Source organism: Taudactylus pleione, unplaced genomic scaffold, assembly GCF_031769625.1.
Source record: "Taudactylus pleione unplaced genomic scaffold, aTauple2 ptg000355l, whole genome shotgun sequence".
NCBI classification, from domain to species: domain Eukaryota; kingdom Metazoa; phylum Chordata; class Amphibia; order Anura; family Myobatrachidae; genus Taudactylus; species Taudactylus pleione.
Genome location: NW_028284756.1, coordinates 1,992,120 through 3,145,552, shown reverse-complemented (window position 1 = coordinate 3,145,552; position 1,153,433 = coordinate 1,992,120). Strand labels below are relative to the sequence as shown.

Here is a 1,153,433-nt window from a genome sequence, read left to right as displayed (position 1 = left end):
GAGTGCCTGGCAGGCTCATGAGCAGCTCAGCACTGAATACATTCAGATTTTGGCAGACAGCCTAGTCAATCCACAATCTTTGATCCTGGCAAAGCTCATCATACAGAGATTGCAAACAGCAGGAGAAATTGATTGCAGCCGCACAGTGCTACTGTGGGCTGGCCACCTTATGCAAATTCTTGATTATCAGGAATCTGTGCATGCGCCTGACCCATACTGTGCAAGTGCATTATGGGTGCATGATCCTGCACACAGTCCAGCAGCAGACTGCCAGTAACTGAAGATCTTCTGCCGTTTCTGTGAGGGGGCGTCGATGACCTCCATTTCCCAAAATGGAGGTGTGATGCCACCGTTGGGGGGGAGTGGAAAGTGGAGAGATTTCCTCGCCTCTTTTAATTATCAGTGGAGGACAGCATATGTGACCCCATGGTCAGGGGCACCGAGAAGGGGGGGGCTAGTGATTATTTATCCTGGCTTGCTGGAATCATCTGGTGGGGGCTTGGGTCTGGCACTTTGCCCCCTCCCTTTTACCACACAGCAGCCCAGCACATGTTGCTGTGTGCTGGGCTGCAGGGGAAGACTGCTCATGGCTACTGAGCAGCAGCCTCAGCAGTCTCCTACACTGATCGCACCCCCCTGGTTTTGTGCCTGGCTGAGGGGCTCACAGTTCCCCCTCGCCAGTGCACAGCTCCGCTAAGCGGTGCTGCAAAAATTATATTTTTAAATTTTTTAAGCTAATGGGGTGTGGCTATGCCTCCCACAAATAGGCCATACCCCCTTCCCCCAGGCCCGGCGTGGCTCTCCATGCCCCTGCCCATGGTCACTCAGTCAGCCGAAGGGATCGCAGATGATCTATTTCTGTGTTCTTGGATGCAGCTCGGATTAGTAATACATACAGGAGGTGTGACGCCTCTTGCTGCATTACCATATAACAGCTATTGCAGTAGCTAACATGTTAGCAGCTGCGATAATATGCCGCCCGCAGCTGAATCACACCCTCTGTTCTGCAGTGATTTCATAAACTCAAGTGATTTTGGAAGCTTTACTGATTTCTGTTCTGTTATACCCCTTTTACACCAGAGCAAAAACCTGGGTCTACCTGGGTTGCAGCTCAGTGTAAAAGGGTCCCTGAAAAATAACCTGGGTCAAGTGACCCAGCAATCCAACCCAGGTAGCTACCAGGATCAGACCAAGGATGAACCTGGGTAATGGTGCAGTGTAAACAGCGCAACCCGGGTTATCTGACCTGAGTCATGCCTAAAATTAGCTGATTGGTGGTTGTGGAGCAGTCACCGCCCACGTTTTATGACCTCACAACTTTAGCAGGGCAGACCCAGGTTCAGTGTGAACTGGGCTGACTTGAGAATAACCCAGATTGATGGTGCTGTGTAAACGGTGACTCATATGGGTCTGACCTGGGTTGGAACCAAGGACCTGATTCATGATCGCTCGCACTCAGCGTATGCAAATTCGGCTAAGTGACGGCATGGCAGACGCTCACTCAGAAAGGCATAAGCATGCTCACTTTGTTTTGGCGAGCGATCACTTTGTCTCTATAGATGCCCTTTAGCTTATGAGGAGATGCCCACTAGTGCACGTCATCTCCAGGAAGTGTATTTTAACATTGGTACATCGAGAACAATCGGAAGCGATCGTAGCGCTTGTGATTGCCTTATCCTACCGCAAGCACAGCGAGGACTTCAGTGTAAAAAACTGGCATTTGACGTGTACTATGAAGCTGGCTGTTAATTATGCACATCTCAGAAACGGCGTTGAAACACTCAGCCATGCCTGCGTTCGCACCTCCACTTCCCCGTTATTAGAGTCCTGCCTCTGTTAACACCCACAAACGGCCTCTCCTGTCACTTATTACACTGGGCTGTCTTTGCTGGGCTAGTAAGCTGAATCCGATTGCTCCGAGTAGTTTGCGCACGCGCAGAATAAAGCGTACGCATGCACGGTCGCTTACCATTGGCGATGAGCTCCCATGTCTGAAAACCCAGGTCGGACCCGGGTTTTTGGGTGGAAAAAGGTATGTTATACCTCTTTTCCACCACAAACCCGGGTCCGACCTGGGTTTTGAGACATGGTTCCAACCCAGGTCAGACACCGTTTACACAGCACCATCGATCTGGGTTACTTTCAAGTCAGCCCCATTCACACTGAACCTGGGTCTGCCCTGCTAAACTTGTGAGGTCATAAAAAGTGGCAGGTGACTGCTCCACAACCACCAATCAGCTCAGTTTAGGCATGACCCAGGTCAGATAACCCGGGTTACGCTGTTTACACTGCACCATTACCCAGGTCCATCCTGGGTCAGACCCTGGTAGCTACCTGGATTGGATTGCCAGATCACTTGACCCGGGTTATTTTTCAGGGACCCTTTTAAACTGAACTGCGACCTGGGTAGATCCAGGAAAAACCCAGGATTTTGCTCTGGTGTAAAAGGGGGTATAAGTCTGCTCCTGATATACCCCCATTCCAAATGGTATTAGAATATGTCTGCCTGCACTCATTTACTCCTAATTTGCATAGATATCCAGGTTATAGGAGAGGGCCATGTAAAAAAATGAAGACTACAGGTATACCTAAGGGCACAGTCTTCAACCCGGGCAACGCTGGGTATTCCAGCTAGTATATAATATAATTTACTTTTTTCTCTTATATTTTATGTCCTTGGAATCTCACATGTACTTGTTTTCTGTGCCACTGAATTTACATATTCTTTATAAAATAAGTAGCACTCATGATTTAAAAGAACAGACTCAATATTTTTTTCCTGTAGAAGGTATTATGTTTCATTATGTATAATACTTTGCTTACACAAGTGCCTGCTTTTAGAGAAATGCAACTAATTTCTTTAGCCCAGGTGCTAAGCCACACAGCTACCATACATAAGCAATTGCATCCTATTAGGTATAAATTACAGGTTTCATATTAACTTACAGTAAGAAAATTGTACATTTGAGATTCCATTACTGAGAAATCAGCAGTGAGAGTCACAAGTGACAAACATGTAATAATGCTTTCAGAATCTGCGAAGACCACTCTACACCTGTTTGACTATGTAAACGTTAATTATTTGGGAGCCATAAAGGCTGCTGAACAATGGTGTTTTTTGAACATAGGGCTGAATGAGCTTTGGGAATAGAGTAAGATATAGAAAGTAACTGTGCATCTTGCTAAAACCATGCTGCACTGCAGGTGGGACAGATTTTAAATGAGCAGAGACACTTAGATTTGGGAGGGGTTTGTCTATTTTTGCAGTGTAAAAATAAAGCTGTCCAGCATTTGTGGGTTACTTGCAAAAGCAGACAGTATTTACCCTGCATGCAAAAAATTTTAAAAAAATATGTATTTGCGCCTCTTGTATTGCAACATGGTTCTTCCAGGTGCAAAATTACTTGCTACAGTATATCTTACTCTATTCCCAAAGCTGAATCAGGCCCATAATGGACTTGTGTTCAAGAGCAATGCTTGCCTCAGTCCCCAAATCTAAAAAAAGTGATCAAGAAAGTAATTGTAGAAATTTACATTCAATTTATAGAATAAACAAAAAAGTTGTTTGTCGATAAAATATATAAAAACATACAAGAAAAAGCGATCTATGACAGGCAGAGGGGGCATCTATTTTTTTTGCCCCTGGCTGGATGCAATGTTTTTTAGGTTTTAAGAAGACAGATAAATATTTTAAATTTCAGACACAGGACCGCATACACTGAGGCCACAGTGCAGACTTCAGGGGCTTTTTCCTAGACAATCATGTGATTGGAGATCTGATTCTCTGGACATGTGTTACCTCTTATAGGTGCAGTGGTCCTGTCAAGCTACTGACGTGCATTTAGTACTCCTCACCCAGCTTGTTTGTGGACCTGTTCTGACTCTTTCTGCCCTGACCCTGTCTGAATTTCACCATTGCAATTTTTCTTCCTGCCCTGACCTATGTCTGGATTGACGGCATACCCTTATTGTTGTATGCCACATACCCTCATCATTGCCTGGATTTATCATCATAGTTTGCCCCTTGCCATGACCTATGTATGGATTCAAACTCTGCAATTTTTGATTTATGCCCAAAATGATCTTTGAAGTTCACCCCAGCCAGCCAGTGCAAGATCAATGGGTGGGTGATCAGATCACAGCAGGTAGGAAGAGGAGACTGCTACTGCTCAGTGGCAGCAGCCTCCTTGGGCCCAATGCAGCCCAGCACACAGCAGTGTGTGCTGGGCTGGGGAGAGAGAGGCTACTACTGCTGAAATGTACAAAAAAGGTGGGGGGGTGGACAAGGGGGCCCCACTGGGCTCCTCCAACAAGTCTGGGCCTGGGAAATTAGTATTTGCTCTGTTCCATCCCAGCAGCCCTGACCCCAACATTAAATAGTGCCATCTCCCTACCTTAAATCAATGGATAGTAACATTACCCCATGTAAATAAAGTAGTTCACCATCATCAAATAAACTGCCCCTATCATCACATCATGAATAAACTAATATCTCAAACTGCTTCAAGACTAGCCTCACCTTCACCATTAAATTAACAGTCCAGGTGCACTCAGTCACATTACATACAGAGCCCTCCTTCCTACACATTATTTTTCTCTCCTTTCATCCTCCCCCTGCTTGTTCTTTCCACAAGTCTCGATACCCCCCCATCCCTGGTTCTCTCCACTGAAGGCAGAAAATTGTTGTGTGAAATTTGTATGCAATACAGAGCTACCAGCTTCCACCCCAGAGGTCATGTAGGAACTATCTCACTTGATGCTTTTTACCCTAGCAGTCTTTTTAAAAAGCAAAGACTGGCTAAAGTGGGAATCTGGAACACACTTATAATGAAAGACTTTTGGTGTCCTTGGAACATGTCTCTGTTTTAAGAGTTTATTGTTAATGGAGTATTTCCATTTTTAATTTGTTAGTGTATATCTGGTGTGTGTATTATAAATCTTGTCATAAGGGTACCGCACAAGGCTCTTCTTTTCTGCTTATGGTTTCAGGGTATTACATTTGGAGGAAAGAGACCTTGGATCGCTTGAGAGTGAAGGAATAAAAAGAAACTTGTATATGTTCATATGGTTTTTCTCCTATGTTTGGGGCTGGGGTGCATCATCCTGGCAGTGAAAAGCCCCCCCCCCCTCCCTCATGTGCTGTGTTAAAACCATCGTGCTGTTATTAACATGGATCAATACTACACTGTGCTAGATATTAGGTTCTTTATTTTTACATGCCCAACACACATCTATTGGTCTAAGACAGTGATTTCTAACCTTGGTCCTCAAGGCACACTAACAATCCTGGTTTTAGTGATATCCATGCTTAAGAACAGACGGTTAAATCAAAATAACTAAGGTACTAATTAAGTCACCTGTGCTCAACTATGGCTATCCTTAAAACCTGGACTGTTAGTGTGCCTTGAGGACCGTGGTTTGGAATCCCTGGTCTAAGATTATCATCTTCAGTGGAGCAACCACCATGTACTTATCTATGTTTTTCTAACACAGCATCTATCACCACAGCTATTCCATTGCACAAGCCCTTAAGAGAGTGGAGAAGTTGCTTCCAGTACAGTCTATAAAATGATAGGGAGAAGCTGATTGGTTGCTATGGGCAACTTCTTCACTTCTCCACTCTTTATAAGGCTTGGTAAATCTCCCCCTAGATACTCTATCATACCCTCTTGCTTGTAACAGACTACTTTGGGAACCTCAGCATCTAAGCAACATAATACAACACGCAAAGTTCCACTGTACATGCAACAGATAAAAACAGGGGCTATTAAAGCCAAGGAAATCATATGCACAAAATATTGGACAAAGGTGGTCAAGTGCCAAATATCAACACTCCTATATTCAGAAAACATTTTACATTAGTGTCTGTGTTGCATAATACTCATGTGGGTATATTTACTAAAGTGTGGGTTTACAAAGGTGTAGATGTTGTCCCTAGTAACCAATCAGATTCTAGCTATCATTTTCTAGAATGTACTGGATAAATGATAAGTAGAATCTGATTGGTTACTATGGGCAACATCTTAATTTTTGTAAACCAGCGCTTTAGTAAATATACCCCATATCACACTGAAACACACTTCATTAACATTTCTGACAACTTCTAAGTATACAAAAGATAGGCTGCCATTACATTACCCATCCAGCATTACATCACATTACAGATATTGTCATATGTAGGTGAGCTAATCTTTACCACATAATTACTGTAGGAGGTTGGACACCTCATTTTCAAAGATGCCTAACTTGATCATATATTTATCCAATGAGAGAAGACTCAAACTACCTGCCACACTCAGACTAACCTTGTGGAGCAATGGTGGCTTTTCTTTTTCCTCCTTGCTCCTCCTTGTGCCAGCTCATGGCCCTCTGTTTTCTCTTAACACATCCCCCTTTGAAAACACAATCAAGAGGTTTGGTTTTTACTCCTTTTTAGTTGCATTCCTAAATGACAAGCTGTGAAAGCTTCTCTAAAATGTGTGCCATATTTCTCAGCTGTACAACCCTGGGAATCAAAGCAAAACAGTACATATTGTATATGTGTAAAATTTTGCTCAGACTAATTATGTCACTGAGGGTTTCATCGTACACTAAATTATTGATGACTGTGGGTCTGATTCAGACCCTCTCGCAAGCGCTATGCGCTTGTGAGCAGGTCAATGTTTGGCCACTTCGCATGCGCACGCCGGAGCCGGTTCCGACGTGTGCATGCGTGAGACCCGGCCAGCGACGGGCGGTCCGTCGCTACAGGTCTCGCACTAAAGTGGGGCAGATGTCGATTTTGATTGACATCTTGCCCTGTTTTGGTGGCGAGCCAAACGGAGGTGTTCACGAAGGAACGCCTGCCATTTGGGGGCGGCCCCACTGACATCATGACAATAGAGCCAAAAGCTCACTGGGGCTTGCGGGAATGAGACCCTACCACAAGGGTCTTGTCGCAAGCCCCGATGGTCGCAATGGTCGAGACCATCACGACCATCACCTGGCCGCTCGCAATAGCTGTGGGTGGTCACCCACAGCAAAGTGAGCGGGCAGGAGGCCGCACAAAAAAATTAAAAAATGCCCTGATTCAGAGAGAGCGCTCTTTCAGAGCGTCCGGCTCTGAATCAAGCCCTCTGTTTATATACTGATTCTACTACTGAGTCTGACCCAGTACAGTAATGAGAGCCAAGTGAGAGAGCTCAGTGACTATAATATGACATTATTTTATGTAGCATAAAGTTAGTAGGCTCTTCTTTCAAATGCCAGAATTGTCAGTCCAGGTCTGGATATGTGACACAATAAGTAAGACTTTAGGAGGAGATGTGTCAAACCTGCTAAACAGGACAGGTAGAGAAGTTCACCATATGGACCAATCTGCTTCTAGCTATTATTTATAGAATGTATTTGACAAATAAAAGCTAGAAGCTGATTGGTTGCTATTAGAGATGGGCGGTTTGGTTTTGTCTCGGACCTTCCCACCAAGTTCGGAACTCAGAACTAGGCAAAATATCATTTTTCATGGACACTTGTGCCGAGATGTCTGTGAAAGATGACGTTTTGCCTCGTTCTGAAATCTGAACCTGGCTAGAAGATCCGAGACAAAACCAAACCGCTCATCTCTAGTTGCTATGGCCAACTTGCCCACTTTTTAGATGCGTTGATACAGGTATGTAGTATCAACGACAGCGGCGTTGGAATACCAACAAGTGACTTAAGATAGGCATCAAAATACTGACACCTATCTTAATCCCGATGCCAGAATCCAGGAGGACGTGTGCCCGAAAGAAGATAAGCCGGGGCACCCTTAGTGTTAGCCGTGGGGGGGTGAGGGGGGTTAGGTTTAGGTAAGATAGCAGGGATAGCGTTAGGATTTGGGGGGGAGGTTAGATTTAGCACCCCTAGGGGGGAAAGTTAGGGTCAGGCATCACTGGGTGGGTTAGGGTTAGGCACTAAGGGGGGAGGATTAGGTTTAGGCATGAAAGGGGGGAAACTTAGGTTTAGACACTAACAGGAAGGGTTAAGGTGTGGGATGGGGAGGGTTATTGTTAGGCTACAAGAAGGGAGGGTTAGGGGGGAGGGTAAGTATACTTACCCGACCCCTGTCGGGATACCGACTATCGGGATGCCGCTGTCGGTAGTGTGACAGAGGGCATCCCGACCGCCGGCATTCCATTCCATTGATACATACTGCAAATGCATTGATACATACTGTAAATGCGTTGATACATACTGTAGATGTGTGGATACATCTCACTAATGGTTATGGAGCATATACCATCATTCAGTTAGAGCAGGCAAGGATGTGATTTTTGCTTTTTTGGGTAAACACTTGTGAAAAGCAACTTATTTTGAATACCCATGAGAAAAAAACATAAATCTTGTCAAGTACAGCAAATGACCATTTATTTTTTACTACGACAACTCGCCATTCTCATGTCCGAACAGAAATGACTTGAGATCTAACTGCCATTAGCTGCTTTTATATTTGGTCTTCCACGAAGTCACAGGCGTGAGATGCTGTCAGTGACACACTTATTTTTACCCAACAATAACAATAATAATATTAAATCTTAAAGGATTTGACAGCACTTCATTTGCTGATATATGTGGTAAGCTGTCCTACAGCAGGAATTTTTTTTTTAGCTGGCTCTTGTTGATAGGAGTGAGTGCATTTGTAAGCAGATAAGTATTTTAAGCTGAATAAATAGTCAGGCACATAGCAGCCAAGTATGAAAGAGAGAGAGAGGTGAAAAACCCAATTTTAAGAGATTCTATTTTGCTGAAATATTTATGTGGAGAAGGAAGCAGAAAGAAATTTACAATCTTTCTAGTGAAAATGCGTAAGAATGTAACAGGATCAGCTCATCTTATATCAGCCTGGCACATAGAGGCAGAATCAGTACAGTACGTCACCTGCAGAGTAGCAAGAAACCTTGACTATATAATATGGAACACTTGGGTCAAGATTCTCAAGGGTTTATAAAGTATAACACTCCTTATCTCTTCTCTCTGGTAATGGAAGTTAAGGATACCAAAATGTTACCCTTTGACAATTCTACTCCATGCTGTGTTCTCGCTTGTAGACCATGACGATCTGTACACCAGTAGAAATCTAATCTAAGTACTTGATCCACTTGAATCTGATCTGTATTCTAAAAGAAAGAAAATAAACTGGATGGGCCACATATGTGCACACTAGCTGAACAAGATTGTTGATGTCTTTGTGTTTAGCTACTGGTCTGTTTATTAGGATATAACTTTCATAGGCACAACAGGGATGATACTGGTATGAAAATGCAGGAAAGGAAGATTAACATATAGGGATATATGTACTAAAGTGCGGGTGTGTAGAAGTGGAGATGTTGCCCATAGCAACCAATCATACTCTAGCTGTTATCTTCCAGAAGGTACTAGATAAATGTAAAGTAGAATTTGAATGGTTGCTATTGGCGAATCTCCACTTCTAAAAACCAGCACTTTAGTAAATATACCCCATAATGTATTTACTGAGAGAGGAGAGGGCCCATGTGCAGGCTCCGTCTTTGTGTCAGAGTGTACTGCGCATGTGCAGGTCTCTGGTAGCATGGAACCCGTGTCACGTTCCCGGAGACTTCTCTACTGCTTATCAGTAAAACATCAGGAAATGCCCACTGCACCATTTTCACAGTGATTTATGTTGCTCTGCAGTGCGGGCTGATATGGAAATCCAGAAAGGTAGGTATAATTATGGGTGCAGGGTGAGCAGTGTGTGCCCCCCTAGACCAAGAGGCCCATGTGCACCGCTGCACACCCTACACCCATTAAAGTTACGCCAATGTGTCTACCTGGTTTTTTTCTGTGTACTTAAAATGCTGAGATAAGTACTTAAAATCCAAATTCCGAACTGCAAAATGATCAGAATCGCGACCCGGATTTACCCGGATTTCCTCAGTAGATCAGAACCATGACTCAGATTTACCCGGATTCACGAAATTCGGGTTGATTCAGATTTCTGGAGAACCGAATCGCACATCTCTACTGTTCATACATAAATGTCCCAGGACAATGAGGGTTAGACACTAGGGGGGAAGGGTTAGGCTTAGGGTAGCGGGGAGGGGGAGGTTAGGTTTAGGCATTATGGGGGGAGAGGTTATGTTTAGGCACCAGGGAAGGAGGATTAGGGGCAGGGGTAGGAGAAAGGTTAGGATACCGACCGGCAAGTGTTGGTATCCTAACCCTGTTGGGATGCTGTCATCTGGAATTTTGACCGCCAAGATCCTGAGCCCCAGCATCCTGTTCCCAACCCGCGCTAAAACTAGTCAATACAATAAACAGATTATATTGGACATTTGTCAAACTCACCTCTGCACACAAAATTGATAGAAAAAAGTAAGAAAACACAAAAAGGACTGACAAACTTATCCCTCAAACTCACCATTTATAGCTCTGCTTTTAATTTGGGTATGCCAGGTTTTAATAATGAAACAAAGAGAGTTGGCACCATAGGAAGGGTAATTTACACCATTAAACAGTATGCGCTATATAACATGCCACCACTAAAGGGTATTTTTGTCTTCTGGTATACAAAGATTTAATTATCTGGCACTTCCCACTGACAGCAATTGTCATAAGGAGCCAACTGAATGGACCATAAGTCTTTTGTCTCCGTTTCTATTCCTTTTTGTCATTGTAGAAGACATGAAAACCATAAAACAAATGAACAAAACTTCTAAGTGGATGAAAACTTTTTATTTTGTCATTGTGCGCTCTGAGAATTTTAAATTTTTTAAAAAAACAAACAATTACCATATTGTGTACTATAAACTTAACAAAAAGTTATTTTTGTTCAGCAAACTCTCTACATTGTCGCATCACAATTTTTGTGTTTATATTGAATGAAAATGTGTATGGTACTGTAATTTTCTTATGTGATCACAGAAATAAATAAAAGACTGTAAATAATTTAGCAATGACGATTCTGGAATACATAAATACAAATGGTCTCAAGGTTTACAGTATATAAATACTTAAATGGCAATAACTACATAAAGTAATAAAAGTTGGGCATTTTTACAGTAATTACTTTGTTTTATGTTCTCTGATCTCAATATTGCAAAGTACGACTATTTAAATATAATACAAACTACAGCCCACTTTGAAATAGACTATCATGCAGCTACCACAAAGTTAAAATTTCAACTCCAAAACTACTTTAAATCTGTATAAAACTTCCATTCCTGACTTATGAACCTGTTTATAATTAATTGTGATACTTCCATGAAAATTAGCATTTCTTATAGATGTATATCACAGCAATTTGGATTTTTTTTCCTGGCTTATTTATCATGAGACACACACTGGGATACAGTATGGGCTCTGTTAAGAACCCATCCCAGCAAAGACTACAAAGCAGTGGTGGTTCCAGAGATGGTTCTACAGCGCAGTCCAAAGTTCAAATAGGGGAGCCACACCAACTGCCAGTGAGTCCCTCCACTGATATTTGGCAGCATTTGGGGTGGCAGTTGGTGTGGCTCCCCTAGTTGAATTTTGAACTGCGCTGCAGCCCCACCTCTGGAGCCGCCACTGCTAAGAAGTACGGATATAGCTAATGTTAGTTATAGAAGAGAAAACCTAAAGATCTGTCTATGGAAAATATGTGTTAATGTAGCCTTAGGCTACAATGGTTAACACTATCTAAAATGTCATTAGCTGACGGAGCCAAGCTCTGAAAGGATACACTTTTCAGAGTTTTGTAAATGGGACATTATCACAATAACCCTTTTTTAAATAGTTCTGATCATCTAAATTGCAGCAATCTACTCAAGACAGGCATTTTTATAAACATTCCCCTTAGTCATGTAGAAATAGATGTCTCACAACTGAAACGATTAAATAAGTGTTTCTTTATTTTTGGGAGTTTAGATATACCTTTTGTAGGGATGTGCGCCGACCCCCGTGGTTTTGGATCTTTATCTCCTTCAAGGCTTTGGATCTGGATTTGGTTTTGCAACCCACCCTCAAGTGTTTTGGTTTTGTATCTGGATTTTTTAAATAAAAAATAGATTTGAACTTTTAAAAACAGCTAAAATCATGCAATTTATGCAATCCAAAACCTGAAATTCGGATTTAAAATCCGAGTTCCGAATCACAAAAAGATCAGAACTGTGACCCGGATTTACCCGGATCTCCTCCTCTTTCCAGGATTCACGAAATTCGGGTGGATTCGGATTTCTGGAGAACCGAACCGCACATCTCTAACCTTTAGTGAAAACATAAATCTCTCTAAAAACATAGAAAATGTGAATTTCAGATATTACGTACTGTACTATAAATAGAGTTCAATAAAACACAGACAGATTTTGATCTTTGTTCCTCTTTTCTGCATACATGGTAGGTGGACAGAGAGATGGTTTGAAAGAGCATGGTACAGTAGTCAGCCTTTTCATATTAGTCATAAACAGCATATATTTTGAAACATCTGATGATGTAAATACTGTACAACCTCCACAGTTGGAGATCCATAGACTACACAATAAGGAAACTGCCTGCTAAAAATCCATTTGTTTTCTTTTCAAGTTTTATTACACTGTTTTCACAGGACACATCACAAGACGAGAATTTAATGTGTAAAAAATATCAAAAAGTCTGTACAGGTTTGCAGATTTAACAGACAATTTATGTTGCCAAATGTAAAAAGTTTTGCAAAAAGCAAACACAAAAAACAACCTACATATAAAACCACAAATGATTTACTGGATAAGATTAAAAACACAATAAGATGTAAGGATATCACTGTTCCAATCGCTTTTCTTTCTCTGTATGCTATTTGTTTTATTGATGTTTTTCTGATGTTAGACAAGCAGGTATACACCCAACAGAGCGTTTGTAGATTGTGCTAATCCTGTGTGGGTGAAAACCATCCACTAAATTGGAGCTAAAATAAGGACATCTGGTGTATGCATTGTTTCCTCTGTATTAAACAGTACTATGTTGTAGAATTTTCTTCTATCGACTTCTACAAATTGTTTCATAATTATTATTGTCTTTGCTTTGTGACCAATTGAGGACGCAGTGCAGATTTTTGTTCACATTTCAAAGTTTATAGTAATATGGGATATAAAAATAAACAACACCATAGCAGATATTAGTGGCAAGTGTCTTGATTTGTTAGCTTATAATTAATTTTTAATAGAGTCTAATATAGACATCAGTGCAGAATCGTGATTATTTTTAAGATACTTATATATTAACCAAAACTATCCAGAATATAGACATGATTTTCAAATAATTCTGCATGCATTAATATGAAGAACGTTTAACAATTTAATGAGGACAATGCCGAGTCAGTGTGGACAAAGACGAATGCACACAGTGCCCTAAATTCTAGAAAACACTTCATCCGTTAAACCCGACAGGTCTATTTATCAAGATGTGTCAATAAAAAAATATTTTTCACTTATCGCAGCAATTTATTTGTAAATTGTCAGTGGGACAGTTTAGCGGTACTGGCTGGCAGCTGTAAGAGGAGTCTTACTGCTGTGTAAGCCAGTCCTGCTTTGCCAGTTTACACATGTGCCTGGGCTTCCAGTTCCACTTACATTAATAAATAAATAAACATAAATTTAAAAAAAAAGTTTGGAAAATTAAAAAAAATAGTTTCAACTATCCATTAAAAAAATAAAATAAACAATGATTTATTTAAAATCACAAAGCACTTTTTTTCTGTGGGTTGTCCCTGCTTTTGCCATCACAAAATTAATTTACACAATTATTATTATTCAGAATTCAGAAATGTTTTTGTAAGATTCTATACAGTAATTATCAATAAGGACAGTCCTATCATATTTATGTGACCAACATCCAGACACAATTTTATGTAATTATGCAGTACAAACTTTTTCACTGTAGTATAAAGGAAGTGTAATGGGCATAGAATCAGTGTCATAAGAACAGCACAGTGGAAATAATCTGTTGCACTCAAACATTGTACATAGTAAATAACCCTTCTGGCTCATTGCAATACAATACAGTGAGTAACACCATACTCTGCATATGTACAGCTATATATTTGTGCTGCAAATCAAAAAAATTAATTTATAAGCCAGCAAAAAATTAAAATGATAAAAACGGACTGAAATTTAATATTATGGACAGGGCTATATTTAGAATTGACCATGCCAATTTGTTCCACTATTTGTAATCAGGAAAATTATGTAGAGAGGACAAAGGTGGAGTTGACCTTGCTCATATGAGTTTATAATCTGTAAGGGATATGGGTGGACACAATGGTAAAGAGGCCTGAGGAGAGCAGGGACTGCAGAGTTAGTTGGAGGAGTGGCAAACTAGAAAGAAAACAATGAGTTAGGTCATGCTTGAACCCGGGGAGGCTGAATGTCCAATGGAACGAGGGGGAGATTACAGCAGTTAGGAGCAGCCCAAGAGAGATCCTGAATGCAAGTATGGGAAGTGTTGATCCCAGGAGGAGGTGAGGCAACAATCAATAAGAGAACAATGAGGGCATGAGAGACTATGTGAGGAAATCAGGTTGGAGGTGTAGGGCGGAGCAATGAGGTTGAGGAAAGAGAGAGGTGTTTCACTTAAATTCTGAGTGGTATTGGAAGCCAGTGGAGCGACTGGCAGTGAGGGGAACAAGATGAAAAGCGACAATAGAAAAAAATTAGGTGGGTAGCAGAGTTTAGGATAGCCTGGAGATGGGCGGTATGATGGTGCGATTGGCTATGATTTGCTTCATTGAGTCTTCATCCCCAGTGATGTAATGCCAACTTGCAACAAATTGTTGCAGGGGTGGTGCCATAAGGGCTCAATATACAGCACCAAACCTGAGCCTCTCTTTCCACGGACCTCCTGGAGAGGGAATTGCCAATTTTGGCCAAGTATGCCAGAGACACTCTGCTGCAGGGTCATGTGGCCACTCTCTAGAAATCTAATGACTAACAAATAGTTTCAACATTGTCAATGTGTAGATCTGAACAGTGTATGGTAGGGGCATTGTCATATCACTTTGGCACAAGCCACATACCCTGGGGTATACACTATACCTATCACTTCTGCAGTGCTTTGCTATCCTAAAAATTATCGCTCACAACCAACCCTTAAAATCATTACAGTTCTGCCAAAAATGGAACAGTTGCAAATTATGCAACACTGTAAAAATAAGTTGAGACTGTACAGTCATAAGAACCTGGACTCTAGAAAAAGAGCAGGGAGGGAGTGCATCAATTATTATTACCAGTTATTTATATAGCGCACACATATTCCGCAGCACTTTACAGAGAAATGTGCAACACACTGTCACAGTGTCTATTTCACAACATATATTTACAAATATTTCAGTAGCCAGTTTTCTACCCTAGAACTGAAATGTTGCATTTACGTAGCAACTTTCCCTGAGCATAATAAAAGTGATGCAGGAGATGTTCCCTGCTTGATTGCTTTTACCTGATGGCTCTTCTGGTATATAACTCTAACTGTGGCTGCCTCTTTAAACACATGGCTACGGTTGTTAATAAACACCTTCTTTTATCGGCTTAGACCTCTCAAACAGATCCATTTATGTATAGCAATCCCAGTAAGCAGGATAAACGTTAGCGCAGCACATTTCTTTGGCACACAAGCAGAATCAAAAAGCAGCACGAAACTGGTTATATTTCATCCAAGATATTTTCCTGTCCTTACAGCTTTTATTGAAATGTGTACCTTGACAGCAGCGTTATCACTTTAACCATTTAATGTCTGTGCATGAGGTTATTTGTCATATTTACAAGCGGCCCCATTTACCACTTTTTGAATCCTGTCTGAATGTGCATGATGTGCCTTTAGGGGTTAATTTCTATATATTGGTGGCGACCTCAGAACTCAAAATCTGCTTTTCCCTTTGGAGCCCTTCACAGGATGACAAATTTATTCAGATTTATGTCCCGTTGTTTTACAGGACCACAATATGTGAGCCAATGCTTTACTGTACATCCCAATACAGGCAATGTAACACCTGGGACACGTTGCCATACCCCAAGATATTAACCACATCCCTTGACCATTATATCATGTTGTCTGAGAACTGTTTCCTTGTTTTCCCCAGGTTTATTCAGATCATTGTTGGCAAGGCCAGATTGGTCATTTTTGCCATGGTGTCTCAAAAACATGACATTTGTGAAGAAGCCTGTAATAGGGGACTTTGGGGTCAATGTAGCAAGACTTGGAGAGATATAAGTTGATGGAGAAAAAGAATCAACCAATCAGCTCCTAACTGTCATGTTACAGCCTGTGTTTGAAAAATGACAGCTAGCAGCTGATTGGTTGTTACTTTATCTCCATTCACTTTATCTCTCGCCAAGGCTTGGTACATAGACCCCTTAATGGTTCGGAATAGGGTTATCTCCTCCCCTTTGTTTTCAAACTTTTTTAACAGCTTGTTTACAACCAACCTTCTGTTTGGACTCAATGGCAGATCTGCAACACTTGATTTGTGTGGGAACACAAATTGTGCAATTTGTATATACACTGAGGCTTGAACCTAACTATGTACTGGACAAAAAACATGAGCAGTGGCTTTAAATGTTTTTGATTTTAACTTTTTGTGTTTTCTTTGAACTGATATTTGCATTTAAGTACTTTTTTATTGTTATAAATGCTTACAAACGACATAAACAGAAGTAACTGACAGATTGATGCAATTTGTAAATTGTTTATTTATATATTTTGTTAGTGAAGGATAAAGTAGTGCCTTATAGTGTTCAAAATTAAATATGTATGAGAAGTATTTAATTCATTTATAGGATAAGTAGAACATCTTATTTTACTAATTTATAGTAATATACTGTAAAGCAGATGTGTGAACTCTTATATTTTTCTTAGTTACAACTACGGAGTACATAAAATCACAGAATTTTACAAATCTCATAAGTTACCAGCAAATTGACAATTTGCTCCGATTCTCCAGTCTAACTCTCCATGACATTCTGTCTCAACCTGTTTCAAAATTTCAAATATTTTAAAAATACACTCTCTTCACATAGTATCTCATTTTAATAATCTCTTCAATACACAATCTTGTTTCAAACTGGGTCAGCAAAACTAAGGACAGTCTGCACTTTGCAAGAAACAACATTGCTCCATCAGACTCCATACTCTAAGCCCAGAAAGACCCATGCACTATGGTTTAAAACTTAGAATACTGCCGTAAGTCAGGGCATCTGACATCACTAAAGAGGACTTTCTACTGAGCATCAGCTGTTAAATATTTGCATTTGAAGCTTAATAACTTAGGGAATTTAGATTCTACTTGTAGCTGGATCTGTCTGTTTTCCCAATCCCAAAGCAACTAGAGATGTGCGGTTCACTTCTCCAGAAATCCGAATCCACCTGAATTTCATGAATCCGGACAGATCTGAGTCACAGTTCTGATCTCGTGAGGATATCTGGATTTCCCCTTTTCGGACTATGGATTTTAAATCTGAATTTCAGGTTTTGGATTGCAAAAATTACATGATTTTTGCTGTTTTTAAAAACTTTTTATCAATGTAGAAAAAAAAACACCCAAATCCAAAACCAAAACACGAAGATGAATCCAGATTCTAAACCAAAACACGGGGGTCAGCGCACATCTCTAATTGCAACTATTAAAGTACAATAAAATCTTAACACTTTGTAATTTTGGTGGTTATCCATTGTTAATACTGACCACATTTTTTGAGGGGTAACTGACTGAATTTTTTGTAACAATTCCACTAAACACAAGACATTACTATGACATGGGCAGAAAATACTTTCAAAAGCAAATTTGGGGCATTGTGACTACTGCCAATATTCCATCAGACCATAATCCAATTGGAATTACAACAAAGCAGTTCAGGTACTTCCTCCATTTACAATTCATTAATTAGATCATTTTCGAGATCTTTGTCCTTTTTTAAGAAAAACTTGTGCATGATTCCAATCAAAATAGATCTTTTAGATTGGTATTTTCTCATTCTTTGGGTGTAAGCTTTGGTGACAACTTGTGAATTGCTATTATGAGTTCATTATCAGTAACTTTGCGGTTTTTTGTGAAGACAATGATATGTTTGTATCTCAGATATATTTCCTTTTCTTGCTATGTGAATGACTGAATAGTTGCTTAAGCTTTTCTAAGCAATGGGCAAGCATTAACTCCCTTAACCATGCCACCAGAAATATGTCTAATGTCCTATTGTAGCATTTTAACAAATTCACTGATTGATATAATAATGAATTGAATTTGTATTTATACTCTTAAATAAGTAATGGTGTTAAAGAGAAGTGCTAAAAAAATGTGTTTATGCCACTCGCCAGCTCATATGTGTTGGTTGGGTATTTTTATACCTATTGAGCTGATGTCACTAATGACAACTACAAAATAAATTATTTATCGAATACACTGGTTGAAATCACAACTAATTGCCTGTGTTTTTCTACAACATGATGGGTAATAGCACTACTAACAAGTAGATCATGCAGTTGTGTTTTGATGAAATTATTGTGATGTGCAGTACTGCAGTGATGGCATAGGCACTTTAGCAGAGGAGGGGACCCATGTGGCTTCTATATGCAGGGCCCTCCCTCACAATTGTGCATGGAAATTACCTGTAATTGTAAGTCTTATGTGCATATCTTTAGGAAAATGGAACAGGCACCATTTTCCCAGTGATTACTCTACTGTGCATGTGCATATCTCTGAGAAAATGGCAGATGCACCATTTTTATGTAGCCACCAATGGGTGCAGGACAAGACGTGTGGGCCCACCCTTGACTCATAACCCCATGTGCTCCATTATAGATACACCCCTCTTTAAAAGTATAAATGTGTGAGAAACAAAAGAAAATAATAACTAAAGTAGGCAATGCTGAAGGACTGTTTGCCACAGTTATTTAGCTTATGCAGCTCACATATAAATGTAGTTATCTGCATGACTACTCAGAGTAAACATATCTGGTGACTTTGTTAGACTCCCATCCTTGAAATCATGGAGGGGAGGGATCCCAGAGGCAACTGCAGGGGGCATGGTGCTGTGAATCGCATCATCACTTCCTGCCATTGCTGCAAATACAGCAATTCACAGCATTTTGCAGCAGGAAGCAAGGCCATCACTGCCCCCCAGCCCACTTCACTGAAGGAGGGCTGTCTGGGATCACAGGAGAGCTCTCCATAATTCGGTCCTCTCATGGACATTCTGGGGGAATGCACAAGTATAATAAGCACAAACTACACATAACGTAGACCTACTTGGAACAAATGCTTATTTTTATTACATTTACATACATGCACCATAGCAGACCTTTAAATACAAAGTATTATATAACAGCATTTTATACACACCTAACAAAAATAAAAATAAATGGTAATATACGCTGCAGATGCTATTATTTATTTAATAGCGAAACAGATGCATTTTTTAACCCATTGAGTAGTTCACTCATGTAGGTCTACTGTATGTACCAGACAGGTTAAAAGGAAAGTAAGACAGATGGGGTGGGGTCACAATTATGGGCAGATGGTCAAAATACCAGTTTCAAAAATATACTGTATGTTTTCTTTTCAATTACATATGACTAATGTAAGTATTAAGTGATGAATATCAACATGTTCATCTTATATGTTTTCTTTTTTTCTCAAGTCTTTATGAAGGTGCTAGTAAGTCTGCAGAGCTCAGTTCCTGCGCAAAACAAGACAGTGTGTGGGGTAAAAAAGTGCCATGGATGCACAGCATAGAAGCCCGCCATGCCCCCCAAATGGGTGATTAGCATTTCTGAAAAAGTTTGGTAGCCCTAATCCCCCTCTCTTTACCCCAAAACAATGCAGTGAGCAGGATACACACCTCACTACAGGTCCAACAATGTGGATAAAATTTCTGACCGTCAGATCTGATGACAATCTAGACTGTCAGGAGAAATGGGAGGTATGTTCACTCTTTTCCCTGATTTCTTTATTTTCTGTTTACTAGCAAAATGTACCCAGCATATGCCTGGTCAACTAAGCCCATCCCCAAGCCACTCCATATGATCCCAATCTATCTCATCTCACCACTCCCACCTCATACCACCTATCACCATCCCAAACTTATTATACTGTACTAACCGGTCCTCCCCTCCTGATCGAGTGTAGTAGGTATTACTGCTGGACGCATGTCTGGCAGTTCAAATCCTGACAGCGACAGCCTGGCAAGGGTGAAAATCCCGAACATCCCTAAGGTAAGTATCGCTAACCTAAATCCCCCCCTAACCCTAACCCTCCCTTAGGGGTGCCTAACCCTAACCTTCCCCCTAGTGCCTAACCCTAATCCCCCCTCTAAGTGCCTAAACCTAACCCCCCCTTCCCCACCACCTAAACCTAAGTCCCCCGGGGGTTGCCTACCCCTAAGTCCCCCCTGGGGGTGCCTAATGCTAACCCTCCCTTCCCCTAGCCTAACCCTATCCTCCCATGGGGGTGCCTAACCCTAAGTCCCTCCCGGGAGCCCTAAACATTAACCGTAACCCCCTGCGGGTGTCTGCACCCGGCATCTCTTCGATCGGGATGACGGGCGTCGATCTTCCGGCATCTGGTTAATGACAGGCATCTAGATTTAGACACCTGTCATTAGTACCACGCCAGGATTAGAACGTCTGGAAGCCGGCAGTCGGGATTTAGACCATCGGCTTCCAAACTACATCCCTCCTGATCTGTCCAGTCTCTGTCGCAGCAGTGAGAGCTTTTGGGGGAGCTCTCACTGCTCATGACAGAGACTGGACAGACCATCTATGATGCCTCATGTCAGACTTATCAGGATGAGATCATCCTTTCAAAGTACAATAGTTTGGCACTTTGTGGCATTGGATATATCTGAGATTTCAGGAGGCACAAAACATCCCCCAAAAAAGAATAAGCATAAACAACAGGATGAAAAATACAATTTATTACATTTGTTCATAGTCTGCACAGAGGTATCGCAAACTATGTGTTTTTCAAACTTCATCTAGCATATACATTCCACTGTGCTAGGGAAACTGAAATACATATTTTTAGATTAAGAAAAAAAATCTGTTAAGGTGTGCAAGGATACTGTACATAATTATTTATGTACAAACAAAATCACGTAAACAAATCTGTATTTTTAAGAGGATGAAAATAAATCACGACAAGAAAGGGTCCAGCCCTTACTAGCACATATGCATGTAAAATTAATTTTTAAACTCTCCTTTTCATATTTGTAACAAAAGGTTAATTGCACTTAATTACAATCAGACTCTTCACATAATTTAGAAGGCAGCCATATTTGTCGTTGATGTCACTGAGAATACATAGAGGATTATAAGTCACGAAGTGCACTGACATTCATTTCTAATCTTCTGGATGTTCTATTTCGGGAACTCCATGAATCTCTTCTATTCCCATTCACATTTTTTTTTAATCATGTAATTTACACTTCAGCACTGAGAAAGTTGTGTTTTAAAAGGAGCAAAAACTAAAACGACTGGTGATAAATTTCAATGCACTTCAAATTGTTTACTGCTGCAGGGGTATAATTTAAAGGAGGTGAAAAGGAGACATTCAGAATATAATTAGTACAGAAAAAAAAATTGGATGCCAGGTGGCATACAGTATTTGGGCAGGAAAGATTATTTCCAGAATGGCCATATATTTTTTATGCAGAACACTACACAATTTTCACTGCCATGCCAGTTTTATATTTTATTACAGTATAATATGTTAGGTGATGCTATTTTAGAGGCACTGAGTATTTTCTGTTTTAAGGAGGTTATTACTGTATTTTATTTACAGAGCTCTGTTGCTCTGTTTGCTCTGTACAGGTATATTACAAGTATCATAGTGTAGAAGCAGGGGCATCTTTAAAGAGGAGGAAGCCCATTTGCATCCCCCGACATGGGCCCCCACCTCTCACTCCGGTGGCCGGCAGCCGACTGATGCGGCTGGTCGGCCACCGCAGAATCAATAGACTCTGGGCACTAGAGTTTGCCCGGAGTCTATTGCACATGCGCAGATCGCCAGGGAAATGGAGCGGCCACCATTTTTCCGGTGATTTCCTCACAGCGCATGCAAAAACGCCGTGGCCATTTTCCAGCATTTGAACAGCGCTGGGAGACCCGACGTGGGACTGCGGTGTGGTAAGTAATACAAAGTATGGGTGCAGGGTGTGCGGTGCGGGCCCCCCTGAACCCAGGGGCCCATGTGCATCGCACACCCTGCATCCATTATATATATGCCCTTATGTAGAAATTATTATTATGTACCTACTGTAGTATTGATGAGACAATGATAAGGGGGGTCTATTTATCAAGCAGTGAAAAGTGTGGAGAAGTATTGGAGAAGTTGCCCATAGCAACCAATCAGCTTTGAAGTAGCATTTATCAAGTACAGTCTGTACAATAATAGGTAGGAGCTGACTGGTTGCTATGGGCAACTTCTCCACTGGTTCTCTTCTCCACGCTTTTCACTGCTTAATAAATAGACCCCCAAATCTTTTATAATTATAATTTATAATTATAAAACTATATACAAGTTGCATAAAGGATACCTGGCTGTATCTGTCTATTAACCAGCAGTTTTTTATCACTATTTGGGTACAGTGAACAGCTTTTTAAATTTTGCTGTGTATTTATGTCATATTGCTATGTTGTACATGTTTTGTCATATTTTCACCTTTCTTTCATGTATGAGGATCAATCCTCTATGATTATTGAAATGATACAAATCTATACGTCTGTCTAATTTCTATGCCATGCCACTTGACATGGCAGAATTCTCAGTATTTCTTTGCGCACTGTAATTTTATATGTGCAATGGGATGTTATAATCCGAGAATATTTTTTTTCTCTATGAACATGAGTTATTAAGCTCAAAACTACTGATTGATTGGCTTTATAATAATTTTTCTTGGTTGGCTTAGACTAATAATATCAGATATATAGTTCATTATGCATATTCATTTGCAATATGCTGTCTTGACAAATATTTACTTTTCATCATTGTCGGTGTTTGCTGTTGGTTCGTGCTAGGCTTAATTCTTTTAAAAAATGTAATAAAATGATGTTTTAAAGGCGTACAGTATCATTACATTTCTGCCTTTCTTCCTATAAATCTGGGGAGTGCCTCATTAAAGGAGTTCCTTTTTCTTTACTCTTATATTCTAATATTTACTCCAGGGAGATGTATTTTCTTTTTCATATCCCAATTGTTTGACCTTTGACATTTATGATAAGTGTCAATATTTAGTATACTTCTGTGCAATTGGTTTCCCACTGTTCCTCTTTTCCCCTTATATACAGAACACAAATATGCATATAACAGCCATTTGACTCAATTTAAGAACCCCAAATACTTTTATTAGGCTGGTAATACACTTCTATATTGATTCCCAGTGTCAGGCTTTTTATGGGGTATAGACTGATTTCCCCAAAATGTGCTGTACTTTTCGCTAGTTTGGCCATTTGCAGTTTTTGCACATATGCATAAATATTTATTGCTTTAAAAAGGGTCCCTTTGAAACCATATTTCACTCTTTGAAAAAGACCCCACTTGTGGTGTGAAACGCATCAGTACCTTGGACCCCTGGATATTTCTGTGACACCTACTTGTCTGTCGGCATTGCCTGGAACTCCAGAGAGACAGGTATACCCTACATTGCTGGATGTTAACTACTGGCAAGGTTGAGGCTTGGATCATGCTTCCACTTATTAAAGGGCATGAGAACCTGACAGGTATAAACAGAAAAGTTTCCAGCTGGAGAGATTAAGACTCCTTCTTCAATCTCTCTTCCCCCATTCATCTTATAGGGGTGTACAGACCTCCCGAATTCGAGACCTACTGTATTAACATTTGCGCATGTCCTGTATCATGAACAACACAGAGGTACAGTATTATAACAGGCATAGTATTTATTTTAAACTGACTGTGGCTACAGTCTATTAGACTGAGAGACTTCCTATATATAAAAAGGAGGATACTTATACATCTATAACAACTATCTCAAGTCATGTGTGGACATACTAAATATCTGTTGCTTATACACTGAAATTAGTGGAAAATATAAGATCCAACTCCTTCAACTACCTAATTAAGTGGATCCATAGTAAAAGCTTTACAAGTAATAGTTTTGCAATATTCATTATTATTATTATTTCATGGAGAATTTTATGTGATTATCTTTTTGACTGGTCAATGAATTACATATGATAAAATATATGTTTATAATTTTCATTTGTGACTTCTTCTATACCAACCTTCACCTATAGTATCAGCGCAACGGTGTTTTAGTGTTTTTTTATTTCAAATACTGTGTAAGATAAATGACAATTAGAAGCTGATTGGATGCTGTGGGTCATCTATTCACTTTATCTCTCTCCAAGGCTTGATACATATCCACAGAGTCTGTTAGGTATAATAAAATGTTGTGTCCACAAAAATATAAATGTAGCATCTGACAGTGCAGAATTGTCACTATTGGCCCCATGTCTGCTATTTGATCCAAAAATAATACTTTTACAGTAGATGTGTCAAATGATACTAAATTCTATAAACACAGGGCTAATATTAATATAACAGGTTTAGATGTAAGAATAGACCAATTATTGGATAGCAAAATTACATTTTCATTTTGTGGAAAGATTGTATGTGATAGAATGTTTAAGTAGTTTTGCTGAAATCAGCACCCATTAGTGACTAGAGAAACCCTAAGAGGGTGATGTCAGCAGCACCTGATATGGACATTCTGATCAGTCTGTTTAAAAAAAATTCAGAAAGTAAAAAAGCTTTTGACTATTATTATGTCTCATGCTATTATTGGGTCGCATGCAGAAGTCAACTTTGGTTGCAGGCCTATCACAGATGCTTTCAACTCCTTCAGGTGCTTAGCCATTTTTATAAAATATTTCATTAGTGTGTCTAGAGCAGTACTAAAATCAATGACAAGACCTATAATTAGTTAAGGAGATTACTGAACAAATAACAAAAAGAGAATGTTCAAAGGCCTGATAGCATTTAACGGAAAGAGTAGGCCTGAAGCCACAGTAGACCAGTCTGCTGAGTGACTTTGGCAAGTTTTTTTTTAATTATCCCATTATATATTTCAACTTTCCCTCTTGTTTGTGGATGATAAGAGGTATATAACTGTTGCTTGATACTCAAAAATATCTTTTTAAAGTGGATGCCTAAATTTGAAGAACTATCCTGGGTTATACCAGGCCTACGGACAAATACCTGTAAAAGTTTCTTTACTGTTATGTTTGCAGATTGTGAAGCCTTTGGATATGCTTCTACTCACTTTGAAAACAATTCTACATGAATGAATACATATTGTAACATTTTCAGGGAGTTAGGAGTACGTCAATTTGTTTTGCCCAAAATGGTTCTTCAATAGGTGATGGATGAGAAGGTCCTGTGCATATGGACTTACTATTTGCATAGATTAGGCAGCCATTGCAATAGTGGAAAAACTAGAGGTGTATTAGTAAGTCTTTCTTAGACTTGCCAACATGGATCAATCCATGTGACAGTTTCACTAGTGCAAGTAGAAAGTGCTTTAATGCTACTGGTTCTCCTTTAATGTGCCATAATCATAATGCATCATTGACACATCATTCATCCTTCCTTCTGGAAGCCTCAAGGAGAGAAAGAGCTAATTGCGTATATATTAAAGTCTGTTCATCAGGTACAGAAAAACATTTAAAAAGTTCCGTGATCTATAACTATTGCATAACATTAAGAGTGCTGTCTTCAGTACATCCTTTCTACATAAAATGTCTGACTGTGTCAGTGTCAGCGTCCTACTGTGTCAGCATCAGCGCTGACATCACGTGCCACCTGCAGCGCTCAAGCCAATGAATCAATTGCCTGCCCCCTAGGCTGCCTCTGTACTACTCCCTTTGCTCAAGGAGAATGAATGGATGGAGCCCAGGCTGTAAGCCTAGGTAGGAATGAGAGCTGCCTGCACTTAAGTATAATAAGTATGTAATATTATATATAATATATATATTAACAAGCACTGTATACTGTGTCAGTAAGTGTAATGTCACTGTAGACAGTATATGTTATACTGTCTACATCACCATTACACTTACTGGCACACAACACACATTTTGTGGGGGGCAAAAGGCTGAAATTCTGCCTAGGGCACCAGGAAACCTTGCACTGGATTTACAAGGGCTACTTCACAGTGGGTGTGGTGGGTTGTGGTCAATAGGCACTACTGACCTCAGACAACTGGTAGCAAAACTACAGTATTCTGGATGTTTAATAGAACAGATCTAACAAATAACTGTTATTGGACAGTTTTCACAGCATACACTCTTTCATATCACACTATGCACACAACCAATTATGCAACTGCCAATCAAAGGTCTACCATGGAGCTTTCATGCCCAGAAAAAGTGCTTGCTTGTGGGCAATAGTAGTCATCCTTGGTGGTGACACAGATCACATGCCTTATATTTTACTAAGCATGTTAAATGATGCATAACCATTAAACTGCAATTTTTGAATTGACATATATTGCAAAATGACTATACTACATTATTTAAACTCTGTAATTTCCCATACTCACTACCACTCCCTAATCCCATCTGTTACCCACTTTCAATATTTTATCCCATAACCCAAAAAAATATTCCTCACCCACAACCATTCCCTAGCAAGATACCTACAAAAATACAATACCCTTCCAAAGTCTGATTTAAAAATAAAACACTAAAGAAGATTGTATGCCTTGGGCAACAGTGCCTTTCTCATAACTCCCTGTGCAGTAGACAGCTGTCCTGTCTGGACATGCCACTGAATGTGGGGAGTTCCCCTGATCCCATGGCTGCAGAAGATGATAAACAGTACACCAGGAAGACAGACAACTTCTTAAACATGCTCCCTTGCACACCAACATACTATACCAACATGTCACCAGCACACCATTTCATAGATATGCATACCTGTACACCAACAAGTCCCCTGCACATCCACATGGTTCCTTGTAAACCTACATGCCCCCTACCTATATTCCTCCTGCAGATCAACATGCTCACCTGAAAACCAACATGCCCCTTGTACACCAACTACTTACACATGCCCCCCTGTACAACAACTCATTACACATGTCTCCTGGCACACCAGCTTCTTACACTTGTCCTCCTGCAAACCAGATTGGTCCTCACATCACACTTTTCACTTACCTGATTTTCCAGCAGTGGTGTCAGTTGCATAGGAATTGGTATAGCAGCTGCACTCCCTGCATTGCATAACAGGTGACTGCAGTTGTCCCATGATATAATCACATAATATGAGAAGGAATTACTAAACTAGTTAATTTCCCTAGTGGGCACCCCAGAAGATGTCCTTTACTGGCCCTGGTACCCAGATCCTGAGCTCCAACTGCTCTACTGATGCTATTCCATTGCTGCCAGCAGAGACCTAGCAGAATCTAATGTTATAAAGGCAAGACATACAAATATTGAACACATGAAATGATTATACTGTATATTGTGACAGAGTGGGTCTCGCCCACATTCTGAGTAAAGAGTTAACCTCCCTGTAGCAGAGGGAGGAACCACACCCTTACCTCTGTTAAGACCAGCTTAGGTATATAAACCTGATAAGTTTAGTTATTCAGTGGAAATGTGAGAGAGAGAGATTGCACCTTAAGCAGCTTCCTCTATGCTGGACTATCTGAACCATGACTGTGCTGGGAATACTCTGCTCATTTGAACTGCTGTCTCATGTAAGCTGAATTATTGTTCATGAACTATGTTTGCCTTATGTAAGAAGTCATTACACTGATTCTGCCTTTTCAAGCCTGGAATAAAAAGCTTACTTGTTTGCATCATCTCAGTCTCCCATTGGTCATCTGAACTTACCTGCTACATATATGTGCTAACTTTTATCTATATAAATTAGAAAGACAGATGTGTAAGATTTAAACACTGATCAGAATCAAGCTAAGTGCTTATTTTACTGCTCCTCCTAAACAATTTAGTTATTTGTAAATTAATGAATTATAAATGAAAAATTTATTTCTCCTATTTTTTCACACCTCTTTTTTTCATATAGTCAAAGTTTGGGAGATAAAGGCTTATTGCATATTTTCACACAGTCTGACTTCACATGCATACCTTATCCTAGCAGATCCCAAACAATCTTTGTATACCATTTAAAAACATAATTCCACCATGCACAACTTTGCCCAGCACAGTCAGTAACTGTCCTAACACATGCAGGTGAACATACTATCTCTTAAAATTCAACTCATATTTCTATGCATACTGTAAGTGGTGACCCCATGGATAACTCCATCAATGTTTGGTTACTATCCATTTTTTCTAACACTTGAAATTGCAAACAGTTCATAGACTAGCTTAAATGTCTCAAGGAAGTGTCCACCTGCAGGCTAACTGAGAACCAAGTAACGTCTTCACTACCAGATCATTGATACTGTGTACAGAAAAGTGGATTCTACTTCTTTCTGTGCAGTTACACATGTGCACACACTTCTGCATTAAAACTTGGCTAATGTTAATTAAGAGGGGAGTGGATGAAGGTGTTATGTTAGAAGAAGCTGAGATATATACAGTTAAAGATACATTTGCCATGAATTGGACATAGTAGTCTATTTACTGATATATTTTGTTGATAAAAGTGCTACCATTTAAAATACTGTAACATTGGTACTATGAACCTTAGGTCATAACTTGAGATGAGCAGTTCAGTTCTTGAGAAACCGAATCCCAGTTGGAAATCACTTTGGGGTTCCAGTAGAACCGAGTTCTGGCTCAGGCCTTCTTGTAATTAGGAACTCGGATTTAAAGAAAACCGGATCTTGCGTGTTTCGGATTGCATTTTAAGTCCCTTGCTTGTGATTTCAGGTGCTTTGAGGTGGTTAAAATTTACTGAAAATGACTGGAAATTAAATATATTGATGTTAATAATACTATAGGAACAAAAACAGGTCCACGTTACATGATTCTAGCTGTTTTTATCAATTTGTAAAGAACCCAAAACCAAATTCGAAGCAAAACACTTGAGGGTGGTTTTGGCAAAACTAAAACAGTGGGATCCATGCACATCTCTTGTCATAGCACCTTCATCTATTTAAAAAAAGTAATTTTTCAAAAAATTGTTACATAACACCTTCATCCACTTGCCTCTTTAAATGAAATAAAATATATTTCACTTTATCTGCAAAACAAAAGCATTATAAGTTAACAAACTAAACAAAAAAAAATCTTTGATAACCAAAGTAATTGGAAAAGTTATTTTTCATTGTCTAAAAAGCACCTACTGTACTGTAGCAAAATGTGCTCTACCAGTTTTTGTAATGAACTTGAAGGCTAAATGATTGACTGTTACATAAGTACATGCTAAATGTTAATTAAAAAAATGTTATTATGACTATACAGAAATGATTGATTTTGAGAAACAAATATCTTTAAAATAATTGCTTTATATTATCACAGATCTTTGACCAAAACTTCCAAAGGTTGTAGCGATTGACAGGGCTTTACTGTATATAGATGAATTTACATGTACAACATAAAACAAATAATATTGTAATTTGCATATAAGGGTAGTACAGTAAATATACATTAATCAGTTATAACTAGTTTATTTGTTATTATTTAATCTTTTGGAGAATACTGGCCTGATTCAGTAACAATCGCTATTGCAATCGCAATAGAGATTACGCACGAGGTCTCACTGTGAAGATATGCTAATAATTGCAATTGCAATGCCATACACAGCCTAGCATAAGGATGCTCCCTTTTCCTTACACACATCCGTAATACATAGCAAGACTGCGATACCATCAGTAACATCGGGTAAGATCGCAACGCACACTTGCAGAAGGTCTGACCTTATTCAGAAATTGCTAACCTTAGAGCACGCAGTGAAAGCCCAAGCTGCGTACGGCATTGCAATGGCTAATATATGCATGACCCTGCAATGGTGTTCAAACACCCTGGAACACCTACTTTTCACCGACCACCCCCCGTCACCAACCCAAAACGGTACTTCCTGTCAATCACTCTGCGTAGTCACTGCAATCACAGTCCTGATCGCAGTGGAGTCTTCACGCACGTGCACTGTGATGCATGCGCAGAACACAACAAATTGGCTGATTTCATGCATAATCGCAGTTGTGACCGGTAATAAATCAGGCCCTAAAAGCGGTTTTTAATCATTTCTTGTTACTAAGCAGAATACTGACCTTTTTACCCTTACTACAGTACATATTAAACATTAGTTTTAGGGTCAATTTAATAACTAAAGGGTACACAAATAAATCATGTAACATTGAATTTAAAAAAAGAAAATATACTTACTTGACTATGATACCAATTAGGCCCTATCTACAATATATATATATAATTTAAAGAAAAGGTGCGAACACACTAGACGATTCACTCCTTGAGCGACATTGTCTAGTGTGTCCCCGGCAGGGGTGTGTTCAGTGTCATTAACGACACTGAACACAAACACTGAATGATATTATAAACAATATCGTTCAGTGCCGGGCTCCCTCCCTCATTGCCGAACATGCAGCAACCTGACAATATCGTCAGGTTGGCCTGCATGTTCGGGCGATGAATGTCAACGACCAACGGGATCGCGCATTTGGTCATTATTGTTCATTGTTTTGGGGAAAAAACTGAACGATATTTTAGACGACTGGAGAATAATGATATCATTATCGTTCCATTGTCCAAAATATCGCCCAATGTGTATGCACCTTAAGACTAAATTAAGTAAACCAATGCAAGGCAGGCTAGAACCACAAACCTTGGCAGCAAAAAGATTAATCGGAGGATGATTAAACGAGACACAAGGGTCTATTTATGAATGATCAAAGTCTATGGAAAAATCCTCAGTTGTGTACAAAGTTGTGTATAATGAGAGGTTTGAGTTTAATTACAGAAGGTTTTTGATGGTTTAAACCACAAAAAAATATGAAAATATATGGTGTAACTAAGGCCCATATTCAGAGTTGCAAGCTGTGTTGATATTCATGCAAATGGCTGTGTTTTTTATTCTGCAAATGTGTTGGAGTTGCACAGCGCAAGTGTCCTGATTGTTACTGCACATAGTTGAATGCACCGAGTTTGAAATGCACCATACTTGACGACATTCATCTCCCTGCCTGCATACAGCGGGGGGTGTGGCCAGACAATGACTCCATATTGAGGGTGGGGCCAGGGACGTGACCGCATGGTTGCATCATCGCGGCCCCACCCCCTCTTTACAACGCCAATATTAAAGGCATTGTGAAGCAGGGGACGGGGCCACATTGATGCAATACAGCACGAATCGTGTCATCGCCACCCATCATTGCCGGGGTTTCTATTAGTAGTCCGGGGGACAGGCGCAGCCGGGAGGCGCAGCCTGCCTTTCCGGGGGGTTGGGTGCAGCTCCCGATATTTTGGAGGCTCCCAACCAAATCGGGAGGGTATGCAAGCCTGAAATGCACCATTGAAAAACAATGCAAGTGGGCAGAGCTGGCCCTAGGCATAGGCACAATAAGCCAATGCCTAGGGGCGACTGGAATGCCTAGGGGCATTCCAGGGCTCTGCCATGGTTCCCCCCCCTGCTGAAGATGCCGCTGCGGCCTGGTCCGATGAGCTGGTCCCATGTCCCCCTGTGCTGGGCTGGTCCCATGTCCCCCTGTGCCAGGCCGGCCATATTGCGCCGCAGCTATCGCGATCAGAGATCAGCTCTGATCCGGCAGCTGCCTGAGGCCTGGCTTCCCCTTTCCAAAATGGCCGTGGGAGGGCTGCTGCGCATGCCCAGCTGCAGCTGCTCCTCCCATGGGCTTTTGCAGAGCTCGTGAGTCACACCTCATGGCTCCGCCCCCAGCTAAGGCCGGACTCAAGCACCTCAGGCCATGGAATGCAGGCACACACACAGACTCAGAGGCCAAGCCGGTAATGGCAGGAGGAGGAGGGGCGGACGCTTCTGGAAGTGGCACTTACAGTAAGTGTGACACTGTCACACACATCTTATGTATATCATGGGAATGACAGGGATGCATACTGTCTGTATGCAGGGGTCCTGAGAATATTGAAGGGGTTTTATGTGTATACATAAAATACCATGCATTTATGTAGGCTGCACTTCAACATGTAATAATTATTTAGGTGACATGTACATGTGCAAGTGCAACCTACATAAATGTCAATGTGCATATTTTATATAAGTAACAAACATATATGACACCTCAGTATTATATAATTTAGGGGTCCTCATATACTATATACTGTATAATGATTTAGGTGATGGGATGATATGTATTGCAGGTGTTTGTTACTTATATAATCATGCACATTGATATTTATAAATATTAAAATATTGAAATTAATGTTTGGAACCCAAAGTAGTCAGTACATATATTTATAGCAACATGTTTACAGCTCTTTTTGGTAAATTGAATAATTAGGTGTATAAAAGAAAAATATATAAAATATAATTAAACTTAAAAAATGTCCACCGATACTGATCAAATGTTCAATTCTGATTAGAGCGGCAGTGGTAGAAGCAAACAAACTCATCCTTATCCCTACCTATCCCTATCTCTGGTGGCTTCATAATCTCCCTCCCGCTGTGTAGTGAATCTGCATGCTGAGTCACCTGGAGGCAAGAGCTGTGTTTTGCATTGCTCCGCTTTGGTGCTGTCTTTCCCTGGTATCTTACATTCATTGCGGTAGTGGGACTATGAACCCATCTCCCGGCATATCAGCTTCACCGCATGAAGTCTTCAAAGCATCTGTGGTTCTGGGGTCCTCTCGTCACGTACTGTGACGTCAGTTATGGTAGAATACACCAACACGTTTCGTCATGTGTGTGACTTTTTCCACTCACCTTGTCAGTACGTAATGAGAGGACCCCGGAACCACAGATGCCAGGAAGACTACATGCGGCAAAGCAGATAGAGAAGGGAGTATCCCACTCCCTCCACAGACTCCACAAACCGCCCCCATTAGGGCTGCTTCCAGAAATTTCCAAGGGCTGGTTTTCCATCCTAATCTTCCCCTGAGCAGCAGCAGCATTAGGTTAGTGAGTAGGTCCTTTAGCTATATTAGCTATCTCTAGGTGGGAGAGGGATGTCTACATCGACAGCACCTACTGAGGAGGGCTACCTGTTTTTATCCTGAGGAGCTGTTCAGCTCGGTATGAGAAGTTGTTAGGGGGCACCAGTCAAAATTTTGCCTAGGGCACCAAATGGGCTAGGGCCGGATCTGCAAGTGGGCCTCTCAGTATTAAGAAAATTTGCCGTGGCATTAGCATAAGACGCAGACATGGCTGGGGCAAAAGAGCCCAGCTGCAGCCATGCCTGTGTGCAATTCTCAATTAGGCCCAAAGAGCCATTTTCTTCAAAAATTTAAAAAGAAATCCTGGACAAAAACAAACAAAAATACTATGATGTAATCAGGGAACACTAAAGAATTGTGGTGCATTATTAGGGGAAAATATGAGAAAAAGAGGTAGACCAATGTTTGCAAGCAATACTGTAATGTTTTTGTTAAATAGAGAATTAACATATATTAGCATAGAAGATTATTCTGAAACAGCAAATTGATCATGTAAAGGAGCAAACACCCACCTCAGGACATGTGTAATGTGGTCACACATTGCAGACTGCACAAGAGTGCCTGCGGAAATATTATTCCACAGAAACAAGTCAGTGGCTGCACGCTAACTGCTCCTGGTAGCACAGGCATAGTGACATCACCAACTATTGTTTGCTGAATTTTTTTTCCATTCATCACTTTATTTAGGGAATGCCGCACTTTCTGCATGAACTCAAAGGAAGCAAGGTATGCACTCAAAGAGAGAGGACACAGGGAATTAAAAGACGTGTCAGGAAATTATATTTGGTTAAGAAAGGCCGAAAGGACTTGCAGTAACAACATGTGTTAGAATGGGGCACGAATGGTGCACCATTGGAATGCAGTGGTAGGGACTCATGAAAGAGTATGCACCACCAAGAAGCTGAAGGGGCAAGGTCAGCTTCCAAAGGGGCATGGCAGTCGAGGTGAAGTATTCAGTTCATAGAAGACATGGTTATTGCCACAGCATATAAATAAAAAGTATACCTTACAAACAAGGCTTAAATAAGGACTTAAATAATCCTGGGATAAAATGGTTGACATAAAAAGTATCCATCATTTTTATCTACTATCATCACTTCACCAGCGGAATTAATCTTTTTAGTGCAAAATATGGAACAGTGTTTGGTATCTGGTGTACTGGCAGACACCAATAAGTGTGCACAGAATCAAATCACATTAGCAAGAGTGGGATTTCTTTAAAGAGCAGCCAAAGTTGATCACTCAGTGCCAGATCAATAAAGTTACCTTATTGGAACTTCACACTTGCTGGAGGACAGACAATCATGCTAACTTGAAGTTTCTGATTGTATGTATGGTGTTTTATCACATTTTAACAATACTAAGCTGCTTTAAGTATTCACTATGCTACATATTATTGACAAATGGCTACCAGTTGGTAGGTGTGTAGCAGATGTGAAAAAGGAGGTTAGCCCACATATTCATTCCAAACCAGAGAAGGTTTTATTGATAACAGGATACAGGTGTTAGAAGTTAAACAGCAGTCAATATGCTAAGGCATCAATTTCTCTTTGGCTAAGTGCTATACAGCCGTACAGCACTGTGATGCTCCAATGACACAGTGACAAGCTCAGGCATATGCAGACCATTTTATAGAGTCAAGTAAACAAGTCTTTCACATGCAGTCTAGAAAGCCTGACCTTTAAGTTTGGTGAATAACATGCACTCAAACATGTGATGTTATTGAGGCAGATAAGTCATGCACACACAGTTAAGAGACAGCAGATAGAAATTAACCATTTAACTACATATTAACACATTTACCGCAATTTATGAGAGGTTCAGCTACAGTGGTAACTACCTCTTGTGGATACAATTATCAATGTAATTAATCTATGAAGAGTTTTATTGTCTACTAAAATGTCAATATTATTGTTGATTATAATAAAGCTATGTTTTACTTTTTTATGTCCAGATTAATGCTTACTTTTTAAAGAAGCCTCTTTTTTTAAAATGAAAGTCATACTTCAGACATATTGCTAATTATTGACATTTCTAAAAGTGCACCAAATGAAATGTTCCTACTTAAGTGTTTTTGGGAAAAGAATTTAAATGCAAAATAACTGGTAGAAAGCAACAGGTTAGCATAATATATTTGTGTTCAATTATTCTTTTGAACATGACCATTATTGAAAAAAAAAATTAGACTCTTTGGGATATATTTACTAAAATTTGATTTTGGACGATTTTTGGATCTTGTTTCGTTGATAATTGGTAAATTTTGTGTTTCAGGGTTTAAATCATACACTTACTAACAAATTATTTTTTTACATAATTTTTTTAAACAATGTAAAAAAATCATCTATAAGTAAATGTGTGATTTAGAACCTGAAACTCAAAATCATCCAAAAATTTACCAAACATCAACCAAAAATCGTCCCAAAGCGAATTTCAGTAAATTTACTCCTAAATCACACATTTACTAACAGATGATTATTGACATTGTTTAATAAAATTAAGTCAAACATCATCTGTAAATTTATGATTTAGATGTTGAAATACAAAATCGACCAAACATCGACAAAAATCAACCTTTTAGTAAATATACCCCTTTGTGCAGTGAGCATTGTTAAATTCAGACAAACCAAAGAATAGAACCAATATCACTAAAGAATTTTTGTGTAAGATTATCAAGCAAGAGTAGATAGAAAGAGTTAAAGTAATGTAACTAGCCTAGGTATAACTATGCCTTGGAATTAGCAGTTAATAAGAAAAAACATGTTTTAATTTACAGTACATCTTTTTTTTGCAACTAATGACACCTAAAGTTGCATTCTCGCTCTTGATTTGCTTGTGCTTGTCAAAGAGCTGTGCTAGAGGCTGAGATTTGAAGTTCTTCAGATGCACCTTATGTTGGGTATCCAGCTCTCTATCATAAAAAAAAGTATGAAAAGATTATCTGATACGGATAAATCACAGTAAAGTGACTTCACTACACTTCATGTTATGGAATGACTACCAATTAGTTAGTGCTGTATAGTATTGTTTATTTGTGGTATAAACTATATTATTTCAGACTCAGTGAGCCCATATAACTTGAACTTCAGTTGAGTCTTTCTGAAAACAAATGTTTTATTCAGCAGAAAGCTGTGTGTGCACCAAAGCTCACAATATGCATTTAACATATACTGTATATGTGCAGGCTGAAAATCAATGTAATAACAATTTGAGATGACCAAATGTAAAACATTGTCCCTCTACAGAAATGTTTAATATTAAAATGTTCTACACTAGAGAATGATGCACTGTATCATATGACATCACACTAAGCTGGAGACACTCTGCATGCATCTACCAACTTTTTACGTGTTGGTTAAATATCTTCATAGTCTCTCTGCTCTATACTGTCAAACTGTGTTACTAGCTATTCTGAGACATTTCATCCTTCATGAAAATTAATTAATGGCTTGTTTTATCTCATGCAAACCACACTTTACAGCAGGGATGAGCAATAAGTGGCCCTCCAGCTGCTGTGAGGCTACACATCCCAGAATGTCTTGCCATAGTTTTGCTATCTGAGCATGCTAGGATGTGTAGTTCATCAGTAGCTGGATGGCTGCTTATTGCCCCCTCCTCTTTACAGCGCCTGCTGCTTTTCCATTTTTCCTCCATCTGCCAAGACTTTCATGGTACTGCATAGTGGTACATACAAGTCCATCCATTGTTTGCACCCAATTCTATTACACAGTACCTGATACGTTATCACATGTTTGCAGTTTAGTACTGGGAACAACCAAGTTCCAACAAACATATACTGTATTCTCTTGGAGCTAAAGGTTGTTGTAGGTTTGGAAACCTTTATTACATGACAGTCATGATGTTTTGGGTACTGTTTTGGGGTGCAGTACATTTTAGAGGAATATGTGAAATGTTAGTGCTTGAACAGTTGTAAAAGGCCCTTTACAAATACTAGTTATGGTCTCAGTCTTGATGGCAAACTGGTAGAGAGATCACAGTACAATCTCAGGTGACAGAAAATATATAGGAAATGTATAGAGGTTGGGTACAGGATGCTGGCTCTTGGGATCCCTGGTGGTCAGAATCCCGACACTGGCATCCTGACAGGGTTAGGATACCGATGCATCCCTCCCTGCATCCTACACCTAACCCTCCCCCAAGCACTTAAACCTAATGCCCCTTCAGCTTAAACCTAAACCTCCCCCCTAGTGTCTAACACTAATGCTGGGTACACAATATATATGTCGTCCGAACCGGCCAGATCATACGACATATCAGACACATCGTCTAGTGCAGAGGTTTCCAAAGTCCACCATTACAGTCCACGTTTTAGGGATATCCAAGCTTGAGTCCAGGTGGTTAAATCAAATGGATTGAGGTACTAATTAAGTCACCTGTGCTCAAGCATGGATATCCCTAAAATGTGGACTGTAATGGCGTACTTTGGGAACCTCTGGTCTAGCGTGTACCCTCTAAGTCATTGATAAAGCAAGCTCCCGGTCATCGTCAACGACATCGCGCGTCGGACCCAAATGGTGCATGCCCCCAACAAAGGTATCTGCACATTGGCACATGCATTTTGCTTGACACACACATATATTACCCCATATTTTCAAGTCTACATACAAAACAAGAAGAGTACAAAGCTATCTAGCAGATAATACTTATTGGACTTATTTGAAATACTGTAAACTGTAGAGTCTTTAGATGTATTGAGTACATTCCAGTTCTCCCCTTGTATAATGGCACAGTACGATTGACCATAACCAAATATATTTTTCTCCAATGTCATAAAGGATATTTGTTCCCTGGAGAGCCATCCAGGCAGACAGTTAATAACATGTACTCAATCTCTCATTTTTCTTTGATGTCTTCTATTGCAGTATAAATTTGATTTAAGCCAAGACCATGTAAATCATGATTTGAATCTCTGGTCAGGCAATCTCAACTTTTAATCATATTTTTTTCATAGAAAGACATTTTTCTTGTATAAAACATAATTCCCAACTATGATGTATATTCTATATGGTATTGGACTTTTATTTTAATTTTTAAACCACAAAACTGCTCGTTATTTTTTTTGTGTTTTTAGAATTAATAAAATATTTATGACATGTTATTTGGCTTGTATTACATTTATTTCCTTGTATGAAGCAAACATAAAAGAGACCTATCACAGGAAGTAAATGGTGTTTAAGATTAAGGATTACAAAGCTAATTTATGAAAATGCCAAAGCCATGGGGAAATGCTATATTTTTATGCTACATTATGTGCCTATTTTTGTTCACCTGATTTAATTGGTTAGCAAAATAATTTGGGCACCAGGATGGTGGTATCTGAAGAGGTACAATGAAGGAGCTAGATGGATCGGGTCATTCTTTGCTGAGTTTTGGGCTAGTTGTGCAAGAGTGAGATTTTGATTTTCAGAACATTATTCAAATGAAATCAAGAGCAGAGCTGTCACTGTGTCTGGTGACACCTGGTGCGCACTCCAAATTCCTCTTGTGCGGCCCCACCACAACTGACCAAAAAGAGGGGCATGGCCTAACATAGAAGGGGCATGGCCTTGCAGGAAATCCCTCTGTGGGCATGCCCAACATCCCCGGTGATGCTGGGCTGCCCCCGGAGGCAAGTTCATGCACTGTCAGCTCATCCTCAGAGACAGGAGCCGAGTGCTGCAAAAGAATGTCACAATGGCATTTTGGTGACACCCGGTGCAGCCCGCACCCCTATAGCAACGCCACTGATCAAGAGCGCAGATTTGAAGAGGCAGTTTTTTTCAGGGGCACTTCACACTCTTTCAAAGGATCTTAAGTTAATTGTATGGGTACACAGATGATCCCAGTAATTAGGATCATCCCATACTATCAATAGGTTGCACTTTATAACTTTCACTTTTACTAGAAACAGGAGTGGATCAAGAAAGGAGAGGGCCTTGCACATACGCTGATCTCTGGGAAATTGGCATGGGTGCCATTTTCCTCATGATTTCTGTAATGCTCTTGTGCCGATCTCCGGAAACATGGCACTTGCATCATATTTGCTGAGTGATACTGTATCTGCGGCACAGACAGAGAGGCAGTATTGAAAATGTGTGCACGGTGTCTGGTGTGGGCTTCCTGGATCCAGGGGCCCATGTGCACAGCACACTTTGCACCCATTATAGAAACACCCATGACTGGAAAGCTAATTTCTAGATGCCACTATAGAAAATACATTAAAACATACTAAAGTGCTACATGTGATAAGGACAGTCATAATTAAGTGTTGGTTTAACCATGCACATTTTTTAGTCAAACCTGTAGATAGATTTCCAGTGAGAGTTGCTTAGACCAGCATGTGAGTATACACCTATCAATGAACTGTGGACCGGATTCAGAGATGGACAGAGTAGCACAGTGACACAGCTACTCTACTAAAATATGGTAATGCTACAGGAGACATCTTATGTAAATAGACAGCTTCAGATCACTTGCGTAAATGTCAGCTATCTGAGTTTTTGCTTCTGTGACCAGTAGATCCACATGTGAAGATGCAGACACTGACCTTGGTCGACATGCCCCATTTCGGGAATGCAGGCCGGCACCTCCCCACCTTTCATGCTGTGACTTAGGGGCACTACAAACGTAGTCACACATAGAGACCTGCACATGCGCAGTAAAGAACCTCTGCAGATATTAACAATCGGAGATTACGTAAACCACCAGGTTTCCATAAATCTCTGAATTATGGCTTTTGTCTCACCTGCAGGGCCTGATTAAAGGGGTGAGCGACAGGGGTAGTCATCCTGGGGCCCCCACACATAAGGGGCCCCCACACCCACCAGAAGTTGAAGTGGGCTAGAACGGAAGATGGAACCAGTTCCACCTCCTCTGGGCCCACCTAACCCCAGCGCCGCAGGGAGGCTCATTTAGCTGGGCACCCGGCTCCCTCCCCGCAGCGCCAGCCGGAGGCTGGAGTTCACACCTGAGCTCCGGTTTCTGGCTCCCGCAGTGCACTAGGGGAGAGATATTATGATGTCTCTCCCAGAGTTCCGAGTAGCAGTCAACCAGACAGACACCGACATGGCAGAGGGGCTTAAGGTAAGTATTGTGGGTTTTTTTCCATATAAATGGCTTCATGTGGGTGCCTATATGTGTTTTTTTTTCCTGTGGGTGTTTATTATGTGTTTTTTCGTATGTGTCTGTATTTTTTCTTTATGTGGAGCCCATGGGCCCCATTTCACAATGAGACATAACCACTTTAGCACTCGCTAAAGGGGTAATGTCCTCCTTTCAGTATTTAACAAACAGCGCTGAGCTTAGCTTATCACTGATTGTCAATGTACCACTTACGAGTGATATGGTCCACATTGCGCATACTCCAATTTCGTCCATATTTAATAGGGGCCCCCACATGTTTGTTGCCCAGCGGCCCCCACAGACCTTAATCCTGCCCGGCTCATGTTTTCAGGAATTCCTTGGAAACTGGCAGTTTGGTTAACTAGATGTATTTATTTTTAACATGGTGTATTTGTCTCTTGAAAGCTAGACTAGATCTGGATAGTGCAAATTGAATCAGTTTAAATTTGATAAGGAAGTAGTCTGAATTCTGAATGGCATTAAGCAGAGGTTACTCAGCATCACACGGCATACATACCAGACATTACAAATGGAACATGAGTCAGTGGCACACCAAAGACCAATGGTAGGTTATTATCCTCATGCCCAACTGACCCATCAGTAGTGTGTAGTGAGCCCAAGTGGACGGAGATTGATAATGTGATGCCCACATGGGCATGTATACTATGTGACCATGCCATCCCTTCAAAGTTTCCTGACCCAGCTGCAGGTGAGACCATTGAAAAGTTTCTGATTGGCCACTGCTTTTCCTCTCTCCAATTTCCATGGGAAGCGGTTGAGCCAGTGGCTGTGTAGTTATGGTGTATAATTATAGATATTTATAGATAGATATATAACTATTACTATTGTGAATAAACCAGTTTGAATATAGATCTTTCTAAAAGTGACCACTATAATCACAAGTGGATCATTTATATCCTAACATATAGACATTCATCAAATAATTACAACTAGGTATAAACCCCATTTCAGTGATGATATGATATATATCTTCACCTATTGTAGGAATGTTTAATGGTATTACGGACATTGAATAAGCCTGCAAGGTAAGTTGGTATCTCTATTGTTCCGCCTCCCCAACTGTCCCTAATTGGTAGCTGGAGACAAATAGTTGTCTGCAGCTCATACTGGAACAAATTACATTTATGTACAACCTCCTGTGAAGATGAAACAGTTCTGTTTTCAAGTTCAAGTAGCTGTGACTCTTCAGGTAGTGAAACAGTCAGCAATTGTCCTTATTGGGCTCACTGTAAGAAAGCCACAGGGATATGAAATGACAATATGTTCTGCTAGGTCCAGCCCAACCAGAGTAGAAATGTATTGAAGATAACAACTGCTTGACGCTTTTGTCTTCCTCTTGGGACAAACCCAGAGCCAGGAATGTAAATAAGCCAATCAGCTCATATTAACAGATGTCACATTTGTAGAGCCGTGTACAAAGAGTTTACAACCCTTCCAAAACTCATTCACCATGATTTAATGTAGCTGCCCCCTGTCACTGTTAGTAGCGCAAACTACTACATATTAATTAAACTCAATAGCAAATGTTGCATTCTACGAGGTAAGGACTAGGGATAGGAATTAATTATTGGTACCAAGAGAGAGAAAACTGATATGAATTACTGTTTATTAAAGGATTGAAAAGGTATATAAATGAAGTTGGTCAAATATTTTATTCTTCTTCTTATTATTATTATTATTGTTCTAATATATTAATATTAGCATGTACTTGCGACTTTATTGGTGACACCAGAGGTTCCCAAATTCTGCCATTACAGTTCACATTTTAAGAATTTCCATGCTTGAGCACAGGTGTATTAATTAGTACTTCAGTCAATATGATTTAACCAGCTGGACTCAAGCATGGATACCCTTCAAACCTGGACAGCAGTGGTGGAATTAGGGAACCTCTAGGTTTGAAAAGCCTGTCTTTAAAGATAAATTAGTTAAAAGGTGTAAAGTTTTAGAGATATTTTTATTTCATTTGGACCAATCTTAAAAGTTTTATTTTGTCCCGCAATTGTAAAATGTGTATTGGATATATGAGAATATAAATTTGTATTTTGGATATTGAATATGTCTATTTTAGCAGCTACTGTATGACCAATTATTATCAAGATGATACTACAATAATGAAGGAGGAGAAACTGTGGGGCTGATGCTGGAGATGTACATGGACCCCCTTGTTTTGGTTTTGGTTCTGGATCAGAATTTAAAAATAATAAAAAAACAAAAACATGTAATTTGGACCTGTTTACATGCAATCCAAAACCAGAGTTTGTTTTTTAAATCCGATTTCCAAACGTGGACTGCAGAAATGAGCTTTGACTCTGTTTGACTCGGAACCCCAAAGTGATTTCAAACTCTAACTTGGTTCAACACGAAACCCCTACATTTGGTTGCTGCCGGCTCTCTGGGAACTGGACCTGCACATCTCTAGCTGATACAAAGTTGAAAATACTATTGCATGTCTTTGCACTGCGCATGCTCAGGACCCAAGTATATATAAGTACGGGGGATGCGGAGTCATACACAGTTCAGACAAATCTCCACCTGAACAGCATAACTGGGCTTTAGCAGGGCATTCTCACATGGGTAATGATGATCAGTGCGGGTATGTTGATGGAATTGTGAGCTCTGCAAATTTGGCCGGAAGTGTAACTAGTCCTTTTTTCAGACATATCAGTATAGCTCTCGTGCAAGTGTACATTTATGATGATGACCGGTATCAAACCAAGCATACTAGTAGGGGTGGTCCACTGGCACTAATGCGTATAACTGCATATGGGCAAATATAAGCATTTAGTTCTGTGCACGTAATGCTGTAGCAAATATAAAAGAGTTGCATCAGCCCCTGTTTTTTTTTCCATGGAACTGGTCCTGCTAGGATTTCTGGAGGATGGTCTGGCTGGTTTGGAGATGTGGTAGCATCCTTCTCTTTCCTATGCTGTTTCCTTGATCCTCAGTTACCGTGAATGGTGATAATTGCTCTTTGTTGGATCTGTGCTTAAATAGACACCTAATTTGTGTCTCTGTACTGGTTATATTGCGTGTCATGCTGGCCATGCTAAACTGGTTGCATTCTGCTTTTGATTACCTGTTGGTGACCTGCAAATATTTTTTATTTCTGTTCTCCTGACCTCGTTTTGTTTTCTGGATAGTCTTTTGTCTTCTGCCTGCCCTGAACTTGAAACATTACCTGACCACTGCTTGCTGCCAGCCCTGACCTTTGGTTTGTCCATAGACTTTGCCAGCTTAATGTTGTGAGCCGTCCAACTTTTTCTCCTGGTTACTGCATTTCCAGTGTGACTCGTCTGTCTGCCAACTCCACATTCAGTGTCTCCTTTACAAGTGTTCTGGTAATTTGTACTGTGACAATACCTTGGGCTACTAAGATTTTACTATTGTATGTTTGGGACAGGTGAATTCCCAGTATGCATATAAAGCATTAAGGGTAAGGCGGTTGGTAAAACTGGACATCTCCCCAAGCAGTTCAAAAATCTTCACACTTTCCTGATGGTGTTGCCATATCACTCCTTTAGCATTTTAGCATTTAGCTTAATGATCTGATTGTTGAGCATCGTCTGACCATTGACCAGTCCTATCAATGGGATTATTATAGGGCCATGTTTAACATCCAGTACTTAAATTAACCCTAAATTAATTTTCTACAAGCAGTGTAAGTATAGGAAGGAGAGTAAGAATTGTAATTAAGAGGATATTCCAAAAGTGATAAAGGTTAATATGTTGAGGTGAGACTTAAACTTGCCAGCAAAAAAAATGGAAAATTGGCAAAAAAAGTTTTTGCTAAAGTATAACATGTTTGGTTAATATGCTATTTTAAAAAGCTGCATGGTCTCAAAGCCTTTTGAGCACTGATTCTTCAAAACTATAATGTAAGTAATTGGACATGTACAGTACACAAACCTTCTCTGACACAAGTTCTCTTACTTTGCTTTATGTCAATTATCATATTTCATGGACCATCTGGATGCGTTCTCAGGGTCTGATTCAGCAGGGGACAGCATTTCAAAGCTGCCCACAATTATGGTAATGCCTCAGGAGGCATCATGATTCCTGCATGCAGTAATGTTCCGAGCTGCGTCCACGGACACATCATTGGAACATCTGTGTGTCCCCCGACTGGCAGTCACCATGGGGTCATGCAGGCCACCCTTCCAGGCCACCCTGGAAGAAGCCAGGAAATCTATGTCAGCCAATCCTGGCTTCTTCCCTCCACCGCAACGGCGGCGATACACCTCCGTTTTGGAAAACGGAGGCCATCGCCGCCCATCCGCACCCAAACTGCAGCAGATTGTCAGTCACTGACAGTCTGCTGCCGTCCCTCTGCATACAATCTGGCAGGACCCATTCTGCGTATGCGCAGAACGGGTCCTGTGCATGCACAGATTCCCGATTATCAGGAATCTGCGTTCAGCAGTGCACCAGTGTGCAATGCTGAATGAGGGCGTCAGTGTATAAAAATAAATGGATTTTACTATGCTGCATTAAAGCTGTAATAAGCGCATGTCAAAGTGCTCTGATAAAACTAGTACACAAAAATTAGATTTAATCCATGCTTTAAGTAACATTTTTTGCGAACATCTGTGCACACAGTACAAGCACCAATAGAAACCTGCATGGTTAATTTTTTATGGTTTGAGAAAATGTTTTAGATTAATAATGGTGTCGGTTTGATTTATGCTTAATTAATTCTGTATAACGGCGGAGGATCAGAACATATTTCAACATCCATGTTCCACAAAATAAATGAGAGATAACATAATTTGTTCGCAAAGGTAAGGAGAGGAATAACTTGGACTTTTCAGTAAGAAAATGTTACAAGGTAAAGTTAGAATATTACGGCTTGCTCCTTTTACCATTTTAGAGGTCATACTTCTCTTTACCTAGACTTGGATCTATGACACAGAGACAGATCTGATAATACTTGTACATTTTGAATCTTTTTTTAAAATCCTCAAACTTAGCATTTGACCCTAAAGCTTGTTCATCACAACCACAATAGTATCTCATTATTTTCTGTTATGTAGGTAAAGCTCTATATCTGTTAGAAAGCAAAAGGGGAAATGTCTGTTCCGGAGAGAGATTATAATCTGTTTTTGTGCTGAAATAAAGTAAGTTATCCAAGGTCACAGCTAGGTGTCTGATCCATGTATATATATTTTTTTTTTATGAGCGTGAAACAGAATTTTTATTCTTAATGTTGTGGCGATTCAGAATCTTGAACAAAATACAGCAGACAAGGATCAGTGTATTATTATTACAAAAGACAGTCAGGGGTATTGCATATGATCAATAGCAGAGAGCATCAAACTAATTACAGCCATTTAACAGACTACTGTCTCATGTACCCAGAGAGCTAGAAGAATTCACGGCAGATGTCAAGTTTGTCACACGGCCTTTAACACTCCTAGATACAGGTGCAACAAACCTGATGACCTCTTATAGACTGGCGGGAGCACGCATATTTTGTTTTGAATTTGTAAATGCTCTGGGTAATTTTTTTATTTTTTTATTTAAAGAGCTCTGAAAGGTAGGAGATGGGCTGTTTAAAATCAAATCATACAAGAAAGGTTAATTGTAAAATTAAACCGTAGTTCACACAATATATTACCACAGCTGAGGTTTTCACAGTGTAATATAGTGAAATGAAGTAAAATAAGGAGCTATAAGGAGAGAGTTACTTCTATTGTGACTCATACTGCAGGCTCTTCTGCTGAGCTTATGAAGATATGATTACTTTTTTTTCTGTGAGGGAACAAGCCATATAAAACTTTTGTGTTTTATTTTAGTTTTTAAGGTGCCTACACACTTGACGATTTTTTACAGGATTTGCCCGATGCCGATGTATCATGATGACAAATCATGTAAAATATGCCCAAATTGTGAATTCCCACTCACGATGCCGATGCGCGTACCCGCAAGTTGCACATCGCATCTTCACATCTGCCGTGCTGTAGGGCAGATTTGCCAATCTCAGTCACGATGCACTGGAATAGTTAGGAGGCACAATCATTCGTTTGTCACATTGGATAGTTTTTAACACCAAATCGTGTCCACGACTGCCGGGGTGCTGCTGGGGAAAGTTCAAGGGGAAATTGGACACGATGTCGGATTGTGAGCACATCGCCAAGTGTGGAGGCACCTTAAGAATGGAGAACTTTTTCTGTTTTCCAATTGCTCTTTACCAACTACCACTGGGAAGGGGACATCAGCTTTTATTTAGTCTGTGCAGGGCCAGATTAAACAGTGGGGTGGATTTGACAACAGCCCCAGGCCTACACATAAAAATAGGCCCATCATCATGTCCTCATGATGATGACCAGCCGCCCAGCTGCCCAGCTGGCAACATGGTTTGCCATAAATCATATGTATTAAAAATGTATTTCTATTTTCCTGACAAAATTATTCTTTCTACATTGACATATTTAGGGTGACATTTTGGGTAATAGTGTAGGGGCGTACAGGCAGCGGGCTGGATAAACACATTCATGCCTGTATGATAAGCTAGGGACCAGTTGACCCAAAGTTCAGACCAGAGCCAGTCTATATATACAGTATAATGTAAAGCTATAATTAAACTACAACTCCCAGCATATACAGCTGGAGAGCAAAACATTGACTAGCAAAAATAATGTCACAGCTCTGCTGAAATAAGTTGAAAAATAGTAGAAAGGAATGAAAATTTTTTTCCTACTGTATGACTGCTCTTATAGTTTATCATTGACACATAGTACAGTGCTTCCAATGTACAGTACAGATAATTAAAAAGCAATCTAGATGATGAATAATAAAAGCTGACAGTTTCAAGAGGCCCAAATGACATTTGCACTGTTGAGCACAGTTGTATCTATTTAATCAAGAACTTCTTTTCCTCATATTGCGACAGCTGCCCCCCACAATCATGGAACTTACAGAATAATTCTATCAAAGCATATGATTGACAAGAAACCATGAAAGGAAAAAAATAGTCTCAATGTTGAAAGACTACTGTAGTTCTCTTAATCTAGTCTGTTGCTAGTCCCAGAGCTGAGTGGGTTATAGTAGCACCTGTATAATAATTAGTAGCATGTTTTTACTGAATGTAGCTTTCTGAGCTGTGCATGTGCACCAACATGTGTAAACATACAAATGTATGCTGAATCGCCTGCATCTTACATATGCGATGCCCTATGTTTACACAGGTGGAATGGGTGAAGGAAAGGATGGACAAGCTAGTTGAAGACAATAAAGGGTATCTTTACTAAAGTGCAGGTTTTTAGAAGTGGAGATGTTGCCCATAGCAACCAATCAGATCCAATCAGATTCTAGCTACTGTATTATGTTGTAGAAGGTGCTAGATAAATGTTAAGTAGAATCTGATTGGTTGCTATGGGCAAGATGTCCACTTCTAAAAACCTGCACTTAGTAAATACACCCTTAAGGGTTCATGTAGCTGTGACCAATTAGTGGTAGCCACATATATATATATAACTGGGGATGACCATCGATAAATTAATTTTTAACAAAGAGTGCACCTCAAAAATGGTAAACTAAGCAACATTGCTCATATACAGGACCAATTCTTCCTTATGTGGGAGGAATAACAGAATATTGGAGTGGGCCTCAGACTGCACATCTTGAATATATATATATATATATATATATATATATATATAATTGGAGGTGCTACCTGTGGAGACAATTGATATATGCACAAAAAAATGGGGTTGAGCACCTGTACTTCTTCCTTTTTTTAGGAATAACAGAATAGCAACAATGAATCCCCACTAAAAGTTGCTCCAGTCTGGTTCTTTCTGTGATGGTGGGGCACAGCCCCATTTCCCCTTATTTTTCATATTTAATGCCTAATCCTAAACGAATCCGCTTCTTTTTTTATTTTTGATAAATCAAATGAATAGATTACATATGTAATGTCCTGGAGATGCCGGCACTCTTCAATACAAAACAACAGCGTTCCTGGTGCTCATCCTCCCAATAATATCAATAGCATAAAGAAATGGATGTCACTCAGGATATCAACAATAACCACTGTAACTAAATAGTGTGCCAACGTTTCAGGGCGCAAACCCTTTTATCAAGACCAACAGAAAAAATGATGTACATACCTTATATAGATGGACCACAAGTGCTCCCCATCCACCAAACCACGCAGCTCGTCCTGTCGGAGACCCGATGATGTCACGTATGCGCCACAGCGTTGGCATCTCGGTTGTCTCCAGGGGGAGTGGCGTATCACCATAGTGATCAACTAAGCAAAAACAATATGATAAAAAACAAGAATCAGGTATAGATAATGCAAATATAAACAGGCTAACATGGAAAATAGAACCTATCTCCCAATAAGCTCCTAACTGGTGTTTAACATGAAAAGACAGAAATGTCAATAAGCTTACAAAAAACTATTCATTAAATAATTCTATAGAATATTATAACAGACCTGTATCTTAGAAAACAGTCTAATGAAAACTTATCCGGAGACAGAAATATGTCAAGCAACATATCATGACATACAGATAAACACTAATAAGTGTAAAACATGTATATTATAAAAAACTAGAAAAAGATAAAATTTCATTAAGCCCCAGCAGGTTCACTATTTGTAAAGTGTGTATCCATCAAGATTCTCTTTGAAGTAACTTTTGATCTCTATTACCACCTCTGGGATTGGGTGAGATCCAGTCAATCATTTTATATCTGATGGTGGATAATGGATGTTTATAATCTCGAAAATGTCTTGCAACGGGATGTTCGGATGCATTGGTTTGGTCCTAGAACGCATATGATCTCAGGCAGTGAAGACCTACAATACGCTTTTGACACAAAAGGTTTCCCTTCTCTTTTTTCGTTTTTCTTTTGTGGCACTTACTGGAATTATTATGAATTAATTTTTTATGATTTTTGATATTGACATTTAGTATAAGCAAGGGTTTAAGGGTTATTATTTGGGTTTGTCTTTTGTATATTTTTTATATGTTTGGTTTTGAATCGCTGATCAGACTGATAGGTTATTCTATACATAATATATTTAATAGTATGTTAAGTAGGTGGTTAGTGTATGTGCACTTCTATTTTAACATTTGGAGTATTATTCATTCCTGCACCGATTGATCCAGCCATCAATATGTATTTTTATTTGTGACAGCATCAGTTGCTGAGCTGTTTTTGTTTACAGCATTGCTGTGGTCACACCCCACGTGTCCCGCCGTGTCACATCTGGTGGCGATGGTTCCGGGCAATGGTGCTGCACTATCCATGTGAGTATAAGTACATTCCAGTCCGGTTTCTGATGTTATTGGCAGTGGCGCGCACCTTCATAGGTTAAGCCCGTGTTATAGGGTTACTTCTACATATGTGGCTGCAGTTATTATATAGTGTGTAGTCCCCATTTTTACACTTCCGGGTTTCAGGCTGTGGGTGTGGCTTACTTAATCTTTATGGCTTTTTCAGTCGGTGCCAGTGATATGTGGGGTATGGGACACCTTGGTGGTAGCTTTTTGGTGGTTCAGCAGTCTTGAAAAAGGTCTGTATGTGACCGAAACGTTGACCATGTTTAAGTGATGTGTGAGTAATTAAAGGCCTTTTTTACTAACTGGTGAGTGCCCATTGTATTTCTATTTGTACTCTGGATGGTATTGTCTGTAATGGAGCACCACAAAGGTGTCACTTTGGAACGTGAGTGCAGCTCATTGGATTGATTATATATATATATATATATATATATATACGCTACTGATCTGTTTCTGGCAGTGTTCTATTATAAACTAGCTGGGATACCCATTGTTGCCTGGGTTGAAGACTGGACCTTGAAGTACACCAGCAGCCTTTATTTGTCTTCATTGTCCTCACCTATAACCCAATTCCATTGATCCACAAAGGACCCCACAGTTTGCTAACTTGCTTGCAAACAGTGGCATAACTACTGTAGGTGCAAGGGATGCAGCTGCTATGGTGCCCAAGCTGCCTTTGTGGCCTGCCGCTCCCCCTGCACCCAGTCATGCACATAAGGTGGGCAGGTCCAGTCAGTGTGTCAGCAATGTTGATTTGGTGCTGGCCCACCAGCTGAATACAACTGGAGCTCTGGCAGGCAGTCACAGAGAGACAGCACTGCCGGTCATGAGGCAATCAGAGCTTACGGTCTGGCAGCCAAAACGCAGTGGTGGCTACTGATTGGCTGCCGATCCATGAGCTTCGATTGGCTCTTGACCAGCGCCAGATTAATATTGCACCGGCACTATCCATGTCTGCTGTCGCTAGCTGTAATAAGCTGGCTGCCCGGCCCCGGATCCACACCTGCAGGCTGCTCATGTCACACAGGGAGAGGCAAGAGGCTGCTGGAGGGACATGGAGAGGTGAGTTGCTGGGGGGCATAATGTGTAAGGGGTACTACTATTGTGTGGAATAATGTGTTATATGGGGCACTAATACTATGTGGCATAACCTGTAAAGGGCATTACTGTGTGGAATAATGTGTAAGGGGCATTACTGTGTGGCATTATGTAAAAGGGGCACTATTACTGCATGGCATAATGTGTATAAGGGGTATTACTATGTGACATAATCTGAATGGGCTCTGTGTACCATAACCTGAATGGGCTGTGTGTGGCATAACATGAATGGGCTCTGTGTGGGGGCAAATGTATGTGTTTTTTTTACCTCTAGGGGGGCTTTAAGATCTTGCTATGTAGCCCACAAAGTTCTAGTTATGCCGTTGCATGCAAACACAGAGGCTCTGGATTTAATATGAACTTGCATGAATCATCAGTTTTGCTCACGCTGAGGTTAAAAGGATACTTTGTAGCTTTCTCACTGGTTTTTGGCAAACTGCTAATTTCCACTTGAGCCAGCTCCGGAACATGTGTAATTTAAGTGTCCCAATTTTTTGTGACAGTTTGTGGCCCTGACAAAGTTCAAACCTATTCAAAAACCTAACCCTGGTCAAGCTACACCACCCTGTCAAATTTGGTGGAGCTATAGCTGTGCATAAATGACAAAGAGACAGACAGCCAGACACACTTTCTCACTTTATTATATAGATGATAGGCCAGTAGGCCTCCCCACAACTAACCAATCCAGAGCAGCTTTACTTTGATTGTTTAGAGCATGATAAAGTCACTATGATTAGTCAGTTGTGGCTAGATCCTTGTTGTGGCACAGTTAATTTTGTTGCCTAACTGCAACCAATCAAAACAAAGCAAATCTGGGTCAGTTAGCTGCAGATGCGATATTGTGCAGCAGAAATTTTTTATGTACAATTTGGAACTCTACATGGGGCTCAGCATATTTAATTAGCATTTAATTGGAGGGCTTGCACATCTTCATACATTTCATGCAAAGGGCGATAGCAGCTTTCGACAGGGATTGCTGAATTAAAGAAGAGGTGGTGTTCCATGCCATAAAGGGGAACTCACAATCTAGAATACTGTATACTGCCCTCTACGTTACTTGACGGTAAAGCGTGGCATGCAGTGACCGTAATATTTGCATGTTTGGTTGAGTGTAAGTATGTGTTTTATAGTTGCCAATTTTATCCATAGTGAGATCACAGATACAACCCACAAAGGGAATCTCTATACCGACGTTGAAATCCCGACAAGGAAGTTAAGATAGGCATCAAAATACTGACAGCCATTACCGCAACCTCTGTCCCTGCAAGTTCCCCTTTGTACACAGCGTGGATATTTTTATTAAAAATGGAAATATCACCAGCAATATGGTTAGATAATAATTGTGGCTGGTCCGCAATTATTAGAACATAGATCCCTTAAAAGGTATGTGTCAGGATGCAGCCTGGGATCGGCCACTACTCAACTCCGCGCCGGTGTCCTTGGGCTTAGGTGTTCAGTCACTGGGAGTGGAGATGAGTGGTGTCTGAGTATTCTCCCTGGGGTCTGCTAGGGCTTCCGTGTGTACATCCTGGTTTCCGGGGTGCCTGGCATAGGTGCAGCCATGTTGGTCCATATCACCTGACTAGTCCCTCCCAATGGTACTCCTGTGGTCACTAAGGTGATCCTCTGATCCAATAACCAGCTAACCAGGGGTATTTAAGTCTGACTTCAGGAACAGGAAACTGCTGTTGAACTTCCAGTAATTATTATGCTCTCCAGGGTTTTCCACAAAGTATGTATCTACAGTGTGTTATCCAGCCCTCACGCTGACCACCAGTGATACTTATATTAGATCCTGTGCTAATTCCCAGCGTGTTACTTCAGCTCTCACAGAACTCCAGTGTTTCTTGTAAATCCCTGTGTTGTCTTTTAGTGTGCTGCTCAGCTCTCTAACCACCTCCCTATGTTCCTGTGGTGTCAGATTTCACCAGTTAGGCCTCAGCTAGATCTCTAGTAATTCCCATTACATGCCTGTATCCACATTTCTCTGTGTTTCTCTTGTGCAGGTCAGCACCTGGATCTCCTGTGGTTAAGTATTCAGTTCATTTGCAGATCTCCTGTATTCAAGTATTCAGTTCATACCCTGATCTCCTGTCCTCAAGTATTCAGTTCATTTGCAGATCTCCTGTGTTCAAGTATTCTTTTAATTTGCCGATCTCCTGTGTTCAAGTATTCTGTTCATTTGCTGATCTCCTGTATTCAAGTATTCAGGTCATATGCTGATCTCCTGTGTTCAAGTAAACAATTTCACTCACTTGCTTGTTCCCTAGCCACCCTAACCCCCTGTATTTTCCCATATGGTTCATGACAGTATGTTTTGATATGTTGAAAGTGTGTCCTGAGTCGTATATTTCTTACTAAGCAGTCGATAGATAAAGGATCACCTCAAGTAACAACATGATACACCAATGTAAGCAGTGGCGTAACTACCATAGGTGCAGGGGTGTGGCTGCTATAGGACCCGGACTGACCTGGGGCCTTGCCCTCCCCCTGCACCTACAGTGCTAGGCCTGGGTCCGCAACTCCCACCCTCCTCACTCCCCTCTCCACGACTTACCTGCTCCATGGTTGCATCTCCCTCATGGTCGGCTCCGGCACTCTTTCTTGACTGATGCTGGGAGGAGATGTGGCTGCCTCCCCCCAAAAGGAAGAGGAGGTATGTCTGCCCTGTGCAGCGAGACCACAGAGCAGGTAAGTTGAGGAGAGTGAGAAGGGTGTGGAGGGGGCAAATGGGGGGGAGCTGTGGATGGAGGGGGAGGCAAGGGACCTAGGGGGCCTGTGAAAATTTTGCTATGGGCCCCCCTAGGTCTAGTTATGCCCTTGAATGGAAGTATTATAAAGAAAGACAACAGATGTCTTGTACACAAAATAATAAATCTAAGTCTAATCTAAGAGCTCCAGGGTCTTAAATTTCCCGGGACATGCGGAATGTAGAGTCTGTAAATCAGAATTCTTTCTGTATCCCCTAGGATGCATATTCATGGTGCACCTGTATCATCAGGATTAGTGCAAATAAACAGACATATGGCTGTTTTCCTATATTTAGCATCCTCATAGAAGCACAAAATAGCTTTTTTAGATGCATTTGTCTATAGTCAAAGTACTGTACATATTGTATTCATTCTTCATAGTAGGGGAAATAGAGATGAGTGGCAGGGCTAGAACAACCTGTAGTGTTACAGAATGTTTATGTTAACAGCATCACAGAGTATTTCAGCTCAGCAATCTGGTGTCTTTGATCTGTATATGTTTGAGATGAATGTGGCTTGGCCAACATGTAGACAAGCCAAGAAGTTAAACATTAGAAGTAGGGCAGAGTAATCGTATGATGGTTGTATCACAGTAATTGGAAAAGAGAGTGGTGTTAAATACACATCTATATGGAACATAGACGCTGATTCAGAGGTGCATTCTAACCTGATGGTTAGCGCACTTCTCCGATGGCCATTGTTGTGCGCAGGTACATGACCATATTGCGCATGTGCAGTACGGGTCTGCAAACCCACACGAAGTCCAGCAGAAGACCATAAGTGACTGACAGTCTTCTGCCATTTCTGCGTGTGGAGGGGCAGAAACAGCCTCCGTTTCCTCAAATGGAGGGGGGGGAGGCTAGGATCTCCGTCGGCTGACAGAGATTTCCTTGCCTCTTTTGTTCATCTGCGTCGGTCAGCTAGAGTGAACCCATGATCACAGCTCAAATCAGTAATGCATTCAGGAGGTGTGATGTCTCTTGAGGCATTATTACCATAATAGTGCTATCGCAGCTGCTACCATGTTAGCAGCTGCGACAGCATTACCATCTGAGGCTGAATCACCCCCATAGACCATAAATCATGCTAACATCATTTTGCACTGACATGGGTGTCTCATTTTACAAAGGTGTCTCAATGAACTTTCTTACATTTTTAGCAACACAGTCTGGTAATCACAGTATGGACTGGCAACCCCAGGGGGAGAAAATACCTCCCACTATTATTGCCAGTCTAACATGTGACTAGCCGAAGAAAATTCTTCCAATGTGACACCACTGACCCTACTGGGGGATTACCTGGGGCTCTGGAGGGGTACCTTTATCTGGGGGTCTTTAGCCGTGCAGCCCCTAGGCAGTAGTCACCACTGGATGTTTGTATATTCTGTAATGTTTACATGTTAGTGGCAGCGCTGTACTAGTAAAGTAAAAGATAAATCAATGAAGGAGATGTAACTCCTTAACATTCCATTGCTATCAGTCCTCTATGGTCATGGAGAGATTACACAGTAATCAATAGTTTTCTTTGTGCCTTGAATAATTCTATATACTCTGTGCTATGTACAGTGTCAGTACTTAATGAAAATATATTACTGTACATCTAGGCTGAGAACATTGTCTTTCCACTTTAAGAACTGCAGTCAATTTGACATTGACAGTATAAAAAATAACAGAGAAACAAGAAATAGTTAAATTCATTTTCACTCTTTTTTTTTTTCCTTTTTCTTCTCATCGTTCCTGTGTATTGATCTGCAGCGGATCATCTCTTTTCCTTTCAATAAAAGACATGTTTAACATAAGCTTTTTATAGACCCAAACCCTTCAGTCTCTTGCTTTCCCCCATTCAATTTATCCGCAACCTGCTTGTCAGCATCCCCTGCCTGCATTTTCGAATCAATGTTCTTTAATCATTTGTATCTTTCTCCAATATCCATTCTCTTTATTGCCACGTTGCCCTGTGTGACGCTTTTGCATCCCGCCATCATACCTCCAAATCCAGACAGAGTGCACACATACGTTTCATCTGTTGAAAGAAAAAGAAATAAATTTAAAAAAAAGAAAACTTAAGATTTGCGAACACTTCATTTACAAAAGTTGGGTCGTCAGACCCTTCCTCCGCTCACACACAATCTCCGATTCTTCCATTTACGAGGTGAAACATGTAAAAGATCAAAGCACTCTATAACATGGGATCGATCTAGAATTAATTAAAAATAGTGCTTACGGCTCAGGGTCTTACTATTCAAGTTCCAAGAAAACTGTCACATGAGATGACAGTGCTGAGACAAGAAAAGTGTGTTTTGTAGCTGGTGTGGTTTTTTTATTTATATTTTAAATGGCCCTGCCATCATGAATTAATTAATTATAAAGGAAACAAAAAAACCCCATCTTTACTGGCCTTCCCTTCTTAATGCTACCGACATTCATACGTGACTTCACTGTCCCGATGCACTGGGAGTCAGATTTAACGGTAATATGGAAACATGGCTCCTAGTACCACAGTAGCTTTGGATCAGATCTATTTATATAGTTAATGATGCCATTTATTATCATTATTATTGTTCTTATTATTACTAGTAAATTTAAATCTGACATCTCCCCTCTGCTCCTACATTAACCCTTGCCGCAACTACCTTCTCTCTTTCCCTTGTTTCAAATGTGCTTGGAGTCTCAAGACTCATTCTGGAATGGTATACTGCCTATAACAGGGATGCCGGCAGTCTGAATACCGGCGCCGAAATCCCGACAGTTCGGGATCCCGGCACCAGTATCCTGAGCGCCGGCATTCCTTAGGTAAGAATCGGGGTGTTAGGGGGAAGTTAGGGTAAGGTAGTGGGGTTAGGCATTAGAGGGAGGGTTAAGGTTAGGCAGCGGGTAGGGAGTGTTAGTATTATGGTGCGGGGAGGATGAGGTTAGGTTTAGGTACTGTGGAGGGGCTAGGTTTAGGCACCAGGGAGGGGGTGTTAGGTTTAGGGTGCGGGGAGGGGGAGGTTAGGTCTAGGCACTAGGGGTGGGGTGGCTAGGTTTTGCACCCAGGAGGGGGTGTTAGGTTTAGAGTGTGGGGAGGGGGAGGTTAGGTTTAGGCACTAGAGGGGTGGTTAGGGTTAGGCACTGGGGAGGGAGGGTTAGGGGAGGGGTTAGAATTCTGGCTGTCGGGATGCCGCTGTCGGTATGTCATACCCAACCCTCTATAAAAATCAGGAATGACATGTCTTATTTATAATAAATGGTTAAGATACATTAATGTGACTCTTTGTTTGGATAACAGGTTGGCTTTAAGGTGCACCTGTCTCCTATACATAACTGACAACAATCCAGTGTCTGACAATATGGCTCATGCATCTCTGTTCCCGTGGCCATAAGTTTACTCAGAACTCTTACAATCTTCTGATCTGTGTCTTCGTCCGCAGTCGCTTAGATGAGCGAAGCTGCCAGTGGGCGTCTCAATACAAATTCCACCTGCTGTGACATTTGCATATTTTCACCCAGCCGCTGTGGGCAAATTTCCAGCAGTGGTGGCATTAGTGTACAGCTCGGATCCGCTTTTCAAGGCGTAGGAGCTGCATGAGCAATTTTTGCTACAGTGCGCTCAAAAATCAATGTTGTATGATTGCCACAATGCTGACCTATATCTACCTGGCTCATTGTGTGTGTAGAGATGAGCAAAACTACAGTGTTTTGCAGAATGTTCACCTAATTTGGGGATTTGGAAGCAGAATTGTACATGTTTAAGCAGGATCGTAACAGTGCTTAAATTTACCCTACGCGGCCTCACCCCCTTAGCACCCAACATTATGACATTGAGTGCATGATGTCAGCATGCCACACTTAGGGGGCAGAGCTGGTTGCACCGGTATGTGGAGTGCTGACCTGGAGCATCCTGAGGACCCTCCAGGTCAGATGCACACACTGCAGGGTCCCTGTCTGGAGCATCTGAAGGTGTTGCCGCAGCAGTTATCCAGGCACCCTGCTAGCCAGAAGCAAGGGCAGTGGGGTGGTGACGGTGCCACCAACAGAGCTCTGCACTCTGTGCAGCAACACCAGTCACACACCCTTAGTTAAGACCCTGTGTTTAAGACTCCCCGTCCTTTCTATCTGTCTGCATTTATACCTTACACTAACGGAGCTCCTCGCCAAATTGTACTTTTGTTGAACTGCGCATATGCACCAAATTGAAAAAAAAGTGGGATAAAGGGAAAAAAATTATAGTAATGTAGTGGAAACATGTAGCTAAGAAGCTAAGAGGAGTGCAATGAACAACATCAGTCATGTATCAGCCTGCTCGGACTGCCAATCCTCAATTATTTGTGCCTTTCGTTTGCGAAAGAGGACTCTACATTGGTTGGGCATGGGATGCCGGTGCTCAGGATCCCGGTGGTCAGATTCCCGATGCCGACATCCTCTCAAGGTTAGGATACCGACACCTGCAGGTAAGTATCCTAACCCTACAATAACCCACCCTCCCTCCCCGCAGCCTAACCCTAACATCTCCCCCCCAACAGCTTCACCCTAACCCTCCCCCTAGTGCCTAACCCTCTTCCTAACCCCAATACTTACAGTCGGGATGCCGGTGCAAGATTCTGACTAGTTTGGAAATTGCTGTGCCGGCAATCTGAGCATCAGTATCCTGGCAGCCGGGATATGAACTACATTCACTCTACATGTGATTCAGAAATGTATAGTAATAGTCTTATACTTAGTGGGCAATTATTAGGTACACCTTTCTAGCACTTGGTGGCTTCCTCTTGAACAGCATGAATTATTTCCACATGAATTCATAAAGGGAAAATTGGTAGCACCAAACACTCCGAGCAAGTATAGCAATAAGGGGTAAATTACCCAAAGTCAATAATAATATAAATAATCTTCAATCTGCAATTACAATGAAAAATAAATATGTATTAAAAGTTCAAATAATATATAGTAAAAAAAAGTCAAAAATGATAACTGCCAATCTTCTACATAAATAAATATTCATAACTGAAAACACGGGTTTACTTTGGAGATGATAAATGTTGCAGACATGTTGGGAGCAACATGTGTCAGTAGATTAATTGTTGTTTATCTTTTTATCTGCTAATAATTTATCTAGTGAGACATGTTGCTTGCAACATATCTTATCACCTCCAAAGTAAAATTGGGTTTTCAGTTGTTTATATTTATTTATGTTGAAGACTGCCAGTTATTTTTGACTATTTAAGTATATATTGAATGTTTACCCTAGTTAAATAAATACATATTCACATTGCGGATTGGAGATTATTATAGTTATATTGTTATTGACTGGATAATTACCCCCTATTATCCTTTTCATGCATGAATTATGATAAACTAATGCAAGATTTTTTCAAGTATGTGTTTATTAGTCTTCAGGACTTATATAAATACAATAAAGTTGTTTTTTTTTTAAATTTAAAACTAAAAAAGTCATACACGTGTCCAATATCCATCTGCAACATAAAAAAATTGCCCTGCTATGGTGGAACAGTATTATAACCATGCAAGTATTATTATTATTTTTTATCAAAAAAATTAAGGTAAAATTAAAAGACAAATGTCTGGTGTGGTTCCAATTTGTTCTTATCATTTTGATTATTTTTCTATAGAAACAGTATAGGTCTGTGTAATGCAAGGTGTCCACTGAGGTGGACTTATGATTTTGCATCAAATGTAAAAAAAAAAATTGAGTATTTTATCAAAACATCTACCATACTATGCCCTAAACATTACTTTCCTTTAATTTATTTATTTTCTTACCTGCTCTGCTAACTTTGAGTAAAAAAGATTTTACAGAAATCCCTGAAGCGCTCGGTGCTCGTGAAATTTTTTCTACCATTTTATTTTGACATTTTTTGAAGGAATTAAAAGCTGCAATTTAAAACATATAATTTGACGGCAGATAAGAACCACTTGGCCCTTCTAGTATGCCATTAGGTGGCATATTTTGTAATTTTGGTAAGTCCATAGAAGAGAACACTATGCACTAGTAATGTCAAAAGAGAGTTTCTGTAAGAGATAATGACTTAAAAATAGTTGTTCACTGTTGTGATCTCTATGCATGAAAGGGATTTATACCTACAATACTAGGAGTTTTTGGTGCTACCAATTTTCTTTTGCTTACTTGAACTTTGTTGCTTTATAGGGTGTTGGTGGACCGCTAGGTTAGCAGCAGCTCCCTTGTTAAATACTGTTGCAGAGTGGGCATCCTATTTTTCTCCTGTTTTATGGAATCAACAAGGTGCTGGAAACATTCTTTTTAGATTTTGGTCTATGTTAACCTGATAACATCACAAGGCTAATACAGATTTGTTGTCTGCACATACATGCTAAGAATCTCCCACTTCACAACATCCAAAAAGTGCTGTACTGGATTATTATGATTATTAACCTTTATTTATAGGATAACACAAATAGACCACAGAGTCTTACAGAGTGCAAATTTAGATACAGTGCAAACAAGTAGGATATAAAAATGAACACATGCAAGATAATTAACATATAATTGTGCATATTCAGACATAATAAGTACAACGTCAACACTGGCTGTAGCCAGTACCCTAGTTGATAGGAGCAGCAGGCGGGTTCACAGCTATTGGAAGCATGGAAGAAAGAATGGTAAAAGTGAGGAAAGGAAATGCACATGAGGGTTGAGGGAACTGCCTTTGAGAGCTTGCCATCTATAGAGGTGGACAGACAAGGGGCAGACAGCATATGCTAAGTACAGAAAGGGATCTCATATGCTTTGTTAACCAAATAGGTTATGTGGGCCTGATTGAAGCTATGCAAAGATGTGGAGTTATAGGGAACGGGAGTGACTTCCAGAGGTGGGGACTAGCACATGCAAAATCATAAAGGCAGCTGTAGGATGAGATTATCAGTTGGGAAGAGAGATGGTGGTCATTGGTAGAGTGAAATGGAAGAGCAAGAGTGTGGAGGGGCTTGAATTCAGAGATGTATGAGAAGGGGAGTCAATATAGTGTCAGGAAGAGAGAGGAGATAGATGGTTGGCAAGAAAGATGGGCTGAGCAACAACACTAAGTATGGACTGCAGTGGAGAGAGGCGGGATTGGGTAAACCAAAGAAGAGGAGATTGGAATAGTCCAGTCAAGAAATGACCAGTGATTGGGTGATGGTCTTTGTTGCTTCCAGGGTAAGAAATGTCTAATCATGGAGTGAGATGCAACAAGATAGCAACAGTTGAAGCAACAAGAAATGGAGATGACCTGAATATAGGGTTTAAAGGAGAGTGCAGACTTGTAGGGCATACAAATTAGGGTTTTAACTAGGGATGAGCGGGTTCGGATTTATGAAATCCGAACCCCCCCGAGCCCCCCCCCGATCCGAGTCGGATACGAGTCAGGCTCGTGTTTTCCTGCCTGACTCGGATCTGGAATCGAGGCAAAACATCATCATCCCGCTGTCGGATCTCGCCGGTTTTGGATTCTATAAAAGGTCCCCGCATCTGCGCCATTTTTCACTTCGGCTGTGGACAGTGAAGAGGGAGGGTGGGAGTTAGGGCTGGCTGGGCTGTGTTGTACTGCTGTTGTCCAGAGGGGCTGTGTCCACTCAGTCCATAGGGGCTGGCTGGGCTGGGCTGTGTTGTGCTGCTGTTGTCTATAGGGGCTAGCTGGGCTCTGTTATTCTGCTGTCATAGGGGCTGGCTGGGCTGTGTTGTGCATCAGTGGTCCATAGGGGTTGTGTCCACTCCAAAGGGTGGTGTAACCCCCAAAGTGCACTCCAAAAAAATAAAAAAATATTTTTTTCTGTGTTTGTGAATTGTGTGCGCTGTAGCCGCATGTGCATCAACAAAGTAGCGCCAAGCGTGCATCTGTGTCATAAATCAAGGGCTGGCTGGCTTGTCTGTTAAAGGGTGGTGTAACCCCCAAAGTGCCTGAAAAAAAAAAAAAAAATATTTTTCTGTGTTTGTGTGCGCCTTAGCCGCACGTGCATCAATATCACATAATAGGAGGACAAAAATTTGCCCGATAAAAATAAAATGGGGAAAGATCAAGAACCACTTCCTCCTAGTGCTAAAGCTGCTGCCACTAGTCATGACATAGACGATGAAATGCCCTTCAACATTGTCTGCCAAGGCCGTTGCCCAATGTCATAGTAGACGGCATATAAAATCCCAAATGGCAAAGTTCAGGAAAATGACCTTAAAAAATAAGTTTAAATCATCTGAGGAGAAACGTAAACTTGCCAATATGTCATTTACGACACGGAGTGGCAAGGAACGGCTAAGGTCCTCTCGTATGTTCATGACTAGTGGTTCAGCATCACATGACAATGGAAGCCCTCCTCCCGCTACAAAAAACAAATGAGTTAAGCAGGCAAAAGCACAGCAAAGAACTGTGCTTTCTAATTCTAAGAATATATCACAAATCCCAAGGGAGAGTCCAAGTGTGGCGACGGTTGCGATACCTGACCTTCCCAACACTGTACAGGAAGAGGTGGCTCCTTCCACCATTTGCACGCCCTCTGCAAGTGTTTGAAGAAGCACCCACAGTCCACTTGCTGATATTCAAATTGAAGATGTCACTGTTGAAGTAAAACAAGATGAGGATATTGGTGTAACTGGCTCTGAGGAGGGCGTTGACTAGGAGGATTCTGATGGTGAGGTGGTTTGTTTAAATCAGGCACCGGGGGAGACAGTTGTTGTCCGTGGGATGAAAAAGCCCATCATGGTCATGCCTGGGCAGAAGACCAAACATTCCACCTCTTTGGTCTGGAAATATTTCTATCCAAATCTGGACAACAACTGGCTTGCCATATGTACCATATGTAAAGGTGGAATAAGTAGGGGTAGGGACGTTAACCACCTAGGAACATCCTCCCTTACACGTAACCTGCAGCGCGTTCATAAAAAGTTACTGTCAAGTTCAGAAACTGTGGCTAAGACCGTAAGCCATCCAGGGACACCTAAATCCCTTTTTCCTGTTGTATCCAAGCGCCTGCAAACCACAACGTCAACACCCTCCTCATCAATTTCCTCCTCAGTCAGGATCGGAAGTAGTCCTGCAGGCCATATCACTGGCATGACTGACTCTCCTATCCGGGAATCCTCAGAAGGATCCTGCATTGCTATGCCAACTGCTGCCACTGCTGCTGTTGCTACTGGGAGTCGTTCATCATCCCAGTCTTAGTCCTTAGTCTGCCCTGTTCCACTTGTCCACATGTCAGTGGTTAAGTGGACATTGGGTACAACTGCATTTTTTAGGACACTGAGGACACTTTTTCTGACATCTCTGTACATTCTCGGTATCGCCTGCCTAGTGAGGTGGAATCTAGATGGGATTTGGTACCTGGGACACACTACCTCCATCAATTGTCTAAATCCCACTGCACTAATGGCGGATACCGGACGCACGTCTAACACCAACATAGCTGTCAAGGTCTCAGTTATCCACTTTGCTTCAGGATGACTGCCGTCGTACTTCATCCTCCTTGCTAAGGACTGTTGGAGGGTCAATTGCTTAGTAAAAGAAGTAGCTACCTCGGTGCAACCTTTTGGCCTAAAAGCAATATTGTGAGGTGTGAGGTGTCCAGAATAGACAGGGAAAGAGTGGAAATTAATGTAATTGAGGTTAATAATAGCACAGGAACATATGAACAATGAGTGAGAAGAGAGGGTGAAAGGTCTGGGAAGTAGAGTTAGATCTGAGTATTGTAAGCATAAAGATGATATTATAAGCCAAAACAATGGAAGAGCTAAGTAGGAGATAAAAAGGGAGAAGAGAAGGGACCCAAGAACAGAATCCAGGGGGGCATGAACAGGTATTGGATGAGGGGGAGAAGTGGAGTCATGGGAACAAACAAAAATAGAACAGTCAGAAATGTAGTAAGCTAGCTAGGAAAGCTTAATATAAATAAATTGAGTGAAGCATGCATAGGAGAAGAGGGTGGTCTACAATGTCAAAGCCAATGGAGAGGTCAAAGAATATGAGTAAAGAGTAATTACCCTTAGATTTGGTAGCAAGAAGGTCTTTACTGAATTAGTGGGGATAGTTTCTGTTGCATGGAGGGGACAAACATCAGAATAAAAGGATCTGAGAAGAAACAAGCTTGTAGTTAAAGGAAAAGAGAGAGATGGGGCGGTATTCACAGAGAGTCAGAGCCAAGAGTTGTTTTTAAAAAATAGGCAAAAGTACCTGATGAGACAGATAGGTTAAAGTGCTAGGCAAGATCGTAACAGGCAGTTGGAGAGAGGGGGTGGAGGAGACAAGAGGTGATAGAATGAATTGGGATGGAGGTGGGACAACCAATAAGAGCAATAACTTAATTTTCAGAGACTAGAGAAAAGGAAGTCAGGATAGGTAGGTTGGAGTGGAAGGATCCAAAGATGGAGGAAGGGAAGAGGTATGATTATGTAAGCCTAGTGGTAGGCAACGTCCTGATGGATAGACTAAATTTTGCATGGGAAATGGGTGGCAAAGTCATGAGTGGAGTGAGATGACGTTGGAGGAGAGAGGGGAGCATAGGAGGGAGTTGAAGGTAGTGAAGAGTTGCCAGGTGAACTGGAGGAGATAAAGATTTCATAATAACTTTGTTTGGAAAGGGAATGGTCAGTGCTAAAAGGGGAGCACATGAATTTAAAGTAGAAGAAACCAGCATGGGAGTGTGATTTCCTCCAGTGACGCTCATCGTTTCCTGAAGACTTTGTATTATCCTGTAAGAAGTACAGTAGACATTAGAAGGTTGTTATGCTGTTAACATAAAGAGAGGCACATTACTTAGGTAGACATTTAACCAATGATCAATATGTTGTAAGGGACCAAATGTGTGGCAATAAAACATTCCTCACACCATTACACCTCCAGCCTAGACCATGACACAAAGCAGGATGGATCCATTGGATTCATATTGTTTACACCAAATTCTGACCCTACCTTTGGCATGTGACAGCAGAAATTAGGAATTTGGCTGGTTAAGCAATGCTTTTCCATCTTCAACTGTCCAGTTTTGGTAAGCCAGAGGTCACTGCAGCCTCCGTTTCCTGTTCTTAAAGAAGAAGTGGAACCTGGTGTGGTCTTATGCTGTTGTATCCCTCCACTTTAAGGTTTGAGGTACAGTTCATTCGCATGTCCTTTTCTGTATATGACTATTGTAACGCATGGTTATTTCAGTTGCTTGAACCAGTCTGGCTATTCTCCTCTGATCTCTCTCAATAACAAGGTAATTTCACCCACAGAACTTCTGCTCACTGTATGTTTTGTGCACCATTTTCTGTGAATTCTAGAAATAATTGGACATGACAATCCCAGGAGATAAGCAGTTTATTAGATACTCAATCCACTCTCATCTGGCCCCAACATTCACTTCATGTTCAGAGTGCTTAGATTGCATTTCTTACTCATTCTGCTATATGGGCTGAACAACAACTGAACCTGATTACCATGACTGAATGATTTTATGCATAGAGCATACTTGCTTACTCTCCCAGAAAGTTCTTAAGGTTCCTGAATCTTGGGTGGCTCTCCCAGATTCCCAGAAGAGTGGGCAAGTCTACAAAAGGCTCACCACCACACACGTGGCTGCCCACTCTCCGAGTAAAGTGTTCAGTGCGGGTGGCTGATGATGTGAGTCACACCGAATTGTGTCACACTGCTGGTAATCATGGCATTGTGTAGCAGGTGACAGAGCCACAATGCTGTGTTCATGCCATTACGCCCCCACCCCTAACGCATATTGGCATGCTACACCCCCCTCCCTGCTGCCCTCTTTGCCAGGCCATGCCCCCTGCATAGCCGATCTGGTTGCCCTTTTGGGACGGGCAGCCAAATAGTAGGTAAGTACAGTATGGTATACAATTGTTTTCACGTGATTGGCTGATAAAATATTTGCATTAATGAGAAGGTGTATCTAAAATAGAGACCATTGAGTAAATATTCTCTAAGTATACATCACTCAATATTTATATAAATATTCTCTAAGTATACAGTCCTCCATTTTTATAATGTCAGTTTAAAATATTAATAAACTGGTATTAAATTGATACATCTTACTGCATAGCATTATAGTATAGAGCTATTGTGGTGATATTTTGTTAGTATTTCATTTTTAGCTTTCAGAAGCTGAATATTGTGAGGCCTTTACATGGCATATTAGTGTTGTGTTATTGTTGGAAATTCTACAATATGAATAATTTGTGTGAGTTACACAGTTATAAATATTTTTCTGCCTATGAATGATATGACTAAACCAAAGCTAAAGTACATTTAGTGACTACATGAACATAATTAGCAAGCCACTTTCCCATACAGTATGACGCTTATAGGTGTCTGTAGGAAGAATTCATATTGCAGTAGGAAATGTTCGATTCTAGGTGTGGATTTATGATTTATGGCCTTGGAAAGGATAATACTGCTATATTTACCATTTAGTCATTAACTTGGGAATTTTGGTTACATGCTGATAAACAAACTTCATGAAATAACATTGGTGCTAACTCAGATAACCATTTTCACCTCGGGTAGGGGGTTACAAGAGTCATCTCACTGAATGTTCTAAATCGAAGGGTATATTTACTAAATAACAAGATAGAAAAATAACCTGATATGGCTCTGCAAGGGAGTTAGAGCCATTTTGAATGCTAGCTTTAAAAACATAGATTATTTGAAGTCTTCCCATCCTACCTGTCACATAAACCTGTCTATCCCTCTGTGACTTGCACAGTCCTCTTTCTTAGTGCAATGCTTAAAAATGTACTCCCCTCTGACTATTAAAGCCTAACAATTCTAGTTTTCCCTTCTCACCTCCTTTAAAAGGCTTCAGTCTTCTGCACCAAAAAAAAACTGATCTACGAGCTCTATCCAAAATAGACACTCTATAAACTAGACATTATATGAGGGCTGAAGTTTTTCCTTACTAATATATAATTTACAGCTCCATCCTCTGCATCCTATGTGAGACTGTAGGTAAAAGTTAGAAGCACACAATAGCTGCCATGAATTAGTTACTTAAACATGACATCTAGAGAAAACTGAATATGGGTAAGAGGGGGCTGAGAGTGGGAGAGGTTAGCGAATATAAAATATAAACAATTGTCAAGAATAAATAATGGTATTATAGAGAAAAAAGATCTAGATTTGAGAAGGCTTAGGAATAAAATATTACTATGTACCACTGTGGAAGTGTAGACACTTCAAGTTGAGATGCAGAAGTTTTAAAGGACATTACAGTGAAACTCTATATACTATCTTAGGGCCGTATTCAATTAGAGGCGAAAAGTGCCATTTGGCAAAAAGTTTCCGTGGATTCGGACTTTCTGCCTGTTTTCAAAGTATCTCCATAGTCAATTCCAGGACGATTTCGCTTAAACAGAAAGTCAATGCATTGCAATAGGCGGAAAAGTATCTCCTATGAATAGCAGGAGAAGAAAAGTGCAAAATCGTTATTTTGAGATACAAATGTGGGGAATCCACCCAGAACTCTTGGGACAGCCCCCCTAAGGACAAATCAACCAAAAAATGTTTTGAAAAAATTACCACAGAACACCCCAAAAAAGTACTTTCGTTTTGAGGGTGACAAAGTAAAAAGTGGGGGGACAACTATAAAAACTAGCAAAATAGACTTCTTGGGGTGCTGTAAGGAGGGGCCAGGTGTTTTTGGGATTGCAGGTGCATGTATGAGGGTGGTTTTTCACTTTTTTTAAAAGTTCATTTTAGAGATACAAAAATATGCTAGCACCCATTTCCAAGTACCCCAAATTTGACAGGACTACTTATTTCACAAAAAAAGCTGCTTTATGCTATTCTTCACCACTTTTACCAAGACGCTAATAAGAAGTAATTTAAACTACTTAAGTACCCCAAACACTTTTATTAGGACTATTAGTACTCATCTACAATGGTTCCCTATGATAGTGCATCTTTTTTGGGGGTACTGACTGATTTCCCCACTTCTGACAGTACTTTGCGCCTGTTCCACATTCGCCGCTTTCCATTTTCGCGTGTTTAGGAATTGCATAGGGCGAAAAGCAAGGACACGCACGAAAAGTTTTCGCCTTTGAAACAGGCGAAGGAGGCAGAAAGTCGGACAGCCGAAACTTATCCAACTTTTTGCCTCTAATTCAATACAGGCCTTAATTTGAAATTGATTAAAATCTATTAAAATTGATTGAAATCGACTTTTAATCCAATTCAATGTTTGAGTTCACTGTTTGCATGGAACACTGATAAAAATACCATTCAATATAGCCATACAAGTTAGAACATGTCTGCTTTACTGTACATTAATGCTGGGTACACACTGACAGATACATTGGCCGATCAATTGATCGGCCAATATATCTGCTGCACGTCGGCAAGTGTGTACCCGCGATATGTTGGTGAACGTCGTCGTTCACTGACATATCGCATTGGCTGTGCTGCACAGCCGATAGACAGATATGTCTGCAGAGATATCTGTCCAAAAGCAGGTGTGTACGGGTGGAACACAGCGGCAGTGCGTGGAGGGGCGCGGTCACGCCCCTGCCCCACCCACCGGCTGCCAGGTCCCACCCCCGGCCGCTGGGACCCGAGGGCACAAGCAGATGATGGGCATTCAGTGTGTATGAATGACCATTATCTGCAGATATATCTGTCAGGTTAGTACCCAGCTTAAGAGTGTATCTACTGTACATTTTTATTAATTTATCCAATATTTTTTACAAGTTTGAAGAAAGATGTACTCTGCAAATTATGTACATTCATCTCTACACTAGCCCCTCTGTCTATCTCTTCCATATATATTAATGAGATGGAAGGGTAACACAGTAGCACAGAGGTAAACATTGCCATCTCACAGTACTAGGGTCATGGAGCTGATTTTAACCAGGCACAATATGTATCCCCATGTTGCATAGGTTTCTCCCAGGTACTTTGGTTTTTCCCACAGTCCAAATACCTAGTAGTTATGTTGGGCGTAAACGGTCATATAAAATGTCTGGCAGACTGACAGATATTTTATCTAACAAGCTGAAACCACCAGATATAGTGGCTATAGACAGTAAGTTCATTCACACTGTATCATTGTATATCATTATTATTACCAGTTATTTAAATAGCGCACACATATTCCGCAGCGCTTTACAGAGAGAATATTTGGCCATTCACATCAGTCCCTGCCCCAGTGGAGCTTACACTCTATATTCCCTATCACATGCGCACACATACACACTAGGGTTAATTTTTGTTGGGAGCCAATTAACCTACCAGTATAATTTTGGAGTGTGGGAGGAAACCAGAGTACCCGGAGGAAACCCACGCAAGCACAGGGAGAATATACAAACTACACACAGTTAGGGCCATGGTGGGAATTGAACCCATGACCTAATTGCTGTGAGGCAGTAACGCTAACCATCACATCGTCTGTGCTGTATATGGCCATGATATTTGCGTTCATTCACAGGGGAAGAATCATTTTCCCGTTCCTCCCCAGGAGAAATGTTGGGCGGTCGGCCGCGGCAACACACACACTGCCAGATGCGGCAGAATAATTATCAAATCTTGTGAACGTGCTTAACCATTTCAACATGTCCAACAGACTGATAATCAGTGGTCGGACATGACAATACACTCTACAATTATCTGGGCGATGCATCGATATGCGGTGGATCCACCAGATAATTGTATAGTGTATGCCCAGCATAAGTTGAGTGTTGACAAAATGGATCTTTGTGTGTGTTTTAGTTTTAGAGATTTTATACTGTAAGCTTCGATGTGGTAAGGACTGAGGTGAAAGATTACATAGAGGCATAAGTAATAGTCTGCGACTTTCAGGTATTGACGAGTTTCCGATGAGTCTGCTCAATGTTTTAAAAGGGCAATCATTTAAATTGCCTTTAAATGATTGACCCTTTAAAAAGTGCAGGCTATTATATTTACCCCATATTTTCTGTAAACACTGCACAACATGGTACAGTAGTTATATATAAGTTGTATTTAAGTACAAAAATATAACATTTAATAATAGTAGCAAACAAAACATATTTGCTCAAACAGGTATCAAGGTTTAGTCACAAATAAAAAGAGAGACAGAAACTTTTGGGCTTTTACACTCGTATAAAGTAAATGTGAAGTGACCAATGTACTGTAAATACAGATTTACTCGAAAAATAGACTTTGCAAAAATTAAAACCCACTATCTGGCCATTTAAAGGAAGAAAGTGAATATTTGAGGGGTTGGGAGGGGTCAACAAAAATGTATGGAGTCTTGGTGGAGAATTCTTTAAAAAAAATTAAAAATAAAACAGTGAATTACAGTATCTTTCTGACAATGTACTGTACATATAACGCAATTGTACAAAGTGACAGTGTTTATTCAGCGTGCAGTGCTGGTATACAAATTACTGTGGTAAGGAAGGAAAGAGGCGCTATCTCAGATGCTGCCCCAAGAGTTTGCTCGCAAAATAATAGCACAGATACAAGATAATATTATAATGCAAAGTTTAAGCTTGTACAGTATGTAACCGTTTGTAGGTCTTGAATTTACATGCAGTAGTGAAATTATAACTTTAAAAAGAATCTTGTTTTACAATTAAATCCAAGAGGGAACATGAAGAGTGATAGCCAAGCACAAAAAGACAGAACACACAGCAATTAAACAGCGATCATAAAAAGACAAAAGGAAAATTGTTTTACACCTTGCAGCCATGCAAACTCCCAAAGGCACTGTCTTATACCAAGGCCTTCCCTCACTGGAGTTTGTGGGAGAGAGCCTGTAGCGCTACTAGATCAAGCTATTAAGGGATTCCAGGGGGACAAAGGTCTCTTTAATCTAAAAAGGAAGCCGTGAGAGGGAAAAGCCCTGACTGCGTTCAAATTTCTAGGTACAATGGGCAAAAAGTAGACTCAGGCAATAAAAGGCTGTAGCATCTCTCAGGCCTTTTGATGTTGAGGTGTCACAGCAATGACAAATCCTCATGTATTACACACTCTAATTCCCATCCTAATCTGAATGAGATGCATATCTGTGAGCTATGATATGCCACCGTGGTCTTGAAGGCTGTCACTCTCACAAATGCCTTATTAAGCCAACACTGAGAACACTCATGGCTGTAATAAAAGATATTATTTCTTTGTCCTGTCAAGGAGATTTTCAATAAAACACTGGGACAAAGCATAGAATATGTGCAGTAAACATTTGAGATGTCCTTTGTAACAATGTCTAATCTTCTTAATATGAAATATTTTATTAATTTTGTTAGATCAGTTCTGGATTAACAACAGGGCAGCTGGGATGGTTGCCCAGCAACATCCACATGCTGCCCCCCTCCCCGCATACAGTAGCTACATCACCAGCAGGGGCACTGTGGTATACTGTATGTGAACTGGGGATCCTGTATGGTATAATGTGAACTGGGGGCACTAGAGTCTGTTTTTAACACATTTGTATTGCTGCGAGTATTAACACATTATACTTTTTTTAATAATATTGGAAACATTTCACAATTTTATTAGTAGTGCACCTCCACAAATGAGTTACCCTGTGGCTCCCACATACCCAAATCCAACCCTGTGTTGGATGATGGGGAAAAAATCCCAGAAAAATTTATATTATTGACATTTACTGGATAAATTCTCATTCACCTACTGTGTCCTGTTAAAAAAACAATTGTATGAGTGTCTCTAAAACTTAAAGCTCACAGGAAAAAGGAATTATGGGCTAGCATTTTTTATGAGTAGCCTACATAGTGCCACAGTTTTATGTTTAATACTGGGAAAAGCTTTTGCAAAATTTTTATCAATTTGAAATTCAAAAAATAAACTGCAAGCAAAAAAACAAAAAAATAGAGAGATTTTCAATAAATATATTGGGTCTGATTTGCCTGTATGTAGAGTTGGCTAAATCGATGTGGCCGTGATGCCTTCACCACTCCACTTGTGAAAGTAGCCATCATCATCACTATCAGTGCACATTTGTGCCAGCCCTGTACCTGGTACAAGTGGTCCGCAGTAAGAGCTCTGTGCACACATGGTTCTGCACAGCCCACAATTCCACATACATGACCACAACACGCCCTCAAGGGGATGATTCTGAGTCACATGGACACGGATTTATGCATTTTTTGGAAGCAATTTGGCCGCGTTTGCATCAAAGTAATTCAGTGTCCAACAAATATACTGCGATTATGTTTTGCGGAACTATTCAACCAAACCTGCCAAAATATATTGTACAGTATGCTAAAAGTACAGCACAGGTGACATACAATGCAAAAAGTACTAATGTCATGGTTGAAGTCAGGGCTGCAACTAGGGGTTTGTGAGCGATGCTACTGCCCAGGGTGCAGGGCACTGGGGGGCGGTAAGTTACTTCCCCATGCCACCTACGTATGGCTTTTATTGTGTGTAGAATGGAAACCTGCAGGATGCACCAAGATCTGCTCTTCTCCCTGGTGGCGGTGACTCTGCCTGCTGCCCTCAGCATGACATTGGGTGTGGGGCCAGCACAGGATGGAAACTCACCCTGCTCCAGAGCATCTTTAACTGCCCAAATGAATCTCCTTTCATAACAAAATCAATGTAATTAAGTAATTATTTAATTTAATTTCTAAGGCATCATGGTGCCTGCTGCTTGGAACAGTTGGGGGAACCAGGAGATACCGTACTGTACATTAAACAGGAACATATATAAAAATATATAAAGAAATCGTAGGGTAGGAGGGTTTACCTAGTGTATAGTAACCACAGCACAGTGTGGAGTTTGTATATTCTCCCTGTGCTTGCGTGGGTTTCCTCCGGAGCACCCCTGGGTGCTCCGGTTTCCTCCCACACTCCAAAAATATACTGATAGGTTAATTGGCTCCTAACAAAAGTACCCCTAGTGTGTATGTGTGTGTGCATGTGGTAGGGAACATAGATTATATCGATTGTAAGCTCCACTGGTGCAGGGACGGATGTGAATGGACAAATATTGCTGCTTGGTTGTTATTTGCACAGCCTTTAAATCTGCTAGGTAATTAACTACTGCACCCAACATATTGCTGCTTGGTTTTTATTTGCACAGACTTTAAATTTGCTAGGTAGAGTAATTAACTACTGCACCCAACATTCTGATTAAACAGTATATCATATTTTAAAATCTGTATCAAGGCAGGAAATTACTCTATATCTGTGTTGGTACAGTATATTGTCCTCTCACCATTTGTTTATTTTACTGCTGACCCTTTGTTGTGTGAGGAGGGTGTTAGTGGTGTGGGTGAAATCAGTGTGGACATCTGGTTTGAGTCATACTTATCTGTCACTATTAGGCTGCCTTAGCCGTCTCTGCTCCAACATCAGTGCCTAGACTTGAAGTGCTTAGTTTAAAGTGTCAATAGAACATTTAAGTTAAAGCTGGAGTTATTCAGGAGTTAAACAGGAGGAGAACAGAAGGAGAATTTAACAAATCAGCAATTTCTGATATTAAGGACTGCTTTTATTTACCACCATACTTCCATCATGCCGATGGATTGTACCTGCACCTGGATCTCCAATGCTGCCAGCATCCCTCCTGATCTCCCCATGCAATCTGCTTATCTACTCCAACTATGCCTTACCAAATGACGCAGCAAGATTACCTCTCAAACGGTCCTTGGCTGTGGCCCCAAAATCATGAGGCTTGGTGCAATTTTGCTGTACTCATTGTTTTTTATTGTCACCCTTGTATTCAGCCCATCTGTGTCACCCATGTTTGTCGACCCCTCTCCTTTAGAATGTAAGCTCTCACGAGCAGGGCCCTCTTCCCTCATGTGCTTCTCCTTCACTTAATTATACTGTAATTTACAACAGCACCCAACCCTTAGTTACAGATACCATGCTGCTTATCTAAGTGTTATGCAGCAATTTATAAATCATGTATCTGTCCTGCATTGTTTGTACTGTTAATATCTGTTTTCTTGTGAGCTTATTTGTTTATGTACTGTGTAAGGCACTGCGGAACCCTTGTGGCGCCATATAAATAAAGGATAATAACAATAAATACTCTCTGTAAAGCGCTGCGGAATATGTGTGCACTATATAAATAACTGGTAATAATAATAATAGTAACAGAAGAGCACAATTCAGAAACATGCAAGCAAAATTCTAGTGTTGCAACTTTTATATAGATGACCATAGACCAGGAGTAAAAAACAGCATATACTGTAGGGCAACACAGTAAAATGTTGGGGTCAGTCTGAGCATACCATTCCACTCTCCCAAGATCCTTGATCAGAAGAGCATGGCAGTGGCCTCAAGAGGGTGGACCAGAATTGCGGGCCCCACTTCTTCACTGGGGCCCAAAGCAGCCACATAAAACAGATTGCATGATAAACATTCTGGTTTGTTCAGTCTCCACATTAAGGAAGAAATGTTTTGTATTTTGATTAACTTTACTTACTATAAGTGAATTGGTCATAATTGGGAAAGACTGATGGTGCCGCTTTAATTTGTGCATGACTGCAGATTTTAGCACATCTATTTTTCCCTGGTGGTACTGATGATTGACACACCAAGTCTGTTTATGAAAAAAGTTGCAGAACACATTTTAAAAACTATCAAAGAGAAAAGGAACACACAGTTTACTGTACATTTCAACGTGTACAGTACCTGAACTTATTTTCTTAAGATTTATAATCATAACACTTCTTCTGGAATGAACAGTGCAGCTTTCTAAAATTGTAACGTTCACTTAAAGAGATACAAATGCCAAATGCTGGCTTTGGCTTATTTGTATAACATGTAGTGCTATAGAGAGACTCATATTATTGGTTGCTAAAACCAGCAATCAGCAAGTACCATAAAGACAGTGTATAATCCCTTTAATCCTGTGCTAGACCTAATTTTGAAATCAGGAGTGGTTTAAGTGATGAGGGGCAGAGCCGTAACTAGACTTTTTGGTGCCCTGTGCCACAGAGAGCATTGGTGCCCCCACCATTTTTTAAATAGGGACATAAGATAGTGCACCTGAAAAAGTGCCATGGCCTCATGGGGAAGGGCCAGGGAAGAGATAGGGGAGGTCAGGAGCAGTATTTAGAGGAGCTGTATTTAGAGGCTTAGGCCCCCTTAAGGAAGGCACCAGAGCGTGGGGTACCAGAGTGCTGGGGTTATTGGATTGTATATATATATATATAATTATATTGTATTGCAATTATGTTTGTTGAAAGGCATAGGACTAATTCAAATGAATGAAAAAAAAAGTCTGTATTTGGTGCGCAAAATATTAGATAACATTTTACTTTTATTAATATATAAAACAAATGTTGTTTCCATAACATATCAATTTATAAAGAAACTGCAACATTTTTAATAAAGAAGATAGTACTGTTAAGGCCCCCATACACGGCGCGATATAGCAGCCATTCCAACAGATTGGTACGATATTGATGCTATTTCGTTCCACGTGTTGGTATATCACTACTCCAGATCTTTCTGCATGTTCAGTTGATCTGGGAGAGCGATGTATGATTCCATGCAGCGCTATGTGGGTGGGGGAGGGGGGTGCCAGAATATCGGGCAGTTGGTCACCCAATCACTCAGTGTGTGGGGACCGCCTGATATGTCGGCCATCGGAATGCCCGTCGCATCGGAAGGTGCATATTGCACCGTGTATGGGGTCCTTTAAAGAAAAAAGTGTGTATAGTCAGAAAATGCTACATGAAATAAAATTATATCCAGCTATGTACTCGTATAGTTTACTGTCTTCTTTTGTAGTTATAATATGTGTTTGCATATGTCTATAAAGGATTTCTATGGATTCCCCATTCATTTCTGAACATTACATTGAAATCCTTTATTTAAGACATATACAAACACATATTATAACTACAAAAGAAGACGGTATACTGTACAAGCACACAACTGGATATCATTTTATTTCACATGACATTACTATACACTTTTTCTATATATTTTTAAATAAATATTTTGCTTGTGTTTTTTTGTAAATTTATATGTTACAAAAATAATATTAATTTTAATATATTAATAAAAGTAAAATATTATCTAATATGCACCATATACATACTTCTTTTTTCCTCTTCCAATTGCATTACATAACTTCACATCCTATGACATTTAAAAAAAAAAAAAAATATATATATATATATATATATATATATATAAATATATATATATTTATATATATATATATTTATATTTATATATATACATATAAAGTATACTATATTCTAATGTCTGAAGAATTAACTTTAAAAAAAAATTCTCATTAATGCTGTCAGATTATATTCAATAAAATCTTGAAAACTCTTCTCCTTTAAGTCCTCCAAAGGATTCTTATGAAAGCCTCCAAAATATAACCAACTTGTCAAACTCTCATAATTAGAGAACTAACTAATTAAAAAAATTATAAAAATATAAATTCTCCTGTCATCTATTATAGACCTCTACTGGAGCTCTTTAGAATTATTTCCATGATTATTACCATGACAACACAACATATTAGAATGGAGTTATCACTAGATAACCCCAAGCGGTTGCTTGACATGATACCTTTAAAGCCTGGGATTAGTAGGAAGTATATCGTAATAAAACCAGCTTTGACAACCCATAAAAATGTCCAATTACTTGATTATGACAATATAGCCTCCATATATACTGCATATCACTAATCCTAATAGACTAGAAAAGCAGGAATGTAATTGTGTCAGTACTTTTATTCTACTTTATAAAGCTGTCTTATTTTATACATTTGTCAATCTAAGTGTCATTTGTGTCCCCTCTGTTAAGAAAATGGCTGCAATATGCTTTCTGAATCAATACAATACATAAGCAGCGGATGGTTTCAAAAACAATTTGTATCGCAGTAGTAATAAGATGGGCTTTCTGAGGGGAATAATAATTGTATAGTGAAAGGAGGAGGAGAGGGAAAGTGCTTGAAAAGAAACACAGCTGGACTGATTGGTTTAACCATTCTGATAGTAAAGAAAAACAGGCACAAGAGTCTTTAACTTTTTTGTTTAAAACAACATTAGTAATTGATCTGTGTGGTACAAAGGGCTCCACATACACTAACGTTGTCCTTTAACCTGTATGTTGTCAGGGTTTGTGGGTAAAAATTGCTTGTGAGGTGCTTGTTTCACTGGCTTTTAACTTTGTGCTATTAGGAAAGAAATCTGCTACCAAGGTAGAGAGGAGACAGCCATTTTATGAGATAAACAAATATTAATGAGGATGCAGCCTTTTAGTTTACTTAGAACTAGAGATGTGCACTGACCCCGTGTTTTGGTTTTGGATCTGGATTTTAATTAGGGATGAGCGGGTTCGGATTTCTGAAATCCGAACCCCCCGAGCCCCCCGATCCGAGTCGTATCCGAGTCAGGGTCGATTTTTCCCGCCTGACTCGGATCTGAAATCGAGGCAAAACGTCATCATCCCACCTTCCGGATCTCGCGGGTTTTGGATTCTATAAAAGGTCCCCGCGTCGGCACCATTTCTCACTCCTGTCTACAGTGAAGAGGGAGGGTGGGAGCTAGGGCTGGCTGGGCTGTGTTGTGCTGCTGTTGTCCAGAGGGGCTGTGTCCACTCAGTCCATATGGGCTGGCTGGGTTGTGTTGTGCTGCTGTTATCCATAGGGCCTAGCTGGGCTGTGTTGTGCTGCTGTCATAGGGGCTGGCAGGGCTGTGTTGTGCAGTCAGTTGTCCATAGGGGCTGTGTCCACTCCAAAGTCTATAGGGGCTGGCTGGACTGTGTTGTGCAGTGTCCCATAAAGGCTGTAGTCCTAGAGGGGTGCTGTAGTGTTGTACAGGGGGTGATCTGTGCATCAGGGGTGCTCCCCCAAAGTGCACTCCAAAAAAAAAAAAAAATGTCTGTGTTTGTGAATTATGTGCGCAGTAGCCGCACCTGCAAGTAGCGCAAAGCGTGCGCGTGTGTCATAAACCAAGGGCCGGCTGGCTTGTCTGTTAAAGGGTGCTGTAACCCCCAAAGTGCACTCCAAACAAAATAACAAATTAATTTCTGTGTTTGTGAATTGTGTGCACTGTGGCTGCACATGCATCAACAAAGGAGCAGCACCAAGCGTGTGCCTGTGTCATAAGTAAAGGGCCGGCTGGCTCATTTGTTAAAGGGTGGTGTAACCCCCAAAGTGCACTCCAAACAAAATAAAAAATTATTTTCTGTGTTTGTGAATTGTGTGCACTGTGGCTGCACGTGCATCAACAAAGGAGCAGTGCCAAGCGTACGCCTGTGTCCCTTAAGTAAAGGGCCGGATGGCTTGTCCGTTAAAGGGTGGTGTAAGCCTCCAAAGTGCACTCCAACAAAAAAACCCATTTTCTTCTGTGTTTGTGAATTGTGTGCACTGTACATGCATCCTCAAGTGTGCGTCTGTCTGTTAAAGGGTGGTGTAACACCCAAAGTGCGCTGCAACAAAAATAAAATAATCTTTTTTCTGTGTTCGTGTGTGAAATGTATGCGCAGTAACCGCACCTGCATCCTCAAAGCAGCAGCGACAAGCGTGCGTCTGTCTGTTAAAGGGTGGTGTAACCCCCTTGTCAGCGAAAGGCGTAGGAGGTTGCTTCCACAAAATGTGGAGAAGATGATGTTCATAAAAATTAATTATCAACTCTTCCAGGGAGACCAGCCTCCAGAACGTACAGAGGGACCTGTGGTGGTGGATTCCAGTGGGGACGAATTAAATACTCTGTGAGGATGAGGATGTACACAACACTGAAGAGGGTGAAGATTCGGTGGATGAGGAGGATGAGGATGACATCTTGCCTCCGTAGAGCCAGTTTGTGCAGGGACAGATTAATTGCCAGCTTGTTTTGTGGGGGTCCAAATGAACCAATCATTTCAGCCACAACATAAGGGTGGGTGAGAGGGCCCAAGGACAATTCCATCTTGCACCTCTTTTTTTTCTTTGCATTATGTACTGTTTGGGACCTAGTTTTTCAAACTGCCATCCTGTCTGCCACTGCAGTGTCACTCCTAGATGGACCATGTGTTTGTGCCGCCCACTCGTGTCGCTTAGCATAGTCATCCAGCTACCTCGGTGCAACCTTTTGGACATAAAAACAGTATTATGAGGTGTGAGGTGTTCAGAATAGACTGGAAATGAGTGGAAATTAATGTTATTGAGGTTAATAATAGCATAGGAGCAGAAAAACCCACAAATTCTGTGATTTTTTCTGTTTTTATGCTTTTTTAAAAAAAATATACAGATCCAAAACACAAAACCCAGAACCCAAAACACGGAAGGGTGGTTTTGGCAAAACCAATCCAGATCCAAAACACAAAGAAAGATCCAGATCCAAAACCAAAACACAAAAAGTGGCCGGTGCACACCCCTAATTCATATACATGTTTTGGATTTGGTTCTACAAAACTACCCTGAAGTGTTTTTTTTTTAAATTGATAAAAACGTTTTTAAAAATAGCTAAAATCATGAAATTTTTGCAATCCAAAACCCTAAATTCAGATTTAAAATCTGAATTCCAATCTGTGGGAAGATCAGAACCGCGACTCAAAACTGTCAGGATCAGTCCGTATTCATAAAATGTGGGTGGATTCTGAATTCTGGAGAACCGAACAATGAGCATCGCAGAGGTGAAAAAAATTATAGAAGCAACACCGATCACGTTCATCACCGTTTCCTAGGCCAATTCTTGGTACAGAAGTGGTAGCAGATACCACTTCAGATGCCATTCTGATCTATCCACTGGATATGTTCATGTGAATAATTCTTTCATGTTTATTAATAATTTCAATAGATTTTTTTTCTTCTGCATTGACAAGATTTTGTTTTTTTGGGGTGTTTGTGGGGGGGGGGGGAGGCAGTAATTCTAAATTCCCATTAAAGCTATTTGTTCCGCACTGGTTGCTGATACTATTGCACTGGCTGGACGAAACACTCTTTGTGACTGGATTGTACTGGGGGGATAAGAAAGCACATGCATGTTCTGTATTCCTTTTATGCTAACTTTTGCTAATTTAGATGTCCACTATTCCACATGGACAGATTGGGCATCAAGAACAAAGGGGCATATTTTGGAGATCTTCTTGAAATCAGCCACACTACACTTTTGATGGCGGCTGTGTCTTGCTGGGGCTGAAGGGATGGGGAGGGTGTGGTCCTAACATGGGTTCTAATTGGTCTGATATGTTTAGTCGACAGCTATGTCGACATGCATCATGTTGACATGGTTAAAATGTCAACATGTAGACATGTTGCATGCAGACTAACTATCCCTAGTGCTCTAGTGGAGTCTTAGCTGGTTCCAGCCACATAGGTGTCTTCAGCTGTGTCTTCCAGGTCTCGGCAGACATGTGACCAGCAGTTCTGATGAAGACATCTGAGCAGCAATGTACTAGTGAGTATTCTTCCCCCTATCCCTAACTATAAAACCCACCCCTAACTCTTACCTTAGGGCCTAACCTTAACCCCCCTCCCTCCTGCAGCCTAACCCTATCCTCCCCTCTGTCAGCATTCTCATTTCAGATGTTGACATTGTGAATATGTCGACATCCTGAGGATATTGACTTGGCTCCTGTCAACATATAAACCTTGTTGTCATTATAGCGTCAACATTGTGGTGTCGGCATTATGAATGTTGACATGATAAATGTTGACCATATGACCGGATCCGGTTCTAACTATAGGGCTTAAGCAGAATGGGGCACAAGCAAGTTTGTGTAGAATAGACTTCACAAGTTTGCACTGAGCATCCAATGAAAACAACACATGGATATATGATCATAAAGGCAGAACAGCAGAGGAAGGGGGGCGGGGAGCTAACAAACATAGGCTGAGAACAGTAAAGGCATTCTCATGCAAATGTATATAAGGGAGGCCAGCATGCACATATATGCCTGTTAGGAGCCGTATCTTTTGCAACTGCTAAAGAGCAGGTTCATACATATACAGAATGATGATAATGATGATGTCCAGGGTGTTGTAAATCCATTTTTATAAAAAGAATTTTATGTAAAAGTTCACTCATTAATAAACCTCAATTGATTAACTCCTTTATATTAAATTAGCATATATTAAGGGACTGGTGTTGAGTTGGGCATCGGTGCACATTATGTGTAAATTGCTCTTCTTTTGGACTGCCTACACTGGGGAACAGTCAATCTGTTGCCAGGGATTTAAGTATCGATTTCGATTCATTTTGTTTTTCAATTGGCTCTAGTTTTTGAGATATACATATGTCTTTAATATTTATGAAAAATGAAATTAAACAATGTTAAAAATAGTTAAAAATATTTTTTTGTTATTCTGATTACATTTGATTCGTAAAATGTTATAAAAAGACTCAGCAAAATTACATACATACATAAGTGTCAGGAAGCTATGAGAACCATTTTTTTTAGGATTTTCTTTTGTATTCTTGTTGCGGGCAGTCCCTCTGCAGACTCCAACAGTATAGTAACATCCGGCTCAAGTCAGTGCTTTTCTTGAAGTTTGGATGCTAAAACCTCAGCTCCTTTTTTCGATAAATTCAAGTCACAAATGAAATCGTTTAGTTCCTTTTGAGAAAATTTGTTTGGAGTAGAGGAACTTTCTTCATACTCACTTTCATCTGTGTTGTCACTTGCACTGGATGAAATGAACATTTCCACATCATCACATTCAACTTTGCACAAAGAACTGAATGATGGTACAGGTAAATCTTCGCTATGTGGTATCGGTTGTTTTGCAGAATTCATACCTTCGTATTCCCATTTGCGTTTCTTAAATGGATTCATACCCTTCACATTTACAGCACAAAAATAACTGTCACTCAAGTGATCTTTTGGCTCACACCACATCATAGGTATGCCGAAATTAAGTCCTTTTCGATCACCTTTAGTCCAATTGCAGAGTGATTCCACGCAGGTTTTACAAACTTTAGAAGGCACCCAAATCTGGTCTTGCTGACTTATGTGACGTCCAAAATAAGCCTGATACGCTTCTTTTACGCATACAGTTATATTGTTTCTTTCTTTTGCTACACTATATTTGCCACAAATATAACAATAAACATCAGAACGAGAAGAACTCATTTTTACGGCAAAAACGTTTTGTCTCACACATTCAGTGCTAACTCCCAACAAAAGCCAAGGACGTACTGAACAAAACAAGCCCAAACGGGGGGAAATTGGTTGTGGTGGGACAGCGAGAGGGCGGAACAAAGGAACGGGAGGTGTGCTAACTACGTCACTCGGTCCTCTCCATTGCTCCTCTCTGTATGCTGGGAGGAGGCGTGGCAGTGGTCTGAGGATGTCCCAGCAAGCTCAGCAGTGCATGGCCACGCCTCCTCCCAGCGTTAGTGAGGAGATATGAATGTGTTATGTGTTGCTCCTCTCTGTATGCTGGGAGGAGGCGTGGCTGTGGTCTGAGGATGTCCCAGCAGGCTCAGCAGTGCACTGCCACGCCTCCTCTCAGCATTAGTGAGGAGATTTGAATGTGTTATGTGTCTCAAATGTGACTACCAGCTACGTTATCACAAATAAAACAAATTCTTGTTATTGTAAAAAAAGGGTAGTTGTTAAAAAAGCAAAACTAAGTGGATTCTGTTAAGTAAAGCAGCCTAGACTAGAAATAGGACCTGCGAGTACTCTCACACCGATCTTAAATCCTTGGCAAGAAAAAAAAACATTTTTTGTTCCCCAGTGCTATAGTACAGTACATGCTCAAGGCTTCTTATGCATCTACATCTCTTTAGAGTTGGACACATTTTGCAGTTGTGCCTTCTTGCATTTAGGGGTCTAGTTACTAAGCAGTGTTAGGAGACAGAGTGAAAAGTGATAAGAAAGTGATAAGGTGCCAGCCAATCAGTTCCCAAATGCCATCTCACAGGCTGTGTTTGAAAAATGACAGTTGGGAGCTGATTGGCTGGCACCTTATCACTGACTTATCACTTTTCACTCTGTCTCCTAACACTGCTTAGTAACTAGACCCCTTAGAGAGGTAGAACGGATGCATGAAGGAGGGTATAATCATTGGCCAGTACAGAGAGAGAGTGCTCATGCAGAAGCATCTCACACAGACCACCATAGAGAAGGAGGCATATAACTTGCGGGTGCTCCTGGTGCAAAATACGCACTGATGATAATGATAACGATCAGCAGCCGCTGCTTCTGATTGACTAACTGCGTCTTTATCTCTCCCACTGTTACTATTATAAGTGTGGCTGCTGCAATCTAGTTGCAAAGTGTATTAAATATTAGCCATCACCCCGTGGCAGGAAAATTTTTAATTTTTAAGGGAAGGCAACAAATATCAGCATTTAATTGAATATAATTAGTATTTAAATTATGTTTTTACATTACTGTTGTATTTACATTAATTTACCTGGTAAATGTGACTTGGTATTTAGTGTGCAACATTTTATGTATTACGATCTCACTGAACCGAGGTGACCAATTAATATTGTGACATGAAAACTCACTATTTACATGTTATTTCAAGAAATTACAATACTGGATAATACACCCACTACTGCAAATTAAAAGCATATTAGATGTTACTAATGAGTAACAAGACAATGTAAAAGCCTCAGGGCCTCACTGAGTAGCCTCATACACAGAGTTGGTGCCTAGGGCTGAATAAGCCTGGGCAAAATTAAACCACAAGGTTTATTGAGCAGGTTCCCTTTAAGAGTTTGATTGTTACCCTTTTACACACAAATAGTGTCAGGGGGATGCAATCGGGAAACCAGCTGACGTGATCCCGACAGCCGGCTTCCCGATTGCTTTATCCCGGTGTGGGTTAAATGACAGGCGTCTATATCTAGACGCCTGTCATTTTCCCGATGCCGGGAGACAGACACCCGGCATCCCGATCGAAGGGATGCCGGGCGCCGCGAGCGGACAGCCGCAGGGGGTGAGGGTTAGGTTTAGCGCACCCGGGGGGGACTTAGGGTCAGGCATCCCCCCGGGAAGGTTAGGGTTAGGCTAGGGGAAGGGAGGGATAGGGTTAGGCACCCCCGAGGGGGACTTAGGGTTAGGCACCCCCCAAGAGACTTAGGTTTAGGCAGCGGGGAATGGGGGGGTTAGGGTTAGGCACTTACAGGGGGGGATTAGGGTTAGGCACTTGGGGGGGAGGTTAGGCACCCCTAAGCAGGGTTAGGGGGGTTAGGTTAGTTATTACTTACCGGAGGATGAACGGGATTTCCAGCTCTGTCGGGTTGCCGCTGCCGGGATCTGTTCATCTGTCGGGCTGCCTCTGCTGGGAATTTCATACCGATTCCGTGTCAGGTGATAGATAGCAGTCCATAATATCAGCGAGTGTTGCTGCCGGGAACATCGGGCAGCTGCTCTGTTCCTGCCCTATAAGAACCTCCTGTAGAATCCTTAGGGTGCTGGGGGCAGTGCTGCTTACCGGAGCTGGTAGCATTGTCAGCAGCCCTGTCCCCTAGTGGGCAGTGGTGTCAGCGGCCCGCCCCCTGGGCATGACGTAATGACGCCACAGGTCGAGGGGCAGGGCTGGCACAAGATGCAGAGCTGGCTTATTCCGGCACTGGTTTAGGAGGTTTTTTAGTGACTGCTAACTGAAATCTCTTCCTCTTGTTTGTTGGAAATCCCTCCCTGCCATTCTTTATGTTATCAGTGTATTATTGTGGTTACGGTAACAATGGCTATGTCACGGCTTGCCACAAATAATACTAGCACTATGGTATAGGTGAACAATGATCTTTATTACATACATGGGACCAAATGTAAAAATGTAATAGGGTGAGAATTTAGAAAATGTGACAGTTTAGCAGTAAACTCTGACACTTTTAATACTCGGACAATGTAATAGAGTCCGAGAACAGGCAAACTCCCATGTTTGTTAGACTCATAAAACTCTCACGATTTAAACTCTCATCCAGATGTTTTCCCATTTTGAAGATAAAACTGACCAATGTGAAAACTTACTGCTAAACTCTCACATTTCTAAACTCTCACCCCATTACATGTGGCCCATGGCGTAGTGCAGGAAAAAGCTGAAACTAACGCAAGAATGGAAGAAGGCTGAATAAACAGGATACAAAGGAACCAGTAATGGAAACAGTCCAGGAATGGATACTCAGAATGCATATATACATATACAATTTCAGTTTTAAGTGAACGGAAATAAAAGTCCAGTACACCACCTTAATGCAAAAAGTAGTCAAAATCGTTGTATTAAAAATACAGCCATGTATAAGTCCATTAAGGAATGCATGTCACAAATATACTGAGGCACATGTATACTTTAGCAGCAGCCAGTTTGAGGATTAACAAAATTGTCAGATATGCATAACATGAATGCAGAAAATGGCATCGTGTATACAGTACTTAGCAACAGCCTGGTGACAGTATGCAGTAAAGGAGGTGTGCTGGTCTTTTATTTCCGTTTCCTTGAAACTGAAATTTTATATATTGTTCTATCGTGGAATTACAGCACCCATATTTTGAAATACTTACCTGTACAAAGTGTGTGCGGTTCCCCATCGGATTTATATATATATATATATATATATATATACACACACACAAATATACACATACAGGTTGAGTCTCCAATATCCAAATATTCCGGAATATAGAATATTTTTAGCATGACTGAGATAGTGAAACCTTTGCTTTTTGATGGTTCAATGTACACAAACTTTGGTTAGGGCACAACATTATTAAAAATATTGTATAAAATGACTTATAGGCTGTGTGTATAAGGTGTATATTAAACATAAATACATTCTGTATTTAGAGTTGGGTTCCATTCCCAAGATATCTCATGATGGTATGCACATATTCCAAAATACGGAATATTCCGATATCGAAAATACCCCTGGTCCCAAGCATTTTGGATATGGGAGACTCAGGTATACATCCAGAAACAGGTGCTGATAACACAATACTGTGCTGTCTGGAAGTAGCATGGTGCGACACAGGAAAAAATAAAGCAACAAGATAATTCAGCGCTGTAATGTCCAGAAACAGGTGGTGATACTGAAGCAGGTTTACTGAGTAGCACTAGAGCAGAATACTGTAAAGCAGTACTGGATCAGGTTTTCTGGATAGTGTTGGAGCTGAATACTGTGAGTAATATTGAGCAGATTTTCTGGATAGCAATGGAGCTGAGTGCTGTTGAGCAGTACTGAGCAGGGTCTCTGGATAGTACTGAAGCTGAATGTTGAACAGAACCTAGAGCCAAGGTGCAAGCTTTTGGAAGAGCCATACCCTGGTTACACAGGGAGACCAGGAGCTCAAGGTACAGAATACAGTAGGATGAAAGAGTAACCAGAAGTACAGGAATCTGTCTCAATAATCTGGCCCGGAAGGCACTGAGGAGCAGGTTTAAATAAAATAGTCACAGGTTCAGCCCACAGCTGCTGGATCAGGTAATTAACACAGTCTTATAGGACTTGCAGGATCAACAACCAGCATATGGTACCAGACTGGCTAGAACATTGCGGAGTAGCATCAGTGGAGAGAGCAGCACCAGCAGGGAAACAATGGTACTGCAGCAGAACGTGACCGGCTGTTTGTTCTCATAATTTCCTAGTTCTGTACGCTCTCCTCATTCAGTTCATGTTGGCTAATTATCCTTGCTGAGCAATATGGTTGTGTTTAACTGATAATATTGTGGAGACGATGGCAGTACACCCTGGGCACCAACAGAAAAGCACAGACATAAATTATATCAATAATGAATAATGTACTTTATTTACCAGGAATGCTTATGGGAACTCCGGCGATATGTAGGCAAATTAAAATAATATATGATAGTGTGATACATTTTAGATACAATTGGCACTACAATACATACATACAATAAACCTAAAATCTCTTGCTTTGTAATCTCTTGTCATGCCATAGCAATATGAGCAGACCATAGACCTGATTCAAACTTACAACCTGATGGTTTGCATACAAGTCTGAGGGCAGGTGGAATGCACATTTACCAGGGCTACAGTTCTGTGATGCTACTATGACCACAGACACAGTGCCCTGGACACCGCAGCCTGATTGATAGGCAACGGCCATTTGAGGATGGGGAATGGGTGGGGATGAGGTCCATTCTCCAAAATGGAGGTGTCGTCTCCATTTTGTGGGAGTAGCTAGGCTAGGCTCTGTGTCTTCCGACGCAGATTTCCTGGTCCCGGCAGAGGCATTCCATCGCCCATTCTGTGTAAACATAGACTTATTTTAGCATTAGCGTATTTTAGCTTTGATGCTGTGTCCAAAGACAGAGATTTTTTCCTTGTAGTTTCTGAGGCTGCGAGGACAAATCCACTCTCTGGGGCTTAGCAAGCTGGGTTCCCATAGCTAATTAATTCAGGCAGCACATACAATTAGCTGCAGAGCAGTAAACCTCGCGCCTAAATGAATCTGCCGCAAAATGTACATTACAGATTGCTGTTATAAATTGGGAAGGGTTATTGTATTTTTACTAATTTTGTGCTACCAAAACACCTGCTTCATCACAGGATATGCAAGGTAGAAGAGACTGAAAGCTGTGTAAAATATAAATATACACATTGGGTATGTGAAGCAGAGTTGGATGTAAGTTGGACGTGCATTGTTCAAAAGAAACTTGCATGAAAAAAATGCATATATTCATCCATATGCTGAGCTGTATGCATCTTGATCTGCACCGGTATCATCACCAGTGTTCTAGACTATACTAGGATCAAAAGATACACTTCCAAAATTCTTATTTTCGCTTGCATCCATGTCCTCATGAGTCAAATTTAGCATAATGAACTCTCACTGAGCTTTGCCTAAGTGAGACCATCCCATCACAACTAGAAAATTAAATAAATGATAAAAAGTTTTTAAAAGCAGCGAAAATCTTGTCATTTTTGCAATCCAAACCCGAAATTCAGAATTAACATCTGAATTTCAAACTGCAGGAAGATCAGAACTGCGGCTTGGATTTGTCTGGATCTCAGAGAACAGAAACACAACTCAGATCTGACCAGTTTCACAAAATTCTGGTGGATTTGGATTTCTGGAGAACCGAACCGCACATTCAGAGCCGGCCCTAGGCATAGGCATTCTGAGCAGATGCCTAGGGCATCTGGAATTCCTGGAGGCATTCCATGGCTCTGCTCCACTGCTGCAGAGATTGATAGGAGCTCAGCTCTCTGAGGCCAGTGGAGGGGGGTGTTGAGGGTAATTCCTCCTCTCTGTACTCTTCAGGATTCATGCAACTTACAAGGAAGTGCATTGTTCTTCAGCAAACCCCTAGTTGGCCCCCCAGCAGTGTCTGGCTACAGCTCCCCGACTAAACAGTGAGTGGAGTGCAGTACTGTTGGGGAAACTGCTGCTGCTGCTTCTGCTTTTGTGATGCAGTGTATCCACTGCCCCCATTTACCCCCTCACTACCTGGGGAAATGGGCATGCATTTCAGTCACTGTGCCAGCTGTTGCAACCAGCAACAACTTACATTATACAGGTACCAGCAACAACTTATATTGTCCTGTATGAGAATAGGGGGCTGTGTGCAGGATGTCAGAGGTCTGTTATGTATGTCGGTCTGGAAAGACCACACAGTGCAAGGTGGGTTAATAGAACTGCACTCTAAGGGGGTGCAGAGGGGGTTAAATGTATTGACAGTGACAGCTTTATATATGGGCAGGGGGGAGATAAGAGAATTCTGCAAGGAAGGAACACTCACCTACACATGCACCATGTTCCAAAATCTGCCTGAATTCCCATTTAGTTGTACTTCTATGGCTGACATTACTGTAGTCCTATGCCAGGGTGCAGAGGAGGGCTCTCTGTCATGTGCTATAATAATAATGTGCACTGTGTGTGCTGTATGGTAGGTGCAGAGCCTCTAGTGCCAGCTGCAGGACAATGAGCCATGAGGTTCTACAGATATGACTTTTCCTGGTCCTGTTGGACTGCTGCAAGGACTTATCTGGTCCCCATACTCAGAGGCTTCTCCAGCACCAAGAATGTCCCTGTTCTCAGTTAAAGATACATATGTATGTACTGTGTCACTGCATGCGTATTATGGAGTATGTGTATGTACTGTGACATTAAACAAATAGAGACATCACACATTTTAAATGTTAATTTCAGCTTTGTGAAGTAGGGGCGGGGCCACAATAATGCGATTCAGAGCGAATCGCATCACCGCCCTCTCCCCCTGGCTGCGAGGGATTTTATCATTACTGCGGGTGGGGGGGGAGCGGGCGGGAGGGAGGCTTGATATCTGCTAGGGGGCACCAGTCAAAATTTTGCCTAGGGCACCAAATTAGCTAGGGCCAGCTCGGCGCACATCTCTAATCACAACCCAGTTCCACCTCATCGGGCATAGATGTGATCGAAATTCATATGACTTGGCACCATCCGTTCTTGTGTGCGTTTACTTTCTTAGCATGTCCAGTAGAAATTTATATAAGATATTCTCAGCAAATGGAAAACATTCATCTCAGCATCAACCTCTTTATATGTTAAATCAGTAAGCTCACATTCTCCATTTTAGTGCGTTCTCTGTATCTTCCCATCTGATGAAATGGCTGCCTGTAATATTTACACTTAAATCTCAGCATTGTAAGCAACAATGTTTTTTATAAATCCTCAGGTTTTTTTTCCATATCTACTCATCTGGGTCACCACAATTTGTTTTATTCTTGGCAACTTCCAATATGTCTTTATCTACACGTACTTTGCCGGAGATTATCTTTCTTTCCTCTTCATTATATGAAAAGATTTCAATCCGCTGTCATTTTAACATTTGTATTGCTCACTGATAACTGTTACATATTATGGTGACTGTTATAGCGTGTTATGTTCATAACTGATAATACAGCGCTTACAATTTTCTACTATGGCAGAACGGTCTGTTCTTGTTTGCCCTGAGAGAATTGTGCTACATATATTTTTTTTTTATTATTTTTTTTTTTTTTGGAAATGCAAATAATGATATCGAAGGATGTTCTAACATACTAGTGCAGTTACAGAAAGTAACAGATGGATAATTAAATTCAGCAATTAGAAATGCAGTTTGGCTATTGATATGAAATATGCAGAAAGAAAGGAAAAACTTTAACATACTGTACTGCAAAAAAAGTTAACTTGATATGAAAAAAACTACAGCCAGTAATAGTGGTCTCGATATTTTCTTATATTGTGTCAGAGTGACAATGTGCTGGAACCCTAAAACAGGAAGTGCCCCACAAATTGTATTACCTGACTAAAAATCAAGCAATAACATACACAAACTGTAAGGGGCTTATTTAACATCCTGTGAGTTGGAGGCACGGTCGCGTTTCCGGTGAGTGTGTCCGTGTTCTTAAAGTGGTGATAAATTAAAAGGCAAAACCAAACTGGTTTTGTCTTTTACACTTTTTTCGGCATTAAAAAGATGGCCTAACTCACCAGAATCATTCCCGTCTCTGTATCTCATAGGCTATTACAGAATGCCCCTGGACCTCATTGTATAATTGTGAAGAAAATAGATAAACTGGTCTCTGCACTCAATCATTTAATTTGACCTTTGAAAAAAGCTCCTGGGTGCAGATAACATATCAGAATTGTACATGAATTTCAGCATCTCTCCAAGGGGCAGATTTATCAAAGGGCAAAACAGCCCTTTAGCTGGCAAATACAGAAGTTGTTGCCGGCAATTGAGACTTGTTTTTTTTTACCCTATGCATAAAAAAGTTACTGCTGTGATAACACAGCAACCGCTGATGATACCTAAGCCAATGGTAAGAGGGACAAGGGACATGTAGGCATTAAGGAATTAAACCTCATTGGTTTTGACCTTGGTTAGATAAGGTCTGGGGTAGGAAGGATTAATAATGTATTATATTGTAGCCTTCTGTAGCCTATGAGCAGTTTTGGGGGAGGGATTTAGATGGTGTCATATAAAATGGTGGGTTGGGCTAAGTTAGGTTTCTTTACCTGAAGAAAATGTACCCACCCCTCTGCCCCTTTTGCTGTGTTTGTGTTGTGTTAAATGTGGCCCTTGTTGCATCAATCGATGATAAAAAAAATCTTGATTGAAACAATACAGAGTGCTCGTTAAAATGTCAAATCTATCAAAGGTAAGTGAAGAAAACATCATCCATGGTGCAAGAGGGGTTTTCATAAAGAGCACTGATTCACTTTAAGAACTCACCCTGAAGTCGAAGGGAAGGAGAATTTCAGCAAAAGGACCAAGAGATCTGATGGAACTCCTACTTGAGTTCCAGAGCCAGCACCTGGACAAGTGGAATTCAAGAGTAGCAACAGTACTTGTAACAAGTTAATTGATCTTCTGATACAGTATTATCAAAGGCTTGTTGGCTCGAGAGCAAACCTGGGTATGATCTCACCAAATCTATGAAGTTATGAACTATGGAATTAAATAGATCTGTCAATAAAGTGGTTAGTGAGTCTAGAGATTTCTTTTTTTAATATATACTCTCTCTCTCTCTCTCTCTCTCTCTCTCTATATATATATATATATATATATATATATAATTTTTTTTTTTTCTTTTTGAAGCAAATGGTAGTGAGATTTATAGACATCAGTTTAATTCATAGTGGAAAAGTTTAGTACAATTTCTGAATATATCATCAATGCAGAACAAGATTGCTGACATAAACATATAGCAAAAGTAGTGTGCTCCACATAAGGGCCTGTTCATGATGTTAATTATCGGGGTCCGAACGGACACTGATAATTAACACACTCACTCACCGTGGACTCCGGAGGAATTCATCATTGCTCCGGCGCTAAGACAGCTGATCCAAAAATCAGCGGCCACAGCGAGCGGCTTCACTGCACCTTTCGGAGTGGTGTATCTTTTCACTGGTCCCGAGAACAGGTCTAGCATGTGCACAAGAGCCTGGAAAGAGCCGGACAGGGGCGGAGGGATCCCTCTTTGCGACCAGGACTCCTTCTTATAGGGAAGGAGCATGGAGCGGTAGCAAACGCCATCTGAAGATGGCGAATGCTACCGCAATCAAGCTCCGAAAAAAAATATAGATTCTGTCCCCATACTAGTGTATGGGGACAGCGGGCCATTCCGCAAGAGGAAGATAAGCAGGAGATATCTGTGATATCTCCTGCTTTACTTTCTTGATGAACAACACTTAATGAACATTTTCACCTGCAATTGTAAAAATTTTCACCGGCTTTTGTAAACATTAAGTGATGATGAATAGGCCCCATAGTCTTCAGACCAACAAGATAAAGTAATACAAGGTATAATGCTAACACCAGCATAACAGTGCTGTTTTTTTTTTTTTGCGACCTTATTATGTCAACCTTCGTTGGAAGGGAATGGTGCTAAGTGTACTCTTTTTTTAAAAGCTTTGTTGATATTGATTCACTGCATGAGTGAATTGTGAGTCATAAATGTTAAGGTACATGAGGGTTCTTACAACATAATGCTATGGGGCCCAAAAATGTGTAGCTGCAGCCCTTAGTAATGTTTGGCCCAGTGGATGATACAATTTTTTGTATCACTGATGCAAAGTACATGAAAATGTAACCTATAATGTTGATAGAAAGTAGTGACATAACGGATACTTAACAACCATTATTCATGAAGCATATTCCTGAATTCAGTTCACACAATGACTACTCCACTCCGTGTAGACAACAGGTGTGATCCAGTTTTATTATGTGTTGCTATGCTCTGATTAAAAGGTACATTATGTAGACAAATGTAAGTGGACACTGACAGCAAATAGATCAATGACATTTTATTGACATCAGTACTTTGTAGGTCCACCATGTGCAGTGATTACTGCAGACACCCTTCTTGGCAAACTGTCCCAAGCTCCTGGAGAACAGTAGGCGGTATGTATAGCCATTCCACCTTAAGTACAGTGACCAACTGTGACAATGAAGAAGGTCGAGTCGGCCTAGAACACACCCATCGGTTCAATTCACCCCAGAGGTTCTCATTGGGGTTAAGATCTGGACTCTGAGCTGGAAAGCCCATCCGAGTTACCTAATTTTCTGTATACCAGTCCAGCGTCACCCTGGAAACATGACAGTTGGCATTGTCGTCCTGATAAAAACATTTATTGTTTCCGTATAACTGCAAGTACATGGGCCTCCCTATGAAGTTAAATAATCACTTAACCCAAGCGCTGGGCAAAATAAACAAAATGACAAGCAGCTGCTGAAAGATGGCTGCTACCACCTATAGACAAGAAGAATCTAGAGAATAATTTGTACAGCAGAGCTCGGTCTCAGTATGTTTGAACTATAAATAATATTATAGCAAATTGCAAAGAGACCATAAAAATAATAATAAAGAATCATAAATTTAAATTAGAAAAGCATATAAAAACTGAAAACAATTAGAAACAGATTCTGTATGGCCCAAAAAAATTAAAAGGGGGGGGAAATTATTATGAAAAAAATCTATAATATAAATATTTAAAAAATAATTGTTATAAATCACACCCACTTGGATAAAAAACATTTCATAAGCATAAGATGCACAATAAACCTTAATAAATCATGTATAGATAGGTTAGCAACAAAGTATAGTGATAGTTGTTACTATGGTATCTTCTGTTAGCTGCAGTTGGGAAGTTATTTAGATAACTCTCTCTTGGAGATCGATAATTAGTGTCAATCACAACAGTCTCTATAGTTATATTGATTAATCCAGTATTGGAAGTCTCCAGCCACGTGATATTTTCAAAAAGTGATTCCCTGGCTAGGAATATACCAATAAAGAGCCGGAGACACAGTCACTCGAGTGCTGAAAATACCATTGGGATAATCAACGAGAGATTAAAGGATCATTCAGCATAGGCTCCATGGAGTAAATGTAAAATCCGTAATTAAAACTCACCCGCTGGTCGATTCTAAAGATGCCTTCTTCATGCAGCCGTCTGTATAACTAGAGTAGGTGCTGAGGCGGTAACCAATCTGGCTGTAGATATTGTTTTCCAGCCACGTCTGCAAGTGGACCACACCGGCCAGTTGTAATCGCTGCAGGCTATGTGTACTGTATGTCCTTAAGGATTACTTTTAGCCAGGACATCTCAATTAAAACCAGAGTCTCAGGGCAGGTGGAACCGGCGGGGATGTTTGTGACGGGGAATGTTCCAATGAGTCATAGGCTACAACCCTATGCTTATTACCAGTTAAATCGATAAATCCCAAGTCAGTGGGTGTCACAGGACTGCTAACATGTTTCTTCACACCTGGCGATTTAGGCATACTATAAGTGTGTCCTTGTCCCCCTATGAAGTGTTCTTGTCGAAACCACCACATTAGTGGCCATTTGGAACTCGTGTGCAATGGTATGGGACCATTTCGCTTGCACTAGGGTGTCCAATTACATTTGTCTACATAGGGATCAATCCTATTAGGTGCGAATTGCGGGATGCGAGGTGCGTGTTGCGATTAGCGAATACATTTTGCAATCCAGTTAGCAACTCGCACTGATCAGTCAGACTGAATTCGTAACTTTCCACTCGCACCTCCCTGAGGGTGAGAGATGGAAAGAAAAATCTTTATAGTAAGGTTTAATGTGGGGAGACTGTGCGGAACTCCTTGGACACCCCCCCTAATGACCAATTAGGCAATTGGAAGTTTCTAATTAGCTTATTTAGTCCAATAACTACATGTCATTTTTTGAGTTAAAAAAAAAGGCCTCAAATTAACACAAAACCAACCTTTTCATTAGTTTAGGCACCCCAAATTTAATTACAATAATTTTTTAGTTGAAAAATAATTATTTTTATAATTTTTTTTCCATTTTTCAAGGTGCCCTCAAAGTACCCCAAAATCACCCTTTTTCCCACTTTTTTTTTAGCATTTTTCGTTTAATTCATTTGGGATGAAACAAAAAAAGTTTGTTTTTTTATCATTTTCTTGCATTTATAAAAAAGAAGCACAAATCAGCCATTTGACACCATTTAACAACCTACATTACCTTCCTAATGGCCACAAACAGCCGTCCATACAGTCCTGCTAATTAAATTATCCATTTAGGGGGTCCCTGGATGGTCTTCCCACATTTAAATGCATTTCTCGCAAATGTCATTTGGCAGTCAATTCCGCTGCGAGTAGTGCGAATAGGCATTTTTATTTGGATTGGAGAATTCTTGGGAGCGCGCTTCGTGGCGAAGTGTGCGAGTTTAAAGAAACAAACTCGCTACTTGCAATTCGCACCTAATTGGATTGAGCCCAAAGTGTATTATTGGTGCCCTAACTACAAATTCCCAAACAAGGATCCTGTACCCAGCGCCCACAATAGACGCTGAGTAAAAACTGTGACCCCATACTGTAAACAGCCTTCTTAAATTTATATTAGAAATGTACAGGTACAGTAGTGCTCACTCTAATAAGCTTCAATTTCCAAGGAGACAGGAGAATGTATGTTTTCAATACACAACTTTTGTGTTCTCTTCTAATGGTATGTGTGGGATGTATGACTGCTGAATATGTTTCATTTTAGTCTTTCAAACACTGTCAAGGATGTTCTGCAATTATATTACAGGTGGCCCCTGACTCAATAAGTATTTGTAACACCGAATCTCCAATTCTAAGTTAAACTTTTCTGGCATGAAATATGTCAAGAGCAAATATGTATTCATCGTCTGATGAATTGCCTGTCATCTTTGTTTTCATTTAATTAGCATTAGCTCTAGCTTTTACCAGCAGAAATGTCTGAGATCTTTGAAATTTTAAGTCCCTGTTTTTAAAACAACCGCAATGTCTACTATTGTGTTGTGCCAAGTATTGAATGTCCAGCATACTTTCTTAAGGGACGCAGACCCGGATTTGTGAGCTGTCAACATAAAGCCAGGATTAGGGTGCCAGCAACGATTTACTATTCGGCCCTCTTTACTTTTTCTGTTTGCGAGTTTCCATTCAGCCACAACCTGGTATATGTGTGCGTGTGTCTGTATGTGTCCATGTAGGTGTGTGTATGTAGTGTGTGGGGGGGGGGGGATTTATTGGCTGGTGTTCTTGGCAGTGCGAGTGACGCAGCTGTGGGGAATGATGATGAGGATATTCGCCCAGATTATTTGAGATATGACAGTCAGGAGCTGATTGGTTGGTACTTTATCTCTCTCCACGGCTTGATACATCTCCCCCTCTTAGGTGATTAGTGAGCCTGTCTGCGCTCTTCATTCCAATTAAGAATTTTCTAATTTTCATTAAATATAATAGTATTTTTTAATGAATTAGGTGTTATAATTACATTGGGCAGTATATGTTTATTATTTCAGGGTAAGCATGGTAGAATTGTGCATTACTTTAAATATACAGTTTACTGATTTAATATGGTGATTGCAGAGTAATTGAGCACTGGGAAGGGTAGGGGCACTGCAGAGGATCAGGGTTCCAGAGAGTTGAAAAAACAATAGGTACTGTAAGTCCAGCACCTACGCACTAACATGCGGTTACTTTTCCAAATATATATGATAAAAGAAATTCTTACGGCTTTTGCATTTATATTGTTACTTTGCAGTTACCATTTATTTTCTATTGTTTAGACACTTGGAGAGCTTGTGCAATATACTACAATCTGCGGAGCCTGACATGTTTATCTCTCCTAAAATCCTTTTTCACAAGCTCCTGAGACAAGTACTTCAAATATTGTTTTGGAAGTTTACCATTAATACAGTAAGATTTAAAACACAATGTAATGTACCACAAGAGGAATATTCCAAACTTGGTTGTAAATTCTTATTTAAAGTAATTTATCCTATCTTTAAAGACTGAGGGGTGAACCTGATAGCGTGATGCTAGCTACACAAGTAAAGGTCTGGATGCTCAGTCTAATATGGATATTGTAAAAAAAAAATAAAAAATAAACTTAATTTTGTGTAGGTCTTGACACTGGGATGAATACAGATTACTCCTGCATAGAGTTCACAGAAATAAATGTGTATCCTCGTCCATGCATAGAGTTTGCATTTCACTTGCTCTCTTTTAATCTGGGATTTATAGGTGGTATCTTGTTCCAAAATATGTAAATAAATATGTAGCAATATCTGGTTAAGTACATAGCTAAATATGTAGATACAGTACAGTTCAGCGGGACAGTCCTACCCAGTCAGGGACTGTCTTGCCGTCCTACCCAAAGGGCTGCAGTGTCACATGAGGGAGGGAAAGTTGGGGGTGAATAGATGTTGTGCATCTGTTCACAGTCCAAGGAGAGCCGGAGGGCAGCCCAGCATCTCCAGGAGTGCTAAGCACGCCCCCAGAGTGATGACAATGGGGGGCTGGGGGTTCTGCAAGGCCACGACCCTCACATGAGGCCATGCCCACTTTTTGGACCCGCATGCCAGATGCGCACGAGGAGTCCTGAAATAACTCTGCAAAATGTTTTGGTAGGTATGAAATTGTATAAATATTGAATGGAAAGTCCCAGATGTATAGAAATATAACATAGGAATTTTTCTAGCAGCGGTATTGCTGTAGAGATGTCAATCATTGCATACCGCACAATAAAAATAGTGCCCATGATGACACGAAGTGGCAGGCAAAATGCTGTATGGCCTCTGTATACTGTATTGCATCACATAGTGGTTACACTTGATGAAATCGGTGTAATGCGGTCATAATACTGACAGTCGGGATGCCGGCAATTAGAATGCCCGCGCTGGAAACCAGACACCTGTCAGAATCCCGGTGCTGGCATCCCAACCTTCGGCATCCCGATGTTAAGTACTGGGGTTAGGGGGTGAGTTAGGGTTTAGGGCTATGCACTGGGGGGAGGGTTAGGTTTAGGATGCGAGGGAGAGGTTAGGTTTAGGGTTAGGGAGAGGGGAAGAGTTAGGATACTGACCGACAGATGCCGGCATTGGGAATCTACCCACCGGAATCCCAAGAGCTGGCATCCCGTACCTAACCCGATGAAATCTATGTTAACAGTCTTGAGTTGCCACTGCAATACCTATTTGATTTCACCATTTCAGGATGACAGATTAACATAATTTTCAAAAATACTTTATTATTTAAATAAAATAATACTTATTTTCAAACTTTTTTTCATCAAATTGAGCTGAAAGCCCCACAAGGATTTTTTTGATCATCAGAGCAAGCATCCTATTGATTAATAAGCCCCTTGCTTAAATAGAACAAATTAATGCAATATGAGCGCTGTCCTATACTGTATTATTATAGTAGCGTTGAACTATAAATAGACCATTTACAATTACAAAGTAATTATTTAAAATAAATAGAAAAGGTTAGAACAATGTCATGGCGTTAAAAAGTATCAGAGCAATTGTGATTTTCATACAGTCAAGAAAATAATAAACTTTTCGTAGTTTTGCATTTAATAAGTATCTTGAGTTGTAAGTTATTTGCTATAACTTTGGACTGACTCTACCCTATGCAGGAATGTATTTACCCATAAGGCTTTTTCATGACACATAAACATCCTTCCTAAAAGCTAAACGTCTATTCACCTTATGTGAATTGTTATTTATAGAACGCATTACATTTACATAGTAAATTAATCTCAAAGACATAAAGAGAAGTCTGTTTTAAGTAACTGAATGATGTGTTTTCTGGGCTGTTAAAACTATTTTGCAGAAATAAATTACTAATGCAACCGATGAACCCCGCAGCTGTTTAACACAAAATCAAGTGAAGACGATTTGGTTTGCTGCTGAGTTGCATTATTTTAATTAGCTAAGCAGCAATTTATTTATGCCAAGATGTGTTCATAGTCCGTTGCCAAAAATTCCCTGGTTAGGTGATTGTGGATTGCAGCCCAGAAAAGGATGCATGGCCAATGTATCCGTTGGAAGAAGGAGAATGTAGTAAAAAAAAAAATAATACCGTTTGTGCATGCAAAGAGAGATAGGAACTGTGCAATAGCTATCTGGCAATTATATATAATACTACTCGGCAGAGCCGTAACTAGACTTTTTGGTGCCCTCATTTTTCAAAGGGACATAATGCACCCAAAAAAGGGGAATGGCCTCATGGGGAAGGGCGAGGGAATAGATAGGGGATTCCAGGAGATGCTGGTGATGAAATAAGAGGAAACTACAAGTGAGAATGATAATAAACAGAAAATTGACAGGCCCAAACAGCGCCCCCTGACCTGTGGTGCCCTGTGCGATGGCACCGGCCACACTACCCTAGCTTCGGCCCTGCTACTCGGGTACAAACCATATTCCTTTTACTGCTAAAATATCATTTGCTCGCAGGCCACCAGCTACAGTATTTTACTGGTTATGGCTGGTTTTAAAACCAAACTTTTTGAAAATATTTGGGTATACAATAGCTACACCTAAAATCTACATTTCCGTTCACATCAACCGCCAGCAGAACTATGGGGGTTTCATGCTCTTGGGTGTGGTGTAAAAGGTAGTCAGTTAAAAGATCGACAATGTCTAGATACACACCAGATGTTAGACAGGCAATAGGTATATAGGGACAAAAGGTCGACAGGAATAGGTCGACACACTAAAGGTCAACATAGAAGAAGGTCGACAGGTACAAATTGTCAACAAGGTCAAAAGGTCAACGTGAAAATGGTTGCAACACAAATGATTGCCACATTTTTTTTCTAACCCTAAACTTCACCCTAATCCTAACCCTCCCTTTGATGCCTAACCCTAACTGTTGGGGTAGGTGCCTGATCCTAACCATCCCTTCTAGTGCCTAACATTTACCCTCCGGTAAGTGCCTAACCCTAACTCTCCAGTAGGTGCCTAACCCTAAACAAAAAAAAAAACAGGAGTCGACCATTTGTATGTCGACCATTCAATTGCCGACCTTTTAACCCTATCGACCAGTTGTACCTGTCAACCATCTTCCATGTCGACATTTAGTGTGTGAACCTTTTGTCCCTGTCGACCTTTTGTCCCTGTCAACCTTTTGTCCCTGTCAACCTATTGCCTGTCTAACATCTGGTGTCTATCTAGATATTGCCGACCATTTAACTGTCTATGTATAGTCCGGTATCCCACGCCCTTTATCCCTGTATTTCTGGATAACTAATGTTCTACATACTGTAGCTGCAATGGTTCTTCCTTCTAGATTAATAATTTAAAAAACAGAAATTTGGTTGCGCTTATCAATCCTTGTAATGACATAAAATAACCTCAGAACGCCATGAATATATTAAAGATACTTTATATCAAATAAATAAAACACTATGACATATATATGAATTAACAATGAAATTAACAATATAGAACAGAATAATTGACAACACCTATGTGGTCAAAGCTATTAATATGTGTCGACACAGATATTAAAAAATATAGGTAAAAATCCACTTGATATACTAGATCCTGGAATTGAAAATTTCCACAAGCATTGTAGCAATCCTTGCTGTATTTATTCCTTTAGGATATTTAGCTGGTGAAATATTGAATAGGCAATAATAGCAAAGTCTCTGTGAATATACCCGTTCATAAAGTGTTTGTGTGTTTAAGTAGCACCTGCTGTGCGGTGATCTCTTATCTCCAAATATTTAGCAGGGATTTTTTTATAATAAAAACACTCCGCTGGCTGTGCTTCTTATAATTATCCCAAAGAGGAGTTATTCCAGCCGAATGGATACTCACAGTCTCTCCCAATAATGAAGCAGGAGATCTCCCCGACTTATACCAAAGCGTGCCTGTGAGGTGGATCCTGGATCAGCGGCACCATAGGAATCCAGGCTAGATGTTAGCCTTTTAATGTACCTCTGCATGCCAAGTAGATGGTCACTTGGGGTAGAAAAGCCAATTTTTCGGTTGTAATCGCTGTCTCCAGGGTATCAAGTGTTCTTTCAGAGAGTTGGCATTTTGACTGCACTTTAACAAGAGGCACAATCTAGGTAAGTTCTAAAAATGTTTATACTGCAGTACAGCTAAGGGTTGATTTTTGGGGCGTGGGTCCCCTGGATTGATTTGGTTGGGCTGCTTCAGGGCATCGCATTATATACACATTTTTCCTTTCTTTCACTTTTAGCACTTTCACTGTTTGTTTGATATATATGTATTATTTTCACATCTTTATTTCTCACCTCCCTACATGCAGCAGCTGCTGCTCTTATCTATCCTACTTTTTTACACTTCACCTTTCCTTATTGGAGTGATGCCCTGGGGTGGCTCAGCTGGGCTGGTTTGGGGGTGTCCTGCGCTCTGGATTTCAACCCCAGTAGGTTAGGGACCCACCCTCAGAGGTTACCTGGGCGCGGTGGGTGGGCCCATAACCATGGCCATGATTATGCCAAAACCTCTTATTATTTGCAAAATGCTATTGCAAAATGTATTATACATAATGAGTAATGTTGGAGTTGTGCATCTGTAAATCTTTTTTTGTATGTTTGCAACAATAGTTTCCACAGGTAGCACCTCCCATTACGTATATTTTCAGGGTGTGCAGTCTAGGGCCCCCCTTTCCACATATTCTATTTAGTGTGTTTTTATGCACACTTGAAGGTATGAGACGCCTTCAATCTAGGCTAGCACCCCTTCCCACCTGTCCCTAATTGGTTTTAAGCAGGGATCTGGCATTTTGACTGCACTTTAACAAGAGGCACAATCTAGGTAAGTCCTAAAAATGTTTATACTGCAGTGCAGCTAAGGGTTGATTTTTGGGGCGTGGGTCCCCTGGATTGATTTGGTTGGGCTGCTTCAGGGCATCGCATTATATACACATTTTTCCTTTCTTTCACTTTTAGCACTTTCATTGTTTGTTTGATATATATGTATTAATTTCACATCTTTATTTCTCACCTCCCTACATGCAGCAGCTGCTGCTCTTATCTATCCTACTTTTTTACACTTCACCTTTCCTTATTGGAGTGATGCCCTGGGGTGGCTCAGCTGGGCTGGTTTGGGGGTGTCCTGCGCTCTGGATTTCAACCCCAGTAGGATAGGGACCCACCCTCAGAGGTTACCTGGGCGCGGTGGGTGGGCCCATAACCATGGCCATGATTATGCCAAAACCTCTTATTATTTGCAAAATGCTATTGCAAAATGTATTATACATAATGAGTAATGTTGGAGTTGTGCATCTGTAAATCTTTTTTTGTATGTTTGCAACAATAGTCTCCACAGGTAGCACCTCCCATTACGTATATTTTCAGGGTGTGCAGTCTAGGGTCCCCCTTTCCACAGAGAGTTGACGTTGGTAAGATAATTGTAAATGAACCAGGTAAACTGACGCGTTTTGCTCCGCCTAGAAGCTTTATCAAAGGATAAATTAATAATTTGCAGGAGTAACACTGTTGCTGACTATGCACTATGTCAAAGGTCTATTATTCAGTATGTATTATTATAATCATTGTGATTATTATAATCATTATTTATCGTTATAATTTTTTATATATATATCATAGTACATTAAGTGTATTATTTTACAAATAAAATTAAGTGCAATAACTTGAAACCAAAGGTAAAAAAAATACATCAATCTATCTAATTAGCATTATTAGAAACTAATGTAGCACTTTTTGGATGAAATACCCAGAAAGAACAGATTTTCATTTCTGGAGATTTATAACCATTGCCTTGGGGACATCTGACAGGTCCCTGTATAAGTGGACATGGTCAGCATAAAGTGGTATAGCCACACTCCATTTTGAATATTGGGATTTTTTTTTGATGCAGTCCCGCATCACTATTGGGGGGCATGGCTGTGCCTCCCCATCAGGACTGGGCACAGGTACTTTATACCCATTTCTCCACCATCTTAGTTCCTCTTGTTGATACCCAAAGATTCATAAAAGTTATGCAGCTGTAATCCATGGTCAATATTTAGCACATAGTGAACTTAAAATTAGTGTGTAAGAAGTGTTAAAGGAGCATCTGAAATATTAATGAAAAGGCATCTATTAGATGCACTCTTACAAAAGAGTGTATTTTGGAAATTAAAGACTTCATGTAAGTTACTTAATTTCCAGCAATTTCCATTACTGTTAAATATATAAATTCCACTAAATGTGAGGCTATCCAACAATACTAACCTATATAATAAAATTTCTGATAAAAACTTATGTTGGCAAATAGTGACAATTGGTATGAGCTTTGACACCTGTTTGACACCTGTGTCAGAGATGGAGTGACGGGCTAATAGAGTAACACAGTGGGGAGAGAGAGGGAGAGAGGGGGAGAGGAAGAGGGAGGTGGGGAGAAAGTGTAACGGATAAAAAAAAAACGACCATGATTTTAGGTAACATGAGTAGCATCAGTCTTCTTTGTATAAGAATTTGCACACAAGTCATAGGGGTATATTTACTAAAGTGCAGATTTTTAGATGCGGAGATGTTGCCCATAGCAACCAATCAGATTCTACTTAACATTTATCTAGCACCTGCTAGAAGATAATAGATAGAATCTGATTGGTTGCTATAGGCAACATCTCCATTTCTAAAAACCTCCACTTTAGTAAATATACTTTATAGAGCAGAAAGAAGAGCACAAAACTAAAATATATCTATCACGGTGTATGTTTCCCTCGTGTCAGGCATACAGTAATTAGGCAAAGAAACATTTTGAGGTTAGAGTATCTTTAAAATACAGTTATGCTAAACCAATTTCTAGCAATTTCAAAGGTAATTCTGTGTAAAATCAGGTTTCAAATTATAGTAATTTTCTGCAAATTTACAGGCTGACTCTGTCACATTTATAGTATCCTGCAGTGTAAAGTATGTGAGATGTGAAGCAGAATAGTCACCTTGGGGACAGATGCATATAACAAAGATTCTCGAATTTCGGTCACTGAGCAATTAGCGGTTCTATAAAACCCTAATCATGTTTTCATTGGCAAAATACCTGTGGCTGATGCTATTACTTCCTGCACCTATCACCTTCACTTAGGGCCTGATTCAGAGTTGGGAATAGAGAGAGATATCTCTCTCAACTGATCATCTTGGTGAAACCATGATGCACTGCAGGTGGGGCAGATTTAAAATGTGCAGAGAGATTTAGATTTGGGAGGGACATCTAAATTGTAGAGTAATAATAAAGCTGTGCAGTATTTGTGGCCTACATGCAAAAGCAGCCAGTATTTACACCACATGTAAAAAAAAATATGTATTTACACCCTTGCAATGCAACATGATTTGTCCAGGTTCACAGTTAAGTGCTATCTCTCTATTCCCAACTCTGAATCAGCCCCATAGTCAGTCCACGCACCTCCTTTACATTCTATATTGGAAAATCAGGGAAAATGACACAGCAGGCACGGGTTGGGCAGCCAACTGTAGCAGACTCAAGTCAAGCAAGGACTCATCTTGGTTACAGCAAGCAAAGGGGGTCATTCAGACCCGCTCGTGAGTAGCAGTACGCTCGCAAGCGGGTCGATGTCCCCCACTGCGCATGCGCACCACGGAGGGAGCTCCGTCGTGCACATGCGCGAGACCCGGAGAGCGACGGGCTCTCCATCGCTCCGGGTCTCGCACCAAAGGGGGCATTTTGTCGATTTTGATTGACAGCACGCCCCCTTTGGTGGGCATGCTGGGGGCTTGCCTGCCAGATGGAGGCGTTCCCATGGGAACGCCTACCATCTCAAGCCGGCCCCACTGACATCACTAGTGATGTCAGTGGGAGTGATTTTGGCTCTGATAGAGCCAAAATCACTCCAGGGCTTGCGGCAGCGAGACCCTACCGCAGGGTCTCCATCGCAAGCCCGATGGTCGCGATGGTCAAGACCATCGCGACCATCATCATGGACGCTCGCTACGGCTGTGGGTGGGAGGACGCTCCAAAAAAAGGTAGGAGAGCCCTGATTCAGAGCGAGCGCTCTGGTCAGAGGGTTCAGCTCTGAATCAGGCCCAAAGTCCAATTCTCTCTCTGTATATCAGAGCTATTTGTATAGTAACAGAGGGCAAATGGGGCATAATGATGAATATGCCTCTATTAACTATTGATATCAATAAAGCGTGAGGCACAAATCATCACAGCTACAGAAGTTAACCGCAGATGAGTTCGATTTGGAGTGCAATTTGAGAACCCATCCCTGTGAATGTGCCATAAGAATGGCCTATTTTTATGAATTTACAGAATTAGTAGTTATCTTGTTTACTATTGAAAAAGCACAATATTAAAATAATGGAGGCATCAGTTTATCCAATGACTATGGGCTTAATTCAGATTTATATGCAAACCCAACGGTTTACGTGATCTACGCACGTGCTAGGTCTGTATTGTGCTTCTGCAGATCTGTTTCTGCGATGACGGTCACAGTGCCCCCTAAGCTGCAGCATGATTGACATGCTGCTGCCGTTTGGTGGTGGGAGAGGGGTGGCGACAGCCAGCATCCCAGCATATCGGGGCCCCGGCAGCGTGAAATACACAGCCAACCTGAATAACCTGAGAGCTACTCAGAAGACCTACAGTATGGTTACGCAGTTGATCCGATGGCTCGATTTCTGGATGCCGCAGTGGATCATAGAAGCCAGCAGGGGGCGTCTTATTACATAAGACATCTCCTGCAGCAAAGATGCAGCAGTGCTATAGCGTTCATTCCTGATTCAGGCCCTATACCAACCCATCACAAACTGGCTAATTGTGTTAATTGTTCATAAATCTCACATCATCTTTCATATGCAGTATGGTACTATTATAACAACTAGTAATTTATAATATACATTTATAATTTTTTCTCATGTGCACAATCTAGTCAAATTAACGCATGCATCAGAGTTTCCCAAACATTGGGCCTTATTCAGACCCGATCGCAAGCGCTGAGCGCTCGCAACAGTGTCGTTGTTTGCCCACTGGGCATGCGCACGTTGGAGCCGGCTCGGATGTGCGCATGCGCGAGACATGGCTAGCGATGGGCGCTCTGTCGCTACGGGTCTCACACCAAAGGGGGCGAGCTGTCGATGGTGATTGACAGCTCGCCCCGTTTGGGAGGCGGGCAGAGGGGGTGGCCGGCCAAACGGAGGCATTCCCGATGGAACGCTTGCTGTTTGGGGGCGGCCCCACTGACATCAGCAATGATGTCAGTGGGGAGCTTCCTGCTCGATCAGAGCAGGAAGCTCCCAGCGGCTTGCGCTTGCTAAGACCCAACCTTAGTGTCTCGTCGCAAGCCCCGATGGACGCGATGGTCTTGACCATCGCGACCATCACCCTGGTCGGTCGCTAAGCTGTGGGTGGTAACCCACAGCTTAGCTAGCGACCAGGAGGCCGCACTAAAAAAAAGAAGCGGCCGCCCTCATTCAGAGAGAGCGATCGCTTTTTGCGACCGCCTCTGCATGAGGGCCATTGTCCTCAGGGCACCAAACAGCTCAGGTTTTAGAAATATCCATGGTTGAGCACAGGTGGAAAAACCAAATTGGCTGAAGTTTTAATTAATTCACCTGTGGTCAAGCATGGACATCCTTAAAACATGGACTGTTAGGGTGCCTTAAACATTTTCTTTGTTTATTGTAATAATTTTTAACACTTGCCAGTTTTGTGCAGCTCCCTGGGACTGCAGGGAGAAGAGAGATGAGGCAGAAACAGCTCAGCATCTCTTCTGTATAGTTAAACACTACTTTCACAGCTGGGGACGGGGCCACACCATGGGCAGTAAGCTGCACAGAAAGAGAGCTAACAGGGGCATGCCTCTGAGTATGGGGGGAGTGCCTTGAGCACTGATGGACACCTTGGATGTGTCATGTGACCAGGAAATGCACTGCAGTGTTTAACTGTAATTCCTCAGAACCATGCAGTCCCTTCCCTGGAACTACAAGGCTGTGTCAACTCTCGTTCAGCACACATGAATGTCTCACAGGATTAATTCTAGCCATGGAACTTGTTCTTTCTTGTATGAGAACAAATCTGGGACCTTTATAATCAAGCACTTAAACTGTACTCTGGTTTTAAGAAGAGATACAGTCACCTTGGTTTTTACTATCTCAATCAACAGATGGTGACAGTGTATTGTACACAAAGTAGTTGGGGGTCATTTCTCATCATTTTTCTACACTGCAAACACAAAATATTTTTTTTTGTACTGAATTGTGCATACTTCAGGGGAAAGCTTATAGTAGCATCAATATAATGCAACCTCTAAACCAGAAAATGTTTCACATTTGGACAATGACGCACGAGAAGGGTTTGTGGTTTCACCTCATGGGCCCAACAGGGACGTGCAGTCAGGGTAGGCAGGGGAGGCAGAGCCTGTCATACTCCTAAGATTTGATATAAAAATGATTAGAATAACACAAAGAAGATATGATTAACTTATAAACATCTTTGTTTATTGTAATCATTTTTATAGTCAACACTCACCAGCTTTGTGAAGCTCCCTTGGACTGCAGGGAGACGAGAGATGAGGCAGCAACAGCTCAGCCTCGCTTCTGTATAGTCAGACACTGCTTGCAGAGCTGGGGATGGGGCCACACCATGGACAGTACACCACGGGCAGTAAGCTGCAGAGAAAGAGAGCTAATAGATGCATGTCTCTCAGTATGGGGGGGGCGTGCCTTGAGCATTGATGGACAACTATGATGTGTCATGTGACCAGGACGTACACTGCCATGTTTAGAGATCAGAGCTCTGTCAGCACCAGCAAGAAAAGACACAGGGATGCAGGTAGGAGAATCAATGGACACTGAAGCTTAGTGTAGTGAAGGTAGAGTTAGAGGGTGTGAGACAGGCTCCCAGCACTCAGTCCCATCTCCATATGTGCTTCCCCAGTCATTGACTTCACTGCTCATCACTGGCCTTGAGGTGTGAGTTTGGGAACCTCTGGCATACACTATTGTGTGTTGTCTACCCTAAAGTATATACACAAAATGGTGAAAACATTTTTTTTTTCATATGACACATTTAACTACAATGGGTCCCTGGATAAATATTTTCTTTTATTTGGTTATAAATATATTATTTTTAAGCAATATTAATTTATTATCTTTTTAATTCATTTATACATATTTATGACTAATAATGGTTTCATTAATTATTTCATAGTTTGTATTGATTAGTCTTTGTGCAGTATAACCACTTTTCCATGTAGGATTCACTAGTGCTCAAGTGGGCCCTTTTAAAGGGCCACACATTTAGTCACTTAATCATCCTAATAACTTTACCTCATTATTGTCTGTATAAGGACTGTATACCCTAGTTTATTATTTGGGCACAATTATGTTTTTGTAACATTACTTTTCTAAATACTAATTCTTTCTAATGGCATCAGAAACTTTGTTTAGTCATTAAATTATGGCATCTATTAATGACTGTTAACGGTCAATTGCTTAAAATGCTATTAATGACTGCTAATGGCCACTGTTCTTTAAATAATGGCTTTCTGTGGGAGTCATGTCATCATGTATTCAAGTAATAATCCATTTTAGGTTATAACAGGTTATACTGTAATTTTAATAGCTAAAATATTTGAATACATTTAAATTGCACCAAAATTAAGCTCACTCAGCTATTGACACTTTTCACATTTGGAATAATTTCTTCCTGAACCTGGGTTCAGTTTTAAAACTTTACATGAGAATATAGCAAAATAAGGTACATTTACAGAAATGGGGCAATGTGGCAAATGCAGTTTTGTGGTGCATTTTCCTGTTTTATGGGTCAACCATGAACTGTTAACTAAAGACCGACAACTTAATTCAGCCACTTCTAAAATTCTATATAATTAAATAAATAAATGGTGAATTGGTCTTAATGCACCTTAGATTTGTTGAATATAGCATTGACACACACTGCAGATTTAGACCTAGAATGGTTCATGGAATCTAAGTCAGCCACTCATAAAGAAAAGTCCTAGGTCTACAGCCCCATAAAAGGAGTTCACAATCCCTCCAAGATTCTTCTCGAACTATTTTAATAGAAATCACCCGGTGAGGCTCTATATGACTGCAACAGTATCCCAGGGTACTCTGTGTCCGTGTGTACATTGTATTTACAGTACTCTGCAACTGGGTGACCAACTTCAGAGGTTGAAGGATGCCAGCACTAGGACAGAGGGTTGGTATCCAGTGCTGAAACTGGAAATGGTTTCCACAAACAAATTATGTGCTGTGTCTGAATGAGCTGCACCCCAAAGAAGGCATCTTTTCCTGTTTTAAAAAAAATCTCAAGTCTTTTATAATTCAATTTAGAACATATTTCAAAGAAGATTGTATGTCTTTGAGAGGCAGCATATTTGGAACCAAAACAAAATTATATTCATACCAAGCAAAATTCTGACTGCATGAAGACAAGGTTACAAGTCTCCATGCGATTATCACCACTATGCTCTCATACATTTAATGTGAATAGTGATGGCGACAGTATGAATATGTGCAAACTATTATAGAAAATAAAGAAGTCAGCAGATTATCTCAGTCAAACCGAATTTATGGAAATACTAATGGACACCCTCTGATAATGAGACTCTCTTTTATACTCCAATGAAATTTATATTCTCAACTGCATAAACATCGACACTGTCTCCATATCTAAATCAAGCCCAGAGTATGTAACATCATAATAGCCTGTGACACATCAGCCCCCACTAATATAGCACATAGTACATGTATAGCTTCTGGCAACCATTGCTCAGTTTGCATTTAAAAACTCAGATTTGGTGCTTGGTTTAATGTTTTTTCCATGTTTCATATTTACTTTTTGTTATAGTACTAATAATTTAATGCTTTACCTTCCATTAAATTGTACTCCATCTCCAATCACCTGTACTGGTCTTGGGTCTGTGATTTTCTTGTTGGAGATGTTTGTTATTAACTTACTAATTAGTTATCGATTTATGATTTCTACTTTCTACAATTATCAATTTCTATTGGCCTGAGGCCTGTGATTTGCTGGTTGGAGAAGTGTGTTAATAACTTTGTAATTAATTATCAATTTCTACTTTGTACAACTATCAATTTCTGTTTGCCTGAGGACTGTTATTTGCTAGTTGTAGAAGTTTGTTCTTAATGTATAATTTATAAATGTTTAACTTTGTACTTTCTACAATATTCCATTTATATTGGCCTGAAGCCTGTGATTTGCTGGTTGGAGAAGTGTGTTGGTAATATATTCTTTTTTTCTACTAGGCTTTTAATTTTAGGCTATAAGTTCTTAAATAATAAAAATATTCTATAGGGTCATATACTGTAGTTTATTAAACTACAATCCTATCTTCCACTTCAGTGCCAACTATGTTTCATAGATGTTGTGCTATAAACTGTCATGTGTTTGTGGCACTGCTCTGTCACCCAGCTTAGTGTAGACTTTGGCCAATACTGGTGAAAACAATATTGTGAGCTGTGACGTGGTCAAAATTGACTGGATCTTACTGGAAGTTAATGTTATTGATGTTAATAATACTGTGGAAACAAAAACAGATCCAAATTACATGATTTTAGATGCTTTTATCAATTTGTAAAGAAGTCCAGATCCAAAACCAAAACACTTAAAGATGGCTTTGTCAAAGCTAGCACCAAAACATGATGATGGTTTAGAACCAAAACTAAAACATTGGGTCTGCTTATAGTCATAATGTCAGATTTTATTAATGACAGTTAGGTTATTCCCAGTTAGGAGGTGACCTCTTCAGTGTATCACTGTACACCAAACACATTGTCCCCTTAGCATCAAGGTTAATAATTACAGGTCTGGAGAGGCTGTGGTAGTACCTCAGAAAGAAAGGGGTTAACCTAGGATAAACTGCTCCCATTGTACATATGTTACTACTGTTAGGCCCCCATGAAAGGTAGTCTGTCGGTTGTGGGTAGATAGTATGTTGCACCATACCCAGACCTGCTGCTATACTTTGGAGCATTTTAGTTACATAGGACCCAAGTATTTTTTATGTGTTAAGTAAGGTCATTTTGGGAGTTATACAATAAGTACTAGCCAAACAAAGTAGACATTGTGGAAGGGCTGCGGTGAGTTCCAGGTGCTACATTATTAAAGTTATATCACCCACATGGGTAAAATATTCTGTTTTATGTATATATATATATATATATATATATATATATATATATTTCATGAATCCAGTCAGATCACACATTTCAGTCAGATCACACGTTTCTGATCTTCTCGTGGTTCGGAATTTGGATTTTAAATCTGAATTTTGGGTTTTGGATTGCAAAAATGACATGATTTTTGCGGTTTTTAAAAACTGTTTATACATTTTTTTTACAAAGAACCCAGATCCAAAACCAAAACCACAATACAAATATGAATCCAGATCCAAAACCAAAACACAGTTGTCAGTGTACATCTATAATTGTATATATATATATATATATATACACTATAATCACACACTTTCTCCAAACCTAATAATTATATACAGCTGCCACAGTTTGGCTACATTCTTGATTCACAAAGATAAGGGAGCTTATTAATCTTACCATATGTGGACATATCTTGGCTTTCTAGATAATTGCATTTTTCCAATAAAATCAATGGGGTTTAAAATTTAGAAGACTCTATATGTGACAAATGATTAGAATCCTCATGTAGGAGCCTAAAGCTAGCCATCCACTATACAATTTTCTGTCAGATATCTGTCCAATCTGGCTGGTTGCAATGAAAACCTGGTAATGTATGGGAGCAAATGACAATCGTCCATTTGCTCACAAACACTGGAAAATAGCTAAAAATGGTTGTTCAGACAAATTGGTTAAAACACACAAATTTAACCAATTTGAACATTTTCTTTGTCCTTTTTTCAGTGTTTAAAACCATATGATGGACTGTCATTTGCTCCAATGCATTACTAGGTTTTAATTCCAACCAGCCAGATTGGACAGATATCTGACAGAAAATTGTATAGTGGATGCCCAGCTTTAGTGATGGGAATTAATTTAACACACATGCACTGAGCAAGTTTAATGAGAGGTCAAGAGAAGCAAAATAATCAGTGACAGTTTTTTTAAGGCAACTTTGGTTTTCTGTTCAGTGCCTTATGTTGACAACATTTTCAACATGTAAAGAATGCTTACTACGTATATACAAAAAATGGTTATTTGGACATAGTGTTAAAAAGAGGTTTGTGTGAAGTTTTACAAAAATATAACTTTTTTATATTAACATCATTAATGGATTACTGAATTCCACAAGAATTTGTATTACTTAGGACAATCTTTTGAAATGAAAGTACCTCCACGGTATATTATAATCATTTTAAAATTAACATAATCCATCAAGTTTTATGCGATCATATGCAAGCACAAAGTCACAAGCTGACTGCTATTACAAAGGCACTTATCTCCACTTAGACAGGTTCCCAATCAAATATAGAATCTCAATACAACTGGTTACATTGCTACCTACTGTTTTACACTAATGTGTTTTTATAAATCCTATCAATGAAAAAGTCTATAAAAAGTACAGCACACTACATGAGACATTGGGGTTCATTCAGAGTAGGGAGCAAAGCAAAATAAGTCAATTTGCATCTTGGCAAAACCTTGTTGCACTGCAGGTGGGGCAGATTTTAAATGTGCAGAGAGAGTAAAGGTTCCCATACATCAGTGATGGATTGGGTCAATTCCCCGAACCCCAGACGTCGTGGTCAGTGCATTAGTGAAATACATATTGGATTTCCCTGATTTGCCGATCACGAACAAAATATGTTCGTGATTAGCAAATTGGGGATATTTAACATGAAGAATTTCACTGATCACCTGAAGGATCGGTGATACTTGATGGCCGCTGAATGGCATTTCCGACTGGCGGATTGGCAGCTCCGATCGCATTGGGGAATCTGTGAAATGACCACCTGATGAATGGGGCCCTTTAGATTTGAGAGGAGTGGGTGTGTCCAGACACAAATGTATGTAAAAAAATAAAGCTGTCCAGTATTTGTGTGCTGCATGCAAAAGCTACCAGTATTTTCCCTGCATGCAAAAAAAAATTACAATTATTTGCACCCCTTGCATTGCAACATATTTTGTCCTAGGGAAAAGTTACTTGCTATTTTAGCTTTATTTCCAACTCAGAATCAAAAGCCCAGAAATCAGTGAACCAAATTTGAAAAATTCTATTGTAGCAGTTGAATCAGTTAAACAAAAAAATATTTTTAAGCAAATCTTAAACAACAAATGGTATAAATACCTGTTATATGACCTTTTATCTCCGGAAATTTGGGGTTTGCAAAACAGATTTGATAATTGATTCACCAAAGATAGATGGATAGAAAGAAAGAATGAATCACTTAAATAATTACGCTACCAAACTGCAGGGCATTTGCTTAAATCTAATTATGTGAATCTATTTTTAAATGTCTTTGTAATCACAGATATCTCAATACTAGCCTTAATATTGCAGTAAGGCCTGGATCACCGGTTTTCAATTGTGACCAAAGTGATGCACAAATACAAAATGTGTTCTTTAAAACATAAATGCAAAACAACTGGATAAAATAATACTGTAATACTAATATTACTAAAGAACTGACATCCCTGGGATATGGAGGGAAGAGTAGCTATCAGCGGCATGTTTAACCTTGGCAATGTTGGTTAATGAGCAGGGGAAACCTGCAGGAACGGATTATTACTTTGGAAACCATTGCAATAGCAGTCTTTTACTGCCCTGCAATATTCTCTACTTTGTCCAGAGGCTGAAACTGATGTAAAGTGTAATGTAAAAATAAGTAAATGACTTTAGAAAAATAAATACATACAGTATAGTACTAGCACAGAGGAGGCCAGGCATTAAGATATAACAAACATATAACTTAATTGCCTGCTTTCTGGAAGCTGCGGTAAAACAGGGAGTGAACTCATGATATGATGCTTCATTACCTGGCTGTGTTCTGTGACTCCAGTTCCACAGATAGGTGATTGGAGGTGAAAGATGCTGCTGTGAACTCAGGAGAAAAATCTGTTTGATGTTCCAATTAGTGGAGGAAAGTTGACAGTCAATAACTGTGGCTACCTAAATTAGCCGCTCTGAATGGCTGATTAGTAAATACTGTATAGCATATTGGTAGCTGCTCAATCACCTTAGTAATACCACTCAGTGCATGAAAGGGAGGGGTTAGTCTAGACAGGGTTGGACTGGCCCACAGGGGTACAGGGGAAATCCCAGGTGGGCCCCACTGCCTGGGGGACCCACCACTTGCTCTAATGTCAGGTTTCAGACTGTACACTTGAATTACACATTGTTACTCTATAATAGGGTCAGTTACATGGTCTCCATTTTGTGTCCAAGCCTCTGTGGGCCTGACCCCATCCCCTGTGGTAACTGGCCACACCCCAAAGCATGGGCCCCTACCACTGCATTCCCCCGGTGGGCCATTCGTGTTCCAGTCCGACACTGAGGGCCTGATTCAGAGCCGCTCGTAAGCTGCCGCTCGTTCGCTCTGAGCGATGTTCGCACATCTGCGCATGCGTATGGGTCGTAATACGCATGCGCCAACCAGTCAGTGCGGTCGGAAATCGTGTGTTCGCAAAATAGCGAGTGCCTGCTAATTTGAGTGACAGGATGAGGCATTTGTGGGTGGTAACAGGGGAAGGTGCTTGAAAACGGGGAGTGGAGATATAAACGCAGGCGTGCCAAACGGTCAAACTATTCGCATGATTGTGTTAGGAAAATCCAACCACAAGCGCTGCGAGCAGTTCAGACGCCTTTCGATGTACTCGATTAATCTAATAAATAGCGGAGATGACGTATGATGCGAACGGCCAGGGGGCGTCTTTACAAAATAGCGAGCGCATGTTTCGTTCGCTCGCTCGCTCAGACATAGAGGCATCAACAGACCGCAAAGAGCGAGCACTCAATGTAAATAGCCGGCCCCTTTTTCTGAACAAGCGAGCGCAAATAGCGTCCGGCTCTGAATCAGGCCCTGAGTCTATACAAGAAACAACAAAAGGTATCCCCCAGCACTCAGTATGATATCAGCAATAAGATTTGACAAACTACATGGTGGTAGATAATTCAGAGATCTTAGTTGCATGTGTTTGCAAAAATATGTGTAAGCCTCCAGGCCACGTCACGGCATCTCTGATACTGGAGGTTCCTAATTCTGAGTCAAAGTCTGGAGAGCGGAACCCCAAAAAGCCAGCAAAGGCCAGCCACTCCAGGGTAGCACACCAGTGAAAGACTAAAAGTGTTAGTAAGTGTTAATAATAAAATTAATAAATCAATAGAAATGTGTTAGGGGGTGAGATACAGGTGAAGGGTGTAATTAAAATGCTAAATAAAGTAGTATTAGTAGAAAATAAGTATTAACAAAGTGCTAAATAGAGTGTTCTAGTGTGCCACCCTAAAGCAGTCCAGCCATACTAACCTAGGGAGCACCGCGCCACAAACTCATCCCCAAAAATAACATACAATCTAGGGAATATAATTGCCCAATGTAAGGCCACATGATAATGGCACATACACAAACATATCTAAAAATGAGAGAGTCAGCTTACCTTGGAGTCACCCCTAGTTCCTCCTAATGGCACTACAGGAACCAGCATGCCCTCCAAACGCTGGTCCCATCTATGCCTCTCAGACTTGCAATGCATATTGGTAGCTGCTCAATCACCGTAGTAATACCACTCAGGTGCATGAAATGGAGGGGTTAGTCTATACAAGAAACAATAAAAGGTATCCCCCAGCACTCAAAATGATAAGGACGGAGGGGAACCAGAGCCCTCACAGCCATAAAAGGGGCCTACAACTATGGAACCTAAACTTGGTGCTGGGACAGGAGCTCATCAGTAGAAAAGCTAGAGGACAGGCAACAAGAGAAAAAATAGATATTATAGAGTAATACCTAACACAGAAAGATTAATAAAATATATAATACCAAACTACAAAGAATACACAGGAAAAATATTAAATCACTTTCCAGCAGTCATTTCCAGAATCAGAAGCCTCACTCAAGATGAGGTTGTAGACTCCAAAACCACTCCCACACAAAATCTACTGGCTCCACAGTATGTTGTGCAGTTTAACCAGCATTACATTTAGTGAGTTCTTGTTATAATAATTATAAAGACTTTTGAATTATTTGTTATTTTGAAGTGTTTGTCTAATTGGCAAGTATTTATGCACAATCCTACCAGTGTTTAGCAGAGATGGAAGAGTGGTCAAATCATTGACAGCATTATTGTTATTAAATAAAAAGGCAAACGTTTATCAGAATAATAAAGGTGGATGGAAGGTCAGGGAAGGGCAATAAAGGATGCCTAAGAATTGAAGCTAGATGGAGTACAATAGACAACTAATAATTATACCACTTGTTTTGCTCTGTATGCATTATGTAATTCTAAATGTCTGTCCTTATTCTGTTTTTCAGGGCAACTGCACAATCGTCACCCTATGCAGTACTGATGTGCAGCTTTGGGCAATTGTTCTGTGGTCCACTCAGAGCTGCAAATTGTACACTATGTACATTGCTTGTCCATTACTTGCTTCCATAATACATCCATTCTATCAATCAAATGTGTGATCCTTTTATATACTCTATACTACAACATGACTATCTGAGGGTGATTCATGCTGCAGTGTAAATAATGGTATTCACATTCCAATATGCCACAAGGAGTGATGCTCTAGAAGGTCTTATACCTGCTGTTATCGACACAACCAAGTCTTCTGCCTTCTCTTAATCTGGAAGCAGCATGTTTTTCTCTAAATCCTGGTCAGGGTCTTAACTAGGGATGGGTGAGTGGAGTCGCTGCCAAGAGCACAGAGTCTATGTGGTGGCAACATTACTGTCCTGTGGCACCTTTGTTTAGCATGCAAGGAGCCTAGATGGTTACCCTCCATTCAGTAGTTATACACCGCCCCAATTCATACACCTGCTCCATCCACCCTGTTGTCCCTGTTGCTACACTCACCATCTGTCATGCTGTGAGCCAGAACTTCTATCCCCAGAATAAAGCTGGCCACACACTAGACCAACTTACATCCAACCAGCCAACTTGTTGATTGGTTGGAATGAAAATCTGGTAAGGAATGAAAGCAAATGACAAACAGCAATTTGCTCCCAAACGCCGGAAAATGAACAAAAACTGTTGTTTGAACAAATTGCTTAGATCAAACATTTAACAAACTTGTCTGACGACCATTTTCACCTGTTTTCTGGCATTTAGGAGCAAATTGCTGATCATCATTTACTCCCATTCCTTACCAGATTTTCATTCCAACCAATCAACAAGTTGGCTGGTTGGATGTAAGTTGGTCTAGTGTGTGGCCAGCTTAAGTGCTCCACTGGTGATTGGAAAGCTGAGAAGGAGCCCAAGTGAACTTGAAGAAAGGCACAATTCTAGGAAAGGTGTGCAGCGGCACTACAGGCTGTTCCGAGGTACCAATCAACTAGAAAAAGAAAATGTGTCTGCACACTACCTATTTTACAGAAACCCCAAATTCTTAATTAATTCTTGGTTATGGGGGTGCTGCCCTATGCCAACCAAATTTATACTAAATGAGAAAGAAGAAAGATAGGGGTTGTACTCTAATGGACGCACAGACGGATATATATATAGAATAAAATGTAACTTTTATTGTCATAGCTTAAAAATAATCCCCATATTTGGAAATATACAGTGAAATATATAGTGAGAAAAACAATAAATAAATACAAAGTGAAAAAATCAAAATAACTAAATTAATAAAAAACAAATATTGTTAAAAAGCAATGTGCACTAATCAGTCTCCAAAAATACCGGATACTGCCTGTTAGTAAGTGCTGAGATATATATAGAAGAGGACTGAGAGGGAATTACTCCAGATGCAGTCAAGTCTGTTTTAGCTACAATTGGTAAGTATGTGTCTTTACCAAAAGGCGCAACTTCAATACATCGACCTGAAAAAAACTTCCTACAATTGACTAGTGCCTGCACAGACAGCTCGTCAAGGAGGAAGATCTTAAATGAATAGAATCAGTGTGGCATAATATATGTTTGCCTATTTTAAAGTACTGAAAATTATTGCAGAGAATTCCATAAATTAATATATAAGCACTACAGTTCTATTTGTTATATTTGTCAAGTGTATGAGGTGCTTGCCCTTTTACAGTCATCATTTACAGTATGTTAAGGAAAAAATAAATACACATTGTTTAAATCACAATAGTGTGACATTCATTTAAGCAACCAATGAATCAGATTGCACTATTTATCAAATATGTGGGATACTTTCCCTTTTACGTTCAGCATTGGCAATATGTTTAAAGAGAAAGAAACATTGTTAATACCACCGCAGTGTAACATTCATTAGGGCAGTCACTGAATCAGATTGCTATATCTGACTACTGAAATTCCACTATCCGAGTTACCCCCAGCATCCAGTGTGCCTTAACAACGGCGCCAGTTGGGGACTAAGGAGAGCATGCTTTGTTCTTCAAAGTGGTGCCACCCTATACATATGGCACCCTGTTATGGTCCTCCTTGTGTCCTGTTGTCCTATATGTACTGTATGAACAATCGTATGGTATCACTTATTCTGTTTTTAATGCTGGTTCTAATAGTTAATATCAGTTCACACTCTATGGGGCCTATTCATCAAAACATAATTATCACTTGTGATAAGTATGGTTTGAACTTGCTGCGAGTTCAAACACAGTTTAGGAGGTATTCATCATGCCTCCTGCCTTAAACTATCACTTCTGAAAAACTGCTGTTTCTACAAAGTCAGTTTTCGGAAGTGACAGTCTTTTCTCCTGCTCCTCTTCAGTATTCACTGCCTGTCTTCAAGCTGTGCATGTGCAGCTTGAAGACAGGCTGCAAAGAAAGCCTAAGCTGCAGCAGGAGAAGAGAACCTCCTTCCCCTCACCTATCTGCCCGCACACCTGCCTGCTTGAACACACCTGCCCACTCGCCCGAGCATAGCTGCCCGACTATCCACAAAGCTGCTGCAGGCACCGCCGTATGCCCACCCTTCCCTCCAGTGGGTACAGTGGAGTGGGGATGATGGACTGAGCTGAAACTGTCACAGCCAGAGCCGCGACTACAGGTATCAGAACCCGGTAGTGAACACCACCATGCAGGCTGCGGAGGCAGGCATACTACAGTGTAGTGGGGAGGCAGTGGAGCATGGAGCAGCAGCAAGGAGGGGCCCCATTCTCTGCAAAGCTTCAGCCGCCACAGCTGCCGGAGACTGTGCTGCCCCCACTCGCTCAGAAACGCAGCAGCGTGTAGGTCCTCCACCGTCACTGCTGTGCCCTCTCCTGGCCCCGACTCACAGGAAGACTGCTCTTGGAGCCAGGAGGGAGCTGCTGCAGGTAAGAGGACACAGCAGGGAGGGATCTTTTTAGATCCATCTGATGTATCGGATACTGTACGCCATCTCAGGGTGGCGTACAGTATCACTGTCAAGTTGCGAAAAAATGCTTTTTTGGAACTTGATAAATTTCATAATTTCCACATCCCCATACTAAAGTATGGGGACTGTGGAAATTATTGGTTGACAATTGTAACCAGGAGAGATCAGTGATATCTCCTGCATTACATGTTTGATGAATAACCCTGACACTTAATTTCTACAAAAATAGGTGAATATCTTAGAAATTAACTGATGTTGAATAGACCCCTTAATGTAATAATTTTTCATTATTATTTTTTAATTTTTATTAAACCAGCACACCATTTTCCTACACTGACTTATATTCTTTGTCACAGTATTAAGAGAAGTGATCAAACTGCAAGGGGCATGAGAATAATCCAAAATTCAAAAATATTACAAATTATGCAGTTAATAAAAGTGTATGTTAAACATGTTGTATTGTTTGCTGTTAAAAAAATCTTAATAAATTATAAAAAAATTTTTGTTTTATTAAACTTCCAAGGACTGATATGCCTGTAACCCAATCCCATCTGAGCATAAACAACACAATAATTAAACATCCTTAACACTATAATATGAAACAAATGTGAGGTGTTAAATTGGTCATATTTATTTTGACACTTATCATTTCAATTGTAATTTGTAACTTTAAAGGGGAAATAGGTAGGGTGGTGGAATAAAGAATTGGCTGAAAAAACACAACCCCATTTCCTGGCGTTCAACTCTACTTCAAACTTTCCAAGGTGGACCCACTAGAAGATGGTTTTGTCACTCTCGGTAGGAAGTGTGTCCACTGAGTAACATTAAACATGGGGAATGGGCACAAGCAGAGTATTAGAGAACAGGACATCCTTCCCAACCTTCTAAGGTGTACATCCCTGCATCCGAATGCACAAAGATTGAGGCGCCCACTGTCAGCATCTGTAGGTGTTGAAATACCAATTGGTGCATCTTTAGTCCCACAATCAGTCGTACCATCATAACTTTTTCTCCATCTGAGTGTGGCCTCCTACAGTATGTGAGTGGTTCAGCGTCTTTGTACACTACTGCTATTAGCGGTATGCCCAAGTCATGCATCCAACACTCCCATCAGAGTTATCATCTCCGTGCCTCTTTTTATCCACCCCATGTTACCTCCCAGTCATTGTCCATGAATACCCCTTACAATTTTTATAATGTGTGTCCAAATCCCTACTCTGACTCAGACCCATGCAACTCAGACCCATGCAACTCAGACCCATGCACCTTAGGCCAATGCGCATACAGACCCATCTCAGAATCGGGTCCTATGCATTCAAAATGTGCTAATGCTTCCCAGGATTAATATGAATCCCACTAAAATAAAATAGAATCCAGTTACCTACAAATGCATTCAGAGTATTGCGTAGAATCAGGCTTTGATCAGATATACTGGAACAATCATTCTGTAGGAAGATGTGTTTTCTTTGTGTTGTAGATGAGACAACACAGACTATGCGCTATTCTGGCTCAATAGAAACTCCCCACACAAGAAGCCATTTTGCCATCTGTTAATCATTTTAATGCTATTCTGTCATCTCACTTACAAATTACAGTTTGACAAAATATGAAATCCCTTAGTAAACACGTCTCTTTTCGTCTAAAAAGCTCTGAAGGCAGACTTGTAATTTTTAATCAGTTTCTTCCTTAGAAATTTAAATTAGCATTTTATCTCAGATTAAACTTCACTTGTAAGACATGTTTAGTGGATACATTTAATAAGTAGTTATGAAATTATTTTGGTCCAAGTTAGTTATGGAAAGAGAACAAAGATAAATCCCATTTGACAACTTTTTTTTTTTTTTAAATGCCAGTTTTTCCCCAAACTAACTGAAAAGCCTTCTGATTCTATCAAGCTCTGTGGTAAAAAATAGATTTCTGGCATTTGCTTTTAAAAACATTTATTATGTAATAATAACCACAATGTAAAACAGAGACAGAAAATTTGAGCTGGCAGACAGAAAAATTAGCAACAGTTTCTAATATTCATTTTGATTAAAGTGGTTGACCACCACCCAGCTTTAAATACCAATATTTGTATTGGACACAAATTAGGGAGAGACATATAAAACGGATGAGGTAGGATTAAAAACCGTAGAGGGTGGCAAGTGATTGGATGTGAGTCGCTTCCCTTGAAAGCTTGTTTGTAAATTTGATCCTCCTCCATTGATGTCACAATCTCCAGAAATCCCAATCGCTACGGGGGAGATGTACTAAACTCTGGAAAGTGATAAAGCGGAGAGAGAGAAACTACCAGCCACTCAGCTCCTATCTGCCCTGTTACAGACTGTGTTTGAAAAATTACAGTTAGGAGCTGATTGGTTGGTTCTTTATCACTCTCCAATTTATCACTTCCCAGACCTTAGTACATCTCCTATGTCAGTATGTTTTCCAATGATTATTCAAGTAGATTTTTGTAAGCAATGGCTGTAGTCAGTAAATATGTTACACCATCTAGCATACTGTAGTTGTCAACATTTTCTGCACTACATGTAGGCGAATAGAGATGAACAACATTTATTTTGTTTGCATTTAGGGAACAATTTACAATATTAGACTGTGGAGGAGATTAATCAAATAATGGAGAGTGATAAAGTGGAGAGAGATTAAGGGGCAGATGTATCAAGCCATGAAGAGAGATAAAGTAACAACCAATCAGCACCTAAATGGCATTTTTCAAACATAGCCTGTAAAATGTCAGGAGCTGGTTGGTTGGTACTTTATCTCTGTCCTCTTTATCTCTCTCCATGGCTTGATACATTTCCCCAAAGTCCCAAACAAATCAGCTCCTAACGATCATTTTTCAAATACAGCCTTTATCTCTCTCCAAGCTTTGATAAATCTCCTACTCTGGTGTGAGTACTATTTTTGTAGAGATGATTCCCCAATCTTTTAATTTGTTTATCAAACGTCATTTAAAAATATGTTTTAAGAACTTATTTTATGTAAATTGCTCAACATATATTTATTTTTTATATTCCAAACTAACATTTAAATATTAATATTTTTCAATATTTTATAATTTTTGGCAATTGGGGCATGTTATTCAATAGCCTGCTCTTTGCCACATTTTTAATAGTTGTCCATTGCTAAATGTTCCCAGCCTTTTTTTACAAGTTTATTCTAGACCCCAAAGAGGTTAAAATACAACAAATTTTAGACAGTGCATTGTTAGATAACCAGCAAAATATATATCTTGAATGATTTATTTTAGTAATCTCTCAGGAATTTTTCATTCATTCCGAAAAATAACCCTTTTACTTTAACTAAAAAACTGCATACAATTTAGACACGTTAACAGTTTTTAATTAGAAATGAGTGGTTACGTTTTACTCGGTTCTTTTCACCAAATAAGCACAAGTTCGGATTAATCTTATTGGCTATCCGAAACACATAAATAGCCGGATAGCCAAAAAAATTTGGTTTATGGATAATAACTTCTTTTTTTAACCAAGATATAAAATTTATTATAACAGGCCATTCATTAATGAAAAACAATATTTAACTTTTTACATTTCTTAACTTCTTTATCTTCTCTTTTTATATTATCTGCAATGCATATTCATATAGTCTTTAATGCAGATTCCATTATTTATTTATTTATTTATTTATTTAATTTATTTATTAACAGTTTCTTATACAGTGCAGCATATTCCGTTGCGGTTTACAATTGGAAACATTTATAGAACAAAACTGGGTGATAACAGACAGATATATAGGTAGGAAGGCCCTGCTCGCAAGCTTACAATCTATAGGGAAAAAGGCCTTGATACACAAGGATAGGTGCTATATATTGCAGTTTGGTCCAGCCAGAATGCAGAGTTTCTTGGTGGGCTGCATGATCCACTCACACAGGAATGTCAGTAATATGTCAGGAGGATGTGAAAGAATGACAATGTGTGAGGTTATGTGTGGACTGTGAAAGGGGATGTAATTAGATATGGAAGCCATGAAGGTTATGTGGGCGGTTCTGGAATCTGATAAGCTTGCCTTAAGAGGTGAGTTTTCAGGAAACGCTTGAAGGATTGGAGACTAGAGGTAAGTCTTCTTGTGCGTAGTAAGGCTTTCCATAGAGTGGGTGCAGCCCAAAGAAAGTCCTGTAACCGTGAATGGGAGCAAGTAATGTGTGGGGATTTGAGACGCAGATCTTATGCTGAGCAGAGAGGTCGGGTTGGTAGATATGTTGTGATGAGTGAAGAGATGTATGTTGGTGTGGTTTGGTTAATGGCCTTATGTGTAAGTAAAAGTATTTTTTATTGAATACGGTAGAAAACCGGCAACCAATGGAGGGACTGACAGAGCAGGGCAGCAGATGATGAACATTTGGCAAGGAAGATAAGCCTCACAGCTGCATTCATAATGGATTGTAATGGTGATAGCCTGTTTTTGGGAAGACCAGTAAGGAGACTATTGCAATAGTCAATGCAGGAAATAATGAGTGCATGGATTAGAGTTTTTGCAGTGTCTTGTATGAGATATGGTCAAATTTTGGATATGTTTTTTAGATGTATGTAACATGATTTTGAGATAGATTGAATGTGAGGAACAAAGGCAGCGAGCTTGTGGGGCAGGGTGGATTGTCGCGTTATCAACAGTGATAGAGAGATCAGGTTGGTAACTGTTATTGGCCGGTGGAAATACAATAATTTCTGTTTTAGAAATATTAAGTTTCAGGTGGCGAGATGACATCCAAGATGAAATGGTAGAAAGACATTCAGTGACCAATACAGGACCAATACAGGACCAATGGACCAATACAGATGGTGATAAATCTAGGGAGGATAGGTAGATTTGAGTATCATCCGCATACAGATGGTACTGAATCCAAAAGAGTGGATTAGTTTGCCAAGAGAGGTGGTATAGATTGAGAATAGCAAAGGACATAAAACAGAACCTTGCGGTACTCTAACTGATAAAGGTAGCGAAGAGGTCAGAAAAACTAACAGTAAAAGAGCGATCAGATAGGTAGGGAGAGAACCAAGAAAGAGCTGTGTCCTTAAAACTTAGGGATTGTATGAGAAGAGAGTGGTCAACAGTGTCAATAGCAGCAGAGAGATCTAGAAGAATTAGGAGTGAGTAATGGCCTTTAGCCTAGGCAGTGACCAGATCATTATAAAAAGAACATTATAAACCTAGCCCTAAAAGTATTTACAGAGGGCTCACACTGTACCCTGCCCCTCAATAAAAAGGTTCTGATAAATTGTTGACAGTGATAATGTGGACACTATAATACTGACAGATTAAAAATTGTGATAGGTTCATATTGTTGACAGATTAAAAATGTTGACTCAAGAATGTCCACAAGTACACTATGTCAACAGGTACAAAATATTGACAGTCAATGTTTACAACGGGCAAAATGTTAGCAGTTGAATATTAACTTAGCATATGCAGATAAGATTTAATTATGGATTAATTCATCTAAAATAAAGTAAAAGTGGTGGGTGTTTGGTGGGCAATGGTGTGTCCTGGGTTGCAAGTGATGGGTGCTAGGTCTACTAGATGTGAGTGCTAGGATGCTGAAGGGTGATCTTGTCAGCAAGTGGTGGGTGCTAGAGTCACTATGGGTTGACGGGTTGCAAGGGGTGTGTTCTAGTGTGGCATGGGTGTGTACTGGGTTGCAAATGATGGATACTAGATCCACTAGTGGTGGGTGCAACAGTGGTGAAGGGTGATCTGGCTGAAAGTGGTGGGTGCTAGAGTAACTAAGGATGGTCTGGGTAGCAAAGGGTTGGAACTAGGGTAACAAGGGTGTGTACTAGATTTGGAAGTGATGGATGCCAGGCCCACTAGCGGTGGGTTCAAGGGTAGTGAATGTTGCTATGGCTAATAAGTGTGTGTGGAAGGGTAACTTCTATTATTACGCTGAACAGGGCTGTACAATGTGCAGCTTACTTACCTTAACTGTGAAGATGGCATACCAGTAATCTTCTTGACATCCACTGTTGTCAACTTCACTACATAATGAGAGTCATGCAAACAGCCATCATAATGGGTTTGTTCCTCTCTTTATTGGAACATAAAAGAAGTACAGTATGTAATCCATTTATTTCTACTAAACTACATACAGTAAGTAAGAAAAACCACATGTTAGATCAACCAAAATGTTTAAAAAAATAAAATTAATTATTGTGACCCCTTAATGCCAAACAAGTGGTGCAAGATATGCCATGAATTTAATGCAGGCTGCCAGCAATAGCAACAATTGCTATTTAAAATACTTAAAAAATATATAATTTTAAATTATTACTTAAATTAATATTTCCATAACCTACACACTCAAATAGATCAGGTATACTAATTTAATTTTATTACAAATGACAAAGTAGGGATTTTTACGGTATATAGAACTTGCACCCTCCTGAGGTGCAAACAAAGTGTAGTGCATCTTAAATGAAAAATACATCTCATAGGAAAAAGGTGCTCATCACTCATTAATGTGCTTTAAAAAGGTCAGTTGCATTGTCCATATAATTAACGTGGATTATTCAACCTGCGTTAAGCATTTCATGGCCAAGTCATGGCTAATTGAATTTGGCCCCTAGTATTAGTCCTACCACATTCCACAATGTGGTAGTAGCATTTTTTTTATTTTACAGAATAACTTCATTTTTAAAACTTAAAGTAATATACCTGAAATTAATTTATAACAGCTTCCATCTTATTTTAAATTAATTAATCCATAATAAGATATTAGTGGCAACTTCTAACATACTGAAATATTCACCTGTCAACATTTTTATTGTCAACATTTTGAATCAGTCTACATTTTAAATGTCGACATTTTGATTGTCAAAGTTTTCTACCTGAAAACATTTTGATTGTTGAAAAATGTATTGTCGATATTTTTGGCCTGTCTGAATTTGGTACCTCCAAAAAAAGAAAAAAGATCTGCACAGACCCTTTTATATAGTATATCCTTCCCAAATATTCAATTCATGAAAAAAACACACCACCATAGTAAGGGGAGGTGCACCCAGAAATAATAATATAAACACAATTAAAATAGAAGACCAAGTATTCCTATAACGGGGCACTCACGGATTAACAAAGCTAAGGGGTATAACATAAGTGACCCATATACTATGTTAAAATATAATTTTTAATAAATCCTTAAATCAAGGTCAGCAAAATATTGAAACTCAAAATTTAAACCAAAACGTATTGTTAATTAATGTGTCATATATATTACTTATTTATTAATGTATGTAATGGTTATTAATAAAATATGTGTTAAAAAGTAGGTGTCTCCACAATTAATGATTAATTCAGTTGCCACAGATTTGCATGTTAAATCTGGATACAGTCCAATTAAATAAGCTATGTACTCTAAATCACCCCGGAATGTTGAGTTGAATATGATTCCACATGCCTTATCTATACCAGCAAATTATGTATTAAATAAGGTGTGAAGATAATAATCTCCTATTCCTAAATAATCAACACTTCACCTGTGATGAGGTGTGAAGTGTATGCCCAATAGATTAGTAATTCTTTCTAATATATAGTATTTCCTAAATGGGCAACTCTTTCATTCCGCAAAAAGCTCCTACGATTAAGCTGACAGCGAAATGCGCATCAGGACTGTGAGGGACAAGTGTTTTTTAAATGTTGTGCCTCCACTAACCAGGCTATTAAGCAGATATATGTGACTGATTATTCGCACACTAAATACAGACCTGTAATAAACCCATCCTATGTATTAGGTATCCTTTGTATACGTGGTGAAAGGAGGTTGATTTATGGGGAACCATGGCTCACTACATAATGTGATAGAGACTATCTGAAAGATTGCTATGCATCTGAATCACTGAAGATTAAACTACTAATGTTTTTAAGCAAACATCAGTCTCTAACAAAATATATGATGTGTTTATATTACACATCTGCCTTTCAACAACTGAATAGTTTAATGGATTAACCTTTAGATACAAATCCAGCACATGATACTTTGAGAACATAACATTGTATCATTTGAGTTACATCTATGGTTTCTAATGATAATAATAGCATGAACACTTTAATCTGAGGATTGTGACCATATTTATCAGATCTGAGGTCTATGATATATCTTTTATCTGTGATATAGTGGAATTTTCCTAATTCTAACTCTATTAGCCCCTGCAGTATTTAACTACTGGATCTCTGTGCTTCTGAATTAACAGTCCTTTTGTTAATAAACAACACTATTTAGGGTGTTAATTACATCATTCCGGAATGAAAGAGTTGGCCATTTAGAAAAACTACCAGGGATATGCAATTTGGAGCGAAAATTTCGGAATCGGTGATAAATTATCGCTGATGACATAATTTTCACCGATTTCAATTATCCCCGTATTAAATTTCAAAGACTTGTCGCAGGTTCGAAAAGTCTTTGAGAAAAATGGGGATAACTTTTCATCACTGAAAAGGTGGCGAAAAAAAGTGCAGAATTGGGGTTTAGGGGTGCAGGCTTAAAAAAAATAGCCTGCAACCCTGGGAATGTCATTTAAAAATAAACTGTGTCAAAAAAAGTAAAAAAAAAAATAGGGACACTCCAAAAAAATGGATTAAAAATTGAGGTGAAAAAAAAAATGGAAAAAAAGTGTTAAAAATTAGGGAAATAGGTTCAGGGCTATTCTGCAAGTATGCGGCAGGTGTTTTCTAGAATAGGCTATTAGCGGCAGGTGCATCTTTGCAGAATTTTTTAAAAATCACTTTAGAGACATAAAAATATGCTAGTACCCATTTTCATGTACCCCAAATTTGATGGGACCACTTACAAAAAAAAAAAAACCTAAGTACTCTTCTGCATCACTTTTTCATTGTCGAGAAAACACCTGCTGCCGCTATTTAAAACCCTGACTTTAATTTGCAGGCTAAAACGGGGGTACCCATAGTGATCCCCCATGTTTTGACAGCTTTATGGGGGTCCTACAATTTATTCCAGGTAAATCCAGTTTTTTTTCGCCGATCCTGTTTCACCAGCTCCCATTTTCGTAGCTTTTTAATTGAATACGGGGATAAAGCGGGCGCATGCCCGATACTTTATCCCAGGAAAATCAGCAATGTGGAGCGAAAAGTCCAGCATGGACTTTTCACTCCAAATTGAATACCCCCGTATATATTAGAAAGAATTACTAATCTATTGGTCAGACACATCATACCTCATCACAGGTGGTGTTGATTACTTAGGAATATTAGAGTATTATCTTCATACCTTATTTAATATATAATTAGCTGGTATAGATAACGCATGTGGAATCATATTCAATTCAACATTAGCCATTCCGGGGTGATTTACAGTACATTGCTTATTTAATTGGACTGTATCCAGGGTTAGCATGCAAATCTGTGGCAACTGAATGAATCATTAATTGTGGAGACACCTACTTTTTAATTCACGAACAGATATTTTATTAATAACCATTACATACATTAATAAATAAATAATATATATAATAATTAATTAATATGTTTTGATTTAAATTTTGAGTTTCAATATTTCGCTGACCTTGTTTTAAGGATTTATTAAAAGTTATATTTTAACATAGTATATGGGTCACTTATGTTATACCCCTTAGCTTTATTAATCCGTGAGTGCCCCGTTATAGGAATACTTGGTCTTCGTCTTTTTGAATTGAATTTGGTACCTATCAACATTTTGGTTGTTGACTTTTCGCCTTCATTATTTTGACTCTTCACATTTTCATTGTCTACTTTGTGACCACATACTCATAAAAATCTAGCAGCTGAATTCCATATTTTCCAGTGTCCACTTCTCTTATATGTTTCGCAAAAAATAGGCAATCGAATGACCTAATAATATCTGCACCACCACTATCACCTGTCTTGTCCATTCTAAAGGGCTAATTTATTATTGTGGCTCAAAAATAAAGTTTATCTGACACAATATATTTTTTATGTGCCAATTTATCAGTAGAAATTCTATTGGAAAGCTGAACAATGCTCACTGTACTGGAAGCCCTTGGCCTTCTAGCTGCAGTTTCTATTAGTATAAATAAATAAAATAAAAATTTGTAAAAATAAAAAAATATATATATTTTACTAATGAAGTATATTTTCCTTCTCTGTTCCCCATTATTGCCGTCCTGAGATAGCAGACAGTTGCAGTACTTGTACCCCTGTTATCCTTCTTAAACTGGACGATGTCAGAATAGGAATTTTGGGGTTTAAAAATATAGACACTTTAGCCTTAAAAATAACATTCAATTACCAGTTAAAAATATGAAAGCATATTCTACATTCTAACCAGATATTGTAGCAGGATAAGATGAAAGACCATTAGCTTGCTTTCCCATCTACAATTTAGAACACTGTAACACATTCTAGTTGCCACCTCACACAAATCTGATACCACCTAAAATACCTCCACTTCCACTTAGAACATATCCCTGATGAAGTTTGAACTATCACTCAGATGAAATTTGTAGCATATAATCTAAACACGGATTCACTCTGAACAACTAGGAGTCTCTCTATCTGCTCAAACTGACAAGCAGCACACCGCTAACAGTGTACCTTCTATAATACCAGAATGAGGAACAGAGAGGGTAAAGGGCATATGAAGCCACATACATTAGTAGATTTATTCTCCTCAAATATAAGTATGCATTCCCAATGTGTATTTTGTTTATTTCAAATTCTACCATTTGCAAAATTAGTAAATTAGTCTCATAGGCCCACAGATGAAAACTTTTTAATCGATATATTGCAATTATTGCAAATTCATAGTGATCCAAATACAAAGTCCACATCCAGACAATAAAAAGTTTACATTTTAGATAAATCATTTTAGATAAATCCACTGTTCCTCCCAGTACACATAAAAGTGTGTGTCGGATTTTGACAGACCACCATCCAAAATCTAGAATTGCAGCTAGAAGGACCAAAAAGCAAAATTTGCAAAAATGGCTAAACTATTAATGTTTGTCCTATTCTTATTTGGAATATCACTTTGATGTGTGAGACATTTTCTTAAAGGAGATGCAGAATGGCTCCTGCTCTGAGCTTGTGCCAAATATAAATCCTTTTGCAAGGGGATCATGGTCATGCATAAAAATAATGCACAAACTCTTAACTTTGAATAATCGCTCAATGCAAAATTAAATTAAGTTTTTTCACTGCTCTTCAAAATATGTCTTACCAGTGAGCCTAGTCTAGGAAACACTTTTAGTCTTTCTTTGGTAAATGTCCACAATTTTGCTCCTCAAATCTATGCACTTTCACAGAAATAGTTAAGCGTATGCGTGCCGAGCTCACACATTTGGGATTAAACGTCTTTGACTTTTGTCACTTAAAATGAATTTCATTTGAGCATCAACATTCAGGGTATAATTGTTTGTGGAAGCAGGCTGCTTGTGGTCCCATATGAAATAGAATGAGCCAAGCAGTTCTACATTGGATAAATTACAGGAAGATTGCTTAGAGCACTTACTGTAAGATGAGAACATGGGTTGTTCCCCCATACATCAGTCTGAGCCAGGCAGATGGAGTGGGTTGGGTACGGGATGCCGGCGCTCTGGATTCTGGTGGTCAGAATCTCGATGCCGGCATCCTGATGGGGTTGTGTCGGTATCTTAACCATCCCCCTCTCCCTAACCCTCCCTCTCTGATGCCTAAACCTAAACTCCCCCTAGTGCCTAAACCTATCCTCCCCCTCCCTGCACCCTAAACCTAACCCATCATTCTTAGTGCCTAACCCTAAACCTCCCCCTAGTGTCTAACCCTAACACTAATCCTCCCCCTAAGCCCGTTACTTACCTTTGGGATTCTGACAGGTGCCAGGATTCCGGCATTGGCATTCTGAGCACCGGAATACCCGCTGTTGAGATTATTACCACATCCTGATGTAGCACATATTACATACTGTACACAGAGCTTTCAGTGACCAGTGTTCAATTTATGAGGCTGCAGGACTGTGCAGCACACAGGAGATGCATGTTCTGGCATAGGAACCTTCAGGCATCACTCCCTCCTTTTTGGATTACCTTGGAGTGGTGAGAGCTGGTTCAGAGGGTTGTTTTACACATAGAGACTAGACTGAGTTGTTACATCTGGGTCTATAGCTGCATATATGTGAGTTCAATAGCATTGAATGTTGAATGTGATAAAAAAAACAGGTGTTCTCCAGTACATCAGTATGAGTCAGCCAAATGGAGTACAACACATTGCTGTAGTTGACCATGTCTTGCTGCTGGTGTCAAAATTGGACACAGGGATGGCTTTGGTGAGCCCATTGGTATAATGCCCAGAAGTCACTGGAGAGATGAGTAGAATTTTACTCCTATGTGGCTATGGAGGGAGAGGAAGAACAAGAGATGGAAGACCCTTCTGCCATATGGTCTCTGTGCTGTGGTGATAGGATGAAACTTCATAACCCACTGTATACAACCCTTTTTTTTTTATTTCCTGCTCCCACCCTCTTCACTGTGAATGATTTTGGTTTTGGTTCAAAATCTTTGTTGACTTTTGTATTTTTTATTTGGCAAGACCACCCTCGAATGTTTAGTTTTGTTTTTTTTCTTGGTTGGATTGCTTAAAAATGTATACAAACAGTTAAAATCATGAATTTTGGACCTGTTTATGTTCTGACAGTATTACTAACATCAATAACATTCATTTCCAGTCAATTTAGACCACCTCATAACATTGTTTTCACCAATATTGGCCAAAGGCTGCAGTGGGCAGTTTAAGAGAATATAGCACATCGGTGAAACATTTGTGGCACCAAAAAGGCAGACAGTATTGCAGTTTAATAAACTATATGAATTAATAGTCTAAAAGAAAAAGCCTAGTAGAAAAAATATAATACAGTATATTACCAACACACTTTCCCAAACAGCAAATCAGAAATCACTGGCCTCAGGCCAATACAGTCAATTCAAGCCAGAGTAACAGCAGAGTAACAGGCTTAGTACATTAAATTTATAATTGATAATTAATAATTATCAATTAAACTAAGCATCAGAGCAGCGGCACAAACACATGACAGTTTTAAAGAATATAACACATCTATGAAATATAGTGGCACAGCAGTGGCAGACAATATAGTAGTTTAATAAACTATATGACCTTATAGAATGCTTTCTTTAATCAAGAATTAAGAGCTTAAAATTAAAAGCCTAGTAGAAATGTTAATATATTACCAAGGGCCTGATTCACTACGGAACACAACTGCAAACGCAATAGCAGTTCAACTGCGATAGTATGCTAATTCATTGCAATTGCTATGCCACTGCTGCACTACTTAAGAAAGCCCACTTTACCTTACACACATCCGTAATGTTTAGCAAGACTGCTAAACCATCGGTGCAATTGAGTACCAGCGCAGCCTCACGCACACTTGCACAAGCCCTGACCTTACTCAGAAATTGCTAACTTCCACACACGCTATCAGGCCTCAGGCTGCCTAGAGCATCGCAGTTAATAATTTATGCACCTCCCTGCAATGGCATTCAAATGCATGGCATTTCCTGTGTATCACTCTGCGTAGTCACTGTGATCGCAGTCAAAATCACAGTGGCCAGTTCATGCTCACGCACTGTGATGCATGCGCTTGCGCAGTATGCAACAATCGGCTGATTGCATGCGTATTAGCAACTGCATTCCTTCAGGTCCTAATTTTACACTTCACCAAAGCAAAGCCACTAGTTTAAATGCTGCCTTATACAGGGAAATATTTAAATTTGATAAATATGTGTGGGGTCCCCCTTAAAATAAGTAACCAACCCTGGACCTCTCAGATTGGTCCAGTATTGGAAAATAGGGAAAAATGGCCTGGGATTCCCCTAGTTTCCTACAAACAGTAGAGATATGAGCAGATCCATGTGTTTTGGTTTTAGTTCTAAATCTTTGTTGTGTTTTGGTTGTTCTTTTTGGAAAAACTATCCTCAAATGCTTTGTTTTTGGACCTGAATTTCTTTACAAATTCATAAAAAAAAAATAATGTACATGTAATTAGGACCAGTTGTTGTTCCAACAGTATTTTTCACATCAACAACATTCACTGCTCACAATATTGTTATAACCAACATTGGACAAAATCTGCAATGGGCTGGCTGGCTAAACTAAGCAACAGAGCAGCGGCAAATACACATTGCAGTTTTTATAGAATTTAGCACATCTACAATATGAAACAAGTGACAAAACCATGGCACACAGAATGGCAGTAAAATAAACTACATTATATGTCCCTATAGAATGTTTTAATTAATCAAGAGCCTAAAATAAAAAGCCTTGTAGAAAAAAATACATATTACCAACACACTACTCCAGCCAGCAAATCAGAAATCACAGGCCTCAGGCCAATACAGGCAACTCAAGTCAGAGTAACAACAGAATAAAAGGCTAGTACAAGAAATGTATAATTGATAAATAATAATTATCAGTTAAACTAAGCAACAGAGCAGCAACAAAAAAACATAGAATGATAGCTTAATAAACTATACGACCATATAGAATATTTTCATAAATCAAGAACTGCTGTAACTAGGGAATCTCAGCAATAAGCACCTTAGTTATGGAGGATATTATGAATATTTGTTACTGAAGATATTATGGAGCTAATGAGTCCGTAATTTGAGGATATTTGTCATAAAGAGTCCTGATAAGTATGGTGGAACAACCACATTGTGACAGCAGTCTGAAAAATGGCCATTACTCTCCAATGCAAGCGGTGTATCAGTTGATATTGTTATTCGTTGGTTGTGACGCTAATATTCTTGACTGCAATATTTCTGAACTGCACACTCTTGGCAACCTGTAAGGGTTCCCCAACGTCAAAGTCTTCGATGCCAACCTCTAGGCATGTTTGGTGTAAACAAAGCATGGAGAAGTGAATAATTAAATAACACAGCAGTTGTTGATTGAGGTCCCCTCAAGATCCGCTGATATATGTGGCTGCAAATAACTGTTACAGTTTCCACACTACCCAGCAGGCCACATGTTCCAGGTCACCCAGCATGTGCACAGGAAGAGTTCACCAACTGTCACATCCAGAGCACAATGGTGATGCATTGTAAATGCCAGGCAGACATATTGCCACATAACTCTGAAGCTAAGCGACCAATTACAATTTTATTCAATCCAAAACACGCAAGATCCAACATTTCCAGGATTATGATGTTTTGCCTCATTTTGAGACCCTGAGTTGGCTGGGGAAACCAAGGCATGCCTCAATTTGACTCTGAACCTCCAAGTTCGAGTGTGTTCGGTCTTCAGCAAAGCCGAATCGCTCATCACAATTTGATCATCACTTTTAGATGTGTGCACTATTATGAGAAGAAATGTTTTTAGTGTGGAAGTGGTAGAAGAATTTGAAGAATAGTTTCATAAAATAAATCACTGTAGGCAATATAGTATAGTGCTGCAAATCATTCATGAACTTTCAAATTGTTTTAACTTAAAGGAACTTTAAAATAAAAAATATGTGTTATAATTATACACTTAAATGTTTGGCAATGGTTTCAGCCTTTTAACTTCATACTATAATTTCATCTGTTACTTTTTCTCCTAAGGGTATTTTTTTATTCATTCTTGTTTACTGTTTTGCCCTTATGTTAGTTTAAGAACTCAAATTCCTCACTCTTTTTTTTCTATAATTAAACATTTTTTTTTTCTTGACGAGAAAAAAAAGAAAGAGGATCATGTTGCAGCCATTAAAACAAAAACACATTTATCTTCTGATTGTATTTTGCAGTCAGGCAGAGTATGCTGGCTAACGTATTCAAGACAAGCTTTAAGAGAAGGTGGCAGACTTCACCAACAGGGGACATATTTTAAGCATAGGCCTTAGGCTAATGATGTTGCTAAAACTATCACTGATTCAGCGAATAGATTGCTTTCCGTAACACTGCAATCAAGCACAATATTAGCTGAGCTTTGTTGCCGTCACTGTGACTTATAACTAGATAAAATAAAATGCTGTTAACCACTTACCTGGCTAAAATGGCAAATTTTTTATAATTTAATTAGGCCAAGAACTATTTATCACTTATCCAACACAATTTTCTAAAAAATTCATATATTTTTTTTATTTTTAAACACATAACACCAAAATTGATTTTTAAAATACCATCCACTGATATATTAGACCAAATATAAACAAAACATCACAACATCATGACTTTGAATTTCCCCGGTGGCTGCTCCCCGGAGCAGCCGCCAAGTATACACTGGGGTGCTGTGGGCTGCTTTACATACATTTCCCCGATAGCTGCTTCTGCAGTGACAGGGTGAGAGGTGATGCCGTGCTGCCCAATCAGCAGTGATCACCAGCATGGCAGACATTGGGGGAGGGTGCAGGGATGCAGAGGGACTAGGAAGTCCCTCTGCCAATTGCAGTTGCTGGAAGGTTATTTTCCGGAAGTTGCCCAATGGGTGTTTCTGTCTGGTCGCATTGTTTTTGACCATGTCAGGCAACGTACAGCCTGTCACGTTGGCCGCAAACAATACGGCCACACCAGGCAAGTTTTTAAATATACTGTACAGTTTTGTTCAATAGTTTTGTTCGCCATAATGATGCATTCATATTAATTTCATGTACATAATTGTTGTTGGTCATTGCCAAGGTCTATAGTTTCCAATAAAGAATTTCAAATTGGGCCATTAAAGTTTCTCTAACTCATACAGTAATTATCTACTGTTTCAGAATGTGTGTGAGACTACTGAATTTTTGGAAGACCACCCAGACCCACAAGAGAACTGGTCACTCTCCCACACTTTCTAGTGAAAGGCGCAGGATCACACGATTATATGCAAATCATTCCATTGTGCTCATGCTTCTCTGCGTGATGGGACATAATGATGCAACTTTCCCCGCCCCTTGATTGGCCATCTGATTCCCCCTTCCAGAAATCCCCTGAAGGACTGAAATAAAAATTAGACCAGGATGCATACATTGGTTTAATAACTGGGTACAACAATTTGGAGATTTGTTGTAATTAATTTAATTTCAAAAAGGGGGATAGTTATTAAAAAAGTGGGTTAGATATTAACATTGCTATCTGGCCATAAAAATGAACATTCTGTATAACAGCATTTTGCGGAAATAAGGAATATTTTTTCTGGCTTATATGTTTGATCCTGCAACCACCATGACACAGACACATCCTGGCAATAGGGGTGTATCTAAGGATCCGAGCACCGCTGTCAATGTAATGGACTGGCGCCCCCCTCCCCACCATAATTTCAGGAAGTGCCCCCCAGTAGTAGTCCCCCATATGCAGTGCTCCCAGTAGTAGTCCCCTCTATGCAGTGCCCCCAGTAGTAGTCCACCCTATGCAGTGCCCCCAGTAGTAGTCCCCTCTATACAGTGCCCCCAGTAGTAGTCCACCCTATGCAGTGCCCCCAGTAGTAGTCCCCTCTATGAAGTGACCCCAGTAGTAGTCCCCCCTATGCAGTGCCCCCAGTTGTAGTCCCCACTATACAGTGCACCCAGTAGTAGTCCACTGTATGCAGTGCTCCCAGTTGTAGTCCCCCTATACAGTGCCCCCAGTAGTAGTCCCCCATATACAGTGTGCCCAGCAGTAGTCCCCCTATACAGTGCCCCCAGTAGTAGTCCCCCAATAATAGTCCCCCTATGCAGTGCCGCCAGTAGTAGTCCCCCTATATAGTGCTCCCAGTAGTAGTCCCCCCTATACAGTGCCCCCAGTGGTGGCCATCCCCCCCATAACATGCACCCAGTAGCGGCCCCCACAATACAGTGCCCCCAGCTGGTGGCTGTGTGTTTGTAAACTGTGTAGGGCAGACTGCTCTCACTGCAGTCTGCCCTATACTTGGGGCTTGGGGGACTAGCGGGGTAGTACACCCATTGGCTGCTGGAGGCACTGCTGGATAGTGCCCCCCTTTGGCCGGCACCCCCCTTTTGGCCGGCGCCCCTGGCGAGTGCCATCCTGGCCAATGGGTAGATACGCCCCTGCCTGGCAATGGTATTAAGAAGTAAAGTGACTGCTTATGTAATTACTGGGTATAGAATTGGCCATAGAAATAAAAAAGGATATGATGGGCATTGCAATCAGCTCCTGCTCACACCAGCAGGACAGCTCTATTGCTTGTAAAATAGCACCTGAACGCAGGTGTAAAATAGCACCTGAACGCCAACTCCATACAAAATTATGGTGACGGCTCCTGCGAGGGCTGCAATATCCAATATCTCTTACTATCCATCTTGCCTAATTGTAGTGATACTTAATTCTGTCCGTAAAATCACATTTATTACTCGCACAGAGTGATCTTCATTTAAAAGTCAATGTTTGGGCCACTGAAAGTGATCTTAATCAGGACTCATACCAGACAAAGAACAGACAGATCCAGATAGTGCCCAGATTCTTCATAAACACCCCTGCCAATTTATACTACATTAGCTCTACCCCCACCACGGGTGTAGAAACATCATAATATGTCCCAAACTTATGCCAACCATTTGCATAGACCCATGACAAACCGAAAAGTATACTACCTGAGTGTCTCCAACTACTATACAAGGCTAAACCATGGCACATAGCGACTCTACTTCCAGCCTGCATTCCACTGCGACCAGAAGTATACTGAGATGCGTTCCAGCCGGGAGCCAGAAGTTTCCCAGCTTACTGAAGTGAACATATACTATAACTGTCTCCTTCAGCAATCTGCTCACAATGGTCATATGCTGGTAGAAGACAACACTGTTTCATCAACATGGGGAAAAAACCCCATAAATAAATATTACTCAATACTGCCAATTAGGAGATCAAGGGCGTGACTCAGCAGCATACACAATTGCAATTACGTATGCAGATCTGCCGATTGTTCAGCACTGCGCATGCGTATGCACCACACTGCGTGTGCACTGCAATCGCACTGCAATTACGCACGCACATAGGAATCCATCGCATAGTGACAGGCCATTGAATGTTTGGGGGTGGTGACGGGGGAGTGGTTGGAGAGACACAGACGTGTCTTTCCATTTGAACACCGTTGCATGGGCGTGCATAAATTAGCCACTGAGATTGCATACACAGCTTGTGTATTCACTGCGTGCGACGAGACTTGCAGTTTCTGCAACGAATCAGACCTGCTGTAATTGTGCGTGACATGCCGATGTGGTTCGATGGTACCAATCTATACGCAGGACTGCAAGATATTACGAATGTGAGATAGCAGCAGTGGGCGTCTCTATGCTGGCTGAGCTGTAGCAGGCATTAGCATAATTTCGCAGATTCGTTGCGTGCGACTACGCAGCTGATATCTCAATTGCAATCCGTGATGTATCTGGCCCCAAGCCAGCAGCAAAAAAAGAAAAGGGCACTCACACCCCAGTATCCTTCTCAGTATACAGTGGTGTCCCACAAAGTAATTAAGAAGGCCCTAAACACTGTGAAAACATATATAGCAAAACTAAAACATTGTAAAAAATACATAACTTAGAAAAGACATCACATAGAAAAAACAATCTGAGTTTAATCCCCCCCCAAATAAATGATAAAAAAAAAAAAAAAAAAAATTAAACATAAAAATTAAAGAAAAGGAATTGTTTATGACTTTCATTAATACTATAGCCATTGGTCCTTAGTTACCACCATTTGGGGCTCTACAGGAAGCCATTCAAATTATTATATTCATTAAGGCCTCTGAGGGCTACTGTATCCAATTTGTGTATCCATTTTGATTTTCTTTTTAGAAGAAGCAAACCACGGTCACCACCCCTCTGCAGTGGAGGTATCCAGTCTACCAACAGTTACTGGAGTGCAGAGGTCTGGTGTCCCAATTTTAGGAAATGTGTTGCGAACGGTTAATCCATGTCAGCCATTGCATAGGCCAACCACATATCAAAACGGTGTTGTGTCATCCTTTCACGGAAGGTCCTGGTCATATTTCCTACGTACATCAAGCCACAAAGGCATTGTAGGAAGTATATAATATGATCCATATGGCACATCAACCAATGATCCAAGACTATTCGCTTACAACTATGTGGATGTGGAAATGAGGATCCTGTAATGAGTGCTTGACAGGTTGTACAACCTAAACAGCGATAACAGCCCTTCTGTGTGGTCAGCCAGTTTCTAATATGTGAACTTTCAGGCTGTAGGTTAGTTCCGTATAGTAGGTCCTTCAAATTAGGGCCCCTTCGAATACTCAGCATCGGTGGCTTCACTCCTATTTTCACCAAATTAGGATCAGTTTCCAGGAGCTAATATAATATATATTAGAGATGTGCAAACCACCCTCACGTGTTTTGGTTTTGGATCTGTATTCTATTGTTAAAAAATAAATTAAAAAAACAACTAAAAATAATGTAATTTGGACCTGTTTACATGCATATACTGTAAAACCCGAGTTCGGTTTTTAAGACCAAATCCCGAGCTGACAGCGAAACGGAGCCAGGACTCAGTTCTACTTGGAACCCCACAGTGATTCTGAACTCGAACTCGGTTCGTCTCGGAACCCCTGAATTCGGTTCCTGTCGGTTCTCTGGGAACTGGACTCTCCTGAATTTGATTGTTGTTGGTTCTCTGGGAATTGGACTCGCACCACTCTAATATATAATTATATGTGTATATAAAAAGAAAGAGAGAGGGAGATACAATAGTTACTTTTGAGCAACAGTGCTGTGTAGAGTGCTGTGCTGTACAGTGATTACAGAGACCAAATTTGCACCAGTTCAGTGTGTTCCCTATTCTGCACAACCATGCCGCACTTCAGAAGAGAAGCTAATATTTAGGTGCACTGTACTAAGAAGCCTCATACATAAAAATTACAATTGTAATAAAATCCTTCCCAAAATCTCCTCAGTTTATATTTAAGATAAAATTGATTCAATTACATTTTTTTAGTGATGGAAATTACACATTTTGAACAATGTAGTATTTGCTGTTCAAATATAGACAAAAAGAAATTGTGATTTTTAGTTAATAAAAACTCTACAGTATATTATATTAGGCTTAAAAATAACAGAAATGTTAAACCTGGAATGAGAGCAATGAATCACCAATTGGAATCTGGCTCAATAGTGTTTGTAACATGAACATGTTTGTGTCACTTGGACCATGGAAATTAATTTGCATTTGAAATTTGCAAATTTTCACAGTTTCAAGGTCAACATCTTGGCATATTGTAATGGTATATAAGATCGACAATAAAATGGTTGAGAGTCAGTAAATCAACATCAGATGGTCAACATGCAATAGGTCACCTGGGACAAACGGTCAACAGGTATAAAATATTGACTGACAAAAGGACAACAGTGCAAAAGGTCAACAGGGTTAAAAGGTCAACAGGTTAAAATGGTCAGCACATAGTCAACAAAAAAATGGTCAACACCTTTTTTTGTAAGTTAGTCCTAATCCTAACCCCAACCCTATGGTGCCTAACTTTAACCCTCCCCCTAGTGCCTAAACCAAACCCTAACCTAACCCTCTCCATAGTGCCTAGCTCTAACTGTCCCCTCCGGCACCCTAACCCTCCCCCAAGTGCGTAACCCTAACCCTCACCCTAAATCTAACTCTAAACTTTAACCCTAACCTTAAAAATGTTGAAAAAAAACCATCTTGACCATTTGTGTGTCGACTATTTTAACCCGTCGACCTTTTAACCCTGCCTTTTGTTCCTGTTGTCCCATTGCATGTCGACCATCTGGTGTTGACCTATTGACTGTCAACCTATTCACTGTCAATCTTTCATCAATATCAACATTATAATATAGGCACATTGTTCAATAGCCATGGATATGCAGGTATAAAATAGATTTTAATGGGGCTGCAGAGAGGTTTATACTGTACTTCAATGAATTAAAAAAGTTATTGCTTATTGGAAAATAGTATTAATACTTGTTTCTTATTTAACTTGGAGAATGGGTTTGCAGTGTGTTCCCATGGAAATTTAAGTTAAGTTAGTAGACAGGCTTCACAAAAATGAAATGGATACCTTTTGTAGTTTTAGACAGCCAATGCCCATTATAGCTTGATAAGATGGGATCCCCTATAGCTTATACAATAGGATAACTATGACATAGTTCTCTACCTGACGGGTCTCAGTTGCACAAAATTTCCAGTATAAACACCTTCAACAAAATTTTAATGATGTAGTCTAGATAACTGTGTGGTACACTTACAGTATAAACATGTAAATCAACATTGTACGTAGCACAAATTATATGTTTTGTTATTTTGTGAACTTGAACCAGAAGTTCTAACTTTGGAACATTAGCTTTGAAGTATACCACTCACATTTTAGAATAAAAAAGTAATATTCAAAAAATGTCTTGATTGAAAAAAAATATTTGAGATGTAAATTTGTTTGATTTGTTATTGTTTACTTATTTAGCTGTTGCTGAAAAAATTCCACTGTAAATGACAGCTACAGTATGTCAAGGGTCAATAGATTATTATTTTTTTTTAATTTGCTACCATCGCTGACTGCACCTTCTAGTGATACTTGGACAACTAGCCACTCAACGACTACAAGCAGTATCCATGGTGCAATCAGTTGGAAGACAATAGTCTACCATCAACAAGCTCTTTCAATGGCACATGGATTCATTTGTTTCAGGGTGGGGTGAATAACTGCTGAAGCACATCTTGGTTGGTTACACTGGTAGAACCATCCTGAATGCTTACTTTGGATCTGGACTGCTAGATAGCAGCCAGAGCATTGACTCAGGATGCTGGCCTCAGCCCAGGACAACTGGGGATTAAATGAGTGTTTGCTGTTATCTACAGTTCACAGTAATAGTTCAGTTATAAAAATGTTTCACAGGAAATAAGCCAGATCTTTAGCAGTAGCTATGACATCAGCACTTATAGGTAGCCGAGAGGTTATAATTTTGGATCTGCAAACCCCTTGTTTTACACATGTTTTACAAGGGGTAAACCATCTGTCCTTTTAACAAGTCTCTACTGATTTTATGGGCTCATGCTGTTGACTTTACCATTTCAAGAATTAGGACAGTTTTAATCCTTCTTATTCATTGATAGAGCAAACACCCTATGCAGCTTGCTCCACTATGTCTGGACAGGAATATTTCAACATTGATGCTGAGATGAACATATATTGGAGTGCACATGCTCAAATATTCTGTGCTTACTTTTCCACCTGCAAAACAGGCGATATAGGCAAATAGTCCGGGAAGCGAAAGAGTATCGCTGATGCCTAAGTCCCGTATTCAATTTGATTCGCACCCGCAATACTTTTTCACCTCCTGTACTTTTCCGCCTGGCGAAATGACGTCATCGGTGAAACTTTTTCGCCGATCTCGGCTTTTTGCTCCAAATTGAGTACGGGCCTATACTTGCTGCAAAGGATAAGAAACAGATGTATTAATATTTATTTCCCATCTCTGGAAGGCCCATGATTGTGGTATGTTCTCAATGAACTTACATGTGAATGCCCCATTATGCCTTTTCTGTATTGGAGTTGCACTTACTTACATTTGAATCTGCTTTGTTTATAATAGAGTACACTCTGCTCTGCACCATGAACATGGTGAAAACAAATAATTTATACTGTGCCAACAGTTTTACATTCAAATCAGCATTAGCCCTTTAATGTTTAAATATTTGACCCTAAATAAGTTCCAGTACTATATCTCCATTGTCTATATATCTCCATTGTCATATATCTCCAGATTTAAACCTACTATGGCTTGAGGATTTGGCAATCATATAACAAGGCTGTAGTTCTCCAGCTACCAGAGATACTCTTTCAGCTCGACTGTGGTGCTCTGAGATTCATTTAAATCACTCCAGTGTAATAGAAGCAGGTTCTGGAACTACTGTCCTCTGATTACCAAGTGAATAATCAGAGTGCAATAGCTGTAACACTATAACCCCTTATTTTCTCTCTCTTACAGTATTGAGATGGGTTTGAGCATTACATACCATCTTAGGTAGTTGCACTTGTGTAGAGAGATTGGCAGACTCCTGCCATTGTGTCCCCTCAGTCACCACTAGATCATAAAGGTCATTTCAGTTATTTAAAACATATTTACGACTTAGCACTCTTGTGGTTTACATATAACAGTGAAGTAAATACACTAATGACAATTTCACATTTATGTATAATTAATAACTAACGAGCAAAGTATAGCCAGCTTAGCATATCTCGTTAGACAACTGTAAGGACAATTATATATCTTTGAAGATTGCACGCAAGGTGTAGCTTTATTTAAGATGTTTTCTTATTAAAAATGTATCTTCAATAATGATTTTGACATATAATATAAAACAATATAATAAATAAAAACATTACATAATCAAAAAGAAAGCAATATGTACTTATCTGTTTTATATATATTTTTTATTTATCTGTACTGTAAGTAGAGGGAAGGGATGTTTTTGTATGGGGGTGCATGATGGGATGTGTGGGTATGTTCCAGTATCCCTTAAGTTAAGACTCAATATTACCATATGGCATCTACTGTTTTAAGCTCCACACAAAGCTATGCATAAATATTAATCAATAGTTTACATAGGTTCCAAACAGCTTGTATGTTATTTCCCCTCCATCCTGCTACCTAATGATGTTCCTACATATACAATAACAATGTATATTATAATAGCCACACAACCTTGTGGTGGTTAGGGTAGGGAGTAACGTTAGCGATACTTACCTAAATTAGCGATCGGGATCTTCACCCCTGCTGGGCTTCTGCTGTCGGGATTAGAACCGCGGCCGGCGGTATTTCATACTGATTCCAAACAGACTACAAATAAGCTAATTAAATCATAGGACATACATATTATCACAACATTACAATACAAAATTAGGCGCAGTAAGAGATACACTAGAATAAAGTCATACAAAACATGAGAAACCTAGCCACATAATACATTTATAGTAAAATAGTAAATATATATCACAGTAACAAAAAAATTTATATAAATCATATTACTAAATCACAGTAACCTTAGTCTTTCAATATCTTATATTAGCTATAATGTATTTCCAGGCTCAGTAGGGGAGTTCAGATGAGAGATGTTTCATTCAATGATCCATCTGCAAAACAAGCTTGATCCTTTGTGAAAGTCCGTTGGATATATGCACATTTGCATGGCAAATTAGAAAGGCTAGTTTTTTATCACAAAATGCAAGGTAGCTAGTATGCCTTTAAATAAGGGTAGGGGGAAGGTGTTATGTCATTTTGGACATCCTGAACAAAAACAAAATGGCTGCTCGCCATGTGTTTATGTTATAACCACTTAAAATGGTGGATGGAAAAATTACCTTTGACAGGCATAAAAGATTCAGTCCACCACGTGTGGTTGGAAAAATGGGCCACAACTACTCCTATTATTTCTATTAATGACATATTCAATATGAGTGAATTTCCCATTACTTAATCGATATTAATTGTTGTACCCACCAAACTGCCCAAACATCATTCATTCCAGAAGCCTGCCAATTTCGATCATTTTGCTTCAGCTACGGATTAACAAGTATATCCGGACTAATAAATTGCAATTGACAACTGATAGCTAGAGGAGACAAAGAAGATTTAACATCAGCTTTGTTGCCAAAACAGCATGCTCACTGTCCAATGGTCAGACTTTCTGATGAAAACTAAGTTGAATTCATTAAACATCAATGAAAATGAATAGCTTTTTGAACCTAGCGATACGAACCTGTGATCCTCCTTATGATTATAAATCCATCAGATATGAAATATAAAAATACAAATAGCAATCCATTAACATAAATATACATTCTAATAGAAACTATGCTATTCAGACCTTTAAATTATACAGTATATATGTTTATTTATTTTTTATTAGAGAGTTTTAAATTACTATCATAAATTGCTAGATTAATTAACATGACTTGTAACTGGTTGATGTACGATACAACACATGTGCATATTGTTACTAAAATATGCCTCAAATACATTGTCCAAGCTATTCCACAGACTGGAACATGTGTAAGCAGAGATGACAAAAATTTCCTTAATGATATTATGAAATATGTGTCATTAGCTTATAGAATTTAGCTTTGTGTGTTTCCAGTTATAGCAAACACAAAATGCAGCAGAATTTGGCCAGCATCAGTGCAGCTTTGTTTGATCACTAAAAGAATAACTGAAGGATTGCCATAAGACTGAAGTCGCTTAAGCCTTGAGGCTGTGGGAGGACTTGTGTGCATGTCGTATGTACCGTTGTAGCCAATTAGGTAATAGTGGGTGTATTTATGTTATTGCTTATATAAGGCTGAAGTTTCAGGGCCAAAACCTCATTGATTTGTGAGTTTATTCCATCGTTCTTTCCCAATTTTCTTTTGGTGGTTTGTTGGTTAGGCTCAATGTTGGCTTTTATGCAGTAGGAAAAGTATGGCAGATTTTCAGACTGGGTGCAATAATTTAGTTTTGGGTCCACTCATCTTAATTGACTGTTAGTTGACTGTACCACCCTAATGGGGGCAGTTTTACCACCCTCATGGGTGGCTAGTCAAGTTAGAATGTTGTGTGGGATACCCTTTGTGTTGTGCTTTGTTTCAGTTGAATGGCAATCTTGGCGGTATCAGCTTGTAATGCATGATGTTGTTTGGTTGTGGTGCATTGATGGGTTGCATTTATGCTGGCCATCCCTTTCTTTGCCACCACACAGTTTTTCTTTAATGTTTCTAAATAAATATCTAACAAATAAAACCTGGCACCAGCAGGAGTAAATAAGTACTTTGTTTCAAAGGGTGGAAGAAATATAAGCGCCACCTGGATTCAATTATACAGAAAAATGTGTAGGTAAAGACATTTCCCTTGAAGAAGTCTGTGGATCAGACGAAATGCGTTGGAGGCTCCATATTCTTGCCTCACATGAACTTGCCTAAGAAATTACCAAAAAAGATAAGCACTTGGTACATTGTCCACTTATATATATATATATATATTGTGACACAGTTAGGTTAGTGGGTCCCTCTCCTGGGTAGAGGACTCCTTCCTTACACACACACACAGCAGCAGGGAAGCAGCACACCAGTCTGGATGCAAGTACAAGCTGGTCGGCGCCAGTCTTTATTGTACAATGTCAGAAACATAAAGAAAACATAAATATAAATCCTAGCCCTGTCGGGGCACTAACTTCACAGGTAGTTCCCTCACTACCAGAACCTGGCAGGGCCTAATGCCCTCGCCAGCAACAAAAGCACAGCACAACACTCACGGTTAGGTTTCCAAGTGTCTCTGAGCAAACTCCCTGCCTGCTCTCCCAGGTGAGACAATCAGCCCTAAACAAACTAGGCTTATATTGGCCACTCTCAGGTGGAAAACTAACAATCCTGTTACCAGGCTGCGAGAACCAAAACCTGGAGTGGCCGTGGGTGGAGCCCTCCCTCTCCTCTCACCCACAACCCCCAGGTCCCAAACCGGCTTTTCAAAAAGCAGAAACTCAAGCCTGCTACACTGCAGACTTTCTCCAGGGGGTTTGAAACACAAAAGACAGGAATCTGGGACAAATGTACCTGCCACAGACCTCTTTACCAGTGATCCTATCACATACCCCCCCCTTTGTTTCGACCTGAGGGGCGGAACAACTGAAGCCCCCAAACAATGAACGCGTGACAATGCGTCAGCATTGGCCAGCTGGCTTCCTGGCCTGTGTTCCACTGAAAATTTAAAAGTTTGTAACGCCAAGAACCATCTTATAATTCTCGCATTACTGTCCTTATTTTCAGACATCCACTTCAGAGGGGCATGGTCAGTGATCAATTTGAACTTTCTTCTGACCAAGTAGTACCTGAGAGTCTCTAATGCCCACTTTATGGCCAACGCCTCCTACTCCACTGTGGCATAGTTTCTCTCATGTACATTCAACTTTCTGCTAAGATAGAAAATAAGGTGTTCCTCACCCTCCTTGTTCTGGGACAGGACCGCTCCTATACCTACTTCTGATGCATCGGTTTGTACTATGAATTCCCTTTCAAAATTAGGAGTCAGGACTGGTTGGGAACACAACGCTACTTTCAACTCCTGAAAAGCTTTCTCTGCCTCAGGACCCCATTCTACCATGACTTTTTGTTTGCCTTTGGTCAGGTCAGTCAGTGGGACTGCCATGGTGGCAAAATTGGGTATAAACCTCCTGTAGTACCCCGTAATTCCCAAGAAGGCTCTCACCTGCTTCTTATTCAGAGGCCGTGGCCAGTTTTGTATGGCATCAACTTTATTGAGCTGAGGCTTTATCAGGCCTCTGCCAATGGTGTATCCCAGATATTTTACTTCCTCCATGCCTAGACAACACTTTTTTGGGTTGGCTATCAAACCTGCCTTATAGATGGAGTCCAACACTGCTTGCACCCTGGCTAAGTGAGACTGCCAATCAGGACTATGAACGACCACGTCATCCAGATAAGCAGCCACATACCGTCTATGGGGCCTTAGAATCCTGTCCATCATTCTTTGGAAGGTAGCAGGTGCCCCATGTAGCCCGAAGGGCAACATCTTGTACTGAAACAAGCCCTCTGGCGCTGAAAAAGCTGTCTTTTGTTTGGCGCTCTCGGTTAACGGTACTTGCCAATACCCTTTGGTTAGGTCAAGAGTGGTTAAATACCTTGCCAGTCCTCAGTCTCTCAATCAGTTCATCCACTCTTGGCATCGGGTAGGCATCGAATTTTGAAACACTGTTCAACTTTCGGAAGTCATTGCAGAAACGCACACTCCCGTCGGGCTTTGGAATCAACACAATGGGACTTGACCATTCACTATGTGATTCTTCAATAACCCCTAACTCTAGCATATTTTTAATTTCTTTCGACACTGATTCTCTTTGTGCTTCTGGTAACCTATAGGGGTTTAGATTAACTTTAACCCCTGGGTCAGTGATGATGTCATGTTTAATGACCGAGGTTTTCCCAGGTACATCAGAGAACAGCACCCTATTTCTAATCAGAAACTCCTTGACCTCTTGTTGTTGAATTGCCGACAGGGTTTTTGCCACTGTCACTTTGGGAACTAAGGGCCCTGGACTTACTGGAGGGTCTCGGACAGCCGACAGTACCGTTCTATCTTTCCAGGGCTTTAACAGATTTATATGGTATATCTGTTCCGGCTTTCTTTTCCCCGGCTGGTAAACTTTGTAATTGACCTGCCCCACTCTTTCTAAGATTTCAAAGGGCCCTTGCCATTTAGCCAAAAGTTTATTTTCCACAGTGGGAACCAATACTAACACTCTGTCCCCAGGAGCAAAGCTGCGTAACCGAGCATTGCGGATGTATACCCTCTGCTGAGCCTGTTCCATGTGCTCTCTCACTATCGGCACTACCGCAGCAATTCTCTCCTGCATTTGAGAAACATACTCAATCACCGTTTTGTAAGGACTAGACTGCCCCTCCCATGTCTCTTTGGCAATGTCTAGTAACCCCCTTGGGTGTCTCCCATACAACAAGTCGAAGGGTGAAAACCTGGTGGAGGACTGGGGAACTTCTCTTATGGCCAACAATAAATACGGCAATAAGTAGTCCCAATCCCTACCATCCTTGTCGACCACTTTCCTAAGCATGTGTTTTAACGTTATGTTAAACCTCTCGACCAGCCCATCGGTTTGGGGGTGATAAACCGAAGTTCTTAACTGTTCGATTTTGAACAGGCGGTATAACTCTTTCATGACTTTGGACATAAACGCTGTACCCTGGTCAGTTAGTATCTCCTTGGGTATACCCAGCCTGCTGAAGACATGAACTAGCTCTCTGGCAATGGTCTTGGTTGATGTATTGCGCAACGGGATCGCTTCCGGGTACCTGGTAGCGTAATCCATTATGACCAGAATATACTGGTGTCCCCTGGCAGACTTCATTAAGGGTCCAACCAAATCCATCGCTATTCTTTCAAACGGCACCTCTATGATAGGCAATGGAACTAGTGGACCCTTAAAATGTGGCCTGGGAGCATGATACTGACACTCAGGGCAGGATGCGCAAAAGTCAGATACCTCTTTATGAAGCCCGGGCCAGAAAAACCTCTGCATTATTCGCTCAGTGGTTTTCTCTACCCCTAGATGTCCTGCCGTTATATGACCATGGGCCAGATCCAACACTGTTCTTCTGTAGGCTTTGGGAACTATTAGTTGTTCCACAACATCTTCCCCCTTCTTAGTCACCTGATATAACAAATCCTGACACATTGCCATGTGGGGATAGGACAAAGGACTATCAGGGTCTACGGGTTTACCATCAACTACTTTTACATTCTCCCTGGCTTTTACCAAAGTAGGGTCATTCAACTGCTCGACGGCAAAGACCTCTCTTCTGACCTCTAAATCAGGCAGACGATCACATGGCCCAACAACACTTCCCACCTCAATGGGAGGCACATCAGTTGGCGGGCCACCGTCACGTTCCGCATTCTCTAGTTCGCCAACCATAGTAGAAAAAGGGAATAACTCTGTCTCAGAAGAAACTCCCTCTTCCACTACATAGACAACCTTCTCAAATGGATCGGGGTTGTTCACCTCTGGAACAAAACGGCTTTCCCACAACTTCCAGAAGTGAGCAAAGTCTCTCCCCAATATTGCATCGTACACCAGACCATGCACCAAACCCACAGAAACTATAGCAGAGCCACATGGTGTCTCGATGTTCACCTCGGCCGTAACATAATATCGAGTATCCCCATGTATGCAGGTCACACCAACAGTTTTCCCTGTGTGCCTCAAGGGGTTCACCAGCTCAACTTTTATAAGTGTCACCAAACTACCAGAGTCTAACAGTGCCTCTACTCGGTTGCCATCTACAGTGAGTACACACATGTGCTTATCAGTCTCAGCCTGCCGGTCAGCCGTACAGGCTATCTGTGTAAAGAAAGACCCTCTGCGGTAGACATGAGCAGTATCACATTGCATAGGTTCAGTTGTAAGTGCACAATTAGCGGCAATATGGCCGAAGCCACCACATCGGAAACACTGAGTCATATTAATGTCTAGTTGTTTACGGGGCAAGAACCTTCCCAGCCTGGCAGGCCTGTCTCCAGGTTCTACACCCTCAGTCTTAGGTACATTCCACCGCCCAGCACCCTTCTCCCCTGGAACAGTCTTACCAGTGTCTCTGGGAGTTCGCCGGTGCACCATCGGGGCTCGGTGGGGCATACTCATCAGCTCCTCAGCCGCCACGTACCTCTCCACCAGCTCGACCAACTGGTCTGCGGACTTAGGGTCTGCATGGCTCACCCACTTGCGCAGAGTCACAGGTAATGATCGCAGGTACCGGTCCATCACGACCCTTTCCACGATCTGTGGTCCCGTCAGCGTCTCGGGCTGTAGCCATTTTGAGGACAGATGGACGAGGTCATGCATCTGTGAACGTGGAGGCTTGTCCTTATGGAACTCCCAGCGGTGGACCCGTTGGTGGTGACTCCCAAGCGAGTTAGGATCTCCTGTTTTAGTTTTTTATAGTCCTTGGCATCAGCCAGGCATAAGTTGAAATATGCTTTTTGTGGCTCCCCAGACAAAAAAGGTGCCACCAGACTTGCCCACTGCTCCTTGGGCCAACTCTCCCTTTCGGCCGTTCTTTCAAATGCGGCGAGATAGGCCTCCACATCATCGCCCGAAGTCATCTTTTGGAGGAAGTGACTGGCTCGTACGGAGTGAGTGGTGGTGGGAGGACCAGTATTAACATCTCTGGGCCGGGCGACCAGGTGCTGTACCACCTCTCTTATAGCCTGGCTGTTTTCCGCTAAGGCCTGGTGGGTTTCCTCAATGGCGACCTGTTGTTGCCTGGCGGATTCCTGCTGAAGTTTGTTAGTCTCCTGCTGAGCCCTGGTAGCTTCCTGCTGAGCCCTGGTAGATTCCTGCTGAGCTGCTGTAGCTTGGAGCAAGGCCTTAATAATGTCCTCCATTTTGTCCTGGGGTGTAGGTTGGAAGCTGAACCTTGCCTCTCTGAGCATTGGCTGATGCCTCCTCTATGGGACTCCAAGGACACAGTGTTATTTCCATACTCACAAATTGGGTGTCTGTCCCTTTAATTTTTAAATGGAAAGTTTTCCTCTTGCTGCAACTTTAGTGTGTGTGGTTGCCCGCATTCTCCACCATATTGTGACACAGTTAGGTTAGGGGGTCCCTCTCCTGGGTAGAGGACTCCTTCCTTACACACACACACAGCAGCAGGGAAGCAGCACACCAGTCTGGATGCAAGTACAAGCTGGTCGGCGCCAGTCTTTATTGTACAATGTCAGAAACATAAAGAAAACATAAATATAAATCCTAGCCCTGTCGGGGCACTAACTTCACAGGTAGTTCCCTCACTACCAGAACCTGGCAGGGCCTAATGCCCTCGCCAGCAACAAAAGCACAGCACAACACTCACGGTTAGGTTTCCAAGTGTCTCTGAGCAAACTCCCTGCCTGCTCTCCCAGGTGAGACAATCAGCCCTAAACAAACTAGGCTTATATTGGCCACTCTCAGGTGGAAAACTAACAATCCTGTTACCAGGCTGCGAGAACCAAAACCTGGAGTGGCCGTGGGTGGAGCCCTCCCTCTCCTCTCACCCACAACCCCCAGGTCCCAAACCGGCTTTTCAAAAAGCCGAAACTCAAGCCTGCTACACTGCAGACTTTCTCCTGGGGGTTTAAAACACAAAAGACAGGAATCTGGGACAAATGTACCTGCCACAGACCACTTTACCAGTGATCCTATCACAATATATATATATATATATATATATATATATTCTTTTATCTTTTAATTTGCTTTACCTTGCACTAGTCATGCTCAAAATGAAATAGCTTTTTATATTGTATTGATCATTGTGGTCGTGATTTTTATTGTATTTCATTCATTTATTATTTTTTATTTTTCTTAAAATCTACATTTATTCAATGTTGTAATCTAAATACATTTTGTATCTTTTTATTTAAATGACACCTACTTCCCTGGTATATACCTAATAATAAGTTATTGTATTTTTATTATAATAGACCATATGAGAGTTATTGTTTGCATTTGGTATTAGCATTTAGACACTAGTTCACCCAGTATATGTCTTTTTGCACAGACACACTGACACTTTAAATATATATTATTAAATTGTTGAAAATTTTATTTATTTATCACTTAATTGGATACCAGTCTTAATATTACCATATAATGGGGTTATGTGAAAAATATTCACATCTCTGGTTTGATCACTATCTAGATAGATATCAATTAACATGTAAGCACTGAAGTCGCTGTACATCAAGTTCACTGTCAAAAGTATATAAATACTTAATTAAATATATATAAGTTGCAGGTGATTATGGCTGCACACCTATAGATTTACTGTATTTGCCAGTCCTCTGACAATACAAAGAACTACAAATACAATAATAGCTGGCGCCAATCACACAGGACAACACTCAAAAAGGGATACAATCACCTATTTAATTTTTATAAAATCACATAACAATAAGATTTATATAAGTTCCTCTGAATGCACATAAAACATATATTAGAGATTCACATGTATTTATTGAATAACTGTAATAATATAAATCACTATAAAGTATTAATCACTGGCAAACACGTGGAGAATAATAAAGGATTACTTGGAACCGTGGGGCTGATTCAGACCCGCTCGCGAGTGCAGGACGCTCACAAGCGGGTCGATGGTGCCGAATTGCGCATACGCACGACGGAGGGAGCTCCGTCGTGTGCATGTGCGAGACCCGAATAATGACGGCCAAGCCGTCATTATGGGACTTGCACCAAAGGGGGCGTGCTATCAATGGTGAGTGACAGCACGCCCCCTTTGGTGGGCGTGCCGGGGGCGTGGCTGCCAGACGGGAACGCCTACCGTCTGAGTCCGGCCCCACTGATATCACTAGTGATGTCAGTGGGAGTGATTTTGGCTCTGATAGAGCCAAAATCACTCCAGGGCTTGCGGTCACCGAGACCCTACTGCAGGGTCTCGTCGCAAGCCCGATGGTCGCGATGGTCTTGACCATCGCGACCATCATCATGGACGCTCGCTATAGCTGTGGGTGGTAACCCACAGCTATGCGAGTGTCCATGAGGCCACTCCAAGGTGAGGGAGGAGGGCCCTGATTCAGAGCGAGCGCTCTGGTCAGAGCGTTCGGCTCTGAATCAGGCCCCGTATCCACTAAGTTCAGTCAGTGCTTGTTGGAAAATAGCTTTGCAACATGGAAAGTATCCAATGTGAAGGTTATTGCAATATTGTAGCAGGTGGGAAGAAAATGTTCAAAGAACTGCTGGGAGTGCAATTGTTCTACTATACTCACAGTCCTTAACCAGCTGGCATGTAAATCGCTCAGCCTTCAGTTAGTTGATTCTCCAATCCTCATAAGCAATCCTCCAGTCAGCAATAATAGGGACAGGCTCCCACCACTGTCACTCCCATTACATTGATTCTTCCTACAGCACCAGCGTTAGCATAGCTGGTAGCTCCGATGGTTATATGGAGGTTTGAAATGAAATGCTGATGAGATTAGTAAACTTCCAGGCACGATGACACAAAATGCCCTTTAGCTGCGGACAAACACCGGACCTGCTCCAAAAGAGTTTCCCCACTGTCTTCAACAAAACACAACAATCTTCTACCATGTAATGTCAGTGTTCCCGTTTTCCTTAATGTTTCTCCACACTGCTGCCCAGTGCAGAGAAATGCGTTATACCTTTCCATACCCTCCCCGGCTGGCAGTTCCATCCATGAGCCACCCCAGAGTGAGTGACATTGACCGGGCAGCGTAGCAGCCTGAGCCTGCATGACAGGCTGTGTGGCAAGTGCCAACTTATTTTTACTTTATTTAACTTTGTTAATGGTTTTATATATATATATATATATATATATATATGTGTGTGTGTATGTATATACATATATGTATATATATGTATGTGTGTATATCTATCTATCTATCTGTGTATATATTGTAACATGGGGTATGGAAATGCGGACTACAGACAGGTAGATACAGTACTTGGTAAAGCAGTGGCTTTTAATGGCAGCAAACACTGCACCTTAGCATACTGTACGTGAGTATAGGCCTTGACACACACAGGCACATAGCAGAAAATAAGCTAACAAACATAAAAGTAAATGTCTCAGCACTCCTTGTGCTTAACAGTCAGCAATTGCAATACCTGTGGACCTTCCAGGCCCTAGCACCCCAATGCTAACCACCACCCCTGGCCTATCGCCTGCCCAGCTTGTCCGGCATCAGGAGCAAGGAGCATCATGTGTGTGGTAGTTTTGAACCCTTCCTGTGCTCCAGTGATCTTTCCAGCTGGGTCTGTGTAAATGTGAAAACCAGGAATTCCACACCTCCACTGCTAATGTTTCACTCCAGCCTCCCTTTCTAGGGAGCTGATTCCACCAGAATGTGGGCAATTCAGGTGAGAGACAACACCTCTCACCACAATATATATATATATATATATATATATATATGTATAGTGTAATAGTTCAGAGCACTCGGTAACCAAATTCCGAAACTGCAGCTCCTCAATTCAATACTCGATATCCCACGAGTTAAACTTCTATCTACAATAACAAGAGAGGGTGCCTCATAGTGCATACAAGTTTTAATTATAAAATAATTAGTGCACATATAACAATTGTGCCCGTACCTATTTTTGGTATGGGCACAATTGTTACATGTGTACCAATATATATATATATATATATAAATATATATGGGTGGGGTTCGCTTTACGGGGCCCCGAGATATCTGTTGTCGGCCCTGTACAGGGGTGCCAAAAGGGGGGCAGGTACAAAATGCTCAGGCCAAACAAGGAGGCGTAGCTTCACCGCCAATATTGGGCAGTTATGCTTCCTGCGGAGTTGTGTTACCATAGAATGTCAATATGGGCCTAGCCACATCTCCCAGCATGCACAGTTAAAAGCAGCCATATCAGGCTCCCTATATATCTGTCTACTCACTGCTTCCAGGCATTGTGGGGGGGCCGGATACCGCATGAAGACGTCGGACAGGTAAGTCTATTATGAATAGCTACTAAACATCACTATACTGTATATTGCATCAATGTGATGTGATATATAGTGATATTTTCAGTAGCCACTTCAGGATCTTCTTGAATAGACCCCTTGGAGTGAGGGGTTTTGTGTCGTTGATAGCATAATTGAGGGGTGACAAGTAGATACAGATGTGTCCTCACTGTTATTCTTTTGGAAGGACATACACATGGCTTTTTTTGTGATATCTTATCATGGGATGTCTAGCATATCACAAGATACGCAATAGAGTTCTATAAAATAATAGCTTGTTACACCTTATCACTTGTATCATTTTGTGCCGCTGTACTGTAAGTAAGTTATGTGTGGAAAGAAGGATAGCTAATTGTGAACTCATTTGTAATAACAAAAAATAAGTGCTGAAATGAGTGACCATGTGACTGGAAAGTATGTGATGGGAGCATGGCTTAAGAACTTGACTAGGGCCAACAAGTATATACGTCTTGTGCTCATTATATAGTATTTTCCACAGTCCAGTTTATAGTAAATATCTTTACCAGTATATTGCGTTGGCTTTTTCCCTGCAGCTTGATGATGAAGTAATGTACAGTATGCTGAAATATTTTCTGATTGACTGAAACAGACACTTCATGCTGTTTGCAGTCTACTTAGCCATGGTGATCAGACAAAAAGGACAAAAATAATGAAAAGAGAAATTGATTATTCTGGTATGTAGAAATAAGAATTTGGATTGTGTCTATATATAATTTATGTTACCCATGAGTCTGGATTACACATAATTGTATCAGTTATTATTATCTTTATTTATATGGCACCTCAAGGGTTGTATAGCTCTGTATGTAGTAGACATAGCATACAGCAAAAATTACATTGGTGATCAGACAGAACAGTTACAAACAAGCTCCCAATTTAACAAATTTACTAACATAATTATAATCCACAGGTTACATAATTACTTAGGAATCAAAGAGTGAGAAATTGCCCAGCTCACAAGAGCTTACATTCCAGAGGGGCAATTGATAGACACATTAGAGTAAGACCCTTGACAAAGGCCAGAATGAGGCCGAAATGCGTTGGGTCTGAGCTGGATATCAGAAACACTATTGTCAACTACCTAACAGGATCTTTTATTTGACCATCACCGACACCGCACTCCTACACTTCAGGCGGTGTGTTTACTCTTCACCAAGTGGTCACTAAAAGAAGCAGACAGTAGAAGTACCCCACTACATCAGGCACAACCAGCGGGGAAGCGGAACTCAGCGAGCATCCTGTGCCAGCAGCCACCGAACAGAGCAGGGAGCAGTGATTACAGCCATCCTTCAAGGTACTGACTCATACCTCGAGGATGTGGTAAGTACCCGAGAACAGGATACACACACACTGCAGACACTGGCGCATAGTCACCTCAGCATACCATTTCCATAAGTCGGCTGACGTTACCCATAGAACACACCTGAACCTGAGGCATGCCAGAGGAAATATAATAAGACTGAACCCCGGTGAGTGTGTAAACATACCACACAGGACTTAATCCCACATAATATATAGAGACGTTGGACAAGTCAACTGAACGTTTCAAACTCCGCCCCTGACTCCTGATCCCTGGTTTCCCCCTCCCTTTCCCCCACTGCACATAGTTTGTCGGTAGTCCTGTGATATCTCACCATCTATCACTCACCCCCATCCTACATTTGTCCCTTGTGTCTTTCCTGTTATTTATGTCTACATATTACAGCCGGCTGAATATTTAAACACCATAATATTATTTTTATTCATAATGTATCATTGAGTCAGTTTTGATACAATTTACATTTTTACATTTTTGCAACATTGAAATAAACAGCATTGTTTCATTTGCAAGTATTCAGGATTCAGTTGTGAATTTCTATAGTATACAAAATAACATAAAATAAATTATTGTAAAAAAACATTTTGTATATATTTGGACACACTAACATCGTATGAAAAATAGAGATATATAGAGGTGAGCACTAGGATAGCACCAAACAGTGCAAGGTTATTTTCTGACATTAGAGTTAGAGTTTGCATAGGCTGGAGCATTAGGAGGTAGGAGGTAGGCTTGGGTAAAGAGATTAGTTGTGAGGGAGCATTTGAAGGCTGGAGGATGAGTGAGTGTTTGTCTGATAAAGCATGGGAGGGCATTCCTCCCAGACACATGAGCTTAAGGGGTAGATTTACTAAGGGGTCTATTTACTAAGCAGTATTAGGAGACAGAGTGAAAAGTGATAAGAAAGTGATAAGGTGCCAGCCAATCAGCTCTCAACTGTCATCTCACAGGCTGTATATAACAGTTGGGAGCCGATTGGCTGGCACCTTATCACTTTTCACTCTGTCTCCTAACACTGCTTAGTAAATAGCCCCCTATAGCTTCTAAAACAGACAAGTGGTAGTGTTGCCCATAGCAAACCAATCAGATTCTGTCTATTTTTTTTAGGATGCAAAAGAGAAATGATAGCTATGATCTGATTGGTTGCTATGGGCAACACCTCCACTTTGCATTTTTAGGACTATCTCTATGCATGTTCTAAGGCACCTCTCTGTCACGCCCAGGAATGCCTGCTACATTTTCAAGCCATTTTTTGAGACCACACATCTCCCGCTCACCTCAATCGCAACTTCGACTCTGTGAGCTCGCTATGAGGGCACACGCGAAGTGCAACATAGATGCATGTGCAGAAGAAAAAATGTTCCAATGTATCTAACATCGGCAATGCGTACTGATCAGAATCCGGCCTAATGTTTTCTAAAGTGTTGTTGAGTAAATGAAAGGTGCCAGTTGTCAGTTTGACAATATTCTATTGTATATTCTATTTTATAATATTGTATTTTTTTAGGTGACAAAAAAAAATCTAACAGGACTTTTCTTTTTAATCCACTTGGTCTATTGCATTTGGGTTTTTAACTATTTAAAGTAAAAAAAAAATGATTCTGTTTAAATATTATGAAGATTGTAAAGAAATAATTAATAGGTCATGAAAAATGGTCTTTGAAGTTAAACAATATCACAGCACAGATAGGTAGAGAAAGGTGCCACATATTGAGTTGGTGAAGCTTTGCACCTCATGCAAAATACTTTTTAGCAAAGATAAAAAGGAAATAAGTTCAAGACTGGCATTCCAAGGCTCATTTTACTTTCATTGAATTCTGCTACATAAAAGCCGCAAAGCAGCAAATCTCCCGAGATGTATTACAGTGACCTCCAATAAGAAAAAAAAAATTATTAAATAAATAAAAATATGAGTATATATATAAAAAAAACAGCTAGATATTCCCGGGCTGGACACATGTAAGCACATAGAAGTTACGAAAATGAAGAGACTGTGGTTTCAGCTACTTGTATCAGCAATATATTTTTGCAATTGAAGTTTTCGGAATGTTCAGCTTAATGAGAATAGGCCATAACTATTATGGGTCGTAGCTCTGGGCACGGTCACAGTGTTAGACTAAAAAGTCTGGTTATTTCATTGGATATTGCCCAAGCAGAAAATAGCACATTTGCCAGGAAATTTCTGTATGCATGCTGATAGATTGTATCTTAGTTTGCATTTTTAAATAATAAGTACTGTTCTGTAATTTTAGCCCACTACTAATATTTTCAAGTCCGTTTTTCAAGCTCAAACCATGGATATCTGGTATACAGAGAGTAAAAATTAATTAGATCTTACTAAACAGAAATATTGACTTGAATCACATTATAGAGTAGTAGTTATAAAACTGCAAAGTGTACAAAGCTGGATAGCCCAATCACCAATGCCCATTCATAAAGTAAACCACTAATCTCTTAAATGGGTATGTGTTCGGCATCCTTGTGGTGGTGATGCCGAAGGTAAGTAACGGGGTTGGGGGGAGGGTTAGATTTAGAGGTTAGTGTTAGGCACTAGGGGGAGGGTTAGGGTGCCAAGGGGATAGGGTTAGGTGTAGGGTGCGGGGGGAGAAGGTTAGGTTTCGGCACTAGGGGTAAGGTTAGGTTCAAGCACCAGGGAGGGATGGTTAGGGTAGGGAGAGGGGGAGGGTTAGCATGCAGACCAACAAGTGTTGGTATGTTAACCCTGTCTGGATCCCGGCATCAGGATTCTCACCACCAGGATCCCGGCTGTCAGCATTTCATACATTTTCCTTAAATAAACTACTCATCTTTTAGACATTGATTCCCATTGTCAATGGGTAGACTATCAGTCTGATAACACAGCTGGTGATGTCTTGGGATCCAGGGTGAAAAACTTTCCTGCTCCACTGATTGAATGGGATGGACAAAAGTATTGTAGTTCGCAGCCTACAGTTTAAGACTCTGAACTGAGTCCACCCGTTATGTTGGATAGCCTTATGTGAATGCCCAACAATAGCATAATGCTGGAATATAAAATGGGGTTATCTGGTGTATTGGGGGGGGTCACTTTCATTTGGAACCAGTATGATTTACCGCTGGCCACATGGCCGGCGGTTCTAATCCCGACAGCGGCAGCCCGACAGAGGAGGAAATCCCGATCGTCCTTAAGGTAAGTATAACTAACCTAATTCTACCCCCTAACTCTAACCCTCCTTAGGGGTGCCTAACCCTAACCCCCCTCTAAGTGTCTAAACCAAACCCCACCTTCCCCGCAGCCTAACCCTAAGTCTCCCGGGGGGGTGCCTAATCCTAACCTCCCCCTAACACTAACCCCCCCTTACCCTATGCTAACTCTAAACTCCCGGGGGAGTGCCTAACCCTAAGTCCCCCCCGGGAGCCCCTAACCTAACTCTCCTCCCCCCACGGTTGTCCGCGCCTGGCGCCCGGCTTACTTTCAATCGATAAGCCGGGTGTCGGGCTCCCGGCATAGGTCTAATGACGGGCGTCTGGATCTCGATGCCTGTCATTTGACACTTGCCAGGATTAGACAGTCGGGCAGCCGGCGATCGCAACCCGACTGCTTCCCCTTCCATTCTCCCTGTGATGCAGTGAGCTGTGGCATTCAGTAAATGCCCCAAACTATAGATGGAGTCGACAGTACAAAACAAACAGGCCCTGATTCAGAGCCGGACGTTCTGACAGAGCGCTCGCGCTGATCAGGGCCGGTCTTTTTTTTTTTTTTTTAGAACGGCCTCCTGGCCGCTCACATAGCTATGGGTGTCCACGCACAGCTATAGCGAGTGGCCAGGAAGATGGTCGCGATGGTCAAGACCATCGCGACCATCGGGCTTGCGATGAGACCCTTGTGGTAGGGTCTCGTTGCCGCAAGCCCCAGAGAGATTTCGGTTCTAACCGAGCCGAAATCTCTCCCACTGACATCACTCGTGATGTCAGTGGGGCCGCCCCCAAACGGAGGCGTTCACATGGGAATGCCTCCGTTTGGGAAGCCACTCCCCTGGCCCGCCCAACAAAGGGGGCGTGCTGTCACTCAACATCGACAGCACACCCCCTTTGTTGCGAGACCCGGAGCGACGGAGTGCCCGTCGCTATCCGGGTCTCGTGCATGTTCACAACGGAGCCGGCTCCATCGTACGCATGCACACTGGCCCACCATTGACCCGGTTGCGAGTGCATAGCGCTTGTGACCGGGTCTGAATCAGGCCCTCAGTTCACACATGTGCACTAGCACTGCAGAGTCAGACTTGGCAGTGCTAAGTTTCACTGCTACAAAAGTACAGTGGTGATAGAGATCACATGGACAACAATTTTTCAATCACAGCCTGTAAAGTGAGTTAGGAGCTGATTGGTTGGTACTTTATATTTGTGTACTTTATTTCTCTCCAAGGCTTAGTAAATAGATCCCTAGTCACATTATGGATTAGGATGAAGTCTAAAAGAGGAGAACATTTTCTAATTTAATTAGGAATACAAATTATATACAAGCTGTCAGCTAACGTATTACAAGTATTGCTTGCAGTATCATAAAATGTACAAGAATAACACTACATACTGTAGAATAAAAGCATGAAGCTTTCTGAAGTAAATGTGATAACACACGCACACAAACACATGCTTTTTCTATATATTTCTTCATTCTCCATCTGTTCACTTCTCATCCTCTCCTTTACCATTTTGTCTTTTCCCCACATTTTCTATTTTATGGCATCATTGTTCTATCTCATCACATCAACAAAATCACCCTCTGCAGGTAATGATTGTGAAAGGACCCCTTCCCCTTCTCATTAAAAAACTAACCCCATCGACACTGACTCAAAAGGGTTTAATTATAAAAACTTCAACTGGTAGTTACACAGAATGGGGGCAGAAGAAGAAAAAATACACAATGAATAAAACATACCATCTGTTCAAAGTCAGATTCATTAATTAGGTGCTTCACACTTTTGGTTTAAAAATATACATATATTTATAAGCCTCTGAGAATTAGAGAACAAGTCAAACTAAACGTACCAGAAAAACTGGAAAATAACCGTCAGTGCTTGCAAGATCAAATTTATTAGTAAGAAAAAAGCCTTCTAGGCTCTGCAGTGTAAACTTTGCTGATTCCATGTCAAAATGAGTGTACACATATATTACATTTTGTATATACTTTAAGTTATTAATCCGACTGAGTTGCTATATCATGTGCAGACTTAAAATAAAACAGGGCTAATTACGTATATTGCAAATTGCTGTGTCCCTGAACTATTATCGATTTTTGAGCCTTTCTAAAAATAAAATAAAAAATAAAACTTTATCATTTGATTAAATAATCAAGTGCAACATTTAGTAAAATACATCTTCTCTTGACCCTCTGTGCTCAATGACAAATGCCGATGATTTCTCTTTATTTAGAAAGCATTTTATTAACATCATTTATTTTAGTCTCTTCTTATTTTAATTGTTTTAAACAGTAATCTAAGCGCAGCGTTCTAGCAGAGAGCAAGAAGATTTATCATTTATGTTTCTTTGTCTTGTACTTAGGAAAGTTTGGCAATTTTAAGTTAAAAAAGCCAAACTAGACTGTAGCAAATATCTGACTTTGTTTTACATTTAGTGCTCTTAGCCACTGAGCCAAGGTTTGGTTTAAACTTAGTGCTCTTAGCCACTGAGGCAGGGTTAATTAGACATCAATGAATTTTTAGAGGAATTACCATTTATCTAAAAGCATTCCAATGTATTCATACATTCTGCAGTTGGCCTGGTACACACAAAGACACACCAGCCTTGTATTGTGTGATGCAGCTAGTGGATAGAAGTACTCCACTCTTACTCAACAACTGTTTTATACCGGCTTGTAAGGTCTACTTGGCCACACTCACAAGTGTTATTTGGTAACATTCTGTTACATCACACTATTTACGACTCACTGTTATTACGGAGTGGTAGAACATGGCATCAACTTGCCACAAAGTAAAATTTAGAAGAGGACCTGGTGATACTGTTGGAATATGTGTTAAGGTGCTGCCACCATTAATTCTCCATAACTGAGGCATTCTCCTTTACCAAGAAGGCTGCCATTTGGTCTTCTGTGCATGCACAGCACCATCTTGCTACTGTGTTTGAGCACCAAAGCAGTACATGGCTGTGTACTACTTAGCTCCGGTGATCCGGACATACACTGTATCCTGCATATATATGCGTTATACCGCTGTATCCCTTCACTACTATTTTCATACATGACCGACTGGTCCTCTGTATGCTCCGCTCAAGCTCTGTTCCATCCAAGGCTACTGTGTGTATGTAACTGTGAGTATGGCTGTACAAACATACTACATACTACAATAATCACAACTCCTGGTTAAATACTGCGCTGTTTGCTGTATCTGGATTCCCCTGGCGTCTACTATTTATAACCTTTGTACCACTACAAAATAGAATGCGCATATCAGCAGATTCTGCTGCACCTGCATGGGCCACTGGTCTCCTTTATGAAGAGTGTAGTAAGGTGATGCTCTTCCAACTATGCACGGATCTCGTGTATGCGCATTGAAGCTTCACATTTTTTCTTTAATGAATCTGAATGCTGCCTGTTATTCTCAAAGCTCAAGGCTAAATAATCAGATATCTGACACAATTTAGTACATATTCTCCATTTAATTCATGAGCACCGTGCACTGTTCTCTTCAAAAAAATATAATCCATCTGTACAAATATTTTAAACTACATTTGGGAACAGGACCGGGTTTCACCATAGGAACCTTTGACAAAGCATCTATGGTAGATGCCAGCTGTGGTTGGGGAGGTGGGATTAGTCACTGTGGCTCATATACAATTGGGCATAAGTCTTTTTTCATACAAAATATGCATACCTGTACTCCGCATGCATGCTACTAGCATGCTGGTATTTATAGTTCTACATGGATAATGAAGCAATTTATGGCTGCCAGAACTTGCTGGGAACAGTGGTGCCACATACTGTATAAAATTCAAGTTTTTCACTTTAAAAACTTTTTACCAGCAACACCCACTCCACCAGCCAGTAGTGTTGGTAGGAGGCACAGTTCTATCATTTTTATTTGGTTCCTTCAGCCCCCAATTATAAGATGACCAGCTCAGTCTGTCATAGCTTGGTGGTGGATGTGACTTTTATGTGGGACCAAATCCAGCCCTAGACGCGAGCAGCCTTGTTCCAAGTGGGCACCCTGCAGTACCCACTTCACCCAGTACATATTGACAGGAGGAGCTGCCAGCAAAAGTGACTTCACAGAAGTGGCACAACCTACAAAATATCTGGGTAAGAAAGAGGTTCAGAGTATATACAACATTAACATAACTTCAAATAGTGATTATTACATACTTTGAAGATGTGCGCGTAATACCTCACAGTTGCCATTTTGGAAAGGGGTTGAAGCCAGTGCCATTTTAAAATGACGTTTAAAAGATCAGTTGGAGGAGTGACACTTGGAGGGGAAGTCACATCCTCATTTAGGTCTTCAGATTTGGTGAAGCAAACCCATTATTGCACACAAATTCTATGTGTGATACTGGCCCTGATTCAGAGCTGGACCCTCTCACAGAGCGCTCACAGAGCGCTCGCTCTGAATCAGGGCGTCTTTTTTTATTTTATGGAGCGGCCTCCTGGTCGCTCGCATTGCTGTGGGTTGCCATGGAAACTCCTCCGTCTAGGCAGCCACCCCCCTGACCCACCCACCAAAGGGGGCGTGCTGTCACTCAACATTGCTATTTGACCTTCGGTCGTAAATACACTTTAGGGACCCAACTTGGGCACAAAGAGATAACCATAATCCAGGTTACCAATGATATGTCATCTGTATTACTTTATTGGGACATTCTAATAATGTGTAAAGAAAATTGCTGATTTAGTATAGGGAATAGTCAATTAGAAAAATGGTAATAGCATTTATTACCCTAAAGTGATAATAGGGTGCATGAACAACAATAAATGAGGGCATCTGAAATGATAGTCATCTATTGTAGATAACATGCCAAGAGATTTCATGTGATTCTCAAATATTGTTCCCCTGCATTAGTGGAATAATGTCCAGTTTATGAACGCCGGTGTTTAGACTACAATTTTTTGGGAAAGGGGGCCCACTTTAAAAAAATATGTATTTTCTTTTTTTTAATACACATTAAAACACAAGCAATCATCATTAAGTTAATGATGATGGCTCTCATCTCTAGTATACACCTGGCTCAAAATGTCATTAAACACAGAAAAAAGAAAATTGCCCCCCAGCACACTGCAGATAAATCAAAATGTGATTAAACCATATCTTGAGGTGGTTCAAACATATCTTCACGAAGAATCATTTAACACACTATGCTGATATGGGATGCGGTTAAGATACAGCCACCCGGAATGCCGCCCGTTGGAATCCCGACGCTGGAAGATCGACCAGGGACTAAAGATAGGCGTCTAATTCCCGACGCCTATCTTTAGCCCCACACCCAAATCCTGATGCCTGGCATCCCGAATGAAGATAAGCCGGGGCTTTCTAGCTGTTAGCCGCGGAGGGGGAGGGTTAGGTATAGGCACCCTCGGGGGGACTTAGGGTTAGGCACCCCCCGGGGAGGGTTAGGGTTAGGCTAGGGGAAGGGGGGATTAGGTTTAGGAACCACAGGGAGGAGGTTAGGCACCCCCCTAGGAGTGCTAGGTTTAGGGTCCGGGAAGATAGGGGTTAAGGTTAGGCACCAATGGGGGGATGTTACGGTTAGGCACCCCCCGGGAGGTTATGGTTAGGAAACCCCCGAGGAGGGATAGGGTTAGGCTATGGAAAGGGGGGGTTATTGTTAGGAACCATTGGGGGGAGGTTAGGCACCCCCCTAGGAGAGCTAGGTTTAAGGTCCGTGAAGGGAGGGTTAAGGGTAGGCACCACTGGGGGGAGGTTAGGGTTAGGTACCCCCCTGGAGGTTAGGGTTAGGCACCACTATGGGAGGGTTACGGTTAGGGGGGAGAGGGGAGGGTTAGGGTACTTACCAGCTCTAGTGTGGATCTTCACTGTTCGTGCTTTCGGCGTCGGTATTTGGTCCGCCTGGATTAGATCCGGTGGCATTACATACTGATTCCGCTGAGATGCATGTACCTTAAAATTAATGCAATTTAAGAAAAGCATTTAAATGCAAAATTTTAGTGCACAAATTTTACCTGTACTTTAGGAATTGTATCCTACTCTATGTAAGGCCCAATGTGAGTGTGGCTTAGCCAGCATTCACAATCTGCTTAAACTAAGGGTTGTGCATAGGTTGATTCTTGAATGTTTCATCCTTGATGGTTCGACAAATCAAGTAAGCGCATTAATTATAATATTTCTTTCTGCTACACAGCCCCAGACTGATTAGTTGCAGCTATAATTTGACTAACACACGTTGCCTTAAGAATTTGGCAGAACTGGAGGCTGCCCATTAGTATACACACCTCATCACTTAACATAGCATAGTTTTTAAATCCCTGTGTGTTTTTCTTTTTCTTTATCTAATCAGTAACTAGAGCAGGTGTCTCTGACCTTCCCTGTCAGGTTATGAAATACGCCGAGCTCGCCAAGTTCCCTAACATCCCGGGTAATCAGAAAAACACATCTGCTTTGTCTAAGTGTTTCCGGCCCCTATACAAAAAGAAGAACAGAATTAACATTCTCTGAGTTTGTGAAGACAGTCTAACATCATTCTGCCATTAACCAGTTCCCAGCCAGCTATCCCTCCTTTGGGCTTATATAAATGCAATACTTTAAAACACAAAATAACATGCAGGAAATTTTTCTAAACTATTAATGAAGCAGCAAAGGAGCTGAATGATAAGGGGCTTTTGAGAGCCCTTTTGCTAGACTGTAGATCAACTTTGCATGTTATGCTGCCTGAAGTCTCATCAGAAGTGATTTTGTTAACATCCTATTAAAAAGTCCTTTGTTGACCTTGCTGATTATAGAGTCTGAAGATTGGAAAGTGTACTTTCACCAGTTCTGTAACTCCTTTGCATGGAAGGCCTAGGCTTACTTCGCACACTAGTTTAAATGTGTTTTGACCTGTTGTGTTAGGGAGAGTGAATAAAAAAAATAAAGAAGTAAATGTTGTTTATTTTGTGTTTTATTAAATTAGTCTGAATCCTGGCGCTGGAAGTCCGACACGGGACTTAAGATACGTATCGAAATACCGATGCCTATCTTGATCCCAACCCTGGAACACAGACAGATGCCAGCCAGCCCGAACCAGGTAAGTCCGGTGCATCTTAGCTGTTAGACGCAGGTGAGGGATGGTTAGGTTTAGGTAGCATAGCAGGGTTAGCCTTAGGTTTTGGGAAGGGTACTGTAGGTTAGCATTCGGCACTCCTAATGGGGGTTAAGGATAGGCTCCACTGGGGGGGTTAGGGTTAGGCACTAAGGGGGGAGTGTTAGGTTTAGGCACGATGGGGGAGACTTAGGTTTAGGCACTAACGGGGAGGGTTAGGGTGTGGGGTGGGGAGGGATAAGGTTAGGATACAAGAAGGGAGGATTAGGGTGAGAAGGGGGAGGGTAAGTATGCTTACCCGACCCCTGTCAGGATACCAACCATCGGGATGCCACTGTCGGTATTTTGACAGTAGGCATGCCGACAGCCGGCATTACATACCGATTCTACTGTATATACAGGGTGGCCCATAAGCGTGGAAATGCCCTTATAAAAAGGAAAAGTAAAGAAATATTAATCCAGTGTTTACACATATAATATGAGAGTGGGGGAAAACCTATTATGGTATGTCACCAGTATGGCAGCCATCTTGAAACTGGCCATCTTGGATGTAAGTCTAATTTTTTAATTGGGAAGATATTCATGTGAGACATCAAACAGATGCAGAAGAAAAATAATAGTGCTCTTCGTTTTAATGTATCTGTATTTATTCTTGAGTTTTGTCATTGTCATTATTGTCACTACCTGCAAAAGAAAACTTGAGAATGAATAAAGATACATTAAAATGAAGAACACCATTGTTTTTCTTATAAAATTCTGCATCAGTTTGATATGTCACATGACTACTAGACACTAATCTCTTGAACCACTGGCCGGATTTTGATGGGGTTTTCACTACTATATTCAGTATTGGGCAGGGAAGGTTTAGGTGTATGAACTATTCATCTGTGATAAAAGGGAGCTGAGCAGTGACTATTTTACTGATGCAAGTTGCAGAAAAACTGTTGTGCTATGTGAGTGAGTGACTGACTGCTGCAGGGGTGAGGGCTGCACTCTGATTGGCTCTCTGAGACATTGAGAGCCAATCAGAACTAGCAAAGTGCACTGTTGCTTAACAGCAGTCTAGGGAGGGGAGGGAGTCAGGGGCTGAGCAGGGTCACATCTGAGACAGACAGAGAGTGAAAGACAACCTACAAAGAACCCATGAAGATGCCCTGATTCAGACACAGTAGCCAGTAAGGAGCCAGGAGAGGCATATCTATAAGGAATTAAAAAAACAAACAACCATTGGAACACCATCAAATTGATTTAAACCCAATGGTGGCAAAAATCCGACTGCCACCATCAAATGGTAAAAACACTACCATCAGAACAATAACATTGATGGCTAGTAACCATCAGATTCTGTTGTCCATTCCTAAGCTGAACCTGCAGGTGGACTCTGGCCACCACTGCTCCACTGTGAAGTGCTCCCTCTCCAGCATGTTGCTCGCTCAGCCACATGCCCTCGGTGAGCAGGAGGCAGATCCCATGGGAGTCAGCGCTGTTCTCGGACAGGGGCACCACGGCGAGGCAGCTCAACAGGAAGCCCAGGAAATACAGGCTACATTGTGCAAAGAGGACATTGCTCATTGTCATGTTCAGCAGCTGGGGAGGGGTGCACATGGAGGCTGTGGAAATCTGCACAGGTGCCCCAGGGGGTTGTGGTAAGCACCATGGGCAGGAGTGAGAAGCAAAGGCCTGTGGTGAGATGCAGGGGACTGTGGTGACATGGCGTAGGTTGTTATGAGATGCAGGAGACTGTGGCAAGAGGAAATTGCTCCCGTGTGAAGCTGGGGCGGGTCCCTAATATAGATAGATAGATAGATAGATAGATAGATAGATAGATAGATAGATAGATATAAATAAGAAAACCATATATAAAACATATATAGTGCACAATGTATGAGTAGTAGTACTGTATAACTGGGATGTAGTCAGCATCCTGGCAGACGGGATGACAACGGTCTAAATACCGGCGCCGGAATCACAACAGCATCGGGATCCCTGCTCCAGAATCCCAAACGCCAGCATCCAAAGGTAACTATTGGGGGTTAGTGGAGAATTGTGCCCATGCACATGTCTCCGGTAACATGGCGCCCGCACCTTGGTACTGGGGACACCTCTACTCCGTATGCGCGAATCTCCGGAAAAATAGCTATCGTGCCATTTTCCCCGTAATTTGCACTGCTGCAGCAGGAATGACGTTGATCTCTGGAGTGCTAAATATTAGCCATGAGTGCAGGGTCTGCAGTGTGGGCCCCCATGGACTCATTGGCCCATGTGCACCGCACACTCTGTACCATTATATATATATGCCCAAGTATGAAACTTGCATTTTGTTTTAAATACTTTTTTCCCTAAGTGAAAAACTTTAGGTGTTTTTGAGAACAGCTTGTTGCTAAGCCAGTGATTAACCTTTTTCTGTTATTTAAATGCTCATTTCTCATCTCCAGCAGAAAGTTGCTGTTTATTGACCTTGCTGTATTAGAGAGGACAGAAACATTTTAAACCAACCAGGCTGTCTGCATTTTGTGCCAGATGCATTGGTAATGTATGTTTGTAATAAAAGACATGTTGTCAGTATAAAGGCAGCAATGCACAGTGACTGCTGTATGCAAAGAGGATACTTTCAGTGACTATAGATGGCTGTCCTAGTTTCAACCAGTTATATTTTCTGCATATTTGCCTTTGTAAGTAATTCACAGTTTTGTTCCAGTATATGGGCCTTGAAATGAAGTGCAGATATTCATGGCCAGGTTACTTTAGATTGTAGGCTAGAAAAATGTATATATTGTGAGTATGAAAAAACATATGGATGATTGTGGACATGGTTCAATAAACTAAAACAATTAACAGGAGCTGAATGTTTTATAGTACTGGTTTTGTGAATGATGTACTCTAAAACCAGGACGTGGCAACTGCATCTACATGCTGGGCAGATTGGGGTATTGTAGATCCAAATTCCAAACTGACTGTTCAGTGTACTTGGGAACAGCAGCTTTGAAGATGAGATTAATAAACAAACTCTATAACCAGCTGCAGATTTTATCTAGGGGCTGCAGGGCTATTTTACCCAGGGGCTGCAGGGCTGCAACCTTCTCGACCCCCCTCCCCCATTACAATCTGCCACCCCCAGTGAAACAGTGAGTCTTCCCTGGTACTGGCACTGGCTTCCTATTAAAAGTGCTTTCTGCTAATGACAGACAGACAGTCCCAGGGGTGATTTCTTCCCCTGGGATTGCCAGTCCATATAGCAATGAGCAGAGGAAGACACTCCTCTGCCTTTAGATCAGCCCTGCCCAGCTTCTAGGAGCTTCAGCTGATGCAGTCGCTAGAAACCAGTATTTGTGACCTGCCAGATACATTGGGCATGCACAATGCACCTGGTAGACGTTGAAAAGAACAGGGGCCGGACTGCTGACAGTACTGCTGTATGGGCAGCCCCCTGACACAGAAAGGTTGGAGCCGCCTCTGTCTATAACTGCCAAATCCTTTTCTGCAGAAAACTGGGAAATTGAGCAATGCCCCCTAAAAATGCCCCCTAAAATTCTAAATAATCTTTTTTCAAAATGGGATTTTAATCATTCAAATGCATACACCCACCCGTGGTCCCGTGTCGGGTGTCTTAGCACTGCTGAAAATGCTGGAAAATGGGCGTCGCTGCCATTTTTCCGGTGCTTTGTGCATGCACAGTGAGGAAATTGACGGGAAATCTACTGATTCTGCAGTGGCCGGCCAGCTGCTTCAGTTAGCTGCCGGTCACCGGGGAGAGAGGAGGGGGCCCCAGATGTGGAATGCACACGGGCCTCCTCCTCTCTTAAGGCGCCCCTGGTTGTTGGGTATGAGTACCATAGTTTAGGAATGGTTGGATTCAGGCAGATAGTTACAGAACAGTTACATCACCATGCTTATGAGCGAACCAGGAAGAAATACCAGGCTAGTGCATGGGACTGTCAATCATTTATAATGCATGCATTGTTGTGAAGCATTAACACCATAGTTTAGTGATGGCTGAAGCCAGGCAAATTCCTTTTACTTCTATCAGTTGATCAGAGGTCATTTGAGATGCAGTATTTGAGTATGGAGTGTAATCAGTATAACAATACCCAATACTCCCAATACTGTCTAACCAATCTTTTCTCTGTGGCAGATGTATCAAGTCCCGTTTGTCCCTAATAAAATTAATGGGGTTTATGTAATAGGGTACAAGCTGCAGCCGCTGCGGGAACCGTACAACATATGCCGATCACTGCGTGCTGCAGGGACCCGCCGATGAGTGACAGCTCAACTGGGCGGACAAATTTAAATGCCTGCCCAGATGTGACGTCAAGCCCAGCACATCAGGCAAATGATTGGTAAATGTGTATGCACTTACCAATCACCATATAGGTTGGTGGGACCTTCAACCTAGTGTATACCCAGCTTTACACACTTTCTTGACTTATCAGTTGGAGTACTATAAGGCTCAGATCTAAGTACTCTGCTTTTCTCAATTTATTACATGTCTCATTGCATGTTACATGCCAAAAACTGTTACAGACATCTAAAACCACATATCCAGAATTAGAGATGAGAACAGATCATGAGTTTTCCCGCCTGACTTGGATCTCAAAACGAGGAAAAATTTCATCCTCCCGCTGTCGGATTCTCGCCGGTTTTGGAATATATAATGGTCCCCGCGATTGGCGTCATTTGCACTTCGGCTGTGGAGAGAGAAACTAGCAGACGTAGTCAGTCACTCAGTGTGCGTGTCCAGTCGGGGTCTTGGCCTGAAGGCTGCTGCTGTGTTGTCCATAAAGGGGATTAGGCTGCAGTATATAACGGAGGGGCTTCCTTCAGTGGCTGCTGCAGCTGCTGTGTCACTAGTCCGGTCAATTAACTGTGGCTGCTGCTGTGTTGTTGTCCGGTCCATCAGGCTAGGGCTGCAGTCCATAAAGTGGTGCTGTGTTGTCCAGGGGGGGTGCACTGTCAATTAGGGGTGCTCTTCCCCAGTTTAAAAAAAAAAGTGCTTGTTTTGTGTGTGCATTAGCAACTTAGCTGTACTATTATTGTACAGTGACACTGCCGCAGTTTATCGTCCACGTATTTGTGACTCTGCAGGTGGTCTGTCCGCACTTGGCAGGGGTGCTTTGTTGTCCATCAAAAAGGGGTGCTGTCTGTGTTATTCATCAAGGGGCTGCTGCCTCATTCAGGGGTGCTCTTCCCCAGTGTGAAAAAAAAAATAAAAGTGAAATTGAATTAATATCAATTATCAATCCACAAAAAAAATATATATTTTTTTTTTTGTGTGTGCGCGTTAGCAACTTAGCTGCGCTATTATTGTTTGGTGACACTGCCAGCCAGACCGCAGTTTCTTGTCCATGTATTGTGACACTATAAGTGTTAGTGCAGTGTGTTATTCTTATTCATAAATAAATAATCTTGTGACACTAAGAGGTAAATTAACTGAAGTGAGAGTTTTTAGAAGTCAGTTTTAGAAGAGATGTTGCCCGCAGCAAGGGCAAGGACTGATGTGAATGAGCAAAATATTTTTTGTAAATGCCTCACCTCCTCCCCTTCCCTACTCCCTCATAAATTTGCTTCAGAATCAAAAAATTTTATTCAATTTACTACCAATCAACCCTTCCTGTCCCTGCCTTCAAATACATACATACTCCAACTCCCTCAGGCCTCTTGAATAATAAAAACATTTGTTTTCTGATGTGCTATGTTGCATTACATACCGATTCCGGTTCCACCCCCAGCCTCCTACTCTTCTCTCCAGCCATGGCTGCAGGCAGTGCCTGCAAAATACATTTTGGGGCCCGGTACACTCATCTCTCCCTGTACAAAGGCAGGTTGGCCATTGGCTCATTCCCCCTTTGTCTCTACAGACTCTTTCCCCATCTCTCCAGTCTCATCCCAGTCTGTGTCTCTCCCGTGTGTCACTTCATCCTCATCCTCATCTGTGTCACTTCAGCCTCATCCTCAGCAATGCTGCTCCAGCCTCCAGTCTCTCAGCCTAATCCTCACCTGTACTACCCCAGCCTCATACTGATCTGTGTCCCTCCAGCCTCATCTGTGCCAGTGTCCCACACTTACCTCCTGTTGCCTGCTTTTCCTCTTGTATTTGACTATAAAATCAAGTCATGTGAATAATGACATTTTAAACCTGATTCACTATAATTTTATTGACAAATCTGCATATGTGTTCATAAAACTATACTGAATGAGGTTTAAATAGCTATTTTTTGCAAAATTTGATAATAAAAAATTCAACAATTTTGGAAAACATTTTGGAAAAAATTAGCCAGTTAAGTGGTTAAAAACCAGTAAAATAATGTAACAGGTAGTGTTGAAAAAAAATAATAAATCACCACAATGAATCTACATGCAGATGCAAGTGCTAACTTATACCTCTTTTCCACCAAAAACCAAAGCCTACATGGGTTTTCAGACATGGTTACAACCCAGGTCAGACCCAGGTCAGACACCATTTACACAGCACCATTGATCTGGGTTATTCTCAGGTCAGCCCCGTTCACACTGAACCCGGGTCTGCCCTGCTAAACTTGTGAGGCCATAAAAAGTGGGAGGAGACTGCTCTACAACCACCAATCAGCTCATTTTAGGCATGACCCAGGTCGCATAACCCGGGTTGCACCGTTTTACTGCACCATTACCCAGGTCCATCCTGGGTCATACCCTGGTAGCTACCTGGGTTGGATTGCCGGGTTACTTGACCTGGATTATTTTTCAGGGACCCTTTTACACTGAGCTGCGACCCGGGGTTGACCCAGCATTAACTAAGTAGCGCAGCAGTGTAAAAGGGGTATTAGAGGGTTATGAATGCATTGAAGGGGTTTTATTTAACTCGTTGCTACCTGTTATCACCAGAGTAAAAAAAAAACTATTATATCTATGTAGAACTGCAGATGAAAGTTTTGGAGCATCAGTGTGCAGGCTTGTCCCTTAACAGAGAGTAAATTGTTTTATTTCTATCAGTTTAAAGAAGTGGAAAAACTTGTTATCCTGTTTTCTTCCACCTCACAAGACCTCTCAGGAACAGAGGTTAACACAATCTAATGACTTGTTTTTTGGCACAAGAACAAAAGAAGCTGTTACAGGTATTGTATAGTGACTACAATGAGTTCATATTGCTCAGAATAAATAACTTACAACTCAGATGAAGCATACTGTGGAGTCAGACTATAAAGAGTATTTAAATATATGGAACTAAGGTTTTTTATCTGTTTTATTTAACTGGTACATATATTCATAAATTTACATAATTGAATAATAAAACATTAAGGAGATTTATTTAAAATTCTAAAGAGGATAGCTAGTGAAGTTGCCCATAGTAACCAATCATGTATCTAGTTCATTGTATAAAATGATAACATTTCATTGGTTGCTATGGAAAACTCATCAACTTGTCCTCTTTAGAAGGTTTGATACATTTGAGGAAAAGAAATATGGCTAGTAACGTCTCATTTGTGCAGGAGTACATGATGGATTAAGGCGCTGCTCTTGAGAGCTTGCAATCCACGGGGGAGACGAGCAGGCAAGAGTGATACAACAATGTGAGTCATTGTGTTAGGTTAGAATTGGTGACCTAGGATGAATCACTCATAGGGCCTGCTTCACACAATTTGCACACAATGTTGATGTTCACGTAATCGAGCGACTATTTGCAAGTTCTAAAAGTCACTATTTTGTGATGCGTGACACCGAGTGTACACACAAGGGTACTGTGGCGATCGGGACAGACAGGAGATGTACTAAGTTTTGATGAGAGATAAAGTGGAGAGTGATAAGCAGGGCCATCTCGAAGCATGTTCGACCAGTGTGGTCGAACAGGGGCGTCACACCATAGAGGGCGCACCCCTCCCTCCCATTCCCAATTTTGGCAGGACAGTCACGTTTCTAGGGCACTGCCACGCTGTTCCACCTGCGGGCCGAACTTGGAGAGGTTGGTGCTGGCCCCGGAGAAGAGGAATGCGCGCAGCATCCATTCAGTGCAGGAAGAAGGCTGGGGGCAGTTGCCATATGGGAACGTCCCCCAAATAACATCATTTAGGGGGTGTGACCTATGGTAATTAGGCCATGCCCCCATGGCGGCCGGCGCACGGGTAAGGGGCGACAAATTACCATCCTGCGCAGGGTGCGGCTCCACCTAGAGCCGGCCCTGGTGATAAGGTACCAACCAATTGGCTCCTAACTGTCAGTTTACAGGCTGTGGGGTCTATTTACTAACACTCCACATAACGTGGAGTTAATACCGCTCCTGCTCCACCTGCTAGCGCTGTGAAGCAGGAGCCAACTACCACAGCTGTTGCAATAATAGACCCGCCACGGAGAGTAAACGCTAAGTCACTTCCTCGGTGGTAACAGCTCAGAACCCTTTCCCCTAAAAGCCTGTGTGTAACTCACTATCCCAGCAGGCAGCTGCAGCACTGTCTATAGCAGCACTAAGTGCCCCAGGTGCAGTGTGATATTGTAGCCTGTACTTAGAGCTGGCAGGCTGCAGGCATATCTGTAAATACAGTATTGAGAAGCTGTATGTACAGGGAATTTACCCCTTTCTTCCCTTAATACATAGACCACTGTGTTTTAAAAATGACAGGAGCTAATTGGTTGGTACTTTTGTACTCTCCAAGGCTTAGTGCACTGGAGAGTGATAAAGTGAGAGTGCATTCCCAAACATACAGCCGCAGACACAGAAGCCATATACAGTTGGAGAAACTGCCCCTCCCATAGGGCAGGTGCATGTGTCGATGGTGTGCCAGTGGTGGTGTCAGTGGCGTCACAAGGGGGGTGTGGGCCGCACCCGGGTGTCACCCGCCGAGGGGTGATGCCAAGGAGCAGTCTTCCCCTTAGTGACAGGAACCGGGTGCTGCACTGCAGCATTAAGTGCAGCACTTGGCTCCTGTCACAGTGAGGGAGCCTGCACTGCCCGCACCTCCGGCACCCCCCACTACTCTCTATAATCTACACGGGCAGGGCACCAGGTTTGGGCCACGAGGCCATGCCCCTTACTGGAGGCCCCACCCTCTTTTTGGGGCACGTTCGCCGCGCTCAAGGCATCCCTCCCCGCACCAGGTGTCACCGCGGGGAGGGGTGGTGTGTCAAGAATCACTGGTGCTGTTACTGAGTGCACGGACACAGAAAGTGAGTGTCTCAATGTTGGCTCATTAAGGACGCAGGTTACTGCACCAGCGGGAAGCCTGATACTAGCATTAGCATATAATCGCAGCCATGACCCCGGCAATAGACACAAGGGTGGACACAGCATCATCCACCCCTGAATCAGTAATTGGTGAAGTACCCATGGTTGTGCGCTATAATAATCACTGAGCAGTACAGAACACACATGAGTATATGGTGTCCTTTATGACATCACCGGTATAACATATTTGAACCCAACCAATCCCTTTGCTGCAACACTGGAGATCTATTTTCTTATGTTTGTCTCTTCCTAGATACTGTTCATGGCTTCTGAATTCCTCTCTGAGCCACAATCTGAGGTTAACCCCTCGAATAATGCTCTGTGCTGCACTGTGCCAGCCCCACCCCCTACCAGTGATGATTATATGACAGCACTCCTAGGGAATTTGGCTAGATGGACTCCAGGCAGCTTAAGCATCCCTTGGACACTCTGGGTGGCTCTGCAACAGTGCTACTGACTGCAGGCATCCTGCATGCCTGGTGCCCCCCTCCCCAAGCTCTTCATCTTGTGTGACCACAAAATCCTAGTTGCAGATCTGCACCTACTTGAACCCCAAAGTATGAGATATCCATATCTTGTGATCCCCTCTTGTGATCTAAACTCTGGAGAGTTATTCTCCTAAATGGTGTACATGAGGGAATAGGGTGGTCCTGCTTGTTAGGGCTTGCAATCTATGGGGGAGATAGACAGGCAAAGGTGATACAATAAGGTGAGTCAGTGTGTAAGGGTAGATATTGGTGGCCAACTATTTATCCTTAGGTTCACTTATTTGGTGGTTGCGCTTCTATTTGTCCACATATTTCATGATTGACAGCCACTAGCTCTGGTTTTGCCTATCACATTGACCATCATTCATTTTATTTGGTCCTGGACCACCAACTCGTGGCACTCCTGCAAGTGCCCCACGGAGGAACCACAGGGTGCTATGGCACCCAGGTTGGGAACCACTGACATAGAGGGTAAGGAAAAGGACAAGGCATTGGTGTGTAGAGGGAATTGCAAGATATTCACAAGGGAGCATAAGCAGAGATCCATCTGCTTTTAGGTGGATTTCTTGCTCCAGGTATAAGGCCGGTGCAGCCAACTGTAGGCTTACTACAGACAGATCTGCATTTATTTCCAATATCTGTGGCTCATTACCATGAAACTTACATGCTACTGAGTGGTTTCCATTGTCCCTCAACTTATATCATAAGTAGTTGACCCTGTTATTCTCTTTATACGGTTTTCTAGCGAGTGAAATTGATGTCAGTTTCCCATATTTTCACGTGTTTAACAATATTTAATAAATCAATTTAAATGTTATAATTTAGCAGCTATTAGGCATGGCGTCTTGTATGTTTTTCTCACAGGTTTAAAGATATCCCAGTGTTCCATCTGTTTGAGTACTAGCACTTTATGGAGAATTTCAACTCTGTTTCCTTTTTCATACAAATATATATAATTTTATATTGATTCAAAGACTAAAGTAAAGTAAGCTGCTGTACAATGTATCATTATATCTGTGTTGGAAAGCTGAGATCCAAATAAACACCAAAGTTATCAAAGTAACTGACTTTTTGCAATAAATATCCTGCCTTTAGACTTTAATAAGGGGTCTATTTACTAAGCCTTGGATGGAGATAAAGTGAACAGAGATAAAGTTCAAACCAATCAGCTCCTACAGATCTGCCCAGCTTCATTGTTGCTCATAGTGCAGCGAATCACACTATGCATGGCGAGAGACGCACTCCTGTGATCGGGGATGCACAATAGCATCTCCATTCAATCCTATGGAGACATGCTCCCGCAATTGGGGACGCGCCATAGCGTAGCGTGGTGCATAGCACGATTCGTGGGCACGTTTGTGCCACGAGCGGCAACAATAAACCTGGGTGTATCTGTAACTGCCATGTCACAGGCTGTGTTTGAAAAATGACAGTTAGGAGCTGATTGGTCGGCACTTTATCTCCGTTCACGGTATCTCCATCCATGGCTTAGTAAATAGACCCCTCAGTGACTTGGGGTTCTATTTACTAAGCATTGGATGGATATAAAATGAATATAGATAAAGTACCAGCCAATCAGCTCCTAACTGAAAGGTCACGGGCTGCAGTGACGGGCTGGGCCGGGGGGCAGGGTGCCATGTGCCCCCCGGGCCGCAGCGTCATACGGGCCGCGGGCCGCGGGCAGTCTGTGTCACTGTGACACAGACTGCACCGCGTGTGTAGCGCTGACCGGACGGAGTTGGCAGCTGTGTGTTTGCTGTAATCAGCAGCCGCTGAGAGTCTGTCAGACTGTCATCGACTGCTGCTGCTCCCACTGCGGGAGCCATCTTCCAGCTCCAGCAGTGGGTAATGGGAGAGACGTCATGAGTAATGACGTCTCTCCCATGCAAAGCGGCCGGAGGAGCTGTTAGCAGCGGGACCAGGAGCGGGAGTTTCAGGTAAGTGATTTTTTTTTTTTTTATTAAGTCTCTCTCTACTGGAGGGGGGGGGGGACTACTGGGGGCACTACCAGGGGGGATTACTATGGGGGCACTACCAGGGTAGGACTACTACTACTGGGGGCACTACAAGGGGGGGCTACTACTGGGGGCACTACAAGGGGGGGACTACTACTAGGGGCACTACAAGGGGAGGGGACTACTACTAGGGGCACTGCATAGGGGGAGGGGGCTACTACTAGGGGCACTACATAGAGGGAGGGGACTACCACTGGGGGCACTGCATCGAGGGACCACTGCTGGGGGCTCTATATAAAGGGCAATACTGGGGGTACTGCATAGGGTGGAGACTACAACTGGGGCCACTAATTAAGGGGCATTCCATAAGGGTTACCACTATTGGGGGCACTGCATGGGGGGTGGACTGCTACTGGGGGCACTATATAAGGGGCACTGCATAGGGGGTACCACTATTGGGGGCACTATATAAGGGGCTTACTACTGGGGGCGCAAGCGGCACTGCATAGGGGGGATCACTACTGGGGGCACTACTGGAGGCCTGCATAAGGGTGTTCTCTCCTGTGGCACACGGGGACACTGCATATGGGCACTACGACAGGGGGCTGCCCCTAATCTTTATTTTTACCTTACATTAATTTAATCCCATATGGACCCGCCTCCTCCCTGAAACATTTGAGGGGGGGCACCGTAGCACGCACATTCTTCGGGCACCTTGGCTACACGCTACTCCTCAGCCAGGGCCGCCTGCATGCATTTGCCCCCCAGGTTAAAAGTTGCCAGCCAGCCCCTGACGGGCTGTGTTTAAAAAATGACAGTTAGGAGCTGGTTGGCTGGTGCTTTATCTCCATTCACATTATCTTCATCCAAGGCTTAGTACATCGACCCCTGCATCATTGAACAGTAGCTCAAGAAGCACAGGTGCATCCAGGTGTTTTACATGTTTGTGACATTTTAAGAGGTTTGCTCTGTGTCAAATATAAGATAATGATTTCTTTACTCTAATTTTGCAATAGTTATGAGCGTTCCTGCCATGAAGCCTGTGTATGGTAAGAATTATACAGGAATTCCTCTTATACTCCCTTCAGACTTATGAAACAGGAAATTCTCAGCCCGACCCTGGTAAAAAGTAGTATCGTGGACATCTCGGGTTGTTTGCATTCACACATAGCAAAAACCCGGTTCGAAACGTGATCACCTGCAAAAAGTTGAGTTACCTCTGTGCTAAGCAAGAGAGGAGGAGACATTTTCTAATCCTCTCTTTCATCTACATGATAATTATTTTATACTTTAAAATAAATGCTGTATGCTAGAATTTGCAGTTTATCATGGCACAACACATTACATGTTTTGCCATATTTATATAAATTGTTAGAATGAGACAGTCCATGTGTTAAAATCCTGGAGCTTATTTGCATATGCAAACCTTTCTTTGGGGTCTAGTTACTAAGCAGTGTTAGGAGACAGAGTGAAAAGTGATAAGGTACCAGCCAATCAGCTCCTAACTGCAATCTCACAGGCTGTGTTTGAAAATTGACAGTTGGGAGCTGATTGGCTGGCACCTTATCACTTTTCACTCTGTCTCCTAACACTGCTTAGTAACTAGACCCCTTTATATTGTGCATGCCCGGTTCAGTCCAGCTTCAGAGCAGTCCTCCCCGAGCCCCGTGCGAACCTCCTGGTGAAACGTCGTATTTCCAGATACTGTAGCAGGAAGTTGGCTGAGATTATTAAGGGGTAGATACTGGGCTGTGATAGTAAGGAAGCAGCCAATACTTTTTACAGCAGTATGGAGGGGCTGCATATCGGAGTTGTTGCCGGCTGTCTATTGGTCTGCTGTAGGCTGTGTACAATGCTGAGGAGATTGGCAAGACACTACAGGAGAAGCTCTACCCGGCTCTCCTTCACCTCGGAACAGATAAGATAGACACACATAAAGCATCCAGTGATGCGTGTGACGGTGCTATATATACAATATGTTTGTATTGTGCAAGTCGCAGACTATTAAATTTTTGCGCTATAGGTCTGATACAGAGTTAAATATAAATGGGAACACATAAGTGAGAGGCGGAAGTGGAATGCGATAGGGCATACTTATGTAGGCAAAAGGTCACTGTTGACACAAATGTGGACGTTGCAGACTGCTTACACACACAACGATTTTGTTACCAACGATTTTATGAACGATTTTCTGTCAGATTATCTGTCAGATTTTTTAAAGTGTAATGAATGATTTTTTTGAACTACAAACGATTTTTGCATATTCCCTTAATGAAAATAGTTGAGTTGACAAGTCTGACTGATCTACAAACTACAAACATGAATGTGCATGAACAATTATCGTTCATCGTTTGACTCAGAAAGTGAACGATTTTTTCAAATAATTATCGTTAAAGATATTGTTTAACAATAATCATTAAAAAATCGTTTTGTGTGTATGCAGCTTAAATAGTAAGCAAAGATACGCCTTTTTGCACCTAGTACAGGACAGGTGCAAGTACTCACCAATGATAATGATGACCAGTAGCACGCCACACACACACACACACAGACATGGTTGCACTTTGAAATACATATAACTCTGCATGTTGGAGAAAACATAAATTTTTCTCCGTGAATGTTCCTTTTGAGCAATGTATGCCTTGTTCTTTTTCCAAATCTGAATCGTCCCCTATGAGGTCAGTGGAATGCAACATTTACAAATACAGGGGGAGATGTATCAATCCTTGGAGAGAGATAAAATGTAGAGAGCTAAAGTGCCAACCAATCAGCTTCTGTCAGTTTACAGGCTCTATTTGAAAACTGACAGAAGCTGATTGGTTGGTACTTTAACTCTTTCCACTTTATCTCTCTCCAAGGCTTAGTACATCTACTCCAATGTACCAACCAATCAGCTCCTCACTGTCATGTTACAAGCTGTGCTTGCAAAAATCACAGTTAGGAGCTGATTGGTTGGTACTTTGTCTCTCTCCGCTTTATCTCTATCCACTGCTTGATACATCTCCCGCACAGTGTGCTATAAGCATTCGTCAGCATACCAAAACTGGAATTTACAGATTGCACTGCAGCGACATTTCGCCCCTGCGCTAGTGTGTCCTACCGTAAAATATGATTTGTGCAAAATGACTCATCTCTAACGAGCACCAAATCTCCGTGCCAGAAAAAGATGAATGTTTCCTGATGATTCTGTTCATGACAGCTCTAAAATGTAATTATTCTTCTGCAGGGGAAGCTGAGCTTTATATATTCTCTGTGTGTTTTCATTAGCTGTTTTATTTGTTAGCTTTTTCTTAGTTCTCTTTGTAGCCCTTGCGTTCAGTACACTCTTAATAAGAGAGCGTGTGTGTCAGAGCCTAGGCAGGCAGCAATATACTCCCACAACGCATTACCTGCCAACAATAATGCACAATGAAAATGTAAATCAAAGATTTTCTCATCATTAGAACCATAGAAACCTTTTTAGAAACATAACCTTGATACATTTGTCTTAATAGACACACAGTGGTGTGAGATGTTGCACCAGATATATATATATATATATATATATATATACATACATATATATATATATATATATATATATACATACATACATATCTGCTGTTTCAGTGTATTGTAAAGTACTAATAGTAGAGATATATTTCAGATGTTGTCCACTGTATTTTTGTTCATAAAATATTTCTATACTGCACATCAGGGGCATTTTAAGAAACTAGTGGGGCACTGTGCAAGACCCATTAGCGCCCCCTACCCATACTCCTAGGAGTAAATGAGAGCGTGATCCTTATAAAGCCTTCCCCTTTTCTTCCTAGTCTCTGTCTGCATCAGCAATTCTATGAAGATTCAGGGCTCATGTGTTGGCGCTGTAATATATGCCAATCATCATGCTGGGACTGCAGAAGGTAAGTGAAGTTTGTCTGTTCTAAACTGTCAATGATAGAGTCACCACTAGGTGAAATGGACTTTCATACAGAATACTGGGAACAAAAGGTCATAAGGAAAAAGGAAGACCAAAATCCTTAGCAAAACTGACCCGTGAATGATACAAACTTAGAATAGAGTTGCTACTTAGGGTTTTTTCAAAGATGAAGGATGCATGTGGGCATGAGTGTGTACCAGGTGTATAATGGCTAGACCAAGAGATAATCATGTAGGGCAGTTGCTATAGATTAAAGTGTTGAGAGAATGCTTAAAGACTACGGCTGGTGGGGTAACAAGTGGGAAGGTTAAGATGAGGAATATGGCCCTCATTCAGAGGCGGTCGGAGGATGCAAGCGGTCGCTCAGAAACTGGGCGGCCGCTTGCATCCTGACCGCCGCCTCTGTTTCGGTCGTTAGGCTGTGGGTTTACACCCACAGCTCTAACGACCGCTAGGGTGATGGTTGCGATGGTCAGAGACCATCGCGACCATCGGGGCTTACGACGAGACCCTAGGGTAGGGTCTCACTTGTCGTAAGCCCCGGAGAGCTTCTGGCTCTGTCAGAGCCAGAAGCTCTCCACTGACATCACTAGTGATGTCAGTGGGGCCTCCCCCAAACAGCAGGCATTCACATGGGAATGCTTCCATTTGGGCTGCCACCCCCCGGCCCGCCTTCCAAACGGGGCGAGCTGTCAATCAACATCGACAGCTCATCCCCTTTGGAAAGAGACCCGCTACGACCGGCTCCCTCATGCGCATGCGCACTGGACAAACATCGAGGCGGCCGTGCGGTCGTAGACCATACGGCCACCTCTGAATGAAGCCCTGTGTGTATGTTTGTGTGTGTGTGCGTGTGTGCGTGTGTGGAGGGGGGTCAAGGAGTGGTGTTAGGGAGAAGGGAACATCATAAACATATATTTTCTCTATACAGATAAAATGCTAAACTCTACTGATGCATTATAATAAACAAACAACATATACACAGGGCCCAAAGTTGCAGAGCAATGACCAGGAGAACAGGAAGGCAGGAGTTAAACCCTCTCTCCCCCATCCTCAGTCTGAAAATGCTGATGACTGAAAATCAAGTGGAGAAACGCGTTATTACTATCGACTTGTGCGTTGTCCTGTGAGTAATGGAGATCCAGAGGACACCTGTAGAGACTGCGGACATTGACTGTAGTATTACAGCAGGACAAGGAAGCTGCATAACAGGGAAAACCAGCATTTGGAAGGCAATACTATGGAGCTATACTGGCTAATCACATACAGTATAACAATCAGTTATACATTGGATCACATTGAGTGTAGATGGACTAGATCAATCAACTGCACATACTAACAATAATAATTTTTCAATTGGACCTACTACCATTATCATACTAATTATCTATTTCATCTTTGGACTGGCTAACCAGATGATAGTTACTATGGATTCAGCTAAGGATTATCAGCAAATACTAATCATTATGAGTATGTGTTTTTATAAGAATTAGAACTGTTTATGTAATACAAAAGAGATATCCTCATAATACTAATAAGAGAGTCTAGTGTTATTAGGGACTATGCAGAGGATTGTTTGTTGTTTATATGATTTTATTTACTGTATAATGCATTGGTCATATACCTTTTTAAATGTATATGAAATTAAAAAATGTTAAATTGTGGAATAAAATGTGTATCTGGTTAAAGAACGTCTCCTATGGACGTAATGTGACATAACCCGCAAAACTCCTATAACACGTCCATAAGACTGACCATCTCCATACGTCTAAAGAGCCACCTACCAGTCATCACTCGGAAATGCCCAATACATTTCCTATACATCTCTGAGTCCATGCGACTCAATCGCTACTGCAAAGTTACACCGAGGGACGCCTGCGCCGTGTGACATTTTAGCTAGATAAACACATACCCAGTTGAAAAGCATTGACCATTTGCTGATTATCAGCATTGCGTGTGACTCAGAATCAGGCCCATAGGCAGCACAATGTATTAAAACAGCATAAACACTGGAGTCATAAGAGCAAAAGACAATGCTTAAAACATATAGGCAAGGCAAATAATGGTGGCATTGGGTAAGAAATCGGTGACTGCACATGCACCGGATCAGGCATAGGCACAAAGACAGAAATTGCTGTTGCCTACAGATTGACCTGTCCATCGTCTGACCACACTTTCTGTGACATGTGCATTTCTGAAAGGTAACTGGGCAGTGGCCGTGCGATTGCACTGAACTGCTCCATTTTGTGGGAGCATCATGGGAGTGTTGTAGGCATGTAACCCGGCTTCCCTGCTCAATCACAGCATGCAGATGGAAATTCGATGCCTGTTTAAGTCGGATCTTTTGCACCGTGAATGGTGTGGGTGCAAGTCCACATACTAAGGATGATGGTAGTGAATGTAAAAACCAGTGGGTGGCATAAGCTTCCACATGCAGTCAAACAGATTTTCAGCATACAAAAAAACATGCATTGTCAGATTCTCACATTAACAGAAGCAAGGAAGTAACTGTCTCGGTGGAACAGAAAAGTGGCTGCGGATGTGCCGGACTCAGACTCAGGCCCATAGGGAGCATACAGAAGGTAATGGGCAGAGACACACAAGTGAATGATCTAGAACATGTCAATACTAAAAAGGATGGAGTGCCCAGCATGTGAGAGCTAAAGATCTAGGGTGGGTGACATAAGAAAGGGAGGCATAAAGTGAGGATGTTGAAGTAGAGGCCATTGTGAAAGGAATTAGGAGGAGGACTTTGATGAACAGGTGAGTTTTTAAGAAGCATGTGAAGCATTGGCGGTTAGTGGAGAGTCTGTTTGAATGTTGGTGTGCGTTTCATAGCTACAGAGCACAGGAAGTCTTGGACATAGGATGATGAAATGGTTAGGGAGGTGAGGCAATGGTCACCAGCAGAGAAGAGAAGAATGGCTACAGAGTGGAGAAAGATGGGTTTGGAGATGTAGGAGGGATGATTGATTGAAGTGGGGAGGGGTAGGTGTGGAGGAAGCCAGACAGCAGGAAGCTGCAGTAGTTTAGCTGAAAGATAATAAGAAAGTTGACAGCTTAGGGTTGAGGAAAAGTCTGATTAAAGGTGGAAGCAAAAGAATTGAAAGAAGAGCTTATTGTTTGTAGTGATGGAAGTGATGGAGAGGAAGGAGTTCAGGACAACACACAAGCTGCAGACATACAGTAAATAATGGATAGTAGTGTCAATGGTGAGGTAAAAGTGTGGAGTATTGGGAGGAAAGCAGATGTGTTCTGTTTTTGACATGTTAAGATTGAAAAAATGTGGGACATCCATGAACAGATGATGGAGACTGTCTTTTCTCTGGACAGAAAAGATAGAAAAAAAGAGGAGAGTTCATGGTCAATATGTTGGGTTGAGTGTTGTCAGCTTAGAGTTAGTGCTGGAGTCTGAAGGAACTCATTACGTCACCAAGGGAGTAGGTATACAACAAAATGAGGAAGCCCTGAGAGATGGAATCTTGTGGAACCACAATGAGTAGAGGAGAGGAGGGATTGTAGGTAGAATTAGAGAAGGAGTGGTTGGAGAGGTAGAAAGTTTTCAGGGAGAAGATGGTTCCAAGAAGGCCAATGGAGTGACAGGTTGGCAGGAGGAGTGGATGCAACACAGTGCAAAAGGCACTGAGTGGTCCAGCATGATGAGCAAGGAGAAACGGCCCTTGGACTTGGCGGAGATAATATCATTGATACTGGAGGAATGGAGTAAAGAAATTGCCATAGACAAGATACTCAAGTAATTTAGAAATGAAAGAGTTGAGAGAGATTGTGTTATACCTGTGTGATGCATGCGGTATGATTTACCACCGGCCGCATAGCCAGCGGTTCAAATCCCGGCAGCGGCAGCCTGACAGAGGAGGAAATCCCGATCGTCCTAAAGGTAAGTATAAACTAACCTAATTTTACCCCCTAACCCTCCTTTAGGGTGCCTAACCCCAACCTCCCCCACTGTGCCTAACCCTAATCCCCCCTCTAAGTGCCTAAACCTAACCCCTCTTCCCCGCTGCCTAAATCTAAGTCCCCCGGGGGTGCCCAACCCTAACCCCCCCTTCCCCTAGACGGAACCTAACCTCCCGGGTGGGTGCCTAACCATAAGTCCCCCCCAGGAGCCCTAAACCTAACTCTCCCCCCCCTGTGGCTGTCAGCACCAGGTGCCCGGTATCCCTTTGATCGGGATGCCGGGCGCCGGTCTCCCGGCGTCTGCAAAATGACAGGCGTCTAGATTTAGATGCCTGTCATTTAACCCTCGCCGGGATTAAGTAGTCTGGAAGCCGGCGGTCTGCATTGCGTCCGCCGGCTTCCTGAATGTATACCCTGTGTGATATGTGCTCTGTCCAGCACTGCTTATTTATTCATACTGTGACTTTATCAACCTAGTCCAAACCTTCATGTATGTCGATAGTGCTTTTATTGGTGCTAATAGTTTTGTTATATATTGGTGAGTGTATATACTGTATTAGCGGAGAACCAGTGTGGCTTAATTTGTCAAGCAGTGCAGAAACACAATTTCATTATATGGCGCAAAATAATTGAATGCACTGAGAGAGGGGGTGTTGCTTAGCATGGAAGAGGTACACAGCCATTTCAAAAGTGTTAACTTAATGACAGAGGTGTCACTTACCTGGATGACACGGCGCGTGCAAGGGAGCGTGATTTTGCAGAAGGGGCGTGACCTTGATCCACAAAGCCATACCCCCTTATGTGTACCGATCTTGTGGACATTACTGCCCCCGTTCTCGGTACACAGGTCTCGGTACCCAGAGTGCCCCCCCCCACACCCCTGTTATGCCAGTGCTTAATGAGCTATATTTAGAAGGCCATAATGATCGACTTCATCAGAAACTATATCTTTGCTACATTGCAGTATAACTCAAAAACTGATCAGGAAATTGCACAGATAAATATTATTTGTATAACTAAACTTGATGTTGTAGTATTAAACATAAAAAATTTAGCTTTTCCTTGAACTAATGGCACAATCCGATGGAGCCAAACACATGGTATACATGCCAGATCCAGCCAACCCAACTTACTCAACCCCACCACCAATACCACAATTTCACAACGCTAGCGCTTTGAATTGTAAACTAAAAACAGTAGCTAATAAGATATCAACATGGCTTAAAACTGTCATTTTCTGTTCACTTTATGGGCTAAGTCAGAATATGACATTAAATATGTTCTAGGGTCAAAGCAGAAATGGCTGGTGCCACAGCATCTAAAGACCACAGCCGAGGAGATAAATGGAAACTTCCCAAATGTCTTTCAAAAGATACTCTCCAGGGGCTGACTTTAGTGTACTGTATATAAAAATTTAACTTTACGTCATACTTGCCAACTCTCCTTGATTGTCAGAGAGACTCCCTGAAATAGCAGCAATCTCCCTGTTTCCCTGAAGAGTCTACCAATCTCCCTCATTTCACCTTACCCCCATTATGAAGCTCTTCTATTAAAAAATAAACAGAGATATATACATTCAAATAGGATCATTAATATAATTTCACTGCATTGGTTATAAGGCACAATGATCCCTATGGCTACAGGCATTTTCTAAAAAGTATCAGTGTGTTTTCATCAACAAATAGATCTTACTAACTGCTTTTGGGCTCGTTTACATGTGGATGTCAATCAGTATTAGGACACGCCTCTCAGATGTAGCAGTACACGCCCACTTTACCGCCACGCTCATAGATGCTGCTTTCACATTCTCCCTGAAATGCTTTTTCAAAAGTAGGCAAGTATGCTTTACATAAACATCTTAAATGTGGATAAATAAATGAATTACCTCCTTCTTTACTCACTTAACATTAGCTGTGCACACAAGGAAAAGAGAATTGTCCAGTACAATAGTTTAGGTGTGAAATACATTTATTTTATACATAAATATATCTTGGAACTCAGTTCCTATAACAGTCAAAGACTAAGTTAATAAAACAAAATAAAATACTTTTAACTAGGCTGTTGGCACTAAAAAGTCAGTTTTTATTATTTTATTTTGTTTTATTTTTTCTTTCAATTGATTCACATTTTTAGGTGTTATTTAATTATTATCTGACTTTTTAGTGCCAACAGCATCGTTAAATGTATTGTATTTTGTTTTATCAAATTAGTCATTGTCTGTTATTGGAACTGAGTTCTAAGACATACTGTATCTGTATCTTAAAGACTGTGTCATGTAAAATAAAATACATTTCTTTCACACCTAAACTATTGTAGTGGACAATTCTCCTTCTCTTGTGTGCACAGCTCACGTAAAATGAGCAAACAAGGATTTTGTTCATTGGACAGACAAGGGAGGGTTAGGGTTAGAGGGGGTTAGGTTAGTAAATAGTTAAAATACTTACCTTCGGGATCTTCTACTGCATCCGGCGGTATTTCATACTGATCCCCTTAGAAAATAGTTATTTCTAACAATAACTGAGGGATTTTCAAATCTAATTCAATTACTGAATAACTACAAAAAGTTGGGACGTTGTATGTCGCTGATGATACATTTCTTTCATTCACATCTGGACAATTTAAGGTCTCTGAGTAATAAGCAGGGTAATAGATTCCATCAAGATTTTTGCACAATGGAGCAATGGTAACAATGGCAATGGGATCCATCAGTGAAGGGTGATTATTGCTGGTTATTGATAAGGGAGGACCACACTACACATGTAATAAATAACTGTAAGCATTTTTTCATTATTTATATATGTGTGTCTTAGAGGTATGCAGTCGGGAAGCCGGCGGACCTAATCCCGACAGCCGGCTTCCCGACTGCTTAATCCCGACGAGGGTTAAATGGGAGGCATCTAAATCTAGACGCCTGTCATTTTACCGACGCCGGGAGACCGGCGCCCGGCATCCCGTTCGAAGGGACGCCGGGTGCAGAGCGCGGATAGCTGCAGGGGGGAGGGTTAGGTTTAGGGTTCTCAGGGAGGACTTAGGGTTAGGCACCCCCCCGGGAGGTTAGGTTAGGGGAAGGGAAGGTTAGGGTTAGGCACCCCAGGGGGGATTTAGGGTTAGGCACCCCCCTGGGGAACTTAGGTTTAGGCGGCGGGGAAGGGGGGTTAGGTTTAGCCACTTAGAGGGGGGATTAGGGTTAGGCACTGGGTGGGAGGTTAGGGTTAGGCACCCCTAAGGGAGGGTTAGGGTTGGGGGGTAGAATTAGATTAGTCAATACTTACTTAAGGACGATCGGGATTTCCTCCTCTGCCGGGATGCCGCTGTCGGGATTCCAACCGCCGGGCATGGGTCCGGTGGTAAAGCATACTGATTCCGTCTTATACATGCTTTTTTTTTATCACCTGTGAATGTTTTTCAGTATTATCCCTGCTTTAAGCCATTCTGTTATTTACATTGGTAAAATAATTGAATTTTTTAAAACCAAGCACACGAGACCATAACATAAAAATGTGACATGTTAGGAACTTTTGTACCGTCAAATTCGTGTTCAGCGTGTATGATTTAGTCAAAATCTCCAAAATTGTTGTTGAAAAAAAGTTTGAAATGTTATATATTTTATTAAATCCCATTTATATCTAAAGTAATAGGACAAGTGATATTTAGCTTTTCTGTTCACATACTAAAGTAAATGCTACTGAACCTCCCAAATGTAATTGTTGCTTCAGTGAAAAAGTGAATAAATTATACAGACATGCATTTGACAATAAGTTCAGATTCTATTAAATAAATATGGTTTTGAGGTTGTCTGCAGACCAGTATTTTTTGTTTGAGAATGACTCCTTACAAAACCAGCATTGCAAAATCATGAATTATTATGCGGCCAATAGAGGCGGGTGAGTGGCCATATACTACATGTACTTTACACTGCAACATATTTCCTTATTACTTTATAAAAGATGCTAATTGTGGAGCTTTGGGAAATTTTGCGCTGCATAAATGTGCTATTACAGTTCAATTATTTTACACTATGTCTCTCAGTAGATACTTTAAGTGAAAATTGAAAAATAATTTATAAGCACTAACAAAATAAATTGATTTCACGCCACATAATTAGAACCAAAACATTGAAGGAAAAAACAAAACGGTCCAAATTTTTTAACCCATTTTATTTTTACTCTCTGAATATATCTAATTTTATTTCATTTATATTTCTTTAGGCGGATATTCCAAGTAATACCTATTTTTAAAGAGAAAATTCTGCACAAAAGCACCTGTAAATCTATACCAAGCAAGCACTATATAAATATATTATATTTTAATACATTGAAAATATAAATTTAATCTAATGTAGTTATACTGATTACTCATGATAATATAATACACTGGCCCACAGATATTTATGCCTGCTCTTGTTCATACAGTATGGGTTATTTTTTTATAAATGCAGTAAAGATGGGAACGAATGACAAAATGCATTGGCCGTGGCTTAAGGACGTAAGATGCTGTGACATCACCCGCTTTACGCAGAGACAGTGCTGGACCGAGGATACTGACTGGAGCTATTCGGAGTTGCAGCTAGGTCTGAATGTTGGCTGACAAAGGGACCCATTTGTAGCTGAGTTTTTAACTTAGATGTATATATGCAAATAAAGTTGTTTTTTATTATCTACTCACTTGTGCGCTGTCCATTTAATTAAATATATCTATTTATCTATCTATGTACGCTGTATATATGTGTATATATATATATATATATATATACATGTATATATATATATAGATAGATAGATAGATAGATAATATTAATGATATTTATCTATTAGAATTTCTTTCTATTTATGTATTAATTGCATATGAAATATATGAGAAAATCAATAAGAAGTTTAGACAAGTGAATGGTATATACAGTATATCATACTAAAAATGTAGAATATGAAAGTCGTCGTACAAATATCTACCCAAGTGTGCTACATGCCTTATACAGCATTGTTTTGACATAATTTAACTACTGCATGTTGTGATTATTTTAATAATTTGCTTATCTGCAAAAAAGTATTAGTTTAAGTCTACATATTTGCAGACTCCCTAGAGCCTTTACCTGATGTTTTATACAGCTTGCATGGAGAATCCTTGGACGAAAAACCCTACAAATTCATTGACCCTCCTCAAAGCCAGCTGTTCAATCCTGACGGACGCATCAGCTTCGCTTAAACTGCTGATGCTGCACGTTGGGAAGTATTGTGGATATAAGCATATTTGGCTTATGGCGAGTAAAAAAAATAATGACAAAAAAAGACTACACTTTGCAAACATAGACAACAATAAGAACTATCTTTGCAGAAATTGGCAAAGTATTAGCAAGCTATTAAAAGTGATGGCAAAAGCAACATATCAACTAAAATAACGTTAAAGGAAAACACTAAAATAAAATTGCAAATATCCTGGAAAATATAGAGAAACGTGGGGACCAGATGCTGCGCACAACCTATTTCCTGAACTCTGTATATTCTAAATATATTATAAATATATTATAAATATATTCTAAAGTAGTAGAACCCAAAATGATGAGAGGGTACCAACTAAGAAACAAATGTTGCTTTTACTGATAAAAGTTTCACAATAATAGTCACTACAATTGTAATGCAATATAATATGGTGCCTGTAAACCATTGGTTATACACAAACAGAATAAACAAACAAATAAACACAATGGACAATGCTGCAATATGTCAAAATTATCAGAAGGAAAAGTAAACAAATATAAACAAAAATAAACAAAATATAGACAAATGTAGACAAAATATAAATAGCAAATGTGCCGATCTATTTGTGAATAGGCACTTGTACTGGTCTCAACCTTAGATCCTGGAAAATATATCCTAGTGTATATATAGTAGGGGATGTAGTTATGTGGCCGGCTGTTAGTAGAGCAGATTTCATACTTTACAATACACCCATAAAATATCATTTAGATTGAAGTGAAGTAACTTGTGTCACATGACTCTTTGTAAAAGTGTTCTGTTATGAAATACCTAACTTTTAGTGCAGATAGAATCAAGTTACTATTAAAGATAAAAGCAGCTTATTTTGTTTCAAATTATAACTTATGCATTATCACCAGAACTTTTCACCTAACAAATACCATGATTAAAGTTGATGAGTGGGTGTGATAGACATCTTCAGTATAAAGGAAGTTAATTACGTGTATTTGAGGGATGATTTTATTAATCCATGTCATTTAGAACATAAAGTGGCTAATTTACAGGGAGACGCTAATAAATGCTGCAGGGGGTGTCATACAGGGGGTGTCATACAGGGGGTGTCATACAGGGGGTATCATACAGGGGGTTTCATACACTTCCTGCTGCATTTGCATATTTGCAAGGACGGAATTGCAAAGCTGCTTTTGTGTGGCTTTGCAATTCCATTCTCTACTGAATCAGTCCCATAGAAACCTAGGCAAGATACTATTTAGCCCAGTGGTTCCCAAACTTTTTTGAACCACGGCGCCCTAGAGTATCATCATTGTTTTCACGGCACCCCTAAGCCAAACATTTCTTATTCAGAAATTCAGAAAAAAATGTAGTATAGTACAGGTTGAGTCTCCCATATCCAAAATGCTTGGGACCAGGGGTATTTTGGATAACGGAATATTCCGTATTTTGGAATAATTGCATACCATAATGAATTATCTTGGGAATAGGACCCAAATATACACACAGAATGCATTTATATGTTATACACACCTTATACACACAGCCTGAAGGTAATTTTATACAATAGTTGTAATAATTTGTGCCTTAGACAAAGTTTGTGTACATTGAACCATCAAAAATCAAAGGTTTCATTATCTCAGTCATGACAAAAAAATCTGTATTTCAGAATATTTGGATATGGGAGACTCAACCTGTAGTAAATTGTGCTTACCTGTCATCCTTAGGTTCAGTTATGTGGTGGTGGACAGGTTTGCACTTCTATTAGACCACATATTTACATTACATTGACCATAAATAATCTCATTTGGTGCTGGACCACCAACCTGAGGTACCCCTGCAAGTGTCCCGAGGCACCCTAGGGTGCCACGGCGCAGTTTGGGAAACACTGATTTAGCCCCTTTCCTCCTTCTTTTGTTGAAAGAAAAACAACATAAAAATTAAAACAGACATAATTATGCATACACATAATCCTGCATAGCCTGCAATTCTTTTGAAGGGCCCTCACTAAACTTGTGCGAATGCCCTGTTGCCACCCAATTACGCCCTTAAGCCACAACTGAAGATACAACTTAGTTGCAAACGACACAACAACGCCAGTAGCTGCATAAGTACAGCTCTTGAACATGTGTGGTGTAAATAAAGGCATCTGCAAAACAGGCTTCAACTCTGCATCGCCCCTTTAATGTGGTCTGTGACTTTGGGGGGGGGGGGGGGGAATGTATCAACCCTTCTAAAAAGTGGAGAAGTGCACAAGTATTGAAGTCAACCATAGCAACCAATCAGCTTCTACCTATCATTTTACAGAATATACTTGATAAATGCTAGTTAGAAGCTGATTGGTTGGCAACTTCTCTGCTTGTCCACTTTTCCCTCTTTAGAAGGTTTTGATACATTCCCCACTACATTTCCTGATCTCCCTGGTAAGTGCAGGTATGTGCAATACATATTTTACTGTACACACCCTTATACTGTATACTGTATATATAATTAAAAAAAAAGTTTACTAGGAACTGTTCCTGCAAATGTCCCTGCTGATACAGATGTGCAAGTCCAAATATATGATTGGTTAGTACAGAACAGCCCAACCCCCTTCTTAATCCGTTCACACCCTACCCACCTGCTACTATCAGTATACAGGATCTTGCATCCTATTTCACAGACAAGATTAAGAAGATCCAAAATTAAATGGTAGGCTCCTCAACCTGCTCATTTCCTTCTCTAACCCCCTGGCACATTCTCTTCATTTGATCCCACATATGAAGATGAAATATCTACACTCTTCCCATATTCATAATCAGTAGAGCTCTGTCACCTGTGCTCACCCCAACCTTAACTAATATATATAATCTCTCTCTCTCCTGGTATCTTTCCATCACTGTTCAAGCATGCTGTGATTACTCCTATCCAAAAAAAAAAACAATTTGGACCCTAACCCTTTGTCAAATTACCTCCCTTCTCTCATCTACTGTTGCTCTCCAAGGGGTCTATGTACAAAGCAATGATAAGAGACAGAGTGAAAAGTGATAAGTAAGTGATAAGGTGCCAGCCAATCAGCTCCCAACTGCAATCTCATAGGCTGTGTTTGAAAAATGACAGCTCGGAGCTGATTGGCTGGCACCTTATCACTTTTCACTCTGTCTCTTATCACTGCTTAGTAAATAGACCCCCAAGTTACTTTAGAGACTTGTCTACACTGGTTACACACACCTTCTTCACTCGCACAAGACCCACCTTAGTCAGGCTTTTCTTCCCAACACTCCACAGAGACTGCACTAACTATGATCGTGATATATCTGATAACTGCTAAGTCTAAAGGCCATTGCTAACTTATCCTTCTAGATGCCTCTGCTGCATATGACACTGTTGATCACTCTCTTCTCATACAAACACTACAATCTTCAGGTCTCCAGAACACAGCCCTATTCTGGTTCTCATCCTACATATCAAATCAGTGTTCATGTCTCTGAATGCACCTCCTCTTTGCTGCCTCTATCAGTTGGAGTACAACAAGGCTCAGTCTTAAGGCCTCTGTTTTTCTCAATCTATCCACTTCTTTTCTCAATCTTATCAGCTCTTTCGGATTTCAGTATCATCTATATGCAGATGATACTCAACTCTACCAATCCTCCCCAGATTTTTTATTATCTGTATTGGTCCTCATTACTGAATGTTTTTCTGCTATTTCATCTTGGACGTCATCTTGCCACCTCAAACTTAACCACTTCAAAACAGAATTGATAATATTCCCACAGGTCAATAATAGTTACCAACCTGATCTCTCTATCACTGTTGATAATTTGACATTCAACTTTACCCCACAAGAGCGCTGCCTAGATGGCATCTTTGACACTGAACTGTACTTTGATCCCCACATTCAATCTGTTTCCAAATCATGTTACATACATCTAAAAAACATATGCAGATCGCAACTATAACAAGACTGCAAACACGAATACATGCACACATAATCTCCCACATTGATTATTGCAATAGTTTCCTTACTGGTCTTCCCCAAAATAGCCTCTCACCACTACAATTAATTTTGAATGCAGCTGCAAGGCTGATCTTCCACGCAAAACGTTCATCATCTGCTGCTACATTCTGTCAGTTCACTGGTTTCCTGTATTCTACCAGATGCAATATAAAATACTTTTACTTACAGTACACATAAGCCTATTAACCAAACTATACCAACATACATTTCTTCACTTATCTCAAAATGTCTCTCAGCCCGACCTCTCCGCTCTGCACAAGATCTGTGTTTCTCATCCACAAGCATTACTTGCTCCCATTCATGGTTACAGGACATTTTTTCGGGCTGCACTCGCTCTGTGGAATGCCCTACCATGTCCAATAAAACTTTCCTCTAGTCTACAAACTATCATGAGTTCCCTGAAAATTCATCTCTTCATACAAGCTTATCAGATTCCAGTACCACCCACATAACCTCCATACCCTATCTTACCCAATTACATCCCCTCTATACAGTCCATACATAACTTTACATACTTTCTCTATCTTCACTTTCACATCTTGCTGACCCTTGGCCAACTTTCCTGTGTGACTGGATTATAAAGCCCACCAAGAACCTCTGCAATCTGCCTAGACCAATATGCAATAGATAGCAACTATCCTTGGGTATTTATGCTTATTTCCCTATAGAATGTAAGCTAGCGAGCAGGGCCCTCGTACCTCTATGTATGTCTGTTTTATCCAGTCTTGTTTTATTACAGTTTGTTTTATAAATAACTGTTAACATTAATAATACATAACTCTCCTGATAATTAGGATTTAAAGGGAATTAAAGGTCAGCGCACAAATACCCACAAATACCACCAGCTAATAAGATTCCTTTCTCTTTAATTGCTAAGGTACAGATGATGACTCAGAAGGAATGCATCAAGATGACAACTAGAATTCGGCTGAAGAGCCAACATTTAGAAGATAAGCGAGGGTCATCAAGCGTCTTGACAGATTCAATGAGACTTGTCAATTTTAACTAGAAGCAGCAGTCACATTTTCAAAGTCAAATATGTTTTTATAAGTGCTGTAAAATGGTTTGGCCAGTGACATATGTATGCAGTAGTTATTTATATGGCGGGGAAGGTGCTCTTGTCATTATGGAAATGGATGCAACTTCAAATTAATATAGAAAATGCTTTTAATGGAACAAAAGGGTTATGCAAGATTTCATAAACTTAACACTACAAAGAAGAACAGAAGTCATATTTAATAATAACAGTAATGATGTAAATGAGACATATTTTTTGTAACCCTGTACTAATTAATATTCGTTATTATGATATGACTACTGTTATAGCTACATGTGTATTTTAGGTGAGCAGGTCTAATGGGTCCCTATTCTAATTCCACTACATCCCAAACACAGAGACATAGCCAAGCAGGATGAAGGGAGAACAAGCGTTAGCGTAAATGATGCCTATGCAGCGGTGGATGCCGAGATCACTGAACTTTGACTCCCCAGCGGCTGAGGCACTTGTACAATGCCGCCCAGCAGCATTGTAATGTCATCATATCTGCAAAGCTGCTGGGAGCAAGGTACAGGTGCTCTTTGGCTGTGATGATGTTGCGCTGCTGCTACCTGTCAGGCAGAGGAGCCAGCCAATAGGAGAGAGACACCAAGATGGTTGCAGCCTGCATGCTTTCCACAGGCTGCAAATGAATAGCCCCTTAAAATACGCCAGATATATTTTTAATGCCTTCTGTCCCCTTAAACACTCTATCAGCCTACATTTATACACAAGAGCTGATTATAATGAACTTATCTACATAACTTATCTAAAATAAAGACTCTGAGAGATACTGTATTGGCAGGGAAAAGGGTTCAGCTATTATATGTTTTAAAAAAAGGTGCAGGTATTGGCGTGGCCTGACAGCCATCTTAGCTGGATGAGTTTGAGAGCAGCTCCTGCTATATTGTGTTTTTCTTTGACTGACTGGAGCCACCTGTGCCCAACATCTTCTTATCACCCTTTACATCAGATATCAGATACACTGCAGGTGGTGCCGTGAACTGCAAAGGGGGCAGTGTGTCACAGAGCTGGGTACCTGTGGGAACGGCAGCCAATCAGGTCCCTGGGGGAGGGCCAAGCTATTCTGCAAAGGGGGACAATGTGAATATCCCCCTCAGCAGCTTTTACAAATTAGCTAAGCACTCACACTGTATAAGCGGCATGCCTGCCATCAGTCTAATAGGATAATATGTAACAAGTGCCATTACAATAGACACACTTCTGGGGCTAAATTTACTAAAGTGATAATTTTTAGAAGTGAGTTTTAGAAGAGATGTTGCCCATAGCAACCAATCAGATCCTACTTAACATTTAACAAGCACCTTCTAGAAGATAATAGCTAGAATCTGATTGGTTACTATGGGCAATATCTCTTCGAAAACTCACTTCTAAAAACTCTCACTTTAGTAAATTTACCCCCTTGTCTCTATGAGTTGAGTGTGGATCTCGGTTGGTAGATAAAATGTAATAGCAATAAGTATCTTTTTCACTCCACCTCCATTTCTATCAATCCCTGCCACCGCACAGCCCCATGCACGGAACCATGAATAGGGACATAGAAGGTGAGTAAAACTGGCTGCCAAGACCAGGTAGCGAGTTGGATCATTCTGGGTGAGTAACACACACCTCACATAAAAGCTAACAAAATAGAGTCTGTGAAGCTTTGGTGCTGTATTTCATATTCGGATTGAGGTATAATGCAACTGGCAGAGAGCAACATGATTGAACGGTATCCAGTCAATTTGTCGACAATAAAAAGGTTCACATTCAGAAGGTCCATACCAGAGGGTTGACACAAACTGAATCAGGTTGACACATTTTGAATCAACAGTCAACAGGTCAACAATCATTCTGTAGACATGTTTTTAGGCTGACAGGGTTACATGGTTGACACATTCAAAAGGTCGACATTTTGACATGTCGACACTGAAATGTAGATGTATGGTTTTACACGATTTTAGGTGCCAATCCACTAGACGATTTAATTGAGCGATTGAACAATAACGATATCGTTATTGTTCAACCGTTCATAAATTGTTTGCAAAAATGTCTAAAAATGTCAAAAACGACCAGCGATGCCCGCTCCCGCTGGTCGTTTAGACATCTGTCATTGGGCAAACATGCTGGACAACCTGACGATAACGTCAGATTCAGCATGTTTGCAGATGATTGATGTGCCTACACTGAATAACTGCTCATTCAGTGTAGGCACATCACAGACAATGACGTAATCATGCAGTCAATTTCATATCTTCTAGTGGATGGGCACCTTTAGGCTTAGGTTAGGTTTAGGATTAGGATTAGTGTCGATGTGTTAAATGTCGACATTTTCAATGTGATTCAAAAGAAAAAAGAGGAAAAGGAGAGGTCTTCAGTGCACTTATCTCTTGGTAACGTACGGTATTGACATTCTATGTGTGAAATAATCAGATTAAGCCATAACCTTTATTTGTTACATGTGTTAAAATATTGAAACAGAAATAAGATTATACAATTTATATATATTTGTCATCAGCGAAATATAACATTTAAAAAGGGTAGTGAGTGTGAAAAAAAAGGGTTTGTTTAAAATCTTTCACATGGAAGGAGTGCCCTCACATATCCAACTTACGTATTTAAAGTCCTATTAGAGATCATTATATAGTCAACAGGTTTATATGAGATATATTATCGATTATATGAGATGTATTATTGTTGTCTTCCTTTGGTTAATTAGGAATCTGATATTCACTCCTTATACATAGTATTTTTGTATACAAGTTGTCTGTTATTCACTCCCTTTACATACAATATTTATATATATATTCTTTCATGCATTATTTTGACCCATATTTTAACATTTATTATTCTCATGAATTGATTATATAAATAAAAGTGGATTACTAGTGCGGGAATAGAATCTTGCCGTTTTCAGACATTTTCAATGTGTCAAGCATTTAACCCTGTCGACCTAAATACATGTCTACAGAATAATGAAAATAAAGCATTACAGTATTCAAGTTGGATTTATAGGAATATGCAGATTTACAGGGACTATGGGCCTGATTCAGAGCCGCTCGTAAGCGGCCGCTCGTTCGCTCCGAGCGATGTTTGCCCAACTGCGCATGCGTACGGATCGTTATATGCATGCGCGAACGAGTCAGTGCGGTCGAAATTCATGTGCTCGCAAAATAGCGAATGCCTGATAATTTGAGTGACAGGAGGAGGCGTATGTGGGTGGTAACAGGGGAAGGTGCTTGAAAACGGGGAGTGGAGATCCGAACGCAGGCGTACTTAATGGTCAAAACGGGCGTTTTATGGGTGTGCATAATTAAAACAGCAGCGTCATTGACCACGTCACTGGGTTATTTTAAAGCTGGAACTGCTCGCAAGATTGTGGTAGCAAAAACCAACCACAAGAATAGCGAGCAGTTCATACGCTGGTTGATGTACTCGATTAATCTAATACATAGCGGACATGACGTAGGATGCGAGCGGCCAGGGGGCGTATTTATCCAAAAAAACGACTGCAAGTTTTGTTCGCTCGTTCAGACATAGAGGCGTGAACAGACCGCAAAGAGAGAACGGTTCATTTGAATAGCCACCCCTTTTTTCAGAGCAAACGACCACAAATAGTGTCCGGCTCTGAATCAGACCCTATGTTCAGAGTTTGTAAACATATTTCTGCAATATGAATATTAACTGACACTTCATTAAGTTTATAGTGAATTTTTTTGCTTTAACTTTATATTGACTGATAATTGTTGATGTTTCTCTTATTGGATTTTTTTAATGGACTTTTTTTCATTAGGTATTTCTTTAATAGATATCCTTTCATTGTATGTTTACATTGGATCTTTTTTTATTGGTTATTTTTTTAGCGGATGGTTTTCCATTATGGACATCTGCTATGCTTACTAACATTTGAGCGGGTACAAATATATCCCAGAGCACTAGATATTTGTTTGCATTATATGAATTGGAGGCTGGACACTGCAATTCTATGCTGCTAAGGGTATAAAAAATTTAGACCTACAACAGCGCCTGTATCTGTATTTGTAAGTTGGTACGCATACCATATGTATCATCACAATTCAAGGGCAATGCTCTCCCCCCGCCTACAGCACTATTTTGTGTTTGTCCTGATAATGTCAGCATAATCCTAATATTGTAGATAAATGAAGAGGTGCTTAGAAGAAGGATTATAGAGTGGCTGGATTGAGAAAGGGTTCAAGGTAGTTTGGGAGGAAATTTATAATACTGAATTAATCAGTTACATTTTTGGTACTGGGAAGATGTTAATCTAATGATCTTTTTTGTTTCTTTTTAGGTGTGGAAATCTCCCTGCACTGCCCTTATATATGATCTTGCAGCCCGTTAAAAAGGGCTCACCCCTGAAAATCAACTATACAGTAGAAAATGTAATTAGAACAAATGGTGCTGGGAATATGTACGTAAATGTAAAATAATAATCATTTATTTCTCATTTCTGTTACCTTAAATAATATTACAGAATTAAAATCTCAATCTATGACTATAGTAAGTAGAAAAAATAATAAAAATAAAACATAAAATTAGGTCAACATATAAGGTGCACAAAAGATATACAATATGACATGTATTATCAGCTGATGTCCAGTGCTCTTGTGTACTGTATATATACAGTAGCATATTGTCCACTTACAGTATATTAGATAAAAGTCACTTAGATAATATCAAATTAATACATCAATTACTTATATCTAGACACCCCAATGTTTTGGTTTTGGTTCTTCTAATACATCATCAGGTTTTGCCAAAACAGCACTCATTTTTGGATCTGTATTTCTTCCAAAATTTATAAAACTGCTAAAATCACATAATATGGGCCTGTTTTGTTCCTACAGAATTATTAACCTCAATAACATTAATTTTAATTTCCAGTCAATTTTGATCACCTCACAGCTCACAATATTGAATTCATCCAGTTAGGCCAAAAAATTGCACCGAGCTAGCTGGCTGACTAAGCTAAGTGACAACAGTGGGTGGCACAAACATGTGGCAGTTCAACTTCAAACATGGCACATTTAGGAAACAGTGACACTGCAGTGGCAGACAGGATGGCAGTTTACTATAAACTATTCGATGCTATAGAATGTTTTCTTTAATCAAGAACTAGATCAGAGGCCGGAGGGCAGTACAGGGAAATGGATGTGGAGTATGTAATGGAAGAGAGATTAGTTGATTGATTGAGTGAGTGATTGATTAATCAGTTTTTGTATTACTGCTATAAAAAAATAATCGGAGAGGTGGAAAATGCTATTAAAAAATAAGCACCCAAAATGGATTAAAATGGTGCATTAATTAATTGATTGATTCATTGATTAATTAATTAGAATTGATTGATTTAATAAGATAATTAAATTTAAGGCCATTAAAGATTACAATGTTAATAGCCATGGACTCCTCACAAGGGTTGAAAGAGAGGCCAGGAAAATTAATAGTTGCACTGCAGCTAACTCCAAATCAGCCTATCTGACCTGCTGGCCATTATAGCCCTCCCCCCCACACCCCTAATTGGGTATAAGAGATAATATACACAAAAAAAAATATTTTGATCAAAGTAAAACAAATAAAAAAAACTCGCCACCAACTGTAACACACTGTGCATATATTAAGGCAGTGGCCCTTGGCCTACTGACCATTATTGTTCTTAAACACTTCTTTATCATGGCCTGAATTTTTTAGAACTCACAACAGAAATTTGATTTTAATTTTGATAAAAGTAAAACAAATTAAAGAAAAATTGGGCACTAACTGCAACACACTCAGCTCACACATCACTTTTATATATACATTAACATACGCACTGGAGGACAGTGCACAGATTTAGTACAAACAACAGAAAATATATTTTTCCTTGCCTTTTCTTAATTCGCAGCTCAGCTCACACTGTGGAGACACTGGCCCTCATTCAGAGCCGCTCGTAAGTGGTCGTACGCTCATAGTCATCTGATGTTGTCAAACCACGCATGCGTCTGTGTAACAGTGCGCATGTGCGTACGGCTGTTTGCGATCATTTTTCCAGTCGTTCGTCGAATAGCAAACAGGAAGTGACATGTCAAATGTGATTGACAGAACTGTCCATTTTGGGGCGGTGACGGGGGTGGAGATGGGAAAATGCAGGCGTGTCGAGGCGTTTTTTGGGCGTACATAAATTATCTGATGCGAACGGCCAATGTGAACGGAACAAGGGTTACGTCACTGTCTGATCCACTTTCCATGCAAACTGCTTGCTCAGCTTGTGGTCTGGTATTCTCTACCGCAATGACGATGGTCTCTTCGTTCTTCCCGTGGCTCATCGATGGATTCCCGATTGATCAATTGAGGCCTCAAAAACAATCAGTTTTGAATTGCAAAAAGGCTTGTAAGGTGTTTAGCAAATAGCCTTTTTTTAGTTGCAAAAAACCGTATGCAGGTGAACTACTCAGCTGATAATTTCTGGGTTAGACAATCAATTAGCTTACAAATTTATTTTACATTTGCGTGTTTTTTCCAAATTGTTTTTTTTTCTTTTTTCAGGCAACAATATTGTACGCAGGTTGGTTGTTTTTCTTAATTTTTTAGGGGCCAAGAAAACAATCGTCCTTTTGTTTTTTCTAAGTGTTAATTAAAACTCATAAATTGTTTTTAACCCTTGGTTTATTTTTCCCTCAAAAATTTTTAGATTTCCGTTGTATTGTTTGTAATGTTGTTTGCGGGATTACCTTTTAACCAGTTTTTGAATAAATTAACAATAGAATTGTGCAGATTTTCAACATTATTTTTTTTATTTATTTCTAAACAAATTTTGGGGAAATAAAAAAAACTTGATAACGTAAAAACAAATAACAAATGATTTTAAAAACACAAAAACAAAATAAGTGGCATTTGAAATCCACAAACAAACACAATTAATAAAAAATTCACAAGAAAGGAGAGGGAGGTTTTGTGCATTAAGGAATATGGGACAAACACAGAGAAGGATTGTGGGAAAATTAGCCAGTGCTGTCATTGCCTTTTGGCCCATTTGGCCGGGGTAGGGAGGGAGCCTGAACGGGTCCGGGATGTCCTTCTGCTGGCCTGGCCAGAGGCAGATGTTGTGGCCTCTGGACTAGGCATAGGGCTAGGCACATTTGGAGGGATGGCTGTTGTTGTGCCAGAGGTGGAGGGTCCTGATGTTCCGGCCAGAAGGGTGGCCGGCTCCAACATGTGCTGGCGAACGAGCTGCTCCAGGGCATTTGCTATTCGCACGTTGACCCCAGTATTTTCCGCCAGGGCCTTAGCAATGGTCACGTAGGCCGCAGCACTTTGCTCCAGGGCGTCCGCCACCCGTAGCAGATTGGCTTCCATCCTCAGCAGAATCTCGGTCTGCTGATCCATTTTAATATTGAGATCAGTGAGGAGGCCCACTGCCTGTGAGGGGGAATGCCCTGGACTGTCTTCCACAGGGTCCACAGCCGGATCTACTGCTACCTCCCCTGCAGAGCCAGCAGAAATTCTGCGGCCAAAGCTCCCCTCTGGAACAGACTCATCCGCCTGTGTCTCTGTGAGAAAAAAGAGAAAAGAGTAACATTATAATCTAGATATTGTCCCAAACACATTTCTGAGTTGTTAACATTACAACATTTACCTGGGGCAACATGAGGAGCTACAAAGTCGGGCATGTCGGTATCCATATTTGACACGCCAAACACCTCCTCATCCTGTACACACCCCTGGGCCAGCTCCTCCAAATCTGTGAGCTCCAGTGACACAGGGGTGGGACCCCCACCTGTCCCCCCTGCATACCAAGCCCTATCAGCCAGTTTTTGCTTAAGACGATATTTGAAGTCGCTCCATCTGTGGGGTAAAAAGTTGGCATTATTCCTGCAGTATAAGGACATGTAAACACTTTTTACTAAAATGTAGTTTTTACCTACCGGCGTTTGACCTCCCGGGTTGAACGTTCACAATCACCCACCTTATTGACACCACTGGCTATGTCATCCCACATTTTCCATTTCTGGCTTGCACCCATATTCCTTGGTGCCTGTGGCAGGTTGCCATTGCACATTTGCACCAAAACCTCCATCTCCTTTCTTGTGAATTGTGGCTGCCTTTTTTTTTTTGGTTTAGTTGGCCTACTAGAACCAGCAACCTCTTCCATGGCATCCACCACTCCTTTTTTTAAAAAGATTGTAAAAATTATAATGTCAAACGTTACCCAAATTATTGTTAAACATAAACCTTTAGTCCCAAAAAGACAAATACTTACCTGGCGCCTCTTGGCCAGTGCTTTGCTGCTCTGTAGCCATTTTTGACTTTCAGGTCTCACTACAGCAGACCGATTGGGGTTTTCAGTGACGTTTTTATACATGCATCAGCATTATTCGGCCGCATCATTGATTGTGCGCTCCTATTGTCCGTCCTTAATTTGAGCGGGAAAATAAAGACTATTTATGGCTTGGTGTGACTCGAGTCAAGGTGGCAGGTTATGAATGTTGGAGGTTTGGCGTAGGAGTTGATTGTTGGCGGTATTTGGAGTTTGAGGAGGTTTACTACACCTGTGATCGTTTTGTTTGTTTTCTTACTTTCCGTTCGCTTTTTTTTGATTGTTTAGCTTTTTTTTTGGAGTTTTTGAGTGTCTTTTTAAAAACCACCATAAAAAATAATAGTAAATAGTTTACAAATGTTAGTACTTATTTAAAAAAAAAATCTTTTTACAGTTATTTTGGCATTGCCCCATTGAAGTTTTTGTACTTTGGGATATTTGTCTGTTTTTGGTAAATGTTTTTAGTTTCATGAAGTTACAATTTCAATGTGTGTGGGCCTTCGCATATGTTTCACTAAGTAATCTTGTTTTTTTTCTTGGACCAATCATATCTTACCACTAAATATAGCGTACTCTTTTGCGAAATAATGTTTGAGTTGTTTTTAATTTAAAATGAACGTACTATTTAGCGCACTAATGTCTCCTTATGTAACTGTCAAAAAAGCATACTATTTAGCGCACTAATGTCTCCTTATTTAACTGTCAAAAAAGCATACTATTTAGCGCACTAATGTCTCCTTATTTAACTGTATAAATTGCATACTATTTAGCGCACTAATGTCTCCTTATGTATCTGTCAAAGAAGCATACTATTTAGCGCACTAATGTCTCCTTATTTAACTGTATAAATTGCGTACTATTTAGCGCACTAATGTCTCCTTATGTAAGTGTCAAAAATGCGTACTATTTAGCGCACTAATGTCTCCTTATGTAACTGTCAAAAAGCGTAATATTTAGCGCACTAATGTCTCCTCATTTAACTGTATAAATTGCATACTATTTAGCGCACTAATGTCTCCTTATTTAACTGTATAAATTGCATACTATTTAGCGCACTAATGTCTCCTTATTTAACTGTATAAATTGCATACTATTTAGCGCACTAATGTCTCCTTATGTAACTGTCAAAAAAGCGTACTATTTAGCGCACTAATGTCTCCTTATTTAACTGTATAAATTGCGTACTATTTAGCACACTAATGTCTCCTTATGTAACTGTCAAAAATGCATACTATTTAGCACACTAATGTCTCCTTATGTAAGTGTCAAAAAAGCGTACTATTTAGCGCACTAATGTCTCCTTATTTAACTCTATAAATTGCGTACTATTTAGCGCACTAATGTCTCCTTATGTAACTGTCAAAAAAGCGTACTATTTAGCGCACTAATGTCTCCTTATTTTACTGTAAAAAAAGCATACTATTTAGCGCACTAATGTGTTTTGTTTTTTTCATTGTAAAATCATGTTTTACCACTAAATGTAGCGTGCGATTTTCCGAACTAATGTGTGCACCCTTCTCTATTTTTTACCCCCCAAAAATGTGTTTACAATCCAAGTTTTAAAAAAAAAAGCAAAAAATATTTTCTGCTTTTGAAATGTAGGTTGTACTACTCATGACAAGACCCCGGCCTGTAAGCATCTTTGGATTTCTTAGAAAAGATAAGTATATTTTTCTTTACACATTTGTCTAAAACAATAACTACCTGGATTACCATTTCAGGTTGATGTTGGACGTATTATATTGGCCATGGTTCCAGAACCCGACCAACCTCAACTTCGTCCCAGGCGTAGGCCTCGTAGGCATGCAAGGCCCCAGATATATAGAACACATGTCACCCTTTTTGGAATGCCAGATGATGAGGTATTAAGACGATACCGTCTTCCTCCCCAAATCATCCTAGACACTCTCTCATTAATAGAGAGTGATCTTGAACAGCAAATTGACAGTCCTACAGCAATACCACCACTTACGCAATTAATGTTGGTGTTACATTTCTGTGCCTCAGGATTTTTTCAAACCACTGTGGGAATAGTTGCCAGAATCTCCCAATCCTCCTTTTCAAGGATCCTGAGGGCAGTGATGGAGGCCATTTTTAAACACCTCCATCATTTTATTACAATGCAATTGGATATGAGTTCCCTTAGTGTGGCGAAGGCCAATTTTTACCAAATAGCTGGCTTCCCACACATCATAGGGGTTGTGGATGGCACTCACATACCACTTCAGCCTCCAGCAAGGCTGGAGGCTATTTTTAGGAACCGCAAACACTTTCATTCACTGAATGTAATGGTGGTATGTGATGCCTCCCTCCAGATCCTGTCCCTGAATGCCAAATTCCCCGGAAGTGCACATGATTCCTTCGTCATCCGGCAATCAGGGATTTGGCACAAATTAGACAACCTACAAGCTGGTGATGCGTGGCTTCTGGGTAAGTTGAAACCTTCTGTTGCAACCAATGCAAAGCTTGTTACACAATGGTCCTGATGTTTGTTTTTGTTTTTTAACAGAAGACAGTGGTTACCCTTGCACGCACTGGCTGCTCACTCCTTATTTGGCTCCCACGCCAGGGCCACAAAGTGAGTATAATTCCGCACTTACAGCCACCAGGCAGGTGGTGGAGTGCTGTATCGGCCTTTTAAAAGGCCGATTCAGATGCCTCCACCGCTCTGGTGGCGAGCTCATGTATTTCCCGGATATGGTTTCGAATATTGTGGTCCTGTGTGGGATATTTCACAACATCACCATAAGGAGTGGTGTCCCAATGCAGCCAGAGGATGCCTTGCCTGAGGATGGCCCCCCCGAGGTTGGTCGGAGGTCAGTATGTGGGTGGGCCATATGCGATGATGTGGTGGCCAGATTTTTTAGGTAATTATTGTTCAAAATTTTGTTAATTGACACAATGTAGACATGTAAGATTTTAATGGCCAATTTTAATTTTTTTTTTCTTTTATTCCTTAAAATTACCCGAAAAAACGATGCCTACTACCTGATCCTAAAAATTAACTTCATGTGGCCACATTGGATATAACTTCTGGAACAATAATTTCTTTGCCTCATTTGTGGATTCATGTTGGCATGCTACTTCTTCAAACAGTTCTTGATTGTTGTTGTTATTTTGTTATTTTTGGTGTTGGTTGTATTTTTGAGTGTGTTTTCACTGTGTGAATTGATTGTGACAATTCACTTTGTGTTTATTATTTGTGTGGAATAAATTTTTGGTTAACATGAAAAAAACATTTCCTTGGTAAATTACAAGCAAGTGTAACCTGGTCCAAAAAAGGCAAACTTGCTTAATGGCTAATCCTGTAATGTGTTAAATTGTAAAGTATTTTACCATGCTTTGTGGCTAAAAACAAACACCAAAGGTATTATGGTGAATCAGTATGTTTCCTAATATAGGCCTAAGCAGGTTTGATTTAATATTTACATTACCCACCAAAAAAAAAAAAATTGCTGGTAATTCTACAAACCTATTGGTATTGTTAGGTGTTTAATGTGCCAGCTTACAAACTTATTTGAGCTTTCTACAATCTAATTTCCATTACTTCCAAAAAAATGCTACAATAGTCGACTTATGTAAGGTTAAACAATCTAATATTTACAGACAAGGAATGAGACTTTAATAAATCAAAATATATTTTATTTTTTTGAACATTTTTATGGGGAAAAAACAAAAAAATTAGTGGCGCAAGAGTGCCAACATGTGGTCCAGGACCACAAGCATGCCTACAACATGGCCCCTCAACCTGTGCAAGCCATCCTGCATTTCTTGCATCCGCTTCTGGTCCTCTGTGGGTTAAAAAAATGTGTGGATTACTAAACTGACACCTTAATTTATATGTTACCAAACAACTTACAAATCAGACTATACTTTAAAAAAAGAGAAACAAATCCAAAAAAAAAACAAAGTAATGGCAAACGCAAAGATTGTATAAATAAAAATTTGAAAAATTACACATAAAAATACAATAAAAAAAAGGGACAAGTACGCCAAAAAACTACAGTTGTTGGTTCAGTAAACAAGAAAGACACAAGTATGAGTGTTTGGACATGTGTGATATGTGTAAGGGGAAAACATCGTAGACATTGTTTGGCAAAGATATATATCCAAAACATTAGAAATACTTAACAAATTGGAAATGCACAGGCAAAGGGACAACATCACCCAAAAACAAAAAAATGCAAAAGCAACCATAGTTTAAAAGGGAAACATACTGTTCAGAATGATGACTGGTCCTGGAGCCCCGACATCGTCCTCCTCTGAGGAGGGCCAGTGCTGGTGGGATGGAGGAGGGGTGATTTGGCTTGGTGTGGAGGGGGAGGAAAAGAGAGGGGTGGGTGGAGGGGAGGGTGATGAAAAGAGAGGGGGGGGGGTGGAGGGAAGGGTGAATTTTGAGGGATGGGAATATTATAAGAGGGAGGGGCATCCCGGTCTGGCCGGTCTGGGGTGGAGGGGGAATTTGGGGAAAGTTGGGGAGAGGAGGTTTGGGTGGGAGTGGGGGATAGGGGACGAGGCTGACATCGTTGACGTAGTAGACGTCGTAGTCTGCGCTCAGCCCCTAAATTATGGATCAAAATTTGTATGATTCATTTTTTTTTGGTTTTGTAAAAAATTAACCCTAAAAACCCCCCCAAAAAACAGCAATACAGAAAACATGCACACGCAGGTATGTCCTAAATAAAGAAACAGGGCTAGACGGAAAACAGGCACATGCAGGTATGTCCTAAATCAAGAAACAGGGCTAGACGGAAAACATGCACACGCAGGTATGTCCTAAATAAAGAAACAGGGCTAGACAGAAAACAGGCACACGCAGGTATGTCCTAAATAAAGAAACAGGGCTAGACGGAAAACAGGCACACGCAGGTATGCTTAAATTTAAAATGTTTAAAAAATACACTTACTTTCGCTAATTTGCTGACGCACATTGGCCAAAAGGCATGGGGATCTGCGGTGGAGATCGGACCAGCGCCTTTCTAGCTGGCCGATATTGCGGCGGTAGCCCAAATTATGCAGGCGGCGCCGCACCTCCGCATAGGCGAGCCGCTTGCGGAGGTTAGTGATGGGGGCCGGATGCTCCGTGATTCTCTGGTCCATCACATCTGTGAGGACCAGGAGTTCTCTGCGAGTAAATGCTGTGGCTCTCATGATGGCAATGATTTTTTCAACACATAACAGTTTTAATAAAGGTCCCAGAAAAAATTTGATTGGCTAATGTACTTTGAAAATTAACAGAAAGCATTGTATTGGTTATTGTATTAGTCATGTGACCTACACCCTCACAAATATAATGTGAGCTATGATAGGCTTGATGCAGTGACATGCAAAAGCTAATTTAAATATTAATAAAGGTGAAAAATCTGCATATAAACTAACGCAAAACAATAGTAGCATTCAAACAAACTTTAAAATTTGATAAACCATCCCCTTGGTACAAACGTACGTATTCTGTGGAAGGAATGACACACACGAACAATAATAAAGTTTATTGACAGTGAAAAAAAAAAAAGATTGCAAAGATGTGAATACCAATTAAGCTAATGAATATACTGATTGCTATTAATCGATTCTAGTATGTTGGCAGAATGAAATAGCAGGCAATCGAAAACTGACAGGCCCACTTCCGGATTTGACTTGTGCGAGCGTTCCCTGCAACCAAAGAGGAGACGACGGTCGCTATTTAGAACGTTCGCTAGCTAGAGGAGGGGTTGGGAGACTATGGGGCGGAAGATTAGCTGCGAGCGAACATACGAGCGAGCGCTTGAATTTACATTTTTGCGCTCGTACGCCGAACGAACGAACGGCCACTTGCGTCTGGCTCTGCATCAGGCCCACAGCTCTTTTATATGTACGTGTACAAACACACTGGGGGACAGCGCACAGATGTGATACAAACAATAAAAAAATATTTTTTCCCTACTTTTTCTTAATTCAAAGCTCAGCACACACTGCGTGGAGACACAGCGCTTTTATACATACGTGAACAAACGCACAGACATAACACAAACAATGGAAGAAAATATTTTTTCTACTTTTTCTTAATTCATAGCTCAGCTAACATTGCATGGAAACACAGAGCTTTTATATGTACATAAACAAACACACTGGGGGACAGCGCACAGACCTAGTACAAACAATAGAGGAAAATATTTTGTTTATACTTTTTTAATTTGTAGCTTATTTCACACTGTGTGCAGTCACAGCACTTATATGTACATGAACAAACGCACTGGGGGACAGCACACACAGGTTGTTTTTTTTTTACTTTTTCCGCAAATGACAACTGGGGAGTCACACTGCTTATATCGCCGTGCAGTATGGTCTGCGGAGTCACAGTGCAGCACTACTGTGTGACAGTTAGACTAGTGAGGGAGTGGATGGATACAGCACAGCAGCAACCCCAGGAGGTGGAGAGGATGGACACAGCATAGCAGTTACTGGACATAGGGAGTGGGTGAACACAGCAGCAGCCACAGGACACAAGGAGTGGGTGAACACAGCAGCAGCCACTGGACACAGGGAGTGGGTGGACACAGCACAGCAGCAACCCCTGGAGGTGGAGAGGATGGACACAGCACAGCAGTTACTGGACACAAGGAGTGGAAGAACACAGCAGCAGCCACTGTACACAGGGAGTGGATGAACACAGCAGCAGCCACTGGACACAGGGAGTGTGTGTGGACACAGCACAGCAACAGCCACTGGAGGTGGAGAGGATAGACACAGCACATCAGCCACTGGATACAGGGGGTGGATGGACACATCAGCAGCAACTGGACACAGGGACTGGAGTGGACACAGCACAGCAGCAGCCACTGTACAGCACAGCAGCCACTGGAAACATTAGCACACAGAACAGCACACACTGGAGTCAGTGTGAAATTTCTCCTGAATCACAGCGGGAGGGTCTGTTATAGAATCCAAAACCAGCAAGAATCTGATGCCGGGATGCTGACTTTTGCCTCGATTTGGAATCCTAGCAAGGCAGTAAAACCTGAGCCGCCACTCGGATTCACTCAGATCCATGAAGTTTGGATGCCCTCGGTTATCAGCAAACACATCTCTACTTATAGCTATATAATATGGGAATGTACTCCATAATAAAAAAGTTAAAGCCACTTCTGCTACAGTACCTGCAGAGTATTTCCGAAAGAAAGTGGATGACAATAAAAACCATATATGCCAAGAAAAGAAAAAATAAATAGTTTGAATCATTTGGGACTATGACTAGAGATGTGCGAGGAACACCTGTGTTCTGATTTTAGTTTTGGTACTAATTAATCGTTGTGTTTTGATAAAACCACCCTCAAATGTTTGGTTCAAATTCGGTTCGGGCTTGGTTTTGGATTCCTTAAAAATCAATAAAAAATTGTCAAAAACAGCTAAAATCATGTAATTGGCCCTGTTTACATGCAATCCAACTGACTATGGTTTTTAAATCTGAGTTCTGAATTTATAGCAGACCCGAGCTGGGACTTGGTTCCACTTGGAACTCCAAAGTGATTCTAAACTGGGACTCAATTCGACTTGGAACCCCTATGTTTGATGTGCTCATATTTCAGGAAAAATGAAACCGCACCTCTCTATCTATGACCCATAGAGCTTAGCAACATGACGCCTAATTACTTGCTTTTACCGACGAGAGAGGTCCTTCTTCAAAGGAGAAAGTGGAGTCTGACCACGGCTTCTCTCGGATGCCGCACCTGTGATCATCTTTCTCCTCTGCTAGTAAGCTCTATTGTGCACCTGGTCCGGTGGTACAGTGCTATTCAGCAGTGATCGACATATAGACAGCAGGTCCAGTCCACTCCCAGGAGACTCTCTTAATTATGTTATTTATATGTAACTGAAATTAGTATTAGTTTAATGTTACCTTTCCCAGAAAGAGGACTTTAGGTGTAGATCCTATACATTTCTTGTCGTCTGATGAAACCATAGAAGCATTGGCATAGCTAGCAATGTCTGGGCCATGTAGCAAAATTCTAATAAGGCCACCTCTATGTACCATCATAAAGCATACCCAGCACATGCAAAATCAGTTTATAATAGGGCAGAGTTCTTATTACAGTAGTAGAAATCTGGTACACTAGACATAATTATATGTACACTTCATTCATTGTCTTTTCTTATTATTGTTCAAGTCATGTAACTGTACAGCCCACCCTATGATAGCAAAAAGACTGTAAAAATAATAAGGGTGGTCTGTTGAGCGAAAGGTTTTTTAAGGATGCAATAAAAGAGTTACAGTAACTGTTGATGGGCAAGTGCTTCAGGATAAGAGGAAATAATACAGATCTCTTGGATGTTGGTCTCATGAGGTGGTTTATGGGGTAACAATGGGGTAGCATCTGGGTTGATTAGCATTAGATAATGGTCGATGCTGTGTACTGTAAGTACAGGGTAATGGTGGGATACAAAAGGTCGAGTATGTAGCAGTAACATAATAGGCACAGGAAACTATTAATAGGGAAGTGTGGAGCTGATATCTTTAAGTGCTTGAAGATAAATGAAGCCGTTTAAGTAAGTTCTCTCTGTGTTGCAGGACAAGATTTGTTGATTATGTCATTATCTTTGAAGAGTAAATGCATTAGGGGATGGTCAGGTTGAAGAATTAATTTTATTTATTTATTACCAGTTATTTATATAGTGCACACATATATTCCGCAGCGCTTTACAGAGAATATTTGGCCATTCACATCAGTCCCTGTCCCATTGGAGCTTACCATCTATATTCCCTATCACATGCGCACACACGGATTAATTTTTGTTGGGAACCAATAAACCTACCAGTAATTATTTTTGGAGTGTGGGGGGAAACAGGAGCACCCGGGGGAAACCCACGCAAGCACAGGGAGAATATACAAACTCCACACAGTTAGGGCCCTGGTGGGAATCGAACCCATGACCTCAGTGCTGTAAGGCAGTAATGTTAACCATTACACCGTCTGTTCATAGAACCATAAACAAGACATGGGATCATAGAACTTATCAGTTAGAGAAATCTGGCACAGTTTGGGTAAGAATATCCTGATGAAAATGAGATTAGTGTCTAACCTTGTTAAAGGTTTAGGCAGTTGCTGTATTTCTAGCGAGCAAGTTATTTTCTTAGTTTGATCAGAGGTGGACCCATGTGGTGACAGCTGCTGCTAAACATTGTGAGAATGGGGCAGGGCCGGCTTTCCCACAAGGCAACCTAGGTGCTCGCCTAGGGCCACTCAAGTCCCAAGGGGCCTGTGGATGGGCCCCTTTTCCCCAAGAAATCTGGCCGGTCAAAACGCTCCCAGGGGAGCACTGAGTGAGTACAGCGTGATGTCATGAGGACCGCCTATACTCCCAGAGTCCCGCTGCTGTGCCGCTGTCTGTACTCTCACAGAGTGACTGTGCATAGGAGGGGGGGAGGAGGGTCGCCGTGTCCTCCACCCAGCCCCATCCAGCTCCAGCCCAGCACAGCAGCCTCTGCCACTGACTGCCATGCTGAGTGAGACAGTGACCGAGGATCCGGATCTCGGGAAGCACAGCAGCCAGGCAGGCAGGGTAAACTACTGTGATATTCTCAACTACTCTAATATACATTGAATTATGTAGGATTTATTTTTTATGGTAGGTGGGGTCTGGGAGGAGGACAGGGCTGCCTTATATTACAAGCATATAATAATATACATTATGATGATCATGATATTATTAGTATTATTAGTACATCAATCCAGGATGATGGTATTTTCATGTTAGGTACTTGTAATATACTTGTACTATAATGCAGTCCTATCCACTCCCCACCTACCATAAAAAGTAAATCCTATAGTATACTTTAAAAAAGGGGGGTGTAATGGTGATGACTCATCCCCATCATTGCACAAAGCTGAGCACAGTCACACACAATACTGGGCATGTCCACACCACAGCCCCCACTGCAGATACCACCTCGCAGCCACCTTCTAATCCTTAGCACTCCTCAGGCTTATGTGTTGTATTTAATGGGTAACGGGGAGAGGGCCCCCTGCCTTTATAGTACTAAGAGGGAAAACCTTAGGGTATTAGGTTTAGTTTGGGTTATGGTATTAGGGATAGGGTATTAGGGCTAGTGTATCAGTTTGGGTTAGGGTATTAGGGTCAGATTAGATGTTTGGGTTGGGGTATTAGGGATAAGGTATTAGGGATGGTGTAGGGTTTAGCGGTTAGGGTATTAGGGTTAGAGGCTATGATTATGGTGAGGTTTCATCTTAGGGTTGAGTTAGGGTCAGGACTAGGGTAGGGATGCTTTGCTTGAATCAGGAATGCAAATATAGTGCTAAGGATTGTTTGAGGGAGGGGGGCTCCAAACTGGTATCTTGCCTAGGGCCCCATGAGGTCTAAATTCGGCTCTGGAATGGGGTAAAAGTTGAGTGCAGAGAAGTTTTGGCTACAGTAAATTATAATTTATACTGATCAAGGTTTTTCAAAATAATTGTGTTTGAAAATTTCCACAAACCAAATTTAAGGCATTGCTCTGTAAAAAGGGAAACATTTCATAACAGGAACACTTTTTTTCCAAATAATTACAGAAAGGGTACACTTAGTGTGGCCATCATTAATTGGTGCACTGTAAGATATGGATTGAGGAAAATGCATCTACGTTCTTAGAGCTACTGGACATTAGATAAATCCCTGGTACTAAATGTATAGTGACCACCTATAGCAGCCTTTCATGTAGAGAGATACAGTATGTGCTTGCAGGTACTTGGATGTTCTCAGAACACAGAGTAGTAGGGACTTACCTAAGTGTCAGCTAGTATAGCCGTATGGAAATAACCCAGGGTCAGCTCAAAGAGACAGTAAAAAAGAATTTCAGTAAAGCTGTCAAACAACTTTCAGCTGCTTCTAGATCCAAAGGTATGTATTATGGATAGCAAACATATAGTGGTTCCATGTGATCCAGTGGATGTGCCACAAAGAGAAGTTGACCAGATGGATGACTTGGCTAGGGTAAGAAAATTGAACTGAAGAAGTAATGGTGTGTCTTGACTTGGATTAATGTTTTCTGTAAGAGAACAATATTTGGAATTGTGTGATAAATACATGACATTTTAGCGAGAGGCTGGTCTGAAGAGGAGAAGTGTGCGGATCCCCATATTTTAGTTTTGGTTTTGGAACCAGATTCATCTTCCTGTTTTGGTTTTGCAAAACCACCCTCACGTGTTTTGGTTTTGGATCTGTTTTTTTTTTTCAAAAAGACAATGCAAAAAACAGTTAAAATTAAGTCAATTTGACCTGTTAGCAATTAGCATGTAATCCAAAACCTGAGTTCAGTTTGTAAATCTGAGTACCAAACCGCGGGAAGATCCAAAACTCGGACTCGGTTAGTCTCGGTACCCCAAAGTGATTACAAACTCGGACTCGTTTGACTCAGAACCCCTGAATTCGGTTGTTATTTGTTCTCTCAGAACCAGACGCGCACATCTCTAGTCTGAGGTTTCGCCAAGTGTCTGCATAAAAACTCATGAACATTGGACCAGTTGGTGGTTAAATAGAATTAGGTGATATTATGCATTCAGCTCTGCACCAGTAACATAGGCTCAAAATTGGAGCAGATTGGTATACTAGTGGTCATCATTGATGCCTTACAGCACTGAGGCCATGAATTCAGTTCCACAGCAGCGCCCTATCTGAGTGTAGTTGGTTCTCCCCAGATAGGATTCTGACTAAAATAACCCTACTGTGTTATCTGTGTGTGTACCTATAGTATGTGTTAGTGAATTTAGATTGTACCTGCCAGTGGGGCAAGTACTGTTGTGAATTACAAATATTCGATGTATAGTGCTGCATTAATGGCACAATAAGTGATAATAATAATATCCTAAGCTGTACATCAGGTACACTTACACCCAACCATGTCATAAGCGCAAAAATATTTCTTTAACGTGTCCAGAAAGCGAACAATGCATTCGCTATAAGGTTTGATAGAAATCAACATGCCTCTGTAATACAACAGATTCTCTTCCTTCCTTCTCATGTAAGAATGGAAGTTGCAGAAAAAAATATAGGGCCCTATTCATGCACATTTTGAAATGCTACCATTAAATGTCACTATATGTCGCATCATAATGTTGCAAAATATAGTAATGTTTTGTCGTTATTCAGTAACACTTACAGTAGAGATGAGCGGTTCGGATTCTGTGGAATCCGAACCTCACCGAACATCAGGGATCCGAGTCCACCCGAACGCTGTTCGGGTGTTCCCCGTCTGACTCGGATCCCAGCGAGGATCCGAACGTCAGCCTCCTGATGTCGGATCCTCGCGAGAGGATCCAACGTCATGAGGATCCGACGTCAGGGCTCCACAAGAGTAGGGCAGACTGCAGTGAGAGCGATCTGCTGTACACAGTAACAAACACACAGAGTTGGTTGTTATAGCATCCAATGAGAGTCAGACAGACTCTCATTGGCTGCTGCGTCGTCCACGGAGGGAGTCAGCTGGAGCTCACTCATGAGCTCCGTCTTCCGGCTCCCTCTGCAGTGGGTGATGGGAGAGAAGTCATGACGTCTCTCCCATAGAGCAGAGTGGACGGCGGCAGGAGCAGGGATTCAGGTAACTTTTTGTTTCCTTTTTTCTTTGTGTGTGTGTGTAAGTGGGTGCTACTGGGAGCACTGCTAATGGGGGCATACTACTGGGGGACATACTACTGGGGGCACTACTAATGGGGGCATACTACTGGGGTACTACTAATGGGGGCACTGCTAATAGGGGCATACTAAAGGGGGGCATACTACTGGGGGCACTGCTAATGGGGTCATACTACTGGGGGACATACTACTGGTGCACTACTAATGGGGGCATACTACTGGGGCCACTGCTAATGGGGTCATACTACTGGGGGCACTGCTAATGGGGGCAAACTACTGGGGGCCACTACTAATGGGGTCATACTACTGGGGGCACTGCTAATGGGGGCATACTACTGGGGGGCACTATTAATGGGGGCACTGCTAATGGGGGCATACTACTGGGGGCACTACTAATGGGGACATACTACTGGGGGCATACTACTGGGGGCACTGCTAATGGGGGCATACTACTAGGGGCACTACCACTTGGGGCATTACTACAGGGGGCATTACTATTGGGGCACTATTACAAGATGCATTACTACTGGGGGCATTACTACTGGGGGCATTGCATAGGGGGCACTACTACTCAGGGCACTGCATAGGGGGCACCACTACTGGGGGCATTGTGTAAGGGACATTATTGCTGTGGGCATTGTATAAGGGGCACTACTACTGTGGGCATTGTATAAGGGGCACTACTACTGTGGGCTTTGTGTATAAGGGTCACTAATATGGACATTGTGTAAAAGGGGCACTACTGTGAGCATTGTGGAAAAGAGACACTACTGTGTGTCTTAACATAAATAAGATACTAATTTATTGTGTAATGTGAATCAGGGGCACTATGTGCGGTGTAATGTTAATAAGATTGTGCACTGTGACTCCTTGGGCCGTAGCCCACGGTGGAAACAAGTACTGTGACTCTGATGGCCGTACCCCACTGGGTGGGTGGGAGGGCCCAAGGACCATTCCATCTTGCACTACCTCTCATTTCTGCCACTGCTGAGTGGCAATGTGTCATAGATGTGCTTTAAACTGTGGTGTCCGTGCTGCTGCTCTGTCGCTTAGTAACCAGCCAGCTCACTGCAGACTTTGGCCAATAATGGTGAAAACAATATTATAAACTGTGAGGTGGTCTAAATTGACTATAAATGACTGTAAATTAATGTTATTGAGGTAAATAATACTCTAAGAACAAAAAAAAAGCCCAAATTATGTGATTTTAGCTTTTTTTGTCAATTTTTGTCGGACGATGAATTAGAACCGAATCCAAATCTGGCAAAAATGGTCCGGCGCACATCCCTAACTTACAGTAACTTTCCGGTGACCTCTTCTGATAAGCGGCCCCTGCACGACCCTGGCAAGCAGTGCAAAGACTGAAATATTGGGAGCCCGATAAGTGTTTTTCCTACTGTGCCTTGTGCCTCAGCATTCACCGTTCACCCACATAACAGGACGGATGTTGAACATAAAGGGACAGAACAATGAAGAAGGAGAAGAGCTGTACACTTCTTAGCTCCTCTCCCCCTACCTACTGTAGGCACGCTTCAACTCACATTTCCAGATGGCAAAATGAAATGAAAGAGCAAAACAGAAACAACGTTTCCATTCTTCTCTGAATCGCTCTCCCCATACTAGTGTATGGGGAAGCGATTCTAAAGGTGGGTACACACCTGACAGATATATCTGCAGATGATGGTCGTTCATACACAATGAACGACCATCATCTGCATGCTGCAGCAGCTCGGGCCAGACTGGGGGCTGGTAGGGGGCGTGGTCTAATTGTGGCAGGTGTGGCCATGCCCCCTTTAAAAAAACACATCTGCGACGCGGCGCTGCGTGCTGGGGAGGGGGGTGCTGTGTGCCCCTCAGCCCGGCGCACAGCCAATGGGGGGCGCGATCAGTGTGATTGCTCCCCCCCTTTAGCATAGGAGACTGCTCGGGCTGCTGCTTTAGCAGCCTCGGACAGTCTCCCAGTGCAGCCCAGCACACGGGCTGCTGTGGATGGGGAGCTGTGCCGGACCCGTGTAAGTAGTACCCGCTCGTGGCTCCCCCCCTCTCTGCACCCCTGTGTACGGGCAATCAGCTGATCGCCCATACACGCTTGCCTATGGACAGATATGTCTGCAGACATATCTGTTCATTGGCTGTGCAGCACAGCCAATGTGATATGTCTGTGAACGACGTAATTCACAGACATATCGTCTGTACACACTGGCCGACGGGGCCACGATATATTGGCCGATCATTGATCGCCCAATATATCTGCCAGTGTGTACCCAGCTTAACACTAATCAGGGGCACCACCAGAGAAATCTTAGCCCTCTCTACAGCATACCCCTTCTTAAGCAGTGAAAAGCCTTATTTTCTGAAATGCTTTGTGAAACAGGGCTTTTCACTACTACATGAAAAGACCCCAAATTCGGAAATTGCCCAAAAAACCTTATTACAAAGGAACAATCAATGAAGAAAGCACTACAAGCTTCAGAGGTGAATCTATAATCAACCAATCAGAAATGACTAGCTAGTGCTGTTGGCCATCATGATCTCATCATGAGTGTGTATTTGCACCAGCCCTCAGGCACTCATCATCAGGCTCTATGTCTTTTGTAAATTGGCCTCTACATTTTTTGTGTTATGAAATATCCAATACATGTTAACATCTAAGTAAGCAGTGTCCACTATTCTACAGCAGTAACTAATTACATTAAAATAGCATTTCAAGGAGATTGTGAGAGCAACACCTACAGTATGTGTGCGACACTGAAGTTGATGTTAATTATACTCCCTATTGTCTGATGTCTGTCTATGATCTCTCTTTGCAGGTACCAAAAACAAAACCCCTTAGAAATATAAATTAAATATACAGATATTTATTAGATGGGAAAAATGGTCAGCTTCATTTACTAGTAAGATAATAGGAGGGAAAGTAAATGCTGGCACTGAAAGAAAAGCACCAGCAGCAGTTAGCACATTTCAGATGACTTTCCTTTTTTTCAAAGTGAAATGCGTTAAGTGGTTGCTATATAGGAATACTTGTCAATGCAATCTGTGGCTATACCATCTGCTGATCCATCCAGTGGGCGAGCTCAATGTACGGGACTTTGCTGGCTTTTGCTATTTTACCTTCTTGGCACCTGGTAGGAAAAACCATCCCACAGAGGAGATTGCGGAGTGACCATATCATATACATTTTATGTTTTTATAATGTGAGTGCACTGTGTAAATTACTGTAACTCACCTTTCAAAGTAAAAGGCTCTCTGCACTGCTGGTCTGTTCTCTGTTTGAGTCTTTCTCTTGATGCCATTATTAATAAGTGAGGGAAAGAGAGACACACCTCTATACTGTCATGTGAAGGTGGAGAAGGGGGAGTGAAAAGGTGCTTTGGTGTGATTATTGCTAAAAGTCTGGTTAGTGAGCACTTTCTGTGAGAAAGTGGATTTGTACTTTAATTGAATGGATAATTTCATGTAATCCGTGAGCAGCGGCGCCGAGAGGAGGGGGAGCAGGCACAGATTACCCAGGCCCGGGCTTCCTAAGGGGCACTGGGGGGGCCTAGGTCCGATGCCGCCCCCCCCCTCCCTCACAGCAGCAGCCACAGCAGTCTCCTATGCCTGTGGGGGGGAGCGATCACACTGATCGCACCCCCCCTGGCTTTGAGCCGGGCTGAGGGGGATCAGAGCGCCCCCCCTAACCAGCGCCCCCCTCCCCTGTTACCCGGGCCCGCCACGGCTCTTGGCAGGCCTGTCCTTGAGAACGCCTGAGCAGGACATGCTCATCATCTCATAAAGACTATCCTTGGGAAGTAAGGTGAAGCTTCCACTGTTGTTTTTGCTGGCTGATTTCTTTGGACTCATTGTGACCCTTTTCTATTTCCCTTTTATCTAACATATGTATACATTGTGATACAAGCATGACTACATACATAGGGCCTGATTCAGCAAGGAACGCAGTTGCTAATATGCACGTAATAGGACGATTATTGCGTACTGCGCATGCATATGCTACACAGATCCATCGCAGAGTGATTGACAGGAAGTGCCATTTGTGGGTGGTAATGGGGGGGGTGGTCGGGCGAACGCGAGCGTGCCAGTGCGTTTCAATGCCGTTGCAGGGGCGTGCATAAATTATCCACTGCGATGGCCAACGCAGCCTGAGGACTCAAAGCGTGCATGGCAGTTAGCAATTTCTGAGTAAGATCAGGGCTTGTGCAAGTGTACGTGAGGTACTCGATTGTACCGATGGTTTCGCAGTTCTGCTAAACATTACGGATGTGTGTAAGGTAAAGTGGCGTCCATATGTTATGCTGAGATTGCATTGCGATCGCAATGGATTAGCATACTATGGTAGTGAGACTGCGTGCGTAATTGCTATTGCAATCGCATTTGCCTTCCTTGCTGAATCAGGCCATTAGTTCCAAAGAGAGTTTGATGTACAATTGGAGTCTTGTTTATGGAGGTCTCCTTACAATATAGTTAAGGACAAAACTATACACCATCAAATTTAATATTTAAAAAAAAAAAATCTAATTTGAGCTTTATACAAACAGATCAAAATTATAGATGTGCGCCGTCCCCCATGTCTTGGTTTTGGTTTTGGATCTGGATCTACCCTGGTTTTGGATCTGGATTGGTTTTGCCAAAACCTCACCTCCGTGTTTTGTTTTCGTGTTCTGGATTTTTTCTTAAAAAATCATAAAAACAGCTAAAATCACATAAAATGGGCCTGTTTTTGTTCCTACAGTATAATTAACCTCAGTAACATTTATTTCCAGTAATTTCCAATCAATTTTGACCACCTCACAATATTATTTGCATCATCTAGTTAAGGCCAAAAGGTTGCATCCAGCTAGCTGGCTGACTAAGCTGACACAGTGGGCGGCACTAACATGTGGCAGTTCAATCTCTAATTTCCAGCACGGATACAGTGTGATATACAGTGTGGGTTGGATACACCAATAGTGCACTTACTATGACAGCAGTGTCGGCAGAGCTTGGTTGCTGACGGTGTCCTCAGTACATGGAATGGTAGTGCTGCGGTGCTGGCAGTGTAGGGTACCGGTGATGACGGCAGTGCGGGGATGCCAGTGGTGTCTTTAGTGCAGGTTTGCTGGCTGTGTCAGCAATGCAGGGGGGGGGGGGGCAGCGGTGTCTTAGTGCAGGTTTGCTGGCTGTGTCGGCAGTGTGAGGGTGCAAGCTGTGTCTTAGTGCAGGTTTGCTGGCTGTGTCGGCAGTATGAGGGTGCCAGCGGTGTCTTAGTGCAGGTTTGCAGGCTGTTTCGGCAGTGTGGGGGTGCCAGCTGTGTCCTTAGTGCAGGTTTGCTGGCTGTGTCGGCAGTGTGAGGGTGTCAGCGGTGTCTTAGTGCAGGTTTGCAGGCTGTTTCGGCAGTGTGGGGGTGCCAGCTGTGTCCTTAGTGCAGGTTTGCTGGCTGTGTCGGCAGTGCAGGGGTGCTGCAGTGTCTTTAGTGCAGGTTTGCTGGCTGTGTCGGCAGTGCGGGGGTGCCAGTGGTGTCCTCATTGCAGGTTTGCTGACTGTGTCGGCAGTGCAGGGGTGTTCTCAATGCAGAGTGCCGGCTGTATTGGCAGAGCGGGGGTGCCAGCGGTGTCCTCACTGCAGGTTTGCTGACTGTGTCGACAGTGCAGGGGTGCTGGTGGTGTCCTCGGTGTGGGAGTGTCAGCAGTGTCGGCAGTGTGGGGATCGCTGGCGGTGTCCTCAGTACGTTGGGCAGCAGTGCAGGAATGTCGGCAGTGGTGGTGTCGGCAGAGGAGATGCTGACAGTGGGGGTGCCGGTGGTGTCGGCAGCGGGGGATGATGGGCGCCATCTTCTTTTCTTCTTTTGTGCTGTTTTCAATGGGCTTAACGCTGATTGGCTGAGAGCCGTGACAGACGGCTCTCTAAGCCAATCAGTGTTAAGCCTGCTCAAAACAAAACCTCGCGACTCGACAGAGGGGTCGCAAGGTTTTGCCTCGGGTCAGGGATCGGATCGCCCTGGATCCCCGAAATTCAGGTGGGTTCAGATCTCTTAGATCCGAACCCGCTCATCTCCAGTAAAATTTATAAAAGAGAGAGCTAAAGTTTTGAAGCAGAACAACCCAACCTTCCTCAGTGCAATTTCATGTACCATTGAGGCCATTTTCAGCCCTAAAATGTTTGACCCACTTACTATGCATGCAGCGCAGAAACAGTGATTTTCTGTGCACTGTGCCAGCCACACCTCCTGAGTGCATGAATCATGTGGAGGTGGCAAGGCTGGCAGTGCCAGGAATTACAGCCCGGAGCATCGTGAAGATGCTCCAGGGGGCTGTAAGAGCAGCAGTGTGCACATCTGAAGCATCCAAAGGACTGTCTGGGCGGCAATGCAGCAACAAATATGGCTGCAGGGTGCTGTTCCAGGGGAATCGTCATGACATACTGCCAGATGTTAGCCTGGCGAATGTCATACCGACGCTGGAAAGCAGACAGTGAGGATTCCGACGGAGGTGAGTACCCCACTATCACTAACCTTCCCCCCCCCAAATCCTAACCCTCCCTGAGGGGTGCCTAAACCTAACCTCACCCCGGGGGTGCCTAACCTCCCCTTCCCCTAGCCTAGCCCTCCCGGGGGGGGGGTGCCTAACCCTAAGTCCTCCCCGGGAGCTACTAGCCTAACCCTCCCTCCCCGGCAGCTGTCCGTGCCCGGCGCCCGGCTTACCTTTGTTCGGTCTGCCGGGTGTCGGGCTCCCGGCATAGGTATAATTACAGGCGTCGGGATTACACAGTCGGGAAGCCGGCAGTCGGCATTTAGACCGTCGGCTTCCTGACTGCATCCCGTTCCAGGTACCCTGTTTAGCCAGATGCCGGGGCTGTGTGTGAGCATCGGTGCTGCACAGAGACTGTGTTCTCTGTAGCTCACACACCCCTAGTTACAGCTCTGCATGAATACTGTAGATAGAACATGTTTAAAATTTAAAAGCACTGAAATTTTAAATAGTTGTTTTTTCTGTATAGTTCAATTTAACAGGCCATTTGACTCATTTTTATGCCTCATAAGAAAGTTGAAGGAACAATGAGGATATTTTAAAATGTGTACAAAGGAACAAATGGGCACAAAAATGATTACAACCAACCAACAACCAGCTATTATCTGTGGGGCTGATTGTCAGGAATCTGCGCTTGCTCAGGACCCGTTTTGCACATGTGCAGAACATGTCCTGTGTGATCACAGGCAGCCCCAGCTATGACTCTTCCTGATTGACAGGCAGAGGCATTTAAGGGGCGGTGTGGTGGTAGGTACGGCCAGCGTTCCCGGAAATGGGGGCGTGTCACCCCTGTTTTCCGGGAGTGGAAAGGCCAGGGTCTGCGTCCATGGACGCAGTTTCCTGTACTCGCAAGCCAGCCAATACGCGTAAGCTAAGTCTTACTCAGCTGGCCGGCACCATCATCCGATGGTCGAGATGGTTATCCCAGCCTGCAACCTCGGTCGCAGTGCTGGGTTCACAAATGTAGCAGGGGTGTCAGACACCCCTAACTGCATTTGCATATTTGCAAGGACGGAGTTGAAAAGCTGCTTTGCAATTCCGTCCACTACTGAATTACCCCCTGTGTCATTCAAATTAGACAGCAAAGCAAATATTTGATTGGTTAGTATCAGTGGCAGTTCTAGAGGTGGAGCTGCAGCACAGACCAAAATTCAAATAGGGGAGCCACACCAACTACCAGTGAGTCCCGGCTGCCAATGTTTGTCAACATTTGAAAGCACAGTTGGTGTGGTTCCCCTATTTGAATTTTGGACTGCACTGCAGACCCACCTCTGGTGCCGCCACTGGTTGGTATGATTATATTGTAATTTTGCACCTTTAAGCAGTGTCAGTAAACAAAACTTATTGTTAGCTATTGTGAAGCACTTATCTTTAGCAGGGAGCCTTAACAGCTAAAAATCACAGTAACAAACACTTAATTGGTTTCTCCTTTTGTCATAACATTTCATAAACCAGGAGCAAATTATGACAGATCATTAAATTACAAAGTGTTTCGCATTTTGTACAGTGATGTCTGCAGTACACACAACTGTATAAACATGGTGGGCCTTTGTCTTAATGAGGGACTTGAAAACATTTCAGCTGGGTGAGGGAGGGTTGTTTGTGATTTATATGACTCTATACATCAATTTAATAAAGTATGCTGGAGAATCCTTTTTAAATGTACACTGTCTGACTAACAGAAATGTTGCATATTACATTAACTACATGTTATTTAGTACATCACAGTTGTGAACTCTCCCAAAATTTCAGAGGCTCCAGGACTTTTGGGCTTTCTTCCTGATCCCTGAGAAAGTCTGTAATTTTCCTAGATGGTAGGACTGTTTGCGGAATAACAACCATGTTGTGTTATGATTCAAAATACATCAAAGCATAGTGGTACATACAACAATACTGTACATCTGAGAAGCTATACTGGGGAGACAGCAGATGGCGCTGTATTGTAACATATCACTGTGTAGTCTCTCTTATACCCCTTTCAGACTTGTCGAGATTCCCGGGAATTTGGCCTGCCTCAGCCAAATTCCCGGGTAGCCGCGTCTGTCTGAAAGGTGCCTACCCGGGAACACGTTCCCGAGTAGCCGCCCCTGCAATCGACCAGGGTTTTTCCCGGGACTTAAGTCCCGGGAAATTACCCTGCACTTGTGTGAATGGTGCTACCCGGGAATTTACTCCCGGGCTTCACCAAAAAGCTCCTGATTGGCCTGGACGCGGCTGCCTGTTGATGAGATCATCAGCAGCAGCCGGACAGTGGAGGGCAGTCGCCACAGACGCACACATAGCACTAAAAAGGCAGTGCATTGCAACAAGGCGGATTTAGGTCCCACAACAGCAGCAGAGAGACCCTCAACACTACGAGGTGACAGAGGAGAGAGTGCAGTACCAGGTGGTTGGAGAGTGCTGCCAGGTGTGTAAAATTACTGTTTTATTACCTTATTAAAAGAGCTTGTTTCTATTATTATATATGGCATACATTTTAAAATACTGAAATACATTATTAATACACCATACAAGAGATTTATTTTTTATTCATTTGCTTATTTATTTATTATCTAAATTTTCTAGGTTTTCTTTAGCGCGGTAATCTTTCTTTTTTCTGTGTACAGGTGGATGCTGATCATGGCACATTGGAAGGACGAGGAGGTCCGTGAGCTCTTACATGTGAGGGGAGAGGAGGATATAAAAGCTCAAATCACAGGCACTGTTAAGGATGCCATGATCTATTGCAACATTGCCAAAATCCTGGCCAACCGTGGTATTGTGAAGACACAGCAGCAAGTCCTTAATAAGCTAAAGAGCCTAAAGAAACAATACACAAAGGTCCATGACCACAATAGTAATCGCAGTGATGTGGGAAGGATGGAGTGGCCCTTATACGATTTATACACTTCCGCTTTTGGGCATACAGCACTATGCAACCCCATTGCTCTATCTTCTTCAAGTGATGCTGGCACACTGTCTGCAACAACGACATGTACACCTTCAATAACTCCTGAGAGCAGCCAGCAGAGCCCGGCATTATCACAGGTCCTATTTGATGACGCAGATGAGGACTCATCTAATACCATCATCATTGTACCAAGCACTGGCACAGATGTGATCTCTCCAACGCAAAGGCAAGATTCTGAGTCCGAGCCACAGACCCAGGGAGACAAGCCTACCCTACGCGGTAACAGTAAGTTTAATTCAAATAACTTATGTTCTGCTGCATTAATCTATGTAATGTTGTAGTTCAATTTCTAGTATATAGTAGAAACCATATTGTTTGTGCGTTTATCTTGTAGTGGAGGATGGGCACCGCATGCAAAGAGACGTGCTGCTTTTTGAATTGGAACCATTTATTGTTTTCTTTTTCAAATATTTTTACATGATCTGCTCAATGTTTTCTATCTTTTACTTTCAGTTTTCACAGTGCAAACACGTAAAAAGAAGAAGAGCAAAATTGATGTTGCTACCAAAGCCATGACAAATATTCTTTGTGAACAACTACGCGACCTAGATTCGGAATGGCAGACACAAGAGGATGCCAGACTGCAGCGGTTCATGGCCAACGAGAGAAATGCAGAGTCATTTGCTAAAGGAAATTATGGCTATGCAGGAAAGGCTCAGTCGTGATAACCGCAAATTTTTTACTCAAATCTTGAGCACAATCCACTACAAAACACCACATGTTTCACCACCCACCCATTTTGGGCACCAAGCTAATTATCCAAACCCATTTGGGGAACCATCCCAGTATGTGGAACAACCTGTCTCCCACCTCATTTGAGCATACATCGCAGTATGACCAGCACGCTAATTTCCCCACAGCATTTGGGCAAACTACATACAAGTATGCTCAACAACAAGCAAAGCCCCCCCCCCCCAGCATTTGGGCACTCATCCCAGTATGCACAACAAGTAAAGTCCCCCCCAGCATTTGGCAAAACATCCCTGTATGAGCAACAAGTAAAGTCCCCCACAGCATTTGGGCCGACTACATCCCATATATCCAAGCATCCGCAAACACCTCAGTCATCCTCAACATTTACAGATAATACATTAGATAATGTACTCGAAGGTCAATTTAAAGATACTTTTCCAGCTAATACTCTGTCACACTCTGTCATACTCCTGTCAAAAACCCAGAGTTTACAGTTTACCGAAATATTTAACTGTGGTAATCAAATATACAGTATCTAGTGATGTTAACTAGACATATCCTTATCATGATGTTGAAAATGTTATGGTTACTGCTTGTCGTTTTTTTGTTTTAATGCCTCACAGCTATATGCGCACTTAACATTGTTCTCATTGTCTACGCTTCGACAATATCAATCCATACATACAGATGGAGTACTTTGGGTTCGGAAGTAAATGTGCACTTTTATTTATTTTTATACTATTGTTTGGTTTTGAATTGTGTTGTATTTTGTGCAACATTATTTCCTATGTAAGAAATATGGAAATGCTTTCAAACTTCGTATGCAACTTAAACAAAAGGCCTTTATTAAAATAAAAGATTTTTTGAACAATTAAGTTTTGTATTTATTACAATAACATAGAATTAATGTTTTTTGAAATGGTGCTTCTAATCAATTCTATGTCTTTGGTTCGATAAGCAAGTGAGGTTGATGAAAGGGTAGAAGGATCACTCCCAACAGGCTCCTCCACGATGTCCCACTCTGGCAGGTATTCTTCTCGTTGTATCTCACAGATGTTATGCAAGATACAGCATGCCGCTACAACATCAGTAATCAGCCGAATGTCCACATTGTTTCTTTTTAACAAGCAGCGCCAACGACCCTTCAGTCTCCCGAATGCATTTTCGACAACCATTCTAGCTGAACGGAGGGTATGGGTGTAGGTGATCTGCTCATTCGAAAGCACAACCTGTTGGCTGTACCCTTTCATCAACCACCTCCGTAGTGGATACGCAGCATCCCCAATGATGTGGACAGGTATCTCCACTCCATCCACAAGCTTGGACTTCTGCAAATGGAAACAAATATTACAGTTATTATTAAAGGCTTTACAGGTAACAGTGTTGTATGCAGATACGGTATATCAGAGCAAATTGCAGGTGACATCCCAAAAATCATGTTTTGGTTCGGTATGGAAGATAATACATATCGGTTTTGCAATAAAAAGCATGACGTAAATGTGTGTATAGTTACCTCACGAGGAAACAGCCAACCATTCTGCCTCTCCTCCGCAATCTTGTAGAGATCAGAATTGGTCAGAACACGAGCGTCTTGAGCACGACCAGGCCAGCCAATGAAGACATCAGTGAAGCTGTGAGAGCAAGATAATATCCAGTTAAAACTAGACATATAGACCATGTGAAGTAGAATCTGATTGGTTGCTAGGCCCAACATCTCCACTTCAAATAACCCTCACTTTATTAAATATACCCCTAACTTTTGAATACACTACAATATATACATTCATTTATTTCTGATAGAAAGCGTATATAAGATCCGGTTACATCTTTACATATAAACTTTTTAAACACACAACATTTTAGATACTTTACTTTGCATGCAGGTCACAATATATATCTAATTAAAAGTAATAAATGTGGCTTACCAATACCGATGGTCAACAACGGCTTGCAGAATGATGGAATGCCATCCCTTTCTGTTATAGTGGTCTGCTGGGCTGTGTGTGGGAGCAATTATGGGGATGTGGGTGCCATCAATTGCCCCAGCACACTGTGGGTAACCGCGGCGCAGAAACCCGGACACTGTCTCATCCTGTCGCTGCCCATGGGGTAGGGCAATAAACTGGTGGTACAAGGTATCCAGGATGGCCTGGGTCACTTCACGCACCAAAACACAAACCGTGGAGATGCCTACACCAAACAAGCAGGATATTGTGCGGTACTCGCCAGGGGTAGCATACCACCACAAGATGATTGCAAGTCTCCTGCTCGGGGTAATGGGCTGTCTCCATCGAGTAGTGTGCCTGGTAAGTGATGGGGTCAGGAGTTCGAGCATGTAATTAAAGGTGCCTTGCGAAATCCTAAAATTTGCAATCCATTGGTTCTCTGTAAACCCCTGAACCGTAGCCCAGAAAGCCTCTCCATGTTGTCGATCTCGAGACCATATTGTGCAAGATGACCCTCCAGTCACTCTCAGTATGGATGAGATGCTGGACATTACCAAGGCTCTCCTCCGGCGTAGGTAATGTCGGCGCTTGGATGCCCTCTCCACCACAAAATGCTCCCTTCTTCTCAGGATCTCACACTGTACGATTATGAACAGTGTGAGCAGCTTCAGCCATGCCTCAGTTGCTGTGTAGCACACCAAATCCACCAGACAATAGAAGGTCTCCATGCTACACAGATGCTTGGAAATACAGCAATGCCTTATAGGTGCCCCTCCCTGTCCCTTTATACCAAACCCCCACCTTTGCATGACCTCATTAATGTGTGCCAGCATAATGTCCACTTAAAATGACAAAACTGTGATTTTCTGTGTAAAAATCTGAAAAACCCTGCTCTTGTCTGAAAGGGGTCTACCCGGGAATTTCCCAGGTAGACGTTGTAGTGTGAAAGGGGGGTCTTAACCAAATACCCGGGAATTTCCACAGGAGAAATACCCGGGTCTGAGCAGGAAAATTCCCGGGTCGTATGTCTGAAAGAGGTATTAGAGGGAGATTTATTAAATCTTGATTTTAAAAAATCAGCCATAAGACAGAATTTGTGAAGCTATCTCCAAATAATAGTAGTCTAAGGGGTCTATTTACTAAGCAGTGTTAGGAGACAGAATACAAAGTGATGAGAAAGTGATAAGGTGCCAGCCACTCAGCTCCCACCTGTCATTTTTCAAACGCAGCCTGTGAGATGACAGTTGTGAGCTGATTGGCTGGCACCTTATCACTTTTCACTCTGTCTCATAACACTGCTTAGTAACTAGACCCCTGAAGCATTAGACCCACTATGCTCAAACATCTTGAAGGAAGGGGTTTAATTTTAATTGTAAGATACTTCTGTTGATGGATCTCCATTTGAAGTAATGGGAGTAATGTACCATGCTGTCTGTCTAAGTTTTATGTGTCGCATTTACACATTAGAATGTTACTATTACACACAATGTGCACCTGATTAGCGCTGTAGACACCCCGCTGATATTACAGGCGTATGCCTAATCTCTGCCACCACCAAGCAAGTGGAAGTATCTTGTTGTTTTTACTTAGAGAAAGAGACAGCCTGCAACAAGAAATCTACAGTATGTTTTGCATCTGGGTGCACGTTCAAACGCCTAGTGCTAAATCACACATTTACTAATACGTAAAAAACTTGCTAAAAATGTGTCTGTTAGTAAATGTGTGATTTAGCCCCTGAAACACAACGTCATTGTTGTAGATTTTCATTTAATTTAAATTTAAAATCGACATTTAGTAAATTTACCTCCTGGAGGGGAAATTAAATAACCTGTGAGATGCAAGGAAAGTGGCTGATTTTTAAAGCGACAATACCTGGTTTTGACTTTTTAAATATTGTCGCTTATCATATCATTTATCATATTATTTATCATATTAAAATATCGGGCAAACTCACCGGAATAGCGCTGATGCCTGCGTCTCACAAGCTATTACGTTAGTCCCTAGTCTAGATACAGCAATGAATACCCCCCTCAAGAGGAACAAAATACAGTGGAAAATAAATTTTTTGTTACTAGGGAAACTCTTGGTGTTCTAGGCTAATCTGGATATGCTGATTCCATATCTGAAATTGAAATTTACTGATCACATCAGGATTTCAAGTTATAGACATTAACAATGTTTAAATTGTACATGTTTTATATAGGGGTGAGCGGGTTCGGATTTCTGAAATCCGAACCCCCCCGAGCCCCCCTGATCCGAGGCAGATCCGAGTCAGGCTCGACTTTTCCCGCCTGACTCGGATCTGAAATCGAGGCAAAACGTCATCCTCCCGCCTTCCGGGTCTCGCGGGTTTTGGATCCTATATAAGGTACCCGCGTCGGTGCCATTTTCTCACTCGGCTGTGGACAGTGAAGAGGGAGGGTGGGAGTTAGGGCTGGCTGGGCTGTGTAGTGTAGTGTAGTGCAGTGTAGTGTTGTGCTGTGCTGCGCTTTGCTGCTGTTGTCCATAGGGGCTGTACCCACTCCTTCAAAGTCCAGAGGGGCTGGCTGGACTGTGTTGTGCAGTCAGTTGTCCATAGGGGCTGTGTCCACTCCAAAGTCCTGTGCAGTGTCCCAGTCCTAAAGGGGTGCTGTAGTGTTGTCCAAGGGGTGCTCTGTCCATCAGGGGTGCTCCCTCCCAGTGCAAAAAAAATAATATTTTTTCTGTTTGTGAATTGTGTGCACTGTGGCTGCACGTGCATTAACAAAGGAGCAGCGCCAAGCGTGCGCCTGTGTCACATTAGTAAAGGGCCGGCTGGCTTGTCCGTTAAAGGGTGCTGTAACCCCCAAAGTACACTCCAAACAAAATAAAAAAATATTTTCTGTGTTTGTGAATTGTGTGCACTGTGGCTGCACGTGCATCAACAAAGGAGCAGCAACAAGCGTGCGCCTGTGTCCCATAAGTAAAGGGCCGGCTGGCTTGTCCGTTAAAGGGTGCTGTAACCCCCAAATTACACTCCAAACAAAATAAAAAAATCTTTTCTGTGTTTGTGAATTGTGTGCGCAGTAGCCGCACGTGCATCAACAAAGTAGTGCCAAGCGTGCGCCTGTATCATAAGTAAAGGGCCGGCTGACTTGACCGTTAAAGGGTGCTGTAACCCCCAAAGTACACTCCAAACAAAATAAAAAAATATTTTCTGTGTTTGTGAATTGTGTGCACTGTGGCTGCACGTGCATCAACAAAGGAGCAGTGCCAAGCGTGCGCCTGTGTCCCATAAGTAAAGGGCCGGCTGGCTTGTCCGTTAAAGGGTGCTGTAACGCCCAAAGTACACTCCAAACAAAATAAAAAAATATTTTCTGTGTTTGTGAATTGTGTGCACTGTAGCCGCACGTGTATCAACAAAGTAGTGCCAAGCGTGCGCCTGTGTCATAAGTAAAGGGCCATCTGGCTTGACCATTAAAGGGTGCTGTAAGCCCCAAAGTGCACTCCAAACAAAAAAAAAAATATTTTCTGTGTTTGTGAATTGTGTGCACTCTGGCTGCACGTGCATCAACAAAGGAGCAGTGCCAAGCGTGCGCCTGTGTCCCATAAGTAAAGAGCCGGCTGGCTCATTTCTTAAAGGGTGGTGGAACCCACAAAGTGCACTAGTCTCCAGCAAAAATAAAAAAATATTTTCTGTGTTTGTGTGCGCCTTAGCCGCACGTATATATCAATATAACATAAATGGAGGACCAAACTTTCTCCGATAAAAATAAAATAGGGAAAGATCAAGAACCATTTCCTCCTAGTGCTGTTGCTGCTCCTGGGAGTTGTTCATCATCCCAGAGAGGAAGTAGGAACACCACTACTTTTACTAAACAATTGACCCTCCAACAGTCCCTAGCGAGGAAGATGAAGTACGACAGCAGTCATCCTGAAGCAAAATGTATAACTGAGGCCTTGACTGCTATGTTGGTGTTAGACGTGCGTCCGGTATCCGCCATTAGTGCAGTGGGATTTAGACAATTGATGGAGGTAGTGTGTCCCCGGTTCCATATCCCGTCTAGATTCCACCTGCATCCTCAAAGCAGCAGCAACAAGCATGCGTCTGTCTGTTAAAGGGTGATGTAACCCTCAAAGTGCGCTCCACAAACAATAAAAAAATTCTTCTTTTTTTTCTGTCTTTGTGAATTGTGTGGACTGTAGCCGCACCTGCATCCTCAAAGCAGCAGCGACAAGCGTGCGTCTGTCTGTTAAAGGATTACATCGGTGACAGCATCCAAGTAGGCATGTCAGACAGTCCGTACATGTACTGGCAGGAAAAAGAGGCAATTTGGAGGCCCCTGTACAAACTGGCTCTATTTTACCTGATTTGCCCCCCTTCCAGTGTGCACTCCGAAAGAGTGTTTAGTGCATCCGGGAACCTTGCCAGCAAAAGGCGTAGGAGGTTGCTTCCACAAAATGTGGAGATGATGATGTTCATAAAAATGAATTATCAACTCTTCCAGGGAGACCAGCCTCCAGAACGTACAGAGGGACCTGTGGTGGTGGATTCCAGTGGTGACGAATTAATACTCTGTGAGGATGAGGATGTACACAACACTGAAGAGGGTGAGGAATCGGTGAATGAGGAGGATGAGGATGACATCTTGCCTCCGTAGAGCCAGTTTGTGCAGGGCCAGATTAATTGCCAGCTTGTTTTGTGGGGGCCCAAACGAACCAATCATTTCAGCCACAGTCGTGTGGCAGACCCTGGCGCTGAAATGATTGGTTTGTTAAAGTGTGCATGTCCTGTTTATACAACATAAGGGTGGGTCGGAGGGCCGAAGGACAATTCCATCTTGCACCTCATTTTTTTCTTTGCATTATGTACTGTTTGGGGCCTAGTTTTTCAAACTGCCATCCTGTCTGCCACTGCAGTGTCACTCCTAGATGGGTCACGTGTTTGTGCCGCCCACACGTGTCGCTTAGCATAGTCATCCATCTACCTCTGTGCAACCTTTTGGACATAAAAACACTATTGTGAGGTGTGAGGTGTTCAGAATAGACTGGAAATGAGTGGAAATTAAGGTTTTTGAGGTTAATAATAGCATAGGAGCAGAAAAATCAACACATTCTGTGATTTTAGCTGTTTTTATGCTTTTTTTCAAAAAAATACAGATCCAAAACACAAAACCCAGAACCCAAAACACCGAAGGGTGGTTTTGGCAAAACCAATCCAGATCCAAAACACGAAGAAAGATCCAGATCCAAAACCAAAACACAAAACACGAAAAGTGGCCGATGCACACCCCTAGTTTTATATAGTGTTTGCTTTTTTACACAAATGAAACTTAAGCAACATTATTTTACTTAAACATAAAAAATTATCAAAAACACAGATTGGGTTACATATAACATATGTTTACACATTACAGTAGATGAATATACTAAAAAATGCTTTGAGGATTTGCTCTTGCGCTAATGTGTTGTATTTGTTTCCCTGTACAGAAACCAGCATATTGGGGTCAAAGTGACCTTGGTACTGTATCTTGTTTCCATCGCTAACTGGGTGTTGAGGTGACAGTGGAGAAAATTTATTTTTAGGGACATTCTGCAGCCCATTTGCTTGTAAGCTGTAAACATGTTGTCTACTTGCTTAACATACTGATCAGATCTGTTATTTTTAAGAAAGTCCTTCACAACTAACACAAAGGTATCCCAAGCTGCCAACTCAAGTGTATTCAACTTCAATCTGAACTCAGTATCAGTATCACTTGCTATACTTCCCATCAATCCCGCGCTCCTACCTATCTAGGTAAACAATACCCACTGCCCCCTCCCTCTCTGTGCCCTTGGGCATAAAAATTAATGCATACAGTATATATGATATGTTTATCTGAGTTGCCATGTAACTATCCATGTAATTGTCATCATTATCATAAGGGCACACTTACATCAGTCTATACTTGGTGCAAATGATATCCTTGGAAGCAGTCGTCCTTATGCTTACGTCCAAGACTGCTGCAATTCCTTTGGCAAGCCCTCATTGAACTTTCCCTTGGTGAAAACACCCCATTAGAACTAGGGGTGAGCGGGTTCGGATTTCTGAAATCCGAACCCCCCCCGAGCCCCCCCCGATCCGAGTCCGATCCGAGTCAGGCTCGACTTTTCCCGCCTGACTCGGATCTGAAATCGAGGCAAAATGTCATCATCCCGCCTTCCGAGTCTCGCGGGTTTTGGATCCTATATAAGGTACCCGCGTCGGCGCCATTTTCTCACTTGGCTGTGGACAGTGAAGAGGGAGGCTGGGAGTTAGGGCTGGCTGGGCTGTGTAGTGTAGTGTAGTGTAGTGCTGCTGTTGTCCACTACTTCAAAGTCCATAGGGGCTGGCTGTGTTGTGCTGTGCTGCTGTTGTTAATAGGGGCTGTGTCCACTACTTCAAAGTCCATAGGGGCTGGCTGGACTGTGTTGTGCAGTCAGTTCTCCATAGGGGCTGTGTCCACTCCAAAGTCCTGTGCAGTGTCCCAGTCCTAAAGGGGTGCTGTAGTGTTGTCCAGGGGGTGCTCTGTCCATCAGGGGTGCTCCCCCCAAGTGCTAAATAAATAATATATTTTCTGTGTTTGTGAATTGTGTGCGCAGTAGCCGCACGTGCATCAACAAAGTAGTGCCAAGTGTGCGCCTGTGTCATAAGTAAAGGGCCGGCTGGCTTGACCGTTAAAGGGTGCTGTAACCCCCAAAGTACACTCCAGTCCAAATCAAAAAAAAAAATTATTTTCTGTGTTTGTGAATTGTGTGCACAGTAGCCGCACGTGCATCAACAAAGTAGTGCCAAGCATGCGCCTGTGTCATAAGTAAAGGGCCGGCTGGCTTGACCGTTAAAGGGTACTGTAACCCCCAAAGTACACTCCAAACCAAAAAATATATATTTTCTGTGTTTGTGAATTGTGTGCGCAGTAGCCGCACGTGCATCAACAAAGTAGTGCCAAGCGTGCGCCTGTGTCATAAGTAAAGGGCCGGCTGGCTTGACCATTAAAGGGTGCTGTAACCCCCAAAGTACACTCAAGTCCAAACCACAAAAATATATATTTTCTGTGTTTGTGAATTGTGTGCGCAGTAGCCGCACGTGCATCAACAAAGTAGTGCCAAGCGTGCGCCTGTGTCATAAGTAAAGGGCCGGCTGGCTTGACCGTTAAAGGGTGCTGTAACCCCAAAAGTACACTCCAGTCCAAAGCAAAAAAAAATTATTTTCTGTGTTTGTGAATTGTGTGCGCAGTAGCCACACGTGCATCAACAAAGTAGTGCCAAGCGTGCGCCTGTGTCATAAGTAAAGGGCCGGCTGGTTTGACCATTAAAGGGTGCTGTAACCCCCAAAGTACACTCCAAACCAAAAAAATAAATATTTTCTGTGTTTGTGACTTGTGTGCACTGTGGCTGCACGTGCATCAACAAAGGAGCAGCGCCAAGCGTGCGCCTGTGTCCCATAAGTAAAGAGCCGGCTGGCTCATTTCTTAAAGGGTGGTGTAACCCACAAAGTGCACTACTCTCCAGCAAAAATAAAAAAATATTTTCTGTGTTTGTGTGCGCTTTAGCCGCACGTATATATCAATATAACATAAATGGAGGACCAAACTTTCTCCGATAAAAATAAAATAGGGAAAGATCAAGAACCACTTCCTCCTAGTGCTATTGCTGCTGCTGGGAGTTGTTCATCATCCCAGAGAGGAAGTAGGAACATCACTACTTTTACTAAACAATTGACCCTCCAACAGTCCCTAGCGATGAGGATGAAGTATGACAGCAGTCATCCTGAAGCAAAACGTATAACTGAGGCATTGACTGCTATGTTGGTGTTAGACGTGCGTCCGGTATCCGCCATTAGTGCAGTGGGATTTAGACAATTGATGGAGGTAGTGTGTCCCCGGTTCCAAATCCCATCTAGATTCCACCTGCATCCTCAAAGCAGCAGCGACAAGCGTGCGTCTGTCTGTCAAAGGTTTGAGTAACCCCCAAAGTGCGCTCCACAAAAAATAAAAAATTCTTCTTTTTTTTCTGTCTTTGTGAAATGTGTGGGCTGTAGCCGCACTTGCATCCTCAAAGTAGCAGTGACAAGCGTGCGTCTGTCTGTTAAAGGGTGCTGTAACCCTCAAAGTGCTCCAAAAAAAAAAATCTATTTTTTTTATGTGTTTGTGACTTGTGTGCGATGTAGCCTCACGTGCATCAACACAGTAGCAGTGCCAAGCGTGCGCCTGTGTCATAAGTCAAGGGCCGGTTTGGACATCTGGTCTGGACTGAGGGACATGCCAACAATTTCTGACAAGTCTACTGTCACTGCATATGATATTGTCAACAAAGCAGCAGTGACAAGCGTGCGTCTGTCTGTTAAAGGGTGGTGTAACCCTCAAAGTGCACTCCACAAACAATAAAAAAATTCTTCTTTTTTTTCTGTCTTTGTGAATTGTGTGGGCTGTAGCCGCACTTGCATCCTCAAAGCAGCATCGACAAGCGTGCATCTGTCTGTCAAAGTGTGGAGTAACCCGCAAAGTGCGCTCCACAAAAAATAAAAAATTCTTCTTTTTTTTCTGTCTTTGTGAAATGTGTGGGCTGTAGCCGCATCTGCATCCTCAAAGCAGCAGCGACAAGCGCGCATCTGTCTTTTAAAGGGTGGTGTAACCCCCAAAGTGCGCTCAAACCAAAATAAAATAATCTTCTTTTTTTCTGTGTTTGTGTGTGAAATGTATGCGCAGTAGCCGCACCTGCATCCTCAAAGCAGCAGCGACAAGCGTGCGTCTGTCTGTTAAAGGGTGGTGTAACCCTCAAAGTGCACTCCACAAAAAATAAAAAAATCTTTTTTTTCCTGTCTTTGTGAATTGTGTGGGCTGTAGCCGCACCTGCATTCTCAAAGCAGCAGCGACAAGCGTGCGTCTGTCTGTTAAAGGATTACATCGGTGACAGCATCCAAGTAGGCATGTCAGACAGTCCGTACATGTACTGGCAGGAAAAAGAGGCAATTTGGAGGCCCCTGTACAAACTGGCTCTATTTTACCTGATTTGCCCCCCCTCCAGTGTGCACTCCGAAAGAGTGTTTAGTGCATCCGGGAACCTTGCCAGCAAAAGGCGTAGGAGGTTGCTTCCACAAAATGTGGAGATGATGATGTTCATAAAAATGAATTATCAACTCTTCCAGGGAGACCAGCCTCCAGAACGTACAGAGGGACCTGTGGTGGTGGATTCCAGTGGTGACGAATTAATACTCTGTGAGGATGAGGATGTACACAACACTGAAGAGGGTGAGGAATCGGTGAATGAGGAGGATGAGGATGACATCTTGCCTCCGTAGAGCCAGTTTGTGCAGGGCCAGATTAATTGCCAGCTTGTTTTGTGGGGGCCCAAACGAACCAATCATTTCAGCCACAGTCGTGTGGCAGACCCTGGCGCTGAAATGATTGGTTTGTTAAAGTGTGCATGTCCTGTTTATACAACATAAGGGTGGGTCGGAGGGCCGAAGGACAATTCCATCTTGCACCTCATTTTTTTCTTTGCATTATGTACTGTTTGGGGCCTAGTTTTTCAAACTGCCATCCTGTCTGCCACTGCAGTGTCACTCCTAGATGGGTCACGTGTTTGTGCCGCCCACACGTGTCGCTTAGCATAGTCATCCATCTACCTCTGTGCAACCTTTTGGACATAAAACACTACTGTGAGGTGTGAGGTGTTCAGAATAGACTGGAAATGAGTGGAAATTAAGGTTTTTGAGGTTAATAATAGCATAGGAGCAGAAAAATCAACACATTCTGTGATTTTAGCTGTTTTTATGCTTTTTTTCAAAAAAATACAGATCCAAAACACAAAACCCAGAACCCAAAACACCGAAGGGTGGTTTTGGCAAAACCAATCCAGATCCAAAACACGAAGAAAGATCCAGATCCAAAACCAAAACACAAAACACGAAAAGTGGCCGATGCACACACCTAGTTTTATATAGTGTTTGCTTTTTTACACAAATGAAACTTAAGCAACATTATTTTACTTAAACATAAAAAATTATCAAAAACACAGATTGGGTTACATATAACATATGTTTACACATTACAGTAGATGAATATACTAAAAAATGCTTTGAGGATTTGCTCTTGCGCTAATGTGTTGTATTTGTTTCCCTGTACAGAAACCAGCATATTGGGGTCAAAGTGACCTTGGTACTGTATCTTGTTTCCATCGCTAACTGGGTGTTGAGGTGACAGTGGAGAAAATTTATTTTTAGGGACATTCTGCAGCCCATTTGCTTGTAAGCTGTAAACATGTTGTCTACTTGCTTAACATACTGATCAGATCTGTTATTTCTAAGAAAGTCCTTCACAACTAACACAAAGGTATCCCAAGCTGCCAACTCAAGTGTATTCAACTTCAATCTGAACTCAGTATCAGTATCACTTGCTATACTTCCCATCAATCCCGCGCTCCTACCTATCTAGGTAAACACTACCCACTGCCCCCTCACTCTCTGTGCCCTTGGGCATAAAAATTAATGCATACAGTATATATGATATGTTTATCTGAGTTGCCATGAAACTATCCATGTAATTGTCATCATTATCATAAGGGCACACTTACATCAGTCTATACTTGGTGCAAATGATATCCTTGGAAGCAGTCGTCCTTATGCTTACGTCCAAGACTGCTGCAATTCCTTTGGCAAGCCCTCATTGAACTTTCCCTTGGTGAAAACACCCCATTAGAACTAGGGGTGAGCGGGTTCGGATTTCTGAAATCCGAACCCCCCCGAGCCCCCCCGATCCGAGTCCGATCCGAGTCAGGCTCGACTTTTCCCGCCTGACTCGGATCTGAAATCGAGGCAAAACGTCATCATCCCGCCTTCCGAGTCTCGCGGGTTTTGGATCCTATATAAGGTACCCGCGTCGGCGCCATTTTCTCACTTGGCTGTGGACAGTGAAGAGGGAGGCTGGGAGTTAGGGCTGGCTGGGCTGTGTAGTGTAGTGTAGTGTAGTGCTGCTGTTGTCCACTACTTCAAAGTCCATAGGGGCTGGCTGTGTTGTGCTGTGCTGCTGTTGTTAATAGGGGCTGTGTCCACTACTTCAAAGTCCATAGGGGCTGGCTGGACTGTGTTGTGCAGTCAGTTCTCCATAGGGGCTGTGTCCACTCCAAAGTCCTGTGCAGTGTCCCAGTCCTAAAGGGGTGCTGTAGTGTTGTCCAGGGGGTGCTCTGTCCATCAGGGGCGCTCCCCCCAAGTGCTAAATAAATAATATATTTTCTGTGTTTGTGAATTGTGTGCGCAGTAGCCGCACGTGCATCAACAAAGTAGTGCCAAGCGTGCGCCTGTGTCATAAGTAAAGGGCCGGCTGGCTTGACCGTTAAAGGGTGCTGTAACCCCCAAAGTACACTCCAGTCCAAATCAAAAAAAAAATTATTTTCTGTGTTTGTGAATTGTGTGCACAGTAGCCGCACGTGCATCAACAAAGTAGTGCCAAGCGTGCGCCTGTGTCATAAGTAAAGGGCCAGCTGGCTTGACCGTTAAAGGGTACTGTAACCCCCAAAGTACACTCCAAACCAAAAAATATATATTTTCTGTGTTTGTGAATTGTGTGCGCAGTAGCCGCACGTGCATCAACAAAGTAGTGCCAAGCGTGCGCCTGTGTCATAAGTAAAGGGCCGGCTGGCTTGACCATTAAAGGGTGCTGTAACCCCCAAAGTACACTCCAGTCCAAACCAAAAAAATATATATTTTCTGTGTTTGTGAATTGTGTGCGCAGTAGCCGCACGTGCATCAACAAAGTAGTGCCAAGCGTGCGCCTGTGTCATAAGTAAAGGGCCGGCTGGCTTGACCATTAAAGGGTGCTGTAACCCCCAAAGTACACTCCAGTCCAAACCCAAAAAAAATTATTTTCTGTGTTTGTGAATTGTGTGCGCAGTAGCCGCACGTGCATCAACAAAGTAGTGCCAAGCGTGCGCCTGTGTCATAAGTAAAGGGCCGGCTGGCTTGACCGTTAAAGGGTGCTGTAACCCCAAAAGTACACTCCAGTCCAAACCAAAAAAAAAATTATTTTCTGTGTTTGTGAATTGTGTGCGCAGTAGCCACACGTGCATCAACAAAGTAGTGCCAAGCGTGCGCCTGTGTCATAAGTAAAGGGCCGGCTGGTTTGACCGTTAAAGGGTGCTGTAACCCCCAAAGTACACTCCAAACCAAAAAAATAAATATTTTCTGTGTTTGTGACTTGTGTGCACTGTGGCTGCACGTGCATCAACAAAGGAGCAGCGCCAAGCGTGCGCCTGTGTCCCATAAGTAAAGAGCCGGCTGGCTCATTTCTTAAAGGGTGGTGTAACCCACAAAGTGCACTACTCTCCAGCAAAAATAAAAAAATATTTTCTGTGTTTGTGTGCGCTTTAGCCGCACGTATATATCAATATAACATAAATGGAGGACCAAACTTTCTCCGATAAAAATAAAATAGGGAAAGATCAAGAACCACTTCCTCCTAGTGCTATTGCTGCTGCTGGGAGTTGTTCATCATCCCAGAGAGGAAGTAGAAACATCACTACTTTTACTAAACAATTGACCCTCCAACAGTCCCTAGCGATGAGGATGAAGTACGACAGCAGTCATCCTGAAGCAAAACGTATAACTGAGGCCTTGACTGCTATGTTGGTGTTAGACGTGCGTCCGGTATCCGCCATTAGTGCAGTGGGATTTAGACAATTGATGGAGGTAGTGTGTCCCCGGTTCCAAATCCCGTCTAGATTCCACCTGCATCCTCAAAGCAGCAGCGACAAGCGTGCGTCTGTCTGTCAAAGGTTTGAGTAACCCCCAAAGTGCGCTAAACAAAAAATAAAAAATTCTTCTTTTGTTTCTGTCTTTGTGAAATGTGTGGGCTGTAGCCGCACCTGCATCCTCAAAGCAGCAGCGACAAGCGCGCGTCTGTCTGTTAAAGAGTGGTGTAACCCCCAAAGTGCGCTCCAACCAAAATAAAATCATCTTCTTTTTTTCTGTGTTTGTGTGTGAAATGTATGCGCAGTAGCCGCACCTGCATCCTCAAAGCAGCAGCGACAAGCGTGCGTCTGTCTGTTAAAGGGTGGTGTAACGCTCATAGTGCGCTCCACAAAAATTTTTTTTTTTTTTTTTTTTACTGTCTTTGTGAATTGTGTGGGCTGTAGCTGCACCTGCATCCTCAAAGTAGCAGTGACAAGCGTGCGTCTGTCTGTTAAAGGGTGCTGTAACCCTCAAAGTGCTCCAAAAAAAAAAATCTATTTTTTTATGTGTTTGTGACTTGTGTGCGATGTAGCCTCACGTGCATCAACACAGTAGCAGTGCCAAGCGTGCGCCTGTGTCATAAGTCAAGGGCCGGTTTGGACATCTGGTCTGGACTGAGGGACATGCCAACAATTTCTGACAAGTCTACTGTCACTGCATATGATATTGTCAACAAAGCAGCAGTGACAAGCGTGCGTCTGTCTGTTAAAGGGTGGTGTAACCCTCAAAGTGCACTCCACAAACAATAAAAAAATTCTTCTTTTTTTTCTGTCTTTGTGAATTGTGTGGGCTGTAGCCGCACTTGCATCCTCAAAGCAGCAGCGACAAGCGTGCATCTGTCTGTCAAAGTGTGGAGTAACCCGCAAAGTGCGCTCCACAAAAAATAAAAAATTCTTATTTTTTTTCTGTCTTTGTGAAATGTGTGGGCTGTAGCCGCATCTGCATCCTCAAAGCAGCAGCGACAAGCGCGCATCTGTCTTTTAAAGGGTGGTGTAACCCCCAAAGTGCGCTCAAACCAAAATAAAATAATCTTCTTTTTTTCTGTGTTTGTGTGTGAAATGTATGCGCAGTAGCCGCACCTGCATCCTCAAAGCAGCAGCGACAAGCGTGCGTCTGTCTGTTAAAGGGTGGTGTAACCCTCAAAGTGCGCTCCACAAAGAATAAAAATATTCTTCTTTTTTTTTTTTCTGTCTTTGTGAAATGTGTGGGCTGTAGCCGCACCCGCATCCTTAAAACAGCAGCGACAAGCGTGCGTCTGTCTGTTAAAGGGTAATGACACCCTCAAAGTGTGCTACACAAACAATAAAAATATTCTTCTTTTTTCTGTCTTTGTGAATTGTGTGGGCTGTAGCCGCACTTGCATCCTCAAAGCAGCAGCGACAAGCGTGCGTCTGTCTGTTAAAGGGTGGTGACACCCTCAAAGTGTGCTACACAAACAATAAAAATATTCTTCTTCTTTTTTCTGTCTTTGTGAATTGTGTGGGCTGTAGCCACACTTGCATCCTCAAAGCAGCAGCGACAAGCGTGCGTCTGTCTGTTAACGGGTGGTGTAACCCTCCAAGTGCTCCAAAAAATAAAAAACTATTTTTTTAATGTGTTTGTGACTTGTATGCGATGTAGCCGCACGTGCATCAACATAGTAGCAGCGCCAAGCGTGCGCCTGTGTCATAAGTCAAGGGCTGGTTTGGACATCTGGTCCGGACTGAAGGACGTACCAACAATTTCTGACAAGTCTACTGTCACTGCATATGATACTGTCCTCAAAGCAGCAGCGACAAGCGTGCGTCTGTCTGTTAAAGGGTGGTGTCACCCTCAAAGTGTGCTACACAAACAATAAAAATATTCTTCTTTTTTCTGTCTTTGTGAATTGTGTGGGCTGTAGCCGCACTTGCATCCTCAAAGCAGCAGCGACAAGCGTGCGTCTGTCTGTTAAAGGGTGGTATAACCCTCAAAGTGCGCTCCACAAACAATAAAAATATTCTTCTTTTTTTTTCTGTCTTTGTGAATTGTGTGGGCTGTAGCCGCACTTGCATCCTCAAAGCAGCAGCGACAAGCGTGCGTCTGTCTGTTAAAGGATTACATCGGTGACAGCATCCAAGTAGGCATGTCAGAAAGTCCGTACCTGTACTGGCAGGAAAAAGAAGCAATTTGGAGGTCCCTGTACAAACTGGCTCTATTTTACCTGAGTTGCCCCCCCTCCAGTGTGTACTCAGAAAGAGTGTTTAGTGCAGCCGGGAACCTTGTCAGCGAAAGGCGTAGGAGGTTGCTTCCACAAAATGTGGAGAAGATGATGTTCATAAAATGAATTATCAACTCTTCCAGGGAGACCAGCCTCCAGAACGTACAGAGGGACCTGTGGTTGTGGATTCTAGCGGGGACGAATTAATACTCTGTGAGGATGAGGATGTACACAACACTGAAGAGGGTGAGGAATCGGTGGATGAGGAGGATGAGGACAACATCTTGCCTCCGTAGAGCCAGTTTGTGCAGGGACAGATTAATTGCCAGCTTGTTTTGTGGGGGCCCAAACGAACCAATCATTTCAGCCACAGTCATGTGGCAGACTCTGGCGCTGAAATGTTTGGTTTGTTAAAGTGTGCATGTCCTGTTTATACAACATAAGGGTGGGTGGGAGGGCCCAAGGACAATTCCATCTTGCACCTCTTTTTTTTCTTTGCATTATGTATAGTTTGGGGCCTAGTTTTTCAAACTGCCATCCTGTCTGCCACTGCAGTGCCACTCCTAGATGGACCACGTGTTTGTGCTGCCCACTCGTATCTCTTAGCATAGTCATCCAGCTACCTCGGTGCAACCTTTTGGACATAAAAACACTATTGTGAGGTGTGAGGTGTTCAGAATAGACTGGAAATGAGTGGAAATTAAGGTTATTGAGGTTAATAATAGCATAAGAGCAGAAAAACCCACAAATTCTGTGATTTTAGCTGTTTTTATGCTTTTTTTCAAAAAAATACAGATCCAAAACACAAAACCCAGAACCCAAAACATGGAAGGGTGGTTTTGGCAAAACCAATCCAGATCCAAAACACGAAGAAAGATCCAGATCCAAAACCAAAACACAAAACACGAAAAGTGGCCGGTGCACACCCCTAATTAGAACACATTACGTCCATTCAATCATAAATGAAGATGCAATTGAGATGCACCAGTACTTGATAGACTGCAGGCTGTAAGATAGCAACTCTTTCACACCAGGGGTGGGGAACCTTTTTTCTGCCGAGAGCCATTTTGATATATATAACATTATTTGCGGGCCAGATGCAGGCCACACCCCAAAGTGTGGACTCAAATGGGGCGGAGCCACAATCGCTGGTGATTACAGCAATGCCAGGAGCATCCTGATGATGCTCCGTGGAGTTGTAAGGGCAGAGTTGTGACCGTCTTAAGTGTCCTAAGGATGCTCCATAGATTCTGGCTGCAGGGTGCCATTCTAGGTACTCTGCTAGCCAGATGAGGCTAGCAGAAAAAAGCTCAGAGGGCCAGACCAAATGATTCCACAAGCCTTATACGGCTCCAGGGCCTGAGGTTCCCCATGCCTGTTTTACACGACCAACAGCTCACGTACCAGTTGTACCTATAGTAGTGTTCCCTCCGGCGGGAGGCAGTGCGCTGGAGCTAGAGAGGGCATGTCCGTGCGCGCGCCGAGAAGGCCCCCACTCTTGGGGGCGTGCACGGCACTTACGGACATGCCGGGCAGCCCCCAAGCCCTGCAGACAGGGAGAATAGATGCCGGGCGCATGCGCCCGGCATCTATTCTCCGGCGGTGGCCGGGTCACCGCACATTTCTTCACCCGCGGGACACTGCGACCCGCGGTGAAGACGGTTCCCGTAGGCTGTTAGGGCAGGGCACTTTTTGCCCTCCTTCTGGAGGGCAGGGCACTTTTTGCCTTCCAGAAAGAGGGCAAGGCGCCGCGCCACGCTAAAACAGCCTAGCGGGAACGCTACTATAGTTTCCTGTATAGAATATGTTATAGGGCTATATGGAACAAGTAGCTTTTCTGTGACTGTCTCCATTTACTTTTGTATTATCATCTAAAGATGACATTAGCCCATTAACCCCTCTGGGGAAGACCAGCCAGAGAAGGATCTTCTGATCTCTCCCCTGTGGACTGGACCTCTGGAACATGGAAGTACTGTAAAGTAATAGCATTAGCTATGACAATATTGTTTACTAATAACAGGGATCTACTATCATCAGAGCCCATGTCTCTGCAAATGGCCCTTGATAACCCGTCTCGAAAACAATTTATAAATTGATGCTATACGTGGCAATAAGGAATTAAAATTTTTGGAGCTACATAAGAAATTTTAGTAATTAGGGCCCTAATAATTATACAAACAAAACTGAGCCCCACTGAACAACACACAGTTTGTCCAATAATAGCAGTAAAAATGCTAAATTTCACATCTTAGACCAATGGATCTATTTATAAACAAAACAAAATCTGTCCTTGTTAGATCCGTTTGGGGGTGGTGACGGGGGGTGGTCAGAGTAACGCAGGCGAGTCTGTGCATTTGAACTCCATTACAGAGACGTGCTTAATTAAGCCCCTACGATTGCATATGCAGCCTGAGTACTCATTGTGCGCTGGAAGTTTAGCAGTTTGTGCGTGAGGGTCAGGTCAGCAACAACTGTGCGTATGGGTTTCATGGTTCTCGATGTTACCGATGTTTTCGCTGTCTTGCTGCGGTGGCAGTGTGATCGCATTCATTTGCATACTTTTGCAACGGACGGGTGCGTGCGAACGCAGCATTGCAATCCATGCTGAATCAGGCCCTATGTACTAAGCCTTGAAGAGAGATAAAATGGACGGAGATAAAGTACCAACCAACCAGCTCCTAACTGTTATTTTTCAAACACAGCCTGTACCATGACAGTAGTTGATTGGTCCGTACTTTCTCTCTCTCCTAGGCTTAGTACTGTACATCTCCCTACTCTCTGCACTAAAACACTCATACAGTAAACTGTCTCACATACTGTACTTATTAGGGGGAGATTTAATAAAGCTTGGAGAGAGATAAAATTGGAGATAGCACTAACCAATCAGCACCTAACTGTTCTTTTTTCAAACACAGCCTGTAAAGTGACAGTTTGGAGCTGATTGGTTGGTGCTATTTATCTCCAATTTTATCTCTCTCCAAGCTTTATTAAATCTCCCCCTACGTCTGTACAGTTACATCACACAGCTACCCATTAGTATAACTCAAACTTAGATCTGTGCTGACTCAAACATGTTTCAACTGTCACTGAATTCATTCAAGACCCTCACTATCTACAGTACACTATGCTGCAGTATGTAACATTCATTGCACTCAGTTGCCTCACTGACACCTCTAAAAGAAACCTCAACTGCTGAACTGTTATGTCTATGGCAAGGACCACATTTATTTTACTCTTTGTTATTATTATTATTATTATTATTTTATATTGTGAGAGATGTATCAAGCCTTGGGGCTGTATTTATTATTTACTAAAATAAAGTGAAAAAGGATGTTTTCACACTCTTTTCACATTAGTTTAGTATCACCTAAAGTTCCTAAAGGGCAATTGGAGTAGAATTCGTAAAATTCTACTCCAAGCCCTTATTTTTAGTAAGCAGATCGCATTTCCCATAATTGTAATGGGAAATGTGATCTGGCCAAAGTTACTAAAAATAAATTATGAAAAAATACCGGGGAAAGCCCTGTGATAATAACGCCACCTGGAGGTAACGCTATACAGGGTCGTCCCTGGTTACCAGACTCCTGCAGAGCAGAGCCCGGAGCCGGCCCCAGTGATCAGCTGTGCGGACTAAACAGACCACACGCTGAAACACTGTAAAAAAAAAAAAAAATAGTAAAAAAAAAAAAAATTTACCTTAGTCCAGGGACCGGAGATCGGGGCTCTGGTAATGTCCTCCCTCTGGTAAGCTGATCTCCCATCCTACACTGGGGCCCGGTTGTCACCTGACCTGGTCCCAGTGCAGGATGGGATGTCAGCTGACTGGAGCCACGAAGGACATTACAGGAGCACATATCACCGGAGGTAAGTGTAATTAAGGGAGGGGGGGTCGTGAGGGAGGGTCACGATCACGGGAGGTGTGGCTTAGCAGCAGGGGCGGGGCTTAGCGGCAGCCGGCCGGCGCATGCGTTGGCACTTGTCATGATATTTTTTGCAAAAAAAAACGTGATAAGTGTGCGGAGGGGATTCGCAGGGACAGAGCTTTATCACAAGCTCTGTCCCTGCAAGAGATTTGTAGTAAATCCCTGTGATATTAGCTGAATTCGCAATGCAAATTCAGTTTATAATATCACACTACAATATGCATTCAAAATGCGGATTGTAGTAAATAGAGCCCCTAGAGAGAGCTAAAGTGGAGGAGTTACACGAAACAACCACCAATCAGCATCTGTCATTTATCTTGAAAAGACAGTTAGAAGGTGATAGGTTGCTTTATCTCTCAGAGGCGTGATACATCTCCCCTATAATCATTATCATATTATTATTATTATTGTGGAAATTATTATTACAAGTACTTGTAACAGTACATATGGAAAGGTCTTAAATTCACCCTTGTGTAAATAGACAACATTACACCTGTTATAGGGTATCATTCTGGTTGATTAACACTTGTCAGAATGAGTTCTGAAACTAGCTTGTTAGTTTTTCTTACCATGTCAAAAACACACTTATATATTATGTATTCTTCCCTGGTTTCCAAGTTCTCTCTCATTATACTGCCCGAGAACCTGCTAACACATCTGATAATTAAACGCTTTCTTACAAACATTTTTTTCACACATATTTCTCAGTCAATATACTAAGTGGACAGTTTATCTTTTCTTTTTTTTTTCAGGGGTTTAAATTGCCATTAACCCACTCAATGGTATAAGGCTCCTAATACATAGCAACCGCATCCCTCCCTTTTACAGTGAAGGGTTTAATTATGTTCCTTGCAATTGCTTTGCAAAATGACTTGACGTTCGGTCTAGCGGAATACAAAATGTGTTTTTTTTCTATGGGTTTTGCAGTGTTCCCTCAACAGGTGCTTATTTAAGTCTATTGATTTCTCGAGGTTAGATACGGATAGGCCTCAGGCAGTGTTTGTATAATGCAGCAAAAGAACACCATACATATATAGAAGAAGTGCAGACAGTGAGACCACCAGGTTAAAGTGGCCCTGCTTTATTCCTCTTGTTTATCTCGTAATATTTCTAACTTGTGCAAGTTGCTGCGGATTGTCATTCATTTGGGTCTACTGGGGGCATCTCGATAAAAGCCTGCAGTGGAGACAAAAGAGAACACTGTGTAATGGTAAGGGATGGTGATACTAAAGGAACACAGAAGCATCATCTACCTTTCAATCTCATATAAAAGGAACTATATTGTATGTAATATAATGTATTAGGAATGATGTAGAGCAGAGCTTAACTGTGTAATTGATGTTTATAGTACAGCACCGCAGGACAGTAATGGGTAAACACAGTGGCGTCACAAGGGGCTGCATGGGGTGAGGGCCGCAGCAGGGTGTCACCCGCTGAGGGGTGACACGAAGGTGCCGACTCCACCTCAGTGACAGGAGCTGAGTGCTGCACTGTAGTATTAAGTACAGCATTCTGCTCCTGACACAGTGCAGTCCGCACTGCCCACCACCACCGCCCACGAGTGATAAGAACGGGGGTTCCACCATGAGGCCACACCCTTCTAATGAGACCACGCCCTCTGTCTACAAGGCCACGCCCCCTTTTTATTACCGCAAAGGGTGTCAATGCGGTAAGGGATGCCACTGGGTTGACATCAGCACTTCTACTGTTGTGGAACTACTTAATAATGAAATAGACAGATGAAGAATGTTGATTGTTGATTTTAGAGTGAGTGTGGACAGTCCATGAAAAGGTCATAATTAGCACTTACTGTATCTAGCTATAATATACATGGTTTGGATACGGGTTGCTGGCGCCCTGGATCCCGGTGGTCAGTATCCTCCCAACCCTTCTCTTCCTGCACCCTAATCCTAACCCTCCCCCCAGTGCCTTAATTTAATCCCCCCCCTGCAGCCTAAACCTAATCCTCACCCACTAGTGCCTAATCCTAACCCTCCCCCTAGTGCCTGACCTCTAACTCACCCCCTAACCCCAATGTTTATCTTTGGGATGCCAGTAGTCAGGATGGCGGCACTGGGATTCTGACTGGTGCTAGTATTTTCAAGATTCTGGCACTGGCATTTTGAGAGCCGGCATCCAGACAGACGGGCTTAAAACAAAAATGCAGTGTACTGTATGTCATAATTCCAACATATGCAGGGCCAGCATTCACAGGAAGCCATTAAATGGTAGTAGGGCCATCGTGCCTGAGAATGTTTTTATTTCAGATGTGGCCACAATTACAGAGCATTGGAGCAAGCCCAGGAGTCGGGGGGAGCTCCATAAGAACCAAGCACCATCCCTGGATATATATGTACACATTGGTCTCCTTATGCATGGGATAGTGTATGTCAGTGGTTCTCAAACTCGGTCCTCAGGACCCCACACAGGTCACATTTTCCAGGTCACCCACCAGGTGCACAGGTGTATTCATTACTCACTGACACATTTTAAAAGATCCACAGGTGGAGCTAATTATATCACTTGTGATTCTGTGAGGAGACATGGAAAACATGCACTGTTTGGGGTCCTGAGGACCGAGTTTGAGAACCACTCCCGGGGAGGATAAATTCTAAGCCGGCAAGTATGTACTATAATAACTAGAGATATGTGGTCCAGTTCTCAGAGAACAGACAACAGACAAATTTAGGAGTCCCTAGTAGAACAGAGCCTGAGTTCGGAATCACTTTGAGGTTCCAAGTTGAATCGAGTTAAAAAATAAAACACATGAAGGTAGTTTCGCAAACAAAAACAAAAAGAAGGAGAATCCGGATCCAAAACCAAAACACAGGAGTCCGTGCACATCTCTAGTAGGGGTGAGCGGGTTCGGATTTCTGAAATCCGAACCCCCCCGAGCCCCCCCGATCCGAGTCCGATCCGAGTCAGGCTCGACTTTTCCCGCCTGACTCGGATCTGACATCGAGGCAAAACGTCATCATCCCGCCTTCCGAGTCTCGCGGGTTTTGGATCCTATATAAGGTACCCGCGTCGGCGCCATTTTCTCACTCGGCTGTGGACAGTGAAGAGGGAGGGTGGGAGTTAGTGCTGTGTAGTGTAGTGTAGTGTAGTGCTGCTGTTGTCCACTACTTCAAAGTCCATAGGGGCTGGCTGTGTTGTGCTGTGCTGCTGTTGTTAATAGGGGCTGTGTCCACTACTTCAAAGTCCATAGGGGCTGGCTGGACTGTGTTGTGCAGTCAGTTCCAAAGTCCTGTGCAGTGTCCCAGTCCTAAAGGGGTGCTGTAGTGTTGTCCAGGGGGTGCTCTGTCCATCAGGGGTGCTCCCCCCAAGTGCTAAAAAAATAATATATTTTCTGTGTTTGTGAATTGTGTGCGCAGTAGCCGCACGTGCATCAACAAAGTAGTGCCAAGCGTGCGCCTGTGTCATAAGTAAAGGGCCGGCTGGCTTGACCGTTAAGGGTGCTGTAACCCCCGAAAGTACATTCCAGTCCAAACCAAAAAAAAAATTATTTTCTGTGTTTGTGAATTGTGTGCGCAGTAGCCGCACGTGCATCAACAAAGTAGTGCCAAGCGTGCGCCTGTGTCATAAGTAAAGGGCCGGCTGGATTGACCGTTAAGGGTGCTGTAACCCCCGAAAGTACACTCCAGTCCAAACCTAAAAAAAAATTATTTTCTGTGTTTGTGAATTGTGTGCGCAGTAGCCGCACGTGCATCAACAAAGTAGTGCCAAGCGTGCGCCTGTGTCATAAGTAAAGGGCCGGCTGGCTTGACCGTTAAAGGGTGCTGTAACCCCCGAAAGTACACTCCAGTCCAAACCAAAAAAAAATTATTTTCTGTGTTTGTTAATTGTGTGCGCAGTAGCCGCACGTGCATCAACAAAGTAGTGCCAAGCGTGCGCCTGTGTCATAAGTAAAGGGCCGGCTGGCTTGACCGTTAAGGGTGCTGTAACCCCCGAAAGTACACTCCAGTCCAAACCTAAAAAAAAATTATTTTCTGTGTTTGTGAATTGTGTGCGCAGTAGCCGCACGTGCATCAACAAAGTAGTGCCAAGAGTGCCCCTGTGTCATAAGTAAAGGGCCGGCTGGCTTGACCGTTAAAGGGTGCTGTAACCCCCGAAAGTACACTCCAGTCCAAACCAAAAAAAAATTATTTTCTGTGTTTGTGAATTGTGTGCGCAGTAGCCGCACGTGCATCAACAAAGTAGTGCCAAGCGTGCGCCTGTGTCATAATTAAAGGGCCGGCTGGCTTGACCGTTAAAGGGTGCTGTAACCCCTGAAAGTACACTCCAGTCCAAACCAAAAAAAAATTATTTTCTGTGTTTGTGAATTGTGTGCGCAGTAGCCGCACGTGCATCAACAAAGTAGTGTCAAGCGTTCGCCTGTGTCATAAGTAAAGGGCCGGCTGGCTTGACCGTTAAGGGTGCTGTAACCCCCGAAAGTACACTCCAGTCCAAACCAAAAAAAAAATTATTTTCTGTGTTTGTGAATTGTGTGCGCAGTAGCCGCACGTGCATCAACAAAGTAGTGCCAAGCGTGCGCCTGTGTCATAAGTAATGGGCCGGCTGGCTTGACCGTTAAGGGTGCTGTAACCCCCGAAAGTACACTCCAGTCCAAACCAAAAAAAAAATTATTTTCTGTGTTTGTGAATTGTGTGCGCAGTAGCCGCACGTGCATCAACAAAGTAGTGCCAAGCGTGCGCCTGTGTCATAAGTAAAGGGCCGGCTGGCTTGACCGTTAAGGGTGCTGTAACCCCCGAAAGTACACTCCAGTCCAAACCTAAAAAAAAATTATTTTCTGTGTTTGTGAATTGTGTGCGCAGTAGCCGCACGTGCATCAACAAAGTAGTGCCAAGCGTGCGCCTGTGTCATAAGTAAAGGGCCGGCTGGCTTGACCGTTAAAGGGTGCTGTAACCCCCGAAAGTACACTCCAGTCCAAACCAAAAAAAAATTATTTTCTGTGGTTGTGAATTGTGTGCGCAGTAGCCGCACGTGCATCAACAAAGTAGTGCCAAGCGTGCGCCTGTGTCATAAGTAAAGGGCCGGCTGGCTTGACCGTTAAGGGTGCTGTAACCCCCGAAAGTACACTCCAGTCCAAACCTAAAAAAAAATTATTTTCTGTGTTTGTGAATTGTGTGCGCAGTAGCCGCACGTGCATCAACAAAGTAGTGCCAAGAGTGCGCCTGTGTCATAAGTAAAGGGCCGGCTGGCTTGACCGTTAAAGGGTGCTGTAACCCCCGAAAGTACACTCCAGTCCAAACCAAAAAAAAATTATTTTCTGTGTTTGTGAATTGTGTGCGCAGTAGCCGCACGTGCATCAACAAAGTAGTGCCAAGCGTGCGCCTGTGTCATAAGTAAAGGGCCGGCTGGCTTGACCGTTAAAGGGTGCTGTAACCCCTGAAAGTACACTCCAGTCCAAACCAAAAAAAAATTATTTTCTGTGTTTGTGAATTGTGTGCGCAGTAGCCGCACGTGCATCAACAAAGTAGTGCCAAGCGTGCGCCTGTGTCATAAGTAAAGGGCCGGCTGGCTTGACCGTTAAGGGTGCTGCAACTCCTGAAAGTACACTCCAGTCCAAACCAAAAAAAAAATTATTTTCTGTGTTTGTGAATTGTGTGCGCAGTAGCCGCACGTGCATCAACAAAGTAGTGCCAAGCGTGCGCCTGTGTCATAAGTAAAGGGCCGGCTGGCTTGACCGTTAAGGGTGCTGTAACCCCCGAAAGTACACTCCAGTCCAAACCAAAAAAAAAATTATTTTCTGTGTTTGTGAATTGTGTGCGCAGTAGCCGCACGTGCATCAACAAAGTAGTGCCAAGCGTGCGCCTGTATCATAAGTAAAGGGCCGGCTGGCTTGACCGTTAAGGGTGCTGTAACCCCCGAAAGTACACTCCAGTCCAAACCTAAAAAAAAATTATTTTCTGTGTTTGTGAATTGTGTGCGCAGTAGCCGCACGTGCATCAACAAAGTAGTGCCAAGCGTGCGCCTGTGTCATAAGTAAAGGGCCGGCTGGCTTGACCGTTAAAGGGTGCTGTAACCCCCGAAAGTACACTCCAGTCCAAACCAAAAAAAAATTATTTTCTGTGTTTGTGAATTGTGTGCGCAGTAGCCGCACGTGCATCAACAAAGTAGTGCCAAGCGTGCGCCTGTGTCATAAGTAAAGGGCCGGCTGGCTTGACCGTTAAAGGGTGCTGTAACCCCCAAAGTACACTCCAGTCCAAACCAAAAAAAAATTATTTTCTGTGTTTGTGAATTGTGTGCGCAGTAGCCGCACGTGCATCAACAAAGTAGTGCCAAGAGTGCGCCTGTGTCATAAGTAAAGGGCCGGCTGGCTTGACCGTTAAAGGGTGCTGTAACCCACAAAGTACACTCCAGTCCGAACCAAAAAAAAATTTATTTTCTGTGTTTAGCCGCACGTATATATCAAATCGATATAACATAAATGGAGGACCAAACTTTCTCCGATAAAAATAAAATAGAGAAAGATCAAGAACCACTTCCTCCTAGTGCTGAAGCTGCTGCCACTAGTCATGACATAGACGATAACATGCCATCAACGTCGTCTGCCAAGGCCGATGCCCAATGTCATAGTAGAGGGCACATACAATCCCAAATGGCAAAGTTCAGGAAAATGACCTTGAAAAAGACATTTAAATCAGCTGAAGAGAAACGTAAACTTGCCAATATGCCATTTACGACACGGAGTGGCAAGGAACGGCTAAGGTCGATCCCTAGTATGTTCATGACTAGTGGTTCAGCTTCACATGACGATGGAAGCACTCCTCCCACTAAAAAAATCAAAAGAGTTAAGCTGGCAAAAGCACAGCGAAGAACTGTGCTTTCTAAGAAGATATCACAAATCCCCAAAGAGAGTCCAAGTGTGGTGGTGGTTGCGATGCCTGACCTTCCCAGCACTGGACGGGAAGAGGTGGCTCTTTCCACCATTTGCACGCCCCCTGCAAGTGCTGAAAGGAGCACCCACAGTCCACTTGCTGATATGCAAATTGAAGATGTCACTGTTGAAGTACAACAGGATGAGGATACTGGTGTAGCTGGCGCTGAGGAGGAAGTTGGCGAGGAGGATTCTGATGGTGATGTGGTTTGTTTAAATCAGGCTCCGGGGGAGACAGTTGTTGTCCGTGGGATGAAAAAGCCCATCACGGTCATGCCTGGGCAGAAGACCAAACATTCCACCTCTTTGGTCTGGCAATATTTCTATCCAAATCCGGACAACAACTGTCTTGCCATATGTACCATATGTAAAGGTGAAATAAGTAGGGGTAGGGACGTCAACCACCTAGGAACATCCTCCCTTATACGGCACCTGCAGCGCGTTCATAAAAAGTTACTGTCAAGTTCAGAAACTTTGGCTCAGACCGTAAGCAGTCCAGGGACACCTAAATCCCGTTGTCCTGTTGTATCCAAGCGCCTGCAAACCACACCGTCAACTCCCTCCTCGTCAATTTCCTCCTTAGTCAGGATCGGAAGTAGTCCTGCAGGCCATATCACTGGCATGACTGACTCTCCTATCCGGGATTCCTCCGGAGGATCCTGCATTGCTACGCCTACTGCTGCCGCTGCTGCTGTTGCTGCTGCTGCTGGGAGTCGTTCATCATCCCAGAGAGGAAGTAGGAACACCACTACTTTTACTAAACAATTGACCCTCCAACAGTCCTTAGCGAGGAGGATGAAGTACGACAGCAGTCATCCTGAAGCAAAACGTATAACTGAGGCCTTGACTGCTATGTTGGTGTTAGACGTGCGTCCGGTATCCGCCATTAGTGCAGTGGGATTTAGACAATTGATGGAGGTAGTGTGTCCCCGGTTCCAAATCCCGTCTAGATTCCACTTCACTAGGCAGGCGATACCGAGACTGTACAGAAACGTCAGAAAAAGTGTCCTCAGTGTCCTGAAAAATGCCGTTGTACACAATGTCCACTTAACCACGGACATGTGGACAAGTGGAACAGGGCAGACTAAGGACTATATGACTGTGACAGCCCACTGGGTAGATGTATCACCTTACGCAGCAACAGCAGCAGCGTCACCAGTAGCAGCATCTCAGAAACGCCAGCTCGTTACAAGGCAGGCTACGCTGTGTATCACCGGTTTCAGTAAGAGGCACACCGCCGACAACCTCTTAGAGAAACTGAGGGAAATCATCGCCCAGTGGCTTACCCCACTTAGACTCTCCTGGGGATTTGTGATATCTGACAACGCCACCAATATTGTGCGGGCATTACATCTGGGCAAATTCCAGCACGTCCCATGTTTTGCTCACACAATAAACTTGGTGGTGCAGAATTTTCTGAAAAGCGACAGGGGCGTGCAGGAGACGCTTTGGGGGGCCCGAAAAATTTCTGGCCACTTTCGCCATTCAGCGACTGCGTGCCGAAGACTGGAGCGCCAGCAAACACTCTTGAACCTGCCCCGCCATCACCTGAAGCAAGAGGTTGTGACGCGGTGGAACTCAACCCTCTATATGCTTCAGAGGATGGAGGAGCAGCAAAAGGCCATACAAGCCTATACATCCACCTATGACATAGGCAAAGGAGGGGGTATGCACCTGACTCAAGCGCAGTGGAGAATGATTTCCGTGTTGTGCAAGGTTCTTCAGCCCTTCGAACTTGCCACACGTGAAGTCAGTTCAGACACTGCCAGCTTGAGTCAGGTCATTCCCCTCATCAGGCTTTTGCAGAAGCAGCTGGAGAAAGTGAAGGAGGAGCTAAGACGGAGCGATTCCGCTCGGCATGTGGGACTTGTGGATGAAGCCCTTCATTCGCTTTGCCAGGATTCCAGGGTGGTCAATCTGTTGAAATCAGACCACTACATTTTGGCCACCGTGCTCGATCCTAGGTTTAAAGCCTATGTGGTGTCTCTCTTTCCGGCCGACACAAGCCTGCAGAGGTGCAAAGACCTGCTGGTGAACACACTGTCAGCTGAAGCGGAACGTGACACGTCAACGGCTCCTTCTTCATTTTCTCCCGCAACTGGGGCTGCCAGGAAAAAACTTAGGTATCCTAAGCAACCCGCTGGCGGTGATGCAGGGCAGGCAGGACCAAGTTTGGACATCTGGTCCGGACTGAAGGACCTGGCAACAATTTCTGACATGTCTACTGTCACTGCATATGATACTGTCACCATTGACAGAATGGTGGAGGATTACATCGGTGACAGCATCCAAGTAGGCATGTCAGACAGTCCATACCTGTACTGGCAGGAAAAAGAGGCAATTTGGAGGCCCCTGTACAAACTGGCTCTATTTTACCTGAGTTGCCCCCCTCCAGTGTGTACTCCGAAAGAGTGTTTAGTGCAGCCGGGAACCTTGTCAGCGAAAGGCGTAGGAGGTTGCTTCCACAGAATGTGGAGAAGATGATGTTCATCAAAATGAATTATCAGCTCTTCCAGGGAGACCAGCCTCCAGAAGGTACAGAGGGACCTGTGGTGGTGGATTCAAGTGGGGACGAGTTAATACTTTGTGAGGATGAGGATGTACACACTGAAGAGGGTGAGGAATCGGTGGATGAGGAGGATGAGGATGACATCTTGCCTCCGTAGAGCCAGTTTGTGCAGGGACACATTAATTGCCAGCTTGTTTTGTGGGGGCCCAAACGAACCAATCATTTCAGCCACAGTTGTGTGGCAGACCCTGGCGCTGAAATGATTGATTTGTTAAAGTGTGCATGTCCTGTTTATACAACATAAGGGTGGGTGGGAGGGCCCAAGGACAATTCCATCTTGCACCTCTTTTTTTCTTTGCATTATGTACAGTTTGGGGCCTAGTTTTTCTAACTGCCATCCTGCCTGCCACTGCAGTGTCACTCCTAGATGGGTCACGTGTTTGTGCCGCCCACTCGTGTCGCTTAGCATAGTCATCCAGCTACCTCGGTGCAACCTTTTGGACATAAAAACACTATTGTGAGGTGTGAGGTGTTCAGAATAGACTGGAAATGAGTGGAAATTAAGGTTATTGAGGTTAATAATAGCATAGGAGCAGAAAAACCTACAAATTCTGTGATTTTAGCTGTTTTTATGCTTTTTTTCAAAAAAATACAGATCCAAAACACAAAACCCAGAACCCAAAACACGGAAGGGTGGTTTTGGCAAAACCAATCCAGATCCAAAACACGAAGAAAGATCCAGATCCAAAACCAAAACACAAAACACGAAAAGTGGCCGGTGCACACCCCTAATCTCTAGTAATAACTGATGCCCATAAGCTTGCACCTACTCAGGTGTGTGAAAACCAAGTTGTTTTAAAGAATAAAAATGCTGAGCAGCCACCTACTATACAAGGACATAACTCTTCACACCTTGTAGTCATTACAATAAAATGACTCGTAATGCAAAATATGTATTTTTTTACATATGGGTGCAGTATGAGGCATTTTAATGAAGCCCGATTGCATTAATGAAGAATTCTGTTGACATATTGAGCTTTTTCTATCAGAAGGAACCAAATATTCCACCTCCACAGCAGTTAATATATTGCCACATTAAGCAAAGCTAAACAAAGCAAAGAGGGTGTGTATGGACATTCAATTAAATATTGTCTGTCAGTGCCAAAAAAGTAGAGATTGCGCAGACCCCCGTGTTTTGGCTTTGGATCCAGAGTCATCTTCGTATTTTGGTTTTTGTTTTGCTTTTGGATCTGTATTTTAAAAAAAAAAGCTAAAATCATGTAATTTGGCCACGTTTGGACATGTTTACATGCAATCTAAAACCCGAGTTCGGTTTTTAAATCCAAGTTCCGAAACCGACTGCAGAACCGAAGCGGTTTTCAGTTCAACTCGGAACTTCAAAGTGATTCTCGAAGTCGAACTCAGTTCGACTCGGAACACCTAACTTCGGGATGTTGTTGGTTCTCTGGGAACCAGACCCATACATCACTACAAAAAAGACAAAGGAAGAAATGTAATAGGCTCCAGTGGTGTCACAAGGGGGTTTCGGGGTGTGTGGGCCGCACCCGAGTGTCACCTGCCGAGGGGTGACACCAAGGTGCAGACTCCCCCTCAGTGAAAGGAGACAGGTGCTGCACTGTATCATTAAGTGCAGCACTCGGTTCCTGACACTGTGAGGGAGCCGGCTGGCACTGCACACAGGGCAATCCGCACCTCCGGCACCTCCCTGCCCCCCAGTAATATCTGGACCACGGCGCTTCTCCATGCCCCCTTCCCGTGAGACCACAACCCTGTCCACGAGACCACACCCCTTTTTCGGTGACCGTGATTTTCAGGTTGTTTATGTAAAAAGGTCCAAATTGTCATACCTAAAAGAGAAGAAGGAGCCTATTTTTTAAATATAGACCTGATGTTTTCCTCTGAGAAAGGGCTCTTCTCAATTCATTAACAACTGCACATGCACTGTGACCCTTCTCCGGCTGTGCTAGACTGCCAGTGAGGGTGAGAAAAACTTGCAGAGGTGCAGGATTGATCGACCAGAGCTCCGAAAGACCCCAGATTGGCAAATATGGCAATAACTAAAATCTGTATGGCCTTGAAAAGCAGCAATACAGATTTTTAAACTTCTATCGTCAGATGATAGATGTGACCCATAAACTTAAATTAAACTTAACTAAAATAAACACAGGAGACCAAGTTATGCCATTTAAATTAATTGGTCAGCTTTATTTGGTTACAAAGGTAGACATGGTGGCAGGAGAAAGAACGGCAACTAACCAGCGTCCACTTGTCTTAGGCCGGAAGTAAATCACAACTTGTGAGGGCCAACTATCCCAGACAAGGGTAGGGTGATCTTAAAAACTTGCAAGGGCCAACTATCCCTTTCAGAGCAAGTGATGCGGCCCCAACACCCATGCCAATGCACCATTCATCCTGCTCGGTCGAGAGGTGCCGCTGACCCCAATAGGGTGAAATCAGCCTATCAGTGCATTGAAGGGGTGCGCACCGCTATTACTGCTGCAAGATGGACACTTCAATATTGCCGGTCTTTCCCTGCCAATGAAATAAAGCCGACACAAGACACAAGAGGGTAGGGAGGGTGGGAGATCAATTCAAAAGAGGCAGATTTTACCACAGTAGATTCTCTACCCCTCTCCCTAACTCCGCCCCTAACCTAACGTCCTATCGCATCTGCCTATAACTGTAAACAAACATTTTTAACTTTATTAACCCCTCTATCCCTGACTAGAAGTTTATGTGCCGTCGGCTCTATTCCTAACCTCCGTTATATTAAACTTCTATCGTCAGATGATAGATGTGACCCATAAACTTAAATTAAACTTAACTAAAATAAACACAGGAGACCAAGTTATGCCATTTAAATTAATTGGTCAGCTTTATTTGGTTACAAAGGTAGACATGGTGGCAGGAGAAAGAACGGCAACTAACCAGCGTCCACTTGTCTTAGGCCGGAAGTAAATCACAACTTGTGAGGGCCAACTATCCCAGACAAGGGTAGGGTGATCTTAAAAACTTGCAAGGGCCAACTATCCCTTTCAGAGCAAGTGATGCGGCCCCAACACCCATGCCAATGCACCATTCATCCTGCTCGGTCGAGAGGTGCCGCTGACCCCAATAGGGTGAAATCAGCCTATCAGTGCATTGAAGGGGTGCGCACCGCTATTACTGCTGCAAGATGGACACTTCAATATTGCCGGTCTTTCCCGCCACAGCGGCTCTCAGGAGAGAAGCAGCCCGCCACCATGCTAACCAACCAAGCCCTTAAAAACTGCAAAAATATCTTCTAGAAACAAAAAATTTCCCTCCTCAGTAAGATGAACGCCATCCCTGCGGAAAAGGTGGGCATCCTGAATCCGAATTAAAGGATGGTGCACCACCAACCCTCCCAATTCCAGCACGTGCCTGGCCACCCATTTGTTAACCTTCCTCCTGGACCTGTCCAAAGCCACACTATTATAGCAATACCACCATGAAAGCCTGGCGATGATAGGGGACCACACCAAAAGGCAGTTAGGCAATAACCGAACCACCTCTCTCAAGTCACGAACAATCGCATGGCGCAACTCTAAGGAAGTTTGCTGGCCCAGATCATTGCCCCCGAGATGTATAATTAACACTAAAGGGGAACCAAATTCAGCTACTGACCTGTGCAATTTGCGCAACAAAGCTTCCCAAGCATGCCCCTCTGCCCCAACCACCTAACACTCTCCCAATGTGGGAACACGGAGGCATCTACAGCAAAGCGCGACTGCCCGGCCCAAAAAATAAAAGAGTGACCAATGAACCAAATGGGCCTAGCATCCTGGACACCTGCAAATATACAGAAATAAAATAGATAAGTATATATGCAGCATGTAAATCACAAAGGAGGAGTGGGAGGGTGGGAGGGGGGGAGGAAGACTTGACCCGAGGTGAAAACCTACAAAAAACCTGCTGGATCTTTTCTATATTTCATTCGTTCACATTAATATTATATTAAGCTAAACGATCAATGTCCAAAGCAGGGCAAAAAACAGGGCAAAATCTCTCGGGACCCCCACCGGAAAGGCAGCGAGTTGGCCAAGGCACTCAAGTCCAAACGAATAAAGTATAACAATTTATGATTCCAGACGAACATAACTTCTGTAGGCATTGGACTTCCATCTTCCGAGAGCCTGGATCTCCTGTGAAGAAAGACCCGAGGAGGCCGCAAAAGTGGCGGCACCTATTCTAAAAGAATGGGTGCCGTAATCCGAAGGGGAAAGTCCGAGGTGCCGTATGCAGCGATGGAAGACCGATCTAAATTGGAATTTAGTCAAAGGACTTCCGTCCTCATGCATAAGCCAAGCCCCCGGCCGCATTGGCCTGCAAAGAGTATATTGGGAGGCCAAGTGAACCGGACAAATCCCGTCATCAGGACAGGATTTCAGGGACACCAAGCGACCTCTACCCATCTGATTGGTCTTGGAACGCCGAATACGGCACAACAGCGTATCGCGCAGCAAAATGTGACAACGAAGCAGAGGGGGCTGAGCGCGGCGCAAAGACGCTACCAGCTCGCTGATGCGAAAAGCCCTATGAAAGGCCATCGCAAAAGCGAGGCGGAATAACAGAACCTCGAATTGCGAAGAACAAATGCCCGTCAAACTTTCACCTAGACGCGCTAACAAATCAGGGCCAATAGGACGACGCTGGTCATCCGTGGCAGGCCTGACGCGAGACCAACCCCTAAGGGCCCTTTGTATTAAAAAACTCTTAGTTATGTCCCTCCGCCCCGCTAGGCGCAAAAAGAACGAAATCCCAGCAAGCCTCTGGGCAACATAAGCCCGCGACCTGCCGGAATCGAACAAAAAACAAACGAAAGCAACCATATTAGCATCCCGAGAACTACCTGACGAACTTCGTCCTTGCAAAAACGTCTCACACTGTTGCCAAGATGTCTGGTAGGCCGTCAACGTCCGTGGGGCCACGGACCGACATGCGAGATCTTCCATTCTGGTTTGATGATCTGCCAACAATGAAATGGACAAAGCTCACCTTTTAATGCCGTGTACGAGGCCAATTCGCGGAACCTCCGCCAATCCTGTCTGGAGAGCGCATCAGCAATGGAATTATCAGTACCTGGCACATGACGAGCTGTGAACAATATGTTAAACTGCAAAGCGCGCAGAACCAGCCAAGCAAGAAGCCGCAACACTGGTAGCGACGACGATCTTTGGTTATTGATCGCATGTACTACCCCCAGGTTATCGCACCAAAAAACTATGGAACGGTCACGCAACCGCTGACACCATAGCTCTAATGCCACCACTATGGGAAACAGCTCCAGTAGGAGCAAGTTCTTGGTCAATCCTGCCTGTACCCATTCCACCGGCCAAACTGAAAAACACCAATCTCCTCCCAAAAAACATCCGAAACCTGATGATCCAGCAGCATCCGTGAAGAGCTGCAGGCAAGCATTAGGCTGAGGATCCGCAGGCCAAACGCGCACTCCATTAAAATCGACCAAAAATGATTCCCAAACCGCCAGGTCCAGCTTTAGTTCAGACGACAGCCACAGAAAATGGTGCGGTTGACGTAGCCCTACCAAGGCCCTCTGTAGCTTCCGACAAAAAATCTTCCCCATCGGGATAATTCGACACGCGAAGTTAAACAGCCCAAGCAGGGACTGACTTTGACAAAGTGTTACCTTTCCTCCTGCCAGTGCTAAGATAGTATCCTGCAAACGACGAATCTTGTCCGGCGGCAGCCGGCAAAGACCCTCCAAGGTATCAATTTCGATACCCAAGAAAACCAGCTTAGTGGCTGGGCCCTCAGTTTTATCGTGCGCAATAGGTACTCCAAATTCCGAGAATAGTGCTTGCAATGAAAAAAAAAAGGAGACGATTGCAGCGACGCGAACCGGCCGGACCCACGCACAAGAAGTCGTCCAAGTAATGAGCTATGCTCGTCTCCCCAGACCCCATCGCGACACACCAATGGAGAAAGGAACTGAAACGCTCGAAGAACGCGCAGGAAATCGAACAACCCATCGGGAGGCATTTGTCCAGGTAATAGCCATCCGGCAACCGAAACCCCATGAAGCGAAATGATTCTGGATGCAGGGGCAACAATCTGAAGGCGGACTCAATGTCCACTTTCGCCATGAAAGAACCCGGACCCACTGCGCGAACTAACGCTAACGCAGATTCGAATGACTGGTACTGTACGTGGCAGACCTCAACATCTATGGCGTCGTTAACTGACGTGCCTGACGGATGTGACAGGTGCTGAATTAAACGGTAACTCCCGGGGGCCTTCTTGGGGACGACACCCACCGGGGAAAGGACCAGATTAGGTATCGGAGGCTGCGGGAAAGGTCCAATCATGCGACCCAGCCCGACCTCCTTCATAACCCTGTCCTTAAGCACGTGAGGCAAATCGCAGGCCGAGCGTAAATTCCTAGGGGACCCGGAACCGACAGGCCGTGTTATTGGAAGCGAAAACCCCTCTGCAAAACCCTTACTTAAAAAGGCGGCGTCGTCCCGCACAGGATACCAGTCTAACCATTTTGCCATGGCATCCAAGCGGATGGGAGTTGTCGCTTTACTTTGAAGTCCCGGGCCCTGACCGTTTGGCAGAGGGTGTCGCAGCGGAGGCCTGAGCTCCTCCTGGACTACGGGAGCAGTCCTTACTGGGATGTGCTTTCGACGAAACTCTTCGTCGTATTGACGCCACGCCGTACTGTGTGAGGCCTTGAATAGGCCATGTATCAGGTGTAAATATCTTATAACATTAAGGTACTCGGAAGGCCTGGTTTTAAGTTGGCAAGTTGAGAACACACAGAACCCAGATAACCAATTCGTGTAGGACTTAAAGGCCTCCAGACCAATACCCCCTTTTGCCTTTGCGATCGCAGCCGCTTTTTTCGCCGTAGCTGTAAGGGTGAACATATCTACGTAGCGCCCTTTTTTGATCCGCTGCTTAACCCTGGTACGCATACCTCGAGTGACAGCGGTATTAGCACAGTGTACAACATCCTCCGGACCCGCTCCGCGATCTACACTGGTACTACTGCCGGAGGACCGTTCGCTAGAATGCCTATGGCGACGTGAGCGGCGTCTACGAGACCTCCTTGCCCTTTTAGCCTAGCCTTATGCGAACTATCGCTTGAAGAGGAGGAGGAAATGGAAGTAGACCCACAGTCAGATGTACTGTCACACTCACCAGAAGCACTGGCAAAGGCATTGCTGCCTCCTATCCCTGCGCCAGCTGTGACTTCAGCCACCGCACTTCTGGTCGGAGCTGCGACCACTGCTAACTCCTCCAGACTGTCGTCTGTAAAAGAAGAAACTGAAGCAGCATCGTGCGCATTTTCAGTGCCCACAGCCTGATTAGGCTGAGGAAGGGAGATTGCAGAGGGAGAGAAAGAAACAGAAGGAGTTGCTGGCGTGGAAGCAAGGGAGAGACCGCAAATCCTGCCTAACTGCTGTACCAGAGGGCCAAACTGCGTCCGGACGGCGGACGCCGCTGATGCAGAAGGACCCCCCGTTTCAGCGTTACCGGGTTGCTGGGTCAAAAGCGGCGTCAATGCACCCACCACAGAGACCAGCAGTCCGGCAATGGCACCAGCGTCAAACGAGGGAACACTCCCTGTCGACGCAGACCCTGCAGGTGTAGAGACTGCCTGTGCTGCTGCCACACCTGCAGGCCTGGAAGAACTGGCCACTACAGACATGGGGGAACCCATGTCTGAGTCACCATTATACACAGAGGGGAGCAGAATGGGAGGAGGACCAACCTGCCTGTCACTGTGCAGGCGCTGGCTCCACCCCCTTTGTCTCCGCCCCCTGCCTGTGCTTATAGTATCGTGCGTGCAGGCACCCGGCCTGCACGCTTATGCCCTCTTTTTCGCTGCCCCTCCGCCCGCACAGTGGCCGACTCAATCTGAGCGGCCACCGTGGGAGAAGAGACAGGCGGCGTTACAGCCCGCTGCCGCCCACGGGAAAGGCCAGAGCGCGCGCCCGTGACTCTCGCGGGTGCTGTAGCACGCTCGGCCTCCCCCAATCCCCGCCTGCCCTGGTCCCCGGCCGCGCTAGTACTGGCGACCAGAGGGGAACCAGAGGCAGGCGGAGGCAGAGCAGCTGATGTCTCGCGGCAGCGCCGCGGCCGCGCGCCCGCCCCGCTTCCCAACTGCAAGGAGGGCACGCCTTACCCTCCCGAACGCCGGGAGGGCAGACCTTGAGAGAGGGGGGGGATAAAGCGCCCCGGACCCGACTCCGTCTGACAGACGGGCGGGTACCGAGCGCGCACGTTGGGGACGGCTCATGCTGCTCCAACAGTGAGCAAGGGAAAGTAAGAAGAAAAAATAAAAATAACAAAAAATTAAAAATTAGAAGATAAGAAAAGAGAGTGTAGATATAGGGAAAGTATGGAGAAGAGAGTAGGGAAAGATATAAAGTAGGGAAAGAGAAAGTAGGGATGAATAAAGAACTTTAATTCACAAAAGACAGATCTGCTAAGAAGGAACTGTACTTTCCTGGTCGCAGATCAATTCAAAAGAGGCAGATTTTACCACAGTAGATTCTCTACCCCTCTCCCTAACTCCGCCCCTAACCTAACGTCCTATCGCATCTGCCTATAACTGTAAACAAACATTTTTAACTTTATTAACCCCTCTATCCCTGACTAGAAGTTTATGTGCCGTCGGCTCTATTCCTAACCTCCGTTATATTAGTTAGTGTTTTTAATAATTAACCCCCTTTAATCACCCAAAAATTGACAGAAGACCACCATTTTCAAATATAAGTCACTGCAAGTTGGCATCCAAAGTTTTCCATTGTTCTGAATACAAATCGACGGATGTAATAAGCGCCAAGCCCCCCATTTACTTGCAATACTCAGGAAACAAATTGCCAAACAATAGAGATGCTTCTAGCTGGCACGACCGTTGCTGTTTCCACATTTACATTTTGCTTAAAGTGAGAGTTTTTAGAAGTGGAGATGTTGCCCATAGCAACCAATCAGATTCTAGCAATTATCTTCTAGAAGGTGGTAGTTAAAGGTTAAGTAAAATCTGATTGGTTGCTATGGGCAACATCTCCATTTCCAAAATCTCTCATTTTAGTAAATACAGTACACCCCTTCTGTACATTCCATCCAACGACATATTTAAAAGACTTTAGAAACAAACGCTAAACTTGTAAAATTACCTTATATACAGTAAATCATACCGTTTTAATATATTCAATATATTCAGCTAGTTGATAAAAAATGCATTTTCTCTGGTAAATTGCAAGACCAAGATTGTGTTGGAAAGTCAATCTAGGTTACATTTTTATTTTATCATCACACTATAAGGTGTCCTGGTAATCTTTTTAAAATATTTTTACACTGACAACAATTTAGAATTACAGCACTAATCAATCTCTGACATTTCTCCTGCATTTTGATAGTAAGCTGACATTTAAAGATGGCATAATGTTCTGCAAGTTAATCAATTACGTCCATTGCTCAGTTTAGCTCATTTTGATGGTAGGGCAGACAATTCCAATGTTATAATAATAAGTGACAGACGAATGAATAGATAGATATTAGTATGATATTACTTTATTAATAAAGTATGAAAATATTCTGCAGCACTGTACAGTGCATAAATAAAAGAAATATACTTTGCAACATTAGTATATAAAAATAGTGGTCATATTTATCAAATAGGCCCCAAAAATTTAATTGTTCCCCAAAGCAGGTAGTTAATTACCCCAGTGCATCTCGTTAGCAATTACTAACATAACTAGCAGTGTCTTGTATATTTTATCTACCAATATCTCACCTAGGGGCCTATTTATCAACTATTTGTTTGTAATAAACATGCATAAACGGATTTTAAAAATCGGTGCCTCATTGAGTGCTCACCGCTGTTCCTGTGTACACAATGGGAACGGCAATCTACAGTATATTTATCAAGCTCTGATAAAAAAAGAAAATCAGAGTTTGGGCTACATAGATAATAAAGGGAGGGGGTGGGCTGCACATCCTAATGTCAACATAATAAGGGGTGCAACCTTTTTTACCTTTGTATATAAGATACACTTGAAGGTGTGAGACCCCTTCTCCTGGGCTAGCACTCCTCCTACCTGCCCCATGTGATTTTAATTAACATCATACTTGGCAACATTCAGCTCCCTCCTTCCGGGAGGGAGCTGAATGCCTGTATGCAGCGGGGGGCGTGGCCGGATAATGACACTGTATTGGGGGCGGGGCCCTGTGATCACGTCATCATGGCCCCGCCCCTCTTCACAATGCCGAAATGAAAGGCCAAACAGGTACTAAGAACCTCTATAGAAAATCATGTTAAATGATAGTTTATTATATATATTTTTGATGTTTATTATTCCTAGTACTTAGAGTGTGCATCTGCTTCCCCCCTTTTTTCTGCATTAGAGCTACATAGAGAATGCAATTATCATATGGCAATAGCAGGCACTTTGCGGAGACTACAGAATTGAGAGAGATATTTTCAGGTCCTTTCACTTTGTCCCTGCAGTTCATGATGTCCTGTCTTACCCCAACAGCGCAGAAACTCGAGTACCTGGACTATGAACACAACTAGGGGTGTGTGATCCGCACACTTTCACTACCCCATGGCCCTTGCTTCTGGCTAGCAGGGTGCCTAGAATGGCACACTGCAGTCAGTAATGCTGATGCAGTGCCACTTGTAGCGTTTTTTTTTTTGCTACAGGCAGGTACCTGCCATTTATACAGCTGCACTGAGCTAGAAGCTCCATGCACTGCCATGCTGCCGGATGCTGGCTGGTTTTGCCCCCTATGTGTGACAGCACAATGTCTTGCACAAAGGGGGAGGGAACGGCACAGGCAGGGGCATTTCTAGAGAGGAGGGGGCCCGTGTGCAGTCTCCGACATGGGCCCACTCCTCTCTGCCCGGCGGCCGGCAGGGCACTGAGCTGTGCGCGGCCAGTGCAGGAGTTATAGACTCTGGGCACTAGAGTGTGCCCGGAGTCTATAGTGTATGTACAGGTCACTGGGAAAATGGCCATTTTCCCTGTACTGCGCATGCGCAAACGATGGGAAAGTGGCCACCGTGGCCATTTTCCAGTCGTTTTACCCCCTCTGGACCCAGGGGCCTGTGTTCCACGCACACCCTGCACCCATTATAGATACGTCCCTGGGCACATGGCATTAAAGCCCTGTTACGGCACTGACTCAGAACTATTCAGAAATGTATGTTATAATATACAATGGAATATGTTGGGGCTAGTTAAGTATATGATACTGATATATAATGATTATTATTACTGTTCCACCAATAATTATATTTAAGATTAATATCTTCCACAATACATTATATATTCAACATCATTATTCAGAACTTAAAATTAAAAAGTGGTCTCAATAATGAATCCAAATCTTTACACAAGAAATGTTCAACTTTTTTCAACTCTTGGCACACTAAACAAGATGATAAAATTGTCAAGATTTTTTTAGTAATGACCCCAGTTCTTATTATGCTTCAGTGCCCCAGTTCATATTATGCCACACAGTAGTGCACCTTGTGTACACAGGTCCCCCTTTCAACTTTATGCCACATAATGCCATTGGTTTACATTATACCACACAGTGTCACAGCACATATTATGCAACACAATGCCCCAATTCACTTTACGCCACACAGTGCCCACAGTTCAGTTTGCGTTATGTCAAACAATGCCCCAGTTCACATTATGACAACGCAGTGTCCCCAGTTCATATTATGCCACATTGTAGTGCCCCAGTTCACATTGAGCTACACAGTAACCCCTGTTCACAATATGCCACACAGACTCAGACCACATTACTGCTACTCACCTTATTTATTATTTATTACTAGTTATTTATATAGCACACATATATTCAGCAGTGCTTTACAGAGAATATTTAGCCATTCACATCAGTCACTACACAAATGGGCACACACATGCACATAAGGTTATTTTATTGTTGGGAGCCAATTAAAGTACCAGTATATTTTTGGTGTGTGGGAGGAAAGCAGAGCACGCAGAGGAAACCCACACAAGCACAGTGAGAATATACAAACTAAACACAATAAAGGCCTTGGTGGGAATCAAACCTAAGACTTCAGTGCTGTAATTCTAATCATTACACTATCCATGCTACCCCTGGACAATATTGTATTATTGCATTACTGCTACCTCTGGACATTATTGCATGTTCCAGCTGTCCAGGTAAGCTAAGGTCCTCCTGTCTTCTTTAAGACCCAATATATGCGCAGTTATGGTGCCCACAAGTAATGGTAGTACACTGTGGACAGGATGGCCCTCACTCCTCCACAGTAAGGGGTACATTTACTAAAGTGAGAATTAGAAGTGGAGATGTTGCCCATAGCAACCAATCAGATTTTAGCTATTATCTTCTAGAAGGTGCTAAGTAAATGTTACGTAGAATCTGACTGGTTGCTATGGGCAACATCTCCACATTCTAAAAACTCTCACTAAAGTACAGTAAATATACCCCTAACTCTCTGAGCCAGTGCGGCTCACCATTACCCAAGGCTTAAGACTTATCTGCTTGTGCAATTGTTTAATTAATGTTCCATTATTTGGCAGCACTTAGCTCTTTTCGTTATTCTATTCATCTTTTCTGGTTTATTTATGTATCCTGTATTTATTATGTAAATGTACAGTACTTTGAGTTCCAGTCATTTATTAATATTATTATTATCATTACATTTTATGCCCAATTGCTAAAGATGAAGAACTTCCAGCTTTTCTTTTCTATAAATGAAAGATATCCTGAAAAATATCAAGTCATAATTAGTGATATTTTCTCTCTAATTAAAGAAGCATGCAGCTTAAATAAGACTTTTAAAACAATAATTATAGCTTGCCTTTAAAGTACATTATTATCATGCAGCTGAATATATTAATATGATTAGGAAATATGTTAATTTGAAATGCAGATTAGAGTGTCACACTGTGCAGAGCATCAAAACAGACATCCTTTTTTATTGTACAATCACTTATACAATGTCATCTGATGTTTAATCAATATATCTCTGCTAGCAGGAATGTATTGCATTACTCTCATGAAAACATAAGAGGAAGTGGTGCCATAATTACATCTGTTATTAGTGTGGGTGATGGTCTTTTTCTTTAGACATTATATAATGACAGAGCCGCTACTAGCGGGGCACGTGCCCTGGGCATCGAATCTGAGGAGGCGCCAAAATGTGACCAATTGTGAGTGTGACCAGGATCCATGCCTGGACATATCAGCAGGGGGCAGGCATAGAGAGACTGGGATCACCCAACACAATGCAGGTTTTTCTTCCCTATCTGTGCTGCGCAAGTGAAGTCATTACATCATGCGCACTGAAGAACAGTGTGTACGAAGCCTGCCACCACCGCTGCCTTTAGGAAGAGCAAGGAGAAAATCAAGGTAATTGGTGGAGGGGGGAGGGGTAACACAAACTCAGGCTGCTGCTACAGATATAGGGGGGAGAGACAGGTTGCTGCAGTGATACGGGAGGGGTGGACACAGACTGCTGTAGAGACACAAGACGGAGGGTTCTGAAAGGACAAAGACTATAGTTATGGTGCGAGGGCGCCAAAATCCTGTCTTGCCCTGGGTGACAAAAATCCTAGTTTCAGCCCTGACAAAGGACAATGGGCCTAATCCAGAGATGTACATCTTTTACGGGTCCTGTGCATGCACAGGACCCGTTCTGCAATGGAATGAGTACTGCATGATCACATGCAGTGCCCCCAAGCCACAGCATGATTGACATGCTGTGGCCATTTGGGGGGGATCGGGGGAGGGGGTGGAGCCAGCTTGTGTTCCCATAATCAGGGCTGTGGTTTTCCCACCATTTCCAAGGCCAGGATCTGCATTGGAGCACTTCGGCTTACTCAGATGGCCGATGCTGGAAACATTGAGACCAACGGTCAAGATGTTGATCCAATCCTGCGTCTTTGGACGCAGCACTCAGATCGCAGATGCTGACAGGGGGTGTCTTTTTCCTTCAGATGCCTCCGGCAGCATTAGCATATTTACACATCGCTGCTGTGTCCAAAGGGGCAGCATCAATGTGTTCTGCATCCATCTCTGAATCAGGCTCTGCATCAAGTGGATCGATGTGACATTTTACAATATAGTCCCTGGTTGATTGGGAAATCAAAGGAGCTAACATACCTTAGTCAAAATTACAAGTTCATTCTGGGAATAGAGCAGTATACCAGCCTAGCAGCACCTTATGTCTGAGGTAGAGATGTGCACCGGACCATTGTTGCTGGTTTTGGTTTTAATTTGTCTTTTGGTTTTGCCAAAACGCTGTGACTGGTTTTAGTTTTGGATTTTTTCCAAAAATTTACAAAAAAAGCTAAAATCACATAATTTTAGCTTTTTGTTGTTCCTATAGTACTATTAAACTCAATAACATTATTTTTCACTGGAAATTTTTCACTCATTTCCAGTCAATTTTGACCACCTCACAGCTCACAATATTGTTTTCAATATACAATTTTGCCACTGGGTGAGAGCTGTCATACTTGCAGGCCCGTCGACAGGGGGGTATAAAGGGTACACACGTCTCGGGCTCCAAAGCTCTGAGGGGCCCCGGGGTTCAGAGGCGCTGGGGCACATAATTTTGATTAATTCAATTAATTAATTAAATAAATTAAGGCTGCACGTCAGGCTTTGCGCAAATAGAGTTTTTATTTTTTAATGATAAAGTGCCCCCTCCTATTGTCCTCCAGTGACCCCCGGCTCCATCACATGGTATGGCTGGTATAGCGCAACGTCATTACACATGTTACATGATGTCTGTGCTGGCCCTTCTGGTCTGTCCCTGCTAACTGCCGCGACCAACAAGAGAAGCAGGGAGGAACACAGGCATCCGGGCTGATGGGAAGTGTGAGCAGAATGGAACAGCCGTCTGTCACCTGCAGCCGCTGCTCACACTATCAAGTAGCAAGCTGCATCACAGCACCATGGACCAATCCATCTACAGACACCCGCCCCCTGTACTACCTATGATGCAAGAGGGACACTGACTGGCAGCAGCCTCAGGCTGCAAAGACTGGGAAGCATATTGTGTGTTGAGAGGGGTAGCCTCTCACATGAATTGCCCATATTCTGGTGGAATCAGCTCTCTCCAAGGGAGAGGAAAACAAGATCGGCAGATTCTGCACCTACGATAGAGGTTTGGAATTCTGGGTTTTCTGGGCTGCACAGCTCAAACTGGAAATATAGAATTCCAGACCGCCCAGAGCCAGAAGCAAGTCAGCAGCACAGGAAGGGTTTATAACTCTCACACACCTGTTGCTCCTTGCTCCTGATGCCAGACAAACTGGCCAGGCGATAGGCCGGGGGTGGTAGTTAGCATTAGGGTGCCAGGACCTGGAGAGTCCACAGATTCTGTAACTGCTGACTGTCAAGCACAAGGAGTGCTGGGATATTTACTTTTATGTTTGTTTGCTTACTTTCTGTTATGTGCCTGTGTGTATCCAGGCCTATGCTCACGTATGCTAAGGTGCAGTGTTTGCTGCCATTAAAAAGACACTGCTTTACCAAGTATCTGCCTGTGTGGAGTCCTTATTTCTATACCCCGTGTTACATTATATATATATACCTGGCAATGGGGACCAGCAAAACTCGTGTCCCCACACGGGCTACCTTTATCTGGCACTGCTACAGATTGCTCAATCCACTCAGGTGATACCACACATCCCACCTCCTCAGTCCTTCTGGTGACCATCATCTATGTTCATCTCTTAAGCACATTAATGGAATTTACTGTGCATCCAGTGATTACAACTACAGTCTTAGCATTATCCATGGAGACATTGTATGAAGTAAGCAGCACTAATACAGGCATTGAAATTGATCAGCTTGGTGTTGTAAATGTATATTTTTCTGAAAAAAATTTAATAATATACATATTTTTTTTAAATAATATTACACCACCATTGCTGGTATCAATATAAATCTGTTTAAAAAAGACAATTACACTTTAAAACATACTATTGTGATGCCCCGAAGTACAGTAGTAAGGGTGATAATTGTGTGGGGCTTACAGATCAGAGTTTCATACCTTGGTGAGGAAGTCTTCTTTCAGCAACAGCTCTTCACTATCTACACTAAAGCCACACCCCACCAGAGGAGCAAGGACTACCTAGACACAGAGAGATGCAGCACAGTTCAGATACAATCTAACAACAATATTTATTCCAGAATCTGGTGTAATAATTGGAACGTTCTCACCTAGAGGTCTATGAATCATTACATAATTATCACTTGTGATATGTAAAAATAACTGTATGAAAAACTGTTCGGAGGCATCATCCTCATTAACTATAGTATCACTTTCGAAAAGCGATACTTTTACACCTACACTTGCTATGTCCCTACTGCCTGCATCTGTTTCCTTCCCCCCCCTCCCACAGTTGCAGCCCCTGTCTGTGCCTCCATGCTAACCCCACTGCTGTGTGTAACCCCCTTCCCCGATGTCCTTTGTGTAATCTCTCCTCCCTCTGTTGCTGTGTCCTGTCCCCCTGCATCCTTTCCCTGGTGTCCGCTCTGTCTCACCCCATGTCCTATCTCTTCCCCCTGCTGCTGTCTCCTCACCCCCATATGCTTGCCCAGATGCAGTGTCCACTCTGTCTTCCATGTGTCCTCTTTCCTCCCCCTGCTGCTGTCTCCTGTCCCCGCATACTGTTCCTGGTGCGGTGTCCACTCTGTCCCCCCATTCCTGGTGTCCTCCCTCCTCCCCCCTGCTTCCCCCTGCTTCTTCTCACCTGTTGCCTCCACCCGGAGCGACGTGGAGCCTGGACAGGAGCAGGTGAGTTGGAGCAGGAGGCAGTGTGGGCTATACACAGGGCTGCGGTGACCCAGAGCTCTCAGCTCCCAGAGCTCTGCAGATACAACAGTGTGGCTGATTCCAGTGCCTGCTGTGTAAATCTCTACAGGCTGTGTGTAAACAGTAGCCTGTGAAGATTATGGAGAGCTGTACACCATCTCAGGATGGCATACAGTAACACCACCAAGTTCTGTAAAAATAGTTTTTTTCTGAACTTGATGAATGGCCCTGAGACTTAATTTATACAAACTTATGTGAAAGCTTTCATTTTCACCTGCTTTTGTGTAAATTAAGTGATGATGAATAGACCCCTCAGTGTTGAGTATCACTAGTGAATCATCTCTCCCTCTGAATTTGGGTAAAGTCAGGTATGATAACAACTGCTGGCTGTCTGCGTTAAGTGTAAAGGTGCGTACACACAGGTTGATTTTTTGGACGACTGAACAATAACGATGTCGCTATCGTTCATTCAAAAATTGTTCAGTTTCTGGGGCCAAAACGATGAATGTCAACTACCAATGCATGCTCCCGTTTGTAGTTGGAAGTTGCCGTTCATCACCCGAACCTCTTGTTCAACCTGACTATATTGTCAGGTTGAACATGTTCAGGGATGAGGGTGGGAGCCCAACACTGAACGAAATCGTTATTGATTTCATTCAGTGTTTGTGCTGAGTGTTGTTAATAACACTGAGCACACCCCTGCTGGGGACACACGGGGAGATTTCGTTCACGGAGCAACCCAATCAGCTGTTGCTTTATGCTGTTTCCTCAAACTCCTCCTTTCTCTGTTCACTGATTTCTCTTTTTACTCTCAGCGGCTGTATGTAATCCCACCACCTATTCCTGGAGCTGTCTTTTTCCCTTTTACCTTGACGTGCAGATCACCCAGCACCTACTTGTCCCGCTCTGCCTCCACTGTTACAGTCATTAACTGCCCTCTCTGTACAGTTACTGTCACTTCAGGCTGTGCATGCAACCTAGATGTGCCTGGTGAATTGTGGGGCAGCAGTTCATTATAGCTGCAGTGGCCTGAGCAGTGTCGGCAAAGGAATTAATTGGTACCTTGCAGTTGCAGGATACCACCAGGCCCGCCGAGAGCCACGGCGGGCCCGGGTAAAGGGGGCATGGCCTAATCGCGGGAGCGTGACCACGCCCCCATCGAGAAAAAAAGCCACAAGTTTTGCAGTGCCACAAAGCGGCGCTGCGCGCTGGCGAGGGGTGCGCTCTGGGACCCTCAGCCCGGTGCATAACCAGTGGGAGGCGTGATCAGCTTGATCGCTCCCCCCACAGGCATAGTAGACTGCTGTGGCTGCTTCATAGCAGCCATGAGCAGTCTCCCACTGCAGCCCAGCACACAGCAGCGTGTGCTGGGCTGCTTTGATGAAATAGGAGGGGGGATGGGTACCAGACACGGGCCCCTCCAGTAAGCCCGTGCCCGGGTAATTAGTACCCGCCCCCCCCCATCTGCGCCCCAGGATACCACATCAGGCAGTCAAGTAACCTGTTCAATAGTACAAAGCGATCATACAGATAAATAACTTAGATGTCTATTTACTAAGCAGTGTTAGGAGACAGAGGGCCTGATTCAGAGCCGGACGCTATTTGCAGACAGTCGTTCTAAAAAAGGGGCCGGCTATTTAAATTGAGAGCTCGCTCTTTGCGGTAAGTTGACACCTCTATGTCTGAGCGAGCGAACAAAAAATGCGCTCACTATTGTGTAAAGACGTCCCTTTGCCGTTCGCATCACACGTCATCTTCGGTATTAGATTCATCGGGAACATCGAAAGGCATCTGAACTGCTCGCAGTGGTTGTGGTAGGATGACGCTCCTTTACTAATTATGCACTCCCATTAAACGTTTGGATCTCCACTCCCCCGTTTTCAAGCACCTTCCCCTGTTACCACCCACAAACGTTACATTCTGTCAATCAAATTAGCAGCCCCTCGCTGTTTTGCGAGTGCACAATTTCCGACCGCAATGACTGGTTTGCGCATGCGCATTACGACCTATATGCATGCGCAGTTGTGCGAACATCACTCAGAGCGAACGAGCGGCCACTTACGAGCGGCTCTGAATCAGACCCTGAGTGAAAAGTGATAAGTGATAAAGTTGGGAGCTGATTGACTGGCACCTTATCACTTTTCACTCTGTCTCCTAACATTGCTTAGTAACTAGACCCCTTAGTAGCAAGTCTTAATAATAAACTGAATGTATCAAGGTCACATATGGCTGCAGTCACTGGGAGAGAAACAGAGTACCTGTGTGTATCCATTGTGTGTACTCAGGGCCTGATTCAGACCCGCTCACGAGCGGTGAGCACTCGCAAGTGGGTCGATGGTGCCCTAGTGCGCATGCGCATGACGGAGGGAGCTCCGTCATGCGCATGCGCAAGACCCAGATAGCGACAGCCAAGCTGTCACTCCGGGTCTCCCACCAAAGGGGGCGTGCTGTCGATGTTGAGTGACAGCACGCCCCCTTTGGTGGGCGTGTCGGGGGTGTGGCTGCCAGACGGAGGCGTTCCCACCATTGATGTCAGTGGGAGTGATTTTGGCTCTGATAGAGCCAAAATCACTCCAGGGCTTGCGGTCACCGAGACCCTACCGCAGGGTCTCGTCGCAAGCACGATGGTCGCGATGGTCTTGACCATCGCGACCATCATCATGGACGCTCGCATAAGCTGTGGGTGGTAACCCACAGCTATGTGAGCGTCCAGGAGGACGCTCCAAAAAAAACAAAGACGCCCTGATTCAGAGCTCTGAATCAGGCCCTCAGTCTCTAAAGTATACTATAATTGTGTCATTTTGATCGATAGCTGTGAACAAGATCCAGGGGCATCTTTAGAGAGAAGGGGGCCCATGTGCATCCCCCGTCACGGGCCCCCTCCTCTCACTCACTGGCGGCAGGCAGCTGAATCAGTAGACTCTGGGCACTAGAGTGTACCCAGAGTCTACTGCACATGCGCCGATCGCTGAGGAAATGGCACAGCAGCAATTTTCCTGGCAATTTCCTCACAGTGCATGCGCAAAATGCCGGATAAATTCCGGCATTTTGAGCAGCGCTGAGAGACCTGATGCGGGACCTCGGAGAGGTAAGTTTTAGATAAATGGGCGCAGGGTGTGCGGTGTGGGCCCCCCTGGACACGGGGGCCCGTGTGCACTGCACACCCTGCACCCATTATAGATACGCCACTGACAAGATCCAAATATTATAGTAGTTTGAGCCAAAAGGGGGTCCCACCTAAATAAGTGCAGAGAGCGCCCAAAGTTAGACTATAAAAAAATAAAGAAAATTCCCCCCAGCACACTGTCTAGAGTAAATCCCTCCCTTTTCAAGCACCTGTGTTAGACCATTAAGTTGATCTGAGCAGCTACTGTATTTTATATTACTGTTCTGAGAGGCATGGATGGGACCAGCATTGGGAGGGTGCGCTTGTTCCTGTAGTGCTATTTGGAGGATTCTGGGGTACCTCCAGGTGAGTTGGCTCTCAGCTTAAATATATTAATGTATGTGATATTATCATGTGGCATAATAGCAGTGGCGTCACAAGGGGGGTGCGGGGGGTGCGGGCCGCACCTGGTGTCACCCTACAAGAGGGTGACACAAAAATCCACACACTCATGCCCGCACCCCCCGCCGCCACACTTCTGCCACCATCAGGAGATGGGGACAGTCGGGATTACTGGCCCGGACACTTTGACACCTCCATCCACCCGCCCGCCGCTCCCTCCACCGCTACTGCCTGTCCAGACAATCTGCCTTACTGGAGCCCTCTGTCCACCGTGAAAGAGCCGGGTGCCTGTCATTCCTCCTCTGCCTCTGTATAATAAAGTTTATTACCCAGCGCACGTGACATCATTACGTCACACGCGCCGGATAATAAACTTTATTATACAGATGTAGAGGGGAATTGACAGGCACCCGGCTCTTTCACGGTGGACAGCGGCACTGAAGAGAAGAGAGAGGAGCCGCAGTGACTATGGAGCAGCAGCCTGGAACAGAAGAAGGGTAAGACAGCATTGCATAAGGGGAACTGCATAATGGGCACTAATGGGGGCATTCCATAATGGGCTCTAATACAGGGGTCATTGAATAAGGGGCACTACATAAGGGGCAATACTGGGAGCACTGCATAATGGACACTACTGGGGGCACTGTGTAAGTGACGCTAATACGGGGGCATTGCATAAGCAGCACTACTGGGGCACTGCATAAGGGGCATTACTGGTGGCACTGCATAAGGGGCTGTAATACAGAGGGCATTGCATAATGGGGTCTTATACAGGGAGCATTGGAAAAGGGGCTCTTATACTCCCAGTGTATAATGGATACAACTGCAGTGGCATTGCATAAGGGGCTCTAATACAGGCGGCATTGCATAAGGGGCACTACATTGGTTTTCATTAATAATCACCCTTTCAAAATTCCATATAGGACTATGTTTTTTTCTTGTGGCTCACACTCTCTTAGACCTTGAATATTCGGCCTGGTTGGTATTTTGAGTTTGACATGCCTGGCACACACACACACACTAAAATCTATAGATATACAGGGCCATAAGCAGAGGTGTGTGCGGCCGCACAGGGCTGGATTGCCTGGGGTCGATACTAGCCGTACCTGTAGTCTGCTGAAGACTGCACATCTGACTTACAGTTTCTGTACTGTGTGGGAAGAGGGAGGGGACACTATTGCTGTGGGCATTGTATAAGGGGCACTACTACTGTGGGCATTGTGTAGAAGGGACACTACTGTGGGCATTGTGTTAAAGAGGTCACTACTGTGTGTCGTAACATAAATAAGGGAAATTATGGTGTAATGTGCATCAGGAGCACTATGTGCAGTGTAATGTGAATAAGATTGTGCTACTGTGTGGCGGAATTTGAATTGGGGATAGTATTGTATGACCATGCCCCTTTCTTTTGAGATCACGCCCCTGTTTTGCACCATGTGCCTTAGGCGCACGCTGTCCTTTTACTGATATATTGCCAAGGAAGGGAGGAGGGGGGGGTCGTTCCACCTCTACGAACATTTTAAGCACTGCTGCCCAGAATACCGGGCGTGGCGTCATAATGTCCGCCGGGTGTCCCCGGCATTCTGGGAGGGGCACAGTGTAACTGCTGGACTGGTAAGGGGAAGAGTTTGTGGAGCTGCACACCTTGGTCCCCATTATTTATTTTTTTTGGTGGGGGGGGTGTCACCATGCATTACAGCACCGGGTGACACCAACCCTAGTAACGCCTCTGTATAATAGTATGCAATTATATGACCCAGAGTGGGTGCTATTATCATGTAGTGTTAGGGACATTGGTACAGAGACGTCTTGATGCAGCCCGGTGCTTAAACATATCTTTGCAAATATATACAACTAAGATCTCTGGATTTCTATTATCATGTCATGTTCAAATCTTATTGCTGGTCTTTTGCAGTGTACTGGGGTTATTTTTTTTATAGTCCCTTACTTTTCAAGCACCTGTGAAGGACCATTAATTTGATCTGAGCAACCACTATTTTATATTACTACCTGTTTGGGTACACATAAGGTTCATGGGATATATGGCATCTCGCCTTCACAAATAGCAAGCAGCTAAATCTCTGTAAGGCATACCGTATGTTCATTCCTTCTTTAAAACTGGAACAATTAGGCCAAACAGTAATACAGTAGGTCTTACTTATTCATTCAATTACAAATAATGCAACTTGTATATTATAACCTATCCAAAGATTTTTTAAACATAAAATGTATAATTCAAAATTAGTCCACTAGTTGCAGTATAAATAATACCTGCAATTCAATTAACTAATTACCCCTCTAATTCCTAGGTTTCATATTGTATCCTTTCTCTGATACTATTAAAAAATTATTGTAGCCTGTTTGCCAATCTCATTTTAATATTTAACTATAATACTTTGATTTACCGCAGGAGGCATTATATAAATGTTGACTATGTATTTAGTAATTGTATTCTTCGAAATACAAAGGCCCTCATTCAGAGCCGTATGCTCTGAGCAGAGCGCACGCTCTGAATGAGGGCCGGGCTCCATTTTCATGGAGCGTCCTCCTGGACGCTCGTATAGCTGTGGGTCACCACCCACAGGCTATACGAGCGTGCATTGTGATGGTCGCGATGGTCGAGACCATCGCGACCATCGAATTTGCGAGCCGGAGCCTGCGGTTGAGGTTTTCAACCGCAAGCTCCGGAGTGATTTTGGCTCTATCAGAGCCAAAATCACTCCCACTGACATCACTAGTGATGTCAGTGGGCCGGCTTCTGACGGGAGGCGTTCCCGTGGGAACGCCCCCGTCAGGGAGGCACGCCCCCGGCACGCCCACCAAAGGGGGCGTGCTGTCAATCAACATTGACAGCACGCACCCTTTGATCGGACACAACGAGCGAAGGACTTTCCCTCCGTCGTGCGCATGCTCAGTCCATAGCATCGACCCACTTGCGAGCGGACAGCCGCTCGCGAGTGGGTCTGAATCAGGCCCAAAGTCTTTTACCTGTGGACAAATTAATGATCTATACTGATTAGCCAAGTTGAAAATCCCAGGCTGGAATTAAGGTTTTATCTTTCTGAATACAGAGGCAGAAAAGCGCGTTAGGATTGCAGTCTGTAATTGTATGTGCAAACACAGTGGTAACAGTCTGGATGCTTTCTCTTGGTGGACCTACTGTAAAGTAAAAGCACTTCACTCTGGAGGATTGGAGAATTGAAAATTATTATCAGATGAAAGGTAAGATTTTGCAAAATAAAAAATGTTTGATCACTGCTTCTGAGCTAATTATGGACAAGACAGTTTTTTACTTCTTTTTTGCACCTCCGTTTTACTGAAAGATACCATGGGGTAAATGTAATAGGTTGAGATATCTAAGAACATGAGATTTTTCCTCCAATAAAGCGAGTTTGCATTCATCGTATACAGTCAGGTGCCAAAATATTTCGGACATTGACAGAATTGTCATATTTTGGCCTCTATTCACCACCACAATGGCTTTGAAATGAAACAAACAAGATGTGCTTTAACTGCAGACTTTCAGATTTATTTTGAGGGTAATTACATCCAAATCAGGTGAACGGTGTAGGAATTACAACGGTTTCTATATGTGCCTCCCACTTTTTAAGGGGCCAAAAGTAATGGGACAAACTAAACAATCCTAAATCTAACTTTCACTTTTTAATACTTTGTTGCAAATCCTTCACAGGCAATTACAGACTGAAGTCAGGAACGCATAGACATCACCAGACGTTGGGTTTCATCCCTGGTGATGCTCTGCCAGGCCTCTACTGCAAATGTCTTCAGTTCCTGTTTGTTCTTGGGGCATTTTCCCTTCAGTTTTGTCTTCATCAAGTGAAATGCATGCTCAATCAGATTCAGGTCAGGGGATTGACTTGGTCATTGCATAACATTCCACTTTTTAGCCTTAAAAAACTCTTTGGTTGCTTTTGCAGCATGCTTCGGGTCATTGTCCATCTGCACTGTGAAGCGCTGTCCAATGAGTTCTGAAGCATTTGACTGAATATGAGCATATAATATTGCCCGAAACACTTCAGAATTCATTCTGCTGCTTTTGTCAGCAGTCACATCATCAGTAAATACAAGGGAACCAGTTCCATTGGCAGCCATACATGCCCACACCATGACACTACCACCACCATGCTTCACTGATGAGGTGGTATGTTTTGGATCATGAGCAGTTCCTTTCCTTCTCCATACTCTTCTCTTCCCATCACTCTGGTACAAGTTGATCTTTGTCTCATCTGTCCATAGGATGTTGTTCCAGAACTGTAATAGCTTTTTTAGATGTTGTTTGGCAAACTCTAATCTGGTCTTCCTGTTTTTGAGGCTCACCAATGGTTTACATGTTGTGGTGAACCCTCTATATTCACTCTTGTGAAGTCTTCTCTTGATTGTTGACTTTGACACATATACACCTACCTCCTGGAGAGTGTTCTTGATTTGGCCAACTGTTGTGAAGGGGTTTTTCTTCACCAGGGAAATAATTCTTCTGTCATCCACCACAGTTGTTTTCCGTGGTCTTCTGGGTCTTTTGGTGTTGCTGAGCTCTCTGGTGCGTTCTTTATTTTTAAGAATGTCCCAAACAGTTGATTTGGCCACACCTAATGATTTTGCTATCTCTCTTATGGGTTTGTTTTGATTTTTAAACCTAATGATGGCTTGCTTCACTGATAGTGACAGCTCTTTGGATCTCATATTGAGAGTCGACAGCAACTGATTCCAAATGCAAATGTCACACCTAGAATCAACTCAAAACCTTTTACCTGCTTAATTGATAATGAAATAACGAGGGAATAGCCCACACCTGTCTATGAAATAGCTTTTGAGTTGATAGTCCCATTACTTTTGGCCCCTTAAAAAGTGGGCGGCACATATAGAAACCGTTGTAATTCCTACACCGTTCACCTGATTTGGATGTAATTACCCTCAAATTAAATCTGAAAGTCTGCAGTTAAGCACATATTGTTTGTTTCATTTCAAAGCCATTATGGTGGTGAATAGAGGCCAAAATATGAAAATTCTGTCAATGTCCCAATATTTATGCACCTGACTGTATATTATAAGCTTTGAGAGCATGTAAACTCGCATCAAACTCTGAAAACCATTCTCCACCGGTAAAACACGCCATCCAGATGTTGCCCATGTAAAACATACAACTCTCAGGATGTAATAGGCTGCGTGTCGCATACTTGCAAAAATAAACATGTGAAATTATAGGCTGATCACAGGATGGCTAGTTTATTGTGTGACTTTACTGTAAATTAGGGTCTGAGGCCTATTAACACAGAAGATGGCCTGAACACTTATAAAACCCCTATATAAACCATACCTACCTCCATTTTACCTGTGTGGGTGCAAATTATCTGAATTCCTATGAGCTGTACATGTCTGGGTTCTTGACTAGTGAGGAGCAATGCAGGAGGAGGGTCCAGACCCACCGTCCCATTACGGTATGTGCCAGACAAACCTAAAGACTTCGTTTGGGCCTGGACTCCCTCTGAAATCAGGAGGCGGTGCAGCTTTTTAGGCATAACCGCACAAACCTCCTGAACTTATACAAGCAGATGAGAGTGATTTAGAACCTTTGTCTCCATTAACTATGCAGAGTCTGGCCTTCATAAATGTCACATATCACTGATGGATATTAGGTGCTTGTCCATACTTTGGGATTGGCTAATATCCAGTACAGAGGTGTGGAGTCTAACTTGCCAGCATGTGCTGGGCTGCAGTGGGAGACTGCTCGCAGTGGTCTCCTATGTCTGTGGGGGGGGAGAGATCACACTGAATGCACCCCCCTCTTGCTTTGCGCCGGGCTGGTTGGCTCACAGCGCCCCGCTCCCCACCCTGCAAAAGTGTTTTTTTTTTCTTTAGCTCAAGGGGGCGTGGCCATGACTTCTGCAATGAAGCCACACCCCTTCACCTGGGCCCGTTGGGCGTTGGGGATCTCCTGCCCACTACATATCCTATCCTAAGAGCAGGGGACCAGTGTTGCCGGAAACCGGTAATTGAGGAGCTGCGACAATAAATTATTGTGTGCCCTGCACTTTTTTGCAACAGGCTTCTTTCAGTTTGTGAGCTGTAAAGTGTTGGGGATTACACAGGCCACTTTTTCCAGGCATTTAACTCAAGTATTATGTTCTTTAAAGAAAATATGGTGTACAAATATATCATTCCCCAGGTCTGAGTCAACTTCCATAGGCTTGCAGGATTCCCAAATGTCATTGGAGCCGAAGATTGTACCCAGATTGGGCTCAGAGCACCAGACTTGAAGGGGGAAGTGTACTGTATGTGAATAGGTATCATTTCCACTCCCTGAATATGCAGGTGGTCTGTGATGTTCACCTCATACTCTGTGTGGTTTTAGGTTATCCAGGATCTTGTCATGATGCCTATATCCTGTGCTAATCATCCCTATGGGAGAAGTTTGAAGGTGGAGACATGCTAGACGGTTAGCTAGTATGTATGTAGTACTTGCTTTTCATAATATTATTTTTTTCTGCTATAGCAGCTGTATGAAAGTTTGTGACCGCGTGGCCCCTTAGGAGTATGTATTTAAAGTGAAACAGACAATCTGCTTCACATATACTACTTTATACTGTATTTGTCAATGGGATGACGTTTGCTTCAGCTGCTCCTCAAATGAAGTGGAGTGGATTCAGATGGCTGGGCCACCCCCGGTCTTCCTGCTTTCATGCAGCTCTTCTGCCATTTTAGCTTTCTAAACCTCTACAGTTGTCAACACACTGCTTGCAGGAACTCACAGCCTCACAAACCTTCTGTCATGAAGCCTTCTGGCGGGCCAGGGATGTGCGGTGTGCCTCTGTCCCTAGCAGCCTCTCATGCACTGGTACAATTGCTTGCACCACTGCACAGTTTTAGTCTTGCTTGGGGCACACAACACAGCCCCTCCCTCTACCTCCCCCTCATCCTCTTCATCCTCCTCCACTATCTCTGGGGATCAAAATAAATATTATCCCCCTCCTCACTGCTCTCCTGACTCTCCATCCTCTTCCTAGTAGCCATCCAGCAACAAACCAAACACACCACACTGTCTAAGCTGTCTCCACCTTCCCAAAACCTATCAGTGAGATCAGTGCAAAAGTTATGATTTTATAGGGCAAATGATGTCTAACTGATGTGACTCTGGAAGACCAATTACTACTTCACTTTCAAAGCTAGGAGCCCGCATGTAATGAAACTCGCTTTGATATTTGTGAGATCTTTGCAGGTTTTCTCGCCAGCAAACTCGCATGGCATCACATGCAAGTTATGCAGGCACCACAAATCTCACAGCCTATTAGATGCTTCGAGTTTCAGAAGAAACTCGCACAAAACTCACAAAAAAAATCATAATCTATTACATTTCCCTCTATGCTTCCGTTTACCATGTAAAACCATACAAAAAATTGTACTCTTTATAGATTGGATTCATTGACTTATGATAATTGATGAATTGGAAATGTTTATGAAAACACACAATAATACAAATAATTTTATATAATTATGTAAGCTGATTTTAGATTCATTTAATACATTTATATTTTTATTCTTAATATAAAGTAATATTAAGAACATATTTGGGTTTTCCAATTAAGTTTAAATTCATAAGCATTGATATAATGTTAGCCCTGTCTGTCGCTTTAATTTACAAATATGAAAATAACTGGAAAAAATGAAATGCTATTATTGTATGCATCCTATGTACAGAAGTTATGTCAGGGCTTCAGTTTTGAACCAAATCTCTGTGTACACAATTTTCTAGAAAGACTTCTACAAAAATTAGCATCAATTATTAATAATAATAATAATAATAATAATAATAATAATACTCATGATGGAATCTTGCCCAGTCATGATAATATTTTTCCTTTATAAATGAAATTGGGCTTTAAATCAATCATAAAATAATATTCATGATGTTAAACTTTGTCACTGCATTAGAGATACTGCTATAAAGTAGCACAATGCACTTGAGAATAGAAGAAAATAAAAAAATGATTAATAAAGTGTAGTGAAAATACATAGCATGTAAGGAGCTGTAAGATTACCTCTCTGAAGGCTGATGAAGAGCTATAAAGTCACATACAATCTACAACTTGATACAAGGATTTCTACTAATGAACTCTCATAAAAAAGATGATAGGAATTCCTGTAAGTGTAACTTCTATTTCCCATTTTCAAATGGTGCGAGGTCATATGGAAATTTTAAGTCAAATGCATGAAAGATGCATGGCTTCAAAAGAAAATAAATATTTTAATTGGTAATAAATATTTATAATCAATCTTTCATATCACATCTAACAGATATGCATTGTGAAAAATCATAGCAAACTGCAACATTTTGAAACAGTATTTTTGACAAAATATCTTGATATCCTTAAGATTACTCAAAAACTTATGTGAATTTATGACAATTTAGACTGTAATGTGCTCTCTAGAGAAAATATATGTGATTTTCCCAATTCCAATTTAATTGTTTTTATAAAGTTTTGTTGCTTTGGAGTACTACATTTACTGCTGTTTTTGCCTCGAATACTTATTAAACACAAGCTATCATTATTTGATTTGTAATAAGCTGCTTACATTCTATGGTATATTGTATTGAAAAACATAATTTTTTCATTGGAGCTTGTGTACATTTTTTTGGTTTATTTTTTTATTTTCCAAACTACCCCACAAATACTGTAAATGTAAGCTAAATCTGATTGCTTACTAAAACTTACAGCACATTTAATGTTGCACCATGTCATTATACAATGTACAGTAGCACATTGCATCATATTATTAAATAATATCCTTTGGACCGTGCTGAATTGCCCATTTAATTTTAAAGCAGTAAATAAGAAAATATAATAGAGTAAAAATTTTGATTTTTTTTTTTAATTGAAAAAAATAACAATTTTAATACAATTGTACATTGAAGCAAGTTTTATAATTTGTTATATATCTACTCCCAACTACTAAAGATGAATCTAAGCCCCCACACATACAGAACTGCCTACTTTATGCAGGTTCAATAATAATGTCTCTAAGCATGCTGAATATTGAATATGATGTGATGAATATTATTTATGATCCACTCTTGTGTATTTCAATTACTAATCAATCAACTGAATTTGTCTATGTTTAACTTTCTCTGAAGCTAGAATCTGTTTTCGCCTACTGACCTGATTCCAATATTTCACACCCCACCACACAAAATGTTAAATGAAATCTGTAGCCAAGGACATTTTCCTGCACATTAGAAGTAATGTTTGGCTCTAATTACATTTGTTGACCAATGTCCACCATCTCTGGTGTCTTCCAGCTAATCATTAACTTTGTTTACTTTACAAATAGGTCAGGGAGAGTTCAAAGTCATTAATGCAAATTGCAAAACATATACATACGCAAAGATAAATGGAGGCATGTTTGGTGATGGCTTAGACTGTAACAGTATCAAGCACAAGAGGATGTTATCGGAAAATATAACATGAAGCAAATGTTTTTTTCCCCCTAATCATTTACCAAAGCAAAACAAAGTGCATACAATATTCAGAGTTACATGTTATAAATACATAGCTTTTACATTTCTCTTTCTAACAGGCATTTATGGAGAATCTAGTAAAGGGCATTTTGTTGAGCAGTACCAAATCGGTTAAACTCATCATAATAAAATTGAAAATTGAGCAACCAAACGCTCTGGTTTTGTAAATATTGAGTTTATACATATAGCAAACAAACTGTCAACATTTTGAACAATTTGAGGGAATTTTTGGGGATTTTTTAGTTTTGTTTTAAAAATGTTGGCTTTTGAGTTTAATAAACTAGAGACCACGTGGTTTTGGGGTCTCCATAGAAATAAATATTGTTCACCCCGTGTATGGCTTTTACAGTTATTGTGGAGCTAGAAGTTGACTACTAATCTATATCCAACTGAGAAAATTTTTAAAAAAGAAAGTATTTGCCAAAGTTTCTTCACCATACATTTCAATAGACTATTCATTTCAATAGAGCACACACTGGAAAGCCCATTGAAATAAATATGAAATCACACTCATCAGGTTTGACTATTTTGTTTTGAATTATTTTAAATGGGGACTAACACAGTGAATAGCCTTTACCAGATTTTGGGCAGGATGTATCAAAGCTATTTTGTTGGAAAACGGCATCCATACACATCCCCATATGTAAGAACTGGAGATATCTGCTGCAGTATCATAGGATTCAATGGGGCTGTGATGTGCCATTATGCAGCAAGCTCCAGAAACCTTATTATTAAAAATAAATCAGTACTTGGATTTTGGTTCACATTCTAATAATTTCATTAAAAACTTTTTTGGCCATTTTGGGTAGATTTTATTTGCTATATAAGGAAATATACAAAATTAAAGGTAATTTCGGGAAATTTGAAGACTTCTGAAAAAAATAACAAGGTATAATTTTTGGGTGTACTGCATTGAAAATGACTGATTTTGATGTTTGACAGTTGTCTGTGCATACAGGGCTTGATTCAAAGATGGATGCCAAGCTGATATTTATGCAGAACAAGCGATTGTTTGCTAGTGCGCAAATGCGAATGCCACACTGCGCATGCACAGCAATTGCTTCGCATTTACATTCATATAGGGGAACCATTCGTAAAAGGAGTGACATGTAGACAGTTTTTGGGGGTGGTAATGAAGAGGGAGGGTATATACAAAGACATTTTACGAATAAGCATTGGCGCACTAGCCTGTAGCAACCACAGCATCAAACTATTGGTATCCACCAGATACCAAAGAATGTCCACAAATAAACAAAAATTTGAAAGACACTTACGGCGCTGTTATAACATATACTGTCTTTGTAGGGTCTTTTCATCCAATGATAAGATATGTTTCTATTTGGTATGTCACAGTTCCAAAGAAAGAATATGTGATGTCATCAAATGGATGATGTTTTGTATATTTTTAAACGGAATATCCCAGTGTGCATCTGATACTCATGGGGATATCAAGTAGAACAAGTCCACGGTGCAGTATACCAAAGACACATAAACATTTATTAAAAGGAAGGTTTTATCCAAAGTGTCACTCTAGGTTCACAAGGAAAGCAAATATCAAAGTGCACACAATAAATGATGCAATTATCGATATAGCATGATATCCAACTGACTTTATATAGAATGGAACTGTACCGTGTTCGGCACATGGCAAGGTGCCACAAAGCAAGTATAATGGGAGGTATCCGAAATCCTTCCCTCCTCCCTTCAAGTAAACTGCCAGATCATCCATGGAAGGTTCTTTTATCCAAAAAGGTAAGTGCAGATAGTCCATACACCAATGCGTTTTGAGTTAAGCAACTCTTCCTCAGGGTGGTATGGACTCATCTGCTGTGGGTCAGCTATTTATGGGTCCTATGACCCGGAGGTGTTAAAAAACATAACATATAGTATGTAGATTGCTTCAAATCATTAATAAATGTATTCAAACACATATATATAAATAATACATATCTAAAATGCATACATTGAATGTAAATATGCTGTTAAAACATTTTAAACCAAATAACCATATATTTATTTCCAGGTTACTGCACTCAGAAATGGCAACAAAAGGTCCTGTGGACTTCTTTAGTGTTAATAAAGTTTCATTGATATAAACATCCCTGCCTTGCGAGTCACTTCCGGTTCCGACCGGAAGTTACATTGCGGTACGTGCAGGATCTAAAAGTAAAAATAAATAGAGTTTTGCAGAGTTTGAGTAGAAAGACTCCCATCTGGGGACCTAGGATACCAGAGTGCTTTTAGGTAGTTTCCCATACTCAGCAGAAACATAGATATTGCTGGACCGGAAGGAGATGAATGTAAACAACCGGTCTATGGTAATTTATCAGAAGAAGCACTCCGAGTGAAAACAATGATCGAAGTTCAATAAAAAGAGCAATAGAGGCCTCTCTTTAAGGTTCTAGGAAATTAAGTTCCATGATAAAAATTTATAAATATTTCAGTATTATTGAACCAGAAATACTCATTTACGAACATCCGGTGCAAGTAGAAAATATGTATACATACATGATATATCAAATAAAAATATCTGACTTAATGGATTTTATATGAATTTATTATCTCATAAAATAATGAAAAATAAACATATTCAGGGGCATTTTAAGAGAGATGGGGGGCCTCGTACGGGCCCCCTCCTCTCTCTGGCACTCCCACAGTGCATTGTAGATTCTGGATTAGTGCCAGAATTTACTGCGCATGTGCGGCCGCCATTTTCCCAGGGCACACTAGTACTGTGCATGCGCAGATCACTGGGGAATGGCCACCGCCATTTTCCCAGTATTTTTGCTGCTCTGCTGCAAAACCTTTGGCACTGCAAAGCAGCACTACGGAGAGGTAAGTATAAAACTATGGGTGCAGTGTGTTAGGTGTGGTCCCCCCTGGACCCAGGGGACGGTGTGCCCTCCACCCATTATTGATATGCCCCTGGACATATTCAATCTGGTACAGAATGCGAACAAACAGAAGAATATAGATCATGGTTCTGAAATTATATCTTCACTGATGGTATACCAGTTTCATATATAATAATACCTAATATACAAAATGTCATCCTCTTAAAAATCTAATAAAATACAAAAAAGGGAATATTTATAGGAACCATTTCAATTCAAATTCTTTGTTGAGATCCTTAGGTAAAATAGCAACCAATTTAAAAATCCAGGACATTTCTGTTTTGACCAACATCCTTTCTACGTCCCTATCCTTCCATGTGGCTTTACCGGTTTGGATACCAAGAAATTGACTAACACCCTTTATACTACATTCATGAGTTGTTTTAAAGTGCTGTTATAGGTTGTGGGTTTCTAGGCCCTTGTTTATGTTGTTTGCATGTTCTGCCATGCACATTTTTAAGACTCAGGAGGTACGACCCACATAGAATAAGCCACATGTGCATTCTATCAAATAAACAACATACTTGTGTGACAGGTAATAAAATTCTAAATTCGATACTGATTACCTTTCACAGTAAAATTAGTAAATTTGGATACCTGACTGGGTACTAATTTACAAAAATTACACAAGCCGCACCTATGAAGCCTTCTGTTCTTACTGGATTATTATTATTAAAAGGTAGGGCACTTTTCACTAGATGTGTTTTTAGGTATGATGCATTTCTATATATAAACTTGGGAGCAGGTGGGATGAGGTCTTCCAATACCAGACCCATTTTTAGAATGTGCCAGTGTTTTCTGATTACCGTCTCCAATTATTTTATGGTTCACACTGTATCTTGTAATAAAGACAAAATCATACTTAGTTTTATCTTTATCCAAAGTTTTTTTCTGACTAAAGAGATCTTCTCTTTTCATATTGGATACTTATTTCATGGCTTTATCTACATCTTTTTTTGGCATACTCTTGATTGCAGAAGCTTTCACTCATCTTTTCATTTAATGAGACAAATTCTTTATTCTCATTACAGTTTCTTTTAAGGCATAATAGTTGACTTTTCGGTATACCCTTCAACCAATTCTCATTGTGTTGGCTTTTAACATTAATATAGTGCTGTTAGTCTGTGGGTTTGGTGTAGCCCTTAGTTTCCAGAGTCCCTTCCTTCTGATAGACTGTTAAATCAAGGAAGTTTGCAGACTCTGTGCTAACACTAAAGGTAAAATGTATGTTTTCTTTGTTGTTATTGAGTGTGTCACAAAAAATCTCAAGATCTTGTTTAAGACCACCCCAAATAAAAATCACATTGTCAATGTAACAAAATCATAGGGCCAAATTTTGCGCCAGGTTATTGCTCCAAATAATATGTTCCCAATACGCCATAAATAGATTTATATAACTGGTCGCAAATTTGGTCCCCATGGTGGTTCCAATTTTATGGATGTAATAATTCCCTTAAAAAAAGAAGCAATTGTTACTTAATATAAAATGAATCCCCTCAATGATAAATTCCTTTTTATCTGATGAAAGGGTAGATTGATTCAAAAACCATGTAACCACTTTTATCCCCTTTACATGGGAGACAATCGTATATAGTGATGTGACATTAGCTGTAGTGATAAACATAGAATCTTTCCAAGAGATGTTATTTGGTTTATTCATAATATCAGTGCTACAGTATCCTTAGTATACGATTTGTTTCTAATTACAAGGGGTTGCAAATAAAACTCTATCATCTCAGATAAGTGGGTTGTCATTCCTTTCACTCCTGAGATGATTGGTCTTCCAAGAGGTGCGGTAGTGCTCTTGTGTATTTTTGGAAGGATGAATATTGTTAGGGTTATCTATAGATAGAAAATAAAACTCCTTTTTGTCAATGGTCCCTTTCTCTAAGTACTTGTTTCGATACTTCTGAAAGCTATGTTTTATTCTTTGAGTGGGTTCAGTTTTTTATTTCTGATAAGTGCCTCCTTCTTGGAGTTGCCAATACATTTATTTTGTGTAAGACTCTCTATCCATTATGATGACCCCCCCCTTTTTACAACAGGGTTTTATAATAATGTTTTGGTCTTTTCTTAAATCTTTCATTGCCTGTCTCTCTTTTTTAGTTAAATTATTCTGTTTAGGTTTGTCGTCCTTTTATTTCTCAAGATACTCGGTTACCGCTTTGCCAAAGCCTTCAACGCAGCTCCCTTTGATATGAGCGGGGTAGAACTGAGATTTTTGACTTAATTGATTCCTCTCTGCAGTTTCTACTGTCATGTCTTCTGTATTTTTAGTTTCAAAAAATGTTTTGAAGGTGTCTTTACGGACACATTTTTGAGCATCTATATATGTATTGAAAGAGTCCATATTCTTAGTGGGTGCAAACATGAGCCCGTTGCTTAAAAGACTGCATTCATAGGTTGTTAGGGTTTTTTACTTAAATTTAAAATTTTTGTACCTTTGGAGATAGGGGAACCATCAGTGTCCTTACTGATTTTATCCTTAGTTTTTCCCTTTGGTTTTCTTCTGCCACCTCTGGTCCCTCTATACTTTATATTCTCTATCTTCTTTGGCTGTATGGTTTTTGTTCTCTCCATAAAAAAGGTCTTGGTGTATACTCATCTTGAGTCAAGACATGATATCTATTTGATGTGAAATTTTCCAGTCTGTCCTTTTTTATTTGAATATAATCAGTTTCTGAAAAATTTCTTGAGATGATTCCAATCCCTATTAGATGGATATGTTGGTGTTCGTTCCTCTCTATATAGGGATCTATTAAACCTTATATGTCTTTTTTGGAGGTTTTTATATTTCCCGTATATACGACCTCCTTCTTATAGGGGAGAGAATCATATTGCATTTCATGGGGGTCTTATAGTCCCTTCTCTACTTGACCTGAGTTTGTGGTGTTTCTCTTTTTCTCTTTCCATGATAAACCTTACTTCTTGGTTTTTATCTTTGATTGTAATATTCTTTTTTAGGTGTCTTTAGATCACTGGCAGCTGATTCCTTTGAGGGACCATTTGTTTTATATATATTAATTTTGTGCTGCTAGTAATCCTGGTCTCTTATTAGCTTCTTTTGTTTTTTAGTGACAAGGTCCCTCCTATTTTTCTTACTTTTAAACTCTATTTTTTTCTAATATAATAAATTCTGGCATGTCCTGAAAGGATCTTACTAATGTTTGCAGTGTAACAATTTTTTCATTGATTTCTTTTAATTTTGCCATTCTTTCCTGTAAAATTAACTTGATAAGTGAGAAGGAACAAGTGTTCAATACCATGTACTGTACCACTCTTTCAGGAACTCTTCACTATTGTCGTTGAAAGATGGGGTTATCTTGATTCTAAGGCCTTTTTGGAATGATTTTATCTGCCTGATACTTCTCTAAAGTTGCTACCTCCCACCATAGCTTATTTCTTTCAGAAGCCAGTTCTCTAATTTTTCCATCGCCATTCAAGACTCTCATCTGTCACTTCAATAATCTATGTCCTCTTGGGGGTTATCTTTATTATTATCATTTATTTATATGGTGCCACAAGTGTTCCGCAACACCTTACAAAGTGCATAAATAAACAGGTTGGCCAGTGACATACAGTGCAATACAATACAGGATGAGGACAAGCATAATATACATTGCTACATTAGCAACCATAAAACCCAGATAAGCAACAGAGCAAAGCAACCATGTGTTAGGTGCCCTAGTGAGGAGTAAGAAGTTGATGAAAGTAAAATTAGGAGAAGCACAAGGGGGTAGAGGGCCCTGCTCGTAAGAGCTTACATTCTAAAGATTGTCTCTAGAAGAACGCAGGCGTATCTGACCATATATACTGTATGTCGTTACATGGGCGAGCATAAATGAGTTATTATGATCTCCTGTGCAGCATGAAAACTCTGTGTGTCAGGAGAGCTGCAGTGTTTGTGGCTAGGCAGACTTGACGCATATGCAGCATGGCTGCCCAATGTGCATCAATGGTACCAATGTTTATGCTGTTGCATGTCGTCATATGGATATGAGTAGGCAGCAATGGCATCCATATGCTAGGCAGTGCTTTAGAAGACATTAGCATATTTTAGTAACTGCGAACCGTGAGAGAATGCAGTTGCGATTGCATTACCGTCTGTCTCTGAATCAGGCCCACAGTGCAAAAATAGGCTCAGCACAGGGGTGACAAAACATTCATTAGTTAAGCAGTTAAACATGCACATAGATTTGGAGTTGGGAAGAAAACTCATACTAATTAAGCTATAATTTGCAGTCTTAAAATAAAGTTGTACAGTATTTGTGTACTGCATAAAAAGCTGCCACTATTTCCCTAAATACAGAAAACATACAATTTGAGGCACACTGTGTATATCTGCCCTACAGAAAACCTTTTAACATCTTTTGTAACATTGTCGGCCACACAAGGCAACTGCTTAACCAATTGAAAAAATGTTCATTATAACATAACAACAATTTTCTGTGTCTACTGTGCTCAAAACTTTTTGAGCACAGTTTTCATCTTTTATGAGACCTAATGACAGAGAATAGGAATGTTTGCTCATTAATGTTTGCCTGTTGGCTATGGGCATCATGGTGGTGCATTAGTTACCTTGCTGCCTCACAGCACTGAGGTCCTGAGTTTGATTCCCACCAAGGCCCTATCTGTGCAGTTTGTATTTTTCCCTTTGCACTTCTCTGGGGTTCCCCAGGTACTGTACTGCAATTTCTGCATGTGGCAGGGAATATAGATTGTAAGGGACTGGGGGCTGGGCAATATTCTCTGCAAAGGGATGCAGATTATGCGAGTGCTATATAAATACCTGTCAAAAAATAAATTGTCTAGACACAATCCAAAATAAATAAATGATTTTTCTACTGTGCATATTGTACTACCTAAAAAAATGACAACAGTATAAACTTTTATATTTATATATATATATATATATATATATATATTTATATTCTGATAGGTAACAGTTTGTGCAATGACTAAATTTTTAAATCTAAAGTGTAAAAAGTTGGCATGTTTGGTGTGATTTGGGGTAACAATTTGTAAATATTGCAGCCCTGTAAACATTTGTTACAGGGCTGCAATGTTAATAGAAGTAATTTTTTTCGAAAAGAACAATCCCACTGAGACAATTGGTAAATGTGTAGGATGGGTAATTTGGCTTAGTCCATTCTCATGTGGGATTATTGTAGAGTGGTATTCAACACGTGTTGCCTAAATATCATGTTTCTCTTGTTGAAAGATCTTTTCGAGGGCTCGAGTCATTCAAAGAGCGGCTCAGTTTCTATAGTTTCCAAACCTCAAATAAAAAGGCCTTTGATTAACAATGGTTTGGCAACGCAGTGGGCCACACATTAAAGTTCTAATGTGGCAGGCAGGTTTAGAGAGGCAGTCTACAGCAAACTGGCAAAATCTCCTCAATCCCTGTGGTTTATGTGAATATATTTTTGATTAACAATAATGGCTTGCAAATTCTACAGACAATGACGTAGTGATAACACCTGAAAAACAAAAAAATAATAATGTGAAAATACATTTTATAGTAAACAAAATACTGAAAAAAAATATATATAGTTTTTTGTAAGAGTGGACAGGAGCTACAGTAGGAAGGGCAGTGCGAATTTATACAATAAAGGTACATTATATGTAGCCCATGGAGAAAAGTCTTTTTTCAAAAGTCAATGCTGATACGAATGATAATTTTCACTAATCTGACATCAGTAAAGATATTTGGCACCTCTACCCACTCTTAAGGGCTGCACATGGTGAGGATTAATGTCTGATGTTGCTGAGCTAGTGTCAGATGATGGCACATAGATATCGAGCTCCAGTCCCTTTAAACATTGCTCAGTAGTCAGATTTTCCTTTAAAAAAATGGATGGATTTGGTGGACCCCATATGAAACTTACATCTAAAGGATATACTGTAAGATACTTTAGTGATGGTGGACTATACCACTTAATACTTATGAAGCTTTCCCATTATGCACTATGCACTACTAAATAGCAAATGAATAGAGCTGTTATACCAAGTGGATCTGCTTGATGTTTTACATTACTACAGATCAGTGTACAAATGGTATCTCCCTACTGATACTGGGGGACCTGGCACTCTTGCCTGATGTAACGGATGGATGTTCCGCGGAACACTTTTTAAAAAAAAAATGTAATATCACTTAGTACAGTATATTATAACATCTATTAGATATTGCTTTTTTTTTTTTACTATGGCCTATTATCTTGTAGAGAATTATTTTGTGTATGTTTTTATGACAATAAGCCATTTATTTTTTAGCACTAACGGAGCAGAAGTTTTTTATTTATTTTTGTTATTTTATTAGTTATATCAATATCATCCTCTAATTTGTCCCTATTTTACATTTGCATCTCAAACCAGTGGACATCGGATGCTAGAAATGAATGTCCAAAGCATATTGATTTATCAAGGGTGAGTATTATTAACCCACTTGTGGTCTTTGAATACTATCCACTTAATTGATGTGCACAATGTAAAAAAATCTTGTCACCCCCTCCATTGAATGACCAAAGGGAACCCTTACAAGATTTCTATAACATCTTCAAAGAAAGGAAGAGTACATAAGGGAAGAGGGCCCTGCTCATGAAAGCTTGCAATCTATCGGCAAGGGGTGCACAAATAGGAGTGACACAGAAGAGTGAATAAGTGTGTGGTGACATTAAGGGTGGGTTAGGTGAAGAGTTGGAGACTTTGATAAAGAGATGGGTATTAAGAACCTATTTAAAGCTGTGATGAAAGTTGGACAGTCCAATGCAGAAGGCGAGTGAGTTCCAGAAGTGGGGAGCAGCACCAACAAAGTTTAAGTGGTAAGAGACAACCTGGGAAGAGACGCATTGGTCATAGGCAGAGCACAAGAGGGTGTTTGTGTGGGGTAAGATTAGTGGTATAGGGGCAGAGGACTGAGTCAGGATATTGATGATGAATATGTGGAGCTTGCAATTTACTTTGCAGGAGATATGGAGGAAATGTAGAATCTGGCATAGAGGAGAGGTAGAAACAGCATTTGGAGAGAAAAATTGGTGGAGCAGAAAAGTTAAGGATGGACTATAGTGGAGAATGTTGGAAGCAGCGAAGGTCAAATAGGAGGAAATTGTCTTAGTCCAATTGAAAGATGATTATTGAGTGGATGAGAGTTTTAGAGGCATCCAGTTTGAGAACGGTCTGATCCTGGTGACACTGCATATGTAAAAGTGTAATGAATGAGAGGGGGCATGTATGTGGCACTTAAAAGACAGTGGGGAATCGAAGATAGCTCCTAGGCAGCATATTAAATAAGAGACTGTGGTGTTTTTAACAGACAGAGAGAATGGGGGAGATATAAATGAATTGTTTCAAGCCTCAAGTCAATAGACTCCAGACTTTGACAGATGTCACACCTACAGGAAAAGAGGTATGTAATTTCTTGGATTAGTGCATTACTATGCAAAGTTTATCTACTGTACTTTTTAAGACAGATTTCTGCAAAGTTTTGCAGGCAGCCCTGTGATCTGTGTTTCTTGATACAACAGTGATGCTTAACCAATTGATTTTAATGGAAAATCGACCATGTGGTAAAATTAAATATATTAATGCTGGAGAAAAAGTTTAATTGTGACATTGTCCAGCAATGCAGTTGTCCAATTAACCCTACAACATTAATGAGCATGGTTGTGTCAGTGAGAAGACAGGGAAGTTCTAACCATATTTGTTTTATTGTCTGAGGTAAAGGAGTCATAGAGCAGCACATGTATAGCTACAGATGTAAATGGATCAAGAACACAGCATGCATACAGTATACCTCAGTTCTCTTTAGGAGTTTGGATATCCAGGCCTAGATAATGGTGCATACACACGGTCAGATTTGTCAGATGTGTCAGATGAACGATTGAACGATTTGCACGATCTGCACAATTTGAATGATTTTTGACTGCATTGAAATAAATGGAATCGTCCAAATCTGACTGCAAACACATCAGATGTCAGATATCGTTATCTGACCATCGGGAGCGCGCATCGTTCATCGATGGTTATTACCTGGAGGTAATAACCATGTTTAAGGGTGGAAGGTTGGTGTGCAATCATAGTGGCCCCACCACTCACTGATCAAAGTGTGGGATTTGCGTCATTGTACAACAGGGAGGGGGCTATGATAATGTGATTTAATGCAAATTATATCATCATCCTATTGGATGCACATTTTACTCGGAAAGTGGGGAACATGTGGGAGAATCTCTGTCTTTCTCTCTCTTTCTAGGGAGTCCAAGAGAGCTCTCAAAAGTTTGCGACTCTCATGGCGATTCCGGGAAAGTTGGTATGTCTTTCATTCTAGCAGATCCATTTAGACTGGGCTGTCATTGCTTTTAAACTACATAAATCCCATCTGGTTATGTGATAAAGGGGAGGAGCTATAAGCACTTAATACCTTCCTCCTATGGTAGATAGCCATTTAGCCTCACTATCCTGTGGAACAGCAAACAAAGCAAATGTATTAAATATATTATTCTTCAAGTTCACACATTGCGAACAGATCCAATTCCTCTACTTTGTGGGGACCACTGATGAGGATGTTCCTCCATAAAGAAACACCAGTCCTCTACTTTCCTACTGTTGCATCATTGCTTCATCTGATCTACTAATTCTAGAAGATTATTACATGTTATTCCATCACAATGCTGAAGCAGTATAGAGAGTGGTGATGACATACTTTATTGACCTAATGCTGCTTCATAGCCTACTCTACAAATCAGTTCCTCCCTTGTGCAAGTTCAGTTTCATCTGGGGTACGCACAAATTATGGTAAATTAAGTTTGGCTGCCATTTACATTGGATCTCTGTTTTCTCAGTCTATTCACCCACTATAAAGAATGCATATTATTAATATGTACAAATAAACCAGTGTATATAAAATATTATTAAGTTAAAAAGAGACAAATGAGCCATGCTAATTGTTTATTGAAGTTAGTCTAATTGTGACAGTTGGCAATACTCTAAAGTGAACATATGAATGTACGAATACTGAAATACTGTACATGTAAAGCATCCGTGCAGAATGGGAGTATGACATGCTGTAACTGAGCATACAAACATAAGCTATCGTGGTACATTTTTAGCATAGTGAATTACCCCCATTTTCTTCATATTAATGGGGAGATGTACCTTCCTTGGAGAGATATAAAATGGATAAAGTTGAAGTACCAACCAGTATCTAACTGTCATGTTACAGGCTGTGTTTTAAAAATAACAGTTAGGAGTTGATTGGTTAGTACTTTCTCTCTCCAAGGTTTGATATATCTCCCCCTAAGTAATTTTCACTAAAATGTCCAAACTGCATACATATTTCTGTTTATTTTGTACATTATCTCAATTTTTGAGGTCTCATCATTTATATTTTTTTATTCATTTCTCTGACTTCTGGCAGTCACCATAATGAAGTCTCAATAAGTGTCCTTGATACAGAATATGATAAAAACACTACATATCTCTGTCAATGACATGTAACAAAACAATACATTACTAACTGTACGTATTTGTACTTAAAGCCCATTTTTGCATTCCACATTAATGCAGGAGGAATCTACATCTGCTCCTAAAATACCTGATGCACGATATCAGTATGTGTTTGTTGAAGATCCAAATAGTTTACACATTGAACTAAACAATGCAAATATATTGTCTTCACAATGAAAACACTTATAAATCACCGTTAATGGCAATAAACACTGTACAATTCATTTTAAACATATTTTTACTTCAATGTTTTATTACATAGGGAGTAAAATTAGAAGCTCTTAGGGGATAACATAGAAATATCTAACATGTAGGACAATGTACAGAAAGATTTATAAAAAAAAATATTAAGTTTTATTTATTTGTTAAAATGTATTTTTATAACACCAGCATATTCCATTGTGCTTAACATTGTGAACAAAATAGTAATCAAATGAGACTGGGTATTAACAGACAGACAGGGAGGTAAGTGAGCCCTACTTGTTAGCAGGAGTTTCAATACATGAGAATAAGTGGTCCAGACAGTTCTTGGTGGTTTACATGATCCATTCACACAGCAATCTTTGCCACAGGGTTATGTGAGTGTACAAAGTGAACATATGTAAGTTTTGTGTGAACTCTGTATATGGGAGGTAGGGGTAGAATACCTTTATAAAGGATGTTTCAGGAATTAGCTTAAATAGGTGAGCTTTGAATGAGAGACGTAGCTGAGGGGTTGAGTTGGGAGATATTTTGGGATGTATGTTGGTGTATTTTTCTATAGAAGTCAGTAAAACCCATTGATTTTGATCTATTGCGATTCATTTTAACGTGCCTATTTATCAACGAGTTTTACCATACGCAGCGAGTGATAAAAGCTTATGATAAATGGTGCTCCAGCCAATCAGCTCCCTATTGTCATTTTTGAAACAGATGACTGGAGCACCATTATCATATGCAACGAGTTTTATCACTTGTTGCATATGATAAAACTTGTTGATGAAGAGGCTCCTAAATATGATAATAATGATGATGATGATGATGATGATCCTTCAAAATATTGTAAACCAGAAAAAAGTGAAGGTGGAAACACACCTGACAGCTTATATCTGTAGATGATGGGCGTTCATACACACTGAAAGACCATCATCTATCTGGCAGCTGCGGGTCCCGCTGGCCGGGGGATGCCCCCCTCCCTGTGGCTGCCGCTGCATGTTTACGGGTGGTCTGCAGACCGTCTGTACACACTTGCCGATGGACAGATATATCTGTAGACATATCTGTCCATTGGCTGTGCAGCACAGCCAATGCAATATGTCTGTGAATGACTTCATTCGCAGACATATATCGCTGGTACACACTGTCCGACGGGCAGCAGATATTTTGGCCGACCAATATATCGGCCAGTTTGTACCCAGCATAAGAGAGGATTGCATTTGGTGTACATTTGTTTGCGCTTGGCACACGGTATGACAACTAAATCAAAGCAGTGGGTATAAAACTTAGCTTGAAGTTTGAAGCATTATGCTGGGTACACATTCAACGATGTGTACCCAGCACGATCTCGCAAGCGACGTGACCCGGCGGGGTTCCCAGCATCGGCAAGTGCAACATCGCGATGGCAAGGCCCATGCTGCATTCGGCAGCATGGCCCTCGCTAACGATGTCGCCCACTGGATCTGCATGACGAAGTACGGGAGCACGCATCATCAGCTACATAGAGGGTACACACTAGATGTGCCCGGTACACAATAGATGTGCCCGATATGTCGTCCGGATTGGACAACATATTGTCTAATGTGTACTGGCCTCTAGATTTTAACCCACTTACGGGTTACTTAAAAGCACGGCTTAGAAACTGCTTGTTGCAGCACCAACATTTCCCATAAACTATTATATTAGATCTTTTGGCAATTACATGCAAATTCACATGTGGTTAAAAACTTTTTACAAATCACTAGAACATATTAAAAAGCTCAAAATCAGGAGATCTTTCCAAAGACAGCTGTTCCATCTGGGTGAGCACATGAATTGAGGCTTGATTACTGATTCTGCATTGTGAATCTGTGTTCTGCCAAAAGCAGATGCAGTGAGGTCATAATATAGTACACACGCGCACACTTCCCCTTCTTTATTGTATACAAATATAACTTGTTTTAATATCTTTATATACAGTACTGCACATATTAACACAATAAAGTAGCAGTATACCTAGGGATGTGCGCCGACCTCTGTGTATTGGTTTTGGATCTGTATCTCCTTCGTGTTTTGGATCTGGATTTGGTTTTGCCAAAACAGCCCTTGCGTGTTTTGGTTTTGGATCTGCTTTTTCTTTCAAAAATTTATAAAAACTATAATTTGGGCCTTGTTTTGTTCCTACAGTATTATTAACCTCAATAACATTAATCTCCACTCGTTTCCAGTCAATTTTGACCACCTCACACAATATGTTCACCAACATAGGCCAAACCAACTCACAAGTACGTTCAATAGAAAACAATACAACACAGAAATTTACTAAAAATCGTGCGGGGAATATCCTTGTGTGACACCCGTGAAACGGACACCCCTAGGACTGTGAGGGGTTAATAGAGCCTTGGACCATAAAGGAGTTAAGATCTCCTCCAGCACGGGGACAGCGGGCGCTGATTGGAGGAGCCTGTCCTGCCACTTTAAGCGAGGGATGTGGCCAGGTGTGCGCGCCAGGAAGAGAGAGAGAGTGGTGTGCGTGCCAGGGAGCAGAGAGAAGTGTGGTGTGCAGCATGTGGAGAGAAGGCAGAGACCGCCAAGCTGCAAGGCTCCGGGGAGCAACAGCTAACCCCATTTTTAAGGCAGGGTGGGGGGGTTGCTGGACAAACGGAGGCGTTCTTGAAGGAACACCTACCGTTTGTGGGCAGCCCTACTGACATCACCAGTGCTGATGGTGTCCTCAATGCAGGGTGCCAGCAGTGTCGGCAGCGGGTTGTCGGCAGTGTGGGGTGCTGGCAGTGGCGGCGGCAGTGGGGGTGCCAGTGGTGTCAGGCATGGGGAATGGGTGGCATCTTCCTACCTTCCTGTGCCCATTGAAATCAATTGGCTTAACGCTGATTGGCTGAGAGCCGTGACACATGACTCTCTCAGCCAAAAAGTGTTAAGCCCATTGAATATAATGGGACTTTCCAAAATGGCTGCATGAGGCAAAACCTTGCGATCCGACAGCGGGATTGCAAGGTTTTGCCATGATTAGGGATCTGCAGGCAGGGAGATCTGAGACACAGCCTGATCCCCGAACTTTGGGTGGGTCCTTTTCTCTGAGAACCGGATCCACTCTAATTCCTATATAGGGCACTCACGAACTGATCTGTAAAACTAATGTAACAGGTGTATAGGGCTACTGGGGATATAGAAAATTAAATTAAAACTTACTTAATAGTACTCCTAAAATAATGATGTCAGCAAAATATTAGATAAAAGCAAGTGGAAAAGTGAATAACACCCCTTTTACACCAACCTAAAAATCCTGAGTTGATGCGCATCAACACGGGATTTTTAGGCCGGTGTAAAGGGGTGTTATTCACTTTTGCACTTGTTTTTTTTGTAAATGGATCCACCCTAGTCCCGTGGCAACCTGCAGTATAAACGGCGAGACCCGGGTCACAATGACCTGGATCGTGCCACATGCCGCCCGACTAGCCGGCTTCAGTAGAGCTTGGTGATGACATCATCTCCAAGCATCCATTGCAACGCTGGAAGAGCTGGGTAACTGCAGACCCGCCTCCGTTGTGAACAGTGCCGACCCGGCCATACTCTGGGTTGGCACTGCAGGAGGTAAGTGTCTGTCCCAGGTCTGATCTGGGTTGGAAAATTGTTCCAAATCCCGTTTCAGACCTGGGACTTTCGTGTAAAAGTAGTATTAGTAAGTGAATTTAACTATAATCTTCGTGGATTTTTTAGACCAGTGGTTGGGGGAGGAATAATTTTTTTACATCAGCAATACCGTGGTGGGGTTATAAATGCTAAGGTACAATTATTTAACAATAAGTTGCAAATATAGCAACTAAATAAGTGGCTGCTTAAAATTACACTATCTCTGGAATTGCGAATACTGCTATTTTGACACACAAGAGATTGTAATATGATGATTACTTCAAGGATAATATAAACTGTAACAATTGTTTTTGAATATAATAATTATTACATTTGAAAACATTAACATTTACAGTATTCAGACAATAACAGCTCAATAACAAAGAATTTATTGTCTCACTGTCATCATTTAACTTTATTTATATGATGAGAAACTATTGCTAAATTCAATATGTTATAAAGCACAGATTTAATCTATTTTACCAATTTGCGTATGCTACAGTGCTTTAATGTGTAAAATCACTGAACAACCACATGGGAATAAAACACTAACAGAGAAATATAAGTTATTTTCTCATTTAATTCACTTTATCAATTATTCACGTTTGCACTTGGTTTTATCTAATATTTTCCTGGTCTCATTATATTAGTAATAGTAATTATCTATATCCCCGATAGTCCTATACGCATGTTGTTATATTAGTTTTAATGATCAATTTGTGAGTGCCCTGTATAGGAATACTGTTTCAATGTTGTGTTATAATTGAATTTATTTCTAGCTGCACCTCTCTATATATACTACTACTTATTAATAATAATAAAATATGAGGGAAGAACAATCTTAATTTATAGGAGTCTATGCAGGTATAATTTATAAAGTAATAAGTATGGAATTTCACCTGGTTACTGCCTCTTGCTTCAGCTGATGGAATGGCAAACTGAGCTGATCTTCCATCTGCTGCAATCTTTTACATGAGGTTGCTGCATACCGCAAATGCCCACAAATATTACTGCCCACTGACAGCATCTCCTTCAAGCACCTGTCTTCTTTTTTTTTTTTTATTCTAAACCACCACCAAGTTTATTGTATGCACAAAACATGGTGTGGCTTCAAATTCACCCAGGTGTAATGCTCATATAATGTTACATGCGCAAATGCAGAAATTACATATCCTGAGGAGAGTCTTAATGGGGTAGGCACTGCAAACCCGGGTCACACCCAGGATTTTGTACATGGGTCTATCCTGGGTGCGACCCGGCTGAGACCCCTTTCAGACTGGTGGCCCTACCTGGCTTATTGCTGGGTCGATGACTTCACCGCCGTCAGTAAACGCTGCACCATGAGCTGAGTTTAATACGTGTTCAACCTTGCTCGTTACCCATGTTGAAATGCCGGGTTATTTCAATTGGGCCTTTTCACACTGAACAATATCCCGGGTTGCTGTGCGTTCACACAAAATAACCCGGGTTATTGCTGAAACTGTGGGGTATTAGTGGACCTGATGATAAAGAGAGTAGCCTGCCTGTGAATGAGCTGATGTTGTGTGTTAGATACTGCTGCTGAAGGCGATACTCCCACTCATTGGGCTGTCACAGTCACGTAATGTTTCATTTAACAAGTACTGATTGTCCACATATCTGTAGTTAAGTGGATACTCGACACATTTTCTAGGCCAAGAATAAGGTATTTCTTTTAACTTCTGAGTACAGGTGAGGAATTACTGTTCTGGTAAAATGGAATTGAGATGGAATTTGGTAGCGGGGACACAGGAACCCAACTAACTCTCTAAAACCAGATGCATTGATGGCAGGTACCGGATGCAAATCTAATGCTAGCATAGCTGTCATGACTTCTGCTGTGAAACTGGATGGCAGCTTTCATACTTGCTTCCTCTTACAAATTATTGTTTCACAATCAATTGTTGTTTGAAACTACTAGTCTTCTTGCTACCCTTCTTTGATGAAGAATCACCCCCAGCAGCCCTAGCGCGCGAGGATTCTTCTTGGGAGTCAGTTAGCCTTCTGAAATTGGATATAAGAGGACTACCTCTGATTCTAATGATTGATGAAGAAGGTGTTGGCGGTGGAAAATGTATGTTTTTATTTCACAGGATTTAGGAGATTTGCCCAAATAATTTGCATGATCTCGCTGCAAATGATGTAACATGGAGGAGGTTCCTCAATGGTTAACGTCCCTACCTGTACATACTTTAGCCTCACAAACCATACAGGTGGCTTTACAAATTTTGTCAGGATTTGGGTAAAATAATTATAATTCCACATGAAAGAAGTGGCTTTTTTTTGGCTTATGTCATGGCATGACAATGGCCTTCTTCTTAATACTGGCAAGAACTGTTGCCACTGGTGGCTGGCTGACTTTGATACAAACACATTCATCATCAACATCCTCATTAGTGTCAGATACACAAATATCCCCCTCATCCAGTGTCACTTCCACAGTAGCATCCTCAATTTCTATGTCACCATTATTACTTGTAATGCTACTCATTCTAACATTTGCAGAGGGTACAGAAATGGTGGAAAGAGGATTCTCTATGAATACAGTTTCAGAAATTTCAGACTCACACATAGCAAACTTGGACACCCTTTGACTCTCCTCAGGAATCTGTGAAGTTTGTTAACATATAGTTTGTTCTTCAGCCTCAGTGTTCCTTTTGTCCCCTGATTTGCCTATTTTAACACATAACACATGTAGACTCAGAGCAAGGAGGTGTTGCATGCAAGGTTATAGAAGATATCCTGGCTTCCGCAATAGGCATTCTAGAGCATAAAACAGCAGTAGCAGGTCCACCACTCATGAAGGAAGGCCATGGTCTGAACCTTTTCTTGCCACTGCACGTGGTATATGGCATGTTGCCAATTTTACATTTCCAGGAAGTAAATTTTCCTTAATTGTTAGAGTGATGATTTTCCTTTAATATTGTGAAATATTGTTTAGAATTCAGGTGCCCTTTCTTAAACCTTATTTCCCCTTCACCAACTTTATTAGATGTTGACTGGCAGCAACCGCAGTACTAGTACTGGGTTGCTGCTCCTTCTCTTCTATCAACTGATCCATGATTTGTATACACATGATTATTTTTAATTTCCTTTAGAAAAAGGATTCAGTTTTGTTTTAGACAACAGGGAATAAATATATTTATTAGAATTTTATTTTTTATAACTGGAAAAAAACAGCACTGGCTCTCAGTGTCCCAGCTCTCTCTCTCTCTTAGCCACCTGGCCTCTCACAGCGGCAGTACTACAATCACAGTATTTCCTCCCTACTGCCAGTCTCTTTACAACAGCCCAGGCATTTTAAGCTCCACCCCCAAAAGCCCTTATCTCCCTCCTTCATGTGGCTGGCAGAAATCCCTGTAGGGTGTCCACAGGGTCCTAGATCCCGGTCAATAACCCCTCAGTTTCCCGGGTATCACCATATATGTTATTTCCTAGACATTTCATGGAACACAAATAGCCTAATTCTGAGTTGAATGCAAATCCAAAAGCAATTACCAAGAGATAGCACTGCACCATGCATATGCACCGTGCTGGAGGTTACGAGGGCAGATGATTTTATTCCTGTGTGACCATTATGTCAGTGAAATGGCCATTTCTGGGTGGCAACTGAGCAGTCAATGTACGGGCGCAGGGAAAGGACTCGTGTCATGGATGTGTCATGGATGTGTAGGTCGACTTCCGTATTTGTTTGTGGCATGCGGACGGAGTTTGATTGCCTGTTTCAGTGTCAATACTAATGATGGTGGCTACAGACAGTGGACGGTGCGACTGTATGCATGAGGGATGAGCGGATGCTGGCATTAGCAGAAGGTAATAAATGTGGATACTGCAGATTTACGCACTTGGGGTCGCTTTGCGTCCGACTAAGAATCTATCCCATACTGTATTGGGTTACTTCATATGACAAATATTTTACTGAGTCCTCCAGAGTACCTCAGAATTCATAGGGCACTTTATAAGATAAATAATTTACTGGGTACTAGTTCATATGGGATGCGGTCATAAGACCATCAGTCGGGATGTTGGCACCTAGAATGTTGGCGCTGGAATATCGACACCTATCAGAATCCCAGAGCCGGCATCCCGATGGTAAGTACTGGGGTTAGGGGGAGGGTTAGGGTTAGGCACTAGGGGGAGGGTTATGGTTAGGCACTAGGGGGAGGTTAGGTTTAGGGTATGGGTAGGGAGGGTTAGGGATAGGGGTAGGGTTAGGCACTAGGAGGAGGGTTAGGCACTAGGGGGGAGGTTAGGTTTAGGGTATAGGGAGGGATAGGAGTAGGGTTAGGCACTAGGAGGAGGGTTAGGCACTAGGGGGGAGGTTAGGTTTAGGGAATGGGGAGGGAGGGTTAGGGATAGGGTTAGGGTTAGGCACTAGGAGGGTTAGGCACTAGGAGGAGGGTTAGGCACTAGGGGGGAGGTTAGGTTTAGGGTATGGGGAGGGAGGGTTAGGGATAGGGTTAGGCACTAGGAGCAGGGTTAGGCACTAGGGGGGAGGGTTAGGCACTAAGGGGGAGAGGTTAGGTTTAGGCAGTAGGAAGGTAGGGGTAGGAAGAGAGGGAGGGTTAGGATACTGACTGACAGGTGTCGGTATTTTAACCTGTCAGGATGCCGACGTCGGGATTCTGAAAGCCGGGTACCCATCCCCTTCATATAACACATGACAGTCCTATTAATTGCACCATACTTTAAATATTGCAGTCATAGAAATATTGCCCATCTCTTTTTCTAAACAATGAAGTAAATGTAGTGCAGCAATTATCCTACAATAAAAGCAGTCTTCCGCTCAATAATCTCCTGTTTTTAGAAACTCACAAGGTTGTGAGAGAATTTGTTTTTACATTTTCTTTTCACAGCAAAAAAACATTATTTCCCGTATGGATATTGCAAGCCTGGGGGAAAACAGTACGGAAACCTGCACAGAGATGATGTCTATAATACAGCACATTTTGAAATTATATTAACACTTACAGTGCATAGCAAGAGAATTGCTACAATTAACTATGCAGAAGGGTAATAATTACCAGTTCAAACAGGGCCCAAGGACAGTCATTTTCTACCAAGGTGCACTGTCCTTACCCTGGGCCATGGGTAACACCTTTAGAGTGAAATTAGGTTGGAAAGAGATAAAACATTTTAAATGCATCATTTTTATTAATAGAGAATATTTCCTAATACACATAGCTTTCTTAAAACATAAGACAGTAAGTCATTGTGCAATGCACATCATTGGCAGACAGTGATGCTCAGCATTTGCATCCCACAAGACATGTATTTTCCATTAATAATTGTTGCTTAGGGCTCTACTTACTAAGCAGTGTTAGGAGACAAAGTGATAAGGTTCCAGCCAATCAGCTCCCAACTGTCATTTTTCAAACACAGCCTGTGAGATGACAATTGGGAGCTGATTGGCTGGCACCTTATCACTTCCTTATCACTTTTCACTCTGTCTCCTAACCCTGCTTAGTAAATAGACCCCTTAGTTTCTTATGCTGAGTACACACTGGCAGATATATTGTCCGATCAATTAATCGGCCAATATATTGTGTGCCCATCGGTGAATGTGTACCAGCGATATGTCTGAGGACGACGTCATTCACAGATATATAGCACGTGGCCAGAAGACAGATAATTGTTGTTCAGTATTAATTACTGCACTTCACACGGCAGCTGTGTCAAGAAGTCAGACACAGTTAAGGTGTGTACACACTGGGCAATTAAAGTGGATGACTGAATGATAACGATATTGTTATCGTTCAGTCATCCACTTTATCGTCCATTTTTAACACCAAAACGATGAACTATAATGACGATGCGCGTTCCCGCAGGTCGTTCGTCATTATCGTTCATTGGGTAAACATGCAGGCCAACCTGACGATATTGTCAGGTTGCTGCGTGTTGGGGAATGGGGGAGAAAGCCTGGCACTGAACGATATCATTGTTAATGTTATCGTTCAGCGGGTGTGCTCAATGTCATGAACGACATTGAGCACACCCTGCCAGGGACACACTATATGATATCGCTCAGGGAGCATATCATCTAGTGTGTACGCTCCTTTAGTGTATGCATGGGCGTGTGTTATTGTAATCTTTTATTTAAATGTACAGGACTGCACTACACAACCAGTGCAATCACATAATATTATTCAGTCCCTGAGCTTATAATCTAAATTGAGAACCATGAGTACACAAATGCCAGTCTTTCTTACTATTTTCACATGTTGATATGTGATACCCTATACTATGAGTTTATTCACAATGTAATCATACAACATAGTATAACAGTAAAAATGGCAATACTGAATCCTTTCTTATGTTTGTTATACTTTGCAAGAACAAAGAAACCCTTGGCAATATTCATATATCAACAATGCATTTCAGTAGACCGTAACACACACATTAACACTCTTGTTTATTTTATTTTTCAGGAACTTGCAGATCACTAGCGAACTCTGGACTTCAAACCTGCAAACTATAAATGGGTAAGTATGCTCTAGTGGCAATTAACAAATGACTAATTTTGCAATTCCTTTAACATCTCTAAAATATATACAAAAACCTCACTTGAGTATGATTAAACGGATAAGGTTACATCAAGAATACAATTGCAAACTTGTGTTACTTTTCTATACACCTTTTTAGGAAAATGTTTTCCTCACATTACTGCACTTTTCATGTCTCGTACAATGCTAGTTCAGTGCTGAAATAGTTAATGGGGTGCACCCTTCGTTGCCCAGGATATGAAGAACAGTTCTTAAACTGCTCCAGCTACAGTACTTGTCTGTATTTAATGCAATACTGTAATCCTCTGTAAATGATCCTGCTGCGATGGTGTTGGTATTACAGTCAGTTCCTTCTCTGCTTAGCAACCTTAGTTCATAGCGAGAGTATTACAGGTGCTGGCAGTGAAGTGTCACCCTAACACTGCTGGTAACTGTTGTACCTAACCTCCAATATGCGGTATCAGGGGGTTAATCTTACTATTATGATTGCAGTCTATAAACCCCAGGCTGATCTCTGAAGAGACTACTATTCATATGTAACGGTGGACAAATGTAGGCCTCCAGTTAATAGGCGCTAATGTCACTGAGTGTCTATTTGGGAGGTTGCAGCAGCTTTTCTTACCCCTCCAGTACATACTTGCCTACTTTTGAAAAAGCATTTCAGGGAGATTGTGAATGCAGCACCTATGAGCGCGTCTTACAGTGGGCGTGTACTGATAAATCTGAGAGGCGTGTCCTAAACCTGACTTACATCCAAATGTAAACCAGCCCAAAAGCAGTTAGTAAGATCTGTTTGTTGATGAAAACACACTGATACTTTTCAGAAATTCATAGGGATCATTGTGCCTTATAATAACCAATGCAAGGAAATGACACTAATGATCCCATTTGCATGTATTTATCTCTATTTTTTAATATAACCGCTTCATAATGGGGGTAAGGATGAAATGAGGGAGATTGCTAGATTCTTCAGGGAGACAGGGAGATTGCTACTATTTCAGGGATTCTCCCTGACAATGAGGGAGAGTTGGCAAGTATGCTCCAGTATCAGCTCTCAACCTCTGGCTCCTTTACAAGCTCAGTCTCTCTATATTTCCGCAGCTCCGCCTGAGGCACTCCCTTAGGGGTCGTCCGACACACCCGTCTTATGCTGATTGTTCTCAGAACCTCCACGGATGACACAGCTTACTCCCATCGGATGTTCCCCGCCTCAGAGACCTCCACTGCTCATCCCGGAGTACGGCCGCAGCCCTCAGGTAATCATCAAGGCAGCGCAGCCCCTTCTCCTGTCCAGCTACCTCACCAACTGCACACACCAACTGCCATTTTTCTCTAGTTCAAATCCTTGAGCCAGCTACAGTACTCACTGGTCCCCTAACGTCCACCACCACTGAGGGGGCAGTGCAAATAGTCCCTGAACCTCAATGAAACCAGTTAAATCATGCCCTATATTAGACAATGGCAGGAGTCACATTAATATTTTATATTTTCATAGAGGCACATCAGTGTGGGTAGGAACAAAGGGTGTTGGTGGAGTGCCACAGATACTGTCTGTTTAAGAATTACATGATAAACGGGTCATCTGTAATTTTGTTTCTGTGAATTTGGCAGTAAGGAATGAATATTTTTAAGTGTTGGCAAACCTGGCATCTTGATTAAGAATTGAACTTGTGGGTTCTATGCTATTGCACCGCCCTCTTGGAGTCATCTCACAGGCTGTGTTTGAAAAATGACAGTTGGGAGCTGATTGACTGGCACCTTATCACTATTCACTCTGTCTCCTAACACTGCTTAGTAAATACACCCCTGAATCATCCCATTCACCAAAACATCAATAATACTGATGATACATATGGCGAATGTCCACCTTCCGCATAAAAAAATCCACCTTTCATCATAAAGCCAATTTATTTGTAATAGAAACACATGAGGTTCTGACATGAATTTGTCTAAGTCAGACATTAACTTGATCAAAGCAAATATATGAGTGATTCCTGTAAAGTTATAGAACTCAACAGGTTTATACTTTATATTATTATTATCATTATTATTATTTTGTTTTGAAAAAAAAACAGCATTGAATGAGGAAAGGATATGAAGAAAAGAGAGGAGGGGAGAATATGGTGGGAATTTCCAAAACAGACAAACATTCAGCCTCAAAGAATATCGTAGGTTGATTTAATTGGCTAATATTTTGGGGTCAATGCTAAGGGTCCGAGTTGACATTTCAATACTGGCAACGGCAAGACGAGTCAACCCCCTCGCTGCATAATCTCACCCCAGACTCGCAGATTTATGATGCAGTCCTGTTGAGATGCAAACAAAAATGGGAGAGTCATGGGGTACTGTAAGTCTGGTACATAACTGCACTTTCTCGTGCCACGAGCCAACTTGTGGCTAGTTAGACTAGCCCCTTTCTTTCAATGTTATACTTCAAAAGTGCAGTTAAAAGCAGAATCATTGTTCATAAGAATATTGTAGTTCCCACCAAGTTCTTTTTCATATTCATTTAAAGTCCACACTATATTAATACATCGCCCTCTAAAGCATAGATTCCAAAACATTTTAGGGCCACTTCTCTCTTGGTTCCATAAACTCATCCCCAGTACCACAGATCCATTGCAGCCGATAACACAAAACAGTAACAAATAATTTAGCACCTCTGACCTAAAGCTATTGACAATTGTCAGACCCACTGTGGGAGCTCAGGTCCATTTACCCACTTACCCTGCTGTGGAATAAGCAAAATGGAAATTGGACGAAGTTAGGCTGTAGATAAATCTAAAGATGAGTGATTCCTTTAGTACTTAACATTGAGAAGCCGATAGAGTGAAGGCAGCTATTTTGTAAGCTGCTCCAACATTCATAAGAATGCAGCCAATGATTTCAATAGAAAGCAGAGCTGCATAATTATTGTTCATGAAGTGCCTTAGAGTTGTCCACCATTCCGAGTGAATTGATATGCTACGCTATATTGTTTGGTTTAGTCACAAAATGGCTGCCTCCAATGTGTTTAGGTGACAGATGCTTTTTAAATACAGTATATGTACAAATATGTATGTGAAAAATTTCAAAATGTGATGGACATTAAATGCAGCCTCTTCTATGTTTTATCCATCAGATTTTTGATATAAGTATTTTTCAATATTGGGTTGAAAGATTTACTATTGCCAATTTGACACAACATTTTTGGGTCCACTTTTTCAGTAAAATATCACCGTGAAGCTGAGTAATACTTGCTGGTAGCAGTAAAAGGACTCGTACCGCTTTGGTGGCCAGTCATAGCTGTGGGTGTCGGATGTCAGTATGGACTGTGACTGAGCCGGTTTGGGGCAATGATTGGAACCGATGAGGACATAACAGAGCTGCTCAAACAAAGGAGGATGGAAACAGGGTTCCTGTCCCAACAGCTGCTGCTCTCACACTGGAAGAGTTAAAGCGTCACCTTAGTAGTTGTCTGGTGGTCACATGTGATCACCCAACGCTAAACAGAATATTAGACTTTCCGAAGGGGAAGGGGACCTAATGCCCAGCTCTCACACATCCCTGGTCAAATAGAAATCACTGATTTTTATTTTCAGAGAAAAGCCAAGACATCTGCCCCATGGCATACTCCAGTGAAACACCACTCAGCCACCCTTGCAAATTGGGCTGAGCGTCCTGATGATAGGACAGTGGGGCAGTCATCCGAAATTGAGACTGTACTGCGAAAAAAAGAAGAGTTGGGAGGTATAATTTAGGCAAACAGTACCCCTGGCCACTTAGTATAAATCAGGGACAGAGCTGCCAACGATGCAGCAAGTGCACTGCACTGGGGCCCCAGTGAGCTAAGGGGCCTGCCAGTGCGGCTGACCAGACGAAAAACGTGTTTTCCCTGGCCCAAGTCACCTGATGGACTGACGACCACTGGGAAGCCAACGAGGTCAAGACACAAAGAAGTATAACAGGAGAGAATAACACTTTATTAGAATGCTATGTGTGCTTCCAGCATCCAGACAGTGCAGCTGGCAGAAGGAGGCTGTTGGACCGCTTGAGAGAGATAAAGGCAGAACCTGGTGACTCCATGCCTGGTGGGGCTGCTTCAGTGAGCGACATGTATCACCATTGTCAGGGCCCAACTGTGAGCATCTCCCCCTGTCTCCTCCTGCCTCCTCCTATCACCCACTATATTCTTCTATCACCCTCTACATCCCAATCATCCACTGCATTCCTCTGTCACCCTCTGCCGCCCCTTGTCACCCTCTGTCACTCACTGCATTCCTGTCACCCACTGCCACCTTCTGTCAACCTCTGCCTCCCTCTGTGACCCATTGCATTCCTCTATTATCATTTGTAGCTATGTCACCCTCTGCCTCCCCCTGTCACCCACTGCATTCCTCTATCACCCTATGCCTCCCCTGTGACACATTGCATTCCTCTATTACCATTTGTATCTATGTCACCCTCTGCCTCCCCCTGTCAGCCACTGCACTCCTCTATCACCCTCTGCCTCCCCCTGTGACCCATTGCATTCCTCTATTACCATTTGTATCTATGTCACCCTCTGCCTCCCCCTGTCACCCACTGCATTCCTCTTTCACCTTCTGCCTCCCCCTGTCACCCACTGCATTCCTCTATCACCCTCTGCCTCCCCCTGTGACCCATTGCATTCCTCTATTACCATTTGTAGCTATGTCACCCTCTGCCTCCCCCTGTCACCCACTGCATTCCTCTATCACCCTCTGCCTCCCCTGTGACCCATTGCATTCCTCTATTACCATTTGTATCTATGTCACCCTCTGCCTCCCCCTGTCTGCCACTGCATTCCTCTATCACCCTCTGCCTCCCCCTGTGACCCATTGCATTCCTCTATTACCATTTGTATCTATGTCACCCTCTGCCTCCCCTTGTCAGCCACTGCATTCCTCTATCACCCTCTGCCTCCCCCTGTGGCCATTTGGAGTAAATTTACTAAAAGTCAATTTCAATCAATTTTAATACATTTTAATACATTTCAATTCAATCTAAATTGATGTTGTGTGTCTGGGGCTAAATCACACATTTACTAACACTTAAAAAAACAAATAGAAAATTGTCTGTCAGTAAGTCTGTGATTTATCCCCAGGAACATGATATTGATTTAGATCTATATGAAAATGTTTCATATCGATTACAATTGATTGAAATAAACCTTTACTAAATTTACTCCTCTGCCTCCCAATGTAACTTATTGTTTCCACTGTCACCCTCTGACTTGTCTCTCCCTTGCGGTAACATGGTGCACTACATGCATATTATAAACTTGGGGTGGAGCAAAGTAGTGGACCCAAAGCATAATTTTGCACCTGGGTCTACCACTCGCGTGTTCCACCACTATTATAAAGTGACATGTGCTAGGGACAATAGGGCAGCCCAGGCTGTGCAGAGCAAGCTCCGCAATCCTTGCTTTCATTTGGTACTAGCTAGCCTCTTACACTCATGGTACTGACAGCATTGAGATACATAGTGAGGAATAATCCTTCTGTGCTATCACAAAAATAGGAACTAACCTCAGTTGGCCAGGAGACAAAAACAACAAATAGATAAAGGGGTCTATTTACTAAGCCTTGGATGGAGATAAAGTGAACGGAGATAAAGTACCAGCCAATCAGCTCCTAACTGCCATGTCACAGGCTGTGTTTGAAAAATGATAGTTAGGAGCTGGTTGGTTGGTACTTTATCTCTGTCCTCTTTATCACCATATAAGGCCTAGTAAATAGACCCCTTAGCTCATTAAGTTTCTCAGCTGATATCGGAGCATTGACATGTATTGGTCCTGGGCAGCTAAGATAGCCATGAACAGGGGCACAGCGAGCTGGGGTATGGGTATGGATTACCCAGGCCTGGGCCTCTGTAGGGGCCAGGGAGTGCAGGGAAGGTGTGACCATACCCCCCACAATGCTGTGACTATGTCCTAGTACACACCTTACATTAAGTACTTACTGAAATGGTGTTGTCGTGACCATTCCAGTGGCCTCCTCCTGAAGTCTTAGTGGCCCTTGCCGTGACTACATGGTGATGTTTTAAATGTTAAACATTATTTCCACTTTAACACTGTCAGCTGATATGATGTTAGGTTTGTGCTCTGAAGCTGTTTAGTTAGGACATGGTGTTGTAGCAATGCTTCTTAAGAGCCTACACACAGTTGAACTGAAGTCGTTATTGCACTGATATTGTGCACATGGAACTAAGGGGGTCATTCAGACCCACTCGCAAGCGGCAGTACGCTCGCAAGTGGGTCGATGGTCCCCACTGTGCAAACGCACGATGGAGGGAGCTCCATCGTGCACATGCGCGAGACCCGGACTGCGACAGCCAAGCTGTCGCTCCGGGTCTCGCACCAAAGGGGGCGTGCTGTCGATGGTGACTGACAGCACGCCCCCTTTGGAGGGCGTGCCAGGGGCGTGGCGGCCAGACGGAGGCGTTCCCATGGGAACGCCTACCGTCTGAAGCCGGCCCCACTGACATCACTAGTGATGTCAGTGGGAGTGATTTTGGCTCTGATAGAGCCAAAATCACTCCAGGGCTTGTGGCTGGGAAACCCTACCGCAGGGTTTCCGTCGCAAGTCCGATGGTCGCGATGGTCAAGACCATCGCGACCATCTTTTTGGACGCTCGTATATGCTGTGGGTGGTCACCCACAGCTATACGAATGTCCAGGAGGACGCTCCATTTTAATGGAGGAGGGCCCTGATTCAGAGCGAGTTCTCTGGTCAGAGCGAGCGGCTCTGAATCAGGGCCTAAATACATATATTCACCCATATGCATAGTTAAATGCATCTCTGCAGTAAGACTGCCCCTTTCTGTATACTTGGTTTGATTCCTGTCATCATTATCAGGGCACACTTGCACCAGCCCTATCCATGGTGAAATCAGGTGTAATCATGTTCAAGTGTGCAAACGCCTCTTTACCACCCAGTTATGCCTCTTCAGCCACAAGTGGAGATTCAAGTGAGTTGCGTATGACTCGGAATCCCCCTTAGCTGTGTATGCTCAGCTCTGCAGCATGTGTAGCACTAAGGTACTAATGCAAAACTGACTTTGGGGCTTTTTTGATTTAATCCTTCACTAACATTGTAATCTGTGGATTCCATATGGGAAGCTCCTGAATAAGATCATGTTGCCAACCACCTGCATAGAGTAACATTTTTCTAAATTGACCGCAAAGACCATAATATTTTTCGGGATCCGGTCACATAGTCGACAGTAACCATTCATAACGTTGACACCAGGATGTCAATATTAGAGTGTCGACATGGAGATAACACCATGTCGACAACCTCAGAATGTAACAGTTAGGGTTAGGCACTGCTGGGAGGGTTAGGGTTAGGCTTGCGGGGGGTAGGTTTGGGGGGAGGTTATGGTTAGAATGCAGGTGGTGGTTAGGCCCCACCAGGAGTGTTAGGGTTAGACTGCGGGGGTGAAGTTAGGTTTAAGCTGCGGGGGTGGGGGTATTGTGGTTAGGCACTAAGGGGAGGGTTAGAGTTAGGGATAGATCTTAGGGTTAAGGATTGAGTAAAATACTCACTGGGATGCCACATCCTCCAGGATATGGAAGATTTTTGCTGGAGAGGCCACTATACCAGGCAAGTGACCACTGGGCCACTTATTTATTATTATTATTATTATCCTTTATTTATATGGCGCCACAAAGGTTCCGCAGCGCCTTACACAGTACATAAATGAGCACACAAGAAAAACAGTTAATAGTAATACAAAACAATGCAGGACAAGGACAAGGTTATAAACTCAGCTGCAAAACACAAGCAGCAGGACATGAGCAACCAGGTGGTAGGTGCCATTGTAGGGAGTTAGGAGTAAATTATACTATAAGTAGGGGGAGAAGCACGTGAGGATGAGGGCCCTGCTCGTGAGAGCTTACATTCTAAAGGGGAAGGGCAGACAGACAGGGGCGACACAGAGGGGTAGATAGTGAAGAAGGAGCATGGAGCAGTGGGTTAGGATATGTGCTGCGGAATGTGTGTGTATAAGACGACCTGATGTTATGTAAAAATTAAGTCCTTCATACATCTATCTCTATGATAGAAAATAGATTGTTTGTGTTATTTACATGAGAGATGTACAAAGTAAAGTAGAAGCACTTTAATTTGTGTGTTACATTTTAGCATCTATATACAGCCTGACAAGAAATGCAGCTATTATGGGACTGTCCCGCCATCCTAATACAGTAGTGACTACTTTAGTTCCAGCTGCTGGGTGCTATGCCATGCTCCTGTGAGTGGGTGCATCTCACATGCTAATGGAGTGGTTGTGGTCCCAGTCAAACATCATGGTGGAGACTTTGACCTGGGGAGCCTACTCTTTATGCATGCATGTCGACTTGAGAACTGTCGACCTAACATAACACACCTGTATTTTTCACTGTGATAAAACTTTGAGCAACTGGTTCTTGGCACAATCACTTCTGCTGTTTATGTATGCGTTTTAGTAAATAAGGTCTAAAATAATGCAAATCAATGTCCATTTTTGTTTCTGTCAGTGTGAAAGTATTTACCTAGCTATAAAAAATAATGCTCAGTGAAATTTGGCCGGGGAAGGAGTAAAATTAGGATTCTGGGCAAGAAGCGCCATGTAAAATATAATTACTCAATGCATTGAACAACATGTGAATACTCAGCTTAGTGAACCAGAACAAATTTTGACAAATTTTGTTGTTTTACAGATAACTGATGAATACAAGGAAATGTGAAATGTTTATCCAAACCTGTTTTTTTTTTTTTGGTGTGAAAATATCTATTTTCATGCATGAAACAAAATATTCACACCCAAATGAATAAGCCCTTTACATTCTGCAAAATGTATTTGCTCTAGGTCAGACTCAGTTCTCAGGAAATGCAAATTTATTGAAAAAACTATTATCTTTTACAAAAACCTAGTGATTATACTGTAGTTTGTTACTTAAGATTAAGACAATTTTTTTTTTACCTCAGCACCATTTGAATGAGCTATTATAGTTATTGTCATGCCTGATGAAAAAAAACTAATGGATTGGATAAATCATTTCAAGGCTATCTTGCATAATGTGGCTTGAGATTCAATACACTTTGTCAGATATGGAGTCAGATAAAATAGCCATTTTATCCTTTATACTTTTGGCGCTTGCAGCAGTTATATGAAAAGTGCAAACCACAGCAGGCCATGAAGACTACAGCAAAAATGTGTTATATAATAAGGCTATTCTAGGTATGTATTGCTTTTACTTATATTATCAACTATCTGAAGTACCCGGCATTGCCTGGGTTAAAACCATCAAGTTTTTAAGTTTTATTATGTGATGTCGTCCAAATCCACCCAGTGGAAGGCCCAGACAGGCTCCTTGGGTCAAAGTTCTGACCGGTGCACTCCACCGTGAGGTCTGAACGGGACCCTAATCACTCCATTAGGCATTCCAGGCCAATTGCCACCCTCTTTGAAGTTTTCATCCAAATCCATCCAGTAGAAGATCTAAAACAGGCTCCCCAGGTCAAAGTTCTGCCCAGCATCCCCGAGTCAATGTTCTACCCAGCATACACCAATGGGAGGTCCGACCGGGTCCTTAACCCCCCTAGTATGTCTTCTGGGATCCAGTGTTACCACATAGTTAAGTTTTCATCCAAATCCATCCAATGCAAGGCTTAGAACAGGATCCCTGGGTCAAAGTTCTTCCCAGCATACCCCAACAAAAGGTATGACTGGGACCCTAACCCCCCAAAACCTGGCTAGGGTCCAGCATACACCAATGGGAGGTCCAACCAGGACCTCAAACCTAGTATGTCTTCTGGGATCAAATATTACCATTCTGTGAAGTTTTCATCCATAAGCCATAAAGAGTAGGCTCCCCAGGTCAAAGTCTCCACCATGATGTTTGACTGGGACCACAACCACTCCATTAGGCATCCAGACCAACTGTCACCCCTCTTTGAAGTTTCAAATCCATCCAGTAGAAGATCGAGAACAGTCTCCCCAGTTCAAAGTTCTGCCCAGCATCCTGGGTCAATGTTCTGCCCAGCATACACCAACGGGAGATCTGACCAGGTCCTTATCCCCCCTAGTATGTCTTCTAGGATCCAATGTTACCACTCAGTGAAGTTTTCTTCCAAATTCATCCAATGGTAGAAACAGAACAGGTTTCCCAGGCTAAAGTTCTGCCCAGCGTACATCAACGGAATGTCTGACTACAACACTAACCACCTAAAAGCTGGCCAGGGTCCAACTGGACCACCTCGCATTGGTTTCATCCCAATCAGTGCAGGGGTGTCTAAATGCATAACAAACAAACAGACCAATAAATTTATATATAAGATTTCAGCATATTTTTAAATGAATGCAGCTGCAAGTGCCAACATACAGTAAAGGTCGGAATTCATTAAATTTCAGATTAAGATAATTTAAATATAAAATTAATTACAAATATCCCACAGTGTTGCCTATCTGCCCAGCCCCACCCACTTCACAGAGTAAAATGAGCGGAACGGATGACCGATTACGCGATTTGTGTGTAACAGCGTCATCACAGCCATGCCCCATGCTTTACACTGCTGTTATCATTGGCATTTTATAGTGGGGAGGGAGCCATGATGACGGATATATGACAGTACACCCCACATGCCGCTCACCTATGCTACATCAAGACCCCTCACTCCCCACCGCTGTGCCAACCTGGCTGTCCCCACTTGAAAGGGGCAGCCAGAATGTCAGCAAGAATGACTTAGAAACACAGTAGCATGTGGATTCAATTTAAAATGGCAGCCCCTGCATTGCTTTGTAATTAGTAAGGACAGATGTTAAAACCCACACACAGTCAGCCCTGAGCAAAGACCATATAGTCGAATGCCCAGGGTGTCATTGCCCCATGGAGTGCCCAGCAGCAAACACTATGCTTGGTGAAGAGGCAGGCTGCAATTTAAGGGGCACCAGCTAAAATCTTGCTTAAGGAAACAAATTGGACAGGGTCAGCTATGCACATGGTCAGTGTGGTCTCACCTTTTAATAAGTTCTCAAAGCGGTGCCTCCATCAAAGTTATGTTCTCTCTCGGGGCTACAGCCGCAACTGTCATCATTAGAATGTGGACCTGCAATCACTCCATGCTGAGTGCAAAAAACGTATTTGAAACAAGCGTCCTATCTCTGTCTGCATGCTATGGAATCTGGCTTACATGCTCACAACACTCCCATAACACTCCCATAACACTCTCACTAGATATAACAGTGCAGAACATCCACATGGTCACTACTTAGAAGCACCCATTTGATGGATTAATCCATTCATATTTGCAATCTCTGTCTGTGTGTGTAGGCATAGTATGGTGCATGCATAGTCAGATATTACTTTCCAGTGTGCATGCACAGTCTGCAGATATCCGTAGCATCCATTTGCAATTCCACTTGCATCCTACTCGGAATCAGGCCCTTGGATGGCCATAGGAAATGGTGCAGATTATTCCCTTGGGAATCAAGGTATAAAGATTGAGGATGAGGGGAAGAATAGCTCCAACAGGGCAATACAAGTTGGTAATTCTGCCTCAAACAGGCTGTAACATGGACACATGATTCTGTGTACAGTACTGTAGACACTAACAGTGCTAGAAACATTCACGATATGTACTAAGGGACTGTAAAGATCTCCAGTGACTCTTCTCCTCAAATTTCACATATAACTGGAGGATTAGCAATAACTGGGTCTCTGGGATGGAAAATAACTCCCTCATTGCCTCTAGATTGGAATGCCACCGTTCCTCCAGCAGCTTGTACAGGATCCCTGTAAGTTTGCCCCTTGGCAGGGACAGACACTTCCCTGCCCTGCTGGGATTGGCAGTTCCTTATCTTAGTCTGGTATCTAGCTCTAGCAATCTGGTAGCTCTTTCTGATAGATTGGCAGATATTTGGATTAGACTGACAACCATCTCTGTTAAAGTGCAGCTTGCTCTATGGGGGAACTCAACTGTACATGATGTGCTGGAAGGCATCACCGCCACTTCCACTTGCACATGTTGCCTTCTATTATGGTAGCCAACCTTTGCTAATCACTCTACACACTCTGAGCCTAATTCTGATGTGGAAGGAATTTCGCAGCAGAAACAAAGCGGCAATGCAATACCATCCAACTAAAATACGGCAGGAGATGTCTATAGGAAATTGATACCTCCTGCATGCCTCTGCGATCTGAGAGCAGCATCCGTTGATGCTGCTTTGGATCACCATCGACAAGACTCACTCAGCCTGGCCATTGTAACCCCTCTGCCAAGTCCAGGAAGTCTGTGTCCGACGACACAGACCCTGAAACTGGCACTCTCACAAAATAACGACAGCATGCCTTCGTTTTGTGGAATGGACTGAGTATCCGCCCTCTCCCCACCTCCAAACGACTGCAGCCTGTCAACCAGACTGCAGCTCAGGGGGCACTGTGATCACAGGACCCATTCTGCACATGTGCAGATGCCCCACCATCGGATATGTACATAAAGCATAGGGTTTAAATAAATATCTGAATCAAGCCCTATATGTGGGAAAGTTACAGGTCATGGATAACCTACACCCAACTGTGCCAGTGGCACATGGGTTCATTGCATTGAACTAATTGCCCCTTATGAGACTTGTAAGTCTGTCTAAGGGATTTAACTGAAATGTATACCTTCTTTTCTCTGTCGGGCTCTATAGCATACTTTCCATACCTCTGCATTTTCTTCAGTGTTTGGCTTGAGCCTATGACTTCTTCTGTTACATTTCCATGCTTCTTCTCTGCCTTCTGCAGTTCTGGCACCAAAAACCCTACTCTTGACTTAGTCTGACTCAGTATTCTGTGTACTAGAACCTCTGGCATGCTGGGCTCTGTAGTTTTTGGCACTGCAGGTTACATTGGGCTGTCAATTGGTAGCACAGACGGTGTAATGGTTAGCATTACTGCCTCACAGTGCTAAGGTCGTGGGTTCGATTCCAGCTACGGCCCTAACTGTGTGGAGTTTGTATATTTCTCCCTGTGCTTGCGTGGGTTTTCTCCGGGTACTTCGGTTTCCTCCCATACTCCAAAAATATACAATATACTGGTAGGCTAATTGGCTCCCCAAAAAATTAACCTTAGTGTGTTTGTGTGTGTGCATGTGGTAGGGAATATAGGCCATGATTAAGAGCCGGATGCTCTTTCAGAGTGCTCGCTCTGAATCAGGGCCGCATTTTTTTTTTGAGCTGGCCTTCTGGCCGCTTGCTAAACTGTGGGTGACCACCCACAGCTTTAGCGAGCGACCATCAGGGCTTGCGATGAGACCCTTGTGGTAGGGTCTCATCTGCCGAAAGCCCCAGTGAGCTTCCGGCTCTAATAGAGCCGGAAGCTCACCACTGACATCACAAGTGATGTCAGTGGAGCCGCCCCCAAACGGCAGGAGTTTCTTTCGGAACGCCTCTGTATGGCAAGCCACCCCCCGACCCACCTACAAAACGGGGCAAGCTGTCAATCAATATCGACAGCCGCCCCGTCTTGTAGAGAGCCCTGGAGCGACAGAGCTACCGTTGCTCGCTGGGGTTCACGCATGCGCACACCGGAGCCAGTGGGGACCATCGACCGCAAGCGGTCTGAATCAGGCCCATAGATTGTAAGCTCCACTGGGGCAGGGTCTGATGTGAATTGCCAAATATTCCCTGTAAAGCGCTGCGGAATATGTGTGCGGTATATAAATAACTGGTAATAAATAAAATAAAATAAATTTATAATTAAACTTCTGTCAACTTCTGGTCCCTCATAAAGAGTGTTGAGACAAGAAGTTACACAATGAATGAGGTTGTTTGAATTTTTTAAACTTTTTCTCAAAATAGGTCAATTAGTTATAACATTTGAAATTTCGTAAAATATTTTTGAACTTTGCATCAAATGAAAAAAAAGTACAAAAAATGTTGACAATGTTTGAGGCAGTTCATCAATATCCGAGCTTTATGGATACATTTAACAGTTTTTTTTTAATGGGAACAGCGAGTCTCACACTTTTAACTTCAAAGGTGAGCTGTGAATATGAACATCAAATCTTGAATGCAAATGTTGAACGGCAAAACTGAAATATGAACAGCAAATATTGAAAGCCATCAGCAAACTGAGAACCACAAAATTAAATTGATATAATTTCAAAACTTTACCAATAACAAATTTGAGTCTCTGGAATTGGTTAAATGTGATCAAAATTCAAACTGGTTCAATCTTTTTGAGGATTTTTAATAATGACAACACAGAATAATTTGGGCCATATTATAACAATTAGAAGAAAAATAAGCTCAATTGACTTGTATATTTTTAAATTATTTATTTATGTAAATATTTATATATATAAATACACCCATAAGGTGATTAAATTATTTTATTATACTGTAAATGTGATTTTATGTTAATACCTGTTTTATATTTTATGTAATTGATATCTGACCTCGATTCTCAAACATCAAGTATTTGTTTCCAGTGTTGCTTGCTTTTTATTACATAATCATAACCGTAATAAATCATAATCGTTGTTTCATGCCTTCAAGCTTGACTCTCCACAGAAACTGAAAGCTTGGGTGTACTGACAGGTTGTATTGTAGGGATCAATGATCTCTCTTTAATGAGACATTAGAGTGTGTGTATCATGTTGTGAACACAGCGCGGGTCAGCACATGAAAAGCCCACAAAAAGCATATTTTTTAATAGAAAGAAGATTAGTAAAATTACATGTTTTGAAGATTTTATTCTGGGGCCACAGCTTCATTTTGTGCACATCGTTCTCCCATAACCCAAGAAATTAAAAAAATAAAAATAAAACTATAAAACCACACTGTTTCCACATGGACCATTCAGAATGTTGCTTTCAAATTCACAGAAAACAGGTCCGTATTTACTGTACAGCTCACGCTGCCACTGGTATGCTCATGTATGTGCCTAATTTACCTATATGATAAAACAATCATGGTGATCTTACAGATTTGGTTACTTATCCCTCCTTCATTGAGGGTTTTCTCACCTCTGTGCTGAGCTTATTTTGCCCCTTTACCATCAATATCAGTATTTTTTTATGCAGTACCCAAACAAATATATTACAGTACCTTATTTTTTTCAGAAGATTTAGCAAATACCATTAGTCTTCTGACTCCGTCCTGTACAGTAAATAAAGGGCATAATTTATCAACGTGTTTTATTTTAAAATTCCTTTCCAATGATAAATGGTGATCAAGAAAATCAGCTCCCAACTGTCATTTTTCAAACAGATGACAGTTAGGAGCTGATTGGCTGGAGCACCATTAACATATGTAACGTTTTAAAACTTGTTGCTTTTGATAAAACTTATTGATAAATGTGCCAGAGTCTAGAAGAGATATCAAAAAAATTAAAACCATAATATCAGTGCTGAAAAATACCACCAAGACAATAGAACAAACTGTGAGCCAGATTCAGCTGAGGATAGAATTGCAAAACTGCACCCAAGCAGCTTTGCAATTCTGCTCTTGCAATTTTGGTAATGCAGCAGGAGGCATCATGTCTCCTGCATGCACTACTTATCCGAGATGTGTAGTATAATGCAGCATTGGATAATTTGTGGGAACATCGGCCGGCTAAGTGACCCATGGGGTCATGCAGATGTGAGAAAGAGGCTAGGAAATCTCTGTCAGCTGATGGAGATCCTGGTCTAATCCCTCCCCCCCAACAACAGTGAAACTCCTCTATTTCGGGAAATGGAGGCCATCACCACCCCCTTCCATCCACAAACAGCAGCAGACTGTCAATCACTGTGTGCGAACATGCAGGACCCATACTGCACATGTGCAGTATAAGTCAGGCACTTGCGCAGATTCTTGCGTGTGTACTACTGAAGCAGGCCCAGTGTGTTGTTCAGAAACATCACAAATCTCTGAGGAAAGTCTAAGTGTGTCCATGAGTGTTATGTGTGAGCCTGCCATTTTTGATACTGTACACTTAAAAAAGCCTCCTTCCACCATTTGTGCACCCTCTGAGCATCACAAGTAAAGAAGACGCTGACCTAGAAATTGAGGATGTTACTGTGGAAGTACAACAGGATTAGGGGGATATTTGTGTAGCTGATGCCGGAGCTAATGAGGAGGTTGATGATGAGGATGTTGATGATGAGGATGTTGTTTGTGTAAGTGAGGCTCGAATTCTTGCCCATGATAAGAAAAAGGCCATTGTCATACCTGGGTATAAGACACAAAAATCCACCTCTTATGTGTGGAATTTTTTTTATCCAAATCCTGCCAACAATTGTCTTGCCATTTGTAGCATTTGCAAAGCCACAGTAAGTAGAGGTAGGGACTTTAACCATCTAGCAACCTCCTTCCTGTTACATCATTTGCATTGCATTCTTGAAAAGTTTTTGTCAACATCAGAAACTAATGCTATAAAAGTAACAAAAAGAAGTCCAGCATCAGCCAGCTCCCTTCTCTCTGCTAGAGCCAAGCACCTGCAATTTCCACCACCAACACATTCATCATCAATATCCTAAATAATGATCGGAAGTAGTCCCGCATCCAATTTGATAAAGCTAACTGACTTCTCCCTTACCCAGAATTCCTCAATAGGATCGTTGAGCGCTAGGCCAGCTGATGCTGCTAGGGATGGATCTTCATCCCAGAAGGTCACCAAGAAGACTACTAGCAGTAGTTTAAATAAAACAGTTGACTGTTAATTATTTTCTAGAGCAAGCAGGTATGACATCTGTCACCCAGTTGCACAGCGGATCACTGATGCCATGTGGAGATGAAATGAAAGTGGTTTCCCTAAATATGTTGGACTTGTAGATCAAATCGCCAGTATCCAAGGGTTTTCAGCATCTTGAAATCAGATCAATACATTTTGGTGACCATGCTTGATCCTACTGTAGGTTTAATTAATTTGTTGTGTCTTACTTTCCAATGGACACAGATCTTTGGAACTCCTAGTGAGCAAGTTGTCAGCTCAATCAGCATGTGACACAACAACTTCTCCTCCTTCAGTTTCTCTGGCAACTGCTGCTGCCAGGAAAAAGCTGAGCTTCCAAAGAGACCCATTATTGATGCACATGAGTCAACACAACATTTTTTAATCTGGTAAGAATTGGCTAAAATTACCATTACTCAATCTGATAAAATCACCATCCAAGAATGATGGAGAATTATTTTAATGATAGCATCCAAATAGGCATGTCAGACAGTCCCATTGACTACCAGGAAGAAAAAAAGGCAACTTGGAGGCCCTTGTACAAACTGGCTTTGCTTTACTTAAGCTGCCCACCAACCAGTGTGTACCCGTAAACAGTTTTCAGCATAGCCGGGAACCTTGTCAGCGATCGGTGAATGAGGCTATTTCCTCAAAATGTGGAAAACATGATGTTCATAAAAATATACTACAAATTCCATGAGGAAGACCTTTATTGGCAATTACATCAAAGTACAGAGACACCTGTAAAAGTGAATTCCAGCGATATTGTGTGTGAGGATGAGGATGATTATGTTGACAACATCTTGCCTCTGTAGAACCTTTGTAGAGATCATTGCCAGCAATGTCAGCTGCCCATTGGTAGCTTGTTTGGTTGGGGCCCAAACAAACTAATCACTTCAGCCACAAAAGTGGCAGTCCCTGTCACTGAAGTGATTGGTTTGTTAAACTGTGCATGTCCTTTTTAGTATACAACACAAGGATGGCCCAAGGACAATTCTATCTTGCAACTCTTTACTTTGCAAACATTTTTACAGTTAATTAAACTGCCATCCTGTCTGCCACTGTTGTGTGGCAATGTTTCATAGATGTTCTATATTCTTTTAAACTGCCATGCATTTGTGCAGCTGCTCTGTCACTTAGTTTAGACAGCCAGGTCGCAGCAGCCTTTGGCCTATATTGGGGCAATGTGAAAACAATATTGTGATCTGCGAGGTGGTCAAAATTGACTGGAAATGACTGGAAATTTATGGTATTTAGGTTAATAATACTGAAGGAACAAAAACAGTCCCAAATTACGTGATTTTAGCTATTATTATACATTTTTTTTAAAATACAGATCTAAAACCAAAATACGTTAGGACGGTTTTGGCAAAACCAAAACACGACAACAAATTAGTACTAGAGATGTGCGCTGACCCCCATGTTTTGGTTTTGGATCTGTTTTCAACTTCACGTGTGTTTTGGTTTTGATTTGGATATGTATTTTTTTTACAAAAACCATTAAAATTACGTAATTTTGACCTGTTAGTTTGCATTCTAAAACCTGAGTTTGGTTTTTAAATCTAAGTTCCGAACTGCAGGTAGATGCGATACCGGTACCCCAAAGTGTTTCCGAACTGGGACTCTGTTCGACTCAGAGCCTCTAAATTTGGTTGTTGTCGGTTCTCTGAGAACTGGACCCGCACATTTCTAATTAGAACCAAACCAAAATACAGGAGTCGGTGCACATCTCTAATAAAGACTAGTACATTGACTAATAAATCAAAATCATGCCACAGCAATCTAAAATGGAAAAACACAGAATTACTATAACCCAAAATACAATAAAATCTATGTTTGTGTTTTTTTTTCCAGTTGTTTTTTCAGCTGTGGCATTTTAGCTTCAGAAAATAACAGGAGCAAGACAAAATGGAAATAAGGCTTTAAAGGAATGTAATAGGGGTAATTGTGCTAGATACAGTACCATCACATGTAATCACGGTATTTATATTGCTTAAAAAGTGCACCCCAAACTTCCATAGCAACACGATAGTGTGATTATAAGATCCATTGTTACACAAGCTAAAAGGTTTCCAATTACCTGTCTTGCAAACCAACGAGAGCAGGGAAAAGGCGAGAGGCGCATGCATTTTTCTCCTGCCTGTCGTTTTGGGCTTGCAGCATCCTCCCTAAAATACAATAATTGGATTTTAAACAGAGATATGAGACATGCTTCTCTGCAAGGCTGCTATCTGGCTGTCAGTACAGCTCCCGTTACATTCACAACTTCTCCAGGAGGAGGGAGCCCGCAGTTTTCCTCTGGTTTTACACTTGGTTACTTTAAGAAATGCTCACACTTAACCCATGGATTAGCTTTTTCAGAAGACAGATTGCTAGAACATCGGTTTCATTTTTAATGATTATTTTATACAATACAATAATACAGTATTTTAGTTACCAGCGTCAAAGGCTTTGACCACATTGGGTATCTGTGGTATGTCAAAATAGAAAAGAAATATGCCCACGCTTGGTGTTGCCTATATCCTGTAGTACATGGCTGCATGGCAAGACTAATATAGTGCTAGTGTAGGGACTTGCTGATTGGGGTCTTTTAACGATGGGCTAAATCCTCATGCTTTTATTTGTTAGATACACACAGGTTTGCAGTGCTAGGGATAGTGCCGACAATAACTGTTTTGTGTAACCATTGCCACATGCAACATTATGGGCGAAATGTAATAGGTTGAGAGTTTTCTCACATTTTTTAAACTCTGATAGAGCCAAAAGCACTCCAGGGCTGCTGCAACGAGACCCTACCACAAGGGTCTCGTCGCAAGCCCGATGGTCGCGATGGTCTTGACCATCACGACCATCATTTTGGCCGTTCGCTATAGCTGTGGGTGGTCACCCACAGCTATGCGAGCGGCCAGGAGGCTGCTCTAAAATTCAGAGGGACGGCCCTGATTCAGAGCGAGCGCTCTGTCAGAGCGTCCGGCTCTGAATCAGGGCCTATATTCCTTACCATACATACACACTAGGGTTAATTTTTGTTGGAACCCAGTTAACCTACCAGTATATTTTTGTAGTGTGGGAGGAAATCGGAGCACCCGAAGGAAACCCACACAAGTACAGGAAGAAAATACAAACTCCACACAGTTAGGGCCGTAGTGGGAATCGAACCAACAACCTCAGTGCTGTGTGGCAGTAATGCTAACCATTACACCATCTGTGCTGCCCTTACATGGTGATTTTATTCCTGCACCGAACATCACATAATTATTATATGCCAGTTTGCAATATTAAATTGGTGAATAGAAAAGTTATTATTCCTACTTCTAGTATTATTAATTCAATTATATTATACTTCTAAGAAGAGAGCGACCATTCAACTGTAATTTGAATTTGAATTGGGAAGACAAGAGGAGACAGAGAGGTCATTGATAAAAGGGTACATACACCTTACATATGTGATAAGATACCCTAATTAGGGAACTGAACAATGTAACCCCTATTTAATAATACATAACTTTAATTCATTATTATTAAAAGTGTTAGAGAAAACACTCATTATGGGACACATGCTTAGCAAAATATTAAAATAGTAAGTAAGGGGTATATTATTTACTAAAGTGCAGGCTTTTAGAAATGAAGATGTTGCCTACAGCAACCAATCAGATTGTAGCTATTATATTCTTTTATCTCAACTAGCAGTGCAGATTAAACACTAATTGGATGCGTTACTCATTTAACTTGAATGCAATATTTTTATGCCATTGTATGCATTGCTGAAACCACTGTACTGTGATATTTTGGGGGGGTGTGGTGGGGGGATGGGGTAACCAATTTTTTTCCCCCTAGACACCACTTGGTCTAGAAGTATGCCAGCGTGTTGATTAGCATTATGTAATGAAGAAAAGACAGGTATGCTTCGACAGCAGTAAAACAGCAAACCTGTAAAAACAAACCCACTCCTGGTGTTAATAAACAATATACTCTAAGGCCATATTTTAACAAATTCAAGATGAATTAGTTTAAATGTGTGTTTATGAAAGTTGTCTCGTAATTTACATAAACATCATTAACAGCTGAGCTCTTGATTATCTGTCTATACCTTCTTTTATCACGTTTTGATTTGACTTTGTACCATATTAATCTATGTAATATTACATTAGATGTATAAATGCATTTCTTTTTTAAACAATGTAGACCTATTTTGGGATTCTGATTTTATTTCTAATCCCCTAGATGCTAAATGGAAGCCACCACTAGTGGGCGCACATTGCTGTTCTGAGACTTAGGCCGGGATGTAATAGAGATCGAGTCTGAGACTTAGGCCGGGATGTAATAGAGATTGAGTCTGAGACTTGGGGCGGGATGTAATAGAGATCGAGTCTGCCGGAGGTGCGGGATGCAGACTGATCTCGATCGTTTTTTTAAAGTTGCAGCCATTTACAAGGCAAAGCCAATTCGGCAGACTCAATCTCTATTACATCCCGCCCTTAATTTCTCATGTTCAGTCAGCAGATGTATTGGACTCTTGTTTAAATACTGTATTAGCACAGCAGGAGGCATGCCTCCAGTGGCAGCATGTCGAAGTATAAAACATAGCATGCAATAAAATGTATTATCGGTCATCCCTCTATCTACTCTAATGAAAATCATAGATTAAAAATATCAACATACTCCATAATGATATACTTTTATAATAAATGAGCTGAACTTTATGTACTTATCTCTTTAATGGGTTAGAATGCTCCCAATGAATTAAGAAATAGCTGCTGTAAATATGTGATGAAGGGTTGCAGCCTTATATTACACTCTGCATTCAAGATGCTAAAGGAATGAAAGCAAGACTATGTGCCATAGAGTAAGTATTTATATTCATTTGCATTAGTATTATTGCGTATTACAATATTCTTTTGTTAAACATATTAGAAGTACAGTGAATGTTCGTACTTCAGTATGACCCCTTCAGCCAAAGGGAGTACGGTGGCAAAAAGTAAATAATAATAATAATAATATTTATATAGCACTTTTCTCCCATAGGACTCAAAGTCGCTTTACAGACATCAGAAAACATGGTACATTGTACAAGGATTTGGTGTTGCAAAAAAATAGAAAACCTCACCGAGATAATGAAACTCAACCGAAACCTAGAGAGCACAATAAGCATATTGCAGGGTTGGTGCAGACATTTTGGGAAATAACTTCCATGGATTATATATTCCACCCACAAAAGGTACCATATGAGGCAGCCGTCTTGGGCGCACTACGTAGGATTACCCTGGGTGGAATCGGTTACGCCTAGAAGAGATGATACACAATGGGTGTGGTTGCAAAATCCTGATGCTAGGAGTATGGTCCCAACATAATAGTCAGGTCCATGTATTTTTCATCCCATCCACGAGTGTACCAGGTGAGGCAGCCATGATGGGCGCACTACGAAGGTTGCACTGTGGGTGATGAACCATACAAGGACCCAAGGAATATATGGGAAAAGTGACACATGTGTGGCAGTATGATATACCATTTGTGAATAGATCCACATGAAGTACATCCTGCCCATGGAGGATGCACTTCAGTGGATGTATAGCACACCAGTATATCATACAGTGGATGTATAGCACACCAGTATAGTATACAGTTGAGGTATAGTACACCAGTATAGCATACAGTGGAGGTATAGCACACCAGTATAGTATACAGTTGAGGTATAGTACACCAGTATAGCATACAGTGGAGGTATAGCACACCAGTATAGCATACAGTTGAGGTATAGTACACCAGTATATCATACAGTGGGGTGGAATACATTTTACAAAACAGGGAATACTAAATACAGCAAACAGGGCTGCAGTTCGGCATGAGATTTACGGGTGACTGAAACATTTGAAATATGAAATGCACTGAATGAATAGATCCACGTGTTTGTTCATCCTGCCCAAGAATGAACCATCCGAGGCAGCAACCTGGGGCGCACTGCGTAGGTTACATCTGGCAGGGTGTGAAATTAGAGGAAGTATAACGTCCAGGTGGAGAAAAAAATAAATAAATAAATGGTTACCGCATTTTAAGTTAAAACCATGTTAAACTTAATCAGAAATGAAAAAATGATAGAGTGATCTGCAAAAAGCCACAGAGTCTCCTTCGCTCGAGTGTGTGGGTCTGTCGCATTCAGCAGTTTGTGGAGTTCGATTTGGCTGCAGCATGAGACAGCAGCCGAACCCAGTCTCAGGGGAGTGTAAATGAAGGTGGAGTGGCAGCATTCCTGTGTGTTCGTGAAATTGATTACATTTTGGTTAGAAAGTAGTCAAAAGTATAAATCCAGTTCGAGCTCTGGTTCTAACTCCATGCTTCAGATGACATGCTTAAGATGCAGGCTATAGTGGCAGGCCAAGCCTGTGTGTGCAGGCTTTAGAATGAGACCCTTTTGCAGGAGAGGTTAGGTCAGCTGGTACAGTGGGAGGGAATGTTTGAGTAGTTTGTTCAACAAGCTAATTAATGGTGGGGGAAGATGCAGCCTCACAGTTGGAAAACAAACTTTCAATACAGACTATTCGTTCAGTGAAAGGCATCAGATATGGAAGATGGCATTAGTTTACCTGGAAAGAGATGAAAGATGGTATTAAAACTCAGCTTCGGTTCTAACTCCATGCTTCAGATGACATGCTTAAGATGCAGGCTACAGTGGCAGACAAGTAAAGTAAAGAAGATGTGATATACACAGATGTTTGTGCTTAGGTTCTTTCTAAATGGAAGATAAAAATGCTTAGATAACGAACGTTCAGTCTACATAAAAGGAGCTCCCCACTTCATCCCTATTGGTTTCTATGGCTGATGATCCAGAGTCACTTAACAATTTCATTTATTTTACCATTGAATTAGGCAAATTAGTTATAATTTTTTGCAAAGAACGTAATATATACAATAGTATGGAACAGTGTAACATTTTTTCTTACCATATTTGTTACTGGTCCAAAGGGCTAAGCTATAGTGAGTTGTTGAAATCTTAAGGTTACGGTAGTTTACCATTCTACGCTACCATATCCCCAAATCATTGTTTGTTTTCAGTTTCCAAAGAAATATGCTGCAGTTCATATTAAGCAACATTGTAGTGCCCCCAGTTCCCATTATGCCAAATTATAATGTCCTCAATTCACATTATGCCCCACAATGTCCCAGGTCACAATATGATTCAGGGGCTGGAGCCTAAGAATACCCTGTACGTGCAGCCTTAGGAAATGTAAGGGTCTCCTAAACTCTTAGGGAACAAATTAAAATACAAGAGAATTATTTGGCGCTGGATGGAGAACATATGTAAATCATGAGTCTATTACACAGAGCTATAACTAGGCATTCCCTTACTCACCCATTTAGGGAAAACTATTTTACATGTATTTGGGAGGAGCCACAAGGAAGTCCGAGATTAATAAAGTATAACTGGTAACCTCAGAATTAATAACTACAGGTTTATAACATAGGAATAATCCAAAAAGATATAAAAGTTAATTATTTATTTCTTTATAAACGACATTTTTATAATACACTACCATTCTTTCCTGCACAAACATGTTTATATAATGAAAATTGCGCTCTTTAACCTCTGAAACATTCTTTTTTCCCTTATGCTATGGCAAATCTGCTATACACTGTGAGGTGGCGAGCTGGTAGTTGCAGTTTGTGTACTGTCCCTTTCTGTATTGAATACAGCATTACCTGTTCTTACAGCGCTGCTCAGCACTGATACTAATGAGAGCTGGGTGCAGGGGAGGCGGGAACCAGAAGAAGTGGGTCCTCTGAACCTCCAGGCCATATAGCAACGGTACCCCTTGCACCCACTATAGTTACACTGGTGTGCGTGGGTGAACTAAGCCAAAGTTTTTGTAATTTTTTTTCAATATTATAATTAAATAAGAGATTATGGATTATGCTTTAAATATAACATACATTGCAGACATTCCATAAGTCAACTTTTCATGCCCTGTATCAAGAAGGTGTGGGAACCCATGAATGTTCCAAATATACATAAACAGAAAACAGAAAGCAAGTGGTTACAATACATAATGGTCAAACAAAAATAAAATAATGCTGTAATAATAAGTGATTTTCATAGAATACAGCTGTGTCCTCATAAATCCAGCCTCAGTAAGCCACACGGCGCGAGTTGCCTGGCGCAGGTGAGCCACCAGGTCCCGTGCAACTCTACTAGCACCGAGCATCTTTGTTGTGTCTATGTTGCGGAAAATACGTCTTAGTCGCAATGCAATGGGACTAGGAAGCACCAGCAGACAGGGCTGATTAATGTGATATGTAACACTTGTATATCTGTGTGCACCTGAGTCTGTATACGAAGCACAACAGAACTTGGCGTGGAAAAAAGTCGTGGTCGCTGCATCGTAGTATTTCATATACAGTTTCAGAGACTCAGTCGCATATAGATTTTGCATCTCATTTTTGGCGAGGGTTTTTGTAATTCTTAGAATTTCAATTATAGACGCTTTATGGTTACTATCTGGGGGTATATTTACTAGTTTTTAGAAGTGGAGGTGTTGCCCATAGCAACCAATCAGATTCTACTTAACATTTATCCAGCACATTCTAGAGGATATTAGCTAGAATCTGATTGGTTGTTAGAAAGGGTAAACCCATGTCTATTGCAATGTTCAGCAGTATAACTGGGCATATCTTCCATTAGCAAAATTTGCTTATGCTATTAGCCAGGATTTATCCACCATTACTTCTGGTGACGAGGTTGTAATGTATACATTAGTAGCATGTAATGTAAGAGCATCCAAAAAAATGGAATAAACATACAATGTTTTTTTAACTGCTGTATTTAAAAATAAAAAATATACATATAGTAGAATGGCCGTTCTTAAATCAAATAGTTTTTCTGTAATTTATATATTCCAGTAAATTTATATTCCCATTTAATTCCATGTTTACCAGACATTTAATTTTTCTTTGCATGCAGAAGTTTGCAAACATTTGTCCAGAAGTTGGATATAAATATTTATATTAATACAAAGTACATGTACCTATTAGTTACTATGGAGATATCAGACTATTACATTTTAAATTACACTTCTTGCTTCTGAGCAGTTATAGTGCCTGTAATTAATTGCTGTGTATTTAGTTAATAGAATAAATGTCTTTTATTTTGCACTCACACGTTTTATTAAAAAATAATAATAATAATAGAGAATAATGTATTTCTGTAGCCTTAGAAGTGGAAAATGGTATTAAAGAAAGATCACCCTGCTATGGCTCTTCCAAGGTGTATGGAGAATATGCAAAGTTATAACTAGGTTTTTGAGAAAATTAGTCCCTTATTAGCTTATGGAAATAACAAGAGATTTAAACTTTAAGTCACCGCTATCCAAAAAAGACAAATTGTTTGAAAGTTGCTTTATTTGTATGTTAAAGAAGCAGGATTTAGAGCTAGGCTGTTTAAAATCTCTTACTCATTTCACCATTACAAAAACAGGATCGGTAAGAAATACCGACAGTCTGGATCCTAGCGGTCAGAATCCCAATGCCAGGACCCCAACAGGGTTAACATACCGACACTTGTTGGTCGGTATATTAACCCTCCCCCTCTCCCTCTCCCTACCCTAACCCTCCCTCCCTGCTGCCCAAGCCTAACTTTCTCCCCTAGTGCCTGAACCTAACCTCTCCCTCCCGCACCCTAACTCTAACCCTCCCCTCGTAGTGCCTAACCCTAACACTCCCCCTAGTGCCCCTTCCCCATAGTGCCCCCCTAGTGCCTAACCCTAACCCCTAAACCTAACCCTCCCCCCCAACCCCACCACTTACCTTTGGCATCCCGGCGGTCAGAATCCCGGCGCCGGTAATGTAAGTGTTGGCATCCCGCCTGCCAGGATGCCGAACATATCCCACAAAAAACATTAGCTATGCCTATATAAAAATCAACTATATTTGTGATTATGACATTCTTTTTTAAGAGATTTCAATATTCCCTGAGTGGCTTAAAAATATATCAATCCCGCCCAGAGGAATACCCCACGTGGGTCGAAACGCGTTGGCAACACCATCCCAAAAGAAACAAGGAAGCAAGGAACCGTACACCACAAGGACACTACACGCGAGCAGATAGCGCCTAGTGGACATCCAAACCAGCAGCTGACTCCGCCGAGAGACACCGGAGAAGAGGAGGACGCGACTACAACACGCTGGCAAGGGGAAGAGCGGACTCTGCTGAGTCCCTGGGAGGTGAGTCCACAGTGGAGGTAGGGGAGACGGTGTCTGGTTTCCAGCACCATAGCCGTCTCTCCCCCTCCTGCTGCATACCTGATTGTGGACCGGTGGGACACATCGCAGACTACCTAGTATTGACGGGTGAGCTGCGGGTGTGCTCTGCGGCCATATAAAGGTTTGGATACACACCTCCACACACTCAGACTAGGGTCCATACTACTTACCCCGGGAAGATCTAATTAATAACAGCCAACTGTGGATCATCCATCAGCAGCCCCATCTATTTAATTATTATTTAATTATTTATTTACAAGTGCCGGACGCCGCACCAACATTCAATTATATCACAAAACTGATTGTGAACTTTATGGTCTCCAGTTCCTGCTTCACCACTGAAGCACCATTGCTTCAACAGAACAATTATTGATTGATTTTGCTTTTTTTCTTGTTTTAATCAACCCCCCTCTTTTTGCCTTCAGAGACTGAACATTGCCATTATACGGCTTATATCCCACAAATTGACTGTCATTATTCAGTCAATGAACTACCATCCTTAGTTTATTAGCTTCCACCCCTACCCTAATAAAGTCTTATAACAATAAATCTAGTTTCGAAATATCAGTAATTCACATACCTACAACTAACACACACTATCCAGTTATAGGTTCTGAGCGCATTGTATTGATCTACGACCATAGATCAAGTATTTGCATTTAACATAGGAGGGCAGACACCCGTCCCAAAAGTGCAGCTCACCTCTAACGATTTTTTCCAGAATCCAGTGCGCAATATCTTTTTACATTTCTACTTAAAAATATCTTAATTAATGTTTTGTTTATCCAATGTTTTTGCTTTTATTTGCATGCAGGAGTTTGAAACCATCTCTCCACTTTCTGTACATAAATATTATACAAATACATTTTTAGATTGAAGCAAACTAACTGCAGCTATTAGTTACTAAGAAAATATTAGATTACTGTCTATTGTTTCAAATAGCACTTGTTGTTTATAAATATTAAGCCAATTGTCTTTTATTAATGCTACAGATAGCTAATACCATCTTTACGTTTACAGTACAATTTGGGAATGTTTTGGGGCAAATTACCGTTTTTTTAAGTCTCTTAATGTTCATTAAGTAATTTTCAATTTTAATCTGAAATAAAAAGGTTTCTTTATTGGTTATTATTATATCAGTTTATACATTATGATGAGAAGTTTTCCAAAATGTGAACTACTACAACAAATTTAGATAATCCCAAAATCTAAAAGTAGACAAGCTAATTAATGCAAACTCTGTATTAAATATGCCAACAAAAACACATAAAAAATATCTTGTTTTTAATCATTTTTTTTGTTTTCAAAATACATTTTCAATATTAGGGTTCAATAAAACTTTAGAAACAGCTCTATAACACAGTAGAAACAACTTTCCATTTAGTGTACCAAAAATGTATATAAATATTTAATGCATAATAAAAAGAAATATACGCATATACAATTCAGACAACACCTATAAGCACTAGAGTTATGTTTTAGTAAGAATCAAATTAATTTACCAGTATATTTTTGGATTGTGGAAAGTAACCACAGTACCTGGAGGAAACCCACGCACTCATGGGAAAAATATTCAAACCATACAATTATAGCCATTGTGGGAATCAAACCCAAGACCTCAGTTACGTGAGCAGTCACGCTAACTATTACATCAACAGTGCTACCCAATCATTGTGCAATTGTACCTGCCCAGAACCATGGTGAAAGATAATACTTGCACTGGCATATATGATTCTGTTGATGGTTTGCATCTGTTTGCAATTGAGCAAGTGCACCCTTGTTGTATTTAGCATAAATTAGAACTCCTGTTCCATCTTCATCCCACCTCTTCAGGCCCAAGTGCCAGAAACATGCAAATGCTTGCAGACTGGCATTTTACATAGGTTGCTGTACGTTATGCGATGTCATAAATATGTGAGCTTATTACTCTTCTGCGCACACCCCCGACATTTTTTGGGCTGTGCCTGATTCATCCAGGCATGATGGCCACAAACGCCTTGGGCCAGTTTCAAGATGAACACCTGCAGGTGCCAGAAGTGACAGTCTACTCCAGTGATTCCCAACCTCAGCCCTCAAGGCACACTAACAGTCCTAGTTTTAGTGATATCCATGCTAAAGTACAGATGGTTAAATCAAAATAACTGAGGTACTAATTAAGTCACCTGTGCTCAAGTATGGCTATCCTTAAAACCTGGACTGTTAGTGTGCCTTCAGGACCGTGGTTGGGAACCCCTGGTCTACTCCATGTAAACTGTCTATGATATGTGACATGCAAACTGCATCACTCCCAGGACACAAAGCATTACTAATTATATCAGTGAATGAGAAGTTCAAAAGCAAAATTAGATTTCTACACATTTGAAGTACTATATTAAAATAATGAACTGCAATTTTATAATTAATTTAATCACATGACCTCTGTTTCGCTGTGTTGAATTTGGCCTCTTCAAGCTACCCCAGAACCAGTGTGTTAAAAGCATATTTTCAGTGGGCTATTGGTGAAAGGAATCAAAAGGACATGGTGATAGAGTTCGACAAGGAGCATAAGTGACAAATGATTGGGTAATGATACTGAAAGAAGCTAATTAATCCACTTTACTTCCTTTTTCTTTGACTGTTTTTGTTACTCCAGTAATCCTGATCCTTCTAGTACTGCCTCCAGAACTGTCACCTACTGTATGGCTTATTTTCATGTATTTTGTTCCCTCTCTACCCAACCTTCAGTCAGCTGTAGTAAATAGGTGCAGAATACATATTGGCTTAAGATTTTAGCTAAAGTAAAGAAATCATATTCATACATGTACTGTATAAAGTGTCACAAAGGAATTTCTCTTGTGGAATTGGCAACACTGTATGGCTAAACTGTGCATGCTTACTCAAAGTAAACACAGCATCTATCTATCTATATATCTATCTATCTTGACCTTGTTTTGGGTGTATTTATATACTGTATGCCTTTTTATATTTTGCATTCATTTTACAGTTCCTAGTTTAAATTATTTCTACAGTATAAGTAAAGTAAGGATGCTGTAATACTATAGACAAATGGATTTTTATAGTTACCAATGGATGCATTAGCAAAATTACCTTTAAGTGGCTTGTTTTTAACACTTAGGCGTGCTCTTACAGTGCTGTGATACAGTGGATCACTCTTAGTTGAACACATGAACTTAATACGAGCAGAAATTGCATTACATTGCTGAGCAGCTCAGTCACTCTGTGCTCTCCTCAACAGCCTCATTTACCAAACTGTAGTGCTCAGATGCGATGTCCTTTGATGGCACACACTGACTCAGAGTAGTAGAGTTTAAGTTCTTAACTTTACGATTGCTGTTCCTTAGTTAACCCAACTAACTTCCAAGGGCACAAAAATAGGGTATGGATTACCTGGGCCTCAATGGAGGCATAACTATGTCTCCCTGAGTTTATAATAATTCTCTGCTATGTGCGCACGGGATGCAGTTATTATACTTACAGCCAGCATCCCGGCTGTTGAAATCCCATCACCAGAATGCCACTACCCGGCCAGAAGACCGGCACTGGAATACTGACAGTAGTGGAGATGCTGACGGCGGAATCCCCACAGCCAGGATGCTGATCGTAAGTATAGCGGGGACGTAGCCGAGGGGGAGAAGGATTAGGTTTAGGCATCACGTGGGGGGGGAGTTAGGGTTAGGCACTAAGGGGAAAGGATTAGGTTTAGGCACTAACGGGGAGGGTTAGGGTTAGGATACAGGAACAGAGGGTTAAGGTTAGGGGGAGAAGGGGGGAGGGTCACCATACTTGCCAGACCCGTGTCAGGGTCCTGAGCATCGGGATTCCACTATCAGTATATTGACAGCATGTATACAGTCTGCCTGGATTTCATACCGATTCCGTGCACACAATAGCTGTAAGCTGAAAATGTGGGCATGACCACACCCCATTAGATATCAAAAGTGTGAGTCTTCGAGGTCTATAGTTGCCCATTGCATGTTACACTGTGAATTGCTCATCCTGCCCCCACTGTAACCTATGTAACCACCCTAGATGGCTGCCTCTCCTGGTACTTCAAGGGTAGGATGAGCAACCCAATGAAAATCTATACAGTGGGTATCCTGCTCATTGTATCCTTGCATGTCTTACCTCCATGTTTATTCGCACATTGTAACATGTAGTGCACCAAACATGGCTGCCTTGTGTGGTGCTTTGTCTAGAATGAAAAATGCCTGGTTCTGATGAACTTGCAAGGAACTCGCCCAGTATTTCTATATCTCCCATTATGTGTCATAATTTCCAAGCTTTGCCTATTCTGGCCAGTGTAAACCTATGTAATGAACCTGACACGGCTGCCATACCTGGATCCTTCATGGGTAGGATGAATAATCCTTGCAACTGAATCAAAATAGCTGGCACACCTATTGTATTATCTACATCGTCTCTGTTTTTCATGCAAAGCTAAACCTCTTTATTATGTCCATCTTTCTGTACTGCATTATGTTCATACTATCTGTAAAAAAACGCTATATAAATAAAATTATTATTATTATTATTATTATTATTTGTGAATTGTTAAAAACCAGTTCCCCACAACGTCCTTTTGTGTGTGGTACATCAGCAACAATACAATATATGGGGTCGATTCAAATTTTTGGCAATGTGTTGTCGGACATTACCATGATGTCTAGCTGCGCACGTTACCATTGAATACAGTTGTGATCCTCACTGATTATCCTGTGCACCTTTATGGGATATGAAGGAAAATTTGTGAAGATGGATGGTGGAGTGGTGCACTCTGTGAATGTGCCCAAGGCGCAATGTGCACATGATTAAGAGTTGGATCCAGCGGCGGCTCACTCATCTGTTCCTGCCTCCTGGCTGGGTTCCGGTGCCTGTGCAATTGATCTGACAGGCGCCGGGACCGTCACATGTGCTCTAACGGCGGAGAGTTGCACATGCTCATGCCTAACCGGCTCCTTGGGGCTGCATTGTCTGCAGCCCCAAGGAGCCAGTCAGGGCTGGTGGAAAGACAGAGTAGCTGCTCTCTGATAATAATAGCCTGGTTTGGCAGTCCCAGGGTGAGGAGACACCTCTCCCTGGGGCTGCCTGTTGTATATGTGACTGGCAGGTGGTGCTTCCAATAGGAAGCCACTGTTAGTCACACAGTGGAGCCAGTGCAGTTACGGACTACACGGAGGTGGTGGATTTTGCTGGGGAGGGCTGCAACCTCACAGTCCCTAGGCAAAATCCACTACTGGTTGGGTCCAAGTCCAAATGTGGAGAGATCCCACTGATATCTGCAAACTGTGCTTGCACTGCTGTAAGCAATCACAGTGCACATGCACCGTATCATACATACTGCATTCACTATTACTTACTTCTACTCTTTGATCCAGTGATAAGAGGTACTGGAGAACCACCTAGGGCTTTGAGCATTACTTCAAGTGCCCACCAGTTCTCCTGATCTATGGCTATACATTTTGCTGATCTTTGGGGACCAAGGCATTGACTACCTTCATGAAGCTATTGTCATGAACCCATGTAAGAGGGTTTTGTTTATCACTTATGAAATATATATATATATATATTTTTTTTCCTATTGGGCTTCTTTGTGACTGACCAGGCACTGAAAGCATACAGGGAAGGGAGGAAGGGGGAAGAACATGGGAGAAACATGAGGAAAAGGGGAATAACATGGGGAGACTGAGGAACAGGGAAAGAATAGAGGGAGGAGGGAACAAAAGGGGAATAACAGTGGGAGACTGGAAGAACAGGGGTAAAAAGGGTGAAATGGGAGGAAAAGGGGCAGAACATGAAGATACAGGAAAAGGGGAACAACAAGCAGAGACAGAAGGAAAGGGGGAAGGAAATGGGAAGACCAGAGACACGAGGGAGATGGGGAATAGTGGAAGAGAGTAGGGGAATAGAAGGGGAAAAGAATCTCTGCACAACAGTTAGCAACCCAGCAACTGACAGGTCCAAAATACTAGTCATTATTTATAATAAAATGTATTTATTCAGCTGCTGAAGATGGAAAGTGGTGTATAAAATACATACTACTAATATTAATACATAGACATTGTTGGTTGGCAAAAGGCTCCATTGAGCGTGTAATCAGCAATATTCAGTTGAGACAAAAGTAAAGACTAAATATTCATCTTGTTGAGGTCCCCAGTCTAACATTTTATATTGCAACTTTTAAGACCTCATGAAACAGACAATAGTATTAACCTACCCGGCAAATTAAAGCTAATGGCTTTGAAAAACTATTCAAATGCATGTGCATATATTTTTCAGATATAATCTATAGCATTAATCAATAGCAATAGGCCATTAAACATATCTCCTACCAGTTCACTTTCATACTAATGTACATTGCACTGTGTGTCACGGATGCTGGCAGTCACTGGGTGTGTGTGAATTTTCAGCAACAAACCGAGATCACAGGCCTTTTAAATTGTAGAACCTCTTTTAGTTAGCGGGGGTTTGTGTAATCCATTGCTGTAATTGCACTGTTAAAGGATTTTAATTTTTAGCTAACACCATACAGTATATGTATTAAGTAATGAGGGTGAAAAGATAACAAAAGAACCAATACAATAATTAACTTGAGCATACATTTTTTTGGTTTAACATGTGATATGATGCTATTATTATACCTCACATGCTCACCTTTGATGCTTCTTCACTCTGGGGTAGATGTGCTAAGCCTTGGAGAGATATAAAGTGAAGAGAGTTAAAGTACCAATCAATCAACTCCTAACTGTAATTTTTCAAACACATTCTATAAAGTGACAGTTAGGAACTGACTGGTTGGTACTTTATCTCTCTCCACGGCTTAATACATAGGACCTGATTCAGACCCGCTCGCTAGATGCATTCGCTCGCTCGATGCGTATGCAAATTCAGCAAGGCAGGTGATCGCACGGCAAGGCATTAGCACGTCCACTATGTCTTGGCGTGCGATCGCTTTGTGTATGCAGACACCCACCAGCCAGTCTTAAAATGCAAACTTGCGCATGTCATCTCCAGGAAGTGTACGCAACCATCTGTGACATCAAGTAGTATCGGATGCTATCGCAGCACTTGTGCTAAACCATACCCTCCCACAAGCACTGCGAGCACTTCAGTGTAAAATCCAGCCAGTTGACGTGTACTATGACGCTGCCTCTTAATTATGCACGCCTCTGAAATGGCGGTAAGACGCTCAGGCACGCCTGCGTTCGCACCTCCACCCCCCTGTTCTTAATGGCCAGCATCTATCACCGCCCACAAACAGCTTCTCCTGTCACTTATTCAGCCGGGCTGTCTATGCGCAGTGAGTGGACGCTTCCCGATCTCTCGCAGCAGTTTGCGCACACGCACTGCGATGCGTACGCATGCACACAATGCGAACCATCAGTAGCTACGAGCGAACGCATCTTAACGAGCGGGTCTGAATCAGGTCCATAGACCACTCTCTGCTTTTTCTTAACTTATAGTGTTGCACACTTCCTTTTCGGACCGTATGTAACCTAATAAAACGACAAACATATAATAACAAATAGAAATAGTTTTATAGTGAAAATGACAGTTATAGTTCATGTTACATAAAACAACTATATTTTAGTTAGAACTATCCTTTAATCTTTATCACAGCACTGTGGAGCTCTAACACAAGTTGATACCGTGCCTGCGCAGCACTTAGGTGGGCGGCCATCTTGGAACAAGGAATGAATCCTCTCTGTAGCCGCTAATCCCTGACCATGCATGCTCAATGCAGCTTTGGTTGCATGCGCAGTGGCCTAAAAATGCTCTACTGCATCCAACATCATCATTGAGTCGATCTATGAATCAGTCCTCATTACAGTAAGGGTGTGCCGCAGCAACAGTGGGCTACGCAGAGTCAGATGAAAGAGTACATTCACCTGTTTCCAGATGGATTATTTGCACCAATATTAGGCTTGGGCAGTGTGCACTGATGATAAAGACATGAGAAAACCAAGTATATGGATTTCAGAGGGGGGGTCTCCTCGCAAAGATACACACAACTCTGGGAATGGGCGAATGTACACATTAAGGCCCTGATTCAGAGGCGCTCGCTATTTGCAAGCGCACGCTCTGAATCAGGGCATTTTTTTTAAATCCCGGCCTCCAGGCTGTTCGCTAAGCTGTGGGTGACCACCCACAGCTTTATTGGGCGGCCTGGCAGTGGTAGGGTCTCATCCACTGCAAGCCCCAGTGAACTTCCTGCTCTAATAGAGCAGGAAGTTCACAACTGACATCACATGTGATGTCAGTAGGGCCACCCACAAACAGCAGGCGTTCCTTCAGGAACGCCTCCGTTTGTGCAGCCACCCCCCCAACCCGCCTACAAAATGGGGCGAGCTGTCGATCAACATCAACAGCCACCCCGTTTTGCTGCGAGCCCCCAGCGAGTGAAGTTCTCACTCGCTCCAGGGCTCGCGCACACGCAGATAAAGATAATGTGTATGTGTGTATGTAATAGATTCCAACTACAACTACTGTATACATCAATTGATATAAAATCATATAAGCCTATAGTTTGACATGTGGATGAAAATTCTGTGTCTCCTATTCTCCCACTAACTACACCAAAATGTTTGTTTAGCTTAATTATGATATAATTATCAGCACTGAATCTACTTAATCAAGAATCCCACTCCCTACCAGGGGCTGGCTGGCAACTTTTAGCCTGGGGGAGAATATATGGTTTACTACAAGCGCTCAACAAAAGAAAACAGACCTGCGGTCTAACAGCAGCCAAGAACTTGGGTGTACATACCCAAAGTCAGCAGAATAGCAGCATATGAAAAAGGGGTCCCAGGAAATGGAAGTCCTGTTTAAATCAGTGTAATCTTAGATCTGATGTCACATGCCGAAGCGTAGGATGTGAAGATGCATGCAATAGAGGGGAGAGGGGATGAGGGAGGACCCTGCTTGTAACAACTTACAATGTTATGGTACAGTCTCTGTGTGATCCTCTCCCAGAGAATTAAAGAGCCCAGTGCAGAGCTTCGGTATGAGTTAGGGGTCTGCAGGAGACAGACAAGGGGCCTTCATTCATGTATTTTGTAAAATGAATACGGTTACATGTTCCAATATATTTTATTTTAGACATTTAGGTTTCATTTTAAACAATAAATTTTACCTTTCTGAGTTTAGTTTAAAAAAATGTAAGCTTTCTATTTTAGAATTATACTGTTTTTTGTTTTTTGTAACTATTTATAGTAGAAAAACAAAAACTTACTTATTTCATTGAGATTAGAACCGTTATATAAATATAATAACTTTCTCACCACCATAGCATTACAGAAGCAAATCATTTCTGCTTTGTTCTCCTGTATTCTTCCATATTTATCGGTAAATATAATGTTTCATACTGTAGGTAAAGAGGCATTTAAAGTTACTGTACAAGAATGTCAAGTAGACTTGTCCAAACTCTATTTCATTTTTCATAATTTTATTTTCGTCTTTTAAAAAAAGGTGTTTGAACTCCATCAATCAGTGACTATAATAGAGAGGTAGCGCTTAGTCATGTTTAATAAAAAAAAAGTCTATTGTCCATAAAAAAACCCAATCTGTTAATTACATCTCCTGTGAGTAGACCAAAAAATACAGCTCTCAGGATAATTAAGTCAGAAGAACACCATGACCTATACCAGGGTCACTGTGCTTATACTGTAGTCATGATGCAACTGTGGTCAGCTTTGAAATTATGCATGGTATTTAGTAAATCCTATTGTATGAGAAAATACTATTTACTCATGTTATAACTAGAGATGTGCACTGCCACTGACCCCCGTGTTTTGGTTTTGGATTTGGATTTATCTTTGTCTTCTGGATTTGGTTTTGCAAAACCAAGTGTTTTGGATCTGTATTTTTTTTTAAAAATTACAAAAAGTTTTTAAAAACAGCTAGAATCATGTCATTATTGCAATCTGAAATTCGGATTTAAAATCTGGATTACGAAACTCTGGAAAATCAGAACCGTGACTCAGATAATTACTTGTATGTTTTATTTTAAACAAGACATTTTACCTTTCTGAGTTTAGCTTAAAAAATGGTATGCGGTTCAGGAGATTAGAACTGCGACTCGGATCTGTCCGGACTCGTGAAATTCAAGTGGATTCGGTTTCTGGAGAACCGAACTGCACATCTCGGTATATTGTTGAAATTAGGTATAGTTAATCTTGCAAGGAAGGTGGTCGATGTTTGTTGTGTCATTCACATTGTCCTATTCTCGTGCTTTGATCTGGCCGTAGTGTTCTGTTAAACCACTGAGACACAAACATTATAAGGGCTTGATTCAGAGGCACATGCAATTCAGCACAATGTCAATGTTCATGTAGCGATTATTTACTACTGCGCATGCGTGAAAAATGCACAAAACTCCTTGCGCGCTGCATCAGCCTTTCTGCGGTGCCACGTCCTTCAAACTATGGAGTCATTTATGGAAGCATCATCCAATTAGATGCCTTTTATGTGTGGTTTTAATAGTTAGGTTTTTTTTTTTAGTCCATGGTATTTTTATTAACTCTTTTTTTTTTGGGACCATAAAACTGTCTGTACATCTCCCTGTATACACAGTAATGCATTCATGTCTACCCTTCCACAATGGTCGGGAGGCTCCTGAAAATTGGGTGGTGCTCCCTGCTGCCCGGAAAGTTGGCTAAGTCTTTTCGGATGCTGATGATGTAGTTAGCATTGAATCATATCATCATGGCTCCGTTCCCCACTTCAAAATGCCAATAATCATGCCATTGCATAGTGGGTAGGGTCATCATGCCCCAGACTTGCCCTCCTACACCAAGCCCAGCCCCCCCACAGTGCCGACTTGGCTGTTCCCTATTGGAGGAGATAGCCAAAAGGTCAACAAATTTGTAGTAATGTTTTGTGGTAAGATAAAGCTATGTTATATTATAATTTCTGCTAATATTAATCTACCAATATACTGTATAGTTCAACCCAAAACCCCAGTATAGGGATGCATCAATGCTAGCAATCACTGTGCCATTGTGCTGAACTCTATTACTCATATCATACACTTTCTCGCTGTGTGAATGATGTTATTCCCTGAGAACCAGACCCACCCGAAAAAAGATGGCACCCGCCATCCCCAGCCACCTAACCCCACCGGCACCCCCCGCTGCCAACACCGCAGGCACCCCCACTGGCAGCATACACCACCTCTGCCAACACTGCTGACCAATGTACTGAGGACAACATCAGCGACCCCCACACTGCGGACACTGCCGACACTCCCACAGTGAGGACACCACCAGCACCCCTGCACTGCCAACACAGTCAGCAAACCTGCAATGAGGACACCGCTGGCACCCCCGCACCGCCGACACAGCCAGCAAACCTGCACTAAAGACACCCTGGCACCCCCGCACTGCCGACACAGCCAGCAAATCTGCTCTAAGACACCGCTGGCACCCCTGCACTGCCGACACAGCCAGCAAACCTGCACTAAAGACTCCGCTGACACCCCACACTGCTGACATCACCGGTACCCTTCACTGAGGACACTGCCAGTACAGCAGCACTGCCATTCCATGTACTGAGGATAACTTCAGCAACCCCACTCTGTCGACACTGCTGTCACAGTAAGTGCACTATTGGTGTATCCAACCCACACTGTATAGCACACTGTATCCGTGTTGGAAATTAGAAACTGAACTGCCACATGTTAGTGCTGCCCACTGTGTCACTTAGCTTAGTCAGCCAGCTAGCTGTATGCAGCCTTTTGGTCTTAACTAGATTAAGCAAATAATATTGTGAGGTGCTCAAAATTGATTGGAAATTACTGGAAATAAAAGTTATTGAGGTTAATTATACTGTAGGAACAAAAACAGGCCCATTTAATGTGATTTTAGCTGTTTTTATGATTTTTTAAGAAAAAATCCAGATCCAAAACCAAAACAGAAAAACAAAACACGGAGGTGAGGTTTTGGCAAAACCATTCCATATCCAAAACCAGGGGAGATCCAGATCCAAAACCAAAACACGGGGCTCGGCGAACATCTCTAATATATATACCTTATAGCTATGTTTATCTCCAAAACTTTTCTATCTTCCATCTTTGTGCCATAGAGAACATTACTAAAAGTGCAGAAATTAGTCTGATAACTTCTAGGCTTATATAAAGCAGATTGCGCCATGCAGCTGGCCTTTAGCATAAATTGTAAATGGGCCATAGAGAACAATGATGCAATCCACTAGGTTCCTTTACACACATTTGTATTCTATTTATTAATGACAACATCACTCTTGCAGTAAAGAGTCTCTACACAGTAGTTTGCGCCTTTGATTTGTCTGTTGTTTTAAAGATTTGGGTCCTCATTAGAGATGTAGCTGAATGGACCTTGCTTGCAGACCATTACCCGTGATTAAGTAAACCACATTCAAGGCACTTTTTCATTTTTTTTCCTTGGCCCCTAAGGATGTGTGAAGGGCTGTGTCCATCTTGTGTTTGTCAGCGTGCTTGCCTGGTAATGATGCCAAAGAACCATATGTCATCAGTTCAGCCCAGTGCACACCTTAGAAAGTAAGAGGGAATATTGGAAAACACTTAAACGAACCACTTTCCAGGTCAATTAGTTAGAGTTTATCCATAGATTATTACATTAGCCACAGAAAGATTACCTTTAAGTCACAAACTGACCTCTAATTGCATGTCCCCAAAACATATATTTTTCTTACATTTTCGTCAGGCTACAGTGTTAACCTTCTCTTTGCTGTCCTAAGCTTCTCATAGAGTCCAGCTGTTTATGTGCCGTGCTTCGTGCAGACATATGATAAACTATTTTTCACTTATATCAGGTTTATTTGCAAAACGAATGATCTATATTGCAGAATTCACTCAAACAGGGAATCGCCAGCTACATAATTTAACATTAAATGGTCCTGGCTATATCAAATCCTGTTACATCACATCATCAAATAGAATACTGCACAAATGGCCTGATTCTGCGTGGCACGCAAAGGAGCCGCAAATCCCAGTGGCTGCCGCAGTCAGACTTCGATCCATGTGCTAATGAGCATTTTAGAGCTTTTATGCAATAAAGTATTACAACATGCAGTGTGTGAGTTTTGTGTTTATTTTAATATGTTGTTTTCAGATGGACTACAGGTGCCAGGAGCCCTTAATGCCCGGGCATGGTGGCACTTGTTGTTCTACAAGTTCCATCATGCCGGGGCAGGCTTGCTAGAACCTGTAGTCTGCTTGTAAGGAACTATATTCTTAACTATTTACTTACTATTACCCAGTTACCCAAAGCCCAGGGGTTGCATGGATGAGCCCTGTGTTTGCGCACGTCTCTAATAGTTGCACCACCCTCTGCTTCTTTCTGCAGCTACCATCATTAGTGTCTGTATTACTTCATGCTGGGTACAAGAGATCTGCCAGAAATAGGCGTTCCCCCTGCCTACACACAAGTCAACATAGAACAGAACACTGGCTTTATGCCAACAGTACTCCCATGATACTCCTACAAGATAGGTCTTTTGAATGGGTTGGGTACGGGATGCTAGTGCTCGGGATCCCAGCAGTCAGAATCTCGATGCCGACATCCTGACAGGGTTAGGATACTGACACCTGTCGGTCAGTATCCTAACTCTCCCCCTCTTTCCACCACTGACCCTCCTTCTGCCTAAACCTAACCTCCCCCCTAGTGCCTAAACTTAACCACCCCCCTAGTGCTTAACCCTAACCCTCCCCTTTTAGTGCCTAATCCTAACCTTCCCCCTAGTGCCTAACCCTCCCCCTAACCTCAGTACTTACCGTCAAGATGCCAGCGGTCGGGATGCAGCAGGATTCGGACAGGTGTTGGGATTTCGGCACTGGTATTCTAAGCACCGGCATCCTGACTGTTGGGATTAAAACCACATCCCCTTTTTGAAAGCATTGGCATTGTTACCACCCAGTAGCCACTTATTTGTTTTCACTATGTTTCCCATGTTGGAGATGTGGAGTGTGCTAGGGGACATTACCAGTTCTGTATGGGGATTATAAGGCTGGAGTCGCAGGGAGGTATCATGATACTTGATGTGAAGGGATGATGCTATTTAGGCTCATAATAGTTCACCTGGAGATGCTCCCAAAATTGACCTTGAACTTCCTGTATCAGATATATAAGGAGAGATTGGGGTGGAGAGAAGACCTATATATGCCAATGGAAGTGATGAAACGTGTCAGTTACAAACCCTCTAGAAAGGACTTTTTACTTTTTCAAATGTGCTGGATTTTGTAGCCCTCTTAAGCATATTTTACAACAAGCTGAATGTGTAATATCCTTGTGTGAAGACCTGGCGAGAAATGTATTCTCACTCATCTCACTCATCTTATAGATACATAATTGGCGGAGCAACTATTGCAACAAATGTTAAATTCCTTGCTACTGAGACTGTACCATCTGCTCAATTTCTCTTACCACAATATATGGAACATTTGAGATTATAACACAGCACCAATTCGATTAAATAAATATTTACAGTGATTCCAGTTTTCTATGCACTTATCATTGGGCACAGGTGACTCATTTATTGGTATGTTTTTTAATTCACTATGAAAAACTAAGTAATACTACAGTATGTTTCCAGTAATTTTTTTAAAGTGTATATATCAATTATTGGCTATTTTATTTTATATGTTTTTGTTTAAATTGTAGAACACATTTTTTTGGATTGCACCCTTTATATTTTTGTCAGCTTCTCTCTAAAAGCTGTTATTTGCTTCCCACAGAAACAGTAGCTGAAGATTAAAAACTAATATATCTGTTACATACATTAAGGCTAAACATAATTGAATATATCATAATAGTCCAACCCCACTGTCTTGAAAGAAACAGTAGGGGTACAAAGTACAGTATTTACAGTCCCTATTATTTATAACAAATGAGGTGCTAGCTGGTACAGGTGAAATTTCCCCCTAATTTAATTACATTTGACCTCTATTGGCTCGCTGAACCCCAAGCACATTTTTCCTTCCACAGTTTGTTCACTTTGGCCCGGTGGTATGGTAGACAGCTGCTAAGAGTTCCTAGATCTACTAGCAGAGTTTCATGAGTAGGGGCATGCAGTTACACCAGCTTGGGTGGCATTTAATGCCTTTATGCAACAGAGGATGGGGCAAAAGGGACACTTGGACACTTTAGCAAACAATTTTGGTAGCAATGTTGTCTGCAATCTTTCGGGTACTTTCCCTGTCCCCAAATGACCAATCACAGGGGGACACTTCTGGGGCAGTCTGGTGGAGCTTCTGGGTGCCATTTTTTGTAGATGGCCTTCTGAATGGGGTGTTGACCAGAAAGGGTTCCTTGAACGGTCTCGTATTCATGTGGACTCTCCTCCCTCACATACCCATGTGAAATCTGAACAGTTGCAGGCAAACATGCCCAATATCTCTTTCCCAATGTCCTGTCCCCCATCTCAAATAATTTGGTGGTGACCCTACATGTAGGCAGGGTGGACCTCCTCTTCCCTGCTACCAAATCAAACTGTTACACTATTACTCTCTCTAGTGCATCAGAGTAGTAGGAAGCATCATACGACTTAGATGGGATGACCAGTTGGCAAACAAGTGTGGAAGGTCCTGTGGGGGCCTCTCAAATGAGGTCATGGGTCCCAAGAGTTGGATCTGCAGTGCATGGTCAAAGGACAATACCCACTCCAGCACAGGGGTTGGAGGCTTGGAGCAGTGGAGAGGTATCCTAGTAGCTTAGTTGAAGAGATGACACCTGTGAACCCCTACTGTTAGTCCACCTGCTCTTTGTCCAGATAAATGGGTTTTCTTTTAGCCTAACATGGTAGGTGCAGCTTCCTTCATTGAGAGTTACTCCCAGAATGACTAGAGTAGCTTATCCTCAAAGATTGGCTGATTGTAACTTCATTTGGACAACAGGAAAGAAAATAAAGTGCGTGCTGGCAAGGGGGTCACAGTGAGCCCCCTCAGAATGGTGCATAACCAGTGGGGGGTGTCATCAGCTTGATCGCTCCCCATAGAGGCATAGGAGCCTGCTGTGGCAGCTTCTTAGCAGCCGTGAGCATTGTCCCAGTGCAGCCCAGCACACAGCAATGTGTGCTGGGCTGCTGTGATGTAAGAGGTAGTGGGAGCAGTGCCAGACCCGGGCCCCTCCAGCAAGCCTGGGCCCGGGTAATTAGTACCCGTCCCCCCCCTCTTGGCTCATCTGTACTTGGTGTCCAATATTGTCCATATTGGAATAGATAGATAGATAGATAGATAGATAGATAGAATTTATTGTGTGCTAGTTGACTTTATTTGTTGTGTATGCTCCTGTTATTGTATTTATTTATGTGTTCAATTCAGGTTCCCTTTTAAACGATTGCCATAGAAAGGGTCTCTAGGGTATATAGTTGGCAAATGTCCCTAATTTCATGTAAGCAGTACAGAAAGATCAACATGATACCTGGCACCTTATTGTCACATTCACATTAGAGGGGAGATATTTCTCAATTGGCAATTCCTAATTTAGCAGTTGAAGAGGCCTGTATCAGAATATATACCATAGCTAACAAGTGATCAGCCACTTTCCAAGCTTTCATGATGTGTTGCTCCACCTAGAGGCAGAGCGCAGAATACCTGTGACGCAGAGAGAGTACAACATCATCTGGGATTGCCAATAAGTATGTTCCAGCATCCAATGTCTTTCTTCCCAGTCCTCAGACACAAAGGGGCAGATTCAATTAGCCTCGGGGTTTTCCCCAATGCTAATTGCCACGACGGACCAATTAAATTACCGGGGATTCCCCACGGTCGGGTTTCACCTCGCAGCTCATGGAGGTGTGAGGTAAAATCCTCGTAAAAACAACCAAATCGGCCTCGCGCGCGGGGAAAAAACCCATTGATTCTGCAGTTTACGCGGAATCCGTGTGCTTCTGCACGTGAGACACGATTTTATGGTGCGGGAAAAAGGCAATTTAATTGATTACCTTTTCCCCACACCGTGGAGATTTTCAACAGCATTTAGTCGTGGGGAAACCCCACGGCTAATTCAATCTGCCCCATAGAGAGAAAAAACTCTATACCCTGGAATGAGATCCTCAACAAATATTATGGAGGTATAGCTAAGCAAATAAGCAAAATATGAAAAATGGTTAACAGAATATTCACTTAAGTTTTCATGTTACATTAGCAAAATTGGGCCTTAAGCTTCCTATGTCATTGCCTGCAGCAATCATATGCCAAGTCAATTAGAGCATTTGAGAACAGCTGGTGCGCAATCATTGCTTTGCACTATACCTACAATGGCTACGTGATCGCTACCTGTTTGTTATCTTAATGTTACCCTAAGTTAAAGGGAAGATGTATCAAACCTTCGAGAAAGACTTAGTTGAGAAGTTGCCCACAGCAACCAATTAGCTTCTGTTGCTTTCTAGACTGTGCTGGATAAATGACATTTGGATTCTGATTGCTTGTTAGGGGCAACTTCTCCAGTTTATCTCTCTGGAAGGTTGGATACATCATCCCTACAGTTTCTTTGCTCTTGTTTGGTCTCCATGTAAACTAACAGCAGGTACAATATACAGTATCAACCATGTCATCACATTCATTAAAATATAGAGCTACATTACTCTGTATTGTCCCCATTTATGTCATATGAGGTTTATTTACTAACATTGCATTTAAGTGTGATTTTCCAATAAAAAACAGTCAGCAATTAGAACATATCTGTCTTGTGCAAATTAGTCAAGGAGAGCAAATGGCTGTCTTTTTTTAGTCAATGTAAATTTGCAAATAAATGCATTATTAGCAAATAAACACCAGGAATGTAGAGATGAGCAGTTTGGTTTTCCTAAAAACCTGGTTCCAAGTCAAATCAAGTCCTGGCTCAGATCACTTTTGGGATTCTGAGTAGAACCAAGTCCCAGCTCGGGGATATCCGTAAATTAGGAATTTGGATCGAAAAACCAGATGTCAGGTTTTGGATTGCATCTAAACAGAACCAAAATACTTACTCTACCTACAATGGGTCCAGGTCAACTCCCATCCTCTGTCCCCACCCCCATCCGCCATCTGAGCCCCCCCCCCCGCTATACTGACCCTTCTTTAAGCTGTCATGTCTTGCTGTTAGTGGGCGTATTTGGGAGTGGAACATGCCTGCAGCACATGCATTGACTTCTACTGCACATGACATCCTCAATTACTATATAGATAGTATAAGCAGTAGAGGACACAACCCCATGGTAAGTCTCCTGTCTCTCTTTTTGGCAGCTGCTCTCTCTGTCCGGTGTACTGATCGAGGTCAGATACCCACAAATAGAGGATTTGGTAGGAGAAACTGCTGCCACTGGGAATGTGCAGTAGCTCCATTCCATCCCGTGTATATATTACATGTTCTGGATGCAGCTATAGCACAATCGTATTATACTTTTCTGCTTTTGTGGACATAAGTCAAGACTTAGGAGGAAGGTGGGTTTTCCGGGCAACTAGAAACTAGACATGAGCGGTTTGGGTTTCCTAAAAAATGAACACACTGGAACTTTAGGCTTCATAGTCCTGGCACAGATCACTTTTGGAGTTCCGAGTGGAACAGAGGGCCTGATTCAGAGCCGGACGCTCTGACCAGAGTGCTCGCTCTGAAGCAGGGCCCTCCTTCATGGAAATGGAGCAGCCTCCTGGCCGCTCGCATAGCTGTGGGTGACCACCCACAGCATATGCGAGTGGCCAAAAAGATGGTCGCGATGGTCAAGACCATCGCGACCATCGGGCTTGCGACGGAGACCCTGCGGTAGGGTCTCGCTGCCGCAAGCCCAGGAGTGATTTTGGCTCTATCAGAGCCAAAATCACTCCCACTGACATCACTATTGATGTCAGTGGGGCCGGCTTCAGACGGTAGGCGTTCCCATTGGCGTTCCCCCGGCACGCCCACCAAAGGGGGCGTGCTGTCAATCAACATCGACAACACGCCCCCTTTGGTGCGAGACCCGGAGCAACAGCTTGGTTGTCGTTGTCCAGGTCTCACGCATGCGCACGACGGAGCTCCCTCCATCGTGCGCATGCACATTGGGGGAACATCGACCCGCTTGCGAGCGTCCTGCGCTCGCGAGCGGGTCTGAATGACCCCCAGAGTTCCGGCTTGGGTCTGCTGTAAGTTCTGAACTCGGATCTAATAACCGGTTCTCAGGTTGGATTGCATGTAGACAGGTCCAAATGAATTGATTTTAGCAGTGTTTATCAATTTTAAAGAAATCCAAAACTGAAACCGAATCAAAACACTGATTGGTGGATTTGCCAAAACCATAACATTTGAGGGTGGTTTTGCCAAAACCATAACATTTGAGGGCGGTTTCACCAAAACCAAAACACAGGGGTCCGCTCACATCTCTACACTAACCAAAGAACAAATCCTGTAGAACAACTGGCTTGTATAAGTTCCATGCATGTCTAGGAGTTCAATATGAAGTTATGGGCAACAGAATATCACTGCAATGTTTGGCTGCACACCATATCTATTTGCTATTTTTCCTTGGCACCTCATGGGGTGTAGTGAAAACTTGATGAAGATACTGGTTGTGCAGTGCTTTTGCCGACCATTTTGCAGGCATCTTATGACCATCACGATTAATTGAAATTATCCTTCGAGTGTATACATAAAAATGGATGTGTTTCTGTGGGTGAACAAAATGTCCTTGGGAGGGATACCAAGGGTGCTGACAACCTCATTTTGAATAGATGTCAGTTGGCATCACTGCAAAGCTTTCTCTTTAATGTTGGTTAGCCCACACACTAGCTCCACTTTGTATATGTAATAAGAGCTCCTTGGTGCAATAGTTACTTATCTCATAACCAGTTTGTTTAACCTGGCCAGGTTGGGTCACAATGATCCAGGGCTTTTTAAATGATGTGTATCTTTTTACTTAGTCATGCAACGTTGCCACACCTCTCAGTAGCTGGAGTTAAGACCCCTCCCTACCCGTTACCCGCTAACCACTCAGTCAGCCAGCGTCAGCGCAGACAACTAGTAGGGCACAAACGCCACAAAGGTTATTATGACTCAATCTCAATGTCAGTGTAACATTTTTTTTATTTTTGTATTGTTTTTGATTTTCAAAGATCTCACACTTAAGTCAACAAAAAAGTTTAATTTTAGATGAAGAATTGAGTTTTTGTTAAGATATTAGTAATAACACAGACGTCAATTTTGTTGATTTTTTTTATAAGACTACATAGAAAAAACTAAGTTCCCTAAGTTCCTCTCTTCACTATTACTTTTTATTTTATCAAAATATCTCATTCAATAGTTCATTATTCCAAATATACTAATAATCTTCTAAAATCATCCTTATAATTTCAAAATCAGGCATAAAATTTACCTGGGTCATAATGGCCCACCTCAACGTCCGTGTATCAACTTTCCACCACAATGACACCAGGTTAAAATCACCTCTCTCCATCAGAAAAGAGCTGTATCTCTCTCTTTCATGGCATTATCTATGCCTAATTTAGTCTGTCTTTCGATATCACCTTCTCTGCATCTCTCGCCATTAAGTAGCTAACCAGTTAACTGAAGAATTGAAAATTATTTTTAGATTGAGAACACGAGCGCTGCTTTCGTAAGGATTGTATCCAACCCTACGTTTACCTTTAATTATGTATCTGTAACCAATTTGGAAGGAAAGCCAATTTAAAAAGCATGTGATTAATGGCCCACGCATTTTCACAGACACCTAATTTAAATGTCTATATACTGTATAAGCACAATTTGTAGATGCTTTAGCTGTTTGCCTGCCTTTCATATGAAATGTAAGTAATAAAGCTTACACTATTTTTTTTAATAGAGCCTGTTGCCAGGAAATAAATATATTAAACTTTCCCTGTCCCTGTCCCTGTTATGTGTGGTTTGAAGTCAGGTCTTGTGTCTCCGCATAATCCAGCTGATATTGTTTTTTGTACTGGTGTTTTTTTAGTTAGTCTTCACTGTAGAGGAAGCACATCGTGGAGATAGGAGCACAAACCGGACTTTCTGCAATTGTTGAATTAATAGCTCAGCACAGTTACATTTCAAAACGTGACCTCTATTGTCAGTGCTGAGGACTTAACAGTGATTGTGATGCGGCTTAGTTCAAGGGAAAAGAAAAACGATGTGGTCGATAAACTAAAGTAAACAAAAAGTTTCTATGAGAACACACTGAGATCATTACATTAATTAATAATAGAGATCATCAATCTATGCCCAATTAATGCACTTTTAATATTAAAAATAATCAATCTGTGTCTGCAACAAAAGTGAAATAATCATCTTATATTAAAATGGACTTTTTAAGTTTACAAGAACAAATTACAGCGTTCAAAAATTCAAGGGAACTGCCATATTAATTAATATTCATATGTACATATTGAATAGAAATATGCCCCATTTATAAGTAGGGCTCTGGTTTCACTTTATGTTCTTGAGTTGGAAGCAGTTGTGATTTTTTTTTGTAGAGTCTCAGCGGCGGTAATATGCAAATGCTAGTCTCTGCTTACCCCTTGAGTGCTCGCATGCACCAGACTGGGCAAGACCTGAGACACCCACTTTCAATGTCCGTGGAAGTTCTAACTCTGCCAGTGCTTCTGAACACTCCACCATAGGCGCACCATTGTGTCCACCATTGATGCACACCTCCCAGACACTGCCCAGGCACCCCCATGGTTTTGTCTTGCCAGTTCCAATGCCAACACCTCCGTACACAACAGTGCACTCCAAGTACATGGTGGAATGCATGCGCCATAGAAGTTTAAAGTACTTTTTGCACATGCCCTGTAGCAAATAATTGCTCAACTGTGCAAAGATCGGCATTGCGTGCACCGCTGAATCAGGCCCTATATCTCCATAAATATTTACTAAACATAGGGATTACTCAACTGAAAGCTTTTTTATTTTAATTTATTATCAATACAGCTAACATTTTACATATAGTAAATAGTGTGGTTAAAAAAAAACGTTATCAAAGCAACTGGAATAGATTGCTTACACACCGGAGCCCTTATGAGAGCTCAGTGCAGTATTAAATGACTACACGCATTTTTAATTTTCAAAGACTCTCTACTGAGTGCTTTGCTACTGATGGATTGACAAAAAGCAAATATGAAAATTAGATTTCCTATTAACTCCAGGGGCGTATCTTCCTATTGGCCTTGATGGCCCTCGCTGGCCGAGGGGCGCCATTGCTGACATTAGTAAATGATCTCTGGTCTCTTGTCCTGTCTTCCTATTATAAGTGTCCCGCAATCAGCCGTCTTTTAGTAAACTAGCCCTGCTCTGCTCTTACCAGTGTCCTCCATTGACTGCCAATGTCCTAATATATCTCTTCCCCCACAATACCCACCATATACCAATCACCACTCACTGATTCCCATATGTCAAAAATGCAGGAAAAGAGTGCCACATCAATCACAAGGCTCAATTCGCAAGGTAATTTGCATATATGCAAATTATCTTGCCCACAATGCATCTTTTTGTTATTGATGCCCTTTTTTACTGTGTTGTTGACATATAGAAATTAAAAAAACAGTGCATTGCATGTAGTAAGTGTTATAACTGAAAAAAATTTAAATAAATATATATATATATATATATATATATATATATATATTGTCTCCCTATTTCTACAGGCGTGTAAAGCTGGTCACACATCTAAAGATTATCTGTCCAATCAGCCCAGTAGGTGATTGGCTGTAATGAAAATCTGGTAAGGTATGAAAGCAATTGACAATCTGCAATTTGCTCCCAAATGCTGGAAAATGGACAAAAACTGTTCTATTGTTTAGATCAGTGTTTCTCAAACTCGGTCCACAGGACCCCACACAGATCATGTTTTCCAGGTCACCCAGCAGGTGCACAGGTGTAGTCATTACTCACTGACACGTTTTAAAAGATCCACAGGTGCAGCTACTTTTTCATGTGAGGAGACCTGCAAAACATGCACTGTTTGGGGTCCTGAGGACCGAGTTTGAGAACCCGTGGTTTAGATCAAACATTTAACAAACTTGTCTGATGACCATTTTCATCCATTTTCTGGCATTTAGGAGCAAATTGCTGATCATCATTTACTCCCATACGTTTCCAGATTTTCATTCCAATCAATCAACTAGTTGGATGGTTGGACAGATCATCTTTAGATGTGTGGCCAGCTTTAGTATAGTCAATTTATCTTTTCTCATTTTGAGGGGTGTGTCATGATCCTTGTAGGTTGTGGATACTTCCATGTTGGGGAATAGGACATGATCCTTATGGACAGTCAGTGGCGGGCTGGGCCGGGGGGCAGGATGCCATGTGTCCCCCGGGCCGCAACGTCATGCGGGCCGAGGGCAGTCTGTGTCACTGTGACACAGACTGCACCGCGTGTGTAGCGCTGACCGGACGGAGTTCGGTCAGCGCTACACAAGTGACAAACACACAGCCGCCGGCTTCGGCAGCTGTGTGTTTGTTGTAAGCAGCAGCCAATGAGAGTCTGTCAGACTCTCATTAGCTGCTGCGCCCACTACAGGAGCCGCTCCATCTTCTGGCTCCCGCAGTGGGCAATGGGAGAGGCGTCATGTCATCATATGACGTCTCTCCCATAATGCCCGGGAAGGACAGACAGAGGAGCGGATGGCGACGGCGGGAGCGGGGATTCAGGTAAGTGTTTTTTTGTTGTTTTTTTTTTACTACGTGTGTCTACTGGGGGGGAGACTGGCACTACAAGGGGGAGACCACAACTGGGGGCACCACAATGGGGGAACCACTACTGGAAGCACTGCAAGGGGGGGACTACTATTAATGGGGGCAATGCAAGGGGGGGAATACTACTACTGGGGCACTACAAGGGGGGCTACTGGTGGCACTACAAAGGGGGAGCCACTACTGGACTGGGGGCACTACAAAAGGGAGGGACTACTACTGGGGGCAATACAAGAGGGAGACCACTACTGGGAGTACTGCAATGGGGGAGATCACTACTGGGGGCACTACAGGGGGGGCACTACAAGATGGGACCACTACTGGGGATTATAACTGGGGGCACTTCAAGGGGGGGACTACAACTGGTCGGGCTACTACTGGGGGCACTACAAGGGGGGGACTACTATTACAAGGGGGGACTACTACTACTAGTGGCACTACAAGGGGAGGGGACAACTACTAGGGGCACTGCATAGGGGGGAGGGGACTACCACTGGGGGCACTGCATCGAGGGACCACTGCTGGGTCGTCTATAAAAAGGGCAATACTGGGGGTACTGCATAGGGGGGAGACTACAACTGGGGCCACTATTTAAGGGGCACTGTATAAGGGTTACCACTATTGGGGGCACTGCATGGGGTGTGGACTGCTACTGGGGGCACTATATAAGGAGCACTGCATAGCGGGTACCACTAATGGGGCACTATATAAGGGGCTTACTACTGGTGGCACAAGGGGTAATGCATAGGGTGATCACTACTGGGGGCACTACTGGAGGCCTGCACAAGGGGATCCTCTCCTGGGGCACAGGGGGGCACAGCATATGGGCACCACGACAGGGATGTTCCTAATCCTTATTTTTACTTTACATTAATCCCATATGGACCCGCCTCCTCCCTGGAACACTTGAGGGGGGGTGCCATAGCACGCATGTTCTTCGGGCACCCTGGATACACGCTACCCCTCTGCCAGGGCCGCCTGCATGCATTTGCCCCCCAGGCAAAAAGTTGCCAGCCAGTCCTGTGGACAGTCTTTATTTTTATGTTGACTTTTGGAAAGGACCATTACTTTACCCATAATGCATTTTGTTTGTTTTTGTTGCAATGCTTTCAATCTTTTCCTGGGTTTTTTTCATAAATAAATTAATAAATAGAGGGTTGCAATATAGTAAGTTCTATAAAAGATATATATATATATATATATATATATATATATATATATATATGGAGAAATTAAAAAAATATTCTCCCTATTTCTACAGGTGTCTGAATTAAACTAACCCCAGTGTGTGTTAGTTTTTTTTTCCCAGTAAAAGCAGTCATTGGAGGGGGTTGCCAATCCCTTGGTTTGCCAGGGGTGCACGGACCCCTAGATACACACCTGGCTGCTTGTCTTTCTCCATGTGCTCCTTGGATTTCTCCCTATGCTGCTTGGCTTTCTCGCTGTGCTCATTGGATTTCTCCCTATTCTGCTTGTCATTCTGCTTGTCTTTCTCCCTGTGCTCATTGGCTTTCTCCCTGTGCTGCTTGTCTTTTTCCCTGTGCTCATTGGCTTTCTCACTGAGCTTATTGTCTTTCACCCTGTGCTCATTGGCTTGCTCCCTATGCTACTTGTCTTTCTCCCTATGCTGCTTGTCTTTCTTCCTGTGCTCATGGTCTTTCACCCTATGCTCATTGGCTTTCTCCCTATGCTACAAATAAAGAGCGCTTGTGAATAAACATGTATGAATGTAACGCAATACCTGTAAAAAAAAAAAAAAAAAAAAAAAAAAAAAAAAAAGGGATTAGTAAAAGATGTTTAAAACCCTTTTTTAATTTTAGGAAAGTCCATAATTGACATCAGGGTTCCGATAACATGCCTTGCAGTGCGGTGTGATACTGGAGTCAGACGTGAAAAACTAACTGTCTCTCCCTATATCTGCCTACCTTTAACGGCTTCCGCTCCGTCCGGCTGGTTCCCTGCACGGGGTGATCGTCTTCTTCGTCCGTGTAAACGGCCCGATGCTGCAAAGGTGCAGTGTGATGACGTCACTATGTCTCTGCTGTGTGTCAGATGTGCGCTAAAACCAACGCGTTTCAGGCTCCTGGCCCTTTTTCAGGCTCCTTGAGAAAGGGCCAGGAGCCTGAAACGCGTTGGTTTTAGCGCACATCTGACACACAGCAGAGACATAGTGACGTCATCACACTGCACCTTTGCAGCATCGGGCCGTTTACACGGACGAAGAAGACGATCACCCCGTGCAGGGAACCAGCCGGACGGAGCGGAAGCCGTTTAAGGTAGGCAGATATAGGGAGAGACAGTTAGTTTTTCACGTCTGACTCCAGTATCACACCGCACTGCAAGGCATGTTATCGGAACCCTGATATCAATTATGGACTTTCCTAAAATTAAAAAAGGGTTTTAAACATCTTTTACTAATCCCTTTTTTTTTTTTTTTTTTTTTACAGGTATTGCGTTACATTCATACATGTTTATTCACAAGCGCTCTTTATTTGTTACATATTGAAATTATTTTATTAGGAGCTGCTTTCAAAATAACATCCATAGCGCAGAATATATATTTTTTTATCATTTCTCCCTATGCTGCTTGTCTTTCTCCCTGTGCTCATTGGCTTTCTCCCTGAGCTCGTTGGCTTTCTCCTTGAGCTCATGGTTTTTCTAACTATGCTCATTGTTATTCTCTCTGTGCTCATTGGCTTTCTCCCTGTGCTGCTTGTCTTTCTCCCTGCGATCATTGGCTTCTTCCCTGTGCTCATTGACTTTCTCTCTGTGCTCATTGGATTTCACCCTATCCTGCTTGTCTTTCTACCTGTGCTCATTGGATTTCTCTCTGTGTTCATTGGATTTTACCCTATGCTGCTTGTCTTTTTCCCTGTGCTCTTTGGCTTTCTCCGTGTGCTCTTTGGCTTTCTCCCTGTGCTCTTTGGCTTTCTCCCTGTGCTCATTGGCTTTCTACCTATGCTGCTTGTCTTTCTCCCTGTGCTCATTGGCTTTCTCCCTGTGCTGCTTGTCTTTTTCCCTGTGCTCATTGGCTTTCTCACTGAGCTTATTGTCTTTCACCCTGTGCTCATTGGCTTGCTCCCTATGCTACTTGTCTTTCTCCCTATGCTGCTTGTCTTTCTTCCTGTGCTCATTGGCTTTCTCCCTGTGCTCATTGGCTTGCTCCCTATGCTACTTGTCTTTCTCCCTATGCTGCTTGTCTTTCTTCCTGTGCTCATGGTCTTTCACCCTATGCTCATTGTTTTTCTCCCTGTGCTCATTGGCTTTCTCCCTATGCTGCTTGTCTTTCTCCCTGTGCTCATTGGCTTTCTCCCTATGCTGCTTGTCTTTCTCCCTGTGCTCATTGGCTTTCTCCCTGAGCTCGTTGGCTTTCTCCTTGAGCTCATGTTTTTTCTCCTAATGCTCATTGTTATTCTCTCTGTGCTCATTGGCTTTCTCCCTGTGCTGCTTGTCTTTCTCCCTGCGATCATTGGCTTCTTCCCTGTGCTCATTGACTTTCTCTCTGAGCTCATTGGATTTCACCCTATCCTGCTTGTCTTTCTACCTGTGCTCATTGGATTTCTCTCTGTGTTCATTGGATTTCACCCTATGCTGCTTGTCTTTTTCCCTGTGCTCTTTGGCTTTCACCGTGTGCTCTTTGGCTTTCTCCCTGTGCTCTTTGGCTTTCTCCCTGTGCTCATTGGCTTTCTCCCTATGCTGCTTGTCTTTCTCCCTGTGCTCATTGGATTTCTCTCTATGTTCATTGGATTTCACCCTATGCTGCTTGTCTTTTTCCCTGTGCTCTTTGGCTTTCTAAGTGTGCTCTTTGGCTTTCTCCCTGTGCTCATTGGAATTTTCCCTGTGCTCATTGGCTTTCTCACTGAGCTCATTGTCTTTCACCCTGTGCTCATGAGCTTTCTCCCTGTGCTGCTTGGATTTCTCTCTGTGCTGCTTGTCTTTCTCCTTGTGCTCATTGGCTTTCTTCCTGTGCTGCTTGTCTTTCTCCCTATGCTGCTCGTCTTTCTTCCTGTGCTCATTGGCTTTTTCCCTGTGCTCACTGGATTCTTCCCTGTGCTCATTGACTTTCTCCCTATGCTGCTTGTTTTTCTTCCTGCGCTCATTGGATTTCTCACTAAGCTCATTGGCTTTCTCCCTATGCTGCTTGTCTTTCTCCCTATGCTGCTTGTCTTTCTTCCTGTGCTCATTGGCTTTCTCCCTATGCTTTTTTTTCTCCCTGTGCTCATTGGATTTCTCAATATGCTTTCTTTCTCCCTGTGCTGCTTGTCTTTTTCCCTGCGCTCATTGGCTTTCTCACTGAGCTTATTGTCTTTCACACTGTGCTCATTGGCTTTCTCCCTGTGCTCATTGGCTTGCTCCCTATGCTGCTTCTCTTTCTTCCTGTGCTCATTGGCGTTCTCCCTGTGCTCATTGTTTTTCTCCCTGTGCTCATTGGCTTTCTCCCAATACTGCTTGTCTTTGTCCCTATGCTGCTTGTCTTTCTTCCTATGCTCATTGGTGTTCTCCCTGTGCTCATTGTTTTTCTCCCTGTGCTCATTGGCTTTCTCCCAATACTGCTTGTCTTTCTTCCTGTGCTCATTGGCGTTCTCCCTGTGCTCATTGTTATTCTCTCTGTGTTCATTGGATTTCACCCTGTGCTGTTTGTCTTTCTCCCTGCGCTCATTGGCTTCCTCCCTGTGCTCATTGACTTTCTCTATGTGCTCATTGGATTTCTCCCTGTGCTCTTTGGCTTTCTCCTTATGCTGCTTGTCTTTCTCCCTGTGCTCATTGGATTTCTCTCTGTTTTCATTGGATTTCACCCTATGCTGCTTGTCTTTTTTCCTGTGCTCTTTGGCTTTCTCCGTGTGCTATTTGGCTTTCTCCCTGTACTCATTGGAATTCTCCCTGTGCTCATTGGCTTTTTCACTGAGATCATTGTCTTTCACCCTATGCTGCTTGTTTTTCTTCCTGTGCTCATTGTCTTTCTCCCTGTGCTGCTTGTTTTTCTCCCTGTGCTCATTGGCTTTCTCCCTATGCTGCTTGTTTTTCTTCCTGTGCTCATTGTCTTTCTCCCTGTGCTGCTTGTTTTTCTCCCTGTGCTCATTGGCTTTCTCCCTGTGCTCATTGGATTTCTCCATATGCTACTTTTCTTTCTCCCTGTGCTGCTTGTCTTTTTCCCTGTGCTCATTAGCTTTCTCACTGAGCTTATTGTCTTTCACACTGAGCTCATTGGCTTTCTCCCTGTGCTCATTGGCTTGCTCCCTATGCTGCTTGTCTTTCTCCCTATGCTGCTTCTCTTTCTTCCTGTGCTCATTGGTGTTCTCCCTGTGCTCATTGGCTTTCTCCCAATACTGCTTGTCTTTGTCCCTATGCTGCTTGTCTTTCTTCCTGTGCTCATTGGCGTTCTCCCTGTGCTCATTGGTATTCTCTCTATGGTCAATTGGCTTTCTCCCTGTGCTGCTTGTCTTTCTCTCTGCGCTCATTGGCTTCCTCCCAGTGCTCATTGACTTTCTCTATGTGCTCATTGGATTTCTCCCTGTGCTCTTTGGCTTTCTCCCTGTGCTTATTGGAATTCTCTCTATGTTCATTGGATTTCACCCTATGCTGCTTGTCTTTCTTCCTGTGCTCATTGGCGTTCTCTCTGTGCTCATTGTTATTCTCTCTGAGGTCATTGGCTTTCTCCCTGTGCTGCTTGTCTTTCTCCCTGCGCTCATTGGCTTCCTCCCTGTGCTCATTGACTTTCTCTATGTGCTCATTGGATTTCTCCCTGTGCTCTTTGGCTTTCTCCCTATGCTGCTTGTCTTTCTCCCTGTGCTCATTGGATTTCTCTCTGTGTTCATTGGATTTCACCCTATGCTGCTTGTCTTTTTCCCTGTGCTCTTTGGCTTTCTCCCTGTACTCATTGGAATTCTCCCTGTGCTCATTGGCTTTTTCACTGAGCTCATTGTATTTCACCCTATGCTGCTTGTTTTTCTTCCTGTGCTCATTGTCTTTCTCCTTGTGCTGCTTGTTTTTCTCCCTGCACTCATTGTCTTTCTCCCTGTGCTGCTTGTTTTTCTCCCTGTGCTCATTGGCTTTCTCCCAGTGCTCTTTGGATTTCTCCATATGCTACTTTTCTTTCTCCCTGTGCTGCTTGTCTTTTTCCCTGCGCTCATTGGCTTTCTCACTGAGCTTATTGTCTTTCACACTGTGCTCATTGGCTTTCTCCCTGTGCTCATTGGCTTGCTCCCTATGCTGCTTGTCTTTCTCCCTATGCTGCTTCTCTTTCTTCCTGTGCTCATTGGCGTTCTCCCTGTGCTCATTGTTTTTCTCCCTGTGCTCATTGGCTTTCTCCCAATACTGCTTGTCTTTCTTCCTGTGCTCATTGGCGTTCTCCCTGTGCTCATTGTTATTCTCTCTGTGGTCATTGGCATTCTTCCTGTGCTGCTTGTCTTTCTCCCTGCGCTCATTGGCTTCCTCCCTGTGCTCATTGACTTTCTCTATGTGCTCATTGGATTTCTCCCTGTGCTCTTTGGCTTTCTCTCTGTGTTCATTGGATTTCACCCTTTGCTGCTTGTCTTTTTCCCTGTGCTCTTTGGCTTTCTCCGTGTGCTTTTTGGCTTTCTCCCTGTACTCATTGGAATTCTCCCTGTGCTCATTGGCTTTTTCACTAAGCTCATTGTCTTTCACCCTGTGTTCATGAGCTTTCTCCCTGTGCTGCTTGTTTTTCTTCCTGTGCTCATTGTCTTTCTCCCTGTGCTGCTTGTTTTTCTCCCTGTGCTCATCGGTTTTCTCCCTGTGCTCATTGGATTTCTACCTGAGCTCATTGGCTCTCTCCTTGAGCTCATGGTCTTTCTCCCTATGCTCATTGTTATTCTCTCTGTGCTCATTGGATTTCTCCCTGTGCTGCTTTTCTTTCTCCCTGTGCTAATTGTCTTTCACCCTGCGCTCATTAGCTTTCTCTCTGTGCTGCTTGTCTTTCTCCTTGTGCTCTTTGGATTTCTCCGTGTGCTCATTGGCTTTCTCCCTATGCTGCTTGTCTTTCTCCTTGTGCTCATTGGACTTCTCCCTTTGCTCATTGGCTTTCTCACTGAGCTCATTGTCTTTCACCCTGTGCTCATTAGCTTTCTCCCTGTGCTGCAAGGCTTTCTCTCTCTGCTGCTTGTCTTTCTCCTTGTGCTCATTGGATTTCTCACTGAGCTCATTGGCTTTCTCCCTATGCTGCTTGTCTTACTTCCTGTGCTCATTGGCTTTCTCCCTGTGGTCATTGGATTCTTCCCTGTGCTCATTGGCTTTCTCCTTATGCTGCTTGATTTTCTTCCTGTGCTCATTGGCTTTTTCCCTGTGCTCACTGGATTATTCCCTGTGCTCATTGGCTTTCTCCATATGCTGCTTGTTTTTCTCCCTATGCTGCTTGTCTTTCTTCCTGTGCTCATTGGTTTTCTCCCTGTGCTCATTGGCTTTATCCCTGTGCTCATTGGATTTCTTACTGAGCTCATTGGCTTTATCCCTGTGCTACGTTGCTTTCTCCCTATGCTGTTTATCTTTTTCCCTGTACTCATTGGATTTCTCCCTATGCTGCTTATCTTTTTCCCTGTACTCATTGGATTTCTTCCTGTGCTCATTGGCTTTCTCCCTGTGCTGCTTGTCTTTCTCCCTGTGCTCATTGGCTTTCTCTCTGTGCTGCTTGTCTTTCTCTCTGTGCTCATTGTCTTTCTCTCTGTGCTCATTGGCTTTCTCCCTGTGCTCAATGGACTTCTTCCTATGCTCATTGTCTTTCTCCCTGTTCTGCTTGTCTTTCTCCCTTTGCTCATTGGCTTTCTTGCTGTGCTCATTGGCTTTCTCACTATGCTGCTTGTCTTTCTACCTGTGCTCATTGGCTTTCTCCCTGTGCTCAATTACTTTCTCCCTGTGCTCAATGGCTTTCTCCCTGTGCTGCTTGTGTTTCTCCCTGTGCTCATTGGATTTCTCTCTGTGCTCATTGGCTTTCTCCCCGTGCTCAATGGACTTCTTGCTCAACTCATTGTCTTTCTCCCTGTACTGCTTGTCTTTCTCCCTTTGCTCATTGGCTTTCTTGCTGTGCTCATTGGCTTTCTCCCTGTGCTCACTTGATTCTTCCCTGTGCTCACTGGCTTTCTCCATATGCTGCTTGTCTTACTCCCTGTGCTCATTGGCTTTCTCCCTGTGCTGCTTGTCTTTCTCCCTGTGCTCATTGGCTTTCTCCCTGTGCTGCTTGTCTTTCTCCCTGTGCTCATTGGATTTTTCCCTGTGCTGCTTGTCTTTCTCCCTGTGCTCATTGGCTTTCTCCCTATGCTGCTTGTCTTACTCCCTCTGCTCATTGAATTTCTCACTATGCTGCTTCTCTTTCTCCCTGTGCTGATGGTTTTCTCACTGTGCTGCTTGTCTTTCTCCCTATGCTGCTTGTCTTTCTCCCTGTGCTCATTAGATTTCTCCCTATGCTGCTTGTCTTTCTCCCTGTGGTCATCGTTTTTCTCCTTGTGCTCATTGGCTTTTTCCATGAGCTCATTGACTTTCTCCCTATGCTGCTTGTCTTTCTCCCTTCACTCATTGGCTTTCTCCCTGTGCTCATTGTCTTTCTCCCCATGCTGTTTGGCTTTCTTCCTATGCTGCTTGTCTTTCTCTTCATGGTCTTTCTCTGTATGCTGCTTGTCTTTCTCCATGTGCTCATGGTCTTTCTCTGTATGCTGCTTATCTTTCTCCCTGTGCTCATTGGCTTTCTTCCCTATGCTGGGGCTTATCTTCCTATTCGCCTAGATGGACCTCGCCAGGGCCGCCAATGCCATCATTAGCAAATTTTCCCTGGTCTCCTTCTGCTCTGCTCTGCTATTACCAGTGTCCTCCATTGACTGCTAATTTGTATCAGTCTTCTGATATGTCCCTTTATATCAGCAAAATTTAAAATTAGATAAAAAAAAATTTCTAATATATCTCTTCCCCCGCAATACCCACGATATACCAATCACACTCACTGATTCCCATATATCAATCATGCAGGTAAAGAGTGCCACATCAATCACAAGGCTCAATTCGCAAGGTAATTTGCATATATGCAAATTATCTTGTCGACAATGCATCTTTTTGCTATTGATGCCCTCTCTTCCTGTGTTGCTGACATATAGAAATTAATAAATAGTGCATTGCATGTAGTAAGTGTTATAACCGAAAAAAAAACAAAAATATATATAAAAAAATGTGTATATATATATATATATATATATATTATCTCCCTTTTTCTACAGGCATGGAAATTGAACTACTCCCAGTGTAAGTATCTTCAATTTATTTTTTTCCTCATTTTGAGGGGTTTGTCATGATCCTTGTAGGTTGTGGATACTTCCATGTTGGGGAATAGGACATGATCGTTATGGATAGTCTTTATTTTTATGTGGTCTTTTGGAAAGGACCATTGCGGGCTGTCATCCTAGTGAATATTAAGGTGGAGTTGTTAAAAAGCATAATGCAGTATAGATGGCCCTATTTGAATATATGTAAATTACTTTACGCATAATGCATTTTGTTTGCTTTTGTAGCAATGTTTTCAATCTTTTTCTGTGTTTTTGTATTCATAAATAAATTAATAAATAGTGGGTTGCAATAGAGTAAGTTCTATAAAAGATATATATATTAAAAGGAGAAATAAAAAAATTATTCTCCCTATTTCTACAGGTGTCTGAATTAAACTACCCTCAGTGTGTATTAGTTTTTTTTTCCAGTAATAGCAGTCATTGGAGGGTGAAGCCTGTCCCTTGGTTTGCCAGGGGTGCTTGGACCCCTAGATACACCCCTGATTAACTCTTTATGGACTCATATATCACTCTGCCCAGTACTGCTTTCTAAGTTAATACTTTGCCCACTGGGTATTCAGAGTATGTGACAAGTGAATGCTGAGACATGGCTGCACTTACGGATAGACTGTGGTGTTTTTGCAGAGCTCATCGTGTGCTACAGAGAAACTGAAGTAATGAAATATTTAATTTAAGGAATTAGAAATATATATGCCAGATTTCAGTCATGATCTCTATTAAAAAGTCCAATGAGCAATGCATTAAATAAAAAGTCTGCTATCAGGGTTAAACTAGGGTATGAAATGTCCACCTCATGAATGCAATTATAGAGCCCCTGATATAGTGTACGTGCTTCACTGATGGGACATGGGCAGCAATAAAATGTGTGGTAGAGATGGCCATCGATAACCATTATTGGTTGCCTGTCAATGGTAGATGGTTTTACCCTCAATGACGATGATGCAGATAGTTTCCCACCATCGGTTGCATGTTTAGATACAGGACTTCAAGAGCTGAAAGCATTTCCCTCCAATCTCCAAAATGGCTACACATTGGGCCTAATTTATAGACTTATAGACAGGGCTGCTATTAGGGGTTTATGGTAAGGAGCTAAAACTGATATGGGGTCTGTTGGTGGTGGTAATCCCATCTCAAACGGTTGGGTTTATCAGTGCTGATTGAGCCAGAATAAAGAGGAATGCAGGGGTTCCTCTCTCAGGAGAGCATTTCTCTCGCTGGGAAGTCCCCTCTCTAGGTGATGTGCATACTGTTTCCACAGCCAACTCTACATCCCATCTTCTCCTCCTATTCTCCTCCATTGGCTCTCAGTCAGGCAGTCAGCTCACCAGTCTTAACATTACCTTTAATCCCTGCCTATCTCTGACCCCTCTGTGTCATCCCCCTCCCCATAAATACACACAAACACCATGGGGGCAGATTCAATTAGCCACGGGGTTATCCCCACGGCTAACTGCCGTGCCGGTCCAATTCAATTGCAGAGGATTCCTTGCACGGGAGTCCCCGAGAACACAAGCGCGCTTCTCCGCATTCGGACTTTACCTCGCAGCTCCTGGTGGTGCGAGGTAAAATCCACGTTAATCAATGTGTTTACGCGCATGAGTCCCGATTTTATGGTGCAGGGAAAAGGCTATTTAAATGAATAGCTTTTCCCCGTGCCATGTGGATTTTGGACAGCAATTAGTCGCGAGGACAACCCTGAAGCTAATTGAATCTGCCGCTATGTATCTAACTCTCCCTTTTTATGTTTCCCTCTGTTCACAGATATGTATATGAATATAACGCTACCTGTAATGCCATTTGTACCTCTACCCTCCTTTCTATTGTCTACCTCTGTTTACTTCTTCTGCATCTCTGGTGCTTTCGTAATGCAAGTATATGTCCTTTATCACCTTTATCCCATATGTTTTTTCATCCCATCTATTCCCTGTCTTGCTGTTCTTATGTATATTTTTCTATAGATTTTCCTCCACCACCCACTTTCCACTTGGGCCACACCTTGGGGTAAATTTACTAAAGTTTGATTTTGATTTTTGTAGTGATTTGGCATTCGATTTGCATTTGATTTACATTTGATTTTGCATTTGGGTATTTACTAAAGGCCAAATTGAATGTAAAATCAAACTTAAAACCAAATTTTGCTCAAATCGCACTCAAATCGAACATCGGAAATACCTTGGTACTTTTAAATAGACCAACACACAAATCCCTTACTTACTATTATTTGATTTGAAATTGAACACAAAATCAAACTTCAAATTAAACTTCAAATCCCCAAATGAATAGACCTGCTTCATGCTTTTGATTTGAGCATGAGCAGGTCAGATTGACACAGATAAATGCATAAATCAGTGAGATGCATGCATGTATCTTACTGTAAAAAGCTTAGAAGAGTTACATTTAGAAAAAAAGATCCCCCCTAAAACAGAACCAGCCATAGACTTTTCATAGCCAGTCCTGGTTGTCTAAGTACAGGGGAAAAATTGTGTAGGGTTTCATTGTACTTAGCACAACCAGCACTGGACTCTGATTCTGTCCTGGTTCTGGAATTACAGGGGAAAAAATGTGTAGGGTCCACCTGTAATCTCCATAACCAGCACCGGACCCTTTCTAGCAGGGGGCTGATGTCACAGCCAGGGGAGCCCTATCACAGGGCCCCCCAGCTGCAGAATCAGCCCTGACCACTAGTCAGCCCAGGCTAGGGATCCCTGGGGAGTTGTAGACCCCCCAATAAAGGGGTTCCAATCTCCAGGGAGCCCCTAGCCTAAACTGATAGCCCAGGGCTATCCCCACCACCCCTGAACGGTGGGTGATGGGTTGATAGTGTAAGAGTGTAAGTGTAGTGTAAAAATAGATAAGTGAAAACATTGTCTTTACAGTCGAACTGCAGGTCCCAGAAAGCCTCCCTGCATGCTGGAACTTGGGGAACCACAAGTACTAGCATGCAGGGCATTAAGGGCCTGCTGGTACCTGTAGTTCACCTGTAAAGAAATGTTTAAATAAACACAAGACACACACACACCATGAAAGTAAAGGTTTATTACTACATACATACACACTCACATGTACTTACCTACATTACCTGGAGTGGTCCTCTTCTCCCTGTAGGCATCCATGGTCTTCTTAAAATAAAAAATTATAAAACACGAACCACGCACTAAGTAACAACCACGATGGTTGTTACTTCCCGAATGAAGTGCTCAGATGCAGCTTCTGCCTTATCTGAGCGTTTATTGGCTGAGAGATGTCAGCCCCTGCTTCTCTCAGCCAATGAATGGCTCCCTCCATTGAAGTCAATGTTGGGAACCATAAAATAAACTTTTGTTACCCTGTGGCTCTCCACCGACAGAAGTCATCCCCCGCCTCTCTCAGCCAATGAACGGCTCGTTCATTGGCTGAGAGAGGCGGGGCTGACCTCTCTCAGCCAATGAATGCTTCCGAGGCTAGAGTTCTTTATTCAGGAGATAACAACCATTGTGGTTGTTATCTGTTGCGTGGCCCGTGTTTATAATTTTTTTTATTTTAAGACCATGGATGCCTACTTTGGACAGAAGAGGACCAATCTACGCATAGGAGAAGGTGAGTATGTTTTTTTTACCACAGGAACCCTACGGATAATCTACTGGAGAAGGGGACTGATGCTACATGTATACATAGGTGAGTATGAGTACATGTGTGTGTGAATGTGTGTGTACATGTGTGAGTGCATGTATGTTTATTAAACTTATACTGTGTACAGTGTGTGTGTCCTATGTTTTTTTAATATTGCTTTTGCAGTGAAACTACAAGTACCACTGGGCCCGTAATGCCACGAATGCAAGTACTTGTGGTACTCCAAGTACCAGCATGTAGGGGAGGCTCGCTGGGACCTGCAGTTCCACAGCAAAAGACAATATTTAAAACTAATTCAAATGCACTACACTTACACTATCAACCTGCCACCCACCGCCCAGGGGTGGCGGGGGTAGCCCCGTGCTAACAGCCTAGGCTAGGGGTGCCCTGGAGAGGGGGCACCCCTAGCCTAACTCCTCAGGGATCCCTGGCCTGGGCTGACTAGCGGTCAGGGCTGATGCTGTGGCTGGGGGCCCTGGTGATAGGGCTCCCTTGGTTGTGGCATCTGCCCCCCGCTAGAAAGGGTCCGGTGCTCTTTCTGGAGATTACAGGGGGACCCTACACAATTTTTTCCCTCTAAATCCACAACCAGGACAGGATCAGAGCTCAGTGCTGGTTGTGCTAAGTACAGGGGGACCCTACACAATTTTTCCCCTGTACTTAGACAACCAGGACTGGCTATGAAACGTCCAGGGCTGGTTCTGTTTTAGGGAGGACCCCACATCATTTAAAAAATTTTTTTAACTGTTTCTAAGCCTGTTACAGTAAGATACATGCTTGCATCTCACTGATGTATGCATGTATATGTGTGAAAACGAACTGCTCATGCTGAAAGTGAAAGCATGAAGCAGTTTTCTTCAGTCGTGGATTTGCTGTTTGTTTTGAAGTGAGATTTGCAGTAGATGAACATGCCAAATCAAACAGCAAATCACTGTTCAAAACCAAACAAAATCGAATTTGATTTAGAAAATGCTTCTAAAATTTAATTTTAGTAAATGAGGGATTTGAAGAGGGACTTGTACTTTTGATTTGATTCGGTTTGAGGTGAGCTAAATCGAACTTAAAAACGGAAGTAAAATCGAACTTTGATAAATATACCCCCTTATCTCCCCTTGCATTTCTGTCCTCTGAGATGCGTGGTAAAGTAATCACCAGACCCAGAGGGGGGATGCTGCCCACACCAGTGACAGTAGAGTTCATGTGATAGTGACATGACATCACCTTTACATCCTCTGCCATCGACTTACATCAGGATAGTCAATAACAGTGGGTGGTGGAGTCTCTATCAGTAAGTGTTAAACAACAGTCTGCTGGCATGTGGGAAGCAGGGCCATTAGGAGCCATTCCGAGCCCCATTATTGATAAGGGGGCTTGGCCTAATCATGGAAGACACCCTTAGAATTTTTTTTAAATAACCTCTATTTGCATCACCACAAAATGGTGCAGTACACTGGGGAGGGGAGCACTCTGAGTACCTCAGCCCATCGCAAATCCAGGGAGGGTGCGTGATCAGTGTAATCGATCCCCCCAATCAGAGGAAAAAACATTGTTGCTGCTCAACGGCAACACCAGTCTCCCTGGTATCCCATTGCAGCCCGACACACAGCAATGTGTGCTGTGCTGCTGTCTAAGGAAAGAGGCTGGGGGGGCAGCATCGGACCAAGGCCCTGCTGGGCACCACCAACAACGAGCCTGGGTCTGTGTTAGTACTCACTCCCCCCCCTCTGTCAGCACACCTGGGAGGAAGGTCTGCAGTCACTTGGGCAGATATGGGAGGCATGTCAAGGGCATGTTTTGTACTTGGTGCAAGACTCAACACTACACCTCTATGTCCACCAGGTCATGGGAGAGGTGGGTCATTTGTACTGGACCCCACAATTTCTGATGGAAGCTCTTCTTACTGAGTAAAAACTGGTAATAAAAATATTTTGCAAGTTATTTAATTACCAATAATCCAATTGCAGTATTACAAATTTAAAGGAAAGTGTTGTGTGCTATTGCATGCATGCAGGATTTCATTAGAGAAGTTTCAGTTCCAAATTCCCCCTTTTTGCCATCCACTACTATAGACCAGACTCATGGAGGGAAACTGACACAATGAGTCATATACACAGTTGAACAGCCAAAGATAGAGTTGGTTGCTTGTGGAACAATATTGTTTTGCCAGCAGGGCTCCTCCTAATTAATCCCTACATGGCCAGTGGAGTAGGAGCAGAGATGGGGGAGATATTTAAATAAACAATTTTAACATCTGGATGTACTTATATTTTAAAAGTTGATATTCTAGTAGCTAAAAAAAAGCCTTATTAAAACATGGTTCCCTTTGTTAATTAAAATCACCCAATGAAAACACTGTATGCTAATTGCATCTAATAAAGCATTTTAAATCTATTTCAATGTTTAGTACACTGGGACTAAGAGTATCCATTTCATGCACCACCGGTAACTGCACAGAAATGATTGCTTTATTATTAGCGGCTTATAATGCTGCTGTCTTACAATAGTCACACATACTTTCCCTACCAACAGCCATAATTGTTATTCCACTACCTTATATATCAAGGGCTCCTGACACTTCTTTAATTGTAAGCTCATTTGGGCAGGGTTTTTAACTTCTGTTTTATGTCATCACATGTAATTTATTTGTATTCAATCCCCTTAATGTACAAAACTGCATAATACAGTATCTTTACAAATAGTAGATACTAGTTAAAATATATATATAGAGAGAGAGATAGAGAAAGAGAGTTTCTCTCCTCCTCTCTCCTTCTATTTTTTCCCTCTCATCTGTCTATTGTTTTCTTATCAGCACTTGATTTTATTATATAGATTATCCTTAGCATTACCTGTTTTCTTTTCCTCTGTTAGTACCTTTGCGCCTTTTCTTCATTATGGAATATTTTTTTGAATCCCTGTGTGCATTTTCACTTTCTACTATACTATTATACAGTTTTGGTTGTGCATAATGTTGTGATGTTATGTTATCAGGAGTCTCTGTATTATCACCATGAGGTGGTGTCTGATGTGTAAGTATAAAGGCGCGTACACACGGGTCGATTTTTTGGACGACTGAACGATAACGATGTCGATGTCATTCAGTTGGCCAAAAAATCGTCAAGTTTCAGCCCCAAAACGATGAACGATAACTACCAATGCGCACTCCCGTTTGTAGTTGCTAGTTGCCGCTCATTGCCCGAACCTTCTGTCCAGTCTGGTGATATTGTCAGGTTGAACATGTTCGGAGATGAGGGAGGGAACCCGGCACTGAACAAAATCGTTCAGTGTTTGTGCTCAGTGTTCAACACTGAGCACACCCATGCCGGGGACACACAGGACAATTTCATTCGGGGAGAAAATTGTCCCGTGTGTACGCACCTTAACAAATAACTAAAGTGTTTGGAGACTGTAGATATGCAATATATAGCACCAGTGGTGGCTCCAGAGGTGGGGCTGCAGCGCAGTTCGAATTTAAAATAGCGGAGCCACACCAACTGTCATTTCACAGGCTGCCAAACATCACTGGCCGGGACTCACTGGCAGCTGGTGTGACTCCCCTATTTGAATTTTGAACTGTGCTACAGCCCCCCCCTCTGGAGCCTCCAATGTGTAGCATCTATCCTTGTGTATCAATGCCTATTTCCCTATAGATCGTAAGCTTGCGAGCAGGGCCTTCCTACCTCTATGTCTATCTGTTTTTACCCAGTTTTGTTCTATTAATGTTTCCAATTGTAAAGCACAATGAATTATGTTGTGCTATATAAGAAACTGTTAATAAATAAATAATATGTATTATGCTGGAAGTGACACAAGTGTCATAAGTGGGGCGGTCAGAGCTCAGACCAACTATCATCACATACCAACATATTGACATAATGTTATCACTCTTCAACTTTATATAATTAAGCTATACTATATATATATATATATATATATATATATATATATAAGATAAGAAGATATAGGATATACCGGTAGCAATAATTTTACTTGCAATAAAAATCACGTCCATTCTGAGATGACAAAGTCCAATCTGAGATTGGAATGTCGAGATGCATTGGGCATGGCCAGGTAGCTATAGGAGCATATTTTTTTTTTAAAGTCCTTTTAAAAATAAGTTCATGATTATCTCATTCTAAACAAAGAAGGTCCATAGTAGCAAAGAGGTAAAGGTACCAACGCATTTTGTGCAGTTTGTAGGCTGCATCTTCAAACTGGGTGAAAGTGAAATGCATTGGTACCCTTGGCCTGTCTGCTACTATGTACTTCTATTGTTCAGAATGAAATAAGCATGAGCTTGTTTTTAAAAAGGACTTTTTGATGCTCCTTTATCTACCTCATTCTAATTTTGCATTAAATAAAATTGTTTTTGATTTCTATTGTTTATATATCTAATATTATAATGGATATTTATATATTTTTTTCTATTGTGTCTCATAGACTTGTGATATATTGTGAGCTGGTAATGTTTTTATAGAGGTATATTACAGGTGGAGTCTCCCATATCCGAAAAGCCAAAAAGCAAAATATTCCAAAAACCGGAATATTTCGGGGCATCTGTGACGTCACGACGTGACTTGACGTCATGACGTCACTAGTATAGTGGCCAATGAATAGCGGCGTGGGCATGGTCCACACGCCAGCCCCCCCCCCCCCCGCAGCACCCACCGGACACCCAGCGGCAGCCGCCGGACCCTCCTGCGTCACCCGCCGGTCCCCTCATGACACCCGCCGGACCCTTACGCCTCCCTCGGTGGACCCCTCACGACACCTGCTTCACCCGCCGGACCACCACACAACATCCACAGCACCCGTGGGACACCTTCTGGACCCACCCGCAGCACACGCCAGGCCTCCCGTGACACCCGCTGGGCCCCCCCCCTCAGGTATTCCAAAAACCGCAATAATCCAAAATCCAAAATGCTCCTGGTCCCGAGCATTTCGGATATGGGAGACTCAACCTGTAGCAGATTTGTCACTTGCACTTAATACACCTAGCATTTTCAATACACGATTATCTGCACCATTAGATGCTCTAATCAAATTTTAATATATATATATATATATATATATATATATACAGTCAGGTGCATAAATATTGGGACATTGATAGAATATTCATATTTTGACCTCTATTCACCACCACAATGGCTTTGAAATGAAACAAACAAGATGTGCTTTAACTGCAGACTTTCAAATTTAATTTAAGGGTAATTACATCCAAATCAGGTGAACGGTGTAGGAATTACAATGGTTTCTATATGTGCCTCCCACTTTTTATGGGGCCAAAATTAATGGGACTATCAGCTCAAAAGCTATTTCATGGACAGGTGTGGGCTATTCTCTCATTATTTCATTATCAATTAAGCAGGTAAAAGGTCTGGAGTTGATTCTAGGTGTGACATTTGCATTTGGAATCAGTTGCTGTCGACTCTCAATATGAGATCCAAAGAGCTGTCACTATCAGTGAAGCAGGCCATCATTAGGCTGAAAAATCAAAACAAACCCATCAGAGAGATAGCAAAAACATTAGGTGTGGCCAAATCAACTGTTTGGAACATTCTTAAAAAGAAAGAATGCACCGGAGAGCTCAGCAACACCAACAGACCCGGAAGACCACGGAAAACAACTGTGGTGGATGCGAGAAGAATTATTTCCCTGGTGAAGAAAAACCCCTTCACAACAGTTGGCCAAATCAAGAACACTCTCCAGGAGGTAGGTGTATATGTGTCAAAGTCAACAATCAAGAGAAGACTTCACAAGAGTGAATATAGAGGGTTCACCACAAGATGTAAACCATTGGTGAGCCACAAAAACAGGAAGACCAGATTAGAGTTTGCCAAACGACATCTAAAAAAGCCATTACAGTTCTGGAACAACATCCTATGGACAGATGAGACAAAGATCAACTTGTACCAGAGTGATGGGAAGAGAAGAATATGGAGAAGGAAAGGAACTGCTCATGATCCAAAACATACCACCTCATCAGTGAAGCATGGTGGTGGTAGTGTCATGGCGTGGACATGTATGGCTACCAATGGAACTGGTTCCCTTGTATTTATTGATGATGTGACTGCTGACAAAAGCAGCAGAATTAATTCTGAAGTGTTTCGGGCAATATTATATGCTCATATTCAGTCAAATGCTTCAGAACTCATTGGACGGCGCTTCACAGTGCAGATGGACAATGACCTGAGGCATACTGAAAAAGCAACCAAAGAGGTTTTTAAGGCTAAAAACTGGAATGTTATGCAATGGCCAAGTCAATCTCCTGACCTGAATCCGATTGAGCATGCATTTCACTTGATGAAGACAAAACTGAAGGGAAAATGCCCCAAGAACAAGCAGGAACTGAAGATATTTGCAGTAGAGGCCTGGCAGAGCATCACCAGGGATGAAACCCAGCGTCTGGTGATGTCTATGCGTTCCAGACTTCAGGCTGTAATTGAATGCCAAGGATTTGCAACAAAGTATTAAAAAGTGAAAGTTAGATTGTTTAGTTTGTCCCATTACTTTTGGCCCCTTAAAAAGTGGGAGGCACATATAGAAACCGTTGTAATTCCTACACCGTTCACCTGATTTGGATGTAATTACCCTCAAATTAAATCTGAAAGTCTGCAGTTAAAGCACATCTTATTTGTTTCATGTCAAAGCCATTGTGGTGGTGAATAGAGGCCAAAATATGAAAATTCTGTCAATGTCCCAATATTTATGCGCCTGACTGTATATATATATATATATATATATATAGATAGATAGATAGATAGATAGATAGATAGATAGATAGATAGATATCAGGAATGGCTGGCACTCCTGTTGCTCATGGCAAACAACCGCTCTCGGTGCCAGTAAAAAACACAGTCACAAAGATATATATTACTAGGGTGCTTCAAAAAATAGCTTGACAAGACCTCTCATTGATTAAAAACATTCAACTTGTATATATACGTATAATCAATAGTATGGCCTTGGTATAGATTATTTTTCCACATAGTTACCATACTTGTCTAAGCATTTGTTACAATGGTACACCAAGGCATTTATCCCATCATAGAAGAAATCAGTGTCAAGCGCCTGAAGTCAGGACATGATGGCTTGCTGAACTTCACCATCAGCTGTGAATCGTCTTCCACCCAGGTGCTTCTTTATTGGTCTAAAGAGATGGAAATCACTTGGGGCCAGGTCAGGGCTGTAGGGAGGGTGGCCCAGTACCCCCCCTATGGTAGCACCATAACAACTCATGCATGTGGTTGGCTGAGTGTGGCCTGGCAATATTGTGCAGCAATACAATGCCTATTTGCAGCAACCCAGGTTGCTTTCAATGAATTGCCTCCTCCACTGGCTCAATTTGTCACAAGAGGGGACAGCATTCACAGTATCTCCTTTGGTGAGGAAATCAACATGAAGCACACTCTTGTGGTCTGAAAATAAAGTCGCCGTGACCTTCTTTGCTGACGGAGTTGTTTTGAATTTCTTTTGGGATGATGCTTGTTTCCATGTCATGGATGCTTGCTTCATCTCTGGTGTCACATGATGCACCCACATTTCATTGCCTGTAATATTACACTGCAGATACTGCACTCCCTCCTCATGGCACTGTGTCAAGTACAGGATTTGTGAACTTCGGTGAGTTGCTTCAGTATCCAGCATTAACATTTTTTTTCCTGTAACCCAGTTGCTCATGAACAATGTTTTGCACAGTACCCACTGAGATGTTCAGCAATATCACTGACTCGAATGCATCTGTCCTTCTAAATCAGACCTTCATTGCAGCACAAATTGCCCTCTGTGGTGGACATGCTTGGCCGGTCAGATCGATGTTCATCTTGATAGTCTGTTATCAAAGGCTGTGCACCAATCCCAAACCTGTTTCTGTGACATGACGTTATCACCGTACACCTCAACAAGTTGGTGATGAATTTCAGCTGCTGATGTGCCCTTTAGACACAGATATCTAATAAAAATACTACGCAACTCAATGTTTGACCATGTTTCCACCAGTCTCACCATCTTAAAACTGATGTTGGAACAGTATGACTGATATGAGGCACAGTCTAGTGGCCATGAGAGGAAGCAGTGGTCTACCTGCTCTGGCCTGGTGGGAAATTACAGTAGAATGAAACAGAGAACATTACACATGTAAGAGGTCTTGTAGCCTTACACATTGATTGAGTGTATATAATATAACAAGTTCAAATTAGAAATTCCTCTTCTTATCTTTACTACAATTTAGTGGATTTCTCTGTTAGAAGCAGTTATTATAAATACATTAAATGGTTATTGAGAGTCTAACTATTGACTCAGTTTGCTAGTGATTCTGTGGATTGAACTGCAAGATATTTACACATCATCAATCATAGTCACTATAAAGTACACAAGCTAAACAATGAGGAAATGTTACACTTTATAGCAACAATACAAATGATAATCATTAATGAAAAGACCTTCATCTTATATTTGCAAATATTTGCCTTCATTTTGACCTGTCAAAACAAATAAAGAGAAAGTCATCTTAAAAAGTGTTTGTCTAAATTTAATAATGCATTTCAAAACTATCACAAGAATAATGAGGACTTCTAGAAAGTTTAACACCAAATGAGGGAAAATAAATCTGGAGTAACATTTTAATCACTAATATCAAAGTCAGATGACATTTGATGCTTTCTGAGTTTCTTTCAACACTGTTATATTTGTGAGCGATCTTTGTAATGATCTACTGGAGAGACGACTGAGTTGTAGATGATTCTAGAGCTGAGTTAACCCATCATAATTCAATCTATTGAGCCCTACTTTATAAAAAATGCTGTTTTTTTATGTCAACAAACTACACTATGTAGACAAAAGTGATTGGACACCCTTGCGCAAGCGAAATGCATACTGTGCATACAAATCACACGAGTTCCAAATGGCCACTAATGTGGCGGTTTCAAAAAGAACACTTTGTAGGGAGGCCCATGCACTTGCATTTCTATGGACTAAAACAAAATAGAGGGAAGCACTCTGCGATATACAGTATAAGGTATGAGATTTAGAACCGATGTACAGTCTAACTGGATATAACCAAGTGTGTGCATCTACAGCGGCAGTGTTACTGATAATATGATCAGTCTTTTGAACAAGTCCTCAGATATGTGTCCAAAATTATATATTATGAACTAAAAAAGTTTCTGGTGGGCAAGAACTTGAAGCTGGGGACTCTTAGTAGAAGCAAAGTCAGAATGTTCAGGTGTGCAATAACGGTAGGCTGGGGTTTGGTTGATCACAATAAACAATCAATTCCATACAATATCAACAAGGTAGGCAAAAAGTTTAGGCAGAATGTTGTGTCAGTATGTTATAATCCCTTCACATTGGAGAAGGGATCACATTTCTCAATCACAGCTCTCACCACCAGATGAAGGTTCTGCTGGCCTGTCACTCCTCTGCATCCCCCTCTGGTGTGTGCATGTGAGTAAGTGGCAAGCTATAGGTATAACTGACTACTAAGATTGCAAAATCAAGACAATGATTTTGATAATGATAATTGGTAAAAGTGCCAAATCATGGTGCCAATGACTGGCATGTATCAAAACAAGACAGCATATAGTTAAAATACAAAGTCATGATTGATAAGTGTCCTCCCAATGCAGTTTATCCTGTAGGGACTTTTTCAAGGGTAAATGGGTGTTTGTATTTTATACCAGTGATCTCATCAGTACATCCCGGTGTGCGGTAATTTCACGCATTTCTGAGCACGGATCATCACGCATGTGCATTAGGTGCCTCTCCCTTCGGAGCAGCTATCCAGGTCAGTTTTGCAGACATTTTAATTGGATGCATTACGGTGGAGTCTCTTACTTCTCCCATGATCTGGTTTCTAGTGTTCACACACTTGGTTTCGCTTGTGGGGGTAGCCATTTTTGTTAGGTCTTTTGCATAGGATGCCTCTAGGTTCTGGCCCGTAAGATATGTGTAGTAGAATTTGTCCTCAAAATAGTGGTGTCAGTCATCTCTTTGCCAACAAACAGCATTTCATATTTCAAAGGGTATTGCTGACCAAACACATCATACATTTGATTCATGCATCCTTTCAGACAAAGGTTACCATTGCTACGGTTTTGTGTGTGTGTATGTTTACAACCTGTAATTACAACATATAGATGCCTATGGAAACCCTACCACTGATGGGGGAAAATTGTGCCCTACAGTCCTCTGATCCTAGAAGCGTCAGAATACCCTGACAATGGTATCTTATGAGTCAATATTTAGACCTTCAGGATGTAACATTTGTAGATCATAGATCCACTGGTTTCAGCACGATCTATTTTGTTGATTCTGTTCCCACCCCACCAATTGTAGTGGCTTTTCTCAATCGCTACAAATCTCAGTCTTGTGGAATTGCACTCATGTGTGATTCTAAAATGTTCGGAGACAATATGGTTTTCAAAACCTCTGGAAATATTCCTGATATGTTCATTGATTCAGACTTTGAGCGTTATTGTGGTGTGTAATTTCCAATTGTTATTGCGCAGTTTCTCCCTTTTTTTATACATTGTACTTGGGGGTCTATTCCTTAAGGGAAAAATTCATTAAGGATTGAACCCACTGCAAATTCAATCCAAGATCCTGAAAAGCTGCTCTTTTTGAGCAGACAGCTTTTCGGAATAAGGGGATTTTTCTCCTTCTTCACTGTCTCTTCGCACACTGTCTTAAACACAGGTTGAGAAGAGACAGTAAACCAGCAAGTGAGAAGCTGGAGGAGTCAAGTCTTCCCTCCTCCTTCAGCCCACCCACTTGCCTGCTCGCTCCCCCTACTCCTGGCCAACCCTGCTGCCTGTACCCCTGCCCCCACTGCCCCCCCACTGCCACAGAGCTGCAGCTGCCATGGGAGTCTGTGACCCCCACTGAAACCGGGCACCTCAGCAGTCTCAGACCGCCGCTGCTGTGCCCTCTCCCTTGCTGCTGGCTCACAGGAGGACTGTCCGGGCAGTTGGAAAGTACCAACATTAAGGTAATATCCCTTTGCTGTATCGGGTGCTGTACACCATCTCAGGATGGCATACAAGATCACTGTCAAGTTCTGAAAAAATGCTTTTTCGGAACTTGCTGAACTACATCATTTCCACATCCCCATACTATAGTATGGAAACAGTGAAAATGATTGGTGGACAATTGTAACCAAGAGATATCAATGATATCTCCTGCGTTACATGAATGATGAATTACCCTGTTCATTAATTTCTACAAAAATAGGTGAAAATCTTAATTTTCACCAACTTTTTTAGAAATCAAGTGATGATGAATAGAGCCCATGGAGTTACAGGGAAATATGGTGATATATATGACTCTCCGTAAGTCAGTTTCTTCCAGAGCTTTCGGTCTATGAAAAATGTACTGCTACTATGAAAGAAGCTACAGGTTCACATAAAATGGCTAGATAAGTGTCTGCCGGCCTATGGAGCAGCTGGAACAGAGAAGTCTGGTGATACAACTTCCAGACAGGAGTGTTTAAAAATACTAGCAATGATGGTATAAGAACTTCATGTTGCCGATATTGGGTTCCAAAGAGCAGGGCTGTAACTAGGGGTGGATGAGTGGTGCCATGGCCCAGGGTGCAGGAACTAGAAGGTGACACTGACACTGTTCCATGACATCTGTATTTGGCACGTAGAGTGCCTTGAATGGTACCCTGCAGTCTAGAAAGCCACCTTCTTGGAAAGTCCTTAGGATGCTGCAAGAGCTCAGCTTCTTCTCCTTGGTCTGAATGGCCCCAACCCCACATTGTGATGTCATGACATCTCATGTTTGTGGTGGGGGCAACACAGGGTTCATTATCACCCTGCTACAGCTCTTCGATTGCCTACCATGTTAATAATTTCTTGGTTTCAACTCCTGGCCACATTTGGATTCCTGCAAGTGGCCTCTCAGAATGTTCATACTAAGGTTAAACAAACTGGAATGATGGTGTCTTTCAGGCCTTAGTAGTAGTAGTATTACTGTAGTATATTCTTCACAGCAAAAAAAAACAAAACGTGTTCTTGGAAAATTATAAACTGATTAACGATTAATAAATAAACTGATCACAGAACATAACATCCATTCATTGGATGTAGAGAATGTTCTGATTCTCTTTGAAACAATAACTCCAGCTACAGTAATATAGACAAGTGTCTCTGGGAATCCTAGACAGTTTTGTTGACTATATATTAATTATCAATATAATTTCTGTATGTGCTATGTCACTAACTAAATAATGTGAGTGGTACTATTCCACACTTTCTGTAGTGGAATCATGGGATGGCCTATATAGTGTGACCATTGCTACCACACACCAAATACAACCATTTTTTAGAAGAACCAACGTTCTTGAGATTGGGACAACTGGTGAACCGAGAAGCTGAATTTTCATAAATTTGATTCTGTGTAGTGAAGTTGTTTCATCCATTGCTTATAGGTGACAAGTATAATATAAATCAAGTATTAGTATTGATCTACTGTACCTATTCCTACCTACACCCTTCATGCCCACTCTGTATTGAACAAAACCTCCTCTGACACCTCCTGCTTAAAACCCAAAAAGTCAGAAGGAGGTCCTGCTTTTATGGTCGGTATTCATGATGAATCAAGACCAAGCAGGCTACAGTATTGATCGTCTGCTCCATGGGAGGTTTCTGTTCTCTCTAAGCTCACTGAGGGCACCTGTATTACAGGTTGACAGGTGTACCGCCACAGTCAAACTCCCCGTCACTGCTATTTTTGTTTTCTTTGTTTTCTGTGCAGGGTTATTAGGTGATTTGACTATGTAATATGAAATACACCTTTAAGCCAAGACCCTAAGAACATCACACAACACTTGCCTGTTCCTCCACCTCTACTGAGAACAAAACAACAATACAAGATGACAACTGGTAAATTCAAACAACAACAAAAAAGTTTATTAATACTAAATATATCTGGCAGTAAGGCTCACTCAATAATATGTGGATCTTTATTTAGGGAAGAAGAGGACTATTCTAGCTTCCTGATTTTAACATTATTGATTAACAATACCCATTTGTTCATAAAAAGTTAAAACGAAGCCTTTTATATTATGACTAGTATCAGTGTGCTGTCCCTTTAACTTCATGACTGCCCTAAGTTACATTAAGTGATACCAGGTTGGAAATATGTACATTAAAAAATTAGCAGTTAACTTTAATTACTCCAAAAATAATTGAATGGTAATAAACCAGCAATAGTCTCTCTCTTTTTTATTTTTAGCTGAAAAAAAAAATCATCACACTTAAATGTCATCTCCCTTTGTGCATAAAATTGGAAGCTTTATTGATGAGTTTAATATTTAACGCTCACCTAAAAAGTTCAAATGCATTCATACTTTAGTCACAGTCGTTGTCAGTTCAACTGTACAATGCATGATATACGATTTCATGACAGAGAGAAATAGTGCCATTTGATAACTAGCTTTCTTTGTCTGACTACCCTTCCATCTCCCTTTCTATACTTCTATGACTAATGGGGCTGATATATGCACGGAGAGGCGAGACGCAGAATCAGGTAATAGGAAGGTGGGGATTGTTGAGATATGAATGGTAAATCCATTAATCTTTCGAAATCCAATTCAAGGAACTGAGGACAGAGAAAAAACAGAGGAAAAACAGCCGACACATCATTTGTTATTGGCCAGAGTGTGCAAGTCAACTGTTTAATTATCTCACCAAATTCCACTCCCCATTCATCAAGATGCCAAGGGCCTGTTACAGAGATTGCCACCCACATAAAGGCTGCAGAGAGGTAAAACTCTAACTGGACAGAGATAAAATCGCTCCCTGGATAAGCAAAGTACGTCCTGTGCCAGTAATAAAGATTATGGTCACTAGCCCCAATCACAGAGCAACACAAATAACGAAATAAAAAATGTACTTATCGAATATATTCCCAAGCATTGAACAACTCAATTTCCTTAAAAACAATAACACCTTTGATAAGTTTACCTTTTGTTAATGAGGTTATTCCTTGCATTTTTACTATTATTGGGATAGATGTATTTGTTGTTTTAATATTCTTCTTAATTATTATTGTTGTTATTATTATTATTATTATTATTATTATTATTATTATTATTATTAATAATAATAAATAAATCAGGACCAGATATTTTTCAATACAATCCCTACAACATTTAAAAGAAACAATATATTATATAAATATAAAAGTTAATTTTTTTTTCAACTTTGGAATTCTTGTCACAATTTTTAAAAATAAAATAAAAAAACAACTGTCGAAATCTGCTTGCTTGCAGACCTTAGTTATAGCAGTTGTACCATCACCTCTTTGTTCTAAGCAGCCAATTAATGTATTTAGCTAAATCGACTGAAATACAGTATGCTGAAAAAGAGAAAAACCAAAACAGTAGAGAATTCTGTGTCAAAGAGGGTGGGATGGAAATATTATTAAAATGTTTTGTTTTTAATGTTTTGAATGTACCTAGAAATATTTCACTATGGTCATTTTAGAAGCATAATAGAATTTCTTATTATGATGCAGCTGCTGTTAATGTTGGCATATTATTCTTAGGAATAAACTAAACTTCACTCATGGACAACTTTTGACAGGAACGCAGTGATGCTTTTGAATGGTAGGAATATATTTAGAAAAATAAAAACAAATCTCAAAGAATCCTGAAGTTTGTACACATCTCATTTAATGGGAAACATTTTTTTTCTCTGTCACACAACAATGCTTCCGCTTGTAATACACACCCTACAGTACCTTATAGTTAAACTGCTCTGAAACATTGGTGGCAAACTGGAAAAATAATCTCCTACTGTATGTATGAGAATATATATATATATATATATATATATATATATATATATATATATAGTCATTATAGTTCTGCACTCACGTCTTAATCCAATTTCAATCACTGGGGTGGTCCTTTTTGGACAGTAATCCAAATATCCACAAGTAAAGTGTACCACACATTAGATCGCACAGTTACTAGGGCACTCACCAGATTTTGATAAACATCAACAGTTTTTATTTTTCATGTGTGATAAGGAGAATCATTCCAGGTTTAAAGAATTAAAGAAAACCGACATTTTGGACTAAGAATAACCTTTTTCAAGGCTTGCAATCCATATTCCTTAATCAATATACTCTGAACTCGCGTAGCGTCATACCAACATCACTTTGCAACAACCATCAACAAACGTATCCAGCCAGGTCCCACATATTAAAATGTTTATCAAAATCTGGTGAGTGCCCTAGTAACTGAGCGATCCAATGTGTGGTACACTTTACTTGGGGATATTTGGATTACTGTCCAAAAAGGAGCACCCCAGTGATTGAAATTGGATTAAGAAGTGAGTGCACAACTATAATGACTTTATATATACAATAGTGCCTTCTTGTGAAGACCCTATTGGTTCTGACACCCGTCCAAGTTTTTTGGCTAATGCACAACCTTTTTTTAACAATTGTATGTAGTATATTATACAAACTCCAAACAGATTACTAGACTTGGAATTTGATCCACAAATGGCACATGGAGGGATACCTTTATCTGATGAAGTACTATTGTCCCAAGCAGACAGAAATACCTTAGTCCTTATGGATGATGATGCAGACAATAAATTATTTGATGAATTTGGGTATCAAGCCTTACCAGCGAAGACAGCTGCTGATCTGTATCACAGTTTGTTACAATTTAAGAAGCGTGAAATAGATCTGAAAGTTCATGGACAGTTTCTGTCTGAGTATTTTAGTAAAAATGAGATAGCACAAGGTTTTAGAATATGCAATTTCCCCACCATCGGATACAGCAACCCTGTATTCTGCAGCCGATGGTGTGAGGCATTGAATAAGTGTTTATTGGATCTCTTATTATTGGTGATCGAAGAAGTGGGTACTGAGCATAAAAAAACAAAAGCAGGGATTAAACAATTTAATTCCACATGTCTCTCCACCCTTAGCCATGATAAGACTGCTAAATGGCTGGATAAGCTATCTGAACAGGTGAAAAACTACCAGTGTGATTTGGTAGCCTTTAAGCGCAAGACAAACGACTACAAAACACATACTGTATATACAGTAGATGGCTAGTGGGCGATGTTGGTAATACAAGGGATATTAATAGGAAAAGACCTCTAAGATTGAGATTTAATAAAAGACAGTTTGATACGTTTGACTCAAGCACCATAACCTCCTCCTCCGATACTGATAGTATAGAACAGCAAACAGCAACTTTTTTATAACCAAGTCCTTCTGTGAAACTGGAAGAGATGCAGGTCACCCAAGAGGCACAGGCCGCTTCCGAGGTGAGGGGGTGGGGGCCAGAAGAGGAATATGGAGGAAAACCTAAACTCAGTCTTTAACTTATCGTCACATCAATTGGATGAGGCAGAATTAACATTACTTTCCAAAGGGTTGTGCTTTGTACCAAACGCAAGGTTCGATCCATTGGAATGGTCTGTGGACCACGTTCCAATGCAAGTATCAAGACTTTTTTGAGGATGACCCAGGTAGATGTAACCACGAACAGGAAGAAAAAAAGCTTATGACAACTTATCTACCCATAAAAGTCATATTAAAGATACCAGTGACTTTCTTGCTAAATTGAATCAAATTGAATACCTTGGTGACAATGTTCTGCTAGCCACAATGGATGTGTGCTCACTTTACATGATCATTCCCCACATTGAGGGGTTGAACACATTACGTGAGGCTTTAGTGAAACAACCACATACCCATATTACGGTTAAGTATATCATAAATCTAGCAGAGTTAGTGTTAGATTACAATTACTTTATGTATAATAAGGTACATTATATGCACTACCTGGGTACAGCAATGGGATCCAACCTGGCACCCTCATATGCAAATTTATATATGGCGGCATATGAGGCGAGTCATATAGTGCCAGTGTTCGGATCCAATATTATCTATTTCAAGCGTTTCATAAACGATGTGTTCCTGCTTTGGAAGGGCAGAGTTGAAACTTTTCTTAACATGGTAGAGCCTTGAATGGATTGCCCCATCCTTGAAGTTCACATGCACTGTTGATCCAATGGAGATTCACTTTTTGGATGTGACAATTTTTAAGCCAGGAGGTAAGCTGTCATCAACACTGTACTGAAGAGAAATGGACCTAAATACTATCCTACATGCACAGAGCTTCCACCTCCCTGCTTTGGAGAACAGTCTCCCGAAATTGCAATTTCTCTGAGTGCTTCAGAACAACTCGGATCTTATGATTGCAGATAAACAACTTAGTGAGAAGATTGAGACATTTGTGGAGCATGCCTATACAAGGAGGGCAATTCAAAGGAGTCTTGAAAATGTTAAAACAACATATGGGTCACAGGGCCTAAAGGGAGCACTGAAGGTTGGACCAAATTGATGAATGGTCTTTTCTACTAAATGTAATGATTGATCAAATCTGACAAGGAAGGCATTGAGCAGTAGATGGCTTTTGGTAACCACTGATGTCACATTGAAAATGAAAGGGGCACTACAACCGATGGTGGCATTCAAAAGGAATCCTAGTTTGAAACAATTGCTATTAAGACCAATGCTTAAACCTGATCCTCCAAAGGGGGTTGATTGTTTATTACAAAAAAAAAACTGGATGCGTTAGTTGTGGTAACTCCATAACATGCAGGAGTCTATTGCAAGGATGCTCTTTCCCGCACCCGCACACAGGAAAACAAATCAAATAGGATAACGTCTCCATTGCCTGTTTGGTGTGCCCTTGCAGCCTCTATTATGTTGGATTAACAACTCGCACATTTAGAGAGAGAATGGCAAATCATAGGGCCTCAATTCGTGCAGACTTACAAACACGGGTGTCCGATAAGCCAGTAGCCCAGCATTTTATTGAAAAGGACCATCAGATATCGTCACTCAAGTGCAGGATCATTGACTGGGTACCTCCCCTGGTATGAAAGAAATTGCATCAAAAAGAAAGTAGATGGATTACTGTAGCTGTCTGGACACTGTTTCACCTAGGGGTCTTATTGAACTTAATCCCCTTTCAGTTTTTCTGCCATAGGGAAGTCTCTACTCTATTTTCTGCAATTGTATTATATAAGATCTATAAGGTTTTGAATATGGTCATTTTGCTGTCCTGTATATATCCCTTTGTGGTAAATATAGTAATATGCTATTATGTATGGTCTTAAGAATAAGGTATGTGCAGAGATGTTTGATGGCTATCGCTGCAAATCATTTATTCTGTGATTCTTCCCTAGATTTTGTAATCACTGAATCAGCATTTGCTGATGTTTAATAAGTGGAGGATTTACAAATCTGATAATTTGTAGGATGCTACTTCAGTGATCCAGTATATCCTCAGTTGAAGATTGTAAGTATTATTATTTTTTTTTTATTATTTTTTATTATTTTTTTATTATTTGTACTGTTTATGTATTATTTATTTTATTATTTTTTTATTATATATGTTTTTTTGGTGATAGTAGTTATATATGTAATTGTTATATAATATGATTGAAGTATCATTGGCATATGTTGCGGTGGCTGGGTCCCAGCCATAAGTTACCCCTGGTATTGTCTACTGAGTGAATAACCTTTTGCACCAGAGCTTGAGATTATGTGCCAATCAGTGAGTCCTGTCTCCACTATCGAATATCCCTTCTTGACCTATATTTGCTCCAGTTGACTGATGTGGTATTGGCTATTGTGCGCATGCTCTGTGGTCTGTGTTCCAGGAATGGGATGCATGGCCACTGCGCATGCGAAGCAGTCGTGAGCCATGTGGTATATGTGCTGGCACATGCACCTGAGCCTTGTGGTCCAGGAGTGGGGCACTGGGTTCTGACACTGCTGGCACTTTAATGATGTCATTTCGGTACAGAGATGTGTGGCACATGTTGAGGGAGCGACGATGGCGGACATGGACCCGGAGCGGCACTTATCAATTGTGTTTTGTGTGAGTACATGTTTCTTTTGTACAATATATAGATTTATGTCTGTTTTTTCTATTTCACTGACACTCAGAAATGTAGGAGGGGTATTAATATGAGGGACCTGTCTGGATACATTTGTTGATGGTTGTTTTTACAAAGTGATGTTGGTATGACTCTATGCGAGTTCATAGTATATTGATTATGGAATATGGATTGCAAGCCTTGAAAAAGGTCTATTCTTAGATCGAAATGTTGGTTTTCTTTAACGCAAACTGGAATGATTCTCCTTATCACAGATGAAAAATAAAAACTGCTGATGTTTATCAAAATCTGGTGAGTGCCCTAGTAATTGCGCTATCTAATGTATGGTACACTTTACTTATATGTATATATATATATATATATATATATATATACACAATACAACACTCTGGCACTCCTTCACTCAGTGTGACCAGGCATCTAGCCCTGACTTGCTCCGGTGCCCTACAAGGAGGACAGCACCCCCAACTTACTATGCCAACAATGTATAAGCGGCACTCAGAGTCTGGTGAGAAAGATACCCTCAACGGAGGGAATTTACTAATGGGTCGATGTTTCCAGGTGCAATTCACCCCTTCCTTTGTTGTCCTGAGGAAGGGGTGATTTGCACCTCGAAACGTCAAACCATTAATAAATCCCCTCCATTGAGGGTATCTTTTTCATCAGACTCCGAGTGCCGCTTATACATTGTTGGCATATATATATATATATATATATATATACTAGCTGGAGTACCCAGCGTTGTCCGGGATTTTAAGAATGTTTGTTTACACATCATGTTCCAACAACCCTCTCCTTAGACAGGCCTCACAAAAAGTGTGACAAACTTCCCCATCCACAGTCCTAAGGTCTTCAAAGGAAGTAGGACCTGTAACGGCATAAAGCAAATAAGAAACTTGGATCAAAGTTTAAAATGCTCTGTCTGGGCAGCTAATTCCTTATAACATTCATGTGGTTAAAGGCTGAAGCACCTGCCGCCTCACTCCCAGACAGGGATGCTGTCCAAGCCTGGTTCTCAGGTGCTAAAAACATCACTCCTAGTTCCGCCTTGCACTGACGTCCAGAGTGTGACAAAACGCATTTTGGAGGATTGCAAGGCCCAACCGGAAGTGACCGGCACCTGTGAGCTTCCTATGTATACAATTGTATATACTGTATATACTGTGTATATATATATATATGTATAGATATAGATATAGATATATATAAATATATTGATATTCAGACTTCTGAGTAACCCAGCGTTTGAGTCACCACCTCCTCGTTGCCACCCGCAAACAGTCCCAGCCTGTTAATCACTTTCAAAATAAAACCTCACTTCAAACATTACTTGACTCATGCACAGTGCAGATTACCGATAATTGCTCAGACTGCATAAACACCAGTATTGCGTCCATCTCTGAATTGGGCCCTCTCTTCATAAGTACTTTTGAGTTGTGATTTATTGAAAGTAGAGTTACGACTAGAATAAATGCATGTGCCAAAGTGCAGGACGTTTGCTCATCTTCAGCTTTTATTAACACTCTTCTATACTTGCTTTTCATGGTAAGACTGTTCCTTTAAATCACATTCAGTGACTGCAGCAAATTGAGGAAATTCTGCTGATGGGCAATTCAACCTGGATGTGCACATCATTAAATAAAAGCAAATAAAATCTCATATTGTAATAGCTTTTTATAGTATAGATCGACATTACGAAATGTATTCTAATGAACATTGCAGTCACTGTCCAAGTGCTGAAATCTTTTGGCACATTGACTCATGAAAAGTCAGCTGTTCATTCACATGACACTCAAGTAAATTGCATTCCTAATTTTAGATTTCTCAACAACACACATTGTAAAATTCAGCAGGTTTATAAATGGAGTCATATAAGAGTAACCGGCTTTATCCCAGAAGTTTTATTTAAAGTCAATTTTTACTTCAAAAACTTGTGTACCTGTATCACGTAATAATATTTTCCTTCTCATTTATGCCATTTTTTTATATTGATTGTTTGCTATAACACATTTTTCCATTCTGTGCTAGTGATTTAAGGGGCTGTACACTTTCAGATTACTTAAATTAAATGGCTTGTAAAATGCACTTTGGAAACACGCCTTGCTTTTCTTTATAGATTCCCTTCTTGCATTTTTGCCATGTCACCATTTCCCCAGATAGCGTTGTTACTTTTGTTGTCCTAGGAGATGACTGTAATTACTTGAACATGTTTGATAAATATTAAAATTTTAACATATTTGTCATATTTTTGACAAATGGGAAATAACCAAGCTACATATGAAAACGTTAAACAGGTTGAGCCTGTATCACCAAGTTCCAGCAGATCAAACATGTGCAACCGTCTAAATATGTACAAATGTATTTAAGCTTAAATCAATGCAAATTAACCTTCTTTAAAGATGAATGTTTAGTACAATATGTTCACACTTTGAAAAAAAAACAATGTTAAAATATTTCTTAATTATCATGTGTCTCTACTTTAAACAGTTTTGAAAAATTTAAAAAAATTTAAAATCATCAATCTTAAACCACAAAAGCTTAAGAAGTCAGTTAGGGAGTGGACTATAAACATGCTCATGGCTTTTGAACTTGAGAAATTTGATCAAACTTGAAACTGGTTCAAAATTTTCTAAAATGTCTAAATTACAGTCTGTTGGTCTCTGGATACAATTCCACTTGACATAAAGTGCACAGAGAAGCTGTGATACTCTGTTTGGTTTTGTATAATATACAGTGTAAGAGACCACACACACCTACAGTACACTGTATGTCATATAGACAGTGGCGCATAAAGGGGGAGGAGGGTGATTGCTAATTACCTGCCGCCACCCCCTTCATACATGTCAGTGGCACCAGCCTCTCTCCCCAAGCCAGCACACGCTGAGCAGCAGCAGTCTCCTCTGCCTACATGATGTGTGAGGGGGGAGCAATTGCACTGATTGGCCTGTCTGGATCTGACCCTTCAGTGTGTAACAAATCAACTGTCTTTCATATTTTTCATAGAGGGTATGATCACACCTCTCTCTGCAATTAGGCCACACCCCTACTGTACTTGGGCCCATCCCACTTTCTATGGCCCTATGGACGGCCACTAATTACGAACTATTGCTGTACTGCGAAGAGCTACCACCATTGAAAGGGTTATAGCAGCTATGGCAAAGTGAGTGGGGCCATATTCATTGCTGGACAATATATACACAATATTATGTAGGTAATAAATGTCGTATGTGATTTAAATACATTTTAAAATGCCATATAATACTTTTATTCTGGGAAGTCTGTCCACTAGATTTTTGTGCATAACTACGGGGATTCACAAGAGCATTAGTAAGGTGAACAACTCATGTTGGGTGATAAGGCTTGCTCACAGTCAGCATTCCAATACCTCTCTCAGGTGTTCAATAGGGTTGAGGTCAGGGCTCTACATCCCAGTCAAGCTTAATTCTGCAAACCATTTTTTGATGGACTTGGTTGTACTGTGGCTTTGTGCATAAGGCATTTTCGTGCTGAAAAGGGTTTTCCCCAAACTGTTGCCACAAAGTTGGAAACACAATTATTTTGAACACTGTGCAATTAGGATTTCTCTTCACGAGAACCAATGAGCCTCACACCAAATCATTAGTAACAGCCCATGGAGTTATTTTCTCTTCCACCAACTTTACAGTTGGCAGTATGCATTTGGACAGGAAGCGTTCTCCTGGCATTACCCAAACACAGATTTATCTGTCAGATTTTCATAAAGTGAAGCCTGATTGGTCACTCCAGAGAATGCATTTCTAATTCTCCAGAATCCAATGGCAGTAAAAGCCACGCAACTGATTTTTTGACAGTTTGTACTCCTGTTGCCCAAACTTATGTTTATTTCACTAAGGCTGGAAGGAACAGGTGTCTGTCTGATAAATTCTGTACTTTTCCCAGACTATTGTGGAATTGACAGCAACAGCACAGTATAGGAAATGCTACCTACTGCTAACGCAGTTTCTGAGACATGGTGGTGATGGTACCCCAAGTAGATTATTCTTGTATCATCCAGCTGCCTGAGTCCAGGGTCACTACTATTAGTTTGGATGCCATTAGTGTTGCTTTTTTCACTTCAAGATTGAGCATTCTATAATGGTCTGTCAAAGTTTCTTAACTTAATAACCCCTCCTAGCTTGCAATGACCTGCCTGGTGATTGGTGCTCCGGTGAGGTCCTCACTCTGGGACTCTGGACAGCTGGTCTCCGGGCTCCTGAACTGTGACCCCGGTCAGCTGCTCTAAGTTACCTATACAGCAATTCAACTGCACTCTTTTATAAAGCAAATAATCTTCTTCTAATAAATAGCAATCATCATAAAACAGAATTAATGTCCACAATCTCCCAGGAAGTCTTGTTCGTAGCACACTCACTGCATTAGCTGAATATATATATATATATATATATATATATATACATCATAGATATATGATATGATTGAGGGTGCCCCTTGAAACCAGTGTATATCCCACAAATATTCTTTGGGGCATAAAAATATGCACCAAACTCGCATATAGCAGCCGAGCAGACCAAAAATCACCTGTTCAGCCTTTGACAATAGCTGGGTAGTACTGGTTTCTTCCCACTTCCTGTCTGATAACAGAACAATGCTCCTCCCACTTAGAACACTTTATGGAAACACAACTCACATGAACTTTACTTTGCTCACAATTAACAATCCTTGTGTACCATTTATTGTACTTATATTTAGAGATGTGGGATTTCTGAAATCCGAACACACCCGAATATAAGGGTTCAGAGTAGAACCAGGTCAAGGTTGGTTTCATTATAGTGAACTGGTTCGGATCTGTTGTTGGTTCAGTACTCGGATTTAACAAACAAACTCTGGTTTTGGATTCAGATATTTTAGCTATTTGTATCGATTTTTAATAGATTTTTATTGAGTTTTATCCGAATCTAAAACCAAAACAATTGAGGGTGGGTTTGCAAAACCAAAACATGAAGATGAATACAGATACAGTTCGAAATCCAAAACAGGGGGGTCCGCATACATCTTTAATTATATTACCAACAGCTGGGGTCTTCACCAAGTTGCCTACTGTCGTTAACTTTGGTACGTATGTTAGTTATATGGGGGCAAATTAATTTACCACATTTTTTTTCTCATTATTATATTTGGATTGTAATATAATCCTAATACATCCCATAATATATTTTAATATTCCAGCAGCCAAGAATATCTTTGAACGGAATTACAACAGAGCAGTTGAATATGTTTTATGTTTTAAGGTTTAGTCTGGTCACTAAAGCATATTCTTCAGACCTATAAAAATTTCTTCTTTATTATCATAATTCCTATCCTGCAATGCAGTACGTTTGTTTCAAGATATTATGTAGGTGATAAATGTCGTATGTGATTTAAATACATTTTAAAACGCCATATAACAATTTTATTCTCCTAAGAAAACCAGAGATATTCTATACCCGCCAAGTGGTAATGCTTATCTTAAGTAGCCTGAGATATGTTCATTTTAAAGCATTATTTTTGATATTCCTTCAACTTTAATTATCATTAGGCTTATTGGGCACATCTCCGTGCAATCTGTTGGCAAGTTGGCAATAAACTGGACACATGATGTATCCCATTAACCTATACTTTAAAGTAAAATAAAAAGATTAACTAAGGTGAACATAGTAGCATTTTTTCTGTACTCTTGTGCTTACCCTTATATTAATACTTCAATTGCATATTAACTATCAAGTTTAGGGTTTTTTCATTGTTATTAGAATTTAAATTATGTGGTAGTTTATAACGATAATGATATTTTATCATTATTATTATTATTATTATTATTATTATTTATGACTGACATATACGACCAGTTATTGTCATAAAAACCATTGTGAGATTTAAGGAGTCCACTGGCCAGATTATTCTCCCCAAGTCTAACTCAGTTCACACATTTTAAAGATCCCCCCTCACCCACCATTGCAGCTTAACAGTTTACTATCAAGATTAAATTTTGCACTTTCTAGTTGGATTTTTTCCAAACTGTAAAATAAATGAGGTCCTATATATGAACAGTAATGCCTCTCATACTTCGCCTCCCCCACTGCAGTGAGCTAAAGTTCACATAACATCATTCTTTTCCCATAACTTTTTGTAAATGAAGACTTTTCATAATATGAGGAGCTTCTCATATATACAAGTGTGTTACCACCAGACTAGATCACTTTTTTTGCTATCAGCCTTCATATCTTGTGTCCCTGGTTCCTATCTTTTGAAGTACATACTGTCCAGATTTCCAACTTTTCAAAATGTATTGCTGTGATTTGTTATATCCCAGGACAACGTTTTCCTTGCACTTTTCTGGCTCCCTAATTTATTATCGTCTGACATCCCCACCATTTACATTGTTGGTGATTTCAACATAGTTATTGATTATCCACGTTCCTCTTCCAACTATTCTTTCTAAACTAATCTTTGGCCTCTCTCACTGACTCGTCTACCTATTTTGTTTTTGTTTTCTCCAGACTTTGCTCAGTTTCTAACTTCTTACCCCTCTTACACCACAACATGATGGCATTCAAGCTGTGCTCAACCATCTTAATCTATTGTACCCTTATACTGTACTATCACGCCTCCAAATATTCAGATATATCTCTTTTTCTATTCATTTTCAACAACTTTTCACCTCCCTGCAACATAATTTCTCCCCAATATGTACATTCTGCTGTCCCAATATGAGCATTCTCCTGTCTGTACTGGGCCATCCAACATCTTACTCAATCACCTACAACTGCTTTTTATCAAGTGGTGTCATTTTCAGCTGTGGTAAATAAAAAAATGTGTTGACTTCAAAAACTCTCCCGCAGAATAGAATATTATTGGCATATGTCTTCTGATGTTCTCATATTTAGGGCCTCATTTATCAATGAGTTTTATCATTCACAACTCATGATAAAACTCATTGTGTATGATAATGGTGCTCCAGCCAATCAAATACCAACTGTTATCTGTTGCAAAAATGACAGTTGGGAGCTGATTGGCTGGAGCACCATTTATCATATGTAATGAGTTTTTTCATGCATTGTGAATGACAAAACTCATTGATAAATGAGGATTCTACTGTTGCAGTATCTATTAAAAATATCTGAACCCTCCTGAAAAAACTTGTTTCTAATCTCTCATCTCTGACTCTTGCTGGCATCTCGACAGGGTTAGGATGCCGACACCTGTCGGTCGGCATCTTAAGCTTCCCCCTCTCCCTACCTTTAACCCTCCCTTCCTGGTGCCTAAACCTAACCTCCCCCAGTGATTAAACCTAACCTCCCCCCAGTGACTAAACCTAACCTCCCCCTCCCTGCACCCTATACCTAACCCTCCCCCATTAGTGCCTAACCCTAGCCATCCCCCTAGTGCCTAATCCTAACTCCTAACCCTAACACCAAATCTTCCTTCTAACCCTGCTACTTACCTTTGGTATGCCAGGTGTCGGCATTCTGGTGGTGGCATTCTAAACGCCATAATCCCCGTGGTCAGTATTATGACCGCATCCCATTTAAATCTGTTCTCAACCCTACGACCCCCCCAAACCCTCTGACACCAATCACTTCCCAAGATCTTTCTTCCGACTTTAAGAACAATGGGCCTGATTCAGAGCCGTTCGCTATTTGCGGTCGTTTGTTCAAAAACAAGGGGTGGCTATTCAAATGATCCGTTCACAAATTGCAGTCTGTTCACACCTCTAAGTCTGAATGAGCGAGCAAAACATACGCTCGTTTATTTGATAAAAACGCCCCCTGGCCGCACGCACCATACGTCATGTCCGCTATTTATTAGATTAATCGAGTACATCGTACAGCGTATGAACTGCTCGCTATTCTTGTGGTTGGTGTTTTCAACCGCTATTTTGCGAGCAGTTCTGAGTTAAAAAAAACCAAGTGACGTGGTCAATGACGCTGCTGTATTAATTATGCACTCCCTTAAAACGCCCGTTTTGACCTTTAAGCACGCCTGCGTTCGGATCTCCACTCCCCGATTTCAAGCACCTTCCCCTGTTACCACCCACATACGCCTCATTCTGTCACTCAAAATAGCAGGCCCTCGCTATATTGCGTACCAACGATTTTCGGCCGCACTGACTGGTTCGCGCATGCGTACTAAAAACCGTACGCATGCGCAGATGTGCGAACATCGCTCGGAACGAGCGTACTTCCGCTAGCGAGTGGCTCTGAATGAGGGCCAATATCTTCAAGATTTAGCATGAAATGTTATTCTCTTTCCCTAGCATCAAGTCTTTTATGTCATTTCCTGTACCCTCAGGCAACTTGCTCTTCATGTGATCCCACTATTGAAGAAATATATACAGTACGCTTTTCTTCTCATCCCACTGTCCTAACTCCCTGCTTCAGCCTATCATCTCACAAATTAATCAATTACTATCTCCTGTGCTCATCTAGGCCTCAACTAACACCAGTAACTTCTCTTTCAACTGGTATCTTTCTATTATTATTCAAGCAGTAATCCCTCCTATTAGGATTTACAAAAAACACACACTTTAACCCAAGTAATATGGTAGATTACCATTCCATCTCTAAACTTCTATGGGGGAGGTGTACTAAACCTTGGAGGAGAGATAAAGGCTGTGTTTGCAAAATGACAGGAGCTGATTGGTTGGTACTTTATCTCTCACCATTTTAATTCTCTCCAAGGTTTAGTACATCTACCCCTATGTCCCTCCAAGCCTCTTGAGAGGTTTCCTTGCACTCCTGTCAGATGCTTTCTTTGCACACACAACCTGGACGTTCTCCAGTCAGGCTCTTGTTTACTTAGCAGAGATTTCATTTATTAAGGGCAGTGGTGGATTTTACTTAGGGACTGCAGCCCCCCCAGTGAAATCCTCAATTCCCTGTGAGCCCCTAGTATGTGAATTAGCAATGGCTTTCCATTGAAAGCACTTTCTGCTAATCACACATCTGGCAGTTTGTCCCGGTGGGAGGTGTTTTCTCCTCCTGGGACTGCCAATCTGGACTGCCATTAGCAGAAAATGCTTCCAATGGGAAGCCACCTTTGTTTTTATTATGGCAGCCTTATCCCGCGACTAGGGGCTGCAGCAGATTCGCCACCTAGCCAATGCCATTTCTCTGTGCATGCGCCAGTTTTTAACGCCATATATTGCACATGTGTTTTTACACATGTGCAATATATGGGGAACGTGAGGCATTGGACACAGCAGCGGATCAGAAAAGTCAGCAGAAGGTGTTTGTTTACATAAGATGTCTCTTGCAGCACTAGCATTTTATCACATAGGGGGCGATTCAATTCAATGCGAATCGAATAGCGCCGGGAGCGAGCTCCCGGTGCTATTCAATTAATGCGCTGTGTGGTCAGAGAATGCCGGTTATCACGGTCATCGCGCCTTAACAAGGGTGTTAAGGCGCGGTAACTGGCATTCTCTGACCAAAGTGCCGGGCGCGCGGCTTTTGGCGCTGCGCTATATAGAAAAACAGCCGCGCACCTGGCACAATGGTCGGATTTCTCTTCGCATCCCCAAGGGGGTGCAAGAAGAAATCCTTAGCGCGCCAAACAGCTCGGTGTATTGAATAGCTGTGGGAGTCCCTCCCGTCGCTATTCAATAGCGCTTTGAATTGAATTCCCCCCACTATTTACAAAGATGCCTCCATGTCTGTATCAGGCCCTATATGTATATATAATCCTTATGATTTATTACATTGCCAAAGATTTTATCATATACTGTATTAATGTTCTGACACATAGAAAGTCATGATATATGGTTATGATATGCCTTTCTATTTCAATTGAGACTGACTTACAATAGGATCTAGAAAGTTTGCGAACCCGTTAGAGTTTTCTGAATTACTGAATATGTTCTCATCTTCAGATAAATAATCAAAATAGGTACAAAAAACATTTAGTAACTTGTGTGATCCCATTGAGCAACAATGATTTCAATGAAATGTTTATGGTAATTTTTGCTTAGTTCGACACATAAGCTTGGAGCAATTTTGTCCCATTCCTACTTACAGAATTGTTTCAACTCATGAATGTTGTTGGGCTTAATTGCATTAACATGTTCAGGCCATGCTACAAGAATTCTATTGTATTAATGTTTGAACTTGGACTTGGTCATGCCAAAATGTGGAATTTCATCTGCTGCAACCATTTTCAAATAGACAGACTTGTGTTTAGGGTTTTTGGCTTTCTGCAAGACATGTTTTCAGTTTAGCTTTAGTTCAGTAACAGATGCCCTGATATTCTCCTGCAAAATTTGCTGACATAGTCAAGAATTCATTGTTCCATCAATCATGACATGGCATGACATGGCACACAGTACCCCCATCATCTTTCACAATTGGTATGAGGTTCATACATTGGAATGCAGAGTTTTGTTTCCGCCAAAAATAACACTTTTCATTTAAACCAAAAAGTTCATCATATAACCAAAGAACATTCTTCCAGTAGTCATCTGGCTCATTCAGATGATCTTTGGAAAATTTTAAGCAGGCAGCATTGTTCTTCTTAAGGTACAGTGGCTTCTTCCATGCTATCCTCCCTTGTACACTTAATTTTCAGTGTTTGCCTGATGGTGGACTCATGAACACTAACATTGGCCAGTACAGGTTGAGTCTCCGATATCCAAAATGCTTGGGACCAGGGGTATTTTGGATAATGGGATATTCGGTATTTTGGAATATTTGCATATCATAATAAAATATCTTGGTAATGGGACCCCAATATACACACAGAATGCATGTATGTGTTATATACACCTTATACACACAGCCTGCAGTTAATTTTATGCAATATTTTCAATAATTTTGTCGCTCAAACATAGTTTGTGTACATACATAAAATTCAGGTATGTTTCATAAACACCCTTTACACACAGCCTGAAGGTAATTTTATACAATATTTGTAATAATTTGTGCCTTAGACAAAGTTTGTGTACATTGAACCATCAAAAATCAAAGGTTTAATTTTCTCAGTCAAGCCAAAAAAATTCAGTATTTCGGAATATTCCGTATTTCGGAATATTTGGATATGGGAGATTCAACCTGTACAAAAGTGGTCTCCAGATACTTTTATGTAAATTCCCAGAATTGTATATGACTTCCTCTTGGAGTGATTTTAATTGGATGACCAAGGGGAGTAACTAAGGTGTTGAATATTCTCCATTTGTATGATTTCTGCTAGACAGTGGATTGGTGTAGGCCAAAGTTTTTCAAAATTGCTTAGTTTACTGTACTTTTTCAGCTTGACAACATTTTTTCGGAGGTTCTCCAAAATCTCCATTGATCAAGGCATGGCAATGGATTTGGTGTGATGGAGACCATATTTGGTAGTGAATACTACAGGTTTTTTTTAAACAGGCAATTGCAAACAAAACTAACACCTGCTTGTCATATTGTCTTATTGATTGCTGGCTCTAATGATATCCTTAACTGAGATGATAATCCTACACTTTTACAGACTATTTACAACCCCAAAATTTAATGTTTATCATTTTGATCGCTAAATGAATGAGGTAGGGACAGATCGGGATACAAACCACCACTATTTACATCATACACTATCTGACCAGTGGACCCCACTTACTTTTTCTCAAAAGAGTTTTAAACATTTATTTTCAAGATTGTAAATAACATTGTTTTTCTTTTAGGTGCCACCTATAAAGTTTTATTTCAGTACCAGATCCTACACAAACATTAGCACTCATATACCTATATCATTCTGAAACTTATATTATTGAGCCGCTCTTTCAAGCGTAAATATACTCTACATCTTTCCAAAAATAACATGATAACATGCAAGATATACTCTGCTAACCATCACACTGTCAAAACAGCATCAGCCATTGAGTGATGTATATTTGATTGACTGGGTTGGGTTTGGGATGCTGGTGCTCGAGATCCCAGCAGTCAAAATCCCAACACTGGCATCCCAACAGGTTTATGATACCAACACCTGTCGTTCAGTATTTTAACCCTTCTCTTATCCCTAACCCTCCCTCCCCGGTGCCTAAATCTAACCTCCCTCTAGTGCCTAAACATAACCTCCCTGCACCCTTAACCTAACCCTCCCTTTAGTGCCTAATCCTAATCTCTAACTCTAACCCTTCCCCTAACCCCACTACTTACCATCAGGATGCCGGTGGTCAGGAAGCCAGTGCCGGGTTTAATGACTGCATCCAAAATGAACTATTTCTACAGTGAAAAAGAAAATAATTGGTATAGTAACAATGGAGTAAAAGGGGTTGGGTATGGAATGCCGGTAGTCAGCATCCCAGGAGTCAGAATCCTGATGCTGTGATCCTGACAGGGTTAACATACCGACACTTGTTGGTCGGTATTCTAACCCTCCCCCTCTCCCTACCCTAACCCTCCCTCATTGATGCCTATCCTTAACCTCCCCCTTAATGACAGAACCTAACCTCCCCCTCCCCGCACCCTAAACATAAGCCTCCCCCTTTAGTGCCTAACCCTCCCACTAGTACCTAACCCTCCCCCCAACCATGCTACTTACCTTCAGCACGAGAGCAGTCAGGATACTGGCACCGAATTCTGACTGGCGTTGAATTCCGGTACCGGTAATGTAAGCGTCGACATCCTGACCGTATGGGATGCTGAACACAACCCAAGTAAAAGTTGTAATCTAGATGACTTTCACATTTAAACATGTGAAAGACATAAATATGGAGTTAATAAAAAAAGTATAAAACTTGTCTTCAAAACTTTTGCACTGTATCATGCTACAGTCAGCAGAGCTTTCTATCAGCACAAAGAGATCAAATGTTAATTTCTGCCAATGACAAAGGAAAAAACAATAAAGGAAATAAATGCTGTTTTCTTGGTATCACTCATCTGTGAGTGATTGCTGGTAGTAGAAAGGAAACAATGATACTGAGAGACTGGGGATTGCTTGTCTGCCTCATTTACAATGCTAGGTCTAAACACAGATATTTTAGCAAAATAATGAAAGAGTTGCAGAACACATCCTGCAAATAAACTATAGATTTGGTGGTCACTGGGGAAATTAATAACATGTATTACATTAACACAGAGTAGGGCATTAAGTCACCACCGAAGGACCAAATTAAGTGTTGGGCAGACGAGGTTTATTATGGAAAAATGTAAACTAATGCACTTAGACTGTGGTGCAGTAGTAATTGTACTACCCATGCATTAAATGGGATATAATTGGGGAGATCTCATATGGACCACATCTTGAACATGGGGTACACTTGGATATGAGAAAGGCAAAGAACAACTTGTAGGCTTTCAGAACCGGCCATCTTATAAAACAAAGAATGGAGGAGTTAGGGGTGTATTAATAGAGGAAGGGGCCTGTGTGCAGTCTCTGACTGAGGCTCCTTCCTCTCTCCCTGGCGGCTGGCAGCGCACTGAGCATAGCAGTAGACTTTGGGCACTACTTTGTGCCAGAGTCTACTGCGCATGTGCAGGTCACCAGGGAAGTGGCGCGGTAGCCGTTTTCCCAGCAATTTCCCTACTACGTATACGCAAAACGCCGGGAAAATGGCAGTGGCGGCTATTTTCCAAGTGATTTATACAGTGCTGCTATCACTGAGGCTGGACTCCAGGAGGTACGAATTAAAAATGTGGGTGCAGTGTGTGCAGTGTGGGCACCCACACCCTGCACCCATTATACATACGCCACTGGGAGGAGTTACATTTTAATAGAGTTAAAGACAAACTAGAGACTACTTTGGAATAAAGGTGTTCTATGGATTTAGTAGTGACCTAATTAATGTTTAAAGATAATTTCAAGGAAAAAATTAATTCTGTCTGAGAAACTTTTTAACCTGTATGGGTGACGAGAGCTTGAATTCATTGTCAAGCAAGTAATATTAGTAGAATCAATGGAGGAATCAAAAACTAATTGGATACCTTTCTGACAAGAAATTGTATCAATAGTTAAGTTATAAAGAATAAATTTAGCAGTTGTTGTGACTCAGAGTAGAAAATTTTCAGTGGCTTCTGGGATGTTTTTCTTAACTTTTTCTGGATCAACAAAAAACGAAGTATGTTGAACTTAATAGACTTTTCTAACTTATCTCAGTATTGGTCATGTTCATTAGTATGCCCCTTCTTCTCCCAATACTTTGGTATCAAATCACCGCAAATTGCCACATCGGGTACCATATTACTGGAGCATTTCAATATTATTCCAGTACAGGGTCACCTGCTCTGAAAAGCAGTTGTCCCTACGTTCCCTAAAACAGCAGAATTTGTCGGCAATTACTAGCGGCAGAATACTGCGCTGCCAGGCGTAATCTGGTGCATGAATTAAGTTCAGGTATGTACACTGCCAAAGAAGATGCAGAGTAGAGGTACCAGAGTAATCTGGGAATAAATGCTGTCTGAAAATAGCATAGGTTCCCACTCAGGAATGAAGATCTCCATATTACAGTACGGGGTTGATGGCCAGGATCGGAGATGAAGAATAAGCAGGAAAATCCATGAGCTCAAAAGCGAAGAAAAACTAAGAACCCCCCAGAAATCTCCATGGATTTAAACCATACTTAGAACTCCATCTCACACACATACAGTAAATCATAATGCTTATTACTGTTCAGGAAAAGAGCAGTAGAGGAAAAGGACTTCCACATAGATGCTAGTCCTTGAGAACTGTGTTTTAAATAGTAGCATTTTCCTGCAGGTTCGCTCACATGGATGTCTGTTATTGCTCAGGGCATAACTAATTTTATAAAAACAGTAGTGGCATCTAATATTGTGATGTATATTTTATATTGTAGACATTGATCACGAACTGTCTTTGTAAATAATATTTGTAGTTTTTCCTTCAAGGATTAACTCAAAAAGATGCTTGGAGCTACTAACTCATGAGCAAGTCATGTAAAGCTACCCATTGGTGCGCCATCTCCTGGACTGACATGTATACTGCAACTTCATGAGTCAAGATAAGCTGCCTGATTAGTGCTTAATATATATTTGGATTTTCCTGCGAAATTGATCTTGAGATATATAGCATGTTGTTATGCTGGTGATAGCTTGAGAATTGGGGTTGCACCCCAAAACTTTGCTTTAATGCACCAAGTTTTATTTTGCATTAAAAGTCTCTGAGTGCCTTTTCCTGTTTGGGGCGATGTTTCTACTGAATTGAAGAGAGCACCAGGGCAGCTTGCTGAATTTTCTACAAGTGCTGGCAGTCAATTGTAAAAAAAAAAAAATATATATATATATATATATATATATATAAATACATATATATATATGTGTTTGTGTTCGGGATGTGCAATATATGTACATATATATATATATATTTATTTTTTTTATATAAATAAACGTGTATATATATATATATATATATATATATACACATTATATACATAGTCATTTTGGACAAATTCCGTCTTCATAGTTCATAAACAGTCCCTAAAAGTATTTGTCCCAAAACAATTATATTTATATACATCTGGTAAGTTTTGGTTTGAGGAGCCTAGACACTGCATGCACCGAGTGTCAAGCTTCTGGCTTTTCCTTTATTGTACCTCTCCCTGATGTCACATTGAGATAATACATACCTAATTTTCTTTCCAGGTGACTAAGCTTTAACATTTTGAAAACGCAATCGAATTCTATCTGGTAGTTTTTTTGTTATGCCAGTATGAACAGACAGAAAGCCAACAAAAATTCTGTCATTTTTTTTTATGTCTCCATAGTTCATATACACAGTTCCAAGGAGTACATTTCTCCAAACAAAGGGCCTGATTCAGACCTGGTCACAAAGCAGCAGCCGCACGCAATGAGCGATTTTCCACAAACTGCGCATGCGTATAAGCCACAGTGCGCGTGTGCAAACCGGTCAATGCGATGGGAAAGTGCTCGCCCGTAGCCCGCAGACGGTCCGCTATTTTTAGTGACAGATAGTGCCGTTTGTGGGTGGTAACAGGGGAAGGTGCTTGTAATTGGGGGTGTGGATGTGCGAACGCAGGCGTGCCTGACTGTCATAATGGAGTTTAATGGGTGTGCATAATTAGCAAAGTAGCATCATTACACGTGACTGGGTTGTATTTTAGCCTGAACTGCTTGCAATGTTGTGGTGGGAAAAGGCTACCAGAAGCACTGCGAGCAGCTCCGATGGCTCTCGATATTCCCGATTAATCCTACAATTGCCGGAGATGACGTGTGTTGCGAGTGGCAAAGGGGCGTCTTTATACAGGCGCGAGCGCATAGTGTGGCCGCTCGCTAATACTTAGTGGGCGGCTTTACGTGACACAGTGCGAGCGCATGATTTAAATAGCCGGCCCCTTTTAGCCAGCGAGTGGACGCAAATAGCGTCCGGGTCTGAATCAGGCCCAAAATTCTATGTACAGACACAACCATTACAACATTATTATAAGTATAGATTTACTGTAAGTGGTATATAGGCAAAGTTTAACTTTGCCTTTATACACCTATTTAATAAACTGTGTTTCAGGACAAAATTAAATATAATTTGAGTTGTAGCCAGTGACGACAAGATTTACTGATTTATCCACAATATTTAAAGCAGCAATGTTTTCAGGTTGATTTCACCTTTAAAAATACCTGCTTTAAGAGACCCTTGTATTAATTATTGGGTTTTAGACCTAATATTTATCATTTCGTATCGCCGCTTATTGTGGAGTGGTCAGCAGACAATGTATGTGCGAGCGGCCAATGCCCGGATCCCTCTCCCAGTAAACTTTGCGGAATGTAGCCTATAGGCTACAATGGGTAATGAAGATGGCATTAGCTAGCAGAAATTGGTAAATTCGGTATTTAAGCAGCTCCCAATCGAAAGCGGAGGACTGCAGCAGATATCTCCGATATCTGCTGTGGTGCCCCGTACACACATTAAGGTGATCCTTAATATTTGTGGGTTACCATTTTCGGGGTATATCCCACAAATATTGTTTAATAAACATGCCCCTGTGGAGAAATTGGGACAAATGTATAAGCCTGCGAGCCGGCGCCGCTATGGGAATGCATGTGAGTATGCCCGTATTTTCAAAGCAGCAAGCGGGCATATTCCCGCAGCAGCGCCGGCTCGCAGGCTACAGTATTACATTTAGCTCATTGTCTACGTTTATATGTTGCATGTTGTATGGTCTATGTTGCATGGAAAAGAATCGATTTATAGGATTTTTTATTTAAGAATTAATGTTTTTTATTGGGTGAAGAACTTACTTCTTAATATTGTTTTTTTTTTATCAAATTAACGTTCCACCTTAGTCAGATTTCCATGACTTACATAAAAGTAAGCATTAATAACATATAATAAATGTTACATCTATTACTTTATATAATAAAAGAGAAGTGCGGATCTCCAGAAATCCGACCTGATTTTCGCGAATCCGGACAGATCCAAGTCGCAGTTCTGATCTTCCCGCTGTTCGAATTTGGATTTTAAATCTTGGGATTGCAAAAATTACATGATTTTAGATGTTTTTAAAAACTTTTTATCAATATTTTAAAAACAAAAAATCCAGACCCAAAACCAAAACACAGTTGTCAGTGCACATCTCTAATAATAAGGATCATAAGTGTGTGTGTTACCTCTGCTGTAACTGTTATAGGTATTAGAAGTTCACTTTATATCATCATATAACCCCTCAATGAATCATAATACCATAATATGTTGCAGTTATGGGGAGCATCATCCCATATATATTATGATGTATTGTGACATTGTCAGTTAGGGGTGGTGCTTTATGAGGTCATATAAATGAATGCACACTTCTCAGCTGTCATACAGGACACAGTAATAGCTACAAATAGGAATAAAATAAATCCCTAAAAAATCCCATTAGCGACATCGTCTAGTGTGTCCCCGGCAGGAGTGGGCAGGAGTGTGCTCAGTGTCGTTAATGATACTGAGCACAAAACACTGAACAATATCATGAACGATATCGATCAGTGCTGGGCTCCCTCCCTCATTCCCGAACATGCAACAGCCTGACAATATCGTCAGGTTGGCCTGCATGTTCGGGCAATGAACGACAAAGACAAACGACCAGCGGGAGCGCGCATCACTGGTCGTTATCGTTCATCGTTTTTGCGCAAAAAATGAACGATATTTTGGACGACTAAACGATAACGATATCAGATGTATGAAATTCTGGGAAGTGATAAAGTGGAGAGTGATAAACAACCAACCAATCAGCTCCCAACTGTCATTTTTCAAATACAGCCTGTAACATGACAGTTGGGAGCCGATTGGATGGTCATTTATCACTCTCCACTGTATCACTTTCCAGAGCTTCATACTGTACATCTGCCCCGTATCTTTATTGATTTGCCTGACAAGCAACAACATCTATCTACAAATTGTATTCAAATCATGACAGCTATATTATATCTATTATTTTGTTTCCAAGATACACAATAGGGTGCATGCTGGAGCATTTAAAGCATTTTCATTGGAGTAATACTTCCTGCAAGAAATACTACCGAAGACAGTGATCATTTGGAATAAAAAATGGTGGCGATCACATGTGCTCACAAGCAATCTGTCGCTTTGCCTGCATCTTTTTATTTGTAATTATTTTTCTTTGCATAACACATGGAAATTTATTAAAAATAAATAAATAAAAAAACACGTATGGAAACGAAAAGAGAAATTAATAATTTACACTTTATAATTAGATTTTGGATGTAATTAGGCGAGTCGCTGTTTTATATTTCTTTATTTAGAACTATAACATCGCATAATAAAAATAAAGATGTAGATATCTGTACAAAGCATACCATTTAAAATTAAACCAATAATTATTTAAGAGAGGCGAGTGGAAGTAATTATGGTCCCCATGTACCAAATATAATAATAAGAGTAAAAAAAATTCAAATCCTCAGTTCCAGAAAATGGAAATGTTAAAGATTACTAATTATTATAAGCACGGCATAATTATAGGAAGGGTGACAGTAAAAAGTTGTAACATTAAATTTCTTATGTTGTTAGCACTCCATGGAGTACTAATGCCTTTTATTGTATGTACAGTAGTCAGGCACAGTTCTATCACAGTGTAAATTGCACTTGCTCAGGGCTAAGAATGCAGCTTGGTACTCGCTCAGAACTGTCTATGCAGCTTGTATTTCTGGTTTATGTAAATCCAGTTGAAGATACTGTATACTTGCACCAAATACTTTTTTCATATTATATTTTCTCAACAAATGTTCTTCTTCGCTTAATAAAGCATCAATATTTTTTCAACACTTCCTTTTTATCTCATGGTGCAGATTTACTCCTTAAGTTTACAATGGCTTTGACCAATGAATTTCAAAGGATAATAGTAAACAAGACAGATTTAGCATTCAATACTATTGTCCTTTGAAATTTATTGTCCAAAACTGGCAATGATCGGTGGCATTATGAACCCGATGGCTAGTAAGTAAGCCAGCAGGTGCTATCAAATGAGTGTCAGTAGAGATCATGCTGTCATTTAGGATCAGAGAATTACATGTTGGAAGTAAATAGTGAAACCTTCCAGGTACTATGGAAAATCAGTTCAATTTAGGAGGTTGCGCGGTTCGGTTTTCCGGAAAACCAAACACTCCCGAACTTTGTAGCTCCAAGTCGAATGGAGTCCCGATCACTTTGGGGTTCATAGTGGAACTGAATCCCAGCTCGGGTCTGATGTAAGTTCGGAACTAAAACCAATATGGTTATAGTTGTTTTTATAAATGTTAAAAAAATCCCGGTCTGAATCCGAACCAAAACACTTTAGGGTGGTTTTGCTAAAACCAAAAACATAACATTTGAGCGTGGTTTTGCCAAAACCAAAACCAAAACATAGGGGTCCATGCACATCTCTACTTTTTATTGTATATCTTTATTTTTTATGTTCAAGAGTAAATGTTTCTTTGGACAAACATTTCATGATGTTGATGTTGCTAACAATGGATGTTATTGATTACTAATTTTAATTGTTCCATTATTTTTTCCTTTTAGCAGTGTACACATTACTATGCTGAAAATGTTAATAGTTTTATATGTGCAGTCCAATGCATCTGACAGGTAGTAGTGTAGTTATTCTCACTGTTAGCATTATCTAACCTTTTCTTGACTTCTCAAAGCAGTTCTTCCACCTGAGTCATCAATGTGGAGATCCTAGTAAGGTGTCCACCCTGACTCACTACTGTAAATGTAACTTATGGGAACACACACAAACTTGCAGGTAAGATAACAATGAATGATAACAAGATGCAAACTGTTTGAAGAGTAATATTGCGTGAACTGTTTGAAGAGTAATATTGCAGTTGTAATATTAGAAGGCTGAGGATCATAGCACAGCCAATGCAATATACATAAGATGACTAATAGTATGAAGATACTTTTAATACAATGTTAGTAAGACACTTTAATTTATACATAAACAGAGTAATATACTATGCTCAGTTGAAGAAGAATGAGGCAGTATATAGCAAAGTGGGCTTACACTCTTAATCAGTCTATGTGCACATGCACATGTATCAAGTATTTGAATTCCAGAGACAATGCTGACATGGAGAAGTTAACACAAATGATACAGTAAATGTAGATTTGCCGCCAAGTGGACTGAACTTTAAAGAGGATTAGTAATCAATAAACTCTATTACATTACTGTAATGTTAATTATATGGACATTATCAACTTTGAAAACTGTCAAAGCAATAAAGATTAATGGCAAATAAAACAGACTCATAAAAGAAAATTATCAAAATAATAGGGAATGGGTGCACTCAATAAAGCAGATACGTGATGAAAATTGGAGCAGCTAGCTGGTGAGGTCACAACTAACCTCTACAATTTACAATACAAAGAACACACAATTGTGTCGATCCAGCAAGCGCTCAATCTTAAAATGTGGGCATACATATTCATGTCCACAATTCAAGGTAATAGTAGAGTTGATGAGGTAGTGTTGTTGAAACCAATACAAGTGATCATGCAAGTCAATGAGGGTTAAGAATGTGTAAATATTTATTAAAAATAGTTTAAAATAGTTTAAAATAGATATAGTTGGAATTAATCCCAATGTAAAAAGACAACTTAAAAATGCTAAATTGCAGGTATCATGAATAATATAGAAATCTTAATCCTATTTTGTATGTATGTATATATATATATGTATATATATATATATATATATATATAAAAGGGATGGGCAAGGGTAACATAACTGGGCCACAAGAGGGTAGAAGGTGGGAATTTGCGGAAGGATAAAAACAATTAAAAGTTTAAAAAGTTATGTAAGTTGTAAAAAACTGCGATTGACAGTTCATAAAACTGAATGAATGAAAAATAAATATAAAAAATAAAGTACATGTAGAAAAAATAAAATGTATTCCATGTAGGTAAGTCCTAGCATTACGATTCTGTAATGTTCATTTGTTAGCTCTTAGTAACAGAACAGGCAGACAAGGTTATGGTATAAGCAAGTAAGTATCTGTGTCATTATAAAAATGACTTGGTGGTAAACCATGGCTCTGCAGTAGCTGCGGTCCATACAGGGCCAACTTCACTACTGTCTGACGATGCCACTGACGAGACCCCAGAGGCAGTGTGAGTGCTAATCCAGACTGGTGCCGGTTCCTGGGACTAGCTGTACTCCAGTGACGGCAGTATGGTGGAATGAACAAATGGCGCACTAAGTAAGATTTCTCCAGGACGCTGGTCCTGTGTGTACGTGTTGCGGTATGCTCCTGTGACATTGATGGGACAGAGGGAATACCTCCGTACCTGGCCATGCACAAAGGAAACACTCTAGGCGTGATGCGGCTGTAATAACACAGGGAGTTGAGATAACACTCACTGGCTGGATAGCAGTACCAACTTGCGGCATTGGGTCTGGACCAAGGGGGGCATTTCTGACAGCTTCATGGTGGCGATTGTATGGTGGTAATCATCAGAGGTGACCTGCCTCCTGTGGATGTTTCTACAAAGTCACTTCTATATGAGTGTTCCAGGTAAGGAGTGTAGAGCTGATGTTTCCAACGTGCTTCAGCCAGCAGATGCGGCCTTTCTCAAAAATGTTTGAGTATTCATGAGTGTCTGTAGAAATCATGGGTGTAGACCCTGCTGCACTTGTTCATTGGATAATTGCAGGCTGACATCTTGGTTGGAGTCTCCTTGTGATTGGTTTCTGAAAACCAAATTAATTATTAATTTGGAAATGTTACAAAATGTGGACTTTGTGAATAAATTCCTTATTGAGCTGTCATAATAATTGAGGTTATGTATAAAAATCTTCATCTGTTCAGTATATTGGTGTAAAAAAATTCCATAGGGAGAGTGGTGGTTTATAGGTGATATATTTTTTAGCCTATTACGAGGTATACTATGGTATTTTCATACTAGCTGTTTATGTCATCTTCTTACAGGTTATAGTTTGATGTTTTGCAGTTCAGACATCGGCCACAATGGAAGAAACCTTTATTGCCCCCTATAGTTATTGAAGATTGTGTATATTCCTTGTGGGGCAAGTGATTTGAGACTAGTATCTGTTTAAAATCTGGTGCCTTCCTGTATATCATTCTGGGAGTTGGTGGTAGAATTTGTGCCAAAATAGAGTCTTTAGTGAGAATGCTCCAATGTTTACGTATAATATGTTTGATGAATTTTGCTGAGGAATTCTATTCAGTAATAAAGCATACATTGAACTTGTCTTTGGGAATCAGACATTTTTCCCTGTCTGTTTCCAAAACTTCCTGGAAGGCTTCATTCACAAGTATTTTGTTGTAATTCTTTTGAAAGAACTGTTTCTTTAATTGGTTTCCTTGGGAGATATAGTTTTCTATATTGGTGCAGTTCCCTCGCACTTGGGTGAACTGCCCTTTGGGAATATTGGCAAGCCATGCTGGATAATGCTCACTACTGGAGAGAATAAAACTATTGACGTTGACTCTTTTATGGTATGTTCTTATCAATAATTTTTAATCATTAAGAGAAGATCACATCGTCAATATAGTGCTACAAGTTCACTCCAACTGCTCCATCATTCCAAATATAATCTTCTTCCCAGATGCACATAAATAAATTTGCATAGTTTGTAGTGAACTTGGTACCCATGGCGGTTCCTTGGTTTTGTAGATAAAATCCATCTACAGGGAAATTACTTGTAGTGTGTCGCAGTGCAGTGTTAGGCAGGTTATCATAAGTTTAGTACAAATTGAGCATATCAGCAAGCCTGAAGGTTTTTTTCATATCGGTCAAAGTTTTCAAATAACCTCCACTTTTTACACTCTTTTCCTTGTGGCTACATAGATGAGTTTGTCGCAAAGCAGCAGTAGGAATCTGGTACAATGGCAAAGACAGAGTTCAAGTAGTAATCAAGTGGAACACTTTAAGACTGTCTCTGGATCCATGAGCTGGGTCTGGATTCTTAATGCTCCTCTGGGCTAATTCTTTGGCTAAACCTGCTTCTTTGGCAGCTTGTACAGGACAGCTAGTAGTTTATCTGCTGGCTATTACAGACAACCCTATGATTTCCCTCAGAGATTCTGGCAGCTAGCACTTGCAATCCTGCACCTTTTCCTAAAATATTGGCTGCTTTGTATCTAACCTGGCACCTGTGTTTTTTAAGATTTGCAGCTCTATCCATCAGCAATGCAGCTTACACTAAAAGACTTGTAGCTGTGTTTAGGGTTTGAAACCATTCTCAACTCCTACTGTCTCTAAACGCTTTGTCACTCTCTGATCCTCTACTTTTATATTTGTTATGGATGCAATATGTAATTACAATCACTGTGTCTTCCTCCAAAGCAGGCTCAGTAATTGCATAAACACTCTTTTTGGTAATTCTTAAGGTTATAGTAGGTGACCCAATAAGAGCAGAGCTAACATCTTCTTTGGAACTCTGTCATATTTCTCCTCCTCTGGTTGACATGTGAAAAACCACACTTTAAAATCAAGGCAGCTTAGACATGTTGTGAGCTTTAGCTTTTGGCACCTGGGGCTGCATTAGATGTCACCTGCTGCTGGTAAGTTCTCCTGATGTTCTAGTCAACTCCCTGGGCCTGCCCCTCTTGCATCCCCCAGCTCACTCAGGGGCGAGATGAATCCAGGCTCAGACACATTTCATGCTTCTTAAACTAATAAAATTAGTTGTAGCACTTTTGGTGAGGCGTATGGAGCATAAAATAGAAATTTCAAATAACTACAGTAGATCTATTTGTGTCTGACTTAGCACATTTCTAACCCTCCCTCCCCAAATACAAAGATGTTAAGGCACCCAAAGAGATACACTCCCTGGCAAACACTGCTGCAAGCCACAATCTGGCACAAACCAAACTGCTGCTGCATTTCAATGTAAGGGAATGTACTGTTAAGCCACAGAAGCAACTGTTTGTTTCATTATATAAAATCCTAATTATTTACTTATTGTGTGCACACTTCATTTAAGTTAGTATGGAAAGTGATGGAGATATATTGCAACACTGACCAACTGTACAGTAAAATTATGTATTCTAATTAGTATTTATGTTCTAACAACAACTGTACATTCCACTCACCTTATACAGTGTGACAGGTACAATTTTCAGTATAAGCTACTTCAGCGTAACATTTGTCTTGTTTTATATACTTGACTCAGAGATTTATGTTAATCCAAAATTTGCATAAATCTCTAATGTTTATTGATCTGCACTTGCACACGAGCAATACTGCACATGTGCAGATCTGATCTTGCGACGTTGGTCACAGTACCCCAAAAACCGCAGCATGATTGCATATTTCCCAACTTTTATGATTCAGGATGCGGGACATCTCACATGCCCAAAAAGGGGGTAAAGTCTTGTGTAAAGGGGGCAGGTATGGTGAAATGGGACCAGAGCCTTGCGGCACCCCCATTCACATTACTGTGGGGGCGTGCCCAGCACTCTCCGAGATGCTGGGCTGCTCCCAGGATCCCCCTACACTGTGAATAGATGATGTGCATATGTGCATGTCATCTATTCTCCCGCTGCTTGTGCTGCTATGCAGAGCAGCTGTGTGTGCTCACCCCAACTCCCACTCCCCCCTCCCACCGCAGGACACTGGGCCCACAAGTAGGACAGCAGGACAGTCCCAGAAAAACAGGACTATGCCGCTGAATGTGGGACAGTTGGGAGGTATGTGATTGACATGCTGCTGGGGTTTGATGGTGGCAATGGGGAGCGTTCCAGAAACACAAGATGTGTTGGCCCCATTTTCTGGGTGTACTGAAGCCAGTGGCTGCATCCTTGTCATCACTGGCCCCAGCAGCATAATTTCACTGGACATCCTGAGTAATCTGAGGGTTACTAAGATATCCGATGGTCACGCAGTTGATCAGAAACTGCACCTTTGGATGCAGCACAGGATCAGACAATCCAGCAGTGGGTGTCATTTTACTTAAGATGCCTCCTGCAGTTTTTGCCTAATTTCGCACAGAGAAGCAGTGGCAGTAAATTAGCATACATCCCTGATTCATGACCTATATATACATGTACAGAATTTATTACTTCTATGTATTTATTCATAATAACCCTGATGCATACCTCCCAACATGACCCTCTCCAGGAGGGACACAATGCTCTGGTCCTGGACTTCCCTGGTAATATATGATTGGTGGCAGCTCCAGAGGTGGGGCTGCAGCACAGTCCAAAATTCAAATAGGGGAGTCACACCAACTGCCAGTGAGTCCCAGCCAGTGATGTTTGGCAGCGTGTGAAATGACAGTTGGTGTGGCTCCCCTATTTGACTTTTGAACTGTGCTGCAGCCCCACCACTTACCAGGGAAGTCCAGGACAGGAGCATTGTGTCCCTCCTGGAGAGGGTCATGTTGGGAGGTATGCTGATGGTGGCAAAATGGCATGGGATATCTATTAAACAAGTATTCATACATTAGTGGAACTGAAAGCCCAAATCATTGCCGTTCAAGTCAGGTGCGCATTGGGTGAGTAATAAAATAGCTCTTGTATGCGCACATCTGCAGAGACTGGCCCAAGCGAAAAGGTAGACCATCCGGTTTATTACTAGACCCCTCAGTCTTACTCTGTTACAGCATGGTGGTGCTAATGATAAATGGTACAGTTTTAGAGGCAGTTTATAATCTATTTTTCTGTACTTTAACCTAATCCATTTTGGGCCACATAACAGGAAGCAAAGTGAACGGGTTCCAGAGGGAGCACAGGCAGACAGTTGGGGGCAGATATATTAAACTTTTTAAAGAGGACAAGTGGAAAATCAGCTACTACAGTAGATACCATTGATCAAATACATTCTGTAAAATGAAAGCTAGCATTTTGTTAGATGCGATGGACATCTCTTCCAACTGTCCTCTTTTGTAGGTTTGATACATCTACCCCTTGGCGAGAAGATGACTAACATAGGAAAGTGTAAGTAGAATGATGAATCAGGCTGTAGGACAGATGTATCAAGCCTTGGAGAGAGATAAAGTGAAGTTGCCAAAAATAACCAATTAGCTTCTATCATTTATCTAGCACAGTCTATTAAATGACAGTTCGAAGCTAAATGGTTGCTATGGACAACTTCTAAATTTTATCCCTCTCAATTGTTTGATACATCTCCCCCTGTAGGTGGATATTCTGTGACAGCCCCAGTGCCATCATCTACACTGTGTAGACCAAAGTGATTGGAAACCCCGCACACAAGTTCCAAATGGGCAGTAATGTGGCGGTTTTGTCAAGAACACTGGGTAGGGAGACCCATGCACTTGCAGTTCTACAGAAACAATAAATGCTTTTATCAGGATAACAATGCTGCCTGTTATGTTACAAGAAGTGTATCTGCAGTAATCACTGGACGTGGTGGACCTACACAGTACTGACATAAATAAAACCTCAATCTTTTTGCTGTCAGTGTCCAAACACTTTTGTCTACATAGTGTATAAACCCAGTGGGAGGGGCATTGGCTTACATGGCTATTGTGTAGAAGGCACTACCTGTCACATGCCACTGACACCCCAGGATCAGACCCCGCTGCTTACATGTCCGGCTGCTGTCCCGCGGCGTTCTGACTCCCCGTCAGTCTGCAGATGCTGTCATTCCACCTGCTCCAGTGCGGACCGCTGTTCTCTCCGCTCCCCAACAGCGCCTGTACTCCATCTGCCTCAGCAGGGCTGGCGTCCACGAGTGTCTCCAGATGCACTTCCAGAGTAGATGGGCGCAGCCATCTTGGTCCAGGACATGTGATGCTGTCTCCACCAATGGAGCAGCTCTCCCTCTGAATCCAGCCAATCAGCGACCAGCAGCCTGCTTAAAGGGACCTCCTGTCCCATTAGCAAGTTGCCAGTGCAACAGGACTTTCATCTATACTGAGCTCCCTTACTGTGCTCCCAGTATACCTGCTGTATCCTCAGTATCTATACTTCATGACTATCCAATCATCCTCCATTCACCAGGAGTCCAGTTACCTATCTGTCCTAACTGGTGACAATCCAGCCGTCCCCCATTCACCTGGAGTCCAGTTACCTACCGGTCCTACCTGTAATCAGCTGAGCCTCAGTAACCACTCCTAGGCTCCTTCTGCCAATATAACCCTACATGCACAGGAACTTCATTAAACCTAGTCTCCTCCAGAGAGCATCCGAGTCTAACAAGACAGATCCAAGACCCTGCCCGGGAACACAATCTCAAATCCCTTCAACTGTGACACTACCCAAATTACAATTTCAATGTAGAGATGTGCGGGTTTGGTTTTATTCGATTCTTCTTGCCAAATTATCGCAAGTTCGGATTAGTTCAGATTTCTCTATTTGGCTATCCCAGTGGTTCCCAAACTTTTTTAAATAATGGCGCCCTAGAGTATCAGCATTGTTTTCACTGCACCCCTAAGCAAAAAGTTTGTTATTGAGAAATTCCGAAAAAGTTTAGTAAACTAGTAAAGTGAAGAAAATTGTGCTTACCTGTCATCCTTAGGTTCAGTTATGTAGTGGTGGACAGGTTAGCACTTCTGTTTGTGTACATAGTTACATTACATTGACCATAAAGAATTTTATTTGGTGCTGGACCACCAACCTGAGGCACCCCTGCAAGTGTCCCGAGGCACCCCAGGGTGCCACGGCGCACAGTTTGGGAACCACTGGGCTATCCAAAACATGTGACAGCCGGATAGCCAATATGATGCCATTTTTGAGATCTGAACATATCCGAGTAAAACCGAACTGCACATCTTTATTTCAATGTGGAATGTCTAATTTGCATATATCCATATATAAATGGATTTTGGCTTGGAAATCTCTCTGATGTCTTTCATTGCTTTGCAAAAACAATCCAAGCACAGATATCTTTGCTACACTGCTATTTTGAGTCCTGCTACACTGGGTAATGACAATACTATACCCCTCAGGATATTCTTCTAAATGTCCTTTGACGTGTAGTGGTTGAAGTGTTGTAATTGATATAATATGACAATGCAAATAATGCATAAGCGGAATTAATGAAAAGGAAAAAATATATATAGATACGTGAAGTTAATAAGACAGGTGTTCAAGAGATTGAACTGAACGAATGGGAGAGAAGAGAGAAATTGAATTGATGATGCGGATATATTTGGATATGAAGGGGGGGTTGAGACAAAGTTGCACTAAGACCGTTTTTCGGACTGATCGTGCAAATTTTCACACTGTACATGTTGTACGCTTTCCCATTGTCGGCTGAATAGATGTAACTTGGTGGAAATTGGGCGTTTGCAGGTAGACTACGTGTTGAGGGCTTGTTGAGGATATGAGGACGCACTATGCTCAGTTATATTCATGTTAAGATCTGTCTGTTTTCAGTTGGCAATTAGCCCCGTAGTGAGGAAAACTTGAAAGCTGCACTTAAGAAAATTAGGTAGTGAAGGAAGAGAGTAGACATGTAGTGGTCTATGTTTTGCATCCTGTCAAGAGAAACGGAAACTATTAGTGGGTAATATATCTTAGACTTAACAGCAGCAAATACTCTAAAGTCAATAAATATCAAATTTTTCTTGAAGCGATATAACAATTTTAGTAGTAAACATGAACAAAAGTTACTTCTTAAGCACATCTATAATTATACCACTCAATTCCCTTTTCTGTTTTTGTTTGATAGTTTATTGTTGTATAATAGGGAGATCTATATATTTGTTCAGATATTGTTCTTGTATTGTTAAGCAACTGCCAAAAAAAAATTATATGAATGTTTCACCTGTAAGTATAAAATAAACAGTTATCAGTAAAAAAAAATATTCAACTTCCTATTTTGTCTATTAAGCCTTATTACATAAGGATGTTGATTTTAAATTACATATGTTAACACAGCTTATAATTTACTTTTATTGCTTTGACACAAAGGGGGCGATTCAATTCTTTTATCGGACGCCATAACTAATGGGCGCCCGACGGAGCAACTTTATTGTTGCTCCATTTGGATGCGCATAGCTATGGGTAGACATATTGTATTCAAATAATTTAATTAAGTCAAGAACAAGCATTTAAAATGTATTTAACTATTTTAGTAAATAAAAAAATACTTAGTGAGTATTAAGCACTACCGTGGAGGCGCATCTAGCAGATTCCAGAAGCATCATTCCCCTCCACTGTATCAATTTCCCATCTCCCATGGATTTTATTGTAGCATTTTTGATCCCCTGTAGAATTCCCCCTGCATTGTATTTTTAATGCCCTAGTAGAATTATCCCTCCACCTGTTTCCATAGATCCCCTTTGTAGAATGAATCCCTAATGCGCCTGCGGTCCCCCTATTGCAATAAACCCCATCCCTTGGTGGTAATAGATCCCCTAATTGCATTCCCACCCCCAGTGTTCAATGGTCCCTATTGATACATTACCCTCCACCCTCTCGTGGCAATAAACCCCCTGTGGCAAAAGATTTACCTGCCAATTGCAACAATTCCCTTTGTGGCATTAAGCCCCACCTGGAGGGATTTTCAGCCCTCCAGCTGTAGCGCTCAGAGTGGAATTTCAGTTCTCCCTTTTCGTACTGTAGTACATTTTTGTGTTCAGCGCATGCGCTTCAGGATGCTGATTGCACTGAATTCTGGGGCTCTAAATCGGCAATGATGTTGGCGGTCAAAGGCCGCTACATTACATGCCGAGGGCAGGACACCAAGAGAAAATCAGTTTGGTCGAACCTATCTCCTATTTAAACAGCCAGGCACGCCGCAGGATGGCATGGTCACACGGAAAGCGACCGTGTCCGTGAAACCCATCTGGCCGTGGTCCCATTCTATGCCACCACATCAGGTAAGTGGTTAAACAAATAATAATCAAAAAAAGTGTGTATTAGCATTACATCGACATAAGCTACAATGGCGATCGGTAATTATCCAAATATTATTCCTTTACAGCAGCCATCTCTTGTCTGTGTTGCCACTTATTTCTAGATGTAAATGATCTAGTAAGTCTACATGAACATTTCAGAGCAGAAAAATTGATCTAAGGATGACTAATTGAGGCAATATGAGTGCCTATAGATCTTACGTCTGATATTCTCCATCCAGTGATACGTTTAATTCCGTGCTGTACAAATTTGTATCTGAATTCATTTCCCAGGCTCGCACAGACCCTGCAACATGCAAAAGGTGTGGCCTCTAGTGGCTATGTAATTTAAAGCAATTACCACTACACCAAACGCATTCATTTTACTGTTTAACAGATGTGAAATGCTATTAATTGGATGCTACAAGTTACTGCCAGATCAGGCCTATCCAACTTTCTGCTTTGCATAATGAATTCTCCTCTATATTCCCCAGCTCATACATGATCAAAATCAGGGATTTGAAAGGAAAGAAATTCATGCACACTCATGTTCCGGGTCTGGGAGACCATTCTATTCTATATCATGCACTTAACCCTTTTGTTTAATGCTGACAGAATATCTATTGAAAAGTCCATTCATTGGTTAAGAAGCAGATTTGTCTCCTGGACATGCAAATACTGGGGCTAATTCAGCATTACACATATGATCACATACAGTCCATGCTATGCCTCTGCCTGATTGACAGGCAGAAGCCTTTAAGGGGCCGTGTCGACGGCCGGTGTTCTCGGAAACGGGGGCATATCTGTCCCTTTTTTCAGGAGTGTCAAGGCCAGGGACTGCGTCCACAGATGCAGTTTACTGGCCTTGCAGGCCGGCCAACCTGAGTAAGCTGAAGCTTACTCAGCTGGCCGGCAGCCCGGTCGCAATGGCGATGGTCGCGATGGTGATCCCAGCCTGTGACTTTGGTCGCAGTGCTGGGATCGCAAATGTGGCAGGGGGTGTCATGCACCTCCTGCTGCAAATGCATGTTAGCAAGGATGCTTTGCAATTCCGTCCTAAGCTGAATCACCCCCACTGTTCTCACACGCTCTATCTGTGCATACATCATGGAGAAAGCTGTATGCGCGGCAATGCGACTACGCAAATAATGAAACATGTACAAATGTCACGGCAAATTCATTTATGGTACAACAAATGGAATGTATAAAATTGATGAAGGTGTTATTGACTAAAGATTACTGAAAGCATTACAGTTATGTATCTCTTGAAATCTACATACATTTAGGTGATTTCATTATTCCAAGTACAATGTATAGTCTAGAATCCAAGGACTCATTTAAGGGCTACCAAGCCAAAACAGAAATAAAGGCTGTATATGAAATGTCTCTTTGTGACATTTACAAATATATATGTAAAATGTTCTCTAATTTTACAAATAGCTGAACAAAGATAGCCTGTTCCATACTATATGCTCTACAGACTCTTTGCAGTTTCCTTTAACACATTTGTAGACAGGAATTTGTGTATCCATAAAAAAAAAAAAAAAGAAATTGTTATTATAGTGATACCACCTTATATAAGATATTCTAAATTCCAGTACAATCTGAAAAAATGTGGTGCTCTAGATGAGTTATAGTTGGTGGCATTAAAAGCTCCATTCCTACTATAGGAGACAGAGTGTCGTCAACTCCGAAACAGAGAGAGGTGAGACCCCAACCAGAACTCCCCCCACCCCCCCAAAAAAAAGGTAATGGCTTTTATTAAGTGGTGCAAGGCAGAGGAATTGGGAAATCATGCACTGGTTTCATTGGGTCTATGTACTAAGCCTTGGAGAGAGATAAAGTACCAACCAATCAGCTCCTAACTTTCAATTTTCAAACACAGTATGTAAAGTGACAATTAGGAGCTGATTGATTGGTACTTTATCTCAATGCACTTTATCTCTCTCCAAAGCTTAGTACATAGTCATAGACCCCATTGTTAGCTAATTAACTATTTTCTAAATATAGTGGTATATTGTGGTTTATTTTCTACTATGCCAATTTCCAGGAAACACTAAACGCAATATTCTATAAACTCCTATGAATTACACACATTACTATAAAAGCCTGTACTCTTTAACTGTCAACAAAATTTACAGTAACTTCACAATTCTGCAATGTCTCATTCAATTAGAGTTACTGCCCCTATGAATCAAAAGACATTCAGTTCTATTTTGAATCAGTTTTAGCATCGTCTCTTACTTTTCGTGTAGGACTAATTCCAATCTCTGCATAGCTCTCATTGGTGTTAGATTAGCTGGTGCTTTATTTATAGACAATAACTTTATTAAGTGTTTCACCTGGCCAGAAGCCCAGAACTTATGTTTTTGTGGATGCAGTCAGGGCTGACAACAGGTAGGGAGGGTGGATGATTGGGGTGGGGTACACAGAGCACATATGTAGTAGGGGTGTTGTAGGTATTACCGCCGGCCGCATGGTTCAAATCCCGGCAGCGGAAGCCTGGCAGGATTGAAGATCCCGAATGTGAAAATGTAAGTAAAAACTAACCCTATTCTACCCTCTAACCCTAACCTTCCCTTAGTGGTGCCTAACCCTAACCTCCCCCCAAGTGCCAAACCTTAACCGCTCTCTATAGCCTAAACCTAACCCCCCCTTCCCTGCAGCCTAACCCTAAGTCTCCCGTGGGGTGCCTACCCCTAACCTCCCCCTAGGGGGGCCTAACCTTAACCCCCCCTTCCCCTAGCCTAACCCTAACCTCCCGGGGGGTGCCTAACCTAAGTCCTCCGAAGGAGCCCCCTATCCTAACCCTCCCCACACGTGGCTGTCCGTGTCCGGTGCCCGGCTTACCTTCGATCGGTTAGCCGGGTGTCGGGCTCCCGGCATAGGTCTAATGACAGGCATCAGTATTTCAACGCCTGTCATTAGTACCACGCCGGGATTAGGAAGTCGGGAAGCCGGAGGATGGGATTAAGACCGTAGGCTTCCTGACTACATCCCTGTAGTAGGAGGCCCACAGGGGCACACCGATGATCATGATGCAAGCTGCTTCTGATTCACAAGCAGACTGTGAATCAAGAGCAGTTGGCAGCCTGGATCATCGGTGCTGGCAGGACCGGAGAGAGATTGCTGGTGCTGTGGACACTCTTCTCTCGAGGGCCATGTTCTCGCATGGAACACTCCTCTTTTCACCAGGGGCCATATTTCTACAGCATATCTCCCCTATGATGGCCCCCTTTACCCAGCCACACCAGGATCCACTTCCTCCTCCATGGCTAAAGCAATGGAAGATCTACAAAAGCAAATGGAGAGGTAGGAAGGGGTACAGCAAAGGAGAGAGCATAAAGTACTGATGTGCTATTTTCCCCTGGAGCATTGTAGATTTGTATGTGGTAATCCAATGCTCCTCTGGGGTTTCATATCTGCCAGCAATGAAAGGGTTAAATATATGGCCCATTGTTGTAAGGTCATGATAGGGGTGTTTGAGGTACTATATTTGGGGGTCTATGTTAGAGATTGCCATCGACCATTGATGGATAGCAACCATCGATGGTTTGTTCCAGCTGGTCAATGAATTTGCCATCAATGGCAGAGGACCAATATTTCTCTGCCATCAAAGGCGAAAGTCTGACTGTTATGCAACAATGTTTCACACTAGCAAGTGCATACAGCTCTCCCCAGCACACACCAGGGAACATCACTCTAGCCTCACCCTCTTTACCTGCTCTGTCACTGCCCCGTTGTCTCACTAGCGCCGGCCATTAATGGTTCAAACCATCATCAATGATTTTCCATCAATGATTTCCTGGCATTAATGGAAAATGTAGATGGTACCATCAATCTGGATTATCGATGATCAACCACTCAGGAGCCACACAGCATACATGCAGATCTTGTCCTGCAACATTAAGTTAAGGTTTAGTAGATAAGTATTTATTAAAGGGGGTTACTAAACAACAGACTTCAACCATTAGAGAGTTTAGCAATAGAAAAATGTTACACTGCTAATACATATATATAACGACTATCTAATGGTTCTAAGTATGTTATGACACTTCACCGGGGTATGTAGGCTTGTTTGTGATATAACCATAGGTTTATGTATGTACACAAGATCACATGCACAGTAAGACACACCAAAACTGGGTATGTAGTCAGGATGCGGATGGTCTAAATGCCGACCGTTGGCATCCAGACTGTCTAATCCCGGCAAGGGTCTAATGACAGGCATCCAAATCCTGATGCCTGTCATTAGACCTACGCCAGGAGCACGACAACCGGCATACCGAACGAAGGTAAGCTGGCGTTGGGCGCAGACAGCTGCGCGGTTAGGTTAGGGACTCCCAAGGGGGCGGGATGGGTTAGGCACCCCCTCGGGAGGGTTAGGGTTTAGGCTAGGGGAAGGGGGGGTTAGGGTTAGGCACCCCCGAGGGGAGGTTAGGGTTAGGCACCCACCTGGGAGACCTAGGGTTAGGTTGTGGGGAAGAGGGGGTTAAGTTTAGGCACTTAGAGGTGGGTTAGGGTTAGGCACTTGAGGGGGAGGTTAGGGTTAGGCACCCCTAAGGGAGGGTTAGGGTTAGGGGGGTGGTTTAGGTTAGCGATACTTACCTAAATGATCAATCAGGAATTTCACCCCTCTCGGGCTGCTGCTGTCGGGATTAGCCATGCGGCCAGCAGTTTTACATACTGATTACCAAAACTGACAAGCTGAGACAAGTAACCTGCAGTGTTGGATATAATTTTTAGATCCAACAGGAGTTTCTCTGGCTATTGGAAATGCAATAACACACTCTACCAGTCTTGTTTTGGGATGTGTCATTAGCCCCTCATACAAGGGTTACACGTGAATGGTGTAAACACCATGAAAGTCAGGGTATAGCGCAAGATGCGGGTAATCAGGACTGGTTATTGAATGACAAGGCATTACTTTGCGACACAGGCAAATATTACAGCAGGTACAAGAGTTGAAGGAAGCTGTAAAGATAGAAGATAAAAAATAGATTCACGTAACAGGATGGAGATACAACCTATGTTAATGAGCACATAGAGATGGGAGAACTCTCTGCATAACTTACTTCTCCACAGGTATCTATAGCAATAGATCAGCATCTAAATTTAAATGTAATATAAAGCTACAGGCATCAATCCTATCAAAGTATGCCAACACCGCCTGCTTCTGTGTAAGTTTACACATTAAATTGGTATTAAGGAATAACATTAACTGTTCTCCTCTTTGATATAGATTCGGATGGGAAGGTTCTACGAAGTTGGTTTGACCTCTATAAATATCACTGGATTTATACAACCATTATATGAAAGTGATTTTGATGTAAAAAAAAGGATATTTGTGAACAAACAGGAAAAGATGGATAAGTGTAGCAGATTTTTTATTAATAAATGTTTTTATAAAAATTTTGGCAAAATAAAATGGCAGGGGAGGGGGGGGCAGACATTAGGGTGAGCAAAGCATCATTATAGCAAATACGAAATTAGGTGACAACTAACAGAGGCAGATGTACAGTATCAACCCTTGTAAAGAGGACAAGTGGGGATGTTGCCACCTAGCAACCAATCTGATCCTAGTTATTATTTAGCTAGTGCATTCTATAAGATTATAGCTTCAATATAATTGGTTGTTATGGGCAACTCCTCCCCTTATTCTCTTTAGAAGTTTTATAAATCTACCCCCCCTAAACTTTAATGTTACAAATTAAAACCAGAGGAGAAGAGAGTGGAGAGGCCAACATGGGGGGATTAGCACAGGAGAGGGGAAGGAGGAGGGTGAGGGAGAAGAGGAAGAGGTACCCCTGGACTAGGGTAATTGTGGCATTAGCCTTTAGCTTAGCACACCTATTTCAGAGCTCTCATTAGAATTCAAAGTTGGCTGCATATTATATTTATTATAGCCACATCCCGCAGTAATACATATTACTATGCTGACGATATTTAACAATACTCACGTGTCTGGTGAGGTCCAGTGGCACAGTACTGTTTTGTGTTGCTGACAGGCTAATCCTTCTGCTGAAGGGTTAATGTGAAGTGCCAGGCGTGGCAGACCTCTACTATCCAGTGCTGATTCAGCAAAGCCCTAAAAAGGTCCTTATTAGTGATGTCATATATTGACGGCGTTGTCTAGTGGTGGAATTGGAAAGGTAATCTTTCTGCCACTCGATAAATACAGTTTAATAGTAATTAGCTGTAAATAGGTTAAGAACTTAAGACTGGAGGTGGCTCTTATTTCTCCAGCATTAACCCGTTGATATATGGCCGAAAGCACTGAATATGCTATTTTCTTCAACGGAGAATTGGCTTTTTCCCTGCTTCATAAATACAGCCCTAAGAGTTCAACGCGCCGCGAAAGTAATGGCCACTTCAGTAAAACTATTTATACCCATAATCCATATTGACTATTAAGCGGTGCCCCCACACAGTAAGTAGTAGCACACTCCCAGCCCTGTTGCTCCTTATTTTTGCATCCCCGGCTCTTTATCACAGCCAAGCGATACGATTGCATCTAAGTACTGATATGGAGAAGCTGCAGCATCATCTTCTCTTTCATGTCAGCAGCAATATTTCATTGGGTGTATGGTGGCAATACAATCACTGGAAAGGTCATTTGCCAGTCATTCAGTACTAAGCATTGGTGCCATAGGTAAATGTCTAATATCGCCTAATATTAGTGTGCAGTTAATGTAATAATATATTACGAAACTTGAATTCCTGATGATTCTTACAATGGGCCATATTCAATATGGGGTGAAAAGTTAGTTATAGGCGATAATTTATCGCCGATGATGTCATTTTCTCCAGTTTCAATCATCCCCATATTCAATTTCAAAGACTTTTCGCCGGTGCGAAAAGTCTTTGTTAAAAAATGGGGATAAGTTTTCACCATGTAATACATGGCGATAAAAAATGCAGAATTGGGGTTTAGGGGTGCAGAATGTCCCCTAAAAGTTATCTGTGTACAAAAAATAAAATAAAAATTCTCAGCACACCCCAAAAAATGTACTTTAATTTTGGGGGCGAAAAGTTATATACTAGCGAAATAGCCTCGGGGGGGGGGTTCCCATGTATGCGGCCAGTGTTTTCTAGAATGCGGCTGGTAGCTGCAGGTGCATTTTTGAAGAATTTAAAAAAATAACTTTATGGACTTAAAAATATACTTGTACCCATTTTCATGTACCTCAAATTTGATGGGACTAGTTATTTTACCCCCCAAAAAAACCTAAGTGCTATTCTTCACCACTTCTTCGAAAGCCACATTTATGCACCCGCAGCGGCTATTTAAAAACCCCAACTACCTTCAGCAGGCAAAATCTGGGGTACCCATAGTGATCCCCCATGTCAGGACATCTTTTGGGGGGTGACAGCATGATTTGATTTCCCCAAAAACTGACAAGACTTTTCGCTACTTAGCTTACCGCCGAGTCCCGTTTTCGCTCGACCCTAATTGAATACGGGGATAAGCGTGCACGCACTCGATACTATATCCCCTCCTAAAATGGTGATGATGGCGAAAAGTCCGACCTCAAACTTTTCGCCTCAAATTGAACATGGCCCAATATTGCAGAGATATTTATCTTTTACTTTTGAGTGTACTTTTGTTTCCTTTTTATAGTATACATTCAGCAGTTTCTCAGCAGCATAATAATTACCTGATTATAAATTGTACAAATGAACAATTGTGTTAAACCATTTGATGAAATTTGATTATGGATAATGTCTTTTTATTGAACAGTTTCAATCAAATATTGTGAAGAGATTATAGCTACAGACAGGGCCTTATCTAGAGTGATGATGCCGTCCTGGCTGCAGGCCCTAGGGGGCAGCACTGTTGCTACTCCATGCACTTGTATTAGGCTTGCAGGGTGCCTGGAACCTGAACTGAGCTTCTCCTTGGTCACAGTAGCCCAACACCTCATAGTGATATCATGATGTCACATGTTTGGGTACCGGGGCTGGCAGAGGTTGCATTTTTATCTTGCTACAGCCCTGCTTCTAGCTTTTACCTTTAAGAGTAAGATTAGGGATATTGCTTTTGAAGTAACTTGCAATGCTCCACAGGTACACTCTGGTATAAAGAAATACTATATCTAAATAGTAACTAGAAACTCACTTGCAGACATAATATATTGAAGCTCAGAGTTGAATGCATGTGCTTCTCCAATGTGAGCCTGTGGCAGATCCGGGGAGGGGGGAATCAGGGCTAACACCCAGCGTAACACACAAATGCCCCATCATCCTAAACATTTGTGACTACTGCAACCTCCCTCTCAACATGGAGTCAGAGCCAGTGTCACCGATTCTCGTAAGGATAGTGGATTCTTGACTGTACTTGGTGATTAACTATGACCCAGTACAGAGGCGAGGAGTCTAATGTGTTGGCTGTATTCACCAGGGATCCCTGTAAGGAGGGTTGGACTTGGCATTGTCTGACACTCAGGTCAAGGTGCTATGAATTGATTCCCTAGTACAGGTGGCAGTGTACACTGTTGTGTAGTATGGTATGTTGTAAGCATACACGTAGTCAACAAGATGGGTCAGAACCAGACAGACAAAGCAGTACTAAGGATAAGATGGAAACAGGTTGCAGAGAATAGCCAAGGTCAAAACCGGAATACTAAGCGCAGTAACAAGGAGGAGACGGAATCAGGTCACAAGCAAGCCAAGGTTGGGAACAAGCAGTAGGGATCACTAGTGGTGGGAATGCTGGAGTAAAGTTTGGAAGCCTATACTCTGGCACCTGTCTTATAGGGACGAGTTCAAATGTCATGCCAAATGTGAGTTCACTTTTTTCCTGCACCTATAACTTTACATTTTCCTGCAGGTTGGCGCGTGCACTCCCAGGCATGTGCACTTTGCGGCTGCATCAGGAGACAGCAGGGAGGAGCCCTGGATCAGGAAGACCAGCAGTGGGTGCCGGGGACTCCCTGCCCACTGCCCACCGCCGGTCGGGACTCCATTGCTGCTGGACCTGGTAAGTAATAGTAGGTGTCTAGCACACTGTGACAGCCAGGCCTGGTGACCCCTCACAAATCTCAGAAGCCCAGTGGCTTTCACAATAAAAAAAAATCCCAGTGTGGAGCATGTAACCTCAAGACATTGCACCACTGGATGGCAGAGGAGCCAAAAAGAGGAGCAGACAGCAGAATGTTAGTGTGGGCTGGAGAGTCGCTGGGAGAAAGGCTGGAGAGTCACAGGGAAGGAGGTTGGAGAGATACAGGGCTGAAGATGTAGAAATACAATATGGTGTCATTGGTGCTGAAGCTATTAGACTGAAGAGACAGAGGGGGATGGGCTGAAAGACAAAGAGGAATGGGGCTAAGTGGCAGAGAAGAATGTTCTGGAAAGACAAAGGGGGATGTGCTGGAGAGACACAGGAGAATGTGCTGTAAGATACAGGAGGGATTATTCTGAGAGACACAGGGGGATGAGGCTGAAAGAAACATGGAGGTGAGGCTGAGAGACAAATGGGTGGATGATGCTGAAAGACATAGGAGGAATGAGGGTAAAGCTGAGTACACACTATCACTGTGTACCCAGCACGATCTCGCTAACGACGGGACCCGGGGAGGGTCTCAGCATCGTCAGGTGCATACACACTTGGTGATGCTTTGAGCAATGGAGCGATGGCAGGGACCATGCTGCATTCAGCAGCATAGCCCCCACAGACGATAGCACACATTGGACCAGCATACTGGTCCAACAGACAATGTCGCTGACTCGTATTTCTGAGCGCACATCATCAGTACACACTGGCCGATGTTGCCGATATGTCCGCCGATCCGCCGGATTGGATGACATATTGTCTAGTGTGTACCCAGCTTCAGAGACATGGGGGTCAATGGCTGTAGATTGAGGGACACCAGGGATGAGACTGGAGTGACATAGGGGGGATGGATCTGACAACACAGAGATGGGGCAGGAGCAATACAGTGGGGATGGTGCTGGAGAGACACAGATGGTGCTGGAGAGACACACAAAGGGGATGGTGCTGGAGAGACAAAGGAGAGGATGAGGTTGGAAAGACATCTGTGAGGATGAGCCTGTAGAGACACAGGTGGGAGACACAGACAAGAGGCTGGAGAGATGGGGGTAAGACTGGAGACAGAGTAGGGATGAGTCAATTGCCAACCAGCCTGTACCTACTGGAGAGGGATGGCGGGCCCTAAAATCATGAGTGTGCTGGGCTCCAAGATTTCTGGGTGGAGCTGGATGAGACCTGGAGATGTGGTAGGGTGGAGAGGGAGGTCATGACCAACCAAAGTGTTTATGGTTAGTGGGTTTTTGTGGATCTGCCACTGATGTGAGCAGTAACAGATGTAAGCATATGCTCACTCGGAAGTTTCTCAAGACAAGTCCAGCTGTACATCACTAACATATGTGCTAGTGGTAACCTGTTTATTTTATTCATGCAACACAATAGCTTAGAAATGCAGCTTGACAGGGTTAGTAGTAAAAACAAAATTGGTATACCTATTTATACACAATATTTGTACCTGTTTTTTTCAAAATATAATACTGTAATGAAGTGTTATATGCATAGCAGAGAATAGAATCTGGATAGTGGGCTTGATTCAGTAAGGATCACTATTGCGATCTCAATAGTAATTACTAATTACCCTACTTGTACGCAATATTATCAAGTTTTGAAGTGTCGTACACAAGAGAAATTTATGTGTGAACTGTGTTATTAATAAATGTAAAAGTATTTATTTACCACATAAAGTATAATTAAATATTTAAATCCAAACATTGATTGCTTTCCCCTTTTAGCGATGAAATTAATCTGCTTTCATGCCACAGTCCAAATGGAAATATCAATTAAGTAATGTGAATAGATGGCTGCAACTTCACATAATACAGCCGCAACGCTAATCAATTAAGTTCTAATAACATATAATTTTATCTGCATTCTGTTACTATAAAGAGAGCAAGACAGGGAGACATTTTACGTGACTGTTCTAAGATTTAACCCATATGAGACTGATATCTGAACTGCTTGACTGATATAAACAAGATACAAACACACAATCTAAATGCATGCCAGTAGTCAGTACTATATACGGCTGCTAGTGTGTGTTTCTCAGTGATATTGCAGGACATTATTCACAAACTAGAAACAAGGTCTGCAGCAGATGTCCAACATTGCACAAACTGCTCCCACAGGTCTCTATGGAGGCTGCTATTTTGACATTTACCAAGCTTTAGTATGTGAAATATGTTGAGCTTGGCCCCACTAGCTAATATTTGGGATATACCGGTATATTGGTAAAGTTACCCATCACTTTTCTATTGGATTTTCTGTAGTCAAATTTAAAATCACTGCCTGGAACTATTTTAATGATAATCCCATAATACCTTGAATTCCTACTGAGACATATTTCCCCAGGACAACACCCTAACACCCAGACAAAGGTCCAAATATTCAATGATACTAGGGGGTAGATTATGTTAAAAGTGTAGTACACTACTGCATAGACTTCATATTACTCCTCCAGGAGGCTTCATTTATATGTCCTTTATACACAGTACTGTTACTCGATTATGACAGTTGAATCGCAGTCACTGGGACTCTGGCATAGAAGATTTGGTCACCTTTGGATATGACAGTGTTCAGAAACAACACAATGGGATGGTCACAGGAATGTCAGTGAGTGACACAGAGAAACCCGTGTGTGAGAGTAGTATAGGTGGAAAACAAAGTCATCAGCTCTCCCTAGTCAGCAAGTAAAGGTACAGCACCACTTGAGATAGTACATACAGATGTATGTGGTCCGATGGAAGTAAAGTCAGTAAGTAGATACAGATACTTTGTCACGGAAGCTTTGATTGAATGCTTGTTTAACATGGAGAAACTTGTAGCAAGTGGTGGTGTTGAAGGTGGAGTGTGCTACTGCACCAACTCCATGTTACTCCTCCAGGGAGGCTTCATTCAGGGCTGGCACCACCATTAGGCAGCTTTAGGCAGCTGCCTAAGAGAGCTGGCCACTGGAGGGCACCACTGAATTTACAAATAGAAAAAAAGAATAAGGGATGCATCTTTCAGTCCCTGCAAGATCTCCCCCAGGCCCTGGCACAGCACTCTCACGTGTCAGTGCAGTAGACTCAGAATTCAGCAGCAGTGGTGGCAGCCCTTTCTCTCATGTGCATTCCACTCTTTCCTTCTGGAGCTGCCAGCCTGTCACTCACATAGGAAGATCCGCCCCCCAAGCAACACAAGGAACTTCTGCTGCAGCTGAATGGAGCCAGGTAATGTATGTCTGGTATGCTTGTTTGTTGATGGAAGAGAGAGGGAGAGATACAGAGAGAGTGTGTGTGTGAGATGAGTGCTGGCAGGGTGAGTGTGTGGTAGGGTGCTGGCAGTGTGTGTCTGTGGTAGGGTGGTTAATGGGTGCTGACATAAACATAGAAACATAGAATTTGACAACAGATAAGAACCACTTGGCTCATCTAGTCTGCCACATTTTTAAACATATTGTTACCTCAACCCTTATTGATGCTTTCTTATTCTGAAGGATATCCTTATGTCTATCCCATGCATGTTTAAATTGCTCTACTCTCTTAGCCTCTACCACCTCTGATGGGAGGCTATTCCACTTGTCCACTACCCTTTCTGTGAAGTAATTTTTCCTCAAATTTTCCCTGAACTTTCCACCCTCCAGTTTCAGAACATGTCCTCTTGTTCTAATACTTCTCTTTCTTTTAAGAATGTCTCCTTCCTTTACCTTGTTAAAAATCTTTATATATTTGAACGTTTCTATCATATCCCCCCTTTCCCTTCTCTGCTCCAAACTATACATATTAAGATATTTTAGTCTTTCCTGGTACGTTTTGTGGTATAGACCTTGCACCATTTTAGTTGCCCTTCTTTGTACATTCTCTAATGTATTAATATCCTTCTTTAGATATGGCCTCCAGAACTGAACACATGATTCGAGATGAGGACGTACCAATGACCTATACAGTGGTGTTATCACTTCTTTCTTTCTGCTACTGATTCCGCTCCCTATGCAACCAAGCATCTGACTTGCCTTCCTCATTGCTTTGTTACAATGTTTGCTTGCATTTAAGTCACCTGAAATAGTGAGTCCTAGATCCCTTTCCTCTTCAGTAGTTACCAGTATAGTGCTATTAATATTATATTTAACCTTTGGATTTTTGAGACCCAAGTGCATGATCTTGCATTTTTTGGCATTAAACTGTAGTTGCCTTGTTCTTGACCATTCCTCTAGTCTACCTAGATCATCATCATTTGTTTTACCCCTCCTGGTGTGTCTATCCTGTTGCATACCTTTGTGTCATCTGCAAAAAGGCATAGTTTCCCTTCAATACCATTTGCAATGTCACAAATAAAGATATTAAAAAGCACTGGTCCAAGTACAGATCCCTGAAGTACTCCACTGGTAACATTTCCCTCTTGAGACTGCACTCCATTTACTACAACTCTCTGTTTCCTATCCTGCAGCCATGATCTTATCCATTCAAATATCTTTGTATCCAATCCCATGCTTTCCAGCTTATTTAACAGGCTGGGGTGTGGAACAGTGTCAATAGCCTTACTAAAGTCTAGATAAGATACATCTATGGTCCCCTTTAATCTATTTCCTTAGTCACCCAGTCAAAAAAGTCAATAAGATTTGTTTGACATGATCTCCCCCCAGTAAATCCATGCTGTTTGGGGTCCTTTCAAATTGCTGGATTTGAGATAATCTACAACTCTTTCTTTTAAGAGTGTTTCCAACAATTTCCCTACTACTGATGTAAGACTCACTGGTCGGTAATTGCTTGCCTCTTCCTTCCTTCCACTTTTGTGCAGTGGGACGTTTGCTTTTTTCCAGTCCTCTGTAATTACTCAAGTAGCTAGTAACTGGTTTAATAATTCTGTTAATGGTGTTACCAGCACCCCTTTAAGCTCGTTTAGTATCCTTGGATGTATCCCATCTGGCCCCATTGATTTATCCACTTTCAGTTTTGAGAGTTCTGTTAGGATCTTCTCCTCTGTAAATGTGCTTGTTCCTACCTCATTTTTCTGATCACACCTGCAACTTAACTGTGGCCCTTTGCCATTTTTCAGTAGTGAATACTGAACAAAAATAATTATTAAGATGATCAGCTATTACATTGTCTCCCTCAACAAGACTTCCCTCTTTCTGTCTTTAGTCTTTTTATTCCACCTTTTTGTTTTTCTCCTTTCGCTTATATACTTAAAACAAGTTTTGCCCCCTTTACCCACTGACTGTGCCATTTTCTCCTCAGCTTTTGCCTTTGCACATCTGATTACTTTCTTAGCCTCCTTCTGCTTTACAAGATACACCTCTTTGTCCTCATTATTTTGCGTCTGCTTGTATTTCCTAAAGGCCATCTTTTTTGCTTTCACAATACTTGCTACCTCTTTCCCAAACCACACTTTCTTCCTTTCCCTTGTGGTTTTCCTAATCCTTTTGAACAAAGGTCTGTTGCCTTTAATATTGCACTTTTTACATTTTCCCACCTCACCTGCACTCCTTTCAAGTTCCTCCACTCTGTCAAAGATTCACTTACACATCTTCCCATCCCTGCAAAAGCAGCCTTCCTAAAATCTAACACCTTTGTTTTTGTATGGGGTGAGTCAGTATCTGTCTTTATACTGAACCATACTGCTTGATGATCACTGGATCCCAGGTTTTCACACACTTTTACATCAGATATTCCATCTCCATTTGTAAGTATTAAGTCTAATATTGCGTCTTATCGAGTGGGCTCCCTTACCAATTGTTGGAGGGAGGCTCCCTGCAATGAATTGAGTATGTCCCTACTTCTAGTGGAACTTGCCACAGACACCTCCCAGTTTATATTGGGTAGATTAAAATCTCCCATGTTTATAACCTCTCCTTTTAATGACATACAGTATATTGGGGTACTTATTGCCCTTATGTTTGTATTTATTGCATGGGGCAACATATGATATCGTCAGGCTTACCTACCCTCCCGATTTGGTCGGGAGCCTCCTGAATATCAGGTGCTGCTCCCGACCCCCTGGAAAGGCAGGCAAGCCTCCCGGCTGCCGCTGCCCCCCCCCCCCCTGACTACTTACTAGAGGCATTGTGAGGAGAGGGCAGGGCCACAATGATGCGATTGTGTGACCCTGCCCCTGGCCACGACCCCAATACAGACCCATTGCCCGACCATGCCCCTTGCTGTTTGCAGGCATTCAGCTCCCCCCGGAAGGATGGAGCTGAATGTCAACAAGTATGGATAACTTAATTCAATATATATTTAATCAGTTAATACTGGTTTCATTGGGAGTATTAACAAGATATCTTTGCACATTACCCTAATTCTTCAGATGCTCTCTCACTTGGAGAAGACTGATACTAGGTCCTGCAATGCACAATGTGTAGCAGGTCCTTTTAATTTTTAGTATAAACAAAAGAGATGTCCTCTCTATTTTTCTGCAGGACTGTGCATACATCAATTTGTAAACCACAAGGGTTTTAATTCATTGTTTATTGATATTATTGTCAAAGAGTGCCTTTCTATCTCATCTAATCTATGTAGTTCATGTCTACAAAACTATTGGGAGCACCAAGAATCATGTATGGTCCAGTATTTATTTGAATGTGACCCGTCTGTATATTGATCTATTAACATACACTGCAATTATTTTATTACTTACTAGTCGGATCAAAATCCTTTTGAATAATATATTGGGGCACAGATGCCTAGAAAAAATGTGTTGGGGCACTGATGTGTGGCATAGTGTATTGGGGGCACAGCTGTATGGCATACAAATAATTTTGGGCACATATTTTGGGGGCATTGTATGGCATAATTCAAAGTTGAGTGGCATATAATGAATTTGTGGCACAGCTGTGTGTATGAATTGGCGGCAGTGTTGTGATGTACATTATGATTTTGGCACTATACTATGTGGCATATTCTATATAGTATATTGTGAATTTGGGACACTGCTGTTGAGGTGGTTGGTGAAATGTTGCCTAGGGCGCCCGGAAACCTTGCATCGGCCCTGGCTTCATTTCCTGTTCCAAGATGGCTACCAACCTAAGCACTGTGCCTGCGTGGTGCCATCTTGTCACTGTGTTAGAGCTTCACAGTGGGAGACAGTAGTAACTCTATGATAAAGACCCCATTTACTGGGGCCAAATGCATCAGAGCACCCCGTTAGTAGTTCTCTAAGTGAAGATCCACAGTCCAGACCTACCTTTCCTAGTAGCAACTTACCTGATCACAGCGTTACTAGATACCTGGCGGTAATCAGCCAATCTTATACCATTCTAGCTCTGCAGCTGACATATAACTTGACCGCCAGTCATCTGTTACAGCAATCCGGAGAGAAAGACACGGTTGGAGCTAACTGTCTGGGTAAGCCTGAGTGCCCTCTTTTGTCTTTGCCGGCACCATTCAAAAATGGATTCTCACAGTGATTATTACATTATAAGTTTCTGCTACAAAGTTTATTAAAGTCCTCACATCCTAAAAAGCTGGAAGTTACTGGTAAAGAAGGACCTTTAAACAGCATTAACTTTGGCATTGACTGGTATATCTATTTTTAAGGTCATATGTGCACTGGATGGTTGATTTGTTTGAATTTATAAAAGCATACTGTATATACTGTACATCGTTACTATGGTGAAGTACTTTACACATTATAACTTTTTTTAATCGGTTTATTATCTTTTTTATGTCACATTATATATGTATACGACCAGAATTGAGCAAAATCCAACAACTAATAATAACAAACAAATGCATTGTCGGTAAATATCAGAATGGGATTGAAATGCCGTCGGTTTAAATCCCGACAGCGGCTGCCCCACAGGATGAAGATCCCGACAGAGGCAGATGTTTGGGGCAGGCACGGCCGAGGCACCTGCAGAGACTCTGGCAGCTAATATTGCTGGTGCACAGCGTCCACGATTGGAGCTCAGCTAGCAGCTAATGGGCCAGGGTGATGGGTGCTGTGCTGGGAGAGGGGTAATGGGTGCTGTGCTGGGAGAGGGGTGATGGGTGCTGTGCTGGGAGAGGGGTGCTGGTTGATGGGTTGTGTGCTGTGATCTGTACTAAGAGCACAGCACATTGGGGGAAGGGGCCACAGCACAGTGAGACCACACTCCTTCTGTAAGGCCACACTCCATTTCAGGATCCCATCGGGGGGGGGCACCCAAAATCTTGCCTAGGGCACCAGTTTGGCTAGGGCCAGCTCTGCACAACCATGTGCTCTGCACCGCCCCCAGCCAGCTCACATCTGGCAGATTTTTCCTTCTTCTTCTCAATATATATTTATAAGCGGGTGCAGAGGTCACTTCCCTTTTAAACTCCAGAACACACATTTAGCTAAAAACACCCTATCTATATTTGGCTTATGCTTTCCAAAAGGAGACATAGGGCCTGATTCAGACCCACTCACGAGCGGCTGTCCGCTCGCAAGTGGGTCGATGTTCTGCACTGAGCATGCGCACGACGGAGGGAGCTCCGTCGTGCGCATGCGCGAGACGCGCCGAGCGAAGGACTTTCCTTCGCTCGTTGTGTCTGATCAAAGGGGGCGTGCTGTCGATGTTGATTGACAGCACGCCCCCTTTGGTGGGCGTGCCGGGGGCGTGCCTCCCTGACGGGGGCGTTCCTAAGGGAACGCCTACCGTCAGAAGCCGGCCCACTGATATCACTAGTGATGTCAGTGGGAGTGATTTTGGCTCTGATAGAGCCAAAATCACTCCGGGCCTTGCGGTTGAAAACCTCAACCGCAGGCTCCGGCTCGCAGTTTCGATGGTCGCGATGGTCAAGACCATCGTGGCCATCAAACTGCACGCTCGTATAGGCTGTGGGTGGTGACCCACAGCCATACGAGCGTCCAGGAGGACGCTCCATAGTTATGGAGGACGGCCCTCATTCAGAGCGTGCGCTTTGCTCAGAGCGTACGGCTCTGAATGAGGGCCATAATTCAATGATACACAATAAAAACTATATACAGAATTATGCGTAAACATATTTTAGGATTCATATACACTATGTACAGTAAACAAATGTCTTATGCAGGAATAACAGACATATGTATAAATCTAATTGAGCAACTTAGTAAAATAACAACTTAAATATAGTTATCAGATATTGGGCCTGATTCAGACCTGCTCGCTAAGCCGCGACCACTCGCTGCCAAAAGGGGCCGGGTATGCAAATTCCACGATAGCACTGTGTGGCTTAAGGACGCCCTCTATGTCTTAGAAAGTGACGGCAGTGAGTGTACGCTGGTGTATAAAGTAGGGGTGAGCGGGTTCGGATTTCTGAAATCCGAACCCCCCCGAGCCCCCCCGATCCGAGTCCGATCCGAATCAGGCTCGACTTTTCCCGCCTGACTCGGATCTGAAATCGAGGCAAAACGTCATCATCCCGCCTTCCGAGTCTCGCGGGTTTTGGATCCTATATAAGGTACCCGCGTCGGCGCCATTTTCTCACTCGGCTGTGGACAGTGAAGAGGGAGGGTGGGAGTTAGGGCTGTGTAGTGTAGTGTAGTGTAGTGCTGCTGTTGTCCACTACTTCAAAGTCCATAGGGGCTGGCTGTGTTGTGCTGTGCTGCTGTTGTTAATAGGGGCTGTGTCCACTACTTCAAAGTCCATAGGGGCTGGCTGAACTGTGTTGTGCAGTCAGTTCTCCATAGGGGCTGTGTCCACTCCAAAGTCCTGTGCAGTGTCCCAGTCCTAAAGGGGTGCTGTAGTATTGTCCAGGGGGTGCTCTGTCCATCAGGGGTGCTCCCCCCAAGTGCTAAAAAAATAATATATTTTCTGTGTTTGTGAATTGTGTGCGCAGTAGCCGCACGTGCATCAACAAAGTAGTGCCAAGCGTGCGCCTGTGTCATAAGTAAAGGGCCGGCTGGCTAGACCGTTAAAGGGTGCTGTAACCCCCGAAAGTACACTCCAGTCCAAACCAAAAAAAAAATTATTTTCTGTGTTTGTAAATTGTGTGCGCAGTAGCCGCACGTGCATCAAAAAAGTAGTGCCAAGCGTGCGCCTGTGTCATAAGTAAAGGGCCGGCTGGCTCATTTCTTAAAGGGTGGTGTAACCCACAAAGTGCACTACTCTCCAGCAAAAATAAAAAAATATTTTCTGTGTTTGTGTGCGCTTTAGCCGCACGTATATATATCAATATAACATAAATGGAGGACCAAACTTTCTCCGATAAAAATAAAATAGGGAAAGATCAAGAACTACTTCCTCCTAGTGCTGTTGCTGCTGCTGGGAGTTGTTCATCATCCCAGAGAGGAAGTAGGAACATCACTACTTTTACTAAACAATTGACCCTCCAACAGTCCCTAGCGATGAGGATGAAGTACGACAGCAGTCATCCTGAAGCAAAACGTATAACTGAGGCCTTGACTGCTATGTTGGTGTTAGACGTGCGTCCGGTATCCGACATTAGTGCAGTGGGATTTAGACAATTGATGGAGGTAGTGTGTCCTCGGTTCCAAATCCCATCTAGATTCCACCTGCATCCTCAAAGCAGCAGCGACAAGCGTGCGTCTGTCTGTTAAAGGGTGGTGACACCCTCAAAGTGTGCTACACAAACAATTAAAATATTGTTCTTTTTTTTTCGGTCTTTGTGAAATGTGTGGGCCGTAGCCGCACCTGCATCCTTAAAGCAGCAGCGACAAGCGTGCGTCTGTCTGTTAAAGGGTGGTGTAACTCTCAAAGTGCTCCAAAAAATAAAAAACTATTTTTTTAATGTGTTTGTGACTTGTGTGCGATGTAGCCGCACTTGCATCCTCAAAGCAGCAGCGACAAGCGTGCGTCTGTCTGTTAAAGGGTGGTGACACCCTCAAAGTGTGCTACACAAACAATAAAAATATTCTTCTTCTTTTTTCTGTCTTTGTGAATTGTGTGGGCTGTAGCCGCACCTGCATCCTTAAAGCAGCAGCGACAAGTGTGCGTCTGTCTGTTAAAGGGTGGTGACACCCTCAAAGTGTGCTACACAAACAATTAAAATATTGTTCTTCTTTTTTCGGTCTTTGTGAAATGTGTGGGCTGTAGCCGCACCTGCATCCTTAAAGCTGCAGCGACAAGCGTGCGTCTGTCTGTTAAAGGGTGGTGACACCCTCAAAGTGTGCTACACAAACAATTAAAATATTGTTCTTTTTTTTTTGGTCTTTGTGAAATGTGTGGGCTGTAGCCGCACCTGCATCCTTAAAGCAGCAGCGACAAGCGTGCGTCTGTCTGTTAAAGGGTGGTGACACCCTCAAAGTGTGCTACACAAACAATTAAAATATTCTTCTTCTTTTTTCTGTCTATGTGAATTGTGTGGGCTGTAGCCGCACCTGCATCCTTAAAGCAGCAGCGACAAGCGTGCGTCTGTCTGTTAAAGGGTGGTGACACCTCAAAGTGTTCTACACAAACAATTAAAATATTCTTCTTTTTTTTTCGGTCTTTGTGAAATGTGTGGGCTGTAGCCGCACCTGCATCCTTAAAGCAGCAGCGACAAGCGTGCGTCTGTCTGTTTAAAGGGTGGTGACACCTCAAAGTGTTCTACACAAACAATTAAAATATTCTTCTTCTTTTTTCTGTCTTTGTGAATTGTGTGGGCTGTAGCCGCACTTGCATCCTCAAAGCAGCAGCGACAAGCGTGCGTCTGTCTGTTAAAGGGTGGTGTAACCCTCAAAGTGTGCTCCACAAACAATAAAAATATTCTTTTTTTTTTCTGTCTTTGTGAATTGTGTGGGCTGTAGCCGCACTTGAATCCTCAAAGCAGCAGCGACAAGCGTGCGTCTGTCTGTTAAAGGATTACATCGGTGACAGCATCCAAGTAGGCATGTCAGACAGTCCGTACCTGTACTGGCAGGAAAAAGAAGCAATTTGGAGGTCCCTGTACAAACTGGCTCTATTTTACCTGAGTTGCCCCCCCTCCAGTGTGTACTCCGAAAGAGTGTTTAGTGCAGCCGGGAACCTTGTCAGCGAAAGGCGTAGGAGGTTGCTTCCACAAAAAGTGGAGAAGATGATGTTCATAAAATGAATTGTCAACTCTTCCAGGGAGACCAGCCTCCAGAACGTACAGAGGGACCTGTGGTTCCAGCAGGGACGAATTAATACTCTGTGAGGATGAGGATGTACACACTGAAGAGGGTGAGGAATCGGTGGATGAGGATGAGGATGACATCTTGCCTCCGTAGAGCCAGTTTGTGCAGGGACAGATAAATTGCCAGCTTGTTTTGTGGGGGCCCAAACGAACCAATCATTTCAGCCACAGTTGTGTGGCAGACCCTGGCGCTGAAATGATTGGTTTGTTAAAGTGTGCATGTCCTGTTTATACAACATAAGGGTGGGTGGGAGGGCCCAAGGACAATTCCATCTTGCACCTCTTTTTTTTCTTTGCATTATGTACAGTTTGGGGCCTAGTTTTTCAAACTGCCATCCTGTCTGCCACTGCAGTTTCACGCCTAGATGGGTCACGTGTTTGTGCCGCCCACTCGTGTCGCTTAGCATAGTCATCCAGCTACCTCGGTGCAACCTTTTGGACATAAAAACACTATTGTGAGGTGTGAGGTATTCAGAATAGACTGGAAATGAGTGGAAATTAAGGTTATTGAGGTTAATAATAGCATAGGAGCAGAAAAACCTACAAATTCTGTGATTTTAGCTGTTTTTATGCTTTTTTTCAAAAAAATACAGATCCAAAACACAAAACCCAGAACCCAAAACATGGAAGGGTGGTTTTGGCAAAACCAATCCAGATCCAAAACACGAAGAAAGATCCAGATCCAAAACCAAAACACAAAAAGTGGCCGGTGCACACCCCTAGTATAAAGCCGCCCACCTTTCTCTCTTAGCCCACGTCATCTCCAGGAAGTGTGTGATTAATCGGGAACATCGAGACCCATCGGAGCTGCTCACAGACCTTGAGGTAGCCCCTAACCCACCGCAAGCACTGCGATCAGTTCAGGCTCAAATACTACCAAGGGATGTGTTCAATGACGCTACTTTGCTAATTGTGCACACCCATTAAACACCATTTTGATGCTCAGACACACCTGCGTTCGCACATCCACTCCCCCATTCACAAGCACCTTCCCCTGTCACCTCCCACAAACGGTGCTGTCACTTGAAGTAGCGTCCAGTCTGTGTACTACAAGCGCATGATTCCCGGCTGCAGTGACTACTATGACGCATACTCATGCGCAGATGTGCGATTATCGCCCCTAGCGAGCGAGCGCAGCTCGTGGGATACTGCATAAAACACACTGAAGTCTACTCCATCTGTATATATGCTGGTAAAGTGTAGATACTCTATTTCAACTTAAAAGAGATGTATTGTTAAAAGCAGAATCAGGCACTAATATTGAAGAGGCATTTACAAATATGGCAGTGCTGTGCCCTGTGACATCTTATCTGTGTAGACTGTATTGACATAAATATGGATTTGGGTCATTTCAGGTAGAACATTATCTGAATTTCATTCAAAACTGTTCATTCAAAATGTAAGAGGGAAGCAATATAGCTGTTATTTAAATGACCACAGAACACCATATGTGTGTGCGTGACCACAACTCAAACACTTATTTGGAAGATCTTATAGTGTTCTGTGTAATACATTAGGGTTTATTTTAGGGATGTGCGCCGACCCCCGTGTTGTAGTTTTGGTTTTGGATCTGTATCTCAGTCGTGTTTTGGATCTGGATTTTTTTTTTTAAATTGATAAAAACTGCTAAAATCACATCATTTGGGCTTTTTTTGTTCCTACAGTATTATTAACCTCAATAACATTAATTTCCACTCGTTTCTAGTAAATTTTGACCACCTCACAGCTCACAATAATGTTTTCATCCTGTTTAGGCCCAAAATTTGCACCAAGCTAGCTGGCTGACTAAGCTAAGCGGCAGCAGTGGGCGGCACAAGCGCGTGGCAGTTCAACTTCCAACATGGCACATAAGGAAACATATGTTTATTCATCAAGAGGCCTGAGGGAGTTGGAGTATGTATGTAGTTCAAGGCAGGGACAGGAAGGGTTGATTGGTAGTAAATTTAATAAAAAATTTTGATTCTGAAGCAAATTTATGAGGCAGGAGGGGAGAGCATGGGTGAACAATATGTCCCATGTTTTGCCCACAAAATCATCTTGGTGGTTCAAAATATTTTTTAAAATTAAAGGGGCATGCAGGAGATGCTGTCTGTGGCCATAAACATTTCTGAACATTTTTGGCATTCAGCAACCACATGTGAAAGATTGCAGCAACTGTGGCAGTTCAACTTCCAACATGGCACATCAGGAAACAAATGTTTTTATTATTCAAGAGGCCTGAGGGTGTTCAAATATGTATGTAGTTGATGGCAGTGAAAGGATGATTTGATTAGTAGTAAATTTTAATTTCATTTTTTTATTTTAAATAAAATTTATGAGGAATATTTGATATTTAAATCAATTATATCAGTCCTTGCCCCAGAAGAATCCTTGAGTGCTATGCCTGCTGCTCAGCTGCTGGGAGTAGATTTTCATCCCAGAAGGGGACCAAGAAGATTACTAGTAGTACTTTAAAAAACAATTGACTGTTGAGCAATTCTTTGCAAGGGAGAGCAAGCATGAGAGCATTCACCCAGTTGCACAGCAGATCACTGACGCCATAACATCTATGCTGGTATTAGATGTGCGTCCAGTATCCACCAATAATGCAGTGGGTTTTAGATAGTTAATTGAGGTCATGTGTCCATGATACCAAATCCCATCTAGATTCCATTTCACTAGAAAAGCAATTCCCAACCTGGCAGCAGCCCCTTGATGAACAACACAGCAGCCCTTTATGAACAACAAAGCAGCCCTGTGGAGTGTGGACAGACCACCTGCAGAGTCATAAATACATGGAAGATAAACTACTGTCTGGCTGGCAATGTCACCAAACAATAATAGCCCAGCTACTAGCTAGCACACACAAAAAAATCAAAAAAGATCTTTTATTTTTTTGAGAAATTGTAATCTTAGTTCACTTTTTTTTTTTACTCTGGGGAAAAGCACCCCTGGACGAGGAAGCAGCCCCTTGATGAACAACACAGCATCCCTTTTATAGACAAAAAGCACCCCTGCGGAGTGTAGATGGACCACCTGCAGAGTCACAAATACGTGGATGATAAACTGCGGTCTGACCGGCAGTGTCACCTAACAATAATAGCGTAGCTAGCACAAACACGAAGAAAATAAAAAGAGATCTTTTTTTTTATTTTGAGGAATGATTATTATTAATTGAAACTTTTATTTTTTTACACTGGGGAAGAGCACCCCTGGAATGACAGAGCACCCCCCTTGGACAACACAGCACCCCTTTATGAACTGCAGCCCTAGCCCCTTGATGGACAGGACAACACAGCAGCACCCCTTTATGTACAACACAGCAGCAGCCCTTTATGTACTGCAGCCCCAGCCCCTTGATTGACAGGACAACAGTGACACAGCAGCACCCCTTTATGTACTGATACTGAAGCCCTCCTTTATATACTGCAGCCCCAGCCCCCGACAGGACAACATAGTGACACAGCAGCACGTGCACAGGCAGAGCAGCATGTCTGTTCTGTATGCTCTCCAAAGCCGGAATGAAAATGGCGCCGATCACCGGGACTTTTATACAATCCAAAACAACATTTTTGAGAAACCGACAGTGGGAGGATGACGCATTTTGCCTCATTTTCGGATCCGAGTCTGGCAGGAAAACCTGAGCCAGACTCGGATCTCGGCTCAGATACACGAAGTTCAGGTGGATCTGATTCCTGGAGAACCGGACCCGCTCATCTCTTGTTTATTTATATTATACATGTGCACTGCCCCCCATGCTTTCTTTTGGATCTGGATTCAACTTCGTGTTTTGGTTTTGGTTTTTGCAAAACCACCCTCAAGTGTTCTGGTATTGGTTTTGGAACTGAATTTGAAAAAAAGCTTTTAAAAACAGCTAAAATCATGGAATTTTTGCAATCAGAAACCCAAAATTCAGATTAAAATCTGAATTCCGAATCGTTAGAAGATCAGAACAACGACTCCTCAGGAGATTAGAACTGCAACTTGGATCTATCTTGATTCACGAAATTCGTGTGGTTTCCAATTTCTGGAGAACCGATCCGTACATCAATAGTTTATATACAATTTCATCAAGAATTTATCGTGTTTTTCCACCACACATTGTTAGCCCACATTCTGTATTTGGCTTGGAAGACTTTTTTTCCCATTGTCTATCTTTTATATTTAGAATAATTTCCTGCTGCCACATTCTAGAGAATATAGAGTGGAGTATTGATCTGTATACGGCTCATACTGTGGGACAAATGTAAAAGGGTGAGAGCTCAAAAAATGTGAGAGTTTAGCAGTAATCTCTCACATTGGTCGAGTTTTATCTTCAAAATGGGAAAACATCTGGATGAGAGTTTAAATCGTGAGTTTCTTAAGTCTAAAAACTTGTGAGTTTGCACGTGCTCGGACTCTATTACATTGAGCGAGTTTAAAAAGTGTCAGAGTTTACTACTAAACTGTCACATTTCCTAAACTCTCACCCTATTACATTAGGCCCAGTATGTTTAAGAATCTTAGAGAAGGAGTACATAGCAAATAACCAGGTGCCACAACTGATAAATTCAACATTTCATACAGTGCTAAGGGTAAGCTACACCTGGAGAAAATGAACTATACATTATTGAAATATGTGGGTATAGCAATGGATATAGCAATGGGGAAATGTGTTGAAGGACAACAAGACCAATGACGTAGTAATTTGGGGTGCATAGTGGAAGGTAGCTATCCAGGGGTTTAATTGGAATTGTCGAAAAAAAAAAAAACTATTGTAGGCGAGTTTTTCAATCCTTCATAATGAGTAACATTTCAGAATTCTGCTCAAGTGCACCACCTGGCAGTAATATGTGAATCATGGCAATTGGTGATGTTGTATGGTAAGGTACAGTGTCAATATTTTGAAGTTACTGGGAAATTTCAGACTGGGTAATAAAACAATCAGAGGCAGTGGAAGGCATATGCCTCTTGTGCCTCTTATACCTAATGGGAAATTCACCAATGCCTTTTATTAGGGATGTGCGCCGACCCCCGTGTTTTGGTTTTGGTTTTAGATCTGTATCTCCTTCAAGGTTTGGATCTGGATTTGCAAACCACCCTCAAGTGTTTTGGTTTTGGATCTGGATTTTTTAAATAAAAAATATATAAAAAGTTTTAAAAACAGCTAAAATCATGTAAATTATGAAATCCAAAACCCAAAATTCGGATTTAAAATCCGAATTTCGATCAGAACCGCAACCCGGATTTACCCAGATCTCCTCAAGAGATTAGAACCGCAACTCGGATTTACCAAATTCGGATTTCTGGAGAACCGCATCTCTACTTTTTATACTAACCACCAATATTGGCATATGCTTTATACACAAGTCTCCTAGTATGGGGAATAATTTTTTACACTAGCCACCTGAATACTCTAGTTCGCTGATGAATAACACAACTGCATGTTGCACTTTGGCCCTGATTTGTCAGGAGCAAATGAAAAACAGAAGCAAAAAAAATGGGTAAATTTGGCAAAACCATGTAGCATTGACCAATCATTGTTGGCTATTGCAACTTAGAATATGCTGCCTGTCTATCATGAGAAAGACCATTATAACATAACGAAATGTAAAAAAATATTTCAAAGAGCATCTGTGTACGTGAAGAAGACAAGCTTCTGTTATGGCGCTGTACATAACCAGTGCCATAACAACCTGTTCTGTACCTGCCCTTCTAAATCAGTGACACCATGATGTCATGCCTAGGGGGCGGGGACTTTGGCTCTGGGAAGTACAGCACTGCCCCGAGCATCCTAAGGACGCTTTGGGCAGCTCTACAGGCTGCAATGTGCCTGCAGGAGCACTACTGGCTGCAGCTTGCCATTCCAGGCATCCTTCTAAGCAACAAATAGGTGCTGTGGGACAGCGATGGTGCCGCCCTAAGCACTGTTCGACAGCACAGGTTGTACACCCATAGTTACCGGCCTGTATGTTTCAACCAAATATTACATATGGCAGTTCTGGTGCAAACACAGCACCATATGTGGGTGCATCCTTGGGCCAATAATGTAGTATGTTAGTATACAGTATAAAGAAAGATGGGATGGAGATATTGGGTCATGAACATCCAGTAGGAATATATCACTTTCAAATTTTGATTACTAATCAATTCAAATACATCTAAAACAGGGGGTTTTAACTCCAATCTCCAAGTACTGTACTGTAACAGGCCATATTTTTCAGGAGTTCTTAAATCATCCATAGGTGAGTTAATCTATATTGCTGGGTCAGTAATTATCCCGCCTGTTTCCACAGACAGAAATCCTGAAAACATGACATGCTGGGGGATACTTGAGGTCTTGAATTAAAAATTCCCTTGCCTAAAAGAAAATCAGTTGAACCGTTAGTGGGATAGCAAATAATCATCTGAATGCATTTTTCAAAACCAATGATTTAGTTGTATTGAAATGCCAATCAGGTTTATTGTGAATAGCATTATGTCATGAAGGTTATGTCTAGTTATTTGTATTGCATATTAAAATTCCTTTTGCATCCTCTGGTACAACGTGTAGGCTTTTAAATATTTATTCATCATCTAAGGTACAATCACTAGAGCTCAGTTACATGACAAATATATATAGTTCATTAACACTGCTTCAAAATCTATTCATTCTTCATACTGAGGAATTTTATCTTGTAATTAAAGGGGAAATGCCAAATCTGCAAGTAGGGTTTATATTCACTTTATTTTTCATAAATCTATTTGTGTAAAAGATCTAAAGTTTTGCATCTTTTAACATGACTGCGAGCTACAACATAGCTTACTCTATTAGAACAAAATTAATAGGTTAAATAGACAAGTGTCAGATTGAGGTAGTATATGGGGTGGATCCCAAAGGATATTCACCTCAGGGTGCGCTCATATAGACATCAGGATCAGTATAATACATTAGTACTTTTTATTAAAAAACATATACGGAATAATGCAGTAAAACCGCTCAAAAATGTAACAATTATCTCATATCGTTTGCAATTCTTATTATTAATATCATATGTAAGTAATCAACTATTCCACTCATGCAGGTGGATTCATTATTCGCCTTCCAGTATTATGTTTATCCAGATCAAGCAAAATAAAGTCTCTAGTCCCAACTTGGGGTTTAGAAACTCCAAACTATGTAGGGATTAAGAAGCCTCCGTGCAAATTTTCAACTTTAGACAGTTCCACTGCGGTGGTGAGTAAAATTTCCAACCGACACCATCTGCAGCCAGCCGAAAGGAAGAGTCTTCGGCAGCTATTTCAAAAGACAGTGATGATGTAAAAAGCTTAGTCTCGGTATAATTACCCAGCTCTCCTTGTGGTAGGAGCGATGCCGGTCCAATTGTAATGTAGGAGCCTTGCTAATCCACGGACTTGGAGTCCTTTGTCTGTGTATATCCAAGTAGACAGATGTTCCTTTTATGGTCTCACCTCACACAGCAGATGATCGTTCTCCTTGCGGGGAATGTAGCGTGCAACAAGAGACAAAGTTGCAATCTGGATAGTTCAAGTAACAAGTCCTGACGCGTTTTTCTGTCACGTGACGGTTTCCTCAAGAGGGCAGTGTAATCTGGTCTCTACTTAGGGTGTTTTAAATACCCCACCTCATTTATCTTAAGCCAGTCGAATTACTGATTAGAGATTTAAAACAGATGTATGCTGAGGTCACTTATCATATTGTATTTTACAATTCGTATACATAATTCAAAAAGTTTAAAGTTTAAAATAGACAACTAATCAAACAATAATAACAATACATGATATACACCACTTTTAATAAGGATTACTACAAAATGTAATATTTAATTTCTTCCTGAAGACAAAGATGAGTCACTCAATAATACATTTCTTACAATTCAAATATATGTAAAAACAACAAGAATTGTTAAAGAGGTCTGTGGCTCAGAGGGCTAATGCTCAACACACAATGTGTGAGTATCCTGGGTTCAAATCCCAGTTATTTTTCTATTTATTTCCTTTATAGGTCCAGTTGTATTAACTGTCTTAATTAATTCTTAATCTTGTTGAGTTCAGAAGTAATATTTGTTGCTTGAGGCTTTTTTCTTTTATAAAGGGTACTGTCTTGTATCCTATAATACTCTAAACAAAACCTTTAACTCATTGATAGAACAAAACCGAAATACATTACTATAATACTTTATACAAAACCTCTACCCATTAATTGATCTAAAACGGGATATATTCAAATGTGCTAAGTCACAATCCATTCTCCTTTTATCCAAAAGATTTAATGACATAAATAACACAAGAAATCATACAATATCCATTAACTAGAAAAGACTCCCATGATTTAAATACTGTTCATCTCTAAATTTTAATTTAAACTGCCTGGTGTTAGAGTCCCCAATGCAAAGATCCAAAAGGCTTCCCTCCTTGATAACTGTCTGTACCTGTCCCCTCCTCTTTTTGTGGGTGGAATTTGTTTAATACCTTGTATGGACAGAGCATTGATATCTCCCCCATGTTAATACATAACATGGCGAGACACATTATTAAGTGTGCTTTTTTTGAGGACATTTCTTCTATGTTCTAAAAACCTTACATTCATTGATATTATAATTGCAGTGCTCCCCTCTTGCTTGCTCACTGTCCCAGAATGCTGTGTAGTGTAGTGGGCTGGTTGGGGGTTTGTTTACACAGCTCACTGAAAATCAAGTCATCATCATGAATCCCTTCCCATGGATTGATGGGGCCGGGCCATTATGATGAATTTCAAATCAACACACCCCCAGGGCTTTGATCTCCTCTCCATGATCTCTCAAGGGGAAGATCCATGAACTAGGCAAATATGGCTTAAATGTACAGACCAAACCAGTGTTTTAGCAAGCGTGGTGTTATAAAGAATATGACATCTTTAATAAATGTTAATGCACCTACGTGCCGAGAACGTACCAGCTGGTTTGGAGGAGTGCTACTTTAAGAGAGGGATGATATAAAGAGGGATATCGTGTCTGTAGATTTTCTGCTGCCACCTGGTGGTAACAAAGAACATAGCAATGATGCTGCTAATGATAATTCTGATATTGCTCAGTGTTAGGGTTGAACATCGGCAGCTCCAATATTGATGATCGATGTCTGTAGGTCATCAATTAGAAACCATCCATTTTTGAGCCATGGATGATTTGCTTGTGTGCATGCACATGCCACAACGGGGCCTCAGCATCGGGGCTCAGCTACTGATATTGGTGGCCTTCATGAATGGTGAATACACTCTTCAATGCCAACAGACAATCGATGGTTCCTAACCATGGATTGAAGAAGATGAAGCACTAGGTTTCATGATACCAGGAACAAGGGAACTGAATATTAGGCACAAAGAACTAAGGTAGATAGAGGTTTCCGGTCACAAGGAACTTCGTGGAGCCAAGCAAAGTCCAAGTAACAGGGCTGACATAGACTGAAGGTCAGGCAACCTAGGAAGTACTGACCAGGTTTAAATAGTCCTGTTCACTGATGAGGAGGCGGCTCTTGTGACACCATCTGTAAAGTGCACTTGAAGCTACAGTGAATGACATGAACAAGGTTTGTCCTAGAAACACTTGCAATGTCCACAAAACTGAGGCATCACAACCATGAAAGACTTTCACCATGTAAAGCTAAATTGATAACAGATGTTGCACAAAACTTAATCTGCTTGTGTCACAACACCAGGAAAGACACACAGAATACTTATTTACTTACAAAATAATAAAGCAAAATCTCCTTACATATACAGTACATAGCATGGTCTCTAATACTTGTAGCGGACATCTCTTTTATAAGCATCTACATTTTTATTCATAAAGCGTTTGAAGGAGATAGAAGTAGATCTGAGTTGTCTTAAATCACCATCATTAAGATACCTGTAATTCCTGTGCAATTTTATGGGTAAACGCCCATGTTAAACACATCTAAAATAAGTTAAGAATAATTAGGAATAATCTAACACCTACGTTCTCAATTTCCATCACATGCAAAACATAATTAGTGTCTTTCTGCTTGTAAAGTAATAGGCCGGGGCTTTACTTGCTATGGTCATTAGCCTGTCATTTGTGCCCACACACAGGATTTAAGCCAGACTTACTGCTCAATTAATAGTTAAACTCTTTCACTTAGATCCTCATGTGTCAGAAAAAATATTCATTTAAAATAATACTGTGAGAAAAAATAGTGTACGTACTGTAACAGTCCATTACCCAAACCATATCGGTGAGGTGAGGCAACAGGAAGACCACATGTTGAAGTCCAAAATTTGGACTTAGGGCTAGACGTTTCAAGCCTAGGGGAGAGATAAAGTGGAGAGCAATAATATATCGACCAATCAGCTCCTGTCATTTTACAGGCTGTCTTTGAAAAATGGCAGTTAGGAGCTGATTGGTAGGTACTTTATATCCATCCACTTCATCTCTCTCTAAGGCTTGATACATATACCCCTTAGTTTTTTGCATTGCAGATGCGCAGCACACAGCCACCTAAATAACCACAAATACACCTTTCTGGTTTGATACTATACAAAGAACAAGTGATCTCCCCAACCATCCAGTCATTCATACTTTTCAGGCACAGAAATCATAATTATGTGCGGTTAGGTTTTCCTTGAAATACAAACACACCCAAATTTATGAGTCAAATCGAGTCCCAGTTAGGAATCACTTTTGGGTTCCGAGTGTAACCGAGTACCAGCTCCGGTCTGCTGTCAGTTGGAACTCGGATTTAAAAAACAAATTTGGGTTTTGGATTGCATGTAAACAGGTCCAAATTACATGATTTTAGCTGTTTTATCGATTTTTAGCAATTTGTAAGGGATCCAAAAGCTAACCAAAACCAAATCCGAACCAAAACACTTGACGGTAGTTTTGGTAAAACCAAGACATGACAATGAATTAAAACCAAAACACAGGGGTTCGCACACATCTCTAATCAAAATATGTCTCCAAAGAGTTTTTCCCACCTAATTTAGAACCTACTCACAGGAGAGATTTATCAAGACTTCTAAAGAGAACAAGTGGAGAAGTTACCAATCAGTAGGCGTGATTCAGCACGGATCACTATTCAGCTTATACGCACGCAACACAGTTGCTAATATCAGCGGTGATATGTAAATATTTGCATTCACATTGCGATCGCAGTCTAACATAAAGACGCCCACTTCCCCTTACTCAAATCCGTATACTTGGCCAATATAGCAAAACAATCAGTAACATCGAGTAACATCGGAAACCCATGTACATAGTTAAGGCAGGTCAGACCTCACTCAGGAACTGCTTACTTCAGCGCACGCTATGAGGCCTCAGGCTGTGTATAGTATCACAGTGGATAATTTATACATGCCCAACGCACTGGTATGCTGCGTTTGCCTGACCACCCCCCCATCACCACCCACAAACAGCACTTCCTGTCAATCACTCTGCCATGGGTCTGTGTATCCTCTGCGATCACAGTCCCGAGCGCAGCGGACGATTCGCGCACGCGCATTGCGATGCACAGCCAGCAATCGGCCGATTGCGTTCGTATATGCTACTGCATTCCTTGCTGAATCAGGTCCTGAGTCCAGCTGTTATTTATTTAGTACATCCTATAAAATGATAGCTGAAAGCTGATTGCTATGGGAAACTTATCAACATGATAAGATGGTTTAATAAATCTCATTTTTGTAAAATATTAGAGATGAGCCGTTCAGTTTTGCTGAAAACCAATCAAACCCAAACTTTGAGGTTCCGAGTCTTACCTAGTCTAAGCTCGGACCACTTTGGAGTTACGAGTATAACTGAGTTACAGACTCTGTCTTCTTGCCAAGTTTGGATTTGAGAACTAAAAGCAGATTTTGTGTATTTTGGATTGCATGTAAGTCCCTCCCTCAAAATTTCAGGTACTGTGAGGTGGACAAAATTGCCTTATTGGCCAAATTTGCCTGGAAATTAATGTTATTGATGTCGATAATACTATGGGATGAAAACAGGTCCAAGTTAGATGCTTTTAGCTGTTTTTATAATTTTTTAAGGAAATCCAAAACCAAAACTGAAACCGAACCAAAACACTTGAGGGTGGTTTTGCCAAAACCAAAACACAACTATGATTTAGAATCAAAACCAAAACATGGGTGTCTGCGCACATCTCTATAAAATATACATACCCTTAGGTACTTTTCCAGCCAACCACTAAGACACTCCCCTGCTGCTCTTGGACAAAGAGCTGGACACTTCCAGATTAGGAGTAATGACGATACAAGTACTGGCACTATAATTGATAAAACGTCTCCCACATGCAAAAAAGGCCATTGGGATTATACCTTGATAACACCAGTGATAGACAGGGAGACGCACCAGTGGGATTGTCGTATGAGTCTGGTGAAAACACCCATTGGCAGAACCGTAGTGACTGGCTCAGAGTTGCATGGCAGTCTATTAAGCAGACAAATGTTGTTAATTTATACACTTCGCATGCTCCATCACCAATTATTTGCAACTCTGAGCTTCTACTGTCGATTTAGAGTTGTATGCATCTCAACCACACCTCCACTTGCCACAAAGCAGGTGCAACTGAGCAGTAACAGGGTGTTCGCATGTAGGAGAAGTGTTTGTGTCATGTGCCTGTAGGTTCAACTGCGGGCTACTGTATTCAGAGCTGTGCACGTGCAAAGATCTGGATGACTTCAGACAAATCTCTAGCACCAAGCTTGGGGCTGTTGGAAATGGATGCTGGTAACATTGGTGGCTACTTTCACAAGAGAATGGATAGGGGTGGCAGTATAGATGTGTCCAATGGTGAAAACAGGTAAAGGTGCATTTTTTTGCAAACATGCAATGCAGCTGACTTATGTGCAACACTGAATCCATCCCTTAATGTCTCTATGGGGGAGATTTAATAAAGCTTGGAGAGAGATAAAATTGGAAGTAAACAGCACCAACCAATCAGCTCCTAGCTGTCACTTTACAGGCTGTGTTTGAAAAATGACAGTTAGAAGCTGATTGGCTGGTGCTATTTACTTCCAATTTTATCTCTTTCCAAGCTTTATTAAATCGTCCCCTATATTAGAAAAACATTAGATTTAAATCTAATCCCCAAGTGCATACTTTTGAGCAGCACAACTTTAATTAGCAACAACAGCAGAATATATGTATATACCACGTTCCCGAGTAACGTGTATTCCATGTATCACAATCTGGCAGAACTGACATGACATTCTAAGGCCCAATTATTTAATGAATTCAGTCATGATAGTTGATGTATTGCGAGTCACATCCCTCTAGGGCTGCTCAGCGTGGGAGAATGTTTCTTGGTTATCAATACTCCGTGTCTTGATCTGTACCAACAAGTATCAGAAGCAACAGCACAGCTGTGGGCTAGGCATCCAGATGGGCGGCTTGGCAAGTCCTTGGGTTGTAATTGTAACTTAATAACACCATGGCCTAGTTTCTTCAAATATGTTTCCTTGTACATTGATTTGATTACTAATGGAGGGAACGTTACTTGAGGGCTCGCCTGGGTCACGCATAATCTAGATGAGTGATGTGTGTGTGGCACAACAGGATGAATGGCCCCATCGATAAAGTGGCCCCTTTTGAATCTTTATAAGAAGCTCGCACAACAAGCACACAGCAATCTCTCTCTTAGGTGAGGACACAATGAGAAATGTTCTCATTCTGCCCCCCGTAAGATTCTGACGAAGCCCCAGGGTTTCCAGCTCTGTGCTGGCTTGGTTTAACTTTCCCATAATGAGGTTTGCCTTCTATTGCTGTCAGTGAGCATTTTTCATTCCTGAAGTTGCTGTTAATGCGGGGCTTTAAAAATGAGCTTCTGTTCAGTATATCTGACAATTCAGCTGTTACTTAAAGTAAACAGGGACACAAAACACACAGAATCTATGCATATATATACAGTATACACACATACACTTCTACACATAATAATAAACTGTCTTGTCCTACAATTAGCCTTGCAAATGGAACAATTTACACTGGCAAACCTGTGTTTCTACAGGCAGTATAAAAACTCATTACTTAAGCGCCTAGTTTTTGTGAGTAGGCAGCAGGTAGAGTGAAATATCTGTGATTTGCACAAGGGCTGATGGAAACTGCTAATGGTCTCTGCCCACGGCTGGGTGCGTGAATCTGTAATTACTCACAAAAGAGTTATTCTCCAAAAGGTGCCAGGGAGCAGGGTTCGCCTTATGACAGAGATTGCATAGCTCCTGAGCTAGGAGCATATATCCCCCAGGGCACACATTTTGTAGGCATGTCTCTAAAACATATAATTGTATTTTGCGTTCCTTATAAGGTAATATGTCTGTGTTTCGGAGGACTGGAAAAATGTAGTTATTTCCAGTCTGTGTGAAGCTGACTTTTACTTCACCTCCTTCTTTTTTTTGCCATTAGCAACATTTGAAACATGTAAATTTACTCTGTGAGTCTTTTTGAACATGAAGTAAGATTTGTTTACCTTCAAGGGAATTGAAATGTGCCATAAGGTGGACAAATGTGTGTTTTTTTTATCGTTTATTCGCTGTTTTTGAGTTTGGTGCTGTTTATCTTGAATGTATATATATATAATGTAACACGGGGTGTAAAAATGAGGATTCAGACAGGCAGGTATTCGGTAAAGCAGTGTATTTTAAGGGCAGCAGACACTGCACTTTAGCATACATGAGCATAGGCCCCACACACACAGGTACATAACAGAAAATAAGCAAACAAACAAAAGGTTCCAGCACTCCTTGTGCTTAGCATTGGCTTGCAGCCACAATTGGCCATGCTCTCCCAGCATAGCCCTTGGACCCTGGCACTACAACACTGTAGCTACTACCTGGCCGCTAGTCAGCATCAGTGCAATGAGCAACAGGTGTGTGAGAGTTTTAAACCCTTCCTGTGCTGCTCAGTGATGAGTTGCAACTGGGCCTGTGCAACTGTGTAAACATGGTGTTCCACACCTCCCTTGCTGCAACCTGGACAGGGTTCACTCTAGATTCCCTTGGAGGGAGCTGATCCCACCAGAATGTGGGCAATTCAGGTGAGAGACAACCCACTCACCACAATAAATAAATAAATATATTATTCTTAACTAAATTACTTTTAAAAGTAAGTGCACTGTTAAATCCATATTTCCAGGCATTAACATATATTTAAGATTATAATATGCAATACATATAATTTATACAATATGTATTTCTTATTATCATCTTATTAAAAACTAGAGATGAGCAGGTTTGGTTTCCAGAGATCTGAACCCACCCGAATTTAGCAGAACTGAGTCAGATCCAAGCAGACTTAGATGTTCCCGCCTTACTAGGATCTCTCAAATCGAGGCAAAACCATAGAGACGAAATCTCATGAATCGCGAGCTTTCGTCTCTATGATCAATGTAGTATATAAGGGACCATGCGACAGACGCCATTTCACTCCGGCTGTGAGACTGAACAGGGAGGGTGGGTAGTGTAGGGCTGGGAGAGGTGCTGGTGCTGTCTGCTGTGTCCTGGGCTGGTGACAGCTGATCCATTCGTGGCTGGTGCCTGTGACAGCTGTCACTGTGCTGTCTGCTGTATCCATTTGGGCTGTTGCTGATCCATCTGGGCTGTATGTGCTGTCTGCTGTGTCCTAGGTTGGTGTTTTTCATGTCTGCTGTGTCCATCTGGGCTGTCTGTGCTGTCTGCTGTGTCCTAGGCTGGTGTTTTTCATGTCTGATGTGTCCATCTGGGCTGGTGCAGACCTGTAGATACATCTGGGCTGGTGCTGTGTCCATCTGGGCCCAAGTTCTGGACTAAAAAAAAAAAAAAATTATATATATATAAAAAATGAAAGTGTCTTTTATATTTTTCTGTGTGTGTGTGCGTGCGTGCATGTTAGGCTTAACCGCAGTACCGCACAAGATCCAGCCAGCAACACAAGTTGCAAGCTAGTGCTGCCCGACTCCATTCGTGCTAAAGAAAAAAAAAAAACAATCAAAGTGTCTTTTATATTTTTCTGTGTGTGTGTATGCGTGTAATCTTAACCGCAGTACCGCACAAGATCCAGCCAGCAATGCAAGTTGCAACCTAGTGCTGCCTGACTCCAGTCGTGATCAATCTATGCTCTGGGCCCAAGTTCTGGAGCATAAAAAAAATAAAAATCAATTGTCTTTTTTTCTAATAATTATCTGTGTGTCAGTGCGTGTTAGGCTTAGCCGCACAAGATCTAGCAAGTCGGCAACACAACCTAGTGCTGCCCGACTCCAGTCATCATCAATCTGTGCTCTGGGCCCAAGTTCTGCAGCAGAAAAAAAAAATAGTGTCTTTTGTCTATTTATTTTCTGTTTGTGTGTGCATGTTAGGCTTAGCCACACAAGATACAGCAACGCAACCTAGTGCTGCCCGACTCCAGTCATCACCAATCTGTGCTCTGGGCCCAAGTTCTGGACCCTAAAAAAAAAATAGTGTCTTTTGTCTATTTATTTTCTGTTTGTGTGTGCATGTTAGGCTTAGCCACACAAGATACAGCAACGCAACCTAGTGCTGCCCAACTCCAGTCATCACCAATCTGTGCTCTGGGCCCAAGTTCTGGACCCGAAAAAAGAAATAGTGTCTTTTGTATAGTTTTTTTGTGTGCGCACGACTGCACGTGTGTGAATTTTGTAACCGCACCTTGGCTACACTATTGGTGCTTGTAACACTGCTTCAAGACTGCAGAAAATATGGAGGGTTGTCACATGACAGGAGAGCAAGGCCAAGAACCACATGTTGTAGCTGCCGCCAGCAGTCATCATGATAATGCAAGGCCGTCAACTTCCTTGTCCTCTATGAAAGCCCATGCCTTCAATTCTCAAGGGTATCCCAACCATCATCTCTGCACAGTCCCCAACTCTATTAATAATTATTTCAATCAGTTTTGAGCCAGCAAGCTGGATGCAACCTTTTGGCCCTTTAACTAGATGAAAACCTGTGAGGTAACCAAAATTGACTGCAAACAAGTGGAAATAAATGTTATTGAGGTTATTAATACTGTAGGAACAAAAAAAGGCAAATTTTATGTGATTTCAGATGTTTTTTTTATTTTTTAAGGAAAAAATCCAAATCCAAAACCAAAACACGAAAACAAAACACCAAGGAAAAAAATCCAAAACCAGATTCAGATCCAAAACCAGGGGAGCTCCAGATCCAAAACCAAAACATGAGGGTCGGCGCACATCTCTATTAAAAACTAATTCTGCAGTAATGGAATTCATTTAAGTAGTTAATAGAAGTCTGGATTACACAGGAATTACAAAGAGTTTGAAGATATTTTTCTAGAATGATCCATTGCAGGAACGGACTAGTACTGGGACTAAATATAGTCTCTGGCATTTAAAGCATAGAAGCACACCTCAGTGATGGTGTCTGGCACTTAGAATCCTCCTTTTGGCTCCTCGAGTGGCTCTCAACTTCCCCCAGTATGTGTGATGTGACATCTGGACATCACATCGTGCCTTTCATCCATCCCACCAAGCACAGTGTACGGAGGTTGAGCTGATCAGCCAGGCCTCTAAAAGGTCTCTGAAAGGCTCAGCCTCTTACTGGCATTTGCCAGAAGTGCCATATGGACAGTCCAGCCTTGATTGATAACATGAAGTCCTCCCTAGAGTAGCTATAAGAATCTTAAGGGGCTTTCCAGTAGATGGATTTAAAAAGTTTTTAAAAACAGCTAAAATCTAGGGGTGTGCACCGGCCACTTTTCGTGTTTTGTGTTTTGGTTTTGGATCTGGATCTTTCTTCGTGTTTTGGATCTGGATTGGTTTTGCCAAAACCACCCTTCCGTGTTTTGGGTTCTGGGTTTTGTGTTTTGGATCTGTATTTTTTTGACAAAAAGCATAAAAACAGCTAAAATCACAGAATTTGTGGGGTTTTCTGCTCCTATGCTATTATTAACCTCAATAACCTTAATTTCCACTCATTTCCAGTCTATTCTGAACACCTCACACCTCACAATAGAGTTTTTATGTCCAAAAGGTTGCACCGAGGTAGCTGGATGACTATGCTAAGAGATACGAGTGGGCGGCACAAACACGTGGTCCATCTAGGAGTGACACTGCAGTGGCAGACAGGATGGCAGTTAGAAAAACTAGGCCCCAAACTATACATAATGCAAAGAAAAAAAAAGAGGTGCAAGATGGAATTGTCCTTGGGCCCTCCCACCCACCCTTAAGTTGTATAAACAGGACATGCACACTTTAACAAACCAAACATTTCAGCGCCAGGGTCTGCCACACGACTGTGGCTGAAATGATTGGTTCGTTTGGGCCCCCACAAAACAAACTGGCAATTAATCTGTCCCTGCACAAACTGGCTCTACGGAGGCAAGATGTCGTCCTCATCCTCCTCATCCACCGATTCCTCACCCTCTTCAGTGTTGTGTACATCCTCATCCTCACAGAGTATTAATTCGTCCCCGCTGGAATCCACAACCACAGGTCCCTCTGTACGTTCTGGAGGCTGGTCTCCCTGGAAGAGTTGATAATTCATTTTATGAACATCATCTTCTCCACATTTTGTGGAAGCAACCTCGTACGCCTTTCGCTGACAAGGTTTCCGGCTGCACTAAACACTCTTTCGGAGTACACACTGGAGGGGGGGCAACTCAGGTAAAATAGAGCCAGTTTGTACTGTCCTGCCAGTACAGGTACGGACTGTCTGACATGCCTACTTGGATGCTGTCACCGATGTAATCCTTTAACAGACAGACGCACGCATGTCGCTGCTGCTTTGAGGATGCAAGTGCAGCTACAGCCCACACAATTCACAAAGACAGAAAAAAAAAAGAAGAATATTTTTATTGTTTGTAGAGCACACTTTGAGGGTTACACCACCATTTAACAGACAGACGCACGCTTGTCGCTGCTGCTTTGAGGATGCAAGTGCGGCTACAGCCCACACAATTCACAAAGACAGAAAAAAGAAGAATATTTTTATTGTTTGTGTAGCACACTTTGAGGGTGTCACCACCCTTTAACAGACAGACGCACGCTTGTCGCTGCTGCTTTGAGGATGCAAGTGCAGCTACAGCCCACACAATTCACAAAGACAGAAAAAAGAAGAAGAATATTTTTATTGTTTGTGTAGCACACTTTGAGGGTGTCACCACCCTTTAACAGACAGACGCACGCTTGTCGCTGCTGCTTTGAGGATGCAAGTGCGGCTACATCGCACACAATTCACAAACACATTAAAAAAATTTTTTTCATTTTTGGAGCACTTTGAGAGTTACACCACCCTTTAACAGACAGACGCACGCTTGTCGCTGCTGCTTTGAGGACAGTATCATATGCAGTAACAGTAGACTTGTCAGAAATTGTTGGCACGTCCTTCAGTCCGGACCAGATGTCCAAACCAGCCCTTGACTTATGACACAGACGCACGCTTGGCGCTGCTACTATGTTGATGCACGTGTGGCTACATCGCACACAAGTCACAAACACATTAAAAAATAGTTTTTTATTTTTTGGAGCACTTTGAGGGTTACACCACCCTTTAACAGACAGACGCACGCTTGTCGCTGCTGCTTTGAGGATGCAGGTGGAATCTAGACGGGATTTGGAACCGGGGACACACTACCTCCATCAATTGTCTAAATCCCACTGCACTAAAGTCGGATACCGGACGCACGTCTAACACCAACATAGCAGTCAAGGCCTCAGTTATACGTTTTGCTTCAGGATGACTGCTGTCGTACTTCATCCTCATCGCTAGGGACTGTTGGAGGGTCAATTGTTTAGTAAAAGTAGTGATGTTCCTACTTCCTCTCTGGGATGATGAACAACTCCCAGCAGCAGCAACAGGAGGAAGTGGTTCTTGATCTTTCCCTATTTTATTTTTATCTGAGAAAGTTTGGTCCTCCATTTATGTTATATTGATATATACGTGCGGCTAAGGCGCACACAAACACAGAAAATATTTTTTTATTTTTGCTGGAGAGTAGTGCACTTTGTGGGTTACACCACCCTTTAAGAAATGAGACTGCCGGGTCTTTACTTATGGGACACAGGCGCACGCTTGGCGCTGCTCCTTTGTTGATGCACGTGCGGCTACTGCGCACACAATTCACAAACACAGAAAAAATATTTTGTTTTGGTTTGGATGGAGTGTACTTTGGGGGTTACAGCACCCTTTAACAGTCAAGCCAGCCGGCCCTTTACTTATGACACAGGCGCACGCTTGGCACTACTTTGTTGATGCACGTGCGGCTACTGTGCACACAATTCACAAACACAGAAAATATTTTTTTTTTTGGTTTGGACTGGAGTGTACTTTGGGGGTTACAGCACCCTTTAATGGTCAAGCCAGCCGGCCCTTTACTTATGACACAGGCGCACGCTTGGCACTACTTTGTTGATGCACGTGCGGCTACTGCGCACACAATTCACAAACACAGAAAATATATATTTTTTTGGTTTGGACTGGAGTGTACTTTGGGGGTTACAGCACCCTTTAACGGTCAAGCCAGCCGGCCCTTTACTTATGACACAGGCGCACGCTTGGCACTACTTTGTTGATGCACGTGCGGCTACTGCGCACACAATTCACAAACACAGAAAAAATATTTTGTTTTGGTTTGGATGGAGTGTACTTTGGGGATTACAGCACCCTTTAACGGTCAAGCCAGCCGGCCCTTTACTTATGACACAGGCGCACGCTTGGCACTACTTTGTTGATGCACGTGCGGCTACTGCGCACACAATTCACAAAAAATATAATTTTTTTAGCACTTTGGGGGAGCACCCCTGATGGACAGAGCACCCCCTGGACAACACTACAGCACCCCTTTAGGACTGGGACACTGCACAGGACTTTGGAGTGGACACAGCCCCTATGGAGAACTGACTGCACAACACAGTCCAGCCAGCCCCTAAGAACTTTGAAGTAGTGGACACAGCCCCTATTAACAACAGCAGCACAGCACAACATAGCCAGCCCCTATGGACTTTGAAGTAGTGGACACAGCCCCTATGGACAACAGCAGCACAGCGCAGCACAGCACAGCACAACACTACTCTGCACTACACTACACTACACTACACAGCCCAGCCAGCCCTAACTCCCACCCTCCCTCTTCACTGTCCAGAGCCGAGTGAGAAAATGGCGCCGACGCGGGTACCTTATATAGGATCCAAAACCCGCGAGACCCGGAAGGCGGGATGGTGATGTTTTGCCTCGATTTCAGATCCGAGTCAGGCGGGAAAAGTCGAGCCTGACTCGGATCGGCCTCGGATCGGGGTGGCTCGGGGGGGTTCGGATTTCAGAAATCCGAACCCGCTCACCCCTACTAAAATCATGTAATTTTTGCAATCCACAACCCGAAATTTGGATTTAAAATTCTAATTCCAAACCGTGGGAAGATCAGAACTAATACTCGGATGTCCAGATTCACCAAATTCAGGTGGATTCAGATTCCTGGGGAACCGAACTGCACAGCTCTATTTTTAGTGGGTTGTCTTTAAGTTGCCTATTTAATAATATTTACATAATATTTACATAAAAGCCCTTGTTTCATGCCTCAGACACTGGGACACAGACATATTTTTTCGTCCAGGTTCAAACTCCGCTGAGCTAATGCACATGTGCAGCCATTAATAAGATTTGTGAAGTTGTAGCTTCAAAGCTAAAATGATTTATGCCATCTAAAGATTATGGGCCTGATTCAGAGCCGGACGCAAGTGGCTGCTCGTTTGCTCCGAGCGATGTTCGCCCAACTGCGCATGCGTACGGATCATAATACGCATGCGCGAACCAGTCAGTGCGGCCGAAAATCGTTTGTTCGCTAAATTACGAATGCCTGCTATTTTGAGTGACAGAATGAGGCGTTTGTGGGTGGTAACAGGGGAAGGTGCTTGAAAATGGGGAGTGGAAATCCGAACGCAGACGTGCTTAAAGGTCAAAACGGGCGTTTAATGGGTGTACATAATTAATACAGCAGCGTCATTGACCACGTCACTGGGTTATTTTTTAGCCAGAACTGCTTGCAAAATTGTGGTAGGAAAAACCAACCCAAAGAATAGCAAGCAGTTCATACCCTGGTCGATGTACTCGATTAATCTAATAAATAGCGGACATGACGTAGGATGCGAGCGGCCAGGGGGCGTAGTTTCCCAAAAAACGACCACAAGTTTTGTACGCTCGTTCAGACCTAGAGGCGTGAACAGACCGCAAACAGCGAACGGTTCATTTGAATAGCCACCCCTATTTTCTTGACGAGCGAACGCAAATAGCGTCCGGCTCTGAATCAGGCCCTATATTAGCAAGTATGGCAAAGCTCTGAAAAGCTATTTTTTGGTTGCTTGTTAAATTTATATTTTGCCCAGTCTACCTACAGTAGACAGCGATGGGTCTTTGTTTGCAATAGTTAACATGGAGAATGCAGCAGACGTGGTACCTCCTTGGTAAATGACATGGACACCAGAAAATACAGCAACCCTTCGATTGTCCACATTTTTTGTAGGATAAATAGGCCCCTAAGTGTTCATTCTATCACCATCTATAATAATGCATATTTAGGGCATGGCTGGTTAGAGCAGTAAGAAGGACAGGTACTGAAGTAACAGCCTGGGTTAAGGAGTAGGGCTGTGTACCACCACCTTGGTCATCTATAAAATGTAAGGTGTTGCGAGGTACAAATGACCAGGCTAGAGACTCCTTTCCCGAAAGCAGCCAACTATTCTAAAAAGTTGTGTTTACTTGTAGTCGGTTTCTCCTAGGAGATTTGAGTCAGAGCTGTTTATTGTCAAAGGATGCCAGACCTAGGAGACCATAGGATAACACAGGCTCTAAGTGCAAAGGCAAAAGAAGGTACCAATGAAGTTAGGACAGTTTCAGCAGTGTACTTGTAGATGTAGCATCAAATCAAAATCCTGTAGCAATGTCAGGATCAAGCTGTTTGAAGCAACAGTTGAGCTGAGGCAAGAATAAAACAGTATTGCAGCAGTCTAAGGGCCTGATTCAGACCCGGTCGCTAAGCTGCGCTCGCTCACTAGGAGTGAAAATCGCACATCTGCGCATGCGTATGCGTCAAAGTGCGCATGCGCAAACCAGTCACTGCGGCCAGGAATCGTGCGCTCGTAGTACACAGACAGGACGCTACTATGAGTGACAGCGTCGTTTGTGGGTGGTGCCAGGGGAAGGTGCTTGTGAACGGGGGAGTGGCAGTGCGAACGCAGGCGTGTCTGAGCATCAAAAAAGGAGTTTAATGGGTGTGCATAATTAGCAAAGTAACGTCATTGAACACGTCACTTTATTGTATTTTAGCCGGGACTGATCGCAGTGCTTACGGTGGGGTAGGGGCTACCTCAAGTGCTGTGTGCAGCTCCAATAGGTCTCGATGTTCCCGATTAATCACACACTTCCTGGAGATGACATGTGCTAAGAGAGAAAGGTGGGCGGATTTATACACCAGCGTATGCTCACTGCCGTTGCTCTCTAAGACATAGAGGGCGTCCTTATGCCACACAGTGCGATCGCGGTATTTGCATTCCCGGCCCCTTTGGCAGCGAGCGATCACGGCTTAGCGAGCAGGTCTGAATCAGGCCCTAATTCCAAAGCCAAAGTCTGGGTAGGCAGATAACAGACTGTGGGTTCTATGTACTAAGCCTTGGAGAGAGATCAAGTGGACGGAGATAAAGTACAAACCAATCAGCTCCTAACTGTCATTTTTCAAACACAATATGTAAAGTGACAGTTCGGAGCTAATTGGTTGGTACTTTATCTCTTTCCAAGGCTTAATGCATAGACCCCATAGTACCAACCAATCAGCTCCAAACTGTAATTTTTCAAACACAGGGGTCTATGCACTAAGCCTTGGAGAGAGATAAAGAGGATAGAGAGAACGTACCAACCAATCAGCTCCTAACTGTCACTTTACAGGCTGTGATGGAAAAATGTCAGGAGCAAATTTGATAGCACTTTATCTCTATCCGCTTTATCTCTCTCTAGGACTTAGGGCCTGATTCAGGTTTGGGAATAGAGTAAGAAAGAGCAGGTAACTGTGCACCTTGGTATAACCATGCTGCACTGCAGCAGGGGCACTATTAATGGGGGCACGCTACTGGGGGGCATACTAATGGGGGCACTACTAATGGGGGCACTACTACTGGGGGCACTACTACTGGGGGGCATACTACTGGGGGGCATACTAGGGGCACTACTAATGGGGGCTTTGCTCCTGGATGGCATACTACTGGGGACACTACTAATGGGGGCATACTACTGGGTGCACTGCTGATGGGGGCATACTATTGGAGGCACTGCTGATGGGGGCATACTAGAGGCACTACTGATGGGGGCATACTACTGGGGGCATGCTACTGGGGGGCATGCTACTGGGGCACTACTAATGGGGGCACTGCTAATGGGGGCACTGCTAATGGGGGCATACTAGGGTCACTACTAATTGGGGCATACTACTGGGGGGGCATGCTACTGGGGGGCATGCTACTGGGGGTCATTCTAATGGGGGCACTACTAATGGGGGCACTGCTAATGGGGGCACTGCTAATGGGGGCATAACTATTGGGGGCACTACTACAAGATGCATTATTACTGGGGGCACTGCATAGGGGGACTTACTACTAAGGGCACTGCATAGGGGGCACCACTACAGGGAGCATTGTGTAAGGGACACCACTGCTGGGGGCATTGTGTAAGGGACACTATTGCTGTGGGCATTGCATAAGTGGCACTACTACTGTGGGCATTGTATAAGGGGCATTACTACTGTGGGCTTTATGTATAAGGGTCACTACTGTGAGCATTGTGTAAAAGGGTCACTACTGTGGGCATTGTGTAAAAGGGGCACTACTGTGTGTCGTAACATAAATAATAGACACTCCTTTATGGTGTAATGTAAATCAGGGGCACTATGGGCCTGATTCAGACCCGCTCGCGAGCGCTGAGCATTCACGAGCGCTGAGCATTCACGAGCGCTGAGCGCTCGCAAGCAGGTCAATGTTGCCCAAGTGTGCATGCGCACAACGGAGGCGGCTCCGTCCTGCGCATGCGCGAGACACGAATAACGATGGCCAAGTCGTCGTTATGGGTCTCGCACCAAAGGGGGCGTTATGGGTCTCGCACCCATGGGAACGCCTACCGTCTGGGGCCGGCCCCACTGACATCACTAGGGCTTGCGGTGGCGAGACCCTACCGCAAGGGTCTCGTCGCAAGCCCGATGGTCGTGATGGTCTTGACCATCACGACCATCATGTTGGCCGCTCGCTATAGCTGTGGGTGGCCACCCACAGCTATGCGAGCGGCCAGTAGGCCGCTCAAAAAAGTAAGAGGGCCGGCCCTGATTCAGAGCAAGCGCTCTGTCAGAGCGTCCAGCTCTGAATCAGGGCCTATGTGCGGTGTAATCTGAATAAGATTGTGCACTGTGACTCCTTGGGCCGTAGCCCACTGTGTATACAAGTACTGTGATTCTGCTGGCCGTACCCCACTGGGTGGGTGGGAGGGCCCAAGGACAATTCCACAGAAATGTCACAGATGTGCTTTAAACTTTAGTGTCTGTGTCGTTGCGCTGCTGCTCTCTCGCTTAGTAACCAGTCAGCTCACTGCAACCTTTGGCCAATAATGGTGAAAACAAAATTATAAACTGTGAGGTGGTCTACATTGACTGGAAATTAATGTTATTGAGGTTAATAATACTCTAGGAAGAAAAAAATAACAATTTATGTGATTTTAGCTTTTTTTTGTACATTTTTGTAAAAAATCCAAATCCAAATCCAAAGCCAGTCACCGCAGTTTTGCAAATCCAAATCCAAAGCCGGACGACGAATTAGAACCAAATCCAAATCCGGCAAAAATGGACCCTCGCACATCCCTAGTCCTATTTAAAAGGTTTGATCAGTTATCTCCCCCTATGCAGTACCAGATTAAGGTGCACATAAGCCTGGAGCTAAAACTGATGAAGGGCCTATTGTGTGCAGCCGCAGGGGCTTTGACCAGCGCTACAGGGGTGCGACTAGTGGGGGTGTGGCCTGTGCTGCGGGATGTGGGTAGCACATAAATGGGTTGGGGCAGTGAGGGAGGCAGACCGAGGTGACCCGGGTCTCTGTACTAGTGTGCGTATTGACACTCTAGTGGACAGGGGCATAACGAGGCCCGGGCCGACTTCACAGACTTTAGGCTGCTCAGCTACTCTGTCTTTTAGGTGCTGAGGGGGCGCTGAGACCTTATGTTGTGCATGGAGAGCTTGTGAATCCTTTGACTGTGGCGATATCTGTATTATTACCTGGACCAGGATGTACTGTAACTAGAACTTTGTGGGCCCCATGGCAAAATTTTAAAGGATCCCTTCCCCCCATTGCTTTTATAGAGACACATCTCTCTGCAGTGTTACACTGCAGTAATATGGGGGTGTGCTTGCTGCTGCCTTTCATTTTTAATGCAATCATACAGCTGACTTGTTTGAAACTAAATAATCCCATTGGTTAATAAATAAATAAATTTTATATATATATATATATATATATATATACACTGTATATTATGTATATGTATCTATATATACACACACACAACTTCCAATTGTCCCACTTTGGGCGGGACAGTGACGTTTTTCTGGGACTGTCCCGCCATCTCAGGTGTGGGGGGGAAGTTGCATACAGGCCACATCAGCATGCCCACTCTGCACTGTTGGAGACATTTATGCTACCTAATGTTTGATTCAGTGCAGTTGCATATCTGTAATTGGTGCAGAGTGTGTGGTACACACCTATTCAATATACTTACCTTGTGCAGCTGCTAGCACGATAGAGGAATCACCAGGAAAACAGCACCAGCCCAGTGCAAGAGTCTACCTACCATGCACACGTGCTGGCACAAGGGGCAGGGGCCTACTTGGACACCACACATGGGATAAGATGTCCCTGGTCTTGAGTGGATATGAGCCAGTTATGTGATATGCAGACTATTCCATCAGACCAACAGTAGCCAGAGCACTCACACTGGCCTGCTCACATCTGAATATTAGTGTGGACTACACCACCGGACCATCAGTAGCCAGAGCTCTCACAATGGCCTGCTCCAACTCGGACACTAGTGCAGACCATCCTCCTAACTGAGCTTTCCATCTGCTAGGATGTCAATTATCAACCCAGTGTCTCTCTCACCATACATTTTTGTGGTTATCCACCATGGACAGTGCCGACTGTCTACACCTGGTACAGAGCAGGCTCGAAACTCGTTCCTTCGGGGCGGCCATACAATGGCACCACCCCATAGTGGGATGAGTCACAGACACAGCGGCCGGGCAGGCTGAGGTGCTGAGGGCACAGCGCTGACTATGGCTGGCTTTGGTGAGGTGAAGACTCTGTCTGCGGTGCTGAGGCAGCTGAGCAGGTGATGGATGACTCTTCCAATTTGAAAATTGATGTTAAATGCTTCTAACTCCAAATAATGAATGCAGGCGATTTCAGGTGGGAAATTAGTGAGAAAATCAGGAGCAGAACGTTCTCTTACTGTGAAGAGGATCCTGGTTAGAGGGGAGCAGGCATGTTATATACAGTGTAGTTCTCCAGATAAGCAACATTTTCAGAACAGTTATGTTGAGTACAGGGCGGGTTCTAGACAAAGTGGAGCCCAGGGCAGATTACAGATGGGCCCAGCTGCATTGTTGCTCATAGCACAGAGAGTCACGCCATGCAGGTGCGAGACGTCTTTCCGTGATCGGGGTAGCGCAAGTGCATCTCCATAGGTTTGAAAGGAGACGCAGTCCCGCGATCGGGGACGCGCCATAGCACAGCGTGGCATATAGCATGAGTCGCGGGCACATTTGTGCTGCAATCGGCAACAAACTAAATGGGTGCTCCCTACTAAAAATGTACATATGTCAGTTTAATCATAACAATACGCGGCACAAGGCATGGCGCGGGTCACTTGTATCAGGCCTCTGACCTTTGTATTTTTTTTTTTATCCAGATTACATATTTTTTCTTGTATTTTGAGTCTTAATATAATATGAGTGTAATCAATTGTTGGTACAGATGTACTTATTGTAGGCTTATTCTCAAAATCCAATTTCTAATATAGTTTGAAGATTTACATTACTGCAAGACAGGTTGCTCTTTACATTTCTCTCACAGGCTGCTAGTAGACCTAGGGCCCACCCTGAGCTGCTATTTATCCAAGCACCCTGCCGGATTTATTTGATAACAGGCACATTGTTATTTGATTTTTGTTCAAAGTGTCCCTTATATACATTGGAGCTACAGTGCTTATGCTAATATACCACCACATTTTTATTCCTTTTTATTGATATTGGTTCTTATATGATAGGAAGATTAAACCTGTATGATATTAATACCACTCTTGCTGTTTAGAAATGTAATGATATATGTTTAGGTGGTCTCATAGAGCTTGTATTTCTCTATATTGCACCTAAATAAAGTCTGTGTCATTGGAACCCTCACCATAGCCCAAAGTTACCACATCACACCTGAGGTGTCAGTAATCCATGTGGGCTTCATACATAGATTTTATGCAATGCAGACAGAGCCGGCACTAGCCAATATGGTGCACTAGGCAAGAGTTTGGCTGGTGCCCCCAAGCATATAATCCCACCACCAATCTTAGTGTTTAAACTAGGGGTGAGTGGGTTCGGATTTCTGAAATCCGAACCCCACCGAGCCCCCCCGATCCGAGGCCGATCCTAGTCCGGCTCGACTTTTCCCGCCTGACTCGGATCTGAAATTGAGGCAAAACGTCATCATCCCGCCTTCCGGGTCTCGCGGGTTTTGGATCCTATATAAGGTACCTGCGTCGGCGCCATTTTCTCACTCGGCTGTGGACAGTGAAGAGGGAGGGTGAGAGTTAGGGCTGGCTGGGCTGTGTAGTGTAGTGTAGTGCAGTGTAGTGTTGTGCTGCGCTGCTGTTGTCCATAGGGGCTGTGTCCACTACTTCAAAGTCCATAGGGGCTAGCTGGACTGTGTTGTGCAGTCAGTTGTCCATAGGGGCTGTGTCCACTCCAAAGTCCTGTGCAGTGTCCCAGTCCTAAAGGGGTGCTGTAGTGTTGTCCAGGGGGTGCTCTGTCCATCAGGGGTGCTCCCCCCAAGTGCAAAAAAAAATATATATTTTCCGTGTTTGTGACTTGTGTGCACTGTAGCTGCATGTGCATCAACAAAGGAGCAGCGCAAAGCGTGCGCCTGTGTCCCATAAGTAAAGGGCCGGCTGGCTCATTTCTTAAAGGGTGTTGTAACCCACAAAGTGCACTACTCTCCAGCAAAAATAAAAAAATATTTTCTGTGTTTGTGTGCGCCTTAGCCGCACGTATATATCAAATCAATATAACATAAATGGAGGACCAAACTTTCTCCGATAAAAATAAAATAGGGAAAGATCAAGAACCACTTCCTCTTAGTGCTGAAGCTGCTGCCACTAGTCATGACATAGACGATAACATGCCATCAACATCGTCTGCCAAGGCTGATGCCCAATGTCATAGTAGAGGGCACATACAATCCCAAATGACAAAGTTAAGGAAAATGACCTTAATAAAAACATTTAAATCATCTGAAGAGAAACGTAAACTTGCCAATATGCCATTTATGACACAGAGTGGCACGGAACGACTAAGGTCTTTCCCTATGTTCATGACTAGTGGTTCAGCTTCACATGACGATGGAAGCCCTCCTCCTGCTAAAAAAATCAAACGAGTTAAGCTGGCAAAAAGCACAGCGAAGAACTGTGCGTTCTAAGAAGATATCACAAATCCCCAAGGAGAGTCCAGGTGTGGTGGCGGTTGCGATGCCTGACCTTCCCAGCACTGGACGGGAAGAGGTGGCTCTTTCCACCATTTGCACGCCCCCTGCAAGTGCTGATAGGAGCACCCACAGTCCACTTGCTGATATGCAAATTGAAGATGTCACTGTTGAAGTACAACAGGATGAGGATACTGGTGTAGCTGGCGCTGAGGAGGAAGTTGGCGAGGAGGATTCTGATGGTGATGTGGTTTGTTTAAATCAGGCTCCGGGGGAGACAGTTGTTGTCCGTGGGATGAAAAAGCCCATCACGGTCATGCCTGGGCAGAAGACCAAACATTCCACCTCTTTGGTCTGGCAATATTTCTATCCAAATCCGGACAACAACTGTCTTGCCATATGTACCATATGTAAAGGTGAAATAAGTAGGGGTAGGGACGTTAACCACCTAGGAACATCCTCCCTTATACGGCACCTGCAGCACATTCATAAAAAGTTACTGTCAAGTTCAGAAACTTTGGGTTAGACCGTAAGCAGTCCAAGGACACCTAAATCACTTTTTCCTGTTTTATCCAAGGAATCGGTGGATGAGGAGGATGAGGACGACATCTTGCCTCCGTATAGCCAGTTTGTGCAGGGACACATTAATTGCCAGCTTGTTTTGTGGGGGCCCAAACGAACCAATCATTTCAGCCACAGTCATGTGGCAGACCCTGGCGCTGAAATGATTGGTTTGTTAAAGTGTGCATGTCCTATTTATACATCCATAAGGGTGGGTGGGAGGGCCCAAGGACAATTCCATCTTGCACCTCTTTTTTTCTTTGCAGTACGTACTGTTTGGGGCCTAGTTTTTCAAACTGCCATCCTGTCTGCCACTGCAGTGTCACTCCTAGATGGGCCACGTGTTTGTGCCGCCCACTCGTGTCGCTTAGCATAGTCATCCAGCTACCTCGGTGCAACCTTTTGGCCATAAAAACAATATTGTGAGGTGTGAGGTGTTCAGAATAGACTGGAAATGAGTGGAAATGAAGGTTATTGAGGTTAATAATTGAATAGGAGCATAAAAACCCACAAATTCTGTGATTTAAGCTGTTTATGCTTTTTTTAAAAAAAAATACAGATCCAAAACACAAAACTCAGAACCCAAAACACGGAAGGGTGGTTTTGGCAAAACCAATTCAGATCCAAAACACGAAGAAAGATCCAGATCCAAAACCAAAACACGAAAAGTGGCCGGTGCACACCCCTAGTAATATATATATATATATATATACACACACATATACTGTGTGTGTATATATACAGTATATATGTATATACTGTGTGTATATGGGTTGGGTACTAAATCCTAGCTGTCGGAATGCCGCAGGTCAAAATCCCGACAATGGCATCCCCACAGTCAAAATCCCAACTCCCATTAGAAGATAAGTTTCTCCCTAAGCCCTACCCTAACCCTCCCTCCCTGGTGCCTAACCCTAACCTACCCCCCTAGTGCCTAAGCCCAACCTCCCCCTCCCTGCACCCTAAACCTAGCTCCCCCTCCCCGATACCTAAACGTAACCTCCTACCTAGTGACTAAACCTCACCTCCCCTTCCCTGCACCCTAATCCTCCCCAGTGCCTAACCCTAACCCTCCCCCTAACACCCCAATACTTACCTTCAGGAATTTGGCACCGGTATTCAGACCGTTGGCATCCCGCACGACGGGGTGCCGACTGCATCCCCTACATTTATATATATATATATATCTATTGTGTATGTATATATATATATATATATATATATATATATATACACATACATAACTCCAAAGAGCAGCACTCAGTTGTCTTGTAAATAACGACTCCTCACAGCTTTACTTGAACACAGCAGCAGCTTGTGTTCACATGGGCGGGAGTGTGCCGCCTGATCTTGAGTTTATATATATATATATATACAGGGCCGGCAACAGAAATCTTGGGGCCCGGTACACTGATGTCTCTGGGGGCCCCCATTGACCACCTCCCCACATCACTATCCTCGACCCCTGAAACCACACATCCCTCCCCTGCATGTGCTAATACATTAAACAATAAATATAAGACACAGTAATACTGTAATACCAGGCACACACTGGGATGATGTTGATACGAATTGGCCAAATCGTAATGACATATCTTGCATATTGTGCTGTGTGTATGCACGATATGTGCGCTCCAACGGTCATATGCAACGTCGACAGGTTTGATGTGCTGCACATCAACCTAACGAAATTGCATGCAGCCCCATTCAAGTTAATGAAGGATGGAACGAGTGATTCAATTGTTGCTCCTGTCGGGCGCAATCAGCTGCCAGCACTCCATTTCAGCTTTCAGCCTCAGGCAAGTGCGAACTGAAATGGGCGAAAAGTGACCTGTTTGGCCGCCCAAATGGCACTTTTCGCGATCGCACCCAGCACTTTGGTCAGGGTTAGCCGATTTACGCGGCTAAACCCAAATACTTTGGGCACGAACAGCGCAAAAAGCTGGAACAGTTGAATAGCGGTCAGCGATCTCCAGTCTCTTTAGATGGGAGATCCGGACTGCGAAAAGAATTGAACACCGCCCTATATATATTCTCTCTCTCTCTCTCTCTCTCTATATATATATATGTATATATATATATATATATATATATATATATATATAAAGCAACAATAGACTTAACATGCTCGTTGCTGCTGCGGCTGCCTCAGGGGTCAGGAAGGTGTCAGATCGCGAGTCAAACTTGCTCTTGCCTCCTTTATCTCTCCCTAGGTGGCCGCGGCTGCATGGCGGCAGAAGGCAGGGAGACAGAAGAGATCACGCACCATCAAATGAGACTCAGCACCATCGCAAGTAATGACGCCCCTGCAGGGCACTGTCACCTGATATGGCGCAACAGGTGACAGGGTGCATCAGGTGACAGAGTTAGCTGAAGAGGAAGGGTCATTGGGGAAGGTAGTCACCGGAGTGGGCCACTGTGGGCGGGAGGGTGTTACACTGACCGGCTGCATTTCTCTGCACAGCGCCAGGTGAATGGCCAGTGCGGTCAGTAGGTAAATTGCATTTAGGTGCCACAGCCCAACTAGATGCCTCTGAGAACCATGGGGCCCGGGACAGGTGTACCCCTTGTACCCCCCTGTTGCCAGGTCTGTATGAATGTATGTGTGTATATTAGGGGTGTGCACCGGCCACTTTTCGTGTTTTGTGTTTTGGTTTTGGATCTGGATCTTTCTTCGTGTTTTGGATCTGGATTGGTTTTGCCAAAACCACCCTTCCGTGTTTTGGGTTCTGGGTTTTGTGTTTTGGATCTGTATTTTTTTTTTAAAAAGCATAAAAACAGCTAAAATCACAGAATTTGTTGGTTTCTCTGCTCCTATGCTATTATTAACCTCAATAACCTTAATTTCCACTCATTTCCAGTCTATTCTGAACACCTCACACCTCACAATAGTGTTTTCATGTCCAAAAGGTTGCACCGAGGTAGCTGGATGACTATGCTAAGCGACACGAGTGGGCGGCACAAACACGTGACCCATCTAGGAGTGACACTGCAGTGGCAGACAGGATGGCAGTTAGAAAAACTAGGCCCCAAACTGTACATAATGCAAAGAAAAAAAAGAAGTGCAAGATGGAATTGTCCTTGGGCCCTCCCACCCACCCTTATGTTGTATAAACAGGACATGCACACTTTAACAAATCAATCATTTCAGCGCCAGGGTCTGCCACACAACTGTGGCTGAAATGATTGGTTCGTTTGGGCCCCCACAAAACAAGCTGACAATTAATGTGTCCCTGCACAAACTGGCTCTACGGAGGCAAGATGTCATCCTCATCCTCCTCATCCACCGATTCCTCACCCTCTTCAGTGTGTACATCCTCATCCTCACAAAGTATTAACTCGTCCCCACTTGAATCCACCACCACAGGTCCCTCTGTACCTTCTGGAGGCTGGTCTCCCTGGAAGAGCTGATAATTCATTTTGATGAACATCATCTTCTCCACATTCTGTGGAAGCAACCTCCTACGCCTTTCGCTGACAAGGTTCCCGGCTGCACTAAACACTCTTTCGGAGTACACACTGGAGGGGGGGCAACTCAGGTAAAATAGAGCCAGCTTGTACAGGGGCCTCCAAATTGCCTCTTTTTCCTGCCAGTACAGGTATGGACTGTCTGACATGCCTACTTGGATGCTGTCACCGATGTAATCCTCCACCATTCTGTCAATGGTGACAGTATCATATGCAGTGACAGTAGACATGTCAGAAATTGTTGCCAGGTCCTTCAGTCCGGACCAGATGTCCAAACTTGGTCCTGCCTGCCCTGCATCACCGCCAGCGGGTTGCTTAGGATACCTAAGTTTTTTCCTGGCAGCCCCAGTTGCGGGAGAAAATGAAGAAGGAGCCGTTGACGTGTCACGTTCCGCTTCAGCTGACAGTGTGTTCACCAGCAGGTCTTTGCACCTCTGCAGGCTTGTGTCGGCCGGAAAGAGAGACACCACATAGGCTTTAAACCTAGGATCAAGCACGGTGGCCAAAATGTAGTGGTCTGATTTCAACAGATTGACCACCCTGGAATCCTGGCAAAGCGAATGAAGGGCTTCATCCACAAGTCCCACATGCCGAGCGGAATCGCTCCGTCTTAGCTCCTCCTTCACTTTCTCCAGCTGCTTCTGCAAAAGCCTGATGAGGGGAATGACCTGACTCAAGCTGGCTGTGTCTGAACTGACTTCACGTGTGGCAAGTTCGAAGGGCTGGAGAACCTTGCACAACACGGAAATCATTCTCCACTGCGCTTGAGTCAGGTGCATACCCCCTCCTTTGCCTATGTCATAGGTGGATGTATAGGCTTGTATGGCCTTTTGCTGCTCCTCCATCCTCTGAAGCATATAGAGGGTTGAGTTCCACCGCTTCACAACCTCTTGCTTCAGGTGATGGCGGGGCAGGTTCAAGAGTGTTTGCTGGCGCTCCAGTCTTCGGCACGCAGTCGCTGAATGGCGAAAGTGGGCAGAAATTTTTCGGGCCACCCAAAGCGTCTCCTGCACGCCCCTGTCGCTTTTCATAAAATTCTGCACCACCAAGTTTATTGTGTGAGCAAAACATGGGACGTGCTGGAATTTGCCCAGATGTAATGCCCGCACAATATTGGTGGCGTTGTCAGATATCACAAATCCCCAGCAGAGTCTAAGTGGGGTAAGCCACTGGGCGATGATTTCCCTCAGTTTCTCTAAGAGGTTGTCGGCGGTGTGCCTCTTACTGAAACCGGTGATACACAGCGTAGCCTGCCTTGTAACGAGCTGGCGTTTCTGAGATGCTGCTACTGGTGACGCTGCTGCTGTTGCTGCGTAAGGTGATACATCTACCCAGTGGGCTGTCACAGTCATATAGTCCTTAGTCTGCCCTGTTCCACTTGTCCACATGTCCGTGGTTAAGTGGACATTGTGTACAACGGCATTTTTCAGGACACTGAGGACACTTTTTCTGACGTTTCTGTACAGTCTCGGTATCGCCTGCCTAGTGAAGTGGAATCTAGACGGGATTTGGAACCGGGGACACACTACCTCCATCAATTGTCTAAATCCCACTGCACTAATGGCGGATACCGGACGCACGTCTAACACCAACATAGCAGTCAAGGCCTCAGTTATACGTTTTGCTTCAGGATGACTGCTGTCGTACTTCATCCTCCTCGCTAAGGACTGTTGGAGGGTCAATTGTTTAGTAAAAGTAGTGGTGTTCCTACTTCCTCTCTGGGATGATGAACGACTCCCAGCAGCAGCAACAGCAGCAGCGGCAGCAGTAGGTGTAGCAATGCAGGATCCTCCAGAGGAATCCCGGATAGGAGAGTCAGTCATGCCAGTGACATGGCCTGCAGGACTACTTCCGATCCTGACTAAGGAGGAAATTGACGAGGAGGGAGTTGACGTTGTGGTTTGCAGGTGCTTGGATACAACAGGACAACGGGATTTAGGTGTCCCTGGACTGCTTACGGTCTTAGCCAAAGTTTCTGAACTTGACAGTAACTTTTTATGAACGCGCTGCAGGTGCCGTATAAGGGAGGATGTTCCTAGGTGGTTGACGTCCCTACCCCTACTTATTTCACCTTTACATATGGTACATATGGCAAGACAGTTGTTGTCCGGATTTGGATAGAAATATTGCCAGACCAAAGAGGTGGAATGTTTGGTCTTCTGCCCAGGCATGACCGTGATGGGCTTTTTCATCCCACGGACAACAACTGTCTCCCCCGGAGCCTGATTTAAACAAACCACATCACCATCAGAATCCTCCTCGCCAACTTCCTCCTCAGCGCCAGCTACACCAGTATCCTCATCCTGTTGTACTTCAACAGTGACATCTTCAATTTGCATATCAGCAAGTGGACTGTGGGTGCTCCTTTCAGCACTTGCAGGGGGCGTGCAAATGGTGGAAAGAGCCACCTCTTCCCGTCCAGTGCTGGGAAGGTCAGGCATCGCAACCACCACCACACTTGGACTCTCCTTGGGGATTTGTGATATCTTCTTAGAAAGCACAGTTCTTCGCTGTGCTTTTGCCAGCTTAACTCTTTTGATTTTTTTAGTGGGAGGAGGGCTTCCATCGTCATGTGAAGCTGAACCACTAGTCATGAACATACTAGGGATCGACCTTAGCCGTTCCTTGCCACTCCGTGTCGTAAATGGCATATTGGCAAGTTTACGTTTCTCTTCAGCTGATTTAAATGTCTTTTTCAAGGTCATTTTCCTGAACTTTGCCATTTGGGATTGTATGTGCCCTCTACTATGACATTGGGCATCGGCCTTGGCAGACGACGTTGATGGCATGTTATCGTCTATGTCATGACTAGTGGCAGCAGCTTCAGCACTAGGAGGAAGTGGTTCTTGATCTTTCTCTATTTTATTTTTATCGGAGAAAGTTTGGTCCTCCATTTATGTTATATCGATTTGATATATACGTGCGGCTAAACACAGAAAATAATTTTTTTTTGGTTTGGACTGGAGTGTACTTTCGGGGGTTACAGCACCCTTTAACGGTCAAGCCAGCCGGCCCTTTACTTATGACACAGGCGCACGCTTGGCACTACTTTGTTGATGCACGTGCGGCTACTGCGCACACAATTCACAAACACAGAAAATAATTTTTTTTTTGGTTTGGACTGGAGTGTACTTTGGGGGTTACAGCACCCTTTAACGGTCAAGCCAGCCGGCCCTTTACTTATGACACAGGCGCACGCTTGGCACTACTTTGTTGATGCACGTGCGGCTACTGCGCACACAATTCACAAACACAGAAAATAATTTTTTTTTGGTTTGGACTGGAGTGTACTTTCGGGGGTTACAGCACCCTTTAACGGTCAAGCCAGCCGGCCCTTTACTTATGACACAGGCGCACGCTTGGCACTACTTTGTTGATGCACGTGCGGCTACTGCGCACACAATTCACAAACACAGAAAATATTTTTTTTTTTGGTTTGGACTGGAGTGTACTTTGGGGGTTACAGCACCCTTTAACGGTCAAGCCAGCCGGCCCTTTACTTATGACACAGGCGCACGCTTGGCACTACTTTGTTGATGCACGTGCGGCTACTGCGCACACAATTCACAAACACAGAAAATAATTTTTTTTTTGGTTTGGACTGGAGTGTACTTTCGGGGGTTACAGCACCCTTAACGGTCAAGCCAGCCGGCCCTTTACTTATGACACAGGCGCACGCTTGGCACTACTTTGTTGATGCACGTGCGGCTACTGCGCACACAATTCACAAACACAGAAAATAATTTTTTTTGTTTGGACTGGAGTGTACTTTCGGGGGTTACAGCACCCTTTAACGGTCAAGCCAGCCGGCCCTTTACTTATGACACAGGCGCACGCTTGGCACTACTTTGTTGATGCACGTGCGGCTACTGCGCACACAATTCACAAACACAGAAAATATATTATTTTTTTAGCACTTGGGGGGAGCACCCCTGATGGACAGAGCACCCCCTGGACAACACTACAGCACTCCTTTAGGACTGGGACACTGCACAGGACTTTGGAGTGGACACAGCCCCTATGAAGAACTGACTGCACAACACAGTCCAGCCAGCCCCTATGGACTTTGAAGTAGTGGACACAGCCCCTATTAACAACAGCAGCACAGCACAACACAGCCAGCCCCTATGGACTTTGAAGTAGTGGACAACAGCAGCACTACACTACACTACACTACACAGCCCTAACTCCCACCCTCCCTCTTCACTGTCCACAGCCGAGTGAGAAAATGGCGCCGACGCGGGTACCTTATATAGGATCCAAAACCCGCGAGACTCGGAAGGCGGGATGATGACGTTTTGCCTCAATTTCAGATCCGAGTCAGGCGGGAAAAGTCGAGCCTGACTCGGATCGGACTCGGATCGGGGGGGCTCGGGGGGGTTCGGATTTCAGAAATCCGAACCCGCTCACCCCTAGTGTATATATATATATATAATATATATATATATATATATATATATATATATATATATATATAGTACTCTACGCGCACACACTCAGTAGGTAATGTTTGGCACTCAATTAACCTCCAGGAGCTTACTATGTGATATAACTGCATTAATACAAACACTAATTTGATTACTTTATAGAGAGACATGACACCCACCTCTGATTATGAAGACTAGTGCCCGGCTGCTGCAGTGCTGACGGAGGGGTGACTCAGGTGACGGGCCCAGGTGAATGGGCATTGGACGGAGATTCAGGCATCCCAGGAAATACAGGTTTGGGGGAGGAGCTAAGCGTGAGTTGGAGGCAGAGCTAAGTGCAGATTAGGGGCGGAGCTAAGTGTTAATCAGACATGCCAGGAGGCAGAGTTTTAACAGGCCTGACTCGGTAGGCAGGGCTTAGGGCACTCTCTGCAGTGCAATGGGTCTCCTGTAGCCACAGTCACCTGACTGGCTGACTGCTGCACTGCCGATCAGGGCTGAGCTCCAATTGTGGCAGTGGGGGGGTGAGAACTGCAGAGCCATGGAATGCCCCTAGGCATTCCAGATGCCCTAGGCATTTGCTTAGAGTGCCTATGCCAACGGCTGGCTCTGAATTCAGACTCTTTTATTTATAATTTTTTTCTTTTCAGTCAGATACTTTTTTGTAACTTATTAATGTGACTGGACCCTCTTTTGACAGTTTCCCTTCAGCTCACTTTAAAATTGTAAAGGAGAAAAGTTAATAAAAGCAATTATAGAGTAAGACCATATTCCTCATTCTGTAAGCTGCAGATTTATGCAGTGGGTATCCTGTTAGTCGCTTTTCATTTTACCGTTGTATGTCTTATTTTCATGTATTGCTAATCGCAATTGTAACCTATGAAGTGCACCCAAGATGGCTGCCTCGCCTGGTGCTCTCTTGTGTAGAATAAACAATGCATGGTTCTGATGATTTGGCAAGGATCTCTCTTATTATTTTTTATCTGTAGTGCGCCTAAAATGGCTGCCTCACCTGGTTCCTTTGTGGGTAGGATGAATTATCCTTGGAATTGATGACCCAAAATGGCTGCTATTTGTATTTTATTCATGGTTTCTGTATTTTATGAAAATCTAAACCTCTGTATTATGTTCAAAGTATCTGTAAAGCGCCTTAAGTTCTATTGGAGAAAAGTGCTATATAAATGTAATATTATTATTATTATTTTGTATTTAATTTATTATTGTTACTAGCAGGAGTTTATCACACATATATGGTATATTTGACTTGCATTAATCTCTTACATACAAATATAATGTTTTCCTAACAATTCTTGATCACATATTACTCAGAGGCATTGATCCATTCTCACAATTTCTCCATAAAGCCCTCTCATTTGCATTGTCACCTCAGTGTTTAGGCCCTAAGCCTGCAGATCTCACACCTTTACCTGTACTTTATCTAAGCTGAGCCTTCATCCTCTCAGCCTCCCCACCACCATATTACTTCCATTACCAACTCTGCTCTCATTTACCTCGCCAGGCCTCACCTCAGTCTCTTCACCTTGTGAGAGCATTTATTAATAAAAATAAAGACAACTTTAAGCAAAATATATTTTAAAAAAATAATGTAAGCTTTTATTTAAAGTAAAATGTAAACTTTTTTTATTTACAGTATTCTGCATTATAACAATATTGATCCAGAATTCCTAAGGTGCATATCCACTACACGAGTGTAGAATGACTGTATGATTACAACATTGTAATCGTTCAATTGTTCATCATCCTGTGCAGTGGATAATATGCCCACACCTTTACACTCTTGTCCTATAAGAGGAACAAGATGGCGGAAACCTCATGACTCACAAAGAATCATCCTTTAGCACTCAGGAGAGGAAAAACCCCCTGTGGAGGAAACCTCTGGGGACCCATGGCTGAAGGACTGCCTGTCCCTCTAGGCATTAAGAGGCTATGCAGAGTTTGCCCAAATCACCCACCCACCACTAACCGTGCATAACCCGTCATCCCTTCTGTCACCTCAATCTGCTACTTTGACCTATTACCCGGCCGGTGATAAACGCATTTGCACGTTGATGGCGAGCGCACGTCCACGGTGAGATAGAAAAGAGAGTGACAAACAGGAGAAGTGGTCATGGGAGGGGGAGAGACAAGATAGAGAGAGGAAGAGGGGGGTGGGAAGAAAACACACTAGCACCCCCTTAGTATTTAGAGCTCCATGTAAGATAGAGTCATGACCCCTTTAGTACTCATTTCTGGTGCAAAAACGGGTGATGACTGCAATGTTATATTCAGCAAACAGCTCTAACGCTGTTTCTGAAGCCCCCACAGGGTTTGAGCTCTATGCGCATACACAGACGGTCATCACGTATGTACATTAGTCAGTGACCCATCACCGGCAGCGTTAGGCTGACAGCAACACAGCAGAGGATGCAGCGGAGGAGGAGGAGGACACCGCTGGACCTCGCTGGACAGGTAAGTGATGGTAAATACCAGTGGCATAATCATATGTAACACGAAACAAAATATGCCACCGGCATTTAGTATCACTCTTACATGGAGCCCAAACTATGATCTAGATGTAACATTTACTAATGACAGTATTGGTTAAAAACAAATGGCTAAAGCACAGTATGCTGTAATTCTCTCACACCTCTGCACATTAATAACAATGGAACAGGCCGCAATACTGGCACACCGGGCTTAGGAGGCAGAGTGTAAAGGAATTAATTAGGAACAGTATAGTCCCATCCAACACCCACCTGGAGCACTGTGTAAAGGAATTAATTAGGAACAGTATAGTCCCATCCAGACAATGCCCACCTAGGATGCAGCCGCTTTGGGCTGTAATGACACTGTCCCACTAGGTGTGAGGTTCTGTTTTTATCCTATACTGCCCTGTCCCCGCGGTCACGAGTCATATTACAGTAGTCACGCTGTCTGCCGACGCATGGAACTAAGCTCCCCTTATCTCTGTCCAGTCACTAACCTTATGGAGTATCTCCTGCAGGTGTGTGTTGCAGTGTCAGTGACCTGGTAGTGTATGAGAGAGGCAGCAACAGCAAAGCCCTGATACAGGCAGTTACCATTATGACATCACAGCATGACCTCACAGACTCCAACAGGCAGCCCAAGACTGGTTATTTCTGGTTTGAGGCCCCTGGTGTCTTTTGTATGACTGACCTAAGGGAAATGTGATGTCACTTCTTATTTACACCTATTATATTCACATCAGATTATTATTATTTTCATGGTAGGGTTTCCCTATTAATCTTTGGCTATATAGGGCTTTGTATGAACCCAATTTCACTGTGGTTACATTGTTTTTTTAATGTTACAGTGTATCTGTGATCACCTCAATTAAGGATTAATCACTGTTTATGGCACTGACATCATATTAGCCAGAAAACTCAACTTCCCATCCTCTCCCTTCCCCATTAAGATCTGCAGAGCAACTATGAAAAGTGTTGTAAAGTTTTTAAGAAAATAAATAATAAAATTAAAAGAATCTTATGAAGGACCAATTGTGTGCCGCCGGAGTGGGTGTGACCAGCGCAGCAGAGGTGCAACTAGTTATGTGGTTGGCATGACCAATGCTGTGGGGGTGTGGCCTGTGCTGCGGTGTGTGGGTAGCACATTAATGGGATGGGGCAGTGGGGCAGGCAGAGCGAGGTGACCCGGGTCTATTTATTAGTGTGCGTATAGACACACTAGTGGACAGGGGCATAAGGAGGCCCGGGCCGACTTCACAGACTTTAGGCTGCTCAGCTACTCTGTCCCTTTAGGTGCTGAGGGGGCGCTGAGACCTTATGTTGTGCATGGAGAGCTTGTGAAGCCTTTCACTGCACCGCGGCAACATCTGTATTATGCCTCGGACCAGGGACGTAACAAGAACTTTTTGGGCCCCATGGCAAATTTTAAAGGACCCCTTCCCCCCATAGCATTTATCTCTCTGCAGTGTTTGACCACAATGATATGGGGGTGTGCTTACTGCTGCCTATCATTATTAATGCAAGCATAAATCCAGACTTGATTGAAACTGGATAACCCCATTAGATATATATATATATATATGGTAAATCATGAAGGCACTCCGGGACTTGTAATGGTGAATAAATCAAAGAGTCACAGTTCAGCAACGTTTCGGTTTACTTCAAAACCGTCATCGGGCATTAATGACAACAAAATACAAACTTACCTATATACCCTTCAACCCACACCTAAGTGATAACACCCTCAGCTGCCCGCTGCTGGCGACATCCGGCGCACTCAGGCGCCCACTCATGACATCACAGGGTAACCCGACCAGCCCATAGCAACGGAGAAAACAATGAGCATACTGAAAAACAACTCTGCTCCACCGACCGGCAGGACTGCTGATGCAAATGTATGGATCCATTTTGCCTCCAATTGAATACCGTGACCCCCTACGGCCTCAATGAGACTATCGCTTACATGTTGTCTTTGAGTTATGCTTTGACTGGTTGTTGGTCTCCTTTGGTCTTTTGCAGTGATTGACTAATGTTACACACATGTAAGATGTTTTGCAGGGTATACCTTATACACTGGACATATACTGTTCATATACTGTACACTTAGTTACAGCTTTAGTGTATTTAATTGGTTATCTCTTAGAGTCCTTCAGAGGTTGTGCTCATTTTAGAGCTAAAGAGGTTACTGACACATAACCATGGTTTGCATGGAAATGATTGATGAACATACTTCAAGGTATGACATTTTTTATTTTTCATGTTTTTTTTGTATTATGTGATCTGTGATACATTGTGTATTTTTTCCTGTACTGTTATTTACTTTGAGCTGTTTCCATCAGCTCTTCATTGCTTTGTGTTATTGGTCTAGACATGTCTTTATTGTTCATGTTCCTTTGTCATGTCCTTCTGCACATTTTATGTTGGTTACTCTGGCACCACCGGGGTTAATTGCGAGCAAGCCAGGTTTGCTGCCTGTACTGCTGCACGCAGGTTGCTATGGGGTGATGTCTTTGCGCATTAGCAGTCCTGCCGGTCGGTGGAGCAGAGTTGTTTTTCAGTATGATCATTGTTTTCTCCGTTGCTATGGGCTGGTCGGGTTACCCTGTGACGTCATGAGTGGGCGCCTGAGTGCGCCGGATGTCGTGGGAGACAGCGCCAGCAGCGGGCAGCTGAGGGTGTTTTCACTTAGGTGTGGGTTGAAGGGTATATAGGCAAGTTTGTATTTTGTTGTCATCAATGCCTGATGACGGTTTTGAAGTAAACCGAAACATTGCTGAACGCTGACTCTTTGATTTATTCACCATTACAAGTCCCGGAGTGCCTTCCTGATTTACCATATATCAATCTTCTTTTGGTTGTTGCACCTGGGCATGTCATTCTTTCACGACAAGTGAGTGCCGGTTGTGTTTGTGCTTATATATATATATTTATAACAATTATAAATTCTGCCCCAAAACTCAGCATTTCTAAATGTAATAATATTATAATAAATGACTCATATAGGGAAGCGCTAGCAAGATCCTTGGTACCCACCAAGGCCGGGCCCGTCTGCCACAAGGATCTCTGCAGTGCTCAGTCTCTCTCTGACTCTGGGCTCCATTTCCCAATGAGACATTTAGCACTCGTTACAGGGGTTATGTTCTCCATTCAGTATATATAACAGCAGTAAGCTTACCTTACAGCTGTCTGTCACTGTATCGCTAACGCCAACGCTGGCAATAAGGGGGAGATTTAATAAAGCTTGGAGAGAGATAAAATTGTGAGAGATAAAGCACCAGCCAATCAGATAGATACACAGACATGGAAGTTCCTGCATATATAGAGATTTCTTGGTACCTTATGCAAGTTGCTGGAGTTGCTTCCATAGGCATGATAATATCTTCAACATTATATTATAATGTCACTGCTGGGTTCAATCCACAGCCATTGTGCTCCTACAGTCAGAACCACAGTCAGGAGGTAATGACATTCAGTGACCAGCAAAGTTTGAAATAACTGTAATTACGCTTTACGCCACCGGTGGTGCCGCCAGCATAATATGCAGTAAGTGCCCAGCCTGTCACTTACTGTGAGGCCCTGCTGCTGATAGACCGGCACTGGGCAGTGGGTAGAGATCGCAGGGAGGCGGCCATCACACAGTTCCTACCACAAGACCCAGGCAGTTGTGTTCTGTTTGATGACGTGACAGGGTGCAGAGGGGAAGGCAGGCCTTGGAGGCAGTGCGGACCCAGTAAGCAGTAGCAACTGCACCCACGCCATGGTAGTTATGCCCAGTTCTCTCAAGTGGGAAGACTCGGTAGGATGGGGATAGCGATAGTGGCACAACGGAGTCTCAGTGGGTGGTTCCATGAACACCACATAGCAGCTGGCAGCCTGTGGCAGGAAAAATAAAAATTCCTGTTAACACTGCCAGCAGATAGTGTGGGCCTATTTCCATGGGTGAGCCTGGATGTGCAGCTCCACCCGTCCCGTTATTAATCCGGCCCTGTCCCTATGTACTGCACTATATAAACATAAAACTAGCTGAAATCTGGAAATGAGACTAAATAGAAGAGATTAAGTAGGGTTGTGGTGGAGGTGAGAGATCTCCATTGTTTGAATGTAAAATAAGAAGTTAAAAGAATTCTCCATTAATATATATATACATATGGTCAAATGGCTGGCACTCCACATAAATGCAAAATAAATTACTTGCCTTGGTGCCTTCCTGGAAGTTCAATTGAAAACCCACTTACATATGTAGAAAGGGAAAGGCAGCACTCACAGGACTGATGAAATGAAAGAATCAAACTTGACAACTGTGTCTGCCTTGTTCAACATTTCAGTCTCACATGACTTTTATCAAGAACACAATGAAAAAAACAAATACACATACCTTTATAGTGGAATGTCCAAGGTGATTGGTGCAGTGTAATGCTCCATGCTGCCGGGGGCCAGAGTCTGACATCATCACTGTGCGTCAGACACTCTGGCATCACACAGGATAAAGCAGTCTGACGCTCCCGGTGGATAGGAGGAAAAATGACCACTGTACATCGAGGATATGTGTAAATAGATAGTGAGGCACTGACATGCAGTGCTGAACATGATGAAATGTCAACATAGTGTCACCATATATAATGCAATTTGCAAGGTGTGGGTCAATGCCCACACATCAAAAAATTGAAGAAACAAAGTAACAAAATACAAATCGCTCCTATAAAAGGAAGGAACATAAAAACTCCACACCACTATATTCCTTAATAGCGAATGTGAATAAAGTGAAAATGTAAAACTATTATTCCAAGTGGAAAACAAATAAGAGTACTAATACATATACAAAAGATAATAAAAAATGAAGAAGATATAGATAAAAAAACCATACCATTATATATAAACGGCAAGTGTACCATCGAAAGGATCCTAAACAGAATATATTGGTGAATGCATCTACCAAAACATGTGCATCAGAATAGGTATATGAGATAAAATGACAAAAAATATATACATGTGTGCTACAGAAATGTAAGGAAATGAATGACTGTAGAATACAGAAGACTTACAGAAGACCGTTCAGCCCTATTTCATAACGTGCACATATGTATGCAATTATATATTTTTTTACCAGTTAGATTATTCCAGGACACGTACAGGGACGGATACAAAAACATAATATCCTCTTGTCTATCAGTGTAGCCCTGGGGGAGATGTTGTCTTTTGTTACAACCACACCCCACTGGTCTTGCCCAATCTCAGCTGAACTTGGAAGCCAAGCAGTGTTGGGCCTGACTAGTACTTGGGAGACCTTCAGGGAAGATCTGGTGTTGTAAGCACTACTTAGAAGTCTCCTATATACCCAGGTAGCACACAGGAGAGTGATATGATATGTCACAGATGTTCCCTTTGAATTCTGGCTTATCTCCTGGTTAGGCCATTTCCTTGTTTGGACATTTGTGCACATCTGGAGTTATGAGAATATTCAACTTTTTCAATTTTTTGGGGAGCTTTTTAATAACATATTTTGTGTAAAATATTTTTTTGTAAACATTTTTTTTCTAATTGATTTTTTCTATTGATTTTTTCTATCATGATTTTTTCTATCATGTTTTTCCAATACTGTTGAGTCATCTGTATGTTCTCTTGGTGGTCCAAGTTATCTTTGCATTCATGCACATGTTCATGTTTTGTCATATTTGTGATTACCTGAGCACCTTTTTGGGTTTAGCTCTGCTGTGTTCCATGTGCTTTTTTTCTCATAGCCTCACGGTTGTCATATTTGTATACCATGGATTAGTCTTCACCACAGACTATATTGCTTTAAGTCTTCTTTTGTGATTCTTTTGCTACATTTCTTTATTAGGATGTATTCTACAGTCATTCATTTCCTTACATTTCTGTAGCACACATGTATATATTTTTTGTCATTTTATCTCATATACCTATTCGGATGCACATGTTTTGGTAGATGTATTCACCAATATATTCTGTTTAGGATCCTTTCGATGGTACACTTGCCGTTTATATATGACGGTATGGTTACATACTGCGTTTTTTTTTATCTTCTTCATTTTTTATTAACTTTTGTATATGTATTATTATTCTTATTTGTTTTCCACTTGGAATAATAGTTTTACATTTTCACTTTATTCACATTCACTATTAAGGAACAGAGTGGTGTGGAGTTTTTATGTTCCTTCTTCTATAGGAGCGATTTGTGTTTTGTTACTTTGTTTCTTCAATTTTTTGATGTGTGGGCATTGACCCACACCTTGCAAATTGCATTATATATGGTGACACTATGTTGACATTTCATCATGTTTAGCACTGCATGTCAGTGCCTCACTATCTATTTACACATATCCACGATGCACAGTGGTCATTTTTCCTCCTATCCACCGGGGGCGTCAGACTGCTTTATCCTGTGTGATGCCTGAGTGTCTGATGCACAGTGATGATGTCAGCATGGAGCATTACACTGCACCAATCACCTTGGACATTCCACTATAAAGGTATGTGTATTTGTTTTTTTCATTGTCTTCTTGATAAAAGTCATGTGAAACTGAAACGATGAACGAGGCAGACACAGTTGTCAAGTTTGGTTCTTTCATTTCATCAGTCCAGTGAGTGCCGCCTTTCCCTTTCTACATATATATATATATATATATATATATATATATATATACATATATATATATATATATATATATATATTTTAGGGATGTGCAGGCTCGGATTAGTTTGGATTTTCCTGCCAACTTCAAATTTTTCCCGCCAAAAATTGTGTCTCAGAAAGAGGCAAAACGTCATCTTTCATGGACAAACATCATCATTCCTGGACAAAAGTCCATGAAAGATGACGTTTTGCCTCTTTCTGTGACCCGATTTTTAGCGGGAAAAATCCGAACTTGGCGGGAAAATCTAAACTAATCTCAGCCTCCACATGCTTAATATATATATATATAGATATAGATATATATATAGATATATGTAAACATATCTATATATATATATATATATATATATATATATGTACATACTTGCACACTCTGGCTAAAATCGGTATATTACTCATGAAAAAAACTAATTATTCCGCCTGTCACGTCTTCTTTCGATTACTCGCATATGTAATGCTCCCAGTATCGGCACAATACTAACATGACCCATAACGCAATATTTTGCTGCCCTACAACACAGATAAAATCCCTTAGCTTGCATTATTTAATTTCCCTGTTTATGCAGAAGCTCATTGATACATGATCACAAACTGCAATATGCTGATTTCAACATATCTTGACTCCCCACAACCCCTCCCGAACATCAAACACTGCATTTACTCTCAATATTGTTATTTTAATTAGCATTTATATAAATTATGCTTATCTGGCCGTTAGTACCTGAGGGGGATGAAAACGTGCAATCAGGCTTAAAATGCATTGGTTACTTGATTTCTGCTTCACTAAAGAATATGCCAGTATCTGGTGAAAAACTGGAATGTATTGAAATTTAATGATGTTTTCGCATTCTCACCGAGATACAGAACCTATAATAACAAATAGGAATATTTTAAATAAGTTCCTGAGGGACGACATAATGTGACTGAGTGACCCTGTCATATTCCTGCTTTCTGTACTTCTCTAAACGTGCCACTACAGTATGTTTATGTAGAGATGTCTCAGAGAGATATCTACATTTGCCTTGCCTATGCAATTTGAAAGCGGTAGGTTGCTTCTCTAGGGGTGCGACCGGCTGGGAGTATGCTATATTTTCTTCCCCATGAAATTCAGTTGTTCAGAAGATAATCATATACAGTTGTGGATGTAAACTTATGTATGTGTCTGCATATAATGCATGACTCTTACTGAATGAGAATGCAGGGCTTATTACAAGTTAGACGTGTTGGGAGTCTTGAGAAGATTTTATTATGTAAAGCACAGTAGATCAAAGATCATCTCGCACTGACGTCCCATGTTTTTGTTTTGCGGTTGGATTTGTCAGAATAGATTGCTCCTTGACCACTGGCTTGTAATTCACAATAAACCGGATAATAAGCCAGGAGTTTTAGCAAACACAGATTTCCATTGTGTATGAGAGTTTGGCACAGAATAACAAAATGTAAGCAAAACACGACCATTCACAGCTTAAATGATTAAAGTATTCGAATTATTATTTGCACAATGGTAGCATTGATCAGTGGACGCTGTTCTTTTTGAAACACAATGTTATTTTTTTCTCCTCTTCTCTACAGCTAGTGTCCTGATCAGGATCGTTTCTATAATGGGTGCAGGGTTACTGGGCAATGGAGGCCTATGCTGCACTCCCTTCGCATCAGATTAAGGTCCAATTGGGCTGTTACTGGAGCCATTTTACTGAAGATATGGCCAAAAGATATGGCGCATGGTGCAAGGGCAGCTTGCTGAAGGTTTGCAGCTTGATGTGGATCTGCATGAAGTGTGGATAAACTAAGTGTGCTTTCTGAACAATTAAAAAACAGTTTTATCCACCATGTAACTGGACTAATCATTTTTCTTCTTTTCTCATCTCTTAGGTATGTGCATCTTCCAACCAGCAATTTCAACCTATGCTATTATTCATCTGTATTAAACATATGTACATCTTTTTATGACTTGCTAGCAATAGTCATTACCTGTGTTTTTGATGGCGTTCACTGAAGCATAGTTTATAGTGCCATACTGCCTGTTTACTTAATTCACAGTGCAATGTATGTCCATCAATCTGCATTACAATCAGTTGACCAATTGGCTCAGATGTAGGCCAGTGTCTTAATCAGCCATATTATTTCTTAACAATTAGTCTAAGGGCAGCTTGCTGAGGGTTTGCAGCTTGATGTGTATCTGCATGAAGTGTGGCTAAACTATGTGTGCTTTCTGAACAGTTAAAAAAACAGTATAACAAACAATGAACAACCTATAAGACCAGGTCATTACAACATCATTTCTCAAAAGTTATTTTTTTTTCCCAAAACATTTAAAAAAGTCAATGTTTCAAAAAATAATTTTAATAATATCACTCCATGGAATCATCTCTAAGGCTACTACATCCTTTACTCTCCCTAGAGGTCATCCATCTGTATATATTGCTGCCTCATTGATCTACTCTCCTCTTATAAACTCACATGAGCTTTTAACTTATCTATACACATTGACAATAACATCCAAAACCACTCTCCATAAAAATCTTTCATACAAATCCCCCAAATATATTTATATCTCTCTCCTGCTGCTTCTATTAGCTCGTGACATTTCACCAAATCTAGGCCCAACCCACATGCCCTACTCACAATGGACTATAAATTCAGCTAACCTCATAAACATTGCGTGCCTCCCTTCACCCTCCAAATCACTAAAATGTGCCTTATGGAATGCACGCTCTGTCTGTAATAAGCTAACATCCATTCATGACCTCTTTATTTCAACTAACCTCAACCTTATGGTGATAACAGAAACATGGCTAACACAATCAGACACTGTCTCCCCTGCTGCACTTTCACATGGTGTCCTACACTTCTCACATACCCCCAGGCCTGGCAATAGTAAAAGAGGTGGGGTAGGAATATTACTTTCCCAAAATTTCACATACACAGTTCTCTCACAGGTACCTTCACTCACATTTACATCATTTGAAGTACATTTAATCAGGACTTTCACCCCTTTCTCTCTGCACATTGCAGCTATCTATCGCAACACCTGGGCCACCTCAACTATTTCTGGAACATTTTTCTGCCTGGCTCCCTCACTTCCTATCCTCAGGCATCTCCACCATCATTATGGGTGATTTCAATATCCCCATTGACAGTCCACAATCTCCTCATGCCTCCAAACTACTCTCTTTAACCTCCTCTATTGGCCTCTCCCAATGGACTGACCCTTCTACTCATCAGGAGGGCCACTGCCTTGATCTTGTATTCACCAGACTATGCTCAGTTTCTGATATCACTAATGCTCCTTTCCCTCTCTCAGATCACAACCTCATCACCTGCACACTCTCCCCCATTACATCAACCTCAATATTATTGAAATCAACCAAACCTCCTAAAACCTGCAGAAATATTAATGCTATTAATTTTCAACAACTATCTACCACTCTACAACAACTACTCTCACCAATTTCTACATTCACTTCTCCTGAGACTGCTGCATCACACATGTAGTAGCTCCAGCTACCCATCACACTCCACATAGACTTAGACCTCACCATGGCATTCTAAATTAACAAAACATCTACAAAAACTCTCACATAAAGTAGAACATCAGTGGCATAAGTCTTGTACTCCAAGTGACTTCCTGACATATACGACCAGCTACAATTCTTATTGTAATGTTCTGGACGCTGCCAAAGAAACATATTTCCAATCTGTAATCTCTGTTCAAGCCTCTAACCCCAAGCAACTTTTTAATACATTTAAACTGCTTCTTACCCCTCCCTCACCCAACCCACCTGCTACTATCTGTGCACAAGATCTTGCTTCCTATTTCAAGGACAAGATTGATAATATCCAAAATGAAATGGTATGCTCTTTCTCAGCTAGTGACCTGCTCAATTCCCTACCTGAACCCTCTGGCACATTCTCTTCATTTGATCTCAGAAACGAAGATGAAGTATCTGCACTATTCTCATCCTTCTACTCTATTACCTCTGCTCTTGATCCTATACCCTCACAAATCAGTAAAGTTCTGTCTCATATACTCATCCCAACCCTAACTAAAATCTTTAATCTCTCTCTCTACTGGCATCTTTCAATCACTGTTCAAGCATGCAGTGATTATTCCCATTCTGAAAAAACAAAATTCTGACCCTAACACTCTCTCAAATTACCATCTCATCTCCCAGCTCCCATGCCCCTCCAAGCTACTTGAGAGACTACTCTACACCCATCTCACACACTTTCATAACTCATACAATTTACTGGACCCACTTCAGTCTGGCTTTCATTCCCAACACTCCACAGAGATAGCACTGACTAAGGTAGTGAATTATCTGGTCACTGCTAAGGCTAAAGGCCATTACTCACTTCTTATTCTTCTAGATCTCTCTGCTGCTTTTGACACTGTTGACCACTCTCTTCTCATACAAACACTACAATCCCTAGGTCTTAAGTACACAGCTCTTTATTGATTCTCATCCTACCTATCTATGTGCTCTTTCACTGTTCATTTTTCTGATTCTGCCTTCTCGCTACCTCTATCAGTTGGAGTACCGCAAGGCTCTGTCTTAGGTCCTCTGCTATTTTCAATCTATACCACCTCTGTTGGCAAACTAATCTGCTGTTTTGGATTTCAGTGCCATCTGTATGTGGATAATATTCAAATCTACCTATCCTCCTCAGATTGGTCACCATCTGTGCTGGTCCATTTCACTGAATGTCTTTCTGCCATTTTATCTTGGATGTCATCTCGCCACCTCAAACTTAATATTTCTAAAACAGAATTCATTATATTTTCACTGGCCAATGACAGTTACCAACCTGATCTCTCTATCACTGTTGATAACTCGACAATCCACCCTGCCCCACAAGCTTGCTGACTAGGTGTCATCCTTGACTCTGAACTGTCCTTTGTTCCCAACATTCTATCTGTCTCAAAATCATGTTACATACATCTAAAAAACATATCAAAATTCGACCATATCTCACACAAGACACTGCAAAAACTCTAATCCATGCACTCATTATTTCCCGTATTGACTATTGCAATAGTCTCCTTACTGGTCTTCCCAAAAACAGGCTCACGCCATTACAATCCATTATGAATGCAGCTGTGAGGCTGATCTTCCTCGCCAAACATTCATTGTCTGCTGCTCCCTCCATTGGTTGCCGGTTTTCTACCACATTCAATACAAAATAGTTTTACTTACACATAAGCATAAGGCTATTAACCAAATAACACCAACATACATCTCTTCACTCATCTCAAGATATCTCCCAACCTGACCTCTCCACTCAGCACAAGATCTACGTCTGTCATGCCCACGCATTACTTGCTCCCATTCACAGTTACAGGACTTTTTTCGGGCTGCACCCACTCTATGGAATGCCTTACCATGCACAATAAGACTTTCTTCTAGTCTCCAATCCTTCAAGCGTTCCCTGAAAACTCACCTCTTCAGGCAAGCTTATCAGATTCCAGAAACGCCCACATAACCTTCATAGCTTCCATATCTAATTACATCCCCTTTCACAGTCCAAACATAACCTCACACATTCTTTCTTTCACACCCTCCTGACATTTGACCGACATTAGTGTGTGACTGGATCATGCAGCCCACCAAGAAACTCTGCATCTGGCTAGACCAAAATGCTTGCGAGCAGGGCCTTCCTACCTATATATCTGTCTGTTCTTACCCAGTTTTGTTCTATTCATGTATCCAATTGCTAAGCGCAACGGAATATGCTGTGCTATATAAGAAACAGTTAATAAATAAAAAATAATAAATAATGTGCAGAAGAGAGCGATGGCAACATACTAGAGTTATTGTTTTATTCTGTGCATGTGTCGGTTCCATACAGTATTTCCGGGGAGAGGGTCCCCACACAAGAACTTGCACCCGAGGGCATCACATTTGTTAAGGCGTAATAAATATTGCTGCGAGATGCAAGCTCGTAAGCAATGTTTTACATGCCATGCAGTAATACCCAGCAGTGCACACAGCAGCAGATATTACAGCTCCAGCAGGTCCTCATGCTGAAGGAAATCGCCATCACGCCCTCTAGAGCTTGATCTGTGCAAACACAGGATACTTAATCTTGCTGTGGATATTTAGCTGACCTGGGTCAATGTAACAGTTGTTCATTGCTACACATAGGAATGCAACAGCTTTTATTCAGATTTTAATCAGTAAGTGCACTCCACAGAGGGGGATGAGGGGGCATCCACCTTGTCCTTGCCTACAGTATGCTCAATCTATCTCATAACCAACTTCATCACATTAATAACACCAGCCTATTAACATGCAGAAAAGAGATTGTGCCATATATTGTTTCAGGAATTAAATAAATAGTGATCTGTGAAATACTGATAGATGTAATATGAGGGTCAAGCACTAGGAACAGCAGGTAGCTCTTTCATGCACAGCTCCCAAGTAATTTATTTTTCTTTCATTAAAATTAACTAAGGTAATGCAAAAAAAAATCAACTGAATTAATCGGAGTTGGGCAAGAGTCCTGCCAAGGGTTGTGCGTCTACAGGGCTCCAATTATGTAAATTGGATCAAGGTCTTTCCCTGAAGAGGCAAAGGTGTAGAACTCTAATTTATTTTTACAAATATGTTTTATTGATATTTACAGATAATGCAATTGTTAAAAATATTGTATATGAAATAATAAGTAAACCAGAGATGATTATAAGTAAAACTATAACACACAGTTCTAAAAATCAAATAATTAAATATATCAAGCATAAAATAAGCCTAAAAGGAAAAGGAAAAGCTCCTAAAAAGGTGGAACACTTAGGGCCTGATTCAGATCCGCTCGCTGCTGGCGAGCGCTCACTGCTGGCGAGCGCTCGCTCTGATTCAGAGCGGTTTGTTTTTTTCTCCAGCCCACTCGCAAAGCTGTGAGTGACCACCCACAGCTTGTGTGAGCGGCCTGGAGTCAGGCGTGATTATCACGACCATCAGGCTTGTGACGAGACCCTGTGGTATGGTCTCGGCTCCCGCAAGCCTGAGTGGACTTTCTGCTCTAATAGAGCAGGAAGTCCACTACTGACATCCTAAGGGAACACGTTTGTGCAGCCACCCCCCCTCCCCGCCTACAAAACGGGGTGAGCTGTCACTCACCATCGTCAGCCGCCCCGTCTTGTAGCGAGCCCCGTAGCGGCTAAGCTGCAGTCGCAGGACGGGCCTCACGCATGTGCACACTGGAGGCGGTGCATGCGCAGTGGGGGACCATCGACCCACTTGCGAGCGATGTGCAATTGCGGGCGGGTCTTAATCAGGCCCTTAGTTCCAAAAATGCTGCATCTAGGGAAAGTGATCTTATGGTTCCATCTTTTCGTATAGTGAGCCATTGGTAACCATGAAGAAGGCTGGAAAAAAGGCTATGAACATAAGAACCTTGCCAAAGTTCTTTGATTAAGTAAAATAAAAACCTGGAGATTCAGACCTTGTAGCAATGAATATTACAAGCCAGAGCATAGAAGTAGATATGTGCTGACCCCCATGTTTTGATTTTGGTTTTGGATCTGGATTAATCTTCGTGTTTTGGTTTTGCAAAACCACTCTCAAGTGTTTTGGTTTTGGATCTTTGAAAAAAAAAAAAAATTGATAAGTTTTAAAAGAAAAACAGCTAAAATCATGTAATATTTGCAATCCAAAATCTGAAATTTGGATTTAAAATCCTAATTCCAAAGTGCAGGAAGATCAGAACTGCGACTCAGATCTGTCCGGATCTCTGAGGGAGATCAGAGCCACAACTCGAATCTGTCCAGATTTACGAAATTTGGGTGGATTCAGATTTCTGGAGAACTGAACCGCACATCTTCTTTACATACAGTACAGTAGAAGCATACTAACTTTCAGAATAAGTACTGTACATTTGAATCATACTAACCAAAGAAGTTAGCATTTGGGTTTTGTCTTGGATACAGTAAAATAAAGCAGGTCACAAGATGTCTTCGGGTCATACAAAGTCACAAACTGGGGACTTCTGGGGCAATATTTACTAAAGGTTGATTTTAATCAAAATCGATCAACATCGATGTTGTGTTTCTGGGAATGAATCACTCATTTACTAACAGACAATTTTTGATTTGGTTTTTTTTTTATGAAGTATTAGTAAATCTGTAATTTAGCCCCAGAAGCACATCAATTTTGGTTGATTCTGTTTGATTTTAAATTGATCAAAATCGATTAAAATAGTAAATATACTGCCAGGTCTTTACCTACATAGAGTCTTAACACCTGGCCCCATACCCATCATGCCCCCTTGCAATGGCAACAAGTCTGGCTCTACCCAATATTCCAGGTACCAACAAAGAATTAAAAGCTAGCTCATTAGTGTATATTATCTTCAGCAAAACATAAGCTATAGATTTATTTGATCGCTGTAAGTAATGTTTTGATTAGTAATACATTTTAGATACATTACTAAGATATCTTAATAAATATTAGTGAACATCAATCAAATACTGTTAAGTTATTTGTTAAAGACAAGTAATGCAACATCATAAAACATATTTATGGCACCATCCCTTTAATTACTATATTTATGAAGATACATGAATATAACCAATTATTATTAATGAAGTAAAACTTAGATACATTATTGAATATGAGGTAGAGTAGAGCAGGGAGCTAACCTAGAGCTGAATTTAGAATATGTGTTATATAAGTCTAGACAGATAAGAGATTGAACGGTTCCTTGTTTAATAAATAATGATGAATAACGGACATAGCAGATCATTTGTATTTACTAGCGCACATAGGGCCTGATTCAGACCCGGTCGCGAGCGCTGAGCGCTCGCAACCGGGTCGATGTTTGCCCACTGGGCACGCGCATGACGGAGCCGGCTCCGTCGTGCGCATGCACGAGGCAGTGGCAAATGCAGGATTTCCAGAGGGGGGTTTCCAAATGCTTAATTTTAGAGTGAGCGTGGCCATTCCATGAAGAGGGAATAATTAGCACTTAACCAGCTTTAATAAGCGTCATACAAAGTGTATTGTATAAATTCCAGCATATACAGGACCAGTGATCACAATAAGCTATTAGATGCGGCAGTAGGGCCATCCTGCCTGAGCTGAACGTATTTATTTTAGATGTGGGCACCGTTCCAGACTATTGGAGGAAGTCCGGAGCCTGGAGGAGCAGCAGAAGAACCTAGCACTGCCCTGGACATACTGTATATGTACATATTGGGCTCTATAGCAGTGCATCTCTAACTTAAAATGATTTTTAAGTCCCACTGTAAAAATGTGGTCAGAAAATCACCAGTAGGTTGTACAAGGCAGAAAACACAATGAAGGTAATGGTGACCAGCAGCATAACATGGTTAATGACAATGAGATGGTTGGGCGTATGGAACTACATTATGCAATTCACACATACTTAGCTGTCAGTCACTGTAGTACTGTATACATTAATTTGGCAGTAAGGTCAACATTTGTGGAACTACACATCAAGGGTTAGGGCCGTAACAGGAAAAATCATGATGGCTCTCTAGGCTGCAGGTTTTCATACCAAACACTGCATAACAAATAAACAGAAGTAGGTGACAGGACCCTGAGCGCACCTCCAAAAGTGCTGGTAGTCACTATATAGGGGTATCCCTAACCCCAAAGAGTAAAGATAAAAATTAGGGTGTAGTGATACTAGCGCTAATAGTGATGTCACTACACCCTAATATTTATCTTTACTGCAAGCCAAATGCTGGTGCCATGTTGCTGAGATGGTGTCGCCAGGGCCGGCTCGAGGCATGTTCGACCAGTGCGGTCAGACAGGGGCGCCACCCCATAGAGGGCGCACCCCTCCAAACCATCCCGATTTTCTGTAGGACAGTCCCGTTTTTCAGGCACTGCCCCCGCTGTTCCACTTGCGGGCCGAAGTGTCCCAACGGTGGTCAGGAGGTTGGGCACCCCCACCGCCGCAGCTGTGCGGCAGTGCCAGCCCCGGAGAAGAGGAATGGATGCCAAGCGCATGCGTGCAGCATCCATTCAGTGCAGTGAGTGGGCTGGGGGCAGCCCAGCTACTGAAGGAGTGCTGGGCTCGCCCCCAGCCTGACGTTAAACGGGAGGCATGCCATATGGGCACGCCGCCAATTAGCGTCACTTGGGGGTATGGCATATGGTAATTAGGCCACACACCCTTTTCGGGAGTGTGCGACTTTGCCGCACACTGGATGAGGGGTCATCGGAGTCCCTCTCCACACAAGGCATGGCAACACCTGGAGCCAGCCCTAGGTGTCACCCCCAAAGCTCTTTGCCCTAGGTGATGGCACCACTTACCCAACCCTAGTTACGGCCCTGTCAAGGGTGAAAGAATTCCTGAGTCACATACTTCTGTATTGCTATGTATCTATACTTCTGATAGAGTATGAATTTAGCTCACAGGTTTCTTTTTAACTATGAAATAATTATTTATATTATGTATAGTTTCTTTAGTTAACAACTTCGTATGTGGGTGGGTTTTGCTTTTTCATGACCAGTGCAAATTGTACATTAAGGGCCTCAGTCAGCTTGGTTCGCAGTTGCTAATACGCACGCAATCGGCCGATTGTTGGGTTCTGCACGTGCAAATGCATCGCAGTGCGCGTGCGCAAACTAACAACTGCGATCGGGACTGTGATCGCAGAGGCTATGCAGACCCATGGCAGAGTGATTGACAGGAAGTGCCATTTGTGGGTGGTGACAGGGTGGGGTGGTCGTGCGAACGCAGGCGTGCCTGTGCATTGGGACGGCGTTGCAGGTGCATGCATAAATTATCCGCTGTGATCTTATCTGCTGTGATCCCATACACGGTGTGAGGTCTCATAGCGTGCATGGTTGTTAGCAATTTCTGAGTGAGGTCAGGGCTTGTGCAAGTGTGTGCGTATGGGTCCGATGGTACTCGATTGTACCGATGGTTTCGCTATTCTGCTAAGCATTATGGATGTGCCTATGGTAAAGTGGGTGTTCTTATGTGGTGCTGAGTTTGCATTGCGATCGCAGTGGTTTGGCTTGCTATCGCAGTTGAACTGTGTGCATACGCAGTATTGTGATCTGTAGTGAATCAGGGCCCAGAGTCAGGCTCACAGAGAATCATAGTATAATTGATTTTTCTGAAGTAAAATTTATTTTCATTTTGGTTTTATCATCAATTGGGCATTTTTTCATATTACTGTATGGCCATATCTGGGCCAGTAATGAGAAAAATGGACCATCAGCAGCACAGAGTATATCAGGAGATGAGTGATGTGTTAGTGAGGACAGTTATGCAGGTGACAAAGGCAGTGACATGTTGTGAGGAGGGGAATGTAGGCAGCAGGAAGCCACAGACTGAGAGTTACAAAGTGGACGCAGTAGGGTCCGCAGCAGCACAGAGTATATCTGGAGGTGAGTAATGTGTCAGTAAGGGAAAGTTATGCAGTGTCATGATGTGAGGAGGGGAATGTAGGTTCATACTGTATATTCAACATATTGAGAACTTTTACTGTATGCATTACTCACTTAGTAAATGTGATTCAATTCACAGCGATGTTGAATAGCCCCAGGAGGGAGCTCCCGGAGCTATTCAATTCAACGCGCTAAGTCAGTGAATGCCGCTTCTCGCGACTTAGCCTGGGTGTTGAGTCACGAAAACCGGAATTCTCTGACTAAAGTGCCGGCTGCGCAGCTGTCACCGCGGTACTAAGTCGGAAAATAGCCGCACAGCTGGGACTCTTGTCGGATTTCTTCTCGCATCCCAGGAGGGTGCAAGAAGAAATCCTTTAGCTCGCCAAAACATTGCATTGAACTGACTAGCTTAGGGAGCTCCCTCCTGGGGCTATTCCACATTGCATTGAACTGACTAGCTTAGGGAGCTCCCTCCTGGGGCTATTCCACATTGCATTGAACTGACTAGCTTAGGGAGCTCCCTCCTGGGGCTATTCCACATTGCATTGAAATGAATCTCCCCCAATGTCATGGAAAAAAACGGAAACCTAGAGATGGTCCTAAAACAGCTCATGTTTTAGTCTACCCATGAGTATATGGTTTTTGGGTGAAAAACAGACTCTTGGGTTGATCCTGGTTATTAGAGATTTAAGAGAGGTTCCTAATTTGTTGTTATCATTTAGACGAAGGCATAAAACTTAAGTTAAAATAGTTTATAATCATAGCATGGAACCCTTTAGGATAAACCCCACCTAAGTATTATCCTTTATTGTTATTATTATTATTACTATTATTATTATCCTTTATTTTTATGGTGCCACAAAGCTTCCACAGCGCCTTACAAATGAGCAAAACAAGAAAACAGTGACTTACAGTACAAAATAATGCAGGACAAGGACATGGTTTATACACATTGCTGTATCCACCATCATAACAATCATATAAGCAATACGGCAGCAGCAACCAAAGATTAGGTGTCATAGTCGTGAGTTTAAAATAGTGTAAGTAAGGGAAAAGAGAAGGGCCCTGCTCATTAGAGCGTACAATCTAAATAAGAGGAGCAAGGAACATAGGGTTAGGATGAGAGTTGAATGGCTTTCAAAAAGAAGTCAGTTTTCAGAGCCCTTTTGAAGCTTAGTAGAGAGGTGGAGAGCCTGATATGAAGAGGGAGAGAATTCTAGGGGTAGGGAGCAGCACAGGGAAACTCTTGGCGGTGGGAGCAGAAGAAAAGTAATCAGCCGGCAAGGAGTCAGTTTTGCATTTGTGGAGCGAAGTGAGTGGGTGGGATTGTGAAGGGAGATGGGTGAGGGATTTGTAAGTGAGTGTGAGAAGATCACACTGATGGTGCCCCCCCTTGACTTTGCTCCGAGCTCAGGGTTTCACAGGTCACCCCCCCTTTTTATCATAAGGGGGCGTAGCCATGCCCCATTAGGCCACACCCCTTCCCCAGGGCCCGGCATAGCTCTCTACACCCCTGAGTACAGTATATCTGTGTAGCAGTTAACAGGGAGGTCCCCTCCTACAAATTTGGCAAAATGGGATTTACAATTTATGTATAAAAACAGTATTGTCATAAACATACCAAACTAAGCTACCATGAACATTACAAATATCCCTCATTACATACATTAATCTTTAAAATAAAGATTTATTCCTAATAAAAAAGAAAGTAAAAGCAATCAAATCTTAAAAACTTGAATCAGTTAATAATGTAAATAAAAAACTGCAACAACGGAGAAATTAGTACCACGCAATAAATAAATACCACGTAATAAACACATTTACTGTATTAGTCTTTGGCTGTAGTAAGCTGACAACCGGTTGTTGTGGATATATTTTATTTGTCAAAGGATCAAGAAAATACATGATATTGATATTATATTGATATTATGAATACACAAGAATAATGGCAATAGTGTATTAAAATGATTCCAATGTAATTATTTGTTCCATCGTAATAGAAATGCTTAGCCCAGAATATCTTTCTGTTTCTTTATACAGCACTTTGGTTTTTCCCCTATTACTACTATCCTTCTGTTGTTCTCTCGGTGATGTTCCACTTGGGACTATCTTTGACCTTTTACTACTTCTCGCCATGCATCATCACTTGATAACCTTAAAAGATCTTTTTGTTTTAAAATATCAAGACTACATGGGTGACACTTATATTTATTCTTAAACCATACATCATGCACACCAAGGTCAAGCGGAAACTGACATGGCAGTCGACAAACTAAGCCTAAATGAATCATTATATTGCATGCTTATAATTCTCCTTTTTCATTTGAAGCCCTCAAAGCTAGACATTCTGGAAATATAACTCGTACATTTACATGTGTTTAAAAAGAAACCCTGCTCATTAAATCTAAGACCACAGAAGCCTCAACGTGATACGTTTTTGGAGGAATAGGTAAATACGGGATGCAGTCATTATGTTGACATTGTAAATGTTGACACTGCAATGTTGACAGTTATGATATTGAAATTATTGAAATGTCGACATTCAACATGTTGGGATCTGCAATGTTGACATGTTTACAATGATGAAAAGTTGATATTCTGCATGGACTAGAGCAGGGGTCAGGGAACTTTTTTACCTTTTACTCCAAAATATATTTAGATACGCCGACGTTACCCCCTTGATTTGAAAGGAAGGAAATCATATAGTAGTGCCCCCATATAATGACCCTGTAGTAGTGCCCCCATAGTTATGCCCTGTAGTAGTGACCCCATATAATGCCCCTGTAGTAGTGCCCCCATATAATGCCCCTGTAGTAGTGCCCCCATAGTTATGCCCCTGTAGTTGTGTCCCCATATAATGCCCCTGTACTAGTGCCCCCATATAGTGCCCCTGGAGTAGTGCCCCCATATAGTGACCCTGTAGTAGTGCCCCCATATAGTGCCCCTGTAGTAGTGCCCCCATAAAATGCCCCTGTAGTAGTGCACTCATATAGTGCCCCGGTAGTAGTTCCCCCATATAATGCCCCTGTAGTAGTGCCCCCATATAATGACCCTGTAGTAGTGCCCCCATAGTTATGCCCTGTAGTAGTGCCTCCATATAATGCCCCTGTAGTAGTGCCCCCATATAATGCCCCTGTAGTAGTGCCCTCATACAGTGCCCCGGTAGTAGTTCCCCCATATAATGCCCCTGTAGTAGTGCCCCCATATAATGCCCCTGTAGTAGTGCCCCCATATAATTCCCCTGTAGTGCCGCTTGTACAAAAAAAACCACTTACCTTAATCCGCACTCCTGCATCCGCCGCCGTCCTGTCCGCCCGGCTGCTCCTCGGAACTATGGGAGAGACGTCATGACATCTCTCCCATAGTGCGCATGGAGAGAGGCGGAAGCTGGAGTTCAGATGATAACTCTAGCCTCGGGCTAACGCGGTGCTGCAGGGAAGGAACCGGGCGCCCGCTGGTAATAACATCTCAGCGGGCGTCCGGCATAGAGCCTCCCTGCGGCACAGCCGGGCATGCATATGAATCATTCTATATTATAGAATGATTCATATGCATGCCCGGCTGTCCGTCCATTACCCCCTGGAATTTCATTTTTACTCCATGTGGGATAATTTACCCCTGTTCCCCGACCACTGGACTAGAGGGATAGGGTTAGGCTATGGCAGCAGAGAACTTGGGCTAGGCTATGGGAGTAGGGGGTTAGGATTAGGCACTAGGGGGAGGGTTAAGCTTAGGCTGTGGGGGGAGATTAGGGTTAGGCACTAAGAATAGGGTTAATGGTTAGAGGTTAAGGATAGCCAATCCCAGAAGCCATACAGAATCATCATGATGTCACCACCGGACCCGGAAGTCACCGCTGGAACTGCCAGACCCGCTGGACCATGTTATGCACCGCTTCACCACCAGAACCATTTTGTTGTCATTCTAATCATATCGACATTTCAATAGTGTTGACATGATCAATGTCGACAAAATATACCCCATCCCATAAATACAGACGACACCTGCAATGCTGTTAATACAAATGCAGAACAAGTATTTAGGACACTAAACATCCCATGTTAAAGGGGTTTTCCACTTTTCTGACAAGACCACTTCCTGTAGCAAATGGCTGTTTAATAAGAGATAAATTATTCTATTCAGCTTTGTTGAAGAGCACTTGAAATTGTTTACTATACATTTGCAAAATACGTATGTGCTATACACAAGTATATAATAGTTAATGGATTTTTTTTTATTTAAGCATATATTATGTTTTCATTAGCTGTTGCTTTAAATCTCTAGTTTTCTCGCACAAAAAACAGAATTGCTAATTATAACGGTTTCACTCAAGATGTTAAGATAGTGCTATTTAATTAGATTGTTGAAGTACAGTAGCAGAGTGCGAGGGAAAAGATTATTTAACAACTAATTGTTTAATTTAAGAAGTAAAAGACTATTCATAGAAAGGGCTATGAGAAATATAAAAGATATGTTGAAATAGGATGTTAAAGGGGTTGACCACTTCTGAGAAATCCCTGCTGCTTAGTGACAGTCTCATGCAGCAATTAGTACATTTTACTGACAGTAGAAATTAGCCAAATGTTTGCCTGTCAGCAAAACAAAATAGAGATCAGTGAAAAATTAGACAAACTTTAAGTACACTGATGTTGTTCACACAGCATTCACTACACCAATGATTGCTACAAAATGCTCTAGTCCCAAACGTATAATTTATCATCCTATTGCAATGACCATATCAATTTATTTACTTATGTTTAAACATAACACTGTTTGCTACATGAGCAAAGCATTTTGGAAGAAGGTGGAGGGTCTGGATATGGTTTAGCATATTTTAGCACCAAACATGGTTCAGTCTTCACTAATTGGTACCATATCTGACTTATTTCTTGTGTTGGATCTAGATATGGCACTGTATATTACTCTTGACACCATATAGGGCATAATTGTCTTTACTAGGCCTCAAGTATGTTTCAGCATAGTATTTGGCTTTGTTACATATTGCATTCCTCTCCAATTTACATCTCTGACCTCATCTCCCTTCACACTCCCGTCCGCCCTCTCGTCGCTATATGAGCCCTCTTTGCCAACTGATTACTTCCTCCCACTCCCGCCTACAAGATTTTGCCCGTGCTGCTCCCTACCTCTGGAACTCTCTCCCTCTCCCCATCAGACTCTCCACCTTTCTACAATCATTCAAATGGGCTCTCAAGACCCACTACTTCATCATTGCCTTCCAGATCTCACCCTAACTCATTGCTACATGCGCTTTCCTCCGTTTACCCCATCTGTGTCACGCCTGTTTGTCTGCCCCTCCCCATTAGAATGTAAGCTCTCACCAGCAGGACCCTCTACCCTCTTGTGCTTCTCCTTACTTATACTTTCATCTACTCCTTAGTCCCCACAAGGGCACCTAACACTTATGCTTTGTAGCTTATTTGAGTGTTATGATCGCTAATGCAGCAATGTACTGTATATAAAACTTGTCCTTGTCCTGCATTGTATTGTATTGTACAGTAAGTCACTGGTTTCTTGTTCACTTATTCATTTATGTACTATGTAAGGTGCTGCAGAACACTTGTGGTGCCAAATAAATAATGGAATGATAATAATAATAATAATAATAATAATAATAATATACAGTAGCCCAGCATTCTGTAATTGACACAATCTTCAGCTCAGTATTCCATAGTTTGTACCATGTATGAGTGGTTTTCCTGTAATTGGCACCAGATACGCAAAGCATAGTGACTAATGTCTAGTAATCTGTACTTTGCATTTCCATACAAAAACATTGTTTTTATATGGTGGACACAAAAATTGGCTTCCAAGTGTGAAGTCTGGTCTTGAATAATTGTCTGCTAGCTACCAGTCATAATGGAAAACCAGTCATACCAGTCATTGCACTGTAATGTTACAGAAGTTTTTTTTCTCCCCTATATTGTCTATATACTCGTATATTATTTATCAAAACTCCTGATGAAGTCATCCACACGAAACACGTAGGGTGGATTCCCATGCTATGTCTGTGGATCATAGACCCGATCCTGCAATTGTACTCCAGCATGTTCTAAAGTAAACAGATAAGCACTAATATACTTTGTAAGCATCTCTTTTATGGATACATTACCCCTGAGTTCTATAAAATCCATGAAAAATATTCAATATGTGGATGACTTCATGTGGACCTAAAATACTTTGAGATAAGCCCAATTAATTTATCCATATGGTATGGGTTCACTTTTAAGTTGCATTTATTCACTTTGGTGGCATTTGCACTTGTTTGCACTAGGAGGCGCCTTTGTCATTTATTGTGTTTCAGATTGGAGGAAGTGGTGTGGATCCTGACAAGGAGCTTGGCCGTCCTACACTTGGATTTTCCTGTGCACTTACACATCGTATAGACTTTGGCCCTGTTTCAGAGCCGGACGCTCTGACCAGAGCGCTCGCTCTGAATCAGGGCCCACCTCCATAAATATGGAGCGTCCTCCTGGACGCTCGTATAGCTGTGGGTCACCACCCACAGCATATACGAGCGTGCGGGATGATGGTCGCGATGGTCTTGACCATCGCGACCATCGCCACTGCGAGCAGAAGCCTGCGGTTGAGTTTCTCAACCGCAAGGCCCAGAGTGATTTTGGCTCTATCAGAGCCAAAATCACTCCCACTGACATCACTAGTGATGTCAGTGGGGCCGGCTTCTGACAGTAGGCGTTCCCTTGGGAACGCCTCCATCTGGGAGGCACGCCCCTGGCACGCCCACCAAAGGGGGCGTGCTGTCAATCAACATCGACAGCATGCCCCCTTTGATCAGACACTACGAGCGAAGGAAAGTCCTTCGCTCGTCGCGTCTCGCGCATGCGCACGACGGAGCTCCCTCCATCATGCGCATGCGCACTGCAGACCATCGACCCACTTGCGAGCGGACAGCTGCTCGCGAGTGGGTCTGAATCAGGCCCATTGTTTCAAAAAGATCACAGTTTGGACTTTTTTTTAATTCACTTTATATTCTCGTTGAATACATTGTTTTCAGTGCTAATTGTTTATATATATATATATATATATATATATATATATCATGTTACTGTTGGTAATGCACTAGGTCAGTGGTTCTCAAACTCGGTCCTCAGGACCCCACACAGGTCACGTTTTCGAGGTGACCTAGCAGGTGCACAGGTGTATTTATTACTCACTGACACATTTTAAAAGATCCACAGGTGGAGCTAATCATTTCACTTGTGATTCTGTAAGGAGACATGGAGAACATGCACTGTTTGGGGTCCTGAGGACCGAGTTTGAGAACCTGTGCACTAGGTGTGTGCACATTGTCTTCCAAATAATTTTAGAGAAAAGGAAAAAAATCTGGAGGAGAACGTACGTTTATTATATGGTGTAAAGGTAGATAGAAAAACATCAGATAAGCCTACTATTCCTTATATAAATTATGCATCCATTTTGCGGAGTTATTACTGTTTTTTAAGAGGAAATAAAGCAGTAAACACCTCTATTTGTTTATGTTTTTATATATATTATTATTATTTTAAAGTCCAAGTCCATATGTTAGCTCTGTTAAATATATATATTTACATTTTTGGTCTAGTCCAGGGGTATTAAACATGCAGCCATCCAGATACTGCGGAACTACACATTCCAGTATTCCCTGACACAGATTTGCTATTGCTATTTGCTACATGTTGAATACCCCTGCACTAGTAGAATATTTTATTGTATATGATACTTGTTCTTGTTGACTCTGTTTACTACAATGTAAAGTAGAAAAAAGATGTCCCTACAATCATACATGTTTGATATGTCTTATCTATTTAATGCATGTTGTATAAAAATAAAAATTGTCGTAGCGCAATAATTGTTCTTTTTTATTCCAGTTCTTGACTGGGCACTAAATCATGTGTTTTTAGAGTCACAAATAAAGACATTGAGAGAAAAGTGGTTAAATTAATTGGCTTCTTAAATTTAGGTTTGAGAGAAACAGGATCAAGAAAAAGGAAGCAAAGCAATAAATAAAAAGTTGATAAAAGAATCAAATCCAAGAAGAAAAAGGGAATTAAAATAAATTGGAGAGGTAAAAGGCTAAAACACAATGAGACAGGGCAAATAGGTAAACAATCACACACACAAATATACACAGACAGGTCACCGTCCATTAACCTGCAAGGGAATAGTATCCATTATGTTTCAATCATCCTATTGCAGAACTACAATGGGAATGAGATTTACAGCTAACCTCTAACCTCACATCCCAGTAACCTCTTTCCATTCAAACCCACTATCCATTTGTGTTACATTAGGCTTATCATCATATCTGCCTCGGATCCTTACAGAACTCATTCAGAATTTTATCTATATATATTTTTTTACCCCTATCTCGCTACCGACCTGGAAATCCTATAGCAATGGTTTTCATATCCCGACAACCCTATCACAAAGATGAGATGAGACCTCTCAAACTCATTAACACTTGGAAAAATTGAGGAAATTGCCTGTTGAAAAATTTTACTTTGACAATGAGAAATTGCACACTAATAGTAACTACTTCAGGAAATATTGTGTGGAAAGCTATGAGTCTCTGTCCTGTATGAAGCAGAAGATGACCACAGGAGTAATATAATGTATGTGCATCTTTTTATAACTTGCTAGCAATCTTCATTACCTGTGCTTTTGATGGGGTTCACTGAAGCATAGTTTATAGTGCCACATTGCCTGTTTACTTAAGCTCACAATGCAATGTATGTCCAATGATCAATCTGCATTTCAATCAGCTGACCAATTGGCTCAGATGAAGGCCAGTGTCTTAATCAAGCATATTATTTCTTAACAATCAGTCTAAGGGAAGTTTGCTGTGGGTTTTGCAGCTTGATGAGGATATGCACGAAGTGTGGATAAATTAAGTGTGCTTTCTGAACAATTAAAAAAACAGTTGAACAAACATTGTACAACCTTAAGGACCAGGCAATTACAACATAATTTCTCAAAGGAAGTTTGTTTTTTTGTTATATTTTCAAAACATTTAAAAAACACAATGTATCAAAAACTTATTTTTTATAATCTCACTCCATGGAATCATCTCTAAGGCTATTTCATCCTTTAGTTTCCCTGCAGCTCATCCTTCTGTACATATTGCCGCCTCATTAATCTACTCTCTTCTTATGAACACACATGAGCTTTTAACTTATCTATACACATTGACAATAACATCCACAACCTGCTGCCATGAAAATCTTTCATACTGTACAAATCAGTCAAATATATTTATATCTCGCTCCTGTTGCTTCTATTAGCTGGTGACATATCACCAAATCTAGGCCCAACCCACATGCCACACCCACAATGGACTATAAATTCAGCTAACCTAATAAACATCACATGTCTCTCTTCACCCTCCAAATCACTAAAATGTGCCTTATGGAATGCACACTCCTGTTTGCAATAAGCTAACATCCATCCATGACCTCTTTATTTCAACTAACCTCAACCTTCTGGCTATAACAGAAACATGGCTCACACAATCAGACACTGTCTCCCCTGCTGCACTTTCACACAGTGACCTACACTTCTCACACACCACCAGGCCAGGTAATAGTAAAGGAGGTGGGGTAGGAATATTACTGTCCCAATCTTTCACATACACAGATCTCCCACAGATACCTTCACTCACATTTACATCATTTGAAGTACATTCTATCAGGACTTTCACACCTTTCTCTCTGCGAGTTGCTGCTACAGTATCTATCGCCCACCTGGGCCAACCCAACAATTTCTGGAAATTTTTTCTGCCTGGCTCCCTCACTTCCTATCCTCAGACATCTCCACCATCATTATGGGTGATTTCAATATCCCCATTGACAGTCCACAATCTCCTCATGCCTCCAGACTACTCTCTTTAACCTCCTCTCTTGGCTTCTCCCAATGGACTGACTCCTCTACTCATCAGGAGGGCCACTTCCCCTGGTCTTGTATTCACCAGACTATGCTCAGTTTCTTATTTCACTAATGCTCCTTTCCCTCTCTCAGATCATAACCTTATCAGCTCCATTACGTCAACCTCAATGTCATTGAAATCAATAAAGCCTCCTAAAACCTTCAGAAATATTAATGCTATTAATTTTCAACAACTATCCACCTCTCTACAACAACTACTCTCACCAATTTCTGCATTCACTTCTCCCGAGACTGTTGCATCACACCTAGACCAGATTCTAGAAAAAACTCTTGATGAAGTAGCTCCAGCTATATAACATTCCACCTAGACTTAGACGTCAACTGTGGCTAAATTAACAAGACATCTACAAAAACACTGTAATCTCTGTTCAAGCCTCTAACCCCAAGCGACTTTTTCACACATTTAAACTGCTTCTTACCCTCCCTCACCCAACCCATCTGCTACTATCTGTGCAAGGACAAGATTGATAAAATCCAAAATGAAATGGTATGCTCTTCCTCAGCTAGTGACCTGCTCAATTTCCTACCTGAACCGTCTAGCACATTCTCTTCATTTGACCCCACAAATGAAGATGAAGTATCTACACTCTTTTCATCCTCCTACTCTATTACCTCTCCTCTTGGTCCTATACCCTCAAAAATCAGTAAAGCTCTGTCTCCTGTGCTTATCTCAACCCTTACTAAAATCTGTAATCTATCTACTGGCATCTTTCCAACTTATTGGACCCACTTCAGTCTGGCTTTCAGTCCCAACAGATAGCATTAACTAAAGTAGCGAATGATCTGGTCACTGCCAAGGCTAAAGGCCATTACTCACTTCTAATTCTCCTAGATCTCTTTGCTGCTGTTGACACTGTTGATCACTCTCTTCTCATACAAACACTACAATCCCTATGTCTTAAGGACACAGCTCTTTCTTGGTTCTCATCCTACCCATCTAAATGCTCTTTCACTGTTCGTTTTCCTGATTCTGCCTTCTCCTTGCTACCTCTATCAGTTGGAGTACCGCAAGACTCTGTCTTAGGTCCTCTGCTATTCTCAATCTATACCACCTCTTTATGTAAACTAATCTGCTCTTTTGGATTTCAGTACTATCTGTATGCGGATGATACTCAAATCCACCTATCCTCCCCAGATTTGTCACCATCTGTGCTGGTCCGTGTCACTGAATGTCTCTCTGCCATTTCATCTTGGATGTCATCTCGCCACCTCAAACTTAATATTTCTAAAACAGAATTAATTATATTTCCACTGGCCAATAACAGTTACCAACCTGTTCTCTCTATCGCTGTTGATAACTCGACAATCCACCCTGCCCCACAAGCTCGCTGCCTAGGTGTCATCCTTGACTCTGAACTGTCCTTTGTTCCCCACATTCAATCTGTCTCAAAATCATGTTACATACATCTGAAAAACATATTCAAAATTCAACCATATCTCAAACAAGACACTATAAAAACTGTAATCCATGCACTCATTATTTCCCGCATTGACTATTGCAATGGTCTCCTTACTGGTCTTCCAAAAAACAGGCTCTCGACATTACAATCCATTATGAATGCAGCTGCAAGGCTGATCTTCCTCGCCAAACGTTCATCATCTGCTGCTCCGCTCTGTCAGTGCCTCTATTGGTTGCTGGTTTTCTACCATATTCAATAAAAAATAATTTTACTTACACATAAGGCTATTATCCAAACCACACCAACATACACCTCTTCACTCATCTTAAAATATTTCCCAACCTGATCTCTCTGCTCAGCACAAGATCTGTGTCTCTCATCCCCACGCACAACTTGCTCCCATTCATGATTACAGGACTTTTGGGGGGGGCTGCACTCACTCTATGGAATGCCTTACCATGCACAATAAGACTTTCCTCTAGTTTCCAATCCTTCAAGCGTTCCCTGAAAACTCACCTCTTCAGGCAAGCTTATCAGATTCCAGAACCACCCACATAATCTTCATAGCATCCATATCTTATTACATCTCCTTTCACAGTCCTCCCCTAACCTCACACATTCTTCTTTCACATCCTCCTGACATTTGGCCACCATTCCTGTGTGACTGGATCATGCAGCCCTCCAAGAAACTCTGCATTCTGGCTAGACCAAAATGCAATATGTAGCACTTTTCCTTGTGTATCAATGCCTATTTCCTTATAGACTGTAAGCTTGCGAGCAGGGCCTTCCTACCTATATATCTGTCTGTTATTACCCAGTTTTGTTCTATAAATGTTTCCAATTGTAAGGCGGAACAGAATATGCTGCGCTTTATTAGAAACTGTTAATAAATAAATAAAAATAATATACCTATTGATCAAGGATTTCCCTGGACAATTCTAGCTTCTCCCTAGATTTGTCTAGTAACAGATAGGAAATTTTACCCTCAAGTTGACATTGAATATTATACACAAGCATTTTCATACATTTGTCTTTATACTGATGCTAGGCAGTGTGGTCAGCATGTAGACATAATGTTGACATTCATGTCGACAGTACACCGTTGACAGTTATGATGCAGACATTGTTGGAATGTTTAATGTGCACATGTCAACATCTGCAAAACGATGACATGTTCACAATGTCGATATCTGCAAAATGTTCACATGTTCAAATGTCGACATCGTAATGTCAATGTGTGAAATGCAGACATTTTGTGAAATGCTGTCATTAGGTTTAGGGTTAAGGTTAGGTGTAGGGTTAGGGTTAACGTATTTATCTCAGCATCCGCCGAAACAGCTGTATCTCCCCACTGCCGATTGTTTACATTGTTAGCATGTCGACATTTCATCGTGTCGACATGTTCAATGCTGACATGCCAAACATGTCGAATATTAAAATTCTATCTGTTGACAAAGTATACTGAACCCAATGCTAGTACAGTCTTCTCAGATGATGTAAAATGTACGCACTTATTGTTCTACCAACATTTATTACACCGGGGCAATTCTGCTATTTCTGAAAGAAAAATTTGATGGTGTGAGAATAAGCTGAACTCAACGTGTGCCTTAAAAGTATAGGATCTAAATTGTGCATCATGAGATAATTTGCTTAGAGTAAAATGTTACACAAAAATATATATTTAAAAAACAAGACTGTATATCGAATCCTCCACACGCAGGGCTCCTAAGACTGCAGCGGCTCACAGCCAAGCTGCGATAGCGTTGCGTGTAAGTGACTCTGTGTGTGTGTTCGTTCTGGCAGCTTTGCGGGCAGTACTTCAGTCAGCTTCGTGACAGCTCTGTAAGTTGCTGTTTGTGTAGGCAGTCCCGTGCAAGGTGGAACTACAGTAAAGTACGTATATCTAATAGCACCAGGAGCTGATGATAAAAGAAGGCACTTACAGTGCTGTGCAATCCTCCGGTTAGGTCTGTTGTTAATATGACACAGGGAGAGATGTGGAGTAAAGCTTGAGTGTCACTTTTCCAATATTATCCACAAGCAATAAGAAGTCATTTGATGTGTTTCTCATCCCAATTGGAGGCTTTATCAAAGAGTATAATTATAATTGTAAGTTCGCGGATCCTGTGTGCCAGTGCCTGCCCAAAAACAGAAATTTATTGGGGATTTTGAGCTACTGAAAAGAAATGCCTGATACCTTACCTGTCTGCAGCCCGGCACACGCTGCTATGTGCTGGGCTGCAGTGGGACCAGGGAAACTGCTGCCTCTGAGCAGGAGCAGCAGTCTCCTCTCCTTTGCCTGTGCAGGGTTGGGTGAGAGCAATCACAACCCCCTCCTCCCTAGATTTGCATGTAGAGACAAGAATGTTGACATGTTCTGAGTGGCAACATTGAGAATGTTGACATGAAGGGGAGGTTGACATGTCAAATGTCGGCATTGGCATTGCCAGAATATTGACATTATGTCATGTTAACTTCCTGTAATTGTTGACATTGTGAATGCCGACATGTTGAATGTTGACATTTTGTCCATGTTGACATTCTAAATGTCGACATTTAGACCATGTTGACATTTGGTGCCGTTCTGAATGTCGACATTCTGAAAGTATAAAAACCAGCCAGCAGCTTTAATCTAAGACTACATTACTCCTCAGTAACAAAGATTTGCAAAATAAATATATCTGGTCAATTAAACTACATAACCTCAGGCTGCAATATAAATACATTTTAAATAAATAGTTATTATTGATACATTAAAATTAACCTGCAATTTAACAAAAATATTTTTTATTTAATTCTTTAAAAATTATCGTACTCCAGAAGAGAGACCACTCCTGACTGGCTGATAGTCTATTAAGTACTGTACATTAATTCATTTTGCATTGGCATCTTCTAAGGAGCTTTCCATGTTGATTCAATGGATTATGTTGAATGAAGAAATAATAATATTCTTCTTCTTCGTCTTCTTTTTCTTTTTCTTCTTTCTCCTCTCCTATAAGTAGTGTGGCATATTAGCGAAGGAGAGGGGAGGATTTTTTCACATTCTTTTTTTTCCCGCATACTGAGAGACATGATATCTCAAATTGCTGCCATCTCTATTTTTCTGTTGTTTTCCTGCAGTTTATAAAATATATGGTTTTTATTTGTACCAGATTAGGTAAAAGATCAGGATGGCGATTTGCAGCATTTAGGGTTTAAAAATGGCGCATGTCCAGAAGTTTTTTTAGTGGTTTTCACTTTATCAAATCCATTGTGGTTTGAAAAGCTGAAGCAAACTTACAACAACATGTATGTTTTTCTTTCTGACAATTTCTATACTAATGAGTAGGGACTAGAAGTGAATATTATCCATTTAATTTTATCTACTTAAACTGAATTGACACGTAAATTAAATTACCAGTTCACGAGTAGATAGGCTAGAGAGCTTAAATCCCTGTTTATTTACAATTGGAGGATATAAAATTACGTTTTAAAGTGTAAGCTGCACTAATCATTTACTTTGGCCTGAGCCGCGGGCCGTAGCAAAGGAGAAGGAGGTGATCCGACCCTCCTCCTCCCCTCTCGTCTCCTCCCCTGTTTTCCCCTCCGCTTCTCTTACATTCTTCTCCTCTCCTAGACTGCAGTTGCCGGGGTCCTGATGTCACACTCTAGTGACCGGCCCCGGCGCAAACACTAGATGAGAGGTGGCCTGTGTCCACGAGAGCTCTGGCTGTGCGCGACTAGGAGAAGCAACCTGACGTAGACAGCATCTCCTGCACAAGGTGAAAGGTGATCTATCTTCTATTCTTTCTGTTCTCTCTCTCTCTCTCTCTCTCTCTCTCTCTCTCTCTCCCTGTCCTAATAAGAATGTTATTATATAGCACTTTTCTCTGAAAAGGACTAATATGGAGGTGAGGTAGTCATATTGGAGGCATTAAGGATTATTCTTCCTAAGTGATGGAAGAGGGACATCTTCATACCCATGCATCTTTCATCCTACACTCGAGTATCTCTCTCCCTCTCGGGGGGGGGGGGGCAAATAAATGTGTGTACCAGGCCCCGTGATTTCTGTTGCCGGCCCTGCCTGAGCTGTAACTAAGGCAAATCAATTATTCACAACACATCTGTCAAACTGAAATAGTGGAATGTTCCCGAGTTACAACTGCTGATTTCAGACAGAAGTCCAATTTTTAGTTCTATATATCTTGTCAACAATATGACGGCATACTACTATTTCAGGTATTAGTTATTGCAGTAAGTTGTAGTATGCAACATTACTATTTTAAAGTAGGCAACATAATTCATTATTACTTTTTCGTGGAGCTACTTCTTAAGAAATATATTTTTAGATACTGTTTACACATTCACTTGATAGTGATGATAACACATACAAATACTGCATGTGGAAATCCCAGGTACATTTCAATGCATTCATTACAAATATATTTAAATATATACTTTTATAGCTGTTTATTCACTTATTTTAATTTAACTTGATTTTTAAAGAGATCTATCAATATTTTGTTTTCTTTGTATGTTTTTGGCTATGTGGCTGGTATTACAAAAAAAAATAAAAAATTAAAGCTTTCCAAAGATCGCAACATCTTGTTGTACAGGTAATTTGTGATCTATAAGAAAAATGTCTCACGTGCCATATCTCACTGCTTCTCTCTCCATGTTTAAGGTGAGAAAATTTAATACAGCTTTAAGTTATTTTACAATCTACCATGCTTGGAAGCTATATGTTACCATCTTGGCAAAGCTGAAGACAAATTTTCGTCTTCAGAAAAACGTTAGTGAATGTCTGAAAATATGGTTTTATTTAGTGCTAGGTCTATATACTAAACTTAATCTGGGTTGAATTTATACCGACTTGAAATATTTATGTTTTTTTCTCTAAGTTTACTTTGGTTCTCGGGTAAAACAAATTATTATTTCCTCTAAATTGTCCAGGAAAACATATGGGGAGTATTTTCTGTGTGCAGAGGACAGGAGTATTCAAAATATTCTGTGCACGCAGGTCCAAATCTAGAGTTTCCTGGGTGATACTCAACGCTATTGTGTCAAGAAAATAACCATTGCACATTTACATGAACATGTACAGTAATTGCTAAACTCACATAGTATGTCGCACAAGCCACAGTATCTGATGGCCAATGGAATCATTGTGGGCAGCTCTGAATTATATGGTCACATCAAACCAGGGTTGGAACTCTTAGGGGCATATTTAATTGGCCACAAATTTTTTTGCGGAGAAAATTACTGCAGCCATCACCGTTTTTTTTTATTACCGTGGGTATGCGAGTTCCCGCGCTGTCCAGTTGCACTTGCAATTGAATATGCCTCTTATTGATTGGGTCTCCTGGACAAATAGACAGATGGGGAGACTACAAGGCATTAATGCTAGGAATCCGGCTGGAGCTGTGGGCTAACAGAGTACTGTTTCCTGTCCTGAATGAAAGCAAATAGGATTCCACTGTCAGAACAACAATGCTTCTGTAATTTGCGCCGTCTTTGAAATGAAAGATAGATGCTTATTGGTTGCTCTGGGCAACTAGTCAACCTTTTCTCTCTCAAAGGCTTCATATATTTCCCCTAAAGGTGAGCACTAGGCAACAGGGAAAACAATGCATTGGCTGCAGCACTAACATCCAGGGAGCACCCAGTACAATAAATGGGATTAGTTAATAGTCCTACAATTGGGACGCCGGCTGCCGAAATGCCAGTGCCAAAATCCCGAACCATGAAAACAAGACTGGTACTGGAATCCCGACATGAGTGGAGAAGCTGATGCCGTAATCCTGACAGCCGGCAACCCAACAGCCGGCATCCCGATTGTAAGTGTAGCGGCCGCCGTTACTTGTTAGCAGTGGGGGCGAGGGTCAGTTTTAGGCACCATGGGGGGGGTTAGGGTTAGTTTGCGGGAGGGGGGAGATTAGGGTTAGGCTTAGGACAGGGCGGGTTAGGGTTAGGCACCACTGGGGGGGTTACAGTTAGGCACTAACCTGGAGGGTTAGGGTGCAGGGTAGGGAGGGTTAGGATACAGGAAAGGAGGGTTAGAGGGTGAAGGGGGAGAGTTAGAGTACTTACTGGGATTCTCAGCATCAGGATTCCGCTGTCGGTCTTTTGACAGCTATAATCCAGCGTGCCGGGCTCCCATACCCAACCCCAATAAATAGTGTCAGGAGTTGTCTACTACAATTTGCAGCCCTGTGTGCACTGTACAAAACATAGTAGCTATTGCTATTAGGTAATGATTATAGAAGGCTTCATATTAGATGTTACCATGGTATTCAGCAGAAGATGTTCAGGAAGAATAAAATAAAGCATTTAGAGCACACCTACAGTATACCTTGTACTGCTTTGTGATGCAAAGGCCTTACTTGTATATACCATGCAATTATAACACTTTTTCTTATGTGAAATCATATATTGTGTTCTCCTGCACCTATTTTAGTACAGACAAGACTCTGATCGTCACAATTCCATTTTAATTAAATTGGTTGACATTTTAGAATGGGACCCTGGTTCTGCTGGGTGCAGTCTCCAATGTGCACCAGATGTCATTATAACTGTATATGAAATCTAAAATAGATAAAAATGGCAGACATGCATGGATATGGCCCAAGCACCCCAACATAATCCTCAATTGCAGGACTCCCAATAGCATGCAGGGTACTTTATACCCCTTCTCAGATGCCCATAAACAGATTTATTTGTAGGCACTGAAGGTCTGCTCCAGCAGGCAGCCTTCAGACTAGCAATGTCACCAGGCTGGGTGACAAACTAATTGATCTTTCATTTTATCACCTACAGTACATCTATCTCTTAATCCAGGCCTGGCCAGCCTATGGCTCTCCATCTGTATTGAAACTACAAGTTCCATCATCCTTTACCAGCTGATCAGTGGAATGGTATCCTGGGACTTGTAGTTTCTCAAAAGCTGGAGAGCCACAGATTGGCTAGGCCTGTTTTACTCAATGGCTCCTACTGTATTCTTTGAAAATATGTAAATGCAATTGTCTATCTATGGCTTTGAAACAACAATAGGCCACTGGCTCCTCAAGGAAGAGATGGAGTTATCATTACGTAATAAGAGTGATTTCTCGTGAACAGCAGAATTCCTTGAACATGGGAATCCCATTGGTTCTGCCAATAGTGTCAGGTGATTCTACTGTTGCTAAGAAGGGACTTACTGCAGCTATTGTATAACCAGCACTGAGATACAGGCCCTGATTCAGAGCCGAACGCTCTGATAGAGCGCTCGCTCTGAATCAGGGCCAGCCTTCTGGTTTTTTAGAACGGCCTCCTGGCCGCTGGCATATCTGTGGGTGACCACCCACAGCTATAGTGAGCGGCCAGGAAGATGGCCGCGATGGTCAAGACCATTGCGACCATCAGGCTTGCAATGAGACCCTTGTGGTAGGGTCTCGTTGCCGCAAGCCCCAGAGAGATTTCGGCTCTAACAGAGCCGAAATCTCTCCCACTGACATCACTCGTGATGTCAGTGGGGCCGCCCCCAAACGGAGGCGTTTACATGGGAACGCCTCCATTTTGGCAGCCACTCCCCCGGCCCGCCCACCAAAGGGGGCAAGCTGTCACTCAACATCGACAGCTCGCCCCCTTTGTTGCGAGACCCGGAGCGACGGAGTGCCCGTCACTATCCAGGTCTCGCGCATGCGCACGGTAGAGCCGGCTCCGTCATGCGCATGCACACTGGCCCACCATTGACCCGGTTGCGAGCGCACAGCGCTTGCGACCGGGTCTGAATCAGGCCCACAGTACAATCGTACTTGGGATGCTTTGAAACATGTAATCTGTTCTTTAAAAGATAATGGGGTAGTTGAACAGTAATAAGTAATGGAGAGAGTTAAAAAGTACCAACCAATCAGCTGTTGTATTTTTAAAACACAGCCTGTAAAGTGACAGTTAGGAGTTGATTGGATGGTAATTTATCTCTCTCCACGGCTTAGTACATCTCCCCCATAGTCTGCTTAATCAATGGGGACTTTAATGTGCAACATATCTTAAAGGTGATTTTGTTTTATGTTTTCTGAATATAAATAATTTGTAAAATGAATCTATCCTAATTACCAGGAAGCACAGTCAGTGAGGATAGATATGTGGCAATGATGCTGTTCATTGTACAAGTGGTGTGGCAACTATGACAATGACAATGTATCCCCGATATTTCCACAGTTTAGAAGGTTGCTTTATGAAGATGTTACTGTATTCTAGGTAAAGATGGAAAACTGAATTAATGCCCTCAGATAACATAATTGAGGTGCCACTAAATTATCATCTTGTTGGGATCCTTAAACAAGGCAAGCAGGGTTGCTAAATTGAGTCAATGTACTCATCTTTTCCCCACCCAGGCTCACTGCCTATGAGGGTGTGATCCCTCAGGCAACATCAAAATACTGTATGGCCGAGTTTCCCAAACTCCTCCATTACATTCCAGGTTTTAAGGATATCCATGCTTGAGCACAGGTGGTTTAATTAGTATCTCAGTCAATTTTATTTAACCATCCGGAATCAAGCATGAATAGCCTTAAATCTGGCCCCCGGTGTTGGAGTTTGGGAAACTATGTTGTATGGTGATGGGCATGCAGCCTGCAGCTGCGCTGGGCACTTGGAAGCATGGGTGTAACTACCATAGGGGCAAGGGGTGCAGCTGCTATGGGGCCCAGAGCTTAGGGGGGCCCATCTTCCTTGTCAAAGTTACATGTGTTATATACATTTTTCATCATTGGGTGGTACATAGGGGCCCTTACAAACTTTTGCTACGGGGCCTTCAAATGGGACCGGTATGATTTACTGCCAGCCGCATGGCTGGCGGTTTAAATACCGACAGCGGAAGCCCGGCAGTGAAGATCCCAACAGGTAAATATATTTTCTATTTACTAACCTAACCTCCCCCCCAACCCTAACCCTCCCTTAGTGGTGCCTAACCCTAAGTTTCCCCACAAGTGCCTAACACTAATCCCCCCTCTAAGTGCCTAAATCTAACCCCCCCTTCCCCGCAGCCTAACCCTAAGTTTCCCAGGGGGTTGCCTATCCCTAACCTCCCCCAGGGTTGCCTAACCCTGACCCCCCTACCCCTAGCCTAACTCTAACCTCCCAGGGGGGTGTCTAACCCTAAGTCCTCCCCAGGAGCCCCTAACCTAACCCTCTCCCCCCCCACGGCTGCCCGCACCCAGCTTACCTTCGATCGGTAAGCCGGGTGTCGGGCTCCCGGTGTAGGTCTAATGACAGGCGTCGGGATTTCCATGCCTGTCTTTAGACACTTGCCGGGATTAGACAGGAGGGAAGCCGGCGGTCGGGATTTCGTCCGTCGGCTTCCTGACTGCTTCTCCTTCAAATACCTAGTTACGACCCTGCTTCAAAATATTTAATCTGCACAGTAACATTCCTCTGCCACTGCTAGTGTCTAAAAAAGTTCCAATACTTGCAGTACCCAGGCGCACACAGTGCATTTATAGATATGAAATTACACCAACTATTACTGTTACACATGTACACATGTCCATGCCCCCATTAAGCAAGGCTGTGGTCCATCAATGCATGTACTGTAATGTGTATAATGATAGCAGGTTTGAAAATATAACATTTTTCTGCAAATGTTGTGCTTATTTGACCCCCATTTATATCATGCAACTCTGAAAAGTATGGGATTATCAGAATGGGTTTTATTGTCGAATTTGCAAATAATTTCCTAATTTTTTTTTATTGGTTTATGTGTGAGGCTTTATCCACAGAATCGGTATGAAATCCGGGCAGTCAATATACCGACAGCAGCATTCCGATTCTCAGGATCCCAACAAGGGTCCGGTAAGTAACCCTCCCCTCTTCACCCTCTAAACCTAACCCTCTGATCCTGCATCCTAACGCTAACCCTACCCGTTAGTGCCTAAACCTAACCCTCCCCCCTTAGTGCCTAACCCTAACCCCCACAGTGGTGCCTAACCCTAACCCACTGTGATGTCTAAACCAGCAAGATATACATACGTTCGGCATACTGGCTGTCGAGATTCCTGCGTAGGCATCTCTAATACTGTCGGTATTCCGACACTTGTCTTCTGGCCGGGTAGTGGCATTCCTGCACCGGGATTTCGTCAGCCAGGAAGCCAGCTGTAGGTATAATAACTGCATCCCTTATCCAGATTTTACACTGTTTGCAACTTATTTGCATCTGTCCCCTTTCCATTACCATGGCACTTGGAGGACTCTTGCATTGAGCCTCCATTATGTAAATGATTGCATTTTGGCCTCCATAAATATTAGAAGAATGCCTTGAGAAGATACTGTTGGGTAAATATTACTAATGACCAAACGATTTATCCTACCTCATTTGGTGGTCAGGTCATTAACTATATAATGCTGTCATATCGCCTGGTCGTTCGGTAGTGCATACACACTGCACGATTTGCCGGAAATCTTGAATGAGATTGACAGATTGAGCTGCATGTAGGGGCGACCTGAAGATGCGATGGACGACACTACGGGAGTGTGCTTAGAGCGTACACACTTGACGATGTGAACAATTTGTCATTTCAATCCAACAAAATATCATTTGAGAAATCGTCTAATGTGTACCCAGCTTAAGAGTCATATTTAAAGTTACAGGTAAATGTATTTGGCTATCGTGACTTGCTTTGCTTCAAATTTTTTATGTTGTGAAACCACACAACTAGTGTCCATATTTAGGGGTCTATTTACTAAGCAGTGTTAGGAGACGGAGTGAAAAGTGATAAGAAAGTGAAAAGCTACCAGCTAATCAGCTCCAAACTGTCATCTCACAGGCTGTGTTTGAAAAATGACAGTTGGGAGCTGATTGGCTGGCACCTTATCACTTTCATATCACTTATCACTCTGTCTCCTAACACTGCTTAGTAAATAGACCACTTAGCATTACACACATACAGTATCTTGTGCTGTTAGCACTTTGCATTTCATGAGAGCCGTCACAGCCAAATGCAGTGCAGTAAGGTCTGCGCACTTAAGATAACCACACCCTTTCAGAGATGTGCCATATTTACAGTGTATTGTAACGGTAACTTTATTTGTGTTGATGATGATGACTTGTTTATATTATCCTCAGAAGCGTCTGTGCGTTCATTAGAATTCGCGGATCTAAATTAGGGGTGTGCACCGGCCACTTTTCGTGTTTTGTGTTTTGGTTTTGGATCTGGATCTTTCTTCGTGTTTTGGATCTGGATTGGTTTTGCCAAAACCACCCTTCCGTGCTTTGGGTTCTGGGTTTTGTGTTTTGGATCTGTATTTTTTTGAAAAAAAGCATAAAAACAACTAAAATCACAGAATTTGTGGGTTTTTCAGCTCCTATGCTATTATTAACCTCAATAACCTTAATTTCCACTCATTTCCAGTCTATTCTGAACACCTCACACCTCACAATAGTGTTTTTATATCCAAAAGGTTGCACCGAGGTAGCTGGATGACTATGCTAAGAGATACGAGTGGGCGGCACAAACACGTGGTCCATCTAGGAGTGACACAGCAGTGGCAGACAGGATGGCAGTTTGAAAAACTAGGCCCCAAACAGTATGATGGAATTGTCCTTGGGCCCTCCCACTCACCCTTATGTTGTATAAACAGGACATGCACACTTTAACAAACCAAACATTTCAGCGCCAGGGTCTGCCACACGACTGTGGCTGAAATGATTGGTTCGTTTGGGCCCCCCAAAACAAACTGGCAATTAATCTGTCCCTGCACAAACTGGCTCTACGGAGGCAAGATGTCGTCCTCATCCTCCTCATCCACCGATTCCTCACCCTCTTCAGTGTTGTGTACATCCTCATCCTCACAGAGTATTAATTCGTCCCCGCTGGAATCCACCACCACAGGTCCCTCTGTACATTCTGGAGGCTGGTCTCCCTGGAAAAGTTTATAATTAATTTTTATGAACATCATCTTCTCCACATTTTGTGTAAGCAACCTCCTACGCCTTTCGCTGACAAGGTTCCCGGCTGCACTAAACACTCTTTCGGAGTACACACTGGAGGGGGGGCAACTCAGGTAAAATAGAGCCAGTTTGTACAGGGGCCGCCAAATTGCCTCTTTTTCCTGCCAGTACAGGTACGGACTGTCTGACATGCCTACTTGGATGCTGTCACTGATGTAATCCTTTAACAGACAGATGCACGATTGTTGCTGCTGCTTTGAGAATGTAGGTGCAGCTAAAGCCCACACAATTCACAAAGACAGAAAAAAAAAGAAGAATTTTTTATATTTTGTGGAGCGCACTTTGAGGGATACACCAACCTTTAACAGACAGACGCACGCTTGTTGCTGGTGCTTTGAGGATGCAGGTTTCGGCTACAGCCCACACAATTCACAAAGACAGAAAAAAAAGAAGAATTTTTTATTTTTTGTGGAGCACACTTTGAGGGATACACCACCCTTTAACAGACAGACACACGCTTGTCGCTGCTGCTTTGAGGATGCAGGTGCGGCTACAGCCCAGACATTTCACAAAGACAGAAAAAAAAGAATAATTTTTTATTTTTTGTGGAGCGCACTTTGAGGGATACACCACCCTTTAACAGACAGACGCACGCTTGTCGCTGCTGCTTTGAGGATGCAGGTGCCGCTACAGCCCACACAAATCACAAAGACAGAAAAAAAAGAAGAATTTTTTATTTTTTTTGGAGTGCACTTTGGGGGTTACAGCACCCTTTAACGGACAAACCAGCCGGCTCTTTACTTATGGGACACAGGCGTACACTTGGCTATGTTCCTTTGTTGATGCACGTGCAGCCACAGTGCACACAATTCACAAACACAGAAAATATTTTTTTATTTTGTTTGGAGTGCACTTTGGAAGTTACACCACCCATTAACAGATGAGCCAGCTGGCCCTTTACTTATGACACAGGCGCACGCTTGGTACTACTTTGTTGATACACGTGCGGCTACTGCGCACACAATTCACAAACACAAAAAAATATATTTTTTAATTTTTTTTGGAGTGCACTTTGGGGGTTACAGCACCCTTTAACGGACAATCCAGCCAGCCCTTTACTTATGGGACACAGGCGCACGCTTGGCGCTGCTCCTTTGTTGATGCACGTGCAGCCACAGTGCACACAATTCACAAACACAGAAAATATTTTTTTATTTTGTTTGGAGTGCACTTTGGGGGTTACACCACCCTTTAACAGACAAGCCAGCCGGCCCTTTACGTATGACACAGGCACACGCTTGGTGCTACTTTGTTGATGCACATGCGGCTACTGCGCACACAATTCACAAACACAAAAAAATATATTTTTTAATTTTTTTGGGAGTGCACTTTGGGGTTACAGCACCCTTTAATGGACAAGCCAGTTGGCCCTTTACTTATGGGACACAGGCGCACGCTTGGTGCTGCTCCTTTGTTGATGCACGTGCAGCCACAGTGCACACAATTAACAAACACAGAAAATATTTTTTTATTTTGTTTGGAGTGCACTTTGGGGGTTACAGCACCTTTTAACGGTCAAGCCAGCCGGCCCTTTACTTATGACATAGGCGCACGCTTGGCGCTACATTGTTGATGCACGTGCGGCTACTGTGTACACAATTCACAAACAGAAAAAAAAAATATTATAATTATTTGGAGTGCACTTTGGGGGTTACAGCACGCTTTAACGGACGAGCCAGCCGGCCCTTTACTTCTGACACAGGCGCACGCTTGGCGCTACTTTGTTGATGCACGTGCGGCTACTGCACCCCTGATGGACAGAGCACCCCCTGGACAACACTACAGCACCCCTTTAGGACTGGAGCACTGCACAGGACTTTGGAGTGGACACAGCCCCTATGGACAACTGACTGCACAACACAGTCCAGCCAGCCCCTATGGACTTTGGAGGAGTGGACACAGACCCTATGGACTACAGCAGCACAGCACAACACAGCCAGCCCCTATGGACTTTGGAGGAGTGGACACAGCCCCTATGGACAACAGCAGCACAGCACAACACTACTCTGTACTACACTACACAGCCCAGCCAGCCCCTATGGACTTTGGAGGAGTGGACACAGCCCCTATGGACAACAGCAGCACAGCACAACACAGCCAGCCCCTATGGACTTTGAAGTAGTGGACACAGCCCCTATGGACAACAGCAGCACAGTGCAGCACAGCACAGCACAACACTACTCTGCACTACACTACACTACACAACACAGCCCAGCCAGCCCTAACTCCCACCCTCCCTCTTCACTGTCCACAGCCGAGTGAGAAAATGGCGCTGACGCGGGTACCTTATATAGAATCCAAAACCCGCGAGACCCGGAAGGCGGGATGATGATGTTTTGCCTCGATTTCAGATCCGAGTCAGGCGGGAAAAGTCGAGCCTGACTCAGATCGGGGGGGCTCGGGTGGGTTTGGATTTCAGAAATCCGAACCGGTTCACCCCTAATCTAACTATACGTGCAGCTCAAAATATAGATTTAAAAATGAAGATGTGCATGTATGCAGAGGGTGCATCTTCCTGTCCAACACTAAAAGACCGATTCAGGTTTGGTATAAATATCCGTCATTATTATTATTATCAGTGCATGCTTGCACCTGCCCTATCCTTAGTGCAAGCAATGTGTATAAAATAAGAGAGATCTCTGCGTGCGCACAACTCAGTACAAGCTGTCATTTTGTCTACATGCCTTTGAAATGCTCTCAATAAACACCCTGGTACTGCAAATGCCCTGGTACTGCCAGTTATGCCCATAACGCCACAGGTAGAGATGACACTGAGACCAGTACCCCTCTCTGAATTGCCCATAGATGCGTGTGCTCTGCTATGGAGCCCTCGCAGTGCTAAAGTTGTACAATCTATCCGCAAAACGGACTTGCGAACAACATTACTGTATCTCAGCCCTTAAATGAGGAACCAAGTATATTCAGCAGTGAATCTGTTTTCTGACATATCACCTGCATTTTCTGTTTTCCACTTGCCCGTTGCAGTATGTGCCTGTTTTATTCCAAATCTGTATCATCTACAACAATTTACTGCAGGAATGAATTCAGCTATTGAACTACATCTCAAATGATGCTCTGACCACACATGCCTGAATAACTTCAACCTTTGGAAAGCACAGTAATCTGGCTCATAATATTATATTGCAAAAAATAAAAATCTATTTTTTTTTTCCTTCCAAAACAATTCCCTTCCAATGTATTGCTCTGAGATCAACAAATTTAACTTCTGCTGCATGTTAGAAAATTATACCAAGGGAGGTTGTTCACACCTATCAATTTATAAACGCTGATTGCCTTGAGATTATGGCGAGACAGCCAGGATGTGTTTTAGAGTAAGATTTGTTAAGACGACTGGAAACCTTTCGCAGATCTCAGTTGAAAGCTAGATCTTTTCATTCTACTGGAGCTTTACATGCATTTTTCATTCCATTTTCTTCCCTTCTTCTTTAGTTTGCACAACACTTTCCAGGAGCTGATGTTAAACCTAGTTCTTTTTGCCTGACTGACTCAGCCAGTCTAGGACGCTGGAAGAAGACACGGATGAATTTCCATTCCATTAGCGTCTACTTTAAGGGGAAACCTCTGAGCTTTACAATCCATGAATACCATTAACATTTTAACAGTGTTTATACACCTGGAGAACAGGCGAAGTCTCATTCTTGACATCTGACCTTTTCTAAATGGAAACTTAAAGCAGAAGTAACAGCCCATCAGACATAGGGAGCTAAGCACTGGAAAGAGCAGGCCCATGGACACTTTTCTGCTATAATCGGGGCATGCTTTTGTTATTTGCTCTGGTCTGTGAAGTAAACCACCCTATTTTTCGGAACAAGTGCACCGTGATCTTTGTTCTTAAAGCTCGCCGTGCAGTTTTTGGTGTCCGTATAAGGAGCGAATGAGAGATTTGCAAACATTTTCAGGAGAAATGAAGACCCAGTGTTGTAGTACAGCCATTAATTCCTTAGATTAGTATTATTTATCTCTTGCAAAATGGCTCTCTGTTAATCTTGGTGGTCTAATTAACATGCAATATTAGTTATCATCTGGTGCACAGGTAAATGATATATATGTGGCTGCCAATTGTACTGTAGCTGTAAATGCTGAATGACAGTTTGAGCACAGAAAGCAGAGCCATAACTAGACTTTTTGGTGCCCTGTGCCAGAAAGAGCAATGGCGCCCCCCCTCCCTATTTTTCAAATAGGGTCACCCAAAAAAGGGGAATGGCCTCATGAGGAAGGGCCAGGGAAGAGATAGGGGAGGCCATGAGATGCTGGAGATACAATAAGAGGAAGCTACAAGAGAGAATGATAATAAACAGAAAATTGACAGGCCCAAACAGCGCCCCCTGACCTGTAGTACCCTGTGACATGGCACGGGTCGCACCACCCTATTTACGGCCCTAACAGAAAGCATTTGTTTGATTGGTATAGTTTACCATTTATTTACTAGCATTTTGACCCCTCATTGACCCAGGTTGAAAGCTATTATGTCTATATATTTTTTCTTTCTGTCCCTACCTTTCTTTCCCTGTGCTTTTTTCTCTTTTTTTCACCCCTTTCCCTGCCCCATAACTCTCTCTGTCGTCCTTTACCCCTGTATCTCTTATTTTGCCCTGTGTTTCTCTGTCTGTTTTATCCCCTGTCGTAACATCGGTAATCAGCTGTGCAGGGAGTAGGGATTGGGCATCGATGGGCAGCTTTATGAGAAGGAGGGATCAGTCATCAAAGGTCAGATCTGCAGCTAGGAGGGATTGGTTATCAAGGGGTTAGCTGTTCTGGGAGAAGGGAGCAGGCATTGGGGGTCAGCTGTGCGGAAGGAGGGATAGGCATCGGAGCAGTGGTGGCAAAGGGAGCTGTTAGCAATGGGGGTGTAGGTTCCCACTGACCTTGACAGAAACACATCATTCAGAATTATATTGTAGATGCAAGGCTTGACTGAAAATAATCCTGCCATTGGCCAGAAGGACTGGTGTGCCAATGAATATCGGTTAGCTGTTTTAGGTTTGCGGACCATCTTCTTTTATTATTTATTTTTAGCCAGACTCTGCAGTGCAGCTTTATAGAAAATAATCACACGCTAAAGTAACTGTAGTATGTGAAGCTGTTACTGGTGTCTTGGGTCAGCAGTATCAATAACAGAGATATGACCACTGAATGGTTTAGTCCTTTGCGAAAATATTAAGCAAAGGAACCCCTTTTATTGTTCTTACTTTGGACCCGCAGGAGAATTGGTGCTGTCGTGCCTTGTTTATCAGGGAAGCTTTTCAGGAATTACTGAAAGACTTCTATTGGACAAAGCACAGTAAAGGAACAGGAAGACAGGCAATATTATACCTTACAATTCAATGTATTCCTTTTTTTTTTTTTTAAATATTAGAAAATAGATAGGAAGGCAACTAAGGTATCATTAATCCCAAAAGTAAATAGCTAGCACTCACCAGCTTCATATTTATATGTATTATCTGGACATGACAGAGATCTCTTTGCATATATTTGTAGTAGAGACGTGCGGTTTGGTTCTCCAGAAATTCGAATCCAAGATCCAAGTCGCGGTTCTGATCTGCTAAGGAGATCCGGACAGATCCGAGTCGCGGTTTTAATCTTCCCGGGGTTCAGAAATCGGATTTTAATTCTGAATATAGGGTTTTGGATTGCAAAAATGACATGATTTTAGCTGTTGAAAAAAACCCACATCCAAAACCAAAACCAAAAGACTTGAGGGTGGTTTTGCAGTTCCAAAACACGAAGATGAATCTAGATCCAAAACCAAAACACGGGGCCAACGCACATCTAATTTGTAGTATGCAATGTGTCTTCAGTGACGTGGAATGCCACAGGATGTAGTCTGGAAGCCGACGGTCTAAATGCCAACCGCCGGCTTCCAGACTCTCTAATCCCGGCGTGGTACTAATGACAGGCGTCGAGAACTCGACACCTGTCATTAACCATACGCCGGAAGATTGACGAAGACAGCCGCAGGGGGGGGGGGGTTAGGGTTAGGCACCCCTAAGGGAGGGTTAGGGGGTAGAATTAGGTTAGCGATACTTACTTTAGTGACGATCGAGATCTTCACCCTTCCCGGGCTGCTGCTGTCGGGATTTGAAAATGCGGCCGGCGGTAATACCTACTGCACCCAATGCCACGCATGCAACAGTATCACCTAGTGTAAAGACAAAATTGTTGAGCATCAGTGGCCCCAAAGTGTCATTCCTTAAAAAAAAGTCTGGGGGCAAATATCTTAGCCTCATTTTCAGACATATGTACAAAATGAGGAATAATACAATATGCCTTAGTGGGTGGCACCACCAAATATATATACATTAGAACGAGAAAATTAGAAGTAAGAACAAGCAGACAGCATGACTCAAGTGATGTGTGATCGCTATAAAGGACTGCATGACAAATCAGCATAATATTGGCTCAGAAACAAGGCAACATCAGTGCTAGTACAATATAACCATGGTGTTAGGACAAGTAGATTATAAGTGCAAACCTTTACCTGGAGGGTATGGCGCAACAGCACGTTATCATTAACACTATGGGTCACTTGGCCATAGTTATAACGAGGTCATTCCAACAGCAAGACTATAAATGTAATCTCCATATACTATATAACAGTGACCCAATGTGGAGCCAGTAAACCGTATTGTCAGGATTCTATAAACCGCATAAGATTATAAGCAGCAATTCAGAGACAATATTTAATTGAGGTCATTTGGGGACACAGTATTTAAAGTGTGAATCCATTGTGCCCTTGAGGCCGAAAAGTGCTTTCTCCCTGTCAACCTTTCTAGATGACTGTGCAACATAGTCCACGATTTTGTGGTTAAGTGTGGCTGATCCATGCTTAAATTCTTGGAAGTGCCTCATCACTGGCTGATCCTGTTCCTTGCTTTCCAGGCCTTCCTGATAGCTGACCAATGTAAGGTCATTCTTCCTTTAAAATATCTTGTTGTCTTCCCAGCACAGAATAATCCACAACATATGTAGTAAACCACAAAATGACTTGTGCAGGTGAGAATGTGTCTTATAGAATACCTTTTACCAGATCTCGGATGAGCAAACAAATTACCTAATTCTAGTTACCTACATGTAGTACAGTTTATGCACAAAATATATATACAATTCGCACATATATTTCAGGCGCACATACAGGGGTGTATCTAGGGGTCCGAGCGCCCCTGGCAAAGTAATGGACTGGCGCCCCCTCCCCCCATATTTTCTGAATAATTACTCTGTGCTTATAACGTCTCTACAGCCAGCCTTCCTTCTGTATCCCTAGCCAACCCCCATATTTTATCAGCCAGCACCCCCTTTTGTTTCTTCAGCCAGCCCCCTATTTGTCTCCCCAGCATCCCCATCCTGTTTCCCCAGTCCCACTTCTGTCTCCCCAGCCATCACCCTCCTGTCTCCCCAGCCTTCACCCTCCTGTCTCCCCAGCCATTAGTCTGCCTGTAATACTGGGGGCCAGTCCCTGGCCCCCCGGATCCAGGCCCCTGCTCCAGTCCCTGGCCCCCCGGATCCAGCACCCTGCTCCAGTCCCTGACCCCCCACATCCAGTCCCCGGCTCCAGTCCCTGGCTCCCACCATCCAATCACCAGTCCCCCGCAGCCCACAAATTCTTACCGACTTCTACAGCCTGTGGCTTGGGGGCTCATTAGTGTAGCAGCAATAGCAGCAGCAGAGATGAGGCGCACATGATGTAATGACATCACGCGCGTCTTGTTAAAAAAAAAAAAAAAAGCTTTATTTAGCTATGTACCTACCAGGCAGCCGCCGGCAGGCGATGGCGGCTGCCCGGACCTTGACATCTAGGAAGTTCATAGATGTCGAGGTCCGTGCAGCTGCCACTGCTTGCCAGCGGCTGCCTGGTACATAGAATAAATAAAGCTTTTTTTTTTTAACAAGGCGCGCGTGACGTCATTACATCATGTGCGCCTCATCTCTGCTGCTGCTATTGCTGCTGCACTGAGGAACCGCCAATCCACAGGAGGCCCTGTCTTGATTCTACCCACTGGCCACGGATAGCACCCCCGGATGGCGCCCCCCATTGGCCGGCGCCCCTGGCGAGTGTCATCCTGGCCAATGGGTAGATACGCCCCTGCGCACATATAAATAATAATGATATCTAAATATAGTTAAGCTGCTCCTAACTGTGATAATCTGCAATAAACACTAGTATATCAAAATACAAAAAAGCCTGGATATAGAATATTCAACTTATATGACTTAGTAGGCCAATAAGATTGTTTAAATTCAACCAGACAAAAGAGCGCTTGACATAAAATTAACAATTTATTGTAAGACAAAATAATTATAAGCAATAAAATGAACTATAAAAATCAAGATACACATATACATACAGTTATACATAAAATACAAGGTGGTGTTGTATATCAATTATGGCTCATACCTATGGAAAGGAGAATAACCTCTGCAGAAGGTATCTCCTATATTAGTATGCAATAAGTAACCATCAGTACTGTGGTTCCAAGTAATAGTCTCTGTCCTCCGGATAAAAAAAATGATGGTATCGCCATTTATTTAAACGGATTATAATATATACACCTCAGATGTTTCTTGTATGGTGTTTATAATTAAATAGCCACACATCAGGTTCTCCTCAGATAGACAACAATCTGTTATTGGTAGCCTGTTGTAAATGTTCCATAACACTGAATCAGTGATAATCGCTTCCACCGCGATGTTTAATGATGCCATTCAGGCACGGAAATTGGAACTGACTTTCATGAAAATAGTCAATAGTGTGACTGCTTACCGCCGGCTGGCTGTTTTAAAAGGATGTCTCTGCCCGTCAGTGGAAATCGGACAGGGCTCAACGTGTAGCGCTCACGGAGCTTACTTTCTCCTTGCAGTTACACTTCCATGTGCAGCTCTCCGGTGTCATACAGGAACGTATTTAGAGGTGAAAACCAGCTTGTAGCATGTAAGGGAGACCCTTACTAGTTTCTCCGCTACAGGTGATGGCAGTTTCGTACAGTTTATGCATCGATAACTTCCTGACTTTCTGCTCAAGAAATTGTCCTGTGTTACTGGTATTAATCTTAAAATATATTTTTGTACTACTCAAACTTTTATATTGTATTATCTTTTATAGTAAGGATTAAAGTTGTCATTCGTAAGGCCGATAGATCCGGGCCCTCAGCAACCATGGGCCATAGTTGTTTGAGTCTTCTAGTTGTTTGTTGACTGTTAGAGTAATGATTAATCCAAGTTATGATTTTGAAGCCCTTGTCCTTAGGCTTACTAGTCAAGGTAGCCTGTCTTGGCCTACCTTGACTAGATCCTTTAATCTATAGCCCCTGTTAGCAAACTTTTTAATCATCGTATTCTTTTATGTGGTGGCCACCATTGGATCATCAGTAATACAGAGTATTCTCCACATTTGTGAATAAGGTAGTCCCTGTATAAGGCTTTGGGGTGGTGGCTATTGGCCCTTACTATGGTGTCTAAGTAATGAATCTTGGTGTCACTTATTTCCCAATTTTATAGTGTCATCAAGAGTGTTGATGACTTCCATGGCAACAATAAATTCTTCCTTATTCCCCTTCCAAATAAGGAACAAATCATCTATGTAATGGGTGATGTGATTAATTTTTCACGCAATCTAAGGGTTTTCAAAAAAATGATTGTTCAATGTAGGCATTTGCAAAAGTGGGTGCCACGCAGTGGGTGCCACGCAGGACCCCATAGCACATCCTAGCAATTGGATATATTATTTCCTGTTCAACAGGAAATAATTCCTGCACAGGGTCAACTCTTGTAGACAGAGAAAGAAGGAAATAACTGGTCCTTGGTGTTTGGGGTTTTCTGTAATCAGTCTGAGTGTGACCTCTATGCCTGTGGTATGAGGAATATTTGTATATATTATTATATAGGCTTATCACATCCATTGTGCCAGGTCAACATCCCGGGGGGAGTGGAAGGAAGTTTTTTAATTGCAATGAATAGGACGTAGTGTCTTTGAGAAATGTTTTTTGGTCTTGAATGACAAGCTGCAGCAAGTAATCCAAGTATTGCAAAATGTTATAGTATAAAAATCCTCTAGGAGATCTGCCAGGAGGGTTTTGTGAATTCTTATGGACCTTTAGGATAGTATATAAATATACAGTAAGATAGGCGTGATCGGCAATTCTTCCAGCAGTGCACTGCATGTGACCATGGAAATTAAATTGTTGTCTGCTGCTGTCTTAAGGATACCTTCGAGTAATTTTTAGAAATTGGTAGTTGGGTCTGAGTCTAGTAAATAGTACAGCAAGGAGTCCTGGAGCTGAGAGAAACCTGTGTTTCAGGTCAGCTCAGGATTCTTTATCAAGCAAAGCTTGATAAAGGGTACTGAGCAGACCCCAAACATTGCTGTCTCTTGCATGAAATTATTTTAAGTAATTTATGCATACAATCTGATTTCAGAATACAGTTCCTTACTGCACATATATCATCCAACTAGGGTGGTGCCAATTTTTATTTGCCCGGCCACCCACTGCTATGTATAGCAGCAGATGTGTACACCAGGCTCCTTCACAGCAGCCCATGCCGTCAGTCAATCTCCCTCAGCTCCGCCTCCTCCGGCTAGCACCTGCACTCGGCGCACTCCCTGCATGGTCTGGGAGACGTCATGATGTCTCCTTTCAACACTCCCACTTGCACTTGCAAGAGTGAGGACTGCAGTTGTATTTCAGCGCAGATATGGTGGCAGGCAGGTAGGATCCGGTCTGGGCATTACTCCAGTCCAAACACAGGTGTCAATCGCTCAGCCTGTGCCTTGTTCAAAGAGTATCATTGACCAGGTGAGTGCTGCTGACTGCATATAGGAGAGAGAGCCTCGGGGAAGAAGGGGGTGTGGGGGAGGAGATGTTGGTTCATCCTTATTTTAATATACTATGCCAAGTATAAGGTATAATGTAGCAGGTGACCAATAAAAAATAATGTCTGCTTGTTTGCCATCATTTTATTTAAATGAAGACACAAGAAGACATTATTGTATATTTGGTAGTCATCTGCTACATTAGTACCGTATACTTGACACAGTTGGTATAATTCTAAGTTACTGGGCAGGTGAGTGCTGCATCTTTGAGGGGGAGGGGGCCCCAATGCTCTATCCCGCACAGGGCACCAGATTGTCTAGTTATGGCTCTGGAATTGCCCACCTCTACCTATAGTATATATATATATATATATATATATATATATATGTAGAAATTAAGCAGAACGTGGGTGCTTCATAGTGTAAAATAGTATTTATTTCACAAAAACATAAAACATGCAAAGGTAGGGATATGTTCATAAACAGTATAGAACAGGTTGGGCTGGTTACTACATGATGTATATTTACAATGTTAGGCAATCACCGACCGTCTGCTCAGCCACCGCCGGGACACACACCCCATGACACTAGCTGCCGGTGGAAGCCCTGGCGTGCCGGGACCGCGTCAGGCCACAGAAACAGGAGGTGATGCCAGGTAGGACACAGATAACGTCACTAGGCCACGTTCTAATGAGTTTCGTTATTAGATTTCATCAGAGGGCAGATATTTACAAAAAGGAGGCACTCCCCTAAGAGGGAATGGGTATGAGATTCCCTTCAGCGGCAGGCCGACATCAGCAGAGTTCCGAGCAGCGGAAACCCGACAGCGCTGGAAATCCCGATCGTGGATAGGTGAGTATCTACTAACCTAACCTAACCCCCCTAGCCCTAACCCTCCTTAGGGGTGCCTAACCCTAACTTCCCCCCCCAAGTGCCTAACCCTAATCCCCCCTCTAAGTGCCTAACCCTAACCACCCCCTTCCCCGCTGCCTAAACCTAAGTCCCCCGGGGTGGTGCCTAACCCTAAGTCCCCCCCGGAGTGCCTAACCCTAACCCTCCCTCCCCCTAGCCTAACCCTAACCCTCCCCGGGGGGGTGCCTAACCCTAAGTCCCCCCCGGGAGCCCTAAACCTAACCCTCCACCCCCGCGGCTGTCCGCTCGCGGTGCCCGGCATCACTACGATCGGGATGCCGGACGCCCGGCATTTCACCCTTGCCGGGATATGACAGTCGGGAAGCCGGCTGCCGATATTTAGGCAGTCGGCTTCCCGATTGCTTCCCCCTAAGAGAGGTTATCTGCCCAGGTGCACACCAAACATGTATTCCAGCCAGCCGCTCTCACAGGACCTCCATTTTAATAAAGACCCAACATCTTTGTATACAATAGCGAAATACACAGTAATGAAATGTATGTTTCCCACATAAAATAAACCAACATACTGTACGACCAACACTACCTGAGCGTGGTACAGTTTTTACAGTTAAATAGATAATTTAAAAAGTTAGAGAACTTTTATTTATAGCTATTATTTTAGCACTATCACACTGACAATTTATACTTGTTAGGTAATATATACTGTATACGACTTGTTAACCCTTGCAGTTCTTACTCATATGCCTGTAATAACAGATATTGCATAAACGTTATAAACATAATCGTGTGCAAACATCAAACATTGAGTAACTCAATATGACATCAGTATAATGACAATCATAGCTAGAATAAATGTATCCGTACGCCTCATTATTGTAAATTAGGTCATTATTGTGGCAATAATATATTATCCATTTGAAAAGAAAACCTATTGAATGTGTTCAGAGAAAAAAAAAATTGCACAGTGAAGGGCATTAATCAAAGGAAACATTGGCAGCTTAAGGTCTCATTTAGGTCCTTTGGTGCAACAGTTAGTAAGCGATGTACAGTACTATTCTATTCTCTTCCCAATTGTAACTTTTTTTTATTTTTATCTCTTTGCCATGATCATCGCCTCTAGGTAATGGGATCCGTATCAGTCTCTCTTAATGGGCAATCTATGCTCTTTATGAGGGAAGAGGAGACAGGTTGATCACTTTTGATCACTCTTACCAATTTGTCATGCTGATCTAATGGAACTTCTCGGGAAAGCCGCTCTCACCTTCATTATCCTGCAAGGGCATTTAATAATTCAAGTAACAGTAGTTCCTGTACAAGTCAGTTTTATCACCTCTGAGGTGCGTGGATGTGAGAAAGAATTAACGTCAGGAGATATCTGCATGTAAAACATGATGTCAGAAGCAGGTCATGACAGAGAGAGAGCCACATTAAATCAGGGAATTTCAAGAGTTTCATTCGCAACTTAAAAATACCACTGTGCTGTATATTGTTCACTCACCTCTACTCCTGTGTCTGATTATTTCACTTCCACCCCCTCATACATTATAACCTGCTATGGTGCCTCTTGTACTTTAGCTCCATGCAGCACCTCCTATTTTGCGTAGAACAGAGGTTCCCAAACGCGGGCCTCAACGATGAAATTGACTGAGGTACTAATTAAGTCACCTGTGGTGAAGCATGGATATCCTTAAAACCTTGACTGTTAGGATGCCTTGAGGACCAAGTTTGGGAACCTCTGGCATAGGACATTAACCAGCAGTACACCGAGGGGTATATATAAGGGGTATAAGGTATGGGTTTTTAGAAGTGGAGATGTTGCCCATAGCAACCATTAACATCTTACTTAACATTTGAATGTCTCTCTGCAATTTCATCTTGGATGGCATCTCGCCACCTCAAACTTATTATAGCCAAAACAGAAGTAATTATATTTCCACCGGCCAATAGTAGTTACCAACCTGATATCTCTATCACTGTTGACAACTCGACAATCAACTCCACCCCACAAGCTCGCTGCCTAGGTATCATCCTTGACTCTGAACTGTCCTTTGTTCCGACATTTTATCTGTCTCTAACTCTTGTTACATACATCGAAAAACATAACCAAAATTCGACCATATCTTATACAAGACACTGCAAAAACTCTAATCTATGCACTCATTATTTCCCACATTGATTATTGCAATAGTCTCCTTACTGGTCTTCCCAAAAACAGGCTCTCCGCACTACAATCCATTTTGAATGCAGCTGCGAGGTTGATCTTTCTCACCAAACGTTCAGTGTCTGCTGATCCACTCTGTCAGTCCCTCCAATGGCTGCCGGTCTTCTACCGTATTCAATATAAATTACTCACACTCACACATAAAGCTATTAACCGAACCACACCAACACACATCTCTTCACTCATCTCAAAATATCTCCCAACCCAACCTCTCCGCTCTGCACAAGATCTGCTCCTTTATGCATTATTTTCTCCCATTCACGGTTACAGGACTTTCAAGTGTTCTCTGAAAACTCACCTCTTCAGAAAAGCTTATCAGATTCCAGAACCACCCACATAACCTTTATAGCTTCCCTATCTAACTCCCTTCTTATAGTTTACACATATCACATTTTATCTCTATTCAATTTCACATCCTCCTGACCCTAGGCCAACTTTCCTGTGTGTCTGGATCATACAGCCCACCAAGAACCTCTGCAATCGGGCTGGACCAATTTGCAATATGTATCACCTATCCTTGAGTATCAACACCTAATTCCCTATAGATTGTAAGCTTGCAAGCAGGGCCCTCTTACCTGTCTTTTACAACCCAGTTCTATTAATGTTGATTCAAATTGTAAAACTGTTAATAAATAAATAATGACATAATAAATAATTTATCAAGCAGCATCTAGAAGATACTAGCTTGAATCTGATTGGTCGCTATGGGCAACATCTCCAATTCTGAAAACCTCAACTTTAGTAAATACACCTCCTAGTGTTCTTGCACTATATGGCGCAAATCACTTGGCGCAACTTAGTTTCTGAAACAGGGATAGCTACAGTAGTTTTGAACTTTGACATATTATTTTTTGCACTGCATCCGCATATCAACAGACTTGTGCACTGAAGACTTCTCACAATCCTGGCCGTGTAAATTTGCACAATTCTCCGTGGCGTGATGAGGCGCAGCTCAGTCCTATCAGCCTCTGCTCTCTTGCCTTTTTTCTCAGGTTAGCAGCTTTTTTGCAAAATAAAATATTGAGCAAAAAAGACATGGCGCGGCTTAGTCACATTTCTCATGGCGCGCTCATCACCAGTGAGTATGGATTTTTTTGAGTGAGTGCACGTGTAATAAAATAATACATTCTTCGATGTCTGTATCCTGTGTTTTTTATAATGCTAGAGGTACCAGCAGGCCCTTAATGCCCCACATGCTGGTACTCGTGGTTCTTCAAATACTAGCATGTAGGGGAGGCGGCCTGGGACCTCTAGTTCTCCTGTAAAAAACAATATTATTTATTCTTTTTTTCACACAATCAACCTGGCACCCACCGCCAAGGGGTGCCGGGGACAGCCCTGGGATATCAGTCGAGGCCTGGGGTGCCCTGGAGAGGGGGAACACCATTATTGGGGGAGTCCACTACCTCCCAAGGGATCCCTGGCCCAGGCTGACTAGTGTGGGGTGACAATGCTTTGCCCTGGTAACCCCATGAAGCGGGTCCCAAGGCTGTGGCATTACACTTACGCTATAAAGAGTCCGGTGCTGGTTGTCGATAATACAGGGGACCCTTCCTGTTCCCGGTATTTCCACAACCAGGACTGGCTTAATGAGCCTGGTGCTGGTTGATGAAAACACGGTGGACCCCTATGTGTTTTGTCCCCGTATTTTCACAACCAGGACCAGAGCCCGATGCTGGTTGTGCTTTTAGGGGGGTACCCCACATTGTTGTTTTTAACATTTTTACACTTTTAAAGGTTTTTTGACAGAAGCATGCACGGATCTTACTGATCTGTGCATGCCCAGGGGCGCTGAGAGGGGTAGAGCGGGTAATATTTCCCCGGACCCAGGCTTCCTGTGGGGCCTGGCGGGGGCCCGGGTCTGGCACCGCCTCCCTCCTACCACCCACACAGCAGCCCAGCACACAGCGGCTGCAGCAGTCTACTATGCCTGTGGGGGGGTAGCGATCACACTGATCACGCCCCCCTCTGGCTTGCACTGGGCTGAGGGGCTAACAGCACTGCAAAAGTGGTGTTTATTATTTTTTTAGCTCAAGGGGGCATGGCCACGCCTCCCGCGTTTAGGCCACGCCCTCTCCCCCTCTTCACCTGGGCCCGGCAGGGCTCTGTACACCCCTGTGCATGCCTCTGTGTAACTCGCACCTGCTCAGGCTATACTCGCTAGCCTGATGCAGGTCTAATTATTTGCAAGTTTTACGTTTTAAGTAATTAATATTGTGCAAGTTAAAAACTTGCACTTTATAACATTGGCCGAGTTGTATCTGCACAATGAAAACATCTGAATGCAAGTTTTGCCATTGCAAGTTGCGAGGGTGTGAGAAACATGCGAGTTTGCATGTTCTCATACCCTATTACATAGGGTGAGTTCTAAAGATGTGCGAGTATAGCTCTATACTAGCACATTTTCAAATCTCGGACCCTATTACATTTAGCCCTTTATCTTCAAGTTACAGGTTTGCACGTGACATTCTTGACTTTTTACTATAAATGTTGTTTTCATCCCTGCTTCCGTCTGCACTTTCAGCCATGTAATTAGATTATCAAACTGTTTTTTTTCTCTTGCCCCAGGATACACCACGAAAGCTGCTATCTGGCTTTAGTATAATTGTACCCAATGCAGAGAGTTTCATGCAGCTGTGTTTTATCCCGGTAACAACGGAAATATACTATTCTGCTTGATAGTATAAATACATTTCTGTAAAACGCAGAAGGAAGCAGAAAATATTTTTAAAAGTATATATTAAAGGAGACCATATACTAAATAAGACACTACAGTTCTTGCCATGTGTAAAAAATATCTCCTAATACGATTTCATTTTATTTCCACCATCTTCATGTCCCTTCTCTTAATGTTATGTTTATGAATAACAAGCTTACAATTAGTGATATTAATATGTGAAAGTAAATAAAACAGAAACAATGAGGTATATTTACTAAAGTGAGAGTTATTAGAAGTGGAGATGTTGCCCATAGCAACCAATCAGATTCTAGCTATTATCTTCTAGAAATGATAAATGTTAAGTAGAATCTGATTGTTTGCTATCAGCAACATCTCCATTTCTAAAAACTCTCACTGTATACAGTCAGGTGCATAAATATTGGGACATTGACAGAATTTTCATATTTTGGCCTCTATTCACCACCACAATTACTTTGAAATGAAACAAACAAGATGTGATTTAACTGCAGACTTTCAGATTTAATTTGAGGGTAATTACATCCAAATCAGGTGAATGGTGTAGGAATTACAACGGTTTCTATATGTGCCTCCCACTTTTTAAGGGGCCAAAAGTAATGGGACAAACTAAACAATCCTAAATCTAACTTTCACTTTTTAATACTTTGTTGCAAATCCTTTGCAGGCAATTACAGCCTGAAGTCTGGAACGCATAGACATCACCAGACGCTGGGTTTCACTCCTGGTGGTGCTCTGCCAGGCCTCTACTGCAAATGTCTTCAGTTCCTGCTTGTTCTTGGGGCTTTTTACCTTCAGTTTTGTCTTCATCAAGTGAAATGCATGCTCATTCGGATTCAGGTCAGGGGATTGACTTGGCCATTGCATAACATTCCACTTTTTAGCCTTAAAAGACTCTTTGGTTGCTTTTGCAGTATGCTTCGGGTCATTGTCCATCTGCACTGTGAAGCGCTGTCTAATGAGTTCTGAAGCATTTGACTGAATATGAGCATATAATATTGCCCGAAACACTTCAGAATTAATTCTGCTGCTTTTGTCAGCAGTCACATCATCAATAAATACAAGGGAACCAGTTCCATTGGCAGCCATACATGCCCACGCCATGACACTACCACCACCATGCTTCACTGATGAGGTGGTATGTTTTGGATCATGAGCAGTTCCTTTCCTTCTCTTCTCTTCCCATCACTCTGGTACAAGTTGATCTTTGTCTCATCTGTCAATAGGATGTTGTTCCAAAACTGTAATGGCTTTTTTAGATGTTGTTTGGCAAACTCTAATCTGGTCTTCCTGTTTTTGTGGCTCACCAATGGTTGCATCTTGTGGTGAACCCTCTATATTCACTCTTGTGAAGTCTTCTCTTGATTGTTGACTTTGACACATATACATCTACCTCCTGGAGAGTGTTCTTGATTTGGCCAACTGTTGTGAAGGGGTTTTTCTTCACCAGGGAAGTAATTCTTTTGTCATCCACCACAGTTGTTTTCCGTGGTCTTCCAGGTCTTTTGGTGTTGCTGAGCTCTCCAGTGCGTTCTTTCTTTTTAAGAATGTTCCAAACAGTTGATTTGGCCACACCTAATGTTTTTGCTATCTCTCTGATGGGTTTCTTATGATATTTCAGCCTAATGATGGCTTGCTTCACTGATAGTGACAGCTCTTTGGATCTCATATTGAGAGTAGGGATGTGCGCCGGACCAGTTTTGCCGGATTTGGATTTGGTTCTAATTCGTCATCCGGCTTTGGATTTGGATTTGCCAAACTGCGGTGACTGGCTTTGGATTTGGATTTGGATTTGGATTTTTTGTCAAAATTGGCAAAAAAAGCTAAAATTACATAAATTGGGCTTTTTTTTCCCTAGAGTGTTATTTACCTCAATAACATTAATTTCCAGTCATTTACAGTCAATTTAGACCACCTCACAGCTTAAATTATTGTTTTCACCATTATTGGCCAAAAGTTGCAGTGAGCTGACTGGTGACCAAGCGTCAGAGCAGCGGCGCAGTGGCACAGACACCACAGTTTAAAGCACATCTATGAAACTATGCCACACAGCAGTGGCAGAAATGAAAGGTAGTGCTAGATGGAATTGTCCTTGGGCCCTCCCACCCACCCTTTATGTTGGATCTTAAAAAGGACATGCACACTTTAACAAACGAAGCATTTCAGCGACAGGTACTGCCACTTTGTGGCTGAAGTGCTTGGTTTGTTTGGGCCCCCACAAAAAAATCTTCCAATCTACTAAAGGCAACAGGTCTACAGTGGCATGATGTCACCATCATTGCCATCCTCACCCTCATCAGTGTGTACATCATCCGATTCCTCACACAATATCAGTTCATCCCCGCTGGAATCTACCATTACAGAAGTATCTGTACTGTGACGTGATTGGTGGGAAAGGTTTTCCGCGTGAAATTTCCAGTTCATTTTAATGAACATCATTTTTTCTACATTTTGTGGAAGTAGCCTCCTTCGTCGTTCACTCACAAGGTTCCCGGCTGTACTGAAAACTCTCTCCGAGTACACACTGGAGGGTGGGCAGCTTAAATAATGCAAAGCCAGTTTATACAAGGGTCTCCAAATTGCCTTTTTTTTCTTCCAATATTCGAAGGGACTCTGTGACATGTCTACGTGTACGGTGTCCTGAAAATAATCCTCCACCATTCTTTGGATGGTAATCATATTAGATGGAGTTGCGGTAGAGGTGTCACTGGTGTTGGGCAAATCTTTTAGACCCGACCAGATGTCAAAATGTTGACTTGACTTATCTGCATCACCACTGGGTCTTTTGGAAAAGGTGCATTTTTTTCTGGCTGCTGCTGGAGAAACCGAAGGAGGAGAGGAGCGCTTTGGTTCTTTTAAGATCTGGGTCAGTTGTAAAGAAAGACACAGCATATGACTTGAACCTAGGATCAAGAATGGTTGCTAAAATATAATGATCAGATTTCAAGATCTTGGCCACCCGTGGATCCTGGCGAAGCGAACAAAGGACTTGATCTATCAGTCCAGCATACTTTGCGGAATCACTTTGTTTAATATCATCCTTCAATTTCTCCAGCTGCTTTTCCAAAAGCGAAATCAGGGGAATCACCTTACTCAAGCTAGCAGTGTCAGCACTCACTTCACAAGTGGCAACTTCAAATGGTTTGAGAACCTTGCACAAGACAGAAAGTACTCTCCACTGTGCTGGGGTAAGGTACATTCCCCCTCCTCTCCCAATGTCATGGCTTGTCGTATAGCTATGGATGGCTTTTTGCTGCTCCTCCAACCGCTGAAGCATATACAGGGTTGAGTTCCACCTCGTTACCACTTCTTGCTTCAGTTGATGGCAGGGCAAATTAAACTGCTCTTGTAGGTGCTGCAATCTCCTGCACGCTGTTGCTGAATGCCGAAAATGTCCCGAAATTTTTCGGGCCACAGTCAGCATCTCCTGCACGCCCCTGTCGTTTTTTATAAAACCCTGCACCACTAAGTTTATTGTGTGAGCAAAACAGGGGATGTGTTGGAATTCACCCAGCTGTAATGCTTTCACTATATTTGTAGCATTGTCAGAAATCACAAATCCTGAGGAGAGTCCAAGTGGGGTAAGCCATGTTTCTATGACATCTCTTAGTTTTTCTAAGAGGATGTCAGCGGTATGCCTCTTATTGAATCCGGTGATGCACAGAGTTGCCTGCCTCTGAATGAGCTGGTGTTGTTTGTTAGATACTGCTGCTGCTGAAGGCGATTCACCCACCCAGTGGGCCGTCACAGTCATGTAATCTTTAGTTTGTCCACTACCGCTTGTCCACATATCTGTGGTTAAGTGGACAGTGGGTACAATAGCATTTTGCAGACCAATAATTAGGTTCTGTTTAACGTCCTGGTACAGCCGAGGAATGGCTTTTCGGGTAAAATGAAACCGAGATGGAATTTGGTACCGGGGACACATGACCTCAACTAGCTGTGTAAATCCCACTGCATTAATTGAGGATATTGGATGCAGATCTAATATTAGCACAGCTGTCATGGCGTCAGTGATCCGCTGTGCGACAGGGTGAGAGCTGTCATACTTGCTTCCCCTTGCAAGAGATTCTTTAACAGTCAATTGTTTTTTTGGTATACTACTAGTAGTCTTCTTTGTCCACTTCTGGGATGAAGATCCACCAGCAGCAGCAGCAGCAGCAGGCCTAGCGCTCAAAGATTCAGTTTCTTCTGAGGTGTCCTGGAAATTGGAGGAGTCACCGTGACTTAGCACTAACAAATTGGATGTTGTACTACCACTGATCATTCCTGAGGATATTGAGGAGGAAGGTGTTGTCGGCGGAGATTGCAGGTGCTGGGATTTAGTAGAGAGAAGGCATCTAGCTAATGCTGGACTGCTTGTTGTTATTTTTTTTGCAGTAGTTTCTGTTATCAAACACCTGTCATGAGCTCGCTGCAGATGACGTAATAGCGTAGAGGTTCCTAGATGTTTAACGTCCCTACCTCTACTAACTGTGGTCTCACAGAGGCTACAAATGGCTTGACAAACGTTGTCAGGGTTTGGGTAAAAGTAATTCCACACAAAAGATGTGGATTTGTTGGTTCTATGCCCAGGCATGGCAATGGCCTTCTTATCTTGGCCAAGAGCTGCTTCCACTGGTGCCTGACTTATACAAATAATATCCTCATCCTCAACATCCTCATTAGTGCCAGCGTCAGCTGCACATATATTCCTCTCATCCTCTTGCAATTCCATGGTGGCATCCTCAATTTCTATGTCCTCGGCAATACTGCTCATCCCCACAACTACAGATGGAAAAGAAACTGTGGAGGGCGGCTTCTCTGAAAGGTCAGGCTTACACATAGAAATGCCACCTGTGGACCCACTTAGACTCTCCTCAGGGATTTCTGACATTTGTGTTTCAAAAAACACAGTTTGTTCGACTGCCTTATTGGTTTTAAATTTTTTCACACTTCTATAGTCTGATTGAAAAGGTCTTTTATCATCACGAGAGGCACAAGATGCCTCACTGACAGCTGCAGAACCACCACTCAGAAATAAAGGGCAAAGCCTGAGTCTTTCCTTGCCGCTACGTGTGGTGAATGGTATGTTGCCAATTTTCTGTTTCTCTGCAATAGTAGTAGTCTTTAGAGGTTTTTTTTTTGTCATTACCCCTGTAAAATCTACATTTTTTGATTTCAGGTTCCCTAAGGTTTTAAAGCCTCTACGCCCTTGAGCATCAGCTTTAGATAAAAGTGATGGACTTCCAGCCGCTGCAATGCTAGCATTTACATGTTGTTTCTGCTCTCCTCTCAATTCATTCTCGTGATCCATATTACTTTATCACTGTGAACTGGAGTCACAGAGCTTGTATACACACAGTGGGCTATGCCCTTTCACGGAGCTTGCATAATAGACACAGTGGGCTATGCCCTGTCACGGAGCTTGAATAATAGACACAGTGGGCTATGCCCTGTCACAGAGCTTGTATAATACTCAGTGGGCTTATGCCCTGTCACGGAGCTTGTATAATAGACACAGTGGGCTATGCCCTGTCACGGAGCTTGTATAATAGACACAGTGGGCTGTGCCCTGTCACGGAGCTTGTATATTACACTCAGTGGGCTATGCCCTGTCACGGAGCTTGTATAATAGACACAGTGGGCTATGCCCTGTCACGGAGCTTGTATAATACTCAGTGGGCTTATGCCCTGTCACGGAGCTTGTATAATAGACACAGTGGGCTATGCCCTGTCACGGAGCTTGTATAATACACTCAGTGGGCTATGCCCTGTCAATGGAGCTTGTATAATAGACAGAGTGGGCTGTGCCCTGTCACGGAGCTTGTATAATACACTCAGTGGGCTATGCCCTGTCACGGAGCTTGTGTAATAGACACAGTGGGCTATGCCCTGTCACGGAGCTTGTATAATACTCAGTGGGCTTATGCCCTGTCACGGAGCTTGTATAATAGACACAGTGGGCTATGCCCTGTCACGGAGCTTGTATAATACACTCAGTGGGCTATGCCCTGTCACGGAGCTTGTATATTACACTCAGTGGGCTATGCCCTGTCACGGAGCTTGTATAATAGACACAGTGGGCTATGCCCTGTCACGGAGCTTGTATAATACTCAGTGGGCTTATGCCCTGTCACGGAGCTTGTATAATAGACACAGTGGGCTATGCCCTGTCACGGAGCTTGTATAATACACTCAGTGGGCTATGCCCTGTCACGGAGCTTGTATAATAGACACAGTGGGCTGTGCCCTGTCACGGAGCTTGTATAATACACTCAGTGGGCTATGCCCTGTCACGGAGCTTGTGTAATAGACACAGTGGGCTATGCCCTGTCACGGAGCTTGTATAATACTCAGTGGGCTTATGCCCTGTCACGGAGCTTGTATAATAGACACAGTGGGCTATGCCCTGTCACGGAGCTTCTATAATACACTCAGTGGGCTATGCCCTGTCACGGATCTTGTATAATACTCAGTGGGCTTATGCCCTGTCACGGAGCTTGTATAATAGACACAGTGGGCTATGCCCTGTCACGGAGCTTGTATAATACACTCAGTGGGCTATGCCCTGTCACGGAGCTTGTATATTACACTCAGTGGGCTATGCCCTGTCACGGAGCTTGTATAATAGACACAGTGGGCTATGCCCTGTCACGGAGCTTGTATAATACTCAGTGGGCTTATGCCCTGTCACGGAGCTTGTATAATAGACACAGTGGGCTATGCCCTGTCACGGAGCTTGTATAATACACTCAGTGGGCTATGCCCTGTCACGGAGCTTGTATAATAGACACAGTGGGCTGTGCCCTGTCACGGAGCTTGTATAATACACTCAGTGGGCTATGCCCTGTCACGGAGCTTGTGTAATAGACACAGTGGGCTATGCCCTGTCACGGAGCTTGTATAATACTCAGTGGGCTTATGCCCTGTCACGGAGCTTGTATAATAGACACAGTGGGCTATGCCCTGTCACGGAGCTTCTATAATACACTCAGTGGGCTATGCCCTGTCACGGATCTTGTATAATACTCAGTGGGCTTATGCCCTGTCACGGAGCTTGTATAATAGACACAGTGGGTTATGCCCTGTCACGGAGCTTGTATAGTACACTCAGTGGGCTATGCCCTGTCACAAAGCTTGTATAATACTCAGTGGGCTTATGCCCTGTCACGGAGCTTGTATAATAGACTCAGTGGGCTATGCCCTGTCACGGAGCTTGTATAATAGACACAGTGGGCTATGCCCTGTCACGGAGCTTGTATAATAGACACAGTGGGCTGTGCCCTTTCACGGAGCTTGTATAATACACTCAGTGGGCTATGCCCTGTCACAAAGCTTGTATAATACTCAGTGGGCTATGCCCTGTCACGGAGCTTGTATAATAGACACAGTAGGCTATGCCCTGTCACGGAGCTTGTATAATACTCAGTGGGCTTATGCCCTGTCACGGAGCTTGTATAATAGACACAGTGGGCTATGCCCTGTCACGGAGCTTGTATAATACACTCAGTGGGCTATGCCCTGTCACGGAGCTTGAATAATACTCAGTGGGCTTATGCCCTGTCACAGAGCTTGTATAATAGACACAGTGGGCTATGCCCTGTCACGGAGCTTGTATAATACACTCAGTGGGCTATGCCCTGTCACGGAGCTTGTATAATACTCAGTGGGCTTATGCCCTGTCACGGAGCTTGTATAATAGACACAGTGGGCTATGCCCTGTCACGGAGCTTGTATAATACACTCAGTGGGCTATGCCCTGTCACGAAGCTTGTATAATACTCAGTGGGCTTATGCCCTGTCACGGAGCTTGTATAATAGACTCAGTGGGCTATGCCCTGTCACGGAGCTTGTATAATAGACACAGTGGGCTTATGCCCTGTCACAGAGCTTGTATAATAGACACATTGGGCTTATGCCCTGTCATGGAGCTTGTATAATACTCAGTGGGCTTATGCCCTGTCACTGAGCTTGTATAATAGACACAGTGGGCTATGCCCTGTCACAGAGCTTGTATAATACACTCAGTGGGCTATGCCCTGTCACGAAGCTTGTATAATACTCAGTGGGCTTATGCCCTGTCACGGAGCTTGTATAATAGACTCAGTGGGCTATGCCCTGTCACAGAGCTTGTATAATAGACACAGTGGGCTTATGCCCTGTCACAGAGCTTGTATAATAGACACAGTGGGCTTATGCCCTGTCACGGAGCTTGTATAATACTCAGTGGGCTTATACCCTGTCACGGAGCTTGTATAATACACTCAGGGGCTATGCCCTGTCACGGAGCTTGTATAATAGACACAGTAGGCTATGCCCTGTCACGGAGCTTGTATAATACTCAGTGGGCTTATGCCCTGTCACGGAGCTTGTATAATAGACACAGTGGACTATGCCCTGTATCGGAGCTTGTATAATACACTCAGTGGGCTTATGCCCTGTCACGGAGCTTTTATAATAGACCCAGTGGGCTATGCCCTGTCACGGAGCTTGTATAATACTCAGTGGGCTTATGCCCTGTCACGGAGCTTGTATAATACACTCAGTGGGCTTATGCCCTGTCACGGAGCTTGTATAATAGACACAGTGGGCTATGCCCTGTCACAGAGCTTGTATAATAGACACAGTGGGCTATGCCCTGTCAAGGAGCTTGTATAATACTCAGTGGGCTATACCCTGTCACGGAGCTTGTATACACTCAGGGGGCTAAGCCCAGTCACGGAGCTTGTATAATACACTCAGTGGGCTATGCCCTGTCAGTTGTCACGGAGCTTAGTAGAGTACACATACACACAGTGGGCTTATTATGCCCAGTCACGGAGCACACACAAGGGCTTATGCCCAGTAAAGTCACAGAGCACTGCCTACTCTAATCTATCTAACACTAGAACAGACAGTGCACTAGCTAACTACCTAACTACGCGTCACGCGAGAAATGGCGCCGACTGCCGGGCGCCGCGCCTTTTTATAGGGGCCGAACGTCACTCGGCTCTCGCGAGAATCCGACGCCGGACGGGTGACGTTCGGCCTCGAGGTGGAATCCGAGTCAGGCGGGAACACCCGAACTTGCGTTCGGGTGGACTCGGATTCCACCTGTTCGGAGCGGTTCGGATTCCTCAGAATCCGAACCGCTCATCACTAATTGAGAGTTGACAGCAACTGATTCCAAATGCAAATGTCACACCTAGAATCAACTCCAGATCTTTTACCTGCTTAATTGATAATGAAATAACGAGGGAATAGCCCACACCTGTCCATGAAATAGCTTTTGAGTTGATAGTCCCATTACTTTTGGCCCCTTAAAAAGTGGGAGGCACATACTGAAACTGTTGTAATTCCTACACCGTTCACCCGATTTGGATGTAATTACCCTGAAATTAAATCTGAAAGTCTGCAGTTAAAGCACATCTTGTTTGTTTCATTTCAAAACCAATGTGGTGGTGAATAGAGGCCAAAATCTGAAAATTCTGTCAATGTCCCAATATTTATGGACCTGACTGTATATACCCCAATATGTTAGTTTCATAATCAGAAGAAAAGATCAATGTGTCTATGTACCAAGGGTCTGATTAAGAGATGGACGCAATGGCGATTTTTATGCAGATCGAGCGATTGTTTGCTATTGCACATGCATATAAGTCACATTGTGCACGTGCTGCGATTGTCTTGCAGTTCTGCACACACAGAGAACCTATTCGCAAAGTGAGTTACAGGTAATCAGCGTTTGGGGGAGGTAACAGGGGGGGGTGGTCAGGAAAACGCAGGCGTGTCTGACTGTGAACGCCGTTACATGGGCGAGCATAAATTAGCCCTGTGATCTCCTAAGTAGCATGAGAGGCCTCTGCTTGTCTGGAGAGCTGCCGAGTCTGCAGCTAGTCAGACCTGTCGCAAGGGCAAGATGGCCACTCGATGTGCGTCGGTGTTAACGATATTTATGCAGGTATGCAACATCGTATGCATATGAGAAGGCAGCGGTGGGCATCCTTATGCTCAGGTAAGCTTTGGAACTATTAGCATCTTTACACAACTGCGTTCTGTGCAAAATTACAGCTGCAATCGCATTAGAGTCCAGTGGCAAATGCAGGATTTTGAAAGGGGGGTTTCCAAATCCTTGGTTTCCGAACCAATGAAAAAACATCTAGCCACAAATAAATAGACAGACAGACAGACAGATACATAGATAGATATATAGATAGATAGATCTACAGTAAAATATAACACTCAGCCTATGGCGGGGTACACACACACTGACTGACACAGACACACACAGACACACACACCTCTATCAGTAAAAACCATGACTGCAGCGGGAAAATAAATACAGCTAGCATGATTTATTAAAGATCCCCCTCCCCCAGTAGTGGTCCCCCCTTTGAAGTCCCCCCAGTAGTAGTTCTCTTTATATAGAGCCCCCAGTAGTAGTCCCCCATTGCAGTGCCCCCAGTAGTGCCCCTTATATAGTGTCCACAGTAGTAGTCACGCTATGCAGTACCGCTAGTAGTGCCCCTTATATAGATACAGAGAAACATAGAATTTATCGGCAGATTAGAACCACTTGACCCATCTAGTCTGCCCCTTTTCATGTATCCTTTAGGCAACTTCATCCCTATTTGCTCCTTACGTCTCTCTTAAGGATATTCTTATGCCTATCCCAAGTGTGTTTAAATTGTTCCACCGATTTAGCTTCAACCGCATCTGATGGGAGACTATTCCACTTATCCACTACCCTTCCTGTGAAGTAATTTTTCCTCAAATTTCCTCTGAGCCTACCTTCATACAGTTTCAGTGCATGTCCTCATGTTCTTGTACATCTCTTCCTTTGAAGAATGCTTCCCTCCTCTCCCTTGTTAAAACTCTTCATGTATTTGAAAGTTTCTATCATGTCCCCCCTTACCCTTCTCTGTTCCAAACTATACATATTAAGATCTTTTAGCCTATATAGAGCCCCCAGTAGTTCCCCTTATATAGTGTCCCCAGTAGTAGTCCCCCTATGCAGTACCCCCAGTAAATCCCCTTATATAGTGCTAGAGCCGGCCCTAACCAATTTGGTGCCCTAGGCAAGATTTTGAATGGTACCCCCTAGCAGATAATCCCACCACACTACACTCTAAAGACACTCTCCCCCACCTCTTCATACATGATACTCAGTTTTCACTTACCTCTTAGGAGTTTCTTCATTTTCTCTTCTTTCTTTCTTTAGGAGTCTGACAGAGGACATAAAAATGTGATTCATTTGCCCCTATTTTTACATATTTATCACATCTTTCTCTCTCTTTCCATGTACACACACAAACACACATATATACAGCACACACACTGATCCAGTTGCAGCCCACCTCACAACACCACATACTACCTCTTCACTGCCCACCTCACAGAACAGCACCCCTCTCAACACAGCAGCCCTGGCCTCATCCAGCACCCCTTTCCCAGCACAGCAGCCCTGGCCTCATCCAGCACCCCTTTCCCAGCACAGCAGCCCTGGCCTCATCCAGCACCCCTTTCCCAGCACAGCACCCCTGGCCTCATCCAGCACCCCATATCAAGCAGTCAGAACCAATCATTCAGCATGGTAGTGGATAGATCCCTTTTAGTATTTGTACCCTGATGTCATCAGTTACTGTCCAAAGTCATTCCCTACTATCCACGTGGGCATAATGGGGAAATATAAACCTGTGGCGAACTTCCGCCCTCATGCATGTTACTTCCAGGTACAAATATTGAAGGGGATGTATACACTACCCCTCTACCCATTCAGCACAGCCCCCCTGTGCTCATTAATTATGCACCCCTTTCCCAGCACAGCAACCGTCAGTCATCCAGCACAGTCAGCACCCCTGGCCAGGCTGGCCTCTATGCACCCCTTTCCCAGCACAGTTAACATCTCTCAGTTATCCAGCAACATTCCTCTACCAGCTGAGAGTTCAGCTGACTTACTTAGGGCCCCATTATCAATGATGCATAACACCTTTAGCGCTCACCAAAAGGGTTAGGTCATTCTTTCTGTATTTAACAAACAGCGATAATCTAAGATTACTGCTGTTTGTCACAGCATCGTTCCCGCCATCTTTAGATGGTGAGAGCAATGCGGTCCCCTTTGCCAGCAACGGGTATCCAGCGCTGCCTTTCTGGCTTCCAGGCACTACCGGGTCCCCTCCGGGTTATGTGGCATGCACATATGCAGACGGACCGTCCCGCATGCGCATTACACAGAAGCCCATAACTGGTAGCATTAGGCTGAGCGGAGGATGTGGCCAACAAGGAGGACTTTGCTGCAACTCGCCGGTGGGGCATTTTCGTTTGTGTCACTGCCACTCTAAATAAAATAATGCTTCTGTTGTTTAGCTTTGTTAATAAATGGGGGCCCTTATGCCGGCTACACACTAGACGTTATGTTGTCCGATCTGGCGGATTTGACAACAAATTGTCCGCAATGGCCAGTGTGTACCCGCTATGTCACTGAAGATAGCGCGCGCCTGCACATCGACAGCAACATCATCCGTTGGACCTGGATGCAGGTCCGTCAGGTGATATAGTCAGCAGGAGCTATGCTGCGGAATGCATCATGGCACTGCCATTGCTCTGACGCTCCCGGCACCGGCAAGTGTGTATGCATTTGCCGATACTGGAACCCCTGCTGGGTCCCGCTGCTAGCAATTTTGCACTGGGTACAAATCGTTAAGTGTGTTCACAGTTTAGACTCACTCACTTCAGGGCCAGGGAGGCAGTCGCACCCACCCCTGCTTGTTTTTCCAGCTTCTGGCCTGTCCCTGCTGTACTTGGTGGGTGCTGGGCTACGGATGGAGAAGGAGCCGTGAGATGTGAGGGGTGGCTGCGGTAGGGCATTCGCAGAATACCCTCCCACATCCATTTTACTTGCTGCAGCTCAGTGGAGGAACTAGTGAGTGGTGGCCTCACACCACATAGGGTATCAGTAGCGCCATATAATGCAGAGTGCAACGCAGAGGAGTATCAAAGTGAGCGGCATATAATACAGAGAGCGTCGCAGTGAGCGCCATATAAAGCAGAAAGTTGCAATGAGCGCCATAAAATGCACAGAGACATGCATTCAGCACCTTATAATGCAGTGGCGCCATATAATGCACAGAGTGTCGCAGTGAGAGCCATATAATGCAGAGAGTATCACAGTGAGTGGCATATAATACAGAGAGCGTTGCAGTGAGCGCCATATAAAGCAGAAAGTTGCAATGAGCGCGATAAAATGTACAGAGACTTGCATTCAGCACTTTATAATGCAGTGGCGCCATATAATGCACAGTGTGTCACAGTGAGCGGCATATAATACAGAGAGTGTCGTAGTGAGCGGCATATAATATAGAGTGTCGCAGTGAGCACCATATAATGCAGAGAGTGTAACAGTAAGCGGCATATATAATACAGTGTCACAGTGAGTGGCATATAATGCAGAGAGTGTTGCAGTGAGCGGCATATAATATATAGAGTGTCGCAGTGAGAGCCATATAATGCAGAGAGTGTCACAGTGAGCAGCGTATAATACAGAGAGTGTTGCAGTGAGAGCCATATAATGCAGAGAGTGTCACAGTGAGCGGCATATAATATAATGTCACAGTGAGCGCCATATAATGCACAGAGACCCGCAGTGAGAGCCATATAATGCAGAGTGTCATAGTGAGAGCCATATAATATAGAAAGTGTCGCAGTGAGAGCCATATAATATAGAGAGTGTCGCAGTGAGAGCCATATAATAGAGTGTCACAGTGAGAGCCATATAATATAGAGAGTTGCAGTGAGCGCCATATAATGCACAGAGACCCACCGTGAGAGCCATATAATGCAGAGTGTGTCGCAGTGAGAGCCATATAATAGTGTTGCAGTGAGAGCCATATAATATAGAGAGTCGCAGTGAGCGCCATATAATATAGAGAGTGTCGCAGTGAGAGTCATATAATATAGAGAGTGTAGCAGTGAGCACCGTATAAAATAGAGTGTCGCAGTGAGCGCTGTATAATATAGAGAGTGTCGCAGTGATAGCCATATAATGCACAGAGACCCGCAGTGAGTGCCATATAATGCAGAGAACATCACTGACCCTCATATAATTTATAGCACAGATAATATGAACAAACCCCTAACATGCACATAGCATAGCCCCCACACCCCACACTACATTAATACCCCCCACTCACACACTACTACATTAATACTCCCCAAACACTCACACACTACTACATTAATACTCTCCCCACACTCACACACTACTGCTACATTAATACACCCCCACCAAAGACAGTAAAACACACTCCCTCCCCCAGAAAGCAAAAAACAATACACCTCTCCCCATTGCATGCAGATACCACCCCCTAGACTGGCACTTACCTGTCCTGGAAGAGGATGTGTGGTCCCTGCTGGGGCTGGTCTCCATGGCACATGATGACAGTCACAGGAGAGGAGAGGCTGTGACAGAGAGGGCTAGACTGCAGGAAGGGGTGGGGACCCGGGGTTAGGGGGTGGAATCTCAGGCAGGGAAAAGACTGTAGGAATGTGGAACAGACGAAGAGGGGGCGGGGACCCTGGGGTCGGGGCTGGGTCTCAGGCAGTCAGTCTAGTGACAGGCTGGTAATACAGTGATGGTAAGAGAAACCCCCCCTCCTCCTCCGTCCTCAGTACGGCCCCCTGCTAGCCACAGGCAGCGCAGAGAGAGTACTGTAATAATGAGTCAGTGTGACTCATTATTAGTACTGCTGGGCTGCCGAGCGGCGGGATGCCCCTAAAGCATTGCAAATGCCGTAGGCATTTGCCTGATATACCTATGCCTAGGGCCGGCTCTGTATAGTGCCCCCAGTAGTGGTCCACCCTATGCAGTGCCCCTTATACAGTGCCCTTAATAGTAGTCCCCCTATGCAGTGCCCCTTATATAGTGTCCCCAATAGTAATCCCCACTATGCAGTGTCCCCAGTAGTGCCCCTTATATAGTGTCCCAAGTAGTAGTCCTCCTATTCAGTGCCCCCAGAACGTGCCACCCACCTATTCAGTGCCCCCAGTTCTCTGAGAACCGAACCCACTTGAAAATTGCAATTCCGAGTCGGATCCAAAACCGGTTCGGGTTTTCCCACCTGACTTGGATCTCAAAATGAGGCAAAATGTCATCCTACCGCTGTCGGATTCTCTTGGGTTTTGGTTTCTATAAAGGTCCCGGTGATCGGCACCATTTTCACTCCGGGTTTGGATGGGGAACTGAACAGATGTGTTGCTGTCACTGTCTGTGTCAGTGTGTCGTCCAACTTATCCTGTCAGGGTCTGGGGCTGAAGGCTGCTGCTGTGTTGTCCATAAAGGGGCTCGGGCTGCAGTATATAAAGGGGGGCTTCAGTGGGTGCTGCAGCTGCTGTGTCACTTGTCCTGTCAATCAAGGGGCTGCTGCTGTGTTATACATAAGGGCTGATGCTGTGTTGTTGTCCTGTCCATCAAGGGGCTAGGGCTGCAGTCCATAAATGGGTGCTGTGTTGTCCAGGAGGGTGCTCTGTCAATCAGGGGTGCTCTTCCCCAGTGTATAAAAAAGTAAAAGTGCTTTTTTTCTTTTCTCTGTGTGTGCATTAGCAACTTAGCTACGCTATTATTGTGTGGTGACACTGCCGGCCAGACCACAGTTTATCGTCCACGTATTTGTGACTCTGTAGGTGGTCTGTCCGCACTCGGCAGGGGTGCTTTGTTTTCCATAATAAAGGGGTGCTGTCTGTGTTGTTCATCAAGGGGCTGCTGCCTCATTCAGGGGTGCTCTTCCCCAGTGTAAAAAAAAAGTGCTTTTTTGTGTGTGTGCGTTACCAACTTAGCGGCGCTATTATTGTTTAGTGACACTGCCGGCCAGACCGCAGTTTATTAGGAACTTAAGAAATTGATTCTAGATTGAGCTTCCCTCATACATATTTTTAAGAATCAAAACAGTTAAAATAAATAAATGAAAAACTAATCAATCCTTCCGTTCTTTCCCTGTCTTCAGTTCATAAATCTATTCCAACTCCAACGGGCCTCTGTCCTAGTTAAGGAAAACATTATTGGTTTCTTAAACTTACTAGGGGTCGTATAGTTTATTAAACTGCCATCTTGTCTACCACTGCAATGCCACTCTGTGTCATGTTGTATAGAAATATATTATCCAACCGTTATTTTGAAAATGTAAATACTATTTAGCGGAGGCCAGTGGGGTATGCATAAAGAGCCTCCCTCTATCCTTCCCTATGTAGGGGCCATGTAGGAGTCTGCTGCTCAAGGTCATGGCAGGACCTCCAACCATGGCTATACTGTGTGGCAGCAGTAACAGGAGCAGCATTACCACCAAACAGAGAAGGGAGAGAGATAGGAAATACTTATAATTGAGGGAAGGTCATTTTAATATTATGGGTATATTTACACTTGGTTGCTATGGGCAACATCTTCACTTCTAAAATCTCTCACTTTAGTAAATTTACCCCTAAGAGTGTTAGTTATGGTGCTTGGATTATATTATGCGGGTGAAAGTGTTAATGTATGCAATGTAGTTAATTAAGATTTTTATGACACTAAGGACATATTTATCAATATTATTTTAAGTAAAATATTGTGAAAACGGGTTTTTTAACACCCTTTTCACATTATTTTAGTATCACCTAAATGTACTAAATGTAGGAGAATTCGCAAAATTCTCCTCCAAGCCCTAATTATCATATTTTTTTAGAAAGTGGATCCCATTTCCTATAATTGTAAATGGGAAATGCGATCTGCTCAGATTTACTAAAGTTAAATTGTAATAAAATAACAGGGGAAGCCTTGTGATCATTACACCACCTGGAGATGGCTGGCGTTATTAGGATTTTCGCCCGAAAGCTGGCACCTCTAATCAGCCTTGTGTGTCTAAATAGATAACAAGCTGATCACTGATCACAGTTTGGGTTTGGGGTACCCAGCAGCAGTACATGTGCAGGCACACTCTCAGGGTATTTGTTGATACCCTGAGAATTGTGCGGAGAGGATTCTGTCCCTGTGTGCAATATTTGATGCATCCTTGCAATGTTTTCAAATATCGCATTGCAAATTTGGGAGATATTGTCACATCCCATCCACATCTTAGATGCGGATTGGGATAAATATGCCCCTAAAGGAAGTGGATTAAAAATTATAAATTGGATTAAATGTTGTGGGGGTTACTTAATAATGGTGATCATGAGTTAATTATTATAAAGGAGTTAAGTATGCTAAATGGGATTATTATTATTACTATGATGTTGCTGGAGTTAATGATGATACTATATGGTGCACACAAAAATGCGGTTTATATGGCAATCATTAGGATGTTATCTTTAGTGTATTATGATACTGGGATGGTGTCCTTATTGTATAGTGGTCACTGTGATGATCTCTGTATTGTATAGGGTTCATTGGCATTGTGTTTGTATTGTATGGCAGTCACTGGGATGCTGTGTGTTTTGTATGATACTCATTGGGATGGTGTATATATTGTATGGCAGCACTGGCATGGAGTCTGTATTGTATGGTGGTCACTGGGTTGCTGCCTCTATTGTATATACTGTAGGTTCCTAAAATTACTACCATTGCATGTTACAATGGCAATGTGGCTACAGATAGTGGTGCGTAGCCTTGCCTGCAGTACTTTTTTTTTTCAGCCTGCCTACAGTTGATTGGTTGGTCCCGCTTATTTAAAGCCACTTTCAGATTATTTCCAAAGCCACTTTATGTTCTCAATCTGCCCCTGTCTGCAAGAGATACATCCCTTAAGAGGCGTATCAGTGGATGTGACATCCAGATGTGTACTCCACACCTATATACCATACAGCGCAAGATGTTCAGTGCGACTGAGGCGCTGCAAGAGGTGTAGCCATACCATCTTCTTCTTTAAAGTTTGTAACTTATTTGCACATCGCAGACTCAGCGAAACACCACTCCCAGTGTACTAGAGATGCTGGGCTGTGACTTCAACCGTACAGGAATTAGTTCAATCTGCCCCTGTCTGCAAGAGATACATCCCTTAAGAGGCGTATCAGTGGATGTGACATCCAGATGTGTACTCCACACCTATATACCGCACAGCGCGAGATGTTCAGTGCGACTGAGGCGCTGCAAGAGGTGTAGCCATACCATCTTCTTCTTTAAAGTTTGTAACTTATTTGCACATCGCAGACGCAGCGAAACACCACTCCCAGTGTACTAGAGATGCTGGGCTGTGACTTCAACCGTACAGGAATTAGTTTCAATCACGTGCAAAATCATGGAACATGGCATGAGAAAAGCTGCAGCCTCTAAATTGTTGCACTGAGCATATGTTCAGACTCATTCGCATACAGATATACAAATATCGCACATCAGATTGATCAGCGTAATCTAGCAGAGTCGTTTTGTCACTTCCAGTTGTTTTATTTATGTGAATAAGATGCATATTTTGAGCAAGAAAGACACTTGGCGTGGCTGAGTTCCCCGGGACCGGGAGCTCAGCGATTAGCTATTTGGACTGACTAATCTAATGTATCTAATGATGTTACATCTTCACGGACCAGGCTACATTTACTGTACTCAACTAATGCCTGCCTGCCTCTGTTAAAGGTGCAAGTTCAATATACACTCAAATCTAGACACAGAAGCATAGGGTTGGGTATGTCGGTAAGTATCCTAACCCTAACCCTCCCTCCCCGCAGCCTAAACCTAACCTCCCCCTACTGTGTAACCCTAACCATCCCTCTAGTGCCTAACCCTAGCCCCTAACCCTCCCCCTAACCCCACTACTTACCTTTGGGATGCCAGTGCCAGGATTCTGACTGGTATCAGGATTCTAAGCGCCAGCGTTCCGACAGCCGGTATTTCAACTACATCCCGAAACATAGTTGTTCATATACACAGTATGGTACACAAAAACCGATGTACAGTACATCCACCTCTCAATAAGGCTCATTATATTATAATGTATTTGGTTATCCATAAAACACTTTTCATTGCAGAACTGTGCCGTAGAGGGTGCGAGCAGGGTCTGTAATTGAAAATCACTGGACGCTTTTTTTTCGATGGGAAGAGACTCTGCGACTCCACCCACAGCTAATTGAATCTGCCCCTTAGTAATGACAGTAATCAGGGACATTTAATAACATTGTGCTATAGACATATACTGTATGTGATTTAACCAGTGGCAGGTTTTACCTAATGGCTGCAGAGCTGCAGTACCCCCCAAAAAAACCACCAGCCCCCAATGAGTGAAGTGGCTTCCCATTGGATGCACAATCTGCCAATCACACTCAGAATAGACAGTCCCAGGGAGAGGTATTTTCTCCCCCCAGGAATGTGGTCTTGACTGCAATTAGCAGAGAGCACCACAAGTGGGAAACCACTTCCCTGCTATTGTGTCAGCGCTACCTGGCATCTACCGGCTCCAGCAGTCCCTAGAAGCCAGATTGGTTTTTCATGTACATTATAAGGTTGGGGCCGACGCTGGGTTTAACCCATAGCAACCGATAACATGTCTGTTTTCATTTCCACAAGTGCCCAAAGAAGAATATAGTATTTGTTAGCTATGGGTTATTAAATTAGCACTAGTGTTCCCATCAGGGGCGTCTTAAGAGAGGAGGGGCCCCCTCCTCTCTCCCCGGTGGTCAGCAGTCGACTGACGTGGCTAGCCAACTACCGAAGCCTTACTAGACTCCGGGCACTAGAGTGTGCCCGCAGTCTACTGCGCATGAGCAGAACACTTTAAAGATGGGCGCGGTGGCCATTTTCCGGTGTTCTGTGCATGCGGAGTAGACTCCGGGCACACTCTAGTGCCCTGAGTCTACTGCACATGCACAGAACACCGTAAAGATGGGCGCGGTGGCCATTTTCCGGTGTTCTGTGCATGTGGAGTAGACTCCGGGCACACTCTAGTGCCCTGAGTCTACTGCACATGCGCAGAACACCGGAATATGGCCGCAGCGGCCATTTTTCCGGTGTTCTGAGCAGCGCTGACACCCGACGCGGGACCATGGACAGGTAAGTTTAAAATAATATGGGTGCAGTGTGTGCGGTGCGGGGCCCCCCTGGACCTGGGGGCCCGTGTGACCCGCACACATTGCACCCATTATAGATACGCCACTGGTTCCCATTGACTGTACCATCACAAATGATCACATAATTGCAAAGAATATCGGAGAGCTTTAGCGTGTGCCTGTATGGTCTGTGCTGCATTATATTAGCATGATTATATTAATAATGCACTAAGTTCTGTAATTATAGATGTATAAACAATTAATTTCATTAAGACTAAATAGATTAAGTAAACTTTTCTTCCCGATGCACAGAGAGCTAGGCTGCCACACAATCCAGTTAACAATTTATATTTTGCTCACTTTCTAATAATGTAGTGAACATATTCCTTTATCTGAAAAACCTTGTTCCTGCCCCCTCCCTGGGATGTTTTACATTTCCAGCTTAGAGCGTGACATTCATTCTATTGTGTTTCCTCCAGCTTGGGCATTTTGTCAGTGCCCCTTTTGTTCTTATTGGCATATTTCATTGTACAGTCATTAATGATTTCATTCTGACATTACCAATGTGATATTTGTCAAGCACGTTGCATTATAAGAGTAGCAACATACTGTATGTTAATCATTGCAGCAGCCATATACATCTTGTTCTATTCAGTAGAGTGTTCGAAAAGGATTCATTGTTATTTAGAATGTAAGCTCTCACGAGCAGGGACCTCTTCCCTCATGTGCTTCTCCTTACACTTTCTTCTACTCCTTACTCCTCAAAAGGGCACCTAACACGTGACTGCCAACTCTGTGCTGCTTATTGTGAGTGCTTTAATCACTATTGCAGCAATGTATATAATGTCCTTCACTGTACTGTAAGTTACTTGTTTGTTTTTTGTTTGTTTTTTGTTCACTTATTAGTTTTATGTTGTACTATGTAAGGCGCTGCGGAACACTTGTGGCGCCATATAAATAAAGGATAATAATAATAATGTAATTCCCATTATAACTTTCAAATACAGATACATACATTAGATACAGATATCATATGGTCAGGTTATGGTCAATAGTCATCCAAAAGTCTTATGCTGGGTACACACTAGACGAAACCTGATTTTAAAGTGGAGGAAGCTGAAAACCTCCCTCATTATTAAGAGTCCCCTCTCCACCCATTCGGTGGTGGAGAAGTTAAATGGAGTGTTACATTTTGTGTAAAATTAATTAAGAGAAGCGTAAGGTATTTAGTTATGTGTGAGTCAGGTTAAACCCTGAGGTTGCAGGAGCAGTGGCCCTTTAAGAGTTATGTTGACTCAGCTTATAAGGTTGTAGGGTGTGTGTTTAAGTTGTATATTACTGGTCCCTGTGTGACAGCGCCTCCTTCTTCTGGAAATGACTCACTCCCACCCATTTATTTCTTTGTTGTTTGTGTTGTGGAAGAAAGAATAAAAGTTTTTAGTTGATTGGTTAGATGTTTTAGATGGGTGCGCTCTGCTTTATGTACAGTGCATCCGGAAAGTATTCACAACGCTTCACTTTTTCCACATTTTGTTATGTTGCAGCCTTATTCCAAAATAGACTAAATAAATTGTTCCTCAAAATTCTACACACAATACCCCATAAGGACAACGTTTTTTTGAGATTTTTGCAAATTTAATAAAAAAAAACAACTAAGAAATCACATGTACATAAGTTTTCAAAGCCCTTGCTCAATACTTTGTTGTTGCACCTTTGGCAGCAATTACAGCCTCAAGTCTTTTTGAATATGATGCCACAAGCTTGGTGCACCTATATTTGGGCAGTTTTGACCATTCCTCTTTGCAGCACCACTCAAGCTCCATCATGTTGGATGGGAAGCGTCGGTGCACAGCCATTTTCAGATCTCTCCAGAGATGTTCAATCGGATTCAAGTCTGGGCTCTGGCTGGGCCACTCAAGAACTTGCCATGTGCTTTTTACTAAGGAGTGGCTTCCGTCTGGACACTCTACCATACAGGCCTGATTGGTGGATTGCTGCAGAAACAATTGTCCTTCTGGATGGTTCTCCTCTCTCCACAGAGGAATGCTGTAGCTCTGACAGAGTGACCATCAGGTTCTTGGTCACCTCCCTGACTAGGGCCCTTCTCCCCCGATCGCTCAGTTTTAGATGGCCGGCCAACTCTAGGAAGAGTCCTGGTGGATCCAAACTTCTTCCATTCACTATGCTCATTGGGACCTTTGAAGCAGCAGACATTTTTCTGTACCATTCCCCAGATTTATGCCTCGAAACAATCCTGTCTCTGAGGTATACAGACAATTTCTTGGACTTCATGCTTGGTTTGTTCTCTGACATGCACTGTCAAGTATGGAACATTACAAAGACAGGTGTATGCCTTTCAAAATCATGTCAAATCAACTGAATTTACCACAGGTGAACTCCAATTATGCTGTAGGAACATCTCAAGGATGATCAGTGGAAACAGGATGCACCTGAGCTTTATTTTGAGCTTCAAGGCTTAATTAAATTAGCAACATTCTCAAATAAACTTTTTTACACATTGTCATTATGGGGTACTGTGTGTAGAATTTTGAGGAAAAAAATAAATTTATTCCATTTTGGAATAAGGCTGTATATAACAAACTGTGGAAAAAGTGAAGCGTTGTGAATACTTTCCGTATGCACTGTATTATAGGCCGATTGGTCCCTGTTGGGAAATGACATAGCTCGTCAATTCTAATGATTTGCATGCATGTTCCTGCTGTATTTTGTCTGTTCTTTGATGTCCGTCACCATACAAACTGTAATTCACTTAATACTCAAAAAATTGCAAGAAATTAAATTAGTTAACATCAAAATAAATTTGACCCAAATTAATGCCAACTGTTGTTGTCCATATCTTTATTTTAGATAAGTATTTTAGAGTTCATATGTCTTATGGGTTATTGCAGATATCAACCAATAAGGAGTTTATTAGTTACATTGACACACATCTTCTCACAGCATGATTCAACCCAAGTAATATGAGTCATGAGGCAGGTTTGGTTTTGCAGAAAAGTGCATTGTAGTTCACCTAGCGCCTTGATGTGTGTTGCACACATTCCGCTTGTGTGAATCGCTTATATGAAATGGGGATGCATTTGGAGTTATCCCAGACAACTCTTTTGGATTCCGACAGCTTGGTGGACAGGATCATGATGACGCGTTTTGCTTATTCACTAGGCGTACAGGGGGAGATGTAAGAAACCTTCTAAAGAAGATAGATGGAAAAGTTGTCTATATCAACTAATTAGCTTTAGGCTATCATTTTATTGACTGTACTTGATAAATGATAGCTGGAAACGACTTGGCTGTTATGGACAGCTTCTCCACTTAACCTATTTAGGTTTGATATTTATGACCCTCAGTATAACAATTTTTTTTATATCTAGTAAGGTATTGACTTGAATTTCTAACTCTATAGTTAAGTTTGAGATTTGCATTTGCTTTTCGTAGTTAAAAGACTTTAAAGCAGAATTTGACATGTTGCCTTTGCTATCTGTTTAATATGAAATGGCTATAGTTCATAATATTATTATTATTATTATTATTATTATTATTATTATTATTTAGTTATTTTTTATTATTTGAACAGCTTGAGAATATCTTTGAAAACAATTCAAACATATTTGATAAACATATTTCTCACTGATAATTAGTGGTAAATAAATTCAGAGTTTACTTTTGCTTCATCAACAATAAATAGTGTTTAACATTTTTCCAGAACAATCTATATATATAAAGTTGAACAGTGAGAAAAAATGATGTCATCTCTTTGGAATTTAATGTTAGTTTATATAAACTCTGACCCCTCCCACCAGTGTCAGAGATGTCACAGAGAGTTCCGGCATAACACACATCTTCAGTCTCAAAATGATTCTGTTATTTCCCAGACTTACTCACCACATACCACTTCATAATGTAAACACTCACTAGAGAAGTGCACTGACCTGGGTGTTTTGGTTTTGGCAAAACCACCCTCAAATATTATGGTTTTGGTTTTGCCAAAATCACCCTCACCTGTTTTAGTTCAGATTCGGTTTTGGTTTTGGATTTCTGTAAAATTGATTAAAAAAATAGCTAAATTCATGTCAATTGAAAATATTTAGACATGTTAACATGCAAATCCGAGTTCCAAATTTACAGCTGACCTGTACCGGGACTCGGTTCTACTCGGTTCACCAAATTGATCCGAGCTAGAACTCGTATCGACTCGGAACCCCTACGTTTGGGTGTGTTCAGTTTTCAGGAAAACCAAACCGCACATCTCTAACACAGACACTCCTGAAAATCGCCCAATAGCAACATCATAACTTTATCCACAACCAAAAATGTGTAACGTTATAGAAGAAAGAAGACAAGTGTTACGACTCAGCTGTGGGGAGAGCGGGCATGCAGTAGAGAGTGTGCTGGAATCTGGACAGGTGGAGCGCAGCTGACCGGGATCCCTGTTGCAGCCTGATGGTCCAGGTCATGACAGTACCCCCACCCCTGTCTCCAGACACCCACTAGGTTTCTGAGGAAACCCTGCCACCATACTATTACTTACCTCTCCGGAGTCCCACGTTGGTGCTGGTGTCTGGCACTGTAAAACGACTGGAAAATACTCTATAGAAGAGAAAAGATAAGTACATCCCAAAAAGTTTAATAGTGAAAATGAAAGAAATAAACTACTGCTATGGATAATCTACATAATAAAATTAAGTGCTGATAAGAGAAATAGACAGATAAGGGGGAAAAGAAAGATGAAATATGAGGGGGAGAAAGAGGAGAGAATGAATGAAGTGTGGGGAGCCCTGAAGAGAGAGAGAAGGAATAAGAGAGAGGAGAAAAGAGACACAGAGACGAAAATAACCCAGGCAGCGCTGGGGACAACATTTATTACACTATGGGGTTTATATACTAAGCATTGGAGAGAGATAAAGTAGAGAGAGATATAGTACAAACTAATCAGCTCCTAACTGTAATTTTTTAAACACATCCTATAAAATAACAGTTAGGAGCTGATTGAATGGTACTTTAACACCATTCACTTTATCTCTCTCCAAGGCTTAATACATAGACCCCTATATTATTATTAAACAATGTTTTTAAAATTTATCAAACTAAATGTTATTGCAATAAGCCATTTTAACTAGGGATGTGCGCCGACCCCCGTGTTTTGGTTTTGGATATGTATCTCCTTGTGTTTTGGATCTGGATTTGGTTTTGCCAAAACTGTCCCTCGCATGTTTTTTTGGTTTTGGATCTGTATTTTCTTTTTAAAAATGTAAAAAATCTGCTAAAATCACATAATTTTTTTTTGTTCCTGTAGTATTAATAACCTCAATAACATAAATTTTTACTCATTTCCAGTCAATTTTGACTACCTCACAGCTCACAATATTGTTTTCATCCAGTTTAGGCCAAAAATTTGCACCAAGCTAGCTGGCTGACTAAGCTAAACAGCAGCAGTGGATGGCACAAACATGTGGCAGTTCATCTTCCAACATGGCACATCAGGAAACAAATGTTTTTATTATATTCAAGAGGTCTGAGGGAGTTGGAGTATGTATGTAGTTGAGGACAGGGAAAGAAAGATTTGATTAGTAGTACATTTTATTTAATATTTTGATTCCGAAGCAAATTTATGAGGGAGGAGGGGAGGAGGGGAGGCATCTACAAAAATATTTTACTCATTTACATCAGTCCTTGCCCCAGAAGAGTCCTTGAGCACTATGCCTGCTGCTACTGGGAGTGGATTTTCATTCCAGAAGGGGACCAGGAAGGCTACTATTAGTGCTTTAAAAAACAATTGACTGTTAAAAAATCCTTTGCAAAGACTCCACTTCACAAGAAAAGCAGCTGGGGGGCCTGGTGAAAGAGCTCCACTGGCTGTGGCATCAGCCCCCCGCTAGGTAGGGTCCGGTGTTGGTTCTGGAGATTACAGGGGAAGACTATGCAATAATTTCCCCTGTAATTCCAGAACCAGGACAGGATCAGAGCCCAGTGCTGGTTGTGCTTAGTACAGTGGAACCCTACGCAATTTTACTTACACAACCAGGAAAAGTCAGGGGCTGGTTCTGTTTTAGGGAGGGACCCCACGTAACTTTTTTTCTAAATTTAACTCTTTCTAATCTTTTTGCAGTAAGATGCATGCATGCATATCACTGATGTATGCATGTATCTGTGTCAATCCGACCTGCTCATGCTGAAATCGAATGCATGAAGCAGGTTTATTCATTTGGGGCTTTGCAGTTGTATTTGAAGTTCAAGTTTGTATTCAATTTCATATCGAATCATTGTAAATAAGGGATTTGTGTGTTGGTCTATGTAAAGTACCAATGTTTTTCCTATGTTTGATTTTGAGTGGGATTTGAGAAAAATTCGGTTTTATGTTCGATTTTACATTCAATTTAGCCTTTAGTAAATACCCAAATGCAAAATCGAATGTAAATCAAATGCAAATCGAATGCCAAATCACTCAAAAATCAAAATCGACCTTTAGTAAATTTACCCCTTAAGGCAGTGGTTCCTAAACTTTGTTTGAATCACGGCACCCTAGATTGTCATTATTGTTTTCACGGCATCCCTAAGCCGAAAGTTTGCTATTGAGAAATTAAGATTAAAATGTAGTAAAGTGAAGTAAATTGTGCTTACCTGTCACCCATAGGTTCAGTTATGTGGTGGTGGACAGGTTTGAGCTTCTGTTTGTCCAGATATTTACATTACATTGACCATAAATAATGTTTTTTGGTGCTGGACCACCAGCCTGAGGCACCCCTGCAAGTGTCCAGAGGCACCCCAGGGTGCCACGGGGCACAGTTTGGGAACCACTACCTTAAAGTTTGAATCTTACGTTGTTTCTTTCTTGAGAATCCTTGCGCGATATGCCTGCTGCTGCTTCTGAATTTTCATGCTAGAAGAGGACCAGGAAGACTACTAGTAGTGCTTTAAAAAACAATTGACTGCTTAACAATCCTTTGCAAAGATTCCACTTCACTAGAAAAGCAATTCCCAACCTGTACTGGGACATTAAACAAAACTTAATTAGTGGCCTCCAAAATACCATTGTACCCACTATCCACTTAACCACAGATATGTGAACAAGCTGAACAGAGCAAATGCAATATTTAAGGCTTACGTTGTGTCTTTCTTGAGAATCCTTGAGCGCTATGCATGCTGCTGCTGGGAGAGGATTTTCATCCCAGAAGGGGACCAGGAAGACTACTAGTAGTGCTTTAAAAAACATTGACTGTTAAACAATCCTTTGCAAAGATTCTACTTCACTAGAAAAGCAATTCCCAACCTGTACAGGGACAGAGCACCCCTGAATGAGGGAGCAGCCCCTTGATGAACAACACAGACAGCACCCCTTTTTAATGGACAACAAAGCACCCCTGCCGAGTGCGGACAGACCACCTGCAGAGTCACAAATACGTGGGCGATAAACTTCGGCAGTGTCACCGTACAATAATAGCGCAGCTAAGTTGCTAACACACACACAAAGAAAGAAAAAAAGTATTTTTTTGCACTGGGTAAGAGCACCCCTAATTGACAGAGTACCCCCCTGGACAATACAGTACCTTTTATGGACTGCAGCCCTAGCCTGATGGACAGGACAAAAACACAGCAGCAGCCACAGTTAATTGACAGGACAAGTGACACAGCAGCTGCAGCACCCACAGAAGGAAGCACCCCTTTATATACTGCAGTCTAAGCCCCTTTATGGACAACACAGCAGCAGCCTTCAGCCCAAGACCCCGACACACACACTGAGAGTCTGACAGTGACTACACATCTGCTACCTTCTCTCTCCACAGATGGAGTGAAAATGGCGCCGATCGCAGAGACCTTTATATAATCCAAAAACCGTGAGAATCCGACAGAGGGAGGATGACACGAGTCAGACGGGAAACCCCGAGCCTAGCTCGGTTCTCACCTCGGATCTAGAAGTTTGGGTGGTTCCGGTTCTCAGAGAATTTGCATTTGCATTTCTTAATACCATAGAAATGGGAAAAATGGGTAAGTCATCAAGTGCTGTTATGTGCAGTATATCTCATTTCAGTGATACATGTAATAATAATATGAATTCTATCAGGTGACAAACTAACACAGACAGATCAGCTGTAGATGTTCCATACGCATTTTGTTTTTGCTTTACGAGCAATACAGCAAAACAGGCTTGGGGCTTTTTATGTGTGAAACATTAATTCAGATATTGGAAGACAAAATTGTCAGAAAGCCTGGAATAGAATATTCATTAGTGTTCAACTAATATTTAGCCACTTAGTCCAAACTGTTTTATTCTGTACAAAAGTACCTCCCGTACTCCATTTAAATCAGTATATGCTGTATTCTTCCCCATTTAAAATCTTTATGTGAAACCATTTTAAAATAAATTGATAAACATGGATGATAACATTCCATCAACACGCTTTAGTAGCTTGTGAATGTGTTCAGACGACACCTACAGTAACGACATATGTATTTGCATTCACATAGTATTATTGCTTTTTTTGGCTAGTAATCCTCTGAGTTCAGAATGATATTGGCGTAATTTTGCCTCAAGCTGAGCATGTTTACAAGGCGAATTTGCATTTACTAAACTAGTGCCATTAGAAAAATAGTCCAGCTATACAGCCCCAGGGATATATGTAATGTAAGCTGGTGATCTTATTATGCAAAAATAAACCAGGGATATTAACTTTATTTCACATAAAGGAGAGTTACATATATATATTTTGTTTCTGTTTCTGGTAAAATCCGTTAATAATCTGTACAATGGGGTAAGAAGTAGTTTAAATAAAGTACAAAACTGGTATTTAATAGAGCTCCATTCCAAAATGATTTTACCTAATTTAAAATATAGTATTATAGTGTTTATGAAGAATTGGACTAGGTATTTTTTTTTCATAATTGCCTTTTATATGGTAAATTGATGTTCACATTTATTAATAATACAGCCCAGACACTGTTATTATTATACTTAATTTATATGGCGCCACAAGGGTTCCGCAGCACCTTACAAAGTACATAAACAAATGAGCAAACTAGAAAACAGTGACTTACAGTACAAGACAATGCAGGACAAGGACATGGTTTATACACATTGCTGCATTAGTGATCAAAACAATCATATAAGCAGCAGGGCGCCAATAAACCAAGTGTTAGGTGCCCTTATGGGGAGTTAGGAGAAGAGGATAGTTTGGGTAAGGGAAGGAGAAATACATGAGGGAAGAGGGCCCTGCTCGTGAGAGCTTACATTCTAAAGGGAAGGGGCAGAGAGAAAGGGATGACATGGATGAGGTAGATAGTGAGGAAGGAGCATGGACCAGTGGGTTAGGATGAGAGCTGGAAGGCTTTGATAAAGTAGTGGGTCTTGAGGGCCCATTTGAAAATTTGTAGAAAGGTGGAGTATGGAGAGGGAGAGAGTTCCAGAGGTGGGGAGCATCATGGGCAAAATATTGGAGGCGGGAGTGGGAGGAAGTAATCACTATTCTATCTTATGTATTTAACAATCCATTACAGTATAATATTGTGCTCACATTGGGTAATGGGACTTCATAATTTACAGTACTACTAACACTGTAAAATTTTGTTACACAGTGAATAAGCTACCTTTTTCTCCTGCCTTAAACCTAGTGCATATGCTAATATTGCAGAGATGGATGCATCTTGGAATGTGTCTGTCTCCTCATCCAAATCTACATAAATCCTTATGTAAGAAATATAACTTGCAGAAATAACTCCTCATTTTGAAATATGAATTCTGACTGTAATTGTCTGTCAAAAACTGAGATATACACTGTTATTGCAATTGGAAATATAGGTTGTGAATAACTAACCATGCTGAGCAGAACCTTTAATCATTCCAATAAACGGGACTGCATTGACTATTTGCATGGATACAAATGTTAGTAGTAGGGATGTGCAAACAGCACCTAATTTTATATATATATTCTGCCAAATGCCAGCAACAGTGAGTTTCTCAGTTTTCAAGAGGTGATTTTAGGTAACAGTTCTATTTTAAGCATCAGGAATTATTCCAGTTAATAGCAGTGATTTTAATCAGGTGATACAGTGATTTTAATTAGGTAAAATTTGTTTTGAGTCAAATTATCCTCTAACACATCTGCTTGCTACTAAGAAAATAAAAACTGAAACAGTTTACAACTACACTCTAAAGCTCCAGTGGGCTACAAGTCAATTCTTGACACAACCATTTCAAACGAATTTACATACAGACCTGAAAAATAGGTACACGTAGCATTAGAGGCATTTCTCAGTCTAATGCCTGATTTGGGATCGTAAGTTTAGATTTGTCCACATGTATCTTTGCTCAAATCACGCTATATATCCCCATTTGGGCAGCACAGATGGTGTAATGGTTAGCATTACTTCCACACAGCACTGAGGTTGTGGGTTCGATTCCCACTACGGCCCTAACTGTTGGAGTTTGTATATTCTCCCTATGTTTGCGTGGGTTTCCTCTGGGTGCTCTGGTTTCCTCTCACACTCCAAAAATATACTGGTAGGTTAATTGGGTCCCAACAGAAATCAACCCTAGTGTGTATGTGTGTGAGCATGTGATAGGGAATATAGAGTGTAAGTTACACCGGGGCAGGGACTGATTTCAATGGACAAATATTCTCTGTAAAGCGCTGCGGAATATGTGTGCGCTATATAAATAACTGGTAATAAATAAATAAATAATTTGGTGCCCCACAGACTTTGTGACTTAGCCATACCAGAGACTTCTTCTAAAAAGTCTCTTATTTGCATCACTAATGTGCCAAAAGTATGATAAATGATACACTGAATGCTGACACCGGCTTTCCATGTACTTCAGTGTACGACTCAGTTGCTAATCTGCGTGAAAAGACAAAAGACAGAGTACGTGTGGCTCGCCTCATGCCATGTATCGTTATGCTTAACCTGAGACTTTACACCAATTCCTTTGTGACAAAAGTACTTATATAGTGTGCCTGATACAATGTAAGCAACTTTGTGTGTGGCTACAATGCCAAATGTGACACAGACAGTCATGATGCTACCGATATGAACTCTGCAGAAGGAAGTGTCGTCATCATCACCATCACCATTGTAACTTATCTTTATACCAGGCCCTCAGTAGAAATATAAAAAGCTATATCCAAACCAATGGCGTTGCAAAATGACATGTCATTTTTGGGGTGAAAATTTTAAAAGTGTTGGAAAATGGGTTTAAAGTACTGGGGCAGGTATTTTGGGGAGCTGTATGGATGGGACAGGTGTTTTTAGGATTGCAGGTGGCTGCTGCAAATAGAGCTATAACATTATATACCTATGGGTCATTTCCTAGGAATCAACAATTTAACTTGTTTTATAACTTGTTTTCTTTTTTTGCCTCCACTCCTTTTTTTATACTTTTTTTTTTCATATTATATTTTTGATGACTGCCGTTCCGCTCATTACCCAATTTCTCACACACATCTTTTTACACCTATGAAATATACCACATATATACATTATTTCAATCATTTTTTCAACCACTTTGCGAAATACTATTATACAGTACGTCACACCTTCTAATTCACATTAAGCACACAGCGCTTCCCTATTACCTATACTAGGCTGCAGCAGGTGTATTTTTTTAAATTTTTAAAACTGCTCCTTATAGACACAAAAATATACTAGCACCAAATTTAATGTTCCCCCATTTTAACTACAACTATTATGTTTTCCAAAAGAAATTGCTTTATATAATTTTTCCACACTTATGCAAATAGGCTTATATCAGCCAACGCTTTAAGAACCAAAAATACTTTTATTCGGGCTATTAATACACTTCTATTTTGATATCCTGTGTCACTTGTGCATTTTATGGGGTACAGACTGATTTCCCCAAAATATGCTGTCCTTTTCGCTAATTTCGCCATGCGCAGTTATCGCACATATGCGTTTTTGTGTGCTTTGCAATTAGATAGGGTGAATAGTGGGATTGCGCATTGGGAAAGTATGCAAAAAGATCACACTAAAAACTGGTGAATGCGGCAATAACTTCACCATGCGAACGCTTTTCACCAAACACGGCTTTTCGCACCTAATTGAATTTGGGTCTAAGTACATAGGGCTAGACTAAAAATAGTATATTATTTGCTAAAGTTCATCCCTGCTGAATGCAGTGACACTTTATTCACTCCCCCCTGGGCCGGCTCTAGGGGTGCTCGACCTGTGCGGACGCACAGGGGCGCCACCCATAGCCGGCACACCCCTCCCCAATATCCCGATTACAGTACTGTCCCGCTGTTCCACCCGTGGGCTGAAGTGGCCCGCGGGTGGTCAAATCAGGAGGTTGGGGACCCCGGAGACTCTGAATGGATGATGCGTGCATGCGCGTGACATCCATTCAATGACGGGAGAGGGGCTGGGGGAAGCCCAGCTAAAGAGGCTCCCCCCAGCCTGACGTTATTTGGAGGCGGACATGCCTCCTAATAATGTCACATAGGGGGCGTGGCCTATGGTAATTAGGCCATGCCCCCATTTTTGGACGCACGCAGCTTCGCCGCGTGCGAAGATAGAGCACACTGGAGAGGGCTGGGACAGGGTGCTCTGACCCCTGGAGCCGGCACTGACTCCCCCATAGCCCTTTTTAATCCATTTATTACTTACACAAATCCAATGGGAAAGTTTTCTTTGGTACAAGTAGCATCTACACCTGGCTTGGCAAAAACTAAATAAAGCACTACTATGATGCTCATATTATCTTCATGGAACCCCAACACTAAAAACAGATTTACAGCCAGTCATTCCTATTAAAATGAATGGGCGCACACTGGTTATTGAGAACAGCCAATCATAGAATATCAATTTTGTGCATCCAGTCCCCCTAGGGAATACAGTTGACACACTATAGCACGAGGGCACCGCATGCCGTGTGTGCCCCCTACTAGAGTGGCAACAGCTCTAGTTGGTAAATCTTGCTGCCCAATTTTTCCACCCATATTGCCTAGGCTTCAAGACCTAGGGGTCTATTTACTAAGCAGTGTTAGGAGACAGAGTGAAAAGTGATAAGGTGCCAGCCAATCAGCTTCCATCTGTCATCTCACAGGCTGTGTTTGAAAATGACAGTTAGGAGCTGATTGGCTGGCACCTTATCACTTTCTTATCACTTTTCACTCTGTCTCCTAACACTGCTTAGTCAATAGACCCCCTAGTGCTAATTAGAACTTAGGGTGGGACCTCACACATTTATTTTTCCCCATTTTTAAAAAATAGCGCTTTGGTGGTTTCTATACTCGTAGTGAGAACTGTGTTTCGGTTATGTAAAGTGTAATTTTTTAAAATATGTTTTTGACATTAGTAAATTGCCGGAAAACAAAAGTGCCAGAATAACGCCAAAATCTACAGATTAGTAAATTTATCCCCTAGGGGGTAAATTTACTAAAGTGAGAGTTTTTAGAAGTGAGTTTAAAAAGTGATGTTGCCCATAGCAACCAATTAGATTCTAGCTATGATCTTCTAGAAGGTGCTAGTTAAATGTTAAGTAGGATCTGATTGGTTGCTATGGGTAACATTGCTTTTAAACCTCACTTCCAAAAACTCTCACTTTAGTAAATTTCCCCCCTAGTGTCTGTGCAGGCTGTTTGAAAAATTCTATTTTTTTTATTTTTTTTGCCTTACTCCAAAATCAGTTATTTTGGAAGAGTCCACAATAACTCCTGTGCTTACCACTGTCAAAACATGCATGAGATAAAAAAAAGTTTAATTAAAAATGATCATGTAAAGAGGATGGTAATAACAGATTCTGGTTTTCATGTGTTCAGTACATATATGGACTAGGGGTGTGCACCGGCCACTTTTCGTGTTTTATGTTTTGGTTTTGGATCTGGATCTTTCTTCGTGTTTTGGATCTGGATTGGTTTTGCCAAAACCACCCTTCCGTGTTTTGGGTTCTGGGTTTTGTGTTTTGGATCTGTATTTTTTGGAAAAAAAAGCATAAAAACAGCTAAAATCACGGAATTTGTGGGTTTTTCTGCTTCTATGCTATTATTAACCTCAATAACCTTAATTTCCACTCATTTCCAGTCTATTCTGAACACCTCACACCTCACAATAGTGTTTTTATGTCCAAAAAGTTGCACCGAGGTAGCTGGATGACTATGCTAAGAGATACGAGTGGGCGGCACAAACACGTGGTCCATCTAGGAGTGGCACTGCAGTGGCAGACAGGATGGCAGTTTGAAAAACTAGGCCCCAAACTATACATAATTCAAAGAAAAAAAAGAGGTGCAAGATGGAATTGTCCTTGGGGCCTCCCACCCACCCTTATGTTGTATAAACAGGACATGCACACTTTAACAAACCAAACATTTCAGCGCCAGGGTCTGCCACACGACTGTGGCTGAAATGATTGGTTCGTTTGGGCCCCCACAAAACAAGCTGGCAATTAATCTGTCCCTGCACAAACTGGCTCTACGGAGGCAAGATGTCGTCCTCATCTTCCTCATCCACCGATTCCTCACCCTCTTCAGTGTTGTGTACATCCTCATCCTCACAGAGTATTAATTCGTCCCCACTGGAATCCACAACCACAGCTCCCTCTGTACGTTCTGGAGGCTGGTCTCCCTGGAAGAGTTGATAATTCATTTTATGAACATCATCTTCTCCACATTTTGTGGAAGCAACCTCCTACGCCTTTCGCTGACAAGGTTCCCGGCTGCACTAAACACTCTTTCGGAGTACACACTGGAGGGGGGGCAACTCAGGTAAAATAGAGCCAGTTTGTACAGGGACCTCCAAATTGCTTCTTTTTCCTGCCAGTACAGGTACGGACTGTCTGACATGCCTACTTGGATGCTGTCACCGATGTAATCCTTTAACAGACAGACGCACGCTTGTTGCTGCTGCTTTGAGGATGCAAGTGCGGCTACAGCCCACACAATTCACAAAGACAGAAAAAAAAGAAGAATATTTTTATTGTTTGTGGAGCGCACTTTGAGGGTTACACCACCCTTTAACAGACAGACGCACGCTTGTCGCTGCTGCTTTGAGGATGCAAGTGCGGCTACATCGCACACAAGTCACAAACACATTAAAAAAATAGTTTTTTATTTTTTGGAGCACTTTGAGGGTTACACCACCCTTTAACAGACAGATGTACGCTTGTCGCTGCTGCTTTGAGGATGCAAGTGCGGCTACAGCCCACACAATTCACAAAGACAGAAAAAAGAAGAATATTTTTATTGTTTGTGTAGCACACTTTGAGGGTGTCACCACCCTTTAACAGACAGACGCACGCTTGTCGCTGCTGCTTTAAGGATGCAGGTGCGGCTACAGCCCACACATTTCACAAAGACAGAAAAAAAAAGAACAATATTTTTATTGTTTGTGTAGCACACTTTGAGGGTGTCACCACCCTTTAACAGACAGACGCACGCTTGTCGCTGCTGCTTTAAGGATGCAGGTGCGGCTACAGCCCACACATTTCACAAAGACAGAAAAAAAAAGAACAATATTTTTATTTTTTGTGTAGCACACTTTGAGGGTGTCACCACCCTTTAACAGACAGATGCACGCTTGTCGCTGCTGCTTTAAGGATGCAGGTGCGGCTACAGCCCACACATTTCACAAAGACAGAAAAAAAAAGAACAATATTTTTATTGTTTGTGTAGCACACTTTGAGGGTGTCACCACCCTTTAACAGACAGACGCACGCTTGTCGCTGCTGCTTTAAGGATGCAGGTGCGGCTACAGCCCACACATTTCACAAAGACAGAAAAAAAAAGAACAATATTTTTATTGTTTGTGTAGCACACTTTGAGGGTGTCACCACCCTTTAACAGACAGACGCACGCTTGTCGCTGCTGCTTTGAGGATGCAGGTGGAATCTAGACGGGATTTGGAACCGGGGACACAATACCTCCATCAATTGTCTAAATCCCACTGCACTAATGGCGGATACCGGACGCACGTCTAACACCAACATAGCAGTCAAGGCCTCAGTTATACGTTTTGCTTCAGGATGACTGCTGTCGTACTTCATCCTCATCGCTAGGGACTGTTGGAGGGTCAATTGTTTAGTAAAAGTAGTGATGTTCCTACTTCCTCTCTGGGATGATGAACAACTCCCAGCAGCAGCAACAGCACTAGGAGGAAGTGGTTCTTGATCTTTCCCTATTTTATTTTTATCGGAGAAAGTTTGGTCCTCCATTTTTGTTATATTGATATATACGTGTGGCTAAAGCGCACACAAACACAGAAAATATTTTTTTATTTTTGCTGGAGAGTAGTGCACTTTGTGGGTTACACCACCCTTTAAGAAATGAGCCAGCCGGCTCTTTACTTATGGGACACAGGCGCACGCTTGGCGCTGCTCCTTTGTTGATGCACGTGCAGCCACAGTGCACACAAGTCACAAACACAGAAAATATATATTTTTTGGGGTTTGGAGTGTACTTTGGGGGTTACAGCACCCTTTAACGGTCAAGCCAGCCGGCCCTTTACTTATGACACAGGCGCACGCTTGGCACTACTTTGTTGATGTACGCGCGGCTTCAGCGCACACAATTCACAAACACAGAAAATATATATTTTTTTGGTTTGGACTGGAGTGTACTTTGGGGGTTACAGCACCCTTTAACGGTCAAGCCAGCCGGCCCTTTACTTATGACACAGGAGCACGCTTGGCACTACTTTGTTGATGCACGTGCGGCTACTGCGCACACAATTCACAAACACAGAAAATATATTTTTTTTTGGTTTGGACTGGAGTGTACTTTGGGGGTTACAGCACCCTTTAACGGTCAAGCCAGCCGGCCCTTTACTTATGACACAGGAGCACGCTTGGCACTACTTTGTTGATGCACGTGCGGCTACTGCGCACACAATTCACAAACACAGAAAATATATATTTTTTTGGTTTGGACTGGAGTGTACTTTGGGGGTTACAGCACCCTTTAATGGTCAAGCCAGCCGGCCCTTTACTTATGACATAGGTGCACGCTTGGCACTACTTTGTTGATGCACATGCGGCTACTGCGCACACAATTCACAAACACAGAAAATAATTTTTTTTTTGGTTTGGACTGGAGTGTACTTTGGGGGTTACAGCACCCTTTAACGGTCAAGCCAGCCGGCCCTTTACTTATGACACAGGCGCACGCTTGGCACTACTTTGTTGATGCACGTGCGGCTACTGCGCACACAATTCACAAACACAGAAAATATTTTTTTTTTGGTTTGGACTGGAGTGTACTTTGGGGGTTACAGCACCCTTTAACGGTCAAGCCAGCCGGCCCTTTACTTATGACACAGGCGCACGCTTGGCACTACTTTGTTGATGCAAGTGCGGCTACTGCGCACACAATTCACAAACACAGAAAATAATTTTTTTTTGGTTTGAACTGGAGTGTACTTTCTGGGGGTTACAGCACCCTTAACGGTCAAGCCAGCCGGCCCTTTACTTATGACACAGGCGCACGCTTGGCACTACTTTGTTCATGCACGTGCGGCTACTGCGCAAACAATTCACAAACACAGAAAATAATTTTTTTTTTAGTTTGGACAGGAGTGTACTTTGGGGGTTACAGCACACTTTAACAGTCAAGCCAGCCGGCCCTTTACTTATGACACAGGCGCACGCTTGGCACTACTTTGTTGATGCACGTGCGGCTACTGCGCACACAATTCACAAACACAGAAAATATATTATTTTTTTAGCACTTGGGGGGAGTACCCCTGATGGACAGAGCACCCCCTGGACAACACTACAGCACCCCTTTAGGACTGGGACACTGCACAGGACTTTGGAGTGGACACAGCCCCTATGGAGAACTGACTGCACAACACAGTCCAGCCAGCCCCTATGGACTTTGAAGTAGTGGACACAGCCCCTATTAACAACAGCAGCACAGCACAACACAGCCAGCCCCTATGAACTTTGAAGTAGTGGACAACAGCAGCACTACACTACACTACACAGCCCAGCCAGCCCTAACTCCCACCCTCCCTCTTCACTGTCCACAGCCGATTGAGAAAATGGCGCCGACGCGGGTACCTTATATAGGATCCAAAACCCGCGAGACACGGATGGCGGGATGATGACGTTTTGCCTCGATTTCAGATCCGAGTCAGGCGGGAAAAGTCGAGCCTGACTCGGATCGGACTCAGATCGGGGGGGCTCGGGGGGGTTCGGATTTCTGAAATCCGAACCCGCTCACCCCTAATATGGACATTTTCAAATCCTATTTTCTAAGCGGTTTTTAGCTCAAAAAATAATTTTATGGTCAATATCTCAAACATGAAATGTGCATACCATGAAACACACTGGGAAGGACATGAATAACTGCGGTGTGTTATTCAGACTTTATCTACTAGAACATACGTATATGGTGTCTACTGATGCTTTTGTACTTAGTATGCATCTAACTCACTCTCGTTTCATAGTGGAACCCATAGAGCTACACTACAGTACAGTATCATTATTGAAAGCATCATTTGAATTTTTTTAGATGCCTTTTAGGGTTTAGCTGGCAGGACCCCTAATCCTCCAGCCAATCCCATCCCGTCACAGAACGAGGGCCAGTTCTTTATTCTCTAATTTCATTTTACAGACCCCTTAGGGCTTTCCAAACACCAGTCTATAGCCCAGAGGCAATTCTGTGAAAACACAGGTTTCATTCTTTTCTCTCTCTCATGCAGCTGAGGATTGAAGCCACCCATCTGCTTCAAAGACACAATTGCTGTCCCTCTGCATTAACAAAGTGACACACACCAATTCACATTCCATCTATCAATCCACCTTGCTCACTAACATTAATTAGTTTGATAGTGTCTTGTCTCTCCTTCGGGAGCATCCTGTTGGTGTTTGTTGGTAGTTTATTTGTGCCTAAGATCTGATACCTTGCGCTTACAAGGACACATGCCTTTCCTTCCTTTTCATCTATTTAAATCGTAATTTATTTTCCTTCAAAGGAACGGAAAGGAAGCGCTGAACGTTCTCTGTCGCTTTTTTCTCTTGTTCATTATGCGCACAGATTCAGATTAAATACCAGGTGTGTATAAATGAGGACCAGCCAAATGCACTGTATATATCAGCTTCTCTATGAACTGGAAGAATATTAAGCAGGTATTCTAAGGGTGTGCCTTATCTGTACATCATCTTATTTTTTCCTATAAGGGAGCCAGAGCTAAAGTATTATTTTATACTGTAGAAACATGTGGTACTTCTTCATACGTGTGCGCATGTGTTTGACTTTGCGCTTATGCATTCCTTGTAACTGACAAATTTTTTTTTCTAAAAACCACTCAGAAACCTTAGTTTTATTTTATGAGTAAATTAGGTGAAGAACTACTATTTCAACTTATCCAAAATGATTTAATAAAAAAAAAATATATATATATATATATATATATATAATATATATATAAAACTATAGATTGTTGTAAGCTTGCAAGCAGGGCCCTCTTATCTCTATGTCTGTATGTTATTGCCCTGTTCATAGGCAAACACAGGGGGGGTTTACGTCTGCCTGGAAACCCCCCTCCCCAGCACACACATGACCACAGTAGAAATAGTAATATAATAGAATTTTGCTAGTGCTGCATGTTCTTCTCAGTATCACAAAAAAAATAATTAGCACCACCTGTGGATCTTTTAACATGTATCAGACAGTAATAAATAACCTGTGCGCCAACTAGGAGAACTGGAAAATATGCACTACTAGGGATGCACTGCTATAGAGCCCAATATTTACATATATGTCCAGGGCAGTACTAGGTTCTTCTGCTGCTCCTCCAAGCTCCCGGACTTGCTCTAATACTCTAGAATGGTGCCCACATCTAAAATAAAAACATCCAGCTCAGGAAGGATGGCCCTACTGCCACATCTAATGGCTTACTGTGATCGCTGGTCATGTATATTCTGGAATTATGATACACAATACACTTTGCATGACGCATATTAAACCTGGTTGAGTACTAATTCTGCCCTCTTCATGGACTGGCCACACTCACTCTAAAATCAAGCATTTGGAAACCCCCCTCTAGAAATCCTGCGTTTGCCACTGCTGCTTTGTTCTGTAAATGTTTCCAACTGTAAAGCGCAATGGAATATGCTGCGCTATATAAGAAACTGTTAATAAATAATGAAATATATATATATCTTTTATATTGTTCAAAATCGATTTTTCAAACATCGGAACATCGGATCACCACCATCAAAACACAGGGAACATCGGAAACATTGCTACCATCGTAATTTTAGGGGGTGAGGGGGGGAGTGTTAATTTGCTTTTTCTGAGTGGATGCTAATCTATGTAGCCGCTGGGTGTTGGGTCCTGCTGTGTTGACCGATCAGCTGATCGGCAGCACAGCAGACACTGGGGGAGAGTGCAGGCAAGCAGAGGGACCGGAAGAGCAGCTGCTGCGGGTTGATTCTAAAGGTGCCTACACACATGGCGATGTGCTGCCGATCCGATGATATGTACGATTTCCCTTGAAACTCCCCCGGCAGCTCCCCGGCAGTCCTGCTCACGATTTGGCACACAATTTGGTGTATGAACAAACGATACATCGTCTATCCTTTCTTTTTGTTGAGTGCATCGTATCCCAGATTGTCAGATCTGCCCTACAGCACAGCAGATCTGAAGATGCGATGTGCGACCAGTTGGGACGCGCATTGGCATCGTGATCGTGAGTGGGGACTCACGATTAGGACATATTTTATACGATCTGTCGTTCTGATGCGTTGGAATCGGCCAGATCGGGTAAAATATCGCCATGTATGTAGGCACTTTAATGCTGCAGCTGCCCACACTGTTTATCTGACGGTCGCATTATTGCGACCAGATCAGATAACACACAGCCTGGTGTGGTCAGAAAAATGCGGCCATGCCAGGCAAGTGGTTAATAGAGCATTCATGTCAGTGAGGTCTGTAGCATATAACTAGCATGTCGAAACTTTTTCAAAATGAAGGGGGAGGAGTATCAAGCCTTGATAAAGTGGAGAAGTTGCCCAATGCAACCAATCAGCTTCTAACTGTCATTTCGAAGACTGTGGTAGATGAATCATAGAAGCTGATTGGTTGCTTAGAGCAACTTCTCAAGTTTAACTCTCTCCAGGGCTAGATACACCTCCCCCTGAATGAGCTATTGAAATGAATGGAGGAATCTTTATATATAAATAAAACAAATGAATATGAGCAGTATACTATAATCCACCCCCTTCCCCCGCAACTAAGCACAGGTCTAGGGCAATTGGGCTAATGCTCACGAAAATCAATGGTATTGTCTAACATGGTGCTGGTTGCTACTCTAATAATGGGATCCCAATTTAATTTCTCCCTGTTTTATAGGAAACTACCCCCCTTACCTTAGCTTTTGCACAGTATATTGCATTACGGCCATAAACACATGAGTGGCAGCTCTCATACGCCCATTGTAGGTTGCAGAATTGATTTAAATTGTATTTGTTTATAATATGAGCTGTAAGTTGTTCTATATGGTTGTATGTTGTGTGTATTCAAATCCATAAAAAATCAGCAGACGCATGCTGGCATTTGTTATCTCTAATGAAATATATTGGGCGTAATTGATCCCAGTAGCAATATTTCCATTCTGCTCAATGTCTGGATTTTGTCTCATTACCTCCAATTCCGTGGTTTGCATCAAAGCCTCTCTTTTTTCCTTTACTTATTTACTTCTAAGCCTGGCATAATCCTCTTTATGTTCTTGTCAGTCTAACCATCAGCGAGTCTGATTTTATCTCTAGGTCGCGTCTCATTGTTGTACCTGATGATGTGTGACATTTCCTGCTTTCAGGCCTATTCCCACAAAACTCTAATGCTGCTCGGCACAAGTAACACAGTGGGGATTGCAAGCAATCAACTTTCTTAGCAACTGAATCATTCCAGCACATACTGAGATACACAAGACTCAAAATGAGGTGTTGCTGATTCTATACTTAATAATTTGTTGTTGTGTACAACTACTTTATTACTTTTTATTTTAATATTCTTTATCTAGACAGTTCTTTATTATAAAATACTAAACCACTAAAGTGCAGTGAGAAATGAAGTGAGGAATAAAAAAACAAACAATAATTAATATATTTTTCATATATATATATATATATATATATATATATACAGTATATACTAGCTGATGTACCCGGTTTTAACTGGGTAGACTTTAGATATTTACTGTTTCCATTTCCATCACACCACTCCAGTAACACATGAATCCTTCCCCTCTATAGTAATGCATCCCCTGTAGTAACACATTTCCCTCCCTCGTCTGTGCTGTACCACATTCGACATTCCCCTCTTTCATCTATGTAGAAATACAATCCCTCCCTCACACCTGTAGTAACACATTACTCTCACTCACCCCTTCCCATACATGTGTAGTAACACATTCTCCTCCCATATCTGTGCAGTAACACATTCCCATCCCTCACCTCTATACTAACACATTTCCTTCCCTCATGTGGAGCCACATCAACTGCCAGTGATGTTTGGCAGCACTTGGGATGACAGTTGGTGTTTGAATCTTGAACTGAGTTCCAGCCATGATGAGACAGTCAGGCAGGACATTGCACTGGGGGAGGAAACATTTTAGCAGAGTACACTTGATTTTATATATACTATATATATATATATATATATATATATATATATATATATAAAATTACTGTTTCAACACAATTTATTATACAATTTAAGAATATCTCAAGGCATCTGTAGACCACACCTAACAGTGGCTACTATAGATATAGGGGACACCATGCCTTTTGGCTTTTAATGGCATAGGTATTGTAGAGTATTGTCATGGGTCAATGTACATATTTTATAAGCAGAGATAATTAAGTAATATCCACTCTTTCACTTCTATAAAAGGTTAGAAGAGTACAAGTGCTAGATTACAAAGCTGATTACTCTAATTTTTTTGTAAAGATTTCATTAGGAAAAGGTGGGACAACCGTTTTAGGAAGCAATTAGATATTTTCCCTTAGATTATACAGATGGCACAATATGTTGAATACTGGCAGGTCATCGTTTGTTCTGGCAGAAACTCAAGATCTGGGATCAGTATTTGCAGGTTAAAGTATAGCAGTCATTTCTTCTTTGACAGCTGTCCCAGGTAATGCTCACTGACTAGGTTATTTGGCACGTACAGGACAACAATGCAGGAAAAACTACAGATATATTAATCACAATAAGACACATTTGTGTATTGAGGGCATATTCATCAATATTACCAATTATAAGACTTTTGCCTCGACAAATGTAATATATTGTCGCATATTGTGTCAATAATAATAAGAGCCTGTCCTGGTGAAGAGTTACAAGTCAAGTGATTGTGTTACAGCTTATTTCCATACATTCCATTTTATGTACACTGTATTTGTTATAATGCACATAGACTGATTACTGCTTTAAAACGATTTGGCTTGTCCATTAACATGAACAAACAAGGCTCGCAGACAATAGATTTTGACCACTTCCTGTGCTGGTCATGTCCTAAGAGGCTCACTATACCAACTCACAAAAAACACTCTGGTGCCTAATCATGAAGTAATGAAAAACCCTGTTTAACTGAAAATAGGACTTTTCAATGTTTCTTACTGTGGAGAAGTTCATGACTTCTCCAGCGGCGCCCTCGCTCCATGGCTGGATCGCTTTTCTGTACAGTAGTATGGGAGTGACTCATAGAAGAACAGAAAGCTCAGCTATGTCAGTAAATTAATAATATGACTTACATCTATAAAACATAGTCAACAGCTCTAACTAAGATTGTATGCATTACATGTAAGATTACTGTATTAAAATTGAAAAGGTTCATTCACTTGTAGTGTTCATTCACTGGCTGAATCACCCTATATATAAGAAACATTAAAACTCCAGTAAGATGTACTCCAGTAACTGGAGCAGTGGTGTATCTATATTGTGTGCGGGGTGTGTGATGCACATGGGCCTCCAGGGGGCCTACACCGCACACCCTGCACCCATTTCTTCAACACTCACCTCTCTGGAGTCCCCTGTCAGCAGAAGCAACGCTCCACAAATCACATTTTGCACATGCAGTACAGGGAAATTGCTGGAAAAATGGCCACCATGCTATTTCCACGGAGACCTCCTCATGCGCAATAGAGTCTGTGCTTCTAGTGTTCCTCTCTTAATACGCCCCTGTTTCGGAGTGCCTATGGTTAGACACAATTATCCAGGTTAGCCATATGTGATGGCAATGAATAACCCTCAGTAATCAGACGGCAGCTGATGTTCCATATCTCTTCCACAATCACAAGGTGAATGTATGCAGTGCCTATTGCTGCCAATTCTCCGGTTCTGTAATTCTGAAGTGTTCGCAATGGTATAACTTCAGATAGTTATGTTCGAGGGAAGGCACCTTCAGGCAACAAAGCCTTCACAATAAGAAAACTAGTAAGGTCAGGAATACCCTTCAATTTAGAAGAACAAGAAATACCCACCAGATATCTTAAACCCACCACTCTGTATTTGCCAGAGACGTAGAGCCGCCCAATAAAAGAAAACATTGAGCGATGCCCACTCTTACCTCCATACCTTTGGATATGTGGACAAGCTTCCCATTCTTTCCAAGCTGGATGGTACACCCTGAGGGTGCCTTGGGCGATAGATCGCTCTGTACCCTTCCATGCTGACTTGATGACCTGTCAAACATAAGAAGAGAGGAGCACACCAACAGCATCAGCTTTGGGAACCAATGACCTAAAACTAACCCACTGAAACTGAGATAGAACATCAACTATCACATTGTCAACCACAGACACATGCTGAGGTTTAAACAACACATTACATTGCATGCAGGTCAGAATGACTTAGCAAAACACTTAGCCATTTGCTGGTAGGAGGCATGTACAGTACTATATCAAGGTTATTAGCTCACCTACCATGCTTCTCTACCTCATGCCTTGCTTACTTCGCTAAGTGCCTTAGTAGAACTATTAGAGTCAGAAGACAATGAAGAAGTGGAGTAAGAACAAGAAAAATCTACATCATCTTAATCCACAAGTGACCCACCTCTTTGACTCTGGCTAGACAACTTAACTCAGAAACTCTGGACAATGAACCCTCCTACTCGCCATCAATGTTGTCATTGCAGTTACTGGCATCATCATCTGAAAAAGACGGCAAGGACGTGGCCAGAGTTAAAGCCCCAGACACGGGCAACACAGAAGGGGAAGACACAGCAGGTGCACTGCACATGGTAAGGCAGTTGCCAGACCAGCACTAACTTACCTCGCAGCAGAGCCCATGGCCATGCAAGCCTGCAAAAACTGTTCCAGAATGGGCCAAGTGGGAGAAGTGATGGGATTCCATCCATAATGTGAACCAGGAGCACCGGATCTGGCAGCCAATGCCGTGACTAAGGGGGCAGCCTATTAATCAGTTTTTTGCCTGGCTAGGCCCCAACCCCCATGCATCCACAGGAGACAGCAAATTAGGCCACCATCCCCTGACCCAGTAATGTTGAAGGCAGCCCCTTCCTGGCCCTCGAAGCCCTAGCTGTGGCATGGGAGCGTCCTTCCAATTTACTTGGGGAGTTTCTCAAGTGCCCAGCACCCCATGATATTAGCTGGCATATCGCCGAGCATGCTCTTCTCCCCGGAGCCAGTCTGGAAAATGAGATCCCTCCTGCTGAGCATGCCAGGAAGAAGTGCTAGGTGCACCACAAGAAAGCTATGTCACAAGCACAGTTGCAGGCTAGAGTGGTGGTGACCCAGGGACAGAGGTAAGGACCCCTGTGTTGCCAACATAATAATGTAGCAAATGGGGGTCTTCGGCACTCGTTGGGGTAAGGCATGGTGCCAGATTGTAGAAGAAGTATTGAGAAAAGGAGAATTAAGAAAAGAGAGTATAAAAGAAAACTCCTGAAGGGAGTAGAAGATGGAGCTGTAAAGACAAGAAAAGGGCAGGAGTAAAAGAAAAGATGGCTATAAGTCAATACAAAATAAATGTCTCAGCAAGAGCACTCACCAGTCCTAAGACACGAACAAAATAGACTGAGCCCAGCTTCAGGCAGCTAAAGACAATGATGCCCCCAACTACCATAGCACAATACTCTCATCTGATGACACAAAAGTCAGCCTTGAGGTTTAAAACATTAAACTCCTATGCAATCATTCAGTTCTCTAAAGGGCTGCAATTTACAGTACCCTCACTGCTCTTACCCATAAAGTACATTTTGTTTTAAATTAATTGCCCCAAACATATAATTTACTATATTTAAGCAATAAGCCAGCTCTGACATGACTGTGTTGGGAAACAGACTACCAATGTAGTTGAAAGAGTTAGGACCAAGTGTTTTAACATTGGCAGGATGTTGGTATCTGCCAGCCTCTTTTCTGCATTGTTGGGATCCCTAAATATACTGGTTCTTCACTCAGGAGCACTCAATTTATGGGGAATGTCCATGGACGTAATGGAATGGCTCACTTAGGGGAGGGCAAGGCTGGACTGGGACTAAAATTTATCCCTGGCATTTAAAACACACTGGCTTACCTTGACATTGGTGACCGGCTCCTAGTGTCCCCCTCTTGGCTCAATGAGTGGCTCACAGCCTCCCCCACCATAATCAACATTACATCATTAACACCAGGAGGTAGAACTGCTTGGCTCAGCCTTTGATTGCTGAACGGACCTGCCCACATCCAAGTCCACCAAGCAGATCACCGGGATTTGGAGGCCTGCTGGTCCAGGCCTCCAAATGGCTTAGACTTTGACTGCTAACCATGCCAGCCCATCAGACTATTGGCCCATCTAGCATTTGCCAGAAGTGCCAAATTGCCAGTCTGAGAGGGCCGAGAAGTACTTATTTCTGAGTCAACTCTGCTTGTTGCGTCCTTGTATTTCTGCTAGACCAGGACCATGTTGGTGAATGGCAAATCTGCTGCATACTTATTAATATTAATTTTACTACATCTTTTAATCTTTCTGGAAATAGATAGTTAAACTTGCAAGCAGAGTCCTACGCTAAAATGTGCTGAAAGCCAGAAATTGCATTTTTACAGCAACTAATTTGAGACTTATAACGTCATGAGAACAAATTACTTATGCATATGTGTTCCTCAACGAGATTGTTCTTTTATTCCAGATGGAAAACAGCAAACTACATAATTAAACACAGTGATTAATAAAGAAAATAAAATGTGCATTAATGGAAAGCTAACAAGCATTGTAAAGGATACTGAACATTTTTAAAATAGCATTGTCCATAATAAAGTTGTGGGCACTAAAAACTTCTAAATAAAACAAATGAACTGCACTGGGTTTATCTTTGCACAGGTTAGTCCATTATCAAGATTCAACTTACTAAACACTAATTCCAATATACAAGATGACATAATAATCCCCTTTCCCAGGTTTTGCAGAACAGTTCAGTTCTTCTGTTGCACATGTGCATAGCTTATTAATTGGGCTGAGCAGTTCGGTTCTCCTGAAAACCGAACACACCCGAACTTTGGGGTTCCAAGTCGAACCAAGTCTCGACTCAGATCACTTTTTGGGTTTTGAGAAGAACCGAGTCCCGACTCTGGTCTTCCCACAAGTGAGATCTTGGATCTAAAAAAGGAACTCATTTGTTTTGTATTGCATGCACATCCCTCACTCATGATGTCAGGTGCCAAAATTGGTCAAATTGACGGTAAATGATTGAAAATGAATGTTATTGATGTTAATAATATTATAAGAACAAAAACAGGTCCAAGGGGCATATTCATAATACGATAAATGGCCCAGTAACCATGAAGAGATTCAAAACCAAAACACATGAGGGTGGTGTGCTATGTGTTGGGCTGCAGTGGGTCCAGGGGGGCTGCTGTTGCCACTGAGTGCAGCTGTTTGCTCAGAATGGTATTGAAATACTGACGGTTCTTTAGCCTCCGGTTCAAATACCACCTCCGGAAGCCCTACAGCAGGAGATCCCGACGTGACTAGGTAAGTAATCTAACCCTACCCTGCCCCCCACATCCTATCCCACCCTTAGGGGTGCCTAAAACTAACCTTTCCAGGGGTTGCCTAACCCTAAATCCCCCCCCAGTGGTGCCTAACCCTAACCCCCCCTTCCGGCACCCTAACCCTAAGTCTCCCGAGTGGGGGGGAGCCTAACCCTAACCTCCCCTCTCTGCACACTAACACTCCCGGGGGGGATGCCTAACCCTAAGTCCTCCCAGGGGTGCCTAATCCTAACCACCCCCATCCCCGGCTTACCTTCATACTTACCCGCCATCTGGACGTTTTGGATTCCGGCGGTCAGGATGCCGACACCGGTATCCTGATGTCCATCTGGATATCGGTGTCTGCATTATGCCGGCAACCCGTCTTGCGGCATAATAACTGCATCCCGTCTGCTCTACTTGGATCTGCTCCTGTATGGCAACTGTAATTTATTAATGTTTTTTATAAGAGGGCATGGCCACACCCAAGTGATTAGGCCATGCCCCTGCATTACTAGTGAGCAGACAAGCTCTCGACGACCTTCTTGTAGTTGCATGGTGCCCTTCCAAGGCTTTCACTCAGCTTAGCTTGCATACCCCCCAATTGTCCTGCTTTGGGCAGTGAGGCAGCCCCTTACCATGAGACTACACACCCTTTCCATGCACATTTTTTCAGCGCGCCCCTGGTGTCCCTACTTTCATCGCCTAGGTGTTGAGAGTTATTTAATCAGCCTGCAAATATGCTGGCCCAAATCTTTTACTGCAAGAACCCCTAAGATTGTTCTGTGGTGCTCCGGGGTGTCACTGCATCCAGTATGGGCACCACTGATATACACAATTTGTATACTCAGGGGCTCACTATGCACCAAAGATGCAGGTGCAAAAAACGCCTCAAAAAATTGCATTATGTTCAGTTTGCAGAGCAGGACACAGGACCTGATTCAGAGCCGCTTGCAAGTGCTGTGCGCTCGCAAGCGGCCCGATGGTATGCTTCGTTCTGCGCGTGCGTGAACTACTCTGTGTGATCACAAACCGCTCGCTCGCCAAGCAAAGACAGTCCAGTGAAATGAGTGACAGGAAAGGCCGTTTGTGAGTGGTAACAGGGGCAGGACACTAATAACGGGGGAGTGGAGGTGCGAACGCAGGCATGCCTGAGTGTTCCAACGCCGTTTCAAAGGCGTGTATAATTAACAGGCAGCGTCATAGTACACGTCATATGCCTGTTTTTTACACTGAAGTCCTCGCAGTGCTTGCGGTACGGTAAGGCAAGCACAAGTGCTGCGATCGCTAACGATGTTGCTCGATGTACCAATGTTTTAAAACATACGCTAATGGGTGTCTACATACACAGAGTGATCACCCGCACAGCCAAAGTGGGCGTGCTAATGCCTTTCCGAGCGAGCGCCTGCCATGGCGTCACTTTGGCAAATTTGCATACGCTGGATGCGAACGTTCACATCTAGCGAGCGGCTCTGAATCAGGCCCATAGTGTATGTCAGGATCTGTCCAGCTCTGCAAGTGTACTCCTGCTCCTGTTTTATACGAGGTGGTATATAGACCTAGTTTATGCCAGGAGATGCAGCTTGACAGTGGTAGCAGTAAATACAAAAGTTACAGTACACAATTTGTACACAATATTAAATATTAATGAAGTCTAGACTTAACGTTATTAATAAATAATAAGGCGCATTTAACATGTAAAATACTTTTAAATGCAGACATAAATACAACTTTAAAGTAATATTGAAGTTCACTTCAATACAAACATCAGTTGTCTTCCCATTTAAAAAAAACAAACGTGAAATTCCTTTAATGCTGCTGATCAATGGCACATTTCTAATAAATAATGCAAATGGATTGCAGCAGCCACACTAATAATATTATTTATTATTTATTTATTACCAGTTATTTAAATAGCGCACACATATTCCGCAGCACTTTACAGAGAGAATATTTGGCCATTCACATTAGTCCCTGTCCCAGTGGAGCTTACAATCTATATTCCCTATCACATGTGCACACACATACACGCTAGGGGTAAGTTTTGTTGGGAACCAATTAACCTACCAGTATATTTTTGGAGTGTGGGAGGAAACAGGAGCACCTGGAGGAAACCCACACAAGCAAAGATAGAATATACAAACTCCACACAGTTAGAGCCATGGTGGGAATTGAACCCATGACCTCATTGCTGTGAAGCAGTAATGCCAACCATTACACCATCTGTGCTGCCCTGTAATAGTATCTGTACGTGCAAATGTAAAATGTGTCAGCATTTGTTGTGCACATCACAGAAATGTACAATTTATGGAATGCCTTATCACGCACAATAAGACTTTCCTCTATTCTCCAATCCTTCAAGCATTCCCTGAAAACTCACCTCTTCAGGCAAGCTTATCAGATTCCAGAACCACCCACATAACCCTTATAGCTTCCATATCTAATTACATCCCCTTTCACAGTACACACATAACCTCACACATTGCCTTTCTTTCACATCCTCCAGATATTTGGCCAACATTCCTGTGTGACTGGATCATGCAGCCCACCAAGACACTCCATTCTGGCTGGACCAAAATTGCAATATATAGCACCTATCCTTGTGTATCGATGCCTATTTCCCTATAGATTGTAAGCTTACGAGCAGGGCCTTCCTACCTATATATCTGTGTGTAATTACCCAGTTTTGTTCTATTTATGTTTCCAATTGTAAAGCGCAACGGAATATGCTGCACTATATAAGAAACTGTTAATAAATAAATAAATAAATTTGTACTAAAAGAAATGCGTTTACACCCAATTATATGTAGCAGGGGCCAGTGTACTACTGAGGTCACTGGCCCTGCTACTGTGCGCCCCGACCGTCCATGTCTGAGAGGTGTGGTGGGGGTTTGGGGCTTGGAGGATGCCCCGGGTATGTCAATGGGCCGGGATCCTGAGAAAGCCTGGCCCAGTTCGCAGATGCGGATGGCAACGACAGCAGGCAGGGCGGCTGCCCACCACAACAAAAGAGTTTGGCAGTGTGCGTGGAGGTAATGGTTGATTTCCTCCTCTGCCCCACATGCGCAATGGTGGCAGACCTAAATCTGCAAGGATTCAGGCCCCACCATTCGCCGTGAAACATTGCAAATTTAGTGCTGGTTGTGAGCCAATCGCGGCTCGTGGGCTAGTGGCTTATTAGGGATGGCTGCAGCGAGCCTATAGCTGAGAGCCTATCGCATCTACCCCAGCGCCACTTGTATTAGTCAATGCGAGGGAGCGGCAATCAGTCTGACCGCCGGGAAAGAGCAGAGAAGAAGAGCCCCTAAAGAATGAAAGACAATTAAGGAAACGCCTGGAGGGTGGTGCCCATTGCAAAGGAGTTTAAACAGTCCGCCGCTGCCGGATGAAGATCAAAGAGCTGATGCCCACTGGAAGTGGGGTTCGATGAAGACATCAGAAGCCCTGAGGCAGCAGTTAGCCGCACAAGAGAGCTAATGCTAGCCACTGCTGCTCAGGTGTAGGCTATAGAAAGCCCGGAGGTGGTGGGAGTTGTCCCATCTTTGGCGAAGACCACGCAGTGGGTATGGCTGAACCAGTTCATTCTATTCTCCACCACTAGGGTTCAGATGTAAGGCCCATGGGTCACTGTCAGACACTAGGCCTGTGTCAGTAGTCCCAGATGGCATAAAAGGGTTCTAGACCCAGAAAATATAAGGGGCACTAGGTCCTGGTAGGAAGGGCACTAAGCTCAAGGGTACAGAGAGGGCATTATACCCTATAGGTATTATTTGGCTTGCCCACATGTTAGGTGGGCAATAGGCCCAAGGCTCTCGAGTGCAATAGGTCCTACGTAGTGTAAGTAAAATGTTGAGGCGGGCAATAGGCCCAAGCCACAGTGGGCCCTAGGCCCTATAGCTATTAGAGTCAAAGGTCCCATTGCTCTGCAGGCACAATGCTGTGGCACTAAGGGTATTAGGCCCAGTAGCAATCATTGTTGGCCCTGGGTTAGGTGGACATTAGGCCCTATAGGATTGTATTAATTGTAGGGTTATAAGCAACATTAGTTAGGCAGTCAGGGACTCATTAAAGGTAGCCTGGCTAAATCACTGTATCCCTCCTTCCCCCAGGCCTGGCCCCCATTAAATGTAGGCTGTTGATAAAGCACTGTGATCCCCCTTTCCCCCATGCCACGTCCCCATTAAAGGTAGGCTGTTGGCAAACCAATGTAATCCCCACCCCCTCACAGCCAGGCCCCCATTAAAGGTAGGCTGTTGATAAGGTACATGCTTGTGTATTTTGTTCTGTAACTGTATTGTTCCATTCTTTCATAACTGTTACTGTATTCTTGGGTAAATGTGTTGTTGGGAAAGTCTAGGAGTAGTTAGGGGAGTGCACTACACTCATCTCCGGATTTTGTTGTTGTTCACAGGGTCAGTGAGAGTTAAGTATTATCTATTGAGTTTATAGACTGCGCTAAATAAAAGTGTCAGGTGGTACTTAGTGGTGTGCTATTTTTGGGTTAAAAGTAGAGATGTGCGGTTCGGTTCTCCAGAAATCCAAATCCACCCGAATTTGTGAATCCGGGTAAATCCAAGTCGCGGTTCTAATCTCCTGAGGAGATCCGGGTAAATCCAGGTAAAGAAATTACCCAGCGCATCACCTTGGTGAGCTCCTGAAAAAATATATAAATACCAGGATTCCTACCTGAGTTCAATATTTAATGGTATAAAATTATACATAAAATATAACACAATAGTCAGTATAAAAGTGGTGTTACCAGCAAAACGTTACCGAAGTTTCTTGTAACCCTTTTTCCACTGCTGACCGCCCTCTCTTTCACCCTCTGGTAGCCACTCAGCATTGCTTGATCAGAGTACCCTGTCACTTTTACTTCCGCGTTAGTCCCGCTCCCAAATCAGCGCACCATCTCTCTGTAGAGCTGCTCACTGCCACTCTTCCTCACCTCTCTCCAGGTACTGGCCATACACCAACTGCCCCTTTTTAACTTCCTTGTTTACAAGCACTGGTTCTACCAGCCATCAGAGCGTATTAGTAGACAGGGACCACATGAGCTGTCACTGGGCTCGCACCCACAGCAGTTCCAATGTATTCAATGGGGTGCACCTCTATAGTGAATGGGGTGCACCACTATAGTGATACACATGGCAGCATGTCACACATGCACAGTAGAAGCAATGCATGCACCACCCCTCTAACGGCTCCCACTGCAGCTACCAACAGGACAGGCCTGGACGGAGGAGGAGGAATTGGTAAGTATACAGACATTTGGAATGGGGTGGGGCAGAGCAGGGTGTGGAGCGAGGTGATCTAACCTATAGAACCTATGATCTGATACGCTAGTATTTTATCATTTTACAGCATATGAAATTAATAAACATGGGTCTAGCAGTATGTAACTTATATTGTAATAAAGAAAATTCCAGTTCCTTGGGGTTCCTTCAATACTAGGTCCCAGGATCAGTGCCCTTTGTGCCTTGACCAAAAGTCAACTCTTTAATGATCATGCTATTGATGGTGTTAGCATATAGCAAAAGTGTAGACACTGATGAAATGTCGACATGTTAGAATGTCGACTTATCATCCCAGCGGTGACTTACCTGCACAGGACAGCTCCTGTGGTGTCTTCCGGATCCTGATAGTCATGTGAGTGGCAATTTCGGTAGAGTCATCTGATGGAGCGGCGTTCTGGTAAGTATAGTTCCCTTATCCCTTACCCTAATCCCTAACCCTAACCCTCGATCTAGTGCCTAACCCTAACCTCCACCTTCCCTGTAGCCTAACTCAATCTTCCCCTAGTGCTTAACCCTAACCCTACGATCCCACAGCCTAACCCTAATGTCGACATTCTGTCGGGATTTCGCATGTTGACATGTTGAGGCTGTCAACATGTTGCTTGTTGACATTTTAACATTCGTTATGAATGTCGACATTGTTATCATCAACCTAATGACTACATCCCAACTGTAACTTAGGTTTCATTACTTTGTTAAATGTAACAAAGTAAACAAAACAAAATCAGAGTAGGAGTACGTAATAAATCATACAGAAAAAATGAGGGATTATTTATTAATTATAAGAACACGGCAGCATTTTTGTCTATTAGGTCTCTTATACAGTAGTATGTGATATTGTGTTATGCAGTTTATGTATAAGGGGGTGCTTAATACATTTATACACACATAGGGCCTGATTGAGGGGTGGACGCAGTGACGATGGCGCATGCAAACGGCCGATGTTTTAAATCTGCGCATGCATCTGAATGTGTCCCGATTATCTGTGCACAGAGACGTAGCACAGAATCGGATACATGATCTGAGAACTTTAGTGGGTGTTCCTGGTAGGTAAAGGGTAGGGGGGTGGCGCAGCCAATGCGGACGTGTCGCTGAAAGTGGCTGAGTTCACAGGCACTCACACAGGGGGCCCAAGTCAGATGGGGAAACTGCCCCTGCCATAGGGCTGGTGCAAGTTTCGATGGTGCGACCGCTAGTGCGTCTGAAGATGCACCAGACTGAGAAGAACTGTCTTAAGACGCTGCTAGTGGGCATCTCAGTACTTAACCAATCAGAGGTTACATTAGCATAAAGGCACAGACACAACTGAGGCAAAATACACAGCTGCCGCATCTGCATCCACCTCTTAGGTACATATAGATATATATATGATACTACAAAAGCTGAGAAACTATGTGGAACAGACAGGTGTCACCGGGTCTGGTGACACCCGGTGCGCAGTCCACAACCCCCCTTGTGTGGCTCTGCCACACGTGCCCAAACAGGAGGTATGATTTAACATGAGGAGGCATGGCCTATTGGGAAATCTCGATTGCCTCACTCTGGGGTGTGCCCAGCATGCCTATGAGCTGAGTGTTGCAGGAGAATGTCACACTGCAGCACCTGACTCCTGTCACAGAGGAGGAGCCGGCATTTTGGTGTCACCCCCTCCGAGAGTGACACCTGGGTGTGGCTCGCACCCCCCATACCCCCATAGTGACGCCCTTGGGTACAGATAAATTAGCTGTTACTTACAGTTAGGTTAGCTTGTAATTAGAGATGTGCAGGGACCTCGAGTTTTGGTTTTGGATCTGGGTTAAAATCAATCATGTTGTTTTTGCAATCCAAAACCCGACATTTGGATTTAAAATACGAATTTCATACCGTGGGAATATTAGAACCGCGACTCGGATTCGTCCAGATCTTCTCAGTAGATCAGAACCGCAACTCAGATCTGTCCGGATTCACAAAATTCAGGTGGATTCGTTTATCTGGAGACCCGAACCGCACTTCTCTACTTGTAATACTCAAAAATTACACTATACTACCAGGGTTCCTAAAAATACCAGTCACCATACAGCTGAAAACTTTATCAGAAGCAATTCACTGAATAGATCTATACCTGGACACTTGATAGAATAACTTCAATGTAAATGGAATACACTTAGCCAGCCAAACCAGACTTATGCCTTCTTAATTTGCTTTAGCTGTTTGGGCAGTTCTGATAGAAGGAATCAATCTCTACATCTGTCTTTTGTCATTTCCATCTAATTTCCTTTCATTTCCATCCATTCATCCTAATCCTTATCCTGCTATAAAGCAACATCTGAACATATGTAGTGAATAATCCAGGCTTTCTAGTATAGTACAGGCTGGAGGCTTTAAACTAGACACAAAAAGGACTAAAAAAAAAATCTCTGATCGTGGATTGTCCCACAAGTCATCTAGTATCTATTTTGGGTTGTCGAACATAATGCAGCCATTCTGACAGTGGAGTAAGAATTGCTGGCTGCTCGGCTGGTACAATGACAGATTATGAGTTTACGCAGCCAATCAGACTTGGAAAAATGCCTTGATTTCAATTTAATTTCAAAGTTCAGATAGGATGGACAGACTGTGTAATCAATTGGAAGATATTCCTCTTAATATAGCTGCGAAATAAGGCTTCCAAAAAATGTCAGGGGCTGAGACCTCGTGTTAGAAGCTGGTATGCTTGGTCCGTTGCCCAGCCAGCAACTCGCAGTATGAAATGATTAATATTATATGATGGTGATGAATTGCAGAGTGTAAACAGTAAGTCCTTGTTGTTATGCAATGTTCTATTCCACTGTTTTGTAATTAATGTACAGCAGCTATCAGGCCACTGAGCAACGATAATAAGGACTATGTACAGTACTAATGCCAGGGCTAATTTGTTACCATAGAAAAGATGGGCGTAGTTTCATCTCCATCGTGACTTGTAATTCATTGACCATTTCTTGTGCTGAATTAATGATAATTTTAGAACTTAGTCTGTCAAATGACATTTCAGTCACTGACATACATGTTGTGTTAATGAGATGCATTGATGTAAACGTGACATTATACTGCTTTCTAGGCCAACATTGTGCAATGATGGAGAAAGCAAGAAAAATGGATTATACACTATAAATTCGCGGAATGTCCTGGTGCCTCCCAAATTCCCGGTATTTCTCCCCCAGTCCTGGGAGAGTAGGGCACCCTCAGAGAACCCGCCCACTTCAATCTAACCTCTCCTCTCATTTATTGCATGATGCAGTGGCTCTTATTATTGCCCAGCGTGGGGCATGGCCAAGATAACACAAACCACATAGTCACGCCACCCAGAATTTGCCTCTTGGACATCACTCTGGGATTCTCGCAAAAGTAGTAAAGTATGGTATGAAATCACTATTTACAAAAATACAGGGTTGATTGATCAAGATGTGCACCAACCAAAATGGCTGCCACAATGGCTTTCATTCATTTCTTCTGAATGAAATTCACCGAAACTGCTCAGGTAAAAGAGAAAATGTATTCCTACAAATCAACAGATGCTAATTGCAATCTGGCTGAAGATCTAGGGATCTCCTATTCAGCCTCTTCATCTAGTAAATTTCTCCCACAGAGATTATAGATGACTAATAGGAAGTGGGTTTGGCTAATCCTGCAAATTGCAATGAATGATGAGTTGAAGTAGAATAAAAAAAAAATGTTTTCACAGTCATTTCGGAAACGATGAGCTAATATCATGGCAAGCTGAATTTCTGGGAATTAACTATTATTTTTCTGTCTTCTTTATGTATTTACCAGGGGCGTAGCTAGAACTTTATAGCAAAGTTTTAAGGCCCCCCCCCCAACTCAGGCTTTCTTTGCTGCCTAAACCATTACAGATATATCACAATGATGGACCTTATTATAAAACATGTAGAGATTAATACATATTATCCGGTTTCTCCAGAGAGAATTGATGTAAGCCCTGTTTACTGATACAAAATTTTAATTTTTCCCTTTTTTTACCATTCCTACTTCATTTATAAGAAAAACAATTCTTTAATTTCAAACGCATCCAATTCCTGGTAAGAGTCTGCTTTGGCAGGACAATGAATAACGCACAGGGATAGACACTTTACGTGGTTGGAGTTGCCCTAAGTGGAAACTGTTTTTCTCATGGAGAACTTCATGTGGTACTTTTGCAGCTCTCAACAAACCTAAATCTTTTTGTGTTGATGACAGGAGGTTAAACGACGAATGTCATCTACAAAGTAATCTTATAAAGCCTTGGTTGAAAAAAATATATATATCTTTACACAGTATGTATATATATATATATATATATATATATATATATAATTATTAAGATTGGGGTAGGAGGTCCCTCTCCTGGGTAGATGGATACCTGCAAACACACAGCAGCCAGGAAACAGCACAACAGTCCAGGGATTTGTGCAAGCTTGTTTTTATTGTGCAGTATGAAAATGGAAAACATAAAAATAAATCCTAGCCTGTCTGAGCACTAACTAAATAATCCCGACGGTCAGAATCCAGACGCCGGCATCCTAACAGGGTTAAGATACAACACCTGTCGGTAAGCATCCTAACTCTTCTCCTGCCCCTAAACCTAACCCTCCCCCCTTAGTGACTAAGTCTAACCCTACCCCCTAGTGCCTAACCCTAACCCTGCCCCTAGTGCCTAACCCTAACCCTGCCCCTAGTACCTAACCCTAACCCCAAACCCCAATACTTAATGCCAGGATGCTAGCACCGGGATTCTGACAGGCATCGGGATTCCGGTGCCGGCATTCTGAGCACTGGCATCCTGAGCACTGGCATCCTGTCTGCCAGAATTTAAATTACATCCCATATATACATACATATGTTACTGTGTATAATATATATATACTAATACAGGGCTCAACAAATTTTTGTAAAATCTAGGAGCCATCTTAAAAGTTTAGGAGCCAGACCATCGTCCATTACCAAAATATATGAAAGCTTGTATAGACCACCACACGCCCTTTCAGTGCCCCTCAACCTCCCCACAAGCTATCAAATCACCACACATGCCTCTTTAATGGTCATCAGATTCTGCAACATGCCCATACAGCCTCTGTAATAGTGCCCCCAAAAGTAATGCTTCCTGTATTAGTGCCCCCAATAGTAATGCCCCTGTAAAATTTCCCCCATTAGAAATGCCCCCTGTAAAAGTGCCCCCAGTAGTAAGGCCCCTGTAATAGAGCCCCCAGTAGTAGTGCACCTGTAAAATTGCCCCCAGTAGTAAGCCCACTGTAAAATTGCCCCTTGTAAAAGTGCCCCCAGTAGTAAGCCCCTTGTAAATGTGCCCCCAGTGGTAAGCCCCCCTGTAAAATGACATCTCTCCCATAGTGCCCGTGGGGGTAGCCGCTCCTCATAACTATGGGAGTGATGTCATGATGTCTCTGCCAGTGGGAGGGGAGTGGACGCCGGAGCTCAGGTGTGAGCTCCGGCTGCTGCTGCGGGTAGTGGAGCGCCCGCTGATAAAATTTCAGCGGGCGTCCTGCAAATGGAGCTTCCCTGTGGTGGGGGGGGACCCTTGCAAAACTTAGTCACTGGGACTAAAATTTTAGTCGCCATGGTGACCGGGATTTGTCGAGCCCTATACTAATATATATATAATACTCATACATATATATGTGTATAATGTGAGTATGTGTGTGTGTATATATATATATATATATATATATATGTATATATATATATATATATACATATATAACTCACTGTTTAGCAGCTGCTCCTTGCTGTCTGCTGCTGCACTGCACCACACGCAATCCTCTCGCAGTCCCTGGCTGCCGCTTCGAGGAGAAAGACTAATGAGATGATGATGTCATTATCTTGTGAGACCATCAATAGTTGCTCTTCAGCGGTGGGTCGGGGGACGGGGGTGGTGTTGAAGCACAGTGTCTGTGAGTGACCGCCCATAAGACCAACCCCCCACCCACCACACCTCCCTGGCTTGGTTGCCCATCTGCCCGCCTACCCGAAGAGTTTTAGTACATGGTGGGAGGAAAAAAGTCTGCACGGTGCAGTGGGATGCTTGCTGGGCCTCCTGAGCCACCGTGCCCCATAGCAAGTCCACCACCTGCACTCTCCATAGTTACATCACTGGTATTTACATTATAGATATGCGCAGAAGCAGAGGTTCGGGAGCTAACGCTATCTGAAGATACAAAATATTGTATTTCTACTTCAGGGTTCATAGGTTCCACAGGGAGACCTTGGGGGTGTAGGTGAAGGGGGAATCTTGCTAAGGTTCTATGCCTTTGATTCCATCGCCTCTCAGGATGCTTTATTTAGGTGCCAGATTCTCCTCTCAGCGCAGGAGCATCCCCACCATTGAAAGAACTGCTTTGGGACATCACCAAAGTTTCCCTGTGGAGCCTATGAACCCTGAAGAAGAAAATGAGAATTATGGTAAGAACTTACCTTTGTTAACTCTCTTTCTTCAAAGTCCATAGGGTCCACAGGGCACCCGCCCTGATGCACCTAGCTTCATATGGGCTATCTTGCTGGTCACTGGTTCCCCATCTCCTTCTCTGTGAGAGTGTGTTTGTTGAGTGTACCAGTCTTCCTTCTCTCTTATCGTCCTCCGGCCTTTGGTTTATTACCAACTGAGGTGCCTCTGGCTCGGCGTTGGGGTATAGGGAGGATGGACCAAAGCATCCTGGGAGCTGAAAGCTTTTAACTGCATGGTGCCCGGATTCAGTTCCATCACCACACCCCCAAGGTCTCCCTGTGGACCCTATGAACTTCGAAGAAAGAGAGTTAACAAAGGTAAGTTCTTACCATAACTCTAATTTTTTCGGAGCTTGATGAATTTAGGTCTCCATACTAGTGTATGGGGACAGCAGGACACATCGGGAGAGAAAGGAAAGCAGAAAATATCTATGATATATCCTGCATAACTTTTAGGATGAATGGCCCAAAACGTAATTTTTCCAAAAGTAGGTGAAAATGTTAATTTTTACCTGGTTTTATAGAAATTAATTAATACTTGCCGACAATAAGCTTCCTCCCTCCGGGAGGGAGCTGATTGTCGGCTAACAGCGGGGGTGCTGGTCCGGGCAGGTGGGACACATAGGGGGTGGAGCCGGGGTGGGGCCGCACGATCGCGTCACCATGGCCCCGCCCTCTCTTCACAATGCCATTATTTTCGGCATTGTGAAGCAGGGGGCGGGGCCATGATGACGCCCCCACTGCGGGGATTTCTAGTTTATTCTGGGGGGAGGTCAAGAGGGTTGGTGGAATTCAGGAGGCTTGCCTGCCTTTCCGGGGGGCCGGGAGCGGCACCCAATATTCGGATGGCTCCCGGCCAAATCGGGAGGGTAGGCAAGCCTGAATTAAGTGATAATGAATAGACCCCTGAATCATTGTTGTGTTTTGGTTTAGGCATAGCCACCCTCAAGTATTTTCGTCTGATTTTGGTTTTGGTTTTGAATATCTTTAAAAACTTGTTAAAAATAGCTGAAATTATGTAACTAGGACCTGTTTTTGTTCCTATATTATTATTATTATTATTATTATTATTATTATTATTATTATTATTAACATCAATAACATTAATTTCCCAGTCATTTCCAGTCAATTTTGATCACCTCACAGCACATGAAATCTCAAGGCAGGGACTTACATGCAATCCAAAATATGTGATATCCGGTTTTTAGATCCAAGCTCCAAATTTGGCGAGGAGACCCGAGTTTGGACTCGGAACCCCAAAGTTCAGGTGTTTTGGTTTTCAGCAAAACTGAACCACTAATTTCTACTAGTACTATGTTAGGCAGAACAGTTCATTTTTTGTTGGTATAGGACGGTGAACTATTATGCTAACAATATACACAGTCCGCAGGGCATAGCTGATCTGTGCTACATCAAACCACAGCAAAAATAAACGTCTCATTGGAATAACAGCAGAAGGAAGGTAGAAAGGTAAAACAATGTATGTAACAAGTGTTTAGGAGGGCACGCACAAAACAATAAATAAAGTTTTGGTTCCTAATACATATACTATTGTACATTTTAAGACTTAGGAACATTTTAAACAATTTCCTCCTATTAATAGTATATTTATAGTCAAATCCTCTATTATAAATGAATATGCAAGGAAACGTATTTAAAATAATAGAAAACTAGGAATCCAAATGATTTGAAAGTTTAGAAACTTGTCAAGTTGTCAATGTCTATGTGACATCATCCATTACATGTTCCATTGGGTAACCATGGTTTCTGCATATCACCAACATTCTGATCTCCAGTCCATTTGCCAGACTGCATTCACTTGACAAACACAGCGAGACAGGCCACAGTTACATTGAGAATGTTAAATTATTTTTATTTTTTTATAGGCTGCCAGCATTTTCTCTATGTGCGCTGTCTGATTGGGAAGAAACAGATCAACAAGCAAATGGAAACTAAATAATAGCATGGATGTGTTTATGCCATTGGGAAGAAAGGAAGCTGCAGTCCTGTAGAAACAGTGAACAAAAAAATATAACACGATTTAGAAGGAAATAATATTCCAATCAATGAAATGGATCAGTGTTTTTCCTTTTTGACTCGCCTCTGAATTATGCCAATTTTGGCAGGACAGTCCTGTTATGAGGGCTCTGTCCTGCCTGTCCCCATGTGGGACATTTTTGAAGTATGTCTTGTTTTTTACTCTGCATGAGGACGGGATCCGTTATTTAAATCAGCACAGTGTTAATCAATGCCAGGTCAATGAAAGTGAAACCAGGAACCTAAATAAATGACACAATACTGTAGATGAATGAACAGCGCTATTAAACTAGTAACCATAAACTATATTGAACTGAATTAGTTAAAGGTAGATGTTGAACTCACACGATGGATCAAATATGGGTGTAGGATCACAATAGGGCAATTATCCTAATACACAATGTAATAAAAATACCAATTAATATAATGCACATATAATTATATAACTCTAAGCGGCTTGGTTGTATAGGAAATGGCTATGTATTGCTGCAATTTCATAAAAAAGGAATAAAAACATGCAATACATGATATGTGAACAGATCATCCAAACTCTGGGTATTCAGTTCCAAAATAAAGGTGATAAAAAACATAAAAATAGATGAAATAATGAATAAATGCACAAAAATGCTAAACAAAATATTATAAATTTATAAAGTATTAGGATAAGCATAAATTACTCTTAAAAAGTCTCAGGGCCTGATTCAAACCCAGACGCTAAGAAGAGTTCTCTCATAGCTGGCCGATGTTCGCATTCTGCGCATGTGTATGCTTCGCAGTGCGCGTGCACGAACCAGTGTAAAAGATCCGGAAGCGTTCGCTCTTTGCGCATAGACTACCCAGCAGAGTGAGTGACAGGGGAAGCCATTTGTGGGTGGTCACAGGGGCTGGCCATTGAAAATGGGGGAGTGGAGGTGCGAACGCAGGCGTGCCTGAGCATCTCAACTGTGTTTCAGAGGCGTGCATAATTTAGAGGCAGCGTCATAGTACACGTCACCAGGTTGTATTTTACACTGAAGTGCTCGCAGTTCTTGAGGTAGGGTATAGTCAATCTCAAGCGCTGCATTCGCTTCCAGTGGTACTCGATGTACCGATGGTTGCATACACTTCCTGGAGATGACGTGCACAAGTGGGCCGGTGGGCATCTGCATACACAAAGTGATCGCACGCCAAGACATAGTGGGCGTTCTTATGCCTTGCCATGCGATCGCCTGCCTTGCTGAGCTTGTGCTGGATTTGCATACGCTGGGTGAGAGCAAACGCATGTAGCGAGCGGGTCTGAATCAGGTCCTCGTTTCCAAAGGGCAATCAAATGTCGGCATTTTTATACCCTTATGTTAATGTAAATGATAAGCATCTGTTGCTTTGGGTATGTGCAATCTTTTGATTTATTTATTGGTATGAATGATTCTATAGTTATTATATTAGCTATGTGCACCTTTATGGAAGTTTTATGTGACTATGGCCCTCATTCAGAGCCGTACGCTCTGAGCAGAGCGCACGCTCTGAATGAGGGCCGGGCTCCATTTTCATGGAGCGTCCTCCTGGACGCTCGTATAGCTGTGGGTCACCACCCACAGGCTATACGAGCGTGCTTTTTGATGGCCGCGATGGTCGAGACCATCGCGACCATCGAAATTGCGAGCCGGAGCCTGCGGTTGAGGTTTTCAACCGCAAGCTCCGGAGTGATTTTGGCTCTATCAGAGCCAAAATCACTCCCACTGACATCACTAGTGATGTCAGTGGGCCGGCTTCTGACGGGAGGCGTTCCCGTGGGAACGCCCCCGTCAGGGAGGCACGCCCCCGGCACGCCCACCAAAGGGGGCGTGCTGTCAATCAACATTGACAGCACGCCCCCTTTGATCGGACACAACGAGCGAAGGACTTTCCTTCGCTCGTCGCGTCTGGCGCATGCGCACGACGGAGCTCCCTCCGTCGTGCGCATGCTCAGTGCATAACATCGACCCACTTGCGAGCGGACAGCCGCTCGCGAGTGGGTCTGAATCAGGCCCTATATTTGTGGCTCTCTATGCTGCTTGGTTGATTGGATCTCTAATGAGCAACAGCGGCGTTGGGCGGCACTTGGAGGCTAATTGGATAGCCCCAGGGAATCCATTAGCGCCCCAACAATGTACTGAAGCTTCAGAACAAGATGGTCACAGGAATGTCGTTGACTACAAAGAGAAACCTATATGTGAGAATGGTATTGCAATGAAACAAAGTTGTCAGCAGTTTACAAAAACACTTCAAATAGTACATTCAGATATGTGCGGTCCAATGGAAATAAAGTCTGTGAGTAGATACAGATACTTTTTGACATTTATAGATGACTTCACAAGGATGACACATGTAATTCATCAGAGAAAAATCTAAAGTTGTGAAAAAGATTGCAGATTACAGGAGACTTGTTGAAAATCAAACAGGTTACAGACTAAATACCCTGATAACGGTGGAGAACATCTCAAGAGAGAGACGGAACAATTCATAAGAAATATGGAATAAAGCTTCAATTGACCATATACTCCTGAGAAAAATAATTTCAGTAAAAGAGCAAACCATACACCAGAAGAGAGAGCTAAAGGTCTTGACAGGCAGTTTGGGGCAGAAGTCAAGCCATGTCCACAGCAGTTTAACTTAAGAACCGTTCTCCTACAGTTGCCATAATGGACATTACATCTAATTAAGTGTGGTCAAAGGGAAAACCATGTGTAAAACATCTCAGAACGTTTGGAATTTTAGCCATTGTGCATATACCAAAAAAGAAAAGATGAAAGCTGGATTCAAAATTAGTAAAGTGCATCATGTTTGGCTATTGCCATGAGAGAAAATGTTACAGAATGTGGAATCCAAATACCAAAAAACATGATAAGTCACAAGATGTTATAGTTCAAGAAACAACACATATTGTAGAAAAGTTGATATGCAGAGCAAGTATCTATCACTGAACATGCCACCAACCAGGGGCATTACCAGAGGTGTGGGGGCCCCATAGCAAAATTTCCTCAGGCCCCCCCCAGAACCGTAATACTTACACCACCCCCAGCCCCGTTATACTTTCACACCTTCCCCCTCAGCCCCATATTACTTACCTCCTACAGAGCCCGGCATGCCGCTCCATCTCTCCTCACATAAGCTGGGAGGAAGGTGGCCGTGGTCCGGGGATGTCATCATAGCCATGCCTCCTCCCAGCTTTCAAGAGAGCCGAGGTCATTTTAAATCAGGTGCCTGTCGCCAGCCAACTGGAACTCAATGACCAGCAGCCGCTGCTGATTGACTTGTCCGCGAGTTCCTATTTGTCCGCGACCAGCTCCTGATTAAAAAAGACATTGGCACTGTACTTGGCAGGGTGCATGGGGTAGCTTGCTGGGCTAGCAGGCCCCCTAAACCGCTGGGCCCCATAGCAAATACACCCCTTGCACCCTCTATAGTCAAAAACTATCAGCGCAGAAGTTCCACGGCACAAAAAAAGGTCTTCTGCAAGATCAAATATCGGCAAACCACCTAAGAGGTATGGTGAGAAATTTGCAAACATTGCATTCAGTGAGCCTCAAGATATCCAGAAACCAAAACTATACAGTCTGATTGGCATGAATGGAAATCCCAGATAAGCAAAGAGACTTTGCAAGATTTAAAAACCTCAATTGTAAAAAGCATCAAGAACTGTGGTAGTGACAGTAGTCCCAAGCTCATGTGTTGAGAGACTGTTGTTATGGTCCATGCTGTCAGTAAAGGAACTATTGCTTATGTATATTCCAAAAAGGCAAATCTAAAGTCATGTGACATGATGCTTTTTTATGTGTTTAGCCCAAATTAATTTACAGGTTGCTACAGACAAGCTGAGATTAAAAGTTTGTGTAACATGGAGACGCTTTTAATGAGGGGGTTGTTGAAAGAGGAGTGCGCTACTGCATGGACCCCTGTCTTCACGTTGTCCAGGGAGGCTTCATACCCTATACCAAGATAACCGCCGTGATCACTACAGAGCATGTGCAAGGGCCATCTTATCTCTGTACTGTGTAGAGTGACTTGGTGGGAGACATAAATCTCATATGAGAGACCTGGTTAATACCTGCATATAAAGCTGTTCCAGCATCCTGCACTTCTGCAATGAGTAGCTTCTTCTGTAGCTGCTATACCTATCAATAAACCAACACTACTGGTTAAGTAACTGGGCTGCTCATAGTTTAAGTCATCCATTGGTGTGTGCCTACATACTGTAACTCTGCAAATTCAGCACACACATCATTTCCAACACACATATTAATGTTATATTATTTTATTTTATAAATCACAGTGTATAATTTCCAAATCATAAAACATAGGCTCAATAAAGGCCGTATTTTTGAATATTATATCTGTATATTGGGGATGGGGGAGATAATGGGACCAGACACAAATAATGGAGTGGGAGCACAAAACATTTGATTCTACCCTCTAGAGTATCTAATGTGTTAGATGAACTAGTATGGCGTATGGTTGGGTGGCAGGATGGCACCAGCCAGGGCTGTTATACAGAACCGGTAAGATCCTACCTATTATAGTGATGCACTGGTCTTTGTTGTCATTGGGTTCAATCCCAACTGGCATAAAACCACTGGTACATAGGAATGTGCTTGCCTAATGCCCCTTTTTATTCACCCACACCTGACCCTATCATGGATTTCCTCTATGCAGAGGGAACTCAGGGGTCTATTTACTAAGCCTTGGATGGAGATAAAGTCGATGCAGATAAAGTATCAACCAACCAGCTCCTAACTGACATTTTTCAAACACAGCCTGTGACATGGCAGTTAGGAGCTGATTGGCTGGTGCTTTATCTCCGCTCACTTTATCTCCATCCAAGGATTACTACATAGACCCCTCAGGACCTGAATGAGACTCCTGTTACTTTCCTGCCCCAACATCCCCACTGACTCAAGATGTCATCCAGGCAGTACAACAGCTACAGTAGGGGCTCAGAAGCCAAGTTGTGAGCCACTAATTCCTCAAGCTGCCGTATTTAACTGTTTAAATTGTTCTCCCATGAAATTCAGGCAACATATAATAAAGTTTTTTGCATCTGAATGGGTGAACCATTTTCTTAAGCTGGGTACACCCTGGGTGATATATCGGCTGTTTAATCGAATGGTCGATATATATTACGAACAGCGACAGCGGGTGTGAACCCCTGATATGTCTGTGAACGACATTGTTAACAGACATATCGCATCGGCTGTGCAGCACAGCAGATGGCCGATATATCTGCAGATACTGTATATCGGTGCATCTGTTGGTGTATGCGGGTGACCTGCCGATCGCCTGTACACATTCTGCAGGTACCCCATGGTGAGTGGCAGCTCATCTGGGCAGGCAAATTTGAATGACCCCCCTAGTTGTGATGTCAGGCCTTACACATCGGGCGGACGATTCGTAAGTGTTAGGGAAATAAAGAGGGTCCCTGTAAATATAGAACACATCATACTGTATGTTTTGTGTTCACAGATGTCTGTTCAATATGTAATTGTGTGTAGTTGACACTTTAACCTGGTCCAGTGATATATACGGAATGATGCACCTTATTTTGAGTGAAAAATAATAACATGCAGTGTCCTAATTATAAAAGGTTTACACTGTCAAATCATTAAAAAAAATACACTGTATGAAAAAAATAAAACAAATCATAACAATATAGTTTAATGATCTTGTAATAGTTACTTTTATTTCTAATTTAAATAATAGTCTTCTTACTCCCACTCACCTGCATTTTTAACAAGGCCTTGGAGAATAGTATGTTTTAGAGCTATGTAATTAATGTGGGGTCTGTTAGATATCTCCATGATAAGGTCACTTCATGTTACAAAGCCTTAGAGAGCTGCTGCCTGTGTGTGTCTTTGGTACAGCAGTGTTCTGGTGCAGCCAATGGTTTACAGCTTAAGTGGTGAAATTAGCCCCATTTTCATGTGACCTGCACAAAGCCCATTTACTGTATATAGTTCTCTTGGCTTCACACGGTTCCTGTCAGTGTAACGATCAGCAGCAAATATCTCCGTGTTAACTAAAGTCCTTTTTTTTTTTTTTATCATTGTGCTCTCATTATTCCTGCTGCAAGGAATGTGACATATCTGGGGACAGTAATTAAAAAGATGCAAAGTGTTTTTGTGGCGGTTTTGTCACAATTAAAGGACCTGATGGAGAAAGGTGCGACTACGCTCATAAAAGCTGCTGGAATTAAAGTTTTTTTAGTATTAGAACGAAGCAGCTATATGCCAATCATTAGTGTGTTTTTTTTGGGGGGGGGGTTTCAGGGTTACGAATTCCCGGCAACTTTTCTTTTTTAATTTCATTTTAAATTCTTATATCTAGTTCCTCAAACAAGAAGAAATCAGTGAAATAATATCAGAACTGGCTAAAATGGGTTGTGTACAGGATGCCGGTGCTTGGGATTCTGGCGGTCGGAATCCTAACTCCGCCGCTGCATCTCAGTCGGATTCCGCGGCGTCTTTTACCAGTCGCATGTCGGCGACTTTATGCAAATGCTGCTACAAAGCCCTTCTCCGGTGTACAGCCATGTCTCTGAATGTACAAGCAATGAGATGCCCGCTGTCAGCCTCCATAAACCGCTTGGTGCACTTTAGATGCGTCTATAGATGCATCATCGATCGCACCATATTAATGTGCACCAGCACTAAGGCAGGGGCAGATCATCTGTCTGAGTATGGTCTGCTACATGAGTGATTCTGCATCTCTGTATGAAGCCACTGTCAGCAACATGCACACGACACTCCCATTACACGCCCTGACTGGTACCCCCATGCACCTCAATCCCAGCTCCGACTCTGGGTTTTATTCCGAGAAGTGCGCTAATCTGATGGATTTCTTGGTTGGTGATTTTGCCTGTAAGGTGCCAGGTCATTTTCTCTGTTGTATAGTGTATTTTAAAAGTTTTACCTCTTTTGTCAGTTGTATATTTATGTTTTCTGTCTTGTCACTATTTGTGTGCACCTGGGGTGTGTTTGTGGCGATTGTGTTAGAGTTTATTTAAGTTTTCTGTGTTTATTTGTCTTTTTTTATTTTCTGTGTTATACGGTTATTGTTCCTATGGATGGGGAGAGTAGTATGAGTAGGGAGGAGAAGATGCCAGCAGAGCTAGCGATATGGGGGGAGACGGGAGTTTTTGATTCCGTTGAGGAGGAAGATGCTAGCCAGCTCTGTGGGATACTGGCTGTCCTAACTACCTGTGTAAAATGGAAACACAAAAATGGTTATCCAATGTCATATAAAGCGCATACTGTAGTAAAACACCTTTTTTCTTTTTAAAATCATGAGTAGAACAACAAAAGATGAGTGGTTCTGTTCTCCAGAAATCCGAATCCACTCGAAATTTTGTGAATCTGGACAGATTTGAGCCCAATCCTGATCTCCTGAGGAGATCTAGCCAGATCCGAGTCGTGGTTCTGAATTTAGAATTTTGGATTTGCAAATATTACATGATTGTAGTTGTTTTTAAAAACTTTTTATCAATTTAAAAAAAAAAACAGATCCAAAACCAAAACACAGGGGTTAGCGCACTTCTCTTACAGCAACAGTTTACAGTACTTTAATTTGATTTTATGTGTTCACAGTGAGTAATAATCTTTTAGGGGGGTATCCAATTAGCTGCAGTAAATTACAATGGCTAACCACGGCTAATTACCTCGCCCGGGGCTATCCAATTAGCCCTGAAGTCGGCACTTATCAGGCATTTTGTGAGGCAGGAGATACCAAATCCCCGATGAGAAGGTGTTTTTCTCCCGATCGCGGCAGAGAAAATACATAGGTCCGTGACTTCTAGCGGATCCTATGTATTTTCGTGAGAAAAACAGAACATTTTCAGCCTTAATAAACGGGGTTGAATTGGATAGCACGATAAAAAAATCGGCAAAACATTGGGGAAAAAAAACAGTTTTTTACAGGCGAAAATTTTTCGGAGCTGATTGGATACCCCTCTTAGTTTATTTCCTAGGTGCCCTTTGGTAAATTTCGCAAAATCCATGCGCATTGTAATTTTTTTTCCTAATGATGCAGTAGTATGAAAACAGTATTGTTTACCAAAACATACCTGATTTTTCTAAACAGATCTAGTGCTTTCCGTGGCTCCAGCAACTGCACCAGATATTGCAGAAGGCCCTGTTTAAGGAGACGAAGAAGTCATGATTGCTCAGAACTTGTTTGATATATCCGCCCCAGCACCCATGGCCACACCTGCTGCAGATCCAGTGGGAGAAGTTATGCAGGTTGTTGTTTCATCTGAGGACAGAGAGGTAAAACTTATGGGTACTCTCAAACACGAAAAGGTGTAGGGGGGATATCATTGAAGAGACCCAAGGGGGAATGGCGTTGAAGATATGCAAGGAGGATGGCATTGGAGAAATGCCGGGTATGGCATTGGAGAGATGCAAGGCAAGGGGGGTGGAGTTTTAAAGACACAGGGTGGATGGCATTGGGGAGACACATATATAAACAGAATTTGAAAGAACAGTTTTCAAGGGGCAAAATTATTTTCATTTACTCTCTCCATCCTAGTTGTGCCTCTGGCCTCTCAGAGTAGATCTGTCTAACGTGGTGTTGGGGGGTAGGCAGCAGGAGAGATGAGTTCAACCACCTCTCCAGGAGCACTTTAAGCCCACCCTTCGCTCCAGGGAGCGTGGGACTGGGTAGCTAGGGTAAAATGGGTCTGGGAGCACCCGTAGAGCCAGCTTCATTGGGTGGGCTGGTTGTCCGAATTCCGTCGGCCACTGCATTATAGGTGTGGGCATGGCAGTATGAGTCAGTCAGTAGATGTATGATAAATGCCTCTCTCTCTGCTCCGGTCTCTCTCACACTGCCCCTGTTCTCCCTCTCTCTCTCTGCTCCACATCTCTTTCTCTGCCCCTGGTCTTTCTCTCGCTGTTCCTGGCCTATCTCTATCTCTCTGCTCCTGGTCTATCTCTCTCTCTCTCTCTCTCTCTCTCTCTCTCTCTGTCCCTGGTCTTTCTCCCTATCTGCCCTGGTCTCCCTCTCTCTCAGCCCCTGGTCTATCTCTGCCTCTGTTTTTTTTTCACTCTCTCTCTAGCTCTCTCTCCCTCTCCCTCTCTCAGCCCCTAGTCTATCTCTCTCCTCTGGTGTCTCTCTCTCTCTCTGCCTCTGGTGTCTCTCTCTCTCTGCCTCTGGTCTCCCTCTCTCTCTCTCAGCCCCTGGTCTATCTCTCTGCCTCTCTCTGCCTCTGGTGTTTCTCTGCCTCTGGTCTCCCTCTCTCTCTCAGCCCCTGGTCTCTCTCTCTGTCTCTCTATGCCCCTGGTCTCTTTCTCCCCACAGGTCTGGTGTGTGTGTCCCAGTGGGATGTACTGGGCCATGTGAAGATACTGTATGTGTATGGGGGGAGGACATTTTTTTATTTGCCCTGGGCTCCATCAACCCTAATAACGCCTCTGCCTTCCATAAGTTGCGTATAAGTATTGATAATGTCAATTTGTCGCTAAATATGAATGCATAATACAAACATTAGAATGCAAGAATCCTTCCTAAGGATGCAAAAATACAAAAACAATGTCAGAAGGGACTTAAACAGCAATGTTCTTGCTTTTGGGAGTCAATTAATAGCCTGCATACCTGGGATAAAGGCTAGATTCACGAAATTCAGGTGGATTCAGATTCCTGGAGACATGAACCGCAAATATTTAAAATTTATCCCACAATATTCCAAAGTCTGATTGGGTTCATTGGTCGAACACAAGTTCTGTTGTATGTGTAGCTAGCTGCCTCTTCTAAGTGTCAAACTCTCCACTGTTGACGGACAATCCAATATTTTTTAACTTAAAAATGGATATGGTGATAATAAATGGTGGTGGTGATTCAGCAAGTTAGGATGTACTATAGATGGGCAGATTAAGCTATGTGGGGGGGGGTTGGGATTGGTGTATATTTTGCTGGAGTCATGGTGATGGGATTTGTCATTTACTTTTAAATGTACGGAAGTTGGATCACTACCAGCAACAGTTTATATTTTCTGGAAGTGTATAAATATAATAGATTTTTAGCAGTAAATATAGTTGTTTTGTTGTTGCTCAATGGGATTAGCAGGTGGTCTACAGATTCAGACATCCCTTATGGTGAGAATAAAAACAAGCGGTTGCTCACTAGACAATCTATAGTGTAAACATCAGTTGTATAAATTTAGCAATTCTACATGAATTAAAACTAGGTAAACAATGGTGTTTTACATTTTAAATATTTCATTGGAAGGCGGATGGGCGTCACTAATGGTTAAAAACTACTGTGGTCATCTTAAATACAATGTCAAATAAATATTAATAATATACATAACTAAAGGGAGAATATACATAATTTCTGTTCTTGGCATGTTTTCCGTAAACAGAATATGTACATTGGCAGTCCACTAGTTATAGGGCAATTCAGTGCTTAAAATAACGTGTGACAGTTGAAAGTCTAAGTGATACCTTCAACTTCTACCTGCCCGATATCTAATTTTATAACTACAGTATTACTGTGGCAGCCACCTGCATTGTGCGCACCAATGAAAGAGGATGATGTGTGGTCTCTAGTCTACCCTGATTGGATACTAATGATGCCATACCATTCTGAATAAGAAAACACACAGTTTTCAGGTTGGCCTGCTTGGAGCAGTGGGAGCCCCGGCATCTATACTACTGTATATCACAGCTCAGCTTCTCTTTACTATATAATAGCTCTTATCTAACACAGCTCTGCATTACCTTAATTTCCCAAGGCGGGTCACACTGGTGGATTTCGGGGGTGGGGCGTTGCAGTAACCAGCAGCGGGCGCATGCGCAGACACGGTCTCCCTGTATTTTTCCCGAAAAAGTTTTCCTACGGGATTCACAGGGACAGAGGACCTGATTCAGACACGCTCGCAAGATGCGATCGCTTGCTGGCAAAAAGGGGCCGTATATATAAATTAAGCGTTCGCACTGCGTCGCGTAAGGACGCCCACTGTGTGTTAGCGAGCTACGGCAAAGTGCGCTCGCAAGTGTCTGAAGACAGCCCCTTGCCACTCGCAACACACGTCATCTCCGGGCAATGAAGGATTAATCGGTAACATCGTGAGCCATTGGAGCTGCTCTCAGCCCTTGGGGTTGCCTTTCCCCGCCGCAACCACAGCGATCAGTGCTGACTGAAATACATGCATGTGACGTGTACAATGATGCTACTTTGCTAATTATGATCGCCCTTTAACCGGCGTTTTGGCGGGCAGACACGCCTGCGTTCGCAGCACCACTCCCCCATTCACAAGCACCTTCCCCTGTCACCACCCACAAACGGCACTCAAAGCAGCGACCTGATAGTGGCTTATGAGCTTCCAAAATCAGATCGCAACGAATGGCTTGTGCACTCCACTGCGAATTATACACATGCGCAGATGGGTGAAAATCGCTCACAGCGAGCGATCGTGCCTTAGCGAACAGGTCTGAATCAGGTCCAGAGCTTTATTGCAAGCTCTGTCCCTGCATGGGATTTTTGTTAAATCCCTGTGATATTTGTTAAATTTACAATGCGAATTTAGTCGGAAATGTCACACTACAACCGCATTTTAACTGCAGGTTGTAGTAAATAGAGCCCTAAGGCCCCCATTTATTAGTGATGGTAAACACCAGCGCAATTTTTCGTTTAGTATCACTGTGATATAAACTAAAAATATACTGGTTTTTACCAATTCTTACCCCTCTGGCGAGGTCCCGCGAAGTCCCGTGAAGTCCCCGGCCTTGGCGAGGTCCTCCTCTTGGCTGCTGGCAGCCTAACGCTGCCAGCCTCCTGTGTTATGTGCACGGTCCGTCTGTGCGTGCGCATGACACCGGGACCCGGCAGTGCCTGGAAGACTTCACTGAAACTGGAAAGGCAGTGTCGGGTCTCCATTGCAGGCAATGGGGCCCGCATCGCTCTCGCCATCTAAAAGACAATGCTGCTAGAACCCATCTTTACATGATTGCTGGAACCCGGAAGAAACTGTTGGAGCCTCTGAAGCTGCTAGGACAAGGTAAGACACAGCTAGACCACCAGGGACGGTTTGTCAACAGTTCATCAAGTCAATCATGTGGACATGGTGAATGCTGACATGCAGCATATCAACAGCTTGACCATGTCGGTACAATGAATATCGACATGATAACTGATGACCAATGATACCAAACCCGCCGTTAAGCTAAGATGCCTTACTGTTAAAGTGAGCTGCCAGTTTATCTATGCTGTTAGGCTGTTACAATCTTCTAATTATCAGACAAATAACTATAAATGTTCTGGGAAAAGAAGGGATTTAGCACATGCCTCTGAAAGACAGCTTTCACTGGTGCTAGCAAAATGTAGGATTGGTCTGCAGTCAGACAAATCAATCAGAGTTTACAATTTTAGGACCTAAGTTTAACACCAGCCAATTAGGATAGAGTTGGGGTGGAGCTTAGCTTTTAAAATTTGTTGGCTCCCGTAGGTGGAGAGGGTATGCAGTAGGGATACCGATGGTCTAAATGCCGACCGTTGGCATCCTGACTGTCTAATCCCGGCAAGGGTCTAATGACAGGCGTCGAAATCCCGACGCCTGTCATTTTACCTACGCTGGGAGCCCGACGCCCGGCATCCCGATCGAAGGTAAGCAAGGCGTGGACAGCCACGGGGGGGAGGGTTAAGTTAGGGGCTCCCGGGGGGACTTAGGGTTAGGAAGCCCCCCCGGGATGGTTACGTTTAGGTACCCCCGGGGCAGATTTAGATTAGAAACCCCTCCGGGAGACTTAGGTGTAGGCTGCGGGGAAGGGGGGCTAGGTTTAGGCACTTAGAGGGGGTTAGGGTTAGGCACTTGTGGGGGAGGTTAGGGTTAGGCACCCCTAAAGGAGGGTTAGCGTTAGGGTAGGGAATTAGGTTAGCGCTACTTAATTGCCGGGCTTCCGCTGTCGGGATTTACTGTCATACTGATTCCATGGAGAGATGGATGCTGGCTCAGCAGGCCAATATAATAATCAGTTGGATATTGTTAGCTTAATTATAAGGATCACAGAGAATTAACAGCTATGTTTTGGGAGTGTTGTCTAAGATTGGTGGGTTAAACATCAATGGTCACCAATGGTGCTGCCATCAGTGATCACTGTTGAGTCATCAATGGTTTTCACCTCTTGATGGCCACCACTACTGGGGGGCATGGTGGGCTGTGGACCAATCAGGGTTGGAAGTGGGGCTTAGCGGGTCACCAGGGGGCAGGACTAAGCTCAGTGTTGCTGGCACTGGCACGAAAAAGAAAAAGAGCATCGGTTCCTAGGCTGCCATTGATGGTGGAAAACTATTGGATCTCCACCACTGATGGCAAAACCTTTGTTCATCGGTAGTTGACCATCAATGGTTGTTAACTACTGATGGTCCACAGCTATCCCTAGTGCTGTCTGCCTAGGGCTGTAATTAGGGGTGGGTGACCGGTGATACTGCCCAGGGCCCAGAGCCTAGGGGGAGGCAGTGTTACTGCTGCAAGGTGCCTGTATTTGTTATGCTTCCTCATTGTGGCATCAAGATGTTACATGTTCTGGCAGTTGGCCGACACAGAGCCAATTATCGCCATGCTACAGCCCAGTGTCTGCCATCCTATTAAATTAAATTGGGAAAAGACTAGGAAAAAAGCCGCAGAGCATGATGTCCTGGGTGAAATCATATATATCGGCAGATAAATGATTGTGGCAGTAATGGGTGAATTTCATGTATGGTCACAGCATTACACAGGAGCTGAAAAAAAAAGTCCTCTACACGATTCAACAAATTGAGACCAACAACTGTTTTATTTCCAACACAGTTAATAATAATAAAATGAAAACAATAAAAATTCCAACACCTACTATTTTTACGCCATATTTTTATATTGTTACGTTCCTGAGGGTGTCGTCTTCCGCTAGTGACATTATTGTGTGTCGTTTCAAGTTATCCAGCATTCATGAACATTAAATGAGCTATGTTTCAATTTCCTGAAATGTGTGCATCTGTGTGAGCTGCTCATTAGCCTTATATCAGAGATAAGGAACATGCTAATTAGTGTATATATGTTGCCAAGATAGGTTCCAGCCTACTCAAACCTGACTGATTATATTCCAGTGAGTTAAATAAGTTCATTAGACACAGGATTCCTCACATTTCACATCTGCGGAGAGATTTCCTTGGCAGTAGTGATGCTATTTGACATAGGATTTCTATGTCTATCTAGTAAAACGGTTGCAACAGCATGTACATAAATACTCAATTTAATTAGTTTACAAGCCCTCTATAAATTGTTGGAGTTCATTTAATAATGTGAAAAATGTAGATAATCATGCACCTAATTTATCTAACCAGTTCCAAGTAGATACATTTATAAATATTTATACATTGGATATATAATCTATAAATCCAAGACAAAGCAACATTGCTACTCTAGGTTAAGAAATGTGCTGCAAAATTGATCACAAATGGAGTTTTGCAGTAGAAACCGACCACTTCACAAAGTCCTGGCGAGGTTCTAGTTCTGCCTTATGCTGGGTACGCACTGGGTGATATGTTAGCCATTCAATCGTGTGTGTACCCCCGATATGCGAAGAAAACGTGTGCCGACATGCCGCTATTTTCTGAGACACTGCCTGATGCCACACCCGCTCCACCCCTAAATAGTGTCCAAGAACTGCGAACAAGCTCGCAGTCACTAATCGGCACATGCGCAGTACAGATCCTGCTCATGCGCCGATTGGTCACCATCGGGATTGTACGCAGCCATCGAGTTTGCGTACAACTCTGAATCAGACTCTTAGGGGTAAATTTATTAAAGTGAGAGTTTTTAGAAGTGGAGATGTTGCACATAGCAACCAATCAGATTCTACTTAACATTTAACTAGCACCTTCTAGAAGATAATAGGTAGAATCTGATTGGTTGCTAGAATTACTTCTAAAAACTCTCACTTTAGTAAATTTACCCCTTAGACCCTGTGCTGCTGGATACCTCAGGGTACTGTACTTAGTTGGGGTGGTAAATTTCACACTTAACTTAGTCCCAAGTCGTCATTTCTTGTAGAGTGATGCTCAGAGAACCCGTCCTGGACTCCATCTAATTAGGGGTGCCAAGAGGTCCTGATTACAAGCCTGGTTATGCCAGGTAGGTGCAACCACAATCCCCTCAGTTACTACATATTGATGACAAGGCATGGCCAACCGCCCTGTGTAATGAAGGCAGATATTTTTCTTGGCAACGCTGATTTATATTTGTCTCCATGCCCATTGGCAACAGAGGCATCGACATTTTGAGTTCATCTGGCGATGCTTTAATGGATATTATGACTGCATATGCTGCAATGATTATATAGCTTATATATTGCATCCTATGTCCTGTAATGTCTTGTACTGTAAGTCTTTTGCACTTATTTCTTGTTATGTTTGAACAGTTTCAGATTTTGTACTTTGTAAGGCGCTGTGTACCCCTTGTGGCACCATATGAATAAAGGATAATAATAATAATAATGATAATATTAAATAACTGGCGATTACTCACAAACACAAGAGGAAAGACAAAAGGCCACTTTCGTTAATTGTCCAGGTAACAGAAATAACAATGATAACTTGTTAAAGCAGTTAGCAACAAGGCTCATGCTATAGTAATACCATGCTAAAGGGCCTATTCATCATTAATTCTTTTTCACAAGAGCATGTGAAAATTCAAATGTTCACATACTTTTGTAATAAATAAGTGTCGGGGCCATTCATCAAGTTCCGAAAAAGCATTTTTTTCGGAACTTGATGGTGTTGCTGAACGTCATCCTGAGTTCAGCCCCGATAATATTCACGGTTTGCTGTTTACACGGCAGCCTATGAAGATTTATATGGCAGCCACAGCAGAAGGATCAATTAAGATTATTTATTTATTATTATTTATTACCAGTTATTTATATAGCGCACACATATTCTGCAGCGCTTTACAGAGAATATTTGTCCAACTCAGTCCCTGCCCCAGTGGAGCTTACACTCTATGTTCCCTATCACATGCGCACACACATACACATTAGGGTTAATTTTGTGTTGGGAGCCAATTAACCTACCAGTATATTTTTGGAGTGTGGGAGGAAACCGGAGTACCCGGAGGAAACCCACGCAAGCACAGGGAGAATATACAAACTCCGCACAGGTTAAGATCCCTCCCTGCTGTGTCTGCACTGCGGGCACCGCAGACATGTGACCCGGACTCACCGAGAGAAGACAGGTGAGCCTGGGAGGGGAGAAGATGCGGCAGCGGTGGGGGGAAGTCGAGGATCGGACACCCGCGGGGGGGGGAGAGTGGACACTCACGGGGGAAGGGGGGCTGCATTGGTCACCCACGGGGGTGGGGGTTGCTGGTAATTGGACACACACGGGAGAAGAGAGGGCCGCCTCGGACCCCCGCGGGGAGGAGGCGGCGGCCGGAACGGACACTGGAGGGGGGCAGGGGGTGTTAGACAGCAGGGAGTGGAGAGGGTGTTAGACACGCAGCAGTGAGGAAATCCTTGTGGACACCCCAGCTGCAGGGGTAGAGTAGCAGTTTTCCGAAAAGCTGACTCGCATAAAGGGCAGTTTTTCAGAAGTGATACTTTTGTTAGGGAGGCATGACGAATTCCTCCAAAACATCTTTTAAACTCACAGCGAGTTTAAAACATAATTATCGGGGGGCGTGGCCTGGCTGCTGACCGAGAAGGAAGCCAGAGACAAGGGCTCCTTCCAACACAGCAATAATATTGTGCACAGCTGCTTTACACACGGCGGATTTTCGGAGTGGCCTCCTGCTCTGACATACCCTTGCATCCTGGAACACGGAGAGGTGCTTATCCGCTGTTTTCTGAGACACTGTTAGCCTTATATCAGAGAAAAGGACCAGACGCTTCTTGTGGTGAGGCCTAGTGAACATCCGGAAGCCGCGGCCTCAGTTTCTGTGACTCCCCGGTGGCCTCTGACGCGGTGCCTCTGTGAGGGGCGGGTGCAGTGCAATGCCTGCTGCCGTGCAGGTGTACGTCTGTTACTTACCTTGCGTCGCACCCTCTCACCTTCAGGCCGTGTGTTGAGCAGACGGTCCTGGAACCTCCGAATAGAACACGGACACGATGACCTAGGGGGAAGGAGACGAGGTGAGTACCGTCCTTCCTCACATCGACCGACGCGCCCTACCGAACCGGGGGATAAATTCAGGTTTTAAGTGAAGATCATCATTGGAACTTTTGGCCTCAGATCCCGAATTTTCACCTATCGGTACTCACGCACCAGGTGAAGATCCGTCCTTGCACCGGGTTGCAAGGTTCACCGTCCGCCCAGAAGGAAGGAGATAGATAGTGACAAACAGGGAGAGACAGTACACACAGATATTCCTCAATGTCCACTCTTGCTCTTCGTCCGCTCACTCGCCTACAGGTCCCTGTAAGGAGATACACAACACAGCCGTGCAGGGCCTAAACCTATGTCAAGCAAATACACATACTAAAACGGCATCACCCTCAACCTACAGTGTGTGTAGTGCGACAGATATAAACAACAACAACTAAACTTTTGCCCTGCACGGAACACCAATCACAGACCAAATATACAAGAGCAAAACACGGTACTGTCTCTTTAAATGTCTGCTACCTACCCAGAGCTGGCCAGCTCCTCTTCTCGGTGACTGGGGAAACCACTACCTCATGGGTGGAAGCCGTACAGCTCTCCACCACTGCTCACACCTCTAATCATCCGCCTCTGTTAGCACTGCAGCTAATGGGCTCAGGGCCCTGGGCCTAACGCCCAGGGTCTTACCTGCGGCTCAGGCCTAGGTGCCTGCCAAACGGTGGGCTCTGGTAGTGGTCTGGGCCTAATGCCCAGACCACATTTTATGGGGCTCAGGCCTATTTGCCTGCCTGTCTGTGGGGCTCGCCTAGCGGTCTGGGCCTAATGCCCAGACCACCTTATATGGTGGGTGGCTCGGGCCTACTTTATTATATAGTGACCTGGGCCTAGTACCCAGGCCACTTACACCTACTAATGGGGCAATCCTTTCATAGGGCCTAATGCCCGCTATAATGCCCCGGGCCTTGTGCCCGCCTAATTACCCACGGGCCTAGTGCCCGCCTAATTACCCCCGGGCCTTGTGCCCGCCTAATTACCCACGGGCCTAGTGCCCAACAATGCTCCACGGGCCTAGCGCCCGACCACCCTGGCGGTCTAGGGAGGGGGGTATATGGTGGGCCTCACGGAGGGCCTACCTGCTACGTTGGAAGAGGCTGCGGGGGGGAGCTTCATGACGCTCTTTTACTTCCCTCCCCCGCAGTCCTCTCCGGTCCTCAGCCGCATTCTTCGGCCGCTGGCCCGTCCTGGCCAGCGGCGCCGCCTCTTCTTCCTTTCTTCCAGCCGGCGCCGCCTGTCTTCTTCTTCTTTCTTGACAGCGGCGTCTTCTGGCCTCTTCCGCGGCCGCCGCCCCTGTTGACGCGCCGAACTGCTGCTCTTCGGGAGGTCTTCTCTCCTCCCTCTCCGCCGCCGAACTGAACTCCCCCGCTCGGCGCCGTCTAATACAAGATGGCGCGAGTGGACGTGGCTATGATGCGGCGAGCCACGATTGGCTCGTTGCGTCCGCCTCTGATTGGCTGCTGGCCCGCGAGCCAGGTTTGGCTCGCGGCCAGAGCCAAACGCCCGCCGCACAGTGCACCGCGCCCAACGCCTGACCGGCGCTGGGAGCAGGTACTCTCTCCCAGCGCCGGCTACCCGCCGCTTCTTGGCTGCCGGGCGGGTAGCCAAGCTTCTCCCGGTGCCACAGTACCGCCGGCACTGGTAAAAGGGACCAGGCGGTCCCTTCACCAGGTGCCCGCGGTATCTGCACTGACGCTAGGGACATTACTGTCCCAGCGCCGGCAACGGATGTGTCCCGCAGAGGACACATCCCTTCTGCCTGCCCCTGCACGTCGGCTGATGCTGGGATCAAACTCGTGATCCCAGCACAGCCTTCCACACCTCCGTGATTCGGAGGCGTGCGCCGGACAGGGTCCCCTGCTGACACCTTCAGATGGGTGGTTTCCCCTGGTGAGACACCTCTGCGGTGCCTCTGGGCTGATCGCTTCCCTGCCAGGAGCCTAGCGGCTGTGGGCTTTTTTTGCGGCCGCCATTTTGGAAGACGGACCCCGGCTCTAGGCTCTCTAATACCTGCTCCCTGCGCTCCCTTGCCCAGCGTTTGGGGTGAGTGACCAATCAGCTGGTCTGGGGTCTCTGCGCTGCCTCATCCGTTGGGCTGAGTGTCAAGACGCAGAGTTGCGCTCTCACAGATATTGGAGCCACGGCATACTCTCCCTGCCTGTCACAATTGGCCTGGTTCATTTATTTGTTTGCTGCCCATTCAACCCTGCCTCTCCCATATCCTGCATATGTTTAATACCCATGTTGCCATTTTGCTGTGAATAAACAGTAGTATTTCTCTGTCTCCACTTGGCTGTGAGGGGGTAATTCACACCCGGTCGTTAGCGCCGATGCGCTCGGACCGGGTCGATGGCCCCCCACAGAGCATGCGCAAGACGGCGCCGTCGTGCGCATGCGTGAGACCCGCTACGACCGACAGCGCCGGTCGTAGCGGGTCTCGATCCAAAGGGGGCGAGCTGTCGATGTTGATTGACAGCTCGTCCCGTTTGGAAGGTGGGCCGGGGGGGTGGCAGCCCAAACGGGGGCGTTCCCATGGGAACGCCTACCGTTTGGGGGTGGCCCCACTGACATCACTAGTGATGTCAGTGGAGAGCTTCCGGCTCAGACAGAGCCGAAAGCTCTCCGGGGCTTACGACGAGGGAGACCCTACCCTAGGGTCTCGTCGTAAGCCCCAATGGTTGCGATGGTCTTGACCATCGCGACCATCACCTTAGGTGGTCGTAAGGCTGTGGGTATTAAACCCACAGCCTTACCACCGCAAAGGAGGACGTCTTGAAAATTCAAGAGGACCTCCCCTCATTCAGACCGACTGCACGCTCTGTGCGACCGGCTCTGAATGAGGTCCTGAGTGCTTTCATCTATTAATGGTCTCTAACAGTGTCACTCTGCTGCCACCGTGTGGCTAATGTGATATTACTCCACCAGGAATCGCCTACGTGTCAGTATGCCCTCATGGCTCTGATCGCTTCCTAATGTGACCATTATCCCACCTCCACCGCAGCTGCACATCACACGACATCTTCAGCGATTACTCAATCACTAATTCTCCAATTAGTCCTATAACCAGAAAACATGGGGCCTAAGAAAAGCACTAAATTGGATAACGGTATCCCACCAGGGAGTTTTTTCAAGTCTACATCTGCGACTCCTCCGCTGCCGAGAGATCCCATACAATCTCCAAGACCACGAATGCCCCAGGATAAGCCTGCTTCTTCCTCTACAGCCTCGTCTCCACATACCCCCCCAGATGATGCTTCTATGGATGAACCTATCACGGTGAGGCGCATGCTCCAAATCCTCGGTGATCTTAAGAAAGATATCACTGCTGACATATCTTCTACTGTTAGGGAATTAAAGCATGAGGTAGCTGAACTAGGCGGTCGAACGGATCTTCTCAAAAATAAAATGGGGGAGGTGGTCTCCTCTCACAATTACCTAATATCCGCCCATGAAACTACCCAAATGGAACTTTCTGCACTTCGGGATAAAATGGCTGACCTTGAAGACAGAGCACGCAGGAATAACCTTAAAATTCGTGGCATTCCGGAGACGGTACAGTTTTCCGAACTTCCTGAGTTTGCTGTGGCTCTTTTTCAGAAATTACACCCGGACTTGCCTCCCACGCAATTCCTCCTAGACCGCATTCACCATCTCCCTAAGGCCCGCAACGCACCTGAGGCCTCTCCAAGAGACACTATTATGAGGATGCACTATTTCCATGTAAAGGAGCGCCTGCTACGAGCATCTAGAGACGCTGCACCCTCTTCCGCTGCATTGGGCAACTTACAAATATTTGGTGATCTTTCCCCAGCTACACTAAATAAAAGAAGAACCTTTATTAACGTCACATCAGCTTTGCGTCAGGCTCAAATCACATATAAATGGGGATTCCCAACAAAACTTATTGTCACCTACGATGGCTCTACCAAAGTGCTATGCTCCCCGTAAGATGGTATAAAAGCACTGGATCTTTGGAGAATCTCATATGCTACCAAATCTACTGATCGTACCCCAGCCATTAGTTCAGATTGGTCCATAGCGGGCAGTAACCGCTTGCACTTCCTCACCTCAATTTAATACCTGTTTCTATAGTTGTGATGTTTCATCCATATTGGCCGTTGGATATCTTATTTTATTTTTTTTGAGCTTTTATAGTTCATACAGTTCCATATAATTCCATCTGCCTTTTTTATAAGATGTTAACATATGGATCATCGTGCCTATCCCTTACAATTATGTCTGTTCTCAATGCTGCTTGATGCAAGATATGTTTGTATTGCAGATTTCTGTGTATACTGTTGCTACAACAGGTATAATTTTTCTTAGTTTCAGAAGATATCCTAGACGTATACGATGTGTCTTATATTATTGTTAAGTAATAAATGTTATTTTTGTTCCCAAGGTGGTGGGAACCGTGTCACTACCCCCGTGGTTCTACTATTTTCACCACTCTGTTTCGTGGCCCCTTTGACTCCCGCCGTGGAGTCATTTATGTTTATGTCTTTTTTTCCCTCCCTTTGTGTCCTTTACTTTCCCCCATTCAGTATACAGGCTGTATAATGGTTATCTTTTTTGCATTACTTTATGTCAGTATTGACCGTCCCAATATAGATAGGATGTTCTTACTGTGTTTCCGCACTTATCTAGATCTTTAAGATGGTGAATTTTATGTCCATTAATGCCAAGGGATTAAATTCCCCTCAGAAACGTAGAATCGCCCTACGCTATTTTAGAACCCACAAAATGGATGTTATAGCGATCCAAGAAACCCATTTCGCTAAAGATGCCTCTCCCACTCTTTCTGACCCCTATTACCCGACTGGTTATTTCGCTTCTGGCTCCACTAAAAAAAAAGGAGTAGCAATTCTTTTTCATCGCAACAGTAACTTTGTTTTAAAATCCCAAGTAGCTGATCCCCTAGGTAGATATCTTGTTCTAATAGGGTAATTGGAGGGAAAAGCCATTACTATAGCCTCTGTATATGCCCAAAATACTGGCCAAATGTCCTTTATTAGAAAACTTTTCAGAATCAGCCAGAAGGTGTGCTCAGGTCAGATTATTCTACTAGGTGACTTTAATCTAGTCCTAGATCATCGATTAGATAAATCTAATAATGCAGGTGGTGGTACTTCTGTTGATCCGACTGGTGCTTCAGGGACCTTTTGTCACGATCCTGTCTAGTTGTCACCTTTTGCCTTGAGACTTACCTCTGTCAGCTGCTCCATGGATCTGTGTTTGCAGTTCTCCTGGGACATCTGCTCTGGCTGAATCATGCTGGCTGTGATATCTGTGTGTGCAGACTGCTCTCCTAGCCAAACTGATTATCACCTGGACCCTGCTCTGTCTGTGAGCATTGCTAGTCTTAATTGGAATCACAGGTGTGGTCCTGATTCTCAGAGCTGCAGAGATGAATACTCCTTTTGCATGCTGTGTCTTGCTCCACTCTGAATGCCACTGCCAGACCACCTGTCTGCATCCACCAATCGCTGCCAGACTCTTGGTATATAGATCCTCCACTAATAGCACTCAGTGCTAGAACATCTCGTTACGTTCCATGGTGTACAACTTGTGCAGTAGCTGTACCTGAGTTCCAGTGTGTCCCAGGCTCCTGCTGGTTCCTAGACCAGTGCTATCTGTAAAGCCTGCTACGTTCTGTTATCCACACGGCCCCCAGGCCGCACAAAGTAGCTTCCATGCTACCAGCCTACAGCTCCCAGGCCGCTCCAAGTAGCTTCCACGCTACCAGCTTCTCCAAGTGACTATTCACGCTACCCGCTTCTCCACAGGGCTCCCAGGCCGCACCAAGTAGCTTCCACGCTACCACCTCTCACCCACGGCTCCCAGGCCGCTCCAAGTAGCTTCCACGCTACCACGTCTACCCACGGCTTCCCAAGCCACAACAAGTAGCTTCCACGCTACCATCTGTCTGCAAGCTCTTCTACTGGTACCCCGACCAGTTCAGTTTGCCTACCTGCCGGTCCCAGTCCGGTCCCTCCAAGTTCCTTCTGGTCTCATTCCAACCTCTCAAGTTTCCAGTTCCAGTCACTCCTCACCCAAGGCAGTTCTCACTGCTACCCACTTCTTTTATTAAAAGAGCTATTCATGTCCCCCATGGTTCCAGTCCAGCCGGCCTCCAGTGTTTCCAGTTCATCACCTGATACAGGTAACCCTCGAGCACCAATTGTGACAGTATGTTCAAGCCTAACAATGGTGGCGGATCAAGCACCTAATCCTGGATCAAGTGCTTTCCGTAACCTAATCACTCATTTGGATTCACAGGAGGCGGTACAGCATCAAGTACTACAACTTCTGCAAATTCTGACTAACCGGCTAGATGATACCCAAATCTTACCTGAACCTCTAACTACTTTCCATCAACTGCTGGAACAGCTACAGGCTCTACTCAGCAAAATCTTTCAGCTCATTCCTGAATTTCTTAGAGCTACCTCTGTCTCAACTAAAAACTCTGTCTTGGAATCTCTAAGAACCAAAGATTCTTTCATGCCAAGTGAAGTGAGACATTGAAATTACCCGCGCTCCAAGCTCTCTGTGGCTGAACGCCAGCGGCGTAAAGATTTACATCTCTGTCGTTATTGTGGAGCTTCTGACCACTTTATCAAAGACTGTTCCCTTTGCAATTCCAGCAGTGGTTCCATGTATCAACGTCTCAATGCCCGTTCCGGTCCCAGCCCGGATTCTGCCTGTTCTGGTCCCGTCCCAGATTCTGCCTGTTCCGGTCCCGTCCCGGATTCTGCCTGTTCCGGTCCCGTCCCGGATTATGCCTGTTCCGGTCCTGTCCCGGATTCTGCCTGTTCCGGTCCCAAGCTGGATTCTGCCTGTTCCGGTCCCAAGCTGGATTCTGCCTGTTCCGGTCCCAGCCCGGTTTCTGCCTCTTCCGTTAGGAGAGGGTCCTCAAGTCTCGTAACCCAAGAAGGGGTTTTGAGTCACTCACCCCAGGAGGAAGTCTCTGTCCTCGCATCCCAAAAGGGGGGTTCATGTTCCATACCCCAAGAGGAAAAGTCGAGTCAGCTTCCCCAGAAGGGGATTTTGGGTCCCATACTCCAACAAGGAGTGTCAAGCTCTGTACTCCAGGAGGGGACCTTAAGTCTCTCACCCCAGGAGAGGGTTACAAGAATTATGCCCCAGGAGGGGGTCTCAAGTCTCGCACCCCAGGAGGGGGTCCCAAGTCTCGCACCCCAGCAGGGGGTCCCAAGTCTCGCACCCCAGCAGAGGGTCCCAAGTCTCGCACCCCAGCAGGGGGTCCCAAGTCTCGCACCCCAGGAGGGGGTCCCAAGTCTCGCACCCCAGGAGGGGGTCCCAAGTCTCGCACCCCAGCAGGGGGTCCCAAGTCTTGCACCCCAGCAGGGGGTCCCAAGTCTCGCACCCCAGCAGGGGGTCCCAAGTCTCATGCCCCAAGAGGGGGTTCCAAGTCTCATACCCCAGGAGGTGGTTTCAAGTCCCGTTCCCCAGGAGCAGATTTCAAGTACCACACTCTTGGTGGAAGTTTCTACTGTCCTGTCTAAGAAAGAACATCTATTAAGTTCGGCTGAATCATCTAATCATCATGTTAAAGAATTTCTAAGTGGTTCCTTCTCAGTTCCTGAAAAGAATGCTGTAACTCAGGATGATATAGTGTCCATGACCTTCGATGATGATGTGTCCCAGTACACCATATTGCTTAAGCATTATGATGCCCTAATGAGAACCTATCCAGCTTGTGGTATTACTCCCACCAACATCGTCATGTTTCTTTTTATGCACTTTAAAGGAAAAGCCTTGGAGTGGGCCAACCCACTCATTGAGTCCAAGGATCCAATTCTACAAGACATAATAGCCTTCAGTACAGCTCTGCTTAAAGAATTTGCTCCTATGTGTCCATCTCCAGATACCTGTTCTGATAAATATTCAAGAGTTATTTCAGCACCTTCAGATATTAAACTTGCATACACCGCTGTACTCCCTTCTCAAAATCATATGGTACAGGATCAATCAGTCCGAGAGAAGAAGACTCAAAGAACTTTTAGAGACCAACAACACAATACCATGAGAGTTGGTTGTGTTTCCCCCTGCCCATGTCCAGAGTCCTCTAGGTTTTCAAGTCATGTTAACTCCTCTGATCTTCCTTTGGACATAGATTCCGATTCTGAATTCGATCCTGTGCATGACAATACTCCTTTCCTTGACAACCATTTGGTATCAGACCATGTTCTTCCTAGTCATACGTTCTCCCAAGAATTACCAGTAAAAACTACTTTGCTGAAAAAGGGAAATTCTTCTGCTACTCTTCTTAACACTATGCAAATTCCTCTAGGGACAGAGAGATGCTTGAAGGGATTAACCTTTGTGATCGTGGGATACTTAGAGTCCATAGAAAAGGAGGAAGCCAAGTTGTTAATTGAGAGTTATGGAGGCAAAGTTTCCGAGAAGATATGCAGTAAAATCGATTATCTCGTTATGGGTCGTTTTGGTGGAAAAACCAAGCGAGAGAAAGCAAAGAGTCTTGGGGTCAAGGTTATTAAGGAAGATGGCTTGTTTAAGTTGATTGACATTATGCTCTCCAAGGAAAGATTTTTTGAGCAAATTACCTCAGGAAACAGTTTTCCAAACACCTTCTAGAGTTCTCAAAGCTTCAAGTTCTTGAAGATATCGGACAGGCTCAGCCAAGTTTTTAGAAGTTTTAGTTTTGGTGTCCGGAGTCCACCCATAGGAGGGGGGTACTGTCACGATCCTGTCTAGTTGTCACCTTTTGCCTTGAGACTTACCTCTGTCAGCTGCTCCATGGATCTGTGTTTGCAATTCTCCTGGGACATCTGCTCTGGCTGAATCATGCTGGCTGTGATATCTGTGTGTGCAGACTGCTCTCCTAGCCAAACTGATTATCACCTGGACCCTGCTCTGTCTGTGAGCATTGCTAGTCTTAATTGGAATCACAGGTGTGGTCCTGATTCTCAGAGCTGCAGAGATGCAGAGATGCTGTGTCTTGCTCCACTCTGAATGCCACTGCCAGACCACCTGTCTGCATCCACCAATCGCTGCCAGACTCTTGGTATATAGATCCTCCTCTAACAGCACTCAGTGCTTGAACATCTCATTACGTTCCGTGGTGTACAACTTGTGCAGTAGCTGTACCTGAGTTCCAGTGTGTCCCAGGCTCCTGCTGGTTCCTAGACCAGTGCTATCTGTAAAGCCTGCTACGTTCTGTTATCCACACGGCTCCCAGGCCGCACCAAGTAGCTTCCACGCTACCACTTCTCGCCTACGGCTCCCAGGCCGCTCCAAGTAGCTTCCACGCTACCAGCTTCTCCAAGTGGTTACCCAACTACCAGCTTCTCCACACGGCTCCCAGGCCACACCAAGTAGCTTCCACGCTACCACCTCTCGCCCACGGCTCCCAGGCCGCTCCAAGTAGCTACCACGTCTACCCACGGCTTCCCAAGCCACAACAAGTAGCTTCCACGCTACCATCCGTCTGCAAGCTCATCTACTGGTACCCCGACCAGCTAAGTCTGCCTACCTGCCGGTCCCAGTCCGGTCCCTCCAAGTTCCTTCTGGTCTCATTCCAACCTCTCAAGTTTCCAGTTCCAGTCACTCATCACCCAAGGCAGTTCTCACTGCTACCCACTTCTTTTATTAAAAGAGCTATTCATGTCCCCCATGGTTCCAGTCCAGCCGGCCTCCAGTGTTTCCAGTTCATCACCTGATACAGGTAACCCTCGAGCACCAATTGTGACACCTTTAGTCGGTTGATCCTGGAGTATGGTTTGTATGATGTTTGGCGGGCTCTACACCCTACGACCCGTGATTACACCTTTCTCTCTAGAGTACACGGATCATATTCCAGGATCGATCTTGCTCTTATGGATAAATGGTCATTACAGCAGGTTACAGCCTCAGATATCCTTCCTATCACTTGGTCCGATCATGCCCCTTTGACACTCCGATGGGAATGTGGGGGCTCTCTCCCTTCCGTCAGACCATGGAGATTCAATAACTTTCTTCTATCCTCTATAGAGGTGAAGCAGGCCATCAAGTCCGCTCTTTCAGATTATCTCCAATATAATAAACCCACTGTACTATACCTTTTAATTTTTGGTGCGCCCTTAAAGCAGTCATCAGAGGATCAGTTATCCAAGTAGCTTCTAGAATTAAGTGCCAAGATGCTCAAAAGCAAAAAGGTAGTAGAAGCTAGACTTCAGGCCCTAGAGGATCAACATAAATCTGATCCTTCCAACTCCATACTATTGCAATAAATTGTAAAAGTCAGGGAAGAATTAGAGGTTTATACGTTGAAAAAGATCAAATTTACTATTGATAGGATGAACCAAAGATTCTATGTTGAAGGCAATAGGGCATCCCGCCTTCTGGCTCGGAAGCTGAGGGTAAAGGAGGCTCGTGCTGCCGTTCGAGCATTGTATAACTGCTCTTGAGCCAAATTGACCAATCCATTAGATATCTCTAACGCTTTTGCAGAGTATTACTCCCGCCTTTATAATCTGAAAAATGATGTTCACACAGTTCAATCCACATCGGAGACTAAGGCCCTCATTCAGAGCCGTACGCTCTGAGCAGAGCGCACGCTCTGAATGAGGGCCGGGCTCCATTTTCATGGAGCGTCCTCCTGGACGCTCGTATAGCTGTGGGTCACCACCCACAGGCTATACGAGCGTGCATTGTGATGGTCGAGACCATCGCAACCATCGAATTTGCGAGCCGGAGCCTGCGGTTGAGGTTTTCAACCGCAAGCTCCGGAGTGATTTTGGCTCTATCAGAGCCAAAATCACTCCCACTGACATCACTAGTGATGTCAGTGGGCCGGCTTCTGACGGGAGGCGTTCCCGTGGGAACGCCCCCGTCAGGGAGGCACGCCCCCGGCACGCCCACCAAAGGGGGCGTGCTGTCAATCAACATTGACAGCACGCCCCCTTTGATCGGACACAACGAGCAAAGGACTTTCCTTCGCTCGTCGCGTCTGGCGCATGCGCACGACGGAGCTCCCTCCGTCGTGCGCATGCTCAGTCCATAACATCGACCCACTTGCGAGCGGACAGCTGCTCGCGAGTGGGTCTGAATCAGGCCCCATATCTGCTTTTCTTTCAAACCTCTCTCTGCCCTCCCTTACCGACCAGTCTTTAGAATCGTTAAATACCCCCTGGATAGAGGGAGAGGTGAGAGATGCCATCAAATCCTTGAAACGTGACAAAGCACCTGGACCTGGTGGCTTCTCTAATAATTTTTATATAGAATTTCAATCAGATCTTATATCGGCGCTGATGCAGGTGTTTGAGGGGATCAATTCAAGCTCATTTCCTCCTGAAATGCTTGAGGCTCGAATTACTACTATCCTCAAACCAGGCAAGGACCCCACTTATGCCCAAAATTCTAGGCCCATAGCTCTACTGAACACTGATATCAAATTATATGCAAAAATAGTAGCGAATAGATTAAATCCGCTGTTACCTGATTTAATTAACCCAGATCAGGTGGGGTTTGTGTTGGGCCGACAAGCTCCAGATAACACTCAAAGAGCTTTGAATATCATTGAGTATTTTACTCGGGTAGGGGACCCGCTTCTGGCACTTTCACTAGATGCCGAGAAAGCCTTTGATAGGTTACATTGGGGATTTATGAAAGCTGTACTTTCCAAATTTGGTTTTTCGGGATGGTTCTTAGACGCCATTCTTGCACTTTATAGTTCACCTGGGGCTCGTGTTTGTGGCAATGGTTTCCTTTCTTCTTTGTTCCCTATAAGCAATGGTACCAGACAGGGTTGCCCCTTATCTCCCTTAATTTTTGTTTTAGCAACAGAACCTTTAGCAGAACATATCCATACCACCCCCTCCTTCATGGACCTTTTATAAATGGGTCACATCATAGACTCTGCCTTTTCGCGGATGATGTTCTTCTATTCGTAACACACCCGGAAACTTCTCTCCCAAATTAAAAACAGCTGCTTCAGGATTATTCTGTGGCCTCATAAAATAAACTAAACACATCTAAAACGGAAGTACTGGCAATAAATGTCCCACCCCAACTCCTGTATTCCCTTAAATCTCGTTATAATTATAACTGGCAATCACAGTCTCTCCGTTATTTGGGTATCTCTCTGACAGCTAAAGAAGTCACTCTTCTTGAATATAATTATGGCCCTCTGTTGAATCAATTTAGTGCCTTAACAAAAGATTGGATGAACCATGAGGTTTCCTGGATGGTCAGAATGGCGGCCGTTAAGATGACCCTTCTTCCAAAGCTTATGTATTTATTTAGATCAATTCCTAGGACCCTTCCTCCCTCATGGTTAAATAGATTTTATGCAGTGTTGAACAAATATATCTGGAATAATAAGAGAGCCAGGATTGCTAAGAAATATTTAATGATGCCTAGATCGTCAGGTGGTTTGGCTTACCCCAACCTAGCATTTTATCAGGCTGCGTGTTTGGCTGATCAGCTTAGCGATTGGTCAAATGTTCTTAATCCTAAACCTTGGGATAGGGTGGAAAGAGATATGCTAGGCAAATTCCCCCTTTGCGACTTACTCTGATTTCCTCCCAGCTCTAGATCCTCTTTCAAATCTATGTCCAGGGCGACATTAGCCTCTCTTAAAGCGTGGGATAGCCTTTCTACTCTGCTACAATTTAATTTACCATCCCCCCACCTTTCTATTCTGGGCTTATGTTATTTAATTCCGAATTTAGATTTATCCTCCTGGCACCTGAATGGTATCCACACCCTCTGCGACCTCTTTATAAATAGTTCCCTCCTTTCCTTTGCCCAATTACAAGCTAGTTTCTCTATTCCCTCTAGAGATTTCTATAAATTTCTTCAAGTCAGACACTGGATTCAATCCAACCCACACTTGGTAGGCTCAATTGGTATGATCCCTTCTCATGTTTTCTCACGTATATCTTCAAATTCCCGCAAAAGAGGCATATCCTTTTGGTATTCTTTAACACTCACTGCAGAAGAACCTAATAAGATACCAGCTATTATTAAATGGGAACTCCATTGAAATATATGTCTTGATCCGCACGTATGGTCAAAAACTATTCTCCTCTATATTTAAAATGTCTAGATGTATTTCACATATTGAAATGTATATGAAATTACTCTATCGCATTTATTTGACCCCAGATAGACTACACAAAATTTGGCCTTCCCAATCTAGTTTATGTTGGCGTGCATATGGTCAAATTGGTGAGATTTTCCATATTTCTTGGAATTGCCCTATTATACGCCCCCTCTGGTTGGAAGTAGAGGATCTAATCCTGAAAGTTACTGGACTGAGGCTGTCCCTGACCCCATCCACTGCCCTTTTACATATATTCCAAGATGATGTCCCAATTAACCATAGATATTTTATAGGCCATGTACTTATTGCTACCAGAGCAGCCATTGCTCAGTTCTGGAAGCGGGATAAACCTCCCCCCCTTTCTTTGATACAGACTAAAATAAATTATAGTTTCCTGATGGAAACTTTAAATTGCCAATGTTCTTCCTCTGCGAACTTGCCCATGACAAAGTGGTTCAGCTGGCACGAATTTATTGCAATGGGTCCATGCCTTCCAATAAACTCAAACTGATACCCCAAGGTTCTGATATGTTTTATATTTTGGATCATCTACTGTAGTTGTGGAGCATCCTCTATTATGTGTATATACCGTATACTGACTCTGATTTGTTTTCTGTTTTCTCGATTTAATGCAATGACTTGCTTTTTCTTTTTCTGAATAATTTTTGCCTGTATCCCTATATGTTTTCTCTTTACCTGTGTTTTTTCTTTTTTGTTCCCCTACTTTTTTATTTGTAAAAAAACAAAAAATTCAATAAAAATGAATGTTAAAAAAAACCATAATTATCACTAGTGATAATGATGTCATGATGAATAGGCCCCTAATTCACACTCCTTTCATAAAATACTCAGTTTGGTCTAAGGCACACTCCCTTATCTGGCTAGTGTCTGTCATCTAAAGACGTTGTATCTGCACCAGATAAATGTTTTATTTGTCCCTTTCTAATATTTACTCATTCTAATGGTATAAAAATAAATATATATATATATATTGATATTAGTATTTCATGAGGACAGTGCACCATAGATTATACTAATATTGCATATTAAAAAAAATATTCTAAAGCTGGATACACACCTGGCAGATATATATGGGGATGACACTGAACAACCCTCATCTGTCATCTGGCCATAGGCCCCGCTGGCTGGGAGGCGTGTCGCGCCCCCCTTCCCCGTGACCTTTACTGCAAGTGTACGGTCAGTCGGCAATACACACAGCACGATGGACAAATATATCTGCCATCGGCTGTGCAGGCAGAGCCGACGTGATATGTCTGTCAATGACGTCATTCACAGACATCAAAGTAACTATTATTGTCTTGTTTATGATGTTATCCCAGAATTTAATACTAAGGGATAGGATGAGAGTAATGGTGTAGAGATAAAGCAACTGACTGGGATACATGAGGTTATAGGTTCTAGACACACCTAGTCTAACATAAGGATTTATATTTTCTAAATAAGATAGTTTGCTATATTGTTTAAGAGAAGAAACTTTTTAGGCGAATATTTTATATATCAATAATTAAATTGATTATTTATAATTATTATGTATATGTAATAAAGATTAATAATTGTTTACATTTTTTAATTGTTATATTGGTACGCTCATTGTAACATCATAGTCTAATTATATTTATTTTCAACAACTGATACATAATAATGGTTATATACTCTGACTGTTATGAGATAATACGATATACCTCAGAAGTGCCAAATTATCTATATAAGAGTAATTATTTGGAGATAACAAAGTAACTATTATTGTCTTGTTTATGATGTTATCCCAGAATATAACACCTAGGGGCCTATTCATGATGTGAATTATCGGGGTCCGAACAGACCCCGATAATTAACATTCTAATTCGCAGCGGCCACCGGAACAATTCAGCATTGCTCCGGTGCGGTGGCAGCTGATGTGAAATCAGCTGCCCCCGCGAGTGGCTTCACTGCTCCTTTTCGGAGCAGTAAATTGAACCCCCACAGTCAAGCTCCGAAAATATAATATTTTCGGAGCTTGATGAATTCTGTCCCCATACTAGTGTATGGGGACAGCGGGCCATTCCGCAAACAGAAGGTAAGTAGGAGATATCTGTGATATCTCCTGCTTCACCTTCTTAATGAATGGCCCGAATACTTAATTGTCACAATTGCAGGTGAAAATGTGAATTTCCACCTGCTTTTGTGGCAATTAAGTGATGATGAATAGGCCCCTAAGTGACAGGATGAGAGCAATTGTGTAGTGGTAAAGTAACTGACTGGGATACATGAGGTCATGAGTTCTAGACACATCGAGTCCAATACAAGAATTTATATTTTCTAAACAAGATAGATTGCTATATTTCTTAGATGGAAAAAAAACCTTTTATGCGAGTATACAATATATCAATAATTAAGTTGATTGTTTATAAATATTATGTTTATGTATTAAAGATTAATAATTTTTTATACTTTTGAACTATGTTATATTGGTACGCTTATTGCTATACCTTTTTATTTTTATGAGATTATGTTTATAAGATCTCTGCATTTGCTGGGAGGTGGTGGATGGTAGGTGGATCCTAACAGGTGTTGACAATTTACATGGTTGATACACCAATGCGACTGAACTGGTTATATATAAAAAGAGGTCCTTGTGGAGTTTTTAACCACTCTTTGATAAAGCCCCAGACCTGTGGAGCGAAACGCATCAGAGGAAAACCTTTGGACCTGCTGGGACAATCTAAATCCAATTGATCACCTTCTACATTATTGCAATCCGAGACGAGAGACCCACAATCCTGGTGGACACACGCTGGTAGTCAGAGTAGAGGCCAGGATCAAGATACGGCTGGAATAACATCACCTCTCTGCAAGGTTAGCCGCTTTACCCCTGTCTCTCCGGGTGCATCAGCCTCCTCTGACACCTGTACGTTTTCACATTTACTTGGATGTGGACTTAACAACCCATAAATTGAACCCCACATGATACTGTCTCCCAGGATATGAAGCTCCATGGAGCAAGTCATGATTGAGCACAAGACATTTTAATCCCTGATGAGATCATCTATTACAATATTGCAGGTGTGGATTTTTAAGGAATAACCCATGTTTTCAATTTGGATGATATTAATATCTTATACATTATTTTTTGGATCCACCTCCTCCAGCGATCCTTTTTTAATATATTGGTTTATTGTGTTTAACTAATTCTACAATGATTTAATTATTGTGAATATTCTATTTATATTATTTATTTATATTGACCAGTCAACTGAACTAATATTAGTAAAAATATAAAATATATTTTTATATATATTGTGTTAGTTGTGTTTCATTCATATCGATCTTCTTGGAGAAACATATATAATAGCACAGAGATCTACACTTTTTATATTTTTAGATACACCTGGTATCCAGGCGTATATATGTGCTGCCACAAGCACATCAAGTTTTTCTGTTGCTAATTTAATGTGATTATTATGATGACCTATACTTTCTTTTTATTTGGATAAACACCCCATTTACAATTATATTTAAATAGCCTTGGGTTTTGTTTCTTTTTTATTGTATATATGCAATGAAAATAATAAAGATTATAGTTGAACCACTTGCCTGGCATGGTTGCAATTTTCCGACCACACCAGGCAGATCTGGTCGCAATATTTTGATCAGTCAGTGAGGGCAGCTGCAGGAAGAGAATCTTCCTGCAGCTGTTGCTCTCAGAGGGACCTTCCAGTCCCTCTGCTTGCCTGCACCCACCCCCAGTGTCTGCTGTGCTGCCGAACACTGCTAATCGGTCAGCAAAACAGGACCCCCACCCAGCGGCTGCAGAAATTAGCAGCCGCTGGAAAAAAATAAATTAACCTCCCCCCTCAGCCCCTTAGTGTACCTGGTGCCTGAAACCGATGTCAAAATGAAAGCCGCAATGGTCTCGATGTTTCCGATGTTACGATGGTGGTGTTCTAATGTTTAAAAAAAAATTTTTTACAAGTATTAAAAAAATCTTTTTTTTTTAATGAAATAATTTTGGATAAGTTGAAATATATGTTCCTCACCTAATTCACTCATTAAAAAAATGACAATTTCTGAGCGTTTTTTTAGAAAAAATTTTGTCAGTTGAGTGGTTAAAAAAGCACCCTTATGCACGATTAAATAATGTGTATATTAAATATACTGTACTGTATATAACATATGTTCTGACAGACTTTTGTTTGTTATTAGGTATTACTAGATATAGGTGTAATTTGTATCTGATGGCATATATCTGTTGAGAAGACAACATATTTGCTGTTATAATACCTCATATAAAAAGATTACTGACTTGTAATTTTCTCTCTATCCTCATGAAATAATGGACCCATATGTGCATCAATTCTGAGCAGTATTTTCAATCCTTATTAGAGTCCAGGCTTGCAGAAGTATTTATAATGTTCATAAAGCCATGTAACTGTTATTTAAAATATACACTTTCCTCTACTGCTCTTAGCCACAAAGCGTTTCAATTAAAAGTGAATCGTGTAGACTTGTCTCCTTCTGGGTGATGAGATACTTCTGGCTCATTTAAGGGGAGATTTTTAAAAATGTATGACCTCTTTCTAAAGTCTATTATTAAAAAAAAGGTAAGCTCTACTTATACTGTAACTTCATTAATATGGTTCTGAATACTGTACTTTACTTCCTGCTCTGCCACACACAAAATCACATTGCATTACCATTTAGATAAAACTAGGGATGAGCGGGTTCGGTTCCCTGAGAACCGAACCCACCCGAACTTCGGGGATCCGGGGCGATCCGAGCCCAAGCTCGGATCTCCCTGTCTGCCCCGGATCCCTCTCCCGAGGCAAAACCTCGAGATCTGCTGTCGGATCTCGAGGTTTTGCCTCGAGCGGCCATTTTAAAAAAAATGCCTTTAATGGGCAAAGTGCTGATTGGCTGACAGAGCCGTCTGTCACGGCTCTCAGCCAATCAGCATTATGGTGCTCATTTGCATGTAGCACGGACTCGTGAGATCCGTGCTACATGCATCTGTGTGATTGACAGTGACACAGAGCACAGATGGGTCAGTGAGACCCGTCTGTGCTGCTGTGTATTTCAATGACACAGATGCACGCACGGACCAGGAGATCCGTGCTACTTGCATCTGTGTCATTGACACAGAGCACTAACGGGTCCGTGAGACCCGTCTGTGCTGCTGTGGTAAAAAAAAAAAAAAAAAACCTGTGTAAAAAGAGAAAAAAATGGCGTGCCCCCCCCCAAAAAAAGAGCAACCAGCCCCGGGCATTAGTGACCCAGTGCTGGGTGTGCTTAAATACAGGGGACAAACGACATAGGGGTCCCCTGTACTTAAACACAACCAGCACCGGGCTAGTCAGAACCAGAGCTGGTTGCCAAAATACGGGGGACAAACGACGTAGGGGTCCCCCGTATTCTGCGCAACCAGCTCTGGGCTCTGATCCGGTCCTGGTTCTGGAAATACAGGGGAAAAAAATGAGTAGGGTTCCCCTGTATGTTCCAGAACCAGCACTGGACTTTTTCTAGCGGGGGGCTGATGCCACAGCCAGGGGAGCCCTTTCACCGGGCCCCCCAGCCGCAGCATCAGCCCTGACCGCTAGTCAGCCCAGGCCGGGGATCCCTGGAGAGCTGGGGACCCCCCCAATAAAGGGGTCACCCTCTCCAGGGCTCCCCAGGCCCATGCTGATAGCCCGGGGCTATCCCCGCCACCCCTGGTGGCGGTGGGTGGCGGGTTGATTGTGTGGTGTGGTGTAAATAAAGAATATCAAACATTGTCTTTACAAGTAGAACTGCAAGTCCCAGCAAGCCTGCCCCGCATGCTGGTACTTGGAGAACCACAAGTACCAGCATGCAGGGCATTAAGGGCCCACTAGTACCTGTAGTTCACCTGTAAAAAAATGTTTAAAAAAAACACAGGACACACACACCGTGACAGTATAAGTTTATTAAACATACATACACACACACACACACACATGTACACATACTCACCTATGTAACCCTGTAGCATCGGTCCACTTGTCCGGTAAAGTATCCATAGGGGACCTGTGAAAAAAAACATACTCACCATCTCCTATGCGAGGTTCTGTCCTCTTCGTTCCAAAGTAGGCATCCCCGGACTTGGCAAAAAAAAAAAACGAAAACGCGATCCACGAACTTAGTACCGTTCTATAGAACGGTACTTCCCGAATGAGAGCTTAGCGGCGGGGTATCACCATGGAAACCCCGCTGCTAAGCGTTCATTGGCTGAGAGAGGCCATCTCCCATCTCTCTCAGCCAATGAACGGCTCCCTCCATTGTAGTCAATGCTGGGAGCCGCAAGGTTATTAAAGTTTACCCTGCGGTTCCCACCATTGACTACAATGGAGGGAGCCGTTCATTGGCTGAGAGACGGGAGATGACCTCTCTCAGCCAATGAACGCTTAGCAGCGGGGTTTCCATGGTGATACCCCGCCGCTAAGCTCTCATTCGGGAAGTACCGTTCTATAGAACGGTACTAAGTTCGTGGATCGCGTTTTCGTTTTTTTTTTTTGCCAAGTCCGGGGATGCCTACATTGGAACGAAGAGGACAGAACCTCGCATAGGAGATGGTGAGTATGTTTTTTTTCACAGGTCCCCTAGGGATACTTTACCGGACAAGTGGACCGATGCTACAGGTTACATAGGTGAGTATGTGTACATGTGTGTGTGTGTGTGTGTATGTATGTTTAATAAACTTATACTGTCACGGTGTGTGTGTCCTGTGTTTTTTTAAACATTTTTTTTACAGGTGAACTACAGGTACTAGTGGGCCCTTAATGCCCTGCATGCTGGTACTTGTGGTTCTCCAAGTACCAGCATGCGGGGCAGGCTAGCTGGGACTTGCAGTTCTACTTGTAAAGACAATGTTTGATATTCTTTATTTACACCACACCACACAATCAACCCGCCACCCACCGCCACCAGGGGTGGCGGGGATAGCCCCGGGCTATCAGCCTGGGCCTGGGGTGCCCTGGAGAGGGTGACCCCTTTATTGGGGGGGTCCCCAGCTCTCCAGGGATCCCCGGCCTGGGCTGACTAGCGGTCAGGGTTGATGCTGCGGCTGGGGGGCCCGGTGAAAGGGCTCCCCTGGCTGTGGCATCAGCCCCCCGCTAGAAAAAGTCCAGTGCTGGTTCTGGAACATACAGGGGAACCCTACTCATTTTTTGTCCCCTATATTTCCAGAACCAGGACCGGATCAGAGCCCAGAGCTGGTTGCGCAGAATACAGGGGACCCCTACGTCGTTTGTCCCCCGTATTTTGGCAACCAGCGCTGGTTCTGACTAGCCCGGTGCTGGTTGTGCTTAAGTACAGGGGACCCCTACGTCGTTTGTCCCCTGTATTTAAGCACACCCAGCACTGGGTTACTAATGCCCGGGGCTGGTTGCTCTTTTTTGGGGGGGTGCACGCCATTTTTTTCTTTTTTTACACAGGTTTTTTTTTTTTTTTTTACCACAGCAGCACAGACGGGTCTCACGGACCTGTCATTGCTCTGTGCCAATCACACAGATGCATGTAGCACGGATCTCCCGGGTTCGTGCTACATGCAAATGGGCACCATAACGCTGATTGGCTTCCTGTCTGCCACTGCAGTGCCACTCCTAGATGGGCCACGTGTTTGTGCCGCCCCCTTGTGTCGCTTAGCATAGTCATCCAGCTTCCTCGGTACAACCTTTTGGCCTAAAAACAATATTGTGAGGTGTGAGGTGTTCAGAATAGAGTGGAAATGAGTGGAAATTAATGTTATTGGGGTTATTAATAGCGTAGGAACAAAAAAAGGCCCATTTATGTGATTTTAGCGTTTTTTTTTTATTTTTTAAGAAAAAATCCAGATCCAAAACACAAAACCCAGAACCCAAAACACGGAAGGGTGGTTTTGGCAAAACCAATCCAGATCCAAAACACGAAGAAAGATCCAGATCCAAAACCAAAACACAAAACACGAAAAGTGTCCGGTGCACACCCCTAGATAAAACCCAACAGTCAGAACTAGAGATGAGCCCAAACTTTGGGGTTCCAAGTCAAACCGAGTCCTGGCTCGGGTCTTCCCGCAAGACGGATCTTGGATCTAAAAAACGGATCTTGCGTGTTTTTGACTGGAAATAACTGAAAATGAATGTTATTGATGTTAATAATACAATAGGAAAAATTGGTTCAAGTTATATGATTTGAGATGTTTTAATTCATTTTTTAAAGAAATTCAAAACCAAAATCAAACCAAAACAATTGAGGGTGGTTTTGCCAAAACCAACATTTGCCATGTTCTTTGGCCTTTCAGATGTATGCGCCAGCCAATCCCGTCTGTTCAGAATTATCTAACGCTGGCATTTTTTGTCATTGATCCTAATACATGCATTTTTTGGAGATGGGATATTTGCTGTAAATCTCAGTTTGAATGCTTTTATGAATTGATTAATCCACTAGTATTGATTTGCCTTTGTATTTATTGTGTAATGTTTGTCCTTTTTGATTACTATTTTTTATATGTTTATCACTTTTATAATAAACGTTAATAGTTATTTTATATAATTGCGCCATCTGTAGATATGTTTCTTAATTGCTTAGTGAGGGCACTATATTTATTTCTTGTTTTTATGTATGAAAAATATATTTATGACAATGTAAGTTTTTCACAAAATTTAGAAAATAATTTTAAATTAAAAAAAGATCCACATTTTGAAATATATAGTTTAATGTTCCATATTGACAGGAAATTTCCCAAACAAGCCTATTTAGTTAATCAGATTTAAATCTTATTATATTGTAATATGTGCGCTGATCCTCATGTTTTGGTTTTGTATCCAGATTCTTCTTTGTATTTTGGTTTTTCTAAATCTTCATCGTGTGTTTCGGTTTGGATCTGTATTTTTTTTTAAAAGTTAAAAAATTATAAAAACAGCTAAAATGACATAATTTGACCTGTTAGCATGCAATCCAAAACCTGAGTTCGGTTTCTAAATCCGAGTTACGAACCGCAGGAAGATTCGAACTGGGACTCGGTTTGACTCGGTACCCCAATGTGATTCCGAACTCGGATTTGGTTCAACTCGGAATCCCTAAATTAGGTTGTTGTCGGTTCTCTGAGAACCGGACCCGACCATCTATATATTGTAATCAACTTTTTTAGCAGTTGTAAAGCAAGTTGGAATCAGAGGCATTCACAATATGTCAAATTTCCTTTTTGCAAAACCAATCATTTAACATTTACAGATGCATTGCAAATGTAGAATGCAAAATGTTTGCACAAGCAAGCCATTAAAGTTAAATAACAACTTTGTGCAAAACATTAAAAAAATTTATGGATTTAGTTGGATTAGATAATGAAAAAAAAAAATCCCACATTTTTACTTACCTCTCATGATCCACTCACTGTGTCTGCCAGGGTCCATTGTGAACTTTGAGATGGTGAGGCCAAGCAGGAAGAGGAGAACGGAGATCGTCATGGGACCATTATTACGAGTATGGATCGCAATGCATATGGCAAACAGAGCAGAGAAGGTGCTGTAAATTATATTTGTCATTTTACCATGTGGAGCACCACTGAAAACCAATTTCTCTTGGCTATAAGTGCAGATGTCATTTAAATATTTTTTTTCTCAACTAGTACAGCACATATTATACATTTCTGCTAAATACTATCTGTTTGAACAAATTACCCTATACTACTAGATTGGTATATAGCCAGAATGTCTGCATGGATTGAGGTCAACATTTATAATGTCGATATGGAAAAAATGCAAAAAGCGAAAATGTCGGCAGTCACAAAGTTGACAGTACAAGTTTAGGTTTAGGATTGAATTTAGGCTGCAGTTAGGGTTAGGTTAGGGCTTTAACAATTGAAAAATGCTATATTGACATGTTGACTGACGACATTATGACCATGAAAACAATTTGGACATGTCGACATGTCACATGTCGACATAATGCATTTTGTCAATATTTTGTACATGTTGACTTGTCTCAATGTTTGTATTATGTTGACATGTACATTCATGTCTGAATGACGACATAACATACCACACCCTACTAGAGCTCGGAAAGGCAAGATGAGAGTTCTGTTTGGCCCGTTCTTCAATGTGAAACTGATCTACTGTTAGGCATAGAATAGAGCCTGGTCTAGTGTTATGTGTGTGGTCAAAGCTTACAATAGGTTGCAACAATTAATTTTAAAAAGGAGATTCCTTTGTTTGAAATGAGTAGTCTCTTGGATTCATTAGACACTCTGGGGATGTCCCCATGTACTAATTACTAATCCTGTGCTGCATAGACATGGGTCAGTGAATGTGTATGAGGTTATGATAGGAGGTTCTGCTATAAAACGTACCGTAGTGTGTCTGTAGTGTTACAAATTAAATGTGACAATTGTATAATTAGACAAAAATTTCATATACTGTACCTCATGAAACGATAGTGCTTGCGGGTTTGGTGGAAAAAAATAAATGAGGAAATTCAATAAAACTTCAGGAAATAGAAAGTAGAGGTAATGTACTCTTGAAAATAAAGTGAGTTCAATTATCTCCATTTTCTGTAACTAATATGCCACCAAGTCTACCTCAGTTTACAGCAACTATTGGCTATACTCTTAAGGCAAAAGTGATAGTTTTAAAGAATAGGGTGTTCATTTACTACAAAACAATTAACTGCCAGTTCCTGCATCGTTAATTTACTGTAGTAGAGAATTCAATTGTGAAACTAAAAAAATAAAGTACCTGAGCACATGTGCAACTTTGGTGGCAGAAGGACATGTAAGTACCATAATGCAATCTTTAGATGGCTCTACAGTATGTGTTATTAGACGAGCAACAAAAAGGGAATCGATATGGATGACCGCCGGACCTCAGCCCGGCGGATGAAATCCCGACGCCGGAAGGCCGACAGATGAATTTCCCGACTTTGGTTAATAACTACCCTAACCCTCCCCTCTCCCCCCTCTTAACCCTAACCCTTCCTTAGGGGTGCCTAACCCTAACCTCCCGCGCTAGTGCCTAACCCTAACCTCCCCCCACCTGCAACCTAAACCTAACCCTCCCCGGGAATGCCTAACCCTAACCTCCCCCCTGGGGTGCCTGGCCCTAAACCCCGTTCCACTAGCCTAACCCTAAGTCCCCCCGGTAGACCATAAACTTAACCCTCCCCACTGCGGCTATCCGCTCCTGATGCCAATCTTACCTACGATCGGTATGCCGGGCGTCGGGATTTCGGCGTGGGGCTAATGATAGGCGTCAGTATTTAGATGCCTATCATTAGTCCCATGCCGGGATCTCAGTGTCGGGAAGCCGGTGGTCGGGATTTTGACTATCGGCTTCCTAACTTCATCCCACAAAAAGCTGAGCTTTGAGTCGCTTAGGGGTATATTTACTAAAGTAAGAGATTTTAGAAGTGGAGATGTTGCCCATAGCAACCAATAAGATTCTACTTAACAATTAACTAGCACCTTCTAGAAGATAATAGCTAGAATCTGATTGGTTGCTATGGGCAACATCTACACTTCTAAAAGCTCTCACTTTAGTAATTATTCCCCTTAGTAAGTTACCAAGTTGCTTTTGGTGGCAGCAGTATTGTATAAACATTGATGTAAAAGAGCTTTAGTGCACCCTGTTACGTCACCCCCCGTCCCGTTTTCACATGAGATCATAACATCACATATATAGGGCGGGGCCAGTCTGCACATGGAAGCGCAGCAGTACACATTTTGATTAGCAGATGCTCCATGCAGCTGTATACATGACAGGGTGCCTGCCTGTAGTGTCCAAATAACTCTATGGGCAGCACTGCCGCCACATTACTGGCTGCAGGGTACTTGGAAGTTCAAAATCCAAATAGGGGAGCCACACCCACTGCCAGTGATACCTGGCAGATGATGTTTAGCAGCATTTTCGGGTGCCAGTTGGTGTGGCTCCCCTATTTGGATTTTGAACTGCACTGCAGCCACACCTATTGAGGTGCCACGGCAACCACTGTATACAGCTAAATAGAAACCCGCCCATTGTGAACAAATCACCAGTGAACAGGCAACTATTCTTTCTTGCATTTACCAAGCAATTACTTTATATCAATGCTTGCCCAAGACACAAGAGAGACTTTGATGTATTCTGCAAGTGTAACACTTCAATAAAATTGGTTGATTTAAATATTATATTCTATAACATGTTATTTTCAAGAGAAATACCCTGAAAAAAGTCCTTGTTTTTCTGCAATGATTAGTGGATCCGCCAGGTATTCTGCCAGCTGACAGTGTAATCAATCTCAATTGTAAATCAATGAGATATAATGCCAAGCATATGACTACCATATGACTACCAATGATAGTGAGTGGCAGGGACTATTGCCATTTACATTACAACTTGAACCATGTTTTCCTGGACCCCACAAGCAGCAGTGGTAACCACAGAGTGTCTAGACACATTAACCCCCACCACCACTGTATTAGCTTCAGACCTGTCCTGCCAATGTTGCAGGTGCTTGGCTATATAATTTTCAACCCTTTGATTAAAAAAGTGTGCCTCCTGATCCTCTCCATTAATCAACACGCTTTAGCGCCAGCTATGCAAATGCTTGGTCTTCCAATCCTCATCTTCCTAAGCCAAATGGGCCTTGTGCCAGCCGTACAAATGCCAGTGCTTCTAATCCTCTCCAGCATTAATCTTCAGTCTTTATGGTAACCCTGTAAATGCCTAGCAGTCCTTTTTTAGCCTTTTGCTGGGATCCATGGTGGATTAGTTCAGATTAAATTATTGTCCATTTTCCTGAATTTCTTCTCACTATCCAATCAGTATCATGGAGACTGGCTGATGGCGATCAGTAGTAAGCAAGATTCTAAATACATCTGTAACCCTGGGTTGAAAAAATATACCAGTAATATTCTTGTTTAAATGTCAGTTTTCGAACATATATGTTATGTAACAAACATAGATGTAAATATGTATATAGTTATGTTAAGGTCATGCTAATTACTGTAAATATAGGAGAGGTCGAAGCAGTGCAGGGAGAATAATATAGTCATGTATTTAAGCTGTAGCAGCCTTGAGACTGTGAGTGTCTCGAAACAGGGAAAGCTCCAGAAGGTTCTGGATGTGGGCCTGGGTGGGGAGAGCAAGCTTGAAGTGAATCATGGCTCCTGCTATAAAAAAAGTGAGGGCCTTATTTATCAATGAGTTTTATGATTCACAATGAGTGCATTGCATATGATAAATGTGCTCCAATCATTTTTCAAACAGATGACAGTTGGGAACTGACTGGTTGGAGTGAATCATAAATAGGGTCCTGCATGGGAAGCCAGGCAGTTGGCAGTTCGAGGCCTGAAGTACCTGAACTTAAGCAGTATTTGCTGGGGGGAACCTGAACCTTAGAGTTTGCAGACAGCTGCTCTCTGGATCCTAGCTGTCAAAATCCTGATGCTGGCATCCCAACAAGGTTAGGATACCGACACCTGTCTGTAGCTATCCTAACCCTTCACCTAACCCGCATCCTGAACCTAGCCTCCCCCCTAGTGCCTAACTCTAGCCCTCCCTGCCTAGTGCCTAACCCCAACCCTCCCCCCTAGTGCCTAACCCTAACCATCCCTACCGTCCCCCACTACATTCGGGATGTCCCTTTCTGGAGAGTTCCTGAAAAAAAACAAAAAAACATTCAGTATTTATACTTTGACTCCTTTGGATATGAGCTAGTGTTGTATGTTATCACCAGGTTGGGAATGGAGTATACGGGTGTGACTAACAACATTACTAAGGGTTGACCTAAGCCAACTCTAGAGAGAATAATTCAATAACAGTAGCTTGGGTGGAGGCACTGATTGCAACATTATTGTAACCCTGTATAAATCTAGGGACACACATCTTATGCTGAAAATGATGAATGGTAACGGCAGTATACGGAAAAGAGGAGAGCCGCATTGCAAGAATGCTATCAGAGCCCGATAGCGCAGGAAACAGTTGCCACTTATAAGGAACAAATAGTATAGCTGCTGGTCCAGCAAATATATCTGTAGAAAATGACTACTGATAGCATGATGCTGTCACTGACTGGGCCTCAATGCAGGTACAATAGTAAAATTACAGGTGGCTACTCTGCAAATAATAATATAGTTTTCCATAGGGCCAGATTGTGGGGGTTCCATGGAAAATTACTTGTCAGGGGGCCCTTAACAATAAATATTATCACTATGATATGCTGGTGATGCTATTAGAAATCTAATGTATGTAAATACAATATTCCCAGTACCACCAATGTGTTAAACACACTGTAATGTACACAGTTCACTTTATGACATACAGAAACCCCAGTTCACATATGCCACAGTGCCCCCCACACTGCTGATGTAGTTGTGTCTGAGGGCCCTTCAGATTTGGGGGGTTCCCAGACAACTACCCTGTCTGCCAAATTAATCCAGCGCTGGCTTTCGGTGCTACCTCGGTTTTGTTGCGTTTTTGGTTTTTCAATGCTAAAATGTGAACCAAGGATTAAGGTTGTTTGCATATCTCCCAGCTGTCCCAATTTCAGCGGGATAGACCTGATTTATAGAGAGTTGTTTGTTGTTCCGCCATTAGGACCAGGGCCAGATTCACAATAAGGTGGATGGAGCTACAGCTCCAGGCCTCCACATAAAAGTAGGCCCATCATCATGACAACATAATGATAACCAGCTGCCTAGCAGGCCACACAATCAGTCATAAATCATAAGCATTACAATTGTTTTTCTAATTCCCTACAAAATAATGCATTTTTTCTACTTTTATGTATGAAGGGAGACATTTGAGCTGATAGTGTAGGGGGCGTACACATCCACATGGCACTGGCCCCACCCACACATGGCACTGGCCCCACCCACACATGGCACTGGCCCCACCCACACAGCGCTAGATTCAGCTCCTCCTTGTCTCACAATTCTTTTCAGTCACAGCCCCATGTGGCCCTTAATTCGGACCTGATCAGGACATGGACAATTCGCGGGACCTCTATGCAATATATAAACAGCAACTAAGAGTATCCATGTGTTGTATACGGCAACCAATATGTGCAATATTTAGCCAGCAATGCAGGATGATCTCTGTATAACATATAACCTAAGATTGAAGGAGGACCTGTGCAATATACAGTATATGCAGCAGTTGGAGGGAGATCACTGTGTAATATACTGTATGGTCAGCAATTATGGGGTTGAGCTCTGTGTTATATGCAGCAGTCAACTGGATAAATAATCACTATGCAATATATGGCTGGCTACTAGGGAACTGATCACTGTTGTGTATATCCTAGCGCCTGGGGATCATCTCAGTTGAAAATATAGCATGCATTTGAGAGGGATCTCTGAAATATTTTGCTACTAACTGGGGGTGACCTTTGTGTAAGATATGGCAGCCAACTTTTAGGGTGATAGCTACGATATATATGTGGATTGGCTGTGTCCTTTGTGCGGTATATGGCAACCTTTGAGTAACTGCTTTATCCATTAGATTGTTTCTAACTAGATAACAGAAGATACTATTTATCGAGTGAGCTACGTCTGTACAATTGTTAAATTTTTAGTTGCTTATGGTGCATACACACGGGACGATCGTCAACAATAACGATATCATTGAGCGATCTCCAAGGTGTGCTGGATGATCGATATCGATCATCCAGCACACCACCTACCCACCAACGATGGCCAACGACCCGCGATAAACGATCGCGGGTCCCTTTGGCCAGGGGTGCCAGGGATAGCCCCAGGCTATTAACCCAGACCAGGGATACCCTGGAGAGGGGGACCCCTTTATTGGGGTGTCCCCTCCTTCCCAGTGATCCCCGGTCTGGGCTAACTAGCGGTCAGGGGTAATGCTTTGGCCAGGGAAACTGGTTAAAGGGTTTCCCAGGCTGTGGTATAATACCCCCCGCTAGAAAGAGTTTGGTGCTGGTTATGGAAATTGCAGGGGACCCCTACTTGTTTTGTCCCCTGTTTTTCCACAACCAGAACCGTCTCAGAAAGCCCTGTGCTGGTACTTAATATACAGGGGCCCCCTACGCATATTGGCCCCTGTATTTTTAGAACCAGGACAGGTTGTACAGAGCCCGGGGTTGGTTATGCCTCTGGGGAGGGGGTGCACGTCTTTTTTTTTAAAACACACAGACAGAAGTCTTCACAGATCTCACTGCTCTGTGATGGCTTCTGTATAACTTGCACCTTTTAATGCTAGTCGCATTAAAGCGTGTAAGTTTACATAGGGAAATACTCACACAGATTCGCATAGTGTAGTAGCTTCTAGCTGAAAAGCTTTCATGCTCTTACATTTGCGAGTCCCGACACCAACTCGCACCTTCAAAAAATGCAAGAAGGTGCGAGTTGGATTTTTACTTTAAAACGCAACCTATTACATTTGGCTCCATATTTTTTAAAACATTGGAATTACAGGCGCTCCATCAATTTTATTGTGTTCAGATAATTTATTGGCTTAAAAGGAGGTGGTAACTACCCTTGGGAGGAGCCTTTTCCATTATTTTTGGGAGGTGGCGCACTATTCTTAAACCTTCTTGGAAATAAAAGTTATTGATGTATATATTGATAGAGATGTGCGCTGACTCCAGTGTTTTGGTATTGGTTTTGGATTTGGATTCATCTTTGTGTTTTGTTTTGTTTTCGCAAAACTACCCTTAAATGTCTTGGTATTGGATCTGGGTATGTTAAAAAAACATTGTGAAAAAGTTTTTAAAAACAGCTAAAATCATTAAAATTTTTGCAATCCAAAACCCGGATTTCGGATTTAAAATCTGAATTCCGAACCACGATGATTAGAACTGCGAATCAAATCTGTCCGGATCTCCTCAGGAGATCAAAACCGTGACTCGGATCTATCTGGATTCACTAAATTGGGGTGGATTCAGATTTCTGGAGAACTGAATCACACATCTCTAATAGAAACAAGGACAGGTCCAATTTACATGTTTTTTGCTGCTTTTATCAGTTTTTAAAGAACAAAACATTTGAGAGTGGTTTTGCCAAAACATGACAATGATTTAGGACTAGAGATGAGCGGGTTCGGATCTTGGAGATCCAAACCCACCCGTATTCGGGGATCCAGGGCAATCCAAGCCAAGCTCGGATCTCCCTGCCTGCCCCGGATCCCTCGCCCGAGGCAAAAACTCACGATCCCGCTATCGGGTCGTGTGGTTTTGTATTGATCGGGCTTAACGCTGATTGGCTGAGAGAGCCGTCTGTCATGGCTCTTAGCCAATCAGCGTTAAGCCCATTATGCACACAGTCAGGAAGCAAAAGAAGATAGCACCCGCCATCCCCCGCTGCCTGACACCGCCGGCACCCCCACTGGCAGTATCCCCTGCTGCCGACACCACCGCTGCCGACACTGCCGGCACCCCTGCACTGCTGCTGAAGACACCGTCAGCGATCCCCACACCGCCGACACAGCCGGCACTCCCACACTGAGGACATCACCAGCACCCCTGCACTGCCAACACTGTCAGCACACACGCTGGCACCCCCGCTCTGCTGACACCACCGGCACCCTGCATTGAGAACATCCCTGCACTGCCGACACAGTCAGCAAACCTGCACTAAAGACACCACTGGCACTGCCGACATTACCGGTACCCTTCACTGAGGACACTGCCAGCACCGCAGCACTGCCATTCCATGTACTGAGCACACCGTCAGCAAACCCTACACTGCCGACACAGCCAGCAAACCTGCACTGAAGACACCGCTGGCACCCCTGCTCTGCCGACACCACTGGCACCCTGCACTGAAAACACCCCTGCACTGCCGACACAGTCAGCAAACCTGCACTAAAGACACCACTGGCACTGCCGACATCGCCGGTACCCTTCACTGAGGACACTGCCAGCACTGCAGCACTGCCAATCCATGTACTGAGGACATCGTCAGCAACCACTGCACTGCCGACACAGCCAGCAAACCTGCACTGAAGATATCGCTGGGCCCGCCGATACCCTGCACATGTACTGAGGACACCGTCAGCAATCCCGCTCTGCCGACACTGCTGTCACAGTAAGTGCCCTATTGGTGTATCCAACCCACACTGTATATATATAACACACTGTATCTGTTGGAAATTGGAAGCAGAACTGCCACATGTTAGTGCCGCCCACTGTGTCACTTAATTTAGTCAGTCAGCTAGCTGGATGCAACCTTTTGGCCTTAACTAGATGAAGAAAATAATATTGTGAGGTGGTCAAAATTGATTGAAAATGACTGGAAATAAATGTTATTGAGGTTATTAATACTGTAGAAACAAAAAAGGCCCATTTTATGTGATTTTAGTTTTTCTTTTTTCTTTTTTAAGAAAAAAATGCAGATCCAAAACCAAAACCCGAAAACGAAACACAGAGGTGAGGTTTTGGCAAAACCAATCCAGACCCAAAACCAGGGGAGATCCAGATCTAAAACCAAAACCAAAACACGGGGGTAGGCGCACATCCCTATTTAGGACCAAAACACGGGGAACTGAGAATAAATGATTATACTCCTAGCCTAGGCATAGAACAATAAATTTTGCGCCAATATGTTTGGCAGCATTTACTTTTTATGTTATAATAAATACATTATTTTTCATCACTCCATGCATGTCATTTATGTATTTGTACTTTGCCACGTGCACTGTACATATATTTGCTATTGTAATGGCATTTAAATTCAAATTATGGCAGGGTAAAATCTGCACTGCACTAACTTTACCAATTTTTTAATTTTTTTTCAATTATTTTTATATAAGTAATGCAAACTTCACTGTGCCCCCTATAATGGTCGTACTGTAGCTTACAAAGGGTTGCGGACAAAATATAGTTTTTGATTTATTATGCAGAATCTGTTGTGTCTGACCTCTGAGGACCGTGCCTGCAGAAAAAAGATAGTAGGTTATTTAAAATACTGTTAATATTTATTCTGATTTAATGGAGTTTAGCAAGTGTGATCATACATTTAGCACTCACCTAACAAATGGGGCTTGACGTTCCGATACATTGATATCAGAGACCTGGAAACTCTGGAAATATGTCAAGCAGCTGTCCTTCAACAGAAATAGTGTAGGTGATTAAAAAGCTTAGTGATTCGTTTAACATACTGAGATTTTTAATCTGACTTGACTAACATCTGCTGTGTAACATTCACCACAGGTCTGGAACTTCAACCACAAGAAGTAATATACGTATTTTTAATAATTTAAAAAAAAAAGTTTATTAAATCATTAACAAAACATAAAAAAGGGCAATGTGCGGCATATAAGTGTTGTGCAATAATGTATTTTCTGGTGAATGATAGAGAGGTATAACATCTGTTATACGGAATGTTGGGAACTTTGGAGTTTTGAATAAAAGTTTATTCCATAATGTTTTGGACTATGGGGTCTATTTACTAAGCCTTGGATGACAATAAAGTGAAGAGAGATAAAGTCCCAACTAACCAGCTCCTAACTGCCATGTCACAGGCTGTGTTTATAAAATGACAGGAGCTTATTGGTTGGGACTTTATCTCCGTTCACTTTTTCTCCATCCCTGGCATTGCTTAGCAGAGAGTCTATAAGAGGAAAAACAGTGTAGTGTAAGCATGATTGAGCATGTTTTGGGGGAGACGCACTAAGCCTTGGACAGTGATAACGGAGATCAAGTACCGACCAATCAGCTCCTGTCACTTTACAAGATGTGTTTTAAAAAAATGACAGTTAGGAGCTGATTGGCTGGTGTTTTATCTCCATCCACTTTATCTCTCTCCAAGGCTTAGCACATCTCGCCTTTCGTGTGGTAAAATAATAAACCCCTTAATGGCTGATGCCGCCTTGTGATCCCATAAAAAAAAACTGGAGTTCTTTAAAAACAGATAAAAACAGCAAAAAGCATATACAGTGCATCCGGAAAGTATTCGCAGCGCTTCACTTTTTCCACATTTTGTTATGCTACAGCTTTATTCCAAAATGGAATAAATTCATTTTTGTCCTCAAAATTCTACACACAATACCCCATAATGACAATGTGTTAAAAGTTATTTTGAGATTTTTGCAATTTTAATATAAAAAAAAAAACTAAGAAATAACATGTACATAAGTAGTCCCAGCCTTTGCTCAATACTTTGTTGATGCACCTTTGGCAGCAATTACAGCCTCAAGTCTCTTTGAATATGATGCCACAAGCTTGGCACACCTATCTTTGGGCAGTTTCGCCCATTCCTCTTAGCAGCATCTCTCAAGCTCCATCAGGTTGGATGGGAAGCGTCGGTGCACAGCCATTGTCCGATCTCTCCAGAGATGTTCAATCGGATTCAAGTCTGGGCTCTGGCTGGGCCACTCAAGGACATTCACAGAGTTGTCCTGAGGCCACTGTGAAACAAAGATAACAATTAATGTGCATCAAAAATTTATCCCACAACACCAGGTCCTGCTTAATTTCTGCAAACAACCCAATGAAGTGGTGAGGCCGAAGGTCACTGATGGTAGCTTGCTCAAGTTTCCAGCAGAACAGCTTACACATTGGGACTGCTTATAGGGGTATTCAATATGGGTGCAATAACATCGTTTTTTGCGTTAATATCGCACTTTTTAACGTTTTTGCGTTAATATCACTTGTTTTAGTTTTACACCGTATTCAATTTCAAAGACTTATCGCAGTTTTGAAAAGTCTTTGATAAAAAACGGTGATAACTTTTCACCATTGAATAGGTGTCGAAAAAAAGTGCAGAATTGGGGTTTAGGGGTGCAGGCTTAAAAAAAAATAGCCTGCACCCCTGAGATTGACATTTAAAAGAGAACTGTGTCAAAAAAAGTTTTAAAAAAAAATAGGGACACCCCAGAAAATTAATTTAAAAATTGGGGTGCAAAAAAAAAATGGGAAAAAATTGTTAAACAATAGGGAAATAGGTTCAGGGCTATTCTGCAAGTATGCAGCAGGTGTTTTCTAGAATAGAATTATAGCGGCAGGTGCACAAATGCAGAATTTTTAAAAACTGACTTTAGTACCCATTTTCATGTACCCCAAATTTGATGGGACCACTTAAAAAAATTAAAAAAATAACCTAAGTGCTCTTCTGCATCACTTCTTCAATGTCGGGAAAAAAGCACCTGCTGCGGCTATTTAAATCCCGACTTTCAATTAAAGGCTAAAACGGGGGTACCCATAGTGTTCCCCCATGTTTTTACAACTTTAGGGGGGTCTTACAATTATTTTAAGGAAAAATTCGTAACTTTACGCAAATCCAACTTCGGAGTTTCCCGTTTTCGTTAATTTGAATACGGGGATAAGCGGGAGCGCGCACCATACCTTTACGCAGAAAAAAACTCCGATATGAAACGTTAACTTCGCCAGGGGTTAACCTTTCATATTGAATACCCCTCTTAGTGTGAGTTCTTGATAAGTTACAAGTATGGCAACATTCTTGTTCGATGGAAATGTATGGGAGATATTGAACCAATCAAATGAAGTTGATTCTAGATATATTACTCAATTTTTGCACATGCTGGACTGTCCTTTCATTTATGTTCAGTATTTTTGGTGATGTGTAAGGGATAGATGAAGTGAAACTAAGAGCACATTAAAGAAATTACAAGAGATCTAAATATTTATTTCGGTAAATATATATTAATAATTATTCAAAATGAATAAATAGAAAAAAATATTTAGTCAAATCCTACAGATGTGTCCTTACACTGAGCGTCTTTACATTACACGGCACAAAATGCCTGGAACGAATGAGACATAGTGAGATGAGTAGCGTACTACGGGCCTGATTCATTACCGATCGCAACTACAATTATGCACGCAGACGGACGATTGTTGCGTTCTGTGCATGCGTATGCATTGTGCGAAGGCTGCGATCGCAGTGACCACCCAGACCCATCACAGAGTGATTGACAGGTAGTGACCGTATGGGGGTGTTGACGGGGAGGGGGGTCGGGGAAAAGCAGGTGTGCCAGTGCGTTTGAATGCCACTAGAGGGGCGTGCATAAATTTGCCACTGCGATTGCATACACAGCCTGGGCTTTCACTGCATTCGATGAGGTTAGCAAATTCTGAGTCAGGTCAGACCTGTTGTAATTATGTGTGAGAGGCTCTGATGGTACCGATGGTTTCGCAGACTTGCAAATTATTACGGATGTAAGTAAGGGGAAGTGGGCGTCCTTATGTTGGGCTGCGACGGCATTGTGATTGCAAACATTAGCATATTTTCGCAGTGGGTCTGCGTGCGAATCGCCATAGTGATCCGTAGTGAATCAGGCCCTATATATTTCTTTATATTTTGCATATTAGTCACAGAGAAAAGCTGCTCGCAGTGTACCAGAGATGCTAGGAACACACAGGAATTAGTATAACACACATACAAAGTCGCACACAAATCATGACGGTACCTGGAGTGGGGAAAAGCCGTAGCTGCACGTATCGGAGCCCTTATATTATACACATACTGTAGTCAGACTCAGTTGCACACAGATGTACAAATGCCGCAAGCCCCAATGGTCAGTGTGCACTAGCAGTAGTTTTGTCGCATCTAGTTTAATTATGCAAAGATGATGCACATTTTGAGTGAAAAAGTCTCTATGCATGGCAGAGTCACACGGCACTTGGCGTGCCGAGCAGGGTTAATTGATGTGACTTGAGCCACAATATAGAAGGACACATATGTATGGCAGTAGGACTGTCAGTCGTCCCCTCAGCCACATTTATATTTACAGATGTTACTCAGCACTTTCTTTAGTTTTGTGAGTTATAAAAAATATTTCAGAAATCGTTAGTCAGATTTTGTATGATCTAACTTCTATTGTGAATACAGGTTTTCAAGGGCATCAGTGGGATGTGGTTCTGGAACATATTGTAGAACAATATTAGATAACACATGATCAGCATGGCTACATAAAGGCCCTTCATGCCTAAGAAATGTGATACATTTTTTGGAGGTTAAATCTCAGTGGTGCAATTTCTATATCATATGATCCATTACAATGTTATGTGGGATATATATGGGTTTTACGAAATTGTTACACACAAAATGAAAGAATTAGGTCTAAGGGAAAAGTATATATATCGGCAAAGAACCGGATGAAGTATAGATGAAATAGGGCCTGATTCAGAGTTGTACGCTAATGCCGTCATAGATTCTACTGTATGAAAAAATATGCTAAAGTCGCAGTCACTGAAAGATGTATTGAGATGCCTACCTGCGGCTTTGCAAATCCAATGTTGCAGCAACTGCATACAAAGATGCAGCATCGGTCACAGATCATTAGATTATTGCAGTGCTGAGGGAGTCTATTGTCCCCCAGAGTTACAGTGGGAACAGACATGCCGGAGCCATATTCCTTACATACGTGATCGCAGTCACAGGGTGAGACACGCCCCAGAAACAGTCACAACACACCTGCGTTCTTTGCACCACTCCCTGTTACTTCCAAAAAATGCTCCCAGACCAATCACACAACAACTAAACTGTTGCTGTGAGCAAATACGGTAATTGTCCTTGATATATGCGCATTCCGACTTATACGCATGCGCGGTTAACTGATAATCGCTTCTGTAAACAATTCTGAATGGGTGTCAAGGGGTGGCAGGGGCAGGTACTAATTACCCAGGCTCAGGCTAGATGGAGGGGCCCAGTGGGGGCCTGGGTCTGCCACTCACTCCCTCCCTTACATGTCAGTGGTGGCAGGATGAGTCGAAGTCCACACCTGAGAGACACAACCTGCATGAGAAAACCATACACTGGTAGAGAGAGCAAGAAATATGCTAAAGGATGTGGGCCTAGAGAAGTAATTTTGGGAGGAATCTATGGAGCTCATTCAGACCTGTTTGCTATGCTGCGCAGTTTCGCAGCCATCAGGGCACGGATATGCAAATTCCGCAATCACACGGCCAGGCTTAAGGACGCCCTCTATGTCTTAGAGAGCGATGGCAGAATGATTGCACGCCGATGTAATGACACCCACTTTTCATTCTAAGCACACGTCATCTCCATGAAGGTTATGATTAATCAGTAACATCGAGAGCCATTGGAGCTGCTTGCAGCCCTTGACATAGACCCTACCCTGCCGCAAGCACTGCGATCACTGCAGGCTGAAATACAACCAGGTGATGTGTACAATGATGCCTCCATGCTAATTATGCACGCCCAAAGAATGCTGTTTTGACAGTCAGACATAAATGCATTCGTTCATCCACTCCCCCATTTTCCTGGACCTTCCCATGTCACCACCCACAAACAGCACTATCTGTCACTCAAAGCAGCGCTCAGTCATATTGCTACAAGCGCACGATTTCCAAACGCAGTGACTGGTTCGTGCACGTGCACTGCGACTTATACGCATGCACAGTTTGTAACAATCACCCGGCTGCGAGAGAGCGCAGCATAGCGAACGGATCTGAATGAGCTCCTATATCCACAGCACTGTATCTCATAAACGGTTCTCCTACAGTTGCCCTAAAGGACAGAACACCTTTTGAATCATGGTCAAATTGAAAATCAAGTTTAAGCTATCTCAGAACCTTTGGAAGTATTGCCTATGTTGCCTATGTGCATATACCAAAAGGAAAATCTGGATTGAAAGTCAGTAAAGTGCATCATGTTTTGTTATTGACATGAGAACAGAGGTTACAGACTGTGGAATCCAAATACCAGAAAGCTTGTCAAGTACAGAGATGTTATCTTTAAATAAACAACAACAATTTAAGTAAGGCTGGAAGTTGATATGCAGAATGAATGAATGTGTCACATGCCAGCAAATGAAGATATATCTGAAACAGAGACTATTAAGGGTAAATGTACTAAAGTGAGAGTTTTTAGAAGTGGAGGTGTTGCCCATAGCAACCAATCAGATTCTACTTAACATTTAAAAAGCACCTTCTAGAAGACAAAATCTAGAATCTGATTGGTTGCTATGGGCAGCATGTCCACTTCTAAAAACTCTCACTTTAGTAAATGTACTCCTTAGCGTGGAAGTTTAACCAGAGAAAAGATCTTCTGTAGGTCAAATATCAGCAGCCACCTAAGAAATATGATGAAAACTTAGCAAACATTGCATTCAGAGAGTTTTAAGACATCTAACTTTGGGCCATATTCAATTCCAAATAGTTTTCGCGTATGAATAGGTGGTGAAAAAAAGTGCAGAATTGTGGTTTTGTGGTGCAAACGTGGGGGAAACCACTCAGCACCCTTGGGACAGCCCCCCAAAGCATAACTGTGCCAAAAAATCCCTTAAAAAATTAGAAACACCCCAAAAAATGACATTGAAAATGGGGGCGAAAAAGTGCAAAGTGGGGGTACAAACTTTTAAACTAGTGAAATAGACTTTTTGGGGGTCTGCAAGTATGGGGAGGTGTTTTTTGATTGCAGTTGCTTAATGAAGGTGCGTTTTTTAAAATTTCACTTTTGCGATTTCAAACCATGCTTACACCCATTTTCATGTACACCAAATTTGACAGGACTACTTATTTTCTCCCAAAAAAACTGCTTAATGCTATTCTTTACCACTTGTTTCAAAGACGCTAATTAGAGGTAATTGACAGCACTTGATTACCCCAAATAGCTTCATTAGGGTTATTCGGGGACATCTCTATTAATCTCCAATGTTGGTGCATCTTTTGGGGGGTGTCAGGTTGATTTCCATATTTTTGACAGCACTTTTCGCCTGTTTGAATTGCGCTAGAACCGTGTTTTCGCGTCCTTTCGTTTTGAATACGGCGAATAGCGGGGGCACACCCAATAAGTTTCCGCTGCCAAAACAGATGATGTAGGCAAAAAGTGTGGCAGGCGAAACCTTTCCGACTTTTGCGGCTAATGGAATACCGACCTAAGTTAGTTGAATGACTGTTGATGGCCAATGCCATCAGTAAACAAACTTTTACTAAAGTATCTTCCAAAAAGGCATCATGTGTTGATGTCTTTTTATGTGTTTAACCAAATTTCTTTCAGCAGTTGCTATGACACAGCTTTAGATGGATTTTTGTGTAACATGGAAAATCTTGTAGCGAGGGGGGTTGCTGAAAGAGGAGTGTGCAACTGTGCATACTCCATCTTAGTGTCCCTCCAGGGAGGCTTCATTCCCTGTACCAAGATGGCCACCGTATGTAACACTGCACATATGCAGGTTCCATCTTGCTAGTGTGTAGAGTGACATGGTGGGAGACAGACATCTCATCCTTAGCTCGTGAAAGACCGGGTGATATACCTACACAAAATGCTGTTCCTGTGTCCAGGACCGCTACCCACAAGAGTCATACACTCTCTGGCTGGTGATCCGCATGATTCCCCTTTCCGCTAAAGCTCTGCTCCAGTGCATATGTAACGGTGAGTGACTGATTAAGTACAAGGGCTGTTCATAACTTGAGTCACCCGCTGGTGTGTGTAACTCTGCAGATTACAACACCTACATGTGTGTGGAGTTTGTATGTCCTCACTATGCGTCCAAAGATGCATAAGGGGTTCAACATCGTAGAATTGGCTATCTGTGTAAGCCTAAGGCTATTCAGATTGGCCGTTTCATCTGCGTTGATGCGGGCAGAAAATCTGCGTCTCCCAAAAATCTCTGCGCTCCCAGAAAATGGGGACGCTCTGTTTTTGTGAATGCTGACCTGCTAACTTCAGCGCACGCTATCAGGTCTCAGGCTGCATAGGGCATCGCAGTGGGTAATTTATGCACGCCCATGCAATGGTGTTCAAACGCTCTGGCACGCCTGCGTTTTGCCAAACACCTTCCTGTCACCACCCACAAACGGCACTTCCTGTCAATCACTCTGCGATGGGTCTGCATAGTCACTGCAGTCGCAGTTCCGATCGCAGTGGCTGGCTGTGGCATGTGCACTGCGATGCATACGCAGTATGCAACAATCGGCCGATTGCGTGTGTATTAGCAACTGCGATCCAAGCTGAATTTGGCCCATAGATTGTAAGCTCCATTGGGGCAGGGACTGATGTGAAAACCACCCTCACGTGATTTGGCTTTGGATCTGTATTTAAAAAATGAAAAAATGAAGAAAACAGCTATAATGACATTATTTTGCAATCCAAGACAGAAGTTATTTTTTTAAATCCGAGTTCAGAACCACGGGAAGATCCGACCGGTAGGCACATCTCTAATTCTTTGTAAAGAACTGCAGAAAATGTGTGCACTATATACTGTAAACAGCTGCTAATAAATAGGCAACAGTATCGCAATTATTTTCTATAGAGCAATCCTTTGGATCAATCTCCACCAACACATGCAGTACTGGCATATGGGAATCCCACGCATGTGCATCAACTCAGGTCTGAACCAACTTTAACTACTGTATCGCTTAACTTTTTGCTCTTCTCCTAAAGGGCTGTTTTTTCGGAAACAATGTTCCAGCAAGCTTTTTTTGATAAATAACCCTTATTGCCATGACCTGTGACTATAATATAGTCATCAGGGCAAAATTGTAGTGGGGGCCTATTTATCAATCATTATATGCTGGATATCCCCTGAAAACATACATTTTCCAGGGCTTCCTACAAATATTATGTTCCCCTGATTGCATGTACAGGCGATATAGGAGATATGTCTCCCACTTTCTATTGCAAAAACAGCCCCAACAGGTTTCTATGGGGGTTGCTTTATTGCTCAATTTACCAAGCTCCAGAACCCAAAACATTCTGGAGCTTGGCCCCAGTAGCTACGGTCATCTTTAGATCAGGTTTGCCTACCCTCCCGAGTTGGTCGAGAGCCTCCCGAATATCGGGTGCCACTCCCGACCCCCCAGAGAGGCAGGCAAGCCTCCCGGCTGCTGCCTGCCACCACCCCCGCTACCTCATAGAAACCCCCACAGCGGGGGAGGCTAGTGACGCGATTCGCACTGAATTGCGTCATCATGGCCCCGCCCCCTGCTTCACAATGAAAATATTTTTGGCATTGTGAAGAGGGGGCGGAGCCACGATGATGCACTCACGCGGCCCTGTCCCGCCTCCGCCCCCAATGATACGTCATTATCAGGCCACGCCCCCACTGTGCGCAGACATTCAAAGAAAGGAGGGAGCTGAATGTCGGCAAGTATGCTTTAGATGGTGTGAGCCATTGCAGCCTATAGTCTACACTCTGCAACATTTACGGATACTGCCCCGGCAATGACCTCCCGAACATGCGTGGTCAGCAGAACGTACATGCCCTATTACGCCGCGGGGTCCTGAAGAAGAAGGGATGTGATCGCATTATGCTGTATCATATGCCTAAAACGACAGTGGACTCTGGGCCAGATTCAGGGGATCGCAGCTGCTATTATGCACGCAGTTCTGCTGCAAAAATATGTCTGCAACTGCTCACCCAACATAGAGACATTATCGCACATCCGTAAGACCTCGCAATCTTGCGTACACACTGGTAACATTGAGTAACATCGGCCCCTCATGCAGAATTACAGCAGGTCTGACCTGTCTTAGAAATTGCAAGTCTCGTTGCACGCAGTGAGTACTCAAGCTGCGAATGCCGTCGCAGTGGCTAATTTATGCACGCCCAGGAAACGGCGTTCAAACGATCAGGCACGCCTGCGTTTCTCCAACCACTCCCCAGTCACTACTCCCAAATGCTGACGTACTGTCACACTCTGCGATGGCTTTGTATCTGCGTACATGATCGCAGTGTGATCGCAATACTGGCCGGCAAACGGCGATGCATACGCATGGGCAGTATGCACCATTGGCCGATCTGCGAAAGCTGCTGCAGTTGCTATCCGTGATGAATCAGGCCCTCTGATACAAAGACATACTATAATATTGCACTACACTGTATTACAGATGCTGGTATATGGCTGCTTCTGAGGCAACAATAGGTCAAACTGTATGGAAGATAACACTACGCTTATTGAGATCCATTCAGTTCTTCGTCATCTACCAGAATGGATCCGCAAAGAATAATTAAAATTACAACTTGTGTTTTTTTTTATTATTTTATGATTATTTCCCTTTGGATTACTATGTGTTTGTAGATTCCCTGTGGTCTACTTCAGGAAAAAGATTCCCTTTAGATTAATGTTTTTAATAAACTGGATACCGAGAGCTGGAGAAAATGTTTATTTACATAAAAGTGGTTTGAGAGCTGGTGTTGGTGTTTTTTTCATCATTATTAGTTCAGTGTCTGGAACTATAGTTTTCATTTCAGCAGGCCCTGTCTGCAATCGCGTGCTGGCACTTCTAGTTCTCCATGCAACAGGATGTTCTCACGCCCATAAGTATATTGGATACTGTAGTTCTACCAGCATACCCTAGCACTTCACTTAGAAAGTAGCCGGCATGCGGAAGACCGGCTTACACCTTTTTGGGAATCCTCTGAAATTCGGGAGTCACCTGGGTGTAGGTAAATATGGCTCAGTTTAGCTTCTTTTGAGATTTTGAATTAATTATAAAAGTGAGGAAGCACCAGGGCTGTATATGTTACATTACATTGCATTGGTTAAAGTATGCTTAGCAACGTCTTTATGTCCATTGCTAGTTGCACTCTGTGTTAGCCAATCTGCCTCTATGGAGAGAGAATTGCCATAGAGGGATCTTCTGATGTTTCCCCACAATATACTACTGTATGTTCTTACCCTCCCTTATATTTAAATTTTTTCTGCACATGCAGATAAGCTGCAACAAGCGTCCTGCCACATACATGCTTCTTATTGGCATCACTAATACGACAAAGGTACAATACACGGACACCCTGGACACTGGGATTGCATTACATGCAGCTGCTCTGTGAGTGGCTAACCTGGGTAAAAAGCAAAAGACTGAGGGCTAATATGAGTGAGCCCTGCCATGCATCATTGTGCTCAGGGCCGGTGCGATACAGTAAGTGAGCTTTGCAATGCAGGGAGGCGCAGGGCTGGAGAGGCATTGCCGCATTCTCCATTTGCCGGTCGCCCGCTGAGATTTTATTACCTCGCCTGAGTAGGGACAGACGTCATAATGTCTCTCCCATTGTGCTGAGTGCAAGGAGCTGTCAGACGGCAGCAGAAGCAAGAGCAGGGCTTCAGGTAAGTACAGTGCTGTGTCTGTGTGTCATAATGTGTAAGCAGCATTACTGTGGGCATTTTTTGTAAGGGACACCACTAATGTGGGCAGTATGTGTACAAGGGGCACTACTGTCCGCATTATGTGAATAAGGGGCACTCCTGTGGGCATTGTGTATAAGGCACTACTACTGTGGCATTATGTACATAAGGGGCACTAGTGCTGTGTCTTTATATGCATAAGGGGTGCTACTATTGTGTGGCATTATGTGTATGAGGGGCACTACTGTGTGGCATAACGTTTACAAGGGGCACTACTGTGTAGTGTAATGTAAATAGGGGACACTACTATGTGACATATCCTGAATATGGGGCACTACTGTGTGTCATAACATGAATAAGGCACATTAATATGTCTTGTAATATGAATCAGGGACACTACGTGCGGTGTATTGTGAATAAGATTGCGCTACTGTGTGGCGTAAATTGAATTAGGGTACTATTGTGTGGCCAAGCCCCTTCCTTGTGAGGCCACACCCCTTAAGCACATGCGGTCCCTTTAAAAAGTATGGGAGGGTGCAAATTTATAGTTTGCAGGGGGGCGCCAAACACCCTAGAACCGGCCCTCATTGTGCTTAAGCTGTGACTTAGTACCAGCTAATCCTAAGCGCCCTGGAAACTATAAGCAACTTTGGATACAGCTACAATGCAAATAAGATGCCAAATTTAGAAATAAGAATGCAAGTACTAATAAGTAAATAAGTCTGGCAATTGCTGCCATGGCGGAGCAGCTATGGAGCTCCATGCATCTCACACCATATGCCAAAAAAAGGCTATTGCTGCTATATTTACTATAATGCAGGTTTTTAGAATTTGAGATTTTGCTATGGGCAACATCTCCACTTCTAAAAACCAACACTTTAGTAAATATACCCCTAGGGGTATGAGGACTTTACTGCAGACCATTTGCAGGGAATGAAGAGTTTTTTTAATAACTTTCTCACAAATCTAATTTCTGAACTTTGCAATATGTATCTATAATGGGCCCCACTGCCGCCAATGATGATAAATACCAGGTAATGGTAATCTGCTGCTAGTTATCTACGTCTTTAAAGTTTATTTTAGGCTGATTCTTTCAATGAATCCTTTTTTTATTAATGCTGTCTTCTTCTGTGGCAAAATACAAATCTACAAGCAATTGTGCAGCCTTCTTATAAACTAGTGGCAAGGGATCATTCAGTCACTATGTCTAGAGAAATTAAAAAACACGAATAGTGTAAGCTCATTGATCTTTTGCGGAGACAGACCATCACACAGCTAATTGTATTATGGTTTTTATTGCTTCATTGTCTCAAGTTTTAACATGTGCTCACATATAAATGGGAAGAAGTCTGATAATACAATTACAGAGAGGAATGAATGACAGGCCTGGAGCTAAGACCAAGGAGGAATGGAGCAAATATAATTTAGATCCCCCTGAACATTCAGCTTAATTAGGGCAATATTAAAGGCTAATTTAAGTCTAAATGTAATTTTGGACAAACATGCCCCTCCTCGTAACAGTAAAACTGGTGGTCTCATGCTGAAGGACCCTACAGAGCAGGAGAGTATACTCCTTCCAAAGCACCAACCATCACCTGTTCCCTTCTTATTATTACAGTACCTTGGGTGGTACTTTCATGGGTAGAATGAAAAATCCATGGACTGAATGTTGCTATGAGTAACATGTTTCATATGTTATATTTTGTATTTCCCCCAATGTCTGTAAGTGTTGATTTGATGCAAGTGCATATCCGCCCTTTAAGACATTATAGTGAACTCAAGATGGCTGCCTTGTCTGGTACTTTCGTGGGTGAGTAGGATAACCAAGTAGTAGAACTGATGATTTTGTGTGTATTATGTTGTTCTCATATTATATTTCTTACTTTATGTCCAAAGAGTGTTATCATACAGTATCTCGTATATGTATTGCTTAGCCAACAAATTGTAGCCTACAATATGTATTGTAAAAGATTAATGTAGGATAGAGTGAGGGCGCTGTCTGTGTGTGAAGTCAAAGGATAACAAAACAGAGAATACTTATCCTAAGTAGTGTAAGATAATCTTCTTCCTTTTTGCCACAAGCGTTGTTAAAGGTAATTTTCCTTAGACGTCATCCATCAGGATAATTCCGTATATATGCAAAAATATAAAAATAAAGACTGCAATGTGTAGATCCTTCTAATCAATATTGTGATAATTCAAAAGGAGTGTACAATTTTTTATTCCAACTTTGATTCTGGATACAGAATGCTTATATATTGGTTGAACAGCCCAGATTACACACCTAACTTACGTTAGCAGGGGGTGTTACCAGACGCATAAAGATTTCTTTCAAACAATGTGTTTAACGATACTTTTTCTATATATAATGATTCACACACCTGACTTACACATTCAAGGTATGCTGGGAAGCTCATAAAGGTTTCTTTCAAACATACATTAATTGGTCTGATTGGTGGAGCTTCAATAAAGTGGATGCGTACCCATACTCACACTTTCTGGTGCATATTAAGACTCATCAAGGTATCTTTTCAAGAAAAAACTTTCCAAAGTGCCTCAGATAAAATAGGTAGGTATTTAATTCATAGTTGACGTCACACAATATAAATATTATAGATCATAATAAATCCATATATCCAAAAATAAAACCAATGAAGGTCAAAACAAAATATAGGGTCAATATTCCCCAAAAATAGTAAACAAGGTGAGATAGGGTGGGTACTGTAGGAACCATAGACAAATAAACCATGTGTTCAAAAGACGCGACTTGGTGCAGACGCCAGCACAGTCACATTGATGATAATAGCAAAAATAAAAGAACACATACTTCACCTCTATTCCAGTACCAAATACACCTATCTAGACAGCCTCCAGGACCAACGCGTTTCGGGATCAAAACTCCCTTTATCAAGGTGTGGAGGTACTGTTCCTAATGCTTCCTTTTATAGTCTCCATGAATTGTGCCCCGATGACGTCACTTCCGGTTTCGATTTACAGATACACTGTACTTAGAAAATCCTTGCTGGTAGTGGTATATAGCCACACCTGCGTCGCCCGCAATCAGCCGCATATCTAATACACGAAACCGGAAGTTCCACACCATCTCTATCACCTAATCTTTTTGTAGTGTCGTACAATATGTATTGTGTCTAGAGAAGAGCGGTTCAGTTTTTGGGAAAACCTAACACACCTTGACTTAGGGGTTGAGACAAGAATCGAGTCCCGGTTCGCAATCACTTTGGGGTTCCGAGTAGAACTGAGTCCTGACTTGGGTTTTCTCGCAATTCGGAGCTTGGATTTAAAAATAGGATCTCACGTGTTTTGTATTGTATTTAAGTCCCTCCCTTGTAGTTTTAGGAACTGTGAGGCATTCAAACTTGACTGTAAAGTGTAAATTAATAGTAATGGAAGTTATTGATGCCAGTAATACTATAGGAACAAGAACAAAAACAGGTCCAAGTTACTGTACATGATTTTAGCTGTTTTTATCAATTTTTAAAGAAATCCCAAACTAAAACCGAATCCAAACCAAAATCCATGAGGGTGGTTTTGGCAAAAGCAAAACCTTTGCAGGTGGTTTTGGCAAAACAAAAACACACATTGTGTCCAATACAGTATGTCTTTCTCTCCTGATACATTTGTGGTTACGATTAACAATCTGTGAATTGAATGATGCTATGGGTTACGTATGTTGCATACTATATATTGTATTTTCCGCAACGCCTATCATTGTTGATTTGATGCATCATATCATCACATATCTCTTATATTCCCCAAACTCTAACCTTTGTAATGCACCCAAGATGGCAGACCCTCCTGGTACTTTTGTGGGTAGGATGAACATTCTGAGGACCTGAAGATTCTGGTCCTAATTTAGAGGTGCTCACAGATGCGGCTGCATCTTTTGCCGCAGTTGTAGCTCCGTCTTTATACTAATGCCATGACCAATGATTTTCCTTCTGAGATGTTAATAGGCAGCGACACTAATATGTCTCGGTGTGTCATTAGATGCACCATCGGTGCACCATCAGTTGCAACATCAACTGCAATTTATCTCTGCAACACCTGAGAAAAATAGAATTCATCCATCCTATTGAGAATTAACTTGGTTCTCCACTTTCTATGAAGTCATGTTAAAGTGTCATTCATCACTAATTAATACATTGGATTAACTAATTGGGAGTTATTGAAATCACATGTGACTGGTATGATTGGTGCCGCTAAAGCCTTGTTTGCTTATCACTTATGATAAGCTGCCTTTACTAAATGTTTCCAAGTTCACACATTTAACAATAAATATTGCGACATAAAATCCAGGTGACAGAAATTAACACATGTATGAAGTTTACATTAAGCACATTTGTTTTATTATAGTGCAACAATATAGTTTAGTGCACTTTTGCATGCAAGACTTGAGGAAAAAAATTCTGTTAATGTATCATCTCTAGATTAACTGCTATGGAATTATGTATCAGGACATTATGTTGAACACCTTATGGCATCTAAATGATTTTTCACAGCTACTGTACATTTGTCTCGAAATTGTTCATCAGACAGAGGAGTATATGTACTAAATGGCGTATTCAATTTGATGCAAAAAGTCTCGTTTGCCGAAAAGCGTTCGTCGGTGCGTACTGAGTGCTCGCAACGACTCGATGTTGGTCCACAGGGCATGTGCACGACGGAGACTGTTCCGTCGTGCGCATGCGCGGGCCCCCGCTAACGACGGATCACCCATCGTTAGCGGGCTTGAAGCAGACGGAGCGAGCTGTCGATGTTGATTGACAGCTAGCTCCGTTTGCTGGGTGGGCAGGGGGCATGCCCGGCCAAACGGAGGCATTCCTTTCGGAGTGCTTGCCGTTTTGTGGGTTTCCCCACTGACATCATCAGTGATGTCAGTGGGGAGCTTCCTGCTCAAACAGAGCAGGAAGCTCCCTGGGCTTAAGGCTGATGAGGCCCTACCCTAGGGTCTCGTCGTAAGCCCCGATGGTCGCGATGGTCTTGACCATTGCGACCATCTCTCTTAGCGGTCGTTAGAGCTGTGGGTGTTAACCCACAGCCTAACAATTGACATGGAGGCGGCCGTTCAGGATGCAAGCGGTCGCCCTGTTTCTGAGCGACCGCTTGAATCCTACGACCGCCTCTGAATGAGGCCCTAAGGCCCTAATTCAGAGCCGGATGCTCTGACAGAGCGCTCGCTCTGAATCAGGGCCGTCCTTCATAATTTTTAGAGCGGCCAGGAAGATGGTCGCGATGGTCAAGACCATCGTGACCATCGGGCTTGCGACGAGACCCTTGTAGTAGGGTCTCATTGCCGCAAGCCCTGGGGTGCTTTTGGCTCTATCAGAGCCGAAAGCACTCCCACTGACATAATTTGTGATCACTTGTGATGTCAGTGGGGCCGGCCCCAGACGGTAGGCGTTCCCATGGGAACGCCTCCGTCTGGGCAGCCACGCCCCTGGCACACCCACCAAAGGGGGCGTTCTGTCACTCAACATCGACAGCACGCCCACTTTGGTGCGAGACCCGGAGCGACGGCTTGCCCGTCGCTATCTGGGTGTCGTGCATGCGCACAACGGAGCCGGCTCCGTCATGCGCATGCGCACTAGGCCTACATCGACACGCTTGCGAGCGCTCAGTGCTTGCGAGCGGGTCTGAATCAGACCCTAAGGCCCTCATTCAGAGGCGCTTGCAGAATGAGGGCAGCCACTTGGCTTTTGAAGTGCGGCCTCCTGATCGCTAGCTAAGCTGTGGGTTACCACCCACAGCTTTAGCGACCGACCAGGTTGATGGTCGCGATGGTCAAGACCATCGCGACCATCGGGGTTTGTGACCGCAAGTCCCAGGGAACTTCCTGCTCTGATTGAGCAGAAAGCTTCCCACTGACATCACTGCTGATGTCAGTGTGGCCGTCCACAAAATGGCATGCGTTCCTTAAGGAACGCCTCTGTTTGTGTAACCACCCCCCCGCACCACCTACAAAACGGGGCAAGCTGTCGATCAACATCGACAGCCGCCCCTTTTGTAGTGAGCTTCGGAGCAAGAGAATTTCTCTCTCACTCCGGGGCTTGCGCACGGGCAGTGTTGCCGCTGCGCGTGCGCAGGGCCTAAACATCGACCCGCTTGCGAGCACTCAGCGCTTGTGAGTGGGTCTGAATGATGTCCTATATGTCTGATTCAGAGTTGCCGCTGCTGCGTCAGTGTACGCAGTCAATGTGCAAAAATATGCAAATGTCGCTGATGCCCAGGAATTTATTGAGACGCCCACCTGCAGCTTTGCAAATCCAAACACCTGCGTACAACTACAAAGATGCAGTATTGGTCGCAGATTCTTCGATTATCGGTCATCAATAAGTAACCCTTTGGTCGCGCAGAATGGGCGTAAGTACTGAGATGCCTGAAACATTTTTATTGGGTACGGGATCGCAGATGCAGGATGTGACACGCCCCTAAAATGGTCACGTCTGAGTTCTTTGACGCTACTCCCCGTTACCTCCAACAAATGCTCCCTGACTGTCAATCACACCAAAGTCTCTACAAGCACACGCAGCGTGACTTAGATGCACACAGATATACAAGTGTTGCATATAAAATTAACCAGCACTCTCCTGGTGAGTTCTGGTAGCATCACATTGCAAGCAAGACGCATTGCTTGACGCGATTGTTTTGAGGACACATCTGTAGGAAGAATCCAATTGGTTGCGATAAGTAACCCCCTCTGGTCACAGTAATGCCCAGGGGGCCGGTGTGCAGAGGACCCTACCTCCGAGCAGCGGGTTTACTCCCAACCTCCACATCTTACCTTGTACCAGCAAGCGGGTCCCTCCTTCTCCATGGCGCCATCTCCCCAGTTTGGGAAGATGGCGCATGAACATAAGAGAGTAAAGGTTCAGGCACAGAGCCAGAGACTTTGCTGCCACTGCGCAGCGCCATCTTATTGAAGACATCACTGATTATATTGTGCCATGGAGGAGGAGAGACCCACTTGCCGGCACAACGTAAGTATAGTATGGGCGCGTGGTGATGTACCGTATACCCTGCACCCATTATAAATTGACCTATGCCTCCATATGTCCTCTTTAGAAGGTGTGATAAATCTCCCCCAATAATGTGTTTCTGTTGAGCGTTACATGTTAAAAAGACGTGTACAACAGACTGCATACAGCCTGTTGTACACGTCTATAATGGGTGTGGCACACGGGCCCCTGGGTCTAGGGGGTTCCCGCACCGCACACCCTGCAACAATATTATCTAAGACTTACCTCTCCGACGTCCCTCGTCGGGAATCTCAGCCCTGCACAAAATGCTGTAAAATGTCAGACGCTGGCATTTTTCCAGCGTTTTACTAATGCGCAATGAAGAAATCACCGGGAAAATGGCAGCCGCGCCATTTCCCCAGTGACCTACGCATGCGCAGTAGACTTTGGGCACAGATTAGTGCCTAAAGTCTACTGATGCTGCGGTCGGCGGTCAAGCACGTCAGTCTGCTGCCGGCCGCCGGGGAGAGAGGAGGGGGCCCAGACGGGGAATGCACATGGCCCCTTCCTCTCTTAATATACCCCTGAATGCAACCTGGTGTTTCACTGTTTAAACGCCCATTGCAAGAAACCATAACTTGGACAGTGCATTGCTCTGAACTGCTGGGTAAATAAACACTCTCTCGTGTTCTTGCAAATGGAGTACAAATGCCTAACTACAGTACTGATACAGAAAAATAAATGTAGAACATTGTAAGTAAATATTATGAGCACAGTACGTAGTTTAACATTTAATCACACTCTGTGATATCGGAGCTTCTCATTCTTCTTCATCAGTAATGTATTTGTACAGAAGACAGAGCGGAATTACAGCTCTGTGTGTGACATACGACTGACGCACGCGTCCCTGACTGTTAATTAACTGCTCCTGTGAACCATAATTGAAACCCCTTGCTCACACCCCTTCTGCTTGATGATTACATTTCCAAAATGGCCTCAATTCAAGGGGTGACTGCTTTTTAAACAAAAATTTAAAACCTCAATGACTAATTTCATCGGGGAATGAAATGTCATCAAAACTCATTTCTGTATAAATTAAAAAAAAAAAAAAAAAAAAAAACAATCCCAAGAATGAGCGCTCACTGTGCCTGCTTCAAACTTTTTAAATCAAAGCGTAAGTCAGATTGTAATTGTCATAATGTGGTACTTATCCCATGCCGAAAATGGTAAAGTCCAACATTAATATTTGTACAGGCTTAGGTAAATAGAATTTGGAAGCTTATACATACGGTACCAATATTTGTTTGTAAAATGTATCACCGTATTGTATGCTCAAGCTAGCTACCAGCGTAAGTCAGAAGAATATGACAGAAAAGTCGCCATTTTCAGTCACAAATCACTTACTGTTTAATTTCAGTGTTCTGAATAGAATCGTCGGCTGTAATACGCAAATCACGCCATACAAAAAATGTCAATCACTAGAGATGCCTCTGGCTGGCGAGATTGCTCAAACTGCATGCAGCTTCCACTCTGACCGGCCAGACCAAAATTAGGATGCACATTAAATTTACGTTCAGTATAGGGGTGAGCGGGTTCGGATTTCTGAAATCCGAACCCCCCCGAGCCCCCCCGATCCGAGTCCAATCCGAGTCAGGCTCGACTTTTCCCGCCTGACTCGGATCTGAAATCAAGGCAAAACGTCATCATCCCGCCTTCCGAGTCTCGCGGGTTTTGGATCCTATATAAGGTACCCGCGTCGGTGCCATTTTCTCACTCGGCTGTGGACAGTGAAGAGGGAGGGTGGGAGTTAGGGCTGTGTAGTGTAGTGTAGTGTAGTGCTGCTGTTGTCCACTACTTCAAAGTCCATAGGGGCTGGCTGTGTTGTGCTGTGCTGCTGTTGTTAATAGGGGCTGTGTCCACTACTTCAAAGTCCATAGGGGCTGGCTGGACTGTGTTGTGCAGTCAATTCTCCATAGGGGCTGTGTCCACTCCAAAGTCCTGTGCAGTGTCCCAGTCCTAAAGGGGTGCTGTAGTGTTGTCCAGGGGGTGCTCTGTCCATCAGGGGTGCTCCACCCAAGTGCTAAAAAAATAATATTTTTTGTGTGTTTGTGAATTGTGTGCGCAGTAGCCGCACATGCATCAACAAAGTAGTGCCAAGCGTGCGCCTGTGTCATAAGTAAAGGGCCAGCTGGCTTGACCGTTAAAGGGTGCTGTAACCCCCAAAGTACACTCCAGTCCAAACCAAAAAAAATATAATTTTCTGTGTTTGTGAATTGTGTGCGCAGTAGCCGCACGTGCATCAACAAAGTAGTGCCAAGCGTGCGCCTGTGTCATAAGTAAAGGGCCGGCTGGCTTGACCGTTAAAGGGTGCTGTAACCCCCAAAGTACACTCCAGTCCAAACCAAAAAAAAAAATATTTTCTGTGTTTGTGAATTGTGTGCACAGTAGCCGCACGTGCATCAACAAAGTAGTGCCAAGCGTGCGCCTGTGTCATAAGTAAAGGGCCGGCTGGCTTGACCGTTAAATGGGTGCTGTAACCCCCAAAGTACACTCCAGTCCAAACCAAAAAAAAAATTATTTTCTGTGTTGTGAATTGTGTGCGCAGTAGCCGCACGTGCATCAACAAAGTAGTGCCAAGCGTGCGCCTGTGTCATAAGTAAAGGGCCGGCTGGCTTGACCATTAAAGGGTGCTGTAACCCCCAAAGTACACTCCAGTCCAAACCAAAAAAAAATTTATTTTCTGTGTTTGTGAATTGTGTGCGCAGTAGCCGCACGTGCATCAACAAAGGAGCAGCACCAAGCGTGCGCCTGTGTCCCATAAGTAAAGAGCCGGCTGGCTCATTTCTTAAAGGCTGGTGTAACCCACAAAGTGCACTACTCTCCAGCAAAAATAAAAAAATATTTTCTGTATTTAGCCGCACGTATATATCAAATCGATATAACATAAATGGAGGACCAAACTTTCTCCGATAAAAATAAAATAGAGAAAGATCAAGAACCACTTCCTCCTAGTGCTGAAGCTGCTGCCACTAGTCATGACATAGTCGATAACATGCCATCAACGTCGTCTGCCAAGGCCGATTCCCAATGTCATAATAGAGGGCACACACAATCCCAAATGACAAAGTTCAGGAAAATGACCTTGAAAAAAACATTTAAATCAGCTGAAGAGAAACGTAAACTTGCCAATATGCCATTTACGACACGGAGTGGCAAGGAACGGCTAAGGTCGAACCCTAGTATGTTCATGACTAGTGGTTCAGCTTCACATGACGATGGAAGCCCTCCTCCCACTAAAAAAATCAAAAGAGTTAAGCTGGCAAAAGCACAGCGAAGAACTGTGCTTTCTAAGAAGATATCTCAAATCCCCAAGGAGAGTCCAAGTGTGGTGGTGGTGGTTGCGATGCCTGACCTTCCCAGCACTGGACGGGAAGAGGTGGCTCTTTCCACCATTTGCACGCCCCCTGCAAGTGCTGAAAGGAGCACCCACAGTCCACTTGCTGGTATGCAAATTGAAGATGTCACTGTTGAAGTACAACAGGATGAGGATACTGGTGTAGCTGGCGCTGAGGAGGAAGTTGGCGAGGAGGATTCTGATGGTGATGTGGTTTGTTTAAATCAGGCTCCGGGGGAGACAGTTGTTGTCCGTGGGATGAAAAAGCCCATCACGGTCATACCTGGGCAGAAGACCAAACATTCCACCTCTTTGGTCTGGCAATATTTCTATCCAAATCCGGACAACAACTGTCTTGCCATATGTACCTTATGTAAAGGTGGAATAAGTAGGGGTAGGGACGTTAACCACCTAGGAACATCCTCCCTTATACGGCACCTGCAGCGCGTTCATAATAAGTTACTGTCAAGTTCAGAAACTTTGGCTAAGACCATAAGCAGTCCAGGGACACCTAAATCCCGTTGTCCTGTTGTATCCAAGCGCCTGCAAACCACACCGTCAACTCCCTCCTCGTCAATTTCCTCCTTAGTCAGGATCGGAAGTAGTCCTGCAGGCCATGTCACTGGCATGACTGACTCTCCTATTCGCGATTCCTCCGGAGGATCCTGCATTGCTACACCTCCTGCTGCCGCTGCTGCTGTTGCTGCTGCTGGGAGTCGTTCATCATCCCAGAGAGGAAGTAGGAACACCACTACTTTTACTAAACAATTGACCCTCCAACAGTCCTTAGCGAGGAGGATGAAGTACGACAGCAGTCATCCTGAAGCAAAACGTATAACTGAGGCCTTGACTGCTATGTTGGTGTTAGACGTGCGTCCGGTATCCGCCATTAGTGCAGTGGGATTTAGACAATTGCTGGAGGTAGTGTGTCCCCGGTTCCAAATCTGTCTAGATTCCACTTCACTAGGCAGGCGATACCGAGACTGTACAGAAACGTCAGAAAAAGTGTCCTCAGTGTCCTGAAAATTGCCGTTGTACCCAATGTCCACTTAACCACGGACATGTGGACAAGTGGAACAGGGCAGACTAAGGACTATATGACTGTGACAGCCCACTGGGTAGATGTATCACCTTACGCAGCAACAGCAGCAGCGTCACCAGTTGCAGCATCTCAGAAACGCCAGCTCGTTCCAAGGCAGGCTACACTGTGTATCACCGGTTTCAGTAAGAGGCACACCGCCGACAACCTCTTAGAGAAACTGAGAGAAATCATCGCCCAGTGGCTTACCCCACTTAGACTCTCCTGGGGATTTGTGATATCTGACAATGCCACCAATATTGTGCGGGCATTACATCTGGGCAAATTCCAGCACGTCCCATGTTTTGCTCACACAATAGACTTGGTGGTGCACAATTTTCTGAAAAGTGACAGGGGCGTGCAGGAGACGCTTTGGGTGGCCTGAAAAATTTCAGGCCACTTTCGCCATTCAGCGACTGCGTGCCGAAGACTGGAGCGCCAGCAAACACTCTTGAACCTGCCCCGCCATCACCTGAAGCAAGAGGTTGTGACGCGGTGGAACTCAACCCTCTATATGCTTCAGAGGATGGAGGAGCAGCAAAAGGCCATTCAAGCCTATACATCCACCTATGACATAGGCAAAGGAGGGGGTATGCACCTGACTCAAGCGCAGTGGATAATGATTTCCGTGTTGTGCAAGGTTCTCCAGCCCTTCGAACTTGCCACACGTGAAGTCAGTTCAGACACTGCCAGCTTGAGTCAGGTCATTCCCCTCATCAGGCTTTTGCAGAAGCAGCTGGAGAAAGTGAAGGAGGAGCTAAGACGGAGCGATTCCGCTCGGCATGTGGGACTTGTGGATGAAGCCCTTCATTCGCTTTGCCAGGATTCCAGGGTGGTCAATCTGTTGAAATAAGACCACTACATTTTGGCCACCGTGCTCGATCCTAGGTTTAAAGCCTATGTGGTGTCTCTCTTTCCGGCCGACACAAGCCTGCAGAGGTGCAAAGACCTGCTGGTGAACACACTGTCAGCTGAAGCGGAACGTGACACGTCAACAGCTCCTTCTTCATTTTCTCCCGCAACTGGGGCTGCCAGGAAAAAACTTAGGTGTCCTAAGCAACCCGCTGGCGGTGATGCAGGGCAGGCAGGACCAAGTTTGGACATCTGGTCCGGACTGAAGGACCTGGCAACAATTTCTGACATGTCTACTGTCACTGCATATGATACTGTCACCATTGACAGAATGGTGGAGGATTACATCGGTGACAGCATCCAAGTAGGCATGTCAGACAGTCCATACCTGTACTGGCAGGAAAAAGAGGCAATTTGGAGGCCCCTGTACAAACTGGCTCTATTTTACCTGAGTTTCCCCCCCTCCAGTGTGTACTCCGAAAGAGTGTTTAGTGCAGCCGGGAACCTTGTCAGCGAAAGGCGTAGGAGGTTGCTTCCACAGAATGTGGAGAAGATGATGTTCATCAAAATGAATTATCAGCTCTTCCAGGGAGACCAGCCTCCAGAACGTACAGAGGGACCTGTGGTGGTGGATTCAAGTGGGGACGAGTTAATACTTTGTGAGGATGAGGATGTACACACTGAAGAGGGTGAGGAATCGGTGGATGTGGAGGATGAGGATGACATCTTGCCTCCGTAGAGCCAGTTTGTGCAGGGACACATTAATTGCCAGCTTGTTTTGTGGGGGCCCAAACGAACCAATCATTTCAGCCACAGTTGTGTGGCAGACCCTGGCGCTGAAATGATTGGTTTGTTAAAGTGTGCATGTCCTGTTTATACAACATAAGGGTGGGTGGGAGGGCCCAAGAACAATTCCATCTTGCACCTCTTTTTTTTCTTTGCATTATGTACTGTTTGGGGCCTAGTTTTTCAAACTGCCATCCTGTCTGCCACTGCAGTATCACGCCTAGATGGGTCACGTGTTTGTGCCGCCCACTCGTGTCGCTTAGCATAGTCATCCAGCTACCTCGGTGCAACCTTTTGGACATAAAAACACTATTGTGAGGTGTGAGGTGTTCAGAATAGACTGGAAATGAGTGGAAATTAAGGTTATTGAGGTTAATAATAGCATAGGAGCAGAAAAACCTACAAATTCTGTGATTTTAGCTGTTTTTATGCTTTTTTTCAAAAAAATACAGATCCAAAACACAAAACCCAGAACCCAAAACACGGAAGGGTGGTTTTGGCAAAACCAATCCAGATCCAAAACACGAAGAAAGATCCAGATCCAAAACCAAAACACGAAAAGTGGCCGGTGCACACCCCTAGTTCAGTATATAGGGCCTGATTCATTATGGATAGCGACTGCGATTACGCACGCAGATGGCCGATTGTTGTGTAATGCGCATGCTTATGCATCACAGACAGTGCACATGCGCGAAGGCTTCACTGCGATCGCAGCGACTATGCAGACCCATGATTGACAGGAAGTGTGACCATTTGGGGGTGTTGACGGGGGGGCGGCGTAACGCAGGCATGTCAGTGCATTTGAGCGCCATTATAGGGGCGTACATAAATTAGCCAATGCGATGGCATACGCAGTTTGAGTAAGATGTAGTTGTAGTTGTGCTTGAGGCTCCGATGATACTAAATGGTTTTGCATACTTGCAAGGTATTACGGATATGAGTAAGGGGAAGTGGCCGTCCTTATGTTGTGCTGCGACGGCATAGCGATTGCAAACATTAGCATATTTTCGCAGTGGATCTGCGCGCGTTATCGCAGCTGCGATCGCAATAGCAATCTTAGTTGACATTAATCAACGCTTAACTAATGGGCCGCTGGTCTTCTTCTCCACCCATTTCACTGCTAGACACATCACCCCCAATGTTTGAAAAATAAAAACAGGTTTGTTCATTGATAAAATCATCAAAATACGGTTAAAGACATGGAAAATAGAGCAGTGACCCTTAGATTTAGTAGTATGGAGTTTGTCTCAGTGAAGTGTAAAAATATATAAATAAATAGGATTGGAGTGGGATGAGAGGAGGGTGGTGAGGTGGTTGTCAGGGTCACTGTTGGAAGATAGGCTATTCACTGCTTTGTGCCATTTATCGAAGGGTTAATGCCAAGATTTCTCTGTCCTCAGTCTTCTTACTTTTCATTGCCACCATCCCCATAGACCTTATGTAAGCGGAGGCTCAACTGCATTTATCAAAGCTTAGCCCTCCGTCGCTACTCTAGGTAATACCATTTCAATTTGGTGTTACCAATAGGGCATGCAGTCGGGAAGCCGGCGGACCTAATCCCAACAGCCGGCTTCCCAACTGCTTAATCCCAGTGAGGGTTAAATGACAGGCGCCAAAATCTAGACGCCTGTCATTTTACCGACGCCGGGAGACCGGCGCCCGGCATCCCGATCGAAGGGACTCCGGGCACCGAGCGCAGATAGCCGCGGGGGGGTTAGTTTTAGGGTTCCCAGGGGGGATTTAGGGTTAGGCATCCACCCCGGAAGGTTAGGTTTAGGCTAGGGGAAGGGGGGGTAGTGTTAGGCACCCCCGGGGGGGACTTAGGGTTAGGCACCCCCCGGGGAACCATGGTCTAGGCGGCGGGGAAGGGGGGGTTAGGTTTGGGCACTTAGAGGGGGGATTAGGGTTAGGCACTGGGGGGGAAGGTTAGGTTTAGGCACTTAGAGGGGGATTAGGGTTAGGCACCCCCCTGGGAGGTTAGGGTTAGGCTAAGGGGAGGGAGGGTTAGAGTTAGGCACCCTTGGGGGGAGGTTAGGGTTAGGCTAGGGGAGGGAGGGTTAGAGTTAGGCACCCTCGGGGGGGACTTAGGGTTAGGCACCCCCCAGGGGACTTAGGGTTAGGCGGCGGGGAAGGGGGTTAGGTTTAGGCACTTAGAGGGGGGATTAGGATTTGGCACTGGGGGGGAAGGTTAGGGTTAGGCACCCCTAAGGGAGGGTTAGGGTTAGGGGGTAGAATTAGGTTAGACAATACTTACCTTGGACGATCGGGATTTCCTCCTCTGCCGGGATGCCGCTGTCGACGGTAAGTCATAGCGATTCCTACAAATAAGGTCCTCCTTGCAGGCAATGGGAAACCAGAAAAGCCTGTCCAGTTTTGTCAGATCCAAGCTTGGATAAAGAGCAGCACACGTGTCTTCATGTGGCAGTGTCAGGCCATCAGCAACACAAAGGAGGACAAAATAGTGGAAGAAAATACAGCTAGTGCTGATAAATACCAGCCATATACTGTAATAGTAGATACCGCTTGGAGTGGCAGATAGTGTATACTGAATGGTATATACCACCTGTAATGTTTGTATTGACAAATAGAGCCCTTAATGTAATAATTTACATGTAACAATCTTATATATAAATTTTTATTGCCCTTAATATTTTCTGTAGTATAGCATTTACTTAAATATAATCTTATTATTTTGAAGAAAAAACTCAATACAGGCAAATAGGACAGAGCTCCTGATGCTGAATAAGTTAATTCCGGTTTTTAATAGACAGGCAGCCGATCATGTACAGTACCTCACTTCATTAGCCTATGCAACATAGGTGTTAAAAAAAATAATCGCTATGGATGAAAACCGCGGCACATACAATGTTAGATGGTTTTAAAACTGCACAAAAATGTTGATAAACTTCCCCCTCGGACATCTGTAGCCTCCTCCAATACAATGCCAACATGTGAGGCAATTACATTTGATTTTTGCAAGCATAGTGCATGACCTGAGGGGCAGGTGTGAGTGAGAGCAGGGACAGATTAAGGGCTACATGGGGCTGGGGCTGACAATGATCAAGGGACCCTTGTGAGAAGCAGAAGAGGTGTTGCCAGTGCTGAGTGGGTGTGGCCTGTGCCATGTGGGCGTGTATACCCTCTACACTGTTAGCCCCATTGTATCCTAAAATACATAAAAGTAGAAAATTTACATTTGGTGAGGAAAATAGAAATATATTTTTAATAGTTACTATTTATGGTCGACCATGTGGCCAACTGGGAGGCTGGTCATCATCTTGTGTAAGCCTGGGGCTGTAGTCCCATCCACCCATTGATAATCTAGCCCTGGGTGAGAGGAAACACTGTGGTGCCACTATCTTGTTGGCTCTCCACATTTATACAGAAGTGCAGTCTGAGACCAGGTGGGCAACTTTTCTTATCCATGGCATGACTCTGGGCACTACTGGAAGGCTGGCTAGAACTAACATAGGGCTCTGGTCAATGTTCAGGAGTGCAAATTTAACTTACGTACACACCACATACTGGTCACCTTCCAAATGCTTAGAATTCTTTAACACTTTCAGTTTACATATTAAATCTAAAAGAGACTCTCCCTCACTCTGTGTTCTCATATATACGGAGCTAGACCATATCAACTTTTTGTTGCTTCCCTCCATGAGAACCTGGAGCTGGAGGTCTGAGAGGCATGGCCCAACCTCCCACTGCAAAATGCTGTGATCTGCAGCATCACATGGCAGTGGGTTGGGCTATAAAGACAGAATTTGCCTCAAATAATGGCATCATCACACCCTTGTCCACATCACTGGAGAAGTATCTGTAGCATGGGCTTCTTTTCATGAAGTTTGCAAGTCTTCCAGTCATTTTGGGAGAGTAAGTATGAGAATGCCCCAAGTACAAGGTTGGTTCAATAAGTGAGGTAACAAGACCTCTCACATGTGTAATGTTCTCTATTTCATTCTAATTTCCTACCAGGCCAGAGCAGGTAGACCACTGCTTCCCCTCACGGCCATTAGACTGCGCCTCATATCAAGCATACTGTCTCAACATCAGTTGTAAGATGGCGGGGCTGGCAGATAGTAACATGGTCAAACATTGAGGTGCGTAGTGTGATCATATTCCTGCATATATATGGCACATCAGCAGCTGAAATTCATCATCAACTTCTCCAGATGTACAGTGATTGGTGCACTGCCCTTGATAATGGCAGGACAGATGTTCAAGATGAGCAGCAATCCGCCAGCCAAGCACATCGACAATTTGGGCCGCATTGAAGGTCTGATTCAGGAGGACAGACACATTCGAGCTGGTGATATTGCTGACGAACTGAACATCTCAGTGGGTCCTGTGCACAACATCATTCATGAGCAACTGGGGTACAGGAAAAAGTGATCACGCTGGGTACGATGGTGAAGTTCAGCAAACCGTCATGTCCTGGCTTCAGACACTTGACACTGGTTTCTTCTATGCCGGGACAGATGCCTTGGTGTACCATTCTAACAAATGCTTAGACTAGTATGGGAACTATGTGGAAAAAAAATCTGTACCTTGGTCATACTATTATACATATATGTACGTGTTGAATACATTTATGCAATGAGAGATCTTGTTACCTTTTATTGAACCACCCTTGTATATTGCAATTACTAATAAGAACACCACCATGGTCACTAGAGTGTACAGCAAGCCCCTCATCCCAGGCTCACAGTATCCCATGTCACATCATTATTTCATCACTGAATGTACAGTACATTTTTCCATTTGGACTCTTTGACAGCATCTTAAACATGTTTTAATATAATCCCCAGAACACGTTGCTTCCATGTTAGTGCATATAAGCATGTCTCAAGCCATACCCCCTTAGTGGACCATGAAGCACTACAACCCCATAATGCTGTGTTTTCTTAACTTGGTTACAACGTTCTCTTTTGCATTCTAAATATTCCTTTAAAAAGAAATCAACTAAAGCCGGTAAATTAATGCTACATGTAAAAAAAATGCCTACAATTGGCAGAAAAATGGACTATATTTTAAAAAAAGAGACATTTCCTGGAAAAATTTTCTACAGTAAATAGTGGGACTATTCCTTAAAAATAGGGACAGTTTGCAACGATATCCTTGTAGCCCAGGTTACCGACAAAGGGCCTGATAGGATGCATATGCGGCAAATTTTACATCTGGCAACTGAGGACTCATTACTATGATATACTAATGTGACTATCCACCCATCTACATTATGTATTTGTTTATCTGCATGCGTCTGAGACCTGCTGCCCACTGCTTTTCTGTCCATGCCGCAGTCATCATCATTAGTATTGAGACTTGCAAGCACCCCATGCTGGGTCCAAAAGATGTATCAGAAACCCACAAACAACCACTGACGGGGAGGATTGTTAAAATAAATCATATATTTCATTTTCCTACTAGTAAATATGGGGTCTATTTACTAAGCAGTGTTAGGAGACAGAGTGAAAAGTGATAAGTAAGTGATAAGGTGCCAGCCAATCAGCTCCCAACTGTCATCTCACAGGCTGTGTTTGAAAAATGACAGTTGGGAGCTGATTGGCTGGCACCTTATCACTTTCTTATCTCTTATCACATTTCACTCTGTCTCCTAACACTGCTTAGTAAATAGACCCCTATATCTTTGGTTATGTGACCTATGGTATGTACCAGGTAAACTGGCAGCACCCACAAGAGTAACTAGTTTTGTTAAGTTACCAGAGAAGAAATTACTTTGAAATATTAGAGTACATTTGCACTTCAAGAGATTTCTGTTCTATATCCCTCATTCAGTCCTATTTCAGTTTTCATGATTATAAACATATTGGTGCTACAATTTAGAAAAATGACAGCTAACACTCCCATCACAAGCATTCTGCCTGTCAATAATTCTGTTAGTAAAATATTAATAGCTGCTTTTAAGTTGCTGAAATTCTTATTTATGTCTGTGCCGTTTTCATTTTTAACTTAATTAATTAGAACATTGAGCTTATCTCACAAATATTGTTGGATAAACAGTATGTTAAATAAACATTTTTGAATTTTTATTTGCCAGACAGTTAATTAGGTGCGGCTCTTCAGGGGTCCAAGCATAGAACAGATGGTTAGAGTATTTTATTTTTTGTTTGTGCTTTAAATAAAATGCAAATGCAAAAGAAAAAAAAAAAACAATATGCGAAAAATAAAACACAACACCCAGGCGGACTTTTTATTTGTTGAATTTGACTAGTTTTGTGTTTGATGTCTTCAATGTTAACAGGGTAAATGAGTTTGCATTGTGCTCAAAGCGAAGTTAGGTGCTGAATAACATTACGGCTCTTTACAATGCATTTCATTTTAATAAGTTTTCTACATTAACTTTATTGAAAGTGTAGATTAGAATACCAAATAAATGCAAATAAACTCTTGATCACTTTTTTAAAAGTAACCGTTTCCTATCCAGGACTATGTAAACATAGGGACTTATTGACAGTGCCAGAGGACAAAATCCTTTTTGCTGGTGCTACTGTGTCTCCACAGATGTGGTTATATTTATGGCAAAGTGGTGCAAGCTGGCTGTGATTTTTTTGCCACTGGTCAAAGGGAAGAATTTGTAAGTAACAGCAGGCGCACCATTTGCTGAATTTTGCAGAACAGTGCAGGAACAAAAAGTAATTTGTGAAATGGTACCAAGGTGTAGAAAGGGGAACAGTCTCTAAGGGCACATCCCACCACTCTTCTAAAGCCTTGATTTTTCCTATCTCACCGTGTTCTTTTTAAGCATTTTGTACCGTCTGGATACGCTTCAAGTGTAAAGCGCACTTTTCCCACATGTTTAAGTGATTTGGGGGTCAATTTACTAAAGTGAGAGTTTTTAGAAGTGGAGATGTTGCCCATAGCAACCAATAAGATTCTAGCTATTATCTTCTAGAGGGTGCTAGTTAAATGTTAAGTAGAATCTGATTGGTTGCCATGGGCAACAACACCACTTCTAAAACCTCTCACCTTAGTAAATTTACCCCTTGGTATCCAATTTATCAAACAATCATGTCAAGGGCTTTTTATGACAATACTTGTGTATTGTGCTCAGTGTTGACTCCTACCTCTATCTCCCGAGGGGTCTGGTTACTGGTGCCCACTGCCAGAATGGTCTGAAATGTGTGCATGCACAGGATAGTATCCCGCCCATATGCACAAATCAACAAGCAGGTTTCTAGAGACTGAGGGGTCTATTTACTAAGCAGTGTTAGGAGAAGTGAAAAGTGAAGAATGAAAAGTGATAAGGTGCCAGCCAATCAGCTCCCAACTGTCATTTTTCAACACAGCCTGTGAGATGGCAGTTGGGAGCTGATTGGCTGGCACCTTATCACTTTTCACTCTTCACTTCTCCTAACACTGCTTAGTAAATAGACCCCTGAATCTGCTGCAGCCTCTAAAAGTCTAATTGGACTGACATCCTGAAGCAGGGGAGTGGCTTGCCAATGGAAGCGCTCTCTCTGCTAATTTCAGTCCGGACTGGCAGTCTCCTAGGGAGAAAACACTTCCCCCTGAGACTGCCTGTCTAGTTGTGACTAGCAGGATGCAGTGTCAGACTGGGACATAAAGGGTTTACTGGGGAATACAGTAACAGAGTCCCATGCTCAGGGGTGCGACCAGTCTCCAGAGGGGGCATGACCAGCCACCACAGAGGCTCGGCTAACCATTAGAGAGTGCATGGTCTGGGCACATTCATAAATATACATAGTAAATACTGATAGTGCATGCCTGATAATGAAACCAGATTGATAATTACATAATCCTGGAAATGCAGTATAATGTAACATATGCACAGTCTGGAACCAGATCCCTAGAGGAGAGGGTGGGCCCTCAGGCCCGATTCTGGCAGGAAGCATTTCCAATGGGAAGGCTCTGCTCGGCTGGGCTGTACCTGCTGGTGGCTGATTTTACAGGGGCAGCCCTGCAGCTGATTGTGCTGTTCTTTGAAGCGGCATGTGGGGTAAAACTAAAGCCCAATTTCGTTCAGCCATTGATAAGTTTCAGGTATACTAAAGTTGTTTGTAAATCTGCTAAATAGAATGAGGAGTTTGCAATTGTAAAAAAAAATACTACAATTGTTAAAATGTTATTTAAGTTTTTGGTACTTGTGTACTGTATGGACTCATTGCAGAAAGAACCCAATGAATGTTTTAAATGGTACTTGTGTACCTTACGTACACAAGTACCGAAAGTTGTCCCCACCTAAAGAAGAAAGTTGTCCCCTCGCTGGCTCGCTACGCTCGCCACAAGGTTATATTCCCCCTCTATGCCCACATGGATGGTAGGGAATGACGCTGGACACTGGGAATGACGCTGGACACTGGCTGATGATGTCAGGGTCCTCTCCGTGAAGGGGATTTAGACATTACCATGATTGATAAAAATAATGAGTGTAGGACACTTGGGTTCTCTCTGCAATGAGTCTGTAAAGTACACAAGTACCAAGTGTTCATATGATACCAAATGTTTTTTTAGAAAATATTTTAGTTGTTTCAACCACAGAAAGTTCAGAGCAGCAAAGTTGCTAGTTTTCCTTTCTTCAAAATTTTGTATCAAGTTCCTTGAAGCCTTGTATCTCATAATGAGGTCTGAAATAAAAAAATAAAAAAAGATTATGTTTCATTATCACACTAGCAGCTTGATTACAAAGGACAATTACTAAGTCTCACACTGGCTGAAAGGCAGACAATCAAATATTTCCCCTGTCCGTTAATCAAATCACTATGGAATACAAGCACTCAAATCTTCCACAGAACGCGAGGGGCTGGGTGGACAAGTTCAATCCCGGCCTTGGACCACAACTTGAAGAATGCAATGAGCCACTTCGGTCCCTGTAAGTACTGTACACAAACAGATTGGAGTCTTATGGTTATTTATTCCTAATATACATCAGGAATTGAAATGTGCTTGTGTGTTTTTTTCAGAAATGTTTAGGTTTCAGTTTTCAATTGTATTCCTTGTATAGCTTACCTTCTTGTGGCATTGTTGCTGTTCAATATGAAAGACAACTTTGTTTTTTAATAAGGCAACTATTAGTGAACATGCCTGCATACTGTATGAATAAATACGAATCTGCAGAGACACTGGGAACCTCATTCAGTGTCGGTCGTTGCGGCCGCTCGGTCGTAAGGTAAAAGGGGCCGGATATGCAAATGAAGCGCTCGCAAGTTGCATCATTAAGTTGGGATCGTTAGCTGGACGAGCGAGGGGAGGATGCGACTAAAAATACGCCCCCTTCTCGTTCACAATACATGTCATCTCCGGGCATATAAGGATTAATCGACACCATCGAGAACCATCGGAGCTGGTCGTAGAGCTTAAGGTAGACCATACCCTCTCATAAGCACTACGATCAAGTCAGTGTAAAAACCTCCCATGTCACATGTGCCATGACACTACTTAGTTAATTATGCACTCCCATAAAATGCCGTTTGCATAGTCAGGCACGCCTGCGTTCGGATCTCCACTCCCCCGTTCACAAGCACCTTCCCCTGTTACCACCCACAAACACCTCATCCTGTCACTCAAACTAACGACCTGGCCAAGTTGAAGGAGAGAGAAATTTCTGATCGCAATAGCTAGTTTGCGCATGCGCATTGCGAATTTTACGCATACGCAGTTTAGCGAACATCGGTGTCGTACGACCGAGCGGCCGCAACAAACGACTCTGAATGAGGTCCTGGGACTCATGCAAAGCGAGACCTATGCCAGTTTTTACAAACCGTAAAATGGATCAATTTGTTCTTCGCATGCCCAGACAACAGATTTGTGTGAATTTAACAGCCCCAGTGCAGAGGGGGGAATGAGCAATCTGATGTCAGTTAAGTACAGTAAGCGCGTATCCACATAATTGCAAATAAATGTAGCCTGCCACAGACACACATATACACCTGTCTAAGCCATAGTATGGGTGAGTTCTTGAGCGCAGGTGCCAATACATGATGATGACAATGATAACATAGGGAACCACTGTTAATTACAAAGGCACCATGATTGCGTTTGTATTACTGGCACTGATTGCAGTGTTCCTTTGTTGCTTGCTCATTTATTAAGTTTTTGCATTAGTGTAATATAGATGGAGGTTTTCTATGTTTTATTGAAGAATAATAGTGATCGTGCATTTTGCAGACTAAACAAAGGAGTAAAAGTTAAGTGGATGTGTCATGTGCCGCATGTAAGCCTGGCACATACGGAACTTCTAGTTCCGAACTGGTGCCAACTTGCTCACATCTTGTGAAAGTTGCAAGTTTGCATATGCCCACAATTTTGGATTTATAGTGAAATCATTTTACACTTGTTATTTGGGGTGCGATTGTGGCTAACTTAGGGCCTGATTCAGACCCGCTCGCAAGCGCTGAGTGCTCGCAAGCGGGTCGATGGTGCCCTAGTGCGCATGCGCATGACGGAGGGAGCTCCGTCGTGCGCATGCGCGAGACCCTAATAGCGACGGCCAAGCCGTCGCTATGGGTCTCGCACCAAAGGGGGCGTGCTGTCGATGGTGAGTGACAGCACGTCCCCTTTGGTGGGCATGCCGGGGGCGTTGCTGCCCAGATGGAGGCGATCCCATGGGAATACCTACCGTCTGGGGCCAGCCCCACTGACATCACTAGTGATATCAGTGGGAGTGCTTTTTGCTCTCATAGAGCCAAAAGCACTCCTGGGCTTGCGGTAGCGAGACCCTACCGCAGGTTCTCGTCGCAAGCCCGATGGTCGCGATGGTCTTTACCATCGCGACCATCTTTTTGGCCACTCACAGCTATGCGAGCGGCCAGGAGGCCGCTCCAATATTAGGTAGGAGAGCCCTGATTCAGACCGAGCGCTCTTGTCAGAGCGTCCGGCTCTGAATCAGGCCCTTAGTCCCAATGAGTGTTATATCTATTTAAAGACAATCCCCAAAAAGCATTAATGTTTTTGTATAAGCTGAATCTACCCGCCACTGTCACCACAACATTATACTGTATGTTATTGGATGCAATTTAATTTATCAATTTAAGCCATTAAAACATAATATATCAGGTTGGTTAGTATTGTTTTTAAACCATTTTATCCTTTATTCAAGCATTTACATTCTCAGTTTCTATTACAAAGCAATTGTACTGTAATCAACATGTTTCATATTCAATACAAAAAATACTTTGACATTAAAAATATTAAACAGAGAATGTATTGATTACATCTGGATCACATTGTCTAATGATTTCTTCAGGCTACCAATAAAAGGGTATCAATAGCATATTTTTATTAAAGTACAATTCCCTCAATAAACCAGAGTATACTAAGCAAAGTTTCACTATGTTCTTATTACTCAAAAAATTACACATACAGTATATATTACAGTATACCTTTATGATTTGAACTGAGCAACTTATTATTGCCTGTAGCTGTCTGTAGCTGATTTATCTAATTTGAGGTTTGCGACCCCATCTTAACCACATTGTTGAGGCGCAATTTGAGAAAGGCTAACAACTGTATTGGTGGGTCTTGTGTATAGTAATGTGTCTCATACATACTTGCCTAATTTCCCGTAATGGCCAGGAGGCCCCCAAAACTCGGGGGTGCTCCTGGCCACTCGGAAGAGTGGGCAAGTCTCCTGGTGCTGCCCCCAACCCCGGTCGCCCACTTCCTGAGTGGAGCGGTCGGTACAGGTGTCTAATGACGCAGTCTGCATTGAATTGCATCATCGTTACCCCAATTCCCACTTCATAATGCCAGTGATTGCAAACATGCATTTCTAAATCTGATCATTTGTCAAAACATGGAGAGTATTTACTAAGCTCTCCCAAGTGTCAAAGAATGTCTGTTAGGTTTTCTTTTTGAAGAGATGCCTCTGACCCATCCATGCAGAAGATATAAAATATTTTTTTCTCACAATAACCTAAGGACCGTTTTTAATCCAAATATGGAAAACACATTTCCTCACTGCCGCTGAGATGGGCAACAGCAATTTTTATCTCCTTCCTTGGATACTCCTGTGGTAAAATACCTAGCATATCCCACTGAGGTGTAAAGGTAAGTAGTTGGCTAACTTATTAATAGCAAATTTCCAATATAGATGGACAAACAGTTATGGGTTTTGACATTTGGGGGTAAATTTACTAAGATGGGAGTTCTATTAAGAAGTGATGTTGCCCATAGCAACCAATCAGATTCTACTTCTCATTTATCTAGAAGATAATACCAGGAATCTGATTGGTTGCTATGGGCAACATCACTTCTTAATAGAACTCCCATCTTAGTAAATTTACCCCTTGGTTTGTCTCGGATAAGTCCAAATGTATATGTGGTGATAAATAACATCTATTTAAATTATTAATAAACATTTCAGAGATTCCGAAATATATGACGGGCCACGGTGATACAGGGGGTGTGGCCAAATCTAGGAGGCATGGCCACTCCCACTCAGAAAAAAAATTAGCAAGAAACTATATGTGCCTATGAGGAGGGGGGTCGTTATCCTCCTCCACAGCTGGTCCAGGCCCCCACTGGGCCTATCAGACAAGCCCAGGCCTGGGTAAAAATTATATGGGAAAGATTTCTTGACTGCACAACCTGACTATATATATAATGGGAGGTGCTACCTGATGAGACTAATTGCAGGCACAGAAACAGACAAATCTCAGGTGTACAACTCCAAATTATTAATAATATATATAAATGCAATAAAATTTTGCAATCAATAGAGGTTTTTAGCATAATCATGGCCAAGCTTATGGGCCTACCCACCATATCCAGGTAACCTCTTTCGGGTAGGTCCCTAACATACTAGGGTTCAAATCCAGAGTGCAGGACCCCCAAATCTGGCCCAGCCAAGCTGCCCCAGGGCACCACCATAGTAAGAAAAGTGCAGTGTAAAGAGATAGTTAGGAGCAGCTGCAGCTGCATATAAAGAATGAAAATAAAAAGTGAAGTACATATATATTAAACACACACAGTGAAGGGTTAAAATGTGTTATAAAGGAAAATGTGTTATAATGCGGTGCCCTGAGACAAATTAACCAACGCAATCCAGAGGGACCCACACCCCAAAAATTAACCAAAGTTTCACTACAGTATATAACTTGTAGGACTTACCTAGAATTGTGCCTAATACAGTGTGCATATACATTACCATACTCCATGCTTTTAAACCAAAAAGGAAGGGTGCTAATCCAGAATGACGGCATCTCCTTTCCCTCAGAAGTGCAATAAAGCACATTAAATGGAGTACAGGTTGAGTCTCCCATATCCAAAATGCTCGGGACCAGGGGTATTTTGGATATCGGATTATTCCGTATTTTGGAATATTTGCATACTATAATGAAATATCTTGGGTATAGGACCCAAAACTAAACACAGAATGCATTTATGTTCTATATACACCTTATACACACAGCCTGCAGCTCATTTTATACAATATTTTTTATAATTTTGAGTATCAAAAAAAGTTTGTGTACATACATGAAATTAATTTATGTTTCATATACACCTTATACACACAGCCTGAAGGTTATTGTATACTGTATTTTAATGAAATTGTGCTTTAAAACAAGTTTGTGTACATTGAACCATCAGAAAGCAAAGGTTTCACATTCTCAGTCATACCAAAAATATTCCGTAATTCGGAATATTCCGTATTTCGGAGTATTTGGATATGAGAGACTCAACCTGTATATGGGAAAGATTTCTGGACTGCACAACCTGACTATATATATAATTGGAGGTGCTACCTGATGAGACTAATTGCAGGCACAGAAACAGACAAATCTCAGGTGCACAACTCCAAATTATTAATAATATATATAAATGCAATAACATTTTGCAACCAATAGAGGTTTTTAGCATAATCATGGCCAAGGTTATGGGCCTACCCACCATATCCAGGTAACCTCTTACCTCATAGATATGCGGTTCGGTTCTACAGAAATCTGAATCCACCCGAACTTCGTGAAGCCGGACAGATCTGAGTCGCGGTTATAATCTTCCCGTGGTTTGGTATTCGAATTTAAAATCCGAATTTTGGGTTTTAGATTGCAAAAATTAAATGATTTTAGCTGTTTTTAAAAACTTTTTATCAATTAAAAAAAAAAAAAAATACAGATCCAAAACAAAACCTAAACACTTGAGGGTGGTTTTGCAAAACCAAAACACGAAGATGAATCCAGATGCAAAACCAAAAGCAAAACACGGGCGTCAGTGTACATCTCTAATATTATTATTACTGCAACCAGGGCTGCCATCAGGGGGGGGACTGTCGGAACCGGACAGAGAGGTGTCAACTGCCTGCCACTCACCCACTTTCCCGCCTGCTGGCTGGGGCTGGAGAGACAGAAGGGGAGCTGGCTGGAGACACAGAAGAGAGACTGGCTTGGGAGACACAGAAGGGGGGCTGGCTGGGGACACAGAAGGGGGACTGGCTGGGGACACAGAAGGGGGACTGGCTGGGGACACAGAAGGGAGCAGGCTGGGTTCACAGAAGGGGGGCTGGCTTGGGAGACACAGAAGGGGGGCTGGCTGGGAACACAGAGGTGGGGCTGGCTGGGGACACAGAAGGGGGCAGGCTGGGGACACAGAAGGGGGCAGGCTGGGGACACAGAAGGGGGGGCTGGCTGGGGACACAGAAGGGGGGGCTGGCTGGGGACACAGAAGGGGACAGGCTGGGTACACAGAAGAGAGACTGGCTTGGGAGACACAGAAGGGGGGCTGGCTGGGGACACAGAAGGGGGCAGGCTGGGGACACAGAAGGGAGGCTGGCTTTGGAAACAGAAGGGGGCAGGCTGAGGACACAGAAGGGTGGCTGGCTGGGGAAACAAGGGGGCAGGCTGGTGACACTGAAGGGGGGCTGGCTGGCTGGCTGGGGACACAGAAAGAGGGCTGACCTTGGACACCGAAGGGGGGGCTGACTGGCTGGAGACACAGAAGGGGTGCTGGCTGGCTGGCAGGAGACACAGAAGGGGGCAGGCTGGGGACAGAGAAGGGAGGCTTGCTGGGGATACAGAAGGGGGCAGGCTGGGGACACAGAAGGGGGGCTGACCTTGGACACAGAAGGGGGGCTGACTAGCTGGATGTAAAATTTAAGAGTATGGTTAAATCATATAAACAATATATACTATATAGTGGTGGATGTATCACACAGTGAACAGAGTGCTAGTTAGTGCTAAAGGGTTATGGGGTCTATTTACTAAGCAGTGTTAGGAGAAGTGAAGAGTGAAAAGTGATAAGGTGCCAGCCAATCAGCTCCCAACTGTCATTTTTCAAACACAGCCTGTGAGATAGCAGTTAGGAGCTGATTGGCTGGCACCTTATCACTTTTCACTCTTCACTTTTCACTTCTCCTAAGTCCTAACACTGCTTAGTAAATAAACCTCACAGGGGACTATTTATCAAGCAGTGAAAAGTGTGGAGAAGTGAACCAGCGGAGAAGTTGCCCATAGCAACCAATCAGCTTTGAAGTAGCATCTGTCAAGTACAGTCTATAAAATAACAGGTGGCAGCTGATTGGTTGCTATGGGCAACTTCTCCACTGGTCCAGTTCTCCACACTTTTCACTGCTTGATAGATAGATAGACCCCTTAGTCTCATTGTTAAATGGTTGATGCCCTAAGGTGGAAGCACCACAGCTCAGTTAGCCTTCCTTGTGAGAGACTGTCAACAAACATTTTACCTGCTAACTGCTGTCATCCATGTCAGATGCCAGGCAGTTACTGCTGTATGATAGGATAAGTATTAGTGCTATTAATATAATCTCTCATGCAGCAAATTAATAAAGGCAACAGTTGTAGTAGCATCTTAGATGTTGTGTTATTTCTACATCAGAGACTGGCAATAGTGAATTGAGGTCCTACATGTGTTTGCCAGGGCTGTAGCTAGGGTAGTGCGGCCGGTGCCATCGCACAGGGCACCACAGGTCAGGGGGTGCTGTTTGGGCCTGTCAAATTCCTGTTTATTATCATTCTCACTTGTAGCTTCCTCTTATTTCATCCCCAGCATCTCTTGGCCTCCCCTATCTTTTCCCTGGCCCTTCCCCATGAAGCCACGACCCTTTTTTGGGTGCATTATGTCCCTTTGAAAAATGAGGGGGTTGCAATATCAGGTTAGGTCATTACTTGCCCCATCAGTAGATTACCATGTCTAATGTTGCACAGCACTGTTTATGCATGGTTGAAAAGAGAAAAAAAAGAGACTTTTTGAACCTGCAAGCGAAACCCAGTTCCGCCCATTGATTTTGGATTTTAGCATAATTCTGGGTGCAACCGATAGGTCAGAAAGAGCCTTCCCTTCCCTATACGCACAACTCAAAATCATACTGAGCTTTTAATACATGCCTACAACACCCACTTCCCATCCCATCCCGAAATAGCCTATTTCACAGAAACACAGATCCAGCTAAGTTGGGATGTACATACCCTATTATAACATATTGTTTTCTGTGGATCCATTGCTATACAGTAATTCACGCTTCCCATGATAATAAGCTGTACTTTTAGTCTGGAACTTATTTTTAAAAAAAGGATGACTTGTAATCAGCAGCCAATACTAAATTGAATGAAACTCCACTTCTCCTCTTAAAAATTTGGCGCGTTTCATCTGCTCTGTAAGACTGTATCCAAGATGTTTTAGGGATGATTGTCTTCCTCCTCCAGGGTTTATCAAAGAAATGCAACAGGCAATATTCAAAGAAGGTGGAGTTATTCACTCGGAATTACGTCATTGTGGCTCCACCCACCACTTCACAGTGCCATTTTTCATGATATTGTAAAGATGTGTCCACATACATCTATCCTCTGTGCACTACAAGTCACATTACACATTTTGCATCTGCATGCAAAATGCTATGCTACAATGTAAGCAGCTGTGACACTGTAGCGTAGCATTTTGCAGGCACATGCACCTGCAGTCACACACAGAATACAGGCATGCCGCCTATCATTTTAATCAGCAGAAGCTGCTTGTGCGTCTTATTCGCATCGCTTTGCGAACAGGGCACATTTTAAGGGGAAAAGTCGCATGAAAAGATGATCAGTGCTACCGAGTCAGTCAGGGTATGGTGAAGGGTTGTTTATCACACAATGAGGATAGATGTATGTGGATACGGCTGTATAGCAGGGGACAGGACCACAATGCTGTCACGTCCACCTTGTTGCGCTCATGGTCACAGCACACCTCATGCATCACCGATATGTATTCAAGAAGTCTATGAAGCATGAAGAAAAGGGGAAGCAGTCGGGAAGCCAACGGACGTAATCCCGACAGCCGGCTTCCCGACTGTCTAATCCCGGCAAGGCACTAATGTCAGGCGTTGAAATCCCGATGCCTATCATTAGACCTATGCCGGGAGCCCGACACCCGGCTTACCGATCGAAGGGAAGGGGGGTTTAGGGTTAGGCACCCCCGGTGGGAGGTTAGGGTTAGGCTCCCCCCCCAGGGGTTTAGGCTGCGGGGAAGGGGGGGTTAGGTTTAGGCACTTAGGGGGGGATTAGGGATAGGCACTTTTGGGGGGAAGTTAGGGTTAGGCACCCCTAAGGGAGGGTTAGGGGGTTGAATTAGGTTAGTGAATACTTACCTTTTGACGATCTGGATTTTCACCCCTGTCGGGCTGCCGCTGTTGGGATTTGCACCGCTGGCCATGCGATCGGCGATAAATTATATTGAATCCGAAGTACTAGTATAATGTAAAAATTGTTTTACATTTCATAGTCTTGTCATGTCTAGCGGGATAAGTGTAAGCGTAAGCAATAGCAATATAATAGTCTGCCCTTGATGCTGTGTTGCTATTATTAATTCATATATACAGTGTCCTATACAAAGGAAACAAAAAATTATTTTTTTCTTTGTGATTCCATTTGTAAATATCAGGGATCATCTTGCAAGTCCCATTTACATTCTGAACAAACAAGATTGCTATATAAGAAAAATAATATTCAGGTCTGTGTTAAAAAAAATAAAAAGGACATTTCTAGATAATTTTGCATGTTCACATTTGACATGCATCAATAATTCAACTTCTAACATCAACACCACAGGTCACCTCTCCAGAACTAAATAGGGGCACAGTAACCTCTAACCTCAGGTCTCCAGTTATTCAGACTGTAGCTAAGCTATCAAATTAGTTTTGTGCTGGGCGCATATTACAGCCTTACGTCTGAGCACACAGATTCAGTAGGTATTATGGTGAAAAAATGCTCCCCACACATAATGGTGCACATCATTTTCTGAATCAACAGAAAATTTTGACAATCCAACAATTAGCAATTATTTTTTTAATTGCATGTCAATTATCAGTGTCAATTAATCAAAATTCGCTGTAACTGACGGATAACGTGCCCGGTGTTATTATTTCTGTCAACTGGCAGATATTTGATGCAATGAGCAGAAATTCTCTCGGCAAATTTGCATTCCTCTACTAATTGAAGACTATTAGTGGACAGTGTACTTAATAAGAATTGCTATTTTATAAACACATTAATAACGTGCAGACTTTCACTTCTATCAACGTTGAAAGAGCGATAAAAGTAATAATTTAATCCATATCATTACCTCGAAAACTGAACGCACACATATTACAGTAGCATAGATTTTCATAATTAATGTCATTTTTGTAGTTTGCCATTCTTTAAGGTAGAAATATATTTTCTTTAAATTGAATGTACCATTAGCATTTTGAGTTACATGAACATTTGAAAATGTGATAATACATTAAAAATAAATAAAAATACATTTCACCTTTATATGACTCGTTTTCTTGAAACTCCTCCTTTACACTGTCCACCAATATCAGAGCAGCTAGCACGGTCATGGCAGCAGAGGTCTGACATGGATGAGGTGAAGCTGCAGGGAGATAGGTACTGACAAGCTCAAATCAGTAAAAAGAACTAAGCACTGAGGGGTCTATTTACTAAGCAGTGTTAGGAGACAGAGTGAAAAGTGATAAGGTGCCAACCAATCAGCTCCCAACTGTCATCTCACAGGCTGTGTTTGAAAAATGACAGTTGGGAGCTGATTGGCTGGCACCTGATCACTTTTCACTCTGTCTCCTAACACTGCTTAGTAAATAGACCCTTATAAAGCAAGGAATGACATATCCATTTGCCATTAGTTGTCAGTATATGATGCATACTGCCTGTAGAAGCTGGCAAAGTTAAGAATAGAAACATATAGGTTGCTGAAATCTAGACTAGTCATGGGCAAAGCTAAGTTTTTCTTACACCCGGGACAGAGGTTTATCTCAGTTCTAAAATTATTATAATTGCACTGTGCTAGATTTATTTCTAGAAATTGTATAAATATTTTCTAGGAGGCTAAGAGCCGTATTCAATTTGAGTGGACCCGCGATACTTTTCCACCTCCCAGACTTTTCACCTACATCTCGTGCTTTGTAGGCTGAAAAGTATCGTGCACGTGCCCGCGTATCCCCGTATTCAATTTGAAGGTACGCGAAAACGGGACATGGCGAAACTTGAACAGGCGAAAAGTACTGTCAGATTTGGGGAAATCGGCCTGACACCCCACAAAAGATGCTCTGACATGGGGGTTAACTATGGTTACCCCCTATTTGGCTTGCTGAAGGTATTTGGTGTTTTTAAACGGGCTCAATAGCTGCTAAATAGTGTTTTTGTATAAGTGGTGCAGAAAAGTATTCAGGAGTATTTTTTGGAGAAAATAACTTATCCCAGAAAAATTGGGGTACGTGAAAATGAGGGCCAGCATATTTAAAAGTTGCTAGTTTGCTAGTTTTTATTTTTGTCCCCAAACTTTTTCTTTTTCACCCCCAAATTCAAAGTGATTTTTTTGGGGTGTTCTTATGTGTTTTTTTTTTTACACAGTTTATCTTTGGGGGACTGTCTGAAGGCTGCATGGGGTTTCCCACAACGTTGCACCCCAAAACCCCAATTCTGCACTTTTTCCGCCCGCTATTCATATGCAAAACTTTTCTGCCTATTTTATATGCATTTGATCAAAGTTGAAATGGAGCTAGAGACTAATTTTATCTACACTAATATAATAGGAACGTTACATCTGTCTGTTTGTTCCAAGTTGTTGCAAAAATGACTGAACCGATTTTCATGGAAACTGCATCATTTTGTAGTGGAAACTCATAGAAATAACCTGCTCTTTGGTTCAGCTTCATCCGTCAAGTAAAAGCTGAGAAATAACAAAAAAATTATTGACCTCACCAATACAAGAGATAGGTGTGGCACCATGTGTATGGCCGGTAAGGGGTGGGGGGGGAGTGGTGCTTTGGGCTGGTGTTCACTTGAATAGGATAGGCTACATAGCAGTCTGTGCACAGGGCACACAGTGACATTGGTGTGAGTGGTGGGTGAATAGGATAGGCTACATAGCAGTCTGTGCACAGGGCACACAGTGACATTGGTGTGAGTGGTGAGTGAATAGGATAGGCTACATAGCAGTCTGTGCACAGGGCACACAGTGACATTGGTGTGAGTGGTGGGTGAATAGGATAGGCTACATAGCAGTCTGTGCACAGTGCACACAGTGACATTGGTGTGAGTGGTGGGTGAATAGGATAGGCTACATAGCAGTCTGTGCACAGGGCACACAGTGACATTGGTGTGAGTGGTGGGTGAATAGGATAGGCTACATAGCAGTCTGTGCACAGGGCACACAGTGACATTGGTGTGAGTGGTGGGTGAATAGGATAGGCTACATAGCAGTCTGTGCACAGGGCACACAGTGACATTGGTGTGAGTGGTGGGTGAATAGGATAGGCTACATAGCAGTCTGTGCACAGTGCACACAGTGACATTGGTGTGAGTGGTGGGTGAATAGGATAGGCTACATAGCAGGCTGTGCACAGGGCACACAGTGACATTGGTGTGAGTGGTGGGTGAATAGAATAGGCTACATAGCAGTCTGTGCACAGGGCACACAATGACATTGGTGTGAGTGGTGGGTGAATAGGATAGGCTGCATAGCAGTCTGTGCACAGGGCACACAGTGACATTGGTGTGAGTGGTGAGTGAATAGGATAGGCTACATAGCAGTCTGTGCACAGGGCACACAGTGACATTGGTGTGAGTGGTGGGTGAATAGGATAGGCTACATAGCAGTCTGTGCACAGTGCACACAGTGACATTGGTGTGAGTGGTAGGTGAATAGGATAGGCTGCATAGCAGTCTGTGCACAGGGCACACAGTGACATTGGTGTGAGTGGTGAGTGAATAGGATAGGCTACATAGCAGTCTGTGCACAGGGCACACAGTGACATTGGTGTGAGTGGTGGGTGAATAGGATAGGCTACATAGCAGTCTGTGCACAGTGCACACAGTGACATTGGTGTGAGTGGTGGGTGAATAGGATAGGCTGCATAGCAGTCTGTGCACAGGGCACACAGTGACATTGGTGTGAGTGGTGAGTGAATAGGATAGGCTACATAGCAGTCTGTGCACAGGGCACACAGTGACATTGGTGTGAGTGGTGGGTGAATAGGATAGGCTACATAGCAGTCTGTGCACAGGGCACACAGTGACATTGGTGTGAGTGGTGAGTGAATAGGATAGGCTACATAGCAGTCTGTGCACAGGGCACACAGTGACATTGGTGTGAGTGGTGGGTGAATAGGATAGGCTACATAGCAGTCTGTGCACAGTGCACACAGTGACATTGGTGTGAGTGGTGGGTGAATAGGATAGGCTACATAGCAGTCTGTGCACAGGGCACACAGTGACATTGGTGTGAGTGGTGGGTGAATAGGATAGGCTACATAGCAGTCTGTGCACAGGGCACACAGTGACATTGGTGTGAGTGGTGGGTGAATAGGATAGGCTACATAGCAGTCTGTGCACAGGGCACACAGTGACATTGGTGTGAGTGGTGGGTGAATAGGATAGGCTACATAGCAGTCTGTGCACAGTGCACACAGTGACATTGGTGTGAGTGGTGGGTGAATAGGATAGGCTACATAGCAGGCTGTGCACAGGGCACACAGTGACATTTGTGTGAGTGGTGGGTGAATAGAATAGGCTACATAGCAGTCTGTGCACAGGGCACACAATGACATTGGTGTGAGTGGTGGGTGAATAGGATAGGCTGCATAGCAGTCTGTGCACAGGGCACACAGTGACATTGGTGTGAGTGGTGAGTGAATAGGATAGGCTACATAGCAGTCTGTGCACAGGGCACACAGTGACATTGGTGTGAGTGGTGGGTGAATAGGATAGGCTACATAGCAGTCTGTGCACAGTGCACACAGTGACATTGGTGTGAGTGGTAGGTGAATAGGATAGGCTGCATAGCAGTCTGTGCACAGGGCACACAGTGACATTGGTGTGAGTGGTGAGTGAATAGGATAGGCTACATAGCAGTCTGTGCACAGGGCACACAGTGACATTGGTGTGAGTGGTGGGTGAATAGGATAGGCTACATAGCAGTCTGTGCACAGTGCACACAGTGACATTGGTGTGAGTGGTGGGTGAATAGGATAGGCTGCATAGCAGTCTGTGCACAGGGCACACAGTGACATTGGTGTGAGTGGTGAGTGAATAGGATAGGCTACATAGCAGTCTGTGCACAGGGCACACAGTGACATTGGTGTGAGTGGTGGGTGAATAGGATAGGCTACATAGCAGTCTGTGCACAGTGCACACAGTGACATTGGTGTGAGTGGTAGGTGAATAGGATAGGCTACATAGCAGTCTGTGCACAGTGCACACAGTGACATTGGTGTGAGTGGTGGGTGAATAGGATAGGCTACATAGCAGGCTGTGCACAGGGCACACAGTGACATTGGTGTGAGTGGTGGGTGAATAGAATAGGCTACATAGCAGTCTGTGCACAGGGCACACAATGACATTGGTGTGAGTGGTGGGTGAATAGGATAGGCTGCATAGCAGTCTGTGCACAGGGCACACAGTGACATTGGTGTGAGTGGTGGGTGAATAGGATAGGCTACATAGCAGTCTGTGCACAGGGCACGCAGTGACATTGGTGTGAGTGGTGGGTGAATAGGATAGGCTGCATAGCAGTCTGTGCACAGGGCACACAGTGACATTGGTGTGAGTGGTGGGTGAATAGGATAGGCTACATAGCAGTCTGTGCACAGGGCACACAGTGACATTGGTGTGAGTGGTGGGTGAATAGGATAGGCTACATAGCAGTCTGTGCACAGGGCACACAGTGACATTGATGTGAGTGGTGAGTGAATAGGATAGGCTACATAGCAGTCTGTGCACAGGGCACACAGTGACATTGGTGTGAGTGGTGGGTGAATAGGATAGGCTACATAGCAGTCTGTGCACAGTGCACACAGTGACATTGGTGTGAGTGGTGGGTGAATAGGATAGGCTACATAGCAGTCTGTGCACAGTGCACACAGTGACATTGGTGTGAGTGGTGGGTGAATAGGATAGGCTACATAGCAGGCTGTGCACAGGGCACACAGTGACATTGGTGTGAGTGGTGGGTGAATAGAATAGGCTACATAGCAGTCTGTGCACAGGGCACACAATGACATTGGTGTGAGTGGTGGGTGAATAGGATAGGCTGCATAGCAGTCTGTGCACAGGGCACACAGTGACATTGGTGTGAGTGGTGGGTGAATAGGATAGGCTACATAGCAGTCTGTGCACAGGGCACACAGTGACATTGGTGTGAGTGGTGGGTGAATAGAATAGGCTACATAGCAGTCTGTGCACAGGGCACACAATGACATTGGTGTGAGTGGTGGGTGAATAGGATAGGCTGCATAGCAGTCTGTGCACAGGGCACACAGTGACATTGGTGTGAGTGGTGGGTGAATAGGATAGGCTACATAGCAGTCTGTGCACAGGGCACGCAGTGACATTGGTGTGAGTGGTGGGTGAATAGGATAGGCTGCATAGCAGTCTGTGCACAGGGCACACAGTGACATTGGTGTGAGTGGTGGGTGAATAGGATAGGCTACATAGCAGTCTGTGCACAGGGCACACAGTGACATTGGTGTGAGTGGTGGGTGAATAGGATAGGCTACATAGCAGTCTGTGCACAGGGCACACAGTGACATTGGTGTGAGTGGTGAGTGAATAGGATAGGCTACATAGCAGTCTGTGCACAGGGCACACAGTGACATTGGTGTGAGTGGTGGGTGAATAGGATAGGCTGCATAGCAGTCTGTGCACAGGGCACACAGTGACATTGGTGTGAGTGGTGAGTGAATAGGATAGGCTACATAGCAGTCTGTGCACAGGGCACACAGTGACATTGGTGTGAGTGGTGAGTGAATAGGATAGGCTACATAGCAGTCTGTGCACAGGGCACACAGTGACATTGGTGTGAGTGGTGGGTGAATAGGATAGGCTACATAGCAGTCTGTGCACAGGGCACACAGTGACATTGGTGTGAGTGGTGGGTGAAGGCGCTGCTGCCATCAGTCTGTATAGTGCTGCTGGTCACATCGGCCATTCCCACCACAGGGCCCCTATGCAAAGCAATACAACTAGAACACCTCAAATAAATGTTGGCAGAAGAGATTTCATCGTGGGTGAAGCAGTGGACAACAGATATTCTCTAATAACTTTCCATCAGTCTTTCTTCAGTTAGCAGCCCAAGTTCTTTTCACATTCTCTTTAGTATATATTATGAAATCCAAGAACTGTATAGACAAGAAATCATTCCTTTTTTAAAAGTTATGAAGTGCAAAGCTTTTCAAACTATGTAGTTTTCCTAAGCGTTTCATCTTAAGGGAGTGACCTGGAGAACGTGAACTGTTTGGGGTCCTGAGGACAGAGTTTGAGAACTACTGCTCTATTTAAACGGTCATAAACAAATCATGTAACAGACTTGAGCCAAGAACTGGAATTATTTGTGGAGGTTCCCAGAGTGAAGTCACTGCTATCCTATAATAGAACAATAAGAGAGTATGAGGTCTGAGGTGATACATGGTTCACACAGATTTCTCAAATTTTGATTGAGAATTTCAAATCCAGAATGGATTTGGCAATCAGGGCCGGCGACCACTGGAGGGCGCCGCTGAGTCAGTTGAACTAAAAATATGAAAGACGTTTCAATGATATCCTAGACCCGCGGTCGTCGCTGTCAGTCTGAAATAGCCAACACATGCCCTCACTGTGCGAGGTCTCTGCGAGGTCTCAGCACTGTGTCCACCCGGGCTGTCAGCAGCGCAGGCAGCACTGAGATGCTGCTCTGTTTACAATTGTGTCCACCCGCCCCCAGATCAGCTCTCCTCTTCCCTGCCTTAACTCCTCCTCTTCCTTTACCGATGACGAGGAGTAGGCTGCCGGGCTGCTGGCTGAGACGAGTCTTGGACAGAAAACTATTGAAGAACAAAAACAAATGTCTAGCTTGTCAGAGTGACAGCCAGTGGTAAGTCAGCTCAGTAAGCTATAAGCTGTCTGTGTAGTTCAGTGGTCGGGGAACAGGGGTAAATTACCCCACATGAGGTAAAAATGAAATTCCTGGCGGTAATGGATGGATGAATGCATATGAATCATTCTATAATATAGAATGATTCATATGCATGCCCGGCTGTGCCGCAGTTAGGCTCTAAGCCGGGCGCCCACTGAGATGTTATTACCAGTGGGCGCCCGGCTCCTTCCCTGCAACGCCGGGTTAGCCGGAGGCTGGAGTTCACTTCTGAACTCCAGCTTCCGGCTCTCTCCATGCACACTATGGGGAGACTTCATGACGTCTCTCCCATAGTTCCGAGGAGCAGCCGGGCGGACAAGACGGCGGCGGATGCAGGAGTGTTTTTTTTTTTTTTGTACAAACGGCACTACAGGGGCATTATATGGGGGCGCTGCTACAGGGGCATTATATCGGGGCACTGCTACAAGGGCATAACTATGGGGGCACTGCTACAGGGGCATTATATGGGGGCACTACTACAAGGGCATAACTATGGGGGCACTGCTATATGATTTCCTTCCTTTCAAATCAAGGGGGTAACGTCGGCGTATCTAAATATATTTTGGGGTAAAAGGTAAAAAGGTTCCCTGACCCCTGGTGTAGTTAGTGTAAATAATTTTTATTCAATCACACAAGTCCACTATATAGTATATACCACCAGCAGAGGGATCTGCTGGTTAATGCTGCAGCAGTCTGCAGAACATAAAAAAATAATAATTATTTAACTTTTAAAATTGATTAATACTTGTCTGTAGATGGCATCATTATTGAGGGGGAGGGGTGTGTGTGTGTATGTGGCGTGCTGGCTGAAGCTATGCCTAGGGTGACGGGAAACCTTGCATCGGCCTTGCCGGCAATGTATATTCTACTCTTTCTATAAAGGCACAGTGGCTTGAAAGGGTTGAGAAACTTTTGTTTCCACATACACCTAAACATTTTTTGATGACAAGATAAAGAAGTCAGCAATTTGGTTCCGATGGGCTGTCTGGTAGTAAGTTTTAACATCTACAAAGTTCTTATGGCAATGATTTGTGGGCTGTGCTTTCTGGACATTACATTTCAAATTTATGACCCTAATTGGCAAAGTATTAAATAATATAGAAGTTTTGAAAGTATATTCATCTCCATTGTGATGATCTTGCCTAGCCACATGATTATGATAGCTCTCCACATACATAGATTTGTTTTCATTCTAGAGATAAGTGCAGGGAAATTCCCCCTAATGAATCATAGATGTTAGTCATATGGACCCCCAACTATTTTATTTTTGTTAAGTTACTGTAAATTCTCCACTGCAGTCCAGCTCTTGCAGCATTTGGACCCTGTAGTCACTTGGAGTAGCTGAGGTCCTGCTTGCTGTTTCACCTACTTCTATCTACTATACTCTTGATCTCTGTTCAAACTTTCCTTATAGTAGCTCCAGACTTCACTCAAAAAAGGCTGCATCTCTGGCCTTGCCCTACAGGTCTTACTCATGCTGACCAGAGCCCTTCCATTTTGTACTGCCCAGGTCCCACTCAATCTCGATCAATTTACCTTTCCTCAAGATCCTCTTCTTTCCCCACCAGCCTCACCATTGCTGCAGACCCACTATGAATCGTATTATCCCAGTCCACTGAGGGCCAAGGCTCCAGTCTGGTCATATGATTCACTTTGCTTCACCTGGTGCCAATTCCTATGCATCTCATTGTCATTCCTCCTATGGGCCCGTTGCTCTGTCCACAACCTGACTTCCTGACTCCAGGCAATCTGACTCTGCTCCACCTGTGCTCCAGGGAACCAAGGCTATGGATTTGTCCCAATCCTCTCACGCTCCTTTCTCCATGTTAAGTTGCACTTCCTCCCTCCACACAAGGCTCCCTCATCCACACCAAGCACCTGTGACTTCCTGTCGATCCCTCTTCAACTCATCATTTTCTATTGTAAAAGAAACAAGTGACATGCAAATACGTACTATACTCATTTTAGACCACGCTGAGTCAGGAGCACGTTAGCATATGTGCCTATATGGTCAATGGATCCTAAGCTTGGCAATATTAATATTTATAAATTTGTCTGGAGAGGATATCCCTCCATTTATTTTACAGATGTTAGTCAAGCTTTCTTGGCTTTGCTTTCCTTCTGTTTTGTTTCTCTGAAGACACACCTGAGAAATACTGATACTGTAGTATTCTAAACAATTGATGTGCCTCTATACCTCTCTTTACTTAAACTGAATATTCAAATATATAAATAATTAAGTCTACAGAATACAATAATAACAGTTACAGAAAGTAGACGCCTGTACACATAGATAATGGACAAATGCAGAAGATTAAAGATAGAGGCTGATGCGTCGAACTAAATGCATGTAGAGTTGTCAGTGATGTGCAGTGAGGTGAGGCAGATGAGGCAGAGCCTCCCCTGTCATACTAAGGTATACTGCAGAGTTTTGACTATAAAAATTATAAGAAAAATTTTAAGAAAATATTATAAATATCTTCTTTGTAGTACCCTAATAATTTTTATAATCAAAACTCTGGAGTAAGAAGTGTACGGCAGGTGAGGCACTGCCTCCTCTGTCTACCTTTTCCGCACATCCCTGATCAAAACTCACCAAATTTCCAGCAGTATATACTGCTGCACCTTTGTATAATACCCACATGTACCCTCGGGTTCATATATGTATCTGTAAATCTGGCTCTGATATTAGCCAGTACCGCCCCAGCCGCATATGTCAAGTGAGGTATCAGCATAAGGCTAATATTTGGGGGAACTCAGTCCCACTCTGAACAAGCTGGGGCTTAGTCCCATTTATAACACATAAAGAATTTCACTGTTATAGTGCGACCAACCCAAGCTATGAGCGCCGGTGCTTGGATCACTGTTTGGGGACAAGGACACACTATTGTAATTATTTATATTTAATTAGTAGTGAATGTAAAGTGGTACAAGCCGGTATGGTGTACCATTAAGAAATTAGTAGTCAGTATGCTGTGCTACCTGAGAGTGGACGAGTCTTCCGGCTGGCCTCCACCCTTCCGCACTCTCCTTGCATTCCCCCGCTGGCATCCACTTTCCCCCGGCTGCTGCCCACTTATACAATACAAGTGGGCAGTCCGGGGGGAGTCGTTCGTGTCATCGTGGCTCCGCCCCCTGCTGCACAGTGGCCGTAATCTCACTCCTCCCCCAAACTCGCATCACAACCCACGCCACGCCCCTCGCTCTGCTGACCTGGCTGCCAGATTGTCGACAAGTATGCATATATTTCAACCACTGCATAGCTAAAAGCTATCATATCACACTTGTTTGTGCTGTCGGTGGAACTGAAAGCTCAAACACAGCCACCAGCTCCACGTATACATTGATAAATTCAAGTTAAATCACAGGTATAAGTTTTAATTTCAAAAATGGTCCTCCTGATGTATTGCACACTACAACAACAGCATACAGTTCAATAAACCGACATGGACAGGTAATCCGTTTTTAGGCAGCATAAAGGTAATTTTAATGTTTACATTAATTGATTTTCTTTTACGTAAACCACTCGCCTTCTTACTCTTAAACAGCCAAAAAATATTGATTTCCTCTAGATTTGGTATGTAGAAAGAGATGAGATTAAAAGCATAAAACACAAAAAACACAATGCACCCAGAGAGTGATTAATAGCACAAACAGGGAAAATGAATTTTTAATTGTGCCTAACCCCTACATTCAAAATGTATATTCTAGACTGTGTGGTCTCAAGTATTGACAATTTAAAATAAAACAGTGGTGACTGCTGGCTTAATTCTGTAACATGTAGAAAAAATAAACCAACAACTCTCCAGAACCATCAGTATCAAAAAATAAAACAAAGAGCCGTAAAAAAAACCCAAAAAAAACAGGACGCTCTGCTTTAGCATTTGTTCAGAAACCTGTTGAAAACAAACCATCAAGGTCGAGCATTACGAGGATGTGATTCACAAGCTCTGCGGAGCCCTTTCAGTGATGAAGCCTCAGAACAGATAAAGGACATGAGGGATATCGAACAAAAGTGCAAATGTATATAAAAGAGTCTTTGTTGAGTGCAGTGCACAGACGCATGCTGAAGTTAATTAAGGAAGCACTGTACCTACTGTATATAGCCCAAGAATATACCTTACAAACAATTAATATTATTATTATTACCAATCTAATCCCATTAATTGTTTCAATATTTTTCTATAATGATTTCCAGCAAGATAATGGCTAAATCTGTGTAATAGCTTTTATTTCACATCATTTTGAAAAGCAATCAAAACTTACAATAGCTATTATTTTTTTAAACGTCAGAAAAAAAAAAACTAATTAGCCTAATATGTTATTTTACATACAATATGTAATCAACTTATAGAAAGGCCCAGAAATAACATTTAAAAAAACAACAAGTTGAGAGAGTACTAACATTTTGTTTAGAATAACTATTAGTGAAGCATAGAAAACATATTTCATCTCTAATTAATACACTCTTTCATGACAGAGACAGTTTACTAAACAGATGCAGACTTCTTTATAGTAATTAACTAAACCTGCAGCATTATATTGTGCCGTTAGCTTAATAGTCAGCTGCAGGGATGAGATAATAGTGTCTGCACTGATAGTTATATAAGTCAGAATGGCAATATGAAGAGGTTGCCTTCATTAGACTTTGGACACACGTCTGAAGTCTAATGCACAAACTTTACCTCACAAAACTGTTGAAAGTGGATCAGGCTACTTTGCAGACTCTGTCACTCCTCCAGGGAGGCTTTCTTCACTCTTCTAAGATGGTGTCTAACTTAGGGCCTGATTCACGATTATTGGGAACCTGCGCGAGCGCAGGACCCACTCTGCGAGTGTGCAGAATGGGTCCTGCGTACACGCAAACCCTTGCATGCCTCTGCCTGATTGAAAGGCAGCAGCATTTAAGGGGCGGTGCGGGGGCCGGGTTGGCCGCTGTTCCCGAAAACGGCGGCGTGTACGCCCCATTTTCCGGGAGTGGCTAGCCCAGGATCTGCTTTGATCAACGCAGTCCTGGGTTTGCAAGCCGGCCAGCCTGAGAAAGCTGAGGCTTGATCAGCTGGCCGGAGGACCAACGCCGTCCACGATCGCGATCATTGACCACAGATGGCCGCAATGGTTGCAACGATGATCCCAGTCTGCGACCTCCGTCACAGTGCTGGGATCGCAAATGCAGCAGGGCGTGTCATACACCTCCTGCTACATTTGCATTACTGCAAGGATCACAATTGCAAAACTGCCTGTGTGCAATAACCTGCGACCCGGGAGCCCTTCCAGAGTATACCAGTGAGTACGGCTGTACCTACGTTAACTTCAGTAAAACCACTATACTGGTTAAGTAACTGGGATGTTCATGAGATAATACATTGGTTTATTGCTTCAAACCCTTAACATCCTTGTATAGCTTACATAATTAAGCTAATAAATAACAACACAGACAAAAAGAGCTTGGCTAAAAGGTCACAGCTTTTATTTATAATTAATTAATTAATTAATTAACCTAACCAGGGTGGCAAGAGATGCTGCAGACTCAGTTCCAGCTTTCACCTCACTCAAACACTCAGGGAATGACTGACACGTCCCCCCTCAAGATGTACTAATGAAGCGAGGGTCTAATTTCCACTCTGGGCCAATCCGAGGTGCTTATGCACTGAAAAGCGCCCGGGTCCCCCCGCACAGAGAAGGACAAATTCCCCAGGTTCATCGAGGGCAAGTTACCCCACAAAATTATCTTACGCCACATAAAGCCACTGGGCTGCAGCGTACTCCCGCCAAAGCCAGACTCAAAAGGAAACTGGCCCGCCATCCAAAACGACTGAGCCCCAGAAACACAAATCCTTATTACCACAAAGACCCAGTCCAATTGAGACACCTTCCGACCAGACGTAAACTTCCAAGTTGGATTGCCAACGAAAAGCTATGACACAGAACCAAGCTACCCAGCCACACAGCATAACTGGAACCACACATTCACCCTAGACTCGCCTTGACCAACACCATATTTACGCTCCACTATCAAAGTGAAACAGAATGAGGCACCATATTGACCATACACCCCTCCAATCTGCCTTATTCCAATAACATTCTCACCAAGAATAATCAACTCCACACCTTTCAACTGCACCACATCACTGCTCTTGACAGGCAACCCCACTCATAAAGCACACCCAATGTGACCACCAAGGATCAAGCACGAAACTTGAAACTAAACCACGCACACCCTTCTTCAACCTGACACCCAGAAAACAACAGAACTGCCGCGTAACCAAACCATGTCGCTCCAGCCCAAAATTAGAAGAGTGGCTTACGAGCCCAACATGCTGTCAACTGCAGCAATTCCAGTGATAAACAACATTCTGTACCTCACCAAACCCAACCATCCTGACACAACTTTGAGAAGAACACATAGCAACTACCTAGCAGAGATGCATTAGAGGGGATACAGATAACCCGGAGACAGCAGCTGGTGGCTGAGGTGGACAGTTAGGGCAGTTACAGGGAGCCCTGAGGAGGCTGTCAGATGGAGAGAGGTCTGCCTTAACAGGACCCGGGATGCGCGGCAAGTGCGCAGTTGTCCCTGACGGAACGGAGCGGGAGGTAGCCCCTGTCGCGCTGTTTATTACCTGAGATGATCGGAGAGCGGTCCCGACGGCGAGGATGCTGCCGCTGTTGATCCGGAGCCATTTCAGCGGCCGGAGGAAGCGTCCGGCAAGAGAAGGAGGAAGGAGTCATCAGGAGGGGGCGCGGCTGAGGCGGAGTCCCTGCAGCAAAGGATAGGCTGGTCCAAGCAGCTGGGGGACAAGCGTTGACTCTGCAGAAAGAAATAGGAGACGGAGCTGAGTAACGGGTGAGCTGGTGAGAAAGGCTGCATGGCACACATCGTACCCACAGTAGTCAGCACAGCTAGCGGCAGACAGTGAGATTAAGCTGTGCCAGTGACTTTACCATATCTTTCCTAAAAGACCAGCCTAATAGCCAGCCTGCAAAACAGTATGCCCTCCCACTCCCCTGTTGCAGTAAATACAGCTAGCGGCAGGCAGTGAGACTAAGCTGCGCTAGAGACCTCATCATAGTTTTCCCAGAAAACCAGCCCCATACCAAGCCTACATAGCAGTTATGTCCTATCACTGCCACGTCCCTGTAGATACCTGTCAGCCTAGGAAAGGCTAAGGAGACAGCTGAGGGAAAAAGACAGTTCATGGGACTATTATTTCACCGTTCTCAGGGACAATACAGTAATACAGCCATTTAAAGAGAGCCCTGTAATTACAATTGTTGTAAGCCCACAAGCCAGCTGCCCGCAGGAACATTTAACTAAGGCTGTCTGCAGCAACAAACTGTTACAAAGTAGCTGCGACTGCCAGCCCGCCCTACACAGCCAGAAAAAGATACTACATAGACTGTAACAGTTGCAAAGTAGCCGAGATTGCAAGCTAGCACCGTAGTCGGAGTCAGTGGAGTTCAGGGGAAAAGAGACAGTCAGCACGCAGAAAGAATAAAGTCTACCCGTAGGAGCTAATCGGTGTTAAAACCACTAATAGGGTAATTTGCATCCTCATTGACTTTTGGAAGTGTAACAGAACATTGCATCTTCAACTAGAGTTATATGCAATACTGGGCAGGATTACTAAGGAGAGACTGATCTCACAGCAGCAAGTTCCCTTTAACTAATCTAAGTCACTGTAAGAGAAGCAACAGTATAAAGGACAACTTCAGTCAATGATAGCATAAAAGTGAACTAGCACCTTTGCAACATTGTGTACACCAACGGGACTTATGTGTAAACGAGCTCATGAACTTGTAGTTTTCTGGCCAGAAAAGTGTAGAAAATAGGCTAATTTACTGTCTAAATTAACTGTGTAAGGTAATGTTTATTGTTATCGCTGTATAGTTAGGGTCGTTTGGGTAAATCTGCTCTAGGAAAAGTACTGTGTGTAGTAATCTTTGGAATCAGCAGGAGGAGAGGATTCTTGACCGCTAACCAGGAGGCTGTGTTCCAGTACAATAAAATTCAAACTGTTGGTTATTTTTATTGTGTATTGCAAATAAGAAGAGTTGTTCTGATTGTAATTGAACTTGTAATTGACCAATTAAAGTGTAGACATTGTAATTCACTTGCTTCTACTCTAATAATATACTTACCTCTTGACCTCTCTGTAATCACTTGAGAAAGTACATAGGAACCCCATTCCTCACCTGTACCCAGATAGGGGGGTATCACATATGTAGATGTTTTCACACTCATGTACAAGTCAAAAAAAGAACTTAGTGGCTAAGCAAAAAGGGGGCATTGGAGAAGAAGCTTTTCGGTCTTATACTAATTGATTTATAGGGATGTATGCATTTTTTGCCTGCTATTTGGATACTAGACTTGCAGAGCACCCTAATGTTGCTAAATATTTGCACATGATACATGGGATGTCTCACCTAAATAAAGGGCCCATGGGGCGTATCTATGATGAAGAATTTCGGAAGAAACAATCGGGATTGGCCATCATAGATTTTGGGTGCAGGGATGTCGAGGTTTGGCTGGAGGTTACAAAGCCATCTTCGGGATATGTGTCCTTGGCAGCAGCACGTAAGGCCCCGGTTAGCACTCGCTACCCGATCGGAGGGGGCATTTCGGGTTAGTGAGTTAGTGGTGCCGGCGCGTGATGCTGCGTCGGCTCTTTCTCATCTGGACATATTGCGGAATAGTGATACTCTGTTGTGCAAAATACATTGTTCCAAGACTGACCAGATTGGGCGGGGTCATTGGATATCATGGAGGAAATGTCTGGACAGCCGGATCTAATACACACAATTGAGTGAAAATACTCCAATCCTTGGCGCTAAATGTTAAACGGGTATGAAAACCTCAAACTCCAGTTCATAGTCTATAGCAAACAGTTTTTCTCAAAAATTCGTAATACTATACAATGAGTAATTACAGGTTGAGTCTCCCATATCCAAAATGCTTGGGACCAGGGGTATTTTGGATAGCGGAATATTCCGTATTTTGGAATATTTGCATTTAATAATAAAATATCTTGGAAATGGGACCCCAATATACATACAGAATGCATGTATGTGTTATATACACCTTATACACACAGCCTGCAGGTCATTTTATACAATATTTTCAATAATTTTGTGGCTCAAACAAAGTTGTGTACATATATAAAATTCAGTTATGTTTCATATACACCTTATACACACAGCCTTTAGGTAATTTTCTATATTATTTTTAATAATTTGTGCCTTAGACAAAGTTTGTGTACATTGAACCATCAAGAATCAAAGGTTTCATTATCTCAGTCATACCAAAAAAATTCCGTATTTTGGAATATTCCGTATTTCAGAATATTTGGATATGGGAGACTCAACCTGTATTACAATGAACATATACACATATAGAGACACACAGAAGAGTACATACACATACACACATATATATGTACTGTATATATATATTTATATACTGTATATATATATATTCCATCTGCAGCGTGTCTTTAAAGGACTTATTGCCAAAGAGTCCATATGCAAAGAAACTGACATGTAGTTTTATTTTTTTATATCGTTTTTTATATATATTATATGGATGCATTATGAAATTATGAGATGGATAATAACAACTTTAGAGACTACTAAAGTGAATCAGATAAATCTAGAGAATTCGTATTATTTTAGCCATATTTTTAGGACCAGGGTCAGACCCAAGAGCCTGGGGATGGTTATGCTTGGGAGGGGGGACCCCACTTTTTTTTTTTAAATTAACATTCTATGGACTTCAAAAACCCCATATGTGATCTTTGCATGCTTTTACCAAACTCCTGCTCCTCCCAAGCCATGGCGTCAGAAGAGGGGCTTAAATGCAATCTGAAACCCGAGTTTGGTTTTTAAACCTGATTTCTGATCTGACTGCAGAACCGAACCGGGACTCGGTTTGACTTGGAACCCCAAAGTGATTCCATCCTTTGACTCACTTCAACTCAGAAACCTTAAGTTCAGGTGTATTCTTGTTTCAGGAAACCGAACTGCACATTTCTAGTATACAGGCTATATTTCACCCAGTCCAATTGATATCGCAGAGGCAGCTTCTCCTAAGATGCAAGCAGATCATTCTGGTTGTAAAGACTTTAAACTTGTCTCTGTTACTTGCTCTGCTATTTTTTGTCTGCGAGTGTCAGAAAAAAATGATTTAGCGGTAAGTGATTGTGCTAACTAGAATGCTCTCTGTATTGTATAGTTGTCACAAGGATGCACTCAATGCATTGGATGGCAGTCACTAGGTTGCACTCAGTTTTAAATATTTGGCATTAGTATGCTATCTGTATTAAATATCTGCTACTAAAATGTTCTCTGTATTAAATATACTGAATGTGAATAGAATGTTCTCTGTATTGTTTTAAGTTTTGTGTCCCAGTAGGCAGAGGCAATGTGACTTATTTTTTTCTTTTACATTGCTATAGAAGATATATTTGAACCCTGCCTACTTTTGTATTAGCGAAGCATTAATGTGGTCCCATCTACTTGAGGTCACTGTCAATTTTTCCAGGGCCAATATACCAATCTTCCCCTGATAATGAGTAGTACAAGTTACTGGTATTCCTGATGAGATAAGGCACCTAGGGCTATAACTAGGGTAGTGCGACATGTGCTACGGCACAGGGCACCGCATGGTAGGGAGAGCTGCTTGGTGGCGCCTGTCAATTTTCTTTTTATAATAATTCTCATTTGTAGCGTCCTCTTATTTTATCCTGGCATCTCCTGGCCACCCCTATCTCCTCCTTCTGGCCACCTACCCAAGCACCTTCAGTCACATCCTCCTTTATTTAACACACACATTTCAAAATACTGTCATACCCAGGACTTGAATGCATCACCACTGCATAATTATTGTGTATCATCACTGCAGCCATTGGATTCACACTGTATTTGGCAGTGACACCAGATTAACAGTGGTACATCATTGTACGGGACAAATCATGTTTGTCATGCCCCTTCCCCATGAGGCCACTCTCCTTTTTCAAAGACGTGTCTTATGTCCCTATTTGGAAAATGAAGTGGGGGGGATGTAAAAATTATGCCATTCATGAAATTCAAAAAATTATGTATTTTCGGAATTTGATGGTGTTACTATAAGCCATCTTCAGACAGTGTACAGCCCCCAACAGTGTTCACAAGCTACCGTCTACACGGCAGCTTGTGTATGAAAGGGACAGGGACAAAATACTTACCTGCTTTGAGCGTAACCAGGTCTCCTCCGGCTCCCTCCTCCATGTCTCTCTGCCAGCTCCATCCTCCTGGTCCCTCCGCTGGCTCCGTCCTCCAGGTCCCTCCAGCTCCTACTCCGGGTCTCTCTTTTGGCTCCCTCCACCGGGTCCATCTGTGTCCTACTGGCTCCATCCTCCGGCTCCCTCCTCCAGCGACGGCGGCACTTGTGTGTTCTCCACGCCGATGCATTGTACTGCTGACAGAAGCGTCTTCTCTCTTCCCCGGTGACACTTATAAGTAAGCTTAATAATTCAAGAAGCACTTACAAGTGCCACCAGGGAGCAGACAGAGGGGAGACACTTCCCGTCAGCAGCATACAGCAGTTTGCAATGCAGCGGCGGGTAGAACATAAATTGTAACTAAAAAAAGCAATATATATAAATATATATATAGAGAGAAAGAGCTAGAGAGAGAGAGAGAGTTTGGAGGTCTTTAGGATGCGCCACCACAATGTCTTTGAATTAACACTTCAGTAACCTGGATGGATATGTACTTGGAAATGTTTTCTGAAGATGGAGGATTTGAGAGGATTTCTTCTTTATATTTCTATAATGAGACCATAGCATATACAGAGTGATTTAGGTGGGCCAGCTGTTGTTAAACTTGAAACTTGATGTGTGAGCTCATATACACCAAGTGTGCCCACCTTTCACTACTGCATTAATCAACCAACACGTTTCGTCGAATTATCGACTTCCTCAGGGGTGTTCAATTTTTAGACCAGCATCTCCAAAAATGGTATTAATTCTTCTACTCGGGGGTGTATGCTATACCTATACACAACAATATCACTAGATAATTAGTAGAATAATCTTCCCTTCATAAAATAATGACTTCTTAGAATCACTCTAGTCAAATGATGAATTCATCATTTGATTGAGAAACAGAACACACACAGGAGACAGAGTGATTCTAAGAAGCCATTATTTTATGAAGGGAAGATTATTCTACTAATGACATTGGTTAACAATATGTGCTTTCTTTCTGGGTGAGCAAAGTAATGATTATTATAAGTGTGTATTTGCAAATCTTGAATACACTTAATTTCATCACTTTACATCAACAGCCAAGTTTAGAGGTTACTTTTAAGGTACGCTTTATTTTGCTCCTCTTCTTCTGCCATGCATATTACAGCTTTTCCCATAGTAGCAGTTTATCTGGTAGTTTAGGTTTGGCATAGCTTGTGTTTGCAATAGGGAGCTGCCTAAGCATCCTCAATGCGAAACACTCCAAAGTGATTTTGCAGATGACTGTTTGGGTGTGTGAAGCAGGGGGCACGGATGGGTTGGCAAGATAGTTTTAGTAAATGAAGAGGGACAACTTTCTGGTTTAAAATGCTTTGCAACTGCATAAGGCAACACAAATACAGCACAAGCAGAGAATACATGCATTTTCCAAGTGCTTTTCTCAAGCACTGCAGTTCAAAGCCAAAATGATTTGGCTACAACCCATGGAGTCAATGTTAGAGAGCTCAGCTGCTGCTGACTAAAGTTATTGGAACATAGGCTAAGCAATAATAAAGAACCTCCCTTTGCATTCAGGCATTTTCAGTGAGGCAGGCAGAACATGTTATTAACTCAGGTTAACATGAAGGCTTGCGATTAACATCAATACCAGTTGACCCCTCTAAAATCTAGGATGGCATGGGAATGCCTGGATTATTTCTCACAAGTAAATGACACTAATAAAAAGAATGACCCTATTTAATAATTAAACATACCACCTATTGTTACATACATGCAGCTTAACATTCTAGTATAATTAGTTAGCATGACGCATATTCAGCGACAACAACAGTCACTTTTTTTGCAATTAGCTTAGGTCACATTACATTACTGGTGTTCATGGCAACATATGAAAAGTTAGAATCCTGTTATATTAAATCAACTCGTTTCATAAATATTCGCCAATAATGTGACAATATTATACTAGATTTATTCATGGTTGCACTTGTTCAGAAGAAAACAAAATCTTCAGTAATCCTCTCCACCAGATCTGCTGTAGGAGGAAAATTTACTAAAGGGAGGTATGTACAGCCCCACATTTTGTGGTCTTCTTTCAGGCGTTCTTAAACCATCTTGATTTACAAAGCTTAAAGATGCAGATTTTTTCCCTTACAAGAATCAAAACCAGATTTATCAAGCAGGGGTTTTGAAAGCCTCTCTAAGAATCCGCCCCCAAAAAAGAGGTGGTCATAAAAGGCGATATTGCTCAAACTGCTCTAAGTTTTTAGCTGTCTTGCCTTCAGAACCTCTTTAAAAATATTTTAAAAATATGAATTGTCACCTACCCTTTCCCTCCTTCCACCCCCCTCCAATGGCCCAATACAGTATTTAAAATAAAATTGTTGGCAGAACTCGTGGAAATAAATGATAATAAATTGCCTTCCTATATGTAATTATTATTTACAGTATATTCACAATAAATAATGCTGCCCATTATTGAATTCAGAATAAATATTGGTGTTGTCTATAATAATCAGGATAGATAATGGTTCCCATTATTATATTATAAATAAATAATGATATTCCTAATCAGACTAAATAGTGGTGCCCCCCATTATATTATGAACAGAACCCCCTATTGCAATCATAATAAACAATAGTGCACCCTATTATAGTAAGAACAAATAATATTGCCCCCTCTTATATTCAGAATAAATAATGATGCCCCCTTTTCTTCTATATTCAGATTGAATAATGGTGTCCCCTATTAAGAATAAATAAATGGTTCCCCATTTTGTATTGACAATAAATAATGCTGCCTCCTATTATATTCAGAATAAATAATGGTACCCTCTATTTTAATTGGAATACATAATAGTGCCCCCTTTTTATATACAGAATATAAAATAGCGCCTCTTATTTTATTCAGAATAAATAATGGTGTACCTATTATATTCAGAATAAATAATGGTGCCCACTATTATATTCAAAATAAATAGAGGTGTTCCCTAATCAGAATAAATAATAATTTTCTCTATTATGTTAAAAAAAAATAACACTAATCCTATTGTAATTGGAAAAAATTATGGTGCCCATTATTATATTCAGAATAAAAAACAGTGCTCCCTTTCAGAATAAATATTGGTGTGCCTATATATTTAGAACAAATAATGATGTTTCCTATAATAATTAGAATAAATAATGATGTCCCATATTATATTAGATTAAATAATGGTGTTCCCCATAATAATCAGACAAAATAATGCTACCCCCTATTATATTCAGAATAAATGATGATGGCCCCTATTCAATATTACTGCATATTCAATATAAATAATGATGCCCCTTATTATATTCATAATAAATAATGGTGTTCCTAGTATATTTAAAATAAATATTGTTTCTCCCTATAATATTTAGAACAAATAGTGGTGCCCCCTATTATATGCAGAATAAACAATGGTATCCCTAATCAGATTAAATAATGGTGTCTACTATTATATTCATAATAAATTATGGTGTTTCCTATAATAATCAAAATAAATAATGGTGTTCCCTATAAAATCAGAAAAAATAATGTCTCCCCCATTATTATATTCAGAATAAATGATGATGCCCACTATTATACATAATAAATATTGTTTCCCCTTATATATAACTTTTGCCGCAGTCACGTCTTTATGCTAATGCCGCTACAAAGTCCTTCCCTGGTGTAAATTTGTGCGCCTGAATGTCCAAGGACTGAGACAACCACTGTCAGTGCCAGTAGACGCTGAACCACAGCTCGGTGAGTCTTTAGATGCACCATCGGTCGTGCCATCAAAACTTGCACCACCCCTATGGCATGTGCAGTTTCTCTGTCTGCCTATGGCCTCCTATGTGAGTGGTTCAGCGGCTTTTCACATAACCAATTCCTGCGACACTCCCATAAGACGCAACATCTTTGTGCATCTTTGTAGCCATCCCCCTATTACCTTCCAGTCACCGTCCAAGACCACCCCTTATATTTCTAATACCGTGCATCCAAATCTGTACATATAAAATCAGAACAAATGTGCAGTCCAACTCAGACACATACGAAAAATATTGCACCACTGCGTACAACATCGCCGCTGTGTACAACTCAGAATAAGGCCCAGAATGGGTTAATGGCCATGTGTAATCCCATGTCATAGAAGACCAAGAAAACCAAGAGCCGTTTTTCATCCATTATAGTTGAAAGACCTCTCCTGATTGGCCGGCTATCCCTATATATCCTTTTTATTCTGATAACATCACACCTTCTGATGAGCTATTGGGAACTTCAGGTGTCTCTACAGGTTCCACTTTACATTCACCCAAGATGGGCTTAGCACTTATAGCAGGAGCGGCTATAATAACACAGTATGTACAGGTGAACAGCTACTGCTTGCAGTATTGGTGACAGAGTGGTACTACACCTACTAAAGATTTGAGAAGCCTTATGGAGCAGTTCTCTTTAGTTTTCTTCTTCTACATTACCTTTATGATCTGTACCACTCATGTTTGTTACTGCAGGGTCATAGTGAGGGCATACCTCCCAACCATCCTGATTTTAGAGAGAGAGTCCTGCTTTTAGGGCACTTTCCTGCCATCCCATCCACGGGCCACAGTGTCCCGCAGTGAGGGGGTGGGGTTGGGCCTCCACCTCTAACCCGCTGCTCTGCTCAGCAAAGCAAGAGGTGAATTGATGCCCACAGTGTCTAGTCAGCTGACAGAGGGGCTGTGGGCATGCCCAGCAGGACCCGGAGTTTGGGCATACCCCTAGCATAACTAAAATAAGGAGCATGGCTTGTGGGCATGGCATTTCCAGCAGTGCCACGCCACCTTAATGTGAGGCCACACTCAACAAATGCTGGTGCTCACAAAAGTTCCTCTCTACACTGGCAGAAAATTGGAAGGTTTGGAGACCTGTGCCACTGGTGCTGCTGCCCTCGATACAAGGCCAAGCGTGGTTGCTACCCCACTGCAAGGAAAGCGACAGGGCACGGCAACCACCTTCCTGCTCCTCCGGAGCTCCCCCAGCACTTACTGCATGTCATCATGACATCACATGCACCAGGGATGGGAGTAGCTGGGCCAGGATGCATAGTAACAGCATAGTGTTACAATACAAGGAGAATATTGACCCCTGAAAGGTACTTCCACTCAGAGAAACAGGATCCAGCAAAACTGGCAGTAAAGTTAGGTTCATTATTTCTAATCGCAAAGGAATTCTGTAAATGCTGTTTTGAAAACACTGTGGTATAAGTATAATCTCTTCTCTAAGTGCATGTAACTTATTTTAGTGTCACAGAAAAAGTGCTTCATTACCGCTGCATACGTATCTGTGTGGAGTACATTAATACCCATTTAAAGATGCTTTTCTCTATTAAAAGGTTCATTTGCAGGCGACGGAGCAAATTAACGCAGCAATACTGATGAAACTACCTCTGCAGTGCAATTTTGCAACTTGAAATTGATTTTTTTTTTCTGTAACTGTAGAAGATTATTTGAATATTGCACAGCTAACAGAGTGTAATGCCAAGCACTCTTGTACGTCTGTATTTTACTGTCTTTCCACCTCCACTCTATCTTGCAGGACTGCGTTTTCCCAAAGGGGCCTGCACTCACTGACAGTCTTTATTGACTGCCTTGGATATAATCTTGGGCTTTTTAATCCAGAGCAGACAGCCGTTCACACCGTTCAGAAGGAAATGGAGCTTCGGAATCACACAAAATAATTAAAACTTGTAAACTGTGAAACAGGAGGAGGAGATAAGGAGGAGAAGCTTTAGGTGGCAGTTCAACCAGAAAACTGAGAATTAGATGCTCTGTCCTCCTTTTACACACCTCCTCCCCGTAATACCCTACCTCAATCTCTGAGCACCCATCAGAAGATGAACTGTAGAATAAGGTAATACAAAGCTCTCCTCATCGTACCCCTATCGTGCTTTGCTTCAACTAGTGCACTATGAATATTATAATTTCATTAACCTCTTCATAACAAGCTTTGCTGACTTACAGTAAGCAATGGTTGATGTAAATGAGCAGAGTTAATGGTCTGTCTGTTTAATTGTGCTTGGAAACTATTCCTCTACTTCTTTTATCCTCTGTAACTGGTACTAGAATTTTACTGGAGCAACATTAGGGGGCTCATTTAGAGGTTGACTCGTTTGAGCTCGGAATGTACTGTTCATAATAAAAGACTTGCGCAAAAGCAGTATACTTGTGTGCAGCTCAAAAACAGTAGTATTTGCCCCAGATGTGCATCAGATGTAAGGCCCAACAACAGCGCAGAGATGTATAAATATTTATATATACTGTACAATTTAATCTTTTCAACAATGTATGACAAGCATGTTTCGCATTACACATATTTTGCCTGATTCACAAATGAATACTCTTGGCATAGACTTTACAACAGTTGGCTTTTGTCCGCGTTTGTTTAGATTTTATTATTAAACATGTTATCCTACACAGACATTCAGGGCCATTTGTAAACAAACTGGCTCCTAGTGCAAACAGGCAAAATGCACCCCATCCAATGCGTATTTAAAAAAATGTATAGTACTCTTGCGCACGGCAAGGGTGCGTGCACCAGAAAAGGGGGAATGACCTTGCGGGAAATCCAGCCCTGTCTCCAGCCAGAACCCAGGGTCCCTCCAGCCAGCCGTCATAGTTTCCTCAGCCAGCCCTCATAGTGTCACTCCAGCAAGCCCCCCATGTCCCTCCAGGCTCCAGCAAGCCCCAAGTGTCCCTCTAGCCAGCCCCCAGTGTCCCTACAGCCAGCCTCCAGTAATTATTATATAATAAACTTCACCTGGCTGCTGCTTCCATATAATCACACATTTGTAGAAGTGGATCCTCCCTGGGCAGATAGTGTCGGTATTCATGTAGAAAATCACATGTTCCAGAAGATGCCTGTTTGTGTAAGAACATAACCAATGTCATCATCATACATTAGAGGTTCAAAAAGACTTGTGCCCTTTGTCACCTATTGTCCCCTGTATCCCCTCCAGTCTCCTGCCTATTGTTTCTCTCTAACCTCCTTTCTTTACAGCCTCCTGCCATGTCTCTCCAGCTAACTGCCCCATCAATCCAGCATCCTGCTTTTCCTGCCCCCTGTGCCTCTCAGGCTCCCCCTGTATTTCTCAGGCTCCCCCTCTGTGTCAATCAGCCTCCCCTTTGTGTCAATCAGCCTCCCCCTTTGTGTCAATCAGCCTCCCCCTGTGTGTCAATCAGTTAGCTTACCCCTATATGTCAATCAGCCAGCCTCCCCATTATTCAATCAGTCAGCCTCCACCTGTGTGTCAATCAGCCAGCTTTCACCTTTTTGTGTCAGTCTGCCAGCCTACCCCTTCTGTGTCAATCTGGGAGCCTCCCCCTGTGTGTCAATCAGCTAACTTACCCCTTTTGTGTCAATCATTCAGCCTCCCCCTGTAACATCTCAGCATTAACCCTTGTCTCCCCAGCTTCCATCCCTGCGCAGCAATCACTTACCTCCTCCTCCTGCTGCTTGCTTGCCACTCGCCTTCTCCTCCTGCAGTGCTGCTCCCAGGAATATCCCATTTCCTGGCAGTGCTTCCAGGAAATATGATGGCAGTGCTTCCACCACTGAATCTTGCGATGCGATGGTAACTAACCATCGTATCAAAAGAATTAGATGGTGAAAACTATAAATATGAATAGTCAAGGGGCAGGAATGGGGGTGGAGCTCAGGGGTTGGGCTCGGAGCCAGAGCAAAAAAAAAAAATTATTAAAAAACAGCTGAACCAGGCAGGCAGAGCTGAGGACGAGGAGGAGAAACACTATCACTACCACTGCCGTGCTGCTGTGTCACAGCTGGCACTGGGACCTGCTCACGGACCATGGGCACTTAGCAAAGCAACAAAAAACTGAAGTCTAAGATGGTTGAGGGGTGTAATGGGGGGGGGGGATTAGACAGCAGCAGACAAGTTTAGTTTACAGAAGTGCCTTCTCCATTACAGTGCCCTTTACATCCCAAGGTATCTCAGTGTCCGCTAGATTGGATGTTAGAGAAATAGAATATATTAAATGAGTTGCACAGAACCCTATACATAAAATAAATATAAATACATAGTTATTATTAAAAACATGTATAGAATATACTTAATAAAGCACAAAGTTTCATGGTGCTGGTTGCTCCCAGGCAAGAACCACTTGGCTAGAGAAGGTATCAGAGGGGTCACTACCAGCCAGGCTGCTTAGTCCTCAGATGTGAAGGTAGATGTGTGATAGGTGAAGGAAGGGAGAATGTAGGATCATGAAGGAGGAATACAAACCTCTTACAGCACCAGAAAAAAAATTACTGTCCAACTCTGCTGTAACTAGTGATGGTCATCGACCATTGATGATTCATAATCATCGATGGTTTATGGCCAATGTTGAATATTTTACCCATAGATGGGGAGAACTAGATGCTTTCCCTACATCGATGGAAAAGCATTACCGAATAGCTTTTTTATACATGGTGCCTAGACACTGAGCATAGTTCCACCCCCCGACACCTGTGAAGCCACGCGCCTCTGTTCTGATTGGCCCACGGGCCAGTCAGTCATAGAACAGGATTGACCATCGGTTGGTGAAACCATCAATGATCATCCATTGCATAGTTGGTTACCACCGATGGCCACTTGCTATTTTGCAATCGATGGTAACTATTTATGGTTACCATAATAATGGCCATCTCTAGTGTAAACGTTGGTAGCTGTCTGTGTGTGTCTGTGAATGACTGCTGCTGCTGCAGGGTCAGGGCTGCACACTGATTGGCTCTCACTGTCTCACAGAGCCAATCAGAGCTAGCAGAGAGGGGAGGAAGGGGGGGACTGAGGGGCACGAATGAGGCAGTGAGAGACTGCCTCCAATGATCCCAGCAGCATGCGCCATGGAGATCATCACATGCAGAGACACAGCAGCCCGAGAGGCAGAGCTCTTAGGATTTAAAGAAAAGAAGCCACCATCGGAACACCATCAAATGATTACCATTCGATGGCGGCAAACATCGGAATGCTGCCATCAAATGGTAAAAACACTAACATCGTAAGAAAAACCTTGATGGTCGACAAACATCAACCATCGATGTTCATCTCTACTCCCAGTCCTCTCCTCTGCAAATCATCACAGATATGCACACAGATATAGCAGAGCTTGGGAGTTAGGGGCTTGGGAGGTTCTAACAAGTAGTCTTAGGCCCTCATTCAGAGCCGCTCGCTAGCGGCAGTACGCTCGTTCCGAGCAATGTTCGCACATCTGCGCATGCGTACGGTTTTTAGTACGCATACGCGAACCAGTAAGTGCGGCCGAAAATCGTTTGTACGCTATATAGCGAGTGCCTGCTATTTTGAGAGACAGAATGAGGCGTATGTGGGTGGTAACAGGGGAAGGTGCTTGAAAACAGGGGAGTGGAATTCGAACGCAGGCGTGCTTAAAGGTCAAAACGGGCGTTTTAAGGGAGTGCATAATTAGTACAGTAGCGTCATTGACCACGTCACTTGGTTTTTTTTAACTCAGAACTGCTCGCAAAATAGCGGTTGAAAAAAACCAACCACAAGAATAGCGAGCAGTTCATACGCTGTACGATGTACTCGATTAATCTAATAAATAGCGGACATGACGTATGGTGCGAGCAGCCAGGGGGCGTTTTTATCAAATAAACGAGCGTATGTTTTGCTCGCTCGTTCAGACTTAGAGGTGTGAACAGACTGCAATGTGCGAACGGATCATTTGAATAGCCAGACCTTGTTTTTGAACGAACGACCGCAAATAGCGAACAGCTCTGAATGAGGGCCTGAGTCCTCCAAGTCCTTGGCAGCAGCTAGCAGGGGGTGGAGCGCCCCGTCTGATTGCATGGCTCTCTTGCCCCATAGAAGTGGCCCTGCAGACATTCATTTGTGTCCTATACAGACAATGAATATTACTACCTAATTGAGGTAAAATTTGCCGGCTTTTATCCATGTGTGCATTCAGTACAGCCCACCCATAATGCTGGTGGAAGCCACCAATCTTAAAAGCCACCGCAGATGCCACTGCCTCAGCAGTTTATCCCTATTTGTTCTGCTGTCAGTGTCATCAGCCAGTTGCAGCTGGCATACAGCAGCGTGAGCGCCTGTCCACTTCCCTCTCCTCTTCCTCTTCCCTCTAATAAAGCCAATCATGCAAGAAGACTGCCTTAAATACTGAAGAATGAGGAGCTGAATGGAACTGAAGCCAGAAAGGCAAGGGAAGTTTCCAATGGCCTCTTGGTTGGGGTGAATGAATTAATGGTTGATTGGGGGAGTGGTAAATTGACTAAGGGGTGCTGTGGATAATGTGTGTGTTGGGGAGGGGGATTAATGGTGCTGAGGGGGGTTAATGGGCACTGGGGGGTTTAATTAGTGATGAAGTTGAATGGACTAATGTGTGCTGGGTGGGGAAGGTTAAAGGGTACTGAGAAGAGGGTTAACGGGTGCTAGGGGTGAATGGATTAATTGATGCTGGGTGGGGAGATTAATGGGTGCTCTGGGTGGGGCTAATGAGTTCTCTGTGGGTGAAAAGATTAATGAGTGCTGGGTGGGGGAGGTTAATGGGTGCTGTCAGTTTGAATGAATGTGTTAATGAGGGGGAACTGATTATGGATTCTTGGAGAGGAATGGGTTAATGAGTGCTGGGTATGTGACTTAATTAATGCAATCTTATAAAACATGGCTTAATGGGTGCTGGACGAGGGAAGTTAGTCAATTCTGTGTGTGGAGCAAATGGATTACTGGGTGCTGGCGGTGAATGGATAAATGGATAGCTGGTGGGAGCAGGTTAATAACTGTTGACAGAGTGTATTAGGGTGTTAATGGGTGCTGGGAGGGTGACTTGATTAATGGATACTTGGGGAGGAATGGGTTAATACAGTAGGTGTTGGACGGGAAAGTTAATTAATGCTGTGGGGGGGGGGTTAAATGGTAAATATGGTTGATGGGGGTGGAGGTGAATGGGCATATTGAGTGCTTTGGTTCTGCAACAATGTGTAATACATTTACAGACATGGGAGGAAATGTAATAGCCTGCGCGATTCTGGTGAGCTTTCCCATTTTTTTACAGCAGCAATAATTTAAAAGCAAAAACCATGTTGGTGTTGTCTTTTAAATTATTGCCACTTTAAAAAAGTAGGCAGACTTTCCGTAACCTCTCAGAAGCATGCGTCTTGCAGGCTATTACATTTCTCCCAGGATGGGCATATACAGGGGCTGGCTGGCAACTTTCAGCCTGGGGGGCAAACACAAATCAAGTGGCCCTGGCTTTTCTACCAGCATATTGTGCAGCATTTAGGAGCTTGGCCCGATAGGGTAATGCCATCTCCAGACTGCACACGCTATGAGACCTCAGGAGGCGTCAGGTGTCGCAGTGGCTAATTCATGGACGCCCATGTAACCGTGTTGAAATGCACTGGCACGCCTGCGTTTGCCCGACTACCCCCCTTCACCACCCACAAATGACACTTCCTGTCAATCACTCTGCTCTGGGTCTGAATAGCCTCTGCAAAAGCAGTTTCCATCTCAATTGCTAGTTCATGCATACGCAGAACGCAACAATCGACCGATTGCGTGCATCTTTGCAACTGTGTTCCTTGCTGAATCAGGCCCATTATCTTATAGTAGCTTATGGGCTACTATTTAGCAAATTCTTCCAGAGAGGGGTGCTCTGAATCCCTCTCAGTCAGCCACCAGTGACATATTCACCGACCAACAGCCGTGCATGCACAGCGTGCACCGAGGACCCAAACCAGAAAGCAGTGTAATAGCGTTATGCCTTCCGCCCATGACTTACACTGGGGGCAGCCATACCCACCTGCTAAGGTGGTTCCCTCTGTAAAAAAGCACTGCAGATCACCTGATTATGTCCGTGTGCTAAGCAAGACATGGGCATCGGCAATGGCTTATGGCGTTGTTGACATAGCGGCGCTGATGAAATGGATCATCAGCACCAGGACAGCCAGAGTAAGAGGCACATTCCTCTGCCCCCCTCTCTCAGTTGTTCTTATTAGGCCAGTCTGCAGTCACAATGCCTGTGCATTTAAGCACTCCTGAACTGAGATTTTTTTTCTTTAAACGGCTCCTTTAGCAGCGGGACCGTATGTGGTTAAGGGATTCAGTTTAGTTAAGGGCACACAGTGGGCCCGATTTAGACCCGGTCGCAAGCGCTGAGCGCTCGCAACCAGGTCGATGTTTGCCCACTGGGCATGCGCACGACGGAGCTGGCTCCGTCGTGCGCATGCTTGAGACCCGGCTAGCAACGGGCGCTCCGTCGCTCCGGGTCTCGCAGCAAAGTGGGCGAGCTGTCGATGGTGATTGAGGCGTGGCCGGGGGGTGGCTTCACAAACTGAGGCGTTCCCAAGTGAACGCCTACCGTTTGTGGGCGGCCCCACTGACATCACCAGTGATGTCAGCGGGAGAGCTTTCGGCTCTATTAGAGCCAGAAGCTCTCTGAGGCTTGCAGCCACGAGACACTACCACAAGGGTCTCGTCGCAAGCCCGATGGTCGCGATGGTCTTGACCATAGCGACCATCATCCTGGCCGCTCGCTATAGCTGACGGTGGTCACCTACAGCTATGCGAGTGGCCAGGAGGCCGCACAAAAAAAAAAAAAAAAAAACACGCCCTGATTCAGAGCGTCCGGCTCTGAATCAGGGCCAGTGTACATGTATATCCCTATACTACATTTATTTCAACCCTGCTTTCTCTGTTTGGCTGCACCCAATCTGCAAGCAAAGGCCACAACTCCAAATAGAAAAATAGGATCTGGGGAGCACATAGATCACAGGTTCTCAAACTCGGTCCTCAGGACCCCAAACAGTGCATGTTTTCAGGTCTGCTCACAGAATCGCAATTTGAATAATTAGCTCCACGTGGATCTTTTAAAATGTGTCAGTGAGAAATGAGTACACCTGTGCACCCGCTGGGTGACCTGGAAAACGTGACCTGTGTGGGGTCCCGGTGGCCAAGTTTGAAAACCACTGAAATAGAGGAAGGAAAGGAAGAAATGGAGCAGGCAACACATTTCGGGGGTAGGGAGACTGTGGATACATAGCATTATTTTTTTATATATATATATATATCATATCAGCTGATAGAGAGACAGAAGGGGGATAGAAAGTAGAGAGACAGGAGGGAGGGAAGACACACACAGACGTGAGGAAGATGACTGCTGCTGCCAGTGCTACTGTAAGGACTTAAGCTGGCGACACACACAGCGATTTTTTTTATCCGATTTGGCCGATTTCGACGAATCCTGAGGACAAATCGTGTAAAATATGCCCAAATCGTGAGTTTCTACTCACGATCACGATGGCGATGCATGTCCTCACTCGCCGTACATCGCATCTTCAGATCTGCCAATCTGGGCCACAATGCACTGGATGCACGATGAATCTTAAGTCAGATTGGACATTTTTTACTCCAAATCGTGACCATGACTGCCTGGGGAGAGTTCAGGGGAAATCTTACACATCGTGGGATTGAGAACACATCGCTATGTGTGTGGGCACCTTTAGTAAATGCCATGGCCTCACATGCGCAGCCCACCCCTATAGCAGCCAGCGACAACACCCTTGCCTCTCTACCAGCTGTCCTGCAAACAGTGTTACTGCGTTCCTACCAGCATCTGGCTGCTGCGCTGTGTGTCGCTGGCTGCAGCTCCTCCGCTTCCACTCCGGCGCCTCTTCACACTTACAAACTGCGATTGCGTCATACAACATCCAACCACCACACCCAGCGGCGTAAGTTCATCTCATTCACAGGGAGATAAGTTACAGTTTGGCATGGTGCATATACTGTATATCCATTTATACACACACACACACACACAATATTGGCAACAAGACATTATAATCCCCCCCCAATCACTGAGATCACCTCCTCACACAGGTACAGCGCTGCACCTATACAGATTCCCCTCACTCAGATTCCTCACCTCACAAAGATCTTCCCCTTAGATTCCCCCCTCACACAAACACTCTCCCCACTCACTCTGGAACCCCCCCTCCACAGCTCTCCCCCCACCATGCTGACACAGCTCTTCACCCACACATAGATCCCACCCTCCCATAACACAGGACACACAGGGGGGGGGGGGGAGATCACCTGCTGAGCCTGCATTACATTAAGAGATCAACACCAGTGCTTCCATACTGGGGGTGTGGTGTGGGCGTGGCAGGAGTAGCGAGTGCCGCTCCGCCCACACCACGCCCCCCTGTCTGAAAGCAAAGATCTCTCAATGTTTCAGGCTCAACAGGTGGTCCCCTAAGGCCCCTCCCACCCGCCCGTGCCCTCCCTTTTTCCGGCAGATTCAGACAGAGCCACTAGTGTATGTGCTGAGTCACATATGTAGTCTGTACATACCTCCGGGGGACCACCCTTTAGTTTCCCCAGTGCCCGTCTGGGGTCTGCTGGGCTTGTGCTCGATCTAGTTGCACTGTGACAGCTGGGAGGCAGGCACAGGAACCTCCCCGGCTGTCACTGGTATATGCTAATAGAGCTGCGGCGGCCCTAGTGCTGCACTATTGTACCGGCCCGGGGGGCAGATGGCACCCTGCCCCCCGGCCCAGTCCGCCACTGGGCATATAAAAAACCTGGGTAATTGCCGTGTCTACCCATGACTCGGCTCAGTGGAAACAGCTCCAAGGACATAATCCCGGGTCTACTGACCCAGGATTTCTTCCTGGATTTCGAGCAGAGTTTTTAGCGGGTAAAACCCGGTAACACTACAGTGGAAACAGCTCTTACCCGGGTCTTTTGACCCAAGTAATTGCAAAAGCCACTGATTGGTCCTTTCAGGGTGCTGGCTGCTGATGTAATCACCCAGAGACCAGAGGAGATGCCTGAATAAAGGATGTAATTAAAAATGTTATTAAATTAAATAAATAATAATTAAATAAATAATAATAAAATACATAATAATAAATTAAATAAATAAAAAATAAAAACATAATTAATAGTAATAAATAATAAAGGATGACGCTCAAAATATCATTAAATGTAGATGTCATTAAAAATAGCCTGAGTAAAGGTAATTTTTAATGACATCCACAGGTTTTACTGGGCTTTCCCGGGTTCAGTGGAAACTGAGGCAACCTGGGAAAAAACATGCGTGAGGGTGCAGTGGAAATGGGGTCTAAGCCAGGTACAACCCGGCAAAATGTCGGGTCAGACCCGGGATTTTGTTGGAAAAGGGGTATAACACAGTTGTCATAGACTTTGTTAAACATGTGAGTGTGGTTTTATGGAGCGCGTAATGCAGCATTGTGAGTAACTACTTTCAGTGTAGAAATGTCCCTAGGTGATGGTGTGTTGCACAAGGAGATGTAACGGCCTTGTTTGAATATGTACAGGAATAGTAAAAATAAAAACAATTTGGATATTCGTGTATTTTACACATCAAACATGTAAATAACTACAGTGTCAAATATATCTATCAGAGTAAATATATTCAAATTATCACAACGTTTATTGTGTGTAAAAATAAAATAAAACTTAATGACGTGTTACTGAATCACCAAAATGTCCCAAAATAACTGAGTTGTCAATGAATCATACACCTGGTTGTATAACATATTTTATTAGTATTACTTAGCTGTGAACAGTGTTCAGAAAGATGTGGGTGATTGCTCTATCGTGTTAGGTTTAACGGCATAGTAAATCAGTAATCACTTCTCAAAAAATAAAGAAAAAGACATTCATAAAACCTAGTGCGCAGGCAGTGCGATGGGCAAATCAGAGTGGATCATGATAGTTGCCATGTGTTGAGGGGTAAAGTAAGCATGACAGCCCTTAAAGCCCAGAGCTGTTACAGGTAGGGTGCTAAATTACACTTTTACATCACCCATAGAAACCTTTGGGGGCTACTATTGTGATTGAACAATAGAGGAACCACATCAGATATTTCCAGATATATCTGCTGCGGAACCCCCTTTAGACATCCAGGGGATGTTTTCTTTTTTAAAGAACCCTCCCTAAAAATAATGTTGTTAGGGGAATTTCCTGCAAAATATGTTTAACAAATATGTTCTTGAAAAGTGCATGCCTCAGTTTCCTCTGAAGAATTTAACATATATTTTATATTTAAGGAGTTAACCTGTAAAACTCTTTTGACTATCACCCCAAAAGTATTAAGCCCATAAAATCTTCTGGCATCCAATTTCCATTTAACATACCATAACCCATCTAGAAAATAGAGATGAGCGGGTCCGGTTCTCCAAGAACCGGACCCACCCGAACTTTGCATTCCATGCGAGATCCGAGTCCGGGTCGGATTTTCTCGTGTGACTTGGATCTCAAAATGACACAAAACCTCATCATTCCGCTGTCGGATTCTCACGGGTTTTGGAATCTATAAAGGTCTCAGTGATCTGCGCCATTTTCACTACGGCTGGGGACAGTGTACAGAGCAGATGTGCTCTTGGTGCAGTTAGTGTATTTGTCAACTTGTCAGTCATAAATCATTGTCAGTGACTTGTCATTGTCACTATTTGTTCAAGGGTGCAGTGTTGTCAGTCTGGGGCTGCAGTACATAAAGTGGGGGGAGCTGCTGTGTCACTCACTGTTGTCCTGTCTATCAAGGGGCTAGGGCTGCAGATCATAATGGGGTGCTGTGTTGCCCAGGGGTGCTCTGTCAATCCAGGGGTGCTCTTCCCCAGCGTAAAATAAAATTTGGTAGCGGGGACACAGGACCTCAATTAACTGTCTAAAACCCACTGCATTATTGGCGGATATTGGAAGCACATCTAATACCAGCATAGATATTATGGCGTCAGTAATCCGCTGTGCAACTGGGTGACTGCTGTCATATTTGCTCCCCTTTGCAAAAGATTGTTTAACAGTCAATTGTTTTTTAAAGTACTGCTATAGTCTTCCTGGTCCCCTTCCTGCTGCTTAGCTTAGCCAGCCAGCTAGCTTGGTGCAAATTTTGGGCCTAAACCGGATTAAAACAATATTGTGAGCTGTGAGGTGGTCAAAATGACTGGAAATGAGTGTACATTAATGTTATTGAGGTTAATAATACTGTAGGAACAATAAAAAAAACCAAATTATGTGATTTTACCAGTTTCTAAAAAAAAATACAAAACCAAAACACACAGGTGTGGTTTTGGCAAAACCAATCCAGATCCAAAACATGAAGGAGATAAAGATCCAAAACCAAAAACAAAACATGCGTGTCGGCGCACATCCCTACTAGAAAACAATACCATTTAAAACCATGAGAAATATGTCTGGTGCAAAATCAATTATTATTTATTTTTATTTATTAACATTTCTTTAGCTAGTGATAGTATATTCAGGATCCAGTCAAGATGCCAGCGGATGGGATGCAGGACATCAGGACACGGATGCCGGAATCCTGATGCCCGTCAGAATGCTGACACCCGCATTCCGATTAGATCAAGATACCGAAGTCGGCATCCCAACCGCCAGCATCCTGAAATTAAGTATGCGAGTTAGGATTAGGGTTAGGCCGTGGATGGGGTGGTTAGGTTTAGGGACCTGCCGGGGTTGGTTAGGGTTAAGGTGTGCACACACGGTACAATTAAAATGGACGATATGAACGATAACGATATCAATCATATCGTTATCATTCATATCGTGCATTTTTCGTTGCCCAATGACCTACGATGCATGGACATGTATGGACGATATCAATATCATCCATCGCCCGTGCATGCAGGCTACCCTGGTCGACATCGATCAGGTTACTATAGGGATCACTATAGTCATTGGTGAGTTGGTAGTGTGATGGGTGATCGATATTGATCGTCCAGCACACCTGGGAGATCATACAACGATATTGTCATTGTCGATTGTCCTATGTGTATGCACCATTAGGCTCATACTTACTGACATTCTGACAGCCCCCTCCAGGAAGGGGCTGCCAGGCCGGTGCAGCAGGGAGGCGGATTAATTGGGCAGAGCAGGGGTGTGGCAGCACAATCGTGTCATCATGGCCCCGCCCCCTGCTTATAATGCCAATATTACTGGCAATACAAAGCAGGGGGTGGGCTATGATGCGACGATTCAGCCCCCCGCATCATCGCACCCCCCCACAAACGGCCCACTTGCGGGGGATCATGGAGGTCTGGTGGACAATCCGGGGGACTTACCTACTCTTGCTTGGTGTCGGGAGCAGCACCCAATTTTCGGGAGGCTCCCGAGAGTCCCAGGAGAGTTGGCAACTAGAGTTAGGCTGCGGGGACGAGGGGATAGAGTTAGGCACCACTGGGGGGACATTAGATTAGGCTCTGCCTGAGGAGAGTTAGGTTTAGGGTGTGGGAAGGGTTAGGTTTAGGGTGTTAGGTTTAGGAACAGTGGCGATGTGTTGCCGGGGTGCCAGGGTCCAATGGGCTTGTGAGTGTTAAGGTCGGCAAGGTGTACCCAACTCGTTTCAGCTTTCTTCAGCCTTTTGCAAACCGGAGCGTTACCACAGGAGACCCCCTCTGTGTTAACTACAAGCCCCAAGTACCGGCCACAACCACCACTCCAGAAGGAGACGCCCTAAGTCTGGATTAGCACCCTTCCTTATTGGTTTAAAAGCATGGAGTCTGGTAATGTATATGCACACTGGTATTAGGCACAATTCTAGGTAAGTCCTACAAGTTATATACTATAGTGCAACTTTGGTTCATTTTTGGGGCGTGGGTCCCCCTGGATTGCATTGGTTGATCTGTTTCAGGGCACCGCAATATAACACATTTTTCTTTTATAACACATTTTAACCCTACACTGTGTGTTTAATATATATGTACTGTACTTCATTTTTTTATTTTACTTCTTTATAAGCAGCTGTAGCTACTCTTAACTATCTCTTTACACTGCACTTTTCTGACTACGGTGGTGCCCTGGGGCAGTTTGGCTTGGCCAGTTTTGGAGGGTCCTGCGCTCTGGATTTGAACCATTGTATGTTAGGGACCTACCCTAAAGAGGTTACCTGGATATGGTGGGTAGGCCCATTACCTGGGCCATGACTATGCTAAAAACCTCTATTGACTGCAAAATTTGATTGCATTTATATATTATTAATAATTTTGAGTTGTGCACCTGAGATTTGTCTGTTTCTGTGCCTGCAATTAGTCTCATCAGGTAGCACCTCCCATTATATATATATTCAGGTTGTCAGGTTGTGCAGTCCAGAAATCTTTCCCATGTTTAATGATTCATGTTCCTATTGTGTAAATCATTTGTAGCTATCCATATCAGAAATAAAATAAATTTGATTTTATTGTATGCTGTGCTGATCTCTTCCAAGGGAAAAGCTGCATCTTGGTAGTTGGGGAGATCAAACCATTTATTCAGAAGCATTAATTTATTCCCATACATATATCTTTGTGTGAGACAGACTTTGTTTCTACAATATTTATCAGTGCTGCACAGAGGCGCCGAGAGGGGGGGGGGAGCGGGTACAGATTACCGGGGCCCGGGCTTCCTGAGGGGCCCGGCGGGGGCCCGGGTCCGGCGCCACTCCCCCCTCCCTCACAGCAGCCCAGCACACAGCGTGTGCTGAGCTGCAGTGGAGACTGCTCGTGGCGGCTGAGCAGCAGCCACAGCAGTCTCCGATGCCTGTGGGGGGGAGCGATCACACTGATCGCACCCCCCCTGGCTTAGAGCAGGGCTGAGGGGGCTCAGAGCGCTGCATATCTTTTTTTTCCCGGGAAGGGGGCGTGGCCACGCCTCCCGTGATTAGGCCACGCCCCCTATTACCCGGGCCCGCCGCGGCTCTCAGCGGGCCTGGTGCTGCAACTGTACTATTTAAAGAAACATGCACTTTGTACACTTTAAGGGCCCCAACATGCATATAAAGATTCAAATGTGACCTGGGTTACCATCGTTGAAGCTGCTAATAAATGTTTAATATTGTAGTGTCCTGGAATAAATTTTATTCTGTTAAAGAGGATATTCTTTGAGTTTTACAGAATTTACATTTATATATGAATGTTCATGCTTATGTCTGTAGGAAATTACATAGTAGGACTGTAGGATTATTCTTTAAGAAACACTTCATAGATCTGTAGGGTTATTTGTATAATTTAATCATATAGAAAGATACGGTAGTTATAGTCTTAAAGAGGTTAATTTAAGTAAAAAATTAAGCTATGGTGAAAGTATTACATCTATACTTTGCTAATTAGTTTTTAAAATTGTATTATTATATCCTTCACAAGAAAATTTTAGTCAGTTATTCTTTCCAGTAAAATGGCACACTGAAATATCTTTGTGAAGTAGTTAGTGATACATAAAAAACCTTCTTTCACATTTTTTGTCTGGTTTGTTGTCTGTGTCTGGGGGAGAGATCTTTGCCTCTCTGCTGTTGTATGGAGAAAGGGAGGAGCAAATGTGCTGCCAAAGTACAGTAATAGAGCTGGGCCAAGATCAAATTTCTGATGACATACTGTAAGAATGGGTCTGTGATAATCCAATTTACTATAACATCCAAAATTAAGTTATTCAGGTGCCATAGATAATATCCACCTACATATGGCCTGCACTATTCTTATAAGGAGCTTTCAGTGCAACACATCTGGTTAGAACGTGAAGCTTTATAGTGACATATAGATATATTTAAATTTAAATTACTTTTGGGATACTGTGGCCGGAGGCCGACCACACGTGATTAAAATGACTGTCAAGGCATTGAGGGGATTAACCCTCATGCCGTTGCGCCATTCTTAAAAGGACAGTGTAAAAGCACACTGCACATGGTTTATAATAAACTGTATTAAAGTATATATGTATTGCTGTAATGCACTGCAGCTGATCTGCAATGCATTAGTGCATGAAGCAACGTATATTTAAAATGTATTTGCAGCACTGAGCCAGAACAGGAGGTCCCGGGCTGATGCTGTGCACAGGCACAAACGGTGAATGTATTTAAAGTGTTTAAATGTATAAATTAAGTAAGGTGCACTTACCTGTGATGCTCTGGACAGCCAGGGGATCCAGAGTCCTCCATGGACTGCTGGAACCCCTGGCCCCTTCCAGAGGAAATAAAATGTTCCCCTATGCAGCCTGATGCCTGGAAGTGGTATGAGGGGGTGCATAGGGAGCTGGCTAAGGCAGCCAGCTAACCATTTCAGGGAGCTTCAAAATAGCTTCCCTTCTGTGGCCAGGAAAGCATTTCTGGGGACCCTGCTTCCCCACCTCTGGAGCTCAGATTCAGGAAAAGGTGGCTGGGCTGGTCCCATAGCAGATTCCTGGAAGTATGTTTTTTTTAGGAAAACCTCCCCCGGCCCTAGACGAGCTGACTCCTGGGTGGTGACCAAAACACCAGGTAGTCTCAGGCTCAGGGGAGTGACCACTCCCCATTGTCCATAGGGGACAATGTTAAATGTGCATGTGGCCAGCACAAGCACAGGTCATGCACTGAAGGTGATTGGTTGGAAACCACAGGGCAGACTTACCCCCTGTGATAGTGTGTGTTAGAATGACATAAAAAGAGGGCCTGTGAGCCCTGTATGTGGTACAACCCTGTAACTTCTTTGAGGAGAAGAGCTGCTGATAAGATTCCTGTATGTGGTACATCTTTGAAAATCCTTCGTGGAGAATTGCTGTTTGATTTCTGTGTGATATTCCCCTTCAGACGGAAGAGAAGGTCTTCTTTAAGACGTCGAGCAAATAAACACCATTTGCCTTTACTTCAATTGACTCAATCCTGCGACCAACAGAATTGCACCAAAATGCTATTCCGTTCTCCTGCTGTTCTGGGTAAGAGCTCCGTGTCTCCAAGTTCAAGCCCTCTGCCAAGCTACCGTGCAGACCTGGTCCATTGCGAGGGATCAGGTGGGAACAGCCGACACCAAACAGGAGGTGTGTCCGCAGTTAATCAAACGCATACGCAGCAGAAACGGTTCCAGGTTCTGAGGCAGGAGCCTGAGTGTACCCAATAAGCGGGTCCAAACGCCGATGGTAGAGTTTGGTGGTGGCAGCATCGTTACATGCCCACGGCGCAGTGGGCGGAGTCAGTGACAGGCGGTCACTGACGGTGAGTGGGAGTCCAAAAGCGCTAACCTGTGACCAGGGACGGCCTAGGCGAAAGGCGTCCGGTCACAGATACACTGAAAAAACTTGCAAAAATAAAACAGACAGTGCCGCCACTGGTCATAAAAACCAAATAAGTAAAACATTGACTCAAAGGACTGCAATGGAAAGGGCAGGATTATTTGCCTGTATCTGGAATTGTACATATCTATGCAACCGCACCACCCTGATCCATCCACTTCAAATAGCTGTAATCACTGAGCTGCACCAGTCTTATACTTAGTGTAAGAGATAGACTTGAAATCTTGTTGCTGTTCTTCCAAAACTCAAAGCTGGCCGATACTAATGTGAAAATGTAAAATAAAATGAAGTGCTGATTTATGTATTTTATATAACACAGTACAGTATGTGCAGTTAGGTTGGGTTTCATGCTGTACACATGGTCAGACTCCTTGACATCTTCTTGACATCTCTGGATAATCTTTGTAGCAAGGAATCCCACAAGAAGAAGTAATATCTTACAGAAACTAAGGGCCTGATTCAGAGCCGTTCGCTATTTGCGGTCGTTCGTTCAAAAACTAGGGGTGGCTATTCAAATGATCCGTTCGCAAATTGCAGTCTGTTCACACCTCTAAGTCTGAACGAGCGAGCAAAACATACGCTCGTTTATTTGTTAAAAACGCCCCCTGGCCGCTCGCACCATACGTCATGTCCGCTATTTATTAGATTAATCGAGTACATCGACCAGCGTATGAACTGCTCGCTATTCTTGTGGTTGGTTTTTGCTACCACAATTTTGCGAACAGTTCTGGCTTAAAAAAAACCCAGTGACGTGGTCAATGACGCTGCTGTTTTAAATATGCACACCCATAAAACGCCCGTTTTGACCTCTAAGCACGCCTGCGTTCTGATTTCCACTCCCCGTTTTCAAGCGCCTTCCCCTGTTACCACCCACATACGCCTCATCCTGTCACGCTATTTTGCGAGCACATGAATTTCGGCCGCACTGACTGGTTCGCGCATGCGTATAACGATCCGTACGCATGCGCAGATGTGCGAACATCGCTCGGAACGAGCGTACTGCCGCTAGCGAGTGGCTCTGAATGAGGGCCTAAGTGCACAAGTGAGCTCAGTACACAGATAATCCTGTTCCTGTTTCTAATTCTGCTTATCTGACTCTTGTTGTTGACCCTTGGCTTCCCTTGACTATGGTGATCTGTGGTGCCGCTGACTTTGGTTTGTATTTTGGATATTCTGCATTCTGGATATCTGACCCTTGCTTGCCCCTAGCGTTCCTGATTACCTCTACACGTGCAGTGCAGCACACTATTGCATCTGATAGCTTCCAGATCAGTTGCAAATATGTAGTCTTATCAGGTTCAGTATAGTTTGCTGCTATTGATTAGAATGTTGATAAAATGTTCCTGGTGGTCTAGTGGTGACTTACATGATTCAGTGGGCGTCTTCCGGGTCCAGCGACCAAGTACTAAGGACTTCCGGCTGATCCTGCAGCGCTTACCCTAACCCTCCACTGCCGCAGCCTGACCCTAACCCTCCACTGCCACAGCCTGAACCTAAATTTCCACTACCGCAGCCTAACCCTCCATTGCCGCAGCCTAGACCTCCACTGCTGCAGCCTAACCCTAACCCTCCACTGCCGCAGCCTAACACTGACCCTCCGCTGCTGCAGCCTAACCCTAACTCTCCACTGCTGCAGCCCAACCCTCCACTGCTGCAGCCTAACCCTAACCCTCCACTGCCGCAGTCTGACCATAACCCTCCACTGCCGCAGCCTGAACCTAAATTTCCACTGCCGCAGCCTGACCCTCCACTGCTGCAGCCTAACCCTAACCCTCCTCTGCTGCAGCCTAACCCTAACCCAACACTGCTTCAGCCTAATCCTAGCCCTCCACTGCCGCAGCCTAACCCTGACCCTCCACTGCCGCAGCCAACCCCTAACCCTCCACTGCTATACCCTAACCCTCCACTGCTATACCCTGACCCTCCACTGCTATACCCTAACCCTCCACTGCTATACCCTGACCCTCCACTGCTGCAGCCTAACCCTGACCCTCCACTCCTATACCCTAACCCTCCACTGCTATACCCTGACCTCCACTGCTTCAGCCTAACCCTGACCCTCCACTGCTGCAGCCTAACCCTGACCCTCCACTCCTATACCCTAACCCTCCACTGCTATACCCTGACCTCCACTGCTTCAGCCTAACCCTGACCCTCCACTGCTATACCCTAACCCTCCACTGCTATACCCTGACCCTCCACTGCTTCAGCCTAACCCTGACCCTCCACTGCCGCAGCCTAACCCTGACCCTCCACTGCCGCAGCCAAACCCTAACCCTCCACTGCTATACCCTAACCCTCCACTGCTATACCCTAACCCTCCACTGCTATACCCTGACCCTCCACTGCCGCAGCCTAACCCTAACCTTCCACTGCCCCAGCTTAGCCCGAACCCTTCAATGCCACAGCCTAACCCTAACTCGCCGGTCAATGATTCTGCAGATGTGGACATTGTGATGTCCACATTATGAATGTTGACTTTGTAAAGGTCAACATTATTATTGCATGCCGTCTTATCTCTAAAATCTTTATCATACAGCTACTGTAACTCTTGCTATTATCAGATTATTTAGGTTGTTTCTTAGTTCTAGAAGCAGAGCACTATTTTTAGTGGTGCCTGCATTGTCAGAAGTAATAGGCATTTCAACAAACAGTGACATGTAAAAAAGAAAAAAACATTTACAATTGCAATTAATTAGAGGTATCTTCCCTGAGATCCACTCTAGCAATATAACTTTAGACTGTAAGCTTTCATAAGCAGGGCCCTCTTCATCCCCTCACCACTGCCAACAACAGCTCCAAGGGGTCTATTTACTAAACCTTGGATGGAGTTAAAGTGAATGGAGATAAAGCACCAGCCAATCAGCTCCTAACTGCCATGTCACAGGCTGCGTTTGAAAAATGACAGGTAGAAGCTGATTGGCTGGTACTTTATCTCTTTCCACTTTATCTCCATCCAAGGCTTAGTAAATAGACTGACAAACCTCTGGGATTGACCTTCTCACTGCTGATTTGAAAATTATGCTGCAGCAATGTTTAAAAACCTTGTCATTGTTCTGCTATGTTCTGTACTGTAAGTCACTTTTATTTCATTTTTTAGTCATTTTGTTGAGTTTATGTACTTTGTAGGGCACTGCAGATCCCTTATTGGTGCCATATAAACAAAGGATAATAATATTACCAGACTCACCTAAAGCTGGGTACACACTGATAGGTAATGGTATTGAAATACCGACGGCTCTTTAGCCGCCGGTTCAAAAACCACCGCCAGAAGCCCGACAGCAGGAGATCCCGACACAACTAAGTAATCTAACCCTACCCTGCCCCCCCCCTAACCCACCCTTAGTGGTGTCTAAACCTAACCTTCCCTGGGGTTGCCTAACCCTAAGTCCTCCCAGTGGTGCCTAACCCTAACCCCCCCTACCGGCACCCTAAATCTAAGTCTCCTGGTGGGGGGGTGCCTAACCTTAACCTCCCCCCGGGGATGCCTAACCCTAACCCCCCCCCCCTTCCCACACACTAACACTCCCAGGGGGTGCCTAACCCTGTCCCCCGGGGGTGCCTAATACTAACCACCCCCATCCCCGGCTTACTTTCATACTTACCCGCCGTCTGGACGTTCGGGATTCCGGTGGTCGGGATGAGGATGCCAGTATCCTGATGTCCATCAGGATATCGGCGTCGGCATTATGCAAGCAGGGCAGGATAGCGGAGTCGGTATATCGACTGCCGGCAACCCGTCCACTGGCATAATAACTGCAACCCCACTGATAGATATATCGCTCATTCCATTGATCAGGCGATATATCTATAGTGCATCGTAGACATATCCGATCTGCTGGCATTATGCACGCATGGTGGGATAGTGGCGTCTGTATTTCGACTGCCGGCAACCCGTCTGCCGGCTTAATAACTACATCCTCACTAATAGATATATTGCTCATTCCATTGAACGGGCGATATATCTATAGTGCATCACAGACATATCCGATCTGCTGTACAGCACAGCAGATGGCCGATGGCCGATATAGCTGAAAGATATACAGTATCAGCCATCTCCTGGTGTGTACGGGTGACCCGCCGATCACCCATACACATGCTGCAGGGACCTGGCAGTGATTGACAGCTCAACTGGGCGCGCAATTTAAATGCCCGCCCATTTGAGCTGTCAAGCCCAGGACACTTAGGGCAGGTGAATTGCTAAGTAAGGGGGTCATTCAGATCCGCTCGCGAGCGAAGGTTGCTCGCTAGCGGGTCGATGGTGGGCGAATGCGCATGCGCACGATGGAGGGAGCTCCATCGTGTGCATGCGCGAGACCCGGCGAGCGACGAGCAATACGTCGCTTGGGGTATCGCACCAAAGGGGGTGTGCTGTCGATGGTGAGTGACAGCACGCCCCCTTTGGTGGGCGTTCCGGGGGCGTGGCTGCCAGACGGAGGCGTTCCCATGGGTACGCCTACCGTCTAAGTCCGGCCCCACTGACATCACTAGTGATGTCAGTGGGAGTGATTTTGGCTCTGATAGAGCCAAAATCACTCCTGGGCTTGCGGCAGCGAGACCCTACCGCAAGGGTCTCGTCGCAAGCCCGATGGTCGCGATGGTCTTGACCATCGCGACCATCATCATGGACGCTCACATAAGCTGTGGGTGGTAACCCACAGCTATGCGAGCGTCCAAAAGGCCGCTCCACATTTAAATAGGACGGCCCTGATTCAGAGCGAGCGTTCTGCTCAGAGCGTTCAGCTCTGAATCAGGGCCTAAGTACCCAGCTTAACACTTGCCCACAAAATCTGGTGCCCTTGGCTCTCCTGCCACTTCACATATACGTTTTACTCATTGCCAATCATTTCTGAGCTGCAGCAACTGTTGGTCTTCAATGTTTCTTTATGTAAGCAAGCACGCCTACTGTACCTGATCCCCAGGAGTATTTCAAGGTGTACTTTGGAAACACTTTCATAAAATCAATTCACACTCAGTTTTGGAGGATGCTCTGGTACAAAAGCATCAAAGTCCAGCCAACTAACACCTTAGGACCAGTCCACTTAGGGCCTGATTCACTACGGAACGCAAGCGCAAATGCAATAGCGATTACGCACGCAGTTCAACTGCGTTAGTATGCTAATGCATTGCAATCGCTGTGCCATCGCAGCACTACACAAGGACGCCCACTTTACTGAGCACACATCCGTAATGTTTAGCAAGACTGCAAAACCATCGGTACAATGGAGTATCATCGCAGCCTCACGCACACTTGCACAAGCACTGACCTTACTCGGGAATTACTAACTTCCACACACGCTATGAGACCACAGGCTGTGTAGACCATCGCAGAGGCATACCCCTACAACGTCGTTGAAACGCACTGGCACACCTGCGTTTTGCCGACCACCCTCCATCACCACCCACAAACGGCACTTCCTGTCAATCACTCTGTGGGTCTGCGTAGTCATTGAGATCGCAGTCCCAATCGCAGTGACCGTTTCACGTGCGCGCATTGCGGTGCATACGCATGCGCAGAATGCAACAATCATCCGATTGCGTGCGTATTAGCAACTGCATTCCTTGCTGAATCAGGCCCTTAAATCATTTAAACTGTACTGCATGTATTAGGTGTTACCTTTCTTCTGTGTTTCACGCCTTTTGGCACATTGCTCAACATGTACCCAGAAATCCAGTTTAGCACAGAAGTGCATTTAGTAGATGCAAAGTGCATGTCATTATAAATTGTATAAGGGCACGAGCAGAACCGTGAGACCTGGGAGCTGGTGGAGAATTTCTGGCTGTTTTTTAGGGGATAAAAGATAATGCATGAGCCGGGAATCTCCTGTAAATCTTTCCTGTCTAATAAAATAATAATACCATCCTACAAAAAGATACTGGACCTGATTCCAGTACTTCAATACAAAATATGGCGCATTTGATCCAAGCAGTGCAACAGCTTGAACCCAGCGGATTCCTTCATCCAGGAACCTATGTTACTTGCAAATCAGGGCCCAACTGTGCAATTTATGTATGAATGTCCACAGCAGTTTTTCTACTTTTGTGGTTCATAAAGACTATGGCCCTGATTCAGAGCCGGACGCTCTGACCAGAGCGCTCGCTCTGAATCAGGGCCCTCCTCCATTAATATGGAGCGTCCTCCTGGACGCTCGTATAGCTGTGGGTCACCACCCACAGCATATACGAGCGTGCAGGATGATGGCCGCGATGGTCTTGACCATCGCGACCATCGAAACTGCGAGCAAAAGCCTGCGGTTGGGTTTTTCAACCACAAGGCCAGGAGTGATTTTGGCTCTATCAGAGCCAAAATCACTCCCACTGACATCACTAGTGATGTCAGTGGGGCCGGCTTCAGACGGTAGGCGTTCCCTTGGGAACGCCTCCGTCTGGCAGGCATGCCCCCGGCACGCCCACCAAAGGGGGCGTGCAGTCAGTCACCATCGACAGCACGCCCCCTTTGATGAGACACTCCGAGCGAAGGAAAGTCCTTCGCTCGTCGGGTCTCGCACATGCGCACGATGGAGCTCCCTCCGTCGTGCGCATGCGCAGTGGGGACCATCGACCCACTTGCAAGCAGACAGCCGCTCGGGAGTGGGTCTGAATGAGTGCCTATAAATCATATACAGCATATACACCTAACTTTGAGACATATTATCCCGTTTGTATTTTACCTAACGTTATGCAGGGATCTGATCAGAATGTCGACGTTCAGAAGGTCGACAGTCAGAATGTCAAAAGGGTTTGGCTGTCGACAGTCAGAATGTTGACATAGGCTGTAGAACCACAGCCAATATGTCGACATTCAAACACGTCACGTGGTCAAAATGTCAACATGTTCATAATTACAACATTTGAAATGTCGACACCAAAATGCCGCCATGCAGTTTATTTCTTATTTTTAGGGTTAGGTTTAGGGTTAGGTTTAGGCGGAAAGAAGCAAAAAAAACTGTATGCCGACATTCTGGTGTCGACATGTTAAACGCCGATGTTATGAATATGTTGACACTTTAACTATGTTGACATTTTTGCATGTTATAATATTGGTTGTCAACCTAAAGTCCGTGTTGACATTCAGACTTGTGACATTCTGGAGTTGACATTCTGACTGTCGGCCTTCTGGATGTTGACTTCTCGTACCACACCTGTCATGCTGGTTATATTACTCTCTTGTGCACATGTATCTATTTTTTTTATGCAAACTTTCAGCATTTAGCGCTGTACACTACTGACCTGATGTGCGCTGAATGTACCCCGGTTTGTAGAGCGTATCATTTCCGCTCTGTTCATGCTCCGGAACTAGACATAAGCATGTGCGAGCGACGCAGAGTAGTGCACATTTCAATTGTCTCTCCACCTGCGACTGTAGAGGCGGAACTGAGCTGTAATTTGCAGTTCACTTCTCACATAGGCAAAGTGCTGTCAGCGCACGATGACGCAACTGAAGGTTGATCAGAGTTGGACGGAACCGCTCATATGCATGTTTTACGGCATGTCTTTACAAACAAGTATAGATTGGGATGTAGTTGGAATCAGGGGCAGAACTATGGGAGACAATGGAGGCGCCTGCCGCCAGGCTCCAGCTCTGAAGGGGCACCTCCTCCATTGTCCACAACATATTCACCACACTTAGGGCTGTAACTATGTACCTGGAGTGTACCGTCACAGCTGCCCAATACATGGCACTCCTTCCCGGCACCTGAGAAGCCACCATATACTAGTGGAGAGCTCCATGTCAGACCATCAGCTGCTGTCTTCGCCTATCTATAGCCTGTCTGCATGCAAATTGCAATATTACAGTGACGGCTGTGACGGGGGAGGGGGCACCAAATTATAACTTGCCTCCGGGCGTCTGGGATGAATTTACGCCAGTGGTTGGAATCCCAGCTCTAGAATCCCAACTTCTGACATCCCAACAGTAAGTAAGTATTAGGTTTAGGGATAGACACTAGAGAAGGTTAAGGTTAGGCTGAGGGAAGAGACGGTTAGTGTTAGGCTGCGGGAAATGGAGTTTAGGGTTAGGGGGAGGGTTACCTAATTCTGTCGGGATTCTGTCGGGATGCCGCTATTGGTGTTCTGACTGCCATCATCCCAACTGCTGGGATCCCATACCCAACCTGTGCAATTGTGTACTTATGATGATGAGTAACTAGCCAAGCAGTCAGATGAGGCAGGTGAGGCAGAGCCTCTCCTGTCATACTTAGGTATACTCCAGAGTTTTGACTATAAAAATGATAAGAAAAATTAAAAGAAAAAATTATAACTATCTTCTTTATATTATTCTAATAATTTTTATAGTCAAAACTCTGGAGTAAAAAGTGTTTGGCAGGTGAGGCACTGCCTCCCCTGTCTACCTTTTCTGCACATCCATGATCAAAACACGCCAAATTACCAGCACTATATACTGCTGCACCTCTGTATAATGCCCACATGAACCCTCGGGTTCCTACATGTATCTGTAAATCTGGCTCCGATACTATCCAGTGCCTCCCCAGCCAATTACCTCACCGCACGTCAGGGTAGCCAAGTACACACCTACCCATTTATTTCCGTGTACACAGTGAGGAAGCATCTACGGCCGAGTTGCATCCAGCCCATGATATTTCCGCTGTATACGTATTTTGCGGAATTATTCCTAAGATACTAATAAAACACAAATAAGATATTAGTATATATATATATATATATATATATAATATACACAATATGATTTGCTTGCAAGTTTGTATGAGGGAGTCCAGAGCTTATTTAGAATTAGAATGAATTCCTTGCATATTGTACTTGAGACTACCTATAAACTCGGCTTATATAAGTAAGTATAGAAGCGCCAGACCAGCCCTTGCTGTTTTCCTGCTATAAATTACAGACTTGGGGCCTGATTCAGACCCACTCGCGAGCGGCTGTCCGCTCGCAAGTGGGTCGATGGTCTGCACTGAGCATGCGCACGATGGAGGGAGCTCCGTCGTGCGCATGCGCCAGACGCGACGAGCGAAGGACTTTCCTTCGCTCGTTGTGTCTGATCAAAGGGGGCGTGCTGTCGATGTTGACTTGACAGCACGCCCCCTTTGTTGGGCGTGCCGGGGGCGTGCCTGCCAGACGGAGGCATTCCCAAGGGAACGCCTCCCGTCAGAAGCTGGACCACTGACATCACTAGTGATGTCAGTGGGAGTGATTTTGGCTCTGATAGAGCCAAAATCACTCCGGGCCTTGCGGTTGAAAATCTCAACCGCAGGCTCCGGCTCGCAGTTTCGATGGTCGCGATGGTCACGACCATCGCGGCCATCAAACTGCACGCTCGTATAGGCTGTGGGTGGTGACCCACAGCTATACGAGCGTCCAGGAGGACGCTCCATAGTAATGGAGGACGGCCCTCATTCAGAGCGTGCGCTCTGCTCAGAGTGTACGGCTCTGAATGAGGGCCTTTGTGTCTATGAGCTTCCCTGAAAAACAGCATTTCCAGATTAGATTTCCCTTTGCTTCAAATAGTGAAGTTTTAATCCCATTGTTGCTGACTATACTGTATACTGACTACTTTTTTTAATGGCTTGAATCAATCCTTTTCGCAGTGTAGAACACCAGTTTCTAATTATATAAGTAAATACATCATTTAGCACTTAAATGAACATCCAAGTCAACAGCGGGCCCCAGGGCCCTATCCACTAAGATATCGTCTTGTGTTTTTGTTTTTTTCATCAAATCTACACTACACTCCGCAGGCCTATCGGGCTTCAGTAAGCCCCCTTTACAGACAATGACTAAAAGAGGACTCTCTCCTTGACACCTCTCTTGACTTCTCTCGGTCCAGCGCTCCCTCCGCCTCTCGGATAGTCTCTTTCTCTCTCTCCCTGATTCCTTGCCACAAAGAAATTTCATGTTAATGAGTCTGTGTGTTTGTTGTAAATCCCCAATTACAATAGGAGCAACCACACAGTGCTTTCCCTTTGGTTGAAATCTTTGAGTAATCCCCTTTTCTAGAGAAGGCTTCCTCCCTCTGACACACGTTTAATCCTTTGTTTCTTTCCCTTGGATCACATCTAAATGATTGCCGCAACTAATTAACTTTTTCTTTCTGTAGGCCTCTGTTGTCTTAATTAATTTCTCAAATGCTTCATTCTGAGCAGCCAGCCGAATGTCTCAGCGGTACAAAAAAGTTACAAAATTAAATAAAAGTAAATAAGCTAGTAAGGATTGGAAACAATGTGTATTTTTTTATGTGGTTGTCATGAAAGCAGCCTGTTCTTCTTATCAGCGGCTCTCAGATATTTCATTATTCTGATAGGGGAATCTGGGACAGACCATAAACATACGGCAGGCCCATAATGTGTAATTAGTTTTTGGGTTTTTTTCTTTTTAAACATTAATAGGAGGGCCTTGGATATAAAGAGAAAATACATGAAGAGGAAGAACTATCTCTAAATAGGTCTAAAAATAAAACATTAGAGAAATGTGCTGTTTTCATCCTAAGCAATTCAATAAAGCGCATGTGGCAAGTGTCACCATTGTGCAGTATCAACACCCGAGTCTACCCTTGTGCAGCGGCCCCCTCCTCTAACCAATGGGGCCCCCCCAAGCCCCACACCTTACCATATGCCGGCAAGCGGGTCCCTCTTTCTGGAATTGGTATGAAATACCGTCGGCCGCATGGCCGGCGGTTCGATTCCCGTCAGCGGCAGCCCGACAGGAGCAGAGTGCAACGCAGCGGAAGCCCGACAGCGCTGGAAATCCCGATCGTGGAAAGGTAAGTATCCACTAACCTAACCTAACCCCCCTAACCCTCCTTAGGGGTGCCTAACCCTAACTTCCCCCCCCAAGTGCCTAACCCTAATCCCCCCTCTAAGAGCCTAACCCTAACCACCCCCTTCCCCGCTGCCTAAACCTAAGTCCCCCGGGGGGTGCCTAACCCTAAGTCCCCCCCAGGGGTGCCTAACCCTAACCCTCCCTCCCCCTAGCCTAACCCTAACCCTCCCGGGGGGGTTTCTAACCCTAAGCCCCCCCCGGGAGCCCTAAACCTAACCCTCCCCCCCGCGGTTGTCCGCTCGCGGTGCCCGGCATCACTACGATCACTACGTCGGGATAAGACAGTCGGGAAGCCAGCTGCCGGTATTTAGGCAGTCGGCTTCCTGATTGCCTTCCCTCTTTCTCCACGGTGCCATCTTCCCAGTGATATTCAGGACAATGGTGCATGCGCACAAGAGAGCAAAGGTTCTGGCACAGCAAGTCTTTGCTGTCACTGCGCGGTTCCATCTTCCCAAAGATGTCACTGGGATGAAGGCAACGCTGGAAGAAGAGGGACCCGCTTGCCGGCACAAGGTAAGTATACTTTGGGTGCAGGATGTATGGTATGGGCCCCCTGGACCCACGGCCAGTGTACACTGCACACTGTGGGCCTGATTCAGAGCCGGACGCTATTTGCGCTCGCTCGTTCAGAAAAAGGGGCCGGATATTTAAATTGAACGCTCGCTCTTTGCGGTCTGTTGACGCCTCTATGTCTGAGCGAGCGAAGGAAACATGCGCTCGCTATTTTGTAAAGACGCCCCCTGGCCACTCGCATCCTACGTCATCTCCGCTATTTATTTGATTAATCGAAAGGCGTCTGAACTGCTCTCAGTGCTTGTGGTAGGATTTTCCTACCGCGATCATGCGAACAGTTCAGGCTAAGTAACAACCAAGTGACGTGGCCGATGATGCTGCTTTGTTAATTATGCACACCCTTAAAACGCCCGTTTTGACCGTTTGGCACGCCTGTGTTCGGATCTCCACTAACCGTTTTCAAGCACCTTCCCCTGTTACCACCCACAAACGCCTCATCCTGCCACTAAAATTAGCGGGCACTCGCTGTTTTGCGAGCGCTAGATTTCCGACCGCAATGACTGCACATTACGACCCATACGCATGCGCAGTTTTGCGAACATCGCTCGGAGCGAACGAGCGGCCGCTTATGAGCGGCTCTGAATCAGGCCCTCTGTACCCATTATAAATATGTCTATGAATATGCATGTAGCTAAGGCTACATGTTAGGTATGTATGCTATAAGTTTGTTCCTGGTACAAGTACCATGACACAGGTACGGAATCATTAGCGAACATAGGTCCTAAGGAATAGTTTTACACTACTTTCGGGGGTAAATCCATGTTGTAAACCAGAGAAATAAAACAATGTATACACTTCTTTCAGCTGTTTTGACACCTTCTTCTTGTCGGCATTCATGGAACAGCCCCGGCCTCATCTTACACCACATCCTATCTGTAGAAAAACAGCTAAAAGTCAAATGAGGAGTGGTATCAAACCTTCTAAAGAGGACAAGTGGAGAAGTTACCCATAGCAACTACTCAGCTACTGGCTATAATTTATTTAGTACTTTCATTAACATGATAGCTAGAAGCTGATTGGTTGCTATGAGCAGAAGGTTTAAAGTGTATCTCCCTTAAAAATTAGATGGAGTGCATTTAGAACAGAGAAATCTGTTTGTGCCTAACCGCACCCTACTATCAATGATATCCAATAGAGCGGAGGAGGTTACTAAGCAGCAACCTGGTGTATCCTCCTTGCTTCAGTGGTCATCCTATTGTACAAAACACTAAAAGAATTTTAATCAATTTAATTAACCATATTAATGAAAGTAGTAATTGAACCCAGTGGCCAGTGGCATCATTGTGGTCGGTGTCAACCAGTGTGCCAAATAGACCTCACTGAAGGCACTTATTCCCAGAAAGGGGGCATGGTCTAATGGGGAATCAGCCGTGGTCTTGCAGCATGTCCTAGTTTCATCACTCTGGGGGGTGTCTAGCACTCTCGGAGATGCTGGACTGCCCCTAGAGACTCTCCCCGCACTGCTGGCTCTTTCTCATGTGATTGGGAGCTTGGGGCTACACAATAACACCACAGTACAGTGCCTGGCTCTGGGTAACTGAGGAGGAGCCAGCATTTTGGTCCCCCCCCACTAATGATGACACCTGGTGCGGTCTGCACCCCCTGCGCCTTCCAAGTGAAGCGCTCTATTTGGCGCATTGGGTAAAGGAACCCCCGTAACTGATTGGAACAGTAGTGATGGAGATGGAATAAACAAAAATAATCTAATATAGATCTTGGGATAAAATAAATATCCCATTACCGAGCAGATGAACTGAGGCAATAAAACCATAGACTCTGCTGTAGGACCTAAAAGGGTCCTAATAATAAATAACTATATATATATAAATATATATCAACTATATAAAAGTGAAAATTTGTCCTTCTGTCCTTCTGTCTTTCTTTACAAATCCATAGTTTACAAGCCAAGATGAAATTTTACATACGAGCATATTAAAACATGGCGGAGGCAACTAAAAAAAAATTTAAATCGAAATTAACTACTGTTAATTTTTAATTCATTAAAAACCACAATTTTTGCATAGCATTCACCCTCTACAAGTCAGGTCCGGAATTACAAAAGGATTTATCTTATCTACTATTTTTTTTTCTATCTTCTCTACTATATAAAAGTGAAAATTTGTCCTTCTGTCTTTCTATACAAATCCACAGTTTACAAGCGAAGATTGTGAAATTTTATATACGAGCGTATTAAAACACGGCTGAGGAAACTAAAAAAAGTAAATCGAAATTAATTGCTGTTAATTTTTAATTAATTAAAAAACACAATTTTTGCTGTACACTCATTGTGGAGCCTCACGGCATATGGGTAGGGCCTCAGAGCAAGCGTTTTGTGTTGTCATGTTTTGTCATGATCTTAATGTTTATTATCAAAGAGAGCTTTTGCAGGCTTTGCCAGCATTCTCAGCTCTCTGACTATACCAAATTACGCAACAACATTGACTTCTTTCTTCAAACTGTGTCAAAATGATGACTTTGCAAGGACCCTGCTGTACTTTGAGCTGCCAAAATATTACACATGGAATGCTTCTCGAAAAGTTTTTATGCGCAGAAAACAGGGTGTCGCTGTACATGGTCATCCTGGTATCAGAGCAACAGAAGCTCTTGGCCGTGTTTACTCTGTACATCATACAAATTTTGAATGTTTCTATCTCCGAAGTTTGCTTTACAACGTTACAGGTCTTACTTCCTTCAAAGACCTTAGGACTGTTGATGGGGAAGTTTGTCACACTTTTCGTGAGGCCTCCCTAAGGAGAAGTTTGTTGGAGGATGATGTGTAAGCAAACATTCTTAAAATCCCGGGCAACGCCGGGTACTCCAGCTAGTTTATATATATATATATATATATATATACATTATTGATATATAGATAATATATATCAAGAAAAATGAAGAATAATGATCACTTTTTTACGGTTATATGCATACATAAAAAACATAGGGTAAGTCAAAAAGTTTTTTCTATGTGAAATGTGGATAGCATGTTTTTTTTTTTTTTTTTTAAAAGCCCAAGTTTAACATTTATTTGCTGTTATTTATGTAGCATGATTTTTAGATCCTGAATCAAAATAAAACTTGCAGAGAGTTCACATTGTTTTCAATCTTGCCACTCCATGCTCAATGCGTTATAGACCAGGAATGATGTATTCCCCAACAAGTGTATCAGTAGATTTGGATCAATTCTTTTACTGCTTCATTTGCCCAACTTGTCATCACTGAAGTATTTTTCCTCCGTGCCAGGCTAAAACTGCTTTGTACTCATCAAAACCATTTTCTCTGGGGAAATGTAAGGACAGGATCAACAAAAAAAATGCAATCATTCTGCAGCAACTGATTTGTTTTATTTTGTTAACAGTTTCTAAATTGTCTTTTACTGTTCTGTCAATTTGCTTTTTGGAGGTGCAACTGGTTACAAAGGGGACTGGCATTGTTTGCCTTACTTTGGGACACTATTTGGGTCTGATGATTGGGTACAAGGGACATATTTACTAAAGTAAGAGTTTTTATAAATGGAGATGTAGCCCAAAGCATCCAATTAGATTATACTTTACATTTAACTAGCACCTTCTAGAAGAAAATAGCTAGAATGTGATTGGTTGCTATGGGCAACATCTCCACTTCTAAAAACTCTCACTTTAGTAAATATACCCCCTAGCTTCAATACTCTATGTGTCTCAAGATACCTGGCACCAGGGCCGGACTGGGACTAAAAATAGGCCCTGCCATTTCAAGAGAACACAGGTCCACCTCGCGTCAGCATCTGGCTCCTGGCATAGACACCTCCCCTTACTATTCCTGACCCCTACCACTTCTTAGTCTATGCTCTTACAAAATATAATTAGTATTAAAACAACATACAAGTACACATCATTCTCTGTATTAAGATACATACAACAGAGCACATCCTGCAGGGGATTCAGACATGTGCGATAGTCAAACATTTGGTATTGTGTTGGTTCTGTTATTCAGTTGTGTACACGGGGGACGGAAAATCTGGTAATGTATGTATAACAATAGAAATTTGCTCCCAGATGCTGGAAAATGGACCAGATTTTCCTTCCCACCAGACAGATTGGACAGATATCTATAGGTGTGTACACAGCCTTAGGTAAAGTTGGCAATTCACTGGTGTAGGTCACACACAAAGAAAGGGGAAGGCATTTTCCCAATTCACCAAGCCCTTGCTTAGCAGTTGTAGAGGATTAGATTAGTGTTCACTGTAGGAATTTTTTAGGGAAGGGGTGCTGAATGCAGATAACACATCTGTACACACAAAGCAGAGCCCTAATCACACATTTTGACAAAAGAGTGTTTGAGCTGCCATGCACAGGTGAAGCAGGGAGATGCGTGCCGTAGGCACGCGCAAAAAAATGTAGATGTGGTCTCACCGGGAAGGGGCGTAACCACATAATAGTACCCCCAATTCAAATTATGCCACACAGTTGTGCCTCTTAGTGACATTATTATTATCCTCTCTTTATAAGTCGGCAAAAATGTTCCGCAGCACCTTTCAATGTACATAAACAAATACAGTAAGTGAACATGAAACCAGTTACTTACAGTACAATACAGGACAAGAATATGCTGCATTAGCGATCATAACGCTCAAAATAAGCATCAGGGAGTCAGCAATCAAGTGTTACTGTAGATGCCCTTATGAGGAGTAAGGAGCAGAAAAAAAGTATTAGGAGAAGCATATGAGGAACGAGGGCCTTGCTAATGAGAACTTACATCTAAAGAAATTATACCGCACAGAAGTGTCCCTTATTCACATTATGTCACACAGTCGTGCCCCTTTTTCACGTTACATCACACAGTAGTGTACCATATTCACGTTACGTCACACAGTAGTGTCCCTTAGTCACATTACACCACACAGTAGTGTCCCTTCACCACACTACACAGTAGTATCCCTTATTCATGTTACATCACACAGTAGTGTCCTTTAGTCACATTACATCACAGTAGTGTTCCTTTTTCACGTTACGTCATACAGTAGTGTCCCTTTTTCACATTATGTCACACAGTAGTGTCCCTTATTCATATAACATCAGACAGTAGTGTTCCCTAGTCACATTACACCACAGGGTAGTGTCCCTTTATCACACTACACAGTAGTGTCCCTTTTTCACGTTACGTCACACAGTAGAGCACATTCACATTATGCCACCCAGAACCTATTCACGTTATGCCACATTAGTAGTACCCGTTATACATTATGCTACACAGCAATGCCCCTTATACATTATGACACACAATATTGCCCCTTATAACACATTATGTCACACACACAGTAATACCCTGGCGTCTGCAGATGGCGTCTGTCAGCAGATCATGAGGTTTCCGAAGATGGCGTCCAGTCAGCTTCCCACTCTCCCCTGCCACGTTTTTCATCCCTGGGCCGGCAGCATAATGAAGTCAACGCGGCAGCACGTGACACTCCAGTGACTCCACCCTGTCCTCAGCACGGTGCCGCCGGGCAGTCCTGCAGGCAGTTCACAGGAGCTGTCAAAATGCCGTCCAGCCAATCCTCCAGGCCTACTCCCGAGCCTAGCCCCCACCGCGCATCTCACATTATTTTGACTAAAATAAAGTGAAAAGGGGTGTTTTCACACCCTTTTCACATTATTTTAGGGGTCGCGGGGGGTCCGCGATCACGGGGGGTGTGGTTTAGCACCGGGGCGGGGCTTAGTGCCAGGGGGTAGCAGCGGTGGCCGGTCGGCGCATGCGCGAGCAATTTGTCAGTATTTTTTGCGAAAATACCGTGATAAGGCTCCGAAGGGGATTCGCAGGGACAGAGCTTTATCGCAAGCTCTGTCCCTGCAAGGGATTTGTAGTAAATCCCTGTGATATTGCCTGAATTCGCAATGCGAATTCAGTCGTTAATATCACACTACAATCTGCATTCAATATGCGAATTGTAGTAAATAGAGCCCTTAGGGAGGGTAAAGGCAGGGAAATTTAGGAAGTACATGGAGGCTGAGGACAGGACACTGAGAGCTGGGATACTGAGGGGGAATTACAGGGAGGCTGAGGGCAAGGACACTGAGGGTGAGTTACAGGGAGGCTGAAGGCAGGGATACTGAGGGGAAATTTCAGGGAGGCTGAGGGCAGGGATACTGAGGGTGAGTTACAGGGATACTGAGGGGGAATTACAGGGAGGCTGAGGGCAGTAACACTAAGGGTGAATTACAGGGAGGCTGAAGGCAGGGACACTGAGGGGAAATTACAGGGAGGCTGAGGGCAGGGATACTGAGGGTGAGTTACAGGGATACTGAGGGGGAATTACAGGGAGGCTGAGGGCAGGGAGAGTAAGGGGGGATTACAGGGAGGCTATGGGCAAGGACACTAAGGGTGAGTTACAGGGATACTGAGGGGGAATTACAGGGAGGCTGAGGGCAGGGACACCGAGGGCTGGGACCCAAAGGGGGGATTATAGGGAGACTGAGGGCAGGAACATTGTGGGGAAATTACAAGGAGGTGAGGGCAGTGACACTGAATGCAGGGACACTGAATGCTGTGAATGCCTAGAGCCATGGCACCTATGAGGTCGGGGCACTGTACTGACAGCACACTGGTAACTCCTCCCTGTGTATCAGGTGTGCTGTGATGAGCACCCCCTCTCACTTACTGCAGAGTTCTAGGAAGTGGCAGCCGGTCCCCAAGCTCCCCAAGTTGTGCCGTCGATGACTGTCAGCTGTGGGCTCCAGTACTCCTTGGGCCTGATTCAGAGTGGGCACACTGCACATACTGAGACTAAGCGCACAGCATGATGTCACATTGCGCGCATAACTGGAGGAAAAAAAAGACAGCCGGCAGGGGACATGCAGCTCAGGACAGGAGGCGGAGCTACTAGTCTCAGTCCTGACCAGAAGGGCCGAGGCGGAGGCGGAGGTCTATTCAATGGCCGCACTGTTGCAACAGAGTTGCCAGCTCACAGGCGTTGTCTGCATAGCGCCCGACCAGAGTCACATTACCATGAGACTTGGCCGTGTCATGATGCTTCATGACGCTCCTGCGTCATGACGTCATTGCGCAATGACGCAGCCGCGCATTAGTGAAGCCTGAACATGGCGCCACCCGGGAGGTTGTGCGCTGCAGTGTAAACCTGAGCTCAGCCAAGCCGGCCCATCCAGCCATCGGCCCTTCTGGCATTTGCCAGAAGTGCCCGATGGCCAGTCCGGCCCTGCCTGGCACGATGTACTGTGTACTATGTAAATGAAGGAAGGACTTTTTTTCGCTGCTTATCACAGTGGCAAAAAAAATATTCCTTGTCAGTGCAATTTATCAAAGAACTATTCTCTGGGGCAACTGAGTGGTACTTGGCACGATTGTTCTGATGCGGAAAGGATTATCTCACCACTTGGCAGGGCCAGTCTCTGCATATATTGTAAGATCATACCTAGTTTGCAGGGGGGGGTTAACATTTATTTTTAGAAATCTTATTTTAATAAAGCATTTTATTTATGATTTTATTCTGTTATCACCAACCTGACATAACAATAAAAGAAGTTATTGCAGCGGTACAAATCAATGGGGGTTACCGTAGGTGATGGCAGTGTTACGTATTGTGCAAAGTGGATAGAACGGAATATTGCCAATAAGGGATATCCCATTGATGTATCAGCCCCTGAATATATTGTCATTAATTCAATAAATTGATGGTATACTTAGTTCGGTATGTGTGCATTCAGTTCTTTGGGGAGTAAAGTCAAGTACATTTTTATGTCCTGCTCTGGTAGCTTTAAGATAAAAAAAAACTGCTTAGACCAGTGGTTCCCAAACTTTCTTGAATCACGGCACCCTAGAGTATAAACATTTTGTTCACGGCACCCCTTAGCCAAAAGTTTGTTATTGAAAAATTCAGGAAAAAAATGATTAAGTAAATTGTGCTTACCTATCATCCTTAGGTTCAGTTATGTGGTGGTGGACAGGGTTGTGCTTCTGTTTGTCCAAATATTTATGTTTTTGTCTCTTACATTGACCATAAAGAGATTGATTTTGTGCTGGACCACCAACCTGAGGCACCCCAGGGAGCCGCGGCACAAAGTTTGGGAACCACTGGTTTAGGCCATTTTAACTAACCTGACAAATCGAAGCAAATGTGAGTTTGCACATAATGTATGTTATTGTTACTCAGGGCCATAACTAGGGGTGTGGGAGCGGAGCTGCCGCCCTGGACGCAAGGCCAAGGGGGCAGTGCCATCACTGCCCTGGTGATGCCCTGTATTTGGCTTGCAGGGACCAGAAGCTCAGTTTCTTGGTCTCTGTCCCCTTTTTGTAACGTCATGATGTCACATGTATGGGGGTGGGGCTCATTATTGCCCTGCTATGACTATTCTGTACTACACTTTCTATGCACTGTGGGCCTGATTCAGAACCGGTCGCTATCTACGTACGCTCGCTAGATGCATATGCAAAATTTTCAAAGTGACGCCACGGGAAGCGATTGCTCGCCAAGGCATAAGCACGCCCACCATGTCTTAGCGAGCGGTCACTTTGTGTGAGCATACGCCCAATCGCAAAAACAGAGCCGCCCACCAGCACACGTCATCTCCTGGAATTGTATTAAAACATTGGTACATCGAGCACCATCGTATGCTAACGCAGTGCCTGCGGGAGCTTTACCCTACCGCAAGCATTGTGAGGAAATCAGGGTAGAAAAATGGCAAGTGACGTGTACTATGACGCTGCCTGTTAATTATGCACGCCTCTGAAAATGGCATTGAAACACTCAGGCACGCCTGCGTTCGCATCTCCAACCCCGTTATTAGTGTCCTGCCCCTGTTACCACCCACAAACGGCCTGTCCTGTCACTCATTACCCTGGGCTGCCTTTGCTGAGCGAGCGAGAGGGTTGCGAATGCAGTGTGTAGTTCGCGCACGCGCAGAAGGAAGCGTGCGCATGCAAGTACACAGAACATCGGGCCACTTACGAGCACACAGCGCGAGCGAGCGGCTCTGAATCAGGCCCTGTGTTCTGAATCATGGCAACCTGACAGACACGTGAATAGTCAGTACAATGCGTTTTTCCAATATCATGATCCACATTGTCACAGTGACACTTGTATCACACTAGTTTGTTGTCATTTTAATTTAAAATGAGTCTTGTACTTTGACAGCTCTACAACACTACCACACACAGATACTCAGAACACTGGAAAGGATGAAATCAGGAACGCCAACCGCAGTGTCATATAGTATGTTAGAGCATGCCACGCTCCTTCCTTTGTAGGGGTATAATGCTAAAACTGATATCAATAACACAGATTGTACCGAGCAGTGCAATAAAGTCTGCTACATCCGTACTCAACAACTCTATTTCTCAATCAGCCTGTCATGTTGTTCATCTATTTAATCTCTAATATAACACAATTTTACTCTTTGTTTCAAACAAAAAAAAAACCCATTTGGCTTATCAATTCAATACAATCACGTCTGCCATGTGAAATAATGTGTATAATGGCTTTGTATGAAATGTCCTGTTTTTGTATAGACACAAATGCATTTATTTCAACCTGATTTATAAAGTATAATTTCAGTGGATATATTATTGTGATATGTTATCCAGACAGAAGATCTGTCATTTATGTATTTTCCTTGAATACCAGATAAGCTCTGGTTTTATTTGAATTATTTAGAAGTTGTTTACAACATGTTGCCATATTTCTATGAAGGCCTTCTCCACATCGATTGTCACTTTATTTGTTTAATAGATAGGGTGTTTCTGTAGCAGGGATCCAACTGTTTCATCTCCTTTGTCTGTTGACACTTCACACTTTAAAAAATAGATACGCTATAATAATAATAATAATAATATATATAATGTGATCTAAGCATATATAATACAGTATCGCCCTCTTTGAGAGAAATCAGCATATACAATTTTCAAGAATATTCCCTCTGTGTCTGACATATACCACAGAAATGCTGGTTGTTTGCTAGTAGTAGATTGTGCTAACATAAACTTTCTTGTTTATTAGCAATCTTCCATAATGTTCTGAAACCTTGCAATTCCCAAAGCACTTACTGTACTCTAGGAACACCTGCGCAAGTTGCAGAACAAAGTAATGGACACAAATGGCGCTTTAAACTTTGAAACAGGTAAGGGGTAGGCAAAAAGCGACCCTCAGCTGATGTAGAAATATATATCCCAGCATGCCCTGCCAGAGTTTTGCTTTTCGGCTGTGCTAAAACTGTTGCAGGGCATGCTGGGATGTGTAGTTTATCAGTAGCGGGAGGGCCATCCCTGATCTAGGTACTGCCAAAAAGACCAAAAGGAAATAAAAAGAATGTGTAATGTTAACTGGCGCGAAGGTGTAGTCAGAAGATGGAACTGGGAACAGGATGAGGGAGTAGGACAAGGAATAATAATAATAAATGCTTCCCTTAATGATCTCTATGTTGCTTTCGGTGACGTCTCCAATGAAATGTCATTTAATATCATCCAGAAAATTATGTTAAACAGCTGAAGTAACACTGTGAAAACTTCGGTGTGGTGAAATCCCTTAGGTATTCTACTTGCTTCCACTAAGTTCTTTAATGCTTTCTGAAACAATCTTTCACATGAAAGCCTTCATCAAGGTCTGGTCTGTGAGGTCCATCTCTAATCCCAATCATACCATAGACGGGAATAATAGTTTACAATAGTGATGTACCGTAAAAACTAGTTGATTGTATCATAAGCTAAACCAGTGGTCAGGGAACGGGTAAATTACCCCACATGGGGTCAAAATTAAATTCCTGGGGGTAATGGAATGATTCATATGAATGCCCGGCTGTGCCGCAGGGAGGCTCTAAGCCGGACGCCCGCTGAGATGTTATTACCAGCGGGCGCCCGGCTCCTTCCCTGCAGCGCCGCGTTAGCCGGAGGCTGGAGTTCTCTTCTGAACTCCAGCTTCCGCCTCTCTCCATGCGCACTATGGGAGAGATGTCATGACGTCTCTCCCATAGTCCCGAGGAGCAGCCGGGCGGACAGGATGGCGGCGGATGCAGGAGTGGGTATTAAGGTAAGTGTTTTTTGGGGGGGGGTTTGTACAAGCAGCACTACTGGGGCATTATATGGGGACACTACTACAGGGACATAACTATGTGGGCACTGCTACAGGGGCATTATATGGGGACACTACTACAGGGGCATTTTATGGGGGCACTACTACAGGGGCATAACTATGAGGGCACTACTACAGGGGCATTATATGGGGGCACTACTACAGGGGCATTATGTAGGGCACTAATACAGGGACATAACTATGGGGGCATTACTACAGGGGCATTATATGAGGGCACTACTATATGATTTCCTTCCTTTCAAATCAAGGGGGTAACATCGGCGTATCTAAATATATTTTGGGGTAAAAGGTAAAAAAGTTCCCTGACCCCTGAGCTAAACCAATGAACATATATTAATCTTATATAAAAGACACCATGCAGAGAGGACTCAAATCATATCAGCATTAAGCTGTAAAGAAACATGGAATACATTGTTATATAAGGTTTAAGATACCAATTTACATATCTTCACAAGTACTCCTCCTAGTTTGGCAGGTACCTCTAAGGCAGGAGTGGGCAATAAGCGGCCCTCCAGCTGTTGTTGAACTACAAATCCCAGCATACCATGCAACAGTTTTAGCATGGCCAAATAGTAAAACTGTGGCAGGGCAGGCTGGGATGTGTAGTTCTGCAACATCTGGAGGGCCACCTATTGTCCACACCTACTCTAAGTTAATAGTTGTAGTCCAGCGGTCTGACATGGTTTGTGCAGGTGCTCTTACTCAAGGCAATATGGACTTTGTGAACAGGGGTTCTCTATATATTGGATGGTCCAGTTACTTCCGTGCCCTCCTTTCGCAGAAAGTGCTGTCTGACCTTTAATACATTAAAACTCTCCAAAATACATGTTTTACATAATCACTATTAACCAGACATGCCTACCCTCCTGTAAGTTGCGGGAGGCTCCCGGTTTTTCGGGTAACCCCAAGCACCCCCAGAAAGGTAGGCACTTTCTAGTGAAGTGGGCAGAATAAGGAGAATTTTCTTGCCGGCCTGTAGGTCCGCGAGTAGGGGGCGTTACCTAATGGTGCAAAACCCTGCCCCTTATTTAAATGTGTGCTGATTGTGGCAAATTGCTGAGAGGGGGCGGGGCTTAATGATGCAACCTGTCCAGCCCCACCCCCAACACCTCCCACTTGCTTCTCCTCCCCGGGCTTCTCCCGGGGAGGAGAAGACAAATATCATCAAGTATGCTATTAACCATAATAATGTATAATGTCCTTACAAAAAATCATACAGATAAATAAATGTCCAGAAAAATGTGAGATAAAGCATTGTCGCCTCAGTGGTTATGGGGGAGCATGTTAGGGTACTAGCATCCCATCAGATGGAATTGTACTGAGGATGAAGTCTGTGCTATACAAATGCAAGAAATGGGCCAAAGGTTATAAATAAAGCAGAAGTATTAAAACTTAAAAGAGTTGATCTCCTCTCAAAGATAAATACTCCAAAAACATTAAATGGTCATAAAGATCTAGCTGTGATTCCAAGATATGGATTACATCATCCGGACTTTGAAAAAGATCATTAAAAAGCACTGGACCAAACCCACTCTGAACACTATGCTTCCGAAAGTTGTGCTGCTAAGTGCAACAAAATCTAAGCAGTACTCTGTCCATAGTCATCCGTCAGCATAACTAGCATCAGCCAGTAAACCTTATTGTTTTTACTCCTCTCGCAGTGACAAGAAGAGGACAGGAACCTGTTATCACCAGCTTCTGGGAACACACTCTTCATTTTCTTGCAGAAAGTTAAGCCTCCTAATTCCATGATGCTTCCAGCAATGGCATTAGTGACATATCTTTAACACCTTGCCGTATTTAGAAAATCACATGTCCCTCAACTCCTTTGTGAATCCTGGTTAGTTATGATTTATTTAAAGGTTACTTCCCACAGTAGTTTCCATGCAGCCATGTAAGAGGAAATTCTCAGACCTGCCATATCTAATAGCCAGGCATGTAATGAGCTGTACCGATCCCCACAGACAGGTAGAATAAAATAACAATCACCAGTGACACTAATTGCTGCCACCTCTGCACAGAAAGCTGGCATTTTGTATGACCACATATCCTGAGCACCACTTAGCTCCTGAGAGCTGATGCTTGTCTCTCATTCTATAAGTAATAATGTTAAGCTTTGGTTGTCTGGGAGAAGAGATTTAAAGACTTGTTTCTCTCTTTGCAGAGTGTACGAGAAATTGAGTACAATACAGAGAGCTGTGCATTTGTTAAATTCTCGTAACATGGCAAAATAAATTGAAGAGTACAAAGAGTACATTTTTCTTGGTCCTCAAGTTCAGTTGGAATTTTAATGCACAGAGAGAGAGCAACGGTTATCATACCCTAAAAACAAAAAGTTAAGAGGTAGCACTACTTATACCAACATTTTTGGGGGTTTTATTTAGATTTTTAGGAGCGTTCAGAGAAGTGTCTTTGGGACCTGTAGCTGAGCTGTATTCAAAATCTAAAGTTAATGATTTATCTGGTATTAGCAATAAATCTTTTGGGATGGCTAGTGCTCTATATACATTAGATAGCAAGGTGATCATCCCTATCAACATATCTTAGCATGTGCCTTATTTGGGTTTACTGCCACCCAACAGATTTCAAATAAACAAGGGGTGTGGTCTAGTAATGGCAATGGGTGCATCAGAGTCCAGGCCCCGCCTTTTTTCATTGAGGAAGGGGCTGCAATGCGGAAGGGTGGTTTTAGAAGTTGTCAGCATTCTGACCCATTATTTGGATCCCACCACCGGTATTGTGAGCATCGGGATTCTGCCTGTCAGGATGCCAACTACACACAAGGAAATAAGGTTGGTTTCTGACAGGGGGGCTTCCTAAGTGGATGAGAGCCAAGAGCTGTTTCCCAACACATTTGTTTAGCCCTTCCATTGGTCCCTTGGGATAGTGGTTTTTTTTGTCTGTTGAGATTAGAAATATGCGTGGACCCCAGTGTTTTGGTTTTGGCAAAACTATTCTCAAGTGTTTTGGTTCGGATTCAGTTTTGGTTTTGGTTTGCTTTAAAATTGATAAAAACAGCTAAAATCATGTAATTTGGACATGTTTACATGTAATCCAAAACTGAGCTTCGGTTTTTAAATCTGAGCTCCGAACTTACAGCAGATCCGGGCTAGGAATCGGTTCTACTCAGAACCCCAAAAGTGATCCGAGCTGGGATCAGACATGGACATGGACGGAATTGCAGAACCGCACACAAGCGGGTAGTTAACTTCTCTTTTCCCTTTGGAACTCCGTTGTCTGGTCTTGACTGTGTTCTATTATCCTTCACTGAACTCAATAATATGTTTGGAAGATGTATTAGAGGTCTTTTTATTGTTAAATGTTTAATAAATGCCATGGTGTTGCTGATAGTGCCCTTGACTATTCTTAGGTCTAGGATTCTATATCCCTTGTGATTTTCATGGTATCCAGCAAGAATTCCTCAAACAGTACAGCTTGGTTTTGTAGATTACTGCTTTGCATCCAAAACTGCTGATGCGTTCTATATTAGATTTCTCCCCATGCTATTTTTCATATGGAGTTTTCTCCTCCTTTCTGGAGAATAGTCTATTTTGCAAGTAAGTAACCATCATTGTTGCTTAACCCCAGTTATTTTCACATACTCTTGAGTATGTTAGCAGCTGCAAGCATAATTATTTCAGTCTGCGTTCTGTTATTCCTTTTAGCTTCCTCACTTTGTTTTGTTATATAGGAAACTGTCTTTTGATGTTCTATGCTCTGTTATTTTAGGAAACTCTCTATTTTAGATTCCTGTAAATTCACCTCTATTATCACTTTGAAATTTGTGGTTTATGGTTTATGCTGAAACTTGTGACATTGTCCTGCAATTTTTCCAATATTTTTTCTGTATTCTGTGTTAGATAAGTGACTGTACATCTTGAATAGTAATCTGTAAAATTCCATATTTATTGGCTGTCTTCTGGTGTGGGTATACACATGCCACTGTGTATGGGATTGAGCGGTCTTGAGTCTCTTCTCTTTCTTATTTTAGGAATTGTTAGTCTTCTGGTTTAATCTTTTATCATGCCTCATAACTGATTGATAAACTGATAATATGAGGTTCGTTGTTTGCAGATTCTGTACTCTTTCCAGGTGTCTGTGCACCAGGCATCTGTGCTACATATAAATGCAATTATCATGTCTGTTTGTGTTTAGGCTAATAGGTTCCTTCATGGTGTTGAGCAGTTGCTGGAGTTCGTCCAGTGTGGCTATGACTATGGCAATTCCGGAGAATACACTTGTCATCTTGACATGTGATGGTGAGACGTTTTGCAAGCATTTCCCTTAAAGAAAAGAGTCTGCCTTCCAATTTAGGAACATACATTACATCCTATATTGGTACTGATAGATTTTTCCAAGTAGTAGAGCACATACAGTAGATCATGCCTAATTCCTTCAACAGTGATATCACTTCTATCTGTGAGCCTGATTATATTGATGTGATGCAGGTCAAGATATGTGATGAAGTTGCTATCACTTGACATATAATTTGTGACCTCTGGTCTGCCTGTAGTAATAAACTCCCACAAGTCATTTCTGAATAGCAGCATCTCAACCTTACATTTCCACAGTTGATTATTGTCATTATTCAGTTTAGCCATCGATAGTTGATGTTCTAAGATGCTCAGAGCCTGTTACAGAAAACGATTCTTTGTTCAACCACACAGGGAAGTTTGTGGAATAAACATTATTGTGTCCAGTACAAGAAAAACTTTAATAACATAACATGGAGGATTAAAGAGGAATAATATACAAGAGAGTACATTTGCACAATACAGAGAGACCACACAGCGATAGCTTAGTGCACAGCACAACCTACTGTCCCTCCACTGTAACTTGTCAAGTATATGCAGCCTGTAACTTTTGGTATACTCCAAAAGAGTATGTGGGGTTTCTGAGGGCACGTTTTGACACTTTGTGGCAAGTAGAGATCTAAGTGCATGTGCTGTAATCACCCAGTAATTATCATTAGAATGCTAACAATGCACCTACCAGAGCCAGATCATAACAAGCTCTGTGGATTCACATCAGCCCTATCCTTGGTGCAATAGAGCTGTCTGGTATCAAGCAGCAATTCCCTCTACGAGCCATGTTCATCGTAGATAAAATTCTCCTACTGTAGAGTTCACTATTAAAATTTCATAAATAATCAACATACTAGAAAAAGGTTAAATACACTTTGAATTACCTATCTGTGTACTGTGGGGAGGTAGTCAATGGTTAGACATAAACAATGTCAACATTAAAATATCATGTCAACATTGTTAAAGGAAGATGCTGGAGTTGCTGCGGATGCCGGGACTAGGAGAGACACCACTCGACCACCTGAAATAGTTTGTCGACAGTGCATCATGTCAACATGGGTTGATAAATGTCAACATGGGACCTGCTGACATACTGAGCATGTCAGCATGATGCATGTTGATATGATGAATGTCGTCATGATAACTGTTGACCAATTCTACCCAACCCAGGGTTGCAGGGAGGCACAGATATGCCATGGCCACATACCCCACTTTGCCACGACCCCAAGAGCACGTCAATGTTGTTTCCCTGTGGTGCACAATAGCACTAATACACAAGGGGGCATAGCCAGACATCCTCCTCCGACCACATCCCCATGCCAAATGCCAGAAGGGCCTATGGCCTAATGGGCCGGGCTGCTCTGAAACCTGGCCGAGAAGCTCCACCTCCAGGTGCACTGATCGGCCAGGGTACTGAGAGAGGCCAGGCCACATTTTTCATGCAATGGGCACTTCTGGGTGGTAGCTGGTCAGCAACTATGCGGTCACACAGCAGTGTTCCGTCTTATAGGAGTTTTGTGGGCGCATAAGCCAGGTCAATCATAGCAGGTGGATAGAACTTGGACGCCTGTGTCAGGTGTATTTTGCAATCAGTATGGGGCTGGTGCAGATGCATTTATTTTTGGCATACACTGGCAGATTCTGGCATTACTATATGGCAGTGGTTCTCAAACTTGGTCCTCAGGACCCCACACAGTTCACGTTTTCCAGGTCACCCAGCAGGTGCACAGGTGTATTCATTACTCACATTTTACAAGATTCTCAGGTGGCCTGGAAAACATGCACTGTTTGGGGTCCTGAGGACCGAGTTTGAGAACCTGTGCTATATGAAATTAAGGAGCCTGCTGCAGCCACACAAAACCAGCCACAGATACCTGTGACCCACAGGGAGATTTACTAAGCCTTGAAAAGTGATAAAGTGGAGAGTGATAAAGTACCAAACAATCAGCTCCTAACTGCCATTTTACAGGCTGTTTTTGAAAAATGGCAGTTAGGAGCTGATTGGTTTGTACTTTATCACTCTCCACTTTATCAGTTTCCAGGGCTTAGTACATCTCCCCCTTAGGGGTAAATTACTAAAGTGAGAGTTTTTAGCACCTTCTAGAAGATAATAGCTAGAATCTGATTGGTTGCTATGGGCAACATCTCTTCTAAAACTCACTTCTAAAAACTCTCACTTTAGTAAATTTACCCCTTAGAGTCAGGATCATGCTGTAGTATGGTTGAGGAAATATATGTATGTTAATTATGTATAGCACTTACTATACATTTAAACTTTGTATATAGTGTGTTTTTTGTGAGACCTCATAAAGACTTATTTTATTATCTTTCCTATCCTCAGTTGCTCTCCAGGAAACACTGGTGCTCAACATAAAACAAATTATACAACATGTGTACACTGGTAACTTTGTGAAACCCCTGGTTGAGAATCCTGGCGTGCTGAGAGCAACCTGACATATTATTTAAGGAGCGGCTGTGTTGGATCAAGAACTATCCTGGGAATTCCATCATTGAAGACTTGACTTAAATGCAAGTTGATTCATTAGTCTGGTACATTTGCTTATACAAAAACACAGAGGAAATGCTCCAAATTGTCTGCTGGATACTGAAGATAATGGTTATATCAATCTGATGATCAAAGTTCTGATCTTTGTGGATACTTTGTAAGTGAGAGCCTAAAGTTTGTAGTCTACACGTGATATTATTGTTACTTTTGAGCACTGGACAACATAGAGGTCTTGGGAGAGTTGCAAAGACATGGTTAATGTTCTGATTGTGTGGAATATTCTTTAAGTGAGATTCTGGGACGGATGTTGAGCTAGACAAAAGCATTTAGCTTTTGCCTTAAATATACATTATAATGTGCTTATGCACAGACAGTCTTGTGTTGCCATGACTTTGAACAGAATGGGATTGAAATACCGGCGGCTATTTACCTTCATTCGGGCTAGCGTCCTCGGAGTTCCAGCGTCAGGATTTACATAGGCGTCGGTATTTCAACACCTATCTTAAATCCCTTGCTGGGTTCCGATGTCGGGATTGAGACCGGCGGTCATAACTACATCCCGTTTGAACATCTGGTCACATCTTACACTTATTACTCCTTGGGGTAGATGTACGAAACCTAGAAGTGGTATCAGCGCACGTTATGTGCGCTGATACCGCTTCTCCCTGATGTATGATCAGGGGTCTGGGCGGTAAATGACAGGAGTGCTATGCGCCCCTGTCGTTATCGGCGCTGCTATCTATAAGATAGCAGCGCCGAGCGGCAGGGCCATGTACGAACGGTCATACTGCATGACCATTCGGCCGGCAGTAGCTGTCGTTATCAACAGCTACAGCCTGGCGCTAGCCTATCCCCACAGCAGGGGCAGCGCTGTCCCTGCTGGGGCTGCTGCCGGCTCCAGGGCTGCATGCGGGGATCTCGTGATACTTGCAAGATCCTGCGCATGCTCAGTCGAGCCGGCCGGGACAGAGACGCAGCGCATCAGCACTAGGCTGATGCGCTGCTGTCTCTAGCGAGTAGCACCAGAGGGGGGAGTTAATGCTCCCCCTCTCCGGCTGATGAGATGTTCTTACATCTCATCGGTAGTGCTTCCTGCTGCGCCCCTTATGCTACCCCCTTATGCTAAGTGAGGCATACCTGCCAACATGTCTGTCAGTAAAGTCAGGACGCCCACGCGCCAAAGGCGTGCACTCCCACAAAAAGGGGCTAAATGGCATGCCCGTGTTATCTTCATTATGGGGCCATGCCCAGCACTCCTGGTGATGTTGTGCTGCCCGCACACTGTGAACAGATGATGTGCGCATATGCACGGCATCTATTCACCTGCTGCTCAGTGGTGACAGTGCCCCCCCACTGTAGGACACTGCTGCCCAATGGTGGGACAGCAGAGACGAAAATTATAATTGTTTATTGCTCCTTATCTCGATAATAACAAGTAAAGATTGCTGGGACCTATCATTAAACACCTCCAATGACAGGGGCTCCAACAGGCACCTGTCCCTGCTATGTATAAAGTATAGTGATCACTTTGGGGGTCACTTTACTTTCTTGTTCAGGTGGCGGGTCACACTACTGCTTACAGTAGGTGCGGCAGCTGACCACACATGTAGAGTACAAGGAGCCATTGCTGGGGAGGTATCCTATGGATCCCTTTCCTGTAAAAATTTCAGTAAGTAGACCATAAGCTAGGGGATGCTACGTATTCCGGAGCTTGGTAAGTATAATAAATAGCAGCCTCCATTGAAACCTTTTGGGGCTTTTATTGTGATTGAAAATAGGGGATTTCCGATATCTGCTGGGGTCCCCCCCACTGTACATACTGTCAGGGGATATGTTAAATTTGTGGAGATCACCCGATAACTGATGTGTTCTGGCATATCTCACACATTTCCTTCTCAATAAAAGAAGAATTTGCATGGATGCCACTGCCTCTGGGATGACTGATATCTGCGAGAACAGTTATTGCTTTTGAGGAAACGGCAAGCGCCGAGAAACGCGTCAAGCGTCCCCCTTTAACCTCCTGTTGCACATTGAGACCACTGAGAACTTAATTTGTTCACTGCTTAACATGGTCCCTTCATCGGCCAAAGCTACCAAGAGCATGACACAAGCGCTCTGAGAGGAAATAATCCATTACTGTGGTTCACCGTCCATCAGCCTGGGCGCAGTGAGCAACCGTCTGAGAGGTCGGAGGTCCCGATTGGATGCTATTTGGTCGCAAGTGCACTCGAATTGGACCAGTCCCGCTTGGCTATTGGGGCCACAATTTTAAGGTACCTGACACACACAAGCGGTAGAGACCTAACCTTTTCTACAAGAACTTGATCTAGCACGCGCTGACACTGTCCCCATGCAGTCACCTTAGATTATTGGCTACATAGACCGTGTTTCAGCTTGGAACTTATCTTTTTCATTTAATCAAAATAAATGTATTATTAGCCCCGAAGGCTAGGCTGAATAAACTTGGAGACTCATTGCAGCCTTCAGGCTTTAAGGAGGAAAATATTGGATATTACTGACTTTTTTGTTCAACACTTTATTGTGGACTAGTACAAAGTCTCTGTGCAATAGTATTTTTAACCCTTTCAATCCTCTATTCACTGGCCAGTGTATGTGTTTTTTATCCATCTAATATCCTGGTTCACAGGATCAAGCATTGAAACAAGGAGAGATTTACTTTGTTACCATTGATACTGCAAATAGGAACTGGTAACATTATCTGGTGTTTTCATACAATTGGCAACACAGTTGCAGATCAATTACGATCCTGACACTGAGGATTAAATAGGTTTTTTTTTTTTTGCATTGCACTTATTAATTTTTTTAATTTTTTTCTTTTTGTGTTATCGTTATTATGTAAATATGTATTAGGCCTGAATTGGGTTAAATATTCATGGTATCCTTTTATTTATCTGTCATTGTTCTGTGCTATTTTTATCCCATTAGTATTATTTATTGTCCCCCCTCAATATATTTTTTTAGTATTAAATATTTGTTTATATTACACTTGAGTGGCAATCAATACAACAGGACGTTATATTACACATAATAATTTTTCTGAATATATGTTCTTTAGAGATAGCACTCCTTTATTGTGGTTTTCTGCGAGAACAACCACTATTTGTACTGTATTCAGATGAACGATGAACGATTTTACCAACGATTTGAACGATTTTTGACTGTATTAAAATGAATGGAATCGTCCAAATCTGACTGCAAGCACATCAGATGTCAGATATCGTTATCTGACAAGCGGGAACGTGGATCATTCATCATTGTAGGCTCACGTGTCAGGTTTTCTTTCAGATATGAACGATTGAACGATTTTTAAAATTGTTATCGTTCAGATCTGACAGAAAATCTGATCGTGTGTGTGCACCATTAAGGTGCTCATCCATTAGCAGACATGAAAACGACTGCACGATTACGACATTGTAATCGTGCAGTCGGTTTTTGCCAGTCTGTGATGAGCCTGCACTGAACGAGCAGTCGTTCAGTGCAGGCTCATCAATCATCTGCAAACATGCTGGTCAACCTGACGATAATGTCAGGTTGACCAGCGTGTTTGCACGATGATAGATGTCTAAACGACCAGCGGGCATGCACATCGCTGGTCGTTTTAGACATTTTCGCAAACAAATTGCAAATGATTTGCAAACGACTGAACGATCGTTATCATTCAATTGCTCACCTTAATCGTCCAGTGGATGGGCACCTTTAGAGTGCAGTGCCAGATCTTATATTTATTTTGTTACATTATCCTGAAAACCGGGTAAAGGTGACACCTCCTGTAATCCCAGCAGCTGCATAAAATTAACGCTTTTATAAGGTGTACTACATGTATATACTTAGAGTGTATATAGCTCATTTCGATTTGAAAAGTGTCTCTGACAGGGTTATGTGCACTGAATTCATTGACGCATTGAAAATCCTTAAATTTGGCTCTAAGATAGTGCGACGGATAAAGATTTGGCTAAATGTCAGCAGATAGAGTGTTATAGTTGACAGTGTCAGCTCAGAAGAAAGGTGTTTAACTAATGGAGTGCCTGTGGGATCAAAGAAACAGTCCTGACTTCTGAGTCATATGATATTTTCATTACTGATATTGTGTACAAGGGAAGGTGTGCGTTCTGGCAGATAATACAGAGATTTGCAAGGGTGATGCTTCTAATAAGGTAAAAACAAATGTATGGTAATCTAGAGAAAATAGATCAATGAACTAATGAGGAATCTTACGTTTAAGACATCAAAATGTAATATAATAAATATGGTACCTACAAAAACAAAAAACAGAATGATTGGTGTTCTACTATAATATCAATGGAAAAAGGGACCTCCGAGTTACAGCATAGTTTCAGATGGTATGAAGGTACAGTATTGTAAGCAATCAGTGTCTGTAAGCCGTAAAAGATGTAGTAAGCAGGGCCATAACTAGGGTAGTCAACCAGTGCCACGGCACAAGGCTTTGTAGGGCAGGGGGCACTGTTTGGGCATGTCAACTGTCTTTTTTCTTTTATCCCCAGCATCTCCTGGCCTCCCCTATCTCTCCCCTGGCCCTTCCCCATGAGGCCATGGCCCTGTTTCAGGTTCATCTTATGTCCCCAAAAAATCTGGCTCCCATTATGGGGTCTGTGATTGCTCACATGCTCTCTGACTATATTCTTTGTCTACAGCGCCCACGTGCATAGGATCGTATCTCACCCAGTTGGCCTCAATAAACACAAGGAGTAAGGCAGGGATGGCCTGGGGCTACAATTCAGCCCTGGCATTCTTTCTGTGTGCAGCCAGGCTATAGTTGTATGTACGCATGGAAAAACGGGGCATTGCCATGCATCATGGCACATGCTGAGAGTCACTTGGGTGTGGCAGATCTAAGTAGAGTGACAGGAGGCAGAGCTGCTCGGCTGGGACTTGACACTGCTGGACCAGTCCATCAGGCCATTGTCTCTTCTGCCATTTGCCAGAACTGCCAGAGGGCCTATCCAGACATGTTGGTAGGCAATACTCACCAGTGTGCACACTGCACAGTGACTTCTCCATGCTGCCCTCTACTATAGATCTAAGCTCACCAATGTTGGAATTTCAAAGCAACAACTTGGACTATCTTCATTTGCAATGACTCTGGTGATTCTTGCAGTTATGTGTTTTTTAATCCTCCAAGCCTCCTTCCTCCAGCTCTTGGCGCCTCTCTACAAAGCATTGGAGGAAGTTAGTAGAATATGTTATTAGCAAGCAGAGAGAGGCTGTTTTATCCCTTTATTAGTGACTGCTAAGACTTCACTTCGTACATTTCTAGATGCTCTGAGGCTGATGCAGATTTGAACATAAGTTAGTTTGCAGAGAGCATGTTTGTGCACTGTGCATGCTCCGGAACCTAGCTATGGGTAATGCAGAATTCTAGGCACCTCATTAGCATCTCTGCTTGTAATTAGGATGTAACGGGTGTCCTGACTTAGGCTAGCCTTAGGGAGGGCATATCGGCAGAAGAGCAGAGTTCGAGTTTGCGTTCATAATGATGACAGCCACGAAACCAAACATATGGATATAGGTGGTCCAACTACATAGGTGCATACAACTCTACATATGCATACACATTTAGCTCAGGGCACACAATGCGGGAGCAACTGTGGCCGATTTGCAGTCAACTCAGCATCGTCCTTCCCACCTCTATCTCCAAAAATATATTGAAAACATAGATCATATTCAGGGAAGGGCTACTAAATAATTGCAACTATTACCTCAAATCAACTTAAAACTTTTGCGAGGTGCCGTTGAAGGCAGATTTAGCTAGGGGCCTGATTCAGACCCGGTCGCAAGGCTGCCATCGGCAGTAAAAGTATGCAAATCCCTAGATCGCTAGCAAGACATTAGCAAGCCCACTATGCTTTGCCGTGCGATCGTGGTATGAATTTAGATGCCCACCAGCCTGACACAAGACGCCCACTTTCCCTTAGTAACATACGTCATCTCCAAGAAGTGTATTAAACAATCGGTAACATCGGCTGACATTGGACCCATACGCACCACTTGTGGTTGAGCATACCCTACCGCAAGCACTGCGAGTGCTGCTGTGTTTAATTCAGCCATATGACGTGTATGCTTATGATGCATCTTAATTATACATGCCCCTGAAACGGCGTTCAGACACACAGACACGCCTGCGTTCGCACCACCACTCCCCCGTTACCATCGGCCACCCCCTGTCACCACCCACAAATGGCACGTCCTGTCACTCATGCTTGCAGAGCATCTGTTTACTGGCTGCGAACGCTTCCTGATCGCAACGACTGGCTTGCGCACGCACACTGCGTCTTGTACGCATTCGCAGATTGTAGACATCAGCAGGCTGCATGCGAATGTAGCCTTGCGACCGGGTCTGAATCAGGCTCGATGTACTAAGCCTTGGAGAGAGATAAAGTGGATAGAGATAAATTACCAATCAGTCAGCTCCTAATTGTCATTTTTCAAACACAGCCTGTAAAGGAGCTGATTGGTTGGTACTTTATATATCTCTCCAAGGCTTAGTACATAGACCCCTTAGGGATCTATTTCAAGCCTTGGATGGAAATAAAGTGACCAGTGATAAAATACCAGCCAATCAGTTCCTAACTGTCATGTCACAGGCTGTGTCTGAAAAATGACAGGAGCTTATTGGCTGGTACTTTATCTCCTTTCACTTTATCTCCATACAAGGCTTAGTAAATAGACCCCTTAGAACCTTATGCCAACACGAATATCCATAGGACTAATGGGAGAATCCCTGCAGCTTTAAGCAGGAAGCCGAGCTACCCACTGTTTTCCATCCACAGCCACAACCATCATTATTACTATCAGCACTAGCACCTGACCTATGCGAGGTCCAAAAGATACATCAATAACAGGCTTACATTTTCTGTATGCATGACACAGAGTATCACAGAACGTAAGCTACACACCAACGACACGCCCATGACACTCCCACGACATGGATCTCCTACATGCGGCTATAGTGTAGCTGCCCAGACACACCCATTTCACCCAAAGAGAGATCCGGCCAAGATCTGCCCAACTCAGAATCGGGGGGAGATAAGCAAAAATATGTAAATTCACTTCTGTGCAGTTTGATAAGATTTGGTATTTGCGACCTTATACGGAGCTGCGTCCCACTCAGAATCAGGCCCCATATGCATGGACTACTTTGTAGGAAGGATGTTTGACCTTGAAAGGTGCTAGAAATTATGTGGCAAATTCTAGAACCCAATAGATTCTGAAGGGAAGTCCACTCATTTCTGGAAGGGCAAAGAGGAGGCAGTAGCACTGGGTCTCTATAACCTGGGGGAGGGGGTGTAGTCATAATCCCGGCTGTCAGGATGACAGCGCTCAGAATACAGGCGCCGGAATACCGACATCATTTATAATCCCAGCGCTGGCATCCCGACTATAAGTAGTAGAATTAGGGGTTAGGGTTAGGCACTAAGAGGAGAGGGTTAGGAGTAATCGTTAGGCACTAGGGGAAGAATAAGGATAAAGCACTAGGGGGCAGGGTTAGGTTTACATACCTCCCAACATGACCCTCGCCAGGAGGGACACAATGCTCTGGTCCTGGACTTCCCTGGTAAGAGGTGGGGCTGCAGCACAGTTCAAAATTCAAATAGGGGAGTCACACCAGCTGTCATTTCACACGCTGCCAAACATCACTGGCTGGGATTCACTGGCAGTTGGTGTGACTCCCCTATTTGAATTTTGGACTGTACTGTAGCCCCACCTCTGGAGCCGCCACCAATCATAAATTACCAGGGAAGTCCAGGACCAGAGCATTGTGTCCCTCCTGGAGAGGGTCATGTTGGGAGCTATGGGTTCAGGCTGTGAGGGGGGAGGTTTGGTTTAGGAGCTAGTGGGCAGGGGCCTAGGGAGAGCGGTTCCACCAGGGCGCATGCTCCAGGCACCGAAGTTGCCAGAGGGCGTCCTGAAGTTGTCTCCGGAAGCAGCTGTCAAATAGCTGACAGCCTGCCGGGGCCGTGTCCAGCCTGCCAGGTGCTGTGGATACAGAGAGCAGCAGCAGCTCTAGTCCTGCCTTCCTGCTGCTCTAGAGAGACCCCGTGGTCAGAGGAGCTTGTGCTGAGCCCTGATTGGTGGATCTTAGCACATGCTCATCTGACCCCAGCAGAGGGCGGGGCTACAGCAGCATGGTGACGGGGATCTATCCTGTAACATGGAGGAAGAAGCTGCTGGGTCCACATAAAGGTGAGAGAGGTTATACCCCAGTTTTTCTGTCTGGTTATGTCAATTACCCTCCCTGCCTGTATGTGTGTATGTATGTATGACCTGCCTGTTTGTGTGACCTGTATGTGTGACCTTCCTGTATTTATGTATGTGTGACCCTGCCTGTATGTGTATATATATATGTATGTGTGACTCTGTCTGTATTTGTGTATGTATACATGTATGACCCTGCATGTATGTGTGTATGTATGTATGCATGTATGTGTGACTCTGCCTGTATTTGTGTATGTATATATGTATGTCTATATGTATGTACTGTATGTATGTACTGTGTGTATATGTGTATGACCCTGCATGTATGTGTGTATGTATGATTGTATGTATGTATGACCCTGCCTGTATGTATATATATATATATATATATATATGTATGTGTGACTCTGCCTGCATTTGTGTATGTATATATGTATGACCCTGCATGTATGTGTGTATGTATGAGAAACAACAAAAAGTATTCCCCCAGCACTCAGAATGAAATCAGCAATAAGATTTGAAAAACTACATGGTGGTAGATAATTCAGAGATCTCAGTTGCATATATTTGCAAAGATATGGCTAAGCCTCCGGGCCGCGTCACGGCATCTCTGATACCGGAGGTCCCTATCACTTGGTCAGAATCTGGGGTGCAGAACCCCAAAAAAGCCGGCGATAGCCAGCCACCCCAGCGAAGCACACCAGTGAGAGACTAAAGTGTTAGTATAGGATTAAAGGGAAAACTGTGTGTTAATAAGTGAAGGTGTAATTAAAAAGCTAAGAAAAATATATATACACACAAAATATATTGGAAAGTGTAAAAGTGCTAAATAAAGTGTTAATGTGTGCCTCACCAGAGCAGCCCAGCCACACCAACCCCAAGGGGCACCACACCCCAAACTCATCCCCAAAACTGATAACTATATCCAATTTGGGTAATAATTGCCCAATATAAGGCCACATGATAATGGCACATACAAATATACCTGAATTGAGAGCTAGCTTACCTTGGAGTCACCCCTAAGTCCTCCTAATGGCACTTCTTGTATAGACTAACCCCTCCCTTACATGCACCTGAGTGATATTACTGAAGTGATTGAGCAGCTTCCAACTTGTATTTTTGTATGTGTATGTATGACCCTGCCTGTATGTGTATATATATATATATATATATATGTATGTACTGTATGTGTGTATGTATGTGTGACCCTTCCTGCCTGTATGTGTATGTACTGTATGTATGTATTTGTGACCCTGCCTGTATGTGTATATATGTATGTATGTGTGACCCTCCTGTCTGTCTGTGTGTATGTGTGCATGTATGTGTGACCCTTGCTGCCTGTATGTGTATGTACAGTATGTATGTATGTGTATGTATGTATTTGTGACCCTGCCTGTATGTGTATATAAAATATATGTATGTATGTATGTGCATGCATGTATGTATGACGCTGCCTGTATATATATATATATATATATATATATGTGACTTTGCCTGTGTGTGTATGTATATATGTATGTATGACCCTGCTTGTATACATATGTATGTATGTAACTATGTATGTATGTATGTGTGACCCTGCTTGTAAGTATGTTTGACCCTGCCTGTATATATATATATATATATATATATGTGTGTATATATATCATGATGCCGACATCGAGATTCTGACCGCCAAGATCCCGAGCACCGGCATCCCGTACTCAACCGCATGAGAGACCAGTTTTTAAATTAGACCTCAGAAAGGCAATAAGCAGAAGGACATAACTATAGAAAGAACTAATAAAGAATGGAAAAACACGTTTTTAAATCCCGTAAACCACACTCTATAGAGGACTTCCAATCTGTCAGTTTCAGACCCAGAACAATATTACAGGACATGGGAACATTTTCTATGGAGATGTTTTCACTGTTTGGCAAAATCTATAAGTTCCTTTTAAATAAGATTGATATTGGCATTTCTGTGCATAGTTTTTCCAGAACATTTTTACATAATAAATATGTTCTAAGAAATATAAACGACAGGCTTGCAACAAAATAAATGATTAGGTTAAAAATTAGATTTTTCCAGGAGATCTCTGTTACATGAATATCTAAGTAAGTCCAAAATCGTGGCAGGTGAGATTCATAGTTTAACAGCATTGAAGGCATCACACATTGGGGCTAATGCCAAGATGCCTTATGCCAGATTGTGTAATGTGCATGCCCGTAAAACAGAATGCCTGTATCTGCACAGATGCAGATCTAACACTTGCGCCTGCTTGGGAATGGTGCATCAGGAAGAGGGAGGGAAGGTGGCGTTCTACCATAATACCATGAGGCTAAAGCTGTATCAGTTGCAGGTGCCTGAGTGCAGATGTCAATACATGCTGCTGATCATGATGAAAGTGGTCAGCACTTGCAAGCTGTTTCTGATTGGCTGATAGCAAATCTAACTCTGAAGCTGATAGGTGATTTTTTTTTGTGTTGCTTGTGCATATATTATATTAATTTATGTGCATATTTTAGAAAGTTATTTTAATTCGACATTTGCCTGCTATATCTGACAGTTATTTTAATATGAATATTACAATGTTTTCACACAATAATATAATTATATCAGCCTTATGTGTAACATTAACCTGGGCATATTCTACAGGGAGTTGGGTATGAAATCCCGGCGGTCGGGATACTGGTGCCAACTACATCCCGCTACGGGCGCAAGACCGGTACGCACCTTTCAGTTTTTGCTACTTCGTACATGTGAACTTGGATCCAAAGGAATTTGAATTTAGAATCAGCCCCATTCTATGTAAAAATTCACGTCTGATTCACAACAGTGATATATTTTAATAAAATATTTTCATTTACAAAAAAAAAAAACCTTAATGGAAATGTATTAAAGAAAATCATAGGGACATTATATATTGTATTGAATTAGTTAAATCTGTAAACAACTTTATATCAAAGTGAAACAATACACAGGGCTATTACACAAGGGTGCTGACCCGTACGTCTGCTTGGGCAGTACAGTTGTGCGGGTGCGAATAGGGTTAATACAAGTCTATGAAGAAAGTGCTGACAGGACACATGAGCACTGAACACTACATTTCTTGCATTTTTGGGGTCATTACGATCACTATGACTCTAACATGGTTTGCCTGCACTTTATTCAATAGATTTAACTCTATTATGCCATATTCGTACCACACTGTAGCATTTAGCAGTAAATCAAACAAAATGTATCAAAGTCAGATCAAACGCAATGTATCATGGTCGCAGGAAATTAACTTTTATGTTTTTTATATATATGTTGTGAAATTATAAGCCAATTTGGAACTTAAAGTGCTGAGGAAAACATTGTAAATGTATCTACATGTTGGAGATGGAGCAATTTCTTCATACTGTTGGCAGATCAGAATGAGACAATGTGGTTTCTTCTAGCTATCCCTAAAATCAGGACAAAGACTGTGTCAGGGCATGCTGGGATGTGTAGTTCTACAACAGCTGGGGGGGCGCTTATTGCCCACCTCTACAGCAGAGAATAGGATGTGCTTTCCTGATGACAGCTGCTGCATCAACTGAAACGTTGACTGTCCTGGAAAAAAAATATTTTCTTCTGCATACAGTATTTGAGGAGTCTCTGTGAGGATTTTTTCATGACTAGTTTTATTACTAGCTGTGCCGCTTCCTTAAAAGGATTTATATGTTTGAGGTGAAAATATTACATTCTCCGTGGTATTAAAACCACTACTGGGAAATTAAATAGATATTACTGAACATTCAAAGTGAAGTAAAAAAAAATATACAGACTGCGGTGGCAATATGATTGTACAGTAGAAAACCTCTACTAGCAAGATTGCAGCCATAAAATAAAAGGTTTATTAACCCAAGATTAACTATTAAAAACAGAATGTCAAATAAATACATCAAACAAAAATGATTTATTGTTTGTTTACAACAGATCTGCAAACTAAAAAAAAAAAATGTGCGAGTACAATGTAACTAAATATTGCAAGAATTATAAAAGGTCTCCACATAATGCAGCGTGCAAGAGACGAAAATAATATATTACATTTGTCATAAGTTATATTTAACATATAGGCCCTAATTTAATATCGCAAAGTTGTTTTGCCCATTAATTTACTACCGCTTAAAAAATATGGGTTATCTCAACAGAATTGTGCTCCATGTCTGCAACTCAGCTTATAATAAATTTTTGAGATCAATATTAAACTACATTTCCTGTGTTCCATATGTTCCCAGAATAGACTTAATTCATCCGAAACTAGGTGCAAATATTTTCTCACAGCTTTAAGGCTGTCACATTGCGTCACATTTTGTTATGTATCCTGCAAATTAAGGACAAGGCCTAAACCTGCTTGAAGGGCCGATTTGGCCATCTGACACTTCTAACAAATGACGTAAGTGTCGGTTGCTGGAAGGTCTGATCTAGCTGGGAAAAAAAGGCATGGCTTAGTAGCTCCGCCTCCCAGTGCTCTGATTGCATGCTTAGACTGGGGAATGCCATGAGGCCATACCCCTGTGATTTGCAGCACCCCACTGTAAGGCAAGTCTATGCCCCATGAGGTGTGGTGACACCCCATTTACGTGTGCGTGCAAAGGGAATGCCAGGGCCACATTAAATCCTCAGTCTGTCCCTGATATCACAATAACACTTATGGGCATTATGCACCCATCACTATGGTTCTGACCACTTAAAACAAATTTCACAGGTTTGATGGTCACAAACATATATGTTGCACAAATGCCAGTTGACCCTGGTTCAAATTTGTGTTCTGAAATGTGCAGCTTGTATTCATCATTCACATCAGATTTGCATGATTCTGACACTTGTGACTGCAGGCGGCTGGATAGGCAGGTCGGGGGTGTTCTAATGTAGATTGTGTTCTCGCAATTGCACACACATTCAGGCCAGGGAAAATGACTCACATGTGCCTAGGAAAGCTGCAGTATTTATCTGTGGTCAGGGCTGGTGCAAATGGTAGATGTGCTGGCACTAGCGAACCTCTTGTGATTAGCTGTTTCTGAACGTTTTGGCTAGCACTGATTGGTGCTTTTTTCATTGGGTGTTTATAGAAAACATTTTTTCTTCATGCTAAGAGATGGGTAGCTGTATTAGAGAGCTTTTAGCAGTTTAATACTGTCTTTAAACAAACTGACATAAACTAAATGGTTTAAAACGTAGTCACGTGGGACATAAATGTTAGTGACATGTGTCTGGCGTGTGCCAGATGCTTTTGTTGCTCTTGCCGCATGCACTTTGCATTCTGCATGCCGGCGGAATGTGCTGTTTTTCTGTGCTATATGTAGCTGTTAATTACACGCATTTAGTGGAGAACACCTAGTCCCTATGTTTTCATCTAGTACCAGATTAAGGTGCACATGGGCCTGGAGCTGAAACTGATGAAGGGCCTATTGTGTGCTGCCGGAGGGGGTGTGACCAGCTCCGCAGGGGTTCAACTAGTGATGTGGTAGGTATGACCAATGCTGTGGGGGTGTGGCCTGGGCTGTGGGGTGTGGGTAGCCATAAATGGGATGGAGCAGTGAGGGAGGCAGACTGAGGTGACCTAGTGGACAGGGGCATAAGGCCTGCTCCCATCTGGATATTAGTGTGGACTACACCACCGGACCATCAGTAGACAGAGCACTCACAATGGTCTGCTCCTATCTGGATAATAATATGGACTATACCACCAGACCATCAGTAGCCAGAGCTTTCACAATGGCCTGCTCCAACTCGGATACTAGTACGGACCATCCTCACTGAGCTTTCCATCTGCCAGGATATCAACCCACTGTCTCTCTCACTGTACAATTTTGTGGTTATCCACCATGGACAGTGCCGGCTGTCGACACCTGAAACAAGGCCAGCTTGAAGCTCATTCCTCCGGGGCAGCCACACAAGGACACCACCCTATAGTGGGGTGAGTCACTGACACAGCGGCAGGGCAGGCTGAGGTGCTGAGGGTACAGTGCTGACTACGGCTGGCTTTGGTGAGGTGAAGACTCTGTCTGCAGCGCTGAGACAGCTGAGCAAGTGATGGATGAAATAAATTGATGTTAAATGCTTTTATCTCCAAATAATGAATGCAGGAGATTGCAGGTGGGAAATTAGTGTAAAAATCAGGAACAGAATGTTCTCTTATTGTGAAGAGGATCCTGGTTAGGGGGGAGCAGGCATGTTATATACAGTGTACAGGGGCGTCTTAAGAGAGGAGGGGGCCCGTGTGCACTCCCTGTGCGGGGCCCCCTCCTCTCTTCCCGGTGGCCAGCAGCCACACTAGAGTGTGCCCAGAGTCTACTGTGCATGCGCAGAACACCGTAAAAATGGCCGCGGCGGCCATTTTTTCGTGTTCTGAGCAGCACTGACACCCGCTGCAGGACCACGGACAGGTAAGTTTAAAATAATATGGGTGCACACACTGCACCCATTATAGATACGCCACTGACAGTGTAGGTCTAGAGATAACCAACATTTTCAGAACTGTTATGTTGAGTACAGGGCGGGTTCTAGACAAAGTGGAGAAATTTCCTTTGGTGCTCCCTACTAAAAATTTACATATGTCAGTTTAATCATAACAATACGTGGCACAAGGCATGGCGCGGGTCACTTGTATCAGACCTCTGACCTTTGTATTTTTTTTTTACCCAGTTTATATATTTTTTTTCTTGTATTTTGAGTCTTAATATAATATGAGTGTAATAAATTGTTGGTACAGATGTACTTATTGTAGGCTTATTCTCAACATCCATTTTCTAAAATAGTTTGAAGATTTACATTACTGCAAGACAGGTTGCTCTTTTCATGTAATATAAGGTATCCAACATTTCTCTCACAGGCTGCTAGTAGACCTAGGGCCCACCCTGAGCTGCCATTTATCCAAGCACCCTGCAGGATATATTTAATGACAGGCACATTGTTATTTGATTTTTGTTCAAATTGTCCCTTATAGACATTGGAGCTACAGTGCTTATGCTACTATGCCACCACATTTTTATTCCTTTTCATTGATATTGGTTCTAATATGATCGTAAAATTAAATCTGTATGATACTAACGCCACTTTTGCTGTTTAGAAATGTAATGATATATGTTTAGGTGGTCTCATAGCGCTTGCATTTCTCTATATTGCACCTACATAAAGTCTGTATCATTGGAACCCGTACCACAGCCCAAAGTTACCACATCACACCTGAGGTGTCAGTAATCCATGTGGGCTTCATACAAAGATTTTATGCAATTCAGAGTCTAAATGTAAAAGAATTAATATAGTTTTTTTTTATTTATATTTCTTTTCTCTTTGTCAGATACTGTTTTGTAAATTATTAATGTGACTGGAGCCTCTTTTGACATTTTTCCCTCAGCTCACTTTAAAATTGTAAAGGAGAAAAGTGAATAAAAGCATTTATAGAGTAAGACCATATTCCTTATTCTGTAAGCTGCAGATTTATGCAGTGGGTATCCTGTTAGTCGCTTTTCATTTTACCCTTGTATGTCTTGTTTTCATGTATTGCTAATCGCACATTGTAACCTATGAAGTGCACCCAAGATGGCTGCCTTGCCTGGTGCTCTCTTGTGTAGAATAAACAATGATTGGTTCTGATGATTTAGCAAGGATCTCTCTTAGTATTTTTTATCTGTAGTGCGCCTAAAATGGCTGCCTCACCTGGATCCTTTGTGGGTAGGATGAATAATCCTTGGAAATGATGACCCAAAATGGCTGCTATTTGTATTTTATTCATGGTTTCTGTATTTTATGAAAATCTAAACCTCTGTATTATGTTCATAGTATCTGTAAAACTCCTTGAGTTCTATTGGAGAAAAGTGATATATAAATGTATTATTATTATTTATTTTGTATTTTATTTATTATTGTTACTACTTAGCAGGAGTTTATCACCCATATATGGTATATTTGACTTGCATTAATCTCTTACATACAAATATAATGTTCAGGTTCAGCTACAATCCACCAAGGAGATATTGCAAGACCATTCTCCGGCCGGACTGCTCCAAAGAGGTAAGTGGGGTGATGGCGTTACCCTATATAGACAAGTTTCAAAATCATTTTGTTTCCGGAGCTTGATACATTGTGATAAATTGTATTGGGACTGCGGTTTAATGCATTTTTTTTTGTCAATAGTTAAATATACACTTAACTTAAATATTGCGGAAACTACTACTTATGGGGCAGGATGGCTTGATAAATCGGTCCCGTAAAGAGCTACTAAAGCCTTGCCACAACATTACATCTAATGCATGTTCATGGTTCATTGATGGCTTAAATAGTTCCCCTCTGCCACTTATTATTAAACTTTATTTATATAGTGTCAGCATATTCCAGCGTTCTTTATAATTGGGAACTTCATTAGGGCAAGGACATGTCACACCGACTAAATGAAAGAAGCCAAAGTAAAATAACTGACAACATCCAGGTACAATGGAGCGGGATGCAGTCGGGATGCCGACTAGAGGTGCAGCACTAGAACACATCTAAAGCATACTCACTTACTTTTATTCCTTTGCACTGCAAGATCCGGTGAAGGGGAGGATGCGGATCAGATCAGCTTCGGGGGAATTGCGGCTCTGATGTATGGCTTACATCACATCAGTCTGCATGAAAGAGTATCTTTCCAGTTCTCTAATGACCTTCAAGCAACCTCATGTCTTGACCATGAGAGGCCTTTGTTTTCAGCAGGGCTGCCGAGACTTCTGTTGGGCCAGGGTGTTAGGGAAATACGACCACAAGAGGGTGTGCGGCTTAGCCCCTTGCTCACCACTTTTTTGTGAAATCATTTAAGATATGCCCCAATAGTTACCTCTGGAATCTGGAATTGAATAGCTGTGTTGCTTTTTTTTGTACCAGGATTTCAGTCCTGCATGGGCTTTTGAAAATTACCCTTCGGGGGTTCTTTTGGGTTGTGTCATAATTTGGACAGAATTGTTCTGTACAGTAGACTGCTACTGTATTGTGCAATTCCTTATTTACAGCCACCATAGCTCCTCCTACTGCGGCTCTTTGGACAAGCCTGGAGATAGTGGGCCACCTAAGTTTCATTAGTGAGTGTGATGCTGGACTAAACTCCAGTTGTATAGAGGCTCAGTGCTGATAGTACATGGACAGGGATTCAGAAGTAGCTGTCTGTAAATGTTTGGCTAGTCTGGACAGAGACTGCCATGTAGAGAAAAAATTCCTAACTGTGGGCTGAATCACAGCACAAGCCGTCCCTCACATCCATATAAATTTTTAATTTTCTTATTTACAGCACATTACAAGCACAAAGAGCTTCAGTAGATAATTGTAATAAACAAAACAAAAGTAAAAATCATTCTAATCAGAAAATGCACTGCAATGTATTTAAAGCATTTATATGTTACCATGTCGGGTGGAGGTTATGGTTAGGCACCAAAAAGTGGGGTTAGGAGAGGGGCAGGGTTAGCATACCGACAAACAAGTTGAGATGCGGCGTCAGGATTCTAACTGGGGGATCCCGAGCGCCGGCATCATAGACGGATTCCATCGGGTCATAGAACATATACAAATATTTCTAAGTAGTTTTCACTTTGCAGACTATTTGCTTAATCGAACAATCGCTGTTCTTCTGCTGGCTTGATTAAGAAACCCTCGAGGGCGAGAACCACCTTGACAAGTATTGTTTAGATTTTTATTCTTCCCATTTCCCATGAGCCAAGTACAGCTTTAACATAGCGTGCACTTAGAAATCATCTACCGCAATTGGCAAAACTCTAATTTCAAATGTATCATCTAAAAGGGAGAAAATTGGATTTTTTTTTCAAATCAGGAAACCGAGTTAATGCTTTCAAATAAAAAACATAACACTGAGTATCAATTTCACCCCATTCAGCATGGAGCAAAATTAAAAGACACTAAGTAGCTGGATTTTTGTTCCCACAAAAAAACTAAATATATGTTGAGTTGAATGAACTTCGAGGCTTCTTGACCTAATCTGTGTGACCTTTGGTATTAAATTGTAATGATCAAATCGTTTAGGTTCTGCAAAAGTAAAATGAGTTGTATTATAGAGGGAAATGGAAATCTAGAAGAGCCTGATAATAGCAAGCCAGTGGAAACAAGAGATGGTTGGGAGCTAGGATAGCACAGAGCAATGTGAATTTTAACAATTTAAACCTGATACAGGTCAAACAGGAACAATTTCAATTAATCAACATGTAAGTTCATGTTGTCATGCTCATACAACTCATATGCGTTCTAGATCACCAAGGTTTCGGTGGTGCGTATAATGCTGTGCTTGTTTTCCCATGGTGCCAGTCGCTGTTATGTGGTTGTTGCAGCCAACAGCATCTTACCTGTGAGGTTGATGGCTGGTCCTAATCCATGTTGGTGATGGGTTGGCATTGTGGTGCTATGCCACACACCATCATTCTGACCGGAGCAGAAAAAAAGAAGTGCAGGGAAGTCACCCAAGGGAGAGGTTGGGGTCTAGGACACCCAGGGTGCTTGCACCAGCCTTAAGTACACTGCAACATACAGTTGGTGCACTGTACAGAGGGAAACAGGAACTCCAAAATGATCAAGAGATTTTATCAAAAACTGCTACAAAATACATACACGTGTAAATGCTGCAGAATTGACTGCACACGGAAACTACAGAGAAACGCGTAGTGAAAATGTTTGACATGTTTTCTGATTGCTCAAGATCAACCTTTTGCTGTGCCCTATAAATATTCTATATTATTAATAAAATTATAATAATAAAAACATTTATTTTTTTGTTTTGTCTCATTGCCCACACTTCGTTTAGGACAAGATTAGACAATTGTTCTCCATCCAGAGGCAAAATGCTGTGTTTTTATTATGTGGTCACAATTTTAAAACTGGAATAAGCATGAGTGCGGGGTGGTTCTATGACCAGGTACCAGGGATTAGGTTATGAGTCCCAAACATGATGGCTCCAGCTTGTTATGGAAGAAGGCTCTGCAACTTTTGTGAATAACGATTATGAGAAGTCATATTTAACAATAAATTTGCCACAAGAAATAGCTGGTTTAAAATGTTTCTTTGTTTCTTTAGGATGACTTGGAGTGCCCATAAGGCGTATGCTGGGGGGACACTAGGCCGACGGGTCAGCCGTTTGGCCGACCCGCTGGCCTATCTGATGAGTGGTAAGTGCATATACACTTATCAATCATCCGACCAATGTGTCGGGCCTGGCATCACAACTCGATGGACATTTAAATTTGCCCGCCTATTTCAGCAGTCACTCCCTGCAGCAAGTCGCCCATACATACCAGCAGATGCACCTGTATGTCGGCAGATATATAGGCCATCTGCTATGCTGCAATATGTCTATGAACAACATCGTTCACAGACATATTGGGGGTACACACCCGCCGTCGTGCTCGTGATATAATGGCTGTACGATAGAATGGCCGATATATATCGCCCAGTGTGTACCCAGCTTTATAAGTTGATCAATTATCACTCAGTGATATTTTGATCTTGGTCTGTATGTTGTTTTTGTGATATCTAAACCCATGTTAAAGTATGCAAGCACATGCTTTATCATTTGGGACTCTATTAGCGATCTATAGGCCTGATTCAGAGTTTCTAGGCAGCAGCTGATAGGCAAACATCAGATTTGTACATAAACTGTCGAACTAGGCCCTACATTATGTATGTGTTATTATAGTTTATTGTCATTTATTGTTGTAATAAATGTTATATGGAAGAAACTAACAGTTATGTTTTAACAATATGTTTTTAATGTTTCAATGAAGCAGGGGCATGAATACAGAAGACAATGGGAGATGTTTGTCTCTGGGCACCAGCCCTGAAGGGGGCACACTGGCCTCCTCCATTCTTTTAGTTTTGTTTTATGCGCCCATTAGCAAAAAACAGCAGCCAGCCCAGGGGGCATATGCCACAGTCTTCCCTTTCCCAGAGCCCCCACTTCGGAGTCCAGTTCCAGTCTAGGAATGGATCTCCTGCAAGGAAACCACACTAATATACATAAAAGGGGCAGGGCAGAGGCTGGAGTACATGGCCCTGCCTTGGTTTTGTGCCCACCCACAGCTATAGTGAGCGGCCAGGAAGATGGTCGCGATGGTCAAGACCATCGTGACCATCGGGCTTGCAACGAGACCCTTGTGGTAGGGTCTCATTGCCGCAAGCCCTGGAGTGCTTTTGGCTCTATCAGAGCCGAGAGCACTCCCACTGACATCACTTGTGATGTCAGTGGGGCTGGCCCCATACGGTATGAGTTACCATGGGAACGCCTCCATCTGGGCAGCCATCCCCCCGGCACACCCACCAAAGGGGGCGTGCTGTCACTCAACATCGACAGCACGTCCCCTTTGTAGCGAGACCCGGAGCGACAGCTTGCCCGTCGCTATCCGTGTCTCGCGCATGCGCACGACGGAGCCGCCTCTGATTCAGACCTACTCAGCGCTCGCGAGCGGGTCTGAATCAGGCCCTGTGTTTGTTTGCTGGGGAGTTGGTAGCTCATTGGGGAAGGAGTGTGTCTGTGCTGCTGGTGTCTTGGAAATTAATGTGAAGTAGAGGAGAGTGTTTGTCTGTGTGTTGCTGAGGTGTTGGTAGTGAATGCAGAAGGGGGTGCTGTGAGTCTGGGTGCTGCTGTTGTGCTGGCAGTGAATGAAGGGGAGAAAGTGAGTGTCTGGGTGCTGCTAAGGTGTTAGTAGTGAATGTAGGGGGTGTCTGGGTGCTGCTTGGGTGTTGGCAGTGAATGCAGAGGATGAGAGTGTGTGTCTGGGTGCTTCTTGGATGTTAGTAGTAAATGCACAGGGGATGGTGTGTGTCTGGGTTGTGTTGGGGTGTTAGTAGTGAATGCAGAGTAGAGGGTGTGTGTCTGGGTGATGCTGGAGTGTTGGCAGTGAATGCAAGGGAAGAGAGTGTGCGTGTGGGTTCTGCTGGGTTGTTGACAGTGAATACAAGGGAGAGAGGTTGTGTCTGGGCCTGCTAGGGTGTTAGCAGTGAATGCAGGGTTGAGGGTGTGTGTCTAGGTGCTGCAGGGGGAAGAGTGTGTGTCTGGGTTTTGCTGGGGTGTTGGCAGTGAATGCAGTGGGTGGAGAGTCTGTGACTGGGTGTTGTTGGGGTGTTGGTAGTGAATGCGACTAGGAAGGGGAGGGGGCACCATCAACTGTCTCATCTCCAGCATCCTGAAATGAAGACATGTATAGATGAGTGAAGACAAAACATTTTGATATAGTCTCTCAGGGCAAGCAGCTAACTGTAAAATCACACAAATGGACTCTATGCTAATAAATGTTGTGAAATGGCAGATCATAAAATAGTCAGGATTCGATAATAAATGTTAAAAATCTGTTATGTATCTTTAATTCAATGTAGCCATTACGACAATAATTCTATTTTTAAAATAATCCATATAATGTCACTAAAAGGATGCTAAATGACCCATATCTATTGATCAATAAATGACAGTTCAAAAAGTATTTCACTTAAATCCTTTAGCTGATGAAATAGTGCAGATTTGTAGACTGATGCCGTCAGCTGTTTTATGCTGTGTGGACTCCACAAGTAGTACTCACTGGTAAATAGCAAAGTTACTTGAATAAGTAGCCCAATATTTACCCCGTCCAATATACAGTCTCTGGGCCTGATTCAGACCCGCTCGCGAGCGCTGAGCACCCGCAAGCGGCTCGGTGGTGCCCTAGTGCGCATGCGCACAACGGAGGCTGCTCCATCGTGCACATGCGCGAGACCTGGCTAGCGACGGGAAAGCCGTCGCTCCGGGTCTCGCACCAAAGGGGGCGTGCTGTCGATTTTGATTGGTGGGCGTGCCAGGGCGTGGCTGCCAGACGGAGGCGTTCCCATGGGAATGCCTACTGTCTGGGTCTGGCCTCACTGGCATCTGATAGAGCCAAAATCACTCCAGGGCTTGCGGTCACCGAGACCCTTCCGCAGGGTCTCGTCGCAAGCCCGATGGTCGCAATGGTCTTGACCATCGCGACCATGTTTTTGGCCGCTCGCATATGCTGTGGGTGGTCACCCACAACTATGTGAGCGGCCAGGATGCCGCTCCAAGTTTAGGTAGGAGGGCCCTGATTCAGAGCGAGCGCTCTGGTCACAGCGTCCGGCTCTGAATCACGCCCTCTGTCCCAGAGGGGTAGTAAATCACAGCTCAGCCTGGATATGTTAGATATAAATAGCTGCTCACCCTGTTAGATGGATCTCACACCTGGAGGGTTTTTTTGCTGCTCAGCCGAGGGCTGCTTTGAGTTTGTGAATCACAGCCGGCTGCCACTGGATGATGTACGGTGTCTCACAGCAGCATGTTCAGAATTATGATGATAAATTAAAGCGATCCTCAGAATATTGCACTCTCGGACATCAGCAAATAGGCTTCCCAACCACAGGGGTAGCAAGTTGGGGAATTCCTCTGACGCGTTTTGCCGCTGGAAACAATGGAGGGCTTTCTCAAAGAGGTCATACAGGAACTTGTAAGCATACTTTCTGCCTAGTAATCCCATTTACTTTAGTATCTTATCTTACTGTAAGCTGGCCAACAACCTGTGGCCAAAGATATTAGAATACAAGTCACCAGATTGACATGCATACAAAAATATTGTCAATTTTTTTAAGCCCCATCTTTTTACCTCACAACTGAGCATGGACCGTGCAAGACATATGTTCCTGTCTGCTAGTTTACCCAAGTCCAACTCAACCCTCATATCTCAATTTCCTTCCAATGGTAAGTCTGGACACACTTTGTTACAAACCCTTAAGGCAGTGATTCCCAACCATGGTCCTCAAGGCTCACTAACAGTCCTGCTTTTAGTGATATCCATGCTTAAGCACAGATGGTTAAATTAAAATAACTGAGGTACTAATTAAGTCACCTGTGCCCAGCTATGGCTAGCCTTAAAACCTGGACTGTTAGTGTGCCTTGAGGACCGTGGTTGGGAACCCCTGCCTTAAACTTCCACTAGAATGCAATTGGGTGGGCTTCATATATAAATCACTATTTTATTTTATCTTTTGAATTGTGTTTTACGTTTCAGCAAAGTGTTATTAAATAACAAAATATATTTGGATTATAAGCATTGTAATTCTTGTGGGAAGCACCACAAGAATACAATCACCTGCATCACGCTAATTTTTATATCGATAACTTGTTCTGATTTCATCTGCCAAGCATTTTGAAGTCATGAAATTATGAGAGACATAAACTATAATTACATCACTCAAATTCTTATTGTGTACACAGATTCTTATAGTTCTATCTGCAGTGAAACAATGTGTAGTATTCACCATATTCCATCCCAGTCTTATGAAAATTGTATGTAGGAGCATAACTAGAGATGAGCGTGTTCGGTTTCCTGGAAACCGATCCCACCCGAAATTACCTTAATCAATATGATTCAAGCCGCTGCTTGGATCTCTGCTCCATTTTCAGAATCGAAAACGGACGCAGCGTCATCTTCCCAGCGTCGGACCAAGCATGTTTTGGATCCAATATAAGTCCCTCCCGCATTATTTGTCACAGGACCGTCTGAGGGGAAGGAGGGTAGGCTAGTTATCTAGTGACAGTTAGTGAGTAAGGGATCTATTTACTAAGCCTTGGATGGAGATAAAGGGAACGGAGATAAGTTACCAACCAATCAGCACCTAACTATCATTTTCAAACACCTGTGACCGTTAGGAGCTGATTGGCTGGTACCTTATTTCCGTTCGCTTTATCTCCATCCAAGGCTTAGTAAATAGACCCCATAGTGAGTGAGACAGTGAGAGTCAGTACAGGTTTAGTGACGCTGTCTTTGATGGACAGAGCCACCCACATCAGTTTTTGGATAAGCAGTCAGCAAATCATTGCTTGTTTTTTATAGTGCAGGAACACATTTAATAGTACTAATAATATTACTTGTGTGTGTTTTATAAAATAAAGTTTTTTGTGATAAAAGATTCAAGCCATGAATCTGATACTGTGTCTATGATATGTAACAGTCAGTAATGGTCAGTAGCTCAAGTGACACACCGTCAGTGTGTCACTGACTGTGACACACTGCGCAAATAGTATATACTATTTGCGCAGTGTGTCACAGTCAGTAGACACATACTTTTGTTAAAAAAAAGATATTTTGTCAAAAAAAATTCAGGCGTCAATATGGAACACGACGATCAGTTAATAGAACAGCAGGAGCAGCAACCAAGAACTAGAACTTCAGCTACTGCCACCAGTCATCATGACAATGTTTTTCAATGTCATCTACTAAAGCTAATGCTCAAGTGCATAGAGGCTTTCAGTCAGGGCATCTAAAATCCCCCCAAAAAACATATTTTACTACATTGCTAAAGAAAAAAAACACCTTTAATAAAGGGAAAGTTTCTGGCAGAAAAACATAGAGTTGCCAACTTGCCATACATCCCAATCAATGGCAAGGAAAGTCTCAGGCCTTGTCCTTTATTTCTGTGTGGTGGTTCTGCAACTGCTGTCAGTCAGGCATCTTCTTCTGCCTCACATGACGATACAAGTGTGTCTCACTCTAGAAGAGCTATCTTAATAATTAAAAATTGGAATATCAGTGGTAAAAAAAAACCCAGTAGGGCAGTAGAACAAACTGTGTGTTTTTCGGTAATGTCACAAATCCCTGTGATCTATCTAAGTGTGTGTGACTATGTGTGAGCCTGACCTTTCCAATACTGTACTCATAGAGAAGCCTCCTTCCTCCATTTCTGCACCCTCTGCCAATGTGGGGATAAGCAGCACATCAAGAAGATGCTGACCTAGACATTGAGGATGCTGCTGTAGAAGTGCAACAGGATGAGGGGGATATTTGTGTAGCTGATACAGGTGCTAACAAGGATGTTGATGATGAGGATGTTGTTTGTGTGAAGCACCAATAGAAGCAGCTCTTGCCCGTGATAAGAAGGCCAATGTCATGCCAGGGTATAAGATGAAAAAAATCCGGACAACAATTGTCTTGCCATAACTAGCGTTTGTAAAGCCAGACTAAGCAGAGGTAGAGACTTTAACCACCTAGGAACCTCCTCCCTGTTACATCATTTGCAGCGCATTCATGAAAAGTTTTTGGCAAAATCAGAAACTTATGCTAAAAAAGTAACAACAAGCAATCCAGCGTCAGCTAGCTCCTTTCTCTCTGCTAGATCCAAGCACCTGCTTTCTCCACCACCAACATCTTCATCAATATCCTCAATAATGATCGGAAGTGGTCCTCCCCCTATTCAGGATTCCTCAGAAGAATCCTTGAGCACTAGACCTGCTGCTTCTGCTGGGGGTGGAACTTCATCCCAGAAGAGGACCAAAAAGACTACTACTAGTAGTAGTTTAAAAAAATAATTGACTGTTAAACAATCCTTTGATAGAGGAAGCAAGTATGACAGCTGTCACCCAGTTGCACAGCAGATCACTGACTCCATAACAGCAATGCAAGTATTAGATCTGCGTCCAATATCTGCCATTTATGCAGTAGTTTTTAAACAGTTAATTGAGGTCTTGTGTCCCCACTACCAAATCCCATCTAGATTCCACTTCAATAGAAAATCAATTCCCCGCCTGTACATGGATGTTAAAAAAAACTTAATTAGTGGACTCCAAAATGCCTTTGTACCCACTGTCTACTTAACCACAAATATGTGGACAAGTGGAACTGAGCAAACTAAAGATTACATGACTGTGACAGCCCACTGGGTGGATGTATTGCCTTCAGCAGCACGTACAGGAGCAGGACCTAACAATACCAGCTCATTTAGAGGCAGGCTACTCTGTGTATCACCTGCTTCACTAAGAGGCATACCGGTGTCAACCTCTTAGAAAAACTCAGGGATGTCATTGCAAAATGGCATACCTTGATTGGACTCTCCTAAGGATTTTTGATTTCTGACAATGATACAAATATTGTGAGAGTATTATAGTTGGGTGATTTTGAACACGTCCCATGTTTTGCTAACACTATAAATTTGGTGGCCCAGAATCTTTTAAAAAAATGACAGGGTCATGCAGGAGATGCTGTCTGTGGCCCTAAAAAATTCAGGAAATTTTCAGCATTCAGCAGCTACAGTTACAAGATTGCAGCACCTCCAAGAACAAATTTGCCTTGCCACCAGCTGAAGCAAAAGGTTGTACCAGGGTCAAATTCCACCATTTATATGCTTCAGCGGATGGAGGAATAACAAAAAGCCATCCAAAGCTACACAACGAGCCATGATATAGGGAGAATGTACCATACTTCAGTATGCCAGGACATATCTCAGCTTTCCTAAGAGACCCACTGGTGATTCAGATGAGTCAGCACAACATTTTGACATCTGGTCGGGTCTAAAAGAATTGCTTAAAATTAGTAACACCTCTACCGTAACTCCATCTGATACGGTCACCATTCAAAGAATAATTGAGGAGTATTTTAATGATAGCATCCGAATAGGCATGTCAGACAGTTCCTTTGACTACTGGCAGGATAAAAGGTAATTTGTAGGCCCTTGCACATACTGGAATTGCTTTACTTAAGCTGCCCACTCTCCAGTGTGTACTTAGAAAGAGTTTTCAGCACAGCCGGGAACTTTGTCAGCGATTGGCATAGGAGGCTACTTCCTCAAAATGTGGAAAAGATGATGTACATCAAAATGAACTACAAATTCCATGAGGAAGATCTTTACCGGCAATTACGTTAAAGACCAGAGGCACCTGTAATGGTGGATTCCAGCTGGGACAAATTAATATTATGTGAAGATGATATACACATTGATGAGGGTGAGGATGGTAATGGCAATGACATCTTGCCTCTGTAGAGCCAGTTTGTACACAGAGATCATTTCCAGCAATGTCAGCTGCCCATTGGTAGCTTGTATTGGGGGGACCCAAGTAAACCAATCACAAGTAGCAGTTCTTGTTGATGAAGCGATTGTTCATGTCCTGTTTAATATACAAATATTCCCAAGGACAATTCCATTTTGTACCTCTTTTCATTGCATTATGCGCTGTTTGGGGCATTGCTGACTGACATTTACATCCATCCATCCTATCTGCCACTGCTGTGTGGCAATGTTTCATAGATGTTGTTTATTCTTTTAAACTGCCGTGCGTTTGTGCCACTGCTCTGTCGTTTAGTTAAGCCAGCCAGCTCGCTGCAGCCTTTGGCCTATATTGGTGAAAACTAGTGAAAACAATGTTATTAGCATTGAAGTAGTCAAAATTGACTGGAAATAACTGGAAATTAATGTTAGGCCCAAATTCTGTGATTTTACCAATTTTGAAAAAAAATACAGATCCAAAACCAAAGACGCAAAGGCGGTTTTGGCAAAACCAAAACATGACGACAAATTAGAACCAAAATGAAAACCAAAATACAGGCGTTGGTGCACATCTCTAAACATCACCAGTAAAGTTATTTATTGACAAAAAACAGTTGCACAATTTTGACTTTCTAAACCTTGATATGGTCCAAAGATTGTTTGTTTATCTATCTCAGTTGGGCATCATGCATCGCATTTTGAATGCAATACATTCTACCACTTACCGATGCATAGCAGCATTTATTAACGCCTTATGCAGGTAATTTTGCAATTAAAACCCCAAAGGACAGGTCTTCCAGTAAGAGCTGTCCTTTGCAGTGTGAGTACTTCCATGTTTATTTCCTGGGAGTCCTTCGGCCTTCGGAGGGATCCTATTGGAGCCTTCCGGCATTTGATACAGTACATATGCAAAATGCAGTCAAGCCTCCAAAAACCGCAGGTTTGTTTTCCACATTTTTGTGTTAGTACATCCCACCCTTAGTCCTCATACAAAGGACAAATGTTCAGTGACTCATAAGAGCAAATGAGCATTTACATAGCTTTACACAACCTATTTATAGTTAGTTAATGAAAGCTAATGTCTGATTGGTTGCTCTGCATTACTGTTCATAATTTTGAACAATGCTAATTAATAGCCTTTCATTGTACCAAGGTGTCCAGATCATCACTGGAATGATAGACAAACAGTATATAAAGTATGCAGGTGATGTGGCGAGGGCCATTAAACTGTATATAGCAATCCCATGTGACATAGAAGGGTGTGGCCAAATCCAGGAGCCATAGCCATGCCTGTTCAGAATGAAACAAATAAAATATACTAAGTGCTCCGCTGTAACGCGTCGGCCTGCGCTATGGAGTGAGTACCCGCTGCCCCACTGGTTGTAGCAAAGCTGGTTTTGTCCGTATCTTACCTGACTTTCTTTGACCACAGAACCTGTATGATCTAAATATGTCCGTCATTAAAAATACATTGATTATCTGTTACTAGATTACAACTCCTTATGGAGATGCACTAAGCCTTGGTAAGTGATAAAGTGGAGAGTGATAGAGTACCAACCAATCAGCTCCTAACTGTCATTTTTCAAACACAGCCTGTAAACTGACAGTTAGGAGCTGATTGGCTGGTACTTTTTCACTCTCCACTTTATCACTCTCCAAAGCTTTGTGCATTTCCCCCAATGTCTTAAAACTAGAATTCCGTTAAGACAGTATAGTTCTAGTCAAAAGTTATCCCTGATTCTAAATTCTGTTATTTCTCTCTGTTCGGGATCGTAATAACTGTTGCTTTACTACTACCACACTAAATCTTTTTTCTAAAAGAACATTTTCGTCATCTAGGGGACACACAGCTCTCTTCCTTCTTCCATCTTTGCCCCCAGGACAAGTATGCTCTTTTTTTTTTTTTTACTTTCCTTCTCTGTTCTCATGATCTGGTCCTGCCAGATGGGTCTCTTGGGAGCAACGGGCGGCTAATCTGCAGAAAACGAGGACAAAACGATGAGCTGTTGAGCCCACATGCTACATATTAACACCCTGCTGACTTAAAGAGCCCTGGGGATGTAAAGCTATGAATCAACAGCTTCGGAACATATTGTTGCCATTGAAGAGCATAATCGTATGACATGCAAATGAGGTTGGTCTAATATTTAAAGTCATTTAGGCACAAAAATATATGGCACTCCTTTTTCTGGCAGGTGAACCTTAAAACATAATTGGAACCTTTACAGAAAATCATTATGCAGTTAAATACAGTACTGTAGATAAGCAAATAAATTAAAGTTTTTCTCCATAATTCAAAAATTTTAGTAATATACCGTATGCTGTAGTTAAACCTAAACAATAAGACCAGTACTGTAGGTAGTTCCAAGTGTTTTTGGCTTTTTGAAACTATAGTTAGTATTCTTCAAAGGATATAGATCATTTGCACAGGTGGTGGCTACATATTTTAGAAATGTTATGGTTCTATAAAATAAAACTGTTCTCAAGGGTCAAGTCTATCCAGTTGATGGTAGGGTCAGGGGGATGTGTTATATCATCTCATCAGTTTTCAAAAAAATGTATTCACTGCCTGGAGTACCTTCAATGTAATCTCCTGAGGAGATCTAGATAAATCCGAGCCACGGTTTTTCCAGCGGTATGGAGTTTCTATTTGAAATCCAAATTTGTGGTTTTGAAATGCGAAAATTACAAGATTTTAGCTGTGTTAAAAAACTTTTTATAACTTTTTTTTTTTTTAATAATTTTAGAAAGCAAAATCCAGATCTAAAATCAAAACCAAAACACTTCAGGGTTATTTTGCAAAACAAAAACATGAAGATTAATCCAGATCAAAATCCAAAACCAAAACACGGGGGTCAGCGCACATCTCTATTGAATACTGATGTGATTGGTAATTCTTATAGCGGAAAACTAAAAAAAATATTTAATTATTTAAAATAAGGGATTATTTCATTACAGAAAATACTTACAATGTCACAAGATCTGATGATGGACAGACTGTCATGATAATAGATGGGCTGTATTTTAGAATCAACCACAATCCACTTGGGCAGATTAATTTTTTGTTGATATTTTTTGTTTAAGGCGTACCTAAAGTCTACAGTAATTTGTAGTGCAAATCATTCTTCCAAAAATTGTGAATAGCACAGGTCCTTGGCCGAGATTCCTATTGCTTGCACAATTGTCACCCCCTTCAAGAGTAATGCTAGGTACACACTGTGCAATATTCGAGCCAACCAGCCAATTCTCGGCTAGATGCTCCAATTATTGCACAGTGTGTACATGGCACACAGAGCCGACTGTCGTTCATAAACTTGACCCATCAGGGGTGTTGCACGACATTCGTCGGTCCGGGTGAGCAGGTGTTGTGCACTAAATGTAGTGCGTCAGACATCTTCTGACAACCTGAATGTAAAAAACATAACCATGATGATATTTAGTGAAATGTATCATTCTTATAGGAGCGATAATTGTGTAATGTGTATACAGGAAATCGGATGTTTTTGGATCGTTCAGCTGTCAAAACAAATGTAGATCGTTCCTCAGATCTGTAAGGTGTATACCAAGCCTAAGACACTTCTTCAGTGCATTATCCTGGTCTCATAGACTGAAGAATACTCATAGTGAGTGTGGCTGACTATATGTGGGAAATTGGGGACAAGTTGCCGTTGCGATGGCGTGTAAATGCAGGCAATGATGTTGGAACTAGCCCTCCTCATGGCTTGGACTCATGCTGGACTCACTCATTTTTGCTCGCAGCTCTATTGGGTTGCAAACAAAAATCCACGAGTACGGAGGTACCATAAGTATGGCATGTAGTCATACTTACTTGCAGGTACAAGATAATCGCACCTCATTGAATTCCCCCTATGTGTATGATCTTAGCTGGCTGCAGCTGGTCCAATCAGGTGAGACCTAAACTATAGACATATAGAAGATAAGACAAGAGGGTGATTTGACAAATTGGTAATATGCATAACTGATACTGGTACATAGCGCGGTTTCTGTTGAGACATAAGACCAGGAAGCAGGTTTTGCTATTTCTACTAGCTCAGAAAGACAGTAATGACTGGTACCAAGCCAATAGCTTATTCATTTAGTATAAAATATGACATCTGGTATTGGTAACATATTATTTGCCAGTCAGAACATGTGAATACAGGCCCCTCTGGTGGTAAACATGTGGGCACTGGCACAAATTGCAATACTCAGAGATATTCCTGAGATTTAGTTTTAAAAATAAATAAATACAAACATCATCAACGTTAATCCCTTTAAAAACTTACTACTGTGCAGTGACATCATATAACCAATATCATGTCACCATCTGGTTAACATTTCGAGCAACAAAAAGTTGTTTTATAAAAAAAATCTGGTCTTTGGGGTATATTTAGTTTTTTAGTGGTTCTGACCGACGGATTCAAAAAGAGCTATAATATTAAATGCAAAACACTCTTGATTTTGCATTTAATATATTGCCCTTTAAAATCACACATCTGGAATCGTCGAAAAGCTTACTTAGAAAATATGTACATCCAGTCTTATGTTCTAGTTCAGTTGTTGTAAGGCATACTTTGGACTAGGGGTGTGCACCGGCCACTTTTCGTGTTTTGTGTTTTGGTTTTGGATCTGGATCTTTCTTCGTGTTTTGGATCTGGATTGGTTTTGCCAAAACCACCCTTCCGTGTTTTGGGTTCTGGGTTTTGTGTTTTGGATCTGTATTTTTTTTTTAAAAAGCATAAAAACAGCTAAAATCACAGAATTTGTTGGTTTCTCTGCTCCTATGCTATTATTAACCTCAATAACCTTAATTTCCACTCATTTCCAGTCTATTCTGAACACCTCACACCTCACAATAGTGTTTTCATGTCCAAAAGGTTGCACCGAGGTAGCTGGATGACTATGCTAAGCGACACGAGTGGGCGGCACAAACACCTGACCCATCTAGGAGTGACACTGCAGTGGCAGACAGGATGGCAGTTAGAAAAACTAGGCCCCAAACTGTACATAATGCAAAGAAAAAAAAGAAGTGCAAGATGGAATTGTCCTTGGGCCCTCCCACCCACCCTTATGTTGTATAAACAGGACATGCACACTTTAACAAATCAATCATTTCAGCGCCAGGGTCTGCCACACAACTGTGGCTGAAATGATTGGTTCGTTTGGGCCCCCACAAAACAAGCTGGCAATTAATGTGTCCCTGCACAAACTGGCTCTACGGAGGCAAGATGTCATCCTCATCCTCCTCATCCACCGATTCCTCACCCTCTTCAGTGTGTACATCCTCATCCTCACAAAGTATTAACTCGTCCCCACTTGAATCCACCACCACAGGTCCCTCTGTACCTTCTGGAGGCTGGTCTCCCTGGAAGAGCTGATAATTCATTTTGATGAACATCATCTTCTCCACATTCTGTGGAAGCAACCTCCTACGCCTTTCGCTGACAAGGTTCCCGGCTGCACTAAACACTCTTTCGGAGTACACACTGGAGGGGGGGCAACTCAGGTAAAATAGAGCCAGCTTGTACAGGGGCCTCCAAATTGCCTCTTTTTCCTGCCAGTACAGGTATGGACTGTCTGACATGCCTACTTGGATGCTGTCACCGATGTAATCCTCCACCATTCTGTCAATGGTGACAGTATCATATGCAGTGACAGTAGACATGTCAGAAATTGTTGCCAGGTCCTTCAGTCCGGACCAGATGTCCAAACTTGGTCCTGCCTGCCCTGCATCACCGCCAGCGGGTTGCTTAGGATACCTAAGTTTTTTCCTGGCAGCCCCAGTTGCGGGAGAAAATGAAGAAGGAGCCGTTGACGTGTCACGTTCCGCTTCAGCTGACAGTGTGTTCACCAGCAGGTCTTTGCACCTCTGCAGGCTTGTGTCGGCCGGAAAGAGAGACACCACATAGGCTTTAAACCTAGGATCAAGCACGGTGGCCAAAATGTAGTGGTCTGATTTCAACAGATTGACCACCCTGGAATCCTGGCAAAGCGAATGAAGGGCTTCATCCACAAGTCCCACATGCCGAGCGGAATCGCTCCGTCTTAGCTCCTCCTTCACTTTCTCCAGCTGCTTCTGCAAAAGCCTGATGAGGGGAATGACCTGACTCAAGCTGGCTGTGTCTGAACTGACTTCACGTGTGGCAAGTTCGAAGGGCTGGAGAACCTTGCACAACACGGAAATCATTCTCCACTGCGCTTGAGTCAGGTGCATACCCCCTCCTTTGCCTATGTCATAGGTGGATGTATAGGCTTGTATGGCCTTTTGCTGCTCCTCCATCCTCTGAAGCATATAGAGGGTTGAGTTCCACCGCGTCACAACCTCTTGCTTCAGGTGATGGCGGGGCAGGTTCAAGAGTGTTTGCTGGCGCTCCAGTCTTCGGCACGCAGTCGCTGAATGGCGAAAGTGGCCAGAAATTTTTCGGGCCACCCAAAGCGTCTCCTGCACGCCCCTGTCGCTTTTCAGAAAATTCTGCACCACCAAGTTTATTGTGTGAGCAAAACATGGGACGTGCTGGAATTTGCCCAGATGTAATGCCCGCACAATATTGGTGGCGTTGTCAGATATCACAAATCCCCAGGAGAGTCTAAGTGGGGTAAGCCACTGGGCGATGATTTCCCTCAGTTTCTCTAAGAGGTTGTCGGCGGTGTGCCTCTTACTGAAACCGGTGATACACAGCGTAGCCTGCCTTGTAACGAGCTGGCATTTCTGAGATGCTGCTACTGGTGACGCTGCTGCTGTTGCTGCGTAAGGTGATACATCTACCCAGTGGGCTGTCACAGTCATATAGTCCTTAGTCTGCCCTGTTCCACTTGTCCACATGTCCGTGGTTAAGTGGACATTGTGTACAACGGCATTTTTCAGGACACTGAGGACACTTTTTCTGACGTTTCTGTACAGTCTCGGTATCGCCTGCCTAGTGAAGTGGAATCTAGACGGGATTTGGAACCGGGGACACACTACCTCCATCAATTGTCTAAATCCCACTGCACTAATGGCGGATACCGGACGCACGTCTAACACCAACATAGCAGTCAAGGCCTCAGTTATACGTTTTGCTTCAGGATGACTGCTGTTGTACTTCATCCTCCTCGCTAAGGACTGTTGGAGGGTCAATTGTTTAGTAAAAGTAGTGGTGTTCCTACTTCCTCTCTGGGATGATGAACGACTCCCAGCAGCAGCAACAGCAGCAGCGGCAGCAGTAGGCGTAGCAATGCAGGATCCTCCGGAGGAATCCCGGATAGGAGAGTCAGTCATGCCAGTGATATGGCCTACAGGACTACTTCCGATCCTGACTAAGGAGGAAATTGACGAGGAGGGAGTTGACGGTGTGGTTTGCAGGCGCTTGGATACAACAGGACAACGGGATTTAGGTGTCCCTGGACTGCTTACGGTCTGAGCCAAAGTTTCTGAACTTGACAGTAACTTTTTATGAACGCGCTGCAGGTGCCGTATAAGGGAGGATGTTCCTAGGTGGTTGACGTCCCTACCCCTACTTATTTCACCTTTACATATGGTACATATGGCAAGACAGTTGTTGTCTGGATTTGGATAGAAATATTGCCAGACCAAAGAGGTGGAATGTTTGGTCTTCTGCCCAGGCATGACCGTGATGGGCTTTTTCATCCCACGGACAACAACTGTCTCCCCCGGAGCCTGATTTAAACAAACCACATCACCATCAGAATCCTCCTCGCCAACTTCCTCCTCAGCGCCAGCTACACCAGTATCCTCATCCTGTTGTACTTCAACAGTGACATCTTCAATTTGCATATCAGCAAGTGGACTGTGGGTGCTCCTTTCAGCACTTGCAAGGGGCGTGCAAATGGTGAAAAGAGCCACCTCTTCCCGTCCAGTGCTGGGAAGGTCAGGCATCGCAACCACCACCACACTTGGACTCTCCTTGGGGATTTGTGATATCTTCTTAGAAAGCACAGTTCTTCGCTGTGCTTTTGCCAGCTTAACTCTTTTGATTTTTTTAGTGGGAGGAGTGCTTCCATCGTCATGTGAAGCTGAACCACTAGTCATGAACATACTAGGGATCGACCTTAGCCGTTCCTTGCCACTCCGTGTCGTAAATGGCATATTGGCAAGTTTACGTTTCTCTTCAGCTGATTTAAATGTCTTTTTCAAGGTCATTTTCCTGAACTTTGCCATTTGGGATTGTATGTGCCCTCTACTATGACATTGGGCATCGGCCTTGGCAGACGACGTTGATGGCATGTTATCGTCTATGTCATGACTAGTGGCAGCAGCTTCAGCACTAGGAGGAAGTGGTTCTTGATCTTTCTCTATTTTATTTTTATCGGAGAAAGTTTGGTCCTCCATTTATGTTATATCGATTTGATATATACGTGCGGCTAAACACAGAAAATAATTTTTTTTTGGGTTTGGACTGGAGTGTACTTTGTGGGTTACAGCACCCTTTAACGGTCAAGCCAGCCGGACCTTTACTTATGACACAGGCGCACTCTTGGCACTACTTTGTTGATGCACGTGCGGCTACTGCGCACACAATTCACAAACACAGAAAATAATTTTTTTTTGGTTTGGACTGGAGTGTACTTTCGGGGGTTACAGCACCCTTTAACGGTCAAGCCAGCCGGCCCTTTACTTATGACACAGGCGCACGCTTGGCACTACTTTGTTGATGCACGTGCGGCTACTGCGCACACAATTCACAAACACAGAAAATAATTTTTTTTTTGGTTTGGACTGGAGTGTACTTTGGGGGTTACAGCACCCTTTAACGGTCAAGCCAGCCGGCCCTTTACTTATGACACAGGCGCACGCTTGGCACTACTTTGTTGATGCACGTGCGGCTACTGCGCACACAATTCACAAACACAGAAAATAATTTTTTTTTGGTTTGGACTGGAGTGTACTTTCGGGGGTTACAGCACCCTTTAACGGTCAAGCCAGCCGGCCCTTTACTTATGACACAGGCGCACGCTTGGCACTACTTTGTTGATGCACGTGCGGCTACTGCGCACACAATTCACAAACACAGAAAATATTTTTTTTTTGGTTTGGACTGGAGTGTACTTTCGGGGGTTACAGCACCCTTTAACGGTCAAGCCAGCCGGCCCTTTACTTATGACACAGGCGCACGCTTGGCACTACTTTGTTGATGCACGTGCGGCTACTGCGCACACAATTCACAAACACAGAAAATAATTTTTTTTTGGTTTGGACTGGAGTGTACTTTCGGGGGTTACAGCACCCTTTAACGGTCAAGCCAGCCGGCCCTTTACTTATGACACAGGCGCACGCTTGGCACTACTTTGTTGATGCACGTGCGGCTACTGCGCACACAATTCACAAACACAGAAAATATTTTTTTTTTTGGTTTGGACTGGAGTGTACTTTGGGGGTTACAGCACCCTTTAACGGTCAAGCCAGCCGGCCCTTTACTTATGACACAGGCGCACGCTTGGCACTACTTTGTTGATGCACGTGCGGCTACTGCGCACACAATTCACAAACACAGAAAATAATTTTTTTTTGGTTTGGACTGGAGTGTACTTTCGGGGGTTACAGCACCCTTTAACGGTCAAGCCAGCCGGCCCTTTACTTATGACACAGGCGCACGCTTGGCACTACTTTGTTGATGCACGTGCGGCTACTGCGCACACAATTCACAAACACAGAAAATAATTTTTTTTTGGTTTGGACTGGAGTGTACTTTCGGGGGTTACAGCACCCTTTAACGGTCAAGCCAGCCGGCCCTTTACTTATGACACAGGCGCACTCTTGGCACTACTTTGTTGATGCACGTGCGGCTACTGCGCACACAATTCACAAACACAGAAAATAATTTTTTTTTAGGTTTGGACTGGAGTGTACTTTCGGGGGTTACAGCACCCTTAACGGTCAAGCCAGCCGGCCCTTTACTTATGACACAGGCGCACGCTTGGCACTACTTTGTTGATGCACGTGCGGCTACTGCGCACACAATTCACAAACACAGAAAATAATTTTTTTTTGGTTTGGACTGGAGTGTACTTTCGGGGGTTACAGCACCCTTTAACGGTCAAGCCAGCCGGCCCTTTACTTATGACACAGGCGCACGCTTGGCACTACTTTGTTGATGCACGTGCGGCTACTGCGCACACAATTCACAAACACAGAAAATATTTTTTTTTTTGGTTTGGACTGGAGTGTACTTTGGGGGTTACAGCACCCTTTAACGGTCAAGCCAGCCGGCCCTTTACTTATGACACAGGCGCACGCTTGGCACTACTTTGTTGATGCACGTGCGGCTACTGCGCACACAATTCACAAACACAGAAAATAATTTTTTTTTGGTTTGGACTGGAGTGTACTTTCGGGGGTTACAGCACCCTTTAACGGTCAAGCCAGCCGGCCCTTTACTTATGACACAGGCGCACGCTTGGCACTACTTTGTTGATGCACGTGCGGCTACTGCGCACACAATTCACAAACACAGAAAATAATTTTTTTTTGGTTTGGACTGGAGTGTACTTTCGGGGGTTACAGCACCCTTTAACGGTCAAGCCAGCCGGCCCTTTACTTATGACACAGGCGCACTCTTGGCACTACTTTGTTGATGCACGTGCGGCTACTGCGCACACAATTCACAAACACAGAAAATAATTTTTTTTTAGGTTTGGACTGGAGTGTACTTTCGGGGGTTACAGCACCCTTAACGGTCAAGCCAGCCGGCCCTTTACTTATGACACAGGCGCACGCTTGGCACTACTTTGTTGATGCACGTGCGGCTACTGCGCACACAATTCACAAACACAGAAAATAATTTTTTTTTGGTTTGGACTGGAGTGTACTTTCGGGGGTTACAGCACCCTTTAACGGTCAAGCCAGCCGGCCCTTTACTTATGACACAGGCGCACGCTTGGCACTACTTTGTTGATGCACGTGCGGCTACTGCGCACACAATTCACAAACACAGAAAATAATTTTTTTTTGGTTTGGACTGGAGTGTACTTTCGGGGGTTACAGCACCCTTTAACGGTCAAGCCAGCCGGCCCTTTACTTATGACACAGGCGCACGCTTGGCACTACTTTGTTGATGCACGTGCGGCTACTGCGCACACAATTCACAAACACAGAAAATATTTTTTTTTTTGGTTTGGACTGGAGTGTACTTTCGGGGGTTACAGCACCCTTAACGGTCAAGCCAGCCGGCCCTTTACTTATGACACAGGCGCACGCTTGGCACTACTTTGTTGATGCACGTGCGGCTACTGCGCACACAATTCACAAACACAGAAAATAATTTTTTTTTTGGTTTGGACTGGAGTGTACTTTCGGGGGTTACAGCACCCTTAACGGTCAAGCCAGCCGGCCCTTTACTTATGACACAGGTGCACGCTTGGCACTACTTTGTTGATGCACGTGCGGCTACTGCGCACACAATTCACAAACACAGAAAATATATTATTTTTTTAGCACTTGGGGGGAGCACCCCTGATGGACAGAGCACCCCCTGGACAACACTACAGCACTCCTTTAGGACTGGGACACTGCACAGGACTTTGGAGTGGACACAGCCCCTATGGAGAACTGACTGCACAACACAGTCCAGCCAGCCCCTATGGACTTTGAAGTAGTGGACACAGCCCCTATTAACAACAGCAGCACAGCACAACACAGCCAGCCCCTATGGACTTTGAAGTAGTGGACAACAGCAGCACTACACTACACTACACTACACAGCCCTAACTCCCACCCTCCCTCTTCACTGTCCACAGCCGAGTGAGAAAATGGCGCCGACGTGTGTACCTTATATAGGATCCAAAACCCGCGAGACTCGGAAGGCGGGAAGATGACGTTTTGCCTCGATTTCAGATCCGAGTCAGGCGGGAAAAGTCGAGCCTGACTCGGATCGGACTCGGATCGGGGGGGCTCGGGGGGGTTCGGATTTCAGAAATCCGAACCCGCTCACCCCTACTTTGGACCTGACAAGATTAATTGCAAACATTAATTGCAAACAAGAGTTATCCCTTTTGTCAGCTATTTTATTGTTATAATAACACAACATGTAAACTTTGCTTTGCAGGGTGCAGAAACATTGTTTCAACAAAGTAAAAAGACTGAAAACAGACATGAATTACTGACTATCTGTTGTAGATATTAAGAAGAGAGGTAAAAGAGGAGTATACAAGATATCTATGTAATAATTGAGGATGCCATGTACAGAGATGGACATGCGCCGTAGGAGCACCCCAACCCTTTGGCAGGTGGAGAAAGGGGAGTTGGGACTGAAAAACAGTGCAGCCGGGGTAAGTGAACGGGCGGAGGCTCCAATATACTACAGTAGTTGCTTGATGAGCACCAGTGAAAATCTCTGCTCAGAAGTAAATAATTTTTTCATTAAAACTATAACATACAATTGTTTATCCACCTGAACTCAATAGAAAAAAATCATAACAAAAAATTTTGAAAATATCTTATTATCAATTAGAGATTTATTTATTTTTTTTAATTTATGGGAGTATTTTTTGCCAGTTTTGCAGATCTGTGTTTTTGGCTGATTTTTGTGAACCCATTTTCCTGAATTCTAGGTAAAAATGAGCTCTAGTTCTAGAGTCTGCCCTTCCCTGTACATTTATTTTACAGTACAGTATTCTAACTGAAAGCTAAATCAAGCTAAATGTTTGTGGCCATTTGAACAAATGACAAGGAATGCCAAGCTCAGTGTGACTTGTGAACATTGCAACTTGGTCCATTTTTAGATTTAGTTACAATAACTTTAAAAAATGTGTATTTTACCCGGCCACCATTTTTTCTCCTGCTATGTGCTTTTCCAATATCTGAAGATTTATTATGGGAAAAAGAGAATAAAGCCACGCAAGCCATATAAATAAGTGACCATATAAAGTGACCTGTTCATGTCCCCTATTTATTTGTTACATTTATCAATGAAGACACTTTTGGCATTACCCTTGGGTGTACTAGTTCCCGGCTGCCATCAGTGAGTTACTGAGCAATATCATGTTATATTATTACGGAATTCTCCAGTAGATAAGACCAACACTAATGGCCAAGGTTTATCAAAAATCTGTGCGTGTTAGGTGTATAATATCTTGGGATCGGACCTTTCCGTGACCTAGCTTGTAGACCTGTGGTATTTCTTTTTCTATTAAAGTATTGTTGACATGAAGTACAGTCATTTAATAAATAGCAGTTGCATGGTCATATTTCATACCATGCCATTTAAGGAAGTGTTGACCTACCTGAATCACATCCAACTATACATTTTACTTGTGACACTAAGTGACAAGTAATGAGAAAACCGTCTGACTTCTTTCTACTCTACTTCCATTTTATTTATTTTTATTGCAATTTAACGGGGGTCTGGCTGAAAACACTTGGTGTTTTTGGTAAGATACTTAGAAAGGGATGTCGTTTTAATCCCAGCTGTCAGGAGGCCGGCACTCAGAATGACGGAATCTCAACACCAGTCAGAATCCCGGTGGCGGCATTCCGACGGTAAGTAGTGGAGTTAGGGGGAGGGGGAGGGTTAGGAGTTAGACACTAGGGGGAGGCTTAGAGTTAGGAGTTAGGGTTAGGCACTGGGAAGCAGTATGATTTACCGCCGGACCACTGGCCGGTGGTTCAAATCCCGACAGCGGCAGCCTGACAAGGATGAAAATCCCGATCATCCCAGGTAAATATTCACAAACCTAATTCTACCCCCTAACCCTAACCCTCCCTTACGAGTGCCTAACCCTAACCTTCCCCCAGTGCCTAACCCTAGTCCCCCCTCTAAGTGCCTAAACCTAACCCCCTCTTCCCCGCCACCTAAACCTAAGTCTCCCGGGGGGTGCCTAACCCTAAGCCCCCCCAGGGGTGCCTAACCCTAACCCTCCCTCACCCTAGCCTAACCCTAACCTCCCGGGGGGTGCCTAACCCTAAGTCCCCCTGGGAGCCCTAAACCTAACCCTCCAGCCCCTGCGGCTGTCCACGCTCGGCGTCCAGCATCACTTTGATCGGCATGCCAGGCGCCCCATCTCCCGGCATCGGTAAATTGACAGGCGTCTAGATTTAGACGCCTGTCATTTAACCCTCGCCGGGATTAAGCAGTCGGGAAGCCGGCTGTCGTGATTCGGTCCGCCGGCTTTCCGACTGCCTACCAGGCACTGGGGGGGGGGTTAGGCACTTGGGGGGAGGGTTAGAGCTAAGGGCGGAGGGTTAGGTTTAGGCTGCAGAGATGAAGGATTAGGTTTAGGGGTAGGGGAAGGGTTAGGATACTTACCATTAGGTTCGGTATCCTAAACCGGTTGGGATGCCGGCTTCGGGATTGTGACTGCTAGAATCCCGAGCACCAACATCCCGTACCCATCCCCATAGAAAAATATATACAAAATCATCATCTTTGTCAACCTTAATTGACAACTTCAGTAATATTTTTTGTGATGGATTCCTAGCTCCATGCATAATCGCAGTGTGATTGCAGTGCACGTGCAGTGCTGTGCATATGCATGTGCAGTACTGAACAATTGGCCGATCTGCGTGCGTAGTTGCAATTGCGTACGCTGTTAAATCAGGCCCTTTGTACGTTGCACTGACAGAGAGGGGGCCCAAACAGAGGCTGCACATGGGACCCCTCCTCTCTTAAAACGCCACTGCATATAAGTGAAATCATTGTGTTCTACAGTAAAGCTGATCGATGCCGATCTGATCTGATGGAGCGATTATCGGATCGGTCTGCACGCCTTCAGACTGAGCAATTTATTGCTCAGTGCGTACTTTCTTTTGATCTTTTCAACGGGAGCGGGATGTTGGGAACGAGATACCAACCTCCCAATCTGACCGATGTTGGAGCGTTTGATTCCGTTTATTGGCTTAAAATGCTCTGATGCTCCTGCATGTGCACTAGCCAATGATCGGGCCGGCCAGCCAGTGATCGGCCTGATAATTGGATAGTGTGTACTTGGCTTAAGTCCAATTTTTTAAATAATTGGTGACATCAGGGTCATAATTATACTAAACTGGTATTCAACTCATAGTAAAATGTATAAGTATAAGGAATGAATGTATTGGTAACATATTTATCAATGAGTAAGTTTATTCAGAAAAATACTACTGTATAGTGAATCTCTAATTGCATTCGGTTATATGTCACCACCCGGCAGGAATACTTGAGGAATATTTTTACAGACACATGCCATATTTTACATGGTCCCCACACAGTAGTCTTGCAAATTGCTATTTACAATGAAATCCATATATGATATATAGAAATATACTGTGTAAGAAATATAAGAACACAAGGCATAACATCCTTAGTATAAAATGCAGGGGCACAAACGGAAGAGGGGGGGTGCACAAAGTACCTGGGCCCCTGCATGGCCAAGGGGCAAGGGCCCAGGTATGTCTGAGAGGCACAGCCATGCTCTATTATGGCATGTGCAGAGGAACATGTCCCCATACAGTTAGCCATGCAATCCCCATTACCAAGATCTAGAAGATCTCATGAAGACCCTGATAACATGACCAGTGTCCCTGGCCCCTGGCCAGAGAACATTCACACTTTTTTACGCAGATCGAGCGATTGTTTGCCTTTGCGCGTGTGTATAAGCTGCACTGCCAACGTGCTGCGATCGCATTACGATTACGGAGATACAGAGGAATCCATCGCAAAGTGAGTGACAGGTTGTCAGCGTTTGGGGCGGTAACTGGGAGTGGTTAGAAAACCGCAGGCGTGTCTGTACGTTCTAACACCATTTCATGGGCGTGCATAAATTAGCCACTGCGAATGTATACACAGCATGAGAGCCCTCTGTGCGTCAGGAGAGCTGCAGTGTATGGGGCTGGTCAGGGCAATATGGCTGTGCGATGTGCGTCCATGTTACCAAAATTTACGCAAGTATGCAACATTGTACGCAGATGAGAAGGCAACAGTGGACGTCCATATGCTCGTGTGGAACCATTAGTATATTTTCGCAGCTGCGTTCTGTACGAAATCACAGCTGTGATAGAATTAGCATCCATCTTTGAATCAGGCCCATAGCTACTCAACATGATGAATGGGGCCTATTAAGCTGGGCCGGCTTTAGGGGTGTTCGATCTGAGCGGTCGCACAGGGGCGCCACCCATAGAGGGCGCACCCTTCCCCAACATCCTGATTTCAGCGGGTCATTACTTTCCCGCTGTTCTACTCGTGGGCCGAAGTGGCCCACGGGTGGTTAAATCGGGAGGTTGGGGACCCCCCACTGCTGCAGCTGTGCAGCGGTGCCGAACCATGGAGACTCTGAAAGGATGCTGCGCGCATGTGCGCCGCATCCATTCAGTGACGGAGGAGGGCTGGGGGAAGCCCAGCAAGTTAGGCTTCCCCCAGCCTGACGTTATTTGGAGGCAGACACGCCTTCTAATAACATCACGTAGGGGACGTGGCCTATGATAATTAGGCCACACCCCCATTTTCGGTCGCACTCTGGATAGGACGCTCTGGAGGGGGCCGGCACAGGGTGCTCCGACCGCTGGAGCCGGCCCTGCTATTAAGCAAAGGGCCTGGAGATTCAACGATAGCAGTCATGCATCAATCCAGCTCTGGGTGCAAGGTGTAAAGAGTCTGAGAATAATACAGTTATTCAAGGAGAAGCAGGAATTCTAGAATGCACAATTATATATGCAATTCTCACTTTCCCCGTGAGTACATTTTGGCTGCAATAAGATAAAGACAAAGGAAAAACAGAGAGAAAGAAAAGCAATGACGTTAGAGAGGATAAGATAGCGTGGGACACATCAGGCAAACAAAGGGTGAGGAGCCTTGAGTCACATAATTTAAGCCGTAATTCTATAAATATGCAAGTGTTCCATAATTCTAATAAAGAGCCATCATTATCGTTTCCATCTACTAATCCAATTGAGCCCTTTTCTGATTTGTCCCGTGGGATGCTTATGGGGATGGAGAGTAACGTTCCAGGCCTGTCCTGGCTGTCCACCCTTTAACAAACACAAACCTGTCTATTGATCTGATAAGCGAGGAGCTGACCTGCGCTATCCTTTACCCTTTTAGTTATAAAAATAACATTTTAGTGAAATAGCAGGAGGTTACAGAAAGCCAAGACCCTTTCGGTTTGCATAATGCCAAGGCAATTTATTTCAGAAACATTGAACCTATATCATTAGGAGCATACCACTGTATATGCGTGGTGTGTGCATAATGTAATGTCGTGTTTTCTGATGTGCCTCAATTTACTGTCGTGTCAATGTAGCATGCACATCATTATACACAATCTCATATAGTATATTAAATGCATGTTACCAATGTCTTTTATATTTACATTAATGCTGTACTATAATTGAAACATATTTTTTTACAAGTCTGTATATCCAAATAAAATGGGTTCTAAGAGAGAATAAATGCTGTAAAATTTAGAATACAATAGGAACAATCAAAAAAAGTAAAAATAATTTAAATGAACTAAATGCTCTAGTAAATCAATTTAGTATTTTATTTGTGTTCCATTTTATCATTTGAAAATATAGATCAAAAAACAATATTTACTTTAAATTCCCTACCTTGCATTGCTGTTATTTTTGTAAATATTTTGACAGAAGCCATATAACTTGCCAGTATGTTTTTGGATTGTGGGAGGAGTCTGGAATATTTGGAAAGCCAGGGCAGATACGAGGCGGATACCAACTGCACACATATAGGGCCCTGGCTAGAATTAAAACTAAACCCATAACCTATACCCCAGGGGTGTAACTATAGTGGGTGCAAGGCGTGCCTTTGCTATTGGACCCAAAACCTCAGGACCTACCTCCCTTGCACCCAGCTCATGGCAGAGGTGGATCCAGAGGGACGTGATTTATTGTCTATTTTGTTTGTTATAGATTGTAACACTTGTTTAAAATGCCTGCTGATATTTTGTCCAGGTCTGTTTCTTCGATAAAACATATTGTTTTAACTTATATTACTGAAATTAAGGATAATGTTTTGTCCCTTTTGAAGGTTAGAGGGCTGAACTGAAGTGTATTAGGTTGCCTATCACTGATATATTGTTCATGGGGGACAAGTGAGATACTGTACCAGACACAGTTCATATTGTCTTATACAAATGTCTATTTCTGTTTCTTTTGAAGTGAAGATGTTGTTATGGGGCTCACAATGTACTAATAATGCCCCTGCCATGTCCACAGTGCTGTGAGGCACAAAACTAATCATTGCAGTGGCGCACACAGGGGGGGTTTCTGAGTATCCAGATACCCACACAATGGAGCAAAATTTTTTTTACAGAGACAGAGATGTGTTCATCTCAGTACAAACTGCAACTGCAATCACGAGCTGCAGCTACAGAGAGCTCTTATCAACACAGCTCTCTCCACACAGAATGCAGGGGGAGATGCTGCACATGCCCAGCCACGGCAGTTCCCTCAGCCCTCACACACAGTGGCACTGATTCAGAGCCGGACACTCTGACAGAGCGCTCGCTCTGAATCAGGGCGTTTTTTTTTTTAATGGAGCGGCCAATGCGAGCGGCCAATATGTTGGTCGCAATGGTCTTGTGGTAGGGTCTCGTGGCCGCAAGCCCCAGAGAGCTTTCGGCTCAAACAGAGCCGAAAGCTCTGCCACTGACATCACTTGTGATGTTAGTGGGGCCGCCCCCAGATGCTAGGCGTTCTCATGGGAATGCCTCCATCTGGGCAGCCACCCCCCCGGCCCGCCCACCAAAGGGGGCATGCTGTCACTCAACATCGACAGCACGCCGCCTTTGGTGCGAGACCCGGAGCTATGGATTGCCCGTCGCTATCCGGGTCTCACGCATGCGCACGACAGAGCTGGCTCCGTCGTGCGCATGTGCTCTGGGCCACCATCGACCTGGTTTCGAGCGCTCAGCGCTTGCGACCGGGTCTGAATCAGGCCCAGTGCCCACCAGTCTCCTCTCAGCTCAGCGTATGTGTTTGTATGTATATTTGTGTGTGTGTGTTTATTTATTATTTATTATTATTTATGTATTACCAGTTATTTATATAGCGCACACATATACCGCAGCACTTTACAGAGAGAATATTCGGCCATTCACATCATACCCTGCCCCAGTGGAGCTTACAATCTATATTCCCTACCACATGCTCGCACACATACACACTAGGGTTAATTTTTTGATGGGAGCCAATTAACCTACCAGTATATTTGGGAGGAAACTGGGGTACCCGGAGGAAACCCACGCAAGCATAAGGAGAATATTCAAACTCCACACAGTTGGGACCGTAGTGGGAAACGAACCCACAACCTCTGTGCTGTGAGGCAGTAATGCTAACCATTACAGCATCTGTGCTGCCCATGTTTACTATGTGTATTTATTATTTATTTATTTGTTAACAGTTACTTATATAGCGCAACATATTCCGTTATGCTTTACAATTGTAAACATTGATAGAACAAAACTGGGTAATAACAGACAGATATATAGATAGGAAGGCCCTGCTCGCAAGCTTACAATCTATAGGGAAACAGGCATTGATACACAAGGTTAGGTGCTATACAGTATATTGCATTTTGGGCCAGCCAGAATGGAGAGTTTCTTGGTGGGCTGCATGATCCAGTCACACAGGAATGTCAGCCAAATATCAGGAGGATGTGAAAGAAAGACAATGTGTGAGGTTATGTGTGGACTGTGAAAGGGGATGTAATTAGATATTGAAGCTATAAGGGTTATGTGGGTGGTTCTGGAATCTGATAAGCTTGGCTGAAGAGGTGAGTTTTCAGGGATTGCTTGAAGGATTGGAGACTAGAAGAAAGTCTTATTGTGCGTGGTCGCATTCCATAGAGTGGGTGCAGCCTGAAGAAAGTCCTGTAACCATGAGTGGAAGCAAGTAATGCATGGGGATGAAAGACGCAGATCTTGTGCTAAGCGGAGAGGTCGGGTACAGAGATCTTTTGAGATGAGTGAAGAGGTGTATGTTGGTTTGGTTAATAACCTTATGTGTAAGTAAATGTATTTTGTATTGAATACGGTAGAAAACTGGCAACCAATGGAGGGACTGACAGAGCGAGGCAGCAGACGATGAACATTTGGCAAGGAAGATAAGCCTCGCAGCTGCATTCAAAATGGATTGTAATGGCGATAGCCTGTTTTTGGGAAGACCAGGAAGGAGGCTATTGCAATAGTCAATGCGGGAAATAGTAAGTGCATGGATTAGAGTTTTTGCAGTGTCTTGTGTGAGATGTGGTCGAATTTTGAATATGTTTTTTAGATGTATGTAACATGATTTTGAGACAGATTGAAAGTGGGGAACAAAGGACAGTTCAGAGCCAAGGATGACACCAAGGCAACGAGCTTGTGGGGCAGGGTGGATTTTCGAGTTATCAACAGTGATAGAGAGATCAGGTTGGTAACTGTTATTGGCCGGTGGAAATATAATTAATTCTGTTTTAGAAATATTAAGTTTCAGGTGGTGGGATGACATCCAAGATGAAATGGCAGAAAGACATTCAGTGACACGGCCAATACAGATGGTGATAAATCTGGAGAAGATAGGTAGATTTGAGTGTCATCCGCATACAGATGGTACTGAAATCCAAAAGAGCGGATTAGTTTGCCAAGAGAGGTGGTATAGATTGAGAATAGCAGAGGACCTAAGACAGAGACTAGGAGTGAGTAATGGCCTTTAGCCTTGGCATTGACCAGATCATTTACTACCTTAGTCAGTGCTGTCTCTGTGGAGTGTTGGGAGCGAAAGCCGGACTGAAGAGCGTCCAATAAGTTGTGTGAGTTACGAAAGTATGTGAGGCGGGTGTAGACAAGTCTCTCAAGTAGCTTTGAGGGGCATGGGACCTGGGAGATAGGTCGATAATTTGAGAGAGTGTTAGGGTCAGAATTTTCTTTTTTCAGAATGGGAGTAATCACTGCATGCTTGAACAGTGATGGATAGACGCCACTAGAGAGAGAGAGAGATTACAATTTTAGTTAGGGTTGGGATGAGAACAGGAGACAGAGCTTTGCTGATTTGTGAGGGTATAGGATCTAGATGAGAGGTAATAGAGTAGGAGGATGAGAAGACTGTAGATACTTCATCTTCCTTTGTGAGATCAAATGAAGATAATGTGCCAGGGTTAGGGAATTGAGCAGGTCACTAGCATTCCATTCCATTTCGGATCTTATCAATCTTGTCCTTGAAATAGGAATCTTGTCCTTGTCAATCTTGTCCTTGTCTTGCGGCACAGATAGTGGCAGGTGGTTTGGGTGAGGTAGGGGTAAGAAGCTTTTTAAATGTATTAAAAAGTCGCTTGGGGTTAGAGACTTGAGCAGAGATTAGAGATTGGAAATAGGTTTGTTTGGCAACGGCCAGAGCAGTACGATAAGAGTTGTAGATGGTCTTATATGTGAGGAAGTCACTTGGAGTACGAGACTTTCGCCACTGACATTCTACTTTACGTGAGAGTTTTTATAGATGCCTTGTTAAGTTATAATGCCACGGTTGACGTCTAACTCTACGTGGTGTGTGATGGGTAGCTGGAGATACTTCTTCGAGTGCTTTTACTAGAATCTGATTTAGGTGTGATGCAGCAGTCTCAGGAGAAGTGAATGTAGAAATTGGTGAGAGTCGTTGTTGTAGAGAAGTAGATAGTTGTTGAAAGTTAATAGCATTAATATTTCTTCGGATTTTAGGAGGTTTGGTTGATTTCAATTGCGTTGATGTAATGGAGGAGTTTGTGCAGGTGATAAGGTTGTGATTTGAGAGAGGGAAAGGAGCATTCGTTAAATCAGAAACTGAGCATAGTCTGGTGAATACAAGATCAAGGCAGTTGCCCTCCTGATGAGTAGAGGAGTCAGTCCACTGGGAGAGGCCAAGAGAGGAGGTTAAAGAGAGTAGTCTGGAGGCATGAGGAGATTGTGGACAGTCAATGGGGACATTGAAATCACCCATAACGATGGTGGAGATGTCTGAGGATAGGAAGTGAGGGAGCCAGGCAAAAAAGTGTTCCAGAAATTGTTGAGGTGGCCCAGGTGGGCTATAGATAGCAGCAATGTGCAGAGAGAAAGGGGTGAAAGTCCTGATAGAATGTACTTCAAATTATGTAAATGTGAGTGAAGGTACCTGTGGGAGAACTGTGTATGTAAAAGATTGGGACAGTAATATTCCTACCCCACCTCCTTTACTATTACCAGGCCTGGGGGTATGTGAGAAGTGTAGGTCACAATGTGAAAGTGCAGGGGAGACAGTCTGATTGTGTGAGCCATGTTTTCATTATTCTGTTATTGTTATTGTTGAGCTTAGTTGAAATAAAGAGGTCATGGATGGATGTTAGTTTATTGCAGACAGAGCGTGCATTCCATAAGGCACATTTTAGTGACTTGGAGGGTGAAGGGAGGCACGCAATGTTTATGAGGTTAGCTGGATTTATAGTTCGCTGTGGGTGTGGCATGTGTGTTGGGCCTGGATTTGGTGATATGTCACCAGCTAATAGAAGCAGCAGGAGAGAGATATAAATATAGTTGTTGGCTTTGTCTGAAACACTTTTATGGCAACAGGTTGTGGATGTTATTGCCAGTGTGTATAGATAAATTAAAAGCTCATGTGTGTTTATAAGAGGAGAGTAGATTAATGAGGTAGCAATATGTACAGAAGGATGAGCTGCAGGGAGAGTTAAGGATGTAGTAGCCCTAGAGATGATTCCAAGTAGTGAGATTATAAAAATAAGTTTTTGATACATTGTGTTTTTTATTTTTTGAAAAAACAAATTTCTTTTAAGTAATGATTTTGTAATTATCTGGTTTTAGGGCCATATCCAATTAGCCGTGGTAAATTACAGCTGCTAATTAGCTCACCCGGGGCTCGCTCAGGGCTATCCAATTAGCCCTGAAGTCGGCCCAATAATGGCACTTATCATGGGGTTTTTTTCGGGACCTGATGTGTCCCGATAAAGAATCCACTTTCAGTGATGTTTTTTTGCCCCAAAAAATGCGAGAACACATAGGGCTGCAAGCTTATCGTGGCTCCTATGTGTTAACGAGCGAACTATCCTATTGATTTGCCCAAATGAATAGGGTAGGGAGTTTTTGGCCGATCGCGGGGATCAATTAGCACCCGAACAGTGTTCGGGGCTAATTGGATATGGCCCTAAGATGTTGTTCAATGTTTTCAACTGTTTTTATAACTGTTCAGAAACCACACCCTCAGCAAGCTGCCCTAAAACTGATTTTTAAGAAATAGTAAAGTTGGCCCCCAACTGGACCAACTTACATCCAACCAGCCAACTAGGTGATTGGTTGGAATGAGAATCTGGTAAGGTATGAAAGCAAATGACAATCAGCAATTTGCTCCCAAACGCCGGAAAATGGACAAAAACTGTTGTTTGAACAAATTGTTTAGATCAAACATTTAACAAACTTGTCTGAACGACCATTTTCATCTGTTTTCTGGCATTTGGGAGCAAATTGCTGATCATCATTAACTCCCATTCCTTACTAGATTTTCATTCCAACCAATCAACAAGTTGGCTGGTTGGATGTAAGTTGGTCTAGTGTGTGGCCAGCTCAAGGCTGATTAAGACACTGGCCTACATCTGAGCCAATTGGTCAGCTGTTTGAAATGCAGATTGATCAATGGACATATATTGCACTAAGTTTAAGTAAACAAGCAGTATGGCACTATAAACTGCTTCAGTGAACCCCATGAAAAGCACAGGTAATGACTCCACCTGTGGATCTTTCAAAATGTGTCAGTGAGTAATGACTACACCTGTGCACCTGCTGGGTGACCTGGAAAATGTGAACTATTGGTAGATCTCGAGGACCGAGTTTGGCCACTCCTGACACACATCTATACATGTTTCCCGTGCATTGTGCCACTTATATCAATGTCAAATATAAACATGTTACTAAATTATAGGGTGTAAATTATCAATGATGTAAAACAAAATCCACTTTTTTAAAGCCAATTTCAGTTTCAATGTATATTTTACCAATCTTAATATTCTTATCAATCTGCAATACACATCATTTTATATAATAATTTCTAAAGGTCTGACCTGGAAACTATTTATTAGTATCTGATTTTTTTTTTTTAAATAATTCAATTATGTAATTTATATAAAAACATTAATTAATAAGTTTATATGTATACAATTTACATTTTGTCATATTGCTCTTCCACTGTAAACAAAAATATTAATGAAAGTAGTTTAGGAAGTATATTTTATTGAACTTAGATAAAATTCATAGATAAAAACAATGTACTCTGCATTTGTGCTGTAGAACATCAGGGTCGGGATCAAAATATAACATGAGCACATTAATGAAAGTATAAATATGGTAATAATCATTAAGCTTATTAAGTGCTTTGTAATCTCACAAAATTCTGTGCAGGAATTGTCTCAGTTGCACTGGCTCATTACATTTACAATCTAATGTGATTCACTGTTGTAGAATCTATGCAGGAGACTAGGGTGTCAAACCCTGGAGAGAGATAAAGTACAGACCAATCAGCTTCTTACTGTCATTTTACAGGCTGTGTTTGATAAATGACAGGAGCTAAATGGTTGGTACTTTATCTCTCCCTATTTTATATCTCTCTAAGGTTTGATACCCTAGAAGACTAGGGCCATGTAGGTTATGCAGAGCCCGCCTTCCAAAAGCATTGACGGTTTTAAAAATAAAAATGTAATATTACATTGAGGCCCTCTTTCAATCAGAGTGGTGCCCCAGATTCAAAGGTGTGTAAGGAGGGTGGTGCACGGAAAATGTGGCCCTGTATTCGGCTACTTGAGTATACAGGTTATGAACCCGTCCTCATAGGGGTCAGCCCGCCAATGCTGTGCGTCCCCAGTGGCTGCCCCCAACCTAAGGAGGGAAATCTACAAGAAATTGGACAAAGACCTAGCTAACCAGTCACGCATTCTTCTCTATAAATCAGAACCCAATTCCCAGTTCCAATTTGCTTGATTTGCTGTATTTGACGTGCAGTATGCGAAAAGGGAGAAGAAACCATTTAACCTAATCCAAATCTTTACTTTACTTTTATTTAATTAATTATGGGGGTGATGTATCAAACTTCGGAGAGAGAGAAAATGGGGAGAGATAAAGTAACAACCAACCAGCTTCTAATTTCTCATGTTACAGGCTGTGTTTTAACAATGACAGAAGCTAATCGTTTGATACTTTATCCCTCTCCAAGCTTGATACATCTCCCCCTATGGCCCAATGACCGTACAGTCTGGATATTGAAGACGCAATGAAATATAGTTGCAGCAAGTTAGATGTTCAGATTTCTCCTTTTTTTATATATATATTTTGGGAAAGCAACAGCCAGACAATAAAATAACCTGGCTGTGTGTGAGGCTGTATATCGCCTAGTGATCACTTAGCATTTTATCTCAGAGAATGAAAAGTAAACTCCACTCTCTGAAGATCAATTCCTGAGCATCATCAAGTGTTTACTGCTAAACAACACAGGACGGCAGGGAGCATCTGGAATATTCAAAGTTTCATTTATTTGGACACAAGTCACTAGTTGGAATCTGCATAATCCTTCAAATACACAGATAGGGCTTTTTCTCTTTATGAATAGTGTTCATCATAATAGGCTTAATATAGCATGTAGATAGCTAGACATCGTACCCCCCAACATGACCCCTTCCTTAAATACAGCATGCTCTGCTCCAGCACTTCCCATTTCATGTACTATTGTAGATACCTGGGTTGACTTAATGATGTTTCAAAAAAACACACTTTTTATCACTGAATGACAGGTAGCACAGTGGCTGTATCTCCATCACCAGCACCTTCTGCTGACTTATGTGTGTTTCCGCACCTTAGATTGTGAGCTCACTTGGCCAGGCTCATTCATCGCTTATGTAAGCCCATTTGGGCATCTTTACCTTCTCTTTTATGTTATTTGTTGTTATTTATTTGTTTGTACTGTATTAGTGCTTTATAAATATAACATCATCAATAATTAATTATTTCAGCAAAGGAAAATGTATATAATAGTCGGTGGTGGCTTCTCCATCATGCGCAGTGAGAGAGCTGCGATGGCAGCGGCGAGACAGACCACTAAGAGAAGACAGGAGGGAATTAGTATGAATGACCGCCGGCTGCAAGGCCGGCAGTTCAAATCCCGATGCCGGCAGACTGGCAGCAGTGGAAATCCCGACAGGGGTTTTAGGTAAGTATAACTAATCCTACCCCCCCGTACAGGGCCGTAGCTAGGGTAGTGCGGCCGGTGCCATCGCACAGCACAGGGGGCGCTGTTTGGGCCTGTCAAATTGCTGTTTATTATCATTCTTGCTTGTAGCTTAGCTTCCTCTTATCTCATCCCCAGCAGCTCCTGGCCTCCCCTATGTCTTCCCTGACCCATCCCCATGAAGCCATGGCCTTTTTTGGGTGCATTATGTCCCTTTGAAAAATAAGGGGGGCGCCAATGTTCTTTCTGGCACAGGGCACCAAAAAGTCTAGTTACGGCATTGCCCCCCTAACCCTCCCTTAGGGGTGCCTAACCCTAACCCCCCCTAGTGCTTAACCCTAACCTACCCCCTAGTGTCTAACTCTAACTCCCCTCTAAGTGCCTAAACCTAACCCCTCCTTCCCCGCAGCCTAAACCTAAGTCTCCCGGGGGGTGCCTAACCCTAACCTCCCCCCGGGAGTGCCTAAACCTAACTCCCTCTTCCCCTAGCCTAACCCTAACCCTCTCGGGGTTTGCCTAATCTTAAGTGCCCCCTGAGAGCCCCTAACCTAACCCTCTCCCCCGCGGCTGTCTGCACCCGCCACCCGCTTACCTTCGATCGGTATGCCAGGCGTCGGGCTCCCGGCTTAAGTATAATGACAGGTGTCGAGATTTTGACGCCTGTCATTGGTACCCTGCCGGGATTTGACAGTCGGGAAGCCGCATCCCGACAGGAGGACTAGTGAGTATATCTGCAAGGGGAGGGGCGGGGAGTTGACAGTACAGGGCGGAGAGGATACAGGCTTGGTCCATTTTACTAGTGTAATAATAATTTAAGTGGGAAGTTCAAGCAGTGTAAACAGAGGGCTTTTAAATAGCATAAACTGGTTACGTATATGATAAATTCAATTGTGATATATTCACAAAATTATAACAGAGTAGCCAAAATACATTTTACCATCAATTACAAAACCATATACTCAGGGCCAGATTAACAATGGAGCAGATAGAGCTACAGCTCCAGGCCTCCACATAAGAATAGGCCCATCATCATTACAGCAATATGATGACTAGCTGCCTATCTGACAACAGTCGCCATACAGCAAATCATATATTTCAATTGACTTTGTAGTTTTTTCAAAATTATGCAAATGTTCTTCTTGTATGTAATTAGGGAGATGGTGGGGCTGGTTATGTAGGAGTGTACATGCCCACATGCCTCTGGCCACACCCACACCGCATGGGTCATAGCTCCTCCCCTTCTCACTATAGGCCATTGAACATTTTCAGCCCCAGGTCCATGTGGCCCTTAATTCAGCCCTGCTATAATATATCTTAAACTCACTGTCCTTTACATATTAATATACAATTAATATAGAGCAAAGCAGCACCATATGTAATATTATGTTATCACATACAATGCAGATTTGCAAAAAAAACAAAAGAAGAAAAAGCAGAGCTGCTATCTGCCATCTCACATGTAGTAAGAGGTTTTGGCACATGGAGGTAGAGAGAGCGTGGTAATGATTAATGCATCACTCCCACAGCGGGATCAGTATGAAATACCAGCGGACCTTTTCTCCGGCAGTTCAAATCCTGATGCCGGAAGACCGGCACCAGTGAGGATCCCAACAGCTGTAAAGGTAAGTACTAACCTAACCCCCCCTAACCCTCCTTTAGGGGTGCCTACCCTAACCTCCCTCCCTAGTGCCTAACCCTAACCCCCCCTTCACCGCAGCCTAAACCTAAGTCTCCCGGGGGGGTGCCTAACCCTAACCTCTCCCCGGGGGTGCCTAACCCTAACACCCCCTTCCCCTAGCCTAACCCTAAGCCTCCCAGGGGGGTGCCTAACCCTAAGTGTCCCCCTGGAGTCCCTATCCCAACCCTCCTTCCCCCGCGCAGCTGTCCGTGCCTGGCTTACCTTCGATCGGTAAGCCAGGTGTCGGGCTCCCGGCGTAGGCCTAATGACAGGCAACAGGATTTTGACGCCTGTCATTAGTACCTTGCCGGGATTTGACAGTCCCCTCACAGCTCCACCAAGCATAAGCATTGAACATATTTATTTCCCATCATTCCATATCCGAGTTATTGGGCCTTATGTAATAAGCTGCAAGATGCAGGCACTCTAGTGATTACAATGTTATACAAGAGATAGCAACCGCACCAGTTAACATCCTTCTCTTCGATTACACATTTAATCAGGCAGCACGGATGGTGTAATGGTTAGCATTACTGCCTCACAACACTGAGGTCATGGGTTCGATTCTCAATACTGTGTGGAGATTATATATTCTCCCTGTGCTTGTGTGGGTTTCACCCAGATACCCCAGTTTCCTCCCACATTCCAAAAATATACCAGTAGGTTTATTGGCTCCCAGCAAACAAAATTAACCCTAGTGTACATGTGGTAGGGAATATAGTTTGTAAGCTCCACCGGGACAGGGACTGATGTGAATGGCGAAATACTCTATACAAAGCGCTGCGGAATATGTCTGCGTTACATAAATAACTGGTAATATATCTCTATGGTTATATATTTGGTATTAGACAAACAAGATAAAGATATGGTGCACTAGGTCGTATTTAAATTTAAACATAACTTTTATTAAAACTGTTTCAATTAGGACATACAATATACAAAAATGGTGAAATATTAATAAAATCAAAGTGAAATATAAAATGAGTACCGGGGACTGTTTATTATTATTTATATTTCACCATTTTTGTATATTATATGTCCTAATTGAAACAATTTTAATATCAATTTAAATAAATGCTATGATTTAGTTGGGATCAGTATGAAATACTGCCGGATGTTAGCCCGGCGGATGTTATACCGACGCCGGAAAGCAGACCAGCAGGATCCCGACTAAGGTAAATTTCTAACTATCCCTAACCCTCCCCCCCTATACCCTCCCTTAGGGGTGTCTAACCATAACCTCCCCCCCTAGTGCTTAACCCTAACCTCCCCCTGTAAGTGCCTAAACTTACCCCCCGTTCCCACAGCCTACGCCTACCCCTCAGGGGGAGAGGGGGGTGCTTAACACTACCCTCCCCCTGGGGGCACCTAAACATAACTCTCCCTTTCCCTAGCCTAACCCTAACCCTGCCGGGGGGGTGCCTAACCTCGCGGGAGACCCTAACCTAACCCCATGTGGTTGTCCGCACCCGGCGCCCGGCTTACCTTCGTTCAGTACGCCGGGCATCGGGCTACTGGTGTAATTATAATGACAGGCGTCAAGATTTTGACACATGTCATTAGTTCCCTGCCGGGATTTGACAGTCGGGAAGTCGGCGGTCGGCATTTCGACCGCATGCTTCTTGATTGCATCCCGATTTAACTTTATATACGACCTAGTGAACCATATCATTATCTTGTTTTTCTAATACTCTAATGATTCTGTCAAGTATGGTCATATTTTTAAAGCCAAAATGTAAGTAATTTTTTCTTTTAAAATTATTGCTGCTGTAAGAAAATGAGCAGACTCACCCAAATTTCCCAGGCCATTACATTTTCCTAGTGTATATTTTTCTGTAACTGGTTGTCTTTCTTCGGGACTCTTGTTTTCTTTCTTTAGAAGAAATGGAGCCCTGGGAGAAATCTTGGTGTGGTCCCATTCCCAGTGATTGTGAATGCTAGACTGTCTGCTCAGTCGGGAAGCCGACGGACGTCATCCTGACCGCCGGCTTCCCGACTGTCTAATCCCGGCAAGGCACTAATGACAGGCGTCGAAATCCCGACTAACCCAAGAGATGGGTTAGGTTAGGGGCTCCCGGGGGGACTTAGGGTTAGGCACCCCCCAGGGAAGTTAGGTTTAGACTAGGGGAAGGGGGGGTGCGGATTAGGCACCTCCCTGAGGGACTTAGGTTTAGGCTGCGGGGAAGTGGGGGGTTACGTTTAGGCACTAAGAGGGGGATTAGGGTTAGGCACTTGGGGGCGAGGTTAGGGATAGGCACCCCTAAGGGAGGGTTAGGGGGTAGAATTAGGTTAGTTAGTACTTACCTTAGAACGATCGGGATTTCCTCCACTATCAGGCTGCCACTGTCGGGATTTGAACCGCTCAGTCACATACTCCAGGAACTGTATCCTTCCCAATTTAATTTACATACTACACTGACAGCAACATTTATGTTGGACTAGTCAATGAAGAGGCCACAGGGGGGAAACTGTGGCAGCAGCCAATGGAATAGTGTGGTTAGCCAATTTAGTCTAATAACAATCTGTATCCCTTTACTTTTATAATAAATAATCTGTGCTCTCTTTAGACTAATAATATCAATAATAACCTGTACCCCTATAAATTTAATAATAATAACCTATGTCCACTTCAGTTGAATAAAAATAATAATGAGTGCCCTTTTTTAGTCTACTAATAACAAAATAGTGTTCCCTTTAGTAAAATGAAAATAATATATGCCCCTTTAGTAGAATAAGAATAATAATAATAACTAGGGATTCCTGGTGGTAACCGCCTTAGCTGTTACAGTTTCCAGATTTCCCAGCAGGTCACATGTTCCAGGTCATTCAGCAGGGCACAGGAAGAGTTCAGTAACTGACACAGTTTCCAGATCATCCAGCAGGTCATATGTTCCAGGTCATCCAGCAGGGCACAGGGAGAGTTCACCAACTGTTACATTTTCCAGAGCACAATGGTGATACATTGTAAATGGCGGGCGGACGTTTTGCCAGATAACTCTGAAATGAAGCAACTAATTACAATGCCAGTATTTTTCTGAAAATCTACGGACCAAAGGCCTGATTCAGAGCTGTTCGCGCTGTGCGTTCGCAAGCGGCCCGATGTTCTGCATACGCAACATGTGCACGCTTCGTTCTGCGCGTGCGCGAACTACACACTGCAATCGCATCCCTCTCGCTCGCCCAGCAAAGGCAGCCCAGGGTAATGGGTGACAGGAGAGCCCGTTTGTGGATGTTAACAGGGGTAAGACACTAATAACGGGGGGTTGGAAATGTGAACGCAGGCGTGGCTAGGTGTTTCAACACCATTTTAGAGGTGTGCATAATTAACAGGCAGCATCATAGTACCCGTCACTTGCCCTTTTTTTACACTGATTTCCTCGCAATGCTTGCGGTAGGGTAAAGCTACCTCAAGCACTGCGTTCGCATCCGATGGTGCTTGATGTAAAAATGTTTTAATAAACTTCCTGGAGATGACGTGTTGCTGGTGGGCAGCTCTGCCTATGCGATTGGGCGTACGCATACACAAAGTGGCCGCTCGCTAAGACATGGTGGGCGTGCTTATGCCTTGGCGAGCGTTTGCTTCCCGTGGCGTCCCTTTGACAAATTTGCATACGCATCCAGCGAGCGTACGCAGATAACGAACAGGTCTGAATCAGGCCCCAAGACCTTTAATTGGTGTACAATCGGGAAACCAGCTGCCTTAATACCGGCAGCCGGCTTCCCAACTGTCATATCCCGGCGAGGGTGAAATGCCGGGCGTCTAGATGTAGACGCCTGACATTTCCCCAATGCCGGGAGACCGGCGCCCAGCATCCCGATCGAAGGGATGCCGGGCACCGCGAGCGGACAGCCGCGGGGGGGAGGGTTAGGTTTAGGACACTCGGGGGGGACTTAGGGATAGGCACCCCCCCTGGAGGGTCAGGGTTAGGCTAGGGGGAGGGTGGGTTAGGGTTAGGCACCCCCCCCGGGGGACTTAGGTTTAGGCAGCGGGGAAGGGGGGGATTAGGGTTAGGCACTTGGGGGGGAGGTTAGGGTTAGGCATCCCAAAGGAGGGTTAGGGTTAGGGGGTTTGGTTAGTTTATACTTACCTTAGGGACGATCGGGATTTCCAGCACTGTCGGGCTTCCGCTGCCGGGCTCTGCTCATCTGTCGGCCAGGCGCTGCTTGGATTCGAACCGTCGGCCATGCGGACGGCTGTTTTTCATACCGATTCCCTTTAATTTGGTATATGATCTGCCCTGCTCAGACAACGGCATAATAGAAATATGTTACTCATAAAAGTCATCCGTCTGCTATTAATATATAGATAATATGTGCTTCTTTAGTCTACTTCTAATAATAAAATACTATGATATGATCCCTTTAGTTAAATTATATTATATTAATATTTTTTGTAGTGTAGTGTAGTGAACCCTCTCCACGTTTCCCTTAAACCCCTACAGTGGTTTACATACCTTAGGAGGTTCATTTCAGAAGAAGGAGGCCCTGCTGACTGGTCATTATCACAATATAATAGCTTCCTCTTCTGTGCTTGACTGACTCATCCATCTCCAGTCCCTTCCTGGCTTCTTCTGTACCAGACACCCTGCCTACACAGTGACTATACCTGCTGATCACTGCAGTGTTGCAAGGAAGCGCTTTTTCCACAGTGTAGTGGGTGGAGCTTTGAAACCAGTGTACAGTGGGTGTGGGTTAGTAATAACTGTTTAATAATAATAATAATAATAATAATATTGTAATTTCCTGGTGAACTATAGGCCCAGGGCATGCGTACCTTGTAATCGATGACTTGCTGGCATCTGCAGTGTGCCTGTAGAGAATAATATTATAATAATAACACGCACACCAAATTGCAAAGTCTTTTATTGCACAAAAAACACCCCTATGTAACTCTCCTTTCCAGTTTCTTGCTCACTCAGATCCTCTGGGATGGTCCTTTTCTTTCTATGTAGTAGCCACATCCTGCCTTTGCAAAAAAAAATGAAAAATAATGATGCTGAACTTGTCCTTGAAAGACCCTGTCTTGAATGACAGCTTGGAGCCACTCATTCCCATAAAAATGATTGAGGGTACTCTGGTCAGAGTGTGGGATCAGCAATGCTCTGAACAATAATTTCTATACTGTATAAGTTTCAGTGGGTGAGGTTATGAGGACTAGCGTCAGGGTGAGATGTAGGGATGACCATCAAATGGCTCACAATCGATGGACTCCGTTGATTGCACCATCTGTAATTTACACCATTATGGACATCACTATTCTCACACAATAAGTACAGACAGCAACTCTGACTGAATGAGAGGTGGGACACAATGGGTGGCAGGCTAACAAGGAAAGAGGCTATGTTGTGGGCTAGGTGTCATGGCTATGCATCATGTCCTCAGTGCTAGAAAAAAAACATTGCAGCGCCATCACTGGCAAAACTATCACCCATTGGTGGAAAACCCTTGATGGTTGCTTACTATAGATGGGCAATAACCATCCCTAGGAATGTGGTGAGTGACAATAGTACATGTTGAGTCTCCCATATCCAAAATGCTTGGGACCAGGGGTATTTTGGATAACGGAATATTCCGTATTTTGGAATATTTGCATTTAATAATGAAATATCTTGGGACTGGGACCCAAGTCTAAACACATAATGCATTTATGTTTCATATACACCTTATACACAGGCCCTGATTCAGAGCCGCTCGCTGCTGGCGGGCGCTCGCTCTGAATCTGGGCGTGTTTTTTTGTTTTATTTTGTTTTTATTCTGGCCTCTCACAAAGCTGTGGGTGAACACCCACAGCTTGTGCAAGCGGGCTGGAGACCGTCGCGATTATCGCGACCATCGGGCTTGCAACGAGACCCTGGGGTAGGGTCTAGCTGCCGCAAGCCCGAGTGGACTTCCTGCTCTAATAGAGCAGGAAGTCCACTACTGACATCACTAGCCGCCCTACCTGCCCACAAAATGGGGCGAGCTGTCAATCAACATCGACGGCCGCCCCGTCTTGTTGCGAGCCCAGCAGCGACTGAACTTCAGTCGCTCAGCAGGGCTCACGCATGCGCACGCTGGACGCGGCGCATGCGCAGGGCATTACCATCGAGCCACTTGCAAACGGCTCTGAATTGGGCCCACAGTCTGCAGATAATTTTATACAATATTTTCAATAATTTTGTGGCTCGAACAAAGTTTGTGTACATACAGGAAATTCATTTATGTTTCATATACACCTTATACACACAGCCTGTAAGTAATTTTATACATTATTTGTAATAATTTGTGTCTTACACAAAGTTTGTGTACATTGAACCATCAAAAATCAAGGGTCTCATTATCTCAGTCATGCTAAAAGAATTCTGTATTTCGGAATATTTCATATTTCGGAATATTTGGATATGGGAGACTCAACCTGTATACGAAAGTGTTGGGGAATAGGGAGTGTTTCTTGGGATGAGGTATGGTGTCAGTGAGTGGTGGTGAGTGAGGGGTATCACAATGGGTGATGGTGTCTGTTAGTAGTAGTGGTAAGAAGTAGCATATACTGTATAGCATTGATGGTGGGTGAAAGATATTTCATTGATGGATAAGCATAGGCGTGAGCAGATTCAGTGGAAGGAGAGTGAGACAACACCCCACCCTTCCCTGGACAAAGGCTACCCATTCCCCCCTCCTACCCCCTCCCCTTTGACATAGACTAAGTTAGTTCCCCCCAGGATATACACTTTTCAACCCCACTTTTCCCCAGGGCATAGGATACTTACCTGCTGGGTGACAGTCATTGTTGTCTCACCTAGACATCTCAGCCGGCTCCTAGTGAAGAGGCAGCCTCCTCATTTTGAATCCAAGATGGTCAATGTGAAAGTGCTCTATTCTGAAACATAACTAACACATCGGCCACCATAAGCGGTTGCTTCTTTCCTGCAAGTCGGCAGAAATGTGGGAAGGGAACTCTGTAGATAGGGGTTGGGACTGTTTAAGGGGTGTGCAGTTCAGGTAGCATTACTGATTTACTTGTAGAATGCCTGGGACCCTGTACTCTAAGTACATCCTGAGTCCTCTACCCCACACTCTCCTCTTATCACATGATATGCCCACTCTTCCTTTGTCACATACTGTATGTACTGCATTTCTGGCTTATGCAACCTGGAATTCTCCCCCTGTCTCTCCTAAGGTCTATGGGAGTAGTCGGCTCCCATATTGATCTGAGTACTGGGCAATGACCCCATCCACACCTGGTATAATCTACCACTGTGCCATGTGAAATGACAAACAGCTCATGACAAGAATTTAGACATATCTATGAGAACTCCATTTCTAGATTACTGGCAGCTTCCTTTGCTGTATTTCTTCTACTGACTTCTGATTTTACTGACCAATGATCTAGGAGATGAGACAGGAACCTGCATGTGATAGGATGAGTGAGCTGGTGTAGGCTGTGAGGTATAAGCACCATGTGACAATAACTAGAGATGAGTGGTTCATTCATTCACTGGCAAAATGTCATCTTAACCAGACATCTGTGCTGAGATGTCCGTGAAAGATGGCGTTTTTCCTTATTCTGAGATCCGAACATGGTGGGAAAATTAGAGCCAAAACCGAATCGCTCATCTCTAACAATGACGTGTCATAGACTGTGACATCATCATCAATCTCGTCTCTGTCCATACTTGCTGACTTTCTGCATCCCCCTCTGGGAGAAGCCCAGAGAGACGATGCAGCTGACTGCTTCGGTGGGTGGGGCAAGGCTCTGATGTCATTATGCGATTTTAACGTCATTTAGCCCAGCTCCTTCCCTACGGAACCCACGATTACTGTATTTATCTCCCCATTCTGTCCCCTTCACTAGGAAGTGGGTGGGATGCGGAAGATCTGAACGCTCTTCAAAATCGAGAGCCTCCAGCAACTTCCGGAAGATTCGTTAAATATGTCTCTATCCAGGGGCGTATCCATAATGGGTGCAGGGTGTGCAGGGGGCCCCCGCACTGCACACCCTGCACCCATTTAATTTAAAACTCACCCTGTCTGTGGTCCCATGTCAGGTGTCACCGTTGCACAGAACACCGGAAAATGGACGCTGCGGCCATTTATCCGGCGCTCTGTGCATGCGCAGTAGACTCTGGGCACACTTTAGTGCCCAGAGTTTACTGCTTTTGCGGTGGCCCGCCAGCCGCGTCAGTCGGCTGCCGGCCGGAGGGAAAAGTGGAGGGGGCCCTGCACGGGGAATGCACACGGGCCCCCTCCTCTCTTAAAACGCCTCTATCTCTATCTGATGTGAGATGTATCAAACATTTTAAAGAGGGCAAGTGGAAATGTTGGCCATAGCAACCAGATTCTATCCACCATATTATAGAATGTACTAGACACTGTAATTACAAAGCTATAATCTGATTGGTTGCTATGGACATCACCTCCCTCTGTGCTCTTTAAAAGGTTTAATACATTTCCCCTTAGATATTAGGCCCCTCATGTGCCAGATATGATCTTGCATATATTGTGTTAAATATTATGCTCACGTTTACAAAAAATATGTCATTTGAAAACCTATTATGTTAGAATATTGGTATTTATTTGCACTTGCTAGCAATCACCACTTCCTTTGTTTATATGTGTTCTTTATTTCCTTTCCTCTGATTCCTAAGCTGTTATTTTCCTCCCTATCTCTTCCCTCCGCCCGCCCCAAAAGTGTAATCCGTAAGCATTTCTCCTTTCATCTCCTCTTCATAGTATTCGTTGTAGAGAAAATGAATGTTGTCTTGGTTTTGTGTTTCATCGCCCGGGCAGTGAAAGATCCCTCTTATTTCTCTGTTAGTGCTCCCAGCCCTGGCAGCTGTACAAGATTCCCCCTCTCAGTGTGATTATTCTGGGCCCTGGGTGAGAGATAGACATATGTGCTGAGATGACATTTCGGTTATACATGATGCCATTAAAATATGATAAGAATGCTATTAACATTAATAATCCTTTTCATTGTTGTATCATTTAGGGAGCAAAACAAGCCATTAAATATTACAGAATCATTCCACTTTGATAGCTGCAGGGAGGGAAACATTTGGTAGACATTTGTATACATGTTTTTCTCTATAACTCTTCACGTCTTACTTCCCCTAATTTTTTTTTTTTTTTTTAAATAAATGTTATATCGTTATAATGTTCTTCCCCTGAAATGGCTTTTGCTCAGTGTAATAACAAATGATCTTAATGAACAAAGAAGCGAATTAATGAATTTGTGTTGTATAATATTTCTGCATGTATTGACTGGTGAGTTGCAGGCAGAATATATAGGAGGTAGTGCCTGAACTCTTCATGAGGTTACTGTAATATCACAAGTGGCCATTTTCCTGGAGATGTACAGTAGAAAAAAAAGCCAGGAAAATGGCTACTGCACCACCTTTCCGGAGACCTACGCATGTGCAGTAGGCTCTGGTACAGCGTCAGAGTCTACTCACTTGAGCCGCCGGCTAGAGAGGATGCGGTCCAGACGGAGACTGCACACGGGTCCCCTCCTCATTTAATTCACCCCTGATCTCTTGGCTCTATTTTCTTCGTAGAACTTGAAGGAGACCTAAAGGTCGCAGAATCTATCCTAAAGTGAATGCTGGGTCCCTGATGCGATCTCCTTTGCAGTTAAAGCTAATAATAACGTCACATGAAGGAATTTTATGGAGATGTGCGGTTCGGCTCTCCAGAAATCTGAATCCACCTGAATTTCATTAATCTGAACAGGTCTGAGATGTGGTTCTGATCTCCAGAGGAGATCCCGACAGATCCAAGTCACAGTTCTCATCTTCCCGCAGTTCGGAATTCAGATTTTAAATCTGAATTTTCGGGTTCTGGATTGCAAAAATTACTTGATTTTAGCTGTTTTTAAAAACTTTTTATCATCACCAAAAAATTTGAGGGTGGTTTTGCTAAATCAACACCAAAACATGAAGCTAAATCCAGATCCAAAACTATACTAGAGATGTGCGCCAGACAATTTTTGCTGGATTTAGATTTGGCTCTGATTCGTTGTCCGGCTTTGGATTTGGATTTGCCAATGCGCCATGATTGGTTTTGGATTTTGATTTGGATTGTTTACGAAAATTAACAAAAAATGCTAAAATCACATAATTTTTATTTTTTTTTGTTCCTAGAGTATTATTAACCTCAATAACATTAATTTCCAGTAATTTACAGTCAATTTAGACCACCTCACAGCTCACGATAGAGTTTTCACCATTATTGGCCAAAGGCTGCAATGAGCTGACTGGTTACTAAGCAACAGAGCAACAGCACAGACACCGCAATTTAAAGCACATCTACAGTCAGGTGCATAGATATTGGGACATTGACAGAATTTTCATATTTTTGGCCTCTATTCACCACCACAATGGCTTTGAAATGAAACAAACAAGATGTGCTTTAACTGCAGACTTTCAGATTTAATTTGAGGGTAATTACATCCAAATCAGGTGAACAGTGTAGGAATTACAACGGTTTCTATATGTGTCTCCCACTTTTTAAGGGGCCAAAAGTAATGGGACAAACTAAACAATCCTAAATCTAACTTTCACTTTTTAATACTTTGTTGCAAATCCTTTGCAGGCAATTACAGCCTGAAGTCTGGAACGCATAGACATCACCAGACGCTGGGTTTCATCCCTGGTGATGCTCTGCCAGGCCTCTACTGCAAATGTCTTCAGTTCCTGCTTGTTCCTGGGGCATTTTCCCTTCAGTTTTGTCTTCATCAAGTGAAATGCATGCTCAATCGGATTCAGGTCAGGGGATTGACTTGGCCATTGCATAACATTCCACTTTTTAGCTTTAAAAAACTCTTTGGTTGCTTTTGCAGTATGCTTTGGGTCATTGTACATCTGCACTGTGAAGTGCCGTCCAATGAGTTCTGAAGCATTTGACTGAATATGATCATATAATATTGCCCGAAACACTTCAGAATTCATTCTGCTGCTTTTGTCAGCAGTCACATCATCAATAAATACAAGGGAACCAGTTCCATTGGCAGCCATACATGCCCACGCCATGACACTACCACCACCATGCTTCACTGATGAGGTGGTATGTTTTGGATCATGAGCAGTTCCTTTCCTTCTCCATACACTTCTCTTCCCATCACTCTGGTACAAGTTGATCTTTGTCTCATCTGTCCATAGGATGTTGTTCCAGAACTGTAATGGCTTTTTTAGATGTTGTTTGACAAACTGTAATCTGGTCTTCCTGTTTTTGTGGCTCACCAATGGTTTACATCTTGTGGTGAACCCTCTATATTCACTCTTGTGAAGTCTTCTCTTGATTGTTGACTTTGACACATATACACCTACCTCCTGGAGAGTGTTCTTGATTTGGCCAACTGTTGTGAAGGGGTTTTTCTTCACCAGGGAAATAATTATTCTGTCATCCACCACAGTTGTTTTCCGTGGTCTTCCAGGTCTTTTGGTGTTGCTGAGCTCTCCGGTGCATTCTTTCTTTTTAAGAATGTTCCAAACAGTTGATTTGGCCACACCTAATGTTTTTGCTATCTCTCTGATGGGTTTGTTTTGATTTTTCAGCCTAATGATGGCTTGCTTCACTGATAGTGACAGCTCTTTGGATCTCATATTGAGAGTCGACAGCAACTGATTCCGAATGCAAATGTCACACCTAGAATCAACTCCAGACCTTTTACCTGCTTAATTGCTAATGAAATAAAGAGGGAATAGCCCACATCTGTCCATGAAATAGCTTTTGAGTTGATAGTCCCATTACTTTTGGCCCCTTAATAAGTGGGAGGCACACATAGAAACCGTTGTAATTCCTACACCGTTCACCAGATTTGGATGTAATTACCCTCAAATTAAATCTGAAAGACTGCAGTTAAAGCACATCTTGTTTGATTCATTTCAAAGCCATTGTGGCGGTGAATAGAGGCCAAAATCTGAAAGTTCTGTCAATGTCCCAATATTTATGCACCTGACTGTATGAAACATTGCCATGCAGCAGTGGCAGAAATGAAAGGTAGTGCAAGATGGAATTGTCCTTGGGCCCTCCCACACACTCAGTGGTGTAGAGCCAGCAGAGTCACAGTACTTGTATACACAGTGGGCTACGGCCCAAGGAGTCACAGTGCTTGTAAACAAAGTGGGGTACGGCCAGCAGAGTCACAGTACTTGTTTACACAGTGGGCTACGGCCCAAGGAGTCACAGTGTTTGTATACACAGTGGGGTATGGCCAACAGAGTCACAGTAATGTATACACAGTGGGCTACGGATCAATGAGTCACAGTGCTTGTATACACAGTGTTGTACGGCCAACAGAGTCACAGTAATTGTATACACAGTGGGCTACAGACCAATGAGTCATGGTGGTTGTATACACAGTGGGGTACAGCTTAAAAAAATTTTTTTTTTTACTTTTTAAACTTTTTTTAAAAAATATTATTTTACTTTTTTTTACACTGGAGCAGATGGACATTAGTACAGTGCAGCATACAACAGCATGCCTTGTACACACAACCACTTGTGAGCCTGGACTTTAATCAGCAGAGTATAGCGCAGCATATAGTGCATCCAGAAAGTATTCACAGCGCTTCACTTTTTCCACATTTTGTTATGTTACAGCCTTATTCCAAAATGGAATAAATTCATTTTTGTCCTCAAAATTCTACACACAATACCCCATAATGACAGCATGTAACAAGTTATTGTTGAGATTTTTGCAAATTTAATTAAAAAAAAAACTAATAAATCACATGTATATAAGTATTTAAAGCCTTTGCCATGAAGCTCAAAATTGAGCTCTGGTGCATCCTGTTTCCACTGATCATCCTTGAGATGTTCCTACAGCTTAATTGGAGTCCACCTGTGGTAAATTCAGTTGTTTGGACATGATTTTGAAAGGCATACACCTATCTATATAAGGTCCCACACTTGACAGTGCATGTCAGAGCACAAACCAAGCATGAAGTCCAAGGAATTGTCTGTAGACCTCAGAGACAGGATTGTCTCTAGGCACAAATCTGGGGAAGAGTACCGAAAAATATCTGCTGCTTTGAAGGTCCCAATGAGCACAGTGGCCTCCGTCATCCATAAATGGAAGAAGTTCGGAACCACAGGACTCTTCCTAGAGTTGGCCGGCCGTCTGAACTGAGCAATCAGGGGAGAAGGGCCCTAGTTAGGGAGGTGACCAAGAACCCGATGGTAACTCTATTTAGAGCTATAGCATTCCTCTGTGGAGAGAGGAGAACCCTCCAGAAGGACAACCATCTCTGCAGCAATCCACCAATCAGGCCTGTATGGTAGAGTGGCCAGACGGAAGCTAGTCCTTAGTAAAAAGCACATGGCCGCCAGTCTGGAGTTTGCTAAAATGCACCTGAAGGACTTTCAGAGAGAAGTTTCCTTGAGAAACAAAATTTTCTGGCCTGAGGAGACAAAGATTGAACTCTTTGGTGTGATGTTATGTTTGGAGGAAACCAGGCACCGCTCATCACCAGGCCAATACCATCCCTAGATTGAAGCATGGTGGTGGCAGCATCATGCTGAGGGGATGTTTTTCAGCAGCAGGAACTGGGAGACTAGTCAGGATAGAGGGATAGATGAATGCAGCAATGTACAGAGACATCCTGGATGAAAACCTGCTCCAGAGTGCTCTTGACCTCAAACTGGGGCGACGGTTCATCTTTCAGCAGGACAACAACCCTAAGCACACAGCCAAGATATCAAAGGAGTGGCTTCAGGACAACTCTGTGAGTGTCCTTGAGTGGCCCAGCCAGAGCCCAGACTTGAATCTGATTGAACATCTCTGGAGAGATCTGAAATGGCTGTGCACCGACGCTTCCCATCCAACCTGATGGAGCTTGAGAGGTGCTGCAAAGAGGAATGGGCAAAACTGCCCAAAGATAGGTGTGCCAAGCTTGTGGCATCATATTCAAAAAAAATTGAGGCTGTAATTGCTGCCAAAGATGTATCAATAAAGTATTGAGCAAAAGCTGTGAATACTTATGCGCATGTGATTTATTAGTGTTTTTTTTTATTTATTAAATTTGCAAAAATCTCAAAAAAACTTTTTACACATTATCATTATGGGGTATTGTGTGTAATATTTTGAGGACAAAAAATAATTTATTCCATTTTGGAATAAGGCTGTAACATAACAAAATGTGGAAAAAGTGAAGCACTGTGAATACTTTCCGGATGCACTGTACATCAGAGTGCAGTGTGCCCCCTAAACACAGTAACTTTAACAGGACAGCCACTTGTGAGTCTGGACACAGCTACTTTAATGAGCAGAGCATTGCTCAGCGTGCAAGTGAGATGGCGCCAAGTCCCAGTCGCGGCACCTTATATAGAATCCAACTCTCGCGAGAATCTGACATCCGGAGGATGACGTTCGGCCTTGAAGTGGGATCTGAATCAGGAGGGACTCGGATCCCCGGTGTTCAGAGCAGTTCGGATTCCACAGAATCTCATCTCTACCAAAAACACGGGGGTCAGTTCACATCAAATCAAAGTATCATCACTCACTATGAATTCTCTATTTCCCTGCTACCATTGGTATAATTAACCCTACTCTCAGTTGCTATGTGTGTACTATTTGATGTTGGTAATAAGTAGAGATGTGCGCAGTCCCCTGTGTTTTGGTTCTAAATCATCGTTGTGTTTAGGTTTTGGCAAAACCACCCTCAAGTGTTTTGGTTCAGTTTCGGTTTTGGATTTCTTTAAAGAAATTTATGAAACCAGCTAAAATCAAGTAACTTGAGGCTGTTTTTGTTCCTGTAGTATTATTTACATCAATAACATCCAGTCATTTCCAGTCATTTCCAGTAAATTTTGACCAATTGTGGTTCCATGAAATCACGAGGGATGGACTTACAATCAATCAAAAAAACGCAAGAACCATTCTTTTGATCCGAGATCCGACTTGCGAGTAGACCCGAGCTCGATGCTACTCAACGCCCCCAAAGTGACCTGAGCCGGGACTCTGTTCTACTCAAAACTCCCAAAGTGACCTGATCTGGAACTCGGTTGAACTTGAAGCCCCAAAGTTATTGTGTGTTTGGTTTTCAACAGAATCGCTCATTTCTAGTAATAAGCAGAGTAAATACTGTAGTATATACCAGTGGAATCATCATATACACTAGGCAGCCCAAGACTTAATCAGTACTTTGGTTTATTTGTGCATCAATGTGCTCGTGCAGCCATACTCACTGTTACATACATGTGGTATCTTGATGGAGCAGAGCTTGAACTGAACATGCAAGTCACCAGCCGGTGATGTATGTGGGTAGGTAGCGGTGGATATACAAGGTAGCGCGCTATGTCTCTGTAGCAGGTATCTCTGTAGGTATAACGCCGGGTCTCTTAGGAGCTGAGTGGTACATGTCCATGTCTCACTGTGGCATTCCCGCATAGTGACAAGGTGGCGCTGCGCATGTGCAAAAGACCAAATGGCGGTCATCTTGGAAAGTGCAGATGTTTATCTAAAGGAGCATCATAAAGCAATATGGAGCTCACTCCATATTTCAACACCCCTTCCTCTGTGCAAGCTTCTCCAGGTTACACAAATATTTCTTACTTTTAGTTTAATTGCTGCAACCTGTAATAAAAATTAGATTTAGACAATCAGAAATATATCAACATTTCAAATAATTTTAGTTCACATTTCTTGGTAAGGACATCAGCAAGATTCTTCTCACTGATTATGTGAACCACACTAAAAGTTTCTTTCTCTATGAGCTCACAACTGTTGTCACTCTCAATGTTGATGGTGTCTTCATGGCTTATGAATCTCATCTCACTCAAAGGGCAAACTTTACTAAGCGGCAGGTTCTAAACCCCGGTGGTGTGGTGGTGGTTTGGCAGCGGTTTTGCTATCTGCAGATTTACTAAGGCCAAAACCGCCGTCAAAACAAATTTTAGAATAGAGTAGAACAGGGCTGTCATTTAGAAACCGCCACCAAAACCCCGTGGGTTCCACCAAAACCCCGTGGTTTAGAACCCATTGTCAAACTGCCACCAAACCGCCGGGGTTTAGAACCCGTCGCTTAGTAAATTTTGGCCATAGTCTCTTTGGCTACTTTGAATTTGCACTCACACTAGTCATTTCTTGACTTAACCTCTTGGAAATCTTGGGGTTCACAGAATATAATATTTGCAAACTGATTATAATATCTTCCGAGTGTAGTAGGTATTACCGCTGGACGCATTGCCGGCGGTTCAAATGCCAACAGCAGCAGCCCGGCAAGGGTGAAAATCCTGATCATCCCCAAGGTAAGTATTGCCAACCTAATTCTACCCCCTAACCCTCCCTTAGGGGTGCCTAACCCTAACCTTTTCCCCAAGTGCCTAACACTAATCCCCCCTCTAAGTGCCTAAACCTAACCCCTCTTCCCCGCTGCATAAACCTAAGTCCCCTGGGGGGGTTCCTGACCCTAACCTCCCCCCGGGGGTTCCTAACCCTAACCCCGCTTCCCCTAGCCTAAACCTAACCCTCTCGGTTTGGTATGCCGGGCGTTGGTCTTCCAGCATCTGGTTAATGACAGGTGTCGAGTTTTCGATGCCTGTCATTAGTACCACATCGGGATTAGAGAGTCTGGAAACTGGCGGTCGGCATTTAGACTATCGGTTTCCAAACTACATCCCTATCTTCATGACAGTGGCAATTGAAGATTGAAAGAGAATAGGGAATAAAAGTAAAGAGAAAAACCAAGATGAGGGAAAAGTAAGGTGAGGGAAACAATGCATTAACTCCTGTGAAATCCTACTTTAAATCTGTCTAGGGTTTTTGATGCCATGTGGACACACCTTGCATATGGTGATATGCAAATGTGAATGCACAGTGTACGCAACGTGTGATGCATATGCAATACCTTCCCTTATTGTAACACCAACAGTATGCATAATAGTTGCTATCTTCATATCAAAATACAATGTGAATTACAGTGCAATATATATAGATCACAGTATAATAACCTTATGTGAAAGCAAGTGAACACACACATCACTTTCTGTGGCCCAACGCACAAAAGTAAATAATGTATTGAAAGAATATATAACATTATTATTACAAGTTATACAGTGGTACAATACAGTTCAAGAAAACAGGTCAGAGTTTACAAACCAGTATACATATGTTCACATGCGCTCCCTGGATCCAGAGTTCAGTCGTCACCAGATGACTGGTAGAATACAGCTACTGGACTCTGGATCAGGGGAGCCTTATTTTATACAGTTAAATTATGGGTATGTATAATGGCAAGTTGTGTCTCCTTTCGTTGGTCCAGGGGCGGGACGTTTCCAGTTCACTGGGGGTCATTGGTTGGTTCGAACAGTGGGCGATACCTAGGCTTACGTTGCTGTTACAGATGTTCACCTCTGGGTTCCCTCCAGAAAGCTAGTTCAAATCAACAATCGTTATATGCTATTATTAAACATAAATCCAGCATTGCTAATATCTGCTTGCCGCAATGTGCGACAATCTATTTGCATTCACCGGATTATTGCTAACACAATTCTGTACATTATGACCCCAAACACGATGTTAATATGTGGTTCCTTCCCTGGACTATATGTATAGCTGGTTTTCTTCTTTTCAATATATATTTGTATTTTTGGTATTATCTTAGAGGAAATATGCAACCATTACAGTGGTATAATGGTTATAGTAAAATAATGATTATGAAAGTAAAGTTTGGTTACAAGAAATGCCTAAAAATGCATTGGGAAAAATTATGTTAGATTAATGTGTGGCCAATCAAATTAATCTCTCACGGCCACAGGGGGGAACTTGTCACCGCAGCTAGCTTGCAATCAATTGTAAAATAAAATATACCCTAGGAATATGAGGATGAGAGGCATTGCCTAAATTAAAAACATCATTAATTGTTACTTTAGATACACTGCACATATATATTTTAATGTGAGAAATAGATTAAATAGGTTTGACTGTATAAATGTTTAGTAGCATGCATGTAGAGGTATTTGTTTTACACTGAGACTATGGGTCATTGTTATAAGAAACAGGTTTTTACTGCTTAGAAATGCACACAGATAGTGGTATGCATAGGTGTATGCCTACCAGTCTAATTAGGATCAATGTATTGTTCCATTGGCAATCATAAACTGACATGTCCGTTGTCAAGTATGGGTCAAAAGAGGAGCCATGACAACAACAGACAAGAGGTCATATATATTGGTATTAAGACCTCAGGCATGACATACCTATTTAAACATCAAACGCAACCAAAGGAGGATAACTGATGAATAAATACCACATTATATGACACCCTGTCAGCTGGGTTGGGAACAACAAGACTTATTGTTCACAAAACCTTGGAACTTGTTACTTCAATAGAATGGAAATAGGTTCCTTAAAAGAAAGTGGTATATGTGTATAGATCACAGAAATGCACACAGGTTATTGCTTTTTGAAATATGCCAGTTAATGTTAATGTCTGGGATAAGAGTTATTTTGTAGTGTATTTAAATATTTTTGACTTCAACACTCCTGCTGTACCAAATATAGACAAACACATACAGTACAAGGTGCATTGATAGGACTAAATATGGTGCACCTGGGAAAGGAAGCAGCCTAAGGAAACCCTGGGTCCTATTACCAAGGGGACCAAATGAATAAATATGAAAAGTGTGGGTTTTCTTTGGGCACTGACCCCTAGATGTGATTAAGATTTCCTTAATATCAGCAGCACAATATACATGTAATTACCTAATGAATAAGCGTAAGGACATATAGGTAGAAATACATGAAAAGTATTAATAACCATTGATGACTAGTACCCTTGTAAAAAGGGAATAAAAACACTTCAATGGTAAAACTTCAAATCACAAATCCCAAAGTTGAGTACAGGAAAACTGTTCATACAAAATGTATAAACACTGGGGCCCCTTGACCACAGGACAATGGAACTTCCCCATGTTTGTAAGGGGATGGAGACGTGGGCCCCAATGCTTAAATCCTGGTATACTTTTCAAAAGCTACACACAGTCACAAGCAAAGCATTTTGACCTGCATTTGGGTCTTCCTCAAGGCATATGTGATATGTGACAGTCTCTTGGTTTGTCTGATGTGGGCATGATTTTACACAGCTCACTTTTTGCATGCTTGGTGTTCCCGGTGGAACGAGATAAGGTTCTTGGATACAGAAGGTTAATTAAGCCACACAAACCAGTATCTTGAAAAAAGATATCATTTATTAAAACAGATAACAAGATATGGAAGAATAATAGTTACTTAGCTTCGGAATATAAGATGGTTACACGATCCAGGAGCCTCCTCTCAGAATAGAGCTGGAATGAACAATATCCTAGCCACCAGCTGCAGTCTCTGGTCCAGGCATAGGGCAGGCCACTGGAATCTCCTTTGTTCTTCATTTATATAGTATACTACTTGTCATACCCATCTAACTCTTACTAATATGGGCATAACCCTACTTCAAACTACTTTATTGGTTAACTACTGATAAGGACTTTCTTAAACTTAACGCAATTGTACATCGAAGTAGACAACGCCTTGTGGGTTTATGGCTTGTCTGCTTTCCGCATTCCTGTACCATTTCATGCCTGATACATCACTTCATATCTGATACACACATAAGAACCATGAATATAAATGGCTGTCAGTAGCCATTTTGCTATCCCAATACAGTCCACCCTTGGGCTTATGGTGTGGAAGACATGTATATCATGTTCTCATAGGAATCTTTCCTCCTAATCGGCATCAATGTAGCAAAATCCAGCATGTTAAAACATTTCCCTGCACAAAGAAATAATACCTTGATCCCATGATACATACATATTATGATCATAATTCCATAAATAAGCATATGCAGTAAACCAGTGAACCAACCACCCTATTTCTAAACAGGGTTGAACCACTGTAACCAACTTTCCTCATAATACTGTTTTAAAAGCCGCACTGCTCTCTTGGTTAACAAATGATGCAGAATCTGCTTGGTATTAACTTGATTCCCATCTGTAAAGAATGTGGTGGGTATCAAACGTCCCAATGTACAATTACCAAATCCCCCATAGGGCAACCATTTGTAGGCCTTTCTTCCACAAAGGTAATACACATCATCTGGATGAATATATGGAATATTAGCCACCACAGTGTATACATTGGCCAAAAGGACTCTGCTCTTATCAGGATCAAGGGTTAATTGCATCATGTCTGGGGTATCTCTACAAGTATGTGTAATGTTTAACAGAGCCCACCATTCCCTGGCAGTATTAACCAATTGAGCTCCTACATCCCGTATTTAAAATAGCTTCCTACCCACTATGCACTCAAACTTCAACAATCCCCTTTTATAAGGGAATACTCTAATAAAACAGTGAATAATACATATAATTATATCAAATATATCAGTTACTTATAAGATAATATTAGCAAAGTAAAACTCAGTTCAGTGAAATCTTGAAAAAATCTTGAGAATATTGGTGAGTGTGGATCCAACCAATATAAGGCACAAGTTCAGTCTTGCACAATGCACATAGATGTATGTAATGGTTGTGCTGTCAGATCTTTTAACTCTGTTGTCCTCCTTGTCTCTCTCCTTTATAAGAAATCACTCTCAGGTCATCGTCATCTCAGGCACACCTCCAGCGACGTTCTCTCACCTCCTGCTCCAACCAGCAACCTGTTGGCTTAAACAAAGAAACAGTGTGAGATTAACCATAACAACAAAACAAAATAAGCATTTACTTATCCTGTTGAAATTATCTCTTCTACCTGTCTCTATATCTCTTCCTACTAAACATTTCATCACAACCTTATCATAAATGTTTGTGTCTGTGCACCAGGTATCGTACTTTTAAAAGTTCCACCTTTACCACCTTCCGGTTAACAAAACATATGTACTGTATACAGCCTGCTCTAAAAACCCAACATTGTATATATGAACATTCCTGTTTCCAAAACAACACATCCACTCATTCAATCATACTGTTGTCAGTTTTGTGAATGGTATGAAGCATAGAAAACCCAATATACTCCATGTTATTTCTGTAAAATGGGTGTCTTTGTCTGCTTGAATCTTCTCAGACATCCCATAATATCAACAAATCAGTCTGTGTCACATCTCTTCAGGAAAGTCTCTTATCTTGTATCACTCTGCTTGAGACAACTTCACTCCTGAATTAAAGTATTTTGTAGCTGTTCAGTACAACACTCGTTCTCCATCTTCTTGGTGGCAAACGATGAATTCAAATTGCCAGACTTGTGCAGTCATTTCACAGTATATGAGGCCTTTATCAGTAACAAGCAAGGTAGGCCACATTTCCAGCTGTTGGCAAATGTAACAGATTTTTGCAATGTCTCTGACCATGGTTTGGATGTAAGGAATCCCTTTGATTTGAGCTTGCTTGAATGCAGCTTCAGCTCCGTCATGGCTTAACAGTTCTAGCACCATCAGTGCTGTCTTTGCGGTGAATTGCACATCATGTTCTGTGCTCAGTTCACTTGTGCACACACCATTGAAGCTGTAGGTGTATGTATCAGCATGTCCCACGTCGATCTTCCAGCTTTGGACAGCAGGGCATATAGACTTTGTGTCTAATGTCCATTTCTCAGCGTGAAGACTTACAGGGCATCCAGTCTTGTCAGTGACTTGGAAAACAGTCATAGATGCAACAAGTTCACTAGCCCCTTCTTCTGGCTGTCGGCTGTCAGCTTGTAAAGATAGCTGCTTTGCTTCAGCAATTGTACACAACAGTCCTGTGTGGGTGCAGGTAGCACCATAGTCAATGAACCAATAATGCTCTCTGTCTTGGAAATCTTCCCACCACCGTGGAGCTGTGAAAATAAAGAAATCCAGTATGGACAGTTCAAACATTGGTTTAAATTTTACTCGGCCAGCAAGTAGTGCTTTGATCTCCTCAATAAGCACGAGAGTTTCTGCCGTTGTCGTTAGCAACTGTGTGTCTTTCAGCTGCTTCAAAACCTTTGGCTGGTAAGGTTTTGTAAGGAAATACACTGGGATGCGAATTTCATTACCAAACACAAAATCTGCAACTTTGTCACAAAATATTCCCACAGTCAGTGTGTCTGTACTGCATGTATGCCCCTTGTGGTTGGTCAGTGTGTACCCACCAACCCCTCCTTCACAATGAGCAAGTAAACCATGAACATCATTGGCAATGGATGTTTCATCAGAAAACACATCTTGTTCACTTTTTGCATTCTTAAACTCAACAATGACACGTTGATCATGCCATGTAAAAGTAATGTCACAGGGGGAGTCTTCAGTCTCAGGGGTATGGTCTATAACTACAATCCTGCCTAATTCCCACCCTTTCACTTTTGTCTCATTGGGCAAGGCAAAAGGCATCATCACCACCCCTTCACTTAGCGACACCCCTTTGAATGGCCAAGAACATACATCCTGTTCTGCATTCATATCACAATGGATGGCAAGCTGGACAGTCTTGGAGATTTCAGACATATCATCATTCAACTCATGAGTACCAGAAATCAATGGCATGTAATCAGAAACCTCATTTGCATTCAATTTTGAATCTACTTTCTGGACATATTCCTTGAATTCATGGATTTCAACATTTTGTTCACATGTCAAATCATCAAATATTTTCATAACATAAAAATGACTCCTCTGATCAATCACATTTTCTGTTTCAAGTTCTTTCTGCATAACTTCACACACTTCTCTGTGTATCTCAAACTCACTAATTTCTACACTTTCTGTGTGTAATAAATCAGCACTTATTTCTGCGCTAGCTGACATCTCAGCTATTACTTGCGAGGATTCACTCCCCCTCCCAATGGAATTTCTGGGACAATGTGAATTCAGGCTTACTCTCTCTGTCTGTGAGACAGGCTTTCTTATCACTGCATTCTTCTCAACAGATTTTACACTTCTTTCAACATATATTGGTCTATGCAAAATTTCACTATTTTTACTCTTATCAATACCAGGCAGTGAAAAACCAACATTATGCTTTTTCTGGAAATCAGCCAGCTGAAATCCCAATTCATTTTTTAACATATTTGCATATTTCTTGAAAATCTTAAAATGCATTATTCATGTTTGTTTCAACAACACAAACACAAAGACAGTAAACAGACAACATGCAGATATACTGTGACGTACAGTATACACTCTGTGACTGATCAGGTCACACCTCCCTCATTCACTCATGAGACAGAGGATTTTTTACATGGGTTTGCACAACCCTGCATTTGCACAACACTACGTTTCCACAGCAATGCTAAAACAATCGACTACACATTCCAAGCAGATTTATGACAATTAACTCTCTGTATCCCACTTCTGACACCACTTTATTGTTCCCGGTGGAACGAGATAAGGTTCTTGGATACAGAAGATTAATTAAGCCACACAAACCAGTATCTTGAAAAAAGATATCATTTATTAAAACAGATAACAAGATATGGAAGAATAATAGTTACTTAGCTTCGGAATATAAGATGGTTACACGATCCAGGAGCCTCCTCTCAGAATAGAGCTGGAACGAACAATATCCTAGCCACCAACTGCAGTCTCTGGTCCAGGCATAGGGCAGGCCACTTGAAGCTTCTTTGTTCTTCACTTATATAGTATCCTACTTGTCATACCCATCTAACTCTTACTAATATGGGCATAACCCTACTTCAAACTACTTTATTGGTTAACTACTGATAAGGACTTTCTTAAACTTAACGCAATTGTACATCGCAGTAGACAACGCCTTGTGGGTTTATGGCTTGTCTGCTTTCCGCATTCCTGTACCATTTCATGCCTGATACACCACTTCATGTCTGATACACACATAAGAACCATGAATATAAATGGCTGTCAGTAGCCATTTTGCTATCCCAATACACTTGGAAACCAGCATCCCCAGACTCTTTCATACACAAGTCATAGATGCTCTGATCAGTGGCGTATCTATAATGGGTGCAGTGTGTGTGGAGCCTCTGGGTCCAGGGGGGGCACCGCACCGCACACACTGCATCCATATTATTTTAGACTTACCTGTCCATGGTCCCACGTAGGGTGTCTGCGCTGCTCAGAACACCGTATAATGGCCGCCGGCCATTCTTCCAGTTTTCTGCGCATGTGCAGTAGACTCCAGGCACTAGAATGTGCCCAGAGTCTACTGCACATGCGCAGAATGGCAGAAAAATGACCCCCGCAGCTATTTTCCAGCGTTCTGCGCATGCGCAGTAGACTCCGGGCACACTATAGTGCCCGGAGTCTACTAAGGCTCTGGTGGCTGGCTAGCTGCATCAGTTGGCTACTGGCCACCGGGCAGAGAGGAGGGGGCCCCGCACGGGGAGTGCACACAGGCCCCCTCCTCTCTTAAGACACCCCTGGCTCTGATCCATGAGAGGAATGTCCCACATCTCACACAAAACACACCCTAACCTGCCTAATCACACCCACTACCCAATTAAATCACCTCCCTATCCCCACAAGCCCTTCCTTTTCTTGGTCCTCAACTAGAACTGTCCAGGACAATGAAGAAAGTTGGTAGGTATGGCATACAAAGAAGAACAGACCTATATACCATGTCAAGGCAACAAGTACACAGCTTGGGCCAAATGTAACAGCCTGCAATTTGCGGGAACCGGCAAAATTCCTTTGACATAGTCACTAGTTTTAAAGCGGCAAATAGTTTAAAGGCAAAACCAGGCTGTTAATTGCCGTCTTATGACTATCTCGTCAGAATCGCGCCAACTCCCATAAATCACAGGCTAGTACATTTGACCCCTTGGCTTTTTTTAGAGTAGCCCCGTCCCAATATTAACAATTTTCTAATGGCAAAGCCACCTCTTCCATTGTACCGTTTTTTTTAAATGTTTGCTTAATTGCAAATAAAATTAAGAAAGCACATTACTTGTACAATGTTTTCAAATAGTTGTTTCCTCTGTTTATATAACAGTGTGCAAGTATTATTATAGTGATTATTCATTTTAACTAATTTCAGGTTGGTTTCATCACTTTACAATTAACAGCCCACTCAGACTGAGCTTTGCAATAAATCAAAATACGTTCTCAATGCAGTCTCATTTTGGTGATTTCACTAATAGATGCCAAGAGATTGAAAATTCACATCACAAAGAATGGTGACAGGACCTAGCGCATATGTTGTAAAAGTAATTAAGCCCATTTTATGAGTCTAGTTTTTCTATAAAGTGTTCATTATATTAATAGAATCATTTGAACATATTTGAATTTAAAGTGGACCTGACAAGATGGGGGATACTTTCTGTACAAGAAGAGTCTTTTTTTGTACTCCCTATTTTATAATGTTACATCTCCCCACCCCACACATTTCCTTTTACATAATTAGTAAAATATGGATGAAGTTTAATTAACACCATTATAAACTGTCACTTTTATGCAATACCATTTTTTAAATAACGATTAAAAAAAAAAAACTTACTGATGCCACCAATACATAAGAAAAGAATTATGTCATTTCATATGCATGGAGTGGCTTAAACCCCAAGGCTGGGTCAGGAGGAACTTTGCAGTGTTTGGCATTTAAAGCATGTTTGTAGTTTGCTGGGCAGATTTCTTAGTTAGTGTTAGTTGGAGGTAGGGTTATGGGTGGGGATTTATATTTATCTATCTTTTGTGATAAGGTTTCTGCCTCTTATTTCTTTGGAAGCGTCCTCTCTCCCACCCTGATTTAGTTGTCTGCTTTTGTTGTGGGGGCACGAAAAGAATGGTAGAAGTGGCCATTTGGGGGCAAGGCCGGATTAATAATGGGACGGGTGGAGCTGCAGCTCCAGGCCCACCCATGGAAATAGGCCCACAGTATCTGGTGGCAGTGTTGACAGGAATTTTTATTTTTCCTGCCAGCTGCTATGTGGTATCCATGGCCCCACCCACTGAGACTCCGCTGTGCCAATGTCACTAACCCCATCCTCTCCAGTCATCCCACTTGGGAGATCTAGGCATAACTACCGTGGCGGGGTGCAGTTACTACTGCTTACTAGGTCCGCACTGCCTCCAAGGCCTGCCTTCCCCTCTGCACCCTGTCACGTCATCAAACAAAGCACAACTGCCTGGGTCTTGTGGGAGGAACTGTGTGACTGCCTCCTCCCTGCGATTTCTACCCACTGCCCAGTGCCAGTTTATCAGCAGCAGGGCCTCACAGTAAGTGACAGGCTGGGCACTTACTGCATTTGATGCTGGCGGCAGCACCGGTGGAGTAAATCATAATTACAGTTATTTCATTACCTCGGCCTGTCATCCTGACTCTGGTTCTGACTGTAGGAGCACAATGGCCGTGGATTGAACCCAGCAGTGACATTATAATATAATGTTGAAGATATTATCATGCCTATGGAAGCAACTTGCATAAGGTACCAAGGAATCTCTATATATGCAGGAACTTCCATGTCTGTCTATCTATCTGATTGGCTGGTGCTTTATCTCTCACAATTTTATCTCTCTCTAAGCTTTATTAAATCTCCCCCTTATTGCCAGCGTTGGCGTTAGTGATACAGTGACAGACAGCTGTAAGGTAAGCTTACTGCTGTGTTATATATACTGAATGGAGAACATTCCCCTGTAACGAGTGCTAAAGGGGTTATGTCTCATTGGGAAATGGAGCCCAGAGTCAGAGAGAGACTGAGCACTGCAGAGATCCTTGTGGCAGATGGGCCCGGCCTTGGTGGGTACCAAGGATCTTGCTAGCGCTTCCCTATATGAGTCATTTATTATAATATTATTACATTTAGAAATGCTGAGTTTTGAGGCACAATTTATAACTAATGGGGTTATTCAGTTTCAAACAAGTCTGGTTTGATGCTTGCATTAATAATGATAGGCAGCAGTAAGCACGCCCCCATATCACTGTGATCGAACACTGCAGAGAGATAAAAGCTATGGGGAGAGGGGGTCCTTGCCGTGGGGCCCAAAAAATTCTAGTTATGTCCCTGGTCCGGGACAAATTACAGATGTTGCCGCGGCGCAGTGAAAGGCTTCACAAGCTCTCCATGCACTACATATGGTCTCAGCTCCCCCTCAGCACCTAAAGGGACAGAGTAGCTGAGCAGCCTAAAGTCTGTGAAGTCGGCCCGGGCCTCCTTATGCCCTTGTCCACTAGTGTGTCAATATACACACTAATAAAGAGACCCGGGTCACCTTGGTCTGCCTCCCTCACTGTCCCATCCCATTTATGTGCTACCCACACACAGCAGCCCAGGTCACACCCCCACAGCATTGCTCATGCCTACCACATCACTAGTCACACCCCTGTGGCTCTGGTCACACCCCCAGCAGCACACAATAGGCCCTTCATAAATTTTTGCTCCAGGCCCATGTGCACCTTAATCTGGCACTGATTTTGACAACTGTTATTAATAATTATAATATTTTTTATTTTATTTTATTTATTATTTATTTATTTTAAATAAAGTTCTACAACACTTTTCATAGTTGCTCTGCAGATCTTAATGGGGAAGGGAGAGGATGGGAAGTTGAGTTTTCTGGCTAATATGATGTTTAATTAAAAGTATCACAATACTTTTGAGGTAGGTCAGTGCCATAAACAGTGATGAATCCTTAATTGAGGTGATCACTGATTCACTGTAACATTAAAAAACAATGTAACCACAGTGAAATTGGGTTTATACAAAGCCCTATATACAGCAGCCAAAGATTAATAGGGAAACCCTGCCATAAATATAATAATAATCTGATGTGAATGTAATAGGTGTAAATAAGAAGTGACATCACATTTCCCTTAGGTCAGTCATACAAAAGACACCAGGGGCCTCAAACCAGAAATAACCAGTCTTGGCCTGTCTGTTGGAGTCTGTGAGGTCATGCTGTGATGTCATAATGGTAACTGCCTGTATCAGGGCTTTGCTGTTGCTGCCTCTCTCATACACTACCAGGTCACTGACACTGCAACAGACACCTGCAGGAGATACTCCATAAGGTTAGTGACTGGACAGAGATAAGGGCAGCTTAGTTCCATGCGTCGGCAGACAGCGTGATTACTGTAATATGACTCGTGACCGCGGGGACAGGGCAGTATTGGATAAAAACAGAACCTCACACCTAGTGGGACAGTGTCATTACAGCCCAAAGCGGCTGCATCCTGGGTGGGCACTGTCTGGATGGGACTATACTGTTCCTAATTAATTCCTTTCTACAGTGCTCCAGGTGGGTGTTGGATGGGACTATACTGTTCCTAATTAATTCCTTTACACTCTGCCTCCTGAGCCCGGTATGCCAGTATTGCAGCCTGTTCCATTGTTATTAATGTGCAGAGGGGTGAGAGAATTACAGCATATTGTGCTTTAGTTATTTGTTTTTATCCAATACTGTCATTAGTAATGTTACATCTAGATCATAGTTTGAGCTCCATGTAAGAGTGATACTAAATGCCGGTGGCATATGTTGTTTTGTGTCACTGATACATACAAATATGCAGCTGGTATTTACCATCACTTACCTGTCCAGCGAGGTCCAGCGGTGTCCTCCTCCTCCTCCGCTGCATCCTCTGCTGTGTTGCTGGCAGCCTAACGCTGCCGGCGATGGGTCACTGACTAATGTACATGCGTGATGACCGTCTGTGTATGCGCATAGAGCTCATACCCTGTGGGGACTTCAGAAACAGCATTAGAGCTGTTTGCTGAAAATAACATTGCAGTCATCACCCCTTTTACCACCAGAAATGAGTACTAAAGGGGTCATGACTCTATCTTACATGGAGCTCTAAATACTAAGGGGGTGCTAGGGTGTTTTCTTCCCACCCCCCTCTTCCCCTCTGTCTTGTCTCTCCCCCTCCCATGCCCACTTCCCCTGTCTGTCACTCTCTTTTCTATCTCTCACCGTGGACACGCGCTCGCCATCGACGTGCAAATGCATTTATCACCAGATTTAGGTGACAGAAGGGATGACGGGTTATGCACGGTTAGTGGTGGGTGGGTGATTTTGGCAAACTCTGCATGGCCTCTTAATGCCTAGAGGGACAGGCAGTCCTTCAGCCATGGGTCCCCAGAGGTTTCCTCCACAGGGGGTTTTTCCTCTCCTGAGTGCTGAAGGATGATTCTTTGTGAGTCATGAGGTTTCCGTCATCTTGTTCCTCTTATAGGACAAGAGTGTAAAGGTGCATAATATCCACTACACGATAAAATTGGGTGATTGAACGATTATGACATCGTTATCATTCAATCGTTCATTAATCATGCAGTGAATATGTCGGCAATGACCAGCGATGCGCGCTCCCTCTGGTCGTTGTCGGCATCTGTCATTGACAGGTTGTGCATGTTCGAGGATGAGGGAGGGCGCCTGCACTGAACGACATATCGTCCAGTGTGGGCACATTATCCACTGCACAGGACGATGAACAAGTCATTCTACACTCGTGTAGTGGATATGCACCTTAGGAATTCTGGATCAATATTGGTCCAGAATTCTCTATTATATAATGCAGAATACTGTAAATAAAAAAAGTTTACATTTTACTTTAAATAAAAGCTTACATTATTTTTCTAAATTCATTTTGCTTGAAGTTGTCTTTATTTTTATTAATAAATGCTCTCACAAGGTGAAGAGGCTGAAGTGAGGCCTGGCGAGGTAAATGAGAGCAGAGTTGGTAATGGAAGTAATATGGTGGTGGGGAGGCTGAGAGGATGAAGGCTCAGCTTAGATAAAGTAGAGGTAAAGGTGTGAGATCTGCAGGCTTAGAGCCTAAACACTGAGGTGACAATGCAAATGAGAGGGGTTTATGGGGAAATTGTGAGACTGGATCGATGCCTCTGAGTAATATGTGATCAAGAATTGGTAGGGAAACATTATATTTGTATGTGAAAGATTAATGCAAGTCAAAAATACTATATATGGGTGATAAACTCTTGCTAGTAACAATAATAAATAAAATACAAAATAATAATAATATTACATTTATATAGCACTTTTCTCCAATAGAACTCAAGGCGCTTTACAGATACTATGAACATAATACAGAGGTTTAGATTTTCCTAAAATACAGAAACCATGAATAAAATACAAATAGCAGCCATTTTGGGTCATCAATTCCAAGGATTATTCATCCTACCCACAAAGGATCCAGGTGAGGCAGCCATTTCAGGCGCACTACAGATAAAAAATACTAAGAGAGATCCTTGCTAAATCATCAGAACCATGCATTGTTTATTCTACACAAGAGAGCACCAGGCGAGGCAGCCATCTTGGGTGCTCTTCATAGGTTACAATGTGCGATTAGCAATACATGAAAATAAGACATACAATGGTAAAATGAAAAGCAACTAACAGGATACCCACTGCATAAATCTACAGCTTACAGAATGAGGAATATGGTCTTACTCTGTAATTGCTTTTATCCACTTTTCTTCTTTACAATTTTAAAGTGAGCTGAGGGGAAAATGTCAGAAGATGGTCCAGTCACATTAATAATTTACAAAACAGTATCTGACAAAGAGAAAAGAAACATAAATAAAAAAAACTGTATTAATTCTTTGACACTCAGAGTCTGAATTGCATAAAATCTTTGTATGAAGCCCACATAGATTACTGACACCTCAGGTGTGATGTGGTAACTTTGGGCTGTGGTACGGGTTCCAATGGCACAGACTTTATGTAGGTGCAATATAGAGAAATGCAAGTGCTATGAGACCACCTAAACATATATCATTACATTTCTAAACAGCAAGAGTGGCGTTAATGTCATACAGGTTTAATCTTACGATCATATTATTATTATTACCAGTTAATTAGTGCACACATATTCCGCAGCACTTTACAGAGAATATTTGGCCATTCACATCAGTCCCTGCCCCAGTGGAGCTTACAATCTATGGCCCTCATTCAGAGCCGCTCGCTATTTGCGGTCGTTCGTTCTAAAACAAGGGGTGGCTATTCAAATGAACCGTTCGCTAATTGCGGTCTGTTCACTCCTCTAAGTCTGAACGAGCGAGCAAAACTTGCGGTTGTAATTTTGAAAAATACGCCCCCTGGCCACTCGCATCCTACGTCATGTCCGCTATTTATTAGATTAATCGAGTACATCGAACAGCATATGAACTGCTCGCTATTCTTGTGGCTGGTTTTTTCAACCGCTATTTTGCAAGCAGTTTGGAGTAAAAAAAAAACAAGTGACGTGGTCAATGATGCTGCTGTATTAATTATGCACTCCCTTAAAACGCCCGTTTTGACCTTTAAGCACGCCTGCGATCTAATTCCACACCCCCGTTTTCACGCACCTTCCCCTGTTACCACCCACATACGCCTCCCTCTGTCACTCAAAATAGCAGGCATTCGCTATATAGCGAACAAACGATTTTCGGCCGCACTGACTGATTCGCGCATGCGTATTAAAATCCGTATGCATGCGCAGATGTGCGAACATCGGTCAGAATGAGCGAGCGGCCGCTTACGAGCGGCTCTGAATGAGGGCCTATGTTCCCTACCACATGCTCACGCCCACACCTATACACAAGAGTTCATTTTGCTGGGAGCCAATTAGCCTACCAGTATAGTTTTGGAGTGTGGGAGGAAACCGAAGTACTTGGAGGAAGCCCACGCAAGCACAGGGAAAATATACAAACTCCACACAGTTAGGGCCATGGTGGGAATGGAACCCACAACTTCAGTGTTGTGAGGCAGTAATGCTAACTATTACACCGTCTGTGCTGCCGTATGTGCTGCATATTAGAACCAATATCAATAAAAAGGAATAAAAATGTGGTGGTATATTAGCATAAGCACTGTAGCTCCAATGTATATAAGGGACACTTTGATCAAAAATCAAATAACAATTTTCCTGTTATCAAATATATCCTGCAAGGTGCTTGGATAAATGGCAGCTCAGGGTGGGCCCTAGGTCTACTAGCAGCCTGTGAGAGAAATGTTGGATACCTTACATTACATGTAAAGAGCAACCTGTCTTGCAGTAATGTAAATGTTCAAACTGTATTAGAAAATGGATGTTGAGAATAAGCCTACAATAAGTACATCTGTACCAACAATTTATTACCCTCATATTATATTAAGACACAAAATACAAGAAAAAAGTACGTAATCTGGGTAAAAAAAAATAATACAAGTGACCAGCGCCATGCCTTGTGCCACGTATTGTTATGATTAAACTGACATGTACATTTTTAGTAGGGAGCACCAAAGGAAATTTCTGCCCTGGGTTCTACTTTGTCTAGAACCTGCCCTGTACTCAACATAACAGTACTGAAAATGTTGCTTATCTGGAGAACTACACTGTATATAACTGTATAATATTCCCACCTGCAATCTCCTGCATTCATTATTTGGAGTTAAAAGCATTTAACATGAATTTATTTCATCCATCACTTGCTCACCTGTCTCAGCACCGCAGACAGAGTCTTCACCTCACCAAAGCCAGCCGTAGTCATCACTGTGCCCCCAGCACCTCAGCCTGCCCTGCCACTGTGTCAGTGACTCACCCCACTATGGGGTGGTGCACATGTGTGGCAGCCCCGGAGGAACGAGCTTCGAGCTGGCCCTGTACCAGGTGTAGACAGTCGGCACTGTCCATGGTGAATAACCATACAATTGTATGATGAGAGAGACACTGGGTTGATATGCTGGCAGATGGAAAGCTCAGTGAGGATGGTCCACACTAGTATCCAAGTGGGAGCAGGTCATTGTGAGAGGTCCGGTGGTATAGTCCACACTAATATCCAGATAGGAGCAGGCCAGTGTGAGAGCTCTGGCTACTGATGGTCCGGTGGTGTAGTCCATACTAATATCCAGATGGGAGCAGGCCAGTGTGAGAGCTCTGGCCACTGATGGTCTGATGGAATAGTCCACAAATCATATAACTGGCTCATATCCACTCAAGACCAGGGACATCTTATGAGAGGTGGGGGCCCGTGTGTGGTGTCCAAGTGGTACCCTCCCCCCTTGTGCCAGCGCGTGTGCATGGTAGGTAGACTCTTGCACTGGGCTGGAGCTGTTTTCCTGGTGATTCCTCTAACGTGCTAGAAGGTGCACAAGGTAAGTACAATGAATAGGTGTGCACCGCACACTCTGCACCAATTACAGATACGCCACTGCACTGAAGCAAACATTAGGTAGCAAAAGTGTCTCCAACAGTGCAGAGTGGGCGAGCAGATGTGGCCTGTATGCAACTTCCCCCCCACACCGCGGGACACTGCGGCCTGTGGGTGGGACGGCGGGACAGTCCCAGGAAATCGGGACTGTCCCGCCCAAAGTGGGTCAGTTGAGAGGTATGTGTGTGTACCTATATATATATATATATATATATATAATATATATATATATGGTAAGCTTACTGCTGTTTGTTAAATACTGGACAGAGAACATAACAACATAACCCCTGTAACGAGTGCTGAAGGAGTTATGTCTCTTGGGAAATAGAGCCCAGAGTCAGAGAGAGACTGAGCACTGCAGAAATCCTTGTGGCAGACAGGCCATGGTGGGTACTAAGGATCTGGGCTAGCGCTTCCCTATTCCCTGAGTGATGTATTATAATATTATCACATTCAGAAATGCTGAGTTTTGGGGCACAATTTATAATTGTAATAAACTATATATATATATATATATATATATATATATATATATATAAAATATTAGCTAATGGGGTTATTCAGTTTCAAACAAGTCAGCTGTACGCTTGCATTAAAAATGAAAGGCAGCAGCAGGGACACCCCCATATCACTGGGGTGTAACACTGCAGAGAGATGTGTCACTATAAAAGCTATGGGGGGGAAGGGGTACTTTAAAATTTTGCCGTGGGGCCCACAAAGTTTTTGTTATGTTATGATACAGAGGTCACCGCGGCGCAGTGAAAGGCTTCACAAGCTCTCCATGCACTACATAAGGTCTCAGCGCCCCCTCAGCACCTAAAGGGACAGAATAGCTGAGCAGCCTAAAGTCTGTGAAGCCAGGCCGGGCCTTCTTATGCCCCTGTCCACTAGAGTGTCAATAAGCACACTAGTACAGAGACCCGGGTCACCTCGGTCTACCTCACTCACTGCCCCATCCCATGTATGTGCTACCAACACCCCGCAGCACAGGCCACACCCCCACAGCATTGGTCATGCCTACCACATCACTAGTCACACCCCTGCAGCGCTGGACACACCCCCTCCGGCGGCACACAATGGGCCCTTCATCAGTTTCAGCTCCAGGCCCATGTGCGCCTTAATCTGGTACTGTTTGGGGGTAGTTCTTGAGGTGCTATCCCTGCCAATACAGGGCTTAGGCTGATTTTACTTTACTGTGGTCAGCAACAGCATTGGTCCTGGTGGGCCTTTTATGTCATTGGAAGGGGGGCTTGGATACCTTGAGTTGTTGGTGAAGGGCTGGCAGTTGGCCCTCATCTAGGCCTGTTTGGTTTGTGTTTGCAAATGGCCTCATTGAGTTCCCACTATACCGTATTTTAATTTACAAATATAAAGCTGACCCTTTTTCCCTGCCATTAACAGTGAGTCTACTGTGTTTTTATTTTAGTCAACTTGGGGTTCTGATGAATTACATTGTGAACACCTGAAGGTCAGACAGTCTATTCAACTGGATAATTGAAGTTCATAATCGTTAACTAGCTGTGCCAGCTGCTTGTGTGGTCCGTATGTATAGTTTAGTTCTATCTCTAGATTATCATGTTTTTCAAATATATTTATATATTTCACTGACAAACACAATTTTTTTACTTTGCTCTCAGTAAATGTACTTACCAATTTCTATACATCTGAGACAATTATAACGTTTATTTGATCATTCATTTTTTATTCTATTTGTGTGATATAGCAGATTAAGGAGGTGATTCAGAGGTGGACTCGGGGAAACCATCAGGTATAAGAAGTGACGTGCGGTGAGGTAAATGGCTGGGGAGGCACTGGCTAGTATCAGAGCCTGATTTACAGATATTTATGTTATGATCCCATGGGGTCAAGTGGGCATTATACAGAGGTGCAGCAGTATGTAGTGCTGGAAATTTGGTGGAGTTTTGATCAGGGATATGTGGAAAAGGTAAACAGGGGAGGCAGTGCCTCACCTGCTATACACTTTTTGCTCCAGAGTTTTGACTATTAAAATTATTAGAATAATACAAGAAGATACTTATAATATGTTCTTTACATTTTATTCATAATTTTTATAGGCAAAACTCTGAAGTATACTTAAGTATGAAAGGAGAGGCTCTGCCTCACTTGCCACACCTGACCGCACATCACTGGGCATAAGTGGCCAATGGTTTCCCTCTGTGTATGCATTCGAACGACACTGTATGTGCGTCCTGATGGTTACCGCAAAGAGACATGGGGCCTGATTCAGACCCGCTCGCGAGCGCATAGCGCTTGCAAGCGGGTCGATGTTTGGCCCCTGCGCATGCGCCACCTTCGACGTACGCATGCGCGAGCCCCAGCAAGCGAAGGCAGCTCCGTCGCTCCGGTGCTCACTACAAGACGGGGCGGCTGTCGATGTTGATTGACAGCTACCCCCGTTTTGTAGGCTGGGAGGGGGGGTGGCTGCACAAACGCAGGCGTTCCCTTAGGAACGCCTGCCGTTTGTGGGCGGCCCTACTGACATCACTAGTGCTGTCAGTAGTGGACTTCCTGCTCTATTAGAGCAGGAGGTCCACTCGGGCTTGCGGGAGCCAAGACCCTCCCGCAGGGTCTCGCCGCAAGCCCGATGGTCACAATAATCGCTACCATCGTCAGGCCACTCGCACTAGCTGTGGGCGGTCACCCACAGCTTTGCGAGTGGCCTGGAGGCCGAAACTAAAAAAAAACGCCCTGATTCAGAGCGAGCGTACGCAAATAGCGTGCGCCTCTGAATCAGGGCCATAGATTGAAATTGCATGCAGATCCATGCAATTTCGATGGACATTTCTGGGTGGTATCTAGGAGGGTGGCTACCAGACCGACGTGTCATGGGAATGTGGGTATCAGCAGCTGCATCTAAAGATGAAGTTGAACTGACACCATGTTTAATAGGACATTCTGCGCAATGTCCAATGGTGTGCCGATAGTGCATCTTTGTACACATATTGGTGGATTCCAGCCGTGGGGGGGGGAGCATCTCAATAGGAGGAGGTGCAAAATATGGGATAAATCACAAATTGCAGGGTCTTTGCTGAATGAAACAGACTGTGTACTATATCACCCAGCAAAAAATGGCCCTATGGAAATGGCCCTCTGTACTTCTGTTTGTCACTAATCTTGCTTTATAAAATAGAATTTCGCTATTGCACTGAACCACAAAACTAGATGCACTGGTACGCCTATGCCATACTAACCATCATTAACCATCATGTACCATCACTTGAAGCCATTGCAACCAATTGGATTCCAGCAGTTATTATGTTAGTAATGTTTGCAAAATAAAAGCAAAGAACTGACAGGCTGATGTGAATCGCACTAAGGGCTCGATTCAGACCCACTCGCTAGATGCTTTCGCTCGCTAGATGCGTATGCAAATTCGGCAAGGCAGCCGATCGCACGGCAAGGCATTAGCACGCCCACTATGTCTTGACGTGCAATCTCATTGTGTATTCAGGCGCCCACCAGACTATCTTAAGACACCCACTTGCACATATCATCTCCAGGAAGTGTATGCAACCATCGGTAACATCGAGTACCATCGGATGCGATCGCAGCACTTCAGGTTGTCTATGCCATGCCGCAAGCACTGCGAGCGCCTCAGTATAGATTTAAATCAAGTGACGTGTACTATGATGCTGCGCCTTGATTATGCACGCCTCTGAAATGGCGTTATGACGCTCGGGCACGCCTGCGTTCGCACCTCCACTCCCCCGTTTCTAGCGGCCAGCCTCTGTCACCACCCACAAACGGCTTCTCATGTCACTCATTCAGCCGGGCTGTCTATGCGCAGCGAGCAGACACTTCCCGATCGCTCGCACTGCTCCGCGGACGCGCATTGCGATGTGTACGCATGCGCAGAATGCAAACAATCGGCTGGTTGCATACGAACGCAACCTAGCGAGCGGGTCTGAATCAGGCCCTAAATTTTTCTTTTCCTTTCAAGTTATTTCAATGTCCCCATTTCCTGCAAACTAAATAATTAACAAATTAACTACAGTATCCCCTCCTAATCACCAAATAACAGTTTGTAGCATCTCTTTAAAAAAAAAAAACCCAGCATCTTGAAGGAAGATTCATATACAGACCACTAATCCAAGCAGAGATAGTGATTTCAATATATATAGGCCTAGCAGATATTTGTGTATATTATTCATGTGGAATGCAATGTGTAAATGTTACAGTGCAGTTCTTTATTTGCCGAACAGCTCAACCATAAAAACAAGTGGGAATTTTTTTATTTTTTTATTTAACTAGAAGCGATATGATTAAACGTGTCGGGAGATGTCCATTATTATTTTTTTGCCCTCATTGTAATCAAGTAACTAGTAAAGGCCCCCATACATCAGCAATTGATTGCAGCAATCGTGCACTTTGCAATCAATTGTGTATAAAAATCTTTCCCTTTTTCAATCGATTGTGGCAATTCTGCATTCTGCAATCGATTGAAAAAGGGAAAGACTTTTATACACAATCGATTGCAAATTGCACGATTGCTGCAATCAATTGCTGATGTATGGGGGCCTTAAGATACAGCAAGATTGTCTTAATTATTAAATAATGATCAGGTGACAGATTTGTAATAACACATTTTCTTCCCACTATTAACTTTCATGGTTACCAAGGTCGAAAAATACAACAGCCTACTAGTATGAAAAAACTCTTATTGAATCTTTGACTGGTAAGGCAAGCGGGATTTACTATGCACACCCTCATTTATTATTATATAAAAGGTGCTATGCAGTGGTAGCTAATTATGTTCAACTAACATGCACTGGAAGCACACATAAATTCAATAGAAGAACCTATATACTGCATTTAAAAACTCTGTAATATTGGCATGTATTAAGGTATATTCTAGAAGGTACATAGCTAATGGATGTAGTCAGGGACGAACTGGGGCTGCAAAGCACCTCTGGCAGTCCCACTGCGCTCGCGGCCAAGGCATGCGCGCACGAGCCCACAAAAGGGACATGGCCTCACCTCAAAAGGGTCGTGACCTTGCCTCACAGGGGCGTGCTGGGGTTCACGGGGGCCTGGCCTTGTGGCACATCCCCATCTTTCAGTGTTCCTTGCCGAGCATAGTGCCGGGAGGCGGTGCTGCTCGGCAGGGGTTTGACCCTGGACCGGCCCATCTGACCATCTGGTATTTGCCTGAAGTGCCAGTTGGGCAGTCTGGCCCTGGGTGTAGTAGAAATGGCAACATCAGATGTCGGTATCAGAATATTTACAAGGTCTGAAAGTCTCCATTCCGTATTTCGACATGGACAGTGGGTCGACAGGTCATATGTTGACATTGCCATAATATCCTTATTTGGCATGTTGACTATGCTGTTTCTCATAGGGTTCTTAATTAACTCTAACCCTAACCACTGCCTAATCCTAACGACAGTATAGCCCTAACCCCAATCCTAAATATCAGGTGTCGATATTGTATCTGCTGACATTCACGAAGTCCACATTATGGACTCATTTTGTCTCATTTTGATTTATATATGCTGTACATCAAACTTTCAAGCACATAATTCTGCTTGGAGAGGTGAAGTAGAGGTGTGCGCGTGTGCCTCATATTCAAATTAGAGATGAGCGTGTCCAGTTCTCAGAGTTCTTCACCCAAACTTCACGATCCAGACCGGGATTCAAGTCCGACTAATACCAACATCTATGCTGTTATTAGATGTGCGTCTGACATCCACCATTGGTGCAGTGGGTTTTAGACAGTTAATTGAGGTCCTCTGTCTCTGCTACCAAATGCCATCTAGGTTCCATTTCACTAGAAAAGCAAATCTCAGCCTGTACATGGACGTTAAAAATAAACTTAATAAGTGTCCTCCAAAATGCCGTTGTACCTACTGTCCACTTAACCTGAGCTATGTGGACAAGTGGAACAGGGCAAACGCAAGATTACATGACTGTAACAGCCCACTGGGTGGGTGTACTATTGCCTTCAGTGCCACCAGCAGCAGCAGTATCTAAGAAACAGCAGCTCATTCAAAGGCAGGCTACTCTGTGTATCATCGGTTTCACTAAGAGGCATACCGCTGACAACCTCTTAGAACAAATCAGGGAAGGCATTGTAAAATGGCTTACACTGCTTGGACTTTCCACGGGATTTGTGATTTCTGACATCGCCACCAATATTGTGAGAGCATTACAGCAGGGTGAATTCCAACACGTCCCATGCTTTGCTCACACAATCAACTTAGTGGTGCAGATTTTTTTTTTTAAATAACAGTGCCGTGCAGGAGATGCTCTCTGTGGACATTTTCACCATTCAACAGGTGCATGTAAAAGATTGCAACACCTGCAAGAAATGTTGAATTTGCCCTGTCACCAGTTGAAGCATGAGGTAGTTACAAGGTGGAACTCCACACTTTATATGCTTCAGCAGATGGAGGAACGGCAAAAAGCCATCCAAAGCTGCACAACGAACTATGACATAGGAAGAGGAGGAGGAATGTACCTTTCTCAAGCTCAGTGGAAAATACTTTCCGTGTTGTGCAAAGTGCTGAAACCCTTCAAAGTAGTCAACTGTGAAGTGAGTTCAGACACTGCCAGCTTGAGTCAGGTAATACCCCTAATTAACTGTTGGAAAAACAGCATGAGAAACTGAAGGAGGAGCTGAAACAAAGAGATTCCACTAAGCATGTCGGACTTGTAGATCAAGTCTTCGCTTCACCAGAATCCAAGGGTTCACAGGATCTTACAATTGGATCAATACAATTTGGCAACCGTGCTGGATCCTAGGTTTAAGTCACACGTTGTGTCTTTCTTCCCAGTGGACACAGATCTGAAGAGATGCAAAGAGCTGTTGGTTAGGAAATTGTCAGTTCATGCGGCATGTGATGTAGTTATGGCTCTTCCTTCAGTTTTTACAGCAAGTGCGGCTGCCAGGAAAAAACTAAACTTTCCAAAAAACAGACCCACTAATGATGCAGATGAGTCAACACAACCAAGTTTTGACATCTGGTCTGATCTAAAAGAATTGCCTACAATTAATGAGACCTCTAACGTGACTCCATCTGATATGGTCATTAGTCTAGGTTGAGAACTATTTTAATAAGAGCGTCCAAATAGGCATGTCAGACAGTCCGTTTCACTACTGCCAGGAAAAAAAGGCAATTTCGAGGCCCTTGCACAAACTGGCTTTGCTTTACTTGAGCTGCTCACCCTCCAGTGTGTATTCAAGAGTTTTCAGCACAGTTGGGAACTTTGTCAGCGATCGGCATAGGAGGCTACTTCCTCAAAATGCGGAAAAAATGATGTTCATCAAAATGATATACAAATTTCACGAGGAAGACCTTTATCGCCAATTACATCTAAAAACTACAGAGGCTCCTGAGGCTGTAATGGTGGATTCCAGTGGGGACGAATTAATATTGTGTGAAGATGATGTACACACTGTTGAGGGTGAGGAATCGGATGATGATGGTGACAACATCTTGCCTCTGTAAAGCCAGTTTGTGCATGGATAAATCATTGCCAGCAATGTCAGCTGCCCATTGGTAGCTTGTTTTGTGGGGGCCCAAACAAACCAGTCGCGTCAACCACAATTGGCAGTGCCTGTCGCTGAAGTGATTGGTTTGTTAAACTGTGCATGTCCTGTTTACTATAAACAACATAAGGGTGGGTGGAAGGGCCCAAGGACAATTCCATCTTTCATCTCTTTTCTGTGCTGTTTGGGGCATTGCTGTCTGACATTTTTAATTTAATAGTTTATTAAACTGCAATCTTGTCTGCCACTGCAGTGCCATTCTGTGCCATGTTGGAAGCTCAACTGCCGCATGTTAGTGCCACCCACTGTTGTCGCTTAGCTTAGTTAGCCAGCTAGCTCAATGCAACCTTTTGGCCTAAACTGGATGAAATCAATATTGTGAGCTGGTCAAAATTGACTAGAAATGGCTGGAAATAAATGTTATTGAGGTTATTGAGGTTAATAATACTGTAGGAACAAAAACAGGCCCAAATTATGTGATTTCAGCTGTTTTTATGATTTAAAAAAAAAATGACAGATCCAAAAGCAAAACCAAAACATGCAAGGGCGGTTTTGTAAAACCAAATCCAGATCCAAAACCAAAACACGGGGGTCAGTGCACATACCTAATTCACATACAAGCTGGACTTGCACAGGTTAATGTGACATATCACCTGAACATGCAGTTTATCCTGAATAGCCAGCATCTCTAGGTAGACCTGTTAGCAGGCCTATCTCTTGGGCCTACGTGACCCCTTGTAAAAAGATACTTGATGAAGATAATGATGATGATGGTGATTATCAGCACAGACTTTTAAAGTGTTAAATAGATTAAATAAACATTTAATTGAGAAAACTTCAGCACGGGGTGAAAACCGTGGGACCCCCACCAAACGTCTTTCAAAGCAATTCTCCTACAGTGTTTAAAGCTCATAACACAAATCTTGGTGTCTCGTCTTTCATTGTAATGTCATCTCTTTTAATCTATTTTAATGTTCTGCTATGTACTTCTAATGTCCACTTTTGATCTATTTTAATGTTCTGCTATGTACTTCTAATAGCCCAAAACGGAAACACATACTGTATCAAGATGTGATCTGACAAGTACAGTTAACATGTATACAGAAATAAAATGTTTGTATCTGTGGCTCAATTCACAGCTCATTTTTTATTTTATTTACTAGAACCTTGGTGGCTAACCTTGACACTCCAGATGTTGTGGAACTACATATCCCAGCATGCACTGCTACCATTTTGCTATTAGGGCATGCTAAAAATGTGGCAAGGCATGCTGGGATATGTAGTTCCACAACATCTGGAGGTTAGCCACCACTGCACTAGAAACTAGAAACATCTGCTTTTTTTTTGCCTAAAAGACTAAGGGGTCTATTTACTAAGCCTAGGATGGAGATAAAGTGAATAGAGATAAAGTCCCAACCAATCGGCTCCTAACTGTCATTTTTCAAACACAGCCTGTGACATGGCAGTTAGGAGCTGAATGGTTGGGACTTTATCTCCGTTCACCTTATCTCCATCCAAGGCTTAGATCTAGTGTCTCAACTGAAAACTGGGTAGAGATATTTCCCACATAATTAGAACCCTATTATACTTTACTGCCTTTTCTATTTACATGAATTATTGACTTTCCCTGCTCTCATTTATACATGCTGTTTTCATATTTGAATCCGCAGTAGAAAAGGAAGAGGCTTCTAAGCGGTACCCAGGTACTATCTCACATAGATGGAGCAAAAAGAGTTTTTCTCTCCAAATCACCTTTTGTTGCTTTATTATTCTCTTAGAAAACTCTAAGAGCAATTATTCAGTGTACTGTAGTTCTACATTTGTGAATACCCAGCCATTTCACTTATCTCCCTTAAATATTGAATTTATTTCTTCTGATTGTTTATAATACAATAGTCTAACACTACAGTATACTCTCAGTGTCATGCTGCTTATGCAGTTTCAAAGATCATTTTTATCCATCAAGATGTTTCTCTAAAATATTTTTTTTTATTACAAAAGAAATAAACAACCGCGACATAAAAATACAAATATCGATAAACCATGAGTATAATTTCCCTGATCAACCATTAGGCTAATGAGGCTGCAGTCTAGGGTGACGGGGGTGCCCTGCACCTTTCTGGTCACAGACATCTTCCTATAGCATTGCAATGCTGCCGCAACTCGCAGAGGACCTGGAAGGTGTGAACGCAAACAACAAGACTGCATAGCTTAGCTGAGAGCATGTAGGACTGGACAGACCCTGAGCCTGTGGGCAGATGCTAGCCTAGAGGTGAAGTTACGACTACAGGTCACTTATAGGGCGATGTATAATTAGCCCTATAATGTTTTTCCCCAAACATTGTTCGGGTGCTAATGGATCCCTGCGATCAGCATAAAACAGGGATTTTTCGCCGATTGTCCCCATTTTTGGCAATGTTGTTTTTCACCCTATCCTATTATTTCGAACTAAATAATAGGATATACAGTATCTCACGAAAACACATAGGGTCCACAGACCTATGTGTTTTTGCCTTTTTTGGGGTGAAAAAACTGCACTTATTGTGGATTATTGGTCCTGATAAATATCCACGATAAGAGCCGGCATCGGGTGGCACTTCTGGGCTAATAGGATAGCCCCGCTGCGATCAATTAGCAGTGCTACTTTAGTGCTGCTAATTGGATATCCCTCATAGCATGTGTTCCTCATATATGTATAGCTCTGTTATAGTGTAATACAGGGCCGGACTGGCCATCGGGCACTTCTGACATATGCCAGAAGGGCCGATGGCCTAAGGACCGGCTCGAGGAGGGGTGAAGGAAAAGACCCCCGCCCTCCACCCAACGGCTCCGAAATCATTAAGATGTATAGGCTGGCGGCGGCTGTGCTGGGCCGAAAAGAGACAGGGGCGTGCCGCGAGGCCAGCCCCCGTGACTCGCGGCATGCCCCCTTGCATTTACCAGGCCCCCCTCTACACGGTAGTGCAGGGTGGGCTGCCAGGGCTGATATACAGCCCCAGTTCATCCCTGGTGTAATATGATGTTACATTGTCACATTAAACTACAGAAGTGATGGGCAATGGTCACAAGTGTCCCGCAGACATACAATATCAGAGCTCCTGTGCTTATTGTTCAGGATAATGGTGCTCTCTTTGGTTGCATCACTTTTATGCATCACTTTTATGCATCACTTTTATGTTGCTTTTTTGTCCTATTGTAATTTGCCTGATCCTCATACAGTTAGAAGACTTACCCTCACCTCATGATTGCGCAGCTTCACAGTTGCGTCACATGGTATGGCTGTATTAGCTTAGGGAAGCTGGACACCTTAATCAAACCCTGCCAAATGTCCCTTGAGCTGTGCACATTTTCAGACATTTACCTCCTCTGATGCTTTACTGTAATTTACATATTCTTGTCCCAGAAAATGTTACATTGATCTGTGATTGTGCATGCGAGAAAACTGAGCTAAAGGTCATTAAAGATTCTAGTGGGGCATGTTTGGCCATGCAGTAAACCTATCCCAGGTGATGATGACTTACTCCATTCACTTACCCCAAATATGTAGATGATCACTGCACTCATTCTATTCCCTCTCTGGGTGTACCAAAATAGATTGGTTAGAATCACGGGATCGGTATGAAATACGACCGGCAGTGAAGATCCCGACAGGTAAGTATTTAAACCATTACTAACCTAACACCCCCTCCCTAATCCTCCCTTAGGGGTGCCTAACCCTACCCCCCCAAGTGCCTAACCCTAACCCCCCTGTAAGTGCCTAAACCTAACCTCCCCTTCCCCGCAGCCTAAACCTAAGTCTCTGGGGGGGTGCCTAATTCTAACCTCTTCCTGGGGGTGTCTAACCCTAACCCCCCTTTCCCCTAGCCTAACCCTAACCCTCCCAGGTGGGTGCCTAACCATAAGTCCCCCCCGGCAGCCCCTAACCTAACACTCCCCCCCCCGCGGCTGTCCGCGTCCGGCTTACTTTCGATCGGTATGCCAGGCGTCGGGCTCCCAGCATAGGTAAGATGACAGGTGTCGGGATTTCGATGCCTTGTCATTGACCCCTACCGGGAATAGACAGTTGGGAAAGCTTCCTGACTGCATCCCAGAATGGGGATCACATACACAGCCAAGATAGCAAACACTTTGTACTAGTTCAAATTCCTATGGAAAAGCTTATGATACTGTACCTCCTATAGTCATCATTCCTCCTGTCTTCATTGCTTATTTAGCAATTCTAAATGAAAAGTCCTCAATGAAGTAACAAAAACGTTAATGGTTTTTGCATGGCTGTCACTTACAGTGGATTCCAAAGGCAGGACGTTTTAGGGACATATTTAACTATGTAGTAATTGTAGTCAATCCTCTGAATTTTTTTTTAATATAGTGGCAATTATTTACTGCTGCGACTTTTTAACATAAAGGCCCCTGTATTGTTCCCAAAAGCAGTTCCAATAACTTTCTATGATGACTGCAAAATTGACAATTTATAAGCTTTAAAAAGCTTTGGTTTCTAGAGCTGGCACCAGTGGCTAATGCCATATTTAGGCGGTGCTAGCCATTGTAGCCTATAGGGTACTGTTTTGAAATTTGTTTAAGAGGGGATATATGGAGTCATTCCCTGCATCCTATACATGCAGTGTGTGGCCTGATGGCTGGACATGCGCAGTAGGTACAGTAAGCAGGGTCCACACATGGAAGTAAGCTATGACTTTACTTTTCACTTTCACTATGAAATATGCAGAGATAAGTAATGACACTTTTGTGGGTTAAAGTTTGAATGGCCATAAATAGAGCTATTGCATTTAAAACAGAGAGTAAGCCTAGCGACTCAGGTAATAGCAAGTCCGGAGAATAGCCAGGGATCCAAAGCAACAGAGGTCATCATCCAAGAGCCAGGGATTCTGAGCCAAAAAGGTTTATACTACTGGTAGTGGCTATTCACAAGAAGAGCTTATATAGGTCATAATTAGTGCCAACAACCGTGTGGTGCTGGTAACTAATTAATTACTAGCAGTAGGTCATTAGGCCATTCTGCGATTATGAAAATAAAGGTCTAGTAGGTTTTTCAATTGAGCCTGTGGCTCACCATACACCATACACCATACACCATACAGAGGCTACGCTGCTGGAATTCAGAGCTCATAGTTTGTGTCCTGCAGCAATAACTTCTCTTGTGCACTGGCATAAAAAACCTTTTGTCTGCAGTAGTGGAGATGTCATGCTATGTTAGTGATAGCATTATGCTAACAATGAGGCTTTCAGTGAAGATGGGACTTACACTGCACTGTAAGCAAGGATGAAACGTGAGTGGAGCTTGCGCTCCAGGCATCAGAGGGGACAGGGGTCACCACCAGGGGCAGACTGACCATGATTTTATATTGCACAATTCTAGTGATTGACCACCAAGATCGCCCACCCAGTTTCCAGTGGCAGAACAGTGCTAAGATGACAACCAACAATAGCACCCAGAGCACAGCCACATACTGCCTATTGTGAGAGGTAGCATGCAGTTACTGTGTATAACCATAGGGGGCACAGCTCTTCATCTTTACATGGTTCGCCCATTGAACCTCTGATCCACCCCCTCCATCTGGACCATCACATCTGGACTTCTGTTGTTCCCTGTTTCCCACACATCACAGTATAGGTAAGTTTATACCAACTTACCCCCCAAGTAAAGCTCCTATCTAATGTTTGTGTGTCTGTTTCAATTTACCCATGTGAGCTCCTCCCACATACCTCTTGCATTTGCTCAACCTACCCACCTTTCCTCTGTCCCCTCACCAACTCTTTCCTGCACCCCAGGTAACCCTTTTTCTTGCACTTCTCATATCTTTACACCTTACCTTCTTCCTCCATAAATGCTGTTTACCATAAGGGTTATGCCTATGCCAAATATGTTTTTTTGTTTACTGTTGTCATTATGGGTCAAAGTTTGTCATTAATGTGTATCCACCTGTCCTTAAGAGTGGCCATACAGGAAGTACAGTACCTGGAATGACTTTGTAACATCTCTCTGAGAAAGCACTTCATGGGTTAAGTTCCACCTTCACAGATGACATCCAGGAGCTGAGTGAGTTAATGCACCATTGTCCCGGCTGTTTACTCCCTATTGTCCACTTGCAAGCTTTACTAGACATTCAGGAGTTTGAACAGGGGGTCACCTGGTGAAGGAGCTAAGGGGGGAGTTTGCAGGGGGTCACCTAGTGAAGGAGCTAAGGGGGGGTTGGGCTATATGAGAAATCCACCAATCCAGACATTTGGTAATCCCCCTGGGCAGACCATTCCCACGGTAGGATTAAGTTGGTAATGAAAGGGGCACCCTTGAGGGCTGAAGGGAGCAAATCACTGACCTAAAAGCTAAAAGGTGAAGCTATGCTGTGGAACTAATTGTATTATATTATTTGGGACATTGAGTCAGAATATTCATCTGGGAGCCTGTATTGTTTGAGGACTTTTACATCAATCTGTGGACAGCTTCAGTGGTGGATTTTACCTAAGGGCTGTGAGGCTGCAGCATCCCCCCCAGGAAAATCCTCCACTTCTTCAAAGAGCCAGTGCAGTCCGTGACTGCACTGGCTACACTGTGACTAAAGGTGGCTTCCTATTGAAAGCACCACCTGCCAGTCACGCACAGGACAGGCAGCCCCAGGGGTAGGTGTCTCCTCTATTGGGACTGCCAGTCCGGGCTGCCATAAGCAGAGAGTGGTTTCCAGTGGAAGCCGCTGCGCCCCGAGAAGCTGGTCTAGTGTTATGCGCATGCACGGTGTTACCGCCGCTCATGGGCATGCGTAAGTCCCGGTGCCTGATATTCATTGTGCAGGCGCCGGGACCAGAAGCATCGGCAGCCCCCCTCAGGTAAGAGGGCAGGAGCCGCTGCTGGACATGTTGGCGATGCGTCGGCAGTCTGGGCCTAGCCCTGCTGTGTTATCGGACTCCTCCCTTCATGTATTGAACATGTAAGTGTGCCGTGCTGTATTCAATTCTGTCTTCAAAATAAACCTTGTTTCAAGTTGTTTATATTTTACTGTGTTTGAGTGATCAGCGGACCCTTCATCCTCACAAGCACTAATACACCCTAATAGATTACCCTTACCATCTTTTATTGCATGTAACCCATTCCTGTCCTCCCCAATGGAAGCTATCCTTTTTTCTACTTATTATCCCTTAACACACACCTACCTTTAGTTTTCTGCACAGCCATAGGGTTACTCAGATGCTCATTTTTCCAGGGATCTGCGACCACCGCTGCGTGTTTGTGCACACTTGCTTGGATCTGCGCCAGTTGGCGTCTCTATACATTTCCAGGTGGCTACAGCATTAGCATTTTCTCGCACAGCGGCTGTGTTTTTACATAACTGGATCAGGCCCTTTGCACAGGATTGGTATGAAATACCGCCGGACGGTTCAAATCCCAATGCCGGAAGACCGGCACCAGTGAAGATCCCGACAGCAGTTAAGGTAAGTACTAACTAACCTAACCCTCCCTTAGGGGTGCCTAACCCTAACCCCCCCCAAGTGCTTAGCCCTAACCCCCCCTGTAAGAGCCCAAACCTAACCCCCCATCCCCGAAGCCTAAACCTAAGTCTCCCGGCTGGGGTGCCTAACCCTAACCTCCCCGCGGGGGTGGATAACCCTAACCCCCTCCTTCCCCTAGCCTAACCCTAACCCTCCCAGGGGGTGCTTAACCCTAAGTCCCCCCCCCGGGAGCCCATAACCTAACCCTCTCCATCCTGCAGCTGTCCACGCCTGTCGCCCGGCTTACCTTCTATTGGGATGGCGGGCGTCGGTCTCCTGGCATAGATAAAATGACAGTCGTCGGGATTTCGACGCCTGTCATTACACCCTTGCCGGGATTAGACAGTCGGGATGCCGACAGTTGTCATCCCAAATGCATACCCTTTGTACATAGGTGCAAATTGTTACATTTAGAAATTACAGTATTAAACAACCATTAACACTGAGCACAACTGAGAATATATTTTATATGAATCACCAATATTTGCTTAAAGCAGTACAGTAGCATGCCTTAATTGAGGGGTAGGCAACTTGTGGCACTCCAGCTGTTGTGGAACTACACATCCCAGAATATCCTGCCAGAGTCTTGCTGTTAGGGCCTGTGGCAGGGCATGCTGGGATTTGTAATTCCACAGCATGCCTACCCCTACCAAATGTTATGTATTCTTTCTGTTACAGCAACACAGTTAACATCATATATTTGCTGGCACAGTTTGTCTATATGTGTTGTTGATCCAACACCTTGTGGGTGGATGGGAGCCGTGAGAGCTAAGCCTGATTGCCCAACCGGCTGTGATGTGAATTTAACAGACCCACTAAAATAAACCCTCAGGTCTTCAGAAGTATCATAATGTGCTAGATCTCAGCAAAGCATATTGAGCGCATGGAGCTGTACAGCACTATTTTTAGAAAAAGCAGGAGAGAATTGGCAGAATATGTCTGAAATATTTACATGTGTCTGTTTTGCCCCATCTGTTTGTGTGTGTAGGTCTAGATGCACAACAGTAGCTGAGGTGGATGGGTTTTTATACGTAGCCAAGCGACAGAAACTTAGAATCACCTTTATGAAGAGACACCTGCACAAATTAACTCATAGGGATCGATGCAACTAGCCGCAAGCTCCGTGATGTGCCGCTGCAATGTCGTGGAAACGCCAGCAACGGCACATCAACTCACCTTGAAGCTGACCGTGTTTTCTGTACGCATCCCTACGGCACTGTGAACAAAAATATGTGAGTTTGAGGCAATCGCAAGTGTGGCCTATGCGCGCATTTACTCGGGGGCGAGCCGGCTAGCTGAAAAAGTAAAATTCATGTTGCTTTGTAAAAAGCAACCACTAATAATAATACACACACATATATATGGATAGGGGCAGAGGGATCATGTTTTCCCGAGGACGGGACATGTTGGCCTCGAAACGTTGAAGTAAATAGAAGTTCCCATTAACAACACTACAGTGCCGTGTGGTGATTTGCCGGGAATGGCACTTCAATTGCTATATATATATATATTAGGGGTGAGCGGGTTCGGATTTCTGAAATCCGAACCCCCCCGAGCCCCCCCGATCCGAGTCCGATCCGAGTCAGGCTCGACTTTTCCCGCCTGACTCAGATTCTGAAATCGAGGCAAAACGTCATCTTCCCGCCTTCCGAGTCTCGCGGGTTTTGGATCCTATATAAGGTACCCACGTCGGCGCCATTTTCTCACTCGGCTGTGGACAGTGAAGAGGGAGGGTGGGAGTTAGGGCTGTGTAGTGTAGTGTAGTGTAGTGCTGCTGTTGTCCACTACTTCAAAGTCCATAGGGGCTGGCTGTGTTGTGCTGTGCTGCTGTTGTTAATAGGGGCTGTGTCCACTACTTCAAAGTCCATAGGGGCTGGCTGGACTGTGTTGTGCAGTCAGTTCTCCATAGGGGCTGTGTCCACTCCAAAGTCCTGTGCAGTGGCCCAGTCCTAAAGAGGTGCTGTAGTGTTGTCCAGGGGGTGCTCTGTCCATCAGGGGTGCTCCCCCCAAGTGCTAAAAAAATAATATATTTTCTGTGTTTGTGAATTGTGTGCGCAGTAGCCGCACGTGCATCAACAAAGTAGTGCCAAGCGTGCGCCAGTGTCATAAGTAAAGGGCCGGCTGGCTTGACCGTTAAAGGGTGCTGTAACCCCCGAAAGTACACTCCAGTCCAAACCAAAAAAAAAATATTTTCTGTGTTTGTGAATTGTGTGCGCAGTAGCCGCACGTGCATCAACAAAGTAGTGCCAAGCGTGCGCCTGTGTCATAAGTAAAGGGCCGGCTGGCTTGACCGTTAAGGGTGCTGTAACCCCCGAAAGTACACTCCAGTCCAAACCAAAAAAAAAATTATTTTCTGTGTTTGTGAATTGTGTGCGCAGTAGCCGCACGTGCATCAACAAAGTAGTGCCAAGCGTGCGCCTGTGTCATAAGTAAAGGGCCGGCTGGCTTGACCGTTAAGGGTGCTGTAACCCCCGAAAGTACACTCCAGTCCAAACCAAAAAAAAAATTATTTTCTGTGTTTGTGAATTGTGTGCGCAGTAGCCGCACGTGCATCAACAAAGTAGTGCCAAGCGTGCGCCTGTGTCATAAGTAAAGGGCCGGCTGGCTTGACCGTTAAGGGTGCTGTAACCCCCGAAAGTACACTCCAGTCCAAACCAAAAAAAAAATTATTTTCTGTGTTTGTGAATTGTGTGCGCAGTAGCCGCACGTGCATCAACAAAGTAGTGCCAAGCGTGCGCCTGTGTCATAAGTAAAGGGCCGGCTGGCTTGACCGTTAAAGGGTGCTGTAACCCCCAAAGTACACTCCAGTCCAAACCAAAAAAAAAATTATTTTCTGTGTTTGTGAATTGTGTGCGCAGTAGCCGCACGTGCATCAACAAAGTAGTGCCAAGCGTGCGCCTGTGTCATAAGTAAAGGGCCGGCTGGCTTGACCGTTAAGGGTGCTGTAACCCCCGAAAGTACACTCCAGTCCAAACCAAAAAAAAAATTATTTTCTGTGTTTGTGAATTGTGTGCGCAGTAGCCGCACGTGCATCAACAAAGTAGTGCCAAGCGTGCGCCTGTGTCATAAGTAAAGGGCCGGCTGGCTTGACCGTTAAAGGGTGCTGTAACCCCCAAAGTACACTCCAGTCAAAACCAAAAAAAAAATTATTTTCTGTGTTTGTGAATTGTGTGCGCAGTAGCCGCACATGCATCAACAAAGTAGTGCCAAGCGTGCGCCTGTGTCATAAGTAAAGGGCCGGCTGGCTTGACCGTTAAGGGTGCTGTAACCCCCGAAAGTACACTCCAGTCCAAACCAAAAAAAAAATTATTTTCTGTGTTTGTGAATTGTGTGCGCAGTAGCCGCACGTGCATCAACAAAGTAGTGCCAAGCGTGCGCCTGTGTCATAAGTAAAGGGCCGGCTGGCTTGACTGTTAAAGGGTGCTGTAACCCCCAAAGTACACTCCAGTCCAAACCAAAAAAAAATTATTTTCTGTGTTTGTGAATTGTGTGCGCAGTAGCCGCACGTGCATCAACAAAGTAGTGCCAAGCGTGCGCCTGTGTCATAAGTAAAGGGCCGGCTGGCTTGACCGTTAAAGGGTGCTGTAACCCCCGAAAGTACACTCCAGTCCAAACCTAAAAAAAAATTATTTTCTGTGTTTGTGAATTGTGTGCGCAGTAGCCACACGTGCATCAACAAAGTAGTGCCAAGCGTGCGCCTGTGTCATAAGTAAAGGGCCGGCTGGCTTGACCGTTAAGGGTGCTGTAACCCCCGAAAGTACACTCCAGTCCAAACCAAAAAAAAAATTATTTTCTGTGTTTGTGAATTGTGTGCGCAGTAGCCGCACGTGCATCAACAAAGTAGTGCCAAGCGTGCGCCTGTGTCATAAGTAAAGGGCCGGCTGGCTTGACCGTTAAAGGGTGCTGTAACCCCCAAAGTACACTCCAGTCAAAACCAAAAAAAAAATTATTTTCTGTGTTTGTGAATTGTGTGCGCAGTAGCCGCACATGCATCAACAAAGTAGTGCCAAGCGTGCGCCTGTGTCATAAGTAAAGGGACGGCTGGCTTGACCGTTAAGGGTGCTGTAACCCCCGAAAGTACACTCCAGTCCAAACCAAAAAAAAAATTATTTTCTGTGTTTGTGAATTGTGTGCGCAGTAGCCGCACGTGCATCAACAAAGTAGTGCCAAGCGTGCGCCTGTGTCATAAGTAAAGGGCCGGCTGGCTTGACTGTTAAAGGGTGCTGTAACCCCCAAAGTACACTCCAGTCCAAACCAAAAAAAAATTATTTTCTGTGTTTGTGAATTGTGTGCGCAGTAGCCGCACGTGCATCAACAAAGTAGTGCCAAGCGTGCGCCTGTGTCATAAGTAAAGGGCCGGCTGGCTTGACCGTTAAAGGGTGCTGTAACCCCCGAAAGTACACTCCAGTCCAAACCTAAAAAAAAATTATTTTCTGTGTTTGTGAATTGTGTGCGCAGTAGCCGCACGTGCATCAACAAAGTAGTGCCAAGCGTGCGCCTGTGTCATAAGTAAAGGGCCGGCTGGCTTGACCGTTAAAGGGTGCTGTAACCCCCAAAGTACACTCCAGTCCAAACCAAAAAAAAATTATTTTCTGTGTTTGTGAATTGTGTGCGCAGTAGCCGCACGTGCATCAACAAAGTAGTGCCAAGCGTGCGCCTGTGTCATAAGTAAAGGGCCGGCTGGCTTGACCGTTAAAGGGTGCTGTAACCCCCGAGAGTACACTCCAGTCCAAACCAAAAAAAAATTATTTTCTGTGTTTGTGAATTGTGTGCGCAGTAGCCGCACGTGCATCAACAAAGTAGTGCCAAGCGTGCGCCTGTGTCATAAGTAAAGGGCCGGCTGGCTTGACCGTTAAAGGGTGCTGTAACCCCCAAAGTACACTCCAGTCCAAACCAAAAAAAAATTATTTTCTGTGTTTGTGAATTGTGTGCGCAGTAGCCGCACGTGCATCAACAAAGTAGTGCCAAGCGTGCGCCTGTGTCATAAGTAAAGGGCCAGCTGGCTTGACCGTTAAAGGGTGCTGTAACCCCCGAAAGTACACTCCAGTCCAAACCAAAAAAAAATTATTTTCTGTGTTTGTGAATTGTGTGCGCAGTAGCCGCACGTGCATCAACAAAGTAGTGCCAAGCGTGCGCCTGTGTCATAAGTAAAGGGCCGGCTGGCTTGACCGTTAAGGGTGCTGTAACCCCCGAAAGTACACTCCAGTCCAAACCAAAGAAAAATTATTTTCTGTGTTTGTGAATTGTGTGCGCAGTAGCCGCACGTGCATCAACAAAGTAGTGCCAAGAGTGCGCCTGTGTCATAAGTAAAGGGCCGGCTGGCTTGACCGTTAAAGGGTGCTGTAACCCCCGAAAGTACACTCCAGTCCAAACCAAAAAAAATTATTTTCTGTGTTTGTGAATTGTGTGCGCAGTAGCCGCACGTGCATCAACAAAGTAGTGCCAAGCGTGCGCCTGTGTCATAAGTAAAGGGCCGGCTGGCTTGACCGTTAAAGGGTGCTGTAACCCCCGAAAGTACACTCCAGTCCAAACCAAAAAAAAATTATTTTCTGTGTTTGTGAATTGTGTGCGCAGTAGCCGCACGTGCATCAACAAAGTAGTGCCAAGCGTGCGCCTGTGTCATAAGTAAAGGGCCGGCTGGGTTGACCGTTAAAGGGTGCTGTAACCCCCAAAAGTACACTCCAGTCCAAACCAAAAAAAAATTATTTTCTGTGTTTGTGAATTGTGTGCGCAGTAGCCGCACGTGCATCAACAAAGTAGTGCCAAGCGTGCGCCTGTGTCATAAGTAAAGGGCCGGCTGGCTTGACCGTTAAAGGGTGCTGTAACCCCCGAAAGTACACTCCAGTCCAAACCAAAAAAAAATTATTTTCTGTGTTTGTGAATTGTGTGCGCAGTAGCCGCACGTGCATCAACAAAGTAGTGCCAAGCGTGCGCCTGTGTCATAAGTAAAGGGCCGGCTGGCTTGACCGTTAAAGGGTGCTGTAACCCCCAAAGTACACTCCAGTCCAAACCAAAAAAAAAATTATTTTCTGTGTTTGTGAATTGTGTGCGCAGTAGCCGCACGTGCATCAACAAAGTAGTGCCAAGAGTGCGCCTGTGTCATAAGTAAAGGGCCGGCTGGCTTGACCGTTAAAGGGTGCTGTAACCCACAAAGTACACTCCAGTCCAAACCAAAAAAAAAATGATTTTCTGTGTTTAGCCGCACGTATATATCAAATCGATATAACATAAATGGAGGACCAAACTTTCTCCGATAAAAATAAAATAGAGAAAGATCAAGAACCACTTCCTCCTAGTGCTGAAGCTGCTGCCACTAGTCATGACATAGACGATAACATGCCATCAACGTCGTCTGCCAAGGCCGATGCCCAATGTCATAGTAGAGGGCACTTACAATCCCAAATGGCAAAGTTCAGGAAAATGACCTTGAAAAAGACATTTAAATCAGCTGAAGAGAAACGTAAACTTGCCAATATGCCATTTACGACACGGAGTGGCAAGGAACGGCTAAGGTCGATCCCTAGTATGTTCATGACTAGTGGTTCAGCTTCACATGACGATGGAAGCCCTCCTCCCACTAAAAAAATCAAAAGAGTTAAGCTGGCAAAAGCACAGCGAAGAACTGTGCTTTCTAAGAAGATATCACAAATCCCCAAGGAGAGTCCAAGTGTGGTGGTGGTTGCGATGCCTGACCTTCCCAGCACTGGACGGGAAGAGGTGGTTATTTCCACCATTTGCACGCCCCCTGCAAGTGCTGAAAGGAGCACCCACAGTCCACTTGCTGATATGCAAATTGAAGATGTCACTGTTGAAGTACAACAGGATGAGGATACTGGTGTAGCTGGCGCTGAGGAGGAAGTTGGCGAGGAGGATTCTGATGGTGATGTGGTTTGTTTAAATCAGGCTCCGGGGGAGACAGTTGTTGTCCGTGGGATGAAAAAGCCCATCACGGTCATGCCTGGGCAGAAGACCAAACATTCCACCTCTTTGGTCTGGCAATATTTCTATCCAAATCCGGACAACAACTGTCTTGCCATATGTACCATATGTAAAGGTGAAATAAGTAGGGGTAGGGACGTCAACCACCTAGGAACATCCTCCCTTATACGGCACCTGCAGCGCGTTCATAAAAAGTTACTGTCAAGTTCAGAAACTTTGGCTAAGACCGTAAGCAGTCCAGGGACACCTAAATCCCGTTGTCCTGTTGTATCCAAGCACCTGCAAACCACACCGTCAACTCCCTCCTCGTCAATTTCCTCCTTAGTCAGGATCGGAAGTAGTCCTGCAGGCCATGTCACTGGCATGACTGACTCTCCTATCCGGGATTCCTCTGGAGGATCCTGCATTGCTACGCCTACTGCTGCCGCTGCTGCTGTTGCTGCTGCTGGGAGTCGTTCATCATCCCAGAGAGGAAGTAGGAACACCACTACTTTTACTAAACAATTGACCCTCCAACAGTCCTTAGCGAGGAGGATGAAGTACGACAGCAGTCATCCTGAAGCAAAACGTATAACTGAGGCCTTGACTGCTATGTTGGTGTTAGACGTGCGTCCGGTATCCGCCATTAGTGCAGTGGGATTTAGACAATTGATGGAGGTAGTGTGTCCCCGGTTCCAAATCCCGTCTAGATTCCACTTCACTAGGCAGGCGATACCGAGACTGTACAGAAACGTCAGAAAAAGTGTCCTCAGTGTCCTGAAAAATGCCGTTGTACACAATGTCCACTTAACCACGGACATGTGGACAAGTGGAACAGGGCAGACTAAGGACTATATGACTGTGACAGCCCACTGGGTAGATGTATCACCTTACGCAGCAACAGCAGCAGCGTCACCAGTAGCAGCATCTCAGAAACGCCAGCTCGTTACAAGGCAGGCTACGCTGTGTATCACCGGTTTCAGTAAGAGGCACACCGCCGACAACCTCTTAGAGAAACTGAGGGAAATCATCGCCCAGTGGCTTACCCCACTTAGACTCTCCTGGGGATTTGTGATATCTGACAACGCCACCAATATTGTGCGGGCATTACATCTGGGCAAATTCCAGCACGTCCCATGTTTTGCTCACACAATAAACTTGGTGGTGCAGAATTTTCTGAAAAGCGACAGGGGCGTGCAGGAGACGCTTTGGGTGGCCCGAAAAATTTCTGGCCACTTTCGCCATTCAGCGACTGCGTGCCGAAGACTGGAGCGCCAGCAAACACTCTTGAACCTGCCCCGCCATCACCTGAAGCAAGAGGTTGTGACGCGGTGGAACTCAACCCTCTATATGCTTCAGAGGATGGAGGAGCAGCAAAAGGCCATACAAGCCTATACATCCACCTATGACATAGGCAAAGGAGGGGGTATGCACCTGACTCAAGCGCAGTGGAGAATGATTTCCGTGTTGTGCAAGGTTCTCCAGCCCTTCGAACTTGCCACATGTGAAGTCAGTTCAGACACAGCCAGCTTGAGTCAGGTCATTCCCCTCATCAGGCTTTTGCAGAAGCAGCTGGAGAAAGTGAAGGAGGAGCTAAGACGGAGCGATTCCGCTCGGCATGTGGGACTTGTGGATGAAGCCCTTCATTCGCTTTGCCAGGATTCCAGGGTGGTCAATCTGTTGAAATCAGACCACTACATTTTGGCCACCGTGCTTGATCCTAGGTTTAAAGCCTATGTGGTGTCTCTCTTTCCGGCCGACACAAGCCTGCAGAGGTGCAAAGACCTGCTGGTGAACACACTGTCAGCTGAAGCGGAACGTGACACGTCAACGGCTCCTTCTTCATTTTCTCCCGCAACTGGGGCTGCCAGGAAAAAACTTAGGTATCCTAAGCAACCCGCTGGCGGTGATGCAGGGCAGGCAGGACCAAGTTTGGACATCTGGTCCGGACTGAAGGACCTGGCAACAATTTCTGACATGTCTACTGTCACTGCATATGATACTGTCACCATTGACAGAATGGTGGAGGATTACATCGGTGACAGCATCCAAGTAGGCATGTCAGACAGTCCATACCTGTACTGGCAGGAAAAAGAGGCAATTTGGAGGCCCCTGTACAAGCTGGCTCTATTTTACCTGAGTTGCCCCCCCTCCAGTGTGTACTCCGAAAGAGTGTTTAGTGCAGCCGGGAACCTTGTCAGCGAAAGGCGTAGGAGGTTGCTTCCACAGAATGTGGAGAAGATGATGTTCATCAAAATGAATTATCAGCTCTTCCAGGGAGACCAGCCTCCAGAAGGTACAGAGGGACCTGTGGTGGTGGATTGAAGTGGGGACGAGTTAATACTTTGTGAGGATGAGGATGTACACACTGAAGAGGGTGAGGAATCGGTGGATGAGGAGGATGAGGATGACATCTTGCCTCCGTAGAGCCAGTTTGTGCAGGGACACATTAATTGCCAGCTTGTTTTGTGGGGGCCCAAACGAACCAATCATTTCAGCCACAGTTGTGTGGCAGACCCTGGCGCTGAAATGATTGATTTGTTAAAGTGTGCATGTCCTGTTTATACAACATAAGGGTGGGTGGGAGGGCCCAAGGACAATTCCATCTTGCACTTCTTTTTTTTCTTTGCATTATGTACAGTTTGGGGCCTAGTTTTTCTAACTGCCATCCTGTCTGCCACTGCAGTGTCACTCCTAGATGGGTCACGTGTTTGTGCCGCCCACTCGTGTCGCTTAGCATAGTCATCCAGCTACCTCGGTGCAACCTTTTGGACATGAAAACACTATTGTGAGGTGTGAGGTGTTCAGAATAGACTGGAAATGAGTGGAAATTAAGGTTATTGAGTTTAATAATAGCATAGGAGCAGAGAAACCAACAAATTCTGTGATTTTAGCTGTTATATGCTTTTTTAAAAAAAAATACAGATCCAAAACACAAAACCCAGAACCCAAAACACGGAAGGGTGGTTTTGGCAAAACCAATCCAGATCCAAAACACGAAGAAAGATCCAGATCCAAAACCAAAACACAAAACACGAAAAGTGGCCGGTGCACACCCCTAATATATATATATATATATATATTAGGGGTGTGCACCGGCCACTTTTCGTGTTTTGTGTTTTGGTTTTGGATCTGGATCTTTCTTCGTGTTTTGGATCTGGATTGGTTTTGCCAAAACCACCCTTCCGTGTTTTGGGTTCTGGGTTTTGTGTTTTAGATCTGTATTTTTTTTTAAAAAAGCATAAAAACAGCTAAAATCACAGAATTTGTAGGTTTTTCTGCTCCTATGCTATTATTAACCTCAATAACCCTAATTTCCACTCATTTCCAGTCTATTCTGAACACCTCACACCTCACAATAGTGTTTATATGTCCAAAACGTTGCACCGAGGTAGCTGGATGACTATGCTAAGCGACACGAGTGGGCGGCACAAACACGTGACCCATCTAGGCGTGAAACTGCAGTGGCAGACAGGATGGCAGTTTGAAAAACTAGGCCCCAAACTGTACATAATGCAAAGAAAAAAAAGAGGTGCAAGATGGAATTGTCCTTGGGCCCTCCCACCCACCCTTATGTTGTATAAACAGGACATGCACACTTTAACAAACCAATCATTTCAGCGCCAGGGTCTGCCACACAACTGTGGCTGAAATGATTGGTTCGTTTGGGCCCCCACAAAACAAGCTGGCAATTAATGTGTCCCTGCACAAACTGGCTCTATGGAGGCAAGATGTCATCCTCATCCTCCTCATCCACCGATTCCTCACCCTCTTCAGTGTGTACATCCTCATCCTCACAAAGTATTAACTCGTCCCCACTTGAATCCACCACCACAGGTCCCTCTGTACCTTCTGGAGGCTGGTCTCCCTGGAAGAGCTGATAATTCATTTTGATGAACATCATCTTCTCCACATTCTGTGGAAGCAACCTCCTACGCCTTTCGCTGACAAGGTTCCCGGCTGCACTAAACACTCTTTCGGAGTACACACTGGAGGGGGGGCAACTCAGGTAAAATAGAGCCAGTTTGTACAGGGGCCTCCAAATTGCCTCTTTTTCCTGCCAGTACAGGTATGGTCTGTCTGCCATGCCTACTTGGATGCTGTCACCGATGTAATCCTCCACCATTCTGTCAATGGTGACAGTATCATATGCAGTGACAGTAGACATGTCAGAAATTGTTGCCAGGTCCTTCAGTCCGGACCAGATGTCCAAACTTGGTCCTGCCTGCCCTGCATCACCGCCAGCGGGTTGCTTAGGATACCTAAGTTTTTTCCTGGCAGCCCCAGTTGCAGGAGAAAATGAAGAAGGAGCCGTTGACGTGTCACGTTCCGCTTCAGCTGACAGTGTGTTCACCAGCAGGTCTTTGCACCTCTGCAGGCTTGTGTCGGCCGGAAAGAGAGACACCACATAGGCTTTAAACCTAGGATCGAGCACGGTGGCCAAAACGTAGTGGTCTGATTTCAACAGATTGACCACCCTGGAATCCTGGCAAAGCGAATGAAGGGCTTCATCCACAAGTCCCACATGCCGAGCGGAATCGCTCCGTCTTAGCTCCTCCTTCACTTTCTCCAGCTGCTTCTGCAAAAGCCTGATGAGGGGAATGACCTGACTCAAGCTGGCAGTGTCTGAACTGACTTCACGTGTGGCAAGTTCGAAGGGCTGGAGAACCTTGCACAACACGGAAATCATTCTCCACTGCGCTTGAGTCAGGTGCATACCCCCTCCTTTGCCTATGTCATAGGTGGATGTATAGGCTTGTATGGCCTTTTGCTGCTCGTCCATCCTCTGAAGCATATAGAGGGTTGAGTTCCACCGCGTCACAACCTCTTGCTTCAGGTGATGGCGGGGCAGGTTCAAGAGTGTTTGCTGGCGCTCCAGTCTTCGGCACGCAGTCGCTGAATGGCGAAAGTGGCCAGAAATTTTTCGGGCCACCCAAAGCGTCTCCTGCACGCCCCTGTCGCTTTTCAGAAAATTCTGCACCACCAAGTTTATTGTGTGAGCAAAACATGGGACGTGCTGGAATTTGCCCAGATGTAATGCTCGCACAATATTGGTGGCGTTGTCAGATATCACAAATCCCCAGGAGAGTCTAAGTGGGGTAAGCCACTGGGCGATGATTTCCCTCAGTTTCTCTAAGAGGTTGTCGGCGGTGTGCCTCTTACTGAAACCGGTGATACACAGCGTAGCCTGCCTTGTAACGAGCTGGCATTTCTGAGATGCTGCTACTGGTGATGCTGCTGCTGTTGCTGCGTAAGGTGATACATCTACCCAGTGGGCTGTCACAGTCATATAGTCCTTAGTCTGCCCTGTTCCACTTGTCCACATGTCCGTGGTTAAGTGGACATTGTGTACAACGGCATTTTTCAGGACACTGAGGACACTTTTTCTGACGTTTCTGTACAGTCTCGGGAACGCCTGCCTAGTGAAGTGGAATCTAGACGGGATTTGGAACCGGGGACACACTACCTCCATCAATTGTCTAAATCCCACTGCACTAATGGCGGATACCGGACGCACGTCTAACACCAACATAGCAGTCAAGGCCTCAGTTATACGTTTTGCTTCAGGATGACTGCTGTCGTACTTCATCCTCCTCGCTAAGGACTGTTGGAGGGTCAATTGTTTAGTAAAAGTAGTGGTGTTCCTACTTCCTCTCTGGGATGATGAACGACTCCCAGCAGCAGCAACAGCAGCAGCGGCAGCAGTAGGCGTAGCAATGCAGGATCCTCCGGAGGAATCCCGGATAGGAGAGTCAGTCATGCCAGTGACATGGCCTGCAGGACTACTTCCGATCCTAACTAAGGAGGAAATTGACGAGGAGGGAGTTGACGGTGTGGTTTGCAGGCGCTTGGATACAACAGGACAACGGGATTTAGGTGTCCCTGGACTGCTTACGGTCTTAGCCAAAGTTTCTGAACTTGACAGTAACTTTTTATGAACGCGCTGCAGGTGCCGTATAAGGGAGGATGTTCCTAGGTGGTTGACGTCCCTACCCCTACTTATTTCACCTTTACATATGGTACATATGGCAAGACAGTTGTTGTCCGGATTTGGATAGAAATATTGCCAGACCAAAGAGGTGGAATGTTTGGTCTTCTGCCCAGGCATGACCGTGATGGGCTTTTTCATCCCACGGACAACAACTGTCTCCCCCGGAGCCTGATTTAAACAAACCACATCACCATCAGAATCCTCCTCGCCAACTTCCTCCTCAGCGCCAGCTACACCAGTATCCTCATCCTGTTGTACTTCAACAGTGACATCTTCAATTTGCATATCAGCAAGTGGACTGTGGGTGCTCCTTTCAGCACTTGCAGGGGGCGTGCAAATGGTGGAAAGAGCCACCTCTTCCTGTCCAGTGCTGGGAAGGTCAGGCATCGCAACCACCACCACACTTGGACTCTCCTTGGGGATTTGTGATATCTTCTTAGAAAGCACAGTTCTTCGCTGTGCTTTTGCCAGCTTAACTCTTTTGATTTTTTTAGTGGGAGGAGGGCTTCCATCGTCATGTGAAGCTGAACCACTAGTCATGAACATACTAGGGATCGACCTTAGCCGTTCCTTGCCACTCCGTGTCGTAAATGGCATATTGGCAAGTTTACGTTTCTCTTCAGCTGATTTAAATGTCTTTTTCAAGGTCATTTTCCTGAACTTTGCCATTTGGGATTGTATGTGCCCTCTACTATGACATTGGGCATCGGCCTTGGCAGACGACGTTGATGGCATGTTATCGTCTATGTCATGACTAGTGGCAGCAGCTTCAGCACTAGGAGGAAGTGGTTCTTGATCTTTCTCTATTTTATTTTTATCGGAGAAAGTTTTGTCCTCCATTTATGTTATATCGATTTGATATATACGTGCGGCTAAACACAGAAAATCATTTTTTTTTTGGTTTGGACTGGAGTGTACTTTGTGGGTTACAGCACCCTTTAACGGTCAAGCCAGCCGGCCCTTTACTTATGACACAGGCGCACGCTTGGCACTACTTTGTTGATGCACGTGCGGCTACTGCGCACACAATTCACAAACACAGAAAATAATTTTTTTTTTGGTTTGGACTGGAGTGTACTTTCGGGGGTTACAGCACCCTTAATGGTCAAGCCAGCCGGCCCTTTACTTATGACACAGGCGCACGCTTGGCACTACTTTGTTGATGCACGTGCGGCTACTGCGCACACAATTCACAAACACAGAAAATAATTTTTTTTTTGGTTTGGACTGGAGTGTACTTTGGGGGTTACAGCACCCTTTAGCGGTCAAGCCAGCCGGCCCTTTACTTATGACACAGGCGCACGCTTGGCACTACTTTGTTGATGCACGTGCGGCTACTGCGCACACAATTCACAAACACAGAAAATAATTTTTTTTTTGGTTTGGACTGGAGTGTACTTTCGGGGGTTACAGCACCCTTAACGGTCAAGCCAGCCAGCCCTTTACTTATGACACAGGCGCACGCTTGGCACTACTTTGTTGATGCACGTGCGGCTACTGCGCACACAATTCACAAACACAGAAAATAATTTTTTTTTGGTTTGGACTGGAGTGTACTTTCTGGGGTTACAGCACCCTTTAACGGTCAAGCCAGCCGGCCCTTTACTTATGACACAGGCGCACGCTTGGCACTACTTTGTTGATGCACGTGCGGCTACTGCGCACACAATTCACAAACACAGAAAATAATTTTTTTTTTGGTTTGGACTGGAGTGTACTTTGGGGGTTACAGCACCCTTTAACGGTCAAGCCGGCCGGCCCTTTACTTATGACACAGGCGCACGCTTGGCACTACTTTGTTGATGCACGTGCGGCTACTGCGCACACAATTCACAAACACAGAAAATAATTTTTTTTTGGTTTGGACTGGAGTGTACTTTCGGGGGTTACAGCACCCTTTAACGGTCAAGCCAGCCAGCCCTTTACTTATGACACAGGTGCACGCTTGGCACTACTTTGTTGATGCACGTGCGGCTACTGCGCACACAATTCACAAACACAGAAAATAATTTTTTTTTTGGTTTGGACTGGAGTGTACTTTCGGGGGTTACAGCACCCTTAACGGTCAAGCCAGCCGGCCCTTTACTTATGACACAGGCGCACGCTTGGCACTACTTTGTTGATGCACGTGCGGCTACTGCGCACACAATTCACAAACACAGAAAATAATTTTTTTTTTGGTTTGGACTGGAGTGTACTTTCGGGGGTTACAGCACCCTTAACGGTCAAGCCAGCCGGCCCTTTACTTATGACACAGGCGCACGCTTGGCACTACTGTGTTGATGCACGTGCGGCTACTGCGCACACAATTCACAAACACAGAAAATAATTTTTTATTTGGTTTGGACTGGAGTGTACTTTCGGGGGTTACAGCACCCTTAACGGTCAAGCCAGCCGGCCCTTTACTTATGACACAGGCGCACGCTTGGCACTACTTTGTTGATGCACGTGCGGCTACTGCGCACACAATTCACAAACACAGAAAATAATTTTTTTTTTGGTTTGGACTGGAGTGTACTTTCGGGGGTTACAGCACCCTTATCGGTCAAGCCAGCCGGCCCTTTACTTATGACACAGGCGCACGCTTGGCACTACTTTGTTGATGCACGTGCGGCTACTGCGCACACAATTCACAAACACAGAAAATAATTTTTTTTTGGTTTGGACTGGAGTGTACTTTCGGGGGTTACAGCACCCTTTAACGGTCAAGCCAGCCGGCCCTTTACTTATGACACAGGCGCACGCTTGGCACTACTTTGTTGATGCACGTGCGGCTACTGCGCACACAATTCACAAACACAGAAAATATATTATATTTTTAGCACTTTGGGGGAGCACCCCTGATGGACAGAGCACCCCCTGGACAACACTACAGCACCTCTTTAGGACTGGGACACTGCACAGGACTTTGGAGTGGACACAGCCCCTATGGAGAACTGACTGCACAACACAGTCCAGCCAGCCCCTATGGACTTTGAAGTAGTGGACACAGCCCCTATTAACAACAGCAGCACAGCACAACACAGCCAGCCCCTATGGACTTTGAAGTAGTGGACAACAGCAGCACTACACTACACTACACTACACAGCCCTAACTCCCACCCTCCCTCTTCACTGTCCACAGCCGAGTGAGAAAATGGCGCCGACGTGGGTACCTTATATAGGATCCAAAACCCGCGAGACTCGGAAGGCGGGAAGATGACGTTTTGCCTCGATTTCAGAATCCGAGTCAGGCGGGAAAAGTCGAGCCTGACTCGGATCGGACTCGGATCGGGGGGGCTCGGGGGGGTTCGGATTTCAGAAATCCGAACCCGCTCACCCCTAATATATATATATATATATATATATATATTGTTTGTTTTTTCAATGTTTTAGTAGTTTAGCGGAACAAGAGGTACTTGAGATGAAGGTTTGGTCTTGTGATAAGGCTTTATTCTTATGAATGAATAAATTAAGATTTACGGGTAAATTTACTAAAGTGAGAGATTTTAGTAGAGAGTTTTAAGTGATGTTGCCCATAGCAACCAATCAGATTCTACTTAACATTTAACTAGCACCTTCTAGAAGATAATAGCTAGAATCTGGTTGCTATGAGCAACATCACTTTTAAAACTCTCTTCTAAAAACTCTCACTTTAGTAAATTTACCCCTAATAGTAGCTTTCATACTCTGATTGCAGATACTTATTTTATTCCATTTATTTCTTCCTGTTTCTGGAACTAGTTGTAAAGCTCGGTACCACTAAACGATGTAGTGGGCGATGTGGATCGGAACAATATATTGTACACATTGTATACTGTGAATGTCCAATCTGTCGTTCATGACATTGTCCCATCTGCTGTTTTACATGGCAAGTGGGACGATGTAATGAACAATGTGGTGCTGTTACATGCAGCATGTAATAACACATCACGCCATCATACGCCATATTGTGCAGTGTGTACTGCGCGCTCTATGTATTGTTACATCACATCGCACAATCTCTGCGTCGCACCATCGTATTGTGTGTACGCAGCTGAAGACTTAATAATAAGATAAAAAAAGGTGCTCATACTGTGTGCCCTAAATACCACCACAAAAAGCCTGGTAAATACAGTACAGATGTGTCCTCACTTACTGGTTGTGTGTATGCTATACAACACGAGACGCCCTAAGTGCCTCCCTCGTGATTTCAGGTGCTGTGAGGTGGTCAAAATTGACTAGAAATGACTGGAAATTAATATTATTGATGTTAATAACACTATAGGAACAAAGGGGGTCATTCAGACCCACTGGTCTGTACGCTCGCAAGTGGGTCGATGTTCCCCACTGCACATGCGCACGACGGAGGGAGCTCCGTCGTGCGCATGCGCGAGACCCGGGGAGCGGCGGGCTTTCCATCGCTCCGGGTCTCGTAGCAAAGGGGGCGTGCAGTCGATGTTGATTGACAGCACGCCCCCTTTGGTGGGCGTTCCGGGGGCGTGGCTGCCAGACGGAGGCGTTCCCATGGGAACGCCTACCGTCTGAAGCCGGCCCCACTGACATCACTAGTGATGTCAGTGGGAGTGATTTTGGCTCTGATAGAGCCAAAATCACTCCAGGGCTTGTGGCAGGGAGACCCTACCGCAGGGTCTCCATCGCAAGTCCGATGGTCGCGATGGTCAAGACCATCGCGACCATCTTTTTGGCCGCTCACATATGCTGTGGGTGGTCACCCACAGCTATACGAGCAGCCAGGAGGCCGCTCCATTTTCATGGAGGAGGGCCCTGATTCAGAGCGAGCGCTCTGGTCAGAGCGTTCGGCTCTGAATCAGGCCCAAAGACAAGTCCAAAATTGTAGCTGTTTTTATCAATTTTTCAATTTCAAAATAAAACCAAAAAGAACTAAAATACTTAAGGGTGGTTTTGCCAAAACATAAACCTTTTGAGGGTGGTTTTGGCTAAACCAAAAACCCAAACATGGGGGTCCACGTACATCTCTACTCTGCATATCGTCTTTACCGCAATTTGGGCAAACAAATTGCAGTGGCCGCTTTAGTCCAGATAACCCACAACACCATTAATCGTACTGTCACAAAGTTACCTCCACTTCCAATCTACATGCAGTCAGAATCAATCAAATGTTGAGGGTAGTGATGGAAAATTCCATTGGAAAATAATTGTGATCTCACGGTGTTTACAATCATCAGCTGACTGCATATTACACAGACCTACCCCTACTGCCAGACATATTGCACAGACCTACAGGCTCAGGCTGCCTACTGCCAGACATATTACACAGACCTACCCCTACTGCCAGACATATTGCACAGACCTACAGGCTCAGGCTGCCTACTGCCAGACATATTGCACAGACCTACCCCTACTGCCAGACATATTGCACAGACCTACCCCTACTGCCAGACATATTGCACAGACCTACCCCTACTGCCAGACATATTGCACAGACCTACGCTTATTGCTAAAAGTATTGCTCAGACATACTGTATGCCTACTACCAGACATATTGCACAGACCTACTCTTACCAGACATATTGCACAGACCTACCCTTACTGCCATACATATTGAACAGATCTACCCCTACTGTCAGAAATATTACACAAGGACACCCCCTTCCTGCCTCCATATTGCAGTCCCATACCCCAAAAGAAAGTATGGTGGTTTCAGCCTCATTGAACATTGTTATAGCATCTTTGTATTATCTAGCATGGAAAATAGGTGCTCATACAGTAGCACCAAACATTGCACCCATCATGAGGGGACACAGGGCCGGATTAAAGTCTGTGGGAGCCCCTGGGCAATAACCTTGTGGGGGCCCCTATATACCACCGTTTTTTGTCATCCTAGGAACATGTTTTTTCTTTCTTTTCAGCTTAATGCCTCCAGTAGTAATGCCCCTCTTGCAATGCCCACTGTAGTAGTGCCCCTTATGCAATGTCCTCAGTAGCAGTGTCCTTATGCAGTGCACCCAGTAATGGTCCCCCCTATGCAGTGCCCCTTGTAGTAGTCCCCCCTATGCAGTGCTCCGTGTAGTAATGCCCCTTATGCAGTGCCCCCAGTAGTGGTCCCCCCATGCAGTGCCCCTTATATAATGCCCCCAGTAGTGGTCCCCCCTATACAGTGCCCCCAGTAGTGGTCCCCCCTATACAGTGCCCCTTATATAGTTCCCCCAGTAGTGGTCCCCCCCTATGCATTGGTGCATTGCCCCTCGTAGCGCGCCCCCCTATACAGTGCCCCATGAAGTGGCCCCCCTGTAGCGGCCCCCCCTATGCAGTGCCAGTGCCACTTATACACACACACACAAAAAAAGAAAAAACACAACTTACCTGAATCTCCGCTACTGATGCGACCGCCGCTATCCGCTCCGAGTCCCGGCTCTTCTCTTGCACTATGGGAGAGACGTCAGCGTCATGACATCTCTCCCATCATCACCCACTGCGGGGGGAGTCGGAAGGCTCCCTCAGTTGACGAAGCAGCCAATGAGAGTCTGTCTAACTCTCATCGGCTGCTATAACAAACACACAGCCACCACCGGCGGCTGTGTGTTTGTCACTGTGTAGTGTGGCCGCGCTCACTGAGGTCTACACTACACTAGCGGCGGGTGCAGACAGCGGACCGCGGTGCAAGACACCGGCTGCTAGTGGGGGCCCCTCCGTGTGTGGGGGTCCAGGGATGACCACCCCTGTCGCCCCGCCCCCCCCTTAATCTGGCTCTGAGGGGACACTAGAACAAGTAGACACCATTTGAATAACTGTGTAAGTAGGCCAGGTGACAATGGAGTCTGAATTATACCAGTTGGCTAGAAAGCAGCCAGGATTAATATTTCAATACAAATAAATTTGTGTGGCCATGACCGCACCCAACATAGAAGCCAGACCTTAGGCCTTAGGGGTCTATTAACTAAGCCTTGGATGGAGATAAAGAGAATGGAGATAAAGTACCAACCAACCAGCTCTTAACTGTTATTTTTCAAACACAGCCTGTGACATGACAGTTAGGAGGGACTTTATCTCTGTTCACTTTATCTCCATCCAAGGCTTAGTAAATAGGCCCCTGAGTCTCCTCCAGTTGCCCATACACAGCCTGGGGTACAGCATGCACTGGGACTGGGGTTGGTAAGACTCCTGCAGCTGAAAATCAGAATCCTGCATTTAGAGAAACTACGAGTCTTTCAGTTTGGCCAGCAGCCCAGAATAAATGCGTCTCCAAATAGCATAAAATCAGAAAATGTCAGAAATGTGCCAAATATCAAGTCTATTTTGATAAAAGTTTTAATTTGTGTCTATATTAAATTCTTCCTTAATTAGTATAGGATTAATCAAAATGCATTTATAGCACTGTTCTCTGCAGAGACTTACCTTTAAAATCTGTCTTTTTTATCTGTTCAGTATGCTCAAAAGTATATGTGAAAAAAATGGTATCTGCATTGAAGATCGACAGTATAAAGGTTGATAGTGAATAGGCTGGCACCATATGGTAGACATGCAATAGATCAACAGAGATAAAAGATCGACAGGTACAAATGGCCGACTGACAAAAGGTCGACGATTCAGAAGGTTGAAAGTTACAAAAAGTCGACAGGTTAAAATGGTCGACACAAAAATAATAGATATGTTTTTTAAGATTTTTCAACATATGTAAGGTTAGGGTTAGATGTAAGGGTTAGCATGAGGGGGGAATATTGTCTGGTTTTATTATGTTCTATCTTTGGAGAAAGACCTTTATGTGGAAGACTCCCCCTTGAAATATCCTCCTAGATAATCAAATTACCTTTTAGAAGGTAATATACATCTATGCGCAGAAGAACAGTGGCAGAGGTAGGGAGTAGGAAATTAAGCACAAACATATAGGAAAGAGTATTGGGGGTCTATGTACTAAGCCATGGATAGAGGTAAAGTGGACGGAGATAAAGTACCACCCAATCTGCTCCTAACTGTCATTTTTCAAACACAGGGGTCTATTTACTAGGCCTTGGATGGAGATAAAATGAATGGATCCACGTCACAGGCTGTGTTGGAAAAAATTCAATTAGGAGCTGATTGCTTGGGACTTTATCTTCGTTCACTTTATCTCCATCCAAGACTAAAGGCACACATCCACTAGACGATTCAGTTGAGCGATTGAACGATAACGTTATCGTTCAATCGCTCATAAATAGCTTGCTAATCGTTTGCAAAAATGTCTTAAATATCAAGCGATGCGCGCTCCCGCTGGTCCTTTAGACATCTATCATGGTGCAAACTTGCTGTACAACCTGACGATATCATCAGCAACCTGACGATATCGTCAGGTTCAGCATGTTTGCAGATGATTGATGTGCCTACACTGAACGACTGCTCATTCAGTGTAGGCTCATCACAGACTGACAAACGACTACACGATTACAATGTCGTCATCGTGCAGTCTTTTGCCTGTCGTTTAGTGGATGTGTGCCTTTAGTAAATAGACCTCATTATCTAGAAAGACAGCAAGAATGATTTTGGTCCTTCAAGTAGGCTATTTAACTGGAGCAGGAATCTCACAAAATTAAAAGTGTGTCTACTATCGTTTAACTTTATATACATTGATAATTCCATTAGATTACTCACATCTTTCTTATACAAATGTGTTCAGTTTGCCTTCAACTACAACTCCCAGCTTGCATGGGAATCTATCTTATCTAGTCTTATCATGGCAATCACAGCTTATCTAGTCAGTGTTACATATAAATAAATGATTACATATGTCTGCATTATTTGAATGTTTCGGGGGCGTGTCACATCCTGCGTCTGCAATCTCCTACGCAGTTAACATAGTTCCAGCGTCTCAGTTACGGCGCCCGTTCTGAGTGACCATAGACGCGCTTAAGGAGTCGATGTGTGCCTGATCTGCGTCTGATGTACGTACTGCGGACAGCTGCGATAGGCATCTCAGTACAGGTCTCGGCTGCTGCAGCATTAGCAGATTGTCGCACATCCACAGTTGCAAAAATCGTAGCAGCGGAGCATTAACGTACAACTGTGAGTCATGTTTATAACAACTGGATTCTTACTAATATTCTGTATATAGTATGGCTCGATGCCTACAATGTGTCAAAATAAATCTTATCACTGAAACAAATATAAAATATAGGGGTAATATATATGCCATTAATTTATCTGCCTTGAGTGAAATTAATCATTTAAAAGTCACTTGTCCCGTTGACCTCTGCTAAAGCACTAGAGCTCTGTTCATGTCTATGTGTTGTAGTTTATACAAGACCACAGGGGACCCATGCGAGAGTGTTTTCGGTAAAGCTCTTACAATTTTGTCCCCACGGTACAGTGCATCAGAGGTTCATTTACAAGAACACTTAAGGGTCTATTCATAAGGACTTCAATAATTGAAGTACAGAATTTCATATAGCTTCGCACGGTTTCGCCCACATTTTTGGAAATTTTAAATGGTTTTTCAGGAACAATTATTCCAAAATCTCTGCCCCTCTGTGAAGCACCTAAATGCTGCAAAATACCCCAATAGTTTCATATGATGCGGTGTGCGCTTGCGCCAGTGTCTTGCTGATGTCAAACGCTGGACGCTCAAGGAGAATGGCCGCCATTGTATGTGACTATATATATATATATATATTATTATTTATAGATATAAAAATAAAAACCAAACAAACTCAGCACTCGCCATTATATTCCAAACTGTACTTCATTAAAAAAACGTATCTTGCTCGTTTGGAAAAAGTATTTTCTCAGCTCCGTGAATGGCCGACGAAATATGAATAGGATTGAGGAGAGTTAAGATTACTTGTTTTTTACTGATGGATTGGGTTGAATAACAGCCTTGTTGCTGGGTAAATGTCTTTCAGTGTGGGTGTGGTCAACTGCGGCCAGGGGCCAGTCATATTGTTTGGGGGAGTGGTTAGAACTAGCTATATAGAGGAACGTAGTCATGTGGTTCAGCCTCTTTTGCAGGATTCTCGAAACCCACCATCCCTCCCGTTATATATTTTGTTGTGCTTTAACTTTTTGTGGTTCAGGTGAGGCACAGCAAGGCGGGAGTACGCTGCAGCTCAGTGGCTTTATGGGGCGCAAGATAATTGTGGGGGCACTTGCCCTCGATGTAATTGGCGAATTTGTCCTGCTCCGCATGAGGGGACCCGGGCGTTTTTGCACGAATCACCTCGGATTGGCCCAGGAGGGAAGTGTGGGGGTCATTCAGACCCGCTCGCGAGCGAAGGTTGCTCGCGAGCCGGTCGATGTTGGGCGAATGCGCATGCGCACGACGGAGGGAGCTCCGTCGTGCGCATGCGCGAGACCCGGCGAGCAACGAGAAATACGTCGCTCGGAATCTCGCACTAAAGGGGGCGTGCTGTCGATGGTGAGTGACAGCACGCCCCCTTTGGTGGGCGTTCCGGGGGCGTGGCTGCCAGATGGAGATATTCCCATGGGAATGCCTACCGTCTAAGTCCGGCCCCACTGACATCACTAGTGATGTCAGTGGGAGTGATTTTGGCTCTGATAGAGCCAAAATCACTCCTGGGCTTGCGGAAGCGAGACCCTACCACAAGGGTCTCGTCGCAAGCCCGATGGTCACGATGGTCTTGACCATCGCGACCATCATCATGGACGCTCGCATAAGCTGCGGGTGGTAACCCACAGCTATGCGAGTGTCCAAAAGGCCGCTCCACATTTAAATAGGACAGCCCTGATTCAGAGCGAGCGCTCTGGTCAGAGCGTTCAGCTCTGAATCAGGCCCTGAGACCCTTGCAGTTTAAGTGCATCTAGAAGGGGAATGTCTTAGTCGTCCCCATCAGTTTTGGAGTAAGTTAAAAGCTAGAATTGAGTCTACAGCGTCTCTTTGCCACCCTGGTTAGGTTGATTGATTCAATTATAAATAAAAGCTGTGACCTTTTTTAGCCAAGTTATGGTGTCTGTGGGCCTGATTCAGAGCCGGACGCTCTGAATCAGGGCCCTCCTACCTAATATTGGAGTGGCCTCTTGGACGCTCGCATAGCTGTGGGTTACCACCCACAGCTTATGCGAGTGTCCATGATGATGGTCGCAATGGTCAAGACCATCGCGACCATCGGGCTTGCAACGAGACCCTGCGGTAGGGTCTCGGTGACCGCAAGCCCTGGAGTGATTTTGGCTCTATCAGAGCCAAAATCACTCCCACTGACATCACTAGTGATATCAGTGGGGCCGGAGCCAGACGCTCCATCTGGCAGCCACGCCCCCGACACGCCCACCAAAGGGGGCTTGCTGTCACTCACCATCGACAGCACGCCCCCTTTGGTGCGAGACCCCGAGGCAGGGTCTTGCGCATGCACACGATGGAGCAGCCTCCGTCGTGCGCATGCGCATTTGGGTACCATCGACCTGCTTGCGCGTGTCCTGTGCTCGCAAGCGGGTCTGAATGAGCCCCAGTGTCTTTATTTGTAGTTAAGTTTAACAAAGCTAATCAAGGTTGGTAAAAGGTTTTGGAGGTAATAAACATATGTAATTCTTATAGAGCACTAAATAAGTCTGAAAACTTGTAGCAAATTTATTTTTGTTTTGCTAATTTATGTTTTGCTATGAATTTAAGGGATGCAATGTTGTATTGATCTAACAAAACAGAGAGGTCCTTGTTGGAATTTGAGGATAGTTAATGGAGTACACAACTGTACAATGACTCCAGTTATTTCAGGTATACTCTTAAGCTCGATAATCCACATATTCCTTCCAAAAGATGACAGGACCCCCCCCCCAAAAAAAAAAAATTGAATCATAACAACAAAAAAAACATTTCCGTTCTCACAAATAAAATAAATAGCAACAGGCAAACCGTATATTATGCGTGCATCAAGGAGGTATAGCTATAATTAAGTAGATTAAATTTAACTTTTCTACATTTTAGGTAGCCCCCCTCCTCCAACCAGGAAATCCCGGAGGGGAGGTTATGGGGTGGGTAGGTGAGAGGTGTGTGGTGACACAATTTCGTTCACATGGCACCTGTCTCGCACTGCAAAACTACAGGATCTGTGTCATTTGATAGTGAGAGATTATGATGATGCAATTTTGAAGGTGCAAATCACAGGGCTAGTAAACGGGAACCTTGAGGGTGGGCTACTGTCGCAGGATTTTGGAAGAACAGCCCCAAAAATAGAAGTCTCCTGGACATTACTGGAGAATAGACCAGTGTGATAAAACTCAACAGACAGCATTTTTGTTTGTTCTGTATTCTGTTTTTGAATAAGCAGGTCTTTTTAGAGAAAAATAATAAATATATAATATATATATATATATATATATATATATATGTGTGTGTGTGTGGTGTGCATTATGGAGAATATCCATCACTTTGCAGGTCAGCATAAATGCATTGTATGTGTTAAATGAAATAAAACACAGAAGACGGTGCGAGAGCATTAGCGGATCATTTAAAGGTCAGTAACCTTGGCTCACAGTCCCAGGTAAATAGCAGGGTTTCTGTAATTAGACTGAGTGCTGTTTCTTATGCTGCTTTACATCTGCTGTAAAATATTCCCTTGTCAGGTTACCTGGAACTCTTATTTCCAAAGCACCTGTGCCAAGCAGCAAACTGATGGATACCTGCCAGGCTGTAACAGCAACTACTTGGCAGATGAACGCCTGCCGAGGTCATCTACCAACAGAACAGCGGGCTCATTTTAAACTTTTAAACTTGGAAGCATATGCAAAAAAATGGATGATAATGGAAAAAACATCTGACCATTCAGTGAGAAGACTTCCCCCTGCTAATGGAATAATAAAGGCGTTACAAATGACTTTAGGGCTGGATCATAATTGCATGCAAATAGCACAGCCTCGACCTTTGGATGTCCAGTGAAATCACGCTTCGGGGGGCCAGTGAAGCTGCGTCAATGGAGGACGCAGCCACTGGCTTCAGCACGCCCAGGAAACAGGGCCGACATTCCCTAATATTCTAGAATACTACCCATCGCCGCCAGCAGAATGTCAACCATGCTGCGGTTTGTGGCACTGCGATCGACAACGCAGGACCTGATCTGCACACGTGGAGTGCAGCTCTTGCAGATCAGAAAACATTTGTAAGCTCCAAAAGTATCGCTCCAGCATATAACTATGAATCAGCCCCTTTTTATTACACTCACAGTGAGTAATATAAAAGGAAGTCTATTTCAAATCTGAATAAATACTAGAGATGAGTGGGTTCGGATTTCAGAGATCCGAACCCACCCAAATTTAGCAGATCCGAGTCGGATCCAAGCAGGTTCGGGGTTTCCCGCCTGACTCGGATCTCAAAACCAAGGCAAAACCATAGAGTCGCAAATCTCGCGGTTCGCGAGCTTACGTCTCTATGATCAATTTGGTATATAGGGACCACGTGGCGGATGCCATTTCACTACGGCTGTGGAGACTGAAAAGGGATGGTGGGTAGTGTAGGGCTGGGAGAGTTGCTGGTGTTGTTTGATGTTGTGCTGTCTGCTGTGTCCTGGGCTGGTGCTGTCTGCTGTGTCCTGGGTAGGTGGTGCTGCTGTGCTGTCTGCTGTGTCCATCTGGGCTGGTGCAGAATACATCTGGGCTCTGCTGCGTCCATCTGGGCCCAAGTTCTGGACTCAAACATAAAAAAAAAAAAAAAAAACAATAAAAGTGTCTTTTTGTGTAATATTTTTCTATGTGGGCGTGCGTGTTAGGCTTAACCGCACAAGATCCAGCCAGCAATGCAAGTTGCAACCTAGTGTTGCCCGACTCCAGTCGTGATCAATCGGTGCTCTGGGCTCAAGTACTGGAGCTGGAATAAAAATAATAATCAATTGTCTTTTATTTGATATTTTACTGTCTGTGTGTGTGCGTGTGTGTTAAGCTGGCCACACACTAGAACAACTTACATCCAACCAGCCAACTTGTTGATTGGTTGGAATGAAAATCTGGTAAGGAATGGGAGTAAATGATGATCAGCAATTTACTCCTAAATGCCAGAAAACAGATGAAAATGGTCGTCAGACAAGTTTGTTAAATATTTGATCTAAACTATTTGTTCATACAACAGTTTTGGTCCATTTTTCAGCGTCTGGGAGCAAGTTGCTGATTGTATTCCTTACCAGATTTTCATTCCAACCAATCTACTAGTTGGCTGGTTGGACAGATAATCTTTAGATGTGTGGCCAGCTTTAGGCTTAACCGCACAAGATCCAGCCAGCAATGCAAGTTGCAACCTAGTGCTGTCCGGCTCCATTCATTATCAATCGGTGCTCTCGGCTCAAGTTCCGGAGCTGAAAAAAAATAATAATCAATTGTCTTTTTTTTGTCTAATATTTTTGTGTGTATGCACGACTGCACGTGTGAGAATTTTGTAACCGCACCTTGGCTACACTATTGGTGTTTGTGACACTGCTTCAAGACCGCAGAAAATATGGAGGGCTGTCACCATGACAGGAGAGCAAGGCCAAGAACCACATGTTGAAGCTGCTGCCAGCAGTGCAAGGCCATTAACTTCCTCATCCTCTATGAAGACCCATGCCCCAGGGCTTAAGTCTCGCCATCGATATGGTAAAGCAAGTTTTACTGAAATTAAGAAAAAAAAATTGAAAGGATATTTGCCTTTAGATAAACAAAAAATTGGCAATATGCCATTCACTACACAAAGTGGCAAGGAAAGGATAAGGCCTTGGCCTTTCTTTAGGAAGACTGATGATTCTGATAGCCCTTCGGAAAAAACAACTGTGTGCCCTAAGAAATCGAAGTCACAAATCCCTGAGGAGAGTGCAAGTGTGTCCGCGGTTGCCATGTGTGAGCCAGACCTAAATACTAGTGTCCTGGAGGATCGTCCAAGTTCCAACATGTGTGTGCCCTCTGTAAATGTGGGGAAGGGCAATCAACATCTTGCAGACGTAGTCATTGAGGACACGTCTGTGGAATTGCACATGGAGGGGGAGGATATTTTGGGTGTTGAAGGCGCTAAGGATGATGAGAATGTTGATGATGAAGATGTTGGTGATGAGGATGTTGATGCCGAGGATGTCCTTTGTGTAAGTAAGGCAACAGCTGTTGCCCATGGATTGAAAAAGCCAAGGCCCATTGTTGTCATGCCAGGACAAAAGACAAAAAAATCAACTTCTCACGTGTGGAATTATATCCACCCCGATCCGGACAACAGTTGTCAAGCCATATGTGACCGTTGCCATGCAAGAGTGAGTAGAGGGAGGGACCAAAACCACCTAGGAACCTCCTCCTTGTTATGCCACTTGGAGCGCATTCATCAAATATCAAAGTGTTTGGCGCCAAGTTCCAAAAGTCAAAAATTAACAAGTCCTGTATCACCTACCTGCTCGCTCTCTGTGAGATCCAAGCGCCTTCGATCTCCAACACTAACACCTGCAACATCAACATCCTCATTCGTCATCGAGAGTAGTTCTGCTGCATCCAATGTTGGTATTCAAAGCATGAAGGACTCCTCTCCTATCCATGATTCCTCAGAAGGATCCTTGTTGACTACGCCTGTTGCTGCTGCTGTTGACTGGAGCTTCATCGGAGAAGGGGACCAGGAGGAAGACTACTGGTAGCGTATCCTCAAAAAAACAATTAATTGTCAAACAATCATTTGCAAGTTCAAACAAGCTTGACAGCAACCACCCACTTGCACAGCGGATTACTGATGCCATAACAACTATGCTGGTATTAGATGTGCATCCAGTATCCGCCATTACTGCAGTGGGTTTTCAACAGTTAATTAAGGTCCTGTGTCCTCACTACTAGATGCCTTCTAGATTCCACTTTGCTAGAACAGCAATTCCAAGTCTGTACAAGGATATTAAAAAAACCTTACTAATGGCCTCAGAAATGCCGTTGTACCCACTGTCCACTTGACCACTGATATGTGGACAAGTGGGACATGGCAAACTAAGGATTACATGACTGTGACAGCCCACTGGGTAGGTGTATTGTCTACAACAGCATCAGCAACATCTACCAAAAGACAGCTGATACAGAGGCAGGCTACTCTGTGTGCATCACCGGTTTCACTAAGAGGCACAACACTGAGAACCTCTTAGAAAAACTCAGGGAAATCATTGCTAAATGGCTTACCCTACTTGGACTCTCCTCGGGATTTGTGATTTCGGACAATGCCAGCAATATTGTGAGAGCATTACATGTGGGCCAATTCGAACACATCCCATGTTTTGCTCACACAATTAATTTGGTGGTGCAACGTTTTTTAAAATCTCACATGCTTGTGCAGGAGATGCTTTCAGTGGCCCGCAAAATATCCGGACATTTTACACATTCAGCGACCGCTTGTCGAAGATTGCATGACCAGCAGGTACTGTTAAATTTGCCCTGCCATCAGCTGAAGCAAGAGGTAGTAACTTGGTGGAATTCTACCCTCTATATGCTTAGGCGGATGGAGGGACAGCAAAAGGCCATCCAGGGCTATACAACGGACTATGACATAGGCCATGGAGCGGGAATGCACCTTACTCAAGCACACTGGAGAATAATTTCCATGTTGTGCAAGGTTCTCAAAGCCTTTGAACTTGCCACACGTGAAGTTAGTTCAGATGCTGCCAGCTTGAGTCAGGTCAATCCCCTCATCAGACTTTTGCAAAAACAGCTGGAGAAACTGAAGGAGGAGGTGAAATGGAGCGATTGCACAAAGTATGTCGGACTGGTGGATCAAGCTCTTAATTTACTTAACCAGGATCCACGAGTCGCCAATCTGTTGAAATCTGAAACATATATTTTGGCGACCATTCTGAATCCTAGGTTTAAGTTCTACCTTATGAGTTTTTTTTCCAACAGACCGAAATATAAAACTGTGCAAAGAGCTGTTGGTAAAAAAATTGGTAACTGCAGCCGCATGTGAAACACCATCATCTCCTCCTTCAGTTTCTGCAGCTGCCAGGAAAAAAAAAAAATTTTCTTCACAGCATGCCTGCTGGTCATGCAGATCGTTCACCAAAAAATTACATCTGGTCGGGCCTGAGAGAACTGCCTGCTAGTGACATGTCTTCTACCGTGACTATGTGTGATAGGTCTCCATTCACAGAATGGTGGAGGACTATTTCAGAGATAACATTCTAATAGGCATGTCAGACAGTCCCTTTCAGTACTGGCAATTTGGAGTCCCATGCACAAACTGGCTTTGCATTACTTAAGTTGCCCATCCTCCAGTGTGTACTCGGAAAGAGTTTTCAGTGTGGCTGGCAACCTTGTCAGTGATCGGAGTAGGAGGTTACTTCCTCAAAATGTGGAAAAGATGATGTTCATTAAAATGAATTACAAATTCCACGAGGAAGACCTCTACCAACAATTACATCCAAAAATTACAGAGGCGCCTATGGTGGGTTCTAGCGGGACAAATTTATATTGTGTGAAGAAGAGGATGTACACACTGATGGAGATGACGAGGACGACAACGACATCTGATGTTGTAATGTAAAGCCAGTTTGTGTATGGGATAATTTCCATGACCAAAGCATTTGGCAGCTTGTTTTAAGGGGTTCCAAACAAACCAATTTTTTCAGCCACAATTGGCAGTTCTTGTCGCTGAAATGATTGGTTTGTTAAACTGTGAATGTCCTGCTTCGTATACAACATAAATGTGGGTGGGAGGGCCCAAGGACTATTCCATCTTGCACCTTTTTCCTTTCCATTATTAATGTTATGGTTGTTTCAGGAACCAAAGATTTGTTTTTTAATTCATTTATTATCAATTTTACAGCCAGGGTCTGCACCAATGAATTTCTTTTTATTAATTATTCAGCCAGGGGCGGCACCCAATGAATTGTTTTATAATTCATTTATTATCAATTTTACATCCAGGGGCTGCACCAACTATCAACTATCAATTCTTCAATCCTCAAAGGTATCCCAACCATCATCTTTGCACAGTCCTCAACTCTATTAATAATTATATCAATCAGTTTTGAGCCAGCAAGCTGCATGCAACCTTTTGGTCCTTTAACTAGATGAAATAAAATCATTATTGTGAGCTGTGAGGTGGTCAAAATTGACTGGAAACGAGTGGAAATAAATGTTATTGCGGTTATTAATACTATAGGAACAAAAAAAGGCCAATTTTATATGATTTTAGCTGGTTTTTTTATTTTTTAAGAAAAAATCCAGATCCAAAACCAAAACACGAAAACAAAACACGGAGGTGAGGTTTTGGCAAAACCAATCCAGATCCAAAACCAGGGGAGATCCAGATCCAAAACCAAAACACGGGGTCGGCGCACATCTCTAATACTAACAAACAAATGATTTAGTTAGCTGGTCTCTATAGCTATTTGTGGTCTTGATATGCAGTATTCCTTGTAGTAGTCTGTGTATGTATCGCTGAGAGGGAAAGGGCTGCAGAGGGGTTTCGTTTTGCTTCTCTGTTCGCATACTGTAGTGGTGCTATATAATAATAGGGACTGCATTTAAACATACTGTATGTAACTACAGCTGGAGGTTTGATCTTGTTGGTATATGTTGGCATAGTTGATATTTGTCCCAATTTGTCAGAGACGGTGCTTGTTTCCGCATTTTTATTTCAGATATTTATCCCTGGGTGTTGCGGACCGTGACAATGCCCATCAGTATTTTATATTTATAGATGATGAAATAACTATGCAGCATTGCAACCAACATCAGAATAAAATATTAACATCAATCTGAGCGCTGTTTAGGTAAACACCAATACAACAATATATTGTGCGGGATCTACTAAGCATCGAATCCGCGATGCGGTACATCCCGTCTCTTATTGGGTACATACCGGGGTTGATTACCGCGGTATGTACTTAGGAATGCGATTTAAATTGCATAAGGACTGCTCTCCCGATAAGAGCTGTCCTTTGTGATAGCCTCAGCTAGAGGGACCTCCGGGTTTAACACCCAGAAGTCCCTCTGGCGTCCTTCTGTGCAGGGATCTGATCAGTCTCTCCTAGTATGGTCCATATACCATATGATGAAAACATCGATGGCTGAGTAACTTAACCTATGTATACAACAAACATATATACTGGCAGTGTAGAACAGTTTATAATCAGTTCAGTCACTGCTAGTAGAGTGGGCACTCAGGGCCTGATTCAGTGGTGCATGGTAATGTAGCCTTGATGTCGTCTTTCCACAGCGTGACTGCGCCTTTATGCTAATGCAGCAGCCAATGGGATTCATACAGTGTTGCCACCAGCTATGGCACTGATCTGCCGCTTTGCATACAAAGTCATACCATCGGCCACACATCAGTCACTGCACCAGCCCTATGGAGGGGCAGAATGTTTATCTGAACATGGCCGCCAATATCAGTGCAACTGTGACAGCAGACGCAGTCACTGACCATGACATAACTAAATATATAGCTAAGGCGCCAGTGAGAATGCACTGTGTGCAATACTGCTGGTCAAAAAAAGCCGCACACCTATCAGGGGTCTGCCACACTCCCAACAATAAGTACCTAAAAACAAACAATAGATAGACGGTGCTAAATTAGCACAGCAGATAGAGAAAATGTGCAATATAAAAATTATTAATATTTATTTAATTAATATACACATATAGTGTGTGAATAATCCCTAAATGGGTTACCTAAACAACAATCCTATAAGAAAAAAAAAAAAATATATATATATATATATATAAAAAACATATAATACAAAAAATTACAATAAATAAATAAAATAAATTATAGCAGCCGGTGGGTAATGATCTCCAATACCCTGTAATACAGGGTGCCAAAGTCCTTTCCTGAATCAATTAATAAGACTGTGCACAGTATTGACTCCACATCCAGTAGTAGAAATAATGTTTCCAGTGATTGTGACACTATGTAACAAACGGGCCACAAACTAATATTATGGCAACATTGATATTAAAGCACAATGCAGGTGAGCTGAATGGAGTATATGCTGATGGTCAAGCGGTACTGGAGCAGAAATAAATATGTATAAGGGCTCAACAGTAGTCACAATCCTCCATAGGGCTAAGTCACTCCGGTAGTGAAATAATAAGCAGCCTCCAGTATCCCGGATAACGGAACAAATGTCCGACAGGGTCTCCCTCTCACTGAACCGCTCCGGCGGTCAGCAATCTGCGGCGTCCTTAGTCGTGAGGACTTCCTTGAAAGATAAGTTTGAGCAGGGACTGACTCTTCCTAAGTACCGATCCCGTGATGCAAATCACTTGCGTTGCTCACATGGATCTCGGCAAGCTGCTGTATGTCAATCAGCGTGTCCACCGCTGGAGGGGGAAAAGGTGAAGATGAAGATAGGCAAAGTCTCACACTGCAACAAGCAGTACAGGAGGGAGTCACACCACCGAATACCACAACCGTATCCTCAACGCTTTTCTCCGCACCTGGCGGCTTTCTCAAAAGGCAGATGTATTCAAAGGGCCAGTCAAGGCCCCACTTTATAGTGCTCACTCCCTGCTGCTGGACACCTGAGGTCACCGCGTCTCTCCTATTTCTCCCGCTACTACACCGTCCTGTGCTGCTCCCTCATCTGCTGTATGTCCTTCTGTGAAAGGGATCCGATAAGTCTCTTCTAGTATGGCCCATATACCATATGATGAAAGCAGCGATGGCTAAGTAACTTAACCTATGTATACAACAAACATATATACTGGCAGTGTAGAACAGTTTATAATTAGTTCAGTCACTGCTAGTAGAGTGGGCACTCAGGGCCTGATTCAGTGGTGCATGGTAATGTTGCCTTGATGTCGTCTTTCCACAGCGCGACTGCACCTTTATGTTAATGCAGCAGCCAATGGGATTCATACAGTGTTGCCACCAGCTATGGCACTGATCTGCCGCTTTGCATACAAAGTCATACCATCGGCCACACATCAGTCACTGCACCAGCCCTATGGAGGGGCAGAATGTTTATCTGAACATGGCCGCCAATATCAGTGCAACTGTGACAGCAGACGCAGTCACTGACCGTGACATGCCTGCGACACGCCCGCGTCTCGCTAGCCATGCCTGTTAGCACCCAGGAATGCCAGCTGAAATTGCCTCTCTCTGCATCTAAATTCATTCTGCGGCTTTTGGCGGTAACCATAGGGATGCATGCTAAGTGCGGCTCTGATGCATGTGATGACTGAAACCATTGACCTCTTGCGTGCGGGATCGACTTAGCGCCCACCTCTGAATCAGGCCCCCAGCCTTGTTAGCATAGATAAAGATGGTCATTGTTTGGAGATGGGTATGGGAGACTTGCAATCGGGATGCCAGCTGTCAAAAGACTGACAGCAGCATCCCGATGCTCACCCTTCATACTCTAACCCTAATCCTCCATTTCTGCAACCTTACCCTAACCCTCCCCACCGCGCACCCTAACCTACCCAGTTAGTGCCTAAGCCCCCCCCCCCTTGGTGCTGCCTAACCCTATCCTCCCCTGGAGGTGCCTAACCTTAACCCACCCATGGGGATGCCTAACCCTAACCTCCCAACCCTGCAGCCTAGCCTCCCCATGGTGCCTAAACCTAATCCTCCCCCCCCCCCCGCAGCTAATAGCTAACCCAGGCTGCTGTACTTACGATAAGGATGCCGGCTGTTGAGATTCTGGCGTCTACATCTCACCTGCTGTTGGGATTCTAGCACCGGGATTTCACCCAACGGCATCATAGGGAAACTGACTACATTCCATTGTTTGAACCAATATGCTCACCATACTGTGGGTGGGATGCATCATTGCATTTTGGAGGCAATGCATCCGGCTAATCATCGCATTCATACTGGCGTTTAGCTACACTTTTTGCATAATGTTTTAAGCAAAGGACAGCTCTCCCGAAGAGCTGTCATTTACAGTGTGGGGACTTTCAGATTTATGACACGGGAGTCCCTCTTTGCATGCACGAGCCGCGGGGGATTCTGGGAGGTATGCGATTGGATCCCTCTTTGGGAAATCTCCCGAAAAGAAGCCCATAGGCTTCTATAAGGGAACACCATCTATAGATGACGAAGCCTATCGGGTCCAAGCTCCAGAAAGCAAAGCTGTATATTGCCTTTAGTATCACTGCATCTTGCAGTGATACTTACTATGATAACGCTGATATTCACCATTACTTACCTGTCTGGTGAGGTCCAGCGGTGTCTACCTCCTTGGCAGTATACTCTCTGGTAACATAATTAAATAAATATTGTTTTAATCCATGCGCATTGCACGTGCTAAACGTGGAAGTTGTATATATTTTACATGCTTTCTCCCATAGTTATTTTAGCTTAATTAACGAAACACGGCAAGATTAATAAATAATCCCTAGTATAGGTATAGAAAATTAGTAAATTATGGTAACATACAATGGACATCAACAGCCTAGAAACATACAGTATTAATATCTTATTCCTCAATTTTTTTATTTCTAAAAAAAATGTTTCACTTTCACTGCCAGTCCGTACCTACACTTGTAATCTAATTATAGCTATAGAGTCTCAGGCTGCCTTACTGCTCTCATGTAGACAGTTACACTTAATAGATAAAGTGAAGGGGAAGTGGGAGATTAGTAAGGAGAAGTGAACAATGGACATTTTTGTGGAAGGTCTTTCTCCAACTTTAATCAACTAGTTCTGTATTCTCGGCTGCATGTGAAATCCTTTGGTGCTAATGTATGGCAAAATATGAATATTCAGCACCTGAAATCGGCCTCACTGCAAAAGATGAATATAATTAATTTATTTTGGAGCATAACAAACTTGCCATAGAGATAGAAACAACTTTGCCAGATTCGTCAGATTCATAGTCAGTTATAATGTTCTGAGATATTGCAAAGATCCTGAAAGCTACATCCTGAAACAAACTAAACCAAAGTGGAGTTGTTTGGTTTCACTGCACATCATCTTCTTTGATGACAGCTGAAGTATGAGAAAAATGTAATCATGCTCGCCAAAGGGATGTGGTCTCACAAGGAAGGGGTGTGGTCTCACAACAGTACCAAATTCAAATTATGCTACACAGTAGCACAATCTTATTCACATTAGTAGTGTCCATTATTCATGTTACAACATACACAAGTGTCCCTTATTCCCATAATGTCACACAGTAGTGCCCTTTATTCATGTTACGTCACACAGTAGTCCCCCTTATTCACATAATGCCACACAGTACTGTAGTGCCCCTTATACACATAATGCCACACAGTACTGTTGTAGTGCCCCTTTTACATGATGGATGAAATGTAATAGGGTGAGAGTTTAGAAAATGCGTGAGTTTAGCAGTAAACTCTCACATTGGTCAAGGTCTATCTTCAAAATGGGAAAACATCTGGATGAGAGATTAAATCGTGAGCATTTTTTTAGTCGGAAAAACATGCGAGTTTGCCTGTACTCGGACTCTATTACATTGGCCAAGTTTAAAAAGTGTGAGAAAACTTTTTCTAAACTCTCACCCTATTACATTTTGCCCATAATCTCTCACAGTACAGTAGTAGTGAACACTAAATAAATACATAATGCCACAGTAGTAGTGCCCTTAAACAAATGCCACAGTAGTAGAGACCCTTATACACAATGGGCTTGATTTAGACCCGATCGCTAGATGCGTACGCTCGCTCACAGCGTATGCAAATTCTGAACACACCCAGCAAGGCAGGCAATCGCACGGCAAGGCATAAGCACACCCACTATGTCTTGGTGTGCGATCACTTTGTGTATGCGGATGCCCACCAGCCTGTCTTAAGATGCCCACTTGTGCACGTCATCTCCAGGAAGTGTATGCAACCATCGGTACATCAGGTACCATCGGAAGCATTCGCAGCGCTTGTGGTTGCCTTTACCCTACTGCAAGCCCTGAGAGCAATTCAGTGTAAAAACCAGCCAAGTGACGTGTACTATGACGCTGCCTATTAATTATGCACGCCACTGAAATGGCATTGAAACACTCTGGAACGCCTGCGTTCGCACCTCCACTCCCCCGTTACTACTGCCCTGCCCCTGTTACCACCCACAAATGGCCTCTCCTGTCACTCATTCCACTGGGCTGTCTTTGCTGGGCGAGTGAACGCCTGCTAGCGATCTGGTCTGAATCAGGCCCAATGTCCACAGTAGTGCCCCTTATACACATAATGTCCACAATAGTGCCCCTAAAACATAATGCCCCCAGTAGTAGTGTCTCTTATACACATAATGCCCACAGTAGTGCACCTTATACACATAATGCCCACAGTAGTGCCCCTTAAACATAATGCCCCCAGTAGTAGTGTCTCTTATACACATAATGCCCACAGTAGTGCTCCTTATACAAATAATGCCCACAGTAGTGCTCCTTATAGACATAATGCCCAAAGTAGTGCTCCTTATACACATAATGCCCACAGTAGTGCCCATTATACACATATAGCCCATAGTAGTAGTGCCCCTTTTACACATAAAGGCACAGTATTAGTGCCTCTTACACATAATACTCACAGTAGTGCCCCTTATACACATAATGCACACAGTAGTGCCCATTATACACATATAGCCCATAGTAGTAGTGCCCCTTTTACACATAAAGGCACAGTATTAGTGCCTCTTACACATAATACTCACAGTAGTGCCCCTTATACACATAATGCACACAGTAGTACCCCTTACACAATGACCAGAGCAATTTTAACATTGATCCAGTGCGGGGACAGCTGCTTCAGCTGCTCCCCCTATCTCTAACCCACAGATTCCGCCAATAATTAGTAGCAATGAAATTCTACACTGACTGATCTGCCAGCAGGAGGAGCAGGGCTTCGAGAACGGATTATCTCAGCTGCAACTGTTCTTAGTTCAGACAGAGTGTGTAGACAAAATTGTGAGCTTTGCAGATTTGCACATTTGTGTAAAAACGTCTGTTTTTGGGTGGACCTTTTCCACCAAAGATGGGACGTAGGCAAGTAAGTCCTGAAAAAGAGCTGTGAGCCCAAGCGTATACATAGTGGCGTTCTGGCTTCAGAGACACTTTGCATTCTGCCTATGAACAAATACACACATTTGATTATTTGATTTTATGCAGTTTGTTTTGTCTGTCTGATTGTGAGTATATTCACTGTCAGATCTGAGCATAGACTATTGCATCTGTTGGGCATGCTGGAAGATTTTGCGGCCATACACTGTGCAATTACCATCCCGATCAACCCATACTGTAGTTGTCCAGTAGGATGGATAATTGCACAGTCTATGGCTGCCTTTAGGTTTTTGTTTTTCTAACATTCCATGAACCCCTCCTCTCTGCTTAATGTCAAAAAGCTTAATTTCCCAATAACATCAGGACAACCCCAAGAAACAACTAGATCCAAATTTATACTGCCTAATCGATCACCGTAATGTTTTACCTTAATTACTACAACTTCGTAGTATTACTATTACTACTTATTTTATTAGCTATGGATGACTTCGTATCCACAAAAAAAAAAGAAAAAGAAAATATCTGTGCAAGTGAAGTCTGTGAGTGTTTTAAATCTGCAAGATCCACACTCAGGCTTCTGCACAAGCCCCAAGAATGTGACTCTCAGAATCTGGACATTCCTGGCCCAGGTTTATGATAAAGTGAGCCGGATATGGCACTTAGGCTCCATCGCAGTCCATTTCCATTCCTCTGAGTTATTCCCAGCTGGACAGGGGTGCTTTATAATCTGTTAACCTGATGGGAGCACAGACCAATGCCGCACACACCCGCATCCCTATACAGCAAGGGTTAACTGTAACAAACTCTGACAGAGCAGAACAGTGCTCCCCTCCTGTTCATGAGCCCTAAGTGTTAAATCCCATTTATTCCGGATATATTTATCCTGCGATAAGGATTTTATTTTTGTAAATTCCATATTAAATGTTCTGAAGAGTTATTATCAACTCCCTATCTTAGACTTCGAGATCTAGCTCTTGACTGGAGTGTTCTTGGAGACTAGTTATCATCATTCCTCTAATTACGTGTACTCTGAGGTAAGCATTAAAATATTTCTTTCCTTAACAAGTCCTTTTCCCTTACCGCTATCACTTTATCTAGTTCTCCATTGGTATTTGCACTGGTAATCTTCCTGCTCTTTGCACTGTCTGATTTCCTTTACCACTCAGACACAGAGCACTTTAGGTCCAGGATTCCTTTATGGATGCACCTTCTATTGACAGTGGACATCCTTGTAATAACAATGGTGGAGTTTCACTTTGCAAAGCTTTAGCATGTTAAACAAATAATATGTGTATATAATATATACTTGCATTTCTTTTGCCCAGCCTCAAAACTTGTGTTAGGTAATTGACTACACATCTCAGCATTTAACTTATACTATAAGTAATGTTAAATAGCATATCACTGCATAGTACCTCTATCTGATGTGTTTTGTTGTTTTTGTTAGCTTATTGATGTATAGACCCAGATCTTAGCTTATGGTGGGTACACACCTGACAGATATATCTGCAGATGATGGTCGTTCATACACATTGAACAGAAATCATCTGCTTGTGCCCCCGGGTCCCACTCCCAGATGCGGGGGCGGGACCCAGCGGGCATGTCCCACCCCACTCCCCGCAGCTGCCACTGTGTGTGTATGGGTGGTCTGCAGATCGCCCGTACACACTTGCCGATGGACAGATATGTGCAGCACAGCCAATGCGATATGACAGTGAACGACGCCATTCACAGACATATCTCGGGTACACACTCACCGACGGACACCATATATATTGGCCAATCAATTGATCGGCCAATATATCTGTCAGTCTGTACCCAGCTTTAGTGTTATGGGCTGTTTATTTGTTTAAGTTAATGTATTGCTACTAGGGGTGTGCACCGGCCACTTTTCGTGTTTTGTGTTTTGGTTTTGGATCTGGATCTTTCTTCGTGTTTTGGATCTGGATTGGTTTTGCCAAAACCACCCTTCGGTGTTTTGGGTTCTGGGTTTTGTGTTTTGGATCTGTATTTTTTTTTTAAAAAGCATAAAAACAGCTAAAATCATAGAATGTGTTGATTTTTCTGCTCCTATGCTATTATTAACCTCAAAAACCTTAATTTCCACTCATTTCCAGTCTATTCTGAACACCTCACACCTCACAATAGTGTTTTTATGTCCAAAAGGTTGCACCGAGGTAGATGGATGACTATGCTAAGCGACACGAGTGGGCGGCACAAACACATGGCCCATCTAGGAGTGACACTGCAGTGGCAGACAGGATGGCAGTTTGAAAAACTAGGCCCCAAACAGTACATAATGCAAAGAAAAAAAAGAGGTGCAAGATGGAATTGTCCTTGGGCCCTCCCACCCACCCTTATGTTGTATAAACAGGACATGCACACTTTAACAAAGCAATCATTTCAGCGTCAGTGTTGTGTACAACCTCATCCTCACAGAGTATTAGCTCGTCCCCGCTGGAATCCACCACCACAGGTCCCTCTGTACGTTCTGGAGGCTGGTCTCCCTGGAAGAGTTGATAATTAATTTTTATGAACATCATCTTCTCCACATTTTGTGGAAGCAACCTCCTACGCCTTTCGCTGACAAGGTTCCCGGCTGCACTAAACACTCTTTCGGAGTACACACTGGAGGGGGGGCAACTCAGGTAAAATAGAGCCAGTTTGTACAGGGGCCTCCAAATTGCCTCTTTTTCCTGCCAGTACAGGTACGGACTGTCTGACATGCCTACTTGGATGCTGTCACCGATGTAATCCTCCACCGTTCTGTCAATGGTGACAGTATCATATGCAGTGACAGTAGACATGTCAGAAATTGTTGCCAGGTCCTTCAGTCCGGACCAGATGTCCAAACTTGGTCCTGCCTGCCCTGCATCACCGCCAGCGGGTTGCTTAGGATACCTAAGTTTTTTCCTGGCAGCCCCAGTTGCGGGGAGAAAATGAAGAAGGAGCTGTTGACGTGTCACGTTCCGCTTCAGCTGACAGTGTTTTCACCAGCAGGTCTTTGCTCCTACATCCTCTGAAGCATATAGAGGGTTGAGTTCCACCGCACCACAACCTCTTGCTTCAGGTGATGGCGGGGCAGGTTCAAGAGTGTTTGCTGGTGCTCCAGTCTTCGGCACGCAGTCGCCGAATGGCGAAAGTGGACAGAAATTTTTCGGGCCACCCAAAGCGTCTCCTGCACTTCCCTGTCGCTTTTCAGAAAATTCTGCACCACCAACTTTATTGTGTGAGCAAAACATGGGACGTGCTGGAATTTACCCAGATGTAATGCCCGCACAATATTGGTGGCGTTGTCAGATATCACAAATCCCCAGGAGAGTCTAAGTGGGGTAAGCCACTGGGTGATGATTTCTCTCAGTTTCTCTAAGAGGTTGTCGGCGGTGTGCCTCTTACTGAAACCGGTGATACACAGGGTAGCCTGCCTTGGAACGAGCTGGCGTTTCTGAGATGCTGCTACTGGTGACGTTGCTGCTGTTGCTGCGTAAGGTGATACATCTACCCAGTGGGCTGTCACAGTCATATAGTCCTCAGTCTGCCCTGTTCCACTTGTCCACATGTCCGTGGTTAAGTGGACATTGGGTACAACGGCATTTTTCAGGACACTGAGGACACTTTTTGTGACGTTTCTGTACAGTCTCGGTATCACCTGCCTAGTGAAGTGGAATCTAGACGGGATTTGGAACCGGGGACACACTACCTCCATCAAATGTCTAAATCCCACTGCACTAATGGCGGATACCGGATGCACGTCTAACACCAACATAGCAGTCAAGGCCTCAGTTATACGTTTTGCTTCAGGATGACTGCTGTCGTACTTAAAGGACTGTTGGAGGGTCAATTGTTTAGTAAAAGTAGTGGTGTTCCTACTTCCTCTCTGGGATGATGAACGACTCCCAGCAGCAGCAACAGGAGCAGGAGGTGTAGCAATGCAGGATCCTCCGGAGGAATCCCTGATAGGAGAGTCAGTCATGCCAGTGACATGGCCTGCAGGACTACTTCCGATCCTGACTAAGGAGGAAATTGACGAGGAGGAAGTTGACGGTGTGGTTTGCAGGCGCTTGGATACAACAGGACAACGGGATTTAGGTGTCCCTGGACTGCTTACGGTCTTAGCCAAAGTTTCTGAACTTGACAGTAACTTTTTATGAATGCGCTGCAGGTGCCGTATAAGGGAGGATGTTCCTAGGTGGTTAACGTCCCTACCCCTACTTATTTCACCTTTACATATGGTACATATGGCAAGACAGTTGTTGTCCGGATTTGGATAGAAATATTGCCAGACCAAAGAGGTGGAATGTTTGGTCTTCTGTCCAGGCATGACCGTGATGGGCTTTTTCATCCCATGGACAACAACTGTCTCCCCCGGAGCCTGATTTAAACAAACCACATCACCATCAGAATCCTCCTCGCCAACTTCCTCCTCAGTGCCAGCTACACCAGTATCCTCATCCTGTTGTACTTCAACAGTGACATCTTCAATTTGCATACCAGCAAGTGGACTGTGGGTGCTCCTTTCAGCACTTGCAGGGGGCGTGCAAATGGTGGAAAGAGCCACCTCTTCCCGTCCAGTGCTGGGAAGGTCAGGCATCGCAACCACCACCACACTTGGACTCTCCTTGGGGATTTGTGATATCTTCTTAGAACGCACAGTTCTTCGCTGTGCTTTTGCCAGCTTAACTCTTTTGATTTTTTTAGTGGGAGGAGGGCTTCCATCGTCATGTGAAGCTGAACCACTAGTCATGAACATACTAGGGATCGACCTTAGCCGTTCCTTGCCACTCCGTGTCGTAAATGGCATATTGGCAAGTTTACGTTTCTCTTCAGCTGATTTAAATGTTTTTTTCAAGGTCATTTTCCTGAACTTTGTCATTTGGGATTGTATGTGCCCTCTATTATGACATTGGGCATCGGCCTTGGCAGACGACGTTGATGGCATGTTATCGTCTATGTCATGACTAGTGGTAGCAGCTTCAGCTCTAGGAGGAAGTGGTTCTTGATCTTTCTCTATTTTATTTTTATTGGAGAAAGTTTGGTCCTCCATTTATGTTATATCGATTTGATATATACGTGCGGCTAAACACAGAAAATATTTTTTTATTTTTGCTGGAGAGTAGTGCACTTTGTGGGTTACACCAGCCTTTAAGAAATGAGCCAGCCGGCTCTTAACTTATGGGACACAGGCGCACGCTTGGCGCTGCTCCTTTGTTGATGCACGTGCGGCTACTGCGCACACAATTCACAAACACAGAAAATAATTTTTTTTTTGGTTTGGACTGGAGTGTACTTTGGGGGTTACAGCACCCTTTAACGGTCAAGCCAGCCGGCCCTTTACTTATGACACAGGCGTACGCTTGGCACTACTTTGTTGATGCACGTGCGGCTACTGCGCACACAATTCACAAACACAGAAAATAATTTTTTTTTGGTTTGGACTGGAGTGTACTTTGGGGGTTACAGCACCCTTTAACGGTCAAGCCAGCTGGCCCTTTACTTATGACACAGGCGCACGCTTGGCACTACTTTGTTAATGCACGTGCGGCTACTGTGCACACAATTCACAAACACAGAAAATAATTTTTTTTTTGGTTTGGACTGGAGTGTACTTTCGGGGTTACAGCACCCTTTAACGGTCAAGCCAGCCGGCCCTTTACTTATGACACAGGCGCACGCTTGGCACTACTTTGTTGATGCATGTGCGGCTACTGCGCACACAATTCACAAACACAGAAAATATTTTTTTTTTTGGTTTGGACTGGAGTGTACTTTGGGGGTTACAGCACCCTTTAACGGTCAAGCCAGCCGGCCCTTTACTTATGACACAGGCGCACGCTTGGCACTACTTTGTTGATGCACATGCGGCTACTGCGCACACAATTCACAAACACAGAAAATAATTTTTTTTTTGGTTTGGACTGGAGTGTACTTTGGGGGTTACAGCACCCTTTAACGGTCAAGCCAGCCGGCCATTTACTTATGACACAGGCGCACGCTTCGCACTACTTTGTTGATGCACGTGCGGCTACTGCGCACACAATTCACAAACACAGAAAATATATTTTTTTTTTGGTTTGGACTGGAGTGTACTTTGGGGGTTACAGCACCCTTTAATGGTCAAGCCAGCCGGCCCTTTACTTATGACACAGGCGCACGCTTGGCACTACTTTGTTGATGCACGTGCGGCTACTGCGCACACAATTCACAAACACACAAAAAATATTATTTTTTTAGCACTTGGGGGGAGCACCCCTGATGGACAGAGCACCCCCTGGACAACACTACAGCACCCCTTTAGGACTGGGACACTGCACAGGACTTTGGAGTGGACACAGCCCCTATGGAGAACTGACTGCACAACACAGTCCAGCCAGCCCCTATGGACTTTGAAGTAGTGGACAACAGCAGCACAGCGCAGCACAGCACAGCACAACACTACTCTGCACTACACTACACTACACTACACAGCCCAGCAGCCCTAACTCCCACCCTCCCTCTTCACTGTCCACATCCGAGTGAGAAAATGGCGCCGACGCGGGTACCTTATATAGGTTCCAAAACCCGCGAGACTCGGAAGGCGGGATGATGACGTTTTGCCTCGATTTCAGATCCGAGTCAGGCGGGAAAAGTCGAGCCTGACTCGGATCTGCCTCGGATCGGGGGGGCTCGGGGGGGTTCGGATTTCAGAAATCCGAACCCGCTCACCCCTAATTGCTACCCATATTAGTGGGAGTGTTTTGGGGGTTATTAGCAATCAGTGGTTTCACATGCCAGGTCTCAGGGCCGGCTCCAGGGGTCTGAGCACCCTGTGCTGGCCCGGTATGCTGCGACCGAAATTGGGGGCGTGGCCTCATTACCATAGGCCACGCCCCTGTGTGCCGTTATTTGGAGGCGTGTACAAATAACGTCAGGCTGGGAATAAAGCCCAGCCCTCCCCTGTCTGTAAATGGATGCCGCGCGCATGCGCGCAGCATCCATTCACACTCCGGGGTCCGGCACGGCCGCACAGCTGCAGCGGTGGGGGTCCCCAACCTCCTGATTTCACCACCCGCAGGCCACTTCGGCCAACGGGTGGAACAGCGGGACAGTACTGTCCCGCTGAAATCAGAATATTGGGGAGGGGTGCGCCCTCTATGGGTGGCGCTTCTGTTCGACCGCACTGGTCGAACACCCCAAGAGCCGTCCCTGCCAGGTCTCCTATGTAAGGTTCATTTGTAGGCTGGAGTGCCGAATATCAGAAGTGCCAAATTCAAAAGTGCACTTTACATTTTAAATATCATTTTGGCGTTATACCGAAGTGAATTAGAATGAAAACATATTTGGACAAAGTTGTATCAACACATGTGATTTCACAATCTCCTTATTACAAGATCCTGCTGACTACATAACCAGGACATTCATCACTGGACTCCCTGTTTGGTCACTACAAAAACTTTGTGCCTCACTCGCTACTACTTGTGCTGGCTCTGTGCTTTACATAAAATCTCAATGCATATTGTATCTATGTAATGTCAGTTTACCTCTCTAATAATGTGTCTTTAACTTTGCTCTTTTGCCTAGTCGTACATCATCCAGCTACAACCACGGTCTACTTTAAAATTCAATTTCTGCTCCCATCAAATCTCCACTTTTATTAAGTAATAAACTTTTGTTGTGCAGACACCTTTTCTTACATTGTACTTTTACTTTCATTTCTGGAAATCTCATGCACTCTTATTTCTTCTTCATTCCTACTTTCAACCTTCCCTTCCCATATTTAACTCATGACCATGTTTTCTTCAACTCCCCACTTCACTCAGTATCTCCCTAATCTTTTATTCTGCCCCCCCTGCTTCCACCTTTATCCTTTCTCCCTGGTCTCCTCCACTTCCTCCTCCCTTTATCTCCCCTCCTCTGTCTGCCTTCCTCCCCATCGTCTCCCATTACTCCACTTTCACTATCTTACACCCCACCGGGGTCCTACTACCCCACTGCTAATCTCTCCTCACACCCTTCTCTCCCTGTCACTTCTCCCACCTCCATCCACATCTCATTATACCCCCTCCCTGCCCACCTCCTAAACACAATCACTACACTTTATTAATCTCGGTCCCCCAAATCAATCTCATCTCCACGCTACAGCAACCCTCATAATCTCATTCACATCTCTCCCACAAACTCTGTCCCTCTATCCTGTGCCCTCTGGAATGCCAGATCAGTCTATAATAAACTGCTCCACACACATGACCTTTTCATCTCCAACCCTGAATCTCCTAGCCATCACTGAAACCTGGATCTCACCCTCTTCCCCTACAGCTCTCTCCTCTGGGGGCCTCACCTTCTCTAACACCTCCAGGCCTGGGGGTCGCCATGGTGATGGTGTTGGAGTCCTTCTATCCCCCGGTTACTCATACCAACTCATACCTTCAGAATCATCCCTTACATTCTCTACATTTGAAGTTCATACCATACCAACCAGTACACCTCCGAGTAGCTGTCATTTACCGTTCCCCTGGCACTTCTTCCAAGTTCCTTGCCAACTTTACTTCCTGGCTCCCTCACTTTCTCTCCTCAGACCTTCACTCTATTATCCTAGGTGACTTCAATATTCCAATTGATATCCCCACAGGCAGTAAGTTCATCCCACTCGCTCGGAGGCAAGTAAAGAGTTTATATACAGGTTGAGTCTCCCATATCCAAAATGCTTGGATATCGGATTTTTCCGTATTTTGGAATATTTGCATATCATAATGAGATTTCGAGGTGATTGGACCCAAGTCTAAATACAGAATGCATTCTATGTTTCATAGACACCAAATAGAAACACTGCCAGAATGTAATTTTATACAATATTTTTAATAATTGTGTGCATCAAACAAAGTTTGTGTACATACACAAGCTTAATTTGTTTCATATACATCTTATACACATCTTATAGCCTGAAGATAATTTTACGCAATTTTTTAATAATTTTGTGCCTTAAACAAAGTTTGTGTTCAGCAGGGTCTTGTTGCAAGGCTCTTGTCGCAAGCCCGATGGTCGCGATGGTCTTGACCATCGCGACCATCATTTTGGCCGCTCGCTATAGCTGTGGGTGGTCACCCACAGCTATGCGAGCGGCCAGGGGCCGCTCCAAAATGGAGGAGGGACGGCCCTGATTCAGAGCGAGCGCTCTGTCAGAGCGTCCAGCTCTGAATCAGGGCCACAGTGGGAGTGGTGCACGGCTCCTGCGGTTGGCGGGCCAGTGTTCTCCAGGTGAGGTGAGTTGCAATCTTTTATGTGTGTATATACAGTCAGGTGCATAAATATTGGGACATTGACAGAATTTTCATATTTTGGCCTCTATTCACCACCACAATGGCTTTGAAATGAAACAAACAAGATGTGCTTTAACTGCAGACTTTCAGATTTAATTTGAGGGTAATTACATCCAAATTAGGTGAACGGTGTAGGAATTATAAGTTTCTATATGTGCCTCCCACTTTTTAAGGGGCCAAAAGTAATGGGACTGTCAACTCAAAAGCTATTTCATGGACAGGTGTGGGCTATTCCCTCATTATTTCATCATCAATTAAGCAGGTAAAAGGTCTGGAGTTGATTCTAGGTGTGACATTTGCATTTGGAATCAGTTGCTGTCGACTCTCAATATGAGATCCAAAGAGCTGTCACTATCAGTGAAGCAAGCCATCATTAGGCTGAAAATTCAAAACAAACCCATCAGAGAGATAGCAAAAACATTAGGTGTTGCCAAATCAACTGTTTGGAACATTCTTAAAAAGAAAGAACACACCGGAGAGCTCAGCAACACCAAAAGACCCGGAAGACCACGGAAAACAACTGTGGTGGATGACAGAAGAATTATTTCTCTGGTGAAGAAACACCCCTTCACAACAGTTGGCCAAATCAAGAACACTCTCCAGGAGGTAGGTGTATATGTGTCAAAGTCAACAATCAAGAGAAGTCTTCGCAAGAGTGAATATAGAGGGTTCACCACAAGATGTAAACCATTGGTGAGACTCAAAAACAGGAAGACCAGATTAGAGTTTGCCAAACAACATCTATAAAAGCCATTACAGTTCTGGAACAACATCCTATGGACAGATGAGACAAAGATCAACTTGTACCAGAGTGATGGGAAGAGAAGAGTATGGAGAAGGAAAGGAACTGCTCATGATCCAAAACATACCACCTCATCAGTGAAGCATGGTGGTGGTAGTGTCATGGCGTGGGCATGTATGGCTGCCAATGGAACTGGTTCCCTTGTATTTATTGATGATGTGACTGCTGACAAACCAGCAGAAAGAATTCTGAAATGTTTCGGGCAATATTATATGCTCATATTCAGTCAAATGCTTCAGAACTCATTGGACGGCGCTTCACAGTGCAGATGGACAATGACCCGAAGCATACTGCAAAAGCAACCAAAGAGTTTTTTAAGGCTAAAAAGTGGAATGTTATGCAATGGCCAAGTCAATCCCCTGACCTGAATCCGATTGAGCCTGCATTTCACTTGATGAAGAGAAAACTGAAGGGAAAATTCCCCAAGAACAAGCAGGAACTGAAGACATTTGCAGTAGAGGCCTGGCAGAGCATCACCAGGGATGAAACCCAGAGTCTGGTGATGTCTATGCGTTCCAGACTTCAGGCTGTAATTGCCTGCAAAGGATTTGCAACAAAGTATTAAAAAGTGAAAGATAGATTTAGGATTGTTTAGTTTGTCCCATTACTTTTGGCCCCTTAAAAAGTGGGAGGCACATATAATTCCTACAACGTTCACCTGATTTGGATGTAATTACCCTCAAATGAAATCTGAAAGTCTGCAGTTAAAGCACATCTTGTTTGTTTCATTTCAAAGCCATTGTGGTGGTGAATAGAGGCCAAAATATGAAAATTCTCTCAATGTCCCAATATTTATGCACCTGACTGTATGTATGTTTGTTATGTTGGAATAAATGCTTTGACAACTTAACCTGTGGAAGTCTACTGAGTGCCGCCCTGTTGGGGTAATTATATATATATATATATATATATATATATATATATATATATATATATCATTGATGCACTGCACTTACCACTCCAATATATGGGGCTGGATGTGGGCTACAAACTAGAAAGCATATCTTATGTTTAACACTACTGTGATAGCACTTGCAATGTTAATAATTCTGAGTGATAGAGTATGACCAGTGCTTAAAGTGGTCCTATAGAAGTGGTAGAACTTCCACCCATTGGTGCTATTTAAAAAAAGGGACAGTGCGCGCCACAGGCATGTGCCTAAAAAGGGGTGTGGTCTCAAAAGAAAGAGGCGTGGTCACACAATAGTATTCCCAATTCAAATTACGCCACGCAGTATCACAATCTTATTCATATTACACTGCACATACTGCCCCTGATTCACATTACAACACAAAGTAGTTTCCTTAATTCATGTTATGACACACAGTAGTGTCTCTTTTACACAATGTCCACATTTGTGCCCCTTATACACACAGTAGTAGTGCCCCTAATACACATACTGCCCACAGTAGTAGTGCCCCTTTATACAATGCCTACAGAGGTAGTGCCCCTTACACATAATGCCCCCAGCAGTAGTGCCCCATATGCAATGTCCACTGTAGTGGTGTCCCTTATGCAGTGCCCACAGTGGTAGTGCCCCTTATGCAGTGCCCACAGTGGTAGTGATCCTTATAGTGCCCACAGTGGCAGTGCCCCTTATGCAGTGCCCAGTAGTAGTGCCCCATATGTAGTGCCCACAGTGGTAGTGCCCTTTATGCAGAGCCCACAGTAGTGATGCCCATTATGCAGTGCCCCAGGAGCAGTGCCCCCTATGCAATGCTCCCTGTAGTAATGCCCCTTTAATAATGCCCCCAACAGTAATGCCCCCTGCAGTAATGCCCCCTGTCATAGTGTCCCCAATAGTAATGCCCCCTATCCTAGTGCCCCCAATAGGAATGCCCCATCATAGTGCCTCCAATAGTAATGCCCTCTGTAATAGTGCCGCGTGCACACACACACACACACACACACACAAAAACCCACAATACTTACCTTAAGCCCCGCTCCTGCATCCGCTGCCGTCCGGTCCACCTGATGCTCTTCGGAACTATGGGAGAGACGTCATGACGTGTCTCCCATAGTGCCCGTGGGGGGAGCCGGAAGCCACAGCACAGCAAAAGCGGGTGCCCGGCAATTGGAGCCTTCCTGCGGCGCCCGGTTGAAGTGAGCCGTGGAAGGCGGAACTGGTTCCATTTCCAAATAGAAGTGACAGAACACAGTTCCGCCCCATTCCGGCCCACTTTAACCCCTGAGTATGACTGACCAGATAGGGAAGACTGCGGTGCAGTTGGTCAGTTTAACAAATGTTGCAACAAATGAAACTAACTTTCACTGTTTATAAAGTAAAGTGAATACAGCTAGGATTGTCTATAATATATACCATCCTCTGCTCCCATACGTACTCTGGAAGCCGGTCTTTCTCTTCTTAGGCTGTCCCGTTTCCCTCGCAGTTGGAGGCGTTGGGCGCAAGGCCAGACTTCCACTGTGTGGACAATGAGATAGGACAGCCTTACACAATTATGTAGATAACCCCAAACAGGTGTGAGTGTTACTACTCTCTGAATTGAACTATGGTCACTGATGCTATCTGTATTATATTGGGTTCACTGATGCTCTCCATATTATAGAAACATAGAATTTGACGGCAGATAAGAACCACTTGACCCATCTAGTCTGCCCTTTTTTACCTTTTGGTAACCTCAACCCTATGTGATCCTCAGTTCTTTGTAAGGATATTCTTATGCCTATCCCAAGGATATTTAAATTGTTATACTATCTTAGCCTCTACCACCTCTGATGGGTGGCTATTCCACTTATCTACTACCCTTTCTGTGAAGTAATGTTTCCTCAAATTTCCTTTCCAGTTTGTTGTGTTAGTACTTCTCTTCTTTTGAAGAATGTCTCCCTCCTGCACCTTGTTAAAACCCATGATATGTTTGAAAGTTTCTATCATGCCCCCCCTTTCCCTTCTCTGTTCCAGACTATACATATTGAGATCTCTTATGGGCCTGATTCAGACCTGCTCCTAGATAGTGACTCCTAGATCCCTTTCCTCCTCTGTAATTTCCATTAGAGTACCCTCAATACTATATTTAGCTTTTGGGTTATTGAGACCCAAGTGCTTAATTTTGCATTTTTTGATATTAAACTGTAGTTGCCATGTTCTTGACCATTCCTCTAGTCTAGCTAGATCGTCCATCATTTGTCTTACCCCTCCAGGTGTGTCTACCCTGTTGCACATTTTTGTGTCATCTGCAAAAAGGCATAGTTTCCCTTTAACACCATTTTCAATGTCACCAACAAATATATTAAAAAGCACTGGTCCAATTACAGAACCTTGGGGTACACCACTTGTCACAATTCCTTCCTGAGACTGCACTCCATTTACTACAACTCTGTTTCCTATACTGTAACCAAGTTTTTATCCATTTAACCACCTTAAAATCCAGTCCCAAGTTTTCAAGTGCATTTATCAGTCTGAGATGTGGGACCATGTCAACAGCCTTACTAAAGTCTAGATAAGCTACATCTACGCCCCCCCCCCACCCCTTGATCTATTACTTTAGTCACCCAGTCAAAAAAATCAATAAGATTTGTTTGCCATGATCTCCCCCTAGTAAACCCATGCTGTTTGGGATCCTGTAACTTGTTGGATTTGAGATGTTCCACAAGTCTTTCTTTTAATAGTGATTCCATTACTTTCCCTACTACTGATGTAAGGCTCACTTACATCGGTAGTTACTTGCCTTTTCCTTGCTTCCACTTTTGTGCAGTGGGACTACATTTGCTCTTTTCCAGTCCTCTGGAATTACTCCTATAGCTAGGCACTGGTTGAATAATTAGGTTAATGGTATTACCAGCACCCCTTTAAGCTCTTCTAGTATCCTCGGATGTATCCCATCTGGCCCCATTAATTTGTCCACTTTCAGTTTTGTCAGTTCTGTTAGGACCCTCTCCTCTGTAAGTGTACTTGTATCTACCTCATGTATATCCTTGCAACTTAACTGTGGCCCCTTTCCCTTTCCTTCTGTAGTTAATACAGAGCAGAAATAACCATTTAGATGATCTGCTATGGCCTTGTCTCGCTCCACAAGACTCTCACTATCTGTCTTCATTCTTATTATTCCACCATTTGACTTTCTTCTTTCCTTTACTTACAGACTGGGCTGATCATCTTCTTGGTCTCCTTCCTTCTGACAAGATAAAGCTCTTTGGGCTCTATTTGCTACAATCCGCATTTGTAATGCAGACTGTAGTGTGATATTATCGACTGAATTCGCATTGGAAATCCCTTGCAGGGACAGAGTTTGTGAGAAAGCTCTGTCCCTGCGAATCCCCTCGGCACTCTAGTCACGATATTTTTGCAAAAAAAATACCGTGACTAGTGCCCTGCGCATGCGCCAACCAGCCACCGCTGCTACACCCTCGGCACTAAGCCCCGCCCCCGACACTAAACCACGCCCCCTGTGATCGCGGACCCCCCCGCAACCCCCCCCTTAATAGCACTTACCTGCAGTCATCGGTGCTCCGGTGATGTCTTCCATGCCTCCGGTCAGCTGATAACCCATACTGCACTGGGACCCGATCACCTGATGACCGGGCCGCAGTGCAGCATGGGAGACCAGCTGGGGTGATGACTCCGGAGGGGAGTCATCACCGGAGCCCCAACCACCAGCCCCTGGAATCAGGTAAATGAATTTTTTTTGGACTATTTTTTTTTTGCAGTGTATCAGCTTGCAGTCTGTTTAGACCACACATGTGATCACTGGGCTCTGCTCTGCCTTTTAGAGCAGAGTAGGAGTCCAGTAACCGGGGGAGACCCTGGATAACGCCACCTCCAGGTGGCGTTATTATCACAGGGCTTTCCCCGGTATTTTTTTACAATTTATTTTTAGTAACTTTGGTCGGATCACATTTCCCATTACAATTATGGGAAATGCGATTTGCTTATTAAAAATAAGTGATACTTCGGGGTTGGAGTAGAATTTTACGAATTCTACTATAATTGCCCTGTAATAACTACAGGTGATACTAAAATAATGTGAAAAGGGTGTGAAAACACCCTTTTTCACTTTATTTTAGTAAAAATAATGTTTTAAATAAATAGAGCCCTTTGTCTTCATTATTCTGAGTCTGCTTATATTTCCTAAATGCCCTCTTTTTTGCTGTCACACTAGCTGATACTTCTTTTGTGAACCATACTGGCTTTCTTTAATAACCCTTTTGATACAAAGATCTGCTGCTTTCAGTATTGCACTTTTTAATTTTTCCCACCTCTCCTGCACTCCTTCCAAGTTCCTCCAATTAGCCAATGAATTGCTTACACATCTCCCCATCTCTGCAAATTCAGCCTTCCTAAAATCTAACACCTTTGTTTTTGTGTGGCATGAGTCGAATCCTGTCTTTATACTAAACCAGGCACAAAAATGACAAATCACAGGTGCTCAACTCCAAATTATTAATTATATAAAAATACATTATGCAATAACATTTTGCAATAAATAAATAGAGGCCAAGGTTATGGGCCTACCCACCATATCCAGGTAACCTCTGTAGGGTAGGTCCCTAACATACTAGGGTTCAAATCCAGAGCACAAGACACCCCCAAACCAGCTCAGCTGAGCCACCCCAGGGCATCACTCTAATGAGAAAGGTGAAGTGTAAAGTAAGATAGGTAAGAGCAGCTACGGCTGCATATGTTATAGGATGGAAAAGTGAAAATACAAATATAATAAACAAACAGTAAAAGTGTTAAAATGTGCAAAAATAATAAATAGTCTCAACAGGTAGCACCTCCCATAATATATATTAAAGGTGTGCAGTCTAGGATCCTTTCCTATACACTTTATACTAAACCATACTGCTTGATGGTCACTGGATCCTAGGTTATCACCAACACTTACATCTGATATCCTATTGCCTTTTGTGAGTATGATGTCTAGTATAGCATCTTTGCGAATGGGCTCCCTCACCAAATGCTTGAGAGATGCTCCCTGCAAGGCATTTATAAAGTCCCCACTTCTAGTGCAACTTGCAATAGAGCCCTCCCAATTTACATCTGGTAGATTAAAAGTCTCCGATGATTATTACCTCTCCTTTTAAAGTCATTTCAGTGATGTCTTGCAAAAGGTTCCTGTCCAGTTCCTCCCCCTGGCCTGGTGGTCTGTAAATCACCCCAGTGCGAATGTCTTTCTCCCCTGTTTCTATCGTCACCCAAAGGGCCTATATTTTGTATTGAAGTAGCTTTTATGTTGTTTTTCACATACATTGCTACCCCACCTCCAATCTTTCCCATTCTGTCTTTTCTAAATTAAGTATATCCCGGTATAGCTATATCCCAGTCATGTTTTTCACTGCACCATGACTCCGTAATAGCTACAACATCCAAATGATCCCTAGTCACTATTGCTATAAGCTCAGAGATTTTATCTCCTAAGCTCACTGTAGTTACTGATGCTCTCTGTATTGTATTGTGGTCACTGATGCTCTCTGTATTATATTGTGGTCACTGATAGCAGAGGCGCTTTAAGAGAGAAGGGGGCCATGTGCAGGATCTGATCGGGCCCCCTCCTTTCCAGCACCGAAGTACACTCTGGCATTGGGCTAGAGTCTACTGCTCATGCGCAGGTCTCTGGGAACATGGCACCTGTGCTGTGTTCCCAGGACATCTCTACTGCGCATGCGCGTATCACTGGGGAAATGGCCGTCGTGGCCGGTGATTTCTGCAGTGATAAGTATATGAAATTGGGTGCAAGGTGTGTGGTGCATGGGCCCATCTGCACCGCACACCTTGCACCCATTGTAAATACACCCCTGACTGATGCTCTCTGTATTATATTGTGGTCACTGATAATCTGAATGAAATGACTGTCACTAGTTTGAATAATAAAAATAAAAATACAATAAAAATAATGTCTCAAACAATCTGTGTAAATGTCATGCGTAATAAAGACAAATCTGTTGATGTATAAGTGTTTAATACTTTTGCAAGTTACTATAATTATAACTGCAAAGTTTTTGATATTTAGAAGCTGCTGATAAATTTTTCACCTTTTATGTGCAAGTTTATGATAATAAAATAAAATAACGGTAGAAAGTTTCGTCTTCTAATTATTATTTTTTTTTTTTTTTTTTTTAAGAAATAGTATTTTAGAGTCAAAATCTTAAATATTTTGAGAATAAAAATATACCACCATCTGTTATTCAGTTAAATATTTTCACAATTTTGTATTTATTTTTTTAAATCTCATCTGCTGTTGTTTGTACTTATTTAGCTGGATGGAAATCATGCATCATAGTTTCCTGGTCCAAAATTTAGCTGTCAACATCAACAGTGTAAGAGTGTAGCAAAATATACTGGATGCAAAATAAACATAGACAACATAAAACTAGCAATACATGTTTTTGCTTGTGGAAATCATGGAGAGTTGTTTGTTACTAGTCAAGGTACATTACCCTAGTCGCTAACAGCGACTATTCGCAGTGTGATCGACAGTCAGGTAGTGTTTGAGGGAGGTAACAGGGAGTGTCAGCTAAAAACGCAGGTGTGTCACAACCGTTTCGGGGACGTGTCACATCCTGCGTCTGCGATCCTGTTCACAGTAAACTTCGGCTCCAGCGTCTCATTTCCCATGGCCATTCAGTGCGACCATAGAGTTACTTAGGACTGTTAACATTGGATGATCTGAGATCAATGCCGTGTCTGTATGCAGATGTTGGCTTTCAAAAGATTCCGGTGGGCGTATCAAAATGGGATGTAGTTGTCACGGCCAGGGTTTCTCGGCATGGTGGTCACCGGGTATTACCTGTGAGGTCATTGTGGCGAGGTGTCTCTGGCAGCGGTGCAGGTATTTGGCAAGGGGGATTGGCTGCACGTGGTTCTGTGCGGGCACATTGTCACTGAGGCTTGCTGAGGCCTGGTGGTGTTTCCGTTCCGTTTGGCATGGGCGCCGCCATCTTGCCTCAGGTCATGTGATTCAAGCTGTCCAATCCTGGTGGGTCATGTGTTCTTTCCAGCCAGTCACAGCATGGCACCTGGTATTTAGGAAGGTCCAGAGCCTTCATTCATTGCCAGTGCAACGTGTTTCTCAGCTGTGGCTGAGAGAGAGTACCTGTGCCTTACCTGTCTGCCTGGAAGTGCTACTAGCCTGTTACCTTGCTTGCTCCAAACCTGCTGGACTCACCCTGCACCCTCCATTTACCTTTCCCCTGCCTGAGTACCTGAACCTGCTGTTTCCCTGCACCTTGCCTCACACTCTAACTCCCAGCTGGACTTCATTACCTCTGCCTGCACTTCATTACAGCTCACCAAATCTGCATACTGGACATTTCCTGCCTTTCACTATCTGGACATTCTCCCATTTGCTTCACCACAGTTATCAAATGCACTTTAGTGCTAAACCTGGACTTTTTCTTTTGCCATTCCCATGTCTGCTAAATCACTTATTAAAAACTCCACCTTTTTATTTAAATCTGCTTCTGTGTCTGCTCCTGTCACCACCCCGGGGCCACAACAAACCCAGACCTTCACAGTAGTCCTATTCCCAGCTGTCCAGATGCCAGTGCTCCAAATGCCTGTACCGGAATCCCGACAGTAAGTAGTGGGGTTAGGCAGGGGCGCCGAGAGGGGGGGGCGGGTACAGATTACCCAGGCCCGGGCTTCCTGAGGGGCCCGGCGGGGGCCTGGGTCTTATGCCACCCTTCCCCCTCCCTCACAGCAGCCCAGCACACAGCGTGTGCTAAGCTGTAGTGGGAGACTGCTCATGGCTACTGAGCAGCAGCCATAGCAGTCTCCTTTGCCTGTTGTGGGGGAGCCGGGCTGAGGGGGCTCAGGGGGGCTCACAGCCTCCCGTTTTTAGGCCATGCCCCCTGTTACCTGGGCTCACCACGGCTCTTGGCGGGCCTGGGGTTAGGGGGAGGATTTGGCACTAAGGGGAGAGGGTTAGGGTAAGGCACTAGGGGGGTTAGGTGTAGGCAGGAGGGAGGGTTACAATTAGGGGTAGGGAGAGGGGGATGGTTATGATACTTGCCGACAGGTGTTGGTATCCTAACCCTGTCAGGATGCCGGTGCCAGGATTTTGACCACCGGAATCCAGAGCCCCGGCATCCTGTACCCAACCCCTCAATACATCTCCCGGCGGCTGCAACATTTGCATATTTTCACACAGTATGGTATAGCAGCTGCAGTAGTGTAATACACTCCTCCTAGAGGTACTGATATACTCACAGGTTCGGTTTACCTGAATGTGCTAGGTGAAGAGATATGCTTATTCTTCTAAGATCTTTGCTTTTGTCTCTTAACCTTTATATCCTCTTCCTTACTTTCTACAAAGGACAGAGACCCCCTATTTTCTGTCTTTGTGTACTTCTCTCTCTATTTAGAGAAACCCAATACAAGTTAACTACTGCTTTGTTTGCGTTACACTTCTCAATCTGACTTGATATCATACATTCTATTCACAGGATAGTTTACACATATTACACATAATGGATGTAAATAAGTTCTCTTTATTTTTCAGGAACACTTCACTGAATAACTTTCATGAAGGAGCTCTCCTGTGGATTACTTTAACCGTTACGGGTAAATGATTTTAAATTCATACCAAACAATTTGTCACCTTATTTACAATACACAATACGGGTTCACTACTTTGCAGAACGGCACTAAATTATACGTACTGTATATGGTATTTCTGCAAGAACTCCCTTGCAAAAATGTTATTTACTATATCTAACTCTAAGCTACCAACACAAAAATGCAACCTAGATAATAATGGTACACATTACTAGCTTCAACATTAATAACTAATCATCTTATACTGCAGTATAAACTCTCAGCTACAAGTACATATTTGTCCTCTAGAGTCTCTATGTAGGTTATGACCTCGTTGGTGCACATATATTCCTTTAGTTATAGTAGCAGTTCCTGAATAGGTACTTGGCTGACTTAAAATTGTAGCTTTACTTGAATTAAGCTGGGTTTTGAGGAGTTGTTGTTGCTGGTTTGGAGCTCACACATTGGGTTCATGGACCATAAGACGCTATGAGGCAGATGTATGAAGCTCTGGGAAGTGATAAAGTGCAGAGTGATAAACCACCAACCAATCAGCTCCCAACTGTAATTTTTCAAACACAGCCTGTAACATGACAGTTAGGAGCTGAGTGGCTGATAGTGTATCACTCTGCACTTTATCACTTTCCAGAGCTTAGTACATCTGCCCCTCTGTGGAAGGCTGTGCTGGGATCACGAGTTTGATCCCAGCATCAGCCGACGTGCAGGGGCAGGCAGGAGGGATGTGTCCTCTGCAGGACACATCCGTTGCCGGCGCTGGGACAGTAATGTCCCTAGCGTCGGTGCAGATACCGCGGGCACCTGGTGAAGGGACCGCCTGGTCCCTTTCACCAGTGCCGGCGGTACTGCGGCGCCGGGAGAAGCTTGGCTCCGGGCGCAAGCTCAGCGGAGCTTGGTGCCCGGCAGCCAAGAGGCGGCGGGTAGCCGGCGCTGGGAGAGAGTACTTGCTCCCAGCGCCGGTCAGGCATTGGGCGCGGCGGGCGTTTGGCTCTGGCCGCGAGCCAAACCTGGCTCGCGGGCCAGCAGCCAATCAGAGGCGGACGCGACGAGCCAATCGCGGCTCGCCGCGTCATAGCCCCGCCCACTCGCGCCGTCTTGTATTAGACGGCGCAGAGCAGGAAAAGTTAGTTCGGCGGCGGAGAGGGAGGAGAGAAGACCTCCCGAAGAGTGGAAGATCGGCGCGGCAACAGGGGCGGCGGCCGCGGAAGAGGCCAGAAGACGCCGCTGTCAAGAGAGAAGACAGGCGGCGCCGGCTGGAGGAAGAGAAGAAGAGGCGGCGCCGCTGGCCAGGATGGGCCAGCGGCAGAAGAATGCGGCTGAGGACCGGAGAGGACTGCGGGGGTGGGAAGTGAAAGAGCGTCACGAAGCTCCCCCCCGCAGCCTCTTCCAACGTAGCAGGTAGGCCCTCCGTGAGGCCCACCATATACCCCCTCCCTAGACCGCCAGGATTGTCGGGCGTTAGGCCCGTGGAGCGTTGTCGGGCACTAGGCCCGTGGGTAATTAGGCGGGCACAAGGCCCGGGGCACTATAGTGGGCATTAGGCCCTATAAAAGGATTGGTCCGTAATAAGGTGTGAGTGGCCTGGGTACTAGGCCCAGGCCACTAAATGATCGAGTAGGCGGGCACTAGGCCCGTGGCCATAAACCAGGCGTAGGCCTGTACCCATACAGGAGGGCACTAGGCCCTATATTTGAGCCCCAATAAAAGTGGTCTGGACATTAGGCCCAGGCCACTACCAGAGCCCACCGTTAGGCAGGCCACTAGGCCTGAGCTGCAAAATAGAGCGGGACTCTGGGCAGTAGGCCCAAGTCCCTTGAGTAGCCCACAGTAGGCAGGCATAAGCCCTGAGCCGCTGGTAAGACCCTGGGCGTTAGGTCCAGGGCCCTGAGCCCATTAGGTAGCCCCCGCATAGATGATTAGAGGTGTGAGCAGTGGTGGAGAGCTGTACGGCTTCCACCCATGAGGTAGTGGTTTCCCCAGTCACCGAGAAGAGGAGCTGGCCAGCTCTGGATAGGTAGCAGACATTTAAAGGGACAGCACTGTGTTTTGCTCTTGTGTATTTAGTCTGTGTTTGGTGTTCCGTGCAGGGCAAATGTTTAGTTTTGTTATATCCGTCGCACTACACACACTGTAGGTTGAGGGTGATGCCGTTTTAGTATGTGTAGTTGCTTGACATAGGTTTAGGCCCTGCACGGCTGTGTTGTGTATCTCCTTACAGGGACCTGTAGGCGAGTGAGCGGACGAAGAGCAAGAGTGGACACGGTGAGAAATATCTGTGTGTACTGTCTCTCCCTGTTTGTTTGTCACTACCTATCTCCTTCCTTCTGGGCGGACGGTGAACCTTGCAACCCGGTGCAAGGACGGATCTTCACCTGGTGCGTGAGTACCGATAGGTGAAAATTCGGGATCTGAGGCCAAAAGTGCCAATGATGATCTTCACTTAAAACCTGAATTTATCCCCCGGTTCAGTAGGGCGCGTCGGTCGACGTGAGGAAGGACGGTACTCACCTCGTCTCCTTCCCCCTAGGTCATCGTGTCCGTGTTCTATTCGGAGGTTCCAGGACCGTCTGCTCAACACACGGCCTGAAGGTGAGAGGGTGCGACGCAAGGTAAGTAACGGACGTACACCTGCACGGCAGCAGGCATTGCACCGCACTCGCCCCTCACATTTGGCGTAGTCGGCAGGATCACGGACACGATGTGGACCACCGGCAAGAGGACCCCCCTATGGACAGCTCCGCAGTGGAACCATCCCCGGGCGTATGAGGACAAGAGTGACTGGATTACGGTGTCGGGAGAAGACATCATGAAGATGGTGCAGCGGTCGGTACAGCGCGGCAAGGAAGAGCGCCGGGAGAAGGGGCGCAAGAAATCAGCTGTGACCCCCTGCAAGACGTGTCAGCGGCTGGGACATGTTGCCAGCGAATGTCCCTGGAGAGAGTTTAGGGCGACAGAAGAGGAAGAAATGTCCCCGTTGGAGATCACACAGATGGCCCAGCAAGCGGTCCAGAGATGTGGTCAGAAGAACTCTGTGAAGAAGAGACTCTGGTGTATGCTCTGCGGAACCTATGGGCATGAGCATAATAGCTGTCCACGTGATGAAGAGTGGCACCAGGAGGATGAAGAATTCCGGTGTGAAGGATGTGGAGATCCAGAGCATGAGCTTCGAGATTGTCCGTGGGACGAAAACCGGATGGTCTTGGATGGCCGAGCCCAGAAGTGGATAGAAGAAGCCAGGGAAGTGGAGCAGAAGAGCCTGCTGGAAGTACGTTCGCAGGTGCCCATTGTTCCTGAGCAGGAGCCGAAGGGTAGAGACCCCTTTGTGATGAAGATGGCAACAGCACCCCCGTGCTGGAAGTGTCGGCGGCAGGGACACTTGGCCCATGAGTGTCCCTGGGAAGAGGCAGTGACACTGTTATGCTCCGAAGAGGTCCCAGTGAAGAAGGATCCTTGCCCGCAGAGGACGGATGTGGATGACTGGGAGGTGAAGATGCCACGCTATAAGGAAGAGCGTGAAGACCCAGTGGTAAAGAAGTCTAGGATCTCCCCATGCTGGAAGAGTCCGAGACCTGGATACCCGGAGATGTCAGCGGAAGAGGTGGAGTACGCTGAAGAAGGAAAGTGTCGCTTGCTGCAGGAGTCTGTGGAGAAGAGTCCAGACTCATGGAAAATGTCGGCGGAGACCCGGGAGGAAGAGGATGCCCCGGAGGAATCGACTATTGGGTGGTGGTTAGTGCCACACGCTGAATTCAGTGAAGATGCCCCAGACAAGTTGGAAGAAGAGTGGGTGGCTGCGGCACCCTTAGAAGAAAATTCCCCATGGTGGCCCATCGTGAGTGGCACTTCCGAGTTGCCACTCCCACAGAGGATCCGCAGAGTGAAGTCAGGAGGTACGAAGATGGAGAGCCCGGAGCCAGTGGAGAAGGAATGTGGGGTCATAGTCAGTCCCGGCTGGGCCCTTGAACAGATCCTCGCTGGAGGGACCATAGAATACCCTGACCCGCGGACGTTGGAGATGGAGGAAGACTTTGTAGGGACTACAAAGGAAAAAGGGGGCGGAAATGTGGAAGGCTGTGCTGGGATCACGAGTTTGATCCCAGCATCAGCCGACGTGCAGGGGCAGGCAGGAGGGATGTGTCCTCTGCGGGACACATCCGTTGCCGGCGCTGGGACAGTAATGTCCCTAGCGTCGGTGCAGATACCGCGGGCACCTGGTGAAGGGACCGCCTGGTCCCTTTCACCAGTGCCGGCGGTACTGCGGCGCCGGGAGAAGCTTGGCTCCGGGCGCAAGCTCAGTGGAGCTTGGCGCCCGGCAGCCAACAGGTGGCGGGTAGCCGGCGCTGGGAGAGAGTACTTGCTCCCAGCGCCGGTCAGGCGTTGGGCGCGGCGGGCGTTTGGCTCTGGCCGCGAGCCAAATCTGGCTCGCGGGCCAGCAGCCAATCAGAGGTGGACGCGACGAGCCAATCGCGGCTCGCCGCGTCATAGCCCCGCCCACTCGCGCCGTCTTGTATTAGACGGCGCAGAGCGGGAAAAATTAGTTCGGCGGTGGAGAGGGAGGAGAGAAGACCTCCCGAAGAGTGGAAGATCGGCGCGGCAACAGGGGCGGCGGCCGCGGAAGAGGCCAGAAGACGCCGCTGTCAAGAGAGAAGACAGGCGGCGCCGGCTGGAGGAAGAGAAGAAGAGGCGGCGCCGCTGGCCAGGACGGGCCAGCGGCAGAAGAATGCGGCTGAGGACCGGAGAGGACTGCGGGGGTGGGAAGTGAAAGAGCGTCACGAAGCTCCCCCCCGCAGCCTCTTCCAACGTAGCAGGTAGGCCCTCCGTGAGGCCCACCATATACCCCCTCCCTAGACCGCCAGGATTGTCGGGCGTTAGGCCCGTGGAGCGTTGTCGGGCACTAGGCCCGTGGGTAATTAGGCGGGCACAAGGCCCGGGGCACTATAGTGGGCATTAGGCCCTATAAAAGGATTGGTCCGTAATAAGGTGTGAGTGGCCTGGGTACTAGGCCCAGGCCACTAAATGATCGAGTAGGCGGGCACTAGGCCCGTGGCCATAAACCAGGTGTAGGCCTGTACCCATACAGGAGGGCACTAGGCCCTATATTTGAGCCCCAATAAAAGTGGTCTGGACATTAGGCCCAGGCCACTACCAGAGCCCACCGTTAGGCAGGCCACTAGGCCTGAGCTGCAAAATAGAGCGGGACTCTGGGCAGTAGGCCCAAGTCCCTTGAGTAGCCCACAGTAGGCAGGCATAAGCCCTGAGCCGCTGGTAAGACCCTGGGCGTTAGGTCCAGGGCCCTGAGCCCATTAGGTAGCCCCCGCATAGATGATTAGAGGTGTGAGCAGTGGTGGAGAGCTGTACGGCTTCCACCCATGAGGTAGTGGTTTCCCCAGTCACCGAGAAGAGGAGCTGGCCAGCTCTGGATAGGTAGCAGACATTTAAAGGGACAGCACTGTGTTTTGCTCTTGTGTATTTAGTCTGTGTTTGGTGTTCCGTGCAGGGCAAATGTTTAGTTTTGTTATATCCGTCGCACTACACACACTGTAGGTTGAGGGTGATGCCGTTTTAGTATGTGTAGTTGCTTGACATAGGTTTAGGCCCTGCACGGCTGTGTTGTGTATCTCCTTACAGGGACCTGTAGGCGAGTGAGCGGACGAAGAGCAAGAGTGGACACGGTGAGAAATATCTGTGTGTACTGTCTCTCCCTGTTTGTTTGTCACTACCTATCTCCTTCCTTCTGGGCGGACGGTGAACCTTGCAACCCGGTGCAAGGACGGATCTTCACCTGGTGCGTGAGTACCGATAGGTGAAAATTCGGGATCTGAGGCCAAAAGTGCCAATGATGATCTTCACTTAAAACCTGAATTTATCCCCCGGTTCAGTAGGGCGCGTCGGTCGACGTGAGGAAGGACGGTACTCACCTCGTCTCCTTCCCCCTAGGTCATCGTGTCCGTGTTCTATTCGGAGGTTCCAGGACTGTCTGCTCAACACACGGCCTGAAGGTGAGAGGGTGCGATGCAAGGTAAGTAACGGTCGTACACCTGCACGGCAGCAGGCATTGCACCGCACTCGCCCCTCACACCTCTGTGCCGTGCAGTATCATTTGGCAGCAGTTAAATAACTTATTACAATCTCTTTATATGAGGTACTTAAGATTATTCTATGACGGGGAGCAATTATAAATCCTGGCTTGTGATATATCATCTGAATTATAATAGTCTGATAGCTGTAGTCTATAAATCCCCAGCTTTATGTGTATTGCAGTTATGCATAGGACCTTTCCCAGTACCAGATTCAGTGGTCTATTTACTAAGCAGTGTTAGGAGACAGAGTGAAAAGTGATCAGAAAGTGATAAGGTGCCAGCCAATCAGCTCCCAACTGTCATCTCACAGGCTATGTTTGAAAAATGACAGATGGGAGCTGATTGGCTGGCACCTTATCACTTTCTTATCACTTTTCACTCTATATCCTAACACTGCTTAGTACATAGACCCCTAAGGTGCACATGGACCTGGAGCATACATGCCTACCCTCCCGGTTTTCATGGGAGGCTCCCGATTTTTCGGGTAACCCCTCGCACCCCCGGAAGGGTAGGCATTTCCCCCGCATTCTGCCCACTTCCTAGTGAAGTGGGCTGAATGAGGAAAATACCCGTGGCGATCGCAGGTCTCTGTGATGGGGGCGGGGCTTAAGATGTGATTCTGCATGAATCACAGCATTTGGCCCCGCCCCCTATGTAAATTTTACCCAATCGCGACAGTTTTGCCGTGAGGGGACGGGGCTTAATGACGCAATTCATTAGGCCACGCCCCCATCGGCCCCCTGCTGCTTCTCTTACCCGGGCTTCTCCCGGGAAGAGATTATTAAAGGTAGGTAAGTATGACCTGGAGCTCAAACTGATGAAGGGCCCATTGTGTGCCGCCGGAGGGGCTGTGACCAGTGCCGCAGGGGTGCAACTAGTGTTGTGGTAGGCATGACCAATCCTGTGGGGGTGTGGCCTGTGCTGCGGGGCAATGTGGGTAGCACATAAATGGGATGGGGCAGTGAGGGAGGCAGACCGAGGTGACCCGGGTCTCTTTACTAGTGTGCGTATAGACACACTAGTGGACAGGGTCATATGGAGGCCCGGGCCGACTTCACAGACTTTAGGCTTCTCAGCTACTCTGTCCCTTTTGGTGATGAGGGGGCGCTGAGACCATATGTTGTGTATGGAGAGCTTGTGAAGCCTTTCACTGCACTGTGGTGACCTCTGTATCATGTCCTAGACCAGGGACGTAATTAAAACTTTGTGGGCCCCAAGGCAAAATGTTAAAGGACCCCTTCTCCCCATAGCTTTTATAGAGACACATCTCTCTGCAGTGTTACACCGCAGTGATATGGGGGTGTCCCTGCTGCTGCCTATTATATTTAATGCAAGCATACAGCTGACTTGTTTGAAACTGAATAACCCCATTAGTTTATATATATATAAGGCAGCATCTATTAGAGCAGGAAGTCCACTCGGGCTTGCGGGTGCCGAAACGCTCCTGCAGGGTCTCGATGCAAACCCAATGGTCACGATAATCATGACCATCGCCAGGCCACTCGCACTAGCTGTGGGTGGTCACCCACAGCTTTGTGAGCGGCCTGGAGGCCGAAACAACAGCAAAATCCAACGCCCTGATTCAGAGCAAGCGCTCGCAAACAGTGAGCGCCTCTGAATCAGGCCCACAGTCGGGAAGCCGATGGACGGAATCCCGACCGCCGGCTTCCCGACTGTATTATCCCGGCAAGGGTTAAATGACAGGCCTCAAAATCTTGACGCCTGTCATTTTCCCTACACCGGGATGCCGACACCCGGCTTACCGATCGAAGATAAGCCGGCCGACGGGCGCGGACAGCCGCACGGGGGGGTAGGTTTAGGGTTAGGCACCCCCGGGGAGGTTAGGTTTAGGCTAGGGGACGGGGGGGTTAGGGTTAGGCACCCCCCCACCCGGGGACTTAGGTTTAGGCGCGAATAAGGATGGGTTAGGCTTAGGCACTTAGGGGGGAGGTTAGGGTTAGGCACCCCTAAGGGAGGGTTAGGGGGGATTAGTTTAGTTTATACGTACTTTAGGATGAGCAGGAATTCCTCCTCTGTCGGGATTAGAACCGCCGGCCATGCGGCCAGTGGTAAATCATACTGAATCCAGCCTGCAATATCCGGAGCTCCGCCCCCTGGTTCAGTTTCATGAACAGAGAGTTGGCTCTCCCACAGTGAAGTGCATTGCTAAATAGCTGACCAAGGAGCCGTTTCCTGGTAGTGACAAGCGCAACACGGAGCTCTGTCACTACTAAATCCATGTGTGTGTGCAGTCTGCAATGTGCGGGAGACAGCAAGGCTGAGCTTACAGATGCCGGGTGGTGAGTGCTGTCACTGTCATGACTCACCCTCGTTAAAGGCAGGCAACTACAGAGCAGTTAGAACCTGCCATGGAGGGGAGGGGGGAGAAAAATAATCTACTGTTACATCAATAAAGAACAATAAAAGGAAAAATCTAGTCCTGCTGCTAGATCAGGCAGTTTCTGCTCAGCTGCAACAGATAAGCCTGATCTAGCATAGGACTAGTGTATTATAGTAACATTCATATGTATTCCTAATACATAGTCATTATAATTGTCTGTGGTACGTGACAGTGGGGGCATTGGGATATGTGATAAGGAACAGTGGGCCTGATTCAGAGCCGGAAGCTCTTTTTTTTTATGGAGCCAGCCTCCTGGCCGCTCGCTAAGCTGTGGGTGACCACGCACAGCTTTTGCGAGTGATCAAGTGATGGTCGTGATGGTTGCGACCATCGGGCTTGTGACGAGACCCTTGTGGTAGGGTCTCGTTCCCGCAAGCCCCAGTGAGCTTCCGGCTCTAATAGAGCACTCGTGATGTCAGTAGGGCCGCCCCCAAATGGCAGGCGTTCCTTCAGGAACGCCTCCGTTTGGCCAGCCACCCTCCCTCCCCGCCTACAAAACGGGTCGAGCTGTCGACCAACATCGACAGCTGCCCCGTCTTGTAGTGAGTCCTGCACCGAGTGATTTCTCGCTCGCTGTGGGGCTCACGCGTGCGCAATGGCCCACCATCAATCCGCTCGTGAGCGGGTCTGAATCAGGCCTAGTGTTGGCTGTGATTGGGGGCAGTGATAGCTTTGAGTGGGGGTGGTGAGAGAAGGGGCAGTGTGATGGGGAGCAGTGTGGGCTGTGATAGCTATAAATGGGGGCAGTGAGCTGTGAGGGGGGGCAATGAGAGTGGGGGTAGTATGGACTGTGATTGGGTGGTATAACATATATAAAGGGCACTACTGCATAGCGTAATGTGTATTAGGGGGTTTGGGGTACTACTGTGCAGTGTGATGTGAATTGGAACTTTTGTGATGCCATGGCCCCCATTATTTTTGGAGCATACCTTCACCGTGCACTATCATTGTTTAAAATATAGGGGGGGGACCAATGCTCTTTCTGGCACAGGGCACCAAAATGCCTAGCAACGGCTCTGATCATTATTAATGCAAGCATAAAGCCGGACTTGTTTGAAACTGAATAACCCGATTACTTAAATCACTCATATAGGGAAGAGCTAGTAAGATCCTTGGTACCCACCAAGGCCGGGCCCATCTGCCACAAGGATCTCTGCAGGGCTCAGTCTCTCTCTGACTCTGGGCGCCATTTCCCAATGAGACATAACCCCTTTAGCACTCGTTACAGGGGTTATGTTCTCCATTCAGTATTTATAACACAGCAGTAAGCTTACCTTACAGCTGTCTGTCACTGTATCGCTAACGCCAACGCTGGTAATAAGGGGGAGATTTAATAATGCTGGGAGAGAGATAAAATTGTGAGAGATAAAGCACCAGCCAATCAGATAGATAGATAGACATGGAAGTTCCTGCATATATAGAGATTTCTTGTACCTTATGCAAGTTGCTGGAGTTGCTTCCATAGGCATGATAATATCTTCAACATTATATTATAATGTCACTGCTGGGTTCAATCCACAGCCATTGTGCTCCTACAGCCAGAACCACAGTCAGGATAACAGGCCGAGGTAATGACATTCAGTGACCAGCGAAGTTTGAAATAACTGTAATTATGATTTACGCCACCGGTGCTGCCACCAACATCAAATGCAATAAGTGCCCAGCCAGTCACTTACTGTGGGGCCCTGCTGCTGATAAACCTGCAGTGGGTAGAGAGTGCAGGGAGGCAGCTGTCACACAGTTCCTCCCACAAGACCCAGGGGTCTATTTACTACATATGTCCCGTCTGCATTTAAACATGCCCTTGTCTCCCCCATACTAAAAAAACCAACCCTTGATTCCAACACTCTCTCCAACTACCGTCCCATCTCTCTCCTCCCTTTTGCTTCCAAGCTCCTTGAGCGTGCTATTTTCAAGCGCCTTACCACCTTTCTTTCCTCTCATTTCCTCCTTGACTCTTTTCAGTCTGGCTTCCGTTCCCTCCACTCCACTGAAACTGCCCTCACAAAAGTCAGCAATGACCTCCTTGCTGCTAAATCCAAGGGCCACTACTCTCTGCTCATTCTCCTTGACCTTTATGCTGCTTTTGACACTGTGGACCACCCTCTCCTTCTGCAAATCCTTCACTCCCTTGGTCTGCGTGACACTGCCCTCTCCTGGCTATCCTCCTACCTCTCTGACCGATCCTTCTCTGTCTCCCCTCATGACTCTTCTCCCCCACAGCCTCTTACAGTGGGTGTTCCCCAAGGTTCTGTTCTTGGACCTCTCCTTTTCTCACTCTATACATCCTCACTAGGTGAACTCATCAGCTCTTTTGACCTCCAATATCATCTCTATGCTGATGATACTCAAATCTACCTTTCCTCCCCTGACCTCTCTCCCTCTCTCCTCACTCGTGTCTCCAACTGTCTCTTGCCATTTCTTCCTGGATGTCCCAGCGATTTCTTAAACTTAATATGTCTAAGACTGAGCTAATCATCTTCCCCCCCCTACATAACCACACTTCCACCATTTCTTTATCAATTGATGGCACAACTATCTCCTCTAGCCCCAAAGTGCGCTGTCTTGGAGTTATCCTGGACTCATCCCTCTCCTTCAAACCACATATCCAGAATCTCTCACAGTCCTGTCGCTTTCATCTTAAAAATATTTCCAAGATTAGACCCTTTCTCACCCAGAATGCCACTAAAACCCTCATACACTCATTGGTCATCTCCAGATTGGACTGCTGTAACCTTCTCCTATCTGGCCTCCCCAAATCCCATCTCTCTCCTCTCCAGTCTATCCTTAATGCTGCTGCTCGGCTCATCTTCCTCTCAAAACGCTCTGCATCTGCCTCCCCTCTCCTACAAGCCCTCCACTGACTCTCCTTCCCCTTTAGAACCCAATTTAAGGTTCTCACGCTCACTTACAAAGCCCTCAGCCATTCCTCTCTCACTTACATCTCTGATCTCATCTCCCTTCACTCTCCTGTCCGCCCTCTTCGTTCAACAAATGCACGCCGCCTTTCATGCCAGCTGATTACTTCCTCCCACTCCTGCCTCCAAGATTTTGCCCGTGCCGCTCCCCACCTTTGGAACTCTCTCCCGCTTCCCATCAGACCCTCCACCTCTCTACAATCCTTCAAACGGGCTCTCAAGACCCACTATTTCATCAAAGCCTTCCTGCTCTCATCTTAACTTGCTGCTACATACTCCTTCCTCCCTGCCTACCCCATCTGTGTCATCCCTGTTTTCTGTCCCTCCCCCTTAGAATGTAAGCTCCTATGAGCAGGGCCCTCTACCTTCTTGTGCATCTCCTTACTATACCCATCTACTTCTTACTCTCTACCAGGGCACCTAACACTTGATTGCTTTGCATTGCTGCTTATCTGGGTGTTATGGTCGTGAATGTAGCAATGTATATTATCTATGTCCTGTAATGTATTGTATTGTACTGTACTGTAAGTCACTGTAAATCAATCTATTTGTTTATGTACTTTGTAAGGCGCTGTGGAAAACTTGTGGCGCCATATAAAAATATAAACGATAATAATAATAATAATAATAATAATAATAATAATAATAATAATAAATACTTACCTACCTTTAATAATCTCTTCCCGGGAGAAGCCCGGGTAAGAGATGCAGCAGGGGGCCGATGGGGGCGGGGCCTAACTATTCGCGTCATTAAGCCAAGCCCTCTCGCAGCAAAACTGCTGCAATTGGGTAAAATTTACATAGGGGGCGGGGCCAAATGCTGTGATTCATGCAGAATCACATCTTAAGCCCCGCCCCCTTCACGGAGACCCGCGATCGCCGCGGGTATTCTCCTCATTCTGCCCACTTCACTAGGAAGTGGGCAGAATGCGGGAGTATGCCTACCCTTACGGGGGTGCGGGGGGTTACCCGAAAAATCGGGAGCCTCCCGCAAAAACCGGGAGGGTAGGCATGTATAATTTACTAAGCAGTGTTAGGAGACAGAGTGAAAAGTGATAAGTCTGTGATTAGGTGCCAGACAATCAGCTCCCAACTGTCATCTCACAGACTGTGTTTGAAAAATGACAATTGGGAGCTGATTGGCTGGCTCCTTATCACAGACTTATCACTTTTCACTCTGTCTCCTAATACTGCTTAGTAAATAGACCCCTCAGGCAGTTGTGTTCTGTTTGATGACGTGACAGGGTGCAGAGGGGAAGGCAGGCCTTGGAGGCAGTGCGGACCCAGTAAGCAGTAGCAACTGCACCCACGCCATGGTAGTTATGCCTAGATCTCCCAAGTGGGACCACTGGAGAGGATGGGGATAGCGATAGTGGCACAGCAGGGTCTCAGTGGGTGGGGCCATGGACACCACACAGCAGCTGGCAGGAAAAATAAAAATTCCTGCCAACACTGCCAGCAGACACTGTGGGCCTATTTCCATGGCTGGGCCTGGAGCTGCAGCTCCACCCGTCCCATTATTAATCTGGCCCTGACCTTTCCTTCCTGTAGGTGTAAATGCTGAGGCCCTATTACAGAGTTGGGCTCTGGTCTGATCTCTTTTCCTGTCTGGGTTAAAATGTCTCTGTCTTTCTGATGACAATGAATGAGATGCCATTTGCTACTGAATCTGTCTATGTTAGTAGTCTCTGGCAGGGATGAATGTAGTTGTGACTTGTATTTGGGAACTTCTATGCTACTATTACTCTCTTGCACTACTCTGGTCAAGCTTCTGGGAGGGTATTTAAGTTTTTTCACCTCTCACTTAAATGAGATGTTCTCTCTGCCACTCTGCTGATACTCTGTGTCCCAATACCTGCCCCCTGTTCCTCCTCCGGTAGCAGGATCAGCCCTCTCACAGCGTCGCTCTGCTCTCCAGGGGGCTATTTACTAAGTAGTGTTAGGAGTAGGGGTGTGCACCGACCACTTTTCGTGTGTTGTGTTTTGGTTTTGGATCTTTCTTCATGTTTTGGATCTGGATTGGTTTTGCCAAAACCACCCTTCCGTGTTTTGGGTTCTGGGTTTTGTGTTTTGGATCTGTATTTTTTTTTAAAAAAGCATAAAAAGAGCTAAAATCACAGAATGTGTTGGTTTTTCTGCTCCTATGCTATTATTAACCTCAATAACCTTAATTTCCACTAATTTCCAGTCTATTCTGAACACCTCACACCTCACAATAGTGTTTTTATGTCCAAAAGGTTGCACCGAGGTAGCTGGATGACTATGCTAACACGTGACCCCTCTAGGAGTGATACTGCAGTGCAGACAGGATGGCAGTTTGAAAAACTAGGCCCCAAACTGTACATAATGCAAAGAAAAAAAAGAGGTGCAAGATGGAATTGTCCTTGGGCCTTCCCACCCACCCTTATGTTGTATAAACAGGACATGCACACTTTAACAAAGCAATCATTTCAGCGCCAGGGTCTGCCACACAACTGTGGCTGAAATTATTGGTTCGTTTGGGCCCCCACAAAACAAGCTGGCAATTAATCTGTCCCTGCAAAACTGGCTCTATGGAGGCAAGATGTCATCCTCATCCTCCTCATCCACCGATTCCTCACCCTTTTCAGTGTTGTGTACATCCTCATCCTCACAGAGTATTAACTCGTCCCCACTGGAATCCACCACCACAGGTCCCTCTGTACGTTCTGGAGGCTGGTCTCCCTGGAAGAGTTGATAATTCATTTTTATGAACATCATCTTCTCCACATTTTGTGGAAGCAACCTCCTACGCCTTTCGCTGACAAGGTTCCCGGCTGCACTAAACACTCTTTCGGAGTACACACTGGAGGGGGGGCAACTCAGGTAAAATAGAGCCAGTTTGTACAAGGGCCTCCAAATTGCCTCTTTTTCCTGCCAGTACAGGTATGGACTGTCTGACATGCCTACTTGGATGCTGTCACCGATGTAATCCTCCACCATTCTGTCTATGGTGACAGTATCATAAGTAAATAAAGAGAAAAAAAGAGAAATGTCCCTTGTAGTGCACTAAACAAAAATGATACATAAAATATAACTTTTATTAATATAATTAATATCTGAGGACTAAAAAGCGAAATATTAAAAAGGGGAAAATTGTGTGTAATGTAAATGAAATGTGTTATAAAAAATGCGTACGCTCCTGTTACACTGAATCACCTGATATTGATGTCAATAACCAGTTAGTATAAGTAGATATAGAGAGATTATGATGTTGCTAGAGAGTGTATATATATATATATATATATGTAAATATAAGATGGCCACCCCTAGATACAATGTGTGGCCCCTATTTAGTAGAGAGTTTATCTCAATCTGAGTGACGTCAAAGACATCATCCTTTGGTGATTGTCATATTATAAATTGTTCCTCACATCACATATATAAACAGATAATAGTAATATACACTGTTGTAATTACAGTGTTAATAAACAATAGAATTTATGTGATGTGTATTCACATATGATCAGTAGTATTCTCTGTCCATAAATATAAGGTTTATTTATTTTTGTTGTTGAACCCAATGCTATCATAGCATATCCACTGTGTAATTTTTCTCTATAGTTGTCACTCTCAAAGTGATGAAGTCCAACGCTTATATCACGGACATTCCACCATATGAAATATCTCACAGTCTCATATAGGACTCTATATCCCTCCCACACCAGACTTTATAGCTTGATTTTATATATCCCATATCAAGTATATCCCATCATATGTGTGGGGATGTTCATGGGAAATGGTTTATGCAAATTCTGGGCGTCTCTATTACCACTATCTTGTTTATTACATAAATCTCTGTGTGCTAAAGTGTCTGTCCGCAGGGGTCCCTGCGTAGCACAGCACTGCACTGAGTTACTATATCAGTGGTAATTCAAGTAATGGGTGATATAAATACATAATATTCTCGTTTGACACAGTTTCAGATAAAGAGGTTAAGCAACAGTAGCTTCTTATTGCTTGTGCTATTGTACACACTTCTCTATATGTTAGCAAACATTCACATGCTGGTCGCGCTGTAGTATACATATATAAGGTAAGTATTCCACATAATGCTGAGCTGACTAGCAGAGTATTAGGGCATAACAGAGTCTGGAGCGCCGCTAACCGACGCGGCGTTTCGCTAGGTAGCTTTATCAAGGTAAGCCGAGCCGCTTACCGGAAGTGTCTTATATACCATCAGATTTGTCTCATGGCCAATCCGGGACTCCTAAAGATAGATTCATCCAATCGGATTGCTAGATGTCTCATGATACCGCCCCTCCTTTCTCTGACTGACAGATTTTTTCTAACTAGACAGATACTAATGATTCACGTCTTTCAGACTAAAGTAGTCGAATCATGATTACTCAATCCATATATTATACTCGAGATCACAGAAATACCATAATATAAACAGTAAAATGATGAGAGGAGGGTGTATATGATGCTGCTTGTATATTCTCATTAAATATTGGATAACAGTGCGGGAGACAAAAGGGGGAAGATTGATATTCCACCATTTGTTACAGTATAGGGTCTATCCAGGTTGATGGAACGATTTCAGAAAAACGGATTCAAACCCATTTAGGGAGATTTGGTGCACATATAATGGTGAGATCTTAAAAAATAGAATAAATACAATATAGTGAGTTGTCTCAGGGTCTTAAGGACATCAAAATATAATGTTAAAAAATAAATATAAATAAATAAAGATTTCAAAATATAGTGTTATATCCATATAAATTTATATAAAGTGTACAGGTAACCCTATAAATAGATAAGTACAGTTCCGTGCAAAAATGTGCAAATTAGTGGTGAACTTACTGATATTCTATTATCAGTATTATGTGTGTCTACATGATTATAAATCTATAAAGTTCAAAAATACATGTCCCTCAATTAAAAGACAAATAGAATTGTTAGACAAGTGCATATGTGTTTCATAAAAATAAAAAATAAAATAAAAGAAGGTGTATGTGATAGATTTAAGTGAATAAGAGAGGAAAATCATAAAACCTAGGTTCCCCATGAAATGTGTGATTAAGGAAGGTAAATATATTCTTGAATCCAGGAGATTAATATTATTCAAGTTTCATAATATGGAGATATATTATCATTTCACAAATTGATCTTCACACATTAACTGATTATTATATTACTCCCAAAATGGTCTAATATATGATCCTATTTGTGACGCTTAGATGTTATTACTGCGTCACTCCCTTAAAAAAGGTACATAGCTATTTTCTTCATTTAAACCCATAGGTGTCAGGGTATTCATAAGAAAAATTAATCGGGTTTCCTGCCTCAGTAGTTCCCTATCTACATCCCCTCCTCTGATATTTAGATTAATCCTCTTCATCCCATACGCTCGTAATCCATTCGGGTTTCCTCCGTGATACTTAAGAAAATGTCTCGCTATCGGAGTCAGAGGTTTGAACAATCTACGATCTCTTTCTGCATTTCTTATGCTGTATACATGTTCAAATATCCTCTTTTTAAAAGATCTTTTAGTCTTCCCGATATAATTCTTATGACATGGGCATTGTAGGTTATAGATTACTCCTGTGGTATTACAGGTGATGTATTCATTAATATGCCATTCCTTGTTGAATCTGTCCCGGTACAACTCCATCGGGATCATAATTGGACATGCTCTGCATGTTCCACATTGTCTGGATCCCTTTTTGAAATACAATTGTCTGGTCGGTGGTTCCAAATTACTTCTTGTTAGAATATCTTTTAAATTCTTAGATCTTCTCCAGCTCACTGGTATTCTTCCTCCAATAATGGAAGCCAAATCATTGTCTGTGTCTAATATACTCAGATGTTTTTGTAAGACATTCTGGATGTATCTCCATTCTTTGCAAAAAGTCCCTATGAATCTGACAGTCTCATCCTGGCCGCTCTCCCTTTTGGGTTTGTTTTTCAGAATTTATACCGTAAAAAGACCTCTACAAACAGTATATTACACAAGGAGAGCTCACACTTTCCCCCAGTACTAAAAGGCCTACCGAAAGGGGAGTTTTTACGTATGAAGAGAAATTGTTCTGAAAAACAAACCTTTCTGAAAAGGTCGGAAGAACTGACCAAGAGATTGAGATGCCGGGGGTATAGTAATAGAATGATCAAACGGGGATTCAATGAAACTCACAAATATACAAGAGACCAATTATTGACACCCAAAAGGGAGAGCGGCCAGGATGAGACTGTCAGATTCATAGGGACTTTTTGCAAAGAATGGAGATACATCCAGAATGTCTTACAAAAGCATCTGAGTATATTAGACACAGACAATGATTTGGCTTCCATTATTGGAGGAAGAATACCAGTGAGCTGGAGAAGATCTAAGAATTTAAAAGATATTCTAACAAGAAGTCATTTGGAACCACCGACCAGACAATTGTATTTCAAAAAGGGATCCAGACAATGTGGAACATGCAGAGCATGTCCAATTATGATCCCGATGGAGTCGTACCGGGACAGATTCAACAAGGAATGGCATATTAATGAATACATCACCTGTAATACCACAGGAGTAATCTATAACCTACAATGCCCATGTCATAAGAATTATATCGGGAAGACTAAAAGATCTTTTAAAAAGAGGATATTTGAACATGTATACAGCATAAGAAATGCAGAAAGAGATCGTAGATTGTTCAAACCTCTGACTCCGATAGCGAGACATTTTCTTAAGTATCACGGAGGAAACCCGAATGGATTACGAGCGTATGGGATGAAGAGGATTAATCTAAATATCAGAGGAGGGGATGTAGATAGGGAACTACTGAGGCAGGAAACCCGATTAATTTTTCTTATGAATACCCTGACACCTATGGGTTTAAATGAAGAAAATAGCTATGTACCTTTTTTAAGGGAGTGACGCAGTAATAACATCTAAGCGTCACAAATAGGATCATATATTAGACCATTTTGGGAGTAATATAATAATCAGTTAATGTGTGAAGATCAATTTGTGAAATGATAATATATCTCCATATTATGAAACTTGAATAATATTAATCTCCTGGATTCAAGAATATATTTACCTTCCTTAATCACACATTTCATGGGGAACCTAGGTTTTATGATTTTCCTCTCTTATTCACTTAAATCTATCACATACACCTTCTTTTATTTTATTTTTTATTTTTATGAAACACATATGCACTTGTCTAACAATTCTATTTGTCTTTTAATTGAGGGACATGTATTTTTGAACTTTATAGATTTATAATCATGTAGACACACATAATACTGATAATAGAATATCAGTAAGTTCACCACTAATTTGCACATTTTTGCACGGAACTGTACTTATCTATTTATAGGGTTACCTGTACACTTTATATAAATTTATATGGATATAACACTATATTTTGAAATCTTTATTTATTTATATTTATTTTTTAACATTATATTTTGATGTCCTTAAGACCCTGAGACAACTCACTATATTGTATTTATTCTATTTTTTAAGATCTCACCATTATATGTGCACCAAATCTCCCTAAATGGGTTTGAATCCGTTTTTCTGAAATCGTTCCATCAACCTGGATAGACCCTATACTGTAACAAATGGTGGAATATCAATCTTCCCCCTTTTGTCTCCCGCACTGTTATCCAATATTTAATGAGAATATACAAGCAGCATCATATACACCCTCCTCTCATCATTTTACTGTTTATATTATGGTATTTCTGTGATCTCGAGTATAATATATGGATTGAGTAATCATGATTCGACTACTTTAGTCTGAAAGACGTGAATCATTAGTATCTGTCTAGTTAGAAAAAATCTGTCAGTCAGAGAAAGGAGGGGCGGTATCATGAGACATCTAGCAATCCGATTGGATGAATCTATCTTTAGGAGTCCCGGATTGGCCATGAGACAAATCTGATGGTATATAAGACACTTCCGGTAAGCGGCTCGGCTTACCTTGATAAAGCTACCTAGCGAAACGCCGCGTCGGTTAGCGGCGCTCCAGACTCTGTTATGCCCTAATACTCTGCTAGTCAGCTCAGCATTATGTGGAATACTTACCTTATATATGTATACTACAGCGCGACCAGCATGTGAATGTTTGCTAACATATAGAGAAGTGTGTACAATAGCACAAGCAATAAGAAGCTACTGTTGCTTAACCTCTTTATCTGAAACTGTGTTAAACGAGAATATTATGTATTTATATCACCCATTACTTGAATTACCACTGATATAGTAACTCAGTGCAGTGCTGTGCTACGCAGGGACCCCTGCGGACAGACACTTTAGCACACAGAGATTTATGTAATAAACAAGATAGTGGTAATAGAGACGCCCAGAATTTGCATAAACCATTTCCCATGAACATCCCCACACTTATGATGGGATATACTTGATATGGGATATATAAAATCAAGCTATAAAGTCTGGTGTGGGAGGGATATAGAGTCCTATATGAGACTGTGAGATATTTCATATGGTGGAATGTCCGTGATATAAGCGTTGGACTTCATCACTTTGAGAGTGACAACTATAGAGAAAAATTACACAGTGGATATGCTATGATAGCATTGGGTTCAACAACAAAAATAAATAAACCTTATATTTATGGACAGAGAATACTACTGATCATATGTGAATACACATCACATAAATTCTATTGTTTATTAACACTGTAATTACAACAGTGTATATTACTATTATCTGTTTATATATGTGATGTGAGGAACAATTTATAATATGACAATCACCAAAGGATGATGTCTTTGACGTCACTCAGATTGAGATAAACTCTCTACTAAATAGGGGCCACACATTGTATCTAGGGGTGGCCATCTTATATTTACATATATATATATATATATATATACACTCTCTAGCAACATCATAATCTCTCTATATCTACTTATACTAACTGGTTATTGACATCAATATCAGGGCATTCAGTGTAACAGGAGCGTACGCATTTTTTATAACACATTTCATTTACATTACACACAATTTTCCCCTTTTTAATATTTCGCTTTTTAGTCCTCAGATATTAATTATATTAATAAAAGATATATTTTATGTATCATTTTTGTTTAGTGCACTACAAGGGACATTTCTCTTTTTTGTCCGTGGTAGCACCCCCTTTCTTCCAAATGAGAAAGAGTGATTATTGTGGGGTTTTTTTGAATCAAGATACAAGGGCATATATGGTGTCTGGTGCAATCAGAAATCCAAAATAGTATCATAAGTAGTGACAGTAGACATGTCAGAAATTGTTGCCAGATCCTTCAGTCCGGACCAGATGTCCAAACTTGGTCCTGCCTGCCCTGCATCACCGCCAGCGGGTTGCTTAGGATACCTAAGTTTTTTCCTGGCAGCCCCAGTTGCGGGAGAAAATGAAGAAGGAGCTGCTGACGTGTCACGTTCCGCTTCAGCTGACAGTGTTTTCACCAGCAGGTCTTTGCACCTCTGCAGGCTTGTGTCGGCCGGAAAGAGAGACACCACATAGGCTTTAAACCTAGGATCGAGCACGGTGGCCAAAATGTAGTGGTCTGATTTCAACAGATTGACCACCCTGGAATCCTGGCAAAGCGAATGAAGGGCTTCATCCACAAGTCCCACATGCCGAGCGGAATCGCTCCGTCTTAGCTCCTCCTTCACTTTCTCCAGCTGCTTCTGCAAAAGCCTGATGAGGGGAATGACCTGACTCAAGCTGGCAGTGTCTGAACTGACTTCACGTGTGACAAGTTTGAAGGGCTGGAGAACCTTGCACAACACGGAAATCATTCTCCACTGCACTTGAGTCAGGTGCATACCCCCTCCTTTGCCTATGTCATAGGTGGATGTATAGGCTTGAATGGCTTTTTGCTGCTCCTCCATCCTCTGAAGCAAATAGAGGGTTGAGTTCCACCACGTCACAACCTCTTGCTTCAGGTGATGGTGGGGCAGGTTCAAGAGTATTTGCTGGCGCTCCAGTCTTCGGCACGCAGTCGCTGAATGGCGAAAGTGGGCAGAAATTTTTCGGGCCACCCAAAGCGTCTCCTGCACGCCCCTGTCGCTTTTCAGAAAATTCTGCACCACCAAGTTTATTGTGTGAGCAAAACATGGGACGTGCTGGAATTTGCCCAGATGTAATGCCCGCACAATATTGGTGGCGTTGTCAGATATCACAAATCCCCAGGAGAGTCTAAGTGGGGTAAGCCACTGGGCGATGATTTCCCTCAGTTTCTCTAAGAGGTTGTCGGCGGTGTGCCTCTTACTGAAACCGGTGATACACAGCGCAGCCTGCCTTGGAACGAGCTGGCGTTTCTGAGATGCTGCTACTGGTGATGCTGCTGCTGTTGCTGCGTAAGGTGATACATCTACCCAGTGGGCTGTCACAGTCATATAGTCCTTAGTCTGCCCTGTTCCACTTGTCCACATGTCCGTGGTTAAGTGGACATTGGGTACAAAGGCATTTTTCAGAACACTGAGGACACTTTTTCTGACGTTTCTGTACAGTCTCGGTATCGCCTGCCTAGTGAAGTGGAATCTAGACGGGATTTGGAACCGGGGACACACTACCTCCATCAATTGTCTAAATCCCACTGCACTAATGGCGGATACCGGATGCACATCTAACACCAACATAGCAGTCAAGGCCTCAGTTATATGTTTTGCTTCAGGATGACTGCTGTTGTACTTCATCCTCCTCGCTAAAGACTGTTGGAGGGTCAATTGTTTAGTAAAAGTAGTGGTGTTCGTACTTCCTCTCTGGGATAATGAAGGACTCCCAGCAGCAGCAACAGCAGCAGCGGCAGCAGGAGGCGTAGCAATGCAGGATCCTCCGGAGGAATCCCGGATAGGAGAGTCAGTCATGCCAGTGACATGGCCTGCAGGACTACTTCCGATCCTGTCTAAGGAGGAAATTGACGAGGAGGGAGTTGACGGTGTGGTTTGCAGGCGCTTGGATACAACAGGACAACGGGATTTAGGTGTCCCTGGACTGCTTACGGTCTTTGCCAAAGTTTCTGAACTTGACAGTAACTTTTTATGAATGCGCTGCAGGTGCCGTATAAGGGAGGATGTTCCTAGGTGGTTAACCATTCCATTCCAAAGAGGTGGAATGTTTGGTCTTCTGCCCAGGCATGACCGTGATGGGCTTTTTCATCCCAAGGACAACAACTGTCTCCCCCGGAGCCTGATTTAAACAAACCACATCACCATCAGAATCCTCCTCGCCAACTTCCTCCTCAGCGCCAGCTACACCAGTATCCTCATCCTGTTGTACTTCAACAGTGACATCTTCAATTTGCATATCAGCAAGTGGACTGTGGGTGCTCCTTTCAGCATTTGCAGGGGGCGTGCAAATGGTGGAAAGAGCCACCTCTTCCCGTCCAGTGCTGGGAAGGTCAGGCATCGCAACCACCACCACACTTGGAGTCTCCTTGGGGATTTGTGATATCTTCTTAGAACGCAGAGTTCTTCGCTGTGCTTTTGCCAGCTTAACTCGTTTGATTTTTTTAGTGGGAGGAGGGCTTCCATCGTCATGTGAAGCTGAACCACTAGTCATGAACATAGGGAAAGACCTTAGCCATTCCTTGCCACTCCGTGTCGTAAATGGCATATTGGCAAGTTTACGTTTCTCTTCAGATGATTTAAATGTTTTTTTCAAGGTCATTTTCCTGAACTTTGTCATTTGGGATTGTATGTGCCCTTTACTATGACATTGGGCATCGGCCTTGGCAGACGACGTTGATGGCATGTTATCGTCTATGTCATGACTAGTGGCAGCAGCTTCAGCACTAGGAGGAAGTGGTTCTTGATCTTTCCCTATTTTATTTTTATCGGAGAAAGTTTGGTCCTCCATTTATGTTATATTGATATATACGTGCGGCTAAGGCGCACACATACACAGAAAATAATTTTTTATTTTGTTTGGAGAGTACTTTGGGGGTTACAGCACCCTTTATCGGACAAGCCAGCCGGCCCTTTACTTATGACACAGGCGCACGCTTGGCACTACTTTGTTGATGCACGTGCGGCTACTGCGCACACAATTCACAAACACAAAAAAATATATTTTTTTATTTTGTTTGGAGTGCCCTTTGGGGGTTACAGCACCCTTTAATGGACAAGCCAGCTGGCCTTTTACTTATGGGACACAGGCGCACGCTTGGCGCTGCTCCTTTGTTGATGCACGTGCAGCCACAGTGCACACAATTCACAAACACAGAAAAAATATTTTTTCTTTTAGCACTTGGGGGGAGCACCCCTGACGGACAGAGCATCCTCTGGACAACACTACAGCACCCCTTTAGGACTGGGACACTGCACAGGACTTTGTAGTGGACACAGCCCCTATGGACAACTGACTGCACAACACAGTCCAGCCAGCCCCTATGGACTTTGAAGTAGTGGACACAGCCCCTATGGACAACAGCAGTACAGCACAGCACAACACTACACTGCACTACACTACACTACACTACAACACTACACTACACTACACAGCCCAGCCAGCCCTAACTCCCACCCTCCCTCTTCACTGTCCACAGCCGAGTGAGAAAATGGCGCCGACGTGGGTACCTTATATAGGATCCAAAACCCGCGAGACCCGGAAGGCGGGATGATGACGTTTTGCCTCGATTTCAGATCCGAGTCATGCGGGAAAAGTCGAGCCTGATTCGGATCGGCCTCGGATCGGGGGGGCTCGGGGGGGTTCGGATTTCAGAAATCCGAACCCGCTCACCCCTAGTTAGGAGACAGAGTGAAAAGTAATAAGGTGCCAGCCAATCAGCTCCTAACTGTCATCTCACAGGATGTGTTAGAAAAGTGACAGTTGGGAGCTGATTGGCTGGCACCTTATCACTTTTCACTCTGTCTCCTAACACTGCTTAGTAAATAGACCCCCAGGTCACTTACCTCAGCTCTCCCTGACTAACTGCCATTCTTCAACTGTTACTGAGCTTACCACCTGACGCTGGTCACGTGACAAGCTTCTGACTTCTTCAGCAGCTGCAGAGGCTGCTGGAAATTGTGGTCTGCCCAGTGCCAAATGTAATAACTCACATAGTGGAGTATTACAGTAGAATCAGGCCCAGTGTCCCCTTTTTGATTCCCCTATTGTCCTCCCAGTATCCTTTTGACATCTTTCTACCTCCTCCATCCTGCCCCTTTCCTGCCCCAGTCTTGAGTTCCAGCACCTTGAGGAATTACAGGCTGTGCTTCTGAGTGGCGTTGGATGTGTATAGCTTTATATGGGGTCCCAGGGCCTGGAAGGGCAGGCTTTAGCCGATTCTGCTGTGGTAAGTCCGGCATCTGCATGGGCTCCCTCTCCTGCTGTGTTTTTAATGCTCTTTTCTCTCCAGCTGTCAGTACCCTCTTTTGATACAGATACTTCTTCGGGTTCTAGCAGTGCTAGAGCTGTTAAGTGGTCCAGGCACTGCAAGCATAACCAGGCAGTCAGGGACATTTCTAGAGAGGAGGGGGCCCATGTGCAGTCTCCGACACAGGCCCCCTCTTCTCTGCCCGGTGGCCGGCAGCGCACTGAGCTGCGCACCGGCCAGCGCCGGAGTTATAGACTCTGGGCACTAGAGTGCGCCCAGAGTCTATAATGAATGTACAGGTCACCGGGAAAATCGCCGCGGTGGCCATTCTCCCTGTACTGCGCATGCGCAAACGACGGGAAAATGGCCGCCGCGGGCATTTTCCAGTCATTTTACAGCGCCGGACCCCCACGCCAATGTGGGACTCCGGAGAGGTAAGTAATATTATGGGTGCAGGGTGTGCGGTGCGGGACACCCTGCACCCATTATAGATACGCCCCTGCAGGCAGTGGAAAAAAGATGGGGCAATTTGGGCGCTGATGAGGGGGTGGTGCATTGTGGCAATACGGCCATGATTAGGATATTGCATACCCTGTTCTGACTTGGATTCGGAAAGGCCGCTATATGGACTTGTTCTCAGTCGTGAGAAAGCTAAGAAGGCTCTGATGGTTTCTCTTGCCAAAAGGGGGTATGGGAGAGGATGTTTACCACTCTTATGACAATTACTCGAGTAGCATATTGATATTCACGACATGCTACATTGGAAACAGTCCTACTGAGGATTTGAAGTATCTGCACATTGTACACGGCTTGCATTGGATATCCAGTCGAGACGTGGGGTGATTGTATGGCAAGCAGTTCAGCCAGAAACAGGATGGCAAGGTTAATATTGAATTAAAGTGCAAGGACATGGAGGTGTGGCTGGGATCATGTCGGCATATTCCTGGTGCGCTGTCTAGCCTCTAGCCGGTATCTTCCAGGGTCTAGTGTTGCCCTGGAGCATCTTTCCCCTCCTGCCCATCTGATTTTAGGCATCTACAGTAGTATGCAATGTGACAACATTTTTACAGTAAGAAACTTTATTTAAATTGTTCTCATTTCCCCCAAATATTTATTGCTTAATTTCCATATATCACTATAGCAACTGTGTCATCACTTTTGTTAAGCAAAATGCAGGTTTCAGAATGATTTTAGTTAAATTGCAATGTTTCAAAATAATTGTTGATAATTATATATTGTTTAGTTACAGTGCTCATCCACTTTATGTATTGAGTGAAACCTTCTTCAAGCCCGCAGATGTCACTGTTGCTATTGCTGATCATACATATGTGTAGTCACAAACGGTCATTTACCTCCAGTTATGTTTAGATACATAACTGTCATCAGCACAGCTGTCTTCTCTGTTAGTACTAAAGATACTGTATACAGTGAAGAAAGCCATTTTGTGGACTGAAGCACCTGTATGAAAACATGGCCTTTTATTTCAGTAAGAGTCCATTATGTCACTGTGGCATCCATAACCAATGTTCATAAGGCTCATTGGTGAGGTAGTTCCAGGGCAACAGGACCGGAAGTTTGGCCGCGTGTGCACACCAGGTTACCATGGTGACTGTACAAACATAAACAAGAACTCAAATGAAAAGAACAGATAATTGAAGCAGATAAGGCTCTTCATAAAAATAACAATATCGAAAATAGATGTCCTGCCAAAAATAATATATGTGAATAAGTACAAACAGTACGGTGCTGAAATCTGCAATAGCAATCTACTAGTATGACAAACACTGTAATGAATAAACGCTGGCCACCAAGTGACCTATGGAGAAACTAGAGCCAAAAAAATCTATACCAGATATAACTTAGAAAGTCTCTAAGTATCAGTAGGCGAAGTGCATGGCTACTAGACACAGGCAACCGAGATGAGGGCTCCTGCAGAAGGTCCCACAATCAGGGTGATGGAGTAAATGAAAGATGATCATTTAGACCCCAATATCCAGGAATGCGAAACAGATACCTTTTCCAGAATATATTTACCATTGGGAGAAATCCTAAGCTTTTCTGATAGTGAAACTGAGGCCATTTTGTCTTAAGAGAGACTTTCTGACAAAGCTGGGGCTCTTTCCAAAGAGGAGCTATTCACAAAAGTCTATTGAGATCAAAAAAGAAGGACGTGGATTTCTTCCCACAGGGAAAAAAAGATTCCAAGAGCTTTCAGGGTTAAAAACATACCTACCATCGGTAGATACAATAATGGGTTCTGCGGGAAATTATCACCCACCATCACTCAATAGGGGACTGCCATACTCGCAACTACAGTATTACGAGTTAAAAGTATAACAAGCCAGAAAGATAAACTTGAAGATAATTTGCAGAATATGTGCAAGAGATTTCGTGATAGGGGTTACTCTGATAACACCTTAAGAAATGCTAGGCATAAAGTTGATCAGCTATCCAGAATGGATACCTTCTCTAAACAACAGGTGGATAAAAAAGAAGAACGTCTCCACAAGTTTGATACGGCAGATTGATTCATTTCTCAATCGATCAAGTCACTGTAGCCTATTATCCAAAACGGTAGAGAAGTCACCAACCTCAAACAGTCGAGGATCATGTCATGCTATAAAAGAGGTCGTAACATCAAAGACTGGGTCTTGAGCATGGATGTCACAGGTCGAGGCACCAGACAACCCAAGACATGATTTAAAACCGTTGGCTGTTACAAGTGCACGGGCTGCACCATGTGTAGTTATCTCGTACACACTAAATATTTTTTCCATCCGCATTCAGGTAGAAAATTTTCTATAAATTTTCCACTTACATGCAGCAGTTCTTACTTAATCTACATGATAAAATGCCCATGTGGTTTGTGCTACATGGGCAAAACAGTCAGACCATTCAAAGATAGAATGGCACTACATCGATCGGCGATAAAAGTGGCAAAACAATTGATCAACTGGTAGCAAAACACTTCGCCATTGCTAAACATAGCTTGTCTATGTTAAGATATATCATAATTGATCATGTACCCAAGGATCTATGTGGAGGGGGCTGTGATAAAAAATTGCTTCAACTAGAAACTCTGTGGATTATTAAATTGGATACCATCAAACCCCGGAGTCTAAATGATCATCTTTCATTTACTCCATTCACCTGATTGTGGGACCTTCTGCAGGAGTCTCAATTGCCTGTGCCTAGCCATTAGGGATGTGCCCCGACGTTTAGGTTTTGGATCTGTATCTCCTTCAGGTTTTGGATCTGGATTTTGCGCTTGCAAAACCACCCTCAAGTGTTTTGGTTTTGGACTATGGATTTTTTTTTTTTTAAATAGATGAAAAGCTTTAAAAACAGCTAAAATCATTTAATTTATGCAATCCAAAACCTGAAATTGGGATTTAAAATCCAAATTCCAAACCGCAAAAAGATTAGAACCGCGACTCGGATTTACCCGGATTCACGAAATTCGGGTGGATTCGGATTTCTGGAGAACCGAACCACACATCTCTGCTAGCCATGCAGTTCGCCTACTGATACTTAGTTCATTTGAGATTTTGTTTTTGTTTATGTTTGTACAGTCACCATGGTAACCTGGTGTGCAAGCGCAGCCAAATTTCCTGTCCTGTTGCCTCGGAACTACCTCACCTTCATAGTTGTGTGCTGGAGGACCTTCTGGTGTATGCATCTTGGAAGTTGGGCATGTCGCTGGGAGCGGGTTGCGGCTAACGCCGATCACACACGTCACTTAGATGTATTTAAGGTAAGATTTGTACCATTATGTTTGTATGCTGTAAAACATCCCAACGACGGATCCGAAATGTTGATGATCCAACAGGAGACCTGTTGTGTGATTTGTTCAAGACCGGAGAGGGCCTTAAGGTGCATACACACGGTACTATATCTATGAATGAAATGAGCGATAACGATATCGTTCAATGATATATCGTTCATTTTTATGCAGCGAACGACCAACGATGTGCGTTCCTGAAAGAACAATGATGATATCTATGATCGTCCGTACATGCAGGCCAACTTGCATGATATTGTCAACTTTGACTGTTCAGAGATGTGGCAGGATGACTTCACTGAAATAAATATTTGAAGTCGGTGGTACAGATCGTACCGTGTGTATGCAGCCTTACATTTCTGGGGGATATACATTAGTCTGGTAAAATGCACCATGGCTGTTGAAACAGATTTGTTGTATTGGAGTGCCGCTCTCTCGGATATGGATATGGATATATATATATATATATATATATATATACAGTGTATGTATATATATATATATATATATATACAGTATGTAATTATTGTAATAAACATAACCAGAGGTAGTTGGAAGAGAGATAGAGTAAAGGTGCCCACATACTTGGTGATGTGCTCACGATCCGTCATCGTGTACGATTTCCCTTGAACTCTCCCCAGCAGCTCCCCGGCAGTCGTCAGCACGATTTGGTGTTAAAAACTGTCCAATGTGACAAACAATCTTTGGTGCCTCCTAACTATTCCAGTGCATCGTGACTGAGATTGACAGATCTGCCCTACAGTAAGACAAAGCTCTGGCGAAACGCGCGTCGGTCAGCCTGCTTGTGGGCTCCACAGTGCGCACTCTGGATCCCACGGACACTACGACTGAAGGGAGAAATAAGTGTCAGGTACTTCCTTCGACTTTTTCCTGCTCTCTCATTATTGCCAACCACCGGGACTCTCTGCGCTGCCATATGACAACAGGGATAATGGTGTGATCAGGCTGTAAAAGCAGAAGCAGCTTATATGTTTTAATTGTGCCAGTACTTGGGACTCTCATTTCCTGTCCTCTAATATTTAAGATGGGAAACAGCAGATCCTAAGCATATAAGTACACAACTCTTTATCTACACCTATTACAGGTTAGGATAATTTTGTACTATATGAACTCTCCCAGGTAGAAACTGAGGGACGCCTCTACTACCACCATTATATGTATCTAGGTGGTATCCATGGTGTTTAGCATTTTAAACTGTGTATTCTTTTCACTTTATTTTCATGTATATGTTGTTATTATTTTGCCTATCTTTCTGCACCTGACGAGTACAATTTTTGTGAATATATGTTTTTTATATTTTGTCGCTTATTGCGATTAATTATGGGTAGACCCACTGTTCAACTCTTTCTGAGATATCTGTAGTATTTATCCATAGGCTATTTTGGAGCATTTGTGCCAATAAGCCCCATTATAGGGTGTTGTGATTGTCTACGACATCTCATGTTGTATATTTCATTTTCTATTCACTATCTCTTAGAGGTATTGATGGATTAACCCTATCATTTGATCTTAGTAACTGCATGATCATTTCCTATAATTAAAAGCAACATATCATATACTACAGTTACTATAGAAATGTAATAGTGGATCTCCTATTACTGGAGAAATTGTCTCCCCCTTTGTTTTGTTGTTTTGTTATGTCCTTTAATTATATACCTTGATAGGTTATTCTAGCCATTTTTTCTTGTCAATTTTAATGAATATAAATAAAATTTAGAGTTTTTATTCACTACCAATAATACTATAGGATTGTGCCCCCTATATGGAGTCCTTCCTTCTTACCCCTTTTTGTTTACTGCTATAGTTTACTCCTGGGCTGCTCCTCCCTTTTCTTGTTTTTGTTTATCATACACTGATCCTCTCACTAATTATTCATTCATGTGCAATCATTTGTCCCTACTCCCCTCACTCCAATCATAGATCTTGCCTACAGCACGGCAGATCTGAAGATGCCATGTATGACCTGCGGGGACGCACATCGGCATCATGACCATGAGTGGACACTCACGATTTGGGCATATTTTACAGGATTTGTCGTCACGATGCGTCGGAATTGGGCAAATCGTGTAAAATATCGCTAAGTGTGTAGGCACCTCAGGAGGGGGAGAAAGAGGAGAAGAAAATGAGAGAGATGAGGGGAAACAGAGGGCCTGATTCAGACCCAGTCGCAAGCTCTGAGCGCTCGCAACTGGGTCGATGTTTGCCCCCTGGGTCGCTCCGTCACTCCGGGTCTCGCACCAAAGGGGGCGAGCTGTCGATGGTGATTGACAGCTCGTCCTGTTTGGTAGACGGGCAGGGGGGGTGGCTAGCCAAACGGAGGCATTCCCGAAGGAACGCCTGCTGTTTGGGGGCGGCCCCACTGACATCACCAGTTATGTCAGTGGGAGAGCTTTCTGGCTTGCGGCCACGAGACCCTACCATAAGGGTCTCGTCGCAAGCCCGATTGTCGCGATGGTCTTGGCCACCGCATCATCCTGGCCGCTCACTATAGCTTTGGGTGGTCACCCACAGCTATGCGAGCGGCCAGTAGGCCGCACAAAAAAAAAAAAAAAAGCCCAGATTCAGAGCGAGCGCTCTTTCAGAGCGTCCGTCTCTGAATCAGGGCCAGAGAGAGAAAGAAAAAAGAACAGGTAGCGCCAGGGACGACATCTAATATTATATGAAGCATATTACAAAGTATCATGTATTTTATAGATGATAGTGCATGCTAAACCTGAAGGCTCTATCCCACTGCTTAAAATCTTGTCTTTTTAATCCACTGAAGTTCTTTGCAGCTCTGCTGGATTCCCACTGTTCATAAATTACAACTCTGAAAACACTTATTAATGGGGTTTTATTTGATTAAGACAATATTTACCAAAATTACATCGGAAATTAATACACTGCAAGTCCATTTAAGACATTGCTCTGTCTCATATCTCATTATCTCTGGCTGAGTCAGCACCCAGAATGGAGAAGGAGAGAGGTTGGCGTTAATTTGCAGTTAGAAACATTCCCCATCTGTCTTAATGACTATTGTACACTGGTTCATTTTAAACACCAGACTATGAACACTCATCTTGCCTAGCAGGGTAGCTATCTGTACGTCTTCCTTTGCCACATAAAATCCTCCTCATTTACAGACAAGGCAATTAATGATTATTTTATTTATATTGCCAGTATGTATTTAATAGCCATATACTAAAGACTCAAATTCAGATTATTTTGCAGCATGTGTGGCATGACAGCAAGCCAAGACAATGAGCCAAGCAAAATCATTCAGATCGTTATCAGGCTGGCATGGTGGTAATTAGGTCAACCTGTGTGTAGTCAATTAAAAATTGCACAAACAGACCCATTAATTTCGTAGGTGACCCAGTCCTTTTGCCCTGGGGCTGAATGACTAATACCCCTTTTACACTAAAGTCCCGGGTCTGACCCGGGATTTGGAACACGGTTCAAAGAAAGGTCAGCACCCGGGACAGATCCCTTTCACACCGTTGCGCCGACCCAGGTTTACATTGCACATGGGTGCAGTTGTTCTCTTCTGCTGGTGCTTGGAGATGACATAATCTCCAAGCGCTGGGAATTCCAGAACACCCCATACTATAAAAAGGACCTGGTATGGATGACCCGGGTTGCCCGTTTACACTGCAGGGTTACACTGGTCGTTTCACGTGTTAAACCCTGCAAGCTACCTGAATAGTGTATTTTCATTAATTTGCAGTGCCATACATATCTTCTGGTACATCCGACTTCACATTGGTATCTTATGTACCTGGTTTACACCAAGGACCTCATTCAGTAAGGATCGAAACTGCGATTACGCACGCAATTGGCCGATTGTTGCGTTCTGCGTATGCATCGCAGTGCACGAACACTCCACTGCGATGGGTAGTGCGATCACAGTGACTACGCAGACCCATCCCCGAATGCTTAACAGGACGTAATGTTTGTGGGTGGTGATGGGAGGTGGTCAGCGAAACGCAAGCGTGCCACAGCATTTCAACGCTGTTGCAGGGGCGTGCATGTATTAGCCGCTGCGATGCCATATGCAGCTTGTGCACTCAATGCGTGCGACGAAGTTACCAATTCCTGAGTAAGGTCAGAGCTTGTGCAAGTGTGCGTGAGGCTGCGATGGTACTCCATGTTACCGATGGTATCGTAGTCTTGCTAAGTAATACGGATGTGTGTAAGGTAAGGTGGGCGTCCTGATGTTGTGCTGCGACGCAGTTGCGAAACTTGCTGAATCAGGCCCCAAGTCATCATCATTTGCAGAGGCAAAAGAGACACCTACTAACAGGTGTACGTTCTCCCCTGTTCCGCCTCTCCAATTGCAAGGAGGAGCTAGTAACAGCTACATACAAGTCTGTATTGGCGCATCTGCGTGCGTTCTTTTGCGTGCGTTCTTTTTGAGTGCATGCACAAGGAGAAATTGCATAATTTATGGTATATAATCTGGCGAATGTACAACTCAGCATCAGGCCCCCATATGTGTGGCCAAACTGGACATTAGTTATGTGTTCCTGTGCTCAGCTGGGTACCAGCCTGTGTGTAGCCAGCTTTAAGTGACAAGGGCTAGGAACATTCAAAGGCTCCTGCAACCCTAGGCTGTAATTTTTACATGCATCCAACTAGCTCTATACCCCAGCTGGCATCTCAGATTCAGATGCCAGTGGCACATATACAGAGGGCCTTATACAGGGGCGGAGGATGCCTCATCAACTCTTGTGTCTGTTGTCAGAGTTGAGACTGACAATATGCAAATGCTAGTATCAGCCTTCCCCTGGTCTAGTAACTGTGTCTGAATGTGCCAGCACGGAGATGGATCTCTGCACGCTGTAATACCGCCGGTGATTCCTGACACGCCCTGGAGCGAGCACCATATACACTTGCACCAGCCTTTACGGTAGGTGAATTTTCTCTGTCTGACTATGGCCTGTCTGTGGCTGTGGTAGTGTGGCTGGGAATGTAAATGCTTTTACTGACAATCTCCCGACACAACCATAACACACCCATGAGACTGACTTTTTGCGTTGACTTCTGGCCACCTCCCATTCACCTACCCTGGAATGGCCATCACTTTGCTGCCCCATTTCTGACACCGACTGTCCCTGTCACAACGGCACCTTTTTGTCTACACATTGGGCTAAATGTATCAAGCCTTGGAGAGATATAAAGTACCAACCAATCAGCTCCTAACCTTCACTTTACAGGCTGTTTTTGTAAAATGACAGTTAGGGGCTGATTGGTTGGTACTTTATCTATCTCCAAGGCATGATACATATACCACTCTGGGCAAGATGTATTAAGCATCGCATCCGCGATGTGGTAGCATCGCATCCGCGATGTGGTACATACCGCCACTTATCAGGTACATACCGGCGTTAGTTGCACCGGTGTTTACCTATAATTGCTATTCTAGTCGCAAAGGACAGTTCTTTCGATAAGAACTGTTCTTTCTGATAGAGAGACTTTCAGGTTCACTACCCAAAAGTCCCAAAAGTCCCATCTGTGCATGAGCAGTATAAAGTGCGGTGCGCTAGGTGTGCTGGGAGGGATCTGATTGGATCCTTCTCAGACGAAAATGTGATAAGAAGCCCATAGGCTTCTATTGGGTAACTCTGTCTAAAGATGGCGTTACCTACCGTGTCTAAGCTCCAGAATGTTTTGCATTCCGGGGCTTGGTACATATGGGAATGTGGATGCATTTTTGCCCTTAGTACATCCCGCCCTCTGTGTAATGCCTGCGTTGTAGGGGTTTCAAGAACTTTTCGCGCAAACGAAGTTGCAAATACACTAATTGCTCAACTACATGAAGATCAGCATTGCGCGCGGATTGCGTGCGCCACTGTATCAGGCCAATATTTGCAAGATGATACATAAGTGTAACTCCATGCGCTACTGTGCACAACCAATGGATGCTTCTGTTGGTGGTGGGAGGGTTATTTGAAGGAAGACTTTAACATAAAAGATAGATGTTTTAAACAGAGCAAAAAAGATTGTGTTAATGTTATTATTAATATATAAATGTACTTCTCAATTCACGCCATATTAGCAAGACACATGGGAAAGAGCCATGGTGCTCCCTAAACTGAGCTACAAGGTAATATAGCATTAGGCACCATCATTTTCATTTAATTCATTATCCAGTATGTTTTTCTTAGGATGAGAAATAGATTTAAAAAAAAAAAAAAAAATGGTATAAATATTACCTTCCCTAAACAGCTATGGGTATATTTACTAAAGTGCAGGTTTTTAGAAATGAAGATGTTGCCCATAGCAACCAATCAGATTCTACTTATCATTTATCTAGCACCTTCTAAAATATAATAGCTAGAATCTGATTGGTTGTTATGGGCAACATCTGCACTTCTAAAAACCTGCACTGTAGTTACTGTACCCCTAAGAGTCTGAAGCATTTATTCATGCATGATACATTTTATATCACTGCAGCAACATGTGCTGAAAGCACGGTAAACATGCATCCTGTGTATGCATTTATTAGGGGTGTGCACCGGCCACTTTTCGTGTTTTGTGTTTTGATTTTGGATCTGGATCTTTCTTCATGTTTTGGATCTGGATTGGTTTTGCCAAAACCACCCTTCCGTGTTTTGGGTTCTGGGTTTTGTGTTTTGGATCTGTATTTTTTTTTTTTAAAAAGCATAAAAACAGCTAAAATCACAGAATTTGTGGGTTTTTCTGCTCCTATGCTATTATTAACCTCAATAACCTTAATTTCCACTCATTTCCAGTCTATTCTGAACACCTCACACCTCACAATAGTGTTTTTATGTCCAAAAGGTTGCACCGAGGTAGCTGGATGACTATGCTAAGCCATACTTGCCTACTTTTGAAAATGCATTTCAGGGAGATTGTGAAAGCAACACCTATGATTGCGGTGGTAAAGTGGGCGTGTACTGCTACATCTGAGAGGCGTGTCATAAAATTGATTTACATCCACATGTAAATGAGCCCCAAAGCAGTTAGTAAGATCTACTTGTTGATGAAAACACACTGATACTTCTCAGAAAATACATGTAGCCATAGGCGTCATTGTGCCTTATAACTAATGCAGGGAAATTGTACTAATGATCCCATTTGAATGTATATAGCTCTGTTTTTCTTTTATATAACAGTGTCATAATGGGGGTAAGGTGAAATGAGGAAGATTGGTAGACTCTTCAGGGAGACAGGGAGTTGCTGCTATTTCAGGGAGTCTCCCTGACAATGAGGGAGAGTTGGCAAGTATGTGCTAAGCGACACGAGTGGGCAGCACAAACACGTGGCCCATCTAGGAGTGACACTGCAGTGGCAGACAGGATGGCAGTTTGAAAAACTAGGCCCTAAACAGTACTTATATAAAGAAAAAAAAGAGGTGCAAGATGGAATTGTCCTTGGGCCCTCCCACCCACCCTTATGTTGTATAAACAGGACATGCACACTTTAGCAAACCAATAATTTCAGCGCCAGGGTCTGCCACACGACTGTGGCTTAAATGATTGGTTCGTTTGGGCCCCCACAAAACAAGCTGGCAATTAATCTGTCCCTGCACAAACTGGCTCTACGGAGGCAAGATGTCGTCCTCATCCTCATCCACCGATTCCTCACCCTCTTCAGTGTTGTGTACATCCTCATCCTCACAGAGTATTAATTTGTCCCCGCTGGAATCCACCACCACAGGTCCCTCTGTACGTTCTGGAGGCTGGTCTCCCTGGAAGAGTTGATAATTCATTTTTATGAACATCATCTTCTCCACATTTTGTGGAAGCAACCTCCTACGCCTTTCGCTGACAAGGTTCCCGACTGCACTAAACATTCTTTCGGAGTACGCACTGGAGGGGGGGCAACTCAGGTAAAATAGAGCCAGTTTGTACAGGGGCCTCCAAATTGCCTCTTTTTCCTGTCAGTACAGGTACGGACTGTCTGACATGCCTACTTGGATGCTGTCACCGATGTAATCCTCCATCATTCTGTCAATGGTGACAGTATCATATGCAGTGACAGTAGACATGTCAGAAATTGTTGCCAGGTCCTTCAGTCTGGACCAGATGTCCAAACTTGGTCCTGCCTGCCCTGCATCACCGCCAGCGGGTTGCTTAGGATACCTACGTTTTTTCCTGGCAGCCCCAGTTGCGGGAGAAAATGAAGAAGGAGCTGTTGACGTGTCACGTTCTGCTTCAGCTGACAGTGTTTTCACCAGCAGGTCTTTGCACCTCTGCAGGCTTGTGTCGGCCAGAGAGAGAGACACCACATAGGCTTTAAACCTAGGATCGAGCACGGTGGCCAAAATGTAGTGGTCTGATTTCAACAGATTGACCACCCTGGAATCCTGGCAAAGCGAATGAAGGGCTTCATCCACAAGTCCCACATGCTGAGCGGAATCGCTCCGTCTTAGCTCCTCCTTCACTTTCTCCAGCTGCTTCTGCAAAAGCCTGATGAGAGGAATGACCTGACTCAAACTGGCAGTGTCTGAACTGACTTCACGTGTGGCAAGTTCGAAGGGCTGGAGAACCTTGCGCAACACGGAAATCATTCTCCACTGCGCTTGAGTCAGGTGCATACCCCCTCCTTTGCCTATGTTATAGGTGGATGTATAGGTTTGAATGGCCTTTTGCTGCTCCTCCATCCTCTGAAGCATATAGAGGGTTGAGTTCCACCACGTCACAACCTCTTGCTTCAGGTGATGGTGGGGTAGGTTCAAGAGTGTTTGCTGGCGCTCCAGTCTTCGGCACGTAGTCGCTGAATGGCGAAAGTGGCCAGAAATTTTTCGGGCCACCCAAAGCGTCTCCTGCACGCCCCTGTCGCTTTTCAGAAAATTCTGCACCACCAAGTTTATTGTGTGAGCAAAACATGGGACGGGCTGGAATTTGCCCAGATGTAATGCCCGCACAATATTGGTGGTGTTGTCAGATATCACAAATCCCCAGGAAAGTCTAAGTGGGGTAAGCCACTGGGCGATGATTTCCCTCAGTTTCTCTAAGAGGTTGTCAGCGGTGTGCCTCTTACTGAAACCAGCGATACACAGCGTAGCCTGCCTTGGAACGAGCTGGTGTTTCTGAGATGCTGCTACTGGTGACGCTGCTGTTGTTGCTGCATAAGGTGATACATCTACAAAGTGGGCTGTCACAGTCCACTTGTCACAGTCTGCCCTGTTCCACTTGTCCACATGTCCGTGGTTAAGTGGACATTGGGTACAACCGCATTTTTCAGGACACTGAGGACACTTTTTCTGACGTTTCTGTACAGTCTCGGTATCGCCTGCCTAGTGAAGTGGAATCTAGACGGGATTTGGAACCGGGGACACACTACTTCCATCAATTGTCTAAATCCCACTGCACTAATGGCGGATACCGGACGCACGTCTAACACCAACATAGCAGTCAAGGCCTCAGTTATATGTTTTGCTTCAGGATGACTGCTGTCGTACTTCATCCTCCTTGCTAAGGACTGTTGGAGGGTCAATTGTTTAGTAAAAGTAGTGGTGTTCCTACTTCCTCTCTGGGATGATGAACGACTCCCAGCAGCAACAGCAGCAACGGCAGCAGTAGGCATAGCAATGCAGGATCCTCCGGAGGAATCCCGGATAGGAGAGTCAGTCATGCCAGTGACATGGCCTGCAGGACTACTTCCGATCCTGACTAAGAAGGAAATTGACGAGGAGGGAGTTGACGGTGTGGTTTGCAGGTGCCTGGATACAACAGGACAGCGGGATTTAGGTGTCCCTGGACTGCTTACGGTCTTAGCCAAAGTTTCTGAACTTGACAGTAACTTTTTATGCACGCGCTGCAGGTGCCGTATAAGGGAGGATGTTCCTAGGTGGTTAACGTCCCTACCCCTTCTTATTTCACCTTTACATATGGTACATATGGCAAGACAGTTGTTGTCCGGATTTGGATAGAAATATTGCCAGACCAAAGAGGTGGAATGTTTGATCTTCTACCCAGGCATGACCGTGATGGACTTTTTCATCCCACTGACAACAACTGTCTCCCCCGGAGCCTGATTTAAACAAACCACATCACCATCAGAATCCTCCTCGCCAACGTCCTCCTCAGTGCCAGCTACACCAGTATCCTCATCCTGTTGTACTTCAACAGTGACACCTTCAATTTTCATATCAGCAAGTGGACTGTGGGTGCTCCTTTCAGCACTTGCAGGGGGAGTGCAAATGGTGGAAAGGGCCACCACTTCCTGTCCAGTGCTGGGAAGGTAAGGCATCGCAACCGCCACCACACTTCGACTCTCCTTGGGGATTTGTGATATCTTCTTAAAACGCACAGTTCTTCGCTGTGCTTTTGCCAGCTTAATTCGTTTGATTTTTTTAGCGGGAGGAGGGCTTCCATCGTCATTTGTAGCTGAACCACTAGTCATGAACATAGGGAAAGACCTTAGCCGTTCCTTGCCACTCCGTGTTGTAAATGGCATACTGGCAATTTTACGTTTCTCCTCAGATGATTTAAATGTTTTTTTTATGTAATTTTCCTGAACTTTGTCATTTGGGATTGTATGTGCCCTCTACTATAACATTGGGCATCGGCCTTGGCAGACGACGTTGATGGCATGTTATCGTCTATGTCATGACTAGTGGCAGCTACAGCACTAGGAGGAAGTGGTTCTTGATCTTTCCCTATTTTATTTTTATCGGAGAAAGTTTGGTCCTCCATTTATGTTATATTGATATATACGTGCGGCTAAGGCGCACACAAACACAGAAAATAATTTTTTATTTTTGTTGGAGAGTAGTGCACTTTGTGGGTTACACCACCCTTTAAGAAATGAGCCAGCCGGCTCTTTACTTATGGGACACAGGTGCACGCTTGGCGCTGCTCCTTTGTTGATGCACGTGCAGCTACAGTGCACACACTTCACAAAGACAGAAAAAAAAAGAATTTTTTTTCTTTGTGGAGCGCACTTTGAGGGTTACACCACCCTTTAACAGACAGACGCACACTTGGCGCTGCTGCTTTGAGGATGCACGAACAGTGCAGACAATTCACAAACACAGAAGAAAATTTTTTATTTTTGTTGGAGTGCATTTTGGGGGTTACACCACCCTTTAACAGACAGACGCACGCTTGTCGCTGCTGCTTTGAGGATGCAGGTGCAGCTACAGCTGATACAATTCACAAAGACAGAAAAAAAATTATTTTTTATTCTTTGTGCAGCGCACTTTGGGGGCTACACCACCCTTTAACAGACAGATGCACGCTTGTCGCTGCTGCTTTGAGGATGCAGGTGCAGCTACAGCCCATACAATTCACAAAGACAGAAAAAAAAAGGAGAATTTTTTATTTTTTTTGGAGCCGGCCCTTTACTTATGGGACACAGGCGCACGCTTGGCGCTGCTCCTTTGTTGATGCACGTGCAGCCACAGTGCACACAATTCACAAACACAGAAAATATTTTTTTATTTGGTTTGGAGTGCACTTTGGGGGTTACAGCACCCTTTAACGGTCAAGCCAGCCAGCCCTTTACTTATGACACAGGCGCACGCTTGGCGCTACTTTGTTGATGCACGTGCAGCTACTGCGCACACAATTCACAAACACAGAAAAAATATTTATTTTTTTTGCACTCTGGGGGAGCACCCTTGATGGACAGAGCACCCCCTGGACAACACTACAGCATCCCTTTAGGACTGGGACCCTGCACAAGACTTTGGAGTGGACACAGACCCTATGGACAAATGACTGCACAACACAGTACAGCCAGCCCCTATGGACTTTGGAGGAGTGGACACAGCCCCTATGGACAACAGCAGCACAGCACAACACAGCCAGCCCCTATGGACTTTGGAGGAGTGGACACAGCCCCTATGGACAACAGCAGCACAGCACATCACACCCAGCCCCTATGGACTTTGGAGGAGTGGACACAGCCCCTATGGACAGCAGTGGCACAGCGCAGCACAACACTACACTGCACTACACTACACTACACAGCCCAGCCAGCCCTAACTCCCACCCTCCCTCTTCACTGTCCACAGCCGAGTGAGAAAATGGCGCCGACGCGGGTACCTTATATAGAATCCAAAACCCGCGAGACCCGGAAGGCGGGATGATGACGTTTTGCCTCGATTTCAGATCCGAGTCAGGCGGGAAAAGTCGAGCCTGACTCGGATCGGCCTCGGATCGGGGGGGTTCGAATTTCAGAAATCCGAACCCGCTCACCCCTAATTTATACATAATATTATTCCCTTTATTGAGGTTGTCTTGAGTGTTGATGTTTAAAGGACAAAAATCCATGTGAAAAAAAAACTCTCAACATTAGTATTATTGGGAAACCGTCACTGTTCAGGATTGCAATGAACTTCAGATTGTCTGTGCAAGACTTCAGGGTGAAGATTTCATTAGACGAGCATTTTTTCTTTTTAGGCTTCATTTCCATTGCTTAGCTTAAATGTGCATACAAACAAAACTATATCTTTGAACGATATGAACGATAACGATATCGTTCAACGATAGATCATTCATATCGTTCTGAGTGTATGCAATGAACGACCAACGATGCGCACTCCCGCTGGACGATAACAATATCGTCCATCGTCCATGCATGCAGGCCAACCTGGACGATATCGTTCATTTTCCATATGGGAGAACGATCATTGGTCGTTAATGATATCTTTGGTGTGTGGATGAACAATATCGTTCATCCAGCACACCAGGAATTTCAAGGGAGATTGTTCAGTGATATCGTTCGCTGAACAGATCGTCCCGTGTGTACCCAGCATTAGAGCAGTAGTGGGCAACATTATATTTTAACGGCCCCACAAGTGGGGTATATAACATTACCAGAGGAGCATCAGTCAGAGCAGTAGGTGAACCTATGGTTGGCTAGTTTAAGTCACATGGGGCCACTCTGAGAGCTGCGTGCAGAATCTGGGCCGTCTCCTAAACACCACCTCAGACATAACATGGGAGCTTTCACTTTAGAATAGAGGCAAGTGAGAACAATGGTTATTGAATTAATAATTTATATCCACCTCATTGTACAGCTCTCTGCAAAATGGGAAATTATGCTCTTCACAAAACTGTGTGAATGGATGTGATTTATCTCTTTTTGTTTACAGTATGTTACGTTTTGCAGATACTAGTTCAGAAATCTAAAGATAAGAATTAATACTTCAGTGAACATCTAGACCATTTCCATTTTAAGCAACACACTGCTTGGAAACTTTGAACATCTGTACCAAGCTCTTGAACGTGTGACCTAGTACAATGCCAAAACAATGACCATGACAATGATTCTCCTACCTGCATCACTGTGTCTTCTCTTGCTCCTGCTGACTGAGCTCTAATCTCTAAACATTGCAGGGCACTTCCTGGTCACATGACACATCCAAGGTGTCAATCAGTGCTCAAGGCACGCCCTCATATTCAGAGCATGCCTCTATCTCTGTGTAGCTAACTGCCTGTGGTGTGGCCCGGCCCCCAGCTTTGCAAGCAGTGTCTGACTATACAGAAGTGAGGCTGAGTTGTTTCTGCCTCATCTCTCATCTCCCTGCAGTCCCAGGGAGCTCCACAAAGCTGGTGAGTGTTAACTATAAAAATGATTACAACAAACAAAGAAAATGTTTATAAGTTATAAATATCTTCTTTGTATTATTCTAATAATTTTTATATCAAATCTCTGCCTACTAGAGATGTGCACCGACCCCCATGTTTTTGTTTTTGTTTTTGTTTTGGATCTGGATCTCCCCTGGTTTTGGATCTGAATCTGGTTTTGGATTTTTTTCCTCCGTGTTTTGTTTTCCTGTTTTGGTTTTGGTTTTTGGATCTGGATTTTTTTCTTAAAAAATCATAAAAACAACTAAAACCACATAATTTGGGCCTGCTTTTGTTCCTACAGTATTATTAACCTTAATAACAATGATTTTCAGGCATGTCTAGGCATTTTTAACCACCTCACAGGTCACAATATTGATTTCACTATTTTTCACCAATATAGGCCAAAGGCTGCAGCGAGCTGGCTGGCTAAAGTAAGCAACAGAGCAGCAGCACAAATGCACAGCAGTTTAAAAAAATATCAGACTTCTATGAAACATTGCAAATAGAAAGTATGGTGGTCAGGGCTGCCACCAGAAATTGTGGGGCCCGGGACTGACAAAATAGGCAGGGCCCCCCACATGTTTCTGCAACTCCTGCCATGCAGTGTCTTTCCAATTCCAGTGAGCCCCCCTTCTGTCTCCCCAGCCAACCCCCTTCTGTGTCTCTCCAGCCAGCCCCCCTTCTCTGTCTCCAGCTAGGCCCCCTTTTTCTGTGTCTCCAGCCAGCCAACCTTCTGTCTCTCCAGCCCCAGACCGCCCCCACACTTACCTTGTTCTTGGTGCTCTGAGACCTACTCATGCGACATGCTCCTCCCTTTCAGAGGCGCGGTGTCACGGGCGAGGATGTGGGTAGGTGGCGAAGTGGGCGGGCAGTGGGATTGCAGGGGCAAATGCATAATTTGCAAGAGGGGGTTTGCTATATATATATATATATATATATATATATACACATACATACATTCATACACACTGTATATATACACTTTTATATATGCGTATTTATAAGCAATAACTTGGCAGTACGTGTGTATATATCTGTGTGTGTGTGTGTGTCATACCTGCCTACCCTCCCGGTTTTCGCGGGAGGCTCCCGATTTTTCGGGTAACCCCCCGCACCCCCGGAAGGGTAGGCACTTCTCCCGCATTCTGCCCACTTCCTAAAGAAGTGGGCAGAATGGGGAGAACTTCCGCGGCAATCGCGGGTCCCTGTGTACAGGGCGGGGCTTAAAGACACGATTCTTCATGAATCGCGTCATTTAGCCCCGCCCCTTATTTAAATATGCGCCAATCGCGGCAATTTGCCGTTGAGGGGGCGGGGCTTAATGCTGTGAATCGTTTGGCCCCGCCCCTGTCGGGACCCAGCTGCTTCTCCTCCCCGGGTTCTCCCGGGGAGGAGATTTAAAAGGTAGGCAAGCATGGTGTGTGTGTGTGTATGCATATATATATATGTATACAGTATTGGACATATGGCGTCACTCATGGGTACTTTCTTGTGAGACTTCAAATGACAAACAGTGTCTGTGCCCAAAGTTTCAGTCCATGTGGACTTTTAACAAGAATGTTCTTCAAAAAAAAATCTGGATAGACTAAAATGGTGGACACAGACACTGTTTGTCAGTTGAAGTCTTACATGATAGTACTGTACCTGTGAGTGTCGCCATATATCCAATACTGTATTGATATTTGTATATACAATAGGGCACCAGGTGTAGAGATGGTATTACCTGGAGATGTACTGTATATATATATATATATATTGTGCATCTACAGTATATAGAGATATATATATATATATATTTATACATACTACCCAGATATTGTCAGATATATACTATACTATATATAGATGCGCACACACACTAAATATTATATTATATATATATATATATATATATAATATATATATATTGTTGATGATTCCCCCCAACATGTGAAAATACACAGCCCAATCCAACAATGTAAAGTGTAAGGAGCCCTACCTGCAGCTGGAGGAGTAGTGACCACCGAACACTGAGAACAAACAACCGAGCAAGTAGGAGAAGGAGCTATGTGCCGTAGCATCAGCTCACACATTCTTGCGATATCATGTCTGTGGCTACGAGGAGCTGCCGCGCATGCGCGGTAGCTCCCTCCACAGACAGACAGCCTGTTCGGAACCCCAGTGAGACGGAGACAAGAATCTCCATCTCACAGAAGAAAAAAAAAAAAATCGTTTAGCTGCGGCAAAGGATTGGCGGGGGGAAGGGTGGGACTGGGCTTGCGGGCGGGCGGGCCCCCTCTCTGTCCGGGCCCGGTACTCCAGTCCCGGCAGTCCCCCCCTGATGGCCGCCCTGATGGTGGTCGCTCACATCAGCTTAATGATATTGCTCAGGTGCTTGTAAAGGGCGGGGTTTATACTGAACCACAGAAAAAAGAAGATTCCCTCCAGCACACTGCAGCAATATTAGCAAAAATACTTGAATCCTACATGATAATAGGAATTCAGAGGTATTGTAATCAATACCTCTGAATTTTTATTATCATGTATGATTCAAGTATTTTTGCTAATATTGCTGCAGTGTGCTGGAGGGAATCTTCTTTTATCTATGAACATTGCCACACAGCAGTGGCAGACAGGATGGCAGTTTAATAACCTATAATAATGTCAGTCGGCAATGCCCCAAATTGTGCAAAATGTAAAGGAAAGAGGTGCAAGATGGAATTGTCCCTCCCACACACTCTTATGTGGGGTATTAAAAAGGACATGCACAGTTTAACAAACCAAGCACTTTAGCCACTAGGACTGACACTTTTGTGGCTGAACTCCTTGGTTTGTTTGGGCCTCACAAAGCATTTTTTGGAAGGACTACCTTCAATTATAAAGGAAGAGGTTGATGATGAGGATGTTGGTGGTGGAGATTGCATGTGCTGGTCCAAACTGCTGGTAGATGATACTGGACTGCTTGTTATTAATTTACAAATTATAATTTTGTTAAACAAATTGCATGAACTCGCTGCAAATGACGTAAGAGGGAGGAGGTGCCTAGATGGTTAACGTCCCTTCCTCTGCTAACTTTGGCTTTACAAATGGAACAGATGCTTTCACAACTGTTATCAGAATTTAGATTAAAACAATTCCACACCCAAGACGTTGCTTTTCTGGCTTTCTTTTTATCATGAGCAAGAACTGCTGCCACTGGTGGCTGATTTACGCAAACCACATCCTTATCATCAACATCCACATTAGCGTCAGATAGGACACAAATTTCCCCCTCATCCTCCTTTTGCACTTCCTCCACACTATCATCCTCATTTTTTATTATTTCACCATCTAATACTAGCACGGCTGTCATGGTGTCAGTGATCCGCTGTGAAACTGGGTGACAGCTGTTATACTTACTTCCTCTATCAAAGGACTGTTTAATAGTCAATTGTTTTTTTAAATTACTTCCGATCACGAATGAGGATGTAGGTGTTGATGCAGGTGTTGGTGTTGGAGATCGAAGGCGCTTGGATCCCACAGAGAGTAAGCAGGTAGGTGACACTGGACTTGTTACGTTTTGAGTTTTGGAACTTGGCGACATACACTTTGATATTTGATGAATGCGCTCCAAGTGACGTAACAAGGAGGAGGTTCCTAGGTGGTGTAGGTCCCTCCCTCTACTCACTCTTGCATGGCAACGGGCACATATGGCTTGACAACTGTTGTCCGGATCGGGATGGAAATAATTCCACATGTGAGAAGTCGATTTTTTTGTCTTTTGTCCCGGCATGACAATAATGGGCTTTAGCTTTTTCAAACCATGGGCAACAGCTATTGCCTTACTTACACAAAGGACATCCTCAGCATCAACATCCTCATCACCAACATCTTCATCATTAACATCCTCATCATCCTTAGCGCCTTCATCCACCAAAATATCCTCCTCCTCCATGTGCAATTCCACAGAAGCATCCTCAATGACTACGTGTGCAAGATGTTGACTGCCCTTCCCCACATTTACAGAGGGCACATAAATATTTGGAACTTGGAGGATCCTCCAGTACACTAGTATTTAGGTCTGGCTCACACATGGCAACCGCGGACACACTTGCACTCTCCTCGGGGATTTGTGATTTTGATTTCTCAGTTGTTTTTTCCGGAGCTGTCTTAACATCTTTCACATTTTTAATTGGACCACCACCACCACTACTACTACAAGCAGAAGGGCTATCAGAATCAGCAGTCTTCATAAAGAAAGAAGGTCAAGCCCTTATCCTTTCCTTGCCACTTCGTGTAGTGAAGGGCATATTGCCAATATTTTGTTTATCTAAAGGCAAATATCCTTTCAATTTTTTTTTCTTAATTTCAGTAAAACTTGCTTTACCATATCGATGGCGTGACTTAAGCCCTGTGGCATGGGCCTTCCTAGAGGTCGAGGAAGTTGATTTCCTTGCACTGCTGGCGGCAGCTACAACATGTGGTTCTTGGCCTTGCTCTCCTGTCATGTGACAGCCCTCCATATTTTTTCTGCAGTCTAGAAGCAATGTCACAATCACTAATAGTGTAGCCAAGGTGCGGTTACAAAATTCACACACGTGCAGTCGTGCGCACACACAAAAATATTAGAAAAAAAGACAAATGATGATTTTTATTTTTTGTCAGCTCCAGTAGAACTTGGCCCCAGAGTTTTTTTTGGAGCACGACTGTAGTCGGGCAGCACAAGGTTGCAACTTGCCTTGCTGGCTGGCTCTTGTGCGCTACTGCGGTTCAGTCTAACACCCACAAGCACACAGAAGAAAAAAATATCACACTTTAATTGTTGTTTTTTTTGATTGGACACGACTGGAGTCGCTGGATCTTGTGCGCTAGTGTGGTTCAGCCTAACACCCACAAGCACACACAGAAGAAAAAAATATATAAGACACTTGTATTGTTTTTTTTTTTTGATTGGACATGACTGGAGTCGCTGGATCTTGTGCGCTACTGCGGTTAAGCCTAACACACACGCACACACAGAAGAAAAAAATATAACTATATAAGACACTTGTATTGTTTTTTTCTTTATTGAGCACGACTGGAGTCGGGCAGCACTGGCTGGCTCTTGTGCGCTACTGTGGTTAAGCCTAACACCCACGAGCACACTCAGAAAAATATAATAAAGACAATTTGATTTTTTTTTTTTTTACTTTTTTTTTTTTGGAGTCCAGAACTTGGGCCCAGAGATGAACACAGCACCAGCCCAGGACACAGCAGACAGCCCTGATGTATCAGCAGACAGCACAGTGACAGTGACAGCACCGTGACCAGAGACCGGAATGGATCAGGACTCAGGAGACAGCACAGTGACAGTGACAGCACCGTGACCAGAGACCAGAATGGATCAGCACCAGCCCAGGACACAGCAGATAGCACCAGCACCTCTCCCAGCCAGAGTGAAATGGGGTCTGTCGCGTGGTCCCTATATACTACAGTGATCGTAGAGACGAAAGCTTGTGAACCGCAAGATTTCCATCTCTATGGTTTTGCCTCAGTTTCGAGAACCGAGTAAGGCGGGAACCTCCGAGCCTGCTTGGATCCGACTCGGATATGCTAAATTCAGGTGGGTTCGGTTCTCTGAGAACCGAACCTGCTCATCTCTAATGCCTACCCTGACTGCACTTTCCTGTTCTTATACCCAGGGGAGGGTCCTGGAGTGCAGGAGAGGTGTAACCATGCTCCCAACAATGATAGGACCACTCCTCTCTATGTTAGTGCCACCTCTCTGCGGCAGCACACACCATAAATAAATGCTCCATGATGGGGCTTAGGAGCCATTGTTTTGGACGCCCTGCCTAAACAAATCATTTTTAATTTCCTGTCTCATATTGTACAAATTAATTGTGCGAATCTGCAACATACTACTGACTTCAATTTATTCTAATAGGTCTATTAAAGACCCTTCACAATTTTTCCCCGTAAATTATCATTTCAGAAGATCCCTCTCTGAAGATACTCTCCCCACAGAAGAGAACTACAAGTGGATGTCGATAGCTGATGGGGCCATGCCCCATAAAGTGAAAATTATCAGACCTTGATAATCTGGTGCAGCCCATAGAACCCATTGTGAATTGTGGGGACTGTGGTACTCTGCATTAGTTTCCCTTCTGCAAAAGAGCATTTCTTATATAGTCCTGATGCTAAGATATGCCTATGGCATGCGGAAATGGCGGTTAGAGGCTTGATAAAAAAGACCTCTACATTTTTACCTAGTCACCAGCTCATTACAAGACATATCGGGTTATTTGGAATCTAAGGTAATTTGCCATGGACATAATCCTCACAAGATGTAAAAGGTAAAGTAAAGAGAAAACTTAAACCAAACAATATATACAGTATAAAATAAGTCTAGTCTATGTGGTTTATGTATCAAGTAGTGAAAAGCATGGAGAAACGGACCAGTTGAGAAGTTGCCCATACCAACCAATCAGCTTTGAAGTACAGTACTGTAAGATTTATCAAGAACAGTCTATAAAATAATAGGTAGGAGCTGATTGGTTGCTATGGACAACTTCTCCACTGGTCCACTTCTCCATGGTTTTCACTGCTTGATACATAGGGGTCTAGTTACTAAGCAGTGTTAGGAGACAGAGTGAAAAGTGATAACGTGCCAGCCAATCAGCTCCCAACTGTCATTTTTCAAACACAGCCTGTGAGATGGCAGTTGGGAGCTGATTGGCTGGCACCTTATCACTTTCTTATCACTTTTCACTCTGTCTCCTAACACTGCTTAGTAACTAGACCCCATAAACCCCTACATGTGAAATAAAACACAATAGTACATATGGTTCAGACAACAGATAAAGAGTACATGTACACCTGCTGCAAATATACCAGTTAAGTACACACTCAGAAGGAATTTTGCAAATTTTGGCAGAGCAGCTGCATTTTGTACTATGTAAATATAGCAATTCCATTTTGTTTAAATCGGTTTCATTGTTCCGCTTTTAAGATGTGTGGAATTCTTCGGTAAACTTTGATTCCAAACTTATCAACAAATGCACGGTATAAATTTTATTATCCAGTTATAGCATTTCTCAGTCTGGTGTGTTTTTTAGTCAGAGTGACTAAAATCCCCAGTTATCTTCCATCTCTCAGCCCTTGAAGCCAAAGTAATATAATATGTTAGGAAATAATTAAAATAAAATGTACAAAAATCTGCACATACTATGCGAGAACAATATAATATTCCCTTTGAAGGATAGAGAAATAATAGAGCTCTCTACAGGTTTGCATTTCTACCCATGAATAGGAGCAATTGTATTGTTTTTTGCATAACAGGTCAGCACAATAGTTCTCTAAAAGCAGCAATAGCACCCACCAATGTTGTCCACGTGAGACAGACACATAGTCATATGGGTAGAAAGCAAAAGACATTTTCTTTAAATTATCCATAATCAAATAATCTTTCTAATTCTACCAGTGGCAGATTTTGCCTAGGGGCTGCGCGGATGCAGCCCCCCCCAGTAAAATCCACCACCTCATTGTAGTCAGTGCAGTCCGTGACTGCACTGGCTACACTGTGACTGACAGTGGCTTCCTATTGGAAGCGCTACCTGCCAGTCACATATACAAACAGTTTCAGGGGAAGGTGTCTCCTCCCTCTGGGACTGCCGGTGTGGGCTGCTATTAGCAGAGAGCGGCTTCCAGGAGGACACCTTTCCGCAAGCCCTAACCGGCTCCTAGGGGCTGTAGACGATGCAGCCCTTTGGATGCAAGTGGCATGCGCATGCGCCGGTCCCAGCGCCTGACAGATCGATTGTGCAGGTGCCGGGGCCAGGCCAGGGCGGGAGCAGTGGGTGAGTAATTGCACCCACCCTCTCATTTTCAGAGGCGGCAGCCCCCCTCATCTAAGAGGGCAGGAGCCACTGCTGCATTCTACCAATATAACATATAACAGCTAGAGGGCCTGATTCAGCAGCATCCGCAATTAAAACTACGTGCGCAGATCGGCCGATTGTCAGCACTGCACATGCGTATGCTTTGCATGTGCGCTGCGATCACACTGCGATTACGCTCGCGCATAGGAAACCATCGCAGAGTGAGTGACAGGCATTTGGGGGTGGCGACGGGGGAGTGGTTGGAGAAACATAGATTTGTCTGTCCGTTCCAACGCCATTGCATGGGCGTGCATAAATTAGCCACTGCGATGCATTCGCAGCCTGAGTACTCACTGCGTGCGATGAGACTTGCAGTTTCTGCGTCAGGTCAGAGCTGCTGTAATTGTACGTGACGGGCCGATATGCTTCCATGTTACCAATGTATACGCAGGAATGCGAGGTATTATGGATGGGAGAAGGCAGCAGAGGGCGTCTCTATGCTGGCTGAGCGGTGGCAGGCATTAGTATATATTCGCAGATGCATCGCGTGCGATTATGCAACTGCGATCGTAACTGCGATCCATACTGAATCATGCCCAGAATATCAGGAATATCTATATACAAGACTCTGGGCCGTATTCAATTAGTTTCACACCCGCGATACTTTTCTGCCTGCCGGACTTTTTGTTTACATCGCGTGTTTTTGATGCGTAAAGTTTTCGTGCGCACCCCACTATTCGCCGTATTCAATTCCAAAGGACGCGAAAACGCATCCCAGCCAAACTCAAACAGGCGAAAAGTGCTGTCAGAGATGGGGAAATCAGCCTAACACCCCCAAAAGATGCACTAACATTGGGGATCAGTATAGATGTCCCTGATTAACCTCCCTGAAGCTCTTTGGGTACTTAAGTGCTTTCAATTGCCTCTATATAGCGTCTTTGCACAAGTGGTGAAGAATAGCATTAAGCAGTATTTTTTCTTGAAAATAAGTAGTCCTGTCAAATTTACGGTACTTGAAAATGGGTGTAAGCATGGTTTAAATTCGCTAAAGTGAAGTTTTAAGTGACGTCAAAAACGCACCTTCAGCAAGCACCTGCAATCAAAAAAACACCTCCCCCATACTTGCAGACCCCCCTAAAGTCTTTCACTACTTTTTATGTGTGTACCCCCACAAGTCATTTTTTGGGGTGTTCCTCTTTTTTTTCATTTTTTTATGCAGTTATACTGTGGGGGCTGTCTCAAGGGTGCAGAGTGGTTTCCGCACCTTTGCACCCCAAAACTGCAATTCTGCACTTTTTTCCGCCTGCTATTCATAGGTGAAACTTTTTCACCTATCACATTGCACTGACTTTTGCGTACAGGAAAAGTCTTTGCAAATGAATACGGCGAAAAGTTTCCACCTGGCAAAATGACGCCATCCGCGATACTTTTTTTGCGGATTCTGACTTTTCTACGCTAATTGAATACGGCCCCAAGTTGGAAAATTATTGAATTTGGTCGCTTTGATAGCGTTTATTTGCTTTACACTTGAAGTCATAAGTATTGAGTCATTATCCTCACGCTTGACCTGATTCTGAGTCTCACGCTAGTGCGGACACCCGCCAGATGATCTACCTTATGCTAATGTAAGTGTATGCGGGCCTTCATGTGTATAGTCACACCGCTCACTGTGTTCCATCTGCAGCCACAAACCTCATCAGTAGTATTGCCAGCTATACCTATCCCATACTGGGTGCAATAGGTCAGTTAGAAACAGACTTTCCAATGGCGTACGCAAAACTCATAGTGGCACTGGAGTCTGGCTATGCCCACATAATGGTAGCCGCCCTGATGACATGCAGAAAAACCCATTTCACATTAGCATATTTAAACACGTACCCTGCGTCCACCTCTGAATCACGCCGTGTGTACACAGCTTAAGTGTATTTGTGTAATTTGAAATTGAATACAAACGTAACTATTGTCCAATTTGAACTGATCCAAACGCAGCTCTACAATATATGACGTGTCTTGAGGTGTTCATATAAACATATAAGCTACAGCGCACAGCAGAGCAAGTTTACAGCAGCGACTAAACTGTGAGCAGTAAATGACACATTTTAGCAAGAATACAAAAGAACAACCAACGGTTCCTCTTGCAAAACAAAAGAATATCGGCTGGAGCTCTCGAATCATCTAAACAACAACTGATCCCTATAGAAAATAAGAAAAGCATTGAAAACACCCTCACACTGTAAATGATTGGCGATGTGTCATTTTTCATGTTTTTTTTTTCAGCCAAACAGCACTGAACTGTTTAACTTCAGAGAAAAGCCAGACCTCACGGAAATAGCAGGTGATCCGTTTGCTGTATGAGGGAATGGAGTCTCTTATACAGTTACAAATGAACAGTAGACAAAAAGATATAGATATAGTAACTCTTACCAGGACCTGTGACATAAATGAGTGGTCACCGCCATCTCCTAAAGTAAATGCAGTATGTAGCAGTGCCAGATTGGATATACACAATTTTGGGATATTGATTTTCCAGGAAAATATATAGATCTGGGGTGTTATAGCTCAATCGCCATAAATGCTCTTCTAATGAAATGTAGATTGTCGGACGGTTGCAACAAACGGGTCTCTGAAAATTGCTGTCCAGAAGAAACAAAAAATTAGAGCCGGTGGCAAAGTAAGCTGATTTAAAGTATGTCAGCTGAAAGCAAGCATGAAATAAGGGCCGAGAGTTTGGCCTTAACCTCCTGAGTTGCAGAGATTGAAAACTGAGGCTTCTGCCAGCACTTTCTTAAACTTTGTTTCATATCACAACTGTTGTTCTGAAACAGATTACATTGTGTAGCTATGGGAAGGCCTAGCTGTACCTCCAGATAATCCCCTTACGTGGTATACCTATTGCAGGCTCCTGAGGCTCATATAAAATATGTACTAATGAAGATAGATGACACCATGAGCAGATATCTTTACTGTTTTAAAAAAATAAAATAAAAAAAATAACCACTTTGCTTTGCTGCAGAGGACGAGTGAAACTTACCCTCCACATATATATGTTAAAACTGCAGAGGATGAGACCCACTTGTTCCCCACAGCAAAATGCTTCATTAAAAAAATAAATAGCGGGAGGCTGGGAAGATGATGTAGAAGTGAAAAGTGGAGACGTGGCCGGGACTGAACTAGCACACTTTTATGCAAGCTCCTCAGTCAAACTATACTTACATCCCATCCTGACTCAGTGAATTTGCTCTAAATTTGACTCTGCACCTAGGCTGAATGCACCACTGACCTGCGGATTTGTCTCCTGACCTGGTATTGGTGGGTGGTGGTCTCCAGTTGTTGGTGCCTGCCCTGAGCCTTGGCATCCATATTATATTCTGGAGCCTGCTGCTGTCACGCTGATCTCCATACCACTACCACTGTGTACTTCAGCCTGGCTTACCTTTTATAATTCGGTCTGGAGTCTAGGCTGGAGCCCACCTGACCTAGGTCCCTGGCCCTCAGGTGTCATCTAACGACGGGTTGTGTTGGTTGCTGATCTCATCACCTACCGGATTGTGCCGTTGGCTGTCTGGCTACCTGTTTCCTCCAATCATTTCGGGTCAACGCTGCCCCGACAGCCAGTTTCCAGCTAGAGGGCAGAACTTTTATTCCCTTAGCCACTGGTGGGTAGTATTGTTGCTGCTCACAGTGCCTGGTGGTGTGCCTGAGGCAGTTACACTGCTGCTCTGCTCTTGAGCCCCAGAATCCTCTGTTTTTCTCCACTGCTCGAGCTTGGCTGTCATCCTCTGGATTCTCCTGGTCTATACCCTGGTAAGGTAATCTGATTTTTGTTTGCTATGGGGCAGTCAGACTTACAGTGTTAAGCCCCCCATAGACGGTGCAATTTTTTTACATGATTTGGCCATTTTCGATCGATTGGAACTACCAATCGTGTAAAAAGTGCTTTGTGTGGGGATGATCACGATGCTGATGCATGCCCCCGCCATCGTACATCGTCGTCACTGATCAATTCAACCTGCAGAAAGATATCGTCCTATCTTTCATGATTTGGCACACAGCGTTTCGTGTGTGTGCATGATGAACGATGCGATGGACGATATGTTGTCACTTTTCCTCCCATTTAAATTCCAGCATCGTGAGGTTGTTTGCTACAAATGATATATCGTTTACGACCCATCTATATCGTTTGTACAATTGTTGCATGTGTGGCCACAATATCGTTTGACCGGGAGAGTTCAGGAATTCAAGGGAAATCGCCAACGAGATTGGATCGTTTGCAAATCGCACCGTGTATGGGGGCCTTTACAGGTGGTGAGTGATTGTACATGCCATATGCTTGATAAACCTGGGGATCTGCAGGTGAAACTACCTTTTTTTGTGTTGTGACTTTCCTGTGTTGGGTGAGCCAGATACATCCATGCCTGATAGTGAGACCATAACTCCTGCCGCTAAGTTTTGTTAACTCCGCTGCCTGCTGTGAAATAGCAATTCTTTGCTACACTGGATACTCTTTCCTGGAATCATGTTAACTCCATTACATCGTCCATGGGGACAGTGCTGTGAAGCCTGAGTCTCAATCAGAATGGATGCTCTGTATCTTCTATGGCCCAGATGTTTTTGAAGAACATCTGGTCATGGGACAGATTTCTGACACCCTCATTTGGGCTTTATTGTCGCGGCATCTTGGCGTGCCTTCCTTTTGAAGATGCTGTGTCACCATTGGGAGGGGGATAATACTTTGGTATTTCATGCCCATTCTCTGGTAGGTCTCTCCGGGTATGCTCCGGAGACTCTGCTGTCAGTAGGCCAAATGGCTGGCACTTTTTAACGCCAATTTCGTGGTCATTGTTTATTTTTATGTTTTTGCATATACTGTGTTTTACCTTCTAGTGTTGATTGCACATGACTTACTATGCCAGATTGTTGCTGTGGTTGTGCTTTTCAGCCTAGTGACTAATTCTTTGAACCCACTTTGCTTGGTATATGTTATGACTACTTGAGCACTCCCTTGCTGAGCACGATCATGGTTCATCTGGGCAGCAATATCCATGATAATTGCCGATTTGAAGTTGGAACTCACATGAGCATGTGTTGCACAACTGAAAACATCATCACTAAGAATTACCCGCTATCACTGCCGGTCCACCCCTTTATAAATATAAACCTTTATGTTATGTCCCAATATACCGCTCATTTCCTCCTTACTTATATTTCAAGTAGTCTCTGAAAGTAAGGGAACTTCAGGTTTGCTGTTATTTCAACTGACAAATATCTTATTTTTATTTGCATGATTTATATGCACATATTTAGTGAATTGTGTTTTATTTGTGACGTCTTTGTACCCAGATGGAACAATGTTGGAATTATTTGACAAGTACGGATTTATAATATCTCTGAAATGATGTACGTCAATTGCACAACAAAAAAGCCTCAGACTGTAAAGAATCAGAATACTTTCAAATATTTGCAAACTGTGCTTCTTCTACTGTTTCGTCCTAGAAAAGGAAACCTGAATGCTCAAAGCATGTGAATCCACCCAATGGATATTATTTTTATATGGAAATTGGTATGCCATTTACAAATACAGGCACAGAGAAGCTGATGTGAGTATTATGCCAGTTTGCATAATGTACCTTGTGCAAACATGCTTTGCACATACACAGAAGGGAACGCAGGTGTGATACCCCTGGCTTCCATAGAATTCAATAGACATTGTAGTGCTGGAGGCTAACACTTGGTGGAGCTGTGGAGTGTCAAGAAGGCATTCAGACAAGGGTAAAGGAGATTTGTTTTATGCATATGCACAGTTCCGGCGGGCAGATACCGAGGAACAGAGCTGGAGAGCCCGCTACATTGCTGCAGATCTGAGAGAGACTGTGAAGACACCGTGGAGGCACTGAACACCATCGCAGGATCCGTGGAGGCTGACAGTGTGTTGTACTGAGCAAGGGAGACATCCCTATTGTAAGTGAGCTACAATCTAAAAGTGATTTATCTACCAGAGAGTTATACATATGCCGAGAGTGTGATACAGACTGTTATGCTTAAGTCAAAAGACTGGGGGCCGGAATCAGCACAGGACGGAATTTCAAAGCAGCGCGCAAGCAGCTTTGCAATTCCGTCCTTGCAATCATGGTAATGCAGCAGGAGGCATCATACCTCCTGCATTCATTACTTATCCGAGATGCGTCCAAGGATGCAGCATCTAATAATCTGTAATAACATCGGCCCACTAAGTGACTCAAGCCGGCCGCCGCAGATACAAGAAAGAGGCCAGGAAATCTCCGCTAGCTGACAGAGATCCTGGCCTCTTCCCTCCCTCCCAAATGCGGCGACACACCTCTGATTCGAGAAACAGAGGACAGCGCCGCCGCCTCCCCATCTACAAATGGCAGCAGACTGTCAGTGATTGATACTTGCACAGTACGGATCCGGCGCGTGCACAGATTCCCGACCATCAAGAGTCTGCGTTCAGTACTGCACTTACGAGACCTGGTGAATAAGGCCCTAAGTCTACTAATCTGAGAGTGTCATTTATAGAGATATAATACTACATGTTGGTTGTGAGTGCACTAAAGACTGAAATGCAATTAGTGCTGCAAATAATTAATACTGAGTGTCAAGATAAAATTGTGCTACCAAAGACAGAACTATATAAATATATAATATACATTATTATTATTAGTGGAGTGCTAAACCTGTTGTTTTCTCTGAATCAAGGATGATCAGCATTAGATGCTAACTTTGCCTATTGTGGATTCCCTACTGTCGATTAGAAATACATGCATGTAATATGACAGTGACCACCTAACAAGAGAGCACACCAAGAAAAGAACTCTGGGCCTGATTCAGAGCCGGACGCTCTTGAAGAGTGCTCGCCCTGAATCAGGGCGTTTTTTTTTTTTGTGGCCTACTGGCCGCTCGCTAAGCTGTGGGTGACCACCCGCAGCTTTTGCGAGTGGCCAGGTGAGGGTCGTGACTATCGGGGCTTGCAACGAGACCCTTGTGGTAGGGTCTCGTCCGTCGCAAGCCCCAGAGAGCTTCCTGCTCTAACAGAGCAGGAAGCTCTCCACTGGCATCACTGGTGCCTCCCACAAACAGCAGGCGTTCCTTCGGGAACGCCTCCGTTTGTGTAGCCACCCCCCCTCCCCGCCTCCAAAACGGGGCGAGCTGTCGATCAACATCAACAGCCGCCCATTTTGCAGTGAGACCCGGAGCGAGAGAAATTCTCTCTCGCTCCAGGGCTTGCGCATGCACGACCCGCTTGCGAGCGCTATGTGCTAGCGAGCGGGTCTGAATCAGGTCTTCTGTGTTTATCTACAAGTAAATTGCTGATCAGTCTGGGGTATTTTTACTTTGTTGTGCGATGATATATTTTACTATTTCATTGTCCAGTGAAAGTAGCATTTTCTATTTAGTAATATCCAAGAGGTGCTGCAGCAGCTAAAATTACCAGTGTTTTTAATTGCCAAGAGAAACTCGTTTATCGGTTACTCATTACAGTATATATCAGGGAATTATAAATATTATTACCATCTCATTTGTGCCGTACTGAATGTAATTTGTATGCTGATCATCAATTTCTGCACACCTTTCCCCTATTAGGGAGCTCATTCAGAGCCGCTCGCAAGCGGACGCTCGTTCGCGGCCGATGGTAAGCGACCGCGCATGCGTACGCTTCGTTCTGCGCGTGCACGAACTACTCGGAGCGATCGAAATCCACTCGCTCGCAAACCAAAGACAGCCCAGTGTAATGAGTGAAAGGAGAGACCATTTGTGGGTGGTAACAGGGGCAGGAGTCTAATAACGGGGGAGTGGAGGTGCGAACGCAGGCATGCCTGAGTGTTTTAACGCCATTTCTGAGGCGTGCATAATTAACAGCCAGCGTCATAGTACTTCATATGCCAGTTTTTTACACTGAAGTCCTCGCAGTGCTTGCAGTAGGGTAAGGCAATCACAAGCACTGTGAACGTTTCCAATGGTACTCGATGTACCAATGTTTTAAAACAATTCCTGGAGATGACGTGCGCTAGTGGGTGTCTCCTCATAAGCTAAAGGGCGTCTATAGAGACAAAGCGATCACTCGCCAAAACAAAGTGGGCATGCTTATGCCTTTCCGAGCGAGCGCCTGCCATGCCGTCACTTAGCCGAATTTGCATACGCTGGGTGCGAGCGATTGCATCTAGTGAGTGGGTCTGAATCAGGTCCTAGATCATGAAACTGTGTGTATGGGACAAGCCAGTGGAGTCGTTGCCAGAGAGAGAAAGAGAAGATCCACTGGAGCTGCTGTCTAAACTGCAAGGTACCATTTATATCTAACTTATCTTTGCCCACACCAACACCCGGGGTATCACAAATGTATTTTGCACGTATGCAACCTTACGACCAGAGAGACAGAACAGGGGTGTGAAGGGGCTTTATTATATAGGAAAAGTTCAATAAGGGCATATTCCAAAAGCGGTTTAACAGAGAAGGGGGCCCATGTGCAGTCTCTATTCAACCCCCTCAGTGGTGCATGTCCAGGTAGACCCTGACATGTGCCAATCTCTGGGAACTTGGCACCTGCTGCATATTCCCAGTGATTTCAGCATATGCTGAGATATATCTGAAAACATTGGAGAAGCGAGTATCGTGAATGGGTGCAGGGCGTGTGCACTGATAACATTGACCTACAGCAAAGTAGGCACATACTGTAAGCTACAGAAAAAAGAAGATTCCCTCCAACACACTGCAGCAATAGTAGCAAAAATACTTGAATCCTTCATGATAATAGAAATTCAGAGGTATTGGTTGCATACATTTGCAAATATATGATTAAGCGCCGGGCCAGCGTCAAGGCTCCTCTATACCGGCATCCCTAACATTAAGGGGTGCACGTACTAGGCACAGAGCAGCCCAAAAGAACCCAGCCAAGGACCACTCCCAAGGCATCACACAAAAAATGGAAGAAAGGTGATAGTGAAGTGTAAAGTATAGATGTGTCAAGATAATCTATAAGTGATAATATATAAAGAAAGAATTAAAATTACATGAATAATAAACAAACAAATGGAAAGGTGATGAAAAAATATCTATGTGAATTAAGTGGTGATGCCCTGAAAAAGGCCCAGCCAGAGCCACTCCGGAGCCCCCACGCCCGAACCCTCACCCCAAAATAATTATTGCTACAAAATAGTAGCACCCACTCTGAGTCATATAATTACAATTAATGTACTGCATGATAACAGCACATGTAGTAGCTGAGAGCTGACTCACCTAGGAGGTACCCCAAAAACCTCCAAATGGCACTATACGGACCAGCACATCCTCCCAATGCTGGCTCCTTTCATGCCTCTCAGAACTGCAAATAGAAAGTATGGTGGTCACTCACATCAGCTTAATGATATTGCTCAGGTACTTGTAAAGGGTGGGATTTATACTGAACCACAGAAAAAAGAAGATTCTCTCCAGCACACTGCAGCAATATTAGCAAAAATACTAGAATTCTACATGATAATAGAAATTCAGAGGTATTGGTTGCATACATTTGCAAATATATGATTAAGCGCCAGGCCAGCGTCAAGGCTCCTCTATACCGGCATCCCTAACATTAAGGGGTTCACGTCTGAGGCGCAGAGCAGCCCAAAAGAACCCAGCCAAGGACCACTCCCAGGGCATCACATGAAAAATGGAAGAAAGGTGATAGTGAAGTGTAAAGTATAGATGTGTCAAGATAATCAATAAGTGTTAATATAATAAGAAAGAATTAAAATTACAGAAATAAACAAACAACCCTGGGAGTGGTCCTTGGCTGGGTTCTTTTGGGCTGCTCTGCGCCTCGGACGTGAACCCCTTAATGTTAGGGACGCCGGTATAGAGGAGCCTTGACGCTGGCCCGGCACTTAATCATATATTTGCAAATGTATGCAACCAATACCTCTGAATTTCTATTATCATGTAGGATTCAAGTATTTTTGCTAATATTGCTGCAGTGTGCTGGAGGGAATCTTCTTTTTTCTGTGGATCAGAGTAAACCCCGCCCTTTACAAGCACCTGAGCAATATCTTTAAGCTGATGTGAGCGACCACCATACTTTCTATTTGCACATACTGTAAGCTGCCAATGCAATGGCATAAGCATCTCGATATGCATACGGCTCTGCCTAATTGCGGAATTGCCCTACACATGCGCACAGTTTTCCTTTGAGCCCTCAAATAAAATGCTGCAATGTCATGAAGGCGGTCACAACGTTCTTCCACCGCATAATCGTTTCATAAAAGTCCCCTGCGTTGTGTTGTTTTTATTTTGGCATGTTAAAAAGAAAAAGTCTTTGTAATTTAACTCACTTGATGCACCATGCTGACAGTTTTAGAATGGTGCCAGGAGAAACTGCACTTTTAATGCTTTTTCAATAAAGTATTCCCTTTAATCTGGTTATTGCAACAGATTATAAAAGCACATAGGAAGGAGAAAAGAAAAAGGTGAGAGAACTTGAAAGCACTGGATAATGTCACATCCCTTGGAGCTCAGACAGAAAGACGCTGATCTGGTGGCCCTGCTTACACCGTACCCTCCTTAGACCTGCGGCGCTGGTTACCGTGGCAACACAGTTTTTCCAGTAACAAATGAGGCCCCATAAGATAATATCTAATTGACCTCCCTTTTGCCAACTTACAAACACTTGAAAATCCCTTTATAATGCTCTCTCTAACGCCTTTACAAGGTCAAAAGTGGTCTCTCTTATGTTGGAACACTGAAGACATATAGTACGTGTAAAACTGTAAGACCTTCCTTGTACCTGGTGATTTGATGCTGATCCCGCGTGACACGTTGGGTAATATTAACCCACTGCAGCTACAGACATGTACCCATGTAAAAAATATAGATATTTCAGCGGAGCTGTGAAAGAAAAGACATAACTGGTGTGATAATGCATTAACTACATATTCATTATGTCAGGTGCCCCTTTTCTGCAATAGTTGTCTATGTTTTCAAATGTGGTGTAGAGAGAGAAATTGTTTAATAAATATATTAATTTGCTAAGTACAGTGCAGACTAAAGATTACCATGCCTCATAATGACATTTTGGTGGAGACTATCCACGCACTTTCAGCATCATTGCTAAAGTCACTTTCTTTTACTTAAAGTACAGGTAAAATTAGGAAATGAAAGTACTCTGTCCTACCAGTTGTAGGTACAAATCTACATGTAAAAGGAACCATTTATCCTAGAGCCACTAACATCAGGGGTCTAGGGGAGAAGCTGTGCCCTAAGGATTCTACAGGCAGCTCTTCTGCAGTTTTCTAGGCACCCTGCAAGCCAAATACAAGTGCCACGGGGCAGCGAAGGTGCCATCCCCTAGGCCCTGCACCCTGGGAGGTGGCATCACTCTCCCACTCCTAGTTATTGTCTTCATCAGTGTTATTTGTCCCCACTGTCAGACTGTGATCATCAGCACCAGCAGAGCTGGATTGATATGGGGGCACAGGGGTTGCATGCCCCAAGCCCCCTCTCTAAGGTACTGGTCACTTCTTCACCCTCCCCCCTCTCTCTCTGTACCTGCCTCAAGCTCTCCTCCTCTCTTCTCCTCCAGTCCTTGCCTCCATAAGCTGTGTCCATTACACACTGTAATAGAGGCACTCAGAAGAACCTTCTCAGCTGAGCTTCTGCCTCTCCCCATGTATACCATCTGCCCATTTGACAGCTGTGCCTCTGCCTCATCCCCATATGAGCCACTGCCCCACTTACCAACTGTGCCTCTGCCCTCATGTGTTCACCTGCCCACCCTCCACATTTGTGCTTCTGCCCTCTTCCTCATGTGTGCCTCTGTCTCCCTCCTTATATGTGCCTCTGCCCCCTCCACATGTGCCTCTGCCCCCTCCACATGTGTGCTTCTGCCCTCTTCCTCATGTGTGCCTATGTTTCCCTCCTTATATGTGCCTCTGTCCCCCTTCCCATGTGCCTCTGCCCCCTCCACATGTGTGCTTCTGCCCTCTTCCTCATGTGTGCCTTTGTCTCCCTCATTATATGTGGCTCTGCCCCCTCCACATGTGTGCATCTGCGCCTTCCCAATGTCAAAGCCGGATAATTGGCTGAGACAGAATCTGTTTAAAATTAAATCTGCACAACGCCATTTTGCGAATGGCAACAAGACGCCATTTTGCAACTGGCCGCCCAATGCCATTTTAGTGAATCTCCCACATCATATAAGTGCATACGGCGATGCAATAGAAAGATGTTAAAAGTCCTCATTATAAAAATACAGACAGTTACTAAAACATATAATATGAACAACCCTGCAAATCACGTACCACGGTGTACTCCACAAAACACGTAGTCGCACAACGCAAACTTTTTCTCAATACCCCAATACTTACACACTGCACACTTACATAAAAAGGTTCCCTAGCATTAAGGTTAATATTTAAGGTTTTATTCATTATCAGTAATGTTGTGAAATACATGTTATTTGATATCTAAGGTTTAGTGCATGATAAGCAGACCGTGTTTGGTGTCATTCTAAACTACTGTCTTTCTCTACAGATTTCCAGTTCCATCGGGGAAGAAATCGCAACATGTGTCTGCAAGTTATGGATCATAGAGAGATAGGCATTGAAATGTATCCTGTAATGCAGCCAGCCTAGATTTATTATGCAGCGGGAAAATGGACACAAAGAGCTGTTGGAGGCTGGATTGTGATCATACGAACTAACGTATGAACTGTACTGTAACAGAAGAACCAGGAAGAAGAACCAATGGAATCATGCCAAACTGTTCTATTGTATTGCCTATCTCTGTAAGAGTATATATGTGGGCTCTCTGAAACTAGATGCCAGTCTTCTTGCTTTGCTGTTGACGGAGGTTTCATCTTTGATGCCGGGATCTGGGTCCAAAGCGCATGCGTATGTAACGACTGTACCTTGTGTCTGTATAATTTGATTGCGCTAATTGTATTTAGATCACAGCGTGTAACTATCTGTTTTTATGGTGAATAATAACTTTTTGTGCTTGGAACCACAATCAAAGTCTGAAAGTAATTATTTCTTGTGCGACTCATAATGCTAAACAGCGACAATTTTAGAGTGTATAGATAGGTAGGAATCCATACCAATGTGCTTCTGCGCTCCTCCCCATCTGTGCCTCTGCACCCCTCCACATGTATGTGTGCCTCTGCCCTCTCCCCGCGTGAGCCTCAGCCTCTGCACACAATCATCTCTGCCTTTGACCCTATCCGCAGCTGTGTCTCTGCCCTCCCTCCCCCGACTGTACCTCTGACTCCTTCCCCATCAGCCCATTTTTTTTGTTTAATTTTCCTTTTAATCATTTAAGTATTTGAGATAACACGTACTGTGAACAGAGACATGTCTCAGCGTGGTAATATTGTTAGTTCTTTTGCATATTTGATGGTTTATTACCAGAAATATAAATGTAAAATACAATAAAGACATGTTCCCTGCAGATTATACTCTATAAAGCAGTTTTACTGATCTTTTAGAATAAGACAACTATTTATAAAATGAATGCATATTACTTTTAAATAAAGATTATTCATAAATTGTAATATTTGCTGGGAATTAGTTTGTTTTACTTTCTACAGGAGTCTGGGCCTGATTCAGAGACGGTCGCAATGCAGATATTTTGCAAATTGGCAATTTTTTTTTTTCAATGATGGACTGATGTACATCCAGTGGTTGTATTTTCATGCACAAACACTTCTCTGTAAAAAACCCTGTGACTGCTACATTTGCATATATCCGTACATCCGCTGCGTATGGGATTGCAGCTGCGATAGCATTTGTAACAATCTCTGGTTTCCATACGGAAACTGTAATCAACTAAAGGCTGAATACAGGTGATATCGGAAAAGTTTTGCTGTGTTAGCTAATCGTCACGTGCAGTGGCGTAACTAGGGTAGGGCGAGCAGGGTTCGTGCCCTGGGCGCCGTTGGACCGGCGGCGCGGGGGGGCGCCGCCGGCCATGGTACCGGCCCGCCCGCCCTAGATAGCCAGTGTAGCGCCGACCGCAATGAGTGCGGTCAGCGCTACACATTTGCACAGGACCGGCGCTAGGCTTCCAGTGCCGGTCCTGTGCTGCACGCCTGAGCCCGTTCCCTCCCCCTGAGCGCTTGCCCAATAGCGCCAGGAGGCGGGCTCAGGCTGTGCATAACACACGCATCGCCACCAGCGCTGGCGGCGATGTGTGTGTTAAACAGCAGCCAATGAGAGTCAGATAGACTCTCATTGACTGCTGCAGCACCCACTGCAAGAGCCGGACTTCCGTCCGGCTCCTGCAGTGGGTAATGGGACTGACGTTATGACGGCGGGCGGACTGGCGGGCGGGAGCGGCATCGTGGACAGGAGCAGCGTGGAATCAGGTAAGTATATTTTTATATATATTTATTTATTTTTAAACCCATCTGCACAACGGGTGAGGGGTTGGCTACTACTGGGGGGGACATCTACTGGGGGTGCCATTGGGAGGACCTCTACTGGGGGGGGCTACTCTACTGGGGACTTCTACTTGGGGGGGCTACCACCGGGGGCATTCTAAAAGGGGCCTAGTATTACTGGAGGCACTGCACTCGGGGGACCACTACTGGGGGCAATAATAGGAAGGGCCACTACAGGGACCACTGGATAGGGGGGGGGTCACTACTGGAGCCTGCATCAGGGGGAGCACTACTGGGGGCACTGCATGGGAGAGGGGGACACTACTGCTGGGGGCACTATATAAGGGGCTTACTGCTAGGGGCACTGCGGGGACCTCTACAGGGGGCACTAGATAGGGGGGATCACTACAGGGTGCCTGCATAAGGGGACCACTACTGGGAAAACTGCATGGGGGGGACTACTGCTGGGGGCACTATATAAAAGGGCACTGCATAAGGGGATACCGCTACTGGGCGCACTGCATTGTGGGGACTGCTACTGGGGGCACTGCATAAGGGGGAACACTACGTGGGGCACTGCATTTGGGGGGGCCACTACTGGGGGTTCTGAGTAAGGGGAACTAATTGGGGGCTGTATAAGAGGGACCACTACTGGGGATACTGTATAAGGGGTACTACTATGGGCCTGCATGAGAGGGACCACAACTGCATACTGGGGGTACTGTATAAGGGGTACTACTGGGGTTAAGGTGCATATGGATAGAAATGTTCAGTTTGAAAATAAAGGGGTGTGTCATGTTGACACGCCCCATTTTTAAGTGACCATGCCGAGGTTTTGACGCGCACATGGGGGGGGGACTCCCTTTTCAAATTTGGCCTGGGCTCCAAATACCCTAGTTACGCCACTGGTCACGTGGCATTATTACCTTTGTCCCTATGGGAAAAACATCATCTTAGAGGGATCTTCTGATCTCTTCCCGACAGATACCATACTCCTTGCCTTCCGGTGATTGCATTTTATTTACTGTACTGTATGGACAGAAGCATCCATGTCAGCAGTAAAGTTACAGCGATTTATATAGTATTACTTCTTACATTAGTATTAGACCTTTGCCACCGCAGGATCTTACTAGTGCTGCTGTCTGCTTTTCTGAGAATTATTTGTTTTTAATAATATCACCCCTAAAATTATTCCTTATTACAGCGCTATCCAGCAATAGCAAATTAAACTTTTCTGGGGCCCCACTGTGTCCAATGATAAATATATCCCCAAAACTGCTACAATTTATAATAGGCTGAACCTGGTGGACTTTTGACGTTTTTTTCCAAGATTACTAAGGGCTGAATGTATTAAGCATCACATTATGGATAGACATATACTGCCACTTACCACATGCATACCGGCATTAATAACACCGGTATGCACATACCAGTGCTATTACAATCGCAAAGGACAGCTCTTCTGAACAGCTTTGTACATATGGGGAATGAGGTCAAACCTCTGAAAATGGTAAGTTATGTGTTTTGGCCGCATTTTAACTTTAGTACATAACCCCCCCCCAATTGTGTAACAATGATAATCAGGGCTGTAGCTAGCTATGGACGAGCAGTGAGGCCGCACAGAGCGCAGAACCCTGTGAGCGGCACAGGCGCTCACCCACGGCTCCTGCATGGACGCTTCAGACATGCACACCGCTGCTCTTGCAATCCCCCAGAGCATCCTGAGGATACTCTGTAGTTCTCAGATATGCTGTTGTTCTCAGTGTTTGTAGCCCGCTCCCTGTGCGACATCATACGAAGGGGGTGTGGCCTGCACAGGGCACCACGAGTCATAGTGTGACATCATATGAAGGGGGTGTGGCCTGCACAGGGCACCACGGGTCATAGTGTGACATCATATGAAGGGGGTGTGGCCTGCACCGGGCACCACGAGTCATAGTTACGGCTCTGGTGATAAGATCAGCCAGATCATTTGCAAAATAATCCCCGCACTATCCCAAATGTTATATCGCTTTAGCCTATTGTGAGTTCCAAAAATAGATTTCTAAGTAACAAATGAGCTTGTGTTGATCAGAACTCTTGAAATAGAATTTAGTTTCTTGCAGACAACAGACAACATTCATCCAATACAAAATAAAGCTGTGATATTTTCCTGCCTTTTCCCTGTAGGATTAAGTCAAGGGACAAGAATATCCCCCTTTGGAATGAATGAACATGTTGGCCTTTGTAAATGAGGGGTCTTCTTTTGTAATGAATTGATGAGCTAGATCTGCAGAGCATCCAACAAACAATGGAGCGTTTCGGAATCCATAGATCTGTCAATGGCCTATTCATACTATGACAACAGGGTAAAGATGTCATCTTGATTACTGCCAGAAAGCAACTGGGTTTGTTCACTGCTATCTGTGTGAAGTCATCGCTCTGACCAATCTTGTTAATACAAATAAATGAGCCCAGGAAAAAAACAAAAAATACGCAATTTTGTTTCTGCAAGAGAGTAGAAAAAGTAGTTACTACAGTATAACCGATAGTGTAATGGATTCAAAGTGGTAACTGTGGCAAATACTATGGGCTCTATTTACTACAATCCGCATATTGAATGCGGATTGTAGTGTGATATTACCGAGTGAATTCGCATTGCGAATTCAGGCAATATCACAGGGATTTACTATAAATCCCTTGCAGGGACAGAGCTTGTGATAAAGCTCTGTCCCTGCGGATCCCATCCGCACTCTTGTCGCGGTATTTTCGGAAAAAATACCGTGACTAAGAGCCCGCGCATGCGCCGACCCACCGTCGCTGCTACCCCCCACCAACGCTAAGCAAAGCCCCCCGTGATCGCGGACCCCCGCAACCCCCCCTCCCCCCCTGCGACCCACCCCCTCCCTTCATTACACTTACCTGCATCCTCCTGGCCTCCGGTGATCTTCTCCGGGCTTCCCGATCAGGTGATCTCCCATACTGCACTGGGACCCGATAACCTGATGACCGGGCCGCAGTGCACTATGGGAGACCAGCTGGCCGGAGAGGAGCCATCACCGGAGGCCCGATCACCGGTCCCTAGATTCAGGTAAGTAAAAAAAAAATGTTTACATTTTTTTTTTCTTTTTTTTACAGCAATCAGCTTGCGGTCTGTTTAGACCACATAGCTGATTACTGGTACCGGCTCCCGCCTCTGCTCTCCCTGTTAGAGCAGAGTGGGAGCCCGGTAACTGGGGGAGACCCTGGATAACGCCACCTCCAGGTGACATTATTATCACAGGGCTTCTCCCGGTATTTTTTTACAATTTATTTTTAATAACTCTGGTCAGATCACATTTCCCATTACAATTATGGGAAATGCGAACTGCTTTGCTAAAAATAAGTGATACTAGGGGTTGGAGTAGAATTTTACTAATTCTACTCCAATTGCCCCGTAATAACTACAGGTGAAACTAAAATAATGTGAAAAGGGTGTGAAAACACCCTTTTTCACTTTATTTTAGTAAAAATAATGTTAATAAATAGAGCCCTATATGAGAGTAAAAAAATAATAATAGTAAATTAATAAACAACAGTAGAAAAAGTTTGAGATGGCTAAGCAGTATAATCACCAAAAATATCAATGATAACAAAGTAATGGTACGTACGATCAGTCAGCGATAACGATATCTCTGACTGATTGTCCTGCACCTTCCCGGTATGCTGGATGATCGATATCGTTCATCCAGCACACCACCAACCCACCAACTTGGGTCCCTATGTAACCTGGTCGATATCGACCAGGTTGGCTTGCATGCACAGGCGATGGTCGATATCGTGATCATCCATACGTGCCAGCGCATCGCTGGTCGTTTGTGGGTTGGTAGGCACCAAAAAATTAACGATCTGAACGATAACGATATGGTTGATATTGTTATCGTTCATATCGTGTATTTTTTTCGTACCGTGTATACGCACAATAAGAATAATTTTATTTTTTTAAAATCTACTTATTCGCTGCAGTATCTTAAAAGTTACAGTATAGGAAATAATAATATACATAATATTAATAAAACATAGGAAAAAAGGCATTTAAGATAGTATGAGATGGATTTATTTAGCAACACGTTTCTTCAGAAGTGATTTAGGTTCTATATATCATGTCTTGAAAAGCCGTAACTCTGGGCCTTATAACATTTATCAAAGGCTGCCACAGGGGCCGGCTGTCACTGAGTATCACCAGCTGTAGCCAAGTCTGTGATACTATCCCATGCTTTGTATAACTTATGTATCGCTAATTTAATAGTAGCGCCTCTGTCCTCTGATAACTATAAAAGAGAGCAGTAAAGAAAAAAAAGGGTCATTACTAAAATGAAGCATTTTTTTGTTGTGTATTTAAAAATATATTATTTGTTTTACAACTTTTTATTTTTTGTTGCAAATGTGCAACTGGAAGCCCTTGTTTCAGCTTCCATGACACACCTACTCATAGGGGCTCCGGACTGGCCTGCCAAGTGGTGAGTTCCTTATTGCTGCCAGCCAGTGTACTTTTTTTTTTTTTTTAAATCATCTTGAAGATTTTCTATTGCCCTAATCAGCACAGACACAACAAGCTCTTCCCCGACTCCTCCTCACATGCGACCACAATCATGGGGGAAACACTGGTAATCGCAGCTATTTCCTTCATGTTGCCTTTGTATATAGGGCCTGATTCAGACCAGCTCGCGAGCGCTGAGTGCTCGCAAGCTGGTCGATGTTGGCCAAGTGCACATGCGCATGAGGGAGCCGGCTCCATCATGCGCATGCGCGAGACCTGCATAGCGACGGGTTTGCCGTCGCTATGGGTCTCGCTACAAAGTGGGTGTGCTGTCGATGTTGAGTGACAGCACGCCCCCTTTGGTGGGCGTGCCGTGGGCGTTGCTGCCCAGACGGAGGCGTGTGGTCAGTGACACCCAGGAGTACATTTACTAAGGGTTAATTATCAGTTCCATTCTATTTTGTGGTGATTTTGAGGTGAATTGGTGGTGATTTTGACAATCCGGTATTTACTAAAGGCAAAACCTACTCAAAATCTCCAGAAATTCGACTTCACACACAAATAGAACTTCAAATAGACCATCGGTACTTCCCCATAGCCATCAGTAGAAAAAGCTTATTTACTAACAGTCGATTATAGGCCAAAACTCGACCCAAAATCACCATTTTCAATAGAACCATCAGAAACAGTTCTACTTTTTAAATAATGTAGAATTGCCTGAAAACTCAATCTGATGAAAAAAATATGGGAGAGAAGCATATGGGGAACTTTGGCTGTATAAATCAGGCATTTAAAGGCATAGCAGTGACTTTGTAAAAATCGTGGATATGCAAATTAGCACTGGGATGAAGATGTTTGTGGGTAATACAAAGCATGTGACATGTTTTGGCCAATAGGAATGCTTTTGTATAATTTTGTATCGATTTTGGGTTCTATTGAGGATGAATAGAATACATACAGAAATTTAAATAGAACATCAAATAGAAGCCAATGAACCATCGAAATCAGAATGGAACCCAAAATCGACTGTTAGTAACTCTATTTTGAATAGAAACACTGTGGTCGATTTTGTGGGGATGTTGTTTCTATATTGGTCGATTTTAAATGGAACCAAAATTGATCCCCCAGTACGGTAAGGAAAACCCCGCGTACGCTGAAGGTTCACGTCCCTGAAAAAGGGGTGTGTCTCCCCCCAGAGACTCTCCCTGCATTGCCAGATCCTCCTCAGTGAGAGGGAGCCGGACACACCAATGGCCAACCCTGGTGCAGATACATGGAAGATTTATCTTAAAGAGTTAAGGGAAGCAGGCTTGGATTTATTTTTAATGGAGACCTGTCTCTTCACATTCTCCACGGCTGGACAATGACCCCAATCACCAATAAATGTGCCTTTGTCAGCCCCCAAACCTTCTTTCCAGCAACCAATCAGCTCCTACAGTAACTGTCACTTTAAAGGATGTGTATTAAAAAGGACAGTTAGGAGCTGATTGGTTTGTGCTTTATCTCCGTCCACTTCATCTCTCTCCGAGGCTTAGTACATAGACCCCATAATCTATTCTGTAACCTTTACCAAAATGATAACCCCTTTAATGCAGATCCAATACTAGTGATCCCTGTACAAATCAATGTTTATAGTATACCCATCCCTCCCAGAGGGTCACTTACATGTTGGAAATCTGCTTTCTCTTCTCTTTGGATCTCATACACAGCATGGTCATGATTGTAATAATAATAATAATAATAATAATAATAATAATAATACTACAGCACAAATCACTATGTAAATCATTCTTTAGGCTGGTTTTAAAGAAAGGGTAGCAATAAAAGGTTTGAAAACGAACATACCTGGGGGTCTATTCATCATTACATAATTATCATTTGTGATAATTATTTTTTTAACTCGCTGCGAGTTCCAAGTAGCGTTGAGAGGCATTAATCCTGCCTCATTAAGTAAAGTATCACTTCCGAAAAACTGCCCTTTTTGCGGAGTCAGTTTTTCAGAATTGTGATACTTTTCCCCTTTATCTATGATGCCTCCCTCCCAGCCCGCAGTCTCTGCCCTGTGTCATCCCTCTTCCTACCCGCAGCTTTTGCCCCGTGTCTACCCTCTCTCTGTTCCCGGTGTCCACTCTCCCTGGGTTCCTCTTCCCGCAGCCTGTTCCTAGTGTCTACGTTCCCTGCGCTCCCTTGCCAGCGCCACAGCCTGCCTCTGGCGTCAGTGGAGAGCCACCAGCAGTGTTGCAGATTGTGGCAATGAGCAGTTACAGAATCCGCCGGAGGAAGGAAGATAGGCTGCGGGTGCTGTGCAAGGGAGGACGGAGCTGTAGCTCCCAGCCCGCAGTCTGCCTCTATCGTCTTCCTCTGTGTCCCCTCACCCTGCACCACTGTGGGGAACTCTTACTCTCCCCCCCCCTTCATGATGTATTTGTCCTGTTGCCAGCCCCCAACGCTGTTGTCCCCTGGTTTCAGGTGTCCTTCTGTCCCAGCCATGGTTGCACCTCTCCCCACCGCCGCTGTGGATAATGCTCCCTCCTCACCCCGGTCTGGAACTATCATGCGTCAGACCCCGCTGTCCCTCCTCCTGTGGCCGCCAGAGTCTGCGGACCATTGTTTTGGTATTAGGTTTTTTTCTAAATCGTTGTTCCGGTTTTGGTTTTAGTTTTGGAATTTATCCCAATATTGACAAAAAAAGCTAAAATCACATAATTTGGGCCTTTTTTTGTTCTTAGAGTATTATTAACCTCAATAACATTAATTTCCAGTAATTTCCACTGAGGGTTGGCCACCTCACAGCTCACAATATTGTTCACCAACATAGGTCAAAGGCTGGCTGGCTAAACTAAGCAACCACCAGAGCAGCGGCACAAACACACGGAAGTTATTTCTGTGTACAAATGTTTTGCAAATTAGTGATGTATTAGCAATAACCAATCAGACTAACTCACAGGTACGTTCAATAGAAAATACAACACAGAAATTGACTAAGAATCGTGCGTGGAATATCATTCCTCTAGTAGTTAACGACCAGCAAAGAAGAAGGAAAAAAAACCTAAACCATGTGTAAAGTAGTAACAGCAGACGTGGATGCCCCCTACACAAGTGCACATGCACCCAGCACATGCCTATTCTCAATGCCCAATCTGTACCTCCCTCCTGGGGGTCCTGGGCCACTGGAAAGCCCAGATCATTCAGCCTTTTTGTTCCCCAGAGCAGTTCCCCAAATACTCTCCAACCATAAAAACAGTCCATAACTGCGGGTCGTATATAATGCAGGTTACAGTGCGGGTCGAATACAACCCGTGTCAGATATAGTGCAGGAATACAATACCCACATACAGTGCAGGTCGTATATAATGCAGGTTGCAGTGCGGGTCGGATACAGTGCAGGTCGCATACAGTGCGGAATACAGTGTGGGTTAAATACAGTGTGGGTCAAATACAGCGCGGGTCAGATATAGCACAGGTCGGTTACAGTGCAGGTCGGATACAGTGCGGGTTACAGTGCAGGTCAAATACAGTGTGGGTCGGATACAGTACAGGTTGGATACACCAATGGTGCACTAACTGTGACAGAGTGAGACAGCGTTTTCCTCAGTGCGGGGGTGCCGGCAGTGTTCTCAGTGCTGGTGTGCCGGTGGTGTCAGCAGTGCGGGGGTGCCAGCGGTGTCCTCAGTGCGGGAGTACCAGCAGTGTCGGCAGTGCGAGGGTGACAACGGTGTCCTCAGTTGGGGCTAGCCAGCAGTGTCGGCACTGCATGGGTGCCGGCGGTGTCAGCAGTGCGGGTGATGGTGTCCTCGGTGGGGTGGGATCCGCCATCTTGCGTCCAACTGCCCCATTGAAGTCTATCAGCAGTCGGAACATTGATTTCATTGGGACTTTTGAAATTGGCACCCGAGTCAAAACCGCAGGATCCGACACTGGGATCTCGAGGTTTTGACTTGGATAAGGATCCGAGGCAGACGGAGATCCGAGCTGCGGCTCGGATCGCCTTGGATCCCAGAAGTTCAGAACAGTTCAGATTCCTCTAATTCTAAGTGCCTAAATCAGAGATGTATGTAAACCCATTGATAATCGCATCTCCAATGTTTTTAAGTCTGTGCAGGCACAAAAGCCGCACTGTGCATATACAGTCCTGGGGCTGCGTTGTCCTTTGCATTGTCCAAATGCTGCTGGCAATTGGGGGTGGCGACAGGGTGACAACAGGAAGTATTGCTGTAAATGGGCGCATGTTGGCCCCCGTTTTCTGGGCTTGCCAATCCAGCAGTGACGTGCGGTGAGTTAAAAGGCTGGGGAGACACTGCCTAGTATCAGAGCCAGATTTACAGATACATATATTATGATCCCAAGGGTTCATGTGGGCATTATACAGAGGTGTTGGATATTTGGTGAGTTTTGATCAAGGATGTGCAGAAAAGGTAGACAGGGGAGGCAGTGCCTCACCTGCCATATTCTATTTACTCCAGAGCTTTGACTATAAAAATGATTAGACTAATACAAAGAAGATATTTATAATATTTTCTTTACATTTTTCTTATAATTTTTATAGTCAAAACTCTGCAGTATACTGTACCTAAGTATGACAGGAGAGGCTCTGCCTCACCTGACTGCACATCACTGCAATCCAGTGGCTGCGACCTTGGACACAGCTTCACTGGCCCCAGCTACGTGATTTAACCGGACATGCTGAGTAACCTGAGAGTTACCCAGATATCCGATGGACCCGCAGTTGATACGATGCAGCGCCTCCGGATGCAGCAGCGGATCACAGAGGCCGGCAATGAGGGGCTTTAATCTCAAGATGCCTCCTGAGGCTTTTGCATATCTTAGCACAGCTGCTGCGTACAAAGACGCAGCGACAGTGCTAACTATCCATGGACGCAGATCCTCGCCTTGCCACTCCCGGAAAACGGCAGACATGCCACCATTTCCGGGAACGCAGGCCATCCCTGTCCCGCAAACGCCTCTGCCTGTCAATCAGGCAGAGGCATACAGGACACTGCATGCGATTTTGGGTCCTGCACATGCGCAGATTCTCGATAATCGAGAATCTACGATCAGCAGTGCACTAGCTGAGTCAGGTGCTGAATCCACAGTTGTAAATCATATGATTCTAGATTATTATTCTTATTTCTGGCACAATCCCCTAAGACCTCACAAGATGGAGCTTGTATTTGTGTGCCTGAGACAGATTGAAACCTGGATTTTCGGAATACTGATTTACTAGTTTTTACCCTGCACATTCTCGGCTTGCCTGAGGCAGGCACTGTATGTTCTGTGTGTCTTATTGTGTTGTCACTGCAGTCTGCGTTGTTCGCTGTCAGATAAAGCCTGTGTTACACAGCACTACGGGTTATGAAAGGCAGATAGCGAAATGTTTGTAGTTCTTTTTTCTTTTCGTTTTATTTTTATTTCTTTTTTTGAGTGTCGGACAGGAGACGTACACAACTCATTCCAGCAACTTTTCAAAAAAAAAAAAATATCTTTCCATCTACCAGTCTCTTGATTAAAGTCTTTTAATTGTTTGTAGTAATGTGGAACAAGCAATTTTTTTTTCCACGTTATTTTGTCAGATTCATGGTCCTGTCTGAAGAGTTAGCATAGGTAGACGGGTAATGGCAATTAACATATGGTTATCAATCACTGAGAAAGGAAGTTGGCAGGACTGACATCTTCAGTCATTATAATATTGCTTTCTTCCAGAGAGGCCTCTACAGCTGACTTCATTAACCGCGTGAAATACAAACGTTTCATTAAAATGTTTAATTAAGAAAAAAAAAAAAACATAGTACAGGTACAACTTTGCTGTACAGTGCGCTCTGGGTTATATTTGGAGTTCACGCCGGCCTATACTACTGTACAAAAATTAGTAATTGTGCTAACATATACCATACTCTGTACAACCATCCCTTCTATGTATCAGGAAACATGGGTGGCCGATAAAGTGACAGGAGCTGATTGGTTGGTACTTTATCTACATTTTATCTACCTCCAAGGCTTAGTACATCCCCTCCCCACCAGGTGGCGTCTCTATAATGGGTGCAGGGTATGCTGGGCACACCGCACACCCTGCACCCATACAGTCTTATACTTACCTGTCCACAGTCTCCAGAGTGCTGAGCTAGCGCTGCAGGACAGCAAAAATCACTGGGAAAATGGCGACGGCAATTTTTCCGGTGACTCGCGCATGCGCAGTACTGCTGTCCCCAGAGACCAGCGCATGCGTAGTTGATTCTGGCACTGAGCCAGAAGCTACTGCACCACCAGAGAGAGGAGGGGACCCGTACTGAGGGTCTGATTCAGACCCATTCGCTAGATGAGTGGGCTCGCAAGCGGCCCGATGTTCTGCGTACGCGCATGTGCACGCTTCGTTCTGCGCGTGTGCGAACTACTCACTGCGATTGCATACCGCTCGCTCGCCCAGCAAAGGCAGTCCAGGGTAATGAGTGACAGGAGAGGCCGTTTGTGGGTGGTAATATGGGCAGGACACTAATAACAGGGGGTATGGAGATGCGAACGCAGGCGTGCCAGGTTGTTTCAACGCCGTTTTAGAGGCGTGCATAATTAACAGGCAGCGTCATAGTACATGTCACTTGCCATTTTTTTACACTGATTTCCTCGCAATGCTTGCGGTAGGGTAAAGCTATCTCAAGCACAGCATTCGCAGCCGATGGTGCTCGATGTACCAATGTTTTTATACACTTCCTGGAGATGACGTGTTGCTGGTGGGCGGCTCTGCCTTTGCGATTGGGCGTACGCATACTCAAAGTGGCCTCACGCTAAGACATGGTGCGCGTGCGTTTGCCTTGGCGAGCGATCGCTTGCCGTGGCGTCACTTTGAAAAACTTGCTTACGCATCTAGCGAGCATACGCAGATAGCGACCGGGCCTGAATTTTGAGTCTACATACGGGCCCCTCTCCTCTCTTAAAACGCCTCTGCCCCCCACTGTTTTATTTTTTTTCCCTATCTGTAAAATTTAGCAAATATTTTTTGTGCATTATATATATATGCTATATATATATATATATATATATATATTATATATATTATATATATATGCTGTATATTCAAAAATAGTTACATTCTGACTATTCTTCGTGTCGTGGTTATGTTAATCTCTTTTTATGCAATGAAAAATGCACAATGACCAGGGATACCCAATCTTTTGCATACAACTAATTTTGCATCCAGCTGTGGATAAAACTAAATGTAACCAATCAGATCATTAGAATGTACTTAGCAGCACAGACTATTTCAGGAGATAAGTGTGTTATCCGGGAAGGCAGTGACCATCAGACAATAACATCTTGCAATGTGGAAAACAGTAAGCGCATGTAGAGGGTCGGAGCTGCGATGGAGGCAGACGGGAGACGCACGATCTCAGAAGTGTTTAGTGGGCGTTCTTGGGCAGTGACATGGAGGAGGCTTAGCGCACGCATGGAGATGTTGCATATTATAGGTGTATTATGCAAGTGTCGCTGGCATGTCGGTGAAAGTGACTGCATACAGAGACGCTCAGCAGCTCACACAGGACGTCATACATGGACGGAGAAACTTCAGCTGCCATAGGACTGGTGCAAGTTTCAATGGTGCAACCGATGCTGATTTTTAAAGACGCACCAATCGGTATTTTAGCACCTATGGCCAGTGAGTGTCTCAGTCCTTGCACATTTGGACGCACGGCTGTACCATGGAGAGGCTTTGAAAGTGTCTGCAATCCAAGTACTGCGTCCAAAGACATAGCATCGGATCACCATCGCACGACTATCGGCGAGTATAGGCCACAGTCATAACCCATCCGAGTCAGCTTACTCAGACGTGAAACGGAACTGCTCAGCCGGGGCCAGGAAATCTGCGTTAGTAGATGCAGAACCTGGCCCCCGTATGCCTACAAAACGGGGGTGCCACACCCCTGTTTTGTAAAAGGCCCCCATCACCGCCCTCATTGCCACCCCCTCCCAGCCCCCAAATGGCCTCAGCATGCCAGTCATGCTGCAGCTATGGGGGGGGTCACTGTGAGCAATCTCACAGGATATGATCTGCACATGGCTAAAATGGGTCTTGCACGTGCACAGTCCCCTCTGCCATCGAAGATGTACTCAAACCAACGTGTTCTTTAGAAAATATGATCTAAATGTGTAAAATCCAGACGGAACATGAAATGAGAAATGTTAAAAAAAGAGGTACTGCCCACCAACGTAGCTCAATATAAACATCATGTGCTAAAACCCTTTCTCTCAGGTGCCTGTAACTTCGACAAAAAAGGACGTCAGACATAGATGGAACTTGGCAGTATATGGTCTGAGTTACTACAAAAGTTTTTCTTTATGAACTTTTCATTTCTCAGCTATCAGATCTTTCTTCAGGGCTGGATCAGGCTATTGGCAAACTTGGCAGCACATAAGAAAATAATCTTGTTCATCCTGCTAGTTTTAATATCTGTACAGTTGTTCACACTAAAAGTCACCTTCGAAGGATTATTAAACTGCATATAAATGGCAAAAGAATTTGCTCTGTTGACAGCCTATAAAAGGGAAAATACCATGTCATAAAAGTAGTGCTGAGAGCAATGGTGGTAGTCTAATTATTGGGAGTACCAGTGTTGCTTATTCTTAGAATAAGACTTTGCACATGCATGATCTATAAATGGTAACGTAATCATAGACATTGTACAAACTTACATTTGTTGCTTTATTATTTCACAACTTTTTTATTATGCACAGGGTAAGAGTGCTGTGGGCCTGATTCACTAGCGTCCTCAACGACGTATGCAATTGCGATTACGCACGCAGTTCAACTGCAATAGTATGCTAATCCATTGCTAATACATTGCGATCGCAATCCCATTACGCACTGCACAAGGACGCCCACTTTACTCAGCACACATATTTGTACTGTTTAGCAAGACTGCGAAACCATCGGTACAAACGAGTACCATCGCAGCCACACGCACCCTGGCACAAGCTCTGACCTTACTCAGGAATTGCTAACTTCCACACACGCTATCAGGCCTCAGGCTGCGTATAGCTTTGCAGTTACTAATTTATGCACGCCCCTGAAACGGCGTGTGAATGCACTGGCACGCCTACGTTTCCCCGACCACCACCCCGTAACACCCACAAACGGCACTTCCTGTCACTCACTCTGCGATGGGTCTGAGTAGCCTCTGCGATCGCAGTCCCGCACACAGCGCTCGGTTCACGCACATGCACTGCGATGCGTACGCATGCGCAGAACACAACAATCGGCCGATTGCATGCATATTCGCAGTTGCGTGTGTTGTAGTGAATCAGCCCTGTGTTCAGAACACACTTCTGTTGGAGGACACATAGGGCCTGACTCAGAAATATTGTAGACACTTTGGACGTATCTGCTGTGGAAATAAATGCTAATGCCAACAGGAGGCGTCTGACCCAGGATCGAATCAACATCACAATCATCGGTCGCACTGTTTGCAGCATCGGCTCTCTGTGCAAGCCTAACCTTACTTGGACTGGCCACCTCCTGTGTGCTTGTGAGACCAGTGAATCTGCATCTGAAGACGCAGACACTGACCTCTGCACTCCCTGGAAGCGTAGCCGGTATCCCGCATTTTCTGGAAACACAGACAGTACCGGCCCCCAAAACGTCCGGAGCCTGTCAAATAGGCTGCAGCTTAGGAGGCACAGCTTACCACGACACAGGACCCATTCTGCGCAGTCCCAGCCGCCATCAGAGATGTACGCAAACCATTGTGGTTTGCGTCCATCTCTGGATCAGGCCAATGTACTCAGGAAAAAATAAAGTTGTGTGGACTTCAGTTTAGCATCTCCATTATCTTTACACATTTGTTTCCCTTCTCCCTCACTCTGAGCGGATGATATAGAGTTGAACATAATCGTCTATTTGGCGCAAATTATAATGAATTGATATCTGCTTTCGGTCCCTGGCAGGAAAGAATATAAAATGTAAAGGCAACATTATATCTTTAATACAAAATTCATCTTGCTTGTAAGCAACTTTATTAACTTTTTGACTGAAATGTTAATAAAAAATTTGTCAATCAGTTCACCCCAAATACAACGATTAACTCAAATATCGCAAATTGAACTGTCAACCAAACTGCTGGAGGATTTTACGATCTATAATGATATAACCCAATATTGCCAGGACAGTGCCATTCCTGACTGTCCTGTGATCTGGAGGTTCGCCCGATTTGCAGAAGCAGGGCAGCAAATAGGGTGGTTATGGGGTCACGTTCCCCTGCAACTTAATTTGAGGGGACGCTGCAGGGCCGGCTAAGTGGTTCTTCAACCAGTGTGGCCGAACGAGGGTACCACCCTATTAAGGAAACAGTGCCACAGTTTGGAGAGAGTAGTATACCTCCTCAATTCATTCCTTGCTCCCTCTGCATGCAAAGCATGCACAGCGCACACTGTACTGAGCTCTTGCAGGTTCAGTCATGGCTTGGGTAATCAGTCATGGCTCGGGTAATCGGTGAGGTGGTGGTAAGATGTCATAGGTCACGTCATCCCCGCCCGTGCTGGGGCTGGCTGCTGTGGTGAGGGGCTTAAGGCTGGCTAAATAAAGTGATGGGGGCTGGCTAAATAAAGTGATGGGGCTGAGAGCTGGCTGAGGAAGGTGATGGGGGCTGGCTCAGGAAGGTGATGGGGCTGGCTTAGGGAGCTGATTGGGGCTCTGGGCTGGCTGAGGAAGGTGATGGGGGCTGGTTGAGGAAGGAGATGGGGGCTGGCTGAGGAAGGTGATAGGGGCTGGGTGTTTGCTTAGGAAGGTGATGGGGGATGGCTGAGGAAGGCGATGCGGGTTTTAGGCTGGCTGAGGAAGGTGATGGTGGCTGGCTGAGGAAGGTGATGGGGGGTGGCTGAGGAAGGTGATGGGGGCTGCCTGAGGTAGGCAATGCAGGTTTTAGGCTGGCTGAGGAAGGAGATGGGGCTGGCTGAGGAAGGTGATAGGGGCTGGCTGAGGAAGGTGATGGTGGCTGGCTGAGGAAGGTGATGGGGGGTGGCTGAGGAAGGTGATGGGGGCTGGCTGAGGAAGGCAATGCGGGTTTTAGGCTGGCTGAGGAAGGTGATGGTGGCTGGCTGAGGAAGGTGATGGGGCTGGCTGAAGGAAAGTGATGTCACACGCGTTGAAGAACAGTGTGTAAGGAGACTGCCACTTCCTTAAGGAGTAGCATGGAGAACATACAGGTATGGGAAGGGGGGGAGTCACAGACTGCTGGGGAGACACTGGGGGGGGGCAAATTACTGCTTTGCCACAGGTGACAAAAATCCTAGTTTCGGCCCTGGCGGAAGGCTGGGAGGTATTTCCATAAAAACACCATTACCAACTGGGGTTGGCATGGCCATGCCCACTATGATGTAGTCACACCTTTTACTGCCATAGCCACTCCTCATCCTGGATTGTCATAGGCCGAAGTCGGGAGGTATGATTTTACTCTCCATATCTGAGCTATGTGGCTGCTACCGTACAGCAGCAAGCAATGCTGGTGAGGCTGCGTCTTCTAAATACGTTAAAGTTAATTTACAATACATGTGTGTAAATATGCATTGCCATGGCTTTTGAGCTGTGTTTCGCACACATGTACACAATTTTAATGCAACTCCATTGACTTTATACGTGAAAATGGCAGCACAGCAGTTTTATCTGCCGCGGACAGGCTACTCTGCTCCAGTACAGAGGGAATCACAGACCGGCTTCTGATTCAACGGAACTCACGTCTATGTCTGGCATTCATTAAGGGCCTGTCTATTCGAGCGGAGATCTAAATAAACAAGCTACATTATTTCAGCTACATTTAACTGTTTAAGCTTTGAAATGATAATGGATAAGTGCCATTAAGATGGGGGGTGAGGCTACTTTATGAAAACATGATTTGTAAAGGGAAGTATACCTGGAGACTTGATTAAAGTCTCATCCACAAGAAAAGATACTCATTCAGAGAATTCTCTGAGCTATAATAGCTGCCTTTTGCCTGTCTAATGTACTCATCAAACAACTCATCAAACAGTATTGATTGTTAACGCTCACGAAAAAAAGCCTCTTTTAGCCATCAAAATCAATTAGAGAGCAAACACTGCCCTCAGCTCACAGATTTGATGCTGTATTTAGTTAAGACCACCTGAAACAGTTTGCAGCATAAAGGAAAACTTGGTATTTTACAGAAAAGGCATAGTAATCAAGATTTATACAATTTTAGACTTATTTTCCTAAATAATGCAATTATAATATGTTGTAACCCAGAGCAACTGATAAGGTATTAGGGGGCTCATTTATCAACGAGTTCTATCATACGTAGCGAGTTTTAAATATCGTTGCATATGATAATTATGCTCCAACCAATCAGCTCCCAACTGTCACCTGTTTAAAAAATGACAGTTGGGAGCTGATTGGCTGAAGCAACATTCATCATATGCAACAAGTTTTAAAACTGGTTGTGTATGATACAACTCATTGATAAATGGGCCCCTAGGAGTCTATATCTAGACCACAACCTAATTCACACACCCCATCATAACATTTAGAGCGAGGTTTCACCCCATTTCAGGAACAAAAATCAGGACTCTTATCAGGTATAGACATTATACTGGCAAAACTTGATTGGTTTGTATTAATGAGTATTGCCCCAAATTATTATTGCAGTATGTACATTGCTGCTTCTCCTAAGGCTTCTGCAAGACTGGTTCCAGTGAACAATTCACCCATGGCGCCCAAGATGCTGTAAGGGGCACCAAGAGGTGGGGGTGAGGTGATTATAGATTACTTGGTTTCTGGCCTGTCTGGGGGACTCAGGTCAGAGATGGAGGCGAAGCAACCCCAATCCCCCCATCAGCACGCACACACTTTGTAGCAGTGGACAATACTCATAGTGGGGCATGGCCAAGCCCTGATGCTGTGCTATGCCCCAGAGTCTGTCTGGAAGGTCTCAGCAGCCCTAGGTGTTGCCACATCCCCCACTAATTCTTGCCCCCACCCCCCCCTTTTTGAGTTGGGTTGAGGATTGACACATGTACTCTCTTATAGTGCTCATGTGTGTCAGATTGGAAGCACAGCATTGTGGTGACAGCCTATCACTGACGCTGAGGATCAGCATGTGACACCCCCTCCTTTGTCTGCCTACTCTGCAAGATAAGAAATAGTGAGGGAGTGTTAATAAATGATGCTGTATTGCTGGTTGTCAGGGGAACCACACTAGAGTTCTCTCACCCCAAGTGCTGTGGTTATGGGCAGACAGTTAGTGGGTACTGTATGAAGCCTATTCATTATCACTTCATTTCTACAAAAGCAGGTGAAAATTTTCACCTACTTTTGTAGGCATTAAGAATCAGAGCCATTCTTCAAATTCAAAATAGTAATGCAGGAGATATCACAGATGTGATATGTGGCCTGCTGTCCACATACAATAGTATGTAGACCTAAATTCATCAAGTTCCAAAACTACTAGATTTTTGGAGCTTGGCTGCAGGAGCATTCGACATCTTCAGATGGTGTTTGCTCCTGCACCCACTCCTTCCCTTTGGATCCCTCTACCCCTATCCGGCTCCTTCCGTCGCACACCGTGGCTTTGTGCGCCTGTGTGAACTCCAGTTCACGCAGTTGCACTAGCACTGCTGGGTGAAAACATTCATGAAAACATCTGCTTTTTGGATCAGCTGTCTCTGGCCCTCGCCATGAATTAGAATGTTAATTATCAGGATCTGCCCGGCCCCTGATAATTAACATAATGAATAGACCCCTATAGTTCCAGGCAGGTTTATTTAGCATTACTATTATCAAGTCTCTTTTGCTGGACCATTATGGTGTATTGGGGGAATTTGTCTGTTTTTTACTTGTCTAGATTAACCCCTCCCTTACATGCACCTTGATGGACCAAATAATTGATTTCAGCAACTACCATTCTTTGTATCATCTTAGAACATCTATTAAGACCTGGTTTGTGTCCTATCTTTTGATAAACCTATATACTATACTATAATACCGTAAGACGGAAATGTATCTAACCTTCTAAAGAGAACAATTAGAGGTGTGGCTCATAACCACTGTGGGGGTTTAGAATTTCTGCATCTTTTGATGAGAAGAGCTGGACAGATAGTGGACACTGAAGAAAAAAATATTTAGTTTCAATGAATCATATTCTAAGGATGGAGAAGGTGTTTTTTATGGGATATATTTATTTATGGGGCATTTCCTGGTTTGTATAAAGCCCTTTACCCCACATATACAAATACAGATTCAATTAGCTGTGGGTTGAGTCATGTGGTCTGTACCCCCTGGTAAAGTGCCAGGAGGGTTCTATCCATACTTGCCTAGTAACTATTTTCCTATACGTACTCCCCTCTGGGAGAAGCCTGGAGAGCAGTAGGAGCTGGCCACTGAGGGGGGAGGGACGGGTACTTCACGGCATAATCCTGTGAATTGCAGGTCTAGATGAGGGAATTCCACCCACACTTCCCGAGGTCTGTGGGACTACTGGGCCTTCTGGGAGAATAGGTAATTATGGTTCTAGCAGAAATAAGTGTTTACGGCGAAACAGATCGCACAACTGTGTCTAAATGAATCTGCCTCTTATTTTTCTCTGACATTCACAATTTATTTAAGAGATGAATGAGGCTAAACCAAGCGGGATTCTATAAGACTAAAGGAAAAGTTGAAATGAATGAAGAAGGTGGTAGACTGTACTTTGAATTCATGTATGTCCCTATTTCCAAATTCCAGCCAGACCCTGAAACGGTTGCACAGACAAGTTTTATGGTGAAGGTTCCAAAATCCAGAATGCAGGCACGTCCTTGTTATGTACAAAGTATTTTTGAAAAATGAAAAGCTCTGTCTGGCTGCATTCAGGTCGTATGTAGCCTTTTCCTTCTCTACCACAGCATGGAAGTGTGATTAGGTCTCAACCCGGCTTTCAGTTGCTCTTGACTGAACCAAAGTCTCATTCATACAAAGCACAATATTTGATTCAACCTCAACCTTCCTGAAAACAGCCCTAATTATGTCAGTAATTAGCTTCTGGCAAAGCCTGCAAAGAGTACAAAGGTTCTTCTGTTATCAAGTCTTTACATTTATGTCTGGAAATGTTAATAATAATTGATGACCTCTGCCAGCTTTAAATGAGCTATAAATACTTCTACAAGCACGTTCAAACACTGACCTACTGTGGAATAATTGTCCGGGGTCTCTGGGGAATGGGGACTTTCCTGTGACCATATCACCTGGTGCTGACATCAGATACACCACTATCAGTCCTGTGTCAGTTACCCAGGTCCCTTTGTCACCCCATGCCTCAGGCACTAAAGGATGTCTTTGTATAAAAGGAAGCATTATTATGTATGGCCTGATCCAGGCTGTCGCCACTATATAGTCGAAAAGCTAATTATGACTTTATGTCAATCCATCTGTTGGCAATCTTCCCAATGAACTCTTTTAAAGATGGTCAGTGTTTGAAGAGAGGGACAGCTATTTTACTAGGGCGATAAAAAATTGATGCCGTTATTAACATTTGATGATGGCTCTCTTTTAAGCATCAGATAAGATACGTATAATAAGATCTGCCAACACAACAAACTCTACCTCTGGAGTTTTACTGCTGCCTAAAGGGAGCCGCAGATCTTTAATGAAACAGATGATCTAACTGTTTCCCTGTCTGCTGACGTTGGTTTGAATCCTCTGAAGAGGGTAGAGAGGATGTGCAACGTCCGTCTGCTCCGCCAGACTTGGTCCCCGTGAGAGACCTCCTAGTCCCAGTTGAGAGGTTTGTAAATGCATCCAATATATTCATTCTCTCCAATAATTTTAAAGGAAGGATTTTTACTTTCGTTAAAGGAGTTAAAATGATATGAGAGAAAATACATTGAATCCTCATAGAATCCCAAACAGAAAAAGTCATGTGCAATAATAATAACAGTAACAATGTTTGCATGATATTAAGCTGAGGGCTAACAAAAAAAATCATGATTTGAGAACCTTGCCTATTGTACATAGGAAAAGCCGAAAGTACTGTAGGAGAGAAAATAATTATCCGCAGCATTAGGCAAATTAATGCTAAGGATTGCAGTCACCTAAGTCGTGCAAAAGCTTAGTGGCCAAAAACGCCAGCAATAATAAATAGGGCCTAAACCCCAAACTGTTCACTTGCTCCAACAATAACCCTACTTCCTCCATTGTGAAAAGGCTCTGCGAGCCTGATTCAGAGATGTGCGCTAATGCAATCGCTACTGCATCCTCTCACAGATCGCAGTTGCTAAAATATGCCAATGCTTTCCAAAAGCATAGCCGAGCATAGGGACAGCCACTGCTGCCTTCTCATATCCGTCCGACGACATGCAACATAACAGCGTAAACAACATCGGCACCATCGAAGCACAACGGGCAACCATGCTTCATATTCGGCAAGTCTAACCAGCCGTAGACTCTGCAGCTCTCCTGGCACGCTGAGAGCTCTCGTGCTGCTAAAGAGATCGCATTGACTAATTTATGCACGCCCACGAATCAGCATTTCAGTGGTCAAACACGTCTGCATTTGCCTAGCCACTCCCCTTAGCCGTTACCACCCCCAAAAACTGACTACCTATCACTCACTTTGCAAATGGATCCCTGTGCGGTCGTAATCACAAATAAATTGCTGCACATGCGCAGTGTGCGGCTTTCACATATGCGCAATGGCAAACAATCGCTTGTTCTGCGTAAATATCGGTGTTGCGTCCGTCTCTGAATCAGGCCCTGTGCGCGGTGGAACGTCTGGCCTTCATTGTACCTTGTCACTCTCTGCTTCTACACAGTAAGAACTAACAAGGAACTTCTGTCACTTATAATAAAAGGAGACCCGGGTTATAGTCAAAAGGTCGACAATGACAAAATGTCGCCATCACAATGTTGATGGTTATGATGTTGACATTATCAAAATGTTGACAGACCACGTGGCGACATGCTCACAATTTCAAGTTGTGAAATATCGACATTGTTAGAATCAGGGCCGGATTAAGGTCTGTGGGGGCCCCTGGGCAACAACACACTTGTGGGGGCCTCTATGTAACTGATATATATATATATATATATATATATATATATACACACATACACACACAGTATATCTGTATATATAACTATACACACACACTCATATATAGGTGTTGGTGTGTATATACACACATATATACATGTACTGTGTGTATATATATCTATATCTGTCTATATATATATAAGCACACTATATATAAATTATATATATATATATATATATATATATATATATGAAAGCACACACTATAAATATATATATATATATATATATATATATATAGATATAAAAAAAAATTACCTTCCTATTCCAGTAATTTTACATTTTAAAGCAAATGTAATAAACACATATATATATATATATATATATACACACACACATACAGTATATATGGCTATATATACATTATATGTAGCCATATATACTGTGTATGTACACACAGTGTATATATATATATATATATATATATATATATATATATACACACACACATTATGTGTGTGTGTATATACACTAGGGGTGAGCGGGTTCGGATTTCTGAAATCCGAACCCCCCCGAGCCCCCCCGATCCGAGTCCGATCCGAGTCAGGCTCGACTTTTCCCGCCTGACTCGGATCTGACATCGAGGCAAAACGTCATCATCCCGCCTTCCGAGTCTCGCGGGTTTTGGATCCTATATAAGGTACCCGCGTCGGCGCCATTTTCTCACTCGGCTGTGGACAGTGAAGAGGGAGGGTGGGAGTTAGTGCTGTGTAGTGTAGTGTAGTGTAGTGCTGCTGTTGTCCACTACTTCAAAGTCCATAGGGGCTGGCTGTGTTGTGCTGTGCTGCTGTTGTTAATAGGGGCTGTGTCCACTACTTCAAAGTCCATAGGGGCTGGCTGGACTGTGTTGTGCAGTCAGTTCTCCATAGGGGCTGTGTCCACTCCAAAGTCCTGTGCAGTGTCCCAGTCCTAAAGGGGTGCTGTAGTGTTGTCCAGGGGGTGCTCTGTCCATCAGGGGTGCTCCCCCCAAGTGCTAAAAAAATAATATATTTTCTGTGTTTGTGAATTGTGTGCGCAGTAGCCGCACGTGCATCAACAAAGTAGTGCCAAGCGTGCGCCTGTGTCATAAGTAAAGGGCCGGCTGGCTTGACCGTTAAGGGTGCTGTAACCCCCGAAAGTACACTCCAGTCCAAACCAAAAAAAAAATTATTTTCTGTGTTTGTGAATTGTGTGCGCAGTAGCCGCACGTGCATCAACAAAGTAGTGCCAAGCGTGCGCCTGTGTCATAAGTAAAGGGCCGGCTGGCTTGACCGTTAAGGGTGCTGTAACCCCCGAAAGTACACTCCAGTCCAAACCAAAAAAAAAAATATTTTCTGTGTTTGTGAATTGTGTGCGCAGTAGCCGCACGTGCATCAACAAAGTAGTGCCAAGCGTGCGCCTGTGTCATAAGTAAAGGGCCGGCTGGCTTGACCGTTAAGGGTGCTGTAACCCCCGAAAGTACACTCCAGTCCAAACCTAAAAAAAAATTATTTTCTGTGTTTGTGAATTGTGTGCGCAGTAGCCGCACGTGCATCAACAAAGTAGTGCCAAGCGTGCGCCTGTGTCATAAGTAAAGGGCCGGCTGGCTTGACCGTTAAAGGGTGCTGTAACCCCCGAAAGTACACTCCAGTCCAAACCAAAAAAAAATTATTTTCTGTGTTTGTGAATTGTGTGCGCAGTAGCCGCACGTGCATCAACAAAGTAGTGCCAAGCGTGCGCCTGTGTCATAAGTAAAGGGCCGGCTGGCTTGACCGTTAAGGGTGCTGTAACCCCCGAAAGTACACTCCAGTCCAAACCTAAAAAAAAATTATTTTCTGTGTTTGTGAATTGTGTGCGCAGTAGCCGCACGTGCATCAACAAAGTAGTGCCAAGAGTGCCCCTGTGTCATAAGTAAAGGGCCGGCTGGCTTGACCGTTAAAGGGTGCTGTAACCCCCGAAAGTACACTCCAGTCCAAACCAAAAAAAAATTATTTTCTGTGTTTGTGAATTGTGTGCGCAGTAGCCGCACGTGCATCAACAAAGTAGTGCCAAGCGTGCGCCTGTGTCATAAGTAAAGGGCCGGCTGGCTTGACCGTTAAAGGGTGCTGTAACCCCCGAAAGTACACTCCAGTCCAAACCAAAAAAAAATTATTTTCTGTGTTTGTGAATTGTGTGCGCAGTAGCCGCACGTGCATCAACAAAGTAGTGCCAAGCGTGCGCCTGTGTCATAAGTAAAGGGCCGGCTGGCTTGACCGTTAAAGGGTGCTGTAACCCCCGAAAGTACACTCCAGTCCAAACCAAAAAAAAATTATTTTCTGTGTTTGTGAATTGTGTGCGCAGTAGCCGCACGTGCATCAACAAAGTAGTGCCAAGCGTGCGCCTGTGTCATAAGTAAAGGGCCGGCTGGCTTGACCGTTAAGGGTGCTGTAACCCCCGAAAGTACACTCCAGTCCAAACCTAAAAAAAAATTATTTTCTGTGTTTGTGAATTGTGTGCGCAGTAGCCGCACGTGCATCAACAAAGTAGTGCCAAGAGTGCCCCTGTGTCATAAGTAAAGGGCCGGCTGGCTTGACCGTTAAAGGGTGCTGTAACCCCCGAAAGTACACTCCAGTCCAAACCAAAAAAAAATTATTTTCTGTGTTTGTGAATTGTGTGCGCAGTAGCCGCACGTGCATCAACAAAGTAGTGCCAAGCGTGCGCCTGTGTCATAAGTAAAGGGCCGGCTGGCTTGACCGTTAAAGGGTGCTGTAACCCCCGAAAGTACACTCCAGTCCAAACCAAAAAAAAATTATTTTCTGTGTTTGTGAATTGTGTGCGCAGTAGCCGCACGTGCATCAACAAAGTAGTGCCAAGCGTGCGCCTGTGTCATAAGTAAAGGGCCGGCTGGCTTGACCGTTAAGGGTGCTGTAACCCCCGAAAGTACACTCCAGTCCAAACCTAAAAAAAAATTATTTTCTGTGTCTGTGAATTGTGTGCGCAGTAGCCGCACGTGCATCAACAAAGTAGTGCCAAGAGTGCCCCTGTGTCATAAGTAAAGGGCCGGCTGGCTTGACCGTTAAAGGGTGCTGTAACCCCCGAAAGTACACTCCAGTCCAAACCAAAAAAAAATTATTTTCTGTGTTTGTGAATTGTGTGCGCAGTAGCCGCACGTGCATCAACAAAGTAGTGCCAAGCGTGCGCCTGTGTCATAAGTAAAGGGCCGGCTGGCTTGACCGTTAAAGGGTGCTGTAACCCCCGAAAGTACACTCCAGTCCAAACCAAAAAAAAAATATTTTCTGTGTTTGTGAATTGTGTGCGCAGTAGCCGCACGTGCATCAACAAAGTAGTGCCAAGCGTGCGCCTGTGTCATAAGTAAAGGGCCAGCTGGCTTGACCGTTAAGGGTGCTGTAACCCCCGAAAGTACACTCCAGTCCAAACCAAAAAAAAATTATTTTCTGTGTTTGTGAATTGTGTGCGCAGTAGCCGCACGTGCATCAACAAAGTAGTGCCAAGCGTGCGCCTGTGTCATAAGTAAAGGGCCGGCTGGCTTGACCGTTAAAGGGTGCTGTATCCCCCAAAGTACACTCCAGTCCAAACAAAAAAAAAAATATTTTCTGTGTTTGTGAATTGTGTGCGCAGTAGCCGCACGTGCATCAACAAAGTAGTGCCAAGAGTGCGCCTGTGTCATAAGTAAAGGGCCGGCTGGCTTGACCGTTAAAGGGTGCTGTAACCCCCAAAGTACACTCCAGTCCAAACCAAAAAAAAATTATTTTCTGTGTTTGTGAATTGTGTGCGCAGTAGCCGCACGTGCATCAACAAAGTAGTGCCAAGAGTGCGCCTGTGTCATAAGTAAAGGGCCGGCTGGCTTGACCGTTAAAGGGTGCTGTAACCCACAAAGTACACTCCAGTCCGAACCAAAAAAAAATTTATTTTCTGTGTTTAGCCGCACGTATATATCAAATCGATATAACATAAATGGAGGACCAAACTTTCTCCGATAAAAATAAAATAGAGAAAGATCAAGAACCACTTCCTCCTAGTGCTGAAGCTGCTGCCACTAGTCATGACATAGACGATAACATGCCATCAACGTCGTCTGCCAAGGCCGATGCCCAATGTCATAGTAGAGGGCACATACAATCCCAAATGGCAAAGTTCAGGAAAATGACCTTGAAAAAGACATTTAAATCAGCTGAAGAGAAACGTAAACTTGCCAATATGCCATTTACGACACGGAGTGGCAAGGAACGGCTAAGGTCGATCCCTAGTATGTTCATGACTAGTGGTTCAGCTTCACATGACGATGGAAGCACTCCTCCCACTAAAAAAATCAAAAGAGTTAAGCTGGCAAAAGCACAGCGAAGAACTGTGCTTTCTAAGAAGATATCACAAATCCCCAAAGAGAGTCCAAGTGTGGTGGTGGTTGCGATGCCTGACCTTCCCAGCACTGGACGGGAAGAGGTGGCTCTTTCCACCATTTGCACGCCCCCTGCAAGTGCTGAAAGGAGCACCCACAGTCCACTTGCTGATATGCAAATTGAAGATGTCACTGTTGAAGTACAACAGGATGAGGATACTGGTGTAGCTGGCGCTGAGGAGGAAGTTGGCGAGGAGGATTCTGATGGTGATGTGGTTTGTTTAAATCAGGCTCCGGGGGAGACAGTTGTTGTCCGTGGGATGAAAAAGCCCATCACGGTCATGCCTGGGCAGAAGACCAAACATTCCACCTCTTTGGTCTGGCAATATTTCTATCCAAATCCGGACAACAACTGTCTTGCCATATGTACCATATGTAAAGGTGAAATAAGTAGGGGTAGGGACGTCAACCACCTAGGAACATCCTCCCTTATACGGCACCTGCAGCGCGTTCATAAAAAGTTACTGTCAAGTTCAGAAACTTTGGCTCAGACCGTAAGCAGTCCAGGGACACCTAAATCCCGTTGTCCTGTTGTATCCAAGCGCCTGCAAACCACACCGTCAACTCCCTCCTCGTCAATTTCCTCCTTAGTCAGGATCGGAAGTAGTCCTGCAGGCCATATCACTGGCATGACTGACTCTCCTATCCGGGATTCCTCCGGAGGATCCTGCATTGCTACGCCTACTGCTGCCGCTGCTGCTGTTGCTGCTGCTGCTGGGAGTCGTTCATCATCCCAGAGAGGAAGTAGGAACACCACTACTTTTACTAAACAATTGACCCTCCAACAGTCCTTAGCGAGGAGGATGAAGTACGACAGCAGTCATCCTGAAGCAAAACGTATAACTGAGGCCTTGACTGCTATGTTGGTGTTAGACGTGCGTCCGGTATCCGCCATTAGTGCAGTGGGATTTAGACAATTGATGGAGGTAGTGTGTCCCCGGTTCCAAATCCCGTCTAGATTCCACTTCACTAGGCAGGCGATACCGAGACTGTACAGAAACGTCAGAAAAAGTGTCCTCAGTGTCCTGAAAAATGCCGTTGTACACAATGTCCACTTAACCACGGACATGTGGACAAGTGGAACAGGGCAGACTAAGGACTATATGACTGTGACAGCCCACTGGGTAGATGTATCACCTTACGCAGCAACAGCAGCAGCGTCACCAGTAGCAGCATCTCAGAAACGCCAGCTCGTTACAAGGCAGGCTACGCTGTGTATCACCGGTTTCAGTAAGAGGCACACCGCCGACAACCTCTTAGAGAAACTGAGGGAAATCATCGCCCAGTGGCTTACCCCACTTAGACTCTCCTGGGGATTTGTGATATCTGACAACGCCACCAATATTGTGCGGGCATTACATCTGGGCAAATTCCAGCATGTCCCATGTTTTGCTCACACAATAAACTTGGTGGTGCAGAATTTTCTGAAAAGCGACAGGGGCGTGCAGGAGACGCTTTGGGTGGCCCGAAAAATTTCTGGCCACTTTCGCCATTCAGCGACTGCGTGCCGAAGACTGGAGCGCCAGCAAACACTCTTGAACCTGCCCCGCCATCACCTGAAGCAAGAGGTTGTGACACGGTGGAACTCAACCCTCTATATGCTTCAGAGGATGGAGGAGCAGCAAAAGGCCATACAAGCCTATACATCCACCTATGACATAGGCAAAGGAGGGGGTATGCACCTGACTCAAGCGCAGTGGAGAATGATTTCCGTGTTGTGCAAGGTTCTTCAGCCCTTCGAACTTGCCACACGTGAAGTCAGTTCAGACACTGCCAGCTTGAGTCAGGTCATTCCCCTCATCAGGCTTTTGCAGAAGCAGCTGGAGAAAGTGAAGGAGGAGCTAAGACGGAGCGATTCCGCTCGGCATGTGGGACTTGTGGATGAAGCCCTTCATTCGCTTTGCCAGGATTCCAGGGTGGTCAATCTGTTGAAATCAGACCACTACATTTTGGCCACCGTGCTCGATCCTAGGTTTAAAGCCTATGTGGTGTCTCTCTTTCCGGCCGACACAAGCCTGCAGAGGTGCAAAGACCTGCTGGTGAACACACTGTCAGCTGAAGCGGAACGTGACACGTCAACGGCTCCTTCTTCATTTTCTCCCGCAACTGGGGCTGCCAGGAAAAAACTTAGGTATCCTAAGCAACCCGCTGGCGGTGATGCAGGGCAGGCAGGACCAAGTTTGGACATCTGGTCCGGACTGAAGGACCTGGCAACAATTTCTGACATGTCTACTGTCACTGCATATGATACTGTCACCATTGACAGAATGGTGGAGGATTACATCGGTGACAGCATCCAAGTAGGCATGTCAGACAGTCCATACCTGTACTGGCAGGAAAAAGAGGCAATTTGGAGGCCCCTGTACAAACTGGCTCTATTTTACCTGAGTTGCCCCCCCTCCAGTGTGTACTCCGAAAGAGTGTTTAGTGCAGCCGGGAACCTTGTCAGCGAAAGGCGTAGGAGGTTGCTTCCACAGAATGTGGAGAAGATGATGTTCATCAAAATGAATTATCAGCTCTTCCAGGGAGACCAGCCTCCAGAAGGTACAGAGGGACCTGTGGTGGTGGATTCAAGTGGGGACGAGTTAATACTTTGTGAGGATGAGGATGTACACACTGAAGAGGGTGAGGAATCGGTGGATGAGGAGGATGAGGATGACATCTTGCCTCCGTAGAGCCAGTTTGTGCAGGGACACATTAATTGCCAGCTTGTTTTGTGGGGGCCCAAACGAACCAATCATTTCAGCCACAGTTGTGTGGCAGACCCTGGCGCTGAAATGATTGATTTGTTAAAGTGTGCATGTCCTGTTTATACAACATAAGGGTGGGTGGGAGGGCCCAAGGACAATTCCATCTTGCACCTCTTTTTTTCTTTGCATTATGTACAGTTTGGGGCCTAGTTTTTCTAACTGCCATCCTGCCTGCCACTGCAGTGTCACTCCTAGATGGGTCACGTGTTTGTGCCGCCCACTCGTGTCGCTTAGCATAGTCATCCAGCTACCTCGGTGCAACCTTTTGGACATAAAAACACTATTGTGAGGTGTGAGGTGTTCAGAATAGACTGGAAATGAGTGGAAATTAAGGTTATTGAGGTTAATAATAGCATAGGAGCAGAAAAACCTACAAATTCTGTGATTTTAGCTGTTTTTATGCTTTTTTTCAAAAAAATACAGATCCAAAACACAAAACCCAGAACCCAAAACACGGAAGGGTGGTTTTGGCAAAACCAATCCAGATCCAAAACACGAAGAAAGATCCAGATCCAAAACCAAAACACAAAACACGAAAAGTGGCCGGTGCACACCCCTAATATACACACAGTATATATATATCTATATATAATGTATATAGAGCCATATATACTGTATGTGTGTGTGTGTATATATATATATATATATATATACACACACATATATATACACACACACACACACACACTAAGGGCTACAGTACCTGCCTGTCAGCGCTCTGCACCGCTGAGGTGCGCCATGAGGACCTGAGTCAAGTCGACTCAATTCTTCTTTATGTTGGAGCCTCGGCTCCCCCACTGACTGTCGGCCACCAAGGAACTTCTTACAGTCAGTCTCGCGAGATGATGACTGTAGGAGGCTCCTCGGCGGCCGCTGTTAAGGAACAGCTGAGCCGCTGACAAGAACAATAGCGGCTAAATGCTGTCAGTAGCAGCGGCGACTATGGGCAGTGTGTGGGGGCCCCTTATGTGTGGGGGCCCCGGGACGACTGTCCCCTTCGCCCTCCCTATAATCCGGCCCTGGTCAGAATGTCGACATTAGGGATAGGTTGCAGGAAGGAGGGATAGGGGAGAATTACACACCCGAACACCAGAAGATCAGAGGTCTGACCCAAAACTCAGTGACATGACCGCCAGGACCCAGAAGACGCCGCTGAAGCATGCTTGCCAACTCTGCCGGGAGCCTCTTGGCCACCCGCAAGCGTAGGCAAGTCCCCTGGAATGGCCACCGACCTCTGGCGCCAGCACGCGAAAGTGGGTGGTTCGGGGGGTGATGACGCAGTTCGCGCAGAATCACATCATTGTAGCCCCACCCCCTGCTTTACGATGCCGATAATATCGGTATTATAAAGCGGGTGCGGGACCGCAATGACGCAATCGCGCCGGTATGCCCCCGCATTGCCCACTTAAGCCGCCCCCAACCTCCTGCTGCACTGACCTGGCACGGTAAGTATGCGCTGGAGCCGCTGCAGCCACCTGGAGCAAGTAAGTCACCACTGAGCCTCCAGGAACCATATGTCGACACTTCACTTCTATCCACACGATGATTGTCGACATGGTCAATGCTGACGTTATGACCATGTTGGCATGATGAATGTGCACATTGTGATTGTTGACATGTCATACCACACCCTAAGATGCATTAGGTATTTACTTTAACACACCAGGGTAGGGCATCTGACATTAGGCTTCCAAGAACAGAGCCAGGTAGAAGAGGCTTTAAACAGTTTCTAATGTATTTCAGCCCCCAGGGGACCTAGGAAGGAAAATAATCCTCCATTCAAGAGATGACAATAATAAAATAATAAATGTTTATATAAAAAAGACACTAAAGACCTAATTTATCAACCAGTGATATTCTTGTTATCACTCGTTACTAATGTTAAATGGTGCTCCAGCCAATCAGCTCCTGTCGTTTATCCAACACATGACAGGAGCTGACCGGTTGGAGCGCCATTTAAAATTAGTAACAAGTGATAACAGGAATAACACTCGTTGATAATTGAGGCCCCAAAAGTCACATGTAGACCCACTAATGTAATTTTTCCCTTTAGATGATAAAAATGACTATACTAGTAGGTAGCGATCGACTAGTCCGGGTCGCTTATGCATTTCCGTGGCCTGTCACTGCCGCGTCACACATGCACGCTGCCCTGGATGCCTGGACGTAACCTTACAGTAGCAGATTATATTAAAACTAATACAAGAGAATGACAAAACAAAGAAATAAGTAAAAAACAGAAACAAATTAAATTTATTTTTCAAACAGAAAAATTATTTATTATGCTATCGCTGGCTACATGGGCTCCTTGAAGCACTTTGCTGGCATGGCACTGTTCATCACTGGCTTGTGAGCTGGTGAGAGCAGCTGGCTAGCTGTCTCTGATGTGGATAGGATTTTCTAGTTACTCTGGAACCCTACACTAAATAGTGTCTTGGCAATTTGGTTAAATGCCGCTAAGTGGGATATCCTCTCAATGGGCTCAATCCTATTAGGTGCAAATTGCGTCCTGCGTGCCATTCCCACTGCAAACTCGCACTGTCAATTACATTTGCTATCCAATCCCAAATTCCCAGGTGAAAAGGTATAGAAAAGAATTAATTTAAATTTAAAATGTGCAGAACCTCTGGTACACCCTTACCAATAAATAATCATGCACTTGGAGGGGTTTAAATTAGAGATGTGCGCCGACCCTTGTGTTTTGGTTTTGGATCTGGATCTCCCCTGGTTTTGGATCTGAATCTGGTTTTGGATCTTTTCCTTGGTGTTTTGTTTTTGTGTTATGGTTTTGGATCTGGATTTTTTTCTCCTACAGTATTAATAACCTCAATAACATTTATAATCCAGTCGTTTACAGTCAATTTTGATTACCTCACAGCTCACAATAGTGATTTTTTTCATCTAGTTAAAGGGCCAAAAGGTTGCATCCAGCTTGCTGGCTCAAATCTGATTGATATAATTATTAATAGAGTTGAGGACTGTGCAAAGATGATGGGGATACCCTTGAGGATTGAAGGCATGGGCCTTCATAGAGGACAAGGAAGATGACGGCCTTGCATTATCATGATGACTGCTGGCGGCAGCTACAACAAGTGGTTCTTGGCCTTGATCTCTTGTCATGTGACAACCCTCCATATTTTCTGCGGTCTTGAGGCAGTGTCACAAGCACCAATAGTGTAGCCAAGGTGCGGTTACAAAATTCACACACTTGTAGTCGTGCGCACACAGAAAAAAATATACAAAAGACACTATTTTTTTTTTCGGCTCTAGAACTTGAGCCCAGAGCACAGATTGGTGATGACAGCATTAGGTTGCGTTGCTGTATCTTGTGTGGCTAAGCCTAACACGCACACACACAGAGAAAATAAATAGACAAAAGCCACAAATTTTTATTTTTTGGGGGGGGGAAGGGGTTTCGGGTAAAAACTTGGGCCCAGAGCACAGATTGATAACGACTGGAGTCGGGCAGCACTAGCTTGCAACTTGCGTTGCTGGCTGGATCTTGTGCGGTACTGCGGTTAAGCCTAATACGCACACACACACACACAGAAAAATATAAAAGACTTTGGGCCTGATTCAGACCCACTCGCGAGCGGCTGTCCGCTCGCAAGTGGGTCGATGTTCTGGACTGAGCATGCGCACGACGGAGGGAGCTCCGTCGTGCGCATGCGCCAGATGCGACGAGCAAAGGAAAGTCCTTTGCTTGTTGTGTCCGATCAAAGGGGGCGTGCTGTCAATGTTGATTGACAGCACGCCCCCTTTGGTAGGCGTGCCGGGGGCGTGCCTCCCTGACGGGGGCGTTCCCACGGGAACGCCTCTCGTCAAAAGCCGGCCCACTGACATCACTAGTGATGTCAGTGGGAGTGATTTTGGCTCTGATAGAGCCAAAATCACTCCGGAGCTTGCGGTTGAAAACCTCAACCGCAGGCTCCGGCTCGCAATTTCGAAGGTCGTGATGGTCTCGACCATCGCGGCCATCAAAATGCACGCTCGTATAGCCTGTGGGTGGTGACCCACAGCTATACGAGCGTCCAGGAGGACGCTCCATTTTTATGGAGGGCGGCCCTCATTCAGAGCGTGCGCTCTGCTCAGAGCGTACGGCTCTGAATGAGGGCCTTTGACTATATATATTTTTTTTTTTTTGAGTCCAGATGTATCTGCAGTTCTGCACCAGCCCAGATGGACACAGCAGACATGAAAAACACCAGCCCAGAATGGATCAGCAGCACCAGGCCAGGACACAGCAGACAGCCCAGATGGATCAGCAGACAGCACAGTGACAGTGACAGCACCGTGACCAGAGACCAGAATGGATCAGCAATCACCAGCCCAGGACACTACAGATAGCACCAGCACCTCTCCCAGCCCTACACTACCCACCCTCCCTGTTCAGTCTCCACAGCTAGAGTGAAATGGCGCCCATCGCGTGGTCCCTTATATACTACATTGATCATAGAGACGAAAGCTTGCGAACTGTGAGATTTCGTCTCTAAGGTTTTGCCTCGATTTGAGATATCCGAGTAAGGCGGGAACATCCAAGCCTGCTTGGATCCAACTCGGTTATGCTAAATTCGGGTGGGTTCGGTTCTCTGGAATCCGAACCCGCTCATCTCTAGTTTAAATAGCATAATTTGGCCAATAAACACATTTTGGTTTTCAGGTGAATTTCTCTAAAAAGTTCAATATGTGGAGGTGTAAATGATGTGGGGCAGGTACGTGGAGGTGTAAATGATGTGGGACAGGTATGTGGAGGTGTAAATGATGTGGGGCAGGTATGTGGAGGTGTAAATGATGTGGGGCAGGTACGTGGAGGTGTAAATGATGTGGGGCAGCTATGAGGAGGAGTAAATGATGTGGGGCAGGTACGTGGAGGTGTAAATGATGTGGGACAGGTATGTGGAGGTGTAAATGATGTGGGACAGGTATGTGGAGGTGTAAATGATGTGGGACAGGTACGTGGAGGTGTAAATGATGTGGGACAGGTATGTGGTGGTGTAAATGATGTGGGACAGGTATGTGGAGGTGTAAATGATGTAGGACAGGTATGTGGAGGTGTAAATGATGTGGGACAGGTACGTGGAGGTGTAAATGATGTGGGACAGGTATGTGGAGGTGTAAATGATGTGGGACAGGTATGTGGTGGTGTAAATAATGTGGGAGAGGTATGTGGAGGTGTAAATTATGTGGAGGTGTAAATGATGTGGGACAGGTATGTGGTGGTGTAAATGATGTGGGACAGGTATGTGGAGGTGTAAATGATGTAGGACAGGTATGTGGAGGTGTGAATGATGTGGGACAGGTACGTGGAGGTGTAAATGATGTGGGACAGGTATGTGGAGGTGTAAATGATGTGGGACAGGTATGTGGTGGTGTAAATGATGTGGGACAGGTATGTGGAGGTGTAAATTATGTGGGACAGGTATGTGGAGGTGTAAATGATGTGGGACAGGTATGTGGAGGTGTAAATGATGTGGGACAGGTACGTGGAGGTGTAAATAATGTGGGACAGGTATGTGGAGGTGAAATGATGTGTGGACAGGTACGTGGAGGTGTAAATGATGTGGGACAGGTATGTGGAGGTGTAAATTATGTGGGGCACGTACGTGGAGGTGTAAATGATGTGGGACAGGTACGTGGAGGTGTAAATTATGTGGGACAGGTATGTGGAGGTGTACATGATGTGGGACAGGTACGTGGTGGTATAAATGATGTGGGACAGGTACGTGGAGGTGTAAATGATGTGGGGCAGGTACATGGAGGTGTAAATGATGTGGGACAGGTATGTGGAGGTGTAAATGATGTGGGACAGGTATGTGGAGGTGTAAATTATGTGGGACAGGTATGTGGAGATGTAAATGATGTGGGGGAAGTGTAAATGATGTGGGACATGTATGTGGAGTTGTAAATTATGTGGGACATGTTTGTGGAGATGTAAATGATGTGGGACAGGTATGTGGAGATGAAAATGTTGTGGGGTAGGTATGTGGAGGTGTAAATGATGTGGGACAGGTATGTGGAGATGTAAATGATGTGGGGCAGGTATGTGAAGGTGTAAGTGATGTGAGACAGTTGTGTGGAGGTGTAAATTATGTGGGACTGGTATGTGGAGGCATGTGGAGGTGTAAATGATTTAGGACAGGTACATGGAGGTGTAAAAGAAGTAGGAGAGGTACATGGAGGTGTAAATGATGTGGGACAGGTATGTGGAGGTGTAAATGATGTGAGACAGGCAGGTGGAGGTGTAAATGATGTGGGACAGGTATGTGGAGGTGTAAGTGATTTGGGACAGGTATGTGGGGGTGTAAATGATGTAGGACAGGTATGTGGAGGTGTAAGTGATTTGGGACAGGGATGTGGGGGTGTAAATGATGTAGGACAGGTATGTGGAGGTGTAAGTGATTTGGGACAGGTATGTGTGGGTGTAAATGATGTAGGACAGGTGTGTGGAGGTGTAAATGATGTGGGACAGGTATGTGGAGGTGTAAGTGATTTGGGACAGGTATGTGATGGTCTTAATTATGTGAGACAGGTATGTGGAGGTCAAATGATGGGTGGACAGGAATGTGGAGGTGAAATGATGGGGGACAGGCATGTTGAGTTGCTGTAGTGATAGGATAGGGGGTTTGAACTTGCAGATGAGAAGTAAACGTGTTTATTCCATCTATTTAGAGATTTATTATTTATTTATTTATTTAATAACAGCTACTTACATAGCACATACATATTTGACAGTGTTTTACAGAGAATAATTGTCCATTCACATTCAAACTTGTATAAACTTGTCTAAAAAAAAATGAAAAAAAAAATTATACAGACATTGTTCTGTACCCCAAAATGCTGGAAAGACTTTAATTTGCATAACAACACCTGCTTGCCAACATTTTTCCACTATTAATCAAACTAGCAACAATCAGACATTTGACACCTTTTTTTTTTGAGAACTTCCATTATTTTCCTTATGGTCATTAACAGTCTTCTATATGTTACTGCTATCTCAGTTGCCACTTTTTAGGCACTAGGGGGGGAGGTTATGGTTAGGCACCCCTAAGGGAGGGTTAGGGGAGAGAGAGGTTTAGGTTAGTTAGTTTACTTACCTGTCGGGATCTTCACTGCTGCCGGTCTTCCGGCGTCGGGATTTGAACTGCCGGACATAGGTCCGGCGGTCATTCATGCCGATCCCCCTCTGACAGCTATGGGAACTGCTTTCTCATGTGCTCAGAGTACAACAGCAGGTGTCTCCTGTATCGCCTTGTTAAAGGGACCCAATATATCCAGAGCCGTAACTAGACTTTTTGGTGCCCTGTGCCAGAAAGAGCATTGGCGCCCCCCTCATTTTTCAAAGGGACATAATGCACCCAAACAAGGGCCATGGCTTCATGGGGAAGGTCCAGGGAAGAGATAGGAGAGGCCAGGAGATGCTTGGGATGAAATAAGAGGAAGCTACAAGCAAGAATGATAATAAACAGAAATTTGACAGGCCCAAACAGCACCCCCTGACCTGTGGTGCCCTGTGCGATGGCACCGGCCGCACTACCCTAGCTACGGCCCTGAATATATCAAACAATATGTCACAGAATTGACTGCATTTTTAGTATTGTAAGTAGGGACCTATTTGTTGCATTTCTTTATATTTCATTTTTACCGATTTCTCATAAAATGTTATTACATGTTGGTAAGGGTAGTTATCAAAATTCACATTATGCAAACAATAAGAGGCGTAGGTATATATTTACTAATTAATTGTTAATTAGTGTTTTAAAATGTTTTTATGAAGGGGGCTACATTTATTATTTTATGATGTGGGCACTATTTATATAGCCACAGTGGCGCTACGGGGGGCAGAAGCGAGAAGTAATGCATAGGCTTTCCAGCAATCAAAGATTCCTTATTGCCACGAATAATAAATAATATAGTTAATAATCATATCATATAAATATTAATAAAAATAAAATAATAATATAATTAATAATAAACATGTCCCGGTGTCTTATAATGCTATGGTACCAACATATTATACTGTTGTTATATGTATACCACCTGTTTTTCACCCCTTTGGCATTCACAAGCCTAGAATAACACTTTTTTTCATTTTGCGTTGTTATATGCAAAAAGAAAAACTCAAACTAACTTGCAAACCAGTTCTCTTAATTGACCTCACGATCGACAGGCTCATAATGGCGCCCAAATATTAGCGCACGTAATTGCACATATAATTGGGGTATATTTTTCTTCTCATATATTTAACTGCCTTTTTTTTTTTTCCTTCCATTTTACATAAAGCAGTAAGTAGGACATGAGACAGCGGGGTGTTGTACAAAGAGTGCAGCGGGAAATTTTAAGCAGCACAGAAGAACTGCTCTACACACAATGGATTCTGCAATAATGACTCGCTGACATGCTCGTGAATCAGGTAAAAGCTGCGGGAAAAAGTGTCAGATAACAGTCTTCCGCCCAAATGTCCTGTTGTTGTTTCTGTCTCGTGTTATCCAACAAACAGCCAAATAGAGATAATCCGAACCAGGTCAGTGCTGTTTGAGTGGCTATCAGGGCATATGTTTTGTGAAACACGTGTTCACGGTGACTTTTTCTGGCTAGAGCCCAAGTTCTGATGGGGTCCCCCATAGTTTTCTTTTCATCTTGCTCATTTTTTTGTTCTTTCCACATAAATACCCTTTTTAAGAGGCTCACTGTCATCGAAAATGCTTTCGGAAAATCTCTAATGTGTGGAATAAAAGCAAATTACCTATCTCCCTGATTATTTTCACTTTGCTCCTCTCGTAGCGCTAATACTATTCTATTCATCTCTCACCGTAGTTGCCTTTTTCTTGTTTTTTAACCTTTTGCTGGCTTACTTTCAGGAACTTTCATGTTGTTTTACAGAAATTGCCACCAGTGCCGACTTTGGCTGGCGCCCGTTGTTGTCCTGCATCTCTTTTGCACACAGATAATGTCAGTAGCTATTGTATTACAAAAAATTGGCGCTGTTGTTATGACCAAAGATTACCATGGTTATTGTGACTGCCAACGGAACGAATGGGAAATTAAAGGCATGATAGTTTTGTAAGGATTGTATTGCACAATATTAGCACCATACAGTCAGAGGAGCAACCCAGTTTGTTTTCAAAAGTAATCCCACCTAAGTAGTACAAATGGGGATGATGGTCGGGGGCAGATTCCAATCTTTTAGGAGGTACAGTGCACACCTCTTGTAAATTTAACCTGGTGCCAAGGAGGTTTTAAGAGTGGAGGGTGCCCTCGTGCAGTTGAAAATATGGCCTTATTCAGAGGCGGCCGTACGGTGTACGACCGCACGGCCGCCTCGATGTTTTGCCAGTGCGCATGCGCACGAGGGAGCCGGCTCCCTCGTGCGCATGCGTGAGACCCGCTACGACCGACAGCGCCGGTCGTAGCGGGTCTCTTTCCAAAGGGGGCGAGCTGCCGGGGGGGTGGCAGCCCAAACGGGGCATTCCCATGGGAACGCCTGCCGTTTGGGGGAGGCCCCACTGATATCACTAGTGATGTCAGTGGAGAGCTTCCGGCTCTGACAGAGCCAGAAGCTCTCCGGGGCTTACGACAAGTGAGACCCTACCCTAGGGTCTCGTCGTAAGCCCCGATGGTCGCGATGGTCTCTGACCATCGCGACCATCACCCGAGAGGTCGTTAGAGCTGTGGGTGTTAACCCACAGCCTAACGACCGCAACAGAGGCGGTCGGTCAGGATGCAAGTGGCCGCCCAGTTTCTGAGCGACCGCTTGCATCCTCCGACCGCCTCTGAATGAGGCCCTCTGACTTTTGTGCCAGATTGTTCTGCACATTTCGCCATACTGTACTTCTGGCATTATCTTCGGGAATTTGGCACCAGTTCCATTTGTCCCAAGAAGCCCCCATAATAATGGACTGACAGGTAACTAAATGTAATTGGTGCTTCACCCATTCTAAATACACCTGTGCCCAGGGCCGGCAACAGAAATCTCAGGGCCCGGTACACTGATGTTTCTGGGAGCCCCACCTTCTCGCCACCATCCCTGATCCCGCAGATCCCTCCCCTGCATGTGTGATATGTGAAGCATGATATGTTAACTAAAAGATATACCAGCCTTTAAATAAAGTAAAAATACACTATGACTTACCACACTGTCTCTCTGTCACTGATGATGAAGGTTGTAGTTCTTCTCTGCCGTCTCTTGCAAGGTCTTCTGATGACCTCAGAACCCTCCTACGCCTCAGGGGTAGGAGGGTTGGTGTCTGCAGCCAGCCATCCTTAGTCATCAGCCTCTCATCACCATCCTCAGCCCAGAAGCCCCCATCACCTTTCTCCGACCCCAGTTCACATCAGTCCCCAGCCCCTATCACCATCTGCCCCCAGCCCCCTTCATCTTCCTCTGCCTCCTTCACCTTCCTCTGCCCATAGCCCCTTCATCTTCCTCTGCGTCCAGCTCCTGTCACCTTCTGCTCCAGCCCCATCACCTTCCTCTGCATACAGCCTATCACTTTCTGCCCCAGCCCTTGTCACCTTCCTCTGCTTCCAGCCTCCTTCAACAGGCACCATCACCATCCTCTGCGTCCAGTTCATCACCCTCCGCCCCATCACCTTCCTCTGCGTCCAGCCTTTCACCTTCTGCCCCAGCCCGTCACCTTCCTCTGCGTCAGCCTCCTTCGCCAGGCACCATCACTGTCCTCCGCATCCAGCCCACCTTCCTCTGTCCCTTCTTCCGTACCCAGCCCTAACAGTAGCCTCAAATACTTAATATGTGATGGCAGGCTGGGGATACATGCACATCCGCCCGGGCAGGGAAGAAGTGCGGCAACGTGACAATTGACGTCACACTGCCGCATTGCAGTCAGATGTAAGTGTAAAGGTCATGCCCGACCCGGGCTGCAGCTGAGCCACCTGTAAGAGCCCAGCGCTGCCCGGGCCAGGCTAAAGGGGGCGGTGGCTATGGGTCCCGTCTGGACCTCGGGGCCCCTCTGGACCTCGGGGCCCGGTACCGGTGTCCCCTTAGTCCCTCCCTGTCGCTGGGCCTGCCTGTGCCTGGTGCTTATCCAGTGAATGACAAACACTTTTCAAGGAAAGGTTTTGAATCCTGCTATTTAAACAAGCCTCATTGATCATCCACTTGTCTGCATAACCAATCTTCCACTATACTGTACTGTACAGATTCAGCATGGATCACAATCGCGATCGCAGCTGCGTAATCGCACGCAATGAAGCTGTGAAAATATGCTAATGTCTGCCACAGCTCAGCCAGCATAGAGACGCCCACTACAGCTTTCTCACATCCGTAATACCTCGCAGTCCTGCGTATACATCAGTAACACTGAAGCACATCGGCCCATCACGCACAATTACAGCAGGTCTGATGCGTCGCAGACACTGCAAGTCTCATCGCACAAGTGAGTACTCAGGCTGCGTATGCAATCGCAGTGGCTAATTTATGCACGCCCATGCAACGGCGTTCACTCTGCGATGGATTCCTCTCTGCATCCGTAATCACAGTGACATCGCTGCGCACGTGCAGTATGGTGCATGCAAAGTGGCTAACAATTGCTCGATCTGCGTACGCAGTTGCGATCCATGCTGATTTCGGCCCATTGTTTACATTTGAACTTCCCATTTGAGCTTTGAGAAACATCAGGTTCAGAGTCCCTCATGGGTATTTGGAGATATGGGGAGTAGACACTGTTATACCCATTAATCTATTAATATTAATTTTCAAGCTCCCCCGGAAGGGTAGGCATTTCTTCCACATTCTGCCCACTTCCTAGTGAAGTGGGCAGAATTAGGAGAATACCCGCGGCAATCGCGGGTCTCTGTGAAGGGGGCGGGGCTTAAGCTGTGATTCTGCATGAATCACAGCATTTGGCCTCGCCCCCTATGTAAATTGTGCCCAATCGCGGCAATTTTACCGCGAGAGGGCGGGGCTTAATGACGCAAATCGTCAAGCCCCGCCCCCGTCGGCCCCCTGCTGCTTCTCTTACCCGGGCTTCTCCCGGGAAGAGAATATTAAAGGTAGGCAACCCTGGGATAAAGAAGCCTATTTTACTATTAGAGAGAATTGCTAAAAACTGTCTTGTACAGCACCTGTCATATTTAATTTATGTTGAATTGACTGTCATTTGCATTATATTCTCCATATTAACCTCCATAGACCCACATCCTCTTATACCTCCTTTAGTAAATATACTAGATTCCACTGTTAAGCCTGTCACGTTATGTCATGTTACTGTCTGTATGGGGCTTGCCTCTCTGCTACAGCCTGTGGTGGATAAAGCTCATGAGGTCATTGGTCCTATCTAACCCTAACTTATCTGTGCCATCACCAACACCCGGGGTGCCACAGTAACACAACTTGTAAGCAGCAATACAAGATGCACATTATATGATATTGGTAAACAGACCCCTTAGACTGGGAAGGGGCGTGTCCTAACAGAACTGTGGGAGGTCAGCGTTTCGTCAATCCATGCAGATTGTCAAACTCTTTACTTATGCGGATGGTATAATCACCATTCTCTTCCTCGAGACAATGTTTCTCCCTCTACCTGTCCATGACACTCCCACAAAACAGAACAGTTGGTTTAGTAGATAGTTAGCAAAAGTAATCACCTCTCTAGCAAGTGGGTATTTTACTGTGTGGCAATATCATTAAAATTGTCTCCTGACGCGTGTCAGCAGCTCTAACTTCTTCATTGTGTCTGGTATGAGTAGTACACATTACATAGGTCATCTGTGCCATTTGTGGTGAGATGAATGATGGCTGTTTACAGTAGGTTGAGAGCCAAATGGCCATAACTGAGGTAAATGTAAAATTGAGAGACTGTACATAGTAAGACTGTAATTAAATATGTTATTATGTAATAACCCCAGAAGATAACCTTAAACACATATATTTATTATCACCATTTGTTTTATTTGGCTTGGAGAGACTGAGCTACAGCAAAATGGGCATCACCTTGGAAACACATTATCACAAAACATCAAAGCAAACAGGCGGTCACACAAGCTTTAGAATTCTTCCTAATTTAGTGACGCCTAGGAGCATTTTATTCAGCATATGTAGAAGGTGTTGCATACTCCCCTCACAATTTTGGGAGAGTTCTACGAGGAACCTGGAACAGTATTAAACCATATATCCTGCCAGCTACTCCCAGAAGGCTATGAATCGCATTCTCATTGCCCCATCCCATGAATATGTCATGGAGCGGGTCATAATGACCCCACCATTGGCACCACTCTCTCGTCCTTCCCCCTGGACCTCCCCCTCACTGATCCCCAGAAGGAAAAGTAGGTAAGTATGTGTGGCATGGAGTTATCAGTGGCATCAGCTTCAGTTGCTCAGGAGTTAGTTCTTTGTAGCAGGAGACCTTTGTTTCATTCTAAGCATGTAACTTTCTCCGTTATTGATGTCTTGCACTTCATGTAAGTGTGAATTCACCATCTACATTAGCACTGCATTATAAATAAGATCAGACATGCAGGCAGTATATTATAACTAGATATTGTAAGAAATTGTACAGTGATTTGTAAGTTAATCAATACTAAGCTGCTTGTATTCCCCTACAACACAACAAATACAAACCAAGACCATCAATATGCCGGGATTTCAAATGCAATTTTTTTATGATAATGAATTTAATAGTATTGATCAGCTGCCACTGGATTCTGATTTAAACCTTCAATATGGGTGTCCGTATATTGTAATCTCCGGCAATGGATGGAACTTTCACCAGCTCCTATGTGATAATTCAATACAGTGTGAAAAGGTCTCTTGCCAGGGGAAACCCCTGACTGTAGTCAAGTCTTAAGAGAATAACCAGCTCCAGGCTAGGTCGCTTTTTTACATTTCTTCTACATCTTGCTTTCAATGTAGAATGCTACTGTGTTTGTTTTCCAAGCCCAATTTAAATTTACAGCCACAGGAACATTGAGCCTGATTCAGAGTTGGGAATAGAGAGAGATATCTCACTCAACTGATCATCTTGGTGAAACCATGCTGCACTGCAGGTGGGGCAGATTTAAAATGTGCAGAGAGATTTAGATTTGGGAGGGAGGTGTCCAAACTGACATCTAAATTGTAGAGTAATAATAAAGCTGTGCAGTATTTGTGGGCTACATGTAAAAGCAGCCAGTATTTACCTACATGCAAAAAAAAAAATTATGTATTTACACCCCTTGCATTGCAACATGGTTTGTCCAGGTACACGGTAAAGTGCTATCTCTCTCTCTCTATTCCCAACTCTGAATCAGGCCCATTGTACGGAATTATTACTTGCTCTAGTAGTAACATTGTATTGTAGATATCTTTTTGCTTATTGAAACCTGAACATTCCCATGACCGGGAGATGCTGCCTGCTAAAGTGGATCAAGCACTCTTCACCTTTTTAGAGTATTTGGCCAACGAGGACAACATGGCACTGGAGCATTGCACTGACTGATGTGATCAGTAAAGCTTACTTATAAAGGTAACTAGCTGTAAGTCAGTAAAGTGAAATGAAACCCTACTATGATATACTGTACTGTAGGTATGTTTACCTTATAAATTACTATGGTATACATATTAAGTTTATTTGATATGTATTCCATATTTAAGGGAGCCAGCAAGGGCAGGAGCTGCCACAGGTAGCAATAATAATAAAAATAATAAATTTTTCCATTATGTATTTATTATTTGATTATGTATATGTATTTAAAATAACTGTTTTGCTGTCTGTAGGTGCCTGTGCCACTATATGTAAGTTAATGTTTAGACATGCAGTACAATGAATGGGCATCTATTTGTACATTGGGCCAGACTCAGGCCCTGATTCAGAGCCGGACACTCTGACAGAGCGCTCGCTCTGAATCAGGGCCGTCCTTCTCTTTTTTTAGAGCGGCCTCCTGGCCGCTCGCATAGCTATGGGTGCCCACCCACAGCTATAGCGAGCGGCCAAAAAGATGGTCGCGATGGTCAAGACCATCGCGACCATCGGGCTTGCGATGAGACCCTTGTGGTAAGGTCTCGTGGCCTCAAGCCCTGCAGTGCTTTCGGCTCTATCAGAGCCGAGAGCACTCCCACTGACATCACTTGTGATGTCAGTGGGGCCGGCCCCAGACGGTAGGTGTTCCCATGGGAACGCCTCCGTCTGGGCAGCCAAGCCCCCGGCACGCCCACCAAAGGGCGCGTGCTGTCACTCACCATCGACAGCACGCCCCCTTTGTAGCGAGACCCGGAGCGACGGCTTGCCCGTCGCTACCTTGGTCTCGCGCATGCGCACGACGGAGCCGCCTCCGTCGTGCGCATGCGCACTGCCCCAGCATCGACCCGCTTGTGAGCGCTCAGCGCTCGCGAGGGGGTCTGAATTAGGCCCTCATTTCCACGCGCAGATTGAGTGATTGTTAGCCATTGCGCATGAGTATAAGCTGCACTGCGGACGCGCAGCGATTGTATTGTGATTACGCTAGCACAGTGGACTCACTAGCAAAGTGAGTGACAGATAGTCAGCGTTTGGGGGAAGTAATGGGGGTTGGTTAATGCAGATGCATCGGGACTGTTTAAACACTGTTTTCTAGGAATGTATATACTGCATTAGCCATTGCGTTCTTGCCCGCAGCAGGAGAGCCCTCTGCGTGTCTGGAGGCTCGCTATGTCTGCGGCAGATTAGATCTACTCCGAAGGCTGGTGGTTATTACTGATGTTTGCGCTGTTGCATGTTGTCGGACGGACATGAGAAGGCATCAGTGGGCGTCCCTATGCTCTGGGAGGCTTTGGAGACATTAGCATATTTGTGTTATTGCAATTCGTAAGAAAGCTGTGACGGCATTTGCATGCGGATCTGAAGCAGGCCCTTATACAGATGTGTCACCTTATACCAAGTATCTTTGCACCATTTGGTGCAAGATGCATGGGCGTATTTATAATGGGTGCAGGGTGTGCATTGCCCACACCGCACACCCTGCACCCATATTTTTTAATAGTTACCCCTCCGATGTCCCGTGCCTACTGTAGCGCTGCACACAATACCTGGAAAATGACTGCCGCAGCCATATTTCCGGCATTTTGTGCATGCACAGTAGGGAAATCGCTGGGTAAATGGCCTGCGCAATAGGGAAATCGCTGGGTAAATGGCCTGCACAGTAGACTCTGGGCACAGACTTGTGCCCAAAGTTTACTGCTGCTGTCAGTGCATGGCCGGCCACCGGGGAGAGAGGAGGGGACCCCGGACAGAAAATGCTCACATTGCCCCCTCCTCTCTTAAAATGCCTGTGGCAAGATGCCTGGCATGTGTGAGGCGCTAGAATCACAGCCGCAGACAAAGCCACTCACAGAGTACCAGGTCTGCTGCGAAAACATGCTAAAGAATGCCATCGCACTGCCAGCATAGAGACGCCCACTGCCTCCCACTACCGCTATCTCACATCCGTAATACCTTGCAAACCTCCATAAACATCAGTGACATCGAGTACCATCTACCCCTCATGCTGAATTACAGCAGTCTTGACCTTACTTAGATATTGCTAACCTCGTTGCACACCGTAAGTACACAAGCTGCGTATGCGATCGCACTGGCTAATTTATGTACGCCTATATAACGGTGTTCAAAGGGACAGGCACTCCCCTGTGTATCTCCGACCACTCCCCCGTCACTACCACCAAACGCTCACTGCCTGTCAATCAATCTGCGATGGCTCTTCGTGGTCACGATGTGCTCGCAGCAATGCCTTCACGCACGCGCTCTGCGATGCATACACATACGCAGTACGCAACAATCGGCCGTCTGCGTACGCTTTAGCAACAGCGATCCTTAATGAATTAGACCCTAAGTTTATATATCAAACTACTTCTTTAAAGGTAGAAATGTGACAATTAGACAGAGAAATGTTACTGTTCTGCTACTTTCTCTGCTGTATGCACATGGGGGTGTATTACAAAAGCCTTGCACTATTAATGCAATTCATGCTGGATGCTTTTATACATTGCAACAGCTGTGTCTCTGCCAGCAAGGCTATTGATCTGAGGGTGCCGTTCTCTGTAAGTGCTGGAATAAACTGCAATCAGGATTACTGTGAATATTGGCACAATACATTATTTTTGCAAAATAATTGACTCCATAATTTCCCAGTAGAGCGGCCTGTAGGAAAAGTTTGGTAATTATCTTGTGAATAAATGCTCTTTAGTTAATACCTATATATTGAAACTGTCATTCAGGGACACACCCCCAATGAGTATAGTCCCCATTAGAAACCAGACGTTTAGGTAACCTTGTTTTCACGGATGAGTGCTAGCACGGAGTCTTCATTTATACCTACCTGGCAATGTCTTTAGGTAATACCTTTAATCTCTCTCATTCCTGGTTATATGGATCAGTGTGGGCAAGCAGCAGATGAGAAACAGGGAAAGTGGTAAATGGGACTTACAATCAGTTGCTGGAAACACTGGGCCTGATTCAGAGCCGGACACTATTTGCGCTCGCTTGTCCAGAAAAAGGGGCCGGCTATTTAAATTGAGTGCTCGCTCTTTGCGGTCTGTTGACGCCTCTATGTCTGAACAAGCGAACAAAACATGTGGACGTATTTTTGTAAAAAACGCCCCCTGGCCGCTCGCATCATACGTCATCTCCGCTATTTATTAGATTAATCAAGTACATCGAAAGGCGAATGAACTGCTCGCTATTCTTGTGGTTGCATTTTCCTACCGCAATCATGCGAGCAGTTCTGGCTAAAAGACACCCAACTGACGTGGTCGATGACGCTGCTTTGTTAATTATGCACACCCTTAAAACGCCCGTTTTGACCATTTGGCACGTCTGCGTTCGGATCTCCACTCCCCGTTTTCAAGCACCTTCCCCTGTTACCACCCACAAACGCCTCATCCTGTCACTCAAATTAGCAGGCATTCGCTATTTTGCGAGCACACGATTTTCGACCGCACTGACTGGTTCGCGCATGCGTACTAAAACCCATATGCATGCGCAGATGTGCGAACATCGCTCGGAGCACACGAGCGGCCGCTTATGAGCGGCTCTGAATCAGGCCCTCTGAACACCAGGTGATCTGCTGACTGTGAATTCAGATAAATACCGTCACTGATTGAAACACATTTTCTTCAGTTTGCACAACATACTGTATAGTACTTGGATGAATCACAATCACAGCCCCTGTCTTATCTAATCTTCCCCCCCTTTCTCATGCTTCCTGGGAGACAGTATGCTTACTTGGAACAAGGGCTGACATTAACGTGTTTTCCAGGGGATGTAGGCAGTTTACCTTCGATCGGTATGCCAGCGGGTGAATTCCCGGCGCCAGCATCCCGACCTGTGGCCACAACACCGTCGCTGGAATCCCGAATTCAGGTGAGATATCGATGCCAGAATCCCACAGCCGGCATCCCGATCTTAAGTATAGTGCCCCGCCGCTGTTAGGCGTGGGAGGGGAGGGTTAAATTTAGGCACCATGGGGGGTTAGGGTTAGGCTGTGGGGGTGGGAGGTTAGGGTTAGGCACCTGCTGAGGGTGGGTTAGGGTTAGGCACCACCAATGGGGGTTAGGGTTAGGCACTAAGAGGGGAGGGTTAGGCTTTGGCACTAACCTGGAGGGTTAGCGTGTGGGGTGGGGAGGGTTAGGATGCAGGAAAGGATGGTTAGAGGCTGAAGGGGGGAGGGTTAGGATACATACCTAGCCCCTGTCGGGATGCCGCTGTCGGTCTTTTGACAACCGGCATCCCGACTGCCTGTCTCCCATACCCAACCCTTTTCCAGCAAGTACTCTACATGTTTAGGGGTAATGGATTTTGTTCCCCTACCCACTCCAGCAGAGCTCACACACTGAGACTTCTTTACTGGATCAAGTAGTCCATGAACAATAATATGCAGTCTGGCTCTTCTCACTCTCACAGGTATCTCTCACTCTCAACATCTGACATTCATCAATCAAGTACAACTGCTGGAGAGATATTTAAAGTCTCTAGAACTCTTGTGATTTTTTCTAGCCTGTATCCAAGCTCTTAGCAACCAACTGTCAGTTAGATAAGCTGCTCTCTGAGCTATCCTTAGCTGGTAGTAAAAACATGGCCTGCCATAACACTTGTCATTGACCTCTCCACCTCTACATATTCATTTCCAGGACACCACATGTTCCTTCTCCCCATCTCAGTGGCTCCCAACTCTGGATTCAGAGCATTTACTTGAGAAGTAACAAGCTCTCACTGCTCTCTCAGACCACTCCTGATCTCTTTCCAAAGCTCTATCACACTACACCCACCTTGGTGGCAAAAATCACAGGGGAAAATGGCGCAGTGGCCATCTTCCTGGAGACCTGCGCATACGCAGTAGACTCTAATACCAAGCAAGAGTCAACTGCATTGCCAAAGAGGAGGGTCTCTCTCCTCTCTTAAACCGCCCCTGGGTCTTGGCCATTCTAGAATTATATCATGGCCTTGGTGGATTGAGGGTTTTACTTGCTGGTTAGTTTAACTAGGATCAGAGCATATTTCCTATCTTTTTAATTTACTGTTATCCATGTGTGCACTATTATTAAGTGGGTGGGGATAGAACAGCTGCAGCCAATTAGATCTTTGGAATGTTTACATGTGTACAGAGTAGAGATGACCGGTTCGGATTCTGTGGAATCCGAACCGCTCCGAACATTGGGGATCCGAGTCCACCCGAACCCTGTTCGGGTGTTCACCGCCTGACTCGGATCCCCGTTCGGGGCCGAACGGCGGCCGCCTGATGTCGGATTCTCACTAGAGAATCCGACATCAGGTCTCCTCGCGTGTAGGGCAGAGCGCAGTGATAGCGCTCTGCCCTACACAGACACAGACACACAGCCGCCAGCGGCAGCTGTGTGTTTGTTACAGCAGCCAATGAGAGTCACACAGACTCTCATTGGCTGCTGCACGGAGGGAGCCGGCTGGAGCTCACACATGAGCTCCGTCTTCCGGCTCCCTCCTCAGCGTGTGACAGAGCGGACGGCGCGGGAGTGGGGAATCAGGTAAGTTTTATTTTTTTTATTTTTTTACTTGTCAAAGGTCCGGGGGCGCTACTGGGGGGGGGTCTGCACTACTGGGGGGGGCTATACTACTGGGGGGGCCATACTACAGAGGGGCCTGCTACTGGGGGGGGCTATACTACTGGGGGGGTCTGCACTACTGGGGGGGTCTGCTACTGGGGGGGCCATACTACAGAGGGGCCTGCTACTGGGGGGGGGCTATACTACTGGGGGGGGTCTGCTACTGGGGGGCCATACTACTGGGGGGGATCTGCACTATTGGGGGGCCATACTACAGAGGGGCCTGCTACTGGGGGGGGCTATACTACTGGGGGGGTCTGCACTACTGGGGGGGGTCTGCTACTGGGCGGGGATATACTACTGGGGGGGCCATACTACAGAAGGGCCTGCTACTGGGGGGGCTATACTACTGGGGGGGGTCTGCTACTGGGGGGGCCATACTACTGAGGGGCCTGCTACTGGGGGGGGCCATACTACTGGGGGGGCTTACTACTACTGGGGGGGGGCTGCTACTGGGGCAGCCTACTACAGGGGGGGCCATACTACAGGGGGGGCCCATACTACAGGGGGGGCTACTACTGGGGCAGCCTACTACTGGGGGGGCCTGCTACTGGGGCAGCCTACTACTGGGGGAGCCATACTACTGGGGGGGCATACTACTGGGTGGCATGCTAATGGGGGGCATACTACTGGGGGGGCCTGCTAATGGGGGGCATACTACTGGGGGGCATTCTACTGGGGGCACTGCATAGTGGACCCTACTACTAAGGGGACTGCATAGGGGGCACCACTGCTGGGGGACATTGTGTAAGGGACACCGCTACTGTGGGCATTGTGTAAAAGGGTCACTACTGTGGGCATTGTGTAAAAGGGGCACTACTGTGTGTCATAACATAAATAAGAGACACTACTTTATGGTGTAATGTGAATCAGGCCCTATGTGCGGTGTAATGCTAATAAGATTGTGCACTGTGACTCCTAGGGCCGTAGCCCACTTTGTAAACAAGTACTGTGACTCTGCTGGCCGTACCCCACTGGGTGGGTGCACTACTTTTCATTTCTGCCACTGCTGTGTGGCAATGTGTCATAGATGTGCTTTATACTGTGGTGTCTGTGTCGTTGTGCCGCTGCTTTGTCGCTTAGTAACCAGTCAGCTCACTGCAACCTTTGGCCAATAATGTTGAAAACAATATTATAAGCTGTGATATGGTCTAAATTGACTGGAAATTAATGTTATTGAGGTTAATAATACTCTAGGAAGAAAAAAAAAACCAATTTATGTGATTTTAGCTTTTTTTGTAAATTTTTGTAAAAAAATCCAAATCCAAATCCAAATCCAAATCCAAAGCCAGTCACCGCAGTTTGGCAAATCCAAATCCAAATCCAAAGCCGGACGACGAATTAGAACCAAATCCAAATCCGGCAAAAATGGTCCGGCGCACATCCCTAGTACAGAGTATGTCAGGAAATGAGTGTTGAGGTTGTGGAAGGCAGTGACCTGTCCACTCATCTGAATATGATAATACAGACAAGGCCATGAGTCAAAGGTGCCATCTTATGGAGGTGCAATATTTTACAACCCCATAGATTCTGCTATCAAATCCATGCATTTCCCCACACAATAACAGGCACAAGATATCACAAAATTGCACGTGCAGTATTGTACTTTCATAAAGGACACCTTGGGGCATATTCATTTGGGGGCGAGAATAGCAAAAATCCCGCACCTGCGAGGTTTTTCCTGCAGGGTCAGGATTTTTGCTACTCAATTAGGTGCATTTTTTTTTATATTTTGAGCACTGGGAAGTTTTTTATCTCGCACCTCCAAAGCAAGTCTGATTTTTCCCAAAATCGTTAATTTTAGGAAAAATTACTGAGACTTGTTCTGGGACCCCGGTGGCAGGGCCGGATTAATAATGGGACAAGTTTAGCTGCACCTCCAGGCCCACCCATGGAAATAGGAACACTGTATCTCGAAAGAACAAAGAAATTCAGGCGCATGAAATGAAAAAGAATAAATCTAAATATAGTGTCTATACATAAGCTGCTCCTAAAAGGTAGTACCTGTAAACACACCTATAACCAGCCAGAAAATGTAAATCTGGATAACGTCACTAGATAAATGTTGGATAATAAACCTAATGGTGTAGTATAACTGTGACTGAATCCAGACAAAGAGCGCTAAATATACAATTTATTACATAATGCATAAAATACAGAAATATAAAATATCTAAAAATCACACACAATACAAAACAATAACATACAGACTGGTTCAATGTAATTATAAAAAGGCACAACAGATAACCCCTGCAGAAGGTATCTCTGGTGTCTTATATTGAATGTAGCACTGTTCCAATATAATTATCGGCCTTCAAACAAATAGTTAGTACAAATCACCCGTTGTTTCAAGACTCCTTAACACATGTATATGCAGGTTTATATCAATCCCCGCTCCATTTGACCAGAGATGGTCTCCACTCTTATTTTAACTCAGAGTCACACACTGACGTAATCTCACCAAAATGAGTATTTTGTGCTGATATGCTCAATTAGCACCGGATGGAGAAGCACTGGTATGTTGAATACATTTAAAAGTCTTTTGAACACTGGTTCATCAATAAGGACTCACAGTCCTAATAATAGCAACAGCACTGTCCATGAACACAAAGGTGGGAGAATGATAGAGACTACTTGACATAAGTAGATCTCAATAATGATACATTACCGCCGGCCGGCTTATGATGGTAAATAAACTGATCTGTCAGGTATAGAGAAATGTCCCGGACCTTACTCCCACAGGTGTCTTAGCTCTGCTGGCTGATATTGATCTCATGCATGCACTCCCGATGCTGTAACTGAACCGCTCATCAGTCTTAAGGCTGTCCGTTCTTTCAAGTTTTTAAGAACCAGCTGATGGTGAATAGGGAATCCCTATCTGGCAGTATTGACAGGAATTTTTATTTTTCCTGCCAGTTGCTGTGTGGTGTTCATGGCCCCACCCACTGAGACTCCGCTGTGCCACTGTCGCTATCCCCATCCTCTCCAGTCGTCCCACTTGGGAGATCTAGGCATAACTACCGTGGCGTGGGTGCAGTTGTTACTGCTTACTGGGTCCGCACTGCCTCCAAGGCCTGCCTTCCCCTCTGCACCCTGTCACGTCATCAAACAGAACACAACTGCCTGGGTCTTGTGGGAGGAACTGTATGATGGCCGCCTCCCTGCGATTTCTACCCACTGCCCAGTGCCGGTTTATCAAAAACAGGGCCCCCACAGTAAGTGACAGGCTGGGCACATACTGCATTTGATGTTGGCGGCAGCATCTGTGGCGCAAACCGTAATTACAGTGGTTTCAATCTTCGCTGGTCACTGAATGTCATTACCTTGGCCTGCCATCCTGTCTGTGGTTCTGACTGTCAGAGCACAATGGCTGTGGATTGAACCAAGCAGTTACATTATAATATAATGTTGAAGATATTATCATGCCTATGGAAGCAACTCCAGCAACTTGCATAAGGTACCAAGAAATCTCTATATATATGCAGGAACTTCAATGTCTATCTATCTATCTGATTGGCTGGTGCTTTATCTCTCACAATTTTATCTCTCTCCCAGCTTTATTAAATCTTCCCCTTATTGCCAGCATTGGCGTTAGTGATACAGTGACAGACAGCTGTAAGGTAAGCTTACTGCTGTGTTATGTATACTGAATGGAGAACATAATCCCTGTAACGAGTGCTAAAGGGGTTATGTCTCATTGGGAAATGGAGCCCAGAGTCAGAGAGAGACTGAGCACTGCAGAGATCCTTGTGGCAGATGGGCCCGGCCTTGGTGGGTACTAAGGATCTTGCTAGCGCTTCCCTATATGAGTCATTTATTATATTATTATTACATTTAGAAATGCAGAGTTTTGAGGCAGAATTTATAACTAATGGGGTTATTCAGTTTCAAACATGTCTGGTTTGATGCTTGCATTAATAATGATAGGCAGCAGTAAGCACACCCCCATATCACTGTGGTCGAACACTGCAGAGAGATAAAAGCTATGGGGGGGAAGGGGCCCTTTAAAATTTTGCCGTGGGGCCCACAAAGTTTTAGTTACATCCCTGGTCCAGGAAACAATACTGATGTTGCCGCCGCGCAGTGAAAGGCTTCACAAGCTCTCCATGCGCAACATAAGGTCTCAGCGCCCCCTCAGCACCTAAAGGGACAGAGTAGCTGAGCAGCCTAAAGTCTGTGAAGTCGGCCCGGGCCTCCTTATGCCCTTGTCCACTAGAGTGTCTATACGCACACTATTACAGAGACCCGGGTCACCTCAGTCTGCCTCCCTCACTGCCCCATCCCATTTATGTGCTACCCACACACCGCAGCCCAGGTCACACCCCCACAGCATTGGTCATGCCTACCACATCACTAGTCACACCCCTGTGGCTCTGGTCACACCCCCAGCAGCACACAATAGGCCCTTCATAAATTTTTGCTCCAGGCCCATGTGCACCTTAATCTGGCACTGATTTTGACAACTGTTATTAATAATTATAATATTTTTTATTTTATTATATATTTTTTTTTTTTTATAAAGTTCTACAACACTTTTCATAGTTGCTCTGCAGATCTTAATGGGGAAGGGAGAGGATGTGGAGTTGTTTTCTGGCTAATATGTTTAATTAAAAGTATCACAATACTTTTGAGGGAGGTCAGTGCCATAAACAGTGATTAATCCTTAATTGAGGTGATCACTGATACACTGTAACATTAAAAAACAATGTAACCAGAGTGAAATTGAGTTCATACAAAGCCCTATATAGCCAAAGATTAATAGGGAAACCCTGCCATAAATATAATAATAATCTAATGTGAATGTAATAGGTGTAAATAAGAAGTGACATCACATTTCCCTTAGGACAGTCATACAAAAGACACCAGGGGCCTCAAACCAGAAATAACCAGTCTTGGCCTGCCTGTTGGAGTCTGTGATGTCATGCTGTGATGTCATAATGGTAACTGCCTGTATCAGGGCTTTGCTGTTGCTGCCTCTCTCATACACTACCAGGTCACTGGCACTGCACCACACACCTGCAGGAGATACTCCATAAGGTTAGTGACTGGACAAAGATAAGGGCAGCTTAGTTCCTGTTTGCTGAATATAACATTGCAGTCATCACCCGTTTTTGCACCAGAAATTAGTACTAAAGGGGTCATGACTCTTTCTTACATGGAGCTTTAAATACTAAAGGGGTGCTAGGGTGTTTTCTTCCCACCCCCCTCTTCCCCTCTCTGTCTTGTCTCTCCCCCTCCCATGCCCACTTCCCCTGTCTGTCACTCTCTTTTCTATCTCTCACTGTGGACATGCGCTCGCCATCGACGTGCAAATGCGTTTATCACCAGACGGGTATAATACGTCAAAGTAGCAGATTTAGGTGACAGAAGGGATGATGGGTTATTTACGGTTAGCAGTGGGTGGGTGATTTGGGCAAACTCTGCATAACCTCTTAATGCCTAGAGGGACGGGCAGTCCTTCAGCCATGGGTCCCCAGAGGTTTCCTCCACAGGGGGTTTTTCCTCTCCTGAGTGCTGAAGGACGATTCTTTGTGAGTCATGAAGTTTCCGCCATCTTGTTCCTCTTATAGGACAAGAGTGTAAAGGTGCATAATATCCACTACAAGATAAATTGAGTGATTGAACGATTATGACATCGTTATCATTCATTCGTTCATTAATCATGCAGTAAATATGCCGGCAACGACAGCAATGCGCGCTCCCGATGGTCGTTGTTGGCATCTGTCATCGACAGGTTGTGTGTGTTCGAGGATGAGGGAGGGCGCCTGCACTGAGTGACATGTCGTCCAGTGTGGGCACATTATCCACTGCACAGGATGATGGACAATTGAACAATTACAATGTTGTAATCATACAGTCATTCTACACTCGGGTAGTGGATATGCACCTCAGGAATTCTGGATCAATATTGGTCCAGAATTCTCTATTATATAATGCAGAATACTGTAAATAAAAAAAGTTTACATCATTTTTTTAAATATATTTTGCTTGAAGTTGTCTTTATTTTTATTAATAAATGCTCTCACAAGGTGAAGAGGCTGAGGTGAGGCCTGGCGAGGTAAATGAGAGCAGAGTTGGTAATGGAAGTAATATGGTGGTGGGGAGGCTGAGAGGATGAAGGCTCAGCTTAGATAAAGTACAGGTAAAGGTGTGAGATCTGCAGGCTTAGAGCCTAAACACTGAGGTGACAATGCAAATGAGAGGGCTTTATGGGGAAATTTGAGAATGGATCGGTGCCTCTGAATAATATGTGATCAAGAATTGGTAGGGAAACATTATATTTGTATGCAAGAGATTAATGCAAATCAAAAATACCACATATGGGTGATAAGCTCCTGCTAAGTAGTAACAATAATAAATAAAGTACAAAATAATAATAATAATATTACATTTATATAGCACTTTTCTCCAATAGAACTCAAGGCGCTTTACAGATACTATGAACATAATACAGAGGTTTTGATTTTCATAAAATACAGAAACCATGAATAAAATACAAATAGCAGCCATTTTGGGTCATCAATTCCAAAGATTATTCATCCTACCCACAAAGGATCCAGGTGAGGCAGCCATTTTAGGCGCACTACAGATAAAAAATACTAACAGAGATCTTTGCTAAATCATCAGAACCATGCATTGTTTATTCTACACAAGAGAGCACCAGGCGAGGCAGCCATCTTGGGTGCACTTCATAGGTTACAATGTGCGATTTGCAATACATGAAAATAAGACACACAAGGGTAAAATGAAAAGCAACTAACAGGATACCCACTGCATAAATAGATCTGCAGCTTACAGAATGAAGAATATGGGCTTAGTCTGTAATTGCTTTTATTCACTTTTCTCCTTTACAATTTTAAAGTGAGCGGAGAGTAAAATGTCAAAAGATGGTCCAGTCACGTTAATAATTTACAAAACAGTATCTGACAAAGAGAAAAGAAACATAAATAAAAAAACTATATTAATTATTTGACACTCAAGGTGCCCACACACATACCAACTTGCTCCCAATCAGCCGATGTACACGATTTCCCCTGAACTCTCCCTAAACTCTCCCCAGGCAGTCGTGGTCACAATTTGTAGTTAAAAATGTCCAATCTGATTTAAGATCTATCTTGCAGCCAGTGCATTGTATCCCAGATTGGCAAAATTGCCCTACAGCACGGCAGATCTGAAGATGCGAGGTACGACGAGCGGGGACGCACATCGGCATCGTGATCAAGAGTAGAAACTCACTATTTGGCTATTTTTTACATGATCTGTAGTCACGGTTCGTTGAAATCAGCCAAATTGGATGAAAAGTCGTTATGTGTGTGAGCACCTTCAGAGTCTGAATTGCATAAAATCTTTGTGTGAAGCCCACATGGATTACTGACACCTCAGGTGTGATGTGGTAACTTTGGGCTGTGGTAAGGGTTCCAATGACACAGAGTTTATTTAGGTGCAATATAGAGAAATGCAAGTGCTATGAGACCACCTAAACATATATCATTACATTTCTAAACAGCAAGAGTGGCGTTAATATCGTACAGGTTTAATTTTATGATCATAGAACTAATATCAATAAAAAGGAATAAAAATGTGGTGGTATATTAGCATAAGCACTGTAGCTCCAATGTATATAAGGGACAATTTGAACAAAAATCAAATAACAATGTGCCTGTTATCAGATAAATCCTGCAGGGTGCGTGGATAAATGGCAGCTCAGGGTGGGCCCTAGGTCTACTAGCAGCCTGTGAGAGAAATGTTGGATACCTTATATTACATGTAAAGAGCAACCTGTCTTGCAGTAATGTAAATCTTCAAACTATATTAGAAAATGGATGTTGTGAATAAACCTACAATAAGTATCTCTGTACCAACAAATTATTACACTCATATTATATTAAGACTCAAAATACAAGAAAAAAGTACATAATCTCGGTAAAAAAAAAATACAAAGGTCAGAGGCCTGATACAAGTGACCCGCGCCATGCCTTGTGCCGCGTATTGTTATGATTAAACTGACATATGTACATTTTTAGTAGGGAGCACCAAAGGAAATTTCTGCCCTGGGCTCCATTTTGTCTAGAACCAGCCCTGTACTCAACATAACAGAAAATGTTGCTTATCTGGAGAACTACACTGTATATAACATGCCTGCTCCCCTCTAACCAGGATCCTCTTCACAATAAGAGAACGCTCTGCTCCTGATTTTCACAATAATTTCCCACCTGCAATCTCCAGCATTCATTATTTGGAGTTAAAAGCATTTAACGTCAATGTATTTCATCCATCACTTGCTCAGCTGTCTCAGCACTGCAGACAGAGTCTTCACTTCACCAAAGCCAGCCATAGTCAGCACTGTGCCCTCAGCACCTCAGCCTGCCCTGCCGCTGTGTCAGTGACTCACCCCACTATGGGGTGGTGCCCTTGTGTGGCCACCCCGAAGGAATGAGCTTGAAGCCGGCCTTGTATCAGGTGTAAACAGCTGGCACTGTCCATGGTGGATAACCACAAAATTGTACAGTGAGAGAGACACTGTTTTTATATCCTGACAGATGGAAATCTCAGTGAGGATGGTCCGCACTAGTATCCGAGTGGGAGCAGGCCATTGTGAGAGCTCTGGCTACTGATGGTCCGGTGGTGTAGTCCACACTATTATCCAGATGGGAGCAGACCAGTGTGAGAGCTCTGCTACTGATGGTCCGGTGTGTAGTCCACACTAATATGCAGATGGGAGCAGGCCAGTGTGAGAGCTCTGACTACTGATGGAATAGTCCACAAATCACATAACTGGCTCATATCTACTCAAGACCAGGGACATCTTATGAGGGGAGAGGGCCCATGTGTGGTGTCCAAGTGGTCCACTCCCCCCTTGTGCCAGTGCATGTGCATGGTAGGTAGACTCTTGCACGGGGCTGGTGCTGTTTTCCTGGTGATTCCTCTATCGTACTAGCAGCTGCACAAGGTAAGTATAATGAATGGATGTGCACCGCACACTCTGCACCAATTACAGATACGCCACTGTACTGAAGCAAACATTAGGTAGAAAATTGTCTCCAACAGTGCAGAGTGGGCATGCAGATGTGGCCTGTATGCAACCTCCCCCCACCTGCGGGCCGCTTGTCCCACGGCCCGCAGTTGGGACGGCGGGACAGGCCCAGAAAAACGGGACTGTTCAGCCCAAAGTGGGACAGTTGGGAGGTATGTGTGTGCGTGTGTATATATACACGCAAGGTAAGCAGTAAGGTAAGCTTACTGCTGTTTGTTAAATACTGAACAGAGAACATAACCCCTTTAACAAGTGCTGAAGGGGTTTTGTCTTATTGGGAAATAGAGCCCAGGGTCAGAGAGAGACTGAGCACTGCAGAAATCCTTGTGGCAGATGGGCCTTGGTGGGTACTAAGGATCTGGGCTACAGCTTCCCTATATGAGTGATGGGATGTAGTCTGGAACCCGATGGTCTAAATGCCGACCGCCGGCTTCCAGACTGCTTTATCCCAACTAGGGCCGAATGACAGGTGTCTAAATGTAGACGCCTGTAATTTGCCCGACGTCAGGAGATCGAGCGAATGCCGAGCGCCGCAGCGGACAGCCACGGTGGGGAGGGTTAGGTTTAGGGCTCCCGGGGGGGACTTAGAGTTAGGCACCCCCCAGGACGTTAGGGTTAGGCTAGGGAGAGGGAGGGTTACGGTTAGGCACCCTTGGGGGGAGGTTAGGGTTAGGCACCCCCCCGGGGACTTAGGTTTAGGCACTTAGAGGGGGGTTAGGGTTAGGCACAGGGAGGGAGGTTAGGGTTAGGCACCCCTAAGGAGGGTTAGGGTTAGGGGGGTTAGGTTAGTAGATACTTACATTTAGGACGATCGGGATTTCCTCCTTTGTCGGGCAGCCGCTGTCGGGAATTGAACCGGCAGGCGGTAATACATATCACACCCTGAGTGATGTATTATAATAATCACATTCAGAAATGCTGAGTTTTGGGGCACAATTTACAACTGTAATACACTATATATACAGTCAGGTGCATAAATATTGGGACATTGACAGAATTTTCATATTTTGGCATCTATTCACCACCACAATGGCTTTGAATGAAGCAAACAAGATGTGCTTTAACTGCAGACTTTCATATTTAATTTGAGGGTAATTACATCCAAATCAGGTGAACGGTGTAGGAATTACAACGGTTTCTATATGTGCCTCCCACTTTTTAAGGGGCCAAAAGTAATGGGACTATCAACTCAAAAGCTATTTCATGGACAGGTGTGGGCTATTCCCTCGTTATTTCATTATCAATTAAGCAGGTAAAAGATCTGGAGTTGATTCTAGGTGTGACATTTGCATTTGGAATCAGTTGCTGTCGACTCTCAATATGAGATCCAAAGAGCTGTCACTATCAGTGAAGCAAGCCATCATTAGGCTGAAAAATCATAACAAACCCATAAGAGAGATAGCAAAAACATTAGGTGTGGCCAAATCAACTGTTTGGAACATTCTTAAAAAGAAAGAACGCACAGGAGAGCTCAGCAACACCGGAAGACCACGGAAAACAACTGTGGTGGATGACAGTAGAATTATTTCCCTGGTGAAGAAAAACCCCTTCACAACAGTTGGCCAAATCAAGAACACTCTCCAGGAGGTAGGCGTGTATGTGTCAAATTCAACAACCAAGAGAAGACTTCACGAGAGTGAATATAGAGGGTTCACCACAAGATGTAAACCATTGGTGAGCCACAAAAACAGGAAGACCAGATTAGAGTTTGCCAAACAACATCTAAAAATGCCCCAAGAACAAGCAGGAACTAAAGACATTTGCAGTAGAGGCCTGGCAGAGCATCACCAGGGATGAAACCCAGCGTCTGGTAATGTCTATGCGTTCCAGACTTCAGGCTGTAATTGCCTGCAAAGGATTTGCAGCAAAGTATTAAAAAGTGAAAGTTAGATTTAGGATTGTTTCGTTTGTCCCATTACTTTTGGCCTCTTAAAAAGTGGGAGGCACATATAGAAACCGTTGTAATTCCTACACCGTTCACATGATTTGGATGTAATTACCCTCAAATGAAATCTGAAAGTCTACAGTTAAAGCACATCTTGTTTGTTTCATTTCAAAGCCATTGTGGTGGTGAATAGAGACCAAAATATGAAAATTCTGTCAATGTCCCAATATTTATGCACCTGACTGTATATATATATATATATATATATATATATACATATATATATATATTAACTAATGGGGTTATTTAGTTTCAAACAAGTCAGCTGTATGCTTGCATTAAAAATGAAAGGCAGCAGCAGGGACACCCCCATATCACTGTGGTGTAACACTGCAGAGAGATGTGTCTCTATAAAAGCTATGGGGGGGAAGGGGTCCTTTAACATTTTGCCGTGGGGCCCACAAAGTTCTAGTTACATCCCTGGTCTAGGACATGATACAGATGTTGCCGCGGCACAGTGAAAGGCTTCACAAGCTCTCCATGCACAACATAAGGTCTCAGCGCCCCCTCAGCACCTAAAGGGACAGAGTAGCTGAGTAGCCTAAAGTCTGTGAAGTCGGCCCAGGCCTCCTTATGCCCCTGTCCACTAGAGAGTCAATAAGCACACTAATAAAGAGACCCGGGTCACCTCGGTCTGCCTCCTGCCCTGCTCCATCCCATTAATGTGCTACCCACACCCCGCAGCAGAGGCCACACCACCACGGCATTGGTTATGCATACCCCATCACTAGTCGCACCCCTGCGGCGCTGGTTACACCCTCCCCCCCGGCAGCACACAATGGGCCAATCATCAGTTCAGCTCCAGGTACATGGGCACCTTAATCTGTTACTGCCTGGTGCCCCCCCCCCCCCCCCCCTGTGAGGACTAATTAAGCAATTGGAAGTTTCCAATTAGCTTTATTAGTCCTGAATTACTTACCCTCTGCAGCGCTGTCTTCTGCATTCAGCGTCGGGTCTGCAGCAGCGGTGAGTATGCAGTGTGTGTCAGTGATTGCTAGTGTTTGTAAGTGTGTATGAGTAGCGTGTGTATGAGTGTGTGACTGTGTGTGCGTGACCCCTGGTGTGTCCCCGCCCCCCCCAAGTTTATTTATGGCCCCCCGTAATGGGCACTGGGAGAACTACATCTCCTAGCAGCCCTTGTGCCTCCCTGCAGCCCCGCCCCTGGAGCCTACCAGCAGCCCCTCCCCAGTGAGAAGATGGAGGGGAGGCCACCGGGAGCTGTGGAGACCACCTGAGACCCCGGGGCAGGTAAGTGTAATTTTTTCGTATATTTTTTTTACGCAGTGTGGGGTTTTCAGAGCTGAAACCCTGCGACCACTTTTTTTTTTTTTTATTGGATACCCAATTGGTATTGGGAGCGCGCAATCCAAAAATGTGCGAGGGGAGCAAGTTTTTAGCCTCGCTAAACCTTGCGCTCAATTGAATATGCCCCTTAGAGATCTATTTGTAAAGATGACATTACCCTTTACCTGGCAATAGGGGACCTAAATATTAGAGATGCGCGCTGACTCCCGTTTTTGGTTTTGGATCTGGGATCATCTTTGTGTTTTGGTTTTGGTTTTGCAAAACCTCCATCAAGTGGTTTCGGTTTGGATCTGTTTTTTTCATAAAAATTAAAATCAGCTAAAATCATGCCATTTTTGCAATCCAAAATACGAAATTCAGATTTAAAATCCGAATTCCGAACCATGGGAAGATCAGAACTGCAACTCTGAACTGTCTGGATTCACGAATCAGGTGGATTTGGATTTCTGGAGAACCGAAGCGCACATCTCCACTACATATACATAAATCGATAAAGTCAAGGCTATCTACAGATGAAGCATGGTAATTTCAGACTACTGACATGCTCCACTGCTGCCGTCTGCCTCAGACGTGACCCTTCTCAATCCCTGACTCCCTCCTCTCTCTAGGCTGCTGTTAAGCACATGGCACATTGCTTTCTCTGATTGGCTCAGTGTCAGATGCTCTCTTGCTGTTTCAGCACCGTGGCCAGCTCCTATACAGCAGCTTGGTGCAAGATTATTTTTCTGTGACTCCACTAAACTCGTGACTGCTCGGCTGCCTTTTGTCACAGATGTGACAAGTGGGCATGGGATCGCAGCTGCGTCAACATTTGCATCCATCTCTGAATAAGGCCCATGTCATAAGCGATACACATGATTATAGAGCTGTGCAGTGTTAGTAACATCTCACATTAGTAAAACAGTAAAATTATTTAATTGGCATGTTCCATATGGTTGCAAGGTCTGTGGCTGGACAGAGGCAGAACTGAGCCTATGTAGTTTTATCCTGTAATCCTGCCAAACTTGAATGCTGAAACAGTTTGCAAGCAGAGATTGTACATGTAGCATTCCAGTTTTCTGGCCAGTCTCCTTGTTTGCCTGTATCAGTTGAGCAATGATTGTAGCTATCCATAAGGGTTCCTTCTCATTTTTTTGTGATCGTGATTATTCCTGCTCTCTATCTACTTACTGAAAAGAGCAGAGAAAGCATTAAATGGCTCAGTGCTTTTAACTTACTGTAACTGAAGCTCCCGCAATGTTCTGTGTTTTGCCAAGTCTGTTCCACTAATTGAAGTCACAACTTATTTCATTTTATCCATTCATTTTATGTCACAGCATCAGCAGTGTGGTGAGATTACAGCCTTGGAATAAAGGGGGGTGTCCTTTATTTAGACAGATAATTTTATTGTCGAAAAAGTAGCAGAGATCTACTGCACAGGTAGCCTACTTCACATTTAAAGATTTACAATAGTCTGTATACTGTATCCCGTACTTATTCCCTACAGCATGCTATTGCTGCCAAATTCAATGTTTTCACAATATGATTCCATTGCTCAAACTAACTATGACAAGTAAAGTGTCCCATGTGACATGCCGGCTGAAGACCGAGTTAGTGGCAATTAGTAAAATGAATACGCGCATTGAGCATCGCACAGTACAAAATAAATAATTGCCATGTTTCAGATTGCACAGATATATAATGATAGTATATAATAGGCTCAGCATTTGTGTACATTATATAGCCCATTGTGTGGCACATATATCCACATGCCTGCTGCATACATTCATAGTTTCCCTAATGTACAGTTCTATGCCCAACATATGAACGTCATGTCTTCAATGATCAACCTCATACTGCTGGTCCTTGTAGTGCCATACTGGAAAGTTTACAGGTACTTCCTGGTAAGTTAGCTCTCAATTTTAAATCACATGACTCAATAAAGAGGCTCTGATTGTTTAGATTAGGATCCCGATCACCCTTAGCAGTAACGCCTTAACGTGACAAATGGCTTCATACTGTATACCTGCAAATGTATGCAAATTAGTCTTCTGCATTGTATTTGTAAGGTTGGCTTTTTTACTGGCTATTACAGAGCACTGGGGTAATAATTTCTTTTGTGTTTTTTCTTGTCTAGATAAGTTATAACACCTACAATGTTACAATGCTCTCAATAGCATTACTCCCAAGGAGGGAGTCAGACTACTCCATGTCTAAACTCTATTCATCTCATCTAGCCAGCCGTATGGCTACACATCAATCTCTACCTGTACACTGTTAGGGTCCTTTATTTTGTATCTGGCCTGCAGTACCTCTGTGCCACCAGCGGTGATGCTGATGTGTTCTGACATTTTCTCTTCACATGCAGGAGTTAATCTCAATGTCCTGTTTAATCATCTGCACCTGCCTCACAGACTATTTATTCTTGCCCCCTCACCATGCTTTGCGCTTTGGATTGTGTTCCAGTGCCTGAGCCTGTGCTCTTGTCTACTAGACTTCTTCAAACTGCAGCTCCACTGCTGTCTGTGAGACTGTCTCATCTGCTCTGCAGCATTGCTTGATTCCAGTCTGTATACCTCTAGCCTGTCATTTGTGCAGCTCCTGCCAGCTGGGTCTCTGTAAGCTGTTCCTCCTATTGCTGCATGTGAATGAGACTTGTCCACTCTGCAGCATACGGTTAACGTTTGTATCCAGTTTCTGTTCACCTCCGTTTCCAATCGGGTTCAAGTATCACTCTTGGGGGTAGAATCGTGTCTAGTTGAGATGTCAATCATGGGTGTATTTTGCCGTTTTTTACCACTTGCAAATTTACTAAAGACAAACTCGGGTGGGAATTCGTGAAACTCTCTGTAAACACGGGTGAAAACACAAATAGAAATAAATACGCCATCGGCCAAACTTGCAAGTACTTTCCGTTAAAAATATACAACTCAGAAATTTACCAAGTATTGTGATTATAATCACGGGTGTAATTTTAGCAAACTCCGTCGGATATAGAAGTTTCAAATAGACCACCTCCTGAGCTGGAATCAGTATGATATACCGATGGATGGGATGCTGGCAGTCAAAACATAGACGCTGTCATCCCGTTCGTAAAGAATCCCGGCAGTGGCCAGTGAGTACCCTAACCCTCCCTTAGTGGTGCCTAACCCTAAGCTCCCCCCGGTAGTGCCTAATCCTAACCTCCCCCCGGTGATGCCTAACCCTAACCTCCCCTGATAATGCCTAACCCTAACCCCCCCCCTTCCCGCACCATAAACCTAAGCATCCTGGTGGGTTGCCTAACACTAACCCTCCCATAGCCTAACCCTAACCCTCCCCAGGGGGGGGCCTAACCCTAACCTCCCTGCTGTGGTGCCTATCCCCCCCTGACAATGCCTAACCCTAACCCCCCCTTCCCGCACCCTAAACCTAAGCATCTTGGTGGGGTGCCTAACACTAACCCTCCCCGTAGCCTAAAGCTGGCCACACACTAGACCAACTTTCATCCAACCATCCAACTAGTTGGCTGGTTGGAATGAAAATCTGGTAAGGAATGGGAGTAAATGATGATCAGCAATTTGCTCCTAAATACCAGAAAACAGATGAAAATGGTCGTCAGACAAGTTTGTTAAATGTTTGATCTAAACAATTTGTTCAAACAACAGTTTTTGTCCATTTTCCGGCATTTGGGAGCAAATTGCTGATTGTCATTTGTCATTTGCTTTCATACCTTACCAGATTTTTACCAGATTTTCATTCCAACCAATCAACTAGTTGGCTGGTTGGATGTAAGTTGGTCTAGTGTGCGGCCAGCTTTACCCTAACAATCCCTAACCCTAACCTCCCCCCGGTGGTGCCTAACCTCCCCCTGACAATGCCTAACTCTCCCTTCCCGCACCCTAAACCTAAGCATCCTGGTGGGGTGCCTAACACTAACCTTCCCCTCCCTATAGCCTAACCCTCCCCAGGGGGTGGCCTAACCCTAATCTCCACACGGGGTGCCTACACCTAACCCTCCCTCCCTGCCGCTAACACATAATAGCGGCCGCTTACCTTCGTTCAGGATGGTGGCTGTCGGGATTTTGGCGTCGGGATAAAGATAGTAGTCGGGATTTCAACGCCTATCTTTAGGCCTGTGTTGAGATTCCGACAGCCGGCATTCCATGTGTAATGTGACTGCTTCTCCCTGAGCTGCATGTTTGTCAGAGACCTACACAGATCAGTGTGATCTATGTATGTTTCTGTCTTTAATTACTCTCTAAAGCAGTGATTCCCAACCTCAGTCTTGGTTTTAGTGTTATCCATGCTAAAGCACAGATAGTTAATTAGTACCTCTGTTATTTTGATTTAAGTCACCTATGCTCAAGGTTGACTATCCTTAAAACCTGGACTGTTAGTGTGCCTTAAAAAAAGAAAAAATTAAGTCTCAGGCGCTTGAAGGAATCACAATTAGTGCAAATATACGTGACAAGCAATTTATATATGTTGACATTCAGGGATTCTAACAATCCATCAATTTGTACAATAAACTATATTAATAGTATGTTGCCGAGCTGCAGTTAAGATAATGGTTGCAAACCAATACACATACAAAAGTGGAAAAAAGAAACAATAACCACGCTCCAAATGATTAAAAGACAGCACCATGTGTTAATTAATTTGAAAATATTTAACATACTGTATACAGTATAAAAAAGAATAATTAATTTGTTCTCTCTCAATGCTTTCCTTAGAACATATATGAGTCGTATTATTTTGTTGAGTCCTCTGGTTTTTATATCATATATGTTCTAAGGAAAGCATTGAGAGAGAACAAATTATTTATTCTTTTTTATATATATTAAATATTTTCTAATTAATTAACACATGGTGCTGTCTTTTAATCATTTGGAGCGCGGTTATTGTTTCTTTTTTCCTCTTTAGTGTGCCTTGAGTACCCTGGTTGGGAACCCCTGCTCTAAAGGGATAAATTTTCCCGAGCACCCCAGGCTTAGGCTGAAGCCGGGGGCTCTTCCCTGCACCCTTGGCTGGTGGGTGCAGAGGTAATAGTGTGGGAGATAGATATGTACTATTGTTTTTTACAATTGAGTTACAGGTGTCAGCGTGCCTGTCCTTTGCCACTTGTGGAACTACAAGTGGCCAGGGAGACCCAGTGAAAGGGTCCCCTGGCGATGGCATTACACGGCTGCCGACACTTGAGACTCCTGGGAGGAGGCAGGCCTACTAGGCACAATAAACTGGGGTGGCTGTAGGAATGACCTTTTCATGAAATCTCGGTAGCATGGAATAAAAGTAAATAGAATTTATTCACAGGAGAAATATAATAGCAACGTCTCACATAAAGTCTCAACAATACAGAGTTTCACATAAGCAATAATGAGTAAAGGAGAAAAACTCCCATATATATATATATATATATAGTCTTTAACACAGAAGAGCTGATATTGTAGGGAACCCCGAGTCCAGTATGAGGCTAAAACCTCAGGATGGTATAGAGGAGCTTCACCAGGGTAGAACCCTGTAGTGATGGAGATCTGAAGCAGAGTGAGCCCTGTGATGTGGTGAAAGATGGAGCAGGGTTGAGCCTTGTGATGCTGTGAGGTTGAAGCAGGGTTGAGCTCTGTGATGTGGTGAGGTCGGAGCAGGGTTGAGCCCTGTGATGCGGTGAGGTCGGAGCAGGGTGGAGCCCTGTGATGCAGTGAGTTCGGAGTAGGGTTGAACCCTGTGATGCGATGAGGTTGAAGCAGGGTTGAGCCCTGTGATGCGATGAGGTTGAAGCAGGGTTGAGCCCTGTGATGCAGTGAGGTTCTGGAACAGGGTTGAGCCCTGCGGTGTAACTAGAATCTGGAGCGGGGTTGAGCCCCGCGATGCAATGAAGGTTGAAGCAGGGTTGAGCCCTGTGAAGTGGTGTGGTTCGAGAACAGGGTTGAGCAGAGTTGAGCCCTGCGATGCAGTGATGATAACTGTAACAGTGCAGTTGACAACTGTAACGAAGATGGGTTCGATGTCGACAGGAGTAAGAGACAACAGGCAAAGTAAATAGTGCAGCAAAAGGTGAAACCACAGCAGTGGAGCAGAAAGCAATACTTAGGCAATGGCTATGCTGAGCTCTGTAGTGTGGCTGGTAACTGGCATCAGAAGTTTAGCTGGAACATGAGCGGAGATATAGCAAAGTCCACAGCAACCCACAGGCACAGCAGGGATCTGGCAGGAGTCCAAGAAAGACCTGAAAGTAACATTGCACAGACACTGAGACACAGTTAGTAACAGGCTTTATACTAGAGGTCTGTGATGCATAGGAAGTTCAGAACATGTGACCTAAATGGAATCAGGTTCGAAATAATGAGCAATCTAAGAATCCCACAACCTGACAACACCTTAGAAACAGATGATCGCTTTAAATCTCTATCCCCTGTATGTGAAGAACGCCAGCAAGCAGGATAGCTCCTCCAACAACCACAAAGGAACTTTGGAAAAAGTAATCTATCTTTATGTACTGAAATAGTCGCAGTCCTGACACCGGCTAGGTTTGAGTCTGGTGCTGGCTTTAAAAATAGGGGAATCCCACGCCGTTTGTTTCCCTGTTTTTAAAACCAGGATTGGCTCAGGGAGCCCAGTGCTAGTTCCTAAAACACGGGGAACCAGGACTGGCTCAAAAGCTGCTTTGGGCTGGGGACCTATGTCATTTAAAAATAAAAAAATTGACCCTTTATTTATTTATTTTCCCACACACAAGCAGCCTGCACGTATCTCATCGGGTGAGTTTGGCTGCATCAGGCTCAGGGAACTTGGGGATAAACTCAATCACATACACCATCGAAAAACTTGATTCAGCAAAACATGATTCAAGGTAAATTTGAGAGTTTCAGCAGGCAAAAGTCTCTCAAGTTTCACCGATGCTGTTAGAGTTTAAACTCGGACCAGACATGATTCTTAGTAATTGAAAATATAGAAATAAAGCCTGAGCAAAACCTTAAATCAGGGTCATAGTTAAAAATTCCACTTTTTAGGAATACTAGTCATAAAATCCTTTACAATATCCGGAAATAATGGTTGGATGAGTGTAATAAATGTATTTCACAATACTTCACAATCCAGTCAGTCTGCCAAAAGAAATTGTCTATTGTTTCCTTTTCACATCGACTTGTAATAACCCCTTGTTCCTCAAAAGATAAAAGGGGACAAATACAGGTCGCCAATAGTGTGATAAGGTTTTACTGAAGACAAATTTATATTTAAAACAACAGCGAGGCTGCGTACCATAAAACTAGGTGTATACAAACACCATCAAGCATATAATGTATAACTTCTAGAAAGGGTACCTCCTGGGATCAAGAATCTACCTCCTCCTTCCTGGTTAGCCTGGTTAGCTCCTCACTGGTTCACCAACGCGTTTCTGCTTATGGAAAGCCTTTATCAAGGTGTATTGAACTAGACTGACTGTTACCTTGGCGCCCCCCTCCAATGACTGCTCTGCTTGATAAAATAACACACACTGGGGGTAGTTTAATTCAGACACCTGTAGAAATAGGGAGAATATTTTTTTTTCTCTTTTTAATATATATATATACATCTTTTACAGAACTTACTCTATTGCAAAGCACTATTTACTAATGCCAAAATACACAGGAAAAGCTTGAAAACATAGCATCTAAACCAAACATGCATTATGGGTAAAATAATTTACATATATTCAAATTGGACTGTACACTGCATTATGCTTTTTTAACTCTGCCATATAATTCACTAGTAAAACCACCCACATGGGTCCATTGCTATCTCACACACAATAATAAAAACAGCCCATAAGAATTATATCTTAATCCTGACACCTGAGTATTCACAATCTATAAAGATCATGGTCAACTCCCCATACTGAGGAAAAGATAAATGTATTAGTACCTTACACTGGGGGTAGTTCAACTTACACGCCTGTAGAAATAGGGAGACAATATATATGTATATACTTTTTTTTTAATATATATATATATTTTTATATTTTTTCAGTTATAACACTTACTACATGCAAGCACTGTTTATTAATTTCTATATGTCAACAACACAGGAAAAGAGGGCATCAATAACAAACAAGGTGCATTGTGGGCAAGATAATTTGCATATATGCAAATTATCTTGCGAATAGAGCATTGTGGTTGATGTGGTGCTTGCACTCTTTTCCTGCAAGGTTGACATATGGGAATTAGTGAGTGGTGATTGGTATGTAGTGGGTATTGTGGGAGAAGCGATATATTAGAAAAAAAAAAAAAAAAAAAATTAGTCTCTCTAATTTTAAATGTTTCTAATATAAAGGGACATATAAGAAGCGTGATACACATTAACAATCAATGGAGGACACTGATAAGAGCAGAGGAGATAGAAGGAGACCAAGGATCATTTACTAATAACAGCTATCTGCGGGACACTGCGCAGAGCAAACAGGAGACCAGTGATCATTTGTTAATTATGTCTGGTGGCAACGGTGCCCCCCCTCCGCCGGCGCCACTGGCGAGGGCCGTCCAGGCCAATAGGAAGATACTCTCTGCAGCAGTGGGGCAGTAGCCACCGAACCTCAAAGGAGACTTAGTGCAGGTTCTTATTGCTTAGGATAATCCCACCGGTTATTAACAGGATTGTGTTCTGAAGTCCACAACACGTTCACTCATCAAGCAGCACACCGGGGCCACTCTAACACCTCTCCTGCCAACACCAGATAATGGAGTTACTGTAGCCATTGGTATTCATAACAATGTTGTATCCAATAAGAGAACTAAAGTTAATCTGGTCTATGTCCAATTTATTTTTTAATAGGTGAGAAAACTCACAGTTTAAGGGGTTGGGTTGTGTCACACAGTATAACCATGTCAAGGAACACGTTGGATCTGCAGATGAGATTCCAGAATCACCTTAAAAGGAATTATGAAAATGAACTCGCATCTCGCTGCTAAGCAACGCAACGGGTAGTCGGTATAACCAAAACTCACTAGCACAATCACTAATATTCTTATATAGTTTAAGATTAAAATAAAGCAAGTGTACATCCATGCTACAAAATACAGTCAACCTATTTAGCTTTTTTCTTTTTAATGATTAGAATAAGTGAATAATGTCTACGGTATGCTCACCTGCAATAGTGACGTTCTAAAATGTCACCAAAACACTGTATAATGTTGCTGACTCTCCACTACTAAAGGGATCGTGACAAGGTCATAGGTTTACAACACACAGCAACAGCAACCTCAGCAGTTTCGGCGGTACAGGTGAGTTTGAGAAATGACACTAGAAAAATTCCATAAAATTAGGATACAAACTAATGTATGAAGAAAATCTAAGCCTATTCCATCATCCCTACCATGTGCATTAATGGACTTTGGCTGAGCTAAGCTAAACTCTAAGGAGACATATATATCACCTTTTCTTGTTATAACCCTTACACTTTGATTTTAGGAGCTAAATTAGCAACTAAGCATTATGTAATACTTAATTTACAGCTAAAGCAGAACGCTGTATAGAATATCATAACTAGCAGTCAGAGATAAGTCAGATGTACATTCTAAAAGGTTTCCAATTATCAGAATATGTCAAAGCTCAGTGTGCCTGTAATGATTCACTAAATATATTCATGCAAGCATACAATTTCCTTCTGTGTTGATGGGGTAATAGTTAGGAGAGACTTGAAGCTGGTTGATTGGAAACTAGGTTTATTAGCTACCAGGTTTGCTGAATGGTGAGGGCAGCGATGAGCAGGGCTGTTGAGAGCGGCCACGGGCCCGGGTACTGAGACAAAATGCAAAAAAAAAAAGATTGCTTTACTGGCACTGAAATGTCTCCCTTAGCAGCTGACCCGAGCTCCTTCAGCAAGCCCAGGCTCGGATAACTACTAGTACCCACTACCTCCCCCTCTCAGCACCCCTGGTGAGGAGACTGTTCCAAAGGGGATGTAGTTAAGTGACCGGCGGCCGCAATCCCGATGCCAGTATGCCAGCTAGGGATTTATGACAGGCAGCGAGATACTGACACCTGACATAATCCCGATGCCGGAATCCAGGACGACACAGGACCCAACAAGGTAAGTTCGGGCACCCGTCCTCTTAGCTGCGGGGTGGTGGGTTAGGTGAGGGGGGTCCCGGGGGGACAGGGTTAGGAACCCCCAGGAGGGTTAGGGTTAGGCTAGGGGAAGGGGGGGTTAGGGTTAGGCAGCCCCGGGGGAGGTTAGAGTTAGGCACTCCCCGGGAGGGTTAGGTTTAGGGAGTGGGGAGGGGTGGTTAGGTTTAGGCACCCCTGGGGGGAGGTTAGGGTTAGGCATTAGTGGGGGAGGTTAGGGTTAGATACCCCTAAAGGAGGGTTAGGGTGGAGAGGGAAGGGTTAGCGTTACTTACCTCCGCTGTCGGAATTTCCTCCTTTCAGCCTCACGTTGTCGGGATTTGAACCGGCACCTAAATAGCCACCGGCTTTACAATCCAGTTACAAAGAACTCACCATCAGTGCAATGTCAAAGTATATATGTTTATTAGAGATAGGCACGGACCTCTGTGTGTTTTAGTTTCAGTATATAAAACCCTCTTAGTGTTTTGGTTTTGGCAAAAACAACTTCATGTGTTTTGATGTTTCAAATTCTATGATTACATAAAAAATTGTTAAAAAAATCAGGTAAAATGTAATTTGTAAGGATTTTTTTGTTCCTACATTAGTGTTTTTGAGGTTTATTTATTACCGTCCACTGCCCAGATAATCATGGCGAAAATGCAATTTTAAGTTCCAATCCCACCTCCGGGTGCCAAAATGGACAGAGGGAGGCATCTGGGGTCCCGGAATTAATGGGGCACTGCACAGTATGACGGCCACCTGTTATTTTTAACTCAGTTTGTTTGTTCTATATCCTAAATAAGTTAAAGATCTGAGATCCGTTTCTACATTTCATGCTCCCTCAAACTGCTCAGATTGCCTCCCCTCCAGCCCTCCCTCCGCTGTGATCATCTTCTGTCTCCTCCCCTTTCCTGTCATATTGATTACATTCACTTCTCACCTCTTTAACTCCCTACCCTCTCTGCACGGTGATTGGCTCTTGCCCCTGTCCACTCCTTTCTTATTGGCGTCTGTCACCTCCCCTCTCTGATCGGCTCTTGCCCCTCCCCTCTCCTTTCTTATTGTCTTCTGTCACCTCCCCTCTCTGATTGGCTCTCTACCCCTCCCCTCTCCTTTCTTATTGGTTTCTGTCACCTCCCCTCTCTGATCGTCTTTGGCCCTCTCCTTACTTATTGGCTTCTGTCACCTCCCTTCTCTGATAAGCTCTTTGCCCCTCCCCTCTCCTTTCTTATTGGCTTCTGTCACCTCCCCTCTATGATCGTCACTTTCCTCTCCCCTTCCCCTGTTTGATCCCCTCCCTCCTTCTCTCCTTATTCTGTGCTTCAATGGACTTAAAAGTGACAGATCTGAGGTAAAATCCTAACATTCAATTATAAGGTATGAGATTTAAAAAAAGTCACTGCTTTGCTATATAAAGTAATGAGGTATTCCCAAGCATGACCACACAGTGTTATTTGAAAGATCTTTTAAAAAAATATTAGGAGACCTGAAATAATAATAATAATGGTGGTAGACAGAACATGGTTAGTTGTACTCACATTAATATAGGTGCAATGTATATTTGTGAAGTAGGAGCATAGCTGAGAAGGGAGCTTCCCATAGGCGTTCCCACTCCAGTGATAGCTGCTTGGGGGCAGTAATTGCAGTAATAAACTGTGTACCCTGTGGAATTTAACTGTAGCCCATGTACTCTGTCAACTTAAGTTAAATGCTCAGAAAATATAATACAATCTCCTCTATTGACTAATAACAATGATTCAAAGAAGATAAAAGTCAGATCCTAGGTGTCATACATAAAGCAGTGCCAAAGGAGATACCCCTTAATGTCAGATAGTGTATCAGCGAAGCATTCTATTCCCCTAATGGGACCTCAACGCCCAGTGTGATACCACCTCTGTTTGCTCTTTTTCTCTTCACTTCAGTATTCCCCCGCAGGCTGGCCATACCCCACTGGCACAGTTCAGTACAGGGAAGGGGGAGCTATGACATGCACTTTCTCCGGGCACCATGGTTCCACGCTACTCCCCTGGTCACTCGTGTGTTCAGACACCAGGTGCGGTGGAGGGTGACATGCTGAGAATTATTCTTAGTGCCATGTAGACTGCCTTGGTTGTGCTGTGCCTTGGTCACTGAGGTCATCATCATTTACGCAGCCATGACAGTTTGCATCACCTGACTACCTTGTCCCCAATGGTAGTATGGTGGTGGTCAGCTGACGCTGTCCACCAATGATCTGCTACTGCAGGGTATAAAGTTGACCTCCGGGCAGCAGGAAGTTGCCTGTGCAATGTTGTCGCTTTTGAGTGTATCCTTGCTGTTACCTCGTTCCAGGTTCCTCTGTGATTCCTTGTGAAACCAGTGTCAGATATTGAGCAACAGTGCATCCAGTAACATCTAGCCTGTGTGCCTCTATACCAACTCTTGTGCAACGGTGCGTCCAAAACATCTAGCCTGTGTGCCAGCTATATTAACTCTCTGTGTATCTGTGTGTTACCATCTTGCCAGTTTACAGTACTAATACTGGAATCTGACGCAGTATTGCGTCAAGGACCCCTTCTGGTATATTAGTATTTATGCCTATCTCGACGCAGCATTGCGTCAAGGATCCCTCTTTGGTGTACAAGTTTAGAGTCTTTTTATGCAGTTTGCGTCAAGACTCCTCTCCAATGTACAACTCTCGAGTGATCTCCTCCAGTGTCGGACTGGAGCAAGAAAGTCCCCCCGGGGGACTGCAGTGGTAGGGGCCCATGCTTAAGAGGTGTGACCAGCCAATAGAGGGGATGTGGCCAGCCATCACAGACTCTTGGCTAAACAACAGGCAAATTGTGATATAGTTTGTAATTGTATAGAAGGGAACCAAGCACCCATGTTGATCAGTGGTCCTGCTACTCCAGGTAACTGACTGTCTAATAGATTAACAATGTATGATTTGAGGTCTGGAACCTGATAACCAGAGTAAGGAGGTGGTCCCTCAAGCAATGTGGCCCACCAGGGATTTCCCCTGTACCCCTGTGGGCCAGTCCAACCCAGCTCTCCTCCTCATCACAGGACACCCAGTACTAGCAGCATTATAGTACAAGTAGCTATCTCCTGTATTGGTGCTTCTTTTTAGAAGTATATCTCCTGGGCCATTTTTATCTGTCTCTATTCCCACGGATTCAGACACCAGTCCAAAGGGCCATGACCTGCCAGTTGGGTGCAGCTAAACCCATATCCCGATTGGTGGGGTCACTGGTGAACACCTCCCGACTGGTTAGACTCCGCGCCTTTGGACTGGTCTCATCAATGTCTGATATCTGTGGATGAGGAGATCATATATACAGGCCCCACGCCTCCGGTTCCTCCCTCACCCCGGGACCTCAGCTTTCACTCCCTCCAAACTGGAATTCTCCACGACAGACGTGACAGTTTGGTTGTGCTATTTAAAGTTTAAAAAATTATATATTGTCAGAGCTTGACTTCGGCAGCTAAAGCCATCTACAACATACAGTATAAATCAGCCAAACTATTAAACGCAAAAAATGCCTGGTTTTCCATTTAAGTTTATTGCCAATTTAAATTCAGTCAGAAAAAGATTAAAATCACTACTCTCCAAATACAAGTGATGATATCACTACGATAGATAGATAGATAGATAGATAGATAGATAGATAGATAGATAGATAGATAGATAGATAGATAGATACATTGAAAATATACACTGAAGTGCCAAAAGTCATGAATAGCAGTATACTAAGGTGGCGTCACCATATTGTGACATTTTGGAAGTGCATAGACCTACATCAATTGTAATCTGACATCTCGTGAGTCAGTTTGAACGCTGGCTAGGCTGCTCATGGCAAGGCAACGTGAATTATCGGAGTTCGAACATGATAGTGGGTGTTCAACGGATAGGACATTCCATTTCTAAAGTTGTGGGGACATTCAACATTCCTAAATCTACGGTGTCAAATGTGTACCAGGAATACCTCATAGAAGGTATTTTAACCCACCATGGGTAGACCACGGGTGCTTAATGATCATGACGAGGCGCCTGGCCAGAATTTCCCGTGGTAACAGACAAGTGACACTGGCTCAAATCACCTGCACATTTAATGCAGGAGGTACCAGACCCATATCTAGCAGGTCAGTGCAGCATTTTTTAGCTTCCATGGGATATGACTTCACTAATTGTAACCTAAAGTACTGGCATTATGTTCCGTGGTCCAAGAGTCATGGTTCTAGAATTTTCTGGCTGATGGTAGGGTTCGGGTGTGCAACAAACCCAATGAGGCCATGGACCCCAGTTGTCAACAAGGCACCATGCAGGCTGGTGGTGGTTCCATAATGATGTGGTGTGTTCACGTGGCATGGGTTGGGTTTGAACATGTAATTGACCTGTAAATGCTACGTTGCTTTGCTTAATGAATCTTAGCAGCCCTTCTTGGGCTTAATCTACCCCCACAACTATAAAATATTCCAGCAGGATAGTGCACCATGTTAACGGACCCAAGTTGTCCAGAATTGGGTTGAGGAGTTTCGGAGAGTTCAGACGAATAGTGAGGCCACCACGTTTGCTTGACATGAACCCAATTGAGCATTTATAGGATGTAGTGGAGAGGTCCATTCGCGCCCAAGATCCTGCACCTACAAATATCAGGGAGCTGTGGGAAGCTATCCAGACAGCATGAGTTAATGTGGGAACCGCTCATTGGCCAAAAGGCAGAAGACTCGCCTCTATCAGCACCGGGGGTTTCTATAGTGAAATCCCACAGTTGAGCCTTCATTTGGGTAGTACCATCCGCAAAGGATGGTACTTAGGGCCTGATTCAGACCCACTTGCTAGAAGCGGTCGCTCGCTCCCAGCGTATGGAAATTCAGCTAAATGACGTCAAGGCAGCCGCTCGCACGGCAAGGCATAAGCACGCCCACTATGTATTGGCGAGCGATTACTTTGTGCTTACAGACGCCCACCAGCCACTTGCATACGTAATCTCCAGGAAGTATATATAACCATCGGTACATCGGGTTTCATCGGATCTGACAGCAGCGCTTGCTGTTGACTGTACCCTACCGCAAGCACTGCGATCAGTGTATTATTCAACCAGGTGACATGTACTATGACACTGCATGTTAATTATGCACGCCCCAGAAATGGCTTTGAATCACCTGGCATGCCTGCGTCCGCAACTCCACTCTCCCCCGTTACTACTGGCCTGCCCCTGTTACCACCCACAAATGGCCTCTCCTGTCACTCATTCCACTGGGCTGTCTTTGCAGGGCGAGCTAGCACATTCTGATCGCTCATACTACTTTGCACATGCGCACTACAAATTACATGCATGCGCACATTATCGAACATTGTCTGCAACGAGCGGGATCTTAGTTCGCTGGTTTAGGTATTTCTGTTTTTTTGTTTTGCCAAGATTGGGGATTGCCTACATGGAATGAAGAGGACATGATCCATGCATAGGAGCAGGTGAGTATGTTTCTTTTTTTACAGGTACAGTACCCTATGGATTCCTACATGGAGAAGAGGACTTGAATGGCTACAGGGATATAGGTGAGTATGTGAGATAGTGTGTGTACATGTGTGTGCATGTATGTTTTAATTATATTTTACTGTCAATGGTGTCTGTTTGTTCTGTATTTTTTTATATATTTATTTTGCTATGGAACTACAAGTGCCAGCAGGCCCATAATGCCCCACATGCTGGTAGTTGTGGTTCTCCAAGTACCAGCATGCAGGGGAGGCTTGCTGGGACCTGTTGTTCCACAGCAAAAGACAATATTTTTACTACTATCAATTGCACCACACTACATAATCACCAGGGGTGTCTGGGCTGACTGGCGATAAGGGGTAATGCTTTGGCTGGGCGACCCGGTGAAAGGACTCCCCTTGTTGTGGCATTACCCCCCGCCGCTAGAAAACAGTCCTCTGCTGGTTCTGGATAATACAGGGGAACCCTACTCATTTTTTTCACCTGTATTTCCAGAACCAGGACCGGATTGAAACCCAGTGCTGGTTTCACTAAATACAGGGGATCCCTACGTCATTGGTCCACTGTATTTTGGCAACCAGGGCTGATTCTGAATAGCCCAGTGCTGGTTGTGCATATATATAGGGGACCTCTACGTCATTTGTCCCCTGTATTTTGCACAACCAGCACTGGATCACTAGAAGCCGGGGCTGGTTGCTCCTTTGGGAGGGGGGCACATCATGTTTATTTTGCACAGGCTTTCATTTTTTTTTAAACACTGCAGCACAGACGGGTCTCATTGATCCCGTCCGTGCATCTGTGTATTTTTTTTTTTAAAGACAGATGCATGTGGCATGGATCTACCTGATCCAAGCTTGCATATGTCAGCTATTGCACAAGATCTAATGAATATGCAAATCAGAAAATGCACAATAGATCTGGTGAACATTGTGCAGCTTTTGCTGCACATGGTTAACTGGAGCTGCCGGGGAGAGTTCAAGGGAGATTGGATCGTTTGCAAATCGTACCATATGCAGGCCCCTTAAGCCTAACTCTGAGACTAATGCAAATGTCTCCCAATACCCAATAACCGTAATGCTGTCTAACCCATAACACATTTAATTTGCTAACATTCTGCTTGTCTTTTTAACTATGTCGATATAACAACTGTAGACATTATGAATGTCTATTTTAGCACTGCATACTGTACATCAGTTTATTACTTTATGAGAAAATCATTGAATCAGAACGCTGCTTAAATTATATTTCCCAGAAGTCCATGCTCCTGAAATTGTGGACTATAAGAGTCTGATTTAGCAAGGATCGCTATTCTGCTAATACGCACACAACGCAGTTGCTAATATCAGCTGTAATATGCAAATGATTGCATTCGCAGTGCGATCGCATCCTAACATAAGGGACGCCTATTTTTTTTACCTTACTCACATCTGTATACTTTGGCAACATAGCGAAATAATCGAGTAACACTGAGTAACATCGGACCAATACATTAACAAATAACATTGAGTAACATCGGACCCATACACATAGTTAAGGCAGGTCGGACCTCACTCAGAAATTGCTTACCTCAGCGCACGCTATGAGGCCTCAGGCTACGTATGGCATCGCAGTGGATGATTTATGCACGTCCATGCAACGGTGTTGAAACGCCTGCAGAAGTGCTCCACTGCCCTTGAGTTCACTGATCTTGAGTCTCAGTCAGAGTCAGTGTCAGTGAGACCTATAGCAGCCCTTAGGCGAAACGCGCGTCTGCATTTTCAACATATACCGCTGTTAATTATTGTTATAACAAGACTTGTGACTTGCAGCATGTAAAGTGTGTAGCCAAAAAGGGCTTCACTCTATATATCTCTCTCTTCCCCCGCTACATTGTAAAGACGGAGGATTACATGTGCCATGTGAAATAACATTAATATGACTGGCTGATTATTGTTGTAACCAGATTCACAGCATATACAGTGTGAAGCCGATTAGGGCTTCACTCCATCTCTCTTTCCTCCCCCGCTGTATTGTAAAGGTGGAGGATAACATATGACATGTGTAATAATATAAATATGACTGGCTGATTGAACAGTGATTTTCTCTAGCAGCAATGTCAGAATATAGAGATATGGGTGCAGGCAACTAATGTTGCAATAATATAACAATTGCTTTGCTACAATCCCCTTGTTACATCAGTAGCAAATTATGATATAGGAGGATACATCTAGATAGTATAGCAAAGCAGGATATTAGAGACTGGGCAGCTAGCGAGTGACAGACCTTATTGTAACAATTACCATATACAGTGGAATGTGTATTTATTAAGAGCAGAGCTCGATATTCCTTATAATATACACTGTAAGTTGTTTCTTTAAAATAAGAAATATATAAGGTCTCTATAAATAGGGAGATATGAATATAAACTGAGAGACCTATTTATATTAAAAGTCTATTAATAATATTCACTTACAAGACAGCGGTATTTGGAAAACATTTTTAATTCACTTTATTTAATTTTTTGATATCATTCACATAGGTATTGTCTATATTCTTTTTCAAGAATCTTTCTATTGTTTTTATTAATATTTCGCCTTATTGGTGTCCCTATTAAACGTGTTTTAGTACGATACAAATAGATTAATTATTTTAACAGCTTTAGATTATTATAACATTCTGTGGAATATATGAGTGACTGAGTGCACAAAATTAAAGGACTCTGGGTCTCATTCAGACCCGGTCACAAGCACCGATGTGCTCGCAACCGGGTCGATGGTTAGCCCTGCGCACGCGCAGAGGTCGCACTGCGCATGCGCAAGTCCCGGAGCGAGAGAGAAACTCTCTTGCTCCGGAGCTCTCTACAAAAGGGACGGCTGTCGATGTTGATCGACAGCTCGCCCTGTTTTGTAGGCGGGCTGGGGGCATGGTTTCCAAAACGGAGGCGTTCCTTAAGGAACGCCTACCATTTTGAGGGCAGCCACACTGACATCATAAGTGATGTTAGTGGGGAGCTTCCAGCTCGATCAGAGCAGGAAGCTCCCTGGGCCTTGCGGTTGCCGAGACCCAACCTTAGGGTCTCGTCGCAAGCTCCGATGGTCGCGATGGTGTGCACATCAACATGGTCTGTCGTTAAGCTGTGGGTGGTAACCCACATACTCTGCACAGGTGCCCAAGATGGCTGCCTCACCTTTTAACATATATTTTAACATGTGACATATAGAGTTATTGGTAGCATCGCCCAAGTACAAAACCCTCAGAATTTACAATTATTGTTTGAATATAAGCAACAAATGAGTGTATTTGTTAATTCTTGGAAGTGGGATGTTAAACAATAAATAACGATTGTTAAATATATGACAATTGAGCTCACATGATATTCCAAACTCTCTGGTGTGGGATCAAATTGTATTCAATTTATATGTAGGGGCATGATGGGATCTAAGGGTTTTATTCGCAGATTCCCGATGATCACAAATCTGCGCAGATGCATGACCCATTCTGCGCATGTGCAGAACGGGTCTGCGATAACGCACTGAGACTGGCAGGAGACTGTCAATGATTGACAGCCTGCTGCTGTTTGTTTTGGACAGGGAGGGGGGGCAGCGATGGCCTCTATTTCCCAAAAGAGAGACGTGTCACTGCCATTGGGGGGTAGGGAAGAAGCCAGGATCTTCATCGGTTGACAGACATTTCCTGGCTTCTTCCTCACATCTGCGGCGGCTGGCTGCGTGACCCCATGGGTCACCTTAGCCAGCCGATGTTCCGCAGAATATCCGATGCTACATTAGACAATGCAGTTCGGATACGTAATGCAGCAGGAGGGATGATGCCTCCTGTTTCATTACCGTATCTGCACAGATGGAATTACAATTCCGTCCATAGCTGAATAAGGCCCTAAAGCCACAAAGATGGACATGATTGGGCTCTGATATCATTGAAAGGGGCATGAGGGGGCTTTGACATATGATGGGGCTCTGATGTCATGTAAAGAGGCAAAATAGACTCATATTAAGGGCCATGAAGGGGCTCTAACGCCATATAAAGGGACATGAGGGGATTTGAATGCCATATAAAGGGGCAATAGGGGGGCTGTCTTATATATATTAGGGATGAGCGGGTTCGGTTCCCTGAGAACCAAACCCACCCGAACTTCGGGGATCCGGGGCGATCCGAGCCCAAGCTCGGATCTCCCTGTCTGCCCCGGATCCCTCTCCCGAGGCAAAACCTCGAGATCTGCTGTCGGATCTCGAGGTTTTGCCTCGAGCGGCCATTGTAGAAAAAATGCCTTTGCCTTTAATGGGCAAAGTACTGATTGGCTGACAGAGCCGTCTGTCATGGCTCTCAGCCAATCAGCATTATGGTGCTCATTTGCATGTAGCACGGACTCGTGAGATCCGTGCTACATGCATCTGTGTGATTGACAGTGACACAGAGCACAGATGGGTCAGTGAGACCCGTCTGTGCTGCTGTGTATTTCAATGACACAGATGCACGCACGGACCAGGAGATCCATGCTACTTGCATCTGTGTCATTGTCACAGAGCACTGATGGGTCCGTGAGACCCGTCTGTGCTGCTGTGGTAAAAAAAAATAAAAAATCTGTGTAAAAAAAGAAAAAAATGGCGTGCCCCCCCCCCCCCCCCCAAAAAAGAGCAACCAGCCCCGGGCATTAGTGACCCAGTGCTGGGTGTGCTTAAATACAGGGGACAAACGACGTAGGGGTCCCCTGTACTTAGACACAACCAGCACCGGGCTAGTCAGAACCAGAGCTGGTTGCCAAAATACGGGGGACAAACGACGTAGGGGTCCCCCATATTCTGCGCAACCAGCTCTGGGCTCTGATCCGGTCCTGGTTCTGGAAATACAGGGGAAAAAAATTAGTAGGGTTCCCCTGTATGTTCCAGAACCAGCACTGGACTTTTTCTAGCGGGGGGCTGATGCCACAGCCAGGGGAGCCCTTTCACCGGGCCCCCCAGCCGCAGCATCAGCCCTGCGCTAGTCAGCCCAGGCCAGGGATCCCTGGAGAGCTGGGGACCCCCCCAATAAAGGGGTCACCCTCTCCAGGGCACCCCAGGCCCAGGCTGATAGCCCGGGGCTATCCCCGCCACACCTGGTAGCGGTGGGTGGCGGGTTGATTGTGTGGTGTGGTGTAAATAAAGAATATCAAACATTGTCTTTACAAGTAGAACTGCAAGTCCCAGCAAGCCTGCCCCGCATGCTGGTACTTGGAGAACCACAAGTACCAGCATGCAGGGCATTAAGGGCCCACTAGTACCTGTAGTTCACCTGTAAAAATTAAAAAAAAAAAAACACAGGACACACACACTGTGACAGTATAAGTTTATTAAACATACACACACACACACACACACACACATGTACACATACTCACCTATGTAACCCTGTAGCATCGGTCCACTTGTCCGGTAAAGTATCCATAGGGGACCTGTGAAAAAAAACATACTCACCATCTCCTATGTGAGGTTCTGTCCTCTTCATTCCAAAGTAGGCATTCCCGGACTTGGCAAAAAAAAAAAAAAAAAAACGCGATCCACGAACTTCCCGAACGGTACTTCCCGAATGAGAGCTTAGCGGCGGGGTATCACCATGGAAACCCCGCTGCTAAGCGTTCATTGGCTGAGAGAGGCCATCTCCCATCTCTCTCAGCCAATGAACGGCTCCCTCCATTGTAGTCAATGGTGGGAGCCGCAAGGTTATTAAAGTTTACCCTGCGGTTCCCACCATTGACTACAATGGAGGGAGCCGTTCATTGGCTGAGAGACGGGAGATGACCTCTCTCAGCCAATGAACGCGTGGATCGCGTTTTCGTTTTTTTTTTTGCCAAGTCCGGGAATGCCTACTTTGGAACGAAGAGGACAGAACCTCGCATAGGAGATGGTGAGTATGTTTTTTTTCACAGGTCCCCTAGGGATACTTTACCGGACAAGCGGACCGATGCTACAGGTTACATAGGTGAGTATGTGTACATGTGTGTGTATGTATGTATGTTTAATAAACTTATACTGTCACGGTGTGTGTGTCCTGTGTTTTTTTAAACATTTTTTTTACAGGTGAACTACAGGTACTAGTGGGCCCTTAATGCCCTGCATGCTGGTACTTGTGGTTCTCCAAGTACCAGCATGCGGGGCAGGCTAGCTGGGACTTACAGTTCTACTTGTAAAGACAATGGCCCTCATTCAGAGCCGCTCGTTAGCGGCAGTACGCTCGTTCCGAGCGATGTTTGCACATCTGCGCATGCGTACGGTTTTTAGTACGCATGCGCGAACCAGTCAGTGCGGCCGAAAATCGTTGGTACGCAATATAGCGAGGGCCTGCTATTTTGAGTGACAGAATGAGGCGTATGTGGGTGGTAACAGGGGAAGGAGCTTGAAAATGGGGAGTGGAGATCCGAACGCAGGCGTGCTTAAAGGTCAAAACGGGCGTTTTATGGGTGTGTATATTTAAAACAGCAGCGTCATTGACCACGTCACTGGGTTATTTTATAGCCAGAACTGCTCGCAAATTTGTGGTAGCAAACACCAACCACAAGAATAGCGAGCAGTTCATACGCTGGTCGATGTACTCGATTAATCTAATAAATAGCGGACATGACGTATGGTGCGAGCGGCCAGGGGGCGTTTTTAACAAATAAATGAGCGTATGTTTTGTACGCTCGGTCAGACTTAGAGGTGTGAACAGACTGCAATGTGCGTATGGATCATTTGAATAGCCACCCCTTGTTTTTAAACGAACGACCACAAATAGCGAACGGCTCTGAATCAGGCCCAATGTTTGATATTCTTTATTTACACCACATCACACAATCAACCCGCCACCCACCGCTACCAGGGGTGGCGGGGATAGCCCCGGGCTATCAGCCTGGGCCTGGGGTGCCCTGGAGAGGGTGACCCCTTTATTGGGGGGGTCCCCAGCTCTCCAGGGATCCCCGGCCTGGGCTGACTAGCGCAGGGCTGATGCTGCGGCTGGGGGGCCCGGTGAAAGGGCTCCCCTGGCTGTGGCATCAGCCACCCACTAGAAAAAGTCCAGTGCTGGTTCTGGAACATACAGGGGAACCCTAATTTTTTTCCCCTGTATTTCCAGAACCAGGACCGGATCAGAGCCCAGAGCTGGTTGCGCAGAATACGGGGGACCCCTACGTCGTTTGTCCCCTGTATTTAAGCACACCCTGCACTGGGTTACTAATGCCCGGGGCTGGTTGCTCTTTTTTGGGGGGGTACACGCCATTTTTTTCTTTTTTTACAGTTTTTTTTTTTTTTTACCACAGCAGCACAGACGGGTCTCACGGACCTGTCATTGCTCTGTGCCAATCACACAGATGCATGTAGCACGGATCTGCCGGGTTCGTGCTACATGCAAATGGGCACCATAACGCTGATTGGCTTCCTGTCTGCCACTGCAGTGCCACTCCTAGATGGGCCACGTGTTTGTGCCGCCCACTTGTGTCGCTTAGCATAGTCATCCAGCTACCTCGGTGCAACCTTTTGGCCTAAAAACAATATTGTGAGGTGTGAGGTGTTCAGAATAGAGTGGAAATGAGTGGAAATTAATGTTATTGGGGTTATTAATAGCGTAGGAACAAAAAAAGGCCCATTTTATGTGATTTTAGCGTTTTGTTTTATTTTTTAAGAAAAAATGCAGATCCAAAACACAAAACCCAGAACCCAAAACACGGAAGGGTGGTTTTGGCAAAACCAATCCAGATCCAAAACACGAAGATCCAGATCCAAAACCAAAACACGAAAAGTGGCTGGTGCACACCCCTAATATATATATATATATATATATATATATATATATATATATGTATATTTATATGGCCATGAGCGGTCTCTGATGACAGGTTGGGAATGCAATCCTGGAGCACAGAATGCTGGTGATCAGAATCCCGGCACCGGAATCCTGATAGTTGAAATACCAATGCCTGCTGGTAAGTAATATAACCCTTACCCTGCCCCTAACCCACCTAACTCGCAGCCTAGCCCTCACCCCCTACTCCTGCAGCCTAACCTTCCCACAGCCAAACCCTAGTGCCTAACCCCTAACCCTAAAACATCCCATACAGGATCGCAGCTCCCTGCATAGTCTAGCCGGAATTCTGACCCTGTCAGGATTCCTTCAATGAGCTTTTGAGCGCTGCCTTTCAGTTCACCAGAATGCTAACTACATCCCCTGATGACGTATAAAGGGAGGCATGTAGAGGGGTCTGATGGCATTAAAAGGGGTTGTAGGGGTCTGATAATAATGGCCTAAAATCTGTCAAATACAATTGTTGTAACTCTACTATGGATTTGGCTACACACCCTGGCCGATCCCCCTCTCCAGGAATCCAAAATAAAATGGTGGTAACATGAGCTGGGAGGAAGCAATGCTGACTTCTGTGCCACTGTGTAGATGATGAAAGTAATTCAGCACAACTGTTGGAATTAACATACCGGATATCTGCCAACACCGTTGTAGCCACGTACACCTCTCATTTCTATTTGAGACATTCGGAAAAGTGGCCATTTGTAGTGAACACCTGCAGTAGTCCCCTTGAAGCAAACATCAAATTCAGAGGGGCAGGCCAAAGAGTAGACAGCTAGATCTGAAATCAGTGGCTGATAGTGAAGTTTGCAATTGTTAGAGAAATTCAAAGTCAAATACACAGTGTAAGGTCAGCAACAGAACTTCAGGTACAGTAATAAGAAGTATCAAATGCCAGGAGATGTCCGGGGAATGATTTCCAAGCAAGGAATGAGGAGTTAAACAGGTTTTCTTGTAGTCCAAATGATAATGTAATCTCTTGCCAGCCTCCCGGGTCCAGCTATTAAAAGAGGTACAGTTGAATAATTTCATTGTTTATGTGCATGCCTGGAAGGTAGAGAGGGGAGCCTGTGGCACCAGAGCCGGTTGTCCCCTCCAGTGTTTTCTGTAACAAACTGAGCACATGGTTAAATGTTTGTACTATATAAATCATATAAATCTAGGACTTATTTTACATACTGTTACAAAATGATATTGGGGCTGATTCAGCAAGGATCGCAACTGCGATTACACAGGCTATCGGCCGATTGTTGCATTCTGTGCATGCGTATGCATCGCAGTATGCATGCACAAACACTCCACTGCGATCAGGACTGCGATTGCAGCGGCTACGCAGACCCATCGCAGAGTGATTGACAGGAAGTACCGTTTGGTGGGTGGTGATGAGGGGGGTTGGTAGGCGAAACTCAGACGTCCCAGGGCGTTTGACTTTTGTTCGTGAAAATGTGAGCCACTGCTTTTTCACAAGTGAAATCATTTTCTGGTGCTAATTTTCTCTTCACTGTTGTCAAGTAGGCTCCGCCCTTTGCACTCCTTAGTGATGTACAGTCAGGTGCATAAATATTGGGACATTGACAGAATTTTCATATTTTGGCCTCTATTCACCACCACAATGGCTTTGAAATGAAACAAACAAGATGTGCTTTAACTGCAGACTTTCAGATTTAATTTAAGGGTAATTACATCCAAATCAGGTGAACGGTGTTGGAATTACAAAGGTTTCTATATGTGCCTCACACTTTTTAAGGGGCCAAAAGTAATGGGACTATCAACTCAAAAGCTATTTCATGGACAGGTGTGGGCTATTCCCTCGTTATTTTATTATCAATTAAGCAGGTAAAAGGTCTGGAGTTGATTCTAGGTGTGACATTTGCATTTGGAATCAGTTGCTGTCGACTCTCAATATGAGATCCAAAGAGCTGTCACTATCAGTAAAGCAAGCCACCATTAGGCTGAAAAATCAAAACAAACCCATCAGAGAGGTAGCAAAAACATTAGGTGTGTCCAAATCAACTGTTTGGAACATTCTTAAAAAGAAAGAATGCACCGGAGAGCTCAGCAACACCAAAAGACACGGAAGACCACGGAAAACAACTGTGGTGGATGACAGAACAATTATTTCCCTGGTGAAGAAAAACCCGTTCACAACAGTTGGCCAAATCAAGAACACTCTCCATTAGGTAGGTGTATATGTGTCAAAGTCAACAATCAAGAGAAGACTTCACAAGAGTGAATATAGAGGATTCACCACAAGATGGAAACCATTGGTGAGCCACAAAAACAGGAAGACCAGATTAGAGTTTGCCAAACAACATCTTAAAAAGCCATAACAGTTCTGGAAAAACATACTATGGACAGATGAGACAAAGATCAACTTGTACCAGAGTGATGGGAAGAGAAGAGTATGGAGAAGGAAAGGAACTGCTCATGATCCAAAACATACCACCTCATCAGTGAATCATGGTGGTGGTAGTGTCATGGCGTGGGCATGTATGGCTGCCAATGGAACTGGTTCCCTTGTATTTATTGATGATGTGACTGCTGACAAAAGCACTAGAATGAATTCTGAAGTGTTTCGGGCAATATTATATGCTCATATTCAGTCAAATGCTTCAGAACTCATTGAACGGTGCTTCACAGTGCAGATGGACAATGATCCGAAGCATACTGCAAAAGCAACCAAAGAGTTTTTTAAGGCTAAAAAGTGGAATTTTATGCAATGGCCAAGTCAATCCCCTGACCTGAATCCGATTGAGCATGCATTTCACTTGATGAAGACAAAACTGAAGGGAAAGTGCCAAAAGAACAAGCAGGAACTGAAGACATTTGCAGTAGAGGCCTGGCAGAGCATCACCAGGGATGAAACCCAGCGTCTCGTGATGTCTATGCATTCCAGAATTCAGGCTGTAATTGCCTGCAAAGGATTTGCAACAAAGTATTAAAAAGTGAAATTTAGATTTAGGATTGTTTAGTTTGTCCCATTACTTTTGGCCCCTTAAAAAGTGGGAGGCACATATAGAAACCGTTGTAATTCCTACACCGTTCACCTGATTTGGATGTAATTACCCTCAAATTAAATCTGAAAGTCTGCAGTTAAAGCACCTCTTGTTTGCTTCATTTCAAAGCCATTGTGGTGGTGAATAGAGGCCAAAATATGAAAATTCTGTCAATGTCCCAATATTTATGCACCTGACTGTATATTTAGGGATTTGTTTCATCAATTTGGCCTTAACTGCCCCAGTTCTATCCCAAACACCACAATTGGTCAATGTCATCCCAGCTTTACTCATAGACTATAGCTTCTGTGAAATGTGATTTTATCATAGAGTGCAGAATGGAGAAGGAAAAATAGATTTTAATTGTATCACAAGAACTTGGCACAATTAATTAGAGATGTGCACCGACCCCAGTGTTTTGGTTTTGCATCCGGATTCATCTTCGTGTTTTGGTTTTGCAAAACCACCCTCATGTGTTTTGATTTTGGATCTGCATTAAAAAAAAATAAAAAAAACACCTGAAATTACGTTTGGTTTGGGTTTTAAATTCGAGTTCCGGACTGCAGGAAGATCCAAACCGGGACTCTATACCCCAAAGTGATTCCGAACTTGGACTCGGTTCGACTTGGAACCTCTAAATTTGTTTGTTGTCGGTTTTCTGAGAAACAGACCCGCACATCTCTAAAATACATCTTGTGGTATATATCCAGCAAAGAAGTTGTACATTCCACATAATGTTACTATTATTATTATTGTTATTAACTTATTAGCACTATCACCCAGCTTTAAGACGTTAGAGTATTTCAGAGAGCAAATACATCTAACAGGCTTTGGTAAAGTGGTTTTGAGAGCCTATTTGAAACTTTGCAAAGTGGTGGAGAGTTTGATAGAGAGAGAAAGCCATGGGCGAAGCAGTATGGGTGAAATCTTGAAGACATGAGTGGAAATAAGTTATTAGTTGGGTAGAGAGGCAGTGGGTGTTGGCAGAGCAATGTGGACAGGCGGGAGTGTGATGGGAGGGCTTTATTGGGGTTCGTACTTTAAAATGGACTCTGTAGGGATAAGGGAGCCAGTGTAGTGCCTAGAAGAACAGGGGAGATAGATACAGAGTAGGTGGAGAGAAAGATGAGCCAGGCAGCAGCATTAAGACTGGATTGGAGTGGAGAGAATGGGAGTCAGAAAGACCAGATAACAGGAGGTTACAGTAGTCCAGTCGAGCGATAACCAGTGAGTGGATGAAGGTCCTTGTTGCCTACAGATTAAGAGAGGGTCTAATCCTGGAGATATTATGAATGTAGAAGCAACAAGAATGGGCGAGGGCCTGAATGTGTGGTTTGAAGGAGAGGACAGAGTTGAGCACAACATGTAGACTGTGGCCTTGTGGGACAGAAGAGATGATGATGTTGTCAATGGTTAGTGATAAGGAGGGAGATAAGAGGACTCAGGAGGGTGGGAAGACGATCGATGGTTAGTTAAAAGGAGGGAGATAAGAGGACTGAGGAGGTGGGAAGACAACCAATGGCTAGTGAAAAGGAGAGAGATAAGAGGACTCAGAGGGTGGGAAGATGATCAATGGTTAGTGAAAAGGAGGGAGATAAGAGGACTCAGGGTGGGAAGATGATCAATGGTTAGTGAAAAGGAGGGAGATAAGAGGACAGGAGGTGGGAAGACGACCAATGGTTAGTGAAAAGGAGGGAGATAAGAGGACTCAGGAGGGTGGGAAGATGATCAATGGTTAGTGAAAAGGAGGGAGATGAGAGGACTCAGCAGGGTGGGAAGACGATTCATAGTAAAGAGGAGAGAGATAAGAGGACTCTGGAGGGTGGGAAGATGATCGATGGTTAGTGAAAAGGAGGGATATAAAATGACTCAGGAGGGTGGGAACATGATCAATGGTTAGTAAAAAGGATGGAGATAAGAGGACTCAAGAGGGAGTGAAGATGATCAATGGTTAGTGAAAAGGAGGGAGATAAGAGGACTCAGGAGGTGTCACGGCTGCTGACACTTGAGACTCCTGGAGGGAGGCAGGCCTACTAGGCACAATAAACTGGGTGGTCTTAGGAACTCAGTAGCACAGGATAAAAGTAAAATAGAATTTATTCACGTAAGAATTATAAACAGCAAGGTCTCAAATAAAGTCTCAAAGAGCACAGAGGTTCACTTATGCAATAATCGGTATAGGAGAAAATTGCAGCAGGGTTGAGCCCCGTGATTCGAGGAAGATTGTAGCAGGGTTGAGCCCCGTGATGCGGAGAAGATTGTAGCAGGTTAAAGCCCTGTGGTGTGGCTAGAGTACGGAGCGGGGTTGAGCCCCGTGATGTGGAGATGACACTGAAACTGTGCAGTTGACAACTGTAACAAGGATGAGTTCAATAGCCACAGGAACGAAAAGACAACAGGTAAAGTGCAGGAAAATTATGAAAGCACAATGATGGAGCAAAAGCAATACTTAGACAATAGGAATGCTGGGCTCTGTAGTGCAGCGGATAACTGGCATCAGAAGTTCATCTGGAATATAACAAAGTCCACAGCAATCCACAGGCACAGCTGGGATCTGGCAGGAGTCCAAGAAAAGACCTGAAAGCAACGTTGCATAGACACTGAGAAACAGTTACTGACAGGCTTTGTACTAGAGGTCTGTGATCCATAGGAAGTTTCAGAACATGTGACCAAAATGGAATCAGGTTTGAAATAATGAGCAATCTAGGAATCCCACAACCTGACGACACCTGGGAAACAGATGATCACTTTAACACTCTATCCCCTGAATGAGAAGCATGCCAGCAAGCAGGATAGCTCCTCCAACGACCACAATGGAACTTTGGCAAAAGTAGTCTATCTTTATGTACTGAAATAGTAGCAGTCCTGACAGGAGGATAGGAAGTTTAAGAAAGCACTTGGACATCCGGGAAATACATGGCGGAAATACAACTGGAAACATGAGGGAGAAGGGTAGAAATGAGGGGAAGAGAGGTAGAGATAAGTATCATCAGCATAGAAATGACAGTGGAAGCCAAATAAGCTGATGTCCTCACCAAGGGAGAAAGTATAAAGGGAGGAAAGAGTGTTAATGGTCAATTTGGGTTCAGACATACAGCAGATCTAGTCTAAAAATAACCCAATTAGCTGTAGGAATAATTTTAAGAACGGACCCCTTCATATAGTAATTAGTGTCCACATACGTGGTTGTCCAGTTTGACCTGAAGGTAAAAATACAGGTTATACAGCCATTTTATTGGATCATATAGAATAACTTGAACCATGCTGATAGGGACATCAAGCCAGAGTTTCTGACCTAAAAGATAAAAACATTACTGTATTTATATAGTATATACTGTAGTTCAGCTCATAGAAGCCAGAGTCAGTTTTGACAATAAGCCTATCAGATACCAAACACAGCAGAGTAATACTTCAGAGTAATTAGTCAGTAGGTGCTCCAGTTGTGTCCTGTCAAGAAGTTGAAAGTGATAGTCAAGATAAGAATTGTCCTTGTCTATTAACTTTATGCAGTTTTTTTGGGGAAAAAAAAGGATTAAATACAAAGGGGTATCATTTTATTATAGTAACAAACACAAAACTTTCCAGATATTTGAGCATGCTTGTTTTTGAATGAGAACTTTTAGGGTTCATAGAGAAATGTCCCTCATTTTCTCTATTCTTTCTCAATTTCCGCTGTTTTCCTGTCACCGTCCTGTCATACTGATTGTTTTAATTAGGATAATAACTCGCATCTGGGCAATCTAAGGGAACAAATCTGAGCTAACAATAACAGTTTTAATTAGTTTTCACTCCAAATTTGAAGAGCACTCATTAGCATTTTACATGGGCTGCAAATACGAGAACCATAAGTGGACCCAACAAACACCACATACACATTGGAAAAAAAATAAAATAAACAAACTGATTCTATTGAGGAAAGGAAATAGATCTATACAGGTATAACCAGTTAATAAAGAGAAACTGATAAACATAAAAAAATAACATTGATGCGATTTTCAACCTGCAGTTATTTCAGACCTTACTAGAGGGTCTACTCATCATTTCTACAAAAGCAGGTGAAAATGAAAATTTTCATCTACTTTGTAGAAATAACGCATTAGGGCCATTCATTATAAAGGTATCTCCTGCTTTCCTTTTAGTCCCAATCAGCCCGCTGTCCCTATACACTAGTATGGAGATCTAAATGAATCAAGTTTCGAAAATACAAAATTTTCAGAGCTTGACTATGGGAATCTTCATCATCTTCAGATGGCATTTGTCCCGACACCCCTGCTCCTTCCCTATGGGAAGGAGATCAGGAGTGTGAAAATCCGCCACTGTTCGGCTCATGCTGCTAGATGCCAAGGCTTTGTGCACGTGCATGAACCCCAGTTCAGGCAGGCACATTAGCACTGCTGAGTCAGACTTGACATGAAGAATTGGCCCCTAAATGAGTGCAAAAGAATCACATGAGCACACTGTGATATTGGAGAGCAGATTAGAAAATTCAACACAAGTCAGTAACAGAGAGATTAAACTAACATCACTTACTGAGGAAGCAGCTGTTTTGTTATGGAAATACAGTTGGTAAGTGTGCTTTACAGTGTAATGTAACTAGAGATGTGTACGGATCCCCGTGTTTTGGTTTTGGTTCTAATTTATCATTGTGTTTTGGTTTTGGTTTGGATCTGGATTTTAAAAAAAAAATGTTTTTTTTATAAAAACAGCAAAAATCATGTACAGTAATTTGGACCTGTTTGTGTTCCTACAGTATTATTTATCTCAATAACATTAATTTCCAGTCATTTCAAGTCAATTTGACCACCTCATAGCGCACAATATTGTTCACTAATATTGGCACAAACACACGGCAGTTTAAAATAATATAGCACATCTATGAAAGATTGCGGCATAGCAGTGGCACATAGGATGGCAGTTTAATAAACTATACAACCCAATAAAAAGAATGTTTTCATTATTCAAAAACTAGATCAGAGGCCCAAGGGCAGTACAAGGAAATGGAGGTGGAGTATGTATGTGTTGGAAGAGAGATAAACGATTGATTGAATGATTTATCGATTGATTGAATATTTGATTGGTTATGAAAATTTTATTTGAGGCCTTGTTTTGCGGCTACTGAGAAAAGGCTTTACAAAAATACAATTTATCTTGGTCATTCATATTACCGAATAAATTAAACAAAAAGAGGCTAGGGGTTGTTAGAGATAGGCGCGCATGCACAAAATCAATACATTAAAACTTGACTTTTATTAGTTATTATACTAAAAATTCCATTCACTGGGAATGGTACAGTAAAAAATAGAGGTAAAAAATTTATTGAATTGATAAACATACATATAGATTAGTGTATAAAGATAGAAAAATGTGAGCAAATAGTGTATAAAAAAGCAGGGTCCACCATTTCAATTTCCCAGTATTATGAAAGCAATGTTGAACCGAAGCAAAATTATATGTAATATGTATATTCAATATATCTAATAACCTACATATAAATGCTCCTTGTTGGTCATAGAGCTAAATCAATAATGGAATTCACTAATACCCCTTTTACACCAGAGCAAAAAACTGGGTTATTGCTGGGTCTACCCGGGTCACAGCTCAGTGTAAAAGGGCCCCTGAAAAATAATCCGGGTCAAGTGACCCGTCAATCTAACCCAGGTAGCTACCAGGGTCAGACGCAGGATGGACCTGGTTAATGATGCAGTGTAAATGGCATAACCTGGGTTATCCGACCTGGGTCATGCCTAAAATGAGCTGATAGGTGGTTGTGGAGCAGTCACCACCCACTTTTTATGACCTCACAAGTTTAGCAAGGCAGACCCAAATTCAGTGTAAACAGGGCGGACCTGAGAATAACCCAGATTGATGATGCTGTGAAAACTGTGTCTGACCTGGGTCGGAACCATGTCTGAAAACCCAGGACGGACCCAGGTTTTTGGTGGAAAAGAGGTATTATATTGGTGATAATAATATCACATCCACTTGAGTGGCTTGTGAAAACTTCAGCAATAATGTCCACCTTTTAATATAAGGCATAACTGCTGGTTCAATCCTTTAAAGGTCAGACAATCACATAACAATACTTATTATCTTTTGCTGTCTCATGTGTCACAATTTATTCATTTAATATAATACACATTGGTTTGTGAGCATAGAATAGCGTCACACTAATACTGCTGTATAATATTAGTTTTATTCTGACTGATCGATTCATATGAAGCTCACAGATCACTTTAAGCTGTGCTGCCAATGAATAATGTTACTGCAATGTTATAACATCATCCCTACTCAATTAGCATTATTACCACACCATATATTTATAGTGTTATCACTTCTGAACTAGTACAGGCATGATAAAGTCACTTTAGGCTGTGCTGCCAATGAATAGTGTTGTTGCAATGTTAACATCCTCCCCAATCAGCATTTTTTTTAACACACTGTGACTCCAGTAATGATGGCACCTACTGAATGTTATTTTTTTATCAAAGTGCTGTAGCCTATAGTCCACAGTGCCTCTATGGTTTTTTTAATGACACAGTGCCCCTTTAAGTTAAACTGTGCTCCTAAATTGCATTTTTTTTTAAATGACAAAACCCACACAGTGCTCCTTTAAGATAAACACAATGCTCTTAATGGCAGTTGTAAATGCCACAGTGCCCTGCCCCTGCCTTTACTGGATTGACAAACAGCTCCAGTCCGACTAGTCCATTCCTCCTAATGGCGTTCTGTGCCTCTGAATGCTGCAGCCCACAGTCCCAAAATTACACCATGCCCCTAAGATAACAATTAATAACCACAGTAACACCATACATGCCTACTCTCCCGGGAATCGCGGGAGGCTCCCGATTTTTCGGGTAACCCCCCGCGATCCCGGAAGAGTAGGCATATCTCCCGCATCCCGCCCACTTCCTAGTGAAGTGGGCAGGATGGGGAGATTTTACCTGAAATGATCGGGTCCGTCGGGAAGGGGCGGGGCTAAATTAGGCAAATTGCGTCATTTAGCCCTGCCCCCTCCCCACGGAGACGCGAATCACGGTTTTTAATAAAAAGGGGGTGGGGTCTAATGCCGTCTATCGTCTGGCCCCGCCCCCCGAAGAGGAGAGCAGCAGGTCCCCTCCTGCTGCTCCCGGAAAGCTGCCCAGCAAAGTAGGTAAGTATGAGTAACACACAACACAGTGCTTCCAACACTCCCTCTCTCTCTCTGATCTCCTGTGTAAAATGGTGCCCAATCACAAGGGAGGGACTTGTACATGCAATCCAAAACACGTGAGAACCGGCGCTGGGAAGATGACATTTTGCCTTGTTTTGGAATCCGAACCAGGTGGGAATACTCTAATTTCGGGTGGATTTGGTTTCCAGGAATCTGTACCCGCTCATCTCTAAATGTGACATCTTTCTAGTTTATCTACATTTTAAATATATCTTTACAGAATGGATCAACTTTTCCCTGTTTCTGGAGCAAGGTCCAAAAAGTCACTTCAGAAGAAAAAGCAACTAGTTTTGGTTGCAGCAAGCGAACCGGTCTTATCATGTTCCTGTACTTAATCTATGTACAAGAACTGATTACCCCAGAGTAACACCATCAAAAATCAATAAGAGATACATTGGTTTATCGCTTCCAACCTTATACAACCTTCTTAACTAAACTTAACTTAATAATAAATAACGACACAGACACAATGCAGCTTGGCTAAAAGGTCACAGGTTTTTATTTGATAATTAATTAATTAATTAACCTTACCGAGGTGGCAAGAGACGCTGCAAGCTCAGTTCTAGCTTTTAAATACGAATGACTCGAGGGACGACTAAAACGACCCTCCTATAGACGCACTTACGATGTGGGGGTCTCGCTTCCCTCCTGAGCCAATCCAAACGCCTCCGTACAAAAAGCGTTCGGGTCCCCTCGTACAGAGAAGGACAAATTCGCCACTCACCTTGAGGTCAAGCGCCCCCACAACGTTTTCTTGCGCCACATGAAGCCACTGAGCTGCAGCGAACTCCCGCCAAACCAGGCAACAAAGGAAGACTGGCCCGCCACCAAAGAAAAACTAATCTAGAAAGGAAAGTAGATCCTTGATGAACAGCCCAAGGCCAAGGGCATTTAAATGCACACCATCCGGGCGAAAATAACGATCCATGTCGCCAGTCAAAAAGCTGTGACGCACAATCACACCTCCCAAGTAAAGCACATACCGATCCACCACCACATTCACCTTCTTCCTCGTTATATCCACAGTCGAGTAATTCCGAGCGCCCCTCCAAGTTAAACGAGGAACCATTTCTGACCAAACAATCCAAACTCCTGGCCAACGCATTCGCACCTCCTCCAATAAACCACGCAACCGCACAATCAATTCCACACCTTTCAGATGACCCACATCATTACCACCAACGTGCAACACCAACCACTCCGGCGCTCCCCAAGAAGCCACAGATGAGATCAACAAATCAAGAACAGCCTCCACACGCAAACCCCTCACTCCAATCCATCGCACGCTCCGTCCACCAAGCAACAAACTAGCACGTTTAGCCAGACCATGCTTCTCTGCCCAAAAAACATAGGAATGACCCACAAACCAGACCTGTCCATCTTCCCTTGCAGGTGCTGAAAAGGAAAAAGAAGCCTAACCATGAGAAACTGTAGAAAACCACCACCACGACACAACTTATGAAAGAAAACATAGCGACTAGCTAGCAGGGATGCATAAAAGGGGGAAACAAAGAACCCGAGTGAAGAAGAAAAACTAAAAAACCCGACCCGTGAACCAAAGTGGTCAAATCATGGCTCCCGGGGGGGAAAACAAAAAAATCCCTTCACACCCCCAATTGTTGAACGCTAGCCATTCATCAATTGGTGGGTAAACAATGTTTTCGGGTTAGCAAGGAGCGCACTATAATTTATCGCAGCGCACATAAGACTTGTAAGCTGCAGATTTCCATCTACCTACTTGTTGAATACCTGCAGGCTAAGCCCCTGCTAAAGCTGCGCAAGTAGCTGCACCTATGCGAAAAGAATGAGTCCCAAACACTAAGACGTCTAAGCCTAACTCGCCTAAGGCGCGCCTAAAAATAGCAGCAAATTGGAACTTAGTAAGGGGTGTGCCATAGACGTGCACCAGCCACTGCGATCCTCCAGATGGGCGCACACCCATGTAGGAGGATGCCAACTTAACGGGGCACACCAGATTGCCGTCCTGACGATGCAGAGTAACCCATCTACCTCTCCCTGTCTGATCTGTCTTGGAGAATCTTAATTTACATAACACAGTAGAATCCCTAAACACAACATCCGATAACAACAGGCCGGAGGAAGCCGACTTTTTACTAGCCGCCACTAACTCACCAACTCGGAATGCACCGTAAAATGCGACCACAAAAGCCAAACTGAAAAGCGCCACTTCAAATGAATCCGTAGTTACCTTTTCTAACACCGACAGCAAAGACTGCAGCAGCTGTTGGTCCACCGGCCTGCGTGAGTCGGCGTGAGCGGGGCACTCCTTGGCCCAACCTTTAAGGGCTCTCATTAACATAAATGATTTAGTGGGGTCGTAATGACCTTTAAGTTTGCAAAAGAATGATATCCCCGCGAGCGCCGCAACCACAGAAGCCCTGGACCTGCCCTGTTGGTGTTTAAACCAGACAAAAGACAAGATCAAGTCCTGGTCCGACTTACCCTCCATGACAGGCTGGGCGCAATGATCCCGCCAATCCTGCCAGGCCGCCGAGTATGTTCTGAGGGTTGACGGGGCAAGTGAATGCCGCACCAAACCTTCTAAGCCGGCCTGATGATCTGCCATACAAACGAGGGGCAAATTAAACCTTCAGGAGAAGAAAACGGGGCTAGGGAGCGCAAACGCGCAAACTGGAAACGAGACAATGCGTCAGCTATCTCATTGGCTGTGCCAGGGACATGACACGCCGTGAGACTAATATTCGACTCCAGGCAACGCAACAGCAAATGACGCAATAGGCGCAATGCAAAGGGGGAAGCCGCTCTCTGATTGTTGATGGCGTGTACCACACCTAAATTGTCACACCAAAATTTTACGTGCCGGTTGTTCAAACGATTCCGCCAAAGCTTGACAGCAACCACTATTGGAAATAGTTCCAAAAGTAATAAGTTGCTGGTAAGGCCCTCGCTGCGCCATTCTGGGGACCATGGAGCGGCGCACCAGTCCCCATCAAAATAAGCCCCGAAGCCAGATGACCCGGCAGCGTCAGTAAAGAGCTGCAGCACCTTGTTGGCCACGGGGGGCGAAGGCCAAATGCGTTCGCCGTTAAACTGAACCAGGAATCTGGCCCAAACCCGGAGATCATCTTTAATCTCGGCCGACAGACAGATGTAAGGACGGAGTAACCCCTGCTGTTGCCCCTTCAAGTTTCCTGCAAAAAACCCTGCCCATCGGGATCACCCGGCAGGCAAAGTTGAAGGAACCTAACAGCGATTGAACTGCGCGCAATCTCACCTTATCAGTGGACAAACAACATGCCACCATATCCAGTAATTTTAACACCTTGTCTTGGGGGAGTCGACAAAAACCCTCTAATGTGTCAATCTCAATACCCAAATACGACAAACGGGTACTGGGACCTTCTGTTTTATCCGATGCTACTGGAACTCCTAGAGTCCGAAAAAGCGCTTAAGCGGAGAAGAGGAGGTCTGCACAAACGTCGCTCCCTCCTGGACCCACAAAGAGAAAATCGTCCAAATAATGTGCTACCCCATCCCGACCAGTACCGGCCTGGATGCACCAGTGCAAAAAGGAGCTGAAACTCTCAAAATAGTAACAGGAAACTGCACAACCCATGGGCAAACATTTGTCAACAAAATAGCCAGTTGGCAGACGAAAGCCCATATAGCGCATAGCTTCCGGATGCAGCGGCAGCAGACGAAAGGCCGACTCAATGTCGATCTTCGCCATCAACGCTCCCTGACCAAAATGGCGAACGAGGCCTAGAGCCTCGTCAAATGACTGATATACCACTCTGCAGGCTGACGCGGGCAGGGCATCATTGACAGAAGTGCCCGGAGGGTAGGAAAAGTGCTGAATTAATCGGAACTTGCCTGGCGCCTTCTTGGGAACTACACCTACCGGGGAAATGCAGAGATTCCGCAAGGGGGGAACAGGGAAAGGGCCTTCCATCCTCCCCAACAGAACCTCGGCCTGAACTTTGGCGTGCAAAACATCCGCATGATCTATGGCTGAACGCAAATTACGCTGGGTGCAAACAACTAGTGGATCTGAAATTGGCAAACGAAAACCTATTGAAAAACCTTCTAACAAGAACTTAGCCTCCTCGCGCAAGGGGTACCATCCTAACCAACGGGAAAGAGCCTCTAAGCAAATAGGGGATCTGGCCTTAGCTAGCAGCCCTTGCTCCCTCGGGGGGGTCGGATAAGTTGACTCCTGATGCCCGTCGACAATCTTTGGCCAGGTGGTCACCACTGCAGAGGCGGCAGGAGTGACGAAAGCGACACGAGGCGCCTCGGGTGCACCTGGAGTCATTAAATGCAAAACATTTGCCTCTCGCTGAACCCGTTGCACCTGGCTTAAAAGATGACGAGGACTTACATGGCTGGGACCCCTCCAAAGGGGGGCGATGGTTTTGGGACACCTCCAACCATACCTCAACGTCCTTCACGCCAAATGGCAGGACGCGTCTACCTTCGTGCTTTCTGCAAAATTGCACATCATAATCGCGCCATGCCACACCCCTGGAACAAACGAACATGTCATGCACCAAAAAAATATATTTCAGAACTTTGACGTGCTCGTCCGCCCGTGCGTGGAGGTAGCATGCCGCAAACACTAGCATACCCTTCAACCAGGCATTAAAATTGCAAAAAGCCTCCTCGCCCAAACCCCCAGGTTTCTTTGCTTTCGCTAAACCTTTCTTAGTTTCTTCTGTGAGCGAGAAAAAATCCACAAATTTTCCTCTGCGGATCTTTTCCCGAACGCTTTTTCGCAATCCTCGCAGGATTGCTGTGTTCGCGCAGTGCACGGCATCCAAGCCTGGTTCAGGCTCCTCGGGCATTGCTGCCTCAGCTCTCTTGCTGCTATTATCTGTTTTCCTAGCAAGGCGGCGCGCAACCATCCTAGCAATTTTTCACGGGCGCGCAGGAGAGCCAGAGGAATGAGAAGAGGAACTGGAAAAAGAACATGAGGAATTAGACAAATCACACTCACCATCCTTTGAGGGACCCGGAACCGAGCCATCTACTTCTTCACGAGGAGAATCCACTGGCCGAACAGCCGGGTTAACTTCGGGACGATCAGCTATAACAGCCGCACTGGCCGAAGAAACTTCTGTTGCGGATCCACCTGCAGCCGCCGTACCTGAAACTACATGAACATGGTGAATCACAGGTAACGAGATCTCAGGCAGTGGGGCTGGAGGTGTCGGGGGACGGGGAGAAAGAGGGGGCATGGGCAGATTTGCCCCGGGTGGGGGAGGTGTAGTGACTGGAGCGGGCTGGGGGAGGTGTGCAGCTGAATAGGAAGAAGTAACCAAAGGGTAAAAGTAAGTTTGGTGGGGAGAGGGCTGCAAAAAGGGGGGGTAAGAGGGGAAGGAAGGGGCAGAGAAATGGGGGTACCCCAGGGTGGGGGGTGCCACGGAAATGGACGGATACATCGGAGGGGCAAACAAGAGCTCCATGCAGCTTGACCCCAGGAAGGGCCAGCTATTGAAGAAACCGGGGCCGATGAAAAATAGGGAGGTTGAGTGGTTGCAGTATGTAACCATGAGACTTGAGAAACCCCAGGGGAGGGGAAAGGGCCCGGGCGACCGGGATTCGGAAATGTCTGCCAGGGGGCAGCAGCTGCATAACCAAAACCCGAACCCTGAAGTATCCCGGGGTGTCTGGGAGGTGAGGCCAGCACATTATTTAAAATGGCCACCACAGGCGAAATGGCCGCCGGGCCCGCCGCACAGGCAAGGGCACCGGCGCCATCACTGATCCCGCCGGAGCCTTGTGTCACAGGTGACCCCGCCGCTGGACGCACCGCTGTAATAAGCGGCGCATCCAGGTAAGCAGAGTGACCGACGGGAGGCGCGTACAGCCGCACACCCACCGGAGCAGCAGAAGGAGGGAGCGGTGAGGGCGTGCGTGACACGTGATCCGCGTGAGAAGGGACTCCCGCCGGCGCGGCCAACGCAGTAGGAGCAGCGGGCACATGAGGTGAGTCACCCGCCGCAGCCGCCCGCGACGTGTCCCACGGCGGCTGAACGCCAGACGGGGGGGACCGGAGCAAGGCCGGCGAGTCCTGCGGGAACCTCGCCCAGGGGGGGCGCAGACTGGCGTGCCACGGTAAGCGCTGGGGTGGTGATGGCTGGGGGTGTAAGGGTTGCGCACACCATAGGATGGGGCGGGGGGGTGGCCACCCGACCGCATACCACTGCAGAGCGGAGCGGGCGGGCAAAGTCCGCCAGCCGGCGGGGGGGAGCGGAGCGACGTGGACGGGGCATACTGTAATTTGGCACAATATAGGGTACTGTTTTCCTGAAAAGAACACAGCAAGAGGCTGACCCAAGGGAGAGCCCTAACCTATATACCCTAACCTGACCACTCCTACAAGAAACCCTAATAGGCTGGAGACTAACCTCCTGACACACTGACATCACTAAGTCACCTGAGCCAACAAGCCTGTCAATCAAAGCCATCAGCAAAAAAACAGTTCCCTTATCTTCACTCAAACTTAGGCAGTCTTCGCTTGTTAATAAAATTTGCATTTATCATCCCCCATGCATAAAAAAGCTGTGTACTTACCAGGCCTGTAAAAAAATTATAAAGAACCAGGGGCCTGATTCATCATGGATCGCTAATGCGATTGCAGCTGCGATGACTCACGGAGGTCTGCTACAAAAATATGCTAATGAATGCAATCGCACATCCGTCGCCCAGCCAGCATAGAGACGCCCACTACTGCCAGCGGCGCAGAAAGGGAGAGGAGCGAGTACTAATTACCCGGACCCGGGTTTGCAGGAGGGGCCCACATCACAGCAGCCCAGCACATGCTGCTGTGTGCTGGGCTGCACTGGAAGACTGTTCGCGGCTGCTAAGCAGCAGCTGCAGCAGTCTTCTATGCCTATTGGAGAAGCGATCACACTGCTCGCGCCCCCCACTGGCTATGTGCCTGGCTGAGGGGCTCACAGCGACACCCTCCACAGCGGGCAGCGCCGTGATCTTTTTTTTTTTCCTAAGGGGAACTCCTCCCGCGATTAGGCCACGCCACCTTCACCCGGGCCCAGCGTGCCTGACTACCGCTATTTCACATCCGTAATACCTTGCAGTCCTGCTTATACATTGGGAACATCGAGTAACATCGGCCCAGTTACAACATCTCTGACCTTACTCGGAAATTGCTAACCACGCCACACGCAGTAAGTACTCAAGCTGCGTATGCCTTTGCAGTGGCTAATTTATGCACGCCCATGCGACAGCATTTACAAGTACTTTCACACTTTCCACCCCCAAACGCTGACGTCCCGTCTCTCGGTCTGCGATGGCTCTGTATCTGCGTAGGTGATCGCAGTGTGATCACAATGCTAACTCATGGACGCGCACTGTGGTGCAGCACGTACCATCGGACGATCTGCATACGGTGTTGCAATTGTAATCCGTGATGAATCAGGCCCCAGGTCCTTATTCTCATAACGATCTCAATCTCCTTTTCACAGGTCTACTCAGAAACGTATTAAATACTATAAAATGGAAGAAAGGCTGCGCGTGGTTACAATGCCATTGACCTGGAGTTATTTGGCAGGTGTGTATATTAACAATGTTGTCAGGCCTACAGTCTGACAAATATATTTTGCGGTAAAATTATGTTCCTGATTGCACTGGCAAGAATGCGAAAAGCAGTTGTTTCACCTTTGTTTCGTTTTTAATATCCCAGTCACATACTTCACAGTTAAACTCACCAGTAGTTAATTATCATGAGGGAAATTTGATGGAAAATTCTATTTCCAGGGCTCGTTAAAGATGGCTTCCAATGTCCCTTTACACTAAGGTGCTTTACCGAGGTAATTTATTACCTGACCACAGCAGGGAGCACTGTGGACATCTCTGAGACTCTAGCGAGAGCGGTTTTAATAAGGATCATGTCTTTGTGCCTGCACTTGCTCCCACTGCAAAATATGTCTATAAGATCTACATTGGTTTATTGCTTTTACACCATAACACCTTGACTAGCTTACTTAACTTAAACTACAAATAAAGACACGGACACCAGAGCTTGGCTAAAAAAGGTCATAGTTTTTTATTTACAATTAGAATTAATCAACCTAACCAGGGTGGCAAAGAGACACTGCAGGCCCAGTTCCAGCTTTCACCTCACTCAAAATACTTGAGGGACGACTAAAACGCCCCCCCTTCTAGATGCACTAACGATGTGAGAGTCTCACTTCCCTCCTGGGCCAATCCGAGGCGCTTACACACAGAAAGGCGCCCGGGTTCCCCCACACGGAGGACAAATTTGTCAGGGGCATCGAGAGCAAATGCTCCCACAAAGTTATCTTGCGCCACCTAAAGCCACTGAGCTGCGGCATACTCCCGCCTGCTGCGCCTCCCCTAAGTTGGGAAAAGAAAGCTTAGTGCGACACAACAGAAAAATAACGGGTGGGTTGCGAAGATCCAGCAAAAGAGGCTGGTTAGTTACCAAACAGGCCAATATATACAAGCAATTAAACCACTCCTTCTATCAATATCATTGGCTAATCACACCAGCTGACCACAGAAACTTACCCAGCAACAAGGCTGTCATAACCACAACACTCAGCAAAAAAACAGCAATTTTAATTATCCTCAATCCTATTCAGATTTCGTCTACCCTAGTCACTAATCATCTAATCCTGTAGACACTGTTGAAAGAGTAGGGCGGCCTCTTTACTTCAGAAAGCCTAAAGAGAGGTTGTACTTGTCACTATGCCTATGAAAATAACATTTGTGACCTCCAAATCAGCTATGGGCCTGATTCAGAGATATACGCTAAGATGACATTTATGCAGTTGAGCGATTATCGGTAAACTGCCCATGCGTCTAAGTCACACTGTGCACCATCTCAGCCTGTGTCTGCAATCCCGTACGCAATAAAAATGGCGTCTTAGTTCCCACGGACATTCTGCATGGCCACAGGTTTACTCAGAAGACCGATAATCACATGATCTGTGGCTGATGCTGCGTCTATGTACGCAGATGGCGGATTTGCAAAGCCACAGGTGGGCGTCTCAGTACATTCCTTAGCATCTGCGACATTTGCATATTTCCGCACAGCAGCTGCGATGACATTAACCTACATGAAATGACTCAGGCCCTGTATCCAGTGGCGTCAGAAGGGGTGACACCAAGGTGCAGGCTCCCCCTCGGTGACAGGAGGCGGGTGCTGCACTGTAACATCATGTGCAGCACTCGGCTCCTGTCACAGAGAAGGAGCCTGCACTGCCCGCACCTCCGGCACCCCCCATTGATAACTAACTACCGGCGGTCTCGGGACGCGAAGCCACGCCCTGTTCCCAAGGCCACGCCTCCTCCATCGAGGCCACGCCCCTTTTCGGCGCAGTGCGCGGCTCCGCCGCGCTCAAGGCATCCCTCCCCGCACCGGGTGTCACCGCGGGGAGGGACGCCACTGCCTGTATCACTCTTGTTAAACTACAACTACTAATTCTGTTTTGCCACTGGCAACTTAATGCAGGGTTACCATCTTTCTCACAGACCCTGGACTAGGATTGACAGATCTGGGCTGCGGGAGAGATTTCTAAGGTGTTCTTAACTTTCTAAAAACACTTTCTCACCTCATACAGCTTCCGGTATCTTCCTAACGTTTAGCCTGTGGATGCTTTCTGCACCAGTGTCATATCTATATTGGGTGCCGGGTGGGTGGCATAAGGAGTACCTGCACTGTACAACCTGCATTTACTTACCACTGCCTTTACTGCCTGCCATCCGTGGCAATACTGTATTCTGAGGATTTCTCAGGATTTGTGGTGGCACCATTTTTCCAGAGATAGTGACAGAGATATGGCACATGTGCAGAAGACTCTTCTGTTGTAGGGGGAGGAGGCCCACAGACATCTCTATGGGGTCTATTTACTAAGCAGTGTTAGGAGACAGAGGCCCTGGTTCAGAGCCGGACGCTCTGACAGAGCGCTCGCTCTGAATCAGGGCCGTCCCTCCTCCTTTTTGGAGCGGCCTCCTGGCCGCTCGCACAGCTGTGGGTCACCACCCGCAGCTATAGCGAGCGGCCAAAATGATGGTCGCGATGGTCAAGACCATCGCGACCATCGGGCTTGCGACGAGACCCTTACGGTAGGGTCTCGCTGCCGCAAGCCCTGGAGTGCTTTTGGCTCTATCACTAGTGATGTCAGTGGGGCCGGCCCCAGACGGTAGGCGTTCCCATGGGAACGCCTCTGTCTGGGCAGCCACGCCCCCGGCACGCCCACCAAAGGGGGCGTGCTGTCAATCACCATCAACAGCACACCCCATTTGGTGCGAGACCCATAAAGACGGCTTGGCCGTCGTTATTCAGGTCTCACACATGCGCACGACGGAGCCGCCTCCGTCGTGTGCATGCGCACTTGGCCAACATCGACCTGCTTGTGAGCGCTCACGAGCGGGTCTGAATCAGGCCCTGAGTGAAAAGTGATAAGAAAGTGATAAGGTGCCAGCCAATCAGCTCCTAACTGCCATCTCACAGGCTGTGTTTGAAAAATGACATTTGGGAGCTGATTGGCTGGCACCTTATCACTTTTCACTCTGTCTCCTAACACTGCTTAGTAACTAGACCCCTTATATGTGTAGGCTGGTGATCTAGTCTGCGCTATGCAAACCTCGGGAAACAGATGCATTGTTATTGAGCATGTGCAGGATGGAAAAGTGTATAGTGCACATTAAAAATGGTAGATTACCCAGCTCTATTACAAAGACACAAGTGCAGCACTGTACACTAAGGGACATATATAACAACAAAATGAAGCAAGAAAGCAGAAAACTAGTGATTCACAGCATTTGGGGGGGGGAGTAAAAGTGCAATTTCCCTTTGTTTCCAAGGACAACTCTATAAATTTTCATTTTGACCCTGGACCTTTTTGTGCCACCAATAATGTATTTTTGAAGCTCATTACAAATGGGTGCACATTGGGCATGTGGAGACATTCAGACAGCAACTGTATATGCTTGTTAGAGAGCACCTGTCACCTACTCATAACTGTGCATTAAGCATCTATCTGAGCAGACAGCATATAATTATACATCACGTAGCTGTCAGCTCTCTCTCTAATGCCTATTGACAGGCTTTAAGTATTTGTCCGGGAACAGTTTTGTTCCTGTATATGTCCTCGTTATTCAATACTGGTCACCTGCACAGTACGATTCCTAATGATTTGTATCCTGACTGCAAATAAATGACATCATAAACAAGTTAAAAAAGCATAATAAGGGGGGAATTTACTACGCGGCGTGTTTGAAATACCTGCGTTTTTTCTGTGGTTTACCGGTGAGACTGCTTTGGTCCCACGCCACAGCAAGCCTCATAGAATTCTATGGGACTGTGATGTGGCTATTTACAGCAAGGTCCGCAAAGCATAACTTTCTAGAAATTGTTCCCGATAGGCAAAACATAGGCGATACCTATAGAAGTCTACGTGTTTCATTTAGCAAGTATGCCCCAGAGAGGGAACTTATTAGTAGATACTGGACCTGATTCAGAGCCGGACGCTCTGACAAGAGCGCTCGCTCTGAATCAGGGCCCTCCTACCTAAAATTGGAGCGGCCTCCTGGCCGCTCGCATAGCTGTAGGTGACCACCCACAGCTTATGCGAGCGGCCAAAAAGATGGTTGCGATGGTCAAGACCATCGCGACCATCGGGCTTGCGACGAGACCCTGTGGTAGGGTCTCGCTGCCGCAAGCCCAGGAGTGCTTTTGGCTCTATCAGAGCCAAAAGCACTCCCACTGACATCACTAGTGATGTCAGTGGGGCCGGCCCCAGATGGTAGGCGTTCCCATGGGAATGCCTCCGTCTGGGCAGCAATGCCCCCCCGGCACGCCCACCAAAGGGGGCGTGCTGACACTCACCATCGACAGCACGCCCCCTTTGGTGCTAGACCAATAGTGACGACTGGCCGTCGCTATGCGGGTGTCATGCATGCGCACGACGGAGCTCCCTCCGTCGTGCGCATGTGCACTAGGGCACCATTGACCCGCTTGTGAGCGCTCAGCGCTCGCGAGCGGGTCTGAATCAGGCCCACTGTACGCTATACCGCAGAGACAGAAATGATGATCAAACCAGAACTCTTTATTTCTGTACAAACAGGAACAAACACATGCTGCAAACTTGACATGGAAGAAACACATATTAAAATAAAACAAATTATTTATTACATATAAAATATAAACAAAACATAATACTTGATATTATAGAGACCCATCATCTTTTTTCTATTCCAAATAACAACGGATTTCTCTGGGAAATATTAAACCTAAGTGACGAGGAGCATTTGTTTTTCCATCCTTTAAGCCCGACAGCGTGACCGGTGTCGGCGCTGCCCTTGGACTAACGCCGCAGCCGGAACCTCTAGAGACCAGACCAGCATAACCTTAATGAGACGGAGAGTCGTAGGTCAGCTGGATAACTATACCGGGACAAGTGTTGCTCTATTAACTATGCTGATGGCCAGTTATCCATAATGGGACTGAAATCTTTGCTATAATAGACTGAAGGCTTTGCTATAATAGACTGAAGACTTTGCTATAATAGACTGAAGGCTTTGCTATAATAGACTGAAGGCTTTGCTATAATAGACTGAAGGCTTTGCTATAATAGATTGAAGGCTTTGCTATAATAAAAAGCTCTTGCATACTACGTCTGGATTTGGGTTAATTGTGTCTTCGTCAAAAATACAGTAGACTCTGCATGTTATACCAAAATTAGTTCTAACCTTGGGAACATTCATATTGGAAAAGATGGTCTATATATAAAGGTGGATGTGATCTCTCTTTTTAGGGAATATTGGATTTTAGTAATCCTTTTTGTATGATCTGTTTATATTTTATATGTAATAAATAATTTGTTTTATTTTAATATGTGTTTCTTAATACTTTGTGAGCACCCCCTATGATGAGATTTCATTGTAGTTTTTTTTTAGCTTTAATTGGTCATTCAGATTTACTTACTGGGAGGCTGCCGTGATGTGAATATATATATTTGACAGTTTTTATTTATGTGGTATTGTGCCTAGTTCTAATTATATGTAATTGACATGGAAGAAAGGAAGAATACCTTCTATAACAGAATCTGGATAACATGTTGGAAATGATGTGTGTGCAGGTGTTTTTATTGCAGAGTTATATGAACACACAGCAGCAGATGACTCAAACTATGAACAACCCAGTGATGTTGGTTTATTGAAGTATAGTAGGTGCAGCTGTACTTACTGTTACATGCATACTGGTAATGAAGTGGAGCTTGAGCCAAGCAGGGTTCTATACAGCTCATCAGTTGGTAAGTGTATGCTGCAAACAGTGGTGCAGGGATAATTTTGCCACTTCAGATTTCTCACTGATGAAGTACATGTGTCATCCTTGTGAAGTCATCTACAAATGTCACTAAGTATCTGTATCTACTCACAGACTTAACTTCCATTGGACCACACACATCTGAATATTCTATCGTAAATGGTTTTGTAGGTCTGTCTGTTGATTTTGAAAATGGCTGACACAGGGGCGTCTTAAGAGAGGAGGAGGCCCGTGTGCACTCCCCATGCGGGGCCCCCTCCTCTCTCCCCAGTGGCCGGCAGCTGACTGACATGGCTGGCCAGCCACCTGAGCATTAGTAGACTCCAGGCACTAAAGTGTGCCCGGAGTCTACTGCGCATGTGCAGAACGCCGGAAAAATGGCTGCGGCGGCCATTTTCCGGTGTTCTGAGCAGCGCTGACACCCGACACTGGACCACGGACAGGTAAGTTTAAAATAATATTGGTGCAGGGTGTGCCCCGCACACACTGCACCCATTATAGATACGCGAGTGCCTGCAATACAGATCTCACACTGTTAAATGTCGACACTCGGAATATATCGACATTTCAACCATGTCAACCTAATTGTATGTTGACATATTGGTTGTCGACCTAATGACCAAGTTGACATTCTGACTGTCGACATTCTGAATGTTGAGCTTCTGAGTGTCAAGCAGCTGACTGGATACCAAATACAGCTTATTGCATAAAGTAGCTCTCTCATGCTCTTTCTACAGCACATGCCACATTTCTGATCATCATCTACACCAGTGATTCTCAAACTTGGTCCTCAGGACCCCACACAGGTCACATTTTAACCAGGTCTCCTGGCAGGTACACAGGTGTATTCATTACTAAGGGGTCTACTTACTAAGTCGTGTTAGGACTAGGAGACAGAGTGAAAAGTGATAAGAAAGTGATAAGGTACCAGCCAATCAGCTCCCAACTGCCACTCACAGGCTGTGTTTGAACAATGACAGTTAGGAGCTGATTGGCTGGCACCTTATCACTTTCTTATCACTTTTCACTCTGTCTCCTAACACTGCTTAGTAAATAGACCCGTCTCTGACACATCTTAAAAGATCCACAGATGGAACTAATTATTTCTCTTGTGATTTTGTAAGGAGACCTGGAAAACATGCACTGTTTGTGATCCTGAGGATCGAGTTTGAGAGCCTGTGATCTACACGGAGAGATAATGTACTCTGGCCTTTCTGCTCTTTCTCAGTCCATTCCTATGTGACTGAGTCAGGCTAATCTCTTGCAGACATTTCCACATACCTTCTCTTATAAGCAGCATCTTTACTTTGAATTTCCATGGGGCCTATTCATTAACCGTAAAAATTCAATGGAAATAATTAGCTTTAGAACTCTCATGGAGTTCTAGCTAATTATAGGTGGAATTCATCATTCCACCTCTCCATAAGTATCTATTCCGAAAAGCTGTCATTTTTGCGATGACAGCTTTTCGGGAAATAGATACTTTTCCCTGCCTACACTACCTTATCGCGTCTGGAAACAGTGCTGCGCATGCGCTGTTACATCTGTAAAACCAGCGCATGCGCAGCACTGCCTGCAGATGTGTTAAGTTTCGTAACCCCCCCGACCCCCCCACCCCCCCCCCGACTTACCTGTCCGCGCAGCAGCCTCCGGCTCCGTCCTGCTGGTCCGTCATGTGGTTTCCCAGCAGACCACATGACAGATTAGAAAAAATATATATATTTTTTTTCTTTTTCTAAACTTTCTTGTGCTCTGCTGGGGAGCACACATGACAGACCAGCCTCCGGAGCCTGAGGACGGAGCAGAGCGCCGGAGGGACTCGTCGGGGGACCTGCACACGCTGATTCAGGTAAGTGGATTCTGCTATTCGCCACCTCACAGTGGCGAATAGTAACTGCATCAAATTCCGAAAATTGATAATTTTTGGAATTTGATGAATACCACAATTTCCACATCCCCATACTAATGTATGGGGAGTGTGGAAATTAACGCAGGGGAACTTAGCAAGGAGATATCTGTGATATCTCCTGTGTTAAGTCTGTTCATGATTACCAAAATAATGTTATTTAAGGAAAATGTCCTTAAAAACGTTATTTTAGTGTTGATGAATAGGCCCCCATGTCTGATAGTTCTAGTTAGTCAGACTCATCACTGTGAATTTAGTTGAAGCACTGGTACTGTAGCTGCAACCATTTCCTCTGAGCTCTGGAGTTGATGTACTGAATCAAGCGCTATTAAATGATAGGTAGAAGCTGATTGGTTGATATGGGCAACTGGTCCACTTCTCCAATCTTTTCACTGCTGGGTACAGTACTCAGACCCTCCAACATGACCCGTTCCATTAGGTACAAAATGCTCTGCTCCTGGACTTCACTCTTAATTTATGATTGCAGCCACCTGTGGTGAAACAACTGTCTCATAAATTTCCTAGCTCAACACAGGTGGCTGCAATCTTACAGTAGGTGGGAAGTCCAGGAGCAGAGTGTTTTGTACCTAATGGAATGGATCCTGTTGGAGGGTAGGCAGTACTTCAATCTCTCTGTATTCACACCGACTTTCTAACTTTTATAACTTTTCTTTCTTTTCTCTCTGCATTCCTGGGCCCGTGACCTATTAGTAGATACACTATATGGGAGTAGCAGAAAGTATAGTCAAACAAGCAATCTTTATTTCTGTACAAACACAAATAAACACAGCTGCAAACACAACACCTTTTTCTGTAACAGAGTCTAGATCACAGGTTCTCAAACTCGGTCATCAGGTCCCCAAACAGTGCATGTTTTCCAGGTCTCTGCACAGAATCGCAAATTAAATAATTATCTCCACCTGTGGATCTTTTAAAATGTGTCAGTGAGTAATGAGTACACCTGTGCTCCTGCTAGGTGACCTGGAAAAAGTGAACTGTTGGGGTCCTGAGGACCGAGTTTGAGAACCACTGGTCTAGATAAACACACCCCATAGCTATTTTCTTTTTCAAATAACTTTATCAGCAGCTGAACACTGATGACATCTGGATGTATAAAACAGGTTGAGTCTCCCATATCCAAAATGCTTGGGAACAGAAGTATTTGTATTTTGGAAATCAGATTTTTCTGTATTTTGGAATATTTGCATGCCATAATGAGATATCTTGGGAATGGGACCCAAGTCTAAACACAGAATGTATTTATGTTTTATATACACCTTATACCCAATCTGTGTGCAGTGGCACCATGGGGTGCCTCAGAACACTTGCAGGGGTGCCTCAGGTTGGTGGTCCAGCACCAAATCAAATTATTTTTGGTCAATGTAATGTAAATTTATTGGGCAAACAGATGCGAAAACCTGTCCACCACCACATAGCTGACCCTAAAGATTACAGGTAAAAACACAATTCACTTCACTTTACATTTTTTTTTCTGAATTTCTCAATTACTTTTGGCTTAGGGGTGCCATGAAAACAATTCTGATACTCTAGGGCACCACGGTTCAAAAGAGTTTGGGAACCACTGCCTTATACACAAAGCCTGCAGGTAATTTTATACAATATTTTTAATAATTTTGTGCATCAAACAAAGTTTCAAAACCAAAGGTGTCACTAAACGCTCCAAAAATTCTGTATTTTGGAATATTTGAATATGGGAGATTCAACCTGTAATCATAGATGAGACCAGTGTGGTTGCAAATGAATTACTAGAGATTTGCGGTTCGGAGATCAGGACAGATCCGAGTCAGTTTCTGATCTTCCCGTGGTACAGAATTCGTATTTTAGATCTGAATTTCAGGTTTTGGATTGCAACAATTACATGATTTTTGCTGTTTTTAAAAAAATGTAAAAAAAAAAAAAAAAGATACCCAGATCCAAAACCAAAACACATGAGATTGGTTTTATAGAAACAACACCAAAACATGAAGATGAATCCAGAACCAAAATCAAAACATGGGGGTCAGCGCACATCTCTATCAATTACACATGTCTAACAGATGTGTCTCCCCGCCGGTGGTGCATGTCAATTGTTCTCCAGGGAGCTCTAAATAGAAAGAGCTATCCCGACAGGTAAGGATTCATACATACTGGCATTAAAATATTCCAGTATACATGTAATAGGGTCAGGATGCATTGCAATGTATTTGCAATACATGATAAATCCCACCCTATAGGTGTAATCCCGCCCTTCTGATTGGCCAGATAGATGCAAGAGTTTTATCGCATTTTGGTCCATAAAATAGATGGACTTCGACGGTGGTTTACAAAACCCCATCAAAACTGCCGAATATAAACCAAAGTTACATTTACTAGCTCTATAGTTTCTTCTATATTCAATCTGCATGCCTAGTAGATGTTTGCCATCTAATGAGCAGCTATGAATATTCACCCTGCATTAAAGTGTGAACAGCAAGTGCTGACTGCAATCCTCAGATACATCCTGTGACATCACCAAACTGCCAGCTTTCACTAAGTGCTCAGTCAGTTCTAGATTGGTGTCAACTGAACTTGTGCCCACACCCACAGTTATTATAAATAAAGCCTAAGGCATTTATGACACAGAAAAGGAGAAGCATAGTCTTAAAGCTCAGTTGCTTGAATAGTATATTTATTAATAACTGTATATAGCAACTAGGTTATTACTATTAATGTTAAATTCTTCAAACCTGCGAAAGCTGGGTCAAAATACATTAGTCAGCCACCTTCTGTAACCTCACATGCAACACATTCTCGCTCTGAATCTACAGGTGTCACCTTTAAAATCAGTGCACAAAAACAACACTGAGGCTGAATAATAAACTGTGTGTTCACAACTTCACAGATCCCTGAGGAGTGTCTAAGGGGAAGATTTACTAAAGTAAAAGTTTTTAGAAGTGGAGATGTTGCCCATAGCAACCAATCAGATTGTAGCTATTATCTTCTAGAAGGTGCTAGTTAAATGTTAGTATCTGATTGGTTGCTATGGGCAACATCTCCACTTCTAAAAAACTCTCACTTAATTAAATATACCCCTAAGGGTGTCCACGAATGCGAGTGTGAATCTGACATTTCAGACACTGTAATCATAGAGAAGCCTCCTTCCACCAATTCTAAACAAGTGTGAGGATGAGTAGAAGTAAAAGTAATGATGATGACACAGAAATTAAGGATGCTACTGTAGAAGTGCAATAGGTGGATATTTGTGTATCTGAAAATCTGAAAAATCCTGGGAGCTATCCATGCTGCTGGTAGCATCAGCTACCAGCGGGTGTGGATTATTAGGTCTACATTTCCTAGATAGACAACGTTTGGGTAGACAATGGAAGATAGACAATAGGTCGACAGGGACTGAAGGTTGACAGGATCTGAAGGTCGACACACTAAAGGTCAACTAGTAACATGGTCAACAGGTACTGAAGGTCGACATGGTCGATATGCTTAAGCAGCTAGAGAAACAGCAACAAGCCATCAAAGCCTACATATCAAACCATGAGATATGAATACGCAGGCAAGTTACCTTAGTCCAGCACAGTGGAGAATATTCTCCAATATGTAAACTACTGAAACCATTTGAAATTGTAACCAATGAAGTGATATTAGACACTGCCAGCCTGAGTCAGGTCCTACCCTTAACTAAACTACTAGAAAGGCAGCTAAAGAAGCTGAAGGAGGAAATTAAATGGAGCAAAATACCATGGCTTATAGTATTCCTCTATAAAGTATCCCTCTGGCACCCATCTTGATTTATCTATTGTATGGAGTGCCCACTCCTGCAATAAGTATATATGCTATAGGTGCTACAGACCCATCTACCATTGCAACAAATACTGCTGCTGTCCGGTCCGGTCATGGGAACACAGAAGCAGGATTACACTAAGACAGACATCCAACATCTCAACTGTCTGTCACAGCATTGTGAACAAGACACAGGGAGTGCTCACTAACACTGTACACCTGGACCTCCAGTATACCTGAAGAGGAGGGTCACAGTGATCTACAGGAGCACCATTCACATGATACTGGGAGCTCAGCCTTCAGGGGACAGAACACACTACAATACCCCAGGAATTTGCTGACAGATTGAGGTCCCATTGCCAGGAGAAATCCTAGAGTGGATCCAGGACATAGACTTTTATGAGTATACATGCAGGACGCCGCATCCAATTACGTATCATTCACCCCCAAGTTTATATCCCTCACTGATGGTCTCTTAATATACCACATCAGGGGAACATATAGTACTAACAAGATCATAAGCCTTATGGAAAGACAATCCCTAAAAGAGCATCTTGCCCTCACAGTGAGAAGGTGATTGGGGTACACACAGCTTTATATTTACACTGGGATTTAGACATTCTATTATTGATCTGTTACAATTGACCAATTCTAATGGTGCATACACACGATCAGATTTTTTCTTCAGATATGGACGATAACGATTTAAAAATCGTTCAGTCGTTCATATCTGAAGGAAAATCGTTCATATCTTTCATGCCTGAACGATGGACGATCAACGATGCGCGTTCCCGTTTGTCAGATAACGATATCTGACATCTGATGGGTTTGCAGTCAGACTTGGACGATTCCATTCATTTTAATGCAGTCAAAAATCGTTCAATCGTTCAATCGTTCAAATCGTTCAAAACTTTGGTCAAATCGTTCAAATCGTTCAGATCATTTAATCGTTCAGTCGTTCATCTGACAAATCTGACAAGTCTGACAAATCTGACCGTGTGTACGCTCCATAATCCTAATTTATAAATAAATACAAGTACTTTAATACACGACTGCAATTGACATGGTACTTTTATATACCTCGCATTCTCAGTTTAGCACATAAATCCCAATTTTGCATTAAATGACAAATAGCATTGGATGGAGTCTTGTAACATCTGCATTCATGTTAAGTCTTCAAAGCGCCGAATATTGGCAAATAAATAAGCCTCCTCCAATTTCTTACCTCTCTTTAAGTTTCTATCTCCAAGTAGGTCTTTAATTACAGTTAACTCTTACTTACACTACCACCACCATGACCTTGCTTTCTACTTCAAGGACAACACTGAAAAGATCCTGTAGTGCCTGCATTGACATGCATATAATATACAAAGAAACAATACAACTTGACTTATAAGTACAAAATAATGTAAATAGACATCTCTTAGGAACAACACAGCAATAATGACAGACTAGACAGGATGAGGACAAGGGATGAGGGTAGCTCACTGTAACTAGCAGGCCAAGATGTAATAAGCTACAAGTAAGGGAAGGCAGCTCGGCATCGAAGAACCTGTACCCAAAAGTAAAGGCAAGCAAACACGATCACAGTAGCTGAAGGGGACTTGGGGCTCCATTTAAAAATGGTACTTAGGGCCTTATTCAGCACGGATCGCACAACTGCGTTCGCACGCACCTGCTAGCTGCGTTCGCACGCACCAGCTAGCTGCAAAAATATGCTAATGAATGCAATCACATGGCAACCGCAGCACTAAACCAAGACGCCCATCACTGTATAAAGCCGCCCACTTCCCATGACATGCATCCACAAGTCAGCGAAAACATCGGTAAAATTGAGTAACATCGGACCCATTCGCACAGTTGTGGTTGACCTGACCCTACCACACAAACTGCTAAACCATCTAAACCTCTGCCAGCGTATACAATCGCAGGGGCTTAATTATGCACGCCCTGTAACTGCGTTCAAACGCATAGGCACGCCTGCGTTCTGCTGATCAGCCCCCCTCTCCACCCCTAAACGGTCACTTCCTGTCAATCATTATGCTGTTGGACTGCGTGCACACTGCGAATGCTTGCCGATTGCAGCGACCGGTTTGCGCACGCACTCAGCGATCCATACGTATGCGCAGGGAACAAACATCGACCAGCTGTGTGCGAACGCAGCCGTGCGATCCAGGCTGAATAAGGCCCCTAGTTTGTTGTTTGGTATCACTGTGAAACTAACGAATATGCCACCGGTATTTACCATAACTTGCCTGTCTGAAGAGGTCCCGCAGTGTCCTCCCCCTTAGCGGTGACCTCTGCTGAGTTGCCGACACCCTACCACTACTGGTAGGCTTTTGCTGGGTCCCCATTTCTGGCAAAGGGCACTGTACTGCTTAAGCCATCTTAACTCTTTGTTTATTAAAAATCAGCCGTGTTTAACTATAATATGGTGTCTATTACAAGTAAAGCTAATTATAATAAGACTATGTGTTGTATATACATAGCGTATACATTCCCCTGTGCTAAACACACTAAAGCAATGAAAATCAGTTTTAAATGCTGCATTCTCTGTAATAGCACCTTCAATATATCACTTGTATTTGGTTCCATGAATTCATGAGTGAAGACACTGTTTGTGGTTCTATAGATCCGAGGTCCTCATTGAAGTACAGTACAATAACCACTTTGGTTTGTGAATTAGCTATGAACCATTTTCAAGTTACTGTATGTACTGATTATCAAGGTGAAGATACTTGTTTTATCCTAGTAATTCCTTTGATCACTGATTAAAGCCCCAGTATACCTCAAACCACAAAACTTTCAAGAAATCCTGTGATTCACAATAATTAAAGATTTATTACCAGCAGAACACAAACTTTATTTCAGAAAGAAACAGGTTTTATGTGAAATCGTGATTTTGATTTAATAGTGTTTCAATTTTTATATACCATCTATAGTCTGCTTGATGTTATTGTTATTCTTAATGTATTATTTAAGTGTTGTTGTTACCCAAGTTGCTTTTTAAATCAAAACAAAAAAGGCACACGGCAGGATGACTTCTTACAAGGATTCTTTTTCTAGAATTAAGATTCCTGCTAACCTTGGACTCAGGAGAGCATCTGTAGTTGCTGCAAGCAGGGTGGGGTCTGAACCAGGGCTGTCAAGAGCTCTGAGGGCCCACGTACTGGAGGGCATGGCCAAATTGGGGAGGTGTGGCCACACTCCCACCCCCCAAATAAATAACACAGGGTGGCTCCAGAGAAAGGGGGTTTGATAGTGGGCAGAGGAGAAGTGTTACAGGTGGGGTGGATCATGGGCTCCCCCATGGATCCGGCCTTTGCAATGAGTAGTACAATGAGCTGTTACAAGAGCAGGAGAGTGTGGCCAGTCTCCGGTGCTACTCCCGTTTTTCAGAGCTCCAGCTGTCGCCCCAAGCTCAGCACCATGCAGCAAAAACACCATGCTGTCTTCTCCCATCCTGCCCAGCACAGCAATGCCAGACACTGATTTGCTGCATGATGCGTCATGCAGCCAATCACAGTGATACAGGACTTAGCCCCACCCCTATCCACTGTGTCCATCACCCACTATGCACAAGCAGCAAAGTTGTGTGCTATGCTGCAAAGACCAGGGCCCCCACAGTGCCCCTCCAACTCTTCTGGGCCTGGGTATACAGTACCCACTTTTGTCTCACACACTCTGATCTTAAGCTTGAAGCCGGGTTAGTGGGAGGATGGCGAACAGCTATTGGCTGACCGCTGCAGGGTATGCTGGGAGTTGTATTCACAGTGCAGCATGTGCTTGCAAATGGGGACATTTGTTTCCCTCAGGAGCTGAACAGGGGCTCTTGCAGGGCTTCTCCAACAAGTCCGGGCTCGGGTAATTAGTATCTGCTCCCGCCACCTCTTGTGCAAAACTTGCTGTCCATGCATAAATCTACTACTGGCCTCCTCCAACACTACGGCCAAGAACAGTCAGAAATAGCAAACTTTGGCCCTGATTCAGACCCACTCGCAAGTGGGCGTACGTAAAAAAATATTTAAATTCAAGCACTCGCTCATATTTTCGTACACAGCTAAAAATCCGCCCCAAACTCAGGCGACCCCTCCTCTAACTAACGAGCGTGCCAAATAGCGAGCGTACATCCCCGAAATGGCTTGAAGGGAACGCACGCACAAGTACAAACCGGAAGTGGGCCTGTCAGATTCCGATTACCTACTCGTTTATTCTGCCTACCTCCCTCAATCGTATCATGGCAATCAATGTATCAATTAGCTTAATTGGTTTTTTTTTTCAACAAAATGCAATAAACTTTAATCTTGTCCGTGTTTGTGTTTACCCGCAGAATACGTACGGCTTAAACATTCGCTTTTATTGTTCAAAAGACATGTTAGCCCCAATTAAACAATTGTTCTATTTGTTTGGCTCCCTGCAAATTTTCTGTGGTTCATTTCTTTATTTTCATTTGCTTACGCATGTCACTGCATCAAGCCTATCATAACTCTCAAGAGATTTGTGGCCCTGTCGAACACATGACTCATACACTAACCAATAGAATTTGTCCTGTTAATTTCCCAAATACATTAGCCAATCAAATTTTTTTTTGGTGCTTTATTAAAAATAATTTTCTAAAAATACACCATTGCCATCATGAGAGCCGCCGCATTCACCAGGCGCGAGCTGCTGGTGCTCACGAAGGTGATGGACAGGCAGCCTCCACCCATCACAAATCAAAGAAAGCGTTCCGCATATGCGGAGGTACGTCGCCGCCTGCGCTCCTTCGGCTCACGCCGACATATTGGCCAGCTGGAGCGCAGGTGGTCGGACCTGCACCGGTGGACGCCCCGCTTGCTGGCATGCTTTCGCATGCAGATCGAGGAAAGTAAGTTTTATGGACTGTGGTTTTCAAGTTTATCTTGTGGGCCCTAACTGCGTGTGCAAGTTTTCATGTCTGTCCTATTTATTCCTTGTAGTCATATCTGCATGTGCATGTTTTCATGTCTGTCCTATTTATTCCTTGTAGTCATATCTGCATGTGCATGTTTTCATGTCTGTCCTATTTATTCCTTGTACTCATATCTGCATGTGCATGTTTTCATGTCTGTCCTATTTATTCCTTGTAGTCATATCTGCATGTGCATGTTTTCATGTCTGTCCTATTTATTCCTTGTAGTCATATCTGCATGTGCATGTTTTCATGTCTGTCCTATTTATTCCTTGTAGTCATATCTGCATGTGCATGTTTTCATGTCTGTCCTATTTATTCCTTGTAGTCATATCTGCATGTGCATGTTTTCATGTCTGTCCTATTTATTCATTGTAGTCATATCTGCATGTGCATGTTTTCATGTCTGTCCTATTTATTCATTGTACTCATATCTGCATGTGCATGTTTTTTATTTTTTATTTTTTTTGGATTCATGTTGAAACTAACCACAATATTTTTAACATCTTTTAGGGGCACAGCAGAGACTACGGCGTCATCGGCAGACAAGACGCCGGTCCCGGCCCCTCTCGCCAACCCCCAATTCCTCAATTACCCCCTCCTCCCCAGACCCTGTGGCCGAAATTTCGGGTCTACTTCCCCTCCAGCCCAATTCCCCCTCTCCTCCAACCGCCCCTCCTCCAAATTCCCCCTCCCAGGATTCTGCCAACACCCTGCCCCTAGGTTTGGGGAATGTAGCCACCTCCGAGGAGGTCGAGGGAGTGGCTTCTCGCTCTGGCGTGTTGCAGAACGGTATGTTTTTTTTGTTTTTTTTTTGGATACCACAAACTGTTTGTATGTAATCATGTGTCGTCCCCATTTTTGTGGGCTTTCTGTCGCCTTTTGGAATTTTTGGGGGTTGTCTTTACCTGTTCCTGCTGATTTCACCATACACATATCACACCTGTGTGCATTTTTTTGGGGCCCTTGCATTTTTGGCCTACGACATTTTGGGGTGCTGGGTTTTATCCGTGTAATGTTGTTTTTTGGCACAAGCTTTTAAGTTTTGGTTTGCTTGTTTTGTGTTGTTTTTGAATGTTGCTTCATTATTGATGTATTAATCCCCAAACTTTTGACACCCACAGAGGAACAGAGGTGTCGGGCAGAAATCTGTCAGTGTGTGGCCCGTATGCGGGAGCAAGTCACCGGGCTGCTGCAGGGCCTTGACCATCTGTTGGTCCTCCTTAGGAATTATTATTTTTTTTTTTTTACAAATTGTTTACAAATAAATCAGTTTTAATTCACGCTCTGTCTCATGCGTTTTTAGTAAATCCAAGATTCTTTACACTGACATAAGTAGACTCTTCAAGCAAGGATTGCCACAGAATCTCACTACAGATTGTGTGTTGTATTTTGAAGGCAAACAGGCACAAGAAACACCTACCAGTACCAATGTCATTTTCCTTTTTTGGGGTGGACAACATGATAGTTTACAACATTTTACAGGTTCCTATTTGGTGGGCAATCTGCTTAGGCCGATCTTACGAAGCCAACTTATTGTACAGGATTCCTTGGTGTGTTGGTTTGTACCCCGAAAACATATTACATTTTAGCTCCACTTGCTTCATTACTGGGTTACCCCTTAGGCAAATTTAACGTTTGTGAGTTTGGTTACACTTGCTTCTAACGTGCCCAAAAAGGAAACAAATTACACTCTCCAAATATTTATTCACAACAGAAATCAAAATACAAAGTGGTCACACACAAACAAAACACACAGTGATAATCAGAAATACACCACATACCAAAAACAGGAAACAAACACACAACAAATCAAGAACTGGTTGACGAAGGTCCATGCCCACATGATTCCAAAAATATGGCGTTGCAATATGGGTGTCATAATATATTCCAGAAGTTTCCACATAAAGGTTTTTGAAGGGTAGCAGGAAGTAGTCATCGTGGGAGTGCCAAAGATTATGCAAACAAACAGAAGATGGGGCAAAAATTAATATCAAAAAAGATGAACGCAAACAAACCATAACACATTGGGTATAAACACTGTTGTTTGGTCAATAATTACCTAAAATATCGGGCCACCACATCATCGCGTATGGCCCCCCCACATACTGACCTCCGACCAACCTCGGGGGGGCCATCCTCAGGTAAGGCATCCTCTGGCTGCATTGGGACACCACTCCTTATGGCGATGTTGTGAAATATCCCACACAGGACCACAATTTTCAAAACAATATCCGGCAAATACATGAGCTCGCCACCAGAGCGGTGGAGGCATCTGAATCGGCCTTTTAAAAGGCCGATACAGCGCTCCACCAAGTGCGGTATTAAACTCACTTTGTGGGCCTGGTGTGGGAGCCAAATAAGGAGTGAGCAGCCAGGGCATGCAAGGGTAGCCACTGTCTCCTGTGCAAAAGAATAGACAACATCAGAATCACTGTGTATCAAGCTTAACATTGTTATGTACTAAAGGTCTCCACTTACCCAGAAGCCACGCATCACCAGCTTGTAGGTTGGTTAATTTGTGCCATATCCCTGATTGCCGGATGACGAAGGAGTCATGTGCACTTCCTGGTAATTTTGCATTCAGGGACAGGATCTGGAGGGAGGCATCACATACCACCATTACATTCAGGGAGTGATAGTGTTTACGGTTGCAAAATATTGCCTCCAGCCGTGCTGGAGGCTGAAGTGGTATGTGAGTACCATCCACAACCCCTATGATGTGTGGGAAGCCAGCTATTTGGTAAAAATTGGCCTTGGCCACACTAAGGGCACCCATATCCAAAGGCATTTTAATAAAATGATGGAGGTGCTTGAAAAGTGCCTCCATCACTGCCCTCAGGATCCTGGAAAAGGAGGATTGTGAGATGCCCGCCACTATTCCCACCGTTGTTTGAAACGATCCTGAGGCACAGAAATGTAATACCGCCATAAATTGCGTAAGTGGTGGTATTGCTGTTGGACTGTCAATTTGCCGCTCAAGATCACTCTCTATTAATGAGAGAGTGTCTATGATGATTTTGGGAGGAAGACGGTAGCGTCTTAAAACCTCATCATCGGGCATTCCAAAAAGGGTGACACGTGTTCTAAATATCTGGGGCCTTGCACGCCTACGATGCCTACGCCTGGGATGAGATTGAGGTTGGTCGGCTTCCGGGAGCATGGCCAGAACAATCCGCCCCAGATCAACCTGAAATGGCAAAAGAAAATTAAAACAACTTAGCTTGATGATACCATCCATTGCTGCTTACATGCCGGGGTATTGTCATGATACGTCCAAACTGAAAATATTCCCAATATTAATCAAAAAAAGTTTAGTATGTGCATTTATGTCTGTAAATTTGGTGCAAGACAAAACATAAAATAGGCGAAACACACATTTGGGCAACGAGCAAAACGACATTGCACACAGTACGTAAAATTGGGGTCAAATGTAAGCCAAAAATGCTAAAGGGAAACCACAAAAAATTTTACAGGATGAATAAGCATTTAAAAATGCGCTAATTAGTTCGCCAATACAAGTCACTATACAAACAGAGAAAAATGCGCTAATTAGTTCGCAAATACAAGTAAAAAAATGGACTTACCAAGAGCAAAAATATAAGATTCCCAATCAAAAGGTCTTTGGGGCCGAAAGAAAAAAAACCCTAAAAGAGATGAAATTATGGGTATCAAAATTAAGAACAATAACAAACAGAAGGAGACACCAATTGAACCAAAGTTAGACTTCACAAAACTTACCAAATCAAGAAACGAGGCCAAAAAAATATCCCCAAAAAAAGCGACCGGAAAATAAAAACGCAACTCTAGCAAACAAAAAAAACTCCAAACGCCAACTCCTTAATCCGCAAACAAGAAACTCCAACCAAGGTAACCTCCAACAATCCAAAAACGCCACCTCGACTCGAGACACACCAAGCCATAAATAGTCTTTCGTTTCCCGCAAAAATTAAGGAGGGATCATAGGAACGCACAATCAGTGATGCGGCCGCAAAATAAGGACGCATGTATAAATACGTCACGAAACAACATTTAAATTCTGGTGTATTTCTTGTTTGGAGCTCAGACAAGGCTACAGACCAGGGAAACAATGGACAAGAGTCAGGCGGTAAGTCTTTCATGCATTTTGTCACAATGATTAATTTGAAACATAATATTGGGCAAGTTGTGAAGTTGAGAAATCTGCATATTTACCCAAATAGGTGAGGAGGATGACATGGAAGAGGCTGCTGGGCCCAGTATTCCGGGCAAAGCTGCCAAAAAGAAAAGGCAGCCACATTTCACAAGAAAGGAGATGGAGGTTTTGATTCAGAAGTGTGTGGACATCCTGCCACAGGCAGACAGGAATATGAGTACAAGCCAGAAGTGGAGAATGTGGGAAGAGGTAGCCGTTGCTGTCAATAGGGTGGGTGATTATGTCCGTCTAGCCCGGGATGTCAAACGGCGGTAAGTAAACACTTGCCCCCCCTATAAACAAACCCCATTTTAAACAAAAGGATAATGGGTAAATTTTTATCCCACAGATGGGGCGACTTCAAATATCGCCTAAAGCAAAAACTGGCGGACAGGGCTAGGCATGCAAGGGGGACAGGTGGGGGTCCCACCCCTGTGTCATTGGAGTTGACGGATTTAGAAGAGCTGGCACAGGGGTGTGTGCAGCCTGTGGAGGTGTTTGGCGTGTCCAACATGGATACGGACATGCCAGACTTTGCGGCTCCTCATGTTGTCCCAGGTAAATCTTGTGATGTCACCAACTCTGAAATGTTATTGTGCCAATATGTAGATTCTAATGTGAGTCTTTTCTCATTTTTCCAAACAGAGACACAGGCGGATGAGTCTGCTCCAGAGGGGAGCCTTGGCCGCAGAATTTCTGCTGGCTCTGCAGGGGAGGAACCAGTACATCCGGCTGAGGACCCTACTGAAGCCAGTCATGGGCAATCCCCCTCGCAGGCAGTGGCCCTCCTCACAGAACTCAATTTCAAATCAGATTTCCATATGGAGATTCTGCAGAGGATGGACGCCAGTCTGAGACGGGTGGCTGAGGCCCTGGAGCAAAATGCTGCGGCCAACGTGACCATTGGTCAGGCCCTGGCGGAAAATACCAGGGCCAACATCCGCATCGCCAATGCCCTGGAGCAGCTCGTTCGCCAGCACATGGTGGAGCCGACCTCCCTTCCTGCCGGAACATCAGGATCCTCCACCTCTGGCACAACATCAGCCAATCCTCCAAATGTGCCTAGCCCTGTGCCTAGTCCAGAGGCCACAACATCTGCCTCTGGACAGGCCAGCCCGATGACATCCCGGACCCGGTCTGGCGCCCTCCCTCCCCCAGCCAAACGGGTGAAAAAACGGTGACAGCAATGGCGACTTTTCCCACACTCCTTCTGTGCTTGGCTCATATTCCTTTCTGGTCAAAACTTCCCTCTCCTTTCTTGTGAATTGTTTTTAATTTTGTGTTCTACATTTCATAAATCTTTTATGTTGGCCCAATTATTGTAACTTTGGGAATGAACCCTGCAAAAAATCTTTGCCAAAAATCGGTTACTTATTTTAGTTTTGGTTTGAGCAATAAAAATAAATGCAAAATCTGACATTGTATTCTCACATTATTGTCAAAATGGATTACATTTAATCCTGGGCCAAAAGGCAAAATCTGGCAAAAAACACATTTTACATGAAAAAAAAAAAAGGGCTCTTTAAGGAACGTTTAAAATTTAACATAACGATGCAAATTCAACAGGCCAAAAGAAAAAGGTAAAAACAAAAATAACATGATGACATTCTTGTTACAATAGGCCCTAACCAACAAATTGAGCCCAAAAGAAACACCCACAAATGAACGTAAATTGATTGTGTAATCATGACATTAGCAGCTATGATTTCCACCTGCGTACGCTTTTGTGCTAACCCAAAAAACTGCTTTCCAAACACATACCAAGCCGGTTTTCAATCCAACACTAATTGCTGTTCTGACCACCCGCGATTAATCGCTGCAACATCGTGGAGTGCCGGGACGGAGGAGAAGGCCATCGCCAATGTGGTCGAGTAATCCAGACCCTAAGCTGTGCGAGCATTTTGAAGGGAAAGAGGATCATCCAGTGACGTATGAGTCGGTCCGTACACATTTTACGCTCGCATCTGCTAATGTATGTACGCCCCAAAAACGCCTCGACACGCCTGCGTTTTTCCATCTCCACCCCCGTCAACACCCAAAAACGCCCTGTTCTGTCAATCACATTTGACATGTCACTTCCTGTACGTTTTTTTACGAACGAGACAAAATAAGCTCGCAATCTGCCGTACGCACATGTGCAGTGTTACACCGACGCATGCGCGGTTAGTCAACATCGGAACGCAACGAGCGTACTGCTGTTTGCGTACGGCTCTGAATGAGGGCCTTTATTAGTAGTGCATCCAGTGCGGCGGTATTATGTCGGATTGTCATGACAGTTAGTTTCTATATAAGGCGCCGCGACCGGGACTCGGTGCCATTTCATTGTTCAAACACACGCTGCACACTGCTCTGCAATGTCTCTCTGCATATGTTAAAGTGGCTGTGTCCAGAGTGGCTGTGCTGGTAAAGTGACTGTAGGGGGCACACTGCATGCTGATGTATGCTCCGCTACTCTGCTGATTAAAGTGGCTGAAGCCTGTGTCCACTCCAGACTCACAAGTGGCTGTGCTGTTAAGTGACTGTGTATAGGGGGCCACACTGCATGCTAATGTATGCTGCGCTACTCTGCTGATTAAAGTGGCTGTAGTCTATGTCCAGACTGCAGACTCACAAGTGGCTGTGCTGTTAAGTGACTGTGTATAGGGGGCACACTGCACAGCAGGCTGATGTATGCTGCGCTACTCTGCTGATTAAAGTGGTTGTGTCCAGACTCACAAGTGGCTGTGTGTACAAGGCATGCTGATGTGTGCTGTGCTGTACTCATGCCCATCTGCTATAGTGTGAGAAAAAAAGTAAAATAATATTTTTTTAAAAAGTGTGAAAAAAAGGATTACATTTTTTGTTTTTAAACTTTTTGTGCTGTATTCCACTGTACTGTATACAAGCACTGTGACTCCTTGGGCCATAGCCCTCTGTGTATAAAGTATACAAACACTGTGACTCCTTGGACCGTAGCCCTCTGTATACAAGCACTGTGTCTCCTCGGGCCATAGCCCTTTGTGTATACTGTATACAAGCAACATGACTCCTTGGGCCATAGCCTCCTGTGTATACAAGCACCGTGACTCCTTTGGCTGTAGCCTTCTGTGTATAGATGCACCGTAACTCCTTGGGCCAAAGCCCTCTGTGCATACATGCACTGTGACTCCTTGGGCTCTAGCCCTTTGTGTATACTGTATACAAGCACCATGACTCCTTGGGCTGTAACCCTCTGTGTATACAAGCACTGTGACTCTGTGGGCTGTAGCCCTCTGTGTATACAAGCACTGTGACTTCTTGGGCTGTAGCCCTCTGTGTATACAAGCACTGTGACTTTGCTGGCCGTACCCCACTGTATACAAGTACCGTGACTCTGCTGGCCGTACCCCACTGGGTGTGTGGGAGGGCCCAAGGACAATTCCATCTTGCACTACCTTTCATTTCTGCCACTGATGTGTGGCAATGTTTCATAGATGTGCTTTAAACTGCGGTCTCTGTGCCGCTGCTCTGTTGCTTAGTAACCAACCAGCTCACTACAGCCTTTGGCCAATAATGGTAAAAACAATATTGTGAGCTGTGAGGTGGTGTACATTGACTGTAAATTATTGGAAATTAATGTTATTGAGGTTAATAATACTCTAGGAACAAAAAAAAACCCAAATTATGTGATTTTAGCTTTTTTTGTACATTTTTGTAAAAAATCCAAATCCAAATCCAAAACCAGTCATGGCGGTTTGGCAAATCCAAATCCGGACGACGAATAAGAGCCAACTCCAGCAAAAATGGTCCGGCGCACATGTCTACAAAATAGTGGTTGCTCAGATCGACCCCAATAGTTTTTCACAAGTGTTTACTCTAAGCAAAAATAAAATGTTCCCTCCAGCACACTGCACAAAAACCAGCAAAAAGACTTGAATACTACATGATAATAGAAATTCAGACATCTTTGTTGCATATATTTGCAAATACATGGTTAAGCACCAGGTCAAGGTTTCTCTGTACCGGCGTCCCTAATGCTACATGATACCACAAACCAATCTGGGTCATATAATTGTATACTGTTGTGTCACAAGATAGAAGCACATACAAATAGATAAGTCGAGAGCCAACTCACCGAAGGTACCCCAGAGACCTCCAAATAGCACTACAGGAACCAGCACACCCTCCCAATGCTGGTTCTGTCCAATTTGCTAATCTGGCCAGGTCACTGGGAAGGTGGGCTCAGGTGTCTGCAGTAGTACAGGGTTATTACGTAGGTTAGAGAGGTGTATGCATCCTATTGCCTAACCCTAACCTCCTCCCCAGGCTTACCTTTGTTCGGTACGCCGGGCGTCGGGCTCCCGGCGTAGGTCTAATGACAGGCGTCGGGATTTCGATGCCTGTCATTAATACCCAGGAGAGCTCCACAAAAAATTTGGGACTTAACCGGTATTCAGAGAGTTGTCATTTTAATGTGCTATATTGGGGGGGAAAGAGGGGAAAGGTGTTTATATGAGTTTTCAGTATCCTGGGATTGCATCTTCCTCCTTATCATGATCTGGAATTCATATATTCACAGTTTATTTTAGTAACATTTTCTAAAAGCTTTTGATTAACAGTCCAAGTACATCTACAGGAGAATGGCTTTAACCCTTTTGGCGGTGATTGGCCGGCAGAGACTGTTCTGTCTGATGTTTTGTCTGGATTTCAGCCTCAAACGAGTGTGAAATCTACATCTGCTGCATCCCACTGACACCCTGCTCCCCTTATGCACCAAGCTTTTCTTAAAAAGTGTTAGCGATCCAATTGAAGCCCACGATGTCTTTTTATGTAAAGGTTAAAGCTTTTACTAGTTGCACACACTAGATCAATAATTATCTCAGCATGATAAAACCTTAGAGGGGACCCACAGGGACCTGCTCTGCCACCCCACAGGTGTTAGGATTATTTTGGGAGCTAGACGTGTTTGTCACACTCTGCTTATAATTTCAGTCCTCTCACCGGATGCATTAATGACATCCAGAGGCTGCAAGCAATCAGCTGGTATAGTCTCAAATTCTGCTACAGAAGGAGGTGCAGGGTGCAGAGCATCTAAACATGGGAATGGTGAGTTACAGAGTGATAATGTCAGCATCAAAGCTAAACATAAAGAATTGATATAAAGCACAAACTCCATTGTGTATATAAGCTCCAGGTATGATTTTGTACCAAAAGTGAGACTGCACCACCTTACCCGACCCATATCTCCCCTCCCTGTATGTCTGTTGCCATATTTTCCCGATCCAGAATGTGACGTTCAGCACACAGATATTGGGCATGGTACAGAGGTGGATGCACCTACTTACAAAGGGCCTGATTCAGCACGGATCGCAACTGCGTAATCGCACACAATGAAGCTGCGGAAATATGCTAATGTCTGCCACCGCTCAGCCAGCGTAGAGATGCCCACTGCTGCCTTCTCACATCCGTAATGCCTCCCAGTCCTGCGTATACATCGGTAACATCGGAGAACATTGGCCATCACAATTACAGCAGGTCTGACCTGTCTGAGAATTTGCAAGTCCCGTCGCATGCTGTGAGTACTCAGGGTGCTTAAGCAATTGCAGTGGCTAATTTATGCACGCTCGTGTAACGGAGTTCAAACGGACGCCTGCGTTTCTCCAACCATTCCCCCGTCACCCCCCCCCCCCCGTACGTTCACGGCCTGTCACTCATTCTGCGATGGATTCCACAGTGCGTCCGTAATCACAGTGCGATCAATGCGCATGCACAGTGCGGTACATACGCATGCGTAGTACGCAACAATCGGTCGTTACGCAAATACTGAATCAGGCCCAAAGTCACAGCTGCGTATTCAGTCGCATGCACAGAAAAATGTATTGAAAATGTAGTACGGATTCTTTGGCGGTGACTTAGAGGTCTATTTACTAAGCCTTGGATGGAGATAAAGGCCCTGATTCAGAGCCGGACGCTCTGACCAGAGCGCTCGCTCTGAATCAGGGCCCACCTCCATTAATATGGAGCGTCCTCCTGGACGCTCGTATAGCTGTGGGTCACCACCCACAGCATATACGAGCGTGCAGGATGATGGTCGCGATGGTCTTGACCATCGCGACCATCGAAACTGCGAGCAAAAGCCTGCGGTTGAGTTTTTCAACCGCAAGGCCAGGAGTGATTTTGGCTCTATCAGAGCCAAAATCACTCCCACTGACATCACTAGTGATGTCAGTGGGGCCGGCTTCAGACAGTAGGCGTTCCCTTGGGAACGCCTCCGTCTAGCAGGCACGCCCCCGGCACGCCCACCAAAGGGGGCGTGCTGTCAGTCAACATCGACAGCACGCCCCCTTTGATGAGACACTACGAGCGAAGGAAAGTCCTTCGCTCGTCGCGTCTCGCGCATGCGCACGACGGAGCTCCCTCCGTCGTGCGCATGCGCAGTGCAGACCATCGACCCACTTGCGAGTGGACAGCCACTCGCGAGAGGGTCTGAATGAGGGCCAAAGTCCCAACCAATTAGCTCCTAACTGCCATGTCACAGGCTGTGTTTGAGAAATGACAGTTAGGAGCTGATTGGTTGGGACTTTATCTCCATTCACTTTATCTCCATCCAAGGCTTAGTAAATAGACCCTTTAGCACAGGGACAGAGTTGGGCTGGTGCAAGTTTTGATGGTGCAACCGATGGTGCATTTAATGACGCACCAATCAGTATTACAGCATGTACGGATGCTGCAAATGGGCGTCCCAGACTTGTACATTCAGCCGCACAGATGTACACCAGGGAAGGACGTTGTCGCAGGATTTGAATAAAGCTGCAGACAGGCGACCACCAGTAGATGCAGATGCGGGCACTTCCGCATCCACCTCTCAACCAGGCCCATTGTCTCTACCTTAATATGTAATACCGCCACATATTATGCATTGTCTAGCAATAGCATATTTCTAAAATGTTGACACCTTACATCACTGCAGAAATAGCTCAGAAGCACAGACATTAGGATGCGGCTACTGGTAAAAGGCACAGGGCCCGATTCCAAGATGGATGCTAATGCCGCCGCGACAGCGTGTTTTTGCATAGTGCTAATGTGGTTTTAGGCTAATGCTGCAGTCGATGGAATTTCGTACAGTGATGCCCACAGGCTGTGGCATTAATACACCTCATTGCGTAGATAGTGAAATGGTCGCAACATCGGACCCTGCACCAGCCCTATGGAGGTGCTCCATGTCTGTCTGAACATGGCCACCAAAATCAGTGCCTACTCTCCCGATATGGTCGGGAGGCTCATGAAAATCAGGTGGCGCTCCCGACCACCCGGAAGAGTAGGTAAGTCTCCCAGATCCGGCCGACACCGACCTGCACCACACCCGTTGTTGCTCGCTCCCCCCGTGGCTGCTCACTTCCTGAGCAATAGTGGATAGTGCGGGGGCCGATGAGGTAATTCGCGTAGAATCAAGTCATCGTAGCTCTGCCCCCCACTGCAAAGTGTCTGTAACATCGGCTCTGTACAGCAGGGGGCAGGACCACGATGACGTAAGTGAGCCACCATGCTCCCCCCCCCACTGCCCACTCATTGCTATACCACGCCCCCCTGCTGTGATGTGGATGCAGAAATGGCTGCCCACTTCCAGAGGGGACAACCAGAAATTATGTAAGCCTGGTGCAACTGTGGAAAAAGTTGCATCTGGTTTATCACCGCCTGTTACCACCTATGAATGCCCACTGAAATTGCCTCTCTCTACAATTCAGAGTTGCCCGCACTTGGGTGATAGAGCACCGTCCTGGGCTTTCAATGTGGCAAACCACAGGAAACGATGGGAATGTTTTGTATACCCTCTTTCTGCTCTAACAATGACAACTTTCAGAAACATCTGTCAGGGCCCTAATGATGATAAATAATCTTCGGTAGATTATTATTATTATCATTTATTTATATGGCGCCACAAGTGTTCCGCAGTGCCTTACAAAGTACATGAACAAATAAGTAACCAGTAGATCAGCAACAAACAAGGGGCCCCTAAATCACATAATTTGAAACCACTTTATACAGAATGGTTCAACCTCCATCAGAAATATGTTGCAGTATAATTTAGGCAGGGTATAATATGGTAGTTAGAAGACTATAAAACACTGTCTTTGCCCATGTGTGAATACAGGGCCTTATTCAGAGACGGACGCAATGGCGATTACGGACACAAATGGAGCGATTGTTTGCCAGTGCGCATACATATGTTGCAATGTGCACGTGCCTCGATTACGTATGCACAGGGGATCCACTTGCAAAGTGAGTTTACAGGTAGCCAGTGTTTGGGGGTGGTAACGGCAGCGTGCATAAAACAGCCATTGCGATTGCATTCGCAGCATGTGAGCTCTCAGAGTGCAGGGAGAGCTGCACAGTGTTTGCTGGTGGTCGATCGTTGTTCATCGATGTTACCATTATTTACGCAGGTAAGCAACATCGTACACAGATGAGAAGGCAGAAGTGGGCGTCCCTAAGCCCGAGTGATCTTTGCAACCATAAGCATACTTTCGCTGCTGCATTGCGTACAAAATCGCTGCTGCGATCGCATTAACGTCCATCTCTGAATCAGACCCACAGTTGTAACTGAGCATTGCACAAGAATAATTGATTTCTAAGCAGAAACGGATGGTCAGTATATATCAGTTTTTGAGAAAACGTTTAACAGCTCAATAATGACAAAAAGCCCTGTATGCTGCACTATTGATCGCACCTTCCTTAACATCCCATGTACAATGATCATCCGTTTCTGCATAGGAATTAATGATTCCTCTGCTGTGCTGAGTTAGTGCTGCATCCACACATGAGTGAATGCGACACTTCAAAGCCAGATAAATACTGTTCATTTAAACGTGGCTTAACCCGTAACTTACTGTCCCTGTAAGGAATAAATGAAACTCGAGGACAGCCTTCCTGTGCATGGTATATTAGCAGAGTATCCAGGTGACAGCAGGCTGGGTATACAGTAACCTGATTGCAGAGTAGACTGTCCCTATAATGCTCAAGTGGATTGTCCTCCAGACAATGATTAAGCCAGAGTATAATGTGCTTGACCAAGATGCATGTTGTGTTACTGTAAGTATGCAACCAGTGGCGGTTCTAGAGGCGGGCTAACAGGGCAGTCGCCCGGAGTGCCGGCCCCTAGAGGGCGCCACTGAGTCCACAGGAGAGGCAAAAAAGAACCCCCTCTGAAAAGAAAAAAACAGTGCTGCTTTCCCCCCCGTTAGCTGCCGCCGCAGGGTGATTACTACTAGGGCATGGCTATAGGGGGCATTGCTACTTAGGGAAATGGCTATAGGAGGCATTACTACTGGGGGCATGGCTATAGGGGGGAATTACTACTGGGGGCATGGCTATAGGGGGGCATTACTAATGGAGGCACATCTATAGGGGGGGCACTACTATAGGGGACATTACCAATGGGGGCATTAACACTGTGGGCATTACCACTGTGGGCACTACTGAGGGCACTGCATGGGGGGCACCACTACTGGGGTCATTGTGTAAGTGGCACTACTACTGTGGGCATTGTATTAGGGGCACTACTACTGTGGAACTTGTGTATAAGGGGCACTAATTTGAGTATTGTGTAAAAGGGGCACCACTGTGTGTCATAACATGAATAAGGGACTTCTGTGTGGCGTAATTCGAATTGGGGATAATGTATTATAAAGGGAATTAGTGTGTGTGGCACAATGTATTATACAGGGCATTACTGCGTGTGGCATAATGTGTTATACAGGGCATTACTGCATGTGGCATAATGTGTAATAAAGGCCATTACTGTGTAAGACATACTGTGTAAGGTGCATTACTGCACATGGCAATTATTTGCCACGAGGGGAGAGCTTGGAGGAAACCTAGCACCTTCGTAACTGCTGGGCACGCCCCACAGTGTGATGAATTGGGGGTGTCCCTTTCTAGAAGCGCTCGCATTTTCAGCATGCGCAGAGGAAAGCCATCTAAAAAAAGTTTGTTTTTATTTTTTTTGGGGGGGGGGGGGTGCAACTGGGAACTTTCGCCCTGAGCTCCACAATATCTAGAACTGGCCCTGTATGCAACGCAGTTGTTGGTGCTGGTGGCAGTTAGTCCAAACCAGTTCTTAGATTTATTTCGATCAGGTAGAATAAAAAGAGGCAAATGTCACATGCGCAAGTATGCCCTGCGCATTCTTGCCTACTCTTTTTTTTTCCTCCCCAGGAGAAGCCCGGGAGGAGAAGCAGGTGGGCGCCATTGGGGATGGGGCCTGACGTGTCGCGTCATTAAGCCCTGCCCCATCATGGTATATTGCAGCGACTAGCGCATATTTAAATAGGGGGCGGGGCCAGATTACATGGAGACCCCCGATCGCTGTGGAAATTCTCCCATTTCTGCTCACTTCACAAGGAAGTGGGCAGGTATGCGGGAGAAGTGCCTACTCTACCGTGGGTGGGGGGGGGGGGTTACCCGAAAAATCCAGTGACTTCCGGGAGAATAGGCATGTATGGCCGTACGTGGTAATGGCCCATGCACTGGCAGATGGTAGCAGTGATGCCCTGTACTATAACAGTGGTGGTATAGTATACCTGCGGTCCGGCTATGTGGCTCTGGGTAGCTCTATACAGTGAAAGTCTCCTTAGTCCGTCTGTCCATCCTCATGGAACAACAGGGAGTAAAGATGCATAGAGTCTCATGGCCTGAGTCAGAGATGGATGGAATTGCACAGCCACACACAAGCAGATTTGCAATTCTGTCCATCTTAACGCAAATGTAGAAGGAGGTGTCAGACACCTACTAGCTGCATTTGCGAGCACCATCACAACCATCATGACCGATGGTCACACCTTTGGTCAGGGTGCGGCAGCTGAAGCTTTCAGCAGCCTGACCAGGTGCTGCAGGGGCGTCTTTAGAGAGGAGGGGGCCCATGTGCATCCCCGTCATGGGCCCCCTCCTCTCACTCCAGTGTCAATAAACTCTGGGCACGAGAGGGTGCACAGGGTCTCTTGCGCATGCGCAGATCGCCGGGGAAATGGCGCGCCGCCATTTTCCCAGCGATCTTCTCACAGCGCATGCGCAAAATGGCGGAAAAATGCCAGTGGCGGCCATTTACCAGCATTTGAACAGCGCTGGGAGACCCGACGTGGGACTTCGGAGAGGTAAGTATGACAAAGTATGGGTTCAGGATGTGCGGTGTGGGCCCCCCTGGTCCCGGGGGCCCATGTGCACTGCACACCCTGCACCCATTATAGATACGCCCCTGGGGTACTGGTCACTTCAGGGGCCAGCAATCTGCATCCACCGAAGCAGACCCTAGACTTGTCACTCCCAGGAAAATGGGAATGACATGCCCACAGTTTCCGGCAACAGTGACAAGCCACACCCCAGCTCCACCCCCCCAAGTGCCACAGCTGTGGCTTGGGTTGGTCTGCAAGCGTAATCCCAGGACCTGTTGTACACATGAGCAGAATGGGTCTTGTGCAGTCGCAGACCTGGAAACATCAGTGTTGTACTTTCATCATCGGATGTACTTACATCTCTGAATAAGGCGCATGTCAGATGTGTGGCCTGTCTGACTGAGCTCCGGCAGGTCCTAGTGACTGCCGGCTCAGTCCTACCTGTCAGATGCTGGAGTGAGGCAGCCCAGGAGCGCACTCCTTCCAACATGGTAAGAACTTGAGAAGATGCATTTGCTCTGTATAAACGTTCTGTTTTTCCAGCATGATAGCTTGAAATGGGGGCGTGAGTGCCAGATTTAGATATTCTATCCGAATATTCAACTCATTATTCGGATATATCTAAAAAAAGAACATTTATTTGACATGACAACAAATTTGACATAAAAAAATTTAATAATGAGCACTACCAGAAGTATATTAGAAACTAGGGGTGTGCACCGGCCACTTTTCATGTTTCGTGTTTTGGTTTTGGATCTGGATCTTTCTTCGTGTTTTGGATCTGGATTGGTTTTGCCAAAACCACCCTTCCGTGTTTTGGGTTCTGGGTTTTGTGTTTTGGATCTGTATTTTTTTTTAAAAAAGCATAAAAACAGCTAAAATCACAGAATTTGTAGGTTTTTCTGCTCCTATGCTATTATTAACCTCAATAACCTTAATTTCCAGTCTATTCTGAACACCTCACACTAGTGTTTTTATGTCCAAAAGGTTGCACCGAGGTAGCTGGATGACTATGCTAAGCGACACGAGTGGGCGGCACAAACACGTGACCCATCTAGGCGTGAAACTGCAGTGGCAGACAGGATGGCAGTTTGAAAAACTAGGCCCAAACTGTACATAATGCAAAGAAAAAAAAGAGGTGCAAGATGGAATTGTCCTTGGGTCCTCCCACCCACCCTTATGTTGTATAAACAGGACATGCACACTTTAACAAACCAATCATTTCAGCGCCAGAGTCTGCCACACAACTGTGGCTGAAATGATTGGTTCGTTTGGGCCCCCACAAAACAAGCTGGCAATTAATCTGTCCCTGCACAAACTGGCTCTACGGAGGCAAGATGTCATCCTCATCCTCCTCATCCACCGATTCCTCACCCTCTTCAGTGTGTACATCCTCATCCTCACAGAGTATTAATTCATCCCCGCTGGAATTCACAACCACAGGTCCCTCTGTACGTTCTGGAGGCTGGTCTCCCTGGAAGAGTTGATAATTCATTTTATGAACATCATCTTCTCCACATTTTGTGGAAGCAACCTCCTTTCGCTAACAAGGTTCCCGGCTGCACTAAACACTCTTTCGGAGTACACACTGGAGTGGGGGCAACTCAGGTAAAATAGAGCCAGTTTGTACAGGGACCTCCAAATTGCTTCTTTTTCCTGCTAGTACAGGTACGGACTGTCTGACATGCGTACTTGGATGCTGTCACCGATGTAATCCTTTAACAGACAGACGCACGCTTGTCGCTGCTGCTTTGAGGATGCAAGTGCGGCTACAGCCCACACAATTCACAAAGACAGAAAAAAGAAGAATATTTTTATTGTTTGTGTAGCACACTTTGAGGGTGTCACCACCCTTTAACAGACAGACGCACGCTTGTCGCTGCTGCTTTGAGGATGCAAGTGCAGCTACAGCCCACACAATTCACAAAGACAGAAAAAAAAAGAAGAATATTTTTATTGTTTGTGTAGCACACTTTGATGGTGTCACTACCCTTTAACAGACAGACGCACGCTTGTCGCTGCTGCTTTGAGGATGCAAGTGCGGCTACAGCCCACACAATTCACAAAGACAGAAAAAAAAAGAACAATATTTTTATTGTTTGTGTAGCACACTTTGAGGGTGTCACCACCCTTTAACAGACAGACGCACGCTTGTCGCTGCTGCTTTAAGGATGCAGGTGCGGCTACAGCCCACACATTTCACAAAGACGGAAAAAAAAAGAACAATATTTTTATTGTTTGTGTAGCACAATTTGAGGGTGTCACCACCCTTTAACAGACAGACGCACGCTTGTCGCTGCTGCTTTAAGGATGCAGGTGCGGCTACAGCCCACACATTTCACAAAGACCAAAAAAAAAGAACAATATTTTTATTGTTTGTGTAGCACACTTTGAGGGTGGCACCACCCTTTAACAGACAGACGCACGCTTGTCGCTGCTGCTTTGAGGATGCAGGTGGAATCTAGACGGGATTTGGAACCGGGGACACACTACCTCCATCAATTGTCTAAATCCCACTGCACTAATGGCGGATACCGGACGCACGTCTAACACCAACATAGCAGTCAAGGCCTCAGTTATACGTTTTGCTTCAGGATGACTGCTGTCGTACTTCATCCTCATCGCTAGGGACTGTTGGAGGGTCAATTGTTTAGTAAAAGTAGTGATGTTCCTACTTCCTCTCTGGGATGATGAACAACTCCCAGCAGCAGCAACAGCACTAGGAGGAAGTGGTTCTTGATCTTTCCCTATTTTATTTTTATCGGAGAAAGTTTTGTCCTCCATTTATGTTATATTGATATATATGTGCGGCTAAAGCGCACACAAACACAGAAAATATTTTTTTATTTTTGCTGTAGAGTAGTGCACTTTGTGGGTTACACCACCCTTTAAAAAATGAGCCAGCCCGCTCTTTACTTATGGGACACAGGCGCACGCTTGGCGCTGCTCCTTTGTTGATGCACGTGCAGCCACAGTGCACACAAGTCACAAACACAGAAAATATTTTTTTTTTTGGTTTGGACTGGAGTGTACTTTGGGGGTTACAGCACCCTTTAACGGTCAAGCCAGCCGGCCCTTTACTTATGACACAGGCGCACGCTTGGCACTACTTTGTTGATGCACGTGCGGCTACTGCGCACACAATTCACAAACACAGAAAAAATATTTTGTTATTTGGTTTGGAGTGTACTTTGGGGGTTACAGCACCCTTTAACGGTCAAGCCAGCCGGCCCTTTACTTATGACACAGGCGCACGCTTGGCACTACTTTGTTGATGCACGTGCGGCTACTGCGCACACAATTCACAAACACAGAAAATATATATTTTTTTGGTTTGGAGTGTACTTTGGGGGTTACAGCACCCTTTAATGGTCAAGCCAGCCCGCCCTTTACTTATGACACAGGCGCACGCTTGGCACTACTTTGTTGATGCACGTGCGGCTACTGCGCACACAATTCACAAACACAAAAAATATTATTTTTTTTGGTTTGGAGTGTACTTCGGGGGTTACAGCACCCTTTAACGGTCAAGCCAGCCGGCCCTTTACTTATGACACAGGCGCACGCTTGGCACTACTTTGTTGATGCACGTGCGGCTACTGCGCACACAATTCACAAACACAGAAAATAATTTTTTTTTTGGTTTGGACAGGAGTGTACTTTGGGGGTTACAGCACCCTTTAACGGTCAAGCCAGCCGGCCCTTTACTTATGACACAGGCGCACGCTTGGCACTACTTTGTTGATGCACGTGCGGCTACTGCGCACACAATTCACAAACACAGAAAATATATATTTTTTTGGTTTGGAGTGTACTTTGGGGGTTACAGCACCCTTTAATGGTCAAGCCAGCCCGCCCTTTACTTATGACACAGGCGCACGCTTGGCACTACCTTGTTGATGCACGTGCGGCTACTGCGCACACAATTCACAAACACAAAAAATATTTTTTTTTTTGGTTTGGAGTGTACTTTGGGGGTTACAGCACCCTTTAACGGTCAAGCCAGCCGGCCCTTTACTTATGACACAGGCGCACGCTTGGCACTACTTTGTTGATGCACGTGCGGCTACTGCGCACACAATTCACAAACACAGAAAAAATATTTTGTTATTTGGTTTGGAGTGTACTTTGGGGGTTACAGCACCCTTTAATGGTCAAGCCAGCCGGCCCTTTACTTATGACACAGGCGCACGCTTGGCACTACTTTGTTGATGCACGTGCGGCTACTGCGCACACAATTCACAAACACAGAAAATATATATTTTTTTGGTTTGGAGTGTACTTTGGGGGTTACAGCACCCTTTAATGGTCAAGCCAGCCCGCCCTTTACTTATGACACAGGCGCACGCTTGGCACTACTTTGTTGATGCACGTGCAGCTACTGCGCACACAATTCACAAACACAAAAAATATTATTTTTTTTGGTTTGGAGTGTACTTCGGGGGTTACAGCACCCTTTAACGGTCAAGCCAGCCGGCCCTTTACTTATGACACAGGCGCACGCTTGGCACTACTTTGTTGATGCACGTGCGGCTACTGCGCACACAATTCACAAACACAGAAAATAATTTTTTTTTTGGTTTGGACAGGAGTGTACTTTGGGGGTTACAGCACCCTTTAACGGTCAAGCCAGCCGGCCCTTTACTTATGACAAAGGCGCACGCTTGGCACTACTTTGTTGATGCACGTGCGGCTACTGCGCACACAATTCACAAACACAGAAAATATATATTTTTTTGGTTTGGAGTGTACTTTGGGGGTTACAGCACCCTTTAATGGTCAAGCCAGCCCGCCCTTTACTTATGACACAGGCGCACGCTTCGCACTACCTTGTTGATGCACGTGCGGCTACTGCGCACACAATTCACAAACACAAAAAATATTTTTTTTTTTGGTTTGGAGTGTACTTTGGGGGTTACAGCACCCTTTAACGGTCAAGCCAGCCGGCCCTTTACTTATGACACAGGCGCACGCTTGGCACTACTTTGTTGATGCACGTGCGGCTACTACGCACACAATTCACAAACACAGAAAATAATTTTTTTTTTGGTTTGGACAGGCGTGTACTTTGGGGGTTACAGCACCCTTTAACGGTCAAGCCAGCCGGCCCTTTACTTATGACACAGGCGCACGCTTGGCACTACTTTGTTGATGCACGTGCGGCTACTGCGCACACAATTCACAAACACAGAAAATATATATTTTTTTGGTTTGGAGTGTACTTTGGGGGTTACAGCACCCTTTAATGGTCAAGCCAGCCGGCCCTTTACTTATGACACAGGCGCACGCTTGGCACTACTTTGTTGATGCACGTGCGGCTACTGCGCACACAATTCACAAACACAGAAAATATTTATTTTTTTGGTTTGGACTGGAGTGTACTTTGGGGGTTACAGCACCCTTTAACGGTCAAGCCAGCCGGCCCTTTACTTATGACACAGGCGCACGCTTGGCACTACTTTGTTGATGCACGTGCGGCTACTGCGCACACAATTCACAAACACAGAAAATATTTTTTTTTTTGGTTTGGACTGGAGTGTACTTTGGGGGTTACAGCACCCTTTAACGGTCAAGCCAGCCGGCTCTTTACTTATGACACAGGCGCACGCTTGGCACTACGTTGTTGATGCACGTGCGGCTACTGCGCACACAATTCACAAACACAGAAAATATTTTTTTTTTTGGTTTGGACTGGAGTGTACTTTGGGGGTTACAGCACCCTTTAACGGTCAAGCCAGCCGGCCCTTTACTTATGACACAGGCGCACGCTTGGCACTACTTTGTTGATGCACATGCGGCTACTGCACACACAATTCACAAACACAGAAAATATTTTTTTTTTGGGTTTGGACTGGAGTGTACTTTGGGGGTTACAGCACCCTTTAACGGTCAAGCCAGCCGGCCCTTTAATTATGACACAGGCGCACGCTTGGCACTACTTTGTTGATGCACGTGCGGCTACTGCGCACACAATTCACAAACACAGAAAATAATTTTTTTTTTGGTTTGGACTGGAGTGTACTTTGGGGGTTACAGCACCCTTTAACGGTCAAGCCAGCCGGCCCTTTACTTATGACACAGGCGCACGCTTGGCACTACTTTGTTGATGCACGTGCGGCTACTGCGCACACAATTCACAAACACACAAAAAATATTATTTTTTTAGCACTTGGGGGGAGCACCCCTGATGGACAGAGCACCCCCTAGACAACACTACAGCACCCCTTTAGGACTGGGACACTGCACAGGACTTTGGAGTGGACACAGCCCCTATGGAGAACTGACTGCACAACACAGTCCAGCCAGCCCCTATGGACTTTGAAGTAGTGGACACAGCCCCTATTAACAACAGCAGCACAGCACAACACAGCCAGCCCCTATGGACTTTGAAGTAGTGGACAACAGCAGCACAGCGCAGCACAGCACAGCACAACACTACTCTGCACTACACTACACAGCCCAGCCAGCCCTAACTCCCACCCTCCCTCTTCACTGTCCACAGCCGAGTGAGAAAATGGCGCCGACGCGGGTACCTTATATAGGATCCAAAACCCGCGAGACTCGGAAGGCGGGATGATGACGTTTTGCCTCGATTTCAGATCCGAGTCAGGCGGGAAAAGTCGAGCCTGACTCGGATCTGCCTCGGATCGGGGGGGCTCGGGGGGGTTCGGATTTCAGAAATCCGAACCCGCTCACCCCTATTAGAAACAATGGTTAATATGACCTTAAATAATATTTCATCTGGCAGCAGATAATATATAAATGTGTTTAGTCTGTGGAAAAAGTGTCCCATTTAGATGATTATGATATTGGGCCAATACAAGGTGCGAGAAATCTGATGTCAGATTAAATATTACTAGCTGATGTACCTGGTTTCACCCAGATAGACCTTTAATAGTTATTATTTCTATTTCCAGCTCACCACTCCAGCAACACATTAATCCTCACCTCTGTAGTAATGCATCACTGCTATAGCAAGACATTACCCTCCCTCACCTGTGTACTAACACATTCCATTCCCTCACCTCTGTAGTAACATATTAAACTCTCTCACCTCTGTAGTAACACTTCTCCCTCACTCACCTGTGTTGTTACACATTCGACATTCCCCTCCCTCACCTGTGTAGAAATGCAATCAATCCCTCACACCTGTAGTAACACATTACCCTCACTCATATCTGTAGTAACTTATTCCTCTCCCTCGCCTCTGGAGTAACACCTGACAAAAAACTCGTCCCGTCCATCTGTCAACTGCGGCGCATGACCCAGCTCTCACTGCTCATGACAGGGGTCCTCATTCAGAGATGTACGCTAATGCCACTGTGCGAAAATATGCAAATTTCACAGCCGCCGGGATTTTTATTCAGACGCCCACCGATGGCTTTGCGAATTCAAGTGACTGTTTACAAAGACGCAGCATTGGTCGCAGACCAGTTGATTATAGGAGTTCTGAGTAATCCTTTGGTTACCCAGAATGGCCCATTTTTACTGCGTAGGGGATTACAGTCACGGGCTGAGACACCCCCTGAAAACGGTCATTACACACCTGCGTTTGAGTCGCCACCCCCTGTTGTCTCCCACACACAGTCCCTACCTGTCAATCACTGTAAGCAATAACGGTAATGAAACCTTGCGTATGCGCAGAGCGACTCAAATGCATGCGCAGATCACCAATAATCACTTTACTAAGTAAACATGTGCATTACGTCCAGCGTCCATCTCTGAATCAGGCCTAGAAGCAGGAAACAGGATTATCATATAGATCTTAATGAAGAAAGTACCCCAACATGGAGGCACAGGCGTGCTGCGCAGAAATAGCGCTATTTGTGAACTAGACAGAAAGCCAGAGTGGATTTTATATAGCGCACAGAGCCAGTATGAGGTGAGCAGCAGTTGACTTTTAAACAGTTAAAAAAAACGGATTCTGGTTGGTTTTTAGAGGATTTTTTATGTTAGTTGCCCTTTTAAAATAAAATAGCTATTTTTATACTGAGAGTTTAAAGCTAAGATATTCTATAATGAGAGCATTAGCCCTGTGACTGTATAACTTTATATACTTGTACAAAAGGGATTGAAAGGCCCATCTCACCAGAGATTAATGTTACTGAGGAGAAATCTGCAAAGGTCAGTGATTATTATCCTCTGTACTCAAAATATTAGACACCATATTTTTGGAAATTCCACAGAATAAATGACTATCAGACCCCAGTTAGAGCTGTCGGCCATTGGGGGAACATAGGCCCTCATTCAGAGCCGTTCGCTATTTGCGGTCGTTCGTTTAAAAACAAGGGGTGGCTATTCAAATGATCCGTACGCACATTGTAGTCTGTTCACACCTCTAAGTCTGAACGAGCGAGCAAAACATACGCTCGTTTATTTGTTAAAAACGCCCCCTGGCCGCTCGCATCCTACGTCATGTCCGCTATTTATTAGATTAATCGAGTACATCGACCAGCGTATGAACTGCTCGCTATTCTTGTGGTTGGTGTTTGCTACCACAAATTTGCGAGCAGTTCTGGCTATAAAATAACCCAGTGACGTGAACAATGACGCTGCTGTTTTAAATATGCACACCCATAAAACGCCCGTTTTGACCTTTAAGCACGCCTGCGTTCGGATCTCCACTCCCCATTTTCAAGCACCTTCCCCTGTTACCACCCACATACGCCTCATTCTGTCACTCAAAATAGCAGGCACTCGCTATATTGCGTACCAACGATTTTTTGGCCGCACTGACTGGTTCGCGCATGCGTACTAAAAACCGTACGCATGCGCAGATGTGCAAACATCGCTCGGAACGAGCGTACTGCCGCTAACGAGCGGCTCTGAATGAGGGCCATAGATTTGAGGTTTGTTAAATGTATAACAAAAAAGTCACCTAGTTGTAATTTCAGCACTAACATGCTGGGTTACATCTCCTATCATATAGTTAAAAAATCAGTAATGATTAGTCAAGTCTTATGGTGCATACACACGATCAGATTTGTCAGACTTGTCAGATTTGTCAGATGAACGATTGAACGATTAAACGATTTGAACGATTTTACCAAAGTTTTGAACGATTTGAACGATTTGAACGATTGAACGATTTTTGACTGCATTAAAATGGATGGAATCGTCCAAGTCTGACTGCAAACACATCAGATGTCAGAAATCGTTATCTGACCATCGGGAACGCGCATCGTTGATCGTCCATCGTTCAGGTATGTCAGATATGTCAGATTTTCCTTCAGATATGAACGACTGAACGATTTTTAAATCGTTATCGTTTATATCTGAAGGAAAAATCTGACCGTGTGTATGCACCATTAGGTGAGGGGATCTATATAATAATTGGGGATGGCCAGGGGCGTAACTAGACCTAGGGGGGCCGCATAGCAAAATTTTCACGGGCTTCCCTACGTCCACCGCGGCTCCACCCCCATCCCCCCTCCCTCCTCGACTTACCTCTGTTCCATAGTTGTCCTCGTTCAACATGTGCTGAGCAGGCCAGGCAGATCTCCTCTCCCAGTCAGCTCCGTCTCTCCTCACTGACTGATGCTGGGAGGAGGTGTGGCCGTGCTGTACCTGCTGGGACATCTCCAGATCACGGCCATGCCTCCTCCGAGTATCAGTCAGTGAGGAGAGACGAAGGTGGAGCCGAACGGGATGGCAGATGTACCTGCCCAGCGCAGCACACTGCTGAAGGACGACGCAACCACGGCTTGCCTGGCAGCGTAGGTGCAGGGGGACATCCGGGCCCCTTAGCAGCCGCACCCCCTGCACCTGCAGTACTTACGCCAGTGGGGATGGCAGTCCTGTCACAAACATACAGTGGGAGCCAGGGCACATGCCCCACCAATCGCTTCCACTGCTGCGATGGATAACAGCCGAGGACCTGCCACAAAGTAAGTGTAGCGGGATGGGGGCAGACACGGAGGATGTGGACAGAAGTTGGATAGAGGCGGAGGCAAAGCGTGGACGGATGCAGACCTGGCGTAAGATGGGTTCAAAAATAATAATGTCATATATATACTTTCTGAATCTATGGGAAGATTCCTGGGGTCCTGGAAGATTAGACAATCATCCCACCTATTACATATTTCCCAATATCTTAATTTTTACAAGTTAACTACAGTAAGGCATGGTAAGTAATATTTCCTTTGTAGTAAATCCAAGTAATGTGTGATTTACTGCCACTAATGCATGCATTGTGTATACACAATTCTTCCGCTTAGTGCTGTTATTCCGTTCTTAAACCTGAGCACTAACAAAAATGCACTAAACAAAATTTGATTTCCAATAAGTATTAAATGAAAGCAAATTAGTTTGTTCCTGAGTTCCCATGTATCAAAAATGCAGCACAAAGCCTTGGGCTTTCCACATGTTCTTTACATGCATCCTCTTCACCTCCACTTTTCAAAACTGCCAGCATTCGCTTCCACTGCTCTCATGCCATACACTGTCTCTCTGACTATCTCATATAAAATTCCTCACGTGTCTCTAACCATGTTACCAGCTGTCATCTAATCTCCTGCTCTGGTGGTACTGTACAATAGTATGCATATTTAGTAGAGATGTGCGCTGACCCCTGTGCTTTGGTTCTGGTTTTGGATCCGGATTCATCTTCGTGTTTTGGTTTTGGATCTGTATTTTTTATTTTTTTTTAAATAAAAAAACATCTAAAATCATGTCATTTTGACCTGTCAGCATGCAATCCAAAACCCGAGTTCGTTTTTTAAATCCGAGTTCCGAACAGCGGGAAGATCCGAACCGGGACTCTACTCAGTACCCCAAAGTGATTCCAAACTCAGACTTGGAACCCCTAAATTTGGTTGTTGTCGGTACTCTGAGAACCAGACCCGCACATTTCTTAGTGAACAGGCGTGCCGGTGAAAGCAGTGGCCTACAGAGATGCTCAACTGCTCACGTAGGAGACCATACTTGAACGGAGAAGCTGCACTTGCTGTAGGGCAGGTTTCAAGTATTGATGGTGTGATCGATGATGTGTCTAAGCATGCACCAAGAAGTATTCCAGCATTGGACGCTGACAGTGAGCCCCTCAGTCCTACCACATGCAGACCCACTGATGTACACCAGGATAAGAACTTTGTAGTGCACTAGCATAAGGTCGCAGATGCAAGACCATCTCTCTGGTCCCTGCCATACTTGCCTACACTCCCAGAATGGCCGGGAGGCTGCCGAATTTTGGGTGCTGCTCCCAGCTCCCCGAAGGAGTAATTGAGTCTCCTGTAAGCTGCAGTGTCCACCCAGTGCCACACCTGTAAAGTGAGGGGTCCGGGTGGCCAATGATTAGATTTATGCTGATTTTGCGGGTATGCAGTTGGGAAGCCGGCGGACGTAATCCCGACAGCCGGCTTCCCGACTGCTTTATCCCGGCGTGGGTTAAATGACAGGTGTCTAAATCTAGACACCTGTCATTTTACCGACGCCGGGAGACCGGTGCCAAGTGCGGATAGCTGCGCAGATGGGGTTAGGTTTAGAGCTCCCGGGGGGAACTTAGGGTTAGGCACCCCCCCGGGAGGTTAGGGTTAGGCTAGGGGAAGGGAGGGTTAGGCACCCCCGGGGGGACTTAGGCTTTGGCACCCCTCCAGGGGACTTAGGTTTAGGTGGCGGAGAAGGGGGGATTAGGTTTAGGCACTTAGAGGGGGGTTAGGCACTGGGGGGAAGGTTAGGGTTAGGCACCCCTAAGGCGGGTTAGAGTTAGGAAGGGGAGGTTAGGTTAGTTAATACTTATCTAGGGATGATCGGGATTTTCAGCCATGTCGGCCAGCCGCTGTCGGGATTTGAACTTGCGTCCGGCTGTAATTCATACCGATTCCGATTTTGCATCATCATAGCCACACACCCCGCCCGCTTTATAATGCCGATAATGTCAGTATTGTAAAGCAGGGGTGAGGCAACTATGATCGATCTCGCAGTGTCCCCTCCTCCTCCCGCACGGTCCCCTACTGTATCAACCTGGCTGTCCCCTCCCTGCTCTACTCTATACGGTAAAGACTTTGACTACATACGGTCATATTCAATTAGAAGCAAAAAGTCAGTTATCGGCAATAATTTATCGCCGATGACGTCATTTTTGCCATCTTTCACTTTTTCCCATATTCAATTACAAAGACTTGTCAAAAAACGGGGAAAACTTTTCACCTATGAAAAGTGCAGAATTGGGGTTTTGGGGTGCGGACTTAAAAAATTACCCTGCAGCCTTTGGAATGTCCCCTAAAAGTTATTTGTGGCAAAAAAAAAAAAAAATTAGCATAGGACACCCCAAAAAAAGTGGTTTAGTTATGGGGGCGAAAAAAAAAAGTTGGGGGACAAACTTAAAAACTAGCGAAATTGACTCAGGGGGGGTCCCAAAGTATGCGGCCGGTGTTTACTACAATGCGGTTGGTTGCTGCAGGTGGATTTTTGAATAATTTTTAAAGTTCACTTTAGGGACTTCAAAATATGCTTGCACCCATTTTCATGTACCCCAAATTTTATGGGACTAGTTGTTTTTTTAAAAAAGTTGCTAAATGCTATTCTTCACTACTTCTTTAAAGACGCATAAAAGCACCTGCCAACACCGTTCAAAAACCCCAAATACCTTCAGCAGGCCAAATCGGGGGTATCCATAGTGATCCCTCATATCAGACCATCTTTTGGGGGGTGACATGCTGATTTCCCCAAAACTGACAGGACTTTTCGCTACTTACCTTTCCGCCGAGTCCCGTTTTTGCCGATTCCTAATTGAATGCAGGGATACGTGGGCACGCGCCTGATTCTTTATCACCAGGAAAAACGGCGATGATGGCGAAAAGTCCGACCTCTGACTTCTCGCCTGAAATTGAATATGGCCCATAGTCTGCATATTGCATTTCATTTATTTTATCCTTCTCTTCCACCACACTGGATGGTGTAATTTTTTTTTTTTAATGAATGGGAGAATCCTTTTAGAAGATGTTTCTACAACAAGAAAAAAATCTGATTTAAATTTAACATTAGATATACAGAATTTGCCATTTATAAACAATGGTAGAAATTTTAAATCAGTGGTTCTCAAACTCGGTCCTCAGGACCCCACACAGTTCACATTTTCCAGGTCACCAAGCAGGAGCACAGGTGTAGTCATTACTCACTGACACATTTTAAAAGATCCACAGGTGGAGCTAATTATTTCACTTGCGATTCTGTGAGGAGACCTGGAAAACATGCACTGTTTGGGGTCCTGAGGACTGAGTTTGAGAACCTGTGGTTTATCTTTGATAATAGGAAATCATTAAAGCCAGTGTTTCTCAACTCCAGTCCACAGGGAACCCAAACAGTGCATGTTTTCCAGGTATTCTCACAGAATCACAATAATTAGTGCCACCTGTGGATCTTTTAAAATGTGTCAGTCGGTAATGAATGCACATGTGCTACAGTAGAGGATAGGGAAAACATGCACTGTTGGGGTACCAGAGAGCTAGAGTTTATAAACACTGATTTAAGCAAATCCACTAAAATGGAATAGTTATGTATAAAGGCGCACATCCACTAGGCGATATTAATGTGCGATTGCACGATATTGTAATCATGCACAAATCGTGCACTATAATGTCGGAAACGACCAGCGATGCACGCTCCCGGTGGCCATTTCTGACATCAGTCATCGCCTGAACATGTCGGTCAATCTACCGATAACGACAGATTGACCATTTTCGGGGATGAAGGAGGGTGCCTACACTGAACAACTAATCGTTCAGTGTAGGCACTGCATGGAATGGGGAACGACGGTACGATTACGATGCTGTAATCGTACTGTCTTTCCCTAGTCGCCTAGTGGATGTGCGGCTTAAGTCAATGATTCTCAAACTTGGTCCTCACAGTACGTGTTTTCATGCTACATTTGAAAACAATCCAATAGACCACATGTTCCCAAACTTGGTCTTCAGGACCCCAAAGAGTGCATATTTTCCAGTTCTCCTCGCAGAATCACAAGTGAAATAATTAGCTCCACCTGTGAATCTTTTAAAATGTGTCAGTGAGTAATGAATACACTTGTGCACCTGCTGGGTGACCTGGAAAACATGACCTGTGTGGGGTCCTGAGGAACGAGTTTTAGAGCCATGAATGTCAATGAAATTTTAAAACAAAAATGTTTTCTCATCTCTAGTTAGCACAAATGTACAAATTCTATTAATGAATGTAAAATATTTTTATCCTGCAGCAGCACAAATAAAGCGTTCTTTACGACTTGCACAGCTAGCAATCTATCCCTTGGTGTTTGAAGCAATGTGAGCTAAAAGGTCACAAGTAATTGAGGTAGGTGTCATTAGTTCACATTAATTATTAAAGGAAACGTGTGCTGCTCCCTCACCCATTCTGGGGAATCGGTAATGTATGCTTGCCCCTACAATGAGTGTTGCCTTGTTAACACAAACAATAGAATTAATGAGCAAAACTGCTAATGTTATTTGGTTCACATAACAGAGTGAAGACACTTGATAGAGGGAAACAATAGCTAAATTACAGGATTAACCAGAACGAAAGGATACCCCTCAGCACTTAAGAGTGAATTAAATAAGTGGAAAATATTTCATACCTTGTCAATATATTTTTAAGTTAGGACTTGTCTAGAGGACTGTGGGGGACATGTATCAAAGCTTGGAGAGAAATAAGTACTAACCCAATCAGCTCCTAACTGTCATTTTACAGACTGTGTTTGAAAATTGACAGGTAGACGCTGATTGGTGGGTACTTTATCTTTTTCCACTTTATTTCTCTCCAATGTTTGATACATCTCCCCCCCAAGTGGTTATTTTGCATGCCTGTGGTAGTAAATCACATGTAGGTGCTTCCTCGCACAATTAACGCAATTTAAAAGGAAATTGTGTCCAAATTCATACATGCATTTTTATAAATGCTGTATGGATGAAAACTACACGCAAACAGAGGAAGAACATACAAACTCCACATTCAACATGCCCAAATCACGCTATTAGAATTTAACAGCCAACGTACTCAGATCACCAAGCCTTGTGTGACAATTGTTTTTGTACTAATTTTTGGGTCTCCAAGAAGCCCGTTGTGTGACTATCGTAAAAGTATAACAGATAAGGCTTTTAAAACACAGGGGTTAGTTCTGATTAGCATTTATGTGTAGGCCACCACAAAGTTTGGCAGCGTAGTAAAGAGCACCAATACAACCTGAGTACCCACAGATGTGTCCACATACACCTAACCTCAAATCATGCCTTTGGCACGCCACAGACTTTGGGCCTGATTCACTACGGATCGCAATATAGCGTACGCACGCAGTTCAGTTTGATTGGAAGCGAATCTATTGCGAACTCAATGCTGCTGCAGCACTACTTAAGGATGCCCACTTTAGCTTACACGCACATCCATAATAGTCAGCAAGACTGCGAAAACATTGGTACAATCGAGTACCATCAGACCCATACCCACAGTGAAGGCAGGTCAGACCTCACTCAGGAATTGGTCACTTCAGCGCACGCTATGAGGCCTCAGGCTGCGTGTCGTATCGCAGTGGATAATTTATGCACGCCCCTGCAATGCACAGGCACGCCTACGTTCGGCCGACCACCCCCTGTCACCATCCACATATGGCACTACCTGTCAATCATTCTGCAATGGGTCTGCGTCACCACTGCGATTTCAGTCCCGATCGCAGCGGCTGGTTCGCGCACGCGCACTGCGATGAGTATGCATGCGCAGTACACAACAATCGGCCGATTGCGTGCGTATAAGCAACTGCGATCCAAGCTGAATCAGGCCCTTTGTGACTAAGCCAAGCCATACATCTCGCCATAATCTTTTTCGCAAAATATGCTCCTTAGTGGCATCGCTCGCGAGCGGGTCTGAATCAGGCCCTGTGTTCCATAGAATGGGGGCAATCAGGAAAAAAATCTTGCAGGTGATAATGAGATGTGGTAGTCAATGGGGCAGGGGAGCGATGTGGTAAGAAGCAAGGTTTTTATTTATTACTTTTATAACAAAAAAAATACTTCATTATTTTATCAATATACCTACTGAAAAACTGAGATATTAATGTTCATTAGTATTGCGAAATTTGATAATGGTTATCAGTGTTGGACTGGGCCTAAGCTTAAGGGGTGTGTCCATCCACCAAAGGAGGTGTGTCCAGCCACAACAGACGGACTTGACCAACAATTAGAGAGGACAGACAAAGCACAGGACCCCTTCATAAAGGATGGAGCCGGCTTGTGTCAGGACCATTCACTTTGAAGCAGGAAGACTAATCTTGATGTTGATTCCAGAGAAGCAAACCAAACACCCAAGTTTATCCATGATCCTGCTCCACCACGGTACTTACCCTCGAGGAGGGGGTGGGGCCCTCAGGTAGTAGGGCCCACTGGGGATTTCCCCGGTACACCTGTGGGCCAGTCCGACCCTGATGGTTATTATATATAAAATGCTAAGTTCCATTATAAAATTCATTTTAATCTGCACATATTGCAGCTTTATTTATCAATCCCCTGCCTCCAAAAGAAATTATGTGGTAACGATCTCTGTAAAAAGTGTTTGAAATACTGTTACTGCAGTTCTAACTCATAATTAAATAAAACACATTATAAAAAGTAAAAATTTCTTGAACATATTTCAATGTAACACCCTATACTGCAAATCCCCTTTGATTTACGCTTCAAAATGAAAGCTAATAAATAAAATGTTGTTTTCACAATTACCTGGAATACTGTGAACTTTATTATCACTTTTTGCAAACATGTAATTATGTATCATTTGTCATTGGATGATTATAAGCTGTTACATTTTTCATCATGCCCTAAAACATGTATAAAGCACTTCACGTGTCGCTGTAAGCAGCCCAAAAGAATAGCATAAAAGGGTAGGGGGCTATTGCAGTTTAAAATCAGTCTATCCATCCTTTATGTATGCAACTTTGGTAAACAGACAGGACACACAATTATTTCAATAACAAATAGTCTCCAGTTCTTTTAATGGGATGCGTTCATAATACCGACCGTTCAGAATCCCGACACCTGTCAGGGTCCTGGAATCGGCATCCAGACCGCAGCCATCGCGAAGGTAAGTAGCAAGATTAGAGGGAAGGTTCGGATACCGAACGACAGGTGTCTGGATTTCTAAGCCTCTCAGCATGCTGGCATCGGGATTCTGACCGCCGAGATCCCAAGCACCGGAATTCCTTGCCCATCCCCTTTTAATTGCATCAGGACTCTCACCAGGGACAACATTTACTAAGAATAATTTTTCTGTGATATTTTCCCGATTTGGAAACTCAGAGATTTACTAATCGCAAACTCATATTGAAAACGCATGTGAAACACGACTGTAGATGGCAATAGACTTCACTAGACCATCGGCACAAACATGGTAATGTTTATATACACAAGAATAGAAATCACAGGATTACTTAGAATCGTGTTGTCAAACACGATCACACTCACACCAAAATTGCATCTGAATAGAAGAAATATATAGAACTGCGAGCGGCGGGTTTGTCCGAAGCACTGCACAGATCAGTATGACCCGTGCAGGCTTTGTTGCATTAAAGTGTAAAGAAATAGTTAATATTGAAAAATAAATGTGTGCCCCTTCCTCCAAAGCATAAACAGTCCCAGACCTCTGAGCCCGCTCTGGTACTGGAGAATCAGAGGAAAGCCCAGAATGGAGTCCACCCGTTTTTCCAGTAACCAGCATCAGCAGGGGGGCTTACACTATAGCAGGTAGAATAGAAACACAGTGTGGGGTCCCCCTACCATAATGTAAAACCAGCCTCAAACTGGTATCTATTGCTGTTAATCCTCTGAAAGTTTGGAGCCCCAACACTAAAATGGGGTCCACCCTCAAGAGGATCAACCAGCCCTGGATTCTTTCCTGCACCACTGGAGGAGGTGGGTGCTGGGGTAATTGTGTAAAATATAGAAAATAGTATTGTTCTTTACAGTGGGTGGGACTATAGGTCCCAGGAGGCTTGCCCTTGTGGAACAACAAGTGCCAGCATGCCTGGACATTCTGGGTCCTCTAGCACCTGTAGTCCCACTGCAAAGTAAATATTGAAAAAAATTACAGCACACACACGTTACATGTGGAAGTCCTTTATTGAATTTAGAAAAAAATTTAAATCCATATTCGCCAATCCATGGACCCATGACGGCAGCGCAAGCAGTGATAATGTAAGCTATTGCTCCGCTTCCATATCCACAATGCATTTAAAATGTCAGATATGATAAATGGGCCCCCTAGTAAGAAGACATGGGTAGGGGCAGGCCTGCCCAGAGCAGTTACATTAGTCTTTATTTTTGAGACCTACAAAAACATTTTATTCACTCTTTTGATAGGCAAAAATGAACAACTTCTACCAGTGAAATGCTCAGGAAGTCTACCAGGGAATCTGGGAAAAATCCTGACAGAACGGGATGCCGGCGCTTAGAATGCTAGTGCCAGTGCCAGCATCCTGACCGCCAGAATCCTGATGGTACACACTGGGTTTGGGGGAGGGTTAGGGTGCGGGGTGGGGAATTTTAGGTTTAGGCACTAGGGGGAGGTTAGATTTAGGCATCGGGGAGGGAGGGTTATGGTTAGGGGTAAGGAGAAGGGGAGAGTTAGGATACTGACTGGCAAGTGTCGGTATCCTAACCCTGTCGGGATGCTGGTGTCAGGATTTAGACAGCCGGGATCCTGAGCACTGGCATCCCGTACCCAACCCATCTACCAGACACTAAAACTTGATTATTATTTTTTTTACACAAAGTATAATGGCCTAGAATGAATAAACTTCTTCCTCCTTTATCAATTGTAACTGATTTGTTTGGTGAAACCTGTCTGTATGTCATGTCAAAGGATTACCTTCCAATACAGCACAATTACCTTGCTTTGTCAACAAATTCTACAATATTGTTCAAATGCTATTATAACATATCCCCTACTGTCAAGGTTAACTCTGTCTTCTGAGCAAAGACTTCTGTTCCCTTTGTTTCAGCATGTATTCTTGTGACACACACATTCTGTATGTATTTGTTGTCCATTGTGGAAATCTGCAGAATGCATTTGAGATACTTACATAAAAGAAACCATAGATGAGTACTCGATGACCTACAGCTGTAGAGGCTTCTATTGTGTTAATCTTATCCTTTTTTGTAGCAATTTCCACTTAGAGCTGTAAGAGAACAAATTCTGGCAAACAAAAAAGTAGTGAGATGTATCAAGCCTTGCAAAGAGATAAAGGGGAGAAGTTGCCCAAAGCGACCAATCATCTTCTAGCTGTAATTTCAAAGACTTTCCTAGATAAATGACAGCTATAAGCTGATTGGTTGCTTTGGCAACTTATCCACTTTATCTCTCTCCAAGGCTTGATACAACTCCCCCTAGGTTCATTGTGCTTTGGTGTTCAACCTGCCATCCTATTGTCATTGCTTGCATATAATCTATTAATTCATTTTTTGGGGGAAAGGTACTGTATGACTATGGGGGAGATGTACTAAGCTGTGAAAAGTGATAAATTGGAGAGTAATAAAGTACCACACTCTTAACTGTCATGTTACAGGCTGCGTTTGAAAAATCACAGTTAGGAGCTGATTGGTTGGCACTTTATCACTCTCCAATTTATCCGTTTTCAGATCTTAAGCTATATGTTTATAGTACACATCTATAGAGATTATTACTACAGAATGGACAGATAGAGGTAATAGACAAAAAAACAGTATTAACAGTCAAAGTAATTTATGCATAATTAGAAAAGACTTGTGTCTGTGCATGCCTATGGAAAACATCCCTACTAATGACAGGGGTAGCCTGGCTCGCAAACAGCAACCAAGTACAGTTCCAGCATTAGGACATGTACAGTACTTTGAAGATGCTGCACTGACCAACCCTGTAATTTGGAGGAATTCCCATTCCCGTCACTCCCTGTTTTCATCTTTGTGTCAGACCTCTTTCTGGTGGTCCTGAATACCCGACAACATGACGGATTCCCCACATTATGGTGTTGTATAAAAGATGTACAAGAGAAACAGTTTACACATTAAGCTTTGTGATTTCAGCACCAGAGGACGGGACAGCGCCCAGAGATGGGGCTGTCTGTTAGAAGGACCGTATCGTGAAAATAAAAAAATCTTGTGTATTGATTCAAAAATAACTAGATAATGAGTATTTGCCTTTAATTCAAGTTAAAGAGAAAACATGTCCCTTTCAGTTATACTGATTGATAATCACTGTGTATGCCACGTAAATTAGACAACGTAGCAAATAATTGTTGCAGCAGACATCTATTGCATGGTGATATTTTTTTTATCCGTTCACCGAGGGGGATGAAGACTCAGAGGGGTATATATACTAAAGTGAGAGTTTTTAGAAGTGGAGATGTTGCCCATAACAACCAATCAGATTCAGATCAGGTTAACATTTATCTAGCACCCTGTAGAAGATAATAGCTAGAATCTGATTGGTTGCTATGGACAACATCTCCACTTCTAAAAACCTGCACTTTAGTAAATATACCCCAGAATGTTATGTGTAGAGAATGGATCATAATAATGTGGCAGCATTTTTTATTATAAACAATAGGTTTTAATGCAGGATACTCAACTATCTGCCAGAGGTATGTGAACATGCTATTAAGTGTAAAAAAAAAAATCATGGATGCATACACACATATATACATACCCATATATTTTTTTTATCTTCTTATCCATATATATAAGCATACACATATTTTTCTTCAATATTGAAGAATTTATGTGTGTTGGCAAACTTATTCAGGCTAATCTTACATTTTATTTGTGTACTCAAGTCACTGATCAAACTGCACATAAAAAAAGCACAGGCTATTTTTGCTTAATTTTTCCAAAAATATGCAGTAAAACATATGGTCATTTGTTTGCACAGCTACTATATCAGATTGTGCCATTTTATCATGCACCTGTCAATGGTTGCTTACCGTTGCTCAGCTTAACCAGCCTCAGCTAACGAAAGAGTAAGCTACATTTTATTTTGTGTAAGAGTAAACTACATCATAAGCGTTGTTTCCTGTATTTTGTCTTTCTGTGTCCTTCACACAGACCAAGCCATGGAGAGAGGAGACGTAATGTCAGAGCTTGAAATTGAGCATGCTCTGCTTCCCAACAGTAGCCCTGCACTATAATGTAGTTGTCACCAGACTTATTAAGGGTAGAATTTTGAATACATAGCAACGGAATAGAGGGGGTGAGTGATACTTATACACTATTTATGACCCATGTGTTTCAGACTCTTATAGTATTCTTTTGATGAAGAATCCCTTTAAGATAATTCTTGTGGTGCGTACACACGGTACGACTTTTATAAGCCAGTTGCTGATATTGTGAGGTTATTTTTATTTGATCATTGATTGTGTTATTTTTATTTATTGAGGTCATGTGACTACAAGATGTCACACCGTTCAACTAACATGAAAGAAAAATATTACTAACAATAAAGCAAGAAAAATGAATTCCAAATTCATTTAAACATGGGGAAGAAAGAAAGCACATCATTTAAAGCCCACCAGAAGTCAAAATAGAACACAACATTGTTTGTTTTTATTTCCATGACGACTTGGCAGAAGTGACGTTATGCCAGTTAACCTCCGTATTTTTTCTCTTACACAAGCCAGTACAACCGTAAGTATCGGGACTCCAACGAGATGCGATTGGCCAGGCGCAGCTAAGGATCATGGGACTTGTAGTTTAATGTCTAGTGATAAGCTGCGCCCGTGGCCACACGATTAGAGGAGGGGGGTTTATAAGGTCAGGGGGAATGGGGACGGACTCATACTTGCTATACTCACCTTGAAAAAGATCCCAGTCCGGGGTCGAAACGCGTTGGTGTCAGACGAGACGGAAGGACCACTGATCAGCGGGAAGTGCAGCACCCAGCAGTGGAGACTAAAGCATAGACCAGTACAGTTACCGGGACTACTACTGTGTCACTACACCTCAGGCTTTTAAAGGACTGTTCGTTGACAGCTCCTTTACTCCCATCCGGTAATTCTTACCTTCCAGCCATCTGCGGATACCCTATGTCTTGAAGATTGGCTCATTGATACTCTTATCAGATATTATGTGTGGATTTCATAGATCCCATGATTGTTGATTTTATGTCTTATGTGCTCCGTTATATATTAAACTGTACTTCACTATATATGTTTTCCTCCCCTTACTGTTTGGTACTAACCCAGGGATTCGTGAGCACTGTGCAAATATTATGAAAGAGAAAAAGGACTAAGGTCTGTGATTGTAATGTATTATTAGCGCCAAAAAGGATGTCTCAAATACTTTCATATCTCATGTTGTTATCATTCATATTGTTCACTTTTTTGCAGTCACCAACCTGACCAACCTGACAATGACCAACGATGCATGTTCCCGCATGAGCGATAACGATATCTATGGTCTTTCATGCATGCTGGCCAACTATTTTGTAAAGATTTGCCTGTAAAAAGATAGCTTCACTGAAATATCTATCATAGCTATCTATCAGTGTGTACAACCAAAATCATTTGACCTGCACTTCAGAAAGTTGTAGGGAAATCTATCAGCGGTATCTATGGTTGTTCAAGTTGTTCCATGTGTACGCACCATTATGGTCTTAGTTGTAGAGAAGATTGCAGAAAATTCAATATTTGGGGTCTATTAATAACTGTATTTTTGATACTCTTTGCAGCTATAACAGATGTCTTCAGGTGCCTACACACTAGACCTTATTTTACATGATTCGCCCAATTTCGACTCATCTGAACGACAAATTGTGTCCACTCATGATCACGATGCTGATGCGCGTACCTGTGGGTTGTACATCGCATCTTCAGATCTTGCCTACTGCAGGCAAGTTTTGCCAACCTCATACATTATTTTGTGCAATAGATAGATTTTGTGCGCGATAGATCTTTAGTCAGATTGGACACTTTTTAGCACCATATCGTGTACTTCAAAGCCTGAGAGCTTCCGGGGAGAGTTCAAGGGAAATTGCTCACAATATTGCATCATGAGCACATCATCGTCTAGTGTGTAGGCACCTTTAATGGGGTAATTTACCAATATCGTCATGCCGGGACAGCCTTTCAATAGGATACTGTGACAGGGATGACTTGTTCCCATTTATAGCTTCTTCACTTTTGTTTACCACAGTGGCTAATGATCTGATTGTTCTGTGCATGCGCAGTGATCAGACTACACATGTGCACTGTTCATCTGACAGAGGATTCTGTTTGTTCTGTGCATGCGCAGTGATCGAATTACACATGTACACTGTTCATCTGACAGAGAGGATTCTGTTTGTTCTGTGCATGCGCAGTGATTGGATTACACATGTGCACTGTTCATCTGACAAAGAGGATTTCAAGATCACTCTCTGGCAGTACTGTAGGCTGTAAGGCAAAGCTCCAAAAGGATAACATTTTAGAACTTGGTAAATTGGCCCAAGCCAAGGCTCCCCTTTGAAAATAATTAGGGCTGGTGTCAGCAGTGTTAATTTAGCTATTATAGCATATGCTGTATCACCCAATGTCAGCATATTCTTGTGGTATTCATCCAACCAACGTAGCAAGTCTTAGGATGGACATTACTAAGTGCTATAGGCCAGAGAGGTGTCACGCTCAAGCACTAGGAAGACCTCCGTTGAGGTCGAGAACTGGGGGTTAAGATAACCTGTGAGGTAAATGTCAGGAAGATAATGACTAAGTTTTCTAATTGCAACCAAACCCAGGTTTGGCTAGACCTACCCAGAGAGTCTAACCCACTTGGTGGTCTTCTCCAGTGACCCCTCCAGTTGGGATTTGGGTTTTGCTGCACCAAGTGGGCATGTCGCAGCCCTCTGGATAGGTACCTGGGAGTGGCAGAAGACTGGATCTATATTAAATGAATAGAGTATAAACTAATACTAAAACACTGGAGATGAACTGAATACGGGAACACTGTACATGAGCTGAATACTTGAATACTGAAGTTGAACAGAATACTTAAACACTAGGGATTTACTAAATACGTGAATACTGGTGATGAACAGAATACTTGAACACTGGTGATAAATTGAATACTTGAACACTGGTGATAAACTTGAGAATGCTTAAACACTGGTGATGAATGGAATACTTGAACACTGGTAATGAACTTAAAAATGCTCGAACACTGGTGATGAACTTGAGAATGTTTGAACACTGGTGATGAAGTAAATACTAGAACACTGGTGATTAACTTGAGAATGCTTGAACACTGGTGATGAACGGAATACTTGAACACTGGGAATGAACTTGAGAATGTTCTGGGAATTGTTAGAGGTCCAAGTGCTGATTTGCACAGAGAAACACGAAGGAAATGGACACAGGTATGGACTGGGCATAGCTAGAGCTTCAGCTGAAAGCTAACTAGCAATTAGCATGAAAGCTGACACCACAGGAATACATGGAAGTGATTAGAGAGCTCAGCAGCACACTAAAAGACAACACAGGGTTTTACAAAAAACACTGGAGTTCTGTGAGAGCTGAAGTAACACACAGGGATTTAGCATGGAAGCTAATATAAGTAGCACTGGTGGTCAGCGTGAGGGCTGCAACAAAAAACTGCAGGTTCTTCTTCGGAAACACCAGAGAGCATAGTAAGCACAGGAACAGCGAAGTTGATCAGGCAACTACCTGTTGCAGGACTCAGACCTAAATACCTCTAGGCAGTTGGTGATTGGATCATGAGATCAGCTGACAGACAGCAGGACTGCCATTGGAGGAGACTGATCAGGTGAGATGAACTAACATGGCTGCACCCATGCCTGTTACCACAGGAACCAGAATGCATGCATGGAAGCCCTAGCAGGCCCCGGGGAGAATACTCAGCCATAACTCATCACTACAACTGGCACCTGAATGCCTCGGAGCCTAAAGACAGCAGTTCAGGGTTGAGTAAAGGCCAATCCCAGGTTGCATCGTGACAAGAGGAATGTTTGGAGCAAAATTTTTAGTTACTTAGTGGGATGTGGGACAATCAAAGTATAATGCAGGGAGGTTTGACTGGCATAAGGGGGAGTTTTAAAATACATGTGGGGTCTGATGGCATGTGTGGGGGCATGTTACGGCAATTGAGCTCTGAGTGCTTCTGGGGGCATTTTTTGGTAAGAAAAAAGTTTTAGTTGCAAGTGGTGGAAAGTTGGTACAAATGAGGGGCATGTGGAGACATTTTGAGGTGAGTGAGTTGGGATTCCAAGGTCATTAAGTGGCTGTTTATTTATTCTTGATGATAAGGGTAATTTGCAGCCCTTTTCAAGGTTGGAGGGCTACACATAAATTAGACAAAACTAACACGGAGAAACGTTTGTCAACTTTGTTGTGTACTGATGGTTACTCCTACTTATAAGTAGTATTAGCCATGCATGTTTGAACAGTTTGATTAAATAATAAATAAATAATGTACACACATACAAGGATGAGATGGTAACTGAATACTATAAGATGTCTAGACATTAATCAAATAAACCTTTAAAAAATATTCAGCAACTGTAGAAAGGAAATTAGCACAATTAAAAAAAAATATTTTTTCAACCAATACTCTACAAATTCTGCATTTGGCCATAAAATGTATCATGTTACAACAGCCTTATTTGGCCTCAATTGTCTCTAGTCCTACCCCAACCCCTGTCACCGCACAACTAAATGAAGTCATCCCATCTCTCTTTCTTCCCACAAAGTGGTAATTTGAAAATACAGGGGTTAATTCAGTAGTAGACAGAATGCAAAGGTGCATGCAATGACATCCCCTGCTGCATTTGCGATCCCAGCACTGCAACCGAGGTCGCAGGCTGAGATAACCATTGCAACCATCGGTCGCAATGGTGGACAGCGCTGGGCAGCTGAGTAGGCCTCTGCTCACGCAGGCTGACTGGCTTGCAAGACTAGAAAACTGCGTCTGTGGCCTTGCCACTCCTGGAAAATAGGCCCGACATGCCCCCATTTCCAGGAACACCGGCCATCCCAGCCCGCTGCACTGCCCCTTAAATGCCTCTACCTGTCAATCAGGCAGAGGCATAGCTGGAGCTGCGTGCGATAACACAGGACCCATTCTGCACAACGGGTCCTGTGCAGGGTGGCAGTCGGGATGCCAACGGTCCAAATGCCGACCGTCGGCATTCCGACTGTCTAATCCCAGCAGGGGTCTAACGACAGGCATGGAAATCCTGATGCCTATCATTTTACCTACGACTGGAGCCCAACCGGTATGCCAGGCGGCGGGCACGGACAGCCACAGGGGAAGAAGGTTAGGGGCTCCCGGTGGGGGACTTAGGGTTAGGCACCCCCCCAGGAGGGTTAGGCTAGGGTGGGAAGGGGGGGGTTAGGGTTAGGCACCCCCAAGGGGGAGGTTAGGGTTAGGTACCCACCCCAGGAGACTTAGGTTTAGGCACGGGGAAGGGGGGGTTATGTTTAGGCACTTATAGGGGGGGTTAGGGTTAGGCACTTGAGTGGGAGATTAGGGTTAAGCACCCCTAAGGGAGGGTTAGGGGGGGTTAGGTTAGTAAATAGTTAAAATGCTTACATGTCGGGATCTTCACTGCCGGTCTTACGCTGTTTGGAATGTGTCCGGCGGTATTCCATACCGATCCCCCTGTGCACACGCAGATCCTGATAATCAGGAATCTGCATTTAGCATTGCACTTACATGCAATCAGCCCCACAGTGCAGTATGACATTCCCCAATTTTTGTGAAATAAACACTGGAACTCAAAGATTTTGTTGATGTTTTAATTTATGTTTTCATTTTATTTGAGTGTATGGTTTCTGAGATTATAATTTTTTATCGTTTCATTTTTGTGTATACAGTATATTGAGTAAATAGTTTCTGAAATGAGTATTTTCTTATGCTGAATTGTTTGTTAGATTTTCTTTTTAGAGCGATTTGAAAGTATGAATCCAGTATCATGGGTCTAGAAAGCAGCCCTGATTATGTACAGTACATAGCTACAGAACTCATTCTAAATCACAATGTGTAGTGTGTATGTAGCTATTGGCGAGACTTGGGGGGGTAAATAATCTTCAGATGCTGTGTCTGTGATTTGAAGCTTTCCACTGACAGTATCAGAATAAGTTGTACCTTTGATGTGGAATTTTTAGGTTTCTTTTTCTTTTTCTGTTTTTATTTTTTTCATTCTTGTTTGTTCTCACCACACTGGCAAGACCACCCGAACAATTTCCCCTCGGACCATTGGAAGTCCCTTTCATGTATTTTCTATTTTGTTTTTTTGCTATATTTCATCTGACATCTTTTTTCCACTGCTAATAAAGATACATCCTCTTCAAAGATGATCGTTTTCAAGGGAGAGGGTGCGAGAGCGCTCTGAAATTTGCAACATCCAGCTCATTACTCCCTTTTAATTGCTATTAGACACAAGACATTTTTTATATTAATTAACATTGCGTACTGTATTTAATTTATTCAATAGAAAATGGCTGTTGAGAGAGTAAAAAAAAAAACAGTATATTGTTTAATTATTCTTCTGTTTGATACAGCTAAACCTTAAAAAGTTCAGTGCTGCACATTCACTTTCAATTATTTTTCTTTAGTTTCTGATGCTATGAGTATTATGACTAATATTTTCTCATTTTGAAAATCCTGGATGAATCACTAGTCGCAGAAAATGCAGGTGGCAGATGGATTGAGCGAATTTGTTCAAGATTGTAACTCACAATAACTAGGCCCTGTATCAAAATGTAGGGTTTTTTTTGGAGGGTAGTGGAGGTGGTGGGGTTGATATCAAAACAGGAGAGCAAAGACCTATTGAATTTACAGTATTAACCAGTACCAAGTACAGATGTGTACAGAGCCCCGTGTTTTGGTTTTGGTTCTAAATCGTTGTGTTTTGGTTTTGGAAAACCACCCTCAAGTGTTTCGGTTTTGGTTTTCTTTGAAAATTGCTAAAACAGCTAAGATAATGTAACTTGGTCCTATTTTTTTCCTATAGAATTATTCACATCAATCACATTTCTAGTTAGTCCCAGTCAATTTTGACCACCTCACAGCACCTGAAATCACAAGGGCGGAAGACTTACATTCAATCCAAAACACACAAGATCCAGGTATCAGATATCCGGTTTTTAGATACGAACTGGTCGAGAAGACCAAGCTGGGACTCTTTTTTACTTGGAAATATAAGGTGATCCGAGCCAGGACTCTTTTCTACTCGGAACCCTAAGGTGATCCGAGCTAGAACTCTTTTCTGCTAGGAACTTTAGGGTGATACGAGCCAGGACTCTTTACTACTTGGAACCCTAGGGTGATCCGAGCCAGGACTCTTTCCTACTCGGAACCCTAAGGTGATACGAGATGGTACTCTTTTCTACTCTGGACCCTAAGGTGATCCGAGCCAGTACTCTTTTCTACTCTGAACCCTAAGGTGATCTGAACCAGGGCTCTTTTCTACTCTGAACCCTAGGGTGATCCGTCGGGACTCTTTTCTACTCGGAACCCTAAGGTGATCCGAGCTGGGACTCTTTTCTACTCTGAACCCTAGGGTAATCCGAGCCGAGATTCTTTTCTACTCGGAATCTTAAGGTGATCCGAGCCAGGACTTGGTTTGACTCGGAATCCCAAAGTTCGGGTGAATTCTGTTTTCAGCAAAATCGAACCACTCAGCTAGAAGCTGCATGGGCTACTTTGGTGGCAGAAGTATTACTGTATTCAATTAGCATCTACATAGTTGCACACCTTCTTCATGGCTTGGGAGGTGCTTGACTGCAAACACTAGGCCTGATGCTGAGATGAATGTGCTCCTGTTTGTGAAGCATATTTTCTGTGTTTTCGCATAGTGCATGCTCTGGAACCAAGTGCAAGTATGAGTGATCCGCATTTCCATAGAATCTACTCTTGTGATTGGGCTGTAACTGTCTATTCTCACGTTAGTAATGTTCAGACAGTGAGGGCAGTCAATAGATTGTGGGCCATGCAGAATTGTAAGGAAGCGTAATTTCCAGGCACAACATTTGCACTACCTATAGAGCTGGCCCAAGTGCTGTCTGATGATGACTATCAAACTAAGCGCATGTATAGGAAGAAATATTGATCTTAGGGGACTTATAACTTTCTGAAACACAAGAGTGTGAGGGCTTCATTACAGTTTTTAGAAGTCTCATTTGTGTGTTTGCATGTGTATATCTTTATCAGCCTATGGGGAAAGCCCAGGAGTAAACAGGTTCACAATAATTTACTTTCGAGAGAAACTAGATTCCTTGCTTCGCCGAACTATCAATATTATTTCTACTTCCAATTATTAGAAGCACATCATTTATAACTGTAATAACTAAAGAAGGGTCCTTCCCAATTCTCTGTTTACAGGCCAATGTTTTGTTGAATTTTGATTGAAATATACTGTATGTGCTAAGCTTATAGCTGACCACCTCGGTATAATGACCAGGTGAGATTTGAACCTGGGTGGGAAGTATGAGATAATACTACTAAAATGATAAACTTGATCCAACATTATAAGAACTGATGGTAAAATAAAATGCTTCATGGAGCTCATTAACCATTCATGTCTGGATTCCTGGAGTACTTGGGACTTGGACCACTTTGCTATCGAAAATTTATGGTGCTTTGCAGATTTACCCGGAGACCTTAAAAATATGAAATGGACAAGGCAAGGCAAGGTTGCCTGCTATTACATAATATTGATATTTGTGTAATGTATGGAGGTCTTAGCCAGAATGATAATAGCTAACCCGGATATCACTAGTATTTGGGTAGACCAGATAGACTACATACTTATTTTGCTTGCAATTTACAGTACTTATTTTTACTCACAAATACTCTTGTCCCACGTCCCTATCTGACAGCTGAATTTTAGAAATTTGGAAACCTTTCATTTTTTTTTTTTTACTTATTTTTATTCAGAAAGGAGCAAATAATAATAATACAGAGATCGTACAATAACCAATATAATGTACATACAAAAATACAATTGGCAAATACACAAAATCATAAAACATATATTAAAAAAAATAAAATAAAGTATCTGGCAATTAAAACAAAAACCATTAATGTATGCATTTGAAGTAGTAAACAGGTTAAATAAATTATATTAAAATCATATTCAACAGGCGTGGTCGGCAACTCTCCCAGATTGGACTGCGTAGGTGGACCTTGGAAAATTAATTGGGGCATCTTCTAACAAAAGTCTAGTTTCATACCACTGAGTGGAGTGAAAACATTTATGTAGTTGAGTCCTTATATCCTCTGACAAGGAATCAATGAACCCCTCCCAAATATGATAAAATGTTTCAGTACGTTCCTCCTTATGTAATGAAGCCTCCAACCAGTCCATTTGAAATACATGAAATAATTTGGATTTAAATAAATGTATAGAAGGAGGTTCTTTATGAATCCACTGGTGTAGAATACATTTATGAGTAACAGCAGAAATAAGAATCAATTTATTACTTCCTGCAACATTTGTATTGTAGAAGGCACAAACCCCAAAACTGCCCATTCTGCCATCAAAGGTAAATAGTTAAGAAGGTAGGTTAATGCGAACCTCCTAACCTGTCTCCAAAAAAATGTTATTAGCGGGCAGTCCCGCATGCAATGCATGAACGTAGCATTTGGACTACTACATTTAGGGCAGGCATCGGAGTCAGAAGTCCCTATCAGAAATCTGCGATGCAGAGAAAGATATCCCTTATGGAATATATTATAGAACATTTCCCTATACATGGACGCAGATAATGTTCACATATGACTCTATATCAGTGGTTTTGAATCTTACAGCCGGAACACACCTTTTGGCTGACCTTCAAGAGTGTTCACATTTTCGTGGCATCTCTATCATATTCAGTTCCTTGGGGGTTTTCCTATCTCTGACCTTTACAAATTAAATTTCAGCCCAGCCCTATCCAAAATAAGACTTAGGGTATATTTACTAAAGTGCAGTTTTTCAGAAGTGGAGATGTTGCTCATAGCAACCAATCAGATTCTAC

The 1,153,433-nt window shown here is 43.5% G+C and overlaps 1 pseudogene; it reads right to left on the bottom strand.

Moving 5' to 3' along the window:
* Positions 1-1,079,152: 1,079,152 nt before the first annotated feature.
* Positions 1,079,153-1,086,989, bottom strand: LOC148508571 (uncharacterized; annotated as a pseudogene).
* Between the last annotated feature and the right edge of the window lie 66,444 nt (positions 1,086,990-1,153,433).